Source organism: Myotis nattereri, assembly GCF_964212035.1.
Source record: "Myotis nattereri genome assembly, chromosome: 13".
Lineage (NCBI taxonomy): Eukaryota > Metazoa > Chordata > Mammalia > Chiroptera > Vespertilionidae > Myotis > Myotis nattereri.
This window is the reverse complement of record NC_138088.1, coordinates 13,728,994-14,882,426: the sequence shown is the minus strand read 5'-3', so window position 1 is coordinate 14,882,426 and position 1,153,433 is coordinate 13,728,994. Positions and strand designations below refer to the sequence as shown.

Here is a 1,153,433-nt window from a genome sequence, read left to right as displayed (position 1 = left end):
AAAGTCACAAACAAGTCCCAGCTTGGAGAGCACAGTCCTCTTAGCATAATTAGGCTTGACCTTATAACACTCCCTAGATCTTATCTGGGAATCTAATGGGCTGAGGAAGTGCAGGAAGTATAACCATGGTGTAAACAAGTGAAACTCACAAGAACAGTGTAACTTTGGTAACCACTACCTTGTTTACCCCTCACTATAAAAAGCTTGGTGAGGCCTGAGCACAGGGAAGTCCTTCCTCTTGAGTTGGACTTGCCGCCTGGTCCCCCAGTATTCCCAAATTATTCTCGTGTCTTTTCTATTTCATTTGTTGTGCGGCTCCTCTTCCAGACCCGAACCCTGAACCACGCAGGACGCGGAGGGGAACACTTACGACACTCAGACCACTGCACTGTTGAATCATTCATGTCACAACCCCAGCTGTGTAATTTCTTTGACTATGGTTTTTGTAAAAGGAGGTTCTTAATAGGCAACTTATGAAGCTTTGAAAATGTGTTTATAACATTTGGCACTTACTGCACAGATACCAATAAGACCATTTTTCTCAACCTCCTGACTGGATCTGAGACTTTGCAGCCTCTACTCTTCTAATTGTGAATTCCAAGTGTCAAGACCAAATAGCAATATGAAGTCAGTAAAATGTGAAGGTTTTCTCAGGCCCCCATTAAGAGCCTGGCCAGAGGCACATTTCTTATTCGTTTTGGTAAATAGATTCAGATTTGGTATGATTCAGTGAACTAAAAAATATCCCCTGCTCGGCGCTCTTCTCTGCCTGCTAATTGCATGACGCTTAACAGATCCTCTCTACACAGCACCAAATAAGGGCTGGCTGGGAATCCAAACCTCCTTGCCAAGTCCTTTGGATTTTCCAGAAGAACTATAATGTTCCTGGAGATGCTGATTAGAGGAAATGGGGAACTTTGTGGGTTAGGGAAAAGCCCACAGATTGATAGGCAACTTATGAAGCTTCGAAAATGTGCTAATAACTGTTACCAGTGTTTATTATTTTTGACTCCAGGTTTTGAAATCTTTCCCCCATTCATGAGAATGATCATGGGAGTGGGGGAAATCCAAAAGGGAAGCTCAGAATGTCAATAAGCCCAGGTTTTGCCCTCCATTCTGTATTGCTCTTCCCCCAAATACAAAACCTAATTAGTGCATCCAGAGAAGCGTTAAATGGATTTCATGCTGTTTAATAAATGCTTTACATGCTTTGAAGCCACTGCAAAACCTGTGGTTGAGTGAGGGTGGGAGTCAGGGGAGGAAATGGTTGTTGCTGTTGATACTTCTGCCACTGCCATGCACCGTAGGGCGGGCGCCAGAGGTGTGTGTTTATAATGCAGGCACTTCATGGTTTCATGTGTTCACCTGTGTTGCTCCCTTTGGCCATTCTATCATTTCCCGGGGCTTTTCCTGGGAGACCTAGTTTCCCAAGGCTTAACTCATAATTGTGCCCACTCTGAATAATCAGAAATTGCTTTGTGCCCCATTCTATACACAAAGTACAGAATGAGACACAGGAATCAGAAGGTATGCCCTTTGTCTCTGGAGAGCATATGTTCTTTTCAGGCGAGACAGAACACAAAGCATCTGATTTGCAGAGAAAGCCATAGTCTGACATTCAAAGTCCTCCATAATGTGTCTCTCACTCAGCTGTGGTCTATGACATGGGTCTTCTCTTGGAGAGAATGCTCTTCACTAGCTTCTGTGTCAGGGGTTGCCAAACTTTGCTGTGCAGGCGAATCACCTGGAGAGCTTCTACAACAAACAAAACAAGAACAACCAGTATTCCAGCTGCACCCTCTGTCAGTGCTTGGAGAACTTGAGCCTGCACCCTTCCTCGGAATCACTGGGAGGGCATGTGCAAACAGCTCACTGGGCTCCACACCCAGAGTTTCTGAGTCATTAGTTCTGGGCTTGATCATTTGTATCTATAAAAGTTATTGCTAATGCTGCAAAATCACACTTAAGGATCTTTGTCCTTTATCAGTGAAACCCGAATCTCTGTAGCTTCAGTATTTTGATAAATTCTTCTGATAACTCCAGTGTGCCACCAAGGTTAAGATACATGTTGTACACATTCCTTGCTAATTAATGCTCTCAGTAGCAGCAGACTACTACCCACAATGGATTTACCTGAATGTTTCCTGTGATGTGATTCTTGTTCCCCACCTGGACTATAGACATCTTGATGGCAGGAAGTGCATAGCTCCCACTTTTCTTGAATCTCCCCAGGTGCCCGACACATGGTGGGCACACAGAAGTGCACTTTGAATGGCATTAACCAAGCAGCTTGGGAAGATGGATGGGCAGAGTTGGAGGTATTACCAACACTTTTGATCTTTCCATTCTCCAAAAATCCCATGGACGTTCTTTCCTTCTATTTGTAGGCTCATAAGTGCATTGCAGAGCTCCCTCTGTCCATTCTTTTGAGGATGGCACAGTATTCATGTTTACTTTTAAAGAAAGTGACTGTTGAGAGTACTATATTCATAGTCATAATATATGTATCCACATCCTAGCTCTGCTATTTTTACTTATATGATCTTGGGGACATTACTTAAAATTTTCAAGCTTCATTTATTTGTTTATAAAATAAGGATTAGGACAGACTTCACAGATATCCAAGAATTAAATGGGTTTGGGCTCAAAAGAGTTCTAACCATAATACAAGACACAAAAGGCACAGAAGGCCTTTTATTTAGAACCACATTATAGCAAACATACCTTTTCCTGGATAGATACTTGGGGTGCTTATGAATTGTGAGGAGCAGCAAGGGGAGATTAGCAAGTATTAGCTTCTTCTCACAATACAATGCATGGCTAGGTCTTTCCATCATGAACCAAGAGCCTGGGAGATGTAAAATCACTAGTGCTTCCATAATGAATATGGAGACAAGCCCTGTTGAATTTCACTGAGGGTGAAACACCATTTCTGAATTCACATAGCTTATTGCGTAGGCACAAACCAGGCTGTGAGCACCCAGATTTCCATACCAACCTGTTAGTACTGTGCTTTCAGAATGATTCATATGAAATAAAGAGGCCTGGTGTCATACTTAGTGGTTTTTATCAAATGTTCTTCTTCATAGGTAGCAAGCCTTGATTTTCAAACCATAAATACGTTTTGAGCAAGCAACGAGTTTGCATAGTTGTGAAATAAAGTCCTGAATAGGCAAACGAGATGGTAAACCAAGAGAGGAAAGAATCCTCATCAAACTATGAAGGGAGGGCCTCTCCCTCTGAGATGTCTGTAAAGAGGGTTCATGCTACTCAATGTGTGATCTACACAGAATCATCTGTGCTCTTAGGAAAGTAGACTCTCAGGCAATACCCTCGGCCTCCTAAACCAGAATCTTCATTTTTTTCAAGAGCTTAGATGATTCATATGCACACTAAAATTTAAGTAGTAAGTTTCTTAGAACTAGACTGGAAATTAGTAGGCCTGACTTGGTGTTATTTTAGTTCTGTACCTCAGTTTCTTTATATGGGAAAAATGAGTAGAATAAACCCTGTTCTTTCAGTTGATGGGAATAGGTGAGAAAAGGATGCTGGTAAGGAAGGTCTACATGTCCAGTGGTCAAAGGATCCCTCCACTCCCTCCTTACCCACCTCTTCTTTGGCAACTCTCTTCAAGCTGCCCATTTCACTTCAAGCTACTTCGGAGATTGGCAGGTAAAATGTCCCAGCTGTGTCAACTCCACTTGTGACAAGTTGAGATTTTCCTATTTCCTTAGTTCTCCTCTAAGAGGAGATGCATCCTGCATCCTCTCTGCCTAAGCCGCATGGAGTGGAGACTCTCCTATGTAGACTTGCCTCCTACACAGGCTGAGATATAGGAGTACAAGTGAGGAGAGACCCCCCCCCCCAACCCCCCCAGGAAGCCCTCTCCAGTCACTTAGCATGTCCTGCTTAGACAACTGGGCAAGCACAGAGGGAACAGTGGGGGTTGTTGAGCTCAGCTCCTGTTCCTGATAGTGTGTAATTAAAGAAGACACCTGTGTGGCTGCTAAATCACTTCCCGCTGTTCCCCTGTGCAAATGCTGCGCTCAATAACCCTACAAGGGCCTCATTCCTCCACCCAACCGAGGCAGCACACAGAGTTGCAGTGCATACAGCTGACAGGTTACTAGTTCAGGACCCCTTCAGGATCTCTTAAGATTGATTTGTTACTAGTCCACTAGGCCCCTCAGTCAACCTGGCTGTAATTTTACTGAGTGCAGTGTAGGGAAGGCTCTTGGATGAGGCGTGAGCCTTCCCTCTCCAAATGCCCTTCTTTGGTCAGCATATCTCTGTATTCAAAGTAGGCTCATGGAAAAGCTCTGGAGCTGCAGGAGCAAGAAAACCTGTAATGTGGGCTGATGCCATCCCAAGGGAAAACAGCCACAACAGTGAAATGAGATACAAGGGGGACCTATGGATTTTGTCAGAAAAGCAGGAAAGGGAAATGATAGTAAATTAAAAGGCAAGGCTAGCATTCTGAAAGGTCCTCTTCCTGCTGCTGAAGTTTATTAGATGCTTTGGGTACCACCAGGGCCCCAGCTGCCCAGCACAGAGGAGACAGACTCCCCTTCAGCAGCAGATGGATTGGTAACGGGATTCAGTGTGATGACAGGTCCGCTTTGTAATTTACTTCTTTCAGACCAAAGCAAAGCAACACCACTTTCACTGCGAGCTTTAGAATATTTGAGCAGATGAGTGAAGGAGCCAGAGACCCAGCAGAGAATTGCTAGTTGTCAAAGGGAAGTGGGGGGCTTCAAAGGAAGAACTACATTCTGAGAAGAAAGGCAGCTGCATAGTCACCCCACATGCTCTCCGCTCCATCACTGCTTTCTTCTCTCCTTGGCCTGAGCTACTGAATGAAGTTGCTTTTTTATCTGTTTGCCTAATTATTAAGTATCTATCTTCCCAACTAGAATGTGATATCTGAACAAGTTAGACAAACTGGACACTTGTTCATATCTGTATCTTCAGAACTAAGCCAATACCTGGCTCATAGCAGGTGCACAATAAATGTTCTGAATGAAAAAGATAATTTTTATTATTTTGGGCTGTTATTCTGAGTAATTATGGTTTGGCAACTTTCAGAGCTGGCACAGATCATCATTATATTTTTGCAAATTGTAGATACGAGGTGCCTTCTTTCATGGGGGAAATAGCGCATAAAATAATATACAGCCATTTTCTTCCTTCCCAAAGAAGCTGTGTGGTACTTTATTTTGCCCTCATCTGTCAGGACACTTGAAAAGGTAAGGTACCTTGGGTATCTTGGCATAAAGTTTAAAAAATATTTATTAATAAAAGTTTGCCTATATTCTACTAAGAGTAAGTGGATACAAAATGAATATCAGAATTTCCTGCTCTAAAGTTTTTCATATTTTTTTGCAAACAACGAGTCCATTTGTGTATAAAGGCTATGATGTGCATAAATTATATCTGAGGTATATACCTTGGACTTGGGAAGAGAGTAGAGGAAAAGTAGTAATAGCCTCCTGGAGGAAATTAAGTCTATTCTGAGTCTTAAAGGAGGAATAGGAATCGGTTCTGGGTTAGGATGACAGGGAAGGATATTCCAGGAAGACGGATGAACATAATGATGCTACAGATGCAAGAGACATGGTGTGTTGAGAACTGCAGGTATAAGGTGATAAGAATTAGAATAGGTTGGTACCCTATCCACAGGCTAACAATAAACAAAGCCACATTGTCTTGGCCAATGTGGCTCAGTTGTTTGGACTTTGCCCCATGTATCCAGGGGTTGCTGGCTCAATGTCCAGTCAACATACATGCTCTGGTGTAAGACACGATCCCAAGAAGGGAGCATAAAGGAGGCAGTCAACTGATGTTTCACTCTCACATCAATGTTTCTCTCTCTCCCTCTCCCTTCCTCTCTCTTGCTAAAAATCAATAACATATATTTAAAATAAATAAATAAATAAGCAAAGGACTCAAGAAAGCCATTCCAAGGTAGAGAGGAGTTACCAAATGAGATAAGGCTAGGGCAGTATGGTGAACTACGGTGACATGCACCCTGTGGACAGTTTAGCCAAGGATCATTCATTTGTGCTTATATACCTGGATCATCTTTTAAAATGAAACTTCTTGCTCTTAAGGCTCATCTGTTGGCCATTCTGGTTTTTTATTCCTTTGAGCAAAAATAAGGAAAGAACAAGAAGAATGAAGTGAACTCAAATATCTCCATAATTCCTAAATGTGCAGCCCTATCTGAAACAGTTATTAAGTTAGAAGTCAAAAATAAAATAAGACTTCCAAATGATCCTGGATTTTCATTATACAAGTTTCCCTCATATCTTCATTTCCATAGTAAGTCATGAGGTATGAATCTTTGTGTAACCATCTACATCTGCATGCTTATGACCATCTCCTGGAGGACATGTGGCACAGAAAGAAAATAGGACATATGATGTGCTCTTTGACCCAAGGCAGAGCTCGTCTCTCCCCATTATTTCAGTATGATTTTGTGGACATACAGGAGAAGCAGACAGCACTGCAGTGGCCATATCTACAGAACTACTTTTCAAGGTCAAAGCTGGGAGAATGAAGGGGATTGAGATAAGTCTCTATTTTGTCAGACAAGAACTCTTGGTGGCCTATCAGTGCCAGAACGTTCCAGCTTATTAATTGATAAATTTATATTGTGCAATACTTATTATCTGGTATTACCATGTCTCAGAAAGATACATAAGAAAATCAATCAAGCCTGTGGCATCTCAGTGACCTTGAACTAAGAGTCCCCCTCAAAAAACAACATTTATGAATGAAAAACTTTTCCTGATTGCCATGACTTCCTTTTTATTTTTTATTTTCGGATGCAGTTGCCAATTTGAATTCAGTGTAATTTCTGCCTCCTGGGTAATGGGCAATGTCTGTTTTCATTGTTTCTCAATGATCTCAAGTGCTCAACTCATCAACTCCTATGATACCAAATCTTTGGGGTCAGAAACATTTGCAGCTATGGGCCTATGGGCCCCCTCAAAATAAAATATTCACTAAGGGCTGCCCTAGAAGCTTTCTGGTTCCCTTGTGACATGAGCTGAAATTTTAAGATATGAATGTGTCATTTTCTTTCTGTAATTACCCTCATGCACACAGGGCAGCCTCCTGCTCCACAGTCCTTGCAGCCATTATTACACCCTGAGGTTAACTGCAGCACCCATTTGTTCACCCAAGACACTTGGTGCAGTCAGCACAGTCATTTACAATGAAAATGTGATACAACTATTTACAATGGCAGCAAGATAAAGATATGTCAAAAACAACCCTGAATTTCCATCTCTGAGGGTTTGTTTCCTAAGACCACTTCTGAGTACTAGCATACCAGTTAACTTGACAGAGATAAATTTAACATAGGACTTAGTTAAATAGTATAATAGTTTCCTAGGGCTGCTTTAACAAATTCCAGAAACTAAATCACTCAAACAATAGAAACATATTTTCTCACAGTTTCGGAGGCTAGAAGTTCAAGATCAAAGGTGTTGGCAGGGTTGGCTTCCTCTGAGGTCTATTTGGCTTGTCGATGGCTGCCTTCTCTCTCCATGTCCTCTGTGTTTGTGTCCTAATCCTCCTTTTAAAAGGAGACCAGTCATATTGAATGAGGATCTACCCATATGAACTCCTTTTTACCTTAATTACTTCTTTAAAGTCCCTGACTCTAAGTCAGTGGTTCTCAACCTTGGCTGCACATTAGAATCACCTGGGAATCACCCCACACTACCCCCCATGTGGATACCAAAATCTGCAGATGCTCGAGTTTTTTATATAGCATGGCATACAACAAAGAATACTGGTGGCCTTCTGCATCTATGAATTCCCAACCATGGTTTGAAAATACTGTTTTCGATTTACAGTGGGACCGACTATATATTTATTTTAAAAAACTCTGTGTATAAGTGGGCCTATGCAGTTCAAGCCAATGTTATTCAAGCGTCAACTGAATACTAGTCATATTATAGGTACTGGGGGTTAAGACTTCAACATACGAATGTGTTGGGGACACCATTCATCCCATAGCAAATGAGTATTGGAGGACTAAAATAGCAAGGAGGGAATGTTGAAATAATGGAGACAGTGACTACAAGAAGCAGCCCCCCTACCCTGAGAACTTGAAGACTAAAAGGAAGAGATTAGAGTTAGATCCTACCGGGTGTCCAGCCTTAAAGGAGAAATGCATCTGCCGCTCACAGTCCCAGCATTATAGAGCTTGTTATTGAAGGGTGGATTTGAGCCGAGAGACAATAATTTAATAACCACCATACTTTTTCAGCTCCTTTTTAGTCCTAGCTTGCTCTGTAGCCTTGCTTGTATTACTTAGCAACATATAAAAAAATCTCCAATGTCCATACTCTACTAGAGCATGATTTCTAATGGCTACATAGGGATGAATCATAATTTACTTAACCAACATCCTGTTCTTAGTCATTAGGTGCTTTAAATTTGGTGCTCTTATAAACAGTAATGCAGCCAGATAAATTTAAGCACATATATTTAAATAATCCCTCAGGATAGATTTTTAGAAGTGGAATTACTAAACCAAATAATAATAATAATAATAATAATAATAATAATAGCTTAAGGTTAAAATCTCACTTTTCTAAGTTACAGAAAGCATGAAATATGCATGAGAGGGTACCAATAGTATTTGGTGAATGTGAGCAATAAGATCGGGAACATAATTGTGTCAGAGTGTAATGAGAACTTCCCTTTAAGACAGCATTTAAAGGTGAGGGGAATAATAATAGGGTAGTTAGTGTCTGCCTCAGTTGGTGGAGACGCCATGCTGTTACTGGTTTTAATGCAATTGTATTAGCAGAATTAAATTTGTAAAGCATTTTCCTAAATAATGCAATTTTACATGGTGCTTATGGTTGGTCAAAGGAGCAGGCAGGGTTGCATCAGTATTTATGGAGTGTAGCCTTGTAGGAATTAGGCTGCCGAAGGACATTGTTATACACCTGTAATGATGGCATGTTTTTAATTTCATTTTTAGTTTCTGAATTTCAGCCTTCGTCATTAAAAATTCACATAATGAATTACTGGCCTGAGACACTTTTATCTTTCTTCTCGGGTGCCCTGATTTTCTGGTGTGTGACTCTCGCAGTCAGTCCTTGTTGGAAGATAAACTTCTGGATGGTTCTGAGGTGCGAGTTTGAAGTCCACGCTCCTGATGGAGATTTGGCACTCAAGTTTGGGTGCTACCTTCAGAAAATCCGAGTCCAAGCCCTTGCAGGTTCCCTGCGGACAATTCCGAGAAAGTCACTCTCTTCTGCTGGTTTCCTGGTGCTGGGTATGCTCAGCTGTATAAGACTAAATAAATTGATAAATTCAGCTGATTCAGAGCGTTTACATAATCTTTCCAGTGTCAACAGTCATTTAAATTATCCTAACTTTATACTGAATCTCCAAAATCCAATTACTAGCTAATAATAATTGTCAGTTTTACTTTAAACCTTTAATGATAGGTCACAGGGGACGTGTAGCAGTGGGATTAAATCGCAGCAGACTGTAGCTGTGCCCAGCCTTAAATTACTTGCCTCTTATCTCTGGCTAACAGAGCCACTATATGTTTTGTCACCATTTTTGCTAAATAGAATAAATGTCACCAAAATTAATTTCATCTCCCTTAAATTAGCTTCTTAGTGTGATTTCTCACTTCAGTCAAAATTTATTTCTTCAAGAATTTAATTTCCTCCTTCACTTCTTTTATTTGAGACAGCGAGACTATTCCGGAGCAAATGCCTTTTAATCACTGGCTGGCAAGTTTTGAGGCTTGCTTTTCATTAATAATTGCTGACCCTTTAGAAGGAGTGGTGGAGGGTATTTTCTGTTGTATTTAAGCTTTTGGATGCCTTTAAGCAGAATAGACTGGATCTTTCTGAAGAGTCTCAGAAAAAAGTTCTGAACCTTGCAGAGACCAGGAAAGATGAAATTTACCACAAACATTTTTTTCACATGAAAGATAATTCATCAGGGAGTTTGTAATTACATAGTTTAGTCATTTTTACTACTTCTTAATCAGTTTCAGGTATATTCCTCTGACAATGACTATGCTTTAAGTAAGACATATGTTTGGAAGAACAGGAGGGATTTTAAAGTTACACTTCTATTTGCTCATCAGTGGAAATCCCAAGGCATCAAAATGGTGAGGGGAGGGGCTGTTAAGAAAAAGGAAAGAGAGAAATCTATTTCCAGAAAGGCAGCATGAGAAGCTCTGTGACATGTTTTCCAGCGAAGCAAGCATACCTGCTATGTGTTATGAAAAAAACACAAAAAACACAAAACCCAAAATATTTAATGCCTGGATATTATCTTAGGAGAATACAACAAATGAAGAAATTTTTTTGAGAACGTCCATTAAAACTCAAAAGGAGCCCTGGCTGGTTTTGTTCAGTGATTAGAGGATCAGCCTGCAGACTGAAGGGCCACTGGTTCAATTCTGGTCAAGGGCACATGCTTTGATTGCAGGTTTGATCCCAGCCCCAGTTGGGCACATGTGCAAGGCAACCAATCACCCAATATATGTGTCCCTCTTCCATCAATGTTTTTCTCTCTGTCTCTCCCCATCCCATTCTCTCTAAAAAATCAATGGAAAAATATCCTTGGGTGAGATTAACAATAACAAACAAACAAACAAAACCTTTAAAAGGAACAATGCGATTCTGTGGCATTGGAACTATGATTCATTTCCACCTCCAACACCACCCCCATCTTCGTTGGCTGGAATCTCCCCCCTGAGCAGTTGTGGCCAAAAAGGTGGGGTTGCTTCTCTCTTTAGTTCCCAGTCAAGAATAGAGTGTCTTACCAAGAGGGGTAGGCTGTCAGCATTTCTTTTTTCCTCCAGCTCCAAGTTATAGAGGCTAAATGCCTGGTGAGGGCAGCCATAACCTTAGGGGCCTCCTTCTCTACCCAGCCCCTATTCACAGGATAGTGGCTTCCCCCATGTGAAAAAAGCTGATAACACTGGGGCCTTCATCCATCTTGCCCCAGTTTGATTATAGGGTGAAAGTTCTACACTGGGAGAAGGAAGCTAGAAGACAAGAGCCTATGCCCCCATCCAGTGCTTGGAGCAGTGGCTTAGAGACTTTTTCCAGGAAGAGCAGCAGTCCATAAGAACAAAGAGCTCTGAAACATTCCCCAAAGGAACTGACTTTGTTGGAAACAGACTACGGGGAAGATCAAGACTAAGGGCACTTCTATAAATACTGGAGATTTGGGTAGTAAGCAACTATGAAGAGGCTAATAACTCTATGAGAGCACAAAATTAAACCAGAAGCCAATAAATTTACCAGAGAGAACCACAGGAAAGAGAAAGCTAGTAAGAGCTCTCCTGGTTTCAAAAAAAAAAAAAAAAGCCTAAAGGCTAATCTCAAAAACTACCATGTACAATTCAGTGGCATTAATTACACTCACACTATTGTGCAACCATTACCACTACCTATTTCCAGAACTTTTCATTACACCAAGAAGGAAATCTATAACCATTAAGGAATAACTCTTCACTCCCTTTTCCTCCATGGCAGGAACAATTAACTTCTCTAATATTAGAACAATGGAGGTCAAAAGCCAGTAGGATGACATATTCAAAGTGCTGAAAGAAAATAGTTGCCAAAGAAGAATCTCATATCCAGCAAAACTATCTTTCAAATATGAAGGTGAAATAAAGATATTTATTTTGTTTACAAGATGAATTGATTCTGTTTACAAAACAAAAAATAAGAGCATTCATTGCTATCAGACATGCCCTGCAAAAGACCAGCCATTAATTCAAAACCACATTAAAAAAAGAACACCAGAAAATATGGTTATAAAAAAATAAAAGGTTATATAAATGCATATTTCTGTTCTTTTCTTGTCTTAACTGATTTAAAAAAGCATTACTGTATACTTGAAATGAACAATCTGGAAGTTAAATATTTTTAAAAATCCTATATAATAATAGACAAACATGGTAATTAACCATACCTCCTACATGCTTCACATTGGCTAATCAGGGCACTATGCAAATTAACTGCCAACCAAGATGGCGGCCAGCAGCCAGGCAGCTGAAGTGAACAGGAAGCTAGCTTGCTCCAGTGATGGAGGAAGCCAAGTTTCCCTGCCTGCCGCAGCCCAGCTCTGAGCTGCACTCTAAGCAACCATGTTGCAATTATAGAAGCTAAACAATCCCCAGAAACCTGCTTTCAGCGAGCCGGGCCTCAGAGCTGGAGTTGCAACAGTGTTTCAATTATAGAAGCTAAAAAAAGCCCAGATACCTGCTTTCAGCAGCCGAGGTCTCAGAGCTGGAGCCGAGCCTCAGAGCTAAAGCCAGCTCTCAGCTCCAGTGACAGCCATAGAAGGTAAATAAATCCCAGAATTAAAAAGAAAAAAAAAAGAAAAAAAGGAGAGGTTGGGAGCTTCAGTCACCTGCCAGCCTGAAAACGGCCCTCAGCCCCTCACCCAGACTGGCCAGGCACCCCAGTGGGGACCCCCACCCTGAAGGGGGTGTGACCAGCTGCAAACAGCCATCATCCCCTCATCCAGGTTTGCCAGGCACCCAAGCGGGACCCCCACCTTGATCTGGGACACCCTTCAGGGCAAACCAGCCGGCCCCCACCCGTGCACCAGGCCTCTATCCTATATAGTAACAGGGTAATATGCAAACTGACCCTAACAGCAGAATGACTGGGAATAACTGGTCACTATGACACACACTGACCACCAGGGGGCAGATGCTCAATGCAGGAGGTGCCCTCTGGTGGTCAGGGCACTCTCACATGGGAGGAGCCTGCTCAGCCACAAGCCAGGCTGATGGCTGCCAGTACAGCGGTGGTGGTGGGAGCCTCTTCTGCCTCCTCAGCAGCGCTAAGGATGTCCGATTGCAGTTTAGGCCTGCTCCCTGCTAGCAAGTGGACATCCCCTGAGGGCTGCTGGGCTGCCAGAGGGATGTCTGTTTGCCATCTTAGGCCCAATCCCCTGGGAAGCGGGCCTAAGCCAGCAGGTGGTCATCCCCTGAGGGGTTCCAGGCTGCGAGAGGGCACAGGCCGGGCTGAGGGACCCCCCCCCCCCCAGTGCACAAATTTTTGTGCACTGGGCCTCTAGTTAATTTATAATAGAATGGATGTGAGCATGCCATTACTCTTCCAAATTCGTCTTACAGTTCTAATGCAACTTTCTTTCCTTCCAATTTCAAAACTTAAAGCTACAATAATTAAAACAGTGTGGTACTGGTATAAGAATATACATATGGGTAAATGAAATAGAATTTAGAGTCTAGAATTGAATAATCATATTTAAAGTTAACTGATATATGATAAGGATGTCCATACAGTTCAATTGGGAAATAATAGTCATTTTCGTAAATGGTTCTGGATAATTGAATTGAATGAAATAGAATGAAGTTGGACCCCTACCAAGATTAACTCAAAATGGGATCAAAGACCTAAGTATAAAACCTAAAAATATAAAACCTTTAGAAGATCATAGAGGTGTAAGTCTTTCCACTTAACAGAGGTGTAAACCTTGCACTAGGCAATGTTTTCCTAGGTATGACACCAAAATTACAAGGGACTTTATCAAAATTAAAAATGTATATTCTTCAAAGAATACCATCAAAATGTGAAAAGACAACCCACAGAATGGGGTAAGATTTTTGCAAATCGTGTATCTGATAAAGAACTTTTATTCAGCATATATAAAGAACATTTATAACTCAATAATAAAAGGCAATTAATTATCACATAAAAATTGGCAAAGGATCTGAATATATATTTGTTCTAAGAATATATACAAATGATCAATAAGCACACAACAAAATTTTCAGTATACTTAACCATCAGGGAAATTAAATCCTCAGAGATACTACTTCATACCCAATAGAATGGCTATAATCAAAAAAGACCAATAATAACAAGTAAAGGCAAGGATTTGGAGGAATGGAAAATGGTGAAGCTGCTTTGAAAAACAATCTGGTAGTTTTTCAAAAGGTTAAACATAGCTTTACCATATGACCTAGCAATTTTACTGCAAGGTATGTATCCAGGAGAACTGAAAACATATGTCCACTTAGGAAAATTTTTGCATGAATGTTTATAGAATCATTCTTAATGACCCCCCCAAAATGGAAACAACTAAAAATGTCCATGAACTGATGGATTGGTTAATACAATATAGTATTCATACAGTGGAATATTTGGCAATTAAAAGAAATAAAGTACTGATGTATACTATAATCTGGATGAACCCCAAAAACGTTATGTTAAGTGAAAGAACCCAGCTACAAAAGACCATAGAAAAAAGTGGTTGCCTCGGACTGAGGGAATTAGAGGAAAGAATGAGGAATGACTCTTAATGAGATTTCTTTTTTGGTTGATGAAAATGTTCTCAAATTATGTTGATTATTACATAACTGTGAATGTTTAAAGAAGCTTGAACATACACTTTTAAATAGTGAAATTTGTGCGACACTTATTATTTCAGTAAACTTTTTTGAAAAAACTAAAATGAAGTAAAAATAGATGGATTCAATACTACTTTTGCATTTTCTTTGGCTTTGGGCAATTTTCTTATTTGTGGGCCTTACCTTTATTATCTATAAGGCAATACCTTGGACTAAAAAGTTTTTAAGGGGGCACTTGGCAATATAGGGTAGGGGAGAGAGGTTTACTGTGACCAAGAATGTTCCCCCCATGTAGGGTCAGCTTCATGGTGTGCAACCTGTGCAGTCACATAGGGCCCCATACTTAGAAGGGCCAATGTTTAGTTCTCTCCTGTTACTATCTTAAACTTCTTAAGTTTTGATCAAGGAGTCCTTGTATTTTCATTCTGCACTGGAATCTATGACTATATAACCAGTTCTGATTTCACAGATAGTGGGAGGGGCTAGGATCCTTTAGCATCCTGCAGTGGATAGAACAGTCCGGTGAACAATAACTGTCCAAAATGTCCTTATGAGAACTGCTGATTGCTGAGGAATGGTTGAACTCTGAAGTGCTATGATTTTTAGCTTGTAGTCTACTAGAAATTAATCTGAAATATTCAAGAGTAGCATGGGTTGTTCAAGAAAGTTGCTTTGATTTATTTCATGTACCTAAAAGTATGGATGGTACAAGGCATTGGGGTTTGGTCCCTCATTTTGTTTTCCGAGACGGATAATATACTCTTCATGAACCATTTATGCTAAGACTTGCTCTTCTTCCATTAACTGGCCTGTCAAAATTCGGGCAGTTATAACCTCAACTTGTTTTATTTTGGTATTAGGAGATTCCTTAAGAAACTGCCAATTCAGCAGACTCCATGGCTAAAACAATGATAATTTTCAGAGAATTTCGTATGAATAATAAAGTTCTAAGCGAAGCACTTTATTAAGCACTTACTAGATTCCCCATCAATGGTTTAGGTTGCTTATGATTATCCCAACTTTATAGATGAGGAAACAATCTCAGAGAGGTTAAAAAAGAAAAATTAGGAGAAAATTGTACCTTCTTATTATTTTACTTCTCAACTGCCATTAGATGAAGACTGAAATTCCTGAGTAGCTCTCTCCTTTATTGACTTTCTCCCCAGGCATATTAGGTCTTATTAGAAGAATGAGTGTTGGAATCCATTGATATACGATACTGCTGTATACTCACATTATTATAAAACCATACGGTGGTGTTATTTTCATGTTGCATCAAGATTTATTATATACCCAGGTTGAGTATTTAATATTCTAAGTGAGACAAAAATACTGAATTGCAAAGTGAAAAAAAAATCAATCATTTTTAGAGTCATGTAATGTTGGAGCTGGAAGAAATCTCAAAGGATGCCTGTGCCAACCCACACATTCTACAGATGTTGAATCTGAGCTCTAGGTAGGTTAAATATATAAGCAATGTCACATAATTGATAGATGGTAGTGACAAAGCCAGAAATATAATTTGTGAATCAAAGACTGATGATTTCTAGATTCATCAGTCTTTCCAAACATTGCCTTGGCTTTCTCTGGTCAACTTTGTCTAGATGAAATAAAAACAAAACAGCTGATTTACTGGTTTGACAGATTTCTTCTTCAACAGCCTGTGGATATCTTATATATGTGAGTTATAGGGTCTTGAGGCTTCTTTAACTCAATATAGAGTTGTCCTCTTAAAGAGAACATCAACTTACATAGTAGAATGACAGTGAAAAATAATTTCTCAACAAGTTCAAAGAATAGGTTACAGATCATTGATGCATGTTGAGGAATAAGGACTTCTATCAGCAGGGCAGTGACTAATGGTAGGCACAATGGGATAGAATTGAAAATATGGCACTTGGAAAAGTTACAGGAGATGCTCTAACTCATAGCACTTTAGAAATTAGAAATGCTTACTTGTGCTTATTGGTCTCTACTTTGGGGACCCATCAAGACGCAAAGGTGGCCCTAGCTGGTTTGGCTCAGTGGATAGAGTGTCGGCCTGCACACTGAAGGGTCCCAGGTTTGATTCTGATCAAGAGCACATGCCTGAGTTGCAGGCTCGATTCCCACTAGGGGGTGTGCAGGAGGCAGCCGATCAATGATTCTCTCTTATCATTGATGTTTCTATCACTCGCCCCCTCTCCCTTCCTCTCTGAAATCAATAAAAATAAAAAAATTAAAAAGATGCAAAGGTGGTCAGTTTAGAAATTAATATGAATTGTGATGATTTCTTGAAATCTTCCTTTTTCTGCAACTCTGTTATATTAAGTGATATTGAAGTCAGAAAGTCAGGACCTGTTGATATTTTTTTATTATATAATACACTTTTTAAAAAAATTTTAAGACTACAGGACACATCTCTGACCCTGTGTTCAAGCCCTGATATGTTCAGCCCCCAGGTTCTTTCTTGGGTGTCAGCAAAGGGCCTGACATGACCTTTTCTTGTTCTGATTCCTCTGATGAGTGAACTTAGTACATTCATGACAGAGATGAAGGCTGCCCCCTTCAGTTTTATTAAAATTTAAGTGACACATAACATTGTATTAGTTCAATATATATAACATAATGATTTGAGGTATGTATATATTATTAAGCAGTTACAACAATATTTAGTTAATATCCATCACCTCACTCAGTTATATTTTTTTCTTGTGATGAGAACTTTTAACGTCTATTCCCTTATCAGTGTTCAAATACACAATGCGCTGTTATTAACCTTTGTCACCATGCTGTGCATTATATCCACACAACTTATTTATCTTATAACTAGAAGTTTGTATACATTTTGATCACCTTCACCCATTTCACTCAGTCCCCACTCCCTGGCCTCTGTCAACCACTAATCTCTTCTCAGAGCCTTTACCATGCTTTTGTTTGTTTATTTTGTTTTCTATTCTTTTTGCACATACAGAGTTCAGGTTGATGCTGCAACTTGTGTCATGTACATAGAATTAGGGGATTTCCATATCCAGTTCTCGTTTCTCCTGGGTTTCCCCCACACTTATAATTCCCAAGAGTTCCTTTTTCTCATTCCTTTGGCTAGAAAATTGGGTTTCTCTCAGGGTTTTAGGTCCCTGCACTGTCACACCATTTTTGGGAAGAGGCAGCAGGAGGTAATAAGAAAGAAATGGACACTCCCTTTGCACTCTTTGGAGGAGAGAGGCTACTTTTTACAGTAACTGTGGCTAGAGAGACAAGTTGCTGCTTGGGGCTTGAGCTGATTATGCTGCTGCCACTGCCATAGCTGCTACACTAGATCAGGTCCATGACCCTGGCTTTTGACAGGGCTCAAAGGGAGAGAGGGGCAGGATGGAGATGCTACTGGCCCTCAAGCACCTGGATACAGTTTAACTACTTCTATTTGGACAGCTAATACTCAGTGAATTTTATGCTCAATATCTGAGTGAAGTCCGATTTACTCTTACTAAGATGAATATTTTCTTCCTCAATCAATGACAACATGTAGCACAGTGATTATCAGAGTGTGGCTCATGGTCCAGCTGCATCAAGTCCCCTGTGAAGAATGTTACATGTGTGCACTCCGAGGCCTTAGCATTGCCTCTTTAGTCTTGATTTCCAGATTTGCACCCTGTACGTCTATGCATACTAAAGCTTTAAGACATTACTTAGAGGTGGTAGTGGGTCAGCGAGACATCAAAGTTAAAGAGACCAGGAGATGATTACAATATTGTAAACAAAAAAAATACCAGGGGCTTGCGGTTGGGCCAAGGTTAGAGAAAATAGAGGGGGAATTGAAGAGAGGTTTTAGAGGTGATATTGGGGGCACTTGGGGGCTAATTTCCCCTGAAGAATAAGAAGGGGTGCATTAGAATATGTCTGTAAGGATGCTGTGGCTAGTTGAGAGAATGCCAAAGTCAACTCTAGGAGACATAATGCGAATTGATTGGAGTATGGGGATTTGGGGTACAGCTACAATGTCTGTACGGAGCTCTTCAGAACCTATTATGGCTGAAATAGGGTGAGTTTAAGACACATATTCCAATGATTTACAGTCTGTTATGGGAATGAGGTATGGGGAAAAATAACAACTGAAACTATCATTTGTTGATCTTTTTTGATATGCCATAGCCCTATAAAGTAAATAATATTAACATCTACCTTTTCTGATGAGGGAAGTAATGCATGGAGGGTCTAAGCAACTTGCCCAAGACTGAACAGCTATTGAGATGGAGCTGGGATTTAAAGCTGTGCTCCAGACCCTACATTCTTAATCTGTTTACTGTTACCACATTCATGGAAACTTAATCTCTCTAGCCATCAGTTTCCTCCTTTCTAAACTAATGATAATAATCCAGTAGGAAGCATTAAATAACAATAACATCATATATAAAAAACCTGGAAATAGGTGCTCAGATTACATGAATTATCTTTCGTTACTCCAAGTGATTTGATACAAAAATGCTAAAGGAAAACTGTCTGTAGCTTCAGGTCCTACTTTCTAAACTTTTACTGGCTTTTGATGATCTCCAGGAAGTTTCATTAAAAATTCCTAGCACTAGATGAACATTTTCTCTTTTCTACAGATTTAAAGACTTATTATTGAAAGCCACTATACCATACATATTTGCAGTGGGCAGTTCAATAAAATTTGACATATGTATACACCCATAAAACTATCCCCACAATCAAGATGTGTACTAAAGCTTCACCCCTAATTTTTCCTTGCACCCATTTGTAATCTCTTACTCCTGCCTTTATGTAATCGATGATCTGATTTCTTCCAATATAGGTCATCTCATTATTCTTAAATATTATATAAATACAATCATACAGTGTGTACTGTTTTAGGGCTGTCTTCTTTCACTCAGCATAATTACTTTGAGATTCAATTATGTTGCATATATTAATAGCTCATTTTAAACTGTTATTGCTGACTAATATTTCATCATACAGATACACAGTAATTTGCTTATTCATTTATCTTTTAATAAATATTTAGGTCAGTTCAATTTTTAACTTGATTTTAAGTAAAGCAGCTATAAATGCTTTCATATGATAGAGGTATGTTTAAGTTTTAAAGAAAAGCTAAACTACTTTCCAAAGTAATTACATCATTCTACATTTCTACTAGTGGTATGTAAGAGTTCTAGTTCCTTCAAATTCTTACCAATACTTGGTATAGTCAGTCTTTTAAACATAGCCATTTTAAGTATGTGTGATGTTTTTTCACTGTGGTTTTAATTCACATTTTCCTAATGGCAACTGATGTGTAACTCTTTATTCAGGTGCTTATTTGTCAACCATATATCTACTTTAGTGAAAGGTCTGCTTTACATCATTTCCCTATTTTTTTCCATTGGGTTGTATTTTCATTAATGAGTTGTAAGGATGCCCCATATATTCTGGACTTAAGTCCTTTATCAGATACATGTTTTGCAAATATTTTCTCTAAGGCTGTAGTTTATTACTCTTCTAAAATTTCCATAACAGCATCTTTTGAAGAATAAAGGATTTAATCTTGAAAATTTTAAATTTATTTACTCTGTTATAGATCTTGCCTTTTAGAGTCATATTTAAGACATCTCTGCCACACCAAAGGTTAATAGAAGTTTTACAGTTTTTTTTCTAGAAGTTTTATAGTATTCATTCTTGCATTTATATTTATGATCTCTTTCCAGTTAATTTTTATATCAAATATGAGGTAATTGTTTTTGTACATGACTATCTAATTGTTCCAGCACCAACACCATCTATTTAAAATATTCTTTGCTCATTGAATTTCCTTGACATCTTTATAAAAATGAATTATACCTGTGAGTATATTTCTGGACTTTCTGTTTTGTTTCACTGATCTATTTGTCCATCTCAATATCAATACCATATAGTGTTAATTTCTTTAGCTTTATATTAAATTAAGTCTTAAATATAAATCAGGTAGGTTAATTTTTCCAAAATTGTTCAACTTTTTCAAAGTTATTTTAGCTATTTTTAAATATTTCATGTATAAACTTTATAAATAGTTTGCCAATTTGTAAAAGGAAATTATGCTAATATTTTGATTGGAGTTTGCTTTGGCCTGAAGACTAATTTTGATACCACTTGAATAACAATGATACTGATTCTTCCAATCATGTACAAAACATATTTCCAATTTGTACAAAACATATTTCCGATTTAGTTAGGTGTTAATAGTTATTATCAGCAATGTTTTGTAGTTTTCAGTTTACAGAATGATCCCTAATATTTCATATTTTTATCCTATGTTGACTAGTAATTTCAATATCTGATTATTTGTTGCTTTCATTTTCAACTGATTTGTCTATATGGATCTTGTATCCTGCTACCTATTTAATACCCCCCCCCTTTTTTTAGTTCCAATAGCTTTATTTGTACATTCTGTGTGATTTTTCTATGTAGATAATCATGTATTTTGTAAGTAAAAGTAGTTTTATTTATTTATTTCCAATATGGTTGCTTTTTGTCTCTGTTTAATACCGTATTACTCTAATCAGAAACTTCAGTAAAATGCTTACTAGTACTAGTAAAAGTGGCCATCCTGTGGTCCTGCTCTTAGGGAGGGTTTTAAATAAAATTAATTTTTTATTTAATATACATATTGTTGCTAAGGTTTTACATTTTTATTAAATAAGTTCTCATATGTTGTATCAATCAAGAAATTTCTCCACTTCATCTCTGTTGTCAAAATTATTGAAATAATTTTTTTGGTAAATTTCCATTATCATCTTTTTAATTTTTTTAGAATCAGTGTCAATGTTACCTCTTTCATTCCTGATATTGATAATTTATGCTCTTCTATCATTTTTTTTTTCTGGTTAAGTCTAAGAAGAGGCATATAGTTTTATTAATCTTTTCCAAGACAATCTTTAGGTTTACTTTCTTTTAATTTTTTCTCAATTTCATTGATATTTATTTTTATTTTATTACTATTTTTCTGCTGATTAGTTTGTATTTAATCTCTTTTCAAAGTTTTTAGAAGTTGAAATTATTGACTTGAGACCTTTCTTCTTTTCTAATTTTGATCTTTAGTGCTATAAACTTTGTTCTAAGGTAATACCTCAGTTGCATTCCCAAAACTTTGAAATATTATGTTTTAATTTCCAATTAGTTTTAAATATTTTCTAATCTCCATTTTGACTTTTTTTAAAGTTATAGCTTTGTTTGCTATTTTGTTTTCAAATATTTTGGGATTTAACTTTCTATTATTGACTTCTAATTCAATTTATTTATTTATTTGATTGTTTGTTTGTTTGTTTTTGCCAGAGAATATACTTTTGTCTGTATCTTTTAAAAAAGATAATGATAAGGACCAATATGTTAATTTTTCTCTTATGAATTTTTCTTTGATATTAACTGTAAGAACTCTTTTCTTAGCTCTTGAGTTCAAGATCTTTTCTGAAAATGTTAAACTTTTATGTTTTACACTTAATTTAACTTTGTGATAAATACAATATGAGGTTTAGATTAACTTTTTCTCTTTTCTTTCTTTTTCTTTTTCTTCCTTTTTGGCTAATGAAGGTCCAGTTGTCCCCAGCATCATTTATCAATTTATTGTAAATACTCTTCCTCCTCCATTGAATTGTTTTGCTTATTTGTAAAAAAATTAAGTGATCATATTTATGTGGATCCTTTTCCAGGTTATCTATATTGTTTCACTGATCAAATCTTTTTCTGGGTTCTCGGTACTGTTCCATTGATCAATCTAACTCTCCACCAACACAGGCATACTTTGTTTTATTGTGCTTCACTTTACTGCACTTCACAGATGTTGCATTTTTTATAATTTGAGGGCAAGACCCTTCACCAGTAAAACAGATTACTACCCACTTAATTGTGACACTCATTTTTTTTTTTTTGCAATAGTCTGAAACTAAACCCACATTATCTCTGAGGTATGCCTGAGCCATACTATCTTGATTAATGCACTTATAATAATAAACCTTAAAATTCAGAAACATGATGTCTCCCATTTTACTCTTTTCAAAATTGTTTTGGCTATTCTAGCTCCTTTTACCTTTCCATATCAATATTAGAATAAGCTTGTCTATGTCTATAAAGAAATGTATTTAGATTTTAATATGTATTTCATAAAACCTATAGATAAATTTGGGAAGAATTGACATTGTTTCTATGATGAGTTTTCAAATCCATGAACATGGCATGCCTCTCCAAGTGTTTAGGTCTTTTAAAAATTATTTTACAGCACTTTATAATTTTCATCATAAAGATCCTATATATACTTTATTAGGTTTATACCTAAATATTTCATATTATTTCAGCAATTTGTAAATGGTATTGTATTGTTCATTTCAGATTTTATTTGTTCAGTTCATTTTATTTTATAGAAAATGTAACTGACTTTTGTGTGTTGATCTTATATCCTGTCATCTTATTGAACTCACTTGTTAGTTCTAGGAGTTATTTTGTAAATTCTTTGGGGTTTCTATATAGACAGTCATGTTGTCTGCAAATAAAAATGGTTTTATTTCTTTTTCTTGACTTTTAAGACTTGCTATTTTTTTAGGAATTAGATCCCAATTTTTATGTAATTTATATCTTTAAGTTAGGTTGTAATTATTGAAGCTATCTATATATGTAAAACTCCAATATGCAAATAGACTAAATGGCGGAACAACCAAACAACTGAATAATTGGTCGCTATGACATGTGGTGACCACCAAGGGGTGCACACAGAACATGGCGGGTGTTGGCAACAGGCAGCAGAGTACAGAACATGGCTGGCGTTGGCCATGGCGGGATGGTGGAATGGTGAGCAGGAGCACCAGACCAAGGCGGGGTGCTGGTTGCTGTCATCAGGGCAAGCCTCTGGTGGTTACTAAAAATTCCTTGCTCCCATGCACCGTGATCCTGCCTGGCACTCACACCTGTGGCTGGCGCCAGAGTTGCCCCTTGCACCTGCTGCTGGCACAGGCCCCATTTGCACCTGCAGCCGGTGTCGGAGTTGCCGCTAGCACCCGCTGCCAGTGCTGGAGCCACCGCTCACACCTGCTCCCAGCACCTGGCACCAGTCCTGATCATTCGGTGCCAGCAGCGAGTGTGAGTGGCAGCTGCTGGCCCCAATCGCCCCTGAGGGCTACTCCACCTACCCCTGCTCCTGAGGGGCAATCAGGGCAGTAGCTGCCACTCGAACCTGCTGCTGGCACTGGACTCAATCACTCTGTGCCATCAACAGGTGCAAGTGGGGCTGGCGCCATCAGCACATGGGAGCAGTGGCAGCGGTAGCGGGGCTGCCAGCAGACAGGGAACCGGGGGCTGCTGTGAGAGGGGTTGGGTGGGGATGTGGATGATGGGCTGAGACCCGCCCCTGTGTCCACCACAGCCTTGTTGCCCACGGTTCCTTTCAAGGTGCACGGATTTGTGCACTGGGCCCCTAGTATAAATATAAAGAAGAAAACATAATATATAATTCACAAAAACTTAATGCATATGTATAAATAAACTCATTTTACTACATTTCATTATGGTATTTGTATTTGGCATTTATCACACTATTCCTGCATTTTATGAATAGCTACATTACAGAAAAGAAACTTCTATTTTCTTTTTTCTTTTAGCCTTCTTTGAAAGCTTCTTGTTCCTTCCTCAGGTTTTCATTCCATCTTTATTTCTTTATTTTTTTCTTATTCCCATCTCTCCACCTCTTTCCCTTTTGGCAACCATCAGCTTGTTCTCTATACCTATGGGTCTGTTTCTGTTTTGTTTGGTTTTAATTTTACATATAAGCGAAATCATATGTTATTTGTCTTTCTCTGTCTGCCTTATTTCACTTAGCATAATACTCTCTAGGTCCAAACATGTTGTTGCAAATGGCAGAATTTTATTGCTGAATAACATTCATATGTATATGTATATACTAGAGGCCCCATGTACGGATTTGTGCACATTGAAAGGACATTAATTAGAAGTTGGCTGGCAGGGCGGGACTGGGTGAGATGGGCCAGACACGCCCTGGAGCCAACCTCCCGCGGTCTTTCCCTGGCCAGCCACACCAGGGGCAGCGCTGGGGCTTGAAGGGCATCTGCCGAATGAGCGGGGTCCCTCCAGCAGGTGGGGTCCCTCAGCCTGGCCTGCAGGGATCAGGCCGAAACCCACAATCCAACATCCCCTGAGGGGTCTGAAAGTGTGAGAGGGCACTCTGCAAAGTTGCTGTCCCTCGGCAGCTCCTGCATTGAGTGTCTGCCCCCTGGTGGTCAGTGTATGTCATAGCTACCGGTCAGACAGTCGAAAGGTTGTTGGTTGCTTAGACTTTCATATATGATATATGATAGATATTTCTATCATATATGATAGATATTTCTAATATATGATAATATATATATCTATCATAATATATGATAGATATTTCTAAAATTTTCAGTATTAATTCATATTTTGGTGGAATTGCTTTTACACTTTGTTAGTAGGATAAAACCAGCCTTATTGTAGGGATAATTTTCCCCTACCATTGATCCTATATTCTTATAGCCCCATGATTTACTAGATTTTCCATTCTAGTTAGTGAGAACATAAACCGTTCACAGCACAGTGTTATGTCTGGGAATTGTTCCCTGTGCTCCTTTTAGGTGGTTCTCTTCCCAGACTCATGTAATTGCCTGATACACATGCCCTGATCAGCTGAAGACTGAGGCAGATTCTCTGCAATTTTCTGGAGCTCTCTTGGTGCAGCTCTCTCCTCTGCCCTTTGAACTCTGGCCACCTTTCTCCCCTTTTGTTCCCAATTTCACCTCCTCTATTTAAAGAGACTCTGGCCTCTGCTCGACTCCCTGTTTCCTGTGATGTGACCCGGAAATTCTCTTCAGGCAGTTAACTGAGGCAATCCTAGAAATCACTTCATGTGTTCCCCCTCCCTATACATCTAATGTTTGGAAATTAGTTTTCATATATTTTATCCAGTGTTTTCGTTGTTTTAATTGGTGGGGGATAAGTTTGGTCTGTCTTCATATCAGTAAACCATCTTTTGACCCAGCATCTCTTTGAAGCTATTGATTATTATATCTCAAACTCCGCTATATGTTTGTAAGCAAAAGAGACACAAAACAAGCTATCTTTGCCATGGACTTGTTACTATTTCCTGAATTTTCTGGCCCTTGTGTTTCCTCTGAGGGACAGTGCCTTGGGGGGTCTAAATTTGGGTGTTTGTCACAGCAAGGAGAATTTGCAGGACTGGCTAAGTAGTTGATGTTTAAAAAGGCTTGGGTGTACCCTGCTAAGTATAGAAGTTAGAGAGAGCACTAGATTGGCAGACATAACTAGGAGAAAGAGACTTTGACATTGTAATAGTGACTTTTAATTTTCCTAAGAAGATATTCCCTCTATTGTTTAACTATGTTGGGGGTGGGTGAGGGTGTAAATTTCTTGTTTTCCAGTGCACTGAACAGATTCGTTATGGTCAGTTATATGGGAGCCTAGTTCTTTGAACGAACATAAATAAGCATTTAATATCCAAAATTGTATGAGTAGCTTTAACATACCTTCTTTTGCTATAGCCAATTTCTTGACATCCCTTTAATAGGAGAGGGGAATGCACTTTCATGGCTCTAGTCTTCTTCCTTTAAAAACATGTTAAACCTTTCTCCTTATATATCTTTATCTCACATAATTTAAACAAGCAGGTGGAATACAGTGTTGCCTACAGTCTCATAGTTCACATGTACCTAGCCCTATGTTTATGGCCAATATTTATGATAACACAGAACCCTGATTTGGTTTGACATTTCAAACTTACGGAGTTGTCACTTTTCATGCCGTTGGTTTCTGGTGGGACTTTTAAGAACTAATATGGAAAATGTTGCCTTTCTCAAGGCAATTCAAGCCCTACCCTGCCCTTCATGCCTTGTCTTCCAACATACCCACAACTCAAACCCAAGCAGAACCCTGCTCATTCCATTCCAGTAGAGTGAGGGTGAAGGTGTCAGATTGCATCCTCTTTCTCCTACTTCAATGCCGTTTTTTGAGGAGGAGACAGACCAACCAACAACTTTACCTCTTGACCTGGGTCCAGATAGTGTATTTCTAGTTGGAACCAAGTCTCAGTGCTTTCTTAATGAAAACCATGCAGGGAAGTAGAGGCAGCTCTGGGGCTGACATTGCACTTGAGTTAAAATCTGGCATCTCCACACCATTGACAAGTCTGACAGCTGGAGCAGCAATCACCTCATCGCATCGCTCAGTTGTGTCTCTCCCGGTTTTTGGCATCCTTCCTGGCTAAATTTTTATCAGATGAGCACTTTTCCTTGGCAAGTCCTTTAAATGCCTTCAACTTATTTTATCTCTGAACTGCTGCCCCTTGCCCTCGGATGTCATTTCTCACATGTATGACTGGAGGATATTCGGAACAAATTAGTTAAGAATGTAGCTTCACAGAGCAACTCCTTTTGGCCTTCTCCCTGTCTGTTCTCTCCCAGATAGCAGAGCTTCCTCTCCCGGAGACCTCCATGGGCATTCGTTAACTTCCGAAAAGCCTACTTCATGGGTTTGCAAGTCAGAACAATTGTTTGGGTCTGATGGTGACAGGACAGGGCTAGCTCTGCCTGTGCTCAGCCATCAGCATTGTTTTCTTTGGCTTTGCTTCATTCACAGTAATCAAGGACTTGGGGTTGTGACCAGCAATGAGCAAGCCTCAAAGGCTTCTCATAAATCCCAGGCAAATACTGTGTTTGGAGGCTCCTCCAGACTCATGGCAGCCCTCAGCTCTCTGAGGCTGCCCTGAGACCTGAGAGAAGGTGGCTTCAGCATTTATGCCTCCAGAGCTAGGATGGTCTGCAAGCACGAGGGATATGGTCCTGTACAAGGTGCCACCTGTATATCAAATAAGCTCCCCCTGCCTGCCATACAAAGCCCTACAGAATTTCCCCCAGGCCCTTCCTATAAAAAGTCTTAGCTTTTGTCATCCTAGTCAATTATTTGCACCTGAACCAAACACACTGGGGCTTTCTTATCTGATGGGTTGAGGGCTGAACAAGGATGCGGGCAGTAACACAATCATTTGAAAGGTGAAAATAAATCATTTTAATTAATTACTTAGTAAACAGAAAGACAAAAAGAAATCTATAAAAGCTAAATACATTGATATCTCTCCCCTAGGTCACAATTTCCTTTGTGTTTTAGCATCTTCATCAGTCCTTGCACCTGAAACAGGTCCTTCTGTCTCCATTGGTCTTCATCAATTAGGTCAATTAGGGGAGAGAGAGGTTGTGTGGTTCTCATGTGGATAGAAAAATACAACAAATAACTAAGTCATTATTATACAGCTATCTCACTCACGTCCTGAGAAACCTTACAAGTTAATGCTGGACAGGCCCCGAGCTCCAGTGAGAAGAAAACAATGAGATCGTTGCCATCATCATAATCATGGGTCCCATTTTTAGAGTACTTGTTATGTATCAGACACAGCTTTTTTTTGAGATATATATCACACACAATAAAACACACCCATTTAAAGTTTAATAGTTCAATGGTTTTAAATATATCTACAGAGATATAATTTACATTATCTAATTTTAGGACATTTTGTTCACTCCCAAAAGAAACTTCATATCCATTAGCACTCACTCTTCTTTCTGTAATACCCCCCCACACACACACACACAAATCCTGTCAACTACTAATGTACTTTCTGTCTTTACAGATTTATCTGTTCTGTACATTTCATTTGAATGGAGTCATAGGCTGTAGTTTTCTGTGACAGGCTCCTTTCACTTAGTATGCGTCATTTTTAAGGATCATTTTTTAAATAATGTATCAATACTTTGTCCCTCTTAATAGTCTAATATTCCCTTATATAACTCTACCAACTTGTTTATTCATAAGTTAATAGACATTTGGGTTTCTAAATTGCTAGTTTTACTAGGTATCAGGCACTAGATTTCTTTAACCTTTTATTTTGAATTATTTTAAAACTAACAGAAGTTGAAAGATTAGACCAAAGAATTCTCCCAGATTTCCCAAGTGTTAACGTCTTATATAACCAAAATGTAATTATCAAACATTGATACAATACTATTATCTCATCTAAAGACCATGGTTAAATTTCTGCCCTTATTGCACTAATATATTTTTTTAGTGTAGGATCCAACTCAGGATCACACATTGCATTTAGTTGTCATGCCTCCTTAGGCCATTCTAATCTGGAAGAGTTCCTTATTCTTTCTTTGTCTTTCAAGACATTGATATTTTACAGGGTATTGGCCTGTTATTTTATGGAATATTCTTTAATTTGTATATTCTAGATATTTCTTCAGAGATACTGTATATTTGATAAGAATGCATGTTGTGTCCTTCCCAGTGCATTATATCAGGATGCACAAGATATCAATGTGTCCCGTTTCTTTGATGCTAACTTTGATAGCTTGGCTCAGGTAGTGCCTGTCAGGTTTCTCAGCTGTAAAGTTACTATTTTGCCTTTGTATTTAATAAGTATCTTGTGGGAAGATACTGTGAGACTGTGCAAGTATCCTGTTTCTCATCATAGTTTCATTCACCAATTTTAGAATCCATTGGTGGTACTTATGTACAACTGTTATTACTGTGGTATTTGCAAAATGGTGATTTTTCTACTTATATCATTCCTTCTACATTAGTTGAAATTCTACTATAAGGAAGAGTGCTCTTCATTATTGTCTCATGGATCTTTATTTCATTCTATGGGTTATAATCCATTACTCTCATTATATATTTTGTTGATGACTTGTTTAAGATTTTCCAATCAGAGACCCTCCCGTTTGACTCTTATAATTTTTTATGTACTCTGTTTATAGCACTGTTCCTTATTCCCTATTCCAGGTTTTCCTATACTTGCCCTACCCCTGGTGTCAGTCATTTCTCCAAGGAAATATAACTTTTATAGGGCAAAGATATTCAGAAGCCATGATCTGGATACCATAATAAGCACTAATATTATTTATTTCCTCCCCATGGATTATGTACAATTAAGAGCTCCATTTTTTCAATGAAAGAACTGAGATTTTACATGAATAACACATCCAATGTCACACAGCTGAGGAGGTGGGGCTGCTATTTGAACCCAGTGTCTTAACTCTAATGTCTATAATTTTAATTGCATACTGGGTTTGAAAACTTTGTCCAATATCTCTGAACCTTCATATCCTTATCCTCTAAATGACTCTAATGTTATTTTCCTCTCAGGGTTGTAGTGGTGACAGAATGTAAAGACACATATTATTGTCCAGCACAATATTTGTGGGAGCTCAAATACTAGTTGAATCTGAGTTAGGTTATTCACTCATAAGTATTTATATGCACCTGCTTTTTTCTCAACATTGAAATAGAAAATTACAGGCTAAAAAATTAAGTCTGGCCACTGTGGCTCAGTGGTTGAGCATTGACACATAAGCCAGGAGGTCACAGTTGAATTCCTGGTCAGGGCATATGGCCAGGGTTGTGGGCTTGATCCCCTAGGGACTCTTATTTGTACAAGGAGCTCTTAATTGTACATAATCCATGGGGAGGAAATAAATAATATTAGTGCTTATTATAGTATCCAGATAATGGCTTCTGAATATCTTTGCCCTATAAAAGTTATATTTCCTTGAAGAAATGACTGACACCAGGGGTAGGGCAAGTATAGGAAAACCTGGAATAGGCAATAAGGACCAGTGCTATAAATGTAGGAGGCAGCCGATTAATGGCTCTCTCTCTCATTATTGATGTTTCTATCTCTCTCTCCCTCTCTCTCTGAAATCAATAAAAACATATTGTTTTAAAAAATTAAAAGATATGGCCCCTACCCTGTAGAAACTTGTAATGAGGAAGAGAAAACTATAATGCATACAAATGTAAGTAACTGTTTAAATGTTGGAATATTTTTTGGATGCATGGTCTACAATTTTGGAAAATGGAAAAGAGTGTTGGTAGAGGAGGAGATAATTTGATTTGAGCCTTCAAAGATGATGAGATTTAATTGTCACAGAAGAACATTGAAGACTAGGAGACTGGACTATAGAGTATGGTTCAGGACAACCCTTCTGTAAATCAGAAATCATGACAGGGACAGTGGACAAGGTTTGTCTTCCACATACAAATCATTTCTTTTATAAGAGAATCATTTTCCGTTGGAAGGTGGCATTCATATTACCCGATGCATTTTTTACTAGATACTCATGAAGTTCCTAGAAACCCAAATATTTAAATACGACTATTCTACATCTATGCTAACCAATATAGTAGGCACTTGCCACACATGCTTACTTATATTTAAATTCATTAACATTGAATTAAATTCAAAATTTAGTTCCTAACTTACACATTTCAAGTGCCCAATAGCCTCATGTGGCTAGTAGCTATGATATTGTACAGTACAAACTTAGGACATGGTTCCCATCATTGCAAAGTATTGTATTAGGCAGAAAAACAGGGTGTTGTTTTTCAAATTTGGGCATGCACCGGAATCACTAGGATGGCTTTCTTACAAACAAATTCTGTACTGGTCGACGTGGCTCAGTTGGTTGGGTATCATCCCGTGCACTGAAAGGCTGTAGATTTGAGTCCAGGTCAGGGCACATGTCTGGGTTGCAGTTTTGATCCCCTGTAGGGGGCATGCAGGAGGCAGTGATGGATGTTTTGATCTCACAGTGATGTTCCCCTCTCTCTCCCTCTCAATTTCTCTCTTAAAAAAATGGCTGAGCCACCCTTTCAGAGACTCTGATTCAGTATGAGAGGAAATATAGTAAGTATGAGTAAAGTTAAGTAATATAAGACTGAGAATTTGAATTCCAAACGAATTCCCAGGTGAAGCTGATGTTGCTAGTCTAGACCCCCACCCTGTTTGAGAACCCCTAAGTTGGATGAGGTTGGCTGGGTTGATGGCAGGGTTGTGTTGGGGCATGGAACAGAGTGAAAAACTTTACCATAAACTTCATGGGTCTGGATTTCTGCATACATTCAAGAGTCTTTGTACCAGCTTCATAATAAATTTTGATGGGCCAAATATGAGCTATGGACATACACCTTCTGGAATCTTTCCTTCTAAAGCAGTGGTTCCTGACTTTTCTTTTTTTTTTTTTGCCATGCCCCACCTAACATCCTGATGCCTGCCCCCCTTCCCATGACATATAATTCTTATTGTTCAAAAAGTGAACTCCTATTCATGTGGAGGAAGCCTATAAGGCCATTAACTTGGTCTAAACAGTCTTCCAAAGAACATGGTATCCATGAAAGAGAAAAATAAAAGAACAAAAGAACAGTTGAAGTACTGAGGAAGAAATCACTAAGAAATTGTTTAAAAATAATAATATGAAGTGATATGAAAAAATAGCAAATAAAGTTTTAAAAACATATAATAGAGACCTGAAATACATAACTTTGTCACCATATATATTTAGATACTGTATATGAGGCTCCTAGAACCATAAGAAATGCAAAATGCAAAAGTTTCACTGTTAATAACGCATTCTCAAATTGCCCCCCTTAAAAATCAAATTGCCCCCTGTGGGGCGTGTGCCCCACATTGGAAACCACTGTTCTAAAACTTATCTTCAGGAGAAATGTACGATTTAAAGTGGTTTTCATCTTGTCTAGAGTCTGAGAGCTACGCATGCCTTACTATGGAGTATGGTCAAATTACACAGAGAGAGTGGTGTTACTCAGAGGTTGTGGGGACAGGCAGAGTGGAACAGAACAAGGCCGGTATGTGTTGGATGGCCAGGCCAGTGTTACCTGCAGGGGACGCTAGAAGCCTACCTCGGGACTCCACAGAATGAGTGTTCCTCTCCCCCTCCCACTCTAGCTACAGTCCCACTGTTCTGCATACATCAGGGATGAAAGCCATGCAGGAAATTTGCTGGATGTTTTCCTATAGCCCAGGCCTTGCTCCATCACTATGATGTCACTTCCTCTCTGTGCTTCAGAATCCTTTGTAAGATGGGGCCTAGGCAGCCATTAACAACCAAATGAAACATATTTGCTACCCTGGACATGAGTGATGAAGGTGTGAGAGCTGCTCTGTTTCAACCAAAAAAGGGCAAAGAACACTAACACACATTTTAAAGCACCTTGCAACCTCAGTTTCTTACCATTTTCAAGATTTTCTTGAAATCATGCTGATATGAGGACTTCCAAGCAACACAGAGGGCTGGGTGTGTAGGCTAACAAAGGACACGGGAGACCCTAACTTCTCAAAATATATTGTAGGGTAATAAGTGCAAGCCCTACAGAATGATAGCTTTGATTAATTTGGGGAAGCAAGTTCAATTTGTTCTTTCTTTGCTGGTGCCGAATGACAGCTTTTAGGGTCACTGCCTGGGAAAGATCTAAGAGTGGCAGTTTGACTGGAAAACATCAAGGCTGCCTGTGAAAAGGCAGAATTCCATGAGCTATCTCATTCCTGCGATGCCTCTCTCTTGGACTTGTGGCAGGTGTAGCATTCAGGTCTCTGCTGGTGCAGGCAGACAGGCTTAAGCCAAGATGAGTAATAGTGAATGTGCGTGTTGAGGTGAAGGGATGAGGATGAGCTTAATCTGGATTATCTCAAACTCAGACGCATAGATGAATGCCTGGACTGCTCAGCCGTGGAGGAAAAGAGAGCTCTGAGCTGAGGTGTAGGACCCGCATGCTCCAGCCAGGCTGAGAAAGGAACTGTGTGTCTCAAGCCCCCTGATGTTTACAAGTTTCAGACACAAACTTGTGGCGTATTTTCTTTTCTCAGGAAGTCATTACTAAAGTCATTGTATTCCCTATGAGGGAGCAGGAAAATGAGTGATGGTGATTGGAATCCTTTAGCTGGCACTGCTGTTTCCAGATAATCGCAGAGAGGGTGGACCTTACACACAGACCAAGTGTAGTAGAAAGAGCACCGATGGGTCTGGAAACACCAAATTCTAACCCTAGGGCTGCCATAAAGTTGCAGTGTGTCCAGATAACCTGAACAAGCCACTTAATTTCTCTGGGGATACATTCTTCACTTGTACAGGGAGGAAGATGGATTAGATAATTTTGTGATTCCTTCTGGCTCTGAAATTCTGTTGCACAAATGGATGGCTCAGGATCACTGGTGAGTGAGGACTTGCAAAGCCTGTGACCGGAGGTGATTATCTACCCTGCCAGAGCTTCAGCCCCTGTCCAATCTGTGAGGAAGACCCTGGCCCATGTCCCTACTGCATCTGCCTTTTCATAGCCCACACTCTATCTGTCCAGTCTTTTTCAGGTTAAACTGTGGAGTTCATGTTTTGAATACCTATTGGGCTCTCTCTTCCAATGGACTCTTTTGAAGACCAAGTTGTAAAGTAGATAAAAATGGAACTACTCTTGATGAATTTGGAATAGGGGCATCTAGTTCCACCTGCTTTGCTGCCAGCAATGCTCAATGACACATCTTCACAGATTTATGGGATCCGGAGAATAGAGTTAAAACGACAAGGCTAGAGGAAGGCAGCATTGAAGACCACTGACCAGGTGGTCCAAGGAAACATATCAAAAGTATTATTTCACCACACAAGTTACTTCATTGCAGTGTTGTCAGTGCGACCATAAAGATTTTTTAAATGCAATAAGGACACATAGGAGGCAACTGAAGAAGCTACTTAGATGGAGAGGAATCCAGAAAGGTAATAGGAAGAATACTTGATCTGAAGAGGAGGAGGAGGATGCAAAGCAGAAAGGCATCCTGGAGCACAGGGGTGAGAAAGTGTGGGACCTGAAGGTTATTAGATATTTTTGGAGAATTGAGTTCAAGGTGAGCAAGCATTAGAAAATAAATCAAGAGTCACTTTATGAAGAGTATTTTATGATTTGCAAAATTTGAAATATTGCTAAGGGTGTAAAATAGGAAGAGATCTATATTTTACTACATTTTACAAGCATAGTTCTGGCAGCAGAATTCCTGGGAGACCTGGGAATCAGACAGCAGAATTAGAAAACCTTGAGTAGAATTTGCAGAAAGAAGAGGGACCCATACTTGTAGTTGGAGCATGGAGCCTGGGATAAGGAGATGTTAAGGAAGGTGAATGCACTTCTTAAGTACGAAAGCCAATCAAAATGTTTTCAGTTTTGTTGTTATTACTTGGATGTGTTTATTTTACAACTAGAGGCCTGGTGCATGAAATTCATGCACTGGGGGGGGGGGCGGGTCCCTCAGCCCAGCCTGTACCCTCTCACAGTCTGGGAGCCCCACAATCGATTGCCTCACAGAGGGAGGCTCCACCCACCCACCTCAGTGCTGCCAGCCAGGTAGCCTGTGCGTCCCTCTTTGGGCGATGGATTGCACCCACAGAGGGAGGCCCCGCCCACCGGCTGCAGCCTGCTGGCTGGTGGCCTGGGCCTCCCCCTGCTAGGCAATCATGGGGCGATGGCTGGGCCTAACCAATCACATCGCACCTGCCTTGGCTGGCCTGGTGCCAGTGGATGTCATAGCGTGGCAGTCCGGACAGTTGTTCTGCCGTTTGACCATTTGGTCTATTTGCATATTGCACTTTTATTATTATAGAAGGTTGTACTAACCGCATGCTTTTCAGAAGGAAACTTGTTTTAATGCTTATTTTTGTTGAACAAAATAATGAAAATTATAAAAGTAGATCCAAGGGCCCAATTAAACTAACAAAACGGACGTGTCACAGAATAAACCTAAGGAATCTACTTTTATACTACCACCAGGTCAAGTGATATAGCCCCAACTTTGGGAATAAATTCAACAAAAGAAGTATAAAACATATACCTCCAAAACTTAACATTATTAAAAAAATAAAGAAGAGCTAAATGGATAGAGAGACACCTATGTTCATGGATTGTAAGATTTAATATTAATAAAATGGCAATATCCCCCAAGTTGATCTATATATTAAACACAATTTCTATCAAAATTCCAGGTGGCTTTTTTTGTAGAAATTGACAAGCTGATGTTAAAATTCATAAGGAAATGCAAATGATTCATAGTAGGTGACACGATCTTGAAAAAGAAGACCAAGTTGGAGGATTCACACTTCCCAACATCAAAACTTACTACAAAGCTACAGTAATGAAGAAAGTATGATATTGGCATAACAGTAAACATGCAGATCAATGAAATAGAGTTGGATGTCACAAAAGTAACCCTTGTTTTTAAGGTCAATTGATTTTTAACAAGTGGCCAAGACATTTCAATGTGGAAAGAATAGTCTTTTCAACACCTGTTGCTAGGACCACAGGATATCCACATACAAAAGGATAAAGTTTGATGTCTTTCTTACACTATACACAAAAAGTTACTCAAAATGGATTGTAGATCTAAATGTAAGGCCTAAACTATAAAATTCTTGAAAGAAAATAAGGAGTTTTTCATGACCATGGGTTAGTAAAGTCTTCTTAGCTAGGACACCAAAAACACAAGCAACAGAAGAAAAACTAATAATGCTCAATTAAATGGGAGGGTAGTAGAAACCATGACCTCCTCCTCTAAATATATTGTGTATAGTGGTTATTAATTTCTGTAGGTCTTTTTTAAATCAATATTAGGATGTATTAACTATTTTAACTGGGGGATGATCCCATTTTGGGTCCATGGGGACCCATTTTGTCAAGCTGATTGTAAGTGCCAAAGGTTTAATTTTATTTCAATTTGTTACTTGTTGGGTCAGAGAATCCATGTCCACTATGGGGTATGTGAAGGCAGTGGTTGTGAAGACCATAAGGAATTTGCACAAGGCAGTGAGTGGTTCTGTGGGTAAGGTGAAGGATACCTGTATGTGGTATTTTACTTTGATAACTCCCTTAAGAATATGAAGCACCTTTACATATAGTGACCCAACAGGTGCAACTGTAATTTGAACTCAATATCAGTTGAAGCCATAAATGTTTTATAATTTAGGAAGCTCAGCAGAGATCAAAGTTAATGTAGAACTTATGTTTTAAAGTCACAAAAGCCAGTTGACACCCTTTTTACTTGTCTATTGTTAATTTTTCAGTAAATTGTTTATTTCTAATGGGTCAAATTGTGGACCTCCAGTCCAGTTCTCACTGCCCAACACTTTTTTAAATGATTTCTGCATATGCTTTTTGGTATATCCTGCTAAGATTTATATATGTGGGGTTTTTTTTCCCCCTTGAGAGTGCCAATTCAGTATCATCAGGGTTAAATGTAGGACACTGGCTTAAGTACGGTTTATATTGATAAACTACATCTCAGTGTGATAAAACATAGAATCTTTGTTGGTCAATTGCATAGTTTTCTGATAGGGTGAAGATGTCCCCTGGCCCTTTAAGAGAGGAGGGGATAAAGCATTTGAGGCTGTTTTTGAAACAAGGGTCTATGCTATGTGATAGATGGGTGTGCTTTCACTTTAATTCTGAGGACCAGGTTTGGTTTTGGTGGACAGAGGCATAGGCAGGAGTGGAAACCTGTAAAGCCCCATAGCGCTTTAGTGAGTGATGTCTTTCCAGGACTGTGGACCTCAGCACATCATAAAGTGACTCCTTTACAGAAGCAGCACCCAAGGGGCCCAGGTCCTGCACAGGGTATCAGTGTTGGTTTTTTCCTTGATTATAGAACAGGGTCCATGCCTGCTTGAGAGACCCAATCAGTGATCTCAGGGTAACAGTTGTTTCCATGAACTTAGTCTGAGTCACAGCTTATACTGGAATTGAGACACTACATTTATTCTGAAGCACAAAGATAGGTCCAGACTGAGACGCATGACCTAAGGCTACGTTAAGGAGCTCCCCAATCTCTACCCCTGTCCCTAAATGCCGACTGTGACTTAAGGTGGTTAAATCTGTAAGGGAGGCTGAGTGGGACTCGGCAAATGCAGCTCAGCGGGCATGCCAGGCAGCACGCTTCAAAAATGAACATGAGGCAGCCAGCAGCAGGCAGCCGAGCCTGCTCCAAGCCAAAAGCAAATGAAGACAGCTCCCCAGATGATGGTGGTGATGGTGGTCATCATCTAGACCACCCTGCTCACAGGGTCATTTTGTCTTGTGGTTGCCCAGCAGAGGGTGGAACCCCCTCCCAGACTTGGATCCCATTGTCAAGACTGATGACACCACACATGTACCAGGAGGGTATGAAGATATTCATTACTCACATCATGAGGCTTTCTGGCACAGCAGGGCAAGCAGCCAAGCCGGTCCATTTGGCTTCAGTGAAGAAGCAAATGGCTTTGATTTTTATTGTGGTTGACAGTGGTGCCAGGGAGAGGGTTTCTACATGTGGGCCAATGTTTGAACTTTTCCATTGGTGCCAAAGGGAAGGAGCACCTGGAATTTCTTACCAGCTTACCCTGACGTGGGACACAATAGAGAGTGAAGGAATAGGGCCTGCTTGCTGTCAGTGGTCAAATAGCAAAAATAGAGTCAGGCACTGTATTACACCATTATCAGTAATGTGTTAATAACCATTCTGGTGCACACATATTTGTGGGATTCTGAAGAAATTGGCTTTCTAGAAAACTACAATTATGGAGATAGAGCTATTGTCCAAATACACTTGAGTATTGACTACTCTCTCCACCTGCTCAAGAATCAGGAGAGTCCTATCTGTAAAACTTCCTAAGTGGAAGTGCAGTACATTATTGTAACGCATTCTTCTAGAATGATTATGCAAGCTTTGAGTATAAAAGTGAAGGAGCATTGGAAAATTGAGCTTTGCAATACATTGCATGGACATATCTCAGGCTGCTAGATATGTACCCTACAGGCTCTGAGATGTTCTATGCTGGATATGCTATACGTGCTCCTCTTGTGTGTGGAACCTCACTTGTGATGGAATTTTTATCCTTGCTTTTTAAATTGGGGAGTTAGCATAACATTAAAATTTTCTGTGGAAGGGTTTGTTCTTGGAACTCCATAGACCACCTTTATTTAAGTTTACAGTATCTCTGAATCCTTAAGCTAAAATCTAGAAGATAAAGGTCAAATAATGTATCTACTAAAAATTTTTTGAAACTTTTATTAGTTAAATGTCATTATTTGGGGGCAAATTTTACCTTGAATTTAGCGCCATCATTTTCACTAATGTACGTGTTTAGTTTATTTAAGATAACAAATGCATATTAGTGTGACAGATGAGATACTTTAAATACCCATCCTCTTTAAGAGAGCTTATTTCTAAATATTTTTGTCAATACATTTATTTCTGGGTTAGCAAGAAATAGGAGAAATCACCAAAGAAGGAAAAATCAAGAAAAACATTGAGCTGAAGTCAGTGAAGGAAGCAGACATTTATTCCAAATCCAGACACTGGAATATGGAGGGAAAGCCTTGTGCTCACCACAATATGGGGAATGTGAACCCAACACTTTCTTATTAAGTCTGGGTTCTTGAAGTTTAATTAAGTGTTGTGAGGTCTGGAGAATGAATTTCTTCTGGAAGAAAGCATCCTTAATTTAGGTTGTCAAGAATTTTACTGGTTGAGAAAAGGCAAATATTTGAGCACACAACCAGAAATTATCCATCAAGGAAACCTTACTGAAGAATAAGAGTTAACGAAAGAAACAAGTTAAACTCTCAAGGACACTACATATTGGCATTATAATAATGTGACTATAAAACAAATTTGTATGAAATGATTAAAGACAAAAGATGAAATAAAACAGAGAAAATAATGAGAAACTACAAAGAAAACGCAGTTGATTTGAAAACTATCTAAATAAAATTTTCAGTATAACAATTTTTTATAATCTTTCAGCATATTTTTAAGTCTCTGGTAAGAATAGATTCAATCGTTGACTAGAATTATTAGTAAATTAATGAGCATATCTACAGAAGGTATACAGACTGTAACACAGATGGGAAGTCTGTGAGAGGTTAGTGGCACGGAGGCTAGAATGAGGACCTTTTCCATTCAGCAAATCAAAGTTCCAGAAACAGAGAATAGTGAAAAGACAGGCAGGGCAATACTTGAAGTAATGATAGCCCAGAATCCTTCAAAATGATGAAAGACATGTAAACATATAAGATGTACATGATATAGAAAGCAAAATAAATTTTTAAAAGCTGCACCTCAACAAACGTATTAAAACAGCAGAGTGCCAAAGACAAAGAGAAGATTTTGTAAGTAGCTAGAGAGAAAACAAAAATTCCCTCTAAGAAATGAAAATTAGAGTGAAGGCAGAAGGCAAACTTCTCAGTATTAAAATGGAAGCTAAGAAACAGCGTAATTATATTTTGAGAATACTAATAGAAAATAAATACTAGCCTAGAAAAAATAAGTGCAAAATGAAGAAATAGTGATATGGCCAAGGTGTGAAGAATTTACTATCCATATATTAAGTTAAAAGAACTTCTAAAGCATGTGCCTGAGGGCGGGCGGGGGGAGGGAGGAGGCGGGGGGGGGGGGGAATGGAAATAATCCTGGGAAAAGTGTTTGAAATGATGTAAAGGACTCATGTTAAATGTGAAAAATAGTGTGTCTTAGAATTCATGAGCTATCACAGCCTAATACTATATAAAGCAAGCATTTGTATCGTAGGAAAGCAGTAGAAAAATATACATAATAGTCAAAGATTTCAAAATATTTTTCTCAATTTGTGATAGGTCATAATAGGCACAATTAGTAAATATATAGAAAATTAATACAATTAAGCTGATTTTAATGGACATATATAGAATTGTGCACAATCAGAGAAAACTCATTCTTCTAAAGCATAGGGAACACTTTAAAAATTGGCCACACTGGAAGCTATAACAGCAGGTTTTAACAAATTTCAAAAACTAGGTATTGACCACATGTTATCTGACCACAATATAATTTGCTTTTAGAGATTAATAATAACAAGTTAACTAGTAAAACCTGTGTTTGGATTTTTAAAATAGTTATAACACATGACTGACAAAAATAATGGAAATTAAAAATTCCTAGAGCTGAATGAGAATAAAATATATATATATATATATATATATAATATAAATACATATTTAATATATAAAAATATCTATTGTGTATTTAAGATACATAAAATGTGTTATATATTTAATATAAATATATGTAGTGGCATGGGTCATTTATAATGAAAACCGCTCATGGCATATTTTGTTCTTAACGGTCAGAGGTTGAAGTATTTCTTTTAAAATCAAAAGGCTATTCAGTGAAAAGTAAAGTGTCCTCCCAACTCAGACTACCTTTCAGAGGGAACTACCATTCATATGAGTTTGAAGCTGGAGGAGGAAGAGAAACTTTTTGTATTGGTTTGGGTTTGTTTTATAATTCTTTTTTCCCCTTTTCTGTTGCTGTTGTTAATTCTCACCCAAGGATATTTTTTCCATTGATTTTTAGAGAGAGTGGAAGGGAAGGAGGGGAGATAGAAAGAGAGAGAAATTGAGAGAGAGAGAGAAACATTGATGTAAGAGAGATACACTGAATGGTTGCCTCCCGCATGCTCCTGGCCAGGGCTGGGGATTGAACCTGCTACCCAGGTATGTGCCCTTGACCATCAAATCCATGACCCCTTGGTGGTCAACACTATTGGGCCAACACACAGCACACCAGTCAGGGCTGTTTTATACTTCTTTAAAGTGCTTGATACACTTTGACATTTAGCCTTCCCACAAAACTGTACCGATTCAAACTTTCACCAACAGAGTGCGATAGGGTTCGTTTTACTACATGATCATAAGCACTGGAGATGGCCATTTTAAAAATAATGAAACACCTGTTTTAAAAATATTTCTTTGATGTCTTGTATGGCTGAACATGCTCAGTAAGTTTACTAGCTATTTTTATGTTTATATTATAAACAATTGTTCTTATTATTTGTCCATTTCCCTGTGGAGATGTTCATTTTTATTTTTTAAAGAAATATCTACTACCTTAGAAATAATAAACCTTTGTTATAGAGGATTAAAAAAAAAGGTTTTCTTTTGGTCTGTAATTTGGGCTTTACTTTTTTATGGTGTTTTTTAGCATGCAAGAGGCTTTTAACTTTTCACATGGCCACATCTGACAATATTTTTCTGTATTATTTCTTCCTTTGACTTTAAGCACATCCCCAGAGATTGGAGAATTTCCAATCATTTTTTGTTTTAATTGCATAGTCACTTTTCTTACATTTGACTATTTATGTGGTTAGGATTGCAAATTCATTTTGCCCTTTAACATTTAATAAACAGCACTTCATATACTCACTGATGTAAAATGTCAACTTCATCATACTCTAAATTCCTTTAAAATATAATCTACTTCTTTGCTTTTCTATTTTGTACCATTAATCTCTCTTTAAGTTTCTTTTTTACAAGTTCCAGGTTGTTTACTTATTGTAGCATTGTTATTTATGAGGTAATGATAAGTCTCATCACTCACTCCAATTCTTCCTTTTTCCCCTCCATTTTATTGGACAGTTTCTTTGAAAATTACAAACATTATGTATGCTCTTCTATTTATAAATGATCTCAACTATTCTTTTTAAAAAAAAATCTATTAACTAAGATGAAATGCAGAGTCACTTCCTGAAGTTGAAAACTATAAACTTAACCAATCCTTTAGATATATTATTTTTAATTTCATTTGTTCCATAAACTTAGAGAGCTAAGGTAGGATTTTAAAGTAAAAACACACCTATTACTTTGGAAAGGGGAAAGTAAAGAGGAAATAGTTACCCTCTGACATAATTAAAGTTTTTTAAAAAATTTGTCCAATGTTATTTATCGTGCATTATTTCTCCAAGCATCTCATCTACTCCAGCCAGGCAAGTCTTTTCATTATTCCTGCTTCAGGCCAGGCACATTTCAAATTCTAGGCCTTCCTGAGAATGTTCTTTGCCAGGCTTTTTTGTTTTGTTTTGTTTTCTCTTCTTTGTTATGTATTATAATCTGTTTCCTTAAGGAATCTTCTTTTAAGGTCAAAGAGAATTAGGTGCAAAGTTGTTTAATATACTTTATTTTCTCTCTTAAATAATCAATAGAAAAATGTTTACGTCCAGTGAAATCAAAGCTGCTGGGGTCCCAGAACTCTCACACATGAAATAGATGAAAGTCCTCTGATAACATGTAGTAAGAGCCTGAAAATGCTCTTCACTTCACTTTTACCCGTTTGATTCCAACTCTTGACATCTATTCTAAGGAGAGAGTTCTCCGCTGAGAGGAAAACAACGCAACATAGATTTTACTGCAGGTTTTTGTTATAAGAAATGGATAGTAAAGCAAAGATGAAGTAAATAATAGAACATTGACTCTAGAGCATTGAGTGGCCATTAAAATTCTAATAGTAAATACAAGGAAGCCACAGAGAAAAGCTTAAAACTATGCTGAAGTAGCCTACAAAACATTAAATTCACTAGGGTTACAATCATGCATTCATGTTAAAAATATTGTAAGGGAACATAGACAATTCATAACATGGAGTTAGAGCTATACATATATGTCTTCTCTTATCGAATGTTCTCTGGATTTGTTTTATTGCTTTTATAATTAGAAGTTCTAAAATGTTTAAACTGTGTGGAACAGATCATAAATGCTATGGATATTGAAAGAAGTCTTTGTGCTGGAGGAGCTGTATTAGTTATTTTTAATATGTTAACTTCGTTCTCCCGAATAAATTATAAGGTCCTTTCATGAGCATAGAGACAATGATTTTTATTTATTCTTCATGCTTCACAATAACCTCCAGAAAGTGTAGCAGGAATAGTTGTCTTTTTGTTTGTTTGTTTGCTTTAATTGAAACCTTCACAAAATTTCTTTCTTTTCCTCAAACTCAAGGTCAATAATGATAGAGCACTTGGTAAGCTTATTTGTGGAGTCCCCCCTCCAAAAATACACTCTTATCCTAACCTTGCCTACAGAGGTTATACTTACCCTTAGAACCAAAAGTTTTTGAAAATGTCACTAAGGCTGTATTTTGAATTTTCTACAACTTAGATTCATTTTATTTTAGTTATTCTCCAATTGATCCACAAGCATAAGCTGTTCAAGCACCATCATTTTCAAGGTTTGCCTCTAGAAAGATCAGGCAACGAACATGGCCCTGGTCCCTTAAAACTGATGTCCTGGGATTCTAGAAAGTCCCTTGGCTCCACATGAAAGTAAAAAGACCCCTATTGCTAAGAGTTTGCAGCTACACTGTTTCCTACTATATCCCTAGATGGAGATGTGATAGATGGTCGATAAATATTTGTTGAGTGGTTGAATGAATGAAACTGTGTGCTTAGGTTGAATTAATCATTTTACAAATATTTATTGAGCTCCTGCGAGGCGCAAAGCCCATTGCACTTATAACTGAAAACAACAACAACAAAAAATCAGATGAAGTTGACAGACCCCATCAGGGTGGGGACTACATCTAATGACGGTGAGGTTCCATCCAAGTACATTTTTCTACCATTCATGTGCATTCCTTTTGACACTTACACGTCACATCCACAAGCCAAATAAAACTCCTCTGGCTGCCTTTATCTGATGCAGGATGACCCCCCCTCCCCCCTGCACCCACCCATCTCCCCAGAGGGCCTAAAAAAGAGGTGTCTGCTGCTATTCTTAGTGCTGGTGACTCCTGGGCTGGGAAGAGGAGGACTCCAGATGGAGGCCTTTGTGGAGGGCTCCTTTTCATCCTTGGCTGTAAGCAGTCTGAGCAGTTACATTATAAACGAGTAATTTACAGCCTCCTCCCCAAGCCCTCCTCTGTTGGCTCTTTCATGGACTTTGTTACCAAAGGTTACCAGTGTGCCTGGTGCTTTGATTTGTGTGGGCACTGCAGACCAGGGCAAAGAGCTGTGGCCTTGAGCATCTGCGGGTTGGTTTTCACGGGTCCTGCAAATGGGTACCTGCCAGCGATCCTCCCCAGATGTCCTGACCATTGATTTTTTTTTCTTTTGCTGCTCACTATTGCAGTTATTAGCCACAGTGAGGCCGAGAGCTTAGCTCTCCGATTTAATTATTCATGTGATGAAGAGACATTTCCCTGGTGTGCTTTATTCTCTTCCAGCCCCGGCCTGAGCACCCGGGGCCTCCTCCTTCCTTCTCCCCCACAAGTGCCTTGTGTGGCGAAGGGCCTTTCACTAGGGCGCTCGCTCTGCTCCGTGTAGGCCTTTAATATGCATTTTGCGTTCTGCCAAGGGGGTCAGGAGGGCACGTGGAGAAGCCAGATGGCTTACCTCTTCCCTCAGGAAACATGCCGCGATTCAGCTGGGCACCTTCCCAGCTCAGGGCAGGGGGAGAGTGGGCTGTTTCAGGAGGAGCTGGTTCCAGTGCCCAGCCCTGAGAGGACAGCTCCATGCCCCTCTTGTCTACTGCACTCGCAGGGTTTTCTGCCTGAAACAGCATTTTCGAAGAGATTAGAAAGGGGGTGGAAAGGGAGGATGGGAAAAGACAACCGGTTTAATTTATGGCCTTTGCCCAGACACAAGTTTTGTTCTTTTAATCCGACTGAAATAAGAAACCAGAAGCCACGGATGAAAAGACACGGGACCACGTCCGTGAAACCCTGAGCACCCTGAGGATGTATGTGTTTCCCCGGTTTCTGGGTTTTCATGTTCCTTCCCTGCTGCCTTTTCCCAACTTCAACTTTTGAAAAGCCAAGCAGTTTAACTGGCCAGGCCCAGGGAACTTATTTGTATGCAGCACAAATTTCAGAATCTGTTCTCAGCCTGTGCCGAGTGAAAAATGGCCTGCATTTCCTTGATAGCCCATGTGGTTGTAAAGAATAAATGGCTAATGAATTACAGATGAACATTGACGCAAATTAATCTTCCCGCTGTCCCTGGGTTATATGGCAGCCATTTAAAAGTTTAATCAATACACTAAAGTTGAAAACATGCAGGCACTGCAGTTGTTTGGATGTAATAAACATCAGAGGGAACCGGGAGGTTTGCACTCAGTCCATGTATCATAATGACAGCTATTTATGTTTAATGGACTAAATATTTTTTATTGGAAGGGAGCAAATGTCAGCTTAACTTTGTGAGCCCCGCATTCAACTTTCCTTTGAGGTTGCTGAAAGACGGCTGACGTGTCATTGGAAATGAAATGTTAAGGGGGTGGGGGGAGCACGTCGGAGACAAAACGAGACCAAGGAGTCGTTGGGAGACATGAGGGTGCGCTCACGTTCTGCAGCGATTCATTAAGGAGCAACGTAACCTCTGCTATTCCTAATGTTGCTGTAAAACGGTTTACTAGGAACAACTTTAATGGTTATTAGGGCAAGCAAGTGCCCGGATCTGCCCGATACCTCGTTCCCGCAGGCTTTTGTTTGAAAACTCTTTACCAGGTCATATTGGCTGGAGAGTTATAATTAGTCTTTCTTCTTAATGTGAGAAGTGGGGGAGAAGCAGCGTGATGGCTCCCAGCCCTTGTACGCCATAGATCTTGCCTTTGGAATGGTGTCCAATGACTTTAAATAACCATGTGTTCTCTTTTGGAATCCTTATATCTTAATTACTTTTCAAGTCGATGTTTTGTAGCACTGCTGCGAGCCTGGTAGGACCATGGAGGCTAAATGAGAATGGACTTTGCTAGTAGCGGTGCCATCTCGCCGCTGGACAGACACAGGCTGGAATGAAAGGAGATAAATATTGTCGAACGACAAAGGCAAATATATACTGTTCAGCTTGGCATTTTCTTTTCTTTTCTTTTTTCCTTCCAAAATAAAGCACAAATTATCTTAACCTGGTGGAGTACAAGATCTTGGAAAATGGCACACACGTTATCCAAATAATTAGAAACGTTTTAAGCAACGGAGAGCATGTTTTAATGTCCTTTGGCAACCAATTGTCTCAGGTCCCCTGCGGTGGCTGAGGGTTCCTAAAAGTCCTCACATGTAATGGCAGAGCCTTGAAGAAAACAGTTCAATAGATGTCAAGGTGGATGGCAGGATAAGGAAGGGAGGGCAATTAAAATATCTGCAAATAGCATCTTCTTCTACACTAAATGACGAGAACTTGTGTTCTAATGGGGCCTAAGGTTCAGAAGAAATCAGCGTTCTGTGGCATTAGGTTAGTCAACCAAACTAATGGATTCTTTGGCCCTTTGTTGTCCCAGAGCAAAACGGGAAGACATTTCTATTCTGAAGCCCAAAGCATCACTCACTGTTAACTCTGATGACACCCACCCACGGCTTCTCAGGCCCATACCCACTGCAGTCCCTGAACCCTTCTTTATTGTCTTCCTAGTTCTTCTCACTCTGGGAGATGATGGATTTATTTTGTCTATGTGTTTATTTTTTGTCTCTATCTTGGTGGGGGACAGGTGGGCAGGAGGTGGGGAGGCAGAAACATGATTGTCTCCCTAGAATCCCAGGGCCTGGCCCACAGTAGATTCTTATAAGCCACAGATAAGTGAATTTCAGACTATTGTTTCTCATTGCCTTTAATAATCATAATTATAGCCATTTGGGGGGATCACCTATGATGATTTCTAGGCACTATGAAAGTTGTTTTACAGATAATACTACACATGGTCTTAGTTTTAACCCTAGACAGTAAGAGTTATTATCCCCAGAGGCAAAATCGGAGGTCTGTAGAGTTTAAGTCACAGTCACTGTTAGTAGTAGCCATTCTAGAATTTGAATCATGGCTGGTTTGTTTCCCTTTCCGCTATGTAATACTCCCTCATGTTCTAGTGCCTCATGTGGTCATTGGTGGTTAAAATTTCATGAAGTGACCCCAACTTTTTATTCTAGTCCATAACCAGTCAGCTCTCCTTAACTGACTGCTAGTGGGAAGAGGATTCGATTCATACTCTCTCACTTCAACCTGATGTCCTGAGACCTGCCTATGAGGAACATGGAACCACTGACTCTACAAAAGTAGTCTTTGGCTGTTTGGTGATGGATGCTGACCCCTAGGTATGTGTCTGCCATGTTCTGGGAAGACACAGGGGCTCTGCAAAAGGTGTAGAGAGTGTAACAGAACAACATGTGTCCAGCTGCAAGCAACAGAATTCTAAAATATTGTGACCTAAATGTGTTTCGTTTTTCTCACTTCACAGTCAGTGTGGAGGTAGGCAAACCAGACCTGTTACAGTGGCTAAAGGAGCAGGCCAATCAATACCTCGGCTCTTTCTGTCTTTTTGTCCCGTTCTCCTTATCACGTGAATTTCATCTTCATGTTCTCAAACTTGCAACTACTCCGCATCACACCTTTTCAGCAATCTGGGCAGGGTGAAGAGGGACAGTTTTTTCTTTGCGAAGCATTCACTCATTTAATTTTTATTATTTTTTGGTGGATGGACAACTTTCTAAAGATGTCTACATATGTCTATTTCTCATTGTCTAAACCATGTCATTGGGAGGTTGCAAAGTCAAGTATCTTAGAGTTCCTGGTCTTATAATAGAGGAAAACAAGAAAAAAGGGAACCAGTCCATAGTGACTGCTACATAAGAGAAATCATATTTTTGTGTTCCTGCAAAAGACTTGAAATTTTGCTATATGCCATATGTACAGCACTTTATCTTTGCCACCTTGTTACAGAAGAATGTTTATTCCCATTACACTAGGAAGTGGTAGAGCCGGGATTTGAAATTACATTTGCCTGATTCCACTCTAAACCTCTTCTCTAATTCCATGTTTCTAACTGCCATTTTTATTTCTTAGCAAAGGATGGTAAGGCTACTCCTAATTGTTCCAGCTCATGGAAAGTTCATATAACACTTTGGTCTATCTCTTTGACAGTTGAGTAGGCACTGCCATATGCCATATTCTATCCTTTTGTATTCAAACATGGAAATATATATATATATATATATATATATATATATATATATTCTAATAATAGACAAAGATTGAAATTAACTGTACCTCTGATACGCCTCCCCATTGGCTAATCAGCGAGATATGCAAATTAACTGCCAACAAAGATGGCGGCTAATTTGCATACTGCAGGCAGATCCCTTTGCACCACCCAAGGCGAGATCCTGGCCTGCCGTGTCTTGGGCGGGGCAGGCAGGGCAAGCGTCAGCGTGATCAGAGCTGTTGTCTGCCCCAGCAAGGGATCCGGGTCTGCTGTGTCTTGGGCGGGGTGGGCGGCAGTATGATCCGAGCTGCTGTCCACCCCAGCAAGGGATCCGGGACTGCCGTGTCTTGGGCAGGGTGGGCGGGGTGGGCAGGGCGAGCGGCAGCATGATCCTTGAGAGGGCACAGGTTGGGCTGAGGGACCCCTCTTCCCTGCCAGTGCACAATTTTTTGTGCACGGGCCTTCTAGTATATATATAAAAGCCTAAGCAACCAAACAACCAGTCAACCAGTTGCTATAACACGCACTGACCAACAGGGGGCAGATGCTCAATGCAGGAGCTGCAACCTGGTGGTCAGTGCACTCCCACAGCCAACCTCCTACAGTCCCGCCCCCTGACTGCCCTCCCCCCCATCAGCCCTGATGGGTGAGGCTGGCCAGCCAACCTCCCACCACCCCTCCCCAATGGCCACCTTCCTCCCCCCCCCCCCATCAGCCCCAATTGCCGGCCAAGCCAAGGGACCTCACTTGTGCAAGAATTCGTGCACCAGGCCTCTAGTTTCTATATAAAGTGGCTAAGATGGTGGGCTCTGGAGTCTATTTAGAATCTTATCCTGGCTCTATCAGTTGCTACCAGTACAAGTGCAGACACATTGCATAGCGTGTCTGCTTCAGTTTCCTTGTCCATAAAATGAAAATAATAATATCTACAGCATGAGTGTTTTTAGAGTATTAATTGCTTAGAATAGTGTCTGGCTCTCAGTAAACATTGGTTATTACTATCACCATTTTTGTCCACATTTACTGTGTTTTATTGCACCTACATGACCACACTGATCTTTGGGAGGGCAGACCATGGTTTTTTTTCACTTCTTGGTATTCCCCAAAATACTGCACATGCTCATTAGAGACACTGAGTAAAAACTCATTCAAGAGCCACACTGCATGGGTTCAAGAGTCCTTGTTCCATTGAAGTAACATCTCTTTGCCTCAGCTTCCAAATCCTAAATAGGGAGACTGCCACTATTGGTGAAGGTTGAATGAGACGATGCACTTAATGTTTTTAGAATAGTGTGTAATCAGTAGAAAAGGCTCAGTGTTAACTATCATTATTAATAAATCAGGGATCACCAGTAAGTATTCAAACACTAAAACTCCATGAAATATAATCTAATCATTAATGATTCTAAGTCAGCTTTCCTTAGGCCATCTAAGGTGCACTTATTAAGAGTCACTGTCACATATTTCTGGTGAAGCCATATTGAGTATGTCCTCTGACCCAGGGCATGTGGTAGATGTTTGAAATACAAAGATGCATAAAACACAAAAGAAAACACAAGTGATGATGGACGTAAGCAATCAAAATCAGACACTTGAAAAGTAAAACACCCCTGGGATATAATTTTTTCCATTTATTAAGCTAGAGAAGATGGTCAAATAACCATGCTTGATACTGTTGAGTGGATTGGGTCTATGGTGACATATTTTTGAAAAGCATTTTGACTCTATGTACGAGGCTAGAAGATATTTACATCCGTTGACCTAATAATGCTACACATAGTAATCTGTCCGAAGGAAAGAATCTGAAATGTATAAACAAAGCAACTTCATGCATTAAAATGTTCACTGTAGTAATGTTGGTAACATCAAAACACAGAAAACAGTATCCAACTAGATAGGAATGCTGAGTGAATTAGGGCACATCCACAGTACGTAATGTTATGAGGCATTCAAGTGATGTTTAAAATAATATTTAATCTGATAGGCAAATATTTATGCAATAAAAATGAAGAAAGATATATATGAACTCATATTATGACATTTGGAAAGAAAAAAAGACTTAAAAAGCAAAATCAAAATGTTAACTGTAGTTAGCCCTGGACAGTGAAGTTATATATAATTTTTATTTATTTTTCTTTATACTTTATCTTTTTCTATAGTTAGCACATAGATATAATTAAAAAGTATTTAAAACAACCCCCAAACAATAACATGGTCTTTATGAAAATAATTCTAGAAGAAATAGTAATGCTAGTGAGAAAAAGGATTTGCATGAGTTAGGAATTGTGTTCAGTTGCAGCCAACCAACACTCCTAAGAGCGGTGGCTTTAATAAGATATTCCCGTATAACATGAACCACAGGCATAGGTTGTCCTTAGCTGGTATGCCGTCATCAGGAATCCAAGCTTCTTTTATTTTTGTCCTAATTTTCAACAGACTAGTTCCTGTCCCGAGGGTTGATGTCATAATAGTGTTGCTACAGCACCAGCCCTTATTTCCATGTTTCCAAGTAGCAGGAAGGAAGAAAAGCCAAGGTCAGAAGGTTATTCCTCCAAAAAAAGCAATTTTTTTTTCTTTAACAAGGAGCCGCTTTCCAGCATTCCTTATGTGTGGCCACTTTCAGTGACATACTACCATGCTCAGTAGTATAGGATGTTCATGTATAAGATAAAAGGGGAATAGGGATGCTGGTAGCTGATGCTACTTTTTTATTTTAATTTCAATGCTGCCATTTAATAGCAGGTTGACTTTAACAGAGTCTAGTCCAGTGATGGCGAACCTATGACACGCGTGCCAGAGGTGACACGTGAACTCATTTTTTTGGTTGATTTTTCTTTGTTAAATGGCATTTAGATATATAAAATAAATATCAAAAATATAAGTCTTTGTTTTACTATGGTTGCAAATATCAAAAAATTTCTATATGTGACACGGCACCAGAGTTAAGTTAGGGTTTTTCAAAATGCTGACACGCTGAGCTCAAAAGGTTCGCCATCACTGGACTCTAGTCCATGAGTGGCACCAAGGAAGCCTCAGAAAACTTTTCAATATTGCGCCACATGCAAGCATTATCATCAGCTGTGCTTGGTACACTAGAGGAATCCTATTTGCCATTCCAAGCCTCTGGTGTTCCTTGTACTTTTCTCTCCTCTTTAAAATAGGCATAATGAAATTTTCACTGATTTTAAGGATTGTTGTGAGGATAATGTGATTTTATTGTTGTGAACTTCTTTGTAAAGAGGCTAATCATATGCAAATGTAATTTTTATAAAGAATAATAACTAATAAGAATTGAGTGCGCACTACATGTTAGCCACTATTGAGCTCTTTATATGTAAAAAGAGCTGGTTTACTGGTGCATGAAATTCGTGCATGGGTAGGGTCCCTAGGCCTGGCCGGTGATCAGGGCTGATCTGTGGGGTGACTGGTGGGGCAATCGGGGGCCGCCACTGGCATCTGCCTTGGCTGGCCTGGGGCCTGTGGGTTGGGGTCAGCTCCTGTGTTGAGCATCTGCCTCCTGGTGGTTAGTGTGCATCATAGTGACCGGTCATTCCACCGTTTGGTCAATTTGCATAGTACCCTTTTATAATATACGATTTTCAGTTAAAGGCATCTTATTATAGTTATTTACTTTAAATTTTGTCTACTTGATTATTGCCTGTCGTCCACCACTATATTGTGGTGTCCATGAGCTGAGATGTTATCCACTGCTGTATCTCCATCTATGAGAACACTGACTGGCACATAGTAAGATCACAGTAAATACTTGTGTAATAGAACAAGGCATGACTCAATGACTGATTAAACATATAATGTTACCAGTCAGACATGTTGTAAGGGAGAATGAAAGATGGATAAAGCCTGGCCAGCATGGCTCAGAGGTTGAGCACTGACCTATGAACCAGGAGCTCCTGGTTTGATTCCCAGTTGGGGCACATGCCCTGGTGTGGGGCGTGTAAGAAGCAGCTGATCAATGATTCTCATCATTGATGTTTCTATCTCTCCCTCTCCCTTTCCCTCTGAAATCAATAAAGAAAAGAAATAAAGGATGGACTGTATATGTGGAATGTGAGTGTGTGTGTGTGTGTGTGTGTGCATCTGTGTGTGTATATGTGTCTGTGTAGGAGGAAAACACAGAGTAATAGGATTGGAGTGGGAGTGACTCATAATTATTTTGTTTTGAACAACAGAGTGCTGTTTGTGAAAACACATAGGCCTGAAAGGCTGTCAGTCAGTACTCATTTGATATGCTTAAATAGGGCATTGGATGGCATCAAGGGAAGAGAAGGCAAAGACAGTTAACACAGATTTGAAAGTTATTCCTGAGGTTACTAATCTACAATTACAAGTACCATATGCCAAGATAAACAAGCCTTTTCTTCTGAAGTCATTACTGAGAAAAATTTCAAACCTACAGAGAAGTCAAAATAATGACATATTGAATATATATGTATATTTTTACCTAACATTACTGTCAATATGTTACACATTTACTCTATATATGTACTTGGTATATCTGAGTCTGATTATGTATACACATTTTCATAAGACATTTAAATAAATTACAAATGTCATCATGCTCAATTTCTAAATATTTCAGCATGCATCTTCCAAGAACCTTTTCTTACAAAGCAACAAAAATGCTAAGAAAATGAATAATTTGAAAACATCCTATATAATAAAAGGCTAATATGCAAATAGATCAAATGGCAGAACAACCAAACAACCGGTCACTATGATGTGCACTGACCACCGGGGGGTGCGCATGGAACATGGTGAGTGTTGGCCGCAGCAGCATGGTGGAGCAGGTGAATGGGGGTGCCAGACCAAGGTGGGGCACCGGTTGTTGTCATTGGGGTGAGCCTTTGGTGGTTATTGAAAATTCTTTGCTCCACGTGCCGTGGTCCCACTGGCGCTCGCACCTGCTACCGACGCCCGCCCCGCTCCCACCCACTTGGCACCGCCAGTGGGTGCGAGCCGTCAGTGGGTGCAAGTGGTGGCTGCCAGCCCCGATCGCCCTCAGAGCTTCTCCATCTCCCCTTACTCCTGAGGGGTGATCAGGGTAGCAGCCACCACTCACATCCACTTACGGTGCTGGCCCCACTTGCTCCATGTTGTCATGGGTACAAGCGGGCCCAGCGCAGTCAGCGCATGGAGGTGGCAGTGGTGGGAGCTGGGCTGCTGGCAGACAGGGGACCAGAGGCTGCAGCGGAAGGGGCCAGGCAGGGGTGCAGAGAAGGGTCCAAGACCCGCCCCTGTGCTCACCACAGCCTCACAGCTCACAGTTCCTTTCAAGGTGCATGAATTCATGCACTGAGCTCCTAGTTACCTAATATATATATAGTCCTTAGTTAAATTTTCTATAACTTCCTGTTGTCATTTTGTTTTAATCTAGTATCCAATCAAAGTTAGCATACTAGTCCAGTGGTTCTCAAGGGTGACCCCAACCAGCAGCATTGGGATCACTAGGGAACATGTCAGATGTGAACATTCCAGAGCCCTGCCCCAATGAGAGACTCTGGAGGTGGACCGTGTTGCAATCTGTGTTGCAACAGGCACTCCCAGTGACTCCGAGGCAGATGAAAACTGAAGAATTATTGATCCCGAACATGCCTACTACCTTTTCAGTTCTTCATGACATGTAGGTTTATCAAAAGACCAAGTCAATTTCTTTATAAAATGTCCTACATTCCAGATTTTTCTGATTGCTCCCTCATAATTTGAATCAGGCTCAAAATTTTGGCAAGTGTAGGTGATGTTAGGCACATTTCATTATGTTGAGAGACACTTGATATTTAATGGTCTTTTTCATAGCAATGCTAAGATGGATCATTTGATTAATGTGGTTACCACCACATTATGTTCCCATTTATAATTAATAAGTAGTCTAAACGGTGGCAATCTAAGGCTTTGTGAATATTTTCTTTCATAATAATCTTTAACCTAATAGTTGTAGCAACCATTGAAAATACTTGACTGAATCACTATATTGGTGTATGGTGATTTTTCTAATTTTATCTTTTTTTCTACATTAATTAGCTGGCATACTTTAAATAAGAGATTTTTATTTTTCCTTTGTATTTATTTGTTTATGTGTTTAAGTATCATTATCAACTTGTAGTCTTTGTGGAACTCAATGTGGAAAATCATTTACTGTTGTTATTGTTTGATATTCAAATACTACCAGAGAGAATTTCTTCAAACCATCCTTTGAATTTGTTCCCTGTTTTCTGGTGCAAGAAGTTCTAGGCTAACTTTGTATGTTTCCTGCCCACAACCTGAAATAGCCATTTTCTCAAGGAGCCACGGTCATATTTAGTGGAAAATAGTTTTGTAAACCAGTACCTGCATGCTAGATATTCTACACACATGTGCACAGATGTGCACACATACATGCACACATGTATACTTTTTAATAATAATTTCTTACAGACCCCTCCAATTTAAATGAGCAGAGTCATTATCATCGCATCATCATCATCATAATCAGTATCATCTTCTCCATTAGTGTTCTGGAGCAGCCATAATGAATTACCACAAACTGGCTTAGAACAGCACAAATTTATTACCTTGTAGTTCTGTAGGTCACTCTAACATAGGTCTTCCTTGAGGTAAAATCCGGGTGTCAGAATAATAAGCCATATTGGCCAGGCCTTTTTTTTCATCCTTTTTTCTGGAGACCATCGGGAAAATCCATTTTCTTGTGTCTTCCAGCTTCTGAAGGCCTCCCACACTCTTTGGCTCCCAGCCTCTTCTTCTACCACCAGAGCCAATGTCACTGCATCAACCTGATCACTCTTCTATGGACCATCTCTCTCTCTGACCATGCCTTCAAGGCTTCTCATCATGTAAGGACTCAGATGATTAGACTGAGCCCACCCAAATAACCCAAAGTAATGTCTGCGTCCAGACCTCAATACCCGTACTCAGTCTGCAGCGTCCCCTTTGACACATACAGTAGCATATTCACAGGTTCCAAGGCCTGGAGTGTGGACATCCTGGGGACCATTGCTCTGACTACCACAGTTTCTCTCATTCTTGGCTTGATTTCCGTCCTCACACAGTGAAAACCTTGACTTCCAATAGCTTCTAAATATTTACACATTTTCTCTATTCTACAATATAAGCTAGATAACTTGAGAATTTTAACTGTAACAACACTAATGACTGTAAGCCTGCTAAGTAGATTTCAAGATTTCTTGCAGGTTTTTGTTTGTTTGTTTGTACCCATTATATCTCACTCAAATGTGTGGTTGAACTACTGTGTTCCAAAATTACTTCAATTTCTTTATCTGCATCATTGTGTTATCTATTTTATTACAATTAGATAAAAGTTTCCAGATTTCTTTAGTTTTATGGTTTGCTTTTTCATCCTTTTATTTTTTTTAAATAGGTTTTTATTGATTTTAGAGAGAGGAAGGGAGAAGGACAGAGAGATAGAAACATCCATCAATGATGAGAATCATCGATTGGCTGCCTCCTGCATACCCCCTATTGGGGATTGAGCCTGCAACCCCGGGCATGGGGGCTGACCTGGAATCAAACTGTGATCTCCTGGTTCATGGGTTGATGCCCAACCACTGACCCATACTGGCCAGGCTTTTTTTTTTTCATCCTTTTTAATTCATTTTCTTACTATGTGAAATGGTAATGAGCATAAAAAGAGATTTACTCAGATAAGTCTCAGTTAGATCCTGATGCCTCCCGCCCTATTTTCACCCACCGTTTACATGCAATCATTAATACTAGTCAACGGTTTATTCTTTCTAGGATTCTTTTTGCAAAACATATGAAGATGCCTACTTTTAAATCTTATTTTACTTTTCTCTTACCCAAAGTAACTAAGTTTATGCACTTTTTTTTGCTCTTTGTATTTTTACATAGCAGTTTATTCTGCATCTATATCTCCCTAACAGTGTATCCTGAGAGTCACTCCATACCAGGTGGTCGTGGAAATCTTCTAAGAAGTAATTATTGTATTTCCATATACCTTCTGTATCACTTTATGATACAGAATTGTAATATTATATCACAAAAAATATTTTATTTGTGACAACACAACTAAAAAGAGAAATACATATACAGAAAATATTTCTTTTAATGCCTTCTTTTTTTCTATCTTTACATAACATTTTGTACATAATATAATTATAGAAAACTTCACTGCAGTTATTTTTATCTGACATCTCCCTTTCTGGCCTGTTAGTTGCTCAAATATAGAAAGAATCTCTCCCTTTCTTTTCTTTCCTTCTTTATTTTGGGTATCATTGATTGTGCCTGGCACATAGCATTTCCTTACTTACTTATTTTATCTGGAATCCATAAGAGGTTTATTCAGTTGGTCTATTTTTGAATGCATCTATTTTTAAAAATGAAATATTTTATCTGAAGTTATGAATTCTATTTTGTTATCAATTATTAATATCCTAACATGGATTAGTTGATCATAGAACTAGTTACTTCTTATAAAAAGTATAAAAGGACATGTATCTGAAAGAGGACAGCTATATATTTTGATCCTGGAATTGAAACCCTAAGAAAGGCAAGGAGTATGAGCGTCGTGGATATTCTGGGAGGGAAGGAAGCAAACCAGGAAACGGATCAGAGGGACATGGGAATGGCAAGGTCTGTGTCACTGTGCACAGCTTAGAAAACCTGCTCAGATGCTAACAGAGGTTATGTGTATCACAGCAGAACTGGACCTCAAGGAGCATTTTCTCCAGATTAAGAAACCAGTGCCTGGAGAGACTGAACAAGTTACTCAGGACACTTACTATAGACCAGGAGCCAGAACTTCATCTGTGGACCGATCACACTGTCCAGGGTTGCTCTTCCAATGTAGTGGGAAACTGAGCAGGTACCCAGCTGCCCTGAGGATGGGAGAGGTCCTGAATCCTCCATCCTTCAGAGCTCTTTGGATTTGGGTTACTAGTCCCACAATCAAAATGTACATCTCTGGCCCTAACCGGTTTGGCTCAGTGGATAGAGCATCAGCCTGCGAACTGAAGGGTCCCAGGTTCGATTCCGGTCAAGGGCATGTACCTTGGTTGCAGGCACATCCTCAGTAGGGGGTGTGCAGGAGGCAGCTGATCGATGTTTCTCTCTCATCGATGTTTCTAACTCTCTGTCCCTCTCCCTTCCTCTCTGCAAAAATCAATAAAATATATTTAAAAACAAAACAAAACAAAATATACATCTCTGTCTTGACCTCCTTCAGTCGAGTCCGCTGTATTTGTGGAGGTGCATTGTTCAGCCTCAGAGCATTGTTTAAATTTTAAAATCAATAACAAAAAAGTGAGCCAGCAAGAGGCACTGACTGATTAAGTGCTGTCTGTGTGAAGAGTTTAATCCTCTGCCACATTTCTGTTGAAATCCAGAGAAATGCGAAGAAGATGAAGTAAAATGAAAACAGACTAAAAATTATGTCAGACACCAAAATTCAGTAAGGCCGCTGCATCTTTAGCAGGGAATTGAGAATTGGGTGACTTTGAGTTCTGATTTGGTATAACGATACCAACCCACACATATACCCCCTGTACACATAACCCATTAATACACAACATGCACACACACACACAAGAACACATACAACATGTACAGCACAATTCACAGCAAGACACAGAGACCATGCATACAACAGTGCACATATAAACACCCACATGCCCACACGTAACACTCATGCACACAAAACGCACACATACACACATGAATTTGTTCTTGACTGTTACGATAAAGATGTAACTCTTCCATCTGCCAACTTACCCTACATTTTTATGTTGATGAAACACATAATAGTAGAGGGAAGAAAAATCTCTTCATCAGAAAATTCAGTGGGAAAAAAACAACCTCCCAAGACATTGTCATGTATTACTGGTTAGTTTTGGTGGTTAAGAGAATTATTTGAAAACAAAGAAGCCTTTCACAGAGCCTCTAAAATACAAAAGATTTAATAACATTTACATCTGTGTATCAGCCATGTCCGTAATGCAAGTCATGAATAACACATAAACCAGAGCACGAAAGAACAGAAGTGCTCACACATCATTTAAAATCCAACCCACCCCATCGTCAGAGGAATCAGACGCACAGCAGGAGCAGTTCCAGTTGATACACACACAATATAGTCATTGAAAATGAAAACATATTAATTACGTCTCCTAACAATAAGGTTGGGAGAGAAATGGCAGGAGTCACTAACCTGCTCGCCTACTCTGTTGAAATACTGTACCAAAAAGTACATCCTGAGTCGCTTCCTTGTTTTTTTAAATAAATTACGGAGTGGGCATTTGTGTGTATTTGCCTTGTTTTACTGCTCACTGAAATCTGCACTTGGGGCTCGGTCCTGACTCCTGGCTGTGCTGAAAATGGGGAAAGTTGGTTTAAGGTGGTTCCTTGTTATAAGTGAGTAACTTACAAAAAAAGAACTTATTGTTGAGCAATGATATTTTCAAGCAACAATACCTGCAGGAGGCCAGGTGGGATATGTGGCAATCCACACGGTTAGGAACATGGCTGTTTATTACCAAAGCCTAGAGCTCATGTAACAACGTGTTTGATAAGGAAACACTGGGAAATCCCTTCTTCTGAGTGAAAGAACTTTTTGAGGCCCACATCTGGTTTGGCACCTCCCTAGATTCATTCATCAGACTTTTGTGAATCTATGGGGTTCGCCGGGGCTTTCTGTATATGCTGGCGGGAACCCCACACTCTGCCATGGGGAGGGAGCCTCTGCTGCCAGGAGGGAGAGGCCCATGGAGGATTTTGTGTGGCATTTGCATAGGATATCCGCCTCTATTTAAGTCAGCGTTGGCTGTTTTTTACTTCCAGGAGTTAAGAGGGTATTCAAATCATGTCCATCTTCCATCAGCCCTTGTGTCCTGGCTGTGGCCTTGGTGTTTGCTCATTTGTTTAACTTCCTCTTCTGGTCCTGTGTCCCCTTCTACCTCTGGGACTTTTGTTCATGCCACACCATTGCAGGTTGGTCCTGGACATGTTATTTTTTAAATTTATTTTTATAAATATATTTTTATTGATTGCAGAGAGAAAGGGAGAGGGACAGAGGGATAGAAACATCAAGGATGAGAGAGAACACCCCCTACTGGGGACCGAGCCTGAAACCCAGTCATGTGCCCTGACCTGGAATTGAACCGTGACCTCCCAGTTCATAAGTCGACTCTCAACCACTGAGCACACCAACTGAGCAAGTCCTGGTCGCTTTACCATTAGCTCTGTAATATCAGGGCCCCCCTTCCTCTTCTCCCGCGTACCGCATTTCAGTGGGAAATTTCACACCCTTCTCAGTCCTTGCTGCCGCAAAAGGTTAATAGTTGTCTCCTTTTAACGGACCAGAAATACTCAATTCCTATGGACAGCGTTCCAGGGCAAATGAGTGTAATTGCTAAATAATAGAGTCATTCTCATGAGTAATACTTCCTTTGTTCCTCATGTTTCCACCTGCATGTGTGTGCCTGTATATGTGTGCTTCTGTATGTGCGTGTGTGTATGTGTGTGCGTGTGTGTGCGCGAGTGTGTGTGTGTGTGTGTGTGTGTGTGTGTAGGCAGGCATGAGTGAGACCTCCATTTGGGGGAAGCCACAGCCATCCCATAGGGATTTGCACATTTACGCATTTGGGTTTTAAATGTTGTGCCGCATCCTGAGCCTCTTAGGCGCTACAGATTATGTATAATAGATGACCTGCATTTACAGAGATGTGTGCTATACAGATGTAAATGTTATTATAGCTTTTATATTTTATGTTCTTGTTGAAAGATCATTTTGTCTTTGAATAATATGGCTGTTCAATTTTTTTTTTGAGAGGAGGGGGTTATCTTTAAAAGAGAATATGAAATGGATATTGCACATCATATATTTCTTAAAAGTAATTTGGAATTTTAGGGTCTGGGATTGGGGCTGACTGATACACTGCCACAATGAGATATCACCCCTGGAAAATAACAGCACCAGCACATGCCTGCATCTGTCCAACCTCATAATTCACTTTCACATTGGATTATGGATGTCTGCGTTCAGTGAGTCTATCTTCCCTTTAGGTATTATTTCAGCCCTTTGAGATAATAAGGAAAGTTTAATTGCGTTGTTAATTGATTTTTTGCACAACATTATTACCTTGATTGATTGCAGAGTTGATGAAAATGTTAGACACAGGCAGCGTGGAGTATCAGCCCGGCAAGGAGTGGGAGCCTTGTGGAGAATAGATAACCTTGATGTTAAGAGCTATATCCTTCAGATGTGTCTTCCCTTGACATATTGATGGCCCTCGAAAAGGGAAAAGCTGATTGTATGCAGAATGCAATCATTAAACCCACTTCAGCTTGCTGTTGATTAATTTGTTTTTTCCTGAAGGATCTAGTTATAGGGAGGCCTCGCTAGTACCAACAGCAGCCATTTTCGAGGCTCCAGACTGTGCTTAACCCTCTCGGGGAGGAGAAATGTCGAGGCTGGCCTGGCTGAGTCGGGAAGATAACCTTAGGGTGTTCTGAGTGTGGACTTGACGCTCACAGACATCCTCACCCTCAAACCCACCTTGTTTCCTCCACGATAGTGCTCATTTCCCCCCAAATGCCAAGTTTCTCAAGATGCCAGGGCCAAGGTGCCTTGCACTGACTCCTGAGGTAGACTGAGATGGGAACTTCAGGATGCCAGGACGCTTGTTAAACAGGCGTCCAGGGGTTCCCAGGGAAGACATGGCACTTGGGATTTTTATTAAATATCAGGTAAAACCTTGCAGCAACTCGTTCCCATGATTGGAGACATTGATTCTTATTATTGTGTTTGTTTCCATGTGTGGGAGAATGACAAGAAGAGATTTCTGTAGTTTATTACATTTTAATTACTCCTCTCCCTGGCCTATGTAATTCTTTCCAAGAAACGTTTATTGATAGCTGTCATTGTTAGTACAGTCCAGAGCCATTCTCAAGGTACCAGAAATCAGTGGCTTGATTGATTGATTAATTGGTTAGACTTCTGCTCTCATTCCCTCCCCAAACTCACATCACATTCTCCATAGCCACCCATCCCTGGGCAGAGACTAAGCGGCCCAGGCTTGGGAGAAGCAGTTGGCTCTGGAAGAACGGGGGCTCCTCGGTGTGCAGTAATTCTAGAGAGCCTCCTGCTAGGAGACTGGGTGGCTTCCCCGTCCCTTCCCTGCACCAGCTTCTACCCTGATGCTTCACAAAGCACTCTGGCTAATTTGCCATCTTCTTCCCTTTGTGGCTGTCCCCAATATTCATTTAAACCAAATTTTAATTGCCGAGCATGGTTGGAGGGCTACCAAGAGTTATGTCATCTTCCTGGAGTCCTGAGCGCCCCTGGAGGGGTACATGGGCTTCGGGGCAGAAGAGAAACAGCTCATGAATCTCCCAGAGCCACAGAGTGCCCTGCAGATGGAATTCGCGCGAGGGTCCACAGCAGTTTCTCCTCCTTCGGCCCCACCTCCCCCTACATTCGGAGTCTTTCTTCTGTTGAACTAACGACTGGCGCTCGGGGAGTCTAATATCCACAGAGTCTTGGCCCTCAATTACCTTAATGGCTTATAATGAGATTTTGGCCAAGTAGCAGGTAGCAGGTTATTACTTCCTGCTCAGCGTGGGCAATGTCTACTCTGTTAATTTGTGTTGCCGAATGTGGCTCAGAGCTGGGCATCAAACTGTCAGGGCCAGATGTATTCTATTAGGTGCGAGGCTCACATTGGCTCCCAGGCAATTTTTTTTTCCAATATGGAGGCATGTTACCTCACCACAGGGTGAATCCTGACAAATTCAAGCCAGCCAAATAAAAAAAGGGTAATATTGCAAGCCATCAATGTAGCATGTTCCAGAGACAGATAACACCTGGTACCACCCACTGTCAGCAATGTCTCCCTGACCCCGGCCATCCCATCCATAGGCGAAAAGTACACCCCCTTAATACCGCTGGAGAGACTCTGGTGCCTTCATTAAGTTTTAATAAGCCTAACCCTAATGAGGCCCTTATAATATGTTCTTCTACTATTTACTTTGTCTTTATCCTAGGCAAAAAAAAGAGTAATAATAAATAATAATGTACAGGAGGTTTATAGTACTCTTTTAAACTGCTTTCTGCTATTAATTCTTACTTAACCTATAGTTTCTTTCATTAACATTAGCATACATATGTACTTTTTTTGTAATGCAGGCTAGAGGATGGGGAGTTGAAGATCAGGAAATAATGAAATATACATGGCATTTGGCCATGAGATTTGCTAGTGCCCAAGAATAATGATGTGCTTTCTGCAACAACAGACTTTGGGTTATTTTTTTGTAATGCAAACTTCTTTCAGTTCGATCATATATCAGTAGATTCCTTTTGTTTTCCTTTTAGAGAAAGCAATTTAGAGTGTCCCGCAATTAGGACAGATTACAGTAATATCAGCACAGGGAAAGCTTGTTTGGATTCTTATGAAGGGCAGATGGAGGCTGGCCTAACGTGCCTGAGAAAGGAAGATCTCCCCCCGCCCCCAATCCCTGCAGCGTTTCAGTTATGACAAACCCACTTGTGACTGCATCAGCTTGATTTGATTTGAGAAGATCTGTTTTTTGTAGCTTGAAAATTAAAGAAGAAGAAGCAACTTGTCTTACCTTTCAGTGACTCTCTTGAGAAATTTTAGGCTGGAGAACCAGACAGAACTGTGGGTGTTCCCCCTTGTGGCGTACGCTTTCTAATGGGAACAGATCTGACCCCAAAAGCAAATTTCTGCTTGAGAGCAGAGCCAACAATCCCATCCATTGTGGAGGAGGACCTCTGTCCCCACTGCTCAGATGTGTTCATAGAATATTCCGTCACTTTGCAGGGAGACTAAGGACTTTCTGGGAAATTTTTCTGCGAGTTTTTTTTTAATCTTATACTTCATAAATTATGGTTTGCAGGTTCAGTTCCCTTCTACTTATGCAAAAAACTCCTCTTCTGTTAATATAATCCACACATCACTTAAATTTAAGCTTTCATGTTTTTGGTTTTATATTAAAGAACTGGAGCAACCATTTATTATCATTATTTTCTAAAATTTTGGGTACCACTTGTTCTCAGAATTTTGTTGAGGAGACAGTAAAAGCTCTTTTTAGTAAAACTGGATGCACTAGGACCTTCAGTCAACCAGATATTTTTAATCTCAAAATTTGTGTGGTCTTTATTTTACAAGAATAAAAGATAATGTCAAAAGTTCTATTTTTTAAAGGGGGCCTTTTGGGTCTCCTAGAACAGTGTTTCTCAAAGTGTGGTCCCCCAACCAACAGCATGCAAATTCCTGGCCCAACTCAGACTCATTAGTGAGAAACTTTGAGGATGGGACTCGGCAACCATTTTCACCAGCTTCCCAGGTGATTCCGCTGCGTGACCAGCTTGGAGTTCCACTGCCGTGGGGACAACCGTAAATGCCCAAGGATGGATAGTAAGCACGGGGGTCAGAAGAATTACCCTGAGGTCCTCTCTCTTAGTCCATGATAAAAACAAACAAACAATATATTGAGTACCTACACGCCTGCCCTAGGCTCGTGAAGCCTGGATGGAAAGCTGTCACCTCTACCCTTTTGGAGCCTACGTAGAAAGAATACCCTACGACCTTGAGAAACGTTCAATGAGTAGTTCCCACCCAGCTACACTTCCCAGCTCTATCAGCCGCAATAGAAACACTCAGAGAAATACTCAGCTGTGGTCACTGTGCTGTATCTAGTAAGACAATGAGATTGACTTTGGTTTCACATAATGTTTCATGTGTGAATGAAGACTCCAAAAGGTTTCAAGGTAAACATGAGTTAATGAGTTAATGAGTTAACTGGAACCCAACATTCCGTGTGGCAGGTCAATCACATGACTCTTACAGAAAGAAGAAAGTGTGTGAGACCCATTTTACACTTGCTTCACTGACCACTTGGGCGGTCTCCCAGGTGAAGTGGAGAGACACACCTGGATTCGGCTCTGGTTTCCCAAGTCCAGTAGCTCCCATTTTGCCCATTTTGCTTACTCCCTTCTCTGATTGAATCCACTCTTTTAATTTAATGCCATTTCCTAGATTATCAAACCTTTATTACTGTTTTTAAAATAATGATAATGATATACTCCTACAGGGAGGTGGTCACTTGTTCTTGGCATGAAAATACTCGCTGGCTCATGTGCCAAAGGCCAATGATGGTGACCAAATGATGACTGAGCAGAAGCTGGAATTATCATTTTATCTTCATTTGAGTGGAGTCTGTCTCTTTTCTGACTAATCTGGGCCAAATACTCTTGAGGGCAGGCAATGGCTGGGTAGGTTTGGGCAGGGAGGGCTTAAAAAGGAAGTAGTGCCCTAACTGGTTTGGCTCAGTGGATAGAGCGTCAGCCTGTGGACTGAAGGGTCCCAGGTTCAATTCCGGTCAAGGGCATGTACCTTGGTTGCAGGCACATCCCCAGTGGGGGGTGTGCAGGAGGCAGCTGATAGATTTTTCTCTCTCATCGATGTTTCTAGCTCTCTAACCCTCTCCCTTCTTCTCTGTAAAAAAATCAATAAAATATTTTTTTAAAAAAGGAAGTAGCTGTGATTTGTGTGGATGAAGCACACCTCTTGAATACATTATTGAACCACTTTTTAATTTAATTTAACTTAATTTTTATGTTTTTTGCTTATCAAATGATGATTGAAAACTCCCATGGGTGACACCCTTCTTTTTGGTCTTCCACAGGAAAAATGATCTTTCTTTAAGAAATTCAGGGATCTCTCTTTGTTTATTAGTTTGCATGCTTCTTTACATTTATGCAGGTGATACGCAAAAAATCCCCAACCCCTGAGCCTGGAAGATTAATTAGAGCAGTTGATGGTAAAGAAAATCAGGCCCTGAAGTCGAGGCCAGATGAATCCAAAACGTGGGGCATCTGGGAGCCCCATTCCCAGAAAGCCGTCAGCACAGATTGAACAAACATGACATATTGATCATTATGGAACCTGTAATTGGTGACCAAAAGCACAGTGTGGCTTTAAAGGTCCTCCTGAGTAGTTGCAATCATTTTGTTTTTAAAGAAAGCTGCTGGTTTTCCTAAATTCATGCTGCCCTCTAGTGGCAATGCTCCTGACTTCAGACTTCAGAGAAGGAGGAAAAGATGAATGTGGAGATTAATGGGGGGAAGAGTGGAGGCAGTGGAGGGGTGAACTTTTTCCTTCTTTCTTTCCTCTCCTGTCTGAAAGATCTCTGAGTCCCTCGGTCAGAAACTGAGAGGGAAAACTGAAGCCACACCACCTGACCATTGCCCATTTGACTGACAGCCTGGTTTACGTGACCTCCATCAGTGAGGTGCACTGAAGGGAGTCCAGCTACCTTACCTGATTTGCATCCATCTTGGCATGCACTTTGGAATTCCCTCTGCCCATCAAACCCCATGTCAAACACACTCACACCGAACTGGCCTTGAATATTCAAGTTTCTCCCTGGAAAGTAGGTAAGAGTCAGCTTAAGTCTGGGTGTTGGTACTCTTTGACATCTTGTCCCGCAGGCCGTGTCCTGGAATTCAGAAACATTAGCTGGACTAGGAAGCAAAAGTTAGGTGGTGTCGGGTCTGGGACTGTGACCTTCAGGAAGTTACTTGGAACCTCATTTTCCTCCTCTATAAAATGAAGGACTTACCCAAAATGAAGTTCTTTAAATTTTGTCTCAGAGAGACTTGTTCAATGTAGGTAAAGAAATGCTTCTAAAGAAAATGTCCCATTCTGTGTGCAGCAAAATCACAAAGTATCTTTACAGGACTATAGTATAAGTAAATCATTGTTTAGGAAGTCAGAGTACAAACTGTTTCTGGCTTCATTTTAAGATGGCACAAACATGTAGCCGGAGAAGGAAAACCAAAATTGGGATTGCGAAGAAGAGTGAGCAGTGTTTTCTTTGGGGGGGCATGTTATTGGAGCCAGGTGATATTTACTATGGCATGTGTTCTGTTACATACATGTTCCTATTTGATTGAAACACAGTATGTAAGAGCCACTCATATTAGTGATGTTACAAAAAGGGGACAAGTGAGCCCACCTCAGACCTAGGATGCTTTCCCATCAGTCTCTGCCTACCAGCGCTATCCCCAATACAAAAATAATATATATTTTTTAAGCATTGACATCTGAGGAAAAGCATGTTGACTGTCTCCTTTCCAGGGTTCACACAATGCAAACATCCGCTGCCAGATAACTTTGAAAACTGTCAGCCTAATATTTCCTCGATGCGGCGAGGACTTAGAATGGCCAGGTCAGGTCTGGGCAGAGCCACACCATCTGCAATCTGAGTGTGGGGACCAGGGGCTCCAGGTGGGACCATGGAGCTGGTTACTAAGGATGCACTCAGAGGGGAAATTCCATCTCAGACTTGGACCGGCTTTTACATTTCCCACTAACATTATTGAGGGAAAACCTTGCCCTGCCTTTTTCTCCTCTCCTGCCTTTCCTACCTTCTTCTCCTCTTCTGAAGATGACAAGGCTCATTTCAGTGGCCCTGAGAGCCCGGAGTGATTTCCACGGGCTCTGGCTTGTTACATGTCACCTTGTCTGCCCACTCACCTGGCCATTTGTGCAGCCGTCTCCAGGCTGGAGGCCGGCTTCTGGGCCCCGCGTTCCTATCACCCTCAGTACAGATGCTGCCAAGACCCTTTCCCTGCTGACGGCTTCCTTCTGCGTTTCCTTCCCTGCAAACACGCTGGTGAGACTTGACAAAGCCCAGTATTTGTCCCGGCCGCTTTCATAATCTGTTCTGTCTCGGTGGGAAGTTTAACCTGCCACCAGGCCTCACTGCAGGAGTCGGGGCACTGGGGCCCAATGCCCTCTTCTCAAAGGGCTATGCTGCCTGGCGTTGGCTTTTATCTTTCTTTCAATATATGGACGCTCCCTCAGCCTCGATTGGGTGGCCCATACTGTGTGTTTTTGACTGGTGCTTCGTAGAAAGCAGCATGTCACAACCCCATGGGTCTGGAGTATTAATCTTTGTCCTGCATACTTTTTGTGCTGAGAAATGAATAAAAATTATCATTTACTTTAATTTAGGATAAATATTGCTGGTAAACATAATCACCTGAAATAAAACTGGCAGCAAGTGAAAGTGACTGAGATTTATATTTTGTTGGCATACTGAAAACTGCACAAATTCCTGGGAAGGAAATCGCCTTGGTAGAAATAATAAAAGCAAAATGAAATCGAAATGAGCTAAAATTACACACAATAAAAGGTGTTGACTAATCTTTAATGGAGGATGCAAGTCTTCCCATCACAATTTAGATATGCAAAATTTTCTTTAAGGAAATAGGACTTTATAAACTACGTACTCCAAGAGACTTGGAAGACAATCTGTGAAACTTGATATTTGGCAAATGCTGACTGTGGACTTTAATCTTAATGTACAAATTACATGGGAAAGAATTGATTCCATCAAAAAGAACTTCAATAAAATAAAAATGAAAAGGTTAAAAATAGAATATGGTTGGATTGATTTTAAAATTAAGGAAGTACATAGACACAGACAACAGTATGGTGATTACCAAGAGGGAAAGGGGTGGGTGGGGGAAGGTAGAAGAGGGGAGGTATAGAAAAATAAAGAAAAATTAAGGAATGAATTGGTTAAATGGGGCTTGCTCTGAATAGTTAATGCTTTTTGAAAGAGAAATTACTAGGCTGGTTTACATGTTTATATTCATAAGCCTCAAGCCAAAGCATCCCTTGGGTCAAATGGCAGAATTCAAATGTCCACCACTGCACACTATCAGGGTCAGCCCGCAGGGCCTGCACACTCTTTTTTTTAAAATGTATTTTATTGTTGAAAGTATTGCAGACATCCCCCTTTTCTTTCCCCATTGACTCCCTCCATCCCACACCCACCCCTCCTAGGCCTTCGCTACACTATTGTCTGTGTCCATGGGCTATGCATAGATGCATATAAGTTTCCCATAAATCTCTCCTCCATCCCCCCCTCCACTTCCTCATCCCCTGCCTTCCCTCTGAGATTCATCAGTCTGTTCTATGCTTCTGTGTCTCTGGATCTATTTTGTTTATCATTTTATTTTATTCATTAGATTCCGCATATGGGTGAGATCCTGTGATACTTATCTTTCTCTGACTGGCTTATTTCGCTGACTGGTCTTCATGGGTTGTTTTGTATAAGGAAGGAGAAGAGTGTGAGAGAGCATACGCATTTGCAAGACTAGGGAGCATCGTTTAGGCAGCACTGTGTGAGGTGTCACTGAAGGATTTAGCAAGGACAGTGTGCCCCTGGTCCGTGGAGAAGACGTTTTGGGGGTTAGCAAGCATTTTGCGACCATGACCTCCCATTCCAACCCAAGATTCGGGTCATAAACTGAGACACTTGCCTGAACTCCCACTCAGCTAGTGTGGGAAGGAAGTGTCACTCTCTCCTGTGCCTTCTCTACCCTCCCCGGGGAGAAGGGGCAGGGGGGAGGTCAGGACAAGAGCCTGTCCCCCTTTTATCCTCAGATGGGCCTGGCATGGAGTATGGACGTGGCTCTCCTGGCACAAAATCTGCTCCCAAGCAACCCCTTCCTTTAAGGCCTTTCAACATCTCTCTTCTTTTCACTTTGCCTTAGTATTTAAGTAGCTTACACTGAAGCAGGATGTGCGCGGGGCGCCTGTAACTCCGCAGGCTCTGCTCAATCCCGTGTGGTATCCACAGCGAGCTGATAGCTCATCACACGGCTGACCTCGGGGCAGGGCTCCAGCCGCTTCCCAGGATTGTAAAACATGGGTGTTTATTCCTCCCAGGCCCCAGCTCACTCACAGCTGCACACAACAGAGAGCGAGGAGTGTGCTTTCCGGGGACTGTCCTTTCCTGGGGACGGTGTGGACAGCTCTTAGGGCTGGATGATAGCGTTCAGGGCACTTCTCTCCTTGAGCGGACGGAGTGATCACTTTGTTTTCCCGGGAGAAAAGTGTTCAGCATAAAAACAGCACCTGTGTTTAGCAACTGAAGCTGCTGCCTTCTCTTATTTTGCCTCCTTCTTTAGTAAGGCAACCATTTCATCTGGATGTGTTTTTAAAGCATTTCAAACATCTGTGCTGCTACCAGAGATTAAAGTATGAATGTTCCACAATTGAAATTCCTAACATTGTGGATTTTGTTTACATTGTATATGGATGATCATTTTGATGATATTAATGTATCTAGTCTACAAATATTCACTGGATACATCCTCTGTATGAATACTGTTTCAGGCAACTGCGTATTATTAGAAACTGGGCAGGAGTGAGTATTGTAGAGGTGACTGCCAATGGGGATGTGTAGTGTCACCTGGAAGCATAGTTCTAGAACAGTGGTTCCCAACGTGGGCACAGGCCCCACAGGGAGGGGAGCAATTTGATTTTTAAGAGGGGCAATTCGAGCATGAGTTATTAACAGTGAATTTTTGCATTTCTTTTGGTTCTAGAGGCCTCATATACAGTCTATAAATATATATTGTGACATATTTATGCATTTCAGTTCTCTATTATATGTTTTGCAACTTTATTTGCTATTTTTTCATATCACTTCATATTACTATTATTTTTTAACAGTTTCTTAGTGATTTCTTCCTCAGTACTTCAACTGTCCTTTCATTCTTTTATTTCTTGCTTTCATGGAAGCCATGTTCTTTGGAAGCTTGTTTAGATCAAGGTAATGGCCTTTATGGCTTCCTCCACATGAATAGGAGTTAACATTTGAACAATAAGAATTATATGTCACAGGGTGGGGCATCTGGATTTTAGACATGCTTAAGTGGGGCATGGCCAAAAACAGGTTGAGGACTACTATTCTAGAACGTTCCATAAGGGACCAGAGAGATTTTCTGGATACTCCTTCCCTCTCTGCCAATGGACCCACCCACCTCTTCCTAACACTGTCATCACTTTTTCAGAGGTCGTGAAGAGTCTAGCTCAGCTGTGGGCAAACTACGGCCCACGGGCCGGATCCTGCCCGTTTGAAATGAATAAAACTAAAAAAAAAAAAAAAAAAAAAAAAAGACCGGACCCTCTTATGTAATGATGTTTACTTTGAATTTATATTAGTTCACACAAACACTCCATCCATGCTTTTGTTCCGGCCCTCCGGTCCAGTTTGAGAACCCATTGTGGCCCTTGAGTCAAAAAGTTTGCCCACCCCTGGTCTAGCTCCTTCCTTCACTCTTGCAGATTAAAGAACAGGCGTCCATCTGTGAGCAGCCCGCAGTTCCTTGCCTTGTAGAACTTGCTGATTATAACTACTACCATCACAAACAGAGTAAAACCTGCTTGTCATTACACAGCTACTCTTACAAGCATTGGTGAGAATAGCATTTAAAATGGTGAATACCAAAGCTAACATTAATAAGGTTAATAAAATTGATATTTTATTTTACTGATAGAGGTTTATTGACTCAACCTATACTGCATCATCAAATAAGTGTATATATTTGTACTAGAGGCCCAATTCGTGGATTCGTGCACCAGTGGGGTCCCTCAGCCTGGCCTGCGCCCTCTTTCAATCTGAGACCCTTGGGGGAAGTTGGACTGCTGGTTTTGAGGGATATCGTAATGCTGCAAGTGGCAGGCAACCGGGGCCAAGCGCCTGCTGCTGCTGCTACTGCTCAGTAGCACTGCCGCAGAGGCGGGAGAGGCTCGCCAGCAGTGAGCCCAGCATCTGGCAGCTAACTCTTGTGTTGAGCATCTGCCCCCTGGTGGTCAGTGCATGTCATAGCGACTGGTCAACTGGTTGGTCTATTGTTCAGTCGCTTAGGGTTTTATATATATAGATGAATAAAGACTATTATTTTGTCACAACTAAAATGCACATGATAAACCACTAAATCTGATATTTAGTCTTAGTTCTGTTGACTATGGAATTAGGAGATTTGAGTCAAAGCTAGCAAGACACAGGCTAGGTGGCAAGCACTTCCCAGCTCAGAGCATGAAATGCACTGCAGAAAGTTGATGGGTGTTCTTTTGTTGGGGGTTTTGAGATCCAGCAGTGCTCCCCTTCTATACATTATGGGACTCTGGCCTGATGGGTTTCAAGAGCTTATTTAGTCCAAATGGAATTTCTGATGAACTCACCATTGGATATGCCCGCTACATCAGGCAAGATCGGCCCTGCCATCCTCATCTTCATAAGGGAGGAACTGGGAAATATTAATTCTTCTACTTCCAAGCTAAAATGAACCTCAGAGATTATCTGGCCCTTAGCCCTCACTTTACAAATGGGGAAACCAGCCCAGTGAAGAAAAGGGCGGTGGACATGATCACATGACTCTTGGGGCAGAGCTGGGTCTAACTGTAGATGAGCTCCACCTCTTCTTAGCAACTGGAGGTGCAAGGCCCTCCAGGAGGCCAGGGAGCCCTGGGTCTTTGCTGGACTCTGCATGCCTGGGTCAGGACGCCCCGCCCCCCACCCCCCCACACACTCGGGGTTCTCCCCAGCAGTGTCTCCAGAACCATTCCTGCCCTCGCAGCCTTGCAGCCAAGGAGAAAGGCAGATCCAAGGTCATAACTTAACCTGCATAATTAGAACATTCATTCCAGAGGGGGAAACATTTAAAAGATAAAGGGCCTCTTTAAAGCAGATTCTTCCCCAAACATTTCCCCCCATAATTATAGTTGTGAGAAGTTATGGCGATGGCGGAGCTGGCTACTTAAGAAAAATTAGGACTCTCATTTGGCAGGAGAGGATTTCCCAGGGGACAGCACACTGTCATTTTTTTAGGGCCCCCAGAAAGGAACCACACGCCTATGGCTACAGGCCGGCCTGATGCATGGCAAGTTTGCTTCACTGATTATGGCCAATCAATGCCTCCCCAGAGAACGAAAAGCACTTCATATGTTGTTCCCCCTCCAGTCCCCAGACACAGGAGTTCGAGGAGATAGAAACAAGCGGATGCATTGGAGATGCACAGGGAGACCCCCGCCTACTGAGCCACCACCACGGTAGTGACCACCGCCTACCGAGTCCCAGCCTGCGCGCCTCCCCAGCAAAATGCCTCTGCCAGCAAGGTGTTCCCTCAGTAATTGTCACAGTTTAAGGCAGTAATCGTGACAGGAGGAGGGGCCATGGGGAGAGCAGGAAAGAGAGTCACACGCCACCACCTGCCTTAACTTCTGAGCAAATCCTCCTGTTACAAATAACCTTCGTGATAAATAAAGTGCTATGGCCACCTATGGGGCTGTGTCTTTATTTTCTTCTTTGTTAATTTCATTTATTAATTTATTTAGCAGAAAAGTTCCATTTGGGGGGTAATCACTTCCCAACTGTGAGCTCGGTCAGATAGGAGTCTCAATGGAGACGACACTTGTGTAATTGTAGGCGGTTCAAGTTTAAAAATTTCAGCCTGATTTGGACTGTCACTGGCCGGACCACCTCTCTTCCCAGAGGAGCACCAGCAGGGCAGCTGGATTTAATTTTCCGCTGCTGGACGGTCCCTGTGCTGTCCTGGGGCAGCCCACAAACTGAGTGGCTTCCCTTTAAGGATGTTATTCAAGGTGACAGCTTCTCACATGTTGACACTCTGATCACCCTCAGTAGCCAAGGTATCGGGGGGAGGGGGTGAGTGGGCTCCTCCTGCAAAGTCCAAATTTATGGACTGAGGTCATCCGCAGGCCCCTTGACCCCAGCGCTCTCACAGACAGGGCTGCCAGGACCTTTACAGCCACAGCGAGTTTTGTAAAGACATCTGGGGAGAAAGTCTGCAGGAGCGGGTGGAGGAGACCCCAGTGATAGGGAGTGATGTCAGCTTTTGTTAGAGCCGCAGACAGCGTTAGAATATCCTTGGCATAATATGGCGCTGGTATCTCTGTCAGCATCTCTGTTTTCTGTCACCACGCACAATCCTGGGCCTGTCTCCTGCCCTGACAGTGTCTGTTCAGATCAGGGTATTGCCCGCACAGAGACCAGCCCTGCTCCCTGCCACACAGCCCCTTTGTTTGAAGTCTGCCCTTTTGTCATTAGTGCACTTGGTGTCTATTTAAATCTGACAGTGAGTGTGGTATCTGTTTTCCCGTCAAGAGATCATTGACAATATTAATACCTCATGTCCTTGCCTCGTTTTCTAAGCTCTGACACCTCCCTGCGTCTCCTGCATTCATCAGGCAGCCTCTCTCACCAGGATGCCTATAAACCGACTTGCTTCCAGGCCCAAAGCAGCCCCTAAAACAGGACTTTTATCAATGCCAACCAGAGAGAAGGACCGGGAGCATGGCTCAGAACATGTCACCTTCCTCCACGTCAGGGCCCGTGTTCCAGGAGTAACAGCCTATTTCCTGGATGGCATGTGAGGCCCAGTTTTCATCTAGGCCAGATCCGGAGCTGGGGTTTACCATGGGGAGAGGGCAGAGAAAGGAAATCCAATCTGAATGTGCGGGGAAGTTTGCAGGAGGGAATGAATACACCCACTGGCGTGTGGTGTGTGTGTGTCTGCCTTGCATTCTTTTACTCAAGAGCAAGACTGTGCTCTTTATAATATCTGACAGCCCTATCCATTTTTTTTTTTTTTGTATAAAAATGCATGCTGTCCTGGTGCTGTAGAGAGATATTAACATGTCTCCGCCTCATTCTTCCAGATTCTTCATGGGCGAATTTGAGTCAGTTATGCTTAAGGAAGCCCCTTGTGGATTTTCAGAAACATCTGAGACACTCCCACCCAGGCCTGTAGGGGGTGCTATTCCTGGAACAGATTCTACCAGCCAAGCCCACAGACAGGTCTGGGCGCTGGGAACAATGTCAGTCCCACCCGAGGTGCTACACAGCTAAGCCCAATAAAGAGAAGAGCTCAATGGCAATAGCTAAAAGAATCATCTGGGCCTGAAAAAAGGATTCGGGGAGGTTTGATCCAAGCTCAGTGTTTCCAGGCACCAGACCCAAATTCAAAAACAGAAACTGGGGGTAGGGAGCTGAGGAGAAAGCGTGGCCAAGGGGGACGTGTGGGCCTCAGCAAACTTGCTCATGGGAATGTGGTAAAAAGTAGAAGGAATGAGAGCATCACCAAGACCAGTTTGGAGGCCATGGGAGAGTATCATGCTCTCACCAACTCTCGGATTCTGTGACCCCAGCAGTTCCCAGCTTTGTCCCAAGTCATTCAAACCTAGGAGCATCTGCCCTGTCCTTAAAAGTTTCGGAGTCATTTTTTAATCCTTAATTAAGAAGAAGGTTTAAAGTTCTGCAATGGAGAAATATCTCTTATACAATCACCAGATATCTACTACTTAGAACTTGTAATGTGAAGGACCTGGATAATTTCAAATGCTAATTTATCCCAAATGAAAAATAGCTGGTGATTGTTGGTTTCCTACTACCACACTGATGGGAAAATCATACATATAGGTAGCTATTTTTATAGGCCGATTTGTGGCTCATGAATTAATGTTTTATGGACATTTCTTTGTTGTTTTTTTCTTTCTGGTTATGCACACATCAGAGACTCAAGTGCTATTAGTAACAAGACAGCTGCGGAGCCGATTTTTAAGTTTTTCTAAAATTAGAAGAAAAAACAAGGTGGCAAAAATCAAATTGTAGTTTAAATATTTTCTTGGAAAAACTTATTTTTCCTTAACAATCCTACAAAGCTTTTCTAATAACTATGGCAGGTGATTTCTTATGGATATTTAAAATAAATATTGAGTTGATTAAAAGGTTTGAACTTATTCTAAGGGTATTTTTCATAGTTAAGTCCTCCCATCACTTCCTTGAGTGAAAGGAAAGCTGTATATGGAGCATACAATTATTTAAAATAAAACTGAAAATCATGCCTAGCTGGTTTGGCTCAGTGGGTAGAGCATTGGCCTGAGGACTGAAGGGCCCCGGGTTTGATTCTGATCAAGGGCACATGCCAGGGTTTCGAGCTCGAACCCCAGTGTGGGGTGTGCAGAGGCAGTCGATCAATGATTCTCATCATTGATGTTTCTCTCTCTCTCCCTCTCCCTTCCTCTCTGAAATCAATAAAAAATATATATTAAAAAAAAAAGAAAATCAAATGCATTCCTACCTGAGACTACAGTTCAGCCTGTGAGAAGGATCCCTTAACGTCCAGGCTCTTGTGACTTTCCATGTGGCATGTTGTCAGTACCACCCTCTTTCTTAATCATCCCCTTAAGTGCTTGATGCCCCTGGGAACTGGAAGGTAATAATATTGACTCATGACAGAGGACTGAAAACAGTCACACTCAGGGAAGACTGTGCCACATCTTTTGCTTGGATTGGGCCCGTCTTTAAATTCTTAATTTTCCATTTTTAAAAACTGCTAAGGGAACCTGGAGAGAGGAGGGGGTTATGCTTTCTTTTGAGGAGTAAGTGGCCAAACTAGAAAAGTCTCTAAAATGTGGAAGAGACATCAGGGGGGAAACCACGATATTCTGGGCGCCTGTGCTCTGCTGACATTTCATTTGAATGTCGACGGTGAGGACACGAAGGGAGGGTCCTTCCCTGTGGGACTTACTCCTTCTGCTGCCACCGTGGGATCTGAACTGTGTTGTGTTCTGCTTTGCAGCACCTATTCGCTTCCTGCTGGACTGTGGTTTGTAACGACGTGTCTCCTTCTCTTGGCAGGTGTCCTGGGGAAGTGTCGCTATGTTTACTATGGGAAGAACTCGGAGGGCAACAGGTTTATCCGGGATGACCAGCTCTGAAGGCAAGTTCTGTACGCCTTAGCCCATGTCATGAGGATTTACCAGTAAGCAAAAAGGGAAAGCAGAAATAAAGAAAAAGCTGAAGAAAAAAGACAGTGCCCACACGGCATCTCTGTGGGAAGGCTACCACTTCGGCTTTTGGTACCTTCTGCTGACTTCGCCAGGCCTGTCAACATCATCTTTCTGCCTTAGACTGAGTGGTCACATAGAGATTGACATGATTGCCCTTAAGCAGGTCTCATCCACCACAGTGACAGACAGCAGCGGCGAAGCACCAGGGCTGACAGGAGGAACACCATGATAGATTGCCTGGCCCTCCACAGCTCACGGGGGAGCAGAGGTCACACCTGGGGCCTCCGTGAGCATGCTCAGTGGCTGTAATCAAGTGAGAGAGACTGTCTTCAGCTTGCCTCCCGAGTAGAGATCCCTCTGATACCGTTGTCCTGGGGGTTTCCTTTTAGTGAAATAGTTGCCATTTTGAGGAAGCCCACTCTCTTTTATTCCTTGTAATTATTTATCTCATATTCTCCATGCCCCTCCCCCTTCTTTAGTATCTTTATCACAGGTTTGCAGTTTTTCAGAGAGCAGAAGGTGTACGTTCTTAGCCAGGCCATTCATGTATGGCCAGTTTCATGCTGTCACACTTTCTGAATTGGAATAACTAGCTTTCCCTAAATCCCTGACTACAAAAGCATGGGATTGACCTTGTTCTGTTGTAAGTCCATGTCTTGCCTTGAATACTTGGCAGTGTCAGGCATCTTTTCCAGGACCAGGTTCTGGGTATATCAGGGACTTTTAATATTTTTAATTAATTAATTAATTCATTCATTCATTCATTCACTCATTCATTTCTAACCACACATACCTCCTACTATATCTATGGCCATAGTTGTGTTTGGAGCTAGCTTGCTCCTTTGGGTGCTAGTTCAAGGTAGCAAGATGATAAAAGAAAGTGGTGCATCAGAAGATAAGAGAGAAGGGAAGACTATAGAAAATGTCTACTAGACCGAACAGTTTTAATGGATGCCACAAATCCTTTCAATTTGGTATCTTTCTCAGGATCTCTCAGAAATTAAATCCACAGCTGGTGCACCTCGGACCATATTCCAGCACCAATGTTTCAAGGAAAATAGCATGATCGGACTGTTTGGGGGCTTTAGTGTCATTTAATATATTAGTACAGCAGTAAAATCGCTCTGGAAGATACTGGAAATGTTGGTTGCTTCTGACATGACAGCATTTATTTTTGCTTCTATTAAGACCTGGTGTTCATTGTATCTCCCAGTTTTGTTTAGTTTGAGGACAGAAAAACCTGAAAGAGAATCCTTCTAGTTATAGGTATCAAATAACTAGAGTTGCTATTGTTAAACTGTTTGGGGAGTCAGGATCCCTGAAACACCCAAGAAGAACCTGTTTTCTCAGTTCTAGCCCATTTACATGGACTCAGGTACTGAGTCAACACAGTCCTTGGATGACTTGCATGGGGCCTGGCCAGAGTCCCTCTTGTAGATTATGTAACCTTTGATCATCAGATATTTAGTTTAAAATCCTCAAGACCATTAAGGGAGGATATTGAATGTCTGCCTTTATTTCTCAAATCCATGAATAACCAGAGTCAAGTACCTTTTTTTTTGTTTTTGATCTATAAAACAGCATTGGGATCATGCTTTAAATTAGCTGCATTGGGTCCCACCCTAGTTCTTTGTTTTGTCCTTGGCATATTATGGGCAGCCAGAGTTCTGCGCAAGGGCAGCTAGACTAGTCCCATGTCATATCCAATCTCACGGCACATATATCCTTGTCTTTATAAAAGGCTTTAACCCTGCCTCAAACAATAAAAAAGCACTTGTGAACTGACCACAGAATTTTTCCATCTTTATTTTTCTCACTTGTTTACTTTTCTTAATGTCAGAACCATTTGTATCATACGCAGGAATGTCTCCCTCCGTGAGAGCTTTGGAGGCAAAAAATATTTTTGGAGTGAGTTATTGACCACATTGTTTCCCTCTCTTCGGGTTGTTTATGTTCTTCCAAAATGGTGTAATAACTTTAATTAAGATTAGCTTTAATTATAATTTACGCAAAAGCCATCACTACAGTATATTCATCTTAATGATAGGATTGTAGTGAGTTTTGTTTCTCTTAAAAAGGGAATATGGTAATGAATTCATGTTGTGTCATTGGCGATTCCACTGTTTGTTAAGCAAGATTTGCTGGCCTGGAGTTATTGGTCTGCACCGGCAGAGAAGGAAGCCATGTTGTGTGCTTATCTTAACTCCATAGACATTTCTCAAACCTTGTTTTACAAAGAAGAGGATTAGAAGGTAATAAGTTCAATCAAAACTCATACATCTTTCAAATGCTTTTTTTCTACCCTTGGTCTTTCTGCTTTTTACCCTGTTCCACCGAGCGTTTTCTTTGGGGACCATGGTGTCCCTGAGTCCTCTCTCCCAGGATGCTGATCTGACTTGAGAGCGACCTGCATCCTGGAGTCTTCTGTTGCCTCAGCAAAGTCAGAGCGGACTGTCTTCTTCCCAAGGAACATAATTTTATAGAACAATTTGTTCCTTGAGGAATAATGTTTTAGATTGTGGGGAATCCTATTAAAAGTACAACTATTACAATCATTTGCTTTTACTTTTACCAGCCTTGCTCATAAACCCTCCATCTGTTTGTGGCTTTAAATAGAGGCACATTATAGGAGATTATCACTCGATCAGTCTGCACATCTGAGTGTGGTGCACTTTCACATACTCATGTGTAGCAAGGAGTAAAGGAAAGCAAGCCACAGACTCTGATGGAGGGATTTTTTTTGCTTGGTTTTTCCATCTTTATTAGTGTGTGTGTGTGTGTCTGTGTGTTGGGTAGGGAGGGTTTCCATCAGAGATGCAGCTTGCAGAGTTTCAAGGGGAAAATGTCTTTCTTGTTTCTTCTAAGAAGTAATTTGACTATCTTTGTTTTTTGTTAATATGCAGATTAATAGGGCTCTTTTCATCAAAACAGTAGCAGTGCTCAGTAGTCAGGACTCACACGAGCAGCCTCAGTCACACCTGCATCACTGCCCACTGCCCACTGCCCACTGCCCACTGCCCACTGCCCGGGGGGGACCGCGCAGGGCCCATGGAGAGTGTTCCATGTTGTCTGTCCGTCACAGCTGACCTAATGTGACATTCACCAGCTGCTTCTCCTAGCTCTGTCTCCCAGAGAAAGCCTCACCAAAGAAGGTTCTTTCCATTGCCTGATTCAGCTCTAATTGGCCCAAATACCATGTTGTAAAGTGACTAAGACCTGGACCAGGAAATGAGACCAGAGCACAGAACATGTTGGTTACATGTTTGCGTGACAAACCAACCATCAGCCCTGGGTGGAGTACTGCATGTCACTTCCAGTGCCCCAGCAAACACCTAGGGCAGGGGTCGGCAAACCGTGGCTCGAGAGCCACATGCGGCTCTTTGGCCCCTTGAGTGCGGCTCTTTCACAAAATACCACGTGCAAGCGTGCACGTACAGTGCGATTGAAACTTCGTGGCCCATGCGCAGAAGTTGGTTTTTGGCCTGGGTGAGTCTATTTTGAAGAAGTGGCGTTAGAAGAAGTGGGGGTATGTTCGCTGAGGTCGACTCCTCAGATTGAGGACGTTTTTAGCAAAGGCCAGTTTAGGAGTACCCTAATTAAGTTAATAACAATGTACCTACCTATATAGTTTAAGTTTAAAAAATTTGGCTCTCAAAAGAAATTTCAATCATTGTACTGTTGATATTTGGCTCTGTTGTTAATGAGTTTGCCGACCATTGACCTAGGGGATTTGAAGAACATTAAAAGACAAGTCACCTGTCCAAACATCCCATCTTCCTACAAGTTTATCTGAAATTTTCCAGTGTTAGTGTTTTCCTTTGGGTAACTATAATTCTAAATGTTAATTTGTCACTTCGTGGATGGGGTAGGTAATAAATTATGTTATTCATACATATTAGCATTGCTACTCTTTCTAAAGTAGCATGGCATGTGGCCTGGAGGACATGTAACCTAGGACAAGGGAGTTTTGCTAAGAAAGAAGAGAGAAAATGCTAAGTATGGAGTGTAGTGGGGTAAGCTGCTAAAGTAGGGCTGATGCAAATGGGAATAAACTGAATTATGCCAAAGGAGATGAAGAAGCAGAGCTCCGCGTGGAATTAAAGTGTGGGCGCAGTGGCCAGGGGCACACAGGGAGCTGAGGGAACAATGAGAGAGGAAGGCAAGGGACAGTTTTCTGTCTGCCGTGTGTTCATCCAAACCTCCATCTCTGGAGGATCTTAAAGCCAAGACTATAAATGCAATTCTTCCTATCACTGAGCGACAGCGGAGTAACGTTTTTATGAAGTTTGAAAATCAACTAGAGTAATGTGTGGCCCAAGACAGTGTTTATGTTGAATTTTAATAAGAAACATATCAATACTTTGAAACAGAAATACTTAACTTTTCAAATATTGTTACTGTAAGTTAGTAGCACTTGCACTTCTGAAGTGATTCAAGCTAAAACCTACACTAAGACTCTTGGGATGCCCTGTTATCTAGATACAGTAACTTGGTTTTCACGTGTTAGCAAATATCTTTTGAGAGCCTATGATGTATATACATTTTAACTTTATATGTATTGTCTTTGGGGGAGGATATTTACAATTTTGATGTGATCAACTGTCTTAATTTTTATGATATATGTATGGGAGAGTTACAGGGGCTGTGATGTGTCTGAGAAATTCTTTAATATCTTAAAATCATAAAGTTATTCTTCTACAGTTTCCTTTAAAAGTTGTAAAGTTTTGCCTTGAATATTTAGGTGTTCTAGTCCTTCTGGAATGGACTGTGTTGGTGTGATGCAGGGTCATAATTAAACTTTTTGATTACATCGCTGGCTTATTGTTCTGCTTCTTTTTTTATCCTTTTCAATGCCATCCATTTTTGTAATTGCTAAATTTCTGTATGTATTTGGAATTGTTTCTGGACTGTCTGTTTTATTCAATCTGTGTAATTGCCTTGCTTATATCAGTATTACCTTATTCTAATTGCTATGGTTATGTGAATTTTGCCTTCCCCTTTCCCTCCAGCCCTCCCTCCCACCCTTCCTTATTCCTTCTTTCTTCCTTTCATCCACTTCATTGAAGAATGTTTAGATACAGTAGAACAATAAGTGCCCTCATTATAAGAGTTCAATAATCATGACAAATACATACACTTGTATAATCACAATGCCAATCCAGATATAAAACATTCCCATCACCCCTGAAAGTCCCCTTACACTCCTTTACAGTCACAACACCCAACCCTACTCAACAACTGGCTTGTTCCTGTCGCTATAGATTAGTTTTGCTTTTTCCAGAACTTCATATATATGGAGTCATATAGCATATACTTATTTTTTGTCTGGGTTCATTTGTTAAGTATTCTATTTCTGGGGTTTGTCCACATTGTTGCTTGTTATTGCTGAGAAGTACTCTAGTGTATGAAGATACCACGATTCTTTTTTCCCCTTTCCTTTGTGGACATTTGCTTTTTTTCAAATTTGGGGATTTTTTTTTTCATATGCTTTTATTGTGGTAAAATATACATAACATAAAATTTTAACTATTTTTAAATATATAATTCAATGGCATTAAATGCATTCACAATATTGTACAACCCTCACCACTATCCATTTCTAGAAATTTTTCATCATCTTGAACAGAAATCCCACATGTATTAAATAAAACTCCCCATTTCTCCCTTCCCCTAGCCCGTGGTAACTTTATTACACGTTCTGTATCTATGAATTTGCCTATTCTGGGTATTTCATACAGGTGGATTCATACAATATTTATCCCTTTGTGTCTGGCTTATTTCACTTAGAATGTTTTCATAGTTTATCCATGTTGTGGCATGCATAAGAATGTCATTTCTTTCAAACATGAATAATATTCCATTGTATGTATATACCACATTTTGTTTATCCATCCATCTTGATGGATATTTGGGTTGTTTTTAATCTCTTGGCTATTTTGAATAATGATGCTATGAACATGGGATACAAGAATCTGTTTAAGCCCCTGCTTTCAATGCTGTTGGGTGTATACTCAGGAGTGGAGTTGCTAGGCTATGTGGTAACTCTCTATGTTTCACTCTTTGAGGAATTATCATATTGTTTTTTACAGTAACTGCAACATTTCCAACAAGAATATACAAGGGTTCCAATTAGGGGTATTTTTTCTTTGTTTGTTGTTTTATAAAACCGTTTAGTGGTGTGAAGTGGCATCTCCTTTTGGTTTTGATAGGCATTTCCCTTATGACCAGTGGTGCTGAGCATCTTTGCATGTGCTTTCGGCCATTTAAATACGGGGAACGTGTCTGTTAAAGCCCATCATCCATTTTTGGAGTGAGTTGTTTAAGTTTTTGGAGTTGTAGGAGTTCTTTCTATATTCTGCAAGCTAATCCTTTATTTTATATGTGATTTGCTAGTATTTTCTTTCATTATCTGGGCTGCCTTTTCACTCTCTTAACAATGTCTTTTGTTTCACAAAAGTTTTGAATTTTTATAAACTCCAATTTATCTATTTTTGTTCTTGCCTGTGCTTTTGATTTCATACTCAATAAATTATTGCCAAAGTCAATGTCATGAAGATTTCCTCCTAAGGTTTTTGTTTAAGGGTTTCTTAGTTTTAGCTCTGTAAGTTAGCCTTTGACCCATTGTGAGTTAATTTCTATATATAAGGTTCAACTTTCTTCTTTTGCTTGTGAGAATCCAGTTTTCCTAGCAACAGTTAATGGAAAGACTTCCTTCCCTGTTGAAAATCTTGTCACCCTTGTTGAAAATCAATTGATCATACATGCAAGGGCTTGTTTCTGGACTTTTTATTCCATTTCATTAGTCATACGTCCGTTCTTATGCCAATGCCATACTGTTTTCATTACTATTGCTGGAGGTATTTAGAATAATCAATGAACATTCTGTTCAGGTCGTTTTTGGGTACATGTCTTTTTTTACTTTGGGGTAAATACTTACCAGTATAATTACTGGATTATATGCTAAGCGTATGTTATGTTAGGCTCCATTTAAAACTTGTAAACCATTTCCAAAGAGCTTGTTACCAGTTCACACTCCCAACAGCAATATATGGGCGTTCAATTGCTCCACATGTAAGCCAACATTTAGTGTTATCAGCCTTTAAAAATTGTAGCCATTAGCCCTAGCCAGTTTGGCTCATTGGATAGAGCATCAGCCTGCAAACTGAAGGGTCCCTGGTTTGATTCTGGTCAAGGACACATGCCTCGGTTGCAGGGCTCCTGCAGGAGACAACCAATCGATGTGTTTCTCTCACATCAATATTTCTCTCTGTCTTTCCCTCTCTCTTCCATTCTCTCTAAAAATCAATGGGAAAATATCCTTGGGTGAGGATTAACCAAAACAGGAAAATTGTGTCCATTATATTTTAAATGTGGTGTTATAATATTATGATTTTATTTGTATTTCCCTGATCACTAGTAATTTTGAGCATGTTTTCATATGCTTATTGGACATTCATGTCTCTTCATTTGAGAAATATCTGTCCAAACATTTTACAAGTTTTTAGTTGGTTTGTTTGTCTTCTTAAGATTGAGTTGTAAGGTTTGTATATATATATTATAATATATATATATATATATATATATATATATATATATATATATATATATATATATTTGATTTCAGAGAGGAAGGGAGGTAGAAACATAAATGATGAGAAATAATCATTGATTGGCTGCCTTCTGCATGCCCCCTACTAGGGATTGAGCCAGAAACCTGGGCATATGCCCTTGACTAGAATCTAACCTGGGATCCTTCAGTCAGCAGGCCGATGCTCTATCCACTGAGCCAAACAGGCTAGAGCTGTTATATATATATATCAAATATATATATATATTTGATACAAGTCTTTGTCAGATATGTGTATTACAGATATTTCCCAATCATCAGCTTGTCTTTTGATTTCTTAATCGTCTCTCAAAAACAGAAGTTCTCTCTTTTTAAAAATGTTTTCATTTTGAAATAATTTCAGACTTACAAAGAAGTTGTCAAAAAATAGCACAGAGTTTCTATATACCTTTCATCCAGCTTCCCTAAATGTTAACATCTTATATAATTACAATACCATTATCAAAACCAGAAAACTCACTGGACAATACTTCTAATCTACATTACTAACATTTTATTGTATGTCCCACTAATGTCCTTTTGCCAATCCATGATCCAGGAGTTTATTAGAAGTTAATTAACTTTTTTAATGTTTTCTGAAAACAAGGTTTGTTTTCACTGATTTTTCTCTCATGTGTGTATGTGTTTAATTTTATTAATTTTGGTTCTTACTTTATTCTTCCATTCACTTATTTTGAGTTACTTTTCTTTTCTTACTTTGCTAATATAGAAAATTAGATAATTGATTTTAAAACTGTCTTCACTGATATAATTATGTAAAGCAATACATTTATTTCTAAATAATGTTTTAGCTTCACCTTACACTTTTTGATATGTGGTGATTTTTATATAATTCTTTAAAAAATATTTAATAATGTCTTTTGTGATATCTTCTTTGATTTGTGGATATTCTGAAGTGCCTTGTTTAATTTCAAATATTTGGGTATTCTCCAGATTATTTTTGGTATTGATTTCCTATTATTTGTATGTATGTATGAGAATATATACTCTGTGACTTTGATCCTTCTAAATGTTTCAGCTTAGCTCATAGTCTAGCATGGTGGATATTTTATGTGTACTTATAAAGAATGTGTCTACTGCTATCGTTGGTACATTGTCCTATAAATGTCAACTAATAGAAGTTGCTTTATACTTTTGTTTGGCTTTTATGCCTTTGTGGATTCTATATATACATTAAAATTAATTACAAAGAGGTGAATGATAAAATCTCCAACTACAATTGTGAATTTTTATATTTCCTTTAAGTCTGTGAGTTTTGCTTTATGTATTGTAAAGCTCTGTTAATAGATGCTGTGCACACATTAAGAATGATTATATACTCTGGATGCATTTGTCATTTTCAGCATTTAAGTGTCCTGCCATATTTCAGATAATATTTTTCATACTGAAAACTACTTTGTTATTAATATAGCTAGCTCAGTGTTTGTATGATTTATATTTTTTCCTCCTCTTACTTTTAACCGATGTCTTTGTATTTAAATTTGTTCCATTTATAGCATATAGGTGCTTCTTGCTTTTAAAATGTTGAGCAATCTCTGCCTTCTAATGGAGTGTTTAGCAAATATGCATGTAATAAAATTATCAGTATATTTGATTTTTATTCTACCATCTGGCTGTTTGCTTCCTATTTGTACTATTTTTTTCTGTGTTTACATTGTCTTTTCTTGCCTTCTTAATGATTCATTTAGTAGCTTTAGTATTCCAACTTATCTTTTTATTCTAAGGTTTACAATAATAATGTTCAACTTATATGGTATGTCTTTAATATTACTTCCAATGAAAGTCTCACCTTCACACAGTATGCATCCATTCCTGCCATCATCCTTTGTACTATTACAAAGTGTCATATAGCTTATTTTTACATATTTATAAAATGCATAATACATTTTTAACAGGCAACTATCTTTTAAAGAAATTTTAAGAATAAGAAAAAGTCTCCATACACATATTTTTATAATTCCCATAGTTACCGTTTTCAGTGTTTTTTATTTCTTGGTCTAAATCTGAGTGTGTGTGTTTTTTAAAACATTATTCTTTAGCATGAGAAACTTCCTTTAACATTTCTTGTAGTGTGGCATTGATTGCAATAAACTCAGTTTTTGCTTTTTTAGAAATGGCCTTATTTAACCTTCATTTGTGAAGAATATTTTCATGGGATATAGAGTTGTGGGTTGACACTTTTTCCCTTTGAGCATGTTAAATATGTCATTTCACTGTGCTCTGTCTTGCATCATTTCTGATCTGTGGTCATTCTAATCTCATCCCTCTGTGTATGATGAGTCTTTGTTTTCTGGCAGCTTTTAACATTTTTCTCTATTACTGGCTTTCAGCAACTTGAATATGATGTGCTGTGGTTTCTTTTTACTTATTCTGTTTGGAGTTTGTTGTTCATCTCAAATCTGTGGGGTTTATAATATACAAAAATTAGAAATTTTTAGCTATATTTTTTTAGTTTTAGAAATTCATTTCTCCCAGATTTCATTTTTTAAACTCTTTTCAAATTGGTTTATTACCTACATAGTTCAGGGGTTTAATTTTTCTATCTGTTGTACTTGCTAAATCTCATTATGATTTTTTATTTATAATTCTCCTCCTCCTTGTCTTCCTTCTCCTCTTCCTTTTCCTCCTTTGTATTGATTTTTTTTTATTTTTTGCCATGATAAGACTTGATACTCTATTCTATAGAATAATTATTTGGGGCAAATTTAAATTTTGTCTTTGCTAAGACTCTGTGGGTATCACTAATCCCAGAGCAGATATTATGCTTGTTATCTGATTGAAATCTCTTTCTTAGAAGTGGAGTGTGAATTCTAACTCCATATTTCCCGCTGTCTAGACTTGGGTTTCCAATTTTCTGTGGCTAAATCTTATATCACATTTTATTCAGAGCGGTTAGTTGGATTCCACGTCAGGTTCTCCCAGGCTCAGAGCCTTACTCAGGAGGTCAAGGTCACTTCATTGTGTCTAAGGACCTTGATCTTAAAACTTCCTCCCCTAGGCATTTATTTTATAACCAAATCTGCTGCCCCTATACCAGTAGGCCGCTTTCCTTTTATTTTCATACTTAGCTATGGTTTTGAATTTTTTTTTTTCTGTTTTAGAAAGCTGCAAGCTTTCCTTTCCTACTTTCAAGCTCGTGCATGTGTGGTCTATTACTGCATAATGTTTGCAGTGGTTAGAATTTCTTTCATGAGCTATATTAACTGAAATTCTTACATGTCTTCATTATTAAATATGAATAGAAAACCAAAGATCGTGAAATATTTGAAGAATGAAGTATGACAAGAGATTGATTCTAACATAAACAAAGTTTTCAAAGGAAATAGAGATATTAAATAATAAAGAAAAAACAGACAAAAACCTTTATTTATTTACTCAGAGACATATAAGTTAATACTGCATTCACAGCATCACAGAGTCCTATGAGAAAGGAAGATTTAGAGAACAAGAATGAGATCTTGATGATTACAATAACCTGCCAAAGCAAAAACAAACTGCAGTTGAAAAATTGGGTTGAAGGATTTAAAGAAAAACATTTCCAAGATACCTTTCTCTGTAAAGTAGAATGGAAATAAGTAGAGACAAAAATATGACAGAAAAGATAAGTGACACAAGACTTATGCAAGAGGCCTAACAGTCAAGCATAGACATTATAGAAGGAAAAGATAGAGGAAGTGAATGAAAACTATGAAGGAGATAATGGAACATGATTTCGAAGAGCTAAAAGATATGATAATTGATAAATGGAAAAATCATTGTTAAATTTCAGAACACTAAGGATAAAGAGCTAAACACTTGCAAAGACTAAATAAATAAATCAATCAGCTAAGTGTGATACCTCTGTAGGATTGACCTTCTATCATTATAGTGAATTATAGGTTATAGTAGAAAAGTACTTTCAAAGTTCTGATGAAAATTATTTTCAACTTGGAATTCTATACTCTGCCAAAGTCTGAAAAAAATGTAAGACCAAAGTAAAGATATTTTAAGACATGAAACAGGTTAACATCTGTTCCACACAATGACCCATTCTTTTTTTTTTCCCCCTAGGTCAGCGATGGAAAACAGCCTTTGCTTAGACGTATCCAGCTAAGCTAAAGAAAATTGCATTTCTCTGCCTCCCTTGCAGCTATGGATGGCTAATGATCAAGTTCTGTCCAATGACTTATAGTATACTAGAGGCCTGGTGCATGAAATTTATGCACAAGGGAGAGGGGTCCCTCAGCCCCGGCCTGCACCCTCTCACAATCCAGGACTGCTGTCTCCTAATCGCTCTCCTGCCTGCCTGCCTAATCACCCCTAACCACTCTGCCTGCCTGCCTGATTGCCCCTAACTACTCGCTTGCCTACCTCATTGCCCCTAACCCCTATGCCTGCCTGCCTGATTTCCCCTAACCACTCTCCTGCCTGCCTGATTGCCCCTAACTGCTTGCCTGCCTGCCTGATCACCCTTATCCGCCTCTGCTTTGGCCCCCGCCATGGCGGCTTCTTCCAGAAGGATGTCCGGAATTACATCTGGAAGGTTGTTTGGCTGTTTGGTCTAATTAGCATATTACACTTTTACTATTATAGATGTGTTGTGAAGGGGCTGCAAGGAGATATTCATAAAAGAGAGAGATTGTTTCCTGCTTATTATTTCTTCTGATTTGTAGGCATGGTAGCTGGAGTTCTAACATTCATTTTGACTTTATTGGATTTCTTGAGAATGAAAGCAATGGAGGAGGATAATGAAAAAGAAAGATGAAAACCAAGTTTCTGATGACAAATCAGCCCACCATGGCCCCTCTGTACTGCCAAATTTCTCCTTGTAATGGAAAAATAAAATTTTATCTTTCTTACATTACATTTATTATTAATTATTCTCTCAGATGCAGCTACAGCTAATCCAAACTGACACAGAAAGCTACTTGAGGATATATATCAATAGATGACAAATTGGATTTTATTTTTGCATTCAGTTGCCATGTGATTATATTCTGGGCAATGATCTGTAATGGAAGTGTGTGAAGGGGGCTACAAAGAAACAGTGGATTTAACTCAAGACGATTATAAAAGGAAAAACCAAGAGGATATCTGTGCCTAAAGAATATAAAAAATACTTCGAGAATAAAATAAAGGCAAGTAGAAACTCCAGGGAAAATATAAAGTGTTAAAATGGCATTACTTTGTTCTATAATGAAATCCACACTCATCACATGGACATTTGGTGGCACTAGCAGGGAGAAGAGCCTGTAGATTTGTCCCAGACCTGAAGCCTCTAATAAATCTGTCTATGGAACCCCACCCCTCAAAATTATTTAAACAATAATTAAAGCCGTTAGAAGGGGAAGTTTTGTTCCAGAAATGATTACTAGTTGTTTTCGCTGCAAATTTTTATTCAAACTAAGAAAATTACTTTTTAAAAAAAGAGAGATTTTTAAAGATACATTGAAATGTTGGTGTCTTTTCACGAATTTAGGCTTGCTCTTATTTTGTTTGAAAAAACGTTTGTTATACAGAGATTACCATTTATATTCCTCTGCTTCTGAGAATTTCTTCAGTAATACCAATTATAGCATTTTTCAAATACCTCAGTAATAGTACTAGTAATCTTCTATTTTAACTGTTCATCTTTCCCTCTAGACTTTAACTCACTGATTGCATAAAAAGCCATTTTTAGTTCTATATTTTCATTACTGAGCCAAGCATCAGGCACACTGTAAGTGCTCATGTTTATTGAATGAATTAATGTGAGGAGACTTCATCTGATTATTATGAGAACACATTATTTTTTGGCTGTTTTCTCAAGAAGGAAGAAAAAACGGTGAGAGATGTGATGGAAAAGGAAAGGAGAATACTGAACACATTTACTAGAAGTCCCCTTTCCAAAGCACTTAAGCAGCAGCAAGCACACCCTCGGAGCATGTCTAATGATATTTCAAAGCCTCTCTTCACAGATCACCTTGCAATCCCAGGTCACAAGGTGGGAGCTGCCCGCAGTCCTGGTATCAAACCACTGTACCAGCTTCCAGCCCTCCTTCAAGTGAGGTGCCTTGCGATGGACTAGCCTAGGGTCACTGTGCCAGCTTACAGCTGCCCTGTCCCTGTCTCCCTGCCAAACAGACTCAGACTTCAAGCGAGTAGTTTCACAAGCCTGCGAGGAATGGATATTTATAAAGACAAGTTATGTTGTGGTCATGTTCACATAACATCACAATCAGCTCAGCCTCCAGGCAAACCAGAGCGCTGTCTCCTGTGAACCATTGTCTTTATTGACTGCAGGGCACTGAGAGGAGAGGCACAAGGGGGAAATGAGGGGCAGGTGGGTCTGACCAGCATAACCAGATGGAAGCACACGGCCTTTCTTCTTGCTCGGGACCTTTGTTGGAGGCATTTGACTTACAGTGGAAAGAGCATGCAATTTAGAATTAATGGACCTTGTCCTGGGTCCAGGCTCTGCTACTTACGGGCTTTGTGTCCTTGAGCAAGTGCCTTTCTGTCTCTGGGCCTTGTTTCCTCATTTGGGAAATGTCAACCCCATCATGCTATTCTGAGGATTATAAAGAAATAATGGATGAGAGCATCCTTTGCAAAATGTAAACTATATTCCTCTTTTTCAAACAGGAAGGTGCCTCAAGGCTGTTCAGCATATTGTGTTCAACTCTTAAGTAAAGAACGTTAAAGAGAAATATTACCAAATTAGGGAAAATTGCTTATGTTAAGAAATAGTATGAGAAAAAAAACTCTGCTAATGCCCAATATTCTTCTTTGTTTAGTAATCCACTAGTCAAATACTATTGAGCCTCTCATCACCGTAATCAAAAATACTTAGTGTCTACTATTCACTCATTCAGTAAATATTTATGTTCAAGCAAAAGGCAGTAAGTTAAGCCCCATGAGTGAACTAGTAGGAAAAGAGAAGAGAATCCACATTTATAATTAAGATTTATAACAATTCACGGCTGTGCTAGATAAGTATCATATGCGTAATTATGAGAATCACAGCCCATCAGACCTGGACACCTACATAGTACCTAACCACATTCAATTCTTACCTAATGCAGGGCATTCTCTTTACTAGACTCTAATAACTAAGAACTCACTATGTCGGATGCATTCTATTCCAATTGTACCTAATTGTTAGGCAACTCTTCTTTATATTCAACATTCGGTCCTCTGAGAGCCACATTATCTTCCTCTTCCATGTGAGCACCACTTGGTTATGTAAAGATGGCCACCATTCTTCCTCGCAGGCCTCCTTTCGCCAGGATATATAACCCCATTCTCCATTCCCTTGGTCCCTTTCCTCACCACCTTGCACTGTCTCTGTGGGCCGACTCCAGTTTGTCCTGTGTCCTGCTCAAAGTGTCACATTCATCTTGGCCTTAACATTCTCGAGTGATTCCACCAGGGCAGATAGGATGGGGCTCTAATTGCTGTGTTTGTAGTTCTGATTGGCATTCACATTTATGATCGTAGAGGTTACTGGCAAACCCTAATTTTCTTTACATTTAATGTATCTTCCTTTAGGTGTAGCTATACTGTCTCATTACATATTTGTGAAGTTTCTTTTTTAGAACTAAGTTGAGAACTTCACAATTACGCTTTTTAAATTTTATTTTTATACATTAACGTAAGATCCTATCACTTACACAAGTTATTTCCAATATAGTATGGCACCTACTAGGAATATAGGGAGAATTATTACAAGGTCAATGCATAGTTTATAGCCATGCATTCCTCTGAGAGTTTAGCTGTGATTCACTTTCAATCACTCCCCATAGTTCGATTTATGATGTCAATGTTCTCCAACTTCCCCAAGAAGTGGCCAGAGAAAGGACCCATTTGATTTACCAGCAGGAGTTTCCTATTTAGATTTTGAATAACCCTTCCCCCCAAGAAACAAAGCAAAGAGAAATAGACATAGAAGTTAGATAAGGACCCAACTATCAGCTTTATTGTCAATAAAATTAAATTCAAGGACATGGAATGGCACCCCTAAGGTTGTACAGCCTGTATGCTGGCTGCACAGTGGAGGTGCTCAGCTCCTGTGAGCTTACCTGCCTCCTTGCCACTGGAACACAACGTAACATCCATGTCTTGCAGGGAGGCAGACAGACGTCGTTCAAAGGGAGCCCAGAAGGGCAGGGCTGCACACACAAAGGCCAAATTCCCACATCAGATTCAGTCCTCCCTTGGTGTGGCAAGAGGTGCTACTTCTCAGCACAGGAGAGAGCAGGTCCCACCCATCTCCTTGCAGTCACAAATAGGCACTATTACCTTTGCTTCTGTGAGTCCTATTACCTTGTTGGCTGCAGGATGAGGCTAATGGTGTAGGTGCAGGCACCTCCTTCCATGGTGACCTACCTGTTCATACTCAAGACCCTATGGCCATACCCATTTGCCCAAGGCCTTGCAAGGGGCTGACCACCTGAGAATTTTCCACATTCTTCCCAGCACATCCTTCCCTCTCCTTGGAACTGCACATCACACTCCATAAGGGCTGGTTAGGCACCTGACATGGAGGGAAGCATCTGCTTCCTGGGTTTGCTTTCCTCTCTCTAAGGTCCTGGTCCTCAAGCGGTGCTGCCCTGGATGTGGGCTGACAGGAGTAAATGAGCTCTGCTGTTGACATGCCTCTTCGTCCTGCCCTTCTGGAACCTTTCAGAGTTATGGATGCATCTCCCTTTCCTCTTCCAATTCCAAAAGCCTGAACAGGCTTCCCCACTTTCACTGTTACTCCTATGGTTGTCTTCTTATGTTTTTGTTTCTGGTACAAATAATTCTCCTATTCTGTGCAAGTTACCTGGAAGCTTCTGCAAACTTCTCTAATTTAGAACAATTAGGGTATATAGGACAACAACTTGAACTGTATGTCTCCACTCATTGGCTTTCCAGAATTCAGTTGGCACCAACCCCATACAGGTGTGATTCCTGGGTCCCTTTGCTTCTGTGAGGAAAAGCCAGGTCATAGAACCCCATTCAGAAAATTTAGAAGCTATGTTTTACTATTAGCCAAGCCTCCCCCTTTTTTTGTACTAATATGACCTTGTTTTCAAAATAATTTCATAATCATCATCTCATTTGGGCCTCAGAAGGTCTCATGAGTGAGGCAAGTCATGATTCTTTCTTCCCTTCATATTTCCAGGGACAGAAGCATAAAACGGTGATCATCAGCCCAAGGATTAGAGGAGGGTTACCTAATTACCACTGCATGCACTTCTAAATGACACCATGTCTGACCCAAAGCCAACACATTCTATTGCATCTGTGTGCACAGACCTCACAGGGCAGCCCAGCAACCACAAGGACTCAGGACTAGTTGACCTGGTGCTACTCCCCTGGGAAGCCAGACCCATCAGCCCCACCCAAATGCCCTGCTTTGAGAAGGTACATCTCCTGATGTAAATGGAAGAGAATTATTTATTGTGGGGGGTGAATAGAATAGAATAGAATAGAATAGAATAGAATAGAATAGAATAGAATAAAGGGCAACACACAAGTTTTGGGTGACATTTTGGTGGCAAGTGTCAGAGGTGAAATGCATTGGAAACTGATGGGAGATGAAGCAGTAGAGTGATAGTTTTATGCTATGGCATGTTGGCAGTGTTATAATAGCTCAGACAGAAGGAGAAACAAAACACTCATGGTGTCCTACTAACGAGCGGGTGGAAGAACTCTGGCGCTACCTGTTAAAGCCACTGGGGGAAATGTGGATGGGCCAGAAGCAGCACTTCCTTATTCACTCTTCCCATGAACATAACGGACACATTATGTTAATGGGCAGAGTGAATCACGGGCATGCATCCAGACGGAGCTTGCAACACTGTGAAGGTTTGGCTTTAATTCAGACCATATCTTTTTCCCTCCATCCCTTATTAAAATGAGAGTCTAATAAAAGAGAGAAATAATAGAAACTAAAACCTCCCACCAAGAAAACCTCTGCTATTTTGGATAACTCTTATGCCAAATTTTTCCACTTTAATGGAACGAGAAAAATAATGCAAAGGAATCCATGTGTGCAGATAACTTGAGTGCATCCACTCGCCTCCCAAAGCAGCCCGTTTCCAAAGGGCACCGCTAGGCTCCTGCCGTCCTCTTTTGTCTGTTTAATTTACTCACAATGCATCGTCCTCTAAGGAGATGTGCCCAAGTTCTCTCTCTCCCACACTGTCTTCAAACCTGGTTACCACTGCAGGCACTCCGAAATGAGGAGGCGACTGGGTCTGAACTGTGATATGGTGAGAGAAAACCCAAACTGACAGCTGGAGGAGGCACTGCCCCTTTGTCCCTCATCCCAAATGTCATCCCTTCCTTGTCCAGGCCAGGCAGGCGATCGGGATGAAGAAATGAGCTCGCATTTGAAAGTTTCTGACAGGCGTCATGGGCGCAGGCACTGAGCGGCCGGGAATGATGGAGCTTGACGTGACAGTGGCAGAGCCGTCGAGGCTGGCTCCAGGACATGCAAAGTTTGGTGTATGTCAGTCCCAATCCTTGTCATGCCCTGACTCCACGATGGTAACTGCAAATGGACAGAGCCAGTGGGAAGTGTTCAGAAAACTTAAAAACTTCCTATCCTGAGAAGTAATGTTGCCAAGCCACCATAACACAGGATCAGCCACCTAAAATGGGTGTGCTCCAGCTGGGGAGGGGGAGGCAGGATGGGTCCCACTGGCTTGGTGGGGTTTGGCTCGTCCTCTTCCTTTGTTCTCTGCACTGCCCTCCAAGTCAAAGGGTTCTGTCTTCCAGTTCTTTTCCACATTTCTGCATGTGATTTTGGGGCTGCCAGCATTTTCTTGTACCAGTGACTTCTGATGACTTTAATTTATTTTAATATAGTAATCTCTGCAGCAGATCCTGGAGGATTTAAATATTAGGCAAACCTACTCTTCTGACCCAGCTGGAGAGTGATTTATAATGGGAGAGGAGAGCTAGCTAGCTTCTTGGTTCCGCTGTGCAAATAGTTTCATAAATATTGCTCTGTTGCATTATTTTGAAATACTGCTTCTTTTAACCATCTGCCAAAGTCAAATATTTCTGCTAAATAAGAATCCATGGCTAGACCTCTCACCCAGCCAAAGTAACAGGTGGTCACCAAGATCACCTGGTGGGAGAGCCCAGCTTGGTTAACTGTAGCTCAAAGTGATGGTTAACTGGCATTAAGGCATGATGGATGACAGCAGATGTGTGTCTTATCTTTAGCCTGGCCCTTCAGCCTACTTAACAGGGAACATATTTGTTTAACAATTCTTAGTGCAACACATTGACTTGTAGTTGAGCATTTTCAAATAACATAAGGACTTTAGAGATGCATTCATTAAAAAATCTAACAAATATTTGATAAAAAGTAAGTGGCACATGTAGGCTCTGAGTCTTAAAATTTTTGGAGCCTCAAGCAGAATGATAAATCAAATGCGGTGTGAATGTCTCCCTCTCCAAATGGCAACCACAGATGCCAACATGGAAAGAGAATTCTAGAGTCACAGTGACCTTAGTAGACCTGAAATCTGAGAATGGCAGGGATCCTCGTAGATATTTTAATTGCAACCTGCACTGTGGAGTTCAAGGTGAGTTTGGGCCACATATGCTGCTACTTCTTAACTTCAGCCAATTTCTGCTCTGGTTTTGTCCTTGATGACTGGAAGTGACCCTTTGAACAGAGCATCTCCTTTGAGGGGATGGGCAGGGCACAGGCGAGCTACCTGAAAGCAATGATAGCGTCAGCTCATGTCAGGACCCACAGGCCCTCTGACCTACAATTACTTCCCGGTGCTTCTTCTTCTAGGCCTTTGCATATGCTGCTTCCTCTGCCTGGAGAGATGTCTCTCCATTTTTCCTACTGCTGGCCCCTCATGGGATGGGCTGCATTGTAGGCAGGTTCTCAGGGAATCAGGTCCTGGGACTCTCAGATTTGAATGCAGAATTACTGGGGGATACCCTTTGGAACAAGACTTATAAGGGAGCAAGGGGAGCAGGATTAGGTAGAGAGAGAAGTTGAATTGGATACAGCTGCACCCAATCCCACATGGGACTCTGGAGCTGGGACAGCCTTCAGAGTCGTCCTGCCCTGAGGCAGTAAGTCGGGCCTCTGTATCCTCATGTGGACCAGTCATTGGGTGCAAGTGCTCTAGGAAGGTTGTGTTTTCTTGGGTGGGGCACTTCTCTTCAGCTAAAGATCATTTTCCAAGGGTAGAGAAGGTGGGGCTGAGCCCTGGATGAGGAAGTGAGAAACCTACAGGCTGACTCTCACCAACCCATCTCAAGTAGGTCCCATTTACTATTTTCTTTATAGTATGCTTTTTTTTCTTTCCTAGCTTTTATGATTTATAATTACATATTTATTTGTATGTACTTGATTACTGTCTATGTCCCCCAATAAACTCTAACAATTATGAAGATATAAGGGCTATACCAATCATAATCTTCACTATATCCCTAGCATCTAGCAGGGTGCCCAGCACAAAGTAGATGCTCAATTAATATTTCTTAAATGAATGAATGAATAAAAAATAAAGAAGTGATGCAAGAAAGCAGGCATGACTGACATTGGTGGTTGGATTAGAGCAGGAGATCTGGGTGAGGCCTGGGCCATGGAAGGAGGGACCATAGTACAGGTCACCTGAAGCCCCCAGGAATCACAGAGGAAGAGACCCGGGTGCACTGGCTGCCGGAAGAGAGTGTGAGTCAAAGAGCCACCTGTCAGTCTATGTTTTATGGAATACCAACGACCTTTGACTTTACTGACTAATACTGAGAGAGTTAAACCAACGGGGTTTGAAGCATGAATGCTGGACTGTAAGAACAATCGTGAGATACCCTGCAGAGGCTGGTGCATCACCAACAAATCTCTAGGAGAATTTAGAGCACTTTCTGTCAAAAGATGGCTCATCTCTCATATCATGGTGCTGACAAGTGGTAAAATTAAATGTCAGCCAAACAACTTCCTGTGTGGGTGAGTGGTTTCTCAATCCATAATGCATGTTCACTTGGTAATACATTAAGGGTGAGATTTGACATCAAGGCTAAGACACCAGGTAATTAATCAAAACTCTGATTCATTCCCACAGACCTATGAGCAATGCATTGGACTGAATGTTGTGGTCGATACAAAAACTTTCTATTCAAATGGGACAGACTATATATAGCCCAAGACAATGTGAGGTGGGAGTATGAAAATATCCTTAAGAGGGAAGTGCCTTGAAAAGGGCCATCGGCATTACGCCCTATTTCACACAAACTCGTGCTGCAAATTACAGATTCAGCCTTCCAGCCAAGGCCATGTTTAAACAAAATATTTCTATAGGAAATTTAACCGAGTTCATAGACCATATAAGCCCTTAGCTTCTATCAGTTTAGATACAAAGCAAGGGATGTAATAGAAAGGAAGTCTCTCACTGAGCCCAGAGCTCAAGTTGCTGGGGAAGGACTTTGGGCACCTAAATGAGGCCTTTCAAGGCAAGGCAGTGTCTGCAGAAATTTATTGTTTATATCAAACACATAGGCCATGGGTTTTTCCCCGCCATGTAGGGGGTTGGAACATATAAGCCTTCGGGTAATGTCTGTGAGTTGCTGAATCACTATCGTGGTGTCAAAAGAACAGATCTTAGTGGCATTCCTAGAAAGGTAGTAATCCCCAAATGTTACTTTTCTGTTGATGTCTGCTTTCCGATGAAAGGAACACAAGGTCATGAGCATCATGATATCTGTGAAAGAAACTGAACGTGAAGAAAAGTAAAATATGTCAGTGAAAACGGAAAACATGCCATTTCAGAATTTTATATGGCAGGTGGGATAGTATAGTGGAAGGAGCACAGATTTTAGGGTCAGACCTACTCAGGTTCAAATGCTGTGCGACCCTGGCTGTATTATTTGACCACTCAGAGTCAGTTTCCTCATCAGTATGATAGGGTGTTAACACCAGCCTCAGAAGGATACACACAACACCACACACTTCCACAATAATGATGAATGCTGTTTATGTTGTTACTATGGCAACTATCTTGCCTAAATATTGGAGCTATAGAAGTGTGGTCCACCCCTCAGCAGGTATTCTAGGAAATGCATTCCTTAATCCTTTTGCTCTCAATCTAACTGGTGGTGTCCTACCCTCCCAGATGAGTGATGCCTGGCAATTGAATTTTCACACAAAAATAGCTACCTTTGACAGAATGCCCCCTTTGGACCAAGCCTGTGCTTTGCCCTCCAGGAACTGAATGAAATGAGACTCGTGGTGTTCACAGTCACTCTAGGAAGAGACAGGAAACTGATTACTTACTGTGATATGCGATTGAGAGGGGGTTTCGAGTAGAGCCAGGGTGTGGAAGGCAAAGCTGAGGGGGTCAGAGGATGCTTTCTGGAAAAGGATCAGTAGGAAGAGTGGCTAAAGGTTAGCATTAGCTCCTTTGTGCCTCAGTGTCCCAGCAGGTCCCTTTATTCAGCCCCTGCAGTCTTGTCACTTCCACAATCTCTTCCTGGCCATAGTCAGAGGGTCCTCTTCAGATCCCATCATGCCTTCAAGAGTCTGGCTCACAGAATACTTACAAGTAGATGAAAACTAGGGTTGATTGAAACTTACGGCAGTCTAGTAAAGAGTGGTAGTAATGCGGACTTGAGTGATTTGACAAGGCTATGTAGAGATTGTGGAAGAGTCATTTGTCTAACAGGCTTTTTTGGCTGGTCACTCGGGCCTCAGGGGTCTAGCCAATTTGCGGGAACATATCCTGCACTCACTGCTCCAGCTTTGGGTCAGAAGGCAATAAATTGCCTTAAACAGAAAGTGACCCACTCTCACCATGGAGCCCTTGACTTGGTGGATTTGCCTAGAACAGTGGTTGGCAAACTGCGGCTCTCGAGCCACATGCGGCTCTTTGGCCCCTTGAGTGTGGCTCTTCCACAAAATACCAGGTACAGTGCAATTGAAACTTCGTGGCCCATGTGCAGAAGTCGGTATTTTGTGGAAGAGCCACACTCAAGGGGCCAAAGAGCCGCATGTGGCTCGCGAGCCGCAGTTTGCCGACCACTGGCCTAGAAGGATGCTGGAAGTGATGCCATGGATGCAAATTTTGCAGTGAATTCCCCAGAAATTTCTCCCGTCTCAACTAGACCTCAGATATCCTCCACATGTTATTTCCAGAAATGGACCTCACTTCCCTTCTTCCTTCCTCTTTCCTTCCTTCCTCCCTCCTGTCAGCTGGAGAGCAGGGCCTCAGAACAGCGAGGGCCCCTCTCCTTCCAGGCCACCACTGCCTGGTGATGGATGGAGCTCGACAACCCACAGTTCTTATGGTTGTTCTCCCACCGTTTTATCCAGGATTATTGCTCTACCGATGCTTTTCATAAATTGGGATTCTGACATCCTCATGGTGCGTGGCTTCATGCCATTTGGGGACATAAATCATTACCCCAGCTTTGGTTGCTGGGAAGGAGGGGGCCAGGACTGAAGATGTAGCACAAATCGCATTACTGCTTCCAGGGGCAAAAATCACCCCATCGTCACACCCTCAACATAGTCACATCAGTCACATATTATAAAATGATATAGTACAACGTGGTTAAATACATCACTGATTTGCCAATAATAGGTATTGGTGTGAAGTCTAACTGGCGGCACAGCCGCCCGAGGTATTGATTTTACTGTCTAATGGTTGAGAGAGATGTTATCTTGATTAATTAGAAGTCAAAAACAAATGCATCTTCTGTTAGATCTCTTGTGAAAAAAATTCTACATGTATCTCAGAAACGTTGAAAACCTAAAAGGACAGGGTGAGGAGGGAGTGGACCACCCCTTCAGCCACCTGTCCTGGGTGAAGATAACGTCTGTGAGTACTGGGCAAGTTGATGTGCGTTAACAACAAAAAGGGAAGCGGGTGCCCATCTTCCTCCTCTCTCCCACTGCAGCCTTAAATTCATAAATTAAGAAGAGAAAGCATCACCGAGGTCAGAGCCTTCCCTGCAGCCTCTCTGACCTTAACTGGATGGAATCGGTCCACTCGCCCTGCCGCCCCAAAGACTGCTGAACAGTCAGGGATGGGGTTTCCTCTGCAAGGGGCGTTCTGGAAGCACCCAGAGGATGATTTTCAGAAACTAATGGTAGAGTGCTAAATAATACTGTTTTTAAAGGTGGAAAACATATACATATCACCTGTGAAACTGCTAAATTTTTGGTCAAAGGATGCTTTCACAGACAAAGCAAAGGTATTTAAGAAAGACAGGCATCACTTGGGCATTCTAATGAACTTTTAAAAAATTATGTATTGATCTTAAAATACCAATCTATACTGCACGATAAGCCATAATATAACACAAAGCTCTAGTGAGGGCTGATTTTATTTTGGATTCGTGAGCTAAGTCTGTTAAACAATCTACATTGGGCGGTGGTTCTTTTTCTATGTTTTTCTTTCTTTTCTAAAGCTTTCTCCATTCTTCCACTTGAACCCTACCTGCATCAATGGAGCTGAGATTAAATCGATCTGCCACGGTGGGCATGGCAAGGGGCTGAGTTAGGGGCACTCCTGAAAAATATTCTGAGCTACCTGTGTTGAAATGCAACTGGTCTGCCATTTAGGAACTGCTTGACATTGGGAAAATAATATGGAATTTCTAAGCCTAGGCATTTTATCTGATGTCACTGGATTATTAAAGCAATATTTACTAAGAAATGGTTATGGAAGTGAGGAGAATACAGTGATAACCAAAGACACCTGGGTTCTCACTCATATTGGAGCTCGTGTTGTAGTTGTGACGTTCTAAGTGGGACAATTTAATGCACATAAAAGAGCCTGGAGTCTGTGTTCTGTTTACTGACTGTAAGGTGCAATGGATGGTTTTATTGTAATTGCAGGATGATTTCAGTCTTCATCAGGGCTAAGCTTAAACCATCCTTTGTCACGTTGTAAAATGTTTAAAAATCTAATCTATAGATTTGAAAGCCTTTTTCCAACTCCAGTTTTTTTAAGGACATTTTGCCAGTGAGGAGAGAAGTTTTTACCTGCAGAGAACAGTCACCTGAGTCAAGGTCACCTTGCTGAGGGCCTCAGGAGGCAGCCTATTCCTTCAGCTTGACCGAGAGTCTATTTTTCTTGCCAAGTGTCAGGACGCTATTCTTTCCCTAAATGCTTCCCAATCTCCTTGCCATTCCTCAATTTCCACTTTAGCCAGACCAAATCAGACCAGATCTTGGCTTGCAGTTAATTTGTCCGTTTAACTGACAGTTCCTGAGTTCTCACTTTGGGCCTGGCTCTGTGCCATGAGTCAGGGGCACAACCTCAGACTCTCTTGCCCTTAGCAGAAGGTCCTTAGAAAAACCCAAATTTAGCCCTATTCTGGAAATTTTAGGGAGAGGCACAGAAATAAACCTTTGGCTGGGTGGGGATGGGGCAAGAATTTCATGACAATCTTCCTCCCCATCCACCTATTTCACTAGCTCTGCACACTTGGGAGGAAAAAACATGGCCTAAGGAAGCTGCCCTCAGCACCACACAATTTATAGGCAGAGAGTGCTATAAAGGAACTAATTTTTAAAGCTCTGTGTTAATTTTATGTGGGTTCTTCCAAAAACTTTACCAGGAAAAGAAATAGAGAGTGTGTGTAAAATGTCCAGTTTATATATTGGATTGTCCCCTTCCCCCTAGTGGGGAAGAACATCATAAAGGGCAACCCCTTTTCTCCGACCCACTGAATCATTCACGGAAAACAAGAAACATGGATGCCTCCTAAAGAGGCCAACACATGCCTCAGACGTGCCCCCAGGCAGGCTGGAGAGCCGGTTACTGAAATCTTTCTCCCCTCGAGCTCTTGGTTCTTGCACCAGCTGGACAAGGAGGAATCCCGAGGAGTTAGAAATATTTTGCAAGCAAAATCAACCCTAAACACAAAAACCATTTACACGCTTAAATCCCAAAGGGGCTTTCAGATGTAAGTGGCCATGGAAACTCTCCACCCTGCCTCCCTCAGCGGGGCCCCTTCAGGGAGCATCCTCAGGAGGAGCCTTGCAGCCGCTGTACAAAGCACAGAAGGCATTTCCCTGCCTCCACAGCATCACCTGAGGCGGATGCGGTTGATGGTTAAGAAGAGCGGGGCTAATTCCGCCGGCTGGGCTCTCTCCGCCCTGCTCTGACTGACAGGCCGGGCCCTGCTCATCCCTGAAAACTAGCATCAGGGAATGACATACAGTTTGATAACATAAGATGCTTAGGGTTTTTGGCTCAAGTGAGATGTTCAGAGCTAATAGCCCTGTGAGCTGAGTTTTAGCTGCGATCTGCACCTTGAGATATCCGTTCTGTCTGGCTCAGGAAAAAGGGGAAAGAATGAGAGCTTATTTCTAGAAAGGTTTCCGATGAGCAGCATTTGTCATTGAAGGGGAAGATGGGTATAATTAGCTTGTCAGTCTGGTTTGGGCTGAGCAGGCTGTCTGTGCTAAGAAAGATGGACCAACTGCCAGAGCCGCTGACAGGCAGTCGATAGCGCAGCAATTAATGTCATAAATAATTCCAGAACCAATTACATCAAAATGGACTCGGAGCTTTAAAAAGGTACAGAATTCTCTTATTCTTCCTGCTAACAGCAAGAAACAGCTTTCATTTTTCTCTGTAATTACTTTTCATCGTATATAGCAATACAGCTGAGCTTTCCCGTCCATATTGAAGCCTTGTCTTTCTCCCAGCCTCTCCCCCACCGCCAGCTCCCTCCTTCACCCCACAGGACAAGGCTGTTAAAGTCGATCTTCCTGCCAGAGCAGTGGGGTGAATGTCTAATCTTTCAGCTGGGCTGCTGCCGGAGAACTCCAGCTACACCTACATGATTAAGAGCCAAGTTTTTGAAAATGTCATGGACAATGACAGCACGGTGCCCCAAACAATGGCATTTGGAAATGAAGACATTTGTGAAATAAATGGATTTGTCTTATTATTTTAAAGGTTGCTGTGACTTTGCTTCCACTGAATGTATTGATTTCCACTCCCCTTCTCCTTCCTCTTCATCGTACTCGTCTCTCCCTCCTCCTCTGTACAATCGCAAGCACGGAAGCCAGGCCAAACTATTCCCTCTCCCCTGCAAACACAACTCAATACCGCCCATGTGTGCTAATAGGCATTTCTTTAAAGAAAGACTATCACTCTCCTTAACATAGTGTTTTGCTTAAAAGCTATTCTCTTGAGCTGTCTCAACTCTTCAGCTCATTCTCTTTGTATCACAGTTCATATGCAGATAACACAAAGGCTATTATACTCCTAATAGCAAAGACATATCAGATAGCACTGGTACTAATAGTTTCTTTCTTTCTTTCTTTCTTTCTTTTTTTCTTTCTTTCTTTCTTTCTTTCTTTCTTTCTTTCTTTCTTTCTTTCTTTCTTTCTTCCTTCCTTCCTTCCTTCCTTCCTTCCTTCCTTCCTTCCTTTCTTTCTTTCTTTCTTTCTTTCTTTCTTTCTTTCTTCCTTCCTTCCTTCCTTCCTTCCTTCCTTCCTTCCTTCCTAGCCTTATCAGTTGCTTCTGTGCCTGGTGTGGAGAAGAGAGGGGATTGTGGGAAATCAAATTATTGCAGTATTCATTCACAGCTTTGTTCTGGGCCTGACAAACATTTCCAACTTTTCAACCAAGGTGGCATTCACTCCGGAGGGACCAGGAAAATGGCTCAGGAAGTTCTCACTGTTTGGAAACCAGAAGCAGCTGTCGGTGTGGCTTGCAGTTTGCTGAGTGCGCTCTGGCTCCAGCTCCTGCCGCTGATGGCTCTCCCTTTAGCAGGAGGTGTCACTGCGGTGCGCGGTAATTACAGCGGCAGATTTTAGAGGACGTGGGATAATTAGGCCAGCCTGCGCAGGCATAAACACTGACATTTACCATATTAAAAACTGGAGTTGTCGGCATTTTCCTCCCTCGCAAGACCACGACAATAGCAACCTCGCCAACAAAGATAAGCTTCAGGAGAACAAAGGGCCTTTGCATCTGGGGGAGTTTGAGCTGGTGCCTGTGGTTGGCAATTGGTGCTGAAGGGCTCAGTGTCCACTGGGGAAGGCTCCTGCTGGGGTTCCCTGGCTGCCGCTCTGCACTCACACTCCCTCGGCTTGGACATGCAGCTCTATCTCCTAGGTTAGAATGGTGATGGGGGCGAGGGGGGGCGGTGGGCATGGTGAAATGATACCACGCAGACAGCGCCTCTCCCCTTCCACTTCAGGCTAGGCACAGACAGACTCTCTCAATACCCCCTTCACCTGGTACCTGGGCCATTCAATGACAAGAACACCAGGTAAATGTCCTTGTTCTGCAAGTGACAGTCAGGCAGTAAGAAGATAGGTGACCTTCCTATAAACCCAAATCACCCCTCCAAGGGCCGAAGCAGTGGGGATGTTCTTCACTCTCCATTCCAGATAGAAATGGACCAAGGAAGTGCTTGAAGACAAGTTCAATGATGCCTAGGCTGGAGCTGAAACCTCAAAATGGGGGTTCTTCCAAAGGACACCAGCCTGCTGCGAATGCAAGGCTGTGCCACCAGGGCACCTGAGTGCACCCCAGCCTCGCACTTTCCTATTAAACAGCTCTGGGTAACTCAAATCCCCAGTGTTCCCTTCTGTAAAATGAAAAAAAAATAAAACTATCTAGCTCATCCGATCATTGTAAGGATAAAATAAATATATACATTGAGCACACAGGAAGATAAAATGATAGATAATAACGGTAGGAAGAATTTAATAAAAAGGTAAAATTCTTTATGATTGCAATAGTTCATTTGCCCCAAGTAGGGAACTGTGTTGAAGGTTGATTTCCCCAAAGAAAGACAGAAGGCTCAAGTACAAGTTGTCTATGCTTGGGCGAGATGGCAATGATTAAACAAGGAACCATGGGGGCTCTCTGAATACAAGACCTGGAGAGATGTTTGTGCCGATAATAAAGTGGTAGGAATCAGCTCTCACATTTGCTTCCTCACTGACCCTAAAGTTGTAGGGGCGGGCTTTCTCCAGGCTGAAACTACACGCTAGCCTTTGGATAGGACCTTCTCAGTCTGATCCGGGTCCTAAACATGGAGGCCTTCTGGTCTACCCACATTTTACTTCTCCACAATGAGAACCAAGGCCTGCTGTCCTTAAAGTGGGTTGCCGGGAATGGGTCCAGGAGCCCTGTGTCTGGGAAAGAAAGGCAGTGTGGACCCATGGGAAGAGCTAGAAGCCTTGTTCCAGGTGATTGGGTGCAAACCTTGGACAAATTACTATGACTATCTGAACGTGAATTTCCTCACTTATAAGTGAGAAACAAACGATAATTCACCTCTATCCACCAGTGCTGTGGGAGCAGTCAGTGAGCAAGCCCAGGTAGAACACCTGCCTACTAGATACTAAAACCCTGCCCCTTCCTTGGTATATTCCCTTTGTCATCTATAAGACACCTGGCCTTCTTCACAAGGAGTTTGTGAGCATCTGATGTCAAATGGCATATAAATGCGAACTAGTTCCTTGTTATTTTCATGCTACTTTGAGGAGCTTTTGGGATGTGGCTATTCCCCTCTTCAGGATTGCAGCCCCTGAGTTCCTTGTTCTGACTCAGGCAGCATGCACCCGTCTGCTAGGTCAGCAGCCACAGTTGCAAGCGAGCAACTGAATGGAAGATGGGCCCTGCCCTATCAGCCGTCATTTGCAAAAAAACAAACAAACAAACAAAAACACACAAAACAAAATAAGCCAAATAATTTCATTTCAGCTACTTCTAGGCATGAAAGTCAGCCTAAACTCTTAGGCACTGGACACATAAAGATCCGGGTTTCCAGAATATTCCCATGGTTTGTGAAAGAGTAGGACCACATATTTTAAATAGTGAACATCCTGGACAGATTGGCCTTCCTGGAGATATGTACCCCCACAGCAGAACTGAAAGGATGGTCCAACAGTGATGGCTTGCGCTGTGAGGGTCAAGGCCAGATTTGTAGTCAGGCCCACAAGAGCATGTGACATCTGAGCAGCCCTCAGGACCGGGATCGTCTTTTTCCATGTTGTCTGAGATGGTCCCAGAGCCATGCCCTCTGGTCCTCTTTGTTCTGCTAAGAGGTTTGTTGATGTTGTTGTTGTTTTTATTTTCTGTTTAGGATCTTGGGAAATCATTCTTTCTATTTTTCATGGCTTTAAAGGAGCTAGATTCTTACCCACCTTCTAGGCATTATAGATTATTGAATAAGTCATAGGTTTTGGAGCTGAACAAATATGGATTCAAATTCTAGTTCCACTACTTTCCTGCTATACAACTTTGGACAAAATAATAGATCTTTGTTTTGCTTTTTCTTTATTTTTTTCTTCCTCGTTATTCTCCTTGGTATAACGGGTATAATAATGCCTATTTCATAAGGTTGTAGGGTGAATTGTATAGCATCCAAAGGGTAATCATGATAGTAGTTATAATAGCAGTAAAAGTAATAGTTTTAGAATAGTAGTAGTAATAATAATAGAAGATATTATGTTTTACACTCTTACTCAAGTCACAGCTAAAAATGGTCATAGCTGGATTTCCATTTTCTAACTTGAAATACCCCTTGAGGGGAAAAAACAACACACAAAAACCCACAATATTGTAGAGCATGCATACAGCACTGGGCACATAAGGATCTGTGATTATTGCTTTCCTTGTTGCTTAAATTGGATGACAGTCCTAGGTCTCATTTGAAACATCTGGATTCTCTACTGGGCTCTTCTTGTTTCCAGGGCTCTTCGGGCGGGGTGGGGGAGGCTAGAGGGGGGGCAGATAGAATTTTAACATCACTGTCAACTTCGAGCTCTCTCTGCTGGAAAGATTAGGAAACAGGTTTGGTGGAGGTACTGGTGGGAGTGTACCTGAAGATGCATAGAGGTGGGTGGAAAATTCCAGGCCTGGAGTCAAAGTTGCTATAGAGTATTGAGCATTTACTGAAGACCTAACCTCGATTTGTTTTATTTTCTATGTAATTCAGAAAGTATCCAGAGCCTACTCCCACCCCCACTTCAGCCAGGATCTCTCTTTTTCCTCCTCTTCCGGGTCTGTCCCCACTTAAGTCCTTTGCTAGTGAAGATAGGTATCTCTCTGTATATTTTGAAAACACTTCTTCCCACTTGATTGTAAGCCCAAGAAGGGTAGGAACTTTTAGCAATTTTGTTTGTCAATGTGCCTCTACCTCCTGGAACACTGAATAGAACATGAAAACTACTTAGTAAACATTTGTTGAATGATGAATGACTTTGCTTTAACTGGAGCTCTTTAAAACTTAAAGTGCTCAGAAAGCCTCTTTTCTCAGACTGTAGAAAACCAAGTTTCCATTAGAAAACAAACCCCAATCTCTACAACATCAGGTTAAATTAAATTATCTAAAATCACCAAGCTCTATTCCTAGCAGAAGCAATTTAAGTGCCTCTAACTGGTAGGCCTACTAAAAGCTCAGGCTTGTGGTGGCTGACTTAAAAACCATTTTTTTTTGTAAGAATAGAAAGAGTAGAAAAAGGAGAAGCTTAATATTCCATTTCCTTTTTGTTCTTTTGATAAGTATGCCGCCTTCATTGTCAACATTCAAGTCCTCATACAAGAAAAATAATATCAAGAAAAACATTATAAAAAGTGATCTTTTGTATAATTTAAGATATAGTACAATAATTTTAAATATATAATTATGTTAAATACAAATATTGACTAAAATATAATATGTATACATATAGTGACCCTATATAATAAAAGGCTAATATGCAAATTGTCCCCTTGAAAGTTTGACTGACCGGAAGTTCGACCACTCGCTATGACGTGCACTGACCACCAGGGGGTGCTGTGGAACGAAGGAAGGATGGCAGCCAGGGGAAAGAAGGCCCTGGCTGACAGCCAGAAGGCCTTGATTGGCCCTGATCACTGGCCAGGCTTAGGGACCCTACCCGGTGCATGAATTTCATCGCCAGGCTTCTAGTGTTAAATATAAATATGTACATATTTTCCGTGCTTGCTGACTAGGCAAAAATCCAATTCTGTGGGGTTATTATATATTTTTAGATGATAACTTCCCCTTGTCAACATCGCTATCCATAAATAATCTCATAGTCAAGTATAAATACATTTCATTCTCCTCTAACAGGGTCAAGCTCTCCGAATGGACACCCTAGAGCAGTGATAGTGAAACTTTTGAGCTTGGCGTGTCAGCATTTTGAAAAACCCTAACTTAACTCTGGTGCCATGTCACATATAGACATTTTTTGATATTTGAAACCATAGTAAAACAAAGATTTATATTTTTGATGTTTATTTTATATATTTAAATACCATTTAACAAAGAAAAATCAAGCAAAAAAATGAGTTCGCGTGTCACCTCTGACACCCGTGTCATAGGTTCACCATCACTGCCCTAGATTGACAGTTGAGTTTATTAAGAAATGAAAGCACCATCAAAAGAAGCACCCAATAATGGGAGCTAGGATTTCACTGAGTAATGCCTCTCAGGCTGTGTGTGTGGCAAAGAAGGAAAATGGCCCCCTCTGAGCTCATCCTTGATAAACAGAATGCATTTGAATTCTGCCAACTTTCAAGCAGTTTATCTGCCAACTTTTTTTTTTTACTATGCTGTTGTTTTGGGGTTTTATCCTGATTTAAATATATTTTTTCAAGACTTAAGAAAACATAACAAGAAACAAATTTAGAAATTTTCTATTTCTTATACTGAACAAACTGTGTTTGAAGAGTAAAGGAGAAGCATTCAGTTGAAAGACCTATAAAAAAGGAGAACATATGTAGAGTAGAAGAGATGATTTTTCCCTCTGGTCTTACAGTGGGAAGATATTTTAGATTCCTCATGATGTCATATGAACCCTTAGCCCAGCAATGTCTGAAACCAGTCATCTGAGCCAATAAATTGACTTGAACTGTGTTTTTGTCTCATGCTGAAAAAGACCTAATACAGTATCAAATCGTTCCCTTTTCCATTTAACTTACATCATCTATCCTACTTCTTTTCTCTTCCCTTGCTCAACTCAAGGGACTATCTCACTCTTTTATACCCTCAGTGAATTTACAATCTCATTTATCACCATTTCACACTTTATAATATTGATTTTTATGTACACACTTGCTTTTTATTAATAATTACAAATTCATTGAAAATAAGATCATAAGCTTCTTTGAATTACACCTAGCATAATTTCCTTGCACACCGTAGTTTCTCAGCATTTAGAATGAGGATTAATGGCAGATTCATGGGGAAGTCCACATGCCGAAGAGTTAATGAAGCCTTCATTCATTAGCTTATTCACCAAATATTTATCAAATACTTTACTATGTAGTTGGCACTGTGATAATGAAATTCGCCTGAAGATACATGTGTTCTTTTTCAGAATTGCCACAGATACCTGGCATGGTTTCATGGAGCAAATAGGATAAGGAGACTTTGGAAGAATCAGTTCTTAGTATCATTTTACCTTCAAATACAACATGCAGCTAAACCCATTGGAGAAAATACAGCTGAGAATTTCCTGTGTTTAATATCTGTCATTAAAATGACAGCAATAAAGCCTAAAACCCAAAAAGGGGAAATCAGCTGGGTCCTTATAGATTGTCACAGCCAAGAGCAATAAAAACTAAATCAATCACAGATCGTGGCAATAGATAACTTAACTAGTACTGGGAATTAAATGAAAGGGCAGTTCCAGCACTCGGCCCCATTGTGGGAGGATGAGCATGCCCTCAAAATTCAGATCGGCTCGTTGAACAGTCTGGGGTAAAAATTGGAGGAAAAGGGGAAAATTATTTAAATGAGATTTAAATTGTTTTGTCTCATTGTTCCTCTGAAGGTTGCCTTTGCTATTACATTGCAATATTTAACCACCAACATTTCTGACACGCCGAGGGTTTCTGGCATCTCCACTCTTGTTCAAGGGGATGAAAGGTGGCTCCCCTGAGAGTGGGTGTGCTGTCTGGGCAGCGGAAGCCCAATCATCAGCTTATTGCTAAGATTGGTTATGGAGAAGGACTTTTTGGAACAGAGGCAAACGTGGAGAGGGGCAAAGAGCACCCCCAGAAGCCAGGAGATCCTTGTTCCAGGCTTTGTTTCTGCCACAATTACAGATCCACAAACCTGGGCTTCAGAATTCTCACTGGCAAAGGGAAAAGATTCCATTCAATGACCTTCAGACCTTGTCTAACGCTAAGACTATGGGACTCGATAAGGAATGATCAGCATGAAGAACAGAGTCCCAGTCATGGCCTTGACCTGGATGAGTTTGGCTACTAGACCGAGTGAATTTCCTGAATTTGGGAACTCCTTTCCTGTCCCCTCCCCCGGCAAACATTGTATCTAGAATTAATGCATGAATGAATGACCAATGGCAGTCTTCCATTCTTTGTAGATTGAATCTAGTTCACTGAAATGTATCCAGTGAGGGATAAATTTTATTATTTCAAATATAAGATTGCCTTCTCCTTTGGGCTCATGGACAGGGAATTACTGGATTCATTTCCAATGTTTGCTTTTTTGAAGAAAACTGCCTTGTACTTAGTTCTTGGTTGCGGAGTTTCTATTGGATGTGAAGCCAGCTTCCCTGACCCTTGTCCAGTTGGGCTATTTCTTTAGTATTATTACATGCAGGAAAGAGGATTCATGCCACTTTCAGGAGAAATGGATAGGGCACAGGAGTATTAAAACAATCCATGCAGACACAAAAGATAATATTTTAAAAATCTATGTTTTCATTAATATTTTTTGAGAGAGAGGAAGGGAGAGAAAGAGAGAGAGAGAAACATCGATGTGAGAGAAACATCAATAGGTTGCTTCTTGAACACACCCCAACCAGGGATCAAACCCTCAACCTGTGTGTGCCCTGACCAGGAATCAAACAGTGTCCTTTCAGTGCATGGGATGATGCTCAACCAACTAAGCCACACTGGCCAGGGCCAAAGGTAATATTTTAAGGAACAAAACACCTGTCCCTACCCATTTTCATGAAAAGTTGATGTAAACCTGGTGACTTAAATCTGGGTGAATGATCTTAAACATAAAATATACTCCCTGTAAGGTGGGGAGTTTGGGTGGTGATGGAGGGGAAACAAGGACACATTAGAGGAGTGATTGGGAAACTCCTTGTCAGCTGACCATCAGATTTTAAAACCATGTGCGAGGAAATTCGAAAGGCCTGGAGACATTGCTTTGCACTGGAAAGTAAATGATATTTAGTGAAATATAGATAAAGGGCCATGGGGAGCCTTTTGAAGAATCACAGTTTGGAAACAGACAACGACATGGGCTCTCAGACATTCCTACTAGCATTTCTGGCTCCGGGGTTGGTTCATGTTTCTGACAGCCAGCTGCTTTCTGTGCTTTCAGGACCCCGTTTTCTCCACCAACCTGCATTATTCCTTTTCCGTTTTAACTCCCACATCAAGTCCCTTTTAAACACGAAGACTTGCCAGCTGTTCTCAGCAATCTCTTCACCATCTCTTCACAAACTCACAATAATGATGAACATTTAGTGAGTTGCCCCAGCCTCTGTGCTAGACGCGTTGGATGTCTTACCTCAATTCACCCTCTCAACAGCCTAAGAGGAAGCTACACTTATTATCTTCATTTTAAAAACAAGAAAGCTAAGGATTAGAGCAGTTCAGCCAATTTGCCCAGTGGAGCTGCAACTCAAGCTCAAGCATCCTACATCTGGACACGTGACTTGAACCCATTACAGGATACTGTGTTATCTCCACAGTAACAGTTAGAACTGGTCCTTTAAAAATAATTATTCATTGTTTGCTTTTGACATAGTTTTCATTTCTGTGTCACTGTAACGCCATTTAGATTTCTTTTGCCTATGGTCTTAAGCTCCTAGAGACCACGTCTCACGCCCCTTCCTTCTTTGTCCCCTCCCTCCTTTGGCACCACCAGCCTGTAATCACAGCACACTGACACCAGTACGGCTGGTCCCTTCACGCCCACTATCCCCTTTGGCCCTGACTAATTTCTCACCCAAGACCAGTTTCCTTCAGTGTTGTCCTTTGTCTGCCTCCTTCTCTTGGCCAAACTGCAAGAATCCCAGGAGGCAATGTGAAGCGATTAGCACCGTCCATGTGTACACGCAGCCTCAGTGCAGCTGGGTTGCAAAGCCAGTTTATTATCTTAAAGAGAGGATCTGGGTTAGCCTGAGTTTACATCTCATCTGCCTCCCATTCATTAGATGGGTTCCAGGGCTCAGCTTACATTGCGTAAACTCAGCTGGTATGTACACAATGCCAGCAATCTGGAGGGGGCTAACGTGTGGAATACATCTACTGCATCTTAGGTCTCTGAAGGTCATTCACTAAAGTAATATATGGTGCTAGTGTTGGTGGCTGAAGGTCAAGTCATCTTGCTTTTCATAATGCATAAACCTGAAACTCACTCAGACACCAATCATATGACCTAAACCTTGGAACAAATATTTTACTAAGTAAATCAGAGAGCATGCTGGCATTTCTATTAACCTTCAATGCACTGCTGACAGAAAATGAATAATGATAAATAATAACTCAAGCCTGTAAATCACGTTTAGCATCAGAAGCAAGAAAAAAATGCTCGTGTGTGCTACCATCTGTTAGGAAGAGAACAACAGGGACTGGAGGAGAGAGGTGGGAGAAGGGAGAGCGGCTGCTGTTGGCTGGGGTAAGCACCTTTTGGATTCAATAAACTGAGCGAGAAAGGGTAAGCCGCTTCTGAGCGGGATTGATGGGGTGAGGAAACCCCTTTTCCTCCATCCAGTCTCCTGTTCGGTGGGCATCCATTTCTGGCTTTGATCTGACAATCTCGGGTGTTTCCTCTTTTCCTCATCTTTTGCCTCATTAAACCTGTTTCCACTCTACCCACTAGGTTTCAGGATCATTTGCAAAGGAGCCCTCTAACTAAGCAAAGCCTTCTCGGGAATGTTCCTCTCCTCCCTCCATCCCCACTAGTAACACTTGGTTTTCATTGTCCTGTGGGCAGGAGTAGGAGCTAGACCGCAGCCCTGAAGTTCTACCCCGCCCCATGCACATCTCTGCAGAGGGAGGTCCTGGGCAGAAGGGCCTTCCGCCTTCCAGCGCCAAATAATTCGCTGTGATTCCAAGCAATTTCACAAAATAGAAACGTGATCCCAGATCTCCAAGGTGTGTGAGACGTGAGGTCTCCAATGAAAAATTCCCCTCATAGGAAAACGCTCTGTTCGCTTGGGTGAGGAAGTTCAAGTTCATCCTTGCATCCAGCAGACTCTCTCCCTGGAATTGTGGGCCTGAATTTGCTTTTCTCTCCTCTCTCCTCCTTCTTTCAGGGGGCCAACTGAAGGTTGGCATTATCTTTGGATGCAAGAAACAAAGGCATGTTCACTGGTCCAATTCCTGGAATAAAAACTCATTCAGGCCATTTTTTGCTGATTCCGCGAGCACCCCAAGTGCCAAGGCAGTCTGGCCCCCGATGCATTGAGAAGCCTGACTCGAGGTCACGCTGACCAGTTCTTTTTTCTGCATGACCCAGCTTGTCCAGCCAACAGACTGCTCAGTAGGAAGCCAGGCCTGTCCACAGGCTTTCCATCTCAGACCCTGTATTTGTTTCTCCATGAGACTGGGGAGCAACTGTCCCTGCAAGGGTGCCAGCTCATTGGGGTGAAAGGCAATTTGCTGATTATACTGTATAGCCCCTGGGGCTCTGTCCATGCTGGATGTTTTGTGACTTAATATGTTCTTCTCCTTGGGAATTATATAATCAGAGAGAGGATGCATTCTTTTTATTGTTTGAAACATGAGTGTTTTTCAAATGCCAGTAATTTAAAGTCATTCTGTACCCCTTGAGATCAGAGTTATGCTAAGTGATGATAAACAGATATTGTAAATGGAAGAAAAGTAGTTCTAACTGCTTTGCAGAAATTTCATCTTTGACTTTCCTTTATTTGCTATTGGATCCCTTCCCCATTTGGATATGGGGACCTCATCAAAGAATTGGAAGAGAAACGCAGTCACAGAGCATTGAGTTTGCAGCGGGAAAATGACTGTGAGGCCCCCGCAGAGCGGAGTGACACTGGACATCTCCCTCTGGGCTCACTTCCCCTCCTGTAAAATTGTCTAACATTGTGGATTCCTACCTCATCAGCTTCTTCTTCTCCCTTCCTCTTTACTTCCTTACCCTTCCTCCTTTTTTTAATTAGAGGGGAAAATAGATGAAATAAAAAAATGAAAGGAAAAGCAGAAAATTAGCATTTTCTTGGCTGCACATTTCAGTTATTAATATTGCAATTTGAGGTAATGAAATTCACAAAATGCAAAAGGTTTAAGGTTTGCCTGGTGGGGTGAACGCCATCACATGGTATATGGCTTGAATTTCAAGGTGAGGTTCATTATGCAGAATGCACAATGTGGGCAAGCTAACAATGCCATAAACCCTTCACTTTTGCATGTTTGGACTTTAATGTTGCAATACTGTAGGTTTTGGGTTTTAATATGCTGTATAAATACGAAATACATATTTGTACGTGCAGGTGCTACGAAGGGGAGGATTTCTCTGTTTTAAATCTCTGGCTCTGAAAGCCCAACTCTATTTGCTCTCTGATTGACTTTGTTAGAAAGCAGGTGGGAGAAAGTAGGGCAGGATGAGTTACCTAGGAACAATCCTCATTTATGCCCAAATCCATTATGAAAGGCAAGGGCTTGCTTTCGCCCTCGCTGCAGTTTGCGGAGGATTTAGTAATGGAGACCAAAGGCTCCTGGGAGGGAAGCATCAGGATAAAGGAAAGATTTTGCTTGGCTCGTCCCTGGCACCCGCCCAGGCTGGTGCCTCCTCTGGTTCCGCTGATGGTCAGCGCCAGCTCCCTCCCTTGTTGTCGCTCCGATTAATGATGTTGCTCACCCTGAGCAGTAGGTAGAAGTTTCTGGGCAACAGAAAAGATGAGAATAGCTGCAAAATTCATCTCCCACAGAGGACATGGCAAATTCCATGCACCTAATATAGACAGGCCGTGAGCATGGGAACGGAGGCCCTCTGGGAGAAATGTTGCATCCTCGCTGCAAAGAGAAGATGCTTTACACCCAGGAGTTCATTTGTGAACCATGATGCAGGGCTCACCAACCTGCCCCAGCACTGCCTGATCCACGTCTGATCCCCGTGGTGACAGCATCTCTGCATCTCAGAATCACACATGTTCGGACCCAAGGGAGTTCCTTCATGGTAACTCAACACTTCTCAGTTCTTTCTTTTCTTTCTTTCTTTTTTTTTTAAAAAAATATATCTTTATTGATTTCAGACAGGAAGGGAGAGGGAGAGAGAGATAAAAACATAAATGATGAGAGAGAATCCTTGATTGGCTGCCTCCCACAGGCCCCACATGGAGGATTGAGCCCTCAACCCAGGAATATGCCCGAACCGGGAATCAAACCAGTACCTCCTGCTCCATAGGTGAATGCTCAACCAGTGCATCACGTCTAAACTGCCATAACTTTAAGGCATGTATCTCTGGTAAAGGTCGTGATACTGTCTACCTTGCCTTGAAATTGTTGCTATAATCATCTATCTCCTTTGCTTTCTATTGATGTAAGATTTCCTCAAGTCATATCCAAACTCAGCATTGATTGAGGACCTACCATGTGCCAGGCCTGCGATATCTGCAATGTCCATGTAAGACAGTGTTCCCTGCCCTGCAGATGTTCACGGCCTGGTGAGGAGGATATTGCATGCATAAGCAGTGCTCACTTATTGGGATGAGCTGTAATAAATAAGCACACCCAGAGGGAAGAAGGCATTATCTCTGCCTCAGGGAGCAGAGTGTGGAAGAATCAAAGTGCCTTCAGGGACTGTCATCAAAGAGTTTGGTATGACTATTACTTAGAACAAAAGGGTAATCTCACTTGAGGTGAGACTGGAAAGTAGACTAAAGCTAGGAGATCAAGGCCCTTGCCTAGATTTGCATATTAACACATCATGATCCCAGGACTTGATCTAGAGCAGTGGTTCTCAACCTTCCTAATGCCGCGACCCTTTAATACAGTTCCTCATGTTGTGGTGACCCCCAATTTCATTGTTACAAATTGAACATAATTAAAGCATAGTGATTAATCACAAAAACAATATGTAATTATATGTAATTATATATGTGTTTTCCGATGGTCTTAGGCAACCCCTGTGAAAGGGTCATTCGACCCCCAAAGGGGTCGTGACCCAAAGGTTGAGAACCACTGATCTAGAGGCCCGAGAGGATCTACTGCTGAAGAAACTCTTCATGAGCTCATACTTGGCCCTTCTAGCATCTGAAACAAGCCAGGGCATCCACCTTAGCTAGTAGAGTTATGTGGGTTCTCAGTGGTCCATATGCTGCATTGTGAAAAGTCTCCCCCTTCCTGAAATACTTTTCTAGGAACATCTCTTAAAACTCAACATTTCCACCATTGGTAGGATCCATGTGAGTTCAGGCATGGTGTCCTAAAGGCGTATGTTAAGCTCCATTGTCTTTACCCCATAAAGACAGTATGTTCTGGCATTATTTGTCATGAAAATCTAAGACCTCTTTAGTACATTATCTATCATGAAAACTTATTTAGTGAATTATCTCTTAAGTCTTAAGCCAAATAGGTCCCTACTGAGGCTAAGGAAGCCATGCTGGTGTCCAGGTGCATCTCATGGCATCTGGGGCAACTAGAAGATACTAATTCCATGATAGGATGAAAGAGGTCCTCTTAAAGGTAGAAATTTAGTTCTAGAAGCAAAGATTGCTATCTGTCCTGGCCAGGAATATTCTAGGTGCTGTGCGAGCTCTTCTTCCCTAAGTCAGCCCTGGGACCTTCACTAAACCACTCCGGAGCGTGTCTGTGTGTATGTGTGCGAACAGGAAGTAAATGATGCCCTCGATGCTGGGACAGAGGGGCCAGCTGGAGCATTAGCATCCTGATCTGACATGACTCAGAAAAATCATCTGTGACCCACATGGGCTACACTAGAGGTGATTTCTCTTCTCACTCCTTCTCGCTTAGGTTATGCTCTCCCCAGAGCAGGCCATGCCAATTAAGCAAAAATAAGGCAAATTGTGGGTGTCGCAGTGCCTGGTGTTGACTGCTCCCCCAGAGTGACCTAGACATTAATTTTCTCATTGTATTCCTCGTTCTGGAACCAGCTCCAAAATGGAAAGCTCAGCAGTTTATCTCCTTAATCTCTCATTCTCTTCATCCACTTTTATCCAAAACAAAATTAAATCATTTAGCAATGATTTTAATAAGCACTAAAAAGCACAAGGAGTGAAATAATGAAAAACTCATATTATTTTCTTCATCTACTTTGTACTTAATTTATTTTTGTACGTTTCTTTTGCATGCCTCTTCCCTAAGAGTGTTTCCAACAGCATTAGGATTGCAAGTCAATGTTTCCTTGAGCTCCATTGAAAACTAGGGCAAATCCCAATTTGAAAGCTGGACGGGCTGCTGTCCTGACCACCCCAGACAGGACTTCAAAGCTCATGCCCAGGACACAGTGCCCCTTTTGGGACTTGAGGTCAGTCAGACTCTAGTGAATTCTCTGTCAAGCCTCAAGCCAAATAGGTCCCCCCTTGGGCTAAGGAAGCCATGCCAGGTTCCACTTCAAGTGTAAGGTACAGTTGGCACAGGAAGTGTGCCCCAAGATGGGCAGCACTTCTCCTTGTCCGTGGTTATGCCACTTGGGAGAGAAAGCCCAGGCTAGAATGTGGCTGAAGCAATGAGACCCAGAGTCTCAAGTCCAGGCACTCTAGGCTTCTCGGAGTTCTGCCTTGTGGCTAAGCATCATTTGCCCATTCTCTATAAGATGCTTGTAACTATAGGTGCCCCCCAAAGGTGTTTACACAGTTGAACAGCTGATAGCTCAACTTTGGAAATGAAATGTATTCTAATAAACACTATCTTTATAATTATTCAAAGTGTGTGTACACATTTTTGGGAGACACCCTATATCTGTGGCCTGAGAAACTGTAGATTAGGTAGAAGGGATTAGCCTGATATTCTTCCTTTACATTCTTCAGTGGCTCCCCATAGCAATGGTCCAGGATAAAGGACAAGCAAAGTAAACAGGTAACTGAAAGAGTAATAGTCTAATAAATACTGTGTCTACATTTCTTATTGCCTGTGGAGTGAGGAAGACAAATCAGCCTGTGGAGTTCAGACTGGATGGGTACCCAAAAGCCATCTTGTGGGTTGTCGTTTTTCAAGTACATAACATTTCTGTTTCAGTAAAAAATGAAATACAAATATATTTTTAAACCCAACCCTTGGGTTTAAAAAACTATGAAGGTAGGGAGGAAGAAAGAAAAGAAGGAAGAAAGGAAGGAAGATTAGAAGGGAGAGAGAGAAGGTAACTCCTCAGGGCCTTTTTTTTCCCCCAAAGAGAACATACGTCTATTAAATGGCAAGAAGCGTGGTCCCTGAAATATGCTTTAGGTTGAGATCAAGGGCAAGATTCCCGGAGACTGTTCATGGTAAGGCATTCCTAGTGGCTCTGGGATAAGTGCGAAAGAAATGGAGTGAAGGTGGCAGATATTTGCCTCCAGGAGAGGCAGTCTGGGGGTATGTCTGTGAGGAGTAACAGAATCTGTGTAGAAGGATCCGGGAGCTTCTGGACTCTGTGGGGAAGTGTGGACTGAATTATAGAGAAACACTACTCAGCACTCTCAGGGTCCTTCATGGGAGCCCTGGGTGGCACAGAATAAGTTGTACAGCCTGTCCTGCATTTCCTGGCAGGCTAACTTCTCAGGGCCTCAGTTTCCGCATCCACACAACAGGCATGATAAAAATCGAGCCTATCACCTGTGGTCCTTATGAGCATTACATGAGGTCAAACCAGTGACCCGAGGCATACACGCTGGTGGGTCCTAGGGGCCACTGTGGGTGTCCGCATACTTTTATTGGCTTTGAACTGTCCCTCTCACCCAATGCTTTTGCTTTTCTAAAGCTTCCCTCTTCCCTTGCAAACTCCTCATGCCCTCAGCTCGGTGCTAACGAGAGGTTTTCTGGAGCGGAGATTGATGAAAATGGAGTGGCATACCCTCATTTTGCGTCACCGTGTGTGTGACTAATAGCCGTGGAATTCATGCCACAGATAAATAATTGGCCCTTCAGCCATCTTCCAGGTCTTCAGAGACGCCAGCCATGATCTATCACAGCTGCAGACATCTCAATGAGCATCATCTCTAGATCATCATAGATCATGTTACATTTGTGTATGCTCAGGAACATAATTTACTATTAAACGGGGCCAAGATCAGCACCAGAGAAATGATCCTTCCGCCCAGGCGGACTCTTCCACTGCATTATATGCACGCTGCGATTTTTAAAATATTAATTATATTGTAAACTAAAGGTTTATTTTATGTATCATAAATCTGGGTGTCTCTTCCTTCTGTGTGCCCAATAAATATACTTCTCATCAACTTTTAATTATGCTGTTTGCATTATTCTGTCCTGAGGATGAGAGCGCATGCTAAATCATGGTCTTCTAATGTGGAATACAGCATAAGTTTAGTTAATTAAACCATATATTTTATTAGTTCTTGCACCTCTATCTTGTAAAACCATGCATTATTATGTGGATGTTGGGGTGTGTGTGTTGGAGGGGGGAGGTTGAGGCATAAAGTAACATAGCAAAGGTGTTTTTATGATTTTTGTTATTATTCTTATTTATCCTAGAGATTCAGATAATTTAGGAAAAGTTGAATTGTTTTGTCTCTGGGTAGTTCTGCGGCACTCTGGACTCTGGGGACACTGGCTTGCTGAAAGCTGGGAGGGGTGGACTGTAATCAAAGGACCAGGACAGTTTTGAGATCAGCTCCAGAGCCAGTGATGGAAACTCAAGCACGCGGTAGGCCCCAGGCTCTGCCAGGCAAAGAACAGCTCCTCGGCAGATCCTGAAGCCCAGCTGTTTCTTCCCCTATGTTGTGCCTTTGGGCAAATAGGCTTTGGTCTTCAGCACCATTTTTCTGCTCTTTCCTTCAGACACAAAACAACAGAGGCTTTGAGATGCAATCATTCTTCAAGTGTTAGGAAGAGGGTGGCCCTGGTTTTGGAATGGAAGTCTGAAGTGTGTCTGAAGGCAGGCAGTTTGAGAAGGGGATGAGTTAAGGGAGGGATTCAAAGCCTGACTGGGTGACATTGCAGGTCTGCCCTTGCACTGCAGGTCACATGGCACCGAGAAGTAGAAGCTTAGGAGCCAAAGGAAATTGAGTTGAAATCTTACTAGGTCCTTTACTAGCTATGTGACCAAGAAAAGATATATGATGGTGCTAGCCTCAGTTTCCTCATCTAAAAGTGGAGTGCATAGCCCTGGCTGGTATTGCTAAGTGGTTAGAGCATCAGCCCACACACCAAAGAGTCTTGGGTTTGACTCCTGGTCAAGGACACATAACTGGGTTGCAGGTTTGATCTCTGGCCCTGGTCAGGGTGCATGAGGGAGGCAACTAATCGATGTGTCTCTCTCACATGGATGTTTCTCTCTCTCCCCCCATCCCTCCCACTCTCTCTAAAAACAATGGAAAAAATATCCTCCAGTGAGAATTAACACACAAAAGAACCATAAAAATGGAGCACATAAAACTTCCCTTTCCAGCTAATGTGATGACTGAAATATAAGACAAGTACTTAACACATTGCTGCTATATAACAAGGGTGTAATAATTACGGTCACAGTGCTGCTGTTGTTGCTGCTACTCTTACTGTTGCCATTCACAGGGTCTTGCAGGTCTGACAAGTGGATGCACAGCACTGAACCGAGCTGCAGGACCAGGGGCCAAACTCATGGGGCCAGTCTTTGGCTGAGCCACGATACAGCTTGATGCAAGCCACTGGAGTGAAGCAGATGCACTGATAGCTGAAACTGTTGCTTCTGGCAAATTCTCTATGTTCTCTCTCATGCCCATGTTGACCACTGAGTTGTATTGTCATGCATGTCCCACTGCTCCCTCAACCCTGCCCTTGGCATTGTCTGTAGCCCTCCCTCTGCCTTTCCCACCTGAACATATATCCTCAGGCTCCAGTATCCTGGGCCTCACAGCTCTTCTCCACATGGGCAGAGGGAAGCCTTGTACACACATACAGGTGACTAGCGAGTCCATTCAACAGTGAGAAGGTCCTTCAGGCATTGTGGGGCCCTTTTGTTGCCTGCTCCCTTATAAATGACCCCCCCCTCATTCTCCTCCTCTTTCTCCCCACCAAAATAAATAAATAAAGAGCAGAGGCAAGATCTGTTTTGTTTCAACTTTTAAAAGTCTTTGAAGACACAGCTATTTGAGAACATTTTTTTTTAAAAAAGGCTTTTGTGTCTTAACTGCTGCTCAGGTGGTGCAGCCCCCCTTGTCCTTCCCATGGGGAGGGCAAGGAGCGTCCACTGTGTTTTACGGTTGGCTCAGGCTCTTCTCCTGCACCTCCTCCCGCACCTCCTCCCTCTCCCCCTCGGGGCCCTCCAATTGTGCTGCCCTCCAGGGCAGAGCCCGCACCAGAGTTTCTGATAAACAAAGACAATGAGTCACAGCAACATGAGCAGGGTTGGCTGGGAGAGTGGGCCAGCAGTCCCTTCCCCTGTGAAAGTGTGGGTGGGGGCAGAGGTAGAGCCCCCAGAGGAAGACTTCTCGCCTGTAATGCATCCCATATGCCACGGGCTGAGTTCTGATATTCTCCAGTCCCAAAGCACCTAGGCTTTGGTTTTGATTTGCTTTTGGATGGGTGGAGAGAGAGAATCAGTGTGCGTGGCCTTCAGATCTCAAGCTGACAGTTCAGTGTTAAATGAAGCATTAAACATAAGTGTCAACTGTTTTTTCATGGTGCCTGTGTGTGGTCTTACCTCCCCCGCTGCCCCATGGCTCGAAACTCTCTTTCCTTAAGACTTTCTTTATCTTTCAGTTTCTTTATCTATCAGTGATACAGGGGCTTATGCTCTTAACTGTGGGAATGCCACTCACCTTCCTCTAAGCTGCGGATACTGAAGGGAAGCTGACACACGCCATGATTTACTCTCCCTGTGGATGGGGTAGAACAAAAGATAGCGGGTGGCAGGGCAGGGACTTCGACAGAGGTCTCAGACCCCCATGTCACACTTCTAGTCCAACTGAAGCGTTGACAGCATAAAAACTTAATTTGGGAATTTTGTGTGTCTTGAGCTAAATGTTAGCTGGGCTCCTCTCTTTTCTGTTGCTATTTGGTGGAAAGAAAAGCAAAGAAAATTTCAGCAAGCTCTACGGTAGCCTATTGACAAATAGAGATCTTCCAGTATGTTCTAAAAGGCTGTAACTTCTACAGCCAACCCAGGGCTCCCCTGGTTGTATTTTTACATCCTAATTTCAAAACCACACCCCTTCACCAGTCCAAGGAAGCCCAGGAATCAATGGTTGCAGGCGGAGGACTTCTGAGAGCAGGTAAACTTGAACCGTCAGAGACGACAGAGCCCCGCAATCCTGTCCATGTTTGATGAATGCAAGAGGGTCCAGATGGAGACCAGACCTGAGCGCTGTGCGTTTGATCTGATGGGCCCTGCATCTCCAACAGGACACCGGGGCTTCGAAGGAAAGCAGAAGCCAAACTGGATTCCAGATGGAAAGGAAATCCAAGTGTCACCCGGGGATGCCGATGGTCTGGTTTAGTCATTACGAATGCCACAGCTAACAGAAAGCTTCCATCTGAGCCGTTAAGAATTTACTAGTTTTGTCTTTCAACCCCTACTGCGGGAGACCCCTGAACCTTTATTTCCCTCCGAGGCTGTCCTGGGTTTTCTTCTTTAACATTGTCCTTGATTTATGGTATGTCCACATTTCCCTGGATAGTACCATCTTTTGAGTTATACATCATCAGAGTGACTCATTCTGATGATGTATGGCCCCAATACATCATCAAAGCTCCTTGCTCTGCTGTTGCACTAATGATATGTTAGTGTAATACATCACCGGGCTGAGCTGCAGCTGTGATGGATGGCGCCGAGGGTGATGGGAGCCCATGGAGAGGGACGCTGAGGAGCAGGCTCTGGGTAGAAACAGGAGGAAAATCAGTCAATCCCAAGTCTACCTCCCTTCCTGGTACCAATGCCCGTATTGAATTAGTACAGTGGCATGCATCCCGAGCCTTAAAGAGACACAGACGCATACATTATCCCCAAAAGGAGCATTAGCTTGGGGCTCATGTACCTTAGAGGTACCTTAGAGGTTATATAGTACCTTAGATCATAGGTACCTGGGGAGTTATAGAAATGACCATAATTAAAAGGTAGGAGGAGTCCATCAAATTGAACTGGGGCAAAGAAAGGCAAAGAAGAAGTTGGGCTCTGGAACCAGGACTTCTTCCAGCAGGAGGAAGTGAGTGCTCACAGAAGAATGCAGGGTCAGCAATCTACGACCCATGCTCATAACACCCCAACAGAGTTTGGAAGAGGTGTTCCCATGGTTTCCCAGCTGCTCTTCTCTCAGACCACCTTTCTGCCCATGTTTACTCCTACTCAGAGCTTCTGACTTGCTGTGAACATTAGCCTTAAAGGAACACTGAAGTATGAGTATGTTGGTGGACAGATGCAAGTGCTAGACTGCCCCATATCACCCATTACTACAATAACAACAGCAGCTACTACTACACTACCACCAATGCTACTGCTACTATTAGCACCACTCTCCAGGCTCTCTGCAAAGTCAGAATTCCTAATACCACTCCCCACTTCCCAAAGTCCTGTGTGTTCTGCCTCTCACTTGGAAGGTGTCAGTGTGTACAAGTATGTCCCTATAGATGTAACTATTCTAGATATCTATATATGTAAAAAACCAGAGACCGCAACACTGTCACGACCACAACCACCTAATGACCAGTCACTATGACACCCACTATGGCCAGCAAACTGGCCTGATCTGGGCCAGATTGCCCGCAACAGCCCGATCAGGGCGGCCAGGCCTTGATCAATTGGTGGCAGTGGCGACTGGTGACCTCCAATCGATTGGTGTCAGCAGTGGGCAGAACTGGGGACTGGCGAACAGGAAGACCATGGCCCTGATCACAGGCTAGGCTTAGGGACCCTAACCGCACATGATTTTGTGCACTGGGACTCTAGTTTGATATAAAGGAAATGATACAATAAGTGACTTTTTGTGTCTGGTTTCTTTCACTTAGCATAATGTTTTCGAGGTTCATTCACATCGTTGCATGTAACAATATTTTTATGGCAGATTGATGAGATAATTGTGATATATATATATATATATATATATATATATATATATATATCTCACTTGTTTACTCATTAATTCATCAATGGACATCTGGGCTGTGTCCATCATTTGGTTATTGTGAATAGTGCTGTTATGAATATTCATGTACAAATATTCATTTGGGCTCCTGTTTTCAATTCTTTGGCATAGATACCTAGGAATAAAATTGCTGGGTCATATGATAATTCTATGGTTAACATTTTGACAGCTGCTAGTTCCTTGAGCTGCTATGTTTCTACCTTTAACAGCATGTATTCTGTACTTACATCTGTTAATTCCATTTAAAGATTAAATATATAATTATTAAAGAGAAAATATTTAATTCTATCAATATTTACAGAAAAATCATTTGATAAAATTAAACAACTATTAACAAAAAGGAAATAAAACAATATTAACAAACCAAAAGTCTTAGGAATAGAAGTCCTTCCTTAACTTTACAAAATATATTTAGCAACAACAACAAAAATGACAACAAATACCATTCTTAATAGTAAAGTTAAAATTATACTTCGAAAAGTCAGATGGGGAAACATGTTCCAATATCACCCCTTCTATTAAATATTATAATGGAGATCCTAGATAATGCAGTAGAAAGAGGGTAGAAAATAAACAGTATAAGAATGAAAAGGAGGAAATAATATTGACACGGATGAGATAATTGACTACAAAGAAAACTCAAAAGAATCTAAAGACAAATTATAAAAATTAGTAAGAGTTGTTCAAGGTATCTGGATATAAGTTCCACATTTTTTAAAAAAGCATCTTCTATATAAAAAATAAATTTTTAAAAGATGTAATTTAAATAAAAATACACCATTTATAATAGCAACAAAGATAAATATGTAGGAATAAATTTAACAAAACATCTGCAATTCTTTGATGTAGAAACATTAAAAATACATAATGAAAGAAATTAAAGGTACTTAAATAAATGTAGAGTTTTCCTAGTTATGAAATGAAAGACAAGTTTCTTAAAGATTTAGTTATCCTAAATTGATCCTCAATGCACGTCTAATAAAAATTTCAACTGAGATTGGTAAGGAACTCATTAGGCTGTTTCTAAACAGTGTACAAAAGAGCAAATGCCCCATCCCCCCAAATAGCCAAGACACACCTCAATAAGATGAATAAGATGAGGGGACAGTCTCTACCAAATATCAGGACTCATTTTAAAGCCAAATAATTAAGGTACTGTTGATATTGTGAACAGGAAGTTAATTTGGAGTAAAATAAAGAGTCCAGGTAGAATCCCATGCATAAATGAACACTTGATATACACCAGAGGGAAGATGTCACATTACTAAGGGACTAGTCAATAATTGGTATGGGAATAGATGGCTTTACTTGGAAAAATGAAATAAAATTATATATTTACCTCATGCCACACAATCAATTCCAGATGAATTAAATGATTAAATATAAGTATTAAGCAATTAAAATTTAGAAGAATATATGAAAATATACTCATAACATTGAACTAAAGAATGATTTCTTAAATAGTATTCAAAAAATGCTAACCAAAAGAGCTAAATTCAATTACATTAAAATAAGTGTTTTGTTCCTCCTATGACACCATAAAGAGAATGAAAGACAAGCCATATACTGGGAAAAGTATTTGGGTTACATGTTACCAACAAAGAATTAGTATCTGAAAATATAATGAGTGTCTCCAAATTTAAAAGGAAAATGTACTTATTTTAAATGGTTAAATAAAACCCTAAATATTCCATAAAAATAATACTATTAGAACTAAGAAACAAATCCAGCAAAGTTGCAGGACACAGAGTTGCAGGATACAAAATCAACATGCAAAACAGTTGCATTTCTATATACTAATAATGAACAATCTGAAAGAAATGAAAAAAAAAACAAACCAATTCCGCTTAACAATAGCATCGACAAACCAAAATATTTAGTAACAAACTTAACAAAAGAAGCAAAGGTATTAAAAACTACCAGGAGGCAAAGAACACTGAAAAACTACAAAACATGGCTAAAATAAAGACATCACACATAAATGGACAGGCATTGTGTTCATAGACTGAAAAGCTTAATATTTTATGTCCGTCCATACTACTTAAAGTGACCTATAGGTTTAATGCAATCTCTTTCAAAACCCCACTGGCATTTTTTGAAGAAATAGAAAAATCCACCCTAAAATTCAGATGGAATCTCGAGAGATCCCAAATAACCAAAACAATCTTTAAAAAGAAAAATGAAATTGGGTCTCACACTTTTTAAATTCAAATGCGATTAAAAAGTTACAATAATCAACAAAGTATGGTACTGGCATAAAGACATATAGGCCAATGGAATAAAATAGACAGGCCATAAATAGACTTTGTTCTCAACAAGGATGCCAAGAGGAAAGGATAGTCTTTTCAACACAATGGTCTTCGAGACATTTGTTTGTCTTTTCAAGAAGTCCAGTTGAGAAAACTGGATATGCACATGCAAAAGAGTGTAGTGGGACCCTTATCTTACACTACATTCAAACATTAACTCAAAATGGGTTAAATAAATACCTAAAGCTATAAAACTCATAGAAGAAAACATTGAGAAAAGTTTAAATGGTATTGGATTTGGAAATGATTTCTTGGTTATGGCAGCAAAATCATAGGCAAGAAAAGTAAAAATAGTTAAATTTGACTACATCAAAATTAAAACTTTCTGTATCAAAGGACACAATCAACAGAGTGGAAAAGCAGTCTACAGAATGGGAGAAAATATTTGTGCATCGTATATCTCACGAAGGGCTAATACCCAGAATATTAAGGAAACCCTTATGCACTGCTGGTGCAAATATAGATTGGTGCAGTCACTGTGGAAAGCAATGTGGAGTTACCTCAGAAAACAAAAAATGGAACTGCCCTAAGACCCAGTAATTCCACTTTGGGGACTCTATCTGAAAAAACATGAAACACTAATTCGAAAGAATATGTGCACCCCTACGTTTATTAAAGCACTATTTACAATAGCCAAGATTTGGAAGCAACCCGAGTGCCCATCAGTAGATGAGTGGACAAAACAGCAGTGGTACATATAGACAATGGAATACTACTGGGCTGTAAAAAGGAAAAAAAATATTACCCTTTGTGACTGCATTGATGGCCCTGGAGAACATTATGCTAGTGAAATAAGTCAGTTAGAGAAAGACAAATACCATGTGATTTCACTCATATGTGGAATCTAAAGAACAAACTGAACTAAGAAGCAAAATTGAGTCAGACACTTAGATAGAAAGCAGACTGACAGGCCTGGTGGTGGAGGAGGCAGGGTGTGGGTGTGTATGTGAAGGGATTGAGCAAAAAAAGGGGGAAAAAAGAGAGAAATAACTCATGGACAGGGACAAAAGTGTGGTGCCTGTGGGGAAAGGTGGTGGGTAGAGATGGGAGAAGGCATATGGGGGAGAAATGGTGATGGAAAATGTAATAAAGGAAAAAAGAAATAAAAGAGCTCCTACAGCTCAACTTGAACAGACATTTCTGTAAAGAAGGTAGTCAATGGCCAACAAGCATATAAAAAGATGCTCAAATCACTAATCATTAGGGTAATGCAAAACAAACCACAATGAAAGGTTACCTCACATCTACTAGGATGGCAATTATTAAACAAATAATAAGTTGACAAGAATTTGAAAAAATTGGAATCCTTGTGCTCTGTTGGTGGGAATGCAAAATGCTGCAGCCACTATGGAAAATTGTATGATGGTTCCTAAAAATATTTAAAATAGAGTTACTGTATGATCCAGCAATTCCACTTCTGGGTATGTATTCAAAAGAATAAAATGCAAGGCCTTGAAGATAGTCAAAAGGTGAATGCTATCCAAATGTCCTTCCACAGATGAATGAATAAATAAAATTTGATTTGTACAGACAATGGAATATTATTCAGCCTTAAAAAGGAAGTTCTGGCACATGCTACAATAGGATTGAACCTTGAGGACATTATGTTAACTGACATAAATACTGTATGATCCCACTTATATGAGATATGAGAGCAGTTGAATTCATATTAAAAAAAAGTAAAATGGTACCTGCCAGAGGCTGCGGAAGGGGAAAATGTGGATTTATTTAATAGATATAGAGTTTCAGTTTTGTAAGGTGAAAAAGTTTCTGGTATTGCTTGCAAAACCAAGTATATGAATATAGTTGACACTATTGAACTGTATATTTAAAAAATGTTTAAGATAATTATATTATGGTATTTATATTTTACATAATGGCTTTGAAGAACTGAAAAAAATTGAACAGAAATGTTATTATAATGACAAATAAAAACATAAAATGATCAAATTAACTAGTAATCAGAGATAAGTAAATTACCACCACAATAATATACCATTTCATGCTTCTAGGTTGCAAAACTTCATAACTTGGACAGTTCTAAGTGGTGATGGGACTGTGGAATAGTGGGAACTCTTACACAAAGCCACACCTAGAGTGTGTGAGCTTGTAAACAATAAATACACGTTTTAGGAACTGTGTCTATATAGATGATTAGAATCACCACAAATCAGCTTGTCAGCAATATTCTGGCAGCTCAACCTCCCACAATCCTACAAAAGAAATATACCTCGGCCAGCAGAAGCAATGAGCTAGCCAGGCAAACCTCTGCAACAAAGTCCCTACCTTGAAGCCTCATGACAACCTTATAGATGTGAATGTGGGAACTGACTTCTCATGTGTGGGCAGGGCAAGTGGGTTGGAGTGGGAGGTTAGAGGGTCAGAGGGAATCCTAAAGAAGCTCAATAAGGCCCAGAATGCCCTACCCACACACTACTCCTGGTCAAGCCAGTCTTGGATACTGGAGGGAACCTAAAAGAAGTTTAGGAAGGCAGTCCACAGTGCACAATCCCTGTGGCACAGCCTGGGCAGAGACGTCTTGCCTGGTGTAAAGGCAGCACTGCTCTTGTATACTGCCAGCATGAAATGCATCAATATAACCACCCAGGGAAACATTTTGCTTTTATCTTGTCAAGTTCAACATGCACATTACTTATGACTCAGGAGTTCTACTCCTAGATGTACATACTAGACAATTTCTTGCATATCTGTCATAGGAGTCATTTATGAGGCTATTCATTCCATTATTACAATAGCTAAAAACTGGAAAACAACTAACATGTCCATCTACAACAGTACAGATAAATAAGTGGGAGAATTTTCACATCATGGAACATTAACAGTTCCATTATCTACAGTTATATACAGCAATATGAATGAATCTTAATGTATAATGATGAATAAAGAAAACACAAGCCATTCAAGCCTATGTACAGTATGATTCAATTTTCATGAAATTACATAAAAGCATAATTAAATATCTGACATATATATTCATATATGTACACATATTTGGAAGGCATTTCTGAGGGAAGCAGGAAGGAATTCACAAGTAGATTCAGAGATATTGGCAATGTTATCATTTTTAAGTTGATGTGGGGTTAATTGATATTTATTTAGCCATTAAGCTTTATATATGCCGTATATTATTTCTATGTCTCCAATATGATGAATGCAAAAAATTCTATTTTTGTAGAATTAAATAAAATTAAAATAACCAAGAATTACTCAAACATGTTTGTGAACAGGATGTTCTTTCTATGGGAACTTCATTAGTGTCCTTGAAATATGATTTAAGTACCTGATTTGAAAGTCGTAGAGCTTTCTTAATATGGTTTCCCAAGAGAGTGAGGCAGAACGATGTGTGGTTCTGTGTCTCATCATGTCAACAGCAATGCCACCCAGGAGGAGACCAAATTCAACCTTGTATCTCCTCAAAATATGGGAGAGAAGAATATTTGGAACTATGATAAATAACCCAAGCCTGATTGTCCTCATTACTTGACTTCTCTGCTTTACCTTCCTTGTGAATATAAATTATTTTCTATTCAGAGAAATATTAGTTCACTCTGAAATAATAAGCACTTTTAATGGCTGTCAGCCAAAATCCAATCCATCATGCCCTTGCCCACAGCCTATCTCTTCTCTCAAAATCTAAACTGTGAGTGAGAAATGATGTGTAAATTGCCCACTACACCTTCATGGTGAGCAGTGCTGGTGTTTGAAGACCCAGTGATGTCAACCTAGAGCTGGATAAGGAGCTGTTTGAGCTCTTTGATCAAAATGTAACTTAAGAAAGTAGTTATGCACATTCATATTTCTCCCCCACATGAGAGAAGATCTCCAGGGAAAGTGGCTGCCGTGTCTCTTGGTTGAACAGACTCAAAAATTTGGTTCTTGGACATGTAACCAATGCTTACTCATTCCCAACTCAAGTCAACAAATATTTATTGAGATTTATTAAGTGTTGGTTAAAATTCTTGGATTGTGTGGCTGAAGATGAAAGATGAATTTGAAATTACCCCCCATCCTCAAGGAAGCGGACTGAGAGACAATGTTGAAAAGGAAAGAGACTCTCATCTCAGCTCTGCTGTTACTTGCTGTGTGGGCCCAGTCCACTCACTTCATCCATCCGGGCTGTTTGCTTTTTTATAACTTAAAGAGTTGGCACTGGATATTTTTGAACATTTCTCCCAAAGTTAAAAATTGATGTTTCTATGAGTATAGTGGAGTAGATACAACTAATCAGAGAATTTTATGATTACAAGCCATCCAGGTCCTCTAGCTTCCAGCCCCCTAGATTTGCAAACATGGAAACCTGGATCCTGATGAAATTTGTTCAAGGTCACATGGCTACCATATAGGGAAGTACTGGGGGTGTGAAGGAAGGAGGTTTCATTGGATGTTTTGGAGACACTACAGTTTTTGTTTCATTTGTTATGGGAAATTGAAATGCCTCTTCTCCTTTAGCTACTTCTGCTATAGAAGGGAGAAAATTGACCCTGTAGATGAAAGAGTTGTGTGATGAATTGTGTCCAAATAACCATGTTGCCAGAGAAAGTTTGCTCTTAAGACAATGAAAGACCTTAAGAATTACAATAGGGAATGTATAAATATCAAAGTATTTATTTTCTCATTAAGCATAGCTAGTGTGCCTGTTCCTCTTTTGGCCCTAGCAACTCTATAGCACTTACATTCTATTTTCATTCAGCTAATGTTCTCTTCTGATATTGACCTGAGTTAAGGCTTTACTTTCTATGAGTCCTGCCTACAGTAATTTATGGACAGTGGTCATCAGGCATGGAACAAAATGGATCAGATGAGCTCACCACAAAACACTTACAAAATAATTCTGGAGGAAAAATTTATGGAGTTGTCCCTAAGATTTGTGTCTAGGGAACAGACCTAGAGAAATTTGATCAAAGATTGGAGTTGAGGCCACGTTGGCACTGATAAGAATATCAGATCCCAAGGATCTTTCCAGAGATTGTAGAGCAGGCAGGAATATTGCCTTAAATATTGGGAGTTGGAGTAGTTACTTATTGCTGTGTTACAAACTACCCTAAACTCAGTGGCTTAAAATAGCCACCATTTATTATTATGGCTTGCATATCTGTGGATCAGCTGGGTGTTCCTGATCAAGACCAGGTTGGTTTCATTTCATTTGGGCTTGCTCATGCGTGTGATGTTTATCATGGGTGTTTTCTCTGAGCAGGGCTTAGTTGAGATATCTTGGTTTTGGCAACTCAGGACTCCTTATCTTCTTATTCAGATCAGCAGACTTGCCCAGGCATCTGTCCTATGGTGATGGCAGAAGCTAAGGAGACCAAGCGGAAATACACAAGATCTCTTAGGACCTAAACTGGGAACTGACACACTAAATCTCTTCTTCATTCCATTGGTGAAAGCAAGTCACAGGCTGAGCTCAGATTCAATGAATAGGAACATAGACTCCACTTGTTTAGCAGTGCAAACTACACAGTCACATGATCAATATGTGGAGAGAGGGAAAATGAAGATTTGGGTCATTAATGGAATCCACCATAGGAACCTGAAAAGAGTAATGCTTTTAAAACATTTTTAAAACGTCAATGGATCATTTCGAGAGTTTTAAAAAAAAAAAAAAAAGCATTGTCTCCAAGGACAAACTCATGATATATAAAATGTAATTATGTCTCTGGAGTTTATTAATCCTTTGACATCCATCTGTGAAACAAATTAAAATTCCTAGCCCAGAGGGTAAGGGATGCTGAATAAAGGGGGGCATTATTATAGAGAGAAGAGTACCTGCCCATGATTGAGTCCAGTGGAGTGCTCCAAGTATAAGATATGCTCATCTATTGAGAGCAGAAGTTTTTCTATCATAGGGTTAAGTCTTGATATTAATAAGTATAAGATCCAGTGCCAATGTATATACAAAAGGAAGAGCTCTGTGGGCTGTTCTAGAATGTACCACACTGACATCCTATCTTGGCATTATTTTAATTAAATACAATACTTTATGAATTTCAACTTCATTGCTTCATTAGCATGGTGACAGGAAGTTATATTTCACTTTTCAAAATAAGATTATTTGTCTCTCCTTAGCGGCCTACTACGTCTGGAGAGGACTTAAGCAGTGAGAGACAGTTAAGCCTACAGAAGAGATGGCAGAGCTGGTTTTTAAGCAACGTGACTTCTATAGGCAGAAGTCCCCCAGTCCCCGCCAGTCAAGGAAAAGGTGGGTAGGACCAGTGGCCTGCCAACAATGCTGCTGCGTGCAGTTGACAAAAAAAAACTTGAGGGATTCCAATGAACTTGTAAGGCTATCTGGTGAATGTATAACACTCCCTACACACACACTGGTTGGTTTATTTTCAGTAAATTTACTTTCTGAGTAAAGTAAGTAGAACAATATCCATTTAACCTATTTATCTCTTCTTGTTTAATGAAGTCAAAACAGAGGGATTATTTATGAAGATGTCATTTTTAAAAAGTGGAAACCTCAAAAAAAAAACTTAGAAAAAATGTAGAAAAGACTAAATGATGATAGTCAGTCATTTACAATCTTATATGAGCAATTGTTTTATCTAGAAAACCAGAACTCTAAACTCTAGCTAGGAGTACTTGCTCCTTGCAGCACTTATGTTTGCAATTCTTCTTCTTCTTTTTTTTTAATCTTCACCTGAGGATATTTTCCCATTGATTTTAAGAGAGAGTGGAAGGAAGGGAGGAGGGGGAAGAGAGAGAGAGTGAGTGAGAAACATCAGTGTGAGAGAGACACATTGATTGGTTGCCTCCTGGGCCAGGCTGGGAGCCTGCAACCAAGGTACATGCCCTTGACTGGGAATCAAACCCCAGACCTTTTGGTACAAGGGCCAATACTCTAACCACTGAGCAAACAACCAGGGCTGCAATTCTTTTTTTATGTCTGTGTCCTTTGGATCCTGAGCACCATGGAGAGTTGAATCTGTACCTGAGTTTGTTCCCTGTTATATTCCTAGTACCTTCCCCAGTGTCTAGCACACAGTAGGTGCTCAATAATTCTGTCAAGTGAACAAAAAAATACTTCCAAAGCTCTTAGAACAGTTTCTTCCACACAGTAGGTGCCTTACTGCATATTAGCCCTTTCAAACACTAATGAACCTATATTTATAACTAAGACCACTCTCCTTGAGTTTAGCTGCATTTTCAGGATTCCTTGGGGGGGAATAGGAATTTGAAAAGTGTGGTATTATCCTATCTAATAAAAGAGAAACATGGTAATTAGCATACGACCGCTACCCTTCCCATTGGCTAATCAGGGCGATATGCAAATTAACTGCCAGCCAAGATGGCAGCCTGCAGACAGGCAGCTTGAAAATAACATGAGGCTTGATTGCTTCAGTGATGGAGGAAACCAATGTTCCCCCCCTGCCTTGCCGGCCTCTGAGCCTGCAGTTTGAAACATTGTAACAAATATAGAAGCTAAACAAAACCCCAGAAATCTGCTTTCAGCGAGCTGAGATCTCAGAGCTGGAGTCAGAGCTGGAGTTATACATTGTTTCGATTATAGAACCCAAATAAACCAGATACCTGCTTTCAGCAGCAGAGGCCTCAGAGCTGGAGCCAGAGCTAAAGCTGGCAGAGAATAAAAAAAGAAAAAAAAAGAAAAAAAGGAGCGGTTGGGAGCTTCAGCCCTCAGCTCCTCAACCAGACTGGCCAGGACCCCAGTGGGGACCCCCACCCTGAAGGGTGTGTGACCAGCTGCAAACAGCCATCATCCCCTCACCCAGGCTGGCCAGGCACCCCAGTGGGGACCCCCACCCTGATCCAGGACACCCTTCAGGGCAAACCAGCCAGCCCCACCCATGCACTAGGCCTCTATCCTATATAGTAAAAGGGTAATATGCCTCCCAGCACCGGGATCAGCAGAGCCACGAGGCCTCCCGGCACCAGGATCAGCGTGACAGGGGGCAGCGCCCAAACCCCCTGATCGCCCTGCGGCTCTGTGTGTGACAGGGGGCGGGGCCACAACCTCCCTATCTGCCCTGCTCTGTTCGTGACAGGAAAAGGCGCCCCAACCTCCTGATCAGCCCTGCTCTGTGCCTGATACAGGGGAGCTCCCCAACCCCCTGATCGCCCTGTGGCTCTGTGTGTGACAGGGTGCAGCACCCCAACTCCCCTCCCCCTCCACGGGCCCTGCTCTGTGTGTGACAGGGTAGAGCCATAACCTCCCCATCGGCCCTGCCCTGAGTGTGACAGTGGCAGCGCCCCAATCCCCTGATCGGCCCTGCTTTGTGTGTGACAGGGGGCAGTGCCCCAACTCCCCTATCGGCCCTACTCTGTGAGTGACAGGGGGGAGCTCCTCAACCCCCTGATGGGCCCTGCTCTGTGTGTGACAGGGGCGAGCTCCCCAACCCCCTGATTGACCCTGCTCTGTGCGTGACAGGGTAAGAAGCCCCAACCCCCCTGATGGGCCCTGCTCTGTGCGTGACAGGGGGTAGCGTCCCAACCCCCGGATTGGCCCTGCTCTGTGTGTGACAGGGTGTGGCGCCACAAACTCCCCATCAACCCTACCTTAAGTGTGACAGGGGGCGGTGCCCCAACCCCCCAATCGGCCCTACCCTGAGCATGACTGAGGGTGGCATCACACCCTCCAGATCCACCCTGTTCTGTGCATGACAGGGGTCGGCGCCCCAACTCCCCAATCGGCCCTGCTCTGAGCCAGACCAGGGGCTGCACCTAGGGATTGGGCCTGCCCTCTGCCACCGGGGAGCAGGCCTAAGCCAGCAGGGCGCTATCTCCCGAGGGGTCCCAGACTGCAAGAGGGCACAGGCCAGGCTGAGGGACCCCTCCCTCTCCCCCGAGTGCACAAATTTTTGTGCACTGGGCCTCTAGTAATAGTATAATTCTAAGTAAAAAAAAAAAATGTGTAATGAAGCTGAATTCAACCATGGATTTGACATGCCACATATGAAACCTGTTTTCCCACCGAGGCTTTATAATGATGAAAATATTTTTTTAATATATTTTATTGATTTTTTACAGAGAGGAAGGGAGAGTGATAGAGAGTTAGAAACATCGATGAGAGAGAAACACCGACCAGCTGCCTCCTGCACACCTCCTACTGGGAATGTGCCCGCAACCAAGGTACATGCCCTTGACTGGAATCGAACCTGGGACCCTTGAGTCTGCAGGCCGACGCTCTATCCACTGAGCCAAACTGGTTTGGCTATAATGATGAAAATATTTTTAAGAAACTTTTTTTCCTTTTGACTCCATGTTTAATAAAAAAATTTTAACATATTCTATTTTACATAAAAAGTTGAGCTTATTATTAACAATAGGAATATTAATTGGTAGTCACTGTGAGCTATAATACTGTCTAGCCTTTGGGATGAACAATTAATTATCACTTTTTTTGTTTTTTATTTTAATTAAGCACTTATGCAGCACTTTACATGTTTGATGTACTTTATCACCATTAATTACAGAATTAATGCACAAACATAAATTATACATGTTCAGCAAAAAGAATCATCTTTAAATTACGAATAAAGGAGCTGTTAGGTTTGCAGTTTTTCTCTTTCAGAAGAAAATTCTACCTACATCTGAAAGAAGGTTCAAAAATCATGACTTTATAAAGAATGGCAAGACTAGTAAAGGTTAACTAATGGTTTACAAGAAGGACTTGCAGCAGATTTTAAAATTGGATATGGTTTAACTTCTTTAAAATATCTGTTGTCTTCAGGAAAACACGTGTTTAGAAGCTCAGTGATTGCTAAGTATGCCCAGCTCCCCTTGTGTAGCTGGGTCACTGATGAAGTATTTTTGCCTTTTTCTTTCTTAGTGAAGGATTTGGGGAAGGAGGATGATGGATGACATATTTTCAGATAAGGTGCAATGTGCCTTCAGAAACAGAAGAAATGCCTGGGTTTGGGATGCAGAAGTGGGCTTTGTGGGGATTTTGAGTATGACACAGAGAGAGGCAGGGCTAAGGGCTCTGAGCGAGGGAATGTTTGAGCTCGGCCATCTCTCTATGGACCCAGGGAGCAAAGGGAAGCTCTCACAAGGGACTGTGCTGAGAGGGGCCTGGCCCTGGCCCGTGTAGAACAGTCCTTGGAACTACCCTTCTGAGCTAAAGCACTGGGAGTGGAAAAATGTGGCCTCTTAAACAAGGCACCTGGGGTTCAGTTATCCAAATGACTGTGGGCAAATCCCTTCACCTCTTAGAACCTCAGTGTCCTCATCCATAAATTGGGAATGATACATGTACGTACCTCATAAGGTTGGTGTGAAAATGAAATGAGTTAATTCACTTTAAACAGTAGCTGGTGTATAGTAAATCCTCAATGAATGTTAGTCATTTTTATTTGTCCCCAAACTGGGCCATTGTTTGGAAATAATGCACCAGAGGCCACTGTTTTTAGAGTGCCTCCTTGAGGAAGATGATGGTCCTGCTCTCACAAGCATCAGAGCAGGTTCTACATTGGTCTGCTGGCTGCTGAAGAGAGGAAGTATGTGCTAGAGAGGGGACTCGGCAAGAGGAAAACAATGGAAACCACCCTAAATGAAGGGCTTTGAAGAAATTGGGGGCATTCTGATTGAAGAACAAACTTACAGTTTCATCCTTGCTGCCTCCAGATATCTGAAAAAAATAGAATTGCTGCTTGACCCTGGGCAGTAGAGCTGGAAGACCTGCATATATGGGAACATAGAGTCCAGTCCTTGGAACAGACAACCCAATATATGCTTGTTGAATGGAGGGATGAATAAACGAGAAAAATTTGTATGAGAAAGCACTTTCTCACAGCACCACTGAAAGAGAGTAAGACCCTGTCATGGGAGGTGGACAAGAAATAGTATCGGAGAGAACAGTGAGTAAGAGTTGGACTCTTTAGAGTTAGGCAGACTTAGGTTAAAATTTGCCTACTGCCACTTAAAAGCTATGTGACCCTGGGAATTTTAGCCAACCCTTCTCAGATACAAATCCTTTATCTGTAAAATGTGTACATTCTCTATACCAATCTCACAGGATGGTGGTGAAGGTTAAATGATATTATGCATGTATCATAAGACTTCAATGTTTCATAATTACAGTAGCAGTACGAGCAGCCATTCTTATCATCAAACTGGGTAAATACAGGTCAAGACATTATAGATGAACCTGGGGGATCAGATCACAGATGGAACTGATTGACTTTTAGCTTTCCTTTCAAATTATGGGTCCTGTGCTCCTATTTGCAGTAACTCTATACTCTGTTTTAGAAACTTCTTACAGTAGTAAGTGTGTGCCTGTATATTAAAGAGAGGGGGAGAAATCTGTCTGGTAATAGTAAGAACTACAGCCCTTGGCCAGGGAAGTGATTAGCAATGGTAGGTGCATCTGAGGAGGCATTCCATCTGAGACCTCCGTTTATTGGTGCTGTACTCTAGCTAGAAAGCTAACCAGAGACCAGAGGTAAAAAGAAATGAACTAAGAGTAGTTTCCCAGCAGCCATGTGCTTACCTGACAGGCTCTGGGTCACTCTGTATATGGTCATTCTCCATGGTCTCTCTATTTCCAGCACTGGATCAACTCAAAACTCCTTTATTCTTCTATTGATGTGCTCACTCAGTTCTCTTTGGTGCTACAGACTCCAAGCTGAAACTTCTGCTGGAAGGACTCCCCTCATAAAACAGATCCAACCGGTAGTCCTAGATGACAGAACCCAGGTCCAGCACATGAGGACACCGCCAGGTGGGGTGAGGGAGAATTTCATTTTAGTCATCTCAGGGCCACCATGTTGCATAATTCCAGGAAGTGTCACTCACATTGTGGCTATGTGCTGCAGCATCCCGGACCAGCATGGAGGTCTTCGAAGTTACTGCATGCCTCTGTCACCAGAGATGGCCCAGAGGAGGCTGGAGACCACGGAGTTATGAAGATTAAACTAAATGTTGGCTCTCTTCAATTCAGAACTTTTAGATGCTAAAACAATTTTAAGACATAGCTTTTTTCCTCCTTTTGGAAACTTACATTTTTTTTTCCTAGGGAGAGGACTAAATTAAGAGGGATTACATGGTTATGATTTAATGCCATCACAGTTGCACAGGTAGTGCATTATGTATTCTCTCGTTTGAAATAAAACATTATTTTCTTAATATGGCCAAGGCAGGAAAGAGCGTTTACCAAGGATACTGCATTTTTTTGGAGAGGAAAAAATGCTTACTAACAAAATCATATTCACAGATATGAAAAGAGTTTCTCTTTCCACATTTGAATACATGTCTTTTAAATTACAGATCGATAAGACTTCAGCAAGTACAACTGCCTGTTCAGAATCTAAGGCGGATGATAAAAAAATAAGAAAGACAGGATGAACTTGCTCATTTTGGTATGTGTTAACCCAGACGAGGGATAACTACGGCCTGTGGGCCGGATCCAGCCCGTTTGAAATGAATAAAACTAAAAAAAAAAAAAAAAAGGACCGTACCCTTTTATGTAATGATGTTTACTTTGAATTTATATTAGTTCACACAACCACTCCATCCATGCTTTTGTTCCGGCCCTCCGGTCCAGTTTAAGAACCCATTGTGGCCCTCGAGTCAAAAAGTTTGCCCACCCCTGTGTTAACCTATTAATCTGGAGAGCCTGCTATGGGAAGGGAGTCCCAACATGAGGTAGAATAGTTGCTTCTAACACTGGCGTTTATTTGGGGAAACCTTTGAGGATCTCAGTAAACTATATATATCTCCATAGTAAATATCTCATACATACACATGTACATCATGCATGTGCTTTTACATACTGAATCCAGTTCATGGACAGACCCTGGAATCCCTGTATTCCGCACAAAGAACCCATGTGTAGGGTAGCCTTCATTGCTTGACAATTGTGCTCCTGTTGTTTCTAGAGTGAAGATTTTGCTTTTGCAACTTGCCTGTATTCTCCCCAAGAGTAGGAACCTCATTTGTCTTTCTAGCACATCGGTACCTAGTACAATGCCAAATGTAAGGGTAAGTGTTTAATAACTTGAAGTCAAATGAGTAAATGTTGAAAGACTGATTCCAAAGTTAGACCCAGAACTAACATTTTCCCAACCACCTCAGGCCTAAAGAAAAACCATGTTTTTCTATGCTTTTTTCCTCTTGTTGAAGTTACTCCCTGGACAAGCAAGACCTTTCAACACCTCTACTTGAAGGAGGATACAAATTCTTTCACTCCAAAAAGAATCTAAAACCTGGCTCCAGACAGGAGTTTTCAAACCAGGGAGAAACAGCCCCGAGCATGCAAACATCACAAAGCCTCCAAGTAAACTGACATTAAAGGGGGGCTGTGCCAGGAGTTCCAAGGAGCTTAAGAAAGTCACCCTGGGGAGGCGTTTAAGGGAGGTCTCCCACTGAGTTTCCTGCAGTGCCCTGGTCACATGGGCTAGATTTGAGAAATGCGTCTGCCTCCTTGTTCTTGGCCAACCATTCCCTCAGCCAAAAACAATTGGCACACAAGGAATGCGTTCCTAAGAAGAGCAAATGTTACAACTGGGCCCTTTGTGAGCCCTCCTGGAAGTTCATGGTGCTCCAGCCCAGGGGCTGGGATTCACAAGCTGGGGTGAGCCTTTGACATGAACCTGGATGCTCTTCCAGGCTGTGGCTCAGCCCCTGAAAAATGGAAAATGCCACTGAGACAGCTGGGAGCAGTTCAGAGAAGTCAGGGTAGGAGTGCTGCCCTGGGCCAGACCCCTTCTGAGGAAGGACAAGCATGAAAGAAGGAAAAGGTGCCCACTGACGAGTTTCATTGAGCAACAATGGGCCTCTTGTGACGAGAAATAGGGGGAATTCAGCTGCCCAGCTGCCCAGGTCTGACCTTTTGGGTCTGGGCCAAGTAATACTTATGCTGCCCAGGGCTGAGATGCCAGCACTGGGCTCTCCGTAAACCCCTTGCAAGGCATATTTGTGAGTACTTGAGTTCTCAGAGTCTGGAAGACAAGGTTTTTGTGGCACATATTAAGCATGAGACCCTGGGCAAAGAATTCATTGAGCAATATGGTTTATTCCCCAATTGTGAATTTAATCATCATTTATTTTACATTGGCTTTGAACAAAAACGAACAACACTCAGCTCTTTTCCATTAGGCACGTGCAGTCTAGAGAGGGGCGGTAGATATGGATCCAAGCAATTGCCAAGGCAGGACAAGATGATACAAAGGCAAACGGAGGAGGAGAAGGTGTTTGAACCAAGATGCAAATACAATCATGAGAGAGGGAAATAGATAGTGCGTGCTCCACCCAACCTTCAGAGGCTCTGAGAATGAATACACACATGGTTATATAGATAAAGTGCTCAGATTTATTCAGAAGAAAACATTTGTACACTTGAGACCTTAGTCTTTGTTAATCATTTAATGTAACGATAGCACACTGCTTGTCTGATATAACTCAATAGCCTTGTTTTAGCCACTTATGAGGAGCCAGCTGAGGCTCACAAACACCGAATTGTCCCCTATAAGAGAAGAGATGAAGGTGAGCGTTAAGGGTGGTGACACTGTTTTTCAGAGAGGAAGCTTCCATACCTTTGCATCAGTTTAACATCTTCTACAGCCTCAAGACATAATGTTTTGCAATGGGATAGTCAGGCTGACCTAAGTTTAAATTCTTGTTCTGCCAATGCTACATGCGTCATCTGGCTACTTAGATTCTCTGACCCTGAATTTCCTCACCTGGGAAATGGGAACAATTCTATTCATCCCACAGGGTTGCTATAGAGAGTAAAAGCAGTAATGCTTCCAAAACTCCAGCACCTATCATATCCTCAGTGCTGGTTAGCTTCCCTCCTGGCGTGTCCTGGAATTGCAACTTTTGATAGGCCTAATTCAATCACCCATCATGATCCCCACTCTATAGTGATATTTCCATACGTTCTACTATAACTTGCATTTGTTTCAAGTATAAGCCAAATTTCCTGGACTGGCGTAAGTTGTATGTAAGCCTTGGGCTTACAGCTAATTGAGGTACAAATGACCACAGGGACACTACGGACACCAGGACCATTAGTCCACCCACTCATTCTCTTCCTTGGCAATTGTTCACAGGGTCTGCCCCAGATATTATCTCCAGAAAGAGCTTTCATTTGGTCAATATAATACATTTTTCACCACCTCTAACGACCTGAATATGAGAGTAAACACAGCCAGTGGGAGCCAAATCTTTTGGTTTCCACGGGCTTAGATCAAGCTATAGGAATTTTTATGGCATTGGAAGAGTCTACTCTCAGAGAATTGATCCCACAGTGGCTGCCTCTACCCACATCACCCCACAATGAAAGTGTTAGTGCTGGCACTGCTGCCAGAAAACAGGGCCCCGCTGGGGAAGACCTGACAAGGGGCATCCCTGATCCTTGAAGTGTGGACCAGGAACATCTTTTTATCGAGCATGGACAAGCACTTGTGCTACTTGAGGAAAAGCGGATCCATGGGACTCAGTGCAGACCTCCTGGATGGGGCGATGGATTGGCATGCTTGGCATGTTCTCCTGTTGATTATGGTGTTTGCCATCCAGATGGGTATAACAGGGACCTTCCACCAGCATCCAGTGATGGCCATCAACAGGCTGCATGTGAGTGGCAGGACACTGTGGCTAGAACTGAGGCAGGCTAGAGGCACAGGTGAAGTCATGGTTAGGGTGGAGCCAGGATCTGGAAGAGGTGAGTAGTCTGGAGTGTGTTATGTTTGGCGCGGAGGGGATGGCAGGTACCCAAGGTCAAAACAAGACAAGAGGTCGGAATCATGCTGAGTTGACACAGCAGGGAAACAAAGGACCGGAGCAAGCAGTGGGGAGAAGAAGGGGACCCAGATAAGAGCAAGGCCAGGATAGTGCTGCTTCCAGAGGTGTCCGGGTCCATGTTCATTTCAGTGGTAAGTTTTCTTGCCCTTCCTTCTTGGTCCCCATTTAATCCCAGTGGACTCAACTTGTTCTCAAGGTTAATTGCCCAGCTCCTATAAGAGAAGAAAGCAACATACAAGATGCCTAATAAGAGAATAAGATCACCCTGTAAAATCTCAAGAAGATACCTCCCTTCTTTGTGGCCTTATTTTCCTTAGAAGCAAAAGGAAGTGGTTTTTGAAAACAAACAAGGGTGATCTTATTCTCTTATTAGGCATCTTGTATCTTGCTTTCTTCTCTTATAGGAGCTGGGCAATTAACCTTGAGAACAAGTTGAGTCCCCTGGGAGTAAGTGAGGAGCAAGAAGGAAGGGCAAGAAAATTTACCACTGAAACTAACATGGACCCGGACACCTCTGGAAGCAGCACTATCCTGGTCTTGCAATACCCTTTGTAATACTTTAAGCAATAAAATAAATAAATAAATAAAATATAAATTCTCCAAACAATCCTGAATCCCAGTGTCCAGATCCTGTCACTTAGCTCTGATCATGGGACATTAAAAACACCAGCCATAGGTCGCATCGGTGCAAAGAGCAGAGCCACAAATCAGACAGTGTCCTGCACATTTAGGGTATTAATCCTGACAGAAAGATCTTTAGCATTGTATGGATTAGTCAATGTAAATTCATTAACTACTTGTCATGACTGTAATATAATCTGGCCTGACCGTAAAGATTCGACAGCACGGTGTTAATCAGATCTACACAGAAAATAACACATTTCTGTTAGGAATCTACGACTGACTGCTCTCCCTGCCAGAATGGAGGATCTGGGGCTTTAGGGGCGGGGGGGGGGGTGGGAGAGGAAAGGTGCCTTTTTGCATGTCTGCAGAAGAGCATCACAGTCCGTGACAACTTGAAAGTACCTTCTATTTCCAGCAAACCTTGCACCCTTCACATAATGGACGCCCGTCAATCCCAGTGAGAGGTTCGCAGATAATACAGAGATTGTATTCTGCAGGGCTGAACATTTTCTCCTAGGATGAGTCATTATCAGGTTTTAATCATGCTCATTAGCAGCCATTAGGAGCCTGTCCAGCTTCCGACTGCCAGGGATGAGAGGGGAGAAAGATTGTGGTGGGGCTGCACCCGCCTGCTGAACTGCTCACCCTGTAACTCCCTGCATGAAGCACCTTGGTTCAGGGCTCCAGCAGTCTTAGATCTCCAGCACTGCATCCACCTATTTCTCTAGGTTGAGCCAGTCCTGAGCCCAGCAGGACTTGAAACAGTAAGAATTTGACATTCACTAAAATCAGAGGCAAGCCAGGCCAACTTACCAGTCACGAGGTCACCATTTCAGCAGAAACATAAATTTGTATTTCTATAGCTTGGTGCATTGGGGAGTCAGTAAGAAGGTGGCATTGAGGACTCAGTAGGAAGGTGGCTTTGAAACAAATGAAGGCAATGGAAGTTACTATAAAGTGTTTCTTTTCTGTCCTGAAGGTAAGTGCCACTGAAAAAAAAAAACACGGCCTTTACAAATGCAGAACAAGTGAATACTTAAGATTTTTAATATTTTAGAATTTGTATACATTCCCCATCTCTCCCAAATTGTTCTTTATCTCAGGTTGCACTGTTCTGTTATCTTTCTACAGATCTATGTTTTATTTGATCAGAGTAGCTAATAGAAGGCTCATGCACAGTAGGTGCTTCATAAAGTTTTGTTGAATGATAGAATGGCACACACATATTTTCTTATCTAAGTATTATTACTACCATGTGAGTTCATCTATTTCTAGCTTGAAAGTGTTTCTTTTTGCACCTGTGTCTACTGCTTCAAAACATTCTGCCCGCCATATTCAGTTGCGTTAGCTTAGCCTTTTCATCTTTAACCTGCTCATTTAGGATTTTGTCAGTACTCTAGAATAGCAAAAAAGGGAACAATAAGCTTTTCATGTCCCTTTCTTATAAAAGTCTCTCTTCACGCTTTTCTCTTCCTTAGATTCCAGTCCATGTTAATTTCAGTTTTCTTACCTTTCTTTCTTGCTTCTCATTTAATCCCCAGTGTACTCAATGCAGTAAATTGGGGCCACAGGATGAGCCCTTTATCTCTAACTTGATGGTCTCCCCTTCCAGTCTGGGAAGTCCAAGCAGGTGGTGAAACAGAGCACCCCAAACAGCACAGTGTCCAGGATGGTCCAGGGAAGAGTTCACCTGGAGCTGAACAGCTGCAGTTTGCAATGGGAACTAAAAGAAGAGCCAAATAGCCGAAACCGGTTTGGCTCAGTGGATAGAGCGTCAGCCTGCGGACTGAGGGGTCCCGGGTTCGATTCCGGTCAGGGGCATGTGCCTGGGTTGCGGGCACAACCCCGGTGGGGGATGTGCAGGAGGCGGCTGATCCATGTTTCTCTCTCATTGATGTTTCTAACTCTCTCTATCTCTCTCCCTTCCTCTCTGTGAAAAATCGATAAAATATATTTTAAAAAAATAAATAAATAAATAAATAAATAAAAGAAGAGCCAAATAATGAACAAGGAAAGTAGATAACGGCCACATGACTCAAGCTCTGCACACAGGGCACTCCAGCAAAAGCAGAACATAGCTATCGTTCCAAAATAATAGGGTTATTGGGACTGGACATTTGGCCTCAGGAGTAAGTTAAATAGAACCAAGCCTCATGTTCAAAGCCAACGTGTTCCCCGAGCATCAAAATTGAGCTTGTAGTTACCTCCTGACCTAGGTTGGGAGTGAGTGGAGAGCTCCAGTGAGTGGTGGACACGGGGCTTCTACAGTGGGAAGAACTAGCTGTGAAGATAAGCAGCAGCCAGTTAGAACCCAATTAACTTACAATGAATTCAGCTGGGAAGGTTAGCAATTGCCCTCTCTAAACGCGCTAGTGTTGAATTTAAAAATTAGACCAAAAAACAGCATTGGATTATGAGAGAGGAACGGTAATGTGTTATATATTAACGTGTAATATTTACCTTCAAAAAAGTGCCAATTATGAAGGACTCTAAATGTGATTTCCATGAAAATTAATGCTGTTGGCACATGGTGAGTGGGTCCCACTTGATGTAAGCATTTCTCATGGAGCCTTTCACTGCTAAAATCAGGACCAAATAGAAAGAAGACAATAGGACCTTCTGCTAGAGGCATTCTGTTCTTCCCATTCATCAGTGAGATTATTCTGCCCATTGACCATCCCCACCTTCCCCAACTTCTGACTGGAAGCTCTTTGGGGAGATTGGGAAAGGCTGTGGGGATTATTCAATTTAGGTATTGGATTCTGGGAATATTGCCTGCCTGCTTTCTTTCTTTCTTTCTTTCTTTCTTTCTTTCTTTCTTTCTTTCTTTCTTTCTTTCTTTCTTTCCTGGTGTTTCATTCACATTAATGATAGAAACACAATATTATAGGATGTTGAGGCTCTTCCTTTTGCTTCCAAGGAAAATAAGGCCACAAAGAAGGGAGGTACCTTCTTGAGATTTTACAGCAAGTGGTAAGTCATGAGGTAGTTTGAGTTCCACAAGCACAGGGACCAAGTCTATCTCACCATCCTATAGCTTCGTTGCCCAGCACAGGACCTGCCAATAGCAGGGGCTAAAAACAGATGTGGAAAGAATGAGGGAGGGAAGGAAGGAAGGAAGGAAGGAAGGAAGGAAGGAAGGAAGGGAGGGAGGAAGGAAGAAAGGAAGGAAGGAAGGAAGGGAGGAAGGGAGGAAGGAAGGAAGGAAGGAAGGAAGGAAGGAAGGAAGGAAGGGAGGAAGGGAGGAAGGGAGGAAGGAAGGGAGGAAGGGAGGAAGGAAGGAAGGAAGGAAGGAAGGAAGGAAGGAAGGGAGGAAGGAAGGAATTGCTGTGTGATGGAGGAGGATTTTTAAAAAGAGTGTTGAGTGTAACTATTCAGGGTTCAGGAAGAAAAAGTCAATAGACACAATTTTATTTTTTTGAGACTAAAGTTTTGAATCAAATCCCAGAACTCATATTCCAAAAGAGATGACAAGAATAATTATCTTTCAAACTCACATTGAGTAGTGTGACCTTTCTTTGGAAATTTTCAGTACATAATTTTGGAGATGCCAGTTGGGAGTGAGATTTTTTCCTGATAAAACAGTACAGACCACTTCAATTATCCCTGGGGAAGGGATGATGGTTCTTCCCTCCTCCAGTCTTTCACTGAACTCTCCCTGCCTTGTGAGGAACTCTGAGGAGGAACAGATGTGCCTGATTCTTCCTTTTTCTCTAATAAAGTTTGTCATTGACTGAAAACTAACATGCCATCCTCTTCCCTGCATGATTAATGCCCAGGCAGCCTCTCCAAGCTTTGGACTGCTGAGCCACCAGTGAGGAATGGAGCCCCATTGCCTCCTTCCCAACGAAGCACAGCCAATGCACATGCGCACAACTGCACACCCCCTGCTCACCACACACTCACGTGTACACATACACACACACACACACACACACACACACACACACACACACCATACTGCTCTGTGCTAGTACGAGCCTGGATCAACACTTAGCTACGGGAGAAGGGTTTTCATTTCTTTACCTCTTGCAGGGCCTTCCTGATTACTTTCTTGCTCTCTGGAGGTGGAAGCAGCTGAGATAAAGTTGGCCTTTTCCTACTTTGGGAAATGTAGTGAAATACAGACACATCAGAACTAGACATCTTGGATAAGAGGGCCATCCTCACCTGCCTAAAAGGACATGAAGATGTGACTATTCAATTTCTTGCTGAAGCCTGGGCACTGTCCTTACGCTGATAGCACTTAAGTTCCAATCCTTGTCTGTTTTGTTTATTGATGGACCTCCGAGTCCCCTACACGTGTGCCTGCTACATAGTAATTACTCAATAAATACGTTTTGAAAGAATGAAGAACTCTGGATAGTTTTTAGGAAATACACCATCTTTTCTTGCATACACTGCCTGGAATATCCATCTTACCTCTACCCCTTCCCAAGGCAAAGCCCCATTTATATTTCAAGGGCCAACTCAATGTCATCACTTCAATATTTTTGTATAGTCTCCACTCTAAGTGCGGGTATTACTCCTTCTTCCTAACCCTCGTAACACTTCACTTTTACTAGAGAAATGTACACATTGATTTGCAATTATATAGTCACATATCTTTGTCCTCCATTAGTAAAGAGGGTTTTCTAAGGCAAACACACCATGTGTTCATGTCTGTTCTCTAGCATATATTAAAATTGCTGTAAGCCACTGTAGTAGAGTGAATACAGTGAAACCTCTGGCACCAGACTAGCTTGGTTTGAATCCTGCCTTTGCTATTGGCTAATCATGCAGACTCGGTCAATTTCTAACTTTGTGTCTTCCTTTCATTTTTGTAAAATAGTGCTAACAATATCCATCTCCTAGTTCAGTGATGGCAAACCGATGACACGCGTGTCAGAGGTGACAGGAGAACTCATTTTTTTGGTTGATTTTTCTTGGTTAAATGGCACTTAAATATATAAATAAATATCAAAAATATGAGTCCTTGTTTTACTATGGTTGCAAATATCAAAAAATTTCTATATGTGACACGGCACCAGAGTTAAGTTAGGGTTTTTCAAAACGCTGACATGCTGAGCTCAAAAGGTTTGCCATCACTGTATAAAGGGTTTCATTAATTACAACATATAAAGCACTTAAACTCTTCTTTGTGCAAATTAAGCACTCAAAAAAACATTCACTTTTATTTTTTATTTAGAATAGTGCTTAAAGTTCACACTTTAAAATTTCTTTTTAAAAATGTACTTTTTTTCTCCACAACCTCTCCAACACTTGCTGTTACTTGTCTTGTTGATAATGGCCATTTTAACAGGTGTGAGGTGGAATCTCATTGTAGTTTTGATTTGCATTTCCCTCATAGCTAGTGAAGCCGATCACCTTTTCATCTATCTTCTGGTCATTTGTATGCCTTCTTGGGAGAAGTATCTGTTCAGGTCCTCTGCCTCATTTTTAATTGGATTGTTTGTTTGGTGTTGAGTTGCACGAGTTCTTTTTATATTTTGGATATGAACCCCTTGTCAGAGTTGTTGTTTGCAATAATCTTCTCCCGTTTGATTGGTTGCCTTTTGTTTTGTTGGAGGTTGCCTTTGTTGTGCAGGAACTTTTTAGTTTGATGCAGTCTCATTCACTTATTTTTGTCTATACCTCCCTTGCCTTTGGGGTCAAATTCATATCATCACCTTACTCATATGTGGGACGTAAAACTGAAAGTGACAAATGAACTAAGAAAAGAAACAAACAAGAACTCATAGACACAGACAACTGTAGGGTGGTTACCAGAGGGAAGGGGGTGGGGCTGGTAAAGGGAATTAAATACATGGTGATGGAAGAAGACTTGACTTTGGATGATGAGCACACAATGCAATATATAAGTGAAGTATCATACAATTTTACACTTAAAACCTATATAGTTATATTAACGAATGTCACTCCAATAAAGTTAATGAAAAACAAATAAAAAAATAAGTAAATATGTACTTGTCTTGAGATTGTTTAGCATTTAAGCAATCTTTTCCCAATAGTAACCCTTGATTTTTGTGTGGAGCTCACCTAGCCCTAAATCCTAAATCTCAGTCTCTGTAGTTTTGCCAGAACTACATGCTTTCCTCCTCAGTACAGTGGGCTTATAAAGCAAGGCTAGCCAATCATTTCTCTGGACCCATGATGAGGTTAGAGATGGACACATGACCTCATCACAGCCAGGAAGATAGTGAAACTCTTGTTGGGTGCTTGGGATAGAGGAGGATGCCCATTCCTTCCTGGACTAAATCTGTAAATATTTGAGTCACTACTCCAACTGTCTTATTTCCTGGAGGGCAGAGCTTATCTGAGAAGAGGATCAACAAGGAGGGAAACTGGATCAAGAGATAGAGAGGGAAAAAACTGGATCTCTGATGTCATTGTCTGAGCCCCTGCAACACTCACTCCTGAACGTTTTCTTTTATGAGACCTGTTCCCCTGAAGATGGATGTATAATCCCTCAATTTAGTGGCTTAAAACAATGGTAAGATGTATTTTGCTCACACATTAACCATTTGGGCAGGGCTCAGCATGAAAGCTTCCACTAGATGTCAAAGGTGGTGGCCAGAGGGCTAGAGGCCGCGATCATCTGAAGGCATGGTGGTTGATGCTTGTCATCAACAGGAGGCATTGGTTCCTCTCCACATGGGTCTCTTCAGGTGGTCCTTCCTCATGGGCTAATCTGGGCTTTCTCACATCATGGTGCCACCTTTTCTCCAGGGACATCCCACTTCCACCCCAAATATAAGAGAGAGTCAGGCAGAAACAGCATCCTTTTTATGGAAAGTCGCTCAGCACCAGTTCTGCCATTCTCCATTGGTTGGAGCACTCACACAACAACTCAGGTTCAAGAGTAGGTGAAGGGCAGTGTTCTAAGAGCGCGTGGGACTGGAAATATGACTGGGGCCATTTCTGGGAAATGCAATGTGCCACAGTCTGGGTTAGACTTCCTAGCTCTCATCACAGAAAGAATCTTAACTATGCACGGCTGATAAACATTTGTGGAATAGATGAGTTAATTGTTGAAAATCTGCTTTGCCTAAGCTTGTGGAGTTTATTGTTTTTCCCTTCAAATAAACCACAACTTTTATCATCTTTTGTTCTGCTCCACATTTTGTTCAGGGGAAAAAATATCTTATTTGGGGAAAGCCTACCAAACAGTGGCTATAATTAAATTCACTCAACTAATTAGCCTTGCCAATCAGGGCAGCTCACTTCTGCAAGTCTCCAGCAACATGGTGCATGAGATGTATTTGTACAAACTTTTATGCCTCTCAAAACACTCATATTCATGACAATTTGTAGCCCATCCAACCAGGAGGGGCAGATATTGTTAACTTTGTCACTTGACCTAGTTTAAAGATTAACAGAGCTTGATAATTAAAGATTAATATTACTATGTACTAGACCAGTGGTCGGCAAACTCATTAGTCAACAGAGCCAAATATCAACAGTACAAATTGAAATTTCTTTTGAAAGCCAATTTTTTTAAACTTAAATTATATAGGTAGGTACATTGCTATTAACTTAATTAGGGTACTCCTAAGCTGGCCTTTGCTAAAAACATCCTCAGTCTGATTGAGGTACGTTCGCTGAGGTCGACCCCTTCCAACTCTCCCATCCACACTCATCTTATATACTTGTTTCATCTATCTCCTTTCTTTCATCTTCTCTATATGTCCAAACCATCTCAACTTACCTAAAAAAATGTTTCATTTTATAATAATAAAGCCACCAACACAAAATAATTACAATTCTTAAGTTGATGACAAAAATACCTGTAGGATTTGCAGCTGGTTGGAAAAATACAGGTAACTTTATGCTTCGAGTAGATACTTTTGTCATCTGCGCGCGATTTGCAGACGTGACTAGCACTAACCACTGCACAATGAGACTGACTGGCTCACTCAACTCGTGCATGAATCGCGCGCCTCCCCTGCGCTCCTACTGCGTATCCCGAGGCCGCCTGCACTGTGTCTCTTGTCGCCCAACCGACTGACACCCCCTACTTCTTCTAATGCCACTTCTTCAAAATAGACTCGCCCAGGCCGAAAACCAACTTCTGCGCATGGGCCACAAAGTTTCAATCACACTGTACATGTGCGCCCACACGTAGTATTTTGTGGAAGAGCCACACTCAAGGGACCAAAGAGCTGCGGTTTGCTGACCACTGTACTAGACTGTCATGATTTTAGTAGAAGTTCTAAGTACATATACTTGTAGGGAAAATTGGGATAAACCAAAATGAAACGAGGCTGTTTGGGGTTTGTTTGTTTTTTTAATTTTACTCTAGGAGTATCAAAGTGCTTAAGTTGTCATTTACCAACAAGGACTATGCTTTAGCTAATTGGACCATAGAACATTTTCTTCTAAGACACTCATGCTCAATTCAGGTGTTCCTAGGAGCACAATTTGAAACATAATGACATTCCTAAGACAGCTCTTGAAGGTAACCATAAACATTTTGTATTTTTTTATCTACTTGCCTTTTTTTTAAGTGTTTTTATTATTTTCTCCAGCCGATTAAATTTCATAGTTTTCATATAAACACTCCACAAATGGTGTCCATATGAGGATGACATCTTCTGATTCATTTGGGGAGTAACTGCTATCTTCCTGGGTGGGATAATGTCTTTCATCTGCAGAATGTATGACTATGGTGTGTGGTAACATTGACATGCCATTGAGCAAGATAAGTCTTCCTGCCACCAAGAGAAGTGCCTTTTCCCAAATTAGAGTGGCTCTAATTCTTTCTGACAGTCTCACGGGTGTGCTGTGTCTGGTATATATTTCCTAGCTCTGGAAACTGGATCCAATCCTTCAAACCAGGACTTCCTTTTAAAGGCAGCCCTATGAGCCGGCAAACAAATGGTGGCTATTCACTTTTCTTCATGAACCATGTTGCTTTGCCAATACTCATTTGCTGTGTTTCTTTAGCTAGAGTTTGCTTGGAACTTGGCCATTTTGTGATTGGATATTCTAAGCAGAAAGGGAGTGAAGCGACTCTAGAAATGCTGGCTTCCTCTCTGCTTTATTTCCCAACTAAGTGTCCTGTACTTGCTGCTCCCCACCCCCACACCCCAAACATTCTTGTCGGGAAACTCCCCAATGGTTCACATGGTATTTGGTACCCATTGTTATCAAACATTTACAAGCTGTCAGCTCTCACTATGTGACACAGACCAGACCGCATTGGGCTGAGCATCTACCCAGAAATTTACAATTCTTTTGTTGAGAGTTTCTGATGGTGAGAATATCACAAACAGCAGGCGGACATTTTATCCACCAGAGGATGACACAGGAGGGTCACTCTCTTCCAAATAACTCTCTCTTTAAAAGAAAATTCAGACCAATAATGCAGGGATTATTGGAAAAGAGATTGTGGTTATTATTTAGGTCATGTGAGCAATGAGGAGCAAAGGGCAAGGAGGTAAACAATGGGCAGAGAAGGCTGATGTTTGGGTACAGCATTGCTCAAAGTATTTTCCAATTAACATCCATTCTGCAGAATGTTAATAGTCATCAATTGAAAAAGAGACTGACTAGTCAAATGAATTTAGAAAATCAGCAGTTCAGAACATTTTTACTACAGGACTTATCAGAGCCTTTAATACATTAATGTACTTTGTGCTTCCCCAAAAAGGAGATGTTACAAAAGGACAATGTCCTAGATACTTCACATTAATTAATTTATTTTAATTAATTCTATGAAGTAGGTAGTATTAGTAGCTTCACTTTTCAAATGAAACATCGAGGCACAAAGACATGACATTCTTGCCTCGAATCGTTCAACAAATAGGTAGTGTGATCAGAAATGAAACCCAGGCCATCTGACTCCTGAGCTTTCCTCCTAACCCACCATATTACATTGACTTGATAAATATTGAGGAAGGTGTGACTGCCCATAAAATGGTTTTACAACATGCTTAGAGAAGAGCATCTGTGATGGAAACACATTTTGCCTTTTCATGTGACAGTCATATTCCTGACTCTTTCTAATGACACCAGATTCTCCCACTTGGCCTATGCTCTTAAGCATGAAATGAATGGCATACCGGAGGGTGCTGTGAATTATGGGGGTTAAGTCTGATGGTTCCTTCTTGGCCTTGGCCAACTAATACTTTGGCTTTCTTGTTGCTTAGATATTCTTAAATTATATTCCAAAATTTCATGTGCTTTTTAAAATTTAATAGACTTTATTTTTAAAGTATTTTTATTTTTAGTTTTATAGAAAAGTTGACTGGAAAGTACTGACAATTCCCACATACCACCTTCTTCCCACTCCCTCAATTTTCCCTATTATTAACATCTTGCATTATTGTGGTACATTTGCCACAATTGATGAACCAATACTGATATATTATTATTAACTAAAGCCTATAGTTAACATTAGGGTTAGTTTTTTATGTTGTACAGGTCCATGGCTTTTGACAAATGCATAATATCATGTATTCACCATGACAGTATTATAGAGAATAATTGCATTGCCCTAAAAATCCTCTGTGCTCCACCAATTATCACTCCCTCTCTTCCCATTCCCAAACCCCTGGCAACTAGCTTTCCAGAATATCATAGAGTTGGAGGCATGCAGTTTGTAGCCTTTGATGATTAACTTCTTTCAATTAGTAATATAAACTTAAGGTTCCTTTAAGTCATTTACTACTTAGTTTTTCATTACTGAGTGATATTCCATTTTATGGATGTACCACAGTTGGTTGATTCATTCACCTTTGGAAAGATATCTTGGTGCTTCCAAGTTTTGTTAGTTATGAATATAGTTGCTATAGACGTCCGTGTGCAGGTTTTTCTGTGGGTGTAAACCTTCACCTCATTTAGATAAATACCTAGGAATGTGCTTGATAAGAACTGTGCCATTTAAGAAATTGGTCCATTTCATATTTGATATCAAAATTGTGGGAATGGAGTGTTAATATTATGTGGTTGTCCCCTTAATGTCCATTGGATCAGTAGTGATGGTCCCTCTTTCATTTCTGATATTAGTAATTTGTTTTTTTCCCTCTTTTTTCTTGATTAGCCTAGCTAAATGTTTATTTTATTGATATTTACCAAGTATCAGCTATTGTTTTAATTTATTTTTCATTAGTGATTTTTTATTTCAATGTCATTGATTTATGCTCTAATTTTTAATTATTTCTTACCTTCTTCTTACTTTAGATCTAATTTACTCTTCTTTTTTTCTATTTTTTCTAAGGTGGAAGTTTTGATTATTGATTTTGATCTGTCTTCTTTTCTAATATGTGTATTCAATGCTATAAATTTCCCTCCAAGTATGGCTTTTGTTGCATCCCACACATTTTGATATTGTATTTTCATTTTTATTTGGTTCAAGACATTTTAAAATGCCCTTTGACACTTCTTTGATCTGTGTTATTTGGATTTGTGTTGTTTAATTTCCAAATACTTTAGGATTTCCCAACTATTTCTCTTGATTTCTGGTCTAATTCCATTGTGGCCTAAGAGACTACATTTTATAATTTATATTTTTAAAAATATGTGAGGGTAGGTTTTATGGCCCAGAATATGGTCCAACTTGGTAGACATTCCATGTGTGCTTAAGAAAAATATGTATTCTGCTATTGTTATACAAAATATTCTATAAATGTCAACTGGATTCAGTTGATTGATAGTGTTGTTCTGTTCAAATCTATTTTTACATAGTTGACTGCTAGATCTGTCAATTACTGTTCCGGCGATGATGAAACCTGCAAGTATAATAGTGAATTTATCTCTCCTTGGAGGTCTATCAGGTTTTGTCACATGTATTTTGATGCTCTGTTGTTAGACACATACATATTCCGGATTATTATATCTTCTTGGAAACTTGACCTCTTCATTATTATGTAATGCCTGTATTCTTAAGTCTGCAATTAATATAGCTACTCAAACTTTGATTAGTTTTAGCATAGTATATCTTTCTCCATTCCTTAACAGGTTTTTTATAGAAATCATATAGTTCTTCATTAATTTTTTTAAATCCATTCTTTAATTGGTGTACTTAGACCATTCACATTTAAAGTTACTATTGATATAGTAGTTGGCTTAATAGCTATCATATTTTAATATTTCGAACAATTGCTCTTTGTTCTGTTTCTCTCTCTCTCTCTCTCTCTCTCTCTCTCTCTCTCTCTCTCTCGTCTTCCACTCTTTTTCTGCCTTCTACATTTTTAATTGAATATTTAATATGATTCCATTTTCTCTCTTCTCTTATATCAAATATAATTTTATTTAAAAATTTTAGTGGTTTCACAAGAGTTTTCAGTATAAATTTAAAGCTAATCCAAGTCCACTTTGAAATAACACTTTACTCCTTCATGGCTAGTGCAGGTTCTTTATAACAGAGTCTGCTCATTTCCTCCCTTCCATCTCTTATAACATTGTTGTCATTTATTTTATTTATCCATAATTATACTGAATACATTGTTGCTATTATTAGTTTCAACAAACTACCATCTGTTAGGTAAATTAAAAATTTAATTTTAATCTCAATTATTTTTTCTTTAGCATTCTTCCTTTCTTTTTTATTTTATTTATTTTCTTTTTTTAATCCTCACCCAAGGATATTTTTTCATTGATTTTTAGAGAGTGGAAGAGAGAGGGTAAGACAGAGAGTAATATTGATGTGAGAGAGACACATGGATTGGCTGCCTCCTGCACGAGGACTGGCCAGAGCTTGGGCCAAGGAGAAGCCTGCAACCTGCAACCCAGTTGTAGGCCCTTGACTGGAATTGAACCCGGGATCCTTAGGTCCCCAGGCCAACGCTCTATCCACTGAGCAACACCCACTAGGGCTCATTCTTCCTTTCTTTACGAAGAGCTGAGTTTCTCCTCTATATCATTCTCCTCTTTTCCAAAGAACATCTTTTAACATGTATTTCAAAGTAAACCTACTGGAAATAAGTTTCCTCAATTTTTGTTTGTCTGAGAAAGTCTTTAGTTATCCTTCACTTTTGAAGGGTTACTTACAGAATACAGAATTCTATGCTGTTATTTTTTTTTCTTTTCATCAGTTCAATTATTTTACTTCACTCTTTTCTTGCTTGCATGATTTGTGTAATTTTAAATCTTTTCCTTCATGTATAAGGTGCCCCTACCCTCTAGCTTTTTTCAAGATTTTACCTTTTTCTTTGATATTCTATATCTGAATATGATATTCCTGGATGTAGGTTTCTTAGCATTTATCATATCGGGTGATCTCTAAGCTTTCTGGATCAGAGTTTTGTTGTCTGTATTAATTTTGGAAATTTCTCAATCATTACTACATCAAGTATTTCATCTGTTCCTTTGTCACCCACTTCCTCTCTTGTATTCCTATTATGCACATTTTCTATCTTTTGCAATTGAACCATAGTTCTTGGATATTCTATTCCATTTTATTTTAATTTATTATTCTTTTTACTTTCAGTTTGGGAGGTTTCTATGGATATATCTTCAAGTTCACTGATTCTTCCGCTGTGTTCAATCCCCAGATGAGCGCGCAAAAGAATTCTTAATTCACAGTGTTTATAAAGTCTCACATTTCCTTTTGATTTTTTTTCTTAGATTTTCATCTTTCTACTTACATAACCCATCTTCTCTGTAGTCACTGGTTCCATTCAGGCCTTAGCATACTAGTCAATGTTATTTAAATTTCAGGTCTGATCATTCGAAATCTCTGCACTAGTTAACTCTGGTTTCAATGCTAGCTTTGTTTCCAAGAAGGGTTGTTTATACCTTTTCGTATGTCTTGTAATTTTTGTTGAAAGTCAAAAGTGATATATTGGGTTAAAAATATGGAAGTAAATGAGCCTTTTGTGTGGGTTTTTATGTTTATCTGACTAGGAGGTAGGCTACATTCATTGTTTACTGTGGCTGTAGGTATCAGAAGCTAAAATATCCTCTAGGTGTCTTTGTTTTTACCTCCCCTATTGTTTTTGGGTTTCACTAGAGGCTTAAAAGCAAAACAGCTTTTAAGCAAAGCTTTCCCTGAGAAACATTGCTGATATACAGGAACTGATTGACGTGGTAGTACATGTGGGTGAAGTGAAAGCATTCTATAGTTCTGCAATTAATTTTCATCATTTCAGTGAGCCTGTGCCTGGGCTGTGACCTCCAGGAAAACTCAGCTCTTTTCTTCTATTCTATGAGACAAGAAGTCTAGAGGGAGCTGCATATGCGCATTCCCCTTCCCCTAATTTGGAGGAATAGCGGGGCCTGGCATTAGGTATTTTTCTTCCTCTATGTCAGTTAGTATCTGATAAAACCCCAGTCACTGGTAAAGAGGTCCTCCCTCCCTCCCTCCCTCTTTCCCTTCCTTCTTTCCTTTCTCTGATCATTTTGTGACCTGGACTTTATAAAGAGCGACCAAGTAAAAGCCCTTGGGGGAACTAAAACAACCTGGGAGTTTAGACCTCCTGAGACCTTTCAGGATGAAGTCAGAGACAAGAGAATCCCTGAATGCATGTCCTCCCGACTTCTGAATCTCAAACTTCAGTAACCCACAGTGACTCTGAAAGAGTAAGAAAAAGGTATTCCTCCCTTAAGAATTTTACTTCTATCTCATATATTATCATAGTAATTTTTTGAAAGCAAGTTACTTTACTACCATCTGCAGGGAAATGTGGTATATACACATTTATGATGCTTAAACCGTGAATGGAGCCCTCTTAGAAATGCATACACATCATTACATCCAAACTGGGAGGACTTGTCTCAGATTGATTAAAACATTTAAAATGATTCTCAATCAGAACAGTAAAATAGCAGATTTCTGAAGCTCTCTTATTAAGTTTAAACACCTACAACGTTTAATTTCTTTACATTTTTTCTGTTAATGCCCACATAATCATAATGACCTGGATTATGAACTCAGAAGAATATTTCATCTTTTTTGTTTATTCAACTCCTATCTAGTCTTCAAAACCCACCTAACTCCTACTTTCTCTAAGATACTTTTAGTGACTTCTACAGTCTTCAGGGATCTTTCACATTTCTTAAGTTCTACACCACTGGTCTACCCCCCGCCCCTCCCCTCCCCTTCCCCCCCCCGACCACCACCACCTCCAAGAGTTCATTGTTATCTCAGAAATGTTAACTTTTCATCTAAGGAGGTTGGGATGCCCTGAGCGCAGAGATAATGCCTTTAGCTTTTTTCCTAGCCCACATTGCCTTTCCTTGGGGCATTGAATGGTCTTTTTGTAAACCCATTCTATTCTAATGATGGTTTCCTTAGCAGACAAATGAACTGTAGGTTCTCCTAAACTTTTTTGTTGCTTCAACCTTTGATGGCTGACTCCCTGGATCTCAGCTATGATTAATCTTCTTCATATTTTTACTAATTTAGACCTGAATAAAGACACAATCCAATTCTGAACAAAGAACACAACCCTAGATTGACAGTGTGAATGAAATTTTCACAAAAATATAAAAGTAAACAAAAGGTGGTTCATACACATTTTTAGTGAGTTTGGGTGGTTTTCTTAGTAAGACTGCCTCTCACTCTATATCCCTTCCTAGGCATCCAGAAAGCAGTAGTTTGTGAGTTCTGTGCTCTCTGTCAATCAATCAATCATCCAATCAGAACCATTGAGCACTACTGTGCTAGGCCCTGAGAGAGACTCTATGCAAGAGATAAAAACGGATTCCATATGGTGTCTGCCTCAGGGAGGCTCCTGTCTCGGTGCACAAAGACAAAGTCATAAAGCACAGTCAACACGGGAGAGGGAATGTGATGGAAGTGCTCTGCCAGAGCTTAGAGGAGGGGGTTGGGGGGTGAGAAAAGTCCAGGGGAGATGGGCTTTCACCTGGATTATGAACCCAGAAGGATATTTAAAAACATGAAAAAAAGGACTTTATACAAGAACTTTATACCAAATATGGAAAAGATGCCAAAACAATGACACAGAGAAGGGAAGTAGGAAGATGTGCTTGATTCTGATAGAGGGTACGTTTATTGTAGTACTGAGAAATAAAAGGAGGTTTGGAGAAGCTGTCACACTTATAGAAAGTTCATTATAGAAACTATATATTAGTCAGAATCATATTAATCTGAAATCTCTGGAACCCCAACTCAAATTTCCTTAAGCAAAAAAAAAAAAAAAAAAAAAAAAAAAATGGAGGCTGTGCAGAGAGGGAAAGAAAGAGGAGGAAGGGAAGGAGGGAAGAAGGGAGGGAGAGAGACAAGAAAATAATGTATTAGGGTACCTATCTTCAGGCATGCCTAGATCCAAGTGGTCAAAGGCAACATCGTCAGGAATGTGCTTTAATTTTGTCTATGTTCTCCTCTATATTGAACTCATCTCTTCATGGTGTCAAATGGTCATCAACCATCCCCATTTCCATTCTAACTCAGCAAACCTCCCCAAAAAGGGAGCTTCACTTTTACTAGTACAGTGGCCCCAGCAGTGATTCCATTGGTGCCGCACTGGGTAGACCTGTGCCACGTGACCACCTCTGCAATGACTGAGGCCAGAGGATGCAGTGCTGTGATTCTCCAAAGAAAGATAGGAAGCTATTACCTAAAAAGAGGTGGGTGCAGGGCAGAAAATAATAAGAGAAACCAACTGTAGAGGCCTCAGAAAGCCAGGCAGAGGGCACCTCCTGAAGCAGACATTGGGTTAACAGTAGCTGGAGGTCAGCGAGAGCAGCTTCCAGGTACCTGGGAGGAGCACAAGCTGGGGAGTTTTAGGCGCAGAGTCAGGTAGCCTCACAGCAAGGCAACCTCAACAACGCTATGCTGACAGCGTGCCGACGTGCAGAGGACCTTGTTCTTGTTGCGGTCTCCTATCTGTGCTATCCATTACAGCAGTCGCTAACCATATGTGGACATTTACATTTAAATTCATTAAATTCAATAAAATTGAAAACTCAGTTTCTTGTGCCATGCCCAGTTCCACTGCTCAATAAGCATATGTGGCTAACAGCTCTCATAGTACAGAGAACAGATGAGATCAATTTCAGCTTTGCAGAAAGTTCTATTAGGTAGCACTGCCTGGTACTATTGCTTCCATCATTTCGGTTAATTTTCCCAAGAAACAAATGTGATCAGACATCACACTTTTCTTTTGTGGTCAATTTAAAGTAATGAGAAAAAGAATAGACTTATTCTGTTAACAATCAATTCAATATAAAATCACCAAGGAGAGGTCTAACCTCAAACCTGAAATCCAATTCAATATGTTGATTATCGCCCAGCCAGTGTGGCTCAGTGGTTGGTCATCAACCTATGAACCAGAAGGTCATGGTTCAATTACTGGTCAGGGCACACGCCTGAGATTGTGGTCTCGATCCCCAGTAGGGGGCGTGCAGGAGGCAGCCCATCAATGATTCTCATCATTGATGTTTCTATCTCCCTCACCCCCTCCCTTTCTCTCCGAAATCAATAAAAATATATTTTTTTAAATGTTGATTATCTGTACATTGCTACACCTACCACCCTGTGTGCTCTCTTTTTCTCTTCCTCCAAGCATGCCAAGTTGGAAAAGTTGTGATTATCGAAAGCTGGTCAGATTGATTAACAGACACTAGTGAAGTATCTGCTGAAGGGAGAGAACATGTTGCTGGTTAATTCTGGCTTTGGGCTCCGTGGTCCTCAGTGGATATTAGCAGACTTCCAGCTGAGTTTTAAGAAATGATTCTCGCCAAAACCGGTTTGGCTCAGTGGATGGAGCGTCGGCCTGCGGACTGAAGAGTCCCAGGTTCGATTCCAGTCAAGGGCATGTACCTGGGTTGCGGGCACATCCCCAGTGGGGGATGTTCAGGAGGCAGCTGATCGATGTTTCTCTCTCATTGATGTTTCTAACTCTCTATCTCTCTCCCTTCCTCTCTGTAAAAAATCAATAAAATATATTAAAAAAAGAAAAAAAAAGAAATGATTCTCCAGTTCCTCTGTCAGCCACCTACCAGGTACCCTGAATGGAACTGGCAGTATCAAGGGAAGCCTGGAGTTTCAAAACTGAATCTTCCTGTAATGAATGAAAAAGTATTTACAGCTGCCACATCCCCAAGTGGAAATATAGGGTGTCCCAAAAATGTATACACACACATTTTTGATAGCTCAGTTGTTGTTTCTTTCTTTTCAGATTCAACCCATTGGAATTAATAATTATTCAAAGTGTGTATGCATTTTTTGGGGGGGGACACCCTGTATATATTTCCTATCTGAAAGGAAACATCATGCTACATAAAAGATGTCCTTTGGGTTTTATAAATACAGTGGAGATAAATTTGGAGTGAGTTTAAGTATGAATAATCAGAGAAAAAGTGTGGAATGGGAGAGCGATCATTTACCGAGCCCTGGTGACTTGGCCAGAGACATGGCAACAAAGACCTTTCATTTAAATATCAGGAAAACCCTATCTAATGTGGGGATTTTGCCCACTGTTACTGATGAGGAAACTGAGGCTCAGTGAGGTCAAGCACTTTGGTAAACATTTCGAAAGCTGCACTGAAGTGGCACAGGTAAGCCATACACCACCTTTGTCTGACACCATGTTCTTCACCACCTTGCATTCCTGCAGTGTTTATTTGTTGTGTTGTGACCACCTACTCTACTTCATCAGAAGTCCACACAGATTCGAGCTGGGAAGTCCTAAGACTGGGCTGTGTTAAAGTTGGAGGTTTTTTACCTTTGCCACTCTTGTATGCATGTATTCATTGACTCATTCTTCTTTCAAAAACAGTTATTGAGAATCTATTATACACAAGATGTTGGCAATAATAGAGGTGAACAAATAAAGCATGGGCTCTACTCAAATAGCTCATAATATCCTCCATGAGATAGATCTGTCATCAAACTCTCAGAAAGCAGGATGCGGATACAATGAGAGAGAAAAAACGTTGGGTGCTATACAACCGTGTTCCAGAGGTGGGGTGGTGGGAGGAGCTGTCAGCAGGCAGGCAATGAGGGGATGCATTCTGGAGAAATTAAAAAGAATAATAGAATCAATGAAAACAGACTTCTTTGTATTATCATCATGGATAATAAATTCTAAACAATGTTGATGATAAAATTTTCCTTCCCCTGAACATCTTTGTTTTTTGACTAAATTCTAAATAATTGTTGAAGTTGAATAATATACACATAAATAGGAAATTAACACATTTTTGTCTCCTGTCCTTAAGAAACATTCCATTCTATGTAGAAGTTAATTCAGAGAATTCCCAGTGACATGGCCAGCCCACCACACATGCAGACCGGACTACACTCGTCTGTTTCCAGAGTAAGTTCATAATGGCACAGAAAAGCTCATTTCAGAATCAGCCTGTGTCTCCAAAGCCCGTAGTCCTGGATTTAAACAGTAGATTCCAAATAAGCAGTGATAGTACAATGATCAAAGGGATGACAGAACTAGCGTTACTTCATGCTAGTGACCACTTATTTGTGTTTAAAATTAAAAATAGGGAAACAGTGCAAACTACAAGTTGTAATCGTTTTGTTATAAAGAGAGATTTCAGTTCACACATGAAATATGTTACAGATTTTGCAAATACCTTTTAAATTGACATTTAAACCTGTCAATTGTTTTTTAAACTAGTAAACAAATAAGAAAATAATGATTATTGATTATGATGTGGTTTCAACCGAAAATCAGTTCATCTGTTAGAAGAGGGAGGTGTTAACAACCATCTGTTGTGGATGCTGGACATACTGGGTCCAGCGCTGGTGCTGGGGCTCAGATGCAGCCCCTGGCACCCACGGGCCTGGAGAGCCTGATGCTCCTTAGAGCTCAGGATGGTGGGAGTCGGGCACAGGTGTTGGCCCTCATGAGCTGAATCTGACCAGGTGGGCAGGGGCAGGCCTGGTAGTCTAGCCGTGGTCGGCAAACTGCGGCTCATGAGCCACATGAGGCTCTTTGGCCCCTTGAGTGTGGCTCTTCCTAAGCCGTAGGAGTACCCTAATTAAGTTAATAACAATGTACCTACCTATATAGTTTAAGTTTAAAAAATTTGGCTCTCAAAAGAAATTTCAATCGTTGTACTGTTGATATTGGGCTCTGTTGACTAATGAGTTTGCCAACCACTGGTAGAAGGTTAAAAGGTTTACAAAAGGGGAGAGAAATAGTGAGATTTTCACATTAAAAAGTCCATTGACATTCTTGCCCACAGGCAGCAGGCTTATTTAGTCATTTTTTTAACTTTACATTTTTGAATAATTTGTCATTTAAAAATAATTTCAGGCTTACAAAAAAAAAATTCAAAAGGACTTTCAAATACTCTTCACACAGAATTCTAACAATTAAGTCTTAGCACAATTGATATAACACTATTGATACAGTATTATCTAATCAACAAACCTTATTAGAATATCATCAATTATCCCCCTAATGCCATTATTTTGGTCCGGGATTCAATACAGTGTACCAAGCTGCATTTGATTATCATGACTGTCAGCCTTGGGCAAACTACGGCCCACGGGCCAAATCAGGCCCGTTTGAAATGAATAAAACTAAAAAAAAAAAAAAAAAAAAAAGACCGTACCCTTTTATGTAATGATGTTTACTTTGAATTTATATTAGTTCACCCAAACACTCCATCCATGCTTTTGTTCCGGCCCTCCGGTCCAGTTTAAGAACCCATTGTGGCCCTCGAGTCAAAAGGTTTGCCCACCCCTGCGTAGTTAGTGTCACCTCCAGCCTGGGACCAGTCAGCAGTCTGTCTGTGTTTTTCATGACCTCCGTCCTTCTGAAACAGCATCGGACGTTTATTTTGTAAACTGATCCTCAATTCGAATTTGTCTAATGTCCCCACCTGATTACATTCTGATTTAAATTTCTGGCAAAAATACTGAAAAAATTGACGTGACCTTCTCTAAGTACATTATCAGGAGGCTGATGTTGATTTATTATATTTATAATTAAGAAGTATATTGTGTGGAGATATTTTAAGATCATATAAATATCCTGTTTCTTATTACCCACTAATGTTAGCATCTACTGATAATTCTTGTGTGAAACAACCATTACTGTGATACATCTCAAATGGTGATTTTCTATTTCCACACTTCCTTCTATATACATAGTTGGAAATATGTGATAAGGAAAAGCCATCTCATTCTTTCATTTATATCATTTTATAAAATGGATTTTATAAGTATCCATTTGTAGAAGTATCAAGACTTAAGTTTATATCCATATAAAGCCATGGATTCTTATTTTAATCCATGGGTTATAATTGATTTATTTTATTCCTCAAAATTTTCCACTTTCAGCCATTGGGAGCCTTTTCATGTTGGCATCTGTATCTTAACAAGTCCCATGTTTGCTTGTTGTTGTTTTTTTCCTTCCTCAAAGCAGTGGCATGTATATTTAAAAAATAACAAAAAAACAGAATTATTAAATTAGATAATTTTTTCTATTTTGATATTAGATTATTTGCTATTGTCTCACAGCTCTGGGATGCTGTGTCCTGTGTGCCCCTTTCCTTCTCCCACTCATTTCGTTCTTTGTGTTTCAGTTTAGATAATTGCTATTGACCTATCTGCATACTTACTGGTTCTTTCCTCAGCTGTGTAAAGTGTACTGATGAGCCAACAAAGAGCACTATTCATACCTGTTACCAAGGATTATTTATAGGATTTCATATGGATCTTATAGTTTATTTGTTGTTCTCTAAAAATGTCCCACCTTTTTTACTCTTTATGTATGTTGTTCACCATTTTAACTGGAGCCTTTAACATATTAACCATAGTTATGTTTAAGGTCCTGTCTGTTTCCAACATCTGGTTCAACTTCGAGTCTGATTCTGCTGATGATTTTGTCTTTTGCTGGCAGATGTATTTTCTTGCCTATTAGCACCTTGTCATTTTTAATAAAGTGGCAGACATTGTGTGTAGACCAATTATCAGCTGAGGTAGATAATATTTATGCCTCAAAATAGGCATTCTTCTTTTGCCGAGCCATTAGTGTGAGAGTTTAGTTAATCTAGTTAGGACTGGAGCTGGGTTTAGGTTTTACTGGTTCTAATGTTATGTATCAGGCTACACTAACATTACCTTGTGTTTAGTTTGGGGGCTCTGGCATGGGACAGTGCTTCTCAATGCTTCTGCTCCACCCTCAACTGCCCGTGTGGTTTCTCTCAATGCTCTTACCCAATCTCTACTTAAGTAACTTCTGTTTTTATATTTGTTAATTTCTTCCTAGTGTTTTCTTATACTTTATTTTCTTACACTTTTTTTATATTTTTGTTAAGCTGAATATTTAATTTCCTTACTTTCCTTGTTTCATTTTTATTTATGAGTTTTATTTTGGCTATGTGGTTCTTCCAATCATTGCTTTCATGTATCCACAAATTCTGATAAACAGTGGTTTCATTTGTATTGTCCTTTTACATGAGGTTATTTTTTTAATTTTAGGTAGAAGGCTTTTAAAAATTTTAAATGATATCTAAGTGTTCATTTTTGCATAATGATCAGATATGGTATTATTTCTAATATTTCTACTTTATGAGACTTATTGCTGATTTCTTTGTGACTTAATATAGAATCAATTTTGTGATGACCCACAAGTGTTTCAGAAAGTAAATTTTTTGTTTTCAGTTTTGCATGTGTGTGTGTATGTGTGTGTATGTGTATTCTTGAAGCCTCAGGATTTTTCCTTTATCTCTGAAGTCTACTAGTTTTATATGATGTGTCTCAGTGTTGATCTTCTCAGTGTTAAGTTTCCAATAATCTGGTCAGCCCTTTAAATGTTTAGCTTCAAGTTTTCTTTTGTTTCTGATAAATAGTATTGAATTAAAGTTTTAAATATTAGATATGCCCAATTATTTTACTTTTCTTATTCTGGGACTCCAATTATATGTATGTTGTTTCTTCTTTGCCTGCCTTTTATTACTAACATTTTTCTCTGTTTTTCTTCTTCTTTATTTATTTTATTTCCATTATCTTAGCTATTCCCTACTTTTATTCAATAGCATTTCTTAAACTTTCATTTGAATCTATTTTTCCCTGAAATAATTTTGATATTTTTTCCCTGATTAAATAAACTATCTTTCTTTCTTTTCCTGCTTTTTATTTTTATTTTTTGCTTTTGAGTTTCTGATTCGAGGTGATTTTTATATGTCCAACTGCTTGCTTATGTATAATTAACTTTGCAGTGTTGTCTTACAAGTTATTTCTACTTTATAGCTATTTAAGGGAGAATTTTCATCAACTGAAATGTGTGAACTCCCCCATCTCCCTAATTTTTATAACTTTAAATAGACTTTTTAATGTTTTACATTGATTTTTAAAGATTTGTTGATATATGTGTTTCTAATTCAATGCTGCTCTAGTGTGTGTGTGTGTGTGAGAGAGAGAGAGAGAGAGAGAGAGAGAGAGAGAGAGAGAGAGAATAGATGTTCTGTTGCCTCTATTTTTGTTTGTTTTTTTGTTCTCCTATAGAACCCTAACATTTTACATTTTGCTTCTTTTCTTCATCATTCAATTGTGAAGGGGGTTCTCTCCCTTCCTTCCTTTTCATCTGTTTCTCTCCCTGAAGCCATGCCTTTCAAAACTGCCCTTACAGATTATGTGTGCTTTAAAGCACCTTTCTTGTCATTCACAATCAAATCTGCCAGTAGATTTATTTTTTAGTACTTTCACACCTAAAGTGAACGTTCTCTTTCTGGCTATGGTTTTAGAGAAATTTATGTTCACCTTCAGCTCCCATTTCCTCATTTTCTTGTAGTTTTTCTCAAACTGCCCTTGCTCATCTTGAACAGCTTTTTGTGAGAGGATGAGTGACAGCTCACTGGCATTTGGTGATTTTTATTTCTGCTGTTATTTTACAGTTTGGTAATTCTCTGGGTTCTAGTTATGCTGAGACTGGCAGATTTGTCTAGTTTAGTCCAACTTTTTGTTGTTCTCTATTATCTTTACAAGATATATGGAAAGTGTGGACCTAAGTAGTTGCAATTATTTTCAATTACTCAGAAGTCCCCCATGTATCATTGTAGTCAAGGATAAAAGTTTGACGCTGTAGGGTAGTATATCCAAAATCGTGCAGCTAGGCAGTGACAGAAACTGAGAACAATGGAGGGCAGCAAAAAGAGCCCAAACAGCAAGATAAGATAAATGTAGGTTTTAAATACTGGTTTCCTAGCTATGAGATTATGGATGACTTATTAAACCACTCTAACCCATCCATATCTTCATCTAACAAGTAGGGATTATAGTGCTCATCTTGTGATTTTTAGTGAAATTTAATGAGATAGACTTTAAAAAGTCTGCAGTGCATTCTTTAATACGATATCTCTCAATAAATATAAATGGAAGCACTTTCCCCCAAAATTTGTCTACAACTTTTTTTTCCATAGATTTACAATATCCTGCTACCTATCTAATTACAAACTACTTTGATCAACCCAGTCTTCGCTTACTCTAATGAAGAGTTTGTGACCCTGATATTTCAAAACTTCAAAAGTAATATCTTTTGCAGGTATTCAATTGCAAGCAACAAATCTTCACAGTTGACCCTTGAGCAATGTGGGTATTATGGTCACCAACCACCAATGCAGTTGAAAATCTGCATAAAATTTAAGTGTGCCCTCCATATATGTCAATAATGGCGAACCTATGACACACGTGTCAGAGGTGACACGTGAACTCATTTTTTTTTATTTTTCTTTGTTTAATGGCATTTAAATATATAAAATAAATATCAAAAATATAAGTCTTTGTTTTACTATGGTTGCAAATATCAAAAAAATTCTATATGTGACATGGCACCAGAGTTAAGTTAGGGTTTTTCAAAATGCTGACACGCTGAGCTCAAAAGGTTCACCATCACTGATATATGTGAATTCCCAACAACCAGCTGACTCTTGAACAACACCAGTTTGAACTGCACAGGTCAATTGAATGTCCATGGTCCATGGAACTGAATGGGGTCAATTGAAAAAAAATTGTGTATAAATGAATCCATGCATTTCAAACCTGCATTGTTCAAGGGCCAGCTGTATTTACCAAGCAGACTGTTTGTTTGGTTCTGTGGTTATACAGATGCCTTTTCTTATGTTAACCTGACCTCTTCCTTCCTTCAACTTTCATCCACTTTTAATTTTGCCAACTAGAAGTCATTATAGAGATTCTACTTCCTTGTATCCTGAGAGCCTCAGAAATAGGTCTAGCTCCCTGGAGTTGTTACTTGAAACCAAGTGTTCCATTAAATCCTCCTTCACCAACTATGGAGACTATTGTTTTGGTGGTTGGTTCTTTGTTTGCAGAAATAACTAGTCTTCTGCATGGTTGTCCCTCAGATAGGTTGTAGGATGCTTTTCCCTATCTGTGAGGTATGCCAGACCCCTCTCTGAAACGCCCATTGTGGACCGTCCCTAGAATCGGGCCCTTCCGTATAGCAGAGCAGGGTAGCAGTGGTTTCTTTTTCTGGCTGCTGGAGTGCTTTATCTAGTTAGAGGATATAAACATGCGCCCATAGGGCTCAGGACAGTAATGAAAGCAATTATTTCTTATTTTTTCTGAAGCTTTTTATTTTTCAGACTGTTTTTGGAGTGGAGGCTTTCACTCTCACTCTCCTCTGCCCATTCCTGGCAGCATTTTATTCTATCTGGTTGAGAAGACTAGTGATATAAACTGATAAGTTACATAGAAACATGAGGCAAATAGAAAGGCAGCTTTCATCTAGTGTAGAATGGCCCAAAGTTTTAAAAATAGTTATAAATAGACTTGTCATGGATCTTCATTTTGGCAGCAAACCTGACAACAGTCAGAACACTGTCTAACAAACTTGTTTTCGGTAGAGCTACCTTATCCATCATGCCTGTTATAACACCCTGATTGTAAATAAAATATTTTTCATTGCATCATGCTATAGGTCACAAATTTTTCATTTAGTCAACATAATCACCAAACCAATACAATATATAATATTCTTATTTCATCAAATCAGTGATTATCATCCACCTTTTTAGTGTTGTTAATGGAAGTAATAATAATAATAATAATAATAATAATAATAATAATAGACAACTTTTATTGTGTACTATGTGCCCACTGGGCTAAATGCTTTGTGTTCATTTCTGATTCTATTTATTTAGGTCTTCTCTCTTTTTGGATGAGTCTGGTTAAAGGTTTGTCAATCATGCTTCTCTTTTTAAGAAACTAGCTCTTGGTTTCATTGATCTTTTGTATTTTTTTTTGTTGTATTTGGTCTATATGTACTTTATTTCCATTCAAATTTTTATTCTTTTTTTTATTTACTCTGGCATTTGGTTGTTATCCTTTTGGGTTAGATTGGTTATTTGATATTTTTCTTGCTTCTTTAGGTAGGTCTGTAATGCTATGAATTTTCCTCTTAGGACTGCTTTCATTGTGTCCCATAGATTTTGCTTTGTTGTGTGTTCATTTCCATTTCTCTCAAGGTAAGTTTTTATTTCTTCCTTGACCTCATTGTTAATACATTCATTGTTATTTAGCCTTCATGTGTTTGATGATTTTTCAATTTTTTTATTTATTGTAATTGGTTTCTAGTTTCATACCATTGTGATCTGAGAAGATGCTTGATATGATTTCAATCTTCTTGAATTTATTAAGACTTCTTATATCTCTTAGCATGTGGTCTATCCTAGAGAATGTTCCATGAAAAGAATGTATACACTGCTGTGTTCTGTCTGGTTTTAACTGTATTCATTTCCTTGTAGCATTTGCTGCTAGCCATCCTATCCCCACCCCCATCTCCACTCCAAAAATATTCCCCCGTGGTTTTCCTTTCAGTTTTCTTTTAGTGAGGTAGCTTTCTCAGTGTCCTCTCTATAAGTGTTTTTCATAGGATTCTCTTTGTCTCCCTGTTCTATTCAGACACATTCTTTTTCGGTATTTTCACCCATTATATGGTTTCAACCACAGCTAGATACTAATTAGTCTCAAATTATTATATCCAGTTCTAAGCCCTACATCATTACATTCAACAAGGCACCCATGTGCATGTAGTGTTTCTAATTCATCATACCCCAAGTAAATTCAATATCACTCTGCCTACATCATCTTCTGTCTTCACTACCTCTATTGACATCACTTTGCTTTAAATTGCCCATCTAGAATTCTTGGAATAATTCCTGGTGTTATTGATTGTATCTGAGGCTATAAGAGCTTATATATTATTAAATCCCCTACACTGGCACCTCAGCAAAGTGAAGAACCATCTCCTGCTCACCTCAGTTCCGAGTTATTTGCCCTACCATATTGCCAGCTCTGCATTCTGACCCAAACTACCTCTCCTGAGTTTGTCAACTCAGTGATCCAATACCTTTCCCTTAACTTTGGATCGTCTTTTATACTTGCTCTTATAGACGGTGGTGAGGCTGATATTTTGGTTATTCTCTTAGGCTACATTTCTCACTTGGTTGTGTTCCCTTAGCTGGCCCCAAGCAAATGCTTCTCAAAGTCCTACATTTCCCTAAGACCAACTTTCTTGGAACAGATGTCAAGGTAACCCTTCAGCCATAGTTGCCCTATCCCAAAGCATGGGCGCTTTATAGAGTTTACTTAAAAATTTCTCATATTTGTCCTTCTCTCTGTTCCCTGTGCAACAGTAATCCAGGATTCTATTATTTTTGCCTGGAATAGTCTCTGCCTAGATTTTCTTTGTCTCTACCCAACCATCTGATTGCATTATTCCTCTGCTTCAAGCTTCAAGCTATCAATTGCTCTTTATTGCCTATAGAAGAATAAATATCAATTTCTTACCTTGTCATATACATGCCTTAATCTGGTCCCCATTTCTAGTCATTTCTGCAACCAATTTGTTCCCAGAGTTTTGATTTTTTTTTTCCTATTCCTTGTTCCTCTCATTGATCTGTCCTGTCTTATTTGTTTCCTTATCTCCTCTCCTCTCCTCTGCTCTGCTCTCCTCTCCAATTCTCTTCTCTCCCTTTCTCTATCTCTCTCTATCTATTTCTTCTCTCTCTCTCTCTCTATCCCCTGAATCTGTAATGGCCTTTCCACCTTACCCACCTAGAATTTTTTGAATGGTTATCCCCAAAGCCTCCTGTTTTCTGTCATTTTCTCTGACATATTTTGCCCTAGAAATAATTTATCACTTTTATTTGTGTTTCTTTAACAGAATGTATTATATTCACACCCTCAAATAACTGTCTTCTCTATTACACTACAAGTTTTTCAAATGCAGGGACTGTTTCTGTTTCACTTTTTTTTTCTAACTTCTAATTCTGTGCCTGACTAATACAAAACATTCCTTGATTATTAGTTGGTTGAATGGAATTACTACAATCCTTTTGATCAGTGGCCTGCAAACTGCAGCTAACAGGCCAGATCTGGTCCACTGCCTATTATTGCACATAAAGGTTTTCTTGGCAAAAAAAATTGTTCCTACTCATCTACATATTGTCTATGACTCTGTTCATGCTAATTGTAGAGTATAGTAGTTGCAACAGAAACTATAAGATCCACAAAGGCTAAAATATATACTATCTGGCTTTAAATTTGATGACTATTAATTTTGGCCATTGAAGAGTATTCTTAGTAAATGTTAAATATAACTATATATATGTATAGATATGAGATATACATATATGTCAAATTTTCACACTTGACATTATTGTTTCAATTTGTTTTAATTTGTTCATGCTAGATCCCCTGCCTTTAACTTTATCACAAAGAGAATGTTCCAGTAAGTGAGAAAAATATAATTGTTGTCTGAGAATCTCTCCAACTTCTCATTTTTTTCCTTGGGACTTTTGTTCTCTTATTTTGCTGAACCATTGGATGGTTTGGGAAAAAATTTCTATGAAACCATGAGCTTAGCCAGGGGTGGGCAAACTTTTTGACTTGAGGGCCACAATGGGTTCTTAAACTGGACCGGAGGGCCGGAACAAAAGCATGGATGGAGTGTTTTGTTGAACTAATATAAATTCAAAGTAAACATCATTACATAAAAGGGTACGGTCTTTTTTTTTTTTTAGTTTTATTCATTTCAAACGGGCCGGATCCGGCCCGTAGGCCGTAGTTTGCCCATGGCTGGCTTAGACGATTTAAAATAATGCAAAAGATTTCACCAGGGAAATATATTAAAAACTCTGTATTTGTGGCCCAGATTTATAAGTCTGAAATAATAAGCCAGCAGCACTGGGAAGAGTAGGCTTCCCAGCTGATGAGGAAGGTGTATCAGTGAAGGCCTTGTGTCCCTCCACGTTGCTTTGGCAGGATGTTAATGGGATTACCCACGCTTCATTTGGAGAAGGCTTGGCCAGAATATATATGTGGATCGTACCTGAACGCCAAAGGAGAGCTGCCTACATCATAAACATCCCTGAGCCTTTGCATAGATGTTAAAACCTTGGGTTTCTTTGTTGTGGTCCTTAATTCTGTTAATCGCCCTAGGTAAAGATTAGCTGCTCTTGTCAATTTAATTCAGCTTCAAACAAAGCAACAAGGTCACTATTTTCCCCCTCCTCCCTCTCTCTCCTGCTCTCGCTTTGCCAGCAAACAGGATTGAGTTGTCATGTCGCTCTAATAGGCAGCGCGGGGAATCGTTAGTCCACCTCAACGCCCTGACTGATGGGCACTTCACTTCAATCATCTGCCTGAGCAGTAGTGGCCCAGTGCTATTGACACTGTGTCAGCTGCGAGAGAAGATGCCTTAATCGGCCTCGACACCCTCTGCATTGATTTGACAAGTTGCTGTAATGACCTTCTTGTTTTTCTGAAGGATTACTGTTTACTCGGGAGGTGCTGCCGACTAAATGTACTGCATCGTCATGGAAACGCTGATGGTGGAGGCTGCCTCTCCTCCGGGCCTGGGTGGAGGGTGATGGTAATAGGAGGCAGAATATTTCAATGGACTGGTCTTTTCCAGGAGTGCTAATTCCAGCCCATGAATTAGATCTACTCTGAAGAGCCAACCGGAATTAGAGACCAGCCTTGTCAAGTCCCCTATGAAAGTCAGTTTGCTACAAAGCACATTATTTTTCCAAAATTCATGTCTGGGCTTAACTTGTGGTAAGAAAGCTCTGCTCATTGCAACCAACTCCTGAAGGCACCTGGAAATTAATATCATTTACATATCATTGAAGGAGGCTGCCTCTTCCTGAGCAGACACACCCTTTCATTAGAAAAGGGATAAAAATGTACAGAAAAAAAAACAAACACCACTTTGAGCCAGTGGTTCTCAACCTTCCTAATGTCGCGACCCTTTAATACAGTTCCTCATGTTGTGGTGACCCCCAACCATAAAATTATTTTCGTTGCTACTTCATAACTGTAATGTTGCTACTGTTATGAATCGTAATGTAAATATCTGATATGCAGGATGTATTTAGGCAACCCCTGTGAAAGGGGCGTTCAACCCACAAAGGGGTCGCGACCCACAGGTTGAGATCCGCTGCTTTGAGCACTTGCCATGTAACTGGCAATGTGTTAGCACTGTTCCATTTACTAATAAGAATTACTCTATAAATGTTATCTATTATTAGTAGTATAGTAATGCTATTGTTTTTTATTGATTCTAAGATCCACGATTTGCCCACCTTAACATTTCTGAAATCAAGGATACCTAATAAATCAATCTCAGTGTATGTGTTATCAGACAGGTGGCAGTTGTGACATAGTTAGGAAGAAAGCGTTTCATTGACAAATAACAGAAACAACAGTATCAGAGTGCCTTAGATTCTATAATGCAGAATTTTGTAATGAGTGCTTTGTACAGATTACTTCCTTGAATCCTTATAAAGTCTTGTACAATTATATATTGCATTTGGCCACAAGTAGCATAGACCTACTTGCAGAGGATTGAACATGAAAGGATTTATTTTTTTTTTTCTCGGAGAACAAGAAGTCTAGAAGGAAGAGCTTGCTGGCATTGTTTTAGCAACTCAGGGATGTCAGAGCCGAGGTCTCAGCAATTCTTTCTGTCTTTTTGTCATGGACCAAGATAGCTGCTGAATCTGAAGACATCACATCCTAATTGTAGATAAAAAGAAGAAATAAAGGTAACAGTATAGCTCTCAGCTGCATCAGCCTCCTTTAAAAGGATTTCTCTATGTCACTCTTGACAATTTTCACTGATAACTCATTGGCCATACCTTTCTGCAAGGGAGGCTGGGTCTTTTTAACATCATGGCATATTGCCACACCTACCAAAGCTTGGATTATGTTACTAAGAAGGAAAAGCAGAATGGATAGAGTGTAGGCAACTCTGACTTACCCTATGAGCAAAATATTACCCTATGCCCATTGTACAGGCCATGAAATTGAAGCTTAAAGAGGTTAAGTGATTGAACTAGCACATGAAATAAATATTCTTTTTCCCAGGATACAGATAAAAGATAGGCCATGCTTACAGAGATGAGGTGATTTGCCCTCATTGGTACAAGTTTATCTTACCATAGAATTTTAGCACCATGTCCTACACCACAAGTCATTCTAGGGAAAGCTTAAATTCAGTGGCAAGGTCACCTGGAAGTGGAAGGAGGAACTGGGCTAGCAAACACAATTGGGAGAATTGTTTTCTTCTTCCAGGGATCCACCAGTGGCCGTGAATAGAACCCATCTTTGTGGGGTCTGTGATTTGTTTGATGTTTATTGAGCGCACATAGAATGGCCACTTTTCCAAGACTTGAGTGGAGGCCATCTGCCCAAGTCTCACTGCCTATTTTAAGGCTTATTGGCCAGGCAAGGGTTTTATTTCTTGGGCTCTTGTTAACTCCTGACTTCCCTGGGGAAGCCCTGAGCAACTCCAACTGTGGTTTAGAAAATGCTTAGGAAAAACGTAGTGGAGGCCTGGGTGGAAGGTAAGGACTTAGAATCCCAAGGGTGGAAAATAGGGCAAGCTGATTACCTGAGGTGATTGGAGTCAAGGCACCTGGTAGGAAAGGAGAAATGGTTTCTATTTTTAATTCACCTTTTCTATGGGAGCTGCTTTACCCCCTCCTTATCCCCAATACACGTACCACTCCATGTGGTTCTGATGGGGCTGCTAATCATGGGAGCCCTGGAACCTAAGCTGGACTCAAGTCACCAGCCAGATGCAAAGTGTAAAAATGTCCGTGATTAGTCCAGTAACGGGGGTGGGGGGTGGGGTGGGGTGGGGGGTCATGGTGATCCAAGTAGAACCAATCAGAAACCTCCCTGAGATTCTACATTTTGATACTGAAAGAATGTTTCTCTTTGTTTTAGAGACCATGAGCCATTAGTGTAAAGGCTTGGGGTTGCTAACAACCATCTTTTTCACCACCTGGAGCTTATGGAGAATGACACAGTCATGCAGTGGGAAGTGAATCCTGACATGACAAGACAGCCAGAGCCCTGACAACATCATTGGAGCACCTGAGTCCAGCAATGGCTAAAGCTGTATAACCTATAACCCATTTCAAACCTGATTAAACAAAGCAACAGCAACAGAATGAAGCACCATTGCTACAGCCAAGAGCTAGCCAACCGGGAAGTTTAAGGTAAGATAAACAGGGCCTTTACCCAAGGCTGTTTGAAAGACAAATAAGGAATGAGTTGAGAAAAGAATGGTTCAAAATTGAGTTTAAGAACATGGAAGATGAGATAGAACTTTTCTTCACACAGTGACTGTATATACATATGTATCATACACATATGCACACACATACAACTATATACTGTATGTTCACGTGGATGGATGTATGCCTGTACATATGTGTGCATGTATATATACTGTTATTTCTCAGATCTATTTAAGTGCTATTGTGATTGAATTAGTAGAGATTGCAAACAAATCTGAACTTTCTCAAAGGTCCTTTTTATCATTTTCTAAAGCAGTGAATAGGGGAAAAAGTTGCCTTCACAATCACAAAAAAAGTCAATGGCTATTTTGCCCACTGGTGGGTAACTGAAAACTCACCCATCTCTTCTCCCAGATGGAGCTTCAGTGTCCATAGTTCTTAAGGCTTATTCTTCAGATTGCTTCCTTTAATGAGTTAAAAAATTCAATCATAGCTGTGCATGTTGGAGCAGAATCAATTGTGCCAGCATTGCTTAAGATTTTCACCCTTACCATCATGTGTGCATACATGTCTTCATGGAAAGACATGCATATTCCTATGCCATGCTGGATGTGCTTTCTACATATATTATCAGGAAGCAAAATACAGGCACAGAGGAAATGCTCAACTCACTCATGCCATTCAGTTAAATAAATAATAAGATGACAGTCCCTAACAGTGATTCGCAGTAAAATTGCTAATAGGCTGTACATTGTCTGTTATGCCCATATTGTGTTACCACTGAGTCAAATTAAAGAGTGAGGAAAGTTAGATTTGTGTGTCACTTTAAATGGAAGCATGCTTCAATATACTGCTTGAGCATAATAAAAGAATGCCCATAGCCCATCCTATGTTGGCATGGTAATGTATTAAGCCAAGATAAATGGGGCAGTCGTCTGAAGCAGGAAATAATGATTGCCAAGTCAGCAGTTAATAAGCCAGGGACCTGACACATACCAGGTTTTGAAAGAGAGAAAGAGAACAAGAAAACATTAATAGTCCTGCTGATCAACATGTGATGAGAATGGGAAAAAAGCTCTTTGGGTCTTGCTAACCTTTGCCTAAATGAAGAGTCACTTTTTGCATTAGAGGTTGCACTGGTTGGGAGGATTAGAACTCCTTCTCTCCACACCCCCTCTCTGTGGATGTCATCCTGGGATAGCCGCCAGAGCCTTAAGGTACTCAATGAAACATTCTTGGCAGTAGAAAAAATTCAAAGTGTAATTCATGTTTCAGAGCTTAAATGATGTACTTTTTTTTCCTTTGGTGTTTTGGGAATTTTCTTTTTTTCTATCTTGAAATATTTGTGCTACTCTGCCATTCCAGATCAAAATATAATCTCATTTAGAGAGCAGGTTAGCAACTTTGGGCCTTTGCTAGGCCCACAGTCCACTCCTTCCACACCAGAGTCTTTAGCCATGAGCTTGATAGGAAAGTTTTGTATTTTGGTACCCTTAGGCTACCCCATCTACTGTCTTCTCTATCTTCTTATCTCCCATTCCACTTGAGTTTACTTCAGCATATTCTCTCTCTCTCTCTCTCTCTCTCTCTCTCTCTCTCTCTCTCTCCCTCTCTCTCGTGATATAGTTTCACTTATTTCTTTTTATAAATATACTAGATGCCCAGTGTATGAAATTCATGCACAGGTTGGGTCCCTAGGCCTGGCTGGCAATCAGGGCCAATCAGGGCTTTTCTTTGTTCCATGCTGCCCCCAGGTAGTCAGCACACATAGTGTGCATCAAACTCCTGGTCTCCGGGTCAAACTCCCAAGGGGACACTTTGCATATATATAGCTAATGCATATATATATATATATATATTTCAATAGAGGACAGGAAAGGGTTAGAGAGATAGAAACATCAATGACACATTTATGTTGCCAGAGGATTTCATTATACAGTGGGGCCTTGACTTACTAGTTTAATTCGTTCCGAGACTGAGCTCGTTAAGGAGCTCGTTAACTCAAATTACTCTATCAACTCAATGCAAAAAATCGGCCGAGAGATAGCTGGTATCTCAAAAAACTCGTTAATCGGGACACCCGTAAGTCAAGGCCCCACTGTATTTCCTCAAAGGGTACTTGGAATTAGAATCTGAAATATATTGATTCTATATCCTATTTGTTGGCACTTTTCAACACAGTGTCAAGAGAAGAGTTTCTTTTCCTGATGTTTTCCACCCAATTAACAGTGTGAATGTTAACAGTGAATGCCCCAAAATGTCAAACCTTTGTCCTTGAGTTTTGGCTAAGAAAGAATTCAGAGCCAAGACTCAAATGCAAGTGAAAGTTCATTGAGAAATATACAGAGGTAGAAGAAGTGAGTTGTAGAAAAATTGGGCTCACAGAACAAGTTATGGAGGCAAAAAAAAAAAAAAGAAGAAGAAGAAGAAGAAAAGAAAAGAACAAAGGGTCCTTGGAGCTTAAGAGAAGAAGAGCAAAGATACGCACCTTGAAGGAAGAAAGGGGGAGGAAAGATGTGGGCATGCTCCAGAGAGAAAGAGCCAGGTCCTGGGTCCTTCATGTTAAGTGGTTTTATCTGTTTCCAAAGTGGGGATTTTAGGGAAGGTCTCCAGGGATGATCTCCATAGAATATTCAAGGTGCATCCTTTCAGGGTCATGGTGTCTACTGATTGGCCGGCATCAGGGTAGGGGATCATTAGTCAATGCAGCTAATGCTTACATAAGCGGTGGTGGTGGTGTTACCCCCACCTGGTTTTGCTGCTTTTCTGGGCCTGGAGCTGAAGCACAACTGAGACCTAGATGTTATCTCTAGTTTGACCAAAACTCTCTCTGTAGTCAACAGACCCAAGGCTGTTCCTAAGATTATTTGGGCTTAATGTTTAAGGGAGTCGTATTGCAAAGGTTTGTATGGAGTCAGATGAGGTTGTTCTCAAGCTCCCTTGTCCCCCCTCTAAAGGGGTCTATGACATACCAATGGAGGAAGGGGCAGGGAGGGTCCAAACCGAATGACCAGTGATATGAGAGGTCAGGGGGTCTACACTTCATGCCCAGCGATATGCTAGGGAAGGAAAGGTCACTACGGATGGGAGCAGCGATCTGCTGAAGTCTCTTTCTCACTCCTCCACGTCTCACCTCTCCTGTTGCTCAGCCCCCTCTTCTTTTTTCTTTTTCCTCTTGCTTTCCATTTCCATCTTTCCTCTCTTTTCTTGTCTATCTCTGTCCTCTCTCTGCCTGCCATCCTCTCCACTCCCACACGTATGACTTCCTCCGGCCTTCCCTCTCCTTTTCCTAGATGTTTCTGGAGTTATCACAACTGCTTCTGCCACAGAGTCTGAGATAGCCAAGACTTAGAAATGACTCTTAACTGCCACAGTTTTCAACCCAAATAAAAATGCTAGGAAAGTGTTGCAGAAAATGAGAACTTAGTGCAAATGAAGCCTTCAATGTTCTATTGTTCGCCAAACCTTAAACTGAGCCTCTTTGCTTGCTTCCAGCTGAGGAATCTTGTTACAAAGCTGTTCATGAAGCAGAGGCCGGAGGGGCTGCCCTGGGCGGTCTTTGGAGTTGCTGATGTCTCAGTGGGCCCCAGAGGGCCGGTCTCACAGTCATGCAGAGCAGACAGACCAGTTAGCTGAGCTGCTGCCTCGGGTCAGATGCTTCAGCCACCCTTGCAGCATGAGGGCCTTCATGGAAAGAGCTAGTGACCTCCCTGAGCCTGGAGGCTGGGTCAGCCCCTCACAGGTACTGATGGGATGATTCTGATGTTTGGTGGGAGGCTGGACAAGACTTTAGTGATTCCTTCAAAGTGGAAATTCTGTGATTGTGTTACCTCTTGACTTCACTGAGAATCCACTGTACTCTAGGTCACCTCACCTTAGCCTCTTACCCCGAGGCCTTTCTCTCTGCCCTTTGGCAGACAAACCACACCTCCTCTGGGTTTTGCCTTAGCCTGTACTCCTTCTCAAGTACTAACAATAAACAAATTCCCTTCCTCCGATGTGGTTGTGATGGTGTGGGCAATGCCCACCCAGGCCTGTTGATGGTGGCGTATAGGTTCAGATGGGGGTGAGGCTTGGCTTGGGAGGGAAGTTATGGTGACAATGGACTGTGCCCTTCCTTGCCTCTCCTTTCAGCAGAGAGCCCTCTGTTCCTCCCAGGAATTCTTCCTCCTCCCTCCTTAAAAGCCAAACCAATTCTCCCTGCAACCCCCTCTTCCCCCAGCCAAACAGGTGACTCCTGCCAGGGCAGGACGAGGAAAAGGGCATTGCCTGCTTCTACCCCTGGCTCTCCTTCATTTCATTGAGCTCACGCGTTCCCTCTTCATGTCACTGAAAACGTTATTTATCGATCCCGCTGACAGCGGCAGTAAATAGAGCCGAGGCTGTTTTACATCGCTGATGAGAAGGCAGGCTCCATAACTCATCAGGCCCAATCTGATTCCACATCAGTCCTCTCCCGTTTTTCTCTTCTGTATCTCATTACAGAAATGGGAATTAACACACATGGACAGAAGAGAAATGAGTGCGGCTGCTCTCCGGACTTGTGGGAAGGCAAGCATCCTCAGTGGCTCCTTAAGAAAAATTGACGGACGGGTCAGCCCTCATCGAGGCCCATTAGCTGTGCCCTGATGACAACAGAGTGGGGTTATCGCACATTCAGGCTGTGCTGAGATTTGGGGATTAGAGCTAGAGAGCACCCAACCATTTTTCTGAATCTCAGTGTAAATCTGCGGGCCACGAGTTGCTCCGAACCTAAGATAAAATGGTGCATTAAAAACACATGTGTTTTAAGGTGGAATTGACTCAAATGGACTTTTAATGGGAAACTTCAAAGAAATTTGACATCAGTTGCCACTGAGGGCAGGGTACTGGTGGCACCCATGCTGGATGGAGGCTGGGAGACCTGAGAGGATGTTCTGGGCCACGCCTTTGTTGCAGGACTTCAGGACATAGCTCCCTTCTCCCCACACCTCACTCTCCTCCTCCATTAAATGGGGGTGTGGGATCTGCCAGCCTGGGTCCTGGTGGGTATTGACTGAGACAAGAGGGGAACTTTGCTTGTTGACATTCTTGTAAGTGGGATGCTTCCGCAGAATTAAAGCAGAGGCTCCACAGTGATTTCAGAAAGGAGAGGGCACATGAAAAGACAGCACGTTATAAATGGCCTCACCCTGTAAAACACAATTGGTATCATTATTGAGCACCTGCTACTTGATTAAGGCCAGGTAGTGGGGATGCTAAGGGAGTAAAAGATGGCTCTGCTCTAAGGAACTCCATGTCTAACCGAGAAAATCAAACAAATGTCACGAAGGTGGGGCAACTGGCAAGGGACAGCAAGGATGTGCAGGTGGGCTGTGTGTTCAGGCTTTATAACAAAAAATCAGACCATCACAGCCAACCTTTATGGAGATTGAGCATATGCCAGGCATTGTCCTCAGGGCTTCACCTGTAGATATCGCTTCTATGCTTCCTAACAAACATCTGAAACAGCTTCAACTTATAATTAAAGAATTGAGCCCTGGCTGGTGTGGCTCAGTTGGTTGAGTGTAGTCTCATGCACTGAGAGGTTGGCTGGTATATTCCTGGTGGGGCACGTGCCTGGGTTGCTGTCTCAATCCCCAGTAGGGGGCGTGTAGGTGGCAGCCAATAGATGTTTCTCTCATCGATGTTTCTCTCTCCCTCTCCCTTTCTCTCTCTAAAATCAATTAAAAAAAATAATTGTGGCATAACAAGATGAAGAAGTTTGTCCAAGGTCCAATTATGTTTGCACCCAGATTTGCTAGAACTCAAAGCCCCTCAGAAAGAGGCTTTCCCAGGGAGTTGTGGTCATTCAGGGAGGAAGTTGCATGAACATTGTCAAGGAAGGCCACTTCTCTCCACCTCTCATTCTCTGAGCACTAGAGATCCCAGACCTCCCATTGTGCCTGTTTTTTTATTTACAAAATAAAGGGATTAAATTTGATTACCTCAATTCTGAGATTCTAGATACACTTGTGAAAAGGAAACTAGCCATACGCACCTCATTCTACAGAAGCTTCTGGAAGGTTTTGAAGTCTTTAATTTAAATGGAATAGAGAAGGGCATGATAGAACCCTAAACTAGGCCTCACTTAGCTCTCAGGAGATGATGCCTTTTGTTTTGGAAAAGTAGAGGTAGGAAGAAAAAAAGTCTCCACAACTCATTCATTGTTTGAAATAAATTTTAAATATATGTGCATATATACTCAAATGTAAAATGTAGATTATATATATATATATATATATATATATATATATATATATATCCAAGTATATGCATACAAGCATGTATCATTACTATCAGTGTAATTTGAATGAACCTGCTTGAATTTTAGGATGACTGTCCCTCCCATCTCCTCGGAGTTCTGAGTGTTGAGAGGTCTGAAAATCCTACCACTTTCTCTTTTCTGGGCCATCTTTAGAAGTTGCTGATGCCTGTTTCCCCTCTATTTCATAGCTCCTAACTTTGCTTAAAAGCATTTCTAATTCCTTACATTGAAAAGTGGATTGCAAATGAAGTTTAATACAAAATGTTTTGTACCAAGAAAACGAATGCCCCGTTTTTCCCCCCTAATGAATGCCAAAATCATCACAGACCCAAGGCTCATGAATAATGTATATCATCCAATTAAGTGCAAATGCTTTTCAGTTCTTGCAACTGGTATGTGATGCCAGTTCTGGCCTTAGAATGGGCACTGAGGTTGGGATGGAAAAAGGGTTGGGGAGGGTGAGTGGCTGTGTGCATGTGTCTGACAGCTAAGCCCCCACAACATGTAGCATACTCATTACATCCTGGGAATTAAACTTCCCATGCTCCAGTCCTCATAGAGATGTTTTCTCCAAACATAAGTGGAACTTATCTTAAATTTCTAAATCTCCAATCATTAATAGCCCAGGAGCTCTTGCCGGGTCATGCTGTCCTCCACCTGCAAAACATCAACTCTAATTGGCCAGCAGACTCCTCTCCCCCACTCGGTGCTTCAGGTCAGCCTCTGGAGGCCTCCTCTCCTAGGAAGTGACAGCTGTGACCCTGTGGGCAGCTCATTTCATCCTTTTGGCTCCTGATCAAGAAGTCTTTCTTCACTCAGAGATCCAGGCAGCCCTCTGAGGCTACTGAAGTGGGCGTGTTCTCGATCTTTCCACTGCCCAAAAAACGCAGAGTCAGGGAAACATTGACATCAAGTCACTGTTTTCACACACCCAGGAAAGGTGGTCGTCCCACATATCTGAGCTTCAGTTTCCTCATCAGAAATTGAAGACGGTAAATAACTATTGTTGTGTCCCAGGTGGGCACATAGACTAGAAGTGGTGTTACCTGTAAATCCTGAAGCCTGTGCAAATGTTTTGTAAGTACTCTCTTTACTTTGAATGTCTAGACATCCTCACTTATAGTTTCATGACAAGTCTCCAGGACTTGGGCTGGCCTTAGTCTGATTAATGTTGTTCATAAAAATATGCATTTATCAGGGTTTCCATTCGTAGCATTTAGTTGTGCCAAATAACAGAGCCAGCCAGTGGTTTCTTAAAATTACATGGTCTAATCATGGATGCTAGAGAATTTTTTTTAGCTTGAAATCTCTTCTTATAACTCAGGGCTGATGAGTGCTGCCCTACATTTCTCGATGGATCCAATTTAACACTAGACGAAGCAGTGACTCAGACTAACTTAAATATCTCAAGACGAGCTTCACCTTTTCCTCTGAGGCCGTATCAGTTCAATTGCATAAGTGCAAATTTATTGAAAGTGGTTTGGTGCTTAGCTTTTCTCTATTGGCAGTAATGGAGTTTAAATTTATAGCAGGCTGATGAATTTCAGATAAGAGAACCATTACCTTACAACAACATTAAGGAAAAATATGTAACTCCGATTGCTGAACCTTGAATGTGTATTGTTTGAATGAGGCGAGATGGATGAGGTAGGCTGACATGTGCAAATGCAATTCCTTTCCATCCTCATGGTGCTAGCCCAGAGTTTGAAAGCATGGCATATTCCAGAGAGGGCTTGGGAGAGTTATGCATTACAAGTGCATTATAATAAAATAGCCGGAGTAGGATATAACCTAGAGGTGAGGATTCTCCTTCTCTTTAGGAATATAATTGGAGGTGTCTCCTGGCAATGCACCACGGCGGTTACAGGGTCATTCATTCGGTGCTTGTAATGTGCCTCTCCCATTTGTTCGTTTCCTTTTACTCCAAGACTCTGGCACTGAAACGGAGGATGCCCAGGCACATGTGCAAGGCCTTGGAGAGGTTGAAAGAGGCCTGGGCGTCTCCATTTTCTTGAGGTTCCTGGTATATTAAAAAAAAATACTAAAACAGGATTATAAAAATCATGTTACAGTTTTCAAGTTGTTATGCTGAATTAATGAACTCTTAATAATAAAAAAATGCAGTATTATTGAGCTACACCTAAGATAATCACAGAACTGATAAAATAGGGGTTACGGATAATATTTTTCTATAGTGAAATACAATATCTGGTTATGTGATAAACTTTATTTTTCCCCAATTCAGTCATGTATCTCAACAGTTGTATGAATAGCCTCATTTGGAGATAAAGTCTGAATGTAAGGTCTTTTGGCTCTGGCTGTCAAATAGCCTTTCTGTTTTCCCAGTCCATCCCCTTCTCCTGTAGGCCAGCTACTTATTTTTTTCCGGCTCATCTATAAATAGTGTGTGTGTGTGTGTGTGTGTGTGTGTGTGTGTGTGTGCGTGTAGGCAGTACAGGTGGGGGATTTTCAGAGCCACAATGGTCCAGAAGTGAAACCCCAAGCCCCAGGGCCACTGGTCCATTTTCCCAGAATGAGAGGCATCCTAGCTGCTTTCAAAGAGCCGCCCAGGCCAGCCTCCAGGAAAACTGCTTGTGGGGTGGTTTTTCTGTGGTCCGGCTTCTCTGTGGTCCTTTCTCTGTCAAAGGCCCCTTCTCTAGTTTGCACTGTGGAGGGCAAACCAGCCACAGCTCACCCTGAGGATGAGACGAAATGGAGGAAAAAGACATTTCATTTCTATGAATCCCCCTGACCTTCCTGAACAAAAAGTGCCTGAGGGATGCAGCCAGGCAAACTGTCTCTGTCATTTTAGACCCTGCACCTCTGGCCAGCAGTTAAGAGATGGGAATCCCATCCCCCACCCTCACCCCCACCAGCACCCCCAGCCCTGAGCTGCGTGGGTAGGGTTTTTTTTCCGTGTGGCTTGCACTCTTTGTTCCAGAACCCTTAAAATGCAATTAACTTTAAGAGAAAAACCTTAGTTTTCTGTAAATAATACCAGAGGGATTTGTTTAGAATGAGACATTCTTTCTGTGGTTATACACACAGCAAATTTGCAAGCAATGGGGCTGAATCCAGTTGGCTAGTCATTTATTTTGAAAAGAACTGGCTATTAATTGAACTCAGCAAAGTTTGAATGAAATTAAATAGGCAAACACCCGGACACTTTGCCAGAATTTTCCCAGCTCACAAACATCTTGTTGTGGCCCCGTCTTGGAAAGGTTGATGACTGTGGTCCCCTCTTATAATAGCCCGATAGAAAAGATCAGACTAATGTGGGCTTTAGTGGAAAACTAGTATTTCAAATGCAAATTGCAGAACAGTGTCCAATGCTGTTCTGAGAATGTCAATCAATTTTAATTTGAAGTCTTTGAGGCTGTCATTAACCACAAGTTGTTTGTTTGCTTGTCTTTTAATGTGAAGACAATGACAATAAAAGTAAAATAAAAGTAACAAAAAAAATCATATTACATTTTGATTCATAGACAATTTTAAAAGCAAGCAAAAAATCTGAGATTATTCAGTTCAATTTTTTTTATTTTACAGATGAAGCAACTGAGGCCTGTAGAAAGGGCCCACATGGCACCCTGCGGTATAGATCCCCGCCCCATCACCTGCTTTCAGCGTCTTGGCTCACAGAAATTGACATCATGGAGCTTCTGAATTAGGAGAGACATTACTTTTTTGGCTCCTTTTTAATGTTTCCTAAAACTCGTAAAATATCTTAGAGTGCTTTTTAATTTTTCTGAAAAGCAGGAAATCGTAAGATTGATAAATAGTTGAATGTGAACCTGATGGCTTGATTAATTAATCACCAAGATGAGGAACCACTACAATTCACATGTCAATTCAGACTATTTTCGGGAAATGATTTGAATCAATTGCTAATAAAATTGAGAAATTTAGGAGCCGCTTTCTGACTTCCAAATGACAGGGCTCATATTTAACTCAAGAGATGTGACAGTTCATGACAACATAAAAAGTGCCATGAATTATTTTCCAGATCATGGGAAAATTACACATCTCCCTATTGAAACAGCTCTCAGCTCATCAGCATAAAAATAAACAGCCTTCATCACATGCTAAGAAATCTTTGATGCTGTTTAAAATCTAGATGATTCTTTTTGAAATAAACAAAGACCATAATCCTCGAGAATAATTGTAATATTTCATAACCTCGTCCTTAATATAGAGTAATAAATGAACCTAGTGTAAATGATATTAGAGCTGACAGCCTATGGGGAAAAACTGCATTGTCATCCTTTGATCTAGTTACGTTAAACCCTTACGTTAGGTAGAGTTTAATTTTTCTTTTCTGCCTTAATTCCCAGGCTGAGCTTTCCAATCATGTTCATGTTTAAAAGAGCTTGTTTTGTATATCTTTACATAACTTTTCATTTCCAGTCAAACTCTTTAATAAATTTAAAGTTACATCTGGATATAACAAGACAGTTATTGTGTTAATGTAATATCAATGAAAATGCACTGATCAATATTTAATCTAATTAAGGTTGAGGCAAGGCAATATTATTATGTAATTAACTCAAAAATAGCATAAGTAATACAAGCATGTTTAAATTTTTATTAATATATTTGTTAAGAATTTTTAGATCATGCAGTTTTATGGGTTCTTCTTGAGAGATATAAAATTAAAATGTTTGTCAAGATGCTACTGGAGCAACTATTAAATGTGGTGCTTAATCATCATAACCGTCCTTAAGGTTCCGTGCAGTTCTAATAGGCTCACTAAGGATGAAAGATGGTTTCGCCACCGAGAGTCCACATGTAAAATATTTCTGGAATGGTATTTTAATTGTTTTTAAGTTCCCACGTCACTTTGCAAGGGTGGCATATAACAGGGTTGGTACATGTAAGAAAGTTTGGAAAATGTTCAATATTTCTAAGAACATTTCTTAAAGAGTTCTATATGTTGCTGGAGAGAAAAATATATTGAACAGTAAATATCTTTGACTTACTCTACATATATCTTATGGGATTTTAATATCTCAGCTTCACAAATTCCTGTAGAATTGTGACTTGGGGGTTCAACTTTGGTGGAACACTAATTATCTCATGCGAAGACCAGAATTGATTATTATGTTTTTCAGAGTTCCAAACATACAAAGTCACAATATGGGAAAACAATGAAATGAGAATATTGAAGCCAATTCCAGGGACGGGCCATTGGCACGGTGGTGAATTTGGAATGCACATTTGTTCTGAGGAAGGTAAAGAATGAGTTCAAGGTTCTAAACTCAAAGCTCTTTTGTAAGGGCTGTGGCTCAGTGTTTCATGGTTCTCTAAATCCCACACATAAATCTAGCTGTTGGATCAGTGCCCCATCTTCTTGAGTCTTCTCATTCTGTATACAAGTAGATGTGTTCAGAGACTCTTTGGCCCCTGTAGCTGCTGGAACACCCAAAACACTGAGAGATGTTTTTATCCAAATAAATACAAAGATTGAATTTGGTAAAACCGTGGTTTTATTTCAAAGGCTTCCATGGCTTACCCCAAGCCTACCATTTTATTGTGGAAAGAGACGTTACTGGGACAATTGTTTTTCTCTACCATTCCTAGTATGTAGACCTTGCCAAAATCTTAAAATGGCATTTCTATGTTTTTATCTCTGAATGAGGGAGAGTGGGATAACTAATACCTTAGGACTCCTCAGCTGTCCCGTGAGTGATAACCACTTGGTCGAGTCATCCTATATTATACACACAACACATTTTACTTCTTCTCTCTTTAGAAGGGCTGCAAATGCTGAAGATGACAGTTATGGAAGATGAGAAAGTCATAGAAGTTGTGGGGTAAAGATGTTCCAAATAGAAGTAAACTTTTAAATCCTTCTGTGTGACAGTGTTGGTAATGAAGCCATTAATAGGTGGTCCATGGCAAGTTAACAAGAATGGCTGAAAATGATCACTTTCTCTTCTGTTTTTTGTTGTTGTTGTTGTTGTTTCACCATAATTGGAACTATCTTGAGTCTACAAGTCTGGTTCTGTTATAAAACTTTTACAGTTAGACAGTTTTTAGGCTTAACAGTTGTAAAGGCAAGTGAGGGAAAGATTCACAAAGTCCTTGGCTGCACTGAACCCTGTCTGATGGCCAAAGCTAAGGGTTCTGCAGTGAGTCTTGTGCCTACAGGCAGCAAGCACCCCTGTGTGTGTGTGGAGGGGTCAGGGAATGGAGAGGGGAGGTGTCAGGGGAAACAGGAGTAGGACTTTACCAGCCCAATCACAAAGTCCTCCTCCCCCCAGAATACCGTGTCCCCAAAGAAATGTAAAAATGAGAATCCTGGCATTTGTTTACCCTTTTCAAATCAAATCTGACATTTTGAAGGTTCTTTGCCAAAATAGGAACAATTAGTCTTGATTTTCAAGGAAAAGGAAACAAAAGTTGCCAGCAAGCCCTGACCAATTTGTCTCAGTGGATAGAGTGCAGGCCTGCGGACTGAAGGGTCCCAGGTTTGATTCTGGTCAAGGGCGTGTACCTTGGTTGCAGGTACATCCCCAGTAGGAGGTGTGCAGGAGGCAGCTGATCAATGTTTCTCTCTCATCGATGTTTCTAACTCTCTATCCCTCTCCCTTCCTCTCTGTAAGGAATCAATAAAGTATATTTAAAAAAAAGTTGCCAACAAGAGAATGAGAAGAACTTTGGTGTGGAGCAAAGAACAAAGCTGGACTCTTCAGGAGAGTTTCTGGTAGGGCCGCCTCTGAATGTGATGTGATGAAAGTATTAACTGGTCTGTTACATTACCCTCAGCTTGTTCTCCCCAAAGGAAAATGGGTCTATATTTTCTCTATCATTTCTGAGTCGTTCTTTATTATTATCAGCTTTCATGAAGTAAACTTTACATACAAAAAAAAATCAATTTTAAATGTACAATGTCATGACTTGGGCACACACACATATATATATATATATATATATATATATATATATATATATAGTCATGGAACAACAACAATCGGGATATAAAATAATTCCATCACCCCCCACAATTTCCCTTCTGCCTCCTTGCAGTCAATGCCCTCCTGTGTCAGCCAGAGGCAACCACTGAATTGCTTGCTGTTACTATAGTTTTGTCTTTTCTAGAATTTTATTCCAATGAAATAATGCAATAAGCAGTCTTTTGTATCAGGCTTCTTTGACTTAGCACAGTGGTTCTCAACCTTCCTAATGCTGCGACCCTTTAAGACAGTTCCTCATGTTGCGGTGACCCCCAACCATGAAATTATTTTCGTTGCTACTTCATAACTGTAATTTTGCTACTATTACGAATCGTAATGTAAATATCTGATATGCAGGATGTATTTTCATTGTTACAAATTGAACATAATTAAAGCATAGTGACTAATCACAAAAACAATATGTAATTATATATGTGTTTTCTGATGGTCTTAGGTGACCCCTGTGAAAGGGTTGTTCGACCCCCAAATGGGTCGCGACCCACAGGTTGAGAACTGCTGACTTAGCATAATGTTTTTACGATTTATTATGTAGTTGATTATCCCAGGAGCTTGTACTTTCATACTGCTGAGTAGTATTCCTTGAATAGATATGCTTTAGTATGTTTATCATTTCACAAATGAATACACCTTTGGTTTGTTTCCAAATTTTAGATATTAAAAACAAAGTTGATATAAACATTTGATGACAACTGTTTTGGCACACGCGTGTTTCCATGTCCCTTGAATAAATAACTAAGAAGTGGAAATGCTGAATTGAATGGTAAAGGTATGTTTAACTTGACTAGAAACTGCCAATGTCTTTTTTAATTTTTGTATTACTTATTCTGATTTATTTATTTATTTTCAATCACCATCTATCCTCTCTATGACCCTTCAGGATTCACCCACCGCCTCGCCCCCACAAAATCACCACACTGTTGTCCAACATAGCTTTGTTAAGTGGCTTTGTATTCACATCCTCACTAGCACTTAGGTTGAAAGTATTTTTATTTTAACATTCTATTGGGTATGAAATGGTTTTTCATCTAGCTTTATTTTCTGTTTAAATTTTGTAGAGATGTTTGACATCTTTCCAGTATTTACCTAGTCATATATACCCTCTGGTAAAATATCGGTTCAAATAATTGGCCTTTTTTAAAAAAAGTACTTTCTTAATATTTCATTGTAAGAGTTATTTGTTCTGAATAGAAGTCCTTCTGCCAGTGTATGACTTGCCTTTTCATTTTCAAAACAGTGTATTTCTGAATTTTGATAAAATCACTTTATTTTTTATTATGGTTGGTGCTTTTCCATGTGCCTTATCAAGAAAGTTTTGCTTAACTCAAGGTCACAAAGATTTTCTCCATTAAATTTTTCTAAAAATTGCATATTGGTTTAGCTCTTAATTTTAGTTCTGTGATCTATGGTAAGTTCTTTATTAAATACTAGAGCCCTGGTGCACAAAATTCTGCGTGGGCACGGTCCCTAGGCCTGGCCTGCGATCAGGGCCATCTTCCCCAGCTGCAGGCAGCCAGCCTAGCCCCCCACCACCATCCACCTCCGGTTCCCCATTCGCCATCGGGCAATCAGAGCCTTCCGGCCGTGGGGGAGGGACCGAAAGGTTGGCTGTTCCCGCCTGCTCACTGCCCCCGCCCCTGCTGCAGGTCGCCCTCTATGTGTGGGGCGACCAGTAGGGCAGGGGCCTTGGCCTGGTGTCACCCGCATCCCCCAACACCCACCACTGGCTCCCCATTTGCTATAAAGCAATGGGAGCCTGCCGGCCAAGGGAAGGGACCAAGAGGTGGTCAGTGTGCCCCATAGTGACTGGTCAAGCAGTAATTCTAGTCATTCCACCGTTAGGGTCAATTTGCATATTACCCTTTTATTTTATAGGATAGGTTGAGATAAGGTTCATTTTTTTCAATATGAGGTCCAGTTTTGTCAGCACTATTTGTTGGAAAAAAAAATGTGTGCTCTCTCCATTGAATTATTTGAATTATTTTCAAACATCCTATCTTGGTAGGGTGTTTGAAAATAAATTAATCACATAGGAGGAGACTGTTTCTAAACTGTCTATTCCACTAACTTATATGTCCATCACACTCTTCTAATTATTGCAGCTTAATAATAAGTCTTGCTAACGGGTTACATACTCCAGTGATCCAATGATCTTCACTTTCAAAATGGTCTTGGCCATTCTGGACTGTACATTTCTATAAAATTTAGAAGCAAATTGTCAATATCTTTTAAAATCCGGCTGGGACTTTGGTTGAGATTGAATTTGCATTGAATCTCTAGATTAATTTCATAAAATTTGACATTAAAACATTATTCGATCTCCAGATGTATAACATGGTACATTTCTTGTAATATTTTGCAGTTTTCAACATGTAGCTCTTATTTATCTGTAAATATTGCATGTTTATGATTTTGAAAATAGTATTTTTTCATTGCAATTTTCTATTGTTGATTGCTAGTGCATAGAAATACAATTAGTTTTGTATATTGACATTATATCCTGCCATCTTACTAAAACCACTCTCCAGTTTGCATACCTTTTTGCAGATTTCTAGGACTTTCCTACTTACATGATCATTTTGTCTGCAAATAAGCATAGTGTTCCATATTCCTTTAAATCTGTTCACTTTTATTTCTTTTTCTTACCATATTGCACTAGATAAGACCTTCCACATGACATTAAATAGATGTGGTGGTCAGAGCAGACATTCTTATTTGTTTCCTAACACACATAGGCATAAAGCATTCAGTCTAATGGGTGACATCAATTGCAGGATTTTCATCAGGTTGAGAAATTTTCTTTTCTATAGCTGAGAGAAGGTGTAAGAAGACATGCCTAATTGGAGAGAGATATTATATTCATGGGTCTGAAGACTAAGTTATTTATATTTCAATTCTTTCCAAATGGAATTACAGATTCAATGAAATTCCAATCAAATTTCCAAAAGGCTTTTTGGTAGATATTAAAGAGTTTTTTCTAAAATTTTTACAGTAATGGGAAGGACCTAGAAATGCTAAAACAATTTTGAAAAAATTTGCTTGAAAAGTTGGAGGAATTATACTATCTGATTTCAAGATTTATAAAAAACGGTAGTAATAAAAAAAAAAGTGTGCTATCAGACAATAAAACAGACTAAACTAGAAATAGATGCTCACAGATGTGATTAGTTGACTTTCAAAAAGAGCAAAAGTTATTAAGTGGAGAAAAACAGCCATTTCAACAAATGATGATGAAAAAGTTGATATAAATATAAAAAAAGAACTTTAATTCATATCTTGCAATATTTATAAAAATTAACTCAAAAGCAGATTATAGATCTAAATATAACACCTAAAACTATAAAACTTCTAGAAGAAAATGTAGGAGAAAAGCTTTCTTAGATACAATACTAAAAGGAGAAACCATAAAAAATGATTAATTGGCCTTTATCCAAATTAAGAAAGTCTGCTCTTTGAATGATACTATTAAGAAAATGAAAAGACAAGCTACAGATTGGGAGAAAATATTTGCAAATCACATCTCATAAAGGAAGTGAATCCAGCATGTACAAAGAATTCCAAATATTTTATCATAAGAAACAATCCAGTTTTAAATATTTTTGAACTGTTATTACAGGGACAGAACAGAAGTCCCAATATATATGTAACAGATGTTTTGGAGGAAGGAATAAGGAGAATGAATGGGAAACAATATTCCAAAAAGAACTGGTGATTTCTAAGAACTGAAGAAAGACGTACCTCTTTAGATTAAAAGGGAAGTCGGAGCAGGACTAGAGTACACACCAGAATTTACAACGATACCATTGCTGTACCGATATGTTATAAGTACACCTCTAGGATCAACAGTAAAGAAAAAACTTACTTATTCTCAAACCTTTGCCTCAGAACCTGCTTCCAGAATTCAGGTAACACTAGCGTTGCCATTAACAATATTGAATACAAAATCACAGTGGAGCACTTGAAAGTACAGAAAAAAAATTTTGGATTCTAGAATTCTATGCCCATACATACTGTCATTTAAGGGTAAGTCTATAACTTCTAGACTGTCTGAAAATAATTACTTATTAGAAGATGAACTATGTCAGGAGTGAGAATTAATGCAGACAGAAGCAGAAGTATGTGTGAAGTTATCGTTAATAGAGAAGTGAGAACAACATGTTAAGTCTAAGTATTTATTATGAAAAGAAAATAATTTTAACAACAATGATATTAACTAAAATTCCTGACATTTCCACATGTGGAGTGGAGGAGGCTTGGGGGAACAACTGAAGAAAATGAAAGTCTGCTATGCTTTTTACATTGCTCTATTCGTTGCTAATTAACTGAGTCCAAACTTTAAAAAAATATGAACTATAACTATTTACAGAATAGCTCACAATGGGATTGCTCAGTTAACGCTGTTTTGCCAAAACGGCTCTTGAAAAAGTATACCATTCTGGGGACACAACCCCACCTTTGTGTGTGTGTGTGTGTGTGTGTGTGTGTGTGTGTGTAATGACTTTTCACATGAAAAAACACCAAGTAAATGCACTCTAAGATGTGGTATTCCAAAGTTACAATTCCAAGCAAAGACACATCCACATTTACTCGACACACTTTCTAGTCGGAGAATATCATAGGGAACAAATTTAAACTGCAGGTCATGGTTCAATGAACCCAAACGTTTTTATTGGTGAGTATAGGCCACGTGGAATGCTGAATGCACCTTCTAAAGTGTGACCCCTTACAATTGTCCTCCACACACCAGCACCCACTCTAAAATTTGCTCATCATCCTATGGTTGGTACAATAAACCTGCATTACATTATGTAGCTATTTTTGAAATTGATTTTTAAAGAGAAAGGGCAGAAGAGAGAGAGACAAAAACAAACAAACAAAAAAACAACAATAAACATTGATGGGACAGAAAAACAGGGATCGGTCGCCTCCCTCCCATAAGTGTCCTGAGTGGGAATTAAACCCGTAACCTATGTATGTGCCTTGACTGGGAATCGAGCCCATGACCCTCTCCATTCCTCTCTGAAATCAATAAATACTTTTTTAAAAAGAGTAAAGGATAAAGAGACTTTCTCAGACCAACAAACACTTAGATAATTTGTTAACAACAGAACAATTCAATTAAAAATTTAAAAGTTCTTCAGCCATATAAAAAAAATTATATGTGTCAGAAACTTGGATCTACATAAAGAAAAAAAGTGTCAGAAAAAGAAAATATCAAGTAAAAATAAATATTTTATTTTATTATTCTTAATTCATCTAAACACCTGTTTGCTCAAAGCAATAAAATTACAATGTCTTGGGTAATTAAAACATAAGGATAAGTGAAATATATTACAGAAATTTCACAAAGGATGATTGGAAGAAATGGGAATAATCTAAGGTCCCTGCACTATATATAAAATGTTGTAGTGTTACTTTAAAATAAATTTAGATTGTTTTTAATCTATATATTTTGAACCCTCAGGCAATCACTACAACATTATATGGTTTGTCTTTTAAAAACATTTTAAAAGGAAGTATAAATGACATGCCAAGTGGAGATAAAAGAGACTCATAAAATACTCAATTAAAATCAGAGAAGAAAGAGAAAAAAAAGAAGATAACAAGAAACAAAAAACAAATGTAATTTTTAGAAAACAGTTACAAAGATGGTCTGTTTTAATCCATTTATATCAACAATCAATTTAAATGTAAAGGGTATAAGCACAACAGTTATAAGTCAGAAATTGTTACTAGTAAATTGGAGAAAGAAACATAATTATGTGCCATCTAGAAGAAAGCCACTTTAAATATGAATATTTGGACTAAAATAAAGAGATGGAAGAGGATATAACATGCTAACGTTAATCAAAATAAACCTGGAGTAACTGTTTTAAAGACAAAGCAAATTGCAGAACAGGAAAGATTATCATGGATAAAGAGAGATATTACATAATAATAGAAGGTGGTCAATTTTTCAAGAACACATAAAAAATCATTAACATGTATGTACCTAACAAAAGAGCACCAAGTACATGAGGCAATAACTAATGGGACAGAAGGGAGAATAGACAAGTATACTATTATACTCAGAGCCTTCAATACATCTCTGTCAGTGACTGATAGATCAAGCTGGCCAAAAATCAGTAAAGATAGAGTAACCCGAGCAGCACTATAAATCAATTTGATCAAACTGACATATATAGAACATTCCATCAAAGAACAGCAGAATTCACATCGTACTTAAGTATACATAGAATATTCACCAAGATAGGTAATATCTGGGTCATAAAATACATCTCAATTTTTTTTTAAATAATAGAAATCATATCATACAAAATATACTCTCAGATTACCACAGGATTAAACTAGTGGTCAATAACAGAAAGATAGCTGGAAAATGACCAAAATTTGAAGATTAAACAATAATTACCAGTAGGTCAAATAAGTTTCCAAAAAAATTACTTTAAACTAAATGAAAATATAACATAAAAACTTGCAAGACACAGAAAAAGCAGTGCTTAGAAGGAAATTTAAGGTGATAAATACACATGTTAGGACAAAGGTTTAAAGTCAATAATATAAATATTCATCTAAGAAAGGTAGAGAAAAAACAATTACACCTAAAGCAAGCAGAGGCAAGAAAATTATAAAAACTAGAACAGAATTTACCAAAAATTAAATGAGAAGAATAATAGAGAAAACAAATGAAACCAAAACATACTCCTTTGAAAAGATTAATAAAGACTGATAAAACTCTAGATAACCTAAACCTGTAAGAGAGAAAAAAGAAACAAATTGCAAATATCAGAAATAAGAGAGGGGTCATTACTGCTACCCCAAAGTACATTAAAAAGGATAACAAGAAAGAAATATGATCAACTCTATGCACACCAATTTGATAACTTAGATGAAATGGGCCAATATCTTAAATTGTATAAAGTACTACATTTCACTTAAGAAGAAACATAATCTGAGTAGTACTGAAACTATTAAATTGAATTTATTATTTAAAACCTTTCAAAAATGAAATCACCAGGTCTAGGTGGTTTTACTGGTGAATTCTACCAAACATTTATGGAAAAAATAATGCCAATTCTCCAACTGATTTTATGAGACTAGAACTACCCGAATACAAAAACCAGGTAAAGAAACTACAAGGAAGGAAACTACAAGCCAATATATCTCATAAACATAGATAAAGTATTTTTTTAAATACAAGTGAATTGACTCCAGCAATATATCAAAAGGATAATATAGTATAGGAGGTGGGTTTCATTACAGGAAGTCAAGGATGGTCTATGACACAGACATCACAACTTACACAAAAATTTATTCAAAATGGATACAGACCTAAAGGTTAAATGCAAAACTATAAAACTTCTAGAAGAAAACTTGTATACTATTAGTTTTGATGATGACCTTTTAGGTATAAAACAGATTATCCATGAAAGAAAAAAAGAATAAGTTGTATGTTATTAAAATTAAAACTTGCTCCCTGAAATACATTGTTAAGAGAATGGAAAGATAAACCACACACTGGGAGAAAATATTTGCAACTCATATTACTTATAAAGGACTTGTATATAGAATATACAAAGACTGTTCAAACTCACCAATAAGAAAAAAATACAACCCAATTAAAAAGGAGCACAATATTACCCTAGCTGGTTTGGCTCAGTGGATATACTGTTGGCCTGTAGACTGAAGGGTCCCTGGTTCGATTCTGGTCAAGGGCACATGCGTGGGTTGCGGACTCCATCCCCAGTAGGGGGCGTGCAGGAGGCAGCCAATCAGTGATTCTCTCTCATCATTGATGTTTCTATCTGTCCCTTTCCTTTCCTCTCTGAAATCAATAAAATTTTAAAAATAAATAAATTAATAAAAAGAAGCACAATATCAAACTCATCAGCAAAGAAATATACAGATGTTACACGAGTATATGAGATAATACCCAACATCATATTTTTTGGAAAATTAAAATAATAATGAGCTGTCACTACACAACTATTAGGATAGCTAACAATAAAACAAAACTGAGAACTGAATGCTGGTGAGAACATGGAGCAGCAGGAACTCTCATTCAAGATTGGTGGGAATGCAAAATGGTACAACTATTTTGGAAACAATTTGGCAAGTCTGGTGTTTTATTAGAGAAAACATTTTCAACTTGTGTTAAAATATACAGAACATAAATTTTATCATTTTAACCATTTTAAGTGTATTGTTCAATGGCATAAACTCAGTACATTCACATTATCATGTAGCCTTCACCACTATCTCTGGAAAGTTTTTTTTTTTTTAATCTTTTCAAACTATAATTTTGTATCCATTAAAAAATAACCCCCATTCCTCCCTTCCTCAATTACCATTCACCAATAAGAGAAGTTAGGGATTCTGGGAAAATGGCAGTTTTAAGGATGGAGGCAAGGATACACAGGCTGGGCCTAAAGCATCTTGTAGTGTCAGAGAGTAAGGACGTGCTTAACAAAACAGAAAACCTAGAGGGCTACCTCAGAGGGACCCAGGAGCCAACCAAAGAGCTTCCGGTGGCCAAAGCCAAAGAACCCAAGCAACAAAAATAAATTACATGTACCAGAATATAACCCAAGGTATAAATATAAATATGAGTCTATATTAATATAAAAATTGAAATCCCCTCAAGGAGGCAGATCATAATACCCCACTCCCATAAGTGTGCGAGGGACTGACATCCTTCTAAATAGTAGAGTATGGAAAGGGGGGAGTAACTTTGCAGTGGAGAAACTTGACAAACACTATCTCAGCCATGTGATCAAGTTCAATGTCTTCAGTAATAAGTCATTCGATAGCATGCACACTGGATATGATGTGATAAGAATGGCACTTTACAAACTCTGTGCTCTCCCACGAACCAATAATTCCAGTTTAATCATGAATAAAATCACCTGACAAACCCAAATTGAGAAGCATGCTGCTGAGTGACTGGTCAGAACTCTTCTACGGCACCTAAGCCATCAAAACAACAAGGAATATTTAAGAAATTGTTGTAGTGTGTAAGGTTCTAAGGAGTCCTGATGGCCAGAGATAATGTTCTATTCTTGAGGGAATCCTCAAATACAAAAAAAGGGCATTAGGTAAAAACTAATAAATCTGAATAAAGTTTGGACTTTAGCAAAAGTGAATCAATATTGGTTAATTAGTTTTGACAAATATATCACACTAGTGTAAGATGACTGTTTATCTCTGCTCTAGAACATGAATAATTTATTAAGCTCTATAAAATCCATGATATATTAATATTAAGCCTCCTTATTAAACCCTTTGGAAATTTACTAACTGCAATAAAAAATAAAAAAATATTTGATCTCTTGTTTCTTTCAAAGTCTGTTTCTCATTTCCTCCTGGTCCAATCTTCACAAGCTAGGGCCGTTCAAGAACGCTCCAAACTCATTGTATTATGACTGGGTACGCTGAGCTATTGGGTCCAGACAAATCTTCCTTTTGTAGATCAGTGTGAAAGCTTGAGGAATCAGTTTTGTGAAATGGCTCTAGTCCTTCGCTGTCTCTGTAAGTTGCCCAACAAAGGAGATGTAGTCCTGGAGTTGATTCTAGAACCCAGTTCAAAAATTAAGGAAGAGAGAGAGAGAAAATGTCTCCAAGCAAAATGTCCCTGAGTTTTCTTCACAGCAAACTCCCTAAAAAGGAGAAAAAAGCTCATTCCCAAGAAGATATTTTTATTATAAGAAGGAATCATCGATGTTTTGATTTGGAAATATCTATGGACAATGCTTGGACAAGATGGGAGACCAAGCCCCAGGATAGATTAAATGACTTTCTGAAGCTCATAGTTTATTAGATTTCAAAAAGAACTAATACATTTTTCTAAAATAGCATGCTTATGTTAGTCTTTTTCCTCCATAGCAAATGTAGCTTTTTCTACATAGCTGTTAAAATAACCTACTGATCACAGATGCTAAATCAACACAAGGAACATATCTCAGAAAATACCCCCAAACTGCCTCCCTTTTCATTATTGAAAACCACGAGATGAAAGTCTTTAATAACTCACTGCTCGAGAGGACCATTACTGTCAGCATATACCACTCAGCCCTATATTACAGCTTTTTGCTTCTCCACACAAAATAGCTTTGAAATTTACATTTGCTATAAAGGATTCAAGTCCATCACCATTAATTTTCTTCTATAAATTATGTTTAATTATCACCTTTTTCCACCTAGAAAGAAACTCCTCTTGTACTCCTATCTCCATATAACTCTCCAGAAGAGTTTCGTAGGCATGAATCTTTTATGGGGATTTTACATCCTTTACCTGCCCTTCTCCCTGAAGCTCACACAGCCACTTAGAGATATGGAAATGAACAATACCCCATGCTGGGCTCCACGTTTCCTGCATACCCATGAAATCTGGTCTCTTTAAGCAGAAGAAAAAAAAAGGTATAACATTTTCCAGATTTAGCCTATGGACAATTAGGCTAGAAACATTCCACTTTCAGATTCAAAGCACCTTTGAAAGTCAATCCATGATTGATTGCTTAACAGCTCATACATTGCATCTACTAAAGAAACTTCTTAAGATTCAGCTATCTATCTGATGCTGAAAAAATAATCTTCATCCTCTCCCTCAGTTTTGGAGCCTTATATAAAAACAAGTTTAAAGAAAGAGAGAGAAATCAAAAAATTATATATATTTTTTTCATTTAATTTCTATGCTTCTTTAGCACATGGTATATGTAAATGACATGTCTTTGGAGTCAGAAACATCAGTAATAAAATGATAATTCTACCAAATATTTATGAAACTCCAGGCAAATCACTTACCTCTGCGTCCCTGTTCTCTCAACTTTAAACATAAGCTATTTTAAGTTTAACTAAGATTAGCATGTATTATGCTTGACATTCAAGGAATTCAAATGTTAATTGTCTTCCACTTCTAGATTCAATGAAGTAATATTTTTGTCTATAATCCTTTGTCTGTAACTGATCAAAACTCAACTCAAACTAGCTTATGCAGAAAGGGAATTTGCTGACTCAGGGAACTAGGAAGTCCTGGGATGTGGCTGGCTTTGGAGGTAGCTGGATTAAACTTCCCAAACCATGTTGTCATGGCTCTTGATTCTATCTCTGCTTGGAGTTGTTCTGAACATAAGCACTGACCAAATGCCTGGCAAAATAGCCAGTTGAATAAAGTTCTAGATTTTCAGCCCCCTTTCTTAGTAGTCCCTGAGTAAAAACAAACAAAACGAAAAAACTATCTCCTACAATCTATATATCAAGTTCATGGAAGATTCTAATTGTCTTTGCTTGAGTCATGCACCCACCTCTAACTCAGTCACTGTGACTGTGGGAAAGAACTACTCAGTTTGGCCAACCTGGGTCAGGACCTACCATTGTAGTAGAGAGCAAAGTACCATGATTTATAGTCTTATCAGGGTTATATAATGAAATCAGAAGAATGACTATCCTATATGATAAAAAGCTAATATGCAAATCTACTGAAAAGCTGAATGACCAGTTGCTATGTTACTCACTGACCACCAGGGGACAGACGCTCAATGCAGGAGCTGCCCCCTGGTGATCAGTGTGCTCCCACAGGGGGAACACTGCTCAGCCAGAAGTCAGGCTCACAGCTGGCAAGCGTATCAGTGGTGGCAGGAGCCTCTCCCACCTCCATGGCAGTCGGACATTCCCCGAGGGCTCCAGGACTGCGAGAGGGCACAGGCCGGGCTGAGGGATTCCCCCCCCAGTGCACAAATTTTGCGCACTGGGCCTCTAGTTTAAAATAATACTGAGTGGGAAATAAAAATAAGTACATAAAAAAATTTAGCTTACACTGTGCATTGTTGTCAATCAACAAATAAGCATTTGGTTTTTTCATAACCAGATCTTTCTCCCCCTCTAAATGATCTTAGTTAGGAATCTATAGTCTATGTCAGGGGTCAGCAAAATACAGCTCACAGATCAAATGTGGCCCAATGCCTGTTTTGTAAATTAAATTTTTATTGAAACATGCATTTCTTAATGAATTATCCATGGTTGTTTTCACACTACAACATCGGGGTTGAGTAGTTGCAACAGAGTTCTTAGACTGCAAAGCCTAAAATAATTACTATCTGGCTCTTTTCAGAAAAAGTTTGCCAACTCCTGATCTATGTTACAATAACAAAGATAATGAGAGAGACATAAAAAAATGCTTACTTAGAATATTTGCTTGAAATAAAATGGAAATATTGATGACAGATTTTTATGTAATTTGCATCCACCGTCTGTTAGTAATAGAAGTATTTTAGAAGTTAGAAAAATATATCTTGCCAAAAAAGTGTCCTCCACACAGTACATGCTCAGTACATATTTTTAATACATATTTAACAGTAAAACCATCCACTAAATTCACTCAAGCTCCCAAATTAGGAGCCATCTGATTCTTCCTTCTCCCTCGCAACCTGCTTTATCATATCTTCAAATCCACTTAGCTCTACCTGCAAAATATATTCTGAATGCCTCTACTTCTCTTCATCTTTCAGCCTTCTCTTGAGTGTAAGCCAATATTCTTTCTTTTCTAGACTGATGTAATAGTTTTCTAACGGGTCTCCCTGCTTACATTCTTATTCATTTACACTCCATAATTCCCCTCCACAGCCAAGAGGAGCCCTTTTAAAAACAAGTCAGAAAATGTTGCTTCCTTCCCTAAAACCCCCTGCTGGCTTCCCACTTTGCTTAGACTGAAATCCAACTTCTTGTCATGGGACTGCTAGTCACTACGTGGACTGGCCCTTGCCCCCTTCTCCCCAGCTAGCAATGAAAGCCCGCTTTAGTTCCTAAAATATACCACTCTCCTTCCCACTTTAGGATTTATCCCCTTCCCTCCCTCTGCCTACAACTTTCTGCTTCCATCCTCACATGGCTAGCTAATTTTGCCTAGAACTTCAGGAATCAATTTAAAGGTCACCTCTTCAGTGGGTTAAAATAAATTTCCCATAACTTTTATAGAATACATAATATTGTGGTATTAAAATTGATACTCTATGTTCTATCTGGTTACCATATATATAAGAAGATTTATGTTATATGTACATACAGAGTAATTGACATCCATAAGATTGTTGTTTATGGCATCATCTATTTGTTAGCAGCCTGATGTCCTAACAGGGTCTAGGTGTTGATTGGAGTGAACTGAGCACAATAAGATATTCTAGGTGAATGGCATGTAAAAATGAGATATACAGTACACTGTATATTTGTTATTTTCATAGACTTTGACTGTTTCATAATTAGCTCCAGCTCATCTATTTATCTCAATTACTAAAGAGTTTTTTGAACTTGTGTTGAACTTAACAAGCATTGGCTAAAATAGATTCCACACAAATAAGTACTAAGAAAATAAGATACTCAACATTCTGTTTAGATAACTCGGTGAAGGTATATATTTCATCTAGGAGCTGTTCAGGTAAATCCGATAAAAATCATCAAAACATCAAATCTCATGATTTTTTTTTTGAAAGATTGTGATCGAAGAGGCATTAATTGATTTTCTGTTTCAGGTCATACAGAGTTTTAATTAACCCTGACTATGACTTTGGTCCATCAGGGTGTTAGCACTACATAATATAAGCTTTTATTACACTATCACTGACACCTGCTGATTCATAGTTATTCTGAATATCCATAAGTCCAAACCAATATATTAATGAAGGTAGTAACTGATATATTTTTTCATACCCTTTAGGTATAGTTCTTCAGCCAAGTACTAACCACTGTACTGATTATTTTAACCTTATATTTTCCCACAAAGATAGTTTGAGGATTTGGTAAAATACCATAAAAAAAGTCCAGGTACAGTATGTATACATTCTTGATCTGTCACTGTAGATTCCCCCTTACTGCTGTAAGTTTAATAAAGTTAGCTTTGCCTAGGCCACAGTTTTTCTAGTGGTCCTTTGGGAAGTTAGCAGCCAAAACATCCAATTCAATAGGTATCAACTCTCTTATTTTCTGGCACCTTGCTGTATATACTAGGAATTTAACGGTGAAAACAGATGGCTTAGTCCATGTAATTCTGTGAGGGAGAAGTATATTAATCAAACCCCAGATATGTAAAGTTAAATTGTTATAAGGGAAAATAGCAAGGTGTTGTGAGCACACATAGCCAGTTAATGTGACACCTTTAGGGAGAATAAGGAGGCTGTATTGAGTAAGTAATGTTTGATCTGAGATTTTAAGGCCGAGTAAGACTTAACTGGGTGACTTAGAGAAGAAAATGGAAAGAAAGGGAAAGAGGAAAAAAGAAAGGGGAAAGGAATAAATAAGAAAGAAGGGTTGAAGCAAGAAAAAGGGAGAGGGGGAAGTCTAAGGACAAAGGGGAGAGGAAAGAGGAGGGGAATGAAACTGAGGCAAAGGAAGTGAGAGGGAGGGAAGAGCAGAGAAGTCTGAGAGCTTTCTAGGCATATGGAATATCTGCGTGATGACAACTGGAAAAAAAATCCCCTTATGCTATAATAGAGAGTGAAGAAGAAGCAATACAAGATAAGACTGGAGAGGTCAGTAAGGGCAACATATAGGCATAATGGCCAGAAAAGTTGTGCAATTTAACCTTTATCATTAGTGAATGCGAGTATATGTTTTATCATATCATCGCTAACATTGAGTATTATTATGTTTTCATCTTTGTTAATTTGATGAAAAGTATCCCATTATTTCCATTTTTAATCCTTTCTTTATTGAACTTAAAAAAAGGCAATTTAATGTTTTTATTTTCTTCATTATAACTTACCTCTTTATATGGGTGGCCTCAATATATCCATTGAGACTCCTGTTTTCTTATTGATTTAAACAAGATATTGTATATTAACTGATATTAGTCCTTCAGCATAATTTTTATAAAAAGTCTTCCTAGTTTGTTGTTGGCTTTTAATCTTTGTATTGTTTTGCAGATATAGAGAAAAACATGTTTATGAATCAAAGCCACAAATATTTTCTTTTTTTAACCTTCATCCAATGATATTTATTAGAGAGAGAGAGGGAGAGAAAGAGAGAGAGAGAGAGAGAGAGAGAGAGAGAGAGAGAGATGTTGATTGGTTGCCTCCCATACATGCCCTGACTGGGGACCAATCCTGCCACCTAGGTATGCACCCTGGCTGGAAATAGAACCTGCAGCCTTTTGGTGTAAGGGATATCATTCCCACCAGCTGAACCACCTGGCCAGGGCAAAGCCATAAATTTCTTCATTTGTGATTTCTGCTTTGCTTGTCTGCTTAAAGTCTTAATCCAAAGACTCAATAATGACCTAAATGTTTTGAAGATTTTTATGATTTGGCTCTCTACATTTAAATATTGAAATGTATAGCATTGATTTTGGAGCATGGCATTGGTTGAGGATATAACTATACTTTTCCCCCTTAATAATTTTTAACATTTCTGCAGAGCCATTTGTTGACTAATCTTTCCCATCCTCTCCTTACAGTTTTGATACCTCATTATTACATTTTTCTTTTTCAAATGCTAGAGTCTGTTACAATGCCACCTATTCTATTTCATTTGTCTGTTTGTTTACCCCTGGGGCCACACTGATTGAATTATGACACCTTTACACTAAGTTTTATATCTGGAGGCAGCCAGTTCCAGCTCTCACCTGGTTATTCCTTTAGCAGAGCAGTATCAACTTTTGAAGAAACAAATCTTTTTGAAGTGTTAATTTGGAGTGTGTTAACAGATTCACTTTTTAATATTGGAATGCCACCTCAGACACTTCACATAGTGCATAAAGTATTTAGCTGTTAATTCAGGCTTCTAGAAGGGGACCTGGAAATACTATATTCCATAGGCCTGCCTCACCACTCTCAGCATCTGCTTGAGGATGTCTTGATTTCTGCTTTCTCAGAGAAGAGGTGGAGGTTCCTGTGCATCCCACAAACCCATTCAAGGATAAGATAGCGCATGAAAAAGCTTTGTGGGCAAGAGGCCAAGCTTGGTCCTAAGGTGGAGCCAGGCTAGGCCTTCCTGTGGGTGGCCATGGCTGGGCCACAGTTACAGCACCTCCCACTTTATCTCCATTGTCCTCCACCCCTTATCAGGCCTCTTCAGCCTAGAACCTCCTAATTTTCAGAGTCACGTTTTGTAAATAATACTGTGAAAGCAAATAATTCAATTCTCAGTGGTAGAGTGTTGGCCTGCGGACTGAAGGATCCTGGATTCCATTCTGGTTCAGGGCACATGTCCGGGTTCGGGTTGCAAGCTTGATCCTCAGTACAAGGCGTGCAGGAGGCAGCCGATCAATGATTCTCTTTCATCATTGATGTTTCTATCTCTCCCTCTCCCTTCCTCTCTGAAATCATTAAAAAAAAAAAAAAAAAAAGCCAAGACAAAATAATAGTCCTCCTCACCTTAAAGAGCTTAGATGAGGGCATCTTGAGTTTCTTCAAGATCAGAGAAGGAAAAATGAATTTGGCAGCGGTGTGTTCATCCTAGGTGAAAATAAGCAAGAGGGATGGGGGGCTATGGGGTCAAATAACTAATAATAATAATAATAATAATAATAATAATAAAAAGACAAAAGTAACAGCTGCCTCTCACTCTGTTTCATGGAGGATGAAAATCCTCACACTTTCTCAGATGAAATTCTTTTCCTCCAGCCAGCGTGCTGTGTGCCCAGGTCCAGCCTGATGGGAAAGGCAGACCCCAGAGAGGCCGCCCTGAAGGCACAGCCACCCTCCCCTCCTCTGAGGGCGGCCCCAGGTTGTCACACACCCCAGCAAACCCCAACAAGTTAATTTGTAATCTTAGGGGAAAATGATGGTGGCGCGTGTCTGTCACTGAGCGCTCTCCCTGCCAGTTTAAACAGCTGATTAGTTAGCGCCACTGGAATCGATCCGCATCAGTTCCACCTGCATGCACCCACCAGGAACCACTTTATTGTAAATCAATCATTCTGAAAACATCTCACAAAGGGGCCAGGCTTTGCTAACAAGCCATCAATTCCTGCTGCCTGTTGGCAGCACCCAGCAAATGAGGAGTGCAACCAACATTTACTCAAAAACTATCTCTTCAGGTTCCTTTGAGCCTGGGCAGGGGGTGGAGAAGCCGGAATGGGTCAAGGCTCCCCAAGGCTCCCTAACGCAGCACGTGTTCAAGGCTGTGGCTCTGTCTCCCCCAACAGAGGCCAATCTGTGACCAGGCCCTCCATTAAAAAAATGGGCAAAAGAGAGCAGGAAGAGATTAACCAAAGAACTTATATCCATATATGCATAAGACACAGACAATAGGCCTGGGGTGGGGGGTGAGAGTGGGGAGGAGGGGTCAATGGAAAAAAAGAGGGACATTGGTCATACTTTAAACAGTAAAGATAAAATGTTTAAAAAGAAGCAAAGTCCTTAAATGTTTGATATTGCAATAATTAACCTCTGCCCCCCATCCCCCACCCCCCAAAATGGGCCAAGGGTTTGAACGGACACTTCGCAAAAGACTATAAATAGATGGATAATCAAGTCACATGGAAAAGCGCTCAGCATCATTCCTGGTCTTGGGAATGTAAATTAACACCTCAGCGAGGTACCTGCACCACCGCCAGAATCGCTCATATTGCACGACTGACAACACCCAACGCGGGTGATGACCTGGAGCAAACTGAACCTTCCGATGCTGGCAAGTGTGTCAAATGAGATAAATACTTTGGGGAAAGGATTGGCAGTTTCTTAAAAAAACTAAACATATACCTTCCCTGTCACCAGCAATTCTACCCCTATATATTTACCAGGGAGAAATGAAAACATTTATCCACACAAAGACTTATACACAGATATTCATAGAGCTTTCCTTAAAATAGCCACAATGTGGAAACAGCCCAGAAGTTCATCAGCAGGTAAACGGATAAACAAAGTGTGGTACATCCATACATAGGGAATACTACTCAGCAATAAAAAAGAATGAATTACTGACAATGAACATGGGCGAATCTCAAAAAAAAATGCTGAGGGAAGAAACCTTACAGGAACGAGGACCTTCTCTATGATTCCATGTGTATGACATTCTATAGCAAACAGAACTGGTCTATAGTGGGGAAAACAGTCATAATCGTGTTTGCTTCAGGGGAGGGGTGCGATGGGCAGGATTGCCTGGAACGTGGCGTGAGAAAACTTTCTGGAGTGATGGTCATGTTGTATAACTCGATAGGGGTTTGGATTACACAGGTGTATGCATACATCAAAATGTATTCTCTCTCTCTCCTCCCTCCCTTTCAGTCTCTGAAAACCAATGAAAAAATATCCTTTGTGAGGATTAACAAAAACAAACAAACAAAAAAGTAATGAAGGGTCCAGTTAATGTTTTTTACATTGAACTGTATGCAAACTTTCCATCAAAGCTATAAGGTAAGAGAGGGTTATAAATAAACGCTAAATTTAATTGATGCTATGTGTGCTGAAGTATTGGGGGTAAAGTGTACCAAGATCTGCAATTTACCTTAAAATGCATTTAAAATTAAGATGAATCAATAACTGAATGAATGAAAAGATAGATGGATAGATATGGCATAAAGCAAGTATAATAAAACCTAAGTGGGGGTGGGAAGGTGGTCCATTGTAGAATCCTTTCAACTTTTCTGAACGTTGGAAATTTTCCACAATACAGTGTTGGGTGTGGAATGAGGGGAAGAGTGACAAGATAAAGGGGGATGGGTGGGCTATGGTATCAGATAGCTAAAACAAACAAAAAAAAAGACAAAAGGAACAGGAATGGACCTTACCTGGTCAGGGGCTTTGTGTCCCGCCTGAGTGCCCTACCCATTGACTAGATCTGATGGTTATATTTTCACTATCCAGAAGACAAACCTGCCAGGTAGCACCAGGAACACATTCTTCGTTGAAAAGATGTGCAGGGAATATTATAATTGGTTTCCAGGAGACTTGTACAAAACACCTTCAACTCCTTTTAGCCCAGCGGTTCTCAATCTGTGGGTCCAGACCCCTTTGGGGGTCGAACGACCCTTTCACAGGGGTCGCCTAAGACCATCAGAAAACACATATATATTAACATATTGTTTTTGTGATTAATCACTATGCTTTCATTATGTTCAATTTGTAACCATGAAAATACATCCTGCATATCAGATATTTACATTACGATTCATCACAGTAGCAAAATTACAGTTATGAAGTAGCAACAAAAATAATTTTATGGTTGGGGGTCACCACAACATGAGGAACTGTCTTAAAGGGTCGCAGCATTAGGAAGGTTGAGAACCACTGTTTTAGCCGAAGAGATGGGACAAAGGCATTTTGTCTTGAGATATTTCCCTGCTGCCTTGGTGGCTTCTCTCTGAGTCTCAATATGTGGGCAGGAAAGCTGGAGAGAAGCGCCCTCTTTCTGGGGCAAGGAGAGCTCCTCTGTTTGTGTTTGGTTCGAAGGCACAGGGGTAACAACCTGCTTTTGCAGAATGTGGTCCAGACAGCTTCATGCAGGCACAGCTCGGCTCATTTGCTGACAGTTGATTGCATTGTCAGCGCCGTGGCTGAGGGTAATTGTGTCATGATGACTCCCTTGTACACCCTGCATCAGAAGGCAAAACTCCAGGAGTAGTTAGAGCAGTGGGGAGGAGTCCATTTGGACTGCACAGGAAAGCAGCTGAATGCCTGTGGCCCATCGACTTCAGTGGGGGCGTATGGAGGCACAGATGGGAGAACCTGCTTAAAGTCACTGGGGACACAGTTATGGTAATGAAACTCCACAAGGTAATGGCTACAAGGTAACATGGTTAGAAGGAACGGTGGATTGATGAGGACTTGGCAACCGAGGTGGAACAGGATTTAAGGAGGCAGTAGGTGTATTGAAACTACCGGTACTGATATAGGAGTTAAGTGCCCAGCTGCTAAATTTAGCTTTGCCTGGGTTCAAGTCCCAGCTGGCCACTAACTTGCTCTGTGGAAAGGGGCAAATTACTCAAACTCTCTAGGCCTGTTTTACCCTCCCTGAAAAATGATTGGAATAACTGTAGCCACATATGGTTGTTGTAAGGCTTGTGAGCAAGGTAAAAAGATGAGCATAATGCAGGGTGCGTGCTGGCGTCATGCAAATGTTTATTGTGACTCCAAACCAACTTCCCCTCCTCTGGGCCTTAGTTACAGTAATACAGAGTTAGGCTCCAAATACTACTCTCTGTTGCTTGGCTACTGTCGGCCTCCATTCTTGTTGGAGATTCCTGATCTGGGCAAGGGCCTTCGTTTATCACAATGAGCCATGGAAGTGCAAGACACGAGTGAGCAAGTCTGTTTCAGGCTGAGCGAGTACTCCCTGAGGATTCTCTCAGGGAATTAAGGCCGAGGGTCCCTATACTTCTGGGTGGTTACCTAACATTTCTAGGCCTTACCTTCCTCTTCTTAGAGTAGTAAGTGCACGTGTGAGTGCGCACACACTCCTAAGCATGCATAAATGCAAGTGTGTGTTTGTGCATATACACAAGCACACAACATGATGAAATTCATCAGAATATTTATGCCTTCTTTTTGGAACCACGATTTCCAAAATTCGTATTTTTAATCCCCCCACTCACCCCGCAATAAATGTCTGTGCTTGAAGCAGAAACTCTAGACAGGAAGTAGGAAGCATATGGGAACCCCATAAGAATGAAAAAGATGAAAAATCGACAAAGGCAGACATCTCAGGACCTGGATGGAAGCTAGAGTGAGGACAACCCAATGCCTGAAGCTGGACTCATAGGAGGCAAATGTGGAGAGAAACGTGTGAAGAGAGAGATAGTGGGAGCCATCAGAGCATTGGGGATCTTCTCCCTGAGGCACCCATTCCTAAGCTCTGGCTGCCCTTTCTCAGACTTCAAATGCTTTCTCAGCCCTACCCTGCAAGCCGCTGGGGCTCAGTAAGTACATGTTGAATGGATGAATGAATCAAAGGGGCTGATTTAACTGGGAACACACTTCAATGTTGACCGTAGAAAAAGGACATGTGTTTACATACTCGCCCACAGTAGAGAAAGCAATTCAGTTACTAACACTAACAGACAATAAACTCGGGCTAAAACACGGCAATTTTATGAGACACTTGGCTGCGGCAACCTGGCCTTTTCTTTTGTTGCTTTCCCCTTTCCCTTTCTACCCCCTGTTGGCTATTTGTAAGCACCACAGCATGGAATCCGGGCTTTTTCTTTTTCCCTGAATTCTCCTGGTCACTGTGTGGGCTATGGGAAGCCTAGGTTGGCTGATGAGTCATTTGTTTTTCTTTCCCTTTCCCATACAGTTGAATAACTCCCAGGGTCTGAAGCTGAAGGATTTGGCATGTGCAAACGCTGCATGCACAATGACTGGGAACCTTACTTGTCTGGAAAGGGGAAATAGAGTCGGGAGGGGTTTAAAGCACTGAAAAGGCCAGAATTTGTCCTGGCTCCCTGGTGGCCCAGTAGGTCAGAGAATAAATGTAACCTTGACATTTCTGGGTCCCTGCAAACAGGGCAGAGGTATTCAGACCAGAGGATTAGTCAGTCTGTTCGTTAACACGTGAAAATGCCTTCACAATTTTCCCTGCAGGAGGCGGGAGAAGGGATAGCGAAGAGGGATTAGTTGAGAGGAAAAAGAGCATGCTGAAAGAAAGATGATGATTTTTGGAAGCAAAGAGAGAGGACAGAGTCAGATGCACGTTGGAATCTGTCTTTTGGATGACAGAGGGTAGGATGGGGGTTTGATCTATATTTAGTCCCCAAAGCTCAGAGCTGCACGGCAACCTTTGTTATTGCCAGAGAGACTCATGTTGGACACCAAACAAGGGCAAGTGAGGACAAGGACAGGACGGTGGGAGAGAAGAAATACAGAGGAGGGATGAGGGCATGCAGGCGAGGGCTGCTTGGGGGAAGGGTGCTCTCTCTGTCCCTCTTTTGTGAACATAAAGACAAGTCCATCACCCCGTGGCAGGCTGCAGTGATGAGAAAGATACATAATATGATGGAGCTTGGTAGCAGGCATGTGTGATTGAACAGACCAATGAAGAGATAACATTTGAAAGCTTTACTGCTCGGAAAGCTGTTAGCAAGCTGGTGTCCCCTTCATCATGTTTAATTTTACTTTTACTACCCTTCATTTGCTTTGACGGGTTGATGTTGCCATGGTGCAGTTGGAATTCTCATAAAAGTGCTGTTACCCTTTCAAGATGGCCATTTTTTTCTAGGGTTTATACCACATTTTATAGTTATGTCAGAAGGTTTACTTGGTTTATGAATTCTCCAAGCTCTAAGATTGCTCTCAGAAAACTCCGGGTCGCCTTCGGTTCTTGCCGTTTAATTTGTGCTCTTTTAACAACAGTCACATCTTAGGATGATGTCCCGACTTAATTAGAAATGCATCTTAGGTTCATGCAAGTAAACAAAGGGCACACAGAGAAACCAAACCCCCCTTTTCTTGGGTTATAAGCCCCTAAATCTATGTAACTGTCTATATGCTACTGAATACTGCACTTGGTGCACAAAATTGTCATAAATAACATAACTATGACCGACTCTGAAATCTAATGATTAATATGCAACCATATAACTTGATGACTCCTTTACTAGTATCTCCTTCCTAACAATCTAAGGCTGGCAAACTATATAAGAGGAAGACACTCTTCATTAGATCCTATTGAGGAGCCCCGGCTGCAGACTAGGAGTAAGCCTTTGAGTAGGTCTTCAACTTCATCAATTCTTAGTCTATTCACTTATTGAAGGTGATGTAATTAACCACCATATCTATGTCTAAGAGATTTAAGAAAGCAGAGAAATTCAAGGCACTGTGCACCACCGCATGTGAGAGGCAACCCAAACTGAGGTGGCCAAAAGCAGCATGTAATTGCAAGACAGTGTACCAAGATGTGCTGTAAAACATAATTGAAATAAATCAGAATGTGTTTTTGTGTAAAGATTTGAGGCAAGACATCAGAAGTGTATTTCAAAATCTACCTTTCAGGTTGATCTGAGTCAATAAAAACTTAGTTCATTCTTCTACACTGCCTTGAAAGATTTGAAATGTGGGTGCGGTTCTGAGAAGTGGCTGGCTGCCCACCTGTGTTAGTTTGCTTTGGTCACTCTGACCAGTTGCCACAAACTCAGTGGCTTAAACAATACAAATTGATTATCAGCATTCTGGAGGTCAGAGGTTGGAAATAGGTCTCACCGGGCTAAAACCACAATGTCAGCAGGACAGCAGTCCTCTAAGACTCTGAGGAGAAATGTCTCCTCACCTTTTCCAACTTCTACAGGCTGCCTTCATTCCTTGGTTCATGGCCCCTTCCCTCCATCTCCAAAGCTAGCAACATCACATCTATTTTTTCAGCCACATCTCCGTTTCTCTTCTGCTCCCCTCTTTCACTTTTAGGGACCCTTATGATTCCACTGGACCGACCCAAGTACTCTAGATAATCTCCGTATTTTAAGGCCAGCTGATTAGCAACGTCAATCCCATCTGCAGACTTCATTGCTCTTTGCCATGTAAAATGACCTACCTATTTGCAGGTTCCATGGATTAGGATGTGGACATGTTTGAGGGGCTTTTCTTCCACCTACCCCACCATACCTTAGAGGAGGCAAGCATGTCAGAGGACCCCAAGAAGCAGTATGGAGAAGACTCTCACAGTAAATTGGAGTTGGACTGGCCAGAGGTCCACTTTCTAATGCAGAGATTGTATAACACTTTAACACTGAATAAGAAACCGAATTTCTCTAACTTTAGTTTCCCCTCTGGTAAAATGGGTGTATAACATTTTCCTAGAGTTGTAAAGGCCTCAGAGTATTTAATGACATATACATAAATTAATTATTTAACTTTTCTCTATTTTACATTTTAATAGCTCTGAATTTTGCTACTAAAAAGGACACTGCATTATAGATCCCTACATAGTGATAATTTCTAAACTCCAGTCATACTGAGTCCAATGGTGTGAAGATCTTTAAGGATCTTGATATTTTCCAAAAAGGCAGCATAGATGCAAGTGTATATCCTGGAGGGAGCACAAGATGGGACCAATGGACCTGCTTGTGCTTAGTTTTTCTCAGTTCCTGGGGCCTGTTGTGATATGTTCAATGACACACTCTAAATGCAAAGGATTTACTTTTTATGGTACTCAATCAAAGAAACTTCAGAAAGGACAAAAACAAAACACAAAACCCTGTTGGAGTTATATAGAAAAATGGTCTAAAATGTCAGTGCGGATTACAAAGTCCCCCATGATATTCATCATATGGTCATTTTTATGTTACACAGCTTCCCCTATTCAACTGATGTTAAAGTCTAACCTCTATATGAAATACTAGAGGCCCAGTGCATGAAATTTGTGCACAGGTGCGGTCTCTAGGCCTGGCTGGCAATCAAAGTATGAGTGTCTGGCATGAAAGGGCAGGTCCCAGCTGACCTCTGGGCCCTGGGCAGCACCTGGGCCCCTAGGCCTCCACAAGCCCCCCTCTGCCTGAGTCATCAGGCCCCTGCCTAGCTCCCTCAGTACCTGAGAGCTGGATGGCAGCCCTGCCCCCCCGCTGATGCTACTGGTCACCATCTGTGAAGCGATCAATGAAATGATCAGCCCTGCTTGCACCTGCCTTAGCCTGGTGCCACCCACTCACCTGTTCCACCATTCCACCATGACCCTGCTCTCTTTGGGGCCCATTAGGGCTGGCAGTGCCTCCACTGCTGCCCACTGCCAGCGCCGAATCACTGATGCCCACCATGTTCCACACTGCCCCCTGGTAGTTAGCACACATCATAGTGAGCAGTCGAACTCCCGGTGAAGGGGACAAATTGCATATTAGGTTTTCATTATATAGAACTAGAGGTCCAGCGCATAAAATTCATGTGTGGGTATGGCCCCTAGGCCTGGCCTGTGATGAGGGCCATCTTCCCCAGGTGCCTGCAGCCAGCCCCGCCCACTGCTTCCCTGTTTGCCATCAGACCATCAGAGCCTGCCACCCTCTGTGTGTGGGGCAACTGACGGGGTGGAGGCCTTGGCCTGGTGTCGCCTGCATCCCCCACCACCCACCCCCAGTTCCCCATTCACCATTGGGTGATCAGAGCCTGACAGCCGAGGGGAGGGACCGAATGCGCCTCATAGTGACTGGTTGAGCTGTCATTCTGGTCGTTCCACCATTAGGGCCAATTTGCATATTACCCTTTTATTATATAGGATGGTTCACTTGTACCAATACACATTTGTTCCAGCAATGTACATTTAATGCATTTATTAAACCAGTATTTATTGATTAATTTCTGAATAAGTCAACTATGTGCCATGCCCTGTTCTAGGAACTTGTGATATGTCACTGAAGGAATATTTTCAGCCCTCATGGGGCTTACATTCCAATCTATAATAATAAAAGCATAATATGCTAATTAGACCAGACATCCTTCCGAACGACCTTCCAGATGACCTTCCAGAAGAAGCTGGGGCTGCAAGGGCTGAGGTAGCTGCTGCAGCTGTCGAAGACCGAGGCAGAGGCAACGGCTGTGGTGGGCAGGGGCCAAGGCAGAGGATGCAGCTGCCACCACCGTGGGGGCCGAACCCCTTGTACAAATTTTATGCATCGGGCCTCTAGTAGAATATATGTAGCTACTATTCAGTACTACTGGTTGGTGAAGGCATTTTTAGAACAAAGCTAATTTCACTAACCTTGATATTTTCTGTGGCCTAAGTTGACCCATAAATACAGCTGGAGAACCTATGTGAATAACATATTCTTAAATTACCTCCTACCAATGTCCATTGTCCCAGCCATCCCTCTAGCTGGAAGTGGCGATGTAAATTGTTTTAATATATTCAACATCACCTCTTTTAGGGAAATACTCCTCCCCCAACACATGTGGTTCTATGGTACTGGCAATGATAAGACTCTTTTTCCTTGACTACAGGGCTAGGATGATAATTCAATTGAAGCTAATCAGAATCCCTCTCCTAGAGACCAGTATGATTAAATACTAGCTTAATCATAGAAAATATACAGAAATGTAAGATGCTTGGTGCCATGCTGCAGTATGGAGGGACCCACTGCTGTCCCAGTGTGACGGACCCACTGCTGCAGGCCCTGGGAGGGCCTTGGTTCTTTTTCTTCAAGTGGCCTAGTTATTTTCCTCTTCCCTATAGTCTGTGAGCCCCATTATTCTTCTAAGTGCCTTCTTCCTCGGACCATTATTTTGAGCTTGAGCCTAGAACAGAGAACTCCAACAGATGGAAACTAGATTCAACCAGCTGGCCATATTGATTATAAGAAATCCAGTGAGCTGTTGATTAGTATTTCTTTTGATGACCCCGAAATATAACCACATTATGACAAAGAATAGGGAGCTTAGTCCCCATCTAATGAAACTTCTTGTTTCTCATGTAAGGAAATTTAGGCCCAAAGTAGAAGTAAATTATGAGAAAAATAATATAACAGTGTGATTTTAACTATTTACAGGAAAGATTCTGTTTTTAAGTAATAACTATGAAGAACCCTCATGTGTAGTTAGCAGAAGAAGTGAAGGCGCACCTATAACTGGTGATCATATTCTTCCTAGGATGATAATTTTGCTGTAAATATTGGGAAGAAGGCTACTTAATTAAATCCTGGTCTCTAATTACCATATTGGAATTGGTCAAGTCTTGGAGCCTCATTGTCCTGTGGTACATGACTTCTAAAATGCCCCCCAGTGACCCCCAGGGCCTAGTATTTACACTCTTGTGAAATCTCCCCGTCAGTGTCAACAGACTTGATTTAGTGACTTATCATTAACCAATGGGATGTGATAAGGTGATGCAATGTCAAGTCTAGGATTAAAATTACAAAAGTTATGACTTTATCTTGCTAGCAGACTCCCTGACTGGCTGGCCTGGATAAATAAGCTGCCATATTGGGGATGCCATGTGGCCTACAGCCAACTGTCAGCAAGATCCTGAGGCCCTCAGTCCAACAGTTGTCAAGGCACTAAAGACTGAGGACAACCACTGAATGAATTAGGAAGCAGATCCTATGCCAGTAAAATCTTGATTGCAGTCCAGTCAATGACCCATCTAAGTCATGTCCAGATTCTTGACCCAAACAAACATCTGTGAGATAATAATTCTGTATTGTTTTCAGCTGCTACATTTTTTTGTACTTTGTTGCACAGCAACAATCCTTGATGGAGTGCAATTTTTTAGCCTTCCTGGAAGATGAAGATTTTTTTTTTTTTTTGCCATGGTTGCATAGAAAGTAAGTTGGCTATGGGTTTTGAACACTCTCAGGTTAACAGCCCTATATAAAGTGGCAAGAAGTGTCTTATGTCCTTTGGGTCCAACCAGCTTTAAAGTAAAGGGTTGAAAAATGGAGAATTGAGATATGCAACCTTTCCATTGTTCACATACAGGATTTAGTACCACTTAGAAACAATTCTGGAAAAGGGAAAGGTAAGAATCAAGTAGCACTAGTAAGAAAGAGGTTTGTTGAGGTATAGTTGGTCTCACTGGTGTCCTAATTGCACATTTTTATTTAGCGTTAGCCAACTGGCAGTTAAACACCATTTTAATTATGTTAGCATTGGAAAAAGAAGAGTATTTTGTTTGAGTTTCTTGTTCCAACTTCCTTTCTTAATTGCCTTTTCATTCAAGCCGAAGACTTATGGTGGCAGCCACAACCCAGTTGAAAAACAATTCATTGTATCAGTGACTGGGCCTCATAACAGAGCACCTTAATAAGACCTAGTTCTGTACTTCCTGACTCTCCAAGATGGATTATGTTCATAGTCCATTATTTGAACGAGAGTACCTGAATTATGGCAAATCTATCTGAAACAGCATTGTAGAACTGTATTTTATCTTTAAGAAATGTATTTGATAAAAGTAAGATATTTACTTCTGTTGCAGAAAGGAATTTAAGCAGAAAAATTTCTCTCTAATGTTTGTTGAATCATATGAGAATGATGAGGGGAACAAGGTGATACATCAACCAACTAACTTGAAAAACTCACTTGTATTTTTATTTCAGGATGAAAGGCTGAGCTAAGGGTGCCCTATGGTATTGCATGAAATACTTTTCTTCTTTTTCCAAGTCATGCATATCACCCAGGAATTCACAAGGGTAGCATCTCGGTTCTCTATTACTTAAATTTGCACAAGCATGCAATCAATTCTTCTTTCCTTTCCTTCCTCTTTAGGGCTTGTGAGTAGAGTTGAAATTTACAGTCTTTGAGGATGGCAATATTTGTTTGGAATTATAGAATCATAGACTGTAAGAACCAGAGGGACCTCTGAGATTATCTGGTCTGACCCTCTTATTTTTTTAAGTGAGCTAACCAAGGCCCTTTGGTGAAAGATCCTATCTAGGACTGATGTGTTTTTTGTGTGTTTTATTTTTGTTGTTTTTGTTTTTTAAATTGAATTTAGAAAGACAGAGGAAGGGAGAGGGAGAAAGAGATAGAAGCATCGATAAGAGAGAAAGAGAGAGAGAGAAAGAGAGAGAGATCATTTGACTGCCTCCTGCATGCCCCCTACTGGGGATCAAGCCTGCAACCTGGGCACATGCCTGGGCCAAAAATAGAACCCATGACCTCTTGGTACATGGGAGAACAGTCAACCCAATGGAGCCACTCAGCCCGGGCAGGACTGATGTTTTTAATGACCCTTGGAGTCCTGAACCAAAAGAGACCAGGGTCAGATTTCATAAAGAGCAGGGAAATCATGGATTCAGGTAAGGAGTTTTAATTTCATTTTAGTTTATTTTTTCTTCTTATTTGAAGGAAATTAGAATAAGAATAGTGGGCTAACGGACCACAGACTATGGTGGCAGAGCCCTGGGTTCTCAGCATGGCTCTCTAACTCTGTGACCTTGAGAAAGTCACCTCGTCTTTCAATTTCTGCATCGGTGCACATGGAGAAAAACAATAAGACCAATCACTTGGGTTGTTGAGAGGGATGACATGATCTACTTCATGTAAAACTCTTAGCACAGGGTCTGACTCTTAACAAGTGCTGAAACGCATTATTCATAATTCATTATTATTTGCTCTTACTAGTATTACACCATCCTGTCTCTGCTAATCCTTGCCAATAGCAAATTGCCTTGGGCCTCTGTCTGAGCATGTATAAATTCAAAGGATTTCAGCATTAGGAAACTCTTGATCTTGGATCCTACTTCCTGCTGACCTCAGGTTGGAAACTATCTCCTCAGCCTTGAATGGCCTCTTTCACCAGCTTCCACTTTGGCTACCTAGGCATTTTTGAACCAAATGTGTTATGAAGGCCAAGCTTATAGTTGACCCTTCTCTGCTTTTCTCTAAGACCTAATTCAGTGCCTGCAACTGATAGTAAATCAATAGTTTGCTACTGATGATTCTTTTTTCCTTCTAGAAACAAAGCAAGTTTGATGGATTCATGCAGAAACAGAAGATCCTAGCTAAACAACAGCTGAGGATAATATACCATAAAGCTCTCTAGAGAGCTCATGATTAGTGCCGGTAGCTCAAGGAATACTGGGTATCAGTGCAAATGAACAAGAATTGGACCAAGATATCAATTAAAAAGGGGTTGAATGGGGAGATGAGTTTTAATGGAGGGGGCATCTATAGTGAGGGATTAGGCTAGGCCTACTGGTGGAAAGGAATTCACAGATATTTATTAGCCATTTTTTGTCATTTATCCCTGAGATAAAAGAAGAATTGGTGCCCAAGTTGAATTTTTAAAAGTATTTGACTTGTAGTTTTAAGCATGAATCTCTTTAGTTACCAAGCAGAGTGTGCTCCAGGGAGCGGCCCTGGTATTATTCCTCATCCTCCTTTTTCACCTTCCACAGGGCTTCCATGACAGGCAAAGGCTCTGGAGCAAACAAAGTGCAGTGCTTTGCTCACTCAAATAGACTGTCCCCTGTTGTCAGGGCTTAAATTTTAAATCATTCTGGCTGCTCAACGTGGAACCCAGCAAAGAACCTTTGTCAGGAAAAGGTCAGCTGCAGTTATTAACACAGAGTGACACCTGTACTTCAGAAAACAATTGCCCTCGCCTGTCCCTGCAACCTTCACAGAAGTCTTTGCTGACAATCTCTTTGCTCCTATAGATTGTCAGCAAGATATTTAACAGCCTTTGTCGTCCCTCTTGGCTCTCTCAGGAGTGTGGGGTGAGAGCGTGCCATGTAACTGGGGAGAAGAAAGGATACAAAGAACATTTTAATCTCCAGCTGGGTGAATTCAATGCCAATTTGGTGAACATTTATTTTTATTTTTCTAACAAGACTGATGCAACGCTGGGTCAGAACCAGGGAGTTCTACCCACCCCTTAGGGACCTTGAAGAACCCTAAGATTCTTTGATCCTGTGGCAAACACTGGGCTCTAAATGGGGTCCATTCTTCATCATCCTATCTCCCTGAGGTCTCAGGCACTAAAGGAAGCTTGTGGTTTCTGATGACCGCAGGTCAGGGCAACCAATGCCCTGCTGTGACATCACAACATTCGGCATCCTGGCACTGCTTGGTGCCCACCATCATAAGATTCAACCGTGCCCATCTTGAATGGACAAAGTAAGGTATTTCTCTAGCCTTGCAGGACCGGGTCAAAATGAGCAAAGCTGAGAGGATATTTTGTGTTATAGATGATGGGGAAGTGACAGGGTTAACACTTCCTAAACAATCCAGGTAGAGGAGAAAGGCAGTAATGCCAAATCTTGCAGCCTTCCATGATTATGAGTGTTGTGTCTTACTCTAGCTAAGTAGGATTTCAAAAGCAGAGTGTCAAACTGTGTTGACAACTTCTAAATGTGTATCTGTGTGTGTGTGGCGGGGGGGGGGGGGGGGGGGCAGGGCGCGGGGTATGTGTGCAAGTGAGTGCACTCATGTTTCCAAAGCAGTCATAGCTATGCACATAGAGGGATGAAGAAGACCAAAAGCAATGAGAGGGGAATGACACTTGGGCTGTTGACAGGCAGTAATGTTTCATATAAGTCCCCAAATCAAGTAATCACCATGAATTACCAATTGTTGATCTGGATGTTAGGCTGAGTCAAGTCACTGCCCTCAGATTGGTGGCGGGCTTCTGTAGCACTGGATGTTTTCTTGGTGTCTTATTCTACCACAGCCCAGAACCAAGTCAGCCTTATATTGGGTAGATTTTATAGAAAGCTCTTTCCCCGGAATGGTGGTGAGAAGGTGGTCGGCTCCGGAGAGCATGTTGAGGCTGGGAGAAGCTGTGACATGTGATAAAAAGATGAGCTCCCGGGGGAAATCTCCATAGGCCTGGCACTAGCTCTGCGATTAGTTTTGTCCTCATTGGGAATGCACATTGCCTTTTTCCAGCCTCTCGGAAGGAATAATATATGATTTGGATATTAGTCTGCTATTGACATGCTGGCATTTCTGCTTTTAACAATTTTTAAAGAAACAAGTAGGAGTTTACAGAGCTAGGTACTTAATAATCCTGGAAGACAGCTGAGGGTGTTTGCAGGAATGCATATTACACTTTGTCCCAGTCTTTTCTCGATCATTAAATGTACCCCAAGCATCAAGTTTAGGGATTTGTACCCTATCTATACTCACAGAATAATTGCTAATAATATGGATTTTTAATACATGGGATTAGGAATTCCAAGTTCAAATCCACCCTTCTCCTCCCACCCCCCTGTTTCCTCTTGAAGGTTGGAACATTTGTATTGATCTAGTGAGGTAAACAGGGCTGATCTGCTTCATAGCGGTTCAATGTCAGGGACCATCATTTAACCTGAGTTTTCTCCAAATCTGTACAATAATAAGTCTTGCCCAAAATGGGTTCCCCTCTGTTTCATCCATTTGAGTTTAGACACAAGCAACACAGGCTGAGCTCATTTTTAAACCACTTTTTGGAGATGTCCTCAGTCATCACCTCTAACAATGTGCTCATTCTCTAAACGCATCTGTAGCACTTCAGGTCAATGACATGAATTTGTTTTCATTCCCAGTGCATAAGGGTGCTGAATAACATTGAGGTAGAATAGAAAACTGTTCAGCTGGATTCAAAACAAAGATGTTCTTATTTACAATATTTGTGGTATTATAATTGGATCGTTTTAATTTGACTTTTTAGAAAAAATGAACTTGCCCATGTTTATAGACTTTATATTCTTACTTCTTACACACTAATGATTATTTTCTTGCTTTTTTTCAGACATAAAGACTGAGACAAAAGAAATAAAAATCTTACAAGGAGACTCATCTAAGAAAGAAAATACAGAGTGAACCAGCAGTATGATCCATTGCTCTTTACACTGTGCACTTGGCATGGTTAATTTTGGGGGGTTAGTCTGAAGTGTTTTAAGTTAATGTCTCAAAGAAAGAACGAAAGGTTCTAGGAAGTACCCAGTCATGGGACCAAGGTGTTTGGGGTTTGGGTTGGGGATAGACATGGAATGCTGAAAAGGGATGCCCATGTGTATATATGACTTGGTTTCCTAAAAGGAAGAAACAGACAAGCTTAAGCTGATGATTGCATCAGGCCTGGGACCCTGAACATGAGAGGAGAAGATGAGAAGGTGGGAAAATATCACATGTGCGCACACACACACACACACACACACACACAGAATTATGGACTGAATTGTGTTCTTCCCAAAATCGTAGGTTGAAGACCTAATCCCCAGTACCTCAGAATGTGACTGTATTTGGAGATACGGCCTTTAGAGAAGTAACAATGCTAAATGAGGTTATTAGGATGAACTCTAATTCAATACAACTGGTTTCCTTATAGGAAGAGGAGCCTAGCACACAGACACACACGGAGAAAAGATATAAGAAAATACAGGGAGAAGATGGCCACCGACAAGGCAAGGAGAGAGGCCTCAGAAGAAGCAAACTCAGCTAATATCTTGTGCTCGGACCTCTAGCTTCCAGAGTTGTGGGAAAAGAAATTTGCATAGTTTACGTGACTCTATCTGTAGTACTTACTAGGGGAGCCCTTTCAAACTAACTCATACACGTGTGCATGCGCACACACACACACACACACACACACACAGAGACACTTTTTAAAACTTTACACAAAAGAGGATCAGAATATAGTTTTGCAATTCATCCTTGTTTTTCATATGTTTTATTATTATAAAAATTTCAAACCCGAAGAAAGGTAGTATAATAACATTTATGTACCTACTGTCAATATTTAATAAATCTTAACAGGTTGCTGATTTTGCTCTAAAACTTTCTTGAGGGCAATTGAAACTCCTTTGATATTCCACCCAAATCCTAGTCTATTTCAGAACTTTGAGAGTACAGTCAGGAAGTTCTGTATACCTGTCCCATGTATATTTTTGAGAATTTAATGCATGTATATGAATCCATAAAATTCATACTACTGTTTTATGTGTTTTAAATTTTTATATTACTGTCATCCCACTGTATGGATACTTCTGTAACCTTTCCTTTAAGCACCCACTTTTACGCCATAATCACACAGTTGTCTGTAGTTGATTCATTTCATCTGCTGTATAAGGTTCCATTGAGGGATACACCAAGTTTAGTCTTATTTACTTGCTGATGGACTTTTGGAACACCTTCAATTTGTTGTTATTACAAATAGGCTTCAAGGATGATTTTTGAACATGTCTCCCTGTGCACATGTGTAAGAGTTTATCTGGTGAATAGACTTATAGTGGAAGTGCCAAAATATTTTTCAAAGTCATTAAACTAATTTGGCTCCTGCTAACAGTGGATGTGAAATATTTATTTCTTTACTTCTTGCCAACACTTCATTTTGTCAAACTTTCAGGTCTGATGATTATGAGATATCTAAATTTTAAAATTTGTCATTTTCCTGATTACTCATAAAGTTGCCTATCTTTTCACAGCTATTAGTCACCTTGTTTTCTCCTTTTTAAATGGCCCATTGTCACCTCAGAGCTCCTAGTTATTGGTGTGTAAAAGTCCTGGGTATGTTCTGAATTCTAAAACTGTGTCAGTCATGGATGTGGCAAATATCTTCTTCCTGTTTGTGGCTTGTCTTTTCACTTTTTTATGGAGAGTTTGGTCAAGCAGAAGAGTTTCATGTAATCAACTCTCTTTCTTTATGATTTGTGCTTTTGGTGTCTTATTTAGAGGATCCTGCCACAGGCCTGTAAAGATATTCTTCTGTACTGTTACTGAAAAAAATTAACATTTTGATTGTCGTACCTTTAATCTTTGGGGGAAAAATATGAAGTGTGAGGTAAAAACCTAAATTTGTATTTGTATCCATCTGACTAACCAGTTATCTCAACCTCATTGACTTAGTGTTGAAATCTCTCCCTGCTGATCTGTATTAGCACACTGGTCACACACTGAGTTCCTATATAATTTGTGGCTCTAATGCTGGGCTACGCTCACCTATTGGTTAATTTTTTATCTATGCATGAATACTGTGATTTCTTAAAAAGTATCACTTTGATAAAATATTATTCTATAGGCAAGTTCCCCCTCATTTTATTTTCAAAATTGGCTTCATAGTTGTTATAATTTTTACCATTTCATATGAATTTGAGATCCACCTTGCTGAGTTTCATCAAAGATCACTGCTGCAATTTTGCATTCTTTCTAATAGGTTACAGGTTGAGGGAGGAAGGGAAACAAAACACACTATTAGTTCCTGATTTGTTTACACAGAAAAGTAGAACTTTAACAGAAGTTGGTGGCTATCGGCATACAGCATTAACCCAATGGCTCTGAGAAAGGGTGCAATTGTGGGTGCTACAGAATCCGAAAAACACAGAATTCTTGTTGCACTTCCATTGCTTTGTTCTTGAGGATGTTCTCACATGCCATGGAAACAGTGCTCTATCCAGGGCAGTATATGCTGACAGTCTGTTGGTGGGTTTGGCATTTGAAAGCAAGTTCACGGCAAGCATTCTTGATCATTTTATTTGCCATCTGTGTTCTAGCATTAATAGGAGTCATTTTTCCTGGCACATTTTATTGAAATTGCATGTAATTTATGCATAAATTTAGAGAAAGTAAGAATTTGAGAATATTGAAATCTCACAAATAAACATAATATTTCTCTCCATTGACTTAGGTATTGTTCATGTCCATTAATAAAATGTATTTCTTTTATTCATGATCTAAAGGTGTTCTTGCTGTTGGGAATTATATTTTGTAAATTGTATTTTTGAATTGGTTGTTGCTGGTATATAGAAATATTACTAAATTTTTATGTTGAACTTCTCTCTAACAATCTTATTATTTCTAATGCTTTGTAGATTCTCTTGGATTTTTTAATGTAGAAAATAATATTCTTGCAAGAGAGTTTGCCTGATTATTTCCAATTTACAATTTTTGTTTCTTTTTCTTTCTTATTATGTTGGTTAGGAACTCCAATAAAATGTTAAATAGAAGCAGTGATGGCAGAAATCCTAAATTTGCCTCTAATTTTAAAGTTTTTTTTAAAGTTTCACCACTAAGTAAGCTGCTTTCAGTAACTTTTTGAGAATAATAATATTTAATACGATTACGAAAGGATTCCTTTGTTTTGCATTTTGATCTTTCCCTTTTCTATGTGGACCCTGAAAAAGAAGATACCTCACAGGAGGACTCCTGGTGGCCTAACTGAGCTCAAATTAAAAAACAACAAACAAACCAAAAAGCACTGAGTCCAGCAGCCTTTTCTACAAGGGCCCTCATACGCACACTATACTGCAGGGAGAAGCCTGCACTGAACTACCTGCCTTCTGCACTGAACTACCTGCCTTCTGCACTGAACTACCTGCCTTCTGCACTGAACTACCTGCCTTCTGCACTGAACTACCTGCCTGCACTGTGCTCCTGCCATGCCTGATACAGGAGTTCAGGAGTTTCTGAAATCTTATTCAAATCAATAAGACTGAGGCTTTCCCCATCCAATTGGAGCTGCACAGATATATCCTCATCAGCTTCTTCACCAACCAATCAGAGAGGCTCCCTGACCAATCAGAACAATGCCGTTTGGACCAATCAAACGATTGAAGTCCATATTAACATGAGGAAAGACCAATCAGGGACCAGAGGAGGGAACTTTTGTTTATATAAATCACCTCCCCTTTGGCTCTGGGAGCTCACTTTCCCTTTCCACTGAAGACTGTTTCCCTGGCTGGAGCTGAAACCCCAGAATGTCTGGCCAGAGCAGAAGGAAGCAGACCAGAGCAGGTCAGAGCACAGCTGCCTAGCTGGAGAAGGGCCTGGCCCCAGGGCCACCTGGCCCCATGGCTGCCTCACGGTATGCTGTTTTCACAGCTGTGCTGTATCACAATTGAGCTGTTATGCGCTGAATAAATTTTCCTTCTTCCTTGCACCCAAATTTGGGGATTCCTGTTGACCTTGGATTGGTGCAAGCAACCACCCAACCATCCGACCATCCATTGACATTTAAAATCCACAATGAGCATTAAATTTTATTATATTCTTTTCTGTGTTTAGGAACATGACCATATGCCCTTCTCTTTACTCTTTTAATCTGATGACCTACATAAAGAGATTTCCTGATATAAAATTATCTTTGCTTGGCTCTACCATACATAATATACATAATGTAATAAACATAATGTAATATACATAATGAATTTCTTAACATATGTATTGATTTAATTTAACAAATATGACAGTATATATTATAAATTTAATACCTAAATGCAATATTTAGATACTTAATATATTCAATGGTAATATGGTAGAATACATAGTTTTCTTAATAATGAACTAGGCTTGCATAGTTTTCAAAACCAAATAAGCAGGTAAACCATATACATCATATATATATATGTATATATATATATATATAGAGAGAGAGAGAGAGAGAGAGAGAGAGAGAGAGATTTTCTATAGAAATATATATTTATAGTACTGTATTTAATAAAAATATTTTATATTTCATATATATAATAGTACAATACTGAAATACAATTAGTAACATTATATAAAGGATTCTTGCAGCTATATTTATAGATAAAACTGGTCTATAATTTTATTTTCTTGACCTATTTTTATCTGATTATATTACCCAAGTTACACTCAACTTAAAGAGTATGCAAGACATTTTCCCCTTTTTTATTGTCTTAAAAAATTTTATAAGACATAGTTTTTTTGAAAGATAGCAAATTTTCTATAAAACTATTTTGTTGTTATTTGGAGAAGAAATTGTTTTAAAAATCAGTTCTATTTTTTATGTTTATTGATTTATTTAGGTTTTCAAGTTTTCTTAAAACAATTAGCAATCTCTAATGTTCTAGTCTATTGTCCATTTCATTATTTATCAAACTTTTAAATGGTTTTGTAAAATTTCTAGTGAATCTAGACTTCGGGTTCTTTTTTAAACTAAACTTGTTTATTTAGTTTTATCTTCCTGACCTATACAAACTAAGTTTTATTTATTTTATTTTTAATCTGTTTGTTTAACAAAAAAGCTTTTCAGTTTATTGTGCTCACTGTCACTTCTTTGTTCTTTACTTTAGTGTTTGTTTCTAACTTTATTTTATTCTTCATTTCACTTTGATATACACTCATAATTTATTGTTTAGTTATTTCTTTTTTTTTTAATATATTTTATTGATTTTTTACAGAGAAGAAGGTAGAGAGATAGAGAGTTAGAAACATCGATGAGAGAGAAACATCGATCAGCTGCCTCCTGCACATCTCCCACTGGTGATATGCCCGCAACCCAGGTACATGCCCTTGACCGGAATCGAACCTGGGACCTTTCAGTCCGCAGGCCGACGCTCTATCCACTGAGCCAAACCGGTTTTGGCTGTTTAGTTATTTCTTACATAGTTGCAGAATTACCTCTTATCTTCAGTATCTTTTTATTTTAAAATATCTTTATATATGGACATGCATCTACCTCTGAGTAATATTTTAGCTGCATCTCACAAGCTTTCACATGCAACATTTCTACCAGGATTCTAAATGCGTCATAATTTTCTTTGTGGTTTCTTCTCTAATTCAAATGTTAAAGATAGGAATGCTCTTCTCCAAACTCGTTTATTATCTTTCATTTTTTTATATCTAACTTTATTTTACTGTCAGCAGAAAAGGTCAATATAAATAATTTTAGAGGTATTAAGCTTTTCTTTTTGTGCTTTAGAGTTCTATTAGATCAAATAGAGTTTGAGAGGAGGTGGGTAGGTGAATATATTAATGAACAGTTAAAGCATGACCATTTGATTTAGAATAAAGATATAAAATAATTTAGAATTGTATTTCCATTCTTAAAATGTTAGAGATTGTGCCTATTTGTTACTGTAGCAATAGGAAGCTAATACCGGCACTTTGGTGCCTGGGGCAGAATTGCAAATTTTATTTCTTGTTACCCAGGCACAAGATGCCCTTAGAAAGCTGAGTTATTAGAATAGTTAGATTAAGAGCACATGTTGCTTCTAACTACAGGACGAACCTGAAGTATGCAGAGGCCTCCTGAACTCTAAGTTCCGTTCCCCCATGGGCGGTGCCTTGTAACATTGCATAAAGACTGAGCCTCACTTTGGTACTATGCCTGGCTGCAAATAGCAAGCCTCCCATTTGTATTAGCCAAGCAACTATAGGGAAGTTACCTATTTTTAGTTATCTATAAAAAGGATAACATTATCTATCTTTCAGATTTGTTTAAGGATTAAATGAAATTATTTAAAATTTTGAAACCTTTCAGTCCGTACCTGCTATGCAGAAACTGGTTTTTAAAGTATAGCCTTTAGACAGTTAAGAATTAAATAATTAATGACAAAATGATGACATTTAGATTCATGATGAAGTCCATTTGGAAGTGTTTACTGAGCATTTATGCTGTGCTCAAGACGGTCTTAGATGCTGCAGTGGGTTTAAAAATATTTGCCCTTGAGGTGGTTACCAGGTTACCAGGGAGACTTAGGCCTTCTGGGGATAAGTACTGAGCAGCCCCTGTCCGCCCAATGAGGCGAGGTGTCTCGCTGATTCCAGGAGATGGTGTCCTGGTGGAGGGTAGTTAGCTTTGAAATGTCAGTTTCCTTTCATGGTAAAAATAAGTTCCTGCAGCATATGAAATATATTTAGTAGTGCTATTGAGGAATAAATCTTAAAAGATGCACACTTGAAAGGTTAATATTGACATCCTGTAAGACATAACTTTCTGCGCAGCACCGCTATTGATCAGACTGACGGCTGGAGAGCTCCAGTGCAGGCCATTTACAGGAGGGCCCGCGAGAGCTCGGCTGACTCAGGAGCTTAGGGAAGGTGAGCCTTACTCATTCCTTTCTGGCTGTGAACATCAATGAGATTACAATTCAAAGAAGATTCTCCAATCAAAAGTGATGTTTATTTCATTAATACGTTGTGGGGGAAATCAGTGAATAGCCAAAACGGATCCTGGATAGAGGATGAGAAGGGAACTTCTCATTTCTTTTCTCTGCTGCATATCAAAAGAACATCGAAGGAACCAGTGACTAGATCTAGCTTTTTTTTTTTTTTTTTTTGCATAATTACATAGAGAAAAAGAAAACAATGTCATTGTGTACATCATTTAGTCATATGCCACAATACACAATGGAGAAATTCGATTACTAGGCTTGTTTTTTTTTTAATTTTTCATTTCAAAATAATTTCAAACATAAATATGTTGTAAAAACGACATAAAGGACTTCACCCAGATTGTGTAAATATGAAGACTACAATTATCATAATCAAGAAATTGATATTGATACAATTTTATTACCTACACTATCAATTGGCCCACTAATGTCCATTTTTTGGTCCAGGGTCCAATCCGGTATTGCACATTACATTTAATTATTATCTCTCCTTCGTAACCATTAATCAAAAACAGTTCCTCGGCCTGTCTTTCATGACTTGGCACATTTAAAGAATCCTGGCCAGCTATTTTCTAGAGTGTTCCTCAATATAGGTTTGTTTGATAGTTCTTTAGAATTAAATTGAAGTTATGCATTTTGGGCAAGAATATAACAAAAATGATGTTGAGAACTCATTGGTGCATAATTCAGAAGTTTTACCCTTCTCTACCAATTCTTTTTTTTAAAATATGTTTTATTGATATTTTACCAAGAAGAAGGGAGAGGAATAGAGAGTTAGAAACATCGATGAGAGAGAAACATTGATCAGCTGCCTCCTGCAAGCCCCCAGCTGGGGATGTGCCGCAACCAAGGTACATGCCCTAGACCAGAATCGAACCCGGGACCCTTCAGTTCGCAGGCCGATGCTCTATCCACTGAGGCAAATCGTCCCACAATTGGTAATGTTAACTTTGATCACTCTGGAAAAGGGGTGTGCCCGTCATCTCTACTTGTTCTTTTCTGAGAAGTTACTCTGAGACTACGTAATAATCCCACTTCTCATCCCGCATTTGTTCCCACCACCTGTTTTAATGTTCATAGATGAAACGTACCTGAAATGATCATTACTGTGGCGACTTTCTATTTTCACCATTCCTTCTGTGCTTATTACTGAAACTGGAAGAAATAGCAACCCTTTCTCCCCCAGTTTTAAAACAATTTATTCAATTTGTTATTAATAATAAAATGGGCTAGTGAATTCTTATTTTATTCTTTATATTGTAGACAAGTTTCTGACCTATCCTTGCTGAACTCCCTGTGTTTAACATGTATATGTTGCTATTTTTGTCTCATTTCTTATACAGAAGATAACATAAGACAGAAATTCTATGGCTCTAAATTTTTTATATAAATAAAGGCTTGGGAATTTTTTTGTACGATGTGAGATGCAGATCTAATTTGATCTTTCTTTAAATTGGTTACCCAGTTGTCCCAGCACCATTTATTAAAAGTCCACCTTATCCCTGTTTATTTGAGATACATCTGTTACAATATACTAAATGTCCATATGTTTTGGGGTCTGTTTTTTTTATTTTTTATTCTAGTCCACTAGGCTGTTTGCCTGTTCATGAGCCTGTCTGGCGCTCTTTTAATCATAGAGCCTTTTGGATATATTTTAAAATGTAGTACTGCTAATTGTCCCCTCCCATCCCCCCTACATGTTTTTCTTTTTTCTTGACTATTCTATCATGTCTTATTTTCCACAATAACTTTAGGATAAACTCAGCTAGTTTCATATAAAACACGTGTAATGTTAATTGAGATGGTGCTAAAGTTATAAATTAGTTTAGGGAGTGCTGACATTTGTATAAAATTTCGTCAATCCAGTAACAGGGAATATCTTTCCATTTGTTCAAGTTTACGTTGTCTCTTTCAAAAGTTGGAGGCATTTTCTTATAGAGGTTTTGCCATTTTCCTGTTGAGCTTCCTCTTAACAATTTTATCTTCTTTGCTGCTATTGTAAATGGTGCTCTCTGCCATTGTCTTCTAACTCGTTATTGCTTGTGTGTATAAGGGCCATTGTTTTCAGTATATTAATTTTATATCCTGTAACCTTCCTGAATTGTTATTTTTTACGTTAGCTCTGTTATTGATTCCCAGGTATATTATCATATCATTTGCAAGTTGAGGAAATTTTACCTTTTCTTTAGTAACACTTTCTGAGGTAGGCGGTTAGGATCTCAATATATATATATATATTTTGGCTAATATAATTCAACCCATAACAGCATATCAAATTTAATATATATTTATAATATACTTTAAGAAAAACTTTTTAGGTCTTTTATATTCTTATTCACTATTTTTTGCCCAATTAATATTTCTTGTACTCAAAATGTCCTTTATTAGAGTGTATTCTTGCATTTCCTATAGATTTTGCTTCTTAAAGATGATTGCTGTGTTATTAAATGCATAGATCTCTGTGAAATATCTTTATTGTGAATTGTGGCACTTAGTCTTTCTGCACTTCATTTAATGTGTTTTTAACTTAAATTCTACTTTGTTTGCTATATGATGTTTTTCTTTCACCTACTTTCATGTTTATTACAATGGTATACCTTTGTCCAACCATGCCTTTTGTAATGCATTTCTAATCACTTTATTTAGGTATGTCTCTTGTATATGACACATATAGTTTGGTCTCATGGGACATTTTTTTTCCTTTTTCTTTATTTAATCCTCACTCAAGGATATTTTTCCGTTGATTTTTAGAGAGAGTGGAAGAGAGAGGGAAAGACAGAAATATTGATGTGAGAGAAACACATCAATTGGTTGCCTCCTGCTTGAGCCCTGGCCAGGGCCAGGTCCAGGGAGGTGCCTGCAACTGAGGTACATGCCCTTGACCAGAATCAAACCTGGGACCCTTCAATCCGCAGGCCAACTCTCTATCCACTAAGCCATACTGGCTAAGGCACATGAGACTATACATATATGTATATACTGTATAGTACTTATGTATATGTGTATTTATTTATTTAATAAAGTGTTCACTGTCAGTTTTTTGTTTGTTTGATTGTTTTTTATGTTTTCCCAATAACCCTTGGATGAATGGAGCCTTTCCTTTAGAAAGTTCCACAGAAGAGCTATGGGTATAGAATTCTAAGTATTACTATGTTTAAAACATTTTATATAACTTTTGATACTTCATTGATAGCTTGAAAATTCTTGGTACAGATTATTTTATGGAGTTTGTTGTTGTTTTTAACTACTGCTCTATTTTTGCCTTGCTTGTTATGTTGTGCTTGAGAAGTGTGATGCCAGTCTACTTATTTTACTATTGTAAGTTGTTTTACCTTTTTGCCAGGTTGCTTTCAGATTTTTTTTCATATATTTGAAGTCTAATAGTTTTACTGGGATATATTTTGGAGTTCATGTATTCAGATTCATTTTCTAGGTAGCAAATGTAAACTTTCCATATGTAAATACAGATTTTTTTCCTGAAAGTTTTCTTGGAGATATTTCTGATTTTATTTGTGTTACTTTGTTTTGTTTTGATCTACTCAGACCCCAGTTATACATACATTATTCCTTCTTTTCCTCTTTCATTTTTACCACTTCCTTCTGGCTCCTTATTTATTTCTTTATATCACTTTTATTTTCTTGGCTAGTTTCCTGAATCTTCTCAATGCCCTATTAAATGTTTACATTCCTTTGGGCACCTTGTAATTTAGTGTTCATTTCTGAGCTGATTTGTTTTCTTTCTCTTCCATTTACTTTTTTAATTTAATCAATTTATTTCTTCTGTTTTTTTGTTTATTTCTGTTCTTAGTTATTCAATTTCTGAATCAGTGTGCCTCTTTTTACATTCCCAAATGCTTAATTAATGTTACTTAAGAAATATGGAGCATTGGTCAGAATTTTTCTGTTTTATAGGTTTTTTTCTTTGGGGGGCAGTTTGGCCATATAAAGTGATGCTTTCTTGTTTTATGTATTTTTTGTACTAACTTCTCATAGACTTGGTGTCTTTATTCTTCAGTTTATTTTCTAGTTTGGGGGTAGATTATAACATTCTTAGTTCAATGTCATTCTCTTAGTGAAGTAAAGCTTGTTTTTTTTTCAGTGGGTGTCTATTTATGAAGGAGGTTTGTGTGTGCCTGATTATACTGAGGTTTTTTTGTTTGTTTCTTTGCTTGTTTTGTTTTGTTTTGTTTTGTTTTGTTTGTATTTCAGGAGTACACATTTTTACCACCCAATTGCCATAAAGAACTTCTTTTTTTGTCCTCCAGCAGCTGTGCCTTTCAAAATCTGGTTCTTTTAAGTACACATTTTAAACTCTTCCTCTCTGGTAAGTGCTCTCATTTAGCAGGAAATGTTTTTACATTTTCACACTTAGGGTGGATTTCCAATTGTGGTGGTTCTATTAGAGCAATTTTAGGCTGGCTGCTAGCTCCTCTCTTCAATGTTTTCAGATGATCCCTGATGACCTCAAAGGCCTGTGGTGCGAGTGTGAAGCTCTGCTCACTGGTATTTAATGTTTTCCCTTTTAAAAAATTATAATTGTTTGGAAGTTTGAGCATTCTCTCTGTTCTGTATATGCTGAGGATGTGGTTTGCAGGGGCAAGAAAGAGTGTGAGAGAGAGAGAGACAGAGAGAGAGAAGAGAAAAAAAGGAGGTGGCAGAGAAGGGAGGAGGAAGAAAAGATACAGTAATAGATACGTGGGAAACAGCAGCCTGGGCAGCAGTCATTGTGTTTGGCTCCCCGGAAACCATAGGGTTGCTTGTAATAATTCAATTGCCCTGGTTTTTCTATAGAAAAAAGTTGTTTTATCATAAAAAGGGTTTCCTCGGCTGATTGCATTTGGGCTGTTTCCTAGTGATTCTTTTCATCATGTGTCTAGAAAAAACATAAAAATGTATAATCTTGCCAAAACCGGTTTGGCTCAGTGGATAGAGCGTCGGCCTGTGGACTGAAAGGTCCCAGGTTCGATTCTGGTCAAGGGCATGTACCTGGGTTGCGGGCACATCCCCAGTGGGGGATGTGCAGGAGGAGGCTGATCGATGTTTCTGACTCTCTATCTCTCTCCTTTCCTCTCTGTAAAAAATCAATAAAATATATTTTTTAAAAATGTATAATCTTGATTATGTGGAGATATTGTCTTAAATTTGAATGCCAAGTAGCCTCTTTATTTTAAAGCTCAAATTTCCTTGCCTCTAACTTTTTTTAAAATATATTTTTTATTGATTTCAGAGAGGAAAGGAGAGGGAGAGAGAGATAGAAACATCAATGAGAGAGAATCATTGATCGGCTGCCTCCTGCACAACCCTTACTGGGGATCGATCCCGCAACCTTAATATGTGCCCTTGACCAGAATCGAACACGGGACCCTTCAGTCCACAGGCCGATGCTCTGTCCACTGAGCCAAACCAACTGGGACCCAAGTAGCCTCTTAAAATTGCTTCAAATTGTGTGTGTTTATAAATTTATTTATGTGGATATATGCAGATTATATGTGCACATGTATCATACATGTGTGATACGTCTGCTTGTATAACACTTTACTTCTCCCTTCCTGAGCTATCTAGTCCCAGTGTCACACTCTAACTTGTAATATTAGTCTTTTACTTTAAGAATCTTGAGTTCTAATATTCCCTTTTTAAGAGACCTTCCTATGTTTCCAGGTCTTCTTTAATAGTCCTCTGCTCTCAGCTGATCACATCAAAATTTCGGTCTCCAAATCGTGAATACCTCTCTCATAATCCTTTTTCTCTCTGTCTTTACAGTTTTTCCTTATGCAACTAAGAGTCTGTCACATACTGCGATATGCCAGTGCTTGCAATCCCCAAAGCTTCCAGGGTCTGGCAGGAAACATAAACAAGAGAAGGGGCAAGACAGAACACACCAAACAGGAGTGGGGAAGCGAGGAGCCAAACTGTCTCCATCCACAGGCATTCAAATGGTTAGTTTTAATACAATGTGTGAACCAAACAAAACCTGTCTCCAGGCTAAATTTGCCCATTCACCTTTCACCTTATTTCCATTTATTGCTCTCTTCTAAAACCTCAACTTTTTTTTACATTTCAAATTTATTTTTTCTTTATTGATTAAGGTATTACAAATGTGTCCTTATCCCTCCATTGTCCCCCCATTCCCCTAGTCCTGCCCTCACCCTCACCCCCTCTTGTCCGCATCCATTGCTTATGCTTATATGAATGCATACAGGTGCTTTGGTTGATCTCTCCCCCTTACCCCCACCCTCCCCTAAAACCTCAACTTTTGTTGAACTCACTGTCTGCTTCCCCCATGTCTGCATCCAAGTTACTTTCCCTTTCAAGTCACTGTCACATTCAGAGGCCTGTGCTCTGCACTGAGAGGCCATCTTTCTGAACTTCCTAGAAAGCTCTCCATTCCTCTCTGAGAGATGACAATTCCATAGCTCCTCTCTACATACTTTCTTATTAGAACACTTTCAGCTTTGATAATAGGGTTCCCAACTAAAGTAGCTTATATTTATAAGAAATCTACTCCCTAACCTTGGCTACTTGTTACCCTAGTCTGTCTATCTATCTATCTATCTATCTATCTATCTATCTATCTATCTATCTATATATATGTTTTTATTGATTTTCAGAATAAGGGAGAGGGAGAGAGAGATAAAAACATCAATGATGAGAATCATGACCTTCTGGTTCCTGGATCAAAGCTCAACCACTGAGCCATACCAGCCAGGCCCTACTTCTTTCTTTCATAGCAGTCACTACAACCTACAATCACTTGGTTTTTGCTTACTTTTTCTTTTTTCCCCCACTTCACTCTATCAGAACATAAACTCTCTGAAGGCAAGGGCCACATCTCTTTTATTCACTAAGTAGTTCCAGGGTCTAGAACAGTGATGGCGAACCTATGACACGCATGTCAGAGGTAACACGTGAACTCATTTTTTTTGGTTGATTTTTCTTTGTTAAATGGTATTCAAATATATAAAATAAACATCAAAAATATAAATCTTTGTTTTACTATGGTTGCAAATATCAAAAAATTTCTATATGTGACACGGCACCAGAGTTAAGTTAGGGTTTTTCAAAATGCTGACACGCCGAGCTCAAAAGGTTCGCCATCACTGGTCTAGAACAATGTCTGCCATATATTAGGAACTCAATAAACACGTGTTAAATTAAGGAATTAATCAAGACAAAGGTTCAACATCTTTGAAATGCCAAGGAATCCAGGATAAAGGGTCGTTGCAGGTAAAACAACCCTTTAGAGCAGGGCTTGGCCAACTTTTTTTCTGTAAAGAACCAGAAAATAAATATTTCAGCTTTGCAGCCCATCCAGTCCCTGTCACGACTATTCGGTTCTGCCGGTACAGCATGAAAGCAGCCGTGGGTAATGCACAAGGAATGGCAGTGCCCCCATTTGGACCACAGTCCTAGTTTGCAGACTCCTGGTCTAGCTGAGCAGTCTTTGTACAAACCAAAATCCTGGGCTCACACTGCTGCCTGTGGGTGCTCAATAAATTACATATGACGAATGGCCTCTACCGGGAGGGCATACATCAGGGTGGTTGAGAGTCTGGACTCCAGAGCCAGATTGCTCTGTTCAAGTCCAGGCCTCCCATGTTCGTGCTACGTGACCATGGACAAGACACTGCCCTCTCTGCACTCCTGTTCCCTCATCCTTTAACAGGAATAATTACAGTGTCTATGTTTTTAAGGGTAAATGAGGATTAAATGAGGCAATCTTTGTGAAACAGGTAGCACAAAGCTTAGCACATAACTGCTAGATGTATGTGTTGAATAAACGTGAAACAGGTCCTTTCAAAGCATTTTGCATACATTGCCTCATCTCCTTCTCACAGAAGCCCAGTAAGGTAGGCATTAGATGGTAGAATAAGCGCGGTATTCTATTTTAAAGACATGGAAACCTGGGATTCAGACATCCGGGGTCACACAGTTAACAGGTGATAGTATTAGGGCCACATAAATAAAATGTTTTAAATTTTAAGATTAGAAACTTCTGACAATAAAGCATAATGCATTTTTCTACTCAGTGTCTATTTAAAACAAAGGTAACTGATATGGATTGGCTTCTGCACTGATCTTAGAAGATGGCTACAAATATTCTGGTACACTTCTCATTAAGAGGAAGTTCCTTCTCCTGAGTCTAGTTGCATTTGAGACTGCTTCAGCCAACAGAATATGGTGAAAGTGACCATAATTGGCCTTTTTCCCATGGGAGCCCCTGGGTTGAGGGGAGCATGGCCCTCTCCGGCCCTGCCATGGTGTATGCTCATCCCCTGATACCAGTGTGCTCCGAAAGGGAGCATCAGCTGACAAAAATGTCTCTTTACCTGCTGTGTTCAAGGCTCCCAGTGTTGGGGAGGCAACTGATCTATGTTTCTCTCTCTCTCTCTCTCTCTCTCTCTCTCTCTCTCTCTCTCTCTCTCTCTCTTCTTTTCTCTAAAGGCAATAAAAACATATCCTCAGGTGAAAGTTAAAGAATTTTAAAAGAGAAACGTAAGGCCTGGAATGATATCCAAAGGTCCATGCCTCTCACCAAATGGAGCTGGCAAGGCAAAATGAGAACCCGTCATCATATCCAGCACAGGGGACCTTGCATCATCAATAATGAGGACAAAGGTATCATCAAAGCCTTCAGAGGCATCCCTACAATTACTCTGCTTAATGTAAGTGAACTGAACATTTTGAAACTATCTCCTGGGGGCGGGGGGGGGGGGGGGGACATGTGGGCTGTGTCTGCATTTGGAATCAGTGTTTCCCACAAGTTAGATGATCTGTTTGACACCCGGAGTAAAGCTGCCTCCCTCAACAGTAACTACAACCTTCCCATGCACACGAAGCTCAATACAGGACCTTGAAAAGCCCAGCAATCTGAAGAGCCCTCTGAGCACCACGCAAGACGATTTGTTGCAGATCCCTGAAGAAGAATCCACTGAAAAACCTGATAATCATGTTGAAGCTAAACCCCTCTGTAAACACCATGAGCTGGAACACCATTCTTTCCCAGGCCAAGAAACAGAAGCTCTGGGTGAACAAAGCAGCAGAATGCTGGAAGTCAAATCAGATAAGGAGGCGGTTCCAGACAAGAAGCCTGTGGGAGAGAAGAAAGGAAAGAAGGCTGTTGGTAGAAAAAGCCTTTGGTGGAAAAAAGGCTGCAGCTACCAAGAAACCAGCAGCCGAGAAGCCCACAGAAGGTAAACCCACCACAGAAGAAAAGAAGCCTATGGCATAAAGTTAAATTTCTTTATTCTATAAAGGCCAAATCAGATTGGACAGCTAATTTTGAATGAAAACCTGATCAAAGGCAGTGAGATACATGGGGCCGGGGCTGGGGGGGTGGGGGTGGGGATGCTATGTGATTCACAAAGGGACACTCAGCTCATGCCTTGCTCACTGGAACACAGTCTCTTAGAAGAACTCTGAGCAGCAGTGGAAAAGGCCAGTTACCCTGAGGCTGCCATGTTGTGAGGAAGCCCAAGCCACTTGGAGAGGCCACGCATAGGTGCTTACGTCAATAGTCCTGTCTGAGTCCAGCTCTAAAGTCATCTCAGCCCACGAGCCAGACATGTAATGAGTCTTTGATCAGTTCCAGCCCTCAGGCTTGGGGTAACCCACACACAGCCCCTTAATTCTTCCCAGCTGAGGGCCCAGACATCACGGAGCAAGCAAACTATCCCCTCTGGGATTTGTCTAAGTTCTTAAACCACAGAATCCATGAGCATAATAAATTAGTTGGTGTTGTGTGGGACTACGTTTTGAGGTGCTTTGTTAGCACAGAGATGTATAGAACAGCTTCTTTCCATATTTCCCTAAACTATAATTATAGTTCAGTGATCAATGCTGGTCTTCCTTTATTTCTCAGTGGCTTTGCTTTACTTCTACCCCAAACATCTTTTGAGTCATCCAGCATTAGAAGGAGCAAGGATTTGAACCCAAAAGTCTTCCTTTAGAGCAGGGCTGCTGAACCCCACACTCTACTAGGTGGTCATAAGCAAATGATTTCATTTATTTAGGTCAGTTTCGTCTTCTAAAATGGTGGGCAGAGCCTGCTTTGCAGGATTGCCATGAGAATCAAATAATGTCATGGGTGTAAAACTGCTTTAAAGGAATGTAGACTCCAGACCTTTGGCAAGAGACCTGGAGCAGAGGGCAGTTTTAATCTTCCTGGAGTTCCAGTCTTTCAAAAAAGCATTTGCCCAAACAAATCAATAGTGTTGATGCCACAGCGATGAGAAGAGCAAGCACACTTCTCACCATACACTGGGGGCTCCTAAAACATCTCTGTGTGTGCAAGTGTCTGTAATTTAATAGTGGGCCAGCCTGGTGATTTTGAAACAACTCAAGTGTCTGACATGAGAGCGAGTGACAGTTCTTGGAACGAGGGCCATGAAATGCAAGTACATTGCAAATCACTCAGTCGTGCTGTCGGGGGAATCATAGGCACCATATATATTTTCTTAAAAGTAGTTTCCCAGCAAACCTTTCATAAAATTCATGACTGTGACTGACCTCTGCTACATGCTTGCCTCCACAACTTCCCCTGCCCCCCCTCAGTTATAACCCAGGCTTATAATGTGCTTGTGGCAAACACTGCTGATTGGGTGTTGAGTGGCCATTCCCACCCCCCTTCTCCCTTTCTGACACCTTCTATAGAGTCCAGAAAACCAATACTTGTCATCCCAGCTTCCATGCAGGTAGGGGTAGCCCGTGTCCATGAGGAATAGGCAGAAGTCTTCTGGGAGAGGTCGTTTATAAAATACTTCTCTTTCCTGACATAAGGACACGTATTGGTGGCACAGCCTTTCCCACTTCCTCTTTCTATTGCCTTGAGTGCATAACGGATGGAGGTGCAGCAGCCATCTTGTGACAGTGAGGGACACGTCAAAGTGGAGCATCTTTGAATGAACCACCTCACTCTAAGAAATAGATTCGAGTTTGTGTAAGCCACTGCAGTTATATTTTTTTCACTTGCAGATGCAGAAAATTCTGATATAAAATGTGTTCCACAGGCAATTGAACCATTGTCCTAAGTGAGCAGGTAGCTTCTACTTCCCTGCCCCTTATGAGGATGGTAGACACAAACCCCCTTGAGTGTAAAGTCACTTAGAAGCCACATACTTCTCTCCCTCTATTGGCCCATGGCCTCCTAGACAGCCCCTCCACATACCCCCATAGCTTTGCCACTCAGCTGGTTCAGGTGTGATGTTCTGCCAAGACCATTGCCACAGCCTCCCTGATTTTCTTCTGTTCCCCATGGTAGAGCCCTCCCATTCTCCACCCTGAAGCCATGGGGGTCTTCCTAAAAGCAAATGTCCACCCATATATTTCTGCTGAAAGCAGCATTTCAGTGCTCACCCATGAAAGTCTGAATTTCTTCACTCTGTTGAGAAGGCCTTCCATGATGCAGCCCCTGTGTCCCTCTCCAGCTTCTCCTGAGCCAGTTCTTTTGCACTGGCCCCCCTCTACAATGTTCTCAGCTCCTCAGACTCTTAGCTGCAGTCATGCTTAACTTAAAAATCTCCTGTCCCATTATTTTATCCCTTCTAACTCCCTCTCACCACAGATTTCTCTGACACAGGTGCACACAAGTGCGCGCGCACACACATACTCCACTCTAGACTTGTTGTCCTATCATGTGTCCCCACAGCACTCTGCTCCAGTACTTGGAGAATCAAACACAATAAAGGCAAATATCTTTGTGACTAGATGGTCAGTCACCTCAGGGCAAGGCCTAAGTCTCTCTTGCTCACTGTTGTAAGGTCAGTGTCTAGAAAAGTGCCTGGCATGTAGGCCTGGAAGGAAGGAAGATTGAAGGATGTTTTGATTACCTCCTTTTCACTATAGGTAATGGAGGGATCCTCCTCCCTAAACAGTAGATGGCCAAACACAAGACAGCAGACACCAGGCAGGTGAAACAGACAACAGTGCATTAGTCATTAATGCTCACAGCCCAGGGGAGGAGGACACCTCAGGTCGCGCAGGACCACACAGAAATTGCACATGGGAAGGAACCAGCAGGGGCTGTGGGAGTCAGGTTTTGGTGGTGACAAGAGGCTGAGGAGACCCTGAGATCACACAGGAGTTGTAAATGGCTTCCTTATATAATTTACAATCTGACAGGGAGGTGAAACCCATTAGGTTGAAGACCAGGTCAGGTGCAGCTGACCTGGCTACCAGGGGGCAGCCTTTCCTGTTGGAAAAGGGGCATTTTGGCAAGAACAGGGAATCCATAGCCAGGTCCTTGGGGCTCTGTGGGGCCCAAAGCTGTCAAGGCAGCCCTTGAAAATTTAGGTCTTACAATACAAAGGGGAGGAGAAAGGATGAGGGCAAGGAGGAAGACAGGGAGGAATAGGAAACTTTCTCTTCATATTCTGGTCTTACCAAATTCAGCGGTTACTGTGGCGGACTACTTCAAGCCCAGAAATGAGACAGGGCCACTTCAGTTACCAGCTGGGGCATTCATTCATTGGTTGACCCGATCCCCATTGCCAAACTTTTTTCTTTATCTACTTTTCAGCCAGGCCTGGTCAAAGTGCTGCCCAGGGGAGCTAAGTGTAACAGTTCCATGGCACTTCTGAAAAAGCGTCTGATTCTTCTCAGTATCCTTTTCTCAATATCCCTTCCACTTTGTGCCCCCTGTGCAGCCATCCTGTAAGCATCCTATATAATAAAAGCCTAATATGCAAATTTCCCCTCTGGCGGTTCTTCAACCAGGAGTTCAACCAGGAGTTTGACCACTTGCTATGACATGCGCTGACCACCAGGGGGTGGCACAGACCATGGTGAGCATTGGTGACACGGCACTGTCAGTGGGCAGCAGTGGAGACACTGCCGACCCCAATGGGCCCTGATGAGAGCGAGACCTCAGCAAGATGGTGGAGCAGGTGAGGGGGTGGCACCGGCCAAGGCAGGGTACAAGGTGGGGCTGCGGGCTGTGAGGCTAGGGGCACAAGCTGGGGCTCAATCTCTGCAGGCCACCCCAAGGGACCCCACCCATGCACGAATTCGTACACAAGGCCTCTAGTCAGAAATAACCAAGAGAATCACAATGATCTGCAACATCTCAAATAGTCTGCATTTTATTTATCACTTCACAGGAAGATTTTGTATAATTGGATTTTACTTTTGCTGTATTCATTTAGGATTTAATCACGAATATTTTTCACAAGTATCTGTTTGCTTGTCCACCTAGTATTACATTGGATGAATATGCCATAGTGCAGTGATGGCGAACCTTTTGAGCTTGGTGTGTCAGCATTTTGAAAAACCCTAACTGAACTCTGGTGCCGTGTCACATTTAGAAATTTTTTTATATTTGCAACCATAGTAAAACAAAGATGTATGTTTTTGATATTTATTTTATATATTTAAATGCCATTTAACAAAGAAAAATCAACCAACAAAATGAGTTCACGTGTCACCTCTGACACGCATGTCAGAGGTTCACCATCACTGCCATAGTGTATTTGACCAGTTTCATGTTGTTGTGAATATAAGCTTCTTTCGTTTTCTGTGTTATTCAAACTTGCAGGCATTGCAGGTAGCTGAGCACTTTGATGAGCTGCAATTGTGGTTGGGCACTGATTTGAATGCCCTCTGGGTTTCAGAAGACATGATGAATGGATATGGATCTTGAAGGGCTTGTATCTAGATAGTGGTTATATTTTATAAGACATGGTGGATATAGATATCCAAATATGCCTATAGGGGCCAGGACCCAAGTGAGCCAAGTGGACAGTCCACCTGTATGATGGGAATCAGGCCTGGAGAGATCTGGGCTGGCCTGAAATGGGAGAAACATTACCTAAGGAGAGCCCATGCAGCATAGCTGGTGTGGAGAACATACAACCACCCATGGGAAGTCAGGATGGCTGCCAGAAATTAAATAAATGAAAAAAATATGGACATAGCAAGAATATAATGAGGAAAATGAGAAATGGAAAATTAAAAAAGGATAAAGTATATTGTATGGTTCCAGTCCAGGGCTGAAGCCACAGACACCCTGTAGACACTGGTCAACCCGGCACAAGATGCCTGGCTACAATAGTGAAGGTGGATGTGAGAGCTAAAGGACGACTTCAGCTAGGTAACCCTACTCTTATCTTTTCATGTTTATTTCTCCAACTTTTTAATGGAGTAAAACTATTTCAATGTGAAAAATACAACAACAAATGTGCTTACTAAAGTGGGAAGGAAGGAGGGAAGCTTGGCCCTGCATTCTCTGTCTTCTCCTGCCCCTGGTGGCAGCCCTTGGGGATGGTCAATGGATGTCAAGGGAGCATAGACAGCTCCACATCATTCCTTGGAGCAAAGCAGGACAGGATCAATTTGCATTTCACTTGGAGTATCTTAGGAAATCTACTGACCCTCTCTTTAGTGAAAAAAAAAAAAAAATGCCCATAAGCATATATTCATAAAATTTGGCTCACAATTTCAGAAAGTTAAGAATCCCATTTTAAAAGCCAGACACAAAGATCCAGGGGCCATTCTGCCTCTTTCTCACCTCTCTGCTGTTTATTATTCTATTCTTTAAAATTATGTTTTTGGATCCGAGCCTATGACTAGACATCCAGATATGCAAAGAGGCCCAGAAAGTACAGGGGTAGAGTCACTGTGGGACACTCTTTTCTCACCAATGAGACCAACATTGCTATAGCCAACAAGAGTTAAAGATCAAAGATGAAATAATAGGGTAAACATGACTATGAAAGGCCCCCAACTATGTTGGTTGCCCCATCATTTACCTGGAAATCTCCCGTTTCCCCATCCAGGTATTGTGAACCACTATCCTCACACAACTTCTTCTGTGGAATTCCTATGCTCTAGGCCCTGGTCAGCAAACTGTGGCTCGCGAGCCACATGCGGCTTTTTGGCCCCTTGAGTGTGGCTCTTCCACAAAATACCACATACACGCGCACATACAGTGCGATTGAAACTTCGTGGCCCATGCGTAGAAGTTGATTTTCGGCCTGGGCGAGTCTATTTTGAAGAAGTACTGTTGATATTTGGCTCTGTTGACTAATTAGTTTGCCGACCACTGCTCTAGGGGACTTCCCGCACTACAAACTATGCCCCACTATCTGTGGGATAGCCATCAGGTGCTCATCCATTCTTCTCCTTTCTGAGCCTCATCGTGCTTTTCCCTGTAAGAATTCTACTCATCTTCCCTGCCGCCTCACTCTATCTTTGTGAAGATGAGCTTTTTCCTGCACTGGTCTTCGTATGGACTCAGTCCCCACTCATAGTTAGCTCATAAGCTGGACTCCTTTGCAACTGTGTTTCAACATGGGGCAAGCCACAGGTCAAGCTTAATGGAATAATAGGTCAAGGAAGAAAGACGACTAAGTAAATTAAAAAGTCAAGAAACAAACTTGATAGAACAGATACAAATGCTAATGACGATCAGGGAAAGACAAAAATCTCAAGGGCTGTGTAAGTTAGGGTAGGGGTCACAGTAATGCCTGGCTTTAGGTGAGGCCTTGAAGCCACTGCATTTATAGAGCTTACCATGTGCTAAGCTCTGCTAAATCTCTCACTACACAAGCTGTTTTAACCATAACAATAACCCAGGAGAGGCATTATTATTATTATACTCACTTTGCAGATGAGGAGATTGAAGTTTAGAGATATTAAGGAACTTACTCAATATCACAGAATTAGGATTCAGACCCAGATCCATCTGATGTCAAACCTATTACCACATTCCAGAAGATGTGATTGATAGTGTCTAGCGCATAATAACTGCTCTATCACTATTTGTGAAAAGAGTGAATGCAAGCATGCATGAATGAATGAATGAATGAAGGAGTGACGTGAGAATAAGAAAGTTCCTGGATGTTGCAATGTGGATTATACGTCCATGATGGGAGGTGGGAGCTTCAATGAAGAATCTGACTGTGCAGATACTGAATCACTGATATTTATTGCATGTTTACTATGTGCAAAGTGCTTTAACACTTCAGGACAATCTTCTTGAAGACAACAGAAATATACTGAGCACGAGACACTGGCTGGCCCTGTTGGGCCTTCAGGATGGCAAATTATCCTCAAATGTTCACAGCCCAATTGCAGAAGAAAGGCCTGTAATGTACTTCACACCATGGATAGGGCTATCTGGGGGTTTAATTTACCTACTCTTTCCTCTCTGTCTGCAAGCATGAACAATCCATCAGGAGTTAGATTTCTTTGGCTCTGGGGATTTTGTAGTGATCAATGGGTTCTGAATATAGTAGGAATCTACCTGCCCTCTTCCCCAGTTCTCACAAACTCCGGGTAATAGACTCCCATATAGTGTGAGCAATTTACAGTATAATGAATTTGTTTTATTCTGGTTCAGTCTGGGCACCATGGCCCCTGCTTGCCTTCCTGTTGTTTTATTTACTCCTCCGTCATTCTCATTTTTGTAGCTATGCCCGTTAGCTCTTCTTTTCTGTAAGGTCATTCTGAGGACAGGATGTTGCAATGGCCAAGATGAGTTGTGAACAAGTGCAAGCCAGGTGTGTGTTGGTGATTCTCTCTCTTCTTAGGGGCTCTCTGAAATCTGGCCCATAAAGAAAAAAATATCCCACACTCAAGATTTAGAGCCCAAATTCCGATTTTGAGGTTGGTGTCATTCAAATGAATGCCCTGAGCCAGGCACAACAGAGCAGTTACTAGGAGAGATAAGGTGATTCAGTGTCATACCTTAGTGAGCTGTAACTCACAGGGGGTGGGGGGAGACATTTTTGTAACCACTGAAATGTGTAAGGCCAGCCTCAGCCCTATATATTGCTGTTTTCCACAATGGCTGTTTCCTAGAACATCCATCTCTTTCACCACGGGATGCTAGGGGCATTGAGAATTAGTCAGTTTGCTATACTGGCCTTGTTAACACTGGTGGCAGGACATTAATACAGGATAATAGTAATCACATTGGTGTTAAATATTTGCCGTGCCAGGGCAATAGCTTTGAACCTCAATCCACTCCATTTGATTAATAGCAGTGCTGATGGTGGCACCAGGGAAGATGGGCTCCCCAGCTTTCTTGTCTAGATACTATGAACACTCCAGTGCTAAATGCTTCATTTATATGTGAATACAATTAAGACTAGCTTCTAATTATCTCTGGCACATGCTCTTTAATGCTGAAGGCGCTTTAAGTTACAGTGGCCAAAGGGTAATGCACCATAACAGGTTACAACCTCCCCAAAGATTACTTGATTGACATAAAAATATTTTTTTCCTCCAACTGATTGACACGATGGCAGGTGTGAAGTGATAGCCCAGCTTCTAGCTGTCCATTAGATCTTAAATGAAGAAGGATTTGGCTTTAACAATGAGCTGGACAGTGGATAGTGTTCTTTGGGGGGCTAGAGTGCATAATGGGTGGTAGGACAATGTTTCAGTTGAGTCTCTTAGTGCAAATAACTTGAGAAACTGATTTAAAAAATTTCTTGAGTTTTTTGTTGTTGCTCTTTTCCTTGAAGTATATAACTGGCAGACATAGGTGTACAATGAATTCAAAGGATGATCTCTAGCTAGAAGTAGAAAATTTGTAGGGATAAGTTTGTCTTTGTCAAAACCTTGTGCAAAAAAAGTGGGGAAATGTATTTACCTTCAAAAATTGGACCATATATTTCAGCCATTCATTGGGATAGGGAGCCAATGTTATATCTTAAGAAATATGATTCACTGTAACCAATGGCCAAGGTTGGGAAAGGTTGCAGAATGGGCATCCCATGGTGCTCTCCAGTGCTGTGTGCCAGGAGGACAAGATTTCCTAGACCTTCCATGACTCATCTCCCATACTCCTGCCACTTGCTCTCTATGACTGCTTTAGTTTGGAAAGAAAGTCTTCACATGCATGTTTGTTTACTGCAGTGTTGGAAGTTTTGGAGTCAAGAAAACCATGGATTTATAGTCTGTTGGCTCCTCAGGAATTCCTAGGGAGCAATGACCTGGATTTTCTCTGTGGTAGGCCAGATGAGCCAACAGGAGACAGGAAGTATTATTATTATTATTATTATTATTATTATTATTATTTGGTAAAGGTGATTCTAACATTCCAAAAAGGCAAACCATTGTTTTTGCTTAAAAATAAACCCACGGTATACTTGTTTAATGTGTGTGGTTGAGTCAACAGCTCTTAGTCTTCCAGCCTTTAAGTTTTCCACCCAACAAAACCAAATGAAAATTCACAGAATGTCTGCTATGCATGATGATGCCAAAATTCAAAGAAGAATTATTTGAATAAGTTGTAATACATATTCCAAATAAGGAGTCCATAGTGCTAAAGCATTTGGAATTGCATTCATCAAATGGTGTGGAAGTACAAAGAAGGGAATGATTGATTTCTCTGGGAAGGGAGAGATGATCAAGAGTGTCAAGGAAGGCTTAATGGAGGAATTGATATTTAAGTTGAGATTGAAAAATGAGTGTGATGGTGCCAGGTGAAAAACAAGGTGACTTGGGTGGGAAAGGGGCAATGCCAGCCACTGTGTGCCTAAGGAAGTGGCATCATGTGACCTTCACCTATCAGGAGTGTCCCAGCCAGGTGGAGAGGAGGGGAGCACCAGCAAAGCCTCCATGGGTACATTCATTACTCAGGAATTGTTTCTTGAGAATCTACTATGTTCCAAGCACTGGACTATGCAATCAATACCACGATGATGTAGATAGATTATTGATGTTTAGCCTTTTTTTTTTTTCCTTTTCTTATTTTTGCTATTAGGAATGTGATACTATTATAGGAAAGCACTACTCTATGTAATATATACTAGTATTGTTATATGTAACTTCTAAGAAAGTTAAAAGAATTTGTATTTCATAGTAATTTTTGTTGTTGCCAAGTAGAAGGCGTTTGCTGAAATGGGGAATGAAAGGATTGACGTATTTTAAGATATATACACTTTTTCCCAAAATTCTACTTTTTGAGTAGTAATAAATTTCTTGTGTCAAATCACAATTGGTCACCCCTTCCAGTTATTTTTATAACACTCTGCTGAGCACTGATTTGGGATATGAGTGAAGACTAGAGGAGAAGGAAAAAGAACTGAGGATTAATGATGCACATGATGATTGGTGCTAGATAGCCAATGCCTTTAAGTACCATTAATTATAGGAAGTGAAGCACCATTGTAAATACTTAAACTGGGGAATGCCATTATCTCATGTAACTATTAGAAATACAATATTGTCAAAGGATGGCCAACGAGGAGACAACACTGGGTGCTGTTCTGGACAAGATGAATGTGAAGTGTCTGTAGGTGTTCAGTAGGATCATAAAAGGTAGAACTTTTATGAGAGGGATATACATAAAAAGTAAGGAACCACTATATTTTGAAGAAAAAGGCAAGGGAAGGAAAGCCATTGAGGAAAAGACAAATGGTCAGAAAGGTAGAAGAAAGGTAGAAGAAACTAATGGAAGGGAACTAATATTTATCTAATATCTATTTCAAATCAGAGACTGCTATGAACTTAACCTATGTGACAGCATTGAACCTTCATGGTAAACCTAAAAGTAGTCTTATCCTACTTTGTGCATGTGGTTGAGCTGTTTTAAAATATTAACTGACATTTTTCCTGTAATTTCTTTGTAGCCATTACCTTTTACCAAGTGACACTCATTTCTCATAGACTCATAAATGACTGCTAAAAAATAAAGTAGAAGAAAAAGGCTTTTTATTTTAAAGAGCCTAGGATTTTAATTTTCAAAAATAAATAGCTTTAAAGAATCTGAATGCCAAGAGGGTTGTGCCTCTGATTCTCGGGTACAGCCCTGGGAAGAAGGAAGGCCGCAGGCAGAAATGGCACGCTGTATGTCCAGGGTAATGATCTATAGGCGGCCTCACAGAGTTCCTTGAGTCTTAGCCAGGTGCAAGAGCAGTAGGCAAATTCAAGTTGAGAGTGCCATGCCATGAGGACCCCTCTAAATTTCTTACAGCCTGATAAAGCCAGGAAGCAGCAGACTGGCATCAGTACAGCCAGGAAGGGCATGAAACCAGTTCAGATAGAGGTAAGCATGATGAGGCCTTGGGTTCAGGAATGAGGCATGACTCAGGGGCAACCTGCATGGATTGACAATAAAATACCAGATGGAATTGTGCATCTCAGCAGATGTCAGTATGGATAGATCCTGCCTAACCCTGGATCAGAAATCCAAAACAAAACCTTGGGAAAAGAAAAGAGAAACCCTTAAATGAGTATCTGCTCCCTAGCTGCATGAGGACTTGAAACATTAGAGAAAAATAAAGGAAGTTATATTTCTTGTACTATTAAGCTTATGACCAAAGATTCATATCTACGATAATCAGTAAAACTGCTTTTAGGAGAAGAGGTTAAGGTGATTTCCAAAGGTAGCCAATGACAAGCTTGTATATAAGGTTAGGTCTGCCTGGCTGCAGAATCTTTGCTCTTGCTACTATTCCACTTGTACTGCACATTCCCATTTTCTAGAGTCAAGAGAAAAATAGTCAGCTGTGTCAGAATTCCGGGGCTGACCAGGTTAAAGTCCCTTTCCCACATTTATTTCCCCCTGGTGCTGAGGGCAGGTGATGAGTAAGTCAACTGAAGACCAGACCCAGGCCTTCATCCATAAACCTCCCATTGTCCCGCCTACTTCAATAAGCCAGCAATGAAGTCACTCCTCCCATACATTAAGGGAAAGGTCAGAATTGGGTGAACACATAAGCTGAGGGGAAGGGATGTTAAAAAGAGTTTGTATTTCGCAGTAATTTTTGTTGTTGCCATGTAGATGAGGCCTGCTAAATTGGAGAAAGGAACAAATTAAAGTTTTGTTTTTGTTTGTTTTCTCTCTGCCCCTTTTCTCCTCCCCCTCACCTCTCTTTTTTTCATTTTTTTTATTTTTCAATTACAATTGACATTCAATATTTTTACATTAGTTTCAGGTATATAGCATAGTGTTTAGACATTTAGATAATTTACAAAATTATCCTCCCAATAAGACATAATTAGCACCATACATAATTATTACAATGTTATTGACTATATTTCCTATGCTGTACCTCACATCCCATAACTATTTTGTACTTCTTAATCCCTTTACCTTTTTTACCCATCCCCAATCCTCCCCACTCAAAAATAATTGAGTGGATGAAGAAGAAAGTGGCACATATATACAATGGAAATAACTCAGTCATGAACAAGAATGAATTCTCACCATTTGCAACAACATGGACCTAGAGGATATTATACTAAGTGAAATAAGTCAGACAGAAAAAGACAAATACCATATGATTTCACTTACATGTGGACTCTAAAGAACAAAGAATTAAGGTTTTTAAAGTGTTTTTATAATGAAAACTTACTATATGCCAGGAGCTGTAATGTTAGTGGTGCTGAAATGCAGCCCATGGACTAATATCACTAATATCACCTGCAAGTTTGTTAGAGCTACATGTTCTTAAGCTCCACCCCAGTTCTATCCAATCAGAATCTTTTTAAAAGGGTGCCCCAATATATGTTTTAATAAGCCCCTAATTAGCTATATGTGTATTGAACTTGTGAAAGCTGCTATAGAAATAAGAAAGGCAGTTTACTAGAGATGAGGAAATGGATTATGGAGAAATATGGACCCAGGTGAGGTTGGAAATCACAAGCATGTAAAGTAGCCCATCATCATGGTTATCACATTCTCAGTGGGTGCTCTTGATGGACAGCTTGGAGACAGATTCAAAGAGAAGGGTGGGGTGTGTTGATGTAAGACGCATGAAATTTGTAAGATACATGAGCAAAAAATCAAGAAGTTGAACCTGAGGAGTCTACGAGAGTGTGGTTGAATTGTTTGAGCCACACTAACCACACGGGTAGGGTAGAAATGGTCTTAGAATCATTTGCTGAGGATCCTTAAAGATGCCAGGTCTAAATGTCACTTGCCTGCAGTACAGGACAAGAAAGGTGACAGGAAATGGTCAGATGAAAGTATGGTAGGATAAGTGGGAGGTAAAAGACAATGGAAATCTTTGCGCTCTTATTCACAATTGATTCCATGCGTTTTCTGATCCCACTAGGAGATCTGGTCACCTGTAACATGAAAACAAAATACTGGGAAAACCAGAAAAATAATCCCCTTTCTATAATCTCTGCATTGCCTTTATTACTCTGTATCTCATCTCCCCTCACCTTCCTCAAATTCTCTTGTTTCTTGAGGATGAATAAATCTGCAGCCAGTTCCAGCTCCCCAGCCGTGAATTAAAATGGGGCAACAGGGTGTGCACACACAAGCCTGGCTTGTCCATGAGAGATTTTTTCTTTTGCCTATCTAGAGAAATCACTTGACTTCTGTGTGTTGCGTTAGCCCACTGTCATTAACAACAGTGGTGTCATTTTGATGTGCTCTGTGAGGCAGTGGGCGCTTTGAAGTTGAAAGCTAGAACAGACACAGATAAATAGCACTCTGAGCAGACTGCCATTGCACCATTATTGCCAGCAATTATTTCACCGAGTGACACATCTGATAAAAAGTCAGCCACCTTCCTCCAGGAAGCATCTCCGTGGCTACAGCTAGGGACTCCTGCCTCTTTCTTTTTCTTTCTTTCTCTTGCTTTCTTTCTTTTTCTTTCTTCCTTTCTTTCCTTCTTCCTTCCTTCCTTCCTTCCTTCCTTCCTTCCTTCCTTCCTTCCTTCCTTCCTTTCTTTCTTTCTTTCTTTCTTTCTTTCTTTCTTTCTTTCTTTTTCTTCCTTCCTTCCTTCCTTCCTTCCTTCCTTCCTTCCTTCCTTCCTTCCTTCCTTCCTTCCTTCCTTCCTTCCTTCCTTCCTTCCTTTCTCTCTCTCTCTCTCTCTCTCTCTCTCTCTCTCTCTCTCTCTCTCTCTCTCTCTCTCTTTCTTTCACAGGTAGAACTTGCTAATTTTCTGGCTGAGCCTTGTGCTTCCTCCTCTGTGGTTTTGTCTGTTTCTGAGTCAGGGTCAAGTTCTCAATACTGGCCTTTGTGGGAGCTAGCACAGGTTCAAGGCTGTTTCCTGGGATGGGCTATGTAGTAGTCTTTTGATTGGTCCTTGCCAGGTTTTTCTTTGCTCAGTTCCTCATCAGCCTGTCATTATCCTTGACAGGTCTCCTTTTTTGGCTTTGGGAATGCAGATGTGATGTCTTAGAAACTGAACAGCTATGTCTAAGGAAGGCAGCATTTGATGGGCTGTTATCCTGATCAGCACATACAACACTATGTCCATGATGTTGTCTGGGACACCCACCAATATTAACTCACTCAATCTTCATAATCATGGTTGTAGGAACTATTCATGGCCCCATTTTTTTTTTCTACCAGGAAACTGAGGAACTGAGGTGAAACAGCAGCCACATGGCTCATGGGAGGCAGAGCAGGATTCAAACCCAGGCAGGTTACTACAGAGGTTACCCAGCTGCCTTGCTGGCTGCATGGTGCTGTGTGGAGGGTGTGGCCTGGCATCAGAACTGGGGGAGTTGCGGGAAGGTTGGTAGTGTACCCAGTGATGAGTTGGAGGAGATGGAATCAGGCTTTATGAAGTGTGCACTGAGATTTGTCCCTCTGTGTTTGTTCTGCTGGAATAGTTGTCTCAAGTGGCTAACACTGGGACCCTCACTGCTTGAATAGTGACTTCCAATCACACAAGACCCACAGTGTTTTGGAGCCACTGCAACCTGAACCAGAACAACTAACTTCTGGCTAGAAAATTGGACATGGGCAGGACCAGATATACCCATCAGTGGGGAGGTAGTTCCAATGCCAGTGATGGAGTCATAGCCCGCATGTGACTGAGCTGAAGCAACTGAAAGAGGCTCAGGGACATGGAGGGTGTGAGGTAAAGATTGGAGCGGTGTGTCAGGGGCTGAGAAGATTGTTGCTGGCAGATGTTCTTTGGCGTTGGCTGCCTATGGGTAGGTTCTGTAGCCCTGACTTTAGTCTGACTCAGATCAAAGGGTATTAGAAGCAAAAACAGAATGTTGGGAACTAGCCATCGTTATGGAAAATGTGAAGGAAAGGGGCCACCTGCTAACCTGACAAGCTCAGGGAAGGCCTGCATGACAGTCTTGCAAATTCAAAGACCTAAATTAACCACAAAGGATGGTCTCAAATTAAATTTTAACTAAAAGCAGTTATGGCGGGTAGTCACCCCCTAGGCCAGTATCTTCCCCGACAAGGTCAATCTTTACCTTAACTGAGCCTATTGTCTTTTTGCATCTATGATAACATATCATTGAAATGTCAGGGTCCTTGTAACTTCCCTTTTTCCCAGACCTCTCAGGGCACAACCAAATGCCCTGGGCACCAGGACAGATACCGCAAATTCCTCCATTGTTATTGTTATCATGTTAATTGTTGACTGTTAACTAACCTGTACCTAGGTAAGTAAAAGAAGCATGTGTCTGCCATTTTACTTTTTATCCAATCCCAGAGATTTCCTGCTTTGCTTTCTCCCGCCTCTCTAATCTATCACCAATAGATTTCATGTAACCCATCTATATCTCCTCCTTTGATTATAATCTATAAAAATAGGTTAAAAAACAAACAAATACCATTCTCTGGAGCATTATCCCTATCCATTGAGATTCTGCTTCCTGGCAATTGTTGACAGCTTGACTCAAATAAACTCACAAAAATTCTTTACAGATTTGAATGTTTTTATGTTAACAGAAATATAATCATGTTCTGTTAACTGTGATTGTCTTGTTCTGGTTTAAGAAAGGACGTTCTAACCTGGCTGGGAGTTGTACCGTAAGCCCCTGGGATCTGGGAGTCAACCTTGGACTTGGGAGTCAACCTTGGAATGTGGTCCATTCACATTCAAAAACCACCTATTATCATAGAAAGATTAACAATTTTGTTGCCCAAACAATGGAGTCCCACCCCAGCCTGCTTAGCCTACTTCCCCATGTAATCCTTGTCCTACCCTATATAGGCAGCAGGTTTATGGGAGGTTTCAAAGCAGGTTTTTGTGGATGCCGTGCTGCTCCTCCACACTGCCAGCATTATTGGAATAAACACTCATATATGATTCCATTGGCTAAAGTAGTGACAGGCAGCCTGGAACCATTGGCTGTCTGATTTCAAGGGGGACATATTCTAAAATCCCTACATCTCTGTCTCCAAACTAGATGTCTAATATGGGCAATCCATATCTGTGTACAATCTCTATCTTTCCCACAAAACTTATTATTTGGGTACAATTCCTGCATTAAGCTAAGATATCAGGACCTGAAAGTTTTGCCCATGCCTGATGCCTGGCATGATCTAAGGACTTTGTGTGAATTAGATGGCACCTTGATGATAATAACTAAGGCTTTTTCTGTTATCTAGAATTGAAGTGTGTCTTTAGCCAGCTTTTCACTATAAATATGGCAAAATATTATTACTCCTCATCTCTTTCTTTCCTTTTCCCATTCCTACTCCTAGTTGGAAATTGGGCTCTGGTAAAACTAGCTAAATAAGTAGATTGCCATTTTAATATGTTTTAATTATATTGAAAATGTGGTAAGGCAAAAGTTTATTTTTCGTGTAGGTGTTTCAAATGTCAGTTAATTGTTGGCTTTAGGCACGTGCCAAAATTCCCACTAATTTCTTATATGGATTAAAAAAAAAACAAACTATCTAAGGAGATGAATTTTCACAAGTGTTGAGAAACCAAAGAAAAGAAGTCACTGAGTTACAAGGAGATGGAGAATGTGAATTCAAAGCTACATACTGATACCAAAACAGAGGTAACCCAAACATTTGGTATCGCCCAAAGTGAGCAGACTAAATAGGAAGTAGAGAAGAATGTATTACACCCAAAGATCTGGGGAGAGTCAGCCTTGGGATCTTGCGGCAGGGGTGGGAGTAAAGATGAAATAGTTGTTGGGTAAACAAAAACAGTGTCTGCCATCAATTGTTTAGGGGACATTTGTATCCATTCTTCTTTTTTATGTCTTACTAGAGGCCTGATGCATGAAATTCATGCAAGGGGCTCAGCCCCCCACCTCGGCAGCCAGGGCGGCAGCCAGGGCCCTCGCAGTACCGCTTAGTCCAGAAGGACATCCTATCTAATTAGCATATCATGCTTTTATTATTATAGATTCTTTTCCTCCAGGAAAACTACTTCCTACACCTTGGGGACATATTTTCCAAGGATATATATTATAATACCATCCCCACATCCAGGGGTGGACATTTGATCCAGGATAAGGAATATATACCCTCAGACTTTTTTGAAAATAGTCATGAATGGCAGATTGCCCAGCTGGTCAGTTGGAAGCCTGGAGCTGCTCTTGGCCATCACAGTGGGAGCTTGCCTGAGAAGGCAGCCCACACAGAGGAAGCAGAGTAGGCAACAGAAACAAAATTCTTGCATCATTTGAGCACCTGGGTCATGCTGCATCTGATGCCATCACCATGGGCTTTCAGACTCACAAGCAAGTAATTCACACCTTTTGCTTAAGTTAGTGTTAATTATGTTTCTGTCCTTTGCAACTGGCTAATATAAAGCTGCACTTCCTCCTTTGAGGCCCTGATCAGTTTTATAACTCCTAGTGGTTTTGTTTCCCAGCATCAACAGTGGTTCTCAACCTTCTGGCCCTTTAAATACAGTTCCTCATGTTGTGACCCAACCATAAAATTATTTCCGCTGCTACTTCATAACTGTAATGTTGCTACTGTTATGAATCGTCATGTAATATCTGATATGCAGGATGGTCTTAGGCGACCCCTGTGAAAGGGTCATTCGACCGCCAAAGGGGTCGTGACCCACAGGTTGAGAACCGCGGATCTAGAAGATACACACCGCATCACTAGGAAACAAGCATGTAAAATACCAGCAATCAGCAAACATTTTCTTAAAATTCCAGAGAGTAAATATTTTAGGTTTGCAGGCCAAGAGGCAGAACTGACAAATGACACCTACCACCATTTAAAATGTAGCCATTTTAAAAATGTAAAAGCCGTTCTTCGCTCCTTAACAATAGAGAACGTCAGCTGCCTGTCTTTGGCCTGCAGGCCCAACAACAACAAAACAAACGAACCAACCAAAACAAGGACATAGTTGGAACAGTCTTAGAGTCTTTCTGTTTCTGTTCAAACTAGAAGAAAGCATTCAATTCATTCTTTTCCTTCAGGACTCAGCACCAGTTTCCTCCGTCCAGGGAGCTGCCTGTGACCGACCAGGCTGGCTGTGTGTCCCTCTCTTGCGCTCATACCCCATCATGCGCATAGCCTTTATGTTGTCCCTTCGGACATTTTGACTGTTAACATTTGTGAAATGGCAGACATGAAAACTGAAAACTGATGTAAGGATATTAAGATAAACACTTGTGAAATGTGTACAACTGAGCATAACAGTTAATGCATTCCCAACACATTTGAGGCCCGTTTTGTACCCTTCCCAACACATGTTTGCTCCCTCCGCTACAGTGCCTGCTACCCAGGGTTCCGCACCCGCCATTCTTTGGCATATTTTTATAAGTTTACACTATCTGCAGTAATTCTTGTGTTCCTGGGGAATAACATGGTTAAATAAGTTTAAAACTTGGTACAAAACATGGGAGTCCTAAAATTTGCTTTTTTTCATTTTTCCTTTCTTGCTTTTTATTTTTTATTTCTACCTCAGGACTGTGTCTGCGTGAGTCATCAAGATTGATTTATGTGGCTATCGTTCATTAACTTTTACTGCTCTATTGAAATGCACTTGCCAAATATACCACAATCTGTTTTTCTGTTGATGGACATCTAGTTTGCGTCCAATTTTTTTTTTTCCCACATGTAAAACTGTGCTTCTCTGAAAATATCTTGCCTACCTCTTTCTGCACATCTGGGCGGGGACTTCTGTAGTGTCTTCGCAGGAGGAAAAATGGTTGATTGTGGGTTATGTACTTCTTCAAATATACTAGAGATGATGGGTGAAAACCCCACCATGGTTTTTTTTGCTTTAATAAATCATTCCTTAAGTTGAATGTTTGTATGAATACTTTGACCATTTGAGTTTCTACTTCCATAAATTTTAAATTCATATCTCTTTTTTATTTTCTTTCGTTGGATTATGGTCTCTCTTATTGATTTGGGGGAAATTGTTTGTATATTCAACATACCTGTTCTTGTTGACTATACTTGTTTTAAAAAATGTCTCTTAATACATGACCTATATTTTTACTGTTGCTATACTTTTTTTCAGCTAAGATAATTTCTTAATATATTAAGGCAGTTACATGCATTTTTTTTTCTCTTTGTGTTTTATATTTTTTTGTGTCTGAACTTTTTAAAGACCTTCCCAGGAAGACAGTGTCCCAAGTGGCAGCTTGAGGAATTATGCAGAACCTCTTCTGAGTGAAATAAGTATAACTGGCAAAATTTATCAAAAAGAAAAAAAAAAACATTTAAAGTCTCTGGACTTTGTTCTAGGGGCATATGGTAAATGAAGCAACATTTATTTAAGAAAGTCTACCAAATTTCAGTTAAGACCAGTGAAAATACACGACCCATTCTCTCCTCCCCTTGCCCAGCTCAGTATAATGGAAGCATTCCTCTGATTGGGTGTGTTCACAAAGCTGAGTCTCCCTCTCCAGCCAGTTCTCAAAGGCTACTGCATCTCTTTAGCAGAGGTAGGTCACCAGCATTTCTCAGCCTCCTTCTAGTTCCATGTAGTGGAGGCTAAATTTCAGGTGAGTGGGGCCAAGAGATTATTAGGGCTCCCTTCCTCCCACCAGGCCTGACTTGTAGGCCCTCTAGATCACGTGTAGCACACTAAGAATCCTGGGGCCCTGCTTGCCATTGGCTCAGCTTGATTGTAAGGCAGCTGTTCCATGCCTGGGGAAGCAAAAAGCTGCTGGAGGCACTACTCCACCTGCACCAGGCTCATAAAGCAGGTGTTTCATTCAACAGAAGCCTGCCACTGTTCCCATCCCAGCTACAAGAACAAAGAGCTGGCTCCAAAGTTCCCCGAGGGAACATTATTTGGAACAGAGTGTGTAAAAGCTCAGAACTAAGGGCACTCTTGAAAGCAATGGAGATTCTGATGGCAAGTGGCTCAGAAGAGGCTGGTATCTCCATGAGAGCATGGCTGACCTGGAGGGCAGCTAGTTTACTAGAAAGAAGCAAGGAGAGAGAAGCTAAGAAGATGCTTCCTAGGGTTAAGACAAACCCCAAAGACTTGCTTCTAAAATGATTCCTACAAAGTGGCTTTCATTTAATTGGGTCAAACGATGGAGCAGTTTAAGCCCCAGGGTAAGAAAACAATAGAAAACAATAAGAAAACAATAGAACAATCGTGTGCAGTTCATGAAAACTGAAATAAATAAAAATATAATAACTGAAAATAAACACTAATACTGCTATTGTTGGCAGACATGATTGTGTCTGTAGCATATACAAAGGAAAAAGTCTTGCCTTTTAACTCTTCACTACCTGTATATTTCGCCTCTGCCTTAAGCAGATATTTTGTCTTTTAAAATTTTTTTTTATAGTGTTCCTAGTTGATCTCAAGTGGAACATTGGGAACAATTACCTGTTTGTGATGATCAGAAATACAAATAGCATCTCTGTCTTTTGACAAATGAGTTTATGATATTATATGTTAAATTTTATTTTTTATAAAAATACTTTAAAAAAAATTTCATTGTTTACAACAATGTTTTAATTTATGCTTTTGAATATTGTGTCATACTCAAAATACCTTCCTCAATCTGATAGTTACTTTTCATGTTTGGTATGTTTTGTTATTTATACTATTTCTTTTTAATCCTTTAGTTAGTTAGCTTATTTAATATGATTAGACAACTTCACATGAGATTTACCTTTTAATAATTATATATATGATACAATATTTTTTAGTATAGACACAATGTTATACAGCAAATCTAGAATTTATACAGCTTGCGATTAATTTATTTTTTGCATAGACTTAAATAGGCCATGTATTAATCTCCATAACAAGTAATACTAAACAACAAAAATGCGTTGTCTCATAATTATGAAGGCTGGAAGTGCTAAATCAAGGTATAAGTAGGACCAGGGTCCCTCTGAGACTCTGGGGAGAATTCTTTCTTGACTCTTCTTAGCTTCTTGGTGGTGGCCAACAATCTGTAGTGTTTCTTGCCTTGTATGTTTCATCATTCCAATCTCTGCCTCCGTCATCACATGGCCTTCTTACATCTGTGTCTTCTTACATGTTTCTTCTTATAAGGACACAGTCATATTGGATTAGGGACCCACCCTATTCCAATATGACCTCATCTTAACAAATTATGTGTGCAATGACACTTTTCCAAATAAGGTCACATTCTGAGGTATTTGAGTTAAGACTGCAACATTTCTTTTTAGGGGAATATAATCTATATATATAAAAGCCAAGTGACCCGAGTTGCAGAATGACTGGAATGAACGGAAATGAACAGTCGCTATGTTGCGCACTGTGGCAGCCAACTGGCCCAATGGGGGCCCTAATCAGCTGCCCCCAAACTTCCCCAGCCCCTCCTTCTTGCTAGCATGACGTTTATTGGCCCCCATTGGGGTGGGCCAGCAGACCCCACTGTGCACAGATTTGTGCACTGGGCCTCTAGTTTTATCCCTCCTCCCCCACAACTACTCTCGCAGTATCAGTTGAATCACCACCTTTTCTCCACTAAGTAATGCCATCTTTATCTAATTTAAGTTACCAGGTATTTTGGGGAAATTTATGGGCCCTCTATTCGATTTCTTTAATCAGTCTGTTAAGTCAAAACTGGTACTATAATTTTGATTATTGCCACATTATAATACATCTGTCTTTTCCTTTCTTTTTTTTTATTAAATATATTTTATTGATTTTTTACAGAGAGAAAGGGAGAGCGATAGAGAGTTAGAAACATCGATCAGCCGCCTCCTGCACACCCTCCACTGGGGATGTGCCTGCAGCCAAGGGACATGCCCTTCACCGGATTTGAACCTGGGACCGTTCAGTCCACAGGCCGATGCTCTATCCACTGAGCCAAACCGGTTAGGGAATCTTTTCCTTTCTTAATTAAATTTATTGAGAAATAGTTTACATATCATAAAATGGACTGGTTTTAACTGTGCTCTCTGTTAATTGTGCCAAATTTATGCAATCACGTAGCCCTCACTACAATTCAGACACAGAATATTTCTGTCACTCCAGGTTCCCCTCCCATCAATCCTCTCCTATGTCTGTCCCCAGACAAATGCAGACATGCTCTCTGTAGCTGTAGATGTGTTTATGCCTAGAGTTTCACATCAGTGAAATCATACAACATATATTTGTGTGTGTGTGCTGTTTCTTTGGTTCATCATCATATTTGAAACCATTTATCTTCTTGCATACATTACTAGTTCATTCCATTTCATTGTTGTGTAGTAATCCAATGCATGGGTACATTACAATTCTTTTACATTTGCCCGTTGGTAGACTTTGAGTTGTTTCCAGTTGGCGTTATTATGAATTATAGTACTTGTATGAATATATGTTTTTATTTTTAGAAATGGGATTGCTGGGATTTACTGAAAGTGCATGTATAACTTCAGTGGGCATTGTCCAAGTTTTTTCCAAAATAGCATTCTTACCAGCAATGCCCATTTCTGGTTGCTTTGTAACCCATGGTATTGTTGGTCTTTTGAATTCTAGCCATCTTAGTGGAGGTGGACTGGTATCTCACTGCAGTTTTAATTTGTCTTTCTCTGATGACTACTGGTATTAAGTGAGCATCTTTTCATGATATATTTTTAAGCTTATTATTAATATTTTATTTTTAATTGCTTTTATATATGGGCTATTTTTCCATTTAATATTTTTTTACATTATATTTACATGTATATCTTTTGTAATTGTATTTAGGAAGCTATTGACTTTTGTAGTTTAATTTTTTTACCTGGCCACATTATTTAATTCTTTTATAAATTGTTTGTGTTTTTCAGTTGATTCTCTTGGGTTTTGCATAGACATACATAATCTGCAAATTATAAAAACCTTACCTCCATTGCAAATTTGAAGACATTTCACTTATTTTTGTTGTCTGATAAAATAAGGTAGATAGAATAAATAAAGTTAAGTATTATTAGGTGTTCTTTCTTTCTTTCTTTTTTTTAAAGTATATTTTATTGTTTTTTTACAGACAGGAAGGGAGAGGGACAGAGTTAGAAACATCGATGAGAGAGGAAGATCCATCAGCTGCTTCCTACATGCCCCCCACTGGGGATGCTCCAGCAACCAAGGTACATGCCCCGGACCGGAATCGAAACCGGGACCCTTCAGTCTGCAGGCCAACGCTCTATCCACTGAGCCAAACTGGTTCGGCTAGGTGTTCTCTCTTGAATCATTCTTCGAATGGAAGACTTTTAGAGTTCTCTCATTATGTGCAATGCTGGTTTTTATAATGGTAAGAGTGGCTTGACAAGAAATCAAGAGGCTTTGGGTCAGAAGCTGTTCTATCTTAAATCTCTCTTCTGTGTAGAGTGAAATCAAAATTTGAACTGAAACACACAGGGCAACATTGCAGTTTTTATTGGGAAAAAAACAAAAAACAGAATCATTGATACCTAATTTATTATGCTTCAACCAAAGATAGATATTGAATTTTATCAAATCTCTCTTACTCTTTACAGAAATATCATAATTTTTGCCTCAGATTCATTGGTATGGAGGGTTACATTATTATAATTCCTAATATTAAAACATGCATTTTGTATATATACTACAGGGTTTATTTTTATAATGTTTACTATATTTAACACAATATTATAAGTGAAATTTGTCTATATATTTTGTATGTAATTGGCAGTTTTATAAGCAATGATTTGAACATTTCATAAAATAGTTGAAAGTATTCATTCTTTTTCTATGCTTTGCTGTAGCATTGAACATTTCTGTTCTATAAATTTTTGGTAGAATTCATCTGCAAAATTTTAGGCCTAACAAGTTGTTTCTTAGGAGTGACTGTTTCAACAATATACTCTTTTATTTTCATGGCAATACTAGTAAGTAAATTTCTATTTATATCTCTTATAGTTTCTTATATTTTTCTAAGATTTCCATTTCATCTTAATTTTCAAATTTATTTTAATTGAGTTGAGCACACTAGAGACTAATATTATCTGTATTTGTAGTAATTTCCCATTCATATTTTTATGTTATGAATTTGTTTTTCTCTTTTATCATTTTGTTATATTTTGTTTTCAAAGCATTGCTTTCATATCATTAGTTCTACAACTTTTTTATTGTCTAGTTCATTGTTAATTTCTTTTGCATCTATAGAGTTGATTTTGTTTTCTTTCTCTTTGAATTGTAGGCTGGACTTATTTCATTCCCTTTGAGCAGAATTTAAGCAGCATTCCTTAGATGTTATTTTCTAGATAATTTCTCAATTTGGTTTTAATATTTGCTTTAACAATTTAATTTTTAGTTGGTTTATTTTTCTTTCTGATGTTATCACTAGTTATTAATAATCTTGCAGTAAATAATCTATATACTTTCTACTTATGCCATTTTTTTAAATCCTCACTCAGGGCTATGTTTCTATTGATTTGAGAGAGAGAGAGAGAGGGAGAGGGAGAGAGAGAGAACTATTGATCGGCTGCCTCCCATATGCACCTAGACCAAGGATTGAACCCTCAACTGCAACCCCGTGTATGCACCCTGATGTGGAATTGAACCCACAACCTTTTTGGTATAAGGAACAACACTCCAACTATTGAGGAATCCTACCGGGGCTATGGCATTTATTGTGGAGTAATGTATACTATAATTTTTGAATGTTTTTATTAATACTGTTATTACTTTTATAGCCCTGCTTGTTTTTTTCCACTTGATAGGTAATGAAATGAGAGAATGAATTAATATCTCACACTAATTTGTTTCTAAATATTTATTCTTACATTTTCTGTCCTTTTGCTTTACGAAATTTGATGATGTGATATTCAAGTCTGATATCTGATTGTGAGATGTACTAGTATGATTGCATTGTACCTTTATTATAAAAAGTGCCATGATATTTTTCATTTAATGATATTTGTTCTGATGTAAAATTAAACATTCTCTGATATTAAGAATCTATTGTCTTCTGTTTAAAAAATAAATCTAAAATCTAAATCTAAAAAATAAATCTAAATTGCCTTTGCACACACATGCTTTTAATTCTAAATCCCTTTTCTGTTAACATTTTTATACAGCATACTTATAGATTTTACCTTTCCATCATAAGTCTTTTTAAAAAAAGAAGTTAGCCCATTTTATGTATTTATACAATTTGTTCAGTCTTAAATTTGCCATTTTCTATCTGTTTTATTTTTTCCTCTTTATTTTTCCCGGTCACCATTTTTTCTCCCCATACTCTTCTCCACCTCCCCACCCCCCACCCCTCAATCAACACACTCCTGTCTGTGTTCATGCGTTCATTGCTGTCTCTTTTGTTAATTTTTCATGATATGCCTATGCTTGCTTCACTTTATGTAGTGTTTCACTTATGAAATTTCTATATATATATATATATATATATATATATATATATACACATATATATGTGTGTGTGTGTATATATATTTATACATATGTATATATTCCATTTTTATTTATACCAATGGTTATCTTTGAAAGCATATATATATTTTCATATAGTCAAGGGTTGTTTTCTTTTTTTGTGTGAACAAAGGGAAAACTCTAATCGACAGACCACAATCCTTAAGACTCTTAGTTTTGGCCTCTCTCTTGATTCCATCCACTTTCTCAATGATGTCTCCTCAGGACAGCGTCACCTGTCCCTCAAAAGGAAGGAAACTCCAGATTGGGGAAAAAAGGAAATAACTGAATGTCATAAAAGTGAGTGGCTTCTTCACTTAGGTATATGCATAATATGGAATAGTAATAGCCTGTATCTTTTTATCACTATAAATTAATATTTAAAAGGATAAGTTAAATTTATGTCTATTAATTATTTCTATATTTTAATAAAGAAAAGCAGGTTGCGTATTCATATTTATAGTATGAGGCCTGTTTTGCCAAAAAAAAACATATTAAACATTTCTCCACATCATTTTACATCTTTGCATATCTTAACATTGCTTTCACAGTTGAGGGGGTTGAGAGGATAAAATAGGTGTAAAAATATTACTTCATTCTCTTGTTATTGTTTGTGGGGAGCATGTACTATTTTTAAAATTTAAAAGAAAAATTTAATGAACAAATTAAAGAAATATATAACTTTAAAATAAATTATATAGGAAAGTCAACAAGAAAAAAAAATAAATGGAAAAGTTGGCAACAAAAATATGAAAGGATACTTAACTTTCTTCATAATTTACAAGTTCAACTCTCAGATTGGCCCACTGTTTGGTGGCTGCTCTGTAACCACTTCTTTTGTTTGTTTGTTTGCTTGATCTCCAACCCAACTAAGGAAAGAGGTGGTCCCACGCCCAGTCTAACCGGTAAAACCAGGATGGCTCTAAGTCAAACACATAATTCTCAGACCCTTTTCTGGTTATTATTTGGGGAGATGGGTGCAGGACCCCATCCTGGTCAATGGGACCTGAAGGGAAGTATACCAGGTGCCTTAGAAAGTTTCCTCTGTAATAAAAAGATCCCATAGAGAAAATGCCCTCTTGTTTTTACAGGACACTGTCATGCCTGATGTGAATGCAGAAGTAACTGCAGTGACTGTTGGACCATGAGCACAGACATCATGAACTTGCTGAAGCAGCAGAGCACAAGAACATAGAGCTCGGAGACTCCTGGTAAAGAGGGCACATTCCTGCATCCAGCCCTGGCCTGACTGCCCCCTGAGCTTCTCACTTTATCAGATGATAGACACGCATGCCTTAGCCACTCTTAGCTGGGTATGCTGTTACTTGCAGTCAAAAGCATCCTGGTTCATATAATATCCCATGTTGAAGAGGGTATGGAAAACCAGAGACTCTGTGATAGATGGCAGAATTATGATTTAAGACACCCTCTGGGGGAGATAATTTGCCAGTATCAAATACAACTAAAGTGTTTTTAAAAATGACAGAACAATTTGAGTTCTGGGAATTTATCCTACTGTTATACTCACATTTGCGCACAAAGATATGTGCACAGGATCTTCACTGAGGCTGTGGGTGACATAGAAGACTGAGGAACAACCTAAATGTTAGTAGGTAAGAGAAAGACTAAATAAATTATTTTTCCCCCTTTAAAAAAAATTTGTTTAAAGAGAGAGGAAGGGAGAGGGAAAGAGAATATGTAACACTTAGAAAGACTGATGGATAGATAAGAACAATCTGAACATTATATTGTTTTTACAAAGCCATATAAAGTGTATATAAGGTGTACAGCACGCTATCTGGGATCCTGCTTGAATATACATAAACTACTTCTGGAAGGTGCAAAAGTAACATGAAACGTCATTGTCTACAAGGAGTGGAGCTTGGAGGCTGAGACAGAATAGGAAGGAGGTTTACTTTTATTGTTTACTACATTTATACTTTTTAAATGGGTGCCACTAGTAGGCATGATCTATTTTAATTCATTCATTCATTTTTGTTTTAATAAATGAATGAAGACCTTTGAAAGGCATATCTGTTCTTGAGAAGATCCCTTGATAAAAAGACTGAAATAGAATAAGTTCATGATCCACACAGGCGTTGCCCAGTGGAGCCCGTGGGAGCGAATGGCCTTGGAGCTTAAGGTTTGGCAACTCAGAGCTGCAGGTTCCTCCTGCGGGTGCATAGAGGGCGCTGCGTTTGCTGGATATGCAATGACAGGAAGAAGTTTGTGGTGGAATAAAACACATGCTTGCTAGCCTGGCAGGCCCAGAGCTCAACAACTACAGCAAACACAGGACCTAGAGAAAATGTCCCTGTGTCTCCTGCTTGCCTGCTGTGTGCAACTCGTGGAAACAGGGAACCCTGAGATGCTGAGCGCTGGAATGGGCGATGGAGTGAGCAGACCTTCTTTCCCATTCTGGTAAAGCTCCTTACATCCTTTGTGGCCCTGGGCCCTTATTTATTTATGTTTCCCATAAAGAAGTAATCTAATCATTTTTTCTGATTACAATTATTCATGTTTAATCTACATAAACTTGGACAAAATAGAAGTGTCTAAGTGAAAAGCACAAACGCCTTACACGTCTCTTAATTTTCCCCCTCTGCCTCCTGCCCTACCTTGCCAATCACTATTTATGGCTTGATATTTTTTTTTCTTCCAAATTTTAATAAATGCATAAGCTATACTTAATCACTGAACAGAAATGGGATCCTACTATACATTATGTTTTCTCCCTGTATGCAGAGTAGGCCAGGAGTCAGCCAACATTTCTGTGAAAGGTAAACTAGTCACTGCTTTAGGCTTTACCTGTCACACAGTCCCTGTTGCAATGACTCATCTCCACTGTTCCAGCAGGAAATCAGCGATAGATGGTATATAATGAATGGGCACAGCTGTGTTCCAACAAAACTCGCCTTACAAAACAGGCAGCAGGCCACATTTGGCCTATGAAACGTAGCTTGCCAACCCCTATATACGTAAATCTACCTCAGCCATTTTACTGGATGTCTAGTACTCCATTGAATGGATGAATAAATTCACTTAACTCATCCTCCACTGATGGACATTTCTAGTTGCTTCCTTTAGAACCCCTCTTCCTCAAGCATTACTTACCAGTGAGCTGGCTGAGCGGATGCTCTCTCTCTGTGCCCTGTGGACACCCCCCTGCTCTCCATGGTGCCCTGACAGTGTATGTCCTGCGGGCTGCTCCTTACTCCACCTGCCTCCTGTGCTTTCACCGCTGAGGGTACCAGCAGACCCCGGCTTGATTGTGGATGTGTACTTGCCATTGGCGCATGCAATTTAATTAAATAGAGATGGAAGTATAAGAAAGAGAGTGTTGATTCTACAAAAACAAAGTTGGTTGATTTGCAAAGACCAGATTAAGATAAATTGCTTTTAAAGAAATCTGTCAAATTAGAAGTGGGTGAGATCATTATAATGGACTGAAACCAAAGAGCCTCAGTGGGCAGTGGGTGTGAAGTGCCTGCATGAGCTCTTTGGACAGAGCAGGCCGAGCTGCAAGGGTGGGTCTGAGCACAGGCATTGGTCTGCTTCCACCACAGTTTTCAGAGCCGGGTCTGGACAGGGAACTGCCTTTGGCTCCAAGACACCCCACGCTGCCCCCTTGCTCAGCCATCTTTTCCAGGTCTTTGTTGATGCCTTGAATCTCTGACTGTTAGCCTCTATTTTCAGACTCTGAATGTGAAAGGTTAGTAAGCATGAGCCTCTGTTTCTTCTCTCCAAGGCCTGGTCCATTACCATTTAAAATAGCGGTGAGCCCGTATTTACATTTTGATGTTTCATGCTTTATTTACTTTGCACACTGCCCATTCTGACCCCCCTCCCCGCCCCCGTTTTTCTCCCAGGCAGAATCTATCTTATCTGACATTGCAAAGCAGTTAACATTGATTCTGGTGAATGGTCTACTTTGATTTTTGCTACAGGGAGATTTTTAGCACAAATTCACATATATTGTTTTCTCAACAAATAGAAAAATATGTTCCACATTCATTGTGCTGCAGATGCCTGGCCTGCTATTTTGTAACTCACTGTCTCATCTCTTTTATTTGCTTTCTCTGTCACTGTCGATCTTTTCCTAATACTTCATCCTTTATGCAGACTCCTTCCTTGGAGCCGGATTTGGCAGTGGAGTTTGCCTAACTAATGGGGACCATATGCTCTGCAATTACATTCCCCCAACAACATTCAGATTTGTTAGCAAATATTGGAAAAGGCAAGTTGAGAGACCAGAGTGCAAAGACTGTCAGGAATTGGCACATTCTGACAGGTAAGCCTGCTTTTGCTGACCCCTGTGCATGAATGAGTTCTGGTTTGGGCTGGTATTGGCTTAGGTAGAACAGCGGTTTGTTTTTGAAAGTATCAATCAATTGGTAGATTGTTCTTCAAATGGCTAAGTGCCTGTCTTATGTGTTCCCAGTGGCATACCGTACTCACCCCATAGATCAATTTTTAATACATGACAATAACCTGTTTATTTGTTGGTTCCATTCCTCCCCAGACTGAAACTGTGATCACGATCTTGTTCACTATCGTGTTCCCAGCTCCCAGGAGAGAAATGTAAACGCAATAGCTGTTCAGTGAATCTTGGCTGATGAACAAATGAGAATCTCTAGAATACATGATGTCACTACATTGTAAGCATCGCCTGCAAAGAACTTGGAAGGCTTTTCTCCCTTCCTTCAGGATAAACCAGCCTTAACCTGGGGAGCCAGCCTCCCTGAAAGATTTCAGATTCATAGGATTCTGCATATAATTTAAATCATGGCCCTGAAATGGCAGCGGTCATTTAAGAGGCCCCATTTTGAGAAGAAGTTTGTCCATCGCTCTGTTGGGGATGAGCGTGGGGCAGGAGGAGTCAGCCTTTCACAGGGTGTCCTGGGTTTGCATGAGCTAAACGCGGGGGAAGGATGTCACTGTGCAGATGTCAAGAAACGGTAAGTAGCTTGGAAGCAGGTGGCTGAGGAGAGAAACGTTCTAGCTCTTCAAGAGCCTACCCGAAGACTGCCCATTTCTCTAGAGGCCCGAATGCTGGAGGGTCTGCAGGAGCCTGTGGTGCCCACTCCATAGGGAGTCTCAGGCATCACAGCTTTTCTCCCCGCTGCCCACTCCAGGCCTGGGTTGGCACCTCTGACAGAGTCCTTAGAGAGGTGGGGGACTACTTGCAATCAAAGCTGGAAAAGCAAACCCACAAATCCTATGAGTCTCCAACTTTGCCTTTATCCTAGAGAACATAGCAACCTGCGGGGAACTCAGGGACTTTATCGCTCTCACCCCCCGCCCCCCATCCCCCATGGCCATGTGGGTGCTACAGAGACACAAGAAACGCTCCTTTTAGAACACAAATACATAAATTTTTAATCTGCGAAAAATACAAAATGAAACCATGTACAAGTTATGTACAAACCCTTTTTACAAGACAAGAGAGTGATCACTGGTTGTTACAGATGACGGTTGGGTAGATCATTTCAGAGCACCAGCATTCATCCTTCCCCCGTTCCCGCTCCGTCACAGCCGTTACTTTATCATCACAACCATAATGCCAACCAGCGAAAGTTTGAAACACAATGAATAAGCCACGCTCCTTTTCCTTAATGAACATGTCGGCTGACCTCGGGGTAAGCGTACCACTTTTCCTTTGTCCCCTGAAGAAATGTTGAGTGCAGGTTTGGGTGTGAAGTGGGGAATTTCTTTGCTGTGGGTGTGAAGTGGTGGCCAGTGGGCCAGAAGTTTTAGGCAGGGATGATCCTGCTGCCTCGAAATGGGACATTTTTAATTAGGATTTTCAGGCAGATCTCGGTTTATGTTTGAAATATTGCAATTCTCATCCAACGTGTCTCAGCCTGTACTCAGCCATAGGAGGGGAGGGGAGCAGGCCTCCCTGGGGCCGCCAGGGGATCAGGGTGGAAGTGAGGGGCCATCACCTTGCTGGCGGGCCTCCCTTACTTGCTGGCCGCCTTCTCACACTGAGCCTGAGTCCCACGTGAGGACAGTTCTGGTTGCCTCTGGCAGGCCCGTGCTGGGGCCACGTCTGCACTGCTAAGATCCTGAGCAGTGGGCCCAGAACTGCTTCCTGAGGCAGACACACTGACGAGCTTTGGTGACACTTTCATCCCTGCTCTGCTGAAAAGCGAGGTGGAGGAGATGAAACACAGACATCCTCAAGGGGCTAAATAGACCAAAGGAAACTTAAATTTTTAAAAATCTACTTAGAAATTAAGGTCAGTTTCACCGGGTCAGAAAGAAACTCTTTCTTCATGCTGCCTGTGAAGAAAGGCCACCAAAGCGAAGTGAGTAATGCGTTTAAGAACCCTGACACCAAAGCTGCCCTGAAACCAGTGCTTCCGGGGGGGGGGGGGGGGGCGGGTGAGAAACAATGGGGTGACATGAACAGGGAAGTGAAAGTAGAGGCCCACCTCGAGATCCCTCTCTTTTGACTTCTTCTCCAGGAAGAATGCCAGTGACCTAGAAGAGCATCCAACTTGTACAGCCCATGGAGCCCAAAGCTATACATAGCGGCTGACTGCCTACCCTGAGCCAGGCCTCATGAATGCTCTGGGGATAAAGACAACCAAACAAGTTTCCTGGCCTTGTCAAGTGAGTCCTTTTACTACTGGATCACCATCTTCAATACCCTTCATCTCCAACCATATTGATGACTCTCCCCCTCTATCTGAAAGTTTCCCTCTCACGTTTCCCATTTCCTGAGTCTCGAGTGCCCTAGATCCCTTATCCCAGGAGTGTCTACTTATATTATTCCTTTTAGTCTCTAAAATCATGGGTGTGGCCCCCTAACAGTCTTCTCCCAGTTGATTTTTCATATTTCCTCTTTTGGAGAACTCAGCCATTGCCCCTACTTTACCAGCACTGCTGTGGACCCGACGTGCCAATCCCCAGGACCTTCCCTAATCCTCTCCTCAGCTCCTCACTCCTTATGCCTGTAAGACCTTCTCTTATTTATAGCTCTCATCTTCTTCCACTCGGGGCGAATCCAACATTTCTTCACTCCTCCACATGGTTCTTCCCTTGAGGTCCAAATCCAGTGTTCCTTTCACAAAGAACCTCTTCTAGAACTATAGTCATTGTCCTGACCCCCAGCCAACACATGAGGTCCTACAACTCCAGCTAAGCTGCTGTCTCTATCAGGATGCCTAACACATATTGGAGGAAGACAGGAGCTTCATAATGTTAAGATTTGACTTGGCGCGTGCACCCTGAGAACTCAACGCCACTGAGAACAGGTTCAGCCCTGGGCACACACTCATGATGACTTTCAGGAAGAACTGACATCTCAGAATTTCCTACCTGCAGCACAAAGGCACTAGTGCTTATCGCTCTCTGTTTAGAACTTTTAGTGGCTTCCCATGACTTTTTAAACCAAGTCTCAATATCTTCGCTTGCCCCTTAAAACTGTTTATTCTCTCGTCCCTTCCAGGGAGATCTCATCCTAGTTTTCCTCAGCTCCCCTATGTGAACTTGTCACTGTAGTAAAAATTGTCTATATATTGAAATCACATTCTTATCAATGAGCTATGGTCCATTAAGACCCCCTCTCCCTGGAAAACACACTCCACATTCCTCAAGTCACTTATCGCCTATTGAAATACCTCCCAACGCCATCAAACAGTATATTCCTCTGTATCTTCTCATCCCACATAGGTCAATGCAACCTCGCCCTCCTTTCAACTCAAAGCGCTATCTCTTGCCATGACATACGTGCTCTTGGCTGGCCCTTTCAAAGGCTGTTTATACCTTTTTGTTTTTGTTTTTTCTTCCTAGCTCCTTGATGAATGTCTTGAGTTTGGCCTATCTCTAGCTATGGAAGTATCAGGCCAATTTTCTTGCTAAAAAAACAAGGCAAAAAAGGAGGGTCTGGTACAGATAGTCTAACTGAAAATTGCCTCTCAGTCTAACCATGTGAGGCTATGATATCAGGGAGCTTTTGACTGTTGTATGGACAAAGGGCTGCTGCTTCAGGCACATGGTCTGCTTTCTCTCTGTACATGTTCCAAGCAAGCTTACCATAGGAATGGCAAATTAGGCTCTGCAGTTGCTTGGGAAATAAGATTAAAGTCTTCTTTGAATTGTTGTATGGCAATTTTTAAAATATTAACAATGGGTTCGGCAAGGGGAACTACCAATCAAAACAGACTTTGCTTAAACAACCAATATGGCCACTCCAATACAAACCAGCTAGAAATCATTTCTAATGATTACTCTCTCATAAATAAACCCAAAGGGCTACCTCGCCTCCTCAGATTAACATGGGATCTAAATGTTAAGTCATCTGTTCTAAATAGAAAAAAAAAATGCCCTTCAGAAACATCGGCCAGGTGAAAAAGGGGCACAAAGGTAATTTACCAGGTGAGTTGTAAGTGAATTCTCAGTCCCTTCTGTTTTTAAAAGAGGATGAGTCAAACCCTAAATAGTAAAGGCCCTTTTGTGAACTATGGTGATTGGTGATTTTACCACCGCTGCAAAGGCAGCAACTAAGAACAGAAGGTAACATAGAAGAGAAAGGGAGTAGATTCTGCACTGGAATTCCACGTCCAAGTTGAATGGATTCAACTCTTATGAGTAAAGTGGTTAACATCTCAGTTGCCGGAAGCCAGTCCATCCTTGCTGTTTCAAGGGACCTGGCATATATGGCATACTGTTCTTAATATGTTTGCTCACCTTCTTGGCACTATGTGTTTTAACCAAGGTCTCTGAGAAAGGTTGTTTCCCCAGGTAGGGATTTTCCCCTGAAGTTAGGGAGGGAATAAAACCTCTTAACTAAGTGCCAGGTGGGTAATTAATCACTTTAACTATGAACAATCATGCTTAAGCTACATAATCTTTACTCCCTGGAATGGAGATAAGAAACGCCCTAACCTTTGTAATAGAGATTGATAGGATTGAATCAACTGGTATAAATACAGATGTAACAAGACAGAAAGAGACAGAACTTAGAAGACAGAACCAAGAGAGACAGAACCAAGAGAGACAGAACCTACACACAGAACCTACACACAGAACCTACACAGAACCTAGAGACAGAAGAACTTCGCTGGAGAGAACATGGCAAAAGATCCTGGACAGAAACTGGCCACAGAACCTAGAGACAGAACCTAGCGAGAGAACATGGCAAAAGATCCTGGACAGAAACTGGCCACAGAACCTAGAGACAGAACCTAGCGAGAGAACCTGGCTGAAGAACCAAGAGACAGAACCTGGCTACAGAACCTGGCTACAGAACCTGGATAGAACATGGCAAGAGAACCTGACTAGAACCTGGTGACTGAACCTGGCTGGAGAACCTGGACAGAACCTGGCTGGAGAACCTAGCGAGGGAACATGGCAACAGAACCTGGCTGGAGAACCTGGAGAACCTGGCTGGAGAACCTGGACAGAACCTGGCTGGAGAACCTAGCGAGGGAACATGGCAACAGAACCTGGCTGGAGAACCTGGAGAACCTGGCTGGAGAACCTAGCAAGAGAACATGGACACAGAACCTACCTGGAGATCCTAACCAGAACTTCGCTGGAGATCCTGACCAGAACTTGGCTAGAGATCCTGGCTAGGCTGCTGATCAACTGAACGCTGTCTCTGTGTCATTCCTTCTTCGCCGACTCGGTCCACACCTTTGGGGACCCCTGGACCTGCTGGGGCTGGACCCCAGCACTCAGTCAATTGGTTTGGTATTCTTTTTGTTTTCTCTCTCTTTCTAATCTCTTCCTCCTTTTACACCTTCCTTTCTTGTTTTTTTTTTTTTCCCCTGGGGTTCTCTTTCACAATGAAGCATGATATATCGAAATTAGACTTATTAATGCAAGTAGTAAAGAGATAGCTAGTGTACTAATGGAAGAAAAAAATCAAATAAACAGGGAGTATGGAATCAAGTGAGAAGTAAGACTGATTACTTCCTAAAACCCAGATACCCATGTAGAAATAAAAAATGAAGAAAACGTCAGAAATCCAATATTCATGAGCCTCTAACTACATATTGGAAATTGGAGATACGAGTTAGAGGTGGGGGGATTGACCAAAACTGAACCTTGAGGCAAGAAATAAAACAGGCAGGAAGAAGATTGCAAAGAAAACCCTAGGAACACACAGAAACATCTAACCAATGTGCTCCAGGAGGATTTGAATTTTGAAATTTGTATTTTGAGCCTAAAGAGACTCCAAAGTTAAAGAATGAACCTAACGGCTATGTGCCCAGAGCAGGAAGTGCACACTGCCCTCAGGAGTACCGCCTGGGAGAGACAGCAAGGAGGACCGTCGTGACAGCCCAGGGCAAGTTGTCCCCAAAGGCTGGGTCCCACGCTCCCACTCCTGACTGGGACCCTGTTCCCTCAGCTTTGAAAGGGATATTAGAGTCATCGAGACAAATCACTCTCATTTACGGAGATGTCACTGAGACTCAGAGAGTTAAAGGACATTTTCATAGCACATAGCTAGGTATTTGCAGATGTAGCTCTAGAATCCCCAATTAAACCATTAGTAGGAAAGTTGGACTCTCACCTTTTCACATGAAAATGTGCCTAATTTTCTTATGCTTTTTCACTTCCCCCCTTTCCACTCCTACACAAACAGCTTGAATTCCCAGTTAATTTCAAGCCTTCAATTACATTTGTACAAAGTACATCATTAGATGTCCCAACCTTTCGAAGGAAAGAGGCCTGAGTGTCCCCCCAACCTGCCTTAGTCACAATCACTTTTATTTAAGATGTTTTGTTCAAGGTGATGTTTTAAAATATAAAATTTCTCAGGCCGAAGTGAAAGCATTCTTAGAAAGAAAGATGATGAAGGTGACAATGCCTTAATAAGTAGGTGCTTTCTGTTTTTTAATAGCCTGTTGGTGAGTCTTTGATTCCCAAAGCATCCAAGAATCTGTAGTTTGGTAAAACAGCGTTTCTGAACCTCAACCTCAGATGGCAGATCGGACAGAGCCTATGACACTGACTGTACCAATGATGACCATCATCGCTCTATACTGAATTTATCCAGAAAGATGAGTTTGTCCTGGTGGGTGGAATGAGCACGTCTTCAGGGCCAGAGAGTTGAATGAACAGAAACAAGCCCGGAAGCTCTGGCCTTCTAGGAGTCCTTCAGTGACCTTACAGTCTTGCTTCTGTTTTCCTCTCACTGCCAGCCTACCAGGAGCAAGGTTTTGTCTAAGGAGCGACCAACCAATCATTTTGCACACCTTCTTAAACACAGGCCTGCTTTTATTTTCTGGCCAATTCATTATTACAAAGGCAAACAGCATGAGCTTCCTGCTCCACCTTAGAAGAAAATGGATTCCCAATAATTAGTGTTTGGGGGGACAGGGGGGTATCCTTTGCTGTAGAAAACCATCTTAGCTTTTTACTAAAAAAGAAAAAAAAAATTCAGATTCCAGTCTCCAGCAATGATGGGCTGGGTGTTTACTGCTTTCAGACTGACTGGTGTGGCCAGAGGAGGAGAGGGCAGCGGACAAGGGACTCAGTGGCCTAAGTTCCTCTAAGGTCATTGAGGTGGCCACCGTCACCCCCTGGAAGGAGACCAAACAGGACAAATTCAGAAATGACTGTCAGGAACACGAGTGGTGAAGAGTCCACCGGGGTTCATGAAGGAAAGAAGAGCGTGGCTTGGTATGCATGTGCTAAGGAGAGCCCAATGCAAAATCATATGTAAAAGTAGGCCTGGCTCCCAGGAAAGCTGTCAAAACCCAGCCAGAGACCCGCCCCACAGTGGAAACCAGGAGATGCCTAGAAGCCTGAATAGAGACTGCTGACGTCATTGTAGTCTGCTGAGGAGGCTAGCGATTGGTTATAAGTAGTTTTTAAACAACCCAATTGGACATACATTATATTCACAATACTTTTATAGAGCTAATGCTACAGAATGTGACGACACAGTCTGACAAGTCACTTCAGGACGGCGCCGACAAGCACGAGGACATTGGCTCCGCAGGGAGTGGACAGAGGCAGAAGCTCATTTTGCCTACGTTGTAATTGGAGGACTTAGTGGGCATATGTTTCCATGGTGATTGCATGGCTTGCCTCTGATCTGATTTGCACTAACGTACTAGGTACCACAGGGTCATGGCCTAAAGAATTAATGGAATATTATGGGACTTTGGGGGATATTTTGGTAAGTTTGGTTTCTTCAAGTGTCCACAGTTTACATTTTTAAGGAAATAAAAATTACTGTCACATTCATGCTTCTCCAGAGACCCTGCTGACTGTATCAAAAATGGATAATCCTGTAATTAAAAGACTTGCTCAATTGTTTGAAATATAACAGCTGCCGGGACCACTGTACACTGGGCATGCAAGCCACAGCAGGGCTCTGAGACATGGGAACTGTGTCTGGTGGCTAGAACGAATTTTGACCAAAGTTTGAAGTGGCTAATACATTTGATTTCATTGCTGGTAAATTTCAAAGGCCTTTCCTAACAGTCTGTGTTAAGTGCATTTGTTGCTTTCCTTTTGTTATTAATTTTTACATTGCTGTAGCAAGTTTGTGGGTTTTGTCCCAGCGACTGAAAGAAAGCCCGAAGAGCTAAAATCTGGCAAAAGTCATCTCCTTGATTATAGAAAATATCTGGCTTTAAAACACAAAATTCAGTGAAAAGAATGAATGTAGTATCACATCCTATTGTTACACAAAAGGATTCATTAGTGTTTACAAACTTTCAGGGTAAAATCTCTGAGACATGGGGAGTGGGGACAGCCCCCCAGGCCCTTTCATGGTTGAAATCACTTCCGAGGGTGGCTCAGAGCTATGAAGTGAGAAGCATAACAGCTGAGGAGTCCCCACCCCTAAGACAATAGGCAGAGCCACGTCTCCTGTGCATCTGGCCCTCAGCGTCCACGTCCCAGCGTGCTCACCCCGCTCCGGGCGCTGTCAGTGGCTGGCTGAACCTGACCTGGCAATTGTAGAAAAGCTGTGAGGTCTTCCCTTTAAGTATATGAACGAAGGGATAAGAAATACAGAATGAAAACTAAAACTACAAAAATATGACTTTCAACTGTGAAAATAAATGTCTCCATTTATTAAGAGCTGGTGTCAGAGCAGCCAAAACACACACCCATCCTGCCCCCTTTCGTCTTCTTTTTTTTTGAATTTACTAAAATACATGTTTACATCATTGAACCATTAAAAGTTTTTTTTTAAAATAATCCATTTCCTTTCGTTATAATTACTTGTGGTGGTGACCATCATTCTCCCCAAAGTAAAAGAGAGAAAGAAGAGAAATATGCATTAAGGAGTCTGGCCACATATTCATTTTGATTTTGCATTGTATAGATCTAGGGAAGATATTTGACAATGAAAAAAAAAAGAAAAAAATATATTTTCTTTCTAATAAATAAAAATAATTTAAAATGCTAGAGGCTATACATGACTATTTTAGTATATTCATTTATAAATGAAATCATTTTCTTCTCCAAAATACATGGAAGCAATATTCAAGGCAAACAAAGAGAAAGATCTGTCTACTTTATCTTTCTTGCAAATCTCACTTATCCTAAGGTTTCCACCAGTGATTCAGTGTGTAAGAGGAAGAAAAGTCACATCACCATTTATGAAGTTTGTCAGGCTTTAAAAAAATAGTTCTGGTCTCCTGGGAGTCAACATTCATCTTCAACTTCTCTGATTGGTGGAATCAAGCTGCTTGTGGATTTATATTGGTTGATCTGGTTAGCCATGTGGGTACTCATGGGCTTGATTTGAATGTTTCTGGGATAGGCATTATCCGGTTCATCTGTAAACCATTTCTTTTCTGCTAAAGGGCAAAATGGATAGAGAACAAGAAGGAGAAATGAGAAGCTTAATTAGTTCTAGGGTAAAGCTTTTGGAAAGTTCATAGAAAAATGCAAAAAGGCAATAGATAGAAGCTGACAATGAAGTCATTGCTAAGAGAAACTGCAATGTAGGGAGAACGCCAGAACCTGAAACATACCTCTGTTGCCATAACAAGTGATGACCAAGGGGCCATGAGGACTTGAGGCACCAGGGGGGACCTCAGAGAATACAGAAGGGTTGGAAAACAAATGCTGGTCATGCTCTCTGGGGTTCCTTTAGTGGCCGGAAAAGCTTTGGTGGGAAGAAGATGTTAAATATATCAAATACTGGGCATAGTCATTGTACCAGAGGAGAGATTTGGGCATCCATCCATCTGAGTGGAACGTAAGGGGCACTGTCTCTGCCCCAGAGTGAGGGCTGTAGACTCTCACACAGGGTTTCGGTCTCCCAGCCTGCACTTAGCTTTGCCTGTAAAACGCACACTTCAAGTTGTATGTCAACTGTTCCATTCTTCTATTTTGTTTGCAAGCCAGTTTTCAGGGTCTTAAATTAAACCCACAGATTTTGCTGGCCAATGAGATTAAAAAGTAGAATAGCCACCAATGTTTTTAGAGGATTTTGAACTTTCAAGAAAGAAAACTCGGTGTTGGTATAAAGTTATGAAAAGAATTTCTAGTGGCACTGCCTGAACTGACTATAATAACCCCAGCTGTTGACAAGGGGGCTCAAGGAAGACTTGGCATTTCATTGCCACCCTGGATGCAGAGATGGCGGAGGAAGAATGCTGGGTCGGTGCGTTAGGGCCCTGGCTGAGACGCAGTGGCCTGGCATCCTCTTAGCAATCCAATGCTAGTTTCCAAGACTTAGCCCTCACCCCGCCTCTTTCTAGGATTGAAATTTAATGGAAAAAGAGGCCATGTGTATAGGTACAAATGGACTGGGCAAATAGGACAGTCTACTTGGGAATCATATGCCTCCTTTTAGTGGCTCAGGATAAGAAAAGAAAAAGAGAGAAGCTTCAGCACACCCACTGCTGAAGAGACAGTAACCTCTCCGGCCGCCTTTTCTGCCTATCAGAGCAATTCATAGCTGCCTTGTCGGTGGTCCTAAGCTGATATGTTAACAAAAATTGCTCACATGGCGTGACAGAGGGGTGTGTGTGTGTGTGTGTGTGTGTGAGCGCATGTGTGTCCAGCATCTATGGTTAGCTGATGGCCACTTGGCTGGTTTCTCCTCGGTCTATACTCTGTCTCGCACTGTCAAGTACCTCGAACCCTCAATGTCAACACGACGGCTGGAAGTGGGGGGTACTTTGGTGAAAGCTTACTCACTGTCCTTTGTTCAGCAGCTCGCTTTACCCCCCAGAAAACTTCCTGCCTTGTGGATCCTTCTCCCTGACCCCCCTCTCTCCTGCTCCGGCTCTCTCACCTATTATAATTAAGTTCACTTTGATTTGAACAGATTGGACGATAGGAATTCATAATGCTACATCCTCACAGCGAAGCTAACTGATTAAGTGCTTTAAATTATTCCCCCTGACAGAATGATAAAGTTACAATCTGTTCTGAGATGATCTACAGCTTGCCAGACTCCTACAGCTTCTTTCTACATTCATTTATCTTTTTGTCAAGCGGAGCTTTTTTTTTTTTTTTTCTTTCTTCCTGAGCTTCAATTCCATAGATCTTTTAAAGTCATCAGCACATCTGAATTATTAATGAGGCTTTCGAGGCAAGGTTCCTGATGGGCTGGTTAAAAAAGGTTGTATAGAAACCCAGGACTGTGTACACATCAAAATAATTTCAGCTCCATTTAAAAAACCATTTAGTTCAAGTGTGACATAGATGAACCATTATGCATTTGTGGAAACCAATTTTTTGTGATCTACGATTAAACTAACCTTTCAGAGAGGGGTAAAGTGTGATGGTTATCATGTTTTAAAAGCATTGCCAGGCCGCTGAAACAATTTCAAACTATGACTTTTTCCTGCGGTTTATGTGTAAAGATGAGGTTAGAAGCGCCGTCTGCCTGGGCCTCCCTTGGTGTTGGCCTGGCCACCATGTGGACTAGTTTGGCAAAGGGATTTAGTGCCAGGTTGCTCATGCCAGGCTGGTAGGGAGAGTGAACTCTGCACGAGAAAACGAGTAGGTCTTTTGGGTGAAAGACCTAAGACAGCTGCAATTTGCTGAAATTTTTACAGCTGCTGCCGACAATAATTGTTCAGAATTTAGTCTTTACAGTTCAATTCAAAGTTGGCATTTTGACCTTTCACGGCAGCGAGAATATCAATTTCCTTCTGCTGCCTGTAAGAAAGAGAGAATTATTTCCTTCATGTAATCTGCTTCCTCCTTCCTTTTAAATTTCTTGCCCTAGGAACAGTCTCAGCAGAGTAGCCCCTGTGTTTCGACCATTCGGCTTTGACACAAGGAGTTGTGTTAACGCCCGTCCGGGAGGGAAGCTGAGGTCTCCTTGTGCCTGAGACACAAGCTTTTCAATTTGGGTGGAGACTTGGTGAGCTAGGATGCAGAGGAAGTGGAAACATGTGCATGCTCTGAGCATTGCACTGCACTGTCTGGGCGGGGGCATTGCATGAGCAGCTTCTCCCAAAGGGCTCAGGGCCACACACGCTTGATCGCCAGCCTTTCTGCTTCAATGGAGAGAGTTTCAGGTATGACAATGACACCCTGGTGTAGTGAATCTTGCCTTCCCAAAAAGAAGCTGCGGCAATGGGTGGCTACAAAATTGGCCATAAGGAAGGGTGTTCAGGGAAGAAATTCAAAAGCGTGCTGAAGTAGGGGTCTAGGATAAATTCAAATCCCCAAATGTATCTCCTGTCCTTGCCTCGGCCCACATGCCAGAGAGATTTCTGGGAACTTTATTTCATCCCTAAGATGAGAAGGGCAGGAGGTCTGACTGAGAGGGCCTCCTCCCTCGCTGCCAGAGAAGAACAGCCCCACGTTTTAATCAGCTTTCTGAGGATGAGTGCTGGCGTCCTCACTGGGAGTACACAGGTGACCGGCTGGAGTTAGGACGGGAGTGGCATTGCAGTCTGTGGCAAGTGGCCAAGTAGAACAAGATGAAACCTGGAAGCAACTGCAGGGAGATGCTGGTAAAAGAGCTGCACTGCCATTGGCAGATGCCCCCTCTCCAGACCAGCCATGCCGTGATGCATCGGCATGGACAAGCACTGCGGTGTAGGCCAAGGAGATGGCATGGGGCGGTAGGCTACGCTCAGATGGACCTGGCTCTCTCACATCCTAGTTGCATGGCTCTGAGCAAGTTATTAGAAAATGTATCTTAGCTTTAGTTTCTCTTCCGTGAAATGGGGCCTACTATAGGGTTGTCCTACTGCTGTGGCTTGGATAAAAGGGGCTGGGGTCCATGAGTCACTCACTACCAGTCCAGATACAGGGTAAGTCAATGTGAGCTGTTACGACTATTAGCAATTATTAGTAACATTAGCAAGGCATTATACCAGAGCAGCACAGTTGATAGACTTCAGTTTCACATTCCACTCTGCCGCTTCCTAGTTAGGTGACAATGACTAAATCTATCCCTCAGACTCTGCATCTTTCACTCAAGGATACCAACAGCATCTCCATCTCTGCTACATAAAGATGGGAGGTACCCTTCAGTATGGCTGCAAGTGAGCTGGGAGTAGAGAACTGAGGTTATACATTGGGGGCGTGGGGGTCGGTATGGCCTGAAGAATCAGGATTGCGGCAATAGAGACAACAGAGGAGGGTTTGGTTGGGTAGTCTTCATGTGGAAGGTGAGGAGCAGGGGTGACCCGTCTGGGGAGGTCAGGGCTCCTACCCTCCTCTGGTACCTGCCTCTTTGAAATATTGGCTTTCGCTCCACAGGCACCCCACCGCACCTGCAAATCATCTCCTTCTTCCCCTGCTACTTTCATCACTGACACGGAAGGGTCCAGCATAAGGTCAGCATTCACTCCAGCCACCAGAATATTAGGCCACGGTGGGGAAGGCCCCCGATCTGGGCTGACGTTACTGCGGGGGACCCAGAAGCAGAGAGACAGGCTGCACTGTGAAAATTGAGTCTCTTTGCTGGCTCCGTGGGTTGTCAGCGCTGTGGGATTTAGCCTTTTCACATAACTACTCCCCAGAGGAGAATGCATTAAAGGGGAGACGATGATACAGGGAAGGCATTTGGAATAATTGCCCCTCTTCTCGCAGTGTCACAAGCTGAGGCTTAGAGAGAAAGGGATTGAAAGAAAAAAGATTCCATTTGGCTAGACACAGCAGCGGAGGACAGTGAGAGCTAACAAGGAGTGCAGCCTTCGAAGGTGATGCTGTGTGGTTTCACATCGCCCGTTTCTGAGGGGCGGTCTGGCATTCACCCTCTGTCCTCCAGACCCCCAGGCTCCCCGGGGACTCCACCCACACACAGTCTCCTTTCCTCTCCATGGGCAGAGTGTGGCTATTTTATAGAAATGAAAGTCATTTTGTACCAGCACCAGAGCAATTTATTGATGAAAACGATCTCACTTCTCTGCAACTGTCCACTATGACTGCATTTGCCTCCTCTTCCTGAAAATCTAATGCTGCCATGGGCTGGGCAGAGCAAACTGCCTCCTCCTGGCCCTCAACACCCGAGGGCGGAATTCACACTCTTCCCTTTCAGGTGGCAGGTGGCTGAGATAATCCCTCTCACTTCCCCAAGGAATGAATGTGCAGCCTCCTGGTGGGAGACAGGCAACCAGGTTAGTGACAGGTGCCCACAGCTACTTCTTTATCATGTTTTGACAAAGCAGGATGGGCGGCAAGGAGCTGGCTGAGACATTGATTTTACCGTCTGGACTTCCACAGGCCCTGAGTTTCTGTGCTCTTCTCTTTCTCCTCCAGGAGCCTGTTGCTATAGGAACCGGGCAGGTTGATTTAATTGTCTCTATTGGGATGCAGACACCTTTAGGCTTTTCCCATGCTGAAGAAGAGCCAGGCAAAAGGTTTTCCTGGTCCCCTGGGAGCTTGGCTACGCTGGCAGAAGACACAGTCCATCTCCACTCACTGAGCTCGCAGGACTGTTCCCCTTTCTCAGGCACTGGGTACCCAGCCCGAGAAAGTGCCAACAGCACAGCAGCATCCTGGGGGCACCTACGGGCATCTGCTGTGTTTTTCAAGATAAGCCAATGGGGTAGAGATGGTTTATAAAATAATGAAAGATAGAAAAATGTCTAAGGTCAGTGTATTTCAAAGTATGTAATGAGCACCTATTGTGCATTAAGTTCTGGGGCACAATCTTTAGGATTTATAATATACTTTGAAACTTTTCTGGGCTGCAGTATAAATCTAAATATACACACAGGGTCCAGCTTTCTCTTTAGCCATTTGAACTGGCTTCAGGAAGGACCCCGAGTAGCAATCATTAGGGATGCTGATGATTTCATTATCATCTGAGTTTTGAGGTTTTAGAGGCCTTCTGGTCTACCCACCCACTTACTTTTAAGGTTTACCCCTTTTGCAGCCTAAAGCAAATTGGCCTGAATGGCTTACAAATTGCTTCCCTTCTAGAATGGAGCAGATAATTGAGCTTCTACCTGTTGCTCTGTTTAAATGCACATATGTTCTCTTCAAATAACTGTTTCACTTTTTACCCTTACCTACTGGATTCTTTTTTGTGGGGCAGAGGGGGGAAAGGAGAGACATCAAACTTGTATGCCTCCTCCCTAAGAGAATCTGAAGGAGGAATGGAAGTTTGGAGTCACACAGAAAACAATGGGAGAGACTCTGTCATATGGAGGAAAGTATAGTATGGTCGTTTTGGCTAATAAAATAGAAGGAATAATAATAATACCTTTTTCATCACTGAACATATTCATTACCCAAGTATAGTCAACTCTCAATTGTGTGCCCAAGTCCAGGGAAAACCCCCAATGTCATCTCACGTCACAGCCTGGTTCCACTCCATTCCCGTCACAATATCATCTCATCAGAGCTGCTAACAGATTGCATATAAAAGGCATTTTAGATCTACTTCTCTCTATCTGCCCAATCTCTGGTTGGAAATTAACAAATGTCTGAAAGGCAGGTGGCAGGAGAGACCTAGGTAATAACTGAATCGTTAGCCCCCAGATAACTGGGGGTGAGCTACTGAGTTGCTACATACAGGTGAACAGTTTTAATTTTGGGGTCACACTGATCAAACATAAACGAGACCAATGCTTTTGCCATCAATAACCCTCCTGGTTTCAATCGGAAGGAGGATGAAATATTACCCGAGAAGCAGGTTTGCCAAATGGAGCACTGCAGATATTTTCCAGAAAAGTTTATCACCTGGCATCATCACTCGATTTAGTAGGTCTTGCCAAGATAAACACAGAGATGTGGACAGACTGATGGGGGGCTGGGTTGGGGTGGTGGTAATGGGGGGGGGGGCGGGTGGAGAGGAGTGGAGGAAGCTGGGTTTCTTGATGGGAAAATGCTTTTGAACTTGGAGCAAGGTACCAAGGTGGGCAGGGAGGCCACGTGCAGATTTAAAGGCAAGCCAGATGGAGAGAAGTTCCCCCCAAATTACCCAACCCCAAACCCAAGAACACCAAAACAAACTCTAAAGGGTCTAGCAGTAGCAGCAGCACAGCCTCATTGCGCTGAGCAATTTAGAAAGTGGAGGGAGGAAGAGGAGGGGGGAGGGGGGAGGATGGGAAATGGGAGGGGGGAAAGCAAAACAAAAGAAATAAAACCACAAACAGAACAATATAAATAAAAATAAACAAACCAATAACAGAATAAAATTTATAACTCCTTTTTTTTTAATTTCACAAAAGTTTTCACAAGGACAACGGTATAGAAGAAAACCCCCAGCAGTGGCTAGGTCATGCAGAACCATTAATTGTCATACCTTGGCCCATTCTATTCATCCTTGTTGCACTTTAGAGAGAGAAGTAAGCTATGTGAGTTTTACAATGCTTTTAAACTGTCATATTTCCTGTTGAGCACTTTAACTGGCACATTCTTATAGTTATAAATGTTCTGAGGGCATAACTTTATAACCTCCTTTGCAAAGAAGGCACGAAGAGATCTTCATGATCCCAAACTAGATCATATGTGTGTGTGTGTGTGTGTGTGTGTGTATATACATATATATATACATATGTGTATATATGTGTATAGAGAGAGAAATATTTATATGGTTATATATAAAAAGATAGGTAGTTATACATAATATATAAATCAATATCTAGGGACAAAAATAATTTGGAAAAAAAACCACTCATAGGGCCTTTTAATATACATGTATGCAATTATGCCCCACCCCTTCACTGGTTTGGATACTGCACGGCCCTGCCTTTGGTGTGGGGATAGAGGTTCTGACTGAGCCTCACCTTTTTGTCAGTAAAAGTGCTTGTCAATTCACACAGCAAGCAAATCTCCAAAACTACCATGCTTGGGGGAACAGGGCATCCAAAATCTAAACCCAAACCATTCACCATAAAAACACCTTTGCAGAGATGGTACAGCTATGACACTTTCCTCCTCCCCGCCACCCCTATTCTATTGGATGGGATTTTTTTTTAAAGTAAACATTTTAAATATGTATCTACCAGCCCAGGGCTAGCCCATCTGTATAAGACTTCGGTTAAGGTGGAGTGGGCCGGTGTTTAACAACGACTGCACTGCCTAAAGCGTGATTTGCATGCATAAAACATCTGACAACTGTATACTGAAAAGAGGGTATTTTTCTACCTTTCCTCTCATGCTTACTAACTGACAAAAAGAAAGAAAGAAAACAAAAGAAAAAAAATAATTATACCAAAATGTGTTTGGCTCACTGTTGTACTCTCCTCCTCCTCCCCAGCTCAAAATGACAAGGAACAGTTGTCTATGACTGCCCTTCGCCAGCCTACGTGAATTGGCTATGATTAAGAAATTGACGAGGAGGAATTTTTCCCACCAGCTTTCGGCTGTGGGACAGCCAGCGTCAAGCAGCTGTACCAACAGTTTAAGGTAGTAGCTGGCTTTTGTCTCTGTTGAGTCAACTGTGGCTTGATTCTCCTACATTCCGATTTATTTAGCATGTTGGCTCCTAAGAAACAATGATCTGCTGCTGGCTTTATCTTCCTCTCTCGGCACCATGGCCCCAGCCCTCGCTCCTACCAGGCATGGGGGCCCTAGCTAATCAAACAGAGGGGAGTAAAAAGGTCCCCTGAGAATGTGTGGAAAAATACTTGCTCTTTCCGGAGCATTATTTATTCTGTACATAAGGTAAGTAATTCACCTTTTAAAAGATGTAAAAGTCCCAGGAAGGCAGTTTTTAATGACTTACATCTGATATTTATGATACATATGGCTTTTCATCCCAAATGTCAAAAGTGAAAGAAAAAAAAATAGCTATTCATATGGCAGCGTAAGGAGACAGAATAACAATTTAATATGCAATCAAACCTCTTTGCACTTAAATTAAATGACTAGAATTTGATAGATCCACAAATGGAATACGATTCTTTCCTCCATAGTGAGGGTAGAAATAAATGTTCATATGAACTCCCCAAGGAAGCCAGCTCCGGGACTGAAGCCCTGGGTTAGTAGCTAAAAAAAACCTCAGATGTGCTCTTGCAACAAGCAGAGACTTAACCATCTTGTACACAAATGGGGAAGGCTTTTCAAAAGCTTCGCGATCCTTCGGCCCAGAGAGTGGAAACATTCTCTATGTTTTTGTTCCTTTTCGGTTGCTTGTTTCAAATAAACATGTGTGTATATATGACTGTGTATATATATAAGAAAGAAAGGGAGGAAGGAAAACAAGAACAAAATCAAAACCCAAAGCACCCTGATAATCCCGATAAGTCAGAAAGAACTTTTCTTCTACATGGACTTCACTAACTAGTTCACTTGCTTTGCCTAAGTGGCAGGGGTCGCCAGCGCTGCGCTTACCTGCGACCCCGTTCCCGCAGTGAGCTCTGTAGGTCTGGAGCCTGCCTTTGGGTCACTGTCCCCCTATTATCGTAAATAACTTTTGGTCCTTCTGCTTTGTTGCTGTTGTGCTCAAGGGTTTTATGGTGGTGAAATAAAAATGACAACCACATGCACACTATCATACATATGCAAATATGTGTAAAAAAAAGGGGGGACTACAGGCGGAAACGGGGAGAGTTACTGTTGGAAACACCCACTGGGGAAATGAGTGGCAGATACAGTTTTACACACGGTGGCAGTGGATACACATATCAGAGCCGCTCTTCCTGCACGTACTTCTGTTTGTCTCGGGACTCCCGGGACTTGGGCCGGTTCGGTCGGTTCGCTGTGGACGGGATGGAGTGAACGGAGGAGCTCTTCTTGCTGGAGGATTGGGATGAGTGGGAGGAATGGGAGAGGCTGGCCCGGGACTGGCCGGCGTTGTGGTCAAACTGCATTAAGCAGAAGATCAGGTCCGTCGGCACGAGCTCAAACTCGTACGGGGGGTTGGTGATGACATACCTGGCCGGGGAGAACAGAGGTCACAGGGTGAGGAGGATGGGCGGAGATTTCACCTGACTCTGCCTGGGTCCTCAGCTCTACCAGACCATCTGCAAGGTGGACTGATGGTTGGTCCAAAGCTTTAAACGTTATCTTCCAAGTTGAACTAAATCTTCCTCTATTTAGCTCAACAGAGGAGACCAGCCATGAGTCCTGACATCCCAAGAAGCTGAATCAATGTCGGTAATGGAAAAACCAAACTGTGCTGCCTGTGATCTAAGGGCCCCTGTCAACAATGTCAGGTTTACTTCCCATCCTGAGTAGCCCAAGTGCACGCAGGTGGTTGCATGGGCTGCACTGTGTCTTCCATTCTAGAATGTTCTGACAAGCCTAGGCACACATCACAGGATCTTTGCTTACCATAATGTAGCATCTCCTTAGTCCTTCCTCACTCTTTACCTTTTAAAAAGCTACTTTGGTTGGGATTTGGCTAAATGAAGAACATAAAACACCTCCTCGCCCATGAGTCAGTCCTGCTTTTACTGTGCTCCTGGGTGTGATCAGACTTTCTCTGCTTCATACCAGACATGACTTTAAAAAAAAATAATCACTGTTTCATTGACAGCCGTGGATCACAAAGTGTGGTCCCCAGGCCAGAGATATCTGCATTACCTGGAAACTTAAAAATGCCAATTCTTAAGCAACCACACCCCAAGCCTACTGAATCAGACACTCTGGGCATGGGGTCCAGCAATTTGTGGATTAGTGAGCTTTGCAGGTGAGTCTCATGCTCACTGAACTTTGAGAACCCACTGGCTACAGCAATCATTCTCAACCCTGGCTATCCACAGCAATCCCTGGGCATTAAACAATGTTATTTTCAGTCCGGACAGGTTAAGTCAGACTAATCTGAGTATTGTTTTTAAAGGCACCCCCAGTGATTCTAATATGCAAGCAAGGCTGAGAAACACTCAACTCTATAGCACTGTTACCTGGGGTATAGGTACACACCCTGATTTTGATCATTCTAGGATGTCCTTTTAATATGGGGCTGCTATGAATTTATCTTAATGCATAGTAGAAAAATATAACTCACATACATTTTTCTGCTTGTGGTGATAAGTATATAATTTTGTTAAAGTAAATATATAAAAGGGAATGAGTGAGTCAATTAAAAATATACTAAGTAAAAATATAAGCGTCTAAGAGATGACAAAGGAATCATTTACCTTAAATACTAGCAGTATGAAATATCTCTACATTAGGTACCAACAGAATTATTCTAGTGGCTGGAGTTTGGAGGAGACGCTCCTATTCAAACATTTGTAATTAGGTGGTAGAACTATCCTATACAACCTGAATTCTTCCCACAATGTCTTCACACCTGCTATTAGTAATTAAAGAAAAAAGCTTCCCGTAACCTCCAAACTCAGTGCTGGGTCGCATGTGAGCAGAGTGATTTGCTTGCTGAGAGCATGTATACAAGCCTCTGCCTTCCTCAGGGCGCGGGAGGGTCATTTATGTCTGTGCATTTCGGTGGGAGAGCAGATAGAAGTAGACTTACCTCTTCGTGCACTGGCTGGGGGTGCTGAGGTGAGCATCTCTCAGCCGGTAAATTCCAAAACAAAGCATATTATATGTTTTCAGAGCTTTGCAGAACAGATCACCATAACAACCGCCATCCTGGGAGACAACAGACAACGGAGAGAAGCATCATTTTTATTAGCTTGCACGCAGAGGTCCAGGGGGAACGGGCCTTTTCAGGAATGCTTGTTTTGGTGTCACCTGAGTTGGAGGGTCTGTGCCAAGGGACTGTGGCTGTAAAAGGCAATGTGGTTAACAGCCTACACCCCAAATCGGTGATTTTTTTGGATGCTGATCATAAGGAGGTTTTCCCTCGGTTCTCTCGAGCTTTCCACTGTAGCAGCGAGAGCTCTGAGGAGAAGGCACCTCTCCCTCACTTGGAGGGTGTGAAGCTTGAGGGTGGCAGATGCACGTTAGCTGGGGAGAAGAAACCAGCTCGGCAAGTTGGTGATTATGTTTAGCCGCAGCATGGCTGCAATCACTGTGATCTGACCGTGTCGTGAAAGCCGCTCGAGTGATAATTAAAATCACTGCAAGAAGAAAAGACCCCACCAGGTACTATGGTGACAGACTCTTCCAGATAAGGACTGTGTGAAAAGCACAATTTGCAGACCTCAGAGACGGCAAGAGTGGAAGGGAAAATGTTTCCCCAGGAGCTGGCGGTCTGCGGGCTGAATAACCGGAATTCACAGTCCTAATCAGTTCACAGCCGCCTTCCCGGGGTCTGCAGCCCCATGTGGAATGTTAAAGCTCAATCGTTCACTCGGCAATGCTGGCTTTGGGCAGCCAGGTGGCTTCAGGTTGGTGTTATCATTATAGGAAGGGCACTAAAGAATGAGTTCCCTGGGGATAAAGTGACTGCCATTGTCCTCCCTGTCATTGGGATTTCCATGTAGGCATATCAGAGAACACACACAGAGCCCGATTTTACCATTATTTAAAGTCTTGGTCCTTTAAAAATATCAGTAAGTAGGTGATAGTGAAAAGAGCCACTAACTGTGGAAGCTGCCTTTCAAAAATGCCCAGTCTAATAGGTCCCTGCCCATAAGCGAACTATTATACGGTGCAAGTCGCTTTCAGGGTTTCAGAAGAAAAGGAGAAAGCGACCCTTTTCTTGAGCGGTACTATTGTCTGTGCAGTGGGTTTATTGGCTCTCAAGACTTGTGGCTCCACCCCTTGAACGCATCCCTGGAGTAGGGCTGGGAATAACAGTTGAGACGGCATACTTCTCCCCGAGGGCTGGCACTGGTCCCCTCTGCAGCAGGGAGGGAGTGGAGGAGAGTGGCTGAGTCAGCCTCAGATATTGGAAGACCTGCATCCGGAATTAGAGACATTAACGGGTCCACAGGAGATGCTATTTGTTTGGCCGGTAGTAGTGGATGCACAACATTAGTGGTGGGGTTGAAATCCACCAGTGCCTGGGTCCTATACAGACACCAAATCTCAGCAACCTGGTGGCTCGGCATGGCCAGGAGTAGTTTGTAAAAGCTCCTCATGGGCTATTCATGTACAGTTGGGCTTGGTTACGGGGATAGAGCACAGTGGTGGTCGGCCTCTGGGTTAACTGACTGCATGTTGGCATCACCTGCTGTCTTCTGTCTCTTGGTAGGAGATACCTCAGGGGAATGAGTAAGCCACAGGCTCTGAAGCCAGGGTTCCTGATGCAAATTCCTGATGGGGCCAGTCTTCCGTCTCTCCGAGCTTCAGTTTCCTTAGAGTGTCTGATAATAGAACCTACATCTAAAGGCTGCCATGAGAGTCAAAATGAATGATTACATGTAAAGCACAGGGCCTGATATACAGTAAACTGTAAACATTACTTCCTATTTACTGTAGAACAGCAGCTCTCAACCTGTGGGTCGCGACCCCTTTGGGGGTCGAACGACCCTTTCACAGGGGTTGCCTAAGACCATCGGAAAACACATATATAATTGCATATTGTTTTTGTGATTAATCACTATGCTTTCATTATGTTCAATTTGTAACAATGAAAATACATCCTGGATATCAGATATTTACATTACGATTCATAACAGTAGCAAAATTACAGTTATGAAGTAGCAACAAAAATAGTTTTATGGTTGGGGGTCACCACAACATGAGGAACTGTATTAAAGGGTCGTGGCATTAGGAAGGTTGAGAATCACTGCTGTAGAAGGTAGAAAAAACAGATCTTAGCTTGCCACTGTCTGGCACCCAGTTCATTCAGACCAAGCTGCTAGCAGAGAGCAGGCTGAGGTGACCTCTGCACCGTGCACTCACCCCCAAGTCCGCAAAGGGCCCGTCCAGCAGCGCTAGCTGGGCCACACGGCAGCGGTCCCTGTTGGCCAGCGTCTGGGGGGTGCTGTAGCCCCCTCGAAGCGCATTCTCCTCCGCAATCAGAGCCTCGAGCTCCGGTGTGGCTCCTCCTGTCACCAGGGTCCGGATCAGGGTAAGGATATTGTCATTGAAGTATGTCTGCAAGAGACAGAGAGAGGCGGGGGAAGTCCGTTAAGCACACACCCCGAAGCCATGACAACTGGCATCCAAATTACAACTTTTCTTGGCATTCCTGTTTAAAGTTCTGGCCTGCCTCGTCAAATAATTTTATGTGGGAAGTGAAAAGACAGCAGCCTCCAATTATTCCATTATTTTCTCTCCTACTTGGTTCTGCCAAGAGAGCCTGACTTAAAAAAACCAATTCAGAGGATTTTTATTAAAAGGCTAAAGTTGAAATGATTGGTGTTTCCCATCATTGGTGTTGCCAGGGCTGTACATACTGCTTACCTGTGTAACGAAATGCACCTTGCCCAGGTTGCTAACCCAAGCAGGGCTGCCCCTGAGGCCCTGTTGCCCATGTGCCTAGAAGCTGCCTCCCCCAATAATGGCAAAATTTCCACGTTGGTTGGCTCTGGCTGGGTAGCTCAGTTAGTTAGAGCATCATTGTCCCAATATGCCAATGTTAGGGGATCGATCACCAGTCATGGCACACACAAGAAGCAACCAATGAATGCATGAATGGGCTGAACAATGGAACAGCATTCAATGTTTCTCTCTTTCTCTAAACGATATCAAACAAACAAAAAAATCCACACAAAACAATTTCTATGTTGGAAGGAGATACCAAGGGCATCATTAAGGCCACATGCTCAACAAATCACACACTTTGAAACAGCCTAACCCAGAAATCAATTAAATATGCTAGAGAGGTTTATGGTGAGGTGCGTGTCCTGGTGTGTGCACTTTTGGTTTTTACATAACCTCAGGCATCTGAGGCAAATACAGCTGATTAGAGAAGCTTCCTCTACGTGTACATTTGTCTCACATCTGACACATAACAGGTCTGTCAAGAGTAAAACAATGGTTTTTTAAAAAAAATTAGAAGGATGTCAAATAAAGGCTCAAACAAAGACAATTTCCACCCAGCCTAATTAGAAATAAAACCTCAGTTAAGGGTCTGCACTCTATCCTCCCCTGTAAGAAGAAAACAAACAGGCTAATAACATCCAACCAAATATTGCGGGTGGCTTTTGAGTATGTATGAACCTTCGGGAGCAGGTTAGGAAAGACAGCTGCATTAAACAGTTTACCAGGCTATATGTAGTAGGGAACAAACCAGGTAAGGACAGGCTCTCACCCTGCTGGGCCATCGCTAGGTCTACATCTAGGCGAAGTTGCCTAGTCATTCTGGGCTTTTTCCATCAGTAAAATAAGCACAGTCGTAAGACCAAGTGTACATGCAAATAATTCTATGAGGGCTTCTGCGTTCAGATGAGAGCTAGTGGGACTGAGTTCATTTTCCTCATTGAAATATTCACAAAAATACCCACATGATACAAAATTCCAAGATCAAAGGAAACTAGGAGGGTTATTCAGAACTAGTCAGGCCCCGAGGAGAATGTATCCTCTACCAGAGCTCAGCTGTGCAGGGTAGAGGCAAAACAAGGATGAGTAAAGAAGGAAAGGATGCTGGGGTATGTGTGTGTGTGTGTGTGTGTGTGTGTGTGTGTGTGTGTACATAATGGTACATGTCTATATCTGTTATCTGTCTGGATAGATTGGTAAGTATATGGATTGATAGACAGATGGATGGATGGATGGATGGATGGATGGATGGATGGATGGATGGATAGGTGGATGGATGAACAGATGGGTAGGTGGAGGATAGACAGATAACATAAAGTGGTTAAAGGAGGGGAGTCAGGCTGTAGATTCAATGCTGACCTCACCACTCAGTAACTGGGTGACCTGAAAAAGTTACTTATCACTTTTGTGCCTCATTTCATGATCTGTAAAATGTAATAATAGAGTGGTGTAAGGACTGTATGACCAAAACATGTGAGGCACTTACTAGTGGACAAGTGTGTACAGGAAGCTCTGATATCAGAGGCTCGGGCCTTTATGACAAGAACAGTCAGCTCATTCCCTTTTATAAGTCTTTTTTTTTTTTTTTTTGCGGGGGTGGGGAGGGGAAGCAAAGCCATTCATTTCATCCTTGAATCTGCACTTCTTAGCCTGACTCTATTCTAAAACCCAATTTAGACCCCATTTAGGCCCCGGAGTGGCACAGTGAGGGTCAGAGTGTGGGGCAGCGGGGGGACTGCATCCTAGGACATGGCTGCAGCAATAGGAGACAGGCCATCATGTGGCTCAGGGCACATGTACAAACATTTCCAAAGTTTTCCAAGGCACATACTCGTCCCCACTGCCAGATAGCCTCGCATTAGAAGCAGGAGACCCCTCCTGGGCCCTGATGCATATTACATGGGTGAGTGCTGGACACAGAACTTTAGCAAGAGCCTTTGCATTGTAATCACCCATCCAGAGCAAGGCCCATGGGGGAGTGGAACAGCACACATGGTGGACAACAGCACACCATGATCTTGTATACTGAAAAAGAGATGTCTCCTGGCTCAGATGTAGAGAAGGGGGGTGGTGGGAGCCAATGTAAGTATTTTTAAAAGGGAACCACAGTATTTCAGATGTAAAGGAAAAGCATTCTTTGGACTGGTTAAATGAGTCAATATTGGAAGAAGAAAAAGAAAAAAAATTGTTTTGGAATCATAATAACTATTTTTAAAAAATAGAGAGTATCTAATACTAACAAGTCAAAGTTGAGATTATCAGAAAGTTTACTTCACATAAGCTAATCAATATTTTATGTAAGATCTTGGGATCAAGCCTGCAACCCAGGCATGCACCCTGGTCAGTGTGGCTCAGTCTGTTGAGTATCACTATGCACCAGAAGGTCGCTGGTTCCATTCCTGGTCAGGGCATATGCCCACATTCCGGTCTTGATTCCCAGTAGAGGGTGTACAGGAGGCACCCATGGATGTTTTCCTCTCACATCAGTTTCTCTCTCTCCCGCTCCATTCCTATCTCTATAAAATCAATAAAAATATACATATATTTAGAAACAGTCCTACTTAGAAAAGCATTACAAATAATATGACAGTTAGTAATAAGTATTAACCAAGGAGATACAAGACTGGTACTCAGAAACTATAAAATATTGCTGAAAGAAATTAAAGAAGATCTAAATAAATGGAAAGATATCCCATGCTCATGAATTGGGGGATTTAACATAGTTAAGATGGCAATACTCCACAAAACAAGCTACATATTCAATGTAATCTCTATAAAAATCTGAAATACCATTTTTACAGAAATGGATAAGCTGATTGTAAAATTCATATGAAATAATAAACAGCCACAAAGCCAAGACAATCATGAAAAAAAAAAGTTGGAGGCCTCACACTTCCTAATTTTAAAATACACTACAAAGTTACTTAATCAAGACAGTGTGGTATTGGCATAAAGATAGGCATATAGATCATTGGAGTAGAATTGAGCCCAGAAATAAACTCGTACAGGTATGGTCAATTGATTTTGAACAAGGGTGTCGAGACCACTCTGGAGAAAGAATATAGCCTCTTAAACAAATGGTGCTACGACAACTGGGGCAGAAGAATAAAGTTGGGTCCTTACCTCACATCATAAGCAAAAATTAACCCAAAGTGGATCAAAGACCTAAATATAAGTGCTAAAACTATAAAACACTTAGAAGAAAACACAGGAATATATATTTATCACCTTTGATTTGAAAATGGATTCTCTGATATTATACCTGAAACATAATCAAAAAAAGAGAAGAAAAAAAGATAAACCGAAGTTCATAAAAATTAAAGGTATTTTGTGTATCAAAGGACACTATCCAGAAAGTTCAAAGAAAACCTATAGAATAAGAGAAAGTATTTGCAAATTATATATCTGATAAGGGTCCAGTATCTGGAATATATTTTAAATACTTATAATTCATCAACATAAAGACGAATCATTCTTTTCTTAATGGACAAAAAAACTTAAATAAGCATTTCTCTCTCTCCCCAAAAGAAATTCAAATAGTCAACAAACAAATGAAAATTGGATATAAAACTGGATTTACCTACTCATCTGGAAGGAGATATACCAAAATATTAACCATGCTTATCATTGAGGTTTGGGGAATTTGGTTCATTTAAATTTTCTTCTTTATATGTTTCCCTGCTTTTCAAATTTTCCACACTGAGTATGAATAACTTTTCTAATAAAAATACAGTCAATGATGTTTAAACAAATAGCACTGTAAGTTCTGCTTTGCAACGATAAGTCTAGAAGGTCAACATGAGAGGTGATTGTGTTGTCTGATCTTTAGGACTTGTTTCCCCTTCTGTGCTAAAATCAGTTACACTGAAACCAGGTAATCTTTTTTATCAATCAGTCGCTGACATTTATTGAGCATCTACTAATCCCTGGGTCTTGGTTTAGCCTGTAATTGTGTGCTATTCTAAGAGTGTGTCACTTTCAAAATTATCACTGAGTATAATTTCAGGGTGGGTTGCAGGGTTTCATAGGTGTCTGATCAACTCTGTAAGACAGCTCTGGACACAATTCTCTGCCCTCTGAGCTGGCACTATGTCTGTTCCAGATCTCTGTCCTTGACTTCTCCATGCAGGCATCAAGGAGCAGCGCTGCGGGCAGCACCACCTGCTACAGCAGAGAATAATGATGCCTTTCCATAGCAGAGCACTCTGGCTCCTGTTGCGATGCCTCCACACTCATCTGCAGAGAAGTACCTTGAGTAATGCATATGGGTGTGCTCTGAGCATGTATCAAGGTCTCTGTGATTTGAGTAACTTGGTGGAAAAACAGTGCTTTCCCTGCAAAAGGATGTCCAGTTGGTCCCATTGGGAGTCACAAAAACTTTATGTGATCACTCACAGAGCATACAGTGGTCTTTCTGCCCAGGAAGTGGCTATTTCAGCATCATGCTGTGAACCTGGTGCTAGGACCTCAAATGCCAGTTGTCTAAGACTTTATTCATGTGGAGGATGTGCCAGCTGAAACAACCTCTCTACGGTCGCCTGACCCAGAAGGCACAATTCTCTTCTGGGTTAACAGAAATGCTAGAATTGACAAAACAATTCTAAAGGGAGGACTGTAATGTGTGTGTGTGTGTGTGTGTGTGTGTGTGTGTGTGTGTGTGTGTGATGCTTTGACTCCCAGGCTTTGGTACTGGTGATCTTCTCTGGGCCTTACCATGGCCATGTCCACGACACCTGTCCTAGGAGCCTTAGGAGGGATCTTGCCCAGAACCTCCAGCCCAGCCAGACTAGTCTCCAGGGATGCTCTGGGCAGAGGCCTCTGCTATGGCATATCCTGTGTCACATGGACATCGGGAGCTTATGGAAGCTGAGGAACTGGGGTCCTGCTCAGTGCCTGGAATCAGGAGACCTAAGGAGTCTGAGGAACATGGGAGTCCTTCTTCCCACTACCATGGTCAGGCAACATGGCACCCCTGATGTACAGACTGCGGAACTCATCTAGTACGGTTTTAATTCCCTGATTTGCCATTCAATAACTATAACAATGGAAATTTTTCTTAACTTTTTGTTCTTTTTCTTGTGCCTTGTATTTATCATCCATATAAAAAGATTTTTAAAAAATATGTTCTATTGATTTTTTACAGAGACGAAGGGAGAGGGATAGAGAGTTAGAAACATCGATGAGAGAGAAACATCGATCAGCAGTCTCCTGCACACCCCCTACTGGGGATGTGCCCGCAACCAAGGTACATGCCCTTGGCCGGAATTGAACCTGGACCTTTCAGTCCGCAGGCCGACGCTCTATCCACTGGGCCAAACCAGTTAGGGCAAGAATTTTTTTTTTTTTAACAAAAAGGACAAAACCCACACACACACAAATGAAAGAAAACAAACCCAGCTTATAGGATAATGTTAAATGAGATAATCTGTGTAACTTCTAATGCACAATGAAAACTCAATAAAAGGTAGTTCATAAAAAGGACAACCAACAAGCAACGCGACCAATGTAGAAAATCCCCTTCTCTGTGCCTGTGTTCTCCTCTCTGATACCAGAGAGCTGGGCCACGTCATGTGTGTGGCCCCTTGGCCTCTCAATGTTGATGATTCTCAGGTCTTGTAAGTAGACCAAGTAGTGGGCATTGAGGAAACCAACAAATGCTGGGGAAGGACCATTGATTGCAACCTGGAACTCTGAGCCCGCAGCGCCATCTAGCCGCTCTGTGGACGCTGTCTGCCCGTGTCTGCAACGCGCCGGAGCATCTTCCTCTTTTTTATTTTTTCACAGCATAATTACCAGAGCTTATGTTTCACAGTAATGCTGTCAAGGCTTTTAAACTAATTGGTCTTTTATAGAAAATTTAACTGAAAATTAACACATCTTTTAATAACATTGCCTTAACTTTAATGGCACTTTGCCTTTCGTTTATAATTGCTCTAAAATTGTCATTTTCCATGTCATAGCTGCCATTTTTTATATTTCCTAGTTTTCATGGTGTGGATTTTATTTTTAGTATTTTTCTTTCATGAGGGATGAGAACTATTTGGTGTGTTTTTTTCCAACCCTGGGCCTGCCTGCTCCAATGTAACAGAGTGGCATGTTCTGAGGACAACAGAACGTACTACGGTTTGCCACGCTGACACCGCCCCAGCTTTGCTGCCCAGGATGGAGGAGTCATTTGTTAATGGGCCTCACTTCACACGGCACTGGGTCAGCTTGGGCTCACCGAGAACTTGGTCTTCTCCATGACACAGTTCAGGGGTTCGGCCCTTAATGCGAGTATAATTAGGAGAGTCGATCATGTGCGTCCAGCTTCCCAAGGTCACATTCTAAGGCTGCGGGAGTATCCAAAAGGAGCAGCCTCTAACCAAGACTGAAGTGTCTAAGCCCAGACTTAGCACTTGACCAGACGGGGCCTTTTGTATTCAGCCTGCGTGGTGTGGCCGATGGCCTGGCCTGTCTGACTGCGTCCTGGTATCCCTCTCCCAGGTCTACCACATTCCAACCACTGAGCTCTTCACTCACCCCCTCAGACAAACAAAGCCCAGCTCATCATTGCTCTTTAACCCTTGCCTTTCTTTTGTCTGGGAAAACAAGGCTCCCCCATCTCTTCTGATTTTTCAGTGTCAGTGTCAAAGTTACTGCCTGAGACAGTATGATTCTGACCACTTTGGCTAAAACAGGTCTCCATATCCACTGAAACTATTTCATGTGCTTCAAATCAGCCATCCCTCCCTGATGGTACTCATGTACTGACTTGGTTACTGCTGCTTGTACTAGAATGAAGGTTGGGACAAGGTGAGGGCGGGGTTTTCATCTTTCTTCTTCACAGCCTGGCATTTAGTAAGCCCAAACGTTCTGCTTAATAACAACAAGTACATGTAGAGCTTGTCATGTGCTAAGTTCTGCACTAATCACTTTACAACCTTATCTCATTTAATCACCTCAATAGTCCCATGACATAGGTACTATTATCACCCCATTTTAAAGATAAGAAAACGGAGGCACAGAGAGGTTAAGGGAACAGAGATAGCAAGTTTGGGTGATGGGAACAGCATTCAAGAAGTTTGGCTCTTGAGTTCATGACTTTTTTTTTTAGGAAGAGTCCTGGTGGAATTCAAATCCAGGATGAGGCTAGGGGGGAGTGGTAGTGGTGTGGAAAAGAAATCTAAGTGTGCCCATTTCAGCTGTAACTACAGAGAGGGTTCCTTTCACGTGTGTGTGTGTGTGTGTGTGTGTGTGTGTGTGTGTGTGCAGCAAGCTGGTGTTCTGAAAAATACAATTTTTAGTTGTGATCTTCTTAAAGGCATGAACCCATCAGCATAATTATTCCCTCTTGCCACGTGTTTCTGCTGTTGATTTGTAGTAGAACACCATGAGGCCATGCCTGCAACATCCCTATCTGTTCCAGGATTGCCTGTGATGAATCAAAACATTATTCTTTTAACAAATGAAGCAGTAAGCAGCAGGAGTGAAGTTACAAAGGACAATATTCAGGAGATGTTTAGAAGTGTGATTAAATGGCAATTCTGGGAGGTGTGCTAGGAAAGGGAGATTATCATCTAAAGAGATGTGTGTGTGGATGTCACGGCGCTGCCTGTAAGCGAATGCCCGTGATAGAAGCTTACCTCTGGCTCCTGCTTCTTGGAGGAGTCTCACCTTCTCAATTTATATTTCTGTCTACCCTGTCTTAGTCCTTGACACTCTCTCTCTCTCTCTCTCTCTCTCTCTCTCTCTCTCTCTCTTTCTAATTAATTAGGGTTGGAGTGGAATGCAAAGAAATCACAGGTAAGATTTTATCAGAAGGTATAGATCCAGCTGGAGCTGTTGAACTAGGACCCAATTCAAGACCTCACTGTGAAACTTGTTCACACTTGGCAATGCTAGCAAGGCCTGGAATCATTGGCATTTGGGTTAATTATTTGAAAAGTTACTATCAGTGAATCAGTTAAGAATGTTTTGCTTCAACACTTAGACTAAGTTTATTCATGTTTTGCCCAACAGATCAGATACTACAGCTGACATGCCTGAACAGTTCTGGGCCTCCATAAAAGCTGCTGCTGCTGGGAATTACCATGACAGGCACTAGATTCCCAATCCCTTGTTTCCAAGGCTGGAATTCAGAGGAAAAGCTGCCCACAGACCTGCAGGCACACATGCCTTAGCCATCCTCTCCCAAACACTTTAGTTCACTTTTCAAAGGAGATTAGTGATGGCTTAAAAAAAAAAAAAATCAAACCAATTCACTGTGATTTCTCATCTGAGTTTCCAAGAACTGACTCCCCAGTGATAAAGTAGACAGATAGCTGTGCAGCTCAATCCAGATGTGCCCCCACCCCCACCCCATGGCTAACATGTGTCCCCTTGGCTGTATAGAACTGAAGTTCTCTGGGGCTCAAAACCAGTTTTATTCCTTGGACCCAGGGCTGGTTTCGTGGGTGTGTGGCCTGTGTCGTTGCCCAAGATCCATGCTCAGAAGCGCCCCTCACTTGGTTTAATACCCTGCTGCCACCATTTTGAAATTCTTAATAATTTATGAAAAAGTGGCCTTGAAAATGATGTAAGCTGGTCCTGCCTGGCATATACTGAATGTCTGGTATGTCAAAACATAAATAATTTTATAAATTTGAATTTTAAAATATTTATTAATGTATTTGCAATTCTGAAAAAAAACAACAGTTTAATTATCTCTTAGTGAGAACAGCCTTCTATAATCTCTCTAATTGGGATCAGAAGTAAAATGACATTTTCAAAGAGACGAATTACAGAAATCTGCTGGAAACTGAATCTGGAGACTAGAGGAACCACTGCAGAGAATACAGTAGTGTAACAAGCACGTCCTCCAGCTTCTATCATTCGTTCCAGCCTGCTGAAGGAGGCTGCCCAAACTGAGCCCCCGTCACCAGCAGGAAGGAAGGCTGGGCTCAGGATCCGCAGGCCTCAGGAAGTCACAGCCTGGGAGACCAAGAGAGCCCTTCCCTGGGGACCACTTCCTCTCCTGCTTGGCCTGGAAAGCGGTTGTGTGGCACGGAGCCCAGTCAGCCTTAATTCAGATGAATGCTGTCTCATAATTATTTTTAAATCCATAATTCTGATTTTTAACTCAGATATACTTGCAGTTGGACCACATTCAGGAATAGACAATAACCTAAATAAGTCCTAAAAAGCTTTATGTTGTTTTTTTTCTTCAAATAGAGGTCCTGGGATAGTCTTTGATGAATAGATGAGAATAATGCATAATTAGCATATCGGTTGTATAACGTGTTCAGGGGAACAGCCTTCTTAAGCTCTTTAAGAAATGTATGTGTATAAAATCTCTCTGAGCTATGTTTATATCTTAATGTGTTCAATAAAACTCTTCTTCATGGATTCTCCAAAGGTCATTGTTTATCCAGCCTATGGCTGCATTTTCAAAAATGGCGAACTTGAGAATTCCAAAATAGAGAGCCTTTTCTATATAATAAATAAAGACTCTCAGTGGGAACATGTCACAGTCCGCAGGTTATGATCGATTCAAGTGTCTGCTTTTATAGTTCAGGATGGCTCCATTAGCTGGGACCTATTTTTTAATTGCTCTTTGCTTTTAGTCCCAAAAGTGAATAAAACAATGCACATTGTTATAGAGAAACTAAAGATGCTTTTGGTCCCTTGGCCAGCCCACCCTCCGCTCTCTGCCACCACTCCAGCCCTTCCCTGCCGCAAAGAACAGCCGGGGCCAGGTCCTCACGCCGGGGCCTCACGCGCAATTTATGTCTCAGTGACTGGCACTGACACAGGAGTCACCCCGACACTTTGTTCTCTTCATATTCAATCTCTTCCCAAGTCCCTTCAATTTTACCAACAATCGCCGCTGAAATCCACACAACTCCCTCCACTCTGCAGCCCTATCCTAGTCTGAGCTATGAGAGCCTCCTCCTCAGACTTCCGGCTGCCATCCTGCCTCCTGAACCATCCTCCACACCCCAGCCCAGGCAGTCAGTCCCCTTAGAACCGTGGTCCGCAAACCGCGGCTTGCGAGCCACATGCGGCTCTTTGGCCCCTTGAGTGTGGCTCTTCCACAAAATACCACGTGCGAGTGCACACGTACAGTGCGATTGAAACTTCGTGGCCCATGCGCAGAAGTCGGTATTTTGTGGAAGAGCTGGTATTTCGTGCAAGAGCCACACTCTAGGGGCCAAAGAGCCGCATGTGGCTCGCGAGCCGCGGTTTGCCGAGCCGCAGTTTGCCGACCACTGCTTAGAATGTAAACCTGATCCCAGCACTTTCCAGCTCCAAACCCTTCGATGCCTCCTCATCGCTCTTTAAATAAAAAGACCATCAGGCTTGGTGGCTCAGTTGGTTGAGCATCATCCCCTACACCCAAAAGGTGCTGCTTCAATTCCTGTTCGGGGCACATACATGGGTTGCAGGTTTGATCCCCAGTTGGGGCGCATATGGAAGGCAGGCAATGGATGTTTCTCTCGCACATTGATATTTCTCTCTCTCTCTCCCTCTCTCTCCCCCTCTCCCTCCTTCTCCCTCTCCCTCTCCTTCTCCCTCTCTACGCATGTCCTAGGATGAGGATAAAAAAACACAAAACAACCTTCCCTCCCTCTACCCCTCCCCCGCTCCCCCCCTCCCCCCAGTCCCTCTCCCTGTGGTTCACCCACACAGGCTTTCTCTGGCTTCCTTGAGATTGTCAGGTTCAACCACCCCAAGGCCTTTGCACTTGCTTTCCTCTTTAGGGGACACTGTTCCTCACAAAATCTCCCCTCTTTATTGCTCAGACTTTGAAATAAAATGTGTATTATTTCTTTATGGAATCTCTCTCTGAACCTGAGGCCAGGTCGAGTGTTCACCTATATTTATTCATAGCTTTCCTTGAACCTTCAAGAATTTTAATCAACATTTATGTGCTTGATAATTTGATGAACGTCGGGATCCCCTTCCAGGCTCCACGGCCGCTCACGCTCCAGCCCCGGGCCCCTCATTTGGGAGGTCTCCACTCCCGGATCCCGCACCCACTCACCGCACTCATGAGAGAGTCCAGGACGCTGACGGCAAATGCTGTCCCACAGGCAAATGGCTGCGTGAGGTACAGCTCTGTGTCGGGGTCATCGTCATCGTCTTGGTCCAGAAATTGAACATTAGTATCGTTCACTAGAAAAAGCATAAATAAGAATTAGCTCAAAAAACTACACACCGTCAGTGAAAGCAGAGGAAGAGCAGGCTAGTGGTTTAGGAGCAGTGAGGTCACTGGGAAGGAAAGCATGGGAGAAGCTGTGGATGGGTCTGGGGGTGGGGCCGTGGGACTCAAGGGACTGCTCCCCCTGACCAAGTTTTCGAGGCCCGGAGGGCAGTGCATTCAGGCAGGCTTGCCCCATGGCAGGCTGCGGGAGGACGAGCCGACAGTGCTGGTCAGTCCTTTGGTATAGTTTTAGAATCATGACCGAAAAACACCCTGCAGTGTTTTTTGGTAGCCAAGCCCTTTGAGAGACGGGCATAGTTCAAGGATGAGTAGCCAGGATTAGCCATGCTGGGTGGTAAGTTTAGCCACAAGGAAAAGAAAGCAACCTATTAAGAGGGAAGAGCAATTGACTGGGAGCACAGCAGAGGCAAAGAGCCAAGAATTCACCCGCAGGCAGGCACAGCCCACACCCTGCCCCGAGATCTGCCTGGGTAGTGGCTGGTATCCCCAGCCCTGAATCTGGGGGACACCCCACAAGCCATGCTAATACAAAGGCGACCCCACGTGGGGTGTTTGCGGGCTGCCTCCATCAAGCAGCTGACAAAGACTTGCTCTGCATCTGAGGCGCTGGGATGCCCACGTTCTCCGTTTCCCCTCCTAAACAGCTGTCTTTCCCGCGCATCAGCTTCTGCAGATGCAGCCCCGGGTACAGTGTTTTATTCCGTCTGAGGATTCCTCAAGGACTCCTCTGGCACGCGCGCCTGCAGACTGATTGGCTGTGTCACTGAGATGCCTTTAACTTATTAAAAATTAAATGACAAATTAATTTCCATTCCCATCTTGACTTCAGTGATCAGTTTTGCAGAGCAAGTAACAGTGGGGGAAAGTCTGTGGTGGGGGAAGAGAGTACTGGTGATTTCTAGAATAATTATTGTGCTTTTAGGAAAAGAATCAATTCGATTTCCTCTTTCTGATTCCTTCCTAAAGCATCAGCAGCTAATTCTCTTTCCTAGAGTAGTTTTCCCCCAAAAGTAACTTTTTGGGTAACAATTCTTTTCTAACTTTTGTTTATTTATTGTATGAATCAGAATAAATGGTAATAGGATGGAAAGCTAGGCACGGAATTATGTTTAAATGACACTTTCCCTAGAGAAGGATTCCAATGGGGAGAAATCCTGGCTCTGGTCTTCCTCAGTGTATCACATCCGGGTCCCATGGTCGCAGCAGCACTGAGTCACAGGCTTGTGGGTAAAAGTGCAAGATGCAGGGTCTGACAAGCAGGCTTTGGGTTCAGGCTCTGCACTCACTCCCTCTGTAGATGATCACTGCACACCTCAGTTTCTCCCTCTGTAGATGGGGCATGACAGCCCTTCTCGTGAGGTTGCCAGGACACCAATATGCTTGGCCCAGCATCTTGATGGATGTTAGCTGCTCTCAGAATCGCCTTTGTGACACTAAACCTTCAGTCCACCCCTTATGTATGGAAATCCCCAGCTTTCAGAAGCCCATAAGGCCTACTCAGGGATCCTACCAGGGTCAACTTGTAGCTCCCCCCACCTCCCTCCATGTACCCGCAAGCATGCGTGGGTTGGCCGCTGTTGAGTCTTCCTACTTTGTGAATCAGAAAATGTGACCTGGGACAACATGCAGAGGACGTGGTATTAATTATTTGTAATAGCTCAGGGGGGAGTGTGTATGGACACCCCAAAAGGAGGAGCAGCAGTTACCTCTTTTCATGATGATGAGGAAGGGCTGGTACTAGACTTAGAGGGGAAGTAGCCAAAATAAGGAGAGGTGGGTCTAAATTTTCAGCGAGCTGGGGTTTGAATCACTGGTAACAGACTTCAGGGTGTGAGCCAGGGTTCAGTGAAAATCCTGTGCACTGTTTTGAGTTACCTGGTCTCGGGAGGAGCACAGCCAATGTTACCCTCATCCTATGTTACAGAACAATCATTATGCAGGTGCTAAGACGTGATTAAAACAATCACCCTGATAGGTACAAGGTCAAATACAACTGGGAAACAGGCAGGTTGAACAGCTTTAAAATGGTCCTTCCTGTAAGACTTCCATTCACCAACATCAACTGGAACTCTCCAAATGGGTGACGACTGGAATACACTACACAATTTTAAGTTTCTTTGACCTTGGCATCCTTTGTGGTTCTCAAAGTGCATTTTGCTGGCTTGGAGTATGCAGAACACATCTCAAAACATGTAGTAGGAAAATAGTAAATATTTGGGGGGACCGGGGAGGTGAGGTGGTCAGAGAATGATTGTATGGTTGCCCAAGGTGGTCTGACCACTAGGAAAATCGGGCTTAATGTCGAAGGCACAGGCGATGGGCATCATGGGAACACGGGAAGTTCTCCGAGCTAACGGTAGACATCTAGTGAGGACAAAGACCTCAGGAGACTCAATGCTCACTGAAGGTCTGAATTGTTACCTCAGATTTGGGGCACCAAGCTGTTTCTTTTCTCTTCTACTAATCACAGGTCAAGATGTCCTAGCTAGCTGGCAGCACATGAGTTCCAAATGGGAAAAGCAATTCCTGGCACTGAGAATTCTGAAATGCTCTGAAGGCTTCTGAGATGGGCACGTTAGCATGGATGTTCCAACCAGAGGTCGGGGCTGCAGGAGCTCCTTGGCTCTCCGGCAACACTAAGATTTGGGGCAGAGCATTCCCGAAACCGAGGCTCTCAGCCAACTTCTCTAAACACGAAAAGACACCTCTTCCACTGGTGGAAACAAAAAAATAGTGTGATACTCCTCGACCTGAGCGAATTTGTCCTGATAAATAGCTACGTCTACAATAATGTGGTGCTGAGTGGTGGACAATTTATTCCTTACTTCCTAGACACCTTGCAAGCAAGATGACTGTGTTAAAAGCTGCTCTTTTATTTTGAAATATATTTGGGGGCCAAGAAAATGGCATGTTAGTTTCATTTGTGAGTCATTTGAAGGCAGGTGCTCCCACCTCTCTGCCCAGCCCTCTGCCGAGCAGCACTTTCGCTGTCTCTATTTAGAAGATCAATCCCCAGCTCTGAGGCCGGCTGCTGATGGGTGCCTTTCATAGAGGTATTAACCAAGTCGTGGGGACCCGTGGAAGGGCTTGACAAATGCAAGCCCTTCGTCTTCCCGGTGAGTCCACTCTGAATCTCCTAGAGCGGGTTCTGGGCCAGCAGGGAGGGGTCAGGGCTGCGCCCCCCCCGTGCTGCTAACCTCATCCTTGGCACCCTTCCTGAAATCTGCTTTGGAAAGAAAAGTCCCCTAGGAGCTGGTTGCTTTTATAGCTTCAGAACCAGAGCTTCTGAGAAAGGGCCTAGTATGAAAAAAAAGGCAAATAAAGTCAGAATAAAGGAAAATAAACAGCTGGAGGGAAGGCACCATCTTAGGTTTCTTATCTTAAAATTTTTATATTTTTCCTTCAACTTCCTCCGAGAGCTGTGAAGACATGTCAGTCAAGCTGACAGTGTGTTGGAAGAGGAGTAGAAGGGAGAAGGCGGGAGAGCAGGGAGACACGTGGAAAAGAAAGAAAAAAAAAATCAGAAAAAAAAAAAACCACACACACACACAAAAACACACAAGGCCCAGGCCAAAGAAAATGCATTAGAGCAAAGATGCTTTGAAAACAACTGCCAGGTCAGATGGGTGTGATCAAAGGTTCCCTGGTGCCGTGTGTGGGGAAATCATTAAGAAAGGCCAGAACAAGACAGTCGATTCCAACCAGAGCCACAAATAAAACGCATTCAAAGCAGTGCCATGGGGTAGCCTTTCTGTTACAGCCGGCGAAATAAAAAACAAGCTGATGATGGCTGGGAACACCAACAACAGAACAAAAGAGATACTGATGTAAAGGAAAACAGTGCTTCTTACCCAGTTCAGTTATCATTAGAATGTGCGTCCCACTGTTTTTTTCCTGATTGACTGATACCAAAGGCAACTTGCCAGGTTTAGCTAATTGGATACAGCGTTTAAGGGTTGGGGAAAGGGAGTGGAGGAAAGTACAGAAAAAGAAAAGAGTGAGGGAATAACAGAGGAAACATTCTAAAGTAAAGGGACCCGGGACCTGGACCATAGGTAGGTAGTATTTATAGTGGAAGCAGGGAGTGTCATGGTCAGGCTAAAAGTGGGATTCCACTGGCCAACAAGCGTGGCCCTCAAAACCCCATCGCTTTTGGACCCAAGTGGCCTTCACTGAAAATGGCCTTGGTCTGAAAAGTCCAGTGAGGACAGAGTAAATGTAGTGTTATGACAAATTAGGCCACTTCTCTCCACTTTCTAAATGGGATTTTCTTAGAGCTGGAGCTTGGTGCCTCCGTGGAGGGTTCTGACTCTAGGAGCTGTCCAGAGGTGCTTCCCATGAGAATTACCAGGAGGCCACGGGCTATGTCCTTCCTTCCTTCTTCTCCCTGCCCTGATTTATGCCCCAATTTAAAATCCATCATCATATATGCCCTTGAAAACAGTGACCAGCATGAAGGAAACTGTCTATTCATCTCAGAGGAAACATAGATCAGTTTTCCCTTTTGCTAATCTGATATTTCTACACATGCTTTCTTCAATCTCCTCTAAACAAACCCCACTAGAGTCTACTATCCTGAAGGAGCTAAAAACCAGGCCAACCTCCTCTTATCCGACATGGTTGGAAGAGAGAATTAAAAATTCTGCCCATGGCTACTGTTCACCCCTACCTAGTTCAGTGATGATGGGGATGTTGACCCCAGTTGTGATGGACGGCTGACGCAACATCCCGTGCACTGGGCTGTTGTCTGGTGAGGTTCTGTCCATTCCTGGAGGTGTGAACCCTGGTGGGAAGTAAAAAGAGAAGGGAGAAAATTCAGTTTTGTGGAAAATTTGAAAATAATGAGAGTTCAGGGTATATACACAATAAAAAAAATGTAGCATATGCATTATTTATAGGTCAACAATTAGCACTGCCAGGATAAACTCTGATGAATTGTTTTTAGAAGAACAAAGTAGGAGACGATTGGAAATAATTGTAGCCCAGTTTGATAGTTCTCTAAAAACCAGTCTCTACAAGAATTGTTGATGTTGCTCAGAGTTTTGTTCCCCTCTCCACGCAGGCACACGTGAGAATTATACCCAAGGGCCTTCTAGAAGTTAGATGTGACCAGGCAACATAGGAAATGTTCTGGCCCATGAAAAGTGAACAGAACCATGCAGATCATCACTTATGGTACAAATCAAGCCACCGCCTGTCCTCCCAGACCACGGCAACCGTAGAGAAGACGGCTGTGAAGCAGACCTGGACAGTAGCCCAGACCCACAAAGCATTCTGAGTGAGGGAACAAGCAATCTGTGTTGCTTTAAGACACTGAGATTTGTTTGTTGTCAACACAACATGACCTAACCTATCTTGTTATCATAAACCTACTGATTGCTTACTCTCTTGCCAGCGAGGCTTACCTAGGTTTTTGACACAGTACTGGCCAAGGGGAAGTGGTTGAGAATCTTGGGGGCTTTTAGGGGGTGTTTCCTTGCTCTTAAAAAGAATCACATAGGAAGAGAGATTCTCTTTTAATTCACTGGACATTGCTTTTGTGCCTGCAGTGCCTGGAACTGTGGCAGCCAACTCATACTAGGATGGGCACCAGCTGAGGACAAAGTCAGCTGAATGATATCGGCTGAACTGAATGATGAAAGACAAAACAACAGGAAGAGCAGTCCTTGAGTTCCTGATGAACCAGCTCTGGAACCCAAACCAACTGACCTCAGGATTTCTTCCTACAGGAGATTTCATATATCTATATCTATATCTATATCTGTATCTATATATCTATCTATATATATGATTATAGCTATAGAATAATATTTCATATAAATTATATATATATAAATTTTATATACATAAGTTATATATGTAAACTATATATATGATGATACTAGTATGTGTATAATAAGATTTTATATAATTTTATATAAGTAAATTACATATATAAATATTATATAAATTATATATAAACTATATACATATCTACATATCTATATATCTATATATTAAATCTCCTGTAGGAAGAAATCCTGAGGTAGGATGGTTTTATGTACTTATATATATGAATATACTTATATGTATATAATATATATCCCTTTTGTTTAAGCCAAAATTAGTTGCTTTTTAAAATCAGTTGGGTTTTGTTTTTATACTTGCAACTAAAATCATCCTGACTGATGCATATGCCACTTGCTCAGAGTGGACCCGTGCACTTCCCAATGTGCCTACCACAGATCTCCTAACACAGAAGTGGGCACAGTGAACTGGAAAGTAGCCTACTTGGTATATGATTTTTGTGTTCTGGGTTTCTTTGGGCCTCAGACCCAAATCCCAAGTGCATATTAGGATGAGCTTAACCCAGCCATAACTTCAAGATTAGTGAGGGTGAGAAGTCACCCCAGCTAGGCTGAATGGCTGCCTCTTTAAGGATGTGCACAGATACACATGAACATGAGACATGAATTTACCTCACACATTCATACAGTGAACATTCATTTAACCAAGTGAAGCACGTGGCAAGTGGTACATCAGCTCTGTGCCAGCCGCAGGGCCCCGTCTGCTCCTCTACCTCAGAGGACAGGCAGACACGTTCACTCTGGGTTTTCTTCTTTGCCCTTGAAGGACTGCTATGTAGGCTCATCAATGAATTCGGGATTTACAGATACAAAGTCACTTGTTAAGTTTCCAAGGACACAATTCCGAGCAGATTGTGTGACCAGTCTCCCCACTTACTCTGCAGTAATGTGAGAAGATGGGCTTGACTCTGCGTGACCTGTGTGCGAATCCCTCTCAGGAAGAAAATGACAGGTGCTCAATAATTGCCTGTTGTTTGTGAGGAGCATGATGCACGAAATGCCAGGAGAAGATAAAAATGTTTCCTCTTTCCTGTCTTCCATATACAAATTTCATGCTATTGAATGCCATACTTTCAGAAAGATAAAAGTCTTATTTACTTTCCATTCCCTGATTGCACTTAATTTTATTCTTTATATTGACATACTATGTACAGGGTAAGTAATTTTCAATGACAGCATCGTGTCCACCTTTCTGAACTTTGGAGTGTGTGTGTCTCAGCCAACCACATAACCAAGAACATGCATGTGGAATGCTAGCTGCTTTCTTGCCCCAGAATAGTGAAGGAGAAACTAAACTGTTTTCATCAGAACTTTCGTTCAAAAGCGTGAAAAACTGCAAGTGACAGCTGTGCAGATTCAGTGGATGTGACGTTTCTGAATTTCTCCAACTTGACAAGTAAACACCTTAAATCGGCAATGCTATATGCATAATACATGGCCTGTATTTTGACATCCATCATCAAATGCTGACTTGAGAAAATACGGGTGTGTACGTCAAGGAATAGCGCCGTGAAACAGGGAGAAACGCGGGTCCCACGGTATTACGAAAACTGCATTTCATTACGGAACCTGCAAGGAGCCAAAGTTTCCTTTTATTTCATCTTATTTAAAAATCCCATTTGCAGCTGTAAAAGACTCAATCCCTTTGCATGGAACCTTCATTTAGAAATGACATGCTTGCTTCAAGGGCCTCTTTCATTTTGCTTTCATATTCCATTTTCCCCTTCAGTCACCAAGCCTGGCTCCATTAGCATCTGCAAACTGACAAACTATGGTGGGTGTCCAAAGACACCGCTCCATTAAAGGTCCTTCTCTCTCCTGCGCATGACCCCGTGGACAGGGTGCTTTGGTTGGCAAGATAACGTCAGCAGCTTTAATATCTCTTTCTCTTTGGAAACTTTCCAACTCACACATTTTTAAAAGCAAAAAGAAAGACAAAAGACATAGACTCTGTCCTCCCCACCCCCCTTGGGACATGGACTAAACTATAGTTGTATAGGATTCTATACAACTAGAGAATAGAGAAGCTGGGAAACACTCCCTTCATTAATTAAACTAACGCTTGGGAAACAGATTTTAGAAACAACCACTTGTTTTGCCAGAATAGGTGAGTAAAAATGCTGACATTAGAGAGATGAAGTGAAAAATTCTCAATCAGGAAAAGATTCAAGTTCAGTGATCTACAGCCCTGGCTCTTGCTGAGATGGTCTCCTGATTCTTTAAATGTGTCTCCATTGCTCTCTGCTGGTCATGGACATGGGAGGCAAGCTTTGAGCTAAAGGTGGCCTCCGAAGAATACCTGATTTCCTTAAATTGAAGTCCCCTCCCCTTTCCAATGCTCAGGGGCACATGTGGCCAGCTTAGGTTGTCTGTTCTATTCTTTTGGCACAGGCATAAATGGGCCCAGGAGGGCCCCTTGCCAAGCATGGCCACTCTACATGCTGTGTGAGAACTTCAAGCCAGAGACTGGGTTTTCTTTTTTTAATATATTTTATTGATTTTTTTTTTTACAGAGAAGAAGAGAGAGGGATAGAGAGTTAGAAACATCGATGAGAGAGAAACATCGATCAGCTGCCTCCTGCACAGCCCCTACTGGGGATGTTCCCGCAACCAAGGTACATGCCCTTGACCAGAATCAAACCTGGGACCCTTCAGTCTGCAGGCCAACGCTCTATCCACTGAGCCAAACCAGTTCGGCGAGACTGGGTTTTCTATTTCTTTAAACTTCCCAAGTTGTCTACAGAATGCCTGGCCAATAGAGAAGGAGCAGAGTGGGCTTTACAGTCATATGTCATGAGTTCAAACTCTGCCTCATCCACTAGATAGCCACATAACTGTAAGCATAGCACACATTTTCTCCAAGCCCCTGATTCTTTGTCTATAAAATGAAAGTATTTCCTACATAGGGTAGTTGTGAAGATAACATCAAATAGTGTGCTCAAAACATTTAGTGCAGCCCTGGCCAGTGTTTCTCAGTGGTTAGAGCGTCATCCCAAGCACCGAAGGGTCTAGGGTTCAATTCCTGGTCAAGGACACATACCTACATACTGGATTCACTACCAATCCCCTGTCAGGGTGTGTTCAGGAGGCAACCAGTAAATGTGTCTCTCTCACATCAATGTTTCTCTCTTTCTCTTTCTCTCCCTCTTTCCCTTCCCTCCCTTTCATTCTCTCTGAAAAGCAATGGGAAAAATATCCTCATGTGAGGATTAACAAAAACTAAAAAAGTAAAAACATTTCGTGCAATGCTTGCTATAAAGCAAGTACTCAAAAATGTTGACTACTGATGTTAATATTTTACTACGTACACGATAAATATTTGTGGATAGGCACAGCATCTATCACCACCCCTTCTCTATAGATAAAAAACTAACGTAGCTTTTGGTAGATGTTGTTTTTAAGGACAAGGGTATTCAGTCAAATCTATTAGAGAGGGAAACCTCTAGCCAAAGAGGCATACAATCATCAAGCATGTATGTGGTTCTCATCATTTTTTGTTTTGTATTTTTATTTATTTACTTACTTATTTTGAGAGAGAGAGAGAGAGAGAGAGAGAGAGAGAGAGAGAGAGAGAGATCCATCAGCTGCCTTCAGCATGCCCCCTACTCGAGATCGAGCCTGCAACCTAACCTGTGCCCTGACCAGGAATCAAACCAGCGACATTTTGGTGCTTGGGGAGAAGCCCAACCAACTGAGCAACACAGGACAGTGAGATAGATTTTTTTTTAAGGAATTTTCACATAGAGAAAATCATGGAAAAATAATGGAAATGCACAAAGAAATGTGATAAAAATATAGCCCAAAATAGGTAAGAAAGGAGGATTTTTGATAATGGGGATAGCTAGGATTTTCCTTAGGTATTTTGAAGAATGTATAAAAGGTTCTTAATTCCTTATAGCAGCTGCAGACCCCTCTGGAGTGTTTTATTCTAGACCTAACCTTCTACTCCCATTTTCATATGGGCTATTCCAGGGCTAGAGGCACTCAGCCTCTGCCAGGGAAATTACTGGAAGGTTAAGTGACCTTTAGTTAAATTAGACAAGGAAGTTTCAGGATGGCTTTGAATTAAACAACGTAATACACACACTTGACCTGTTCCTAAGAAGTGCTAGGAGAGAGACCTTGGAATAAGGAGATCATCAAGGTTTCATTTTTTATTCATTGTTTTGGGTACTGTTGCACCCACTCACACAGGCACAGCATCTACACGGCACCACATGGCTGCAAGCAGAAAAAGACAAGATCTATTGCAGAATGGTTAGAAAAGGGTTCTGGGGAAACGTAGGCATGAGTGCACTAGCAAGTGAGAAAGACTCAATGTCAAGGAAAGACAACAATGTTCTAGATCTAGATGAAGATAACTGAGAATGAAGAAGGTGGGCCTAAATATAAGCTTGAGAAAAAATAGCTAACATGTATTGAGTGATTACTATGTACTAAATTCTGCTCATATATTAACTGCAGTTCGCAAAACCCTCCTATGTAGATAATACTAATTTACAGATGAGGAAACTGAAGCACAGAGAAGGTAAGTGATTTGCTCCAGGGCAAATGCAGGGATTAGCAGGTCTCAGATTTAAACCCAGGAAATTGTCTTCAGAAACTCCTCTCAACCTCCACACCAATATGCCTTCTTATTAGGGACAGAGCTGTACTCAGAGATGTTTCATGAGCCCAGCTCATTTATTCCTAACAACCCTATGAGTGTAGGGACTGAAAATATTCCCATTTTGTAGATAAGAAAAATAAAATTCCGAGCAGTCTGATAACTTCATCAAGCATACCCAGGTGGGAAGTAGGTGTCTGGCGTCAGAGCCCACATAGAATGGCGCTCCATGCTCCCTGCCCTCTGCATGAAATGGTCTCTCCCTCCACCCTGGCAGGCAGGTTTGAGGCCAAAGGTAGTATTATTCTTACATTGTTTTCACTTTTAAAGAACAGATCACAACAGGGACCCACTGTAGTTATGCTGAACTTGCTTTGGTATCATAGCACTCACAACTCGGCACATATAATAAATGCTTTATTACAGTACTTCTCCATAGAGGAAAACATAAAGTACTTTCTAAATCTTTCCTAGTTAAGTCCTCAAGCCTTTACAGGGAGAGAGAGAGATGAACATTCCTATCAATCATGTCCCCTAGAATAGATGGAGAAATGAAGGTAAGTGCCTCCCCCACCCCCAAAGATTTAACATAAAGGAATTGGTTCAAAGGGTGGGCCGAATTAACTTTTATTGTGTGCATATAAATGGTGGTTAGAAATCCATATGCTATGTTAAACTAGGGAAATAAATTAAGCTGAGTCATGTAGGTTTGCTGAGACAGGTATTCAATATGACGTTGTAAAAGGGAAAGATCACCGTTAAAAATGATCTATAAAGACATATTAAAATCAAGAGAAACATCTCATATTACATCATCTATGAGATGAATTAAATTTCCTGTTAATGCCAGGGAAAGCCAAATGTCAGATCAAGCTAAGATCAATAAAAATATCTTGATAAGCAAATGCAACAATACTATTTAACACATGATTGGCAACTGCTAAAACATAAATTATCCACATTTCCCATTGCTGCTGATGGGAAAATTATGCAGATTAGAACTTGATTAGGCTTATATCATGAGACTCAATTTGGACTTTTAATCTATTAAGCTCCAATAAATGAGGCATTTGAATAGCTCCCCTGAGCAAGCACAGTAATAGCCACAGCAGTCATTCTGCAGTATGTACTCCAACAAATTCTTCAGCACCTGAAGTAAGGAAAGTGCCGTGTACACCAGCACAACCGCTCTCTGACTTGTGCGGGGAACGCCATGTGCACAAGATCGGCCTGGGAAGTAGATTCGTGGAAAAGTCTGCAAGCGAAACCTGGCGAAGGGAAGAACTCAGTTGAACCTTCCAGGTGTTTTCATAGTTTTCAGTGGCTCTGCCGTTTGGAGTCCTGAGTCATGAAGGTGAGGCAGCTGACTAGCATTGGCTCAATAAAAAGCGATTATTTACCAAGGAAGCAGCTTCTCCTGACACTGCCCACTGACCACTGTCCACTTGGAGCCCAAGGTGGAAGGAGCCCCCAACAGGGTGACGGAGGTCAATGTCAGGGAGGGAAGAAGGGGGAACTCCTCTGCCAATTTCAACTGTGTTTTCTGCTTTATTCAAAATCCCTCATGTGCCTGGAGCTCACACCTATCCCCTACCCAGAGCCTAAAGACGGTGCCTCTTTACCAACTACTCATGTTAGACATGTAAGACATTCGGGAATCCTGGAATTAACTGCTCCATTTTAGAGATGAAGAAACTGAGGCTCAGAGCAGATAAGTGACTGTATCCAAGGTCACAGAACCAGAATGGGTTCACTGGTTGTTATCGGTTCCTCTTCAACTCCTTCCACAGTGTCTGCTGGTGGTGATGGTGGGGGCACAGCCCCGTGCCACCCTGGCCACAGAATGGTAACATGAAGCCGACAGCCTGACTTCACAGAGTCAGCAAGATGGTCCCCAGTCTCCTGGCTACATGACTCATAGAGATGGGCCTTACCCCAAGCTGGGGCCAATCTGTGTCCTCCCCGGGACACTGTGCAAAAGATGTGTGGATGCAAAGCCAGAAGGATGTGAGAAGGGGCTGGTGGTGACCATGGATAGGGCAAGTAATTCAAGAGAATGGCATAGATGTCTGATACCATCCAACCTCCTAGGCCAAATGTGCCCGCTTTTTATTTAAGCTTTAACCGGTTGGATTTCTATCTCTTGCAACCAAATGCCCTCAATAATACAGTGACTGAGAAAAATCTCCGTTCTTGGTGAAATGGCGCATGCAGGTCTTATTTTCTGTTGAAACAAGGGACTGACTGACTGTATCTTCATCCAAGAATTTTGCTCATTTCCCGTGACCAGTGACAAGATGTGGGTCAATACTCCGGCCTTCAATTTCTTCTATTTGCAATAAGTAACACTGATATTTTTAAATAGTTCTTTATTCTAGAGACTATATTTGAGGAATGCCTTGGAAAGATGGCTCTGCCTACTGAGTAAAGTACCTCATCTTTTTTAGAATTTGCATTTGGGGTCTGAGCTAAACTAAACAAAGTTCTCGACAGCTATTTGCTCATTAAATTTCATAAGATACATTCAGCACTTAGACTCTCACACACATGGAACAAATATATTGGCAAGAGTCTCCAAGAAAACAATCTCTTTCCTTATGATAAGCTTAAAGGGCTTACAGTATCTCAGAGGGGTCAGAGGAAGGAAGGAAGGAAGGAAGGAAGGAAGGAAGGAAGGAAGGAAGGAAGGAAGGGAGGGAGGGAGGGAGGGAGGGAGGGAGGGAGGGAGGAAGGGAGGGAGGGAGGAAGGAAAGAAGGAAGGAAAGGAGAGAGGGAGGGAGGGAGGGAGGAAGGAGGAAATCACAATTTAAACACAACTAAGACTATAGATTTGGAAAAAATATGAAAACTAATATTAACCTGGTCTAATGTCTTCCCCAGGGTGTCAGAGTGAATCTTCCACAACTTCTCAATTGCTTTCTACCCCTCCTAACTTATCTTACAACTTGAAAATAAGACACACTTTGACTATATGAATCAAATAACTTAAAATTTCACATACCCTTTGGCTTAATCAATTTCACATCTAAAAATATATGTAAAGCCACAATTTTCCTCTATTAAAGACCTGATTACCGTGTTCTTCATTTGTGCTTATTAAGTAACAATGTTAAATTGAAAACACATGAATGTTTAGTTTTAGGAAATTAATTGTTAAGTGTGCATCCACTAAAAACACAGAAAAACACTTAATGACATGGATAAATGGTCATAATAAAATATTTTTGAAAACACATAAGTCATATACTAATATGAATGATTTATTTTGAGGGGAAAAGTGTCTAAATATACAGAAACAAAATTATTGCATCAACTTTTCATGTCTAAGTGATAAAATGATAGGGAATATAAGTTTTCTAAAATTAATGTTTTATTTGTGCAATTAGAAAAAATACCAAAATTATCCTATATAATAAAAGCCTAATATGCTAAGTGTCTGACTGTTTGACCTTTCAATAAGTCTCTATGATGTGCACGGACTACCAGGGGGTAGACGCTCTGACCGGTAGGTTGGCTTGCTGCTGGGGTCCAGCTGGACATGCCCTGGGGCCCTCCCATGGCCCCTCCCCGGGACCCCAATCGTGCACCCGGTGGGGTCCCTTGGCCTGGCCTGTGCCCTCTCATAATCCAGGACACCTCGGGGAATGTCAGAGAGCTGGTTTCAGCCTGATCCCCACAAGCCAGGCCGAGGGACCCCACTGGTGCACAAATCCATGCACCGGGCCTCTAGTAAACTAATAAAAGAAAAAACCTGAAACTTTAAAGCCTTGTGTTATCTTTACGACCACAGCATCTGGTTGACATGGTGGATGGACTTACCTTGTTGAGCTGTCAGGATCCTAAAGGTCATTAGAGAACCACTTTCTTCAGGAGTTGGGGAAACGGAGGTCCTAGGACAGTGATGGCAAACCTATGACACGCGTGTCAGAGGTGACACGCAAACTCATTTTTTGGTTGATTTTTCTTTGTTAAATGGCATTTAAATATATAAAATAAATATCAAAAATATAAGTCTTTGTTTTACTATGGTTTCAAATATCAAAAAATTTCTATATGTGACACGGCACCAGAGTTAAGTTAGGGTTTTTCAAAATGCTGACACGCCGAGCTCAAAAGGTTCGCCATCACTGTTCTAGGATGGAAGTGAGCGGCCAAAGGTGACAGATGAAGAGACATTAGAAGAACAGGGCCAGCCCTAGCTAGTTTGCTCAGTGGATAGAGCATCAGCCTGTGGACTGAGGGGTTCTGGGTTCGATTCCAGTCAAGGACACATACCCAAATTGCAGGCTTGGTCGCATGAGGGAGGCAACCAATTGATGTGTCTCTCTCACATTGATGTTTCTCTCTTTCTGTCTCTCCCTCTCCCTTCCACTCTCTCTAAAAATTGATGGGAAAATATCCTTGGGTGAAGATTAAAACAAAAAAGAAAGACAAAGAAAAGAAGAACAAGGCTATAAGAAAGTTTACAGGGTTCCCAGTTCTCTACTGCAACTTCGCACCACGTCATAAGAGCCGCTCAGTCTCAGAGCAAGGTGCCGAGTGCTCATGTGGCTTTAAAGAGCCCCGGAAACCCACAGTGCTCCACGCACATGGCTGAGGAGGGGAAATGAGAGCTGGGTTCCAACACAGGAGAGTGGTCCTTGCTGATTCTCATCCCTACTTCCGCCACACCTTACCCACTCTTCCTCCCATCCCCTCTTCCCTCTCAACCCAGCTCCTGCCCTCCTTCACCTCCTCCAGGAAGGCCGCCTGGTCTACTGTGTCCCCCGTTAGTTACTCATGATGATGCCGTCCCCTGCACTTTCCCATTCCCATTATTCACTATTTTAAACTGTACGGATTACTACTAACAACATGGTAAGTACTAGATATCAATTTTAATGTTTTCAAAGCATCTTTAATGTTCTCTCTTTTAAAACCTGCATACCTGTTGGATTCTTAATTTCAATATGGCATGGAGTATGGCTTTTCTTTGTTATTATTATTAATTCTTCATTCCTGTCCTGGACTCTCCCTCGTTGCTGGCACCACAAGAGGACAAAGGCCTCTAATGCGGGGCCTCTTCTTTTTTATGCTGGATCACATTTCCAGTAAACTAGGGGCGCACTGTGCCAGGGAAAAGGTAGACATGCAAGCGCAAGACAGTGATACGAAGCGGATGCTCATAAAACACACAGAAACCTCCCTCGTGCTGCCAAGACTATATACCATTTTGTTTCCATTACATCAATTTTTTTCTCCCCCTTTTGTGAGCATTAATCAAAGAAATGCAAAGAGCTCATTAAAGTGATAGATTGACTGAAAATGTAACCACCTTTACATTATAAACAGTTTCTTTATGTTCTCAGTGCCATGGGCTTTGTTTTTCGGCATTTGTCATGCAGTTCAAATGTCCTTTTACATCTAAAACACCCAATGCCAAATGGGCCCCAGTTGTTTGGTTTAGTACGGACCAATGGGCAGCGTAGCAAGAAGGAGACCTATGAAATCACAAGCAAAGGAAAACATCCATATCTTAAGTGCACAGAAAATTAAGTAGTTGCAAAAGATGGATTTGCCAAGTGATCCAAGGCATTGCTGTGCAGACTCCCATCACCCACAGCACTGGGCCAGCTGTCTCTGAAAGGCTCCCGAGACAGCGCCTCGCAGAAATAGCAGCCCAGCTTCCAAACATGTGATAGTCCTTTAAAATAGAGCACTGTAAATTTTTTTCTTTTAAGTTTTAAGGCTTTCTTGCGTATATGTTTATGCTGGCAGATGACTATATAACTAGAATCTTGGATCTTGGGGGTCAGCAGACACACACACACACACACACACACACACACACTTTTATTAAAAGAAGAGGTTGATCAGTGCTAGCTTGATTTTGAGCAACTCTGTTTACTCCATGATCAATATCTGCGGACCACAACCTGAAATGAGCCATAACGTCACGGTTAAGAACTTGAAGGCTGGAGCTAGACTCCTCGAGATTGAGTGCTGCATTTTTCAGTTGCTAGTGTTGTGATCTGGGGCAATTTACTTAAATTCTGTGTCTCAATCTCCTCATCTGTAAAATGGAAGAGTAATATGTCATGAAGATTAAGTAATAATACAGGTACACTGCTTACAGCAACGCCTGACACTTTAAAAGTAACAACTTATTTACAATGATGAAGACAATGACAACAATGATGATGATGATCATGACGATGATGACAATAGACTTGTAATGCTGACAGAAACAGAGAATCAAAAGACATGGGTTTTAGCACTAACTTCTTGTGAGAATTTAGGGGAAATCACTGTCTTAATCAAACTCGGTTTTCTCGTCTGTAAAATTGAGGCAGACAGGGCAATGCCCCAATCCCATCTGGAATCCAAAAACTGTACCATCCCAATTCTGGGGCCTCATATATAATATTGCAACCATAATAACTCTGGGTTTCATCACTCAATATTCAGGAATGACTGCATGTCACCCATGGGATTGTGTTTTGTTTTGTTTTAAGAAATGAAAGACACAAGCCCTCTCTCGCATACCCTGGCACACAGTCTGCATCAACAAACACACCGACATAGGTAGGCAAGCAACACACACTGACGCCCTGCACCATGACAACCCTGTAGCTTGCGTATTACAACCCAAGGCATGACATCATGCCCATTCTCAGGAGTAGCCCATAGCACGGGCTCCTTCCTCCAGGAGCCCTCATCCACCCCGCTCACTGACAGACAGTTCGTGTTCAAATCCTGCTGGGTGAACACAGTCCTGGCAACTGCTCAGGTCCTCAGTTTCCTCACCTGTAAAATGGGAATGACTCTAAGAGGCCCATTCTGGCTCTGAAATGTATGTCTCCTTGATGATGCCAAGGTTTTTGTTTTTTTAAAGTAAGTTGATACAGAATAAACTAGTGAGAATCAAAGGGTCTCTGCAGAGCCTCTAGTGAAGACCTTGCCTTTCAATTCAATTTTATACCTTCGCCCAGAGAATGAATGAGATTTCAGTGCCCAAACCAATGAGAAGGATGTACTTTCTCCAAAGTTGCTATAATGGCTGAGAAGGCCATACATAACCATTTATTAAACAAACAGTATGGGCTAAAGGAAGAGAAACTGCCACAATGAGGCCCCTGGGGCCTGTAGGCGCGTACATAACAGTGGGACTCTCTCATAATCCTGGCAATACATTACCAGTTGTTCCATTTCCTTGAAGTTATCTTCATAATCAAGATGCTATCCCAGCCATTGTGGGCTTGAGGACTATTTTTAATTTTAATTTAAAGAGCAATTAAAGAAAGACAATGGATATGCAGGATAATAAAGTAAGTGATTAGCAGCATGCAAATGACAAAGGCTTAATGATTATAAGGTTCTAGTCTCCGAAGGGCTTGTGGAGAGAAAGCCCTTTCTACATGTGGTTGTTCAGCTAATGTGTCTCAACCCACAATTACAACATTGCTGACACCATTAGCCAGTGAAACAACATCACTTCGAGAAATCCTTGTTGCCTCGTTAAAATGGAAAGGGTCAGGTAATTTACCAGCATTGTATGTCTAGTTTCCTTGTTGGTAATTAGCAAACATTACCCAGCATGGACTCCCGCTGGGAGCTGGAGAAACTCTGTGAAATATTAAAGAGGAGAGTCTTTTTATTTCACTGGAACGTTGAAAAGAGGTGCAGTCATATTCTCCCTGCCACCCCCTTGCCTTTGGGAACCTGGTTAAGAAGCTGGAACTCTGTCTTAGAGAGAAATATGCAGAACGCACTGGGACGTCACTGTCCAAGTTGATGCCGAGATTCCTGCTCTATCCTGGCAAACAGGGTCTGTGTCCCCTTTTACGAAAGGGGGGGGGGTGGTTGGGGAGGACAGGAAAATTACAAACCACATGTTTATTGTTCTTACTTAGGTTTTTGTGAATTAATCTCCTTGAAATAGAGCAAAGAAGCTATAAAAAGTTTTCTCTTTGGAACGCTTTATGATTTAAATAAGCACCAGAATTGTTTATTCAAAAGTTATTTATATGTATTTTTAAATGTAGGGATTAAGGAAATATATCCCAGGGCCCTGACTTCCTGCTCCCCTGACTCCTAATGAAAGCGTCTAAAGACATCGGAACCCACACCCCGCCTGCAACGCCAGCCAACACTTAGTGTGTTGTCAGAAAGCAGAATGGGATCTTATTCTTTAAATGGAACTTTTGGAACATAAAACACATTCCAATAAATGTGAAGAGAAAATTATGAATTCATTAAACTACTTTGGTATCTTGCGCTATATATAATATTTATATTCCGACTACTGTAAAATATGCTTTAATATCTTCAGGCAACTATAAGGACTTAAATATTTATAAAATGGCTAAAGATAAAGTATGGCCCTCTTATTCCTACATACAGATGATGTAAGGCGTGCAATCAAAGACAATAACGCTCTCTGCCCATTTGTCATCTTAAAGGAGCCGATCAACGCGCCATCCCTCGTGTGCCATCTACATAAGAGTTGTTGCCGACACAGGCAACTCCAGAGGACTTTGCGCCTTAAAAACTACCCAGAGTGCTATACTTCACAGAAAACGGAGCTTTCCGAAAATGGAGACAAAACAATAAATTTGCAGGCAAAACAGCTCCGAGAGGGGCTTCAAAATCCTGCCATATTTATCTCCGGGACATCTGGGAGTGGGGAGCATTTTGATTTAATATTTCATAACATATAGGCCATCGCTTGCTTGCATGGTGTATAATTAATGCCCATAAAAAGGAGGGTTTCCTTTAAAAATTCCTCAGGATCCTTTAGGCAAACAAATAAGAGAGAGACATGCCTGGACTTCCTTTAGAAACGTGGAAGAGCTTCATATAATCCCAATAAATAGAAAGCCACCATGAATGTATAATCATCTGGGGCCTATTAGGAGTAGGCTTATAGATTAAGTGTGAAACTTCAACCCTGACATGCTCATTATTTACCATCCTTGCTAGTCCTTAGACTCAGGGTCTGATTGATTTTCAAAACTTTTCCATTTCCTAAGCCCATTAGCATCCAGAGAACCACCTGCACTACCGGCCTTGATCGCCCCCCCATGCGCACTGGGGTTTATTTCCCCGCTCCTTCTCGATCAGGATGGTGTAAGACTGGGAACCACCTGGAAGTTCATGAGTCAAAGTTCATTTCTCCAATGCCCTGCATTTTCATAACACCCATTCTACGCTTCCCAACTAGTATTCTCAGCGAGGGAACCGAGAGACAAGGAGTATCAATGGTTGTTCCAGCCCAGTAGGTGGCATTGCTGGCACTCAAACCCAGGCTGCCAGTTCCAGAGCCCACGTGTGCTGTGATTTAAACTTGACTGGAAAGTGCTCATTCTACCTTGATGTTTTAACAACCCAACCATGGCCGTCACCTCTGGATTCTCACACAATCCCTCAGGGCATCTGGGTGGAGCCACTATAACAAGCCCCATTTTACAGAGGGAGGAATAAAATCACAGAGTGCTTATCCAAAGTCAAATAACACATGACTTGCCAAAAGTAGGATTTAAAACCTGGTTCCTTGCCCCTACACACTCTGAGAGCCTGTTGTGATTCACCACAATAACGAGAGCAACAAGGCCATCACTGAATTCCTCCCGCCCAGGAGTGGGAGCGCCATTGGCCAGCCAGCCGCTGAGAAGCGTGTCCACCTCCGCGTGGCCAGGAAAGCTCTCCAGAGCCATTCAAAGCTTCCTGGAGCAGAAATAGAGATGTTTCCTGCCCTTTATAGAACTACTGTAGGTCCAGTCCTACAGCATCCTTGGGCCCTGGGCTGGTACTATGCAACAGGACCTGCAATGAGGCCAGGAGCTATCAAAAGGAATGAGATGAGTTACACTAGAGAATGCTTGGACAAATCTGACCACAGCTCCTACTGACAAGTTCAATGTCTTCGGTCTTTGTAACACTTTCCCAGTGCTCAGCTGTCAAGTGAGTGGAGAGTGAATGAAGCCTGGAAGGAAAGGATGGGATATTTAATAAAGACATCAAGCTGCTTGATCTCATTTGAAGGCAAACTAAGACAGAGCAGGCTGCAAACAACAGATAGCAGCATTAAATCATTCATTTGCTCACTCCACAAACCTCTACTAAGCATCTACTAGGTGCAAGGTGCTGTGTGAAGTATTTAAATATATTTCTGACGGTTGGTGAAAGGGGGAGGTTAGTAAGACACAGAACAGGCTGTTCCTTTGAGGGCCTACCCAGTTAGCAGTGACTTCCCCTTGTGGTCATTTGACACCCCGAGAGTCTTAAGGCCCCTCAGTTATATCATTAGTAGATGCATAACCAAGTGCCCTTTCATGAGTACACTTGGTCTTCCCTTCTCTCCAGCCTCGGCCCCTTCCGTCTGCCCCTTTACATGGGATAATCTTGGCTCTTTTCAAATTCAACTCCACTTACCCTGGAGCTCACACCACAAACCATCCTCAACCCAAAGCAACCTCTGCCTTCTCATAACATATCGTGATCGTGTGGTAACATCCGGGTGACACAATATCTGGTAGAAAATCCTTGGTGCTCAGTGACTACTATACTGATCTTCTAGAATTTGGAGACTAACTTTTTTTCCAGAACATTCCATTGAAATTTATAGGATCATTCATCTCCTTTGATATTCTATAAATCCGTAACTAAAGACATTTTTAAATCAGTGGGCTTATTTGCAAGGCAATTTTTAAGAAAAGAAAAAAGGGTTTTAAGAGTTCACATGAGTTTTTGCCTATAAAAGAATGGGTAAAGACAAAAACGCTGGGGTATTTGGCTGGGATCCGTTATTAGCTTTAGGCATGCATACTATCCTCACAGCATGTGAATTAAATTTCATGGCTCAAAAAATTACAAATGATTCACATATCAGGCATTTTACACAGTACTCCAGAATGTTTAGACTGTGTATTGTTAAACATGTGCACTCAGGTTGTCCAATGCTACTTATTCTGAGTGTCTGTCACATCTGCCTACAGATCCCACTAGCATCATGAAGGCAAAGACCATGGGAAGAACAGGGACACTCACCTCAGGCACACGGCCTAAGCCAAGCTGAAGCTCAGGACAAGAACTGTTGATCAACCCATCCTTATCGTGGTCTCATCAGGGGCCTCAAAGTGTCCATGAGTTACAAGACTTCTCTTACAGCTGCACTTTCCTCCCTCAGGACAATTCTTCTGGACAACTTTTTGAGCGTAACATACCACCTGCAATCCTAGGCTTGGGGGCTGGAGTGGTTTGTTCATTTTTATCTACTACTTTCCATGGAAACTTCCACTTGGAGAGTGGGATAAGTAAATTAAACCTGGAAATGTTGTGTAAATTTTTAGACAAAACAAAACCCCCAAACACAACACAACATCTGAGTTTCAAACTTTCCACTGTCTTTCCAACAGCTCCAAAATAAGATCTATATGAACAGGGGATGAAAAGCTCAAACCATTATACTATTCACAGAAGCAGGCTACACAGAACTCTTCATACGTCTCCCAACTCTACTCCTGTTCGTCTAGGTGTTGTGGCAAGAAAGACTGGGGTCAGGAGAAAGAACCCTAGTGTCTCTGACGGTTGGAATGGGCCGAGCCAGGGACCCACATAATGGGATGCCCGGAGACAAGAACATTCAAAACAAACTCCAGCCCTTGGGTGCAAGGAGCAGTTTAAGAGTTGAAATGGCATGACTTGAGTGCCTTCATGTCCCTGGATGTCTGTCCCCAGGTGCCCTGCCTTGACCGTGAAAAGCACATATGGATTTAGACACGTGTTCTCTTTTGGGAGGCAGACTGATGGGAGCCTGTGAGGCCTGGAGGCCCTCTGTGCTTGCCGGTCTCCCTTAGGGAGTGGATGGAGGAAGAAACAGTGAAAATGGACCAAACAACCCTTTCTTTCCAACTGCATACAGAGGGAGTCTCCTCCCCACACTGTGCCAAAATAAAATTTACTGTTTAGTAAGCACTTTTAATGAAATGCACCAGTCTGGGAAGAGCTCAGGCTTTGGGACCAGTTTGGAGATCAACTCCATGTCCTCTCTTGACGAGCGATGAGACTCTGGGCAGGTGGTGGAATTTTCCTGAGCCTCAGTGTCCTCATCTGTAAAATGGAGATAAACACCCTCTGTCTCAGCAGGTTAACAGGAAGATTAAATGAGATATTGCATATGAATGTGCCTGGGGCACCCACGACTCAGCTGAAAAACAAAAGGAACTTTAATTGTTTTAAAGGAGCATTAACTAGGCACCCAAGTTTTAAAGCAGCTCATGAAAGCCTGATGTTCGGAGTTCAGCCCAACCCCAACACCAGGCGACATCTGTTTTCTGTCTCTGAAGCTAAGATTTCCTTTCATTGCAGTTGTCCCAAGCTGGGCACAGTGTGGGGAGGAGACTCTCTCTGTATGCAACTGGAAAGAAAGGGCTGTTTGGTCCATTTTCACTGTTTCTTCCCCCATCCTCTCCCTAAGGGAGGCCGGCAAGCACAGAGGGCCTCCCGACCTCAGGCTCACAACGCGGCCCAGGCTTCTCCATCTCTCACTGGAGCTACTGTTGTCGTTGCTGTTGTTTATCCTTGCTCCCTTCCCTGGGAATCGCTTCCGGAATAGTAAATGGCTGTCTTCAGAAGATCTCTCATGTGCTGAGAGATGCTGTGTAGCAAAAAGCTGAAGTCGTTTAGAAAACAGCTGCCATCGCTGCTTTTCAGAGATACATCTTCAGCACCGCGGCACAGAGGTTCACTGGCGATGCCCGCAGAAGGAATGGCACAGGGCTGCCCCTCTCGGCCCCTGAGACCTGCCCGGAGCCCGGAGCCCGGAGCCAGACTTGCTTTATTGTTTAGTAAGCGCTTTTAATGAAATGTACCAGTCTTATTACAGAGGGCTCAAAATAAGATCTAAATCACAAACCAATAAAAGAAAATTATCGGGCTGGGTGTCTAAAGTTACTTCCTACGGGCTACTCCAGTGTGGTATTTATAAATCTCTAAACAGTTACGTATAATTGTCTTTCTGGTTTTTGGGACTGGAGCCAGCAGCAGTTTCAGTTACAAGCAAAGAAAAATATTGTAGCGCTGAGCTTGGTTTGCTGGACGCGTATAAAGAGGCACGGCTTCTCCCCCATCACCGTTCTAGAACTGAGAGCGAAGATTGTGGTAGTGAAACGCTACATGGGAGCAGCTGAAAAACAGTGCTTCTCTGATGTCAAGGAGGGAGAATGTGTGTGAGGACGTGTGTATAGGTATGCTGGCAAGAAAGCGGGCGTACAGGAAGCGAGGCTTTGCGGGGAGGGAGGGTGGAAGAAGGGAGAAAACTGGGAAGGGCAGGTGTTGAAGGGTGACATGGGAGTTGAAGATGGGGGTGGTCTGTCACATGAATGGCAAAGCCAGATGTGCAGCTGCTCGCTGATGCCGGCCACTCCCCACCTCCCACACAAAAGCAGTGCCATTTGAGAAGGATGTGAAAACTGCACTAAAAGACTCAATATGACCCTGATCCCAGCAAACACCCTGCTCTCCCAAGGCAGTAAGAATGTAGGTCATCAAAAGAGCAGATCCCTATGTCATCAAAATCAAAATCAAAACACCAGAGACCCTACTTACAAAGGACCACAGAGCTCATCCCATCCAGTTTCCTTCCCATCACAAAGAGCATGTTAGTGACTTTCCTTTGGCAAATGGACATGTGGTGATAGGACCCTCGCTACACTTTCAGGCAGCCCTTTCTGTTCTGGAAATGTCTTCCTTGTGTGGAACTAAAATCTGCTTCTCCTTCATCATTAGCCACCCGTCCTGATTTTGTGCAATGGAGCAGACGATAAACTGGCCCTTGCAGCCCGCTAGCCCCGCCCTCCTAGCTGCTTGGCAAGTGACATGTTGCCCGAGCCATTCCCCATTCTGGTCATCCCCTTGGCAACATTCTCGTGTTTGTCAATTCCTCCCTTCACATCTTCATAGCTCTTGACACACTCCCTCTCAGACCCACCAGGACGAAACAATCTCTGCTCAAAATAAATTACATTTCCATCAGCGGGGTTTATGCAGGCTGTCTTCAGCGATTATTTGAAACCTAATGCTCAGGGGTCCTCATTCCATCCCATCCCGTGGGTTTCGTCTGAAAGTTCCAGTTTAGGAAGGGCCCATTCAATCCTGATTTCTGTCATCCAATGATTCAGAGATTCTAATCTACATGGTCTTCCCCAAAGATAAAACAGAAGGCGCATTTCTCCTCTGGAACAGTAAAAGCAACCTCAGACTTTAGATGCCCCCAGTCAACGCTATTGCTCGAAGAACCACAGGCATGTCTCCAAGGAAAAGGTCATTCCCTGCTGGAGGCTCTTACCCTCAGGCAAAGCAGAGCATCCATTTACATGTGGACATCAGGCATGCTGTTGATGTGTGTGTGTAAGCCATGGTGAGTCTTTTTAACTTGGTGGCTATCATGAGGCATAGATTATAGAAAAATAAACATAAGGGAGGCAAGGAAAACCACATAGTGGACATATGTCCTGAGTTGAGGCATGTGGCTCAGTGGTGGGTCCAGCTTCTATCAATGGTCTCCTCTGCCCACTGCCAAGACGCTCCTCACGCTTCTGTCCTTCCCCCCTCCTTTCTCACTCACTCCCCTGAAGCTCTCCTCCGCGCCCAGAGCATGAGCAATGGAACGGCTCTCTAGCTCTGCCTGCTCCTGGCATGGGGACTTCATTTCCACCCCGTTTTCATGCCCACCTGCACTTTCTGTCACTGCCACATGGAAATGAACCAGGCTAACACCCAACGCTATTGACACTACTTCTCCCCGCTGCCAGTCCCTCCACTCCCCAGGCCACTTCCTGTGATGGGTGTCACTGTCCCACATCACTGAGCAAGAAGCTCACATTCAGTCTCGTTTTACATTTACCACGGGTCACGCTAGCACCTCTGGTTCTTTCTCCAGTTCAAGGCCCCTGCTCTCCTCGGGATAACCAGTCCTCGCCCAGTGTCCCTGCAGCCTCTTCTTTCCAACCTGGAGCAATGCTTCATGGGGCTGCCAGATCAATCTCCCTAAAGCTCGGGTCCAATCCCATCACTCTCTTGCTTTGCAACCTTCCATAACTCCCCAGTGCCTACTGAATTATTTACAGCTTCCTAACTCAGAAATTCATAAAAAGTTATTTACAGCTTCCTAACTCAAAAAGAGAAAAAAATCCCCAATGCCCAACCCACATTTCAGCCTCATGTGTCCCTGCTGTCTTATACACACACTGGATCGCAGCCAAATTATATTCATTGCTGTCCTTCAAACAGTCCCCGTGTACTTCTGCCCCCGACTGCTATTCTTCTCTCTGACTGCAGCCAGACCTATTTGTTTCCACCTGCTGAAATCCTATGCATTTCTTCAGTGTCTCTCAAACCCACTCCCTTTCTCTCCCTGTCCCCAATGTTAGCCTCTACGGATTGTAATTCTCACAGTAATATGCCAGCAATTCGAAGCAGAGTGATGCGTTTGCATAGGGGGCTGCAAGGACCAGGGATGTCTTCTATGAGCCCTGCCTTCCCAGCAATGCCTGCCATGCGCAGCCTGGGAACACAACAGGTGCTTACGACGTATTTGTGGACCTGGACTGGCACCTTCAGGACAGGTGCATGAATCAGGTGAATGCAGAGCATATAACAGGGAAGGGAACAACAGAGGAGCCTGAACACCACCACCCACATACAGCATCGACACTGAAATACACATGCTCAGTTTCTCAAAGAGACTGAATGGAGGCTCTGAATGGAGCACACAGTGGCTCTGGGGTGAGCAATGCTCCTGTATAGTAATAGCAGCGGAGTATTGAACCTCAGCTCCGCCACCTTTCAAAGCTGTGGTCAGGAAGAAGGCCTATGCACTGGCCTTTACTTATCACCTTGAGACATATGACAAGGACAAGATTGACAAATACAGTTAGCAGAAAACTGTTAGAGCCTGGCATTTCCAACACATTCCCCCACCTCTTTTTTTCTCCACTTCAGGGTTTTCAGTCTTGGGAAAGCTAAAGCCTATCCAAAAATATGAAAGGAAGCCGTGGCCAGTGTTTCTCAGTGGTTAGAGCATTGCCTTGTGCACCAAAGGGTCTCAGGTTTGATTCCTGTCAGGGCACATACCTGGTACAGGTTCCATCTCTGGGCAGGGCCCATGTGGGAGGCAATCAATCTATGTTTCTCTCTTACATCAATGTTTCTCTCTCTCTCCCTCTCCCTTCCTCTCTCTCTCGAATCAATTAAAAAAAAATAGATAGCCTTGGAAGAAGATTAAAATATATACTAAAAAATTATGGAAGAAAGAAGGCAGACCAGTAAGTTGAGCCAACAGAATTGTCCTAAAGAATCAAAATGGTTTACAACTTAGGATTGCCAGGAGACCCAGGTTAAAAACTATTACTTAACCTCTCTAAGTCTCAGTTGCTCCTCTTTGCAATCACAGCGGTAACCTCCTTACCTAGTACACTTCCTCTCAGGAGCACCCAGGGCAGTGCTGTCAGCTCTGGCTGCACAGGGCACTCACCTGGGAGCTGGTAAAGACTCCCGATGCCCAGATTGTACTCAGACCAGATAAATGACAACTACAGAGGTGCACCTCAGGCCTCAATATTTTTTAGTTTCGCAAGTGATTGTAATGTGCAGCCACGTGTGAAAATTAATGATCGAAGAAATGCATATTGTCTCAGTTGCCAAAACACCTATCCTATAACAGCAGCAGGCATCCATGAAGCATGAGCATTATGGCTGGTGTTGGTGATGGTGGTGGTGGTGCCCATGGTGTTCAGAGGGGCTCTGCTTTGGGTTCGGAATTCTCGTGGAGAGGAACTGTTTCCAGGGAAACATCACCAATCTCTGCGGCAGCTCCATATTTCATTCCCTGAGGCCATCAAGTACTCCTCTCACTGATCAAACTCCCACCCCTCAGCTCTCCCACCCCTTTGCTCCACACCTTTGTTCTTTGACCCCACAGGGGTATATTCCTTGTTCCGTTTTTGGCCCATTGGTCTATAAGCCCTAACTCTAGTTTGACTTCTTCCTCTACCATCTTGGACTAGGTGGCCCCTCATTTTAATATTCTCTCAACAGCGCCACAGAATCTCTTGCCTCCTCTGCATCTATATCCCAAGCTAAAGCCAGTTCTCCTTTATCAATCTTCGTGCCAAGCACTGAACAGAAAATTACACCTTCATGGTCCCACCCTCAGCTGGTGCTCACCAATGCTCGCCCATGCTTTCCCCACCTCCAGTCCTCCCACTCCCTTGCTTCCTGCAGTATCTGCTCTCATCCGTTTCCTGTCCCAACTGTCCACTCCCTTAACTCCTCAAGGAAAACCAAGCTGGCTGCTCCCTCTAGTTTCGTCTTTCCCATCCAGCCTTCTCCCTTTGAAGGTCACATCATCTTCTCCTGCTTCTCTCTGTCCCCTCACTATCATTTAACAACTCTCTCCTATAGCTTCAAACTTTCCCTCTTTGGGATTTAACTCAGTCTACTGCAGCCAACAAATAAGCTATATTTCTCTCTATTCTAAAAACAAACAAAAAAAAACCTTTTCTTTGACAAGATCTTGTGAAATATCCTATTTCTCCTTCTATCAGCACAAAAAGCAATATACAGTCTCCAATTCTCATCTTATCTGAATTAACACTTCAGACCCCTGAATGCCGGTTTCTGCTGGCCACTGGCTACTCAGCTGTTCTTGCTTGTCATCAACAACTTCCTGAAGGACACACGTACCGTTGCCTCTTTTAGGCCTGCCCTCTACTTGACTTTTCTGCAGTTTCTGACAGTGCTAAACACCATTTCCTTTCAAATCTCTTCAGCTCAACAAATTCTCATTGCACGTTAACTGTCAGGTCCTGTGCTGGAGGCACTAGGGACACGAAGATGAACAAGATGAAGAGGAATCCTCACCTCTTAAAGGGCCCACAGTCTACTCAGGAAAATACACGTATCGAGAAGTAATTAGGATACAGTCTAGTTTGCTAATCTGGAATTTCTTCAGCTCTCTTCTTTACCTTTCATACCACACAGGTACACTCCTCTGTCTCTACCCTCAGCTCTTTTCACTGGATTCTCTCCCTGTTTGTCCCTTCAGTGTTGTTTCCCATGTTTGTCCCTTTTTAATTAGTTGGTGGAGCTTATGTCCCTGGGAAGTATCCACTCTCCAATGGCTTCCAAGTCTATAGCTTCTAACCTAACTTTATCCCTATAGTCTCATGTTCTAATTTCCTATTGGATAGCCCACAGATACTTCCAACTCAAATGGACCAGGACCCAATTCTTTATCTTCTGCCCGAATCCTGTTTCAACCCCTGGGTCCTCTGCTTAATCACTTTTGCATCCACCTCGTAGCCAACCTTGAAGCAAACTTATTCCCAATATCTCATCCTTACCCACCCCCACCTCCTCCATGTCTGACTGGTCTTCAGTGGCTACTTTTTTGTTTCAGTTTCATCTCAGTTGCTGTTTTCTCCTAACTACTGACATCACTAAATCTGTACTGTAAGCCCTCATCTCATCCCTTGCAGTGCATAGCAGTAGTCTTCTTACATAGCTCATACCACCATCTCCTTCCATCTCTAAATCATGCTCAATTTTTTTGCCCATTATCTTTTAAAAAGATGGATTTAATCATCATCTTCCTATAAATCCAGACCCTAGCAAAGCAACAAGCCTAGACCTGTAATGTCCAATGTGGTAGCCACTGATCTCATGAAACCATTTAAATTTAAATTGATTAAGATTAAAGGAAAGTTTAGTTCCTCAGTCACACTAGCTACATGTGTTCAACTCACTTTCAAAGTTCAACTCTTCTTGGCAACCTTCTCCACTCCTTGAAATGTATAAAACGAGGATATGCTCCTGCATTCTAGCCTGGCCCTGGTCTCACTGTGCTGCCCCTGTTTATGGGGGCCCCTCCTCCACTCTCCTGAGCCCCTCAAGGACAGTGAGTGGTTGAATCCATGTTATCCCCGTGTCCTGACACTTTAGGGCCTGACACATAATGGACATTCACTTATTCCTCTTTCTTTCCCTTGAGGGTTAAGGTTGAGCAGGAAGAAACTGTAAGATGCTCCTTTCATAACAATATGAAGGCATAATGGGAAGCTCAATCACGTGCTCCCTCTTCTCAGGTGCTGACTCCAGCGGCTCTCTGAGAACAGCCTTCCTCCCCTGCTCGCCCTCCCTTCCAAGATCCGACTCAGTTCCTATCCTTTAGAACCACAGGGAAAATGTCTGGCAAGAGCCACTGTTGTACCAGCTGATTTAAATTGAAATGTTTTCCCCAGATAAATGTGTGCTAAATAATACACCAGCTCTCCAGCCAGAGGGAAGTGACAGGCACTCTGTAAATAAAGGCACTTAGTTGCTGGTAAAGAGCCGTAAAGTGGTTCTGAGCTGATGTTTGCTGACCAGCAAGAAGCGGCTTCACCTGCTTTATGTAATTGTCACTGCAGTCTTGCCTGCTGTATATTAAAACTGCATCTCATAGACCCAACTGTCACATCGGATAGACCGTCCGCATGGGGTGCGCCACCTTCTCTGTAATTGTTTTCGACAACCAGCCATCACATCTCAGATCATTTTAGAAAGTGTCTGGTCCAGAATCCCCAGGCTGGGTCAGCTCTGACACCATGTGGGCTCAGATAGCGACACCACAAGGGATGTGACAAGAGAAGAGGGGAAATGAAGTTTTGTTTGTCCAGGAGACCAAGTGGCATACAGTGCCAAGTGTCTGAACACAAATCCCGATGAGGACTCTCCCTTCACATTGTTAAGACACATTTTTCATGTTACCTTGTATCAGGATAGAAAAACTCTCCATAAGGAAAGTTGCATAGGGACGCATGACTAAGCTGTCCAAGGGCACACACACATCTGTCCTGAGTCCACATGTCTGCCCCTCTGCCTTCTAGAGAGGTGGTGATGTAGCTCTCAGGACCAAGCAAACGATGGGGTTTTACAAGGACTACAGAATAAATAGCAAGAACAATCGGGTGGCAGTGGCCAGAAATCTATGTAGTTAACACTTGGGGGGAGGGGTTACATTTGGTTCCCAAAGTGAAAGAGGAAAAGGAATCCATTTTGTGCTCTGTAACTCCAATCCACTGGGGCCTTCCAATGCCCAGGGGAATGGCAGTCAACATATCTGAGTCCCATGAGTACTGCTCTTGAAGGGAAACATTGTCAGCTCATCCACCTGGCCCCTGAGGTTGGGATGGACGCGAGAAGTGGGTGAATTTATAGAGCCTGTTCCTCAGGGAGGAAGCCAATTTCCTTGCGAACACCCACTGCCAAATGACTGTCTTTGGGAAGGTCAGAGCGTCATCAGAGAAGACTGTTAGAAACTAAGCAGCAAGAATGAGAAGAGCAGTCACAGCAAGAAAGGAGGTAAACACGGGCTCAGTGTGTCCACAGCTCCCAAGGTCTCTCACTGAGAGCAGATCCAACTGCTTGCTGGTGACTGGGGGACACGCCCTCCATTCTACTGCTGCTGGGAACCTGGGAAGATCTCCAGAGCACATCCTCTGCCTTCCTGTGTGCATGTGCGCACACATATATTCATGTGTACATGTGTACGTATGTGCTTGTACAAAAGAAGTCCCCTTCTCTCTCTCTCTCTCTCTTTTTTTTTTTTTCAGGAAAAATGAACTCCCCCTTTCCTCCTTATCTCCCATCAAAACCTACTTTTCTTGCTTATGTCTGTGCTAAAAACAGTAAATAAGGTTTTTGAGCTTTGGGTGGGTATCTGGGAAAGGGATGATATTTTACCCATTTGGCCATCTGAGAGGATCTAAGAGGCCAGGATAAGATTTGTGAGAGATGGAAAGAACACCTGTTTCAGATGCATATACAGTTGGACCTTGAACAATGTAGGGGTTAGGGGTGCTGACCTCCTATGCAGTTGAAAATCCACATATAACTGTGACTTCCCCAAAACTTAACTATTAATAGCCTACCACTGACCAGAAGCCTTACCAACAACATCTACAGTTAATTAAAACATTACGCATGTAATATGTATTATATACCACTAGTGGCCCAGTGCACAGATTTGTGCACATTCGAAGGACATTAATTAGAAGGTGGCTGGTGGAATGGGACTGGGCGAAATGGGCCAGACACACCCTGGAGCCAACCTCCCGTGGTCCCTCCCTGGCGTTTGCAAAGTGAGTGGGGTTTCTCTGGCAGGTGGGGTCCCTTTGCTGGCCTGTGGGGATCGGGCCAAACCCAGCTTTCCAACATCCCCCCAGGGGTCCTGGAGTGCGAGAGGGCACTCTGCAAAGTTGCTGTCATTCAGGGTGTGCAACGCAAACATAAGTGTGCAGTAAACCAGATCCGGGGCTGACAGTTCCCCAGCAACAACATAACCCACAGCCAAAGGTGGAATCACATGGCCCCGTGAGGAATTGGGTTCCCTTCTCTCTGGTTTTGGGGTGCGTCCCCTGAGAACCACCACTGCCAAGTCACTGGAAGCTTGGTAGCTCCTGCATTGAGTGTCTGCCCCTGGTGATCAGTGCACATCACAGTGACCAGTTGGATGGTCGGACACTTAGCATATCAGCCTTTTATACATAGAGATATATTATTACAATAAAGTAAGCTAGAGAAAAGAAAATGTTATTAAGATAATCATAAGGAAGAGAAAATACATTTACAGCATTGTACGTATTTATTGGGGGGGGGGATCGTGTATACATGGACCCTTGCAGCACAAACCTCTCTGTTCAAGGGCCAACTGTCTAACTAAGTTGTACATGAAGACTTTGATCCATGGACCTGGAAAATCCCAATGACTGGATTGGGAGGAAGTGGGCATGCTGGGGACAGGGGTGCTCTCCTGTCCCTCCTGCTCGGCTCCCTCCAACCACAGGGAACACTTCTGCCTCCACCTCCTTCCCGTCCCCGTGCGGGTCCTGCCAGGAGAGGAGGAGCATCTGGCCGGGTGGTCAGCATGTTCGCTGGACCTGGATTCCTTAGCGTGAAGATTGATGGTGCCTGAAAGCTGTGCACATGAGTCACCCAGGACCCTTAGAATTCAGCTTCCCACCCAGGAGGTCTGGGGTAGACACGAGATTTCGCATTTCTAACAAGGTTCCTGGCGGTGCCCCTGCTGGAGTCAGAGGACCCATATGGAAGTACAAGTACTTAAAGGCACCTCCTAGGCCAGCTTGCAGTGTGCTCACAGCCTTGTCACCTCTGCTCTCTGCCTCCCCAACATGCAGCTGTGTGGTAAGAGCTGTCCTCCGAGCCTGGCATGTTGCCCTGCCCTGTGGGTACCGCTGAGTTAGTGGACACCAAGATTAAGATGGTGCAGGGGAGACAGAGGATGAGAGAGTGGAGAGGTCCAAACTAGGCTTCCGGCTGTCCCCATCAGAGTTAAGAAAAGAAGCCACTCTGTTCTGAGTATGAAGAGGCTGACACCACCGCTGGGAAGGCTGTGGCAGCAAGTTGAATGGGCCACCATTCACCATTTCATTCGCAACACCAAGTGGAAGGCCCTCCGGAGCTTCACAGAAGATGCTGTGAGTCTCAGATGCCCAGAGAAGCCCGCTCCCGCGTCCCACTCCCCAGCACCAAAGCCGTGGTTCTTAGGCTGCCCTGAGATCGGCTCGGAACCTCACATCCGCTCAGGGTCTGGCAGCAGCTGCCTCCCTTGCTCTCCCCGTTCCAGGTCTCTCTCAGAGCCCCACTCTCCTGGCAGACTCCAGCCCAGAACCACAGAAGGAAGAAGATTCGAGGAACTACTGTCCCTGGTCTCACAGCACATGTCCACCAGATGTTAGAAGGAGGTGGTGGTGATGCGGAATTGGCACAAGTCTACACTGTGTGGAGCCAAGATTTATCACGTCAATGAGATGGTGCCATGCCCCAGCAGCTCTGGTTCCCATGGGCTGTGCTCCCTCTACCTTGGCTCCTGGAATGATGGGAGTCAGGTCCTCCTCAGGCCCCCAGTGCCACCCATCCAGTGGACCACATGTGACAATAATCCTACAGCTCAGAGCAAGCCTACTCAGTGGTGCTTTTGGGGGGAAAATGCCTCCCAGACTACCCTGCTGAGGCCCTAATTAGAAAGGCTGTTTCGGGGTTTTTACTGCGCTGCCTGCCTGCGACTCCTCGGTGACATCTTTGCTTGTAGCTACCTGCCCAGGGTTCCAGAGAAAATGACAGGGAGATTGGGGCAGAGCCGAGGTGGCATTTAGCTCCCTATAGACAATGCCTGGGCTGAGGATCACCACCTCTTGCTAAATGACTTTCGGTGTCCACCCAGCCCCTCTCTCCAGGGCCACATCCCTGGGTTGGCATATGATAACATAAAGCTTAACACCCCCGAGCAGTGATAACAATAGCAAAGCGTCGCAGAGGTCAGTGGCAATGACAGATTCTGGGGAGAAACGCTGTGAATTGCTCAGCCAGCGTCTTTTCAGTGCTCTGACATTTAGTTGGTGACCCTGGTCACAAAACCACCGTTTGGGAAGGCTGAGGGGTGTCGATGTAAAGGCTGGTTCATTCCCCAGGAAGGCAGCGTGCTCTGAGTGGGGATCTCCCTGCCTGGGTCCTGGGATGGCCAGGAGAGGCAGCGCCTGCCCCTTTGAGCGCCACCACAGCGACCACGGGTTCCACTGCCTGGCAGGCCGACGCGAGCCTCTGTGAATTACTGAGTGAAGGATATCCCTCTTGCCAGCCCCTGCCCCCTGCAGGCACAGGAGAGGACTATTACAGGCTGTCCTTACCTTGGGAATTCGCCTGCAAGACCCCGATGCTGTCATCAAACTGCATAGATTTGATGTTGAGTGACGCCAAGATGCATTCCTTGTCCTGCAGCGAAGTATCATCAATATTATTCTGATTGGCTGACAGGATAACGCACATGTCACAGAGGTTGATGTTGACGGCCCTTAAATCAGCCCGACTTAATGGCGTACCCTTTGGCAGAGAGGAAAGAAAAAAAAAAAAGGAGAAGCAAAAGTGAGACCGAGGGACGAGAGGGAAAGAGAAAAAAAAAAATAAAAACAAATTAAAGATTGCGCTGGAGCTTTGGGAAATTATTTAACAAGTATCTTCTTTATGCCTTGACATTAAGCTGGCCTAACTGCATTCAGGGGAATAGGAGCTGTGTGCTAATCTAAAGGGTAGCCGGTGCTGATGGCAGCATTTTAGGCTCGCTCTCAATACTCAATCAAGCTATTACTAACAAACGAGGGAGGAATAATGCCAGGCTTCTACATCTCCTTCCTGCTGGAAATTGTCTTGATTTAAGGAACTGTCCTGTGGCAACCTCAGGCTTTCAGAACGTAACGAGGGGGTGGGTTTCAAATGCCTGTTTATTTAATAGCAGGTCACTTCTGTCACAAGCAAAAGACAGCAGCTCCAAGGAGAATTTCGGATGCAGGCAAGGGGAATGGCCAATGAGCAGTGGTGAGGAGACGGGGCTGAGACAAGGCTGCCCTAGGAGGATGTGGGAGGGAGGGCAGGTATGTGTATCTTGCAAAGGGGAGAGGGAAAGGAGTGAAGTTTCAGGTCACAGAATTTTATTGCATATTTTTAGCAGAAAAAAAAAAAGGAAATCGCCTAATTGTCCAACAACATAGGAATGGCTAAACACGCCATGGGGCATACATAGCACGGGAGTCTACGCAGCCAGGAAAGGACTGAGACCACTCTCCACGCGGGCATCGCCTCGGAAGAATCTCGCTCAGAGGAATACGTGGGCAAAGGAAAAAACAAGTTCTGCACAATTTGAAAAGTATGACAATGACATCATTTATGTGAAAAGGAATCCCACAAAATGAAACTATATGTTTATGAATTTACGTATAAAGATATGTACATTCAAAGAGAAAGTTCAGGAAAAATTCACACTACACTAATAACCGTAATTACCTCTGGGGAGGAGAATAAGATTGGGCACAAAGGGAAAAGTTTGGTTTTGATTTTACATACTTCCGATTGCTTGATATTTTATAATAAGGATGCGTTTGTATATTCCTAGTGTAATTAAAAATAAATAAAGCAGAAAACAGAATTTTTTAAAATCCTGAAACAACAAAATAGTGGGGGAGGGGAGGACAGATCAGGGAGGTGATGAGAGAGACGCCAGGAAGGCAACCACAGGTGAGGGGCGTGAACCCACTTGCTCTGTGTCCTCAGGAGGAGGCACAGCAGGCTTCAGCAGGCCATCCAGGGCTAAGCGCCCAGGGACACCCCTCTGGAGTTCACACCCAGCCCCAGCCTCCTTGGTCCTCCAGCCGAAATCCAGCCTCTGCTTTGCCTGCACAGAGACCCGAGTACTGTCACCTACTGACTGTGTAGGGACAGGGTTTGCCAGCCGCCTTGTATCTCCGGGTATCTTTCTCTAGTTCTCCTTCCTGAAAAAGGGGCTATGAGAAGGTTGGACTTGGCCATGGAGATCAAGGCCATCAACCCTCTCATATGACTTAGTGTCATTCATGATTCTCTTCTCAGCCCCCAGGACATTGCCACCAGGAGGAGCAAAGGAGGGAGAGGTGTTCAGGACTAAGGGGCTGAGGAGCTACTCATTCCAGACTCGAGCATCATCTTTTGAGAGAAGGGGAAGAAGGGTCCCCTCTCCTCCTGGGATCTCTTGGTCCAAAGGAAGTTAGACCAACTTCCTGAGTCACTGTGCCAGTGCGTAAGCCTCGACTGCCTGCATCCGTATTCCTTTAATTATCATCCTGTGGGGAATCAGCGGTAAATTGTGACACAAGACAATCCCTGCACAGCTGTATACGTGTGATTTCAAAATTCAAGAAATACAAATGGCATACATAAAAACGCTTTGTGTTTCTCGGGGCTGGCCCTCCCTGTGAGGCACTGTTTAAACAATGAAATATGTGAAGACAGAGAAGGGCCATTTTGTACAAATACGTGGTGTTTGAGCATGCTAAATTGTGGAGTGTTTGGAAAGGACCTGCAAATATAAAAGCTCATTCATATAAATGCAGGCAGGTGGGTGGATGTGTACAAAGGCACGCAAAAGGAAACACACACACCACACACACACCAAACGTCACATATACACACAGACTCATGTAACCCAGCAACATAATAAACTCACAAGGTACTTTCTGTGTGTAAGATCCCACAGAGGAAGATAATCATGGAAAAACAGAATCTAACCAACGATGTCTGAAATTCGCAAGGTGTGTATCTATTTACACTCTTCAATGTGCATGACTGGCTTTCTGCAGGTGACTACTTTTAATTCCATGTGTTTATTAAGTCAGTGAGTTTTGGGCCCAGCATCCAAAAGACATCTATCTATATTTTTCTCCTGTCTTTAAATATTTATTGAATACCTATCGTGCCAGGCATTGTAAGGATAAATGCTGGCTGCTAATACATATTACTTGTGGGTAGTTTATTACGTACTTATTGAATTTTATTTCTTCACTGTTTTTTTTTTTTCTATTTTTGAGGTTCTGGAAGCTAATCATAGAAATAATGAATTTCAGCTCCATAAGTGGGAAAAAACCCAGCTCCCTAAAATGTAGCATCAAACTCATGTTCCTCAATTCCAGGGAGGTGAGCTTCCAAGAAAAATGTGTGGCGAATAAGTGATATTTGCGTGGATGCGTGACAGTGAGAACTGTATCAAATGTTGAAACGTACAACAATTTTTTTAACATTTATGACAAATATATTTATTAATAATTAGGAAGTAGTTTCATGACTCACAGATCATGTATACCCTGTCTTCACACTAAGTTGTAAAGTACAAAATTTTCATTTTAGATTTGTGTAGCAGTGTTTCATAATCAAGACTATCACAGGTTGCCCGGCCTGTGTGGCTCGGTGGTTTAGAGTGTGGTCCCTGTGCACCGGAAGTTCTCGAGTTCGATTCCAGTCCGGGCATGTACCTGGGTTGCAGGTTCCATGTCCAGCACCAGTCAGGGTGTGAGCAGGAGGCAATCAATTGATGTTTCTCTCTCACACTGATGTTTTTTTTTCTCTCTCTCCCTCCCTTCTTTCCACTCTGATGTAATCAATGGAAGAATATCTCTTCAGGTGAGGATAAAGTAAATAAATAAACAAACATACAAAAAAGAATGTCACAGACACGCATGTGGGGGCACACACACAAACCCAGGGAAACACACCAGGCTGCTAAATGAGTGAGGGGGAGAAGCTGATCAGCAGAAGGGGTAGGACTTCATAGAGCAAAAATAAATAAAGAGCTCTGGTAAATATATTTAGTTACAAACAGAATGTGGTATAATCAAGATTCCACCACAAATAAAGTGATATAAATAGTTCCATACGTAAAGTCTGTTCTAAGCTTCATGCTATCGCACAGCACTGGTTTTGGTAGGCCTGAGAGAGTGTTTAGACACTGACATGGTTAATACATTTGATACCAGCTAAACTTCATGTCTGAGGAGCGACTGAACTGGGCTGCCAATTCCTTTTAATAAGGTCCCCGGGGTTTGGATATTCCTAGATGGAGCGTGGAGGGAGGGCTGAGTCCTCAGGCCCATAACCAGATAAAGAAGCAGAGGCGTGATCAAAGCTCCAACTATTATATCCATCTGGGAATTTTTGTGAATGAAAGGAATTAAAAAAAAACCCCACCATCAATAATGTGACCTTGGACTTACAGGCAAAATGGACACTTTGGGGAAGTTGTGAAGCGTCTCCCATTCCCGCTTGAGGTACTCAATGGAGCCCACGAACACGATGTGCTTGAGCTCATGGTAATGAAAGTTGCTGGCGCGGAGTGGCATCACCAGGTTCCGGAGGCCAATCAGGGCTGAGCTGACATCGCCGAAGATGCAGACCACCACGTGGCCACTCAGGACAGTCATGGCGGCTTCACTTCGAGTCTGCAGCAAGGAGAAGTGCATGAGCACCCGAGAGGAGACCTCCTCAGGTTGTGGTAAAAACTAAAAAAATCGCCTGGTTGGCATGGCTTGGTGGTTGAGCATCGGCCTATGAACCATGAGGTCATGGTTCAATTCCCAGTCAGGGCACATGCCCAAGTTGCGAGCTCGATCCCCAGTGTGGGGCGTGCAGAAGGCAGCCAATCAATGATTTTCTCTCATAGCTGATGTTTCTATCTCTCTCCCTCCCCTCTCCTCTCTGAAATCAATAAAAATATATTTTAAAAATAACTAAAAAACCACGAGTGTAAAGAACAAACACACATAGCAAGCACTTGTTGAGTGCTTACTATGTGATATTATATGCTATAATTTTTATTTCAACAATGTTATACACATACTATATATATATTTATAATTTGAGTATGTGTGATCTATTACACTGGGTGTACTAAATATATTGAAACATATACCTGCACATACCACTACATTTTTTTATAAAAGATTTAAAAAAGATATGCCATACCTTCCTATGAGCAGATCTTTCTTAATGGTTTTCGGGGGAAAGTCAGAGGATACAGTGATATTTATTTTATTTGGAAAGGGAAGACTTAGTTTCTATTAAATTGTTGATAAAATAAGCTGTGTTTTTGCCCTGGCCAGGTGGATCAATTGGTTGGAGGGAGGGTCTGTACATCAAAACGTTGCAGGTTCGATTTCTGGTCAGGGCATATACTTAGGCTGTGGATTTGATCTCTGGTCTGGCGTGTGTGGGAGGCAACCGATCAATGTTGTTTTTTTGTTTGTGTTTCTCTCTCTCTCTAAAAATCAATTTAAAAAATCATATCCTCTGGTGAGGATTAAAAAAAAAGAGAGAGAGAGAGAGCTGTGTTTTCTGCCTCTCTTGCTGAAATGAAGACAAACTGATCAAATCCTATGTTGGTCTCAAGAAATGTGAGTTCTTAGTTCTAGACTCATCCGTGAGATGCTAAGTACATCATTGCATTAGTAGGTAGAACAGAATATCCCTAAGCCAGGGATTAGCAAACTATGGCCCACAGGCCAAATCTGGCCTACCACCAACTTTTGTATGGCCATGGCTAGTGAGCTAAGATTGATTTCTATATTTTAAAATGGTTGAAAAAAATCAAACGGAGAATATTTCACAATATGTGAAAAGTATATGAAATTCAAATTCCAATAAAATTTTATTACAACACAGCAGATTTTATTCATCTAGGTCTTGCCAATGATTGTTTTCACATTGTCACGGCAAAGCTGACTAGCTGTGACAGAGATCGTATGCCCAACAAAACCTAAATTATTTATTAAATGACCCTTTACAACTGACCCCTGTCCACTGCAGCCTGGGGTCTCCAGCAGCATGCCTGGCGTGGCTCACCTGTGTAGTTACCAGAGGAAGATTCCCCCAAATCATTAAAAAGATCTAGAGCAAGATTGACAAGAGAAACAACAGCCTGTGTCTTCCCCAACCCCTGTCCTGAATCTACAAAGGAGACAAAGGAAAGAATCAAATGACCCCCATCAGAAGAGGACACAGCTTCCCGGGAAACGCCAGTGTTAGCCACTGCTGGTGCTTTCGCTCACTGCTGGTAAAGACACCAACACAAGAAGGCCAGCTGCGGGCCTTTGTCTGCCTCTCCTTCTGGCCCAATACCTCCCACCTTGCCTGCCTTCCTGTCCACCCACTGAATGCCTGGGTAGCCCCACGTGGCTTATAATGCTTCGAGGGAGGCATATTAATGTCCACTGCACATATCAAACTCTGCTCCACTTAATCCCTAGAACTGACCCGTGTATTGATTGTTTAAATGCCAATATTGCAATTCACGACAATGTCAGGGTTATTATAGTAACCCCCAAGGAGGGGAAAAGCTAGCTTTCACTCCCTGATCGTTAGACTAAAATAGGGGCTGTTGCCATTACTGGTTTCCCTCTGTAATAGCACAGGAGCACCTAAGACACCGGCTGTAAGAAATGTTTCATAAACTGTGGCCAAGGGGGACCCACTGGGAGTCACAGCCCACATCACCACCTCATGGAGGAGACCTGGAGTTGATTATCTTGGCTGCAAGAAAGTGTGTGTGCCTGGGTACGACCAGCAGAGGGTCAACTAGACTGTAAGGTGCTGTGATGGGGCTCCTAATTATTTTGAATTGCCAGACCACCTGGGAGCTAGCTCCCTTCAACAAGCCTGAGGAATCCCAACTGGGTCCAGAGGAGAGCATCTAGAATAGGGAGGTGGGGAAGGCACCAGTTAGCAGAGTGGCTGAGGGACAGATGCTGACCCCAGAAGCTTAAATCAGCCACAACCCCACCTGGAGAACCTGTGTAAAAGAGCTCAGCTCTGGAGAATCTGATTCTGCCAGTTTTAAGGCCCACTGGAGAAACAATTCACGTGCGCACCCTGTGTCTGCCTCGCTTGCTCAAGGCCCGACTCAAGCTGGGCCTTCATGGCCTCAAACCCTTGGAAGCACAACCTGTTTATATCCAATAAGACTTCCTGGACATTTATATCCAATAAGGCTTCTCCCTGATTTGAATAGCACTGTGTGCCTCTTAACGTGTAGCTTTTAAATGTACTGTTTCATGGTTATATTTTATGTTTTCTCTCCAATTAGATTATCATTTCCTTAAGACTGAGGCCATCTCATCAGTAGCACTATTTGTCATCATCAGCCCTCCACCTGTCTACATTCTGTGCTAAGAAGGATCACAAGTGTGCAGAGCTAGATGGACACAAGCTACTGTTAAAAACACATAACAATACAGGCAGTATTCAGATTCCTTCATGACATTTAACAGTAATAATGATAACAATAGATAACTCTGTTGAGTGATATATTGGGTTTTAATTTTCACTACAACCCTATGAGTGATGGTCATTCTCATCTCATTTCCTTACAGATAACGAGAACTGAAGTGCAAGGAGGCCAAGTGACTTGTACATGGCCGTGCAGCTGCTAAACAGCACAGGCAGGCTCTGGCCCCAGAGCCGTACCCACAGAAGGGAGGGTACATACGTCCTCCCATGATGCCTTTCACAAGGCATGTGATCCTATTGTAAGGACTCCATAAATATTCAGAGGGAATTCTACTCTTGGTTCATGTTCTTATGAGAGTCCTAGCTGCTTCAATATGTGTCCTGAGTTTTAATTATTAAAAGTAATTAGCACCAGGGGCTGAGTTATCCCAGTCTGCAGTCAGAGAAACCACTGCCCTGGTGAACGTAGCTGGGGACAGAAGCGGACGGCATCGATTCGCGGTCTGTCACTCACCAGGATGACTTTCTCTATCTCCTTGGGTGCGCACCAGTGAAACATCCCAGTGGAGTCGTACTTCTTCACGTTGGAGTCCATGTTGTCAATCTGATCATTGCCGGGAATTAACAAGGGGTCATGCCTGGGGAGAAAAGGACAGGAAAGCCGAAGTGGAAAATGTGATAAATTATAAATGAAAAGCGCCCCCTGAGTTACATGGCGGAGAAGATGAAGGATGCAGAGACATGGTTGTCGCTGAAAGCCATTCCTGTGCTTGCAAAACCCATCCTTTCAAAGACAACTGCCCAAACCACCAGCACCTGGAAGAGCAGGAGACCTTTGTCAGGTAATAATTCTGCCATCCTCTCCTACTCCCCTTTGCTGCAATGGCCTTCGCGTTATTTTGTGGATTTGGTCTCCCTTTTTGTGAAGAGGTCACTCTTGGTCCTCCTCTCATTTGACTAGCTATCCAATTTCTCTAGCGTGTGCACACGTGTACACAGACACGTGCATACACACACACACAGTTCATTGTTAGCATTGGCAATGAAGAGGAAGGAATAGGAACAGGGTCTCATGCTGACTGACTGGCAAGAGGATGGAAAGCCAATTACTCGCTCTTTCTGACTACAACTTCTGACATGATTCTCTTCGCAGTAAAAGCTTTAACAGGCTGCACTTTAAATATTTTAGCAATTTGCCCAATCAGATTTTGCTCTCCCCGGCTGAAGCCCTTTAAAGATTCAGCAGCATGTCACTTCAGAGCAGACTGACTACCAAACGCCCACATCTGGAATACATAATTTCAATACTCAGCAACACCCTCTCTCCTTGCCTTGACAACTGCATTTGCACTAACTGTCCAATGGTGCTCACCCCACCCCACCTTCACCTCCCAACTGCGGCATCCCTGCAGGAGAGCCTCAAGCTCAGATGCATCTTAATACATGTGTCTTGAATTCTCAGGGCTGCATTCGCCCTCTCTTGCCTTGTCACTAGTGGAAAAGGAGGAGGCTAATACAGAGTCCTCCCCTCCAATGGATTGGCAGAGCCACACCGACACCCGTTAGCATTGCAATAGAATCAGGCAGGTCTAACAAGTTGGCAGCATAAGAAACACACTCCCGCGTGTTGGGCCATATCTGTGTCCAGATTCTGTCTCCCATCGTGGTTCTGTGCCTCAGGTTTGGGCTGGGTCATTTGGGTTGCTACAACAATGACTACGTATAGTGGGAACAATGTCCCAGGCATCCCTGCAGTGGAGCTATTTTTCCTGAACAATACTGTCCATTCAAGATCGAAAATATAAATAGGTTTAAATTCCAGATATTTACTGTAAAGTGATTTTACTTTTTAAGTAATCTACTTCAAACATCAAAGGGTGACCTTTATTTAGTTGACATTATTTTCCCCTCTGAAATTTTCCTGACACTTCTCACTTACATGTTCACAATGCAGACACTGGGGCAGCCATCCCTCCTCCATGGTCCACAGACCTAGAGTTACACTTTCAGGATGTCCGCCATGACCATCTCAGCCTCCCACCCAACTTAGGATGGGAAAGCTCTGTCTTTATTTATTCCTGAGAATTAGTTTCCAGGCTGTGCCAAATGACACAACCCATGTGAAGCAACCCAGCACAGTTATCTCCAAGGAACATACTAAATTATGATAGGAACTGTCATGCCAGGTCCTAAAGGAGAAGAACATCTCCCTTGGAATAGCATCTCAGTGGCTGGGTATTTGAGAGGTCTTGAGGTGTTGTAAACCACCAGGCTGCCTTTCAGATACTGAACTCAATCAAAAATGATTAAATAAAAAAGGCAGTTTCTGATAAAAACTGGTGTCAGATTAGGGCAAGAGCAAAGTTAGAATTTTTTGTCCTTGAAGAATGTGTAATTGTTCTATATTTATCCACTCTCTTGGACAAGTAGATGGGCAGAGACCACCATAGAGGAAAGGCTTGAGAAAATGAGCAGAATGAACTCTTGCAAGAGGATCTTAATAAAGTTGACTTGAACATAAAGAGTCCTGTTTACTGGTTGGAGAAGGAAGATTATCTCAGGGAAGTCTAAGACCCGCCCCCAATGCACTCAGGAATTAAAAGATACCCAGCAAGCAAGCCAATGAGATAGCAAGCTGACCAAAATTCCTTTTAGACAATATGTGTCTTCGGAGAGAGGACATGCATCTTGGTTCTTTCTCTTTCTGGGAAGAAATCACTCCTTGGTAACACTGGCCTCCAACCCCCATCTTAGAAAAGTAACTAAACAAGCCTTATGATCAATTACTCCTCAATGAGAGGGGAAAAGACAGCTTTTTAATGACAAGGCTCACTAATTGGATGAGGGTTTGGGGATAGCAGGTATAATTTGACACCAGGGCTGCAAGCTGATGGCACTAGGACACCCAGAAGCGCCTGGGAGGTCTCAGCGAAGTGCCATGCTACACGCTGTCTCCCCACACGTCTTTCGGCTGGCCTAGCTCATTTAAGGATAAGCATCCAGAGTTTTTCTCAAAGGGTCAGATCTGAGAACCACCAAAAACCTCCCAGAACAAATGCATTTCATTTTCTCACCAGCCATGGCACCTGGAATCTGAACTTTGGTTTCTTGACTCAGCAAAGCAGCCAATAAACATAAATCCCCTGTTCTGAGCCAGGAATCTAAGACACTGTAATGGGCAGGACACAGTTCCTCGTCAAAGACAAGGTTGTACATAACAGACAGAGAAAATGCCAATCAATAGTGTGACACACTGTGGTAAGTGTCATAGCAAGCGATGTACGAGGTAGTTTGTTCTCATTTGTCCAAGAGCAAAGCTGTTAATTGCCTGGCATTTGAATAACATTAAGGAAGGCTTCATGGGAAAGGTAACATTTGACCTAAGCCCTGAAAGGTGGAAGGAATCTCAGTGTATTTTAATTGTTGATCCATTAGTAGACATTAAGACCATCTCATAGAATTGAGGCCCAAATTAAAAAAAAAAAAAATGACACCTAAAACCATGGTGGCAGATGTCAGCTATGGTATTACCTAACCTGGGGTATAGAGGACTTGGGCCAGGTACACTAGCTGTCCCCAGATGTGAATGACGATCTAGCGGGAGATGGATCAACTGATTGAGTATGACTGACAGAGAGCAGATGAGGAACAATGCATGGTATGAAGGTAGAACAAACACCAAGTTTCCAAAAAGGAGAAATGTCATAAAAATTGAAGCTTTTTCAAAAGCGAAATGAGATGCTTCCCAAAGCAGTGGGTTTCTCACCACTTGAGACATTCCAGAGGAGCTGGGATATAGAGTGTCTTATGACAGATGTCGGGTAAGCCCAGAAGACCTTAAAGGTGTGAAGCAGTGTGCTCTCGCTAGGGAAAGAGGTGGCTAGTAGGATTCTGAAATATTGAACCACTATCGGGCATTGAGCAAGCGAAGAAAAGTTGCTGGAGTAAAGATGAGCACTAAGAACGTGGAAGACTGACAACTGTCATGGTGCCATTAAGGCTAGAGCTGGTCCTTACTCACAGAATTCCACAGCTGGGAGGAAGCTTGGAGCGTGGTTCATTCCAGCAACACGAGATGCTGAACTACTTTGGTCCAGACAGAATAAATTTCTTTACCATGTCTTTCCCGTAGCGATTTCAAGTGTTTTTACATTGGCTTATGCTGGGAAGAGAGCTCTAACATTGGTGAAGACTGAAGAATCAGTTGTCCATGGAACTTCTATATCTAAATTGAGGTTTTGGAAGTGTATCAACAGAAGCAAGTCCACGCATTTGCCACTGAGCACAGCCAACATTGCCAAGGTCAGGGCCAGGAGAGGAACAGGGAGTTTGTTGCACATGGAAAAGAGGACCAACAGAAGCATCCCTGAACCGAGCATCCAGCACCATGGGTTAACAGAATGACACAGAGAACGACTTCCACAGGCTCCCAGACAACCCCGCAATGAACACTTAGCTGGATGGAACCCAGAACCAGGAAGAGACACTGCCTTCCAATCCTAATTATTTCACGTATTTTCTCAACTCACAAGGTAATCCCAACTCCCCTGTAATGCATCCTAATGAACTCATGTCTCATCGGTTACTGACTACTTGGCCAATGTGTGTGCCTTATTTTAGGGTAATAGACACTCCAATCTGCTGTATAGGGCTGAATTGTTAAGGGCTGCATTGCTTCCCCCACACAATCTGTGTGCTGAATTCCTAACCCCAGCACCTCAGAATGTGACGGCATTTTGAGGTGTGGTCTTTAAAGAGGTAATTCAATTAAAAGGAGGTCATTAGGGTTGGTCTGAATCCAATATAACTGGTGTCCTTGTAAGAAGAGGAAATTCTGACACAGACACCTACAAAGGGAAGAAAATTTGAAGACCTGGCGATAAGAGAGCCGTCTATGAGCCAAGGAGAGCAAACTGGTACAGATCCTTTGTCCATGGCCTGAAGGAACCAACACAGTCAACATCTCCACCGAGGACTTCCACATTCCAGAACCTTGAGAAAATATTTTCTGTTGTGGTCCCCAGTCTGTGATACCTCGCTATGGCAGCCCTAGGAAACTCATGCAGTAGCTCAGCTGGAAGAAGAATAGGTCCAATGTGTCCAGCATCACCCCACTGACAGCTCTGGCTGCCCTTCTAGCACCTTACTCTCACCTGTTCAGTTAAGGGAGAAGAACATCCTATCATCAGTTTATGAATGGAACTATACTAAATATACACAATACCTTATTCAAAGAGCTTGGGCCAGAGTCATTGTCCTCACCACCATCCCCACCATACATACACATTTAGATCTACTCTACCCGAGTGGGAACTTCTCTCTGGGTCTTTAACTTACACCCGAATTTAATTTGAGGAGCAATACCGACGAGAGCCCAACTCAACAAGAAGAGAAAGCCCAGACTCCTGCCAGTTTATTTGTTCAGTAGAACCAACAGTCTCTCTCCAAATGGAGTGGTTTGGGGATAGATACTCTGGAGGACAGGAAAACACTTATTTCCTCAGTGACAATATAGCATAATGGCTCCAGCACCAAAATGTCTGTCTTCCAGTCTTGGTTCATCTCCTACTCGCTACAGTGTGCCCTGCCTCAGTTTCTTCACCTGTAAAATGGGAGCATCAATCACTGTCATTACTTAATGGATGCAGTTTGAGGATTATACCAGTAAAGTCCCATCACAGTGGGTAAGTATCATAGCTAAGGTGACACAGGGAGTGAGTGGGCGGACAGGCAAAGCTTTGGATTGAGAGGTCTCCTGACTGAAAGCCAGTGTGTCCCCATCCCACCCCTCCTGCTTGCAGGAGGCTGGACCTTTGCAGTGTCCCAGGCCACTGTGCCCTAAGCTGCAAAGACAGGGAGACCAGCACCATGAGAATTTATGAAACGCACAGCTGGCATGAATAATGGGTGGGGATGGCCCCATGAGCCCTTGTCAGGATGCTGTGCTCAGGGGAGCATCAATCATCAGTCAGGAATGGGGAGCTTTTGCCTGTCCCAACGTCTGAAGGCTCCCTTTCAGAAATGCCACGTTTTTATAGCAAATAAGGAGCCCCAGTACCTTAACTGTTTCATATCTATACTTGAATCTTAGCTCACATGTTCAAAGTCCACTTATTTAAGCAAATAAATAAGTAATAAAATTAAGCACGCCTGACTTCAAATAAAGAAGAAGAGATTACTGTGTTGAGGTTTTGCAGAACAAGGAATGCCACTTGCCATCAATGCATCTCTGGGAGTGAACTAAATGCCCGGCTACAGCAGAAACCCAGAAAGCTTGCCTTGAAGACAACAGCCTAAAGCAAAACCACAAATCCCTTTCCTAGCAAACCTGCTGTGAGGGGGCTGTTATATTTTAAAATTCCCCTTACAGGCAAATACAGCAAAGCCCAGTTTTTTTCTGTGGCAGTGAGTTCCACGCTGGATTTAAGAAATTTACATTAAAGTAAAAGAAATCAAACAAACAGAAAGTTATGAAATAGAAAAACAACCAGATTGTTTTAAAATTGTATTCTTTGCCTCGCTTGAGTTTCTGGACCTCATTTCTCCTCACAAAAGACCACTCCTGTCATCACTAGCACCCCATGTAGACTGAGGCCCACGCTGTGGTCTCCCTGGAAAATGCAGGCTTAAGAAAAGGGCAAGTTTCTCATCCATCTACAGGCTTTTCACCAAGTGGCAAATACCAGGTTTTGTTTTTTGTTTGTTTTAAATATCTTTTTATTTTGGAGAGGAAGGGAGAGGGAGAGAGATAGAAACATTAATGATGTGAGAGAATCATTGATCGGCTGCCTCCTGCATGCCCCCACTGGGGATCGAGCCTGCAACCTGGGCATGTGCCCCGACCAGGAATCGAACTGTGACCTCCAGGTTCATAGGTCCATGCTCAACCACTGAGCCATGCCAGCCAGGTGCAAATACTAACAGTTTTACTGAGTATGTATTATGTTAGGCACTATAAGGACATTTCTGAGGCCTCAAAATTTGCTTCAAATGTTCTGCCTGAAGCTGCCCTCCTAGTTGTCTCTCCCTTCCTGTAGCTCCTAAAAGAGTGAGCCACCCTTTTCCAGCAATAATCTTTGCACCCAGTAGGTGGTGCCCCCACTGAAGGCAGCAAACTCCTATTTCACTCTTCGATGTATTTCCAGAGCCCAGCAGAGAACACAGTAGATGCTCAATAAACAACCAACTACCAAGAGGAGCTAATAAATAATTTCTAGTCTCTGAACACTTTTTAACGAGTCAATGGAAACTCATCTGGCCTTTTATGGAGATCAGAAAATGTGCCCCGTGAGCTCCCTTTGATATCTTGGGACAATTCTTTTTGAGAACAACAAGGATCTGGCACTATTTTTCCCTTTACAGGGACTGTATACGAACTAGGGCATCGAGATCTAAAGAGAGACTCTGTAGTGTCTGTAACAAGTCAGGCTGCCTGGAGTGTGCCTGGAGCCAGCGGCTGTGACTGTCAGCAGGGAGGACTCGAGTCTGATGTCCAACGGTGGTCAAGACAGGTGTTCTTAATTAAGCAACTATTTAGTGCTCCAGTGCCGAGTCTGGACACTCCTGGGAGGAGGCCCCTGTAGCTGCAGGCTGCTTTCACTGTCCTGACTCAGTTAAGCAGTGGTTCTCGAAGTGTCTCCCCACGCCAGCCGCACCAGCATCGCTTGGGAGCTTGAGAGAAATGCCAATTCCCTGGCCAAGCCCAGACTGATTGGGTGAAGCTCTGCTTTCACAAGGTGCTCTAGATCAGCGGTTCTCAACCTGTGGGTCACCAACCTGTGGGTCGCGACCCCTTTGGGGGTCGAACGACCCTTTCACAGGGGTCGCCTAACACCATCGGAAAACACATATATAATTACATATTGTTTTTGTGATTGATCACTATGCTTTAATTATGTTCAATTTGTAACAATGAAAATACACCCTGCATATCAGATATTTACATTATGATTCATAAGAGTAGCAAAATTACAGTTATGAAGTAGCAACGAAAATAATTTTATGGTTGGGGGTCACCACAATATGAGGAAGTGTATTAAAGGGTCGCAGCATTAGGAAGGTTGAGAACCACTGCTCTAGATGATCCCGACACATGCTCAAGTTTGAGAGCCATTGCTATAAAGCTTTGCCCAGACGGAGAAGCTATGTGGTGAGTCAATCCTACCAAAGTTGGCCACTGTTGGCAATATGCAGACCGGAAGTCCACGGTTCTATTCAGCAAGGCCAGGGCTCTAGTGAAGCAAGCGAGGGCCTAGTGCACAATTTAAGAAGGAGCCACATATACCTCACTTTCGTCCTGACTCTTCTACTCAAATGCAAATGATAGGACTGGTGACCAAAGCACCGCCAGGTGGCCTACCCTGTGACTCTCTAGAACTTGAAAGCTCGTGTCAACACTTGATGGGATCCCTACCCAGGATACCGCACGAAGGACTCGCTCTTGCTGACCTCCATATCAATGAGCTCATCAGAAAATACACATAAAAAGAAAATAAAACATTAGTTCCTGTAAAATGCAATATTTTTGTTTCCTCCCCCTCTCTTCTTTCGCTCCATGGAGGAGCAGTTAGTAACTGAGTCCGCGAATGGAATGTTCCAGAGTCTCTGGTTGTGCTGGCCACAGGAGACCGGAGAAGGTCTCAGGTGTCACCTCAAAAGGGCTGATATTGGGTTTTCAGCAATATAAATGCGTCATTCTGGGTGCATTTTGGTTCTGGGTATATAGTATTTGCTACTATGTTGCAAGGTTCCTCCTTCATCATCTCTCCTGAGTGGTGGCTGCCCTGCCCTCATCTTCCGCCAGATGACCATCTCTGGAGTCACCTTGAAAACACCTTCAGGCCAGGCTCTAGACTAGCCCCTCTGCCAAAACTAGAGTCCTTTTCACCCTCGTTACATTTTTTTTTTTCTGCCTAACAGGTAAACAATCAAGAACTACGGCCACCTCATGCGTCACCTCTTGTTAGGCAGACACCATTCTCCAAGGGAAAAGGGAATTACTGCCTTTGTGTTGGGGAAACATCTGGGGGGACTGACAAGTCCTCATGGGAGGCTGTCGACTTCCTGTTTGTTTCTGCATTAAGAGGTACATTTACTTAGCCACACTGTCCCTGCACTCCTTCTGTATCCTGCCCCCAACTCTGGCTGGGCTCAGCCACTCTGCCATCTTCTCTTACTGAACCGGTCAAGCTGCCAGTCCTAACAGAGACCCCATGGAAGGTAAGAGTTAAAGGAGACAGAATGGGACTTAGCAAGCAGATGAGTTTATTTCACTTAATGATCAGTAAATGCCCGAGAGGGTGATCTGTTTCCCTCAAACCACAGTTCTCCTTCCGTTCAGGAAACAAATGTCTAATATTTCCTCAGTCTCATGACATGAAGCTCCCTCACAGTATTCAATTTTCCTGTTTTTTGGTGTCATCCATTATCCTTACTGGCCCGGCTGGGGACTTTGACTTTGGCCAACCCATGGTGCACAAATCCTCACAGCCCGGGCTCCTCGATCTTCCTCAAAATTCCCTAGCTCCTGGGGAAATGGGGCTAACGTGAGCTGATGTCAGGGATGCTCACGTTATGTGGGCCCTTGGGAAGACCGCGTAGCCGCTTCTAGCCCACTGTTCTGCAGCAAGCCCTGTGTGGTTTGGCGCCCCAAGGACCTTGGCAGAGGCTGGGTGGGCTGGGCCTTCCCTTCACATCTCTGTATTCATGTACCATGTGTCTCTGTGGTTTCTTTGGGAGGCCACCAGTGACCCTCCCAAACACAAGCTAGGGCACTGCCTCCTCAAACACCTGCGAGCGTTCCCCAGCACCTACGATGGGAGTGAGTGCCAGGCTCTTCTCATAGGACTCCTTGCTCCAGGGTTCAATAAGCCACTTCCTGTGGCCGGAGCACTTCCCCTCTACCCTCTATTGGGACCAATAGTGAAGGAGTTAGTAATGTGGACTTGGAAGTAATAATATGGGTTCAACTCTTCCTTATTAGCTAAGACTTACTGGATTTTACTAGACTTTACAGCTGTGACTCAGTTTCTCTATCTATAAAGGGGTGGGGGTGGGGGGGAGTAATTCCTCCTCCTGGACTGTAGTTGGGAGTCAGCGAGTTCACAGGCATGGTGCTCTTGGAAGGATGCGTGGCACCGAATAAGCAATGCACGGGGTAGGTAATATCATCAATAGAGAGTTCTCCTCCTCGGTCAGGACCAGGTTAAGTGGAACCTTCACACACACACACACACATACACACACAGGCCCGGAGGTGACGTCAGCTCCGCGGGGCCCATGCCGGTAGCTATCCAAACTGCTCCTCCTCTATTTTGCTGTATCGGCTTGACTGTCTCCTACATGAAACTAGCATTTTCAGATGGACACCACCCTAATCCATGTTACTTTCCACCTCACAGATCTCCCACGCACCTGAATGCCCCAGGCTTTCACTAAGCACCGGCTGCGTGGAAACGCATCTGAGAAAAGGAGAGAAGCAGCCGGCCGGAATGCGCAGCGTCGGTGGCTCCATCTGAGGACAGGAAGCGAGAGCCCAGGCAGGGCCTCCATGCTGTCCGCCCGCGCGAGAAGCATTCTCAGCGGCCACGCAGCATCCGAGAAGCAACGACCGGGAAGAGCTGCGTGTGGCTGTAACCTGGGCACGGGTGTCGGGAATCCGTGAAGCCGCTGCAGCTTCCCCAGGGAGAAAGAAGCCCAGCGCCCCTTCTTTCTCCCTGGGGAGACCCGCTGGAGAGTTTTCATTGGCTGTTCAGTGGGGCTTGTGAGACCCCCAAATTCAGAGCCTTGACTTAGCTATTTAGAGACAAAGTGCTTGCCCGGAAGGCCTTACAATGGAGGAATCCCGGCTACCTTACAAGGCACAGCCCACCAGGGAGGAGGCCTGGGCGGTGGGTGCTTGGTGTGCAGGAAAGCCAGGAGCAGCTCCGAAAAGCCGTCCACGCTGAGAGACCAGCAAGGACGGAGAGTACCAGGGTCCTGGCAACCTCTAGGGCCCTCTCCCCCGGGGGCTGTGAAGCCACAGGTCGCCTGTGATGACACAGGAACCCCTGTCTGGGAGCACAGACATTGGCCGTTTGGCTCGGTCTGACTGCGAGAGTTGTTTCTGTCAGGATGGCTCAAAAAGATACTGTCTGATCCAGACACACAAACGAGGCGGTTCATGTAACGAGGGCACAGAACAATGTGACCCTTAAAGATCAGGGTGAGCCTGACACCAGGACAAAAGGAGACAGAGACCCATCAGTGGAGCCCGACCGTGGTGCAGCCGGTGGAGGTCTGCAGGGAGCCCTCGGTGGAAGCCTGTTTTATTTGCAGGAGCCACGGTGCCGAATTAAATCCCACCCTCGCCCGTCTGGACTCTCCCGCTTCTCCTGGAGCTACTGCTGTGCTGGCCCATCGGCCCCTGAAACCTGCCCACACGCACAGAGTGCTTCTGCTTAGACGGCAAGCCCAAACGCATGTCGAAAAGCCCACTTCATTGCGTCCTTAGCTTCCTGAGTGGGTTTTTCAGGATCATAAGGAACAGGACCTGGAAGTCCTGTCTTTTGTAAACTAGAAAGGGAGCGTTTGGAGACTGGGGGGTGGGAGGGATGGACTGGCAAAGCCACAAGGTGCTGCACGGGCCCCTCTGTTTCTCTCCATCAACAAGAGGGATGTAGCAACAACAGGCCCTGGCAGCCTCATCGCCAGGGCCAGATACTCCAAGCCGAGCGAGCCCGTGGTCTCCATGCACACGGAGTGACGGGAAACGGAGCGGGGTTAGCACCTGTCCTTGCTCCCACAGCAGGGTCTGGGGAGCACCTGGCCCTCAGCAGTCTGAGACTTTCTGGCTCAGCAGGGGACAGCGCATCCCAGCTGAGCCGTGGCTGACACCCTGAGCCGTGGGGAACACCAGTGGGGTGACAGGAGGCCTGGCCATCGCAGCAGCCCACGGGCACCACCACCAGAAACGTGAGCTCTGAACCATGGCGAGTCTCAGCTCAGGCCTGACCACACTGAGCAGCCCCGATGCACCGTGGAACGGACAGCGCCGGCCCGGGATGACGGCCTCCCTCGGCCCCTCGCTGACAGGCAATGAAAGCAAGCCCCACTTTGAAAATTCTCCCCCATCATGCAAACTGACATAGGCATGCTTTTCAAAAACCCACAGCCAATCTGTTGATCATTACTTATTTACAAAGGCCTTCGGGCAGAAAGCCCTGTAAAAACCATACTTGATACGGTATACGCTGGCTTTTTCTGCTGGTGGAAAAAAAAGTCCCCTCCAGGCTACCTCCAACCATCACTTTCTATTGCACATAAAATGTAGCGTGGAACACTAAAGTATTTAATATATATGGTATAATATATCTACAGGAAAGGCATTTGTGTAGAAGAATGTTACCCTGGATTTGGTAATTTGATGTTTTGCTGAAGGCTACGACTTAAAAAAGCTTCCACGCCGTACAGAGGACCTGTCATCTCGGCACCCAAGAGCCAGCAGAATAAAGAAGGACCCTTAAGCAGCAAAACTTTGACACAGCTTTGAAGCATATGAAAACAGTATAACTCCTCAGAATTATTATTACTCAAGATCAAAGAAATAAGCCGTCCTTTACATAGCAAACAGGCACAGGGAATTTGGCTCCAAAGGTTTCAGATTTTTCAGACACTTCTCTTTATTTATTTATTATTTGCTTCTCTAAATTTAGGCAAAAGAAAAACGCCTGGGCTTTTCTCTACTTTCAACGGACAAAACTGTTCGCATTAGATAAGGCGATTACCTACAGGTGAGAGACTAGGAACTGAATGCCAGCAGGACATCTGGCTTCACAATGAGAAGCTTGGCGGTTGGCACATGTCATTCCTCCTCATATACGGCAAACAAGCATGTACATCAGTGAGACCCCGGCAAGGCTGAGCGGAGGGGAAGGCAGAGGACTGGTTAGGAAACATCTCACAGGAAGAGATGGTCGCAATGGGAAGGACATGGGGCCGGTGAGTCCTCCACGGGGCCTGGTGTCCTCAAGGGCGGGGAGGAGACTGCCCACCTCTGTCCCAGAAAGGTGCTCGGGGAGGACCAGGAAGATGTGAATGTGGTGGATACGAGGGAAGGAGAGAAAAATCACCATCAGTGTCCAATAATCAAAGTGAGAAGAGTGATCAAGGCAAATGAAAAGAAGAAAGTAACTTAGCAATGGTGGGTGTTTCCATGACATGACCTCTTAGGGAGAGCAGTGCCAGTATGAGACCACCCCTGCCGCTGGGAGATGCTAGGGAGGGAGGGCATTGTAGAGAATATGCACTGAGATTGGCAGATGAATTGAAGACAAAAAAGGGAAGATAAGAGATAAAGAGGCCAAGAAGAGGAACAGGCTGAAATTTGGTTTCACTTTCTATTTCCATAATCAAGATAGAAAGATAGCATATGAAAACAGTATGAAGGGAAGGGAAGGGAAGGGAAGGGAAGGGAAGGGAAGGGAAGGGAAGGGAAGGGAAGGGAAGGGAAGGGAAGGGGAGGGGAGGGGAGGGGAGGGGAGGGGAGGGGAGGGGAGGGGAGGGAGGGGAGAGGAAGGGAGGGCAGAGAGAGGAAGGGAAGGAGGAGAGGGAGGGAGAGAGGGAGAGAGGGAGAGAAGGAGAGAAGGAGAGAAGGAGAGAGAGAAGGAGAGAGAGAGAGAAAGCACACACTGTATTTCATAATTAATACTGCTTTTGGTCAGAGCAGAACAGGATTACTTTTGAACTTTGCTTTGGCAAGTCCACAGATTATTGGACTTTTTTATCAGTCAAAATCAATTAACAGAAATTTGATTTCAGGCGACAGGATGAAAGGGGGGTAATCTTCAGGTTCCTTTTTGATTGTGAGGATACATCGCACATATGGCCCTCAGTACAGACAGCAGTCCTCACAGGGCCCCCAGCAGAAAGACTAGCCGGAGGCGCGCTGGCCCACGCGCTCCCGGATTGGCTGCCACCGTCATTAGTGCCACTGCTGGTTAGGAGCGACACGGGGACAGGACAGGATGACAGCTCCGCCTTTAAAGCCTGTGTATTTTTCAAACAGCTTTCCCAACTGTTTTTCATGACAGGGTTTTTTCAGCTCTATCATTAACTGCTGACAAGCTGACGGAATAAATACTCCAGTCTTTGAGAAGCCATGGAAGACCCCATCCCTCCCAGACTCCTGCCAGCTGGGAAGGGTGGCACTGGGCCGGGGCTGGTGGGGAGGGGGTGCTGAAGGGAGGGGAGGAGCTAGAGGGGACCCCCAGGCCTGGGGCCCCTCTCCTTACCTCATCAGCTTGGGCGAGGAGCCGGGGGAGTTCCGCATGCCTCCATTCCGCTGCTTTTTTTTGGGTGACAGCGTCGAGGGCTGCTCATCTTCAACTGGAAATACAGGTAGCTCATGAGATTATGGACAGGGTGAGTGAGGGCAGACTGCGCAACACAGCAAGATATCAAAGGACACACACGCACAGCTCAGTCACGCACTAGGAGCTCAGGGCTGCCTTTTGGACCCAGTGACAAAGACCCATGTGTTAGTCTGAGAAGCCGGCTCAGAGGAGGCGAAAGCCCCCTCTTTACACTCCAGCGTTTGAACATGCACTTCAAACAGACTACAACAGTGTGTACGCACCCTGCCCTAAAAAAAGAAAGGAAGGCGAGATTTATCCGCATACAAAATATGGTGCTATAGATGGGGACACGCAATCATTACTCTCAAGAGATCATTTTGGTTACTTGGCTTTGCTGGGTAATCGAATGGGTTTTCTCGTAACCAAAATCAGAAATCAAGTTGTTTGGAAATCGCAGCACCCTAGCTGCCAGCGACTTCTGCTTCTGCGAAGGCACCCACTTCCCTGGTCCCTGATCCCTGTGCCCCAGGAAGAGCCTGGGGAGAGGCTAGGATTGGAGGCCTTCGCAGCCAAAGTCTCAGTCACTCAGGACTGGGGACGTGGGCGCGTGCTGACTCAGGAATCCGCAGCCCACTCAGCCCTTGTCCCTCCACCTCCCCAAAAGGGGGGCTGCACACATGGGATCCTTTCCTACTTTATCAGGACAGTTGGACGGGACTGCAAGGTTGGAGAACCGGGCAGGAGAAGAGCCCCCAAACGAAGGAGGAGGTTGCCATTGAATGATATCTCTGATGACGTGGTGAGGGGCAGGGAAGGAGGGCAGCACAGGGGGTTGGGAACCAAAGGCTGTTTCCCGAATGTCTAAGCTACACAGAGCGCTAAGCAATGTGAAGCTTCGCTCACACACAGCACAGCACGCGCCACTGCCTTTGCCCAAAGACACCCACTCACAAGCTTTGCAGAGGCATCAGCCCGCACCATGCTTCTTTTTAAGAGAGTTGCTTGATAAATTAGCAGATGCACACCCAGCCTGTCCCCCGAGGGCATCAGCGGGAAAATTCTAGTCCCCCTCTCCGCACCCCCACAATTCAGGCTACAGCTGTAATGGCAAGAAGGAAAAGTAGGCTCCTCGGGTTCGCATAGTTGACTGCAACACAGAGGGGGAGGAAGCACCCCGAAACCCAGAGTGCACAGCAGTGACCTTAAGGCTAAGAAGAGAAATATTAGCAGTGATGACATCGGAAGATGCTTGACGTTTGTTAATGGTGTCCAAGTCATGGGTTGGAAAGAAACCGTCACCTCAGCTACTTGATCTTGTCCAGAAAGACCCATCTCAGCACCTGCATTCTATGGCACTTCCCTGAAGACCCTGAGTAAGTGTGTGTGTTATGATACAGGGTTCCAAAGGGATGACAGTCATCCAACTACCTTCTGAACCTGCTCCAGGGTATCGCACCTGGCACCCCACCCCCCTTCCATTGCCAGTCTAAGGTTGTCTAAATTCTGGCTGACACAGGGTAAGGGAACAAGAACGTGGTTCAAATTGAGAGCTACTCCAGAAGAAACGAAGGCAAGGAAGCACCTGCAAATGCCCACAGCCCACTCGCTCTGCCACCCTCCCCATCCCCCCAGAGGCCCGTGCTCAGGCTTCGACCATATCAGTCACTTAGAGCTCCAGGCTGGAACTATGTGCCTGGGAGGATATCGCATCTTATCGGAAATGAGTATCCACAGCAAATCACACCGAGACTAAACAGCACTTAAAAGATTAAAGGAAAGAAATACCAGCCACATAAATGGTATAGAAAAAATCACTTAGGGTTGATACGCATCTCTCAGCGAGCAAACAGGCACTCTGAGCTTGACCTGAATTCATCTTGCTTTCACAGGCAGGGCCGGGCATCCCAGGCAATAATGGGGCAGAAAGGCAAGGAGACTGAGATTGAGAGAGAGAGAGAGTGTGTGTGTGCGCGCATGTGCGCGCGCTCGCATGCGCACACTTCTGCACTTAGAATGGGGCAGAAAGTCTTACACTGACTCCACTGGTAATGCAAGGTCACCCTTTAATGTGGACCACTTACGGCGGGCCTACGTTAGTTGAGTAGCACGCCAGACTGAATAACGTGTGTGCATGGGGATGAAAGTTCTTTTCTTCGCTATCACATGAACCTTTCAAGGGTTAGAATGAAACATCCAAAAGGCTCTTGGGCCTAGTCCACTCTGGCTAACTTGACTCAAAGCCGCCAGATGTTGCCATGATTTTGTCCAGAGTAGTTAAGACCTGAACAGAAGCCACACTCGCGGCATTTCCGTTGGATTCTTTTGCTAAGTGCTTGGCTTCCCAGTTGCACTCGGCCTACCATAAAGAGCCCTCTTCGGTTAAGAGCTGGTTCTCCTTGCGTCTTGTTGCTGTCTGTTTGCCTGCAGGGATGTTCAGATGGAAGGAAGACTTGCAAGTTGATACCTGTTAGCCAGCTCCAGGGAGACACCTCGTTCTGCTGCGAAAGCTATGCCTCCTTCTATGCAAGGAAACTATTTATTTTCATTGCAAGTCAGAACGATCATCCATCATAATCAGACTGCATTTAAAGTGGGATTTGTTCTCTTCAATGCAACCCGTGTTCAAAGGTTTCCTCCTGCACTCACGGCCTGGCAATGCAGATCTGCTCCCTGCAGAGACGGGGACAGGTCCCCAGCTTAAACATGAACGCTGTGCAACGGAGACTATTACCGATGGCTTAGTTCCCACAAGAGAAGCAGTGATCCCTTCTTTCTCGTAAGTAGAGTATAAACCATATTTAATTATTATCCTTGACCGCCGATTTCTGCATATTTAAAGAAAGCAAATCTAGGAAAACTTTCAGGTAAGCTATAAAATCAAATTTCCATTTCATGGCTCCTGTGACTACATGAGAGGAATAAAAATTGGATTAAAAGGGAGACTGAAATTTACATACTTTCAAGAAAGGCACATGGATTGACCTCATGCCGACACACATTCACAGGTTCCTGGTGAGCCTGCTTTGTGGCTCATTACCGGACACCTCGGTCTCCGGCTCTCGCCGCTTCAAGCTGGGGAAGCCTCATGAAGATACGATCTGTTAAAGGAACCTGAGTTACCAGCTCCTTTAAAACACAAACAAGTTGAGGAATCCAAGTGGAATTTTTATAGGAGCTGAACTCCCTCCAGTCTCCGCGTCCTCATAAAAGCCGAGGGCTCGTTTCTGCACATCCCTAAGTATAACACTTAATGTGCTGCCGTAACTTCCCAGCGCCCGCCCGTCTAACAGGCACTGCATCCAACAGCTTTACAGTCGGGGAGACTCCGTGCTAGAAAAATGTCAGGCAAGTCTAATGAGGCTAGGATCCCTCGGCTGGCGCTAGACTTTAATTTAAAGTTACAACAATGTTTTAACATGTTTGCTTATACTTGACTAAAGAGGGTTCATTATTTCGATGACATAACCTCCAGACAACGTTCTGGGAATTGATTGAGGACGTGGTGGTAATCCCAACAGCCTGAGTGCAGAGTCGAACATCTGTAACGACATTTTGCTCGACTTTTCATCGTCATTCTGTTTTCAAGCAAAAAGCAAGGCAACATCTTCCAGAAACACTGGCCAGAACTCTGGGCTTAGTTCAAAATGATCATATATTTTACTAGATTTTTTTTTTAAAAAAAGAAATCCCTCTCTTTATTGGCCTAGCCAACTTGCAAACAGTGTATCAAGGTTCACTGATGCCTTTGTGGGCCCTTTGAGTCAAACGGGCAATGATTTCACCTTTCAGCTTTCCCACATAATCCGGGGCCCCGGCACACGATGAACCCGCTGCTCAGCTCCAACCTGGGGCACCTTCCTTCTTCCCCGTTTCCTCCACGGGGTTTAGGGGGATGCTGCCCTCTGAGACTTAAAGGTGAGTTTGTTGGCTGGAGTTAAGACATAGTTCAAAGCAAATAAACTCAGAAATGTAATAAAAGGCCAACGACCCATAAACATGAGTTGACTGGCTATCTCCACATTACATTATTAATCACCACATCTGGAGAAACCCACATCTGCACACACTTAGCAGGTCATTAGTAATGTCATATTCACACTGGAATCACTCAGTAAGAGGCATGCAAAGTGGCTTGAACGTAAAAGGCATCTAGCTAACAGGGCTCCCGACTGAAGTCTTGAGCGAGCTGCGAGTTGGCGGGAGGGTAGTTTTAATTATTATTTATTGGTCTTTATGGTTTTTCTCTTTGGCATTTTGCTGCCCAGCATGCTCCGTGCATGCTGAAATCCACGGTAGTGCATCTTTCTTCTTCAATTGAGCCCAGCATGCTAAGGGGAAGCAGGAGGGGTGCAGGGCAGTTACTACGCATGGGGGTGGGTTCCAGGGCTCCTTCACCTGGCTTGGTCACAAGCTGAGAATTGTGGGTTGTGTTCTTGCACTCAAATGGGTCTTTGGGGCGGCGCGATCTAGCTTCCACCTTGACTGCCAAACAGTAACGAGAAAAGAAAACTGAAATTAATCCTTCGTGCAGTTCTTCATTGGAAAAGTTGAAAACCAGTTTTAACATGAACCAGAATGATAGCTTTGAATGAAAATGGAAGTTTGGTCCTCACAGCTACCTTGAGAGTTTTCTTTACTTTTACCCCAATGACGTCTGGAAATTCTTTTTGCTGTGTTATTGTCATCGGTGTCAGAAGGGATAATGTATCAGGAGATAATCTTATTTGTGCAATAATTTCCAAATCCATAGAGTTCCCCTCTGCCTTTCCACATACACAGACTTGGAAAGCTTAGTTCAGTAGTGAGATGCGACTCCTCTCTCCCGAAGCCTGCTAAAACGCAGCCCACTGAACCATCATTACATTCCGAGTCATCAGCCGCAAGGTTAGACGATGGTTTTCATCTCAAACCACCGGCTTGGCTAGCCCCTTGGTTGTAATATCGCTGCCTAACTTTCATTAAATGTTGTGGGTTTGCCAGTCCTAAGGGGGGGGGGGGCGCCCTTTATCCTTGTGTCCTGAGGGACATCAGTGAAGATTGGGGTGTGTTTTCAGTCTTTCAGGATGTGAATGAGGGTACAGAGCGGGCAAAGCTGCTGGCCTGCAGATTGCACAGTGTGCTTCTTGATTTCTGTGGGTTTATCAGACTTTGTCCCCAAGAAAAATCCTACCAGTCATAGTACTACAGCCAATCTGTAACTCACAACAGACATAACTCCCAGGCTGACCCGGCCTCCCTCTAATACAGACGCCTAAGACTTCCGCCAGGGAGTCTGGCCTACGTAACCTGAAGGTCTTACAGCGCAGCCACGTTAGAGCGACCCTGGCACTGGAGCTCAGGACGGTGCCTGTGTTATGACGGGACATTTCCCGCCTCATGATGACAGACCCCAGAACCCTGGCTGCCTGGCACACATACCAGACTAGAGAGAGGGTGAGGGTGTGTCCTTTAGCCATGGAGCAAAATCAGCAGCAAGAAACACAAACGCCAAATAAGAAACCCATTCGGTGCGCTGGGTCCTATACTTCCTGTGAAGGAGCACTTGACTGCTGTTTCAGGATGAGTCCCCTCGGGGGACATGCACCTGCCCATCAGTGAGGTTGGGCAGCCATGCACAGCGAGAATGAGGTAAGATAGCCAAGTTCTATGCCAGGGCTCAGTGGGCAACTAATGTGGGTGATGTCCTTGCAAGGAGCATTTCTGCTCTGACAACCTTGGGAGAACACGTATCACCAAGAACTTTGGTAAACACGTTGCAGGGTTATTGATAAGATCAAGCCAAAAGCTATTTCTAAAAGATCACAGTGAATATTAATACAGTTAATGAAAAGATGAAAGTTGCTGCCTCTCAAAAGCAATGCCAACAATAATATCTCCAACATAGAGCATATATAACTCCCTACAAGTGAGCAATGCCTTTATCACATACATTATCAGGCAGGACGATTTTACAGCTTCTAGCTGAGAAGTAGGATATACATTTATTTGGAAAACCTAGAGGGTGTAAGTTAAAGAAAAAACAACAACCTGCCATTATGTACAGTGAGGACAGAAAGCATCTATAAGTAACCCACCTGCCCTGGCGCAGCCACAGGGAGCACCCACCTGCCTGTAGTGAGCTGAGGAGCGGGGGGGGGGGGGGGAAGGGACAGGGAAGGGGAGGGGGCAGAGAAGGGGAGGCCTGTTGGTGCTTTCACATCTCTGGCTTTTGTGGAGCTAATACGAGAATGAGGAGGGAGGCTTTAAGGAACAATAGGTTATGTAGAAGTTAATCACAGGGTATATTTCTGGCTTTATTCACTGCCTAGGAAACCTGAATTGTGTAACTTTGAGTCCATCAACACAGAATAATGAAAGAATTCAGCTCCCACATGGGAGAGAGAAAAACAGTATATAAGTGTGTTGACAGAATCTACATGACTTGCACTGCAATATTCTCTACAGAAACACTGTGGGCCCAACGAATCTTCTAGAATCAAAGGGAAATGCCAGGCTCACATTCCTCCATCCCATCGCAGACCATAAGCCTGTTCTATATGTATCTCGGTCAGAGTCCAACATTCATCAAAGTCCCTGTATCTAGAATCTCAACCCATATATCTTCACTAAGAACTTGACCTGCTGTAATAACTTGCCCAATGCTCGGTTCTGCTCAGCATTTGGTAGAAAATTCCATCTGGTTGCCTGTCTCTTTTCTTTCTTTTTTCCTTGGAACAGACTGTCTCCATCAGCTCAAGGGCAAAGAAAAGGCTCACGCAAAGACCACTCAGTGTTGGCTTCCCAGAGATGAGATGGAGATGAATAAGCAAATATGCAACTAAAATGCACAATGCAAGAAATTCCCTTGAATTATGGCTGTGGAGGTTGGAGACAGGGAAGGTAGGAGATGGAAGACAACTGTTACTTTGAATTAAACTGGAAAAAACGTGCAGGAGTCCAATAAAAACAGCCTGTTTTCAACTTTCCTTCTCTGCCTACTCCCTACACCAACAAGTTAGTGAAGGCTTTGAGGCCAAAAAGTGTACCAGACTCCTTCATGTAGCCCTGGCAGGGGCAGTGCGTGCTTGCGGGGCTTAGGGTTTCAGAACAGGGATGAAATGTGCCAAGTCCCTGGCACCAAAAGCTGCTTTCTTTCTTCTTATATTTCTCAAGTTCAGGGATTAGTAAACTGTTGTCTTGAACATGTTTTTGTATGGGCTGTGGGCTGAAATTTTTTTTTACATTCTCATTTATTTATTTAAGATTTTTTTTTTTAAGAGAGAGAGAGGAGGGGAGAGGGAGAGACAGAGTAAAACATCAATGTGAGAGCAAAACATCGATCAGCTGTGCCTCTGGCACGCCCCTGTTGGGAATCGAGTCTGCAAGCCTCGCCTGTGCCCTGACCGGAATTGAACCAGCACCCTTTCTGTGCACAAGACGACACTCAACCAACCAAGCCACACCTGCCAAGGTAGTTTTTACATTTTCAAATGGTTGGGGGACAAAATCTAAGAAGAAAAATATTTAATAGCGCGTTAAAATTACACAAAATTCAAATTTAGTGGCTGTCAATAAAGTTTTATTGGGACATGGCCAGTCGTTTGTTTATCTGTTGTTTATATCTGTTTTCCCTTTACAATGAGAGAGTCCAGCGGTTGCAGTAGAGACTGCATGGCCAAAGAGCCTGAGAGATTTATTAGCTGGCCTTTGATAGAAAAGGTTTGCTGACCCCTCACTTGCCTTCTCACAATTTTCTAATTCCCTGTCTTCTAAAAGGACAACATTTTTTTCCAACCTTCCAGGATGATGAAACAATAAAAGAAACATGCATGGAGCCACTCCAAGTGAACAAATTTGGTGACGTTGGGAGGGACAGAGGTAGTTTGGTGACTGGAATGCCCCTACCACCCAACCTACTATTAGTCCTACAGGTGCCCTTGCATTAGGGGAAACCAGTCAGGCGAGTTTCCCCCTTTCTTTCCTTTTAAATCTTTATTATTGATTTTGAGAGAGGGTGAAAGAGAAAGAGAAACAGTGATGTGGATGTGTGTGGCGAATATCAACCGGCTGCCTCCTGCACACCCCCTACCAGAAATTCAGCCGCAACCTGGTCTTGTGCCCTGACTGGGAATCAAACCAGCAACCTTTCGGCACAGGGGAGGAGGCCGAACCGACCGAGCCACACCAGCCAGCGCGAGTTTCCCCTTTTCCATCTCCAGCTAAGTTACAGCCACCCGCCCTGCACTTTGAGAATCAGGCAAACCACATCTACCAGGAGCAGTTCCTTGAAGCTGTCAGTGTCGGCTGCAAGTCCACCCTGCACGAGTCCCGACAGGACAACAGATTAACCATTAGGCTAGATATGTTGAAAATATACAGCTTCAACCTTTCCCCAGCTCGCTCAGAGCGATATATAGATGATTATTTCAAGCGTCAGCTGCCGCACAGATTTAAACCCCGGCACAGTAACTCCTGGATTCATCTGCCCCTTGTCAAACTTGCACAGCTTTCATTGCAGGATACGCGGTGTGGCAGTTTCACTGTGAATCCAGAATGATCCAGACGGCTGCTGTCTCTTTGTTAACAAGAAGCCAAACTGATGAGTTTGTAATGCATTTCTTATCAAAGGTAGTTTCAGAAACGAAAATGTGTCCCATCAGTTTGGCTGGGTTTCACAAAGACTAGATTATGGGCTTAATCAGAACATCTCTGTTATTTTCGTGAGGAAATAGATAATTCTGCATCCATCCCTTTAAAATCACTTTATGCCAATGAATTATGTATTTATGAATTTATAATTATCCTTGATTTTTCCCCTCCTGCAGTATACTTAATAAAACCATCAGCTGGAGCCTACAAAGCAATAGGGCTTAATAGATACAAGCATGCTAATATCTTTTTTTCAGTGAATGCTGATCCTTCTGAGCTGTGTGTCTACATTGATCATTGTGGAAAAAAGGGATAGTAATTTTCAACTCACACATTTAACAAAGACAAAATGGACTGTGATGGAATTTATGGAGCCTGTAAAGGAGCTCTTTTTCTAATATGGTTTATTATCAAGTAGATTCGTGATCACTGTAGGACAAATCAGGCCCCCCTGAAATGCACCTAGAAAAATGCCTATGCATTCAGAGCACCGTTCCTGGCACAGCAGAAGTGCCCATATGAATGGCGGCAGCTGCCAGTCTTCTGTTGGGCTGTTATACTTGCTACTGACGTGAAATTCAGTACTTAGATCCCAGCTTTAAAAACACTATTTATCCTCTCTTTATTTAAAATTCTGACTTTTTATTCATTGTGACTTTTTTCCTCCCTTTTTAATTTAAAAAAGTATTGCATTAAACCGTCATCTATCTTAATTACTGAGGTTTATGCTGCCCCCTTACACTGGGTGTCCACGGTAAATGCCTCACTCCAGTCCCGGCCCTGCCTGTCCGGCTGCCAGGGTGCTCTGGTGCTGGCCCTGCCATCCCGCCTGTCTTCACGCAGAAGGCCTCTTCTTCTGTATGTGTGTCTACCCGCTCCCTTGTGCCGAACCGGGTAAGACGAACACAAAACAAGTGTTATTCTTTTGATCGCTTCATGCTGCCTGCATGAGATTGGTAAGGCAGACCCTTGCCAGAAAGGCTTCCTTAGGGATTCACAAATTGTCAGACATCCAGAGGAGCGGAGGAAGGATCGCGCTGCCTCGGGCATCTGAGCTTTGCCACCTGCCCAGGGTGAGAAACAGAAGAGAGCGCGGCGCCGGTCCTGCCCCGACCTTATTTCGCACCTCCCGTCACACCGCCTGGCTAACACGGCGCCGGCTTCCGGTCCCTCTTTGGGGCACAGGTTTTTATGTGCTTATATGTTTTGACTCAGATACTATGTTTCTTCTCTTTTTGTTTCTCCTCCCCTTAAGCCGCTTCAAGTAAACATGACGGGCAGAAAACGCCAATCACATGTTCATTCCCATTTTCACTTTGTTACTTGCATTTTTTAAGTTAATGCTTGCCCCAGTGACTCAATATGGAGACCAGCCTAGAATTGAATTGTGTATGTGTGGAATGGTTCTCTAAACCATAAGCTGGTATACAGGTAAGGGCCGTTATTATTATTAATATCATTATTACCATTGGCTCATTCATAAACACCGTATTTTCCATTGAGCCAGTTGTATCAAAAGCCCCCGAGAATTCTAATATGTATTCCAGATGGCTGCCCCGATACTTTCTCTGGAACGCAGATAAAGGTAAAATGCATGAGTCTTTAGTGCAACCCAGGTACACCACATGGCCCGATGAAGAATGTTCTGCCAGAACACTTTAGAAATGCTGAATGCTTTTAACCTTGGGAGGTAAGACCAGTCCCAGATTGTGATTTTACGCTAAACACAGCATTTAGTATATTTCTTAAGGGCACAGTCACCTTCTAAAGGTGTTCTTGAACTACAAAATCATGATCTGTATTCCACTATAATTTATCCTCAGCCGCATCCCATGCAACATTTTAAAATGCTCATCAGTCTATATGGCCTGGGCCACTTTCTGCTCATCACAGAGAACAAGGTGTGGAAGGCAGGAGCGGGGGTGGCAGGGGTGCAGGGATGCTCTGGCCTCACCCTCTTTGGCCTGCACTAAGGTGACACTGACACCAGGGCCCAGGTCTGCTGACTTCCAATCCAGATCACTTGCTGTCAGAATTCTGCCCATGAGAACAGCATGAGGATACCAGCTTCCAGATTCGGGCCACCTGCCCTGGTCCCTCTGACCCTCATTGGAATTCTGATCTCAGATAAGTTACTCAACGCCACAATGTCACCAGATCTGTTGTTATCCCCACGGGCAGATGAGGACACCAGGATCTGGAGAGGCTGTGAGGTGGAGGGAGATGACCGGAGGCCACACATTGACAGCCTGGGGACTGTCCTGGTGTGCTCTGCCCAGCACTCCCCAGCTGGTTCACAGGGTCTGTGCATGGGACAACCTCTACGTCTGAAGATGTCCATAAAATATTGATGTCTAACTTCTGCTTTAAGATCTTGCATAGGGTTGGGCTTCCATTTCAGGAACTGTCTCATGGGGCACGAGCTTACCAGCTGGTCAAATCCCCCAGCCATATGGTAGGCACCCCTCTTAAACCTCTGGCCCTGGCTCCAGCGACACTCAATGACATAAAGACTTTAAGATATGGGCCTTCCCTCTACAAATGTCAACCCAGAATGAGCTGCAGGAAGGTAACAGGCACACAGGTCCCGAAGTTACACTGCAGGGTCCAAACCTGGCTATTTGGCAAATTACCAACTTCGGTTTTCTCACCTATAAAATGGAAATAATCAGAGTACATCCTTCATAGGGCTACTGTGAAATGGGTTGAAAACATCAGAAGTGCTTATGAGAGTTTCTGGCAAGCTCTTGGTAAACGTTACCTATCATCATTATCTGGGCTTTGCAAAATCAACGAAACCGGAGCTCTCTGACAGTGGGCCCTCGCCACCATGTGTCTGCTGCCTCCTGGCTTTGCACCCACTCTCTCCCCACTGCTCCGAACAGCGGATCTGGTGTCCAAGCACAGAGCAGGATGAGAATCGCCACCTCCCCTCCACTCGCTGCATCCTGTTCAACTGTCATCTTTGTCCCGTATTTCATATGGCCCCAATGAACTGCTCAGGTCAAAATAATTAGGCTATGCCAAGTGTCATAAAAACAAGAAAAGCCAGAAAATGTTTAAACGACCCTCAATTGGAGAAGGCTGGGACCATTCAGGGCAATAACAAATGAAAATCAGATGGAAATGTGGAGAAACCCCACCATTCCCTCTAAATTACAGGAAATCCATGCTGCCTGCTTATGATGGGCTCTTTCCCTTGAATTTCTGGTGGGAGGTCATGGAATTGGGGCATGCACATGGGAGATGGGGGAGGGGCAGGGGAGCGATGGGGTAAAGGGGCACTGACTTCTTCACTATTCCCTCCCACCAGGTCTTCCTTTCACCTACCTATTCTACCCACTCTTCAAGAAACAGGTTAGGCTGCCTCCTCCAGGTAGCCTTCCCAGATTACTGTAACAAGACAGAATCCGTCCTTTCTTGGCACCCCATCTCACCCCCCTCTGTTATCTCTTTCTTTTGCATTAGAATATGTTTTCCATTTCATGTGTCCTACTTCCCAACTACACTTGTAAGCTCCTCTCTGGTAGTTTACAAATCTCTGAATACCTCATACTGCTGAGCCCCTGGTGATGTTCCTGATGAATATCTCTGAGTTGCTTGAGGGGCAGCACTGTAGGGGAGAATCACAGCCCCATGGTGAGGAGCCTGGTTCTAGTCCTGGCCTGGGCCAATTGTGAGGTTTTGGCCGGACACTGCCCCTCCAGGGCTGGCATTCATTACATATAAGGACCTTTGCAGCTCTGATCTGTAATGGTTCTGACCTTAATGCTTTCTTCTGTTACCTGACAGATATCACAGGAGCCAGCCAAAGGCCACAGGCCTCCTAGCTCTCCAGGTTCATACAGTCATCTAGCACTTCCTACCAGACTCACTCCCAGAGCACTACAGAGCAGGAAAGCAGGATGCTTGATTCCCACTCAGACCCATTTGACAGACATCTCGAGGGTGGGGGCTGGGCAGTTCTTTTCCTATTTTCAAAAATTCTTTTAAAAGATACACAATAAGAGAGCACAAGTCTAGCTGTAGAAATGAGATAATTGCATATATATATATATATATATATATATATATATATACACACACATAGGAGATATATATATATCTCCTATGTAATAAAAGGGTAATATGCAAATTGACCCTAATGGCAAAACAACCAGGAATGACCAGTCACTATGATGCGCACTGACCACCAGGGAGCAGACGCTCAACCTAGGAGCTGCCCCCTGGTGGTCAATGAGCTCCCACAGGAGGAGCTCTGCTCAGTCACAAGCCAGGCTGATGGCTGCGAGCACAGCGGCAAGGGAGTGGGCCTAAGCTGGCAGGTGCACATCCCTCAAGGGGTCCCAGGCTATGAGAAGGCACAGGCTGAGCTGAGGGACACCCCCCCTCCGAGTGTATTTTATATATATATATCTGCAACCATTCGACTGTTTGACCAGTAGCTATGACATGCACTGACCACCAGGGGGCAGACGCTCAGTGCACAGCCATGAAAACATGGAACAAACTGATGAATCTCAGAGGGAACCAGGGAGGGTGGGAAGAGATTAACCAAAGATCTTATATGCATACTAGAGGCCCGCTGCATGGATTTGTGCAGTGGTGGGGTCCCTTGGCCTTGCCTGTAGGGATCAGGCCAAAACCAGCAGTCTGACATCCCCCAAGGGGTCCTGGATTGCAAGACGGTGCAGGCCAGGCCGAGGACCCCACCGCTGCATGAATCCATGCAGCGGGACTCTAGTATGCATATAAGATCTTTGGTTTATATATATATATATATATATATATATATATATATATATATATTCCCCCAAAAATGTATACACACACTTTGAATAATTATGTGGGAAGAGTTTTTTATAATACACTTCATTTTCAAAATTGAGCTATCAGCTGTTAAGGTGTGTATACATTTTGGGGACACCCTGTTTATATATATGTATATATAAAATAATTCACAAGTGATACGGAATAACAGTTTAAAAGGTATTACAGGATAGTGTCAGGCGAAGGCTAAATGAACTGCTTTGTAAATGCTAGGAGGTCTGGGGTGGCCGGGGGAAAATTCTAACACTTGAAACAAGAGTCGAAGGGATAAAGATGTCAGCTGTGCCTGCCTGTGTATCCCCAGAATCAAACACAGGGCCTGGCGCACTGGGGGCACTCAAACCATGTCACTGAGTCAACGAGGCAAGGGGTGCTAGGTGGAGGGAACAGCCTGAACTAAAGCAAGGAGGTGGGGAATATTAATCTAGGGAAATGTAAGGAATTCAATGTGGCTGGAGCAGGAAGATTTATTTAAAGGTATAGTCAGGGGTATAAGGGACAGATAGTGTAAGGCTTTAAACTCCAAATGACAGAATTGGAAACTATTGGGTAATAATCTGAGTCCTCTAAAAGTTTTTTTTTTTTTTTTCTATTTAAGTACTCAAGTTCAAAGAGGGCAGTGGGTGGTTTGCATCTTGGTAGAGTCTATCTTCCGCACCCCCCAACTCGGCCTCCTTTCTTTGGGGCCACTTAAAAGTTATAAGGGTCTCAGATAAGACACACACACATGTGTGTGAAACTAAAAACCAGGAGGCCCCTGGCAGTGGTCCAGTTCCACTGGAGGTCTCACTTTTATTCTGGAGAGTGTATTTGGCAGGGAAATAAAGTTATTTAAGGCCTTGGAAAGGGGTCCTGTGAGATTCACAGGGCCACTGCCTCGCAGCTCAGCCAGGTACATCCACACTTGACTGTGGACGGTTATTTCCTGTTTGAACACTCGAGTGGGTCCCGTCCCCTATAAAGGGAACTGGGAGGAAAGTGAGAAAAGTGATTGCAATCCATAGTCTGGAAAAAAACAGAAAAAAAAAAAAAGATTCCCAACAAAACTCGGGCTTTCAAATGAACTCACTGAGAAGGAGGAAATGTTTCCCCAATCCTCTGCTCCTTAGTTTTACCGAATCAACAGCACTTCAGGATTTTCTCTGTCAAAAGCATGTGAGTGACTAAAGTAAGGATGTCCATTATATTATCTGGATCCTTGACCTGCACTGTAGTGTGTCTAAAAGAAGTTTAAAAAGTCAAAAGAGAAAATTCCAATTAGATTATCAAAATGAATGATTTCAAAGTTTTAAGTTACAAAAAGTGTAAAATATTTGCATTCAAAGTTCTGTATGATCTGGTAGGTTATACCTAATAAAGAAAATAAATAAATGAGTCACCTGGGAAACCTTTTAATTCTCCCCTTCCATCACCTCAATAAATCTACTATCTCCCATACAGGCACACATTTACACCCAACACCCTGTATAAGAGGTCTCTTATCTGAGACCCTTATAACTTTTAAGTGGCCCAAAAGAAAGGAGGCTGAGTTGGGGGGTAGGGAAGATAGACTATTTTTATCTTTTATAAAAATAAGAGTTAGTAAAAAGGCAGAGTCTTGTCTTTAAAATATAAAATAAAAAGAATGAAAAAGAGGTGAAAAAGAGAACCACATTAATAGTATTTTTTTTTTCCTCACTGATGCCCACATTGATGAACTGATTATTTTTTTGTGTGGACAATCTTATTAAAACAAAAAACTAAACAAAACAAAACAATCCTCTGATTCTGTTTGACAGAAAGTCAGTGCTGGCCCAGGGCGCAAAGCAACACTCTTTGGTTAACCTGGATTCTAAAGCAAATCTTGATGAAAGAGCATCACATTAAAATTATTTTTATATGGCACATTAATCCAGTACATAACCCAACGTTATAAAAATGTCTCTCATCCTGTTGTAGAACGGAGCCTAAGGAATTAACTTGTATAAATAAGTATTAGATAAAAATGGGGACTTTCCACATAGTCAGCAGATGGTGGGGGTAATGCGATCTTAGGGGTGAGAATCTGGTTTTGTGTACTTCCCTTTTAAAAACATAGTAACATTTAGCCCCGCTGGCATGGCTCAATGGTTGAATGTCGACCTATGAACCAGGAGGTCTCCGTTCAATTCCAGGTCGGTACATGCCAGGGTTGTGGGCTCCATCCCCAATAGGGGGTGTGCAGGAAGCAGTGGATCAGTGATTCTCTCTCATCATTGATGTTCCTATCTCTCTCTCCCTCTCCCTTCCTCTCTGAAATCAATAAAAATATATATATATATATTTAAAAAAACATAGTAACATTTATTTAACTAGGACTTGGTACCAAATGAGTACTAAGGGAAGCAAGTTGGATTTAAAGAACCTTAGCAATTGAGAGGTATTGTCTTAGTAGAGGTGTATTTCCTCAAAATAGTAAATAAACAAAACAAAAAAAGCCCCTCAGTTTTAGACGTTCATTTTAGATACAGAGAAACTGGAAAAGAAAAGCAAAAAGGGGGGCAATGGTAGTAGCCCCTAGAATACAGCCAGGTGGAGGTTTCATTTATAGAAAAGCAGCGCCACCTGCTGGCGATCTGCATTTCAAGCCCTTCTGGTTTGTGGGCCAGCATCTATCTTGCAATCTATGCATAAATATACAGCAGTATTTCTCAGCTGCTGTTATACATAAGAATTTTATTACCAGTCGGCAGATTTCTAACACACTGGTTGCAGTTTAATAATCCTCTGTTACCTGAAGTATGGGTTATATAAAAACCTAGAATGTTAATTGTTGACAAACCAATTCTAATATGTAAAGCACTGTAAGTCAACCAGTAAATATCCAAATAAATCAAAAGGGATCGCTCTTTTGCTGTTAACAACGTGTTATTAAATACCACAATTTGATCACTTACATAAACATAATTTTCATATATTTCAGTGGACTAAAAAAGTCAGGAAAATGCATTATAATCGTACAGAGAGCTTTTCCTTCTCTACAATTTTGAGAAAAATATTTTTTGCAAAGAATATTTTACCTTTCTTTAAAAAAATGTACCTAAGCCAATGAATCATTTAGGAAATTTTCCCATATAACAAAACCTGAGTTATAAATAACTAAGATTACATCTATAAAATGTTATATTTTTTAAATGGCAATAGAGAAGTGTTGGAGAATATAAGTCACTGAAACAGTGAGCAGAGAAACAGTACCTGTCATTTGCAGAAAAAGATCACACAAACGAGATAGCAAAGGAACACAATAAAAGGAAGAAACGGGGATGTGATAGGTGACTCTGATTATATCTGCAAAGGAAACTGTGAAATAAATTAACACCCAGGCGCCCACGAAAGTCATATTATAGCTCCACTGCGAGGGAGAGGGATCGTTATGCAACAGAGGAGGTTGGCGACTTTGTGAGAACAGAAATAAAGTGTAGGCTGTGAAGTCTGGTGGTGATAACTAATGACCACACTACTTACAACTCTGATTTGATCTCTAACAGAAAAAAATAAAAAAGTACTCTTCAGGATAGATGTATGCAATAGGGCTCGTATTTTTCACTTGAAACAAATAAACCCCAAATGGGATCAAAGGGCCCCAGTAAATGAAAAATGACAGTTCCTATGTTGCCCTGATTTGATCGCGAGCAAAACTACATGCTGATACCATTCCAGAGCCTGGAGGAAGGGGAGGGGAAGGGTGAGCGCCCACTAAGCTGATGAGAAGCCCACGCTAATTTCAGAAAGTTATTGAGATTTCATCTCTAACAACAATAAAGATTGCTCATGCAGCAACCTAAAGGGTATCCATTACACACACACACACACACACACACACACACACACACGTTCCATCTTGTTATTTCCGACGGAAACCCTTTACATCAGCTCTTCCATGTGTCTACGTTGCGTAAGGCATATGTATAAAGAGCACCAAATGCTGAGGTGCGTCCTTTGAGCCCAGTGTCTCTAGGAAGGACCACCAGGAACTAGACTACACGGGTCTCAAGCATAGAGCTTTTCATCTCCCACATGGACTGGTTACCACTTGCTGTAGAGAGCCAGAGTTGCCAGGAGGGGGCAGATGTGGAGGGTGTGGGGGAATCTGGTGGAACTTAGGGTTGCCAAGATCTGAGCTGGGGGCTGGGCCTGCCTAGATCTAACTCCCAGAGTATCATCCAGTGCATTCGCAGAGCAAGAGAAGGTCCCTGAAGATGGCTGGGGCCTGGGTGGTTATAGGCTCAAGCCCCGCCTCCAGAGAAGTTGGGATGAATTCACATGGATGAGGAGTCACAGGTGGATGAAAGAGCTGGTTTGAGTTGGAAGAGCAGTGCAGACCTGAGAGGCAGATGTGGTGAAACAATGGGTTAGCCGTGCCTTCCCAACGTGCTCTTCTGCCCATCGGACTCAAATACCCAACGACATATGGAAGGGGAATACATTTGCATCCCAGACCCACTGCAGTGTCCAAATACTGTGCCTGTCAGCAGAAGCGGTGGAAGAAATGTGTCACCTTCTAAAGAAGTGGTGATCAATTCTAGATCAAGCTACTCAAAACTGCTCCCACAGCCACAGGGAGCAGCTGTTCAGAAACAAATGTTTCGTTCAAGATGGTAGAAGCAAAGAAGAAGAAAGATCGCTGGGTTCCCCTAAAACACATGCCTAATAAACTGTGGAAACACATTTTTAACCCAGTGTCTAGTATTTGGCAAATGTCTGTTGAATTCCTACTGTGTGCCTTGGCTGCTGGGTGCAATATACTGAGAATCCAAAGACCATTGAGAGCCGTCTGTTGTTGACTTCTAAAAAGCTCCCCATGGAAAGCGCTCTGAACGGGGTTTACAGGAAGTGTGATAGGATTACAGGAAAGAGACCCATCAATTCTGATCTGAGGTGGGTAGTAGGGCAGTAAAAGGCCTTCACGGAGATGACAGCATCTGAGCTGTGTTTCAAGCAGGAGTCAGCAAGCTTATTCTGTAAACATCAGGTAGTAACTCTTTGGGGCTTTGTGAACCATATGCTTTCATTTGCAACTTCTTAGCTTTGCTGTTTGCACTTGAAAGCAGCTATGGACAATATGCAAATGAGTGGCCATGACTGTTGTACAATAAAACTTTATTTACTAAAACAGACAGTAGGCCAGATTTGGTCGATGGGCCACAGTTTGCTGACCCCTACTTTAAAAGATGGGTAGACTCCCATCAGCCAGAGGAGGATAGGGACAGAATCACAGGCACAGGAAAAAGTTATAGAAATATGTTAAATAACAAAAACAAGACATCTGTAGAGATCCATTAGATGAAGGACACTTACATGGAAAACAGAACTAGACACACAGGTTGAAGCCAAACTGTGGAGGGCCTTGAATGTCATGGCTGGAGGTTGTCCTACTGAAAACCAGGAGCCATCCAAAGTTGTTTTCCCTCTTCAGAACAGGATGATAACATGATCAAATATGTGTTTTAAAATAATAAATGTGGTGGAGGTTTGGTGGCAAGGGAGAATAATTAATTGGAGGGTAGCAGTGCGAGAGCAGGTGAGAAGAAATGAGTGCCTGAACTCGGCAGTGCCACTGAGAATGTGAATAGGTGTGAAAGGTCATCCAGAGGGCTCTGCCCTCAGTAGGGAAGAAGAGAGAGCAGGAGAGCAGAATCCTTATCAACACTCACTCAGCCCATCTCTAGACTGTTCTCACATCAAGTCTAGGGGCCCACTCTTGGCCCCACTCGTAGATTGAATCTCACTAATGAGAAAATCAACAAGAAGCAGCGCCCAACTCTTCATAAAGCAATTTAGGACAGGTGATGATGGGAAGTCCCAACACCAACCAGACCTCAAGGATAGGTTGAGATCAAGACCACCAGCAAGAAATTTTAATAGAATTTTTAAAAATGTCATCTCTCGCCACCATCTGTTCCCCTCTTGCTTGCTCTCCAAGCTTCCTGCCTTCTTCCAAGAACACAGGAAACTCACTGAGTATCTGTCTCCATGTCCCTTTTAGAGATGGAAAAGTCGTAGGGGCAGTTTCAGTAAGACGTAGAATGAGGAGACCCTAAGTCACAGCTGCAACCACTCTCTGAGACAGGTCCTGTTATTACCTCCATTTTACACATGGGGAAACTAAGGAATAGAGGACTTCTCAAACTTGCCCAAAGTGCTACGGTAGGAAGGCAAGATGTCTATTCTGGGTTTGCCTAGATAAGGTGAGAAGATGCCAGTGCTGTGAAAAGTATAAAGATTAGTGCATGATGAAGGTATTACTCTTATAGCACTGGGCATTCACTGAGCATCCATTTGGTGAACATACCAAAGCATACCTGTACTAGGCATGATTTCCAAAGCCCCCAGAACATATACAAACCCCACCCCATCTCTGGCTTTCCTTGCTCTGTGGTTTCCTACCATTTCAGGATTTAATTCCCTAGTGCATATCAGAGAAAAGACAGGAATGTCTGCCGAACAGACACCCATCTTCCCCTTAGCAGAAGAAATCCATGAAGCGGCCCTTCCAACATTTCAATCCACATCCCGAGACTTCCAGGCCACGTGACCCGACCCCCTCCCTCGCAGTCTGCATTCCTGGCAAGTTGCATCCTGCCATCTTCGCTGTGCACCCCCCCTCTGCAGGTCAGTGTACCGCCTTTTTCAGTAACACCTGTTCAGGGCTTTGGCTTTGAAGCATCCCTGCTGGCTGTGTTCTCAGTTGGATGTGTTACAAGCCATATGTGGAAATTTACTCATCTGCACCGCAGAAAAGGCCAGATCAAGCTTGGCAAAATACAGAGAGCAATTCAAGCCCACTGGTAAACAAGAGAACGCTTGGTGCAGCCTGCGGTCTCTGCGAGCAATTGAGAAAGCCCCTTGCCCCCTCGCCTCAAGCAGCATAAACAGAGTAACGGCTCTTCATGGCAATGAGACGCTCAGCCTTTGGACACCTCTAGGTGGGTGGAACTGTGGCATGGGTGCTGCTGGATCCGATCTGCCTGCCTCAAGTGAGTCAGTGGGCCTAATAGTCAGGAGTGGCCTTGATGTTTCTCCACATTTGGGCATGCGCCGTGGCCACCTGCACGTGGTTACAGCTCTCGACAAATGGGCCCCTTGGCTCATAATGGCTTCACCTGATGCATTAATATTTTTGTGCCACCCTGACTCACAGGAAAATGATCAGGTTCACCCAAATTAGTAAAACTGAATGCAATGTCACTAGTCCTTGATTTTCTAGGACAGATGCTGAACATACACATGTACCCTTGTCTCTCTTCACTTGAAATGTTGGTGAATTTTTGCCTGTGATTTTTTTTTCTGTCTTTGTCTTCTTTTCTTCTTCCCCAGTACCTACCTTCACAAAGAATACGAATTGTACCCACTAGTTGATAATTTTCAAGATCCTTCAGTTATGTCCTTGATTTTCTTGCTACCTTTTCCCCCTTAATTTTCTTTTATCCAAGTTCTATATATATATATATATATATATATATATATATATATATATATATATATATATGTGTGTGTGTGTATTGTAAGCCACTTAGAGTTTTAGGAAAAATCACAGATCCGGGCCCTCCCACTTCTGACATACCACTTTTCCTTTAACTGATGGCTGAGAATCCCTTCACTTACTCATTCTTTTACTCATCGGATATTTACTGACCTGGAACCTTCAGGCCATTTCCTATTCAAGTACTCTTGCCAACACATGAAGCCCAACCCAGGATGCCAGCATGCTACATTTCTGACCTTGGAGGGAAGGAAAGCAGAAAGCCGGCAGAGGCCAAAATGGAGATGACTTTAATGCCAGCTGTCAGCTCCACTCCCAGGAGATGGTCACGCTGTCTCTACAGACGCCCCTCTCTGCACTGTCCGTCCACGTTGCGAGGCTCTGGTCGGAGGATCAGTCTTTCTCACTTCACTGAAAGCCTGTCAGTGCTGCTGGCCACCCGGTGCAGACGCGCCTTCACAGCCTCCACGCTGAGCTTAGAGCTTTTCTCTGTAGCTCCAGGAAGACGTGGTGGGAGTCACCCCCCTGTATTTAAGGGATGGAGTGGGGGCTTTCAGGATTACTAAGAGAGGCCGGGGGGGTTTTCTCTTGCTGTTTTCTGATTGCAGGACAGCTCCTCAGGAGAAGGACTGCATGAACTGCTCAGAGAAGAAAGGCCACTGTGGACTCTCCAGATCCTTCGTCCCACTCATCTGAGCTGGATATCAGAATGTCTTCTCAAAGCCAGAGTCTATGGCATGTCTAGAACCTCCCTCCACACGAGGCCCTGTCTGGCTATTTACAAAAGGGACTTTCTCACTGAGATTTCAACTATGTGGGCCCAACAATGCTGCTCTTCTTAGCCCATTTAGAGTCCTCCTGGGGAAATGGTAGGCCGGGAAAACAGAACTCTTGTAAGCAAATGCAGGGACAGCAGAGTCCCTGATTATCTAGGTCAGTGGTCGGAAAACTGCGGCTCGTGAGCCACATGCGGCTCTTTGGCACCTTGAGTGTGGCTCTTCCACAAAATACCACATGCAGGTGCGCACGTACAGTGCGATTGAAACTTCGTGGCCCATGCGCAGAAGTCGGTATTTTGTGGAAGAGCCACACTCAAGGGGCGAAAGAGCCGCATGTGGCTCGCGAGCTGCAGTTTGCCGACCACTGATCTAGGGTGACTCAGCATGCTGGTTTGGGAGGAAACCGTGCCATGGACTTGAAATGCCACATGACTTCCCTGAACTCTGTGTGGCAGCGCCTCACAGGAAATGTGTTTTGGATTTCCTCTGGAGAAGGGTAAATGGTTGAAAATGACAGTGGATTTTCAGAGAATGAGATGTGAAGTACTTTATTTTTCCCCCTCCCGAGATGTAAAGAGATGTGCTGTCTTCCTGAGAAAGAAGAGAGGAAAGGAGTCTTGTTGGCATACACAGGGGTTTCAAAAGCTAATTCCCAGGAGCTCTATCGGAAGCTACCGCATGCAGCCTGAGCCAAGACCCTCCGGGCTGGTCACATATCCCAGCTGGCGGCCCCCACTTGCTTTGACTGTGCCACCCAGCCCGGGCCAACGGCATTCATGCCAGCGACAGAGCTGAGGTCTCTCTGGCTTTCAACACACTGAAGATGTGAATCCCACTGGAAATGAGGAGAATGGTGATGGAGGAAGAAGGAATACGAATTAGAAGAAGGAAATGGATGGAACAGATTCACAGGACTAGGGGCAGTGGATGCAACCCAGGTATCGCGATGACTGCCAGGCCAGCTGGGGAGAGTTATGCTCATGAAACTTAACTAATGGCATTCAATGGCTTCAGAGCTATTAACTGAACGTTCTTTATGAAGATTTTAATTTCTTGGCTTTGCATGTGGATAATGTGCTTCAGCTGCAGAGTCCTAAACTGGCCATCACGCCTTGGCCTTCCTCCCCAAGGCTTCTCGGAGCGGCTGGGTGTTGCCTCCTTCGGCCACAGCCTCCCTTCTGCTGGTCTTCACCCGCACACTGGGTGTCTCTCAACTGCCCCCTGGGATCCAGTCCCTTCTTCCACAGTTGCCATAGACGTCCTTCCAGAACACAGCCCCAGGCATCACTTCCCTGAGCAAACATCTTGAGTGTTTCCTGTTATATTTCAGGTGAAGAACAAAACCCTCATGGCCTAGCCCCTGTCCCCCCGAGGCCCTGCTTACCCTGAGGGCTCCTCTCCCTGAAACCTGCTGCACGGGACTCAAGCGCCAGCCAAACTGGGCGACCAGCTGTGTGGCTGGGGCTCCCAACCTCCCCACTGCCACGCTTTGGCAGAACACTCTCTCTCCTGTTCTTCAAGGCACATCTGGAATGTCATATCTGATGGGATCCTCCCCTGCCTGACCAGCAGGAGGTGAGCTCTGGGCCTTTGCACAGCCAAGCACTTTGCAACTTGCTCTCTCCCAGCACTGCCCTCATTGTCTTGAGTCTTCATTACTGAAATTCTCATCTTTTCCTCCTTCCTCGGAAACAGACAAGCCTATGGATCATTTTCAGCTGTGTAACTCAACTGACTCCACAGCCTGTGGAGCCACCCAGCTTGTTTTCAAATCCCAGCCCCACACTGACTTGCTGCGTGACCCTGGGCAGGTCATTTAACTTCTTTATGCCTCGGTTGCCTCATCTGTACATCACGCAGTTTACAGGTGCCTCAGCTGCTCATGATAAGGATTCAATTAATATTTGAAAAGCACATAGAACCGTGCCTGCAATGCAGCAAATGCTATGCGCATTAAATTTAACAGCACACACACATGTCTACGTGTACACATGCGCCCACACAGGTACACAATAGCCTCGGTGTATTGGCAGAGTACCTTAGATCACATAGAGTAAGAACACAGATCCCACTGAGTCTACTCTGAGCTTGAATCCAAGTTCAGCAGTTACCCCATTTCCTAGTACCCCCGGTTAACATGCCTGGGCTCCTGGGAGATGGAATGCATGGACAATAACAGCAGATCCATCTAAGGAGTAGCCTAAACTCAGACAAGGCAAAAACATCAACCTAGCCTCAGAAGGGGACAGCAGTTTCAGCAGGTCTCAGTAGGCCTCTCTCCTCACCAGTGACTACGATCGGGTAATAATCGCTGCATCTGCTCCATGTAAAAGCGGTTCCCATGACCCTGCACTGAGCTCACTGCTTCTAGGCTTAACTGCAAGTCAGAGCTCCATGCTCTTGTAAGATCTTCCCTAGGAGCACCCTGGCACATGTCCTGAAATGGTTGAGCCAAATGACAGACATACATCTCAAATGAAGGAAGCATCCAGCCGACATGACGGGCACCACATGAGAAGGGAGCATGAGAGGCGTGCTGAGGCCAGAGGTGCTGTGGATGAGCCCCTCACGTCTGGGACCAGGAGGCGGGCGGTGAGGCCTGCGCCCCACGCCCAAGCCTCTCTCCAGCGGCTTTACACCGTTATTGGTCTGACAGTCATTTGAGACAATGCCCGATCGCATCACAACAAATTAGCCACAGACTCGGGATTGCAATCAACTCGGGGGCTATCCTGAGTGAGGGCTGGGGGATTCCCTGTCTCCGGGAGCCACACGCTCCCACAGATGTTTCTAAAAGCCTCTTCCCAGAGGCCCATTTAGAGAGAAATTAAATGCAACTTTGACTTAATTAACGTTTTAAATGATAATGAATACAATGTAGATTCATAGGAGGCATTTACATTGTGTTGTAAAATTGATAAAAATTTAATAACTCTTTGTTAATAAGTTATGTCTCCCCAGACCCATAAAGCCTAAGGCACTGCAGACTCCAGACGGGGTCTACTCCAGGCTCCTGGCACAGGTGGGGGAGCGAGCAGAGATGGACTTGACATTTGCTCCCAGCCGCTCTGATTCAAACCTCTGCTTGTTCATCAGTACTTTATTTCATTCAGTAAAGGTCAGGATCGGGCTCAAGGCAGAGCCTTGACAAGAGGGCGCGATGAAAGGCGGGCTGGCCCTGGCACCTGTCGCCAGAGATGGTGGAGGAGGGGAAGATGGAGAGCTAACCGGCCACCTGTCCCCCACCATGGAGGTAAGACAAAATCTGCTGCCTGGTGGTAGGAGCTGTCAGGGTGAGTATTGTGACAACCAGACACTGTCCTGAATAAAAACACAAACCTCATTCCCATGTCACCTTGCATAGGGACCCTGATCGGCTTAACTGCTGGCATGCCAACGTCTCTCCTAGTTTGTCCTTGAAGAGCCGAGTCACCTATGAAAGCATGTCCCTGAAAGGGAGGTGTCCAAGTGGCGGGGTACACACCACGGGCCCTTTCCTCTGTCTTCATCCTGACCTTTCCACTTCTTGTCTCCCAACTGTTTCAAAGGATTTCTTTTGAAAAATTGGCTGCCATTTGCCTACCGTTCGCTTTCTCTTTGATCTATATGTGGTGCCACTTCATAGCATATTAATATTAAAGAATTCCACAAAACTACCGGGGGAGGGGCGCATAGGGGGAGTGGAGGGAGGTCCAAGGTCCCAAAATGCACGTCAACTGCATCACCGGACACTAAACTAAAAACAACAACAAAACTCATCTATTTCCTAAGAATGAAAACCTGGTTCGTTTGGAGTTCATCAGAGATGGGCAATTTAAGGGATTCCTTTCCCAGGAGGCTTTGCGCAAGCCTGACTGCTGCCTCACAATGCTGACTTAAAGAGCACGTAGGAAGGCAGATCTCCAGTCGGCTCACTGCTAGACGTGGCCACCACAAAATCAAGTGAGAGGCACTGGGTTCTGTAGCCTCGTCTGCTACCAACAAAGGTGCTCTACGAGGCCATTCCCGGTATGTCATCAGTCTCCTGGGAAGGGTACATGGCTGCCCAGGCCAACTGCCTGGTGTTCCCTTCACGAAACAAAGTGTAAATGGCCAAAGCAGGACATGGGCCATTGCTAGCTCAAGAGCTAGAGTATGATTCAAAGGGTGTCATTGGGGGGGGGGGCGGGGGGGGGAAGGAGAGAGAGAAGGAGAGAGAGAGAGAATGACAGGGATGGGGGGAGGGAGAAAGACTGGAAGTAAAATAAACAAAGAAAATTAAACAAAGAAAATTTAGGATTGGGGAGCTGGAGGAAATCACCCAAAACTATACATAAAAGGAATGAGATAATGATAGGCTGTTGAATATTAAATGCATAAATTAAATCTCCCTTTAGCAGGCATTGAAGACTGTCAGCACAGGGTGTGTCCTACTATGGACATTTTCCTTCCTAGAGCTATTTCCAACCGCTCCCCCTGTATCTGATGTTATGCACTTCAAAATGCCGTTAGTTCACTCAAGTGACTTCAGTTGTATTGATGATGTTAATTCTCTGCCTGGACAAACCAAAGGCTGCTCAGGATACGCTGATTGCTGTTTAGTATCTGACAAGACTCAAGATTACACTGAACTGGTTCTGGTATGTCTCCCTTCAACCCAATTATATCGGACTTCTCGTCCCAAACTAACCACTGGAGTTGAATGCCTCCTTGCATTACATTTCTAGCCGAAATAAAAGTCATGCACCATTTAAAATTAGCTGCAGTGCTTTGGAAAGGGGCTTATGCAATTGTGCAGGTTTAAACTATTAGTAAATGGAAAGGTTGGTGTGAGCGATCACACATGTACTTTAACTGAAACTCTTTCCAAGGGCAAGTCTCAGGCCTGTTTCTCTTCCAGCACATGATTAATTTGTTCATGCCACGGTCACTGACGGTGTGCGGCCAGCATCCTGTCAGGCGGTCTCAGCAGGTTTGAATCAATAGGCCCTGTGTTGTCACTGCATCATAATTTTAATTGTCCCTTCCTGTTAGACTTAGCAATCAGATGGCAGGCAAGACAAATAAGAAGAGTAAGTTCTGAACAGAGAACAAGGACCATTTTACAAAATTTTATCGAGGGGAAATGGAACTGATTGGAACCTAAATCTATATTGATATGTGTGTCTGTTGCTAGACATATATTTTTATATTTGATGGTACTAGAACACAGCCGCTTGTAAAGAGATTTTTATGAGTGATTTCAAGAGAGCTGGTACCCCTTCCAAGGATGCTCTGAAGTGGAAACAAAGTCGGAATAACCAGACAGGGACGCTAGGTGCACGCCGCCCAGCCTGCCACCCTGGACAACACAGTCTCGCCCCGGGCAGGACAGCCTTGCGTGGAACCCTCATTGGTCACTCTGCCTTCCTTTTCTGACACTGTCTTTTAAGTCTTGTGTAAAGGACTCCTTCCTCTTGGCAGATCTTTTTATCACCACCGTCTGGCCTCACATCTCTGGCGAGATGAATAGAAGGAGACGCCAGTTAGAGCAGCCCCTGACTTAACAGAAGCCGATGGGCGGTAATGGGCCACACCTCGGAGGAGAGGTGAGCGGAGCAGGCAGGTCCTGCTGTTGGCAGGCAGATTTCTAAAACCGTGTGAACACTTTAATGCGTTACCACTCCTCTGGGAGCCGGCTACTTCCCTTCCCACTTCAGAAAACACATAATGGGACTTTGTGTTTCAATTTAATGTCCCTTGAAAACGGAAATCTTTCCCCTTATAAGAAAAAAAAAAAAAAGGAGTAAAGAGGGAGACGAAAGGCAAGCGAGAAACGAATTAGGCAGCCTCCGGAGCACGCTGGCTCAACGGGGAAACGGCGACCAAAGCAGGCTCCGTAATCGTATAATGACCTTTAATGAGTGTCTTGGGAAACAATACAGCCCCAGCATAAAAGACAAAGGGCAAAACCCATCATGGCTCTGCTGACACTAATTCAAAATGATTTTCAGAACAACTAAAGAATGTAAGAGAAGTAATCTGATCCGCCCATCTGACCTCACTCTGATTCAAGAGCCCTTCTCCTGCCATTTCTAATTGTCAAACCCTCCACATTTCACATCTGCTCATATTTAATGAAAAGCCCGCTCTCACCACTGCTCTTTGAGTCAACCAGCTCTGTCAAGCGGGCACCACCCAACCCACCAGCCGCGCGGGAAGGCCGGGTTGCTGTTGGAGCTCTGCCAGTAGAATTCCACATAGAGACAGACGTTTTTTAATTGGAGAAGAAGGGCTTATGTGGGCGCATCAAGGGGCTCAAATTGGAATGGGTTTTCCTAACTTATTATTAATGGTCAAAGGTGAGTGGTCTCACACAGGCATGGATGAAATCTGCTTTTGTTTGATGGAGTGACGACGGCAGAAAGACTGATGAAACAGGGGAGGCAACCCCCCCTACCCCTGAGCTGTCAGTACCAGTTAAGGCTTCCACATGCAGCCCGAAGCCCCCTGATTTCCACGGTGGGGCTGATTTCAGAGGGGCAGGAAGGACAACAAGCTCACTCACAGGATGTTTCTGAGAGCACGGGGCAATCCCACCCCAAGCTTTCTTCTCCTGGCCTCCATCAACACTTAGATTAAATTGCAGAGCCGAGAAATCCCTCCAATTATGGCTTCTCCTGGAAAAATGGAAATTACACACACTGGGTACGATGGGCCTCACCCAGGTTTTGCTGTGAGTGGAATGGGTGACCCTGGCCAAGACATGACCACAAAGCCCTAGTTCAGAGCCCGAGTGGCTCCTTCCTTTCCTCCAATGAACCTCTGGCCAAGGTTTGAGAGCCCAGCAATTATCTGGAAACAGCAATTATGCCTTCGGCAAAAGGGCAGCCCAGTGGCTGACAGTTACATTCTCCACGGTCAGTCAAAGCGATGTGGCCAACTGGTGCCACCGCAGCTCACCCGCTGATCCTCCTCCCCAGCTCATGTCTCTGAAGCTGGAATCTTGCCACACTTAACAGGCACACACATTCTTTGTGTGGTTGTGACCTAGTACACCTTGGTAGTGTCACAGGACGAGAGAGAACTCTTACGATGAGAATAAGGGGTAAGAATTCATACTGTGGCATCTGGAAGAAACATTTTAAAGGGAACCTTCTTTCTAACAAGTTCCTTTTTAGCCACGTCAAGACAAGACTTAGACCAGGGGTCCTCAAACTATGGCTCGCGGGCCACATGCAAATACAAATATTGTATTTGTTCCCATTTTGTTTTTTTTACTTCAAAATAAGATATGTGCAGTGTGCATAGGAATTTGTTCATAGTTGTTTTTTTTAAACTATAGTCCGGCCCTCCAACGGTCTGAGGGACAGTGAACTGGCCCTCTGTTTAAAAAGTTTGAGGACCCCTGACTTAGTCCCAAATCCCTCTCAAGGCAGCCTCCATTAGCTATCACTTTTACAAATGAGTCTTGTCCCTTGGCGCTGTTTGGTGGAGGCAGTGAATCACCAGTTTGAGAGGATGATTCTCCGTCCTAGATCTAACGTTTCCAGATGATGCTAAGACAGCTCAATGCACCGATCACACCTCAGACCTGAACTGCAGTACGGACACCTGCACCTGGCCTCGGGCACTTCTCCACTGCACATGGTGCCGTTAGGACTCGCTCAGCCCTGGGGCCTCTGGGTCACCATCACCCAGGCACGCTGGGCTAGGACCACCTTCCACGTCGGCACAGGTGAGCGGGGCAAGTTTTCTATGGGGGTAAATGCTCTCCATCCTTGCTGCCAGTGTGAATGAACCCAGCTGCTGGAAGTTTAATCCCACCAGCTTTGCACACTTAGAGGAGCCCTGGATGGCAATAGGTCACCGATAAATGTGTTGGTTGCTTTTAAGAGGAAGGGATGAAGCGCAAAAAGACTGTCTTCTGCCCCCCATGCTACCGAACCTGTGAAGATAAGGTTACAGCTACGTTTACGGCATCCAGGTCCTCATGCGGAGCCACAGCCTCTCCTGCCCTCAGAGGAGCACCCCTTGCCAGCGTCGCTCTGTACAAGCGGGAGCTTTCAGGGACATCGCCTAGGAATCATGTCACAGAGCACCAGCAAAGCCCCGGCTGGGGACGGAGATGAAGGCCGTCTCAGGAACCTGGCACAGCTCAGCTCCATCAGCTGCCAGCTCAGGACCTCGCGGGCCCTTTAACAGCCCTGAGCGTGCAGGCAACCAAGAAGGCTGACCCCAAGGGCCCGTGCGACACACTCCAGGAACTCACGGAGGTTCGCTGCTTACGGTTTTGGTTATTGGGAATCACAGTTGCTACAAGATACCTTCAACAGGGGGCGGCATTTTTGGAAAAATGAAAGATAAATTTGGAACGCTGCTTTGAATTAGTCATCGTTTTGAGGGGGGCTCCAGACTCCACCAGCTTATCTAGGTGGGAGAACACTTTTTTCAGAGCACAGGACACAATCTGGCACTGGGGGGACGAGATACAGATTAGGGGGACACAGTCAAAAAATCCTTCTGCATCGAAATCCTGCTGTATTTTGGCAACTGTCTAACTCATTAAAAAGAATTTACAGCTAGAGCTGGCTTGTTCTCGCTATACCATTTTCCTTCCTCCCCTTCGACCCAATCCAATGGCTAAGCTTTCCCCAAATAGTAAGATACGCATTTCCACACATCTCTGCATTAATATTGAATTTGATTTGCTGTCACCTTAATTTCCATCTATATTTATTTAAAGGGGAGAAGGAGACTGTCACCAGACTGTAACATCACAGTCCCACACGCTATTCCAAGAAGCATGCGTTAGCAGACGGCAAGGGAGGCACATACACGGTGACACAGGCAACTGGGGCGACATATCACCACAGACGAGGTCACACGGGGAAGGAGACATCAGCTGGAGTGACTGACAGAAGCACAGGGCACGACACAAGACGGGGATGATACCACGGACAGCACAGACACCGAGCTGCGTGTCGGGTGAAACTTACAGGCACGGATACTGGTGGAGCAATCATTAACAGAGACAGAAGAAAGTGGGAAGGCTCGCTCAAGGGTGTCCACGTTACCACGCACACGGCCTGACATGCATGAGCAGTCACGCTCAGAACGTCCGCAATCAAAACAACATGCCCGTCTCATTCTCTTGTAGATGGACATCTTGGCTATAACCGCATGGTGGATGAGAGGAGAGGAAGAGCGGTAGTTAATGGCAAGGTCACACAGCAGGGCGGCTGGAAGGGAGCTGAAGGGATTGAACACAGGTCTTACTTCACATTAACAGTCTTGACCCAGAAAAAAAATGCACAGTGACTGTTGGCAACAGTTTGGTGGTACAATGAAAAGAAAGCAGCAAAAATATAAATTGCCTTCATAATCCCCCAAGGCTGTGGTGTATGATTTTTCTCCCTTCGGTGAAGCGGGTGACTGCAGGAAAAGGGCAAGGCTGATTACAATCGGCGTCTTGGATGAGAGGAAGAGCACATTATAGACAGCAAAGATGTAACCGACATTTTTCCCCCGGCACAATTAATACAGGAGGACAAAATATATACACGGCCAATCAATGAACTGCTGACAGGGTACAATAAATGGCTTTTGCAAGATGCAAAACTAGCTAATATGTAGGCTTCCTCATTTCCATCCATTCCTGGGCATTAGGCAGAGCCTGGGACAGGCTTTCATCAAATTAGATGTGAAACGATTACGTGTTAATATAGAATCCGAGGATGCTTCTGCTGAACTTCCCCAGAGTGGGCTGACGTGATGCCTACAGGAATTTAAATTTACTCTTGACAGAACAAATATCCAAATCTGTCCACATAAGAAATGCAGCTACTCAAGGCTAACGCTGCATGGTTGACATTAAAGGCAGTTCAAAAATAAAAATCACCCAGAGCACAGGAGAGGCTGGTCTATTGGGATGTGTTCAGCTACTCATGGCGTATTTTTCCGCTCAAAGCTGGGAGGATCTGAAAATCCTATCGCCTTTTCTCTCCTCGCCCACCCCAAATTCAGAAAGCAATCGGGCTGTTGGTTAATCATAATTTTTTCTTATGCAAAAAATCGTGGCCAAAATAGATTAAAAATTATGAAACATGAAATAAAAGAAGAGCTCCCACGTAAGAGATTGAGACTCGCCCAGCACCGAGTGCTTCTAAAGCGAGTACTGTTGGTTCTGCTGCCTGGGGACTCTATTCAAGTGCTAGCCTACAAAAAGCTTGCCAGATCTCACCGCAGTGGCTCTCAATGTCCTTCACCTTTACCCTCCAGGCCAGTGTACAGGTAAGTACAACGAGAGAAGCTTCTGTACCTCCGTGTGAAGCTACAACAGACAAAAAAGTTTGCTCAGCACGGAGCCTGAACTGGCCTGCTTCCCTCCCTGGTCGGGGAGGAGAAGAACTGTTATTTATCCCAAGCATCAGGGCCAAAGAGTAATGGGAACTAAAGGGAGGTGTCATTCCCTGCGTCCACACCTTCCATTTGGAAAGTCGTATTTCCCCCCTTTCTTTTTCTTTGTGGAGAATGGTTGCGCCCTTCCTTTAAAATATGGCTTGTGGTTTTGCCCTCTTTGAATGTTAACAGTCACCAGGAAGAGGGGTTTAAATCTCTCAAATGGGTCAAGTCCTGTTCTAAGACCTTTATGACTTGCCATCCAGTATATTTGTCAAGCAGGGGGAACGTTATGATTGTGAGGAACAGGCACTGGGGAGATGAATGAGAGATCTCTTCAGCAGCAACTCCATTCCTGTGAACGCGGCTCACATTGAAGTGACGTGTGCTTTTAGCATCCTGGCTAGTCAGTTGCTCAGATCATCATCAAGCAGCCCCAGCCCTGTTCAATGTGTGGTCTACATCATTCCCGGGCTTGGTTTTTAGGGAGCGGGGGGGGATTCTACTATAGCATTTGAATCAGAAGTATTTAGCAAGTATGGCGTGAATGCCCAGACACCCCCAAGCAACAGTTACCAAAATCAAGAGAGGAGAAAGGTCTTCAGCGGAAGACAGGAAAATAAAGTTATTTTAAATGCATCCAGATCCGATGTACAACTTGGAGACCCCTCGCTTGTTTTTTCTTTCCTCGTTCTCTTACTGGAAATATTGATTTGTTATTTACACAGAAGAGGGAAACGAAGATGATTTTTTGTTTCGCTGTAGATAAATTGTTTTGAAAAAAATTTTAATCAAATGCTGTAGCAGAAGAGAAGCCCATCAAACTCTGAAATGCTATGCTTCTCATTAGCAACAGTCCCTGGTTTTCATTTTCATCCTGCCATTTTGGGTTCATATTCAATAATAGAATCTGACACATTTATAGGGAAGGAAAGTTCTTATATATATATACCATCTTGAAGGACAAGAGGAGGGAGGGTGGGGGTGGGGTGGTTTTGAAACGGTTTTGTCAGAGGTATGCCCGTCATCATGGGTGATTTAAACCTCCTACTTGATAAGGGTTCAGGAGGAGACAGCTTAAACCAGCGCTTCTCAGGGACTGTTTGCAACTGTTTCTGCTGGCTCCTCTGGAGACCATGCATTGTTCTAAAATCTCATATTGTTAGCATGCAGGAACAAGCTGAAACTGGTCATCAAGCAGCAGAAAACCATTTGCTATAAGAAGATTAAACGTTAATTATAAGCAGTCACATTCCAAAGCAGCAAATGCATAAAAAGGAAAACATGCTATTACTCGTCATTGCTTCCCAGTCATCGCTTTCACACTCACTCCAAATACAAAATAGAAATCTCAGGAGACAAACAAGCACCACACACACACACACATACAAAAAATAAAATAAAATAAATCAGCAAGAATGATCAATGAGAGGCTCAAAGACAAGACAGAAACAGTTAAAAAAGATAGAGCCCCAGACGCTGACAAGCCTTTGCCAGTGACAATGTCTAGACCCAGGGGCCCTGCCTGCAAGGGTGGCCCTTTTGTTCTGCTCTGGGAGACCCGTCTGTGCGGACCCCCTGTCAGGTGTCTTCACCTATGCACTTCCAGGTCCACTTTCTTAAAAGGTGAGGCCCATCTGGTGGAGCCGTCCGCAGGCTCGCAGGGTGTCCCAGTGGCAGAGCCTTCCTCTGGAACCTTCTAGGCTCCTGAACAAGCTCTTGAACTAAAAACAGACGAGGGTATGGCTCCCTGGTGGTAGCTGTTCCAGGAGATGTGGACACTCTGGGCATAAAGTTTGACACTTCAGTTGTAAAATGAAATTACATCAAAATTAAGTCATGGATCTCCTAATTTGAAAAATACTACCCCTCGTCACCCTCAACTATCTTCTCTCTCTCTCTCTCTCTCTCTCTCTCTCTCTCTCTCTCTCTCTTTCCTAATCCTTTGGTTTTATTTTGGAGAATTGTGGATTTTCAGAATCACTGGTATTTTATTTCCATTTTTCTGGGATTGTTTCCTTTTCTAGAGCTGATGCAGGTTGTAAGGTTAATTTCAGATAACAGAGTGCCATTTAAAATTCCCAAGGTTAGGTTTCAAAGAGCAAACTTTGAAAGTTTCAGTATTTATTTAAAACAGAAGTAAATTTCATATCTACTCCCTGGCCACGAAAAGTGCCCTCTCTCCTTTGGTGTTTGCTTATTTTCTTTATTATGTAGTCACCCAATGCTCTTTCCTAAATCCCAGTCCTCAAAAGAGGGAGTTTTCCCCAGGATTTCAATGGTAATACAAAGTAGAGCTCTGAGGACATCTAGTGGACATGTGTGGAAGGGCAGCCAGTTAACATTCTCCCCAACTAGCTGGCCCTTCTCTGCAAGGGAGCAGAAAGAGGACCCTGCAGGCCTCTAAGAACTGAAATGTGAGCAGTGGCATTTAATTCAGCAGCTTCTCCCAAGAGATGTTCAGGAGGCAGCAGGGTCAAAGGGCTGAGAGGGGCTAGGAGATGGTCCTAGAGTGGTCAAAAGTGGCACATTGCCCCCTGCAGCCATGGGCCCACTGCAGCCCCGGGTGGCTGGCTGGGTCTCCTCAAAGCCCCGAGGCAGCTTCCTGAGACAGGGGAGAGACAAGAGTGCATCTGGTGGGTCTGCAGCTTCTTGTCGCTCCATCGTGGGGCTCTGGGAACTTTATGCTCAATGAACCGCCCCCGTAGGCCAGCTGAGCTGTGGGAGAGCAGAAGTATCAGCCCCTCGGGACCTGCTTTTCTCCTTGGCCCACATCAGAAGGTTCTTGTTCTTGGGCTGGTGCCACAGGTTCCGAGAGGTTATATGGTTGCCAAGAAATAGGCCCCGGGTCTCACCTCCCTCCTAAGAACTCTGTCCTCATGGTTTTGTGGTTGGAGAGGAAAAAGTTTTTATGTGCTTTCCTCCACCACAAGGAAGTGAATTGTCTTCCAATATTTCCATTATGACTTCCTCATGCTATTTATAGAGGCAACATAGAAGTATGTCCCTAATGGACACCATCAAAGGTTTACTCCCTCCTCGGGTATAAAACTGGAAGACTTCTCCGACGTACTCTTGGCCAACTTTTCCTGTCTCCTCAAAGGTCGTGATCGTGAGGAAGGATGCCTGTGGAGACGTGGTTGCTGTAGACGGGCTTTAGTTACTGCTCTTTCCTTGCATCAAACTGACAATGAGCTGTCAAACCCGGGTTCTCTGCTTGCTCGCCCTTTCCAGCCAAGCCTGGAATCGAAGAAGGACATGGAAGCCGTCCTGTTCTCAGCACCATCTGCCTCCTGCATCCGCAACCAAATTGTCAGCCAATTTCCAATTGCACATCCTTAATTTCCAGGGTGGGCTGGAAGGGGCAGGAGAAGCAGTGCTGGGCTGAGAGGCTCCGATGGAGTTTTCCAACTCCTGGGGGCAGCGGGGGGTGGGGGGTAGTTTAGGTTTTAAATGGAGCAATTCAGGGGGAAACTGTGGCAGGAAAAAACAAATCTGCCATTCAATTCATAGACACTTGTCAGATCACAGCCTCATGTTTAAAATCAATCCAATGCAGGAAGGATTACTTCCAAGCCTCCAGCCTGGAGCTGCTCCTCATATGCTCGTAGCAACTAAAATTACAGGGAAAAACATCCAGGGAAGAAGAAGTTCACTGAGGTGGAAGGAGAGGCATTTGCTTGACGTGACACTGGGAATCAGAGGGCATTCTTTCAAGTCCTACAAATGAGCAAAATTCCTCCTATTAGCTTCTGGAGGGAGAAGGAAGGTCTTTCAGGTGGTTTTTCCCCAAAACGAAAGAGAGGGAAGGGAAAGCTGGTTAATGTCAGCAGCTCAGAGCCCTCCGAGCTGGTCCATCTGGCCCTCTCAACACCACATTGTGGCGGGAGAAGGCTGAGGAATTTGGCACTAGAGTTGTTTGTTGATTGACATCAAGACTCCCCGCGGATTTTGAAGGATCACTAGATTCTGTGAGCGCTCTGGGGATATAAAAGTGGCCCTCAAGCCACCCTTGGAGGCGTTCTGCAGGTAAAGGGAGCCCACGCAGTCGCTTCTGGCAGAATTGGGCGTGGGACTGAGGAAGGTCACTGCTCGCTTTCGTTTGTATCCTGAGCATTCTACACCTTCAGAGTCTGAAGATGAGCCCAAGCCAGATGGCCAACCTGCCTCTTGCTGCAAAGGAGTCGGAGGGGACCAGGTGCTGAGCCGTCTTCTCCACATCCCAGGGCCGCTGGCCTGAATGGGCTGCAGGCTGCCCCTCGACTTCAGTGGTCTCACGGACACGAGGGAAACCCCACGCTCATTTCTGGTGCGTGAAGAACAGCATTGCTCTAAGCCACATGGAGACGCTGGCCCTGAAAGGCGCAGCCTCTGGGTGGGAGGGGCCCTATTCCATCAGTGAGTTAGGGGGCTTGGGGCCTCACATCCACGGCTCAGATTTCTGCATAGCTCATGGGTGAAACGGAGCATTCTCTTTGAGCCACCTTTTCTGCCTTCAACAAGTAGACGTCTGCTAAACCAGTAAACATCTCCCAAGATGCCTGACTAACACTCACAGAGGAACTGGGGATGTCCTAGTGGGTCCTGATTGAAGGAGGAACTTGAGTTTAAAACAAGGGAACTTCAGAGATTGTCAGAAATAATTACCACTGCAGAAACACTTGTCTCCATTAAGGCTGTTTAGATACTTACAAAGCTGGGGTGTCCAATTAACTCTCTAGCCCACACTTTCTCATATAGAGAGGCACATATATTGTAATAAATACATCACTCTCTCTATAAAGTAGCTCCACACTTATATATAAAAATGTACATTTTTACATATAAAGTACTGGTACATAATATATATATATATATATATATATATATATATATATATATATATCACAACACAGGAGTAAGTATATATGTAGTATATGTGTTTGCTTCAGGATAGGAATTTGAGCTCCAGAGTCGAGGAGACCAAGTGTAATTTATCAAAGGCAAGCGTGACCATGATCCCCAATCGATGAGGTGTCTGGAGCTACAGTGGTAATTACCTTGGCCTACTCAGTGTCCCCTCAAGGTCCTGAGACAGGCCTTCACCAGAAACACTGTTGTCAAGGTCTTATTTTCAAATAGAAAAATAAGACAGTGCCAGAGGCTGGCTAGAAGATTGGGGTGGGGGGCGGACAGAGGGGGTCCTGCTCTCAGGTTCTCCAGCTCCAGGCTGCTCTGCAGACTGTTGGGTAAGAGATTTGGGGCATGGTTCACTGCTACATGCAACATAAATACCACAAGGAATAAAGAGACTGAAGCTGTACAGAAAATAAGAGTCTCTTCTAGAGAAAGACAGGGGGACTGGACTCCGGGCTGCTGGGAACCCGTGTTACTCACAATAGATCACTACCAGTGTGCGGTTAAAATAGAGTAGGGGCCGTATTCCAAGGCAGCAAAGAGAAAAATAAATCAAAAATATGTCAATGATTAGAAGTTCAAGAAAATTCCTTCAAACACATCAATTTAGACATGACTTGTCCCCGAGGAGTCTACCCTTTGGCCAACTTTTAGAGGCTGGGGGAGAAAATATCAATCATTAGACCAGGTTCGTTATACAGAAAAAGAAAATGGGTAAATGGATTCTGAGAGCTTGCTCCTTGGCCAGACACCGAATGTGGCCCTCTTCCTTGATGGAGAGCTATGAAGAAATGGAAAGAAATGCAAGAATTAAACTGTACTCCCACAGAATTGCCAGGCATGGAATGGCCACACTCGGTATTTCTCCAGAGTGTATGACATGAAACGTTCAACGTTATTGAACAAAAGTGAACGGGGGGATGGAGGTGGGGAGGACAGGGAAGAGCGGGGTTGGGAGAGGAGGGTTGGGAAGCTGTGCATGAGGACCAGTGACTGTCACCAGCTCTGCCCTTGTGGAGATGTGTCACTCAGGGTGGATTATTAACACCTGGCCTAACAGATTTGGACAAATGACTCTGTGGGTGGCTGCCCTCTCCAACTTAGGGCAGCGGGCAATGTGCATTTCATTCATTATTGACAATTCCAGTTCCTTCTAAGGAAAGTTTCTTTGCAACCAAAACCTAGCTCCCCCCATTTCCTGACCTGCCAGGTATGCCTCATGTTTAATAGCTCATTTATTCTAACTACCATTTACACCTACACACCTGCATCCTGCCCTCTGGGGCACAGGCTGCTGTGGCCTTTTAATTGGGAAGAACAATATTTGGGAAATTCTGATTGTTATCAGACATGAACCTCACAGCTGAAGGCTGCCATGAGAGGAGGAACCCACGTGGGGAGGAGGGTGCAGAGCGAAGGGAGTGAGACCCCGGCCGCACTGGCTTGGCGTTGGAGAGGCAGTCCTTCCGTGGTAATCTGTGCTGTGCATGATGGGAGCTCACAGGCCCCTCTAGCTGAGCCAATGGGAATGGAAATGAAGAGAATAAAATTATTTCAAACAATTATGCGCCTCTCCGTCCAGGATGATATTAAAGGCCGCTGCTGTTTACTTGCCTAGAACCAAGATGGGGAAATGTCCTAGAGGCCAAATCCTCATTTCTAGGGACTTAAAATTCTTCTGCTGGGTCCCACTACAGTCCGTCTGCGGAAGAGCTCAGCGGGAATCCAACCGCTTTCTATCATCTCTCTGTTCCACTCCTGCCCCCGACTCTGCTCTCTGTCCAGTCACCAGGGAGATCAACAGGAACTGATGATGTCATTTCCTTGCTTAAAAACGGCTCTATTTATTGTAGGACTAAAGCCCAATTTTCTTACCATGGCACCTGCCTTCCTCTCTGATCTCATCTTGCACTCTTCTCTCCAATTCCACCAGCTCCCCTGCCGGTCTTCCTTCCCTCAAACACTGCAAACTGACTTCTACTTCTGGCCTTTGTCCCCCTATTCTGCCTCCCTGGACTGGGCCTCAGGGTCAGGGCCACCTACCAAGGGAGGTCTTCCAGATCTTTCTAGCTGAAGCAACATCTCTGCAGGGTTCCTCACACCCTCAGGTGGTCTCTAATCTCTTCACAGCCCCTGTCTCTGCCTGAATAGATTTCATTGTTTCTGTTACCACTGTTCTATGATCATTCACTGGAGTGAAGGGGATCTATCTTGTTCCTCACTCCATCCCTAGCATCAAGAATAGCGCCTTGCACAAACAAGGTACTCAAACTCTATGAGTGAGGAATCAATAGTGCGTTTCACTGATGCTCCATGGACCAGGTTCTCTGTGAATGATTGGCCTCAAGGCTTTCCTGCATCTCCCATCTCACGCCACTGCGAGACTCTCTTACCAAGGGGTTCAGCCTCCTGCACTTGTTACCGTCTTACTTCCCCCTCCGATGGAGAGTTGCGCCTCATGGAAATGATCTGGGAGAGGCCTGGTCAGCTGGGCTGTGCTTTGAGCTCACAGCCAGTGAGGCAGGGCTGGGGTGGACCTCCTGCTGAGAAGAGCCCTTTGATTCATGAACTGGGTTTGTTCTGTGTCCTAGCGCCCTTAGACACTCTTCCGGATTGGTTGTCAGAACAGAAGAATTCTCAGGCCCCAAGAAGTCAGAGGCTCTTGTTCTGAGATTTCCATAAATACTCATCTTAGTGGGTATCAGAGTTGAGAGGAGGGGACTCTGTGTGTTAAGTCAATGAAGAAGGGGTAGCAAACCGTGGGCCCAGCTGCCCCAGAGTCAGGAAGCAGCCTGAGCAGATTTCTACAGACACCGCTCCAGACCGAGAGTACCTGGGGATCGGCCCGAGGCTGCGTGCCTCTCCGAGCCCTAGCAGAGGCACCGACCTCTCCCTGGTTTGGCATTTACTATGCCCCTCCCCAAGGGGTGCAGTAATAAACCCTGTGTCTGCCAGTCGGTATATCCCAGGAATGGGGGTCTCTGCTTGGTTCCTGCTCTGAAAAAAGTGTTTTATGGGACGATCCTTTCTAACTGCACTCCTACTCATCAGACCCACGGTCACCCACTTCGCCTTGTCTCCTAACCAAAAGGTCGCACACAGCACCGAGAGAGGCCTCGGGCAGGCCCGAACCTGTCTGCTGGGTCTGTTACTCTCAGCAGCCTCATCCTGTCAGTGACCTCGAAGCTTTAATTTCTTCTTTTTGTAAAACGGGATTAATAACACCCCCTGCCAATTATGCAGGGTTATGGTGAGGATCAAAGCAAATAATGATCCTAAGGCGCTTTGAAAAGACTGCACATAGGAAGGCAGGCATCATCATCACCGTATCCTCTGGGGTTGCGAGAGATCTCTATTAGGCAAGGCAACGTGATCACTGCCAATGGCACGGCCTTCTCCAGGCAAAGCCCGCTCCAAGCCTGCTGTCACGACCCACATCCCTGACTTCCTCTCAAGAGGCCCCACTGGCAGGCTGCTTCAGAAGGGGTTTGGGGTGGGCTGTGACAGAAGCCATTGGGCCCAGTCTCTTTGACCCTGAAGAGCACTGGTGTCTGACCTTGGTCCCTGGGACAATGACAAAATCCACTGGCCATGGCCTAGGTCTTTCCTTGGGCCAATCTGAAGGTACTGCAGTTGGAAGCTCTGGCCTTTGGTACCGAAACCTGCAGCCATCCAATGGGAAGAGTCAGCCCCATTCGGGAGACCGAGTGCTCACCTCGGTTTCCCTCTCTGCCCTAGTCCAGCCGTCGTACCCTGGGCATTCCCAGACCCACTGGGAATCACGGTGCAGAAACGCCCTCCTCCACGGCCTTAGCTGCCCTCCTCTCCGTACACCATACTCACTGTGCTCGACCGGACACCCACCGAGGCGTCCTGTTAGAGACGGAGTGAGACAGGGCATTAGGTCTACGCCTAGGTGTTGGCGGTGGTGAACTTTCAACCTCTGCTCTACTAAAGCGAGGACAGGTATTTATTTCATGTCTCTTTAAACTGCTGGGTGAAACATAAACATGTTCAAGAAAGCTCTTGATGTTTAGTGTTTCTTTCACAGGAAAAGGAGAAGGGAAATGAATTTGGGAAAAGGAAGGAGAGAGGGAGGGATGGGGGAAAGAAACGCTACTTACGCCGTTTGCAGCCGCATTTTTTTATTCTTTTGGGATCTGTGATGTCATCATGACAGGCCTTGCAGTAAAAAAATGCCCTGGAGAAAGAGAATGGAAAAACTGACATGTTTCATAATCCGCCCCAATGAAATGAGCACCACATTTCCTCCTCCGTGGTGCCAAATTAATGAAACACGCCGGCCCCCACTGCCTTTCATCTTTTCAAAGGTTTAGACGTTTACAGACGGAAATGTTTGCCGCAAGACCATTTATTTCAAACACAGGTCTCCGTGATTTGAGTTAGTGCTTCTTTTAATAAACTTTCATTTGAAAAGGAACTGGGGGAAAGGTTGCTGATGTGACCGTGAGTCGGCTCGCCCATCTTTCATTTCGGAGCGCAGCCTTCGGGGCTGCTCCTCAGAACCTGGGGCGAGCAGCCCTGGGCCTCGGTGGGGAAGTGAAGTCCATCTCGGAAATCCTCCGTCTGGTGAACTGTATATTAAAGGGGCACAAGGATGACGTTCCTCCGTCAAATACAAATGTCCGCCTTGTCACTCGGACAGCGGCCTTTCATTTCAGGAGATGAGAAAGGGACAATCAAAAGCGATGGATCGAGGGGCCCCTGTCCATTTCCTTCCGGGATCTCCTCACCCATATTTACTGCAAAGTTGGCTGGACCAACTCCCGTAGTCTCCAACCTCGAGATCATATAATAAATGAAGGCTTTCTTCTCATTGTGGAGCCAGCTCAGCTGACCACTGGAATGGGGTGGGCGGAAGGTAGCATAGGGTTGGGGTGAGTAGAAGGAGGCCCAGCAAAAGCAATCAGTCAATGGGAATGTCCCCTCATCTGACTTAAGTGTCAATATGTGATGATAAAGTGCACCGGCCATGTCCAAGTTAATTTGGATGAGGCAGAATAAAGCCAGGCGCTATTTAAGTGCTCCGGGTCTAGAAAAACAGCCCCAGCTAGAGGCCTGTGTCCTCTCAGTACTGGGAGGTGCTAAAATTCATTGGAACAACTTCACAACCTTCTGAATCCAGGGACTAACAAAACCCCTGGCCCAGCACCTTCACCACTCCCACCACGAAGGTGCATGCCAGGGGGAAACATGGTCGTTCCCTGACCAGGGCTATAAAGAAATAAACACAGTTCTTGACTACCTTATTCCCAGGTTCCTTTTCATGTTTTTCGCAGGACTGGCATATTTGGAAACCACTGCTAAGACTTTTGATCTGGAAGAGATCTCACATCTTGCAGCCCAAATCCCTGGGTCTTCGTGTCCTCATTGATAAATGGAGGAGGTGTCATAACTGCCTAAAGTCATCCTGTACTGCTACCTGGCCAGCCCAAGCCTTCTAGATTCAAGCCCCATGCTCCTTCCACCCTAATAGCTCATTCACTATTTCCTTAAATGCCAGGTTTCGTCTATTTTACAAAAAAATAAAAAGAAGCTGATTGTTTGCCCTCAATGGCTAAAAACCCAATCAGTGATGACCTGCTTCAAAGGGTGAAGTGTAGGACAGGAGGAAGCAATTGTGCTTCCACGTTCTTTGCCCATTTTTCCCCCCCATTTGATGTTCCTACTCATCTTAATAATGACAGTTAACATTTACAGAGCACAGACTTTAGGCCAGGTGCTGTTCTAAGCATTTAATAAGCATTAATGCATTTTATCCTCAAACAATCCTTTGAAGGAGGTGTGATTATTATCTCTATTTTACAGACAAGAAAACTGAAGAACAGAGACGTTAAGCCACCTGCCCAAGGTCACTCAGCTGAGTGGCAGAACCAGGATTCAAAGCCACACAGTCTATTTCCAGTGTCCAAGGTCTTAAACACATCTCTACTAAAGAGATGATGAGGTGATGAGGAGCCTGAATAGACCTTTGGAATAGACCAGATAAAGCACAACTAGTTCACGAGTCAAAGCTAGATTCTGAAAGTAAAATCCCCACAGGGGCCAGACAGGTAAAGTTAGTGAGTCTGTGGTGACCTAGAGCCACATCTCCCAACTGGAGAGGGCAGGGTATGTAAGCTCCAGCTGATTTTTGCCAAGTGGCATTTCCTTTCAAGTACCCTTGTTTTCCCCATCCATCTCTGCCTCTCTCATGCTCCCCTGGCACAGCCCCCACCTTACTGCACACCTGCACTGAGCAGCCGAGTGTTGCTGGGGAAACAACCTTGCTGACTGATCTCACTTTAAATCCCTGGGTGTGGATTCCAGGAGCCTTTGTACACTCCTCAGGATCTTTGTCCTATCTCCTCCTCCCACCTCAACCCTCTCTGCTCTCCTCTCCCGCTCACCTACCCCTTCCTCTAGTAGCCTTAACTGGGGGCCTTGCCACTGACATCACCAAAGCCAGGTCTGCATCCTGCAAGGCTGGTGTTTAGGGTCCCCTTGCCCTCTGGTTTCTCATTTTGTTTGTCTAATGGGGGAGCCAGCAGGAGCCTGAAGGGTGAGAAGAGTCATTCCCCTCGCTACCAGCTTATAAAATGATAGTAGCACCATCTCCCTACAGAAGAACACAGCTCCTGCGAGGCAGCCTTTCCTACAGCACAACCTCTGCTCGTCCTAACAGCCCTCCTTCCCCTTGACTAGGGCTGGGAGTGGCTCCCCATTGCTACAACGCTGGGTACTTTGCCATCCCTTGTGGGTTTTCCTTAATTCTGCCCACAACTTTATACATTCCCCTTTTTCCACTTAAGTGTGTCATCTGTTTCTTGCCAGGACCCTCACTGATACAGCATCTAAATTTACATCTCCAGTCCTCCTCTTTACCCAGCACTCAGAATCTTAGATGCAACTGCCCTTACAACATCCCCATCTACCCTACTTCACACGGCCCAGTTAGGATTCTTTGATTCCTTCCATCCCCAACTTGTTCCTCCTCCCATTTTCCCATCATCCACCCAATTGTGGAGGGCTGGACTCTAGGCTCCATTCTTTGTCCTTCTTGTTTCCTCACTTTCCACAGTTCATGAGTGAGTCCTACGAAGTTTCCAAAATATATCCTGAGCTGGCCTTACTTCTCACCACCTCCACTCACCAGTCTAGCCCAGGCCATCACCTCTCACCTAATCTACCCCGTAGCCTCTGAGTCTCCTGGCTTCCCCTCCTGCTCCACTGCATCTGACTCTAGCAGAGCACGTGCAAAGGCCTTTTAGTAATAGAACTCAGACTGCATCACTGCCAGCAAAAACCCTCCCATGACTCCATTTGATAACAAATTCAGCCTAGCCCTACCGTTCTTTCTAACTTCACCGCGCCATTCTACACCCCAGACACCCTCTTTTTCCTTCAGTTCCCTGAACACAACAAACTTATTCCCATCATGTCTCCTCTTCCCTTCAGATCTCTGCAATGATGGATTCTTCCTCATCACCCCAATCTCTGCTCTGTTGTCACTCGCTCTCAGCCACCTCCACTTACACTCAGTCTAAATCAGTGACCAGCTGCATGAATGCTTTGCACCATGAATAAACACAGCTGTACTTCTCCCTCCCTGGAAGGGAGCCCATGAGAGCAGGGACTTCATCCCCTCGTTTCCCTGGCACCTAGTGCAGTGTCCTGGGAAGTGAGTGACCTGTTGACGTTTGATGGATGAATGAATGCTGCTCAGTAATGCTGAATCTGCATGTTTTTCAGGAGACACCAATAATAGGGATTTTTATGTAAGATTAGGACTTCTTCAGCTTGGAAACTATTAAAAAAAAAAATTGGCTTGCCCTGGCAGGTTTGGCTCACTGGATAGAGCGTCGGCCTGGGGACTGAAGAGTCTCAGGTTCGATTCCGGTCAAAGGCATGTACCTTGGTTGCAGGCAACATCCCCGGTGGGGGGTGTGCAGGAGGCAGCTGATTGATGCTTCTCTCTCATCGATGTTTCTAACTCTCTATCCCTATCCCTTCCTCTCTGTAAAAAAATCAATAAAATATATTTTTAAAAAATTGTGGCTCAAATCATGTCTATAAGCCAAACCTGAGCCAATGAGGCACCATTCTGTGACTCCCACATTCAATACTATGGGAAGGTTACTTAAAAAGCAAAATGTTTAATGGCCAGGAGTAAAGGACAAGGGCCCAAATGCTTCTCCCAGAGTGACCTCGTTAAAACTGGAATCAGATGGTTTCATCTTCTCCCCCCCCCCCCCCAAAATACTACATCTGAACGTTTAAGCCAGAATCCGTTAACTTCTTTTGTTGCTGTTTTGCAGCAGAGGGTGCAAACTCAATAGGAGAACGTCATAATCTACTTTTCCATTTGCACAAAACGAGTTTAGTTTCGTTCAGATCTCCAGTGCCCGTCTGTGGCTTTCTGCAGGCTTCAGCTATTTGCAGTCCCCTAACTGACAGCTTCTGCTCTGACACATCACGCAGCGCGGGACTTACAGGCCGGCGCAGCTGATTGTGTCAGCATGTATTTGTGGAGACCATAAAGCACTGAGATGAGACACACCGCGCTCCCCAATAGGGGAGGCGATTTGTTTTTTGGACGGCCTGGTATTTGTGACGTTCATTAGTGAGAGATGCAACAGGAAATAGGATTACACAAATGGGAGTCTCGTGTTCTCTTTGCTGTGCTCCCAGCCCCCTGCCCGGAGATGCCGCTTCCAGCGTTGTATCTCCGTCTGGCCGTGAGCACAACCTTCTCTTCCAGAGGAGGAAAAGGGTGTCCAGTCCCATTCCCTCGCCCAATGTTCCTCTCAGGTGGACCCAGTTCTTGGGGTACTCCTAAGACAGTGGGGACCCTGAATCGGATAAAGAGGTTTTCCTCACCCACACCTGAGTAATGGGAATTTTGCAGAAGTAAATTTAAGCCATTGGATAGCTCGGTTTAAATTTTTGTTGTTGTTGCTTTTCCACTGCATTTTCCCCCCTGAAAGCTGTTATGACTGGTGGCTAGTTTGCAAGAGCGCATGATGAGTAAGCATCAGCTGTCAAACATCGTAGTTCTGTGCTCAGCGTGTCAGGCTCAGTCTTGGCAAATAATTAAGAATGTAAGACTTCCTGGTTTTAAACGCTGGCTTTAAACTAGCAGTGTGGCTTGGGCAAGTTAGTTAACCAATCCATCCCTCAGTTTCCTCATATGTAAAATAGGAACAGTAATGCTGTCTCTTAGGGTTGTTGCAAGTAGGAAATGAGTTCATCAATGCCGGGTGCCTGGTACTCAGAACAGGGCTGCCCCATATTAAACTCAATAGGTCTAGTAAAGGCATGCATTCACCAGTCACTGAGAGTCAACAAATGTACAAGGCTGGGGGTTGGGGTGTGGCTTAGCGCACATGGGAACATGGGCTGACGTGTGTTAAAACTGCTGCAGAAAGTCATACCATGTGACAACAGAACCAATTACACCTCGCGAGGTGGTGTAATCATGTGCTAATCATTCGCCGAACATTGTTTAGGAGTTGCAACTCTTGGATTTAAATACATAGACTATAGTTGTCAATATGTAATATTTACTTATGTCGACAAAATTACTACAGTGTTTTTCTCCAATATATGGCTTATTCGCTAAAATTTGTTAAAAAATAACAATATAATCTGTTAATTAAATTATAAGCTACTGTAGATTAAAAGCATTTTAAAATTAGTAGGGTGTTAAATTTCACATATGACATACGGACCAGAAATTCCATTCACTAAACCCAAAGTCCATTAAATCGAGGTCCGAAAAATCGAGGGTTTACTGTACCAATAAAGGTGTCATAAACCATCGAGGCCAATGAAATACTGGCTATCCCTGACAACTTCAGCCACTTACCTAGAAGGCCACAAATAGAAATATGGCCAGTTCAGTATTTCATCTGAAATTAATCCAAACCTTTTGAGATTCCATTTGGCACTTAAAGTAAAAACTGATAATTCTCAAGTAAAGAGCAGTGGCCGAGGAGTCAGCTGCCCTATGCTACGTTGTTCTGGGCCATCAAGCATCGGAGGGCGGCAACAATCAATTGAGCTCTCTGGAACTCTGGTTTCTTCCTTAGGAAATGAAGGAGGAGCTAAGCAGGCCCTCCTACCTCTGAAATGTTATTCTAATTCAAAGATGTGGAACTGGTTATGTGAAGAGGAGCCCATGGAAACATTTGAAAGCACAATCCCTTTTTCCTAAGATTTGTTAGTAAGATGCCCAGAGGCCTGTTAGGATGTTCTGGGGTTCAGGCCCTGTACATATGGAAGCATGGCCACCTCAGGGGGTGAAGATGTCTACGCCAGAATGGAAAGGAAGGCAGGCGAAAATAAACTCTTACCTTTTAACTTCTTTGGCATCACTTGCGATGAAAAATCCTAAAGTACCTTCTTGGATCTTAAGATGGTTTCCAGGATTAATTAATATACTGCTCAGTGAACAAAAACAAACAAAGAAGACACATCTGTCAGGTCATGTTCTGTGCAAAACCTTGAAGGCTACACGGTAGTGTTAATTGTATAGGGGGCCCACTAGTCTAATGCTGTCCCCAACGATTTCGTCTGGAGCTTGAGGTCCACTGTCCCACACACTTAACTGGATAACGCCATCATAAAGCTTGGCTGCTCAAGTCCTGGGTTGGCATACTCCCAGTTGCAGAAATCAAAGCAAATCTAGGTTTCAGGGCCAGGTTTTTATAATGGGGTTGCCACCATGGGCTTCTGGTTTGAAGCAAAATTCCCAATCATGTACCCCTTCGAAAATGCTGTTGATGGTCAACATTGAGTGTTATTAGTCTAATAAAGCTATTGCCTCACCGATTTTCAGTTAGATGACAGAGCATTAATGGGACCCCTATATGCATACAGAAACAGACATGTATACACACCACATACCACTGCAGGGAATGGTACAAGACACCCATACCAATGCAGAAGCAAGCAGAACATCTGCATGACATGATAAGGACATGGAAGTAGATTCCATGTGCGGTCTGTGTGGAAAGAATTGGGTCCACCGGAACAGTGAAAAAGAAAACTGCGAGCAATCAGAAATACTTAATGATCCCAGCCTGCCGTTTACAAAAAGGTAAGAGAGTCTTTGAATAAGGTGCATGTCTAGCACATCCTGATTGGGGCAAACTGTATTTAGAAAACAAATGCAAATTACCACAAAAAGACTTCCCCTGCAGGGAAGTATGAACCTAAATATACACTGTCCTATTTCAAAGTGGTATAAATAGATTAGCTGACCAAGTTGTGTTTGGACTGACAGAAGAGATAAATGTATCCTAATCTAATAAATGGATGAAACAAACAAATTTAATTTTCTGCAGATCAAAAGCAGAATCCAGGAACACCATACTCAGAGACTGAGATGAGACTCTGGGCTCAATGGATACGGAATTTAGGGACTCTAAATTCAGCAACAGGTACAACGGAGGGAGTCTGATCTGAAAATCAGGTGTTCCATGTAATAGATGTTTGGAATCAGGCTAAAGGAAGTCCTAAACTGCCTAAAACGATCAAAATGGAGGATGGCAATTAACATGTAATCCTTTTCTGCTGGTAAAATCATTGCAGAAAAGTGCTGTGAGCAACAGGGAGATGTGCCTGTAGCAATACAGGAAGGACCCAGGTGAACTTTTGTTCTGTTGGGAGAACGGAGTAGATGGTTATTGCAAAATAATGGTTTGTGGTCACAAGAACATCCCCTATTACCCATAACAAGGCCTGACAGAAGGAAACCAATCCCATGTCACTGCTTTCATTAACACTAAATAATAGCAAGAGTCCACGAAGACCTGACTGTTCTTCCATGGAACCCCAGACAACAGTGAGGCAGCAGCGGGCCACACAGGGCAGCGCTGGAGAGGCCCCTCCCAATCACCCTCCACCAACTCTTCACGTTTGTCGCACACCCTCTGGCTTTTCATGATCGTGAGGAGAAAGGACCCCAGCTGATACAGGCTAGCCAGATTCCCGGTTAAATGCAACGTTTCAGATGGGCAGCATTCCGGATTGGCATACTTTCTTACCCCCGTTCCTGCTAGGCAGTTCTTCTATGCCCTGGCTCTGCAACCAGAAATTGGGTCCAAACTCCAGCATGGCCATTCAGTAGCTGTCTGACTTTGGGCAAGTTACAGGACATCTCGAGGATTCAATTTCCTCACCCACAAGGTGGGCATGATGATCATCATAGTCTCCAGTGACAATGCACAGAAGGCTCTATGTCTACTGGTTATTGTTCCTTTTATTATTTATTCTTGAAGGGGGGGAAAAAAGCCAAAAGGATATTCCATTCTCAATGGAATCATCAGCTTTTCCTTAGTTGGCCTCATGACATGGAACACGTCCTGCCCATGGCTTGGTGAAGTTACAGGGTAAAGCACTAACTGTACACTTTAGAATAGTGGACAAGGACATAATGAAAAATTCCACGTACTTCTGGACTATAAAGGAGCTACTTCCTCAAAATTGGAAAATTCTACCTATTGACATGTATTCATTTAAGAGTGTTAAAAAGCTTCCCTGGTGAAAACAAATCCTATCATGATTTCAGCAACACAATTCAAAAGAGGAAATTTGAGAGGCATCAATGTCTTGGTGACATATATGCACAACACAACCTCACACAGAACCTGCTTCCCCCTTTTTACATCACACGCTTCAGAAATTGCACTCCAATGGTCAACCCCACTATGGCGGTGGGGTTCCTGCCAACGGTGATAGCAAGGTTCCTGCCAACAAAGTCTCTTTTCATTGCCTCTGTTCTCTAACAACTGGCCTACAGTGAGAATATGGGATTGTCACTCCACAGACGGCAGGTTGAGATGATTTATTTCAGCCTTCCGCTGGCCCTGGTCAAGTTTGAGGGTGGAGAGGGCAGATTCAGGCATGGAAGTAAGGCAGATCTGTGTTCAGATCTCAGTGTTGTTGCTGCTGGTGGTTGAGTACTCAGGTGCACCTGTCAGGCCTATGGCCTCAGATCTCGGCCTTGAGCATGTGGATGGCGCTAAGCCTAACTCTCCTCATCTGCAAAATGGGCTGCAGAATCACTAGCTTATAGTGTTGCTAAGAAAATTAAAGCACATACTATTCGCCGAGTGACTGTTACACAGGAAATCCTTAATACACAGTCACGGTTAATAGTAGCAAAGTGATTACAGCACCTGAGAAGCAGATCATCTCTCACAGCCTCACAGCTCCCCGTTTTGTCTTTGGTGCTAAGAAACTACCTATGGGCACTGAAAGGCCTTTTCACTGACCATAGTATCGGAGAGACTTACTTCCTGTACAGTAGCTGTAGATGGGCTCATTTGGACTGGCTTTTGTCTACACAGTAGAGTAGCTCTCTGTACCTTAAACTTTGTGGCTGATTGTATAAGACACTGGAAGGACCTCCAAGGTCATCACTGACCAGGTGACTCCAGAATATCCTCTTTCTCTTCTGGTCAGGGCTGGAGGCTTGCAATCATTTCTACATGGTGCATGAGGCTGAAAGAATGAGCCCAGCTCTTGAAGGAAAGACATCTAGATACATAAAGAGGCTCTCTGGGCTGGATTGCATGCATGTTTATGGGTTGGTAGAGAAGCACTCTAGTCTGACCCAGGGACCACTGTATACACTACTCCCTGTGTAAGGGCACAGAGTTTCAAAGACTCTTTGAGGAAATATATTACTCTTTTTGATATTTCAGACATTAAGTCTTCTATACACGTTCCATCTAGAAAGTTTGAAGTACTGATCCCCATCTTCTTGAAAATATAAAAAGCTAAGCATCTGAAACAGAAGTAACTCTTTTTTGTTCCTGCAAAGTGCCTACTATCCTTAGAATGTGTTGTTCACCTCCTAAAGGGAATATGTAAATCTTTCCAAAGATCTTTGATGTCTTAAAATAGCCAATGTTAAGTTTGTGTGTCCTGATGACGGCCAAAAGTCTCCCTCCCTGGGCATCACTTTAAATCAGTCTCTGGCTCCAATTCTGTCTAATTCATTTGCTTATCAAACAGAGATAAACTTCAAGATATGTCATGTGAAGAATCAAGAAAATCTCTTAAGAAAAAACTCCATCTATCAATTAGCAGAATTCCAATAGGGACATATTCTTGGCGGGATGGACTTGCCCTCATTTCCAAGGACCCTATAAATTATCCTCTTCCTTCTATGCTTTGTTAATTTCTACTGAAAAGATTCAGTGATAGATGGAGGCCAAGGGTTGGTGTGATCCCTTCCACAAGGATTCTTATGCTTTTTCTTTTGCTCTCAGACTAGTTTTGAATCTAGACTTATTCTTCAGTTCCCCGCTCACTATATAAAATAAATAGGTATCTTTTGTAGGGAACTCATAGGTGCATAAAGGAGTGAAAAGCAAGATCATATTTTATTTACTTTTATAAATTAGTTTCTTATAGCAGCCAGCTTAGAGCCCTGCATGGAATAGGCACTTTTCAACTCTTTGTGGAATGAGTGAAAAACCTAAGTCATTGGTCTTAGTTCTAAAAGTGTCGCTTTCCCTCTCTACTAAGGAGAAAAGGAGTCACAGCTGATCTTTCAAAGGCCCACCTGCAGTTCCTACCAGTCAGGCCTACGGGAGGAACGTTCACATTTCTTCTGGGGGGTGGCAAGTGAGCTAACAATATCCCAGAGACATTAAGCATAAATATGTAAATATACAAATATATAAACACCTAGGCACCTGGGGAATTGAAGCAATTGATTTCAATATTGAAAACACCACTCACTTAGATCTGAAATATGTTCTTAAATGTAAGACACATTCTCCTGAAACTGGCTAACAGGGCTCAGTCCACTGGGAAACATCACTTGCTGGGTGCCCTCGGGAGGGGAGGGAGTGCCAAGTCTCAAGCTGCAGTGCATTTCACTGTGTACCTCTTGCTGAACTTGGATTAGGGTGAAGATTTGGGGCTTAATAGGGCAAAATGATGTCTTCCCTTTCTCCATCATTTATGGATAACAACTAGGAAACAACTCGTTATTTCTCCTCCAATTATCATGAACTTTACTTGTTTGCTGATTTGAGAGACAACCCATTATTAGTAATTCAACTGAAAGAGATATTTTTTTTAAGGAAACTCTTCTCCATTACGGATAAATATGACAGGTGTAAATCTCTTTCCTCCCCACTCAATTTCTGGTAGGTGTAATGTACCATTCCCTGAGCAATTACAAAAATATCACGTTCATGAGAGCATACTTTGTATTTGGTAACACTGTAATTATATCTGAGTCTAGAAAGCTAATGGGACTTCATTACCTAGAACAAGAGAATAAGAACCATGTAGGCCTTCAATTCATGCCGGGCCCAGAGGGATCATGCCCCTGAAAGTGGCCTCTTTGACCACACAAGGTCATGTGCGATTGCTGTTGGGTGGGACTTTGTTTGAACCAACTGGTTCCCATCTCAGGGAGTACAGCTGCCTGGCAGTTTAGGGGCTGTGTTAGGGCACAGCCTCCAGAAACCCCAAATCTCAACTCTTGCTGCCTTTCTGGGACTTTTCATTTCTCTGGGTGTTAAAATATATGCTGTCGGAGTCCCACACAACTAGACACACACACATTCCACAGTGTGGGTTCCATGCTCAGCACACTGGAGCCCAGGGCACTTACACAGAGACAGCATCATAAAGATTGCTCCCAGTCGGCCAGACTCAAGTGACCTCCACTGCGGTCCCCCAATGACATGTTTATCCTGATTCCATCCCAACAATTTTAGAAATGGCATTTTCAAATAGATTTTGCATGCGAGGAAAATAGTGGCCGAATGGGAGGGAGAAGAAATCGTTCATTTGGCAAGGACAATGCTGGATATTTGGTCTGGGAACAACCTGAGTCGCTTTCTGGGACACTTTAGGCCAAGTCATGCCTACATCACAACATGCCTTCACCACATGATAAAAGGACTCCAAGGCCAAAGCCAACAGCACAGGTGCAACCACTGTGGCCCTTTGGCAATGCAAAGTGTTGCAGTAACTTCTCGCAGTTGTATCATGTCAATAATACCGAACTGACAGGAAGCCACCTCTATTTTCACACATCTACTCACAAAACCACAAAGAACCTGACTTCGGAAAGAGTTACACACACACACACACACACACACACACACACACACACACCAAAACAAACATGTGACAGTGATTACAACCACAGAGAAAAACAACTCTTTAGAAGATGAATAAGTAGGCATCTCAACAGTATGTTTTCAACAACACGCCCTTAGATAGAGAACACATTGAAGAAGCTGCACTGGAAATATTCACCCAAAAAGGTAGAAAACAAAAAAAGCTACTGATGAGGATTCGGTCATGCTTCATGCAACATATAACAGCAGCAAAACAGGTGAGGTCACACGGTGAACGTTGCGATACTTCATATTAAGAAATATGCCCAAATACACTAAGAAAAACAGAAGCCCCTGAGTTCATCTCAATAGACAGTACTCATCGGAGTACTGCCCAAGAAACACATATGCAAAACCTGATCATCTAAATAAGTTTAAGGAAAAAGAAGTAAGTGTAAGGGCTTGGTCTCTGTTTTGTGGATAAAAGGACACGAATTCTGCTCTACCAATTAGAAAGTGGACACAGGGAGGCGGGGGTCACTGGGAATGTGGATGTGGGATGCAGACAAATGGAACCAAAGTCTGGTGGACACCATGACACATCAGGACAGGACAAAAACAGACACCGAGGGCTGGAGAGAAGCGTCCTCCTTTTCAACTTGAATAGCATTTGTTCCCATCATTGGTGCCATGATTGAAAACAAGATTGTGTTTTTTGGGTTTTTTTTTTTTTTAAGGTTTCCTGCAAAGAAGTTAGTGCGTCATCCAAAAGAATCAACAAATCAAACAAGAAAAGCAATGTGCTACTTTCAATTTTTATGTCCCCTAGTTGGAGGGGTTTATATATAAATACACATATATAGTTATATATAAATATATATCTATATATACTGACAAGGGAATGAGATTATATACACATATACACATATATATATAATCTCTATCTTCCTGAATTCTTGACAAATAGTTAGTCCTGCGGTTAGAAGTGAAGGTAGAGGGTGGAGGTTGGGAGGAAAGTTAACGAAGAGTGCATACCGCTTTCGGCTTCTGCAAAACGACAAGAAAAGAATTTAAAATCAAACAATTTGATAATAAATTGACACCAGAAGGAAAAGAAGGAATAAAACCTTTGTTTCAAATTATTTGAAGGGTACATGTGAAAACAAGGTTTTTCAGCAAAGCATGAGAACAGTATCATGGGGGGAAGGACAAGGTCATTCAGGACAGGCTGGGGCACTGGGGTGGGACAGAGGAGCAGGGCTCTTGGGATTTTAACACCTGGTCACTTCAAAAGTGTGAGAGGAAAGAAAATGGGAAATGTTTTAATGTAGGGAAAAAAATCAAAGTTATTATCTCAGGAAGGGTCCAGCACTGGATTCTTGGAGACATGGGTACTGTGTTTGATAAGCCCTGTGTTTTCTCACAGGCATGATCCACATTCCTTCAAACACACCTTTTTCCACAAGAACCAATGAGCTTTACACTGAGACCAAGCCACAGCTGAGGATTAAAGCTGGCAACGGCACACAGAAAGCCAAAACAAAGCCAGACAAATTCTTTTCTCCCTTTTCTTAAAAAAAAAAAATAAATAAATAAAAAATCTAAAAACCTCTATCTGTAAATGTGGCTTTGTTGAAAACATCTCTGATTGGTGAATTAACTGGAGGGTCCATCAAAGGAAAGATTGTGTCTTCCGGGAAAGCTCTGATTTCTTTTTCTTAGAGTGGGGGCAGGGCATCCCATGGGACCATTAGCAGCCTGTTCCTCTCCCTCCTTGGGACCAAAGAGTGGCAGGTGGAAGAGGACTGGTCAAGGTTCAGAGTACAGTCTCTTGCTAGGAAATGCTTCCAGAATGCTCGAGAAAGGCTATTCAGCATCACCCACATCAGGACACTTTGTTGAAAGATGCACAAATAAGAAAGAGAGAACACTGAATTGTACAAAGAATTACTGAGTTGGCAACACAAAGAATATCATTTGCAACCCTCCCTCCCCTCCCCTCCCTCCCCCCCCCCCCCAGGTACAGGTGAGCATTGGCAACAACATGGACAAGCAGCAGTCCCAGGAACATCCATGTCATCAGTTGAACAGCGAATAGCCAGGACTCTCAGTGGTTTTTTGCAAATAATATTCTTCACTTGCCAACAGGAAAAATATGTGTCTACGTACATATGTTCTAACTGCCACAGCCATGTTCTACACGTGGCTACCAAATCTACCGCTTTTTCTTCCTTTGGGTTGATTTGGATTTTCATAATAGCTGAATGTTTGATCAGATTGACGCAGAGCAATCTGATCTGGGGTTGAGGTAACAGAGAACATTGGATTGACTTGCTTACAATCCAGCGTTTTTTGTCATGGAGACACAGACTGAACATTTGGAGGTCTGGTGTTATCGGGTCACTCATCCAAATAATGGAAATGCCTTAAACGATCATAGCAAGGAACCTTCTAGCCTGGCCCTGTACTCTGCACGGTCATTTGGGTGTGTGTGCGAAGCTGTCTGCTCTACAGGAAGACGTACTGACTACAACTAGGAACAAGCCAGTATGTCATTTCAGAGGACAAAAGCCTGACCATGTCTCAATGAGTTACCTTTCTCCCAAAACGACTGGTAAAAATGGAGGAGACGGGTGGCAGAAATCATCTCTATTTTATCTGTAATGCATACAGTGTTCCATCCACAGAATTCCTTGTTAATGTGATGCCTCCTTCTTCCAGTGTGAACTCATCTATTGACTGGGGTGTTATCTGTTTCAGCCAGACCCAGTCCCTCATCAGTCTCATTTGCACGTAATTACGTGCAAAATAAATAAATAAAGAGGGCCCCTGCCTCTGCGCCTTGCTCCTCCGGCTAATTTACATGAAGCTGATATCCTGCCACCTGGATTTCGGTTGCACCGGGAGAAGCACATATGGTCCACAATAGGCTGCTTGTAATTCGGCTATCAAGAGAGCTCGTACCTCCCATCATGGCCCCGCCCCCTGCCTGCTGGCAATGAGGTCGGCGTCCACCTGTGTGCTTTGTGCTCACAACAGTAAAAGGGGTAAGAGGACAGTGTCTGACCCCTCTTTTAGGCAGAGAGCTGAAAGTGAACGCTGGCACCATCGGATGGAGGGCTGGTCTCCCTTTCCCTGGAGGAACACTCTCAAGACCCAGGGGGCTCCCGATGCCGGGCGGGTCTGGGATAGAGACGCCAGTGCCTGGTCCAACATGCCTGGAACTGTGTCTGAGGGTCTGAGAGGTGTTGCTTCAGGGTCCCAAGCAAGTAAATAATCCCCAAGACAGAGAAGTGGACCGAACGTTCCCAGGATGCATGCTCACCATCATCAAAGTGAGCTGGCCGCAGAGTCGCAGCAAACTTACCGGCTCTCTCGGTTGGCGGACTTGTATTCAATGGCTATCATGAGGAGCTTGAGCTTCACAAAACACAGCCTGCAATGAGATGGAGACACCTCCCAGTCAGTGCTGCGGAAGGACCAGAGCCACACAGCCAGCACTGTTACGACCCTTTCATCTCCTAATCCCATCGTTATCCAAGGGAGCCTCATTCTGCAGTCGCTGTGCCAAGTGGACCGGGCTGGGAGTGGCACCTCCCGCTTCCCCATTAAGGCTGATTTCTTGCAAGCGATAAGGCACTGACTGTTCAAAGTGCAAATTGCACTCAGGTCTAGCTGTCTAGACACAGACCCAAGCAGGAATTGGTGTCTGGGGATCTGTGCTGGGCCAGATTCATTAGTTTCTCGGTTGGGTAGTAAAATGTTAACTGCAGGGGGAGGGAGGTTTTTGGAGCAGCTGGACCTGTTATTTGGATTCCATTTTAGTCTTTTGTATAAATGGCTTATATTGTTGTTCCGAGCAGACCCCTGTGTGCTCGGAATGATGGTAATAATCCTTAGCTTCCCCGTAACTGCCCGACACATGACTGCGGCACCGTCACTCCTGGCTCCAGCCAAGCTGTCCCACCTCATCTGCCCATGGCTCTTGCCCGCAGCTCAGGCTGCCTTGAGGCCAGCTTCTTCCTCCCTCGGTGCCTTCATTGATGCAGATCCTGCCCCCAGAACATCTCTTCTCTCCTCACCCACCCTCCCATGCCCACATCAAATCCCACCTTCCCTGTAGGTCTTCTGAGGCTACTGCTGCCCTCTGATTTCCTTTCTATTCTCAGAACTTCAGCACCTTGTCTGCAACCACATTATCCAGCCCTTAGTCAACCTAATACTGGCTGTGCCTTCATGTATCTGAATTTTGTCTCCTCAACCAGCAGAAGTTCTTTAAGAGATCTGGACTGGTTTGGAATTCCCCATAGTACTGCACATGGAACCGCCAATACAGACAAGCTCAATAAATGATTTCCACTTATTGGGGTTTAATGCTAAGAAAATAATAAATGGTTCTGTATATCCCTAAGAGGGAGAGATCAGCCTAGTTACTCAGACTTCTAGGGATATCTCTACTTTACAGGTGATGAAACTAAGGCTCAAAAAGCTTATGTGACTTGCCAGGGTCCCCACCTACTACTTGTCAGATACACATCTTCATCCTCAGAAAAATCTGTGTTGGCAGAGAGAGGCAATAAGCAAATATACAAGTGATTTAATAATAAATTCCCAGATGAAGATAAGGACTCTGCAGAAAAAAAAACCCCTAAGCAAACCGAGAGTAACTGGAAGAGTGTGTTATCTGTAATGGTCCAGGAGGAACATTCTAGAGACGTGCCACTAGAGCACAGGGCCCTGGAGCATGATGGGAAGAAGCAGGCGATGAGAGGATCTGGGAAAGAGCATCCTAGGGAGTAGGAACAGCAAGTGCCAGGGCCCTGAGGCAGGAAGAAACTTGGGGTATCTGAGGGCCAGTGATACAACTGTGATAACGACTGGGTCAGGACGCCAGGCGGAAGCAAGATCAGAAGACTTTGTTGGCCACAGTAAGCAGTCTGCAACTTATTCCAAGTGGGATTTCAGGAAGCCTTGGGTTGGTTTTAAATAGCAAGGTGCCATAATCAGATGTGCTAGACTTGCGGATGTGTTACTTACAGGTAAGGTACCGATAAAGGCCTCCTGCTCTCTGGTGGGAATAAGACCAATTGCTTATTCAAGCTTGTGAGGTCACGGTCCTCCACATGGCTTTCAACAGACAGTCAGATTTCAAAGGGCCACTTCCAGGCAGCCGTGCCGGGGCTCTCGGTGATGTGCAGGTTTTCTGATTCCCGCCAGCAGACTCTAATGTCTGCTGATTACACAGTTTGCTGAAACACCAGGCCAAGTACAGCTGGGAAAAATGCTCTTCTTAATTTACGTCCCATAGAGCACCACTAACACGTACCTTTTATGGGGCTGTTACTTCTGGAGCTTAAGCTGTTTAAAATATCAGCTGGCTTATGCAGTATTTGTTGAACAAAATTACTAAGATTAAGTAACCATTTTCTAATGTAAATAGCAGCTAAATGCCAAAAGCTCAAGATGTCTGATCTTGACTTAGCATGATCCTGAAGAGGCCAATATGCTGATAGTCTGTGAGCAACGACCACTCTGATTTGGGACTCTGGCAGTTCATGGGATCAAAGATCCTTATTTAACCACCTGATCCTACAGGTGAGAAGGGAAGAAATGGTTCATAGTGATCATGAATAATATCTTTAAACTACTATGATATCATTTACCAACTAGACATACGAAGAAAGGAGCTTTCTAACGCAGAAACGTTGATAAAAATCTATGTGGCCTTGCGCACATTCGTAGCCTAGCAGGGGTTTGCCAGCAGATCTCTGAGTCCTCTCTCATAACCCTCAAATCCCTATCTCAGATAATTCTATACTACTCTATAGGAGCCTCTTTTTAAGAAGCCCTTTGACCCACGACAATCCTTTGCTCACTGGCCAAAGGGACAAATTGGAGAGGGACAGAGTGATGGAACCAAAGTGATTACATACAAACAGTGCCACGACCACAGATGTTGAGGCCCTTTTGAGACTGCTGATCCTGCGTTCCTCATATAGATGACAAACTGAGGTTCAGAGACCGGAAGGCAACTTGCTCAAGGTCCACTGGCCTTTATATAGAAAACCGAAGGTGGAAATTAAGCAATTTGTTCAAGGTGAAACAGCTTTTATGTAGAAATGTCAAAAGTGGAAATCAAGTCTCAACGCAGAGTGCTGCACAGATGCTTCTCATCAAAGCAGAGGACATGAAGGGGTGTCCAGAAGCCCAATGTGCAGACATGTTCTGCTTGGTCAGCACAGCATTTTTTGTCTTTTGCTTTTTAACTGGCATTAGATACCAACAGATGATTTCATATAAAAACTAGTTTTTGGCTTTCCTGGACAAACAAGATATGACCACACTGAAGCTACATTTCCTATGACTACAGAGATTGGAGCTCCAAAGCACTTGCCCCTTTGGATGAGACATATGCTCTCCAATGTGCCACAGTCCCCACCACTCCCTATTGTCTCAGACCTCACAGTTCACTCTTTGTTGCTCCCTGCTCCCTACGGGCATTGAAGATTTGAATCCCCACTCTAAAAGCACCACCTGGATGTTTGCAAAATATCAACACTGGGTAACTTACTATTTACACTGCTCGCAGAATTATGTCTCCCTTGTTAAAATCACAGTTTTTCATTAGACACTGCCACAGAGTCGGCCAATGTCAGGGTACTAGGCTTAAGGCTGCAGCAGAGGTGCAGCCCCTGTTGGAGGTCCATTGGGGAAAAGCAGATCAAGGCCAGTAAACAGGGGAATGGGTGTGGTTTGGTGTGATAATCCTTGATTTATACATCTCGCTGCCCTCTAGACTGAGCTTTTTCTGTGTGAGACGCAAGCTTTATCTCCCTGGCATTTTGCAAAGTGCAAAGCATAAGCCTTCCATAAATGCCGATTAAATAAATGTATGAAAGAATGGGGAGTAGAACGTCACGAGTGGCTGGAATAACACAGAAGAGATAAAGTGGTAAACTGGGAAAGTCTCGTTTTGTCAGAGAAGGTTTGGGAGTGAGTACAGAATCGCGAAAACAAGATGCTGCCTCACGTGTCTTGTTCTTTAAAAGCACACAGATCGGGGTGGGGGTGTGCAGAAGGAAATCACAGCAGCAATGTGCTCTGGGAATCTAATTTTTGCCTTCTACCCACGACGCCCTGATGTAAGCACAAATCTAAGATACGGACAACAATTTCTCCTTGAGATCCTCTACAAACTATCACAAGGGGTTCGCTCCTAAGAATGTGCCTGCAGACTACCTGAAATTGATGTCCTGAGGTTAAATGTTTTACTTGCATCGTTTGGCACCATTGTTTTCGGTAAAGCAAAATGGGCTTTGCTCACCCAATCCTTAGTCACTCCCTGGCTTTATTCAGGCTCCCGTGTTTAAATGTATCCTGGATAGTGTGGTGAGAAAGGAGGCTGAGGGTGAGGGTGAGGCAGGGGTAGGAGAGAAGTAGGAAAGCTCTCCCAGAGTGATAAACAGGATGGAATCAGCTGTAAGTTAGCAAGAATTTAACCCCTGACTTCAAAAATAAAATGTCTCAATGTGTCCAATGCAGGAAGTTGTCGCTGGCTGCAAAAAGTAATTACAGGGGAATAGAAATGACTTTTTTTTTAAGAAAAAAAAATGCCACTGACACAAAAGGTTTTAAACCAGCAATCTGCAATAAAACTGATGTAGTAACAAGTTAGATTGCTTTCTTGGTAATTATTAAGTAGAGGTCTGTCCAATTTGACAATGACATTATACAAAGCCCCCCTTTTTTTACTGCCCACGTCATCTGTTAACTATAGTAGTTTCAACCCAGATGTTCCCGAGCAAAGGCTCTTAAGAATTAGAGTCCAACTGTTTCTACCTACCCAGAGGGAAATGCATTATTCCTGCCACTAAATCAGCCCCCTGGACTAGAAACATTGCTGCTAGTGTGAATTAAGCATGGAAACCTGTCCTAGAGTGCGCACCGTCTAATTTGCTCAGGAAGAATATGCAAATGCATGGCCTGGTGCCAGGAGCGAGGTGGGCAAGGCCAGAGAGGCAGGGCTTACTGTGCCTTCCACCCCCAGCTCCCCAAAGCGCCCATCTCTCTTCAGTTCCCCAGAGCGACCCTTGTGATCATAGTAGATGCCGATGTAAACACTGGGCTTTGGGAAACCAGACCTTTAGGGTGGAGGGACTGGGATGAAACAGATTCACATTTAGGAGCCTTGATTTAAAATGACAGGATCTGGAGCCCTGGCTGTTGTGGCTCAGTGGGTTTGGAGCTTCGGCCCACATACTGAAGGGTCTCAGGTTCGATTCCTGGTCAAGGACACGTACTTGGGTTGCAGGTTTTGGTAGGGGCATGTGTGGGAGGCAACTAATCAATGTGTCTCTCTCACATCGATGTTTTTCTCTCTCTCCCTCCTTCCCTCCATCTCTCTCTTCCACTCTCTCTAAATATCAATGGAAAAAATATACTGGGGTGAGGATTAACATCAACAACAAACAAACAAACAAAATGATAGGCTCTCAAAATGGAAACAGCTAATTTAAAAAAATGAAAAAGGGGGTTTTGTAAGGCTGAGCATCAAGGAAATGGACATCATTTGTAAGGCTGTTACTCAGATTCCAGTTCTGACAGGTAGAGCGAGAAGGCTTCAGAACCCTCAAATACGCACACTCACAATGATCTCCACTAGCACGCCCACTGAAGACACCTGAACTTAAACATAATTACATTCTTTGATATGGGCTTGACATTGGTCTAAAATGTGAATGAGTACATTTTAGAAAGCTTTATTATTATTGATCAGAAACGTAAGCTCTGTGTTTGCTGTGAGCACCCAGCATCAAGTCAAGCCGTAGCATAGCATCCATCCCGTTTCCAACTGGACTGCCTCTGTGGCCTTCAGGGACGGGTGTTCGTAGCTCGGGATCACTGGCTTATTCACTAGCATGCACAGGGGTTACTGGTCACCTTCTGGGTCCCTGTAGTAGAAAACTCATGAGTACTGCTCCTACGTTTAGTCCTGATAACAATACTCCCAGAGAATTCGGTGACTAGGGCCAGCTCTTTGAGGAGAGATAGTTTTTTCAAGCTCAGGCTTGAACCTTTCCATAAATTCAATAAAATGCTCATTTCTGCAGCCTGGCTAAATACAATCTATCTTATAACCATGGGGCCTCCTGGCTTCTTTCTGCTCATGTTCAAACTTGGACATCTTTCGCTGAAGCCTGCTGCTGTCACAGACTCAGTGAACGCAGCCGTAGCTCCCCCGGGCAGGAGACCCAGCTTCCTCCAGGAGATCTGACGGCTTAGGCTTCCCCAAGTGGCTTCCCTGGAAAGACCTGTCTGCGCAGAACAACACAGGGTAAGAGCATGACTTCCTGAGCATTAGGACCCCGGCTGCAGGTGGAGGGGGATGGAGCATTGCCCCAGCCTCCAAGCTGTCTGAACCCCGCTCAGGAGCAGCCGCGCTTGAGCCGGGCTCGAGGGCACAGCTCCCACCCATTAGCACAGCGGAGACCTGCTCAGAACTCCAAGTTTCCCAGGCACTAAATTCTCCGCATCACACCTGAATCTTAGCTGCTGCACTGCCACAGGGGGAAGGAGGGAGGCCCGCTATACTGTAAATCCGTCTTTGGTCCTAATCCCCTCTGAGCGGTAAAGCCTGATACAATTAAGCTTTTACATTTTGTAAGTGATAAATGACGGACTGCAATGCTCACAGTGAGACTGGAAGTGGAACGTGGTGTTCTTGTGGCCAAGCCTCAGCACCTATGGCTTCCTTGGGGCCCGCCCTCTTTCCCCAAGCCCTCCTCTCCCCTGGGTCCTCACTCTCCTCCCTGGAGGCAGGGGTGTATCCTCGTATTTGCTAGTTCTCATGAGAAAATCACTATCATGGTTTCCCCCTGAAAACATCAATGTCAAAACATATCTGCTTTGCCCAGTCAGAGTGGCTCAGAGGTTGAGCATCGACCCAGAAACCAGGAGGTTACTGGTTCGATTCCCAGTCTGGGCACATGATCGGTTTGCAGACTCGGGATATGAAGAGGTAGCCAATTGATAATGTTGCGCTCTCATCCATGTTTCTACCTCTCTATCCTTCTCCCTTCCTCTCTCTCTAAAAATCAACAAAAACAGATTTTTTAAGCAAAAATCTCTGTTTCCTCTCCTCCTCTCATCTAAAGGGGAAACCAATCTGCTCTCCTGGGGAAATCTCAAAGAGCCCAGAGTGCTGAGGGAGTTCCGTGTGGTACTGGGTGCCTCCCAGCCTCCCGACCCCATGCCTCTTAGCATCCCCTCTTCCCTCTTTCTCCCTCTCAGAATCCATCCTCCTTACAAGGCACAGATCAAGTGCCATCGCTTCCAGGAAGCTTATCCTGGTCCGCCCGGCCTCCAGGAAGCTCTGTCTCCCTGTAACTCTCAGCATGTCCTCCTTGTGTAGATCCATCCAACAAACACTCATCAATAGCTGCTCAGCTGTCTCTGTGGATGGAATTAGTTTCCATCACCAGAATGCAAACTCTCAGAAGGCAGCCGCTATAGGGAAACAGAACCCTTTCCTTGGCATTTATAACTATTGTTATTAATCTTTTACTGTGCATATATTTGATCAAATCTAATTGCAGGCTCCTCTAGAGATGGCACCAGGCCTGGCACACTGGCACTAACATCCCACATTCATAAAATATCTACTCAATTGGTTGGCTGGTGACTGATGGCAGAATTTTCTAAAGGGGAGGCGTAGATATAACCTGAGAAAGCCAGGGTAATTCTTTTCTTCCTCTGTGCTTCCATCATCTTTGATGGGGCAGGACAGAGTGTGTGTGTGGGGAGGGGGGGCATGGAGAGGTGGAAGAGCGGAAAAGGACATTAGCTGGTTCTGAGAGATAAGTAATGTCATTCCTCTTTCAGAGATGAGGAAACTGGGAGTAAGCACCCAGTCCCAGATCAGGCAGCTGGTAATGGTCAAAGGGAGGAGGTATGCAGAAATCAAATAGTTCGTCCCAAATCATGTATCCAGCAACTCCATAGCTCACACTGCATGGCATCACACAGCATCCCATTATGTAAACTGCTCAAGGGCAGGGCACTTCCCTAGGAAATATGGCCTCATATCCTAGCCCCTTGCTTTCATACCCCAGCCACCTGCACCCTCCAGTCACCTGCTGAGGAAGGTGGGGAGTGGGAAGGAAAGAAAGTGAGTGGTGTTCTGGTGTTCAGACAACAACGGATGGCACCCTCTCCTTCAGATCCCCAAGCTCCTTTGCCTTGATCTTGCTGCCACATGGGCCCAGGAACAAGCCGGCTATGCAAAGCCAAGGGGAAACGCTCAGGAGGTGCTGGCCCCTAAAAGAAACATCTGAAGGGCATTCTGGGGAAGGTCCAGGACATCCCACCATGACCTCCAACGAGGCCAAGAGGCAGCTCTGAGTGGTGCAACCTGAACTTCCTCTGGGCTTTGCTGCAGTTAGTGTGTATCTGTTCTCCCCAGCCTGAAACTGCTGGTAGGATCCCTCATGGAAACATAACCCAGAGCATTACGGTTTTGGAACTCCACGTTGTTTTGCTGTACTGATCTGGATTCAGCATAGGGAGTGGGGAGAGCAGTTGGTGGTCTGCCTGGCTTGCAAGACAGCAGGCTCCTTCCCATGTCCCTGGAGAGTGCAGGGTACCCTACTCGGAGAAGGAAGGATGATAAGGAGGCGCACGAAGGCCTGACTCTTAGCTTCAAGGTGACGCCCACCCACGCCTCGAGGCTTGGGCTAAAATCAGAGAGAAACATTCCAGTGTCTGAGCCCGATGTGAATAAGAGAGGTTATCCCAGTCTGTGGTGTGGAGGGGTGGGGACCATGAGGGTTCCCAGCCATCAAACTTTGTATCACAATCACCTGATTTGTTTGTAAAAAATGCAAATGTGGGGGCCTTACCCCAGATACTAAAATCTGAAGATATAGCCTAGAAACCTCTCCATCTAATAAGTTCCCTGGAGATTCTTAATTAGCCAGCCCTCATCTAGCAACTACTCGAAGCTGCTTCCCATCGCACAAGGCCCCGCGTCGGAACACCGGGTCTGCAACTTGTCTGGGAGGTGGCGTGGGAAGGGGCATCAACATGTTCAGTGTATAAACCAGGGATCGTGACACTGAATCTCAGAACTATTATGAGGATTCAATGAGAAAATGTAACAAATATTTAGAAATGATATTGCATTTTATCTAAATTAGTTACTGTTTTTGGAACAAAGCTGAGGCTCAGAAGTCAACGTCTATGGCTGCACCTCCCTAGGCCAAGAGAGAGCATCTCTCCACCTGAGATTTTTAAAAAGCTTGCCTTGGGCGGCCTTCTGCCCTGCCTGCCTCTCTTCCTCCAGCATTCTGTTCTCTTGGGGAAAGACCTTGAATTGCACCCCTTTATCCTGCCCCGTTGGCTTTCCCCAGAATGCCTCTCTCAGCTTCTAAGATAGCAGCGAGCTCTCCTGTGTTGCGATCCCGCCCTTCAGAGGGCATTCTGCCAGCCCGAGGGGAGAGCGCATTTATTTCTTTTATGCTTTAAGATGTTATGTGCTGCCTATTGTTTTAATGTGGTGCATAATTACAGAAACCGCTCTAAAAATCTGTGTATTTGATCTGTGCTTTATTACACCCAGAATATCCCCCAATTCTTTTTTGTCTACATGAAGCAGCTTAAAATATACTTTGGCATCCTTTATGTCATCTTGAAATTGAGTAGCCAATTCTTACTGTAATGAAAATACGTATGCGCCTGCCCGGTGATATACAACACTACACTCTAATTACGGCTGTGCTTTAATTAACCTGAATTGAAGAGTGTTATCATTAAACTGCTGGTAACTTTGAATTATGGCTTTTCTTTAATTTAAAGTAGAAAACACAGATAATTAAGCCTCTAGATAATCAAATGCTTGAGGAGAGCTTCAATGTTTTGGGATGTTCCTAAATCTCATTAAATGTCCTTCCTTTATTGATTATTTCTACCTCTGCTGTATCGTTGTGTTAAACGAATAATGGCACTAAGTTGAACACATTCTCATTCACATCAGACGGTTTTTGTTTTATTGTGTTCCAGACTCTGTACTGAACAAATACTAAATTCTCTGACAACAAGGTGTGTCTGAGGGATTCGCTCCTCCTCAGGACATGTTCTAAACTTGAAAATCAATCCAGGGAAGGATTTTCAGCAGCCACCAGTGTCCGGCTTTTGAGCTGGCTCCGAAGGGCAGTGAGGTTTCACGCTGCCCCGTGGGTCAGCAATGCAGGCTCCGGTGTCCGCAGGCCGGGACTGGGCTGGAGATGCAGACCTGGCCTGGGATATACGGTCAGGGACTGGAGGGCTTGCACCAACCTCCCCTACAGCAAACCAGAGCCAGTAGCACTCAGGGGAAATGCAAGTCCTGTGTTGGATCATCAGATTTTCAAGAGAGGCCAAAACCTACTTTTTATGTACAATACTTCTATTTTGAAATTCTGGCAATTAACTTGCTTTAAAAAATGAAATATTGTGATGGGCAAATTCACGGTCACATTTAGCCGCTTCCAGGGCGAGCAGCCCTACCCCTACAGGTCAGCATGCCTGTGCTCTGATTAGGTTCCCAGGAGCAGCAGAGAAGCAGGGGGAAGGCGGGCTTTCAAGGGCGCACTCATGTTCGATGTAAACACAGGTTAAGCCAGGGAACATCAACCACCAAGGAAAGGGCTTAGAAGACTCCCTGCCAATGCCTCCCACGCCATAGGAGCCCTCAGCCCTGCGGTGTGCCCACACTACCCCTACTCCAGGCACCGGAGGCCACAGCTGCTGTTCACAGAGCCAGCTCCTATTGGAAGTCCCGAATTCTCAGCGCTTCCTGTGCTAGGCGGACCTGACTCCAAGGTGGAGAAAGTCCCCAGGGACGGCCTCAGTGCTGCAGGGCCGGCGCCTCTGAACGGTTAACGTCTTTCTGTTTCAGAGAGAAATCGCTTACAGAGACAGGAGACCATGGGAGTTACAACAGGGCATCCATTCTCAGAAAATAACTTCTTCCGAATCAATTACCTATTCACTTTTCCAGTCCATTTAGCATTTAAACTTTCGCATAGAGACAGGGTGAGAAATTTCAGTCAACAGCCAAACCACTCTGGATTGCTCAGGGTCTGGGCCAGGGACAGACAGAGCGCACCTGCTGTGCTCACGGACAGGCGTCTCCAGCTAAACCCCAAGCTCGGCCCCTCCCCACAGTGTACAGAACAGGACTGAGCCAGGGGAAGCCGAGAGCCCCCTCCTCAGATCTTCCTTTCCAGAGGGTCGGTGTGGTGTCTAGGCAGGCAGACAAGCACAAGGGAGCAGCTTTTCTTCCAATGGCTCCCCAGATTCCCCTGTTTCCTCCCAGTTGGTATCAGTGAGACAGCTTATCAAATCCCTTGCTAAGGGGTCAATGGATCAGCCTGAATGTTTCAACGCTTGGTGTCTTCACAGGGAACAAAGCCCTTGTTTCACTTAAACCCAGCATCTGAGATCCTAAAGGGGGATTTGAGGCTTCGTCCTGGTGGTGGAAGTTTCTTGGGATCCTGGACACTGAAGCTCCTGACGTCACACCCCTTAGGTGACAACTGTTGTATCTATGGCTGGGGCTGCCCTTGTCAAATCAGTCCTGCCGAGCCAGGGTCAGGAGAAGCTGAGCCTTCCTACTATCCTATATAATAAAGAGCTAATATGCTAATTAGACTGAACAGCAGGACGACCATCCGGATGACCTTCTGGATGAAGCCGAGGCTGTGAGGGTCAAACCCCTTGCACGAATTTCATGCATCAGACCTCTACTTGTAACATAACAGTTGTCCATGTTGGGGACTTTTTCAAGGTCTCTTTCTGCTACCTGCGGCTCCGCATCTCCTCAGCAAATCAAGAAGGCACTTGGAACAGTGGCTTCTCTGATGTCTCTATGACCTGACTTAAGTGAAAGAGGTTAAAAATCCTTTCATCAAGGGGCTAGCAAGGTTTGCTAGTAAAATCAAAGAGACTTGGGTTCACACCTCCCCTTCATAAATGCGCCTGCATCATGGGAGCATAATTCAAGATCTGCAGGAAAATGCAGTTCCTAATTTAATACAAATGACGGGCCACGCCTGAGATTCTCAGGACTGGAGGGAAAAGTATGGCCAGCAGAAGTCCCCCTGGCAGAGATCATTCAGCGACCCCCCTTCCCATTCACTGCCCACAGCTGAGCCCACAGGACACAGTCGCGAAGTGTCCAGTGTCCCCACTGTGCTGGGCAGCAGTGGGCATCATTCCTGAGGGGGACCCAGTGAATATTCCTGAGGCCCGAGGAGCATATGAGTGTGGTCACTTACTCACAAACAGTAGGGAAGGACAGACCCACGAAGGCACTGGAGAGATACTCTGTGTACATTTCATTGGAGACTCCTTCCAAGTAGTATTTCTGCCACGTGTCTTCCTCAATCTGAAGGAGAAGAGCAAGAGGAGGGTTTGAGATGTTGGCAGAAGGCTATACAAGGAGAGCTTGAGTTCTACCATTCTGGAAACAAATGCATGCACTGGGTATGCGATGGTGACCTTCCTCAACAGCCAGGAACACAAACCGGTCGCCCAGGTGAAGCTTTTCATGGCCTCGAATCCACAGGCTAGAAGTACGTCCCCTCTAACGCATCACTTCTTTTTCAACCTGTTGATTCCCAATGGTGTAGAGAGGCATGGGCGCTCACTGCCATATGGGTGGGCAGGTAAACCGATGTGATTTTTTTGGGAGGAGAGCAATTTTAAAATTGTTATCAATATTGATAAAAGCCCACATTCTCTTACACAATTCCATTTTAAGTATTCATAGCAAAGATACACGGAGGCAAGTATATAAAGACATATGTATAAGAACATCCTTTCTATTCATAAAAAAATTGGAAATAACCACAAATGGCATGTGTGAAATACAAAGAATGAAAAGGTATGGTGAAAATGTATATGTGAATATAGAAATTATGTAAAAAGGCACATTAAATAGTGTATATAGTCTGAGCCTGTTTTTTTAAATACCCTATAATTATCTGAATGCTTGTAAAGCCATGGGAAAATGTAGAAAGCTTTATACCAAAATACTAACGGTTGTTATATCTGAGATATACAATGACACTTTCTCTATAGATTCCCCTATTGTCTGAAGGCTTTTACAATGAACATATTTATATTACAATGAAACACTACACCTATTTCTACTTTGAGGGAGGAGATTTTCACAACCCCATACTGAATGCCACAAAGCATAACATGTAGCTTCAGAGAGGTCTTACCCCAATTTCCATTAAAATATGGGGGGAGGGGGGGCGTTGCCTGATTAATCAAGTTCAACTGGTTTTCCCAACAACCTTCTTCATGCTAAGAATTTCTGAAAATTTTTTTTACCTGGGCATCAATCTTTAAAAATTATAAAGTGAGTAACAACAAGAATGCTTAGCCACTCTGGGAGTTTGGGGATCTCATCACTCCCCATGCAGGCAGGCAGGCTGTGTCCTTGGGTCTCTGTGAGATGCTGCCTCCCAAGTTCATTGCCACTGGAGGTTCGATAAGGGGCAGGATGAGAGGGACTTCCCAGCCAACGGGAAGTGGTTCTTAATAATTTCTTGTGCAGATGTTGAATGAAAAGGCATCTTGCCAATGGTTCAACGGTAAGTTAACTAGGGAACTTCAATGTTTGAAATTGAATGAGACTTGGAAACAGAGGGAAATGAACACTTACCACCTACTTGGTGACACTGTGGAATACAAAAAAAAAAAAAAAAAAGCAAACCAGAAATAATTTAGAAATAAATTGAATGCTCCCTGCTTCTAGGCTGTTTGCCTGCTTTGTGCTCAGTCTGGGTGATTAGATTGTGTTGGTTAACCTCATTAGTGGGAGCTGCTTCTAACCTACTCCCATGCGTTCCACATTAGCCATGCACCACTGCTGGGTGCCGGCTGTTTATCTCCAAATCGGTCTTCCCCAGAGTAGGGTCTTTTAAAAACAAGGCACTCAACCATTTCTACTGCTAAACTGTATGATTTTAAAAATTAGCTGCAATGTGTTGAGCCTAAGCACAAACTTCCTAATTTCCTCAAATCATAAGATTTCAACTATTTTCTCAAATAAAAGTTATGCCTGATTTTATAAGCAAATATCATTAATTCCAACTAACCTGAAGAAAGCCCACTCTTTAGTTAATAATTTGAAATATAGAACATTTGGGGCACTATACCAACAAAACGTTTCATTGGTAAATAAGATAGCATATGAGGGAATGCCAATGATAAGTCCTCATAGAACTTTATAACAGCTAATCGTATTCTAATAAGAATTTGGCTTGTTCTTTTAGCAGGGACATTTATTTATTTATTTAATCATCACCCGGGGATATGTTTATTGGTTTGAGAGAGAGCAATGTCAATGTGAGAGAGAAACATCTACCCTTTGCCTTCCATATGCACCTCCTGAATGCACCCCCAATGATTGAGCCTGCAGCCAAGGTGTGTGCCCTGACCGGGAAGGGAACCCACAATCTTTTTGGGGTAGAGGATAACACTCCAATCAACTAAGCCATCTGGCCAGGGCAGGGACATTCCTTTTATAATGTGTTCCACATGTTGCTAATTTAAATATTACAGTGAGTTTCAAAAATAATGAAATGAACCTTTATCTCAGTCATTTTTTATTATTGGTGGTAATTCCTCAATTAATGTGGTTTCCATATTGTCCGTTTAGGTATGGTCAGGAATTTCATGCCTCTGTGTCCTAATGGAACTACTCTTCGGACCAAATTTTATTGTAGGTTAGTCACTAAACTTTTGAAAGTAGAAACAGATTCTTTGTGCAACAACAGTATTATGCGTGTTTGTTTTGAACTTAGCAAAAATCATTTGTTTCACTGATTTGTTCATTCAGCAAATATTTGTTGAGCATATTAAGTATCGTAGGACCTGTTCTAGTTACTGATAAAATCAATTTAAACCAGTATTTATTTCCCCATATTTTTCTCTTTGCCAGAAAAAGCACCAGCTATATCTAGCTATGCCATATTTGACCAGAAACATCTGACTTTTACTGACTTTCTACACATTTCTTTTTCTGCAAGTCTGCCTTTGTGGCTGATTTAAAAAGCTTAAGGACCAAAAGTCAAAAAAGCTGGAAAAAATATACCTAACTTTCTGGAAAGCAAAATGCCTCTTGTTATGCAGACTCTCAGGTTGTATCTACAGTGAGGATATGGTAGCAGTGAATTCTCGGTATGCAAGCAGAGGAGTCTAAATTCATAAGCCAGGTTTCCACGTCTTTAACACTGTTTCCCTAGGAATGGGTCAACATGTTTTCTGGTTTCTGATAAATGTTTCACACACAGAGAAAAGAAACAATAACCTCCCCCACCCCCCAAAAAAAACAAAACAACCACTTAAAATGGTTAAGATGGCAAATTGTATGTTATATATTCTTATCACAATTAAATTTGTTTAAAAACCATATGTACCACATAAGAACAGAAGACTCAGTAATTCACTACTACGGAGATGCTTTAATCCTTAGGGGCAAGAATGACAAGTTGTGATGGAACAAGGACAGGCACCAGCAGTCCCATCAGGAGAGGCAGGTGCAAGCACCCAGCCTATGACACTGCAGTGTGTCACCGACCCAGGCAGCAGAACCTCACTCCTCATCCCCAGGCCAGGGTATCAATGGTAACTTCTTTTTTTTTTAATATATTTTGTTGATTTTTTACAGAGAGGAAGGGAGAGAGATAGAGAGTTAGAAACATCGATGAGAGAGAAACATCGATCAGCTGCCTCCTGCACATCTACTGGGGATATGCCCCCAACCCAGGTACATGCCCTTGACCGGAATCGAACCTTGGGACCTTTCAGTCCGCAGGCCGACGCTATATCCACTGAGCCAAACCGGTTTCGGCAATAGTAACTTCTTATTCAGGTTTGCCTTTCTGTGTCTTAAGCATGGCATCTCTGACTGGAAAAGCAAAAGTGAAAAAAAAAGTGAAGGTCCCTTTTATCTTTGTCAGCAGCAGTGAGATGCATTCTCAGGAAAGGAAAAGTAAGTGGAAAATATGTCCAGTTTAAGACACTGTGGTTAACACAGAGGAAAGGCCAGTGTACAAAGAGATCTAGAGAGGGTACAGTGAGTTTCGTCATTATAACAACACTCAGGCACAGAGAGGTTAAGTAACCCACTGAAGGTCACAAAGCAATGAGTGGGACAAACAGGATTCAGAGTTCATGTTCTTTCCTTTTTTGGTGTGTGTGTATGTGTGTGTGTGTGTGTGTATACACACACACACATATATATATATATACATAAACATATATATATATATATATTTTTTTTTTTTTTTTCCAGAGAGAAAGGGAGAGAGAGATAGAAACATCAATGATGAGAGAGAATCATTGATTGGCTGCCTCCTGCAAGCCCCCTACTGGGGATCAAGCCCACGACCCCAGGCTTGTGCCCTTGACCAGAATCAAACCCAGGACCCTTCAGTTTGCAGGCTGATGCTCTATCCACTGAGCTAAACCAGGTAGGGCTAGAGTTTATGTTCTTAATCACCTACCATTACCTCTTGCTAGAAATGACAGGGTCAATATAGGAAAGCAGTGATGCTAAAGTTTAGGGGCCAGGAAAGACTTTCTGTATATAAGCACCTAAGGGGTAAATATCAGATCAGAACACCCTCCAAGATTCAAAATCCTAAACCCTGGAGCCCATGACTTTGGGGGAGGTCAGCAGGAGTAACAGTGATCTCGCTTCAAGCTGGAAGACTTCAGGCTTCCTCTCAGAAAATGACAGCATCTCTTCTATTCTATACAATGGAACCATCCCAGCCTCCAGTTCTTTCCTAAAATAGTACATGCTGTTCTCCACATCTGTGTTGTCAACGTATTTTTAACTGCAATGTGAACACTTCCCTGCAGAAAAATGAAGGAATGGGGCCTAAACGACTTAGGGAAAGGCGCCAAAATTAATTTGCCAGTCATTCAGCAATCTGTCAAAGGCAAAACATTGCCTGAGGCAGCAAGTTGTCCTCCGCCTGTCACATCAAACTCCAGCTGTTCCAGAAAAGCACCTAGAAGATGCGTGGGTGACCTGTGCAGCAAAAACCCACAGACTCCTCGGGGAGAAAAGGAATTGAGCCACTGGCCAGCTCATCTACACTTCTCACGGTCTTATTCATCGGCCCTTCATTATCTAATTTTTCAACCAGTGAGTTCCACCCCCAAGAAAATGGCTGTCCACCAATCCATGGGCTGATGGCTCCGCCATCAAAGGCACCTTCCAACTGAAACCATCCGCCTTGGCTCTGGGGGAAGGAACACCTTCTTGATTCCAATTCTGCACGTGTTACTAATGATCGGCCGGTAATGACACCTTTTCTATTTTATGCTTTCCCTGATTAGCGTGAAACTATGTTTCTCTAATGTTAACAGCCCGGTGAATGTGGAGAATAAACCATCCTGGCTGGGCTGCGTTACAAGCATCATGATTTCTGTTCCAGCAATGAGTCAGAATAACCATGTTGATTGCAGCCAAATAATTTTGTAAAAGTCTATCCCTACCTCCAGAGTCATCTAAATAATTCCAAAGATGATCACATTCCAATCCTCGTTTAATTGAAAACAAGCACACTGTTTTAATCCAAATATATGTTCTATTGTGTACATCAAAAACAATGAACTGAAAGGAACTACGAAAACCAATGACCATTATTTTAATAGCTGCAATAAGAAGAGGTGAGTTGTAACGCACACGCCAACATTGCCCAAAACTGGTAGTAGGAGGCCAGTCTAATAGCAGGTTGTTGTTACATTTATAATTTTTTTAAAAGTAGATTTTATATTTTTTCACAGAGACGAAAGGAGAGGGATAGAGAGTTAGAAACATCGATGAGAGAGAAACATTGATCAGCTGCCTCCTGCATAGCCCCTACTGGGGATGTGCCCGCAACCCAGGTACATGCCCTTGACCAGAATCGAACCTGGGACCCTTCAGTCCACAGGCCGATGCTCTATCTACTGAGCCAAACCAGCTAGGGCTACATTTATAATTTTTTAAAAAATGTATCTAAATTCTCAGCTAATATTCTTCCTCTAATAATGTGACAGTCTTTATAGTGTGACAGTCTAAAACAGAGCACTGACATCAACTGGCCAATATACCTTAGATCCCATCAAAACATATTTATTCTTACAAAAAAGAGAGAGTCCACAGAAAGTGTCAGGCCCCCGATGACAATTATAAACGGAAGCAGCATTTCTGGGCTCCAGGCTGATGAGTGTGTGGCTGGTGACCAAAATGAGTGGGGTCACTGTCCCCTCCTTCAGCAGCACGAGCGCGCTCTGTCCCTAGGACACATCTGCTTTCACGCTGCATCTAAGGGTCTCTTGCTGGAAAGAACGATGTTGAGGGCAACTGAATGTTGAGAAGACTTTATCTCTGGGCAGCTGGGTTCTCTCTCTCCTTTGTTTCCTTCTAAGTTCCCATGTTAACAAATGTGCCCCAGTTGTTATCCATGGGCATGTGGCTCTCTCTTTCTCTCTCCCTTCCCAGCCTCTATGTTCTTCAGTATAATTACAGCCCCTCCCCCCAAACCAACTCACAGAATTAAAAAACAACACATTTGAACTAAAAAACAACAGGTTTGAATTTTGCTCACTTAGGTCCTCACAGGTGGAGGGACAGGGACTGCCTCCAAGCACCGCTTTCTGGGGGTGGGGGAAACTGGTGACCCAGCTGAAATCAAAGGAAAGACGCAGAAGAGATGGGGAACGAGTGGTACTGTGCACCTTTCAGAATATGTTTCTTTCTTGTGCCAAATTGCCCACCACGGCTGTCCTTGGACATGAATGCAGGTCGGCGGCCCTTCTGATAGCAGCATTGCACGCTGGGGACTCCATAACCATTTGGCATCCCTCAGTTATAGCCCATTTCAGACTGCATTGTCCAGAATGCGAGGGCAGGAAAAAAGGATCTCGGATTTTCCCAAAGGCTTCAGGACAATGTCAATTAAAACAAATTATTTGAGATTTGATGATGGAATGCCAGATAACTGGTTGCTTGAGCTCTGGATGAATAAATAAACAACTCCAAAGACACATTTTGGGGTAGACTTGAGCCAAGTCTCTTATTCCCAGACAAGTGGGCTGCAGACTATCAAATAAGATTTCTTCCATCACACATTATGAAAAAAATGAGTCCATATGAGGTATTTAGAGAGAGAACAGACCATGCCAGAAAGCATTAGCGTACATGCATTTCCCCACTGTGTTCCCCAGCTCAGATTATTCCAGAAGAAACAAAAAGGGCCAGAGGGACAGGAGGTAAAAGAATGGTTAGCAGGAAGCATGATACGAGAACCTTTAAAAATAATAATTATTGCCCAGCCGGTGTGGCTCAGTGGTTGAACATCCACTGATGAACCAGGAGGTCATGATTCGATTCCTGGTCGGGGCACACGCCCAGGTTTTGGGCTTGATTCCCAGTAGAAGGCGTGCAGGAGATGGCTGATCCATGATTCTCTCTCATCATTGATGTTTCTCTATCTCTCTCCCTCTCCCTTCCTCTTTGAAATCAATAAAAAAATTTTTTAAAGAATAATTATTTAGAAATTATTTAAGAAAGTGTTACTTATGTGGTAGAAAATGGGTGCTTTTTTTCAATACATAAAAGATCTTCTACTCTCTTATTTTTTTCTCTAATGTATGCTTAAGAGATGCCAGACTTTTTTAAAGATTGGCCTAATTACTGTCTATCCAAATATGACTTTGTTTTTGCAATCCTGCTAACAGTTAACAGCATCCTCATTGTAGCTTCAAATAATAAGGTTCTTAAAATACCCCTAAAACAATTCTAACCTGGTAGAAGGAGCAGGAAATACAGGCTCTCCCGCAGGCTGAGCAACCTTCCCAGCGTCACTTCAGCCCCACACACGGGATTTCCCGGGACAGAGCTCCTCAGCCCACGTGAGGTGAGGAACCAGGCTTTTATTTTTATTTCTAATATCTATTCTTCTGCAGGCAAAAACTTCGGAAAACTCTAACAAAAACGATTTCCAAAACAAGAAGAAGAAAGAAATGAAAAGACAAGACATGCAAAGTACAAGTCCAACATTTTCATCATGAGATTCAACGGATATCAAATCTATCTGCCAATTGCTTTAGGTTTCAAAGCGCTTCCTCTCGTGTTCTTCCTTATCTCTGGGTGGGCGGGCAGCAAACAGTTCCCAGGACCCTCCAGGAATGGCGCCCGCGGTTGTGCTAGCCACCCTCTCTCACAACCTTCCCTCCCACAGTTTCCCGAGTTGTCCGTGGAGTTTAATTGTTCTCAAGTAAGATTTTTCTAAGTAAGTGACTAACGGGTGTTACCTTGAACATAAGAGTTGGTGAAGAGCAGGTTCTAGGGCAGTGGTTCTCAACCTTCCTAAAGCAGTTAATACAGTTCCTCATGTTGTGGTGACCTCCAATTTTATTCTTATAAATTGAACATAATTAAAGCTTAGTGATTAATCACAAAAAACAATATGTAATTATATATGTGTTTTCCGATGGTCTTAGGCGACCCCTGTGAAAGGGTCGTTTGACCCCCAAAAGGGTCGCGACCCACAGGTTGAGAGCCGCTGTTCTAGGGTGTCCCCATTAAAATGGAGGCCATTTTGAAGGCAGAAAATTTTTTCTGGATCTCCAGTGCCTGGAACAATGCAGGGATCATAGTAGTAGCTCAATGATATGGTTGAATGAATGAAATAAATCTGGGAAGCACTGGATTTCACAAAGCCAAATGGGACTTTTTAAGGCAATATTTGGGAGTATTTAACACATTAGGATGAACTGTACGTACGTCTCCAGGGGGAAACTTGGTGTTTAGTCACAGAAGCCACTTTCTAAAGAGCAGCTCATGGAGATGGGCAGTGCCGATCTAAACCTTGCTCTCCCTGACTTCCCACCACGGTGTTTCCCTTGATCCTTCTGCACCAAGAGCTCTCTCTATGGCCATTCCCAGTGGTCAAAGTCCAGCTTCCTAAAAGTTCACAGTAGGCGCCTCCTCACTGGCGAGGCTGCTCTGCATTTCCCCAGCTGGTGTGCTCCGCCTCGCCTTAACGGGAACACTGATGGTGCTCACCTCCAGGGACGCTGGGAGGCTGGACAGATGACCCATATAGAGTGCACAGAGCACTGCCTGGCCCAAAGGAAGCAGCCTGTACCTACATACGCCACCATCACAGCATGTGAGTTTCCTAACCGCTCACAAGAACTACAAGAAAGCAGAATTGGGAACATGAGCCCCTCCTTTGTGCCCTGAACTTTGCATCTTCTAGAACAAGCAGCACGGTCCCTTGTAAGAGGTGCTTAGACACTATTTGTTAAACTGAACTGAACAAGACAAGACTGGAGGAAGACACAAAGTGCCACGCACCATTTCCCCAGGCATCTCATCACAAGCACCGATCTCTTCACAGCATTTAGAGTCAGACCATGGAATGAACCTACTCTGCCTCCAAATGCTGAACAATTCTTCATTCTTGAGATCGAACAGCGAGCACGTGTAATTGGGTCCTTTTATAAACTTCCCAGAAAACTTCTGACCATAAGCAATATTCTTCTGAGCAATTTTGTCATCACAGAGCATCTTGGGCTACTCGTTAGCAAGTGGCTTACGGTTTTCTAAATTCAAAACCCAGTAACATGGAGGCTTGGATTTGAAAGAAGGAACTCTCAGGAACTGGTGCATCACCAGCAACTTCACCGAAGTCCTTCTTCCTGCTGGCGAGGAGTCCCACCGCCACCCCGACGAAGAGCAGCCCCCTTTCTCAGGCCCATGCGATCTTCCTCATGGGACTTCGCCCTTCATTTGTCCCTTGTCTTCATTTTATAAATTCCGATGTTTCCAATGAATCAACATTGGAATCAAACAACAATGCAACAGCAAATAGACTGAGCCCATTAAAGACTATATTTGGCAATGCCATTACTTCTAAATTCTCAGATTGAGGCCAAAAATAACCCATTTATTTGTATATTTAGAACTGGGAGGAGATGAAACAAGTTTGAAAAGCATGGGAGTCGGCACAGGAATTATGAGCTTGCTTTGGATGAGACAAACCATTAGAGTAGCTTATGCTTTTGCAGAACCTTCAGAATTTTAGCAGTTTGGCGAGAATCCCACTGCATCCACTGATGTTAACAGCTGGGGTGATATCTCACCGGTGGGCACATTTAAGAGCTTCTTTACCTCGTCTTCCGAGGCTCTGAGTCCAGTGCGTGTGCATGGGAATCACCCAAGGTCTTAGACAAATGCAGTTTCTGATGCTGTGGTGCTGGGGTGGGGTCTAAAATTGCATTTCTGCAAGCTCCCCACACAACACTGATGCTGCCCAAACATGGACCACACTCTGAGTACCAGGATCTATTCCCAAAGACAGTGAAGGGCAGCAAACAAGTATTTTCCATCGTGCCCTTATGGACCAGAGATTAAGGAGAATCACTCACAGCCAAAGCATTTGAGTTAGAGATGAAAAAGAATGTCTCCAAGAGTATCACTAAATACTGGAGCCAGATAGAGCAAGACTGCAGCTAATGAAGTACAAGATGGGCATCCAAGTGGTTGGGTTGCTGTGGTAATTAGTCAAAACAATATTTCAAGGATCCAGATTTATCAGCATAGTCTCTCTCCATTGATCCAGTGACCCCACTGATAGCTTCGCCTCCATTTCAATGTGGGCTGTGTGACGGGAGAACAATAATGTGGCTATATTTAATTCAATTAAAAATAAAGTTTCAGAAAATGGCCCTCATTTGTATCCCTAATTTCTATTCAACTTTCCCATTTTAGGACACAGTGCTGAGTGTGAGGATGAAAGCACTTGCCAACTCAGTCCCGTTCTAGTGACAGCAGATTCTGAATACTTATGTCTCCTATCGCTGTACAATACGGCCTAATAAAGGCGAGCCAAAGAGACCAGATTTCATTTCAGAGCAAAGGGTTCGCCCATAAACTTTTGCTTGCTGGCTGAACAGAGCCATTCCGGCCGCGAGCATAAATTGTGCTCGCGGTAGATATCAGGGTGATGGGGGAGCCAAATGGGTTATTTGCGAGCCAGGTATCCAAGGCAGAGGCACCCGCTTTATTGTGTATTCATTGTTATCTGGAAAATCTCTTGCCAGCTAGAGAATATTTTTACAGGAAGTTAGAAATGACTTCAGAAATTCCCCTCTGCCGCTCCCAAGAGTGGGTGTTAGGCCTCATCAAAAAGACATTTGGTGCAGAAATTGAAAATGGGCAGCCTATAAATTGCTGAGGTATTTAGCTGGATGTAGCAGTTTCCTTTTCAGAGGGACCATGATCCTGCGTGTAGGAGCAATGTGCAAAGTACAGAAGCACATTCAGGCTCTGGGTTCAAATGCCAACCTCACTGAGTGCCTCTGGGCAACCTGTGTGACCCTCCAAACCTCAATCCCCTCACCTGCAAAATGAGAGTAACGGTGGAACCTACCCCCGAGGAAGGCAGCTGGAATGAAGGGAGACATGGGAAGTGTTTGACACAGTGCCGGTGCCAGGTGCTCCTGTGGTTGGATCACACTAAAAGATGGCATTTATTGAGTATGCACCCTATGGATGTTCTATAAATGTCAGCTATCACTTAAGTAATAATGAGTGATGATGATGGGGGTGGAGATGGGGATAATGATGATGACAGTGAAGGTGATGGTAATGATGGTGGTGATGGTGATTGTGACAATGATGACATCCCTGCTGCTCACTCCAAGGAACACAGGCCAGTTAGAAGTGGGCTTGTGATTCATGGCTTCCTATTTTTTAGCTGATTCTAGAAAAGCCTGGAACATCGCTGGTCATGAGATGATCCTCTGGCCTGAAGGGAAACACTAAGTAGCTTGAATATGTCTCCTGAAGAAAGCAGTGTTCTGGGATGTCTCCCCTCCTCTCCGCCTCTCCCAGTGGCCAGCAAGTTCACTCTGAATAGGTACGATGACAACACATAGGTTAAATATTTGGAGGAAATGGTGGTCTCCCAAAATAGAAGAAGGGCCATGTGTGGACAGCACCTTTAAAGAGATGTAGAAAGACTCAGCCTGGCTTTCTGAGAGGAGCCCCGACTGGATTAGCTCCTTCTGGTTCCGGGACTTGACTCTTGCCCACATCCTTCACTCTATTCTTATCTCTCCTTCTCTTTCCCAGCAAATGGCTTTGCTCCTGGTTTCCAGCCTCATCTGGAGACTGATTTTGATGCCTGGAGCATCCTTGGTCCACAGGATAGGCATGCTAGTAACCTGGTGCTTGTTCGAACATTATCGCTAAAAATACCTGTTCAGATTGTGTTTGGAGGAGAGGCTGAGCACCGGGTAGGGAGATAAGAGAGAAGATTGACCACTGGTAAGAGACCTCAGCCTCTACTGGCCGCAGTAGTTCAGTCCAGCCCCCCTTCTGCATACTCCCTGCAACAAAATGAAAGCCTGGGGTTACGTGGATTCATCTTTTTAGGGGGCAAGTTAAAAAATACCTGTTGTTGCCTGAACAGGTCTCTTGGGAGAAGGGATCCCATCCCTCTGACCCCAAAGAATTCACCAAAGCATTCCTTTCAACCACGAATTGTATGCCTCCTCAGAACAGTCCTGGAGGGCACACTTTTCTCCTTGTTGGATTTCTGGAATCAGTTTAGCATTTGTTATAGCTCAGTATCCCCAGAAAGCTGCCAGACTAGCCCTTACCCTGCAGGTGGTATGAGGCAAGAAGAGAGAGGACTTGTGACGGTCCGGCTTGGGCAGGGAGAGGCCTCTCTGTCCCTATGCTCCCTGGTCATGAGCACTTTCAGTCCTTCAGGCAGGACCCAGGGGGTTGCTGCTCTGAGTTCTCACAAGTTACTCATTCCAGCACAGTCTCCTCTCAGTTAAGCCAGCACAGGCTCTGTCCCGGGCAAGGCTGTGCTTGTTAGATGGGCTTTCATTACATATAGGAAAGAATAGAGCGTCTCCATGCACTGCAGAGGCCTGGGAAAAGCCAGACAGATGCACCCAGCATCCCAGCTTTCTCTTGTCTGAGCAGATAGAATCTTCCAGCCCCCAAGGCGGGGGTGGGTTCTGACAGTGGGGTTGGCAGAGTTGAAAGGACCAGTGTCACTTAGGCTGATGAACAATGCCTCTGCCCTAGACAATGTATTCAAGCAGAAAATTCTGCTAACTCTATCTCGCCACAAAGAGTTCCAGGGACCTCCCCCAACATTAGTCATTTACAAAGATGTTGGCAACACAGAATTGTAAGCACTGTAGGGAAGGATGCTTTTATGCCACCCCAGAGGATAACTTTATATTAGGTTCATCCTTCTTTCTTCTCCCATTAGTGACCCAAGCAAAACCCAGTCCCAAGTCTCATCACAAACAGAAACCCAAATAGTACCACCCTCTCCTAAGAAGGGAGACGGGGGTTGGTGCACTCATACACTGAGGATGTCTCCAACCACTTTTCACAGTGAAGATAAAGCTCAGGAAGGTTGAGTGGTAGTCCACGGTCTTGCTACAAATCATGTGCTAAATCAGTCTTACAACTCTTCTCCTACCCATTCCTGGCCCACTGCACAACTGCACAACTCTCCTCACACTGTACAAGGGAGGGAGGGCAGGCCGAGGGAGGGCTGTGCTGGCAAATTTAGATAACACAGTGGTCCATGGGTATATCTGAATAGGGAAATACATGCCAAGATCTTTGGATGGTCTAGTCTAATACCTAATCTGAATTCTGAAAGGAGCATTGAAAATTCCCCTCTCACTCGTTCTTTCCTCACTAGTCTATTCAAGGAGAAGAAAAAATACCCAACCATTAAAATAAATGGCCATCTCACTACCAAAGTTTAGCTAAAACAAGAAATGCATAGAAACTCCTTAAGAAATGATACTTCCTTTGCCACATATGGACAAAGGAGGGACTTGATTCAATCCACTGTCCTAAAAAGCAATGCCATAAATATGGAGGCTAGGATGAAATACAGACTTCTGTTGTCAGACTGACAGCAAAGAGCTTTTGTAAACCAAGGTCATGGGCATAGAGATATATTTTACTTCTCAGTGGGCAGAGATGCCCTACCTGCTGACACAGTATGGAGAAAAAGGAGGAAGTGATATCTCTCACTCACACGTAAATTAATGCCATCCACTTCCATCCTAGGCCCCATTGCCTAGTGCACACAAAGCACAGTGTCGGGGCAGGGGACCTGTATTTCTTTGAACTTGAAACCCTTATCAGTGGGACTGCATCACACTGTTACCGTGAAACACATGTGGCAGTTAATGATAAAAACTACAAAATTATACCCAGTTGAAAGGATTTATCTCATGCCATTTTTCAAGTTGGCAGATAGATGCCTAATTTGATCTTGGCATCATTTTACTGGTGCCCCAAAGTTTCTCTAAATCAGCCAGATGAGCCTGAAGTTGAAACAGCCACCTCACATTGTTCTACGGGAAGAGGTGCTGGATTCCCCTGCCCCACGGTTTGCCACACCATTAGCCTGTGATGTAAAGGCGGACTACCTCAAACTCATCCCAAAGGGAATGATTATTAAATATGCTAACGGACATGAAGACAATGGTAGTATCTTGGAGGCAATACTCTCCCTGGTCCAGCTGTAAAGGACAAACATGGAATATGGCGTCTATGGTGCTCTCTGGGCTTCTGGATGAGATGGAGTAGGCACACTCCACCCTGTATCTTCCACTACCTGCATTTACCACATTTGGACAGAATGCATGGAGTGGCTATTTGAAAGCTCTGAGAAGTAAAAAGCTGCTGGCAGATTAGGGGAAATGACCAGAATGGGAAGGACCACCAAATCAGCAGTGAGTTTACCATTGTTTCTCCGCTGGTATCCTTTGCCATGACCTTAAGGCAGCCCAAATCTAAGTGAGCACCAGGATGTGAGCAGAGCAAGCTCCAAGAAAAGCTCTCGTTCTGGCTCAAAAAGCAGTACAGGGAATTCCTAACACTTAGAGAAAATGGGGCAAACCATGGTTTATCTTTTTGTTTTTAAATTAATTTCTCACATTCCACCCCTCCCCCCCACCCCCCGCCCCAAGCCATCAAGTGGTAGTGGTAGCAGTAGCAGCAGCAGCAGCGGAGGCAAGAATGGGAGCTGGAAGGAGGTAGGAGAACCTTCTCTGGCTAGAGGATTTGAGGCCCCAAGAGAGTGGGGCAAAGCCCTGTTATTTTCGTTTAAAAAAATATGTTATTACTTTAATAGAGAGAGGAAGAGAGAGAAAGAGAGAGAAAGAAACAAAGATGTGAAAGAGATACATGGATCCGTTGCTTCCCATCGACCGGAGATTGAACCCACAAGCTGGGCACGGGTCCTTACCTGGAATTGAACCTGGGACTTTTTGATGCATGGAACAATAATGCTCAACCAACTTAGCCACACTGGCCAGGGCAGTCATGTTGATTTTTATCTCTCTTTGTCCTCCCATTGGTTGTCCCCAGTTACTGAAATAGCAAAGCAACATTTTTTAAAGCCCCAGATCTTTGGTCAGAATATCAAAAAGGAAAACCCCATGAAATTGAAAGTTCCCTGGAGATCACAGAAAAAGAGGACTTGGAAAAGTAGCCCCTTATGATTGATTATGAATTTCTGGGCCCACTCTGAGCTGTGTGCATGAATGGAACTGACCTTACACAGCATAGATAAATTTTGAGAACTAAACTATAACATAGTGGATGGCCCAGTCTAAGACGGATATGGGACAGATTCAAAGAGCAATGCCAATGCTTTGAAAACCCAACTACCATCAGAATCACATGCCATAGAAGCTTGGTCAGAACTTGCAGCCTAAAATCAAACAGGACAATTTTGTGCCAAAATAAAATTATCAACATTTTTGTAAGATTTATACAAGACTCAGAGTTGCATAATAAAATAATCAAGATGTTCAGGATATAATCAAAAAATTACTTGGCATAGGAATAATCAGGAAATATCTCAACTTGCATCTAAAGCCTAGATGGCACAGATGTTAGAACTGTCTAACTAAGGGCATTAAAGCTATTATAAAAACGTTTCAATAACTAAATGAGAACACTTTTATAAAGAACTGAAAGATAGAAAGCCTTAGTAAAGAAACAAGATAAAATGAAGAATTATATGGAAATTCTCAAATTGAAAACACAATAATTAATGTACTAGATGTACTGGTTAATAATGCAGATTTTTTTCAATAGATGGAGTTACACATATGTTAATATATATGTGATTTGATATGTATGCTACTTTGTTGTATTGACAACAAGCTTTAAAACTTACCATGTCAAATTTGCCGAAGGTGTTAACATCGTATTTTTACACTTAAAAATGTCGAATTTCATGCCAAAAAGTGAGTATTTGTGGTGAGTTTATAATTCATTACTTTATTTTGAAGAAAAGTGCTGCTGAAAGTTATCATATACTTCAGGAAGCTTATGGTGAACATGTTCCATCTCAAGATACTTGTGAACGCTGGTTTAAACGCTTTAAAGTGATGATTTTGATGTGAAAGGCAAAGAACGCCCAGGTCAACCAAAAAAATTTGAAGACCAACAATTACAAGCATTATTGGATGAAGATGCGTGTCAAACTCAAAAACAACTTGCAGGAAGATTAAACGTTGCTTGGAAAACAATTTCCAATCCTTTACAATCAATAGGAAAGATTTTAAAGGAAGGAAAATGGGTGCCACATCAACTGAACAAAAGACAAATGGAAAACCGAAAAGTCATCAGTAAAATGTTGCTTCAACGGCATGAAAGGAAGTCTTTTTTGTATCGAATTGTGACTGGCAATGAAAAGTGGATTCATTTTGAGAATCCCGAATGCACAAAATCATCAGTTGATCTATGTCAACCATCAGCATTGACTGCAAGGCCAAATCGCTATGGAAAGAAGACAATGCTCTGCATTTGGTGGGATCAGGAAGACAATGCTCTGCGTTTGGTGGGGTATTATGAGCTTCTAAAACCAGGTGAAACTGTTAATACTGATTGCTCCCGACAACAAATAATCAATATGAACCACACTTTGATTGTGAAACGACCAGAATGTTCCAGAAGACACGGCAAAGTAATTTTGCTTTATGATGATGCCCCATCACACACTTCAAAACTGGTTAAAGACACATTAAAAGATCTTGCCTGGGAAGTATTAACCCACCCACTGTATCCACCAGACCTTGCTCCTTCAGATTACCACTTGTTCTGATAGATGACACACGCACTTTCTGAGCAGCACTTCAAAACATATGAAGAAGTGGCCTCTCGCAGTCTGGGACCCCTTGGGGTATGACCACTTGCTGGCTTAGGCCTGCTTCCCAGGGGATTGGGCCTAAGATGGCAATCAGACATCCCTCTGGAAGCCCGGCAGCCCTCGGGGGATGTCCACTTGCCAGTGGGGAGCAGGCCTAAACTGCAGTCGGACATCCTTAGCGCTGCTGAGGAGGCAGGAGAGGCTCCCACCACCACCGCTGTACTGGCAGCCATCAGCCTGGCTTGTGGCTGAGCAGTGCTCCCCCCTGTGAGAGCAAACTGACCATCAGAGGGCAGCTCCTGCATTGAGCGTCTGTCCCCTGGTGGTCAGTGTGTGTCATAGTGACCAGTCATTCCCAGTCGCTCTGCTGTTAGGGTCAGTTTGCATTTTACCCTTTTACTATATAGGATAGAGGTCTGGTGCACAGGCCTGGTATGCCCTGAAGGGTGTCCCGGATTAGGGTGGGGGTCCCCACTGGGGTGCCTGGCCAGCCTGGATGAGGGGCTGATGGCTGTTTGCATCTGGTCGCACCCCCTTCAGGGTGGGGGTCCCCCTGGGGTGCCTGGCCAGTCTGGGTGAGGGGCTGAGGGCCGTTTTCAGGCTGGTGGGTGACTGAAGCTCCCAACTTCTCCTTTTTTTCTTATTCTGGGATTTATTTACCTTCTATGGCTGTCACTGGAGCTGAGAGCTGGCTCCAGCTCTGAGGCCTCGGCTGCTGAAAGCAGGTATCTGGGGTTTGTTTGGCTTCTATAATTGAAACACTGTTGCAGCTCCAGCTCTGAGACCTCAGCTGGCTGAAAGCAAGTATCTGGGGTTTGTTTAGATTCTATAATTGAAACATAGTTGCTTTCGGAGCTGTTGCTTTCAGGCTCAGAGCCGGGCCGCAGCAGGTGGGGAATCTTGGCTTCCTCCATCACTGGAGCAAGCAAGCCTCCTGTTCACTTCAGATGCATGACTGCTGGCTGCCATCTTGGTTGGCAGTTAATTTGCATATCTCCCTGATTAGCCAATGGGAAGCGTATCGGAGGTACAGTTAATTACCCTATTTGTCTTATATTAGATTGGATGGGCTAAATAACAGAATGGAGATGATAGAGAAGGGAATCCATAAACTTAAATTTAGATCAACAAATTTGTGCAATTTCAACAATAGAGAGAAAAAAGATTTAAAAAATGAATAGAGCCTTAAGGTCCTGTGGAATATTAGAAAAAGGCCCACCTTTTGTCTTATAGGAAACCCAGAAGGAGGGCAGAAATTGTGTGATACAGAAAAAATATTTGAAGAAATAATGAATGAAAAATTCCCAAATTCCACCAAAGAAATAATGCTCAACCAATCAGATGACAGGAAACCAAGGACAAAACGAAAACATTAAAAGCAACCAGAGAAGAACAACTCATTACTTATAGGTGAACGGTAATTCAAATAACTACGGATTTCTCATCAGAACTAATGAAGCCAAGAAGGAAAACAACATTTTTTTAGAAAATTGATTTTGAGAGAAAGAGAGGAAGAGAGAAAGAGAGAAACATCAATGTGAGAGGGAAACATTGATTGGCTGACTCCTGCATGCCTCCCAGTGGAAATGGAACCGACAACCTTTCCATGCACAGGAAGATGCTCAACCAACTGAGACACACCAGTCAGGGGAAAACAATGCTTTTAAGGTACTAAAAGAAAAAGATTTGTTAACCCAGAATTTTCTATTCATCAAAAATGTCCTTCAGGAATGATGGTGAAATAAAGACATTCTCAAATGAAGAAAAATAGTATTTACCAGCAGGCTGTTCTAAAGGAATTGGGGGTGGGGAGATTTTGTTCAAAAAGAATGGTATGATACCAAAAGGAAAAATGAAACATCAGGAATGAAGCGAGAAAAACAGAAATGGGAAGTATCAGAATAAATATAAAATACTATACTTCTGTTGAGTTCTTTAAAATATGTTTGATGGTTGAAAGCTAAAGTTATAATATTGTCTGATGGGTTTTCAATGTATGCAGATGTAATAATGCATAACACAAGGAAAACCAACAAAAAATGTGGAAGGTAAAGAGATCTGTAAATAGTGCTGCTGTGAACATTGCTGCTATAACATTTTTTAACTATATATATAGTTTAAAAAAAGAACAAAATTAAAAGCAGATTCATTGAAAAGATCAGTGAAATTTACATGTAGTACGACAGACAAAAGAAAGAAGACACGTATTACAAAGCCAGGAATGAGAGGGAGGTTATCACTACATACCATGCAGACATTAAATGGACAATAATGGGAAATTATGAACAACGTTACGTACATAAATTGAGCAACTCAGTTAAATTAAACTAATTCCTCAAACCCCTTAAACTGCCACAACTCACCCAAGATTACATAAATAACCTGAATAGACCTATAACTATTAAAGAAATTGAATTAGTCTTTAAAAACCTTTGGGAAAAGAAATTCAGGTCCAGATGGTTTCATTAGTGAATTCTATTAAACACTTGAAGAAAAAATATCATCAATTCTACACAATCCCTTCCAGAGAATAGAAGGGAAAATACTTTCCTACTTATTTTCTGAAGCCAACTAAAATCAGATGGACAGTATAAGAAATATATAGAACAGCCGAGACCGGTTTGGCTCAGTGGATGGAGTGTCGGCCTGCGGACTGAGGGGTCCCGGGTTCGATTCCGGTCAGGGGCATGTGCCTGGGTTGCGGGCATGTCCCCAGTGGGGGATGTGCAGGAGGCAGCTGGTCGATGTTTCTCTTTCATCGATGTTTCTAACTCTCTATCTCTCTCCCTTCCTCTCTGTAAAAAATCAATAAAATATATTTAAAAAAAAAAAAAAGAAAAGAAATATATAGAACAAAATCCACTTGAAAACATATACACAAAAAATCTTCATAAAAACATTAGTAAATCAAATCCACCCATTTATCAATATAAATATATACACATCTATACATGTGTATATACACGTATGTACATATGTGTGTGCCTGGGTATGTGTATCACACTAGGAGCAACTGGGGTTTATCTTGGAATGCATAGTGTCTGGTTCAATCATCTCAAATCAGTCAATGCAATTCACCAGACTAACAGTCTAAAGAATGAAAACAACATGATTATTTCAACTGATGTACAAAAAGCATTTGGTAAAATTCAATACCCACTCATGGTAAAACTCTCATCAAATTAATAGAAAAGAATTTCCTCAACCTCAAAGGAAGAGCTAACCTTATATACCTATAGCTGACATGATACTTAATGGTGAAACACTGAATTTGGTCCCTCTTAAGAGTGGAGACAAATCAGAGACACACTCCTTCACTCTTTGTATGCAACATCCTGCAAGAAGTGCAAGCCAGCACAATATGGTGGCAGAATACAAGGTCAATACAGCAAAATAATGTGTATTTCCACATACCACCAGTGAACAACTAGAAACGGAATTTCTTAAAGATGCCATTAAAAATAGCATCCCCCAAAGTAATAGTCATGTATAAATCTAACAAAAATGTACAGAATCTGTTTGCTGAAAACTAGAAAACACTGATGAAAGAAGTTAAAGATTATCTAAATACACAGACCATTTTCATAGATTGGAATCCATGTGGATGCTGATGCTCCCCCAAATTGGTCTATACGTTTAACACAATTCAAATAAAAATGTCAGTAGGAATTTTTGCAGATACCATCAGATCCTAAAATTCATTTGAAAAGCCGAAAACGCTAGCCTAGCCAAAACAATTTGAAAAAGAATACACTTGGAGGAATCACATTACCTAATGGTGATTTTAAGCCACAGAGGACTATTTCCAGATCTTGAAACTTAATGGAATGTTCTCATAACATCGTGAAGGTTCTTGGGGCTGGTAGCGCCTTCCTTCCTTTCATTTTCTTTCCTTTGGAATGGGAATGCGTACCACTGTTGTCCTATGGCCATCTTACCATGATGCGTTAAAGGCATTCTGGTTTTACAATTCCACCAATGGAAGGAATTTTGCCCTAGCATGCATTATACCAGAGTGCTGCCCATAAGTGATTCAGATGATGAAACTTAGGACTTTAGAGTTGATGAGTCATAATCATCATGAGGCTTTGAATTTGAACTCATGCTGTAGGATTGAAAAATTTAAGGATGTTAGGATGGGATGAGTGTATTCTGCATGAGGATCAATATAAATCTTTGAGGACCAGGAAAATGGTGGGCTAAATAATGACCCCTAAGGATAACCATGCCCTAATCCTTGGAACCTGTGACTGTCTGTTACCTTATATGACAAAAGGGACTTTGCAGATGTGATTCAACTTAAGGATCTGTGGATGTGAGATGATTTTGTACACGCATACCTTGTCTTATTGTGCTTTGCTTTACCGCCCTTCACAGCTGTTGCGTTTCGTACAAGTTGAAGGCAAGATCCTCCACCAGCAAAAAAGATTATGACTCATTTTATTGCAAAACTCATTTTATTACGGTGGTCTGGAACCAAACCCAATATCTCTGAGGTTCGCCTGTATTATCCAAGTGGCCCTAATTGAAATCTCAAGTACTCTTATAAGGAGGCAGGTGGAGATTTGACAAATTAGGAGGAAATAGGGGATGTGACATCTAAGCAAAAGGTGAGAGTGATGTGAGGAAGGAGTCATGAGCCAGGGAATGCAGGCAGCCTCCAGAAGCGAGAATGTGCAGGGAAACGGCTTTCAGAGGAGCCAGCCTTGCCAACACCTTGACTTCTGTCCAGTGAAACTCATGTCAGAGAAAAAAAAGTGTGTTATTACCAGCAGCTAGATTTGTGGAAATGCATTAGAGCAGCCCTGGGACATTAATACACACGCTTTCATTTCTCCTGGGTAGATATATCTGTGAGGGCAATTGTCGGGTCACATAGACACTTGACATTTAACATGTTGAGAAAACTTCCTAATGTTTCAAAATTAAGAACTTTGATTCAGGAAAGACAGTATCAAGAAAATAAAAACACAGGCTACCGACTGGGAGAAAATATTTACAAATCCCATCTCCAACCAGATAGCCAGAATATATGAGACACTTTTAAACTCGAAGTTAAAAACCAGACAGCATCATTAAAAAAGTGGTCCCAACACCGATCACAGTAAATGCCGGTGAGGACGTGGAACAACAGCAGCTCACTTGTTTCTGGTGGAACTACAAATTAGGACAGTCATTTAGGAAGACAGTTGGGTGGTTTCTTTCAAAACTAAACATAATTTTATCATATGATTCAGCAATCAAACTCCTTGGTGTTTACCCAAAAGATTTGAAAACTTATGTACACACAAAACCCTGCACACGGAGGTTTATAGCAGTTTTATTCATTATAGCCCAAATGTGGAAGCAACTAAGATGTCCTTCAATAGGGGAACTGATGAAAAAATTGTGGCTCATCCAGACAACGGAATATTATTAAGTGCTAAAAAATGAACTATCAAGCCATAAAAAGACATGGAAGAACCTGAAAACCATATTACTACGTGAAAGAAACCCATCTAATAAGACTACATATGATTGATTATATATATAAATCATACATATGTATAATTCCAAGTATATGACATTCTGGAAAAGACAAAACTAATGGAGAGAGTAAAAAGATCAGTATTTGCCAGGGATTAGGGGAAAGAGGGTTCATCAATTGCTCAGTTGTTAAACAATGTTGATGTTGATAATGGGGAAGCTATGCCGGTGTGAGTGCAGGGGGTTATGGGAAATCTCTGTACCTTCACTTAATTTTCTTGTGAACCTAAAACTGCTTAAAACAACAAAGCCTATAACAAAAATAGGCCATACACTTCACAAAAGGATACACAGATGACAAATAAGCATAAGATGAGATGCTCAACATCATTAGCTATTAGGGGAATACATATTAAAACCACAATGAGATACCACTACACACACACTTGAGTGACTGAAATTAAAGATACTAACAATACCAAGTGTTGACAAGAATGCAGAACAACAAGAACTCTCAAACATTGTTGGTGTGAATCGTAAGTGGCACAGCCATTTCTGAAAAAACGTTTGCGGTTTCTTTTAAAATTAAACACTTATCCTACAATCCAATGATTCCACTTCTAAGTATTTGCCTTGGAGAAATTAAAACTTATGTCCATATAAATTTCTATACAAATGTTTTATCAGCTCTATTCATATTCACCCCAAACTGAAAGCAACTTCAAAGCCATTAACTGAATGAATGGTAAACAAACCAAGGCAAGTCCATAAAATGCCATCATTTTCAGCAGTAGAAAGGAGTGAAATATTGATACACACAATAATCTGGATGGATCTCAAGGGAATGATACTAACTGAAAAAGCCAGTCTCAAAGGTTATATATTGTATGATTCCATTTGCAAGACATTTGCAAAAAGACAAAAGTATATTGAGAGAGAACAAATAGTGATTGTCAGGGGATGGGGGTCAGGGGTGCAGCAAGGCTATGACTACAAAGTGGGGTCACTGAGACTGATCTATGTTCTGAGTCTGGTAGTGGCCAGATTCATGTGTTAAAATGCAGAAAAGTTTGTACCCATACATAAAGTTTAATATAAGATAAAATTAAAGAAGGAGATGCAGTATCTGGACAACTAAAATTACTTTTGAATCTTTTGCTCTACAGATGAGGAAGGTCAGGAACAACACCTACTTTACCTCCTACTTTATGCTCAACATCATTAGCTATTAGGGGAATACATATTAAAACCACAATGAGATACCACTACACACACACTTGAGTGACTAAAATTAAAGCTACTAACAATACCAAGTGTTGACAAGAATGCAGAGCAACAAGAACTCTCAAACATTGTTGGTGTGAATCATAAGTGGCACAGCCATTTCCTATAAAGGAAAATGGCCAGAAGAAATTCTAGGTGAATGGAACTGGACTTCTCTCCTAATCTCTAGAGGACATCAATCCAGTGCCCCACTCCCTGTGCCCAAATTGTTTGAGTTACTATAATACTTTATGATGATCGGAAGATGCCTGCAAAGATTAAGGTTAGCTCTACCTTCCCTCTGAGAAGTGTTCCTTTCTTCCTGTTATCATCACTGTTTAACCCTCTAGATCTCACGCCTTCTTGACTGAGACCTCCCTGTGTTGGAAACACACCATCCTGCATTCTGACCCACTCCTTCCTTCCTTCAGATGGTCAGGACTAAGGTCTTTTAGATTTCTTACATTCATCTTCAACAAATAGGTCAGCACCCCTCGCTGCTCAGTGGCAGCACTGACTGGAGCAGCAAATTCTCCCACGTGGCAAGGCATTGTGGTCTAGGGAAGACAGGCAGCCTCGTCCTTTTCAGGTTAAGGCACCAAGAAGGGAATGATCCACTTTCCACCTTGGCAATGCTTCTAATGTCTATGCCATGTAGTTTGATATGGTTGGGTAAACTGAGGATACCACACTGTCAGGTACTGAAAAGTGATTTCTATGCTTAGAAGCCTTGAATACAAAACCAAGCAGTGTTTCTATTTGAAGCATTCCTAGAGGAAGCAATGTGTAATAGCAGGCGAAGCTCTGAGCTAAGAGCATAGTAGATTCTGGCCCTCGCACTACCATTCCCCGTACAGCTGTGCAACGAGAAGCCAGTCATCCTATCCTCCCCTTTCCTCTTCTCCCATTTCCTTCGCTCTACAGATGAGGAAGGTCAGAGACAAGAGCTACTTCGCATTGGCACATCTTATAAACTATAACGTGATATACACACTTAGGTACTAGTATCATTTGAAAATTCTTGATAAAATACCCACTGTATCAAATCAGTGGTAATTCCTTATTTTGCATCTACCCCTAGGGATGTAGAATAATCATCTCAAAGGAATTCAAAGGTTCCTCATCCTTGTTGTGGGCATAGGTTACACTTGGCATCCTTTAGAGCAGTGGTCGACAAACTCATTAGTCAACAGAGCCAAATATCAACAGTACTTCTTCAAAATAGACTCGCCCAGGCCGAAAACCAACTTCTGCGCATGGGCCACGAAGTTTCAATCGCACTGTACGTGTGCGTGCACGTGGTGTTTTGTGGAAGAGCCACACTCAAGGGGCCAAAAAACCGCATGTGGCTCTCGAGCCGCAGTTTGCTGACCACGGCTTTAGAGCATGATAACCCATAAATATTATAATAAGGGAACCTGAGATTTTATTCCTAATGGCTTAATAGCATTTTGAGATTTGGCTTGAAAAATCACAGACGGTGAGTGGCACCCATAATACCTAAGTTAGAAATAGGAAGTGGTCCAGCCAGGAGGACTCAGCCTGTGGACACGCAGGTGTGCTCAGAAATGCAGGCAATTAGGTAAAGGCCGATAATCCCTGAAAGAGCCCATTTTGATGTTTGGCCAGAGGCTTGGCCAAGAGAGCGTTGTGCCACGTGAATGACAATATCCTGGCAGCTGACAGGGGCCGGGGTGAGTGGCAGCCTCTGGATTTCATGGTGCGTGCTGGTCACTGTGGCGTCTGCTCCGTCCTCATGGGCACCGGCTGTGGTAAGTTATGTAATCTTTCTGGCTACCCTCCCCTGTGTTCAGTCCATGCCAAGTGCCAAATAAAAGAATCCATATGTGATTACAGCTATAAAACCGAAAGGAAAATATTAGACAAATATATAACATTTTGGGGTTTCTAAGTTTGTTTTACCTTTAATGCTAGGCAGACAGTTTACACAAATCATTTTGCTGCAAAGTAAAGAATAATGAGTTAAATGTGTTCCCTGTCACCATCAATCATGTACATTTGCCTTTGATTGACCAAACACTTAAGACACATGAAATGACTTTCTAATCATGTTAGGGGGAGAGAGGGAGGGAGGGAGGGAGGGAGGGAGGGAGGGAGGGAGGGAGGCGGGGAGGGAGAGAGGGAGGAGGGGAGGAAAGAAGGGGGGGGGGAGAAGATGGGGAGGAGGAGTTTCACCCTTTTTTGTTTTATCCAGAAATCCCATTGACATTTTCTGGCAATCTTCTAACATGCGGTACGGGCTTCTCTTTGCTAATAATGTTTGCCTTGAGAATTTGTAAAGGTCTGAGAACTGGTTAATTCAATGTTCTAGAAATGACCAGGGCCAGAGGGGAACGGAATCCCCGTTAACAGTTCATGGATTAAGTCTCTCTTCATTTGAAACCGTGTTCAGGGAAGTGCTTTCCCTTTGGTGGGCGTTAGCCATTAGGGCGGCGGGGGAGGCAAGAGAGCCACTGAGAGGAGATTCAAGGGGCAGAAAAGGAGGTGCCCAATGCTGTCCGCCTGGATGGGACGCTGAGGTTTCGCAGGTTCGGTTCAAGGCAAGGGTTTCTGTTATGGTGTGTGAATTCCAGCAGCACCCTGCCTGGATTTTCTGCCACTCAGAATGGTTTATAACCAACTCTAACCAGCCTCCACACGTCCCCGCCAAGGATTATAGCGCTTTGAATTCCAAGCTCCATGGAGTCAAAGTTTCATGGAGCCAAGTTTCATGTAAGTGTACATGGAGTCAAAGCTCTTCCGTCTGGCAAGAGAACCATGCACAGTAGCAGAAGAAGACGTTTCAGCACCCAAATCACCCCAAAGTATAAGTTGCTGGTCCGGGCCCCACCCAGCTGTCTGTATCAAAGACAGGCCAGGCGAGGCTGAGGCCAATGTACGCCTTTATTCAACAGCAGTGAGGCCCTGTCATGAGTCGGGGGCTGTGCTAGATGCTGGGGCTTCCCAGCGCCCACACAGTTCCAGGGAAAAGAGGCAATGACAGAAAGTGCCATTAGTGCAAAGCCTGCGGGAGTGCAGCTCAGGATGTGATGTATGCGGTGTGGAGGGGACAGTGGTGCAACTTTTAAAAATGCAGTTCCGGTATTTTCCACACGGAAACCTCATTCACCCCCACGAAACAAAGAACATCTAGGTCCTTCCTAGAGAATGTGAATTAGTGCATTTCCTCCCTGTAGGTGCCTCAGAAGCCCCAAAGCAATGCAGGAGCGTATTCACTTTCTTCTTGATTTCCCTGCACTTGCCAGGAAAACTGTGGAATCATAAAGCAGCCCCTTAGTAGAGGTGCGCCATCTTCATAAACTGGAGAAGCCGGCTGCGGAGATGCCAATTCTCCCCACACAGCCCAGAGCAGACCCTGGCACACCAGCGCCTGACACAAAAAGAGGCTCCTGGGGTCCCAATGATGTGCAGTTTCTGACTCTGGGTCCTGGTTCTCTAGGTGTTGGCTTTGTGGATATTTAACTAGCTGTCCATTTATTAGATACACACTTTATGTTTGTATCTTATGTGTCAATTAAAAGTTTGTTTTCAATCCCTTTTCTAAAATTTATTTCTAATGTTTTAGAGAGAGGTCTCACCGAGAACTTAACACTGAGCAGACCTGAGGCTTTGATAGCAGGGAGCCATGCAGCTCCCAGGGGAAGCGCATTCCAGCCAGAGGGAGAAGCCAGCGCAAAGCCCTGGGCCAGCTGAAGGGAGTGTGACCCACTGAGGAGCAGGAGAGACCGGTGAGGCCACCGAAACCTCAAGGCCTTTGCAAGGACTTTGTTCTGGTAAGTGGGATGCCTGGAGAGGTTTATGCGGGGATGACAGGGTTTGATTCATGCTTTAGAAGGCTGTTCTGCCTGCTTTATTGGAGACAGACAGGAGGGCAGGAAGGGGTAAGGTCTGAGCATGGAGACCAGTTACAAGGCTGATGCACTAGGAGATGATGGATGGTGGTTTGGAGCTGATAGTGAGTACATAGGTGATGAGAAGTGCTCAGATTCTGGGCATATTTTGAAAGTCGAACCAAGAGGATTTCCTGCTGAAGGGAATGTGGTACAGGAGAAAAAGAAAGGAGTCAAGGGTGACTGCAAAGTTTTTAGTCTGAGCAATGGATGATGGCATAGCCAACGGTGCAATGGGAGGAAACAGGTTTATAGTCAACAGGGATTCTATTCTGGATGAAGTAAGTCTGAGAGATGAGAAATTCAAATAGAGATGTTGCGTAGCAGGTGAATAGATGATACTGGGTTCAAGAGAGAGGTCTGGATGGAGATGGAAGCGTGGGTTTCATCTATATATCTAGAAACTAAGAGGATAAATGAGATTATGAAGGAAGTGAGTATAATTGTATTGGGAGCCACTTTCCACTGATGAGGATATTTGTAGAGGTCCATTGTAGGGACACCATCTGTGATTAGGGTGACATTGTCCGTGTGTGGAATAAGCAACAACTGCGTCTCACTATCTAACTCCCATCACGTGTGTTTACTTTGCCAGACAAACCCTCTATCCTGGCATTGGTGTTCCCTCCTGGAAGTTGAAAGCCATCTTGGTCCCCGCCTTACCAGTCGGAGCCCTGATCCCACTTCAGAGAGCCCTTCATCAGCCTCCCCGCCTCCACACAGAGTGGAGCCCTGCTTCTAGCAGACCTCCCTCACCTGGATAAATACCCCTGGTCTGCAGAGCTTACACCCACCAGCCAATAGAAATTGCTTGTTGTCTCCCAGAAGCACCCACCTAAGCCAATTGGCTTTACCCCCAAGTACAGCAGTGCCTTATGTCAGTTTAGTCTTGGGAGCCTATTCATTTCCCCACCCTGACTCATCCCACACTAGGCTAACCCCTCATCTGCCTTGATACTGTGACCTCTGCCCTTGCAGAGATGCCAGGGAGAAAGGCCAACAAGACCCACAGGATGGGGCTGTGCAAACATGTGCCCACACAACCTAATTGGAACAGAAGCTTCTGGAAGCTTCTCAGCACCTCGTAGCCAGTCTGACAGTCTGATTAGCACACTGCCTAGAGTGTGGTAGGTACCTAGGGAAACTCTACTGAATCCAGTTCCCATAAAATAAATTACAGAAAGCTAAGATTTGTGCCAAGATGAAGGCACTAGCTAAGGTTCCCTCTTATCGCTGATTCTATTTCCTCTTGGTCCTGGAACCAGTTTGCTTGGGTTCGAACAACTGAGTTCCTCGTTCCAACTTTATGCCCTCATGCAGGCCACTCAACTTGCCTTAACCCACAGTGTCTGCCACTTTAAAATGGAATTAATAAGAGTGCCAAGTTTGGGTAGGGTCATTGCAATAATTAAGTGAGATAATGCATATAAATCACAGCGGAGGGCTGGCACATAGTTAGGACCTAGTAAACTTCAGCTATTATTAAAGATTCTTGATTTATATATCCAGCTCCTAAACCATGTTTTTATATACGCATATATTCAAACACATACACACACATAAACATAGCCCAAAATAAAAGTATTAAAAATGATTCCCTTGGCTACAATTATTGCTAGGATTATGTATTGCTGAAAGCTTATCTCAACATAATAATAACAATAATGAACAAATGGTTTTTATGTCCAGCAAAGCCACCTCAGCCAAGATACAAGCTGAATAACAAGGGATTTCCCTAGTGCTTGCTCATTCATAAATAGGAAATATGACGAAGGAGGCTGCATTGTGATCAAAATTAAGTAAATTTCACCCACAATTCCAAATCTTATAAAATAGGGAAAAATTTAAAAGGCATATTACATAGTTTCTCCATTTTCATAACTGATTTATCCAACCAAGAAATAATTACAGAATGCCTGCCATGTTCCAAGCTGTGTGAAAGTGTATGTGTATGTGTGTGTGTGTATATAAAATGGTAGATTAGCGGAGTTAAAATAGTTGGCAATCCTGGAAACAATTTAAATGTGCTCAATTTCAAGACTTAGCGTATACCTAAAAGAAATTTTAAGAATTAATCACCCTCTGAACACACACAACACCCCCACACACAATTTATCATGTCCAAGGACAGCTAATCCTAGTCAGAATAATAGCACAATTCACAAAAATAGCAGGTCAAGCCCCAACTTGTAACCAGATATGTTGGAGAGAAAGTTAACTATGACATGGTAAGACTCTAAAACCCAAAAAATATATAAATAAATAATAAATAAATCAGTGAATCTTCAGTTACATTCCAGTGAGGAAGCCAAACAGAGGAGAAGAGTGGCCACTTATTCAGGGACGAGGCGGGGAAGATAGGCTACCTCGGCTCATTGCCCTGGCCCTTACGGAAGACACTAGGGAGTCTCCCTTGAACCTGAAGGCAGGTGGCGGGAGATCAGATGGCGGTAAATGAGCAGGACATTCCAGGCCTGGTGGGTAATGTAGACGTTGGTAAGTCACAGGAACCAGAACATTTGCCTTCACTCCTTAAAAGAACTCTAGGTTAGAAACTGGGTGTCGTGGACAAAATGCTTACCCTGTCACTAGCAACAAGCCACGGTGCTGGAGGTCCCCCTGAGTGGCCAACCTGAGCCTCCTTTCATAAAGGAATTGGCTATAGAGTTAGCATAGATTTGTTAAACAAATCCCAGCACATCGCAAACTGCAGAAAGCATGCCTCAAGTGAAACAAATTAAGTGCAAACTTAAAAAAAAAATCATTACCCCAAAGATGTGGGCTAAAAACATAAACAGATTTCCAAAATTTTAGATCTACTCAGAGATAACATATCCAGTATGGGAGTTAGGCCTTCAGAGGCAATGATTTGGGGCCCTGGGTGAGGCTCTTTGAAAGGGACGCTGCTGAAGGATATGGATAAGAGAGTGCTCCCCCATATTTCCTGGTGCCCCTGGGCTGGGTCTCTTTTGTGACTGCTCCGCCAGTAGCCCTCTCTCTTTTGAGCTTTCATACCTTCACTTGCAGTCCTGGCTTTAATGTCATGTGCCTGTGATATAGCATCCCTGTTTCAGTCTCCTCCCTCTTCCTTCTTCTTTCAGGAGGGACTGAACACAGTACCTGCTGCCGAACCAAGAAAAAGACACTGCACCTGCCCCAGGCAAGGGGGAGGTGAGCTCACACCCCACCTGTGGCTTCCAGAACCCCTAAGTATGCTCAGGGGATCAAGTGTTGTCAAGCCCCATCTGATCTCCTTCCCCCCAATAGGACTGCCTGTCCCCGTGGAAGTGCTGATGGATTCTCTGAGTAGGACATGGGGGACCCCGGGGAAGGAAGCAATTTCTGTAAACAATAATCCATTTATAGATTTCCTTTTTCATCTGCCCCCAAATAAAAACAAGGGAAGGCTTTGCACCCCTGGAATGGGAGAGAATATGTACAACTTTCCAAGGAGAACGTCACTGTGGCATTTGTGATGAACTAAAGGAGACAGAAGAGGACCTGAGGGCAAGTGCAGAGATGACGCTGCAGAAGGGGGATGGGGGCAATGCGCTTAAGGTTGTCCTATTGTTAACGAGAGAAATAGGTGACTGGAGGCCTCGCTATTTCCAGGTCATGCGCTTAGTGAATTCCAACACAAAAACCACGTGAATGTCACAGGGTCAAATGCAGAGAGCTACCCCCAAACCCAGAGGTCTGGCTCTGGACAGAAGCAACACAGAAACATAACCCGGGAGGGAAATGTGTTTTCAGTTACACCAGGGCCGGGCCGGCCTCTCCCACAGGCTCTTCCTAAATAGGAACTTGGCAGTGGGCTGAGTTGGGCTGGAGGGTCGTCCTCCGCACAGAGGTAAGGCCCTCGGGGTCTCACGGGAAGCTGGACAGAAGTTCCTTCTCCCCGCTGGTAACAGCCCCGCAGAATCAGCGTCACATCCACTTTACTCATGTTCCTGACAGGTGGCTCTAGTTTCACGCCGGCACCACAAAATCAAAACATACGCATGTCAATGGCCCGTGTGCAGCGGGGCCCTGCCAAGGCCGGGTTACATCAGCACCAGGGAGCGGAGGCCAGGCCTTCGGGCCTCAAGCCTAGGCCTGTGGGAAACTCCCTACAGAAGAAACCACCAGAGCTGGATGGACAAGCCAGAGGAGCTCTCCTGGTGACAGTCCTGGGCCTGGGCTCCTGGTGCTGAATGGAAGAGCCTGGGAGACACCAGCTTACATCTGGCAGGAGCTTGCCACACAGACTGCCCTGCCACCGCCATTTTGCCGCATTCTGCTTCCTCCAGGCAGTGGACTAGCAGCCTGGACTGAAGGAGCCACTTAAAGGAATGCGATGTCTTGCTTGTGAGCTGGGTCTGAGCCAGGACATCAGTGAACTGCAGGTCTTTGGGCACGTAGAGGCCAGAAGAATTTCTTTAATCAAGGCAGCCATGGCTAAAGTGACTGAAGGGACTCCAAGGCAATTTGTTCTTATCCATAGAGGAATATATTAACTATAAAGTGGCTAAATAAAGTCAGTGAGGTAGGAACAGCAGGTACGGGCCTAAGAAAATATCCTGTTCTAAGTCAAACAACCCGTGGAGGCCGGAGATGAGAACTGATACAGAGTTTTAGTCCATCACCTGCATCCCCATCCTCCCCACCCATCCCTCTCATTGCATCCAGGTCCCCCTCCTCAACTCCACCCAGACCTTATCTCTGGTAGTGGGTGTGGCAACAATGGCAGCGAAGGCTGGAGGGCTCACTCCTCTGATTTCAGAGCTTTTGGCCCCCTGGTGACTCACTAACTTCCCGTCTCAACCACTACCAACTCAGGAAGGTGAATGTGAAGAAATGAGTAACAGGCAGGGCAATGTAAGCCCAGATCTTGAGCTAACCGGCACCAATGCCAAATCAGAGACCCAAACTAGACAAGCTTCACTGCACCGGTCGGCCACCTTGCCTGTAGAGGCTGAGAACAATCCAAGGATAAGAACTGGCGTTCTCATTCTCCTGAGCTCCAAGGACCCTCTAAGTAGGAGCCTGGAACCTCAACCAATGTCCCGGACACATGCCTGGCCTGGCCGGAGAGGAGAGAGGCAGGTCCAGCAGGCAGGGGCCACGAGAGGGCTGCCCAGGGAGCTCTGTGGCATGAACGGCTGACAAGGAGATGAGCATGCCCAGACCGCCTAGCTCACGGCGGAAAGGGCACCACTGCTGAGGACTCAGTTCATCGTTTCACTCGCCATTCAAATAACCGTGGCATGTCAGCCCTGCTGGCCTCCTTGATTGTGCAGAAATAAATAAATGAATTATGTTGTTGGGGTTTGGGCTTCAGCACAAACACATGGTCTACATTTATCCGCACAGTGAGAGGTCCACCAGCCACTTGATGTAAAAGAGGAAAATGATAATTCTTTTCTTTAGGCGCTCTGGTGCCATATGGAATGTATATAAATCATATTTTTGTTTTAACAGCGGAGGCTTTGTTGATAGATAAACATGTGGTTTATCTAAAAAAAGAGAGGATTGTGCTTTGAACAATCATTTAATGGCCGTGGATGTGCCAAATAAAAATAAAAACATAATTCTGAAAGAAGTTGGCCTCTTGCCCAAATCCGTAACAAGGAATTTCTCCTCAACCAAAGTGGTTGAAGCCCGTCGATCTGGTTTGAGTTTAAGCTGTGCTCTCTACTCAACCCCACGACAAATTGAATCCGGGGCTAATGTGCTCTAATAGGACAAGACGTTACCTTTATGAATGACCTCATGGAGAAGAGGTTGGCGAGCATGGTGGAGAGGCCCTGGGCCAGGCAGCTCTGGGCTATGAACCCCAGCTTCAGCTCTGCGAGGCAGATTGCATCATCACCCTCTTTCCAGTTCCAGCTCGGGATGTTTAGCAGATGGGCCTGTGGAAAGGAAACAGTTATGAGACCTTCCTTTGTGAAACGTTCAATTGTTTCAAGTCTCCTCTGGGAAACGCAGCATTGCCTAGCTGCAGGGTGATCCAGAATCGTCCTTTCTTCCCTGGGCCTGGGTCGGGTGCTTGGTGTTTTACTAAAATCTCCTCATCAGACTCCAGTCTCCCTGGAAATTGCTTCTGTACCTACCAAGCCAGAGGCCTCCCCTAGGGTTTGTCCTTTAGCCAAATCGAGTCCAGAGGCAAATCCCTCTTGTGACATAGGCCCGTGCTACTAGGATGTCTGACTACGTTGCTCATACATTGGCTCCTCAAATAGACTCTGATACTATCCAATGCCTGTGTACTTCAGATTTCATTTTATCTGCCTTCCCAATACTCCAGATCAGTGGCTCCCAAGCTTGAGTGGGCATCAGAACCACTTGGAGGGTTTGAACAAGCACGTTGCTGGCGCCTTCCCCACTGTTCCCGATCCCCTGTGTAGGGTGAGGCTGGAGAATCTGCATTGCTAAAAGGGCCAGGTGATGCGAGCTGCTGAGCTGGGGACCACACTTTGAGAAGCACTGCCCTAAATCACCGGGCAAATCACAGCGTGCACATGTCGCCATCTGTTGCAGGTGGACGGATCCTCTTCAACAGTTAGGTCAGCACTGCGATCGGGGCCCAGAGCGCGCTCAGCCAGTTCTGTTTAAGCGGCATGAAGCACAGTCATAGGTGACACGCTGGTTGGAAGAATCAGGATTCAAAAGTTCTCCAGAGTTGGAAAAAGGGGCGGGGGGGGGGGGCGGGGGGGGGGGTGTCAACCAGAAAAGATTTTAAAGGCCTTCATGTCAAGTACAGCATTTAGGTTGAGAAAAATCAATTCTATAAGTTCAAAATGAGAAGACCTAACTTGGCAGCAGACATGAGGGAACAGAAAGGAAAAAACTTAAGTGTGTGGGCAACTAAACCCCAAAGAGAGGCCAACTGTGTGAGAAATCGCAGAGAACGCCAGGGCCTGCTTGTTAGAAATGGTCTCCAGGTCGAGGGAAACGAAGGTTCCATTCTGATGTGAAAGGGTCAGGCTGGTTCCAGAAAACCTGATCCAGCCTAACCGTCCGATTAAGGAGGGAAGCTGACCACTTGCATCACTTGCAGAGAAAACATGACAAGCACGAAGAGAGGTGTCGGTTCTGGACAACCCCTTCTGAAGCACAACGTAGAGGGGCAGCAGCGTGGGGCCTGAAGAAGCTCTCGCCGTAGCAGAGCTGCTGCTGTGATGGAGACATTAGGCTTGTCTTGTTTTGTTCCAGGAGCCAGAATTGGGACTGCAAGCAGTAATGTTGGCTTGTTTTATAAAGGAACTTTCTGAGGATGCAATTTGTCTAAGAGATGGAGAAGGCTGCCTCCACTGCAGGGCACCTGTCCCTAAAACTCAGTAAGTGTCCAAGTCTCAGCAGAAAGACCTCTTGCTTTGCAAGGAGAGAACCCCTAGGTCTTCCAATGCCAGACTCCATGGCCCTGAAATGACGATTTCTCTGCAAACAGGAGGAGCACCAACAAGGCTTCCATCCACTCTTGGGACAACATAGGCAGCTGTATTAGAAGGAGAGAGAAGACTCCATTGTGGAAACAAAGGGTGGGCCCTCAGGCTCCAGGCTCTGCTTTCAGAAACACCACTCTTATGAAATGCCTTCTTGCAAAATCCAGTTCTATGGCAATTGCGTGCATCCTAACCCAGCGGGAGTCTATTCCTGGGAGAGATGATTGCATCCGTACTGATGACAGCACTTTTAAGACAGCCCCGCGTGTGGGCCACAGAGGATGGCAATTTCCCTCAGGCTGAGTATCAGAGACTGTCCACACATCGTAGCCTCGATCCAGAACTAGCCCTGACTTTTATCCCATTTCTCTCCCTACTCTTCACTGTCCAAAGAAGGCCACCTTCCCCTCTACTTCTCTAGCATCATAGAGAATAACATAACAGTCTAAGAGAAAAAATACTAATTTGCATTAATAGCACCTGAAAAGAATGAGGAAAATCAAAGCTAAGTCATGAACAATCAAGTCATCAAGCCCCAGACAGACACTAGATAACCTTCATGGCACCTTCAAACAAACACACAGAATGTTTTCAAGAGGGTCTCTCACATCCCCAGGTGCCATCCAGGGTATGAAGTCCGGGCCTGGGGTCCCCCATGTGCCCATCTGGTTTGAGTTCCTTAGACATGGTTTCCATGTTTACAGAGGAAAGGCATGAGTCTCATTTCTCGGGCTTCCTTTCTTGGCCCCAGTATCTTCTGCAATCGCAGGGCAGGAAGCCACAAGGGATGTGCCAAAGCCTGGAACCAGGGATTTCTGTGTGCATGAAGCAAAGACAGGAGATTGACCCAGGAATTCGAATTCTTGGTGTCTGGCCACTCTGTCCTTTTTCATTTGAGGGCAGCGGGGCCCGGTGGAAAGGCCAGCATTGCTGCATGAGAGCCCAGAGGCAAATCCTTCCAACCTAGAGAAGTAGACCTGCTGGGCAGGGTCTGTACTCGGCCACTCATCATCTCAAGAAGAAGGAACGTAAGACAGTTCATCCTGGGAAACCAGGAGAGATGAATCCCAGCCCCAGTCCCATCTCTCACTGCACATAAAACTGGAGAAGCCGCCATGAGGAGCAAAGAGGTCACATCAGAGGAAACACTCTGTCATGACTGCCCAAGTGTAAGGGTTTACAGGAGGAAGCTCAAAGAACTGCATGTCCATCGGGCCAGCAGGACTCAGCTTCAAGTTCAGAAAAGAACCCTTTCACTACAGTCTGCTGGGGGAGGAAATCCAGTAAGAGCTAGCTCATCAGGAGTAACACCTTTCCAAGATGTCATAAACCATTCTTTCCTTGAAGAGGCTCAAGCCACTGACACCCGAATTAGAACATTTCCTGGGCCACAGACTTTCCATGTTCAGAGATGGCTAGGCTGTGAGTGTTTCCCTCCATGGATTCTAGTGATATTAAACAGACCCACTTTGGAGAATATCAATCCTTCTATGAGTCCTACTCTACAGAGCCACAGTTTGGTTCGGTGGGCTGTGGCTCTGTGTAAAGAGAAGGTGGTAGTTGGCAGCTCTGTCCCTTAGCTCACTAGCTGCCAAGTGACCATTATTTGTACCCTGCAGAGCGGCTCTGAGTCAGAGCCTGAGGCCCAGTCTGAAGTCACACTGAATGCTGAAATGCACAGATGGTCAGATGAGGACTCAATGACAGAATGGATGTCAAAGCTCTTGTAAAACCATTAAATATAACACAAATGTCTGAGATTATTATGATAACAAACTCAGGGGCAGGTTTACATGGAGAAAAAGCAGGCAGTCTCCCTACGTCCCTCTAGGTCCTAGAATACCAGTATCATTTCATCACAGGGGATTGAGAGCCTTTATATTTTATGCATGGCATCCAATTATGGAATTAACTATCCCTTGCAATATATTGACAGTGACATAAGTTTATACACACATACCAGGCTCTTTCTGAAAGCAAGTGTTCATGGGTGGAGATCTCTGGTGAAGAGAAAGTGCCGAAAGAAGAAGAAGAATATTGAATAGAAGGTGGAGAAAAACATGTTGAAAGGGTAGGTAGGAGGACCTTAGGAAACAGAGCAAAATTATAAAGCAAGGGGAAGAATGCTTGCAATTCTGCAAGGAATAAGATAACTAATAATGAACACTGGTCTTTCTATTCTTTCTCTGGAAGAGAGAAAGGCAATGAGAGAGGAAAGGCCCTGTGTCCAGTCGCTCTGTCCCTGGAAACTTTACTGATCTTCCAGGGCAGAATCTCATAGTGATGTTTGCCTAACTCTAAACCCACACAGGCTGGGGTGGCTCGAATAAAGTGTGTTTTAAGCAAATAATCACGGATCAGCTGACACCTTCACTGTTGTTCCTGAAGAGCCACAGTGCAGAGTCTGTGGGAGACCCTGAGCTCACCGTGTCCATGTGAACACTGACCAGGTGCCATCTGGACCCTGGGTCTATGGAGCCGCTTGGAGTTTGACAGGAATCACAGCTGAAATCCTCCTTAATGTCTTGAAGATGCTTTATCAGCACTCATTGGAAGCAGGAGGGAAGGAACTGACAACCCTTTGTAAACATACAACATTAATTTTCCTATTCAATCTGAATTCAGCCCAAAATCTAAACAACGGCTTCAAGCACTCCCACACTAAATACAGTTTCAAATCTCAAATGGAAGAAGGAGAGTTCGTTACCCCTAGAAGCTGTCACCAGCTACAGCCTTGCTAAGAAAATCCACCTCCACCTACAGGGGCGACTGTCAAAAAACGTCTCTAAATTGATGCTTGCGGGTTACCAATATCCTCACTGTGTCTCTTCAGTGTCCTTGGGTTTTCCAGGGACAAACAAGGCACTGTGACCTTGGGTGCCCACCACCAAGCCCTCTGGCTGCAGCACAACACTTTCTGCAGTGGAACCACCTGTCGAGGGTCGGGCAACGGTTGGCAGGGGCAGCAGCGCCAAGGGTAGCCAGTCACCGACAGCAGGCCACACTCAGTGACAGCCTCTGATGGGCTTCCACACAGCAAAATGGGGCAGCCCGTGCCAGCAATTAAGAAATAATGGCGTGGCACCGGTGCATTTGGCAGAGCGGGGTCTTCTCTGGGTAACCTGACTGCCTATTTTGTAGGGAATATGGTCACACACTCACTCAAAACCCAGCAGGGAGTCATTCTGTTCACACAGGACACCTGGTTCCAGGTACTGCCCAGCCTCGTTTCTCAGCCTCATTAAGGGGATAACTGGTTCCATATCAAACAGACAAAGGTGCCACCTTCCCTCCCCCAAAGCTGTTTTCCTGGGAGTTTAATGACCATTCGAGTGGAGGAGCGTTGCCTTTGAATGCCACTGGGCTCTGGGAAACACCGCAGAGTCCAGCATTCGTTTTCTTCCCCATCCCCCTGTGAGCTCTAACACTAGGAAGATTCCATTACTTTTACTCTAATCTGCCTGAATTCAACCAGGCAATTCTCATCTTGAATTTGAGAATGCCATGTCCCACATTCCCCACCCAACGCGTGTTCTGTTCCCCCAGGTTCACCTGGTGTCAGAAGAGCCCTATTTGGGACACTCTCTACACCTTAAGGACTAAATCCTTGAGTGCACAAAACAGGCCATCTGTTCTGCTATACCTCCATGGGGTTAGGGGTCAGGCAGAATGCTGACCGTCTCGTAGGTGTTCAGTAAACACACACTGAGGAAATTAGTAAAGCACATAAAAATGGAAGTGTTGCAATGGGATCTGAGTGCAGCAATAGTCTGAACCTGAGGGTCCCACGGGTGCTTCCTGAATGAATGAATCGGCACCTGAAGGAGATTCCTCCCAGAGGCCAACTGCAGACAAGGTGTTTGGACAGAAGCAATGTCCCAAGGAGGGTTTACCCACCAACCACTTCGTTCAGGCCTGTGGATTGCTTTGTTTTGTGTGCATGTGTGCGTGTGCATGAGTGTGTGCGTGTGTGTGCAAGTGTGTGTGCATGCGTATGCACATGTGTTTGGCTGAACGGCGAGGGAGAAGAGACTAGACCCCCATATGCATCTCTGAGCCTCAGTCGGCTCTCACTTCCTACCTTGTTGTGATACTGCAGCATCTGAGTGATGATTCTTATCTTCGGGTGGTAGTTCTTTATGGAGATGACTCTGAAAAAGAAAACGCGAAAGCTGAGGCAGGGTTTACCTTAACTTCAGAGTCTGATGGGAAGATTCATTTGATTAATTAGTCACAACCCAATAGAGTGACTATGGGGTCAGCATCCAGGGCCATCCTGAGGGGTTGCAGGCATGGGGCCAAGTTAGATTGTGTTTCCACTACCATATTCGTGGTAGTGTGAAAAAGAAACCACAAAATGGCCACAGAAGTGTCCTGGGCATAAAAGAAGAGAGAGCCTGTGGTATGTGAGTATGTGTGTCCTGGGGGTAGGGGGTTCTGGGGCCAGGGTCAAGGTGTGTTGCCTATATAGGCATCTGAAGAAAGCAAACTCAATTTATGGGGCCAAAGGAGGTTTGCAATCTCATACCCTGGGGAACAGCCTAGAAACAATTTGCTGTGGATCCAATTCTCCAAGTAATAATTTGAGGCAACAGTGATAGATCAAACAAGCAACCCGACAAATGATTCTAATTGCCACACACATGGCCACTCACAGAAATGATTTCTAAGTTTGGCTCCCAGGATGGGATTCTTGACTTAGCCTTCAATGGCAAATAGCATCTAAATGATGACTTTGACCTGATTAGAATAAGGCAGGGGTCCTCAAACTTTTTAAACAGGGGGCCAGTTCACTGTCCCTCAGACCGTTGGAGGGCCAGACTATAGTTTAAAAAAAAACTATGAACAAATTCCTATGCACACTGCACATATCTTATTTTGAAGTAAAAAAAACAAAACGGGAACAAATACAATATTTATATTTGCATGTGGCCCACGGGCTGTAGTTTGAGGAGCCCTGGAATAAGGGGTAAGGGCTTTTGGAGTTCTAGTACAAAATCCCTCCAAACTGCCCTCAGTCCATACTCAGTATTAGCCCCCGCCTGGGCCTCCTCATGACCCCCCTGACAATTATGTGCTAACAGGGGAGGGGCAGAGGAATATAAACACCTGGACTCCAGTCCCAGCTAGTGCCCTGGTGAACTGGTGACCTTCAGGAAATCCCTGGTCTCTCTGTAACCGTTTCCTCATCTGGACATCGAGGGCAACAGTACCTGCTTTATTTATTTCACAGGCTTGGTCTGAGCAGCAAAATGAAAGACCAGATGTGAAAATGCTTTGAAATCATTAAAAGCTCTCTCCACGTGCAAGTTATGGTTTTTGTCATTACGGACTCTGTCAGAGGTGACACTGTACATTCCCTTCTGTGAAAGGGAAGGCTCAAGAATGGAATTCCACGGAATGGCCCACCGCCTGAGCCTAATCAGAAATGCAAGTGCATTTATGGTGACACCCCCCACAAACTTCCCACCCAGAAACCCTGCCCTTTATCCCTGTGTCGTGCAACGATGGAGAGAGGCGGCCAGGAGCAGCTGTGTCTGAAAAGCTCCAACTTGTTCACTTAGGAAACGGATCACACGTCAGCCTCTCCTGCACAAGTTCACCCTGGGCTTCTGCACTTGAAGGATTTCATTTTATTTTTGAAAAAGTCTTGTGTTGGCCCAAGCTTATAACTCAAGGACTTGGCGCCTCTGTCAGCCCTCTGAATTCAGTTCACAGCCTCGGCCAGTTTTCTGCATTAGCTCATTTCAAATGGATCTTTGACATTTTAATTTCAAACGGGGCAGATTGGTCTCATTAAATTAAGGAGGAAGGAGGATTATACAAATAAGGGAAAGACAGAGCCCATTTTTAACCCCGAGCCTCCCATTTCCTTGTGCTGCCTGGGCCTTAGTTCTGGATGGCTCAGTTACATTTCTGATACTACCTTTGCCCAGTAATCTCTATGCCTTGGCATCATGCCCATCGCCCTGGTAACCAATATGTCTTCACATTAACCCTATCACAGTCAGGGCTTTTATGAGATATTGTGATGAAGAAAAATGTCCATTTCAAGGCTATTATCATTTCAATTAGTCACTTTTGAAGGCAAAAAAATAATAATAATAAAGGTAGTGCTAGCCTCAAACTTGTCTGTGGGGTCAACACATTAAATTTCATCTTCTTTTGATACTTTGGATGAAATTTTAAAGATAACAAAGCCTCGTTCCTTAAAGTCTACATCTGTATCACTTCATATGATGCAAAAACGTGGTGAAGGAGTGAAATCCCAGTTCAAGGAAAGGGCAGCCTGAGCCACCTTAACCGAGGCTGCTGTAGTCACTCTCCAGCTGTGACCAGTGAGGGGATGGACCCAGGTGTGGGAGCATGTCCTCACCCCACCATCTCCTGCAGCCTGGCAAGCCCGATGCTTACAAGAGCTCACGCTTCAACTTCCTTAAAACAACTGCACTCGTCATATTGCCAAAGAAAAGCGAGTGGAAAGAGAACATTGCTCCAGATGTTGCTTGCCAGGCACTAGGACCAGATGCTGAGGGGAGGCCTTTCTCATCCGAAAAGCATGGAGGAATTCCCCCACCTCACCGATGGGAAAGCACGTGTCACTTGGGGCCGCTGATTAAAGGCACAGAAAGGAGGTTCCAGTCTTGTGATGATGCAAAGGCAACTTCCCAAGCCCCCATGTTGGGACAGTCAGGGCAAATTCCCAGGACACAGTAAACCAAGCTGCAGGGAGAAGGGAATCTTTGTCTCAACCCAGAAGATGGCTGTTCACAATTAGGTAAGAGTTCCTGGGAATACAGTGGGAGTGACATATTTTCTCTTAGGTCATCTCTTCTCCAGAAGGTTCTCTTTACCCTTCCAAGCTGTCTTAACTACTCTGCAGTTTATGCTACAGGGGGTAAGATTTCAAAAGGGCTCTAATTATCTGGAGCAACATACCTTAACCTTTTAGGCATCTCATAGCCACAATATGTCTGGATATGGGTCTATGCAAAGAACAAAAACAGAACAACAGTTTTCTTCTGAAACAGTAAGGAGTAGGAGTTGGGCAGAAAATGGCCTCTCATAGGCTCAGCCCGTTTGCAGGAAGGGTCCTGGGAAGTGTTCTCCAAAGAGTGGCCCCCCAAAATGTTCTGTAAAAATGGGGGAGGGGCCTTGTAGTCAAATAGGTTTGAGAAATTCTCTAGAGCACATTATTTTTATCATTCATATTAGTATTAAAAGCACTGAGAAAGTTTTCAGTAAACAACACTATTTGTGTTGTAACCCAGGGAGATGGGTTGCAACAAAATAATTGGAGAACAAACTCCTCTTTGGGGGTGAAATGAAGCCATGTGCTACAGACACACTTGGAAAGCTCTAAGATGGGGCTTCATCCCAGGCACTGTTGAAATTTGGAGCCAGACCAATTCTCTCCCGTGTGCAGCTGGCCTTTGTTTTATAGAACGTTGGGCAGCATTACTGGTCTCTGCCCACCAGACATGAGCAGGACGACACCCCTAGTTATGACAACTAAGAACATCTCCAGATGTTTCGAAAGGTCCCGAGACAAGACCACATCCCCGGTCCATTTAGGCATCTCAGGTCCATTCCCTCTTAGGAAACATGGCACCTTACTTCAGGTCATTCCCATCTAAATTTACCTTTCCTTTTGGTCCTGTCTAAAGGATCTCAAACGCAAGACCCAGAGCTCCCATCTTCTCCGGACGAACTTCCTATGGACTATGCTTTATGTCACTGCCCTCCACACCCAGCACAGCCTCAGCTCCCCCGACCCACCAGGCCTATGCAGGTAGTTTATGGACGAGATGATGTAGAGGACCCAAAGGGGAGCAAGTGGGCCACAGAGCCCAGAGCCTTCGCCCCACTCCCCAGAGGTTACCTCATGATGTTGGAGGCATCTTCAGCGTCGGGGTCTGCGCAGTACTTATTGGCAAGGATGAGGCACGCATCTGCTGACTCTATCTAAGACACCGAAAGGAAAACCACAGACACAAGCACATAAATAGCCAGGCTTGGTGGCAGGCTCTCACTGTTTAAAGCTCTTGGGGAACCTGGTGCTTTGCAAGGAATTTTTTAAAAAGAATCCTGAGAGATTATAGTTTGTGTCAAAAGTGTAGGTTGCTAAGTCTTGTTATGATATAAACAATTCATCTTGTTGCTGTTGGAAGGAACAGCATGTACCTTAGTAATTATACTGTTCATTTTGCATAGTCTTATGTGTGAGCTTCTCATATTTCTTTAAAGAACAATGAACTAAGTTTTTTAGTAGCCCCACAACCACCCCACCTCCTTTCCCCACCACCATCCTAATTTTTCCAGGTGGCAAATGGAGTTAGGTGGGCTAACCCCATCCACTCAGGTTACCAAGATAACTGAGGGGTTGGAGATACAGTCATTTAGACTCCAACGTTCTTCCTCTAACCCTTTTCACATCTTATCTGGCAAACAAAAGGAAATGAGAGTCCTGAATCAGTGCTGTTCAGTATCCAATTAGCATTCAGATATTCAAAAGACAACACATCTGTATGTATGAAGTGATGTATTACAGAAGATCTCAAACTATAACTTACTAACTTATCTGGACATGAGCCCCAAATAGTTTATTTTTTTGAGGGGTTCGTGAGTAGTGCTAATAATTGCCTACATCGAAATCAGGTCCAAAAACAATAACCATGTTCTCATGAGCTTCCACATTAGCCATAACTTGAACCATAATCTGGGGAAAATTAAGATGAACTGGACTCCGTAAGAATTCTTATGCTGGTGCAGGCCTGCAGCCTGTCCCACTTGGCATGTTGTACTTAGCAGACCCTTCTGCATTTGGAGGGAAGGTTGGTCTCCTCCATCATATATCACAGTATCTCTGGTTTTCTTTAATAGTCCAGAGAATTTACTCAAGTCCTTTTGGCTTATTCATGTTTGCCCATTACATGATTACTGAATGGTGTGGTGACTGCAGTTAGCATTAAGATGTCAGTGGCTTCACAATTTCAATATACACTTACTGTTGTGCAAACACTGAGCATGTTTACAAAATCAGTACGCAATGAGTAGAGTGGCAGAGGCCATTTTGCTGTACCCTATCCCCTTATAAGCCTCAGAAGGGCTTTCTAAGAAGATTCTACCTTAGCAGGTGCTGGAAAGAAAAATTAGCCCATTACAAAGTAGTATCAGATACCTGTATGTTTAGTTCCACACCTTAGTCTTTTGGTGGGGGAAGGAAGGAAGCTCAAAATGTTTCATGGCTTGGTAACAATTTTATTTTAGACTAGAGGCCTAGTGAATGAAATTTGTGTACTCAAGGTGGTCCCTCAGCCCGGCCTGAGCCCTCTTGCAGTCCAGAAGTCCTTGGGGGATATCCTACTGACGGCTTAGGTCTGTTCCCCACAGGGGAGCGAGACTAAGCCACAGTCGGGCATCTTGAGTGCTGCCACCGCCACCATGCTCAGCAGCGGTGAGCCCAGCTTCTCGCTGAGTGGCGCTCTCCCTGTGGGAGTGCAATGACCACCAGGAGGCAGCTTCTGTGTTTAGCGTCTGCCCCCTGGTGGTCAGTGCATGACATAGCGACCGGCCGTCCCTTCGTTCAGTCTATTTGCATATTAGCCTTTTATTATATAGGATTTTACCCTTAATGTTCCTTTCTGATATAAATAGTAGATTTCAGAGCTCCAGTGAGTCCTATTTAAGTATTCAAGATGGGAACAGCTTGATTATTATGTTGTATGGGAGACTATTGAGTCCACACAACTAGTCTGCTTCTTTTAGCAGCACTGATACGGAGGGAACTAGCAATGGAAGTTCCATGCTCCAAGTAGTTCAAGTGTGGAATGCTCACAGGTGGTCTAGCAGGTGCCAGCAAAACCAAGCCCTGGGACCTATGCAAGGGTGATGCCAACTAAGGTGGTGGTATCTGACTTCTTTCATTAGGGGTTGGGGGGTGACTTTAAGCCATCCTGGGAGGCATGTCCCCTCACCACTGAGTCAAGTGCCCCCCACTTAGGTGGAGGAAAAGCAGAGGTCGCTCCTTCCTTCTTACCTTGACTCTCGCAAGATCATGTGGATTGAGGACTGAACCCTGATAAAATTCCACCTGAGTAAAATGTCGTTTGAATAGAGCTTCCAGCTCCAGGTTGGGGGAAATGCTGTGCAGGGAGAGAAGAAACAGCCATTAATATGACAGACGCAGGTATTGCAGCCTCCAGGCCCCCTTCTCTTGACTCCACAGAGGGGGACCTGGGAAAGGGCTTTCTCCTTCAAAGCAGCTCCCAAACTTGTCATAAATAAAGGCTTGCACTCAAGAGAGATAAAACCTACCTGAACCAAACCGAATACCAAGGTAAAATAAACAGGCCCAGACTTTTACTGAGTCTGAGGCATATGGGGTGAAATGTCTTCGACTTCATTATGCATGGAATCCCTATTTTATAAATAGAGAAACTGAGGTTGTGACATCAGGGTTAGCCAAAGTTCCCTTGGCAGTGCTGTTCCTTCCACCTAAAGCCTTTTCCCTGCTTCTCCACCCCATGGACTCCTCATCCCCCAAAATGTCACCTCTGTGCAGCCACACCCAGAGTTCATTTACTCGCAGTACTGTTCTTGATTCACAGGGGTGTACACTATTCATCATTCTTAGGACTGAGCTGTAAGGACATCTTTCCATTGGAGGACAAAGATTAAAACACTGATTGACCTATTCATTCATTCATTCATTCATTCATTCTGCAGAGATGAACAAACCTACTCTTTACGTGGTACTATACTAGGCACTGGGAGGTCATATTTAGTTAGAACCTACTTGGTGCCAGGGATAGTGTTAGTCAACACGAATAACATTTACTAAGTGCCTAGTCTTAATAATTTGTCATGTTTTGAGCATTTACTGCATGGCAGATGCCATTCTAAACACTTGCAAGTATTAACTCATTTAAACCTCAAAACCCTAGAGAAAGGTATGTTATTAACACAGTTTCAAGAGGTTAATTAACTGGGCCATCTACTATGATGCTGAAAAGAATCGATGCTGGGGATACAGGGGAACCCTAACACTAACACAGGGGAACCCTAAGCATTAGAAGCCAACTTGATTCCGACTGAAGCCCTGGGTGAGAGAAGAGGAGCTGCCTGTACAGATCTTTCCCATCGCCCAGATCCAGCACGATCATGCTTCATTCCTGAAGCTCCCCAGGTAATGCACGAAGTGGGGGACACTTCCCAGGCCAGTCTGCCACCTGGTGAAACTGACTTCAGTCAGTGAAGGTAGGATCAATGTTGTGCTCTCATGTCACACATGTGCTCATCTTGAAATGTGCAGCCAACATGAGGGCAGACCTACACACTACACTGCTCTTGAACCTTCTAAAAGGCTCAGAGAAGACGGGCCCCACAACTGGGAATCAGCAGGTAGCTCTGAACTGTTCTGTGGGTTCTGCTCCTGGGCCCATGGCCTGGCCAGTGTTTTCAGAACTTAGAGAAGCCGGTGCTGAGAAGAAAAATACTGGTGCTCAAACCTGGTGACCACTTTGGTGTTGGTGAACAAATGCCCGAAGGAGGAAGCTGCACAGAATGGGAGCTTGGAGGGAGATCAACCAGAGTGGGCTCTTGGAGCAGGACTGAGTGTTGAGTGGCCAACCCCATACCGAGCCAACACCGACATGTAAACTTTGTCTCTCTAGCAACTTATGGCTAAGGCTGGCCCCTTGACGGCCCATCTCTAAAAGAAGATGGGACAACGCATGTCAACATGCTTGAGCCCCCCAACTCTCCATCCCTGTGCAGACTACCTTTTACTTAAAGGGGATGAGACAAAGCTTAAAATCTCAAGAATATTGAGCAGAAGGGAGATACCTTCCTTTCCTCCCCTGTAAATCAAATATAATAAGACATAATTTCTAAATTAATTATGTGACCTAATATATGTTATATTTCACAATAGTAGCTAACATGGATTGAGCAGCTACTGCATGCCTGATTCTGCTCTGTGTACATTACATGGATTACTTCTTTTCATTCTCACAACAGCCCAAGGATGTAGGTAGAAACCATGATGATCTCCCCATCTTATGGATATGGAAACTGAGGCCCAGAGAGGTTCAGAAAGTAATTGGTTGATGCAGGATTCAGATCAAGTATTTGGAATCCAGAGCATGTACTTTGCTCCCTCTGTTGGTTAAAGAAGGGACTGTATACATGGTGACCAGCGAGCACAGGGTCCCCCACTGAAGATTTCTGGGAACCACAGTTGCTGTGGCTATTAGTACCTTACACCTGCTTCCTGTTATGTTTATGTCTTCCTTGGTCGCTATGTCACCCCTGAACTCATGAGGTATCCACCTCATACCGCTCATCATTCCACACCCGACACTGGGGACACACATGGATCCCAGAGATCCAGGAGCTGAGGGGACAGTAATGATGTGTGTGACCCATAATAAACTCCTCTGTTATTTGCCAGAATGACCTTCACAGAGGCAGGTGCTGCTCTCACTGAGCTAGTGTGTTACTCCCTTTCCACTGGTTCAGGTCTTCCTCTCCAATAAGGCCAGCAGGGATTGTGTCTCATTCAACTCTGCCCTGCCCCCCAGTGCGGCCCCCACAACACCACTCCTGCAGACATTCAGGGTGCCCCCTCTGGGTATCTTGTTGGGTGGAGGGTCTCGAAACCACAGGGGCCTCTTACTTGTGAAGAAAGACGATCTCCACGTTGACATCGTCCCGGTCCTTGTGCAGGAAGTCCTTCAGGAAATTGGAGACACTCTCCAGAGTGATGTGTCCACAGACCACAATGTGCCTGAACGGGAGAGGCTGGTTAGATGAGGTGGCCCAGCGTGACCCAGGCACCCATGCCCAGCAGGACAGAGAAAGCGCAGCCGCAGGAAAGCATCGCCCCCGGGGCTCCCTGGGCCCCGCTCCCCTCCCCAGAGGCTGCGAGGCAAAGCGGCGGTGCTGGCAGGTGCTCCTCGGCAGAAAAGGCATATGGCGTCTCACCTGATGCTGCACAAAATCCTATTAAAGCCCAACCGTTTGGCCAAGTGGTTTTATGCATTTAACAATAAGTGACATTATGCTCGCGCTTAAACGCTGCATTATCAAGTCCCTTGCAGATTCCTATCTCTCCCTTTCTGCCCACAAAGTGTCCTCCCGGGAGATTTACTGAATGAGTCTTGGTTTATGACATAGAGCTTATCAGGTAATGAGATAACAAATCTTGCTGAAACGATGATTTTGTGTGTAAGGAAGCGAACTTTTATCAGGGTGGCTAATGTGCGGCTTGACACGTTATGGGCTCTGTTGGCCATAAGCAGTAAAAAGGAAAATTTTGCATTTTTCCGCCATAACTCCTCCAACAATGGGGGCACGTAACACTTTACAGTAAGTGAGCATTACTCAGGGCTAAATGGGGACAGGACGCCTCTGGAATGGGAGATCAGCCGCAGACCTGTGTCCCCAGGCAGCTGCTTCCTTGGGGCACTGCGGATGTCTCCGAGAGCCAAAGGAATCAGCCTCAAGATGGGGAGAAACCAGGAAGAGGGGACGCTGGCATCGTCTGCCTTGTCCCAGGGGCCTTGGACTTCTGTTTCTGGAAACGGTGGCTGGCCTTGAGGAGAGGAGCCCCTCTTCCAGAACTGTGGGAACAAGAGTCCCCCCCAAAATCTCGGGGCTCCTGGACCAATCTGACTTTGACACCAGGCTATACTATGGCCACTTACAGTCACTACAAGGTGCTCGATCGGTCAGGACTAAAGCACTTTGGTGCAAGAGTTAGTGCCAGTGCCGGGACTGGCTGTACAGATGAAACCCGATGGCTTAAAGTAGAGAGGTTGTCTCAAGGGATTCAGCCCAGATCCCTGTGCGCCTCGGGCCGAGGGGGACAGAGGCTGAATCCCTGGCTGGGCCGTGAGGCATGGGCACGTGGCGGACAAGCAGCACAGTAATTCTGTGGGGAAATGTAAAATGGCCCGGCCCCTTGCACTCCATAACTGCTCTGTGCACACTGCAATAAGGCGGAAAGCGCATTGGCTGGAGGCGGCTCATAATAGGAGGCATGATGATCACTTATGCACTGTTCCATTAGATGCCATTACAAGAGCCTGCCCTTTCCTTGTAATTTGGTGCTTGACTAAGTATGTGAGAATAATGCAGTAAACTCATTGGTGAAAGGATAATGATGCAGAACAAAGAGTAAATCAATAATACGCGCGGTGCAGTTAATAATATCTCCATTATGGACTGTTATTGTTACGGAGCTGCACTTAGCGATCGGAGCCCAGAGGCCATCCGGGGAGGGAGGAGTGTCAGTGACTTCCTCAGAGGACACGCGTGAGCAAGATCACTGTGCTCGAGCCCGGGCCTGCCGGGGTGAGGGAGGTCCCGTGACCACCCATCCAAATTCTATGCTCAAAACCCGTACAAACAGCACCTTCCTAAAATACACAGTATGCCTGCGTACATGATGTGAATGAAACACTTGGATTATATGCATTTTTATCACGTCATACCTTAACATGCTTGCTGCAGCATATGTGCACATATATGGACAAAACAGGCTGCACGTGAATTTGCGTGACCTCAGTAAGATTTCTGGTTGTGAACTTGCCAAGTGTGTTCAGAAAATGACTGAGAAACAGGACCTCCCTCCCGACCTCTCCACAAATGACAGCGGGGCAGCGTGGGGGCGATTCTGATACTTTCTGCCCACAAACTTCCTGGTGGAGAACAAGGCCAGCATGGTCCAAGGTACGGGCCCCTCCACAGGCCCGTGAAAGGAAGCCAGATTTGATTCCCTGCTCTGCCCCGAAGGACGTGTGATCCAGGACAAGCTTCTTATCCCCCTTTCAGCAGATGAGGGAACGGAGGGGTTAATACCCCAGCCAGCTCCTGCCCCAGGCACTGCAAAGCCCACAGTTCTGCACCAGCATAAACCTGGTTATTATTCAAAGCTGGACTCAAATCAACGAGAGGGCCAGAGAGATGCCTAAACATCCACCCTGCCTATCCTGCGCGCAAAGAACTGAATGAACATCTGCCAGCATCCCCGCTTCCTCTTCCAAAACCATCCGTCTCCAGGACAGCGGGAGGGGAAGGGATGAGTTCACCCTCTCACCCCTGAATCAAAGGCTCAGCTCAGCCAGCTGATTTATTCAGCCTTAGGGAGAGTCAGGGTTCTCTTAGTTGAAAATGTGCTGGGTACATATAAAATATATTCCAATGCAATCAATATTATCCCTTAAGCCTTTAATTAGCTTTCACTTCTCTTAAGAAGTAAGACAAATGCTGGCAGGAGACGGAAGGAACAAAAAGGATTGACTTTTCTCATTTGGTGTGAGCTGTCCAATACCATTCTAGACGGTTTAAAATATATATCTGTTAGCTACAGCATGCCTTCTGGGGTAGAGAGCAGTCTTTATCAAAAAGGGAGGGGGGGGGGAAATCTTCCTTCCACATAATTGGTATTTTTGCTCAGAAAAAGCGGGATTGATTGAAAGCAGATTGCCGCCCTGCCCGCGGAGAGGCATTAGGAACATTATGGTGGCAACCTTGGAGGACCCATATTGTTCCAATCTGTCCCGTATCTGATGTGAAGATTTACCGCGTCCCTGTTTTGTGCCAATAATCATTTCCCTCTATTTTGTTTTCCATACAGTGAACTCGATCAAGGAACCCACATATTGAAAATGTTTGAATGCAGTTAGGACTGATGGATGGGGAGAAGCTGCCGCTCCAGCTCGGCATCTGCATCAGGAGGCCGGCTCCCACCAGCCCGTGGCCCAGGAAGCAGGAGGGCCCTGCGGGAGTGCCCGGGATGGATGCTGAAAGGGGCAAATTTATTTCCCAGGAGTATTTTCAGGAGTTGACAATTCCAGGGGCAGTTGTCTTGGGAAGGATGTCATGGAGGGGAGAAGAGAGGCAGCATTTCCTGGTAGCTGAAAATGTAATTGAAATGCTCTAAGACTGAGAGCAGGCGTACCATCTCTGGACACAGAGTGATGGTTGTTCACAGTACACGGTTCAGAGAACGCCAAAAAAGACCCTCATCCAAGATTATCTCTGTCAGGTCTGTGACACCCACCAATCTACCGTGTGAGATTCATTTGGATAGCCCTGTGTTAGCTCAGACACCAAGGAACGGAACAGTCTGAGGTAGGGACCAATTCTGCATCTCACAATTATGAAGCCAGAATCTCTCAGGGGCTGGAGCTAGCACCTGATTCATGAGGTTATCTTGAGGATTTATTTAAATAGAGATAATACATGTGAAGGACCTAGGAAAAGGTCTGGCCCTGGTAAGCATTAAATGGTAAAATTCATGGGATACCTGTAAATCAGGACGTAACATATAAAAAGCTCTGTGGCCCATAGAATCTCATCTAATCCTCAAACAACCTCGTGTTCCGATTATCTGCATATTTTCAGGGAACTTCTCTGAATCTCAATCTCCTTAAGTCATGTGTCTGAGACCCCACAGCAAGTAAAAGGGACTTGCCCAGGCTGTGACCCTGTTCTCTGACCCCATTCTCGCTGAGAGGAAAGGAGTGATATGAAAAGGGCAGAGGCTTCGGTATTGCAGCTCTGCTCGCTCCTGACGTGCTAGGCTGAACCCAGAGGAGATCCTCCTGGACACACAGAGGATGGGATGTTGGCGAGTCCTCACTGGGCCAGGAGAGAGGCTTAGTGTGGGGCCTGGAGCGGACAGAGATAAACGCCCCTAAAGCACCACAGAGATGCAGGGTCACTGGATTCTGGCTGCACCTGGTCAGCCGGAACAGATGGCCCAAGACAGCCAAGGCTGAGAGGCACAGGAACTCTGAACCAAGTTTCAAGTTAAGCCACAATTTGGCCAGCAGGGGCTGTGATGCAGATGTCCATTTTTAGATGTTATAGGCTCAGGGCTTACTCAGCCAGAGGACCCAAAGGAAGACAGAAATCCTGTGGTTCACTGACAATGGAGAGTTTACCAAGGCAGCTGCCGGGACCCAGAGCTGGACATTTTTAAACTGCTGGCCATGGCAACCACTGACTTCTAGCAGGCCTGGCCCCCTGGTTTGAGAAGATGGCCAACCAACCTAACTCAGTAACCATTTTCCTCTGATGTACTTTTTGGGTTTTAAAGTTTTGTTTAGTTCTGGGAACAAATCTTCTTTGAGATAAATTAATGTTAGTACCTAGGATTAAAAGGTCCATCTCAGATGCAGGAGGAGGCATCTGAAATGCCAAAATAGTGGCAGATAGCATCTTGTGGAGAGCAGTTACTCATGTAGTGGCTGTCCTGGGAGAGTGTCCCCAAATGCGGGCTGGATGAACCAGAAGTGGTAACACCAGTGGGTCATGGAGTAAGCATGGCATTGAGGGGTGGAGGGTGACTTAATCAGAATAATGTTTGACTCTGATCGCTATCAGGGCTCACCACAAAACTACCAGTTACTTAGTTCATGGGCGCCTCTTCACTCCGTAAGTACTGCTGTCAATAACCATCTCCACCTCCCACACATCGTCCTCCATCACTCTGCTTGGAAGTGGGTCAGGAATGCCGGACGCCCAGTGCAGTTGGGAGCTCAGTTTCAGAGTTCAATGCCACTGTGCCTTTCAGAATGGATAGCTTAGGGCCACTGCCTTACGGCTGGAGGCATAAGAGGAGAGTAGAGAGGGGGGCCACCAGACGAAGCTTTTCAAGGCTGTGGGGAACGAGGCACCCAGCGCCACTGAGGGTGAGCTTCCCTCCATGAGAGGAAAAACTCTACACACTTTTCAAAAGAGTCAGGCAGTGTTGCTGAGAGCCAGCAGCCTTTGCAAAGGTCTGTGAGCGTGACGGGCTCCCTCGCATGTTCTCACGTGTATCTTTGTGTCAGAACCGCCCTTGGCGAGTGTACAGTCCAGTGCCTGCATCATTCTGGTGTGGACACTGCGGTCCAGAGACTCGGTGCCCAGTGAATGCCAGAGCAAGGGCAGGCCGGCCCTGTGATTTGATGCCCCTAAGCAGAGGAAGCAACTGGTGCCGCTAGAAGGAGCTGCGGTCCTGGGTGACCTGGGACCAGTAGAGCCCTCCCACAGGGTCCCAGTTCTCTGGGCCCGCCTCCCCGTTCATGCCATCCGTCCATCTTGTCTAGACATCTGCAACAGCTTCCTATTTCTGTTCATGTTTACTCTCCCCACAACTCCCAACCCCACCCCCACACCCCCAAGAAAGCTAAAACGCGAGGACGGAGGCAGATCCGCCTGCGTCGGGCCCCACAGGACAGGGCCGTCCTACATCTCCCTTTAGCAGAGCCTCACTCGAGGAAGACGATGTAAAATGCACAGCTCTGGGCTGTTTATTTTTAAAGATACTATATCCATTTTTACTGGAACAAGTATAAAGAACTTAAAAAACCCATAGCTATCCTGTCACAATAAATCATACGGAGTAAATTGAAAATCCTATACAGCTTTTCCTGAATACACTGTGCTCACTTTGTCAAAGAGCTAGATGAAATGTGGCATATATTGATCTCGATGTCTCTGTAAAACTATAATATTTATATCAAATACATATGCTAGAAGCTCTTGTCTTTCTGCTGAGCCTTCTAATCATGTTTCTCTGGTCCCACCTCCCCCCATGCCTCCCGCCATTGGTAGCTGCTGCCTTGATGGGAATGTATTTTAAGAAGGACTTCTTGTCCAAGGAATTCATCAGCGTTTTATCACGTAGAAAGCAGGGTGGGATGGCAAGAGACCCCGAAACCCACATCACAGTGGTCAGTACTCAAAGTACTGCCCTAAAGGAAGGAGGCTAAACTAGCTCCGGCCTCCACAGGTCCTCCTAAAGGACTGTCCCAAAGGATGTCTATGCTGGGAGGTCGTCTTCTGTAAACAAAGGTAAACCCAGGTGAGGGAGCCCCTGCTTCCACCACACCCTGGGACCCAGCTCAGGACCCCAAAACTGGCTGGGCTTTCAAGAATTCTACGTTGATCAATGAACTGGATGGTGGAGCCTATGAGGCTAGGTGACCCTGGGCTATAGTAAGTGTAGAAGACATTGAACAGTCAGCTGCAAGCCTGTCAGAGCAGTGCCTGATCCCACCAGCTCAGGTCTACTACCTTGTTTCAAGTATGTGAGAGAACAGCACGTGTAAAAAGGACAAAAATGAAACCAAAACAACTGTGAGCATGGATCACTCCAAGCCCTATTTTAACCATTTTCTGTTTAAAACAAATGAAAACACAAACAACAACCAAAACAACCCAAGGAGGCTAGGAGATGAGGTCACTTCCTAGCCAGGGCTGCATCTAGGATTTTGCTAATCACAAAGGAAGGAAATGCCTTCTCCCTCCGTGTGAGGAAGAGAATGAAGTAATCATCGGATCCAGCTGTCAACAGAGCTGTTCTGGGGAGACAGGCTGCTTGGCTGTTTCTCTAAATGGGGCAGAAGGTTGAGCCACTACATCCCAGCATCGCAGCAAAGGCACCTCTAGAAAACACCCCAAGATCGGAGGGCAGACTACTGGTCGACCCAATGGGAAACACTCGATGGCCTGACCAGATCAGACCGTGCTGCATGAAGGGGGTGCATCTTACCATAGGCGGGTGGTCAGCACCTGAGCCAGCCCAGAGGGATCTGAGACTGCACCTCCACCGTCCCAAGTCAGACCTCCATAATTGGACCGTGCACGAAGAATGATCCCACGTCTTTGTGGCTGGCTGCCTAACGAATGTTTCAGTCTGAGTCTTAAAACTAAATTCCGGGAACCTCAGTGTGGGAGAGGCATTGGTTGCTTTTGTCTGTTCAGCAGGCACCCCCTTCCGTCAACAGCACCTCATTTTTTAATGCTTATTGTTGAAGGTTTTACATATGTCTCCTTCCTCCCCCCCTTGACCTCTCCCCACCAGCACCCACCCCCCAGCACATGCTCCCACCCCCTATTATCTGTGTCCATTGGCCATGCGCATGTGCATGGATACAAGTCCTTTGGTTGATCTCTTACCCCCTGGGTAATCACCTCATTTTTAATTGGAGAATCACTCCTCCCCAACCACTTACAGTCCTGGGCCCTTTAATCAAGGTTCCCTGACCAAGCTCTGCTAATCCCTGCTTTTCAGTTTCTCATTTAATTCTTACAATAACCCAGGATGCAGATATTACCACCACCGTTTTGGTTTCTTCCTCTCTATTCCTTCCTTCCTTCCTTTCTTCCTCCCTCCCTTCCTCCCTCCCTCCCTTCCTTCCTCCCTCCCTCCCTCCCTCCCTCCCTTCCTTCCTCCCTTCCTTCCTTCCTCCCTTCCTAGAAGAGGAATTACACAACTCTCTTAAGCAAGCAATAATATGATGGCCGGACTCTCACAAACTGCACTTCCTTGTCTCTCTCCCCGACCCCTCACTCCTCTGTATTTTATTCATCCCATTACTGCAGACCTGAAGGCCTTTGGCCATTTTTTAAATAAGCCAGTCTTCCCCTGACCTGACTTCTAATCCTGGTCGGTCCTCTGCGCTTACAGAGGGATCATCACACTGAACCGCACTCTCCTGGACTCAGATGAAAGCAAGTTTGTCTCTCTCCACTTGGTAATGCTGCTTCCGAACAGGAGGGACCAAGAGAAGAGAAGATTACCCCTTTGGGGACGAAGGTGAAATAGAGAATGAGTCCAAAAAACTGGTTCTCGCCCTGGAGAGGAGGAGATATAGCTTTGATTTGCAAAGTGAGCCCTCCCCCTCTCCCTAACCCCCCTAGTAAATCATGCCTCATGGCCTGAGAGCATGTGCGATTGAACTTGACCTTCCCATAATGACAATCAGGTTGACACATCCTGGCCTTGCTCACCAGCCACACCCAAGGGTGTTGCTCCAGGTTGCACACTCTGTTAGTCAGCCTGGCTGAGTAGACGCAACACACTGGCACAGGCATCCGAGGCCTCCGGCATGTTACACACGGAATAACTGGGAGCTGTCCACAGCATCCAGGGCTTCCTTGCCGAGGAGGAGGGAAGGTATGGAATGGAGCAGACCTCAGGGTGGCATCAGCCGCTCCCATCCTTCCAAATCTGTGACTGGGTCCATCATTAGATCTGTAGGCTTTTGGTGCTCAAGTCATCTGCCATTACCTTTGCCCTAACTACTCCAATGGGTACATTTAACGATTGGGAATTAGCAAATGCTTTCAGGAGCATTCCTTCTAAAATGCTTGCAGCCTTCATGTTGCTTTATAATTTCATGATTTTATTGAATAAAACTGTTGCCAAAATAGCATTTCACTGGGATGATACTCCTACATAATCAAGCTTCTACTTAGCTGCCACTGGCTTCTTGAATGATTCTGATTGCTCGATATCTCAGGTACGCTACAGGATAGCAATAATCACACTTTCTAGCTTGTTTATTTATTTATTTATAAATTTTTTTAAAAAATATATTTTTATTGGTTTCAGGGAGGAAAAGAGAGATAGAAACATCAATGAGTGAGAGTCATAGATCGGCTGCCTCCTGCATGCTCCTTACTAGGGATTGAGCCACCCGGGCAAGTGCCCTGACCTGGAATCAAAGCATGACCTGCCAGTTCATACGTCGATGCTCTCCACTGAGCCACACCGGCTGGGCTCTAGCTCATCCTTTTAAACACAGCACATAGCAGAGTCCCAGGAACATGGCAGGGGCTCAAATACTTGTTAGTGGAGCAAATATGCTGAATGACAGCTTCCCTAGATTTGCTCTAGATGTTAGCTGACATTGGGCTTCACGGTCAATGGCCACGGTCAGAAACCCCTTGCAGAGATGGGCATGCATGTATCTCTGAACTGCTCCTGTGTCCCCTATTGAAAAGGTATACAGAGGGACCTAAGGTTCCTTTCCTGATGACTGCCGCCCACATCTGGAGCAGCCCTGTGGTTCTGGGGATGGGAACAGCCATCGCTATGCGATGCCAGTACTAGATGTGGAGCCTGGATCCCTGCGCGTCACAGAATCAGGCTTCCAGGAGTTTCACATCGCATTAGCCCCTACAGATTTTTAATAAAAGGAGACACCAGACTTGGCCAGTTAGAAAGTTTCCTGGTTTGTTTTCAATGTATGATGGCAGCATCTGTGGGATGAACCCCAAATCTACTAAGAACTGATGTACACAGATCTGGAAAGCCTTCCACCAAAATGAATGACATCGTCAGAGACAGAAAACAACACCGCCTGATCTCTGAGGGTGCGTGCATCCTTTGGGTTGGAAATCTACCCAGCAAAGATTCTCCATCAAATGTGAGGTTAAAGAGACAGAATCTTCAGGGATTATAATTAGAAAATTCATATTCAGACTTCTTTTTTTAATGGAAGAAAGAATATCTAAGAGCAAAATCTAGGCTTACATATGACTTAGTTTTATTTAGCCATGCAGTTCATCTCCCACCTACATTTCTATTCTTGTTTTCAGAACAATAGCTGGAACATTTTGATAAGTGTGTGGAAGAGAAGAGAAACAGCAGGAAAGTGTGTGTGTGTGTGGGGGGGCGCTTTTATTCCATTAGTATCATCAGGGAATTGATTTAATATGCATCCGAGTCTCTTTAAATCGAGCTTCAAGTCTGAAAGGGACTGAAGATGTGGCTTATAAGAATCCAAAGCAGATGCAAAGAAAGAAGCGCCCACATCCACACCCACCAAGACCCCTCTCGCTGCAAAGGAATACCTGGCACATGACATTATAGGATACAGCATCTAACTGACACTTGCATTTGGTATCTGTCCCTCGGTACTGAATTTCAGAAGTAGTCAAGGGGTCATTGTTGCAAAGTATTAGGGCAATCTCATTTTTCCTCCCCTAAAAGTTTAATGCTAATCAAAGCAGAATGCCTAATCAGTCCAAGCTGGCCTGTCAGCTTGAATTATCTGTTTGTCTTCCTATTTACTATATCTGTCTGTCTACGGTTCTTCATATCTTTGTGAAGATCAGTTATTGGGGCCTGTGTTTCCTTCTGACTTGAATGGCTACCAGATGATCCTTCCTGGTGATATGTTGATGATTTGCTAATTTATGGTTTTTAAAATCTAGGAATCTGAAGACATTGCTGGGAGTTCAGGCTGGGGCTCGCATGGGCCTTGCAAGGAGAGGGCTGAAGGGCTCACTTGTCAAGGGATGGAAGTTTGTGCAAAAAGCAAAACTTCAGTCACACTTCAACCAGAGCGGTGTCTGTGGCACAGAAATCATAAATGACATCTCATAGGGCACCTCACTCACAAGAGCAGCCCCCCCACGCAGACTGTGGAGGGCAAGAGTGAGTGCTGCCCGAGCTCCACGGAGACGGGAAAGGGAAGAAGGCCCTCGGTGCTCAGCCCCACACACCGCGCGAAGGACCCTACGTCCTAGTCCACGCGCGGGGGGCAGTTCCCAGGAAGCTCGGCCATGGCCATGCAGCTGCAGGAAAGCCGTCACCTCTGGGAACCAGCAGGGGAAGCCTCCTAGTAAATCAGCTCCGACTTTGAACTGCCCAACCACATTGGTGGTCAAATAACATATGATGTGCAGCTCACGACAGATGTGGCCTCCTCGGAGGTTTTTATGGGTGTGTGGAAATACATCTCTCCCCAGTGCCTGGCGTGTAGCGAGCACTCCATAAACACATGTGGAATGAATGACAATGAGGCACTCGTGTGAGCCCTCGTTTAGGAGGGGAGGGCTATCAAGGGTAGATTACATGAACCCTTGTGAAGAAATGATCCCTGTTCCTCCACAGCAAGTCATTTCAACTCCAATTTTAAAAAATGGCCGAGAACCACGGCGGGCAAAACCTGAGTGTGGCGAAGACGGAGAAATGGAATTCCATGTTGACACAAGAAACCTCGCAAAAGGGACGAGAACGTGGAAGCAGAAATGAACAAAGGATGCAGAGGCAGATGAGGAGCCTATTTCTGATAAGAGGAAAGACAGAGTCTGATAAGGGACTTGAATCAAAACCAGGGCAGGTATGCAGATGCCTCACCTGGCAGGTCATGGGAGAGCTCAGTCAGGCATCTGGACCCCAGAGAGACAGAGTTTAAGACTTGGTCCCATAGAGGGACAAGCAAAGACCTCACAAAATATGAATTTTAAAACTAGGGCGCTGACCTAACCGGTTTGGCTCAGTGGATAGAGAGTCGGCCTGTGGACTCAAGGGTCCCAGGTTTGATTCTGGTCAAGGGCATGTACCTTGGTTGCGGGCACATCCCCAATAGGGGGTGTGCAGGAGGCAGCTGATCGATGATTCTCTCTCATCGATGTTTCTAACTCTCTATCCCTCTCCCTTCCTCTCTGTAAAAAATCAATAAAATATATTTTTTAAAACTAGGGTGCTCACTTCTTTGGGGGATAATGAAAGCTGGGTTCAGTGGCCACTGAACGACTGTCACATCTCCTCCGAGGTATCACCTCCCTGGACCACTTTATTGAAGGTAAATGATAACTGTTTTTGCTCTATAACAGAATCTTTGGCTTTTAAAATGTGTGCTTGGTAGCTTCCTTGGCCACACCCTTGCTCATGGCCTGTGACCTCCTGGAGACTGTGACCTCCACCAGAATAGGTTCCATGGGCAGCTTGCTCACCAGCCATCCCGATCCCAGCTCCCGCACAACCCAGCAGTGTGCCTGGCACAGAGGCCCTCAGCGAACCTCCAGAACTGAATGAATGAACCAGTGGAGATAACAGGAGCGGACAGTGCGGCAGGGAACTATCGGCTCTCTAGCGGTTCTTAGAGCTTGCCATTTTGTTCCAAATTACTGAATACTCTTCAAAATGTAAGCATTTACATGAAAAACCACAAGTCGCCCTGTTTTCCTTTTTTAATGGAAAAGCATAATAGGGTCTCCCCACCTCTGTGCCTTTGAGGCTCCTTCTTACAACCCTGAGGACACACCTGAGGTTGAAGGCAGATGGTCCCCCCTCCCTCCAGAGGGACACAGCCCCAGGGCTGATATTCCCGCTCAGAGCCGATGTCCCCGGAGGGGCGCCTGCTACCACAGTTCTCACGGACAGTCAGGAAACCACCACCAGAGACCCAGAGGCAGGCCCTCAGGAACTGAAGGAGCAGGTAGATATGTCTGCCAGGGCAGAGAGGACTCTTCCTAAGATAGAATGCAGGTAGGCCCTGCCCAGGAGTGACTGAGGTGATCACTACCACCTACCATGGCTGGTCACCTACGAAATGAACCCCAGAAAGGATGGAGCCTGAAATCTCCAAATCTCACTTCGATCAATGATCTGCCTGCCCATTCTTGAGAGACCCTCATTGTTAGAGGTGTTCAAGAGGTCAATTTCTCGTCTAACCAAATGAGGGAGAAAAATAGTTTTGTCTCCTCTCCTTGGGGCCAGGATCCTGAGAGGTAACAAATGATCAGAAGGAGGAGACAGGTCCAAGGTGACACCCCACTGACGGACAGTGGTGGAGAAACACGTACAATGATAAGATCCCTGAGTGTAGAGCAGAACGAATGGGTCTCGAGAGATGATCTACAGAGGCAACGTGACCCAGGGGCGCAGACTGCCCCAGGTTAAATCCCTGATCTAAGATTCTAAGATCTGCCCTTCACTGGCTGTGTGACATCAGGCAAATCACTTAACCTCTCTGGTCCTCAGTTTCCTCACCCACTGCAAACGGAGACGACGATATTACCTTTCTCACAGGTTCCTGTGAGAATTAGAAAATATGCAAGTGATTGTAGTTATTACTATTGTCATGGAAGGCAGCCCTAGGGCTTTGCACTACAGTGATTCACGTTCTCTCTTCTGGAAGTACAGAGGAAGCGTTCTAAGAGAAGCCATGGCATGTAAGCTTCACAGGCAGCTATCATGCATTGGAGCTAGACCCGGGTTAGTCTGTGACCACTGCTCCCCCAGCCAGAAGGGGGCCCAGCTTTCTCATCCCGCCGGCAACATTTCCTCCAAGCACATGACATTCACTTTCCTATACCCCCTTGGCCCACGCCTTGTCCTGTTCTTCATCCCTCTCTGTGTCTTCTCAGTAATTGGCTACCCGGAATCCATGGAATAATCCAACCCATCCCATTCCTTGTCCCAAACACCTGGCCGAAGACACTGCCTCTGTTTCGGGCCCCAGAAGCGCAGCCTGGGAAATAGGTCTGGATGGCTCTCTATCCAGGCTGCCTCCAACAAGGGGGTTAGCAGATGGATTCCTCTCTGTGGCCGATTATTTTCCATGGCCCTTGGCCATGCGACCTTAGACCATGATCTTGTCAGTTCTCATAAACTAACCAGGAGTGGGCTGAGTCACACACAGAGAGGAAACCTCTGGGGGAAACAGCAGAGGCTGTGGGAGGAAGGAGAGCAGGCTGGGATCCTAAAGGCCATGGGAGCCTCACCCCTGTGCACCCCACCTCGGAGCGGCTTTGGCATCACATGAAAGAAAGGAGAGGCGGCGAGCGTCCTTAGGAGGACGGCTGGGCTGCAGGCGGGATACTCTTTTGAATAAAATCTGGGGACTCAGCCCGAGGGGCTAACTGTCCCCAAGACCTCCCACTTGGAAAACCTGCCTTCCTTGGTCATTCCTGAAACCCCTGGTTGTTGACACCCAAGTCCCTGTTCTCAGGAGCCCCAATACATCATCACAAGCTACATTAGAGAAAAGTAGCTTTTCTCTGCGTCACACGCAGATGCACACTGCCCACCCCCACTGTTGGCTCGGGCTGTCCTGTGGGGGGTCAGGTGTGGAATATCGAGGAGAGCGCTGGAGGACGCCCTTGATACAGTGTTGACGGGGAAGGTGTTCTGGGGATGTGAAGGGAAATGTTTACATTCTGCCAAACACACACTGAAAATGAGGTGCCGAGGAAGTCTTCATCTGCTCCGATACTCTAAAATGGGGTGTTCCCTAAACAAACCCCCGAGCTTCTCGGCCCCGTTTTCTTTTACTCTAAATAATCTTTGGATTTCAATGTTGTGTGTCTCCGTGGCTTTGGGTGGCAAGTTACCTTGAGTTCTCCGAGGATGCATTTTTAAAAGGGAGGTTATTCCTGAGTAACATGCGCAACCATAAACCAATCCCTTAACCGTGTATATGTTTTAATTACTTTCTGAGCACTCACTTGACTAAATCCTCGGGTGCAGCGTGCATGTAAGCGGGTCCGTGAGTCCAGCACATACATTCATGCATACACACAAACATGGGCGAAGCGTGCTGGTTTCAGAGCCTGAACTCTATCTTTCAACAAAGTTTAGCTGCTTTCCTTTTGCAAATGCATTTAATTTTATCTGGAAACTTTCTGACGTTAGAAATAGAACAACTGTAGTTTCTCATTATGTTTGCTGCCAGAACCCATGCTTGGTTGCTCAACTAAAGACCTTATATTGCTAATTACTACCACATGCCCGTATCCCAAGCGCAAGGGAGCTTATTGATTCTGACAGCCCATTCTCTCAACACTGAATTCCAAATGAAAACTCAAATTTTGGCCAAACATAACATTTCATCAATCTTGTTCTACTGACTGGAAAAACAACATCAAACAAAGGGTGCTAATGGCCCTCTATTACCATGCCTTTCCCATGCTTATATTTTCTGATGAAAGATCTAAGTGACCAAGGGCTTCTTTAAACTACTTAGTAATTAGCTTTTGAACCAGGAAACAATGCGCAAAGTGCACAGCCCCCCCGTGCTGATGACAGAACCTGCTCTCTGTCCGCAGGGCCGGGGACACTGGGGACCCAGCGAGAACATTAAAAGCAAAGTGCACATTTTCATAAAGGGAACAGGAAAAAAGAGACGGGGGGTGGGGGGAGAGGGAAGTAAGCAGGCTAGCTGCGGTGATAAAAGATTACAGAGACGGAGGCAGAACAAAAGGCCTGGGAGCCTGTGATCTGAAGTCATCACCGCGAGGGGGTTGGAGTGGAAATGCCACGGCAGAAAGCGCCCGGATGATCAGACCAGGCCGGGGGTGAGCGCTGGTCTGAGGGCCTGAGCCGGTCACCAGTCACCAAAAGCTGTCAGCCACCAGGCCCACCCACACTGGGGTTGGCAAACTAATTGTGGGTGAAGGGGATTTTGCCTGGAGCGAGAGTCAAGGTATATTTTCAACCTGGACTTCAGGGCAATTGACTTTACTGCCTCCTTGGGGGGCAGTGATAGGACACACCGGCTGGGACAGCGGGTGGGAGGCCAACACGGCCCTGCCCTCGGAAGGCCATCTGCTTTATGGCGACCTGTCCACACTTGAAGGCAGAACCGAGAGAGAAGCTGTTTTCCTCTTGGCATGGAGCACATGACCAATGGAATCTCCAGACGTATTTGGCCTTTTGGATGCAGCCAGTGGCCCAGAAATCAGAGCAGCTTGGTTCTAATCTCATCCAGGCTGTTAGGGGAATAGGAGAGGAGGGCTCCATCACCGGGGAGGTGGAGGCACGGGCTGGCTCCACGAGCAGGTGCCAACTGGCTCCCTCTCAGCCACTGTCCTTTGTTCCTTTGAAAGGAAACTGGTGTCCTGCGGGCAGTTCAAGAAAGTGAGCCCTGTTTTACCCGCCTCCTCATCTTCTGAATGGAGGACAGGACACCCAAGCGCGGGGTGAGCTGGAACCACCTCAGAGAGGGGGTCCGCGCATCTACTGGGACTGCAGGGCGAGGAGAAGGCAGCGAGGATTGAGGGGACACCATGCTGCTGGTTTGATTTTCTCTTAAAAAACAGAATCAGCTATTTAAGAGTTTATCTGAAAATGAATGAAAGAAGCCTCGTTCCAATGCAGGAACTTCTGTAACAGAGAAGGGGCAAGAGTGATGGAAAGATTCCGAGTCTAGATCGGGTGGGAGTGACTGGCTGTGCACCCCAGCGCAAATGTCCTGAGCTGAATGAGAGAGATGTGTGTGTACCTCTTACTCCATGGAAGTTAAAACAGAAAGAAAAAACAACTCAGAAACAAAGCTATGCCCAAGAAAAGTCTTTTTTAAAAAGGGACAGACGGTTGCTGCCTGCCCGGCCTCCCTCCAGCAGGGTCCGGAGAGATGGTGGCTGGCAGAGCACAGCGAGCTGAGGTCCGGCCATGTACTCGGAGGGAAATCTCTGCTGGATCAGGGACCCACATACTGATAACGTGATCTGAGCACACGTTGAAAGAGAGCCCATGGAGAACACATCCGTGTATGGAAAGCCAAACAAAGGACACTTCGGCCTTAGCATGTGGTGTCCTGAAAATCAGAAACATTACTTCTTGCCCACAAGGAATTGCAAGGGAGTAATGAATCCCTGTGAGGATAAGCTCTGTGCCTCCCAGCTAAAGAGACCTGGTTCCAGGTGGCCACGCCTTATAGCAGGCAGGGTGACCTTGACCTTGCCCTCCCTTAGAATTCCTTGCTGGGGTAAGATCTCACGTTACTGCTGCACAGAACCCCATGAAATGGCATCATCTTAGTGTGGGGGACCAGAGTGTAACCACAGAGCCAGCTGGTGTGAGGAACGAATGAGCATGGTTTACTTGTTAGGGACCAGAACAGAAAATACAGTCCCGGTGATAGCGGGACCCCTTCCAGGATCAACCCACATCTCTTGGAAAGATGCGTGGGGGGGAAGCGGTGAGTGAGGACAGGGCTGGGCGGCTGGTCCCACTGTGACAACCCGGGTAACATCACACCCCACCCAGAGCGTGGCCCTTCCCTCACAGAGACGCCCCGGTGGGTAGGAGCAGGCAGGACTCCTGGAAGCCACTCAACCACATCTTTTCTGGTGCAACCGACTTACTTTCTGCCTCCATGTTTGTTAAAAGTCCCGCCGAATTTATTCCGATTCAGGATGAGAGCAGCGATTTCGGGCACGTAGCGGGCAAACATTGCCTACATGCATGAAACAAAGAAACAAGAGCCAAAAAAGACAATGGCATGCAGAGAGGACCCCGCAGCGAGGCAGCAGGCCTCTGGATACTTACTTTCTTCCACTAACCGCACTATAGGAGCCCCCGTATTTCTTGCGGTTTCCTATTAACTCTATGATTTCAGGGACGTAGCTGGCAAACATGGCCTGAGGAGAAGATAGGAGACAGAAGAGAGACTAAAAAGACAGGCCAAAGGAAGGGGTGACCTTTTCAGAAGGGGGGGATGCTAAGATCTGAAAACACAAAAGGATTAGAACGGCGAAGGTACACTCTAATACACTGGATTATAAAAAAGGCACAAAAAGGGTAAGCTCCTGAAAACACACGAGGCAAAACAAACACCAGCCAGCCTAGACAACTAAAAAAATCACAGTTGCTACTGATCCTGCCCAAAAGGCAACTGTCAAGAGGAAATACAAAGGCGACAGGGATAAATAAGCTGACATCTAGCTCTTCTTCCTGAAGAGAAATAAGTAAGGGGGATGCATGCTGGGGAAATTACACACTTACACAGGCACGCACACACATGTGCACACAGGCGCACACACGCACACACATGCACACTCAGATTACTGCAGGGAAAGACCTTTCTGGTTAAAATCTAAAGGACAACCAATGCCTATGAATAATTAAAGATAATAAACACCAAAGAAAGGTTAAAATAATACAAACCTTTGCATTTAAAAAAAATCACTAAAAAGCACACAAGGTAAATCAAGGAAATCACATGGGAGGAAAGGATAGCGAGGAGAAACACACATCTGCCATGTTTTGTCCAACAAACAATGCGCCTGTGGCTGGATAACCGGGACCTCACAGACACTGTGGGAACACCTGTGTTGACGCACACACACACACGTACATTTACATACATTTTTGAATGTATATGCCCTATGCATACAAAACAGAGAGATGAGTATGCATAGAGTAAATGTGTGTGTGGTGTACATATCTGAAAGCTGTGTGTGGAGTAGGATTTTCATCATTTATCTCACACACAGCAAAAACTGAATCTTAGCCCGGCCAGTGTGGCTCAGTAGTTGAGAGTCAACCTATGAGCCAGGAGGTCACAGTTCAATTCCCAGTCAGGGCACATGCCCGGGTTGTGGGCTCGATCCCCAGTGGGGGGTGTGCAGGAGGCAACCAATCAGTGATTCTCTCTCATCATTAACGTTTCTCCTATCTCTCTCTCTCTCCCTCTCGCTTCCTCTCTAAAATAAATAAAAATATATTTTTTTTAAAAATCAAAAGTTAGAGCAAGCTGCTTTGAGAGACAAAATGCAGCCACCGCCACTGGGTTGCCAAATGTCCCTTGAAAATGACAGCATAACCGACCATTATGATCTGCATAGAGCAGAAAAGCAAACAGTGAAACTTGCTGACTTGCAAGGGGAAGAAAAAACACCCCAGGTGCCGCACGGGGTGACATCCACCTGGACAAGACCAGTGGGCCTCCATCTCTGACGTGGGGACCCCACTCTTTAGGGCAGGCCCCAGCCACAGTGTTTGTTGGAAGTTTGGGGGGACCGTCAAGGGGCGGGAGAGCTCTTGAAACCGCAAACTGTCTATGGAGTATCAACAAGCACCCACCAGGGTCAGGGGACAGCAGCTGTCCCTGCAGAATGTCAGATACTGAATTACATTACCAAGGGACAGACACTCACTTAGTAAGTGAGCAGCACTTTCTTGAGACAATTAGGTTTGCTCCTGGCTAAACGGCTGGCCCTGACAAGGGCAACACGCCTGGGTCTCTGGGAAACAAGTTAATACACCTAAGAAATATGCAGACAAGTCACCCTCACACTCGGACCAACTTAGCCTGATTGTAACACTAAGGCAATCGCTTGCTTCTAGCACAGAAACACACTATCAAAATACAAAGCTTTTGGGAATGGATAATAGAAGATATTAATGACCATAAAAATCAGCATCATAACAAAGAGCTTTTACCAGTCCCCCGAGGATGAAGAAGACCATGAAGAGGCGCCCGAGCGTGGTTTTCGCGTAAACGTCCCCATAGCCAACAGTGGACATGGTGACCATGAGCAAGTAGACACATTCCCAGTAGGTAAGCGCCTGGTTGTTTTGGAAATTTTCCCATGGATCCCCTGAATTCTCCACCTAGAGAAGGGGACAGGGGAAAAGAAGGGAATATTATGCTAGAGATATATATCCTATATAATAAAAGCTTAATATGCTAAGTGTCCAGTCCTCGGTTCAATCTATCAAAGCGCGTAATATGATAATGATATGCTAAGGCAGCTCAACTGCTCTCTATGGTGTGCACTGACCACCAGGGGGCAGACAGTCAACTGGTTGACCAGTCGCTATGACGTGAACTGACCACCGGGGGGCAGATGCTCCAACTGGTAGGTTAGCTTGCTGCTGGGGTCCAGCTGATCAGATTGAACAAGATGGGCTGGATACGCCCTGGAGCCCTCCCATGGTCCCTCCCCGGCTGGCCAACCTCCCACACCCCTCCCCAGCTCCGACTGTGCACCGGTTGGGTCCCTCGGCCTGGCCTGTGCCCTCTCACAATCTGGGCTGAGGGACCCCCTCCCCACCCCGCCCCTGAGTGTACAAATTTCATGCATTGGGCCTCTAGGCTATATATAATAAGCCAGGAGCACAAAAGCTCCAGCAGGATGTTTTGGAGGGGTGGTCCCTCAACCTCAGTGTTGGCCGTCTGGGCTGAGTTCTGTGAGGGATGACTGAACAGGTAGCAGGGAGTGGTAGGAGCACAATCATGCATTGGAAGTAAATGACCCCAGTCCGTTTTTCCCTTCACATTGTTAAAGATCTGACGCCAGCTGCATGTTAAGGCCTTGCTCTGGCCTCATTTTATGACACTCCCATCAAGGAAGGGGCCAGAGAGTCCTGCCCTGCCCTTTCTCAGCGAGTTCCTACTCAGTCTCCCAGCGCCCCCCTCACAGGCTCCCAAAGAAAATCTAGGGCCTCCCGCAGAGGGTTCCTCCTTTCATCACCCCGCCATGGGCCTGGCTCCTCCAGATCTCACGCCCAAACCCCCAGCAGCATCTCCTGGGGTCTGGCTCGGCTCCCTGCTTTGCAGATCCTCAGCAATGGCTCCACCCTGCGAACCACAGGCGGTTCCCGGGAGCACGAAAGGGGGCCCATGAGAACAGTTTGCTTTTGCACGACTCTTTTGGCCCAGGGCTAGCAAACATTTTCTGTACAGAGCCAGAGAGTAAGTGCTGTTAGCTTTGCGGGCCATGCAGTGTCTGATTTCTGTAGGGACACCTCAGCTCTGTATTGGTGGGTGAAACCGGCCAGAGGTAACACTGAAACTGAGGGAGGGGTCAGGTTTGCAGACCGGTGGCCCAGGCTGCAGTGTGCCCATCTCTGCTTTAAATGTCACAAACACTTTCAGGCCTCTCATCATATCTGATCTGCCAACAAAGCCGTGAGGCAGGCAGGAGAGGTACTGTAGATACTTTCAGGAGAGAGGGAGAGACGGTGGCTGGGTCTCCCGGACCAGTGCCTGTGATCCCTCAGTGTGGCCAGTGCAAGAGCAGGCCCCAGGCCCACAGGTCCACAGACCCCAGACCTCCATCTCTGCCTCTCCAGAAAGCTCCCAGGACCTGCCTGGTCCACACATCACCCGTCCTCAGCTCACACATCGCCCATCCTCAGCGTGCCCTTTCTATGGAAGGTCCTGGTGCTCCTCTCAGCAGGAAGGTGAGGTCACTGGCTATTGAAAATGACTAACCCGTCCCTATCTGCGATGCAAGCACTTGGCAGAATTAGGGTGATCATTGAAGGGTGATTTCAGCCAAGAATCCCATCAGCATAAAAAAGTAGGTGGGGAACCTTCAGATCTAGTGACTGAATGAGAGCCTGGCTTCCACTGGGCTGTGCTCCATGGGGTGAAAATCAGGTAAGTCCCAATGATAAGCAGCTAAATGCCAGCTTCCACCCCTGAGGCAGAGAGGGGCTCCGCTACGGAGGGGCACCCCTACTCAAAGCTTCAGAGTCAGATAAGGTTCTTTCAGGGGTAACAGTTTGTGTTGGTCTCAAACAGGCTCCCTACAATAGCTGTGTTCCCTAAAAGCAGAAGTCTGCCCTGAGGGGGTGAGAACAGCTTCACTTCTAATACAAGGCTTTTAAAGGATCGCTCATTTATAAGAATTAACATATTTTTTGAGATACAGAATAACTTGACAAGTCATCAGGTAAGAGAACCAAAGGTGGCTTTTGTAAGGGGGAAGTGAAAAGAAACTGAGGGATCTGAATGTGCTGTTTACAAAGATGTGGGGCAAACTTCCAACCATGTCCCGGAGATATTTTCAGGCGTTTGCTGAGGGAGCATTGCCATCTTGTGGCTCATTGGGGATATTGCAGACAGAGTGAAAATGTACCGAAGTCCCAGGGCACAACCTGGGAGCTGGAAAACGCAGGATTCTAGTGCAAACTTTACTCACCACTGGAACCAGATTGGGGTAAAGGGTTGGAAACCCAGGCAACGGTGCAGTTGCTTCTTCTTTTCTTATGCTGGACAGATGGGCTTAAGTCTCCACAGTGAGAAGCAATGCAGGTACTAAAATGACTCAGAGGCTTGTCCAGGAAAGCCAGAGCTAAGGCATCCGAGAGGCTACTTACCAAATGGATGAACCCGGCTGCGGTGAGCCACGTGCTGATAAATATGGAGAGCAGATTCACCAGCTTGATGGAATTACTGTGCGGAGACAACAAGCAAAAGCCCGGGTTACATCACAAGTCCCTGCTGGGGCTGCCTCTTCAGCGGACAGGAAGCTCGGCTCCGGCTCCCAGCCCTTCTCTCACTCCCGAGGGAATGCCCCGAAGGTGGCGTAAGTGGACCAGGCCAGAGCCCGTAGGAAGGTCACATCAGGGCTACTGAAAGGTGCCCCTAAAGTAGCCCTCCAGTTGTGCTCAAGGTTTTTATTATTATTATTAACTTTTATTTTGAAAGTCTTTCAATCTACAGGAATAATGGAAGAACAGTATAACGAACCTTATATGCCTTTCACCTAGACCAGTGGTCCGCAAACTCATTAGTCAACAGAGCCAAATATCAACAGTACAACGACTGAAATTTCTTTTGAGAGCCAAATTTTTTAAACTTAAACTATACAGGTAGGTACATTGCTATTAACTTAATTAGGGTACTCCTAAGCTGGCCTTTGCTAAAAACATCCTCAATCTGATTGAGGTACGTTCGCTGAGGTCGACCCCTTCCAACTCTCCCATCCGCACTCGTCTTGTATACTTGTTTCGTCTATCTCCTTTCGTTCATCCTCTCTATATGTCCAAACCATCTCAACATATCTTTCTCAATCCTCGACACTACATCTTCTTTCACTCCACAATGTTCCCTGTACGTGCGCGCCCGCACGTGGTATTTTGTGGAAGAGCCACACTCAAGGGGCCAAAGAGCCGCATGTGGCTCTCGAGCCGCGGTTTACTGACCACTGACCTAGACTAATTAACATTTTGTCACCTCATTTGCTTTTCTTTCTTTCTCTCTCTCTCTCTCTCTCTCTCTCTCTCTTTCTTTTTTGACTGAACCACTTGCAAGTAGACTGTAGACATCATGATTCAACCCCCTAAGTACTTCAGCATTCAACAGCCAAGACAGACATTGTGCAGCACAATCCCAATAGAAGAGCCGTGCCTCAGAGAGTTAACAGGAATTCAGTAAGGTCCTGGAACACGCACTCCCTGTTTAAGTTTCCCCATGTATTGATGTTTGCATTTTTGTCACCCTGATCCAGGAACTACCAAGGTTCATGCGTTGTGTTTGGTTAATATGTTGCTTTAATCCAGGGATCAGGAAAGTTTCTGTAAAGGGTCAGGCAGTAAATATCTTGGGCATTGTGGGTCATAGAGTCCCCGTTACAACTCCTCAAAGCTGCACTGTAGGATTAGAGCAGCCTGAGACACATGGAAAGGAATGGATGTGGACAGGTGCCAATAAAACTTTATTTACAAAGCAGGCATGGGCTGCTATGGGCTATATAATTTGCTAATCCCTGCTCTATCCTCCTTTCACCTATACTTCCTTTTTTGTTTGTTTTTCCTGACATTTAATCTCTGTGCACCAGCTCAGCTGTCTTATAGAACACCCCAAATTATGGATTTGCCTGATTGGTTCCCCATGATTAGATCCTGTTTTAGTTCTTCTGTTAGAGTATCTGCCTCCAATGGCATCACATCAGGAAATCCCAACTCAGTCACACAGGTGTAGTCACTTGGTTACCATGGGAACGTCAAATCTCTCCAGGAAAAGTGTCCTTTGTAATTCATCTGCAATCTATGCCCTGAGACTCTGAGACCATAAGAATATCCTGCTCCCCAACAACCTGATATCTAACTAAAGGCCCAGTGCACGAAATTTGTGCACTGATTGGGTTCCTAGCGGCTGCTGGCTGGGGCCACCCTCCCTTCCCCCGGCCGACCCTAACCCCTGGTCACACTCCCAGATGAACTCCTGGTTGAGGGGACAATTTGCATACTATGCTTTTATTATATAGGATAATGTCAGCACTCACCCGTGTTCCCTGAGTGGGTCAACTGGAACTCACTACATTTTAAGCTCCCTGAGAGGAGCCTTGTCTGTCTGGGTTCCAGAAGCAGTGAGTCCCTGGTGCACAGTATGACTTCTATGAATATGTACTGAGTGAAATGGTCTCTTCCTCTGCCATCTCTATCGCACTACGCGTAAGGGTCATCCTGTCCACTCCCACTGGCAAAGAGCTCCCTGAATGCTGCTGCCAGCAGGTCACTTCCTGCCCACAGGCTCCCTGCTGAGTGAATGCTGTCCCCCACCTCTGTCCTCCCATTCCCAGCACCATCTGAGGCTCTAGGCCAGCCGTGGGCAAACTACGGCCCGCGGGCCGGATCCGGCCCGTTTGAAATGAATAAAACTAAAAAAAAAAACCATACCCATTTATGTAATGATGTTTAATTTGAATTTATATTAGTTCACACAAACACTCCATCCATGCTTTTGTTCCGGCCCTCCGGTCCAGTTTAAGAACCCATTGTGGCCCTCGAGTCAGAAAGTTTGCCCACCCCTGCTCTAGGCTCTTCTTCCACACTATGCCTTCCTGCTCACGATGCCTCTGTTTATTACTTGGCAGGAACGTCCTTCCCTCTACCCAAGTCTTTTCTTCAAAACCTCGTTCAATCCATCTCCCTCTGCATGCAAAGTGGCTCCTCCTCTTGGCTCTTACCACTCAGCCACTTGGTCATTGATTCCCACCGGCTTAGACATCTTTTGTAATGTGATTGTGGGTGGCTATTTGACTCTGATACCTAACAGCACCCTGTAGGAAAGAACTCTATTTTCATCTCTTCCAGTCCCCCCTACTGGTCCAACACAACCCCCAGGGTGGTTCACCCATCATTCCTGATTGATCTCTGCCTCTTCTCTACTCTCTCTCTCTCTCAAGGGGAACCAACATTTAAATTCTAAGTGTTTAAGATCATCGTAATAGGAACGGCTAACACTTTTTTATTATGCACCCCACCATTCTAGGTGCTTCACATATATTAACTCATCTAATCTTCATAATGACTCTACGAGGCCATCCAGAGGTCAAGAAACTGACCCAGGTTCACACAGCAAGCAGCGGAGTTGGAATCTGGACCCAGGCCGCATGTCTGCAGGGCCTGCCCTCTTGTCCACACACTACAGAGCACCAGTCACATTAGAAAGCCTCCCAGATTGCTGACAAAACTGGGCTTCACCCACACCCTGAGCATAGGAGATGAAAAAGGGTGGGAGAGTCCTGCCCCAAGGGGAAGTCTGTCTCAACATACTGATTAACTTCTACACCTGTCACAGAAAAGAATGGAGAGGAAAATCCTAGTGACCACATCTCTCCTGGGGCCCCACGTGGAGGAATGTTGATGGGGCTGTGGCCCACGGGGTAGCCAGGGCTACAGGAGGAGCCCGCCCTGGAGGTCGGTGCCAGGATGGGCATGATGCCAGTGTCCAGCTTTCCTTTTCCCTCAATCTCTTCCCTTTTACATAACTGAGCAGAGGATCATGGTCTTAGTTTTCTAGAGTTGGTTCTGACAGTTCAGGAAAAGAATGAGCAGATATTTTCACTTTTGTGGGCAAGACTGATCTTTTGAAGTGTGTACAACAACTTCCTTATGGTTCAAAACCAGACTAGAGAAACAACAAAGCCCACTCTATCTTTATCTTTCTTGGTCATTTCTAGCGTGCCGGATTACAATAATGGCCTACAATAATGGCCTACAATAATGGCCAACTTTTATTGAGACATTATTATGTTCTAGGCACTGTACTGAGTTCTTCATTTTCTCCAGAGTTTTCCATCTATACAGAGTTTCCCTTTGATGCAGGTGCCATCACTGTTCCCACTACCCACGTAAGGAAACTGAGGCTTGGTGAGTAAGCAGCTTCCTGGGGAAACATGGGAGTAGGTGGTGGGGTCAGTATTCAAACCCAGGCCTGCCTGACCCAGAGCCCGCTGACCTGAGCAACATGGAAGGGCAGTGCAGAGAGTTCCCCTGGACCTTTTTCCTCGACGCTTTGCCTACCCCACATCTCTTCTTCTAGGGAAGCCCTGTGGATGGGCTGGGTGTCAATCAAAGGCCCCCACCTGTCCCTCCACTTGAGTGGCCTGAGCCAGGCTGACCAATGGAGGAACTCCCAGCTCTAAGAGCGATGAGGCAGAGGCTATTAGAAGCGGGAAAGAATCTTTCTCCTGAGACGTGGGTGTGCTCTAGCGGGCCACCTGCCCTGGAAAAAGCCTGCCTTGGAATGAAATCCGAAAGACAAGGGATAGAGACAGAACCTGACAAGAGCAACTAAACCCCTGAATCGGACATGCTCAGTACCTTCTTGGACCCACAGTCAGCCAAGGCTAGTGCGAGGTGGACTCTGTCATGTGCAGCTGAAAGCCATGTGCCTACAATAGATGTCCAACATGCTCTTGGAAAACCCAACATTGATCGGGTCTATAGGTCAGGTCTGGGACTGTCCATCTGTGGAAAGAGGATGGATCCGCACCACCTACTAGTGTGCAAACCAGTTAATCTGGACGTTCTGCTATGACTCTAGCACAGATCTGCCAAATCCTGGCTTTCATCCCCTTTTCCAGACACTAACTACCACGGGTCACGCCTCACCTCTAAGCTGCCATAGCTGTGAAGGAAGACGCCCACCTGGCCCTCACAATGTGTAAAACCTCCCGTCTAAGCCTCTCCCTAGAACTGGCAGATACTGCAGCTCCTCCCCATTGTTCCCCAGAGCAGCCGGCAGCTTCCTCACTGGCCTTGCAGAGGCTTCTCTCTGGAAGAACTGCCACCCCACCCAGATATCTGCCAAGTGGAAATAAGGCAAACGGATAAAAGGCACCCACCCAGCGAGCCACAGAAAGGGAGGCAACCCCGCAATCAGTGTGCTGAGCACACTGTCCGCTTCTCAATGGGAAGCCAAACCAGACAGAACCCTCCCGCCTCTGCCTGGTGAGCCCTGTAGAGTGCACTCTGACGGTGGAGAGTGAGAAACCCATGAACCGGTAGCCTGAGAGACCTCAGGGAAGCGGGTACAGTCCATTTTCTCAGAGCATAACTAAGTACCAAGTTGATGCATGTACAGACTCCCAGAACCTTAGTGCCTGAGCAAAGCAGTGTCCCACCAACAACCGTGTAGAGCAGCGGTTCTCAACCTGTGGGTCGCGACCCCTTTGGGGGTCGAACGACCCTTTCACAGGGGTTGCCTAAGACCATCCTGCATATCAGATATTTACATTGCGATTCGTAACAGTAGCAACATGACAGTTATGAATTAGCAACGAAAATAATTTTATGGTTGGGTCACAACATGAGGAACTGTATTTAAAGGGCCAGAAGGTTGAGAACCACTGGTGTAGAGCCTCTTGAGATATTAAACTCTTGGAGTCTCTGATCCTCTTGGTGCTCTGGAAAAAACCCATCTAAATACGGCAATAATCAATCTTTAAATGATTAGTCACTGCAATATCAATAGTGCTTCAGGGGGCTCTTGCTGTACATAGAACATTTAATCATTGTTGCTAAGAGAGTCCGTATTCAGCCCTGAAATCTGATTCCTTTTAGTATCAGCATCATTACAAATCCCTGGTCTTAGATGTTTGTTTTCCAAATCAAACTCAATGGCCAGGCAATCAGATAGCTCTGTGTGAAAGACACAAGGTTAACTCTTGGTGATGTTCTCCATCCTCTGAAACCGGAACCTCACTGGGTTGCACAGGGCTCCTTGGAAGGGGGGTGGGAGGGTGATAGCAGAGATGGGGCTGTGTGCCCTGCATGGCCAAAGGGGCCACTGGACGTAGTCACAGACTTCATGGCCAAGCCCAGGGCTCTGAACCAAACACGGAGTTCCCAAAGGTTAGAACAGTTGGCACTATTCGGATCCCAGCCCACTTCCATGCCCCAAGGGAGGAATGGATTGAGATCTTATTATGAGAACCTGACTCATCTGAGGAAAATTGGTTTCTGGGTTTTCCACGATCCTTTCTGGGTCTCTGCAGTTCTCAGGAGCAATTAGACAACTTCACGTGTGTGTGTGGGGCGGGGGGGGGGGGGGGGATGCAGCAAATCATCAAAGGTAGGCACGGATCTTCCTGTTCTTGTGATCAGTGTATCTTGTCCTCTTTGCCTTCAGTGTATGTAACAAGATGTGTTTGGATTAACACTGAAAATGCCATCCAGTCTCCATAAAAAAGTACATATTTGTCCCTGCTCTGCCCCTCCACTATCTCCCTCTCTATTTCTGGCTGAGGGCACCAATGCCCTTATTTTGTCTTATTGTGACCTTTGCTGGGCAGATGTAAGATACCGCCCCTGAAAAGTCCCCTGGACAGCACCACTCAGGTGAAGGTTCTGAACACGGAATGATGCGAAATCAAGTCTGTCCTTCTACCCCTTCAGCATCTCCAGCTCCCTCCTCTGCTCTACCAACTCCCACTGCCTAAGGCCATTCCCTAACACTCTTGCCTGGACAACTGCTCCCAGACTGGTCTCATCCTCTGTGGTCTTCGATGCTTCAAACCCTCTCTTTATGTCAGTGGTTCTCAACCTTCTAATGCCGCGACCCTTTAATACAGTTCCTCATGTTGTGGTGACCCCTAACCATAAAATTATTTTCCTTGCTACTTCATAACTTTAATTTTGCTACTGTTATGAATCGTAATGTAAATATCTGATATGCAGGATGTATTTTCATTGTTACAAATTGAGCATAATTAAAGCATAGTGATTAATCACAAAAACAATATGTAATTATATATGTGTTTTCCGATGGTCATAGGCAGCCCCTGTGAAAGGGTCGTTCGACCCCCAAAGGGGCCGCGACCCACAGATTGAGAACTGCTGCTTTATGTATTTGGAGCAATAGTGGATCTTCCCAAAATGTAACTCTGATCACATTCTTCTGCTGAGGACCATTCAACCACTCCCTGCCCTCTGAGTCAAATCCATGACATTCGCTATTTGGCCTCTGCCTGCACAACCCGTAGACACCCTATGGGATGCTCTTTGTTAAGGACTTAACTTTGGAGCTATTTCCGAGGTTGTATATGTAGTACAGTGCTTTCAGTTCTCAAAATAGCCCCCTGATGTGTTTTGAGGTAAAAGGTGGTACATGTATATCATGGAATGCCATGTGCAAAAGAAAAGCAATATAGTAGAATATTAGCAATGTTACCTCAACCATCGGTGGTATTGGAAAATTTTACTTTATCCTTTATGCTTTTCTATATTGTTGAGATATTTACAACGAGCATATATTACTTAGAGAAAACAGGCAGTTTTCCTTCTTTAAAAAGTGGCTAGGTGAGCCCTGGTCAGGTAGCTCAGTTGGTTAGAGCATCATCCTGATACTCCAAAGTTGCAGGTTTGATCCCCAGTCAGGTCACATACAAGAAACCAATGAATGCCTAAATAAGTGAAATAATCTCTCTCTCTCTCTCTCCTCTCTCTCTATCTCTCTCTCTCTCTCTCTCTCTCTCTCTCTCTCTCTCTCTCTCCTCCCTCCCTCCCCCCTCCCTCCCTCCCTATCAAAAAAAACTTTAATTGCTAGCCAACCCATGGTGTATGTGTGTGTGTTCTATCCTTTTTTTTAGAAAAAAAAATCAACATATTTTTATTGATTCCAGAGAGGAAGGGAGAGGGAGAAAGAGAGATAGAAACATCAATGATGAGAGAGAGCCACCGATCAGCTGCCTCCGGGAGGCCCCCTACTGGGGATCCAGCCTACAACCCAGGCATGTGCCCTTGATCGGAATCGAATCTGGGACCTTTCAGTCCGCAGGCCGATGGCATTTTCAGTCAGGGCCAGTGTGCTCTGTCCTTAGACAGTTCCTTACATGTAGTGGACTAGCTTCCCTGTCCAGCCCGCCCCCCCTCCCCCCCATCTACATGCTGTCCCACGGGAAGTTCCTGAAATGGGCTGGGTTGCACTTTCCTCATCTGCCAATACCTATGTCACAGGGTGTGGAGTTTGTGGTGAGTGTGTGAATATTAAATAACGTGCTGTGTCTCGAGTGTAACGGATACTTTTAAGCACTAGGGCGTCGCTGCTCTCCCATGCTTCCTTCCACCTCTCCCTTCCCCCACCCCAGCTGAGCTCCGAGCACTGCTCCTGGCTGTGGGGAGGGCGGCTGGAGTGCCCAGGAGAGGGCTTGACCACCCAGAACCAAGGCCTTTTTACTTTGAGTACATGACCAAGGCCTTGAACTCCTGACTTTCATTTGCAAGGCTAGGCCCTCAGCTGACCACAGCCACCCACCAATAATGCCCGCCTAGACTGGACCCACCCAGCTGACCAGAGCATCCTCAGAAATCGTTAAAAAGTGATCGTTATTCTGAGCCACCGAGTCTTAAGGTCACTCATCACTGTGGCGACAGGTAACAGACAGGAGGCATCTGGGTTTTTTAATAAATCATTTCCCCATCGAGTCTACAGCATGATAAACGTACTTACGATACTTAACCCAGTTCTGTTTTGATTTTGCATTGTATAAACGTTTGCTGTTGGTGTACAGGATGCAATTGATTCGGGGACTTTGAACCTTGCTCCATCTGTTAGTCTAACAATTTGTCTGGATTTTCTCTTGGGTCTCCTCTGGAGGAAATCATTATTTGCAATGTGATCCGTGTGCCAATGGTCAGTATCTACAGCACTAACTGAGGTGCGGGCGGCAGCCCCGCCCAGAGCTGCTTACTGAGCTCTCACCGCAGAGTCAGTGCCCTCTCGCTAGTCCTACAGAAACACGGAGACTCCTGGTGCCCCCAATAGGCCCTTCAGTTCCGGGCATGTTGGGTTCCCCTGTAGCCAGGCAGTTTGGGGAAGGGCCCTGATGCTGTCACATTACTGATCTCTTCTATCATCTGTTCTTTGTCTCCCATCCTGTTCACTCTGGTTTTCTTCTGCTACCCTCTTAATTCTCTCTCTCTCTCTCTCTCTCTCTCTCTCTCTCTCTCTCTCTCCCCCCACATTAATTCTCTGCAATGTTTCTTCCAGTTCTGGGCCAAGCACAGCACCCAAAGAACAGAAAATGAAACTGCAATTTCAAATCATCACTTCAAATCACACTTGTGAAGTCCCCATCCCTGCCTAATGCCGCAGGCTGGCAGGGATTTCCCACCAGAGAAAGCCAGACGAAATCCCCCTAAAGGTGATTATGGGCCTCCACCCTCCTGGATGGTCCCCGTGAAAGCAGCAGAGTGCAGAGGTGTCACCAGAAAATGCCCACAGCCCTAAAAACACCAAGGCGTCCCTTCTGTGGGAGATCTGTGCATGGGGTGCACAGAAGCAAGGAGCCAGGTCAGCCGGGCACCCGGAGAATAGGCCCAGAGGGTCATTCTAAGGCCCCAGAGTTCTAACGATACGCAATGTTTTAGCCAGTGCCTGGTGATCTGGCCTGGCTGCCCCCCTATTCTCTACTTTCCTTGTTTCTACCACAGGACCCCAAAATCTGGGAGCAGGAATCCCTCCAAGTCACCCCAAGGGCCATGTTCTCCCACCTGCGTGCTTTCTGCAGCTTCCTGGCTGGAAGCCAGTCCCTCCCCACCTCTCATCCCTCCCTCTCACGGCCCCCTCTTTCTCACCCCTCTCACTGCCCCCTCCCTCTCAGCCCTCCCTCTCACCACCCCTTCTCCAGTGGCCCCAAAATGGCACCTGGCTTTCTGCGAGGCTTACCTAGACAGGCCTTTGTCTTGAAAAGATGCTTGCCTGCCCCACACTCATGCTCAGCCCACTTACCTACCCTCCACACTCACCACACCGCCAGAGGCAGAGCCGGCTCTCCCTCCCTACTGAGCTCTCTGACCCCAGGACGCCATCCTCACCCCATCCTCACTCGGGCTTGAAGTGACTCTGTCACCTGCCCGTGACCGAAGCAACAGGAACTGGGACAATCCAAGCTGTGGGGTTGTGATGACACACATTCCTGACAGAAGGGGTTGCATTCAGTGGGGGGTGCAGTTCTGGGAAACGTGCTTTGGGTTCAGGGGAGCCAACCCCCCAGCAGCCTGCCACCTCATCACCCCGGCCTGGGGCCGCTCTGTCCTGCCTACAGTCACCTCTCCCCAGCCGGCTGTCTCACTCTCTCCCTGGGCACCGGGAGAACGGACCGCCCACACGGGAGGGTTATCAGCTGAAGGTTCAACAGAGACGCCAACCCCGTGGCCTACAGCCAAAAGGACTGTGCCCTAGGGCTGGGAAATGGGGGGAGGGGTCCCTGGGCAGATGGCTCATCAGTCCTCCACATCCAGAAAAGGAGCCGCTAATACAAGGATGGTGAGTGCACAACTCTCCCCACGGTATCGCTCGGGGTCCTGACGCCATCTCCAAGTGCTGGTGTCAGAGGTTAAAACTGCCAAATGGATGAGGTAGTCGTGAAAGGAGGAGAGGAGACACTGTGCCATGTTAGAGGGTGTGGGTGGCTCCACCTCACACTGTCCCCTCCAGAAGAAAGAGCTGTCTCCACATACAACCCCTGGGATCAGCACCGATTCTCCCTAAAAGGCAGTCCAGTGGAGCAAGCCCAGTGTAGGTGCGCAGGGGGGACTGCTGGAGATGTGCATACTTTTAATTTCAAGAGTCATTAGTGTCCATTGCATACAAGAGCCAGAAGAAGGTGGAAATCAGGGTTACTATTTCTCTGAGGAATCTACTTATATAAAAACAATGGGTGGTGTTCATCACATATGGACAAACAGCCAGCGACCAAGCGGAAGGAAGTCATTCCTACAGGGGTTGTCTTGGCAACGGCTGCGCCCTCCCCCAAGCTGTTTCCTGGAGCTGTTTCCTGTAAGGGCGGAATTTGAGGCAGGAACCCGCCCTGGGAGTGTGGAGGCAGATCTTTCTCAAGTGTGCCACTCCAGCACGGGGTGAACCTGAGTGGGGCGGCTGAAAGGCTTAGAAAAGACAGACAGGCCGAAGCCGGTTTGGCTCAGTGGATAGAGCGTCGGCCTGCGGACTGAAGGGTCCCAGGTTCAATTCCGGTCTAGGGCATGTACCTGGGTTGTGGGCACTTCCCCAGTGGGGGATGTGCAGGAGGCAGCTGATCGATGTTTCTCTCTCATCGATGTTTCTAACTCTCTGTCCCTCTCTCTTCCTCTCTGTAAAAAATCAATAAAATATATTAAAAAAAAAAAAAAGAAAAGACAGGAGAATGAAAGCTGGGTCTTGGTGGGACGCTGCTTCTCTGAGAGACATTGACCACACCCACAGTCATGCCTTTATTTTATAGCAGATGCTAAGAGGCAAAGTAAGGGCATGACCAAGATGTTTACAAACATTCTCCTGGGTTTCAATCCTACTCAACTACATGCACCTGAACTCTATCAAGCCCACATCACTCAGGCACATGGGGCCATGTGTTGGGACCTTAGGTTCAAGCTTACAACTACAGCTTTTGGCTATAATTGTGCTGGGAGGGCCCTGCCCTCCAAGCTGGGACCTTCACGTGGCAATGAGAGGACTGGGTCCTCTCATCAGTCCAAGGCTTGAACCTGTCCAAAACACTGTAGCAGCTCCCCACAGTAAAGTTTTAATTCTGTTTCTTTGTTACTGATGTTGTGGCCCCACCCCATAACAAAGAAACAAAGGAAAATTACCCCATCGGATTTCTGAATAGTATTACTCCTTTGGGAATGCCGTGTCATAAATTAAAATTGAAAGTGGGTGCAATCATCATGCTATTGAGAAAGCTCAATAGTAAAGGGGTCTTTGTAATGGTACCAGATTTATTATCAAAAGATTACGACCTAACATTATCGATGCTGACGTATTAACAGGACCTGCAGAAGGAGAGACTGTTCTGATTCCAAGAATTAATTTGTCCCCATCTGACACTGGCCTCCCATTTAAATCGATTCGACGACAGTTTCCCATGATGCCAGCATTTGTGATGACTATTAATAAATCACAAGAACAAACTCTAGACAGAGTAGGCATGTTTCTACCTGAACCCGTTTTTGCACATGGTCATTTATATGTTGCTTTCTCTCGAGTTTGAAGAGTATGTGATGTTACAGTTAAAGTTCTAAGTACTTCATGACAAGGGAAATTAGTCAAGCACTCTGAAAGTGTTTTCACTCTTAATGTGGTGTACAGGGAGATATTAGAATAAGTTTAATCACTTTATCAGTCATTATTTGCATCACTGTTGTTTTTATAGCGTGTTATGGTTGTTTTCATATCATGTTTTTGTCGTTTTTATATCATGCCTCTGTTGTTGTTATATCCTTTTGGTACTGTTTATTAATAAATTGATATATGATTTTCATATACATTTTACTAATTTCTTTTCATCTCTCACATTTCTATTATAGAGAAAGGACAAATAGCAATATTAAAATATATCTGCTAATTAATTCCCTTTTTTAAAAAAAAATATATTTTATTTTTTTACAGAGAGGAAGGGAGAGCGATAGAGAGTTAGAAACATCGATGAGAGAGAAACATCGATCAGCTGCCTCCTGCACACTCCCTACTGGGGATGTGTCCGCAACCAAAGTACATGCCCTTGACTGGAATCGAACCCAGGACCCTTGAGTCCGCAGGCCGATGTTCTATCCACTGAGACAAACTGGTTAGGGAAATTAATTCCCTTTTAATGTGCACGAATTTCGTGCACCGGGCTACTAGTATTGAAGATTGGCAATATTCACTCTAAGTCAGTAATATTACATACTATCCACTAGAGGGCAGAGCGTGGAGTATGACTTGTAGGATGGTGGGACACACTATGGGAGACTTCTAAAGCATTAGATTAGATGCTCACTCTAGTTTGGCTGATAGAAAATGGATTGACTTCGCATTCCCACAGATGAATGTGGAGGGAGGAGAAATCAGTGTAGACTTAAACCAAAATAAACAAACAAAACCCACCAAGACCCAAAGAAGAAAGCCAGTATCCTGGCACATTTGTTGGATGTGACAGACTGGGGAAGTTGAGACCCAGAAAACGGTGCCAAATCCAAGGCCCCCCAAATGCAGGTGTGTTCATCACACATCACAGAGGGGCCCTGTTCTAATCAATTGTTCATCAAACGCGTTAAGAGGAAATGGAACATTAGCGGTGAGCTTCTTAAAGTGTAATTTCCTCTAAGAGAAATTTATGGCCTGCACTTACTCTCCATTAGAGTACGTCTAACTTCTTTTATTCGTTTATTCATCAAGACAGCCCTGGGTTCAGGCCAGCCCTGGGAAACCGCAGGTCATCGGGAAAGGGACCTCGGGGGACCTTCCTCCTGGTCCAATGGAGTTTTCCAGATCATAGCAGGAGCAGCCGTGGTGCATTTGCAGGAAGTGTTCAGGTATTCCCCAAAAGGCCATTCACAGCACCAGCCCCAGGGGCTACGCTGGCTATAAAATGAACATCTGAAATGTACTCTGAAATGAAATGATTTTCTGTTTGCCATATGAGGTTTGTGATTGCCTCTCCAAAAGCATTGCTTCTATTGCTTTTATGGCCAGGTTCAATTTCTTGTGTAGTGATGTAATAAAGGGGTGATTTAGAACTGGGAGCGAGGACTTCTGAATCAATGAGCAGATGTATCCCTCACCTGCTGCCCCCTCGCCCCGTGACGCTGGGCTCATTTCCTGATTTCCAAGCCACCCGCGAAGTCCCAAAACTGGGGACACAGGCACAGCTGTTCCTCTCTTTACCATGGAGGCCCTAGCCCTGCTGAAGAGAGCACCCCAAGCCCTATTCTGGGCTTTCTCGGGATCTGTGGGGCGCATCACTCTTTCTGTGAATAATGGAACTTTAAGGTTATCGTGATGAAAGCGAAACACACCTGATATTTACAATTCCCCTTTGGGGACTGGAATGAGGAAAGAACATCTTACCTTGTCTTAAGGATATTCAGAAACTGCAAAATTTCTGAAAACTGGATCAGTCTGAGAGCTCGTAAAAATCTCAAACCTGGGAAGAGAAATGAAACAGAGACGCGTTATTTTCAGCGGGTGGTGATGTTCGCACCGTGTGATTTACACCTGTCAGGGGCGAAGGGAGATGAAGTCCTGGCAGGAGATTCAACTGCCCGCACTTTGGACATAGTCCTTCATCCCGATTCTTCGCTGGTTTCATCTCAGCTGCTGATCGGAGTCGTTAAAGGGAGCTGTTTGGAGCCCCTGCGGAGGAAGGTCCGGCGGGAGGCTGTTTAAGGAGGTCTCTCGCATGTCCACCTGAGGCAGTGTTTCAAAGTTACCTCGTCGCCAGAGCGGATTTTGTCTCTGAAAATGACTGGGAATAGCTCAGCGTCACCCTCGTAACCCTTATGCTAAGAGCAGATTAGGAACAAGTCTGATAACCTGATGTCTTTGATGGATTTCTAAAGTCTCCGTCCTGACACAATGAAGAGTACTGCCCACTGCGCTGTCTGTTTTCTAAGCTCGCACACCCCATAACTTCAGGATTCGAAAGTCTGTAATGCCACTCCTGCCAAGTGTCAAGACAAACGTTCCTCCTTTCTCAATCAGCAACCTTTCGTGGATGGAGAACGAGCCAGTGTTTCCAGGTGGCAGGAGAGAGAGGAAACAGGGGAAAGAAATACAACCAAGGATGAAAGAAAATTCAAATGACTGTTGTGTTTTGCTGGCCAAGGGTAAATATAGATTCCCACTGAGAGCAGATCTGTGAGTCAGAAACTTTCTGAGTCCCTGGTGGGTTTTAATGCTTGGCCTACATGCAAGAACTGGCTTACCGATGGCCAAGGGTTTGAGACACTGTTCAAGGTCACGTCCTCTCCTAAGGGGGTTTCCTTTTGCAGATTCCCCTAAAGCATTTCATTCAGTGCCTTGAAGCGCTGTGTGCTGCTGAGCGCCAAGTGAGCTAAGTTGTTGACAGTGGGAGACGTTTTCTGCCCCCTATGTGAGGCAGTGAGGGGGCATCTAATGCGCAGTGACGGGAAGAAGCGGTAGTGAGTCGCTAGACACCCAGGATGAATCAAAGAAAACAGACAGACCGGACGGCCCCCCTAAACAGCTCCCCACCGGCCCAGTTAGGCCACTCCTTGTTCAGGCATAAGGTGCCAAGGAAAAGCTCGTTGAAAGCCCAGGGCGTGGAAGGGCTCCTACTGCACAAAAGGGAAGGAAGGACAGTGGCTCAAAGGGAAAACTTCTCATCTGACTGGGATTCACCTTCGCGAACAAATGATTTTTTCAGAAAAAATCGCCTTCTATTTTAAATGATGTTTATATTGGGTGTTGGTGGTGGTTGTTTTTTTAACAAAAAAGTGCAGAGATGAGAAGGGTGCTGATGAAATGAAAAGACTCGGGAGTCCGAAGCAGAGGCCGAGCCACGCTGATGAGAGGCTGGCCTAACTGCTGAGAACTGAGCTTGACGCGAGGACAAAACCGAGACGTCATCCCAGAAGCAGGGACAATGGGGCCAGGGAGGGACAACATGACGCTTAAGAAAAGATCAATGGAGAGAAGACCACAGAGACCCAGCCTGGGAATAAAATGCGTTCCAGAGGGAAGGACAGGCGAGATCATCGGTTCGGCCAGGACATCATAGGAACGTACTTTCTAGATATGAAAAAAAATGACTCAAAGGGAAAATGGGTGGCAGGCTCTTAGAAACCAATGCTGTGAAGTATGACTTTGTTTCCTGTAAATATCAAGCATTAAAATAAAGTAAAAAATAAAGTGTCCAGGTGGGGGGAGTGTTACCATTAATGCAACTCAAATCATATTGTGCACTGTCAACTTAAATGACACTCAGGCAGCACTCAGAATTTTAGGCCCAGATTGGTATACCCAACAAAGTCATTGTCCAATAGTAAAGGTAACAAAAAAATATTCTTAAAGACCCGAGGTCTCAGAAAATAGATTGTTTGTGCGAAAGTATTTTCAAAGAAGTTTTCAATCCTTCCTTAGTCAGAATGAGTCACAGGGGCTGGAAAGTGTATTTTTATCAAATTTTCCTGTTGGTCCTAATGACTGACCTCACTACAGCACCACCGACGCGTGCTGCTGGGAGATAAAATAATAAATTTAGAAACACTGGGTAGGGATAGACTGGCAGCACTGAAACCAGTCAAGGACATAGGCTCTTTAGTCATGCCTTAGCCACTGACGGCTTCATTCTGAAAATCCTGTGTGTGCATGCATATATATTTTTCCACTCGTGGAAACAAAAATAGAATACAGATGACCTAAACTTCAAACTGGGTTTCTCCCTTCTTATCGTTAAGTGATGCATTTGCCTCCTATATTGTTTGTAGCTCGCCGCTCTATAGAGGGCGAGTAAAAGAGAATAAAAGCTTTCCTTTTCGATGAGGTATATGAAAATAAGGGTCGGAAGACATGGCTGCAGCAGCCACATGGTCCGGTACTCTTGCTAGAGGTAAACTGTTCGCCAACAAAAGCAAGCAGGGAGACCAGTAAGATGAATAATGTGTAAGAGAGGAAAACAGTCATCCCAGGGAGGAAACCGAGAGCAAAGTCCCTGCAGAGGGGCCGGGGGGGGGGGGGGGGGCAGCAGCGTCTCGGGGACAGAACAGCAGTGGGCTGTGCTTATGTGAAGGCCTGTGCTGGTCATATCCATGGCACAGGGTTTCATGAACACAAATGAGTTAACAAAGTTCAAAACAGGTTTAAAAAATCAGTCTTCATTTTATCCTTGCCGAAGCCAGACTCTCAGGAGAAGTGGTGGCCTCCAGCGTGTGTATTGCAGGCACAGTTCACAACAGCCCCCTCGCTGCTTCCTGTCCTGGACCCCTGGTGGTCTATTCTCAGCATATCAGCTAGAGCGGGCTGTGAAAAGGTGGAATGGATATCCTTCAATGCCCCATTTCACACAAAGTCAAAGTCCTTCAAGGACCTAAAGCAAGGCACCCCCATTTCCTTTTGGCCTCCTTGTCCTCCTCCTACTTTCACTCTGGTCTGGCTGTCTTCTTCGGTGAGCTTGGCTGTACAGCATGCTCCTGCCTCAGGGCCTTTGCACACGCTGTCCTCTCTGCCTGAACACTCTTGCCCAGATGGGCGCACGATGCACCCCCTCACCTCCTCCAGGTGTTTACGCAGTGTCACTATCTCAGTGAGACCTTCCATGGTTACTGTGTCCAAAACTGGAGCTCTCCCCTCGCTCTCCCTCCGGTCAGAGTCGACAGTTAGTGATTAAGGAAAGAGAAGAGAGCAAACAAAGTCTGATAAAGTCGGGAAACAGCAGTTTCACAGTAACCCTGGCGAGTAACCAGCACCTTCCAGGACAACATTCTCTCTAGTCGACTAGGCAGGACAGACAGCTTTACAGCCAATGGGGGGTTGGGGTGATGGCAGGTAAATGGCATCTCTCTGCTGGATGAATGGGGGAGGGGGAAAAGGGGGGGGATTCCTTTTAAAAAGCACGTGCAGAAGAGAAGCCAAATGGCAACCATGAAGGAGCAGGGCACTCGCCTGGGAAAGTCTGGGGGGGGGGGTGGAGAAGGACAGCAGCCCCCAGGAAATCCAGGAAAGAGACCGGGTCGGGGAGACCACCAGCACAGGCCCCGAGAAGCCGGGAAGGAGACTGGAGTTTGAAAGAAAGCCCGCTCTTTTGCAAACGCAAGGAAATGCATGGCGGCTTCGCGAGGACCTCGGGCAGCTGCTACCCTACAGCCTGCCCACGCTCTCTGCCTCCCAGAAAGTCACCCGTCCCTTTTCGTTCTAATAAATCTCGCCACTATGGCTAAACTCCTCCTCCATGAGGGTCCCTGAAATTCTTTCTCCAGGAAACTGTACAAGAGCCCACTTCCTCTAGCAACCCCCTATTACTTTATGTCTCTCGCCTGCTGTTCTTCTCAGTATAAAGCACATGTATCTTTTTGTGTAATTTGCATCCTTTCTACTTGGCTCTAGCATCAGCTCCCTGAGGGGAGCGACTGTCTGGTGTGCTCGCAGCTGTGTGTCACATGCTAAAACAGTGTCTGGCGTGAGGTGGGTGCTCAACAAACACCTGCGTGACCTGAGTGAATGAATCAGACTTGAGAGTGAGTGTGATGGCAGAGCTAAAGGTTAGATACTCCGCATTCGGAGCTAGGCTTTGCTTGCTGAGGGGGAAAGCCAAGAGCTCCAGGTCAGGGCCAGTGCTCTGAGGCAGCGGTTCTCAACCTGTGGGTCGCGACCCCTTTGGGGGTCGAACGACCCTTTCACAGGGGTCGCCTAAGACCATCGGAAAACACATATATAATTACATGTTGTTTTTGTGATTCATCACTATGCTTTAATTATGTTCAATCTGTAACAATGAAAATACATCCTGCCTATCAGATATTTACATTACGATTCATAACAGTAGCAACATTACAGTTATGAAGTAGCAAGGAAAATAACTTTATGGTTGGGGGTCACCACAACATGAGGAACTGTATGAAAGGGTCGCGGCATTAGGAAGGTTGAGAACCACTGCTCTTAGGAAATATAAAGCAGCCTAACCAAGAAGAGCCGTAGCCACTGGTCACTCCTCAGCACCCAGAGAGGCCCGGAGGGGTAGGGACAGCAACACCGATGGCATAAAGGAGGCCAGGAGAAGAGAGGGTAGGATGGTCAATGCCTAAGTAACAGATCATTCCTCTTCTCTGCTCTATAGACCTATATTCTCATTCCCGATCCCATAGAATTCAAACCCTCTGAAAAAAGGCGGCCTTCCAGGGAAACACGAAATGGCTGTAACAGAGTTGTGAACAAAACGTGTTTCTACCATAAAAAGATGAATTATGGTCCCCCACCACCAAAGGTACCAGGTCCAGATGGTTTTACAAGTGCATTCTTTTAATCAGTCAAGAAATAGAGTAAAAAAAAAAAAAATAGTAAACTTCCTTTCATGGTCTTTGATTCCATAATCAATTTTTATTATATTGTAATAAAAATGGATTTTTCTCCTCTTTTCTGTACTCTATATTGGTTTAGAAAGCTGGTATTAATTAGCTGAACGCACGTAGCCCACACATTTAAAAAAATTTAAAAAAAGACGCCTTCATGACACGGACTAAGTATAAGAATCCTAAGCAAAACACTAGCATCTCATGAGTGAGACTATGTTAAATGAACAGCACTCAGGAGCTGTGGCTCAGGACTGCTGTGGGGTACAGAGCAGAGAAGATCCGTCTTCAGGGACCTTTATTCATCCTAGCCCCTGAAGAGTGACCTAGCCCAAGGTTACAGCCCTGCCAGAGGGGGCCCCCAAAAGTGGCAGATGTGGGGACAAAGGTCTGCTGCCTTGCCTCAATTTGGGGCAACTCTGGGAGCCATGGAGCTGCAGAGCTCCCCCTGGGAGGGTCTGAGGCCTCTGGTGCAGCCGGGCTCCATACCTCCAAACTTCTTCTCTCCTGGATACAGATGACCATTAAAACCTACCCTGAAGCCCTGGCCGGTGTTGCTCAGTGGTTGGAGCACCGGCTTGCACACCCAAGGGTTGTGGGTTCGATTGCCTTTCAAGGGTTGCCGGCATGATCCCCGGCCCAGGCGGGGCATGTGTGGGAGGCAACCAATCAATGTGTTTCTCTCACATCAATGTTTCTCTCTCTTGCTCTCCACTTCCTTCCCTCCCTTCTACTCTCTCTAAAAATCAATGGAAAAAATATCCCTGGGTGAGGATTAACAACAAAAAAGAAACTACTCTGGAGATGATATACCAGAAACTAAGTATTTTCAATACACAGGAGGGTGCATTGGCAGAACTCAGTAAGTGTAATGTCATCGTATGGATCCATATACTAGTAACTAAGACAGAAAAGCCAACAAGACAAATAGAAACACCCGTACACACACGTACATGGTTTATAGTGTTACTGTTGTTTTAAATTATTGGTGAAACGATGATGTTGATGATCAATTATGACTGAAGTGTACTATTTTTATCCCCACATGCCAAACCTTTAACTGTATCTTATTTAATCCATAGGACAGAAGAAGACAATAGTTAAACAGACTAGAGTGTCCAGCACACAATTTGTAAGCAACAGAACCAGATTTTAACCCAAATCTGTCTCCACAAAGCCCACGCTTGTAATCAGCTGCCCTCGCACAGACACTGACCAACCGCCAATCCTCAAGCACTTTCGGCACTGTGGTCATCCTGGCACACTCTCCTAACACTTGGCATTTCCCGCAGGATATAAAAGCCCTTTGCCCACATCCCACTGTATTCACTATTGTGAATAAAACAACCAACCAAACCAAACAAATAAATAAAAACGGAGGGAGTATACTAGGTAAGAGTCCCTGTTTGATAAGCTCCAACCCAAATAGGGGTTCATTGCTATTTTATTTTGCTCTTCTATGTTAATAAATTTAATTATGTTTTCATGTAATTACTAGGTCATTTTTTCTTATTTTTTAAGTAAAGCGGCTTTTGCTGGTGTACCTGTGTAGTCATCTTTTCTTATTAATATATTTGAGCTCTTTTATAATGAGGATAGTATATGTTATATATCATCTTCCACAGGTCAGCATTCTTTTAATTTTGTTTAGGTGTGTGTTTTTTTAAGCCTAAAAGTTTGCTTTAAGTGCATTTTTCTTTTCGAATTCTAAAGTTTATTGATGGTCTAATATATGTCTTTCCATCATTGTTTTATTTTTCTCAGTACTCAAAAATGGCTGCTTCCCATATAAAAATGGATTTTTTATAAAAATACATCCACATTTTCTCTTTGAACTTTTAGGGCAATGGTTCTAACCCTTGGTTGGACATTTAAATTACCTGGGCAACTCTAAGAATTACTGATACCTGGCCTCACGTCAGCCTCCCCTCCTCTGACTCAACAGACCTGTACTCCCAGGTCCATGGTGTGAAAGCTCTGAGGTGATTCTAATGAGCCAAGGAGGTCGAAAAGCTTTGCAAAGTTTTTCAGTAAATGATCAGAGAGTACATGTTTTAGGGGTCTCACAACTACCCACTCCGCTGTAAAAGATATGCGAACGAATGGCTATGGCTGTATTACAGTAAAATGTTACTCAAACAAGTAGAGTGAGGGGCCTAGTTTGCTACCCTTGCTTTAGAAACCTTCGCCTGGGATTTGTTTGCATTCAGATGATGACTCTGCGGGTCTAGAGGGGCCTGAGATTCTGCATTTCTCACCAGCTCCAGGACGTCACTGCTGGTCAGAGACCGCAGTGAAAACACAAGGCTGCAGGGCAGTGGGTCCCAGAATTTGTTGCCATGGCAACCACCTGGGCAATATAAGACAGTGCTGATGCCTCCCACCCCCAGATACTCTGATGCAATAGGTCTAGGTGCAAGCTGGGCATCGGAATTTTTATAGCTCCCCCTGCCCAGATGATGCCAATGTGCAGCCAAGCTTGGGAACTACTGATTAGGGTATCTTTTCTCCTTAACCTCCAGCTTGTTAATCCATCCTGATGTGTCCATTTATTGTGGCTAATATTGTGCCAAAAGGACCAAGTTTTAATATTCTCCCCAAACAGCAAATTTCTCTCTCCCTGAGTATTCATTTGAGTAACCTGAAGCTGGATCTTTACTTTTATTAATTTTAAAAATATGCTAGCTAACCGTACATTAGAAGAAATCAATAGTATATTGAGAGTCTATAAAATAATGCAGTCAGTTTAAGGTTTTAGTGAAAAAGTAATTTTAACAACACTAGAGAAATATGATTGCCACTTTAGGGTTTATAATTGACAAAAAGTTTCAAATCATTTTATGGGGTAAACAATAACAACAATAAGGCAAACAAACAAAATAAGATAAAATCCTGACAGATCCAATAAGAATCAAATAGAAAAGAAGTCATGTACAATTATATACTGAAAAACTAAATTAATTAAACCTGAAATACTCAGTGAGGGGGGATGACTTTCCAAAAGATGTAAACTTTGAAAGTTGATACACATATAAAGGAAAACCACTATAGAATAATAATTGAAATATAAATTGAAAAATTTATTAATACCTTCCCCTCAAGGACTTTGCACCTATATACTTTCTCGTTAAATTCTTTAAAACATTTACATATTATTGAAATGCCAAACTTATATATTATAATACAAAAATAGATGGAGAGCTACTACAGTTGTAAAGTAACCGTAAACCTGGTACCCAAACTAACTCTCAAAACACAAAAGTAAAATACAGTGGAGCCTCTGTTCTCGAACTTAATTCGTTGTGGGAGGTTGTTTGAAAACCAAATCATTTTTTCCCGTTAGAAATGATGTAATGAATTAATCCATTCCCAACCCCCAAATGATTCTCTGTTTTAACCTTACTATATATCGTACATGTCTTACGTACTATTTAATTATAAATACTTTACAAACAAAAAGAGCGTGAAATGTAAATGAAAATTTGACAAAAAGGAAATAAAATTTACAGTAAAAAATTAAAATTTTTCCATGTAATATCATCAAAAGAGCTCAAAATAAGCAGCAAAAACAACATGAAAATATTCACAGCACAACATCTTGAGATGTTAATAGTGGTAAACTGACTCATACTCTGAATTCTCTGCTTTGTATGTTACCTAAAAGATGTGGAGAAGAAAACTGTTCAACATAGGAGAGATTCGAGAACCGAAGTTTGAACTGTAATCTCACTAGGATTAGGGACGCTAAAATTCTACATAAAATACGAACACATGTAATTAATAAATGGATTAAAATAATGATCAGAGCATTTTGATTCAACATAGCATATTAAACAGAATGGTTTGTACCTGCCTCCTCTCAAAGCCTCACTAAAGTAATACTCCAGGGGAAAAAATTCAATAAAATCCCATACGGACAAAAAGAAATTTTTAAAAAATGGAGGAGGCAGCTACAGCACATAAGAGAAAACCATATGTCGATAGATAAAAAAATGGATATCCTGTTAAAAATTCACTTGACAGAGCTGAGAAACTGAACTTCATGTTTATCCAACATATATAGTAAAAATACATATATATGTATATTTATATACACATACAAATATATGTATATTCCCATGATAATAACAGAATATCAAAAATATCCTTGGTCAATAACCTTCGATGAGGAATTCCACAAGATTGAGGTAGTAGAGAGAGAAAATCATCATGAAGAAGAAAATAAATGTCCAACAGATGGCATGGAGTGACTGGCACTGGAAAGTGAGAGCCTGGGATAATGACTGACAGATCGGGGTGCCAAACAAGACCACCCAATGTACAGCAGTTAGCGTGGGCATTTTAGTGGGTAAAGCAATTCCTAAGTGAACTGGTAACTCCTAAAAGAAAGAGGTGGTCCTCACAGCTGCAAGGCCAACCATTGGAACAAAATGCTCGATGGCACACCCCAGAGCTCCTCGGACAAGCAAGGACAGCATCCACATATCGGCTAACGGAGACATCTCCAATGCAGAGAGCCGCGCAAAATCAAAAATCACCGAACATTTGAGGAAAGTCGAACTTTCTTTGAAGATGGTCATGTATTCTATCAAAGTGCCCACTTGAGGATACAACATTAACAATTGTTAATTGTCAGTTAACAACACTTAATTGAAAAACATGAAGAGTTTGTGAGAAAATATGTCAACTCAACAAAAATCAACTATTTATTTTAGAATTTAAAATTCTAAAGATCAAAACTTTAAAAGACAAACTAAACGGAAGAATGGACATAGCTACATGCAAACTAGAGGGCTGGACAATCAAACAGCGATCTCTTCACAAAGAAACAGAAGGATGGAAAGTACAAAAGTGAAGTTAAGACACATGGAAGAAAGGTGTAGAATTTTCAACTTTATGTAATTGAGTTTCAGCAGGAGGAAATAAAGGCAATAGAAAGCAGGAACATTTTAAAATAACGCGAGAAGAAAGTTTCCTAGAACAATAGGGTAACTTGCATTCTCAGATATGCCTAGATGTGGGCCTTCTTAAACTTTAACTGGTGACATTTCAGAACATCAATGTGAGGATGTAAAACCCTCAAAGCAATGAGAATCAAGTGCTACCATAATTCTCTCGGATGCACTGAACACAAGAAAACAAAAGAAGGAGAAATTACTTTGATCGAGGAAATATTTACTTAGCCTGGTGGAAGAAAAATAAATCCAGAAAAGGTGAGATCCAAGAAGCAAAGTAGGAAAAGAGGAAAAGTAACTGATGTGTTAGCAAAATATTATAAAAAATAAATAGTAGCAATGATCTAAAATTAAAATCTCTAGATGATATTACATGGCAAATAAAGGTGTGGAGGAGAGAGGGCAGTGGAGGTATAAAAAATGTGTAAAAGTTCTTGTCTTGCTTCAGGGAGATACTAATACATATTTTAACAGAAAATTAAAAGGATGTATTTTTAATTATAAATTCCAAATCTCAGAGGGGGAAAATGAAAAAAAAAATGATCAACCAACTAAAGTAAGAATTGTGAAAAACAATAACAAAAAAGCATATTAATTGGAAAATACTATTGCAACAACAAAAAGAGCCCAAATGTCCCAGCACACACAACAAAACTGAATGGATTAAATTCATGTATTAAAAGACAAAGACTCTCACTCAGATAATATCAACACAGCAATAATGCACGCTGTTTGTAAGAGATAACACCGAAAGCAAAACACAAAGCAAAGTTGGAAATGAAAGGCTGGAAATCTGTGCCAGGAAAATGCTTAACAAAAAAAAAAAAAAAAGGCAAACAAAGCAATAATGATACCAAATAAAGTAGCAGCTACTGTGAAAATGTACCAAAGAAAGAGAGACATACTTCATATTGATAAAGGAACCCTTCACAAAGAAAATGTAACAGTGAACAAATTGTATACACCTAAGAATATACCTTTGAGATACATATAAAACAAAATCTGACAAGACTGCAGCAAACACCAAAACTTGACAATGTCACATCACAGTGAGACTCCAATGTTCATTTTCCAGAAACTAAGCAAAGAAAATAAGCAAATCTATAGAATATTTGTATAACATTTAATTCTGGGGGATATATTCATAGATATCTATCTGAATGGATGGACAGATAAACACATATACTGCTCAGTAAACTAGGAACACTAGTTTAATAATGTTAGACTTTATGGCACTTGTCTTTCTCTTCATATGTGGAATTTAATGAACAAATGGAAGTACCAAGCAAAATAGAGACAGACTCACTGATAGAGAGCAAGTAGGCAAACAGCTCTGGTGGGGGGCTAGTGGAGGAATTGAACAAAGAAGAAAAAGAGAGAATTCATAGACATGGACAACAGTGTGGTGATTGCTGGTAGAGGTGTGGAGGTAGAAGAGGGCATAGAGGGGATAAATGGTGATGGAAAAAATCAAATTTAATTTAAATAAATAAAATTAGAAAAATAATATCACTAGTTTTTAATAACTTCAATAACAGCTATTCAACAGTCACAAAAACTGAGTATGTAATAGGCCACAAACAAATTTCATAAAATTCCAAAACGCAGAAATCATATAGGCCACATTTACTGCAAAGCAAGAGAATAAGAAAATCACAAAAGGGTAGGCAAAATCGATTATATTATACAGAGAATAATTTAATATATGATAAAGAAGTCATACCATAAATCAAAAGGAAGATGAACATTATGTACAATGACGGAATGATTGATTAACAATGAGGATCAATTTAAACAGTCACCTTACATCATAATTAAAATTAAATTGAGATGAATTAAAATTAAATATAAATAACATAGAAAAACTGAAAAAAAAATATAATTACATATTTAGTTGCCCTCTGAAGAATTTCTAGATGTGAAAGGAATCATAAAAACTTTAAAATATCAGATCAGCCATCATAAAAAAATCAAAATCCTACATGTCAAAAAAGTAATGAAGATAATAATCTACTAGCAAAATAATTTCATCAAGTATGATATGGTTAGGATAAACTGCAATATCAAAAGCGTGTCCATAAAATATTATACCAGTAGTTCATGATTGTAAAAAAATCATGAACAGGCACGTCATGAAATAGGAAAATAAGTAGTAAACAATCATTAGAAATTATTACACTTGGTTGAAGTAAAATGCATACTAAACAGAATTACAGTAACAATGTGTTTATTCTACTTAACTAGCAATGTATTTGAGTTCTGCTTGCTAGAGATGATCTGCAATAAAATAGTCTTATAATTTGATGGTAGAATGGTGAATTGCTACAGCATTTTCAGAAAGTGATTCCACATTATAAATCAAATTAATTCCATTTCTGGGAATACAGCCTAAGAAAATATAACAAAATATGGGGAAGAAGGCTGCAGGAACAAAGATGCTTATTGCAAAAGTATTCATTAAACGGGAAAAATAGAAAGCAACTTAATATCTAAAAAATAGGTCTTCTTATATATAGTCCATCTTCTTTATGGGATATTAAACACGTTGGAAAAATAATGTAAAATGAGAACATGCTATGAGTATGATGTTAAGTTAAAGAAAAGATGCAGAGAATAGAATGGCGGTTAACAGGCTGAGAGGTGGGGGGAAGGGAGTCATTTACTGGGTAAAGAGCTTCAGATTTGCAAGATAAAACGGCTCTGAAGATCTGCTTCACAGCAGGGTGACTAGACATTACTGAACTGTGCACCTAAAAATGGGGAAGACAGAACATTGTATGTGATGTGTCCTTTACAACAATAAAAAATAGCAGATTGGAAACATTGAAAATAAAAAGTTGCATATAAAGTTCCCTATGATAAAACTATAAAAAATATAACTATGTGAAAAATAAAATAACTAGAAGAAAAGCATAAAATGTTACAAGTGGTGTGTTACAGAGGCAGGATTTTTTTTTTATTTCTTTAATTTTCACTAGTTTTTAAAATTTCTTATACTTACATTAAAATTTCTATTTACATTCTCGATTTTGGGTTGCTGTTGTTAGAAAGGCAAGACTGAGTTGTGGATGTTCTGACTCTGAGCCCTGCGCCCATATCAAAGATCTGGCAACTGAGGCCAGCAGAAGTTGTCCCCTCAGGGGGTCACACTTGGCACCTGAGGCCTGAGTAGAGGTTAGCGTCATCCTGGGAACTAAGGCCTAACAGTGGCACCTGACAGGTTAAGGGGTTTGGGACCTTCTCAGATGGAAGCGGAATTGCCCCATTGGCAGAGACTGAGGGATGCGCAGGTGAATGATAAACCATTCCCTGCTCAGGGCCCCATTATCCCAGGAAGAAAGGACTCACGAGATTGCTGCCAACAAAGCCGGATTGGAGACTGAGAAACACCACAAAAGTCAAAACACGTCGCAGCCCGTGGTGGGAAGCCTGCCAGGGTTTTCCAATTTGCCGTTTTCCATTCCCTTTCACTCCTTAATCTTTAAATCCAAAAAGCTGAAAGGTTCAAATAAACCTCTGTCGTTTCCAATCCCTCCAAATTATTATTGTGATGTCTGACAAGGTCAAGGTCATCTTGCAGCCTGAGAGCTCAAACCCAGGCCAGGAGACAGACACAGTACAAGGGGGTATCCCGGAGTGTTGCCTGCAGCCAGCTGCCAGCCCAGGACCCCACCTTCCATGCCCAGCTCAGCCACTGGCAGGCATCTCAGCCTCAGCACAGAGTGAATCGGGGCCTCCTGACTTGTCCCCCACCTGATACCAGCCCCGCTTCCTGCCTGATACATACTAAACCTTCAAACTGGGATTGTGGCTCATTCATTTATTCATTCATTTATTCATTCATTCATGCCATACACGTGCAATGAGTCTGCACCACTCACTCACTGTTCCATACATTAAGTTACAGGGGTGCTGCTCCTGCTTCAAGACTTTTATTTAAATAGGGGGACCAGAAAGTAGATAAACATTTTTTAATAAACAAAAAAGACTCATTGATTTTAGCTCTTAAATATATATGAAATGACTCATCCTTTCCCTCTTCACTGCCAGACCCAGGTCCAAGCCACTGCTCGCCCTAGTTCGCCCAGGAGCTTCCAAGCTGGTCTTCCTGCACCACTTAATCCCCCTTCCCCACCTGCCCTGCCGCCCCTTCTCCAGAAAGCAGCCAGCATGCTCTTTGCACAGATCACATGGCTCCCAGCTAAAAGCCTCACAGGCTCCCATCTCCCTAAAAGCGAAGTTCAGATTCCTCGCCTTTCTCTGGAACGCTGGACATGACCTAGTTTCTACTCATTCATGTCCATTCTCCTGGTCCTCACACCCTCCACACTATCTCTGCTCCTCAAACACTTCCCAGCTCCTTCTCAGCTCAAGGCTATCCCTTCCGTTCCTTTCTGGGATGTGCTTCCCCTAGTTCACTGCCAGTGATGCTCAAATGATGGCGCTCCGAGAGATCGCCCCGGGCCACCCATGGCCCTCTTCTTCCGTGGGGTCTGGATTACTCCCTACAGATCTGATGTGCTTGTTTGGATGATCCCCGCCTGTCTTCCTCAGCGGAATGTCAGCAGCACAGCAGCCAGCTCCTCACACCCCACTCTCCACTGTGAACACAACCTCTAGAGCAGGGGTGAGGGGCACACAATGACATTCTCTTTGGAAAACGAGTGAATACATTTACAAGAAGTCCTTTCAAAAGAAATGTGAAAAGGAAACTGTACAATAAGTTAAACCTATGGTTTTAGTCATTGCTCAACTCTTTCTCAGGAAATGGTCTTTTGCTCTTAGCTTAATAATGCCATCGCCCTTGCGCAGCTCTCTCACTGCTTTAGCCTTGGGCCTCGTCAATGCTTACAGCACGAGGCAGCTGGTTCTTGAAGTGAAGAAAGAGGGAGGATAACAATCGGACCAGCACACCTAAGGTCATGGAAATTTAGATTCCAGGCGAAGTCCTTGCCAATGCTTCAGCCCAAGGAAGAAGTCGGACTAGGATTCACCTGCCACGTGTGATACATGGTTTTGCTACACAAGACCACGCGAGGCAGCAGTAGCTGGAGTTGCACTTGTCCACCTCACAACCCTAAGCTGACTCCGCAACAGTCACACTTCATTATAAAGAAGCAACTGCTGCATTAACCTTCCTGGAAGGAAGGCTTCCTAAGGCTGGGGTTTTAGGTACAGAAATGCACATGTAAACCACTTATTGCAAACGCCTGTACCTTATGGATGCCCAAATGAAACCAAATGCCTGTGGAGGGCAGTTGAGACAAGAAAATCCGCCCCGAGGAGTCTCCTGTGGTCTTTGCTGGGTGAGGAGAATGAAGCAACCTGGCCATGCCCCTCTGAGGACAGGGAAACGAACGAAGGGCACTGTTGTCCCAGGAATAAACAGATACAGTCGCTAGCTCTAAATGCCTCTTCTGAAAACCGTGACTCACTGGGAACGATGACCACTTACTACAGGAAGAGGCCGCTCCCATCATCGGCCAAGCTTTCCCCTACGTTTCTGAAATATCTTCTTTAATATCTCAAAAACATTCCGGAGCCCCAGAGACCCGTTACACTCATCTAAAGAGGAAGCAGAGCGGTTCTGCCTGGCCCAGCACCTCCGAGCTCAGGGGCCAGCCAAGCACAGGGGATGGAGGAGGCTGTCACCCGTCCACTGACTCCCCGAAATGCACCCCAAAGGGAGGGCACTTCCTTCCAGGGCAGCCTCCAGGAATGTGGGATATTAGGGGGTAAGTGCTGGGTTAGGAGGGTCCTTACCCCAAGAAGCGCAAACCCTGCAGCCAGACACCACGGACCGCCAGCCGCTCTGTGGCCCCTCCTCAGGCGTGGCGGGCCCCGACCTCACCCGATAGCCCTTATGGAACAAGTCGCCCAGGGGCTTTCTGCGACGCCTGGCGGGCCTGTAGGCCTCTGCGCTGGTGCTGCTGGGTGGGTGATGGTAGACCAGGATCCTACTGGGGATCATGGCGGAAGCGGAGAGCTGGGCTGGGCTCCCGGTTCTTTCAAATCACTCGTCGCACCAGGGGACACCCTGTGAGGCCCCCTGGCCGTGCTGCAGACAGGCCCTCAGCTCACCAGCATCTCGGTCCTGGTGGAGCGAAGAGAGACTCTCCGCCCGCACCCACCAGCCCACGTGCAAGAATCCAGCAGGCTCAGGGCACCAGCTGTAGCAAGGCGGGTGGAGGGAGGGGGCAGCACTCCGAGCCTTTATGTCCCACAAGCGGATCACCCCGCTTCACTCTGGAAATGACCACATAAGCTTCTTGGAACATGGTTTAGGGGGATGGAAGGAGAAAAGGCTCTCATTCCTCAAATCAGGGGGCGGGGGGGGGGGGCGGGGGGAGGGGTACTGAATAGAAGGTGACGGCTGAGGTTTAGGGCCCCTTGGACCATTTCTTTCATTTCAGTCACCGTCTGAAGATTGGGGCTCATAGGACTAGGACATGATACCCAATGAGAGAGAAAAACGGAATGGCTTCAACTCCTCCTGACGCCCTCTCACAACCGCGTAACCCCAGTACACAGTCCTCTGCTAATCCTACATGCAGGACTGAGGTGGAGGAGGGACTCCGGGCTTTCCAGAGGAAGAAGGGAGGGGGCACTCTTGTTAGAGTTCCTAGACCCCTCTCCAACCCCCCCCCCCTCTCTCTCTCTCTCTCCTGCCTGGTAGTTCTCAGCATCTCCTCTCATTACCAACGCCAGTCTCCTCTTTCCCCCAGGCAGTGAGTATGAGCAACAATATTGCAGGAGCAGGGAGAGGAAAACAGTAAAAATATAAACCTCACTGTGGGCAGGTAACAGCCCTACAAAGAAGTCATCCAATGTCTGTTATTTGAAGCAGGGAAGGCAGCCCTGAGGATGGATCTACGTACACTAATCCACCCCCCAAATCCCAGACCATTTCAAGCCAGTGCCTCCTCACACACTCCTGCTCTTCTTAAAACTGCAGAGACCTCAATTTGCAAGGGAAATGGAGGCTTTGGTCTGTGGTTTGAATATTTAAGAGAATTTTGCCTAATCTGTAGTTAATCTACCTCCCCATTCCTGCCCATCTCATCTCCCTTCCCCGCTCCCTCCCATCCTTCCTTTTGTCCTCCTTTCTTTCCTCCTTTCTTCTTAAGCACTAACCATCTGGGGGTGCGGGGGGGGGGGACAGAACAGTCTGTAATTAGCCCCTCCTTCCTTTCCCCCTTCCAGGCTCCCCCTCATCACTAGCTAGCATAGCACTGGATGTCACCAACATCTTGGTCCCTGTAGTCTCCTCTCACTTACACAGTAGCAGCCTCCGTCTGTCCTGCACAGCACCTGGGGCACCGGAGACCAATGAGGTGCCCTGGCCCAGAATCCCCTCCCCTTCCCCAAAGTGAGAACCTGAGCTCAGTGACCAGAACTGGAATAATCCTCCCTAATCCTCCTTCCCAGGCTGAGTCCCCACTGGGAAGCTGACACGTGGCCCGAGCTTCCCTCCTGCCTGGCATTTGGACCTACAGGGGACAGATGGCAGTCTCTGGTCGCTGAAGTGCCCACGGGTTTGATTCTGAGATGTCTACCCCTATCGACTGCAGGGAGGACTGAGCCAGTTTGCATGGTCCAAAGGAAAATTAAAGCAGGCCCCCAAGTGTTCTACTGGAACAAACCAGGAGAGGCTCCAGCATCTGAAGTCCAGAGGATGGTGTTGCCAGGCATCTGCAGCCAGGAGGCAAACGAGGCACCTCGGGCACCACAATCAAGGAGGCACCCGTTTTAAGGCCGGCCCTGCCTTTGCCAGGCCCCTGAAGGGAGTTCCTCCTTAAACTTTGCACCTGTATCTTCCCCTCGCCTCACCCTCGCCCCAGGCCTGGCACCTGCAGTGAACCCATGACTAAGTTCCCTCTGAAATGGGCGCTGCATTTTCTGTCATCTACGGCAACAGATAAACACACTGGGTGAAGATTTCTGCGAGCAGGGACGATCCATACCGTCGATTCCGAGATCGACGTTATCCTAAAATTAAACTCGAGCAGGAGTTCTGCGCCAGAGGCTTGGAGTAGAGACTGAGGAACACAGTGAATTATATCTTCAATTACAGTTTACCAAGAACAGAGGCCGTCCTCCGAATGGGCGCTCCTGATTGAGCGCTCTATAAAGGCAGGCACAGAGCACCGAGTCTGTGTCAGGGAAAACGTTTTCTCAAGGGCCTCCGGGACCACGCAGTTAGCCGGGTTTAAGTCTGGTGCCCAAATTAATTGGAGGTCAACCCAGAGGATGAAAATGAAGAGTGCGCGGGGTTAATTTGTCACCAGGCGCACCTCAGCAGTGCTTTGTTCAGATGCTCTATTAACACCAGGATAAACTTGGATCATCGGAGTCAGGGGCCAGCGCTTCGGTTTTCCGTAAAGAGTCAACGATACACGTCTCAGGGTTTTCAAGCCACACAGTCTCTGTGGAAACTACTGGCCTTGGCCACTGCAGCATGAAAACTGGCCAGAGACAATATGTCAGCACATGACCTTGGCCATGTTCCACTAGAACATGATTTCCAAAAATAGATGGCAGCCCAGATCTGGCCTGCAGGCTATGGCTTAATTACCTGGCATTTGTTGACATTTTGGAGGAAGGATGGAAGAGTGAATTTTGCAAGTTGGTGACAATCAGTGGCTCCTTCTGAGCCCTGGAACACTCATGTTAGCAGCTGATTTTATGGTACTTATATATTTTCCTAGCTTAGTTCAGGTATTTTTAAATTATTTTAGACTATGAACTCCTCGAGGGAGGTTAAGGTCTCCCTCTGTCTTCTTTGTGTATAATCTGTCATGCCTGAGGCAGCCATCCTATATAATAAAAGCCTAATATGCAAATCGACTGAACAGCGGAATGACTGGTTGCTATGACACGTACTGACCACCAGGGGGCAGGCGCTCAATGCAGGAGCTGCCCCTGGTGGTCAGTGCGCTTCCACAGGGGGAGCACCGCTCAGCCAGAAGCCAGGCTCACAGCTGGTGAGCACAGTGGTAGTGGTGGGAGCCTGTCCCTCCTCCATTTCAGGAGGGTGGTAAGGAGCAAGGGGTCCCAGACTGCGAGAGCCCCAGACTGCGAGATGGATGTCTGACTGTCGGCTTAGGCCTGGTCCCTGGGGGGATCGGGCCTTAAGCCAGCAGGTGGACATCCCCCAAGGGGTCCTGGACTAAGAGAGGGCACAGGCTGGGCTGAGGGACTCCCACCCCCGGTGCACGAATCTCATGCACCAGGCCTCTAGTTAAGTCATAAAACCATGTGATCCCCTTACTGAAGGAGGTGAGTCATGTCTTTGGTTTTGGTATGGGAGGACTTACAGACCTTTCTAGCCTAGTCGAGAAAAGGTCCCTCCAAAATGATGGATTGTCACCCACCATGTGCTTCTAAGAAGCCCTGAATAAAGCTCTATTAGAGCACCCACCTTATTCAGACCAGTTAGCAGGTCCCGCTTTGGGATTCCAACATCCTTGGCTTACGTGCTATTTCAGCATTTTCCCTATAAATATATGGCTGTATAACATCAGTCTCCTTCTGTTCATACCCCCAATGCCCAGCAGCAGGTAGCATTCAATCAATATGTGTTGAAGGAATGAGGAAATGAATACAAGTTGGGCTTAGCTCATAAACCCTTTGATATGCTAACGGCCTTTGCCAACTGGTTTAGGCAGTTACCATATTGTATCCGGCAAGGATTTGTGCTGTCTGGATTTTATTTCAGACCCACATTAGCACTACCTAGTAAAAGAATGTCTCCAATCTCAGCCTGCATCCCTAACTCCAATGTGCCCCTGAGTGCAGGAGGTCACGAATCCGAGTGTAAATGGCAGGCTGCACTGACATGCTGGTCTCACTGGTTCTACATACTGATTCTGAGTGACAGGGGATGAGGACTGAAATCTCCATCCTATCCCAGAACCAGTGAGGGAGGCACAAAGCCATCTGCTTAATGGCCACGTGGTAACAGGTGACATCTAGAAAGTCCTTGCAGCATGTTACTTCCCAGGTGAAGATGGATTACAGTTGGAGGCAACTCCTGACCCCCAGGAAACAGCTCAGACACACAGGAACAACCTCACAGATAAGATGAACCTTGGTGTGTTGGTCTCAGACCAGGAAAATGCCTGCCCAGACATGACTTATGTGAAAATAAATAAGGTCAGTCGCTGCTTTATCATCAGCATGAGTGGGCGCTTTGCTCCTGCCATAGAGAAACTGAGGATGCAGATGGACAGCACTCACGTGGTTGCTTATGCTGTCTTCCTTTACCCGCCTGAGACGAGGTCTGAGTATCTGGTTACGAGGGGAAGGCCAGCCCTGACCTCGCCTATCCTCAAATGCCTTCCTTGGGACCATTTCGCTGAGTGCGTGAGGGGACAAGAGAAGGAATAAATGGGCACAAATTGCAAACCCAGGAAGCAGAGAGGAAAAATACAGATAAAGAAATGGTCAGCAAGAAGTGACTGCGTCCCTAACACACGCGTGGTCTTTTCTGGGAGCTGTCAGGGCCAGAAACGCTATAAAACATGGTCTCCACTCTAAAGATGCAGGAATAATAACAAAAAATAAGAGCAAAAATGAAAAACAGCACATCAATCAATCATCATGATCATTTATTGGGACAGACTGTGAATATCTTAAGAGTGGGGAGAGCAGGCAAGGCCCATGAGGCAGAAATCCACGGATAAGGCAAAACCTCATGTTGGTTAACAAGTTAAACTTCCTTTCATGGTCATTCTTATGTCAGAACTGCAGAGAGAATCAAAGAATACAATAAAAATGCCTTAAGATTTCTGGAGGCTCAGAAAGAACATCTGTGTGACAGTTTGAAGAGCCAGGTGGGTTCTAGTCTCGGGAGCCGCCAGCACCACGGGGCCTTAATCAAGTCCATCTCCCTCTTAGTGATTTAGGCTTCTCATCAAAAGGAAGGAAGGAAGGTAGAGAGAAAGGAACTGGGAGTATAAGTAATAGATAATCTCTAATGTCTCTATCAAATAAAATTTCCATAATTGTGTCACTGTGCTTCTAGAGGTCACTTGTGAACAAAGAAATACTATTTTTTAAATAGCTCAAAGAGGAAAAGTGAGAATCGTTCTTATGAACCCGCAATGTCTCTAGCCCCTCTGGAACCATGAACAAATGCTGCTGTGGAGGCTGCCCCACTCCCGAAAACTTCCCCAGGTGGTCTCAGACCCACCTGTCCAGCCGGACCGGGGGCACTGGAGTGCTGGGGCACAGGGCTTATTAAGGTGCCTAATTTCTGAATGATGCTACCCACCCCAGAGGACAGCTTTGGACAAGATTTTATATCTCAGTGGCCTCACCTTGTGGAACGATTTCTTTTTAGAAATGCTAATTGCAACTCATTAGTTAAGAGAGATGTTACACTGGGCAGGAAAGCCATTGAGTCAGCGAATCTTGCCAAATTTATCACAAACCACATTCCTGGATACGGTGCATTTTTGGGTGGTGTAGAGGGGAGTATGGGAGCTGAACATCACAGCTTTTGACTCAGAGGTCATCACCGGTCTGGAATGGAAAGGGTCTCCCAGGTTAGAAGGGGTGTGTGTGTGTGTGTGTGTGTGCATTTACCTATTTATGTATCTACAGATAGGTAGCTACACAGAGAGAGGGAGAGGTAGGGAGGGAGGCCCCTGTATAGCTACCTATCTATAGGTACTCAGATAGATAAATGTAAATATTTACAGGGCCTGGTATTGTGCTATATACTAAGAATACAGCTCTGAATAAGACAGGCAGGATCCCAGGTTTCAAGGAGCTACAGTCTAGAGGGGCAGACAGACTACACAAAGAAAAATCAAACGAACAGTTGCAAATTGCTTCAGGTGATCCCAAAGTAAACAGCCTTCCCTGGGGGCACTGTAGCCTGTGTAGTCAGACCAGGCCTATCTAATAAGGTGGCAGATCAGCTGAGAACTGACCCTGAGAATGGACAGAGGAACAGGAACAAGTGCCACCCACCAGAGAAAGCAGGAGGCAGCCTTCTGGGGCCAGGAAAGGGCCAGGGTCCAGCCTGCAGTAGGAGGGGCGGGGGAGGCCTGAGGGAGGCGTAGGAGAAGGCAGGAGCCCACCACAGTAGGCCTTGTAGGCTGTAAGGAGCAGACTGGGTTTTAGTCTAAGAACAAGAAAAGGCATAAAAGAGCTTAAAGCAGGTCAACGTCATGATGGGATTGAAAAGATCCCTGCGAACAATTCAGGGAAGAGTGTGAGATTCTCATCGAGAACGCTTCCCGCCTGCTCCTTACTGCTTCCAAAAAGCACGATTCCACAGAAGCAAACAGTGGGGCAGGTACCTTGCTGAGCAGGTTTAAATAACATATTTCATCCCCACAAGCCCTATGAGCTGGCTGCAGTTGTCCCCATTCTACAGACGCAGCAATCGAGGCACAGAGAGGTTAAACAGCTCGCCCAAGTTCACCCAGCAGGTAGGCGAGGGAGCAGGGCTTGCTGGCCAAGGAGGCAATTTCTCCACCATTACTCTCTGAACGGAATCTGTGTGAAGAAGCTATGAAGAGAAAAGGTCTGCGGGAGCACCTCCCACTTTAAAAGACTTAACTAAGGCTAAACATAAACGGGAACTCTAGTTCCAGAGGAGCGTGTTATAAAACCTTGACAAAATGAAAATAATGTAACTAATTAGTGAGGAGAAAAGATGTGGGAGGAAATGTAAGTGTGGTAATTTTCTCTCCTTTCATAGCAGAAAGCTCATCATATTACATCAAATTAAAAAATAGAGTTAAAAGAAAACAGGACTCCCCCTTCATTATTTTTCCAAATTGCCTTCTCGTAGTCATTGCCAGCATGTCTTTGGAACCAAAGGGTACCAAAGTTTAGCAATTCCTCTGTCTTTCTTCCCTTTTTTTCCTATGTTCAAATCAACTTAAATTGAACATTTTTATTTTTAAAACAGAATGTATAATTGGAACTCATTTTATATACGTTTTTGTTTACTTAACATTTATTTATCTAACGTACAGAAAGATGTCTAAAATTATTTTCACCCAGTTACCAAAATGCTTGTTGTTTGCTGTAATTTATTTGATATCTTCTTCCTTGTATATCCTGTGTTGCTTCCATTTCTTTTGAATGACAATGTGTCATTTTTATAAAATTTATAAAATAATAATTGACAATATATCACTAAGATGTCCAGACTCCTTTGACTCAATAAAATAAAATAAAATAAATAAAATAAAATCTTCATGTTGGAATAAAATAAGAGCCTCTTTATCTTGAAAGGGTTGGAAGCAGTGTCATGGTTTCTGGGATGCCATGTACTGTGCCTTGAGCTAAACCAAGGTCTCCGGTCAGGGCAGAGCCTGGGAGGGCTGCACACGAGGCCGCAGTGTCCTCCAAGCCCCAGTGCCTTTAATGGGCACCGAGTCCTGGCACCTTCTCTGGGACCATTGCAGTGAGCTCTGGGCTCTGTCACCTGCATCACAAACGCTCCAGAAAGGTCCTTTTGCTCAGCGATGGGCTGCCTCTGTTCTTGTTGCTTCAGGAGCCCTGTGAGTCAGGGGGAGGCAGGAGATGAGCCAGGAAAATGAAGGGTCTGACCTATAGAAGCATGTGATCATGCCAAGAAGTGTAAACAGGTCCTATACAGGGTAGTGATCAGATTTCTACCGGGCTCAGAGAAAACTGTCAGGAATAACTGGAATCAGACAGTACACAATCTTCCAGGGAGAAGGAAGTTGGGCCCCTCAAGAGTCTTCTTGGAGGTGAAAGGACTGGATGCATGAGGGGAAATGAAAATGAAATAGGCAGAGCAAGAGAAACATAACGACTCTGGTCACTGGTGTAGGATTAAAAGATGTATGTCCTTTGACCTTCATAATAACTCCCATAGGTAGCAAAGGCAAGAGCTCACCTCCTTTTGATAGGTGAGCTGATCAAGGTCAACCAGACTGGACCACAACCAGGTCTCTAGGCTCACATCCATGACTTTTTCACCTGGTCACTGAGCTGCAGGGTCTCCTCTCTCTCGCCCACCACTTCTCATGGAAGTGAGATCTATGTGAACCTGATATTCTCCATAGTCCTTCCATGGGTCCCAGCCTGCTCCTAGCTCCTTCTCTCTCTGGTTCCATAAGAGGGTCGAAGCCAGGCTTACTTAGAAAGCTTGCTGGAAATCCCATATATCGCTGAGCTGTCCAGCACAGCCCCTTCATTTCCCAGGAAGGAAGGAATCCCAGGGGAGGTTAAGTTTCTTGCTCAGGTTCAACGCAATTCAAGGTCAAGGGTTTGATAGATGCCAGGTGTAATTTCAAGGAAAAAAAAGTGGTTCTAGGTGACAGCTTCTTTTAGGTAAGGGGAATAGGGAGGAAGGGAGGACTGTGTATTCTGAACATTGCAGCCTGGCCAGCCAATGTGTAAGTATAAGTAATCCTCATACCCCCACCCGCCCTGCAAGAACTGTGCCAATAACCTTGACTAACAGCATACCACCCCTCCCATCAGTGCAGGTTTAGGGGAAAGACATTATACATAAAAATAACAACACTTTATAAACCTTCTGTTGTGTGAGTTTTCCAACCCATTCCTTCTCAAGGCAACTGGCTTGTATATAAATCACACTGTGTGCTAGAAAATATATGACACAGCGGTGAATTACAAGGTCATAATTTTGCCAGCAATTTCAGATGCTGCCATAAACCATTCAAGGTCTGAAGAGAGCTCTAATACATTTTTTTTCTAAGCCCCCAGAATGGCATTCTAGGCCAGCTATTAAAAGATACTTCATTATGCTACCAAAACCGTGAGATGTAGCAGCTCTACTTAATACATAAAAACAAACACAGGGAGGCAGTCAAAATAAGGAGACAAAACAACATGTCCCAAAGGAAAGAACAGAACAAAATTCCAGGAAAAAAAATCTAAATAAAATGGAGATGATCAATCTACTAGATGCAGAGTTCAAAATTCTGATTATAAGGATGCTCAATGATCTCAGTGAGAACTTTAACAAAGAGAGGAAACATAAACATGGAGACAGAAAACATAAAAAAGAATATGATAACTGAAATGAAGAATATATCAGAGGGAATCAACAGTAGATTAGATGAAGCAGAGGCTCAAATCAGCAATTTGGTAGCTAGGTAGCAGAAAATACCCAATCAAAACAGTAAAAAGAAAAAAAAATTCAAAAAAATGAGGATAGTTTACTGGGACAACATCAAGTGTACCAATATTTGTTTCCATCATAGCGGTACCAGAATTAGAAGAGTAGGGCATTAAAAACCTATTTGAAGAAATAAAGATGGAAAATATCTAACCTGGTGAAGAAAATAGACAAGCTCAGGAAGCACAGAGAATCCCAAACAAGATGAAACCAAAGAGGCCCACAAAAAGACATATCACAACTAAAATGCCATAGGTTAAAAATAAAGAGACAATCGTAAAAGCAGCAAGAGAAAGGTTACAAAGCAGCTCCCATAAGACTGTCAGCTGATTTCCCAACAGAAAATTTGCAGGCCAGAAGGAATTAGCACAAAACATTCAAAGTGATGAAAAGCAAGAGCCTATAACCAAGATTACTCTACCCAGCAAAGCTATCATTTGGAATCAAAGGTCAGATAAAAAGCTACCCTGACCAAAAAATAAAAATAAATAAAAAATAAAAAAGCTAAAGGAGTTCACCACCAAACAAGTATTACAAGAAATGTTAAGGGACTTCTTCAAGAAGAAGGAGAAAAGATCAAATGTAAATGACTTAAATGTGCCAATCAAAAGACATAAGGTGGCTGAATGGATAAGAAAATAAGACCCTTACATATGCTGCCTGCAAGAGGCTTCAGATCAAAAGACACACACAGGCAGAAAAGAAAGGGATGAAAAGATATGTTTCATGGCAACCGAAACAACAAAAAAATGCTTAGACCAGAAAAAAATAGACTTTAAAACAAAGGCTATAACAAGAGATAAGGAAAGACCTAGCAATTCTGCTTCTGAATATTTATACAAAGAAATCCATAACACTAATCTGAAAAGGCATATGCATCCATGTGCTCACTGCAGCATTATTCACAATAGCGAAGGAAGCAACCTAAGTGTCTATCAACAGATGAACGGATAAAGAAGTGGTTCATATATACAATGGAATGTTACTTGGCAATACAAAAGAATGACATCTTACCAACATGAATGGATCTAGGGTACTCTATTGAGTATAAGTTGGAGAAAGGTAAATGCCATATAATTTCACTTACATGTGGAATCTAAAGATCAAAATAAATAAACAAGCAGGCCAGAAGCAGGCTCACAGATACAGAGAACATTTTGATGATTGCCAGATGGGAGGGGAGTTAGGGGGATGGGTGAAAAAAGTAAAAGGATTAAGAAGTACAAATTAATTGTTACATAGTAGTCATGTGGATATCAACTACAGCATAGGGAATATAGTCAATAATATTATAATAACTATTTATGGTGTCAGATGGGTACAAGATGTATTTGGGTGATCACCCATAAGCCATATAAATGTCTAAACACTACGTTGTATACCTGAAACTAATATAGTATTGTATGTTAACTGTAATTAAAAATAAAAATAATTTTTAAATGGGTATTTATTTCATTGCTTGTTTTTGTTTTAGGGGGGAAAGTCTATATCACCATCCCCTCCTTCCTTTTCTTCCATGCCATATAATTGCCTTCTTTCTTCTTGAAGTTCTGGGCATCAGCCTTAGATAGATGTTCCCTCAGGCTTATTAAGAGAAAGACGAGCTTAGTGTTGGGCTGTGAATTAGAAAATTCCCCAGAGAAGCATCATTTGTGCCCAGGAAGGGGATGTAGACATGACCTTGGACCAGGTGGTCCTGTTACATCTGGCATTGAAACTTTTTTCCTGAATCTTCCATCATTGCCTTCCTCCTTTTCGGCTTGAGTTGGGCCTACTTTCTTGCCTCCTCAACCTGCCCCCCAATTTCAAGCCTCTGTTCATTTGCAAACACCAACCTTCATTTTGACTTTCCTATCCTCCCCTTTCCTAGCTGGCAAAGTCCTACTTCAGACTCCAAGAACCAACCAAAGCGGCACCTCTTTCGGAAAGCCTTCCATGGCACCTCGAGTTGTCTCTTCTCTGCTTGTCCCCAGAGCAGGCAGTGCTATACTCAGCCCCGCGCACTCAATTCTTTACTCACTTCTCTCTCCCCCCGAATGAGCTCACAAGCCCTGCCTTTCTTTTGCTCACCCAGCCGTGATCAGTCCATCAAGCACTGTAACTTCACTAAGACTTCACATAAAATAGGTGCATAGTAAATGCCTGTTCAAAGAAACGAAGTGAAGTGAAATGAAGAAATGGGCAGGTGGATAGGTGGGTGAATTCCATCTACTGTGGGTCTGTAGGAGGTGGTCAAAGAGAAGGACCATGACGGGCTAACAGGGAAGGTTCTCCTCCAGTCCCCCAATTCCCCAAGGGGCTCCCACCAGCCTGCCCTCCTGGGAATAAATCCACTCCTTACTTTCACCACCGCGGATTCATCAGCTGCCTCCAACACAAACACTCAGAAATATGCCGAGTGGCCTGCTCACTGGCTCCCCAAAGCAGTGTACAAACCCCTCCCCCTGCTACTCTCTTTCTCTCGCCTGGAATGCCCTTGCCCCTCCACTCCATTTACTCAAACTCTCCCCATGCTTTCCGTTTCAACTCAAGTCGGACTCTCCCAGCCAGTTCCCATGGAACAGGCAACATCTCCCTGCTTTCCACTCATGGCACTGCTCAGACACGTGGCTCCTAACCCCACGGCACTGCCCGCATCTGAACAGACACCTACACTCAGCACTGAGAAGGCAGGGATGTGCTACAGCTCTGACATCACAGCGGGAATGCGACTGGTGAGAGGCCCCGGATTCTCGCCCTGGCCCAGCCACGCTCTAGCTGTGGGAATTTAGACCAACCACAGACCTCTTGGAACATTGTTGTCCGCATCTGCCAAAGAGGGGAGTACAGTAACAACTACCCCACAGTTGATGCAATACAACAGTGTTGGAAAATGTTTTTTTTTACAAAGTTAACAGCTACAGAAATGTTGTATGTCTTACACACAGATAAGCCCATGCAGTCCCAGTCGGCCCCAGCTTCTGTTGGTCACCGAGGCCACCCCTTCCTATGTCATTCTCCTTTGGCACTGAGCTTCCTTTCAGATTAAGAAATGAACATTCAGACCGAGTCTCTCCAACACCTTAGTTAGGTCTACTTTCGCTCTCAGCATGAAATACACACGGGGAGAGACATTCGTTCTTGACTTACAAGCCTATATTTTTCGGAGGCCCAGACCGTCCAAGGCACTGTATCCACTCAGTATGGTCAGCCACTGGCTTGGCTTGCACTGCCCATTGATGGAAACACCATCTGCCCACTCCACGGTCCTTGCTCAGGTGATTGCCTCCAAGGACAGACGTGAGGAGGGAAATGAGAGCATTTTACTGATGTGTGTCTTCATTCAGGGCAAGGTGAGCAGGACAGGGAAGATTTTCCATTTAGACCCACTGGTATATTCCACTGGCTTTAACATTAGTTACTATATCTTGCCAATATGATACTTGATCTGAGGAGGTCAGGAATGCTAGATTCTATCACCCAATTACTACCCTACTACTTTGAACTCAATTATGTGTGTGTGCAGATATGTGTGTAGCTCATGTAGTCAATACATGGATAAATGTGAGTTGCATCCAGTAAAGAGTGCATTTGTATGCATTCCAATGTCTGTCTTCTCGTGTTTACTGTTGTGTTATTATCTAACTGTTCATTCATTCCTCTGTCATGTTTGCTCATCAAAGACTTTAAACTCCCTTCGTAGACAAGATCTTTTGAGCTCCCATACCCATAACTAGAGTAAGCTACTGTAGGCTGGAACTGTGTCTCACGTTCCACAGCGTGCCCGGCATGACAAGAATGGTGTTACAATCAATCTGTTAATGGCACGTTCATTACTCTTAAATTGGATCCCCAAATCCTGGTCTTATCTCTTTCTGCCTTTTTTCCAGGCTTCAAGAGGCAGGCCGACTCAACTCAAATTGTGATTACTTTGGGCCCAGTCAAAAGCACCTAAAATTGGCAGTCTTGGTGGCCCCGTTCCAAGCATCCTTTTATGTAAAAGGAACTATAAATTGATGAGCAAGGAACACTGGAACTGACTGTAGCTAAGGCAATTATTCTTCCATGCAGATAGTGTTGTGGACCCAACAGTTCTAATAAGCAAACTCTCTCAGACAATTAAGTTGCTGCGTAAGGGCATTTACTCAGGAATCCCCAAAAGTATCCTGAAAGATCACAAAATGGTTGGTGATGAAGAAATAAACTACTAGCTGGAGTACAACAGACTCCTGAATTAATACTGGCCAGAACTAGACAAATAAGGAAAGTATTATACAAAACCTTTTAAGGATCTAATTTCACCTTCCATTTTTACTGATATTTTCCTGGATCACTTTCCATCATTAGGAAATAAAACAAGAGAGGGAGTTTTATGGTTTTCGGAGTACAATGTAGAGATAACATCTTTGCCTCTGGCTTTGAACAAGATGAAGACTGGGAAGGCCAAGCTCAATGAGAGGAGCTGGGAATGTGTTTTGCTTTCCTGAGTCCTCCTCTCTAACCTCTAAGGAAGTTCTCTAAGAGCCAGCACTCTACAACAGGCACGGGATGAGCAAGAGAGCCGGCAGAAAGTTTCTGAGCATCAGACAAGCAAAGTGACGTAGAGACAGTGGGAAAATCACTCCCTCCGCATTGATTTTTCCAACCTGTAAATAGGGAACATTTGAAAGATGCTGTGACGTCTGGCGACTGTAGTCCAGAAATTCCCAATTGATGGTAGAGCTTTCGGTATACATGCACTAACTGGACTGGGGTCTTACTCACTCCCCAGGCATGACTCATCCTTCAAAGATCTGACCTGCTGAGGACAATGATTGTGCTTTTATGCCGGTGACTAATCATCATGACGACTGCTAAGAGAGGCTGGTCTACCGATTCTGTCTCCCAAAAGAAATACAGAAGTAATTATTCCTGTTCTACAAATATAAGAATTAAACCTCATGTGGAGATATCCTTAAAAATCACCAAAGACTGTCCGGCTGGCATGGCTCAGTGGTTGAGCATCGACCCATGAACCAGGTCACCGTTCAATTCCGGGTCAGGGCACATGCCTGGGGTTGCGGGCTTGATCCCCAGTAGGGGGCATGCAGGAGACAACCAATCAATAATTCTTGTTCATCACTGATCTCTCTCTCTCTCTCTCTCTCTCTCTCTCTCTCTCTCTCTCTCTCTCCCTCTCTCTCTTAAATCAATAAAGACATATTTAAAAATAATAAAAATTATAAAAATCACCAAAGAAGGAAGTACCAGAGGTCCAATTACCCTCTTGTAAGCCCTTCTTCACTGCTTTCTACGTGGATGATGGTACCATTAATGGGGAGATATCCAAGTCAAAAACGAGTCTTTCTAGACTTTTCCTACTCCCTCATCCCCCATATATCCATCAGCTACAGTCTTTCAGGTTCTTCCTCCTTAATATTCCTCTTGATTTCTCCTCCTCTCCATAGTTCCTGCCTCTGTTCTAATGAAGCCCTCAGGACTGCTCATCTGGATGCTGAAGTGGTCTGACATGGTCCCTGTCTCCATCCTAACTAACTCCCTCTCCATTCCCCCACACACTCTCCACACGCTTTCCTGTGACTAGAAGACTCCAGAGGACTTTCAGGAGATGTTTTCCAGATCAAATTTGCAAATTTCAACCCCCCCTCACATAATACTCAAATTCTTGGCCAATGGGGCCCCTGGCTCCCGGGGCTGCCTTTCCATCACATTCAGGTCCCTTAAAAGACACTGCTTCCAGCCTCTCCTCACATGGTTCCTTCCCTGGCCACTCCCGGCTGGCACGTACTCATCACTCAGACTTTGATGCAGACAACACCACTCCATGAAGCTCTCCTGTCTTTCTAGAAGACTACTGCTGACTCCCTCGGATTCTAAGCCATCTGAGGACTGCCACTGTGTCTTACTTCTGTTGTTTGTCCAGTGCCTGGTACAACGCCTGGCACAGAGCAGGTACTTAATAAATGATTGTGCAGATGAACGACTCAATCAATTAAAACCCCATAAAACTTTCACTCTAACCTTTAGTCTACACCTACAGTAAGAGTTATCAGCTACAGCCTGGAGGTCACACCTGGCCCATCACCTCTGTCTGTACAGCCTGCAAGCTGAGAATGCTTTCTTTTCTTTTACACGTTTATATAGTTGAAAAATACTGCAATAATATTTCGTGAAAATTGTATGCAAGTACTATTTCAGTGTCCGTGAATGAAGCTTTGTTGGGATACAGCCATGCCCATTCTTTCACACACTATGGCTGCTTTCACGCTACGATGGCAGAGCTGAGTAGTTGCAACAGACACACCAGTGCCTCAATCACTTAGCATCTGGCCCTTTACTGGAGCTTATAGAATTGGACATATAAGAACTGCCCTATAGAACGGGACATGGGCACCCTGATCCCTTTGTCATTCGCTCCATTGCTCGCTCAGTGGATATTACTGAGTATCTGCCATGTGTCAAGTGTTCCACCGGGTTCCGGGGACAAAACATGGAGCCGAGAAAGGCACCCGCATGACCACATTCACAGGCTGGGTCTGCATCGGGAGAAAAAGACCTTTGCAATTACAAGTCTGACGATTGCAAAGAAATGGTAGTGACCTTCCACCAGACGCCGAGAGTCACTACAGTTGTGAGAGATGGTCGAATCGGTGCCCGAACTCCAGAACGCTAAAGCGGCCCCATCTTCTCCTTCCCTCTGTCTGTCCGAGACCCTTCATTCTCAGTTGTGTCTCTCTTTTAGGTTGACAAACTTCCGCTCCCTGTGTGACACTCATTTTCTTGTGACTCCAGCACCTAGCTCCAAAGCCAGACACAGGGGAGACACTCGGCATCATTGTTGAATAAATGAAAGAATCAATTAGTGGAAGAAACGTGAGCAAATTCCTTGGCATCCGGTTCTCTCATCAGTGGAATGAAGGACACGGTGTTCCCAAGTCCGCCCAGTTCTGCACTCCGCAGTGCCTCGTGTCCTTGGAGCGGGCCCCCATCTGCTGTCTGATTCACTCATTTCCACGGACAGACGGCAGCCTCCTCTGCGTCTGCAGCCTGATGCGTCGTCGCCTGAATGACACATGAACCGGCCCAAGGCAATGCAGCCCACACCAATCCACTCCACAGATCACTGCCGCCAGGGAACAGGGAGGGCACCTCGGGGTTTCAGCCAAGGTCTCTCAAGGTCCTTGGCAGAAAGGATGGCCGGCCAGGCAGAACACACAGCAGCAGAGAAAAGAAATGACCCTGACTTCATAAACTGGCCGTTTGAGCTCAGAACCATGAAGGTTTTCTTGCCACACCCATTTTAAAATGCTACTTCAGGACGGGGGGCCACGCTAAGCAACATACACATCACCCTTTGCTGCTCCCACCTCCACATACAAGTGCCTGATCTGCTTTTGCTTGTGTGTGTGTGTGTGTGTGTGTGTGTGTGTGTTTTGTTAATTCTCACCTGAGGATATTTTTCCCATTGATTTTTAGAGAGAGTGGAAGGTAGGAAGGGAAGAGAGAGAGGAACATCAATGTGAGAGGGAAACATCCATTGATGGATGTCTGGGAATGGAACAGGGGCTGGGAATGGAACCCGCAACCCAGGTACCTGCTGTTGACTGGGAATTGAAATTGATATCCTTTGGTGAGTGGGCTAGTGCTCTAACCATTGAGTCACACCAGCCAGGGCATTCTGATCATTTCTTAAAGGTCATGGGCCATAAGCAACTCTGCAAACCTGACTCCTGAATTACTTTGTAGCTTGTGTAGACTCTGGAATCAGTCATTTTCCTTCAGTTCTAGACCCATGCAAGTAGTTTGGACAAAAGGACATTTGCACCATGGGCCGTTTGTTAATTTCGCCTTGTTAATTGCCTGGTTCTACAGCTCCTGCAGCCAGATAATCCGTGATCCCAGACCAACCACAAACGCTTCCAGGGCTCCTGTCAGCCCTGCGGAAACAGAGCCAAACTTTGAGCGCATTTCCTCCTCACAAACCCTGACCCCCCTTGGGCAGCAGGGCACCCAGTTCTCTCCCTCCGGGAGCACAGCTCTCACCTCTCTTCCAGATTCCGTCTCATCCTTTTTACCATCTGAAATATGTATTTTCAACTTTGCTGAGATGAAGTCCACCCAATAAGTCAAAGGAAATGACAGCAATGTCACAACAGGAACACGTAGGCTTTCTCTTCCCTATTGATACAAGCCATGACAGCTCAGGACAAAAATAGTCTCTACTTTTTTGGGCCTCATTTCATATTATTCTGCGTCTGCTCAGCGGCGAAGAGCGAATCGTATGAAAAGCTCTATGACCTGCCGCAGAAATGGCCTGGGGGACCCACCCAATGGTAATCAATGATTATTTCATGCTAACTCACCTCCCAGGAAAGAGAAGGAAACAGTGGGGCTAACACAGTGCGGTCCTCATGAAAAACTCCATTCTGCTTCACGGACCAGTGCCGCCTCACCAGGGTGCACAGCGTACGACCACGCTCAAGTGCATGAACAAAGCTCCTGTTTCTGTTCAGGTTTCACAAACATCTACTCAGAATCTGTGCGTCCTTTCATTGTCCAAAGCGGACAGTTTGACATGTGCAAAGGAAAGGGACAGAGCCTTCGATATTTCTGTCAAATCGAAAGCCAATTCAGTCCAAAGACAGAAGGAAAAGAGCCTATTGGGTTTGGAAAAACTACGTCAGCAACTGAAGACAGTCCTTTGGGCAGTGAGCCCTGCAAGGTCCTCACTCTTGGGCCAGGCAGGACCTTCCCCTCCCCTCCACCCGCCTTGGACCTGCACTGAGACTGGGTTGTGTATGGGGAGCGGTTCTGCACACCTGGTCTGATCACACAGGCCTACTTCTCAGAATCCTAGCCATTGGCCCTGACATTTGTCTTTTTCCAGATTTTACATGTAGTCTGGGAACCTTTTGAGGGATCGATTATCTTCTATGAGTAAAAACTTAGGGCCTATTTCCTTGGAGGTCAATTAACCAGGATTCAAGGAGAGAGAATTCTGAGCCTATGTTTTTCATTCCTACTTTCTCCCACTAGGTGGCAGAACTGCACAACAAATCACTCACAGCAGGCGCCTGGGACCAGGCAGTTGGGTGGAAGTGGGGAATTCAGGGAGTCCCTGGGGGTTTTGCCAAGAGGACAGACCCCTGGGCAGGTGAGTGCAGGGAAAGCCTGGGACATTTGCATTCTCCACAAGTCCCCCTGTGCTTACAATGGAGCCTGAGTCCCTCCTCCCCACCTGAAGAGGCGCATTTTTACTGACCGGAGGCAAGCAACGGCTATTGCCCAAAATGACTTTTTTAAAAACAGAAAGAGTATGTCCTCAGATAATGCACATTTGCTCCACATGCCTTCTGAAAGAGACCTAATTTGCAAATTCAAGCTAGAGTATTTTAAGTGTCCTGAGATAGTCACCCACCATGTTAAGAATTTGTATTTGTTTAACTGCTACCAGCAGATAGCAAGTCATGGGCCCTACTCTGGATCATAGAGGGGTAGGAATGAAAACAGTCCAAGATGACCATTTCCTGTAGCGAAGACACCGGAAGCCCTGTGCCCTAAGCAGAGAATTAATGCTGAGACCTATATCAGTTTCCAAGGGGCGAGTCACTGTGGCCAAAAAGAATTAATCAGAGGAGTCAGGGGAAGAAGGGGAGGAGGCAGGGGAGCAGGGGGAGGAAAGGGGAGGAGAAGGTGCGGCTGGACAGCGAGGTGTCAACAAGGCAAGAACAGCCAAAGGTCAATGCTACCCTGCGAGGCGAGTATTCACCTTCCAGCTATGGAAGCCTTCACCTGGCAGGCTTCACTGCTGGTTACCTTCCTGTCCATGCAAACATCTGGGCTTGCAACCTGTGGTTCATACACTTGCCTTTCCCACCACGGGGCCAAGATATCTTATTTAAGGTTTAAACTCCAAGCCCAGGAGAGCAACCAACACACTGCATTTGTTTTGTTTGCTAAGTGAATGGATGAAGATAATCGTCATCATGACAATGGCAATATTTAATAGGATTCCTTAATCAGGCTGGAATCAGGGTAAGGCAGTGAGGCGTGCAAGGCACAGAATTTAAGAGGGCGCTGCTCACTTTCAGGACAGGGCCTCCTCCGAGTTCCTTTTATACCATTTGTCAGTTTGGTTTACAGGCCTGATCTCAGGTATAGGGTTTCTGAGGATTTCTGTCTCTGATCACATAAAAGAGCTAGTGCGATTAACAGCCCAGGCTCTGAGATCACAAAGACCTGAGTTCAAATCCTCACTGCATCACTTGCTGGACTCACACAGCTAATGAGATCACTCAGCTCTCTCAGGTCCCGGGGTTCCTACCATCTTATAGAGCCGTTAAGAAGATTAAGTGAGATAGGGACATAAAGAGCTTAGTCTCATACTTTCCCCATAACACATGGTACCTATAACAATAATAACAGCAAAAATAAGATTTCATTTTATTACGATCTCACTTGTAACGATTCCAGGAAATAGTTCATGTCCAATTTATCAAAACTGATTAAAAGCTAGTATGTGCAAAACACTGTGTTAGGTATTCAGAGGAATTTAAAGGAATGTAACATGTAGCTAGCTGCTAACCGAGAGCAGGGAGCAGATCACACTCTTGTACAGAGCCAGATACTGACGACTTGGGGCTTGTGGGCCCTGGGCCTCTGTCTCAGTGTCACAGACAATGTCTAAGTGAATGGGCGTGGCTGCGCGCTAATAAAACAGGCAGTGGGCCCGATTTGCCAATTCCTGAAGGTCTGGTTGATGAGCTGTGACATGCACATATTACTTATAAAAATACAGCCAACATCAGAAGACCACCCCTGAGTGATTTAGGTGATAACGGTTTTCAAGGAGGCACAGTCGCAACTGGCTGAGTGCAGGTGGGCAGGTAGAGAGGATGGGCGAGCACCTGCTGGGCAGGGGACCCACCACAGTCACGGAGATGGAATGTGTTTGTGCTTGGGGTGAAGTGGCTGGCGGGTAGGCTGGTTGGAGGAAAAAGGGGAGAAATTCTCAGAGAGGCCAACAGGAGCAGAAAGGAAGGCTGAGGGAGAATATAAAGGGCTGTGAGACTGAGCAGGGTTGACTGTGCCCCAAATCTGACCAGGGGGACATTTTTCGATCCATTCAGTAAATAAGTGAATCCCTTTGTGAGGTGGGTGGAGAAATTCTTACTTATCCTTAGAGAGAGAAGATGGATTTGGTGACATGAGAGCGAAGTGGCACCATAGTGGCACTCGGTATTTATTTCGAGTAATATGATGTACTCCATCATAAATGCAGCTCTTCTCATCACCCATCACCTGCCCTCACTGTGGTGAGCGGATGCGAGTCCAGCCCTGGGCACCTCGGTGTCTCCAGGTAGGATTGTGCTAGGGTGAGGGACTGCAGCATGGAAGGGTTACAGAATGTTACAGAATGTGCTGGGAGAGGGGACTGACGTATGGTCTCCCCACCTGATCCGCTAGCCCGGTCAACCCATCCCAGGCCTGAGCCCTCGAGAAGAAGCAAGGCATCGCTCTTTGAAAATGATGTGGAGGTAAATAGTCGCCAGTCCTAGAGATTTAGATTGCTCGAGGAGGCTGTTCCAGTAACACCCCGATGAAGTACAGCCATCTGGAGAGGCTCTGGCATTTACGAAAACCGGCTGCTGAATTTGCTCCTTGAAGACATTCGTTTTGGGATGTAATTTCCAATTTGGCATAGAACAGGGCTGTGCAACTCAAGGAGGATTTAGAGTTCTGCTATCCACAGAGGGCATCTTATTTAAAGCCTGTCCCTGACAAAGCAACATCAAGGGGACGGAACGGGAAATCTCTGCTAGGGGAGTCATTTCTCTCAAAGCGGTTTCAGCTACAACAGCTACAGAACAGCCATCAGCTCCCTGACAGTATCTGAACTTGGAGCCCACCACCTCGCCGGGCTGTTGTCTCTCAGAGCCCAGCCAAGGGGCAGAACCAAAGGCGTTTATTTCTGCAGCAGCCTCGTAGCAATCCATCCAGTGCTATTCCCAAGATGCATGGTGCCATTGAGTTTCCTCCAAAAAAAATAAATAAATAATAGTAATCTCAGGCAAAGAATAGAGCCCATGATCTCTAACATACTGTTTCAGGACGGACCAACCACAGTGACATGGATTGTTTTTATTTATTTCACCACTTGTGTACAATAAACCAAGAAGCTCAGAAAAGGAGGCTGGTAGAAAAGAGGAAACATGTTTTTAAAAATGTTTTAAAATTTAACAACAAGTAGGATGGAGGTTGGTGAGTTACAGAAATTGTATTAACTCACTGCCCCCCCCCCCCCAGCTGCCAATGGACTGACTGAGTTTTCTTCTCAATTTCCTTTCTCACCTTGGGGGGACAAGGAAATTCTGTGAGGGAGTCTCTGCTTTTTGTCAGGAGACTGGAGGAAGGGGGAAGCTGCATTCAGTATTTGATCTGATTGAACAAGACCACTGACTAATTATTTGAAGTGAAATTCTTAGGGCTAATTAATATTATGGTTTGAGAGCCGGCATAATATAGCATCAAGAAATGTAGACCTTGGAGGTAAACTCCAGGGTCCAAAGCCTGGCTCTGCCACTTACTATGTGACCTGTGGCAAGCTACTGAACCACCCGTGCCTCAGTTTCACTGTCTATAAAATGGGATTAAAATGACCCAATTTCATAGTATTGTTTGGAACATTCCCTGGGATAATTATACATTGAATATGTCAATGCACATATGTACGCATACATATCACATACACATTTACATATAATATGAACCCATGCACCACTACTCGGATTCTAGAAGCACTTTCTTCTCTTTTAGAATGTTCTGTCTTCCTCCCTCTCCCTACCCCCAAAGACAGCTGGCCCCCAAAAGAAAAGCCACAGTTTTTGTTACTATTTTAAAGAAAACGACTAACTATCGGGAGGGGTTATCAGCGGCTTTAGAGAATCTAGATGTCAGATGCCTGAGGTTCCGGAGCAGGTGACCTCCCGGCTCTCAAAGGCCCTTTTTTCCAGACCTGGGCCTTGGGGCCAGGAGCCCCTTAAGGGGGGGAGGAGGAGGGGAGTTCATGGTTGCAGTGTTGGTCCAGCCATCAGACACATCCTATGGGGGTGCACAGGGGCAGCCCCTGACCTTTGGCAAGCACAAGCTGCCATTGGAGTTTGAGCTGGTTTGTCACCCTCTTCCTCCTTCCCACTTAATCCCACATCATCCAGCAAACTCCAAGCAGGCCTGTAGGGGGAGCCAGAGGCCTCCCCTTTCAGAGCCCAGAAGTCCGTTTCAGCTGCAGAGCTCTGGAGAAGAACTGGGACTGGGGCCGCCCAGGGCCTCTTTTGTGCCTTTTTTTTTTTTTTCCTCCTACAGTCATTTAATTTGGTTAAGGTGATGGGGAGTTTCGTTTTGATAGTGTAACCAATGATTTCTCTACATCCGCTCAAGAAAGTTATTTACTTCTTTTAGATATAAACATTTTACCATTGGTCCTTTCCATGAAAACCACTTCCGTAAACGTTTGTCGAGCTACCAGTGTTTGAAGACTGTCCTGGGAGCCCAAAAGGAAAACCTGGGGTGTGTTCTGTCACAGGCTCACGGCCTGGAGCTGTGTGGCCACGCGGGCCTTCCTGGGCGATGGAGCCACGTAGCGCTCTCAGCTCTTGAAACAGGATGATGAGCGACAGAGCTTGGGTTTAATTTTGATTAATGTGCAACTAAATAGCTAAATGCGGCAAGTGCCCACCACAGTGGACAGCACAGCACAGGGGGGATGCCTTGCTGTTTCAAGCACAGTCCCCTGAACACTGGGCATCTCCCGGGACTACAGAAATGCAGAGTCCCGGCTCCACCCCTGCCTCCTGAGTCAGAAAGGGCCCTCGAGCAAGATCGGCGCTCACATGCCCACCGAAGCGCAGGAGGCATTCTCTAGGGAGGCATTCACGCAGGCTCAGTTAGGAGCCATACACCCTAGTGCATTCAAATGCAACTGGGGACCATTCAAACGCTGAGCCTAGGTCACCCCCTGCCCCCAACCCAGAGACTTCCACTGAACTGGCTGGAGGTTTGGCCTAATATCCTGAGTTTTCAAAGCTCTCAGGGGGAGGGGGAGGGGGAGGTTAAACGACAGCCAAAGGACAGTGGTTCTCAAAACTGGGTGAACATCAGGATCACCAGGAGGTGCTGGGTCAAACTCAAACTCGGAGAGTTCCCGACCCGCTGGGTCTAGGCTGGGCTCTAAGAATCTGCATTTCTCACAAGATTCCGGGGCTGCTGCTGCCGGTCCGGCAGTCACGCTCGGAGAACCATTGGCCAGTACTTTTAAAAGCATGGGCTCCAGAGCCAGACCGACCTGAGTCCTGGATCATTCACCACCTGGGGAAGTTACCTACCCCTAAACCTGGACCCCCAAACTGTAAAGGCAGCCTCAAACCATTTACTCTCTGGCGTTGCTGTGCACATTAACTATGATAATGCCCAGGAGATGCTGAGCCCAGTGTCTGCTCTTCATAAGCAATCAACAATGGTTCATTATCATCATTGTTGTAACTCATTCATTCATTCATTCATTCATTCATTCATTCATTCAACAAGCACAGATTATGTGCCGGGAACTGTTCAAGGCACCGGAGACACAGCAAAAACCAAGACGGCCAAGGTCCCTGACACGCTGAGCTGTGGGCCTGCATCTGAAGTGAATGTACTGCTCTCGCAGCGCTGATCATAAAAGCACAGGGAACAGAGGTCAGGGAGGAATTCACGCCAGCGGGGAGAATGGGAAGGCTGCACAGGAGGAGAGGGAGGCTGAGCTCAGTGGGGAAAGGGCTGTAACCAGAGGGGCAGGCGGGGCAGAAACTCACTCCTGGCTGGGTACCAGGAAAGGTGCAGCTGGCAAATGCCCCCCAGCAGCCTGATGGGGCGGGGGGAGAGGGGGAGGCAGGGGATCTGAGGGGAAGGGAAGGCTGGGAGTTGGGTCTCTGTGTCTGGCTGGGCTGCCCAAAAGGGGCTGCTTCCACTCTCTGTTTTTGTTTTGTTTTGTTAAATCTTAACACACTGAAAATAACCGCTGTCCGAAAACAGAAACCAGCGAAGGCTTTCACTCTCAATTATTCTCACCAAATGCAGGGGCTGGTTAAGGTCAGGCCCAGGTATTAACCTCACCTCACCTGGGGTTCTTCAAGCCAGAGAGTGGCCCTGGGCCAGACCCCTTCTGAAGTGAATGAGCAACAGTGAGACCCTGAGGCGGCAGACAAGCCCCTGGAAATGCCCGCTCGAGGGGAGTGAGGTTCTGACCCCATGCACGGCTTCCCCTGGGAACATGGTGGCATGCCACCAAAACTCCTGCACCTCTTGGCACTCCAAAATTCTGGCTTTTCTCTGCTCTTTTAAGTGAACTCAGAACGGCAGAAAGCAGGAGTTCTCAGAAAGGAGGGCTTTTAAGCAGGGGATATGCAGACCTAACTAGTGCCCGCAGTTGCTGCAGCCACACAGAAAGGGTGCCAGAACTGGGTGTAACTTGCTTAAGAACCATGGATGGAAAACAGGCATGTCTACAAGTAAAACTCAAACACTGCCCTAGCTGGTCTGGCTCAGTGGATAGAGCATCGGCCTGCGGACTGAAGGGTCCCAGGTTCGATTCCTGTCAAGGGCACATGCCCGGGTTATGGGCTCAATCCCCAGTAGGAGGTGTGCAGAGGCAGCCGATCAATGATTCTCATCATTGATGTTTCTATCTCTCTCTCCATCTCCCTTCCTCTCTGAAATCAATAAAAAGATATTGAAAAATAAATAAATGAATAAAACACAAACAAAAACCCCTACATGGGAGTGAGCATACAGGGAGGTCTCAGGCTTGCTCACTCACACAGTGGGCCGGGACAGTGCAGGTGACAAGGTGCTGCAGACCTGAGCACCTGCAGAGCTTCTGGCCTCCACGCTGTGCAGAGCCTCTCCTGCCCGCGTCCCGCTCTAGGCTCCCTGGCTCTATGCCTTTGGGCAAGTTACTTAACCCCTTGGAACCTGCTTCCTCTTTGGCAAAATTGGCAGAATCATGCCCTGCCCCCCAAAATGTTCGTGTTAATCCTTAGAACCTGTGACTATGGTAACTTACACGGGAAAAGGCAATCACAGTAGCAGATACATTAAGGTTGCTAACCAGCTGACTTTAAGATGGGGGACGATCTGGATTATCCAGGTGAGCACCTGATATAATCACAAGGGTCCTTAGAAGTGGAAAATGGAGGCAGAAAAGACAGTCAAGAGAGGGGATGACAGAGGGCAAGAGCAGAGCGATGCTCTGTGAGGAGGACTCAGCCCACCACGGCTGGCTTTGAGGAGGGGGCCGGGAGCCAAGGATGTGGGTGGCCTGCGGGAGCTGGAAAAGGCAAGGGAATGGAGTCTTCCTCAGAGCTTCCAGAAAAGAGCACGTTGTTATCTTAGCCCAGAGAGACCTGTGTGAACTTCTAACCTACAAAGACAATCAACGCGTGTTGTTTTAAGACCCTACGTTTGTGGCAGTTTTACTGCAACAAGAACAAACTCACTCCTCGCCTGGCCAGGTTGTGAGGCTGATGCCTGGCACAGGGAAAGGACACTTCCTATCCAGGATGGTGTCCTCCGTGGGCACTCGCTGTCCTCCACGCTGGAGACGGGCTCTGTCTCCCACTCTGCGGGCTCCCCAGCCACAGCCTCCACTGGCGCCCCTCCCAGAGGCCACCTCGCCTTCCTCCGCCCACAGCAGCTCTTTCTCCTCTGAACGCCCAGGGCCCTGACAGGCTGTACCTGGCAATTTGGGCCTTAATTACATAGCGGGCAGTGTTACCTGCTGTTGCTGCCTGTGTGTTTATTTTGGTTCCACAACTAGATTGAAGCCTTAGTCTCAAACAGGAACGATGTTTTGTCCTTTTGTTGCTGTTGTTTTTAAGAACCTGTACTTTTTTTCCAAACCTGTTTTTATCACCTTATAACACAAGCTTGGACTGCCCGGGCATATTTTATAAGCAGAGAGCCTACGTCGTTTGAATTGCCTTATGGCAGGGCATTAACTCTTTTTTTTTTCTAGCAGAGTTTGCTGAAGGTTCTAAAGTCTAAGGGCCAAGGCCAGGCCTAACATCGACCAGGGTCCATGACTGTGGCTCCTCACTAGGCTCTGACTTGCTCCGTCAGAGAAGCGGGGCCAGAGGATGTGGAGAATCACAGTGAAGCAAGCCCAAGGGTGGCCAGGCACGTGGCCCTCCTCCAGGCGCTGAGCACACAATAGGTGCTCCGGAAAAACAGTTTCATTGACTGGCCAGCGAGTGCATATTTTTTCTCTCCTTTCTTCTTTTTAACCACACAAGATGACCCTCAACAAAAATATATAAACACACAAAGGAGCCACAGCCCACTGGCCTTCCTTAGGGATGCAGTTCCCAAAAGCATGAGACACACAGAGAAAAGAGCTCTCCCCAGAGCATATCATTCACGTCTCAAAATAAGACACATCTCTCATTTCATGGCCTATTTATTTTAGGGAGGGAGGAGAGTAATTTTGTGAAAGAAACAGAAATGAAAAAGCTGGTGTGTGGGAACAGGAATTAAAATAAGCAGCGACGTGCTGCCTGTGGACGTGGATGTCCTCACGTCCTGCGGCCTTATTTTGGTTCCTATTCTGGTTTGTTTTCTTCCCTGGTGCTCTGTTTTTTATTTTTTATTCCTTTTAATCCTCACCCGAGGATATGTATTTTAGAGTGAGGAAGGAAGAGAGGGAGAGAGGGAGAGAGAGAGAGACATCAAACAGTTGCCTCTTGTACCTGCCCCAACCAGGGATGGAACTCACGACCCAAGTTTGTGCCCTGATCGGAAATCGAACCTGCCACCTTTTGGTGTACGGGACAACACTCCAACCAACTGAGCCACCCAGCCAGGGCTCTTCCCTGGGGCTTTAAAGTCTGACAGGTAGGTGAGAAAGAGAGGCCCAGAATGATCATTAAGTTCCTCCTATGCACTTCACTCACATTACCTCACGGAATCCCCACTTCAACCTTATGAGGTGAGTGCTATTAACACCCCTATTGTGCAGGTGAGAAGGTGGAGGGTAAGACAGGTACAATGACCTTGCTCAGAGAGACCCATCAGCAAGTGGCTGAGCCATGACGTGAATTGAGGGGGTGGAGCCAGAGCTCATCTTGGATCCTCTCTGCTCTGTGGAGTAGGACGCGTGGCAGCCCCCATCTCTCTCAGGTGAGGCAGAACTGATCCTCAAGTGGCTAAGGTGCCCTGGGACTCAGGGTACACCTATGTTTCCCTGGTCCCAGTGGCCACTCTAGAAACTGGGCATGGGAAAGGACACATGGGAAGAAGCCATGAGGGTGTGTGTTCTTAAATAAGATCTCTTCCCTGCCTGCCCCCAGCGAAGCCCTCAGTGAGTGAGAAGAGATGGAAGGTGCAACAGCTGGGTCATCCGCAACCCAGTTCCTGAAACCCCAAAACTCTCCAGGGCAGGACTGATGGAGAAGAGCGCAGCCTGCGGATGGACATAAAGCCAGACCAAATCTGGGACAAATCACCTTTCATCATGCCCTGTCAGTGTGACCTTGGACCAGATACTTAACCTCTCTGAGCCTCAGTTTCCTTACCTGCAATATGGGAAAAATAATTCCTAGCTGAGGATTGAGTTCATGTTTGTCAGAGGCTTGTCAGAGCACCCAGAACTTAGTAGAACCAGAATAAATATTAGCTGTTATTAGTAATACACTATCAAGGGCATGAAGAAGATGCACAAAAAAGGAAGTAAATACCACACTATCTATAATAATAAAAGCATATAAAAGCATAATATGCCAGGTGCCTGCTGACGGCTAGAGGGAAGCCTGGGTCCTGGGTGCCAGAGGGAAGCCGTTGCCAGCAGCGGGGGAAGGAAAGCCTACTTTTACACGAATTTCGTGCATCGGGCCTCTAGTACTACATATAATAGGCAACCATATATTAACAACAAGAAATCAAACGTGGTGAGGGTTGTGCTGTGGGAAAGACAGTGTGGGGAGTCATGGCCTTCCCTGTGTTTTAGCCCCGAAGTGCCAGCTGCAGCCCAGACCTCTGTCTGGACAGGGCCACAGAGGTGTGAGCGGGAGAACCAGGAGATACACTTTCCTGCAGCTCAGCCCAAACCTCAGTCAGTAAAGGCAACACCTTTCATTTCCCGAGAGGAAGGCGGCACCTCCTGAAATGCCCCATTTAATGAGATGATTCCTTCTAGTTTACATGCCATGCCTCATGGGAATGTTCATTTCACCACTGGCAGCTCGCTGGCACAATACTTGTCTCACAGTGTAATAGCCCAGGTATTAAGTCAGACACGAGGGCCGCCTTGAAATATTATCACACTGCATTCCCTTCCACAACAGGCAGACCAGTACTGAATCTCACCCAGGGGCTTCGTTACCGAAGAACAAGAAGTGTTTTCTCCTACAAGAGGTGAAAGGTTAGTTGTTTATTATTATTATTACTAATTATCATTATCATTATTTCAGGGCCCAAAATGTCATTGGTCTATGATTTCAGGAAAAGTGCCTGACACATAGTAGATGCTTAATAAATATTGTTCAATTCATGAACAAACTGAAGCACATTTAGAGCATTTTTTGAAGAGCAACCAGAGTAGATGCAAAATGTATCCCATGTTCTTCCCTTTCCTTTTTCTTCGCCCTTTTCTGTTTGCTCTGATCGATCTCACTAGATCAGAACACACCTCCAGAAATCAGGAAGAAGCCATCCACAAGAAGGCATGGGCTCTTACAACACCCAAGGTCTCCTGGCATAAGACACTCTAGGGCACATTTCACTCACCAGGCGGAGGCTCGGCTCCACACCCTTACCCGGGGGAGACCTGCTGGCTGCAGACGGGTCTCCACCACCGTCAGGAAGGGGTCTCCTCACCATCCAGGACCACAAGGCCCCGGGTAGAATGGATCCTTACATGAAATTCAAATTCAGGAGCTATGAGGACTGGAAGTAATTATGGCAACCCTCCCATTTTTCAGATGGGAAAACTGAGGGTCCAGAAAAGAAAAGTGACTGTTAAGTGCACAGAGCATAGCCAAGAAGAGAAGGCACATTCCATTTCTTCCTTCCATCCTTCTTCCTCCCCCCCCTCCTTCCTTTCCTCCCTCTTTCTCACTCTTCCCCCTCCCTCCCTTATCCTTCTTCTCTTCTTCCTTCTCTCCCTTCCTTCATTCTTTGCCTCTTTGTTTAAGGGTGTGTGTGTGTGTGTCTGTCTGTGTGTGTGTGTGTCTGTCTGTGTGTGTGTGTCTGTCTGTCTGTGTGTGTGTGTGTCTGTCTCTGTGTGTGTGTGTGTGTGTGTGTCTGTCTGTGTGTGTGTGTGTGTGTGTGTGTGTGTACTCTTTGCAATGGGATGGCTAGGAAAAGCCCTGGTTAGCAGTCCATATGTAATTTTGGAAATGTTGATGATTTAGTTTCACTAACTTCCCAGTCCTCCCCAACAACCTAGACCCCAAATTTCCCATCAACACAAGCATTATAGAGACTTTCTGAGCTAAAAGAACCGTAGCGATCGTCTAGCCCAACCTTCAATATACAGATGAGAAACAACAGGTCAAGTGATGAACACCGAGTCCCTGGGTCACAAAGCCATTTAGCAGCTAAGCTGAGGTGTCTGGAACCCTTGGCCGCAGAGCCCATCTGGGTCATACTGAAGACATCTCTCAGATTTGCGTGCAGCTCCAGGGGCTCACTGTGTTGGCTGGACCACCCAATCTGAGCAAACATGTCTCAAATCAAGCATGAGAAAACTGGTAGAAAATAGTACCCTTATAGGACACACACACGTGTGCATGTGATTATGGCACATACTACATATAAAAGAGGCTTATTTTTAAAGTATATGATACTATGTATATAATAAATTCACAGTGCTAGCAAGAACATCACAATATATGGCTAGTAGAAGCATATCTTGACACATTTTTGAAATGTTATCCATCAACATCTGCACAAAGTAAAATATACATATTCAAGTCCTTTCCCAGGAACCTAGAACTATCTATGCAAATAAAATTGTACAAATACGTGGATGAGTGTGTTTATTAGACCACTGCATACAGTAGAAGAAGAAAATGATTGCGTGGTTCATCATTAGGGATATTGCTGAATAAACTGGGGCACAACAATATATGGAATTTTGTGCTGAACGATGTCCATCATTTATTAGTAAGAAAACCAAATTTTTGTACAATGTGATTCACACAATTATCTTGTACAAAGACCACCACTTCTAGCACACTATCATGTGTGAACATTCATGCTTTCTGTGGTGGAATGAATGTGAAGGAAAGTTGTGGGGTCTGTTAACACTGAGCAGCTCAGAGAGCAGGCAGGGAGGGGGGAAGGAGGGTAATATGATTAATATTTTCTTTATGTAAGCATTTTTGAATGTTATACTGAAAGCTCAGGCAGTATTATTTTTTTCTGTGGTTTTCATATACTAGAGGCCTGGTGCACGGATTCGTGCACCAATGGGGTCCCTCAGCCTGGCCTGCAGGGATTGGGCCAAAACCAGCTCTCTGACATCCCCCGAGGGGTCCTGGATTGCGAGAGGGCAGTTCTCGGGTGAAGCACCCTAGAATCAGGCTCCCTCCTCCCTGGTTCAGGGTGCATCACCTGAGAACTGCAGCTGCCAAGTCACCACAGCTCAGCAGCTCCTGCATTGAGCATCTACCCCCTGGTGGTCATTGCATGTCATAGTTACCGGTCGGAGTGTCTTCCCCCTGGTGGTCATTGCGTGTCATGACTACCAGTCGGATGGTCGGACAGTCGTTTAGGCTTTTATATATATATAAAAAGCTTCCACAATGACAAAACCGCATTACCTGAAGCACAAGCTGTGCAAATCCTGTGGTCTGGTGCTCTGAGAACTGTCCCCATCAGCGTCTTACACTCCAGGAGTTGTTCACATTAACACACACAACTTCCTTCCTGCAGAACAGCCCAGCCCTCTGACCCGCCCTGGAGTCTCTAATTCAGCTATGGCTCTGGAAGCAGGAGGAAGAGGGAAGAGAGGCTGACTTACCAAGCCAACTTCTGTTTAAGTACACAGACACAAACACCGGGGGGACCGTGAAGAAATCCACCACAGAGTTCACTTCCAGCCAGAACCACAGCTTGTCGTTGGCTGCGATAAACTGGGGGAAAGAAAAGAGGGAAAAATGAGAAGCCTGGTTCCAGCATTCAAAATATACTCTGCCAAAGGCTATGTTTTGGTTTCTTGTGGGGGTCTGGAAGGAGATGTTATATTCTTCTCATATCTACACCAATTAGATGCTATTTTTGTCTTAGAATTCAGACAGCCGTTTCTAAAGGCTGTTCTTTTATTGCTTGCTATGTTGGCCTTGGAGAAAGCTCTCAGGCAGTATATTTTTTCTGTGGTTTTCAACTGCATCAGAGGGAAGACTCTCTAATGTAAATAAAGCGTATATGGATGCATTCATTCATACACACACACACACACACACACACACACACACCTCTGTACCACTCTTGTCATAAACAGGGTGGAGTGTAACCCTCCCAAGCCCCAAATTCTGCTACGCCCCTGATTCCACTGTTCTCTCAGGATTCAGCTAAGTGAGCCCTGATAAACAAACATTTGAAAATAAAAAGCACTTTTTTAAGTTCTGTTTAAGGGAACAATGCCCTCCTGTTTGAATAGAGGGAAGAGAAGCAGTTGGCCAGTGGAGGCATAATAGTTATTTCAATCCCCGTTTCTCCCCCCTGTGAACACAATAAACATGTACTTCAGAAAAACGCTGCTCTAAGGAAAAGGCTCTCCCACAGGCGAGCGCTCGGGACAGGGCTGCTGTGTCCCCTGGGAACACTGGGCTTTGTCTGCCTGCGAGAGCAGACGCTGGTGGAGGTTGGCCCTTGGGAACAAGACTTGCACCCCCCACGGCGGTACCGAGCAGTGTTGCTCCAACTTACCCGCAAGCCAAAGTAGAGAAGGAAGAACACGTTGAAAGCCATGTCGATCTGTAATGTGAAATCTTTGTAGAAATTCTGGCAGGATTCTATGGGGCTATTAGACAGGAAGAAGAAAAAGCATGGGGTCAATGAGAGGCACCATCCAGGCTCCCGCAGGCTGCGCAGTGGTGGTGCTGGGGCAGAGGACACAGTGAATGTCCATCAAACAAAGCACTCGGTCATCCTACCCCCTGTGATCATCAAGCAAGCATCGCCAAGGGGTCTTTCCATTCACCCATCCAGTCTTTTGTTCTGTTGTTTATTTTTATAATTTTGTATCTCTCTATTATTTTCATCATCATTCAACATTTGAGCTAAAAATTTAAAGAAGGTCATGCAGACACCTTGGAGGAAGGACAAGCAAGAGACACTACCAAATGCCTTCATTTCACATTAACCCTTAAAGGACTGACTTCTTTCTTTGAGAGGACACGTCTCAGAGCTGAATGCAGTCCCTCACACCCTTCAGCACGTTGGCAGTGGAGCCCATTGCCAATTAAACACGGTGGCCGTGTTGGGAACCTTTTGAAAGCCAGCAGCTGATGAGCAGGAAAGGACCCAGGGGCGTCTCAGGAAAGCTGTGGAGGAGAGGGCCCTGGTTGAGGTTCTGGGGAAACTAAGTGTGGATCCATGTGCCGCATTCTGACCCGTGAAGAAGCATTGCCCAACTGGTAAAAGTCAAGGCCATTAAACCAAAACGTTGAAGCAGTACTCTAAGGGTTAATTTCATCTTTATTTTCGGCATGCAGGTTAACTGGCTCTGTGTGTGTCAAGCAGCGAATGCGGACCCCGGAACACTCTATTTTGTTCAGGAGTAAGCAGATCAAGAGTGTACTACTATACAAACTGGTACGCGGCTCCTGCGTGCCTTCCCACGTCAAGCTGATCCGAGGATCAGTGTGTGAAAAGGCCCAAGTCTGGGGCTGGGTGGGAAGCAGGAAAGCCTCCTAAGCATCTCAGAGCTGTGAATGAAAATTCGTGGTAACGCTCAGGCCAGGAGCATAAAGAAGGTGAGGTGAGCAAAAGAGAAGTAAAATACTTTCCCCAGATGGAAAGCAACGTGGACCTCCAGGCCAGGAGAGGGCGAGCTTGAGAAATGCGGGATGGAGGATTTCCAGGGTTGCCACTTTGGAAATCACTGTATGCCGTACCAGTTAGTATAGTATAGTAGTACTTCCGTAAGGACAATGCTTAGTCTGTTCATCAGGCAGGAATCTGTGCAGTACGGGAATGCGGAGCCCACCTAGAGCCAGGGTGGGTCAGTCTGTGGGATCCTATTACATGCACTGGATTTAGCCATTCTTATCTCTATCACAGGTCAAACATGCCCTTTGTCACCTCCCAAATCACAAACAGGATGAAAAACCTCCAGCAAAGCATCCAGGGTAATCTAAGTTTGCATTTACAAACTAAGGAGGCTGAACGGAGAACAAACACTGACAAAGATGGTTCTTTTATAAAGGGAACAGCAACTACTGGGTTTTCACTACGGCAAGGGGTTTGGAAGAAAGACAATGAATTTGCTTAGACAGGAGAAAAAGCCAGACAGCAGAGCCTAGCTCTCTGCCTGCTCTCCTACACAGGTATCAATTTAAACACAAAAAGGAAAATGCAGATCTAGAGCTAATGTGACATTGCTGCAACGCCCAAGCCATGATGGCATTTTTTTTTGTTTCAAGAACAAAACCCACAAGGTCCCCAGGTGCCAGAGCTCTTAGCTACTCTAGCTGCAGAGAAAGAAAGCACGTGAAGTCAGCTGAGCGGAAATCCACTCCAGATCCCAAGGGATGAGGGGACCTTGCATCTCTTTGCAAAGGTGAGTGTAGGTGAAAGAGGTGAACAAGAGCGTGAGGCCAGGAGCTCTGTTGGTAAATATGACACTCACATCTTCATGTGTGCCAACAGCAACTTAGCTGTGCATCACAGATTCATATTCATCAAAACTGACGTGTATTCAGTCAAGAAGACAGAGAAACCCACCATCACTTCACCAAGACCAAGTGATCACCTTACTATTGCCCTCACAATAGCTACTGGAGTTACGGATGGCATATTTGGGGGTCCTGTGAGTTTCCTACCTCCTATTATTCCCATGGCCCCTGTGGATAACTTAGTAGTTACCTTGAAATACATCTTAAAGGGAACGTGCTTGCTAGACTGTGGAAGAGGACAGAACAGTGTGGGAAGAGCTGTCAGCTCAATGCCATTGAGGATGTCTTGGTTCAACAAAAATGGAAGCAGATGTTCAAAAAAGTATAAGGAATCAGGCTGCGGAAACTTCTTTCCACCGTTCCGTGCCCCCTTGCCATTTCTGCTGCTCCCTCCCATGCTGCCCATTTCCAAAGGCAACAATGAGAGGGCTGATGCTAAAGGACATGGTGTTGAAAAATATGCCTCTTGCAGCACCTCTGATTTACAGAGAACAATGTTGAAACCATAATAGACCTTTTTTTCTGTCAGATTTAGAGCCGATTTAATCATTGTTTCGTATCATTCCTCGAGTCCTAGACTTGGAGCTGAAATAATAGAGGGAGTAAATTATGCGCTGGTGCTGCAGCCCTTCCTCAGCAGGAGCTCACCAACAAATGAGCACACTGCTGAGATGAAGGAGTGAGCAGGAGAGAAGCAGAAAATTTGGGGGGGAAACAGGGCCAGCCCCTGGGGCCCAGGTAGGACCAGAGCAATCAGGGAGTCAGTTTTCTACCCCCTTTAGCTCTTTAACTTGCCAAAGAGGCCAAGCAGAAATGTCCTGCTGAATTTTCTCAAGTGGCGACAGAACTGTTGACCAGGATCCCCTTCGAGATCAGTCCTCCAAGGGCTTTTGGTCCATGGACTCACAATCAGAGACCAGGAGGGGAAGTTCTACGTTCCCCAGATGGAAACGACCCATGGAGAAGTTCATGGATTTCTCAAAAAGAAACTACATACATAATTCAACAAACAGAAGGGTGGTTGGCCATATCAGCCAGGATTTCTTTTCCTCCCAAAGAGATTTTATCCTAATGATTAACGCTCGTTGTAGAATGGGACAATTACATAGAAACTCCTCTTCCTTCCTGTGTAAAGTAGGAGAGTTCCTTGTCGAGATACACAGAAATTCCAAGAGCTAGAAAATAAATCACTTTTTTAAACAATCAAGGAAAGTGACTTGGGGTTACACACTTAGATTTAAGTCGCCATTCTGATGAGCATGCCCATGGCAGAACGGGCGTTTTATGGACCTGTGTTGCCAACTAAAAAAAATAAATAAAAAGTGGAGTTTTAAGAATTAAAATGAGGACCGCTAGTTCTAATCCTGGCAGTAGAAAATGGACTTTCCCTAACTGTCCTTGGTTAATTAATGACAATAATTAGAGGACACAAGATAAGTGGTAAGCTGATGAAGTATTTATTCCTCAGTTCCCAGAGTTCATGGATCAAGACTGATACTAAAACCTTAGGCAAATGTTGGGTTTTTACCAGGACCCTTGGGGACGCCTTCAATAAAGCCTTCCTCCTATGGGATGAATATTCAGTGTTAGATAGAGGTTGAAAGACAAACTCCCATTTCCTCCTAACCATCAAGCAATCATATTTCAGAATTTAGCTCTCTCTATAAAGGAAAATAAGATTCACACAAAGTGGGAAATATATCTCTTTCTTCATCCATTTAACAACACAACATCCAATGAGGCCCATGAGTAGGAACAGTCTTTCCTGAAGACGGACTGAAGGGCGTGTCTTTCCCAACCACAAGGCAAGCCATAGCGTCCCAGGTCTTCTCTCAAAGGCAAAGGGGGAAAGACAAAAATCTCACTTCCCACAGTTATTCCTCTGGACGTCTGCATCATCTCCAGGTGGGAAGTAATTGCCCTCTCTTCTCAGCCTCTAAACTTCCCTGCGTTTTTCTGAAGTCTGTTTGCCCTCCCTGGGTCTGGCTGTCCAACCCTGTGAAGATACTTGTTCAGGACAGCGGTCCTCAAATGTCAGCCTGCACCTGGAGGGCTTGTTAAAACGTTGGTGGGCCCACCTCCCAGGCCTTCTGATTTGGTAGATCTGAGAGAAGGTCCTGAGAACTTGCATTTCTAATGATTTCCCAGAGGCTGCTGCTCATGTGGGAACCACACTTTGCAAACCACTGCTCCAGACCTTCCTTGGGAAGACACACTAATTACTGGGGTTGCTGCTTGAGAAGCTCTGCATTCAGACCTGAACGGTGAGGATGAGGCACTGAGACCACCCTCAGATAACCAGCTGCATACCACGTGACTGACTGCTGAGACCAAAGGGTTGGACAGATATTTTCAGTTTCAGATGTGGACACAGGGTGAGGGGGGCGGGGGAATTAAAACGATTCAGGGAAGTAATTACAACACTGCTATGCAAGCTTCACCAATGACATTCTAATTAACCACCAGAGCATGCCCGGGCAGCACATCTGTAGTTCAATATTTAAAGGAAAAATAATGATGAGGAGGTTATCAAGACCATTATTTGTAAGAGATAAAGAAATGTTAAGCAGCTTAGGCACAAAGGCAGCAAACATCTGAGATGATTTAATAAATAACCAAAAGAAAGGGAAGGGACTAGCGAGTCACTTTCTGAAATAATTTCCAATATTTAAATTCTCCTCACTCTTGTGGCTAGTAAGAAATTGGATGGAGACTTTTCAATATCCACCTGGGTAATGGATCACCAGAGTGCAGGCCTACAGCACCAGAGACAGGGATCAATACAAAAAGCTTAATGATCCCAGACTCTTCTCCTAGTCCTATCTCCGCAATGTGGCCAGATTAATTTAATTAAAATATGTCATTCATCCACCATCATGGCTTCCTCCTGCCTCATGCATCTACTCAGCCTGGCTGGGAAGAAGCTCTAAAACCCCACCTCTCCCTGCATCTCCCATTTTATACTCTGCTACGCTCTAGCCAAGCCCTCTGCTACTATGAGCTGGTGCCTTCATTATTTCCTGAGTGTGACCCACATGTTCCTAATTCTAAAGCTATGCTTTTGCTGTGGTCTCATCAAATGCTCCTCCCTCTCTGTGCTCAAACCCTAGGCAGCCTTCAAAGCTACTGAAAAGCATGGCTCGGCAAAGTACTCATGCCTCACTGATCTCTCCCACCTCTGAATTCCTATGGCATTAGGAGCAAGGAATTGTAAACTGTCTTCTAATGTCGATTACTATTATTTAATTCAATGTAATAATGCCTGGCGATTGTATAGAGTTTACTCTTCCACTTGGTCCTCCTAACTTGGCAAAATAGATACTGTGTTATCATCTCGCTTCTGCAGAGGTTCAGCAGAGAAGCAGAGGTTCAGCACCTCCCCCCCCCCCCCCGCACAAGGTCACGGAGCTCAGTGGTACAGAGACTCAACATCCTTTCTGCCATACCACCTCCTTCTCCAGATGAACTGCAAGATCCTTGGAGATAGAAAAAGACATAAGACATAGCATCTGCTATCCACAGAGCCTGGTCTCGAGCTTATGCAAAAACGATAGGATTGAATGACTTATGGAGGAGGTAAAACTATTCTAGAAAAAAAATCATTCATTTGTTGAATAGTCTGGGAAAGTCTAGAGGCAGCTGAGCTATCTGGCCTACATCTGACCCTTCTCTGTCAAGACTGTCATGGGGAACATTACAAATCCTCAGAAGTCCTTCCTGGGATCCTGAGCAGTAGTGGCATCATGACGCTTAACCCCATCAGCTGAGGGCAAGTTTCTCCACTTACAGAGAAGTAATTCCCAGTTATCCAGATGTTTAAAGATGGGTGACCCTCAACATGCCTCTATTTTCTCTCACCCTCTCCTATCGTAGAACAAGAATGAACATAGTCATGGATAATGATATTTAGATACTTTGAACACTTCTTCTAATTATGGACTAGACAATCAATAAGCGTTGCATCCCATTCCATTCTATCAAAATTTTAAAAATTATGAAATCATGCCGAAACCGGTTTGGCTCAGTGGATAGAGCATCGGCCTGCAGACTGAAGGGTCCCAGGTTCGATTCCGGTCAAGGGCATGTACCTGGGTTGCGGGCACATCCCCAGTAGGAGATGTGCAGGAGGCAGCTGATCGATGTTTCTCTCTCATCGATGTTTCTAACTCTCTATCTCTCTCCCTTCCTCTCTGTAAAAAATCAATAAAATATATTAAAAAAAATTATGAAATCATATAGATTATGGAACCTATCTGCAACAGGGGGAGAAAATCTAAGTGATTTGAGGGTTAGTAATTTTGAAATTTAGTATCTGGATTTATTGGATAAGTTAAGTGCCTCAGTTTTCCTGCCCACAAAATAGGAATAAAAGCACCTAACTAATCTGAATATTATAAGACCAAGAAATTCTAAAAGAGAAGAAAGTCTTTGCAATGCACAGTTGGCCCGTGAACAACAAGGGTTTGAATTGCACAGGTCCACTTATCCTATATAATAAAAGGCTAGTATGCAAATAGACCGAACAACGGGACAACCGGTTGATATGATGTGCACTGACCCCCAAGGGACAGACAACACAGGAGCTGCCCCCTGGTGGTCAGTGTGCTCCCATAGGGGAAGTGCCACTCGGCCAGAGCCCTGGGCGGGGCTCAGGGCTGGCAAGCATAGCGGCGGTGGCGGGAGCCTCTCCCGCCTCCGTGGCAACGCAAAGGATGTCCAACTGACAGCTTAGGCCCACAGGGAGTGGGCCTAAGCCATCAGTCGGAAATCCCCCGAGGGCTCCCAGACTGCGAGATGGTGCAGTCCAGGCTGAAGGACACCCCCCACCCCAGTGCACGAATTTCGTACACCTGGCCTCTAGTACATGGATATTTTTCAATAAATATGCAAAGTACTGTACATGTATTTTCCTTATTACTTCCTTAATAACATTTTATTTTCTCTAGCTTACTGTATTGTAAGAATACAGTATATAATACATATAATATACAAACTGAGTATTAACTGACTGTGTTACTGCTAAGGCTTCCAATCAACAGTGTGGGCTATCAGCAGTTAAGATCTGGGGAGTCAAAAGTTGTAAGTGGATTTTTGAGTATGTGGGGATTAGTGATCCTAACCTCTGCATAGTTCAAAGGCCAACTGTACTCCAAATTAGAAATCAATATTTTTACTCATATGATTTTAAGTCTCATTAAAATATCTTGCAAATTAATGACAATAGTGAATTCAGTGTGAATGACATGATACTAATTAATCATTGAGGAAAAATAATAATCTGTTTATAAAATACTATCTTTTTGCTTCTCTGAGTGCCCCCATTTCAATGTCAGAGCTTTGGACTTTAAAGCTTATATTTTTAATGTTGGTGCTTTTGGTGTTTATCCTGGATGGGGTCAGTATTCAATAAATTGTTCGGTTTTTATCATTTTAACAAACAGAATCAACCCTCTTCTATTGATCAGCATTCTGACTTTATCCCAGAACATATGGTAGTAGTTATTATAAGATGTTATCACTGATGGGTAAGTTTGTGTTCAATCAGTAATCAATACTGATGATAGTAACATCAAAATGAGCCCTTGGTTTTATCTTAAAACACGTGGGTTTTTTTAGATCTTTCAATGGTTCTAATGTGAATAGAAAATACTTTTTGTTACTTGCAGTATTGATCTATCATGATCCCAAGCCAGATGGTTAAGTGGCTTTGCTGAGAAACGTTCAGTTATGGGTGTGTATCAATACTTCTATTAATCCTTCTGACAGCACCAGGCTTCTAATTATGCCTCTACTCAATTGTGATCCAACAGCCACAAACATATGCCTCATTAGGGTCATGCTGAAATTCATTGGAACATACGGATAAGCAGTATATGGACCCTCACTACTCTTTGTATCCTATGTCTTCTTGGGCTTAATTGATATGGAGACTCCTGGAACAGCAGCAATAGACTTCAGAGCAGTTGTTTGGCTCAGGGTGTCTCCCTGGGTAATTCATTCCAATAATTAAGCATTCTTCTCGGAGACAAAAAAATTACATAGATGGCTGATGGAGAGAACAAATATGTCAGCTCCTTATACATTGGATTTCTCAATGAAGCACACAGATCATTTGTTTTCATGAAACTCAGATGATTAAATCTGTCAATTTCTCATAGAGCTCTTCTAAACATTGGCACAAGTCTTCGGTATGCTATCTGAGCTTAGGTTCTCCTTCTCATCTTCATTCCATATCTTTTCATCCACTGATGCACCCAAATAAGCAAATCAAAAGCAAAGTGTGGGCATTATAAGTTAACCTCAAGAGTAATTAGCAGTTAGGTAGTTTTGGAGTTCAGTGGAAGAGTTAAAATCCCAGATCTATCAGCTATCAGCTGTGTGATTGAGGACAAATAATTTGATTTCTCCAAGCCGTGGTTTTCTCATCTGTAAATTGGAGATACAGATACATACCTCAGAGGCTGTGATGAAGATGAAATTGAATAATGAGTAAAAAACAAACACTGAACAAGTGGGAGTCATTTTTAAAACTAAGTTAATAATGATAATGACAATAACTGTTTGTAGAAAAATGCCAAAAAAAATCAACAACACACCAATCTCCAGATGAACAAAAACTGATAGAGAAACCAATCATTTCACACTTTACTTTTCCATCTGTATTTGCTTTATCGCCTACTTCTCAGGTGTTGCAACATAATTCAAATGCCCAATAGAATGTTCAGTGAGCTTTGGTGCAGTTGTATATATTGGAGCATTAACTTTGGGTAACATTAAGGAAGAAATACCAGGAAAATTATATTTCCTTGAAGGCAGCCATAAATACAAAATTTCATGAGAGAGAAGCCATGAGTCATTTTCAGGCGTGGCCACGGGAGATTGTGTGTTCTCCTTCCTGTGGTCTTCAGCAGAGGAGAGTTTCCGGTGCCCGGTTGGCTTAGATGGACCTGAAGGAGACCAGGGGAGGGACCAGTCTTCTAAATAGCTCTTCCAATTCTCGTCCATAGATCATGTATTCTTTTCACTGTTGGACTCTTGGAATGATGTCCAAAACAACCTTCCCTCTAATGCTTGTTTTCTCCAGCTTGTCTACAGACTACAATTATTGCAATCACAGTTGTTACCAGAGTAGAATTAGTGTCCACACTTGCCAGCAACTTTTATGTAATAATTCAGAGTTAAGCTACTATACAGAACAGTCTTGCCAAATGAGTGCTGCTTTGGTTTACACTAAACTGTCTGAGGAGTCCTGACTGCCTCCTCCTCTCTCATGTCCCTGCCTCCACTGAGCTAGCCATCTCTCCTTCAGTAAAACTTGTTTAGTAAAGACGTGATGAGTAGAGGGTTCAAATAATACTCAGTGCACTCACGCTCAAGCACAAAGACTAAGAGCTCTTCAAGGGCAGGCTCAAATAGCCATATACAGATGTGGGGTGGTGCATGTGGGTGGGGGTGTACCCACTGCAAGCGTACACACACACACACACACACACACGCACACACACGCACACAGCCCTCTGGCTCAAACATATACTCTCTGTCAAACCCCACTCTGGGACCGCCCACAAAATAGGACAGCCTAGGTGAGGTGATTAGAATTGGGGGGAAGAAGGGAAAGGAGAAGAAGTCCCAAGTCTGAAAGGGAAACAAGGAAGCCAGATACATGTCTGGCACGGGAGCAGAACCTCTGACCCTGGAGCCACCCTCCTCTCAGGCCTACAGAGACCTGAGGAAACGAGAACAGGGGCTCATCCTGCTGCATCTTCTGCCTCAGGGCCTTTTTCCCGTATGTGAAAGGCCATACATGTGTGAGGAAGCTCATGCACAATAATCTCCAAACTGTAATAGCCAAGAGTCAGCTCCTGGACGCTGGGGAGCACCTGCCCGCTGTCCTCCTTTCTTAAGAAGAGAGCAGCCATGAGGAAGAGCCTGGGACAAGGTTTCAAGGGATTTGGGCCTTGAGCCTTCCCAGAGAAGAAACTCGCCTAATTGCACAGAGAAGGGCAGAGCTCCTAAGGTGAAGCCTGAGCCCTCTGTTTACAAAGCCCGTCCCATCGGAACAAGGCTGAGCATGTGCACTGGGATTCCCACAGCATAACGGGTTCAGATCACTGTGGTACTCTCCGGCCTTTATTGGGTACAGACTTCACGATTCTTCTGTCTGAGCCTTCATCTCCAAATGTTTGCCTTGGACTCATCTGGGCATTCCCTGGTCACACATTCCCTAAGTCCCCTACTTAGCTTGTGCCCTACGCTTCCACCCTTGCCTTCCTCCCTGACTTTGACATAATCCTAACATACCTGGACAACCTGACCTTGACAATGCCTTTTGGCTATGGGTCATCCTGCAAGGACTTAGAGTGGAGAAGCCAAAACTACTGACTCCACTACCAGGCCTAGCCTGTTCTGGGTCCCAGACTGGCAGGAAAATCAGATGGGGGTAACAAGGATGCCTAAGACAGACAGATGCCTTTCCTATTCTCTTCCATGGACTTCAAACTTTGGCCATCAGCCCAAGAGACCTACTACAGTTTCAACCTGCTCTCTCCCAGCCACGCCTGGACACAACCTGAATGGCACACAGTCCCCTCAGCGGTCTCATTCAAATGGCTACTCTTACGAAGAGTGCTAACACCGAAGGCCTGCCTGGTATTGATTTCAGGAGGCCCGAGAGCATTGGGAAACAATCATTATGTAAGGAAACAGTCACGCCATCTATCTGCTGCTCCACTTTGAAGAATAGAAAACACAGTCACAGAACATCCGCATATATTCACCACAAGGACACTGCCATTGGGAACAGTGACACGTGAATCCATACGTGAAGCCAAAGGATAATTATGATAGCTTTGTTTCAGACATCCTGGGGTGTTTTTGTGTTTTGTTTGTTTCGTTTTACTGAGACAGGGAGAAAGACCTGGAACAAGTCTTCCTGACAACTGGCGTAGAAAACAATTACACCTTTATTACACAACGGAATGAAATAGCTGTGTCTTAGCTCTGGCTGTTGCTGACAGCTGAGGCAGGGACGTTTTGTATGTATTCCTATTTAGGAGCTTTGTTGAGAGCCCCGCAGCCTCGCAGCCAAAAAAGAGAGCTGAGATATTGCTGATTGGAGCCCTGAGTCCCTGAGCACGAGCAGGAGTCACGCTTTAGGAATGCCCTAAAGCGACTGGGCAGTGCAGCCCAGCATCGCCCCGGAAACTCATCAGAAACAAACTGTCATCATCAGCAAGGAAAATGGGAAGGCATTCTTAAATCCTATGATGATGCAAGCAGACCTTCAAGTATACATTTAATTTCCTTCTCAACTACTTTGTGAAAATAACTTATCCCCTGGAACCTTTCTTTGCCTTCATTCTTCTCTCTCCCACTTGCTTCTGGTTGGCATTGGAAATCACTTATTTATCAAACTTCTCCTGCTCATGCCACAGAAAAAAAGAGCTCTTCCCACCCTACAGTGCTGTCCACTTGGAAAAGAACAGCATGACTGACACGCTTGCTAACCCTTGCCGCCCCTGCAGTTCCCCCTTTTCATTCTGTCCCCATACCTTTGATCTTCTCTAGAGCTATTTTCCCCATTGCCTTCAAACATCTCTCTGAGGGTCCCAGGAGGCCCTAGGAAGCTGATTTCTTATGATTTTCTCCTTTGTCTGCACAAATGGACCCACTAATGCCCTCTCTAGGCTGGGATTTCAGACATTCGTTCATTTTATCCGGAAGCACTGTTTTTCTGAGAAGGAAGAATGGGTCCTCTACTGAAGCACCTTGCAAAGGAGAACCAGTTGTTTTCTTTAGCCGCCCTCCTCCCGCCCCTCCAAGCCAGAAGCTCTGGCAAGTGAGAGCTCTTCACAGGGCTGCACTAGAATCCCTCCCAGCTCCTCTGGAAAAGGGCAACGCTCCCATCCCAAGGACCTTTAAACTGGTGAGGAAAAGGACATGTGATTGCACTGCAAGCAAAGTGTTGCTATAGGGTGATAGCATGGGTTTAACAGGACAGAGGAAGGGGGAGTATGGAAACAGCTCCAAGCTACTACATCCCCCTGACAGGAGGGAATCACAATTCTTGAAGAAAAATCAAAACAAGATAGGAAGCCTTCATTTTTGTGTCATTATGATTGCTTCCTGCAGAGTGTCAATCTGAGAGCCCTGGCAAGCTAGTACCACCAGGATTTCTCTAACAAGTTTATTCCTACCCAAGGATTATCAGAGTTGGGCAATGCCCACCTGTCATCTTCCTTGAGTTGCAGCCAAGGTATGTCTATGACGTAAAGCATCTAATTATAGGAAACAGCAAAAATTGCAATAAGAAAACAGATTCTGACCAACACGTTTATAAAAGTGCATTCTGAGAAAAGAAGAAACCAGCACATGTAAAAAAGAAAAGCAGTTTTAAAGAAAGTCATTAGGCAGCCCTAAGGCAAAACTATATTTCAACGAGAAAAATTATCACAGTTTCTATTCAGTAATGCTGAACGCAGAGCCAACGTTTTACATCTATCAAATTTGAATTACACAATAAACCAAGACAAAGACCAATGATTGTATTTCCCTAGGTATTTAACTTAAGAGGTGTTTTTTTTTTAATATAAACATTTGAACATTTACTAGATCCAAACAAATCCCAACTAGGTGCCTGGCCAGTGTGGGTCAGTTGGATGGGCATCATCTCTTGCACTGAAAGGTTGCCAGTTCGATTCCCGGCCAGGGCACATGCCCTAGTTGCAGGCTTGATCCCAGGTAGGGGGCTTGCAGGGAGCAGCTGATCAATGTTTCCCTCTCACACTGATGTTTCTCCTTCTCTCTCCCTTCCTCTCTTGCTAAATATCAATTTAATTATATATATATATATATATTTTAAATATATATATTTTTATTGATTTCGGAGAGGAAGGGAGAGGGAGAGATAGAAACATCAATGATGAGAGGGAATCATAGATCAGCTGCCTCTTGCACACTCCCCATTGGGGATCGAGCCTGCAACCTGGTCATGTGCCCTGACCAGGAATCGAACCTGTGACCTTCTGGTTCACAGGTTAACACTCAACCACTGAGCCATGCCGACTGGGCTAAAAATATATTTTTTAAAAGCCTAGGTAACATTGTTCAGGAAGATGTGAAAAGTATTGCAATACTGGTCCCTTTGGACACGGATCACTAGGTAAGTTGTTACTTGGAAAACTGACCCTCACTTCTAGATTCCTTGTTCACCTCTGCTCAGCACATGCCTAAAAACAGATTTATGTCTCTCTTTCCCAACATTCTAGCCTTGAATTTTCAAGGGGCAAGGTGGCCTCTGTGGTGTCACAGCAAACTGGGGACCCACAAGGACGTCCAATGAGAACCCTAAGTCTCAGTGCTTCAGTCGTCAGAATGCTCGCCGTCCATTCCATGCATGTGCCCAGTGCTCACACGTGTGGGTCCAGGCCTGGGGGGAGGCACGAGGCATGCACGGGCCGTGCAGGAAAAGGCTCTGGTTAACCTGGGGCAACAACCGAAAGGGTGAGGTTGCAGCATGCAATGGAAACCACAGTTTGGCCTCGCTGCCATGCAGAAAGACCTACATCAAAGAGTCTGCAGTGCGGCTCCTGGGTGAGAGTCGACATGAGAGAGGTGAGTTACTTCAGCGATGAAAGACACGGGCACATGTTCAAACCACTATCAACAGGACACTGTACAGAGCACCGCGTTACACGGGAGAAGGGGCAGCTTAGGGACAAGGAGAGAGGGACAGGGAGGCAAGGGAGGACAGAGCTGGCCACTGCTCTGATGAGATGGAGTCGCTGCTGACCCTCGGGCGCGTGTCTTTGTATCATGCGTGCTGCTTTGACAAATAACCTCATTAGAGTCTTTAACATCAACCGCAATTTTGAAGGCATCAGTTACATCAAGATACACACCATGACTTCCGGTTACAGTTCGTTACAGAAGCAGAGCTGGGCCGGACGGATAAACAGGAGACAGGAAAGTGCCAACATCCTGAACACTTTGGGTACAGAGTTCATGGTGACACCTGAGGCACAGTCCGGCGCTGAAGGAACCCCACAGTCAGAAAGCTCGGGGTGGTACAAGGGTAGGTAACTCTATGCAGCTAAGACCCCCGAAAGCCACCTACCACCCTGAATTTGAACCCACTCCCCAGAGAGCCATCTGTTCTTCATCTCAGCATCATGGCAGGTCAGCAGAGAGCTCCCACACATGCCTTGACCATTTCACGGAACCTTAGTTACAGGTGAGATTCCCCAAAGGTGTTTTTATCAAAATCAACTGATCGGAGAAAAAAACACATTTTAAAGTTCTTCTTAATGGAATAACAATACTACTGACTAGGAAAGGGGCCATGGAGCTGCCCTCTGAGGCCACACAGGACATCTGAGAACTGCTTTTCTAGAAACTGCCCGCTTCACATGGCCACCCCATCCCACACCCCCTCCGCCTCGTGATCCCTGACACCCTGAGCACAACTGGAAGGATGGTGTGTTCTAGCCCTCACTCACAACCTTCCGGTTCTGGCTGGCAATAGTGAGAGGAGAGCAGGCTTTCCTCTTCAAACGTTTCCCTTTTCATCCCCTGTACGTGTGAGCAGAGCTCTGAGAGGGAGCTCGGCCATGTGCATGAGCAGGGCGCTAGCTCAGCCCGACACGCTCAGTGAGAGCGGAACGCGCCCCGACTCCAGCAGCCCTGGGCTGGGCGAGGGCGCGGGCAGGCAGCGCTGCAGGCACCGAACCCCGGCTTCCTCCCGCACCGCCCCCCGCACGCCTCGAGACGCAGCTGTTTCCACTGGATTACAATGTATTCCCTCTGATGGATTAAAACCTTAAAAGCTGAAGTGGAACGACATGTTTTCCAAACGATGATGGTTTTGAATGAAAATAGAATAGTCTGTACATTCATTCAACACACATCTCCAAGGCTCTTCTGTGACAGGCACTATCCTAGCTCCAGGGACGTAAACTTCAATCAGAGCTGGCTCCTGCTCTGGAGTAGCTTCCATGGAGCAGAGGAGCCTGCCCGGATTTTGATGTTTGAAAGCATGACACAAGAGTGGCCTTTGAAAGTTCCGCTAGCTATCCTGGATGACCTTGGGCATGCCCCTTAACCTCTGCGCACCTCAGTCTCCTCGTCCATAAATGCAAATCCCTGCCTCCTCGGGTTGTTGAGAGGAATAAAGGAGTTACTAACTGCTGCTGCGTTAGTGGCTGGCACATGGTGAATGTGTGCCACTTTCATCTGTTCCGATCACTGGCACTCAAGTACAGGCGCGAATCGGGGCTCTCAACACAGAAGGTGGGCTCTGCCTCACTGTTCAGGGTCTCGGTGGGTGATGAGTAGAAATCTCAGGGAAGGAAGGCAAGGTATTGAAGCAGAGGATGCGCGTGGGCCGAAACCCAGAGGCACAAGAGGACACAGTGCACTGTGGGAGTGGAGGGGTCGCCGCATGACTGGAGCCTAAGAAACCCAGAAGACTGGGGAGGCTGCAGCCCACGGGAGACGCTGGGGCACCCGAGAGCCTCCGCAGCAGCATGGCTCGTCTTTAGCCCACAGGAAACGGGGCACGGATACAAGTTACTGAACATGCAGGAGAATGGTGCCATTCAGTATCTCTGTGTTGTAGGAAGTTAATGCTGGTGATGCTTCGGAGAAGGAACTGGAAGCCGGAGAACGTGGGGGAAAAGAGGTCAATTAGTCAAAATAAATTCCAAAGGAAAAACATCACTCATGCAAATACTCAGATGAAAACTGTTACTGCAGCACAAAGTATCCTAAATCCTGGGACACGCCCCTTCTTCAGGGCAGGATGCTGCCAGGACTTCTTCAGGGAGAGGGCTTAGACCTAGGGCATCCCTGAAGGCAGTGCCCCAAACCACGTGTTCCTTCTCCTACCCCAGCCCTGCACATCTAGTAAGTCTTTGTGTCAAAAGCATGTTTCCTCCTCTTTTGAAAGGACCCAGCCTATTAAGAAGCCTTGGTCTCAGTTATTTAGAGAGCAGAGTCAAAGCTATAATTAGAATCTACATATAATGAACAAATTTCAGTACCTTGAATGGGGGGGGGGTGTACCTGTACATACTACACACATGGCAACGATTATAGACAAATTACATGTAAACACACAGAGTCATGCAGGAGAGTTATAGCTGATACCCTCTTCCATGCCTCCACTTTCTCTGCTCATTTCCTGAAGATCTCAGTGCTTAGTTAGCAATGCCTCCATGCCATCACACCCAGCTGCCTTTTAGCTATTGTCCACTAAATGCTGTGTCCACCTGGGCTTTCATGAGCATGAAGAACTGCCTTTCCCTTCGAGTCCTGCCCTGAGGGGTTTAGGCATCCTCAGCTCCAGAGGGTGTCTGAAAATGTGAATTCTGGGGGCTGTAGTTTTCCTTTGGTTGGAGTCAAAACAGCAAGAGGGAAAATACCATTTCTGATAACGTGCTTTCCCTTTAAAGTATATTCGACACTCACTTAGCTCAGCAAGTGTGGCGGGAACTCTACCCTCAGCTGAGGAAGCAGAAACAGGGACGTTTTGTTTATATACTGCAATGACCATGTGCTTATCTGGTGAATTTTCACGTGTTCCAAGTCCATTCTAAGTTGGAGTTTCCATGAAGCCAGGACAAGCGCACAAGTGCTCACACAGGGGACAAGGACCCCTGCGCTCAGGCCTGTACAAAGGAGAACATAGGGAGCTGAACTCACAGTAGGGACACAGGCTGCTACTCTGCAAAGTGACTGCCCTGTGCTGTGCGCAGGCGCTCCAGGAAATGGTCTGGCTGAGCAGGAGGCTTCTTTGTGGGACAGCCACTGGCTCAAGTTCAAAGGAGAGTGCACTAGGTCTTAACTAACGTGAACAAAAGCGCCAATCCAGGCAGATGTGATCTCTGGCGAATGGAGGGAGAGGAATGTTCTGTTGTGGGGCAGGGGGAGGGGGGTAGGGGAAGGAGAGTGGCTTATTCTCAACTACCTATTGCCTCTCCCTTTCTCTCCCAACTGGGTAAAAAGATGGACACCCGACAAAAGCAGTTTTTTCCCTACCGCTGCCCCAGCAGGTGAACAAACACAGGCTCCCAGAACTTGAAAGGCTTAACGAGTCAGTAGCATCTGGGCCTCCTGGCCTTCCCCAGGCTCCTCTCCTGGTGCCTGTGGGATGGGAACCAACTGGGAAATGGCAAGAGCCAAGGTCCCTGCCCATCGTTCCCAGGGACACAGCCAGCAGGTTCAGCTGCTCCTGCCCAAACCGGCCTCCCGCCAGGAAACAGTGAGGGCTGCGTGCCTTCCCGTGTGCACCTGTGTGTGACCGCCGGCGAGCACAGCCACGTGGAGGAACTTGTCAGTAGAGAGCAAGTTTGCAGTTTGGTCAGCAGAACCGACCAAGGTTTGAGGATGCTTTCATTTGGAAACAGGCGATTCTTTATAAACTCACACTCTATTCGCAGGTAATCAACTAAATAACCATTTCTCTTCGGTTGATTTTAAACCTCAATCGAAGTCATTTTAAATTAATATCATTTTAAAATTCATTAGTGGAACCTTATTAAAATGTTGGTGTCTATTTTTCAATTTGTTTATTTCTTTAAAAAATTCAGTTTCTCACAAGGGAGTTTTTTTTTTTTATGCCGATGGGAGAGTTTTCTATTCTGATTAGGGAGGAAAGACACAAATCTACATGTGATAAAAATGTCCTCAAACTATTCCCAAAAAGTGCTCCAGAAACTGGCAAACACCCAAAAATGGTTTGTACCCAAGCACAGTATTGGGCCAATGTCAATTTCCTGGTTTTGACAACATACTGTGGCTGCGTAATACACAGTGCTAACATTGGAGGAAGGGTACACGGAAACTCTGTATTTTTTTTTTTTTGCAATGTCTTGTGAATCTTAAGCTATTAAATAAAGTTATAACAAAATAAGCAATCATTTTGCCTGCCTGGTTTTACCTTAGCCTGGTGGCATGCAAGTGCTGTATTGGTGGTGATGTAAGCCTCAAAAAACATACAAATGGGTTTCTTTCGCAAGCATTGATTTGGCACCTGTTGTATGTATAGTATTGTGTTCAATTCCAATAGATTCAAAAGCGGTATAAGATAGACTGGTCATACCAATCAATATTAATGAGCTCACTCCCTTTCTCTGGAATACCAATAGAGGCAGAGATGTTATTATCTAACAGGCAAATTCTCACAATCTCCCAAGACAGAACTAAGGTCAATAAATATCGATCATTAAGGTGACAAGGAAGCTCCTGGAAGGAAGCCACAGTCACCTCAGGTGAACAGGGGTCAGGCAGCAAGCTGTGTTGAATAAGCCGTCAGGACCTCCCCACTTCACATGAGGCCAGTCCTGGACCATCTCTCCTGTAGCTTGTTTGCCAGCCTCTCTCCCCTCTCGGAGCCCAAAGCTTGCCATGCTGAGGAGCCAATCACTGATGCCTGGTCGACCTATGGGCCAGGGGGTCTCGGTTCAATTCTAGGTCAGGCCATATGCCTGGGTACAAGCTGATCACAAGAACTGCTTCAATTTTTATAAGCAACAAAAAGGCTTCAAGAACGAATGTACAAGTGTAGAATTACAAATAAACCGCAAGTTTGAAGGAGAGATCTTTTGGAGTATGGCGGGGTGGTCTTTGAAACAACCCCCAATCACCCAGGGGTGGCCCTCTGCTCTACCTGCTGGAATAATGCAATTCTCTGTGAGTCAAGTGAAGGCCAAAATGTGGCGGTAAAGATGGAGCCTCAGAATGCCAACGACTTTACAAAAAAAACATGTCAACCATTTACCTTTTTGAGAAGCCACCTCTAATAGAAACAGAAGAAAAATAAAGAAATGTGCAAAGAGTAAAATCTCCTGGAACTAAAATCTCAGCAAATTGATATCCAGGAAGGGCCAGTTCTGACCCAAGCATTTAAATCATTTAACAGTGACTTTCCCTTTAACTTGCCCATTCAAACCAGCATTTATGTTGATGGCTAGCTCCTTCTAGTCATCACCATCCGTAAATATTAAGCTGATAAGAAATAAGGATTATTTTCTTAAACAGTAGTTAACTGTAAAGACGTTTAAAATCACTAGTGACTGAAACATCATACTCTGTGTAAGCAGTTCTAAATTGACTACCCATAGGCCAGCCGGCATGGCTCAGTGGTTGAGTGTCGACCTATGGACCAGAAGGTCTCGGTTCAATTCCCGGTCAGGCCATATGCCTGGGTTGCGGGCTCATTCTCCATTGTTGGGCCTACAGGAGACAGCTGATCAATGATTCTCTCTCATCGTTGATGTTTCTATCTCTATTTCCTTCTCCCTTCCTCTCTGAAATCAATAAAAATATATATTTTTTAAAAAGCTTAAAAAATAAAATGATGATCCATAGTTATGTGCTAGCTAACTAATAGTAGAGAAGCAAAAACCTAATAATATCCATTTCTGATGAGTAGCAACAAAATTGTATAAATCAAAATATCCTTTGCTCAGCTGAAACTATGAAAATGATATCATAGTGTGAACAAAGCAAAATAAAACCGTTCAGTGGATCCATTTGCCAAAGAGCCAGTTTCAGCAGAAGAAGGGAGAACACTTGTTTACCTTAAAGCTTAAAAGCCATCCCATTAAATATACAATACTTCTGCTCAATTAAAAAAGTGCCTACTAGTGCTAAGACAGCGAAGTGAGAGCAGCATCGTCACTGTTTGAAACGGAAAAAAATAATTTAATGTTACTGTGTCCTAATTCACTATTAAGTCAATAAAAGAGTTTTCAAGCTGTCACTCTGACACGGAAGTCATTGCTTTTCCACTTGGTAGAGATGTTTTAAAATCCGTTTAGTGGAGTTGTGAAGTTTTGATGAGTTAAAATATGGCAAGTGCTTCCACAGTGGCTTGCACAGAGTAAGGAAGGCTCATTAACTGTTGCAGACTACACTGTTAAGTGTAAAGCCACAAACCAAGCTCCTGTCTAAGCTGCCCATCACTCTCCCCATCTGCACTCAGCTCAAACCACACTCACCTCCTCCAAATCCCCAATTTTCTCTCCATACCCCCTGTAAGGTAATGTCCACAAAAGCTGAACAGTGTCTTGTTCCCTCCTTCACCCGGGCCTCAACTTGTTCCTGGGACATGGGAGGTACTTTAGAAATGTTGCTAAATCAATAAGTAAGTAAATGGAGAACCAACGGAAGAAATAAAAGAATGGGAGAGAGGAAGAGAAGGAGGGATGGAGAAAGGATTAAAGTCCTAGTTCAACCTTGCTAAGATTAAATCTAGGGTCAACAATATACTAGTGTTTCCCTTAGCATGAGGGGGCTCCCACCTCAGTTCCCCATCATATATATGACTTGGTACCCACGTCAAAGGATTTTCATCTCTATTATTCCAACATAAGGAGTCACTTGAGAATTTAATATTCCATAATTCTTCACCTGGGAAGATGCTTAATATCTAATATTTTGACTTACACTTAACCACATACTTCCAATCTCACTTGAAGGCAAAATAGAACATTACCTTGTCAATTGCCTTTCTAGATTATGTGAAAAAGAAATTGACAGCCTGCCCCACGTTAATCCAAAGCTCTTCTCACCATGTGCATTAGTAAAGATGTTTTCCTAAATACACTTGAGGTCACCTATGCAAGTCTCCCACACGTAAAGTGTGCTTCCAGCAATGAAGTTGTCTGGGATTCATTAGATACTGGCATGTAACAGGATGTATAATTTTGGAGTGAAAAAAAAAAGGTCTGGATTCAGACCAGCGGCTCAAATTCTAGTCCCAATTAGTAAACATGTGACGTGAGGCTCCCTTTCTCCATCAATCAAATGGAGAAAATCACAGGTGTGCTACCAAGCAGAGTAATGAGGGGTAAGTTTGCAGAGGGCTTATCTTTGCATATAGCAAGTTCTCAATAAATATGGAAACTGCTTATAGGCCTAGAGAGCGCAAACTGCAACTGAAGTCAGAATCCTTAATGACACTTAGCTAAGCCAGTGTGTGACCTCGTGAACACGGTAAATACTGGCTGAATGAATGGCTGGTGTCTGATGAATGGCCGCCCAGGAGGCGGCCCTCCCTCCCTTCCTTGCAGATGTCTGTTCCGGTTGTGTGGTGTTTCCTACACTTATGTAGGATCTCTTTGCTTGAGCCTAGTCTAGCCAGAATCGCATGTATACATACCATAGGTGCTTACTGAGGGAAGTGCCTCCATAAGACAGTGATGCTAGCCCCCGCCCATGCCTTCATGCACCAATACACTGCACTTCAACCTCTGCGCTGGCATTTCTGTTCAGAAGAGCCAGCCGGGAATGACCAGCTCTGGGCTGAGACTCTAGAATGCAGATTATCACAGCTCAGAGGGTTGACTTGTATGTGTAAACTGGTTATGCATCTTCTGCTCTCATTAGGAAATAGCTGCAGCTGCATAGTACCAGCACATCTGCTTGCCAGGCTCCTAGTTTCTGACAAGGAAGTCAGAGGATGGAATGCCACACTGCTGCAAATTTACTGATAATATCAGGTTAACCTTATTTGATCTGGTGGATTTTGGGACATGAGGAAACAGATATATGGGCCACAAAATTCCAGCCTGACTCCTCTCTCTTAGTTCCAATTTCAGTGGATTCGCTTGCTCAAATTTCCAACAGAACTGGACTACCCTCTCCTAGGTGCCACCTTCCCCAGCTGCAGTTTGACCTCAACAGGTGTTACACCTCCATGCAGGAATGAATGCCCATCATAGCAGAGCAATAACTGAAACACAATCCTGGAGCTCTGGAAAATTTGAAGGACCAATGTATAGATCTAGGCCAAGCTCCCTTAGCTTGACTGTCCAGATCAAGGACTCCCATAGGAAGTCCACCGCATTAACGGGCCTTTGTTTGAGATTTAAAAGCACATCTCTCTCCTCATTTGTAATATTGCAGCTATGCAGTCTGTTCATGTTTAATGTGCAGTCAAGAGCTAACCAAGTACACTGAACCCCAACCTGACCCTCAATAGCACCAAGATGTATTTTTATAGTGTCAGTAATGCACCAGCCATTATGTGCACTTTCGAAGTAATTCTCGTCCTGTCAACCACTGTGAGAGCCCAGGGCAGATGCTAAGCAATCCTGGCGCTCAGTGGTTATGCAGTACTTGGCCAGCCCAGCGGGTAATTTCCCCTAAGTATGTGTGTGCTTAAATGGCACCTTCCAATTATATCTCTTTGTGAGAGTGCAAATGCGGCGGCCCACACGCTCCAGATGTGCGCACGCTCCCAGCTCCCCCACCCACAGGGCGCTCTCCGCCTCCCTCTTGGGGAAGCACTGGCTAGTCCTCCTGGGCACAGAGAGGCTGAGAAGGCTGACAGGTGTGGTCTCCGCTGCCCTCTGCTCTGGCTCTAGGCTCAGGCAGACAGGACCACCTTCTGAGATGCCTCCAAAGGAACACAATGGGCACCTGTGACATCGCCCCGCATCTTCAAGTGTTGTATGGGCTCCCAGTCACCACTTCCCACCACTTCCCACCACTCGAGACAATTCAAGTGGAAAACGATAAATACTACAGTTATTCCGTGTACCAAATCCTGGGTTTCTCTCCTATTAATGTTTGGTCTTGCGAAGAACATGGCATGACGGGATCCTGGCCTTAACGTTCTAGTTTCAGAAGGAGTTTGGGGAACTGGGACCAAGGGTGAAGGAGAGAAAAAGTCAGAAATACTGCAGTGGGTTAGGGAAGGACTGAGTGAGGTTCAGATCGTAAATCTGAATCTTCTCAGCACTAATTCTGTCTCCACACTAAATCATTCTGTACTATATTCAATTACTAAATGTCAAACTCGTTAGCCTCCCTCGCCTCCCTCTCCCCTGCCCCCCTTCCCTCTGTCTCCCTCTCCCCCCCCCCCACTCATCAATCTCTTTCCTCACTCTTGCTCTCTCTCCTTCCCCACTTCCGCTGAGGAAATGACAGCAATATGCTCTTCAAGGCATGCCCAAGTCCGATCAGTGTTCTTGACTTTAACACCCACAATTCTTAACAACACACTTTGTGGCACAAAGAAAGATGAGAAACTTCCAGGCGAGGTGATCCCTGCATGACGCTCACAGATCTGTCCAATTCGCTGCTTTCCTTTCACTGGCTCACTGGTCTCATGAGCCTTCTTCCTTGTCTTGTTGTCTATTCTCGTTTTCAGGGCAACTGGCGACGTAGGCAGTTCTGAATTTTATTTTAAGTAATTAGTAGTTGACTATCGTTTATTTATGCAATTGGTGTAATTAAATCTAATTACATAATTGATGAAAGACTGAGTAACCACATAATTAGAATGTGCAATAATAACTGTCGCAACCCCCTTGTTGTGACGCGCAATGACACAATTATGATGTGTAACAGCTAGTCTAATTCACAGGGTGACAACAAAGAGTGACAACAGTGCGAGTCCCACATGGTGGAACGCGGGGAGGCCGGAGACCTGCAGAGTAGCTTTCAGCTTCTGGACCTGGGCTTCCTATTCATCTTCATCTCACTAACCTCCCCCTTGATGTCAGCGCTCTGTGCAAATCTAAGGCAGCAGCTGAGGAGGCCTGAAGAAGGTACTCATGAGGGCAGAAGCAACCATCCTTAAAACATAAAGCGGGATCTGCAAGGGATGAACTTGAATTTCTGAAACTTGCATTCTGGCATGTCAACTGTATATTCAAATTGTAATCAGGGTTCAAGAAACAGGGTGTCAAATGCCTCCAGACCACACACACAATGACCAGTGGGCCTGATGGTGAGGACCGGGGACCGAGCTCCTGGCTCACAGTCTTCCCCCACTCACCTCCTGCCATCTTCCTGATGACTGTGACAGGTGAGCCACGGAAACACGGCCTCTTGCTGTGGCCTCTCCCGTGACTGCACACCACCCACACATGTCCACGGTTATTCTCGAGGCCAGCAGCATCAGCAGCAACTGCAACACATCTGGAATCTTGACCCCCAAACGCCCCATTCTTCAACCCCAACTTCTTACTCCTTAGGCTACATGCTCAGAAATCCCTCACTGGCCTTTGCCTTCAACCTGAGACATCTCCAAATCCCCAACCCCGGCCAGTCACTTGCTCCCTGCCACACCCCCTCGTCCAGCCCAATTTCCACAGTCCTGCATCCTCACCCCTATGTAGCCATTCTCCATCCCCAATGAGAAAAAATGTCCTCCCGATGAAGGACTTAACTCTTCCTCAGTTCCACACGGACCCCTGAGCATCGGAAAATCCCTGGATAAAACCACGCAGCTGAAATGACTGCTTTCCCTCTAAACTCATGGTCTCACACAGCAATTGACACTCTATACTGACTGCAAACTGCTATTTTTCTGAATTGGTTTGCTTTCCAATTTCCCAAGGCCGCTATTCATGGTTTCTCTCCTCTCCTCTAACCTCCCAGGTCCTTTCCTGAACCATCATGCTCAGCTGGTGGCCTCACTGCACAGTTCATTACAAATAATAAGCGAAATCACTCTTTTTCCTCCCCACAGCCTCCAGCCTGTGCGCACACACACCTCGCGCCTCCGCTTTGCCTCCCTGTCCAGTGCAGCACATTTCTCTCCTGCCTACGGCCACGCCCTGCCAAGCCCTGTTTCAGCTTTTCAGGGTCTGTGATGCTCTAGCCATCTCTCCCTCACTACCTGAGTGCTGGCACCTAAATGTAAACCTTGCCCAGCTGTCTTCCATTGCATGAAACAAAACCCTCCTGACCCCACACCCATTCACATACTTGACTCTCACTGTCTGTACTGCAGTCAGATTCCCAAAAGAGCCCATCACTGTCACCCCACCTGGCCCACACCCACCATGCGCTGGCAGCACTTGTCAGGGACACCAGCACCCATGCCGCAAACTTGCCAAGGATATTTTGATTTATACAATTTTGTTGCGCCTCATAGTAAACTCCTAAGGGTCATGATGGATGCTGGAGACAGAACAGAGCTAGTAAGAAAAGAAGCTAAAAGTCCTTCAAAAGTTAAACATAGAGATGCCCTATGCTAAGAGATACCGTATAAACTGTCTCCCCAAAATTTACACAGGGAAGCCCTGAACTCCTATGTGATGGTACTTGGAGATGGGCCTTTGGGGGATATTTAGGTTTAGATGAGATCACGAAGGTGGGGTCCTCATGATGGGCTAGTGCTCTAATAAGAAGAGACACCAGAGGCGGCCGGCTGGCTGCAGCTCTCTCTGTTCCTCGTAGGCCATTTATATGAAATGTCTAAAATAGGCAAATCCATAAAGTCGGAAAACAGATCAGTGGGGTAGGGAAGATTGGGAGCGGGGAATGGGGAGTGACTAATAATAGTTTCTTTTGGGGGTGATGAGAATGCTCTAGAATTACATTGTGGCAATGGTTGTACAACTGTGAGTATATCGAAAATCAATGAACCATTTTAAATGGGTAAATTTTATAATATATGAGATAGATCTCAAAATAACTGTTAAAAAAAGGAAAAGAGGAAGAAGAAGGAGGAGGTTATACATTATACATATTCAATACTCAATTTCCTTGAATCTAAGTTGTCATCAATAAGAAGATGGACCATTAATTTATGTACCACTAAGAAGAAAAAGATCTGCCAATTATAGCCCTAGAAGCTATTAATTGTAAAGATACTTTTTGTTTTCAAAGACATTAAAGTATGGAAAAATTGTATCTTTAAATTAATGAAATGTGGTAGCTCTCTTCAATTCTAGGAATCAATTCCTGAAGTCTTCTAAATAGGAATAAATTCTTTAAGGGGAAATTCATTAACCATTAACTCATTCATAAGAAAAAAAAGAACATTTATCAAGTGAGTATTATAAGACGAATATTAGCTTTGCATATGACTTTGACTTGGAATACATCATTCATTGAACCCTCACAAGTGCCCTTCAAGATAAGCATTATGTTCTCATTTTACAGACAAGGAAATGGGCTACAGAGGGTGAATAATTAGTGCATAGCAGAGCTAGGCCTGGAGGCTGTGTCTCTAGTCTCCACTCGGCCACCACATTATGAATGAAAAGTTCAAATGAGTAAACTTCGTTGTTTTAATGAACACTACCTTTTCCTGTATTAGCTATAGAGATGTAGATACCAAGTCAACCCCTGTCACTCATCCCTCACTTTCTCCTGGGTCACCTCCCAACATTAACTCAGATACATTAAAGGAATGGGTTTATGATCTAAAAACAGCAAGAGTGGTTTTTGCCACCCTCAATCCCTCTACCTTCAGGATTTGGGTTTGCTATGAAGTCTGCAAGAGCTGCAAGAATGAAAACACAATGTTAAAGATGACACAGACAGAACAAAGTGGAATTTTTTTTTAAATGAGAAAAAAAGTAGTATGAAATGCAAGTGCACCTCAATTTATGCTGCAGATGTTTTGCTGAAAATTATGTGTAGACGAAATTGATTTATAAACAATCTTGTTGTAAATTCAACAAGAACACTCTGATGAAATCTTGTGATGGAAACTTTGATAATGAGAAAAATTTGTGCTAAGAATAGTTAATTCCCAATCTTTGTTTTGAGTTTCTTTCCTTTCCTTTTCTTTTTTTCTTTTCAAGTGGTGCCCACCTATAGAAAAATATTCCATATCCCCCCTAGACATTTAGAGGGCAGAAATGTTATGGGACCAAAAGATTTTTAAGACTTTTAAAATGTCCCTATTTACCCTATTTATGAGTCATTTCCATAATGTTTTAAATATACAGTTGACCCTTGAACAAAATGGAGGTTCAGGGTGCTGACCCTTTAAACAGTTGAAAAATCCATGTATAACTTTTGACTCCCCAAATTTAACTACTAATAGTCTAATGTTGACCAGACGCCTTACCAATCACATAAAGTCTATTATTGCATATTTTGCATGTTATATGTATCATGTACTGTATTCTTACAATAAAATAAGCTAGAGAAAAGAAAATGTTATAAGAAAATCATAAGGAAGAGAAAACACATTTACAGTGTTTATTTTAAAAATCCAAGTATAAATGGACCAAGTATGAATAACCCCCGTGTTAGTCAAGGGTCAACTGTATATCTCAACACAATGGGAGGGCAGAAAGGATACTTCCTGGAAGAGGAAGAGGAAGAGGAAGAGGAAGAGGAAGGGTAAACTCTGGAAACAAATTCCAGGACCAAAACTGGAGGAAGGAGGTGGAGGGGAGTGGGCTCAGAGGGGAAGAGTATCTCCCTTGTGTCCCCCAAAACTCTGAGCCACTCTCTCCACAGCACCCCATTCCCAGGGGAGCCCTATGGCCTCCCTGCACTTACAAAGCACTAGGTCTCTGGTCTTCTTCTGTGGTCAAAGGTCATAAAATGGCCTTTACACCGTATTTTAATCAGAAGTGTTGCAATGAAAACAACAACTGGATTGCCAGAAGCAACAGACTGAACAGGAGAGCTGAAAGACCTGCTTCCTGTTCCCACCACCGTTGAGTAGGTGTCCCCTGCACACAGGCTCTCGCAGGCCCAGGACACCTTCCTGCACTGGCTCCAGCAGATTCCCTTGGCATGTTCACCTTGACCCAGGAGAAGGCGTTTCAGAGCTGAGCCCACCACCTGCTTCCACCGCTTCACAGATAGGCAGTGCCACGTCCCCCAAACCCACCACGGGCCCCAAAAAGCCAGAATTCTAAGAAGGCCCTTGCCCTACGGTAGTTCAGATGTCAGCCTTTATGAGACTGTCTTTTGTCCTGAAGTTACCTATTTTAAGGGTTCTGACCCCCTACAAGGTTTCTCAGCACTCTCATCTCTTCATCCAGGAGGAAAGTGTCAAGATGCCCCCTGGTCTGTCATTTGTCACCAGAGCTATGACCCACTGCTGCCAGCCACTGAGCACAAGTGCTCTGCCCAGCACTGTGCTGAGCACACTCACTACGTTATGGCATCATCCTTGTGACAACTCCACTACCATCCGCTCCTTCCTACAGGTGCAGAACCGGAAACCTAGAGAGTTTAAAAAATAATAACAATAACTAAAACCCCTTAAGAGCACTGTTCTAAGCATTTTCATATGCTGGCTCAATTGCTCTTCATAGCCACCTTATTCGTGTGACCATTTATGTTACTGTATTCATATTACAGAAGAGGAAACCGAGGCCCAGAGAGGAGGTAAGCAACGTGCCCAAGTCCATCCAGCTGACAAGTGATTAGGCAAAATTTAAATTCAGGCCATTTGACACCAAAGACGTGCTTTAGCCTAGAGGCTGGCCTGTCAAGGTCATAGCACTGGTCAGGGCTAGAGCCCAAAGCCTGTTGCACGTGGTCAGGATCTAGAGCCACGGGACTAGCCACGTGCTCTGCAGTCTCCAGGTCACGGGGGAGCCAGGTCTCCTCTGTAGCATCTCCAACGACTGGCCCACAGGGTCTGCGATGAATGGCTGACCTTCCTCAGAGCTAGGCTGGAAACATGTTTGATTATCTTATTTCTTCCTAAAGTCTCAGGAGATTAGAAACTTCCAGCAGAGGAAAGAAGCCGTATCAAGACATTCTGGGTCCTCCTGGTGTGTGTAAAAGAGCCACTCACAGTGGTGGCAAAGGGGCATCTCTAAACACAAAGAACAGGAGCTTGGCCAGATACCCTTCCTGGTGGGCTGGAAACTCTAGCTAGGTTTGAAATCTAAAACTTCTCAAGCTCTGGGGTCTTTTACCCCTTAGCCATATATTTTAGTTTCTGCTAAATGGTCTGCCTGAAGACATAAATGACACCCAAACTCATGAGATGACCTGTTTTCTCTTTCCATAAAAACCAGACATTTTGGGAAGTCTCTAGCGGGCACTGACCCAGCCACCAGCATCTTGGTTCTACAAACAATGGCCCCAGGGAACACAAAATCATCCCTTGCTCACCCCTGCTGATCTTAATAGAGAGTGGGTAGGCAGAAGGTTTATAAATCAGATGAGTCATTTGGTTCACCCAGGGAGAAGATAAATAAACCAACACTCCAATTAATTTTAACCTGCAAAGAAAGTGCTTGTGAATGGTGCTTCAGCCAAGTCCGCAGGGTCTGAACAACCTTAATTATCCGCAATGCAAATTGCTCTCACTGCTTGCTGGATAATTCCTCAATACCTTCTATCCTGCTTCCTCTGCCTTTCACTCATCCTCCCATCCTCCTTTCTCAGCATTCTGCTCTTTATTCCAGAAGAGCCAGAAGGAAATTTCTGGAAAGGGCCTTCCAATCACTCATTCTCTTTAAAAACTCTTAATAAGTCTTTTACTTTTAATGAATCTTCCCAAGACCCTAAATAGCTTAACCTAGGATCTTAGGGCCTGGCTCAGAGGTTGAGCACCGACCTATGAACCAGGAGGTCATGATTTGATTCCTGGTCAGGGCACATGCTGGGGTTGTGGGTTCAATCCCCAGTGAGCAGCGTGCAAGAGGCAGCCAGTCAATGATAATGATTCTCTGTCATTCTCTCTCTCTCTCTCTCTCTCTGAAATCAATAAAAATATATTTTTTAAATAAAGAGGATCTTACTCTCTGCATTTCTACTTCCCAAGGCAAAGCTGCTCTGTCCCCCTGAAAAACAAAAGCTTTAGCCTTACTAGCTGAGATTAGGTCAGGGATTGGAGCCCACCATCTCTGGCCGAGGTTACATTATGAATTGGATTGTGGGGTGCTAATGCAGGTGAAACTGCATTTAAATGTTGGCTGTAAGGAGAAATTTGGATGACATAGTGGTCATAGTTTTTCCCATCAGACTTTGCTGTCACAGAGTATGTGTTGGTTTTCCAATGACACTGACCCAGCCATTTGTTCATCTTGGCATGACTCGGATGATCCCTGCCCATCTGCGCTGTCATCTTTAAAGTCCTTATTATCAGCCTCACTCCCCCGCTTGAGAGGCTATCTGTCCCCAGAACAAGTTTAAAAGGAGGTGAGAGGATGAGGTAGGACGTGTCAACGATGAACCAAAAATGAGAGCCACGGAACAGGGGGGGCCTCTTTGGATACCTTCTTGATTGGAAATGCAGACATAACGACAGGAAACCCAGAGGCAGGAGAATCAGGCCCAAGGCTGGAGCCACCGCAGGGCTAACGAGGCTCCTGAGTCCATTTCTCAAAGGCAAGTGGTCTGCCCTCTCTCCTGGCTCTGACTGGTCGCCATGCCGCCTTCCTCTCCTCAGCTCTGGGGTGGTTTCTTAACAAGATCCCTTCGCTGGGCAGCGTGGTTTCAGAAAGCACAGCTTCAATGAGTGCTCCCAGGCCACAGTCGTGGTCACCTGGCCGAGGTTCTGGGCAGAGTGAAGAAGGAGGTGGGAAGTCTTGCTGGTGCTGGCGCACGTGCAGAACCAAACAGCCCACAGGACGAGATCTAGGTCAGTACTCAAGTGAGTGGGAGTCCTCACTGCTTGGAGCTTCGCCTGACATCAGGGAAGCTGCAGACCTGACCTGCTGTGAGGCGGGGGCAGTGGATGTCAGTCTCAGCCTGTCTCTCTCCTTTTGCCATATTTGCTGCCTATCCGGAATGTTACAGTTCCACGGACCCAGACACACCTGGGGTTCGGCTGATCTAATTAGCCACAGACGAGTCTGTTCCCAAAATAGGGAGTCAATTATTCTAATTTCTGTTCTAACCAACAAGGCGTGACGTAGGCCCAAGGCACATAACCCCAGATTGGGAGAGGAGATGCATTCCTTCAGAATGGGTCCGCAAGGCTTTCGATCCTGCATGACTGTGACTCTGGAAGTCATGTCCTGAAGATGGAGCTGAGCACAGGGATAGACAAACCTTCCCTTGCACATAGCTCCCAAGTCCCTGAATCTGAATGGAGGACACTGGTGAACCTGTCTCCTTTGGGATGGTCCTCACACTGCAGGAAAGGGCTGTGGGGTAATCCCAGCATCTACAGCCAGAGCCCAGAAAATCGGGGACACAGGGCTGCTTCCCACTGACACTGAAGACCAGACACTGTGGGAAGACGCAGGGCACAAGCATGAGCTCCCTAGGGCTGCTTCCCCTGGCCCCAAGGAGGGGCTGACACTCCCTCCCCTCACGTCACCCTGCCCTAGGCCCACCCCTGCAGGGCAGCTACGCCTGGAGCTGGAGTTTTGGGATTCGGGTCATGGTGGCGCTGCCCATTACCTATGTGACGTCGGGAGTAACTTTGTTTCTCTAAACCCGTTTTCTCGTCTATGACACGGGAGTGATGAAGGCACCCACCTCAGGAGCTTGTGGTGAGGCTTAGACGAGTTAAGAAGCAGAAAAGGCTTAGAACATAGGAAGCACTCAATACACTTTCACTGTCGTTACTGTTGCCAGTACTACCAGTTGTCAGATTCCATGTCAGACCATGAACCCCATAAGGGTAGGAAACTTTTCCTATTCCCTTCTGTGGCCCAGCACCCAGCACAGAACATGATGCAGAATAACGTTCAATGACTGTCTGACAGATGAATGAATGTTGTCAATCCAATGGACAGTGCTGGACCACTGACCTCAGCTTCACTGAGCGGTGATTGCCTGAGACCTTCCCTGCGGTCTGCTGAGAGAGGGGAGAATTCGCTGGGCACTGAGCAAGGACAGTCAGAGGGGCATGGGGTTCCAGCAAAACAGACTGGCATTGGCTTTGACCAACTGGCTGTGTCTAGGCATCTACATTTCCTCTCAGTCCACCCATTCGTACATCTAAACAGAAACTGAAACTATTGGGAAGATGGGGTATCATTTCAGGAAGAACACGGTCAGAGGGGAGCATGACCCATCTTTCTCCACCTGCCCCAGGAGACTCCGCCCTGACCAGAGAAACCAGCAAGTTCTCAATTGGCTCTGCTTCTGAAGTCACGGCAGAAGCCAGCTGGTATCCCCAGTCATTCCCCAGGCTGTGCTGTTGCTTCACACCCACCTGGGAGCCAGCCCTCCTTCACATCGGCCCCCACGGGCCATGTCTCCCATGACTCTCTGAACCCATGAGGCAGAAAGCGCGTGACTCTCCCGAAGCCAGCCTCCGGGAGCTCCACGCTGGCCCGGGCGGCTGGCTGTTGTGTAACCACCACTGGAGAGACATCTGTGGCCTCATCCTGTGGCCTCTGGCGGAGGCAAGGATGGGTGGGACCTGGCAGGCAGCCAAGTGCCCAAGTGAAGGAGGGGAACTACACCCTTTGAACGGGAGCTGCTCTGAGTGTCCTCTGTGTTTTAGACAAGATGTTTCGTCACCTATGAAATGCCAAATAATGCTGAAGAAGGGCATGCTGTTTTTTAAAATATATATTTTTATTGATTTCAGAGAGGAAGGGAGAGGGAGAGAGAGATCAATGATGAGAGAGAATCATTGATTGGCTGCCTCCTGCACAACCCCCACTGGGGATGGAGCCCGAAACCCGAGCATATGGCCAGATGGGGAATTGAGCCATGACCTCCTGGTTCATAGGTCAATGTTCAACCACTGAGCCATGCCAGTCAGGCGGAGGACATGCTATTTTTATGAATTTTCAGAAAAGGTCATGGACTAATAAGAGGTTGAGAACATCGCCTGGAGGCTTCTTGCCCTGCTGTGTGTCCTCGTCACTGTTCTATTTATAGCTGACGTCAGTCGCCTCACTCCCAACAGTTAATACGTGGAAACAACATAATAACCCAGAACTGACGGATGTATATGTCCCTTTAGCCTACCTACCTCTCTCAGGTCTGGAATAGTCAGGGGTTTTCTTTCAGCCACTGTGAAAAGAAAGGAGCTGACCAAATGCACAGTCCAGACACCAAGATCCTCACCCCTGTTTGTCTCTGTTCAAGAAGCACCCTGTTTGCCCCACCCTAGCTGAGCGCCCAGCCTGCCACTGCCCCAGGCATGAAACAGCACCCCAGAAGGCCCCCGCCGCCACCAACATCTATCAGGGTGATTTGGTGAGGATCGCACTGAGAGCGATGTCTTGCTCATTCATCATGGGCAGTCTGTCGAAAACAATCTCATTCCAAACCCGTCCCAGGGAGAAAAGAACTGACAAGTGGCTCTAAGTAATCTACACCAGGGCTGCTGGGAGTCATTTCTCTTTCCCTCGCCCCTCCCAGGACCTGATGCTCTGAGGAGAGAGGAGGAATAAATCATCCGGGCTCCGAGGGAACCCATTCACCCACAGGAGGGGCTTCCGATAAAACAGAGGCTATCAGATGGCCACACACTCCCAGCGGTTCAACTGCAGACTCGTTTTGGTCCCCGTTTTACGATCACCATCCAGAGGAATGATTGCAGCATCTAAGAGGGGCGTGCCTCCCTCACGACCAAATCTGCTCTCTGCCTACTTTTAGTTAACCTTAAAAGCCAGAATTCTCCTTCTTCTGGAGTAATTAAGGGAAAAGCTTATTGCTTTTTCTATAACCCAGCCTCCCCTTTGTCTGGGGCAGCGTTTCCTTTGCCAGACCGTAGCATGGAGTCTGTGGCATATTAGCTAACGATTCTGTGCATGCCGTTTCCACTGACGTCAATGCCCTGGAAACAGCTAGATTATCAAGCAATTTGTGGTCCACCGTGAAAAGCAGGAGATGGAAAATTTTCCCTAAGTTCCTGGCTTTTTTTTTTTTTTGTAACTAAAAGAGATAGGAAAAGAGATCAATCACTCTCCTTACAGAGTGTCTCTGACTAAACCCAGGCTCTGGTCCTGAGGTTGGCCAGCCCTCAGAAGGTGCCTGTGCACTTGAGTCCCCTCTTTCTAAAGCTCTGTCAGTTTATGGCTTGGAAGGTACAGCCAAATGCAAATTATGGCATAAATGCTCTACCTCCTAGGAACCAACTTAAACGGAACCACCTTTTAGAGGATGGCCCCCGCCAGTTCTCACAAAGATTTACACTATGGCTAATTATACTGCATGATTATAATAGTTCTATTTCCAAAATAAATCACTAGGTTTTATGTGTATGACATTTTAGGATCAAATTATTCCCAAACTGCTTCCATTTGCTGTCAAGAGGTCTGAAATCCTGACTTTGAAAGAAATAATACATGATTTTGCCCAAGACAAATGTAGGGATCAAAGTTAAAGATCTGGATTCAAATCTTCCTGGTGCACTTCAAGCAAGTCACTCTGACCTCTCTGTGCCTGATTTCCTCTCCTGTACAATAAGGTTAATATTGGTACCTACCTTATAGGCTGCTATGTGACTGAATTGAAGTGATACTTATAAGGGGCTTAGCACATTGCCTGGCACAGAATAAACATTAAATTAAATGTTTTTAGAAAACTATCAGCCAGAGAAGAATTAGGGGGTTGGCCAACTGGTCAGTTTCCTGAAAAATGGGGGAGGAGTGTCAATGTATTAGGTGCCCAAGAAATGTGACAAGGTGGGAAACTGGGATTCTCAGCAAGAGAACTTACTATACATGATTGGGAAGATGACTTGGGAAACCCCTGTGAGGAGATAAGACTCTGTAGGGACAAATTCAAAGACCAACAGAGGGTCTCTGAATGGCCAAGGCAAGGGCCAAGGCCTCCGAGGTACCTCTGGAATCATTTTCTTCCTTCCCCTGCTCTTCCCCCACACAAAGCTGTCTCCACACTGAATACATGTTTAATAAATATGTAGAGGATGTCAATGTGAAGGCATGCGAAATCAGTAGTCCAGGCATCTCCTTGTCTACCACACTGAGCCAATTGGGCATCGGACCTAAACACCCTCGCTGCTTTTCTCATTCTCTCCCACTCTTCAGCCACCTCCAGTGATGAGAAACTCCAACTGGGCCACGTGGTCATGTGGCACCTCCCTCCTCACGAGGCACCTGTCCAAAACCCTCACAACCACCAGGGCCAAACCCCAAGGGGAACGTAGCCTTCAGCCCTCGCTGTGTGGGAACCTTCAGTTTTGGAGACCAAGAAAAGAACAATCCACCATGCACACTATATCACCAGGACTTATCAATGAGTGTTACCTGGGAGATGTGGCTGAAAAGTATCTGTGGGGAGGGAGGCATGCTTATATCATAGTAATATAAATAGTTGTCAACTCCTCTAAAGTTAATGAAGCATCTTGTGGCCAACCATTTTTCTTTTTCCTTTTTTTAAAGAATGATAAGAAGGCCGTGTTCTGGAAGGAACAGGAAGATCAATAACTACTCCAAGCCCATCCGGACCATGGACATAATGGAAAGTAAACAAAGGTGACTCATGCCCCTGAGGAATCTCAAAGTCGCGAGTTACCCCAGTTTATCTTCCCAATTTTGTCAGCAGCTTCATCTCCCTCACCCCCATCAAGGGGTATACTGAAACAGAATAAATATATTATTTTAATGCTTCGGCAGAAAACCCAATGCAAAGAAAACAGTCAATGATAAAGCCCAATACCAAAAATAATAATAAGAAAAATGTAAAAGCACCGTGTTTCAAATCCATCTCTTTCCCTCTACTGTTGCTCATCACTGTGAAGGATAAACATTTCCTCAACCTGCTATCTGCCAGGCATGTGCTAGAAGGTTACACACATCTTGCCCCTGGGTTGAGGGGGGCGGTATCGTGGCCATCTCACAGATGGAACGACCAGACTCACAGGGATGTTAACTTGCCGAGGCTATACTCCTAGAAAGAGGCAGGCCTGGATGTGAGTCCCAACTCAGAGTCCAATGCCTGAGCTCTTCCCGTGTTGCTCTGTTGACCTGCCCCTAAATCTGTGGTGGGAGGTGGAAGACACCCCCTGAGATGAACTAGGATGGGAGTCAAATGCTGACCAAGAGCTACTTTTACTCTAGAAATCAAAAACAAACTGTAGTGGCTCTAAGTGAAACAACAAAAGCAAAAAATAAAAATAACAAATATGGGTGAGGATGTGGACGAACTGCAATCCTCATAGACTGTTGGTGGGAATGTAAAGTGACGCAGCTACTGTGGAAAAGAGTTTAGTGGTTTCTCAAGAGTTAAACACAGAATTATCAGATGACCCAGCAATTCCACTCCTCAGTATATAAGAATTGAATTAAAAACAAAAATTCAAACAAATACTTGGGCACAAATTTTCAGAATAGCCTAAAGGTAGAGACAACCCAAAGGCCCATCAACTGATGAATGGATGAACAAAATGTGATCTATCCATACAATGGAGCATTATTCAGCCACAAAAAGGAGTTGCATACTGATACATGCTACCACATGGATGTTCACATGAAAAATAATAATTAATAAAAAATAATGAATAAACTCTGTGTTTTGCATACTCACATCTATAAGCCTACTTTGGCCCCACTCTGTATTATGCTCAGTGAGGGACGCCAGACACAGAAAGTCACATGTGTGATTCCATTTACATGAAACATCCAGAAGAGGTAGGTCCAATGAGACAGAAGCAGATCCTTGCTTGCCAGGGGCAGGGAGAGTGTGGCGATGGAAAGTGACTACTTAAAGAGTATGGGGTTTCCTTTTGGGGTAATAAAAATGTCTTGGAGTTACACAGAGGTGATGGTTGCATAACATCGTGAATATACTAAATGCTACTGAATCACACACTCTGGTATGGTTAATGGTTAATCTTATGCTATGTGAATTTCTTCCAATTAAAACAAACAGCCAAGAGTGCTACGGTGAAGAAGACTGTTTCACAAATCATCTAATCCACTCTGTTCTCTGTGGTCGAGGAAAGTGAGCCACAGAGTTCTAGCTGCCTCCCCTAGAGTTACACTGGTAAAGTTGGCACAATCAGGATTAGAAATGGACCCTCTGTCAACTAATTTAACGGAACTAGAGTTAAATTAGTTTATCCAAGGTCACTAGAGGAAAAGGAGAAAAACGCTGAGGGAAACATTTTCGCCAAGCACCCCTGAGTGCATCAACTCCTGCCCCTCTGGCTCAAGGTTAAGGTTCCTGGGAAGGCTTCCTCCACCCCCACCCCAGGGAACAGGGCCTTGTGCTTCTATGTGCACACAGGCCACAGAGAGTTCCACATCATGGAACAGCCCGCCTCCCCTCAACAGAGCTATTTACACGTTCAGGAAGAGTCCACTTCATTTGCTTCTGCTTGAGGTGAAGCAGGCAACCTCAATTAACCATCGGATTACTTCTTTAGTGCCCAGAGCTTGCTCATTACTGAAGACACGCTGTCTCCTCAGAAGGACCCTAAGTGACTCAGATTTTAATATGCCTGGACTGACAATTTGCTGAGCCTGGGCTTCCGTTGGGACCAAGTGACTGGAGAAATGATGGTTAATTTAGCCATTATTTTGCTGACATAATCAGAATTTGGTAATACCCAAGACTCTGAAATGACATTTTCCCTTCTTTAACGACTTTTACATGTGACTGGGAGGAGGTTATGCTTGATGGACATGTTTATGATACATAAATTCTTGAATAGATTCTTCCCTACTTACTCTAATCACCGATCTCTTTTCACTGAACAAGTGTAGCACTGACATGAGAAGTCATGAAGCTAAGGGTTCATTCTTCCTCCTCTGGCTTGGCTTTCTGAAATGTATGGTTTCAATGTTGCTTCACATGCAAAATAATGTGTGTGAAGGTGTGGTGAGTGTGTGTATAAGGAGTATTTTTCCTTGTTAAAAGGCACAATGAAGTTGATAACACTTTGCAATCCAACTCTCCAGAGTTTGTAGTGCTTAGATCTTCTGCCAATCCTTCTCAACATTTGCACAAACTGTAACTGAAACTCAGGTCTTCTGAGAGGAAAATGTCTGCTATTAAGGTCGACAACCTAGAAGTCACCCTCGATTTCTCTCTGTTTTCAACTAAAGAGCCCACTGTGTCTATGCCACCTCCCACATGTGCTCACCGCCTCCATGCCTCCGTCCCAGCCCCAGGCATCATCCTCTCAACTGGGACTAATGAAGCGGGTTCCTGAACATTCTCCTTGCTTTTATCTTGCAACCCACACTTGATCCTCCACATCACAGTCAGAAGGACTTTTTTGGTAACACTTTTATTGAATGACAATTAAAATACCATTCAATTCACCCATGTAAAGGTTACAATTCAACGGCTTTTAGTATATTCACAGATTTGTACAACCATCACTATAATCGATTTTAGAACATTTTTATCACCTCAAAAAGAAACTCTATACCCTTTAGCTATCAATGCCCCATCATCCCACCCCTGTAAACCCGAAGCAACCACTAATCTATTCTCTATCTCCATATATTTGCCTATTCTGGACATTTCATATAAGTAGGGTAATGAGTATTCCTGTGTGACTGGCTTCTTTTACTTAGCAAAAATGTTCACGGTTCATAAATGTTGTGGCATGCGTCAGTACTGCATTCCTTTTCGTGGCCAAATAATATTCCATTGCCCGAATATACCACATTTTGTTCATCCAATTGTCCATTCTTTCCACGTTGAGGCTAATATGAATAATGCTGCTATGAACATTTGAGCGCAAGTTTTAAGTGGACATATGCTTTCATTTCTCGTGGGTATATACTTGGGAGTGGAACAGCTATGTCCATGGTAATTCTATGTTTAACTTTCGAAGAAGTTGTCAGTTGGCCTTCTAAATCTGCTGCATCCTTTTTTACATTCCCGCCAGCAACATACAAGGCTTACAATTTGTCCACATCTTCATCCTTGCCAAGCCTTATGAGCTGTCATTTTTATTATAGCCATACCAGTGAGTGTGAAGTAGTATTTCATTGTAGTTTTAATTTGCGCTCACCTGATAACTCATGTGTTGATGAAGATTTATCCTTTGCTCAGTTTTAATTGGCTATCCTTTTGTTACTGAGCTGTAAGAGCTCTTTATATATTCTAGATATGACTCTTATCAGACATAGGATGTGCAAACATTTTCTCCCATTCTGTGGATTTTCTTTTCACTACTTTGATAGTGCCTTTTCAAATACAAAAGTTTTAAATGTTGATGAGGTCCAATTGACCTATTTTTTTGCGTGGCTTATGATTTTGATATCACACTAAAAATTAATGGCCAAATCCAATGCCACAAAGGTTTACCCTTAAAAGGTTTTCTCCTAAAAGTTTAAAAGTTTCTGCTCTTCCACTTAGGTCCATTTTGAGTTAACTTTGTCTGTGGTATGAGTTAAGGGTCCGCCTTCATGCTTTTGCTTGTGGCTATCCAGTTGTCTCAGAACTATTTTTTAAAAATACTGTTCTTTCCCCATTACATGGTCTTGGCATCCTTGCCCAAAATCAGTCACCTATGATGTATGGGTTTATTTCTGGACTCTCAAGCCTATTCTGTTAATCTAAATATCCAGATTGGCTTTTTTAAAAGCAGAAATCACATTATTCATCTCTGAAAAACAGCTCAACCCACAGCAAAAGTCACTTTCTTTTCCAAGGGTTCCTACCCAGAGACCACAGACTCCAAAGAGGTCCTTGGGGAATATTAAGAATCTATGAACTTGGATGAGAAAAATTACATTTTTATTTTTATTAACCTCTAACTCAAATGAAGCATTCCTTTCACCATAAATGTGGGCAAGAAACTAGAATAGTATTAGTGATACCTCTGACTTTGTTAGTAACAAAAATCCCAGCTATTTACATATAAGACTATCACTAGATTATCTCAAAATATCATTTACACTAATCTTATTTTAGAATTATAGGGTTGTATTAGAACTTGTGCTTGATCTTGGTAAGAATGCATTAGTCCAGTGGTTCTCAACCTTCCTAACGCCGCGACCCTTTAATACAGTTCCTCATGTTGTGGTGACCCCCAACCATAAAATTATTTTCGTTGCTACTTCATAACTGTAATGTTGCTACTGTTATGAATCGTAATGTAAATACCTGATATGCAGGATGTATTTTCACTGTTACAAATTGAACATAATTAAAGCATAGTGATTAATCACAAAAACAATATGTAATTATATATGTGTTTTCCGATGGTCTTACGACTCCTGTGAAAGGGTCATTCGACCCCCAAAGGGGCCGCGACCCACAGGCTGAGAACCTCTGCATTAGTCAATAGGCACATGTACATTCTGAAAACTGTATTTCAATATAATTGGTTTTCTTATAATTCAATGTTTTTATATTATGCATTTATAGATCTTCTGAAAAGGGAGTCATGGTCTTCACTAGACTACCAAAGGAGTTCTCAGCACAAAAAAAGTTAACAGATCCTGCTTTTCCCATTATTGTCTTAATTTTCTTCCCAGCACTGATCATCAACTGAAATTAGCTTATTTATCTGCCAACGTGTCTCCCTCTGACACTGCAATTGGAAGTGCCTAGTGCTTAAAACAGTGTCTGGCACATAATAGCCATTCAATAAATATTTATTGAGTTAATTACTGAATCATCAGTAATTCTCTAAGCAAGAGCTAAATCATCAGCTTAATGAAAGTAAAAACTCCTGATACCAAGGTAGTGATGCATAATTCATCCTGAAAATAATTTCACATTTATAACATCAACCGGATTTAATAAGCGCTAATATGTCCATGTCCTGTACTATGTGCTTTACGTACAGTAGCCCACTGACTGCTCTTAGAACCCAGGAACAGGAATTATTATTATCCGAATTTACAGTAGTGGACACTAAGGCTCCGGAGGTTAAGTTCTCTCCAAGGTCACAGAGCGAGGAAGGAAGAGAGGGAAGAGGTATCACAGGTCAACCTGCCTCCAGGGTATCAATCTTTAACTCAAAACAATAAGTCACTTTGAAGGACAAAAATAGAAATTTCAGAGAAAGATGTTTCTTGCTCTTCAACTGAGAAACCCGAGATGCCGTGAACAAGATCTGCCCTAGGACACGCAGTTCAGCAGAGATTTCCAGTAAAATGTTCTTTCCCCTGTCCTGTGTATCCGCCCCAGCAGGAAAAACCCGTAGCAAAAACACAGCAGGACCGGGCCTCACACGAAGGACGAATTTCTGAAAAGGTTTCATTTGCAAGCACAATTAATACTAACGGGCATTAAGCGAGGTCTGTTCTTGTCTTTCCTGGGGTCCCGCTTGCTTCTCTAAATATTAGGGCTCAGCCTCATTCAGGACATTAAGCACTTCATTAAGCTGAAATCCACACTAATTTGATTGCACAATTACCAACTGTCTCTGGCTGGAGATGGTCTCATTTGTCAGGTGGCGAGGGGGCAGCGTGGCCTGGCGGCTGCCGGACCTGCATTTTATCCCCAGCTTGCGGTCTCGCTGTTTTCTGCGTTTGACCTCATCAGGCCTTACAGCAGGAAGTTAAATTGGAGCAGGGAGACAGATGTTCTCCTCACCGAAGTGGCCAAGGGCACCTGTAGGCCCATCTATCTGGTCTGCAAAGGAACAGGGCACAGGAGGTGTCCTGGTCACCTGGAGATGGAAGCAAATGGGGTTCAATCAAAGGCCCGCAGTGCCCAGGGCAGCTCACCCACACGGGGAGCAGGCATCCGGGTGACTTACTTCCTGTCCCCTGTGCCCAGTTTCATTTTACCAGCTGCTGGCTCGCCTGACGAGTTATCCAGCCTGAGTGTACGCAGGGGCCGAGGGGATGGATAATCACGTTGTTTTCAACAGTGATTCTGCTGACATGGGCACATCCTGGAAACCCCGGACTCGGTGGAGTAGCTTTCCCTCTCCTCTGCTACTCAGGCCTGTGCTCACAGGACCCCTGAGTCCCCTCACTGGCTCTGCTGTAAATATGTTAGCTTTGCCCGGAGACAGGTGTGGTCTTGACCCTCACTTCTGGAAGGCAATCTCTAAGGCCTTGGGGTGTCAGGCCTGATAAAGGTCTTTGCCTGGGTGGGTGTCTTGGGTCAGGGAGATAGTAACGAGGTGAAGGGATGGGGGGTGCCCACACCAGGAAGTCTAACAACATGATAAAATGGTGAGGGGCTTGGAGTTACCTCCAAGATGGCTGAACAGTGAGGGCAGGCACCCAAGTCTATGTGATTGAGCCCCAAGGCTCAGGGGGCTTCCCTGGTCTCACTCCGTAACTTCAGTGCGTTTATAAAACCCACCTCAAAAGGACAGCAACAACATCTAACCCCTCTGTGACCACTTTCATGCTGGCACTGCACTAAGAGCGTTTACAGACATCGCCTCATCCTTTCCACGCAGGACCACAGGTAGGTATTATCCTTGTCCCTCATTACCATCTTCACCCACGTCACAAAGTAAAGACCTCCCACCTTGGACAGGTTAGCTCACTTGCCTGGGGACACACAGCTATAAAGCACAGACAGGGCAGGACCAGTTCCAGGAAGTTCTGGTTCCAGATCCAGCTGCTAAGTGCTCGGCGCCACTGCCTTTCCTCTGTACCCACTCCCATCCGGGCCCCAGCCTCCAGCCCATCTCATGGTCCCTCAGTGCCCAGCGCACACACTGGCTGGGGAAGGAGGCAGCAGGAAGGAGGCAGCTGGAAGGAGGCAGCTGGGGCAGCTGGAGACGGGTTCTCTTCAGCCAGCCAGCGCTCTCCGCAAGCCTGGGTCAGGACCTGCCTCTGCGCAGCCTCTCAGCCCATCTGTCAGTCTGTCACGTTCTCCTTGCTCATCTCAGGGGAGTCTCCTTCTTCCCGGATGCCACTCGCCCCTGCCTGCTTCTCCCTGCCCCGCCTTCCGCTCACCAATTAAACTGTCACAGCTGGCTGGCTTGGAGACAGGTGCGGGCAGGAAGACATCTAAGGGACAGGGCTTCCTCCGAAGCCGCTCTTCTGTTTTCTGTCAAGCTGCCGTGAAGCCTGGTGGGAGGAGCCCACAGAGGTCCCCAGCGACTCTCCAGCTGTGGGTAAGACACAGCCCTCGGGAGAAGTGGCAGCTGCCGGCACCTGTCTGGGCAGCCCAATAGTGCCGGGGCCTGGTGCCCCAGATGGATCTTGGGTGGGATTTCGGCTGGAGATGACTGGCAGCCCTGCTTTGCAGCCTAAGGAGGAAATCTTCCCTTAAAAACAGGTGCTGACCCACAGTGTTAGGAGAAGGAACCTAAGCGTGTCTGGGCTCTGCCCTAGGGACTCCTCTCACCCCACATGCGTTCAGTGTTGCCTGGAACGAACGGACTAGCTGGGAAGCATGGGGCCGCCCTTCCCTAGTTTCGCCAGCACCGCCCCTGCACGTTCAAGGTTGCAAATGCAGTTGGGAAAGGGGGCGCCTGCCCAAGGAGAGAAAACGCACTGCAGTGTTTTGTAGCAGGAGGGGGCTGGCTCCAGGCCCTGTGGGGACGGCGCTCTGTCTGCCATGTGATCTTCATGGGAAAAGAAACAGGAAGGAGCAGGTGAACAGCCCTACCCAGCAGGAATCCTTAGCTTGGGGTCCACAGACAATACCAGGCTCCCTGACCGGCGAAATCCCTACGGCCTCATCAAATTCCCAAAGGGGTGCCGGTCCCACAGAAGAAGCATCACCATTGCACCCGGTGATCCACACTCAGCGCCTGCTACAATTTTCCTGGCTGTAGCTTCCAACTCTTACTCACCGGTACCTCAGCCAAGCATGCACACACAGGCAGCCACCAAATGCCCCTCCTGGCCCACCCCCCAGGGCCCCCCCACACTCAATAACGGAGTGTTCTCCAAGGCACTGATGGCTGCCCGGCTGCCCGGAGCACGCCTCAGTTATTCATGCTGCTCCTTCAGGCCTTGCCTTCTGATGCCTGGTCATGCCATCCTGACGAGGGGAAATCCTTACTGCGCTCCTCACTCACTTCCTCGTGCTGCTGCAGGAAAAAGCGGTGCCAGGTGGAGTCGTCTAAGAGCATCCGTGCGTTCCCCTTTCTCTCCATCCTGTCCCAACAATTCCCTCTAGGGCTTCAACATCGCAAGCCGTGGGTCTCACACTGGATGCTGAGCATCTTCGGTGTGTGTGGTGGGGGGAGAGGTGAAGACACCAGCTCTCGAGGGAAGAGATGGGCTCTCTGTCTGGGCGCGAAGAGGAACATGGGGCCGAAGGACATGTGCCTTCAGTAGATTCCAGCATCTCACAGGCAGGCAGGCCCTGAAGCCACGCCCACGATTTCTCCCTGAGAGAATCATGACAGCTGAAAGGGGGATGAGTGTTTTCCATTCAGAAACCAGATGATGAAACAGTTGGAACCTGGGTCATTCTGGGTTGTCTTCATGAAGCAATCATCTTTTTCCCAGCTCTGACAACACCTAAGCTCTAGACCAGTGGTTCTCAACCTTCCTAATGCCGCAACCCTTTAATACAGTTCCTCATGTTGGGGCGACCCCCAATTTCATTGTTACAAATTGAACATAATTAAAGCATAGTGATTAATCACAAAACAGTATGCAATTATATCTGTGTTTTCCAATGGTCTTAGGCGACCCCTGTGAAAGGGTCGTTCGACCCCCAAAGGGGTCGCGACCCACAGGTTGAGAACCGCTGCTCTAGACTCTGTACCCAAGCACAGCGAACCGCCAAGTTTCCATGTAAAACAGTGGAAGGCTGGGAGGTGTGGATGGAGCTGAGATTTGGGACCATATCTGGGAAGAAAAGTCCAGAGGTGCTTCCAGTTTTGTTTCTGAAGGGGCCACGACATGAGAATCGAATGAGTAAGTGTTGACCCTAATGCCCAGCAAATTGCAAACGTCAAGGTTGGCGAAGTCCACAGCCAGGCTTTATCTGTGATAGCCCATGCCTTCACAGCCACACATGCCGGAAATTAACCAAGTTTCACACCATGTGTCCGAATAGCCAAGTAAGTCAGAAGACGGTCTTGAGCAACTGTCAACACTTACACGCTTAGTGTCCCAACTCTGTTTTGGTCAAGTCAACACAGTGGCAAAGCAGACAGCTTTGGGCCTCCTTTCTCAGAAAGAATCCGACAATTTAAGGGGGTTATGTTCGCTTCCATTTATGTCCTGGAAAATGCACTCTTGTGCACCTAGCAACCATGTTTAAAAAGCGCCCGCAGCTCTTAAACAAACAGAGTGTATGTTTATGAGGTCCTCGCCACGTTATTTTCAGGGATGACGTAGAGTCCGTGCTATGCAGCTCTGGGGATTTACAGTAAGTTGCGGGTGATTTATTGCTGTGACATACAGTATTTGCCTAGAGAAAAGTGGACACCAACTTAAGGAGCCTTTGAAAGTGCGTTCCACTGGAAACAGAGCAACTAGAGGCCAAGGTCTCTCATCGTAGAGAGAGAAGGGGTCCTTTGGGGGAGACAGAAGGCCAAGAATTAAGGACATTTTCTGGCACCCAGGGAGCAGAGCTAATTCAAGACCAGAAAGAGACACAGTTTAAAACAGAGACTGCAAACGGGAGGCCCGAATGTGGACCGCAGCGGTGTTTTGGTTGGCTTGAGAGCACTTTAAAAGTTTCAGAGTTCTGGGGAACATTTTAGAACTGGAGATTCGACGTACAGCCCAGCTTCTTTTCTTTTCTTTGGAACGGGGGCAGATTTGATTGCAAGAGTCTGCAGTGCTTCTGCAGACTCTTGCAATCCCCTGGACCTGGGGGCGCGTCAGGAGACGCTGAGCTCTCCGCTCACCCCAGGCCTCCCCGGACCTGCTCCCCTCTTTCTCACATCTGCCTGCCTCTGCCCACTGGAGTGTGCAAACCTCAGAAATAGGAAATGCTATTTTTACAGTGGTATTCTCAGGGAACCGATCTCCTAAGGAGACCAGGTTCATATTCACATATAAGAGTAGACAAAGCACATGTTTCCTAAAAACTGAGCAGAAAGGCACCATGATTACGTGTTTGTGTTTTCATACCCACAGGTGCCATTATGGAAAATGTGGGGTTGCAGAAGCTAATATTTCCCAAAGCTGAGGCATAAGGCGTGGTTTGCAATGAAACGTTTATTTTTATTTTTGTAAGACGGCACGGGGACGGTGTGGTGGGAGGCATCTGTCTCTGGCATGTTTTCTCATCTGTAAAAACTTCCAGACGAACGGGGCTGACAGGCAAGGAGGGGACAGCACCAACTTCTCCACCAGGCACGGCGGGCACGGTGCCGGGTCCCGCCCAGAAACACGTCTTCATTTTAATTTGTTTAAAATCAGAAGAGAAAAGTCACTGTAATAACAATGAATATGTAGTAATGAATCCAGCCTGGATTATATTCATCTTTATACAAACACAGCCATAAGATAAACTGTTCATATTCTTTATGAGAAAGGAACCCAGAAGGCACACGGAGCTCATGAAAATCCCAGTGGGCCCTCCAGGCTCAGACAAACAGCTCAGGCCGGACTGTGGGCTTTGTGGACGGCACAGCCGCACCTGCCACGGCTTTCCCCCCTCCACATCCCTGGATGCTCTGCGTGTGGCAAGCTCATCAGCCAGGCCCCTGAAAGGCATAGTGCCTGCTGGCTGAAGTATCAAAAAGATGGAGCGGCTTTCTTCCACTCGGCCCCTTCTGGAAATTTCCAAAGGTTTTCATCATGTGCATATGGAGAAGAGGAGCATCGCCACCAGAGACCGTCTGCTTTTCTGACTGTTCTGCTGTCCTCGAAGCATTCTCAATCCTTAACCGCAGTCGGGCTTCCAGTCAGGCTTCTTCTGGACTCGGCACACACCAAAAATGTAAGCCAAGAGGCCGAGTGCAGGCTGTCATGGCAGCCCCCCTGTGGAGCCTAGGCCAGGGCAAGACTGAGTTGTCTATCTCCTCAACTCAAAACCTCCCCAGAGCAAAATTCTCCATAAACATCCAGCTATCTTTTCAGCTTCTCAACCCCCAGCACTTATAATTTGCAATGCTCCTATTAGTCACTGATTATATATTTCACTTGTTACCTTGTTTTATTACCTTATTTTTCCTATATTTTTGTCTGGACATAACTGATCCTTGTAAATTTTATAGATAGATAGATAGATAGATAGAGATATAGATACAGATATAGATAGATATAGATATAGATATAAAATCCCCCAAACCTAGCAACATGTCTAACATGCCTTGCACACAAGTCTGTACCTAATGGGGTCTGTTACCTGTTAGTCAGAGCATATGTACACGGCTCTCAGTGTCATCCCTGTTGTGATGATGAGACAGGTTGCCAGTCCCTTCATGCTATGCTTTCCTGTCGGTTTATAGGTAGGAGAGGATTGCCCCCTACACACACACACACACACACACACACACTCCCACCTCCCAAGTTCTGGGAACAGTGACTTATGCATCAGAAAGTCCCAAGGGCATCCTTGCTGCAAGGACTCTATTTCTAAACCACAAATGACTCATCACTGACCAGGGTCTCCCCAAAGCGGCAGCTTGTCAGGCTGACAGGAGGAAGGACAAGGGGATAAAAGCAGAGACAGAGGTCACAGTTCCACTCCTGTCTGCAGCCCATAAATCCCATGTGGAAGCCGTAATAGTTGAGCCCGTACCTCGGCACCATGGCTGTGTTAAGCATGAGCTCTGCCCTTGTGTTTCCATTAACGGACTCTGAGCTCCTGTCTCTCCAGCTGGCTCCCCCCCTGGTCTCTCAGCAGATGAAGGCTCGCCGGCTGTGACTTCAGGTAAGGACTGGGCTGTGCCAGGGGGAGAAGATGCAGCCCTCTCATACCTCTTGTGGGTTAAACACATGCTAGTGTAGAAAAGACAGCTAACTAGCTGGGTCTGCAAGGGGATGCATTCTCTTCATTTGCCCTAAAGTAATCATTTTTTTTATTTTTTTAAAATATGTTTTAAGTTGTGTTGGGGTTTATTTTAGACAGAGAGAGGAAGGGAAAGGGATGAAGGGAGGGAGGGAGGGCGAGAGAGGGAGAGAAAGAGAGAGAGAGAGAGAGAGAGAGAGAGAGAGAGAGAGAGAGAAACATGGATGGGCTGCCTCCTGCACACACCCTACTGTGGATGGAGCCTGCAATCTGGGCATGTGCCCGACCTGGAATCTAACCTGTGACCTTTTGGCGCATGGGACCATGCTCAACCAACTGAGCCATACCAGCCAGGTGGAAGTAATCATTTTTTTTTTTTTAAATAAACAAGAGGCTAAGACAGTGACCGCTCATTTAAAGCTTTCTTTTTAAATTCTGGAGATGAGAAGAAATAATTCATTCTAATTTTCAAAACTACAGCAGATATGATTTATAGTTATCAGATAGTGTTTTTACAAGATAAACAAATAAGCAATTGGGAAAAAATCTTCAAAGGTTTTGCATAGTAATTCCAAACAGGCCATACGAATATGTTCGGCCTTGTTAGCCTTCTACAACAAAGGTGAACTCTTACTTCTCCCTCTGAAATAGTAGGGGGGAGGGATGGAGGAAGGAGTAGCAGAATCATGAAATCAGGGAATCCAAGGCCCCTTGCTAAGGGATGAACTAAAGTTTTCTCAAGCAGCCACCTGGCCAGTTTTGATTAATTCCACCTGAGATGATTGCTATTCTCCATGGCCCTGAAGTTCCCCGATGATAACAGCATGAAACTCCGGGACTGTCATAAAAGGTCATGATTTCCTTCACTACTCAATGGATAATACTCATTGTCACATCTTTGTTCATTATTTATTTTGTAGAGAGAAACAACAACAAAAGATGAAGTAGAAAGGGGCCTGGACTGAGAAGGCAGTGCTCTGACTCCAACTTCCGGCTCTAACCCTGCCCCTGGCTACTGGGGTGACCTTGAGCAGGTCACTTAGTCCGCATCCCATAGGAGATGATGCTGAGGCCAGAGAACGGTGACACCAGGTGGACTCGGACACCTCTTCCAGTTCTAACATTTTATCCTAAAGGTGCCTTCTGCAGCAAACCTGGGAGGTCCCGCTCCATCCTCCCTCTATTCCTAACACAGTCCCTGATTTGTTCCAAGGAAACATCAAAGATAAGCAGGAAATGCCTATCTATCACAATGTGAAGCAAGTGGGGAAGCAGAGACCCCTTCAAAGTGTGGGGGGGAAGGAGGGAGAGCGCTTACCCACTTGGCATATTCTCCACCCATCTTCTCTTCACGTTTCTACCCAATTGATGAGAGAGGCAATTTGGAAAACTAGATGAGGTAGAACAGTTGGGTGAGGGTCTCTCCCATGTCAGAGGATCAATTGTTGCCATTAGAGGTTAAATTCTGAAAGGGAACAAGGACTCCCCATTGGGAGTTATTTACAGCCTCGTTGCCCCTAAGGCGTCTCCCCCTCCGCCTCCCTCCAGCATGCTCAGCTCCTCCACCACCTGACACCCCATTCTTTCAACAGCTGCTGGCTCTCCTGTTGTGTTCCCTTCACAGATGTGCATTGCTGCTCTGCACATCCTGCCCTTGAACTTTCCCTACCCGTAATTTTCCGAACCAAAGCCCAGCAATAAAAATGTCAGGAAGAGAGGAAGAAAATTGGGGGGCGTATTTAAAAAGGAAAAAAGAAAAGAATAGGGAGATGTTTTACACACACAGTGATTCCTGTTGATTTCCTCGACAAGGGTTAAACGCTGGCCATGGCTTCTCAAAACAGAGAAGAAGGCGGAGAGCTGAAGCGAATTTCTCAGAATCCTACCTCGAAGGGCCCGGTTCCGTGAAGGAGCTGGGCACAGAGCCTCCTCTCTGCCTGGGGCTGCCCAGCTGTTCATGCTGCGGGGCAAGGGGTGTGCGAATGGGGACAGTTACAGGAGCGTTCACTGTACTTCACGGTCTACAACACATTAACATGGAGGTGGCCTACGCTGACCTCCCAGCTCTGCCGGGCGCCTGCCAGGAGGGTGGGCATGTGGGAGGCGCTGTGTCAACCCCTGTGTGCACAGTTACCTGGAGGGGGAGGCCAGACACCTAAAAATCGTTTAAAGACTCCATGGAAACATCTTTGGGGCCACACTTTCCTGGAGTCCAGTGGTTTGACAACACTAATTGTCTAGGCACACAATGAAGAGCTGCCTACATTCTGCGACTCTCTAGTGAGATACAATAATCTAATGGGAAGCGAGGTCTCTGCCGTTATCTCTGTTAGCGTGGTAATTACTGTCACAGAGAACTAGGTAAGCGGGGCGGGCAAAGGGTCTTTCTGCCGAGAAAGAATCCCTTCAGCGGGAAGAGCCCCGGAGAAACAACATCTTTCCTTGTTCTCTGCTAACCTGACCCCAGTCCAGCACAAAATGCTGCTACTCCCTGCGATAGAAGAGAAAATAGTCTTAGGAAACCAAATTTGGAAGAAACAGATCAAGGTCCAAAGAGACATCAGACAGCACATGTCCCAGGGGTCTGTCCCACACGTCCCATGGCGTAGGGAGAAAGCTGTCATAGGACCCTCATCAGCACGGCTGACTTTCAAACGTGGTCCCAAAGTTGAGAAGTGGGGAGATGGAGAACGAGAGGCAAACAAGACAGGTAACTGGGGGTGGGGGGTGGGGGGGTATGAGGCTAAGGGACCTCTCATTCTTGCAACTCCTCATTAAACCCATTTAGTCGCTTCCACAGGCTGGAATTTCACTTCTTGACATGGAAGAGCGATCCTTTGAGACATGCTGGATTCAAACCCCGGCTCCACAATTTCTTAGCTACATGGTTTGGAGTAAATATTGCAACTTCGGCCTCACCTGTAAGTGGGAATGCTGTAATACCTACTCTAAGATGTAGTTAGAAGACTTCGATAGGACTGCTTGTGTTATTTATCTTAAAGTGCTTAGCACTAGACTCCATACAAAGCACATGATCAGCGAATGTAGTTCCTTCCAACCCGGCCCCTCCCTTCCCTCCTGAGGAGGATGTCTTGGCTGAGGGATGAGAGGCCTGGCCTGTGAAGGTGGGGCAGTAAGCAGTTGGGTGACTGGTCACTTCTGCTAAAACTCTGGGTATCCCTCTTACATCAGTGGGACCGGTTTTATTTCCAGAGACCATAAACACAGTCAGGTCATTTTCTATTGCAATCTTAAAAACAGTTTTCCTTGACCATAACTAACCATAGCACTTTTACCATGTGGAAAATACTCAGCATTATCACTCTGAAGATGTTTCAAGTGAATAAATGGATACAAAATGAATGAATTACTGAATACAAATGTAAACTTTTCAAGACTAGGGCAAGGCCATTTTCACATCTTAATCCCGCTTTTACCCTGGCATCCAGCCCTTACATGAAATCGCTCTCCAAGCCTGGGGGTACTGTTCGCTCCCCCCTCCTTACTCTCTCCAAGCCTGGGGGTACTGTTCGCTCCCCCCTCCTTACGGCCACATCCCAAACAGCTGCCCCTACCAGAAGCCAAGAGAAGATAGCAGAAGCCAAGAGAAGATAGCAGAAGCCGACAGAAAAAACAGGAAAGTAGCCCCCCACTGCGGACCAGCCATTCTGGAGCAAATAAAGTCATTAAGGAGATTTTTAACAATGTGTAACCTTTCAGCTTTACTCTGCTAACAGCAGGCAGCTTGCCTTGCATAGACAGGAGTCAGCATTGAAGTCACGTAAGCAGGATCTGACCTTCATTTTCAGTATACGCAATATTAAATATTCATAATCCACATAACTACAGCCTAAAAAGTAGCGGAGTTTAAACATGAATCAAAGGAATAAATATATTCACAGGTGAGTCATCCTTTCCCAGAATGCCCCTGGAAAAGGGCAAATTCCCAGGGCCCTGAGCTGCTCTCTCTTCCAACTTCCTCTTGAAATTCTAGAAGCAGCAGGAACTGCTGCATTATGCAAGCCATGAAGCCTGCACTCACACTGACATCTTGGGGCTTTCTGTTCCCTTATCTATTAGGAAGAATCACTGTTCCTGTGTCAGAGGGAGGAAACTGACAGGGTTGAATCAGCCATGATGACATCATCACCCACAGGACACCCAAGGGCACTTTTATTTTTTTAATTGTTTTTGACTTACTGTATATTTTTTAAAAAATCTTTGCTTCTCCGAATAGCAGAGTGTGTGAGAAGAAAGTGTTGGCGTAAACAACAAGAGACATCAGAATTAGGAGTTGGAGTGAGATGTGCCTTAAACAGGCACAGCACCTTTAAAAAGAATGGAAAAGAAATGGAGTTCCTGCTCGGCCGGTGTTGCTCAGTGGTTGAGCATCGACCTATGAACCAGGAGGCCATGGTTTGATTCCCCGTCAGGGCACATGCCCATTTTTCAGGCTTGATCCCCAGTGGGGGGCTTGCAGGAGGCAGCCAATCAATGATTCTCTCTCATTGATCTTTCTAGCTCTCCCTCTCCTTTCCTCTCTGAAATCAATAAAAAAAAAAAATTTTTTTTAAAAAGAATATTTTTTAAAAAAGAGTTATTTTCTTTTGGACTCTAACTGTCTTCTGTGGCTAACTGAGGGGTACCTTCTGGGGGGGGGGGATTGCTGGGTGTGGCGGGCTTAATGCATCTCTGTGTCTATTAAGGAATTAACACTGATGTCTATCGAAAGATTTGGTGGAAGAGCCTCCTCTCCTTGGATGGGAGCATAATTTTAACACAATTTAAGGTAATTCTCATTGACTTTCAACTCCAGGAGTCGTGAGGACAGTCTGTCTTAGCTCACAGCAACCACTTGAAGCTGCCCATGCGATTCCTCTCTGGTGATCACCTGGAAAAGTAATACCCAAGGAAGGGCTTCTCAAAGCCTTAAGAGCAAAAGAACTGCTCAGGGATCACCCTGGCCTAGCAATGGAAAAGGAAAAAACGTGTAATTGAGACTGTATCTGGAAATAACGTACCCACAGCCTCTTGATAGCCAAATGAGCAGCGAAAGGTTAAAAAGATCATGCGCCCTTCAACTATGGCACTTTCCAGAAATGCCAGCCTCCCCTGCTGCCACACAGAAATAGAATAACCACCCATCCCACCTGTCCTCGCGCGCAACCTGAACTGGCCTGTCTTGACACTGAACCTGCAGAGCCTCACACCTTGAACTTGTGTTGTCAGTGTATTCCCACCATCTGGGGAGGCCAGCTCTGGTTAAAATTCACCAAAACAAGCCATGTGACTGACAATGTCTGCCCAGTTAGGTTCACGCAAGGGAAGGCCTATAGATTGATTGTCTTTTAAGTTATTTATTCATTTGAAGGGTATAAATACCAACTAAAATTCATCTGAAGAATACTGTACACTTCTTTTTTCCAGGATAATGATTTTGTATAAATTCTAAAAGAAGTTTAAAGATTTCTTTCCAAGATGCCATTTCGTTCCAATGGCCAGCAAAACCACCAGAGGGTAAAACTGATGACAGTTTTGAATAAAAAGGATGGATATTAAGAATTTACAGCCTGCTTTCCTACCTACTTTCCATTTGCTTTTTATGTGTGGATAGAATCTCACTTTATCTTGTTTACTTTGCTTTATGGTAGTTATTTTAATAGATTATTTTTTTATTCCTGAACCTTTAGACTTATCGTAAAGGTTATCTTACAGAGTCTGTTTTAATTCCTCTCCTTACTTAACTGAGCATGCGTGCCGGCTGTCCTCAGAAAGACGGCAGACTCCTTGGTACTGACTATGCAGATCAGGTGACCCCTGGGACAGAACCTTGGGGTATGGCTCCAGCACCAAAGGAAAACATGCAAATGAAAAGCAGGAAAGGCAACATAAACATCAGGTCCTCCAATGTACAGAGGCCCTCTCTGCCAAAGCACACGGTCTAGTGACAGAGAGGAAAGACCGAGTTAAGGATGCGGCCAGAACAGTCCCCGGGAGAGTGAGGACAGTCTTGGTTCTAGGATTGTTGGCACTTTTCTGGGAAAAGCTGGGAACAGAATGGAAGGTCCATTCTTGGCGTAGACTCTCTGCAGAACCAGAACCAGAGATGACCCCCAATGCCAGCTTCCCAGGGCTTAGCAGAACCAGAACAAAGTCCAAAGGGCCCTGTGGTAGTGCGGGGAGCCAAGGAGAGGGTCTTGCTTGTGGTAGTCCACCAGGATCTAAGTACAAACGGCTGCCTCACAGTAGACGCTGTAAAAAAAGACACAATTCTGACCCATCCAGCAAGAGCTTTTTATTTTAACAGAAATACAGAGGAGCAAGAAGAGAGGCAAAGGAAAGAAGGGGCCGAGGCATCTGTCCTTCTAACAGCCACACTCACCTCCACGTCAGGGCTTGCTCTGTCTGGGGCACACAGACTGCATGCCCACACCCATTTCCTGAGCCCTGGCATGGAAACTGGCAGGGGATGCACCCCCCAGGATGTGCCTGGGGAGAGAATGGAGAAATAAGACCGAGGGCTTTAGAGATCTTTGCTTCAATTCAATCATGGTCAGAATGATGAAGAGGAGATACTGGCAAGGGGCTTACCTTCAATGACATGCCACTTGGAGTTTTCCAGACTGAAAAGCTCGTCTTCTCTTTCTTGGTCGGCGCGAGCTGCCAGAGGAGCCTGTGGGATCTCCTCTCCTGAGACAGTTTAAAGGACCCTCACCCTGAGCTGGGCCAGGGCAGCCCTGCTGGTGCGTGGGGAAGGCTGAACGACCTCAGATTGTCTGATGTGGCTGATCCCCAGAGACAGGTGACTGGAGCTGGTGTTTTCTTTATCTACCCTACCATGATATCTTGGCCTTGGCATTCCAGTCACAAAATCCTCTGGCTGGTGAACAGATGCCTCTGAGAAACTCAGAGTTTAGGCGGACATGAAATAGCACCATCCCAAGCCCCAGTGAAAGAACGCTAAGCTCAGAATTCAGACACACAAGAGTCTGCCAACAGGGGCATCGAGCGGGTTTCCTGGGCTCAGATGCTCATGTGCAGCCATACCAGGGACAGGGTTCAAGGAGACACACACACTCTCACAGTGAAAAACACAGGCAAAGAGCTCAAGGCCACTGTCCAGGGTCCAGCACATGTCACCACGGACAGGCCGGCCAGACCCGCTCAGCTCCAGTTTCCCAGATGCTGTCAGCGTCAGGATTGCAACAGAATCCCTGGAACAGATGATGCGCCAGGGTGACGCCTGCAGGGGCCAGGGCAGAACTGGCCACCACCTGGCAGCTCCGCTCGGCGACCTCTCCTGCCTCCTACAAAGCCTGGCCATCTGTGGCACAGACCTCACCCCGGGCTCACCCTGAAGCACCAGTCCACTCAGCTGGCACCTGAGGGTCTGTGTGAGTGTCCACTCTAGGAATTCTCAGATGGCCATGGTCTCCACCTCTGGGAGTCATCATGAACTCTGTCCCATCTCCTTCCTTCTCGAGTCAAGAAGCACCAGCGAGCGATGCTTCCGCTGAGTATTTGGTTGGCAGGTACAAAGGACAGTATCACGCTTTCTAACTGACCTCAAATAAGATTAAAGCATTGAAACACTAACGAGCAAAGAGCCCAACCACCATGGCAAGAATGGCTCAGACCCTGGCCCGTTGGGCACTTAAACTTCCCAGAGTTTGCAAATGCACAAAACTCTCCGACCCTCTTGGCCTCTTCAGTGCAAATACTCAGGAAACAGTTATTTACACATAAACAATACCCAGCACTCTGATACCCCACCCTCCCTGTCTTAGCCAGCAGAGTCCTTCCTTGGGAGAACTTGCTGCCCATTCAGAAAATCAGCACCAACAGCCCCGCCTGCCTCTAAAAGTCTTCCACACGCAGGAGGCGCTTGCGAAGGTTGATGCTAAAGCAACTCATGGATCGATGTCAATAAGGACTCACAACTGTGCCAGGAAAACAGGGCAAGACGACGGACGCGAATACTCACTTTGACGAGTCTATGAAGTATATTACAAGCGCACCAATGCTGAGGGCGAAGACTAAGACAACCTGCAAAACAAGAGAGAAATGCGTGGCTTAAGGGCGGAACAACACCGGGATTTTATTTTTTAATTCTGTGACACATGTAGCCGCAGCTCGGAAATGTGGTGCCAGGTGCTTTGTGGGGTCTGCCTGGAAGCCTATCCCTTTGCTCCCCTTACGTTGGCTCCTTACCAGGCAGTGGGCAGCAACCTCACTGCTGGCCAACAGGGGTCAGGGCAGACTCTAATATCCTAACATTGGGGTTTGTATCTGGCCCTGTAATCTCAGGGTGAATCTTCTCCGCCACCAAAGTGAAGACACACGCTCCAGTGGGAAAAGAGCAGGTGAACATTTGGGGTGATACAATGTTTCGTATTATATGCAAGTTAGGCCCCAAGAGAACTTAAATACAGGAATATCAATTTTTAGCCGCTTTAATGAGGTGGAATTTACATACTACCATAAAATTCACCCATTTTAAATGTACAATTCAGTCAATGACTTTGAATAATTATACCAATTTCTGCAACCATCACCATAGTCTCACTAAGATGCCTCGTGCCTGTTAATCCTCCTTTGCTAGCCAAGCCCTAGATAACCATGAATTTACTTTCTGTTTCTGTCCAAGAAATACCAATTGAAAAACAGAAAGTTGGACTTGACTTTGGGTGGCGAACACACAATACAATATACAGATGATGTATTACAGAACTGTACACTTGAAACCCATATAATTCCACGAACCAATGTCACCCCAATAAATTCAATATGCAGTTTTTTAAAAGGTCCAATTATTTCTAGGACCACACACGTCTTCTCTTTCCCACTCATTCCTAGAAGCCAGGAACGTCTAGCTATAGCTTTGTCTTTTCAGAACCTGACAGTTCATCTGGGCAAAGTAGTCAATCCCTTTAGGTAGAGATGATCCTATAATGTTGCTCTCAAGTTGTACTTATTTCAATAAACTCATAATAAAATGCGGGAGGGGCACAAACTTGCTGCTTGTACAGATATCCATGGGGGAGGGAGTGGGGGGGACAGGTCTAAGTATTTTGGAAACCGTTTAAGGTCATACGTGAGGCCGGCTACATGGCAATCCTTGTTCTCCTTCACAGGCTTCACTCAAAGGTAATCAATCACCTTTGATAGAAAAGACAGCGCAGCATCCCCTTCCGAGGACACCTGTCACACCAAAGTCCATCAAATGAATATGTAGCAGTTCAGGCTGACACTGACACCTCCCTGCTCACTCCACGTTCTCATTTGTTTATTTGATCTTTCGGGGAGGAGAGTCCTGGTCCAACGGGAAGGATGTTCAAAGATAAAACAGGCGCTAAGAGCCAATGATTAATCTTGAGAACAAAAAGTAACCCCCACCACCACCTAAGATGCCAGGGGCAACAGCTCCCTTTCAGACCTGCTAATCTCCTACAGGAACTGCAGGGGGAGAAGGGTGGAAGGGGTTAGAAGCGTAAGTCTCCTCAGAGCATCTATGAACATCCCTCTGGCATTGGCTGGTGCAGAGATAAAACCCAGTTTATGTAAAGACTAGGTAAAAATCAAGCCGTGTGTGTGTGTGTGTGAGAGAGAGGTGGAGAGAGAGAGAGAGAGAGAGAGAGAGAGAGAGAGAGAGAGAGAGAGAGAGAATATCGCTCACACATTTCTGTACTTGTGGGTGCACCACAGTGGCTGACAGAAATGAAATCTGCATATTCATTTAGAATACTGCAAAACTCCATGGAGCTTCAGGGAGGGAGGGTGAGCTCCATATTTAAAAGCTGATGGTTAAAACAACTGGACCCTGTAAAGGGACTATGTGGTTCCACAGCACCTGATAAATTCTCCTCATGAGAGGAAGTGTTAAGACACCACCGGGGCCTATTTTATTTTTCCATTTTGTTTTAAAAACGAAAACATGTCCCAGTTGATCCAAGGAAACTCCTGCAGTCTGTCAGTAATTACCATGGAGCTGGCGCAAACACCCTGGCAGCCACCTGAGCCGCTCCCCTCTCACTCACTCACTCACTCACTCACTCACTCACTCATTCCTTGCAAAGTTATGCACAGGAACAAAACAAAAACCATGAACAACCCTCTGCTTTCCCCTCTATGAGCGGAATGAGGGAGCAAAACAAACAGCTGAAGATTAATTCTGACCTGTGCTGCTTTTTCTGAGACACAAGCCATTAGATCCTGGCTCTGACCTCATTCTCAGAACGCCTCAAAGAGAAGGGGCGTGGCCAGGACAGAGGGACAGGACCTCTGCTTCATTCATGAACAGCTGATTCAAGGCTCACCCCTGTCAATCTGGCTGCATGTGTGTGTGTGCCTGTGCGTGTGAATGCTGAGCGTTGGCCAAGCTGGGGTCATGGGCTCATTCCATTAAAACCTGGAGAAGAAAGAAGAAAGGCAAGGTGGGGCAGGGGAGGAGGGAAGAGGAGAGGAGGAGAAACAGGAAAGGGGAAAGAATAGGAAAGAAGTCCTTGCAGAAGGCATCCACATCATTCTGAAATGAGCTCAGCATCGCTCTCCTGCAATGGCGATGATTCCCCAGGCTTGAGTGGTCAAAGCAGCTGACACTATTTTCTCCCAATTCCTCTCGACCGGCCTCTGCTGTGGAAAATAATGTGCAGCTCATTTGAGCAAATCAGCCAGTGACAGGAGGGAAGGACTCCTACTCTCCTCTTAAGATGCAAACTCACATATCAGTCTCTCTCTGATAAGGCAAGAAGGGAAGAAGTCCAGGAGGCACGTGGCCTCCAAGTCTCCAGGGACTGAGGCTGCTGCTGAGGGGACCTGTGCTCAGCTCCTGAAGCTCAGCTGGAAGGCTCCCTCTCCAGGAGGTCCCAGTTCCCACCCCCCTGCCTGCCCCCAGGCATGAAACCATAGATGGACAGAGCGTCTGTTCTCCGTACTGAAGCAACTGTGCATGTGATTATTTTGGTTTGTTTGTGAATCCTCACCTGAGGATATTTTTCCACTGATCTTTAGAGAGAATGGAAGAGAGGGGGGAGGGGAAGAGAAAGCGAAACATGGAAAAGAGAGAGACACATCAATCGGTTGCCTTCCACATGTGCTCCAACCAGGGGTCAAACCTGTGACATTTTGGCATATGGAACAATGCTCCAACCAACTGAGCCGCCCAGCCAGAGGCTGTGCATGTGGTTTTTAAACTTGATAAATGCCTCTTGATCATGTCAGGCGTGATCACATTGTCAGCCTGGATCCAAGGGCTGCAGAACATACGTTAACCCTATGGATCTGGCCATGAAGACAGGAAACCAATAGAGATTCATCTTCTATAGGCCTAACAAAGGATCTCTCTCTCTCTCTCTCTCTCTCTCTCTCTCTCTCTCTCTCTTCTCTCTCTCTTACACACACACACACACACACATACAAACACATTCTATCTCTTTGACAAATCCTCCATTGGCTGAGCAGCCTACTCTAAATATAAAAAAAATCTATTTCATCACACAACATAATTCCATTTTAGCCTAAATGGTAATAGTTATGGCATAGTGCACCCCCAAATAATCATCCAAGTATTTATTTCACATCTGCTATGCATAAAGCCTCAGGAAAAACAAAAGAAAAAGTCCACTTGGAGTCGTAAAATGTACTCCTTCTGCCGTACTCTTTACATAGATGAATCCTATGCTACATCTAGTAGGTGCTCAACCATCTGATCAATACATATGCTACTGAATTGCTGGAACACACCTGAATGGGGAAGAACTAGGAGGGGTAGGAACAGGGCTCTGGTCTCAATACCCTCCTTGTTCTCAAAGTGTCCCTTCTTCCTACATATCCTGTCTCCTCTCATGTGCCTTCAGTAAGAAGGATGGAGATGCGGAGTCTCTCTATGCACTTCCACAGTCCCAGGGGCAAGGGACACTGAAGCCTGCGACATAAGATGAGGCCACGAGAAGCATAAAAGCTGAGAGAGGAAGACACTCGCCCTCCAGCAGCTGAGTCACAGAATAAGCTTACAATGGTCAGGTGCTTCCCAAAGCACCGTCAGCAAACAAGAGCTTGCGAACAGTCAGACCGAGGGGATAACGTGAGCGTGCTCTCTCAGGCCCCGGTGCCAGCCTAACTCACCTTTCATAGTCCAGTTTCACCAAATCACCTTGGCTACCTGCATGGTGCTCATTGCCATATGCTTAGGTTTACTGGAAACACCGCATGCTCTGTGATGTTGGCAGAGTGTGAGATTCCTGAACACAGGAGTTTGCATAGAGATGTCTTTAAAACAACGGTGCTTGTGCATAATTTTCAAAACTCCAAGACCAAACATAGCATGTGTTTGCACAGAATGCCAAGAAAACACACACACACACACACACACACACACACTGTACTAGAACAGGGGTCCTCAAACTTTTTAAACAGGGGGCCAGTTCACTGTCCCTCAGACCGTTGGAGGGCCGGACTATAGTTTAAAAAAAAACTATGAACAAATTCCTACATACACTGCACATATATTATTTTGAAGTAAAAAAACAAAACGGGAACAAATACAATATTTGTATTTGCATGTGGCCCGCGGGCCATAGTTTGAGGAGCCCTGTGCTAGAAGAATGCCTGTCCCTAACACCTGATACCAGCTGCCTGAGAGAGAATGTTCACAGCCACCTTCATGCTGGAAATTCCAGCAGGCTCTGAAGATTTTCCAAATGTCTCAGAAAGTCCATGAAAGTGGAAAACAGCCGGAATATCCGCCCTCAGGGCACTGGAGCTCTTCAAGGAAGGACAGACCAAGCGAGGAGAATAGGGAGGGGAGTGGATCAGGAACAGAGACTCTTCCGAGATGTTGCCCATTCTAGAACCTGGTTTCAAGTGTCAGGTTTGGGCCCAAATGCTTTCAATTAACATATGAGGCTCCGCGGGCCTTCAGATGAGCATTTAAAGCCGAGGCTCACAGAGGCGACTGCGACCAGGTGTGTGACCACCTCAAGCGCTTTCCTTAAAAACAGAGACGCCCTCCTCCGTCCTGAGACCAGGAAATCTCGAGCCTGAGGGTGGGGAGTGAGCTGGACATCTCTTATTTTTAACAAGCTCCTCCAGTGAAGCTGACGTGTGGCCAAGAATGGGAGTCACTGAATTAAAGCCATTAGGGGAAACCACTTAGCTCAAGTCAGAGATTAATTTACAAATGTCTCCTTAGCAATTAGCCCATCAGAACATATGCACGAGGCCTGCAGGCTTGGAGAATCGTGCTAGGAGTACTCTACAAAGTACAGAGAGGAAGATGAATTAATTCTCTCCCGAGCAGGACTTACACATTCTGCTCAGCTCTCAGCAGAACAAATGGCCCTAATTAATGATTCTGCATGTTTGATCGGGGCCTAGCCAGATACTGGCAGCAGCCACCCCTCAGAACATGGACAATTTCCTATATGTGATCCCGAAGGCGCATGACTTTTTAATTGAGGGAGAATTTATATTCAATTAAAGACACTGTAATAAAAAAAAATAGGCATGAGAGCTCCTAAGGCAAAACAATCTGGGGACACTTTGTTTATGGGAGACAACACCATTCCGACACCCAACTCGTGACGTCTGGTCTGGTGAGTCTAACAGCTCCGACAAACAGGTAGTGAATGCCGAGCACGGACCTCGAGGGAGAGAGAGGAAAACAGAAAACTAAAAGAGCCTCCTCAGGCCTCATCTTCGCTTTGAAGCATGGAATCCAGAAGCTTGAATGATTTGGGAGGTGCCTGTGAATTCGGTAAATGCTGCACATACAGACAGACACCTGGAGATGCCTAAGGAGGGGACAGAGAAGTGACACCACCATCACCGCACATGTAGACGGGGAAGGGAAGAAGGGGAGACCAAGGAGGAGGAGAGGGCTCCGGACTCTCCCGGTCCACCTGGCTGTCCCAGGGAAGGACGACACCAGGCGCCCCCTGTGACTGACACGCCCCGTGACTGACACACGGGGAGAGCACAGACTCCCACCAGGAGGCGGCCTGGCTCTGAGTCTCAGCTCTGCCCTGCGAAGCTGTACGCTCCGGAGCACAGCACTTCATGTCTCTGGGGCTCAGTCTCCCAGTCTGTGAAATGCTGGGGTTGGGAAAGATGGTTATCAAATGGGGACCTAGACAGGTCATTGCTTACAGTGAAAGAACTAAAAACTTTTGGCTTAAAAAGGCAGCCTCTTTTACGCCAACTGTAAGCCATTTTTGCATCGTTATAATAATTGAGTATGATGGCAATGATGTGTTACTAATCTGTGTCAGAGTTGCTGTTTCTTTCATAAATCACAAGTGGGAACTCCACGGACACTCCCATTCATTGGTGTTTCCAGTAGGCAATCAATTGCTCACGCAGTTTGACATCTCGCACCACAAACACAAAGCCAGAGGGGCCCCTGTGCCTCAGCCCTACTGTGGCTGAAGGAAAAGGAGGGGGCTCTGGCCCAGCCCCCTCACCTCCTGCCCCTGTGATCTCTGAAAAACCCACATTTTTGTAGGTTTTACCCTGAACGCTCATACTCTGAGCTCAGTGGTTTCTCCAAGGGATAAAGGCAAGCATAGTAACGTGTTTTTCTCATCCCTACACCCTTAATGGTTCCCAACAGTATATATAATCTTGCTACCAAAAAAGGTATTTTTGTCATCGTAAGGAAAGAAAGATTTGTAAAGCATAAAAGCAATATTTTGACAGTGCCACTTAGATATCCGAAGGTCCCCTAAGTTTCCAACCTAACATCGTGGCACATTTCATTTGACTTATGCAAGTGTTTACACAAAAATGCTGTAAATGGATTCCCTGGAAACCAAGGCTCCAAACAATAGCATAACTATAGATGTATTCAAGACGAAATAAAGGAAAAAGAAAGTGATTTCAGGAGTCAGTCTTTAGAATGACAGCATGAAAATAAAAATAGGTGGGACTTCCAGATAAGACTGAGATGATGTGAGGAAGCCGAGATAAAATGCCTGTGAATTGTGGGCATTTACATCTGGTGCCTCCAGAAGTGCAATATATAAAATGCAGTACTACTTAGTGTAGAATGGACTGGATTTTTAGGACACGAGACATAATTGGAGAGAACCCCCTTCAATTGCTTCAAAAGGTGTCTGTGGCTTTTGTATGAAAAAAAAAAAAAATCCTTGACGAGCTCACAAAACCCTGGAAAACTGGCCCTTTTCTTTCCCTCTGGCTTTATCTTACACTCTCCCTCTCTAGACTCCAGTTAATGGAACTTTCAGTTCTTATTCACCACATGGCCAGCACCCAAAAAAAATCCTACCGCAGGGCCTTTGCATAAGTACGTCCCTCCTCCTAGAAGACGTAGCTCCCCTCACAGACTAGTCATCCTTCAGATTTCAGCTATACTGTCACTTCCCTGCCCACCTAACTTGGGAAGGTCCCTTATGAGCATAGTCTGTACCTTGTAGCACTTGGCACCCCTGAAGTTTTGTATTTCTTTGTGCAGTCATTTGATTAATTCCTCTATCCTTTGCTGGGCTGCAAGTTCTATAAAGACAAGGTACATGTCAATTTTCACTCACCACTACATTCCCAGAGCTAGCAGTGTCTCCCGGTTTGTTGCACGAGTATTTGGAGGACAGACTGAAGAATGAGTTTGGAGACTGGTGCAGTGAAAGCATAAGAGAATGGAAGGATATGGACCCACAGACTTGAGTAGTTCCCAGTGTGGGGATCCAAGGGACAGCTGGCTGAAGTGCATCGTCCTCGAGAAGGTCAAGGGTCTGGGACACTCAGGGGATAGATAGGAGATTCGTGTGCACAGACTCAGGCAACGGCTGGAGAGCTGAGGTTGACAGCAGGAAACCATCCTGAGTAATGGGGTGCAGGCAGGTAGATGGCAGCCTCGGGGGGTAGACGGAGTGAGGACTCCGTGGATGGCAGGATGCTCAAGAGTAAAGGTCTCACACCAGGATGGCAGGGTGATGGAGGGCCAGGGTGGCCAACGGTCCCTGGACTGTAAAGAAATAAGCAACCTCCACAGAGAGAAGTGGGGACACTGCGTCTCTAGGAAAAACAGGTTCAATAAAAGTGATGCACGTCAGAGCCTTAGGTGAAGAAGACTGGGATCAGGACCAGGAATCTGTGGAAATGGAGTAAAACACATGTCTGAACTGAGGAGGTGAATTCATGTATAAATAATGCATGAACATATACATATGCATAGATAGATAGATAGATAGATAGATAGATAGATAGATAGATATAGATACAGTGGAGCCTTGACTTACGAGTTTAATTCGTTCCGTGACGGAGCTCGTAACTCAAATTACTCGTATGTCAAATCAAAAGTGAACAAGTGAGACATGTGATGCTGGGCTGATGTTGTGGCGTTCACTGGGACGTTCGTTGTGCCAACTAGCGGTGGGGTATCTGAAGCTGGCTCGTAACTCGAATTTTAGCTCACAACTCAAAGCAAAAAATCGGCCAAGAGACGGCTCATATCTCAAAAAACTTGTTAGTCGGGACACTCATAAGTCAAGGCCCCACTGTATAGATATGTGTGTGTGTGTGTGTGTGTGTGTGTACTAGTATATGTATATATACACACACACACACAGGTTGCAAGGGACACAGAGATAATAAACTAATACTCTACTAATCAATCACAAAGTTGGGTCTCTATCAATATATATTAACCACTACATTCCCAGCAATGTATCTGTCCATTTTTAAATTAGGTAATTTCAAAATTACTATAGATAAAAAGGAAGCCTAGAAAATAATAGAGCTCCTTTTAAAAAAAAATAAAAATTTTATTGCTATTTAGAAAGAGGAAGAGGGAAGGAGAGAGAGAAACATTGATTGCCTGCCTCCTGCACACCCCAACCAGGATTGAGCCCGAAACCTGGGCATATGCTCTGACTGGGAATCGAATCCATAACCTTTCAGTGCACAGGACAAAGCCCAACCAACTGAGCACACCAGCCATGGCAATAAGGTTCGTGTTGAGTATAACTTACCAAGAACAAGATTATTATAAATCACACATTTGCTGGAATACATACAAAATTAAGTGCAATAAATGGCCTTTTTGGAGAGGGAAGAGGAGAATGTAGCTAATAAAGATGGGTGTAGAGCAGTGATGGCGAACCTATAACACATGTGTCAGAGGTGACACACGAACTCATTTTTTTGGTTGATTTTTCTTTGTTAAATGACATTTAAATATATAAAATAAATATAAAAAATATGTCTTTGTTTTACTATGGTTGCAAATATCAAAAAATTTCTATATGTGACACGGCACCAGAGTTAAGTTAGGGTTTTTCAAAATGCTGACACGCCGAACTCAAAAGGTTCGCCATCACCGGTATAGAGGGTCTGAAGCTTGTTTTTCCTGTTCCCTGCGGAAGAATCTGCAGCATAAACCGGGCCCCGGTTGCCATAACTCTAGGGCACGAGCTGTGTGCACTTCTGCGGACAGTGTTGCCTGATTGTCACAGGAGGGCCACCTGTCCCACACCCCGGATTTTACTGACTGTGCCCATCTCATTTTGCACAACCTAAACATACAGAAGAGTTGAATGTGTTCCTTCAAAGCCTAATTAGTATAACTGAAGTGAGAAACTGAAAAAATGGAAAGCAATTATAACATTAAGTCTGAAAAAAATTCCCTAAAACCTGTGTTCCTCCTGAGAACGGAGGTTTACGAGCAGTGACACTGGAATCTTACATCACTGCACCCTAAACCTCAACAGGTTGATTTCTGTATATTTTTACCAAGGGCATTAAAACTACATTGGCAAGCAAGATAAAATCTTCCACTTGCGGTCTAAAGTGTGAAAGGCCTTTCCTGTCTAATTGCTGAAAAATCTGAGGGAAAAACTTGCATCTGCTGGTAGAGCTCCCAAGTTTGCAGCTAATGAGCTTTTGGAAAAATTATCTGGCTTAAATGCATGTGGGTTTGGCCAAATGGGTTTTAATTTAATTAGGTTTATAGGACAAGAAAAATTCTATAGCACTGTCAGGTTGCCAGTTGCCACGTACTGTCACCAAGGACTAAACTTATGGTCATCTTTGTCCTGTTTCTCGAATCTTGGCAGTTTTTATAGTATGTTAAAGGAAAAAATGGGATTGAAAGCAGGGATTTAAACAGACACTTGTACACCCAAATTCATAACAACTTTATTCGCAACAGACAAAAAGTGGAAGTGACTCAATGTCCATTCACAGAAGAATAAATATAAGCAACATGTGATATAGATAAATATAGATAGGTAAATATAGGTAGATATGTAAATATAGACATAGATATATAGATATAGATATAGATATAGATATAGATATAGATATGGATATGTAAATATATAGATATACTAGAGGCCCAGTGCACAAAATTTGTGCATAGGTAGGGTCCCTAGGCCTAGCCAGCGATCAGGGCTAATCTGTGGGGCGACTGGCGGGGTGATCGAGGGGTTCCCTGCTGTCACCCGCCTTGGCTGGCCTGGGGTCTGTGGGCTGTGGGCAGCTCCTGTGTTGAGTATCTGCCCCCTGGTGGTCAGTGCACATCATAGCGCCCTGTCCTTCTGCTGTTAAGTTGATTTGCATATTAGGCTTTTATTATATAAGACTAGAGGCCCAGTGCACAAAAATTTGTGCACTCAGGGGGGAGGGGGGGTTCCTCAGCCCGGCCTGTGCCCTCTCGCAGTCTGGGACCCCTCAGGAGATAACGACCTGCTGGCTTAGGCCTGCTCCCGGGTGGCAGAGGGCAGGCCCAATCCCTAGGTGCAGCCCCTGGTCGGGCTCAGAGCAGGGCCGATTGGGGAGTTGGGGCTCCGCCCCCTGTCATGCACAGAGCAGGGCGATCCGGAGGTTGCGATGCCACCCTCAGTCACGCTCAGGGTAGGGCCGATTGGGGGGTTGGGGCACCACCCCCTGTCACACTCAAGGCAGGGTCGATGGGGAGGTTGTGGTGCCACCCCGTCACGCACAGAGCAGGGCCCATCAGGGGGCTTGGGGCTCCTTACCGTGTCACGCACAGAGCAGGGTTGATCAGGAGGTTGGGGAGCTCCCCCGTCACACACAGAGCAGGGCCCATCAGAGGGTTGGGGAGCTCCCCCCTGTCATGCACAGAGCAGGGCCCATCAGGGGGTTGAGGAGCTCCCCCCTGTCGCTCAGAGAGTAGGGCCGATAGGGGAGTTGGGGCGCTGCCCCCTGTCACACACAGAGCAGGGCAAATCAGGGGGTTGGGATGCCGCCACTGTCACACCCAGGGCAGGGCCGATGGGGAGGTTATGGCTCTACCCCATCACACACAGAGCAGGGCCCATTGGGCGGGGGTGGGGTGGGGGGGGTTGTTGTGGCGCCGCTCTCTATCACCCACAGAGCAGGGCCGATCAGGGGGTTGGGGCGCCGCCACTCTCACACTCAGGGCAGGGCCGATGGGGAGTTTATGGCTCTACCCTGTCACACACAGAGCAGGGCCCGTGGGGGTGGGGGGGGGGCGGGTTGGGGCGCCGCACCCTGTCACACACAGAGCCGCAGGGCGATTAGAGGTTGGGGAGCTCCCCCGTATCAGGCACAGAGCAGGGCTGATCAGGAGGTTGGGGCGCCTTCCCCTGTCACAAACAGAGCAGGGCGGATAGGGAGGTTGTGGCCCCGCCCCCTGTCACACACAGAGCCACAGGGCGATCAGGGGGTTTGGGCGCTGCCCTGTCACGCTGATCCCGGTGCCGGGAGGCCTCTCGGCTCCGCTGATCCTGGAGCTGGGAGGCATATTACCCTTTTACTATATAGGGTAGAGGCCTGGTGCATGGGTGGGGCTGGCTGGTTTGCCCTGAAGGGTGTCCTGGATCAGGGTGGGGGTCCCCACTGGGGTGCTTGGCCAGCCTGGGTGAGGGGATGATGGCTGTTTGCAGCTGGTCACACACCCTTCAGGGTGGAGGTCCCCACTGGGGTGCCTGGCCAGTCTGGGTGAGGGGCTGAGGGCTGTTTTCAGGCTGGCGGGTGACGGAAGCTCCCAACCACTCCTTTTTTTTCTTTTTTCTTTTTTTAATTCTGGGCCAGCTTTAGCTCTGAAGCTCCAGCTCTTAGGCCTCCGCTGCTTAAAGTAGGTATCTGGTTTGTTTCGGTTTGAAACAATATATAACTCTAGCTCTGACTCGAGCTCTGAAATCCCAGCTCGCTGAAAGCTGGTTTCTGGGGTTTGTTTAAGCTTCTATATTTGTTAAAATGTTTCAAACTGTAGGCTCAGAGGCCTGCAAGGCAGGCGGGGAACGTTGGTTTCCTCCGTCACTGAAGCAAGCAAGCCTCATGTTAGTTTCAAGCTGCCTGGCTGCTGGCCGCCATCTTGGCTGGCAGTTAATTTGCATATCGCCCCGATTAGCCAATGGGAAGGGTAGCGGTCGTACGCCAAGTACCATGTTTCTCTTTTATTAGATAGGATGTTCCCATATGAATGAACCTTGAAGATATTATACTAATTAAAATAAGCCATTCACAGAAAGACAAATACTATATCATTCCACTTGTAAGAGGTACCTAGAATAGTCAAAGTCATAGACAAAGAAAGTAGAATGGTGGTTGCTGGGAGTAGGAGGAGTTATTGTTTCATGGGTATAGAGTTTCTTTCTAGGTTGATGAAAAAGGTCCAGAAATGAATAGTGGTGACAGTTGTACAACATTGTGGATGTACTTAATGCCATTGAATTCTACACTTACAAATGGCTAAATGAGTAAATCTTATGCATGTGTTATCACAAGAAAGAAATGGAAGAAAAACGTTGAGAACCTGCAAGTAGAATCCAGCTGTATATTCACATCTCAAACTCAAACAGTCACCTGCTCAGAGGGATACCGATGTCTCTCCTTTCAAAGGCAGCTGGCACCTCCAGGAACGTTGTTACACGTTGTGTTACAAATACGTGCCTTGGCCCCTCTGAGATGTTGGGTCTTACTAGCGGCCCTTAGTTACCTGGCATTTCTCTTTTAGTTTCCAGAATCCATTTCCATTTAGCCAGAGACTTTCCATGGATCTCCACCTTCCCCACCACCACCCCATCCTTGTCTATTACTGATGCACAAAGTGAGCTATACATTTCTTAGGGATCAGAGATGCTAACTGGAGCCAGAGCCTACTTTGTCTTTTGGCAATTCTGGCTAAAGTCCCAGATATGATTGGGAGTTTTAAAAGAGTGTACCTTTGACCACAATAAAAAAAGGGTAAACTAAAATAAAAAAAGAGTGTGTCCTTGGCTTATAACCACTTTAAAAACAAAACAAATTCCTCTAGAAGATGATGGAAAAGACACAAGGCATTTGCTCTCCAAGTCTAAACCTCAAGGCCAAGCTGCAGTAATGACTTGGCCACAGCCCCTCCAGGGCTTGGTGAAACCTTGAAGTCACCCCTAGAAACAAACTAAAATTTCCATCTTCTACAGCAATGATCTGGCCACCAAAGGTGTTGCTTTTAGTTTTAGAAAGGATTTTCAGTGAACTCAAGAAAGCAGTGCCACCAAAGCCGCTCAGCATCAAGGGACTTGGCCAAAGATGGGAAAGCCATTCAGCTGACAGGACAACATTGATGCTGACATTGACCAGGCTTCAAAATAAGTCACCGGCCCACGCTGGGCTTGACCATGGATGTGCGTGCTCACTTGCTTGGTGAAAGCATTACACTCCATTTTCTCCTTTGTAGAATCAATCTCAGACCACGACAAAAGGATTGGTCTTGGCAAACACCACCTGGGAAAATAAAGAAACTAACAGGCTCTTTTTGTTGTTGTTTTAAGGTTTACAGAGAGTTGAAATCCAGGTCTCCAAAGAGAAAGAACTAGCTGACATATCTCCTCTCCTCTTGTTTGTTTATTAGTATTTACTCTTAAATTCTTAGAGATAAGCTACCCTTCCTGAAGGAAGTAGAAAGCTCCAAAGCATCCCCCATGTTCATAAATCCCCACTCCCACAGCCTGGAAAATGAGAAGGCAGGGCCAATCAGCAGCACAAACCTCAACACATGCAATCATGTTGCCCTAAGAGAGGGCTAGGATGCCCCACAAACCATGCATCGCTGCTAATTTAGAAGGTTGGAACACAGCCCCAGCTCCTATGTCCCACAGATCTCCCTGCGGCCCAGTGAGGATCAGATGCTAAGGATGCCGCACAGGGAAATGGGAGTTCTAGCTTACTGGAGACTCACACTCAGAAAACCCCACGCTCCACTTCACGGGCACAAGCTGGGGTGAGTGGGAGGTGGTGGTGAGCATGATCAGCTAACACGAGGTTTCCTGCCTCTGTAAGCCTCACACTTACTTCAGAAACAAAAGAAAAGACCACTGTCTGGAATGCCCCGTGTTTTTTCAAGTGTCATTGAAAAAGATGAAGAGCATGTGTCTGCTTCATACTTTAGCATATCTGACAGGCAGACCAGGCACACGGTTAGCACTTCAGCGGTGTAGGGGCCAGAAATGTAGGAATAACTTTTTATTTCCTATTTTTATGAGCTTCAGCATAGTTGTCAAAGAGAAATCAGAGCCCTAGCTGGTTTGGCTTAGTGGATAGAGCATCAGCCTGCAGACTGATCCTAGGCTTGATTCTGGTCAAGGGCACATGCCTGGGTTGCGAGCTCGATGCCCAGTATGGCGCGTGCAGGAGGCAGCCAATCAATGATTCCCTCTCATCATTGATGTTTCCATCTCTCTCTCCCTCTCCCTTCCTCTCTGAAATCAATAAAAATATGTGTGTTGTGTTTTTTTAAAAAAATAAATCAGAACTGGGGTGGAGTCCTTAAGTCTTTTGTTTGAGTTTTCCAGATTTTCAATTTCTGTGTGTGTGTGTGTGTGTGTGTGTGTGTGTGTGTGTGTGTGTTGGGGGCGGGGGGTTGGGCATCACCTTCTCTTGTCATAATCCATCCATGTATTTCATCACAGCCTCAGCCTAATCACCAAGTTCCCTTCCTCGTCCACTCCATTAAAGGATCTGTATGCACAAGAATTCACGCTTATGAACACCCCTCATTCCTTCCACTCCATTGCTGAGCGTCCACTATGGACTCAGGGCTGAGCTGGCAGGGAATACAGAGTTGTAGAAAGCTCCTGCTTTATTGAACTCAAACTCTAGTTTTCATTCTTATGCAAAACAGGATGACAGAGGCCCAAATGAATTTCCCAGCATCAAAAGACTTTCAAGACATGTATGCCCTATGGGTGGTCTGCAAACTGCAGCTGGAGAACCACATGCGGCTCTTTGGCCCCTTGAGTGTGGCTCTTCTTAAGCCGTAGGAGTACCCTAATTAAGTTAATAACAATGTACCTACCTATATAGTTTAAGTTAAAAAAAATTTGGCTCTCAAAAGAAATTTCAATTGTTGTACTGTTGATATTTGGCTCTGTTGACTAATGAGTTTGCCGACCACTGCCCTAGCCTAACAGTGGTTTGCAAACTTGAATGTGCATCAGAATTATTCACAGGGTCTCTGAAAACACAGGTGCTGAACCCCTCCCAGAGAGTCTGGTTCCGGAGGTCTGGAAGAGCCTGGGAATTTATCTCTAATAAGTTCCAGGTGATGGCGATGCTGCTGGTTCAGGGACCATATCTTGACAACCACTGTTGTAAACCATGATAAAATGAAAAAAAAAAATTATCCTTTCTTTCTGAATATGGATGTAAAATCAGTTTCAATTAGTTATTTTAAATATGTGCTATTCAGACAAAATTTCCTTCCAATGTCTATATAAAGATACTTCTGAAGCCGCTTTTGATAGGAAAAAATTGGTTACAATTCTTTATCTTGAAATGTTATCCTAAATCACTTTCACACTCTAGTTTGATGGGCTAGAGCAGCGATTTTCAACCTTTTGGATCTCCTGGCACACAGAGACTAAAATTCTGCGGGATGCCAGCTGCAAAGCTCTGGTGACAAGGCGTTGTGTTTTTGTTTTTAATTAAGTTGATGTATCGTCTCCACAGAAAGCTAGCTCATACATTTAGGTATGATGTCACTGTTACTAATAACACTACCACAACTTCCACTTCCAACAGACTTCAGTTTCTGAATCCCTACTTCCACCCAGGATCATAAGACTTGCCCAGGTGTGTGGCTGAGGAGACTTTGGGCTCCAAAGAAAGTAATCGGAAAGTACCACGAGCGGAGAAGTTGAGCTCATCCATAAACTAGTTCCTTTGGTTTTGGAAAGAAAGAGTGTTAGAGAAGAAAAGCTGCCCGTGTGGCTTCCAAAGCAAAAAACCGAAGGCCAGGCCTCTGCGCGTTTTGCCAGATGTGTGCAAGAGGGGAGGCAGACCAGGCCCTGGTCCAGGCTCCATCCCTGCAGGAGCCTCTGGCAGGACCTGGCCTCCCTGTGCCCAGTGCTGACAGACCTTCCTAAGGACACAAGTCTGCCTGGCACGTCTCTCCAGCGGCAGCCTGGTTTGTCAGGTGAAGTTGCCTTCCTAGATTTTTCGTGAATGTGACTTCCACTAAACAGGGTGGTTGGACTTAAGTCTTATATCTTATTCTTTTCCTTTTGTGTTTCTTCCATTGAAACATCAAGCCATTCAGACCCAGATGAGGTGAAGACTCTTCCCCTTCCCTAATCCCCCTCCACCTGCTGCTCTGCTCTGGGACCTCCAGAACGATCCTGCGTGGACATTAACCAAAGCCCTTTCCACATTCTCGACTGCTGACACCAGGTTCCTTCTCAGTCTCTGGCCCGTGGTTTCGTTGAGGGGTGAAAGTGTGTCCCCAACATTCACTATTCTTTCCACAAACATCTGCTGAGCAACTACTGTGTGCCAAGCTTGTTGCTAGGCCTAGATAACAGCAGAGAACCAAAGAGGGCCTTGCCCTCATCAACCTATAGTCTAGAAGAGAGCCAGACACTCAACCAATGGTCATACTAGAGAATAAAAACTGTATGTGGTGCCCGGCAACATGGCTCAGTGTTTGAGTATCAACCTACGAACCAGGAGGTCATGGTTCGATTCCCGGTCAGGGCACATCCCCGGGTTGCGGGCTCGATCCCCAGTGTGGGGCGTGCAGGAGGCAGCGGATCAATGATTCTCTCTCATCATTGACATTTCTATCTCTCTCTCCCTCTCCCTTCCCCTCTGAAATCAGTAAGAATGTATTTAACAAAAACTGTGTGTGGTATGGAGGACTCTGAAGAGAGGAGAGGGGAGCTTCATGGACTGTGGGGTCCAAAGAGACTTCCTTGAGGAAGAGGATGAGGAGTTAACAAGACAAGCATTTCACACAGAAAAAAACACACAGCACGTCCAAAACTTCTTACCACTGGCCCATGAGTGAACAGAGGGACCAAGACGGTGTTGTGCCATCACCATAACAGGGCAGGGTGAGGGTGGGTGAATTGAACGAGGACCCACTGTGCTCCAGGAGGAAGCGCTATCTCCATTCTGAGTGAAGAAATGGAGGCATGGGGAGCGTGTGCAAGAGGCAGAGCTGGGCATCAGATCCAGGTTTGACTCTCTGCCTTTGTTCTTTTAATGTATGACACCAAGGCTACTCCCCAAACTCGGGGCTATGAGACCTCCACTGTCCCACAAACGTCCCCATCACACCTCCCCTTTGAAAATCTGTGGACTTGCGCTGCTTTCTCCTAGTTCCTTAGTGAAGACGCGCCCAGGCTGGGAGGCTTTCCTGGATGGTCCTGACGGCCTGACCAAAATGAGGACACAAAGGGTAGGCACTACCCCTCCTTTTCCCCAAACTACAAGCACCCCGCTCTCCCATCTCCGAGGAGAGTATGCTTACTGCTTTGTGGTAAACATCATCTTGGTTATTAGCATATTTACTGGTCTTATACCTTACACGGAAAAATTCTTCTACAAAATCCCAATCTAAGAGGGAGGATCACCCAACAATGGATGGGCTGTTACAGGTGGTCCTGGGCTCTCTGTCCCTGAAGATATTCAAGTAGATTCAGATCACCAACCGGGAATACCAGGGAAGGAATTCATTTATTATATCAGCTGCTGATGCCACTTTAATAAGCCAAGATTGGAAGCTTCCTGACAACAGACTGTGCTATGTCCGCATGTCTACGCTGATTATCCTTCCCAGGTTTCCTGATGCCCTGGAATAATTAGTAAGAGCACCCCATTTCACTCTCAAGGTGTTCTATGTAAATGACAAAGAATCTGACCATCCAACTGAAGACACACTTGGACCTTGGAGAGGCCTAATGCATCCTGACCCAGTGCTGCTAAATATCCAGAAGACAGCAAAGGAAGGTTTGGAATTTGTAGTATTGTCATAGCCACTTCAGGAGAACTTCCTGTTCTCTGCAACTGACATACCAAGATCTGAATGGCAACAGTTAAAATTCCATTATTTCTTACAAATTTCCTCTCTCTCTCTCTCTCTCTCTCTCTCTCTCTCTCTCTCTCTCACACACACACACACACACACACACACACACACACACGTAGTTTGCTTAGATTAGGAGATTGTCTGACAGAAGCTGGTAGCTTTTCCATGACCCTTGTGGTGCCTTGATGAATAAGTGTTGCTGTTATTTTAAGGTAGGGGTGGGGAACATCCAGTCCACAGGCCAGTACAAGGCCTGAGAAATCATTTGGTCTGGCCTTGCCAAGGCATTAAGGGTGAGTTAATTAAATGTTTGACCAAATATAGCAGGCTAATTTTAAGTTGATAATTTTGTATGGCCCGCAAATTGTGTTATAAATATTCAAATGGCCCCTGGCAGAAAAAAAAGGTTCCCCACCCCTGTTTTAGGGTCTTGGTTGACACTGGACATGACTACTAAATCGCTGGGGATGATGGGGACTCATCCACTCCAACTGAATCGTTAGATTCTGAGAAAGAGGGAGATGAATCTTGAGATTTTGGATCCAAAGCAGCCCATTAAAGCCAGTGCTTCAGGCTGTGGGCAGTGACATCTAACACAACATGCTCTCGAAATGTGTTCTTAGTGAAAAGAACAGTCTAGCCTCTGACCCCACACTGAACTGCAATCATGGGAGATTGGGACTGTGTCATGCTTTTGTACCTAAAATAATAAAGTGGGGAACGGTGAAAATGAATTCCTAATGGCTACTATTTTGTTAATTTCTTCTTAAGCTTTATTAGGGCTTAAATGACAAATAAAAATTGTATATATTTAAGGTATACAGCATGAGGATTTCATATATACAGGGGTGGGCAAAAGTAAGTTTACAGTTGTGAGTATGCAAAACACAGAGTTTATTCTTGTATTAGTATTTATTAATTATTGTATTATTTATTTGTATTACTTGTCTTATTATTGTTACTGTTACTATTTCATATCCTTACTTATGATTTATCTTTTACATAATGATGGCTGGTAATTTAACCAACGATTAATGAAAATGGATACTTAAACAGTACTGGAAGACAGAACCTATTCATCATATAACTGAAAGTTGGCACCCTTTGACCAACAGCTACCCATATCCCCATCCTCCCAGTCTCTGGCAACCACCATTTTACTCTTTGCTTTTCATAGTTCAACTTTTTTAAGTTCTATATATAAGTGAGAGCAGATAGTATGTCTTTATGTATCTAGCATATTTCACTTATCACAATGTCCTCCAGGTTCATCATGTTGTCACAAATAAGAGAACTTCCCTCTTTTTGTGGCTGAATAATACATATACTAGTATATATGTATATATTTTTCTTTATCCATTCATCCATACATGGACACTTAGGTTGTTTGCATATCTTGGTTATTGTGAATAATTCTGCAGTGAATATTGAAGTGCAGATATCTCTTTGAGATACTGATTTCATTTCCTTTGGCTATGTATTCAGAAATAGTATTTCTGGATCATATGGTAGTTCTATTTTTAATTTTTTGAGAAAACTCATTTTCCATAATGGCTACACCAATTTATAATCCCACCAACAATGTACCAGGGTTTCATATATTGGGCCACAAAGAAGTCTTAACAAATTTAAGAAGACTGAAATCATATCAAGTATCTTTTCCTACCACATGGTATGAAACTAAAAATCCATAAAGAAAAATTGGGAAGTTCACAAATGTGTGTAAATTAAACAACACACTCATGAACAACAAATGAGTCAAAAAAGAAATCAAAAGGGAAATAAAAGAGTATCTTAAGACAAAAATGTAAACACAATATAAAACTTAGGGGATGCAGCAAAAGTAGCTCTAAGAGGGCCATTTACAGCAATAAATGCCTACACGTTTATAAAATCAGCTCAAATAACCTAACTGTACTTCTCAAAAAAAAAAAAAATAGAAAAAGAAAAGCAAACTAAGCCCAAATGTAGCAGAAGGAAGAAAATAATAAATATTAGAGCGGAAATAAGTGAAACAGACTATAAAGACAATACAACAGATGAATGAAACTGAGTTTCTTTGAGGACTTCCACTCCAGATGGCAGAGGAGGTAAATGCTGGGTTCGCCTCCTCCCACAATCACATCAAAATTACAACTAAATTACAGAACAAACACCCTTGAGAACCACCTGAAGACTAGCTGAACAGAGCCCTTATAGCTAAGAATATAAAAAAGAAGCCACATCGAGACTGGTAGAAGGGACAGATAAGTAGAACAGGCAGGCCCCACACCAACGGTGTGATGGTTAAGAAATGAGAAGGAAATGTCATCTGCGAAGGTCACCCATGAAGGTTAAGGGGTCCCCACCCCACACTGGGATACCCAGCGCAGGGTTCTAATGCCAGAAAGTCCCCATAACTTCTGGGTGTGAAAACCAGCAAGGATTGGGGCTGAGTGAGATGGAGGGCTGCTGGAATCCTCTTAAAGGGCCCAGGCATGAACTCACTCTCTGACAGACTCACTTGCTCTAAGCTCTAGAGTTGGGGCAGCAGCTTGAAAGGCACCAGGGACATAAGCGGAGAAACCTCACTGAAGGGGAAAGGTCAGGGCAGCTCACTCCTGGGACAGAAGTGCTGGCAGACAACATTGTTCCTTTGTTGGGCCCTCCCACCACCCAGCTGAGAGGAATAGGCAAGCACCACATCTGTGTGTCCATTAACTAAGGCTATCACTATCCTGGTGATGCTCTGACATCCCGTCCCATCCAAGTTGAGTGTCCGACCTGAACCTCTTCCTCACAAACAACCCATAGCAGCTCATGCAGCAAACTTTCCTAAAATCTCCCAAACCCCAACAAGCAGCATCTGGCCTTGGCATGCCCCAAAGCTCTTGCTAAACAGCTGCAAACCCAGCACTAGTGGCAACCAGCCTCAGTCCACAGCTTAGCCTCTTCCAGGTACCTCCAAGGCCAGCACAGGCAGCAACCACCTGCAGATCATTTTGTATTCCTCCCAAATGGCTCCAGGCTGAGCACAGGCAGCAGCTGACCTTAGCCTGCACCAGGGCTTCCCCCAAGAGGCCCAGAACAAACACAGCCAGCAGTTGGCTTCAGACCATAATGGAAAATCATGCAACCAGGTCCACAAATAACGCACCCAAAGGCACAAATAACACTCTGCAGGAACCAGAGCCCTGAGAGCAAATCTCACCTCATGAGGTCAGCTCAGCACCATGTTTTATCCACTGTAGTTATGGCCGTTTCTCACAGCCAGTCAACCTGAAGGTCAATCCCTCCCACTGACATGCCAACAGCAATCAATGCTCAACTGTAACATCAGGGCACATACCACCCACACAATGGACACCTGTGGAGCACCCAGCTCAGGTGACCAGGCAGACTGCTCCACTGGGCCCCACAGGACACCGACTACATAAAGTCGCTCTGTCGAAACTGGGAGACATAGGAAAGCTACATAATACAGAGAAACACATGGAGTCAGCTAAAATGAGGAGACATAGGAATGTGTTCCAAATGAAAGCATAGGATAAAACTCCAGAGAAAAAGTTAAACAAAATGGAGACAAGCAATCTACCAGATGCATAGTTGAAAGCACTAGTCATAAGGATGCCCAGTGAACTAGGGGAAGAGTAGATGAACTCAGTGAGAATGTTAACAAATAAATACAAAAAAAAACCCCAAAAAATGGAGATAGAAATCATAAAAACAGACAAACAAAATACAATAACTGAAATGAAGATTACATTAGAGGAAATTAACAGATTAGTTGAAGCAGAGGATCAAATCTGTGATTAGATGGACAAAGTAATGAAAAACACCCACTCAGAAGAAAAAAATTATATTAAAAAGAGAATAGTTTAAGGGATATCTGAAACAATATCAAAGATACCAACATTTGCATGATAGGGGTACTAGAAGAAGAAGACAGAGAGCAAGGGATAGAAAACCTATCTGAAGAAATAATGATGAAAAATTTCCCTAACCTGGCAAAAGAAATAGACGTACACAAGTCCAGGAAGCAGAGTAACAAACAAGATGAACCCAAAGAGAACCATAGCAAGATGCATCACAATTAAAATGTCAAAGGTGCCGAAACCGGTTTGGCTCAGTGGATAGAGCATCAGCCTGGGGACTGAGAGGTCCCGGGTTCGATTCCGGTCAAGGGCATGTACCTGGGTTGCGGGCACACCCCCGGTGGGGGATGTGCAAGAGGCAGCTGATCGATGTTTCTCTCTCATCGATGTTTCTAACTCTCTCTATCTCTCTCCCTTCCTCTCTGTGAAAAATCAATAAAATATATTTAAAAAAAAAAAAAAAAATGTCAAAGGTTAAAGATGAAGAGACAACCTTAAAAGTAGCAAGAGAAAAGAAGTTAGTTACCTATAAAGGAGTTCACATAAGAATTTCAACTGACATCTTAACTGAAACTTTGCACAAAATATTCAAAGTGATGAAAACCAAGAACCTACAACCAAGACTACTCTACCAAGCAAGGCTTTTGTTTAGAATCAAGGAGAGATAAAGAGCTTCTAAGACAAGAAAAAGCTAAAAAGAGTTCATAATCACAAAACTAGTATTTCCAAAAAAAATGTTAAAAAGACTTCTTTAAGAAAAAAAATTAAAAACATGAATAATATAATGGCAATAACTACATACCTATCAATCATCACTTTAAATGTAAACAGATTAAATGCTCTAATCAAAAGATATAAGGTGCCTAAATAGATAAGAAAAGAAGACCCTTACATATGCTATAAGAGAACAGCTTCAGGAGAAACTAAGATGGCGGCATAGATAAACACCGGGAAATAGTCGCCCCACACAACAATTGAAAATTAGCCCAAAGGACGGAGCAAACATCGTCCAAAACAACAGGAAGGCTGGCTGAGTGTAATTTCTACAACTAGAAGAAAAGAAAAGCACGCTGAGAGCCAGAGGAGCTGCGGAGGCTGAGTGCAGAGGTACGCGGCGGCACGCGCGGAAAGGGGGTGGCACCTGAGGACGCGGCTGTCTTTTTGAATCACAAGCTCCCGACTGCTCTGATCTCCGGTTCTGGGAAGTCTCTGGGGACCCAGGACTCATACGGGCAGAGGCTGCTCTCTCAGGCGGCAGCGGGCGAACTTGGGGGCAGATTTCCCTCGGAGGTGCTTGCAGCCATTGCCGGGACACTGAGACGCGCGACTCCGGGCGCTGAGAATCAGCCATAGCTTCTTTCCCCGCCCTTTTGACTCCCTGAGACCCCGCCCCACCCGGGCTGCGGCAGAGGCTTTTGCATGTGAATGCCCCAGAACTTTGCAACCTGATAATTACCTAACTTCAGCCGGGCCTGCCAGACCCGGAACTTCCAAGAGAAGGCCCAAGGCCCCGCAGCGGCTTGCATTGCTTCACAGCTGAGCCTCTTCGTAGTTCCTGCTGTGTGGCCTCAGGCAGGAGCTGAATTAGCACCTCCTTAGATCCAGGAGCCACTGTACCCAGTGGTCAGAGGGGGTCCATTCTCCCACTTCAGACACAGCTGCTTCCCACAGCCAATTGGCCTGGAGGTCAATTCCTCCCAGTGATCCTACAACAAGCGAGGCACCAAGAGTGCACCAAGAGTGTCCACCCCAGGTAACTGGGGAGGCTGAGCCACTGGGCCCTACAGGACACCTGGCGCGCAGGCCACTCTATCAACACAGGGAAGCAGCCAAAATGCGGAGACAAAGAAACAGGTCACAATTGGCAGAAACGGAGGAGGCCAGACGACTGGATATAGAGTTCAAGGCCACGTTTATAAGGTTTGTCAAGAATTTTATGGAAACCGCCGATAAATTTAATGAATCCCTCAAGGAGTATGGTAAGACCATGGAGGTCATGAAAAAGGACCAATTAGAAATTATGCATACACTGACTGAAATAAAGAATACTTTACAGAGCTCCAACAGCAGACAAGAGGATCCCAAGAATCAAGTCAAAGATTTGAAATGCAAAGAAACAAAAAATACCCAACCGAAAAAGAAAAAAGAAAAGAGATTCAAAAAATATGAAGATAGTGTAAGGAACCTCTGGGACAACTTCAAGCGTACCAACATCAGAATTATAGGGGTACCAGAAGGAGAGAGAGGGCAAGATATTGAAAACCTTTTTGAAGAAATAATGACAGAAAACTTCCCCCACCTGGTGAAAGAAATGGACTTACAAGTCCAGGAAGCGCAGAGAACCCCAAACAAAAGGAATCCAAAGAGGACCACACCAAGACACATCATAATTAAAATGCCAAGAGCAAAAGATAAAGAGAGAATCTTAAAAGCAGCAAGAGAAAGACAGTCAGTTACCTACAAGGGAGTACCCATCCGACTGTCAGCTGATTTCTCAACAGAAACCATGCAGGCCAGAAGAGAGTGGCAAGAAATATTCAAAGAGATGAATAGCAAGAACCTGCAACCAAGATTACTTTATCCAGCAAAGCTATCATTCAGAATGGAAGGTCAGATAAAGAGCTTCACGGATAAGAAAAAGCTAAAGGAGTTCATCACCACCAAACCAGCATTATATGAAATGCTGAAAGGTATTCTTTAAGAAGAGGAAGAAGAAAAAGGAACTCTTACCATTTGCCACAGCATGGATGGAACTGGAGAGCGGATAAATACCACAAGATCTCACTTATTTGTGGAATATAATGAACAACATAAACTGATGAACAAGGACTGATCCAGAGACGGAGAGGCATTGATTGGACTGTCGGGCCTTGGAGGGAAGGTAGGGGAGGGTGGGGGCAAGGGGGAAAGATCAACCAAAGGACTTATATGCAAGCATATAGGCCTAACCAATGGACACGGACAACGGGGGGGTGAGGGGGTGAGCGGGGAGAGGGGGGGGTAGAGGGTACACATATGTAATATCTTAATCAATAAAAAATATTAAAAAAATAAAAATAAAAATAAAAAAAAAAGAGAACAGCTTCAAATTAAAACACACACACACACAAACTGAAAGTAAAGGAATTTTTTAAAAAAGGTATTTCATTACAATGGAAAAGAAAACTGGGGTAGCAATACTTTTATCAGATGAAATAGACTTTAAAACAGGCTATAACAAAGATAAAGAAAAACACTTCATAATGATAAAAGGATCAATCCAACAGGATGCTATAACCACTGTGAACATTTGTATACCTAAAATAGGAGCACCCAAATATAAAAAATTGACAGACATAAAGTGAGAGATGGACAGTAATATAGTCATAGTATGATACCTCATGGACATCAATAGATAGATTATCCAAACAGAAAATGAACAAGAGACAGTGGCCTTAAATGACACATTAGACTAGATGGACTAAATTGACATTTTTAGAGCATTCACCCCAAAGCAGCAGGATATTTATTATTTTCAAGCACTGGCACATATTCCAGTACAGACCACATGTTAAGCCACAAAACAAGTCTCAACTACTTTAAGATGATGAAAATCATAGCAAGTATCTTCTCTAATCATAATAGCATGAAACTAGAAATCAACTACAAGAAGAAAACTGAAAAACACAGATACAGGTAGAAGCTAAAGAACATGTTACTAATATCAAACTCTCGAAATAGAATGGTACTGACATAAAAACAGATACACAGAACACATAGACACATAGAATAAAGCATCCAAAAATAAACCCATGTCTGTATGGTCTATTAATCTATGACAAAGGGGGCAAGAATATATAATGAGGTGAAGACAGCCTCTTCAACAAATGATGTTAGGAAACCTGGAGACACGTGCAAAAGAATTAAACTGGATCACTTTCTTATAACACATACAAGAATAAACTTAAAATGTATGAAAAACTTAGATGTAAGACCTAAAGCCACAAAACTCTTAGAGGAAAACATGAGCAATAAACTATTTGTCATCACCCTTAGCAATATTTTTTGGATATGTCTCCTTGGACAAAGGAAAGAAAAGAAAATTTGAGCAAATGGCACTATATCAAACTAAAAAGTTTTGCACAGCAAAGGAAACCATCAACAAAACGAAAGGACAACCTACTGAATGAGAGAAATGCTCTCAAATAATATATCCAATAAGAGGTTAATACTCGAAATATATAAGGAACTCATACAACTTAACACCGAAGAAAAACAAACAATCCAATTTAAAAATGGGCAGAGGACCTCAATAAAAATTTCTCCAAAGAAGACATACAGATTGCCAATAGACATATGAAATAATGCTTAACATCACTAATCGTCAAGGAAATGTAAATTAAAGTCATAATGAGATATCACTCACATCTGTCAGAATAGCTACCATCAAAAAATCAGCAAACAGCAAATGTTGCTGAGGATGGGGAGAAAAGGGAGCCCTCATGCACTGTTGATGGGATTGCAAATTGGTGCAACCACTATGAAAAATAGTATGGAGGTTTCTCAAAAAATTAAAAATAGAACTACCGTATGACCCAGCAAATCCACATCTGAGTATTCATTCGAAGAAACCCAAAACACTAATTCAAGATGACATATGCATCCCTATGTTCATTACATTATTTACAATAGCCAAGATAGGAAAGCAACCTAAGTGTCCACCGACAGAAGAATGGATAAAGAAGATGTGGTACATATATACAATAGGATATTACTCGGCCAGAAAAAAATAATGAAACCTTGCCATTTTCAACAATACCATGGATGGACCTAGAGGATATTACACTAAATGAAATATGTCTAACAGATTTCACTCATATGTAGGATCTAAAAAACAAAATAAACAAACACACAAAATAGAAACAAACTCCTAAATACAGAGAACATTTTGATGAGTTGCTAGATAGGAAGGGCATGGGGGGGGGGGGGGTATGGGTGAAAAAGGGGAATGGCATATGATGTACAAATTGCCAGTTATAAAAACAGCCATGGAGATATAAAGCCTAGCACAGAGAATACAGTCAATAGTATTGTAATAACTATGTATAGTGTCAGATGGTACTAACCTTATTGGTGTGATCACGTCACAAGTTATACAAATTTCTAATCATTATGTTGTACCCCTAAAACTAATATAATATTGAATGTCAACAATAATTGAGAAAAAATTTAATTATAAAAAAAGAAACTGAGTTGTTGTTTTTTAATAGATAAACCATGAACAACCTGAGCTAGATTAACCCAGGAAAAAAGAGAAGACAAAAAAAAAATTAGAAATAAAATAAAAGGGAAATATGCTAATTAGACCAAACGTCTTCCAGACATCATTCTGGACATCCTTCCTAACCAAGTTGGGGTGGAGAGAAGCCAGCTCGGTCCCAGGTGCCTGCGGGCGGCAGGAGGAGGAAAGGCCGGGTTCTGGATGCCGGAGGGAAGCTGGTGAAGCAGCCTGGGTCCCGGGTGCCAGAGGGAAGCCAGTGCTGGCAGCTGGGGAAAGGAAGGCCTACCCTTGCATGAATTTTCATGCATCAGGCCTCTAGTTAGAAATAAAATAGAAAACATTACAAGTAAAACAGAAATATATAGGATCATAAGAGACTACTATTAACAACTATATGCCAACAAAGTGGATAACCTAGGAGAAATGGATTAATTCCTAGAAACATACAAGCTTCCAAGAACGAAACATGAAGAAATAGAAAATCTGAACAGACCAATAACAAGTAAAAAGACTTAATAAAAAAAAATAAAAAATAAAAACTCCCAACAAATAAAAGCCCAGGACCAGACAACTCCAAACATTTAAAGAACAATGAACACCAGTCTTCTAAAGCTCTTCCAAAAAAATTGAAAAGGAGGGAATACTTCCAAAGTCATTTTATGAGGCCAGTATTGCCCTGATACCAAAGCCAGATAAGGACACTACAAACAAAGAAATTTACAGGACATTATCCCTAGTGAACTCAGATGCAAAAATCTGCAACAAAATGCTAGCCAGCCAGATTAAAGAGCGGCTGCTATTTCTAAGGAACACATTAGGTGGCATAGGATGGGCTGCAGCGTAAGGACACACATGGGTGGCTCAGTTTCAGCAGAGAGGGTGACCCTGGTCTGCTGCCTCGTAAGCAGGGAGAGTCCCAGAACACAAGCCCCAGTAATTACTAACTATACAGTGACCCCAGGATACACTGCACAATGCAGAGAAACACAAGCCACATCTTAAAAAGCAAAAATTTAAACAGTGATATTCATGTTTAAAATATGTTATATTGAACCCAACATAGATAAAATATTTTTCTTCAACATGGAATTAATGTTGAAAATGAGTCACGAGACAGTAGAAACAATCTATACACCCAACATGTCCATTGCAATACCACACAAGTGTCCCGTGTGATGCAGTGGCTGCTGCACGCAGTAAGAATGAGTCCTACTGAAACAAAGATGTTACACTGCTGCAGCTCTGAAGTTTATATTGAAATCAGTTCAAGTGAAATAAAATGTGAACACTCATTTCCTCAGCCCCACTACCCTCATTTCGAGTGCCCAGCAGACACAGGCCAGCGGCTGTTTTATTGGACAGAGCTTACAGGAAGCTCCTTTGGGCGGCACAGCTCTAGACCCCTCAGCCAACAAACAGATCCCTATTCTCTTTCTGTCAGGCCGGGAAGAGGACACTCACCAATGTTCTGAGTGACACGGGTGCTCGCTCTTCCATGGAAAGGAAGCAGAGTGGTGAGTGCCAGAACTGCACCCAGACACCTGCCAGCCATGTGCCCTTGAGTAGCCCACCCTTTGTGCCTGGGTTCCCTCACCTGCCAGAGGGGAATAAGAAGACAATCTACCTGCAGTAGTTATAATGATTAAATAAGTTAATGCTTGTGAAGCACTCAAGACAGTGTCTGCCTGGTCAGAAGTGCTCTTTTAATCTATATATATAAAAGGCTAATATGCATAGTGTCCCCTTGGGAGTTCAACTGGAGACAGGGAGTTCGATCACCTGCTATGACATGCGCTGACCACCAGGGGGCGGCACGGAACGAAGGAAGGCCCTGGTCAACAGCCGGAAGGCCCTGATGGGCCCTGATTGCCAGCCAGGCCTAGGGACCCTGCCTGTGCACGAATTTCATGCACCGGGCCTCTAGTGTTAAATAAATACATATCCAGGACTTCGGCAGCTGACTGGGCACTGAGCAAGTTGATATCCTTCATCCCAGAATGATCTCACTGTAAGATGGAAAAGAATCTCTCTCCTGAAAATACCTACCAACCTCCTGGCTGCCACTGTCATTCACTGATTTACTCAGGAAATATTTATTGACTTCTTATCTTGTGCAAAGCACCACGACCTCAGGCCTTAGGGGGAAAGGAGCTCAAGTAGAAGGAGATGTTCTCCAATGTCTGTCCCTTTCCCATCCTCCACACCGTACCTTCCTGGTCCTCAGAGGTGCTGGGGGGCCAGCCCCAGCGGGTCCAGGGGTTCCCAAAGGTGTGGACGGAGTCGGCGAAGAATGTTTTACACGGAGACAGCATTCAGAGCTCTCTAGCTTTCCTTAGTCTCCGTGGATCTTCCCTGTGCCTGGCTGAGGCCACAGAGAGAGAGAGAGATCCCAAGGCAAGCTGAGCCTTTATTTTATAGTGAGTGGTAAACAAGGTAGTGGTTACCAAAGTTACACTGTTCTTGTGAGTTTCACTTGTTTACACTGTTCTTGTGAGTTTCACTTGTTTTTGTTCTTGTGAGTTTCACTTGTTTACACCATGGTTATACTTCCTGCACTTCCTCAGCCCATTAGCTTCCCAGATAAGATCTAGGGAGTGTTACAAGGTCAAGCCTAATTATGCTAAGAGGACTGTGCCCTCTAAGCTGGGAATTGTTTGTGACTTTGCCCACAGGTCAGTCTGAGGCTTAACCCTATATCGGCTCCCCACACAGAGGCAGGGATAGCACACCACCCCTCTGCAGGCTCTGTCTGCTTGGGGTTGAAGCTCAGGCCAGCTGCCCTGAGGAGCCCCTCCTGACTCCCCTTTCTAAAGCTGCGTCCCGAGTGTGTGAGCGAGCATGCACGCAGGCCCCGCACACTGCTTCATTTCCTCGTGAGCTTGGCACGCCCTGAAATCAGTTTGTCTGCTTACTCCCTTGCTTGTGCATCGCTTGTTTAACCTCAAGAGGAGATCAACGCTATAAGGTCCTTGCTATAACACCAACACCCCAATCAGAGGCTGCAATGAAATAGGTGCTTTATGTAGAATCACTGAATTAATAAATAAATGAATGTATAAATGAATAAATCCCCTCATTGAGGTATACATCCATAGCCTCTCCTTGCTTGACACTTCAAAGCACATTTCATTTTTCCCAATTTGAGGACATCCCATTCCATTCTACTTGATATCTAAGCTTAACTACTCTTGTGTATGTGCCTTGTCTCTCCAGCTAGATGACAAGCCCCTTGAGGTTGTGTCCTGTAGTTACTTTCTTCATGCCCAGCAAAGGCACATCCTCCAGGAACACTTGTTGAGGAACACGTGGGATGTTTAAAGCAGAGTCCCTACGCTGATGTTCTTGGTCACACATCATGCACTATTCCCACAAATAACAAGTTGTAAAATGAAGTATATATTACCTATGTTATATATATGTAAATAAGTTGTATTTCTCATTCTAACCGAACGGAGCTATTTTTTAACTATTTTTCAGTCCAAGAGTAAAACTGTAAAGAATAATGTTGAATGTTAGATCATTAAGTTGGTTTTCTTTAATTAGATGGCAGTGTTTCAAAAAAGCTTTGAGTCATCTGTAAGATCCTTTGCCGCGAGTACAGCACAAGACAGCGGCACTTATCTTAGCAAACACATTTCTACTGCAAATGATTTGTTCCAATAAAGCTAATCCTTGGCAAAGGCCTGCTGTTTCTTCTACACCAAGAACAATACATGGAAACATGAGCACCGGAGAGGAGAAAGCTTGAAAGGCCCTTTATAAGAAATCACCAAGATATATTCCCCGAGGCAGAGGAAGCATCGATCCGTCTCCCTCTTCTCCAGTTTCAAGTCCGATAGCACTTTCAGTAAATATTTTCTAAGATAGCTATAAATAAGTCCTCAAAATTTATAATAAAGTAAGCTATGGACATGAATATACATCCATATTTTATCTCTCTCTCTCTCTCTCTCTCTTGTATTTTCTTCCTCCCTCACCACCACCACCACCACCACCACCACCCCCCCCCCCCACACACACACACACATACAATCTTCTTAAAATCAGGAGGTTGGTCAGATGCAAAAATAAATTCAATTTCTACGGAAGCTGAATTCTTGAGTGATTAAGCGTACAGACCAACCATCGGCAAAAGCGGGGAACATCCATAAAGGCTGAATTATTTTCGGATGCACTTACTACATGAAGGGTCTATTATGAAAAGCTGTTGTACTTGCAAGACGAATTCACATTTATGCAACTCATCTATTCCTAGGGAAATGCAGATAAAATTTCTATAACAACTCGAAAAGGTTTGTGGAATGGAAATAAAAAAAAAGATCAATACTCTAAGATTTTAATGTCAAATGGTGACAATGGAGAAGATGGTCCAAAGCAAGGACTAAGAAAATGTTTAAAAGGGAGGAGTTCATCAGTGAGCAGGGAGAGACCAGTCATTCGGGTTGGGGCAGTCGCAGCCGGGGGAGGGGCTGCTGGAAGTATGGCTAAGCTGTGAAGGAACAGTGGGCAGAATCTGAAGGCTGGAATACAGTCCACTTATAATCCCATCGATTCACACGTATCGATCTCCTTTCATACGCTGGGCAACAGCCCCGGCACAAGGAGTATTGCAGAGAACAAGGGACAAAGGCCCCTTATACAGCGGAGCTGGTAGGGAGAGGACCCTTTCTAGAAATTAGTTGTGACAAGACATGAGCAATCTGAGGTGTATTTGTACAACCAGGGGAGGGAGGGGTTTGTGTTTCCTTCTCTTTGCCTTCCCCTTGAGCCTTGAAGGTTTTCTATTAGAGGACATCTAGAATTTCCCGGGCTTTGTGGCATTTGCCCTGCAAACAGGAGCTCCCTCTCACAGAGTCGGTCTTGTCCTTTCTCCTTCCCTCTCCCCATTATTAAGCATGGGATGCAGTTAATGACCAGGACCCATCATCAAAGATTTCTCCTAACTCCTTCAAGTGTGACTGTCCCCATTGTTGCCTGCAGGTACAGCCAGCTGGGAACCTCACGTTTCTATAGGCTTAAAACCCAGGCCCAATACATATCGCCCATGACGAAAACGGAAGCCTCTCCCAGGACCTGGGACCCTAAGCCAATCTCCTCCTCCCCAAACCCTCTGAGGCAGTGAGCACGCCTACACAGCTCATCCCAGAGATGTGTTTACTAGTAATCAGGATGCCCTCCTCCCACCCCAATAAGGAACCTACACAATTACTGAGCTAATCATTTAAATGATGCTACTGAGAAACAAAGCCATTTTCTTGTTAAAAATGTATCTGCTGTCTTCCCCATTTATTTCTTTCCTTGGCAGTGCTCTGTATTAATTTATTGCCCAATAAAGCACAGACACTAGGGAGTTGCTGAGCCATGCCTAGTGGAAGGCCCACTATATTTCATCCAGCAAAGGCAGCCCGGGCCAAAACCAAACACAAGCACACTGGGCAGCACAAACCTTGGCTGGCGAACCCTGGCTCCATTTGCTGTCCCAGAGACGCACCAGGGAGGCAGGTGTACAGCTTTTGGGAGAATGCAGGTGATTGATAATCACTGGTTGTCAGAGGAAATAGAGTAAGTTTGGTCTGTTAGCCAACTGCCCTTGGGTTTCCTTTCTATTGGATGGCAAACCTCAGTGCCACAAGCAATCTGGGGGGCTCTGGAGGGAGAGAAGCTGAGACAGGAAATGCTAAAGGTGGAGATGGGGTGGGACTCGGCTTGCCAGGCTGTCTGCCATTCCTGGATGTTCTCTCCATCTAGAAATGATGCTTGTTGCTTCCTTTGGAGTTCACATCCAGTGAATGATTATGTGCCCGTTCGGATCTGTGCTTGAGTGCAAAACCTTGGTGATGAGTATCTTGTGTCTGAAAGGACTGACCGCCTGAGAGTCTCTTTCATGGTCGGTCACCAGGTGGTCATGGATGGTCAACTACATAGACAGCCCGTTCTTCCTATTCGGGCGGCTTTGACCTTAAAGAGCCTTTACCAATGGAAAGTTCATGAGCAAAGGCTTGGGGGCTGTTGGGATTCCCTTCTTGACATTTTGACTAGCTCCTGCCTTGCAGGAGGCTCAGAGGGGAAGGAAGCCAGGAAATGTGAGCCCTTGCTCAGCTACCTGACTGTGAAGGAGGAAGTCTTCTCAAAGAGAACCGAGCACCAGGATGGTTCTAAGGATTCAAAAGAGTCACTAAGCCAGGTTGGTGCTGCTCAGTGGTTGAGCACCAACCATGAACCAAGACGTCGCCGGTTAGATTCCAGGTCAGGACACATGCCCAGGTTGCGGGCTTGATCCCCAGTAGGAGGATCAAAACCAGTAGGAGTTGTGGGAGGCAGCAGATTGATGTTTCTCTCTCTCTCATCAATCTTTCTTTCTATCACTCACCCTCCCTCTCTTTCTAAAATCAATAAAAACATATTTTAAAAAAAAAAAGAGTCACTCAGTGTTACTGTGAGAAGGAATCGTCAAGATCATCCAGCCCTGGGCCTGCATCTTAGTGGAGAAAACTGGGACCCCATGAGGAATCGTCTGCCCGAGGCCCATTGTGAGTCAGAGGCAAAAGCAACATTAGATGGATGGAAAGAGCAAAGCCCTCCGGTCTGCCTTCAATTTGCCACATCCCCGTGGTTTTCCCCCCAGAGAGGGCACACCTGGCCAAGCTACTCTCAAACACAGGGCTTATAAAGCCACAACACACCCTACAAGACAGATGGCCACCACTCACTTCTGCAGGAAGTTCTCAGCGGGGCTGCCCTGGTCTGCCCTTATTACTCACAGAGGGTACAAGGAGAATGCAACCCTGCCACCAGGAGACAGGGAATGGCGAGGGAGGCCCAGCACACTCTGAGGTCCAACCGCTCATGCAATCCCCTGTCTTCCATGGGTATCACCAAATGGGGAGCTTATGCCACTTTCCATCTCTCCTCCCGGGGTCCCCGGTGCACACAGAGGAGGCACTGTGGAAAAGCTGCTGATTCTGCAGAAAGGTTCCATGGTGAGAGCGAGGAAATATGCCCATGGGAGTCCTTGCCATCCCTGCCACATCCACATTCCTTGCACCTCTTGTGCACCGCCCTCACCCCTCTTCTCCACAGGCACAGATCCCCCCATGTGGAGCTCTATTCGTGAAGTTCCTCCTGCCACTCCTGGGCCCCCACACTGTCCTTCTCTGAGCACGGACACAGGACACATGTGTGTGTCATGGATCTAGGCTGCTTCTCAGAACAGGAATAGCCCGCATGCCCAGGAGGGGTGCCTGCCATCCACTTTTGTTTAATGTTATGATCACCTCAAAAACTAGACCCGCGGAGCCAGGGCCGTCCATTGAGGACCTTCCACCAATGTGGTGAAGCACCCCTGAGGCCACCTGCACTGGCAGCTCCCAGAGGCCCCTGCAAACATGCAGAGATCTCGGCCCAACCCCAGACCTGCAACCTCAGAATCTTGACCCAGGTGGGGAATAACTGTCGTGGGGTGCCTTGCCCAGCACCGGGTGGACGTGGACAGGAAGGAGCGCTTGCTGGCCTGGCACTGTCAGCACTGGTCGTGGAGAAGGGGCCGGCCTGGAGTCAAGGGACCTGATTTCCACCCCGCCTGTGTGGCCCAAAGCTTCTGGGCTTTGGTTCCTTCACCTCTAAAGCAGACTCTGCGGGCTGGTGGCTCATGGGTGTGAAGTTCCCACACAGATCCAGGCACAGCAGGTACTCAATTCCAGGTGTTTGCGTTACGCGTGGGGTCTGTGCAGGATTCACACAGGTCGATCCAGTAAGTAACCTGAACCAAACCCACAGGGAGTAGGTATCAAACGGCTAGTGACAAGGCCTGGTTTTTGAGTATATTAATAGTAGAATAACCATAGAATAACTTGTATAATAAATATATCATAATAAATTAATGTCATATTAACAACAGAAAACAGATATATGATAGTTTGCACCAGGCACTATCCTAAACATTTTACTTACATTAACTCATTTAATCCCCACAACACCTTTCCGAAGTATTATTATTATTATCATCCCAATTTTTATAGCTGAGGAACCTGAGACCCAGGCTGTTGGGTCATTTGCCCCACATCCCGCAGCAGTAAATGGTGCAGAGCTGGGATCCCTATAACCACCACTGCTTCCTGAGCTGTCTTCGGGCCGCAGGTTCAGCCCTTCTCTGGTAGTCTCTGCCCTGGGAGCTGTGGAGTTATGCTCAGCGGGCTGTCTTTGCTGCATAGAGAGCTTTGCTTTCCCCTGGGAAAAGCCTCCTCCCCAGGGAGGAGAGGAGGCGTTGAGGAGCTGCTAACTTGGCCGTACCACCCCCTGGCAGTGTTTGCTCAGGGTGCTCCCGGCCAGGAGGAACATCCCCTGGACCTCCGCTCCTACGCTCCTAGGAGCTCAGATTCCAGGCCTCTCTCAACAAACAGGTCAACTAATGCAAAATGCAGACACTGTGCCCTGAGAGCTTTCCATGATGTGGTGGGGCCATGCACGGGGCCCTGGACTGTCCAGCTAGTTGATGCATTTTTTAAAACTTCTGAATGATTGATGCTGCCCCCCGAGGGACAGGAACTAGCTGAGAGGACTGCATGGTCCACATGGCAACCCGTCAGAGAAGCTGGACTGACCATAGCACAGGCACCAGCACCCAAGATCTGCCTCACTCTAGGGGCAAGGAGGGTCTCCTAACTAGGAGTGGAATAACTTCTGGGCTTCATCCTCTGGGCTTTTGGAATCATTAAAAGGGCCCTGGTCATGTATCCATGGAATTGGCTCTACCTTCTAAATAAGTTTAGGAGATCTCAGGTCTCACCACACCCACTGAAACAACCAACTCCCAGGCACCACCATCTTCACCAGATTCTTACACTAATCTCCTAACTGGTCTCCCTGCTTCTACAATTGACCCCAAGCACCAGGGTTCAGAGGGATGGTGCCCATTTGCAAAGCTACCTGAGAAGTCTACAGTCAGACGCATGGATATGGGTTCTTGAAATCTTTATGTTTCTAATAGTTCATCCAAGGGAAAAACAAAGAAGAATAATAGAGATGTTTCCTTACCATCCAAACAATTAAAGGGCTTTACCCTTACATTAATCAATGCCAGGAGCTGCCCATTCAGCTAAATCACATCGTGTCCCCACCCATTCAAAAATGAGCCTGGCCTATTTCTCGAATCAGTCCTGCAGATCACATGTATGTAGTCAGTGTGCTCTGTTGTGACAAACTACCCAGCTTAGTCCAAGTCTAGCCAATGACACTATCATTTAGGAAACTGGAAAAAATTTGTTCAACTCCTATGGAGACTCTAGCTACTTTCTAGGTTCTTTAGAGGACAAAAGAGAAATATATAAAATATGATTCCCTGTCTTAACAAAATTTAACAGGATTGTCTCACAGGAAGACAAAACGAACACCCAACAGACTGACAATAGATTGTGCGTATGGTTAAATGGAACCGTCAGTGGGAGAGGTAATTAAAAATCTTAGGAATTGAAAGCAGACAATCAGTGTGGCTAGAATGACTGTCAAAATAATTTATCAAAAGTAAGTAAAGTGCCCTGGCCGGTGTGGCTCAGTGGGTTGGGCATCGTCCCACGCACTAAAAGGTTGCTGGTTCGATTCCCAGTCAGGGCACATGCCTGGGTTTAGCAGGATTCCAGGTTAGGGGAGTGCCATGTGGGAGGTGGCTCATCGATGTTTTGTTCTCACATCGATGATTCTCCCCCCACTCCCTCTCCCGCTCTTTAAAAATCAAATTTAAAATAAGTAAGTAAAGTGATAACTGTGTGAAGTAATTGAGTCCTAGCACAGCTTCCCCAAAAGCAACAGATGCTTAGAGCACTGGATTAAAACGCTGCAGCTGTTCCCCACTCCTGCGTTTGTCTGGAAATAACAAAGCAGTCTCCAAAACCCAGCCTCACCCAAGTGCGACGGAAACTGGTCATGACAATGAAGACAAAAACAGATTTCCCTGCCATGCTGGGTCCCCCAAAGCAACTTAACAATGGAAGTAAGATACGTGAGATTTGGTGCGGTAAAAGTTAAAAGCCACATGACTTAATTTATAAAAATAACATTACCTCGGTCCAGGGGAAACTGAGGCTCAGTGAAGTTATTAGAGTGTCACAGCTAAAGGAAAAATAGTCTTCCTGCCACTGCTGGTCAGTGTTGTGAAGTGAAGCTGAGGTGACACATAACATCCTACATTGCAAATGTTACAGACATTCCTCTATAAATGGCTTTTCCTCACAGAGTGAAAATGTGGTGGGCAGTTAGATAGACACGAGCAGAGAACAAGGACGATGAGCCAGGTACACAAGGTCACCAGGGCAGAAAGCCCTGGGTGCCTAGCAATGGGCAAATCTGGGCAAACAAGGACCGCATACCATGGGTGACCTTTCCTCCCCTAGCATATCGCTGGTCATGTGGTTCAGACCCCCTGACCTTTCATCTCGCTGGTCATGTGGTTCAGACCCCCTGACCTTTCATCTCGCTGGTCATGTGGTTCAGACCCTCCCCAACCTTTCCTCCCCTGGTATGTCCCTAGACATGCGGATTAGACCCCCTTAACGGGGGAATGAACAAGGAGGGCAGAGAACAGCCCGTCAGCATTAAATGCCCGGGACAATGAGGTTCTGATCTGCATCAAATACATCGAGGCCTCAGTTGTGTTTCCATTCCAGGCCCAGAAAAGCAGCAAAACCAGACAAGCGATGCCAAGGCTGACCTCAGGACCAGCTGCACTGGATAATGACTCCCTGTCCTGGTGCCAGCCAATCAGCGGAGACCAGGGCCCTGAAAGGACACACCTGGAAAGCTGATGAATATTCTGTTGAGATCCTCCCCTGGTACCTCCCCTAAAATCCTTACCCTTAAAAGCCTTGAGGACTGTGGACTCTGTTTCCTTCCCTCTTGGGAGCACACCCCTGCCTCTCCTGTTCTCCTCTTCTCCCCACCTCCTCCCTAGGTGATTACCTTTATCCCTCTCTCTCCTAAGCTCCAAGGCCCTCCTTTTGTTCCTGAGCCCACTTCTTCTGTGGCTCACTCCTTCCAACTCTGTGACTTTCTAAATAAATTTTCTCTTACAGTTTGAGTCTTGGCTCTGAATTCTTTCGTAGCCAGAACTCAAGTACCAAGGTATCTGGTCTGGTTTGACTCCACTGGTATAACACCTGGTGCCATTCTCACCACCAACAAAAATATACCTGAAGACCCCTCGTGATTCACAAGGACGGTTCATTCTAGACACAGATCTTGAAAGCATTAACACACTTTCTGTGGTGTATTTTTTTGTTTTTTTGTTTTTTGGGTGGGGGGGGCAAGTTCCAGCATTTTGTTTCCACCACCTTGGCGCTGGGCCAACAGAGCTGCGCCTGGCAGGGCGGGAGAATTCCATTAAGTTCTGACAAGACTAATTTTGAATTTATACCAAGTTTTAAAAAACAACGTGACACTCGACTACATTTAGAATAATTATCCCATCAGCAATTGACTTAAACATTTTAAAGGAAAGGAAAGAAACTGGGGTGGCTGTTTTAGGCTTTTTTTATAACAAAAATGTTAAGAGCAAATTCCAAAGCAGCCATTGAAAATACATAATCCCATGCTTGGATTCCCCACCTGCTGCCCTTGAAATGAATGGTGGGAGGAGACAGGAGATGGACCACACATCTACCCAGAGTAGGAATACAAAAGGCAAGGATGAACAAATTAATAACACCACTTCGCAGTTAACCGGTACCTTTCATCAGGCAATCTCCTTGTACTTACAAATAACACTTATTTTCCTGTCTCAAAGAGGCAGGGAGATAAATGGCAAATCCAAAGGTCACAGACGAAGTGCGTAATGATTTTAAGAATAAAATCCAGACCTTATTCTCTAGTCTCTGTTCTAATAGGCCCCTCCCTCCAAGCCCCTCACTGAATCTCACCCTTGCTCTTCAACCACCTACACAGGTGTCTTTTTTTTGTAAAATATACTTTTATTGATTTCAGAGAGGAAGGGAGAGGGAGAGAGGGATAGAAACATTAATGATGAGAGAGAATCACTGATGGGCTGCCTCCTGCACGCCCCCTACTGGGGGGTCAAGCCAGCAATCTGGGCATGAGCCCTGACTGAATCTAACCATGACCTCCTTGTTCATAGGTCCATGCTCAACCTCTGAGCCACACTGGCCAGGCACGTTGTCATTGAAAATGTCCAGTCTTGTTCCTCCATAGAGAGCACCAAATACCAAAAACTACTTGGAAGCTAAAGGAAATCTTGTCATCCTGAAATCTCAACTGGAACAACAAAGCTTATCTAAATTCACCAGTGTGCTACAGATCACCAGTGCAGGAGAAACACGTGGTTTCATAGAAAAAGATGCATTGTCAGACTAGAGAATACCCCTTTGGTTTTCTCTTCCCGATTGTAGAAAGCTATTTTACAATTCTGTAAATTGTAGATAAATGATAGCAAGGCAAATAAGTCTTGTCTGTAGACATGTAAATTCTGTCCTTTCCCATTGTGGCTCATTTGACTTCTCCCTCCCCCTGTGGAAAACACAGCTTTGCCTCTATGGCACATTCATTCTAATATTCCCGATGGATAAATGTGTCTGATCTTTTCCACTGCTTATCATACCTGCCTGGTTCCCTCACTGAGTAAGATGCAGAATAAAAATGTGAACATAGTTTCATTTCAGTATCTGACAGCCATGATTTTACCCTTTTTGTGAAAATTATTTTTTAACACCAATTCCACCTTGGAAATGCTCTACCCCAAAGTTAGAAACACAGATGGGAACAGCCAGAGATGTTAGAAGAAAATTGGTGGAGAAAATAGAGGCTGAAAATTCCCCTCGCTTAGGATAGAGCTGTAAATATCTGAATGCAAAGTAGGGACATATATTTTTTTATGGGAACAAACTCATAAATTAGAAAATATCATAATTGTATCTGCTATCTTGTCACGGCCTACATCTTGTTAACTCAAATATAAAATAGGCTACCTATACCTCAGCTCTGACAGATGCCAGAGGCGGGGCCGAGTGCCATGGGAAGAAGCAACCGGCAGGTCCTGACAGAGCTGGTGGGAGTCAGGAAAAGGCTCCCCGCCGGAAGGACACAGCCCCATCCTGGGGCTGATGGCTTGACAAGAGGGATGCAGATTCTATTCGAGCCCTTTGTTGTGCCTTCACTCAGGCACCCTTGGGCAGAGTTCAACATACCCAACTGTAGGTGGTCGTCGCCCTGGATAGACGACACTTGTAGCCCAAGACCCTGAACCTTAAGAGAAATGTGCAGTTAGAGGGCAGCTGCTACCAAGCAGGGCAAAGGGAATCTAAGAGGCTGAGCTGATCTTCATCACCAAGGTCCACCAGGATTGAAGACACTGGCTAACTCTGCGCTTCCTGCTCCCATCACCCATAGGATTGGTGACTGCCCACGACTGGGTCAAGAAGTTAGCAGCAGTAAAAAGAAATGAAGTAGCCCTAACTGGTTTGGCTCAGTGGATAGAGTGTCAGCCTGAGGACTGAAGGGTCCCAGGTTCGATTCCGGTCAAGGACATGTATCTTGGTTGCGGGCATATCCCCAGTAGGGAGTGTGCAGGAGGCAGCTGATCGATGTTTCTCTCTCATCGATGTTTCTAACTCTCTATCCCACTCCCTTCCTCTCTGTAAAAAATCAATAAAATATATATTTTTTAAAAAGAAATTTTCTTTAAAAAAAGAATATCCATCATGCCATTTGAAAAATGCCCTACTAAAACTTATTTTAAAAAAATGAAATGAAGTACGGATGGATATATGCTACAACATGGATATGCCTTGCAATCAGTATGCTAAGTGACAGAAGCCAGACATGAAAGATCAATTATCATATGATTCAATTTATGTGCAATGTCCAGAATTGGCAAATGTGGAGGGTTGGAGTTTCCCCCAAGACACCCTGAGCTGTGTGCCTGGCTGTGATGATGCTGATGACAATAAAGGGACCAGGGGCTCAAGGAAGGAAGACCCAGTGTAGGTTAACAGGAAGGTCAGCCTCATGGTTGTGCTTGATTCTCCGCTCCCTGATTACTGGCTAGTTCTGCCACTGTCTTTAAAATAGACTCTTAGAGCCGAACCGGTTTGGCTCAGTGGATAGAGCGTCGGCCTGCGGACTCAGGGGTCCCAGGCTCGATTCCGGTCAAGAGCATGTACCTTGGTTGCGGGCACATCCCCACCGGGGGGCATGCAGGAGGCAGCTGATCGATCTCTCTCATCGATGTTTCTGGCTCTCTATCCCTCTCCCTTCTTCTCTGTAAAAAAATCAATAAAATATATTTAAAATAAAATAAAAATAAAATAAAATAAAATAGACTCTTGGAAACTCTTCCTTTTAGTTACTTTCACAGCCTTTCTTCCCAACCTTTTCCCACCTTCATTCTATTGCTTGGATCTTACCCCTCCTCCCTCATTCTTTTTTTCGACAGAAGAGGGAACAAACTCATAACGGAACACAATTCCAGGAGAGTACCCTGCTCCGCAGGAGAACAAAGCCTGTGCATTGCCTGACACTGGCATCCGGCTTCCTCCCCCTCCACAAACCCCACCACACTGGCCCTTCCTCCGTGACTCAGGTGTGCCTACCTCCAGCCTCCCACTTGGCTTTTGCAGATGCCATTTGCTCTGTCTAGAACGTTCTCTCTGACTGTCCTTCACCCACACCTCCTTCATCAGATGACGTTAATTTATCCCTCAGAACTCAAGCCTTGCTGCTCTAGAAAGCATGTCCTGAATTTTAATCCACTGGCTCTCACTGCAGCACTTCCTGTGTGTGCAGGCACACAGGGCAGACGTGTCTGAATCCTGTGAGTTAAATCCACAGGCTAGGACTTGGTTGACCAGATGATGCCAGGTAATCAGAGGAGAACCGACTTGTTCTGTGGGATCGTTTTTCATCCACTCTGCCCTTGCCGCAGTCAAGACCATCTCCCTGCCTCCCAGCCTCCAGCCCACAACAACTAGCGCTACATGGCCTGATAAGAAACACCAGTGGCCCCGACGACATGCCCCTACAGCAGAATCCACTCCCACCTCTGGCAGGATGAGCTTCCCTGCTGCTGGAGTCAGAACAGGGAAGGCCGAAGCTCCCATTGTGGAAACATGTTGTCGTGGAAAACACAGGCTTTGAAACCAAACAGACCGAGGTTATATACCAGCCCTTTCTCCGTGTGTTGGTATTCCAGTCCCCTGATGTGTGCTAATGGGTGAATGAAAGAAGATACCAGGTGTGTGGACTAGCACGCCTGCCACACAACGAGTAGTTGGAAAATGTCCACTTTTCTTACTTCATCTGCAACTTCTTTCTCACTTTAACCAGACTTTGTATTTCCTCTTCTTTCAACCTCCGGCTATCTAGACAGAACTTAAAACCACCTTTCTCTGGCTCAAGGAGGCTGAAAGCGGTAACATTGCAGGACAGCCGTCCACTGCTGCCGTGGCCCTGCTGCTGGAAAGAGCCCGAATGTCCCCACAGCCAGCAAGTGTGCTTGTCAGGACAGTGACACCCAGGTGCTCAGACTGACGGCTCAACAGGGGCGACACTCTCCTTATCAGGTTCTTGATAAAACCCCGCGAATGCCAGGAATTCTCTCACCCCTTCATATACTTGTCCCAAAGGTGAAAATGAGTTGGTGAGAATTCAAGGATGGAAGCGTTCTGGACCCTGGCATGAAGGTCGGGCCACAGAGCTCGGCCATTAGCGAGCAGCTCTACCCACTTAGGTTTTCTACGGATACTCAGCTCAGAGCCTACTGTGCTCTGGGCGCAGAGTCAGGGGCTGGGGATACAACTGGAGCCAAACAAAACAGTGGCTGCTTTTAGGACACTCAGTTTACTGGGGGAGGTAGACACTCACCCAACAGTCACGCCCATGGAGCCAGTGAACCCAACCTGAGATAAAAGCATGAAAAGATGGAACACAATTCTAGGAGCGCTGCTTTCAAAAGAGCAGGTGGAGGGGAAGTGTCCCCAGAAAGTCGCACTGGAGTTGGTTGGCATTTGAAGGAGCAGGTGCTGTCCAGGTAAGAGATGTGTGATGCTGGGGAGGGAGGTGAGGAGAAGAGAAATTCACTCAATGGAAGGGCAGTATATGCAAGGACCAGTGACAACAAAGAGTCTGAATACATTGCCCTGGCCAGTGTGGCTCAGTTGGTTGGGCGTTGTTCAGTGCACCAGAAGGGTGCTGGTTTGATTCCTGGTCAGGGCACATGATTGGGTTGGGGGCTCAATCCCCAGTAGGAATTGTGCAGGAGGCAGCCGATCAATGTTTCCCTCTCACACTGATGTTTCTCTCTTTCTTACTCACCCTTACCCTCTCTAAAAATCAATAAGATATTCTGTAAAAAGAAGAGTATGAATACATTGGAAAACTGGGCAAAGCCAGAGCCCAAACACTGAGGAGGAGAGAAAAATGTGTGGCCTGGGAGGAGGAGGATTCCTAGTGGTTTGGGAGTGGTGACCGGGTTACAGTGTGTGATGAGAGAAGGGGGCACACTGGAGTCTCTTTGCTGGAAATACAGTCCCACACCAAGCAGCTAGAACTAAAATACCTAAGTCTAAATCCCCCAGGCCTCTTGGAGAGCGGACTAAATGCAACTGAATAGAGGTTGAGCCTGATCATTGATAATTATTTTTACTTCTTAAAATGGCTGTGATGCAGGCATAGTAAAATGTTTAAATTAGAGCAGAATCAACTCTATCTTGGCTGTTTTGTAATCTTTCAGGGGAGACTCTATTAGGCTGAAAACACTGAAGTAAACGGCAGCATTATTTCTGTGTAAACGTATGTAATTGCCTTTTAAAGAATTCTCAAATTAGGGTTATAACAGCTAATAATAAACAGTCATTTATTTCTCACCATCTCAAAGAATGGGACCAGCTCTAACAAACTGCCTTTTTTGGTTTTCTCATAAAATGATCTAAATGGTCTCATTGATCATGAGTTTCTATAAGCATTAACAATTTGTAAAATGAGTTAATTATGTTCTTGGAGGTTTAATAACACCTACCAACTTAAGTAATATCCTGATGGTCTTGAAATTTATCCAGAAACTTATAAAAAGGAGTAAATGCATTCAGCAGAGTCGAACATTGTGTATATTTATAGAAAGCATATATTATCCTACAACGGTCGTGCTAAATATGTAAAAGCACTGCTGATGGACTCTAAATCAACTCCACTTGCAAAAGGATCCCTCCTTTAAAGTTTAAAAGAACCTGCACATCAATGTATAAATATTGACATATAGCCACACTGAGCGTTCCAAATCCAAAGGCGTTGGCCATCCAGACTCTGAGAGAAAGAATGATGAAATCTAATCGTCAATGAGCCAAGTAGGGATTTCAGAACATCCATGGGTTTCCTTGGTCGCCCAGCATGAAGCACAGAACAAACAGTAAAACAGGTGAAAATGAAGATGTCACCTGGGGTTGACATATGGGTCTTAACTACTTGAATTTAGGTTAGAGTTTTCTCTCCGCCTTTCTTAAATGTTTTTCTTTTTACTCACTACAAATTCAACTTGCCAACAAGTAGTAAACTGGAATGACCAGAGTTTTCTCTTATTCTACTTCCCTGGTTGCCTGCCCGGGGGTGTTATTAGGTGTGCAATGGATGTAGCAGAAGAATGAAGTGCCAGGCTTCGGGGTGAAATTGTTCAAATGCTGGCTCCGCCCCTAACCATCATGTGTCCTTGTAAATGCCACTGATCATCTCTAAGCTCCAGCTTCCACGTCTTTAAAACAAAGATAATGTAATAATACACCCCTCATAGAGTTGTTTGAATGATTAAATGAAAGGTACTTGCTTAGCCTCTGTAAGGGGTAGCCATCGTCCATGTTTACAAAGAGAGAGGAGCCATCCCCACTGCCTGTCCTGAGTAAGTGCTCCCTGTGCCCACACCAGGCTCTCCAGACCTCAGCCACTCATGCCCAGTCCCCGCAGACAACATGGGCTCCACCTGCACAATTAATTAGGTAAAGTGTTTTTCTTTAAACTGCATCCTTCCAAATTTACTTCTTAAATGGAACTCTATGTTACTACCAAAAACGGAAAGCCCGTCTCACTTACCATACCTAGAAAGGAACCTTAAATACACAGCAAAAAAGAACCCCCAGATCATTTAGATTCCATCCTGATACTATTACCCCAGCAAAGACGCACAGCCTGAGGCCTGCGGTGGATACACAGTTCATAGAGGCGTTGAGACACAATGGGACCAGGGGAGACCTTCTCCCTGTGGTAAATGGAACATGTGAGTGTATCATGGTTCTGGGCCAGCACATCATCCAAAAAATATCCTGGTGACACCATCTGCCACAATGTCATCTAGAGTGACTTCCATCGCAATTTGTGGGGTTTTAGGGATAAACAAGCGTGCTCCAGGGCAGCAAGGAACACTTCCAATAGTCCCTTGAAGGGATGGATCCCCATTCATTCTAGCCCATTCACTTCTAACATTGCAGAGGGAGGTACTGAACTCATCAAATGTACAGACCTGTACATTCCCTGGTTGCAGGAACATAACTGGCTTATCAGCAAGTCTGCAAATTTGACAGGGGTTGACGTGTATGTATATGAGGGGGGGGAGCTACTTAAACTCTATGCTTCCTCAGTCAGACCCCCATCTCTCCTGAGCTTAGGTTTCTAAGCTAATGGTTCAGACCTTTCATCTCCGTCTACAAATGCCTTTGACCCAAATATTGTGTGAGTCCATTGTACACGTGTCCTTTAAAAGACCCCGAGTGGGAAGCACTGCCTGTTGAGGATTAGAGTAGACATGTAATCACGTTTCATACTGCGCTACGGCTTCATCCGATACAAATGCCACATTCACTTAGGAACGTTGTCTGCGCAGCACGAACAGAAGGGGAAGAGAGAACGGTGTCCAGAGTCAGTCTGCTCAGCAGATCTGAACTCGTGCAGCCACAGCTCATTGACACCTTAGGTTTTGCACCACTCCAATAAGATGAATGGAAAGGCAGAGACAGACACGTGGAGGGAGTCCCTTTCCTGTGTGTGCAATCCACTTTCGCTTCTCCACACTCAAAGGGGCAGACGTGCTACACAAATCATTAGAGACACAAATAGCCCTCGCATTCAGGGAGCCTGCGCCAGGAAAGCCGAGACTGCACACCTGCACAGAGAGGCTCTGATGGGGCCGTGCCTCCCCGCCCCCGCCCCCCCCCCCTCGCCTGTCACATTCACTGTAGCAATGCGAGATGATGCTGTCTGCTCCAGAAACTCCATCTGGGACAGGGCATCCCGATCTGAGACCCCACATTTGACTACAGATGGCTCATGTGGACAGTGGGAGTGCTCTGATTTGTGGACTGAGCAAGAGCCAAAACTCTGAACACCTGTGTGTCTAAGAAAATGTATTTCTAAGTCAAGGGCATTTACTTTTTGGATGGGAGTTGGCATGTGATGGTGTGCAAGGAAAGCAAGGCTTCCTGGAAGGGGTGAGGGCTGGCGGCTGAGCGCTGAGCTTGGAGACACCGCGGGCTGAAAGCACAGCCAGTGCCGGGCCCCACTGCCAGCACCTTACTCGGCAACTCCAAGGGCTGACAAGTCCCGGATCACTCAGCAGGCAGGCAGCACTGTCGGGCAGAGGGAGTTCATGGTGCCTTATCTTGAGCTCTACTATTAACAGACTTGTCATCACTAACCCCAGTTGTTAGTCACTGGAACAATTTGATGGAAAGAGAGAACACTAGAGACAAACAAGCTGACCTAGATGGGCTGGCAAAGGGGATCAAGTGGCAATAAACTCTGTTATCTCTGCTACTCAGCGAACAAAAAGTCCTTGCTAAGCAAACATCCCGGTTCACTATGAACTACTCCAGGTACCATATACGGCGATCATTACACAGATACATAAGCACCACAAAAATATGCTTCGCACTAAAACTCTACTGAAGGCAGTAACATCTCTCTCCAGTGACTTGGGTTTGTTGATCTAAAAAGTACTGACTATTTTCTTGACGAGGCATAAGAATGCAAGAGATTTCCGTGAACAAAGTGCCCAAGAGCAAATGTGTACACAGATCATCAGGTTTCTGCTTTGTAGTGGCCAGTCCTGCATCTACCACAGGGCACACCACGAAGCCTTCATAACCCTCAGCCTTCGTCTCTGTAAAGTGAGGCTACTGGACTGCTCAGCACTTTTCAACCTGAACGTGGAAACACTGGTGGAAGAGTCCAGCTATGGCAGTGGTTCTCACCCTTCTGGCCCTTTAAATACAGCTCCTCAGGTTGTGACCCAACCATAAAATTATTTTTGTTGCTACTTCATAACTGTCATGTTGCTACTGTTATGAATCGTAATGTAAATATCTGATATGCAGGATGGTCTTAGGCAACCCCTGTGAAAGGGTCGCTCGACCACCAAAGGGGTCGCGACCCACAGGTTGAGAACCGCTGAGCTACGGAGTCCCCTAAATTAACTTAAAACCAAAGGCTGGTGTTGGGTTGTTGCTTTGTATCTATCGACTAACGTAATCTTCACGCCAATCCTGGGTGAGTCCTCCTCTCATCCCATTTTACAGATGGGGAAGCCAAGGCTCCGAAAGGCTGACAACTGCCCAAGGGTCACCCAGCCAGCAAGACCGAGATGGGACATGGAACCCGCGTGGTCTGGCTCCAGAGCTCTGCTCTTAATTATTCCACCTTGATGTCTCTCCGTAACAATAAAGGGCAGCCATCAGTTGCAGCCAATTGACTGACAGGCTGTCAATTAGAGGAACTGAGGCTTAAGGGAAAAGGCTACTCACACCCTCATTTCAGCATGCTTTCTTTTACTTTTTTTTTTTTGAGAGAGAGACAAAAAAAATGGAATTCCATAGCACAACCTGAGGCATGTGTCTCAAAAATGAACCCGCTGGCTGGACCAGAAGAGACGTTGACAGGCATCTGCTGGCCAGAGGACATGGTTGGCTCCATCCAGCTTAGCCACCGGGTCTGCGACGCCTGGGTGCTTTGAGCCACAACTTGCTCACTCTCCTTTTTGGACGCCCAACACCCTGCCTGGCAGCCCTGACAATCCTGGGCCCAGCTTAGCAGGAAGGACCCTGACAGGCTTATCTCCTGCAGCGCCCGGGAAGTCTGTTGGCTGTCAGATCGAAATCACCAAACCAATTCTCCCAATTACCTCCTTGGCAGCAGCATATGGGAGCCGCTCCTTTTCCTCCCGGAGCCCAGCAGTCTCTTGCCCCCATGCAGACACCCCCATCCTCCTGGCAGAGCCCAGCCTAGAGGCCTGGGGCACCCGAGGGCATTAATGCGAAGCCTGCCACCACCACAAGCCTGTGCGGCCCGTGTTCTCGCTGCCCCGTGGCGCCAGCACACTTGGCTAAGAGGGTAATATTCTGATCATCAGCAGGCATCTGGAGTTCCAGCCAGCCTTCCTCCCCGCACACAACCCGCACCCGCGCTTAAGCAGGAGAAATGCACAGCAGCCAGAAGGTACCAACGCTCCACTAGGTGTCAGTGTCTGGGACAGAAATGAAGGTCTCGATCTTAGCTATGGTGAATTGTGCTGCTATGAACATAGGGGTGCATATATCCTTTCTGATTGGTGTTTCTGGTTTCTTGGGATATATTCCTAGAGTCACAGAGTCAAATGGGAGTTCCATTTTCAGTTTTTTAAGGAAACTCCATACTGTCTTCCATAGTGGCTGCACCAGTCTGCATTCCCACCAGCAGTGCACAAGTGTTCCTTTTTCTCCACATCCTCTCCAGCACTTGTCGTTTGTTGATTTGTTGATGATAGCCAGTCTGACAGGTGTGAGATGGTACCTCATTGTTGTTTTGATTTGCATCTCTCGGATGATTAGTGACTTTGAGCATGTTTTCATATGTCTCTTGGCTTTCTGAATGTCCTCTTTTGAAAGGTGTCTATTTAGGTCCTTTGACCATTTTTTGATTGGATTGTTTATCTTCCTTTTGTTAAGTTGTATGAGTTCCCTATAAATTTTGGAGATTAGGCCCTTATCAGATATGACATTGGCAAATATGTTTTCCCACACAGTGGGACAGCCTAAGTGCCCATCAGTAGATGAATGGATTAGAAAACTGTGGTACATCTACGCGATGGAATACTATGCTGCTCTAAAAAGGAAGGAACTCTTACCATTTGCAATGTCATGGATGGAACTGGAGAGCATTATGCTAAGTGAAATAAGCCAGTCAATGAAGGAAAAATACCACATGATCTCACTCATTCATGGATAATAGAGACCATTATAAACTTTTGAACAATAATAGATACAGAGGCAGAGCTGCCTCAAACAGATTGTCAAACTGCAGCGGGAAGGCCGGGGAGGGTTGGGGGGCAGGAGGTAGGGGTGTAAGAGGTCAACTAAAGGACTTGTATGCATGCATATAAGCATAACCAGTGGACATAAGACATTGGGGGATAGGGGAGGCTAGGGGACTGTCTAGGGCGGGGGGATAAAATGGACACATATGTAATACCCTTTGTAATACTTTAAGCAATAAAAAAAAAAAAAAGAAATGAAGGTCTCCAAGCCACCCTTTAGTCCCTGTCACCACTTTCCCAGCTAAGTTCTCTGTTAAGCAAGGCTTCAACTCTTCCAAGCTTGCACAAAAGGAGGAGATCCTGAAATAATACAGATGACCCCAAAGGGTGAATAGCTGCTTCAATCAAAAGAGGCCCAGAAAAGATGACAGTCCCAAAGGTCGCTGATGCACATCCTACTGCCCTGCCATTCTCAAAAAGACAAACTTAACAGAGATGGGAAGCGGGCCAGTGGTGGCCAGGGGTTCTGGGTGGAGGGCAGGCGCTTTACGGGGTGAGGGAGCAGTCTGCATCCTGATCATGACGGTGGCTGCATGCATCTCTACTGAAATTCACAGAACTGGACACAATGAAAAAGTCCATTGTACTGCATGGTACATCATAATAAAAATGTTTCAAAGGCCCATGAATAGGTTTTTCTCCAGAAGATGGCTTTTTCTCGTATTTATAAAAATTGGATCCTATTTAAAATAATATTGGTTATCTAACAAGCACTTTAAATGGTTATGGTTGCAGTGGAGATTAAGTGAAATAACACGTTGAAGTGTTTTTCAAATAAAAAGACGTGGAAGAAATCGCGAGAGTGGTAATGGGTGGAGAAAGCAGTCAAATTGGGCCCTACAACCTCCCGCAGGCTGAGGATCTGGGGTCTGGGGCCCCCGTCCTTGCTGCCCAGGCCACTGCTTCTTAGAATTCACCCTCCTCCTGTGGGAAAGGGGCCCCTGTGGGGACTGCCCCTCCACGCACTTACATTCTATTGAAACAATCACTAGTGCACAGACCCAGCAGTGGGAGTTAGATGCGTCCCTTCAACACTCAGAAGGAGGGTCTTTGTCCTTTCCATCGGGAAGTCCTGAGGTCAGGAAGGAAGGCTGAGGAAACTGTGGTCTACGGGGAGTTCCACTCCCGGGCACCCTGGCGGGCCTCTGCGAAGGAACGCGCGGGGACTCCCGCCTGAAGGGCAGGCACCTTCAGAGCAAGCAGAGCCCTGTGTCCCGCCTGCCTGACTCCGCCGGCTCCGTGCATGGATGGGGAGAGTGCGCTGCTGTGACAGCCGTGGGCCAGCGTTCACCAGTGTCCCGTGAGGCTGACTACGAGCGGCCGTGGGAGAAGACCAAGACTTAGCACACAGGATGTTCCCCAGACACACGGCCTCCTTTTCTCCCTTTTAATCCTCACCCGAGGATATGTTTTTATTGATTTCTAGAGAAAGAGGAAGAAGAAGAAGAAGAAGAAGAAGAAGAAGAAGAAGAAGAAGAAGAAGAAGAAGAAGAAGAAGAAGAAGAAGGGGAGGAGGAGGAGGAGGAGGAGGAGGAGAAGGAGGAGGAGGAGGAGGAGGAGGAGGAGGAGGAGGAGGAGGAGGAGGAGAGAGAGAGAGAGAGAGAGAGAGAGAGAGAGAGAGAGAGAGAGAGACTGCATACACATCCTGACCAGAGATTGAATACGAAACCTTTTGCTGTACTGGGGTGGGGATGAGGGTGGGGGTGAGTGAAACTCCAACCCACTGAGCCATGTGGCCAGGGCAACAGCGTTCTTTAAAAGGGGCCCTTCACCTGCCGTAAGAAGCACTCAGACAGAAACCCGGGGAGTGGGCAGGCACAGGCAGGCCACACCACGTTCCTCCCGACCCACAGCCTCCTGCGCCTTTACTTCCCATGAACTGAGCACCAGCCCCCAGGGGCTTTTACCTTCCTTCCTGCCATTCAATTAAGTTAACTTCCAGAAATGCCTTCATTACAGGTCAGTGTCCTTGTTACATTAGAGGTTTAAGTGCAAGTCCCTGCTTCGAACCTGCTGAGATTTCCAACACTCACAAGGAAGTACAGAGCTTGGTGAAACCCTCATCGACCTGCACATTTCAAGGGGAAAGCCACTGCAGGAAAGCACGCGCCCCATAAGCAGTCTGGGCAGAGGACAGTGATCTTATTGTGATGCAGACACCCCTTCAAGGGAAAGTCCTGGGAAACCCACGATGACTCCTTTAGCAGGGCAATGCGTCACAACAAGGAGATGGACTAATCAGTGGCCGCCACCGCCCTTGTTCCCACCAGATTCTTCCACGAAGGGCGGTCAGCAGGCGGAAGGACGCTGCGGAGGCTGGGATGAACCGGCGGTGGGGGACCTGGAACAGGGGCCTCTAAGCCGCCTCCCAATGTCCGGGAAAAGGAACAGGATGGAACCACAGATTTGCCAGTGCTGTGCTGAGGCTGTTTATCTCACTGTTTCACTCTCCCTCTGAGGTGTTCTCAGCTCCACCTTACAGCCAAGCAGAGGCTCCAATGGGAGAATCAACTCCCCAGTCAGGCAGAGAGATCACAGGATGTGGAACTCCGCTGGGCCCCTGAACACCCTGAGGCCATGAATAAACCCAGGGCCTGGGAAGGGTCCCAAATGCAACCAATTTTAAAACTGAACAAAGGAATGAAAGTTAAAAGTGGTCTTCAAAGGAACTCCTCTGGTAACATAATGCTGCACATACAGAAGCGTCCTCTGGCTCAGATTAAAGGGCTCAGGAAAGAGTGTTATCTCCAGAAATAACCCTTCTCCCTCCCACAGCTAGGGCAGTGGAAAGAGAAGACACACCAGGCTCCAGACCTGTCAGGGTCACAGGGAGCGACAGTCATGCCCAGACCTCAGAGCCCCTCCCTTTTAGGTTCCGGCATTTTCACAGGGATCGGCCCCATGGGAACTGATCCGTGTGGAATGCTGTATTCCATTCATCCATGGGTTCAACATAGAGCAAAGCACCAGTAATTTGCTATTCTCACATCAATCGATTCCCAGACTTTCCCTTGCTCTGTGGGGTGACAGGGGCTGACCCGACAGACCACTTCCCTGGGGCTCGCCTGCCAGCAGGTTCAATGCTGGGAGCGCTTGGGGAGCCTGGGTGGGTAGGAGGAAGGGAGAAGCTGAGTGGGCCCACCCCTTCACCCTCCCCTCTCTCTCTCCTTCAGGTGGTGCCTCCACATCACCACCTCTTCCCTGTGTCCCACCGGCTCAGGTCTGTCTCTTCCTAACCTCCAGGTGGCCCCGTGGAGGCTGGCCCATTGGCGTTTCCCCTCTTCCTAACCCTGGGTACGTTCCTTCTCTTGAACCACCTATTTTCCTGACCAGCTGCTAACGTCTGCAGGAGTCAGAGATGACTAACCAGATCCCTTCCCTCTCAGAACTTACATCCTAGTGGGGAGAAACCCACAGGGCAAGAAAATAATCAGCTACACCAGTGGTTCTCAACTTTCTGGCCCTTTAAATACAGTTCCTCATGTTGTAACCCAACCATAAAATTACTTTCGTTGCTACTTCATAATTGTAATGTTGCTACTGTTATGAATCTTAATGTAAATATCTGATATGCAGGATGGTCTTAGGCGACCCCTGTGAAAGGGTCGTTTAACTGCCAAAGGGGTCGCGACCCACAGCTTGAGAACCGCTGAGCTACACCAATAAATAATAGTTCCTGGTTGAGTTAGGGTTATGAAGGAAATTAGGAGCGAGGTGGCAGGAGTCAGGGGTGGATCAGATGGCGAGGGGACATTTCCCCCAACAGCTGAAGGATGCAGTGGAACCCACCTGCGCAAGGCCAAGGAAGAGCAGACAGAGAAAAGAGTGTGACAAAGGTCCTGGTGCAAACGCTGGCTCGGTGTGCTGACCACGCCAGTCACTCTGGCCAGTGTACAAGGAGCTTCCTCATTGTCCATAGAGAGACTCACAAATGCCCCTCCCCCGAAGTGCTTCCCTGTCCAGGTGCATCGCCCACGGAACAGATGACTAACCACCCCCCTAATCAACTTGCAAAAGAGGGACAGAGCGACAACCACAGCTCCTGAACCATGGTTTGGGGGGCTCCACCCTGCCCTGAGGCCAAAGGAGAAGAGAGGTGACCACTGTGTGCTGACAGACTCAAAGGCACCGGTGGCCCCTCCTCTGCCATTCTGGAAGGTTCCTTGTGCACCCCAGCATGGCTCTGCATTCTGACACGGTCCAGGCAGCTGTCCAGACACCCGTTCCAGGGCTCGGGGCTCCGGATACCTCCCCTGCCTCCTCGGTCTACACCAGCTCCAGTGCTGTCCCTGTTACACCGGCTGGAGACTCTCTCAGTTTCCCAAACGGACAGGCCTCGGCTGCCAAGAAGGTGGATGAAAGGGGGAAATGACTGCAGGTGCCACTGTCCATTTCCCCCCGAAATGCTACTAATCTGGCATTTAGGTTGTTTGCTCCTTTCATCAGAATGCCATTAAGAAGTCTCCGCCGGGTTTCTGTACACAGTTTTTCTCTAATGAAGCATCAAATCTCTTTAACAAACAATAGCTGTGTCGCAACCAAGCAGCCTGGCCCCAGCCGGCGCGGCTGCAATCTCGGGCACATGCAGCGCACGTTTCAGGTCTGTTCCTCCCTAAACAGCGACTCCAGTCAGTCTGGACACCGTGTGGCGCCTGTGATTGCAGTGACAAGAGGAATTGGTATTTCAAGAGACAGAGTGTAGCATCCCCAGCATTAGACACAGTATCTTCGAATGCGATGCTTTCTGAATCTCCTTCTGAATGCATGTGTCCATTCTGGTTGCAACTCTGGGTCAGGGTCTGCAGTGGTTCACCCAGTGGGGGGATTATAAGTCTTAGACTTAACCCATATGCACTGAGGTTCGATGTGGTCGTACAGAGCTATGAGGAGGTGCCCCAGAGGTGATCAGTGAGTGACACATCTGAGCAGGGCGCTGCCAAGCCTGTTATTTGGCCACCAGGCACCAGGGTCTCCGAGTGCATGCTGATACATCCTCTTGGGAGGCACTATGGCAATAACTATCAACGTTTAAGATGAATGCAACCTGGCACCCAACAAGGCCATGCATAAGAGTTTACCCCAGAGTGTGTGCAAAGACAAATATAAGAAGGCATTTTCTGATGTATTGTTCTTCATAGCAAAAATTAGAAACAACCATGAGGTCTCCGAATAGGCTGGTTACATATATTCTGATACATGGATGCAATGGAAAACTATGCAGTTGTTAAAAAGGGCAGGTAGCCCTGACTGGGTAGCTCATTTGGTTAGAGCGTTGTCTGGATACACCAAGATTGCAGGTTCGATCCTTGGTCAGGGCACATACCAGAAGCAACCAATGAATGCATAATACAGGGAACAACAAATCTCTCTCTCGCTCTCAAAATCAATTAAAGAAAAGAAGAATGGCAGGTATATAAATCCTGATATGAACAGATCACTAAGAAATATAGTAGTGTGAAAATGAGCTATCAATTGCTTTTAAAACATGGGCCAGTTGCCCTAGCTGGTTTGGCTCAGTGGACCTGCAGACTGAAGGATCCCGGAGTCGGTTCCAGTCAAGGGCACATACCTGGGTTGTGGGCTCGATCCCCAGTGGGGGGCGTGCAAGAGGCAGCCAATAATGATTCTCTCTCATCACTGATGTTTCTATCTCTCTCTCCCTCTCCCTTCCTCTCTGAAATCAATAAAAAAATATTTCAAAAAAAACATGGGCCAGTGACACTTATACACACATGTATGTAAGCAAGAGTCAATGCTTGTATATGCATCGATTCCTACTGGAAGGATACTCTAGAAATTGATACTGAACCTAGTTCTCATCTCTGAGAAACAGAAATGGAGCACTCGAAACCAGGGGCAAAGAAAGACATTTTTAAATACATCTGTTTTCGTACTGTTTCTTCCTTTGCTTTCCTCTTTCTTTCTTTCTTTCTTTCTTTCTTTCTTTCTTTTTCTTTCTTCCTTTCTTTTTTTTTTTTTTTGCAAGTACATATTTTATCTTTTAAAAGAGCAAATACGATATTCCCTAATGCTTTGGTGATTGAAACAGAGAAATCACTGACTGGAAGTTGTAGTAGACAGAATAACGGCCCTGAAAAGAGGCCACATCTTAACCCTCAGAACCTGTAGATGTCACCTTCCCTGTCAAAAGGGACTTTGCTGGTGGGATTGGGTTAAGGGTTTCGAGTTGGGGAGATTATCCTGGATTATCCAGGTGGGTGATAAATGTCATCACAGGGTCCCTATGAGAGGGGAGCAGGAGGGTCAGAGCAGAGAGGATGTGACAATGGAAGCAGAGGTCGGAGTGATGTGCGGAAGGGGCCACAGGTCAAGGAATGCAGGCAGCCACTCGGAACTGGAAAAGCTCAGCAAACAGATCCTCCCCTCCTAGTCCTGCCCATACCTTCATTTTAACCCAGTGAGACTGTTGTTAGACGTCTAACTTCCAGAACAGGAAGGTAAAGCTCGTGTGTTTTAAGACACTAAATGTGCGGTCATTTGTTAGAGCAGCAATTGGAAATTAACATGGGAATACTTAAAAAGAGTCTAATCCATGCATCAGAAGGGGGACATGCACACAGGCTTGCCCCATATGGTGACTCATCAACCCTGATCGATCCTCCTGCTGCAGACACGACAGGTTATCCATAGCTCTGCTGGCGACACGAAGTCTGATGAATAATAAGCATCGCCCTTAGTCAGATCCAGCCGGCCGGCCCCATCCTCACACCGGGGTGAACTCAGCACCCATCTGGCTGCATTGCTGCTCTCCTAACAGAACGGCATCTCCACCCTCGCGTGTGTCAGTCCTACTTGTCAGGCCTGTGACTACTGGGAGGGAACAGAGGAGAGGTCCTGCCTACCAACCCACTTAACCGGGGCTGTGAGATGTCAGAGGAATGTGCCGGGGGCTAACGTGGAGAGAAATAAAGCTCTTTCTGGGAATTTGAAAAAGCCCCTTGTGACCTTGAACTGCCCTCTGCCCTGAACCATTCACCGGATTGGTACCCAGACATCTAAGGAGGATGCAGACTGGGCTCATTGCTCCAGAAGTTAAGACCACCCCCCACATTGAGGACTGAGGACCTAGTTCCTGTGAGGAGGACTTTGCTGAGACACGGAGGAAACTGTGAGAGGTGAGGTTTATAATCACTGCCTCCCCCTGGCGACCGGAGGATTGCATAACAAGACAGGTTCCCACCGTCTCTTGTCCCAAGAACAGAGCCAAACCAGGTGTCCCTATCACACCCAACATTACGCAAGGTGAAGCCCACCATCGCAGCCTACAATTCATCTATAGTACGTTGTTGCCAAAGATCTGAGGTGACTGAAACATGAGATTATTAAAGAGCTAAAAATATAATAGCAGGAACCTCAATGGAAACTTACAGCTATTTTCTTTTTCTGTTTGCGGAACAATTTCTCTCATTCAAGTGACAGCTTCACCCAAGCTCCGCGGTTGCCGTGCCTGGTGCTGGTGTGGCGTTGGTGATTTACAACCCACTGGATCATCTCATTAAGTCAAAGGAGATTAGTATGTGAACCCATTTTGTAAACTGTCAGGCACATGTCTGGTGGCAAGGCTAGTAAAGCTCTAAGTACACTCATAATTAATGCGTCTGTGCTCTAAGACAGATGGTACAGAACGGGCAGCCTTTACCTATGAGAGGAGGAGAAATAGGAAACACACTTCCTTCTTCAGCCAGATTTACTTGCTCTCCCCTTCCTCGGCCGCTCTGTTCCCGAGATCGGCACGTCACAGGCCCGGAGAGAGGACGATGCTCTTTGTCTGCTGGTTAACTTCTCCTGCCTGGGCTCCAAGAGGGAAGCTCAGGTGAAGAGATCTGTGCATGAACTGACCCCCAAATGAGTACACAGAGCAGTCCCACCAGCAACACCAAACAGCGCGGAGGGACACTCACGGCAGCAAATGGTACGCATTCCAAAGGCCTCCAGCAGGCCCTGGAAGTTGTCAAGAAACTATCGACCTCTACTCCTATATCCAAACCAGCTTCATGAATTCAACAACACAAGAATTCAACAGCAGTTGCAACCTAGTATGCTCTGCCAAACCAGAGAAAGCAGGTCAACAAAGAGAAGAACTGAGTGGCCACAAATGCCCCCCTAAAGACAGGGGAAGAGGTGTTATTCTATTGGAAAACACACACACACACACACACACACACAACTGATTCTAATACCCAGATGAGTTTGGGTCCTACCACATCAGGAATCTCCCAAAGGTCCCCTCATCTAAAGGTTCCTGCCACTCCCTGCCTGGGAGACAGCAGGGCGAGAGAGGAACGCCCCGGCATCCGTGCTCTTCCCAGTGCCACTGGAGTGATGCCACCACACCCACAGCAGGCGGGGTGCCCTCAGTGGGCAGGGCGGGGCGGGGTGGGGGAGAGGCTACAGGAGGTCTGCACAGTGCCCAGCAGGGCAAGCTGGCCGGGCAGAGGGGGTCCTGTACCCCTGCCCTGGAGGCAGCCAAGGGATCTGCACTAGAGTGTCACGGGGCCCCCTGTTCAGTCAGTCACACATTGGGACAACCGGTTGCTGTCGCTTCTCTACATTAATGTTCGCCAGCGTTGCCCTCCAGTCACGCAGTCTACGGCACAAAGGAGCGTGGGGCTTTCTGAGTATGTATTTGCAGAGCCAGCTGACTATTTGACTTGAGACTGAATGCTGAAATGGGCTTTGGAAATGTGATAGAGACCACACCTCCGACACCCCCAGCCACCCCAGCCCACGCATCCGACTTAGCGCTGCACCCATGTCCCTCGTTTAGACAACCAGCATTCCAATCCCAGCTCAATGCTGCATATGCTGACTGAACCAACCTAAAACTGTCCCCGTGAAACAGCATTTTAAGGCTCATGGGAAGCGTCCTAAGGAGGCTGCTATTTGACAGCCCAGATGAGCAGCAAAAAGGACCTCACCAACGAGGCAGCAGTCTGGATTCCCATCTGGCCCGGGCACGGAGCTGCGCAACCCTCTGGCCCTCCTCCAATGAGCTGTGAAATGTTATTTCAAATTCTGGGTCCAAATGGACGCTTTCTGGAAGCCACTGGAAGCCGTCAAGCTTTGGGAACAAGTGTAAGTGACTCCTGAACTTTCCATTACCCAGGTTGCTCTGGAATGCAGCTCCCAGGAGGGGCAGCTCCCTTCCCTCCCATCCAGGAGCTTGGAAAAGGAGAAAAGAAAGGAGGCGAAAGCTGGGCCAGGAGGACCCCGGCAGGGACCCTGAGCCGCGGTTTCTGTGGGTCCAAGTCAGCCTGAAGCACACCCTCTGCCATTCCCAGCCGGCTCGGGGAGCAAACTGCCATGGAGAGCAGAGACTGGTGTCCCGGAAGCTCAGCCTCAGAGGCCCCAGAGCGAGAAGGACCTCCTCCATCAAACAGGCCCGGGTCAACGGTTCTTCGTGACGCTTGGACGCAGGTGGAAGAAGCACCGGGGAAGCCGCTCACCGCGCAGGGCACGCTCTCTGGCCTTCACGTCCGCTCCTCGCCCTTGTGCACAGCACCTGGTGAGGGGCCTCGAGCGGGATCCCAACCCACTCATTCCCTCCGCCCGGCACTCTTGTACAGGGCCAGGAGGAGCGACTGCGTGGGATGTCCCTGCGGTGGGGCATTCGGGGCCCCGGGGAGGGGAACGCCATCTCCACGGGCTTGGGGGCAGGGAAGACACTGAGCAAGGGCAGCGTTGGCTCTGACCACATTTTCTGAGCCACCTCGGAAAACCTAGCTTCACATTCCAGTGCCATCACTAGCCTGCTCTGTGACTATAGACAAATTACTTAACCTCTCTGTGCCCTAACTTCCTCCCCCATAAAACAGGGAGAAGAGGAGCACTTGCTTGGTAAGGCTGCTGTGAGCATTAAATGAGCACATTTTTGCCAAGCACTGTGTCACTATTATTAGCTCAATCCCAAGAGACACATTCTCTAACATAGAATGATCGTGAGGCTAAGATAGATCTCATAATATCAATGCATGTTTTAATGCATACTTAATATAGCGTTTTCTCCTATCCCTAGCTTCCAAAAAGGCAATTATTAAATTCAACAGTGCATCGTTATTTTGAGATGGGGATAAGACCTTGAAGGCAATTTTAAGCTGGAAATGAAGAAATCTACCTCAAAATTACCCTTTCTTCCCAGCCTGCTAAGCTCCAATACCAGGATAGTAACCCATTTTAAATTTTGCAGAATCTTTTGACTTACAAATGATTTAATTCTCTAAAGCAACCATGCTGAGAATGTGAGATAAGGTTTATGCTGGCTTAGGCGTGGTGAACAGTGGGGAGAAGCTTCAGAAGCAAGTTTCTCCTAACACCTTAGGTAAACCTGCTTCTAGGTAAAGCAGATTCACTTTTGAGGAATTTCTTCCCCTTTCTTTTCCCTCTTGCATCCAGGCCAAGCTTCTCTCTGTTTTGCAGACCTTGTTTCCACTCCATCTTCTCCTTTCAGGGCCACATCCAGCAAATTGTAAACATGACTCATTTCCCCAACCACAAGGAGAATTAGTGTGAGCTGGCTCCAGCATCCCTTTAATTGACCCCCTAGAGAGGATGTGCACACATTTCCATGTGTATTTAGCATTGGAAACCATCTGATTGGGCACTAAATGTTTTTTAAAAAGCTACAGTAGGCATCCGAGATGATATTAAATCACAATAAGGGAACATTTTACAAGGGGTTAATGTTTTGAATCCATCGAAAGCAGAGTCCCTGTAAGTCTGGGCAGCATGGTGGCAAATCCAAGCCAATTAAAGCCGAGCCAGTAACCTCTGGTCCCAGACTCCCGGTGGGGGGACCTGCCACATCCTGAGGGCGCCCTGTGTGCGGGAGTTGGGCTGGGTCCTCCACATGTACTCCCTCATTCCTCCTCACAGTCACCGGGAGGCAGGGTGTATTCAAGCTCCCACAGGTCACAGAGAAAATAAACAGCAGACCTGGGTTCCAACCGCGGTCCCCCTGACTTCCAAGCCTCTTCACCCCAACCCACATATCCAGACCCACAGAACAGGTGCTCCTCTGAATTCCCCGTGCTCTGGTCCAGAATTCTGGTTTTTGCATCATTGTATTGTTCTCCCTCTAAACCTTGTCTAAAACACTAAACTAATGCTGTCCTGGGACCAATCTGGATTCAGATACCCAGTCCACCACTTACAAGCTTTGTAGCCTTGGGCAAGTAACCTAACCTAGCTGGCCTCAGTTTCTCCACCTTTCAGATGGAATAATAATACCCACTGTGTATGAGTTAGATAGTGGGTATTATTAGAATTACTAGAGACTCAGGGCACGAATTTGTGCACCAATGGGATCCCTCGGCCTGGCCTGCGGGATCGGGCCGAAACTGGCTCTCCAACATCGCCCGAGGGGTCCTGGATTGCAAGAGGGTGCAGGCCAGGCTGAGGGACCCCACTGGTGCATGATTAGGACTCAGGAGGTTGGCCAGCCAGGGAGGGACCCCAGGAGGGCTCCAGGGCATGTCTGGCCTATCTTGCTCAGTCCCCATCAGCCGGACCCCAGCAGCAAGCTAACCTATGGGTTGGAGTGTCTGCCCCTTAGTGGTCAGTACACGTCATAGCAACTGGTGGACCGGTCAACTGTCTGCCCTCTGGTGGTCAGTTCACGTCGTAGCAAGTGGTTGAGCAACCTTAGCATATCATTAGCATGTTACGCTTTGATTGGTTGAATGGCCAACTGGATGACCAGACACTTAGCATATTAGGCTTTTATTATATAGGATTAGAATATTGGGTGAGTTCATTTATGATGGCATATAGAGAAATGAACAAGAATCGGCTGTTCCTTCTCACCATTACTACTGTTCTCTCCAGCTTCACTGTCTAAGTAGCTCCATCATTGCATTTTCAAGGGTGAGTGTCTTACAAACCTCGTCAGGGCCAGTCCCATTCTTCTTTTATCAGCTCAGGGCCTAGCTCACTGCAGGTGCTTAATGACCATAGTCTCATAACGGAGTCTGAAGACTACCGAGGGCATTTTCCTAAACTGAAGGTACTTCTGACAAACTTCTACCACTTGACCCAGCCATCCACTTCTCCACCCATAGCCTCCATTCTAGAAAAATCCATAGTGATGTAAGGTTAAATTCCATGTTGCCTCTGGGCCTCCACACCCTTCTGTGTGGACCAAAGATACTTCATTCCCCTGTGCTATGCTCTAACCTTGCCACTCAGTGTGGCCTGCAGACCAGTGGGATTGACACTTCTAGGAGCTGCCTGGCAATGCCAATCAGGGCCCCACCTCGGGCATCAGAATAGGTGGAGCTAAGGTGCAGGAGCTATTTTAGCAAGATTACAAGGTCCTTTTCATAAGACCTGCGAGGCTGTAGGCCACTCATCTGACTCCCTAACTGCACATGAAAATAATCTGGGAGAGATTTTTAAAAATACTAAGGAGCAGACCCCACTCCCAGAGAGTCTGACTTAATTGTTATGCGGGGAAGGGTGACCCATGCACTGGGACTTTAAAAAGTTCTGAGTGTTAAGCCCTGGCCAGGTGGTTCAATTAGTTGAGGCGTTGTCCTGTACACAAAGAGGTTCCAGGTTTGATTCCTGGTCAAACATGGTTGTGGGTTCAATCCCTAGTGGGGCTGCATATGGGAGGCAACCAATCAATGTTTCTCTCTCACATCAATGTTTCTCTCTTTCTCTCTCCTCCTTCCTCTCTCTCTAAAATCCAATAAGAGCATGTCTTTGGATGAGGATTACAAAAATAAAAATTCCCAGTGTTCTAATATGCACTGATAAGAGACTTTCTCACTAGCCCTCCTTGGTCCTCAGCACCCCATCAAAAAGTGTAGTTCACATTCATTTATATCTAAGTGACTGGCTTCTTAAAATCCATTTGGTCCTGGGGAAAAACACAGTTCCAGTTTTAGGTCTTCAGAGACAAGCTGTGTAACCTTAGGCAGCAGGATTGTTAGCAACCACTTATTCCAGGATGTGTTCTAAGTACATGTTAACCTAAAAGTTGTATTTATTAACAATCCTAATATGTAAGTTCTACTATTGTCCACATTTTATACATAAAAACACTAAAGGAAAAGAGGCTAAGTAACTTTTCCAATCTAGCAAATTCCAGATGTTGAGCTCATGGAGTCTTTAATAGTTATTATACTGTTTCTCGTTATCAGCAATAAAATTGAGGGTTATGTTCATTGAACCTACTCATTTCCAATCCCATGTATTGACTTGAAAACATTATCAGCTTTTCATATTAAATTAGTTTATCATCCTGATATCTGAGATAATACTGACAGTGTGACAGATGTCTTCACACCTTGACCCAAAGGAGTAACAAACATACTAAGAAATGCTAAGGCCAATAGTAAGGAATCAATGGGACATGTTAATGGGCCACAGGACCATACAAGTCCCTCAAATCACACCTCAGCTGCCTGATTTTCTGGCTCCTTTAGCTGGACTACCTCACCCTCCAGAAATATGGGGGCGGAGGGGAATGGTAGAAGAAAAAATGGGAAAGAGAAAGTATGAGGCCACAATCTTCACCCTGCAGGCATCTTCCTCAGCTAAGACAGTCTTTAAAAAGGAGTGAATGTTATTAGCAAGGCACTGGGAAAATAATATTATCTTGCCATCTGTGATCGCTTAGCAATACCCAATAAGCATCACTCAGGAGACTCTGAGGTTTCCAGAGATGATCCCACTCAAGTCCCCCATCCGCTCTGAGTCACAATTCCTTCAGCTCCACAGGACAGTGGCCCTGAGGACCAGGTCTCCACACTCCAGGCCCTGGTCCTTCAGGCTTGGAGCAGGGTACTCTGAGAGCCACCTAGAGGAGGCCCTCTTCTTGTTGGCTTGATTCTGGAGAATGAGTGTTCCAGACAGGGCCAACACATGCTGAGATGGTAAAACGACGTGGAGTTGCAAGTGGGGGTCAAAGAAATATTTGTTTTTGTCTTACACCACCCAGAGGTGGCTCACTGGTCATCAGCTGCCTGATCTTGGTCCTTCCTGAGTAACTTGGCCCCTGAGTAACTCAGTACTGGAATCCAGTGCAGCCCCAAGCAACCAGCTAGCATTTGTCCAAAGGGCAGAATTGACCGCTGCTACTTAAAGACACTACTGCTCTTCTGACTCTAAAATGTATAGCAAGACAATTTCCAGAAAACCAACTGACATCTGTCCTCCCCGTATGCTGTTCATATCCAGTAGGTGGTCTCACCAAGGGGACATCTGCAGCTGGGAAACAGGTGGCTGGACAAGGGCTCTTCTGGTTCATATGATTGGGTTCATGGGAGAAATGGGGTGCTAGGGAAGGTCCTGGGGGCCACCCAGAGGAGAACGGGAGAGACTTTCTCCAGACCAGAGAGAAGCAGGTAGAAGGTAGGGGCTTATGAGCAAGTGATTCACATCCTCCTAGTGGCATTGATAGATAGGACAGGACCTCAGTGGGGTGGCTGCAAGGTACCCTGGGACACACCACCAGTGCAGGTTCCCAGGGTCCCAGACTCCGTGTGCAGCACAGGCACAGCGAAGACAGTGCCCACAGCAGTTGCTCGCTAAGCTCCAGGTGGACAGAGGAACAGACCACTGCTCAGAGCACGGAGCGCGGACCTGAATCAGAAGGAGCTCTTCGGAAGTGAGCTCCAGGGACTGGTGGCATGGCTGCAGCTCAATTACATTAGTGTAAGTGGCATGACCTTACCTCTCTAATTGCCCAGGGAGTTAAACCACAGGCAGATATCATCTGCATATAGTCAGGTTGAGGGCAAGGCCAAGAGCAACTTCCAGGGTAAATATTTAAAATAGCTTCTCAAAGACAAAGCCCACCAACACGCCCCTGAAGGCCCTGCCCTCCCTCCCCCGCCCCCTCCGCAGCTCCAGCCTCTGGTCAGATGCAAAGTCCACAGATGCACCTACTGCACCGAATTGAGGCTCCAAGGAAACCTCCAAATAGAGCACCTGAAGGAAGAGAATAAAACTCCAAAAAAGAGCTGCGAAAGGAAGAGGTCACCTCCAAATCAGCTTTCTGAGGGTTACCTCCAAGGACTGCCCAAATCACGGAGTGGGGGGCCCTCGAGTGGGGAGCACAGCAGTCCGCTGGGAAGCAGGTATGCCTGCCTCTGGCACTCAGTGCCATCCAAGTAAGGCCCCTCCTCCTGTCTGTCTAACGGGCCTGTTGGGGCCTGACTCCTGGGACTAAATCCCTGAAACGCTCCACGAGAACAATCGAGGATGTTTAACGTGCTTTGCATCTGGGGTGGTAAACTGATCATTAACAGCCAAGACAGGCTTTCTCATTTACATCTCATCCAATCCCACTCGGACCCCAGGGCTCAGAGAAAGCAGGCCGAGTGAGGGCAGGGACCGCATCTGCCTTCTTCGCGCATCACCCACAGTGCCTGGCCCCGTGTTGGCACTTGATCAATACTCAATAAATAGCAGGGAAAAAGGAAACATTCCCATTGAGAAACTAGGACATTTTCACTCATTAAATGTAAATGACCTGTTGAAGGTCACAGAGCAAATTAGGAAACTTGAGTTCTGGACTTTTATCTTCTACTTGACTTCTAGTGCCATGTGGTTATATCCTTGGAGCCATGATGAATGAGAAGGACATTGACGGTGAGGTTAGCAGCTAACACACTCAGCACTGCTTGCGTGCAGGCCCCTATGGGCACTTTCTCATGTAACTCATGTAATATGGGTACTAGAATCCTCCCCATATCTCAGATGAGGAACAGGGGCCCCATGGGCTTGAGTAACTTGGCCAAGTTCACTAGGCTAGGAAGAGGCAGAGGCTGTAACACTGCAGTGGCCGCACACAGACGCTGCATCGGGCGGCCTGGGTTCAAATCTTCACAGGGTCTTGATTTAGGACCCTGTGCTCTATCTCATACTCTACTCTGTTCTCTCTTTCCAAAGACCACCTGGTCCAAGATCCCCAGGAGGAAGGCTCCAGGGGTGGCCGCTGCTTGGGGGGCCCACGCTGGACATGATGTGAGAGCGGTGGACACGATGTGTCAGCACTGGAAGTTACCATAGAGTAATCTTCCCAGACTTCTCTGGCCCACCAACCAGCTGGAGAACTGGTTAAAACACAGGTGGTGGCCCCACCCCAGGTTTCTGAGCCAAAAAGGCTGGGGCCACGCCTGGAAATCTGAATTTCTGACAAATCCCCGGGTGATACTGCTCCACAGACCACACTCTGAGTAGTCCATCTCCGAGAGCTTTTGAGCCAAACCTCTCATTTCACTAATGAAGAATCTGGGACCAGAGAGGCTGACTAATTTGCCCAGAGCCCCCAGCATGTCTGTAACAGAGCCAGGACCAAGTGGCATGACTCTTAGTTCTCACGTTGTTCCCACTGTACCAGGCTAACCCTAAAACAGCAACCATAACCACTTTATTACTTACAACTCTGTGGAGTACCAAGTGCCTTTCCTATTCCATTTCCTTTATCTTCACAATCCCCCTTTGAGATTGTGGGCAGTGGTCACAATGTGTAGAGGGAGAAGGAGGGGGGGTCAAAAAATTAACAACAGCCACAAAGGTTGGCTGAAGACCACAAGCTGTGGGTAGAGCTGGAGTGCACCCAGTTCTGCCCAGCTCAGGGCTGCCCTCTTGGCCTCTTCAGCTTCAGAAGGGAACTCTCTCTGCCAAGCGTTCAATGCAAAATGCCCGTACCTCTTAGCTACCAGGAAGGGGAGGCCTGGAGACTAGGGTAGAATTAAGATAACAGAACAGTGAACAAATATTTTCTAAAATAACTTCAAGATTATGTCCAGGAGGATAGCTAGCAGAAAGGCTCTGAGTCCTAACCACTCAAACTCATCTTCCTTTTCTCTTTCCCACGTGTTTGACACCACAGCCCTGTAATTCTGTCCCCAAGAGTCCTGGCCCTCTGCAAACAAAATTAATAGCCTGCAAACTCTAAATGGGTGATTACAATCTATAAAGCAGCCTATAAAACGACATCATGGGGATTGATATTTTTTCTCTCCCACTGATTCCCACTACAAATTTGCTCGTTTATGAGTTGAAATCGTTTCTTCTGCTACACACTTGGGCATAAAGCTCATCTAAAGATGGAAACATCTGACTGAGCTGCCTGGAGCTCATTTCACCCCCAGCGGTCAGAGGGACCCAGCAGCAACCTGTGAGGAAGCGCTAGAAACCCAAGGGACCCACAACCTCTACAAACACACCCCGATTGCTGCTGAGTTGTAGGCACTGTGCTAGGTCTTGAGCAGTAGCCAACAAGCTCGCCATGGCGAGTGGTTGGAAGGAGGACAGAAGAGGAAAGACAAACATTAAACATCAAGCAACCACAACAAAGCGTCCACAGAAAACATATGGTAACTCATAAGGTGCTACAAAGGAAATGCGTGGCAAGCGGTGAAGTATGGAATGGGAGCAGCCATCCTGGTCGGCTAAGAGATGATCCAGGAAGGATGAATAGGAGGGAACCAGGCGAAAGGTGGGAGGCATTCCCAGCAGAGGGATCCGCCTGGGTAGAAACCAGCTGTTTTTTGTTTTTCAGTTCCTTTATGAGTAGCACATGGAGAATGAGGAAAGTTCTGGAATAGACAACCCGGATAAGGAAACTGGATTTTCTTCTAAATGCAATGCGGACATGTGAAGAATTTTTAAAGAGAATTGACATAATCAGAAAACCATTTTTAAAAAGTGCTCCAGGCCACTGCCTGAAGAATGGCTTTGACAGGGAGGGGGCACCTAGGAGGGAGTGTGAGCAGATTTTCAGGTCATGATTCCCGCTGTGCACTCAAGAAGCTATGGTGGCCTGTACTAGGTGGCAAACGAATGGGCCACAGTGGGATCTAGGGGTTTTACTGGTCCTCAGCACAACTCAGGGCACAAGAGATACATGGTGATCAATCCCTGACTCAGCCCTGAAGCCAGTCTCATTAGCCAGGTTCAGAGCTGGAAGCCAGGAAGCAGCCAGAGTTGGTACTAAGTCAAGTAAGCACCTAGCCAGGCCACCATGGAACATGTACGGCAACCCCAGGCAGTCCCCAAGCCAGATGGGACTCTCAGCTTGCAGAAGGTCATGGAAGGCAGACCCTTCTTCTTTCTATTTAACCCAGGCCCTGCTATTGCCTCAGCCTCAAAGTGCACCACATGCGGGGTCAGCAGAGGGGGCCTGACCTTTGCCATGGGGCATTTCCCATTGGCTATTCAGGGCTCTCGTTGTATAAGGCTCATCCAAAGCTAATCTCTGCCAGAAGTTTCTCCTTTTATGCTCCAAGGACATGTATAACAGCCCAGCCTGCTTAGATTCAACTTGTAACCGTCATTTGTACTATCTTTATTGTTGTCTAATAACTGCACGTTCATTAATCACATTTCCCAAGAAGACTTTAAACCACTAGAAGATACGCACAGAACACCCAGCAGTGTGATGCCACAGGGGAGTGCAAATTAAATACCAGGAAACAGAGCTGGTTGACTTGAGAGAAGAATATCTGAACTTGGAAGAGGGAGATACCAGTGCAACCATGGTGATGCCAGATAAACAGGGAAAAGGGAGCAGGGGGAGGGCTCAGAGCCCTGTGCTGTCCACAGCTGTCCCCAGGTACTGGCCAAGAGAGCTGTCACTCCCCAAGTGCTGAGGGATGGTGGCTTCTTGGAGCATGTGTTCTGAAAAGAAGTCCTCCATCAATCAGGTCCTCTCATTCATTCTCACACACTGTGCAACCTGAGCCCCATGCTGAGTACAACCCACATGAAAGTACCGCTGTGTTTACAGCGCAATCACGGGCCAGCCTTTCTGTGTCTCCCCCCGACGGAAGGAGAGACCCGCTCTCTTGCTCTCAAACATCAGCTTGGCTTACAGAAACGCATTCCCACTCCTTAATGCCTGCTGTGATTCCAGGTAATTCCTCTAAGTGCACTATTACATCCCAGCAGCTGTTCCGGATACCAGCAAGGAAGACAGCTCCGGCTGCTGCCTCGTCAGAACTCAGGAATGAAGCAAGCCAGCTGGTGCTTTCCTAACACTGAGTTGTGGCCAAAATGGCAGCCCAAGGGTGGTGTTATGGAGGGGTCTCTCACCACCACACATATCCTTGTCCTGCCCTGAGTTCACTCTGATGGCTAAGGCTGGAAGGCCCAAAACGATGGGCCATTTTCCTGACATACTCAGCCGTGTTTATCCTTGAGGGCCCATGAGAAGGAACCCGAATTTACCTTAAGCCCCTACCCACAAAGCAGCCCCATGTGTTGGGAGTGCTGCTTAAGGCCTCTCAGCTAGACAGCAGCAATGTCAGGATTTGAACTCTGGTCCTATGAGCTCCAGGCTCCATGCTTCCCTACCCTGCAGTGTCCCTATCGCTCTGGGAGCTACTCTGGGTCCCTTACCCCGAGGAGCCTGACCAGCTCAACAGTCATTTCCCCATCTGGGCCAAGCACATGCCAACCCAGTGCATAAAAATCATGTTCATGACAAAACTGTGTTTCCTTGCTGGACCCCACATCAGCATCTTTGCACCTGCTCCTTTCCTAAGGAAGAATTTTTCCCTGGTGCAATGACAAAATCTGCAGCCAGCACAGGGGATCACAGACCCGCAGGCACACAGCAACTTCTGTCTTCTAGCCCCTTGGACGGAACAACCCCCTGCAGATGTTTGTATAACCCAGGTGCTTCAGAGGCTGGCAGCAGGGCACCGCCAGCAACACATCTGTCTGAGGAATTTCCATTTAAAGGCAAGTTCTACAAAAGCTAAGCCAAGCAAGGCATCCAATCAACAGTAAAACTACTACTACTCCCAGCATGAGGCTGAAAGTCAGCCTCCCTTCCCAGGTGGGAAAGAACTAGAACAACACTTTTCATTTCCCCAGCACTCCAGCCTTGGTGTGAGGACTGGGGTGGGGACATGGTGCGGCTTCAGTTTTCCCAACAGGTGTGTGCATTCTCCCCCAAAAGTGTGTTTTTTCCCTACCCACCTCTCCTCTGAGTGACTCAGCAGCATGTGCAGGGAGGGGCGGGAGGGGCGCTGTGCAGGGGGGAGGGGGGGGGGCTGCTTCTGTTCTAATTCCAGGCTAAGGAACAGCCTCAGTCATGGGTCCAGGACAAGAAGCCTAAGCAGGGAGTCAGGAGACAGTTTGTAGACCTGCTGTTGATGACGGGATGGCCTGGGGCAAGTCCCTGCCCCTCTTTGGTCTGAATGCTCTCTGATGTGTCAACTCAGCAATGACTCAATTGGCCAATACAGAAACAACCTTTCCTCCCCGTCCCACCTTCCTGGACAGAGAACACAGGACATGAGCTTTATGGGTTTAGAGTTGAGTCAGAATCATGTACGAGGTTGGATTTCAGCTAGTTCTTCACTGATGGGTGGGATTCAAAAGTCGTTGGGGTGCAGGTGGTACAAACAAGGTGTGGAGGTAGGGCTGTGCGTGGCACGTCTAAAGGAACTGCCAGGGCTGATACTTGGGACAGTGTGAATGGGTACAACCAAACAGGCCTGTAAAACAGTGAAACCTCTTCTACTGGTTGGCAAACTGCCAATGACCAGTCCCCAGGAATGCTCCCTCAGCTGCCCCTGCTGTTCCATCCCCCATCCACCCCACCAACTCCAAGATCCAACCACCAAAAGGTTAGCCCCTAAGGTCTAGATCCAAAAGGCGCCCATACCATGGCACCCCCAGGCCAACCCAGAGCAACATGGCACAGTTGCTGAGCATCACCAAATGTCAGGTACCCTGTTAGACACAGTTACATGTATTACTTCCTATAAGCTTCACAGGAGCCTCTGCAGAGAAAGAAGCTCAGCTCTGGAACTGTTCAGTGGCTTGTCCAAGGTCATGTTGCCTATGAGTGGAAGCGGCAAGACTTGAACACCGATGCAGGCCTGAGTCCACACTCATTTCATAAACTACTCGCCTCCAAGCAGCTTTGGCCCATGAACGGACAAGATGAGGAAGCAGTAGGAGGGCACCCCAGGAATGTGTGTGATGGGCCCACTGAGGTGATCTTAAAACCTGATACCAGAAAGATGGTAGATATGGAACAAATTATTATGGGAGCATATGAAGTCACTTCACCAGAGTCTTATAAACAAGGGAAATGAGAATAGGCCCAAGGCAGAGGGGTAGATGAGGTGACTGGATAAGACCCTTCCCACCTGGTCCCACATGAGCAGGAAGCCTGTTGATTTTTAAGTGTGAGAATTTAAAGCGTGAGAATTTAGGAGACTTAAATATGTCTGAAAGCAAAATACATTTCCTCATCCCCCCCAACTCCAGCTCTTCATCTGAGGTTTTCCTCTGGCAGATCTGACAAACCACCTTTCCAGCCAGAGCTGCTGTCAGTTCAAAAGTTTAGTTCTGGCACCTAAAGACCAGAGTTTGCTCAAGGCTGGTCTTTTCTAAAAAAGGTCCTTTTACCCTGCAGGGATCTCTGGCAGAGGAGAAACTGGTCTAAGAAAGGGGAACGATCAGCCACGATGCACATCCGGGGCCCTTTGCTAAGCCTGTGCCATTTCTGTGGGAAAATGTCTGCTCTGCCTCCAGCTTCCCCTCCTAGCAAACAAGGTGCCTGATCCCAGCGCCCCCATCAGGGCCCCACAGCAGAGCCTGCAGCAGCCCCTGTGGGAGGAGCCAGTCAGTGGGGAGAGTAGCTGTTCTCTGGTTTCCATGGCAATAGATGCTCCTTCCTCCCAGTCTCCGGGCTCCAGGGAAAGACAAGGACACCCAAGAGAAGACAGTGGCAACCAGGGGGAGAGAAGCAGCAGCAGGCCCCTCCCCTTGGAGTCCAGACAGCTGCCTCCCCACAAGTTGGCAGTTCCAGCTCTCACTGACCTTGGGCAGCCAGGCCCCAGGTCTGGACCTTGGCTTGCTCGTCTAGAAAAGGAGAGAGCTGGACTAGAGATGATCCCGCCAAACCTTGCCAGCTCCAAAGCCCCAGGGTCCAGCGGCTTGTCTAACAAGACCAGTCGCTGGAATGGCCTGGCCTCGTCCGCAGCCCTTGGTGTAGGAGACATCACTAAGCACACAACTCCACAGCCCGGGAGTCTGTCTGACTTATCCGTTCCCCCAGCTCACAATGGTCTGTTCTCCAGGAGGTCGTCTCAGTGGGCCCATCACACACATTCCTGGGGTTCCCAGTGCCCAGGTCTGCTGGGGTTCACTCAAGCCTCAGTATTGCAGGGGAGCTGGGATGTCATGCTATCCCACCCAGCCGTGTGCATTCTACCTCACTGGAGTCATGTGGGTTCAGCCCTCAAGTTTCGGTGTGCATAGCCCTTCAGGGACTGGTCTTTATCATGACTGCTCCACTGAAGAAACCCAAAAGAGAACCCCGAAAGAGGTTATTCCACTCGGTGAGGAGCGTGCTGGGGTGAGATGGCTGCGGGGATTGAGCGACACTTCCCAGGCAAAGGTGAACCCTGAGCAAAAGCAGGGAGCTGTGGACTCCCACTGTCCCTCGGGTTTGGGGGAGCATTTGTAATTGTGGTTGACTGGCCTAGAGTGGAATGAGGGGTGCAGCATGAGATGAGGGTAGAGAGGAAGGACAGAAATGTGGGTGAAGAATACCAGGTTTATTGACATGCAGGGCTTCCCAGGGCTGCATTGAGAGGAGAAAGGGGAGTTCAGGGACTGGAAGTACAAGCCCTGTGCCCATGCTGGCTTTCTGGGAAGGGGTGAGGGGACTGGCGGGAGAGGGGACTGGCCCTTACTCAGGGCAGATTGTCACCCAGCCTCCCCTAGAGCCTGCTGGGGGGCACACTTGCTCCCATTCTATGCACAAAGGAGGAGCAACTCAGGGCCACGGAGTGACGGCACCTAGCCAGCTGCTCCTTTCCAGGAGTGTATAGTCTTGCTGGGCAATAAAATCAAGAACCATGAAAAAATCAGTCCCTGATTCTAAAATGATGCATGGCTGTTCTCCCCGCTGACCTCCGGGGTCCAGAAGCTCAGAAAGGTCAATACTGAATGGGACAGCTGGGGACAGGATTCTCAATGTAGGGAGCCTTCAGGGGTGCCCAGCCCCACTCCCCGGCCCTGGCCCAGCACACCTCTAACTCTTCTGGGAAATGGTTAAGCAGAGCATTTCCAGGCCTCAGGTAGGAGCTTCCTTAAACCCTAGCACAAAGCTGGTCTAAACACAAGAAATCTGATGGGCTCCCAACACTGAGCAATCTCACCGTATTAGTCCCTGCAAGTCGGCCCACGGGATGAGCGCTCTATATAGGAAACTGTTGGGGCTCCCGGTACCTGTGCGAGGCCCAAGAGGGGCCAGGGCCTCCCACACTGACAGCCGTTGTTTTCAATTGTGTGCTCATTTTGAGTTGGTTTTTATTAACATGTTAAACTCTCTGCTTTTGGACTAAGACTTTAGGGCCAAATAGCCGAGGAACATCGCAGAGAATGTGCTGGAGATGAAGTTTAAGGGTCCTCCCTCCCAAGGGGAACCCAGGGCAAGCAGCTGCTGGGACCCGCACAACCCAAGGACACCTAATCAGTGTCCTCTCCCTCGGAACTCCTGGAGATAGGGCTGTGTTGTATTACTTTGCATATGTTACATAACACGGCCTAGCACAGCGCCCAGTACATGGCAAGTAATTAATGGACTAAATGAGCTATTGAATCAGTGAATGATTAATAACATAGTTTTCAGTCAGCCAACAACGTGATCAGTCTGCTGCACATAGAATTTTGCACCCTAATACTATACTAGTGATTTACATTGGATTCACAGAATTTAGGGTTTAAAAGGGAATTTGAATTAAGCTAATCTGGTGGGGTTTCTTTAATTGTAACCTATTAATGGATCATAAAATTAATCTATTTAATGAGTCCTGACCATCATTTTATAAATGAGATTATAATGGAATGAAGTGGAGGGGAGGGGAAGGGGAAGAGGGAAGGAGATCAGAATGCATCCCATGTAGTAAGGGTGAGTACAGATGAGCCAGGCTTGTACTTGTGGAGTACTGGAGTGTATATTAGGCGTACATGTCTTAATACGTCCAAAAGCCACTGATTCCACTACTTTAGAGTCCACATCTGGAACAAGTGATTTTCCAGCCTTTCTGAGAGCCTCTTGTTAGATAAATTGAATTTCATCCAGAAGCAACCTGTTCCACTTATAGACTGTCTATGGGAATTACACGGTTCAGAACACACCACATCACGCAAACACATACAAACCAAAATAGTTTCATGAAGCAATACTTACTCTTACTACGTATAATGACATACACTATGATATTTTATCATATTTCTTTTTGTTTGTTGTTAATCTTCACCAGAGGATATTTTTTCCATTGATTTTTTTTTAGAGAGAATGGAAGGAAGGAAGGGAAGGAGGGGGAGAGAGAGAGAAACATTGATGTGAGAGAGGAGAGACATATGGATTGGTTGCCTCCTGTACACACACCAACTGGGGCTGGGGATCGAGCCTACAACCCAGGTACATACCCTTGACTGGGAATCAAACCCAAGACCCTCTATTGTGTGGACCCACCTTCTAACCACTGATCCACACTGGCCAGGGCCTCTATTTCATTTTTTTAAGGATGTGATGATGATCTATTAAATAGATTTCACAAGCTACTGATGCACTGAACTAGATGCTATCTAATACTCTGAAAATAGCAGGCTGGGGTTCTGGGAAGAGTTTCACATCCATCCCATTCCTTTTCATGATGTTCAGCTGCATGTCCACATTTGGCTGTGTGCAAAGAGAGATAACCTCCTGGTGAGCTGGAGCCCGGCTCACAGAGGAGTGGTCACGCTCTCTGACTGTCCGTCACTGACCCCATGGGCAAGCTCGCTGAGAGAGGAATGTGAGTCTCCCACAGAGCATGCTAACAGCTCCTGCAAATACATAACTATTCTTGGTTCTCCTGCTGAAATCACAGTGGCCATCATGTGTTTCCTCTTCAGGTTTGAAGGCAGAAGCATTTGAAGATTAAAAGTTAGAAGCAAAGTTTGAATGGTGATTTTTTATTTCCCAACCCAACATGGAAGAGGTCTTTGGAGAGCCAACCTAATCAAATAAAGTAGAATCAATTTACTGGAGACATAATCCAACTTGCATAATTGTCCTGGCTGGTTTTCACCACAGCTGTTCACAAAGACATGGTTCATTAAATAATGAAGTCTTCATCACTCTCCTTCACCGGGCTGCAATTCTTTACCCCACACCATCACACGAGTGCCGCCTTCATTCGCATGCGGTGCCATGAAGTGCCATTGCGGTAATCGGGGGATTTATTTTTACGACACTTGATTAACTAGACATCATCAATTGCATCTACTAAAAGCCACTGTATTTTCCCCAATGGAGAGGCCCTTACTATGTAATCACAGTAGGCTATGGGCTCCCTCTGGACAAGGACCACATCCCTTGATCTTTTTATTTCCAGGCCTAAGCAAAGTGCCTGGCATTTGGCGGGTGCAAAAAAAAATGTGCCTGGAATCCAGAGGAAAACATCTCCAGTTCGGGATCCTTCAGGGCCTCACGAGAGCAAGGCTGGCAGCCCTGCTTGCCATGAACATTTGGTCTCGAATCGTGTCCCCCCTTCTTTTCCAGTTTGTTAATTTTCCACTTGACTGGACCAAATTGTCCAAGTTTGCATGAAAGCAGACAGGACTCTCAAAATCTCCTCTGGCCAACAGGAGGTACAGCAATGCCAGGTTTGCTGTCTTCGTGCTCAGAGGCACACTTAACCCCGCTGGGGGGCCGGGGAACCTGTGCCAATCTCAGGCTTCCAGAAGAATGTCACTGCTCAAAACAGGCCACTGGAAGCTGGGCTGCCTAGAGGTGGCAACGACCTTGTCAGTTTTCTGAGGTGTGAGAAGTCAGCCAATTGGTTTACAAGCATGGGAAGGAAGACATTGTAAAATGGGCAGATTTATGGTTTAGAGCAACTCACACTTCTTCAAACAAAGATGGGTAGCCCCACCTCCAGAACTTCTGACTCAGGAATTTGCTTCTCTAACAAGTTCCCAGGTTGATGCTGCTTCTCCGGGCACCCCACTTTGAGAAGCACTAGTTCAGACTGCTGATTACAAGCAAGGCTCTGGGGCCAGCTAGCTAGACTGGAGTCCTAGATCCACCATTTACTAGTCTGTCATTTCAGGCAAGTCATGTAAATCCTCCCAGCCCCATGACGCCAAGTGTCAAACAAAGGCACCAAGAGCAAATTCCTCCCAAGGTTGTTTTGAAGGTCAAAAGAGAACATCCATTGGTTACCAGAGTGCTTGGCAGGCAGAAAGGGCTCCCAGTTAACCACATAAGGGAGAAGTAGGAACGTGCCCTGCCACCGCTGCTGCACGGACCTGGGCAAGCTCTCTCTGTGCTTTGTGTCTTCATTAGCAAATCGGGGGCATGGACATCTTATAATGGGCTGATGGTGCCTTTACCCTAGAAGCTTCCAAAGCCCTTTGCTCCTTCCCCTACCACTCAGCACCATACATCAGTTCAGCCTCCCCAAAGACACCCGATCACTCAGGCTTCCCACCACCAGGTCTGCAGCAAGGCAACTCAAGACGGCCTTGACAGCATGGCCTGACCCTTTGCCCTAAAGGTTTTCCCCTTTGGCTGCACCCACCTGGTTCAGCTAACCGAAGCTACGGGCCCACTTCCTCAGCAGGACAACCTCTGATCCGTCCTGCCGAATCCCTCTTGCACGCTGCCACAATGTTTCTGTCTCATTTGCAACCAGCTCCACTCATGCCATTCACTGACATTCTTCTGGGGTTGCACTCTGGACTGGAAGATGAGAGGAGCTCATGGAAGTGTCTGGAGGGGACTGTGTGTTCAGATGGTATTGGAGGATGAGGCACACCCTCTCAGAGCCCAGTAGGGGAGAGGGGGACCTTGGGAGGAGGTCTGAAGTTCAAATTCTGCACTGACTATACAAAACTCACAGCCCCCTGCCCTATTTTCATTAGCCCCATCGCACCAGCTTTCTGCTGACAGCTGATGACAGGAAGAGCGCTCCTGTTGGCACACGGCTGCTGTGCATTTTGCTTTTATCAGATGTTGGCAAAATTTCCCCATCAAGCAAGATAAATTCGAGGTGATATTAATAAACATCCAAATGCGGAGATCAGATCTGGCTGTGCTCTCAGTGATCCAGCAGCAGTAAGCTGTTCCCAGCCAGGGAGCCTGGAGCTGAAGATTCTGCCGAAAGCGTCCTGAGGGCTAGACTCTCCTAAGGAATCCCTGGGGAGGGGGAGGGGGGGTGGGAGGGAGGCTGACTGAGGAGGGTCCCTGACAAAAAGAGCCCTGAGAAAATGTCACTCCTCATTTCATCACTGTTTTATACCCAGAAAGTGCTGTTTTGTACCAATCACCTCATTTAATGACCACACGCTCAGAGAGGGAGGTGCTGGTTTTAGGCTAGCACACTCCATCTTAAAGCGGTTATCCACCCGCAACATCAGCCTCATCACATCGGCTAACACTGAGTGCTTTCGGGTGATGGAGCTTAGGATTTTGTCTGCATTTTCACAACAAGCCCATCGGTTAAGCACTATTACTATCCCCATTTTGGAGCTGGAACTTGAGGCTGAAATGCATTGCTCGAGGTTACACAGCAAAGATGGTTAGCTGGTATTAAAGTCCGTGTCTGTTGGATTCCGAAACCTGTGCTGCCATGTGCTGCCCTCACTACAGGGGTGTCGCAGGGGACACCACAGAGAAGCCCCCTCCCCATTATACTCCATGCTGTGGCATCTGGCTCACCTGTGGTCCTACCTTCCCATAAGAAAGCAGCGTGCAGGTATGTGGGCCACGTCTCACTGGAAGTGCAGCCCCAGCTTTCAGTGTGGGGCTCTTTAAATTCTGATACAGAAATGCAGTGACAGGCAGGCCCTACTCACATTCTAGAAAACTTTACAAATGGGTCTCACTCCACATCAAAAAGTGAGTGTAGCCCAGCAGGTGTGACTCGGTGGCTGACCTATGAACAGGAGGTCAGGGCACGTGCCGGGGTTGTGGGCTCGATCTGCAGTGGGAGGTGTGCAGAAGTCAGCCAATCGATGATTGGCTCACTTCATGGATATTTCTGTCTCTCTCTCCCTCTCCCATCCTCTCTGAAATCAATCAAAATATACATATTTTTTAAAGTGAGTTTAAAGTTTTCTAAGAGAGCTTGGAGCAAGGCAGTGTAGTCACTGAGGAAGTAAGAACTCAGGAAGCCCTGCAGAGGGGAGAGCTGGGCACCCAGGCGGCCATCAGCAGGCGACTTATAATGATCGTAACAGCAAATACTTCCTTACACAGCATGGACAAGTCTGAGTCTTTAAGTCCTTTACAGATGTTAACATATGCAATCTTCCTATCAACCCATTTTAAAGGTATAAAAGTGAGGCGCAGCAAGGTCGAACTGCTTGCTCAAGCGCCCACGAGTCATGAGTGGTAGAGCTGGGTTTGAACCCAAGCCAGCTAGCTCTGAGTCTCCCGGCTCGCTGCCTCCCAGAAGGGACAGCTCCCTGAGAGTTCGAGACACCAGGTCTCGAGCTCAGGATGAGAGGAGAAAGCTCTGAGAAGCAGCAGCTGGAGGTTATATTCTGAGTAATTAACATGTTTATCCATCATTGAGGAATTGTTCCCCCAGAGAATTCAAGTGTCATTTCACTGCACGTTTAATTCAGGAGCGCTTTTACGGTAGCTTGCCAACAAACGCTAAGGGGGAAGGGGCTGGCAGCTCCCTGGCAGTAAGGGGAGGAGCAAAGCTTCTGCCTGGGCCAGCAGAGTGTCACTGCCCAGACTGCCCCAGGATGCGCAGGGCTGCTCTCAGCACCCCAAGACTTGGAGCAAACAGCCTGCAGGGCCTGACAAGAATCATGGTCAGTGGGAACGGAGAGACCACACAGTAACTAGAGAAAGGGGCGCTGGGCCCAGGCCAGAGTCGGCCTGGCTGCACCACTTGCCAACTGTGTCACCTTGGCAAGTGGCTTCCTCCACTGCATGTGTGAAATGGGGATGATGAAATGCATCCTCGGCTGGAGCTCCTCCCGAAAGCGGCCCTGAAGGCCCAGACCTGCTGCAGGTGAGTCATTAGGAAGATGACCGGGGAAACCGCAGGCGGAGTAAGGAAGTGAGACAAGGGAAGGGGGAAACCAACACCCAAGGCACTGAGGAGCGCGGTGTCCCTGCTGCGCACAACTCCAAGAGGCTGTCCCTCCGAGGGTGAGGACGTCGGGTCATCCACTCCCCCAACACCATCACTACTAGAGGGTTGCTGCTGGGGCTTCACTCCCTGGCTCCGCAGACTTGCCGCTCACAGACAGAGAGAACAGCCCCTGGAAGGAGATGCCATCCCCAGGCCCACCTTCAAGAGACCTCTGGGACTGGCCCTGGGGACATGGGCAGGCACTGGGAACCCTCTTCAGCACAGGTAACGTGCTTAGGAACTAGGAAGCACCCATCCTAAGGGTGTCTTGCTGTTGCCATGACAGTGATGATGACGATGATTATTCTCACTACTGCTGTCCTCAGGAGGACAAGCAGGAAGGCTGGACCCATCCCAGGAGAGTGAGAGCGAGGTCCTCCTCTCCCAGCAGCTCAGCCCCACCTGCCACCACTGTCTGCAATGACTCAAAGGGTGACCTGCCTCCCCTCTGTGTCGGGGGAAGCTCAGAGGGAAGTCCAACAGCTGAAGGTCGGTGATGGGATGACATGCAGTAGGTGGGAAGCTGGGGAAGATGTGGATTTCTGGGCTGCCAGCCTCCTCATGTCCCCTTGTGGCACCTGGAGGTCAGAGGTCAGTTCCTGAATAGAACTGCATTAAGTCTAGTGACATTGATGAAAGAATACCCATTGGTCTGTTGAGCGATATTTGGATGCCATCTCTCTCCCTGGTGCTGTGCTGGGCACCGGGGTGCAGAGGTGAATCAGATACTGCACAGAGCCAAGGAGACAGTGACGGGGAGCTGGGCAGCGGGAGGAGGGAGAAGGACAGGAATGAACGGAGGAAACCAAGTGTCTCCTCGGGGAAGGGCACGAAGCAGGCTCTTGTCTATCCCTCATCTTTCGGCGCAACTCAGGGCTCTCCTCTATGTGGCCAACCACACCTTCCCATATCCTCCACCCCTCCCCACCTTTGACTCATGGGTCATGTGTTCATACAACAAACTTGTATGTAGTGGCTTCGTGTTCCTTGGAGTCTCCAAGAGCTTTACAAAATATTAACTCACACCAACCTTATGCGGTTCTACAGAGGAGGACAAGCACAGAGAGGTTAAGGAACTTGCCCACAGTCACACAGCTGGTAAAGAGCAGAGCAGTCTGCAGTCACAATCCTCCTGTCCACCGTCATCCTCTCTGGAGCCTTCCCTGACAGAGCGTGAGGCCCGCTCTAACACTCCCTCACTCGGGGTCTGCCCGGGGTCCCCACACAGGCTGCCCTATTGAGTTTTATATCCCACATGTGTGTGTTTTGTCTCTCACTAGTTTTCAATCTCCCTGAGGAGTGAGACCACATTGCCAATTTCTACAAATTTCCAGAGCATCATAAATACTTCAGAGTAATGATAAGTCCTGAGTACGTTACCCTATATGTTATTCTGAACATCACATATGCCAAACAAGCCTCCGACACACAACTTCAGTAAATTCACATCCATTCTCAAATGTGTGACTTCTGCTAGAGAAGAAAGGGTCAGGTTGCATAGCTGTGCTTAGTGGTGAAATTCCCCTGAAGATGAGCTACTTCTCCCACAGACAGGAGAGCAGCTCTGAGAAGCTGGAGTCTTGAGGATATTGTCAGTGAGAACACCGGCAGCAGCTTTGTTATTAATTAATTCATTCTCAGCTAGCTTTATCCCAAGTCATCCAGCAGAAGCAATGAGAAGAGATTTACAAGCTGCATGCATTTAAATTAATATTTTTAAATGGCATGAGTGTATAATTAATACTTTCAAAGAACACATCCACCGGATCAGGCAGTGTTGTGTTAGCCCCTGTCCATATGCCTCTGTTTTTAATTCCTTTCTGGGAGGAAGACAACAGTCCTAAGTACGTTTTGTTTTCTTCTTCTGTGGCTCAATATAACCATGTTCTTTCTGCTTCAGTAAGTCATTACTAAAGCTTCAAAGAATTCTTGGAAAGTTCTAATCCCATTCAGTCTTTAGGAGGAGAAGCAACCTACAGATGGAAAGAACTAGAAGCTTCATCCACAAGGGTGTCTGCCTCAGGATAGCAGCCATCACATTGATCAGGATAGGCAAGGTTATGCTGCAGTAAGGAAGAACCCGTAAAGCTGCAAAGACGTAACATTTCATCATGTATTGCTCATGCATGCAAAGTCACTCTGGGTCTGGTGGCTCTCCAAAGTCACTTCTTTTAAAGAGATGACTCAAGGATTCAGGTTGGTTTTATCTCATGGTTCTACCATCTCAACACAAGACGTCAGTGACCACTGTAAGAGGGTAAAGGAGAGCATGGGGAAGCAGGCAAGAGCTTTTCACTCACTCAGAGTAGAAAAGACACACGTCATTTATGCCCACAGTGCACCCAACTGCAAGGGTCCTTGGAAGGAGAGTCCATGGTTATCTGGCCATCATTAAATGTCTGTCCATGGTGGTTCTCAATTAGCAGCACTGGGACACTTCATGATGTTATAATCTACATAACAACTCTGGGATTCCAGCCCTTAAAGTCTGCGCTCCAAGTTCATCCTAAAATTATCACAAAATGAGGGTAAGAAGCAATATCTCTTCTGAGGATCCTGGGGACAGAGTAGGTATTGAAGCAAAAGAAATTTCCCTCCTTCTCCAGCACACCCTCAACTCCACCATGGACCACAGCAGACTCCTGGAGTGGATGAAGACCGGACAGGGTTGCACCCACTGGGCACTGCCCACTCTCCAGCAGCGCAGCAGCTTCGAGGTCAGGCAGATATGGCATCTCTGCCACTTCCCAGCTGAGAAATTCTCAAACTCTTCCAGTTTCCTTGCCCATAAAATGTGACCACTAGACCCACCCCACCTGGTCCTCATGAGAATTAAATGACGTAATGCAACGAAAGAATCCAGTACCCAGTACCAAGCCTGGCACATTACAAGTATCCAAGAGCCCAAGGTCTTAGCTTCGTCACCTAGTAGAGCACCTGCCCTGCCCATGTCAGGGAGTCACTGGGATATGATCAAAGGGCAAAAACCCCGAAACTATGAAAGTCCTTGTGCGGCAATATTGGTGGTTGCCATCATGGCCTCAGCGGTCCTGAATGTACATAGCAGAAGTTCGATCCATGCTCCATCCTGCCCGGCAATGCTGTTTGTTAGTAGCTGGAAAGCCAGGCCAAGGTGGCAGCATTTCAAAGCATCCAAGTTGTCTGGGCTGAAGCTGCAACTTTCGGGTTACCAAGGAAGCATCCAGGGAGAAACAGACTTCTGAACAATCAGTCTACTTCTGGGGACTGTGTGTGTGTGTGTGTGTGTGTGTGTGAGAGAGAGAGAGAGAGAGAGAGAGAGAGAGAGAGAGAGAGAGAGAGAGAGAGACTTTGAACTGGCTAGGAGCCTTCCCTTCATTATCATGCTGATTTAAACTGCCAAGACCGCAGCCTGGCCAGGTCACTGATGAGGAAAGACAATAGGAAAACAGAAGGCAACTCAGGATGCAAACACCTCAGTTTTGCAGTGCACTAAATGAATTCACCCTTTTGCTAAATGTCAAGTTAATATTTCTCTTGGCACCAGCTGTGTCCCTCTCTGCCTGCCCTACAGTGAGCCTGGCCTCCCAGGAGCCCTCCCTTGGGCAGCCACCCAGCCTCAGCCCTGGGACTTGAGATGAGGAGGAGTGGCTGGCACAGGATGCACAGACACACCCAGCTCAGCCTTGGAGGGGAAACAGCCTTTGTGTGGAGTGAGAGGCCCTGATAGCCCTGAGCTCTGGCAGTGGGAGCTCTGGCCTTCCGGCCACAGTTCAGGCAGCTGACCCAGAAGCGTGGCATCAACAGCAGTTCTCTCCATCCTACTCACAGGAGAGAGACAGGCATGGAGACAGATTACCCACCTTCTAGGCCAAGTACCAGTTGGGACCTTGTGCTCGCCTACACAGCACCAATAGGTCTCCTGTCTTCAGGCCATTCTAGCAAAATACCAGCAGTATCTCCCAAATGGATAACCTGCCCAGGTCACTCCCTCTGGCTTTCAATACAAAGCCCAGCCCTTAGCCGGCCACTGAGAATTGAGGTTGACCCTCTTCCTCTGACCTCACATTGTCCCTTGAGTTTCCCCACTGCCCAGCCAGAATGATCGTTCTCTATTTTGGGGTCTTCTCCCCCATTCCTTAGTGCAGGGTCTGTGTCTCTGACCTCTGCATGCCCAGTGCCACCTTGCACAGGGCCTGGAACAGGGAATGTGCCCAACAGCTGTTGGGAGGTAATTTATGCATTCCTCAGACCACTCTCCACTTTGCTCCCTGCTCTAACCTCTTGCCCTCTCCACTCCAAAACCCATTCAAGTGCTCCTACTCTCTAGACCGTCCTCCCTATCCTGCTTGTTTTCACTGTCATGGCTTAGCTCAAAGTCCCCTGCAAGTCTCACCTTCTCTAGGAAGCCTCCCCGTGTTCTGTTTTTTTCTAAGCTCCTGGTGTACCTGATTAACTGCACCCCCCATGTGGAGCTTCGTAATGGAAGGCTTTGTAATAGTTACTTAATGCCTCTGAACCTAATCTGCAAGTTTTCAACTAAGACACAATATAGATCAAGCACATAGCACAGTGCCTGGCAGATAGTAAGTGCTCAAAATAGTGATCTCTGACAATGATGATAATGATGGTGATGATAGTGGTGATGGTGATATCCCTTTATTTTATATCTCAGACTCCAAATTACCAATCACCCCTTTGAAAGAAAGGACCACTACTTACATTGTCTTGACAAGCTTCAGAGCATATAACACAGTGCTTTATTCCTGGTGGAAGCTTTATTGATAAGAGTAATAATATCGATAATTTATGTCATTGATATTAATGATACTTGCAGGTTCAACAAAGAGATGGGGGATCAAGCTCTCACTGTGGGCCTTGGATTCCTTTGCTGTAAATAAATTAGTTTTCTAAAAGGATCTGAGTTTCCATCTAGTGATGATACTGCAGTTCTGTGGTTATTAATGAGACTAGTCAACACCGAAGTGAACCTGCCCTCCATCCATCCAGGAAGTTCCTACTCAGTATGCCTGGGCACCCGAACACAAGCGTGCCAGTGGGGAAATGGCAGGGACTGAGATTTATGTTGTCCCAAGACATCAGTTTTCACGGAAACATGCAAATGTTTTCTGTTTTCAAGATGACTCCAGGCAGCATCACGGTTGATATTCTCTCATGCAACAGCGGGCTGGCAGCAAATGGTGCAGCAAAATGATCCACACTGAAGGTGCTTAGTAACCCTCTGCCTGGCACACCCATAGTGTGCTCCTGGGCCCATGTTTTATGATTCCTGAGGAAACTTTACCAGCCACCCCTGGCTTCTGGAGTATCACTACCCTTTTGTGTGGACAAGACTGGATCAGAAACAGAACATGGCACTGAGCATAAAATCCTATCAAACGCCAACCACATCTCTTACATCTCTGCTTGGAATTTGTTATCCCCCCTTTCTACCCTGAGGACCCCAAGAGAGTGGACACGGGATGACCCTGAGGTCAGAATCTAAGCTCTGTTCTACTACTTTGACCTAACTGGGTTACTTTGAGCAATTTACATCTCTAGGTCTCATTTTCTTCACCTGTAAAACGGCAATAGTTATCTGCATCCCTGAGTACTGTTGTGGTGATTAAATAAAATAATACATGCAAAGCAGTCAGAGCCGTGCCTGCTCACAATAAGTGCTCAAGTGGATATGTACTGTCAGCAACAGCATTTAATGATATTGAATAAAAGGTAAGTGCTTATTCATTTCTCTGATTTTGGCAACAACTACACTGAAGGGCCAAAAGCTCAGGCAGGCCAATCATACTGTAAGGCAAAGGGTCAAGCCTGTCAAGTCCCAGCAAGTCCAGAGAAGGCAGAAAAAGGTCAGTTGCTGACTGCAGCTTATCCTTGGAAAATGTTTAAAGCATTATGCACTTTGCTGTTACCATGTGTGTGCTCAGACCATGCTAGTGTGACTTCCTACAAGGCTTAGAAAAATGTCTCGTGGAAGGTAAACTGAGCCAAGAACATGGGCGCAGACTAACAGCCTACTGCTCTAAGACCCAGGCCCCTGTCCAAGGTCCTGAAAAAGAGACACGTGGACAAAGGCTGATGGGGAGTCATCACCTCTGAGACACTGCCGAATGCGAGACTCTTTAAAATTATGTTCAAATAAACACAATTATTGAGAATAAATGTGTTTGGCTTAGTAAATGGGCTTCCCCACCTATTGTGCTCCTGATTCTAAACTTGTCACCAAAAAGAATCGCATAATGCATACCAGAGCTAACATAAATTACTTGGAGAATCGCTGGCTCCCCTCTGCTGACCTGGATAATAAGAAATTGAAAAACATGAATCTCCTAACCTGAAGTGAGTAAATTCTTCTATTGTCTAATTTACCTACTGCAAAGAGGTGGCAGGGAATATTTATTGAGTAAGACTGTAGAGTCAAACAGCCTGGATTCCAATACTAACTCCTCACTTATCAAGAGAACACTCTGGTCAAGTTCCTTCACTTCTTCATGTTTCAGCTCACTAATCTATACAAATAATTACAGAAACAGTACACAACTTATAAGGTTATTTTAAAAATTAAATAAGATAAGAAACTTAAATCACTTAGAAAGTGCATGCATCAAAGTAAGAACTCAGTAAGTATAAATATATTCTTAATAATGTTATAGCTACCTTTGTTGTTATTAATATTCCAAATAAGACTTAACAAAGAAGAAACCTTCTTTTTTCCCTCCTACATCTTGGTTTGCACAGATGCCCTTCCTCTCTCTGCTCCAATTATCTGCTCCCTTCTATCTTCCTCCTGAGCAAAATGTAAAGACAGACCAAGTAAGTGAGGAGGAAATTTATTTACTCACCCACCCACTGAACTGAACATAAAAGGAACTCAGAAATGTATTTACATGGGAGAGACTAAAAACTCAAAGGCCACAATTCCCCTAAAAGCCATGAAGAACCTAAGTGCCCCCAGTCCACATCACAGCAGAACCCCTCTTCCCTTCACTCAGCCATGCTCGAGGCACCCCCATGTGCTTCTCCATCACTCCATCAGCCTCTAGAGGAGCCCAGCAGGCTCTCACGGCTGACACAGGCTGTGCAGGTCACCAACGCCAAGGCCCCAATTGACTGGCTCCTTTGAAAAATGCTCAATGTTTCCGACCCACAACCCAGAAACTCCAGCAGTCAGGATGGGAAACAGGCAATGATAATGACCCCGTCTGATGTTGAACTCACAATACTTTCCTAAACACTGCCGTGCACCGTATTCCCTCAATCTTCTTGTCATTCCTCCCAATCAGGCAGTTAGTGGCACCCCCGTTATACAGAAAAGGCAGTTGAGGCCCAGAGATTGATGTGACTTTCCAAAAGTCATACCACTACCAGGGAATGCCAAAGCTACACAGTGAATGCCAAATTCAGGGCGGCCCAGGCTGGCTCATCGGCAGCAAGGTTCAGTGGGGAAAGCGTGGACAGCAGCCAAGGAGAACTCTGTTTGAATCCCAGTTCCAACATGTACTAGCTGCATGACTTTGAGAAAGTGACTTTACCTGTGAGGACTCAGTTTCTCATCTACCAAGTGGAAATAGTATCTTCCATTCAGGATGTTGGAGGGTGAACAATAATGTGGGCAAAGAACTGAGTCCGTTGTCTGGCAAAGAGGTGGCATTAAATAAGAAGACACTCTTGTCATCATTGCTGCTGTCAGGACAGCCCAGTCCTCTCACCAATGTGTAAAGCCACATGTGACTTATACTAAGGGAGGAGGAGCATACACTGGTTTCAAACAAACGCCAGTGTCCTACTATCTCCTTCCCTACCACCCGCTCTGATGTATCCCTCAGTCATATGCCTGAACGACAGAGAGCTCAGTTATCACATGTGGCTTATCTGGGAAACTTTTCAATCCTATACTGGCCTGACCCAACCCACTTGGCATACTCCCAGCTCCTGACTCTGACTGGCAGCAGGTCTGAGCATGAGGGATGTAATAGCTAATATCTTAGAAAACCCCATTCATCCTTACGTTCAATTTATACAATAGAGCTTTATGATATACGTCATCGTGGTAACAATGGATCAATGAAACAATCCATTTCCATAAACAATCCTTCCCATCTTGGCTAGCAAGAAACAATAGGATGAAACAATGCTGAAGAGGTAGGCAGCGAAGGGCATTTTATAATCATTGGTATTCAAACACCAACAAAATCCTCATTTTTACTTAATAAATATGGCAATAATCAAAAAGATAAGCTGCCCCCTTCTACAAAATCGTCCAATGGAGCACTGCAGAGTCTTAAAGAATTAACTTTGGATTATCTGCTCTTCTGGATGTTCCGGGCTGCTACTTCCTTTCATTGAGTGAGTAATCAAGAGATGTCTGTAATTAATTCAATTAATCCACTCAAGGCTACAACTATTCACAGCACCAGGGCCCTAAAAATACCATGAGAGACAAGCCACCAGCCAGTCACCACCCAGTGTGGGAGACAGATTACAGAGGCAGTGACAAGGCGGGCCAAGTGCTCAGGGCTGGGGGGCACAGAGGAGGAGGGCTTTCCCAGAACTCTGGACATTCAGCTCCAAGCTGAGACCTAAAAGGTACAGAGGAGCTGGCCAGGGGAGGAGGGGGAAACAAGAGGAAATACCCGGGTCAAGGAAACACTTGGGCAAAAACCATGTCACTCAGGGAAGCCACTGCAAAGATGTGAGGTGGTGAGCAGCGAGCCATAGCCCACAAATGGAGCAACACCCAGTCACCCCCACTCAGGAGCGGGAGCCTCCCCCGCTGCCGCCGCCTTCTGCCGGAGGTGCTGGTTCCAGATGCGCTGTTCTGCCCAGGGTAGTGGATGATTGGGTGTCTCCTGCAGGCTCAGCCCTGAACCCCACCTCCCCACCTGCTACTGTAACCCTAGCGGCCCCTCCACCTGCCTCCCCAGGTGGCGGAATGGCCAGCCCTGCCATCTGCTTCGCTCCCCAGAGGGCCAGATATGGAACACTGGCGATTTGTGGGGTCACCAGGCAGAGCCAGGAGAGGTTGGGAACAACACAAACTGAACAGATCTGTGGGGCAGCGGCAAAGAAGGTGGAAGAAGGCGTGTTAGGGATTGAAAGGAAGGAAATGGAAACCACAGAAGCACAGGGCTCTCAGAAATAAGTCGTTTAATCAGCCTCATCCCAGCTTCCAAATTTCAGACAAACAGAGAGATACTAGACTCATTGAGTCATGAGCCTGATTGGATGAGCCTTTAGCCTTTCATACACTGTGCAAGGTCCAAATCGTAGAGATTTTTAGCTCTTTCATTCACTGCTGTGGCCTCACTCCGTTCAGTACTGGCCCATGGAAACAGTTCACTAAACATTTTGGACATCTTAATGGTAAGACTCTTAAAAAATTGCTCCTTCTCGCCGAAACCGGTTTGGCTCAGTGGATAGAGTGTTGGCCTGCGGACTGAAAGGTCCCAGGTTCGATTCCAGTCAAGGGCATGTACCTTGGTTGCGGGCACATCCCCAGTAGGAGATGTGCAGCATACAGCTGATTGATGTTTCTAACTCTCTATCTCTCTCTCTTCCTCTCTGTAAAAAATCAATAAAATCTATTTTAAAAAAATTGCTCCTTCTCTAAATACAAATGACTGAAGATATTTCTGTTCTATGTAGCAAGGATCTTTACAGTGTAAATTACTCAAGAAATTAAGATGTAATATTATTCTAAGATTATTAACATTTCAAAAATCTCTGCAATCTGGCCCCCAAATAACAGTTGAACTTCATTACTTCATCATCTTCATCATTTTCTTCATCACCACCATCAACAGCAATTATAGGAAACATTTAACACGGCCTGCTGAATACCATGGACTCTGATAACAGGTGTTTGGGGGCATAAAACCAATAGGATGCTGAGGTGCCTGTCCTCACACTGCCTGTCTGATGGAAGCATTCAGGTACACTGACATATGAAACATAGACTGTGTCTATTGCGAGGTTAAAACAGTGCTGTCTGACAGAAATGTAATAATGCGAGCTACCTAGGCAACTGAAATTTTTCTCCTAGCCACATTGAAAGTACAAAGAAGCAGATGAAATTAATTTTAGTAGTACTTTACACAAAGCAATATATCCAAGACATTGTCATGTCAATATGTACCCAATGTTTTTTAAATTTTACCAATGGAATATTCTGCATTCACTTTTATACTTAGTCTTTGCCTATGCACATGACAAAGCACATCTCAATTCAGACCAGCCATAGTTCAAGTGTCTAGTAGCCATATGTGGCTAATGGCCACCATATTGGGCAGTTCAAGGTTACACCAAAGGGCCTTCAGAGTGCAGAGAAGAGGAGTACCTTGGTGGGCAGTGAAGTCTGGAGAAGGCCCATGAAAGTCACCCCTCCTCCCTTCTTTCCTCCTCCGTTTTCTTTCCCTCCCTCCCTACCCCTTGGAAGCCAGGGAGATGGTTGCAGGGATGAGTGGTGCCTTATTCTTTTAGGCACAGTGGGAAAAGGTACAACCCCATTCCTCTAAGGAGAGATCTGGGGCTTTGCCCATGAGCACTAAAATAAGGCTCCTCTGATCTCAAAAGCAAAGTATATTCAGGCCTTAGGCAACCCTGGGGACTCAGAGTTGTTTCCAGCCCTTGTGCGCGTCACTTACCTGGGAACTTGGCAAAGAAAAGATGCCACTAGCACACTCCCCCAGATTCTGATCTAATTTGGTCTAGAATAAAGCCTGGGGGTTCTGGCACCGTTCAACGGCTTCTAGGTGGTTCTAATGTGTGTCTAGAACCGCAAGCTATGGGCTGGGGGGTAGGCAGTGCCAGGTGGGGAGAGGAAAGAACGGCCTGTTAGGACAGATGCTGCTGTCCACAGTGCAGAGCACTGCGCTGTATGTTCATTTCCTCGCTGGCCCGTGCTATAGCCCTGTGAGATGGGTGTCACCCACCCATTTTACAGGTGAGGAAACGGAGGCTCTGGAGGCTAAATGACTTTTCCAGGCTCACACAATTAACAATTGGCAAAAAAAGAAATTTCAACCTGGTCTAACTCTAAATCCTTCACTCATCCCTCCTAATCAACCCTGGTCCTTCCCTCCTCATTATCAATCCTGTCCCCCAGCTCTCCCATCCCAATCTTGGTTCATGGTTAAAAACTGGGATGAGAATGAGAGAATGCAGAAAACCAGGCAGGTAGGAACTCAGGGAAGAGTTGGGAAAGAAAAATAACAGTGGATGCATCAGGGAGGGAGAGGCATCCTTCATAAAGGGCCAGCATTTCCTGGGAGACTTTTGCAAGAACTGAAGAGAATCATTGTAAGAGCACAAGAGAAGGGAACCAATACTGATCACAAAACTTATTTGGGAGTGATGAGAATGAGGTAGTGATGAGAAAAGCTGCCCCAGAAAAAGTAACCATCATCTAGCTTCCTGTCTTCCCTCATCAATGGATACACTGGGAAGAAGGCGAAAGAATACAAGAAAATAAATAAAAGGGGTGTACACAAAGATTTGCTCTCTTTCTTAGAGCTCTTACCCTGTAAAATCAACAAGTAGTAAAAAATTAACTCAGCACTTAAAAGATAAAAGGGAAGGAAGAGAGAGAGAGAGAGAGAGAGAGAGAGAGAGAGAGAGAGAGAGGAAGGATCTGGTAATAATAGAAGAGAAATCAGTCTTGCCTGACAGTATTTAAATTGAATGTCTGTGAGCATGTCTCATAATTTTCAGGGAAAGTAGAAGCTATTAAAAAGTCAATGCACAAGATTAAAATTTAGAATGCTATTTTAATAACACTGAATTCTACTCAATTTCAAATGGCTGTCATTTTTAAGCTCCACCAATCTGAGAACATTTGATTGATGGCGTTGGGAGCTGAGTGATGGGAAGCCTGAATTTGGCAGGTCAACTGGCACCTCCAGAGAGTGAGGAGCTCTCGTCCTCAAGGAACTAAGCTGGCCAGGAGGATGAGCCAACTCCGAGACTGTTTTCCCATCTGTCAAACAGGACTAAGGCTGTCCTACCTAAAGGAACAAGTGGGATATGGGGACAAAAGAACCGCTGTCAAAAGCAAAGTACTGTGAAAACCAAGAACACATCCCACACCTGCCCCGCATGGGACCTGGGCTGGGTCACTGGGTCAGATCCACCTCCTTCTGGAAGTTCCCTCCACCATACTTCCTATTGCTAACTTAGAGAGTCCATCACCACGCCACTGAACTAGTCAGTGCCAGGATAAAGGCATGCCAGAGTGCTCCAGAAGTCAGAGCCAACTCATCGGGACCTTCACTAGACCTGCCACTGAGAGCCTGGGATTGGGTTCTGTGTACCAGCACTATGCCTGAGACACAGTGTGCGAGTCTTCAGTAGGTATCCGTGGGTCTCATTCAGCACACTCCTTGCCCTTAGGAGCTCTGACCTTAGTGAGAGCAACAAATACATATTTACCAAACACATAATATGAGCACTAATGGAGAGATAATTTGAATGCTACACAGAGAGAACAGAGGGGAAAACACTTTCTACCTGACCTTGAAAATCAATTTAATATCTTCATTCTGCATGACTGCCATCGTGCTCTTCACATCCAGGCCAGATCCCTCTCCCTTGGCAGTCAGGCTAAGCCATGTGACCTACAGTGGCCAATGAAATGTCTGAAAAGGTGGCATGAACCTTTGGGAGCCATGCACAATTGCCCATGCCCCTTCCTCTACTACAGCAGCAGTGGAAGCACATATAAGAGTGAAGGTTCTGGGGGACTGCAGACTCCAGAGCAAGGCATGAAGAGCAGGAAGACATGAAGCATGAGTGGGAAACACACCTTCGTAGCACTGCCCTGCTGAGATTGGGCGTATTTTGTTCCTGAAGCCCATCCTCTTTGATACAGTCAAGTCTACAGGAGTGCTGGAACGTGCCTGCAAGGGGAGGGGGGCTGGGATGGTCTTTGGAGTGAAAAGGAAAGGAGATTCTAGTCTCTCTTTGGAGACACACTTGGCTCCTTCCTCTCAGAGATTTCCTGCACCAGGACACTCTGAAAAGACCACTCACTTTCCCAAAGCCCTGAGTTAGGAACCCAGGTTCCTGCCTTTTATGCCCCCTCTCCTGCCCCAGTCTGTGAAGAAAATGCCCTTGGGCCTCATGGCACTTGCACTGAGGATAGGAGCTGGATCCCTGGCTCAATACCTCCTGATCAGAGTCCCTAAGAGAAGCAGACCTCCCGTGGCTTCTTGTCATTTCCTAGATGGCTCCACCTTGGTCTCCCTCTGCTCCCAGAGCTTCAGCCAGATTCACACAGGCCCTGAGCCTCCTAAGCCCCTACTGTCCCCACTGCCTGACCTGCTCCCACCTCATTTCTGGGTCTTCAAGCCTGTTCCCATCCATCTCCTCCAGAAAGTGCCACCAGGGACTTTCTGTTTTGCTCATCCTACCAACTCTGAGCCCATTTGACACACAGGTTGATGCTGTCACAGGAATAGTGTAACTTTGTTCATCTGGGCAAGTGTGGCCTCTTCAAGGGCCTCCCAGGTCTGACCACCCATCAGGTGAGACGATGTATCCAGAGTGCCTGGCATATAACAGGTGCTCAAGAATTGTGAGACTCCCCCAGCTCTCCTCCACTACAAGAAGCTCTAAGTTTGGAGGGTGGGGCAAGCTCTTCCCCTCCCCAAGGGAACTCAGATGTGCCCCCTCACCCTAGAGACCTGTCTAAGGCATGCATTGTCAATGGTGGTGGCACCTCCTCCAAGGGGGCAAAATTAGTATTGGGGGGAGGGTGCAAAAATCCTTACTTCCTTTATGTATAAGCACGGGTGCTCATACAGTACATAAACAGATATAGAGTATATCAAAGATATTGAAATTTCACTGGGGGATGATTAGGGGAAAAGGGTTTTTACAAGTCTCTGTAGGCAGGCAGTAATGAATTGGTTGAGAAACACTTGTCTGATGTTACTACCAATCAAAAAAACATGTGGCCTCTCTCATGCCCATCTCAGCTGAGCCTCTTATCAGCCGTCTCTTACATTTCCTCTCTCATGTCTCTTCCAAATCAATAAGATGGTATTTTTTAAAATTCTGTCAAATCCACATTCATTCTTCCTAAACTCCCTTCCCGGCCTCTTCACTGATCTAATCCACTGCCTCTCCTGGGATGTGAGCGGTGCAGCTGGCTGCAGAGAAAGCAGGCACTGGAGAGCTTAGAGACTCCAGTCTCGGTTTTCCAGACACGACAGACTGTGCCCACAGCCATCTCCAGCAAGTGGCAGCAAGGCAGGAAGGAGCTGAGCCAAGTACCCAGCCTCCATCCCTTGCCCCCCAACTCCACTCAGAATGGTGCAAGTCAATGGTGCCTGCAACTTCCATGAGAACTAAATGAGCCCCACTACCACACGGACACACACACACACACACACACACACACACACACACACACAAAGACACACACACAAAGACACACACACACACACCAGGGAGAATAATCACCTTCTCGCCTCTCTTGCAGCTATGGATGGCCATGTCAAATACTGTGCATGGTATGAAGCCTGATAAGAAGGAGGAGGGAACAGCTTAACTTGATGTGGCCCTTCCTCTTTCTTCCTACCTTAAAATACAAACTCTGAAGCTTCCCATCTGCCTTGCAACCTTGAGGGCAAAGTCAAGAGAATCTTAACATCCTAGAGAGGTCGACCTTGACATGACACAGCAGCTGAACTAGCACCAGCAACTATCTATGTCTAGACTTCTTTTTGTGTAGAAAAATGTTTTTCTCTGTTGTTACCTAAAGCATCTTAAGTAACACAGGGATCAAGGGTAAAATGCATAATACTCACCAAACTGCCCTCCCTCTTTACAAACACACCTCTATGACAAAAGAGGATGCCTTATGCTTCTCAATGTCTGAGCATGCAGGGGGTGAGGGGGTGGTCAGGGAGACTCTGCCACACTGACCCACACTCCTGAGGTCATGGTCCCTCTGCAGTCAAGTGGGCCTGGGTTCTAGTCCTGACTCCCCCCTCCCCCCAAAAAAACAACAACAACTGTGTAACCTTACATAAGATACCTGACCTTCCTTAATGTCCTTTTTTTTCTTTACTATAAAATGAAGTTGAAACTGGTGCTTACATCATAGTATTGTTGCCTTTAAAGACTAAATGAAATATAATATGCAAAGTGCTATCTCAGTGCCCAGTACATACTATGTTGTCAGTATGTCAGTACTTGATCCCTATCATGATGATTTCTATCCTCCCTTTGTGGGTCTGCATAATTGTGAGTTTCTGTGTCTAATTTCTCAACTTTTTTTCTAAGAGTTTTCTCATTTCTGGTCTCACTCTAATTCTCTCATCTCCATCTCCCTGTGGGTGTCTCTGCCTCTATCAGGCTTCTCCTCCCTCTGGCCTACTCCCATTCATTGCCCCTGTGGAGGGACATAGAAATGTGCCCAGTCTGCTCAAGTTTCTGAAGATCTCCATGCAGGCCCAGTCTTGGTCCCGGAACACGGGCCCAGGCTCCTCTGGGTTCTTGCTGCAGCTACTGGGTTTACTGATGCCGTGGGCTCAGGGGGCGAGTAGAACCCATGAACCTTGAGCCCCAAATGCAGAGAATGGAGCTTCCCAGATATGCCTCATGTCCTGAGAGGCCCAGTAAGGGCAGCCCTGAAGGTCAAGAAAGGACCCAGAGGTTGTGCCCTGCTCAGCCTCTGTACCTCTGCTCAGATCAAAATGACAGAGCGAGCTTTCTGGGATCTCACAGCCCAGTGCGCACAGAGCTCTCCCAGGCAAGCTGCCACTGCCACTGGGAATTCACTGGGAATTCACAGGAAATGTGTAGACTTTAAAAATCAAGCAGCAAACAACTCCAAGGACATGGTTGGGGAAAGGGTTGTCTTGTTCATTTTTCAGAAGACAGGCTGATGGAATCTGCCCTCTCTCAGGTCCAAGGAAAGCCCTTCCCCAGCTCTCAGTCATGGTTCTTTTAAGATGAGTCCCCCAGACCCCCTGGTGCTCCTTAGTGACTGTGAGGGGGACTGGTGGGAGGGGTGGCGGGGACAGGGTGCTGAAGAGTCGGCGGTTTTAATGCCCCTTCCCCAGGACTCATGCTGCCTCCACGGCTGCATTTATCAGCTGACTGCCCAGATGGAAAGCAGTACCTGTGTACACAAACCCCCACCATGCAGGGGCCCTCTCCCGCTTGCCTCTCTAGGCTTCCCCAGCACCCCAACTTCTCCCTTTGGTGAAAGAGGCAACTCACCTTTAGTCATGAACAAGGGCTAACGTTCACTCAGCACGCATCTGTGCAGGCACCGTTAGTTCTAAATGCTTTTCAGCTACCGGCCACTGAAATCCTCCCAGCAACATGAGGGACCCTTTTCTCATTTACAACCAGGGACAAAGGCCCACAGGGGACATGTTCGAGGTCACACAGCTACTAAATGGCAGAGACGTGTTTGAAATCTGGGGCCTGCCTCTTTCATAAGAGCATCAACAATAACAAGAGCAACATATTTTTTAAATTAATTTTTAATTAAAAATATCTACATAGCATTTACCATATGCCAAGCACCACTGTAAGTGCTTTACATAGATTAGGTCATTTGCTCTCACACTAATGGCCTAGGATAATTTCTGTTACTCCAACCCCTCTTTACAAATGGAAGCAGAGGCCCAAGGAGAGGCGGTGACTTAATTCAGTGGCCTGAGTGCTCCAAAGTCCGAAGACTGTGAGTTCAGGGTTCTGCTCACCGCAATGCCAGCTCCCAACAAGCCTGGGGACCAGCCACAAGCAAACATCCCCTGAGGAACCAGCTCCAGCCTCCTCCGGGCCTGAGCACGCAGACCATGAGGACGGGCCACCCAGCCAACGTGTCCTCCGTGGACTCACCAAGTGTGAAAGGTGTTATCATCACAGAAGTCAGGCCACTTGCAAACTACAGAGGTGACACGAGGTAAATTCATTTTCTTCCTGTCAAGAGCAACTCAACAAGGGTATAATCAAAAGCTAATGTGTGCGCCTGTGGCTGGCCCATCACAGGGGTGACACATAATTGAACAAGCCCTCCGTGCCCAGAGGAGCAGAGCACAGCCCCGTTGCTGGGAAGTGTCACTCATCTGGTCAGCAGACATCAGTGTTTAATAACATTATGGAAATATGCAGAAGGGCTGAGGGCAGGACAGAGCCGGGGGAGGGGCCTCAAGACCTCAAGAGAGTGTCAACCTTGAGAAGGGGACCATCTGGCCTCATCCAAACCGGCAGCTTTTCTCGGGGACACACCTCCTCTAGGCTGGGCCCATTCCTGCCTCCTGGACATAGGGCTCGACTGTGGTGTGGCTGTACCTTCTGGCTGAATGGACCCAGGAGGACCCCAGGTGAGCAGTGAGGCCAGGTCTGCAGGTTACTGAGAAGCGTGTCTAGGGGCCAGACAGGGGTCAGGCCCCTCTCCTCCCTTACAATCGATACCAACGGAGGTTCTCACATGCCCCTTACTAGGAGCCAGGCACTTTTCTAAGTGTTTTACATCTAATAACTCATTTAATCTGAACAGCAATCCTATGTGATAGATACTGCCACTATGTGGGTTTTACAGATGAGGAAATGGAGGCGCAGATACACTTGTCCAGGTTCACACAGGTGGTGTCTTGTACTTAAACCCGTGCAGTCTGGCTCGGAAGTCCTCTGCCCCAACCACACATTCCACAGCCTCAATGAATCTACTCTTCAGCCAAGCCCTGAAGTGGGGCCAAGGGGATGGGAGTTGTGACTGGGTAGCAGGGGAGGTGCCTCCCTGGCAGCTGGCATTCATTCATTCACATTCTTATCAGGCATCTTCTCTGGACCAGCCAATGTTCCAGGCACTGAGGATACAGTGGAGCATAAACAGATGGGAGAATATAGTCTAGTAAGAGGACACAGATTCTGTATAAACAGAATCATGTATGTCCAACTATGATAAAAAAAAAAAAGTCAAAACAGGGAAGGAGGTCAGAGTGACTAGGGCAGGAAGAGGCACAGAAGCCAGAGAGGGGAAAAGTGAATTTTAATAGAAGCAGGCCTAGCCAAGGCTGAAGAATTCATGTGGCTTTCAACTGCCTACAGAATACAGGGAGTAAGCAGTCCCGAGAAACCGGAAGTTAGAGACCCAGGAAGACAAAGGGGGTGGGACTGGCTGCACCCACCCATTCCAGGGCCCAGACTGACCCAGGCTCTGCTGCCTTGTCCAGCACCTTCAGAAGCACCCAGTCTCCCTGGGTGCCATCCTAGGGAAAGGGATCACCTGCCTCCGCCCAGAGTGATGCCCATGTCCTAGTTCCATATCCTGCCAAGCCATAGGAGCGGGATATGCTCTGGCGCAGGTGGAATATTGGGTGCGTCTTACCACCCAGCCCCAGGCCCCAAGGGGACACGAGGGGAGACAGCAGAGCCGCATGAGGGCTCAAGCCCTTGAGGTGGAACCCTGCCAGGCCAAGAGGCCAGTGAGCCTCCAGGAGCAGGAGTTAATAGGTTTTTCCAAATGAATGGCCCTTTAATTTCAATTCAACGAGGTGAGGGGATCAGGTGAAAGAAGTCAGGTGAAAAGGAGGATTAATCCATCCATCAAGGACCTTTGGTGCGAAAACCTCAAAAGATGAATTCATTTGTGAGCCATAATAATTCACTACCGGGAAAAATAATTATCTTGAAGCTTGTTTGGCCCAGAGTCAATCTTTATTTAACTACTTATTTTTGGCTGCTCATCCTGCTTGCCTCTCTCAGAAACGTAGAGTGCTTTCTCTCTCCCTCTTTTCTTTTTCTTTCTTTCTTTCTTTTTTTTTTTTTTGGAAAATTCCAAAGACTTGCTTACTTCAGAACCGTTTTTATGTGGAGGGCCTGTTTCCCCTCTCCCTTGTCCCTCTATGTGTTATTGGTCCTCACCTAACCACTCACTTGCTAGTATTCTCTCTCGTTCCCTTCATAGCACTTATCACTATCTTAAAAGACATCATTTATCAGCTTATTGGCTTTTTTGACCATCTGACTCTTCCACTGAAATGGGTAATGCAGGGACTTTGCCTGTCACCACTGGCTAGATCCTGACACCAGACAATGAAGAGCCTTGAATAAATGAACAAAAATAGACTTACAATAACCACATGGAGCTCTTAGTCTTCCTTAGTCCTCACAGAACATCCATTTTCTGTTTCCGGTTTTCCCATTTACAAATGAAGAAAGTGAGGCATAAAGAATAATAAACTTGCCCCAGGTTACAAAGATAACAGGTAGGATAGCCAGCATTTGAAGCCAGGCAGTCTGGCTCCAGAGTCCATGTTCTTCTTACTTAGGTATTTAAGAAATATTTGTAGACTGAATGAATGAATATTGAATGAAGGCTGCCTTCCTGCTTTCCTTCCCGGAGTTATGTGTTTTCAGCTTTTGCTGGACCCCCTGTGTCAGGCATGGTCCTAAATGCTCTACTCACACTATTTAGGTGAACCCCACATCAGCCTGCTCTCCCTGGCACCTCACTGCCCAGCTCAGGCCTCCCAGCTCCCCTGTGGCAGCCGGTGCCAGCCGGACCTGAACTCATGGGCCCGGCTCCTTCAGAACAAACACACACAAAGTTCCAGAGGAGATGCTTCCCCTGAGAAGCCAGCGGCTGACACGAACGGGGCCAGAGTACCTCCTTTCTCCGCCCAGAAACTGAATCCCAGAGAGAAGTTATGGATTTCATGCCTGTGTCCAACCTTCCACCCAAAGGGACGTATAATAAATACCCTGGAGCACCAATTGCTAGGATGGAAGGGAGGAGAGATAGAAAGTAAACCGCTTTTCCTACTAAACTGGCTCTGAGAGGGGAGAACAACCAAGTGGGTTAATATGAAAGCTTCACCATATAACACAGGTCACTGGCTCTCCATCCAGCACCGCCTCCTCGCCCACGCTGCTCCCATGGCTCACTCTCTGTGATGTGACTTCATGGTTCTGCCCAACCTCATGCTCTGTGCCCAGGCCCTGAACCACACCTGGCACACAGCGGGGGCTCAGTGAGTGCTGACTGGATGAATGAGTGAAGGATCCGCTCCCTCCCTGAGTGGCTTTACCTTCATCCCCATCCCCACCACAGCCCAGCTGCAACTTGGCTTCATTGCCCTGGACCCAAGTCTTGGACACAGTCATGTACTGATCAACCTTGGGTGTGTATTCCCCTCCCCAGCAGGGATGCTTACAGGGCCCTGAGCCAAGGAAGATAAAACAGCGCTATTCTGGGAAAAGTGCTTCAATTGAGCAGTAAAACTTGCTAATCCACATGACCCACCCTGACATGCAAGAAGGCTACAGTCTGAGACTTCACAGACCCAGGCCAGCACCAGTGAGGGACCGCTGAGCAATTCAAAACCCAATCATGCAAACCAAGTGAGCTTTCATGTCAGGGAAGCAAACACATCCTACCTGCTCTGCACATCCAAATCAATACCCCTTTAACAACCCACCCGGTTCTGCCTCTGACTCTGAAAGCCAGCTGAGTAGGAAAAGCCTGGAAGCAAACTTGGCTCTTCCTTGCTTTTCTTCCCTCCCCGATCCCAGCACCCCACATCTGGTTCCTCCAGGCACTTTTTTTCTCTTGTCCCTCAGGCTGAAGGGCGTCCACAGTTTTGAAATGGTTATTTAGAATCTGTCTGGAGAATTGAGATTAGGAATGCACTCCAACCCTCCGTCATCCTGCAGTGCGTGGAGTTTCTACCCAGTCAGCTGGAAGACTGGCTGGGCACTTCTTCAGATTATCTTGCAGAAAAGTGTCTCTCTGGGCACCTGGACTGTTCCACAGGTAACAGACTCATGGGTCACTCCCTTGGCACAAACTGTAACCCCAGCCACGCATGCATATGCAAATGGGCCATCATATCTGATGGAACTGCTAGACCTGAGACACGTCGGTGCATCCCTCCTGGAAAATCAACACTAAATTTCTGCCTTACTCTCCTGCTTCATAGCCAGTGTCCTCCAGCCCAAATGACAGTCCTGTCCCCCATATGATTAAAATGTCCACTGCTGGATCCCTGCTGACCAAGGAACACATCCATGCCCAAACCCTGCATGCATCCCACCGAGCCCATGGCTCTACAGGAGAGGGATGAGAAAGGTATTTCCAAGGGGTAAGGCTGCCAGGGTTTGAACCTCAACTTTACAATCTGTGGCTTTAGGATCTTGGACAAGTCACTGAATTGCAAAGAGTCTCAATTTCCCCATCTGAAAAACGGAAAATATAGACCTCCCAGTGGTACTATAAGGATGACATGAGATCACACATGTAAAGCAGCCTCGTACAAAGCCTGACACAGTATCATTATGCGCTGAGATTTACTGAGCACTAACTATATGCCAGGCCTTGTGCTTGACCCTCACATACATTGTCGTTAGGCCCACTGTACCCATACCATACAACATGGGTTTTACCATCTCTATTTTATACCAGAGAAGAGTGAAGTCCACAGAAGTCAAGCAACCCACACAAGGACAAGCAGCTAGGGAGGGTACAGTTAGGATTTGAACCCAGGGTCCATGTAGAGGGTGCCTCCTACAGAGCTGACAGCACGCCCATGTCTCAGGTCCCCATCAGGAGCTGGTTGACATGCAGCTCTTATGGATCTGGAGCATGGGTGTGGTGACAGCAGCCTGGCTTTGTGTTGTGTGACTTGGGACAAGTCTCTTTACCACTTAGGTATGCTCTTCTTCCTCCATCGTAAAGCAGAGACCACTGCAATTTCCTTGCAGGCCTGTTGTGAGGCTTAAATAAAACAAAGGTGATCTGCAATATTTTACCCAAGGTGAGATCCTTATACCATCCCATGCTCTACAACACCAAGAGAGGCAATTAACAACACTTGGCGCCATGTTGGAAGCTTTCAGTGATTAATAATTAGTGATAATAATCATAGCTAACGCATACAGGACATATAACACTTCAGGAACTGTGCTATGAAGAGCTATGGAGTAGGTACTTTTATTATCCCCTTTTACAGATGAGGTAACCAAGGCATGTCACAGTTAGGTAATTTGCTCAAGGGTACCAAACCAGATGCTGAAAATGTACAGGCTTGCTGTTCACCTAGCTCAGGGGTGGGCAAACTTTTTAACTCGAGGGCTACAATGGGTTCTTAAACTGGACCGGAGGGCCGGAACAAAAGCATGGATGGAGTGTTTGTGTGAACTAATATAAATTCAAAGTAAACATCATTACATAAAAGGGTACGGTCTTTTTTTTTTTAGTTTTATTCATTTCAAACGGGCCGGTTCTGGCCTGCGGGCTGTAGTTTGCCCACGGCTGACCTAGCTGCATTCAAACATTATTCGAAGGATGAGCTGGCCCCGGTGAGTAACGCATCTACACTGCACCCTGCAGGTCACCAGCGTCCTGGTCTCACTGGGAACCACTGGGCTAAACAGGCGGGTCTGCCAGGTCATGCTCCTACAGGACTTTAATATGGAAATGTGCGTGGAAAACATCAAGAGGGAGATAGCATGCAGCCTTCCCCGAACTCCAGGGGCACCGGTATATCCTGAAATATCTTGTCATAAATACCATCTCTGAGTCATTTCCTCTACATAGAACAGCCTCCCTTTGGCTGCTGGGAACATCAGGTATAAGCAAAAGGACAGAGAAGGGAAAGCAAGTAGCCAATGCCCTCCACCCTGTCTTTAGTTCTCTGGTCCAGATCCGCAGTGGTATGTCCGCCTGCAGACCTGGCCACCCACAAGCCACAGTCTGAATGACAGGCCCACAGAGGCCCCCGAGAGGGTTGAGATGGGGAAGCGGGGAAGGTCAACCTGGCACAGTGCTGGGAAGCAGAGGCCCTCGTCAGAGTCTGCTGAGAATCAACGGCCTTTTTAACACAGGTGTGACATTCACCTGGGCTGTTGGGATCCATCTGGTGGGAAAGAAGGTTTTTCTGTCCCTGCTCTTATCCCCAGCAGGCTCTGGAAATATATTCCTCTATAGCTGATTAAGTGTGAAAAAGAGAATAGTGAATGTTCCTATAGGGATCTGACAGAACAGGGGCACGTTCATTAGCTGCTGAGTTTCCCAGTGACTCCTAGAAATTGCCACAATTAAACCAAATTAAGTGCCTCCGTTCCATGGGTAGGCTGCCACTGTGCTTGAGAGTATATCTCTGCATCGTGGCCTTGCAAAGGAAGGCACTGGAATTCCAGGCAAAAGCAGCATCTCCTTCTCTCTCTCTCTCTCTCTCTCTCTCTCTCTCTCTGTCTCTCTCTCTCTGTCTCTCTCTCTCTGTCTCTCCAAATCTAAAATCTGGTGCCAAATGCCTTGGAGCTAATTCTAAAAGCGAGAAGAGGTTTCGTAAGGTTACTAGGATGGCATTGGCCCTTGAGGAGGAGTTTCTTTGCTCGGCGACTCTCTTTCTTAATGCAATCCTTGGAATTCTCCCCTATCCTCCCAGTGACTGGGCCAAAGTAACCATCACCCCTGCTCCAGGGGGTATATGGAGACACAGAAAGTGGCACCCAGCCCACTAGGTGAGTCAGCAGGGAAACCGAGTTCAGAAAATTCGCTCAGCGCCTTCCCTCCCCATCATCTGCTTTCCCCTATGAGAACCTGATCAGCAGTTCTTGTGCATATAGAGTCCATCTGAAAATCATTAGCAAGGGTTAGACAAGAAGCTTCGGCTTTGGATTCTTTGATCTCAGGAACAGTGATGACATTTTATCGACTGTGGCAGTAACTGGCCCTGAGATAGAGGCCAGCCATTCCATCTCTCTGAGCCTACAATCAACATTTATTTGGGAAGTTTTGCTGTTAACCAAAAATTTTAAAAAGCCTTAATCTTCCAGTGAGTCTTACATAGATTTATTTATGTGCCCATTTCACTGACAGGAACACGAAGGCACTGGGCACGTAGCACGCCACAGAGGCAGGAGTCCTGCAGGACTGCTGGGCACTCATCCTTGCGCGGGAACCAAATGCATCCGCTGACGCTGTAAATGCAGTCTTTTATTTCAGGTGACAGGGTGAGAGGCCGAATGAGCAAGACGAGTCTCATGAACCTGACATAGAGATCACATCAGGTGCTTCCAGCTGCTCATACCTGAGTTTGCAAAGCAAGCCAGGGCAGCCTTGAGTTCAAGGTAGGCTGGAAGCCTCCTAAGGGTCTTCACAGCAGAATTCCCGAGGGGAGCACAAGACTCTTTGAAGACAGGTGACATGGAGGCCAGCGCTCAAGAACTCTGACTCTGCCTGGAAACCGTGAGGCAAGTTCTATTAGGATGTGCTCTACTCTAGAAAAGGGCCTGGGAAGAATCCAGTACCCACCCCACCCATGACCTTGGAAAGTCCCTTCCTCTGCATTCCTGTCACAACAAACCCTCCTTGAATTGGGCCAAGCAGTGTGAGGGCCGCTCTCTCTACTTAGGTTGCCTCCATAATTCCAGGGGCAGTACCGAGTCACCATGGTGACCAGAGGACACAATACCCAGGCTGGTGCCTGTGAGGACAGAGTGGATGATGTTCCCGGTCACTCATGGAGACTTGGGCTGACTCGAAGGTTACAGGAGGGTTTGGGGACAGAGATTCAGTGATCTGGGTTCCACCTTTCCTCTCCTTTCAGGCACACTCCACTTTTATCTGTACTGTATTTTAGGTCCTATTCAAGGTGTCACTTAAACAAATAATTTGAAGGATTAAAAAAAAAGTTTGGAGCGCACTAGGATAATGCTCTGAGGGCTTTATTCAAAAGGCTGAAAATATACCGATATTATTATATTTATTAATGGGATGTATCTAAAGTATTGCCAATTTTTCAAGAGCTTTGCAATGAGAGGAGACAAGAAATTTTCATCTCAATAATCTGTGAGGGAACTAAAGGTCAAAGGGCACCAAAACAATGACCCCTAACATGAGTTGAAAGTCCTAGGAAGTCACAATTAACTCAAGGCTACAAGGATATTTCGGGAAGATTGTCCTCTTGTCCTGAGACTTCTGGTCCCTGGGAAATTCTACAGATATTCTCCACCCAACTCTAGCCTGTTTGGTAAGCCGGCCACAGAGATGTGGAGCATAAAGACCCGGTTCTCACCGGAGGCTCTGGGCACTGCTGAATACACTCATCTCGCGAGGACATCAGCTCTTCCCTGCACCAGCTCTACCACTCAGATCTCTGACCTCAGGGCAGCCGCAGACCCTCACTTGTTGCTTTCCTGTTAGCCCAGACAGCCAATGCCAACCAGCTTTTCCGTACTCCCAAGGACAGAAGGGTTCAGAACGCTTGTTCAAGTATGTGACTTAAACTCTGCAAACTCATTAAAATTAGGCATTTTCAGAACTAGGTCTGGAGGGTCCAAATTCATGCAATGACATTCATCTCCTTGGACCTGGTACTATTAAGTAATCTATTGATATTTAGCAACAAAACAAACAGCAAACACCATCCTCATATTATCAAAAGGAAGTCTGTTCTTCCAGACATTTCTGATGCCTGCTTTCGGGAGACAAATTAGTAGGCTGAGTCGTTCATAAGTAAATTTGCCAGCCAGAGTGGTCCACAGCCAGAAATGTTCAAGTACGGATTGGACAAGAATATGTAGGTGTTTGACCAGTGTTGGACCTGCCTGGCAATGTCAGTGGGTAGTCTTCCTGGATCCCTTTCCCTATAAGATAAACAAGATACGACACTGGCTCTCTGGCCACGTCCATGCCAGCACCAACGGGATGAAACACATGCCATCCAATTCACTGTCTATATTATGTAACAAAATGTGCATTTGTATTTTTTTATAAGATAAAAAATCCTATGTTTATTGACTGTTCATGCTGGATCAGGGAACAATAGTCTCTCGTTTCTTCTGGTCCTTGGGAAATGCAGGAAAAATACATGCACAGAGTTAAGAGGAATAGTTCATCTGTTTGTCTGCAGTTCTGTTTAGCTCATGCTAATACTCTTGTGCCAGGTCCCCCTCCCCTTCTCCTTATGCTAAATGCTATCCAGCACAACTGTCAGCACCTACCCAGATGCTCTCTACCTGTGCTGTGCAGTGCGGTAGCCCCTGGCCACATGTGGCTGTTGAGCACTTGAAAAGCGGCTAGAGTGACGGTGGAGCTGAACTTGTCATTTCAATGAAATTTAAATAGCCACATGTGGCTAGTGGCTACCATATTAGAGAGAGAAAGAGAGAAAGAGAGAGAGAGAGAGAGAGGAACAAACAAGCCTCTTTCTGTAGTGAGCACTGCTTGTGGTCAGGGACTCAGGAATACACACAAGGAGGTTGCTAGAAGTTTGAGTCTTCTTGCTGCTCTAAGGTCTCATCAACAGAAACTTCTTAGCTCTCCCTCTAACATCCATTAAGGAGAAGGGCATGTGCACATACAGCAGCGACAAACGGTGCAGACACATTAGAGGCGAAATATAGATGCAACCTTGCAAACTGGTTGATAATTCAGAAGGCGACAGCTCTCCCCGGCTTAGATGGGAAGCCAAATGCCAACTGGGAAACATCAGTCTCTTCACGTCCATGGGAAACAACCGCCTGAATGCGAAATTAGAACTTGGTAACTATTTCCTGATCCAGCCCTTTGTATTTTTCATGAAGCTTAAAGGAGATTAATGGGACAATCAGGATATTACCAATGAGAAACACATGCATTTCAGAAGAGGCTGACAAATGGCCCCGAAGCCTCCAGGACGGGGAGGGGAGCAGGTGTGGAGGAATGAGCCCTGGACTGGGAAGCTCCTTGCCATGGGCCTGGCCTGGTCCTGAAAGTGACCACCTGTCCGGACACCCTGGGAAGGCATTCAACCCTCCCTGGGACCCTCCAGGTAGGAGAAGGAGCCCCATCCTGAGGAGCTGTGCGGTCCAAGGGAGACAATATTGGCAGCAGGCACTGCAGAAATGATAGACTCTGCTCAAATGACTCACATTATTATTAAGCAGTTCAATCAGCATAATAATTATTAATAATGGCCAACATTTATCAGGTGTCTGCTATGTGCCAGGCGATATATATGAAATGTCTTAAAGTTACAGCAACCCCACAAGCTCTATGTAATTATTATACTGTCAGTGCTTACTAGACATGTCAAGTGTTTACTGCACGTTCACTCACTTAATCCTCACAATCGCCCTATTTTACAGATGAAACAGTGGAGGCCAAAGCGGTCAAGTGACAGTCATCACCCTCCCAACAAAATTGGCTGAAAGGCCAAATGTCCAGAGGAAACATCAGAAAACAGCCGCCTGAATGGGAGATTAGCGCTTGCTGACAGCTTCCTGATCTGGATCTCATGTACGATGGAGCTGGAGGTGAACCCAGGCACAGCTTGTGACCAACAGAGCCAGGATTCAGACTCAGGCCGTCTGACTACAGTCTGTGATCTCCCACCGGCACACTGCCTCTTAACAGTGTCAGCAACAGGGCTTGAAACCCAGGCCTCCTACCTCCAACCACCCTCCCAGAGCCACCCTGCCACTGTGATCATCCACACACAGTTTGCCAGCTCTGGCTAAGGGCCTTGTGCATTTCTTCCTCTCATCAGGGCAGAGGAGAAAGGAAAGCCACCTTTCTCTGCCATTCATGACAGAGAAGAAATGGAGCCACTTCAGTGGGAAGGGGAAAGTGTGGTCTTGGAGTTTAGGAAGCGTTCTAGAAAATGCTGCGTCGGGTTTTTACCCTCTTTGAAAACAGCAGCTCTGTAAAAGACCTAAGAGATCCACTGCTATAAAGTTCTAGAGCATCTTGTGTGGTACTTATGCCTTCATGCCCAAAGCACCCTGGTCTGTCCACAGCATTCACCATATATTAGTAGAGAGTGGTGCCCTAAGGCAAAGGCAAAGTAAGTTGTCCAGAGGATAAGTTAGGAGGAACCAGCAGAGACAAAAAGGTAGTCCAATGGCTGAATGCCCAAAATCAAGCCTGGAGTTTGAGGTGCCACAGACTGAGCATTCAAGGTTATGAGTGGTGGGTATATGCCACCTTTACGGCTCAACAGAGAGAGAGAACATACAAGCTTAAATGCTGTTGTGAAAATTTTTTGATGCCTACCCAGCATCTGTTGTCCACTTCCTCCTTCCATCTGTCGCCAAAATTTTATTTGTGGGTCCAGGTGGCTCCAGGAAATTGACTCCATCAATGTACTTGGTCCCTTAGCAACAATGACTGGCTCAAGGCTGGCCATGTGACCTAAGCAGGGTGACTCTCGGGTCTCTGGCTGAGAATGCTAAAATAATGCTCTTTGCTTCCTAATGGGCATGATATAGGATGTGTATAGCTCCAGGGGCTTGGTCAGCCTTCTAGGGCCCAAACAGGAGCCGGCCTTTGCAGTAACATCATCACATAAGAGATGGAAAGAAGCAATGCCCTTGGTGGTACTGTTGAGCCGATGGATTAAGCCTCACCCCCAGAGAGCCCTAATTCTGTGCTTGTCAATTAGATGAAACAATAAATCCCCTTTATTGTTTAGGCCAGTTTGTGTTGGGGTTTCTGCTCTTTGCAAGGAAAGCATCTGAACCCATACAAATATATCACTTTGGCCATCCCATAATATGAGAAGACAGATTCCAGGTGATATTAGATCCCCTGATACTGGCAGCTCCATCTCATATACAACTCATGAGTTCAAGAGGGGGTGGGGGGAGTGGGAGACATCTGTAATACTGTCAACAATAAAAATAAATTTTTTTTAAAAACCTCATCTATTAGTTAAAAGAACAAATTCCCCCTGTACCACACCCACATGGGAAACTCCTACTCACTCTCTACTCACTCATCAAGGCCTAGCTCAAATGTCCCTTTCGGCCTCCTAGACTACACTCAGGCAAAATTAATCAGTTCCTTCTGTTTTATGTTTTATTCCCATTGAAGCACATTGCTTATTCTTTTACATAAGTATAAACACACATCAATTACATACTGCTCAAGGGCAGAGAACATGGCCCAGGCATCCTGTATGCACCAAACTCTGTACATGAGCATGCTGGGTGCACCAGGCTGCCTGACCCCTGAAAAGCCACACAACACTCTGACCCTGTTTTCTCTCATGGAAAATAGGGCTGATCATATGTCTCCTACGGCATCACAGACATAACAGACAGCTATAGGTACGGCATAAAAACTAGTTTAGTTACTAAATAGTTCCAGTAGTAAAATTAGATAGATAGGCAATTTTTAAAATATTCAGCAGCTAATAGCTCTCAATGGATGGCCAAAAACTACTATTAAGCCCAGAGGGTGGAAGTGACTGTGGGTGGAAACGTTGGGCACAGAGCTTGCCCTGCCTTCCAGGTCAGGTCTGAGTTGGTAAGTGAGGCTCTGCATGCCCTTCCAATGTCCAGGAGCAAGATGGCAGGAGGGCCATGCCAACAACTGAGGTACTTTACAGGAAACCAAACCGGAAGAAATCACCTAAGAAGATCAGCTGACAATCATGGGTTACCCCCGATGGGCCCCTCAAATCCACCTGGCCAAACCACATCACAGCGAACAGTTATTGTCTTCACCTCCAGAGCATGCATTGCCCTTTCTGCCAAGAACACTCTCCCTCACTCTCAGTCCCTGTGGTCCACTTCCACCCTCCAGCTCCAGGGCTGGGTGTCCACCAGGCTTGCCCAGGAAGAGCACCAGACTCCTCTTCCTGGCCAAGGTGATTGGTTCAGAAATGAGCATGGGAACCAACCTGTTCCAATGAGAGTCCGTCCTGGGACTTTTGCTGGAACTTGTGAATGCAACACAGAATGTACCTTCCCGCTGAGAGCTCAGGGTAAGCAATGAGGATTGCATGCATTTGATTTCATTGCACAACCCCACGTGGAGAAAGCCTGCTCCCAGTGTGAAATCGGCAGAGAAGAAAGCAGAGGCGTGAGATGGAGGAGGAATGGAGGGAAAGAGGGAGAGCAAGAGAACTAAGGACATCATCCAAGTGTCTAGAATCAGCTAACTCTGAAGCCAAACCCAACCTCTAGGCTTTTCCGTTATTGGAATGACCCAATACACACACACACACACACACACACACACACACACACACACACACTTTTTTTTTTTTTTTTTTTTGCTTAAGCACTCAAACCAGAGTTTTCTCACTTGCATACAGAACATCCTGGCTGATCCATGCAGTCATCCTGGTAAGACTTTCTTTCAGTTTAACGGGTCCTGGCTTTGCCCCCTGACACTCATGGGCTTTGGGACAGTCATTCTGGCAGCATCCTCTGCTGTCCTCAGGAGAGGGTCTGCATAGCTCTGCTTATGCAGAGCCCACCCACCACAAAGGAGAGATGATAGATTTCAGCTTGATTGCAAAATCTGGCCTGATAGATTCCACCCATACTTTTCTCTTCCCCGTTCCCCTGGATCCTCTCTAGCTGGAAAGAGAAGCGTTTCTGAGCAAACATCTTCATTGTTTATCTAGCAGAGCTTTTTTATTGGAATATGTGCTTTATTTTTAAAATTAAATTTCCCAGGAGATGCAATCATTTAAATTAAGGCAAAAGCTAGTATTTCTTAAACTTCAGTTTCCTGTATACAAACTGGTGTGTTATACATTCCAGAAACTTCCACGGTTATGGAAAAGGCCCTCAGTTTTAGATTCCTTACCTAAAACAACATGAGAAGGATTAGTCACAAACATAATCTGGGAAAATGCAGAAAGAGCAGCCTAGGAATTCAAATGTCAGCTGAAGAAAGAGTACCTTAGAAATAAAAGGAAGATGAGTAGGTGAGCTGGGCCCTGGAACACCAACGCGGAGTCATGGGGAGCTTGCAGCTGATCACATTCAGGATATAAAGACGTGTTGGTTTCTGATGCCTTTTTCCAAACACAACGTTTAGGCAAAAGCACAATATAGAAACAACCTGTAAGTAGAAGGGCTCTTTTGAAGAGGGGGCATTTAGGAGGAGCACTGCGGGTCACCTGAGACCTGCCCGCCCCAGGGCTCCCAGCAGCCCAGTTGAGAGCCACAAAGCCGGTCCCCAAAGCCGGTCCACAAAGCGGGTCGGGTCCTCCCTCCATGCTGTTCTCCAGCATCCCAGAGCTGCGCCCCTGGCTCCACTGTGGCTGCACTCATCCAAAATCCTTCCAGGAAGCTTTCAGGATTAAACCAGTCTTTCCCAACCAGTGGTCTTTTATAAGTAGACATGGTCAAAAGCAGGACTTCCCTATTGGCTTGTCTGCAGTAGATCTCATTAAATATATTTACCAGTCTCCTTCCACACATTGCCACACCCAGCCACCAGAGCAGGACTTATCCACAGGCCAATGTAGATGAGGTCTGGAGCCTTGATTCTGGGGCAGCCATCGAAGGCTTCCCAGAGGAGGTCACATGAGTGCAAGGGTGGGAGACTGGGAGGAAGCAGAATAGGCCATACAGACAGAGAGGGAGGCTTCCGAGAAGTGTCCCCTCTGTGGGCCTCCTGGGGTGGGGAGGCCCAGCCCCTGGAGGAGCATGTGCGCACCCATCTGTGGAAGCCCTCCTTGTGTTGGTCTCTGATTGTCTCAAGGAAGGAGAGAGTCAAGGCTGTCAGGTCCCTCCACCTTGACGCCTGCGGTGTGGGGTGGGTACTCTCCCTTGACGCCCCTCCAAAGACAGATGCTTCCCGGAGCCCGGGGAGATGGGCACCCTCTGCACACTGGAGGCCTTCGTGTTCTTTCTCCCATTCTGCTGCTGCTGCTCTTCCTCCCATCGCTTCCCACATGTGTTTCTCAGGCCTCCGGAGGAAACTCGGGGGGAGGGTGGGTCAAGCTGCTTCCGATCCTTCATGCGCAGCACTCTCCAGCACACCCAGCCCAGCTGAGGCTGGGGCACACAGAGGGTGGGAGGGAGGGTCTAGGGAGCCAGGGCGCTGGTGCACCGGGGCCCCAGCCTGTTACTGCCAGAGCGAGGGAGCTGGAGTGATCTGGGGCCCCGCCAGCTTGGGGGATCTCTGAGCGAGTGGCCCTGGAGCTCTCTGAAGTCCTCTGGGGTCAGAGTCACTGAGATGTGGGCACAAACCTCAGCTCAGTAACATTCCAGCTATTTGACTCTGGGCAAGTCATCCAACCTCTCTGAGCATTAAATCTCTCATCTGTAAAGTGACTATAATGCCTGTGTTGCAGGGATGTCCTTAAGATCAAATGTAATGAAGTCTTAAATTGATTCTGGTACAAAATAGGCAATTGGCACATGATAGCTATTTGAACTGTTACTAGTATTAGTATCATCATCATCATCACCACCATCATCATCACCATCACCACACCACCCAGGCTCCCCAACTCTGAACCCAAAGCCCTTTGGTCTAGCGGACAATGAGTAGGTAGAGCGGTCTAGAGAAGTCCAGTGTGTGCTCCCAGCATGGAACTGCCTCCCAGGGCGGCCCCTACGCCACCTGTCTGGGGTTTCATCTCCCCCCAGCAGCAGGTGACTGGCCGCCCTGGACTGACTTTCAGCAGAGATCAGGAGGGCAGACCAGGAGAACAGAAGGTCTAACGAGAGGCCGAGAGCAATCAGAGGCAATAGGAAGGGTGTTCCCCCTAGCACAGTGGTTCTCAACCTTCTGGCCCTTTAAATACAGTTCCTCATGTTGTGACCCAACCATAAAATTATTTTCGTTGCTACTTCATAACTGTCATGTTGCTACTGTTATGAATCGTCATGTAAATATCAGATATGCAGGATGGTCTTAGGCGACCCCTGTGAAAGGATCGTTAGACTGCCAAAGGGGTCGCGACCCACAGGTTGAGAACCGCTGCTAGCACCACCATCTCACAAGCTACTGCAGAGGAATTGCAGGGAGGAGGGACAGCAGTCGGAGGAGCGCCAGAGGGGATGCTGGTCAGCCCACTGGCCAGCAGCAGTAGCAATGGCTCCAGTGGGAGGGTCTCCGGACCGCTTGCCACCAGGCGGGACAGGGTGACCACTGCCCTGGCTGTGGGGGGAGGGAGGATACACTGAAGAAGGAATGGACTGGGAGAGTCCCAGTGTTGCCTGGGGCCTGCCAGCGGGCTGTCATTTTCTCCTCTGTGAGGCGGGGTCAGTGCGCCCTCCTTGCCCGCCTGCCCGCTGCCAGCCTGCCGGGAGCCTGCCTGGGATAATGATGTGAAAGATCCTTGGGGAGGAGGGCACAGGGGAGGAGGCGAGGTGCTAACGGGCAGCCAGGACTGCCCGCAGCCAGCTGTGGGGACCCAGCTCAGCTCTGAGTGGGCTCAGCTCCAAGGGACCAGAGAATAGGCAGCCTGGTCGGGTCAGACACTGCGTTTCCCAAGCCCATGTGGCAGCTTCCGTGTGCAGAGTTGAGGAAGTGCTTGGGCCCGTCTGGCTGTATGTAGGCCCTCCGACCCCTGCTTCTGAGAGCCCAGCAGTAGCCAGAGGCAGCTCAGCTCCAGGACACATGCTTGGGAGCCAGGCATGGCCAGCCCTCTCCCCCACAGGCACGCATACACAGGGAGCTGGGGCAGGTTGTGAGACAACGTGGAAAGATGTAGAAAGCTGTGTTCAAATCCAGGCCATACCTGTGTCTTAGTCCATCCAGGCTGCGATAACAAAATCCCACAGATCAGTGGCTTAAACAACGCCCACTTTTTTTCTCACAGCTCTGGGGGCTGGGAAGTACAAGGTCAAGGCACCTGTACATTGTGTACATGGCCACCTGCTGTGTCTTCATATGGTGGGAAGGGCAAGGGAACTTTCTGGGGCCTCTTTTTTTTTTTTTTTTAAAGAAGAATTTTATTTTTTTAATATATTTTATTGATTTTTTTACAGAGAGGAAGGGAAAGGGATAGAAAGTTAGAAACATCGATGAGAAAGAAACATCGATCAGCTGCCTCCTGCACACCCCCCACTGGGGATGTGCCCGCAACCAAGGTACATGCCCTAGACCAGAATCGAACCTGGGACCCTTCAGTCCACAGGCCGACGCTCTATCCACTGAGCCAAACCGGTTAGGGCTGGGGCCTCTTTTATGAGGGCACTAGTCTCATGAGGGTTCTGCCCTCAAGACCTAATCACCTCTAAAAGGCGCACCTCCTAATACTATCACCACATGCATTGTTAGGTTTCAACATGTGCATTTGGGAGGCACACACACATCCAGTCTCTATCCATCCCTTATTGCCCATGTGCCTTTCAGCGCTGCCTGTAACCCCTCGGAGCCTCGATTGCTTCTCTGTACAATGGAGCATCACTGGGAAGGACAGATGGGGTGGCGTGAGGAAAGGGCAGAGCCGCAAAGAGCAGACGCGCAGTAAATGAAAGGTAGTCTTTGGATGGACCCTGCCTGACATCCTGCCTCACACCTGGCTGCCCAGCTCACAGGGCGCCTGCAGCCTTGCAGGACACGGGTGCTAAGCCTGTCTCCCTCAGTTTCCCTTGTCTTTCTCTGCCATTGCCCCTCTTCTTATAAAAAGACAAGCATCTGTCAAACTACAGAGGGAAGGATGGGGAGGGTTGGGGGGGGGGGGTAAGAGATCAACCAAAGGACTTGTATGCATGCATATAAGCATAACCAATGGACACAAGACACTGGGGGGTATAGGAGGCTAGGGGAAGGTCAAGGAGAGAGAGAAAAAAAAAGGAGACATATATAATACTCTTTGTAATACTTTAAGCAATAAAACAATTAAAAAAAATAAAAACTCTATATAATTAAAAAAAAATGACAAGCATCAATCAAATGTGAATCGGACCAATCTCTCTGGGGCGACTCCTTCTATAAAGAAGAGCAACACCGCAAAGAGCCTGCTGGTCTCTGGGCTCAGCCATTTACAGCTGAGGCTGAAGTTGGGATGGGGGCCACGTCCACTTTCCCGGTGCTCAGGGTCCTCCCGTAGGTAGGAGAGATGCACAGCTGGCTTAGTGCGAAGGATTGTTCAGGGGGACGGTACACAGAAGCATCCAGTTCGCTAGGCCAACAGGCTGACAATTTTTAATTGAGAGAAGTGTGAGTTTCTTAAGATTTTTTTTTCTGAACAATATATGAGCCTCCTCAACCCAATTTACTCCAGCTGACAGCACACCTTCTCTGGTCCTCTTCCAATCAACAATGGCATTAAATCATCAACTTAGAATTCCAGTTCAGGACTCCACTGGCACTTCCCAGATTCCCACTGCCAGGGTTTCTCACACCCAGAAGCGGGATGGGCCTGGGTCATGGAAAGTCAATGGCTTTGGACCAGCAGGTCCCCATGGGCCCCAGAGGTTGTAGCATCTATGAACCTGTCCCCAGCTGCATAGCAGGGATGAGAGTCAAGGAGAACCAAAGACAATCAGCAAGGCCACCCCTGCCTTATGCCAACCCTCTCAGGGCTGAGTGCACAAGCTCTTCCCATAAAAATGGCATTTGTATTCTTAGTAACCTTTTATTCAATTAAACTTCATCTGGTCCTAATAAGCAGATTTCCATCACTTCTTGCTAAAACCTTTCTATGGCTTCCAGTGGTGCCCAGGGTAAGAGTCAAAGCACTCCCTATGGCCTTGAAGGCCCAGGTGCTCCTGTCCTTCCCTCCAGCCCCTTTCCGCCAGGCTCCTAATGCTCACCAGGCTCCGTCTCCCAGGCCTTATTCCTCCTTCCTCCAATACATGCAGCTGTTTCTTGCCTCAGGACTACACATGCTCTTCCTCCTCTTTGTCCAGCGAATCCCCACCCCCCACTTCTGGTCTCAGCTCAAATGCTGCCTCCTCCAGGACAACTCCCCTGAATTCTCCCCAAAACAAGTTACTCCCATTTTCCTCTTTCCTCCAGGTCTTTCAGAAACAGGCCTATCAATATGCATGTTTATACACGTTTATACACTTCTGAGTTGAATGTCTTCTCCTTGCCCACCACGTCCTAAGCTCAGTGAAACCAGGGACAATATCTGAATTTTTCCAACCGTTTGCAGAATGTCCAACCCTAGCAGATTCTCAGCAAATCTTTGCTGAACAAATGTGTTCATTTATTCACTCGATTCTGCAAAGTCTGACTTCATTCATTCAAAGAGCTTCCATGAACCATGAACTAAAAAAAGACCATCGGCTGGTATGCTCAATGGTTAGAGCAACAGCCTGCATACCAAAGGGACTCAGGTTCAAGTCCTGGTCAAGGGTGCATACCTAGATCCCTGCCCCAGTTGGGGCATGTGTGGGAGGCAACCAATCAATATGTCTTTGTCTTCCTCTCCCTCTCCCTTTTCTCTCTCCCCTCCTTCCCTCCCTTCCACTCCTCTCTAAAAACTCAATGGAAAAAATATCCTTGGTGAGGATTAACAACAACAACAAAAGAAACCACCATCTACCGAGCACTGTACTGGAGGCTGGCATTAGCTCATTTATATTTGTAGTTAGTAATGCTGCCATATTTAAATAAGTAAATCTTAACTCCAGAAACTAAGTAACTTTTGTAAGTCATGAAGCCAGCAAATGGCCAAACCAGAATTGGAACCTCTGGCTCATAAGTTCTTGCTTTTACCAACAAACAACATAGGTGACAATAGCTTGAGTGCCCAGGCCTGAATAGGGGAGCAAGTCCTCACTGTGCTGGCCCTGCCCCCAGCAGCAGGAGCAGCTCTGAGTGGCATCACCCTCCACACTTCAGCAGAGGCTGCTTGGGCAGCAGTGAAATGGAAGTGGCATATTTACCTGCCTCTGATTAAATAGAGTTTTTACTTGACAGGAGTTGCTGAAATAACTTGGACTATAAATAAACAGGAACTGGGCTAGAATCTGAACCCGCTCTCAAAGCTGACTCCTTTTCCAATGAAGCTGCACAAAATCCAATCTGGTCCAGGGGAAGAAAAGCGAACAAAGGAGCAAGCCTTTCAGCCTCTGTGGCATTTTAACTAAGGATTAATTGAGGTTGTAAACGGCACGAAAGGTACTGTCCGGGAGGCATGTGCCATGAAAACGGGGGTGCAAGAGCCCAATGCATAGAAGGATCCAACTGCGGTTATTAAGCAAAGCAAACTGAAGGCAGGGGCACTTGGAGCAAGTGACAGAGGCCTCACAACTTCATTCCCCAACCTCGAAAACAAATGCCCCTTGTCCTAGAGGGGCGCTGGCTCCTCTCGCTGCCTCCCTCAAAGGTACCACAACCCACTCCAGGGCAGGCAATGGAAATACATGGACATCTTCCACTCCCAAACCTTCAGCGACCCAGAGACCCTTTCTAGGGACCTTCCAGAGATGAGGCTTTAATTGACTTGTTCAAGATCCCTCAACAGGCAGCTGTCAGCTGAAGCCCAGATGTTCTGACTCTAAAGAGCCTCTCATCCAACAGTAGAACTTTCCTCACAACCTCCTCTGGTTGGAGGCGGAGGAAGAGCAACTAGGAGCAGGTGGTGGTTTGGCTTCCTGCAGACTGGCCACTTGACAAAGACGCACCCTTCAGTCCTTCACAATGTATCTGAACCGACACCTGACAGCCACATTTTGTTCCCTCTCTCCTTCCCTGCCCCTTCCCTTCACCTCCATCCAGCCTTTCCGAGTGCTATCCTCACCCTGGGGTGTGAACTTACAGCCAACTCCACAAAGCATCCTGAGAATCTATTCCTGTGCTTTGTGCTCTGGGACAGTGTAGGCAACGCCACATGTCTCTCTCGGGGACCTTGGGCACTCTGGTGGGTTAGAAACCAGCTTCCTCCTTGCTTTTCTAACAAAGTCTATAATCTCAACCTCCCAGGTTCTCAGAGATATTACCCGCAAGATGGGGAGAAGAATCCCTGCCCAGTGTCTAACATAGAGCATCTAAAGAAAATAGTGCATAAGAGCTTCGAGAAAAGAATAAAACTCTGACAGAATTTGCTGAGGCGAAGAATTCAATGTACCTTCCTTAGGAACTCCTAACTTCTAAGGTTAGTTCCAAGGAAGCGGTTTGCTAATTGTCAACAGTGACAATTGATGAAGTATTTGTTGAAGTCTTTTGCCCATTTTTCAATTGAGTTGCTTTTTCTGTTAAATTTTGAGAGTTCTTTATGTATCCAGGCAACACGAAGTCCTTCATGAGATGTGTGGTCTCCAAGCATTTTCTTGCACTATGTAGCTATTCTTTTCCACCCTCAAAACGGTGTCTTTAATTCTGATGACGTCCAATTGGTCCATTGTTCTTTCATTGATCATCTTTTTGGTGTCATTTCTAAGACCTCTGCCTAGCTACGGTCACAAAGATTTTCTCCTATACTTTCTTCTAAAAGTTTTATTGTTTTACATTTATATCTATTGTACATCTTGAGTAAATTTTTGTATGAGAGTAGAGTTTAGGTCAAGGTTAATTTTTTGCCTTTACTAGAAGTCCAATTTCAATTCCATTTATAAAAAAGACTTTCTCTATTGGATTGCCTTTCCCCCTTTACAATAAAACAATTCAGCCATATTTTTTGTTGGGTCTATTTCTAGACTCTCTATTCTGCTCCACTGAGCTATGTGTCTATTCTTTTACCAACATCACATTGGTTTGATACTATAGCTTTATAGTAAGTCTTAAAGTCAGGTATGATTTTTTAAATATATTTTATTGATTTCAGAGAGGAAGGGAGAGGGAGAGAGAGATAGAAACATCAATGATGAGAAAGAATCATTGAGTAGCTGCCTCCTGCACACCCCCTACTGGAGATTGAGCCCGCAACCCAGGGCATGTGCCCTGACTCAGAATGGAACCATGATCTCCTGGTTTGCAGGTCGACGATGCTCAACCACTGAGTCACTGTGGCCAGACATAATTTTAAATGTGATTCCTCCAAATATATTCTTTTTCAAAATTATTTAGCTATTCTAGTTATTTTGCCTTTCCACATAAATTTTAGAAATTGGATTATCTATATCTATAAAAAGTCTTGCCTAGATTTTGTTTGGAATTGTGTTAAATCTATATGGAAATTTATGGGAGAAATTACATCTTTACTGATGAGACTTCCATTCTATGAACATGGTATATTTTGCCATTTATTTCGGTCTTCAGAATCTTTGTTTTAACAAGATCCCCACATCAGCGTTTAAGAAGCATACTGCTCTGGTGCAGGAATCACAGTGCAACCATCTGAGAAGAGATACATAATATGGATGCCTGGGTCCCACCTAGGCCAACTGAATAAGAATCTCTGAAAGTGGGCGTGGGCACTGGAACTTTTCTAGGTTCTCCTGATGATTCTGAGCAGCGGCCAGGTGTGAACCCCTACTCTAGATGCAGCAAAGGCTTATGAGAATCTGGGTTCCCATGGCTCTGGCCCCATGCTTATTAAACCAGTCTGATTGAGGCCATTGATTCATTTATTCCCAACCCATTTGCCATGATCACCTGAGGATAAGGGTGTTAGCTCACTGAGAATTTTCAAGGAGCAATTTTGATTGGTTGATGGACCAACTCCCTCTGTTGGTCCAACACATCCCCTATACTTGAAAAGTGCCTTTCCCCATCCAACCCAGGACCTGGAGCAAGACTCCAGAATCCCACCTTCTGGCTGACACCTCTTCAGAAGTCTCTCTGGAAGTTACTGAGGCAGCAGGAGACAGAGGAGAGAGTGTGCGCATGCACAATTGCATAAGTCTAATCAATAAGATCTGTGACCCAAAATACTTGCTTCATAGCTTTCAAATCCACCTTCTTCCCTTGCTGAGTCAGAGAAACAGACTGGTATTTAAGAGAAAAACCTTTCTGTAATCTCTAAGGGCAAAGGGAAGTTTTCCTGTGTCTTTTTCTGCGGCTCCTTGGAAATATTAAGTGCACATCTGGATGGAGGGCATGATATAATGGCCCCCAAAATATAAACCTATTGAATGCTGTTTGAAGACAGCTTTGTTTCTGTTATTTTTGTTTCTGTTATTTTTTAGTGGATTTGGGAGAGAGAGGAGCTGATGCAGATAAAAATGGATGTAAAATTTAATGCTTCCGTTTGGGATGTGCACCAACCCCAGCCGGACAAAAATAGACTCAACACATCAATAATATTTCTCTTTGAAGCTGCAGGTCCTTTGGGGGTGGGGGGTTGTATACACTCACAGAGGGCAGAAGGTCAGAAAGATATGAAAACAGCAAAAGCTGCATTCTGGGCTTCCAGGTTGGGGCTTCAGTGACAGCCACACTGGAATGCCTATTTTGTAGACATCCATGTACCTATTTTCCACAAAAAGCCCTTCCAAGAATGACGAGAACACATCCTTTCCTGCAGGGCTGCCAAGTTCATAATCAGCACTTCTGCCACTGCCTGAGGATGACATATCTCGGATTCCCAGTTCTTTGTTTGAAGCTAAACAAAGCCCTTTAGAAGCATAAAATCCCAGCACACAAATGCCTCCATTGCAGAACCATGACATGCTGAGGTTGCACCAGGCAAGCCCTGAGGTCTCCTCTCTCGCTGTTCTCCAAGCAGGTGGAAGTGACCTACCCAAGGTCACACCGTGGGTTAATAGAGAGCACAGGGAGGGACTCAGTACGGACCAAAACAGTAGTGGGGTCCATGTGAACGACTTGGCCTTTGGAGTCTGACTAACCATTGACCAGTTCTGTGACCTTGACCTCTAACAAGCAGAATACAGTATTCTCTAGTTTACTTGGTACCTTGGAGAATTAGAATTAGTGAGAATATGCATGAAGGGCCTGGCACACAGTGGGCACTCACTAAACAGCAGTGACATCTACAACCCTGATCGCCCAACTCCCAGTCCGGTGCTCTTTTCACAGCCCCACCCTATGATGACCCAGAGCCATTCCAAAAAGCCCACTTAGGTACAGGGTTAGGTCCCCTGCCCTCCTCACAAGAACAGGCCAGCACCAGCCAAGCTTCCTTAAAGACAGTAAGGAAAGGAAACTGGATTCCTACTGTCCTCCCAACCCTGAATCACAGCTCCCTCCCTTTCTTTTACTTCCCCTTCTGTTCTGGGTCTGTGGTTCCAGGTTAGGGTGAGCCCTGCTCAGTATTAGTTGTAACTCCTGGCCACAGCTGCGCATGACCCTGACCCTGAGGCTGAGGAGCCTTGACAAGTTCTCCAGGTCAGCACCCTCATCTTCCCTCCACCCAAACACCCAAGCCTGGAAGGACCTTCAGTGACCACACTGTCCACAGAGAAGTCACACACTGGAGCCCCACAGGTCACATTTTCTTGACCCATGGAGTGGTTTTAATTTTTTTACTTAGTTGACAACATATAAATAAATAAATAACAGCAGGCTTCCCAAAAATGTAGATTTCTGACTTCCCTATAAAAATCACAAACTGGCCACAAACTGGCCACAAACTGGCGGCCAGATCTCTGAGGCAGCTGCTCCCTCAGCTGGGAGACGCTCGCTCTGCTGATCAAGGGCCCCACCAGGCCCTCTTCCCTCTGTGCATGACCTTCCGAGGTCAGCATCTGAGTCTCCAACCCGGACACAATCTGGGCGCCCAGTTCCCCAGCTGGACACGCAGGTGCTTCCCCACCTGGCACGCCGCACCTATTCCAACTCCTCTCCCCGAGTCCCTGGGAAAACACTCTCCTTAGAATGCCTCTCTATTCTGCTTACTCGACCCAATCAGCAGTATCTCCTCTCCAGAGACTGCCAAGCCAGAGCGCTCTCCTTCCCCCAAAGCCTTGAGCAGTCATCTTACCCACCATGTACACTGTTGGTTTTTCCCAGGAGTGTGCCCTGTTTCCCCAGCTAAATGTAATCTTCTTGAGCAGTTCATCAGGCCAGAGGGCAGCCACAGGCTTTGCACAGAGAAGGTTCTGGACAAAGCTGAATTGTTTAGTCAATGTTGTCAGCATTGCTCAGCCACAGGCGGGGCTCACCCACCTCTCCAGCCTGTGTGTCTCCTCTCCGTCCATCCTCCCCCCAGATGCTCTTAGAACTCCAATCTCCTGAAAACACTCCAGTATGTCTACGACTTGTTTTATGCTCCACTGATGAGTGTTCTACCTCTTCTCCTACCTGCACCCCAGGGTCAAACACAGAACTTTCCACATGATAGAGGCTCAACAAATATGCTTTAAATAAAAAGCACCTGCCCTGGCCGGTGGCGCAGCTGGTTGGAGCATTGTCTCATACACCAAAAGGTTGCGGGTTCAATTCCCAGTCAGACCACATACCGAGGCTGCTGGTTTGATTCCAGGTCAGAGCATGTATGAGAGGCAACCGATGGATGTTTCTCTCTCACATTAATGTTCATATCTACCGCTCTCTCTGTCCCCTTTCTCCCTAAAATCAATAACCATATCCTCAGATAAGAGCAAAAATAAATAAACAAACAAACAGCACCTCTCTTTTTATTCCCTGCACCTTTGGGTGTGCTATTCAACTGGCCAAGCATGTCCTTCCTCTTCTCCAACCCCCCACTGTGGGGCTTAGAAATCCCTTATCTAACGTTTTTGTCTTGGTCCTTTTCTCTTCCCTTACTCTTCAAGACCCCTCACTCTAGGCTCCTGCGTACTTTGCTCTTGCCTGTCACAGCCGTTACCAAATGGTGGTGCAATTATCTGCTCGAACCTGCCTCTCCCATGGAGGTCAAGTTCCTTCAGGGCCAAAGCTGACAAGCCCATGAGGGAGGTTCTACGATCCTCATTTTGCCCATGAGGAAATGGAAGCAAGAACCAGGCTCCATGCATGAATGGGGAGTGCAGAATGAGGAAGGAGGAGGAGAGGGTGTGGTGAGAAGACTGGGTTCTACTATCAGGAGGAAGGCACAGAAAGGCTGTAACCGCCGCCCAAGGAATATTCATCATCTGGGAACGCGCCTATGTTTGACTTGCTGTTTACTATCAATTAGACACAGTGGTTCTCAACCTTCTGGCCCTTTAAATACAGTTCCTCATGTTGTGACCCAACCATAAAATTATTTTCGTTGCTACCTCATAACTGTAATGTTGCTACTGTTATGAATCGTAATGTAAATATCTGATATGCAGGATGGTCTTAGGTGACCCCTGTGAAAGGGTCGTTCGACTGCCAAAGGGGTCGTGACCCACAGGTTGAGAGCCTCTGAATTAGAGGCTCAGACTCTGTGAAGTTGCATGTTCGTGTGTGTGTGTGTGTGTGTGTCTGTGTGTGTCTCACACGGTTTGGCCCAGTAGGAATACAAACGATTCCTGTTCAGTAGAAAAGATAATCTGGATGTTTATTATTTTATTGCCTTGCAAGACATGAACTGGTTTTCTACGGAATCTAGCAGTCTTATTCCAGTGTTCTTGAAAAGAATAATTTCTTCATAGAGTTGAGTACCTTATGGAGTTATTTTCAAAAGTAAGAACAGTGATGACAGCTGACACTTACCCAGCCCTAAGTATCAAGCTCTATCCCACTTAATTCTCACATAAGGAGGTATTGTTACTAGTCCCATATTGTTATGAGACCCATTTATAGATGAGGTTACAAAAGCTGAAAGTGTTTTTTAATCAGGGGACACTACATTCATGCCTCCATTCATTTTTTTTTTCCTCGCCTGTCTACTCATCCATCTTCCCAACCATCCACCCAGCTAATACAAAACAATGGCAGCCCTCCCTTTCCCTGTGGATCTATCGAGCTGACTGAAATGGCATTTAAAGGAGGCAGGGATTGCTTCTAGCTGGCGGGCCCAGGAAGACTTTCTGGAAGAGATGCCATTCTGAGCTTGTTCCTAAAGGTTCAAGCAGGTTTAGAGAAAGGTTACTTGAGCATCCTCAGCTAAAGGCTGTGGGTGGCAGAAAGGACTGGAGGAAGGTGGAGGGGGACATGCACAATGACCAGTGACAGTGTGGCAGGCTGCGTGAAGGGTGGACGGCGGCCAATAGAGACTGAGAGATTGATCGGTCTTGATGTATGTCAATACCTCATTAAGAATAATGATACATTTTCCTGATCTGATGCTTCTTCTCCACACTCACCCAGACCTTGCATGTTGGTAAATCGGCAGACACCTTTCCCTGGGTGCTGTGAGCGGTTGGGCTGTGCACTCCAGCTACCAGTGTCCTGACCTCTGAGATGGTAGAGTTACAGCAATCATGGAAGGAACCTACGCCAACCTCCAGCCTCCCTTTCCCAGCACGTGGCCCTGAGCTAATTTGAGCCGGTCTGAGCTCACTTTGCAAGCAGCTGTCACAAGGCGCTACATCAAAAGACTCTCGAGGCCCAAATATTTAACAACCAGAATACTCCCTCCATCCATCAGTTTGGTAATTCTATCCAAGAAAGAAAGGAAAGCTATCGGGGTTTCTTTTCTGGCCCGCTCGTTTCTAATAAACACGCCAGGGCCATTTGCAGCTCGCAACTCCCTGCTCTCTAAACATTTACACATTTCTCCCGCTTAACACGTCCTTGGCCGTTTGATTAAGTGGTAGGTCACAGGGGCTGAAATTCAAGGCCTTGGAACTGTTGGGTTTCATCCAAACATGCTTTCTAATGGCATCCATGCCAGCCACCCCTCAACAAACACAGGATCAATTACTCCGTCTGACTGGCCGAGGCGGTACAGGAGGCAGGGGAGGCACAGGCCTGAGGACACTGTGCCAGCTGGGCGCCCCAGAGGCACGCCGGCAGGTTGCCTCGTGACCACGAGGGCTGAGTGGGCGCCAGCGTCTCACAAGACCCCGAATCCCGGAGAAGTGGGGTAGAAAACTACGTCTATCAGGGCAAGGAAGCTGCCCAAACAGAACTTCCTGGACTAGGACCTATGAATCTCACCCCAGGCCTGAATCGGCGCACCTACAGCACCCTGCCCTGTGGGAGGGTGCTGGCTCATAGGACCCGTGCAGCCGCTGGAGACATCATACTGGGCAGCAGAGAAACATCGCGGCCAGGAGGGAGCCATGTGGGTGAAGAAGGGGGAGGAAGCGTGGAGGACTGGCATCAGAGGCATGGAAGGGCTGCAGCGAAGGCACAGAGCTCCCACAGTGCAGCTCTCCCGTCGCCGGCCTCCCCTGTCAGAGGCCACTTTAAGTAAAGGAAGGCACACAGCCTTTAGGGTAGGACCCCCGCACCTCCCCTACCGGCTGTATGACCTGCAAGTTCCTCCACGTCTCAGAGCCTCTTTCCTCATCAGCACATGGGGTGCTGGGACACACCTCACAGAGCTACCGAGGGGAGGACTGGCTGTGGAGGCCCGGATGTGTTCCTGGGGTTCTAAGCAGCACCTGGCACAGCCCTCTGTGCCCGCATCTATCACGCTCTGTAGACATTCTGCACCGCAAAGCCGCCAGGTTACAGTTCCCCGTGGAGCTGGGAGAGCCAGTCTTGGGCGGGAGACAGAGGGAGCAGCAGAACACGCGAGAGGGAACCCCGCAAGGGGACAGCCACTTCCTTTATCCCAGGACGATTCATAAAAACATACAGGTGAAGAACGGTCATCGGAGGCCATTGGTTGGAAAGTCACTGAAGGAGAAGCAAAGCTCCCACTGATATGAGAAGAACCCGAAACAATTTACTTACTTTTTTTTCATTGATTTTAGAGAGAAAGGAAGTGAGAGTGAGAGAGAGAAAAACATCAATTCGCTGTTCCACTCATTTATGCATTCACTGGTTGATTCTTGTGTGTGCCTGACCGGAAATGGAACCTGAAGCCTTGGGGTATCTCGATGATGGTCTAACCAACAGAGCGACTCGCCCAAGGCCCAGAAACTTTTTTTTTTCCCTAGAAGATAAATGGCTAATTGCAAAACAAGTATTTTATCAACTGCCACATACTTTTTTTTTAATTCAAAAGAAAACATGAAATGCTTCACTTTCTAAATGAAAAATTGGAACATTTAGATTTAAAATGCCAGTAGTGAGGTGAGTAAGAGGAGCCTGGGCATAGCCGCCTGGCACAGAAGGGGCATCTGAAACAGCAGGGGGCGCTAGTGAGAGCTCAGCAGGTGTGTCCACAGCAGGAGCCGAGCCAGAGCAGCCTCCTGGGCTCACCTGTGTCAGAACCAACCTGCCTTCGAAGGCCCAGCGCACCTCTCTAGCCTGGGGCCGCCACCCACACCGTGCTTTCTCTGGAAGCGAGGGGCTTGCTGCGAAGGACCCCTTTCTCCAGCTCACGTCACGTCCTCACAGAGAGGGCCCGCTCCCTTTCACATTCCCCAGGAAAAGATGACCTCTCCACAGTGTCTGCTGGCAGGTTGGCACCATAAAAATAGGCCGAAGAGAAACAGCTGCTGGGTCCTCCTGCCAGGGGAGGGCACTCTGATTGTACAGGAGGAAGTGCAGGCCTGACAGGCAGCATCCACCGAGACGGGCCTCCTGGGCATGGTGGAAACGACCTCCCTTTCCAAGGGCTTGCAGAGCCCGAGCTGGTTTGGCTCAGTGGAGACAGCATAGGGCCAAAGGGTCCAGGTTCAATTCTGGCCAAGGGCACATACCTCGTTGCAGGCTTCTCCCTGGCCCAGGCCCTGGTAGGGGCTAGTGCAGGAGGCAACCAATCTATGTGTTTTTCTCACATCGATGGTTCTCTGTCTTTCCCTCTCTTTTCTACTCTCCCTAAAAATCAATGGAAAAATATTCTCGGGGGAGGATTAACAACACACACAACAACACTACCACCACCAACAACAACAAAGGGCTTTCAGAGAAGGCTAGCATCAGATCATGGGCACACTGCTCTATGGGACACCCCTGGCATTCCACAGAACTCCTGCAAGGCCCGTGGGGCGTGGGTGACACCCCTGGCATTCCACAGAACTCCTGCAAGGCCCGTGGGGGCGTGGGTGAAGCTCCAGCCTCCCCGCAACCACATAACCAAAGCGGCTACGTTTTAGTCAGTTTACAGAGAACCGTGGGCCTTTAAGGGTGTGGAAGCCACGGCCTCAGATCTCCCTGGAGATCCTGGGGAGCAGAGGCCAAGCATCAGACACTTGGTGGATGTGCAGCCCTCAGCACGTCACTCAAGCCCTGAGCCCGAGTTCCTTGTGCAAAACAGAGATTACAACAGTGCCTACCTCCTGGTCTGGGTGCGAGGGTGAAATGAGGCACGTCCCACTAAGTGCTCCATTCTGTGCCTGGCTCATAGTGAGTCCTCAATAACTGTGAGAGCCGCTGGGGCACATGATATTGTGAGAGCCACTGGGCACGTGATACTTCTTTAAGTGAGCATCTGCCCTTCCCAGTGCCTGGAGCCGGAGATGAGCTGCTAATTGCAGGGATAGCAAGGCAGAGGGGCTTTATTTCTCTACTGAGTCAAAAAGTGCCCAGCATTTAAAGTACTTAAAACCTGAGCAAATGGGTCATAGCTCTGCCAGTGCTCAGTCTTCACCCACCTGAAGCAGCAGTGGTCATCTCAGCCCGGGCCCCAGGGTGCCCTGGAGCCAATGGGCCGTGAAAATAAGATGTATTGGCCCCCCAACCCCCCCTCCCGCCCCCCGCTGGGTGAAAGGGTTTCACAGGGACCCGCCACCGTGGTGAGAATGGTGTTTTTCTGTAGATCAGGTATGTTTGGGCCTCCTCATCGCCCACCCTTCTCACAAGTGCCTGAGGTTTGGGGAAAAGGCTTAGCGAGGAAAAGTTGAAGCCATTTGCTTTTGTCTTGACTCTTCAGGGAGAGGAAGGAGAATCTGTCTCTGCTAAGCGGGTGCACTGAGTCGGCCCAGTTCCCCATTCTCCAGCTTCAGCGCAGTGGGGAGTGTGAGCCTCCTCCCGCCACGTGCACTCAGGAGCAACCCTGGCTGTGGAGCCTGGAGAGCTGGATTAGGTCCACTGCCATAGCCGACTTGATGTACATCAGAAGACGAGTGACATAAGCTCTCTGATCCCCCGCTCCCACACTGAAAAGAGTGATCCTAGCTCCAGGTCTCATTACTTTCAGGACATCTACGATGTTCAGGTGTCAAATGAGATAGCGTAGGAGACAGCACCTTGACAAGTGAAAAGCAGTGTATGCAAATATAAAACACTACTATCTTTCTAAACCAACTAATCTCGGGTGATCACTTGGCAGGAAGAAGGTAAGGAAGTGATTTCAACACAGAATTAGTATTCGCTGGAGGACTATCTGTGTAGTGCTATAAATGACAGCTCTTCGCCCCATCCTCTGCTACTAGTTGAAAGCTTCATTCCATGGCCCCTCCACATACACTGGTTTCCATTGTTCAACTGCGAACACCAGGATGAGATGCTGATAACACCCTGGGTAATTGTCTGGTTTCTATTCACAAGTTCTCAGTTTGCGAGCATTGTTTCATTTGATGTTTGAGGAATAACAAGGCATTCCCTTGACACTGTAGAAAATGGTGTCTGTTTAAGTGTTTAGATTTTCAATTGAGTTATTAATAACCAAGAAAGACAAAAGACCAAGTAGGAACTTCGGGACACAACTGGTCAACAGAGAATTGTAAGCATTAGCCCCACGCCCATCAGGGGTCACTGTACAATAAGGGATTGGAAACATTTTCTGTTACTAATTAAGTAAGAAAGCAACTTCATGCTATTACATTTTAAAGAGAGGAGAATTAAAATCATCAAAAAAATTTAAAGCATAAAACTCTTCTACTCAACAGGCAACAAGAACAACCTTGAATTCTTTTTCATGGGCATTTAAGGGTTATTAAGAGGTACAGAGAGGGGAAAGTAAAGAAAATAAAACAATTAGATAACTATTTAGGAGGAGAAACATGAATGATAGAAAAGACAGAGGAGTGATTGAGAAAGGCCTCTGGGATGCAGAAGCAAATCAGACATACGGAAGAGGAAACCATCAACCAACCAAACAACAACAATAAAACAAGAAATGCAGAGCCACTTTCATAAAGCAACCTCTAATTTGGGAAGCTTATCACTAAAAGCTTTGAAAGCTATAGATTTACAATGACAGGAGTTGAAGAGTATGTAACCTTTTGCTAACTGCTTCCTGAATGAGATGAAATCACATCAAGACCACACCCAGCTCCTGGGGCAGCGGGTCCTCATCCAGTCTCATAGTGCCAAGCTACATTATTTCTCAGTATAAACATTTCATGTCTGCATGGGCCAGCATTTGCATCAGGGCTGCCACTGTCTAAGGCAAGCTCCTCACCTGCCCAGGCCACAATTTTCTCACCTGCAGGTCCATAGGATGGAGATGAACGTGATACCCACCTCATCACAGGGATGCGAAGATTAAACAGATAACATAGGGGAAGCACTAGGCATCATCTGTGCCATTTAGTAAAACCTTAATAAATATTAGCATTTGTTAGTAGCTGGGGTTACAGTTCACCTCAAAGGGAGAAAAATCAACGTGTGTATATAGATTAAACACAAATATTGGGGAAATTTTTATCTCATTATCTACAAGTGCTTCCTTTATCAGGTTGAAGGGGTCATACTTGGCATCCTCCTCCTCTCATAGCCATCGCAAAGACGTTCTTCAGTTTCTACCAAAGTCACACACTGCATCTCCCTCCTGCCTCTGGGCTTCCGCACTGAGCCCTCCAACTCCACTTGGTGGGTCCCCGGGAGTCTCCTGCAGGAGTCCCAGCCTGGACTCGGTTTTTTTAAAATATATTTTTATTGATTTCAGAAAGGAATAGAGAGGGAGAGAGAGCGATAGAAACATCAATGATGAGAGCGAATCATTGACCTGCTGCCTCCTGCACACCTCGCACCGGGGATGGAGCCCACAACCTGGGCATGTGCCTTGACCAGGAATCGAATCATGATCTCCTGGTTCATAGGGCAACGCTCAACCACTGAGCCACAACAGCTGGGCTCAGCCTTTCCTCGGCCGGGCTGGACTCGAATTTTGAGAAGCATTTCCCTTGTTTCGGGTCTTCCTCCAGCCACGGTTCAATCACAGCAGCATACTGGTTTCCTTCCTGCACTTTCCTCACCAAGGAGCCCTTTCATCTGGAGTCCCTGGCAACGCTCCTTTGAAAAGACTCTGCATTCGTTTCCTGCTCAGCCTCCCTCAGGGAAGAGTGAAGGCACATTTCAGGAACCTGGCGGAAAATGTTCATCCTGTCCCTCAGTATCCTAGTCATGAACACGTATGCCCTTAGATGCACCCACACACAAGCCGCAGGTCCACATCCAGCTGAGATCCGAGCACACAGTGGTGCTCAGAGGAATGCTCAATAAAGGATCATGTCGCCTTCACAGCTTGGCTCTGGCAGTCCCTTCCTTTGGCACACCCGCTGCCCTCCCCTTAACCTAGTGAAATCCAAATGGTACTTAGTAAGAAAGATGCCTTCCACTTTGAAGAAACGGGGCCTGAATAGCCACCCTGTCTGCTGTTTACAAGTGGCATAGTGGGCATCGTGATGTGAAATGACTTTTCTACTTAAAAAGAAAAAACAAAATGTCCCAAAACTTATTATATCATAGAAAGTAAATATTTATAGCTTAGTCCTGGGCAACCGTGTATGCCTTTCTGATCTTAGAGTCCCATTTAGGGTGGAAATGGCTTTCCTATTTCTTTCCAAGGAACTTCGAATTAGACCCACTATGCTGTCATCCATTCATTCAGCAGATTCTTTCATTCATATATTCCAGGAACTAGATGAAAATGATACAGCAGTGACCCAAACAGACAAAAATCCCTACTTTTATGGGCTTAGTATGGATTCTAGTGGGCGCAAGGGATGACAAATGATAAGTAAGCAAATGATGTGCTATATAAAGTGTTACAAAGAAATTAAAGAGATGGACAGGAAATAGAAGTTATTTAAAATAGGGAAAATTTAGCAAAACTTAAAGTTAGGGGAAATATAAGGAAAACTCAAGAAAATGGGATGCTTGACACTAATTTGCTGTGTAAACATGTGTACATCCCTCCGAGCTTGTTTCTTCTCTGCAGGACCCTCTAGAGTACCTCCTGGCCCTGACATTCTCTTTCTCTAAGCAATGGGTATCCCCACCAAAGGATATTTTCCCATTGATTTTTAGAGAGAGTGAAAGCGAGAGGGAAAGACAGAGAGAAACATCGATGTGAGAGAAACACATCGATTGGTTGCCTCCTGCACTTGCCCGGACCAGGGCCTGGGCCGGGGAGGAGCCTGTAACCAAAGTGCGTGCCCTTAACAGGAATGGAACCCAGAACCCTTTAGTTCGCAGGCCAATGCTCTATCCACTGAGCCAAACTGGCTAGGGCACAATCAGTAGCACTTTGAGCTGTGACTAGTATTTGCCAAGATCTAAGGTTCATAAAGAATATCCCACATCCCATGGAAATCCTCCCTGTCTGCCCTTGGCCTTAAATAACTAATAACTGTGAGGACAATAATATATTCACTCACTTGTTTTATTTTAGTGGTTGACTTGAAAACTTTAAACCCAGGTCCTTCCTCCCCTCAGACACCTCAGCAAACCCTTCTGATAGACATGAACCCCTAGAAAGGTCATAGCGTGGGGCTCTGAAAGCAAGGATGCTGGGTGACCCGGCTTCAAGCTCCCGCTTATCCGGAGCCATATGCGTGAGCACAGCGGGCCGCAGTTCAATTCACTCACCTGCCCTGATGCCCTGGCCCCCAGCAAAGGGTTTCCTCTGGGTGGATCCTTTCTCCCTCTTTCCTTCCCAGGAAGCGGATACAATGCTCAGGGGGAGGCCCTTCATCTAGGAAAGCCACCTTGGGACCATCCAGAAAAGGAAGGCGATCTGTCAAGCACTCACCCCCACATCTGATTAAAAGCTCCCCTTGGGTGATGCCCCTAGGTCTTGGCATCAGCACTCTGCCTGCCAGAGGAGCTGGGGTGTGCAGGCTGGGGAAGGGCCTGGAGACTCGGAGAACAGCTACTGGCCCCCACACAGTCCCTGAAGGTGACTCTCTAGGTGCCAAACACAGTTCTAAGTGCGCTACAAGAATTAATTAACTCACAATGCTAGGGAGTAGGTGTTCCTATGATTCCCGTCTTACAGGGGCGGTAAAGGAGACACAGTACAGCAGCTTATCCAAGGTTACAGAGTTTGTGAATGGGAGGAAATACCCCAGACCCTGTGTTTAACCACTAATGGTACAAAGAGGCTTTTTTTGTTCAGACCCTGGCCTCACTCCTGGGTCGATCTGGTTAGTCTGAGCCAGAAATGTGTCCTGAGGGCTTCTGGGAAAGTGGTCCAGATTCCTAAGAAAGGGGCCTGGAAGAGACAGTTCCTTTCCCATCAGACTTTTTATTTCTTTTCACTTTCTTTTAATTGTGGTAAAATAAACAGAATGTAAGATTGGTCATTTAACCTTTTGAAAAAATAGGTTTTTATTGATTTTAAAGAGAGATGTGTGTGAGAGAGAGAGAGAGAGAGAGAGAGAGAGAGAGAGAGAGATGTGAGAGAGAGAGAGAGATGTGAGAGAGAGAGATGTGAGAGAGAAACACTGACCCATTGCCTCCGGTATGCACCCAGACTGGGGATCAAACCCACAACTTGGGTACGTGCCCTGACCAGGAATCGAACCACCAACCTTTCTGTGCATGGGACAACTCTCAACCAACTGGCCAGGGTGATCATTTAACCATTTTTGAGTAACAGTTCAATAGCATTAAATACATTCACACTATTGTACAACCATCAACACTATCCATCTTGGAGATACAATTTAAAAAAGCAAAAAACAAAAACAAAACAAAACAAAAAAAACAGGTAAAAGAAACAGGTAAATTTTTATATGATAATTTACTTAACCTAGATTAGGTTCTGGATAGATTGTCTAAAATATTATCATTTCTGGTTTTGTCAACTGTAACATGGGGTGAGAACACAATAATGTTTGTCACTTGTCTTCCATACAGTTATAGTCAACATGTTTAGATATTGACTTATATCTGTCTTTTCTCCTAGACTGTGAGTTCCTTGAACATCAAAACCATATCTCATTCCATTTTGCTCATTAACAACTGCTGAGCAGAGAGTCTGGTGATAAATATGAAAATTGTTAATAAGTATTAATAATATTTTGGAGCCTTTGTACTAAATTTTTATACTAAATTTGACACTTTCAGCACATCTCAGTTTGGATGGGCCATATTTCAAATGCTCAATAGCCACAGGGGGTTAGGGCTCCTGTTGGGACAGCCCAGGTCTGGAGCTTCTCAGGCCCGTGAACCCTCAGCCAGCCCAGGGGGATCCCCAGGAGAGAGCCACAGCCGTCTGTCTGTGAAAGGAACGCGCGTCACCGTCAGCTCCCAGGGCAGTGCGTGACTCACTGCAGGGCCCTCCGTGGTGTCTGCCGCTCAGGAGAGCTTTTCCTGGAGGGGCGAAGCTTGTGCCTCTGGCCACCCACCTGCAGGCCCATCTCCAGAAGGAAAGAGTGACCTCAGCAGTGGAGGCAGGGACGGTACCTACGTAGCCGCTCGGGCGCTTCCAGATTGAGCCGATAATAAATAAGCACACGCCTACGTGGATAGAAAGCAGTGTGTGTGCAGGGTTGAGGCAAGCTGTGGTTGCTATGGAAACCAACCAGCCTCACTCCAGACTTTTCCCTGCTGCCTTGATCATTGGGTGGTGATGAAGCCCAGTGGAAAGGCATTGTCCCGGTACCGATGGAAAATGCTTCCAAATGGGTCCATTATGAAAAAAGTAGATCAAAGAGGAAATGGTTACCTCCCTTTCCCACCTATCATCACATCCACCTGCTGAGAAGAAAATAAAACCACCTTTGCCTCAGAGAGAAATGGCTGGGAGCGAGGGATGCATTGAGGTAGGACAATAGGGGTGAGGTGGCCCCAAAAGAGGGAAGCAACAAAACTGCCCCAACTGTCCACTACAGTAAATGCTTGACTGGACAAATGGCTATGGCTTCGGGGGCTTACCACCTGCCCAAGCTGACTCAGAACTGCTGCTTCCTCTACAGCAGATCCCTGGTTTGATCTCTCCCTGGAGCCACATGTCTTTGGGATCTTCCAATTCACTCTTTCACCCATTCATTCATGCCTTCACTCGTTCACGAATGAGAAGCACCATGTACAGCGGAAAGCACTGGGCCATCAAGTCACAAGGAGCAGTTTAAATTCCAACTCTGATGCTTGTGGGCTGTATGGCCTTACCTAGGTTATTAAAAAATCTCTGAGCGTTGGTTTCCTTATCTGTAACATGGGGTGAGAACAGAATAATGTTTGTCACTTGTCTTCCATACAGTGATAGTCAACATATTTAGATATAGACTTATATCTCTGTCTTTTCCCCTAGACTGTGAGTTCCTTGAACATCGAAACCATATCTCATTCCATTTTGCTCATTAACAACTGCTGAGCAGAGAGTCTGGTCCTTCTGGACACTCAACAATATCAGTTGAATGAAGAAATGACAAAGTGCTTTCACATGTATTCCCATCCTCCCTCTCCCTCTCCCTCTCCGAATTTCTCTTTTCAAATTCCATTCTCCTAGCAATCTGGTTCAGGACTGTTTTAGCCCAGTACAAGATAAGGGGATTATAACGTAAAAATACATGATTCCTATTCTCAAGGAAGTTACAGTTTACTGTATTTGTTTAACAAATAGCTTATATAATATTTAGTCTGTGCCAGCTACTGTTCTAAGCACTTTATAAATATTAGCTCATTGAATCCTCATCATCACCCTACAAGGAAGGTACTATGATTGTCCTGGACACTGTCCCAAGGTCACACTAGTCCATGGCAAAGCAAAGTTAAACTTAGCCAGGCTGGCTCTACATCCAGTGCTCTAACCACTGAACACCACCTTTAATAGGGCACATAGGTCCCCTGCACAAGTGCACATGAGCAGTGTATAGGAGTGTGACTTATGGAGGAGGAGAGACGACCCCGTGCTGCAGCTTCGGGTTGAGTAGAATTTGAATGCATGCAGTGTATGGAAGGGAAGAGAGGGAAGGCCACCTGGAAGGAGGGCGCGGCCAAGTGAGAATGAGCCTGACCCCTGCACGAGGAGTCTGCCTCTAGGCCAGTAATGGCGAACCTTTTGAGCTCGGCGTGTCAGCATTTTGAAAATCCCTAACTTAACTCTGGTGCCGTGTCACACATAGAAATTTTTTGATATTTGCAGCCATAGTAAAACAAAGACTTATATTTTTGATATTTATTTTATATATTTAAATGCCATTTAACAAAGAAAAATCAACCCAAAAAATGAGTTCGCATGTCACCTCTGACACGCATGTCATAGGTTCGCCATCACTGCTCTAGGCCATGGGAAGCTACTTAAGGGCCCTGAGCCATGGAAGAACTTAAGCTGGTTTGGGGAGGAATCCACCTGGCAGTGGTATGCAAGGCGGATGGAAGGGACAAGATGGGACAAAGCGGAGTGATACAGCATCTGGTACAGCAGATGAAGGAAGAGGACACAGGACCTAAACCAGCACAATGAGGCAGGAGCATAAGGGGTTTGGGGGAAGATCAGTATCACTTTCCCACCAAATCATTCAAATCAGACACGAGTTCCAGAAGCTCTCCCTGGGCTCTTTCTTGGCCACCAGTGGCTCACGGGCCCTTTAGCACGGGTTTCCGGGGAAGGTGAAGGGTGCAAGGGGCTCCCTAGAGCAGTGCATGGCAATGCAGCTGAGCCTTCCCTGTTGTGTGCGGCTGGTTACTGAAGCCAAGATGGCAAATTCGATCTGGATAAAGAACAAAGAATCAGGCCACCTCAAACATGAAAGATAGCCTGGAACACAAACCTCAGTCCTGTCTGTGATATTACCCCATGAGTCACAGGTCCACAATCCACCCAGCCTGGGTCTCACCGCCAATGGCGCTTTCTACTGCAATTCCCATTGCACTGGAGGCGGGGGGGGGGGGGGGGGGGGATCGAGGCTCAAGGAATGGGTGAGGAGTTGGGGAGTAAGTTATGGCCCAAGAACACAATTTGTTGGCCTTCTTCCAGGCCTTACCAATTGTTTCAAATCCTCTCTCCAGCTCCAGTTTTGCATAAATTCCTGAGCAGGCTCCGTCTGACCTCAGAATGAAATAGATGCTAGGGTGTGGACACAATAGGTAAACACATAAAATTGGAAAAATCAACTTCGCTTTGACAAAAGTAAAGTTTTCCTTATCGATCATATTTAAAGCCTTAGAATCCCATTTTCATCTTGATGGAGGCAATAAAATCTTCCCAACTTTTATGGCTCCCAGGATGAGGCTGAGGACGCTACCCGGCTCCAACCCTGCAACTCTTGCGGACTTTTAAATTCAAGTCAGGGCAGAAATGCTTCTGGTCAGAGGCAAAATGTATTTTTATCTTTGTAAGCACAGCCATTAAGATGTGAGCGTGAATACCTGAAGAGAGAAGACATTAAGGGAGAAAAACAGGAAGAAATAGAAGGTGAGGCTTCTGAAGCAAGAGAGGGAGTGATGACACATCAACCCCCACTGAAAGCTTTTTGCAGCGACAGGGGAATGGGCTGAGGGGAAGGCATCTGCAGTGGGAGGGCAGTGATCAGTGTGTGCTCTGTGCTAGCAGAGGTGTCAGAGTGGCCCTAACAAAGGGGAAAATGGTGCTTGTGTTTCTGTTTGTCTAGAATCTCTGCAGACCTGAACGCCACCCCCTCGGCTTCTCCAAACACTGAAGAAAATCCCCAAAAGGAAAAATCTGAAGCCAGGCTACAGCATGGGAAAAAAAGAAAAAGAAAAGAAAAGAAAGGCTCATACCGGAAGCTGACAACTCCCTGCTCCTCTGAGATCTAACCTATGGTGCTGGAGTATCAAATACTAGACAGAGTCAGGAAACATGGGTTCTTCTCCACGTGCTGCTTGGGACCGACTGGGTACCCTTGGACAAGCGCCTGGCTTTAATCACACATGAAGTAAGCTTTAGGGAAAGTGATCTAGAACAGAGGGGAAAAGACACAATAAGGCATAAATAACACTGGTCCTGCCACCCTCCAATCCATCGCTCTTGGCAGAAATCACTCATCAGGCACAGCATCCTGCAGAGCAGAGTCCCAGTTACTCTTTGTTGCTTAGCCTTGAATCTTCAGCAAAGCATTCTGGGTAACCACCACCGATTGATTCATCAGAATGAGCCCAGGAGATGCGACTTGCTCACCATCCCTGGACTAGATTCCTGCTAATCCTTGGACACCAAAGCTATAACATACTACATGTCACATGTATTCTCATTACAAATACAGGGTGGGGAGGGCAGAGATTAATCAAAGAACTGACATGCATATGTGCACAATCTATGGACACAGACAATAGTGTAGTGAAGACCTGAGGTGGGGTGGGAACTGGGTGGAGGGGACCAATGAGGGAAAAATAGGGGACATCTGTAATACTCTCAACAATAAAGATAAATTTTTAAAAAATACCCTTAACAACACTCTACTTCTCTTTTCTCCTTGCCTTTTTGCCAAATCTTAGCAGCTAAGCTATGAAGGAAAAAAATAACAGTTTGAAGGCCCTTCACTCAACTATATGAGTCTCAAGCTGCAAAAGTGACCTTGGACTTCTTCCTTGAGCCTCTTTACCTTACATTCTCTCATCCTGTTAAAAAGCCCCTACTGGGCCCAATGCCTCCTCTACCCTCCTAAGGAATTCATCAAGGGAGAGAATTCTATTCCTTTTCAAATGTTTTAAGAACAAGGAATAGAAGACAGCCTGGGGAAGTTCAAAGGCATTCGATTATTACCCTCCGTTCTTTTGAAAATTATTAAAGAGCCCAGAATTAGAAATTCAGATTTTCTCCAGATCCCTGAGAACAAACAGCTCACTTGTAAATGGCTTAATGTGTCTGTTTAATGTACACAAAATTATCTTTCAGGAAGGCGGATGGTTTTTCATGTCATTTTGCACCTCTGAAATATACCACCTATGGCAGAAAGATGGGGAATCAAGGTCTGATAAAATCTACAGCAGAAATAATTAGCACCAAAGGCTGTGTCTGAGGGAGAGTGAAATGAAAGAGAATCTGGTTACTTATTTGTTCCCTCTCTGGAGATTCCTCCACCACCACTGGAAGGCTGGGCGGTGGCTTGCAGAATCGCCTCTGGTTTGTGTGCTGGAGGTGACTCTGCTCCCACAACACAGCAGCCTCCTCCAGGCCAGGGTGCTATGGAAACCTGCTTCGGTACTGGAAGTTTGGGGGGAAAACAGCCAGATGACCTCATTGGTTTGCAAAGTGGGCACAGGTCAGAGGAATAGTGATGTTTTGTAATTTAGCATCCCAGGATATGGACAGTCTTAGCTTAAGTCATGGTAATTAAATCGAAAATACTTGAAATAGTCAGCCAATTGAGGGTTTGTTGAAGTTGGGGTTTTTTAACATTTTTATTTATTTTTAGAGGGAGAGGGAGAGAGAGAGATCAACATGAGAGATTGATCCACTGCCTCCTGCACGCCCCCTATCCAGGATCAAGCCCTCAACCTTCTGATGTATGGGACGGGACGAGGCCCAACCAATTGAGCCACACCTTCCAGGGCTGTTGTGGCTGCTTTTTAAGTTCATCTAAGAAGTTCACCTAAAATGAAACGTGACTTGGGGAACTTAAGCAGCGCCAAACCCACTCATCACCCGCAGTGTTCACACTCTCACTATAAATTCAGGGGTTCTCCTGGCAGCTCCCACCGGCCCCCTGGGTACCTCACTCCAGAAATAAAACCCAGCTCCCATCACAGACGTGTTCCCTTCCCTCAGCCCCTCCGGGGTGCCTCTGCCTGTCATGATTTTAAAGAAATGTGCCTCTTATGAAATGTTTACAGATATACAGACAAGAAACCGCTTCTGCCTCTGGAAGAACCTGGACTTTTAGGGACGAGACAACTTGCTTCAGCCGCCATCTTGGCAGCAATGCAAACAGCCAAGGACGAGCATATCTCCCCCAGGGCTCCCCAGGCCACTCAATCACAAGGGGGGCTCCTAAGGTTATGCTGGTGCTAGTGGGGTTACCAACATGGCTTCTTCAACAACCCTCAACTGTTTGGAGATGGCTCAAGGAGGGGAATTCAAGACTGGCATGGTTTAGAAGAAACCAGCTCCTCCCAGGAGGGCCTGGCCCCTCCTCCCAAGGCATCCTTCCTCCCACCCAACTCCATGGTCACAGGCCCTGCTCCCACTGCCTGACGCTTCCCTTCTCTGTAGATTGTAATCCCCCTGGAAAGGAGTCCGGAAGGAAAAAAATAGGAGGGGAGTGAGCGGCAGGGGTCCTATCACACAGGGAGAATTTGAGATTGTACTCCGAATGCAATGCTAGGCCATGGGAGGCCAGGCACAGACACCCCTGGGCTCCAGCAGCTGAAAAAAAAAGAAAAAAAGACTATTCTTTCTCCTTTTGCAGCTTTCCTAATGCCTGGCACAGTGCCAAGTGCACGTGCACGGTAGGCCTCCCAGTACAGGGAATGAGAAAACATAGAAACATTTGGGGCTGCAAAGAAACACTTGCAGGCTACTGCTAGCCCCTCATTTTATCCATGAAGACACCACGGCCTTGAAAGAGAATTGACGTGTCCAAGGTCACCAGAAAGGTTATGGCAGAGCCACGAATAGAACCCAGTTTTCTGCCCTGGCCTGTGTGGCTCAGTTGGTTGAGCATCATCCCATGCACCAAATGGTCTCCGGTTCGATTCATGGTCAGGGCACACACCCAGGTTTCCGGCTCTATCCCCAGTTGGGGTGCATGTGCGAGTCCCCAAGACCAAGAGGGACACGTGGCATGAACAAGTTGTTTTCCTCTTTCTGGGGATCTAAGCTTTCTTCCTGGAGATCTAAGGTGGCCATGACAACAAGCTGCCCACCTCGCGGCTCAGAGGGAGGCAATAGCCTCCTGGCAGCTGCCCTGGGAGCCCACGCAGGTGCCCGTGGGATTAAGCAGCTCCTAAAAACAGCAGCTTTCCTTTGCAGGAAGTGATTTTTCACCCCTGGGGAGTCAGCCCAGGCACCAGCTCTGTGAGTGCCCCGCTGATGTAATGAACTCCAGAGAGACCCAGCAGGTCAGAGAGAATGGTCTGGACCCCTCCCGCAGGGACTCCTAACCCCACACCTTCCTGTGCCAGTCGGCACCGAGGCTAAAGGCTCCTTGGCAGCCAGGGGGCCAGCAGCCTCTGCCTGTGAAACTCTGCCTTTTTGTGATTCGGCCTCCGTTTCAAGCTATTTTTAGTGTAAGCAAAGCTGGAGTTTGAGAACGGGCGGTGTGCAAACAGGGTCTTTTTTTCCTCTCTCCTTTTCAATGAGCTGTTCCCCGTTTCCCTTAGGACAGTCGCTTCACCAACAGCCACAGAAAGAAACGAAAAGAAAAAGAGACTAAAAAGAGAAACGGGGGAAAGGTCAGAATTCGGCATCTCTGCTAAAGCAGCCTGGGAACATTCTAGGAAGGTGAAAGCATTAAACCATCCAGACTAATCCACTGGGGCCTGGATCCTTCCCAGGTGCAAGGAGCCAGCGCACCCAGCCCATCACTTTCTGGATGAACCCACCTTCAATAAGCAAGGAAGGCCCAGAGGTCTGCTGGCGCAGGGAGCAGGCCCGCACGGCGTGGGGGGAACCTGCGTGCGATGCCCTGGCGAAAGACGTGTGTCCCCGCGGGCTTGTGGACTGGCTTCCCGGCACTGCCACACCTTCCATGTCAGCGCAGGCCAACCGTCTGCACTAACACTAACTGGATGGACAAAAAGATGGCCTGGTGCTTAAGAGGCTGGGCGCCTCTAATTGAGCCTCCGAGAGCCCTAATTCCTTAAGAGAGGCAGAGCAGCCACTGCCCTGTCCTAGTTTCCTCACCAGCAAACACTAGAGAACATTCTTTGCGATAAAATTTTCAGGGCAAAGGGTGGATTTCTGTTGTTGTCACTCCCCTGAAGTAGTCGTTTTTCTGAAAAAGGAGGAGGAGGAGGGGGAGGAGGAGAAGGAAGGAAGGGAGGGAGGGAGGGAGGGAGGGAGGGAGGGAGGGAGGGAGGGATGGAGGGAAGGGGGAGGGAGGGAGGGAGGGAAAAAAGCCTCTTTCTGGCCTGAGACCCTACAAACGGGGCTCCCAGTGCTCCAGACGGGCCTGTTCGGGGCTGCAGGCACGAGGCAGCCGGCTGCTCCTATACATAGCCCACTGAGCTAAACTGGGAAGCTCAGCTTGTGTGTGGTCCCAAGCGTGACTTTCCGAGCACGTGCTCCGGTGTCGACAATGGCTGGCGACTTTGTCATCATCGTCATGGCTATTTTTGAGTCTCCCTGCTAAACAAACTTCCTCGCGGCTGACATGCAGGCCCTGAGGAGAGCCTCAATCCACTAGGCTATGTTCTGGCAAATAGGGGCTAAGCCATTGCACCCTCTGAAGGCTGTTGGGGGGATAGCCTGATGAGAAAACTCTCCCAGCCAAAGATGGCAGGCTCCAATTCCTACAGAGCCTCCAGGGGGCGCCAGCTTTTACTGCCTGGGAAGGGAGGGAGGGAGGGAGGGACAGAGGTAGGGAGGGGTTTAACCTTAGTCATATAAACACATTAGCACAGACCCGTGTCCAGAAGATGAGATCAGGACTGGAAGAGTCGACTCCCAGCACCATCCAAGGACTGAGGGACAGGCCACTTCAAATATCTTGCCACCCAAGAGCACTGTAGCAAAATACAAGCCTCACATTTTTGCTGTCAACTCTCTAGATGATTTCACTGGAAGGACCAACATGTGTCCAATGCCTTGAATAGCATCTGACACCAAGCAGGTACCTCAGAAACGTTTGCAGGGATGATGAACAGCTCAGAGAGGCCTCGCTCGGGCAGTAGGCTCTGTGTCCTTATCTTGTGGGGACTTAACACACTTCCCGGCATCCATCAGCTGGGTCTGAGGCTGCTGCCCGCCAAAACAAATGCTAAAGACACCTCCCCACATAATCTTATGACAAGCCTTCTGACACCAGCCCTGTGTTTGTCCGCCTCGCCCCACGCCCAGGGAGGACAGGACACAGGGACCACAGTGAGCGCACTTGACCCTCTTTCCGCAGACTCCTCTGTCATCCTGCCAAGGCGTTTCCTGTGACACACTGCCTACCATGCACAGCTCCCAGGGAGACTCCAGCCCTCCCGCTGGCCCCCTGCCAGCTGGGGAAGGCTATACCAAGTGAGAATTTCCTGGCCGACTTGACAATGGTGAGTCAGGCTGCCATGAGCCAGCTGCAGAAGCGACAGGGCCTGAATTGTGTGCATGGACCAAAGATCAACAGCTGGCTAGACCCAAAGCAGGGCCTGGGATACTCAGACCCCTTTCCAGCAGCCATGCCAGAGCCAGCTGGCCATGTGAGGGGATGTCTGAGTCTGGTGAGTCCTGGGGGGCGGTTCCATCTCTGTAGCAGGAAAGGATGTGTGCTCCACTCACCCCTACATCCTCAGACCAGCCTATTTCCTCCATGACATGGTGACTGGGCCCACACAACTATAACAAAAATAGTAATAACTAATGCTTATTCAGCACTAACCATGAAAGAGGCACTATTCTTGACATTTTACATCCACTGATGCAGCAAATCCTCAAAACAACACTAAGAGGCCGGGACTGTTATTGCGCTCATTGAACAGACAAGGAAACCGAGGCACCAAAATATGCAGCGACCAGCCCAGAGTAAAAGCCCTAGAGCAGCGGTTCTCAACCTGTGGGTCGCAACCCCTGTGGGGGTCGAACAACCCTTTCACAGGGGTCGCCTAAGACCATCAGAAAACACATATATAATTACATATTGTTTTTGTGATTAATCACTATGCTTTAATTATGTTCAATTTGTAACAATGAAAATACATCCCGCATATCAGATATTTACATTAGGATTCATAACAGTAGCAACATTACAGTTATGAAGTAGCAATGAAAATAATTTTGTGGTTGGGGGTCACCACAACATGAGGAACTGTATTAAAGGGTCGCGGCATTAGGAAGGTTGAGAACCACTGCCCTAGAGAGTGGTGGAGCTGGGGCGACTGCAGAAGCTGGGTTCAAACCGCCCTACTGCCCCACCCATAGCAGCCCTCCACGCCCCAAGGCCACAGCATCCCAAGGACGCATGTCCCAGAGCGAGAGGCAAGGCAGGAACTGGAGACTTGGGATGCTAAGTGCTTGACCGGACCTCCTCGTGGTCCCAACCAAATGAGAAAGAGACACAGATCAGAAGAGAGCAGGAGCCCAGCTCCAAAGGGGCTGGATCTGGGTCAGCAAAGGGGCAGGACTCTTAACTCCCAGCCCCAACAGAGAAGCTGAACCAGAGGGGACAGAGCAAGGCGCCTGGCTAGGGAAGGCTGGCCCGGGCTGCTTGACTGGGCGCTACATTCAATCTGTGTGCTGGGGAACAGCAACAAAAGTCTGTGGACTGGATAGATGGATGCATGGATATAAGTGGGCGAACAGACACGGGGGTGAGGTGGAAGGACAATCCCTCCCCCCGCCCCCCGAAACCCCAGAGAAGGGAGGCAACAAGCGGCTCTTCCTTTCCCCAGAGCAGTCGAGGACTGATTATTGAAACTGTCCTTCATTTTTGCAGGGTAGGTCAGAGAAGCCAACGCACCAGCTAGTAAATTAACAGCTGCTCTTTACAGAAGGCTCTGGAGAGGCCGGCACACAGCACGTGACCTGCAGGCCAGTGCAGACCAGCAGCCAGAGCAGCTGACGCCCCACCTGCGGGCCTGCAGTGGGCGCTCGCCATGGTAGGGACTACCAGGGGTGGGCAAACTTTTTGACTCGAGGGCCACAATGGGTTCTTAAACTGGACCGGAGGGCCGGAACGAAAGCATGAATGGAGTGTTTGTGTGAACTAATATAAACTCAAAGTAAACATCATTACATAAAAGGGTACGGTCTTTTTTTTTTTAGTTTTATTCATTTCAAACTTGCCGGATCCGGCCCGCGGGCCGCAGTTTGCCCACGGCTGGACTAGACGCTGGGCTGCCAGGTGGGGCCTGGGGTACACCGAACCCGGGGGATACAGGGGGCAGAAGGGGAGACTTAGGGAGAGGCCTGCTACAGAATTTCCACACACATTCCACTGACCATGGGAGGGGAAATCTATGCTGAGCCAGCTGAGAACCTGCTGTGGAACCCGGGGCCCCCTCCCTGGCTCTGGCCTCTGTCTCCCCATCTCTCCGCATCATTTAGTTGAGCTTATGGAGGGAGGTCTCTATGAAAAGGGGGCAGATGGTCCATCTTACTTAGCCTTTCCTTGTGCCATGAGGAACTGCGGAGCAGCCCACTGACCACTCAGAGAGGGGCAGTGACAGTCACAGAACAGAACTTGCTGACTTAGTTCGGGGGTTGGCAAGCTTCTGTACAGGGCCAGACAGTACCTATTTCCGGCTGGTGGATATTTCAGACTCTGTGGATGCTACTCAATTCTGCTGCTGCAGTGCCTTGCAAAGGCAGCTACAGAAATATGTGAGTGAGCATGGCCGCCTCCCAATAAAACGCTGTTTCTGAGTGCTGAAATCTGAATTGAATTTCAAATAATTTTCACATGTCACAAAATATTCTTCTTCTGATTCTTTTAAAAGCCATTTTAAAATGTAAAACCCATCCTTAACTGTGGGCCGTACAAAGGAGGCAGTCAGCCAGCCCCGGGCCCCGGGCCACAGCTGGCGATCCCTGGTTGAATGCTCCCCCAAGTGTGTTCTTTGTGATGCCCACGGGTATTTCATGGGGAAAGAGTTCCATGGCGAAACAGGCATGGGAAATGCCGGGGAAAGGCAGCCTTTCTGCTTCTTCACTGTAGGACTCCTTCGAGACTTACTTGCTGATACACACTGGCCATCTCCAACAGGCGGTGATAAATAGTCTGTCCGGGTTCCAGGGAACCACTCCTATCCTGGAACATCTCCTAGAGCAGTGATGGCGAACCTTTTGCGCTCGGCGTGTCAGCATTTTGAAAAACCCTAACTTAACTCTGGTGCCGTGTCACATATAGAAATTTTTTGATATTTGCAACCATAGTAAAACAAAGACTTATATTTTTGATATTTATTTTATATCTTTAAATGCCATTTAACAAAGAAAAATCAACCAAAAAATGAGTTCGCGTGTCACCTCTGACACGCATGTCATAGGTTCGCCACCACTGTCCTAGATCTAGTTTCTGTAGAACCTAATTAGAGCACCAGGAGGAAGTCTGACCAACAGTGCCACCCAAGGGCACCCTGCCTCTCTTTGACCCTCTCCGGGGACAGGCAGCTCACTACCTATCGTGGTGCCTGCTGGATTCAGGGACTTCTCCAACTCGAGTTCTCTCACCCAGTGATGTCGGGTCACAAGTAACAAATGTGGTGCCTCTTTCATCAGATGGAGACAAAATCTCATGTTTCATAATTGTATAAAGAAAGCATCCCTTCTTTGTCTTATTTGATTCATACCCAAAATATAAACTCTATTTATGCACAGGGTAAAATTAAGATATTATTAAGTACTGAAAGAGAATAACCCTCTGTTTCCTTTAAAAGAAGTCTTACTTAGGGGAGTTAAAAAACAAAAACAAAATAAAAACAACACTCAAGCAAAATCTCGATTTACTCCCAACTGTGCAGAGAGCGGGATCTCCCTGTTCATTATGGGGCGTCACTATGGGGCATTCACAGTAGAAACACATGCCTGTGAGGCCGCTAGTCTTTCTGCCACATAGGGCTTTGGAGGTGATATAAAAATGTCATGCAGTTTGTCTGAAATGTGAAAAAAAGAAAAAGGAGTGAAGCCTAGATGAGAGGAAGAGAGGGGACGATGGGAGCGTGAGCTGTGTGTGAACTGGCCTCCGGGCACCATGAAGCAGAAAAGCAGGGGGTGCGGATGAGAAACGTCATCGGCACCATAAGCCACCCAAAGGGAGAAACATGGCGATGGCTGTCACCTATTCGATTAGGCGTATGCCCATGTGCACCTCCACTTTGCCCGGCGCTCCAATTCAAGGGCAGTGAACGCCTCTGGTAACTCTATGAAACCAGCAGGATTATTTCTATTTGGAAGGTGTATTTGGTACGTATTTTCTTTGGGGCCCTGGGAGATGAGATAGAACAGCCAGCTACGTAACTCACGGTAATGTGAAACGTGAATGCCACACATGTGGCATATTTAGGAAGATAAAGGGAAAGACTGGCATTTCCCTTCCTCCTTTCTTCAGCTAGTCATCCTGCACAAGGTAAAGGAAGCAGCATGTGTGTCCAGTTCTCGGATCACATGTGGATGCATCCTGGAGAAGTATTCAAATGCAGTATAGTTCTCAGGGAACGTGAGGGAAATAACCAAAAGAACAATGCTAAAGTCTCTATCTTTGCTCAGGCATTAGCAAGACCAGTCTTGGAAGATAAAGACAGAACACCGAACCAGGAAGGAGCGGGGCCGAGGGGCCGCCCAGGCAGCGTAGACACGGCTTACACTGCGAGGTGAAGCCATGCTTGGCCACACACCAGTTTCCCTAGGCCCTAGGGAGACAGTCACTCTGAGATCCGCGTGGAAATTAATATGAATATTCAGAAGCAATGTACTAACATAGATGGTGTGAGTGTGTGTATCTGTGTGCCTATAACATTCCCCATCATAAACGGTCTCTCTGGTACTATCACTCTTGTGCTATCTTATCATAGAAAATTCCTTCCTAAGGAATTTCTTTCAATTTCTCACTTTCAATGTCTTTTTTTAAAAAATAATACAATGTTATTTTATTTTATTTTTTTAAATATATTTTTATTGATTTCAGAGAGGAAGGGAGAGGGAGAGAGAGATAGAAACACCAATGATGAGAGAGAATCATTGATTGGTGGCCTCCTGCATGCCTCCCATTGGGGATTGAGCCTATAATCCAGGATTGTGGCCTGATCGAGAATTGAATCGGGACCTCCTGCTTCATAAGTCAATGCTCAGCCATTGAGCCACGCTGCTCAGGCTCAATTTCTTTATTTATAAAATTAGACCAAAAGTCAGCAAACTATGGTCCATGAAATAACTCTGGCCCGCCACCTGATTTTGTAAATAAAACTGAACTGGATCACAGTCCCGCCCAAGTATTATTGGCGGCTGCTTTCAAAACGCACAGGCAGAGTTGAGTAGTTGTGTCAGAAGCCCTGCAGTGTGCAAAGCCTAAAGTCCTCACTATCTGGCCCTTTCACAGGAAAACTTACCCACCCTGAACCACACTGTCACTAACACTGATTTCGGCAAAACGTATCTTTTTTTTAAATTGAAAAGGGAAGCTGAACAGCCGGTGTCTGGTCTTGCTTTAGTCTTGCTGTTGGAAGGATAACAAGCAGACAGCTCAGGACAAACACAGCCTGGGTTCCGAATGGGCAGAGCTGCTTTCTCTGTGCACTGAGACTTCCGTGTGACTCTCCTCGCTCAGAGCAAGGACATGCTTCTCCCAGAGGGCAGGCCTCCTCTGGACTGAGGTGCCGCTCTCTGTGCGGGGGACCTGCTCGCTCTCAGGGCGCCAGAGCAGCCCGGTCAGGATTTTCTACAAGGAGGCCTTCGGAGAGCAGCTGGCTTCCTGGACAAGGAGGCCCGGGCAGACTGTGCATGGCCACGCAAATGTGAACAGAATCCAGCCAAGTAGCCTTAGGACCTAACTGGCTCAGAGACAGGAAAATCAAAATGTCACAGCCAAAGCGACAGCTGGCGGTAGCTTAGAGAAGAAGGGGCATTATCTTCAACTCGGAAGTAACGACACAGAAAGGGCACCGCACAGGAGTCTGAGGCCTGCACGCCTGGCCGGGAGGCTGCGTACACTTGGCAGATCGTTGCCTTTCCTGTGCCTTGCTTTTCTCAGCTATAAAATGGAAAATCAATTCACTGTTAAGCCTGGCTTGCTTGCTTCTTTGTAATGAACCCGTACAACGCCACAAAACGGGAGACACAAAAAAATAGGACAAGGTCCCTACCCTTCAATCTGATCATAACGTACAGGGTCTAGCATATGGCCAGCTCCCAAGTCGCTCCGGTGACTGTCAGCGGTAGTATCCAGGAGGATGCGGGGTGCACCTGGCTTGTGATTCCCCTTCTACAATGTCACCCACACCCACCTTCCTGCCTGCACAGGTTTGTGTCAGTTCAGGCATTGCCTCTCCAGGTCCGTCTGCTGAGTCCAGTCACAGTGCCGGGAGCTCACTGTCCCAACTGACCCCCCACCTCTGAGCGCCTGCCTCCCCAACTCAGTCTCCATTTGTCCGCTAGCTCTCTCTGCACAACCACCAACCATGATACCCTTCCCTCAAAATCTCCTTTCCTACAAAAGTCCGTCCAAATTCTTCTGCTTGGCATTTGAAGCGTGGACAAGCCGTCTCCAGCCCACCTCCCAGGCTCACTTCCCCTAGGGGGCCTTTGGGTCCCCAGCCCACCCGGCCCCCTTCCCTGCTCCTGGGCGCCTCCGCTCTGCTCTGATGTTCGAGATCCTAACTCACATTTGAAAGCTCAGCTCAAATGTTCTCTGTTTTATTCGGGATTCTCAGCTTCCGCCCACTCAGTGGCCCCTTCTTGGTTTCAAGCTCAGGTACATTTTTATTTTTTCTATCACAAGTGTGTGCTCGGTGCATCCTGAAGTAGAAGTCTCAGCTCAAAGGTTTCCCTCCTAGGACGGCCTTCTTGATCCTCCCAATTCTCCATACCGGGCTCCCGACCCCAACACACACTCCCGCAACCCTCCTGGCATTTCTCCTCCAGACATCCCTTCAGTAACTTCCATCCATGGGGCAACGGGCCGAAATGGTCCTTGCTTTCCACGGGGCTGAAAAGAACACCCAGAGTCGATGCTCCGTAACTCCTGGCTGATGCTGATGAAGATCCTCAGAACTGTCTGCAATGGCCCCTGGGAGCCGTGGGTGCTGCACATCTGTGTGACCGAGCTGGCTGCTGCTCCTCATCCACCATCAGCACCAAACACATAGAAGGCACTGCCTTCGTTTCGCCCCCACATCCATGCCCAGACCCAGAATTCAACGTCTTTACGTTTCACCCATAGAATCCACTCACATACAAGCACGAGAGAGCAATGGAGACAACTGGAAACTTGGGCAGGGGTAGGAGGGAGACAAGGGTGGCAGTTACACAGCACAGCCCACAGCCATGCCACCTTCAGGACCTCATTATACACCCAGAGCGGCCAGTTTTTCCTGGCCCGTGCCCTCTCTATCTTCCTGCATGCAGCAACTGCCTGGATCGTTTCTCTCTGCTCTTTCCTCCAAAATCCCAGCTTTAAATCTCTCTCCTTTTTGTCTTGCTACCAACTGACATCAGCCACGGTTTCATACCCAGAGCCTTAGAAGGCTCAGCTCATGAGGGGTCCCCCAGACAGCAGAGCCCCGTGCCCCTGAAGGCTGCTTGGCCACCACCTTTGTCACTCAGGCGTGGCATTTTGTGCTTACTCCTTCCCTCACGCTGTCTGCAAGTATTTGTCCCAAACATGAGGTAGATTCGATGGTGAAATGTTCACCAGCTCCCTCCATCTGCAGTCACCTCCTCGCTGAGTTTTTGCCATGAAATGTCAAGGGAGGTAACGTCCACTTTCCAGCATCCCTGCCTGATCTTCGATCCACGCGGCCAACAGGACATCCCCACTCACTCTGTCTAGGAGTCAAGTGACTTGTGACCAAGACCCATTCTCAGGGCCAGGAAGGGCAGCCCATATAAAACAGCTCCCAGAATTACAAGAAGAAATTATTTGAAATGCAAATCCTTCTCAGGGAAACTCCTGACCCAGAGCAGACCCAAGAAAGCCCATGGGCAGGGCTCCCCCAGGGAAGGGCCCACGTATGTCTGGAGCATGGCCTGGCCAGGGACCAATTTGTGTCTGTTTGTCTGGAACTTTTCCTGCCTTTGCACCGAAAGACCCATGTCCAAGGTACCCCCATTCCCAGGCAAACTGGGCTGGTTGGTCACTACAGGTCACTACTATGATCCTTGCCAAGAACCAGAGGTCATGAGGCCAATGGGTGATGTCAAGCTCCATACATGCCGATGAGAGAGAAAGCAGGACAAAGGGATCATGGACCAGGCAGCAGGCCTCCTCGGTGAGGAGGGAGTTGAGGACTCACCAGAACTCGGCCGGTCAGTGTCTGGGCAGAGATCATCACCCCCGCCCAGTCCTTCACGGAGGTCATCCAGCCGACCTCGGCTGCCACCACCTCCTCTTTCTCGTCCACTGGTTTGAGAGTGCCATCAGCCTGGCTGGAGCCATTGTTAATCTTCTGGGCCTCCTGGCAACAGAGAGAACAAGGGTTGAGACATTTTAAAAAAACGGAGACCTCAAAAGATCAAAGGGTCCTGTGTTCAGGTAGGAACTGGCTTAGAGGTTCAGGGGTAGGGAGGAAGGATGGGTTGTGGTTTTAATCAGTTTTTTCATTTTTTTTAATCTTTTATTTATTTTTAAAGTATATTTGTGAAACAATGACATTATTCTCTTTCTGTTTTAAAGAAAAAAAAGCCACACCGCTCAGGAGACGGGGCAGGCATCTTGACTGGGGTCTCTCTCCACCTGCCCAACCTCCGTGTCCTTCCCACGTTAGTGCCCAATCTTTTCCTTAAGGAAATCCCCCTGTCCTCATCTCCATCTGTGAGGTTCAAAAGGGGCTGAGAGACCCATACTGGCTCCAGGAACTGGGACTGGTCAATCATATCATTCCATCCCCCCAGCAACAGTGACTGGGCCACGGATGGTCACAGGATCCACGCCAACCCAATACAACTCAAGCCCAGGACTTTTGCTGGGAAAAGTAGGAAAGGTGATCCTTCCCTGAGAATGAAGGCAGCACAGAAAAGTGATAAAATACTGATGTCATCATTTGAACACCTGGATCCAGCTATGCCTGAAATCCACCCCAGACCTTTTCACTTACAGGAGATAATCAATTCCCCTTCATGTCCTCAATGTGCTTGAGGACATAAGGCTGACATTCTCAGATAACTGGGCCCCACCCTGGGCCCTAAATTGAACTCCTTTGCATGCAATGTGTCCTCTCTCCCCACAAATACTCTTCTCCCACAAAGGGTCACAACTTGCTCCCTCAAGTCTTTGCTTAAATATCACCTTTTCAATGAGGTCTTCTCTGGCTACCCTTTAAAAATTACAAGTCTGGTTTCCTACAGCACAGCCGTTCTGCTTTATTTTTCTCCACAGCATTCAAACCTCTAATACACTCTATAATCCACTTACCTGCTTCATTTACTGTCTGCCTCCCCCACTGCTGTATCACGAGTGCCTAAATGAGTGCCTGGCAAACAGTTGGCTCAGTGAACAGAAAGAAGAGAGAGAGAGAGAGAGAGAGAGAGAGAGAGGAAGGAAGGAGGGAGGGAGGGAGGGAGGGAGGGAGGGAGGGAGGGAGGGAGGGAGGGGGGGAGGGGTTATGAGTATCAGCCCCTCACTGACTATGGAACCTGGGTTTAGGGTTGCCAAACAAAATACAAGACACCCAAAGAAATTTGAACTTCCGATAAACAACAAATAAATTTTCAGCAGAAGTATGCCCCCAAATATTGCATGGACATACTTATACTAAAATGTATCCATTATTTATTTAAAATGTAACTGAGCTGAGCCCCTTACTCCAATACCCACTGACATTATTTTTGTAGATACAGATATGTCGAAAGATGCCAACAAAATTATGTTCATCATTTAAAGGACTAGAATGCAAACTGCCCCTGGAAACCACTGTGAATGGGAGTGAGGGGAAACCAAAGGCAGAGGTAAAAGTCTTTGTCTGCAGTGAGCAAGGGTGGGGCCGAGTGAGGAGAGGAGAGCTGGGAGGCACTGATGAGTCATCCTCCTGGGGACCCGCAGGCAGGCAGGCAGGCAGGCAGGCAGGCAGGCAGGCAGGCAGGCGGGAAGCTGCTCCGAGGCCTGCTCTCCCCATCCTGGCTGGGGAGCTGGGAAGAGAGAAGCAGCACCAGCAACACGGGTGCCCATGTTTTATTTCCAAGTGAGCTGGCCCCACAGAGCTACAACAGTCCAAGAGGGGGCCAGAAGTAGATGTGTATATTTGGGGGCCACCTGCTGACATCTGTGGAGCCCAATGCCTGAGCCACCTAGGGCCAGTCTCAGTGGCCTGGTAGGACCCCAAGTGTCGGCCATGTGCAGACTCTGCACGGATGGGTGTCCTGGAGGAGGAAGCCCTAGGTTCAGGGGCAGCCTTAGTCACTGAGGGTGCAGATTCAGCTCCCCCACCCCTGTGGGACCTGCCCTGCAAGAGGGGGCAATACTGCCTGCCCACCGGCGTGATGGGGATGAAACAGCACCCACGGGCACTTCATACACGTTCAACTACTGACTCCCACAGCCTCCTGCTTCTCCTCCAGCCGCAGGCACTCCAGCAGTGGCTCTCAGACTTGAGGGGGCTCAGAACCACTTGGAGGCCTTGTTACCCCCATGCTGGGCCCCACCCCCGCACCGGTATTTCTGACAAGTTCCCAGGTGATCCTGACGCTGTCTGTGGTCTGGGCGCCCCACTTTGAGAACCCCGCTCCTGTTCATCCTGGCATGGAATGGTCATCCCCGCTCTGATCTGAACTGGGGCCTGCCTCTGAACACCCAGCCCTTTCCCAGCCCCGCCCTGCACCCGGCACAGAACCTCCGGTTTCTTCCAGAACCAGAGTGTCTGGCTGGACAGGGAGGAGCTGGGCTGGGAGAAGGCCCTCAGATCAGAGGTTTTTGTGTTTTCTCTTGAGCAGAGCCTCCCAGGGACATTTCTGACCTTGTCCTGGGGGGTGACTGAAGGGCTAGGTCTCTGCTCCTCAACCCGTGGGGTTAGGCTGCCAGCCACCAGGCCGACCCTGGAGGAGGGAGTCGGCGTGAAAAGGGCTGGGGGGCAGCAAGTCCTCTCCAGTCACAGTGCTGCTTCTCTCTTCCCAGCTCCCCAGCATTAATCATTCACAGCACAAGCATAAATGGCAGATAATGCTCTCTGGCCAGCCCTCTCACCTATTGTTTCACAGGCATTCATTACCTAATTATTTTATGATAGGCAAAGAAAAGCACAGACCAAAGGGAGATAATGCCCTTGTTATTATTTGCTTACACTGGATGCTGTGAGCTTAATTACAGGGTGGGAGGCAGGTCTGGGGGAGTGGCAGGGAGAGGGAGGGAGGAGGCCGGAGCCCCACAAAGCCTGGTGCCAGTGGGCCAGGCTGTGCTCCTGGCCCAGAGGAGAGGGCCTCTGCACTCTGACCTCCCTCTGGCCCAAGCATCCCTTACAGGGAGCAGGGACTGTAACCCCATGCTCTGGAGAAGGGGGCTGGGACACACAGCGGGGCGGAGAGGCAAGACTCCGAGTCCACTGTAATTGTGACCGGCCACCACTCATTAAGCCAGACTGGGTGTCAGCAGCTACCAATTAGGCGCTTTCTATGCATGATCCTGATGGGAGCTTATAATAAATCCAACAGGAGGTGGCATTCACCCCATTTTACAGACAGGACAACTGAGAGCAGGTATCTCAGGGGAAACAGAGAGGCTGCCTAGGCTTAGGTGCCCCCTACCCACCCACCCCCACCCCCCACTGACAAGCGGACTGCCATGGGCATGTTAGCTCCAGAGCCTCAGCCTCCTCCGTGTGAAGGGGACAGGCACGCCGGCCCATTAAGGTGGTGGCACAGCTTACGTGAGACAAGCCATGCCCAGAGCTTGCCGTGGTGTCTGGCACGTGGCAGTTAGAGCTGCCGAGACGGAGTGCCCACTGCCCACTGGTGGGACTGGTTGCCCCTGAGGATACAGTGGAAGCGGCACCACTGCAGGTTTCACTGGCCCAGAGGGAAACCGTAATACACACTTACAGAGCGGAGGGTAAACGGTGTCGGTTCTAATGGCTTTGACCTTTCACTAGGTGGTGGGCCCCTGGGATGTAAGGTCCCCGACTTCCAGAGGGGTTCCAGCAGGAGCTGTGTGGCACCCCAGGACAGCGGTTCCCACACAGAGGGAGCCCTGGACCAAGTGACCCCTGAGATCCCTTCTGATTCCACGTTCCATTAGATCACCCTCCCACTGGGTCGAGGAGACAGGACCACAGGGAGGTGTCCTGCTGGGCCCCAGGAGACTGCCTCAGGGGGACAGCGCTTGGTCCCCAAACCTCCACTTCCCACTGCACAGGAAAGAGGTGACGGGGCCCAGGTTTGGGTGCAGGGGCCACAGCAGGGAGCAGCCCGTGTTGTCCTCAAAGGACTAGCTTTCCCCAGCAGTAGGAGTGGCCCTGACCCAGCACCAGAGAGCCGACCCATTGTAATTCCAGGACCCCACAGACCCACCCTCAGACCTGGGCTTTGTCTACCTCTGTCCTTCCTGAATTAGACCCAGTGTGCGGGGTTGTGGGGTGCAGGAAGAGCTCTGAGGATGGAAGGATACCTACTCCAGGCCCAACTTCTCTGCATGTCCTTGGACAATTTCTCTTCTGTGGACAGGGATGAGTGCAGCCTTGTAAGCTGCACGGGTGGAACCCAGCACTTTCTGAAGCGCCCACCGCCTGGTGAAGGTGGGCAACACCAGCACTGCCGCCCCCTGGCTCTGAGCAGGAAGCAGTGCTGCGCTGGAGAAAGGGGTCCCGAACCCCAAAGCCAGGGTCACACAGCATGTGGTTCAACAGACTCCCACCCACCTGCACCTGGCAGAGCAGGGCCCGTTAACTGCCCTGCACCCCAACAAGATGCTGGGATTGCCAGTCCTGCCAGGTAACCACCATGCTGGCCACACCCTCCCTGTGAGCAGCCACCACGCCTGCTCCTGCCCAGCTGGACTCACTCACCCCGGGCAAGCTCCCACCCACACCTGTGAGGCCAAGCCAGGTGCCAAGGCCCCCCTGGGCACCACACCTGCTGAGTGACTACAGCGGGGGGTCGGGGGCCAGCAGCCAGGAGCATTCCAGAGCCCCCTCGCTGCTCCGACTGAGGCTGCCCCCAGATAGGAAGTCTGTCCCAGGTTTAATTGTCTCGGTTCTTCAAACACTGGCACCTCATCCCCGGTCTGGAAAATTGCTTCCGCACTGATCATCCGGGAGGAAAGCTACTCTTAAAAATGTCAATCACATCATGTCACTACCATGCCGACACCCTCCTGGGCCTTCTCGTCCCAATCGCAGCACGTCACAGACTTCACTCCGTGCAACCCTCCCAACCCAACCTGTCCCACTCCTGCCATCATCCCAGGAGTCTCCCCCTCTCTCCCTCTCTCCAGCCACACCAGCCTCCCTGTGCTGCCAGAATGCGCCAGGCCCACCCGTCCATGGCGCTGGCTGCTCCCCCTGCCCAGATGGCCACGTGGCTGCCCCCTCGCCTTGCTCGGGCATTGATACCGTATTAGTGAGTGTTTCCCTGTCCGCCCCATTGAAAATGACAGCCACCCCACCCTGATCACTCCACCCGTGCTCTGTGCCTCCTCAGAGCGTTTCTACCACCATCTGGAAGCTGCATACTTTAACTATCATTTACTGCCTGTAAACTCAATGAGAGAAAACAATTGTCTCGTGTTCACTGCTGTGTCCTCAACACTGACAGGTTATGAGCTCAGAGTAAGCACTTGACACATCTTAGTGAAAGTCAGAGAGGGAGGGAGGGAGGGAGGGAGGAGACCTGTAGCCAATAGGAAGTCTACTCTTGGCCGGCACAACACCTAGAATAGAGTGATTATTAATAAGTAGTGATGACAACAGCACTGGCTGTCGTTTCTGAGCAACATCTCAGTAACTGTGAGGCAGGTACGAGCTCACTCAACTGCCTGAGGGTTAAGTGGCTGGCCCAGGAGGGCTCAGCCGGAGCTTAAACCCAGCTGTCTGACACCAAAAAGGGACAAGTACCTGTCCTGACGTCCTCCCGCCTGGGGACAGCAGGAGGAGCAAACGGGATAATGTGTGCGGAGGACGGGCTGCTGTAGGTGCCCATGGAAGGTTCATTACCATAAACCTTAAGCACTCGATTCACCCCAAGCAGTCTGGGTATCTCATGGACCACACAAGCCCTTCTTCAAGGTCCCCGGGCCTTGAGAGGGAGGTTACATCAAGGACAGAGAACCACGGTTTCTTTCTCGGCCAAGAACCAGCTTAGAACTATAAATCACCTTCCTGGAGCAGAGCATCGAATTGGAAATGAACGGAATTGAACGTGGCCGAGTTGACAGGCCGTGAAGCCCTCTTGCTGAGCACGGAGGTTCCCCACGAGGATGCCAGCCAAGGAGAGGATGCAGCCCCCTGGGTGCTGCCCACGGCCCAGTGCCCTGAGGGTCTGCTAGGAACCGTCTCCCCTGATCCCTCTGGGGCGGAGAAGAAACCACCAGGAACACTTCCATCTCTGGAAGCCCATGCCTGGACCCTCCCCTTCATGGCCTTGGTACCACCGAACATTCCTGGGCGCTCGACTTCAGGGGGCTGTTGGGGGAAAAAGGACCCAGGAAATCTCCACCTGTCCTCTTCTTGTGTCTTATTTTGTCCTGGTCGCTGTCAGAAAGCCATTTCCCCGAGTCTGCACTGACAGATTCTGCTTCTGAGTTATTTCTTCTTTCTGTCTGGAACCCCCATCCTCATCCCATCCCCCTCTCCCTGCCCTCTCTCATCTGTCAAAACTGACGCAGCAGCCCCGCATGCGGCTGCCCTGAGCTCAGTACCAAGCAGGAGAGCCTTGCTCTCCTGTCAGAGGGTGGCGGAGGTGGGGAGCTCTGGGCTGAAGGCAGGAGGCTGCTCTACACTGCGCAGTTCCCACCTATTGAAGGTTTTGTGCTAAACCACTTCTCTGTGAAGGGGTTTTCTGCGGGGGGGAAAAAGAGTTTGGAATCCACTCAGTACAAATCCATAGGCCCAGTTCAGCATTGAGAAGATGCTTTATTTCCTGGCAATGGTTATGACATTCCGTGGCACAGCTGGCCGAAGACAGAAAAGCCTGAACTTCAATACCCACAAACCCCTGGGGCTTCCAGTGCCTCAATGGGGGCCACTGTCCTGGTCCCTCTGCCCCGGGTCTTCACTGGGCCCAAACGCTGGAGAAGGGTCCCCCAGCCACTCCCACTGCTGCCAAACAGGCCCAGAGGAAATCCCCTGGGAGCCCCTTGCACATCCTGGCCGGGTGGCCCAGCCAGGGGATCCTCCCAGGTACCGAAAATCCTGCGTATTAGGGATTAGTCCGATTACCTTAAGCAGCTCAAGCAAATAAAGCATAATGTGGGCACCACCAGCTGGGATTTTCATATGAGAGTTCTGCAAAGGGAGAGGAGGGAGGAAGTGGTGGCTCTGGCACCCAGGGGCAGGGCAAGCAGGGCAAGCAGAGGAGCCGGGCTCCACCCAGAGTCCTCCTAAGGTTCTCGCTGCTGGGAGCTCCCTGAGCTGTGTGAACAACTGCCCTTCATCATCAGTCTTTGTGGGGGAAAAAAGGTGACAGCAGAAAAGGCCAGCTGACCTTTAACAAGTCGCTTACCATCGCTGTGCCTCGGGTTTCTTGTCTCAGATTCAAGGGGCTGTGCAAACACTCCCCAAGGTTCTGTCTGGCCTGACCTTGAGGCCTGAAGTGTAAGTCCCTCACTAACACGTGTCTGGCGGTGCAAAATGCTCTGGGAAGGCAAAGCGCCAATGGGCCACGTTCTCTGCTTGGTGCTTTAGCACCATCTTACAAGTCTGAAAGGTAGGACTGCTATGAGGCCCACAGAGGCCTGGTCATCTCCAAGGTCACTCATCTTGTAAGTGGCAGAGCTGAAATTTAAATCCAGTCTATTCTGAGACTGAAGGCCATGTTTTTCTTCTGTCCCTTACTGCCTTGGGATGGGCAAAAAGTCTAAGAAGAGATGGGATCTCCTTATGAAATGCTGCTTATTACTGCCACTATAGCAATCACCCTATGAGCTTCTAAATAACTCTGCAGTACAGACATCTCAATCTGGATAGCCAGGAATGGACAGGGAGCTAGAGAAATGGCCTAGGGGTGGGGGTGGGGGGTCCAACCTGGGAATGTAATGACCCATTAGACATAATATCCACGGGAGGTGTGCTCACAGAGAGCCACATGTGCTGCTCAAAATTAATGTCAATCCCACACTTTCAGAACCAACACATACATCTCAGTTAATACCTCCCATCTGCCCAGCCAGTGTGGCTCAGTGGTTGAGCATCAACCTACGAACCCGGAGGTCACTGTTCGATTCCCAGTCGGGGCATATGTCAGAGTTGCAGGCTTAATCCCCAGTGTGGGGCATGCAGGAGGCAGCCGATCAATGGTTCTCTCTCATCGTGGATGTTTCTATCTCTCCCTCTCCCTTCCTCTCTGAAATCAGTAAAAATATATTTTTTAAAAATGCCTCACATCTGCAAAATTATTATTTCCTTGTCCTTCAATCAGCTTAATGAAACGGGAACATAAACTGACAATCCAGAGTTCACATCAGGGCCTTAGAGACTTTGAATGGGACCAGCAGAGACCTCAGCGCGGCTCCCTCAGCCAGAGTGACCGGGGCTGGGCCTGTGTCAGCCTGCTCAGCTGCAAAGATGCCCTGGCTCTGCTGCTAGTCTGCAGGGCAGCCTGACCTGCCAGGGGAGAGCATCTCAGGAGCCGCCCAGGCAAGAAAACCATCACAGCGGCCGGTCGGAAGACAAACAGCACAACTGTTTTCCAGTAGAGCAATAACTTGTCATCACACCAGGCACGCCTGAGGCAGGGCCGAAAGTTCAGACGGATTCCTAATGGGTATAATTTTCTGAATGCCCTATGCTATCTTGGTTAATCCTGTTCACAATACTGCACAATAGGCTCCATTATCCCCATTTTGAAGATGAACAACTGAGGCAGGAAGGGTTTCTGAAGATCCATGGTTAGCACCGTGGCTTTACTGAGGCCCCGGGAGCTCCATCCCAGTCCCTTTCCTTGTTGGAAGAGTCTTATGTTTCATGGAAAGGTGATTTAGCACAACTTCTTGTTTCAAGGAGAGCACGCAAGGCCCTTCAAATAAAGTTTTTAAAAAATGAAATGAATCTCAGAGTCCCAGATCTGTTGAGGTCAGAGCTGTGAGAGGCCTTAGAACTTATGTGGTCCATTCCCTTTCTTCGTTAAGGAAGAGCCAAGGGCCACACAGGACAGAAACACAAGCAGCTGTGGAGAGCCCCACGAGGCCAAGAGATGGCCCGAGAAGAGTGGGAAGCAAGTCACTCCTTTCTATCCTCAGTTTCCTTCCTCCACGAGCATCTGTAAGAACCACCCATGATGATGCAGGAATGCAAAGCCCTTTGGTGGGGCTCAGTAAATAGCAGTTATTATCAGCTAAGTGCCAGGCAATGCACTTGTATGACCTTGAACAACGACCTCCCCAGTTCTGATCAGCTAATATCAAACGATCGGGTTGTGAATCCATATTTTCCAAACAGCAAAGTTGATCTCTGTCCACTTCACCCAAGTGGAGGCCTACTCTGGTTTCTAGTCAAGAGGGACTAGATATGGATAACTAAGAAAACTTAGTTATGATATGGATAACTACAGGAAATCCACCCTCGTTTTCATAAAAGAAGGCAGACATGTCCATGCCATGGCCAAGTTAACTTTTATGACTCAAGTTGGTGGAGAAAAAGGCAAACTGAATCAAAACAAGGATGTGAACATGTTTGAGGAACAACCAAATGCTACCCAAAGATGCCGAGTTTAAATCCTTGAGCGACCAGCTCATCTTGTCAGAGGCGATGGGCCCTTCCTCTCTCCCACCTTCTCCTGGCTCCTGAAAAGCAGCCCAGGACAATTTGGAAATGTTCCCACTTCCAGAAAGGGGCTGCTAGAGAGAGAGACAGTGGAAGAGTCAAGAGGGGAGAGGCAGGAGAAGGAGGGAAGCCCATTGCCACCTGTGAATTGGGTAGCGGATCCGGTTCCAGTGGGAGGATGGTTCACGGACCGGCCCCTGGTCCTGTGGTCCCCGAGGTGTGGGTCACGGCTCCAGGAAGAAGTTTGAAAATAAATGCGGCAGCACAACGTAATGTATGTGCCAGTGACAGCCGCCCACACTCCTCTCCAGGGGAAAACTGTCCTTTCCTTTAACACTGTGCCATCGCTCTTTGTTGGGTAAGAATATGCCCTTTTAATGAAACGATGCTGATGACAGAGCTGGTATTTGACAGTTTCTTTTTCATGCCCTTGCTTGTCAAAATAAAAAGCTGGCCACCGGTGATAGTCTCTATGTTTTTTAAAGTTTAATTTAGGATCTCAGGGGAAGCTAGGAACCACTCACCGAGCCCTCACTCTGCAGATGGGAAATGAAGGCCCAGAGAGACCATGCTCATAGTGGCCGTGCCCCCTCTATATGGGCCCCAGGTATGTCTGTCACATCCATCAGGGACAGCCTCGGAGTCAGGAGAGGTGGAGCCTAAGGGACAGAGACAAGGTCCCTCGGGGTTCCAGCAGCTCCGCAGGTGCTGGCCAGGAGAGCAGAAGAGAAAGGAATTCGTCAGTTATCAGGGCTCAGGGCCATTCCACGGACTGGGTCCTGAGCTCCTGGACTCACTGCTGGGTCCTGAGGCCCTCCCTGCCACCTCAGCAGAGAACCTAAACCACCTCCCTGGAAACAGTCCATTTGCTGCCAGGGCCCCAAACCATCGTTCAGGGGTAAGTGGAGAAAGAATGTACCAGCAGAGGACAGATGGGATGACTTGCTTGTGGGTGAATGCTGCCCTCCAAGTCAACAGGCAGAAGCAACATGGGGTAAAAAGGTGACTTGTGAGCAATCTAAGCTACAGCCCAATGCCCCACACAAAACAGGTCACTCTACCCCCTCGTGGCTGCAATTTCCTCAGCACGCTTCCCACCACCTGCCCTCACACGTGCTGTGCTCGCCTCCTCCAGGCTCCGCTGCTCCAGGGGCATGCGGCCATCTGCTCAGAGCTAGAGCAGTGCCTCGCCCAGAGCGGGAACCCGACAGTGTGTTACAGAATCACTGAACAAATGCTGGGTGTTGGTTGTCTTCTGCTTTGTTTTCACGCTTTTCATATTTTCTGGAATCTCACAAATTCTCCCCAGTTCCCACCGTCCAGAGCACAGAACCCCAACTCCTCCCAGCCTGGCCTTCGGGCCTGCAGCCTGCCCGCCCCTCCTCCTCTCAGCCGGCTTGCCCACCAGAGTTCTCTGATGGGGCTCGGTCCTGCTGACTTCCACCCTATGGTGCCTGCTTCTCCTGTTCCTGGGAAGCCCTCTCCATCGCTCTCCACCCATCTTCATCTCCTTAACCAAATCCCAGGGGCCCATTAAAGTCCTCTCCCTGCCCCAATTCCAGTGCCAACCTGTTCCCTCACTCAGCATGTCCTTTTAGCCCTCACCGATTGAACGTTTTTCAGCCTCTTCCATCTGCTGGACTTAGATGGGCTTTGGCTTCAGGTCAAAAGAGCTGTCAAAATTAGGTCGTCCCACTGCCTTTGCCAATGACCGCCATTCAGGAAATCAATGCCTAGCAAGTCAGAGAGACATGAGGAGGCAGATGGATGGCTGAGTTACCAGGCTCACTGATGCCCTGAGGAGGAGCAGTGTCAATGGCCACCCCCTGTGGAGGCCCAGGCTCCGATCTCCAGGGCTCCACATGGCTGCCTGTCTCCCCCTGCTTGGGTTCTGCACCCCCCGTCCAGGAGGCCTGGCTGAGCTCCGAAACCTCAGCCTCCTATGTGCCTGGTTCCCACTCTAGTCTGTATCTAGGTTTCCAACACAGCAGCCAAATTCAAGAGAGTCCGGGCTGGCTGATAATGTGAAATAATAACAATAATTCAACAAACAGCCCTGGAAGAGGGAGGGGACTTCTATTTCTATCGGGTTCAGATGGCTGCTTCTCCTCCTTCTAGAACCCTGAGGGGAGTGAGGAACGGAGAGACCTTGGTACTGCAGAGCCTCAGCCCTTTTCTTGGCACCCTTAGACCCATCAATCTCCTCCTTGTGGCCTGGGGGACCCCACCCCCCCTCGCAACCCTGGATGTCAGGAGAGGCTAAGCAGCTGTGAGAACCTTCTTTCTTGAAGGTTTTTCCAAAATTATATCAGGTTTCTTTCTACCCCAGCTCGTCAGCGGGGACTCTTTTGCCTAACATGGTTGAGGAATGTCTTAGAAACCGGTGTAATTCGGCCTGGCTTCAGATGCGGTTTTCCACCCAGACAGCACACACCGAGCGTCTGGACGTGCTGGCTCCTACCTCTGGGGCACCCACACCCTCTCCCAGTCTCCGGACCTCGGTCAGGAGGGCCCCCTTCACAAAGCGGCGGGTACAGCCCAAAGAAGTCAGATACAGAAAACAAGCCAACGGGAAGTCTAACGGTGCATACACAGGGCCTCCCTCCCCACAGCAGCCCTCTCTTCCCCCCAATTTTCTGAATTTGCAAATCTACCTGTGATGCACCAATCATTAAAGAGCAACAATGCACATAAGCTTCGGAGGGCACACGCCCTTCTCCTGGAAGAGCGGCCAAGCCTTCCAGCCGCCCCTCCAATGCAGGTTACTTCTCCCCTCCTGCCTGTGCAGACTAGCCTCCTTCCACACATGCAGACTCTACCTGAAGGGGTCCAAAGACAACTGTGAGAACATGCAGTTTCCCAAAATGTCTGTAAGCTGAATGCCAAGATTGCTGCTGAATTATTTCTGAACTCTTGTTAGTCCTGCCACAGCCTTGCCCGAGGACCCACAACCTCCTCCTGGACAAAAAAGAAACGTTTTCTTCCTCCGTTAGTGCCCTGTCTCCTGGGCTGAGAGGGCCACACCAGGTGGGCACGGGAGGAAGGTAACTTCTAAATCTCCAAAGTCTCCGACCATGAAGATCTAGCAACTGCAGTGAGGTAAGGGCACTGTGGTCATCATCTGAGCTGGTACCTGGGCACCCCAGGTTTCCATGACAACTATCAGTCTGCCCCCAAGCAACTCATGAAGTTGGGATCTTGTCTCTGTGGGCCGCTCTTGGAGAAAGATCAGAATGTCCCCTGAGTCCCCAGTCTTTGCTCTTCCTCATCTTCTGCAGCTGCTTTTCTGGCCCGAAGCTGGACAGAGATGGTTGTTACTAAGATTTCTTAGCACAGATACATCAATGTGAGCCATAAGCCAAGGGAGAAGGGACACATGGGAACGCTTCTGGGGACACTGGCAATGGTCTGCTTCTTGACCCTGTGGGTGGTTACATTGATTCTCATAGGATTATTCACCATCTTGTACTTTTATATGTATATGCTTTTCTGTGTATTTATTTTATTTCACTATTTTTTAAAGACTTTAAAAAACGAGTCAGCCAAACTGTTCTTCAGGGACCCATCATGGTCGCCCACATTTGTTAAGTATCCTCTGGCACAGGATGAAGGAAATAACCCCGAGTCAGAGCCTGAACAACAGGACCAGGAACCAGAAAAGCCCCACTGAAGTGACTGGTCTCCAGACAGCCAGGAGCCAGGCGCCAGCCAGAAAGGGAAGTCAAAGCGGAAGTTAAAAGCGATGAGACAGTCCTAGGATCAATGGGCTAGAAAACCCAAGAGCACCTGCTGATGCCCTGAGGTCCTGAATTGAGGGAGGCAGGGCCCTGGCCATCAGAGAAACAGTGAGCCTGCTTCCCACGGCCCTGGAGCCCGCTCCTGAGAGGTGCTCATGGCCTCGGCACGGCCTCACCACGGCCTGGATTACAGCGTCAGGCACATTAAGCAATCTGGATGTGAGACAAGTTTCCAAACCAGCTCTCCACCCTCCATGAGCCTCCACTTATCACTCATTCCAGCTACACTGCTCCCCGGATCCTTCCCTGCACACACCTCACACGGCTACCACAAGTCCATCATTATGGTCACATTGGAAATCTGACACGTCCTTCACCATGCAATTTAAAGGCCACCTCCACCATGAAGCCTCTGCAGACCTCTTACCTGGAATGTACATCTCCCAGTGGTGTTCACACACACACACATATATATTAAAATATATGTGTGTGTATATATATTTTAATGTCTACATCTAGCACTGTGCCTAATGAATATGCAGCAGGAATGCAACAAGCACTCGATGTTTACTAAGAAAGCAGAGTCCAAGAGCTCGCAGGCCCTAGGCTGCCAAGGAGCACACCGGGCCTGGAGGGAGGGAGGGAGGGTGAGCATCACAGGAAGCCGTTACACCGCACAGACACGCACTTCTCTCCACCCTCTCTCTCCCCGCCTCTAGTTCACTGCTAAGCTTCCTAATTACTAGCACGTTAACCACTCTGGCTCCAGCCTCCATCCAATCTCCACACTGAAGCCAGAGGATTCTCCCAAAGTGTAGACCAGTCAGGTCATTATTCCTGTGCCTAAACGCTTCAATGAGTCCCCATTGCTCTCGGGGTCAATTTCAAAGTCCTAGGCATGGCCTTCCTAGGTGTTCTTGCATAGCTGGCCTCTGCCTGGCATCTGGCCACGTGTGGGGCCACTCCTGGCCTCACCTTTATGTTCCAGCCTTACTAGACTTTCTTCCCTCCCTTCAACGAGTGGTCCTCTTTTCTGGCCCAAGGATTTGCATGTACTACCTCCTTTGCCTGTAACAACCCTCTCCATCCAGTCAGATTCCAGGCTTCTAACTCATCCTTAAGATCCTTCTCCAGAAAGCCTTCCCTAATGCCCCTGCCCCACCCCTGCCGCCACCCCCTCCATCAAGGAGAGCCCCAGTCCCGTGGTGTTTGCACTTCCCCCCCCGTAACACTTAAGGCACCGGCAAAGACTTGGTCAGCCCCTCTTTGCTTCAAACCATTTGCAAACTGTTTCTGTAAAGGGTCAGAGAGATTATATTTTGGGCTCTGTGGCCTATTCACTGTATGGTCTCTATAGCAACGACTCAATTCTGTCGTAGAGCAAAGTGGCCATAGACAAGATGTAAACACATGAGAGTGGTTATGTTCCAATAAAATGTTATTTATGGACACTGAAATTTGAATTTTATATAAGGTTCACATTTCATGAAATATATTTCATTTAAATTGTTTTCCAACTATTTAAAAAATGTAAAAACCATTCTTAGCTCACAGGGTATACAGAAACAGATGGCAGGCCCGACTTGGCCCGCGGCCTACAGTTTGCCGGCTCCTGCGTGAGGCTGTAAGTTCCACGGAGAGAAACTCTGTCTTGCTCGCTGATGTATTCCCCTAGCACCAGGCCTGCCTCTTAGAAGGTGATTCATAAAAATTTACTGAATGCCTTGCTGTGCGGACAAGAGCAGTGTTAGTGATGTGTACTGTGCAGAACGCCAGTCCAATGGGATACTCCGCACAAGAGGGACAGTCTTTCTTCAATGAAATTTGGAAATGCCACTGTCCCCGTCCCAAAATTGTCAATGTCCAGGGCATAAAGCATAGCAAAAGAAACTTGTTTGATTCAGATCAACACAGTGCTTCCCAAACTCATTGTATCAAAGAACTTTCTACTTTAACCCAAAACATCCACCAGTAACCATGGGCAACCGCATTAGAAAGTACCGCTGTGAGGGAAAAAGGCAATGACTTTGAAGAATGGTTCTCAAACTATAATGTGCATCAGAATCACCCGGAAGACCTGTTAAAACAGATTGCTGGGCCCCAGCCCAGAATTTCTGATCCAGTAAGTCTGGGGTGTGGCCTAAGAATTTAAATTTCTCACAAGTTCATAACTGATACTGATGATGCTAGTCTGGGGACCCCACTTTGAGAAACACTGATCTGATAAAAGGACCTTCCAGGCATAGGTCCTTCACCTGAGGATTCCTCCTGCTTCCAAGGGCCTGAATCCCAGGAGAAACCCAACTGTCCACTTCCTCACACCAGCTGAAGAAACCTTGACCCACCTTTCCAGCATCAGGGCAAGGCAAGGGAGTGGGTTACACTGTGTCCTTCCAAATTATGTTTAAGTTTTAACCCCAAGTACCTGTGAATGTGCCTTTATCTGTAAATAGAGTCTTTGCGGACATAATCAAGTGAGTCTTTAATCCAATATCCCTGATGTCCTTACAAGAGGAGGAGAGAGGGACACAGGGAAGAGGATGCCATCTGAAGACAGACATAGGAAAAAGGCCATGTAACGGCAAAGGAAGAGACTGGTGTGATCAGCTACAAGCCAAGGAACGCCAAGGGTGGGCCGCCAGGCATGGACCACAAAGGGTAGACGGCCAAGGGTGGACCGCCACCACCAGAAGCTACAAACAGGCAAAAATGGATTCTCCCGTACAGGTTTCGGAGGGAGATGTCCCTGCAAATCCTGGATTCTTGACTTCTGGCCTCCAGAACTGTGAAAGGATAAATGTCTGTTGTTTCAAGCCACCTAGCGCAGCATCCTTTCCCCCAGACAGAGTGCCCCTTCATCATCACAGCGCTCTCGCTCTCTCTCACTCCCTCTTTCTCTCTGAGACACACACACACACACACACACACACACACACACACACACGGCCAAGATGAAGCTCTGGCCAAGCCTTAAGTATGGTGGGTGTCCATATGAACTTCAAGGGAATAACTTGCTCAGCTCTCTGATCCTTTGTCACCTCTAGCTGGTGGGTGTTTGAGCGGGGGTCTCATTGGGAAATTAGATGACCTAATGAGTATGATGCTTTGTTGGACTCCAGCCCTGGGGCTGGTTTTAACAAAAAGCATGTGATTACTTTTTAATTTAAAAAGTCAATGAGGCCCTGGCCAGGTAACTCGATTGGTTAGGGCAGTGATGGCGAACCTTTTGAGCTCGGCGTGTCAGCATTTTGAAAAACCCTAACTTAACTCTGATGCCGTGTCACATATAGAAATTTTTTGATATTTGCAACCATAGTAAAACAAAGACTTATATTTTTGATACTTATTTTATATATTTAAATGCCATTGAACAAAGAAAAATCAACCCAAAAAATGAGTTCGCGTGTCACCTCTGACACGCGTGTCATAGGTTCGCCATCACTGGGTTAGGGCATCATCCCGATACTCCAAGGCTGAGAGCTCAATCCCTGGTCAGGGCACATACAAGAAGCAACCAATGAATGCTTAAATAACTGTTTCTCTGACTTCTTAAAAATAACTGACTTCTTAAAAAGTCAATGAATAAATTAAGCAGACTTGGCTTTCCACCATCCTGGCTCCACAGGTCCCATTTCTCACCAGGAGGTGCTCACAGGGGGCTTCCCAGTCGCATGTAAAGAATGTTTACTCTTCTGGTCTGAGCTAGAAATGCCTTCTCTCATCGATACGGAAACAGATTAGCAGTATATATATTTTCACAGTCTGAGTACCCTGGTGTTAGTCCCAAAGTATATCCCTCTCCTTTGGAAATTAAAGGGTTATAATTTTTATTCTCAAAATAGGCAGACAGAGTTATGTGCCCGATACCTTAGAAAGGCACCAAGAAGGGAATATGGACACAGCTTGTCATTGTTGATGGACAGAAAGGGGACACCAGGAAGTGAGGAGTCTATATTCTCAAGCTCAGAGGCCACAGCATAAAAAGTCAGAACCAACCAAATGCCTTCCTTGCCTCTCCAATCCATGCCAACCCAGGCTGGCAGCTCATGGGAGCTGGTGGGAAACTGAAACCCTTCGGGTGTTTTATAGGTGGGCTGAGCCATGTTTTCTGCTCAGATCATGGGATTTTCAGGAGGCCTCTCCCACTCCAAGGCCCTTGAAAATAAGAGAGGGCTCTGATTCGCTGAGGTGGGCAGGGCAGAGACACACCATCCCCCAGACATTAAGAATAGCCTCCTTCCTCCCTTCAAGGCCAGCATCCAGTTTCCAAATGTCCAGTTGATCATGAACAGCACGTTAGCCTTCAGCCAGGAGAGTGGACCCACATCTCAGCCTAGACTATGGAGTGGAGAACTCATCTCATCTCGCCAGAGCAATGGTGTGCTGTCACAGGGCACAGACAGTCCTGGCTTACAGACTGGTCTCACTTTATGTTTGTTTTGTTCGTATTGAAATCGAATTTGCCATGCACACTGCAGCAGATTAGCAACCCTTGGCAGGGTTTTGTGAGGATTCTGAGAGATGTGTCTGGTACATTACCTCTAACTCATCTATCACTTACTATGTCCAGAACAAATCTAAGAAACACACATGCACTAACCCTTTTCATCCGTATAACCCTTATTAAGATCTCCCACTCTGCAGATGAGGACTCGGGCACTGAGAAATCAAGGCACTTGCCCATGGTCACACACTCAAAAGCTGACCAGCTGAGCCTAGGCAGACGGCTGTGGAGCCTGTGCTCTCCTCAAAGAGATGGGCTGCATCCGCGTAGGGGGCCTCAGGGGTTAGGAATGAAGGCCTTCCTCCCTTCCTTCCTTCCTTCCTTCCTTCCTCCCTCCCTCCCTCCCTCCCTCCCTCCCTCCCTCCCTCCCTTCCTTCCTTCTTTCCTTCCTTCCTTCCTTCAACAATGTCTCTGTGTGTCACTCAGAGAGGGAGTGCTCACAGTAGCTTCTCAGACAATAAAATACCACCTCTCCTTGATAGTTGAAGACCTATCAGGGCAAATAAGACAAGTGCCCCAAACTAAATAAAGGCAGGTATGACCTGGGAGAGGAAGGCCAAGCGTGGTGGAGGCTGTTAAATGGCAGGAGACAGTCTGTGGAACAGGCCAATTTCATGAAGGAGGCGGGTGGAGGTGGGATTTCTGCCGAGCCCTGAAGGATGGGCACGGTTTCGACAGATGCACACAGCACGGCTCAGTCTAAATCAGGGCCCCTTTGTTCTCCTTCTCTCAGGAACCCATTTGTTTCCTTTGTTGGACTCTGCAGTTACAAATTCATGGATATGTGGGGATTTGTTTGTTTAATGCTGGTGTCCTCACTAGATCGTGTACCCAGGAGGAGAGGCAGTGTGCTACCGTGTTCACAGGATCTTATACACCCTGGGCTTCGAACCCCTGGGCCTGGGTAGAGTAGGCACACGGAAGGTATTCATTGAATGAAGAAATGAAGGAATAAATGGATGAACAAGGAGGCAAGTGTTGGAGGGCTAGTGGGTGCTTCCAGGAATGACAGATATGTGTTGAGACAATGCCCTTGATCCACCACTGTAGTGATTCCAATCCTTGTTCCCTCACCTGGGTTTTCTCTCCTGTGGGTAGCTTTTCACGACCACTCCACCTCCCCCAGGCTTTCCCCCCGTTCCTATGATACTGGTGTTCAGGATCCTCCATCATGTGTGTCCACAGTGCTTGGGAGAGACGGGGGTGCTGAGTGCAAGTCTACAAAGGCCTGCCTTCTCACTGTCCTCATTTGCTCCCCCTGGGCAACTGCCCATCACCCAGACCCACCCTGGAAGCATGGGTCAGGGTGGGTCCCCCTGGAGGGGCCCAGGGCCCCCCTGCTGTGAACAAGGCTGAGATCCTTAGGTCCCCTGTGCTGAGCCAGATGACCGAGAGCCCAAAGGATTCCTACAGTTTCCGAGGACTTTCTTCCAAAGACAGGAGGGCATTTACTAGTAAGAATGCCTGGGTCTCTGCTGGGCTGTGCAGCCAGGTTAGAAGCCTCTTTAACAGCATTTCGAGGAAGGGCCGGGGTTTGTCATGGGCTCTCCGTCCAGGCAGGGCCTTGGCTTCTGAGTCTAAGAGAGGATGAGCCAGGCCTGGGCCAGAGCAGGCTGCTACCACATCTCAGACCTCAGCAACACCGACCAGGCCTGCAGGAGCCATTGGGAAACAGGTCTCCGGAGTGGACGCCTGAGTCACGCCTCGGGTCAGCCCGGGGCGTCACAGAGCTGGTGTGCTTCCAAACCCTCCCTCTGCCCAGTGGAGAGGACAGGGCCTTTCTCGGGACAAGGAAACGACTGAAGCAGCCGCATCTTAAAAAACAGTGGCAGCAGGCCAAGGACACGATGTGTTCACTGGTTCAGGAGCACGGGCTTCAGCCAGACCAACTGGGTCTGGGCCTGGAGGGACCCCTCCTTCGATATCTATGTCCCCATCTGTAAAATGGGCACGATGGTCCTCACTTCACCCGATGGTAGGACAAATGTCGAAGACTTCGCACAGCGGCTGGAATATATTTACAGCAAGAAAACAGTTGTGAATAATCATGATGAGAAGAATTTAAATGGAATGATTTTCAAGGCCTGCTTCTAGTCTTGCCTTGGGAAAACTTTCTTTTAGGCAAGTAAAGCTCCAATGCCTCATTTTTATGGAACAAACAAGTATCAGTGGTGGCTCTGTGCCAGGCATGGCTCTCACCATTCAGTAAACACCAACTCAATTCTGTTAACAGCCTTACGCAGTGTGTACTATCCCTGTGCCCATTTTACAGATGAGGAAACCCAGGCAGAGAGGTTAGGTGATCTACCCAAGGTCACAAAGGTGTAAGAGGATGAGCCAAGCTGAGATCTAAACCCAGGCAGATTTAAACCCCGGAATCCATGCTCTTCATAACGGCTCCATGACACTGCTCCATTTTTATTCATGTAGATGTTGTTACATCCTCTTGTCTTCTTGGGCAACCTGGCTCTCTGACGGAAAAGAAGAATCTTGAGGGCCAATAGGAGTCTCCTCTCTAACATTTCTGAAGCCCCGGAAGTACCTAAAAGTATCCAGCTTAGAACAGGTACACAGCCAACCCTGGCTGACTGACCTGCCCAGTCCCGCTGTGCCCCTTGCCTCCTTCCACCCATCCGCCAGCTGAGACTCGGAGCCCAGCCTGCATGCCTCTCCCTGGAGCGCCTGCTGCATGCCAAGCTTCCCTCCAGGGCAGTGCTTTCAAACTGTGACCACCCCCCAAAGTAAGAAGTAGGTTTTACATCATGACCCATACACAGCTAGCGCATGAGTAATTGCAACAAGGGACTCACGGAACAATGCCTAACCTTATTACAAGAGATGTACTTCCCTATCTTCCTTTCTGTAGCATTGGTTGCAACCCGCTAAATTGATTTTATAATCCACTTAATGGGTTGAGGCCATGACTTGAAAAATAATTCTTCGGGAAGTTCATTTCTAACATGAGGCACGTGCAGTTTCTGAGCACAATGCATAGCAACCCTCCCCCAGGGAAGAGCTAGACAGCCCTGCCTACTGAGTGTGAGCACCATGGTGCTGCCACGGCCTGGATGGGCCTTGGGACCCTCCCCCAAGCCCTGCACCTGGCTGGAGTGCTGAAGCGGTGGACACTGGGTACAAGCTGGAAACTAAGAACTGGGAGCTAAAGGCTGGATTCAAGCCAGCACAGAATTAAAAACGTGGCTTTAGAATCTGCTGGAAATGAGTTCGAATCCTGGCTCTGCTATAGTTACGAACTTCAGTGGGTTCTTAACCTCCCTTGAGCCTCAGTTCCCTCACCTGGAAATGGGGGTTAATATCCCGCCCCCTCCCCCCCCGCTGCCCTCCCCACCGAGGGTGAGTGTGTGGATTAACTGAGATGCTGAAAGCACTCAGAGGAATGCCAGGACTCATAAGACTGAATGGTGCTGATCACGGATGGTGGGAGGTCTTTGCAGCCCCCTTAACTGGCTCACACACCTTATAAGGGACTTCCCACCCTTCTCTGAGTCTCCATATTTACAGACCCTGCAACATGCAGAAGGAACAGCAGCAACCCTAGCACGTGGTTAACACTCAGATAGCTGAACCAACTAAGCCAGGGCCCAGGGCTTCACCCGTTAAGCCGCCCATCACTGAGTATCCTTTTAAAAAAGGTGTTTCAGTCAGTGACTCGGCCAGGGAGCAATACAGCTTTTTGCATGAATTTCACTCATTCGATCCCATCTGATACCTCTGGACGCAGGACAAAGCTCCCTCCTCTATGATGGGGAAGACGGAGATGGGAACTCCCAGCCAAGCTCCCCCGGGGCCCTCCTAAAGGCTCCGCCCCTGACAGCTGGACGGTGAGCCTGCCATCACTGCCTACGCTGCCTCCCAAGGGAGGAGCAAGCTTCTTGGGGAATAGCTCAGACCCCCAAGGATATCGAGGCCCCCGCGATGAGAACAGGCGCAGCCCTGATGGGTGCAGGGCAGGCAGGAAGTGACCGTCCACCTTGGGTGGGACCCTCAGGGGGCCCAGTGGTAGCAGAGAATCCTTAGACAACGTGATTTCTGAGGCCGGGAGGAGGACGGAGGCCTCCCAGAGTGCACCCGGAGACACGGCGGGCTGGTTTCCCTGGAGGTGCCCACAGGAAAATGCGTTTCCGTGAGAGGCTAATCGGTCATGACAGCGCCTGCTGCAGGTATAATTGCGCAGGTCCCACATGGGTCTCTGGGTCAGCCCACGATGGCATTTCCATCACCTGTTGTGTTTTGGCCACTGGAAGAAACTGTGTGCTGGGAGGAGGAAGAAAGGGGGAAGCAGGAAAAGCCGAGTAGCCATAAAATCCAAGTGTGATTTTAAAACTTCAGAAGGATGAGAAACTCTGGGAGCTAGAGATGCTTCCTGGAATCAGCTCCGTCTGCGGGAGCAGCGTCTGGCAGGCTGTGGGCTTTGAAGTCCAGGTTTCTCAGGCAATAGAGCAAAGAGAGCGGCCCAGCTTGGCCACTGAGGATGGAAACAGGACCCAGGGAAGGGAGATTTCGTGTTCTTCTCACCTAGACACCAGCCCATGAGCTGCCATAAACGCCAGACCAGGCTTGCCGAACATGTGGCTATGTGGACATATGGGCCCTGAGCCAGGAGCAGGCAAGTATCTGCAGGAGGAGACATAATCACCTCTCCTGCCCTCCAGAGAGCAATGCCATTCAAGAGCCAGAGATCCCGCAGAGTACACTGGTGTACCAAGCTGGGGAATATCACCAAACCACCCAATCCCCCAAGTATCAGAGCTGGGGGTGGGGGTTTCAGGGACTACACAGTCTAGCGTTTCTCAACCTCGGCACTATTGACATTTTGGCCAGATAAGCCTTTGTTGTGGCATCTGCCCTGTGTTGTAGGATGTTCGCAGCATCCCCAGACTCTATCACTGGATGCCAATAGCACCCTACCTCCCTTCTCAGTTGTCCGCAGTCTAGAAAACTAATATGTCACCAGGCATTGCCAATGTCCCGTAGGGGACAAAATCACCACAGGTTGAGAACCACGGATCTGGACTAATTAATTCCCAAAGTAGATTCCGAGGAACATGAGTTCAGTAAGCTCCTCTACAACACAAGTGTTCCGTGGTCCACTGAGTTTGGGAATCACTGAATACTGCACCCCCCTTAGCTATTCTCCATATTAGTGTGTTAAAGGCCCTAAAGGTTCTGCAAGAAGAAGAAGCCAATTTAGCAACTTTGTTTAAGCTCATATTTTAACCTAGTATTGTGCATGCCTTTTCAAACAAAACCCCTTTTGTATCTATTTACAACTATCAGAGCTAATGTCCCAAAGAACACATTGTGAGATTTCAATACGTGTGTGTATGCGCAGGTGCGTGCGCGCAACATACCAAGCAACCCATCCTCCCCCCGACCAGCTGAAGCAATAAGCCAGTCACGTTTCTCAGCCCTATTCACAGGTGAGTGGCAGTGCTACGTCTGGATTCCTGATTCCCAGTCTACCTCCCCCTGCACAGATTGCTGGCATGTTAGCCACAGCAAGATACAGGGGTCTATCCTCGCTGGGCTGTATCACAGATTGGTTCTACCAACACCATCAGAACATCCACCTAGGAAGCCCGGGCTGGTGAAATAGGAGCATGAATATTCCTCAGGAGAGTCACCAAGGCTGCACTCCCTGCAGTGGTGATCACCCAAACTGCGGGATGCAGGGAGGTGCCATTTTCTCAACATCACATCCACGCACCCCTCACCACCCTTCTAAGTGCCATTCCCACCAGAGTCGATCCACCTAACCCTCCTGTGTGCCGATACAGTGCACCTTTGTATTGTGGCTGCCACAGAGTGAGCTGGAAGGAGTATGTCCGTCACCAGAGGCCAAGGCCTTGCCCACCAACACGCCTGATTAAAATTCACAGATCAATAACCCAATCAGTCTCCCCTGTCCTGCCTGTCTCTTCATGATTTCTTGGGTCACATTCCACCACGGCTCTCCCAGGCTCCAAACAACTACATGTTGGGGGATGGCAGCTGTTCCTCCCCGGAAGTGTCCACCGTCCATCTCTGCCTTTCCACCATTTCCAAGAGATAGGAGATGAATTTCCAGCTCAGACCAGCTGGCCCAGTGACCCTCCTGAAGACGGCACACCCAGGTGCCAGCTTCCTGTGACTCTGGGCCTGACCACATGCAGTGGCTGATGGCCTCCAAGAGCAAGCACTGGAGGGCCACTGAGGGGCTCCCATTCTCAGGCTCAAAACAAAATACGATACAGAGAGGGGAACTGTCGATGGTGTGACGTGCTCCAGTTGTGCGTGGGAGTGAGATGTAATCGTTACCGCGAGGCCCCTGGTGCCAACACCCATGCAGCACCAGGGAGCGGAAGAGGATCCCAGGGATTGCTCTGGTCCTTTGTGATTTGCCACACAGAAGGGTGCAGGGACAGAAAGTGGGGGAGGGTCTCAGTGCAGGGCAGGCCTGGGCCCCCATCCTGGTTTACCAAGGCTCCAGCGGGTCTGAAGGATACAGAGGTGAGCGCTCAGCCCGGGGCAGCTGCAGCCAACGGGTGCCTCAACAGCTGCAATAGGAAATCCCGCAGCAACTGCTGGAGTCTGTGCTGTTAGGTAACTGACAGCAAAGCCCTGGAGGCCAGGCCCCTCAGATGGGAAAGGCATGCCTCTCATGGTGGCAGGATCCCGGACTCAGACCCATGTCTTCACTCTCCTTTCTCCTTCCCTTCCCTTTTGCCGCCCCTTTGAGGTGCTGGGGGAAGGACATGCTTAAAGATAAGCCAAAGGGACTTTGCCTCCTTCAGCTTCTTTATTGCTTTGCACAAATCTCACACAATTACCCAGTGTTCTTCCACTCAATCAGCCCATTTTTATTGGCACTATTCTAGGTGCTGGGCATATGGTGCCAAACACGACAGAGGAGGCCCTACTCGCTTGTCGATCAGATTCTATGATGGTGCCTTCTTCATAAAACCTATCTAAACAGTGGTTGCCCTGATTTTACTTCCTCATTTCGCAACTGTGGAAGCCAAGGACAGCCATCCAGGGTCAGACCCAGGGAACGTGCAATGGAAGGGGCCTTAGAGATGAGTGTTGGCGTCACCATCACACCAAGGAGCAGACTGACATCCAGAAATAAAGAGACTCATTCATCTGACCCAAACCCCTCCGATGGCCAATGAGAACACAGAGTCCTGGGAAAGTGACAGGCCCACGTAGCATCACATGGGAAGGTGGTGGCTGAGTCAGGCCCAGAAGGCAGAGAACCCAAAAGCACTCACTTTCAACCCAGCTTTTCACCTACGCTGTCATTTTAAAGCGGGGACATTATGATACAACTTAAAAAATAGAAGTGTTGAACTTTCAACATTGTCTTTAATGATCAAAAAGACCCAAAACCGACTTTGCTCCTATACCTGGGCAGGAGAGATCGCTAGAGGGGCCAGGCGTGGATGGGCAAGAGGGGTGAGGTAAGGGACTGAGTGAGGGTCAAGGAGGGGTCAAGGTCAGGGATAGAGTAGAATGGGGGGAGGACAGTCCAGGGGAGTCTGTTCATAATAAGAAGTAGCACTGACTTCATACTTCAAACTGAGGAAGGTCAGGGGCTCGGGAATCAGGCAACCATCATGATGTCTGCTTTAATTTTTCAAAAGAAGTGATGTCCGTTTTTGACAGGTCGTTTGGACATCATCAATCCCCACAGTGGCATCAAGCCTGAGAAGAGCACAATGTCCTATTGTCCCAAGCCGGACCCAGGCCACAAAGGTAACAGCGACGCAATCAGAGCCACATCCGGCCACAGATAGCTTCCCCTGGGGAAGCTCAGCTAAATATTTTATGTAACCTCTCCCCTCCCCCAGCACAAGACCTAGCTGCCTGCCTCTTTGAAGTAACACACGATGCTGGCCTCAGAGCATGGGAACCCCGGGTGGGGGATTTAGGCACATTCTCCAACATCTGTGCGTCTGTTTCTCCTTCAGGACCACGTTCCCCATGGAAGAACCGACTGCTGGGATGTCAGATGCACCAGAACAGTGGCCTTCCTGCCACGCTGGGGAAGAATGCAGAGTGTGGGCAAGGATCCTGGTCTGGACAGTGTGGAATAGAGCTGGAGGCAGCCATGGTCTGAAGAAGCAGCCATTATCTCAAAGCCCCTTCCCTACACATCTCAAAGCCTAGGCGAGATGCCAGCTCAACGGTCCACCCAGTGTGAGGCCGCCTGCCTGTGTGCAGTGTGGCTGGGGCACTAGGAATCCAGTGCCAATTCTTCTGTATGAAGAAATGCCACAGTGCCCTCAGAGCCTCCAGAGCCCGGGCGTGGTGGCTCTCACTCCCAGACCCCCAGGCCCAGCAAAGATGCTGAAAAACCCGAGGCCCACTGATATGTGTGTTTAATTGATGAATAATAACACGCCGAGGTCCTTGTGCAGGAGGAAAAAGATGCTGCCCTGCCTTCTAGGAACTTTTTTGCTGCTGGGCGTTGCCCCGATGTGTTGTCGATGGTGAGATCAGAGATGATGGAGTCCGAGTCGGTGGCTTTCAGACTAACCCAGAAGGGCTCAGTCCTAACCGTGCAGGTCACACAGCCCGTCATCACTGCCCGAGCCGTGTGTCACCTGAGCTATCAACTATACTGACACTGCTTCCCCAAGTGAACGTGTATTGCTGAATTCGGTGAATGTATTTTAATGAAACTCTGTGAGACTACCACATGTGAAACACTGGGATTACTTGTGGGGGAGAAGAGAAGAAAACCTTTAAAATAAGCACAACGCAAAGCAAAACCAGATCACGAAACTCCAGGAGATGCCACCGCTGTCAGAGGCTCCCGACCTCAATGGCTGCAGGGACAGGCGAGCATTGAGACATGTTCAGGATCAGCCTGAGACTTTCTCCTTGATCATCTGCCGGCAGGGAAAGTGCGAGGGCCTCTTCCTCCTGGTGACTCAGGTCCTGCCCTTGTAGCTGGCACGCTCACTCCCCATGCTGTGCTCCCTGCGCGTGGGGAACCCTGAGCCTAACAAACTCTCCAATGTCTGTTAACACAGGGCCACTGGCTGAACTAGGTGTCCAAAGTTTCTGCCCACCTCGCTTCAGTAAATGTGGGTGTGTGTATGTATGTGTATGTGTGTGTATACGTGCGTGTGCGTGTGTGTGTGTGTGTGTGTGTGAAGAATTAGGACTGGAATGGTATGGTTTTAGGCACCAGAAATCCCTTCTCTTTCTGGCCTACATAGTCAGATAATTTGTATTTTTAAACGACTTTTAAAGTTATTATTACATCAGTTTTATGACTTTAAAATTCTAGAGTGGAAAGGTGTAAAACATTCATGGGTAGAAAATTCAGAGGGACTGTGCCAAGGGGAACGTGGTGTGTGATGATCTTACAAACAGTATTACATGCAGTGCCTAGCGTCCTCCCGGGACCCCTGGGAGCCAGACCAAGGCCATTGGACCAGGCCTGAAGGATTTCACAGAGCTTGAATGGGCCCTCTGATGGCAGGGCCTAGATACCCCCAGAAAGAGAAAGGGGTACAGAGGAGAGATCGGCACTGGGGGCCAGGACTGACCTGGTCAGGTGGGATTAACGGCACCACTGGGCTCTGGCGCTGGTGTGCTTTCCACATGCAGGGGGTCTGCGCTCCTCACCAGGCCCAGGAATGAGATGGGAGGACTGTCAGGGACTTCCTCATCCGGGGCCTCATTGCACACCTCAAGGGAATGTCATTTCCATGGACAACTATGCAAATGGCCCCCCTGGGGCCCTGCAGAGTGGTGGCATCCTGGCCGACCCCAGTCCATCTGCTCCATGGAAAAGGTGGTCAACCATGAAGAACCCAGCTTTCTCTCGGTGCCCCTTGCAAAGTAAGGAGCCTCAGCTGGCTGCGTGTGAGAAGAAAGGCCTTGGGGCCAGGCTGCTCAGCACTGGAGTCTCAGTCCTGCCGCCCTAGGCTCCAGTACTTCCTGCTGTGTGACTCTAGGAAGCCCCTACCCTCTCTGGGTCAGAGCTTTGTCCTCTGTACCAACGACGCTGCACAAAACTGAAGAACAGCGACCTGTGTGCTGTGTCCATGGCGGGGTAAAGGGGAAGCAGGCCCACTAAGGGCCTCAGCAGACACCACGCAGCCCTGTTCCAAGCCTGCCCCTTGCACAGGTTCATCCACTGAGTCCTTACAGTCACTCCATGAGGCCTGTGCAATTTTTATCCACATTTTATAGGTAAGGAAACTGAGGCACAGAGAAGTTCCATTTCCTACCGTCACATGGTTGGTAAAAGGCCGAGCAAGATGCCGCTCAGCAGCAGGCTCTGGAGTCTGCCCAGGCCACTGCCACGCAACGCCGCCTGCTACAGAAGCCTAAGGCCCTCTCTGCCCGCCGACGAGACTCAGCCCAACCGAGGTGGCAGGACAAATATGAAGATTTAAATGCTGATGAAATATTTAAATAACCCTTTGAGATAATAGTGGAAAGATACGGCCTGGCAGAACATGATTAACTGCCAAACGCAGCCAACCAGACAGAATGGCTGTAAAGGTCCAGGAAAAAGAAACAGTGAGGTCATTCTGAGACTGTAGGAAGCCCAGGAGACTGCACAGGAACTGGCTTTTGCAGGGTGAGCAGGATCTGAACAGGCAAAGAAGTGAGAGAACATTCCAACAAGAAGCAAAATGCAAAGAGGGAGCCCCATATTTAAAGAGGTGGGGGACCCCAAATGACTAAAGGTGCTTAGAAGAGCAGGGCACAGAGCTGAAAGGGTTGGCTGAGGCCAGGGAAATGTGGACTAAGCCAGGCCAAGGAGTCGGAGCCTTCCCTGTAGGGAACAGGGAGCCGCGGAGGAGCTGGAGTGTGGGGGAGAAGCATCATGGCCAGCTCTGCAGGTGATTAACTGGACTCACTAGGGGGTGCCAAGGAGGGAACCCGATGCATTCTAACAGGTGTTCGCCAAGGAGCTTTTGGATCTTGACAAAGGAAAGTAAGAGATTAAGGTCATGATACGCCTCAGAAAACAACCAGGGAAGGGACACTTGAAATCTTTCTTCTTCCCAGGACTCTTTAGAACTGGGCATTCTGTGTCATCAAGGTAAGCGAATAGGACCCCAAGAGTCCCCCAGGGTCACATCCAGTGAGCAGGACTTTAATGCTATTTTTATCCTTCTGACCAAAAGCACACTGGGAAGAAATGAAGCGTGAACATCCACAACAGGCTCCAAACTTCCTTCTCCTATTAGCCATGCGGCGACCCTGCAGACTCACCATATGGCCCAGCAGCCAGTGGCCCCTTCGGATGCTGGACAGGTTCATCCACCTATTATTTGGTGACTATAAATAGGAAGGCTGGACAATAGGCTGAGATTCCTCTGTCTTGCAAACAAAGACAGGGTCCCCAGTTGGCACAATGAGGAGCACAGGGTTTCCCTCAGCCCAGCCAGGCCACTCCCTCCGGGTGAGCCAGAGCCTGAGGCAGCATCAGAAACGCCACTGGGTCACCTGGGGCCTCTCCTCTCCCCTCCAAGCGGGCAGTGGAGCCTGGTCGGCCACTCATAGTTCTTAGAAGGGAACTGGGGGTCAGGAAAGAGGTCACCCAGGAGGCTGGAAAGGTCCATTTTCTTTGAGGTCAAGATCTAGCTCCGGTCACCCCAGGCCTTTTCCACCTTACCACCCATGTGCTGTGTTCAGCCAATGCTCTGGCCCCATCTCACTCCCAGGTTATCAGCTGGCCTAAGTTGACCCAGAACCAGGAGGCGAGCTGGGTAACATTCAAGGGCAAGAACACCTGTCCTAGATTCCTGGTGCCACAAGGAGAAGCTTGACCCAGGGACCCCCTTCCCCTCTCCTCCTGGACCTGTGCCACCCCTCACCACCCTCCCCAGCCGTCACTCCTGCCCCGCTGGTCTCCTCACTCTCCGAGACGGGCTTTGCATTGTGCACCTTACCCCTCCCTTGCCTCAGCTCCCAGGTTCTCCTCACAGACCCCACAACACCGGGGCGGGGGGGGGGGGGGGAGACAGGTTTGCGGTGACAAAACCTGGCTATGCCTTCTGGTTCTGCTACTTTACTGGGCACAGGACTGAATGGTTCAGTGCCTCAGTCCGTTCAACTGTGTGATGGGCACAATAATGATACCGACCTCTGGGATGTTATGAGGACAGGAGATTGAGAGCACGTAAGGGTTTCTCCTGGAGCCTGGCACATGGCCCCACCCTTAAGGCGTGTCACTGGCAGCTTTTGGCTACATCCGCCCCCACCCCGGAATACACAGGGCTCAGCACTGTTCTATGATGGGCTGTTTCTCCCCACCCCTGCCCCTTCCCGCCCCAGCAGAAGCCAGGTGGCGCATTGGGCATCTCTCCTTAGACTCCTGATCGTGCCAAGTGGGAATCTGAGCACATTTCCCTAAGTGTCTGACACCTGCTGTTTGCCCTCCTCGGCCTCCTCCTCCTGTCCTGGCTGAGGGGCCACACGGGCCACAGGTGGCCAGTGGGCAGGAGAGCCCTCCTTCCTAGCTCGTGTTTGCTTTTCAGCTAATGTGTTTACCCAGCGACAGGATACCAGGGACCAGCCAGGATCGCTGGGATCCAGGAGGGGTTGGTACACACGTAGAGATGGGCACCAGGCGAGAGAAAAAGGCCCTACGGGCACTGGTCTCCAGCTGAGGTCCCTGCCTCCACGCACGTTTTCCAAAAAGGAAGGTCTTCTGTGCTCGCAGCAGGCTCCAGCCACTCTTGCCTGCAGGGGCGAGGTTCTCTTCATCTGGAAGCCCTTGCCTTGATGGAGTTGGCCACAGACACCTGCCTACCTCAGATCCACCACCGAGCCCCTTGAGGGCATTTTCAGAGCCATGTCTGGGTTGTAGTTGTGGCTTGGACAATTCTTAGAGGAGTTCATTCAAGCTGGTCTCCATGGGGGAGATGTCTGCCATCAGAGAGACTGACAGCCATGTGAAGTGCAGAGGCCTGAGCACACCAGGAACCAGTCTGCCTGGCCCGGCACCGGCTCCCAGGTGGAACAGGAAACAATCAGGCTTTGCAATCAGAGGCCAGAGTCACATCTGAGCTGGCCACTTCCTGGCTCCCTGAATGCTGCTGACTCATTGAACCTCTCTGAGTCTCCATCTCCTCATCTGAGAAACGGAATGAAAAACTGCCTTACGCACGGGCTGTTTTGAGAATACGAGGATATAATTTAGAAAGATGATAAGCACACAGTAGGAGCTTGCTTAACAGGGCTGAGATTTGCCAGGATGCAGAAGTATTGTGTGACTTATCCAGGCTCCTTCTGCTCTGGGGAGACTGGAGTCCTGAGAATTATCCACTGTTTCCACCAAAATAAGTTCTCCAAGGATAGGCAGCGGGGAAGAGAGGAGACCTTTCTCTCTTTTCTTCGAAAGCTGCAGGTAGCCGGATGAAGGCCGGTGTAGGAGCCAAGCAGCTAGATCCTTAAATAGCAACTGATGTCTTTGATTGGAATTAATAATGAAATGGCACCTGTGAGCTGACTGGGAGCCACTTCACTTTGCCACATGGCAATTATATTCACTCTCCTGTCAGCTGGTTTGTGAGATATGAAATGCCATGCAAATGCCTCGGTTGTCTCCGTGTTAAGAGGGGGAGGCTGTCCCAGAGTGGCCGTCAGCCCCGTGTTCCAACCTCTCCAGAGGTGACCCTGGGGCTCCCCAGGCAGTCCTAGGGGCCCGAGGACTCCCTGCCCAGTGGGCACTGGTGAGCCTGGAGGGACAGTTGGGCAGCCTGTCCAAAGCGGAAGGCTCCCTCTGAGCGGAAGCTACCAACCCCCGCTGTGGTCGCCAGGGCCAGGGCCTTGAAAAGCCTCGCCCGATGGCACAGGGATTCCCAACACAGGCCTCAGCAGGAGTGTCATCAGCGCTGCTTTTCCCAGGTGAGCAGCAGGACATGAGGCACTGTAAACAGGCCCCATGCCACACCAGGAGATTTGGTTTCCATAGCAACCCAACGGCAGCTGCACAAGGAACTATAAGATGTCCAAGGCTTGTCCCCGATAGAACCAGAGCACTGGGATCCCGACAGCAAAGACCCCCAGCAGTGCCGGGAGATGGAAAACATCTGTTTCTGTTCAGTTTCAGAAAAGCCCAGGGAAGCCATACAGAAAAAAAATATGGCTGCTACCTCAGCTTTCTATGAAGGTGAGCTCCAGGAACACCCTGTGTGCTGAGCTGATGCAGGCCCGCCCGGGGAGCTGAGTGCGGCAGGGAGTTTAAAGGAAAATAGCCGCGCCCTCCCCCTCACTTCCCCGCCTCGCCCCCCCCCCCCCACACACACACACACAATGCAAGCACACACGGGAAAATAAAAACATGCACAGGTTCCTATGGTAGATTTGTACATCAGAAAAATAGCAATGAATGACCAATTTCAACAAGATCCTTTAATAAAAATGTGTAATTAACATTACCTTTGGACACTTCTATTACTATATTGATTTTTAGAGAGATAGAGAGAGAGAGAGAGGAGAAGAGAGAGAGAGAGAGAGAGAGAGAGAGAGAGAGAGAGAGAGAGAGACATCGATTTGCTGTTCCACTTATTTATGAATTCATTGGTTGATTATTCTTGTGTGTAGCCTGACTGGGAATCAAGCCTGAAACCTTGGTGTATTCCAACAACACTCAAACCAACTGAGCTACCTGGTCCAGGTCTATATTTGTTACTTTAACTAATCAATTATTTCCTAACAGAATTCAGCACTGAATGGGAGGGAGTGAGGCAGGGAGAGAGGAAGGGACCTGAAACCCAAACTCCGCACCAGGTACGAGCTGCACAATTAGCAGCCAGCGATCCGATATAGAATAACTCAGGAAACTCAATCACACGGAGTCGCACCAGGGGCCTGCTCACTGTCCGCAGATGTCACCACAGTCATCCGTCAAGGCCAAGGGGTGATGAGCCACAACAGGCCACGGGGCCGCCCTGTCTCTGCTCCTTCGTCAAATCCCAAAATACCATGATGACACCCAAGCCAGAGCTTCTGAGGACACTCGAGGGGAACTCTAACTTCACGGGACAGGGACTCAAGGCATGGCCCGAGACGCCAAGCAGCAGCACGAGCAGTAGAGCCAGAGGACGGATGGCAGGAGGCAGAGAGGGGCGGGCGCCTGTGAGAGGAAGATGTGAGCGGGAAGCACCTGCCAGATGATATTGTTTCCCTGTTCTCAAACACCTGCTAAGGAGACCAGCGACGTGAACACAGCAACTGCCTACGGAAATCCCTTCCCCCCACGGCTGTCTGAGGACTCAAAACCGCAGGCTGTCAGGCCCAAGACCGGCCTGTCTTCATCTGAGGGCTACAAGATGCCCAGGCCATATGGTTGCCTGGCTGCCAGCTTCTCCCAGACGCCAATGAGGACAGCCCCTCCACACTGGGAGGTGGGCGCTCCATCCGGATCTCTGCCCCCAACTCAGAGGGGTCTGTGAGTGAAATGGGCGGCCAGGCTCCAGGAGGTTCTTGAGGGCCCAGGAGTCTGCCCACCTGGTCCAGGCTCTGCAGGAAGAAGCAGGTAATCTCCCCAGGCGCCAGACAAACTGGCTGGAGGACACTGAGCAAGGTCACTCCAGGTCACATGGGGAGACACAAGCCAAGACTGGCTTGGCTTTCACTAAGGTGATGGCTAAGAAAGCAAACAACCGGGAAGTCACACGCAGGCCCCGTGGGCTTTCTCGTGGCGACAGGGCCTCTGCCTGCGCATCCAAGATGCGAAGGTTTCCAACCGGCCCTGGCTGTGCTGTGCTCGGTCCTACCTCCCACCTTGGCTCATGCTGCTCTGCTCACCCAGGAGCTCTGCCTGTCGCCCTGGGACACCCAAGCCTGAGGTCTCCTCCAGCCCCTTCATCAAGATGCTCCTGGCCGTGGCGAGGCCCTGGCCTGACCCACTAAGGACGGCCTCCACCTGGGGCTCCATCAGGTCAGCCTTGGCGACAGGAAAGGGCTTCCCCCAGGGCCACAGGGACAGTCCTGGGGGCTACCTGAGGCGAGGGCGTAGAGGCCCAGCCCTTCTGGCCAGAAAGGATGGACACTGTTGGGCACTGACAGGGGATCAAACCCAAAACCTTGGCGTGTGCACCTGGAGCTCCCTGCTGGGCTGGCTGAGGCCTGGTGGGGCCTGCATCACCTTCACTGGTCTCTCTGGGCCCCTCCTGCCCTCGCACAGGCACTGACCCCATTAAACATCCTGCGCCCAAACTCAGTGTCTGTTTCTAGAGAACCCAGTCTGCACTAGTGTCCGTTCCTCTCAATGGTCAGTGGTTGGCCATTATTATTATAATCTGGTTTCTCCCGCAGAAGATGCTCAATAAACGTTTGACAATCGGCTGGAATAATTTAATGTTTCTACTGTGGCTTGAGCATGGGCAGAGCTGCCTCTCTCCCAGGCACACTCAGAGCAGCTGTCCACCTGGTAGACCCCAGGACAACGAGGCCCTGGAATGGACCACCATGAAGAGCACGCCTTCCCCTGGATCCCTGGCAACCACCCAGCACACTTGCTCTTTCATCTCGGACGAGTAGCCCGAGGACCAGGTGGAGATGATTTATCTGGGATGTTTGGACCCGGGGACCCAGAACAGTGGTCACTGGGTCCTCGCGTTCTAAGCGATGGCTCCGCCCTTTTTCATGGAAGGTGGCGCCGTCTCATCGGCAACGGTGCCAACAAGTGCAGCCTCACTCAGCGGGCACTTGAGTCAGGATGGCCTGGCGGCTAAATCATGTTAAAAAGGTTACAATTAGAGACGCTGTTAAAACAGCCCCTTTGGTGTTACTAAAGATATTTGCCGAGTTTAGTGCAATATAAATAGCAGGATTTATGGTGCCATGCCTATAACTTTGAGCAGGCTGACACGGCAAGGGACACTCGGTGAATGCCCATCCAAGCCAGGGCTTTTCTGGCCTAGTTTTTCTCTCCTTAATGTTAACGTTCTCAGGAACAGTAATCCAGGGTGCGTCCATCCTGATAAAGGGAAGATGGCATCCTGCTACTCAAAGGGCCTGGACAACCACACCAGACCAGAAGCCGAGGGCGGGCGGGGGAACGTCCGCTGCTCCCCAAGCTGCTGGAAACACTGTTTCCTGCTTGGGGAGTGCATAGTATTGTGATTCTCTCAGCTCAGATTGAAAGCAACCTTGCGGAGAAGGGTCGGCATTCATTAGAATGAGGGGACTGTTTCCTAGCCGGATTTCAGCCTGAACAGCAATGGCATTCAACACAGATGATCATTGTAATAGCACCCCCCATTGGCCAGTTGCTCTGCGCACGCCCATTTCATCCTGGCACAATACGACAGGGCCACTGACTGGCACACCCATTTTACAGGTAAAGGAACCAAGGCCCGGGACTGCATAACTTATCCACATCACCCAGCTAATTGGCAGCAACAGCCAAATGGTTTGGCTCTAACGGGGCTTATTTCTATGCAGAGGGGGCAGGTTGAGGAGGGGCACCTTTTACTTTTCATTCCATGTGCTCCTATTTTATTTAAATTTGTTATAAACAGCAGGTCTTCCTGTATTACCTTTAAATCTTCAAAACATCAGAAAGAACTTATGGGCAAGAGAAATGGTCCTACTTCTATAAAAAAAAAAAAGTATCATAATTTGACAGTGTCTACCAACAGCCATACACGTTTCTGTCCTTTGCTACAATAATGCCATTTCCGGGAATCTATCCTGAAAAACTGAGCAAAGACAGACAAAATTACATGCAAAAAAATGTTTTTATCATGAACTGTTACTTTTAATAACCAGAAAGAAACTAAATGTCCAACAGCAGAGAAGACTGGAGGGACTTCCTTGTGATGGACTGGCGGGTGCCATTAAAAATATTCTTGAAATAGCAGCAGCAACAGAAAGGAATGCTTATTACATATTTTTAGGTTTAAGAAGTAACAAGTAAGTCTAACTACCAATGCAGATAAAAACCTAAGAAATGCACCCCCTCCCACATGGAGGGTAACAAAGGCTCTCAGAAGAGTAAGTAACTATGGAGAGAAGTTTCAAGGATTAAGGTGAGTGGGTGGGCAAACAACTCTTACTTTTTATTTTATTTCTTTATGAATTATTTGAATGTTTGCCATGTGTTGCTTTTATTTTAAAAACTAAACATATTTAAAGCTTTACATATATTATGATCCAATCATGTTTTCAGAATAACATTTTGTTATAATAATAAAAGATACCAAAACACGACCTCTGAATTGCAGAATTATAGATAAGATTGCTTTCTCTTTATATTTTTTTTGTACTTCCCAACTTTTCTACCATAAACATGAAGTTTACCATAAAATGCCTGTTTTAAACTTTAAAACATCCTCCTAGTAAGAGGATGTACTACTTCTAGTGAGGACCTTAGAAATCTCCGGTTTCCCCAGTCATGTCTTGCCTCAGACCCATCCCAGCGGTCGCACTGTCCTGAGTCCAGAGGAAGAAAAGGGCCACCTGAGACCCTTACAAGAAGCCAGATGACACAGCGGCCCCAAACTCACACGGCTTAGCCTCATATGCCAGCTGAGGCCACTCCCCACCAGCCCTGGACACCTGTTACAGAGCCCCCCACCCTACCCCAGAATTAAACAGGGAAGAATCTTTCTTTGATTTCCACCCTGAGCAACACAGTGGCTGAAGGACATGAAACAGGTTTTTAAAAGGAACCTCTCTGCCCTGAAGGTGATCTGTCCACCAGTGGGCAGTCACATCTGCACTGTGCAAAGCACTGAAGGGGTCACAGAGGTGCCCCAGACGTGGACCTGACCCTCAGAGGAGGGTGCAGTCCAGGAGAGGAGGGGAGGTGTGTCACCAACTCAAATCCCAGGCCAGTGACGGCGAACCTTTCGAGATCAGCGTGTCGGCATTTTGAAAACCCTAACGTAACTCTGGTGCCGTGTCACATATAGAAATGTTTTGATATTTGCAACCATAGTAAAACAAAGATTTATATTTTATATATTTAAATGCCATTTAACAAAGAAAAATCAACCAAAAAAAAATGAGTTCGCGTGTCACCTCTGACACGCGTGTCGTAGGTTCGCTATCACTGCCCTAGACAGAAAGTGACCAGAGCCCTAGCAGGAGCGGGACGGGTGAAGGGAGTGGGGTTCGGAGGAGGGAGGCTCACTTCCAGCCTGGGGGACAGGATGGCTTCCAGAAGAGGCGAACGGGACCTGGGCTAGAAGCCTGGGTGTACTCAATAGAGGCCAGGCGTTCACCTGCCAGGTGAGGGCAGTCTCAGCAGTGTGTGGCCCACGCGTTCTGGGGACCCTCAGCCGCCAGGCATCACCGTGTCCAGTCACCTCTATTTCCAAAGGCCTACGTGCCTGTTTTTATCTCCCCAGGGCACACAGCTCAGTCACAAATTGGCAGTAAACAAATCTATGGATATTTACTAGATGTTTTTGAAATTCACAAGTCTTTTCACCACAGGAAACCAGACCTAACGAGTATTTTCTGTGAAGCACTCCTGGCTCTGGCTCATTCCCCACTCGATGTCTCCCTCCCACCAAACTCTGCTAACAGCAGTGAAAATGAAAGCACAGATCCCGTATCTGCTCACTGCCTGGACCAGAGCGGGCCTTCCCAGACAGCAAAGGGCTCTTTCAGTAAAAGAGGGCAAGACTCTCCCTTCCCTGTGGCCCCCCACCTGGCCACTAGGAGGAAGGTACCAGACTGATCCTCTCCCCGCCTGCCCCTGCCCCCATTCAGTAGGGTCACCCACACAGCCAAGTACGACTAGTCATGCCTCCTGTGGTCACCCAGACACACGGGGACCGTAGATCAAGGGTGATGATCACAGTGAAGGGGGAGCACGTTGACATCTAACCAGGGTTTTTCACTAGAGAAAGTCAGCCTGGAGGGGAGGGGGAGAGGTAAGTTCTGTAAAAGTTATTGGAGAATGAAGTGGGTTAATGTAATTGTAATTGGAGCGAGAAAGACATTTTGATGGTGATGAGGAGGCGAGGTGATGACTTATTTGTAATCAACAAGGCTGTATCCACCCACCCGGTGGGACGTTATACACTGTAGACAGGCACAAGGTTAAGCACCTTCACGCAGTGAAGGGAAAATCCTGCCAGGGCCACTTCCTGTCTGCCCACAGGTATGGCACTGCCACAGAGCTATTGGCCCTCGACTGCCGCTAACCTCGCCTATAAATTGGGGGCTGCATAATCTCTAAGGTCCCTTCTAGAACGAGGTCTTTTCCAGGAATAAGTATTCACCCTCCACCTGCCTTGAGGGCTGGATGGCGTCTTTTTTCAATGAGGGACAAAGAAGGAGCGTTGTCTCGAGTACGATCTGTTTTTGTTTTGCTGGTTTGAGCTGAAGTTCCAGCTCTTGGACCCGCCCCGATCAAGATGCTCTTAAAGGTACTGGACAATGTGACGTCTCATTTAAGGGCCAGCAGACCTGACCTCGGACTTAGATTTGGAGAATTTCCTTCATCTCTCTGTAGTTGGCTCATCGGGAAATCTGGGATGAGAGCGGCTGCCTAGCAGGGCTGCTGTGCGGACAAAACCTGGAACAAAGGAAATCCTGATATGTACTGAAAACTTACTGCCATGACTTAGACCAAGTCACGGCAAAGGAAGCCCCGCGGTCGGCATCAGTTCCTTAATACCTGGCGGTGCCAGCTCGACCTGTTAACCTGGGGTCCAGGTTGGCTCCTGTGACCACCACCCGATTCCCTAGGGGCTCAGAAGCACCCGCCTTCACAAGCCAATCAAACATTCCCCCAGGGATGAGCCCAGCCCCATTAGAATGGCGACTCTAGCGCCCACTGAGAAACGCTAGCAAGAAGAAGTTCCAGAACATGAGGCTATTCCCCACTATCTAGAGGAAGAGCATGAGCTGGACTGACTCCCCTCCTGAAAGAACTAAAAACCCAGGTTTGCACCCACTGGAGCTCAGGCAGGACAGGGACCCCTGAGAAACAGAGGTGCCTCACAACCACCCCAGCCTCCAGCCTAGAGTGTGTCCGGACCCCAGCGCAGAGAAGGGGGGCCCCCTGAGCAGCAGGGGTCTCGAGAAGCTGGATGCCAGAGGGGCCCAGGCGGCTGGAATTCACAGGGCAGGGCACCCGAGGGGAGAGCCGCGCACACAGCACTGCAGAGACCAGCAGGACGGCCCCGAGCATCTTCAGCCAAGGACTGGTCAGCACACACATGGAGGAAACTGCCCGAGCGGGAGAGAAGCACCCTGAGGAGCACAGAGCACCCCGGGCTCACATGGGGCAGGAATAGGTGAGGCCACCCCCGGAGCAGAAAACCTCAGAATCCACGGGCACCGGGGAGTATAGCTATGAGTTGAGCTGTCTCTCCTTGAAAGTCCTATGTTGAGGGCCTAACCCCAGTGCTTCTGAAAGTGACTATATTTGGAGATGGTCTTTAACGAGATAATTAAACCAAATGTGGTCATTAGCGTGGGCCTTAATCCAATATGGCCGGTGTCCGTGGAGGGAGAGATAAGGATCAGACAGCACAGGCGGAGGGATGACCATGTGAGGACACAAACCAGGCAACGGCCATCTGCAAGGGGAGCGGACAAGCCCTGGAAGGAACATCCCTGACTGCACCTCGATCTCCCACCTCCAGCCTCCAGCACTGTGCGAAAATCAAGTCACACTGCTTAAGCTCCCGGCCTGTGGGATTCTGTATGGCAGCCCTCGCACACTAACACAGGCACTCAGGAGGGTCTTGCCTCTGCACGGGAAAACTTCATCCTAGATGAAGGCAGCTCTGGTCCTGCCTCACAAAGCTTAAGAAGCGAGGCCCAAAAGGGTCACCGTTTCCATGTAACTTAACTGTGTCCCCGAATGACGGGAGAATAGGTACAGAGCACCCAACAAGGTAAGATGTACTGTGTCTGACATCCGGTCGCAAATTATCAGTCATGCGAGGCAAAGGAGTAGAAAAGCACAGCCCGTCATGAAGAGAAAAATCAAAAGATGCCCCAAGCAATCCTGCCATCACATCCGCCGTGCACATCGAGACCCGCCGCAGAAGCCCCCTGGGCCCACGATGCCTGGTGCAGTGATGCTCCAAGTCCCTGCCAGAGACCCGCGCTAGCTTTGTAATTCTAAAGAGGGTCATTCTAGGTGGAAAGGACAGAGAGAAAACGCTCTTCTATCCCGTTTCTCTGTCTGCTAACAGTGTCACCTTCCCCGTGGCGTTACTCGCCCGGCTCGCTCATCTTCTAACTCTGGGCCTTTCACCTTACAGAGTCTGCGGCTGCCTTTCTCTGTTTTTACCAGTTTTCGTTCGTCCTGTGTGTCAGCCTTCCTGAACCTCTCTGATCGGCCCTAGGTTGGGTGATGCTGCATTCCTCATTCATCGGGGCTGTTAAAATCAGAGTCTGTCCGTATTCACAGCATCTGAACGTGTCTGCTTCTGTTCATGCCTTCGCCCACTCCTTCTTCACTTGGGGGTTAATGATGTGACTATTTCACGAGTGGCACATACGTCAAATGCCGTGTAGAGCCTTCCACCTCTCATGGGCTCCATTCTCTTTCCAGGCCCGCCCATGAACAGCTGTCTAAAGCAGTCACGAGAAATCCAAAAACAGACCCATGCACCTCAGGCTTGTGCTTCACAGTTCCCCACCCTGTGTGCGCAGGACAATCTGCAATCTGTCTAGAGGCTGATCTTCCTGCAAGGAGGGCAGCGGAGAGAGCAGGCCACGCCCCTGGGAGGTGGTCTCCTCGGGGACCTTGCAGCGTCCACCCTAACTTCCTCCCTCTCGCTCCACGTTAATCCTTGTTCCTTCGAGTTGTAAAGTTCTAGGCTAACATATCAGCACTGGTCTCCCTCGGTTATTCATGCATTCTTTCATTTAAGTAAGCAAATACTTATCGGGCACCTCCTCTGTGCCTGGCAACGCGCTTCAACCCTGTATTCTTTTGACTCTCACAGCAACCCTGAGATGTAAGATAGACAGGAGTCAATACCCCCATTTTAGAGGCGAGAAAGCTGAGGCCTCTAGAAGAGAACAAGTCACCTGCTCGAGGTAACGCAGGGAAAGAAATGTGGAGTCAGGAACGTGAACCCAGGACTCCTAGAGCCAAGCTTCACATGGACACGACTTGTTCACGAGAGTCGCAGCACTGAGCTGGTTACAGCCATGTGGGAATGCCCCCTGCCCTCCCTGCCCCGTCTGCTCCAGACCTCCTCAGAACCCCCTGTTTTGAGTGCTCCTTTGCAATCCAGAGAAGCAGTAACTTTTTCTCCCAATTCATTCACATCTGAGGTCACAAACAATTAAAGCGGCCTTCACTTAAACTGCACCTGCCCTCCCTGCTAGGGTGAAGGGGTAGCATCAGGCAGGCCTGAAGGAGGCAACATAAACTCAGGCAGGGCACAAGGCCGCAGCATGCTGTGACCCTCCCCCCTTCCTCATGAGCCACCTTCAAGGACACGTCCATCAAGCCTGACTTGCACAGAAGGCCCGTCCCCCACGAAAGGACAGGCTGGAGAAGCAGCCGGCCCCTGGGTCAGTGCAGAGAGCCGGAAAGCAATTCCCTCCCCCATCACTGCCATGTGGAGTGGAAACTGGGTCAGAGCTGGCCAGCCCATTCATTTAATCCAAACTCCCCCTGTCCATTCAGCTTTTAGTCTTCGAAGCTTTCAGTCCAAGGATGCACTATTTCCTCTACAAAATAAATTAAGCCCTTGCTCTTTGATCTCAGGCTTTTGTGCCACTGATGGACAGGACAGAAACAATCTGCTGTCCTGCTGGCATCACACACACACACACACACACACACACACACACATAAACACAAACACACACACACACACAGCGCAGCCACTGCTTCAGGAAGCAGAAAGCCAGCTTCTAGCCACCTGGCAGGCATCCTGTTGTGAATGGAGCATGGCTAGGAAGGAGAGCTGTGCCACCCATTCACCCTCTAAAGCAAGAAAGTCTGCCCGAGGCGCTACAAGGCCAGCCAGAGTCAAAAATCTCAGTTAGCCACAGAGACCCATTTTATGGTGTTTTTGTCCTCATTCTCACCCTAGGACCTTTGCACAGGCTCTGATCCCCATCTAAGATGCTTTCTCTCCGCATCTTGGAAAGCTAACTCAGCCCTCACATCGCAGCTTAAATATGACCTCTCAGGAGAAACCTTCCTCATCAAAAGTCGCTCGCATACACCACCCTCACTAGTCTATCCCATCGCCCTGTTCTGTTATCTCCTTGGCATTTGTCACAATCAGAAATGAACTTGTTTGTGTTTTGTTCTCTTGTTTATTTTCTGACTCTACCTCTACCTCCATGACAGCGGGGTGTCATCCATCCCGATCTGCACTGTCTCCCCAGCAGTTAGCAAAATGCCTGGCACCTGGTAGGTGCCATGTAAATGTTTAGTAAAGCAGGGAGACGGAATGAAGGAGAAAGAGTCCCATTTCTAGTGCCAGCTCTGCCTGCCTCGCGCTGTGTGAGGACCAGCTTAGTGGCATGGCCGCCGCGGGCTGCAGGATCCGCTGGAGGGGGCGGTCTGAGTGCCTGAGATCAGGAAGGCTGCCCGAGAGCAGGAGGCACAGGGCTGGCTCTGGGGAGGCAGAGCGCACCGAGGGCACTTTCCCAACAGGCTTGCTCAGCCCGGACAACTGAAGGACCACGGCCAGTTTGCAGAAAGGACCCTGAAGCGAGAGTACAGGCACCTAAGGGTGTTCTCTGAGCCCTTGGATTTCCCATGAGTGAGACAAGGTGGCTACAATATTTATTATGTCAAACCTTTCAGTGGGTACAGAGCAACTTAAAAATCTGAAGAAAGATAGCAACTCTTTTTCCTAGTGAAATGCATGCACATGCGAACAGACTAAAGAGTGCCTACATTTCCTGGAGGTGCGTGGACTCCCTGCAGCTCACCCACAGGCTCCAGGAGGAGAACGTCTCAGCTAAGGGCTCGCTCAGGCCCCATGTGGGCCATTTGCCTCAGACCCCGTCCTGACCTCTCCTCTGCAGACTACCCGCCCCAGCTCCCTTCCTCTGCCGCTGGTGGGTCTGGCCAATGGGAACACGGCAGAGCCTGGACAGCAGGAGGGGAAGAAGCCAGGGTACTTCTCCCATCAAGTGGGCGGTGTCCACTGTAGCTCCACCACCTCTGGGTCTCCAGCTCTCCCCAAAGAGTCCCTTCTTCTGTGGCCCTGCCCACCCAGCAGGCTTCCAAGGTCCCAGTATCCCCAGGTTCTGCTGGATCCCAGCCTCTTGACACCAGGCCCCTGGGCCTCCAGCCCTAGGGATGCCAGCAGCTTCCTGCAGTTGCTATTCTCAGGCTGCTTCTCCCTTTCCTGCTTGCTTTTGATCTCCTCCCACACTTTATACCGCTCTCCCCACGTCAACTCCTACTGCTTTCTGGTTTCCTGCGTGGCCATTCTGGGAGGCTCTGAGCTTCTGAGAAACGCAGGTCTGACGTGAGGAGCAAACCCCTAGGAAGTTCAGGAAGTTGGAGGAGATCTATTTGCCTCCATGGGCAAGGCCCCCAGCCTGTCCAGTTCCCTGCCAAGAAAGAGCTAAACATGGGAAGCCTCGAAATCACCACCTCGTGAAGCTGTTCACTGCCTTTCCTTGGATGTGGGGAACAAATGTGCAGCCCTGAGCAGCCATCCGCTAAATCGCGTGCCGATCCAGGGCAGCCGGGGTGAGTTTTCCCAGCGTCCCAGGCTGGCTGCGGAGTGTGCCCTGCCAAAAAGGCCCAAGAATGCAGGACAGCTCCCGGGGACACGCATCGGGAGCCTGGGCAGCCAGGAGCGCCAGTCCTGCAGCATCAAAGACACACACAGTCTGGATTCCGCCAGCCACCAGCAGGATCCTTCCACCCAGGGAGGGCGTGCAGTGGGGCACGGAACCCTCAAATGGCATCTTCTCCTTGTGCTCGCTTTTTATACGAACAGCCCTGTCTACGCTCCCTTAGTTCTCTGAACCATTCTGCAAGGCCAGTAGGGTGGGCACGGAGCCGGGAGTGGTGGCTGGACCATCCTCACTGAAGACTGACGCACAGGCACAGGGAGGTTCGGGTGGTGGGCCCCAGGCCACACTGCCACGCACGCAGAGGCAAAGGCAGGATTAGAACCAGCCGGGCAGGGAAGGGCTCCCTCCCACCCCACCTCTCACGACTTGCACACACAAACCTCAACATCCTATGAGTTTGGGTCCTGCCCAGCCGCAGGCCCGAGGTGGAAATTTCAGTGCAAAGTATGAAAGTACTGATATTCAACTTTTTTTTTTGTGTGTGTGTAAAAAAAAAAAAATGGCTAGGCCTATATGCTTGCATCTAAGTCCTCTGGTTGATCTCTTCCCCTTACCCCTACCCTCCCCTACCTTCCCTCCGAGGCCCGACGGTCCGATCGATGCCTCTCCATCTCTGGATCTGTCCTTGTTCATCAGTTTATGTTGTTCATTATACAACATGGGGGGTGAGGACATGAGTGGGGGGATAGGGGGTAACATGGGGATAAGGACACATATGTAATAACTTAAATCAATTAAAAAAATGAAAAAAAGAGAAAAAAAAACAAAAAAAAACTTATATGCCTGAAGGTGTTCATCACATTGAATTATATACATATATACATATAATTATATACACATAATGTATAAACCATATATATATATATTATATATATATATATATACACACACACACACACAGTTTATATACACAGCTTAAGTATTTAGCATTTTTTATACTTGTTCAATATCTGGCTCTTTTTATAAAAGTATTTAACACTTTAAAAAAAATGGCAATTTTGTGTGGCCCCAGCGAGTAGTTTGAGGGGTGACTCCAGGGAAGAAGCAGTTGGGGAGTGTTTGTGAGCCGTCAGGACACCACTGCAGTCCTGCTGGGGACCTCGGGCGGAGGGCCAAAGCGCCCTGCTCTGCATGGCAGACACCAGCCATGTCCGCTGCTCACACTGAAATGACCTAAAACTGCACACTCAGTTCCTCAGTCTTACTAGCCACAGTGTAAGAGCTCAGCGGCCACAGGTGGCTGGTGGCGGCCACATTGCCCAGCACAGAAAGTTCTGTGGACGGTGCTGCTGGTAGAACATGAATCCGAGCTGCGCCATCCAAGAGGCCAGAACCTGCGCTGTTTACACTCCCATGGGGTCTGGGATGGGGCTGCTCGGAGGGTGCTGAGTCTGGCACTTCCGGCTGCCCTGGCTCACTCTGGCTCCAGGCAGCCAGGGCTGGGGAGGGTGTTGGCGGTGAGAGCAGCTGGGTGGGATGGGAATGGAGAGTGTTGGGGACAGGGGCAGGGCGCTTACGGTGTCTGCCACATTCAGCACTGCCCCCTGCACCCACCTCTCCACTCCCGCCGAGGCCCCGATGGGCAGAGGTGTTCTCACAGCTCCTTCCCGATAGGACTGGGGCCCTGAAATCCTCCGCCTGGAGAAGCCGCTCTGCCCTGGACCACATACTCAGAGACACAGCCCAGCGTGTATGACGTACAGCAGGCAGCTAGGACACCGACCACAGCACGTGGCAACTGTGCAGACACTGACCGAGGAGCTCAGGTAGGCAGCCTGCAGGAAGCAGCCCTCCGGGCAGTGCGGGAGTGGCACCTGTCGCCTCCAGTGATGACCCAGAGCTTAACCAACACAGTCTGGAGACCAAGCGCCTCCATTAGGCAGGCGGGTCCCGAATAACCATATCATGGCAATGTCTAAGCATAGCTCGGAGACATCACTGGCCTGATCAAAAGCCTGGTAGACTCTGAAGACCAGCACTCACAAGTCTCCCTCTCAGCCGGTCCTCCCTCCCAGGGGCCGGAGCTCAGGCCTCCTGGAGCCTGACCGCCTAGGCCAGCCGTGGGCAAACTACGGCCCACGGGCCGGATCCGGCCCATTTGAAAGGAATAAAACTAAAAAAAAAAAAAAGACCGTACCCTTTTATGTAATGATGTTTACTTTGAATTTATATTAGTTCACACAAACACTCCATCCATGCTTTTGTTCTGGCCCTCCTGTCCAGTTTAAGAACCCATTGTGGCCCTCGAGTCAAAAAGTTTGCCCACCCCTGGCCTAGGCTCACATCCCATCTCCTTCCTACTCCTGTGGGGCCTTAGGTACATTTCTGATATCTCCAAGATAGAGTTTCCTCATCTGTAAGGCAAACACAAGAACAATAATAATACCTTCGCAATAGGGCCGTTATTAAGATCAAATGAGTCAATATTTGCAAAGGACTTAGAACAAAGGGTCAAATTTGTTCTGTAAAGGGCCAGATAGAATTTTAGGCTTTGTGGACCATAAGGTCTCTGTAGCAATGTCTCAACCATGCCCAGGAGCCCAAAGCAGCCATAGGCAATGCGTAAATGAATGGGCATGGATGTTCCAATAAAACTTTATTTATAAAGTCAGGGAGTGGGCCAGATTTCCCTGCAGGCCATATCTTAGAATAATGCCAATCTCTAGCTTAGAACTATAAGTGATATATTAATGTTTGCTAAATAAATAATTAAAATGTGCTGTGCCCTCCTGCCTCTCAGATTCTTGCATTGTTTCCTCTGTCCGCCGCCCCCCCACCACCACCCGCTTCACCTATTTTTCGGGGCTAAGCGCAAAAAGCCTCCCTCTTTTCTCAGCCTCATCCCCAGAACACTGTGCCTGTGTTTGCTCTCCTATCCTGACACTTGTCCCAGACTGCCATTCGTGGAGAGACTTGTTCAGCCGTAGAATGTAATGGTTCCAGTAGATGAGGAGATGACCCAGAGTCTTCATTTTATAGATAGGAAGCAAGGTCCAGAGAGGCCAAGTAACTTCCTCAAGGTCGCACAGCAAGGGTCACCACAGGCACTGGGTGTCATGAATCGCAAGTCAGTTTGGACTTAGGGAGCTACGATATCCGGGTGGAAGAGGCACAAAGCGCCCAGCAGTGGAAGCTTCACTGCCAACCCCATGCTATCCATTTCCAGGGGCCATTCCAGCCTGGATCCAGGGCTGGGCTCGGCCCCCTCCCCAGAGGCTCTTTATCTGATGCCTCACCTTCTCTCTGGGCACGGTACGTTAGAGATTTGTCTCCACACGAGGCAAGTCGGGCGTGCTTTTGAGTTTCTGGCGCACCCAGTGTGAGGCCAGGCGCATGCTGAATGAAGTGGAGTTGGTCCCATTTGCTGTTTCTTCCTCTTCCTTCACATGAGTGTACTACCCAGTGTCCTCCAGCAGAGGGGATGGACAGGACAGAGACAGTCCACAGGACACGTGTCCCTGTCCCTTCACTGTTTTGGGCATCGGGGGCAGACCCCAGAGCAGCCTGGACCTGGGGCTGTTTGGGTGCCCTGCACGGAGGGGGACCAAGAGTCACAGCCCAAAGCAGGGTCGCAGACACACAAAGTCAGACACATACACACAGGAATGTGCACACACACACTTGTACACATACTCTCACAGGCATACACACTACACATGTGTATACACACAGAGACACAGACACATGCACACACAGGCATGCGTATTCACACAGACACACACATGCTGACATTGACACATAACACATGTACACATGAGCACACAGGTCCACAAACATACAGGTACATGCACATGCACATGCTGACACATAAGCACACACAGAGACAAACATACACACATGCACAGTAACACAATCAAACACATGCTCACACATATACCTAATCATGGCCACGTACACACACAGACCCACATAAGCAGGTACACACATACGCGCACACTGCCTGTCGCTTTCGCTTTTCCTCGTACAGATGTGCACAGCGTGCTTTCCGAGGAAGGCGTCTAAGGTCGCTGAGAAAGAGACTGTCCTGTTCACTCCCTCCCCACCGAGGGCGCTGTAACACCCACAGCATCCTGCCTGGTGCTCATGCTTAATTGGTGGAAGAACGAACGAAGCTGTCATGTCCATGGTCCTTAAGTCCATGGGCAGAGCCCCCGGTCATGCCTTCACCAGCCCGCCCAGTGTGGGAACCAGTCTGCCCCTTGCCAGCCTCTTGGTGGCGTGCTGCTCCGTCACCCCTCTGCTGGAGGTGGGAGAACCCTGATGAAACCCCAGCCAGGTCGGTGGCAAGACTCGTCTAGGGTGCAGTCAAAGGCGGGGAGGGCATGGCAGAAACCACGGCTAAAGTGGCCCTGGCAGCCTGGTCCCAGAATGCGGGTTTCCCAGCTGAACTTCATAAATAAAACCCAGCGCCCGAGCTCACTCTGCCTGAGGGAGACAGGGACATGGCCCCCACCCGGCTTCCCTCCAGACCACCGTCATGCAAAACAGTGACTCAGAGGGCGAGTCCCGGCCCTCCTCAACCTGGAAGGCGTCCCTTTCTCATGGCCCCTCCCAGGACGGAGGTGAAGGGCTCCTGTTCTTGGCCCCATCACACTGCACCGCCAGAGCCTGACCTGTCACCTGCTCTGGGCCCCAGCGTTCCTGCCGCATCCACCAAATGGGGTGAATAAACGCTGTGTCCTAAACGCTAAGGAGGCAGTGCCAAGGAGAGAGGGCTCCGCTCGTGCGCGACGGGAGCGGGGTGGGGGCACCTCACAAAGCCTGCGGAGGAACATGCCTTCCCCGCACCTCCCCAATGCGCAGAGGAGCGCTCTGCAAGTTAAGTAATTGATGGAGCTCGGTCTAAAAATACAAACTAGGCTGGCACTCAGGGTGGTTTATTGCTCCAAGAGGGAGTTAATTCAGGCACTCGGATCTCCGTGGGACGGGGACTGCGTGCCTAAAGCAGGAGCCTCGTGAAGGAGGCTCGTGAGCCAGGGGACCTTGCAGAAACTGGGTAAGACGGGGCGTTTACTTCAACCCTGAGCAAGATGAACCCGAAGAAAATGGCTGGGGGAGCATGGGATGGCAGCCCAGGCCTTCGCAGCCCAAGGAGAGAAAACTCCAGAAAGAGTTGGGGCACAGCAATCAGTAAGGAGGTGGGGGGCGGTCCCACCCACCAATTGGGCTGCAAGACCAGCCTCAGAGCTTTACCGAGCCCCTGGCTACTCCAAGCAAGGTCCCAGGCCAGCGGCCTCAGCACCACCTGGGCCCTCGTCTGAAATGCTGACTCTCAGGCACCTTGGGTGGACCTCGGCACCCAAATCCCCACAAGATCCCCAGGACATTCCTGTGAGTCTCCAGGACACTGACGCTTGAGAGGCCCTGGATGGGAACTCAAAACCCCTGAATTCTGCCCCGCTACTGCCCTCAAACTGCTGTGTGATTGTGTGGGAAACCCTTGACCCCTCTGGGTGCTGGAGTTTCCTCATCTCCTCATGGGGCAATGATGAGTCGCTTTGTTTCTCTCCCCTGGGATCTGGGAGGCTCAGGTCTGACTCTCCATCTGCAATCCTTGGAGAAGTGGGAGGGCCTTTGCAAAGAAATGATCCCGCATCCTACCAGGCTGCTCCCTTCCCCCTTCCTACGTCATCAGTGCCCAGGGAGGAGGGCAGGGAGATGATCCTTGAAGGCCACAGTGAGACCAGGAAGATGGCCTCCTAGTTTCATTTTAAACCTTAATGGCTTTCAATTTAGAAAAAAAAAGAAAATGAGAAAGGGACAGCTTTGCTAATGCAAATCCGAGACATGCTAAGTAAGGCAGAGCATCCCATTTAAAAATTCCAGGTCTCACACTGTCCTTTGCTTTCAAGAAAGTCAGGTCTCAATACTGAATTCCCATTTAAAAAATAAGCTCAGAGAGGTTAAGTGAGTGGGTCAAAGTCACTCAGCCAGTGAGAGGCAGGGTCAGCTCGAGAATCCAGCTCCCTGCCTTCTAAAGCAAACACTCCTATGGACTTCAGGGCACCCGTGCTCTTGATAGACAACCCAGACTGGTGTGTGGACAGAAAAGGAAAAGCCATGCTAATTTTGGTCTGAGTTGAACAGAATTGAAAAGATAAATCTATCATGGGAGGAAATGACATTACAGAGTTTAGATTTAAAAGCTTCTAAATTATTGCTTATCTTGTTTCATCAAATTCATTGCTTCCCTCCATTAGCTCCAGGTGCTGAGTGGACCAAGCACCTGTCCTCCACACAGGACTGTAATTGGGTGTAAATCAACCTGGGTAGGGAAAAAAGGAATATGGTCCAAATTCTAAACCAAAAACAAGAGAGAGGCTTAAGTACACCCAAAATGGAACACATTAGTAATTCAGAGGCTAAGTTCTGAAAAGGCCAGACCTGAGTCTTCTGGCCCCCACCTGGGTGCCCAACATAGTCTCTGAGGATGCTGGGAGTAGCGGTGAGACCTCAGCAGAAGCCGGCTCCTCGCCCCCGGCTGGTTCAGAGAGTGCTGAGAGCACACTGCTTGGCCTTCCCGGGCTCTGGGATAAGTGCAGAGCCAGTCGCCCTGACCCAGGGGCACCAGGCAGTCTGCAGTCGCCCTGACCCAGGGGCACCAGGCCACCTGACTGCAAATGGAAAGGCATCTGTGATGGGCCTTCCTTCTGCCCCAGGATGGCACCTCTGTCTCAGAGCCGCCTGGCTTTCCCCAGACCTGAGGAAGCATTGTGGTGTCAATGGAAATGCCTGGGAATTTGGAGTTGGAGGACCCTGAGTTTCAATCCGGACTCTGCTATTTACTAGCTGTGCCCACCTAAGATGAGCCACAGGGAACCTCAGCTTTCTTATCTGTGAAATGGGAATAATAACCAGGGGACAGTATCACCCTCAAAGGGCTGTATGGAGGATTAAATAGATACCATATATATGCAAAGCACCTCAGTGAAGCCTGGCAAACAGTAGGCATCTAAGGAGTGTTGGCTCCCTCCTCCTTCCTGGGAATGATCCCTTCCTTCACAGATTAGATTAGATTAGATTAGATTAGGAAAGCGGGCCACTCCCTGCCACATTCTCTGTTCCATCCCTCAGCCCAAGGCTGCTCTGCTGCACAACATCATGGTCTTAATGCACATTCCACCTCCCCAAGGCTGAGCAGTCCACACCCTGCCTCCGCCTATAGAGATGCTGGAAGGAAAGAAAGGACCCAGATCTGTCCTGGCAGGAACAGGACCACCCAGGAATTACTCGTGCCAGGGGCTCAGCTGGCAGCAAGTGTAAGCCCAGTAAAGGCACACCCTTGGCAAAGGCGTCAGGGGCCAACCAGCTGCTAAAAGCAGAGGCAAAGACGGGCATGTGGCTCAGGGCTGATCTGCCCATCCCCAGCCCGGATCTCCTTGGCCCTCTGAAGCCTGGCTGCCCAGACCTCACCCCTCACACTGCCTAGCACAGGCTCCTCCTTCCCCTGGTCTCCCCAACGAGCAGTAAGATCCCCATGGGCAGGAGAGTGTCACTGTGGTCCCTTTAGTTGAGTGCAATGAGAGAGCCTGGGTCTGGGTCCTCTGCTTTGGGCAAGCCATCTAACTACCTGCACCTGTTTCTGCAGCTCCAAAGGAAGACTGGCTTCCCCTTACCTCTCACCTACCTGACAGGGTGCTTAGAAAGCCCCCGAGCCCACTTCCACTCACAAACGTGCGCTGAAAACCTCCTGTAAGCCACAGGCTGGGCAAAGATCTGGGAGAGCAGTAGTGGAAAGGACAGAGAGAATGATCCCTGTCCTCAAAGAGCGTATAGTCTAGTCAGAGACAAAGACCGGTCAACACACAAACGTATGCATCACGTGTTAAATTGTGACAGCCTTCAAGAAGGCTGCAGTAATCACAGGAAGAATACTGCATGGAGAGAGGCTAAGAACAGCTCCAGCGAAAGAGTAAAGGGCTAGAAAGGTGAGAGAGACCAAAGGACATGAGCAAACAACCCTTCTGTGCAAGAGACTTCTGTACACTGTGACGCCCAGGCACAGAACCGAGGCCGTGCCAATTATGTCGTACGGATGGTGGCGCCCACAGGGAGGCGAGTTATCCCCTTTCATTTGGAAACCCTGGAGAAAATGAAGCCTAAATCACATCAACAGTCCTTAAAAGAAAAAAGGGAGGAAGAAAGAAGAGGGGGTGGAGGAGACAGGAAGAAAAGGATGGGAAGATGAAAGAAAAAGAGAAGAGAAAAGAGGAAAGATAGAAACTTGTGCCAGGGAAAACCCAGCTGGAAGAACACGGAGCCTCTCCCAAGATCTCAGGGTGACCCCGGGGCCTGCCTGGGAAGGACACCACTTTACAAAGCCATTGCCACTTCTATTTGACATGCATCAGCACCCAACGTGGCTCCTGGCCCTACACATCCATCTGCTAAAATAAATCTTACACTGCGCAGGCTACTGCTACGCTGCTGGTAGGCCAGGACAGGCTCACATCAAATAGCTACCCTTCAATCAGCCCCTCTCTCCTGACTGCATGTTTTATGATAGGAAGCTCATCCACCGTGCAGTCATCTGCGATGGTGTTGGCTGAGTGCCTGATGTAATGCTGGGCGATTAGAAGACCCCAAGGGGTTCTGGGCGCCATTGGGACAGTCCAATAAGGTTTCAGACATTACAATGTCGTTTGGCTTAATATTCAGCCAAAGAATCGGATGATAGCACTCTAGGTAACAGCAGCAAAGTTGTGGGGCCATTTGGAGATGCTGGAGACCATAAAAGTCACCTTCTACTCCAACGCCTCCATCGGCACATAGGGAAGGTAAGCTTGAGGCATTTGACCTTCTCAAGGTCACCATTGCTTCCTGAAAGAGTTGAGACCAGTGACCACATTCCCAGACTTTAGAGGAAGCAGAGCACAGTGGTCCAAGACCCTCAGAGACTGGGGAGTCCTGAATCGACGACTCAGGTAGGCTGCCCACAGGGGCAGGAAGGTGCAAGAGGCCACCAGTCAAGCTCTACATTCACAGAGGGCCTCAACCTTAGACCTCCAAGCCACCCTGATGAGGTGATACATATATCCAGGGAGATGAGCTCCTGGAATGGGAGAAAGATACCTTTACCCATCAAGTTTAGACCTTAATCCTGTTATCAGATCTCATCCCTGGCAGTAAAATAGGAATTGAAGTTAAGTTTACCTATTAAGTAATAGTCCTTTGAATAGCATAATCATATTGCATTCGGTTTATTTTCTTTTTAAAAGACCTTCCATATTTAATGCACTTAAACATTCAAAATAGACCCCCCCTGGGCATAACCCTGTTTTGAAATTTCTTCATTTTTATTTTCAATGTGCACAGAACTTGGGGATTCTGGAGTCAGAAGGCCTGACTCATGGTCCTGTAACTGCGTGACCTCAGGCTACTGACCTAGCCTCTCTGTGCCTGCTATGGGATGAACTGTGTCCCCTTCAAAAAACTCCTGTCGAAGTCCTAACCTCCATCCAGTACCTCAGAATATGACCGCATCTGGCGTTAAGGTCTTTAAAGAGATGATTCTGTTAAAACGAGGCCGTTAGACGGGCTCTAATACAGCAGGACTGAGATCCTTCTCAGAAGAGGACAGGGCAGAGGGAAGATGCTATGAAGACACAGGGAGAAGATGCATCTACAAGCCAAGGAGAGGACCGAGAACAGCTCCTTCCTCGTAGCCCTAAGAAAGGACCAAACCTGCCGACACCTTGATCTCAGGGATCTGGCCTCCGGAGCTGTAATAGATCAATTTCTGTGGTTTAAGCCGCCCAGTCCGTGGTATTTGTTATGGCGGCCCGAGCACATGAACACAGAGCCTGGCCCTCCCCGTCGGGAAAATGCAGAGAGTAAGAGTCCCTTCCTCACGGAGTCCTGCTGAGCACCCAGTCCCTGGCATTTAGCGTTTCTCTTTGTTGTTGTTGTTTTCTTTTTCATTGATTTCAGAGAGGAAGGGAGAGGGAGAGAGAGATCCATGATGAGAGAGAATCATTGATCAGCGGCACACCTCCCACTGGAGATTGAGCCCGCAACCCAGGCATATGCCCTGACCGGGAATTTAACCGTGACCTCCTGGTTCATCGGTCAATGCTCAACCACGCGGGTTGGGGTACTAAGTGTTTCTTACACTTCTTACTAGCAAGCAGCCATAACCCAGCCTGGTCCGGGCAAACTGTTTGATCTCACTGTTCCGTGGGAGCAGAGACTTACAGATAAAGCAGAGAACATTACTTGCTCCAGGCAAGCCCAAACGCATCATGATTTGCCTTCACTCCAGGACCTCAGAGCAAAACAGTTTGATTCCCAGACCTGCCCTCAGGGGACTGTCCTTCTGCCCCTCCCACTCATCTGTCACTCCCACAGACCACTGCTCTAGGACCCGCCTGCAACCCCCACCCCTTCTCCCACCCAGAACTTTCCAAGGCCCAGATAGGAACACCGACTCATCCAGTTCCTCAGAGTCAGAGAGCACAGGATGCAGCTATATTCATCCAAATCCCCAAACTATGGGAATCGAAAGCCTCCTCTTCCAGTTTGTTGGCGGGGGAGGATTTCTGGTCAAGACGGTTTACTTTGAAGTGAGCTGAAGAGGGACATGGCTCTGGACAGCGCTCCTGGCAACCCAACGATAATGCAGCCTGTTGGTGGAAGCTTGAGAGTTGTGTCTCATTTTCAATTTGCCTAACAAAGGGCCCCTGATGGAAACAGTTACCAGCGGGGACTCCTGGGAGCTGATTACAAAAGAACGTCCATCCTAAGAAAAAGTCTTGTAAGAGGGTACTTGAGCCAAACTGCAATAACTGCTGGGAAGCAAAATCTCAATGGATTGAGATATTGCTCCAGAGAACGGCAATTTTGCCGCTATTTTATACATTAGAATCAATGGAAGAGATGTAAGGAGGGTTACACGGAATCCACTGGTGATAGATTAGGGAGGTGGGAGAGAGCAAAGTGGAGAAACCTCTGGGATTGGATAAAAAGTAAAACGCAGAGACAGACTTTTTACACTCGTGGGTATAAGGCAGGTAACATTTCCAGCACAGAGATGGCAGGTGGTGAAACCCAGTAACAGTGAGGGGTCCTGTCTCCCGCTCTGGTGGGAGTTGGGCCTGGAGGGTCTGGAAAAGGAGATTACCCCGACATTCCACAAGGATGTTATCTTAGATGCTCAAAGACAACAGACAACTTCACAGTTCAAGATGGACCTTTGTCAAGGGAGCTATAGGCCTAAGTCATGACTATGACCCACAGTTAGTTGGGAATGTTTAAGTTCAGACCACCCTGTGTGGTTGGTTACTTTCACCTCTGGGTTTGTAAGGTCCACCACCCCTGAGCTCATCAGGTTTAATAAGCGGCCCCTTTCTCATCCACAGCGCCTAGAACAAAATGACAGGAGGTAATGGAAAACTTCCCATGGGTGGGTGAGCTTATTAAAAGCTGCCTGAGAAAATGCTTAAGAAGCCAATGAAGAGAGGAGCACAAAGACCTTCAGAAACCAGCAAGGCTTCCAGCGGGATCACCATGAACCCAGAAGCTTGGACAGAATGTGAAAATCCCACTCCTTTGCTGCCTCAGCAAACAAGCGATTCCGTGACTGGGCTGCTTCCAAACCTGGATGGCATTGGTGATTAAAACTAAGGTCATTTGGAAACCCAGAAACGAAAGCCCTCTGACTCTGGAGGGAATTTTCATTTGTTAATGGATTTTCCTGCTGACGCTTAGTGGAAGGATAGCAATTCACCATGGGTTCGAGGCCAAATATAGGGCCACGTAAGCCAGGAAGTGGCTGATATCCCCTCTGTCTTTCTTCAACCGCATCAAGAGCGAGCTGTCTGGGGATGCAGTTAAAAAAATTAATCAGCTAATAGCTGATGAAGACTAAGGATGCTGCCAAGATCATATTAATCCCATCAGTCACCAAGAGCAAGGAGGCAAAGGTCAGATGCGTACTCGTGCCTTTGGCTCTCTGGGCCTCTGTAGGAAGGACATGGGATTCGGGGCCAGGGGAAGAAACCCCAGGGCCATCTTCTCCGTGGGTCTGTGCCGACTGTGTGGAGGGGTCTAAGAGAAAGAAGTGGGTGGAATTCACTGTTCCTGGGCCAATTCTGGAGGCCTTAGCAATGGAAATACATTCACTTAGCCCACACATAATAATGACTGCCCACAGGATGCCATGGCTACAGAGAAAACTAAGAAGGACTCAGTTTCTGCCCTCATCAAATTTATGGTCCAGGAATAATTCTGGTTGAGCAATCCAAAGAGGTGATAGCACAGAATTCTGTCACACTGGTTGTTGCACAGGGAAGATTGGGGATGTGTGCTATTGTGATTTATAACAAGAAATATAGAGGGTGTCCAAAAATGTATACACACACTTTGAATCATAATAAAGCCAGTGTTTATTACAATACATTTAATTTTCAAAATTGAGCTATCAGCTATTAAAGTGTGTATACATTTGGGGGGGAGAGGGATACCCTGTATATTTGGCCTCTAACCCCATTCCTGGCACGGGGCTCCTAGGAATTTCCTAAATGCTGAGCACCTAATCAAGTTTTTGTTATTATGCTAATGACATGACCTCTGGGATGCCCCCTGTCACCTAAGGATGCTGGTTGCCAAGGGAACCAACCATTCTAATTAGAGGACTGGAAATTTCAGTCCCACCCCAGCCCCCACCTCAGGAGTGGGAAAAGAGGATGATTGAGTTTAGGAACCAACAGCCAATCTACACTAATAAAAGAGAAGCATGCAAATTGGTGTCATTCTGCTACACCCACCAGCCAATCAGGATGAGTATGCAAATTAACCCAACAAAGATGGCGATTAATTTGCATATTCAGGCACAGAGTGAAAACTAGACTACTGACGACTGAAGAGGCTTGGCTTCTCTGCTGCAGCCGGAGCGAAGGCCTGGGTCCCGGGTGCCGGAGGAAAACCGGTGCCGGCAGCTAGGGGAAGGAAGGCCTATTGCACGAATCTCTTCATGCAACAGGCCTCTAGTGACTTAATAATTGTGCCTGTGTAATGAAGTCTCCATAAAACTCAAAGGACCAGTTGGTCCAAGGACATCCAGGTTGGTGAACATGTGGAGACGGGGGGAAGGGGGGTGCACTAGGAGAGGGCATATGTCCTGAGCAAGGGAGCATCCATAAGCAGTCACTCACACACGTGTGTGTCTTTCCACAATGTCAGGTATTAGGAGAGACCTCCCCAATAAGCCAATCGAGTCACACGCAGGATACACTCAGAGGGGGAGCATAGCCATAGAAGTGAGCAGAGCATCTGGCTGTATCTAAGTTATATCCTTGTCTAATAAACCAGTAATCTAATAAGTAAAATGTTTGTTAGTTCTATGAACCATTCTACAAATTAACCAAACCCAAGGATATCCACAGATATCACGTGGACTTGCAACTGGTGTCTCTGATGGGAGGAGGGTGAGTCTGTGGGCTGGGCCCTTAACCTGTGGGATCTGACACTATCTCCCGGTAAACAGTGTAAGAATTGAGTTGCACTGTAGGACACCCAGCCGATGTTTCTGAGTATTGCTTGGTGGGGGGAAACCCCACACAGAGTAATTGGTGCCCACAACCACAGTTGGTCAAAATGAGGACTAGTGTCAGAATTGCATGACGGTGCCCCAGATGCAGTTCCCACTTGGAGGAAGGGCATGTCAGAAGAACTTGGCCACAGAAGCACAAACCAAAGGCAGCACACCTTATCCTGAGCACCCACAGCTTCGGAGAACGCGGTGGCCATACCAGGCCTCTGGGCAGGCACTCCCCTTTGGAAAGGGCCTGTGCTCACACAGCTTGCTCTTTGCTGAGGACAAAAAAAGAAAAATCTAATGCCTGGATCTTATTTTTAGCTTCAAGCGAGCAGAGGAGTAGAAATAAGCCACTTGGACTATAATCCTGATCAGACTGAAGGGTAACTTAATCCCTTTAAAGCCTGCCCATAGGACCTGCCATCTTGCCGGGGTCTAAGCTGGGAAACTCTCATCTCATTTCAAGTGACAAGGACTTCTCTAGAAGAGCCACCAAAAGTTTCTTCCCCCAAGAAGTGAAATTTCCAGGCATTTATTGGTCCTGACCCTTGGATTATCCTGTGGTGTTCCTTTAGGTACTGTGAGCACAACTGTGCCAGCTGAGGAGGTAAGAAGGCTGAAACTGGGTGGGAGTGGGAGTGGGTCTGTGGGCTATACTGCCCACAGAGAAACACACACATACACGCATACTACATACACACACTCCATACCTATAGACAAAACACACACATACATGCACACACTGCATACACACACATCATACATATAGACACATAGTACACACTATATATCCTACACTACAGTTTGCTTTCTTGATTTTAATAGAAAATAGAGAATTTTAAGAAGAAACAAAAAATGGTGTTTGGACAATTAGCCAATCTTACTATGGGCTCCCATGAAATATCTTCTAAAGTCTGATTTTCCGACATCTGAAAACAAATTGATTTCTTTTTGTTCTGTTATTGTTGTTAGGCACTAAAATATTAATATCTCTGCACACAAAGGCTGCTTCTAACTCTTTCATCTGTGACATTTTGGAGAACTTTGGCTCTTGAGTGTATCCACAGGCATCGCCCATTTCATCTTAGAATGCTAAGGGGGCAGGAAGTACTCAAGGTTCAGAAGAGTGAGGGCACACACTCAAGGTCTCACAAAGACTAGTTCAGGTGCAGAGTTGGGTCTTGAGAGCACATGACCCTTCCGTGACACTGATGGTATTCACTGTGAGCCCAGGGATACTACCTTGTAGAGGGTGCACCCCACATTCTCCCTGTCCGGGGCCCCTACAAATGGGGCTGAAGGATCCAACATCCTCAGGCTGGGCAGGAGATGGGGGGGGGGGAGTACAAACCAGAGCTGCCCAGAAGCTCATTACTCAGAGAAAGCACCCATCTTGATGCTCTAGGTCAGTGGTCGGCAAACCACGGCTCGTGAGCCACATGTGGCTCTTTGGCCCCTTCAGTGTGGCTCTTCCACAAAATACCGGCTCTTCCATAAAATACCAACTTCTGTGCATGGGCCACGAAGTTTCAATCGCACTGTACGTGCATGCCCGCACGTGGTATTTTGTGGAAGAGCCACACTCAAGGGGCCAAAGAGCTGCATGTGGCTTGAGAGCTGCGGTTTGCCGACCATGGCTCTAGGTTATTCACCCTGCTGTGGCCTGACCTGGGTCCCCACGGGGCATGGCACTGCCCCTCACATGGGGCAAACCCCCTCATATCAATACTCCACCTCCACCTTTCTCCTTGCCAAACCTATAGCACAGGTGCCTAACGGGTGATTTCTTTTTAGAAGTAGCCCATTTTCCCCGAAGTTCCTCAATGAAGGTCAGCTGACTGCTACTGGCCATATCTCACTTGGACCCGGAACTGCAGCTGTCCCCGTGAGTCAGGCATTGAAGGAGGTCCTGGACCCCAGGACAGAACATTCACATCCCTCAAAAAACATGGTGGACTCTATCCTGAGAGGAGCTGCTGAAGGGGAAACAGGCTCTTAGCCAGAGGCAGCAAAGGTCAAGAAGCCCTTTAGCTCTGTCTTCACGGTCTCTGAAGAGCTTAGACTGTCTGTCCCTCCCAACGGTGGAACCAGACCAGCAGATGGAAGATTCAGAAAGAAGAACACTCCTCTGCCTTTCCTAGGACAGGATGGACCTCCTTGAATGGATATGTGCTCCCTGGCGCTGGAGGCATTGAGAGGAGGTGGGATGGTCCCTCGCTGGGGACACTGGAGCAGTGATACAAGCACCAGGTGGGAAAATGGGTTGACAGGACCTTTCTCCAACCTTGAGAGTCTCTAATTCAGCAGATTGAACACAAAGCTGCTGGAAACCTCCTGGTCACCTACCTGCAGGGCTCTCCTCTGGGCCTAAAAGTAGAATTCCCAGAGTCCTGATCCAAATTAGATCCTTAATGACATGTCACCATGGCTATAAATATGTCTCTTTGAGGGCCAGTTAATATGATTATTTTAATCAGCTACACTCCCTAGATAGGCTGCCAACTCCCCCCTCAGTCCTGACTGCCTATGAGCAGGCTGGGACCTCCGTTCTCACTCCAAGCAGGTCCAGGAGCAGCGAGATGAAGGTGGGGGTGGCCAAAGGCAGCCCCTTCTGCTGCCCCTTCTCTAGCATCCCTGGGACACTCGGTGCATTCTGAGGGTCTCCCTTGATCATTGACCAAGACTCCGAATAGAAGACAGGGTTGAAAACACGAGTGCCCACAGGGGCCAAACAGCAGAAGGGTGTAAGTCACACACAAGGTCACGGGAGAGGGAGTGTTAGAGGCTGAGTTATGCACCCAAAGTCCATATTTTGGAACACTTAACCGTAGTACCTCAGAATGCGATTGTATCTGGAGACAGGGTCTTTAAAGAGGAGATGAGTGAAAAGGTGATTAGGGTGGGTGGGTCTTAAGCCAACCTGACTGGTATAAGATGAGATTCATGCACAGAGTGAAGACATGTGAACACACAGAGAGAAGACGGCCATCTGTAAGCCCAGGAGAGAGGGCTCAGAAGAAAAAAGCCCTGCCGGCACCTTGAGCTGACTTCCAGCCTCCAGAACTGAAACACAGATGCTTGTCCAGCCACCCAGTCCTGGGTTCTGGGACAGCAGCCCAGCCAGGAAGTTTGGTGCATGTCCTGTCTAGGGGCTTGACATTTTTCTTGTTCCCTCTTTCTGAAAGACTAGCCCAGCCAAACAAAGCAGGACCTGGCCCTCGCTTGCACCAGTGTGTGTGAGCCCGAATGGGATTTCCCGGAAATAAGGGCAGGAGGGTGTGTAGGAGTGTAGGAGAAAGGGCCCCAGGCCACTGGGCGGGAGGGCTGCTCCTCCCGGGCTTTTTAACAAGCTATGTGGCCATGAACCATTCAATCATCTTAGTCCCGTTCCATCATCAGTTAGCTGAAACAGTTGGACCACATGACAAATGACATCCAACACTGACACTCAGGTTCTAAGGCTTGAGGACTGGAGCTAGCAAGAGCAGCCGTGGGGCACAACCCAGACAGGAGAGGTCCTGGGGGACAGAGTGGGACGACCTCTGGAGTAGCACACAGAGGTGGGGGGAGGGGAGGAGGGGAAGGGCTGTTGGACTGTTTCTTGGAGCTAGAAGCTTCAGTTCATGATCTGCCCTGTCTCATTCCTCGGTTTCTTGGCGACATGGCCTTGGGAACCCCCACCCCCCCCCCACACACACACACACACACACACGACACCCATAAAGGAGATAGTAGAAGCTATGTACCAGTACAGTATCGACCACATCAAGCCAGCTCACCATTATTCAAGGACAAGAAGGAAGGGTGGGCACCTCGCAGCTTCTCAGGACCGATGTCCACATCTCTCAGAGTCCCCACAAGGCGACTCCCCAGCAAGGCCGCGTGAGTCCTCAGCCAGAGGTAGGGCTAGAGTGCCCAGCTCTCTCCACCACAGTCCTGGACACCAAATGCTGCCAGGCCCTAATGACACTTCACTACTGTGACCCTATGGGAGATGCTGCAGGGGAGGGACTGCAATGGGCCTCTTCCGACGGATCCAAAAAGGAGAGACTGACAGCATGAAGATGGCTTGTGGATGCCTCACTGAGACAATCCCCCAAACACTATCATTCCCATCTTACTGATGAAGAAACTAAGGCTAGGGGAAGTGAAGCAAGACACAGGGCTTGACCTTGAACAAGTTTAATATCCTATCAAATTATGTGCACATGAAGTTGTGTAGCTGGCTCTCAGAGTCGCTGTGTTATGAAGGCTCCAATTCAGAACACACTATCACCACAGTTAACAGATTCAAATACTCTCAGACCCAGGAGGATCCTGCAACCACAGAGCTGATTCCCCTGGTCTATAGGCAAGAAACTGAGGTGGGGAGCGTCCCTTGACCAGCGTCTCACAGTGAGGCTCTAGTCAGGCTAGAACCAGAGCCCGGGATGTGTTCCTTAGACCACCCTGCCCTGTCCATTTGTCTTGAAAATATTCCTCCGTAAAAATGAGCAAACCACCAAGAGAAGGTCTTCCAGGACATGTATTGGGGTGGCGAGGAGAAGTTTCCATCCCTACTCCCCCAAATCTGGGTCCTTCCCCCCGCTGCACCATGCAGGCCTCCTACAGTGACTTTGAGCAGAAAAGCAAATTTGTGGAGTGTTCCTCTTGCAGAATAAAGCTGCTGGGAGAAGCTCGGAGGACCAGAATTAGAAATTCTAATTATTAGAACTCTCCGAACGCACGGAAGGACAATTTATAATTAGCACATGTCAAAAGGCCATCCCCAAAGGAGATGGATTATAAATTAGAAAACAAAGACTTTTAGAGAGGGGCTGGGGAGCAGGGCTCCTCGGCCTCCCAGCCTCCCTATAGCTCCTAATCCAATCTGCTTCCCATCCCTCCACACCCCACCCTGCCCCTCCGGCCTCTAGACAGGACGTGCACCCTGGCCTCTCCCCTGCTGCCTCGCCTCAGTGTCTACCTGCTGAGGGCTCCTGATCCCCAGCCCTCTGCCCTGTGCACCAGAGGTGCTGGCACTCCCCCCGGAAGTCCTTCTGCACAGGGACTCTCTATTGGGGACTCAAGCAGCTTTAAGCCCACGTCTTGAGCTGGTTAGTGGCTTGTCACTCCTGCTGTCGGGAGCTGCAAATAAGGATTTAAGGACTGGTCTCTTTATGGGAAGAAAGCCTCCCAAGGACTAATAATGTCATTATCTGCTGCACAGGTGCCTGGGCCAGGGGGGCCTCTCTGCCAGAGCTGCTTTTGCAATTAAAGCTCCAGGCACTCCCCTCCCCACCAAAGGGACTAGGAAAGGCCAGCGTGGAAGGGAAGGGGCATCTCCCTGTTCTTCCTTGAAAGACTGAATGAATGATGAATTGTCTGCTGACGTATATGCCATAAATATTTTTGAGCACTTCCTGTGTTTTAGTCACAGCATTTGAGATCGCAAGGGAAAGGTAGTCAAAGATACAGAAATAAATAATGCATGACCCTGCCCTAGAGGAATTCACATTAGCACAAACTCACTGGACAGGTTAAAAAAAATATTTTAAAGGAACACCAAGAGAACTGGCACCTCGAGGCAGCGACACCTGGCTTCCAGAAAAAGCCCTGAGCTGTATACCTTGCCTCATGAGGGTCATTTATCTTCCTTGAGCCTCCATCACCTCTTCCATGGAGATAATCCCTACCTTGCTCATCCCACAGGTGTTGCTATGGAGACACATGATAAAACACAGCGACAAGCCCTTTGGGAAATGTCTGTAACATAGACATGAACCAATCTTTCATAACATGGAACCAATCTTCATTCTGATGCCTGATAAGAAAAAGAATATCCTGTTTTCCCACATTCCCTGGTCTTACTCAAGATGGCACCCCGTTCCTTGGACAAATATCCCTAGAGAAAGACAATTTATCAGGCCTCATGTGACTGTCCTTACCAAAGAACCTTCTAGACATTGATTTATTTTCCCAGATAGTGTTGCCCATAGGAGAAAGAATGCATTTATGCATAGGAATGATTAGAAGGTTTTGCTCCAGGAGCAAATGAACTCCATTTGTTTGGTAGTGGCTGCTCAGAGCACTGTGTTAAGGATTCTGAGGCCTGCTTCTAGGCTTAGCTGGAAAAAATGTCCTGATAGATTAATGATGTGTGTGATGAATAAGGGACAGGAGGTAGCACCCTGTCATTTATGACTCAGGCAGATGATACTCCCACTCAACCACACTCATTGTATGCATTTATAGTTGTATCCTCCAGGCATTCGAGAGTTAGCTGAATTTTGATCAATCCCCTGAATCTAATTCTTCTACGTGAACTGTTAAAATTAAGTTCTCTCAGCCAGTAAAGCTACTAGTAAAGGCGTGACCTCAGCAGGAAATGGTTACCCTTAGGAAATTAGCTACTCTCAGTCCCTGTTTAAATGTGCTAGCATGTCTCAATCATGTTTTCTTTTTTTAATATATATTTTTATTGATTTCAGAGAGGAAGGGGGAAGGATAGATAGTTATATCAATGATGAGAGAGAATCATTGATTGGCTGCCTCCTGCACGCCCCCTACTGGGGATCGAGCCCACAACCCAGGCATGTGCCCTTGGCCGGAATCGAACCTGGGACCCTTCAGTCCACCGGCCGACGCTCTATCCACTGAGCCAAACCGGCTAGGGCTCGATCATGTTTTCATAAACTGAGAACATGTCTCACACACCTGGGTGCCATCATCTGAGGTCTGTGGAACGTGGGCACTGCCACATAAAATCACCCAGGTAAAATACCCTGCAGACACCCCTGGCCTTGCATTCTGTGGCATTTTTTAAAGTCTTTGCAACTTCCTGCCTTCAACACTTCTCAGGAAAATAAGTTCTCTGAGTTTATCATGGCTCAGTGTGGTGGGAATTCCTCCCATTTGTCCAAGATTCACCTGCTCAAGCTTTAAAGGGGACCTCTCTCTTAGCATGCCAGCGTTCGGTGAAGCCTTCCTTCCTTGGTGGCTCTGCTCACATTTTATAAAACTCTTTGAGTCTGTGCTGATTTCTAACAGAGCTGGGCTGCAGTCAAGGCCTGAGCGACTTATGGAAAGGAGAGCTGAGCAAACGAGCGCTGGGATCAGGCCGAGAAGGGAAGAGAACTGGCTGTCCAGGCCCAGCAGCCGCACCAGGAACACTCCTAACACAAAGGGCCTCAGTGAGTCCTGGGGGAAGAGGGGCCCTGGGGTGATCTTACATTTGCAGGTAGGACCACAGATTGCTGAGGTCGGAGGCAGCTTAGAACCCACCGTGGTTACAGATGTGGAAACTCGGGCCTCCAAAATTAACCTGTCCACGGTCCTAGTACCAGCCAGGGATAGCAACTAGAGGTTACAGCATCACGAAGTGCATGTTCTTAAGTATTTCATACATGTGCTTGTTTGCTGCTGCAGGCGGTTCCTGCCTATGTCTTCCCATAGTGTTCTCAGTGCCCGCTCTGTGTCTAAAAGTCCTCTCCCTCTCGGGGCTAAAAGCCCATTGTCTCGAAATCTGCAGATATTCCAAGTTTTTAAACTAAAAGAACAAATGAAGTGATGTATATAATTCTGCAGAAAGATGTTCAGTGCAATTCTATTTATAATAGAAAAAAAAAGGAATACCTAAATGAAGAATATAAGGGAAAGCGGTGAGTATCCATATCATGGGATAGTAGTCATTTTAAAATATGTTTATAGAGCCGAAACCGGTTTGGCTCAGTGGATGGAGCGTCGGCCTGCGGACTGAAGGGTCCCAGGTTCGATTCCGGTCAAGGGCATGTGCCTGGGTTGCGGGCACATCCCCAGTGGGAGGTGTGCAGGAGGCACCTGATCGATGTTTCTCTCTCATTGATGTTTCTGGCTCTCTGTCTCTCTCCCTTCCTCTCTGTAAAAAATCAAGAAAATATATTTAAAAAAAAATATGTTTATAGAGTCTCAATATCACGTGGAAATACTGGTAAAAAGATGATGTTAATGAAAAAAGCAGACACTGAATTGCACATGCTCTGTGATCTTGGCATCAAAAAGAAAAAGCGCAGTAATGTTGTTGGGAGGAGATAAATAAAAACGTCCGCCGCATGTGATCACTGGTGACTTTATTTCTGCTGCTTTGCACCCTTCTGTTCTTTGTAGATACTTTACAATGTGCCGTAGGACTTTCACAGGCTGTGGGAGGGACTAAGAAATGGAGACGAATGTCCACAGACAGTACTGGTCCTTGTTGGGATTTGGAAAGAGACAGAATGTGTCTCTTTTCATGGAGAGAAGTTGATGAAACCAAGAGACACAGGTGCTGACCGAGGAGGCAGATGCTAACCGGTGCCCAGCTGGCCAGTCCCACTCTGGATGTTTCCAGAGCTGAGCACCCTGCGTTAGGACACCTAAACGGTGGCTCTGGGACTTGTCTTTGAGGCTGTACTAGTTATTTAACTTCCCTGTGTTATCTCTCTTGCTGCACTGAGAGCTCTTTGGGCAGAGGAGGGGTCCCTGCCTTATAATTCCTTGTGCCTCCTCCAGAGCTAAGCCCAAAGACTGTTTCCATAATTGGCACCTCAGGTCTCGGGAGATACTTGCCCACAGAATGACTGACTGACTAGGTTAAAGCAGGGGATGGTCCCATGGGGCGCCTTGGCCTTGAATGAAGACAGAAGCTGGATGTACTCCTTCAGGGCCCACTGACCCAATGCCAACCAGGATGCCGATGTATGGCAACTGTGATGTTGGCATTAGTCCCCAGCAGGACTGAGCACCAGCCAATAACCACAGGGCGCTCAGACACCAGGATGTGTCCCTCACTTTTCTCACCAGACCTGGGCTGGCGGCAGGCCAGTGACAGAGAAGGGCTGGCCCTGCCCGCCTCCCATCTGGCCACGAGGATCCGATTCCAGTGTCTGACCTGCGGTTGGTCTGGCACAGTGACCCCGGGCTCCCGCCGGCAAATCCCAGTCATAAAACTCTGGTCTGATCCACTGCGACCCGCGAGGCACCCTCCTAAACTGCAGCAGAGCGGATCTTCCTCCCGCCGAGCCAGAGGCACTCACAAGGGCATGTTGACTCTGCTGTACCATTCAAGCACCAGGCAAATAGGGAAGCAGTGCCCCTCTCTGGCCAGGGCACTCAGCAAATGCAGGCCGGGGAGGAAGCCTTTAACGTACCCTTTACGCCTAAGCCTGCCCCCAAGATGCTCGCATGTGCAGACAGGGGGCTGCAGCTCTCACTCCGAATTCTTTGGAAACCACGGGGACTGCTGCAGGCTTCACCCAGGTGCTGGCCCCGCCACCTGCCATGCACGGGTTTCACTCCCTGATAACCCCACGCCCAGTAACCCAAGCTTTATGGACCTCCACTCTTCCTGTATGATGAACATATTAAGGCACACACACCACACACACACATACATAATGAATGCATATTTCCCTCAGGGGCTGGGGTCCAAGGACTTACACTTTCTGCATCTAGCAGAAGAATGAACCCCACAGCCTTGAATTAATGAGTAGATGAAAAGTGGGCTTATATGTACTACTATTTGTAATACTTTAAACAATAAAATAAAATTTAAAAAAAAAACACTTGGTAGCCAAAAAAAGGGAATGCATCTTAGTTTTTCATTCACTCTAAAAAAATGATTATAAGATTTAAAAAAAGAGTGGGCTTGTTAATGAGCTGGTCAGTTGATAACCCTAAGGAACTGGGGCAGCAACCTACAGAGAATCATCCTCCTCCAAACCATGCCTTTCCAGATCCAAGAAGATACTCACCTCAGGCACGATGTTACAGAAATAAAGTAATACTGAAAGTAAGACTGTCTTTGAACCTCCTAGGTGCTAGGTACGATGCACTGGCTATATATCTCACACAACAGTTGTAGAAACAAGGTATTATTCCCGTTTTATTGGTAAGGAAAATGAAGATCAGAGACCATCCAAGGTTGAGAATACTGGAGATGGGATCTGCTGGGATAATGCTTCATACACATACACTGGCAAGGGCTGCTGGTCTTAGAACTGCCCTCGTTGAGCACAGCCTGGCCAAAGTCCAACCCTCCCGGGCAGAGTCGGGGATGGCACACGGAGCAGGTGGGTCCTGCAGGACTCGCTGTTCCCGGGGACCAGGCCCCAGGCAGGAAGTAACCGCCCTCACTCGCCTTTTGCTCAAGTGCTCAGAAGACAGTTCCCATCCTTCAATTTTATTTAATCAAAGCAAAGAATTCGTAAGAACCTGCAAGCATTCATTCATCAGGCAGATTAAATATTTGATAACCCTGCAGTTTAATTTTTTATGGCTCGGTGTGTGCCAGGGGCCGCTCCCAAGGAGGCCACACTGTCCCTGGGTCGGAGCAGCTGGCAGAGGCAGCAGGAGCAGAGGCACCATGGGCACTGCCCGGCCGCTCGCCTGCCCTGACCGCAACGAGACACTCCTCCTGGACCCCGGGGCCAAAGAGCCACAGCTGCTGTTCTCCAAATTCTTAAGAGATGCTACCAAAAAGAGAGGTTGTGGGGAAGGCAGGCTGAGGACATCACAAGGTCAGGGAAGAGCCCGGGTGACCCAAAATGCCCGGTCCCAGAGAGGGGAGACAGCCTCCTCCTTCTGTCTCTTTCCCACACATGGGATAAAGCTTCCAGACAAATGTGTGACCTGAAACAAGGGCAAAGTCACCCTGTTCATCTTCCTGCCAACTGACAGCACCACGGACCGCCCTTGACCGTTCCCTCGGCCCTTCCAGCCACACTCGCAGGCACAGAGGTCCTCCTCACGGCTCATTAGAGTCTGCAGGGAAGGAAGAATCTGGAGGCAAGAGCGCATCACAGCCTCAAACTCTTTCCTCCAGGCCTAGGTCTCTCCCAGACCTTTGCTGATCTTCGAGTCCAAATTCCAGCAGATTGTGTCTTATCCACCCCACATGCTCCAATCTCATGCAGCATGCTTTCAACCCTGAACTGCCCCCAACTCACTCTCATGCCCCCCAGTGCCTCTCACCCCTTACCTTCCCAGCATCCCCCTCTCTTCCTCTCTCCCCATCATAGTAAAAGCTGGCAACTAAGCATTCAGCTGACACCTGGTCAGTGAGTTTCCTCAAGGGTGTGGAGGGGCCAGGAGAAGAAACGGTGGCACTCAGCAGCCAGCAGAGATTTCTGCTTTAATTTCTTGCTCATTGGCTGTGCCACTAACGGCATATCACAAATCTCCTGCTTCAACTCTTCTCCCATCCTCTCCCTTCCACCCTTCCAGGGGAAGTATGTCCTGGCAGTTTGCTGGAAAAGTAGAGAAATGCCACAGCAGAGCTCACCTCATTTTTCCTGCTGTCCCTATTCATCATCGGCCTAATGAGGAGCGTGGCTGTGACACCGTTCTCACTTTATCAACGTGCGGCTCATTGAGGCCGGGGAGGAAAGTGACGCGCCTCTCCTCCCAGAGAGAAGAGCGATGGCCTCCTGCCGGGAAATACCAGGGTGGAGGGCTCTCTCCCCCGGGATCTCGGCTCTATCTCTGCTCTGCAGACACCCTCACGGGTCCGCCATACTCTCAAGGGGAGACAAGAACCTTCCAGCAACCCGTGTGGCCAGCTCTGGAGGCTCTGGTGATGGATGTGTTGTCATTGGACACGGGCACGGAAAAAGTGGGTGTGGGGAAGGGAAAGCTGTTTGCCCATTTTCCTCACTTAAGAACCTGGTGAAATTATAAGCAAAGCTTATCTCCACAAGAGGTGACACATTGCAAAACAGCACTGAAACCCTGAAGGGGAGTAGGAGATTATCTGATGTCTTGGGACAGTCACGGGAGCCATTAGCACTGTGACAAAAGGACACGCTGGACAGTCTCCCACCCCGCCTTCCTCCAGGAAACCACACAGAGTTTTCGTGACTTGCCAGTGACATTTTAGTCAAGGATCAACCTCAGGACACAGGGGGAAGGAGCTGAGGACAGGATCTGGGGGGTAGGATGCAGGTGGGAGGGAAGAGAAATGGCATAGAGAGCACACAAAATGGTCCTTGGGGCAGAAAAGCCCTTTGTGACTGGTGTAGTGGGACTTCTGACTGCCTTTCATCATTTGGGAGGAAGGGAAATATTTTCCAAGAGGGACGAAGTATGAGCCACCTCAGTAACTAATTATCTAGAAATTTCTCATATTTGATTATTTTACAAACTAGAGGCCCGGTGCACCAATTCGTGCACAGGTGGGGTCCAGCAGGCCCGCCCAGATGGAGGCCCATCGGGACGGGCCAGCAGGGAAGAGGGGCCATGGGTGGTTGGCCAGCAGCCAGCCAGGAGGGACCGCAGGAGGGCTCCAGGGTGTGTCTGGCCCATCTCGCTCAGTCCCGATCGGCCAGACCCCAGCAGCAAGCTAACCTACCAGTCAGAGTGTCTGGCCCCTGGTGATCAGTGCACATTATAGCGAGTGGTTGAGCGGCCTTAGCATATCAGTAGCATATTACACTTTGATTGGTTGAATGGACGACCGGACACTCAGCATATTAGGCTTTTATTATATAGGATTACAAAGCACGTTAGGCACCTTATCTCATCTGATCCTGTTAGACGGCGGTTGTTATCCACATTTTATAGACAAAGAGACCAACTTGCCCCAAGGTAACAGACCTAGAAGTGAAGGAACTAGGAGCCAGATGTCTCTGGGCCTCCTTCTTACGGAAGTTGCTACCATCCCAGGTCAATTTAATTAGTGACCAAAATAATAACTGATGCTGGATATGGACCCTTCTATGAGTTCCACATGGTGCTAAGCACTTTGAATCAGTCGTTGTAGGGCGCAGCTATAGGGTTAAGCCTCAGACTGACCTGTTGGCAAAGCCACAAACAAGTCCCAGCTTAGAGGGCACAGTCTTCTTAGCATAATTAGGCTTGACCTTATGATGCTCCCTAGATCCTTCCTAGGTAGCTAATGGGCTGTGAGAGGTGCAGCAAGTGCTGCCAAAACAAGTGAAACTCACAAAAACACTGTAACTATGGTAACCACTACCTTGTTTACCTCTGGCTATAAAATAAAGGCTCAGCTTGCCTCTGCATCTCTCTCTGTGGCCTCAGCCGGACACAGGAAGATCCACCTAGACCCAGCTTATTCTCTTTGTCTGTCATTTCTTCATCCATTCGCTGCCCTCACTCAGGCTTTCGAACCCTTGGCTGAGCTGGCTCAGCCCAAGTCATCTCCTATTTCAATCCTCACACTAAAGTTGGGAGAGAGGTGCTACAACCCTCACTAGTCAGATGAGAAAACCAAGACCCTGGGCCATTAGTAACTTACCCAAGGTCACAGAACCAAGAGGAGCCGAACCAGGACTCAAACCCAAGCTCCTGCCAGTGTATCTCAGGGGTCCCCGGTTCTGCCTGTACATCAGGATCACCTGAAGGGCTCATGACAGTGTGCTGGGCCCCACCCCCAGGCTGATTTTGACATCTGAGGCAAGGCCTAAGAATTTCATTTCCCAAAGTTCCCAGGTGATTCTCACGCTGCAGGTCTGGGGACCCCACTTTGAGAACCACTGCTTTCTCTAACACTGCCTCCTGTCACCCATCAGCTAACAGGTCCACCCTGTCAGAGGTGTGATGAAACAAGGTGTGCACACAAGGCGTGGCTGCAGGAAGCGACCTGCCCGTGCACAGAACAGCTCTCTTGAGCACACATCACCCACTGAGACACGCAAGCACCATCTGCATCACATACAGATCAACTGAGGGATGTTCTACGCCATTTACACTAACACTCACTCCGCTCCTCGTCTGGGCCACCCCTACTGAAAGGGATCCTGATATCCATTCCCCAATCATCAAAGACACCTTCTGCATTAGCACGGAGAGCACTGCAGACGAGCAGCTCCCATCGGTGCACGCCCTGACATGTGTCTGCGTGAGCATCAGGTGCGTTCTGCCCTAGCATTACATACATATAAATACACACAGAAATAGTCACCTTAAAGGATAACAAAAGTAAGTAGAAAAAGATGTTTTAACGTTTTCTTCCCATCTTCCCAAGAGCAGCTCTGAGCACCCCACTTTGGAGACTGCTGGTCTAGAATTTAGTGGTTCCCTCTGCACAATGAACCGGTCCCCACCGCCAGGTCACCCGTGAGGACTTGTCCATCGCCCCCTCGCCCCTGCTGAAGAATCGCTGTGCCCTGTGGTTCAGAAAAAGTGAGGTCTGTTTTGCTGACGATAAGCCCTGAGAGTGCACATACTGCCCCCAGCCCATCACAAGTGTCCTGTAAAGACCTTTTAGCCAAAGCTTCTTGATTTTGGGGGCCACTTCTCTAAAAGAGGACGAGGAGCCCAAAGAGAAGACAGCAGCTGCCTCCACAAGTTGTGTCTTAAAGGCGGGGAGCAGGAGACCACCGCCTCGCTTATACCGGCACTGGGAGGAGAGAGCAGTGGACTGGCACCAGGCACCAGGGAGCAGGCCAGGGATCGGCTTCTACCAAGAACTATGGCAGACACCACGTCCTTGCCTATCAAATGAGGTATGAGGTGACCAACCGCATCCTGGTTTTGGTGTGACTAGGGTTTCCCAGAATGCCAGGCTGACGGTACTAAACTGCAATGGCTTGTCACCCCAGATGTGAACCAGGTACAAGCCCTGGGTGAGCATGGGTGCTTGTCATCCCCACCCTGACCTCTGATAGAAGGTGTCCCAGGAGAGCAGGAGGGAGCCTGAGGCCAATCCCTGCTGTCAAGGGCTTTGCAATTCTATCAAGGTAGAGATAAAAATAATAATAATCCAAACCAAATTAAACATCCAGATCATATCAGAATAGAGAGTGAGAAGAGGAGCTAACACAGGCTGCAGTAGCCGGGATAGACTCTACGGGGGAACCAAGGTCTAGGAGTTGGCAGATTGAGCACAAATCAAAACAGGCCCTTCTGTCTCCCTCACCTTCATCTTTCTCTCCCCCCCACCCCCCACCCCCAACCCCCAGACCACTACTCTCGGGAGCAGAAAACAGAGGGAAAATCCAGGCTTCAAGTCTCACTGAATTTAAACCTGATGCTACCCTTCCATTTTTGGAGAGATCTTGAGACAGTTACTCAAATTCCCACAGCTTCAATATTCTTTTCTTTAAAATGGGGTCAATTATACCCCCACTTCTGAGGGTTGTTTTAAAGACTGAACGAAGTGAAATACGCAGAGAACCCTCTGCGAGCATGTGCTCATCAATATTGACTGTTCCCAATCTCTCTTGAGCCTTCCCAGTCTGCAATGAATGGAAGGTATTTTCTACAAACAGTGCTCTGCACACAGTAAGTGCTCCGCGAGTATGAGCTATTGTGCATATCTCTGTTATTAACGATGGGATGGCAGGCCTTGTTCTGCTCCTGTCTGCCACTCCTGAAGCTGGAGAAGAGGAGCGCAGGGTGTGTGGAGAGAAAGTCACAGGGAAGCCAGCCCAGGCCCCGGGCAGAGCCCGAGGGTTCCTCCTGACCCTGTTCAGAGAAAGGAGCACTTTTCCTTTGATTTCAAGTTGGAGCTCACAGACAGCCCTGAGCAGTCACCATGGAGCAGCTTCCCTCCCGCCTCAGGTTCTGAAGAAAGGTACCCAGGCCTCTGCCCCCTGCTGTGAGGGCATGTTCCCTGGGGCCATGACAGCCCAGTTCCCAGGCTAAGTAAGCATCAGCTCAGGGCCTCTTAAGGCTCTTGGAAATGAGCTTTCTAAGAGCTTGGCAGGTGAAATGTCAGCTGCATTAGAGAGGGCGCCCTCCTGCTGAACCTGTCTCCACTCTGGTCAGCCCCAGAAGGAGGCATATATAACAGAATCCAAGTCAGTGAGTCCACATACACCTGAAATCCCACCATTAGGGATTCGCTTCTTTGATACTGACATCTTTTCTTGGGTAATAAATTGCATAGTTGTTGTTGTTGCCTACCATGTCCCTAAAACACACTTAATAAAAGTAACATTGAGATGCAAATTATTTGAGAAGGGCAATAATCTGAGCCCTCACCTGCAGCATCACCACCCCCGGGGGAACTTGTTAGAGATGCAGATCTTGGTTCCTACCCCAGCCCTGCAGAGCCAGGACTGCTGAGGATGGAGCTGGATCTTGTTTTAACAAGGCCCCAGGTGCTGCAGAAGATGCTCAACTTTGCGAACCAGTAACTTCATCAGAACCTTGTGCCATATGCAGTGACTGTGTTCGCTCTTGTGCCTTTGCTCAACATGCTCTTATTGAGCACCTGCACAGCACAGGCCAGGTGTATCCATGGGTCCTCAGGTGGCCCACGGGTGTGCACAGATGGCAGGCAACGTGGTAACTCCCCTAAGTAGTTATCCTCGAAGAACATCAAAGTTTGTTCTCAGTCAACATGAAGAAAGGCCACTGCACGGAGGCATGGCCAGCTGACTGTCCTTCAGGGGCTGTCCTACACATTGTAGGCTGCTTAGCCTCTACCCACCAGATAGAAGTAACATGCCACCCAGTGATGCCAAAAGTCCCATAGTGGGTGGGTGGGGAAGGGGGTAAAATAATGCCCGATCCAGAATTGGTGGGTTAGAGGACCATAGGTCCTGATGTCTAAGGTTCCTACCAACTTTAAAGTCAACCATTTTTGGCTTTACATGTGGGTTTGTAGAAAAGATTCCTCTTTGCCCTAGCTGGTTCGGCTCAATGGATAGAGTGTCGTCCTTGGGACTGAAGGGTTCTGGGTTCGATTCCAGCCAAGGACACATGCCTGGGTTGTGGGCTCGATGCCCAGTGGAGGGCATGCAGGAGGCAGCTGATCAATGATTCTCTCATCATAGATGTTTCTATCCTACTCTCCCTTCTCCTTTCCTCTCTGAAAACAATAAAAATGTATTTTTTAAAAAAGAAAAGAAAAGATTCTTCTTAAATATCCAACTCTATCAAGAATCTAACATAGGATCTAACATGAGCTACCAACGTTTGATCACGCGTAAACTTTTGTAAATGTGCCCCCACCTTTCCCACCCCAGCATTCAGAAACTGGCGGAACCATATTCCAGTAAGTGACTCAGCCTGCGATGGTCTTACAGACAGCAATGAATGGATAGTGCCCCAAAATGAAATCACCCACCCCGATGGAAAGTGATGATTATTAGAACTTCTCAGGCAAACACAGTTTTTATTGGCTTAACACTAATATAACTGCTACTCTAAATACTGGTAATGTGCGGAGTGCCTACCACACACCAGGAGCTGGCTAAGCAGGGCGCATGCATTATGTGATTTAATCCTCACCACAGCCCTGGAGGCTATGCTTCGTCACAGGGAGTAGTTGAAAAAGTAGGTTCAGAGAGGTTAAGCCATATGCCCAAGGTTACAGAGCCCGCCTGCCTCCACAGCCTGTGTTCTTTCCACTGTGGTAACACTCCATCACACACAGTTCCCACAGGGCGAGGAAGCTCCCTTTGCCCTGGGCCTCCATTTAGGGTAAAACACTCAGAGGTTTTCCTGTCCAGGACCCAGATCTCTGGGGACCGTCCAAGGCCAGCAGGCCCAGTACCGCAGCCAGGGGGTCAGGGATGCATTCTCTCCTTGGGCCACACAGAACTCCAGGCTATATGGGGGCCACACACATACTGCACACTACCTTGTACATGTTTCCTGATCTTGTTTTAACCTTGAAACACTCTTTGTAACTCCGTGCATGCGTGCGTGTGTGTGCATATCCGTGTGTGTGCATGGGGGGGGGGGGGGGGCGGTGTGAGTGTGTTTAGCAAGCACTGCTAATTCCTTTTGTTCTGTAACTTGCTCTAAGGGTACCCACATTCCCTTTTGTATTATCAGCGAATAGAGAAATGATTGGTTTGAGTTGCCTGGTAGCCCGGCCTAGAGCAAGGGCCTGGCACATCATGCCCGTGCCCTGGGTCTGGGGCACCTTGAGCGGGGCTGCCCTGCTGTTCTGCGGCCCACTTTCCCCCTTGGCCAGCGTGCTGAGCAAGATGCCCCCATGGTGTGATATTATTACCTGGCACACCAAGGAATCAGGCCACTGCTACAATGAGGCCACCCTGCCCCCCAAGATTCTTAAAAATTCTCCTCGGGGCAGGACACCAGGCAATGTAGGGCAGCCACCGCTCCAGTTTGCAGAGGGATGGAGGATGGAAGAGGGCATCGGGGGGTGAGCGGGTAATCACATCTCTGGGACACCCAGCAACAACAGAAGGAACCACAGAACAAGAAGGCACAAACTGTGGGGGAAATGGGTGTAAACTCACACACACACACACACACACACACACATGCCAGGGTGTCTAATTTTAGTAGCCAATCACCCCAGCAGGGCACTTTACAAGCAGTTATTTTGAGAAATGCTATTAGCCACTGGGTTATTTTTAATGCCCCTTGTGGGATAGGCATTTGTGACACAAACAGCAGCTGAAAGGCAGTAAACTCAGAGCCTTGGATATACTCAGGGTGTAGGGCCACCCTCCTGGGACAGCAGACGGAGGGGATGGGTGAGCACCCCGTGCCCTGCTTTGTGACAGCGCTTGGTTCCCAAGGGACAGGCGCCAGGACTTGAATGAATGAGCCATCCTAACAGCCAAGCTGCTAACGGGCCACGACTCGGAAATGATCCCCATGAGCATGACTCCCTCGGGATCTCCGCACAGCCCACAGCCCACAATCCTGGCTGAAGTCCCACCTATCTTCCTCAACTCAGCGTTCCCACAGAGACCTGCTCCTGCCCCCCTCCCCCGCCCCTCACTCTCTACTTCCCCCTCCTCCTGGTGCCCACGATGACCCCTCACCTGAACCCCCTCCCACCCCCCAATCCAGCCCACACTGAGCTCGCTCTGTGAACACCTACCACGGAAGCTGCCTCGCCTTCGGGGCACTGCACATCCAAGCCTCCTGTGGTCGCCCGCGCCCTCACCCCATGTGGAGAGAACTGTGCCAGTTACCGAGTGCTTACGAAGAGCCAGGCATCTGCCAGCCCTTTGCAACACTCCAGGGGTTCTCCTAACGGTCCTGGTTGGCACCCTCATCCCAACTGTAAAGATGAGGAAAATAAGGTATAGAGGCACCGAACCCCAGCTCCACCCGCTTGGCATCTCAGACAGCTCCTTACACGCCCTGTGCCCAGTCTCTCCCGGGGTTGCCGTGAGATGAAAGGGGTGAACAAACACTGTAAAGGTGCCCGGTGCACAGCAGGCCCTGTCTATGGTCAGCCCTCTGCACTGCAGTGGAGGGAAGCGGCCAGAGTGTTTTCGCCTAGCATTCACCGGGGCCTGCAATGTCCTGTGTGCTATGCTGCTGCTCACAAAAACCTTGCAAAAGTTTACAAAGAAACTGAGTTAACAGATGTGCAATCATTCCCCTAAGGTCAAAGCCAATCGATGGAGATTTGAACCGATGGTTGAACACAAGTCTGAGTGAGTTTTAACTAGAATCTTCTGCTGCCTGTCTTGTCTCTCTGGAAACCGGGATGTGACATTCCCCTCCGTTCCTGGCATGGGGCAGGCCCTGCAGAGGAAGTCAATATCAAGTCTAGGTTTCTGGAAAGTCTTTCTAAATGAGGGACCCTGGCTGCAGGCCCTCCCAGGGCACCTCTGGCTTATCGCCCCCTTCTGCGCCCATGTCCGGGCTGGCACAGTGCTCCGAAGGCAGCAGAAAGGGGGCAGAGCTCCCAGGAAGCCTCCCCGAGGACCAGGCCTGCTGTCCCAATGGCAGCAAGCTGCCCAGGGAGGACCCAAAGCCTGAAGGTCAGGAATTTGGGACAGGCCGATGGACATGCCACCGTGCGCTGGAGAAGAAGTCCAAATTGTAAGGCATCAAGTGTGAGCTGGAGACAGGATGACAGGGAGAACGTAAGCCCCATCGCGCAAGTACGTGTGAGTGAATGGAGTGTGTGGCTCCATTTCAGGCACCAGGCAGATTTCTAAAGCTCATCGCCCTCCTCGAGTTGCCGGCAAAAGGCCACGTGTTTAACACCATGCCGGTCAATCAACACAGGAGGGGAGGTATGCCCGAGGCGGGGCTGGGAGCCTGGGGTGGCAGCGAAGAGGTTATCCCTGTCCCCGGTGGCTTGCTTGCGGTCCTAGCCGAGGGCACAAGACTGACACCTATGACAGGCTGAGGGCACCATCACACACAGAACTCTGATACGGTGCCAGTCAAGGTACCATGTTTGTTGTGAACCTACTATCTGCCAGGGACCCCTATGTTTAGTTCTGCTTGTGAAACACTGAGCTGACCACTCTACCAGAGTCTGGGTTTCCTCCCTTGCATAGTGACGACACGGATAAAACATCCCACCGGCCAGCTGAATGAGGCAGGAGGTAAACTCGGTGCAAATGCTGGCCAACCCTGAGCAAGGGTGAGAGGTCTGTGCCCTCTGGGAGCTTGTCAGTTTATAAAGGGGATGAAATCTAACCTGAGAAGGCAATAAACACAGCCAAGGGCTGGCGGATGAAACGCGCAGATGGCAGTACCCTCAGCAGAAGGGGATGGAGGGCTGTGAATCCCAAAGAAACTCACCGCATGGCATCTGACTTTCAAAGGCAACCTCTGTTCAATCTCAGTATCTCACCAACCAGACCAGGAGCTCCCCAGCAACCAGGTCCCAGACTTCGCTACCAGCCCCTCCTGAGCCTCCTCTGCCTCGTTCCCTGTGGTTTCTCCCCGAAAGCTGCCAGTCTCGAGAAATGTCCCTGCCCGGGAAGCTCGCAGGCACCCAGGCTGGCGAGGCCATCTGCCGAGATTCTCGGCGAGCATCAATCTGATGAGAAGCAGAGCCTTCCTCGCAGGCCCGAAGCCCAGCTGCAGAGGGAGGCATACGAAGCATCTCCCATGCAGCTGTGCCCGCCGACCACACGGCCTGGCCAGCGCTGGTGCCATCCTGGGCCCCAGACTCTTCCCTGCCACCTCAGTGCCAACAAAACCCTATCAGCCCTCCTGACCAGGGGACAGGACTTCCAGGTACGAGAGCACCTCATGGCCGTTCTAGAAAATACTCCAGAAAAAGCGCCCTTCAAAGAAGAGATCTGAGCTCTTTGTCAGGCCAGTGGGCACAGAGCAACACCACGTGTACTGAGGACTTGATCTCACAAGAGTGCTGTGAGGTGCCAGGAACACTCCTATTTTACAGGGAAGGTGACCACAGTTCAAAACCGCCAAGGGAGTGTCAAAACACAAGGTGACTAGGAGCACCATGCCACCCTCTGCCCCACCAGGGGCACATTTCCCCCCTCCTGCTGTCTACTGGCTGTCGGACCTGGTGCCCCGTGGGTACCTCAAAGTCAACCTCGCCGAAGTTCACCTCACTGTCTTCCCCTCCTCAAGTTTCCCGCTCTCCTCACCAGCCCTGCCCCCTGCGCTTGCTCTTCCTGAATTCTTTCTCCTCACTCGGTCATTGCCATCTACTCTGCTGGCCCGACAAACGAAAGGTCTGTGCAGAGGCCCAAGCATGGCAGCGAGCAGCATCCGAGAGCTCACACTGGCCTGGGGAGCTAAGCACTGATCTGTACACGTCCTCCTGTTGGTTTCTGTCCTCTCACCTGGAAAAACCCTGCACCTCCTTTAATGAATTTTCTCAAGCAGCCAGTGCTTTAGGATCAACTGTCATTTACGAGTAATCACAGTCCAATGGGGAAAGAGCATCCTTTCTTAGCCTGGGAGCGAAAGCCATTTGCATATCACATTTGATGGCTCTGGAGTGTAGGTACCTTGGTAAAAATGACTGTCCATCAGGTAAACCTAAAGGATGCGACGGTGCCTCATGCCAGACACAGGTGGAGAGAAGTGATACACCAAGCTCGTGGCCCTGAGGGCGAGTGAGGCACGCTCTGTATTCCCGACCCTGCTCCCCTCACCTCCTGGCGATGAGTCAATGCCACAGTGAACCAATGACACTGCATACCCCCACCGAGTTCCAGAAACCCCAGCCAGGCTCCTAAAACCCAAGTTCCCAGCACGAGACCGTGTGGGAGATCTCTTGAAGACCCACCCTTCATTCTAAAGTACCTTGATCTCCTAAAAGAGAGCAGAGTTTACCCTGACCTGCACGCCCAGGCCCAATGCCACCGAGTCACAGAATCTGAGGCTGCAGTGGCCTCATCCAACTCAGTGTCAAATCCAGAGGCCCCGGCCTCCTCCTGCGAAGTAAGACCTGAGATCTGAGTCGGGGAGAAAGGCAGAAAGAGGGAGGCGCGCCCAGTAGGTGAGTGAAGAAGAAGTCAGGAGGAAGTGGGCACTTGTCTCCCATCCCCACACGCATGAGCATGGGCACTTGTCTCCCATCCCCACACGCACGAGCATGGGCAGTGGGGGGAGAAAGGCTTTGGAGGGAACTGTCCCTTTATGAGTCGCCATGGCAACATGAGCAGAGGATTGCAATGCCTTTCTGCCCAGATTCCTATTGACATAACCAAATGAGCCCCGCAAGCCTGGGAAACGTGCAACAGCTCCAAAACCTAGGAATGGGTGCCATCACTGTGTCAGAATCCTAAAAGAGTCTCTTTTTTTAAGTGATGAAGGGAGAAGGCAGTGAGGCCCCTTGGGCAGCCTCACTTTGTGCAGAATAGTTATGCAACGAGGAGCACGGGCCGCTGAAGAAGAGACATCAGAGCTGCCTAGATGGGGAGGACTGAACGGGACAGAGAGCCAGGCACGGGGGTGTGAAGCTGCGCCCACCGCTCCTCTTGTCACTGAGCATCCACGGCAGCATTTGTCATCAGCAGCCCTGGGAGGGCCAGGAATCACATGGCAGGAGCACCAAAGAGTCAACTAGCTGGGGGCAGGGCCTTGTCCCTGACGTGGCAGGTGGCAGCTCCAGTAGAAGGACAAGTTCAAGCACAGTTTGTACCTGGCATGGTGGCCAGGTCAAACAGCAAGCCAGATGCAAACAGTTGGCTCATGGTGTAATGGGTTCACCAAATGCAGAGAAGCAATAACACGGGGATTAAGTTTCCCTTCTGGAACTACTCATGGCTCGAGGTCACCGGCCCCGCCTTACAGTTCGCTGGGTCCTGTACGTCTTCACGCCATCAGCCAGCACTCTGGCCTAACAGCCAGGAGGAGCATTCTATCAGCGGGAGGTGCCCAGCAAAGGGGCCCAGGGGAATCACAACTCCCTAGTCACAGGCCAACACTGTCCCAATTCATGGGTGAAAAACACAAAACTCTCCCACCAGTCAAAGACCTGTCAAATCATTCTTAAACACAAAAAGCAGACAGCGTAGCACTCAAAAACAGAGACTTGAAACAGCGTTACTGGTGAGAAAGACATTGTGTCATCACGGCTAACGGCACAGGCTCTGCGGTGAAACCAGCCAGCCCTGAACCCTGGCCCAGCACGCTCTACCCGGGAGAGGCTGAGCAGGGCTCCACCTCTGCTCCTCTGTTTCCCCGTCTACAGAGGGGGGACACTCACAGCACGGCCTCTCAGACGTGTCCTAAGGATTACATGGGGTAACGCAAGCAAATAGCTTAGCACAGTGCCCACAGCATATCAAGTGTTCAGTGAACAACAACTCTTATGATAATTGAAACATCGAGAAACCATCTACCACTGTGTCTGCAACGAAAGTCAAGAGAACTTCCCCCTGAGAAAGGATGTGCCGTGAAGGACAAATTTTAGAAGCACTCCCAAAATGAAGAGGAAGAAAGATATAAGCAGAAACACAGTGAGGTTTAAGGTGGCAGGTTAAAGATGACAGAGATCAAGGACAGGCAGAAAAATCATGAAAATACAAGAAAACTTTCCAACACTAAAGACAGACCTAGGTCCGAAGGTGCGAAGGCCCACTGATTACTGTATAGTTTATGACAATGATGGCGAACCTTTTGAGCTCGGCGTGTTAGCATTTTGAAAATCCCTAACTTAACTCTGGTGCCATGTCACATATAAAAATTCTTTGATATTTGCAACCATAGTAAAACAAAGACTTATATTTTATATATTTAAATGCCATTTAACAAAGAAAAATCAACCAAAAAAATGAGTTCGCGTGTCACTTCTGACACATGTGTCATAGGTTCGCCATCACTGGTTTATGTCACGATGAAGTATAAGCATCCACACCGAAGATGCCAGGTTACCTATGAAAGGAAATCTCAGGCCAGACTCTGACTTCTCCCCTGGAAACCTCAACCACAGGGCCAAGCTGTGGTTCCTGCTGGAAGAAACGAAGCGAAGCACAGTAAGCCAGAATGAATTTCCCAGGAAGGCTATATATTTCCCAGGAGTGAAGCTCTATAACCTTTGCCGACAAAGACTAATCAAAACAAGGAAGTCACTGATAGGGATGGCCATGGTGACAAAGGTCTGGCAATGAACGCTATGATCCATTCGGTCTAGATAACTGTGGTAACTGTGATATATTACAAATCAAAATGAAACCTAAAATTAAACTTTTTAAAGAGAAGATAAAAATGTGAAAAAGTAAAATGCAAGCATAATACAATAGAGATTTAAAATATCCAACCATACAACGATGGCATGAATGTAACATTATAGGGGTAGGGAATGAAAAGAAGGAAAAGCTGTTATTATCCTATAGCAGCGGTTCTCAACCTGTGGGTCGCAACCCCTTTGGGGGTCGAACGACCCTTTCACAGGGGTCGCCTAAGACCATCAGAAAACACATATATAATTACATATTGTTTTGTGATTAATCACTATGCTTTAATTATGTTCAATTTGTAACAATGAAATTGGGGGTCATCACAACATGAGGAACTGGTTTAAAGGGTCGCGGCATTAGGAAGGTTGAGAACCACTGTTCTACAGGGTCAGGAGTCAAAAGACGCTGTTTCATTCTGCACATTAACCATGAGCAAAATATGGCTAAGGTGAGGGTGCATGGGGGAGGCAACCAATCAGTATGTCTCTCTCACATTCTCACATCAATGTTTCTCTCTCTCTCTCCCTCATTTCCTCCCGAAGGCCTGAGGTGGGAGGCAGGGCAGGCTAGAAGGGGTCAATAGGAGAAAAAAGGGGACATATGTAATACTTTCAACAATAAAGATTTTAAAAATAATAAATAAATAAATAGGGGGGAAATATTTTTGGGTGAGGATTAACAACAACAAAAATTTTCCGCAAGACATAAAACATTAAATTAGACAATTCAAGGGGCTTTATGTTGATAAAGACAATGATCTGGAGTGTCTAACATCAAGGACTTTATGTACTGATTAAGAACGCATTCAAACATGTAACAGCGAATTGTCAAAAATGAAAGGAGACAAGTGAGAGGAACACGGCAGTAGTAGGAAGAGTTTATCAAACTGCTACTGCTCTTTCATAAATTAAACTGGCCAAGATGAAACACAATTATGAGTGATAGAAGGATGGCATTTGTGGTAGAGACTCCAACGCGCTCATTTCACAGGTGAGGAGACTGCAGTGGGGAAGATGAGTAGAATAGAGAATAGCGGTTCTCAAAGTGTGGTCCCGACCCATAGCATCAGCATCACCTGCAAACTTATTAAAAACTCATGTTCTCGGGCCCATCCCAGACCCAATCAGAATCAGAAAGTATGGGATGAGGCCCAGCCCTCTGGGTGGTTCTGATGCAGGTTCAAGGCTGAGAATCACCAATGCAGTGACTTCGCCCATAGGCTCCCAATGCCAAGAGCAATCCACCCCCATTTAGTCATTGCTGGGTGACTTCAGACAAGATGCTTAACCTCTCTGTGCCTCAGGTTCATCATCCATAAACTGAGAAAAGTAACAGTGCCCGACCCCCCCGCCTTTGGTCTGGCTGTGAGGATGGCACGAGGTCACGCCTGTGAAGCACTCATGGTCCCTGCAGTGGGAGCTCGCATTATTAACACTCTAACTGCAGTCAGGATGCGCAGCAGAGCCTGCCTCGAAGCCCCTGCTCTCCTGCCTCCCAGTTCAGTGAACCTTCTTCTGTGCCCACTCCTCCTGCCTGCGCCCAGGGAGGATGTGCCGCCCCCTGACAATGAATCGATGCCATCTCATGGTTGGTTCCTCGCCTGCTGCAATAGGCGGCACCATATACCCCTCCCAGACTCTCTCCAGCTGGAGCTGACGCTGAGTGACTCACTGAGCTTGTCATTTCAGGACTCCTTCCCCTGCCCACACACTGCCCTCCATCCCTGCCTCCCAGCCCCATTCCTCCTCCCTGGCGAGTCTGCAGAGCTGGGCAGCTGCAAACCCCGACCCCAGGCCCTGCTCCCACAGAGGAGACAAAGACGGCACACAGGGGAGCCCCGGGCACATGGCGCGGGCCAGATTCTCCGTGTCTGTAAGCAGACCGGAGTCAGGCGTGTCCTACGTGAGAATGTCCCAGGGACAGGAGATGACTCTTCTCCTCAGACAATTGTACTTCCAGTCTACCACGTGGCAGGGATGTCACTGTTGCTAAGTGTGGCAGCCTGATCAGGTCAGACGCTCAAGCCTTTTAGAGCCACAGGTGCCCAAGGAAATCACCCCTCGTCTGGCAGGGAGACCGAGGAGGCACAGCGGAGCTCTGAGGCAACCCCAAGGCCACACAGCTTCGAGGACTAACAGACATCTGAGGACTCCGCTGCATCAGGCTGCCATGGAACGCAACAGCTGCGGCGCCTGGGGAGAGAGAAGAAGTCACGAGAAGAGAACTTCTACCTGGCACTCCCACTGATCATCGTGCTCCTGTCGCAGGAAATGCTTTTCTTTACAGCACTTCTCTTACACGGAAAAAAAACGCCTTCTGTGCTGCTTCTCTCACAGTTCAACGTGCCTAGGAGCTGGGAGACTGAGGCCAGAATACTGAGCAGCCGCCTCCGAGTCCTTCCTCAGGCTACTTCCTCCATTCGAAATGCCTGCCCCTCCTCCTACCTGCCCCAAATCTCCCACATTTCAGAGCCTTAGAGCCCTCTCCTCCAGGCAGCCCTCTCTGCACACTTCATCTTGCTCTGCCCTCTTCCACCGCGATGCCCTGGAGGAACCAGAGCTTGGGTTTAACCATCTACCTACCATCGCTTGTCCTCGGACTTTGGTTGTGTCTACTCCGGAAGGAGCTAGCATGGCCCCTACCGCTCTGACACCCCACGGCCACCAAGGAGAGGACTAGGCCTGTCTGATGGCGAAGCCTGAACTCTCACCTCCCCAAGTTCAAATTTCACCTCTACCACTTACCCACCCTGTGCAATTGGGAAAGCCACCGAAACTCTGAGCCTCAGGAAAAAGGCAATGCTGCCTCCTCCTCGGTTACCACAGAGCTCCAAGTGCCCTAAGAGATACCGAGCTGAAGTCACGATAATAAAAAGGACAGTGATGCTGATGACAGTGAATATCATTAGTACAGAATACATTCTTTTACATTTGGTTTGATTTGTCCAAGACCACTCGGCAACTCTATTAAAGAAGTGTAGACAGGTAAGACCTTTTGACTAAAATGTTGCAGATACATCAACTCCAAACCCTCTAGGTCAGGGAAGGAGACCAGATGCTAACAGACTTCTTGGTTGAAAAATGTAATCATGAAATCCATCTTCCAAACAAAAATTAACTTAGCCACCTCAAGAAACTCAGGGAGCCCTGGCAGGTGTGCTAAGTGGTTAGGACATCATCCCACACACTGAAGGGTGGCAGGTTGGATTCCCGGTCAGGGGCACGTACCTGGGTTGCAGGCTCGATCCTTAGTCCAGATTGGGGCATGTGGGGGAGGCAACCAATCAATGTTTCTCTCTCACATCCATGTTTCTCTCTCTCTCTCTCTCTCTCTCTCTCTCTCTCTCTCTCTCTCTCAAAATCAATGGAAATAAGTGTCCTCGGGTGACGGTTAACAACAACAAAAAGAATCTCAGGGAAGTATACAAGGAATAGCTCATAGATGAAATTATCATCTTTTCATCTTAGAGATCAATGTCCTTTTTTTTTAGTAATGAATATATAGAGTATACAAGGGCACCAAAGACTCACTCTATCCAGGCTGTCAAGTTTCTTGGAGAAAGAGGCCCAATTCATAGGAGAAAGATACATCAATAAACACCTGAGCGTGGCAGCAATTTACTAGTACAGCAGCCCGCCCACCCCTCCCCCCCCCCCGCCCCTTATCTGCAGGATGTGCTCCAAGACACACATAACCTTTCACTTAAGGCAATTTACGGCTTCTCTTTGGCAAACCCGAATTGCCAGCACCATTGGTCTTGTGCTTTGGGACCATCATTAAGTAAAATAACGGTGACTGAACACAAGCACCATGACGCTGCAACAGTGACGGCTGCTGTGGCTAACGGGTGGGGAACCTATACCACATGGAGACGCTGGGCAAAGGGATGGCTCACGGCCCAGGCAGCCCAGCGGGACAGCAACACTTCATCACCCTACTCAGGACAACGCGCAACTTAAAACTTATGAGCTGTTTATTTCTGGAATTTTCCATTTAATTTTTTCAGACCACAGTTGACCACATGTAACTGAAACCACAAAGTGAAACCACGGGTAAGGAGGGGCTATTGTAAATAGCTGACCTCATATCTCAGAGTCAATACTGGCCCAGCTAAAGCAACTACCTGGAGCAGAATCCTGGCAGCCTTCCCAAAGACCCATTTCTTCTCTTTTCTTTTTCTTTTTAAATCTTTATTGTTGAAAGTATTACATATGTTCCCTTTTTCTCCCCATTGACCTCTTCTAGCCCGTCCCACCTCCGGCCCCAGGCCTTCACCACCCTATTGTGTGTGTCCATGGGTTATGCACATATGCATACAAGTTCTTTGCTTGATCTGTTTCCACTCATCCCACCCTCCCCTGCCTTCCCTCTGAGATTCCGCAGTCTGTTCCATGCTTCTATGTCTCTGGATCTATTTTGTTCAGCAGTTGACTTTGTTCATTAGATTCTACATATGAGTGAGATCATGTGATACTTGTCTTTCTCTAACTGCCTTATTTTGCTTAGCATAACAATCTCCAGGTCCCTCCATGCTGTCTCAAAGCTTAAGAGATCCTTCTTTGCCCTAACCTGTTTGGCTCAGTGGATAGAGCAGCCGTGGGCAAACTACGGCCCGCGGGCCGGATCCGGCCCGTTTGAAATGAATAAAACTAAAAAAAAAAAAAAAAAAAAAAGACCGTACCCTTTTATGTAATGATGTTTACTTTGAATTTATATTAGTTCACACAAACACTCCATCCATGCTTTTGTTCTGGCCCTCCGGTCCAGTTTAAGAACCCATTGTGGCCCTCGAGTCAAAAAGTTTGCCCACCCCTGGGATAGAGCATTGGCCTGCAGACTCAAGGGTCCCAGGTTCTATTCCAGTCAGGGGCATGTACCTTGGTTGTAGGCACATACCCAACAGGGAGTGTGCAGGAGGCAGCTGATCGATGTTTCTAACTCTCTATCCTTCTCCCTTCCTCTCTGTAAAAAAATTAATAAAATATATTTAAAAAATTTGTTTAAAAAAAAGAGATCCTTCTTTTTTGCTGCTGCTTAGTATTCCATAGTAAATGTACCACAGCTTTTTTATCCACTCATCTACTGATGGGCACTTGGGTTGTTCCGAGATCATAGCTATTGTAAATTGTGCTATGAATATAGGGGTGCATACATTCTTTCTGATTGGTGTTTCTGGTTTCTTGGGATATATTCCTAGAAGTGGGATCACTGGGTCAAATGGGAGTTCCATATTTAATTTTTTGAGGAAACTCCTACTGTCTTCCATAGTGGCTGCACCAGTCTGCATTCCCACCAGCAGTGGATTAGGGTTCCCTTTTCTCCACATCCTCGCCGGCACTTGTCATTTGTTGATTTGTTGATGATAGCCATTCTGACAGGTGTGAGGTGATATCTCATTGTCGTTTTAATATGCATCTCTCTGAAGATCAGTGAATTTGAGCATTTTTTTTCATATGTCTCTTGGCCACCTGTATGTCCCTGTGGAGAAGTGTCTATTTAGGTCTTTTGCCCATTTTTTTACTTGGATTGTTTGTCTTCCTTTTGGTAAGTTGTATGAGTTCCTTATATATTTTGGCCAAAGACTGATTTCTTGATCCCTTCAAACACTGTTTTAATACACGTCACAGTTGTTTTCTTTCTTCCAAGGCTCAGAGAGGTAGTTCAATCCCTTAAAGAGAGACCACACTCTCGCCTCTCCCCCCAATATCAGCAGCTTGGAGAGAGAGAGATCAGTTCACTTATATTCTAGACACAACCATATATTGGAACCCCCACCCATCCACCCAGCTAGGCATTCCATGTGACACAGAGTTTAGTTCTAAGCTCCCAAAGAAGATCCAGAAAAGCCCCATAGCTTCATTTCAAATTGAGGAGGTCACTAAATTCACAACATTTTAGCAAATAACTTTCTCAGAAGATCCGCACATCCTCTGGTGCCCGGCTGCCCTCCTGAGACAGTGGATCACTTCCGGGATCCGGCCATCCAATACGGCCCAGCACCTCCTATGCCCCAGGCGCTGTTCCAGCAGGTAGGGAGACAGTGGTCAACCAGGCAAGTCTCTGCCCACATGGAGCTGGCATTCTTTAAACCGTTGCTCCAGAATCCCAAAGGAGCAAGTGGCAGGTCCACTCCCCTGTCTGAACTGCTAAAGGTGCTGTGGGACTCCCTGGTGCAGGAAGGGGTCCCTGAAAAATAGTCACAGGTGTCAGGCAGCTTCTTACATGAGTTGTCATCACAATGCCCTTCTGCATCAGGTATTCATTTAATAAGTCAGGCACTGAGGGAGGGAGCATGTGACTTGCCAAGGTCACACAGGCAGGCAATGGCCAGCAGGACTGAAAGGAGGGAGGGGGCAGGGAGGGGCAGGAGTGCAGGCCACCGGGGGTGGCACTGGAAGGTCTCTCCACAAGGGGGTATGGCTGAGTAGCATCATTGGCTGAAGCACTCCCAGTTGTCCCTTGATGGTTCTGTTCCTGCTTGAAATGAGTGTGTTTCTCACACCGATCCCCACGGGCTTACATTTCACTATGTCATCTATTCCAAGTGGACTTTTCACAGTTTATCAGATTTCCAGCAGTCATGTCTCTCCCCTGGAAAGACAGCACGACTGTCCCTTGCCCATCGTCTTCCGGATGCAGTGTCTGTACATCGGAAGGGATTCGGACCCCACTTTCCGCACTTGCCAAGTCTACCCTCCCCTCTACAGTCATCACTGCAGCTGTGACTGCCTTACAGTCCACACCTGCACAAGGCTGGCCGTGGGCTGGGGAGGCAGAGATGGGGATACTAGCGGCCAGGGTGGTGGGGATAGGGGCAGAGCTGAACTAGCCCAGATCCTTGCAAACTTTTTCATCACAGCCCTGAAGGCGAGAGTACTGACCAGACCTCTCTCTACCTGGGAGCCTGGGTTGGAAGCTGGGGGAAGCGTCTTTAAAGTGTTGTACTCTATCTGTTAAAATGTATGCATATTTGCATTCCTCCCCATGATAAATGTGACTGAATATGAAAGGATATCTATTCTCAAACCTTCAAGAACTGGTTCTCCAGGAAGATGTGCCATGTTTATTCCCTGTGAGGCCCTAGGCTGTATTCTTCTGAAGTTAGGAAGTACAGATCCAGGAGACGGATCCCTTGAGATCCCATGATCATCTGTTCATTCATACCATCCACTCATTGATTCATGGCCCAGAGGAGCTCCAGGTTAGCAGCTGGCGGCTGAGTCAGCAGCTCTCGAGGCCCTCACCCCCCACCTACTCATGAATCACTAACCCGCTGCCCCTTGCTAGTGCCTGGAAATACACATGTGCTCTTAAGGGAAGTGGTACCTTGGCAGCAAGTTGTCACCAGCAGGAACCAGTCCAGGGCAGGGCAGGCCAAATGGTGAAGTTGAGAAAACAGTGCAAATAGAGCAGAGTGAAAATAAAGGTTGATCACCAGGGAACACCCTCAGCCCTCTGTTCGTTTATTCACTGGATAGTATTGCGTATTTGCCATGTGCAAGGCAATGCACCCTGGCAATGATGAATCAGAGCGTCACAAAGTTCCAGGAGTAAGACCAGAGAACTCTAACAGAAGGTGCTAAAGTTTAGTGCTTTAAAAAAAGGCAATGGGGGAGGAGAGCGCTGGTTAGACGAGGGAGAGATCACTTCTAACTTGAGCACCAAAAACAGAAGCATCCAGAAAGAGCTGGCTTTGGCCCAAAGCTAAGAATTCATGGAACTTAGAGATGCACAGACAAGGAAGTAGAAAGGACAGAATAAACTAAAACATGAGGCAGGAAATAGAGATACAAGGACAGGGAGTAGTGATGTGGGCTGGCGGCCAGGAACATAAAGAGGAGGGGAAAAGAGGGATTATCGAGATCTTTGAACACCAAGAAAAGATGTTTGTGCTTTTTGTTTTTCTGTGGCTCATGAAGAGCCATGAAAGAGCGTTTGATGAGGAGAGTGAAACAATCAGCTAACATTCTGAAAGTTTAATTGGATAGTCAGAGTGTGCCTAATCTGAAACGAGAGTCACTACTGCAATGGTCCGGGGCAGGCAGCGATGGAAGCCTGAGATAGACCAGAGGCAGCAGCCATGGAGAGAAGAAATGCACTCAAGGAATAGCTGAGGGAGGGCCGTAAGGACCTGGCAAAGACTAGAAAAGGTGCAAGGGAAAGTTGGTCCCTGAAAACCATGCTGCTTAGGAGAGAGACTCTTTTTCCCATCCCTCTTTGGTGAATGTAAGCCCACTGGCTCCGGTGGAGATAGAAAACTAATTAGACTTTGTTCTAAAGGTTCTGAAACCACCAACTGTGAGCCTCCGGGAGCAGACCCTGGTCATCCCGCCAATGACTCACCCAGCTTCCTCCCGGCATCTCCACATCCAAGAGGTGCAGCTCAAGGGAGCCCCACTCCCCTGGGCGTGGTTAGGGCCGGGAAACATGTCCTTCCAGAACAATCCAAAATCAAAAGGAATCTTCAGGAAGCTTTCTTGGGGCTTACTGTACCCAGAGAGAAACTAAGGACATACAGTTGATGTTCCCAGGAACCAAATGTGTGTGTGCATGTGCGTGTGCGTGTGCGTGTGTTGGAGGGTGGGGGGCGGTAAATTTGGAGAGAAAGAGTTTTCCCTCTGAAGCCTTCAGCTCCCAGCCATCTCCTAGGCCCCTCCTATCACCCATCGCAGAGCTTACTTCCAGCGGTATAGGCCAGTGGTCAGCAAACCACGGTTTGCGAGCCACATGGGGCTCTTTGGCCCCTTGAGTGTGGCTCTTCCACAAAATACCACGTGCGGGCGCGCACATACAGTGTGACTGAAACTCCGTGGCCCATGTGCAGGAGTCGGTATTTTGTGGAAGGGCCACACTCAAGGGGCCAAAGAGCCGCATGTGGCTCGCGAGCCCCAGTTTGCCGACCACTGGTATAGGCCATTCGTTCCAGACCCATGCTTATGCCGTCGGCCCCGAATAAAAAGCAGGGCACTATTTCCCAAATGGGCTGGGGCAAGCAAACATTTGTTTCTCCAAACCACAAGAAAAAATGAAAAGCTAAAAAACGGAAGATGCTTTGCAGCCTCTAAATTAATTATTTTCATTCCAAAGGTAGATGGCTATATGAAACAACACAGGAAGATACATATATTCTTACAACTTAGTTTAGTTCCCTGTTGAACAGAAAACGTCCATGAGAAAGGAAGCAGGCACTGTTCCCTCACTCCGCAAAACGTCATACCAGAGAAGAGCAACACAAGACAGCTTTCGCATTTCCTTGTCCCCCGAAAGGAGATGTAAGGGCCGATCAGGAGGCTCAGTGAAGCCCACCCGACCAGCTCCGCAGACTGCTGGCCCTGCAGCAGCTCAGAGCCGGACTGGCAAGCGGCCCTGATAAAAATCTCCAGTGAAACCACAGCGCCAATACCAAGGGATACGCCTGAACTGGCCGTTCCTTCCCTCGGGCGGGCCCCAAACCCCTGGCCGTTCAGGCAGCTAACCAGCCCTGTCCTGGCTCGCCAAGTAGGCGCCCACTCCCTGCCCAAGGCCAGCTCTGAGATCTGAAGGGACCCGCTGCCTTTCTTTCTCCCTGTGCATCCCCAGGCTTCCTTTCGGTAACGGGGAAGCTGATGGGAAAGGACACGTTCTCACACACACGCCCGGTGAGGCTGTGTGGACGCCACATGACCTTTCTGGAAAGCAACTTGGCAGTGTGGATAGCGATTCTTCACAGACCTTAACCACAGCCCAGCCTAAGACGGGGAAAATCCGAAACTCGCTTCCAGGACCAACGATGGGGAGATGTTACAGAGATTAACCGCCTGGCATTTAATGAAGTTACAGTGCAGCTACTTAAGAAACTAATATGCATCATTAAAAAGTTTATTTCAGAGAATTGTTGATGAAATGGTGAAAGAACCGAATATGTATCTAACTGCATTAAAATAAGGCTGCTGTGAACTATATCCAAATATTAACAGCAATCATTTCTGGGGTGTTACTTTCATGTTCATACTTTTTAAAAATTCTGGTAAAATATACATAACATAAAATTTACTATTTTAACTATTTTCAAGTGTACAGTTCTGTGACATTAAGCATATTCACATTGTAGTGCAGCCATCACCACTACCCATTTCAAGAACTTTTTCAGCTTCCCAAACTGACTGTACACACTGTACACAATACCTCCACCTTCCCCAACCCCTACCCCAGGCAACCACCTTTCCACTTCCTCTCTCTATGAATGTGACTGCCCTAGGTATCCCATATAAGTGGACCAATCTATTTGTGCTTTTGTAACTGGCTTATTTCACTTAGAATAATACCTTTAGGGCCCTTCCACATTGTAGCCTGTGTCAGGACTTCCTTCCTTTTTAAAGTTGTATGACATTCCAGTGTGTGTATATATCACATTTTGTTTATCCATCCTCCTGCCAATGGACCCTTGGGTTGCTCCTACCTTTTGGCCACTGTGAATAATGCTATTATGAACGAGAGCACACAAATAATCTGTTGAAGTCCTTGCTTTCATTTCTTTGGGGTGTATACCTAATAGTGAAATTGTGGGAGCATATGAAAATTCTTTTTTTAAAATATAATTTTATTGATTTCAGAGAGGAAGGGAGAGGGTGAAAGAGAAACATCAATGATGAGAGAGAATCATTGATCAGCTGCCTCCTACATGTCCCACACTGGGGATCGAGCCAACAACCCAGGCATGTGCCCTGACCGGGAATTGGACCATGGCTTGCTGGTCGATGCTTAATCATTGAGCCCCACCAGCTGGGCTGAAAATTCTGTTTAATATTTTGACCAACTGCCATTCTGTTTACAACAGCAGCTGCACCATTTTATATACCCACCAGCAATGCCCAAAAGTTCCAATTTCTCTACATCCTTGCCAACACTTGTTATTTTCTGTGGGACTGTGGGGCGTGGGTAGGGGGGCTTATAAGAGCCATATTAATGGCTATGCTCTTTTTTTTTTTTACTTTCATGTACTTTCAGAGTTTTCTTCCAGGAGCATGTGTTATGTTTACAATCAAAAACATAATTCATGTTGTTTTTAAAACTGTGCTGAGCATAGGGAATATAGCCAATAATACCATAATAACTATGTATGGTGTCAGACAGTACTAGACTTACGGGATGATCACTTTGTAAGTTATATAAATGTCTAATCACCATGTTGTAGACCTGAAACAAATAGAATACTGTATGTCCACTGCAACTGAAAAATTAAAAATGAGCCATGCTGGGGAATGGCTCATCAGATGCTGCCCACCTCATCCGTCAGTGCTGCCGGCTAACTCAAGCCTCCCTCCCCTGCCCTTAGCACAGAACACATCGCCTCACAGCTGCCCTTGGGGGTCCGGTCCTCTGTCCCATGAGTGGCTCCCGTCTTCCTGCCCAAGCTCCATGAGGTAATACAGAACGAGGAAGAAAAGAGATGTGGGGCTCACACAGTCCTGGCGTGAAATCCAAGCTCCACCACTGCCAGCTGTAAGAAGAGCAGTGTCACCCACCTGTGCCTCAGTTTCCTCATCTGCTACTTGAAACTGATGATGCAACCCCTTAGGATTGTAGGGCCTTGCACTGTGCCTGACACAGAGTAGGTGTCAGATAAGGCCTGATCCCTATTCATTTCTGGAATTGGCCACAGCTGCCGCCACAGGAAGTAGCACAGCACACCTACCAGTAAATACCGCTTAGCTGACGCTGCGCTAGTCCTCATGCACTGAACCCTGGCTTTCCAAATGCAAACTCCTGCAGTATCGGGGGGGTCGGTGTGGACCCCAACATTTAGCAAGTGTGAGCATCACCTGGAGGGTCTGTTGAACTGCAGAGTGGTGGGTCGGTCCTGGCCTCAGTTTCTGATCCAGCAGATCCTGGTCAGGGCCTGATAATCGGCATCTCTAACAAATTCTCAGGTGACTCCGCTTTGAGAACCACTGAGGCCGACAGTACAAAGTCCTCACATAAAAGCTTAACACCAGACACAGAGGACGCCTACCTTCTGCAACACCAAAGAAATCGAGTCTCACTCAGACCTTGACACATCCATTCTCTTCGGGGACAGGTTCTTAAAGGACGCATTTCAGAGCAGCTTGAGAAGCAGGCTCCGGACCAGAAAAGAGCCTTGTGAATCGCAGCTCCACCACCGCCGGCCGGAGGAGCCCGGGCAAGCTGCTAAAGCTTTCCAAGCCACGGTTTCCTCGTCTCTGACACGGGGATGAGAGTAATAACATCCAGCTCACAGACTGTCCGTGACATCCAAATAAAGCACGCAGGATGCTGCGGAGAGTGCCTGGCACTAACGTGCATGCTGTCAGGTGACACTTTTTAAAGTTAGTGGCTATGAGAGATGTTGTAGTTCACTCCTCCCACCCACAGCCTCACAAAAAGTGCACCTGCTCTCTTTGTGGAACCCACCTGCCCTCCTACGCTTGTGGCATTGGGCTGGCCTCCTACACACAGACCCCACAGCAGGCACTAAGTACCTGTTAGTGCTGGCTGGTCAGTGTCCTGGAGGAAACCAAGGGTGGGCCAGAGTGCTCAAAACACAGTGGAACCACAGGGAAGCCCCCTGGTGTCTACCAAGCTGGCTCTGTGAGGAAACGGGCCGTGAAGGGCTGGACTGTGCCCCCAAATTCATATATTGAAGTCCTAACCCACAGTACCTAGAACAGTGGTCGGCAAACTCATTAGTCAACAGAGCCAAGTATCAACAGTACAACGATTAAAATTTCTTTTGAGAGCCAAACTTTTTAAACTTAAACTATATAGGTAGGTACACTGTTATTAACTTAATTAGGGTACTCCTAAGGCTTAGGAAGAGCCACACTCAAGGGGCCAAAGAGCCGTATGTGGCTCGCGAGCCGCAGTTTGCCGACCACGGACCTAGAACATGATTGTATGTGGAGACAAGGTCTTTAAAGAAGTCATTAGATTAATACAAGGTCATTACAGTGAGCCCTAATCCAATATGACCAGTGTCCTCAGAAGAGATGAGAACGCAGACACATACAGACAGGGGACCACGTGAAGACAAAGACACAGGGAGAAGGCAGCCATCGCAAGCCAAGGAGACAGGCTGCGGAAGGAACCAACCCTGCTGACGCCTTGATCTGAGACTTCCAGCCTCCGGAGCTGTGGGAAAATGAAATTCTGTTGTTTAAGCCACTGATGCAGGCGGTAACTAAGAGGACGTGACCGCTGGTTGACCGTGAGCTGGACCCGAGCAATCAGGGGCTCCTTACCCCTCCCCTGTCCTTGCGATGCATGTTCTGCCCACCGTTTGCACGGTGGGAGGCGTCTGCAAGGAGGTAGCCTGGATGGAGTAGGGTGTTGCTGAGACCATCTGGACGGTGTACATGACTGAATCCAGTTAGGGCCTCTATAAACTTTAAGATTCTGGTGAGCAAGTGCTGAGGTCTACTCGGCTTGCCAAGACAAGCTTAGTAAGTAATTTCCCTTGCTAATTAAACCTGCCACCTACCGAGCTGGAGTGCCTGCCTCTTTCTTCGGCCTGCCCTTGTAAAGGTGCCAATTTGCAAACTAACAGCCACCCAGGCCGTGGTGTTTATTATGGCAGCCCTAACAGACGAATACAGGGGCTCACAGGACGCCTTCAGCGGATGACCCAGCGTCACAGCGCGCAAGAGGGGCAGAAGGCCTCCTAAACACCACAGCCGGGCTCTGGTTGCAATTTTCAGCCTGACTGCTTATAGGCAATGGGGCAAGTCACGGGTCCTCTTTGAACCTCTGTTTCTTCCTCTTTCCTCTCCAACAGGACCGCTCTAAGGATTGAGACAGTATATTGAAATTGAGCCCCAGAGTCCAAGCCACCTGCTTACTCTCACCAGGATAAATGCAGTAGCCCCTAAAGAGGTCCTTCTGCTTCTACTCCCACCCTCACTCCCTGGTCTCGCTGCTGCAGTAGCAAGCTTTTAGAAAGGTTCATCAGATCACATGCAAGGCTCCTAAACCCCTCACTGTAATGGCAATGCCCCATCCCACTGGGAAGGAAATTCAGACTCCACACCACTGTCTGCAAAGCCCTACAAGAAAAGGCCCTGCCAACCTCCTTCTGTAGCACTTTCTCCCGCCCCGGCCCTAAACTCTGTTCACAGTGGCTATTTTTTTTTTTTCAGTTTCTGAAACAAACATCTTATTCCTACCTCAGGGTCTTTGCACGAGCTTTTCCCACTAGCTCTAACGCTTTTCTCCCAAATGTCCACCTGGCTGTCTGTCTCCTGCTCAGAGAGGCCTGTCCCACCCATGATAAAGAAACACACTATCACTTCACGCTGTTGTGTTCCTAGACGTTAGCAATGCTTGTCAATGCTGCACTGAGAGCTGCTTCCCAGAATTCGTCCAGGGCCCAGAAGGAGCTTAGCGAATATGTGTTGCCTGGAAAATGATTTACAAAGTGCTGCATAAATCTGAGCGTCACAAGTGCCCAAAGGAGCCAAGCAAGTAACTCAAAGAAAAGAGGGGCAGGGGAGGGAAGAGGAGGATGGACAAGTCAGGGTGAACGTGAGGGTCTTCAAATGGTGATTTAAGAAACAGACCAAGCAACGTATTTTCTTAAATATGTGAGGCTTGCAAACCGTACTGACAATGCCTTTATTCTATTCAGGCTTCCCCTGCTCCACCCAGCCAGAGCAACCACATAAATTACAGGCGCACAGAGGCCCCTCCGTGGGGTGGTCTGGGAGGAGATCCTGGCCTCACAAGCTGGACTGACTCACCCCTCCCATCCTTCATCTGGACCCTTCTCACTGCAGCTCTGCCCGCCTGGGGCCCACACTCCCGACGCAGGCGGGGCTGTGAGTCACAGATGGCCCATCAAGCCCATGCCAGCAGAGCGCCACCCGCGCCTATCTTTAGAAGTTCTGCGGGCTGAAAAGTCAGTCTGCCCTGGCACCCAAGCCTGGAGCTGCCCCGCAAACATCACGGTGGGCAGCATGTGGCTTCCCCCCGCTTGCCCTGGTGCATCGGGCCTTGCTCAAGGTCCAGAGGGCCTGGCAGAGCCACCTTACAGGCTGCTGCACCCACAGGTGTCCTGGTCTGCCCTCACTCAGAGGTTGGCTAGGCCTCACTAGAAGCTGCAGGCAAACACCGGACCTTGGAAAGTACTGGCAAGGCGGAAGCAAATCGCTCTGTGTCCTGGCTGCCCGGCTGGCACGTTCCCCGGGTGGTCATCTGACACCTAATCCACGAGTGGCCACATCAAAGCAGCTTGCCCTGGAGGTGTGACTTCAGGCTCCTCCTCAGAGTGTGAACACAGCTCCCACTTCACTACAGACCCCAGAGGGAAGTCCCAGGGCCTGCCTCCTCCCAGCAGGCCCCCGGGCTTCCCACTTCCTAGAAATGACCACCTGCGAATGCTAGAAGCTAAGGGGAACCCCCTGCTGTTGGGTGTGAGGAAGGGGTTACCATCTCATCAGACTCTTAGGGTACCAGTCATGTCTTCTCTCCTTCTACAAAGACTCACTGGGTCCCTGGCGTGTTGGGAGTAAGAGGAGAAAGGAGGCCCTGGCTCTGCCCGCCCCCTGCACCCGGGAGCTCTTTGCTCAGCCTTTGAGATTTTGGAGACCCCTGACCTTCTACCTCTGCATCGTGTCCAGATGCTATTCTTGCACCAGTCAGCAGAGCCCACACCCACTCCCTGCCCATTATTTCTAATAAACACTAAAATGCAACTGCTCTGGGCAAATGGAAACCGAGAGGAGCTCCCACTGGCATCCAGCTGAGAGATTAGAATGACCCGGAAATGCTAAAGGGTTCAAAAGCCATCCCTGAGGACCTGCCGGAGTATGAGCCTACCTGTGTGTTTCCCTAATGCAAAACCAGGCTGCAAGTTCACGTGCCCGGGAGCCAGGGCACAAAGGGATGTGAGGAACCCTGCACGGGAGGGGCCTCAACGGCTCTGCCCAGACCACAAATGTCCGTCTTCAATCTTTTTTTCCTAGAAAAGCTAGAAACCCAGTTTTTAATTCAAAAAGCCTCCCACTTTGTACATGTAAAAAAAATCAATGCAAAAAAAAAATAGAACAAAATATTATAAAACTGTGCGAGCCAAACCAAACACACCTGCAGACCAGCAGCCTGTTCCTCGGAAAGCGAGAGTGGGTGACGGATTCTGGGGAGCACGTACAGGGGCCTCCATCCTTCCCTGCTTCTCCCTGCGAGGCCCTGCTGTGTCACACAGCAGCACCGGCCAGAGGGCGAGGCCCAACCCAGGAGCCAGGAAATTCAGCTGCCACCCTTTGAGGAGGGAACCAGGATGGAGACAGGGGATGATGGAGTCGCTGCTCCAAGTGGTCTCAGACCCAAGGATTGGGGCGTGGCAGGGGGGGATATGGGAAGCCACAGGGCTTGTCCCCATGACAGACAGAGTATCTGGGAGCTGCCTTGCTCCCTTCTTGGCCCAGCACAGAGCAGGAATGCCAAAGGAGACAGCACCAGAGCCCCCAACCCTGGGAACCCCCCACCATACTCCATGCTTTTGGGTGTCATTTCCCAAATGCTTGTGGGCCATCCCTCTGGCTCTTTCCTCTCCCTCCTCTCCCTCGAGGCTAATTCTTCTTCTTCCTGAAGATTCTGCTCAAGTATCAGCTCCTCCAGAGAGCAACCCCCTTCGAAGCTCCTTCCGCCAGCCCCAGGGTCCAGCAGCCCGCCATGCCCTTAGGGTACCAGCTATGCCTCGCAGGGCACTCAGGATGCTCACACTTCCGGCTGACCGCCTCCCTTGCCAGGAGCGTAGCCAGAGAAGGGCTGGTCTTTCCATCCCGCATCCCCGGCAGCCAGCACGGTACCTCAGAACATGGAAGCAGCTCTGTGTAGGACTGAACTAGGCAAAGTGTCAAGGAGCCACGGTTCTGGGCACCGATCTGTGCCAGGTGCCATGTGAGGAGCACAGCGGCCACTGAGATGAGTCCCATGCATCCAGGGGATTCGGGGAACCACAATCTTTGGGGTGACAGATGTTTAAGAATCCCCCACCAAGGAGGCACCCCCTGCAGCCCCCACCCATGGCCACGCCCTCTGGCCTCTCTGTCCTCCCTGTCCCGGCTCCTCCATACTCCACACCCCACACCTGCTGCTCCTTCTCCCTGCTCTGCTCTAAGCCCAGCTGCTCCAAGCTCACCTCCCAGAGCTTTCCTCGCGTCCTGTATGAAAGCACCCTCCTCATCACCACCTTCTCCTTCCCCTCCTTACTCGTCCTCTTGCACTGTCACCGTCTGGCTCATCCTGTTTCCTTCATCAGCCTGTGCACCCTCTGCTCCACCCTGGACCAGCAACCCGTGCGCGCAGGGCCTGTGTCTGCTTCGTTCCCTGCAGTGCCTGACACGTGGTGGGGCTGATAAATGTTGGCCAAAGGGATGAATCTAAGGAGAAAATACTAGTAAGGGCCTTACAGAAGCACAGCAGGAAATCAAGGCCTCTGAGCCTCATACAGGCGCAGCTGGACCGCCTGACCCCCTAGCTCCCTAACTCCGCCTCCGCCTCCTCCTTTGCTATAGGGAGCAGGACACCGGCAGAACTTTCCCTTGTGAACCTCCGCACTTGTCTGTGGCCCCGGTGCCACAGAGCAGGTCGGACGCCCCTCTGTGTCAGTGTAAGAGGATATGATGGGGTATCGATACGAGGGGCACAGGTATAGGGTGAGCATCTGAGTGTAGGATGGACAAAGGGGTGCAGAGGCCCACCCTCGGAGGCGTGTCTGCGGAGCTGCAGGGGTGCCAGCCTGGCCAGGGAAGGATGGGTGTGGGCACGAGTGAGTGTGGACAGGGGTCTGTGTTAAAAAGGCGAGAGAGAGGGAAAGAAGGCAAGCACACGCAGGTGTGCACACAGGTGGGAATGCAGGGAAGGGTTGTTGGTAGGAGAAGGTGCTGGTGCAAACTCCGGCTGGAGAGGCAGAGATGGGGCCGAGAGGGCATTGCCTTGGGTCCTCAGTAAATCCCCTCCCTCTCCCCTGCTCCCTGACCTACAGCAAGCTGCGTGGGAAGAAACAATGTAAGGGAAACCCAGGCCTCCGCCGTTACAGGCCCGGGAGGCAATTACACAGCCCCTGGAATACAAGGCAACACCGGCACAGAGGGAGGCATCAGTGCAGCACCGGGCACTGTACCACTAGCCGCACGTCCGATGGACATTGCAGCCTGGGACAGCCAGGCTCCAGGTGCTGGCCACCTGCTGGCCTTTCTGCTGAGCTGGGGCTTACGAGGCAAGGAGGCCGGTTTCCTGCCAGCCCCTCCCATCAGGCCACGGGACAAGGACAAGGACACGAATACCTAAGAGAGTTCTCTGCCTCTCCTCCTCCTGCTACGTGGAGAGGGAAGAAGGCATGCCTGCTGTCCAGAGCACAGGACCGGAGGGGACGAGACCTGCTGGTGGTCCCAACTCTGTCCTCAAAATCTGGGTAACCTCGCTAGGCACCCGTCCCCTGGTGACATGCTGGGAGGGTTTCTGTGGTCACAGAAGGCTTGGATGGGGTGGGGATCATTAGGAGAGGAGACAGATTTAGCTGTCTCCCGCTTCGGCATCAAGGACAACCAGCTTGTGTTCGAATCCCCCAATGACTCGCGCCGGATGATGATGGAAACAAAATGGGGAAAACCCAACGGTGGGAAGCCGCGCGTACTTGTGTTAATGCACACTCAGTGAAGATCATCTCCGGTTGCTAGGCACCGGCTGTACACACACGGTTACTATTAGAAAGTTAATCATGGAAAATGCTGAGGTCTCTTTCCCCAGCCCGGCATCTCTCGGCTCCACGCTACAATTTCATCTTCCATCTAACGTTACCGGACAGTGCGGCTGGCTCCGTCTCCTCCCTTGTCCCAGGCTTTCTGACCTTTCCATTCCTCAAGCCGCACGCCACGTCAGCCCACAGATGAAGCCACGCCTGGCCCGGGCCAGCACGCGGACATTTTCCATGGACCACGCCAGCCAGCAAAATGCTCAGGGGGATTAAGACAACTCGCTCCATCACCCAAGTTGTCCAGGGAAGGGAAAAACAGCCCCGGCCCCGCGATGGCGGCTGCCGTTAGACGCGAGGCAGGGGCAGCAGCTGCTCCCCGTGCTGCCCTGCGGTGCCCAGGTTCCCCTCGCCCTCTCCAAAGCTCACGGAGAAGGGAGGCACGGGGAAGGCCAGCCTCATTAAAGACTTAGCTCCTACTTGTCAGCCAACACCCCGGTGAGCAGGTAATTGGTTTTGGGGTTTTATGATTATTTGTGGGCACTGGTTCCCATTCTGTTAGCCTGGATCATTGAGAGGAGACGGCAAAAGAGTATTAACATCCAACTAAGGTCACTCAGCTCCCTCCTGCTGCCCACCCCTCACCCAAAGACTGAGTTATTGTGGCTTTTATTAATAACAGCAAGAACAGTAAATGCCATGCATGTTTATAAAGCAAAGGAATTCTGCTATTGCCTCAACAGTTAAGGACTTCCTTGGTGAAGCACAAAATGAACAGTGTTTTTCTATGTTTCAAGCTAGTGATCTCCTGACAGCGGAAGGGCCTTCTGCCCGTGACACGACACGTGAGAGCAGGGATCTGTGTGAGGTGCGGCAGGGGGCTTGGCGGGCTCGGGTTGGGTTCCCAGCTCCACAGCTGTGAGACCTTGAGCAAGTCGCTTCACCTGGCAGGCTGGCTCTCCCATCACACAGGGAAATGAAGACTCAAGGATAGGACGCAGGTAAAGGGCTTGGCACGGTGCCCAGTACCCCTCACTCAACATGCTCCTATTGTAACACTTATTACTCATGGTAGTAACCTCTCAGTTATGAAGATGTGATCTCTTTGGTCCCCATGCAGGTATAGGAATGGCATGTCTCTGCCATCCTTTAGCCTGGGGTGCAGCACTCCCACCAGGCGGGGGGTGGAGGGGTGGGGGCGTGGGGCGGGGACTGATCACCAGGCACCATTCAGCTCTCTGCTCCGGGAGCTAGTGCACGTCAAGCTCACTCCCTCACCCTCCTTCCTGCCCTCCCTCTTGTCCTTCACTGAGAAGAAAGGGCACCACTGGCCCCAATGTAATGATGTGCTGTATCCAAGTAACTTCTCACCGACTGCCCTGAGGGCAAGGCATGGACTAGAGCTCAGGTGAGGTCCCATGTTGGCGTGGGCAACATTTCCCCAAAAACCCTGGCTTTGGAAAATATAAAAATCCCAAAAGACTCAGTTGCAGAAAATTCTCCCAAACTTCTCAGTGCACTGGTTCCACCAAAAGCCTAAGAGCTTTGCTTCTCATTTGTTTATTCAGCGAACATTTACTGAGCATCTACTCTATGCCAGGCTCTGGGCTCAGTATTTGGAATACAGGGGTGACCAAAACAGCCAAGGTCCCTCTCTCCCCTCATGATGGGACTCAACAAGAAATAATTACAAATCGTGACAAGGGCTTTGAGAGAAGCAAATGGGGTGCTGAAATGAATAAGGTTGTACTTATATGTTGTTTTTCGTGTTTTTTCTGTCTCCCCCCATAAAAGTTAGCTCCTCTGTTCGCTACATACGCCTGTGCCTACAGCAATGTGTACAGATGCACCGTAAATATTTGTTGGACATTGTTAGGTGGTCGGGAAGGCTTCTCTGTCCCACGTCTAGGCATTAAGCTAAGACATGACAGATGAGGAGGAGCCAGCATACAAAAAGCAAGTAGAACAGTGATCCTGGCCCCCCGAGCACAGCATGTGTAAAGGCCCTGCGGTATGCCATGGCCTGGCATGTTCTTTGTGGACAGGATCCTAGGGCCAGATAATGTCCGAGACAGATGGACACCTTCCTGTCACCCTCACCCAAAAACAGCCTTCAAAAGGGTGTAGATGCAAGTCTCTTGGGCCCCAACTCCTGTCCTCCACTTCCATATCTGGTTTCTCACTCTCATCTGCTTGCCTTGGTTTCTGTCCTAATTCCTGCTGGCAGCAAAGTGCAAGGTTAAAGGTGTGCACACTAGTGCGGAAGCTGGGATTTCAGCCCCAGCTCTGCCACTGACTGCTTCGGGAAGGTTACTTAACCTCTCTGTACTTCAGTTCAGAAATCGTGGAAAACAGAGAAGCAATTCTGTGAGCTACTGCAAGGATTAGTCAAGTTAAAGACATGAAGCTCTTAGCTCAGGCCCTGACACATCGGAGGTGCCCAATAAACATGAGCATCATGACCCCTATTTAAGCAAGATCACTTTATTATTAGATTCCTCTTCGCCACCCAGCCCCTGGGAGTGATGACTGGGTGGATGATTGACAGTCACCCCCGCACCTCGTCCAGATTCCCAAACACCTGACCCCTTTAGCCTTGGGGTGGTTATCAGTCAGATGTGGCCATCCCAAGTCCTCACGCAATACAGTGCTTTTGGGGGGAGCCTACGAGGACTCAGGGCTTCCCATGCATTCCCATGAGCTGTTTTCAACGGACTCCTCTGGCTGCCCAAAGCAGCTGGTGCAAAGTAGGGGGTTTCTGTGATCCTACTGCGGGGGCTCTGCAACCTTGCCTGAGACGGGGGTGCATTCCCCCATCTGACATTCTTTCTTTCATTTAACTTTTTTAAAAGCACCCCCAAACGTTTTGCCTCTTCAGATCGCCTTTCCTCCCCCTCAATACTTCCACCTGCCGCCAAATCCTCAGTAGTTTCAAAATTGAAATAACTGTTGAACTGCCTTTAAAGATGCTAATTTAAACATGCATGTCAGACAAGGCAAGCTGGAATCGTTTTCTTAGCAACAGCCCCTCACCCACACCTCCCAGCTGCCGCTGCCCCAGAGCAGGGCTTGAGCAAGCTGGCGGGGAGTGGGGTACCTAGGGAGCAGAGAGTGATCTCCAAAAATTCAAACTCTGCCAAGCTTCTAACTGCACAAGAAATGGGTCCCAGGGCAACCAGCTGTTTAAGGAAACCCGCTGGATCACATTTTGAACTTCCAGAACTGCCAGTGCAGAGAGCTCTCATTTCCTTTAATAAACCCCAAATCTTCCCTTTGAGTAAGTTTTGTGCATTAAATAGCAGCAGGTACTCTCAACATGTAAGACTCCTTTTCCTGTTCACATCATAAACATAAGGGGCAGAGTCGCCTCTCCAAGCAGCCGTGTAAAATGCCCCCTCCTCCACGTGGTCTTCCTGAAACACCCCTTCGGACCGGAAGTGGGGGTTCCTCCCCCAAACTCTCTCCCAGCTCTTTTCTGATATTTCACGTATACAGCAAGATCACGGTCAAGCTGGCACACATCTTGTCTCCACCTAGACACCTTGAGAAGAGAAGCCATGCCTCACTCAACTCTGAATCCTGCCTCCACTGCACTCACACCACAGTATCTGCCAGAATGCTTCGCATAGTAGGTGCTTAATAAATAGTTATGGGCTGTCCGGTGAATTACTATAGAAATGCAAGAGAAGAGATCACCCGTTTGAAGGAACAGTAAAAATGAAAGCAACACTGATGTGAAATGAGACTGTCCCCGGCTGTCTCTTTGGGAAATACGGCTTTTCACACACTGGGTTTGGCTATCAGTCAGATGTGGCCATCCCAAGTCAGGTGGAGGTATATGGGAGACAGAGGCAAGACAGGAACTGCAAGCCAGAGAGAAATGCCCACTGTTTGATGACGCGTAGGGGAGATGGTGTCAGAAGGAAGATGCTGGAGTCCAGAAATCCTACTGTAAGAACATACCTGAGCCTCGTATCTCAAGTTACGTGTTTATTGCAAGAAATTATGATGAAAAAATAAAAAATTAAAAAAAAAGAAATTATGATGGTCTTCTGTTTCTTGATTTGGGTGTTGGTTACACTGGCGTGTTCAGTTTCATGGATGCACAGACTTGGTGGTACATTCACTTTGCAGTCTCATCTTATAGTTCGATTTAAAGAAAAAGAAATGATTAAACGATCTTTCCCCCCAGGACAGGTACCTTCACTGTCCAAGTGAAGTCAGTGCGAGAGTAGGGTGTGTTTTACAAGAGTTCGCTCTACAGGGAACTCGGCTGCTACCACCTACAAAGTGAGAACAAGTCTCCACTGTGCGAAGGCAAGCAGCGGGGTGTGAGATAGCGAGAGGGAGCGTGGAAGGCCGAGTAATCAAACAGACGCAGAGATTTCCATCGGCTCCACAGAGAAGCCGCTTTGATGAACTTTGTTCTCTGTCCCCAGACCGATCCGCCTCAAGCATCTAAATGCTGAGGAAGCCAGGGATGTGTGTAAACTACACTCTCTCAGAATAATAAGAAGGCTGCTTCAAATGGGTTGGAGCTTTTTACTCTCAAGATCACAGAGCAACCAGAGCCTGGAATTAGACACCTCAGCACGATGGGGTGTGCTGTTCTGAGCGCTGAGTGATTTACAGCCCTGGTGACTTGGTTCTAGAGGAGAAAACGAAAAAGTCAGACACCGAAGCAGCTGTGAGTTGCCTCTTGGCTGTGTTTAGGGTGGCACCCAGGGCCTGAGGGATCTGGTCTCATTATTCAGGAACTGCTCCCCACCCACGTTTTCTGCAGTTGGCATCAGACATGAGATGTCACAGAGCCACCTTGACAGTGAGAGGAGGCTCTGATGAGTGCTCTGAGGGTTAAGCAGGAGGCAAGAGTAGGACACACTCCATCTAGATGGGGAACGTCTGGCCCAAGGAGCCGTATAAAGCCTGTGAAATCATTTTCGTCTGGCAGTAGGGCTGAGTGAATTAAATTTTTGACCAAATATAGCAGGCTAATTTTTTTAAGTTAATAATTTTGTATGGCTGCAAATAATGTTATAAATATCCAAATGGTCCTTGACAGAATAAAGGCCCACCCCTGCTCTGTACACTGGGGCCAAGGGCACTCATGGAGACCTTCACAGACATGAGCACCAGCCTCCCTCAGCACCAAGGAGCTGTGCCACCAAGACCACCTGAGACTCCCTAACCAAGTCAATGCCCAGCCAGCAAGACCACGGTCCCCCAATGAGGCCAGAGAGATTTGCTCTCAGGAAAGAGGGTGGTTTAATGTTGTTGTTGTTGTTGTTGGACAATCATGTCTAGGAATTGTTACCATGACTTAATTTTATAGGCACCTTGTACAGGTTAAAATAAGATGAAATTAACATTTTCTGGGCACCATGCCGTTTCAGTTGACGCTATTTGACATGCATTTATGGAGTAGCAGTTGTGTTCCAGGCACCGTTGTAAGTCCTTGGAACCGGGCCTTACAGAGAATATGAAGGATGAGAACTCTCCCAAAAAGAGAAGACATACCCAGCTCTGACCATGCCCTCGTGGGCTGCAATTAGGTCTCTTGTGGATGCCTTGAAGCTTCTATACTGCGCTTCTCAGGACACCCAGAGCGTGCAGGGTTACAGACCCAGTGGCTGATCAGTAAAGTTACTAATGAAAATGACAGGCCCTATATGGAGTCTCCAGAAGCCCTCCCAACCTTCCCCGACCCGGCATTCTGGCGCTCTTCCACAAGCCGTGTGACATCAGCCAGAATACCCGCAAAGCCCACGGTACCTGCACGGTTGGAACCTGGGCTCTGGGCTCTGGGGTGGATGCGGTGACTTTGGGCAAGTCACCCCCACTCTTGGGGCTCAGTCTCTTTAACTGTAAAATTAAGGGATTGAAATAGATCGTCTCTAATTTCCCTTCTAAGTTCTAGCATTTAGTGTTGCCTTGTGCATCCAGGTAAAATGGGAGCTGCCTTTTGCTATTCATGAACGCAAGAGACAGCTAGGCGTCAGCCCCCTCCTTCTTCTGAGCATGGCCCCATTTTGTTCAGGTTCCCACCCTTCCCTACCCGCCTTGAGCCTCAGGTAAGCTGAGCCCATTCCCTCCCCAGCTGCTGGCCCTATCTAGTTTGTCAGTGGGAATTCCCATTCCCCATACCACTGACTGACTTGGGGTGAGCAATTGGCCTAGTTCTGGTCAATGAGATAGATGAAGACCTTGACTGGGATGCGGGGGAGGCCTCCAGGAAAGAGCTCCTCTCTCTATAAGGCCCTCACCAGAAGAGATGTCCGGATGTGATGCCTGGAACTGCTGCAGCCACTTTGCAGCCATGAGATGAGCCAGATTTAGGATGAGACTGTCCCTAAGGAGCCGAGTAGAGAAACAGAAGGAGCCAGAGCTTCAGCCATCACTCAGCCACTGAGCCATCCACACCCGCAGCACCCCTCCCCAGACCCCAGCAACCTCTGATCTTATGGGAGATACAGTCCTTACTCTTTAAACCAATTTGAGTCTGTGCTTCCCATTACTTGCAGCCAAAAGCATCCCAACTACTGTAAGAATCACCAATGTGAAAAGAATGAAAGTATTCTGAAACACACTCAACACCAGAGCTATGCAAAGACAGGTGGCTGATCTTCCTGTAATGCTGGGAAATGTTCTGGGATACCTTCTGGATGGAGCTTGCCCCCTAAGATAAATCCCTGATATCCCTTCCCTTCCTCCCTCATAAGCCAATAGCACTTATTTGTAGTTATTTTATTAATTTATATTTTGTGTGGTTGCTTAGTTTCTAGACAAATGAGTGGCCTGAAATTTCCAACAAGAAACAGCACAGACTTGCCCTTCTCCATGGCAACAATGGGCACAGCCATGGACTCCATCACAAGAGCAGCAGAGTCAGAAGGCGGCATTCTGTGCTGTGTTGGTGGCTCTGAGCTCTTGCAGTGTCATTCACTTTGTTCCAGCTGTGAATGAGTCCCAGATTTCTCAGTCTGCTCACTAGCTGAGGCAGGTCTCAACAAAGCATCAGAGAGAGACATGGCTGTCCTCCTTCCTCTCGTCTCTCTCTCTCTCCCTCTCTCTCTCTCCACACCCCCTTCACCCTTCTCACCCACTCCCAACTCTCCTCTCACCAAGGTAACAAAAGAAAAATAATTAAGTCAATGAGTATTAAATGGTGCTACCATGTGCAGTAAAAACACCTCCCATCTTACACTGCCATTTCCTATTTAAACCCTTGAGGGCATTAAGTGCAAATCTAGTAAACAGCGCTAGAGGGAAATAATGCCACACGTGCTTCCGGGAGCTCGTCGTGTCCCTTTAAGACAAGGCCCCCTGCTCAGTTCCATTCTAGGCCAGAGCTCCGGTTTCAAGCCCGCGGTCCCCTTACTGCTTCATGCAGTATTTACATGGCCCTGGCAAGCTCCCAGATTTGCATTGTGAACCATAATCTGGGCCAGCTCCCACAGGACAAACTGGTTTGGGGCTCCCTCTTCATGGTCCAGGAGGGCCTTCCCTGTCCCTGGGTTCCCCACCTTCGGCCTCAGCCAGAGGAGACCACGGGGGTTCAACACACACTTAATAACCCCAACGCGGAGTATCCTCTGTGGGTGCTACTTACACAACCGCAGATGAAGCGGACTGTCCCGTGAACAGCCCCAAGGCAGGGAGCCCTCAGACTCCAGTGCCCGAGGCCAACTCAGAGCCACCTCTGCAGGAGGCCCAAAAGCACCATGAACACCCTGAGATGGTGGTCCCGTGGTTCTCCTCAGATCTGCTGAGAGCACATGCTCTCTCTCCCTCTCACCCCGTCAACCAGAGGGCAGGGTCTTTCTTTAGTACTATTTCTAGGAGAGCCCATAGCCCCTTTTCATTTATTAAAAGGAAGAGAGATGAGGCTGGCAGCAGCTGGGAGAGGGGACGGGAAGGAGGAAAAGTCAAGGAGAAAAAGGATGGAAGGGTGGAAGGGTGAGGGTACAGCTGAGTGCGCCCCAAGGCAGCCCTCAAACCCAAGGGCTCATGTGGATTCCATGCTGCACACACAGCCTCCCACCACAAGTCAAGAGACCTCCCAGGCTCAGCCTGGGACCTCGGCTGTGGATACGCCCATCTCTGAGCATCATCTGCTGTGTCAGGAAAGGCTCTGGAGACAGTCTACCTGGGTTCAAATCCCAGACCCACTACTCGGGAGCTGTGTGACCTTGTGATTGTAAAATTCACTTCCTCTTCTTCCCACAGTCTAAACAGTTGGCTCTCCAGCCCTCTCACCAGCAGGTGAGACACAGAAACAGGGGTCAGGAAGCAGAACAGCCCAGCAGCACGGGACTTCACATCCCAGTCCGAGTTCCTGTTCTAAGGACACACTTCAGTCAGTGGAGCGATTGCCGGTGATGGTTAAGCATGACAGAGGGAAGAAAGATCTTTGGGGAAAGACGTAAAGGTTTATCTCAGCCACTCCACTGTATGTGTGTCCTGGAGTAAGTCTCTGCCTCTCTGGGTCCATTTTTTATATAAAATAAACTTTACTCATATAAATAATATAAAATGGAGTAGGAGGTCTCCAAGATCTCTTCTAGCTCCATGGCTAATTCTATAATGATGAACACTCGCTCTGGAAGGATCAGGGAAAGTGGCCATTTGTTCGGATCACTTAGCAGAACTCTCGGCTGGGAGGGCACAGCATTCTGTCAGGCTGATGCAAAGTGCAAAGTTGAGCTACTGTCAACTTTTCTCTTTGAGCTTCTTAAAAAGTATATTTTTATTGATTTTTTTTTACAGAAAGGAAGGGAGAGGGATAGAGAGTTAGAAACGTCGATGAGAGAGAAACATCAATCAGCTGCCTCCTGCACACCCCTTACTGGGATGTGCCCGCAACCAAGGTACATGCCCTTAACCAGAATTGAACCTGGGACCCCTCAGTCCGCAGGCTGCCGCTCTATCCCAGTGGTTCTCAACCTTCCTAATGCTGCGACCCTTTAATATAGGTCCTCATGTTGTGGTGACCCCCAACCATAAAATTATTTTCGTTGCTTCTTCATAACTGTAATGTTGCTACTGTTATGAATCATAATGTAAATATCTGATATGCAGGATGTATTTTTATTGTTACAAATTGAACATAATTAAAGCATAGTGATTAATCACAAAAACAATATGTAATTATATATGTGTTTTCCGATGGTCTTAGCCCTGTGAAAGGGTCATTCGACCCCCAAAGGGGTCACGACCCACAGGTTGAGACCCGCTGCTCTATCCACTGAGCCAAACCAGTTAGGGCCCTTTGCACTTCTTAAACCAGCACCCTACACCTTCTCTGCACCGGGAACACACAAAAAGGCAAGACGCCCGAATTCTCCTCCTACCACGTGTCCTGTATTAGGTCATTCTGTCCTACTCGCCCACCTTCCTGATTTCTGCCATGTCGGCATGCCCTGCACTAAAACTCACCGCACCCTATTCTTTAAATCTACTTTGTCTCACTTTACTGTACATTAGCGTTGTCCTGAGCAGTAACATATGTGAAATCACGAGCTCTGATGTGCTAGTTCTATTTTTTCACAAGCGCATTCAAATGCACAACTATAATAAGAAAGGCGTCCGTGCCCCACCTGAAAGCACCCACCGTGCCGGCAAGCTGCACTAGACTGTTCGCTCTCGCTGTCTCCGCAGCAGCCCTCTCGGGGCAGGGCAGTGCTGTCGCCCCCCCCCCCCCCCGCCCCACCTCCATCCTGAAGAAGGCGAGCTGAGGCTCGGGAGCCAGTGTTGGAGGTGACGCGGCCGAAACCACCAGGGCCGGACTTTAAACCCGACGTGCCTGATTGGGAATCCCCAGTCTCTGCCTCTCCTGCAAGCATCCAGCCTGTTCACAGGCTACAGGGTGAATAAAAGTCAAGAGATTAAAAATAATGCTGACGACCTTTATCACCTATTCTACTTAATCCTGTCCTAAGAACCTGACAGTAAGATTTTCCATGATTATCTGAAACAGGAGTCATTCATCTCTGCATAAGCAAAGCTGACAGCCAGAATACGGAATGGAGAGGAGAGCACTGCGTGAGCCCAGACGGGTCAGCTCCACGGACGGGCTCCTCACCCAGCCCGGCAAGGTCACCACGTGTCCCCGACCTGGGCTGTCCCACAGGCTGCACCACTGCCCTGCCAGCCCTCCCGAAGACACACAGCTGAGTCACAAGGGACTCTGGCTGTGCCCGCGTGTGACTCAGCACACACCGCAGGCCTCCTGGGCAAACAATGGCGAGAGCACGTGGATCGGTGGTGTCATCCATGAACGCAGGAATGCCCGGGGCCTTCACACCACGCCAGCAAAGAATAGGGCTTCCATCCCAGCCTGGAAAATGTGAGAACTGGGAGATCCAACGCCCAATGTCATCTGCGAGGGCAGCAAGGGGAAAGAGAGCCAGGAAAAAGGCAGCGAGGGCCTTCTGAAGGGCACTCAGCTTGTCAGAGCAGGCTGGACCAGAAGTGCCCGTCTCAGGCAAGCACCCTGGCCCTGGAGTCGCACAGCCTCCCACAGAGTCAGCATCCGCAGGTACAGCCCTTCTCTCTGCCACACTGGGTGGAGGAACCTGGCGATTGCAGGGCCATCCCCTAAATTCAGGAATCGATTCGTGTAAGTGGAGAACCCAGTTACCCATACGAATTCAACAACAGTAACAAGGAAACAGGAAGAGGACAACGACCCAGCTCATTATCCCTCTGAAGCGTTTCCCAGTGACAAGTCAATATGCAGTAGAAATAATCTCCAACGAGAAGGAGTGAAGGGGGATGCACTGAAGTGGTGCTCAGAGAGAAGAGGCTCGCCATGCGTTTCAGCACCATGCAAAGCCCCGTGTGTCACACAATATGTCAGCTGCAGACGGATACCCAAGCAGGCATGTGCTAACAAGTCATTTGACTCCAACAAGATGCCTCTGAGCCTTCTCATGACATGTACAAAAGGGGCAGCTTCTCCCCCACTGGGCGCAGGGCTCTCTGGACCATCTGACCAATGAGTAGGGCAAAAGGCTGGCAGCAGATGAGACTGACCAGCAAATGAAAAGACAGATGTTTGCTGGGTGGTCAGTCCCTTTCTTCCCAGTTCTTTTCTTTCTCATTGAACCCTGGAAAACAGCTCCGTCCAAGTCTGACCCACCAAGAACCAGCCAGTGACCAAATCCCACTCAAAAGAGAAAACACAAACACTAAAATATTGCATGTACAGATTTTTTTTTATTAATCCTCACCAGGATATGTTTTTATTGATTTTTTTAGAAAGAGAGAGGAAGGGAGAGAGGGAGAGAGAGAGAAACATTGATGTGAGAGAGAAACATCCATCAATTGCTTCCGTGCACAGGGATGGAGCCCACAACATAGGTATGTGCCCTGACCGGGAATTGAACCTGAAAACTTTGGGTGTACATGACAATGTTCCAACCAACTGAGCCACCCAGCCAGAGCTATTCTGATTGTTTTTAAGGCAGAATTAGAATTTCCTTGGTGTGTTTCCAACACCAGGTGGTAGTGGAGGTGAGTTGATGGGGCAGTTAAATTATTCACAGCAGGATTCTACAATTTTTTTCATTTATATAATCTCTTGCTTATAAATAAAGCAAATAAGACATAAAGAAGCAAACCACGTCTTAAAAGTATCCCAGATGATCAACAGTAGAGCCAACACCAGAGTCCCTGTAGAAAAATCTAGTTGTTTTAATGAAAACCTGCCCCGGACAGTATGAGCCTGACTTCTGAGCCCAGGACATCTGGGTGATCCTGAAAGGTGTTTCCCAAATTCTACCGTGCCACTCCAAATCTGTTCTCTTGGCAACGTGAAACCCCTCTGTTCCTTGGCTCTTCTACCACCTCTAATTATTAATTCTATAACCCTTGTCGATGGCTTTCTCCTCTGCAGAAATAGAACTCGGCAGTTATGCTCAGGACAGACATAGCAAGCGCTTAAAATTGTTTGTAGAATGAATGTGCGTGCGTTTCTGATGAACGTGAACTGACCATCCACACCACGACAGGCCCCTGCCTTCTTCACCCTGGGAAACCACCCAGGGCTGCGACTGCCCATCGTGTCCTAGGAAGGTCATGTCATGCAGGTGGAGGAGTCAACAAGGTAAGACACAACCCTGACCCCGGGGAGCAGAGAGCCTAAGGGAAGACAAGCCAACACAGGGGCTACATGACATGGCAGAAAGGGCGCTGGGGAGACTGGAGCTCTCTGGTCAGTGGTTAATGGCTTTGGACAAATAACTTCTCCCAGCCTTGACTGCTGTGTTTGCAAAAGCAAGCCAAACAAAAGGAGGAAGAGCACCCGAGAGCTGGGAGCATGCAGGGCTTGAAGAAGGGCTCCTGAGGATCCCAACCTCCTCAAGTGCAAGAACCAGTCTTTCTTCCATGTCCCACCCCACTCCTCTTCGTGCCAGGCTTTGCCCCTCACTTCCTCTCCTCTACCCGCAAGATTCACCCAACTATGAAGGGGCCCCTAAATATCCTACTCTTGTCAAAGAACCCTTCCCTATTGCTCCATTTATCCCAGGCTGGTCCACTACACTGCCCCATGCTGGCCTTTGGGCCAGCAGCCCCTGCCAAGGGCACACTTGAGCCACGCCAGGCTTCCTGTCAGGGAGTTACCAGGCCTTCCCGACCTCTCCTGGATATGACCAATCCCCAGGCTCACGCTCCCCCTGGAAACCTAAAGATACCATATTCAGGAAAACTTCGCTCTAAGATGATTGCTGTTACTTGTATATATAAAAGCCTAAACAACCGTTTAGGACAGGCGACCAGATGACCCGACGACCAGCTGGTACTATGACACATACTGACCACCAGGGGGCAGACGCTCAATGCAGGAGCTGTCCCCTGTTGGTCAGTGCACTCCCACAGCCAACCTCCTGCGGTCCCTCCCCCCAGCCAGCCAGCCCCCATCAGCCCCAATCGGGGGGACTGGACCAGATGGCCCTGATGGCCCTGATCAGCCCCAATCGCCAGCTAGGCTGAGGGACCTCACCCGTGCACTGGGCCGCTAGTCTTATTATAAAGCCAAATAGTACCAAGAACCTAAACATCCCACACCAGAGAAGGCTGAGAAATGCTGGACAGCCGTCATGAACAGCATGCAGTGGTACAAAATGTTTACAGACTTATACTCATCATTGATGTCTCTATCTCTCTCCTCCCTTCCTCTCTGAAATCAATAAAAATATATTTTAAAAGAAGAAAAGCCCTTGGTTTCTATTTCTCACCTATAACCTATACCTACAAACTGCAACTTACACCTACAACCTACATCGGCAACTGATAACCAATACCTACACCTGCAAACTAAACCCACATTTACAACTACAACCTACACCTACAACCTATATCCACAACCTACATTTATAACCCACAACGACAACCTGTAACTAAACATTATTATACCTACAAACTACACCCACGGCTAGAGCCTATAGCTATAAGGGTTGTGGAGATCACCCAAGTGCCAGTCTTTGCATGAAGATGGTATATGACGATGAGGCATGAAATTCTTATAATTTCTTGAGATCTGAACACATACATACTGCAATATCAACAGCATATCAGTTCACTGAGTTGGATCCTGATTCCAGAAGGCAACGCTAACTTACCAGAAAATTCCTTTCAGGGATCTAAAGTCACCATGTGATTCTTGTTCATCTACCCAACATTTCTCAGGGCCTATCAGGTTTCGTTCAAGAAACTTACCACCTTCCTTTTAAAAATATAGAGAGAAGAAGCTTTAATTCGGTTTTTAAAAAAAGACAAAGGAGCCCTGACTGGCGTGGCTCAACTGGTTGGGTGTCTTCCCAGGCACTAAAGGGTTGCCGGTTCAATTCCAGGGCACATGCCTGGCTGCGGGCTGGATCCGGGCTAGAGTGCAGGAGGCAGCCAATCCATGTCCCACCCTTCCTCTCCTTCCTCTCTCTCTAAAAGTCAATAAAAATATTTTTGTGAAAAAAAGACAAAGGAAAACATACTGGCAGGTACATTTTGTGTAATTATTCACTTTGGCAACTACCATTTGTCTAGAGACAATGGTTTAGAATTGTGCCTGTATAAAGTGCAGCACAGGGAATATAGTCAATAATACTGTAATAGCTGTGTATGTTGTCAGATGGATACTAGACCTATTGGAGTGATGACTTCGTAAGGTATATAAATGTCTAACCACTGTGTTGTACACCTGGAACTAACATAATGTTGTATGCCAACTCTAAGTGAAAAATATATTTTAAAAAAAAGAACTGTCCCTCAGGTGAGGGCGGAGTAGCTGGCATCTGGAAGCAGAAGGAAGACAGCAGCCTTTCTTACTAAATTCAGAGGGCCGGGGCTTTCCCAAAGCTACATCCTGCCGTCTTTCCTCCCAGTGCTGCTCACAATGCTGCCACCAAGACTCAGAGTCCCCTGAGACAGAGGGCCTCGCCTCTCTCTGGCAGAGGTCACCTCAAAAGTCAAGAACTCCTCCCCTGTCTAGCTGATAAGAGCAGAAGAGGTTGAGGCCAAGGTTGGGATGTGATCCCCACTCTCGGCTTCCCTCTGAAGCGGAGTTTAAATTCCAGCTCCACCAGGTCCTGGGAAGTGACCATAAGCAAGTTACCTTACCTCACCAAGCTTCCATCTCCTCATTGGTAATAGTAATGCCAATATTTTTAGCGCTTAGAATGTGCTGGATACTAAAGCTAAGGGCCTTCCATCTGAGAACGCCCCTATTCCTTACGACCGCACTCTATTTCGAGGACAGCAGGGGGTACTATTACCATCACCCCCATTTTAGACATAACAAGGTGGAGACATGGAGAAGTGAGAACGTGCGCAGGGTCCTACAGCTCGCTGGAGGTGGGGTGGGATTGAAACCGGCACTCTGTCTCCCATGCTCTCACCATTACACTAGAAACCATGTCAGCTGGAGGGGGGGAATGTCACTTGGAGGGTCATCATCTGGACTTTAAAAGTCAACTATCTAAAACACCACGGTAAAACCTCAATAGAAAACATATCTCCAGCTTCCTGCCAACACAGCCAAACTCTGCACCTTTCTCTCAACAGCCGTCTTGGCAAATGCGTCCTCCTGGATACAGGGAGGAGGCATGATTCAGCATAGCCACTGACTAGGAAACACATAACAAACTCAAAGTTACTGCACAGTGTGAGGTCCAGGGGCAAAGGCTGTGTCTTAGTCACTTCTGATGGATTTGCACAACCTAGTGTAATGCCTGGCAGAGAGCAGGAAATCCAAAAACCTCCCTGACTCTCGTTCATGTCCTTCAAAGGTGCCCCTTAGGACTGTGTTCATGGCTGTTTCTCAGAGACAGCCCTAAACACTGGGGATCGCCAATTCTACAATCTGCAAGGGAACACACAGAACCCCAGTACCGAAAGCAACCGTGTCACCTAACTCCAATACTCCCAAGATCTTTCACTTCTCTCAAGAACCAAGCTTCTCTTCTCCACCACCTTCCCCCTTCTCTTTTCATTTCAGTGGCAAGAAATGCCCTCCTTTCAGTTGGTCCTAAGCCAGGCCTCACCAGACGCCAAAGAGCCACTCGCTGGGCAGAAACACGTTGAGTCTGCAGTGCCCACGCCATGGATGGAGGATGCCGTTGGTCCACCTTCCCCGCACAGACAAGCACCAAAGCTGGGCCTGAGGAGGCGCTCCCATCATCTGAGACACATGAGCTTGCTCAGCGAGTGTCTTCCACATGGAGATCCTCCCATGACTGCAGAAGAATAAAAATCACCCCGAATTCTCTTTCTTTTTATTAGAACTTCAGAACTGACTCAATGATACCTGAAATCTTTGTTTCTCTTATTCTCCATCTCCCTTTCTTCCTCCTATTCTGCTTTAAAAAGAATAGATAATGTGTAAGCCCTACCAACACTGAGAAGCTGGGAGCAATCTGTTATGAAGAACATAGCAGAGCCTAAGGATCCAGTAAGAGTCTCAGTGGCAAATCTGACTCCACTGTCACCCAAATCATCACAACAAGCCATTCAGATCGGAACCCACTCCCTGCTCCTCCTGGGTGCACACATTCTTTACGCCTCCCCCTCACTCTATTTTTTTGGTGGGGCCCAGCGGGAATGGAATTGTCTTCTGTTACGATGATAGATGATAGATGAGCACGCTGCTGCTGGCAGAGCGGGGCCTGTGGGGAGGCACTGTACACACACACTCACACACACTCACACACATTCACACACACCCACACAGATACATTCACATACTATACACACAATCCTCATCCTACACACACACTTACATACTGTACACATGCACATACACATTCATATACTCTACACACACACTCACAGATAGACTCACATACTATACATACACACAATCCTCATCACACACACTCACATACTCTACACATGTGCATTGACACTAATATACTCTACACACACACAATCCCCACCCTACACACAAATGCTATACACAAGCTATTCTACAGCCTACTCACACCTACTCTATACACATGCTATGCCCTACTCTCTGGGCTACCAGCACCCAAAAATCGCCACTGTGGTCTTTCAGGCCAGGATCCCCTCTTTAAGCTCTTTGGCCACTGAAGCAGGCCTGTGCACCCTTTCCGCTGGCCCCTTCCAACTCTAGAGTCATCATTGGATCGTTATCCCCACCTGAACCTCTTAATTAGCCAGATCTGAGTCCAAATCTCAGCTTACTAGCTATGTGGCCTTGCAACGTCACTTAACCTCTCTGAACCTTAATTTCCTCATGTGTGTCTTGGACAGAGCCGGCACCAACCTCCCGGGCCAACATGAAGCCAGTCTTCAACAGCCCAGCCAGATCATGAGCCCCATGTCTATAAAGCCACAAGTGCCACCACCTTCTCCCTCCTCCATGGACCCCCCTGGATCTTCCCACAACCTAAAGACTAAAGGTTAAAGCCTGACCAAACAGGGGGCCTCCAAGATCCTGCTCCAGCTCCACAAAAACACCTCATCTAATTGATCCATGCGCGTGAGACGGGCTGGTTGTTAAGATCTGATTATGTGGGATACTGCATGGGAAGTGGTTAGCACAGGCCTGGCTCAGCATCCCTGCTTCATACATGACTTATCTTCAAGGCTGAGCTGCTCTACGAGAAGGTTGCTCCTCCCACTGAACAGTGATCTGTCTCCATCATGTCACCACCTGTGGCCCTGCATTTACCCAGGGGCCTAAACAGATTCCAATTCAGGCTGATTGGTCCAGGAGGACCACTGGGAAGAGACTAGGGACTTTGAGATTGCAACATTCATATACCTGCTGCCCTAACCCTAGGTAAGCAGCAGATGTTCCCGAAGCAGCAAAGGAACCCTCTTCTCTTTCACTCTTTCCCCCACCAGAGCCTGCAAGGTGATTCTCTCATTCGCCCTTCCCAAGCTCCGTAGCAAGGGAGGTAGCAAGGGCAGGTGTGGCTTTTCACAGTTACAGATGTTGAGGCACCCAAGTCAGAAGGCTTGTCCGAGATCACCACAGTGAAGGATCTGGAATTAAAACCTAGGTTTCATGTTCTGACCCCTAATCCACTAAAATACCTACAATTCTAATTGTACAGGTTAGGAAACAGACACCCAACTAAGGGAGTAGCTTAGGGCTTTCCAAATAATGTGTTGTGAAGGTCAGGCAAAATCAAGGCTGGGGGACCAGAAGTCTGTCCCCTCAAGGGTGAATAGGGGATATGGGACCCAACTCTGGCAGGGTCCCTCACCCGCAGTTGTCCCAATTCACCCCCCTACTGCTGCCTCTAGGGTCCATCAAAGGTGGGCCACTCGGGCACTGGGAAGCCATACTTCTCTTTTCTGTCCTCGGTCTGTGGGCATCGGGCATGGGTGTTGCCCTTCTCAGCCTCTGCACCATCTACCTCTGGGAATGCTGTGGCCGCAGGAGGAAAACAGAGCAATGCTCGCTGCCAGCCCAGCCCTGCTTAGTGATGTGCCCTTCGCATCCATTGCCAGGGGAGCAGTGGGAATACAGCCGCAGTACCTGATGGTACATCTAAAAAAAGCCAGCTGAGGGGGCCCACAGACTCCCACCTGTCCTCTCCCAGCCACCCCTCCAGAAAGGGGCGAGGAGCCGTTTCTTTTTTCTCCCACCCCAAGGAGATCAATATGTTGTGTAAAAACAACTCCATCCAGCATAGCTCTACTTTACACCTACCTCCATCTGGACTGTCCCTCCCAGCATTCCACTAATTCACCAAGAATTCCTTCCAGAATCATGACTGATCTCACAGCACAAGGCTGCCTCCTGTCCGCTGAGCCCCAGCCAGGTGGAGCGAAGCAGGCACATCCATGCGCAGCCCAGGAGCTTTGGGGTAGGGGGTCAGAGCCAGAGGGATGCACAACAAGCAATGGCTGTCAGGGGAATGAGGCAAGATAATGAGTCAAGGCTGGAATGTTTGAAAGGGAAGTTCATTTGGTATAACAGCTACCTAGGATATGCTTAGGGCTTTGCAAGATTTATCCCATGGAATACTCAGTGTGGCATTTTACCAATGAGAAAGCTCACGTGAAGAGATGTTGTCATAAGCTCAGGGAAGAAAGGCACCAGGACTCAGCGCTCCTTTCCTACAGGCCCTCCTTTGGGAAAAACTGTCACTATTCCGGCCAGAATGTCTCCTAGATAACTTTCATGATGTTCACTTTCCTGATAATGTACTCATGAATAAAAATAATGCTTAGTGGGCCTTTGGGTAAGATCATGATATTAATATTAATTGCATTGTTGGTAGTAGTAAGAGTAGCACTAGGAACTGAAAATTATTATGCATTTTAATGACTGTTGGGCACTATGCTGGATACTTCACATACAGTATTTCATTAATAATCCTGTATCACTTTCAATGTCCCTAGAAAAAATGTTGGTTACGTACGTATGTTAAAAATTTTAGTGCAATCACAAAGAGAATAGAATATGATCTACAGCTTGTGAACCAGCAGAGGAAAGACGAAGGGGATGCAAAACTATCCATCAATGTGAGACAGGAGAAAGAAAAGAGGAGCAAAGACAAGGACTGGAAACAGAAACCCAAAACAAAACAGTAGGAAAAAGGCTCAAAAATCATATCAGTGATTACAATAAATATAAATGAATTAAGTTTGCCTATTAAAAGGCTAAGATCATCAGATGGAACATTTGAACAAAATTCAACTATGTGATGGTCACAGGTGACATATCTAAAAGAAAATTTTCCTAAAAGGCTGACAATAAAGAGATAGAAAAGCACATGTCAGGCTACCACCACCAAATAAAGCTGGTATGGCATGTCACTACTGTCATTCAAAACTACCTTGGGTCCTCAAAACAGTGGAAGGTGGATTTGAATTCCCTATTTTGCGGAAGGAGACTGAGGAACAAAGAGGTTAGGTTACATGCCAGGGGTCCCACAAGCAGCTGGGGCAGAAAGGGGATGCACGCACAAGTTTCCATTACTCCAGACCCCGTGCTTTCCACCAAAACACTCTATTCTTCTAAGTAGCATTGCCTTGGGAAATATTTAGTGGGTGGAAAATACATATTCCATAATCAAGGCTTGGAGTATGAGTGAGGGAAATGGAGAAAGGGTCATGAGTCACTAAAGAAAAAGAAAAAAATCTACTGGTTCTCAATCCTAAAGGGGATCAGCGAAAACACCCCAGGGAGCCCTAAGAAAAGGCCAGTGATTTGGTCCCTACCCAGATCGATGAACATCTCTAGGGTGAGGCCCAGGCATCAGTATTTTAAACGCTTCCAAAGTGACTCCAACATGCAGGGAGCGTTGAGAACAACTGACCTGTACACATACTCAAGGGCAAGTCTACTGAAATAAAGGGTACTTTTAGGTCGTTGTGAAAAGCATAAACTAGATGACCCTCCGACTTCATCCCTTCTGCCTGCAATTCAAAACAGAAAAATCAGAATAAGGGGAGGTGTGTGGGCCCCTTCCTCTGCACAGTGAGAGGAAACCACATCTGGGAATATCTGAGAAAAGAGCTAATAGAAACCCTGAGCTCTCCTCCCGCCCCCGGTTCTTGAAGAGACTAGAATCACAGAATCTTAGGGTGGAGAGAATCTTATAGGAAACTTAAAATGGCTCCTAGACTTGGCTGACCGTTACAACTATCTTGGAAACTTTGTAAAAATATATTCTGTGTTTCTGCCCCTGGGGAATCTGATTCCATATGTCTGACTCAAGCCTGGAAGACATCATTTTTTAAAACATACTCAGAGAGGCTTTTGGAGGGAGATAGCTAAATGGAGTCAGATCACAATAACTCCATGTCCCTAGGCATAATTAAGAAAGAAAAAAAAGCCAGCGATCAGACAAGGAATGCCATCAACATTTAAAGATGGAGATCCGGGGTGGAGGGTGGGGGACAGGATTTGGCATGATTTGTGAGGTTCTTGTCCCTACCCCACCCCCTGGAAGCATTCATTATTTGTTAGGCCAAAACCCCGAGACTTCCCACTAATTACTGCACATTTGGAGAGAAGCAAACTATGCTCTTACTGTTATTTTTTTACCTTTTCTGACCTGATAGGGACAAGTGGCTGCAAAACCGCGAAATCAACAAATCTCTGTCCTAGCAGCACAGGCTCCAGGGCTCAGGGCTTAATTGAGGGGATCATCTAATGTCAAGGACATCCCCTCACGGAGGACAGCACGTCCCCTAAGAGTAAAATGAACCTTGGAACAGGACATTTAACAAAATCTCCTGTGTTCCTGTCCAAAGGAACACGCTCTTGCCCTCCTCCATCCCCCGTGTTCCCTATAATGCTCCAGGCACCACAAATCATCTCCAAGTGCAGCTCAGATACCACCCACCGCAGAGGTTACAGAAAGAGTCACAAAGCACTTGCCCACACTATCAGAGCAGTCAGAAGAAACAGACGAAGCTGCCCAGGTTCAGCATGAGCAAGATCATGGCACCAGACACAGACTTCGGGAGGAGGAAGTACGTGAATGCTCATTTCTTCGTCTTTTATAGCAAGGACTCAAGGTCTAAAATTAAAAGTAGTTGTTAACAGAAAGGAATGACTTCAACCTCATATTGTTTATAACCTTAGTGAGATCTTTCAGAAAATGCCTGTTTCAATGAAGAGATAGTTATCCACAACTCAGCACTGCTTTTGGATGTATCCTCTTAAAAACCTAAGCAAAGTAGGTTCATATTCCTTTTTAAAATACGATATAGAGGGCGATCCTATTATTCTAAGATCACCCCTACCAATCGATGGTCTCTGTATCCTTCAGCCATAGATGTCCATAGAAAGATTCTTTCGTGGTCTTCTCCTTCTAGTCCAGAGAGTTATTTCTAGGGAGGGAGGTTTTAAATTGCTCTTAAAATCTCTATCTAAATATTGCTGTTGCTTGAATTATTTGAAGCAAATATTTCAAAAACAATTATTATTTTTAAGAAGAAAATCTCCCCAGGGGCTGCGATGCTCACAGCCAAGTTGGAGGACCACTTCCTCTCGCCCAGAAATCTCCCTGCACACTCCTGAGAAGCCATCACCCAGCTGTGGCCAAAATCTCCGGGGTGAGGAGGCATTCGCTGCCACCCAACTGTCCCCTCCCACTGCAGGGCAACTTCAAGTTCACAGGGCAGCTAATTTTCTGGCTACTGCTTTCCCTGCTATTGTATCTTCTGGCACTAATACCCACTTTTCCTTGAATTGCTCCGCTCTCTTGGGAAACACCAGAACAGTCTGGCTGCTCTACATATGTCCTTGCCTTGCAATATAGGAAGACAAAAATCACGTGAGTCTCATCTGACCAACCTCCTCCCCCCCCACCCCCCCCACCCCACCCCCCCCCCAGCGATCCCACACCAGGTGCAAAAGAAAAAGAAGAGACTGCATTTTCTCTGCCCTGTGACAAAGTCATTGGATGATGAACCTAAAAGAAATCGCGATGTTTCTAAGATGCTCTACGGGAGCCCCCCAGGCAGCTGGGCACAGGAGCCCCAGGCCTGGCCTAGAACACATTCTCCCAGGACTGTGCACTTCCCAGCAGGGTCTTATCCCAAGGAAAGAGCCTGCTACCTTGGTTTTGCACAGAGCTAGGCAGGCCTCCATCCAAATGCAAACCTGGCCCAGCCGGCGTGGCTCAGGTTGAGCATCAACCTATGAACCAGGAGGTTCGATTCCAGGTCAGGGCACATGCCCACGTTCGGCTCTCTCCCCAGTGCGGGGCGTGCAGGAGGCAGCCAATTGATGATTCTCTCTCATCACTGATGTTTCTATCTCTTTCTCCCTCTCCCTTCCTCTCTGAATTTTTTTTTTAATGCAAACCTGTGTTGGCAGCCAGGCCATGGAACAGGGCCTGGAAAACGTGGCTTCATTTCTCGGCATAGGAACAGAGATCCAATATAGCTCAGCCCAGCTGGGCTGATGACCCCACTGCCCTGTCCCTAAATCCTCTGCAGTGTTCTTGGAGTCACCTCCATGTCCCGAAACCCAAGCCCCGCAACCCCTCAGGCACATGCATTGCTCTCCACTTCCTCCCCAGGGCCGCTCCTCAGACAGTATGGGACCTCATTTATCCCGGCAGGCCTGTCCCTTGCAGGGAGGGGAGGCACCCAACACCACAGGCCAGAAGGAACCTCCTCAGGGAATCAGTCAAAAGCCAGACACTAAAATTACATTTCTCACTCCCTTCTCATTAGGAGGGAAGTCTGTGTAGGGCTGGCTGTGATCACACACTCTCTGCCATAAGCGAGAGAGCTCTCAACTGCCTCCTCCTCCTCCTCCTCTTCCTTCTCCATGTCCTGCCCCCTCTCCACGCCTTCAAGGTCCCCCGCCTCCACTGAATCCCCAGTTTACTGCCTCCCACTGGCTGGCGGCACCCAGCTTCCTGGAGAACCTGCAGAGAGCTCTGGTCCACCCGCCAGGAAGAGGGTGAGCCTGCACAGATACACAGGGCTCGGCCCTGCACGGATACGCAGGACTCGGGAAGCAGAAGGAGACCATGTTTGGACAGAACAGCAAAGGAACATTTCAGCCTCCAAGAATCGACAACACCACCAGGGCAAGGAGAGGGGCAAGACAAGCCCTTCAAGCAGGCAACTGCAAACTCCCAAGTCCCGGGCCTCTCCTGTCCCTTCCTTCTGCAAAAGCTCACACAAGAAGGTTATTTCCCCAGAGCCTCAGGCATGGCGCCGCCTGGCCCCTGTGCTGGCTGAGGGCTTCCAGTGGGGAAGGGAGGGACAGGCTGGCTCTCAGCAAGGCCTGTGCACCATGCACAGCCTGCCTTGTCAGGCCTCCGTCACACTTCAGAACATTACTGCTGGGTGGTTACTTGTCAGGGAAACAACAGACAACCTCAGAGATGTTAAACCAGATCTGGATGTTACACCTGGATTTTTGTTCTCCTTTCTTGGGCACCTACTACGTGCCAGGCACTCTGCTCACTGCTTTGCACACCAGCTTCCATGCAGTCCTCCAACGATGGTGGAGAGGGTATCTTCTCCCCCTTGTGCAGGTGAGGCCTGGAGCTCAGAAAGGCTAAGGAACTTCCAGAGGCCGTTACAAGTGACGATGCACGGCAGACATAAATATAGTCCCAGAAACCATGATCTTCCTGCCACACCAAATGGTTTCCCTGAAGAGTGCCCACAGCTCCATGTAGGAACGCAGCCCAGCCTGGATCATCCATCAGAGCAGCGGAAGAACACTCCTCTGTCAAAATGAAGGATGCTCCCAGCAAGGGTGTTTAGCTGGGAGTGTTCAAAGTTCCATTAAAAAAATCTCCTTGTGCAAAGAAGAGCTGAAAAAAGCAGGCTGGCTCTGCCTTGGAGGCCAGAATCCAGACGCCTCTCCCAAGCCTGCTTCCCCACTGACCTGCACTCCCACCAGGAGTTACTAAGAAATCTGCGGGCTTGGCTGAAAGCACAGAGCTGGTCAATTATATTCTATTCTACCCACTAAACCTTAAATAGTATGCCCAAGTCAGACAGCCCTTGCCTTTCATTTTTCTTGGCTTTAGGAAGGCAGAGCGGGGAAATGGAGCCAAGAACCCAAGAATCTGAGCATTTACAGTATTCCAGCCTCGGCCAAGACAGGGCCCCCACCCAGCACCACCTCTGTGGCTCTGCCAGATCCACTGGGTTGGGGGTGAGAGTCAGCCCTTCCACACACAGTAAGGCTTCTTAGCTCCAAGGCCCATTCATGAGCAGGAGGGTTTTAAAGCAGAGGCTGAGGAGTCGACATGGATCGCCTTCCTCGTAGGTTCTCTGACTCAGGTAGTACCAGGACCAAAAAGACCAAAGGAAATGGGCGGACCCCAACAATGATCATTGAAAACAACAGTCGGCAAACTGATGGTCCACGGGTCAAACTTGGCCCATTTGTGTTTGCAGATAAAGATTTCTTGGGACAGAATCAGGCTCATCTGTGATGTGTTGTCTATGGCTGAGTCCATGCGACAAAGGTATGGTTGAGTTGCTGCAACAGCATGGCCCACAAAGCCCAAAATATGTCCTCTCTGGTCCTTTATAGAAAAAAAGTTGCAAGCCTCTATTTAGAAAAACTTTCAGAAGTGGTTGGGTGGATTGCTGGAGCTTTTTAAAGAGCAAATAAGCCAAAACCGGTTTGGCTCAGTGGATAGAGCATCAGCCTGCGGACTGAAAGGTCCCAGGTTCGATTCCGGTCAAGGGCATGTACCTGGGTTGTGGGCACATCCCCAGTAGGGAGTGTGCAGGAGGCAGCTGATCGATGCTTCTCTGTCATCGATGTTTCTAACTCTCTATCCCTCTCCTTTCCTCTCTGTAAAAAAATCAATAAAATATATAAAAAAATAAAAATAAAAATAAAGAGCAAATAATATCTCGGGAGTATATCTGGTACAGTCTTGCTTGGAAGGCAAAGGATAGAAAAAATGGCCCTGAGGTCTCTTCTAGCCCCACAGGAAGACAAAAAGGGAGCAGGGTGCCTGGTACCCAGTGCTTCAGTATATTTTCAGAAGGGTGATCTGTGTGCCACCTTGGGGAGGCCAGACCATCACACCTTGTGCGACCACGCAGCCTGATTCTGCCCCACATCGAGCACCGGTGGCCTAAGGTGGACAGTGCCTGCTGCAGGAGGGTGAGCAGGCAGCTACTCCACCCCACTTGGCTCAGGGGTGGGAGAAGCGTGCCCTGAAGCTGTGCCCTGGCAGGTTTTCATGCAACGGATACCACAGCTCTGGAGCCTCCAACTCACAGCAGGCACACAGATCGTCCCTGGGGACAGGGTGCATGGGATCTGGACGCTGACCAGAGAGCTGCCACCTTTCATTTAGCCTCTGCTCCAGCCTACCGACGGCACGACTCTTGAGCGTGGCAACAGGGTACTGGCACAGGACCACTGGACCGGGACCCAGAAGACCTGGGGTCTCATCCCAGCTCTGCTGCTGCCTCCTCATGCAACCTCAGGAGGCTCCTTTCATATCTCTGTACCTCAGCTTTCTCTTCTGTCAAATGGGTTAATACTACCTGTTATACCTAATGCACAGAGCTAGTCATTTAACAATTACTGTGCAGACACTGTTCTAGAACTTGAGTATAGTATAGCAAAAAACAAGATTGGCAGGAGTCCTGCCTTGTGGAGCTTACACTCGGGTTGGAATGGAACCTCATGAGGAATGCGCACAGGGATGCTCTGAAAACCGTGATGCTCGCCACTGTATCATGATGGTGGCCTTATCTTACACACCAGGCCGTTTGCAGGCTGGATTCACACACAGAGCAGACCTGCTGGGAAGAAATCACTGGCCACAGTCTCGGACTGGAAACTGTTCTGGACGCCTTGTGAGTATCAAGCCAGCAATCACAAGCAGTCCTCAGCGCTGAGGAAGGCACCGTAAATACGTGCACGCCACACACAGGCAACCTGGGGCCAGAGCGGGGAAGCCGCTCCCCCAGGGTGACAGCTAGTAAAGGCCGAGACAGGACTACAGCCCAGGCATCCTGGCCTTGGGCGCTCGCGTTTAACCACTGCGCACCTTGCCTCTACTGAGAAGGAAATGTGAGTGTCCTGCCCCTTCTGGTGTCTCCTCTGCCGGGTGATGGTGTTGAACTGACTGTTGTGACGAAGAAGAGGAAGCTAGGAGAAAGTGTCCCCGAGTGGGGAAGGGAAGCTCTCATTCACTGTTTCAGTCACGAACAAGACGGCGGCTTCCTACAGGAGAGCTGTATCCTAGGCCTGAGCTGACCAGGAGATGGTCCCTCAGCCCTACCCCTGGGTCACATTGGACTGGCTGGGGATCCCCAGGAAGGCATATATCTAGTTGTGGGCAGTGAGCAGGGACCCCTGCCTCCCTGGGCTTATGAGCTAAGAAGGAGAAGTGATGGCCTGTAAGGCGATGTAACCTTCCATTGATTTCCCTTTCGCTATCCCCTTTCTCAGGAAAGAACATTTTAGTGGCAGGCCAGGTTCCCAACACAACGTAGGAAATAAGGAAAGGTTGGAAAACCATGCATACATGCTGCATTCATACGGTTCAGGAAAACGGTGCCCCCTGAAAACTAGTATCTTGGTGGCAGTCCTCGTAAGTGAGAAATCCCCCCACAGGAAGGTAACACCGAAGAGAGTCAGGGCACAGCCACCTCTGGCCCACGTGGAGCGTTTTTCTCCCTTCCTAATGTTGAAGGATAAAGTGCTACTGTATTCAAGGGTAAAACAGACGAGGGGGATGCTAAGCGGGGCGAGAGAATGGAGTGTGGAGCAAAGGATTCAGGTTCAGGGGCCGTGCGGGGACCCCCATCCAAGCCATGCAAGAGACTCTCCAGAGCTGGGCGCTGGTGCTCCTGTCTGGGCTGCTCACCACCAGGGCCCGGGATGAGCACAGGAGAAAGGAAAAGAAGACAGAGACATAATCCGCCTTTTAGGGAAGCCCTGGCGCATCCGGTTGGGAGGGTGGGGTGTCGGGGAAGACAGGACTGGCCCCGCTCCCAGGCCAGACAGGCTCATCTCTCCCCGGAGGCTCCCATCTGATACTGGTGCTGGCTGGGGCTGCCTCTCCCGGTGCCTGCAGCGCCGACATGAGCGTGTTTGGCCCTGAGAAGTGCCACAGCATCCAGCTCGCCCTTCACTCTACTGCTGGAAGTAATGGAAAGTCCCCGGGACCTCAAGCTCCCTCTGGGATTTCCCACTGTTCTCTCCTGCCTCCCTTTCCTTTTTCTCTGGGATTAACCTATTGCTGTGCCATCTACAGAGTTGTCAGCATGCCTGTCTTAGCTGTGTGACCTCATGTAGACCCACGGAACAGAGGAGCTGGAAGCAGCCTTGGAAAACATTCCCCAGCAAGCATCTCAGATTCGGGCATGCCTCTCCCTGGGGAACCTGGCCGTATCTATGCAGAAGCCAGCAAGGCTGGGGAGAGGCGAGGGCTGCACGTGCTCAGAGCACATTTCTATCTGTTTCTGCTTTTTTTAAGCTGTGTGTCCAGGTTTGAGGATTTTTGTGTGTGGTTACCATTAGGTTTATAAAAAATAAACTTGCATATACCATAGTTGTTTCTTTTTCTTTTTAGTGTATCTGATCGTCATACTCCTTTACCAGTTCATCTTCATCCTGACCTTGTATATTTTGTTGTCACAAATTATCCCTGTTAATGTGGTAAGTTTTTTGGTGATCTTACTCATAGTGTTGTGACCTTATGTTCTTTGTTTCAGGGGGAATAACTCCCTTGAGTATTTCCTGCAATGGAGGTTTTCTGGTGATAAAATCCCTCAGCCTCTGTATGTCTAGGTATGTCTTTATTCCAACTTCATATTTAAGGGTATTTTGCTGGATATGTTACTCATGGCTGGTTATTTCTCTCTTTCAGACATTTGAATATTTGGTTCCACTCTCTTTTGGCTTGTAGGGTTTCTCCTGAGAAGTCGGATGAAAATCTGATGGGTTTTCCTTTGTAGGTCACTTCCTTCTTTTCCCTGGATGCTTTGAGAGTATTTTCTTTGTCATTAATTTTTGACAGTTTTAATACCAAGTGCTTCTTTGTTTTTGTTTTTGTTTTAAATATATTTTTATTGATTTCAGAGAGGAAGGGAGAGGGAGAGAGAGAGATGGAAGCATCAGTGATGAGAGAAGATCATTGATAGGCTGCCTACTGCACGTCCCCTACTGGGGAACGAGCAGGCAACCCAGGCATGTGCCCTTGACCTGAATCGAACCAGGGACCCTTCAGTTCACAGCCCAGTGTTCTATCCACTGAGCCAAACTGGCGAGGGCCCAAGTGCTTCTTTGGATTGACGTAATGAGACGTTCTGTTTGCTTCTTGGATTTGAGGATTTTGTTCTTTTCATAAGTGTAGGAAGTTCTCATCCACTATTTGTTGAATAGGCTCACCATTCCATGCTCTCCTCTCTTTGAGCACATTTTCAAAAGTGGAGCAGTTTTATGGTAAGATCTTGACATGATTGTTATGTCTGTGAAGAAAGATGCTAAAGCACTGTGAGAATAAGACCCTGAGACAAGCAGAAAGGGAAGTCCATGTGGGGTCAGTTTTATATGCTGCCTTCAACCCAAGCATGGCACAAGCTCTGCTCCAGAAAGTAAGGTCCCAAACAAGATTTTGGTGTCAAGGTACACCAAGCTACTCAGGGGACACCCTCCTGGGGTATAAAATTGATTCAAAGATATAGGGAGGGAAAACACCATTTTTATATTAAATAGAACACACACACACCATGAAAGGACAGGGGAAATCTGCACAAGTTGATTATGTAAATGTGCACACAGTGGGTGACTATATGGATTATGCTCTGGAGGGAGGGAGGTGGGGCTCAGTCACCAGTGGCCAGCAAATCCACTCCAGCCATCCCTAAGACAGCAGACATGGATGCACAAGTCACCCTCTCCTTCCGGGGATGCTGTGGGGAGTTGATTACACAGAGGGGACCACAGGTTTAAGCTGAGAGATGCCTACAACTTCCAGCTTCACTGAAAGGCTGGAAGTGGCAAGGAGAAGGTCGAATGTCAGTGACAGAGGCACAGGCCTCCCGGAGCCACAGTGGGAAAACACTCCCGGACAAGTGGGTCATTTCCCGCCGTATCTGAAATGTGGAGAGACAATAAGGGGGTTTGAGTGCCGGCCAGGAAGACTATCCGCGAAGAGATGGGAGAGTCCTCTAAGGGAGAGTCCTGCCAGTGTGCACAGGGCAGGAAAGCTCGTGGGACCGTGTGGAAAGGGGCGGGTCTGAACCAGCGAGCCTCTGCTTCAGGGAAAGGCAGCACGTGAGACCTCCAGGAAACATCAGCCCACATGAGCATCCCACCTCCTCCGTTTACCAGCCGAGTGAGCTTAATGAGCGTATCTAATTCTCTGGGTCTGTTTCCTCTTCTGAAAGCAGGGACAATCACGGTGCACACACCTGCTGGGGGTGGCGGGAGGACTAAAAGGTTCATATAAGGTCTTCAAAGCAGGATGAACAACTTCCCTGGTGCTAAGTCACAGCGAGTCTGCGGGCGCTCTAAGCCTCTGAAAGCCCAGGTTAGGTGGCAGGGCCCAGCACAGAAACTGCCCAAGGTGCCTGAACACCGTCCCGGAGAACAAAGTCCTCTCTGATGAGGTGAGGAAGAATCTACAGAAATTGCTTTTGTAATTTGGAAATGAAGACAACCAAGAAAGCATCCAAAAGAACCTTTGCCTCCACTAATGAGCCCACATACTTTGCGAGGCCTTCCCGGTGCTGGAATCAGAGCCATCTGCAAAGACTCCTTGCACTTGAAAGGCCCTGACGCCAAGCCCACGGAGTCCGCCGTCCTGAGCTCACTCTTGGAACAGGCAGTTCCTGAGGAACTTGGGGAAGGTGGGAGACAGGAAGAGGCAGGAACAGCCCATCACGAAGGGGGTGTGCTGGCTGGCATTGACATTGTACTAGCTCCTCCCACCATGGGAACGGGATATCTCTTCGGAAAAAAAGCCATTCCCTCATGAAAACTCTACCCACAGTACCTCTTCCCTCACCATCTCTTCAGTCTGACGCACACATCCGCACACACATACACACATACACACAGGTGTATACCACAGGAAGATGTATCAGGCAAAAAATTCTCAGGACTGAAAATGGGGGCTGGGGGGACATCCATTCTACGGAAGTGAGCTGGGTGGCTGGGGAAGAGACAGATGGGAAGATGTACTTCAGGGACAGATCAGCAAAGCCCTTCCCCACAGGCCAGGTGACTATATGACAAAGTCACAGGGCCTTCGGTGCTTCTCGGGACTTGATTTGAGCCCAGACAAAAACTCTATGGATCAATAGTCACTTCGGACTATTATAAAAAGTGAGTATCCAGGATTGAAGACCCCAGGGGTCAGGAAAACAATCCCAGAAATGAAGATCTGGAAGAAAGAACCTGGAAATTAGAATCAAGGAATAGCTAATGTCCCTTCTAATGAAGAAAATAAATTTAGTTACTAAAATGGCAATCCAATGTCACTTGTTTTTCAAGCGTATCTTTCTGAACCAAATGTAAAAAACAACTGTCAAACTCTAAGTTCTGCTAGTTCAGCCAACTTCACAACAGCAACAGCAAAATCCAAGAGGTTCTCCTAGCTTCAAGCAGAGGCCTGTGCGAGTGTCTTTGAGTGTTCCAAGATCCCAGCCTCCACGCTGGCGTTAAGAATGATGTATGAAGCAATATAAAAACATCATTTTCCGTTTGGCACAGAGAATGTGGTATAAACCTTTGCTGGTTAAACTAAACAGATGAAAAGGGAACAACAGTACTGAGCTACAAACCTAGCTTCCCCATGCCCCTCACACACACACACACACACACACACACACACACACACGCCTCAGGAGGGTGGCATCTAGAGGTGAAGTTAGTGCTAGAGAAGCCAGGAATCTGGGTTGCATTTGGGGGCCTGTGGTTCCATGCTAGAATCAACCAGGTCAACCCCAATGAACTGTTGCTATCAAAGAACTAACTTAAGCAAACACTGACATTCTATCCAGTAGCAATAGCCAAACGCAGGATTTTGAAAGCATTCTGAGCTCCTCTCAAGAAAAGACTGGACAAGAGTCCAGAGTAGATACACAGCATGACCAGAGAGAAGGAGCCTGGGCTTCTGTTTGAGGTTCTAAGCCACTTCCTACCACCTACCACCTGGGGCATGTTGGGCAAGTCACCCAACCTTACTGAGACGAGCCTGTTTCTTCGCCTTTAAAAATGGAATTGTGGTTTTCAAAGCTATTGGGAGGAACTGAAAGTCGTAACTCTGATGACAGACCTCTGTCACCTCTCAAGTGTTCCTTGAAAGTGTCCATGTTGCTGCTACTGATGATGATGATGATGAAGACAGTGATACAATAAGATTACTCCTCACTCATCGCAAAGCATGACCATGCTGCACCAGGTAGAAGCCAGGATCCTAAAGGTATGGACAGACCCATCCAAAGGATCAAGATGAGCACGATGAGTCTCTGGGCCATGAACACATTCAGCCCAGTGCCTCAAGCCCAACATCAGGGCACCATCTTCCATCAACACCCGACAGTCATGCTGCAGTGATGCCTGTGAGCCAAAAACACCATCACCGGGGAACTCCCCAGCTCCACCCCTGGCCGGTCGATCACAGGCACACTCACACCACAATGCCTCCAACTCATCTCCCGTGGGCCGGCTGAGGCGGAGTCCGAGAGCCGCCAAGGGAATTGAGCATGTGTGCTATTTGATGGCCCTCTAGCTGCAGGTGCAGGTTGGTTGGAGACTAATATAAATAACTCACTCAGATAATTCTGGCAATTAAGTCTGGCCAAAGAGGGGAGATGGATGTGACATCCTCTGAGCAAAGAGCAGTACAAGAGGCAGGTTTCTGAAAGGTAGGGAGAGCTATGCAAGGAAATTAACTCCAGAGAGATTCGCAGGGAATCCGGGGCCCTGGGCTCATTATTTCAATCTTGGCACCTGTCAATCACTGCCAAAAGGCAGCGTAATCCTGCCCCAAAGCTTTCAGGAGCACTATGAATCAAGGCCCACAATAGCCTTTTAATGCTGAGTCCATGAGTGATGGGCTTTCTCCTGCTGGGAGGGCACAAGCTCCTCCTCCATAGCGTGTGTCCTGGGCATAATGGATGTGTGGACAAACACAAATACTCAATCAACCAGAGGTGACAGAAACACATCTATAATATTAGCCCAATTGAGTTTATGAGAAACAAGCGTGCAGTTCAATACTGTTTATATGGTTCATGGGAGACACTTGGGCAGTGACAAAGAATACAATTCTCATCCTCTTTAGGGTTTCCTGAGATGAACAGGAGATGTAGAAAACACAGTAATAATGTGCCATTAGGAGAGGGGCTGGGTGCCTCGAGATCCCCCTCCCCCATGTTTAAAAAAAAAAATGAAGTTATCTGCTCACGTTAAGAATTTCAGACTGGCCCTGACTGGTTTGGCTCAGTGGATGGAGCGTTGGCCTGCGGACTGAAGGGTCCCAGGTTCAATTCTGGTCAAGGGCATATACCTTAGTTGCCAGCACATCCTCAGTAGGGGGTGTGCAGGAGGCAGCTGATCGACGTTTCTCTCTCATTGATGTTTCCAACTCTCTATCCCTCTCCCTTCCTCTCTATAAAAAATCAATAAAATATATTTATAAAAATAAAAGAATTTCAGACTGCCTGGAAATGATTTTTTTTTGTCTTTACACCATTCTCTAAGAATGTAAGCTAACGTCCCAGTCTGAAATTATATAAAGATTGCACCAGTCAAATAAGACAACGGAGTATGCAAATTATAAGAAATGCTAAGCAACAGCAATACTAATTAATAACAATAAATTAGTTTCTTTCACCTTGACCTGAATAATTTGCAAGGCTTTCTCGAGTTCTCTATCTCATTTGACCTTCACAAAAAACCTCTGAAGTGGGTATCCTCAGCCACCTTGTAAGGAGAAGGAAACAGCTCAGAAAGTGAGTTCTTGCTTCTCCAGATTTCAATGGACTCCGGGAATGTTTGTGATTCTGGCCTTACAAAAACAAGCACACAAGGGGTGCGACAGAACTCCTGGGTCAGGTGCTGCTGGAAGGCACCTCCCTCGCAGAACAGACCTGCAGAGGCGGGGTGTGCCAAGCACCACGCCTCTCCCACCGTGTAGATCAGCGGTTCTCAACCTGTGGGTAGCGACCCCTTTGGCGGTTGAACGACCCTGTCACATGGGTTGCCTAAGACCATCCTGCATATCAGATATTTACATTATGATTCATAACAGTAGCAACATTACAGTTATGAAGTAGCAACAAAAATAATTTTATGGTTGGGTCACAACATGAGGAACTGTATTTAAAGGGCCAGAAGGTTGAGAACCACTGGAGCTAATCCATCAGATCCATTTGATCACAGTGATGCTGAGGCCGGGTGGGGGGATGGAGGTGGGAGTGGAGGACAATCAAGGCCGGAGAAGGGAGTACCATGAACTCTGACCCATGGCTCACCAGCATAAACGGAATGCCAGGAAGCACCTGAGATGACCCGTGTCCTACGGGAGAAGGGGTTGTCCACAGCCAGCCCCTGGCAGTCAGGAACCTGCTGCATCTAAAGGGGGCCTCAATGGCAGTCCTGCAGCTCCAGGTAAGACCTCTGCCTGTCCACATGGAAGATGGAAAGGGCACGAAATAAACCGAAGGAGAGACGCAGAAGTAAGCATCAAGCAGGCGTCTCGATAAAACCCCTGGTACCGTCCCCATTTGCTGGGCTTCAGGGCCTCCCCAAGAAACCTATTTTCTGATGAGCCAGTCTCTCTTTAGTGAGGCCGTAAGCCACCTATGAACCTTAGGTGGCGAGTCGCTGCCACAACTTCACCCTAAGATGGGGTGGGAGGGACTGACTTCCGGCACAGGCTTCAGAAGCCTGATGGGTTGTAGCTGCCTGGGCTTCAGCCCCAGAAAGTCAGTCGCTCTCCAGGCCCGTGGAGAGCCCAGCCTGTCAACGCTCAGAGGTGCTCAGACCACCCGCAGCTGGTCCATGAAGTGGGGTCTATGGTGGTCTCTTCGGAACAAACTAAGGCAGCAGGGCATATGCGAGGGCAGAGATGGGATGGGTGCACTGGTACAGCTCTACCAGCGCTAAGAGGCTGAAACGCTCTTTACATGTTAGTAAGTAGCCATCCCATGAACTCTGTGTGCCCACCCTGACCCCTCCCGTGACCCCAGACCTCCCATGACCCAGCAGCGGAGGAGTCAGCACCTGGTGCAGCAGGTGGACGCTCCTCCAGGATGGCATTGGTGTCGGGCCGTGCACTGTGCACCGATGGGTGTGCCCTCCCTGCGTGTGCCCAGTCCTGGTGCTGCAGCTTGGACCACTGTGCCCCACTGGCGGGAAGGCGGACGGACCCAGCTCTGCTGGGATCCAGCTGGGAACCGCTGTGGACTGCCCTCCACAGGGTGAGAGGGGCTCACCCAGCTCTCCTCTTCATGGAGGGATCCTCCTTCATTCCCACGGGGACTAGGGAATGCTGGGGGAGGAGCCACTGCCCTACGCGTACTGAATCCACACCTTTGAGTCTATGTAAATACCCACTCGTTTTCTAGGAAGAAAAATAACAGAAGCAGCAGTTCCTGGCTACACCTCTGAAATTAAAAAATCTGCTTGGTATCAACAACTATATATTTCAAATTTTTCAACTATGTGTTTCTCCAGCCAAACACAGAGAAGCCACCACTCCATCCACTGCTGTCCCAGCAGAATCAGCAACAGCGCTCCGGGCTCCGGACTATCGCGTGGCCTGGTGTGCTAGCCGGCTGTGGCCCAGGCAAAGGTCATGAACCGATCTAACAGCTCACAAACATTTCAGCCAAAACGGAACAACGTAGCACAGAAAGTGGCAAGTACTGCATATGGAAGGTGCCGATGCATAAAAGTTCAGTCTATACACGGATCTGTGTATTGGGTTGAAAAAGAAAATGGACCTCTGACTGTGGGTCTCCAGGAAAACAATCAAGTCTGAAAGCCCCCGATCTAGCTAGGTCCGCCCTATCCCTGAGGAGGACACTGAGCCCAGAAGGGCAGGTGACCAGGGCAAGGCCACCAGAGAGGTGCAGCGTGGGGTGGTTTACAGTCCACGTGGCCCCGGCCTTCCCTCCTCCTCTAGAAGCTCTGGCTCTGGACATGGGTACTGAGTTTCCTGGGTGCTAAGTAGCTGGCTCTTCAGTCCCCATAGCTGCGTTCAAGTGGCCTCTCGTGCAGTCGTGACTTTCACCGGAAGACTAACCTTAGCCCCTGATGTCCTGACCCTGACTAGGAACCCTGGAGAGAGACCCACTGTCGGGGCCCCATCCCCTCATCCAGGCTGCGTGAGGTGCAGTTTGGGCCCATCCTCCACCTGGAGTATCCTCTTCTGCCACCTCCAAAGTCCCACCAGCAAGATGGGACGCTGGGCCCCAGGGCCCCTTCCAGCAAGGCTCCTCGAGCACATGTGATTCAAGGGTCCTTCCACCCTGGGGCCGCTGGGAAAATGAGGGGACTGTGTGCTTTGTGAGAGCCAGGCACAGGTGAAAGGCTCCTGATATACAATAAAGCCCGTGATGCAGGGACATACATTAATATCGCCCACACCCAGAGCTATCGCTTTGTGGATGGAAAAAAAAATAGGCCACATGCTAACCTGACCAGCTCAGGAAAGGCCTGCATGGCCGTCTTGCAAACTTGAAGACCTAAAGTAACCACAAAGGATGGTCTGAAATTAAAACTGTAACTAAAAGCAGCTAATAGTGGGTAGTCATGTCCTAGGCCGGTATTTTCCCTGACAAGGTCAATTTTTACCTTAACTGAGCCTATTGTCTTTTTGCATTTAAGATAACATACATTAACATACATATGAAATGTCAGAGTAACTTCTAACTTCCCTTTTTCCCCAACCCCTGGGGCACAACCTAATGTGCCTGGCACCAGCCATAAATTCCTTCATTGTTATTGTTATCATGTTAATTGTTGACAGTTAACTATCTGTACCCACCTAAGTAAAAGAAGTATGATCGTTTTACTTTTTATCCAATCCCAGAGGTTTCCCCTTTTTGCTTTCTCCCACCTCCCTAATCTATCGCCAATGGATTTCATGTAACGCACTTACGTCTCCTCCTTTGATTGTAATGTATAAAACAAGATGAAAAGCCGACATTCTCCGGAGAATTATCCCAATCCATTGAGATTCTGCTCCCTGGCAATTGTCGACAGTTAGGCTCAATAAACTCACAAAAATTCTTTACAGGTTTGAATGTTTTTACATTAACAGCTTCTACTGTGTTTATTCTATTCTAAGCATTTGATGTGTATTATTCACTCTCACCACCAGCTCACTAAAGGAGGGGCTTATCCCCACTTTGCAAGAAATGAATTGAATAAGAAAGGCTACATGACTTGCCCAACATCACACAGCTCATTCGTAGCAGAGCCAAGGCTTGAACCCAGGTGGTCCAGCTTCAGAACCTGCCCTATGATTAGCTCCATTTTCAGGTGCAGAAACATGGACCCAGAAAAGCTGTATCATGTGTCGACTCCACCCACAGACTGTACTCGTACGAAAGGGAAAGGTCAATATACTGAACAACCATCAGGATGAACGTGGGTCGAGGCCAAAGACCTTGAGCCTTTAGTAGGAGGTCAGGAGGCTTTCAAGGAAGGAGCCCGAGTGATGGAGACACTCAGAGCTCAGGGCAGTGGCTACTGTAACCAAAAGGAAAGTTTTTCAATATGTCACCCATCGTGAGCACTGCAAACAGCCCAGATAAAAGAGCTATAGCTCCTACTTGAATCTATGAATCTGATTTGTTAGTTACAGGGTGGGGAGTCTGGAAAGGATCCTCGAGCACATTTGATTCAATACCCTCAATTTACCGATGAGGAAACCGAGGCTGCTGCGTGAAGCCTCAGGCCCACGGTCACGCAGCTGTTACGTGTCAGAGTCCAGATGAAAACAGGGAGGCCTGGATGGTGCTCTGAGGGTTCCTCCCGGTGGTACGCCCTTCCTCCACCCATACTGATTCTGCTCAGTAAATAAGTGCTGATGATACACATGTCCGGGCCCAGCCCACAGCTGGTAGGCCACAATCCCGGGATCTGAGGAGCGGATCTTCAGCTGCCCGGGTGTCCATCAGTGACTGAGCCAGCCTCATGGGTATTCATTTTTTTTTTTTTTTTTTGAGTAAGCACCTGAATTTAGTGTGACTGATTTTAGCATCCACTGGAGGCGGCTTCTAAATTTACCATTAACATCCGAGGCTGTCTGTTGCACAAATGTATACTTCCTCGGAAGATGTTGTCAGAAACAGTAAAATTGACATACATAAAACAGCATCTTCATACCTGACTAATACTGAACTGTAAGAGTAGAGGATCTCAAAGTAAGTCTTAACCACAACACCCTTCAAGGTTAGCCACAGCAGTCAAGGACAGCCCAGATGCTTCCTGCCCAGATTTTTTTTAATGAAAACTCAAGTGTCCCCAGTCTTATTCTCACTTGCCAAAGCAATTCCCTGGGCCTGGCAGTCATCTGATCATTTGGGTTCTAACCTGTACTATATGTGAAACACACCTTGTAGAAGCTAAAGTTGCTGTTAGTATTAATCCCCCTCCTTTGCCTATTCTAGGAGCTCACAGTCAATTCCACAGGCCTCTCCTAGACTCTGCGTATTCAGCGGTGCCAGGAGAGGGAGGGGCCTTTCGTTGAAGACATCCGACACAAGTAGACCTTGCAAAGCAGCAATGCAGTGGGACCCAAACTGAGGCTTACACACAACCTCCCGTCAACACGCCTTGCATCCCCTGCCAGAGCAGATGGGAAAACATTACTCTTGTGCCCTGAAAGTTTCCATTCTTGATCTCAGCCCAAAGGTAACTTTTTTATTTTTAAACTTGAGCAAAAGAAAAAAAAAGAAGAAGAAATTCAACTATTTTTGATTCATGCCTCGGCTAAAGACACACTTTGTTCTTGTTAAAGCAAGGTGAGATTTTTTTAAAAAACACGCAGGTAGCGCAAACCCCTGGGCTTCCATAGCCCAAGCCTTCCGACTAGCTAGTGTTCACAGTGGCAGCACCTTTGCTATGAGTGCAAAACCAAAACTCAACAGCCAGGGCGAGAGGGAGCTGGGTTCCACTTCCTGTACACTCGTCCCAAGCTCCCCTACATACTTTAAAGAACCCCACAGAATTCTGACATGTTTAAACTGGGTGGTCAGGCCTGATGTGTTTCCTCGTCTCTAGGTGATAAGGAAACCCAAGGGCTCATCCTACATGGAGCAGTGATGGGTCACCTGACTGTTCCCCTGCTCTCTGCTCATCCATCCTATCCAACCCCAGCCCTGCCTCCCACACTCTATTCCTTGCCTCTCACTCCACCCAGCCATTCCCAGGCCCCATGGAGGAGGAGGAGGAGTGAGTGCCTGAATGAGAAGTATTAAGGGTACAAATCACCCTTTATCTAACCAGCCCTGGTCACCCCCGTACCTCCCTGATCCTTAAAGAGCCCCCTGGATTTCAGCCCCAGAAGTCTCCTCTTCACTCTCTCATCCACCTGAACATACACCCTGACACATGCTGCAGGCACAGGGTAAAGGGCATGGTGAGGGGGCCGCATCCATCCTTCCTTCCATAGAGTTGTATGTCAGACACCCGGCAAGATCCCAGAGCCCAGCCCTGGCTCTGCCACTTACTAATGGGTGCCTGTGAGCAAGTTTCTTACCACTCTGCAAATTAGGGCCAATCACATTTGTCCTGCCTGACCCATCGTGTTGTCATGAGAATCATGGATGTGAATGTGCTTTGTATTCAGATCTCAATATAAACACATATTACTATTAATAGGCACATGGTGCAGCACAGAGTGGTATGTTCCTTTAGGATAAAGTCCAAGAGATACTGGCAGCAAAAGAAAGTGAATAACACCAGGCAGAAAACAAGGCACTAAAACAGAGGAGAGAGACAGATCAGTAGGGCTCCAGCCAAGGGTGATTCACAGTGACAGAGCAATCAGAGAAGGCGTCCTGGAAGAGGAGGCTTTGTACACAGCCTGGAGTGGCTCTCACTGTGTTGACCAAAGGTGCTTTCATACACACACTTACCCTAGACTGAGAGCTCTTCAAGGGCAGGGGTCTGTTTTGTATGTTTCAGTTTTCCCAGCCTCTTCCTGGCACCAAGTTGCTTCAGAATAGATGTGTTGAGTGAATGAAGGGAGCCCTGAATGAACAGAAATCCAAACACCTAGGGGAGAAGGAGGGAATCCCAGATAAAAGCCAAGTGTGTCATGAGGGCTGGTTCAGGGCACACTGTAGACCAGTCCAGTCCAGGTGAAGTGGGATTCATGGAGGGCAGACAAGGAATGGGGGTGGGGAAAGCAAGCAGGGTTAGGCCTCTGAGCACAGAGGGTAGATAGAGGAGGGAGTTCGGAGTGACATCATGAAATCAGCATTTGGGGAGATGGTTCCGGCAGCTGCGTGTAGGACAGCCTGGAGGACGGGGCGAAGCGAACCTGGCAGCGCAGTCCGGAGGCAGCGGCACTGACCCAGGCAGGTGGCGAGAGGGCCGGGATCACTGCCTCCACAGCCGATCACGCTTCCGGCAGCACCGTCTTTACACCAAGCAGGAGCCACCAAGGGCCACCCTCAACGACTGTCCTCATCACACTGGACCTCAAGTGTCCTCTGGTCCCCCTGCCCTGCACCAGCACCGCTTCCTGGCGTGGTCACCTTCCCCCTCCGGAGTCCCTCTGAGCACAGCCAGTCCATTTTTAGATGACAGGTCCTTAGCCCGCTCTCCCTTAAAGGAGATAAACAGTGATGAGGCGGGCGGGGTGGGGAGGAAGGGGGGGACAGAGAGAGAGCTCTCACTGCTGAGTACATTTCCCCACAGTGGGATCTTCTCAACTTTCTCAACTATTTTATAAGCAAATATGTTCATATGACATCTAAGACTCTGACCGAAAAAAGGGAGAGGAAAGCGCGAAAGAGAGGCCTGGTGGGTTCCACCCACATTAAAACAATGTTAGGAAGTAAACCTGGTGGTTATGAGGTGGGGGAGGGAAGCTCTGGGGTCCAATTCAGCCCCTGACACATACTAGCCTGTGATCTGGGGCAACTGGACTCTTTTCGAGTCAATTTCCCCATCTGTGAAGGATGCTAATGCTAGTCCCACCCAACGGGGCAGCCCTGGGAATCCTGAGTTCATCGGTACAGCACTTAGTACCCAGCCTGCGATGGGTGCGTGGCCAGTGCAGCGATGAAGGATCTTCGGCTAGAGGTTGTCTCCAGAGCACAAATGGCCTCTGATACCTGAGGCTTGTGAGCCAGGGCTCTGCCCTGTGGCTGCCCCTCACAGGTGCGGAGATGCGAGCTCCCCACCCCACTGGAATCCCAGGATGAGACCTGCCTCCCTCGGCCCTAATTCTCTTATCAGGGCACACAGCTCCAGCGGATGCCTCTTCTCCATTATAGACTTCGGATGGGAAGGCAGCTGCTGCGTCTCCAAAAAATAGTCTCCTCTCTGAAATCCTTCTTTGTGCTTCTCTCTCCCTTCATTCCCCTACGTTCCCCGGCTGCACAGAGCAGATTAGGCTTTAGAGCTAGGTAAATAAGAAGAAAATATTTTGTAAATGAAATAGCAAGAAAGGGCCTTGAAATTATTGCTCAGGAATATCATGGGCTCAGGGGGCCTATTCAAGTGGGGTGCCGCTGACTTGAAGCTGCAGCCCCCAGGGGACTGTTTCCACATCCCGGCCCCAGAAGCCCAGCTGAGGGAAGGTGGAGGTTGACTTCAGGTGCCCCTGCTCCCCAGGGTCCTGCTCTGGGCAGCCACCTGGAAAGTCCCGCAGCAGAAGCACTTCTCGCCATGCATGGATGCTGTGGGAAACATTTGAAAATAAAGTGTCCAGTTACTGCTGGCATTTCTGGAGTGTCCTGCTGCTGGCTGCAGCTGTCCCACGGCAGGCCAGTGACGTCATCCGCAGGCCTGACCGAGCCGAGTTCCAAGGCTGGGCTGGGCCATGTCCCTGGGGAGGGGGAACCGGCCACTTCCCCCGGGAGGCCAGCGCTGCTCAGGTTCCCTGCTCCCCTCCTGGGTAGGATTCTGTTGTCCTGACTTGGGCTCACACCAGGAAAGATCCAGAAGCTATTCCAAGGTCCAGGACAACCCCAGGGGGCAGCTTCTAAAATCTTACTATGTGCCAAGCATTGTCCTGGGCCCAGGGAAGCCCATATGAGACCTACCCCCCAAACTCTCACTGTACTCATTTGCTGGGATGAAAGAATGTTCTGGCATTCCTCTGCTAAAGAGGGAAAGAAAAGGAGAAAGAGAAAAAAGAAGAAAACGCAAAAAAAAAAGAAGAAGAATGGTGGGGAGATAGTGAAAAGAGGAAAAAAGGGAAGGGACAGAAGGAGGGAGGATGAAGGGAAGAAGGTCTCGATCCAAAGCAGGTTTGCCGGCTGAGCATCCCTACCCAGGAGCCGCTGGTCCTCCCTGCCCCCCACCTTCAGGAGCTCAGCCTGGGGCAGTCCTAGAAGGTCTCGCCTCTGGCAGAGCCAACAGAGAGTACAGGACACAGGATGCTTATGGGACGAGGTAACCGATTGGGCCTGAGCCCTACCATGGAGTTCAAGCTCAATGCAAAGTTCAGATTTCCCAAGGGTTGGGATTAGATTAATTGGGGGTAGGATTTGCAGGCTGTGCTTGACCAAGATCCATATCTGTCACCATATTAACCCCATTCAGGCCCCTCTCAAGTCGGGAACCCCGCCACCCATCACCACCTGGGATGGAGGCCTGGCCAGAGCCTCGCTGCCAGGAACTGACTCCTGGGCTGGCCGCCTGCCTCAGCCATCCTGCCCTCTCCTCACAGAGCCGCCAGGCTCCCCCATCAGCTCCCCGATGAACCTGTGTAACTCTTGAGTAATATACAAGTCCCCGGAGCTCCTATCAGCAATTATGTACACAGTCCCCTTTCTCATCTGAGGAGCCAATTTAATTAAACGAGAAATTGCAGGACCCTTCCCAAGAGAGAAGGAGGTGGGGGAGACTATGTGGTCTCCAGAACAAGGGAAGTGAAGGGAAAAGGAAAACCAAGACTCTTTGGAAGACTACTTAATAGAGGGAACCTTGGGGTCAGATTCCACAAGAGGAAACAGAATCAGAGAGGTGGAGAAGTAACGCAAGGTTACACAGCCGTTCTATGGACGCCTGCCTGGCTCCCACCGCCGTTCTTTCTGTTAGAATGCATTCAACCCGAAAAACTGTGCAAACCAGTTTTTTTAATGTTGTCTTTGATGTATCCTCATTCAGGATTCCTACCTTTTTTAAAAAAAGTTTATTTTTATATTTTATGTTTTTGATTGATATTTAGAGAGAGAGGAAGGACTAGGGAGGGAGGGAGGGAGGGAGGGAAGGAGGGAGGGAGGGAGGGAAGGAGGGAGGGAGGGAGGGAAGGAGGGAGGGAGGGAGGGAGGGAGGGAGGGAGGGAGGGAGGGAGGGAAGGAGGGAGGGAGGGAGGGAGGGAGGGAGGGACAGAGACAGCAATGTGAGAGAGAAACATCAATCAGCTGCCTCCCACACACAGCCTGACCAGAGATCAAACCCGCAACTTGGGTATGTGCCCTGACCAGGAATCCAACTGGCGACCTTTTGGTGGGATGACGCACAACCAACTAAGCCACACCGCCCAGGGCTAGAGTTTCCAATCTTAATGTTTCTAATAAATAGAAATTGTAAATGTACATGCCTAATGCTAAAGATCCTATTTTCAATTTCAGTTATGTTTTTCATTTCCTAAATATTTTATTTTTCTTCAAATACCCACAGATTTTTAAAATTCATATAGTATTTCTTGCTCATTTTTCAACTACTTTTTTAATTTTATTAACATTTTAAATACATTGTATATCCAAGAGGTCTTACATCTGAACCCTGGGGTCTGACCCTTTTGGTACTGTTTCTGCTGACATTCACTCTTGGTGGCTTGTCTCCTGTGTTCTGTAATGTGAGGGTAAAACTGTATCTGAGTAGCTGGGCTTTGCCTACAGGAAGTTTTCAATGCCTGAGCCATGAGTACATCCCTCCAGAGAATTTTCATTTGATTCTCACACACACTCTGCGGTGCTCCCAACTCAAACTTACATCACATTAGCCCTGGCCGGTGCTGGTCAGTGATTAAGAGTGTTGGCCCGCGCACGGAAGGGTCTCACATTCCATTCCTGGTCAAGGGCACATACGTGGGTTGCAGGTTCCATCCTCACCCCAGTCTGGTGTGTGCGGGAGGCAACCCGTCATTGTGAGACACATTGATGTATATAGATCCCCCTCCCTCCCTTCCTCTCTTCGACTCTCTCTAAAAATGGAGTGAGGATGAACAACAACAGCAATTCCATCAGATCAATTTCTCAGTTTGGGGTTTCCTGGGTCGCTCGGGTAGCATAAATTCACACCTGAACCTCACAAAGGGGGCCGTGACTACAAACTCTCAGAAGACAGTGTTGCATCCTCCAACACCAAGCCCAAGGGAAACGGGGTATTTCCCTTGTCTGCTCCCTTGCCCTCTGGCAGACGCCTGCTGGACCACCTGCTCCTGAGGCAGCAGACCCCCTGGGGGCTGGCTTCATGCAGGAATCTCATTTCCAACTTCCCACCTCACAAGGGCCCGCCGTCTGGTCTCCTGAGCCTTCGGAAAGGCTGCACTTGCAATCCTGGTTTTGAGTCTGACGCTCCCTCGCCTGATCTCCTTGGGACATAAATCAAGGACCTCTTAGGGCCTGGGTCTGTGTCCTCTCCTGTCCCACACTGGAGACTGTGTACCCCATCTCTTATCTCAGGGGCCCACAATCCCCAGGGCCCTCAGAGGTTGACACGTTGAGGTCTCTTCCTCAGGAAGAGACAAGCAGCGGCTGCCTTGAGGTTCTAATGACCTGCAAGGCGGGTGATAGTGAAGGAAGGTGTGCTCTGGGGAGCAGGCAGCAGCTTCTATTGAGGGGCATCGGAAACATCACCAAGAAGGAAGACAGAAGAAGGAAAGGGACAGAGCAGATGTGCAAAGAATACGCAAAGAACGCAGAGGCATTCCTGTCTTTTTTCTTTGCTTGGTTATTCCTCATCTGTGGCAAAACAAAACAAAGTGACACCTTCACACACACACACACACACACACACACACACACACACACACACACACACACTGCGGCGTGGGCCTTTGTTAAAGGGGGAAGTGAGTGCCTCGTTAAACTACAGTTCAGTTTTCCGAAGGAGCCAGGCCACATGGAACACCTTGTATGGGTACAGTTGGCTATAGTTTCCGAAGTGCTTTCACAGCTCTCGCTCACTTCATCCTCGCCAGAACCCCCCAAGGCCCAGAGCATAGCTGCCAATCTCTGTGCTTGCCACCATCTACCACTCTTTCCTCTCAAACAGCATCCACTGATGAATCGGTCACACACTCACACATTCCAATACAGTCACAGGTCCACAGTCCCTCACCCCAAACCCGGGGCCAGGTGTGTTTCAGAATTCCAAGTGTTCAAATTTTGGAGAATTAATCGGGTGAACCCATGGGGTTTGGGCAGTCACTGTCACACAAGCTACCAATTAATTCTGCAGTGACACCATGACCATTCGGACTCGGCGAGATGAATCAAGACCATCTGTAGCCTCACATCAGTCCTGGGTAGGTTTGTCCCCCACATGAATGATAGAAAAACCTCCATTTTCAGAGCTTTGGGAATTTCAGAATTGTGAACAAGGGGTTGTAGACCCGGGTAAATGAATCCTCCCTCAAAATACCCCCACACTGAAATGCTGCAGCCCCGAATCTTTGGGACTCGGTCTCAAAATCCACGCTCTGGTTTTCAAAAGAGAACAGTGACCGGGAGAGGAGTGAATTGCCGGGGCGGGCGGGGCCCAGAGAGCTTGGCCCAGTCTAGAAGCCTCGGGTTTGCAGTGCCTTCAAGAGAGCCGGAAACCGTGGGCACAAAACCACAGAACATGTCAGCAGGTCGCCCGAAAGTTCTCAGCAAAGTCTCAGGTGCAATGGCAGGGTCGGTGCATGGTGTGGCAGTCAGTAAGGCCGGATTCTGGTCTCAGATTTGTGGCTGAGAGATGTATAACCTGAGGCAAAGCTTCAGCTTCCTCTATTGCACAGTGAGAGAGCGAGGCGCACCAGCGGCAGGATTTAGCCCACTGTTTGGTCACGAAGTCTACTTAATGGATTATGAACAACACTTTAGAATAGAATAGAATAGAATAGAATAGAATAGAATAGAATAGAATAGAATAGAATAAACTACATCAAGTTGGCTCATGTGTTAAGAACAGCCATTATTTCATTAACTTGTGTTACTGTGAGATTGTGTATGTTACACATATATAAATACACACAGATAGGTAGATAGTAGATATACAGATACATACATGCACACACATATATACACCTAATACAGTATATATGTACCTGTGTGTGTATATATATACATATATATAGTCCCCAAAAATGTATACACACTTTGAATAATTTAAACGCAGAATATATTTCATTTTCAAATTATAATAGAATCTACAGCTATCAGCTGTTTAAATTGTGTATACATTTTGGGGGGACACCCTGTATATATGCATATATAATATACAGATATACAATATACACATATACACATTGCATGATATATGTTTCTTATTGTGGAACATGGTCGAAAATTTTCACATTTACTGTGCTAGATTGATTTTGTGAATCTTTTCAGAACAAATGTCCTGTGCATTATTTTTCTGGTGTTATATAATCCAGACATTCTATTAAACTCATCCCAGACTGGAAATCCAGAAGTCCTCGCTAAACTCTTTGTTTTACAAGATGTGCTTTAATGATGGGGACCTGACTCCTAATTCTGTCTCTGCTGCTCACTCACTCTGACTATGGACAGGTATCTAACCTCGGGGACTCACCTTCCCCATCTGTGAAATGCAGAGGCTGACCACCACAGACCCCGGAGCAGCTGCTCATGGCAAGTGGGAGAAATGATGACACGCAGCTCATGGGTGGTCAGTGTCTCTGGGCACGTGGTGAATAGCCTGTAATTTCATTTTGAAGATTAAATTATGATTAATTTCCACATCTAGTGTTTCATGACGACTCTGAATCCGCATTTATGATGCACATGCAGCTTGACAACCCTTATATTTGGAATTCATGGCTACTTTCAGGAGCCCCTCGGCCCTGGTCACTGGGGCTGGAGACCGTAGCCACCACCTCTCTCCCGCCCCGGCGTAGCCCTTGGAAGGCTCAGCTGGTCTCTCAATAAATTACAACCAGAACTCTGTGTTTGTTACCCCGCTACCTGGGAGACGGGCAGTGGCATAGCAGAGGGATTACTTTGAGTAAATATTTCTCTAAACCTCACTCTGGCCACCACCAGTTCTCAGAACGAGGGGGCCCAGCTCCCCAACAGCCCTACCATCCTAATCCAAGGGATCCTGGGGCACTGCAGACTTCATCATCTCCCCAGCAAGGAGCAAAGGACCCCACTAAAGGCAAACCCCAGAATTAGGCACTGGAGGCAAAGGCGGGCAGCAGGGAAGAAGAGAATGCCAGTACTGGGCTCTCAAGGAACTAGCGATACTCTTCTCTGGAGTGGAGCTATTGAATCAAGTAGGGTATCACCTTTATGGCACTTAGTACATGGATCAGCCAGCAACCACGTTACATTCCACCCCCGAGACCACAGCGGGCATCCGATCCCGCCTCCCCCAGCTCAGAATCTAGGGCACACCTTTCCTGCCTACCTGGACACCTGGAGGTCGCAGGGTTCCCCAAGGCGCTTTCACATTTCTGGCAGGCAAACAGGTTATGCTCCCCAATTCTACCCAATTCACAGCCAAGAATGTTGGCATTTATTTCACAAGCCTAAGGACTGGCTCTCCATCCTGGCTGCACATTAATCATCTGGGGAGCTTCTGACAGTCAGTGTCCCTGCCACACCCAGAGGCTCTTTGGGGACCCAGGCACTTCCCTTGTTGATCTTCCCAAGTGATTCCAGGGTGCCGCTGGGGCTGAGGACCAGGGCTCTCGCTCCTGGCTGTCAGTCTCACCAGCGCTGGGAGCCATCTGGAAGCTGGTAAAACAGCCCTGCCCACCCCCAGACGTTCTGATTCACTGGCCCTGGGCGGGGCCTGAGAATTCCCATTTCTGACACACTCCCCCAGTGCGGCTGGCACTGCCGGTCCAGGAAAAGGACCCGCACTCCCTGGGGCTCCAGGCAAGAAGCGGAGCTCTCAGAACCAGAGCTCCAGGCCTGTGGAAGGGACTCAGTGAGCTCAGCGGGGGGCTGGGGAGAAGGCTCCTGGCTCGGAAGCACGGGTCCAGAGCAGTCGCCTCACCTCAGCTTCTATGTGCACACCTAGGGCCTTCTCCACACTCAGTCTAGCGCTCAGCAGGTCTGCGGTGGGACCCACGCAGCTGGCCCTCTCACCACGCTTTGAGTAGCAGGGCCTAGGCCAGCATGCCTCACTCCTGGGCCCACGTTCCTCCCTGTCCTCTCACTGCAAGCAGGGAACTCCCCCTTTCCCTAACAGACCTGCCCCTTGACACGTCCACTCCCATGTCCTTGCTCTGAGGCACAGGACAAGGCAAATAGGTCCCTCTTCCAGCTCCCAGGGAACTTGTCCTTACCTCCACCCCTTGATCCCTCTCCATACAAAGCAAGCAATCCCCATCCCTTTAACTCTTCTTCCTGTGTCACAGCAAACACAGCTCCCCACTGGCTAACACTCAGAACCCACTGGGGCACAAGACAGAGGGGCAGGAAGCAAACAGCACTGAAGGAGAGGGTGCCATGGGGCCCCTCAAGAGGGGCACAACAGCTGGAGGAGTGGACTGCGATGGAAGAAGACCCAGCCTCCCATCTTTAGGCCACAGCGTTCGTTGCAGGGCAGCTGTCCTCTGCACCCCTGGGTGACCCATGTCAGCCTAGAGATGCTACGGGACCTGCCAATGTCAAATGAGAAGGTATTAACAACAACAACTTCCGTTGTCCAGCGGTTACTAGGTGCTAGGCCTTGTGGGAAGTGCTCTACAGGTACCGCCTCATTTAATTCTACCAAAACCCCAAGAAATGTTCATAACTATGTGCCACATCTTCCTGACGAGAACGAGGCCTACAGATGGGAAACAACATGAAGGAATAGGATGGCACAGAGCTGGGATTTAACCCCAGGTAGAGAAACCTACACTCTTAATTGGCACACTGTTCTGTCTCATCAAAGGCTGGAAGGAACCAAGACTCAGCACTTCTTCCAAGTCCAAGGTTTCCATGCCAGATGGTCACTCCTGGGCTGGCTGTGTCCACAGTTGTCCTCATGCCATTTCATACAATAACAAATAACAAACAATTTCATTACACTTAAGACACCAGGCTATTCTAAATGAATATATATATATATATATATATATATATATATGTGCCATAAATTACTTATTTATAGACATATAATTATATAAAGGAATAACTGTATATAATTGTTGAATTATAATACATAATCTACATGGAAAGTATATTATCTGGACACTCAATCTAGCATCCTAATTAGGTAGATGTCATTAAGACCTCCAATTTAAAGGTGAGGAAACTAAAGGACGGACCATCTGAGCTGTTCCTTACACTGAGCCAGGTCTCACAGGTGGGAAAGCCAGCCTGTTTCCCAAGTCCTGCTATGGACCCCCCTCCTGTTCCCATTGGCTTCCTCTGACTAAACTACGACATAAGGCACAGTTCAAGGCTTCTAGGAGCTCTCTGTGCCCACACCATGCCCAGCCCAGTGGCTGAGTCCTTTGTAAGTACCTTGATAAATGCCTACTAATGAGCAAACAGGTGCCTCTGACCCTATTTATAGCTCCCAGCATGGCTGGCTGGCTATAATTAGCACAGCCTCCCTCGGGTCCGGAGCTGGACTACACTGGCAGGACCAGAGGCCAGCAGTGTGGGCCAGAGCACCTGGACACCCAGGAGAGAGCACTGGTGACACGCAGGCGGACTCTCAGCCAGGGGCCTGTCTCTTGGGTGGGACGCTGGTACAAAGCGTTTCCCAACGACCTCCACTGGCCTCTCCATTCTGGGGACCGATTTCTCCGGGCATCGCCCATAAAAGCAGAAGGAGATGAGTGATCCTTTCCTATGAGGATCAGGAGACCAGGATTCTGGTCCTGGCTCTGCTTCTGATTAGCCCAGTGACAAAGGGATTCCACTTCCCTGGGTTTCAGTCTTGCCTCTTAAAATGAAGAGGTCACCCGGATCCATTGCTGAAGTGCCTCCCCTCCATCTCACAGGGGCTGCTGGTGAAGGCCTGTGGTGGGGAGAAATGCTGGGAGACTCTAGAGACGGCCTAAGGGATGGTGCGGCCACCATGAGGGACTCTCTGACCCAAGGCCTGTGTGATCCTCAGGCTGCCCGCGCCTGCACAGAAGAGCAGCTCTCCCTCTCACTGTCTCGTCCTGCTCCCTCAGAGGAGGCTCCCTGCAAAGGAGGCGAAAGTCCCAAACCCCAAGTCGGTAAGGGCAGAGAACAAAGCCCAGAGCCGTTCCTTAAGCTGAGCCATTACTGAGGGCTCCTTCACTCTCCACAGTTCTTTGCCAATGGCCCCAAAAAAGGCTGTAAACTTCTGGCATTGCCCTTATCAAGGCTAACAGTTATCAAGCCCTTGCCAGGTAGCGAATGTTTTGTTACCATCTTTTTTTTTAAATATATTTTATTGGTTTTTTTACAGAGAGGAAGGGAGAGGGATAGAGAGTTAGAAACATCGATGAGAAACATCGATCAGCTGCCTCCTGCACATCCCCCAATGGGTATGTGCCCGCAACCAAGGTACATGCCCTTGACCGGAATGGAACCCGGGACCCTTGAGTCCGCAGGTCGACACTCCATCCATTGAGCCAAATGGGCCACGGCTGTTACCATCTTTTTATTAAATTTTTACTGATGGATTTGAGAGAGAGAGAGAGAGAGGAAGGGAGAAAAAGAGGCAGACAGACAGACAGACATCAATTTGTTGTTCCACTTACTGATGCATTGATTGGCTGCTTCTTATATGTGCCCTGACCAGGGATCAAACCCACAACCGTGGCGTATGTGGATGACACTCCAACCAACTGAGCTCCCCAGCTCGGGCTCATCTTTTGTAAACATCATAGCAAGCCATTTTGCAGGTAAGGAAACTGAAGCCTGCAGTTCACACGGTCCCTACACCTAGGAAGGCCCCATGCACTGCTCTGATGTCACCACTGCAAAATCCTTTTTAACAAGGAGCCTCCCGTTTCACTGGGCACTGGCCCCTGCACATTAGGTAGAGCCCTGCTCAGAGTAAAGTGGCTCAAGTCACATGGTTCACTGGGCACCCAGGCTACCAGACCCCAGCACCTGCCAGCCCAACTATGACACAGTTAGAAGTGATGTGCCCCCTTGATTCTAGGCTCCCAAAAGGCAAAGCCAGGACAGACCCTAGGACCTGTCTGAGACCCAAGTCTGGACTTCCATCCCAGGCAGGACAAAGTCTCCGTGGCCTGGGCCCATCAGCCCATGAGCCCAATTTGCCACCACTCTCTACCTCCTTGGGGAACAGATGTTCATCCTCACATCCCCATTTACTCCATCACAACCTTGGGCTGGTGACTGGGATGTGCCCAGGGGGCTACGTGAGGGCTGCCCTGCCACCCTGGCCCGGCTCTCTGGCTCTGACTCCAGATACACACACACCTTGACAGGTGAAGGAAGGACTTCAAAGAGCATCTGAGCTGTAGCAAGGTCAGAGAAAGCTAGGACAGAGGCCAGTTCTGCAAGCTGTGACAAGTCTCCCATATCCAGGCAAAAAAAACCTGCCATAAAAAATAAAAACCTGCCATAAAAAAAATAAAAGGAGCCCGGCCGATGTGGCTCAGTGATTGAGCTTCGACCCATGAACCAGGAGGTAACAGTTCGACTCCCAGTCAGGGCACATGCCTGGACTGCAGGCTCCAATCCCAGTAGGGGGTGTGCAGAAGGCAGCTAATTAATTATTCTCTCTCATCATTGATCTTTCTAGCTCTCTCTCCCTCTCTGAAATCAATAAAAATATTTTTTAAAAAAATAAAGTAAAACTTTCCTTTTATTTTTTTTTTAAATATATTTTATTGATTTTTTACAGAGAGGAAGGGAGAGAGATAGAGAGTTAGAAACATCGATGAGAGAGAAACATCGATCAGCTGCCTCCTGCACATCTCCTACTGGGGATGTGCCCGCAACCCAGGTACATGCCCTTGACCGGAATCGAACCTGGGACCTTTCAGTCCGCAGGCTGACGCTCTATCCACTGAGCCAAACCGGTTTCGGCTAAAACTTTCCTTTTAATTCAGCAAACCAGGAGACCTGCCCTCGGGATACAGCCCTGAGGATGCACTTTCAACTTTTCCAAGGGTTGAGAAAACTGGCAATTTCTCCAGCAAGATCAAACGCGTCTCCACCCGGCCCCAGCAGGGCAACAGAGGATCCATCTCCAAGCCCTGCGCACAGCTCGGAGCTGCTCAGCTGGGGGTTGGATCCCTGACACTCACTGGCTGATCGGCCCTGGCAAGTTACTTACTGTGCTTGTCCCTCAGCTCCCTTTTTTGTAAAACAACATAACAATGCCTGCCATTCAGGGTTGTTAGGAGGCATCACGGAGTTACTATAAGTGGAATAAGAGCTTAACAACTGCTGACAATTAGAATCAATATCATTATCTTCAAGCTGGGATCTAATAACCTGAAGAAATGCTCACTCACCAGGAAGTGGCCTCTGCTTTGCCAGGCCCCGAACCGCTGCCCTCTGGTCTCCCTAAGACAAGCAAGCGGCATTGCCCTCTCGTAACTACACTGCGAGGAAGCGCCTGCCCTTTGGGGGCCTCTTGACCTGAGTGGTTGAGGCCCTGGCAGACACCCAGGTGTTTGGCTCCCTATTAGCTTCCAGATGGAACTTTCTGCCAACTTTATTTAATAGACATGTGACTGCTTAGCTACGGGCATGGCCCCAAAGCATGGGGCAGGCAGGCAGCCAGACAGGGAAGCCACGCTTTCCGTGTGATTTGTCTGCCCCCATGAAGGGCTACCGGCCGCATCTGCCGACTTGCACGGCAAAGTCGACTCTGGGGAGATGAGATAATTCCAGCATCTCCGTCCCTTCCTGCTTCAGTCAGCAGCGCTATGGGCCTCCAACCATCTTTTGGCTACAAATATCGCTCATGGGTCTAGGACAGTGGTCGGCAAACCGTGGCTCGCGAGCCACATGCAGCTCTTTGGCCTCTTGAGTGTGGCTCTTCCACAAAATACCACGTGCAGGTGCGCACGTACAGTGTAATTGAAACTTCGTGGCCCATGCGCAGAAGTCGGTTTTCAGCCTGGGCGAGTCTATTTTGAAGAAGTGGCGTTAGAAGAAGTGGGGGGTGTCGATGGGTCAGGCGACGGGAGACACCCCGGAGCAGGCGGGCAGTGGGATAGCAGCTCGGGGGAGGCGCACGCAACTCATGCACGAGTTGAGTGAGACTGGCTACAAGACGAGTGTGGATGGGAGAGTTGGAAGGGGTCGACCTCAGCGAACATACTTCAATCAGATTGAGGACGTTTTTAGCAAAGGCCAGCTTAGGAGTACCCTAATTAAGTGAATAACAATGTACCTACCTATATAGTTTAAGTTTAAAAAATTTGGCTCTCAAAAGACATTTCAATCATTGTACTGTTGATATTTGGCTCTGTTGACAAATGAGTTTGCCGACCACTGGTCTAGGACGATCATGACTAATCAACAACTCTACACCAAACACACAAGAGGACTGCTCTTGCTGACTTCTGACCACTCAGAGCCCAGCCCTCCGGTTCTGGCCCCTCGTCCTGGGTCTGCCCTTCACTCTGCTCCCTGGGTGCCAGGCTGGGCTTCCTCCTGGTCAGCCCCATCCCGGCCCAACCAGAACTGATTCCACTCTGAGCAGTTGAAGATCATCAGAAATCAGGTCAATGTATCACTGGCCCAGTTTCACAGAGAGATGAATAGGGACACAACTGGCCACTGGGATTCAGGTCCTGGCAAACACAGGCTGACAGAGCCTGGGTGGGTACCGTTTCTCACACGGGGACTCCAGTTCAGAGAGCAGCATCTCTGGGACTGGTCTAACACCCGAAGAGTCTAATCCCAGGAAGGAATGATTATAACAGTTTGACCTTAGAGCCTATGCTGATATGAATTTCTAAGACCTGAAATCTAAGTGATCAGCTTCAGCTTTGTGATAAAAGCCCATCCTTGAGGGAGACTGGTCCATCCTTCTTTGACGAATGACTTAACGTTCCACACAGGCAGAGCAGGATCAAGGTTAGTCCTGGGGTTTGGAGTAACCTCCTTGGTTTTGTGGCAGAAGACAAGGGGAGGAGATAAGGTGTTGGTGCTTTATTCTTTATTCAAGTTAACCTTCCAAGTTCAGCCTCTGTACTAGCTCCACAGGAGAGGTCAACACATCCAACCCCACTGCCTAAAATCCTGGTCTCCGACCCTAAGCCCTGACCACGCCCAGACAGTAGACACTAAGGAGTGTAACCCGATGTAGAGTTTTTAAATGTTTTCCATTTGTGAAAAGTAGCCTCATTCATAAATGACACCCATTGAGGGCGGGCTTGATTTATGGGGTATGATGATTAACCTCTGTTTCCTCTTTCACAGTAATATTTTATCATACTTTAACGAGAATCTGATTTGGTGACAATTTGTTGATTTCTTCAGTTGCTTAGCTCAATTACAAAACCCCTCAGAGAGCAGGACTTGGGTACCATGCCAGTCAACAACACAGGGTCAGAGAAACACTGTCCGTCCACACTGCTGTTCTTCTAGAACCCCTGACTGCCTTGGGCCATGTCTGGGTCCCCACCACCACCCCTCTTCCCCAGCAACAAACACCAACACTCCAAAATGCAAATAAGAGCATTTGCCTTCAAGACACAGAAGGTGGTACAGTTAACTTGTTCAATACATGTTTTTAATCAAGGAATTGCTCCCTGGAATCCAGACCCAGGTCAGTCAGTCCCAGACTATCTCTGATGGAGACACCAAAGGTGAAATTGGGAGTGGGCCTGGTCATCTGATACCACCTCAGAGGTCAGAGGTCAAATTCAATCCTTCAGACCCTGAGATGTCCCACAGAGAAGCCTGTCCCCCACTCCCGGGGACTTAGGGCCCACCACAGCCTGGCCTCCATCTCCCCTCCCAGTATCATCTCCAGCTCCTAGGGAGCTGGATATGGACGGACCCCACACTCATGCCCAAGGGACACCAGGATCTTTCATTCCCTGCACAGTCCTCACTTACCCACTCTGGCCCTTTGCCTGCGGTCTTCTCATCCTGAAATGCCCTCCCCGCCCCCATCCTTCCTAAGCTGTCCCCCAAAAGATGTGCTTGCTCCCTCCTTAAAAATCTCCATAGCCAGTCTTTTGTACTCAACATCATTTTCCTGAGCTCAGACCACACACCAGACAGTGTGCTGGATGACAGGGGACCCTGAGGAGAGAAACGCATTTCTGCTCTGAAGCTGCTCACGCTCTGCTCTGCCGAGGGAGGTGAGCAGAGAAGTGAATCACTGCCACTCAGGGTGAGAAGTGGCGGTGCCTGGGCCACAGTCAATCAAGAGCACAAGGTCAGGGTCAGTCCAGCAGGCATGAGTCTCTGCTTCACGACAAACCAGCTGCATGAATGTAAGCAAGTCACTCAACTGCTAGCATCTCGGTTTCCTCTTCTAGAATTTGAGATCAAGTATGGTTCTCATTCATCAGGTTGCTGTCACGATTAAGTCAATTTATGCAACTGAAGACAATGTTTATTGTACTCAATCATTTCTGTACGAAAAGTGAAGAAGACAAGTGAAGGAATATTGCTGATTTAGTACCAAACTCTTCTCTGATTCCTTTCTCTAGAATGGAGTGTGCAGATGGCAGGCTCTCACCAAATATTCATTAACCTGGCTTGAGCATGCTCTGTACATTACCACCTTTTCTCTCTCCCCTTTATCTCTTGCATCTGATTGTTTATAAAATATATGTCCTTCAATAATGAGCTCAGATGCCACCTCTGAAGTAGGCTTCCATGCTTCCTGAGTCCCCAGATGAGTGAGAACACGGGTCCACCACCTTCAGTCACACCCTTCTGTGTAGGTAGAGTGTATGCCCCGACACACCATGAGCTCCTTGAGGAAGAGACTGAGTTCATCCCTGCTTTTACTCATCAGCGCCACGTTTCTGATGGCAGAATGCGTATAGCTGTGCTATATCCGTGGGGGGACACACCAAACTCCTTTCTGAAGCCGCTTTCTCGTGAGCACATGAGCCAGAACGGCCATCCAGAACCTCACTTTTATCAAAAACAGAAGCCAATCTGCCAAAGCACACTTTACAGCACCATGAAATGGAATGCCCAAACCAACAGCGCTTACCAGCACACACTTTCTCTCTCTTCTGTGTAATAAAGGGCCCCCATTTTTGTCCAACGTTTTCCTGAAATCGCTATGTAACACTCACCCCTTCTGAGCCTGAAGCCAGTCGGTGTCAGTCACCGATGCCAGGAGGGAGAGACCCGATGACGGATTTTTGTCTGTGTGTAGCACAGGGCCACAGGGTCGCATCCCTGAGCTATTCCCACCCATGCTCTTGGTCCTGGGGACGATGGAGAACATTGCTGCGAGCATCCGACACCGAGGTGTTACCTCACGTCTGACGGCCTCTCCTGTGCTCCAGGTGAATCATGCCCTGGTGCTGCGTGGGCCGCTCCACTGCCCACATCCCTAGGGCACAGCGAACAAGTCCACTTTCTGGTAAGTAATAGCTTTTGTTCCATTTCATGAACCAAACAGAGATGCCGTAATAAATTAAATGATTTGCGCCCTCATCAGTAAATAGTCAGTGTTATTGTTTATTACAAAGCTAATAATCCATTCAATTTTTAAATTAAGCCATAAGCCTCTAAAATAATAAATTGGAATGATTAAGCTGAATCCTAATGGAGGGAAATCATGAGGGAGGCGGGAAGTTTGAGAACCTGCGTTTCTTTCCTCCACGTAACAGGTGCTAATAATAAGGGAACAGTAGGAAAGGAGGCTGTCACCCACACCCCACTGGCGCTCCTGCCGCCAAAGCCAAGGTTCACATATCTGTTTCGGTGGCTGCAAATCCCTAAGGAAATGCAGTTCTGCTGCATCAGCCCTCACTACGGACCCCCGCTGTGGGTTCTCTGTTTTTATTGTTTCATCCCTCTCCACACAGACTAAGAATTTTCTGCTCCAGTGAGAGGGCCCCGACCAGCACTCGATTTACAACTCTGATGGGCAGTCTATGCCCCACTCTGTGCCTCAACAAAGAGATGGCATCCTCGGGGTCCAAACAGCCTTGCCCAATGGTTCGAAACAAAGTGCTGTTTGAAAGTGTTTTTTTGAAATATAACCTTCTGGCCTCATCACTGGGAGGCAGACAGGAGGCCTGAGCACTGTGTGTGCGCGGAGACTCGACACCAAGGTTGTGCCGTCCCTGCCCGAGGAGGCACGCGGCCCTCTCTGAGGTTCAGGCTGCTAAGACAGGCCGTAGAACCCGCGGGCACAGGTGAACCATCTGCACGTCTCTCCATCGCTGTACATGGGAAAGCGGAACTCAGTCTCCAAGCTAAACCCTCTTCTACATTCTTACGTGTCCAAACGAACTCTTCCCAGCGGCATGCACTTCGATGGCTCTGCATTACTGGGGTAAGCCAAACGGAAAGGAGAAGAGAGGCTTTTTGCATAAGCCTAGGAGGGGAAGGTAAAAAGAAGACAGCTAGAGAGCCCTATCCGGTTTGGCTCAGTGGACAGAGCATCGGCCTATGGACTGAAGGGTCCCAGGTTCGACTCTGGTCAGGGGCACATGCCTGGGTTGTGGGCTTAATCCCCATTGGGGGGCGTGAAGGAGGTAGCCAAGCAATGATTCTCTCTCATCATTGATGTTTCTATCTCTCTCTCCCTCTCCCTTCCTCTCTGAAATAAATAAAAATATTTTAAAAAGAGAGAGAAAGAGCTAGAGAGCTAGAGAGAGGCACCTGGAGTCGGCTGGATGGGCTCATCTCAGGGGGCTGACGCTCGGTGTCTGGGCTGCGAGGTCCACAAACCTGAGGACGTCACAGCAGAATCGGAAGGCACACAGCCGGCCAGTTCCCGAGCGCGATCCCTGCTCTCAGAGCAGGTTCGGCCGTCCCAAGCACTTTCATATCTGTATCGATCAACAAGCAAACATTTACTGAGAGTCTGCCAGATGCAGGGCCTGCTGCCGGAGATAATCTCACCAGCACATCGCCTCACGGCCTCACCTTCACACAATGTGTGCTACTCTGCAAAGAAAAAGTGAGGCCCAGCTCTGCCCTGAAGGTGTTTCCAGTTTATTTGAGGAGACAAGAAAGAGTCCCATAAGAAGATAAATGCTCCTGCAAAGCAACTCTAGACCAACTATGTGTTCCTCAGGATCAAAACCACACGAGGAGATGGTTAAAAACTGAGAGGCCTGGGTCCCACCCTCAGAGGTTTGACCTCCATGCGCCTGGGGTCTGGGCTTCTGTTCTTTTTAACAAGCATTCACAAGGATTAAGAAATAACAACAAAAACACTACACTGGGTGGCAAATGAGACAGTCATTCATGCAGGCCACGGTCAGAAGACTCCAGCAGCGTCAGCGTAAGGGGGACCTTCAAGAGCAGACAGCAGAGAAGCAGGAAGAGGGCCGGTCAGTTGGGGCAAGGGTCCCAGGCAAAGGTACAACGAATATGTAGGAGACATCATCATGCAGAAGGTTCTGGATGCAACAGGAAGCTGCACCGGAGGAGTAAAAGGTCAGGACACACAGGTAGGGTGGGATCAGAGTAAGAAGGTTCATGAATGACAGGCCCGGTGTGTACTTTAGCCTGTAGGTGGCAGGGGAGCGAGAGTTTCAGAAAGAGAAGTCCAGTGCTAAGCTAGGGTAGCATCGTCAGGAAAACCAGAAGCTAGGCCTACGGTCCTAGTAAGATACTTTAATATCCTGTTCTATGCTCACCCCAGATCAATGAACTCAGCAAGGCAGATAATATTATCTTCTTTCTACAGAGAGAAAACTGGCACAGAACTGTCCAGCAGTGGGAAGAAAGCAGGAGACACCAGGCGGCCAGGTGGCAGCTCCAGCGCTGTGCCTCAATCTTTGATAAATTTAGAGCCCAGTCAACACTTATTTTTAACTAGAGGCCCCTTGCAGGAAGATTCCTGCAAGAATAGGGCTTCCTGCAACTGGAGTGAAGCAGAGAAGGGAGCGAGGCCTGCCTTGGCGGGCTTCATTCCCTTCTCCACTGCCTCGCTCCCTCCCGTCTCCGCTGCCTCGGCTCCACTCCCATCTCCATTGCTTCGCTCCCTTCTGCAGCACTTGGCTTCCTTCTACGCTGTCTTCAGTCTTCATTCCATGCATGTGTATGCAAATTAACCACCATCTTTGTTGAGTTAATTTGCATAGTTGCTCTGATTGGCTGGTGGGAGTAGCGGAGGGAGAGTCAATCTGCATGTTTCTCTTTTATTAGTGTAGATAAGGAAAACTTTTAATTAAAAAAAAATTACTGCCCAGCCAACATGTCTCAGTGGTTGGCTGTCGACCTACAGACCAGGAGGTCACAGTTCAATTCCTGGTCAGGGCACATGCCTGAGTTTCAGGCTTGATTCCCAGTGTGGGGTGTGCAGGAGACAGCCGATGAATGATTCTCTCTCATCATTGATCTTCTATCTCTCTCTCTCTCCCTCTCCCTTCCTCTCTGAAATCAATAAAAAAAATATTCTTTTAAATACAAGCCCTGGCCCATGTGACTCAGTTGGAGCGTTGCTCTGTACACCGAAAGGTCACGGGTACGATTCCCTGTCAGGGCACATACCCAGCTTGCAGGCTCAATCCTTAGTCGGGTACATACAGGAGGCAACTGATCCATGTTTCTTTCTCACATCAATGTTTCCCCCTCTCTCTCTAAAAATCAATAAAAACATCTCCTCTGGTGAAGATTTTTTCTTAATTGCTTATAAAATAACTGCCTTTTGTTATAGAAGACCTTCCACTATGAAAATTGTCTGCTTTCTGCATGACCTGGGGAATAGGTAACAAAATACATTTATGGAGCACCTGTTATGAGCAAGGAATGCAAGATGCAAAGAAAAATGGAAACTCCATTCTTGCCTTCAAGGAACTCTCCTTTTCACACAAGGGCTGGCAAACCTTTTCTGTAAAGGACCAGACAGATAGTCAATATTTTAAGCTGAACAGGCCATTGGGCCTCTATGGAAACTATTCACCTCTGCCATGTTAATGCAAAAGCAGCATGGATAATACGTAAACAAATAGGCGCAGTTGTGTTCCAATAAAACTTTATTTACAAAACAGGCAGTGGGCCGGATTGGACCCGCAGGCTCTGATTTGCTGACCCCTAATCTAAGTGGGTAAAATACACCTGTCCATGGCTACTTATAAAACAGACAGGTGTGTTATTAGTAAAACAACTTTGGAGCACAGAGGAGAGAGAGACCGATTTGTTCTTGGCCGGGGAGAGCTGAGGCGATGCCAGTTAAGGAGGGCAAGGCACAGCCATTCTAAGTCTCCGTTGAAGTGATGGGGGTGAGCCAGACGCGCACTGATGTCCGTCTTCCTCCAACATTGCGTGACTTGGACAACCCAGGCCTTCCTGCCCAGTCTTCCAACTGCACAAACAATGTGGTCTTTCCAAGCTTCCTGATGCCTGTCCCCACCTCTCACATCAATGTGTGCATGCCTCTTAAAGGAATAGCAATTCCTAAATGATTCTGGAAGCTTAAACACACAGGTGCATGCGTAAACCCTCTTACCACCACCGTGCGCGAAGTCCACACATAATTTAATCCTTTATCTCCCTAAAGGCTTTCTCAATCTTCATAAACTTTCTCTCTCTGGTAAAGAACCCATCTGCTTCTCAGCACAGACTCCAATGAGACTCACCTGCTCGACTTGACCAAGAACATGAAGCCAGGAAGAAAGCATGGGTGGCCACACACCTCATCTGCCCCCGCTGAGCTGGTGCCAGACAGGAAAACAGAAATAGAGCCACGGAGCCCAACAGCAACACCTCCAACGGTGCCAACAGGCAGCGGGCGAGGCCCAGGCAAATAAACAGAGTTGGACAGCCTGTGCAATACCGGACACATGCAGGCCTCAGAGTGGCTTCATCCCAGCTGGCCAAGGTCAACTGTCAAAGCTTAGTCAGCCTCCTCTTCTGGGGTCTCGGACTCCCCTGGCCAAGACTGCTCACGGTACTGAGAAGGCTGGACAAGGCCACCGTGAGACCAGAAGCCAACAGGGCAGAAGCAAACAAAAAGCACCCACAGACTGCATTCGGGGGCAGCAAAATGGCTGTGTGTGATTCAAGCCCCACCCCCCTGGGTAAATCCTACCCCACTTAAGCCTGACCTCCTCCTCCATGAAGCCTTCCTGGCTTTTGCTAACTGGCAGGGGCCTGTTTCTCCTCTCCACAAGCAGAGCAGTGGTTCTCAAAGTGGAGTCACTGGACCAGCAGCATCAGCATCAGCATCACCTGGGAACTTGTTTAAAATGCAGATTCTCAGGCCCCACCCATAGACCAAGTGAATTAGAAATTCTGCAGGTGGGACCCAGGCATCTGTGTTTTAACCAGGTCTGCTGGGTGATTCAGGAGCAGAATGGAGCCGGGAACGAATGGCAGGGAGTCCAGATCCTAGACCACTGTCTGCAGCACGGACACCGGCCTTTCCCGTGCATTTCCCTGGGCTCGTGGTCCACAGGGAATCTGCATTTATTTCAGAGCCTGGATCTCAGGTGCCCATCAGGGCCCCACCTGCCCAGCACAGGGCTCCACAGCAGGCTAATATATTCAGCTAATATCTGTGGCATTTCCTGACCTTGAGGTCGTGTCACCACCGTGTTAGGAAATCACAGAATCTGATGCTCAAGGTGCTTCAGGGCCCATCCAGCCCCACCGCCACCGAGGCTCTGCCAGGGCCCAGCTGCTCTGCTCTGGGTCTCCCTCACTTCAGGTCACACGCTCTGCTAACACTGGGAAGGTCACAAATAATGACTGAGCACGTGTGTCGGGCACTCTGACCAGGGTATATCAGCGAACCGGACAGGTTACGACGCTTGCTCTGAGGGAGCCGACAGCCCAGTTCAGGAGAGACCCTGTGGACAGCAAATACAATCAATACATGCCAACCACAAGGAGACATCAGACAAACCCAAACTGGAGGACAATCTACAAAAATAACTAAACCATGCTCTTCACAAATGTCAAAGTCGGGAAAGATAAAGTCATGTCACAGATCATTAGCAGAGACTACGGAGATGTGACAGACAGATCCAGTGGGGCCCTGGATTGGATCCTGCAAAAGGGAAAGGGCATTCGTGAGAAAACCGGTGACCTTCGAAGGTCTGCAGCTTACTGTGTGGTTTAAACCAGCGTTAAGCCCTTGGGGTCCAGCAGTGCCCTGTTCCCTGGTTGTCTAAGACAGCGGACCTCACGGACCACCAGTGGACCACCGGTTGGCAACTGCTGGTCTAAGATGTGAGCATTAGGGAGGCTGGGTGAAGGGTAGACAGGAATCTCTGTACTAATTTGCAGCTTTTCTATTTTGGATGGTGAATCCAGTCCAGAAAGAGGGATCAACATGTCGGGGGGTGCCAATCACATGTTGAAATTGAGGGGTTCCTTAGGCCTCATCTCGGAGGTGACATGGGAACAGGACCTTGAGGCAATAAAGGAGCCAACCAGTGAGGCTTGGGGATGAAAAGGAGGCAAAAACCGGTCGTTCCAGGATTTCTGCCCACTGATCCTTACTCTCCTATCAGACTCGGCCTGACCGCTCTCTGAAAGCTTACAGCATCACTGGATCCCCTGAGCCTTCTCTCGAGAGGAAGCCTGGCAGTCCTGCACCCGCACCTCCTGAGTCAGAGAGTGCACAGTGGGAGCAGGACCCCCAGGGACCAAGGTCAGGAGCAAAGGCGCCCCCGCCTTCCATGTTCTGGAATTGCCCGGGTCTCCTTTTCTTGTCAGCAAATACTTCAGTTCCTACTCCCTTCTCTTTTGGACCCTGTGCCCAAGCATCGAAGCTTCTCTGAGCACTGTCCAAATTTGACCAGAACCTGGAGCAGGGGCGCTGGGAGTGGGACCAGTGTGAGCAAGCAGACATGAGTCAGCGCTGCAACTCCACCTCATGACTAAGCATCAGAGTTCCTGTTTCCAGTCTCTTCAGAAGGTATAGGGCATCACAACCCACAAAGTATAACAGCCCTCTCTGGGAGTCTGAAGCCCCGGGTTCTAGGGACCTCAGACAAGTCTCTCCCCTCCAGGTATCTATCAGTTTCACCATCTATGAAGTGATACGGCTGAATGCGTTAATCGCCACCATTCTCTCCAGGACGAGCACTCCATGATCATGAAGCAGCAATGAACCGCACATGGCAATTGCAGCTCTCAAGGGCAGTGTGAGTAGTAACGGCAGCGGTGATCGGATCTGCGGTTTTCCACCCCAAATGAATCACAAGGATTGCAAACGACAGTTGTTACTATTAATAAAGTAACATTGCAGAGTGCTTTTCCATGTATGAAGCACTTCTGTGCACATCATCTCAGTGATCCTCATAACATCCCAGTGAGAGTGGGAGAAAAGGTATTCCTTTTGTGCAGGTGAGAAAACCAAGTTCAGCAGCCACTCAGTGAGGAATGGCAATGCCAGCAGGCCCTATCACCCTTCCGATGCCTCGTCTTCTTTCTGTTGCTTGATGCTGTCATTGCTCCCACCACACTCCATGCCACCATCTGGGCTTCTGCCTCTATAAGCTGTGACCAGCTCAAGGCACTCACACCGTAAGGAAACCCAGGGGGAAAGCAGCCAGAGTGGGCCCAGCCCTGCCTTGGCTCCATCCATCCTGTGGGCTACTGGAGACACAGAGGTGACGGCGGCATCCCACCTTTGTTCCCTGATGCTCGAAACAGAACAGGTGAGTTATCACAGCTCACATATGGATCTCATTGCTGCATCAAATGTTTCAAAATAATTCAGTAAAGGGAACGGGTGTGTGAGGAAGAAACCCCGACGTCTATGCTAGTGTCCCATGCAAGTGATAAAAAAAAAAAAGGGACAATGGCCAAAGTCAAGGGGAGGGACAGCGCCTGGAAGCTCCAGGTTGATGGTGGGTCTACCCCATATGGCAACTGTGGCCGAGCCTTCCTACCAGTAGCAGTACCGTCGTCCCCATCAATGGACTGGAATTTACAACAGGCAAGAGACACCTTCGCCTCTTACCACTCACCAGGGTAAGAGGTAATCTAGTTACCATCCTTCACCTTACAATTGACCCCCTTCACCCACTGCGCCCACCACCCATCCCCCTACTTTCCCCTCTGGTAACCTCCAAGCTGGCTCTGTATCTGGCCAGCCTCCATGGTCCCCTTTCCAAACAGCCCCGTTCTTCCAGGCGCAGAGGGGGGCCCAGGCACACCCGGACAGGGTGACTGTGCTCGTGTCCTGTCAGAAGGGCCAGCCGGTGAGCACTTTGTCTCCAGCCCACTCTACACGCACCTTGTGTTCATTCCAATGTGTCTCCCCTTGCATAGGATGCCCGCCTTCCTGGGCCTCAGCAGGCTTGGCTCCAAACGGGGGTGGAAGGCCTTCCTCTGACCCCTCCTTCACAGGGTGAGGTCACACTGGAGAAGACACTCTGAAAAGCTACAAGTTCCGCACCGCGCCCAGGGACCGAGGCGCACCAAGCACATGGAATCAAAACTGACCACCTGGGGCACGTGCTGGCCTCCACTGCCCAGCCTCCCTCCACTTAGATGGGACACAAGACAGTGCTGGCCAGTGGAGTGTGGGCAGAGCGTCTGGCCCATGAAACCTTGCCACAGGCCATCCTCTCCTCTCCTGTCCCATCAGCCAGTAGAGGACCCAGAGGAGGCCTCCTGGGACCTAGAAAAGGCAGAGCCACAGACAGAAGGACCCTGAAACCTTGAGCAGACATTTGGGGAGCTGCCCCATTGGGTACACCCACGTTGGTGTTCGTCATAAATGTTACAGAGGTGGGAGAAGCCCTTTTATTGTGTGAAGTTACTGAAGTTGGGGGGTGTCTGAGACAGCGGTTAGGCCACCGGGACTAGCATAAAAACTGGCAGAGCTGTTGCTTCGAAAATTCTCACAATGGGATTGTAAATTCAAGCAAATGGAAACAGAAGTTAAAGTAGCAAACAGCCAAGTCTCCTCACACTGCCGCAAACCAGTGATGGGGTAAAAGTGAGACCATATACAAACGATCCCACGCTGATGGACGCCAGGGCCCCCCAGCTCTCCGCTATGTCCGCGTTTAACCTGTCAGGAATAGTCAGTGCGACACATCTGTTGACGTGCAAACGCAATCCACTGTGTGGTGTTTAAACATCCTTCCTTTTCTCCAACACCTAGATCTTCACTCCTGACAATCAGGATGCTGTGGACCGACCTCTAATGGTCAGACAGGTGAGGCGATCTGGTCACAGTGTCCAGTATCCTCATGGTGGGCAGGCCAAGCCTGAAGGGGCCAGAGAAGGGACCAACAACCCACCAGAAAAATAAAAACGGGCACAGGATTAGAAAGCCAGTTCACCAACATAGAATAGAAAGAGCTCCTGAATGTCTAAACAGGTATTTGCCCTTTCTCATGAGAAATAAACACCAAATAAAATAGAAATGAGATTCACCATCGCACCCATCCGATGGGCACAAGTCAAAGAGTGCGACAAGACCCTGTGTAGTGGAGGCTTTGGGGAGAAGGCGCTTGCTTTCATGGCCCATGGGCAGGGACACTGGTCCCTCTACCAAGGGAGGTCGATTTGGTAACATCTCTCAAAATGGAAACAGCAAGTCCCTTTTGAATCAGGGGTTCTACTTCCAGAAATCTACCCAACGGATAGCCTCAGACACCTGTGCGAAAAGGCTCAGGCACGACCTCATCCACTGTTTGAACTGTGACGGGTGGGAAGCAGCCTGGTGTCCAACGGTACCTACAACTCACTCACACATGCGGCTGTTCAACAAATGAGGAGGCTGCATCTAGCTTCACAAGATCCCACTCCGGAACGTCATGGCGGGAGGAGAGCCGAGCATTTGCACACCCAGCGCCTTGCTCCCAGCAGGCCCTGCTCACAGGACGGGACACTCAGAGGCAGCCCCAGCCTTAAGCTGCCACGGGAACACGAGTCGGATCTGACGAGGTGTGAATCCGTGTCCCCGCAGCTCCTCGCTGTCGTGCTTATTTTAGGCACACGGAAAATTAGCTGTAATGCAAACAGCACAGCAGCAGCTGTGTTTTCATCTTCTGTCTCTCTTGACATCACAACCATCAACCGGGCTCCCAAAAAGAGCAAATGACGCTGTTGCCAGCAGCAGGCTCCACACCTTCCCACCCGACGACGGATTCCGGAGCTGTCCTTTTGCGTAGGTGTGATCTGCCCTTTCTGCAGACTAGCTATTTAGCCACTTGGGGACAAAGCCAGCCATCGGAGACTTAAGAACAGTTCTACAACCTTTCTGGAGGGGAAATCCAACAATATCTGTTAAAACTAAATATGCATATTGCCCTTGACCTAGAAACCCCGCACTCCAACGTAGAGAATGAAAGCCCAGAGTGGAAGGCACTGTGCTAGTGGAGGAAGGAACAACCTGACAACCACCCAAATGCCCGTCAAAACAGAATGGCTGCATCCACTATGGTACATGAATATATGAAACAGGAGGTCTCCCCTCATGGACCGGGAGAGGTGCTCATGATGTATTATTAAATAAGAAAAGCAGGCTGCGAGGAAAAAGAGCATAAGATCCCGCTTTCATGAACCAACCAAACTGCCCTATCCAACCTTTCCTGCTCCAGTTCTCCCTTCTCCTCTGTGATTCCACTTCCTACCTCTTTTCCTATCACTTGCTCTGCTCCAGGTGACACAGCTCATTACCAGACCCCACCTGGCCCCAGGGCCTTTGCACTTACCCTCAGCCTCAGGCCTCCTCCCCAGAGATCTTCATGGCTGTCTCTTACCTGTCCCTTAGGTCTCTGTACACAAGTCTCTTTCTCAGTAAACTCTACCCTAATCTCTTCATTCAAACTTACAAAGGAAGAAGGACTTCTCCTGCTTCAGTTTTCTTCTGTTATGTTTCTTCTGTTTCTTTGTTATGGGGTGAGGCCACAACATTAGTAAAAAAAGAAACAGAATTTCTGGAGGATGAGGCCCAGAAATCAGGATTTTAAAAAGATTCCCAGGTGATTTTAATGTGCACCCAAGGTTGAGAACCACTGCCCTAACCTAAACTACATTCTAGCCTAAATGTAAGTGCTCTGGGCCTCAAAACAACAACACACAACAACAACCCCATACTATATAGAGCCTTGATTTCCTCAACTCTGCTTTCTAGTTCATTGCTGTTGGTCTATTAGGAAGCCATGAAAGTTTTTTAATTGAGGTAAAATGAGTATATAACATTAAATAAATTTCACGTGTATAACATTATAACTCGACATCTGTATACACTACAAAGTGGTCACTACCAAAATCTAGTTACCATCCTTCACCATACAATTGACCCCCTTCACCCACTGCGCCCACCACCCATCCCCCTACCTCCCCCTCTGGTGACCTCCGAGCTGGCTCTGTATCTATGAGTTTGTATTTGTTCATTTGTTTTGCGTGTTTCTTAGATTCCACATATGCGTAAAATCATGCAGAAAGATTTGTCTTTCTCCATCTGATTTATTTCATTTAGCATCATATCCTCTAGGTCCATCCATGTTGTCGCAAATCGCAGGATTTCCTCTCTGTTATAGCTGAGTGGTACTCCGTTGCATACATATACCCCATCTTCTTAAGCCAATCGTCAATGGCTGGACACTTAGGTTGTTTCCCTAGGTTGGCTTTTGTAAATAACGCTGCAGTGAACATAGGTGTGCATGTATCTTTCCAAATTACTGTTTTCTTATTGAAACCATAGATTTTTGTACTTGACCTTTGGCCATTGACTGAACTGTATTGCTTCTACTATTTATAGATTTAGAGTCTAGGATTTCCTCTAGCCAGATGATCATATCAGCAGCCAAAAAAAAAAAAAAAAAAAAAAGCACCTTTATCTCTTCCTGTTCATTGCTATGTTTCTCTTACCTTTCTCTGGTCTTACTGTACTGGCTCAGGCCCACAGTTCAATGTAAAATAAGAGAGGTGATGGTGGGCATTCCTGTCTTATTCACAACTTGAAAAGTATGTGTCTCACATTAACCTAGTATTAAAAATAGCATTTGCTATAGATTTTAGTAGCTATCCAGCATCAAATTAAGGAAGTCCCCTTCCATGCCAAGTTTGCAATGTTTTTTCATCAAGTGCCAAGTGGATTATGTTGAATGTTTTTTCTGAAGCTCGAGAGATCACCACACCATTGTTCCCCTGAGTCTGGCTTCATAGACAAATGCACAGCACTGGACTCCCCTGACCCAATGCTGACATCCGGGTCTCCCATCTGCACCTGGGCACCGAAGCCTCAGTTGGAAGAGAGAGATGCCCTGCTGGTAACTTTTCAGGTTCTGGTGACTCTTGTGTCTACTGCAGACAAAAAAGTACAGAGACTCACTCTTGTAGCCTGACATGGAGATCAGACAGGCCACAGAATGCATGATGCCATTTACATGAAATGGCAGAACAGGCCAATCACAGGGACCAGAAGCAGTCTGTGGCTGCCAGGGCTGAGCGAGGAGGGAATGGGGATAAAGAGTTTCTTCTGGGGGTGCTAGAATGTTCTGTAACTAGATGATGTGTGGATGACTATACTGTAAACCATTTTACAAGGGTAAACTTTATGGCAATAAAATTCAGTAAAGCTGCTTGTTTGTTTTTCAATTTTGATGGGAGAGAGAGAGAATATGAATGTACCAAGTTAGGAGGCACTTCCTTGCCCCACATGTTAACACCTGTCATGTCCTCACTGGGCCCTCATATCCTCCTCGCTCCTGGCAGTCCTAAAGGGGTGGGACCAGCACCTCACAGGCTGTCCTTCCATTGTCCAGACCTGGGCAGGCCCTCCTGCCAGGCCACTGCCCTCCTCCCTCCCATGAAGCAGGGGAACATTCTCGGAACATTCCCAGGAAACACCTCTGGGAATATTTATTCATCTGGTACAGAAGCTCGGCCCAGGATGGGGAAGGACATGAAACCAGGGGGATACCTCACTTCCTGTTCAAGTATGGTTTGGGCTGCAGGGATGACAGACTTCAAAAGAGACAAATCCGGCATAAAAACTGCCGGAGGTTCCATTAGCAAGACAGAGCAAAAAATAGGACTCACATCCCCCTGGTGCCCTCAGGGCCCCTCAAGCCGCTAAAAATAAAGCCAGGCCCTGGCATTTGTGATGCCAGCGTTCTCAGGAGTCCGGCAGGGCCAGCCTCCCTCTCTCCCCAACTTCAGCGTGGATTTCCACAGCACAAGGGGACAGCAAGGAGTCCAAGACGGAGAGAAATGTTTCCACGAGTCACGAGGCGGGGCAGATATCTTCTGATGTCCCCCTTCCGGATGTGACCCAGGGCTTCAGAACCAAACGCTGTGACTCTTCAGGGGGACAGGGTCTGAGCATCTCTCTTAGTTTGGGCGGCAGGATACAGATCCATTCAACGATGGGAGACCCCACCCCAACCCTCTAGGGTCCTGGCCAACATTGAAGGGAAGGAGTCAAAAGTATGGGGGCAGCCCTGGCACATTTGGATCAGTGGTTAAAGTGTCGGCCCACAGGCTGAAGGGCTGTGGGTTTGATTCCAGTCAAGGGCACGTACCTCAGGTGCAGGCTGGATCCCCACCCAGGTTGGGGCGCACGAGGCAACGAAACAATGTGGCTCTCTCACAACAATGTTTCTCTCTGTGCCTCTCCCCCTCCCTTCCCACTCTCTCTGAAGTTCAATGGAGGAGGAAATATCCTCGGGTGAGGATTAACAACAACAATAAAAGTGTGGGGGCAGCAGGGGACCTGCTGAGGCAGTATGCCAGCCTGAGCTCACACCCACCCCTCCCAGTACACAGCAGCAAGTGCCACCTCTCCGTCTTTCCACAGGCACCCGCCCCAGGGCTGCCCGCTCACGCAGAACCATGCGTCCAGCTCCCTGGGTTCCAATCCCGGCTCTACGCTTAGTAACAGTATGACCTTGGATGAGTGACTTCACCTCAGTTCTCCGCCTCTAAAATAAGGGCAATAACCCCTCCTACCTCACCAGGCTCATCGGAAGCTCTTGCAACAGTGCCCGACACATGAAGGTGTGCAATGGGTGCCAGTGATTATTGGGGACCCATAACCGTGTGTCTCCAGGGAAGCTACTGGCATTGGCGGCCGGGCAGCTCCTGATTGGCTGGGACCCCCTACATGGCAGGATGTGACCTTTTCTGACCTCGGGGAGGTAAATGCTCTCAGTGCCTGCCCCCCGCCCCAAGTCCACGTGACGGTCACACTGTTAGTGGTGAGGACAGGACTGGAAGATTTGTGGGGTCCTAAGCACATGCTTTTAACCACCTGCACCAAACTGCCTCTGTAAGACCCACCGTGGGTACAGAAGAGCCTTTCCATCAAGGACAGGGAAATAGAAATTGAAAAATACAATAAAATAAGCCTCTTCAGAAAGCCATCAGCAGGCATGGCATTTACTAGCTTTGAAAAGTTACCAAACTCTCTCTTCAGGTCCTTTGAGATGAGCAGACAGCTCCCATGGGAAGTGGCAACTGAGGCCTCCTGGTCCCCGGGAACTCTGTGTCCCGACCTCACGACCCAGCCCCTCCCTTTCACGGGCAGCTCGGGGCCCACCACATGCCACCGTGACCCCCGAGGCTCTCAAAGGCCAGGCCCGTCTGAGGCGTGGCTGCAGGAACACAGCAGCCATAAAACAGCCTGGAGGTTGAGCACAGGGAACAGCCATAAAAACACGCAGCTCCAACAGCAGACAGCCAGCCATCGGGCAGCAAAGCCGCCAGCTGCTCCTGCTCCCGGGAACCACAGCGGGCGTTCCACCCAGGTCCCCACCCGCTGCAGCCAGAGCCACACACGGCAGGCCCTCGGAGGCACCTGCAAGAAGAGGCGCTCACGGTGCTCGGTGCTCACGGTGCTCGCGAGCGGCCAGGGCTGCACCGGGCCCTTCCCGAAGGAGGTCGCACAGGCAGCACAGCAGAGACCTGGCGCCCTGCCCGCCGCCGAAGGCTCCGTGAATGGTACCCTTCAACCCTCCTAAGCCTCAAAGTGCCCCAGCAAGCTGGGCGTGATTCCTGTCTTTCAGATGGGGAAACCGAGGCCCTGAGAAGACGCACCACTAGGAAGTGACTGCACGGGGCTTCCAGCCAGATCTGTCTGCCCCCAAACATGGGCTTTGCCCACCCCGCGCTCTCTCAATTTCTCAACTGTTCCTGGAGAGGCCCAGGGCCAGGCCGTCGGGGATGCCAGGACGGAACTTGGCGGCCTCTCAGCCCTCTGCTGAGTGGCTTTCCGACACAGGGCCCGTCAGCCTAGAGGGCAGCCTCCCACACCCGCGGGACAGTCCCAGTGCTGTCACAGGGGTGGCCCGGAGCATCCTCCCCACACTCCCACCATGGCCAGGGCTGGGGTGGGCCCCAGCTTCCCCTGTCCTAGGCCAGGCCCCGCAGGCCCTCGGGTCCGACACATGGTAATGATAGTGGAAGTGGCTCCCTAAGGGCCAGGTGTCTACCCACATCAGCTCACTATATTGGCACACAGCCTATGAGGAAGGTGCCCATTTTACAGAACACTGGGATTTATAGAGGAAGGCCAACTGTCCAAGGTCAGGCAGCCATAGTGGCAGAGCAGGGCTGGGCACCACCTGGCCTCAGGGACACACCCACTCAGCCTAGAGGGGAAACCGAGTGCCCACCCTCCCAGCCACACCGCAGTGGCTGTGGCCTAGGATTGCTCAGGCACCCCTTCCACCCTCGCTCCAGACCTCTGGACCCCCTGGGCCTCTGCTCAGGCCCTTTGCAGGTAAAGCTGCTGAAAGGCCAGGCTGGCTGTAAGCTGAGGGTCACCCAGCCCCGCCCCGAGTCCCACTCCCACTTGTCTGGAAGGAGGCGGTGGCCAGGTACAGGCACCTCCTCCAGACAAAAGCCAGACCCAGCAGTCCCTGCCACAGCACTCCTTAGAGCAACTGTGGGCAAACTACGGCAGCGGGCCATTTGAAATGAATAAAACGAAAAAAAAAAAGACCGTACTCTTTTATGTAATGATGTTTACTTTGAATTTATATTAGTTCACACAAACACTCCATCCATGCTTTTGTTCCGGCCCTCCGGTCCAGTTTAAGAACCCATTGTGGCCCTCGAGTCAAAAAGTTTGGCCACCCCTGCCTTAGAGCCAAGGAGGCCTGCCTACACCTGGCAGTCCCCTTCGTCCTAAGCCCTCTCTGCCCCCACCCCCATCCCACTCGTGCTGAGGGAAGCAGCAAGTGACGTGGAGCCCTCCCTTCCTGACGCAGGCAGAGTCATCGGGGGTGTACCCAGTTCAGCCAACTCTTGCCGTCTTGGTCGTTCCGTGCCTCCTAGGGCACCAGGACCATGGGGAAGACCCTACAAGGCCTCTGGGGAAGCCGACCTTCCCAGAGACCCGGGCCCCACCTGAAGCTGCCCTTGGCAGTGGCCAGGATCAGCTCTCCATCCTAGGAATTCGGAGTCACCTAACCAGATCAGGCAGGAATGAGGCGTGTGTGAGGCTGGATTTGGGATGCCTCCAGGCGTGATCTTTAGCAACCTTTCAGCAAACACAGGATTTATCGGATAAAAGGAAAACAAGAGAGCAGGGTAGGGAAGAAGCCAGCAGTGAGAAGGGGAGGTGCGGGGCAGCGAAGGCGGAGGAGGGCAGTGCTGGGAGTCGGGCGAGCGCCACATGAAGGACTCCTCACCTGTCTGCAAGGTGCTGCTCCCCTGCTGAGCATGCTCCTTCGACTCCCCTACCCTCTTCTCCCTTGAAAACCTCCTTCACTGACACACGGTGGTCAGCTAAGATGCCCCCCATGATGCCTACATCCTAATCCCCAGAACCTTCCAGAGTTTCTTACACGGCAAAGGGGCTCTGTACGTGTGATTAAGGAAAGAATCTTGAGGTGGGGAGAGTCTCCTCTATTAAGAGGAGGCAGAGTAGGTGTGACCACAGCAGAGACGGTACGTGATATGATGGTGGAAGCAGAGACTGCAGCGATGTGCTCTGGAGACGACGGAAGGGGCCACAGACGGGAACCCCGGTGGCCTCTGAAGCTCCAGAAGGCACAGTTAGGGTTCTCCCTCAGCCTCCCAAAGAACCAGCCCTGCGGATGCCGTGACTTTAGCCCAATGAAACTAACGGCAGAATTCCCGCCTCTAGGCTGGTCGGAGAATAATCTGCAGTGTTTAAACTACCAGGTTTGTGGTAATTTGTCACAGCAGCAGTAGGAAACAAATACACACCCTCCGTCCACGAGGCAGTCAAGGTGCTTTCTCCACACTCAGCACCCTGCTAGCTCTGCCTCCCTAAGTCCTCCCCATCCTTCAGATTCCAGCCCATTCCCCCCAGGAAGCTGCGTTGGGGCCCCCGAGACTTCAAACTCACAGATGCCTCTGTACATCCTCCTCCCAACCAGGCTAGCTAATGCCTCCTGTCCTTTAGGTCTCAGTTCTGCAGAGAAGCCCTTCCAAGCCCGCAGCAGGTGAGGACAGGCCCCTGCTGTATTCCAGTTTTTCATCATCCTAGACTCCCGTGGGGGGGGGGGGGGAGGGCACACGGGCATGGTTGTGGGGGTGTGCATGTGTGTGCACGTGTGTGCATATGTGTACTTATCTGTGTGTGCATGTAGGTGTGCATGTGTGCGTGTAAGAATGAGATCATCTATTTGATCCAGGCCCTGACAACAGGATTAGTGGGCCCTGAAGGCAGGGGTGTGGTTGTTTTGCTCACCTCTGAACTCATCCCCACCCCAAGGCAGAGTCTCTTTGGTCCCCTCTGCCTGGAACTGCCTTATTTAGCGTCTCTTCCGAAACAAGCCATTCCATCGCTGCTGGGGTGTGGGTTGCATGGTGCGCACCAGGTCTTTTCTCTCAACTTTACAAACGCCCTGAGAGAAGACCCTCCCCTTCCTACCCACCCGCACTCCACCACCCAGCGAGCTCCACAAACAGACATCACGTGTTCATCTGGGCTCGACCTATAGTCTCTGAATTTGGCTGACAACATTTAAAAAGAAAAGGCATAAAAGTCTTTGAATAATCTAATTTCTTTAAAAAAAAAAAAAAAAGACAGCTGATCGGCAACCTCAGGCCTGAATCAGAAACAATGAGAAGTCTGAGCTCAAATTTTAAAAAGACAGAAGGAGATAAAGTCCCAAACTCCAAAGCCTCCAAGATGAAGCTCCCCATGACCTTCGGGCCAGGGACAAACCACCCCAGGGGAGAGGCTGCAGGTAAAAGAATGTCTGGATGAGCGAAGACACATGGGGAAAAGCAGAAACCAGGTGGCAGCCACCATCAGCTCCAACCAGCCCAAAGGCCACCCAGTCCCTCCCTGGGCCCCGCACGCTGCCCCCAATCAGAAAGGCCTGTCCTGACTACACACCGCGGTCCCTCAATCCCGTCACCCTCTTCAGTTTTCTCCATTGTGCCGCTAGAAGTTATCTCATTCATTTAGTGATTGATTGCTGAGTATCTGCTCCACCCCCATCCCTGCTCCCAATCCAGCCCTTTTCCTTGGGTTCTCCCAGAGCTCTAAGCAGTGCCTGGCACATGGGGTGCTCAAGAATGCGGGGCGAACCTTCACTGCACCTGTTCAGAAGGCACTGGGAGCCAGAGACAAAGGCCCACCTGCCCTCACAGAGCCCATCTGTGATATGTGTGCCCCCCCACCCCATCCCCCGCAACAAACGCAGAATCTTTTTCTTCCCCAGCCACCAGCAGCCCTGTCCGTTTCATGATGGGAGAGATAAGAATACGGAATCCTGGAGGTCAAGCACAGCACGTCCCAATCACAAACAATCCCCTGGCTGAGGGAGAGCTCCAGACACAAAGGCTATATTGTGATTCCACGGACAGCAAGTGTCCACAGAGACAGAAAACAGACTGTCCAGGGGCTGGGAGCAGACGAGGTGGGGAGTGGCCACTTACTGGGTACAAGGCTTCCTTCTGGAATGATAGACGTGTCCTGGAATTAGTAGTTATGGTTGCACAGCTTTGTGAGTATACTTAAAACTACTAAACTGTACACTTTAAGAGGTGAATTTTATGTCAATTAACAAGAGAGAAGACGCACTGGGAAACGCCATGGGGTGGTCAGGTTTTCAGGCTCTCGGGCCAGGCTGTCCGGGCTCAGCTCCTGGCTCACACCCTGCGCTGTAGGAGCTCAGACAAATCACTTAGCCTTTCTGCACCTCAGTTTCCTGTCTGTAAGTTGGGGTAATAATTGAGCCAACCTCACCTGGGCGCTATTAAATTTGATCACATGTAGGGGAGACTTTGCTTGACTGTTTCAGAAACTCCCACCGTCCCCCTTCCTTGCAGACCCTGTTTTTCATATGGGGTCTTTAAGGTTCTGAGGACCCTGACCAGACCCTCTGGCCTTGGTCTGTCCAATCAGATTCTCAGGGCCTGTGTAAGGAATGCTCCAACCAAGGTGCTTTACTTCCTGCCTCGGAACTGCGGCAGCACCTGGGAACTCAGGCGAAGCAGCCTCGGAATGATGCCGCCTGTGAGACAGAAAGAAACTGCGTCCTAGAGACATCACTGAGCCGCTGGGTTAAGGCTCACCTGACGTCACCCACCGTTTCAATTACATGAGCCAATGAAGCCCTTTAATGTTCAAGCCCGTCAATGTCACCAGCATTCCCACTATTTACCATCAAAAGCATCACATCTGAATCAGCTACGTAGTCTCTCCTGACACATCCGAGTTCTCAAAGTGGGAGCTACTGAGATTTTTTCCAAACTTCTCCAAGGCTCTTCACCGAGGTCAATGTTCACCCAGATGTCCAGAGATGAGCACTATTACCTTATAACCTTATAACCCAATTCCATGTGCCTGCAATGGGAAGCCACAGGCAACTTCACAGAGGCCCTGAAATCAGTGCACACAGCAGCACTGCTGGGTGATTTACTGTGTGCTCAGACAAGACGAGGGAGGCCGGGGAAAGAGTGTAAGAGAAGAAAGGGGCTCTGTGATTTATAATCCAACAGAGGAGTTCATAATCTAATCTGCAAGCCACACTCAAGGTTCACAAAACAGGAAAGCATATATTTGTCTCATTACATGATTTAAGCAATTCAACAGCAAAAGCTGAAAGGGTTCAAGGAAGAAAAAGAGGGAGTTTGAGTGGCTTTCTGGTTTTCCTTGGCTCCCTGTGTTCCCACAGGGCCTGTCCAGACCCGAATACCCTTCCTCTGAGACTGTGCAGGGAAAGCAGACCAGAACCCAGCACCAGGCCTTTGTCCCACAAACCCCAAACATAACACACATTCTGTGTGCGCGGCCAGAGACCCAGACCCATTCTGGGACCCCCCCCAACTTCTTTTCTTCTCCCCTCTTTTCCTCACAATGCAGCAGGAATGTGATTCCTGAAACAATTATTGGGGGAGGGGGGGGTTCCAATCCAGATAAAGCAAAATGTAAATGATGCAAAGAGAGATCAAGATGCGTGAATATTCATCTTTTTCCCTTGTGATGGGAACCAGATTTGCGGAGAGATCACTGAGCTCCATTTCCTCTGAATTCCTCCCAGCGCTCACAGTTGGTATATACATCCCATCCTTCGGCCAGATGCACATCACAGCGTGGACTCTTGCCTCCAAGAACTGGCGGTTACACAGGTGCATACGTAGGTAGCAATTCACCAACCCATACACTGAAGATCTGTGCACGCCTGGATGTATGTAGACCTCAATGTAAAAAATGAAAGTGAAAACATTTGCAGGTTCCTTCTCCTCCGTCCTTCAAGGCCTGTTTCAAATTGAACATTCTTGACCTTGCACTCTTCGGCACCACCCCCTCTCCTTGCCTCCCATTCATCCCTGACACACTCCTGGCCCCAAAACAAAACAATGAAGGCAAAGAGACCCACTGAAGCCATTGGCTCCCAGGAAGACAGTTGGCCTCCCCTCAGCCGGCCCCACCCTGCAGAGAGGCATACAATAGGTGCTTGCATAGTGTTAATTGTGAGAGTAAGTTACAAATGGTCTGGAACTCTTGACCACACAATAGGGTTGTGCCTTCCACCTCTTGGGGGGCCTCTGTGACCCAGGGGTGATTGCTCAACCTCTCTGAGTCTTAGCTCCTGCAGGGCACCTGCCCTTCAGGGTTGCTGTGAGAATTTTAGATGCCAAGTGGCCCCCTCAAACTATGACTCACTCTACCCTCAGGAAACAACAGCTGCCTGGCCCCAACCTTCCCCCAGTCACAGCACAGGGTTTAAAACCCCCCAGAAGCCCCCTAAACCCTGGTTGACTGGAGCTAACGGGCCCCACCCCCAGGTGCTCTGTGCCCCTCCGATACACTCTGCACCCCATTCAAGAACTCAAAGCCATCTGGCCACAAAAACAACGCTTCTGTCTAAAATCAGACCCAGTGGGGGTAACAAGTCAAGTAAGACGGTTATGGATGCCTTTGGGCCAACTGAGTTTGGCTACCAGAGGGCCGTCCTCAGAGGAGGCAGTTCAGGCTGCAGGTGGCTCACGAGGCAACAAAGGTGTGCACCGCGGGTTAATGAGCAGCAAACAGATGCCGGGTTCATTCCCACGTGCGGCAACAAATACACACACTCTGCTCTCTGTCAGGATGTTTGCGTCCGGGCTAAAATTGACTCCTCAGTCCAATTTGCAGCAATTCGGCTCAGCACGGTGCGACCAGGAACTTGGCTCCTCTCAGGACGGCTTGGGGGCTGGCCTGACAAAGGCCCCTTCACTCGGGGACTGAAGGAAGGATGTGGGGTGATTGGGTTAGAAAAGGGCTGTCATTTCATCAGACAGAGGGGGAGACTGTCTGCAGGTGGGAAGCGGCCGTCCGACACGCAGAGCAGACAAAGTGCTCTTTCTCCTGGGGAAGCTGGGTGTGAGAGGCTTCCGCACCCCAGGCCAAGCCGCTGGGAAACGGATGGGGAGAGGCTACCTTCTCAGGCCCACCGCTGGCACCCTCACCCTGCCACTGCCCAAGCCTGGGCCCCCGTGAAGGCAGCCTGACAGGCCAGCCTCACCCGCAGACAAGACAGAGATGCAGTGCCCAAGACATAAACCAGTGTGGCCTATTAGTCAGCTCATCGGCAAGCGTTGTTGAATGCCCATTTGTCCATTCACGTGCCCCGTGTCTACCAAGTGCTCACCTTGGGCCACTCCACAGGCTTGGCTGCGGGGATGCAGAGGTAAATGAAGCCCACAGCCCAGAGCGTGCTGACTCCTGAAGGATCCACAGTCAGGAGCTTACAATCTAGCACAAGAGCTGGGCAACGCAGAGCAAGGGGGGACCCTCCGGAGCTTGTCCCCGCCCACTTAGCATAGCGCTTGGGGTAAGGTGAGCCCACAGTGGACTTGGATACATCTGCTTCCGTTAAGGGGCGTCATTCCCCTGGACTCACAGTGAAAACGACGGCCGCTGCCTACTGAGTGCCTCTCGAGTGCGAGCTAGAGCTTTAGCTCTGATCTGCGTCCTACAGGCAAGGGAGGATGAGGCTTGGGGAGGACAGACACCTGGCCCCAGACCACCCAGCCCATCAGTGGAGGAGGCAAGAGCTGAGCCCAGGTCCTTGTGCCCCAAGTGCCATGCCCCTCCCCCCTCGCCACCCAAGCAGAGGAAGGAGCACCCATGTCCCCCCTCACCCAGCCCCAAGTCACCCGTGGGCTCCCCCAAGGAAAAGCACCACATGACCGATGACCCAGGGATCCTCTTCACAGCCTGGCACGGTGTGTGACAAGTTGCCAGTGAGCAAAATATTTGCTTAGCCGAAGGAATGTGGCAAAATAAACTCGAGGTAAGAGGAGGTGGGAGGTGGGAAAGAAAGACGGCCCAGAGTCTTCCCGCAAGGGTCAGTGAACACAGATGTTTTTGTTGCCTCAGAACATGTAATCCCCAGGAGAGGAACAAGTCTGAGCACCAACAGCAGATGTTACGTCCACCGGGGAGTAGGCACCGGGCCTGCCTCCGTGTGTCACACGGGCTCCTAAACGGGGAAACGTCAAGTACGAGATAAGCCCCCCACTCCCCAGGTGGACAGCCTGAGGCTTGCAAAGGCCCTTCTTCTGGCCCTTACAGCCCAAGAGGTCCTCTGGCCCTTTCACAGCTCAGCAGCCCCTGCGGGCATGCTCAGGACAGAAGGCTGGCCAGGACAGGGACAGGCGGGCCACCAGACTCCAACGCCTCTTCACAGGCCCTGGCCTTCTGGGAGAAGCACTGTCCAAACCCTCCATCCCTTCCTACCTTTGTTCCTTCTGCCATTGTCTCCATCTGCCTGAGGCGGTGGAGGGTGGGCGGGGCGGGCAGAACATTCAGGAGCAAAATCCAAGTTCTAACAAAAACAGGAGCCATAAGAGACCCTCAGGATCGCCTCATCCAACCTGGTCTTTCTGGTGGGCAGACCGAGGCCCTTCAGAATTAACCGTTGGACAGTGAGGTCGCTGGTACTCCAAAAGTCTTCCTTTTCCTCCCCTCCCCTCTGCTTCTTCCCATCCTCCTCCTTCTACAGGGCGAGGAGAGGGAGCATTTCTGACCCCACTTTTCTCTTAACCCTAAGCTCTGCCTCCCTATGCCGTGTCCCCCGGAAAAATCACCACCTCCGTGTGGACACGTCTTGGTGCCCCTGGCTCCAGGCTGCCTCCTCCTCGTCCCAGTGGCATTCTCGCCATGGCTACGGAGGGAGGAGAGGGGTCCAAAACAAGTCAGCCTCGCCTGTCATAGCAGGCGCCATCTATTGAGCGCCTAAGAGGTTCTGAGTGCTCATAGAGATCCTCGCAAGAACCATACAAGGCAGCTATTTTTAGAGTTCACATTTCCCCCATGAAGAAAGTGAGCTTGGCGAAGTGAAGAGGATTGTCCAGAGCCACCGGGCGAGTGCCAGATGGAGCTGGGATTCAAGCCTGCCTTTGTCCAACTCTAAGCTCAGCTATAAAGTTCACAAGCCTGGATTTAAGAGACCAAAGCCAGCATTCAAATGAGTGCTGCCCCTCTGCGGTGGGGCGGGGGCGGGGAATCACACGTCTGCTCCAGCGCAGCAAAAACTCAAAGCATTTCTGGAACTTTCTTTGGAAATCATCAACAAATTTACACCCCGCCCAGAATTCAGATTCAATGCATCATAATCACATATTTGGGAGACCAGAAATACCTTCCCCTCGTTGGCTTTCTCTCTTATTCATTACAGTGGCCTGGAAACCACCTCGGGAAGTTTCCTAAAAGCCAGCTAAGTTGCAAAATGCTGAGATGTCACTCCAGGAACAGTCAGGAGAACACGCCGATGCCATCACAGGCCTGTTCCCGGGAGACCCTCCCTTTCCAGGCAAGGATGCAACACTCAGCCTGTCTGTCAGGCCCGCACTTGTTCCCGGCATTCTGTGATGCTGGGCACAGAAGTGCATTGGCAGAAATAAACATAAAAAGGTCCCCGTCCTCTTGGGCCCGCGACAGAGGGACTGTACTTCAGGCAATTCTGCAGAGGCCCTCGATTGCCCCAAGCACCACAGATGCAAAAATGACCAGCATACAGTCTCACGCTACAGGAACGCTGCAGGCCAGCAGGGGGCAGGCATCCCAGCCACCCCTCCGGAAGTTGGGTGGACTAGAGCAGCGGTTGTCAACAGGTGGTCCATGAGGTCCAAAAGGTTGGAGACCGCTGGACTAGAGTGAAGAGTTAGGGAAGGTGGAGTGGCCACCTTGAAGGTGGCTGTCCATGTTATGAAGAGTCATGGTCTATGGTCCATGTTAGAGAAAGAGTCAGTCACCCAAAGGTGACCAAATTGAAATAATAACAAACGCTCATATAGCACTCATTACGCATCAGGTGCTACTCTCAGCAATGACACCTATTATCCTCCCAGCAACTCCATGAAGTGGTTATTATTATTAGTCCCACTTTCCAGGTGAGTAAACTGAGGCACGTGGAGGTTTGGCAACTTGACAAAAGTCTCAAGGGCTGCAAGTCGCAGAACTATAGTTTGAGCCCAAGTAGTCTGGCTCCAGAGGGCATGCTCTTGATAATGACACTGAACTAAGGAGAGATGATGCTCATTTGGACCTGTATGTTCTGGTCCACTGGGTCTTAGAAAAGTAGCCCCATTACTCAGGCTCTTACTCACGTTCGCTCCCCTGTTATCTCAGCAGTGAACTCTTGAACTCGCTCTGCTAACACATGACATCTGAACTGGGTAGGATGGACTAACGTCACATCTCCAAGGCTGACGCGCTTCCCCACAGGGAGGAAGACCAGCCTCTGCCAACCCTTCCCCTTGCGCTCTTACTGTGACACCCAGCGGTTCTCAACCTGTGGGTCGCGAGCAATGAAAATACATCCTGCCTATCAGATACTTACATTACGATTCACAACAGGAGCAAAATTACAGTTATGAAGTAGCAACGAAAATACTTTTATGGTTGGGGGTCACCACAACATGAGGAACTGTATTAAAGGGTCGCGGCATTAGGAAGGCTGAGAACCGCTGTGACCTAGGCAAAGAGCCACTCCAGGGAATATTCAAAGCAGGAGAGAGCTGAGGGGCAGCCGAGCTTCCACCCTGAGGAGCCCCTGTGACTCTGCCACCCGGTAATACCCTGGTGGAGGAGAAAGGACGGTCACGTGGCCACAGCCGAGGTGCCCTTTCCTCTTTGGAATTTGGGGAGGGGAGGCAATGAAGCTCCTTGGTCCCCTTGTTCCTAAAGGCATTTAAGAAGCAGAGTCAAGCCGAAGGTAGGGACCCGAAAGGGGAGATTGAAGGAAGCCCAGAGCAGCACAGGAAGCGGCTCAGAGTCAGCTTCTGGAGCCAGAAAATCCTGGGTTCGAAGCAGCTCTGCCACTTATTAACCAATGCCCCTTGGACAAGCGCCATAAGCACTGTAAACCTCAGTCCTCAGTTTCAGCTCATCGATAAAACAGAGATAACAGTAGTAATACCTACAACGTAGGCTTTTTGAGATCATTAAGTGAGAAGCCATGGAGAGCGCGTCACACTGCATGGGACAGCTAGCAGTACCCCGTAAGCATCCAGTGTTGCTACGGGGTCACGGTCATCATGAGCTACAGCAGAGCCTGCTGTGGATGGCAGAAACCCTTCCCCTAGTATCCCCCCAGCATGGCAATCCAGAGCCCTTTCTGCAGTCTGGGTGTTCTCCAAATCCATTCCCTACTCCTCCTGGGTGCACTACTACATTTCCCAGGATCCCTTGCAGCTAAGGTACCATGTGACTGAGTTCGGATCACCGGACTGGGTGGGCAGAAGTGATGTGAATGACTTCTAGGACTACTCCCACGAAACCACACCCCATGGTCCTTCCTTCTCATTCCCATTGTGTCAGCTGGATGCTGAGGATTCAGCAGAAACCTGCAGGGCCCCCTAGAAGATGGCAGATCCAGAGATGTAAGGAGCCAAGGTCCCTGAATGACTGCATGAGCAGTCTCTCCACGTGGCACCTCATCCTCCAGGGCCCCTCCATGTGGCCTGGATGTCTCAGGGTGGTCAGACTTCTTACATATGGTGGCTGGCTTCTCAAAAGCCAATGTTCCAAGAGACCAAGAGGGAAGCTGCAAGGGTCCTTCTACATACTCTCAGAAATCACAGCATCCTTCCCACCAAATCCATTGGTTATGAGCAAGTCACAGAGCTAGCCCTGACTCAAAGAGGGGACTGCCTATGAGCATGAACACCAGGCACTGTTCACTGATTCTTTGAACACTAAGAATCATTATTATTATTGGCCACATTCTTATTGATCCCCTTACTACCCGGTCTCCAGGACCCCCTGGAGGAGGCAAATGAGATTAAAGGAGGAAAATGGCTGACCCTACCCACAGGAGCATCAGATGGATGGTGCTCACATGGGCAGAGGACAAAGACAACAGGAGGATCAGGGGAGAGCAGACCTGACTCAGGTGGATGGAAAACACCTGTGGCTCAGGCCCGCGCACCCTGCGGTGATAAGCAGGCAGCTCCGCAGTAAAACCAGCTGCTGACGTGCCAGCTCAGCATTGGGACTACGCGGCAGGCCAGCGCACCAGGGCCTGGGAAGGGGCAGTGGATTGTGGACCTGTTTACTCTGGCTCGACCTCCTCACCCAGGACCAGCAGGCACCATGACCAGCAGAAAGGCCAGTTATGCAACCGCCCTCACAGCAGGCTGCCAGCCTCAGAGACCCGGCCTGGCTGCCAGGCCTGGTGGAGCGACTGCTGTGGCCTGGGCTCGGACTGCCATTTTCCATACAGGCGCAGGATGCTCTGCTGACAAACACCTGGGGACAGCGGGCGCCATGGGAGCGAGCTAAAAATAGCACAACTGGCAACGAAGAGGCCTTTTCTAAATGCGCGGGGGCCTGTTTTTGCTCATCCAGGGGCCTTAAGACGCACGCGGGTTGGTACCTGAGCATTCTCTCTTCTCAAAGAGCAAGTACGGGGGCCTGAAAGACCTCCTCCTCCAGGTCAGCAGCTGTGCAGTGGTCAGAAGTCTCAGAAACAGCCAGTCCTGGGGCTGGAGCCACCTTCACACCCCCATGTCCACACCCCCATAGCCACCCCCTGTCTGACCAATTCTCAGTGTTTGCCAACTTTTCTGAATCTCAAGTGACTGATGTTTCTCTTACTGCTGGGCCTCTCACTGTCTAATTTCTCGGCGAGAGTATTATACCAGCCCAGCCAGACGCCTAGCAGAGCCACGCGCGTGGACGTGCGGGCTGTGCACTGCACAACTCCAGGGCACCCTTGGTGACCACAATGTGAACGGTACCCCTGCAATCACACAACGTGGTGACGGGCGTTGCCAGGGAAGAAACAATGTTTTACACAACCCCGAGCCCTCAGAAGAGGACAATCATGCAAACAAGGACTCCTGGACTGACCAGCTCATTTCTTGCCTCCAAACATTCCACGCGTGAGGTTCAGCAGGCACAAGGCCCCAGTGCCCAAAGGTCTAGAAAGAAATCCATATTGTGATACAATAATGCATTTCCAGGCCATGGAGGTGGAGAAGGGCAAGGATCGATCTTCCTGAGGCAAGGGAAGATTCATGGCCACGGAATGAGTTCCCTCCGCCTTCTGCGGAGTGTGCAGATTAAATTCTTTGCCCCACCGACATCCGAAATGTACTTTATTTATAAGAGATCGGGGAATCCAAATATGTTTATTTGCTTTTCATAGCATTCCCATGCTTTCAATCACACAGTTTCAGAGTTTGAGATATGAGCAAATGGCATGTGGTCATAATTCTGCATCAGGATGGTTAGGGTCACAGCCTAATGGCGAGACTGCTGGAGATGTCAAACATCTCCCATCCTCCAGATCTCCTGCATGTGCGCGCATGCTCGCTCGTTCTCTCTCTCTCTCCCTCTCTCCCCCCCCTCTCAAATTTCTAAAAATATGTTTGAATTCTGCATACTACTCCTCATACCTTCCATGTATGTGTTAATGTTAAAAATCGTGTTTTTATCAAGGAAGACCAACAGTCAGAAAAATGCCCCAATATGTACTCCATGCCTCACATATTCCTTGGTGCAGGAACATGGGTACATAGTTCATAAAGCACAACTGGATTATCTGATGTGAAAGCCATCGCAGCCCTGGAGATGTACCATGAGCAACCTGCACGGCTGCACACAGCACACTGCCTATCAGGTAGAAAAGGTAATTCCCATTTTCCAGCAAAGGAAAGCCAGACTTAGAGAGATTAAAAGGACTAGGTAACCTTTAAGGTTTGTTTCTATCCCGATAGAACAGAATTCTCTGAACTAGACAGAGGGATCTCATATCTCATCTGGGGATGGTGCCTGAGTCTCAACACAGTGACTCCTCTTTTCGGTCCTATCTGTGGCCTGAGCTTCTCTCACGGTGTGCAGGGCTGAGCTGGGCGGAGCCGACCTGCCGCTGCAGGGGGTATAATTCTAGGCACACAGTGCAGGGGTTAGATGTGTGGGCTCCACTGTCGCCTGCCAGGATTGAATCCCGCCTCTGCCCCTCATTAGTGTGTGACCCTGGGCAAGTTATTCAACCTCTCCATGCCTCGGTTTCCTAATCTGTAACGTGAGGGCGATAATATTTATCATGGGGCTCTCGTGGGGATTAAATAAGATAACACAAATAAAGAACTTAGAAACTACCGAATACACAGTAAGCACTCAATGCTTGCTATATAAAACTTTTTTAATAATTTTATTCTCTATGCCTCAGTTTTCTCATCTGTAAAATGGGGATTATAAACGTGTTTGCGCCATAGGATTGTTCTTGAGGTTTAAATCTATATATATAAAACCCTAATATGCAAATAGACCAAACAGCAGAACAACCAAACAACCTGTGGCTGTGACGTGCACTGACCACCAGGGGGCGCGTGTGGACCATGGTGGGCATCGGCCACGGCGGAATGGTGGAGCAGGTGAGCGGGGTGCTGGACCAAGGTGGGGTGCCGGTCCTTATCATCAGGGCGAGCCTCTGGTGGTTACTGAAAATTCTTTGCTCCTGCGCGGCACAGCCCCACCCAGTGCTGGCACCCACTGCTGGCACCGGTCCCAATCACTCCACACCGTCAGCGGGTGCAAGCGAGGGCCGGCACCTTCCGCGTGTGGGAACTGCGGTGATGGAAGCTGGGCTGCCAGCAGAAAGGGAACTGGGGGCTGCAGCGGGAGGGGCTAGGCAGGGGCGTGGAGGATGGGCCAAGACCCGCCCCTGTGCCCACCCCAGCCTCGCAGCCCACAGTTCCTTTCAAGGTGCACAAATTTGTGCACTGGGGCCCTAGTACCATAAGAAAAACATAAGGAGTTTTAACACAATGCTTGATGCTTGATGCATAGCAACTATTCAAAAAAAAAAATTTTTTTCCAAAGAAAAAACTCCAGTCCACATAGAAAAACTTACCAAAACAAAAAACCACTAAGTGTGGAGACCAATGTGATGCCTGAGGAGGAAGAGGAAAAGGCTAAGAAGAAATGTTTGAGAATCAAGCGCTGTTTCCTACAGCAGCTGACAGAGGATGTATTAGCGAGGAGAGCTCTCTGTTTCACTTCATTCTCTCTGAGGTCAGGAAGCACAGAGGCGCAGAGCGAGCAGGCGCTGGGGAGCTGGGGAGGAGAGAACAGGCACGCCTCACTCGCCAGTTTCTCTTTCCACCATTAAAACCGTTTCAAAGCCCTGCCTGGCACTTAAATAGCATCATCCCTAGAGATAGCTGTTTCAGTTTCATTACAGACTGTGTTCATAGCATACAAATAGAAGCCTTCATGATTTTATTAGTTTCCATGCAACTCAGGAGAGATTTGCATGATAACATTTCAGCTCCTGATTTAAAGAAGGGGCCAATTAAAAATAGCGTGCTTGCACTGCCTGTCACTGGGAAATGAAGAGGTTACCCGAGTTTTCAAACGCTCTGTCATACATATCTGGTTCATGGCCATAAATCACATATTCAGCACTTGTAGGATAGGTCTGCCTCCCCCCACACACCCACCCCACCCCCTCCCGGAAGAGTTAAACTATAAGACAGAAAAAGCTAAGGGAGTAATTTTGTCTGGGGTTCCTCAAGTCCTACAGAATCACCAATGCACTCAATAATACCCAAAGCTACCTGGTACCCTGTGGCTCTGGGAAGTGTCCGTGTAAGGTATCTGTGACAGGTTAAAATTTAATACATGGCCCGAGAGCATAATCTAATTGATGGTATGTAACCCAAGAGACTATTCAGTAACTTCTGCCGTACTAGCAACTGATGAGTTGCGGGAGGGGGGGTGACCAAGGGGGGGTTCAGAAGTGATTGAGTATGGGAGGATCACCCCTTCAGATACTCCCCTTGGCCACAGAAGCTGCGGTCATCTGGGCCCCCCTTCTGGCAGCTGGAATGCTCCGTGGAACAGGGCTGAGATGAACATTCTTGTTCTGGGGTTGCTTCTGAGGCAGGTTAAGAAAAGCATCAAAGTTAAGTTGATTTGCATGACATTCTCTTTAATTAGATGTTTCTTTTTATGCCCAACCTCAACACAGCCAGGCCTATCACAGTCTGACCTATAATTGAAGACCTTTTTAACTTTTCCTCCACATCAAAACTTAAAATTTAAACCTCAATAGTAGTGCGGCTATATCCTTAGAAGTAACAACATAGTCACAAAAGCCTTTTTTAATGACAAGTTTGATGGCATTTCCGATGGGGTCTGTGTCCCCAGATTGTAACTCTTAAATATGCCATCTCATCAAAGCCAATACTGAAGTTTTGGGTGTCAATCACATGTCACTCTTGTGATTTCTAGAACTGCTCCCTGATCTCACTGCCCTGAGTAAGTTACTCCTGGGTTCTTTATCAGGTACGATGAGAGCCCTGAAATCTGATTTAAGAAATGGCTGCGTATTGAAATCATTGAGTCGGAGAGCATGTTAACATATGAGAAAACTGGAGCCCAGAGACAGTGACCAGCCTAAGACGCCATAGCCGCACACACATCAACATAACACACCCAGCAGTCCCTTCACTTCCCCTAAGAATGAACACCAGGAAACCAGAGTCTGTGGCAGAACGAGGGTTGTTCCGTCTGCTCTTCTGCTCCCAGTGTGGACGCCATCGAAATCGAACCTGGCCCACCTGGCACTTCTCCTGGGACTGCCAGTTACCAATGCTCAGAGGAAGGTTGGCAGCCGCCTCACCAACAGAGGTGAGCGCCGTGATGGAGAATGTGTCCGGGAAGCAAATGTGCCCAAAGATAACGGGCGTCATCTCTAGGAGGTGGGAACTGAAAAAAAATTTCCTTTTTAAAAAATTGTGGTAAAATAGACAAAATTAACCATCTTAACCATTTCTTAGTGTACAGTTGAGCACACATCATTTTACATTCCCACGAACAGTGCACACACAGAGTGTGGAAACCTTCACGTCCTCGCCAACACTTATTTCTGAGTTTTTACACAGTAGTCGTACTAGTAGGTGTGAGGTGTCCTTTTTGTCCGGCATATTTGCATTGTTCTGTGTAACTTTTTCATTTTGCAAAACTGACATTCTAACCCCATTAAACAACTCGCCATTCCCCAGCCCCTGGTAACCTGCAATCTACTTGCTGTCTCTATCAATGGTGACTACTCTGGGCACCTCCTGTAAGTAGAACCATACAGTAGTCGTCCCTTTGTTTCTGACTTATTTCACTCAGCTTAACATTTCCAAGGTCCATCCGTGTTGTAGCCTGTGTCAATGCGTCCTTCCTTTTTCACCCTAATACTCCGCTGCATGTATACACCACATCCACCAACGGGCACTCGGGTTGTTTCCACCTTTGGGCTGTTATGATGATGATGCTGTGCATGGAGGTGTACAAATATCTTCTTTTGGATCTGTGCCCAGAGTGGATCTACTGGGTCATAATTCTATTTTTTTTTAATTTTTCAAGGAACCACCAACTTCTTTTCCATGGTGGCTGCATCACTTCACATCCCACCGGCCGTGCACAGGTATCACGTGTCCAAGGCTCCCAGCCCCACCACCACTTGCTGTTTTCCGGGTTGGATAGAGCAGGCACACTCGCGGGAGTGAGGTGTGAGGTGTCCTTTCCTTTCAGTGCCTCTCTGCACTGCCCACATTTTCAAAAAGAATATACTGTGGCCCTAACCGGTTTGGCTCAGTGGATAGAGCGTCGGCCTGTGGACTTAAGGGTCCCAGGTTCAATTCTAGTCAAGGGCATGTACCTTGGTTGCGGGCACATCCCCAGTGGTGGGTGTGCAGGAGGCAGCTGATCGATGTTTCTCTCTCGTCGATGTTTCTAACTCTCTATCCCTCTCCCTTCCTCTCTGTAAAAAAAAATCAATAAAATATATTTTTTTAAAAAGAATATACTGTGCATTTAGGTGAAGGACAAAAGTGTAAAACGCAGAAATTGCAAAAGAAATTTTATGGGGAAAATAGGGTTGCACATGAACTTAAGAAAAGGGTTTCTTTTTTAAGACTGAGGCAAGCCCGTGACATCTCTGTTGGGTTCAGCTGGAGACGCCATCCCATAACCTTCAAGAATCTTCCCACTGATCAGCTGTGCTGCCACAGTCAGTCCACCGGGGGAGTGGCCGTGACTTCTGGGCAACTCGGACAGCCCCTGTAAGCCCGGGAGGAAAGTGCCCCCAGTGCACAGAGAAGAAAAACCATGTCTGAAGCTGTTGCCAGCTGAAGTTGGTCATGAAAACCCCAGCACCTGGATAAACCCCCTCTTTTTTCAGATCTTGCTGCCACGCCTCAGAGCCCTGTCGCTGGTTCTCCGTTTGATTACTGCCCCACGTCCACTTTCTCACCTGCCAGAGCCACAAAGGGTCCACTCCCCAAGTCACAAGTTCCATCAGCAACTTCTCACAAAGAGGAGCGAGGTTCTCTTGTATAACAAGCCCACAGGGAAGATCCCGGGAAGCCTGGACCCTGGTGCCTGGGTCACAGGGCCACAGGGCCACAGGGCCACAGAGCAACTAATCAGATGGGAATTCCCACTAGAAAAGCTAAAAACCTTCCAAAACTGAAATCACTCTTTCCACTGGTCTTTCTATATCGCTTCACTCCTTGGGGGTAAGGTCTCTTGTCACCATTTATGTAGTAAGACAAAGAGACTAAAGCAAAATCCATCCGATTATATATTTATCCAACCTCTAGCTTCCCTAAGAGAAGTCCTCATTTCCTTCGTGTAAACACCTCCCTGCACCCCTGCCCTCCCTCGCCTTCTCCTCCTGTATGTTCTCTTTTCCACACTGGCTTCTTCCTGCTCTGCACAACAGGGGAAATGGCAGCGCCAGTATCTGGAAGCCCAAGAGAAGAGAAAAGATGAGCAGTTGGGCAGGCATGATCTTCAATTCTAGGCGGCACCTACATTTAAATGACGCAAAAGAGGCTCAAGACTGTCTGTTCTCACTCCTTTAGTTAGAGCTGACACACAGAAAGCAGAGCCAAACTCGGGCTTCTTATTAACAAAGGATCCACACTCTACATCTGGATTCTTGGCATGGCCCCAAAGCTACATCTGCTCTCGGCCAAGCCCAGCACTAAACTGTGCAGGAAGATAAACTTTGGAGACACAGGCACGCGCCATAATGAAGAGGCGACGTGATGGCCCGGGGGCAGCCAAAACCTCCACCCACAGCTTCCGCACAAGACCAGACAGATTTCAGAGGGCAAACCAACAGCCAGATTGGGCCATTTTCCCAAACGTTAAAGAATGGAGCAAAAGGACACCCCAAGAGAGAGAAAGTGTCCTGCACAGGAGCAATACAAGTTAAGGGCATTGTATGTCTCAACAATGCTGCTGACACCTCAATACCGCCCACCTCTGGGTCTTCCTGGGCTGGACTGAGAATTTGAAGCCTATCGTCTACAAAGACTTGTTCCAAGGGTCCTGGAAATGAACCAAAACAAAGAGGGACTAATGTAAGGAGAAAGATCTTTCAATTCATTCTAAGGGGCAGGGGATCCCCAATGGAATGGTGGCCTCAGGAGATGGTGGACACCCTCATCTGCTCTGGCGATGGGCAGAGGGCTCCCAGCGTGGCCTAGACACCAGGGTTCTGAGGCTTCCCGCGGGGCTGGGGAGGAAGCAGGACCAGGCCCAAAGCCCCCTTCCACCACTCTGACTTTGTAATCCCATGCGCTTCCAAACTTGCAAGATCAAGCCCCTACTTGTTGTCCACTCACCTCCAAACTCCAGCCCCTCTGAACCTGGACTTGGCAGAAACCACTAAGAAAGAAGGGAAAAGGATGATGAGCAAAAGGAAGGAGAGAAGGAAGGAATATAGGCTTTTCTGCTGAATACCTTGGAAATACCCAGAGTGCACACGGGGATGTGGCCCCTGAGAAAACCTGGTAGGGCGCAAGGAAACAGCATAAAGAACACCCTCGCTGAGATGTTTTGGATAACTACGCCTTGGGCCATGGAAAGCGTTAGTTACACAGGTCATGAGCTCTTCAGGGAGATGGCTCGGAGTTGTGGACCTGGCGTGCCGATTACATTTCCAAATTGGCAATTAGACATAATGTCCCAAAGACAATCACCTAATAATGCCAACACAAAGCAAATTTCATTTTCAAGCTGCCATTCTTTGGAAGCTGCCCTTCCATCCCCCTGCCTGACTCATGCACCTCGTGTACAACTGCTCGTCCTGAACTAACTCCTTGTCAGCCACTGGTCAAGAGAGACCAGGCGGCGTGGACAATTAAAATCCAGGAGTGATTCAGCATCACTTGGTCACCAAATCAGCTCATCTCATTCACCAGAGTTTCTTAATAGCTTCTAACAAATTACACCCCCCTCCCCGCAAAAAATAAATAACTAAATAAAAATACAGCAAAATGTGTTTGCACCTACTACATCCCCACCGAGCTCCCAACAGACATACGTGCTTGCATGTATATGACTCACTTCCCGCCCTCAAGGGGTTCACTGGCAACTCAGAGATCAGACATGTGCATACCCCATGAGAAGATAACTGGGCTCTTTTCCTTCTGACCCTGTCAACTGAAAGTCAGAGCTGGGGTTTGTATCTCCCGTAGCACCTAAATCGGTATGCAGCACACACTTACTGTGCAATGAAAGCAGAAACAACAACCACGGTAACCATAAGATCTGAGCACCGACTGTCTGCTGGGCATTACACTAAGCCTTCTCCATCTGGGCTGCTGGAGATGCTCGTGGGTCCAGTGTACTCCCGGTCTTCCCCTTGGACAATGGAACAACATAAAGAGCACATCTCAAGGAAAAGTCCCTGAGAGAGTGAGCTGCGAAAGACCTTGCTGTGGTGAGAGGAGCTAGTTTCCATTTCATCAGCGGGCTTCTGAGAGGTGCCACGGGAGGGCTGCCCAGCACAGGGCCACCCGCTCTCCCCACTCAGCGACCAGGCCTCCAGCTCAGTCCCTTCCAGTTGAACCTCTGCTTAGGAAGGCCCACCCAGGTCCCGATGGAAAACCAGGCTGGCTGTATTGCTTTGCTCCGACTTCAAACACTCCAGAGGGAGCGGCCAGCAGCTGGCCTCCTGGAGCATCACCACAGCGCAGCCTTGGCTACACCACGAGCCTTTAATTTTGCAAGAAGGTGGTTTGGCTGGGCTGCCATCCTGGACTTCAGAAAGCCTCTCCCCTTGTAGTGTGCCCAGCTGGCGGGAGGGAGAGCCCACATGGTAGCCGCACACAGACCACACCCTGGACATCTGCAGAGCCCTGCTCTGGCCACCACAACCCTACCCCAAACCAGTAGCGCCAGCGGGTTCCTGGGGAGCAGGCGCCCGAACGCTCAGCCTTCGCGGGAGGCGCCCAGGCTGAACCGCAGCACCTCAGGGAGGCTGAGCAGTCTTCTCGACCCGGCCGTCCAGCACAGTGACCCCTCCGCTTCTCATCCCTTCCCACCGCTGAGGAGTGGGGAGTTTCCACACTGAAAAATAGGCCTGTCTTCAGGGAGGGGCTGCCTGGAGGCTGAGGCCTGGATCAGGCCCTCGCTACTCACACTGTGGTCTGCACAGCACGGCCCTGCTGGTGTCCTGTCAGAAATGCAGAATCTCGGGGCCCACTGTGGACTTTCTGCATCGGAACCTGTACTTTAATGGCTCCTCAGGTGATTCATGTGCATACTAAGGTGTGAGGAGCCCCAGGATTAGACGGCTAGGTGCTCTATCCAGCCCTTGGAGGTGGAGATCTGACACCCCAGTTGAATATTCTTTGAGCCTTCTATCCAGAATGCTAGGTCACCCTGCCTCTGGGGGGTGGGGCCTTTGAGTTTCCTTCTCCACGTGGCCAGGGCTGGATTCCAGCCACTCGGGAAGCATTTCAACAAAGGAGGCATGCTTGCCCCCACTGCACACAGAATGGCTGTGCGATTTCAGAGGTCCCGCTCCAGGCCTGATCTTGCTTGACCCCCATGCGTGACTCCATGAAGACCAGTGTCCTCAGCTGGGCCCCGGGAGCTGTGGCATCACAACACAAACACAGTTTTTTCCATGGGACTCCACAGCCCCGGAGTCCCAGGAAGGTGGTGGCGGTGGCTGTGATTGGCAGGGTAGCATGGCCACTGCCTCTGTGAACTGGGACATCCCTGCTGGCCACTGTGGGAAGGAGGTCCTGGCATTGCAATCCAATGCCAACCTGATGGCTTTGGCACTAGGCCTCTCTGCCCTGCCGAGGGGGTGAGGAGACCGGGAGAAAGCAGGAGAAACTGACAAAGCTGGCATTTACCCTGCTACCAGGACCCAATGAGTGTCCCCATTCAGGGAAGAAGACAGGGGTGAGACCCACTTGTCCTTGACCTAGGAATCCTTCCTCCCCCAGGCCAACTGCCAGGGCAGTTCTCCCTTTCCTCCTGATGCCTGTGTGGGCAAGGGCCCTGGGCACCGGAAGCAGGGCCAGCCCATGGCTTACAGTTGCCGTGTCCTCCTAGGAAGTGCTATGAAATGGGGTTGAGGAGAGTACCTGCCCCATAGGGCTGTGCTCTATTACAATCCCCAATTTGCAGATGAGGAAACTGAGGCACATAGTAGCAAAGTCCTTGTCCAAGGTCACAGGCTGACTCTCAGGTATGCACAGCAGGCTCGACCTCTAGGCGCGGCTGCTCTAAGTGAGCACAGTCAGGGGCAGCTTAACCAGTGTCTCTCCTGCAGGATTCCCCAGCCTGGGCTCTCCCGGGGGCACGCAGGTATGCCATGACTCTCCATTTTCTCACAAGGTAACTTCAAGGGCAAGTGCTCCACAGAACACACTTTGGGAAACACTAGAACTGGTCCAGGTGGAGAGCATCCTGGTTAAGACACTGTTACCGTGTTGGGGGAGCAGGTCTGTGAGCTCCAGAATGGGGTTAACAGGGCTCTGCGCTGAATTCTTAAAGGAATAGCTGCACCACTGCAAAACATACTGTGAGCTAGAAACTATACCCAGTCTCTCAACTCCCTCCACTTCCTGACACTGAATCAGAGAGCAGGAAGGGACATGAGGAGCCAGAATTCAAGGGATGGGGGACAGCCACACCTGCCCAACAAACCTTTCACTTCTGATGTGTCTACAGCTCCTGGAGCACCATCCTGTCAATGCTCATCCAGGGACTTCCGCATCATGATGCACCAGCCATCCTTCCAGGCCTCCTCCACAGAGCCTGCCTTGGCTGCCCCTCCCCCAATCTGCCAGCCCTGCAACAGCCAAATGCCCAACCTCAGGCTGAATTCAGGGTTTGAGACTCTTTCTGGCTCAAAAGTTCTATTTGTTGTAGTCTGTGTCCTACAGGGGCCAAAAGTTAAGGAATCAAGAGAAAATAAACTCACCACTCGGTGGAGCTACAGCAGGTCCCATTTACAGAAGTCCTGCTACCTGCCAGGCAGTTGCTGGATGCTACCTGCCCATTATTGCCACTCCTTGTAAGAACCCTACAAAGTAAGCATCATTATGCTCTTTTTACAGATCAAGAATTCAAGGTTTGACATGGTTGCCAGACAAAGATGCCCTACTGATAGATGTGAGATCCAGGATTTGCACGTGGGTCTGACTATAGTCTCTACTCCAGTGTGTATTTCCATAAAGAGAGCCAGGCACGAGAAGCAAGAGCTGTCTGGATAAGAGAAGGTCAGCTGGAGTGGGACTGAGAACTTCTCCAAGGCCTAAGTGATCTCATCCAAGGAGCCTGTGAAGGTCGTCCGATGCAGCTGATGCCCAGGACGCGCAAGATGAGACATGAGGGCCAATGTGCATCGAGAATTCAGAGGCCCTGAAGCTCCAGCCCTGATTGGATGCATCAGGCCAGACCCTGGGTAATTACCAAGCCATAATGGGATCTGATATTTATATTAGTCAGGAGCCTGACAGAGAACACGTGTTGTTTTTTCAGACACAACCATGGAGACAATACCTCGATAATTCACTACATGCAGACCAGCCTCAATCAAGCCCAAACTTCTACAGGGGAACAGCTCCAGCTCAGGACAGTAGGGAGGACACCACAAGAGGCCGCTCAGCAAACCAAAGCTCCCCAGGAAGTCGGCCTCGGCTTCCAGACCAATTGAAAAAAAAAAGGAGACTGTGTGCTGGACGAGGGGCCGGAGATGGAAAGGCACAGGGACTCTCGGAGGCTGAATTCCTAAAGGAATGGCTGCACCATCGCAAAACACACTCTGAGCTAGAATTTTACCCCGTCTCTCAACTCCTTCCACTTCCTGAAACTGAGTCAGAGAGCAGGATGGGACATGAGAACACAGAATTCAAAGACCACGTTTTAAACACAAGAAAAGAGAGACCAGAGAGGTTAAGTGACTTCTTCAAGGTCACGGTCTTCTTCAGGCTGCCGGAGCAGCTCCCTGTTCACTCCAGTTTGCTGCTGGACTGGACCTCAAAATGTCACGGCCCAGTCAAGAGAGAGCTCTGATGAAACGCAACAGAAAAAAAAAAAAATGTGACCAAGAACAGAAAAGGGCATAGCACTGAAATGACTGTGTCCAAGGTCCCAATAGGAGGGGAATGTGATTCATGTTCCTTTTTATTTCCTAAAAAGAAAAATCCACATACAATTCTTTTCAAAATAATAGAGTCATTCACCGTTTGGGATTCAGAGGCCAAAGGTACTACCGATGCACCCACAGTCCCAGGTTCCTTTGATCAAAAAGGATGGTGTGGTCCCAGAGACCCAAAGCCTGTGACTCCACAGCTCCCTGCCAAAACATACCTCCAGGGTAATTTCTGATGATAAAAAGACCAGCCTTCCAATGGACCCCAGCTCCTGGCCGGACCATCTTGGGAATGAATGAAGGTGAGGGGGAACACCTGTGAGGACCAGTAGAACTCTGGGGAAAAGCAGCCCAGGTTTGCTTGAGAAACCCAGCAGTAAAGTAATTATTCCAAGTTCAAGCCAAATGCATCCTTCTGTACTACCAAATACTTGGAAAGAAAAAAGAATGAAGGGCAAAAAAAATCATGACTACAATGGACATCAAGGATAGAAAGAGTAGCTGACAAAAGGCCTAAGTTCTTACCACTTGGTTAAAGAGCTGGCTACACGAGGTTTAATTGAGCAAATCCAGAGGCAGGTAGTAAGAGATTCTGGGCATGGTTTAAAACAAACTCTGATGGTCTCAAAAGCGCCCAGACCTTGCTCTACATCGCCTCACATCTTCCCAACCAACTGCAAGCATCTCTGATTTTTTTGTAGAAATTTCTAGTTATGTTAACTCACAAGGTCTTAGAGCTACAAAATATAGCCTAATTATAGGGATTATTTTATTTTTCTAATGATCATTGCCAAAAATCTATTATCTTGAGAAAACTGACAGAAGTTGTGCTTGGTCATCACTCGGCAAAGAGATTCTTCATGTGAACGGTATGATTAGCATTTCATCCCCGGCACTGCAGTGGCACTGATGTATACTAGCATATATCCTAGAGTAGAGAGACATTAGAGAGTGCTTAAAACCCCAGGACTTACAAAAACACCCAAACTTACTTTGATTCATTGGAAAACAAAGTTTTCATTATCATCAAGACTGCTCAGTCGCTTATGGATAAGAAGACTACTAAAAAGTTCACCAAAATCACTCACTCTACAAAACATTTTAGATGCACACAACCATAAGCTGTCTTTCCCCTCAGGGCAGACAATGAAACTCAGCAAAGGAACTTACACTTCAGGGATGAAGACTCTTGGGGGGGGGGGGGGCGGTAGGAGAGGAGAGTAAATGTATGGTTAAGAAGGTCTGTGAGTGAGCGGTGGTAAAGGGGAGAGCAACGCTAGGAACATGGTCTCAGGGTCTCATGGTTAGGGTTCTGCTTAATCTGGTGGCTGCTCTGGAAATTGGGAGGTTTTCCATTGACAAGTAAGGAGAAACCTCTGTCGCTGAGGCGGTAACTCCAAAGGAAACAGGCCAGCCCAGTACCTGGAGGCTTCCGGGAGAAGTGTGAGAGGAAGAGAGTGAGGGCTTTAATTGTTCTCCCTTATTTCCAACACGCCAGTATTTTCCAAAACACGAACGTGCTGCCACAAAACACAGCTGAGCTTCAGCACCCAACAGGATGTATAATTAATGAGGAGAGCGGGGTTCAGTTCACCCTGTGTCACCCGGAGCCCCTGTTTCCCTGCCTCTTCTGGAGCGACTAAGGAGCCTGCGACAAGTTGCTGTGCCCTGTGGAAGTCTGAGGGGCCCTCGGATGAACTTGCCCGGAAAAGGTGTGAACATTCCCAGGGGGATCTCCCTCTACCTGGCACTGCTCCCCTATTCCCCTCGATCTCTCCTCCCCCTGAAAATGCTGGTCCTGGGAGGTCCCCCAGGATGGGAACTACTCAAACAGAAGGCAGCTGGGGTCACTGTTTTCCGGTTCTTTCTTTTATATTCTGCAGCTTTCCATGCCCCCCTAACCTTCAGCCAGTGGGGGCGGGGGGCAGAGGTCAGTCTGTAGCGACCCAGCGACAGACCAGGCAGTGAGCTTAGCAACCATACTAAAGCCAGTGCGCCTCGGTGCTGGTGGGCGTCTCTGCGCCAGGAATAGCCAAACCCCACATCCAGTCACCCGGAAACGTCGGAGAGGAGGCTCCGCGTGAAACCGCGGCCTCCGCGGCTCCCAGGCGGACCTCCCACCCCGGCTCCACGTTGCTGGTGGCATTGCCAGGGGCCTAAAGGAGGTGTCATGGGGGCGAGAATACAGATGCCCCAGAAGCTGGGGTGGGGGTGGGGGGGGGTGTTCCACGAGAATATCTAAGGGATGAAGAGGGAGGTGACATCAGATGTGTGACCTCGCCACACTCCTCAAGTGCCAACCTCCCTGAGTTACCTCCAAAACTGGGGTACATCTCCCCAACTTTTCTCGCCCACACCCAGGTTCCCCCACTTCCTCGGGCCCTGTTCCTCCCCAGGGATTCCCTAGTCCAAAGGGTTTTCTCCTTTGCCGAAAAGGTCTTCCCTTTCTTCTGACTCCACGAACTCAACTCCCAACAGGTTTCTGAAGCGCGGGCTGCCGTGCTCCCCTCGCCCACCGCTAGGAGCCGGGCGGCGGCGGTGAGCCCTGGGGCACACGCACCCAGCGCCCCCGGCTTCCGCGTTAGCTCTCCCTGCCCCGCGGCACCGCGCCCGAGCGGCACGCGTCCCCCACCCCGGCCGCCGCCGCAAACGACCCCTCCAGTAAACGAGGGGACGGGACTGGGCGTCCGCGTCCCGGGGCGCACCGGCGGGGGGCAGCTCCTCGCCTCCCGCGCGCCGCCCGCTGCCCCCATCCGAGGGCGCGGGGGGCGCGGAGGGCGCGGAGGGCAGGGAAGGCGGCGAGGGGCAGGCGGGCTAGGATGGAGGGACGCACGGCGCGGCGAGGAGCGAGGAGGTGGGATGCTGGGGACGCCGAGGAGCGGCGGGGCTGGCGCAGGGGGCGGGCGCCCGGGGCGCGCCTTACCTTCGTCTTGCCCCCGCAGTGGCAGCAAACGGTCCACAGGTACTTGAGCGTCCGCCAGAGCAGGATGATGAAGAGGCCCCCGAAGAAAGTCACCATGGAGGAGGCCAGGAAAGCCCACCACATGCGCTGGCCCCGGCTGTCGCACGGCACCTCCATGGTCACCGGGATGATGAGCGCATCCATCTTGGGCTCGTGGACCGAGGACGAAGAAGAAGAGGAGGATGAAGAAGAGGAGGAAGAGGAGGAGGAGGAGGACGCGTCTAGGCTGAGATGGTTCGCGTGGATATTGCTACTCATTCTAAGACTGCTGCCTCCGCCGCCGCCGCCGCCGCCGCCGCCGCTGCTGCTGCCGCCGCCGCCGCCGCCACCATTTGCCATAGCTAGCAACGGGCAGCGGGCGCAGGGGCTCGGGGGAGCTCCACCCGCCGCCAGCGCCACCCCGAACACCCATCAACAGCCATATTGCTGCTCCTGCTGCCGCCGCCGCCGCCGCGGAGCGCGGGGAGGGGGGCGGGGAGGCGCCTGGGCTCGGGGCGCTGTGCGCGACCTGGCGGGGTGCGCGGAGATATATACCGCCAGCCGCGCCGCCCGCCCTCCCCCCGGCCGCCGGCCCGCCCGCCCGGGGGGGAGGGGGATGGAGAGCGGGGGCCGCTCCCCCTCCTCCGCAAGCGCCCCGCTCTCCGGGAGCCGCGCTGGCCCGGAGCGCGGCTGTTGAGGGGGCGCCGCGGGCCGCCCGCGCCCGGGGTCTGCACCGCCCCCGGGCGCGCCCCGGCTCTGTGCGCGGGCCCGGGTGCCCTCGGCGCGGCGCCGCCCGCCGTGCGACACGCGTGTGCGCTGCGCTCCGGCCCGGGACCCCCTCCCCGCGCGCAATTCGCGCTGCCGACGAGCCGCTTTGAGCTTCTGAGGCGGCAACTCGTTAATAATGTATCATCGGCCCCCTCCGCCCGGACGCCGGCCCTCCTCTCGCGGCTGCGCCCGGCTCGCGCTCCCCGCCCCTGTGCGCACTGGGCCGCGGCAGGTTCCCCGCGGCCGGTCGCCGGGCGCCGCCGCCGCTAGCCACGCTCCCGGAGCGCGTCGCCACCGCGGAGCCTGCTCGGCCCCCGCCCGCGCTGCCTCCTGCCTCCTCCGGCTCCTCCTCGTCGCCGCCCGAGCCTCTTCGGCGCGCGCCCCGCGCTCCCCGCGGCCGCCAGCAGCTGCAGCAACTGGAGCGGCGCGGCTCAGCCACCGGGGCGGGCGGGAAGGAGGCTCGCGGCGCGGGGCGCTAAGACTCGGGGCTGGGCAGGGGGCCGGTTGACCCGTCGGCAGCGGCCTGGCACGCACCCCCGCCACCCCCCAGTGTCCGAGGCAGAGCGCCCTAAGCCCAGGCACTGGACCTCGCAACTCTTCCCCGTGTTCTGCGCCCCCAACAGAGCTCCCTGGAGGTCCCGAAAAGGATGGGTGGGCCCCCATCGCAGGCCTTTTTTCCCAAAGGAGACCCCATTGGGGAGGAGAGGGGTGACCAGCTGTGGACTGGATTCCACAGGCCTCACGCCTTAAGATCTTAGATCCTTGGGCCTCGGGAGTGAGGAGGACCCTTCTTCAAGGTACACACGCTAGTTCGTCCCCCACCGATCCTTAGTTCGCTCCTCAGTCCCCCCTTCCTAGATTCTCCGGGGCCCTGTGCGTGGAGGCAGGGCCATCGCGAGGCTGGGAGGCTGGCGAGTGGTCTGCGGCCTTGACAGCAGCAGGTGGTTTTTCTCCTGAAGCTACAGAGGCTGCCTAAGAAAGTAGGCAAGGACGGGCAGGGGGGCCTTGGCCTGGGGGCGGCACAGGCTCCAACAGGCAGTTGAGTTCCCTAAAGTCGCTTTTTTTATCTAGCTCAGCGGTTCTCAACCTGTGGGTCGCGACCCCTTTGGGGGTCGAACGACCCTTTCACAGGGGTCGCCTAAGACCATCGGAAAACAATATAATTACATATTGTTTTGATTAAACACTATGCTTTAATTATGTTCAATTTGTAACAATGAAATTGGGGGTCACCACATCATGAGGAACTGTATTAAAGGGTCGCGGCATTAGAAGGTTGAGAACCACTGAAGCTGGACTCCATCACGTGAGGAGAGCAGCTAGGAGAAGGGGTGCTCCAGGCTCCATTCAAGCCCACCTTTCCCCATCAGGGTCTTCCCTCCTCCCCCCTTAAAGATGAGAGTCTGGTTTGTTCCGCAGCCTTTATCCCTTTACCCGAGGGAGTCCCCCTTCTGATGTTCTCAGAAACTTTGCTCCCGTGTGCTACCAGCTGGGCTACAGGTTTTTCCAGTGCTAATTGAAAGGAAGATGATCACACTGTCCCCTCGCTGCCCACAGTGGTTCACCCCAACACTTCCAGCTCATTAGTTTAAGTCTAATTGGAATTATCGGGTTCCTTTCAGCCCTTCCTGTGATGAGGGGGAAGTTAGCCTCCTTCATGGTATAGCCATTACTCAGCCTGAGCCGAAGCTCAGCCCCTCCCCTCGCCCTTGAAGGCCCTGGATGCCGGAGAGCACCTGGCAAAGGAGGCCGCGCTGGGCAAAGAGGATGAACCGGATGTTTGCAGCTTCTCCTGCTTCATTCAGAACATATTCATGGCGTTCAGGACACACACCCATTAAAGAAAAGCCAAGGTCAAAGGGGAAAATGGAATGAGACAGAGTTCTTGGTGTTTGATACTCTAAAGCAGTATGTAAAAAGAAGCTGCAGTCTTTTCCAGAAAATGGAATTGTCATTCGTTTGGTACCTCCAACCTTGTCTTCCGTGTCCAGCAGCCACTCTGAAGGCCTCCCTACCCAATCAGTCCCACCCAGCAAAGGCCCTGGGTCTGTCCAGCACTGTGGAGGGGTGGAGGTGGGGGTGATGTGGGGATGTGCAAGCAGATGACTGTGGCCTTGAGGTTCCTTGATTTATTAGCCTTCTAAATGGCTGTAGTTTGCGGCCTTTGGGCCTCCATATATGTCAGGAAATTTAAGGGTTTTCCTTAAGTCAAGTCCAAGGTTTGAAATCTGAAAACAAAACATGCATAACATAAAAAACTGCAGCAAAGGATAGGACAGTTCCCCCAGGGGATATAAAACCCCCATCATGGGTTCCCTCCCCCACAAAACTGAGCTTTACAAACCAACAAATCCCTCCAGGCTTCCCTGGACTTGCCCACAACCCGGGTTCCCCTGAAACACCATCGGGGGCTCTTAGCAACAGGCCACTGGTTGCTGTGACTTCTGTTACCCCCAAATGCTGGATCCCCAGCTGTGTGTCTCCTCTACCATCACCTTCGTCTCATCATCCTTCTAGAGAGTGCGGGAGGCCACTAGACACCACCCCCTGCTCTCTTCATCACCTCTGCCTGTGCTGATTGCAGCTTTCAGCAGCTTCTGTGTTATCAAAACCTCAGCTCTGCTGGTGTTCATCAGAGACCCTCGCTGTGGAAGTCAGTGCCCGCCCATCCCTACAATCTCAGTCCTTCACTGCCTCCCAAATGGCCTGACTGGTGGGCACTGAATGAGACTCACACCATCCACCAGAAATAGACCTCACCAGGCCTTCCCCAGCTCCCTCCTGCTTTCTTCTCCTCCACAAACCTTGCACCTGCCCTCACCAATTGAGGAAGAGTTTCTGCACAGGCAAAATGGAACTTCCAACTTAAAAGGGACCTGGGAACCTTTCGTTCATTGTGTTTTCTCATTTGTAAATTTGAATAAAAACAGGAACTGACACACACACACACACCTCAAGGGTCATTTGTAAGGATAAAACAGAAAGCATACAGATCTTTTGTGTAATTACTGTGACTCCAAAACAGACAGCCAAACTCAGACCATTGCTTCTCACTCCCAAGCCAGCACTTGTGTGTGCAAGCACCACGCCCTGAGGGAGGTGCGTTCGGGCAGAAAATTGTTGCTCCCTGTCCCCACTTTGCTGATCTATATCCCGAGAGATATAGAACTGAGGCCAGTCACCCCGCCCTCTGCTGCAGCTATTACCCGACAGCCCGGAGGGTCCCACACAGCCAAGCCAGGATGGTCTCCAGGGCATGCAGAGCCACCGCTGCCTGAATGGCCCTCTGAACCCTGACACACATGCCCGCTCACTGCCCTCCGGCTGCCTGGCACAGCCGCAGACACGTGAAGCGTATAGAGGAACACTAGGAATAGCCCAGTGCATTTCCCCTCTTGGGTGTGTCTGCAGACTGGGAAGTAAGGGCCATTGCACAAGCAACTGGAGGCCTCGACTGAAGTAGAAATTTCGACCTCCTCTGTTCTGAAAACAACGCAGGCCGCTTATTTACTTCTAACGACTTTTACAAATGTCTCAGAGCGGAGGGCAGCGTCTTCATCAGGTGAACATGATGCGGCAGCTTTCAGAGCAGCCCGGAGTTTCAAGTTTCTCAAGAATTCTAATCTGAATACACGCAACTGATCGAAAAGAAAGAAAGAAAAGTGCACAAGCATACAAACGGAAAAGGCGGAGTGGTTCGAGTAATAGGCAAGGGGGACAAAGAAGCTCGCTTAATTAAATGGTGGCCCACCATCATAATTAATGTTCACCCGATCTCACTTACCTGAGGCCTGGACCCAGTTCCAATACTCCTGACATCCGCCTTAGAGATTTTGCTGTGGAGAAGCCAGGTGGACTCTGTAAGTGATGCAGCGCCCTCTGGTGACGCTTCCTGGCACGACATTATGTTGTGAATGTTGGAAAAGGGGGTTCATTAAAAGTCCGAAACTTGGTATGAAAATTCCGAAGAGGAAAGTCCTGCTGTAAAAACATGAAACCACAATAATAATATCTACTTGCCATTCGCACCAGCATAGCAACTGTTGGGATCAAGGTGGTAACGGGGCTCACACTGTCACCAGGATTTAATGTCCTATCTTCTAAGCTGTAACTACCATTGATAACCTAATGCTCCTTAAATTACCATTGTGTTATCTTCTAAATGGCTAATAAATCTCTTCCCTTCCTTTAGTCATTATAGTCTCTTTGTGATGTAAGAAAAGGCAGTAGCTCTTCTTCCATTCTACGGGTAAGGAAATGAAGGTTTAAATCTGTCAGGTTACTTGGTGTGACGAGAGTGCCTGTGACTGTATTTCTTTATGATTTGTAATGACAGAGGAGTACTGCAGTGGACCGCTCCTTAAAACCATGCACTAGCCTGGTTGCCAGAAAGGAGCATTGGTTCCCAGGAGAAAGAGAGGGACTCAGAGAGCAAACTTTGAGGAGTTGTTTATTATAAATAGTAGAGGCCCCATGCACGGATTCGTGCATCAGTGGGGTCCCTGGGTCTGGCCTGCGGGGATCAGGCTGAAACCGACTCTCCAACATCCCCCGAGGGGTCCTGGATTGCGAGAGGTCTCAGGCCAGGCCGAGGGACCCCACCGGTGCACCATCGGATCGGGGCCGGGGAGGGACTGCGGGAAGGTTCCAGGGCGGGTTCAGTCCATTTTACCCAGTCCAGATCAGTTGGACCCCAGCAGCAAGCTAACCTACTGGTTGGAGTGGCTGCCCCCTGGTGGTCAGTACGTGTCACAGTGACTGGTCAAATGATCAAATGAACGGTTGGACACTTAGCATATTAGGCTTTTATTATATAGAATTCAATTTAAATTTATTTCTGCCTATAAGAATAACTCCGACTCATAGAGAATTTGGAAAATAACATTTTCATTAAAAATATAAAAATCCCCTACAATCTCACTACCCACAGATAACAATTACTAATATTTTTATATATTTCTTTCATACTTTTTTCTATGGTGCGTATTTTTGCAAAATCAGGGTTGGGTTGAATATGTCATTTTTATCCTATTTTTCCTGAACATTAAATTGTAAACATTTTTCTCCATATCATTAAATATCACAGAAAACACTTTTTTAAAAAAGAATTGAGTATTCCATTAGATGGCGTACTGCTGACATTTTGGTTATTCCAAAATTTAACATCTTTTAAAATAAGTCCTAAAACTACGCTTAAGTGAGCCACAGTTGAGAGGACATCTGGAGAAGATTTTCACTGATATTCTTACATACTAGACCCAGTACCTGCCTTCCAGAGAGGGTGCACATGAGCCAACCTGGCTGAGGAGTATCTCCCAATCTGGCCCCTAAACACTGGCCTCCTGTCCCCACTTCTGAGGGAAGAATGTGTGGGCCAGGATGTGGCACCAACAGAAGAATTCTCCCCTTCTCCAACCCATCAAAGCTAGTGCCTTTGGGGAAGATGGTGGCTGTGGTCCTACCATATCTCCCTTAGTCGTTGTCCCCAGTGCCAGCCAAGACACAAACTTGCAAGAACAAAGTCTTCATTCCCCTTCATCAAAGTGGACCTAACTCATGCACTGTGCCCTGGTTAGAATCCCATCCCCTTGCACTCCGCACGACTTCCAGAATAACAACCTGCAATTCCCCGGCTCCCTTTCATCAAGGTTTCCCCTCCAGAGCGCCAGTGCTACAGACCTGGCTTCTGGGAGGTGGGCGGGGCAAAACAGCCCACCCGCTCCCACTGCAAGGGCCAGCTTCTCCTTGGTACCACCCCACTGGCTGCTCTGATTTTCAGACCAACCGCCTTCCTAATCCTTTTCGTGGATGGTCCCTGACTTGATTTTGCAAAAGCTCTGGTTGAAGATCGGGGCCGCCTAGGACTCAATGACTTGGTAAAGGTGTCTGTGCAGATGCGCTGGGGCTTGGTGCTGCCTAGTAGCTCCTGGCACATTTGCAAGTAAGAGCGACACTGAGACCATCTTTCCTACTTGTAAGCCCTCTTGAGAATAAGAAGAGACAAGTCCAAATCCAGGCACCTGCGGGGGTTTCCCTGGATCCTAATTCTGACTCGCCCCTTGGTGTCTGCTTTGGGCATAATGTGATCCAAAGGGGGTGCCTTCCTTCCAGCGAGCAACCGGCCTCCCTTGAAGTGACATGCCTTCTTCAGCCTCCGTGTCTGTCCACAGGTCCCAGGCTTCCCAAACAAGAGAGAAGTTAATGGTGTCACAATTTACAAACGATGGTCCTCTTATGAGAGGCAAAGCTGTCCGTGTGAAACCAGGAAATCCTGTCATGGCAATATTTTTTCAAAACAAGATAAAAACCCAATCTAGCAGTATCCTCCGAGTGGCAGAAGAATAAGCCATCAGGAGACACAATCCGATAAACTGGCTGCCGAGTTTAAGAAGGAAATTTATTAAAAGTCTCTGTGGAAGGGGCTTGCCATGTTTCATCAGAAGAGCACTGTTAGATTCCCAGAAGGGCTGAAGCACCATTCTAGCCATGCTGCCTGGGGACAGGGAGCAGAGGCCAGGACCTGCGTCCTGAATGAGCCACCAACGGGATTTCCCCAGGGGACTCCGCATGGCCGTCCTAATCCAGAAGGAGAGCTGTGCCAATTGCCTGGCTCTCCTGGCGAGTCCGACACAGAGACGAATGGCCTGTGGTTCCTCCAGGTGCTGGGGCCACCGGTGTTTGGGAGCATCCACAGGGGGCCTCATCAGCTCTTCCACCCCAGAACCTCTGCCACGAGCTTGCGTGAGCATAAATCTTAGGTACTTCAGATCCTTTGACAAAGACCCCTGGCGCTGTGCAGGCCATTAGAGACGGACAGAGTGGGGCAGTGGCTGAGTCTCTGCTCTCAGAAAGCCTCCGGGAGCACCAGGACACCGTGCTCAATGCATTTCTGTGAGGTGCTATGCTGGATTGGAGGCGTGCAAAACACATCCTTTTGGTTATCTATACATCGCATTTTGTCCCTCCCTCCTTATAACAAAATCGAAAGGTGTAAGTTGAACAAAGTAACCCATAAGCCGCCCTGACATCCCTGGCAACTCCCTGGGTGATGGAGAGTTCTAGCTTTTTATTTGACCTGCGCTTGGCTCTTCCATCAGGATTGTCTCGGTGACACGGTACGGAGACAGATTAGCTGGTATGCACCAGCGGCTTTTATTTCAGCAGGAAACACGCGTTCTGTTTAAAGCACAGTGGCCCGGATGGGAATTCCAGCCCCTTCGCATGAGCATAGAAAGCCCATGGTTCGTCATCTGGTGGTCCACTGAAATGGCTCTTCATTAAGTTCAGTGGGGAAGACCATCGAGTGAGAACAAATCTAAAGACTGAACAGGAAGTGCCCTCGCGTCGCACCATCAGAGGCTCACTCTGCTCTCTCCCATGGGTCCTCCAGGGTCATCAGCACCCAGACTTAGCGCAAACATTCCCACAATTCTGGGGTTGCCATCACAGTTTTTACGGCATCTTCATATGGTATTTCGTATTATTTACTTAACTAGAGGCCCGGTGCACAAAAATTTGTGCACTTGGCGGAGAGTGGTGGGGGGGAGGGTCCCTAGCCTGGCCTGTGCCCTCTCGCAGTCCGGGACTCCCCGAGGGATGTCTGACTGCCAGCTTAGGCCCGCTCCCAGAGCTGCTGTCATAAATGTCTGCCCCCTGGTGGTCAGTGTGCATCATAGTGACTGATTGTTCCCAGTCATTCTGCCATTAGGGTCAGTTTGCATATTACCCTTTTATTATACAGGGCATTTATCTCCAGTTAATTCCTTTTACTTACCCAAACTAATTTTAAGGGAAATTCTGGAATGCTACTTTCATGGACAACCAGCATTGCTATGAATTGAAGGTAAATAAATGGTAATAAACAAAATTAAAACGAGTAAATAAGATCAAAATATAAATAAATAAATAGAAGGCACATGTAAAATTAGACAGAATGAGTAAAAACAATGTGAAATCAGAACTTGGTGGCATCCACTCAAAGCCTTTGCCCTGAGGCCTGGACTCCCCTTGCTAACGGGAAATTGGCAAATGTTACAAAAAGAGCTGGTGTTTCTAGGCCTTTCCACAGGGCAGTGGGCAGCAGCATTGGTCCTCTGCCCCTCCCTGGGCAACCCAGCCTCGGCCCCTCCCTGGGGACCCAGCCTTGGCCCCTCCCTGGGCACCCAGGCTCGGCCCCTCCCTGGGCACCCAGCCTCAGCCCCTCCCTGGGCACCCAGCCTCGGCCCCTCTGCCCCTCTGAGAGGACTTGAGAAATCCTTTTGTCTGATTCTGTTGAGAGGGCAGGAAAGTGAGGCTTGAGAGACAGTAAGTAACACAAACTTGCTCACCAGTGACCGCGCTGAAGTTAGAATCCACTCTCGCCTTCCTCCTCTGAGGCCTCTCTGCCCCTCCGGTGCCACCTGGTCAGCAGATGGGCCTGTTGGGGACCCGAGGGGCAATGAACTTTCCTCCATCTGCCTTCTGCTCCCAACAGGTCTCAGAACCCTTTCTTGCTGACCTTTCTTTAAAGTGTTAATCTGGGTCTCTGCGCCCCAAGGGGCCTCTTGCCCCATTGAGACCCACTCCCAGGTGATCTCAGAAGTCGCCCTGGCTCTGACAGGCACCCAGGGATCTCACCTTCGTGTCATCTGGGCCTCTGTGCACCCTGCATGGCTGGGCATCCCAGTTAGCCCAGGAAACGCTCCCCAGCAGTGGACTTTAAACCCAGCGGGCACCTGTCCGCCCAGCTCCCCAGCCTCTGCCGGAGGCCCAACAGGAGCTTGGCAGAACCTCAGTGGAGTGAGCCCCCGAGCTGCAGGCCAGCAGGACCTTTGCAAGGCCTACGGGGTGAGGGAGAATGGCCGGGGTGGGTGGCATGCTGGGCCTTTGGAGCAGAGAGGCGTTGGGAGGTGGTAGGAGCTATAGATAAGTTCACAGAAGCTAGTGTGTGGCCTGGGAGAAGAGCTAGGCAAGCAGAGATGGACAGGGAAGAAGCTAAATGGAAAGTTAAAGGAGAGAGAGAGAGAGAGAGAGAGAGAGAGAGAGAGAGAGAGAGAGAGAAAGCCAGAGATACAGGAAGACAAAGGACACACTGGGGCCCCAATTGAGGGCCTCTGCTGGGTGCTGCCTTCCCTGGTAAAGCACAGACAGGTGGCAGCTGGGATAGGAGTCCTAAAGCTTAAGCAGCCAGATAAGAATCATTTCCCTCATAAAGGAAGGACACAACAGTCCCGGTGGCAAATTCCTGGCAGGTGAACCTCACCCCCCACCACCACCCCGTCCCCATTCCCCAAACTCCCATCGCCCTGGGCTGTCCTCTTTCCTAGGGAGACCAGCCGCTGGAGATGCTGGGTCTGCCTGCAGCATGGACAGCCCGCCCTAAAAGGCCTCGGGGTTTGCATTGGTTGGGGGTGAGCCTGGGCTGTGAGTGCAGGAGGTGGGACAGAAATCCCTTCAGGATGTCTTCTATTCTTATCACCAAGGTGAGGGCTGGCATTAGTAGGACTTGGGAGAAACAATATCTGGAAGTTGCCACCCAGCCAGGAGAAGGTCCAAATAGCCCAGCAGTGACTCCTCATCGCGATTACCAGCCGGCAGTGTGACTGGTGTCAAGAATGCCACCCAGCCAGGCCTCCTTGGCCGGGAAAGTGACCAGACACTGGGCTCTCCAGGTGGCTACACAGAACCTGAAGGCCGAGGGAGGAGCAAAGGAGGAGACATGGCAGCCTAACATGTCCTATTGCGCTTCTCCAGGGCCCAGCTCCTCGCCCTGCAAGGGAAAAAACATTATTTATTTATTAGGCCAATATTTATTAACCACCCACCATCTGCTGTGTGCTCTGTGCTATTGATGGGCTCCGTATACAGGGTGCTCCTATCCCAGCGGCTCTCCCCACACTGCAGAGGGCTCCCTGGAGGTGCAGCCACGTATAGGAAAGGAATTTTCATCATAACCCAGGGGAGGTGCTGGCCCAGCCTGAAGTGACTACATGTTCAGGCCCCGGAGTTCACCAGAGCTGGGTTCAGGTGGCAGCTCTGCTCTGCTCTCTGCCTGTTGGTGTGGGTTAGGTTTCTTAGCTTCTTGAATTTCAACTTCCTGATCTGAACATTTGGGAGAATAAAAGTGCCTCCTCAATGAGGTTTGATGGGGACCAAATAAAAAACCAGATAAGGCCCTCAGTACAGTGCCTGGCACACGATAAGTCTTGGCCTGTTACTGTCCTTTGTTATCATGAACAAGAGAAGAAAAGTGGTTATATAAATCTATCCCCACTGTATCAGTCTTCATCCCCTGAGGCATGTAACAAGATACCTCCTGCCCTAGCCAGTGTGGTTCAGTTGGTTGGAGCATCCTCCAGTACATCAAAAGGCAGCGGTTCGATTCCCATACCCAGGGCACATACCAAGGTTGTGGGGTTTGATCCCCGGTCGAGGCATGAGTGGGAGGCAGCTGATTGATGTTGCACTCACATCGATCTCTCTCTCTCTCTCTCTTCTTTCCCCTCTCTCTAAAAATCAATAATAAGAATAAGAATAAGAATAAAAATAAGAATAAGAATAAGAATAAGAATGAAACCTCCCTCCACCCTGTGGCTCATTGCAATGTTATTCTTTCTCTGCTCCCCTATCTTAACGTTCTTGTTTGTTCATCTTTGCTTTCTCAATGTTCTCTCTCCTCCTGTGACTGAAGGATTGTTCCATCTCTTCTCCTCCCTTTCCAGACCTTTACTCATTTCTTCTCCCAAGGCCATACATTCTCTTGTATGTCTCAACAACAAAATCTTATAGACTCATGAACAAAAACTGCATAGAGGAAATGTGATAGAGAAATAGGTCCCCTTCCCAAAAGGGGAGTAGGGAGATCTAGCTATCTTTTTGGTAGGTTGTCAATATCATTAACAAGAGTCTGGTTGACATCTAACATGCAATGAAAGTATATTAATTGCGGAGAATACAATTCTTAAAAAGAAGATATACATCTTCAACTCAAGATGAGAAGGATTTCCAAAGATAAAACCTCATTAAATATCAAGTCACGATCCAAAATTTCAAAACCCATAGAAAAAGAATCACATCATGAACATATGTCACTAGACAGAAGGAAAGCAAGATCAGGTAAGACTGCCAAGAACTTGAGATAAAAGAATATGAAAGAGAACATAAAATTAGTAACTTTAAATTATTAAAGGTATAAATGAAAGAAGTAGCAAAGTGGCAGGGGGACATAATAAAACAAACAAACAAAAGCAAATTTGGGAAAGGAACCCAAAAAACTTGTGGTAAAAAATGTTCTAATGGCCCCTGAAATTTTAAAACTCAGTGGGTAGGATAAATAGCAGAGTAGACTTGGTTGGACTATAAGAATTAGGCAAATAAAAATAGATCTGAGAAATATACCCAGATTGTGCCATACAAAAAGGTAGAAATAAGAGCACTGACACAGCAGACACAAGAGATAGAATGAGAATGTCAATCATATATTATGTCTAATAAGAGTTCCAGAAAAAGTTCACAGAGAATGGGGAGAGATAATATTCAAAGGGATAATGGCTGAGAACTAATGTAAAACAAGAATTCAGGAAGCACAAGTTCTAAGCAGGGTAAATAAAAACCCACCTACAGATGCCTTGTAGACAAACTATAATTCACCAAAGTTAAAGAGTGAAATATTAAAAACAGCAAGAGAGAAAGAGAAAGTACTTACAGAGGAATGACAACCAATAGACTTCTCAACAGCAAAACTGAAACCAGGAGCAGCAGAACCAGATCTTCAAAGGACTGAAGGAAAATAACTGCCAACCTAGAATTCTATACTGAACTACGTTGTGGCTCAGCTGTGAGGGTGAAATAAATGTTTCTAGACAAATGAAAATGGAAGGACTCTGCCACCAACAGACACTTCCTGAAAGCATTTCTAAAGGATAAACACTAGGAGGCAAGAAACTGAACCCAGAAGGGAGTAACGAAAAAGCAGCATCAATGAGCAATAATACTGACTACGGAATGGGAAATACTACACAAGCACTGTTTCTAAACCAACAATAATGTTGTAAATGTGGGCGCTGCCAAACAAGATGGAGCCAAAATCCTAGACACAATAACATGTTAGACAAACACAGTGCCTCAGGGCTAAGCATATCAAGAATCTTAGACTGTTCATAAGAGGTATGAATTAACCTGAGATTAAGTCCAGTAAACTAGGTAAAATATTAGGAGTAACCGGTGAAAGAATAAAAAATGGAATCGATAGCTCCCAAACCAAAGAGGAATGAAAAGGAAAATAAAGATGGCAGAAAAGGGGGGCAAGATAAAATAGGGTAAACAGAAATGATAAAAGAAAATGGTAGACTATACTCAAACATATTTAAAATTACAGTAAAAGTAAACAGATTCAACTCACCAATTAAACAAAAAGAATTACCTGACTAAGTTTAAACTATTTAGGAATGTACTATTTCCCAAAACCACATCTATAATTTGAGAATCCAGGAAAGTTGAAAGTAAAGGACTGGGGAAAGATGCACCAGAAAAATTCTAATCAAGAGAAATTTGTTTAGCTGTTTTATTATCAGACAAAATAGACTTAAAGATAAGAGTAAGTAGAACTGACATAAGTGTAATGGTGGGTGAAGAAGTGGAGCCACTGCAAGCTGAGAAAACTGCATGAGCAAAGACAAAAAGAGGGAGTGTGCCTAACAAAGTTCAACAACCCAAATGCAAAGATGGGGTAATAGAGATTCTTCTTAACATTATGTTCTGTTATTTTTTTAATGTATATTTTACGCATCTAGGCATCAGGTATCATGCTAACTATTCTATATACATTATTTCTACATCTTCAATAAATCTCACAATGTAGGTGCTTTGTCAATCAGTACAATTTTGTTGCAGAAAACAGCCTCAATTTAAGTGAAAAGTAAGGACAGAGATGGATCTCCCATAAGAAAAACCCCACGGAAGAAAAAAACAGAAAGAAAAGAAAACCCCATGAAAGGATTCTGAGTGGTCAAGTTTGATTGCAGCCCCACTCCCCAGCCCATGTGAGCCCAGGAGGGTAGCCATTGTGGATGAACCAGCGTTGGTAAAGTGTCTACCCAGACCAGAACGTGGAGTATTATAATCAAAACTCTCAACCAAAACCTCATGACTAATGTAGGGAAGGAGCACTTCTCCAACAGAAGGAGACCGACAAAATGACTGATTCCACAAGAGTGGATTTCACTATCATCATTTCACACATGAAATCCTGAGACCCAGAGACCAAGTGACTTGTCCAAAGCCCAAAGCTCCTTCGTGGTACAACTGATGGAAACCAAGCTTTTTCCTCAAAAAAGGCTGCACCTTTTCTCCAAACAATGGACATAGAACTTCTTACAGAGCAGGTTCTCAGGATTTATGATAAATGTTTTTAAGAAACTATTGCATGTAGTGACAATTGACCACTTTTCTTCACAGTCACTAAAAGTTTTGGGACAATGAATCTGAGAGCCAACAACCCTATAGCATGTGGGCCTCTGAGGGGTCCTCCACAGATACCAATGAACGTGGGATCCTAATTCATCCTCCTGTTTAGAATCCCTTTGCACTAACCATTTGTACTGTGCATGTCAGTCCCGAAATCATCTTTGTCTCACAGCTAATGTGGTCCAGTGTCGCCCTGTCGTCGCCACAGCACTCAGTTAAGCCAGTAGTTAGGTGTTCAGATTGTTGGTTTGAGGTTATTTGGCTGAAGCAATTATTCTTAACAGTTTTTGACTCATGGAGCCATTTAGAAAATTGATGAAACTGTGGGATTTCATCACCAGAAGAAAGAGAATCAATGCCTGTTTTCACATATACACAAAACTGATAGTGACTCTGCAGACCTCCTGAAGTGCATCTACAAATCCCTAGGGTTTACAAAAAGCCTCAGCAAGAGTAGAAGAGAACTTCTTACCCCCAAGAGATAGTGCTGGCATGCTAGTTCATCAACTTGAAAACTTGGGGCTGGTGCATGTGTGACCATCCTAAGTGGCCACATGTGCCAAGCCTTGGAAGAGGATACACCCCACAGTCTGCTATTGGTCACCCAGATCCTGCTCAGTTGAATTCCTGCCATGTTCCAGGGACTCTGTTGACCACAGGTAACTATTCTATGTACATTATTTCTACATCTTCAAACTAGACTAAGACTCTGTCCTGGATTTCTAGGAGCTCAATAGAGATGCATAAACAATAATCACTCCAACATGGTCAAAGCCAAGGTAGAGCCGTGCAGGGGCCCTGTGGGAACACTGGTAGGAGGGGGAAATAAGGGAAGGTTTCCCAGGAGAGAAAGTCTCGGTGGAAAGAAAATCAGGTATTTTCTGGCAAAGAACTGGAGATGAGGGAAGCATCCCTGATGGTTGGAACAAGAGCAAAGATCCACTTACATGTGGAGTGACAAGTGCAGGGAACTCTAAACAGATTGGTATCACTAGAGCAGTGGTTCTCAACCAGGGTGATTTTGCCACCCCACCCGACCCCTCACCAGGGACAGTTGGCGATGTCTGGGGACACTGTCACATCAGAGGTGGGGGTGAGGGGAGGTTGCTAGCGGCATCTAGTAGGTGGAACCCAAGACTACTGCTTGTCATACTTCAACGCACAGAACAGCCTCTGAGAACAAAGAATTATCTGTTCCAAGAGTTGAGAAAGCCTGCATTAGAGGGTCAAGTGTGTATGGGGGAGTGGTCAGCTATATAGGAAACCAATATTCCTGTATCTATGGAGCTGCTGCCACCAGACCTTGCCCTCCTTAAAGTAGAGATCAAGACCTGCGCTGCTTCAGCAGAAGAAAAGAGTGCGAGAGTTCTCTCCTCTGAACAGTAAAAATATAGATAAATTTTTGGACCAGCTTGGTCTCTCCACTTATACCTCAGTTGTGTTTGTTGAACAGGACACTTCTCTATCCGACCCCAAATGAAAGCAACCTGGGGTCATGTTGAAGATGATGTGCTGCCCATCCCAGGCAGCAGCCTTTAACCCAGGAGATCCATGGGTTTTGGTTTGCCTGCTCAGCCCACAGTGGGACACAGGAGAGAGAATTTGAAGCTGTTGCCAAGGACCACCTGACATCAAACATGACCACTAAGACAGGTGAATTCTCTCTGCAATCCTGGGAACATTTTGGTGGAGAAGTAAGAAGATTCAGATGTAACTGTATCTCTACAGTGACGTTTCAACACTAGGAATATGGGAACAAATTCCTTCAAAGAGCTGCCAGGAAACAGGCTGGAAACTCTATATGCAAGATCCACAAACTCCACAAAATCACAGGAGCAGCATCTGACTGACAGGTTTACTGAAGGTGGCTACAGAAAGAGAGTCTGCCCACAGCATAGGCCATGGGAGAGCCACTACCAATGTGTCACTAGCTGGGGAGACTTCTGGGCATCCCTGACAACCCACAGCTCTGGTCTCTGAGACCTGCAGTGCTTCTGAGGCTGCTGGTGGAAGCCCCAGGGAGATGGTCAGACAGAGCATCCGGTTTCAGGGACTGGATTATCAGAGTTCTCTCCACCATCACGGCACGTGTGCCCCTTGACAACGTTGCAGGAAGCAGCATTGCTTTTCAACACATCCATCACTGAGAGGGGAAGCCAGGTCGCCACCAACAAGCTTTACCAGGAAGAGGTCAAGAAACTCTGAGAGGGGACTTGGTTTAGCCAGGGAGACATGAACTGTGACCTTGTGCTCAGAGCCTGGGCGAAGAGATGGCCTGATGGGACACTTTAGCTGATGGTTACAACAACAAACAAAAAAGCATGACTTTTTCTTCTTCTCACTACAGTCCTACATCCAAACATGCTAGGCTGGCAGTGGGAAATCAGCTGAGACAAGAAACACAGAACACAATGAGGCCATTTACCCTGAAACAAACAGGTCCTTCCTCTTCCACAGGACATTTTCTAACGCAGCCCTCCGGAGAAGCATTTGCAGGTCAATTGTCTCCTTCTCTGGGCACAGAGCACCATTCACTTAAAATCTGTGTGGGAGAGACAAGTCACTGGGCATGGTGCTGGGAAAGGGTGGTTTGGGCTCCATTTACAGAAACACCTGGGCACTGCAAGCTGTGAACTTCCTCGAGGGAATCTTTTGGAAAGCTTCTCCTTCCACCTGGGCACCCAGCAGCGGACACGTGTCCTGGGAAGTGTAGCCTGAGATTCCAATCTGCCAAGACCAGCGCTTTTCCTTCACAACATATTCTCCACTTGCGGCCCCTTCTTTGAAGTGAAAGGAAGATGGAGCCTCTGGACCCTATGTTTTACATAGCCTGTGACCTAATTGTTTTTACAAACAACTTTTCATTCAACTGTGGGGTATCTTCTGGGACCATGTAATTACCAGCCCTATTTGCAGGTCTAAGCACACAGCTCTGAGGTTGCATGAGCAGAGGAAAATGTTTTGTTGTGCATACGTGTGTGTACTGCCTTCATTGCCAAGTTATTCCTAACTTGTTAACCAGTTTAAAGCTGCGTTCCATAAACAGCTTCTTCTGGGCTCCCTCCACGTGGTGGAGGTCCTGGGTGGGTATTTCAGGAAGGCTGGGAGCAACCACAGTGAAGCATTATGCCTCATCATGGCCCTTGTCCCGATAGTGTAGGAAAAGTGCAACCAAAAGTATCTCCTGAAAACAGACTGACCACATGGCCTGAGGCAGCCTGGTGGTGTCCAGGTGTTTGGTTTTCTCCAAGGATGGCACAAGAAGAAGACTACAGAAGTGTTGCTCTCTCCTCGGAAAACGGCCCCATCAATGCCAGGGGACACTAGACAGTGTGGAAAATACAGAGAGCTCCCCACCTACCACCCCTACCACAGAGCCACGGCACGAAGGGCAGCGTGGCAGCAGACAGGTCTGGGTTCAGATCTCAGCGCGGTGTCTTTCCGGAAGTGTGGCCTTGGACAATTCGCAGAACTCCTCTGATTGCTAGTTTCCCCATCCACAAAAAACTAAGATCGTTATGCCCATAAGGCTGTGTGGTGATCAAAGATCAAAGATCAAAGATATAAAGTTTTTGGCAAGCATCCAGCACCTAGGAGACACTTGAGAAATGGTAGCTACCTATTAGAGCAGTGGTTCTCAACCTTCCTAATGCCGCGACCTTTAATACAGTTCCTCATGTTGTGGTGACCCCCAACCATAAGATTATTTTTGTTGCTACTTCATAACTGTAATGTTGCTACTGTTATGAATCGTAATGTAAATATCTGATATGCAGGATGTATTTAGGCGACCCCTGTGAAAGGGTCGTTCGACCCCAAAGGGATCGCAACCCACAGGTTGAGAACCGCTGTATTAGAGTATTATTGTTTTCTCGTTGTTAATTCCTCATAGCTCTTTAGTGTGTTAGAATTTGCAAAGGGCATTCCTAGCCTTTTTTTTTTTTTTAAGAAAGTCTGACTCATTAAATCATTCATGTGGCTAAAAATATCAAAGCAAAACAATATACAAATATGCAATGGAAGTCTAGCTCCCACCCTGTCGTCCACTGCCTCCCTGCCTCACCACCACCCCTGCAGGCAACCACTTAAGTTTCTATATATCCTCCAATGTTCTTTTATGCACATACATCATGAATATATTCAGATTTCCCCCTTTTCTTACACAAAGGTAGCATTCTATTTACACGCTTCTGCTCTTTGATGTTTTACCTTACAATAAGCCTTCACTATGGATAGATCCCACTGGAGTTTTTTCCACATTAGTATAGAAGAATCTTTCCTCTCTCTCTCTCTCTCTCTCTCTCTCTCTCTCTCTCTCTCTCTCTCTCTCACACACACACACACACACACACACACACACACACACACATCTACATTGCATTCCATAGAGTAGCTGTATCCTAGTTTCTAACCAGCCCCCTCTGGGCGCACGTGTGGGCTGTTTCCAATGCCAGTCTCCATGGTTCCTGACACTGCTGCAAGGAAGCCCCTCAGCCATCATGATTCTGTGCAAGAGCAGGCACAGTCCTGCAATGGCCTCCGGGAGTGAAATCACTGACTCTAAGGGCCTGAGCACCTGAGATCCTGATGGATATTGCCAACTGCTGTTGGCATCAGGCGGTATCATTGTGCACACCTTCCAGCAACATACATGGTCCCTCTGCTAGTTATTCGGCATATCTCCAAACGTTATGCCTAGCCGCTGTTTCTTTTCTTTTCTTTGACCATTTCAACCTTTTGTGTGCAATTAAATGTCATTGGTTACATTCACAACGTTGTGCAACCACCACCACTATCCACCTCCAGAATGCCTTCAACACTGCAAACCGAAAGCTCTGTACCCATTAAACAATAACGCCCCGCCCTGCTAGCCATCCTTCTCTGTCCATGTGGTTTGAAGGAACCAAGACTCCTGCCAAGCCGCCTGAAATACTCCCACTTGCTCTCAGAACCATAAATTCCTTTAATAATAAGGGAACAAAGATTTTCATTGTATTATGAGAGATTAGCCTGGTATCATGCACACACAAAAAATGCCCTGGAAAAGGAAACCAAAATCTTTAAGTTTTACATACACTTGTGAATAACTCGTTTCTCTATGCAGCTTTCCATGTGGGGTGGGGGGTGGGAGGTGGGGGTGCTAATATATCTCATGGTGTGTGGGGTTGAGGGGCTCAGAAAGGGAAGGGTGGGCCAGATGGTACATTTATCTGGTTACTGGACTACAGATGAAGCCTAGTTGTCAGATACACAATGGGTGAATTTATTTTTGCATCAGGCAAGTACTTTGTTTTCTAAGCCCTGGCATTTTTAGGCACCTCCCTACCAGGACTGCCCTCTTCCCAGACTCTCCCGCCCTATGGAGATTCCTGGGCCCATGTTCTGAACCTCATGAGGACCAAAAGCAGGGGCAAGGGGATGGGGATAATGAGGCTGCAAGAGAAAAGGTGGCACTAATAGAAGGGACAGTGACTGATCATGCAGGTAAAGTGGTTGGCAGAGGACCTGGCGCCCAGTCAGTGCTCAGTAGATGTTGATGCTGATGCTGATGCTGAAAATGATGATAGTGGCTTAACTTCCTCCAGGATCAGTTGCTTGAATGGTCGCTCAGGTCCTAACTATAGAGCTGCTGATCTCCCTATAGTGACCTGGAATCTGTCCCCTTCCAGCTCCCACCCATAGATCTTAATTCTACCTCTTGAGTCACCCGAACCTCATTACTCTTCCAGATATATACACACATCAGTACATTGAAGAGAGCAGTGATGGTTCTTTCTGGCGTCTCCTCTTCCCAGTTGGAATAGACCACCATTCTTCAGTCATTCTTCATCAAACTTGTTTCTAGATCCTCATCAAGTGCTTTGATAGATTGAAACAAGGAAGGCAAGAGAGAGCAGTCCCTCTACAATGAAGGGAGAGGAAATACAGCTGAGGAGCGGGTAGAATCTGATGGGCCCAGAGACTGAGAATGGGATGAAAAATGAGGGATTCCTTGTGTCTGAGGCTCAAAGCAATGGCTTCCCAGGTCTCACTCCAGAGTGGCGATGCGTGAGGGCACCAATACTGAACTGTCTGTTGGGTTAGCCTTGCGCCAAGGATGCCAAGATTTGATAGGGCTCCACAGATGAACCCCTGGGGGATCTATGTAAGGAGGCTCACAGCACCCTCTCAAAGTCACCTTTGCTACCTATAGGTGGAGAGTTTAGCTGTGATATGAAGACTCTGAACATCGCGTTACAGGGGCCATGTCCCACCAGAGCTGTCTCTCACTTCCCTGTGATAAGATGGAGAGGCAACGTGCCAGAGAATGGAGAGGAGATGCTGAGAGTAATGTTACTTGCTTCCCTGCCAACTCCAGAGCATGTGGGGGAGCAACAACATCAGCGTCGAGACCCACTAATTAATAGTGGTTAATAGGCTGGCCGATTCCTGGTGTTGAACTTCAGTTAGACAATATGCACATTTTTTGTCCTATGTGATTTTTCAGCTCAAATTATCCTAATACTTACTCACTGTTGCAAGTCAACAGCTTAATTTCCTAAACATTCATTCTTTTCCATTGAGAAAATCTCCTCTACCCATTATCCATGCTTCCCACATCACTCTTTACTTCAAAATACCTCCCCACAGCAAATACCACATCAACATGCCTTCTCCACTGAGCCCAGCAACAATTTCAAGAATAAAGGCAGAGGCAGCCTTTGATACACAGAACAAAGCACCAAGAAAGTTTATGGCCACTCATGTCCACCATAGGGTGTCACCACACAACTATGAGAAGAACAGTAGTCATTCGATCTCTACTTTTCCCAGTTCCCTGACCACAGCCAGCGGCAAGATACCCGATCAGTGTGAATGGTCTCCTATTATATCATCAGCCTGGTTATTTTGGCATGCCAGGATAGATGGGGCCCTGGGAGGACACACCATCACAATGTGTGGAAGAGGAGGTCAAGTTCAGGCTCTATTTTTTGCCTTGGCCCCAGCTGGAGGGCATGTAGCCAGCCTTGCCCTCTCCCAGCAAATACTATCTTCATTCATTCTGCCCCATTTCCCTCCCTCTCTACCTTCTCTTTTTATGGAGGGTAGCAACTGCTTGAGTTGGCTCTTATGAGTCAATTCCACCTACTTTTAGTCAAACTCCGCTCCCGGTTTGATGATCTTCCAAGACAAATGCAGAAGCCACAGGAGGCTGGAGAGGTGCCCGAGCGGACAGTTGCCCGACAGAACTTCAATTAATTTCTCAGATTGCCATCAGGACCTCCAACATGGAGCGGACTCAGTGTCCAAGCCTGGCAGGACACTTGGCTAGTTTCGTGTGTGGACGTTTAGAATGCCGGGGCCTCTTTTACCTTTGACTTTCAATATGATTTCAACACACACACACACACACACACACACACACACACACACACACACGAGGGACAAAGCTTTCGAATTCTACATGTTTCCTAAAGTTAAGACTCAGAATGAAAGGAAGGTGAGAAAGGCAAGAGGCAGGCAGAGACAGACGCAGAGTGAGAGCTGAGAGGCCAATTGCAGATGCAGAGAGAACACTGTTCCAGGCCAGGCTCTGGTCCACCTCCCAGGTTCGACCCTTAACCGAGCTCAGCCCTCATCTTCAAACTTACACCTCCCCTCTTCTCCCGCATTCTATTTGTTAAAAATCTAGAATTTTTATATAAGAAGCTGACAATCTGGTTGAAAGAGGAGCTAGGGAACTTGTTTTGAAGCTGCAGTTTCATATGAAGCACATTGTTTTGATTTTGAATAAAGACTTAATTGGAGTAGCTGATGGGAAGGATCAGGGTACTCCCACACCCCAGAGCTAGCTTTGTTCCAGTCAGTGTAGTTCAGCCGTGGGCAAACTACGGTCCGCAGGCCGAATTCCGCCTGTTTGAAATGAATAAAACTAAAAAAAAAAAAGACCGTACCCTTTTATGTAATGATGCTTACTTTGAATTTATATTAGTTCACACAAACACTCCATCCATGCTTTTGTTCCGGCCCTCCGGTCCAGTTTAAGAACCCATTGTGGCCCTCGAGTCAAAAAGTTTGCCCACCCCTGGTAGTTACTCTCTTTCCCCTTAACTCCTGATGATCATGCCCGCATTCCTAGCTTTGTTCCTCCCCCTTCCTTCCCCTTACCTGGGGGGAACTGCATAGACCCTCATGGGCTTGGCGTCTCAATGAGACCCAATTAAACACCTTTCAGTGAATATTGTTCACTTACTTGGCAGCTGGGTGTGGTATCTGGGTGGATGCCATGAACTGCTTAGCAAGGCCTGACTCTATACTGGACTTCACAGCTTACAGAGCTTTCACCTCCAGTGTCTTATTTACTCTCACTGTATAAAACTTTTTATGGCATCCAGGAGAAAAAGGGTCATAATCCTATCTGAAAGATGAGGAAAGAAATAGGCGTGGCAGTATATGCATAGATTTTAGACATAGACTCCAATTGAAATTCCACCTTTAATAGCTCTTGTTTTGTGTGAACTGAGACAGGTGTGTCAGTTTTCTCATCTATAAAATGGAACTATAGTTACCCATATGGCAAGAGTTTTGTTAGATCTAGAGATAACAAGTTTAAGATGCCTAGCCAAGTATATGGAATAAGTATAAGCTCCTAAATGGTAGCAATTTTGATGATGATGATAGTGGTGATGTTGGTGAAAGGGACCATGGTAGTGCTGGTGATGATGATGATGATAATGGTATTGTTGTTGCTGATGGTGATGGTGTTTGTGATAATAATGATGGTGATGATGATAGTGGTGGTATTGGTGATGATGATGGTGATGTTAATGGTGATGATGATGTTGGTGATAATGGTGTTGGTGATAATAATGATGGTGATATTGATGGTGATGATGGTGGTGATAGTGATGGTACTGGTGGTGATGATGATGGACTATCATTATGACAAGATGTTGGTAGTGGTTTTGTTGTTTATCTATATTTTCTAATTTTTCTGCAGATAATCATGACAAGTATCATTTAAGAAAAAAGTGATTTTCAAGTCCTTTCAAATACTCCTGTTGAGCACTTTATTCTTCTACTCTAGAGCAACATGTTAGTTCTGTATAAAACCCATTATGAATCCAGCAGCCACGGGCAGGTGCTCTCCGAATGCCTGGCCAAAGCCTCATTCCCCTTGCTTGGTCTCACTCACCCCAGATTCAAGTCCAGGTAATTGTGTCCAGCAGCTACTGGTCCCATGTAATTGTCCCCGAATTGCACCAGGTGGCCTTTCTAGGCAGAGCTCTTCACAATTAGTCCTCACAAGGAAATGTTGAAAGACAAGTGATTGTTCTGGGGAATTACTTGTCAGCAGGAAGATACAACTCTGATAGGACATAATAGAGGCCATGTGTTAATTACAATCTGCAAGATGCTATCGCATCATTTCTTAATCCACAGCTCATTAGGCATTCCAGCCTCGGCTCTCTGTCATTACTGTGGGCTTGTTACAATGTGAGAAGTAAAAGGCATCTCAAATGAGGACAATTTTACTAGGACTGTGGGGATGCACCCATATGCACGTGGTCAGCAAGCATCTTCTTAATGAGCCTAATTCTGCCTTGGATCCAATGTACCACATGTATACCTTTGAGGGCAAACACACACACACACACACACACACACACACACAGGCACTCAGACCATCCTGTGAAAAATAGCCAATTTCCTGATTATATTTCTTCTAGTTTCCTTTCTTTGGAATTTTTTAAGCAACTGGGAGTTAGTTATTCTTTGAGATGAAACCAAATTACATATTCATCATTTCCCGAGGGCGTACTTTGTGCCATGTCTGCTGTAGGTACAGGGGGTGACAGGCAAGGAGAACGTATGCCCTCATGGAGTTTGCAGTCCAGTTAGGGAGAAAGGCTCAGGCCCGGCAAAAGGAGCTAAACAAGTGACAGCAGGAAGAAAGGAGGGTGTAACCACATTCTAAATGCTCCCGGCATTCTGAGGCGGTGATAGGGGGCACTGTTTTATGTTATTGAGCAAAGAGCAGAGGGTGAGAAGAGGAGTTAGTTTAAATGTTTTTGAAGGTCAATCCAGACTCTTTGGAAGCCTGTTCTTTCTGAGAAACTTCGCTGAACTGGTTTAGTCTTCCAGGGTCTTACTTTCCTTTAGAAGTCAAAGGGAGTTAGCCAGGGGAGTGAGAGGTGAGGGTGTGTGTGTGTGTGTGTGTGTGTGTGTGTGTGTGTGTGTGTAAATCCCATAAGGAATGGGATCAGCCTTTATAGTGCTCACCTGATGCTCTCATTCTTTGGGGTATATTAAGGACTGGGGGTCAAACAGGTAGAGGTTAGGAAGCTAGTGATGCCCTTGGCCTCGGGAAAGGTTAAAGGGAACTGGCTCCCACATCTTGTTTTATAACTTATACCTCATCTTCCAGTTTGGCAAGAACCTCACATGACCTTGACGAAGGATTTATCATGCTTGCTGAGAATGTACATCTGCGGATGCTTGTCTACAATTTAAAGGGCCCAAGTGCCTAGGGGCCGTGTCCTCAGATTTAGTTCCTCACTGTCCATCCATAAGTATAAGCCACCACTTTCACTCTATCCCACCTCCCAAGCCAAGTCATTTTAGGACCAGCCGCAGGGGGCCAGTGCTGGGTCAGCTCTGAGCAATGGGCAGGAGGTTTACAGGGATTAAGCAAGGCAGGGGACACCAGATTTTGTTTCAAAGTGATATTCACCAGGATATTGGATTGCCTTTTAAGGAGCCACTAATGGAGATGGGGTGGGAAGTGGCTAGCCCTTCGGAACAAAATAACTCCTGAAGATTTTCCATCCTGATAGTGAAATTGAGTAGCCCAATGGCAGGCAGCCACTTGGGATTACTGCTCCACTTTGCTTGTTTAGAGGGGAGTCAATGACACTGGAAGGACTTGTCCCAGGGCCAAGGATGGGAAAAGCCACCAGCAGTGCTCTCTCCAAGTCTGCATCAAGGCGGGAAAGGATGTCCACTGAGCACCCTAACTCCCACAGATCACCGTGTGGAATGGGGAGCAGATAGAAAGTGATCCCTTAGATTGTCAGGGTTACCGGGAGACCCTCTCACCAGCCTGTACACCCCGCAAATGCAATTCCCTCTCCACAGAGAGCCTGGAAGGCCTTCAGGGCCCTGAGAACCCTCTCTGGTGAAAATATTCAGAGAGGCACAGGAGGGGAGCTGTCGCGCTGTGGGGGTTGGGAGATGTAGGTGGGCTGCAGAGGGTGGACCTGTGGCTGATTGAAAGGCCTCTTGGGATCAGGAGCCAGTCTGGGCTCAGGGAGGGGGGTGAAAAAAGTAGCCAAACTCTATTACTATTTCACCAAGCCGGCTGTTCAGGGCACATGGCCTTCAGTATCGCTGACTCAGAAGCTACCCTTTAACACAGAGCCTGGGTTTAATCCCTCTCATCTCTTCTTACAGCCAGACCGAACTGTTTACCCATCCTTCTCGGAGCTGTGTGTCCTCCGGCCTGCTTCCCCTGGCGCCATTCAGACCGCCGCCTCCAGTTCACCTTCCGGCAGCCTCCCCGATGCTGTCCCCAGATGGGACCCAGCACCCAGCACAGCCACCCTAGACTTTGTAGGCATTAGACCACCCATTCCTGCAGGAGGGTGGCAAAGAGCATGGGTGCTGCTGGCCCCCAGGTTGAAATTCCAGCTCAGACACTGATGGGAGAGGTGACCTTGTGCCTCTCACTCTCTGAGACTCTGTTTAGGGGCATCATTACAGCTCATCCTTGGGTTGTGGTGAGAACTGAGTGAAATATGATGTGTGTGAGGTGGCCAGCATCTGGCCTAGCACATAGTAGGTACGCTTGTTCTCTCCTCCGGGACATCCCAAAGCGGCTGGAACAGGCCTGTGTGTGCAGGAAGGGCTGCCCAGTGCCCACAGGCCTGCGTTCCCCTCCATAGGACCACCAACCAGGAGAGCCAGACTCAGCTCCAGGGGCCACCATTGCCTCACTGGTAATGGGAAAAGCCACCAGCAGTGCTCTCTCCAAGTCTCCAAGTCTCCTAACCCGGACACCTCGGGTTAGGCCTGCTCACCTGGACTGTGAGCTGAGGAATGTCCAGGTGGCCTCCCCTCTTCCGCCCCCACTCTACCATCCCCAGCACCACCCCACCTTCCCAGACGCCCACTCACACCGACCCTTTGCTGGCAGGGGCAAAATCAGTAGCAACTTCTGAAGGGCACACCTTCCCTCACGCTCCTCTTCCCCTCAGCCAACAGCTTTTGAAAATGTCACTTTTCATTATCAAGATGGAAACCTTCAGAGCTGCTTCCCAAGGGATGGCCAGGGAGCAGTAGCTCACCAGGACAGAACCTGACGGCTGCGGCGGAATCTTGCTCTGCCGTGTGTTAGCTGGACAACCTGGAGTTGGTCGCTTAACTTCTCTGAACCTCCTTTTCTGTATTTGGGAAAGAAGAATCGAGGAAAGATTTGCAGAGTTTTCAATGAGAGAATAAAGCAAGATTATGCATATCACAGGGCGTTGCTGCCCCACTGGTTTGGCTCAGTGGTTAATCATCGTCCTATGAACCAGGAGGTCACTGTTTGATTTCTGGTCAGGGCACATGCCTAGATTGTGGGCTCGATCCCCAGTAAGGGGCGTGCAGGAGGCAGCTAATCAATGATTCACTCTCATCACTGATGTTTCTATCTCTCTCTCCCTCTCCCTTCCTCTCTGAAATCAATAAAAACATTTTTAAAAGAAGAAAAGGAAGAGCTTTGCTACCAGAAAGTCTGCAAACTGTGAGCGGCAGTTATTAGGCATTTTTCACAGGAGACAGCAAAGGGCTATCTGATTGTGTCACTTCACTGACCACATATTGGTTGTACATTTCCTATGTGACAGGCAGGGCACTAGGCTGGAGGGAAACAGCAGTGAACCAGGGGGCCTGCCTCTGCCCTGGAAGAGCTGCTCTCACAGGGCAGACAGGGGAGGCTCCCTATGTCGCGAGATCAGCCCCACTAGGGGTGGAGCAGGAGGGGTGGAGGTGCCGAGGCAGGTGGGGTGACTGGTGTGTAGAGTGTGGGATTTCCAGCAAGGACTGAGTTCCCCAGAGACCTCCAGCAAACCCCGCTCCTTCCTCTGAGAGGGTTTGATAATAGCCAACGGATGGTGAGGGAGACCCTGGCAGGGTCTTCAGGGTCAGGAATCTGCCACCAACATCATTGTTGAACATTGTTCTGGGAGTGTAAGCCAATACAATTGATACAGAGAAAAATAAGAGGTAAGTATATCACAAAGGAGGAAGCAGATTTTTGTGTGTGTGGTGTTTTGTTATTTTTATTAATCTTCTCCAGAGGCTATTTTTCCTTTGATATTTTTAGAGAGTGGAAAGGGGGGTGGGGGGGAGAGACAGAGAGAAACATCGATGTGAGAGAGACGCATCCATTGGTTGCCTCCCGCGTGTACTCCAACCAGGGCCAGGGATCAAGCCACAATCGGTACGTGCCCTTGATCAGAATCAAACCCAAGACCCTTCAGTCCATGGAGCTCTATCCACTGAGTCAAACCGGCTCAGATGGAAGCAGATTTAAAATGATCTGCTGATAATATGATTATACAGTGCGTACAAATCCATTGGAAAACTTAAGGAAAAAAACATTTGTGTGGTTTCTTCTTATACAACAATAGCCGGTTAGAAAATACACGGGAAGAAATGATCCCCTTTGTAAGAAGAAAAAAGATAAGACGCCTAAGAATGTGTTTCACAATAACTGTGCAGGAGCTACATGAAAAAAGTTAAACCTCCAGTGAGGAATTTTAATAATATTTGAATAAATTAAAATACATATTTTCTTGAATAAAAAAATTTCAGTGTTGTAAAAATTTGTTTTCCTCATGCAAAGCAATCCTGGTCAAAGTATCGACATAATTTCTTTTAACTAGATACATTTATTCTAAAGTTCATCTGGAAAAATAGATGTGTGAGAATACCCAGGGAAATAATGGGGAAAGTAAAGACAGGCTTCCTCACCAGATATTTTTAAGTGTTTATTATAAACCTACAATAAATAAAAAACCTTGTCACAATGCATTAATAGATGAACAAACTCACAAAACAGGAGAATCTATATATAAACCCACATGTACATTGGAATTTGGTATGTAATAAAGATGTAATTTAAATCAGTGATAAAAAATAAAAATAAATAAAAAGAATATTCAATAAATGGAATGGGAGTGACTACCTAACCAGCTAGGGGGGTGGGAAATTCAATTAAGCTGGAAACCATTTTTTATCTCACACTGAAATAAATCAAAGATGAAACAAAAAATTTAATAAAAATATAAACTTTACAAGTTCTGAAAAGGTACATCTATGGCTTTAAAAAATAATGTTGGGGTAGGGAGATTCTCTCCAAGTATAACACAAAACTCAAAAGTCATGTTTTTTTAAAAAAAATAGTGATAAAAACATTTTAAATCTGTGTGGTTAAAAAGTAAATGGTATGGAAATAATAAAAAACAAACAATACACATACTTAGTATTTAAGTTAGAAAAAGCTATTTCCTAGGTATTTTGTGTAATAGTTAGGGGAGGCTAATTACTATGTTTTTTTAAAAAAAACATAGAACCTAAGAAGAAGAAGAAGAATTAAAAAAAAGACCATAAAATGCATAATTTTTATTCAACAGCAATTTCTCACTAAAAAAGCCCCGTGGTTTCAGTTAACCCTACAGAACAGGGCAGCTTCTGCACTCTCTTCCAGAGACCAGCGTGGCACAGGCCTTTTCAGCCTCAACTCTTGGCATCAGGAGGGGAGGTGGTGGGAATCCTAAGGTGCTAGGCCTGGCAGTAATGTACATTGATCATGCTCGCAGCCCATTGGCTAGAACTCAGTCACATGGCTCCACTACCCTAAAGTGGCTGGAAATGGAGCCCCTATCTGGCCACCTCTTCCCAGGGCAACGCCACACAACGGAAGAAAGAGTGCACATTTCTGATGAGCACTCATCTATCTTGGCCTCATTGCAAGTTTATGTCAACAGAAAATCAACCGGCAAATATTGCCAAATTAAATACTTTCACAAAACTATTTAACAAAGACAAGCAGAGGTAGGACTTGAACTCATCGTTCATAGAAAAAAATAAGTACAAATACCCATTAAACACATGAAAAATGCTAAAGTTCACTCAAAATTAAATTAAAATAAAAAAAAATAAAGACATCACTTTTTATTTATCTAACTGGTAAAAATGAAAAAGGTTGGTTATAGTTGGGGAGTGGGTGTGCAACACACTTTTAAATACAGTTGGTGGGGTATAAATTAGTGTAACATTTTTGGAGAACAATTTGGCAATATCAATAAAAATTGAAACACATCTTTTTATTCAACAGCAATTTCTCACGAAGAAATGTATCTTGAAGATATATGGATTAAAGTACAGCAAGGTATGTGAATAAGGAGGCTTATTGAAGCATTTTATATATTAGCAAAAAAGCAAAATAAAGAGACAAAAATAGAAATAATTTCTATGTTTACCAATAGAAACACATGGGGTAAGACATATGGTGCCATGGCTACGATGCAGCATATAAAAAGAATGGGAGAAACTAAGATGGCGGCATAGATAAACACCGGGAAATAGTTGCCCCACACAACAATTGAAAATTAGCCCAAAGGACGGAGCAAACATCGTCCAAAACAACAGGAAGGCTGGCTGAGTGTAATTTCTACTACTAGAAGAAAAGAAAAGCACGCTGAGAGCCAGAGGAGCTGCGGAGGCTGAGTGCAGAGGTACGCGGCGGCTCGCGCGCACGGAAAGGGGGTGGCACCTGAGGACGCGGCTGTCTTTTTGAATCACAAGCTCCCGACTACTCTGATCTCCGGTTCTGGGAAGTCTCTGGGGACCCGGGACTCATACGGGCAGAGGCTGCTCTCTCAGGCGGCAGCGGGCGAACTTGGGGGCATATTTCCCTCAGAGGTGCTTGCAGCCATTGCCGGGACACTGAGACGCGCGACTCCGGGCGCGGAGAATCAGCCATAGCTTCTTTCTCAGGCCTTTTGACTCCCTGTGACCCCGCCCCACCCGGGCTGCGGCAGAGGCTTTTGCATGTGAATGCCCCAGAACTTTGCAACCTGATAATTACCTAACTGCAGCCGGGCCAGCCAGACCCGGAACTTCCAAGAGAAGGCCCAAGGCCCCGCAGCGGCTTGCATTGCTTCACAGCTGAGCCTCTTCGTAGTTCCTGCTGTGTGGCCTCAGGCAGGGGCTGAATTAGCACCTCCTTAGATCCAGGAGCCACTGTACCCAGTGGTCAGAGGGAGTCCATTCTCCCACTTCAGACACAGCTGCTTCCCACAGCCAATTGGCCTGGAGGTCAATTCCTCCCAGTGATCCTACAACAAGCGAGGCACCAAGAGTGCACCAAGAGTGTCCACCCCAGGTAACTGGGGAGGCTGAGCCACTGGGCCCTACAGGACACCTGGCGCGCAGGCCACTCTATCAACACAGGGAAGCAGCCAAAATGCGGAGACAAAGAAACAGGTCACAATTGGCAGAAACGGAGGAGGCCAGACGACTGGATATAGAGTTCAAGGCCACGTTTATAAGGTTTGTCAAGAATTTTATGGAAACCGCCGATAAATTTAATGAATCCCTCAAGGAGTATGGTGAGACCATGGAGGTCATGAAAAAGGACCAATTAGAAATTATGCATACACTGACTGAAATAAAGAATACTTTACAGAGATCCAACAGCAGACAAGAGGATCCCAAGAATCAAGTCAAAGATTTGAAATGCAAAGAAACAAAAAATACCCAACAGAAAAAGAAAAAAGAAAAGAGATTAAAAAAATATGAAGATAGTGTAAGGAACCTCTGGGACAACTTCAAGCGTACCAACATCAGAATTATAGGGGTACCAGAAGGAGAGAGAGGGCAAGATATTGAAAACCTTTTTGAAGAAATAATGACAGAAAACTTCCCCCACCTGGTGAAAGAAATGGACTTACAAGTCCAGGAAGCGCAGAGAACCCCAAACAAAAGGAATCCAAAGAGGACCACACCAAGACACATCATAATTAAAATGCCAAGAGCAAAAGATAAAGAGAGAATCTTAAAAGCAGCAAGAGAAAGACAGTCAGTTACCTACAAGGGAGTACCCATCCGACTGTCAGCTGATTTCTCAACAGAAACCATGCAGGCCAGAAGAGAGTGGCAAGAAATATTCAAAGAGATGAATAGCAAGAACCTGCAACCAAGATTACTTTATCCAGCAAAGCTATCATTCAGAATGGAAGGTCAGATAAAGAGCTTCACAGATAAGAAAAAGCTAAAGGAGTTCATCACCACCAAACCAGCATTATATGAAATGCTGAAAGGTATTCTTTAAGAAGAGGAAAAAGAAAAAGGAACTCTTACCATTTGCCACAGCATGGATGGAACTGGAGAGCGGATAAATACCACAAGATCTCACTTATTTGTGGAATATAATGAACAACATAAACTGATGAACAAGGACTGATCCAGAGACGGAGAAGCATTGATTGGACTGTCGGGCCTTGGAGGGAAGGTAGGGGAGGGTGGGGGCAAGGGGGAAAGATCAACCAAAGGACTTATATGCAAGCATATAGGCCTAACCAATGGACACGGACAACGGGGGGGTGAGGGGGTGAGCGGGGAGAGGGGGGGGTAGAGGGTACACATATGTAATATCTTAATCAATAAAAAATATTAAAAAAAAAAAAAAAAAAAAAAGAATGATGTGGCCCTGCTGGTATGGCTCAATGGTTGAGCGTCGACCTATGAACCAGGAGGTCACAGTCTGATTCCTGGTCAGGGCACAGGCCCGGGTTGCAGGCTCGATCCCCAGTATGAGTGTGCAGAAGGTAGCTGATCAATGATTCCCTCTCATCATTGATGTTTTTATCTCTCTCTCCTTCTCTCTTCCTCTCTAAAATCAATAAAAATATATTTTAAAAAGTAATAAATAAAAAGAATGTTGTGGAGCCATTTGTACTAATATAGAAAGGTCTCCAAAATTCGAAGAAGCTCACTTGTTCAGTCTTCACCTAACAGACTTGCCAAACCATGTGATACCCTTAATTCCTCCGTAAAACACCAGGTGGTGACCACGGCTCACCTTCCGGCATACCAAGGCCCTCTCCAACAAGTTGCGTAGGACGCTTAGAAGGAATCAATTGTGTTTGTTCCCGAAACTATTTATGCCAGTTTGTACTTATTATTGTTAATTGATAACAAATATTACAAAGACTAATACAAAAAATGAGAGTCAGTTCTGTAAAAGCTAAGGTGAGTGCTTTGAAAATGCTCAATAAAAGTGAGTTTCTAAAAAAGAAGCAAACACGATGTCTAAATAGGTGTGAGTGAGACGATTATAAAAGATGGGGGGTGAGTTCTGTTCTCATATCTTCCAAAATACCTTTAAATTCTCATCCCACATTAAAGAAGTGAACTGCAAGTGCACAACAGATGTGGTTTTCGCTTTAAGGCAATATAGGACCCAATTGGCTGCGCACGCTACAGAGCCGAGCCTTAGCCCCACATCACAAGTTCACCGGGTGATACATTTTGTAAGTATGATACTGTTATTATTGTTATGTGTTCATTTTGAAGAATCTTTATCTTTTAGAGATGCTGTACCAGTAAGCATGGTTTGCCATAACAAAAATACCATAGATTGGATGCCTTAAATAACAGGAATTAAATTATTTCTCACCGTTTGGGAAACTGCAAGTCCAAGATCAAGGTGCCCAAAATGTTGGTGCCTGGTGAGAGCTCTCTCCTTGGGTTACAGATGGCACCTTCTTAATGTGTCCTCACCTGGCCTCTCCTCCCTCCATGCATGTGACGGGGAGACAGAGGAAGCGAGCTTTCTGGTATCTCTTCTTTTTTTTTTTTTTTTTTTAAATATATTTTATTGATTTTTTACAGAGAGGAAGGGAGAGAGATAGAGAGTTAGAAACATCGATGAGAGAGAATCATCGATCAGCTGCCTCCTGCACATCTCCTACTGGGGATATGCCCGCAACCCAGGTACATGCCCTTGACCGGAATCGAACCTGGGACCTCTCAGTCCGCAGGCCGACGCTCTATCCACTGAGCCAAACCGGTTTCGGCCTGGTATCTCTTCTTAAAAGGGCGCTAATCCCATCATGAGGGCCCCACCCTCCTCTAACCCTAATTACCTTCCAAAGGCCCCATTACAATAGAGACAAGGCTTCCACATGTGAATTTTGGAGGGACACAGTTTAGTCCATAGCAGACACAGACTGAAATGTTAGGGATCAAGTAAAATTCCATCTGGAATTTGCTTCAAAGTAATTGAGTTTTGGGGGGACAGATACAGATGAAACAAACTTGCCGTTATTCAGTAATTTCTGAGGCTGGATGATGGGCAGAAGGGAGTTCCTTACACTAGTCTGCCTATTTTGCATATGTTTAAAATTTTCTTTAATAAAAGAGTTTTAAAAATTGCCAGATGAATATACGCTCATGTATTACAAGTTAGAATCAAATGTTTAAAGCATGTTTACATAAATTTTTAAATTACCTCTTACCCTGCTCTTCAGCCGCAGTAAGCATCAGATGAGAGGGCTTCGGCTACATCTTTGAAGGAAATGTGAAAGGGTGTGGGTACAGTATTGTTATATGACACTTAAATATTCTGGAAAAGGCATCTATGGCATATTTAAATTTTACGCCAACACTCAGGCACAAGAAACATTACCTTTTTTAGTATTTTTCTGAAACCAAACTCAATCTGTTCTCAGTCCCCGTCCTGCGAAGGTGATAAAAATGTTCATCGCAGCCATGGGATTTCTTCTCATCCCATCCAGTGGCCCCACAGGGAAAGCAATGGTCAATGTTATCCTCCTCCCCACATCATCAAGGTGGGCTGAGCACAAGTCCCCTGAGCACTTGTCTGGGGTACCTGGGCCCACCCATATTTTTTTCCATTCTGTTTAGAAAGTTTCTGTTACTTGCTTTGTTTTAAGCAGTGACCGGGATCATCTGACCATGGGCAACAATATATTTTGGAATGTTAAAGAATTAAAAATAATACATGTAAAGAGAGCTGTTCACGATGCCTGGCCCCCGGTGGGTCTCCCATGAGTCATAGCCATCACTGTTATCGTCATTATTCCCTTTTTCCTGTTCCTTCTCTTCCTTCCCCTCCTCTGGTGAAAGCACTTTAAACTGCAAAGGTTAACTGGCTCTCCCCTGCCTCCCAGCTGTCCAAGCCGGGCTGCTAATGAGCAGAGGTTCCTGGAGATCAGAGGGAGAGGGGAGGCAGGGCCTCTGCTTGGACTCCCTGGAGGAGAGGCATTCCACAGGCCTGGCCCCCTGGTGCTATGGAAAGAGCACCCCTTCTAAGGTGCACAGCTGGAGGCCTGGCCTGGTCCTCTGATTCTCCCATTTGTTGGCTATAAATACTGGCTTAGCTGAGCCGCTTCCTCTTGCTGGGCCTGTTTCCTCCCAGTTCAATGGGAGGGTTGAACTAGACAGGATTTACTTTCCTTTATAACCTGTTCATTCAACAGATACTCCATGAGTGCCTCCCATGTGCCCCCCTGGGCTAGGCAGAGGAGCACAGCTGTGAATGAGACCGGGCAGGCCTTCGCAGAAAGCTCTGCGGCCTGCCTTCTTGGAGTCCATGGCGTGCTTCTCCATGGCCTGACCCCTGCTCAGAGGCACTTCCAGGGCCTCTTAGAAATAGGCAGAACCAACGGTGAAGAGATCAGCCTTTGATGGACCGCCCCCCTCTTACAGGTAGAAACCCAGAGGACATTCACAGCTGACCTGTGTCGACAAAAGAACGTCCAGCCTAAGAAAAAGTCTTATGAGAGTCCATTTGAGCCAAACTGACAATTGTTGGGAAGCAAAATCTCAGGGAATTGAGAAGATGCTCCTGAGAATGGCTGTTTTACAGCTTATTTTATACATCAGAATCAAAGGATGAGCCTAAGGGGGTTACATGCCAGTCACTGGTGGTAGAGTAGGAAGGTGGGGAAGAGCAAAGTGGGGGGAACCTCTGAGACTGGATTAAAGAGAAAGTGGAGAGGCCCATACTCCTTTCACATGGGTAGGTACAGGATGGTTAACATGTGCAGCACAGAGAGATGGTCTTCAGGGAACAAGACAACAGCAAAGGGTTCGGTGGTCTCTGCTCTGCTGGGAGGCTGTGCCCTGAGGGGTCTGGGAAAGGAGATTACCCTGACGTTTCAAAAGTACATGCATCTAAAATAGATGCACAAAGATAACAGACGACAGGCAGGCTCACTTAAGGTAAAGATGGAACCTCTCTGTTCAGACTATCCTGTGTGGTTACTTTAGGTCTCTGACTTTGTAAGGCCTAGCATGCAGGCCTCCCCTGAGTTTGTCAGATTTATTATGTGGATCCTTTGCATCCACACCCAGATCAGGGAGAAAATGTGACCAAAGCCAGTGAGTCCCCTGCCCCTTGCTCCCCTCCCTCCTGCAGCTCCCAGCAGCTCTGGGCCCTGCCTGGGGATGCTGACTGGCAGGCACAGGGAGTGAGGTCCTGCCTCTTAGGCCCCTGCTGCAGCCATGAGGTCATTCAGTAGCTGCTGGGAATGGGTTCAGGCTCCCACCGAGCCACCTAGACGAAGGGCAGCAAGAAGGCTGCCAGGGAGTGTACTCTGTCTGTTAGGGTCAGGTTCAAGGGCATGAGGGCATGGGCCATGCAGACTGAGGACAGCCCTGGGGGGACAGACAGATTGATCAACTGGGTCCTGAAGGACATCTTGCCTCTGCTTTAATGGCCTAGTGCTGAAGCACACAGGCGCTGGGCCAAATGGCTGGGTTCAAATTCTGGCTTTCCCGGTTCATCACCATGTGATCCTGGGCCGGTTACTTCACCGCTCCATGCCTTAGTCTTTTTACCTATAAAGTGAGATCATGATAACAACATCTGCCTCATAGGGTTGTTGTGAGGATTAAGAGGAATTTGCACTTTATACACACACACACACACACACACATACAAATAAAAGAGAAACATGCAAATTGGTGTCACTCTGCTACGCCCACTAGCCAATCAGAGTGACTATGCAAATTAACCCAACAAAGATGGCAGGTTAACTTGCATACACAGGTGCTGAGTGACACAGGTGTTCCACACCACCCTAGCCGCTCTAGGCCTGGGAAGGCAGAAAGGCGACTCCGGCCGGAGCAAAGGCGGTGCTGGCAGCCAGGGGAAGGAGGGCCCATTCTTGCACGAATCTTCTTGCATCAGGCCTCTAGTATATATATATAAAATTCCATTTAATCCTCATATATATAATCCTCATATATATGTAATACATATGCTCATGTATCACTCAGAACAGTGACTAGCACACAGTTAATGCTCCTCATAGCTGTAGTGATGCTAGTATTACTATTTCTTTGTGAATATAGTTTTTATTTTATGTAGCATGTAAGCTTACAAATTCCCTTCATATTCTTTATCTCAAACACATATTTGTAAACTTTATTCATTCACCCACTAGCCAGTATGTTTCATGAGAGCAGGGACTTTTTAATCGTTTTATTCACTGCTGTATCCTCAAAGCCTAGAACAGTGCCTGGCACAAAGTAGATGCTGAGTCGATATTTGTTAAATGGATAAATGGATGAATTCAACAAACATTTATCAAAAACCTATTTTATACCAGGCACTGAGTATTCAAAGGTTAAAAACTATGGTAATTGACCTTTGAAAAGACTTAAATTGCTGATACTCCCTTGTAAAGTGATGACAGGCGTTGCCCTGTGAAATACCAGCCACGGGTGCAGCGATTCTAGTACTGATTTTGCCACAGTGTCCCCGAGGGACCAGCCCAGCCCAAGCAGAGATGCTCTGGGATCCTCCAGGGAGGGCTCAAGGGAGGAGTGGAGGCAGGCACTGCGCTCAGTTACTCTGTCGGCAACAGGAATGTCTATTGTCTATTGGGTACTATTATGGTTTTTGTCTTGTTTTTTACCATTCATTTCGTCTTAAATGAATTGGTTCCCCATTCATGGAGTCCTCTCTGCCCTTGACTTCCTAAGTCACTTTTGTTTGAACTTTTTGCATCATCTAAAACATACTCTCTCGCCTGGCTGGTGTGGCTCAGAAAGTCACGGTGCAATTCCCAGTCAGGGCACATGCCTGGGTTTCAGACTCAATCCCCAGTAGGGGGAGTGCAGGAGGCAGCAAATCAATGATTCCCTTTCATCATTGATGGTTCTATCTCTCTCTCCCTCTCCCTTTCTCTCTGAAATCAATAAAAATATATTAAAAGAAATATATAAATAAAACATACTGTCCCATCCTCTTGCTATGTTCAATGTAGCTTTCACACAGGGGACTGAACAAATCCATCTCCTAAACACAGTAGAAGAAAATGGTGGAAGAATATTCTTTTCTTCCCCCAAATCATTTCTCCTCATCTTTGTCCTTTGGAATTGTGGATAAAGCAGTGATTTGGGAAGTGAGAGACTGGAGGTCAAATCCAAGCTATGCGTTAGGGAAATATAAATCCAACCACAAGGAGATACCACTTCACACCCGCCGGGATGGGTAAAACAGAAAGACAATGACAAGTGTTGGGAGGCTGCCAGGAAACTGGAACCCTCATACACTGCTTGTGGGGATGTAAAATGGCACAGATACTGTGGAAAACAGTCCAGGATTCCCAAAACATTAACCATAGAATTACCACATGACTCAGCAATTCCACCTCCAGGTATATAGCCAAGAGAAATGAAAACATATGTCCATATAGAAACTTGTACACAAATGTTCGTATCAGCATTATTCACAATCGTCCAAAAGTGGAAACAACCCAAATGTTGATGAATGGATGTATGAAACTTGGCACACGCACACAAGGAAATATTATTCAGCCATAAGAAGGAATGATGGCCCTAGCCAGTTTGGCTCAGTGGATAGAGTGTCGGCCTGTGGACCGAAGGGTCCCGGGTTCAGTTCTGGTCAAGGGCATGTACCTTGGTTATAGGATCCTCCCCAGCCTGGGCCCTGGTCAGGGCACATGCAGGAGGCAACCAATCCATGTGTTTCTCTCACACTGATGTTTCTCTCTGTCTTTCCCTCTTTCTTCTACTCTCTTTAAAAATCAATGGAAAAATATCCTTGGGTGAGGATTTTTAAAAAAAGGATTCAAAAAATAAAAAAAGCCCTAATCAGTTTGGCTCAGTGGATAGAGCATCGGCCTGTGGACTCAAGGGTCCTGGGTTCGATTCTGGTCAACGGCATGTACCTTGGTTGCGGGCACATCCCCAGTGGGGAGTGTGCAGGAGGCAGCTGATCGATGTTTCTCTCTCATCGACGTTTCTAACTCTCTATCCCTCTCCCTTCCTCTCTGTAAAAAATCAATAAAATATATAAAAAAATAAATAAAGAAAATAAAGAAAAAGAAATGATGTTCTGACACGTGCTACAACATGGACAGACCTTGAAAACATTATGCTAAGTGAAAGGGCCAGGCACAAAAGGCCACATATGTTGATTCCATGCCTGTGAAATGCTCAGAATAGGTAAATCCATAGAGACAGAAAGGAGATTAGTGCTTTCCAAAGGAAATCCATCCCAAAATGCATCTGATTGAAACATGGTCATCTTATTAAGTCCTTACCACACCCTGGGAAGAAATAGGATTGTATTTAGAAGTCACCAGGGATTGTCTGTTTAAAGGATTCCTTGTACAAGCCTCCCTATGTAAAGTGCATAATGACCTCCTAATTTTCACGTCATGGACTTGCCTGAGCAGGTACTGTGTGTTCTGACATAGGTGCTCTGCTCAGCTGACTGGAACATCACAAAAGGTGGTGTGTCCAGATGGTGTGTCACAAAAGGGCACATGTCCAGGTTTCAGGTTTGTTTCCCATCTGGGCGAGTATGGGAGGCAGCCAATAGATGTTTCTTTCTCTCTCTCTCTCTCTCTCTCTCTCTCTCTCTCTCTCTCTCTCTCTCTGTCTGTCTCTAAAATCAATTTTTAAAAATGATCAAAAGACCAGTTGCTCTGAGTTTGGGAGCAGAGACTAGCTGCGATGGGGCATGAGAGGGCTTTCTGGGGTGATAAGTTTCGTCGTATGTTCCCTCAAAAGAAAAGAACTGTGAGTGAGTAGAGAACAGTGCTGTCCTCAGAACAGTGTGGGGAGGGAATGTTCTGCATCTGTGTTGTCCAGTGCGGTCCCCATCCATCAAGGTGGCCGTGGAGCCATGGTAACCTGGTGACTGAGTCAGGCTTGGCGACACACTGTGCTCACAGATCCACATGGCGTGTCTCATTCTGAGACAAAGGCGGACCGTGGGTACAACGGTGGGTAAGGGCCTCACCCAAGGTCAGAGCTTGCCAAGGGCAGGAAGCTCCGAACCTCCTGAATCTCCAGGTTGTGAGTGGGCCCTGTTCCCTCCAGTCCCTGAGAGAGACAAGCCTGGGGCTGGGGTGAGGAGAGCATTGGATGGAAAGCGGGCCCGGCTCAGGGAGGACAGACTTCTTCCCGAAGGGACAACCTTCGGCTTAACAACAGCAACACCGGCCCATGTTTACACTAAATTTTATAAAGCTCTTCCACATATACAACATCTCATTTCATCCTCACAACTTAGAAAATGTCCATCCTCCCTCCCTTCTTCCTGCCCTTCCTTCCTGCCCCCTCCCTCCCTCCCTCCCTCCTGTGTGTTCTCCTTCCATCCTTCTGCCCAAGTGGTGGCACAAATGCAGACTGTAGTGAACTGCCTGGTTTGAATTCTCATTCCCCAGGCACCTGACATAGGAATGTGGTACATTTTAACCTCTCTGTGCCTCAGTTTCCCTGCTTGTAAATCAGGAGCAATACAGTACTTGCCTGGCTGGAATGTCATGAGAATTAACTGAAATACTCTGTGCAAAGCTTATTATTATTGTTGTTATTATTTACTGGAGTTGTGCTGGGGTCCCACCCCAGCAGGTCCAGGGGTCCCCAAAGGTGTGGATGGAGTTGGCGAAGAAGGAATGACACAGAGGCAGCGTTCAGTTGATCAGCAGCCTAGCCAGGATCTCTAGCCAGGATCTCCAGCCACTTCTGTTCAGGATCTCCAGCGAAGTTCTGGTTAGGATCTCCAGCCAGGTTCTGTGTCCATGTTCTCTTGCTAGGTTCTCCGGGTTCTCCAGCAAGGTTCTGTAGCCATGTTCCCTCACTAGGTTCTCCAGCCAGGTTCTGTCCAGGTTCTCCAGCCAGGTTCAGTCACCAGGTTCTAGTCAGGTTCTCTTGCCAATTTCTGTAGTCAGGTTCAGTCCAGGATCTTTTGCCATGTTCTCTCACTAGGTTCTGTCTCTAGGTTCTGAGGCCAGTTTCTGTCCAGGATCTTTTGCCATGTTCTCTCCAGCGAAGTTCTTCTGTCTCTAGAGAACCTTCTGTGTAGGTTCTGTGCCTAGGTTCTGTCTCTCGCTGTCTTGTTACATCCATATTTATACCAGTTGATTCAATCCTATCAATCTCTATTATAAAGGTTAGGGCGTTTCTTATCTCCATTCCAGGGAGTAAAGATTATGTAGCTTAAGCATGATTGTTCGTAGTTAAAGTGATTAATTACCCACGTGGCACTTAGTTAAGAGGTTTTATTCCCTCCCTAACTTCAGGGGAAAATCCCTACCTGAGGAAACAACCTTTCTCAGAGAGGTGACCTTGGTTAAAACACATAGTGCCTAGAAGGTGAGCAAACATATTAAGAACGGTATGCCATATATGCCAGGTCCCTTGAAACAGCAAGCATGGACTGGCTCCCGGCAGAGTTGGGGCCGGGGGTCAGTTCGGAAGCTGCAGAAGGTCAGAGCCCAAGGTCAGGGCTGGGTGGAGTCTGGACCGAGCAAGAAGGGAGGAGGGCGTGATCAGTGAGCTCTGCCCGTGGAGCCTGCTGCACTGCTCTCCGGTGTCGCCTGAGAGAGGGATTAGCGTTTGCTCCTGAGTCTTCCGCCTGGAAGATGTCTCCTTCCTGAGCCGAGTGGGTGATGAGCCCTTAGGCTCCTCACCTCCATATCCAATGACTCATGTCTCGCTGCTGGCTGCCAGCACACGTCTCCTCCCTGGGGGCTGCAGCCAAGAGGGGAGCTGCTCACACAGGATGGCATTCACATGGGCAGATGGACTTCTGGGCCTCCTGTCATCCCACCAGCCTGTAGGGTGGGAAGATGGAAGAACCAATCCCTAGTGTGTGTGTGTGTGTGTGTGTGTGTGTGTGTGTGTGTGAGAGAGAGAGAGAGAGAGAGAAAGACCTTACATTTACAGAGCATCACCTTTATGAAACCCTGGGAGGGTGGGTACTTTTTTCCTACTTTTTGAGGTGCGGGCTGGGTTAGAGAGGGACACAATGACTTACCCAGGACCGGCTGTATCAAACCTTGGTGTGTGTATCCGCCTCCCTTTGGTCATTACACATCTCAGAAGTTCCCTGAAAGTTCCACCCTCAATCAGAAAGGGTGTTGCTGAAGCCACAGCTGCTGTCTTCCCACCAGGGTCTCCTGGCTTTATTCTCCTTGGCCCCGTGCCTGGGCACTGCCCCTGTGCACCCCTCTGGGGCGGCTTCCCCAGCTGATGGATGGCACATTCAGTGCCAGTGGGCAGACCCTTGGGGAAAGCCTCATTGTGCTGAGCACAGCGCCTGGGGCAGAGTGGGCAGGGAATGGGGATGTACGAGGCGCAGAGGCCAGCTGTGCCAAGGCACCGGACCTGAGTGTAGACACCAGCGCTCCAGGCTGAGCTGTCCTTCATCTCCACCCCTGGGAGAATAATTTGTTGATATTTTGGTGGCGAAGACAATGCTTTGCACGTGTGAAAGTCGGCATCTGAGTCTGAGAGCGCCAGCTTGAACTGTGAAGCAACTCTTGTTTGCCAGGCCCTGCGCCAGGTGTCTGACATCGCACAGCCTTCACCAGGTCCCATCTTCACTGATAGACGCCTGATGAAATAGACACCGCACCTTCATCATCGCCCGGCTCAGCTCCTAGGTCGTGGGGCTGGGATTTGAACCGGGCCATGCGATTCCAGAGTCTGTGTTGACCTGTCAGTGTGGGTCTCACATTATAAACGACCTTTTCCTGAGCCTGAGTGTGCCTGGCGCAGACATGAAGATTTCAGGGCATCAGTACACAGTGGAACTTCTCACAACAGTGTAACTAAAATTCCTCTTCATTTTGTTGACCAATGCCCTGCCGTTTCCACCTGAAGATGGGGACTACATTTTCACCCACAGCAGTGATAGCAATCAAATAATATCTGAGTCCGGGCTGCCCTCTGGGCCCTGAGTTCCATTTGGTGGCAGTTCAGAGAGCTCCCAGGCTGTGCCCAGGACATATCACCTCAGGTAGAGGCACTGAGCTTGAATGAGGCTCTGCCCTTTAGCAGTCGTGTGACCTAGAGTGGTCACTTCAGCTCGCTGCAGTCTAGTTCCACCTGTCAGATAAGGCCTGGAATCCCGGCCAGCCCAGTCCAGCCAGGATGACACCAGAAGAGATGGCTCTATCGCTGACGGATCACTCGCTAAGCGCCAGACACTGTTCCGCCTCAGCCGAATGATCCACATGGCAACCCTGGGAGAGAGGTAGCATTGCAACCACATTTTACAGATGAGGACGCTGAGGGTCAGAGGGACAAATGACTTGTGAGGGTTAGACAGCTAATAAAGGACACACGCATGTTCATCCTATACAAGGCCTTGCCCTCAAAAATCTATGCTTACTCTGTTCAGATTTTTTTTAAAACAAACAATAACAATGCTAGCAAAGAAGTAGAAACTCTACCAAAAAAAGACATATTATATTTGAGAAGGAAACAAATAGGAATTCTAGAGCTGAAAAATACAGCAGCTAAAAGGAATAATTCAATGAATGAATCCATATAACTAAACAGAGAATTAGTGAATCAGAAAACTAGTTAGAAAATAATTATCCAGTTAGAAACCCAGAGAGAAAAAAATGCATGGAAGAATACCAACAAAGGGGTTAGAGACAGACTACACACTGAGAAGGTCGAACATGTTTGTGACTGGAGTCATGGAGGGCGAGGATGAGACGACAGGAGAATCTACATGTGCAATGGCTGAAGCGCTGCCATGCTGATGAAAGACACCGAGGCACAGGCCTAAGAACCGCTGTAACCACAACGAGCAGGCTGTGGTAAGGGACAGGGGATAAAGCATGTCACACATCATAGTAAAAGTGTCAAGAATGAAGGACAAAGAGAAAAATCTTGAAAGTGGATAAGTGGAAAAAACCAGGTTACCTTAGAAGAGTGGTTCTCAACCTTCCTAATGCCGCGACCCTTTAATACAGCTCCTCATGTTGTGGTGACCCCAATTTCATTGTTACAAATTGAACATAATTAAAGCATAGTGATTAATCACAAAAACAATATGTCATTATATATGTGTTTTCCCATGGTCTTAGGAGACCCCTGTGAAAGGGTTGTTGGACCCCCAAAGGGGTCGCGACCCACAGGTGCCTTAGAAGAAACAGCCATTGGACAAACAACTGACTTTTCAGAAGCAACAGGGAAAGTGGGAGTGAATGGACTGACCGCGCTAAAGAACTGAAAGTACCTGCAGCCAGACTCCTGTGCTCAGCACAAAATACCCCCAAAACGAAGACAAAATAAGGACATTTACAGACCATCTGAGGACATTTTCCACCAGTAAATGGAGCACTAACAGGGACTTCTCCAACAGAACAGTGATTCCTATTGAAAGTTGGAGATGCAGGAAGGAAGAAAAAGCAACAAAAATCATTAGAATGACCACAAACTGTTTCAACAAGAAGAAAAATGTGTCACTAAATTTAAAATATTAAACAATTTAAATTTAAGCAATAAAAAAAATTAAATATATGTCAACATGTAAGTCAAGAAGGGGATAAATGAAATTGAAATGTTCTGACAACCTTCCATTGTCCAGAAAGATGGTAATATTCCTAATCAATATTAGATTTTGTATAAATTGAGGATGAAGGTGGTAATTTCTAGGGTGAACAGCAGAATAATATTACAATTTGTTTAACTTCTAAGTTGATAGATAATAGAGCATGAAAGGAATAACAACATACTCAATAAATGCAAAAGAGCAGGGAAGAAGGAAGGGGAGCTAGAATGGGCAGGAAAAATAGAAAGAGCCTAGGAAAATGGTAAATTTAGCCCAACTGCCTGGCTCAGTGGTTGAGTGTCGACCCATGAACCAGGAGATTGCAGTTCAATTCCCGGTCAGGGCACGTGCTCAGGTTACCAGCTCGATGCCCAGTGTGGGGCGTGCAGGAGGCAGGTGATCAATGATGATTCCCTCTTATTATTGATGTTTCTATCTCTCCCTTTCTCTGAAATCAATAAAAAATATTTAAAAAATTTAAAAATGGTAAACTTAAACTCAAGTATATCTGCAACTACATTAAATAATTAATGTTACTAATTTATCATTAATACTAGAGGCCTGGTGCATGAAATTCATGCAAGGGTAGGGTCCCTAGGGCTGGCCAGCAATCAGGGCCGATCTGTGGGGCAACCAGTGGGGCAATCGGGGGGGTCCCTTCTGGCACCTGCCTTGGCCAGCCTGGCGCCACCCGCTTGCCGGCCCCGCCCTCCACCACTAGTCACTTCCCTCTACAAGGCAATTGGCGGGGCCCCCACTGGCACCAGCCTTAGCTGGCCTGTGGCCTGCGGGCTGGGGAAAACTCCTGCGTTGAGCAGCTGCCCCCCCCCCCCGCCCCCCATGGTCAGTGCACATCATAGCAACCAGTCGTTCCAGTGGTCATTCCACTGTTCAGTCAATTTGCATATTAGGTTTTTATTATTTAGGATATTTATAAACTGTTAGTACAAGAAAAGGGAAGGCAGGGGAGGGTGGATGGGTGGGAAGAGATCAACCAATGAACTTGTACGCATAAGCATAACCAATGGACACAGACAATAGGGTGGCAAAGGCCTGGGGAGGGAGGTGGGCAGCCTGGGAGAGGTCAATGGGTGAAAAAGGGGACATATGTAATACTTTCAACAATAAAGAATTTTTAAAAAGAGAGAGAGTGGGAAAGAGATAATATTTCAATAAATAAAGCTGGAATGTTGGATATCTGTCTAAGAGGAACAAAATGTAACAACATCTACTTCAGACTTCACACCAAAATCAATTCGCGGTGCATTATAACCCGAATGTAAAAGCAAACAAGAAGCCCCTGGCAGATAATATGGCAAACCATCTCGATGGCCCCAATTTAGAAAAGCACTTTCTAATCAGAACACAGAAAGCAATAGCCACCAAGGACCCCATTAAATGAAGACTTCCTGTTCATTAAAAACAACATGAAAGGTTGAAAAGACAGGACCACAGAGTGGGAGATCTTTGCAACACATGTAACTGATGATGGGATCATATCCAAATAAATCCAAAAGGGCAGGAAAGGAGGAAGGGGAACTCCTACAAAACCTCCTACAAAGCCGCAAGAAACAAACGTTCCAAGAGAGAAAAGCAGGAGCCTTGAACGAACAATCACAGAGGACCTCAGCCCCATTCAGTATCAGAGAAATGCAAATTAACATCACAGTGAGGTTTCACTCTATGCCCACAGAATGCACAAATACAAAAGGACAAAGACTGACAGATATACAGAAGTGACAAAAACGTACAAGAGTACACTGTGTGAACCGATGAATGCAGAGTGCGTAAGGATGGGAGCACGGGGGCTCATACTGAGAGAAGGAGCGCTCGCTGGGTTTGACCGCGTTGGAAAACAGGCTGGCACTCTCCTAATGTTGAAGACAGGCATACCCTAGAATTTAGCAGTTCTACTTCGAGGTAGAACAAATGCATATTCATAGCAACGTGAGTGTTATAGTCCCAAACTGGAGCTTACTCCAAAGGCCATTAATGACAGAAAGGAGAAATATATTGTGGTAATTTCATAAAATGGACAACTATACCAAAATGGCACACTACTATCACCTATAAGTATATGCATGAATTTCAATGTTAAGACACATATTTCAAGATGGCATACACAGTAAGATTCTATTTATAAAAATTCAAAATCAAGCCCTAACCTGTTTGGCTCAGTGGATAGAGCGTGGGCCTGCGGACTGAAAGGTCCCAGGTTCGATTCTGGTCAAGGGCATGTACATTGGTTGCGGGCACATCCCCAGCAGGAGGTGTGCAGGAGGCAGTTGATCGATGTTTCTCTCTCATCGATGTTTCTAACTCTCTATCCCTCTCCCTTCCGCTCTGTAAAAAATCAATAAAATATATTTTTTTTAAAATCAAAATCAAGCAAAACTGAATTGTTTAAGGATGGGTACATATATGGCAAAATTACAAGGAGAAAAGCATGATCCCCATAAAGGTCAGGATGGTGGTACCCGGAGAAAGGGTGGAGGAGGGAGCGAGGGGGGAATGAGGTGAGGTTTGTGGGATGCTAGCACAAAGTGACAATTACATGTGTGATCGCTTTTTTATTGACCCATAAAGGTTGCATAATAAAATTTCCTGAATGTGTGTCATAGCTCAAAATAAGTAAACGTGACTTGGCTAACTAGTTTGGCAATGAGAACCACCTTTGCCATCTGGGATATTTGGTAGGTATTTTCAAAGGTTTGCATGAAAATATGTTTAGAGCTTGCACTGAGACAAAAGAATTTCATCAAAAATAGTGTGTTGCTAAGGGTGGACTGAAATTTATGTTTGGGTTTTCCCAACTCTTTTTGGGACTGTCAGTGTAAGCAAATGCCCCTCTATATAGGAATGAGAGGGTAATTAATGGTCATTGGACAGGTCTTGATACGTAGCCTTTCTGATGAACTTCCCAGAAGTTGAGAAAGTGAATTACTCAAATGACTGGGTTGCAAATCCTTTGCAAATCAATGGTTTCTCTTTCTTTACTTTCAACAAGACTAAAGGAGGACTTAGCCAAACTATGAGCTGATAGAATGTTAAAAATGGTTTTTGAGATATGTCATTATGTGATTTCTCAGCATGTAACTCATAAAATGTCCAAAGAATTACATGACAATGCTATAATACAACATGTTCCATCCTATTTACTTGTTTATGTGAGAGGTTTCCTAGTGCTTACTTACCTCAATGAAAACAATCGCTAGAAAGAGAAATGAGCTGAGCCCTGTCTCATGCTAGCAATAAGTAATAGTCCACCATGGATAAACAAACCAGTCAATTTCTTAAATTGCTCAATTCATGTTATTAAGAAATAGATTTTGAATTTTTTACTTTTATGTTTATTATTTATAAAAACTTAACTTACCTACATTGTTTTGCTCAGGTGTATATTCATTGAGATTGTAATATAGCTCAATCCCGGACAAATATTAAATCTTTGGATATATATATGGCCACAAGAAATGAAAAAAGAATGTTTTCAATTATGTGTATATATACAGATGTGTGTAATTTTATTCCAGAGACAGAAGGTAAAGTATTCTGTCAAATACTTTCAAGCATAAAAAATATGTTAAAATGAAATTCTCTAAGTTATGTACTTCGAATGGAAATAAGAGTTCAAGAATAAAAATGAATGATCTAAAATTTGACTGTTAAAGATTTTGCTCATGTATTTTTAAATAGATGATGGTAACAAATTACTATGAACTTTATGTTTCTTTAAATACATTTTAAAGTGATGTGACAGTTTTAGAATGTTAGCAGTTTCAGTGAGTCTGAATTACACTCTTTGCAACGATTTAAGGTTATAAAAAAATGTCAGATGTCAGTTTAAAAATGCACACAGGGATACATGGTTTTTTAAGCCCAATGGCTTAAGCCAACGAATGGTTTATGCTCTTACATGAAGAAGGTGGAGGTAGACAGTCCCAGCTGTCCTGGCAGCTCCTTGAAATCATCGGAGGCTCGGATGCCCTGTCCTGCCATCCAGGAAGGTGGCTTCCACCCGCAGGGCCACAATATGACCGCTGGGGGGAGCAGTCATGCCTGCGATCTAGGAATCTCAGGGCGGGGCCACACAGCTCTCCCAGACCATATCCACTGGCCCTGCCTATCTTCCAGAGAGCCTGGAGAGGGGGACTTTTCAACTGGGCATACTGTCCAGGGTCCCGTTACCAAGGGGAAAGGTGAGAATATATATTTGGTAGGCAATTAGGTAGTAACATGGAGTATGGCCCCATGCCCATTAAATTTTATACATATATGTGCACTTACGCCTTGTTATGACTAAAAAAAAAAATATTTATCAGCACATTAATGATTGGTCACTGTGCAGAGGAATTTCAGGTTATTTTACTTACTTCTTAGCACTTTCATATATTGAATTTTTTTTTCCCAATAATAATGTGAATCCCTAACAAGAAAAATTACAGATATCCTCATAAGGTAAAAAGAGGCAAGTTGGGAAAAAGAAAAAAAAAAATCTAAAACTAGAGTCAACAGACCTGGGTTTAAATTCCACTCTGCAGTGTCACTGAGGCATGTATCTTAATCTCTATGAACCACAAAAGGAAGCCTGGTGAGATTTTCCATTAACTTCTGGCTGGTATTGTTTCTGATGAGAAGTCTGTAGTCATTCTTATTTTCATTCTACCATATGCAATTTCTTTTCCTCTAGCCACTTTTAAGATTTTTCTCTTTATCGCTAGTTTTCAGCAGTTCTCTGATGTCCTTGGTGTGGTTTTCTTCATGTTTATTCTGCATATACTTTGTTGAAATTCTCATATTTCTATATTTATATTTTTCCTCCTATTTATAAAAATTTCAGTTGTTATTTCTTCAAATATTTTTCTGCCCCCATCATCTTTCTGGTGAACCAATTGCATGCCTGATAGATCAGCTGATATTGTTCCACAGGTCGCTGAGGCTCTGCCAATTTTTTTCAATGTTTTTATTTCTTTCCAGACTCCCATTTGTATAGCTTATATTCCCTGTTTTGAAATTCAGTCATCTCCCCTCTGCGTGTCTAATCTGCTGTTATGTCTATCCAGGAAAGTTTTGATTTCAGATATTCTATTTTCAGTGTACAAGTTCTTATTTTGTTATTTTTTATCGTTTCTGTCTTCTTATTAAGTTCATGTTTCCCTTTAAGTTCTTGAACATATTTTTAAAAAGCCACTTGAAGTCAATGTCTGCAAGTTCTATCAATTCTGCCATTTCTAGGTCTGTTTTTATTCACTAAATTTTTCTCTTTTTATTAAAAAAATTCTTAAATAATGCCCATTGTGAAAAATATGTTTTGAGTATTGGAATTTGTTGTCTTCCCTTTAAAATGTTATTTTGTTCCAACAGTTATGTTACTTGTGTGTCTGCCTGCTACTTTCAAAGCACCTTTGCAAAGCTTTGATAAAGTCCATCTGGATTAGCCAATAGTTGGGGGCTCCTTGAGGCCCTCCTCTAAGCTGAGGTCTTTCTGAAGTCAATGCTGAATGCTCCCGGAATGTTCTCCCTATTTGGTTGGTCAGGACTCAAGTCTTCCAATCTTGCGAGGGCTCAGGTCATGATCCAGCCCCTGGTTGCTGTCCGTTTCCCAGTATCTGTTCTTTGGCCTCTGGGGCCTCCCTCTGCACGTGCGCAGCTTAATGTTCAGCCAGAGACTCAAGAGGTTCCTTTTTTGCCTCCCCCCCCCCCCCGCCGCCACCCCCCCTCCCACACACACACACTTGGTTTTTATCCACACACCACCAAAACCACCCTTTCAAAGTGTGTGATTCAGTGGATTCCAATATACTCTCAAGGTTGTGCAACCATCGGCGCCGCTAACTCCAGATTACTTTCATCACTGCAGGGGGTGATTACTCCAGATTACTTTCATTCCGCAGATCTCTGGAGCTCTACGTCTGCAGAGTTCTCTCCTCTCTGATACCCTGCCCCACAGATTCCAGACTGTTTCCCCAGCTCAGTGAGGCTGCTGTTCTAGGGCACACACCCTCCCCTCTGGCTGGGCCCTGGGAAGTGCCTCCAGGCAGAGCCAGCGCTCACAGGGCTCCTCTCTGAGACCACAGTCCTCCACTGTCTGCTGTCCACTCTTCAAATATCATCCTGGTTTTGTAGTTATTTATGGAAGGAGGGTTGAGCCAGTATAATTACTCCCTCATGGCCAGAAATAAAGTCGCCGTGTGTTTGATTTTTGCGATTAAAAAAGCTTGTCATGGTGCTTGGCTACAACAAACACTAAACAAATCACTGTTGTTATTGACATAATGTTTTACACAGTACTGCAGTGGACATGGTAGTTACCTTCTCCACGTCTCTTCTCCCATCTCCCATTCTCCCATTCTCCCATTCTCCCATTCTCCCGTTCTCCCATTCTCCCATTCTCCCATTAATTAGTAGCCACAGAGTTGAGGAGAGGGAAGACGTTAGCTTAATTACAGCTTCCCACTGGCCCCATATTGTCCTAATCCAATTGGTGTGATTCCATCTCCCTTGCCAGGCTGATTAGTTCAGTTACACCAGACCTAAGCTAATTTGTGCATATCCTCCTGACCATGTGCATGTTCTGGAGAAGGGATTTTAGGAGTTCAGAGGAGAAGGCTGTTAATGTTTCCCTCCTTTGAAGGAAAATCCATTAATGTGGTTTCCGACCTCTCTCAACCCCTTTACCCACCTTGCCCCGGGAGAGGCAAAGTAACCCACCTAAATGGGGATGGGGAGGATAAACTGGGCATGCTCAGCCCAGCTTTCTGGGACCTCCAGTGGGAGAACAGGTGGTCCTAGTTTGGGGGTTCTGTGTTCCTACCCTAGGGCAGAGCCTTCAACACTACCAGGACTTGAGGTAACATTTCGCTCTTACAGCTCAGAGAGAGACAAGGAGCGTGACTTCCTGGGGTCTCCTTGGAGACCGTAACAGACATGGGACCCCGTTCAGACCTGTGAGACGCCAGGGCAAGTTTGGTGGGTGGTTTGGGGAAATGTTTTCCTCCTCAAGAATCTCCTGTACTGGGGTTGTAACGAGCATGTGTATCCTGCAACCCACTGAGCACAAGCCTCAGGGTGAGGCCAGCCCGGAGGAGGAGGGGGCAGAGCTGGAGGCACAGAGAAACGCCTGCCTAATCTTCAGACTTTCCAACTGTAGGAACAAATATATCTCCTTTATTATTTAAACCAGTGGGGTTTGGCTTTCTTTTACTTGTTCACTAAAACCATCCCAGCAGACACAATCCCTATTCAGTTTAAGAGTGTGTTTACTTATATTATCTCATTTGATCTCCTCCAAGTAGTCAAGAGTTAAACAGTAAGTCCTGGCTTAATATTATCATAGGTTTAACAACTTTAAGCAAAACGATGTATGATGACATGACTTTTGCCACAGCCTAAGTGATATAAAATAGTTAGGTTCCTACAGCATCTTACCAATGTTGTCACAGAACGTTATCCAAGGACCTGCTGTCAGAGATCAGGAAATTGAGAGCTAGAAATGTATCAAGATCACATGATAGAAAAATGACAGGCAGCGACGGGACTCAAACCCAGGTCTCCTTCCCCTGAGATCAGTGCTCGTCCCCCTGGACCACACGGCCTGTGTGGATCTCCAGGCAGAAGGTGTGCATCTATAGACGTCCTGCCAGGGGTGCAAACACGGCTGTGGGGCTCACACCAAAGCGGGTGGTAACAGTGGTCTCCCACCCTCTGTCTCCATCAAGCCTGTGAGCTAAGGCTGGGTGGCCCTCGGCACAGAGCCCCCAGCAATGGGGATTTGCATGGGGACCCCGCCTCAAATCGAGAGACCCCTGGGGAAGACACGGTGTTTGCAGAGCACGGGGATCCCCGAGGACAGCGCCAAGGAAATTGGCAGTGAGTCTAATAAGAATCCATTGAGTATGGGCCTGAAGCAGGCATTTACTAGTATAAATTAAGCTTAAAATCTAAAAAAATATATTTTGAGAACACCAGAAGCAGCAGCATCCAGCCTCAGGACACCTTTCCCCCAAGACATTCATTCACTGGCGTTTGAAATTCTACCAGTGGCGGCCAGTCCCTTAACTTTGCAGTCAAAATGCAGCTCCCACTCGCCCCTCACCCGCTCTGGGGAGAGTGAACTATGTGAAGCATTGACAGACATTTGCTCTTTGCTGTGATGGCTGGGTTATCACTCCTTTCCTGGCAGGCTTGGAGAGTGAGAGTCTTGTGCCAGATAGGAAGGATCCCCAAAGGGAAGGGGCATGTCTCCATGGCGTTGGGATCACCTTGACCTCCTTCTTGCCTGGCCAGGCACAGGGCAATGAGCACTGAGATGAGGCAAACAAGCTCACTCACCTAGTCCGATGCTTGAAGGAATTACTCCCCCCCCCCCCCCTTCCTCCTTGCTCCTCTCCACCACCCAGAAAAAAAGCCAACAGGAGGAACATTCATGTCCACTCATTGTTCTCAGAGTCTCCTCCGCCCCAGGGTCCGCTCTGATGACAGGGCCTGGGCTGGGTGGCTGAGTATTGCTGTGATTGGGAGGGGCTGACCTCAGCCAAAGGTGGAAGCCACAAGCACTTGACTTGCCGATGGCTCTCTTGGGGACACTTGGGTTCCCCAGGTTTCATTAGGGGGAGGGCAAGAGCAGGAGAAACTAAAGGAACTGTCCAGGCTCCTGGGGCGGACATCGCCAGCACCCCGAAGTCGGTGGACAACACTGGTCACGTTGGACAATAAAGACCCAAAATATCTCTCCACTGGAGTCTAACTGACAGCCCTGGTTTGCATCTGGGCTCTACCACTCCCTGCGTGTGACCTCGGACCGACGTCAAAGCCCAGTGATGCAGACTCCTCCTTCACACAGCGCTCTTCCTTCAGCACTCAGCGCCTGGAGCACAGCGCCTGGAGCACAGCGGGTGCTCTTTAAGCGCTGGCTCTTATTCTCACTTGTCTTGGGTCAGGGAGAAGGGCAGGAGGTGGGAAATACCGCAAAGAGAAGGAAAGTGAATTGGCGGGCAGGGGACTGCACAGGTGCATTGCGCACATTAGTAACAGCATTGCAGACACTGAGTAAGCGGCCAGGTGTGGGCTGGCGAGTTGTTTAACCAGCTTTTCCATCGATCTGAGCGTCCTTCCAGGGCTTGGCCCGAGCTTGGGGCCGAGACCACCTTGATTGCCCTGACACCGTGGCTGACTCCCCGGAGATCATCAGCCTGCTCCCTTGGTTCTGAGGCACCACCACCAAGCCCCACGCTGTCCCTGGGGCTGAGAACCTTGCTGAGGAGGCTCCGGGGGACTCCTATCCCTTGGAGGGTGCGATCTTGATCCCAGCCCCAGGCCGTGACCGGCCTCAGCTGTTGTTTCTTATTGAACATGTGCAGGGTGCAGCCCTGGCTCAGAGCATCTCGGGCTCAGACGAGCCCTGATGCCCAGCCCAGGACAGCCCAGCTCCCGAAGAAGGGCAGGGACACTGAAGGCTCCATGCCCTTCAGGCAGGGCGTGGCAATGACAGCACTCTCTGCTACAGTCTTGTGCTCTCCCGGGCCTCTCTCCTTCCACTAGCACCACAGATAGTGCCAACAACTGATGCTTGGGGGGAGGAGGGTGCGCGGGCACTAAAGAGACCTGAGGCTGCCTGCCAGCTCCAAACCAGGGACAGCCACTGCCTGAGCCAGGCCTGACCTGCAGACGGGCGCCATCGCCTGGTGGTGAGCGGGACTGACGCACTCCTGGTCTTTGGTCTCCAGTCACAGGGCTTTTCCAGAGCTGTGATCCCTGGCCTCTGTGAGGGGTGGAAGGGGTCAGACACTTACGCACAAAGTCACCACACAGAGTTCAGCATCTGGTTGTGGAAATGCACCAGGACGAAGGAGCACAAAGGTGACCAAGCCAAAACACCAGCCAGGAGAGGATAGACATGCTAACAGGCCACCTGACTCAGGGAGCAGGGGAGGGAGAGGCAAGCGGGAAGGCCTGGCTGAGGCTCCCAGGCAGAAGGTGCCTTGAAGACCCGGGTTGAGTGCATGCGCTTTAGAGCTGGACGAGCTGGGTTTGAATCGGCTCCTCCCTGAGCCAGGTGTGTGACGTCCAGCAAGCTCCTGCCCCTCCCCTGTGAGGAGCAGTTCCTGATCCCGTGAGAGGGGATTAAGACCACTTGCCCAGCCCTGACCAGTTTGGCCCAGTGGATAGAGCGTTGGCCTGCGGACTCAAGGGTCCCAGGTTTGATTCCGGTCAAGGGCATGTACCTTGGTTGCGGGCACATCCCCAGTGGGGAGTGTGCAGGAGGCAGTTGATTGATGTTTCTCTCTCATCGATGTTTCTAACTCTCTATCCCTCCCCCTTCCTCTCTGTAAAAAAATCAACAAAATATATATTTTTTTAAAGAAGAGCACTTGCCCTGCTGTGTTGTTGTGGGTGAATTAAATGAGAGATGGGCAGCACTTGACGGAATGCTCAGAATAGAATCTGTTCTCAAGTGCAATTCCTCGATAACAGGAATCTGCCCTGGCCGGATGGTTAGAGAGTCGTCCCAATATTTAAGATTGTGGGTTCAATCCCCACTCAGGGCACAAACAAGAATCAACCAATGAATGCATAAATAAGTGGAACAACAAATCGGTTTCTCTCCCTCCCTCCCTCTCGCTCTCTAAAATCAATAAAGTAATTATAATAGGAATCCAAGGCTCTGGAATAACAACTTTTTAAAAATATAAATTAAAACCAATTCAAGTTCATTCCTGTTACGAACACCCCTCTCAGCTCTGACTGGGAGAAAGGAGTGGAGTGGCCACCGGCTGCGGGATGGCCCACAGCTCGCCATCTGTTTCACATAAGCTGCAGCCGCGAGAGACCCTGTAGCACTGGGGGTGGCAAGGAGTCAGCGCCTGTACCGACTGCCTGGGAGACTCGTTCACTGTCCCGTGTTTGCCAGGCACAACTCACATCATCCTCACAGCACCCCTGAGCAGTGCCTTTGGTGTCCCTGGTTTAGAGATGAGGAAGCTGGGCAACCAGAGGTGGGGGACCAGCCCATGGTCACACTGCTTCCGAGTAGCGAAACTGCGGTGGGGGCTGGGCAGTCTGCCCCAGAGCCTCTGCTCCAAACACTGGACGGCACCTGCCTCCGGTCTGGGCACTGTGTTCACCCCACTCCTCGGGGAGAAAATGGCTGTCCCGAGAGCTGAAGCAAGTCCTGGGCAGAGCCAGGAGAGTCATAACTTTGAGCTTTGATTCTGTTTTAGACACTTGAGTTCTCTCTTTCATTCAACTTGGGACCCAGGAAGTAAATCCTGCACCTCTCCAGCTGTGGTAATTGCCAAAGGTGAACAAAGGGCCCTGTTGGCAGCCAGATCCTCACCATGTGGACGAGTGTGGTCACGGCGAGAGACAGCGAAGCCATCACACAGAGAAGCAAAGATGGATCCTGCCCGCAGAGGCAAGCCCTGGGCCAGGCCGTGCCTGGAGTCCAGCTGCACTCTGCCCTTTCAGATGTTGGTTGTTTACCTTCGGGATTTGATTCCATGAGCTAGTGAATCCCCCGATGTCCCAAGTTTTTATGAGTTGGTGTTAGTCACCTGCCGTCAAAAAGGGTTCCTGCAAAGCAGGAGCATGCAGAAACCACAGCTGAAGTCCAGGCGACCGGAGGACCAGGAAGGACCACAGAGAGGCACCGAGGAGGGAGGGAGGCGGGCAGGGCACCAGGGCGCCGACCTCCCAGGCTCCCAGCACCCTCTGCTGCCTGGGCTTGGAGCTCCTGCCCCCGACTGCCCCCAACAGCCAGGAAGCATGGGGAACTGGTGCTTTCAAACACTTCCTGTTCCAAATGCATGTGAGTTTCACAGCCTTCTGCATTCCTTAGGCAGACACTCTCTCCTTAAAAAGGGTTCACTTCCAGGAAGTCCTCATACCAGCTAGACAATGCCCATCCATCAGAACCCTGAGTCCTCTCCTAAACGACTGTGCCCGGCCCCCACCCACCCCCACCCCCACGGGGCACCTCTGGGAAGGCAGATGGCATTAACTCCACGCAGACCCCTGCCCAGCCCTCAGGAAGGCAGGGCTGTTGGTGAGTCAGCAGGGTCTGTGCTGTAGCATCTGGTCCAAATTACTAAGACAAAGACTTCGTCAAATTTCTCCCAACCCCAACAGGCAGCACCCCCTGCCCCCCCCCCCCCAAGGCTGCTGCTAATCGGGAGTGCATTTCAAGTTAGCGACAGGGGAGGCAGGAGCAAAGAGCACAGAATGATCCTGCTCCAGAGAGAAACTGGGACCCAGGGAGGCCACATGACTCCCTAAGGTCACCCGCCAGCCAGCAAGGGAGGCCTCGCTGGGAACAGGTCTCCTGGTGCTGTTCTGGTCCTGGTCCAGGACCACCCTCGTCATCCTGGGGTCAGTGTCACTCACCTTCCCCACCTCCTTCTCCCGGTCCGAGGTTCATTCTCTCGGAGCTCAAACTAGAAGAGATCGATTCTGTCACTCAGGCATTTATTGACTCATTCACTCACCAAACAAATCCTTCCCATTCCAAGGAACAAAAATTGACTCTCCCTAAATGAAACAAACAAACAAAAAAAGTTGTTTTTAAATTTATTTGGAGAAGCTCATTGCATTGAAGAAAAGCTGAAGACTTGGCTCCGGGGATCTTAGGACCAAGAATCCCTGGGTGGTCCCTTGACACCCATCCCAGCACCCAGCACCCTTCACACCCCCGCCTCCACCAGCAGACAGTTGGGTGCCAATTGTTCTCTGGTGAAATCATGAGTTAAACTCTCAGATAATGCTGAGGCCCCTTTAACAGCAGAATGCCCTGGGAAAGACAAGTGCCATATGATTTCACTCATATGTGAAATCTAATGAACCAACCAAACTAACAAGCAAAACAGAGACAGACTCATAGACAAAGAGCAGGCTGACAGCTGTTGGTCGGGGGGAGCGGGGAGGGAGTGGGGAGTAAGAGGAATTGAGCATAAAAGAAAAAAGAGAGAAAGTTCATGGACAGGGACAGCAGTGTGGTGATTGCAGGGGGAGTGGAGGAGGGTTCTGGGTGGGGGTAAATGGGATGGATGGAGGTTTGACTTGGGGTGGTGACCCACAAAACAGTGTACAGATGATATAATACAGAATTGCACACCTGAAACCTGCATACTTTTGCTAACCATTGTCACGCCAATAAATTCCATACAAAGTGGGAAAGAGTGTGTCCTGGGCAGCTTCCTAAAACACAGCTTGTTAGGGGTCCATACCATGCTCTGGATTCTGAAGTCGGACTCCAAAACGGGGCACTTCTAACAAGCCCGAGCGGTGCTGGAGCTGCTGTCCAGGCCGCTGCTTTGAGAGCTGCTGCTCCTGGGAAACCGAGCTTGGGTCGTGGGCCACTCTCAGCCGGGCAGCCTGAGCCCCTTGAGAAAGTCCCACCCAGGCTGCGCTCCATGGGATCAGCAAGCCCACGGGGCTGCACTCGGGGGGATCGCCACACAAATCAGGGTGCTGTGACTCCGAGGGGAATGGACACCAGTTGGGCAGGAGAAAACACAGACATGATTGAAAAAGTGACAACAGGCCCCAAATGAGGGCGTCACTGGTGCTAAGCCCACATCACCCAACCAAGACTGGTTACAGTTTCAGCCTCTCGGGGAGCGGAATCTTAACCAGCCCATCTGGGATGACCTGGTCGCCGCCAGTGAGGTCCTCTGCCTGGGAGACCCCTGCTGTCCCCCGAGGAAGTCATCGTGCCTGAGACCGTCCACTCTGTGCGAGTGCCCTCCCTGCCCTGCCCACTTCTGCCTATAAAAGTCTCCTCGTCGTGTACAGCTCTGGGGAGCTGCTTTCTATTTATTAGATGGGTGCTGCTTAGTATATGAATCACTGCAGACAGCCGATGGCATCTCTAAAACTTACTCGGTTGAATTGTGGTTCTCTTTAACAGCGTGCATTACTCAGATGATTGGCGAAGACTCCCAGGCGTTGCTGGGTTGGTGTGCTAAATATCCCCCAGTTACTTCTGCTACTTCCCAAGGTGCACTGATGACCCACCCGCCCCTCCTTGTAATCTTAAGGGAGGACACGATCTCCCTCTTTGCAAGCCTAGTATCTGACAATGCTTTTACTGGCAATACAGTAGCCAAAAAAGGGAAACACTGTCCCAGCTCTCATGGAGGGTTAGTGAGCAATCAAAATGCAGCGTGGTTCTGGATGAGGTCTCCGCAGCATGCAACGGGGAGGCCATCGCCCCCTCATCCTGGTAACATGCCTCTATTAAAGCAGCCTAAGCAGTGCTGGGCTTCTCAGCAGGCACATCCTACCACTGACTCACTACGTTATTCAACAATATTTCACGACCATCTACAGAGCACCCGTCCCCAGGCTGTGCATCCCAGGGTGCAAGAGCCGCCGCCAGCCACCAGCAGAGCCCATCTTGGGAAGGAGGGCCACAGGCCGAGCAATCTGGCTTCATAGCTCTGCCTGGCTTCTCGAGCCTCCCCGTCCTGCAGCAGATGGGGGCTCTCCCTCCCCCACCTTTAAGCAAATGAATGGTCAGCTCAGAGTCAGCAGTGGGGAGAAGAGCTGAAGCATCCGATAATCCTGAGCTGGAAGGAGCCTTAGTCCGGACATCGCCTTCAACAGAAGACACTGGGCCCCCAAACATACAGGATTGCTCGAGGCCATGCCACTGATGGGTGACAATCAGGATCCAGACCCAGGTTCCTTCCTGCCACGAAGCCCAGGGCTCTCCCACCATCCCACCCACCGGGGGAGCGGCTGGCCACAGGAAGAGAAAACAGGACGCATTTTGCTGCTGATCTAGTCCGCTCAGGAGACACTAATGGAAAAGTGCTAGGAAATGCACCCTATGAATCATGAAGCGATTGATGCAACCTAAGCAATATATCAGGGGGAACCTCGGAGCCTGTAATGAAAGGGCCCAAGACAGAACATTCTTCAGCGCGGCCGAGCAACAGGAAGAGCAGGCAGACGTAACTCACAGCTCAGAGAGCTTTTGTTGCTCAACTTGCAATGCCAAGGGGTGCGACAGGAGAGACAGGGCACTGGGGCCAGAAGCATTAAGGTGATCTACGAGTCAGGCGGTCCAGCTTCAGTTACTCCGACAGGAAATATGGCTCCTCGGCCAGCTCTACCGGGAGAGGAGAGGAGGACTGTCTCTTCGAGCCAGAGCTGCCCTCGTGTGCATAAGAGCTGCTCCGGGCGTCTGGGAGGGTGCGGGGAAGGAAGCCCTCCTCCCCAGCACCTGGCTGCATGGTGCTGTTTTCAGAACAGGACTGAGCCTCCTGCGTGGTACTAATAAGAGTTAACAGTGCTTCCAGCTTCAAGACGCTGTCGGTGTTAACTCTGTACAAAGACACTAAGGGTGGTACCGTCACGACCCCAATTTACATACGAGTAAACTTGTAAAACAGCCAGTGCAACTGAGCTAGGATTGAACCAGGGAGCCTGGTTAGCAGCGCCTGACGTCTCCACTGCATCACCATGGACCAGGAGAAGGGCTGAGGGCCACTGAGGCCCCAGTGTGCTCGCGTACATCTTCAGAGCACCCCAGCACCCCCCCACTCTGGCCTCTCACCTGCCGCTTGGACCTCGTCTAAGCTTCCCAACCTGAGCTGTTGCTCACCAACATCCCCACAAAGAACCTCAACAAATGCTGACCATATTTTTTATTTTGTTTTGCTTGCTGATTAGAGAGCTCTTGTGTACAGCCGAACTGCAATGCTTTAAGTTTCTTAAGAGACATAGAACTGGCACATCAATATGGCACAGTGCGGACCTGCACTTGACCCTGAGCTCAGGGAGTGCCCACCTCTGAGCCCCAGGGGTGACCAGTCCCTTTCAGCAACACTCCCTGGCTTGGTGCCATGCTGGGCACGAGGGGACAGCAGTGGATTAGGGATGGTCTCTGTCTCCGGGGCTACACGACAGCACAGAGAGGGGCTCCGTGGAAATGTCCAAATGCTTCAGGAACAGAAAGGAAGAGAACCTAGAGACTGGGGTCCGACTGCAGCCGCTAAACAGCCTGGAGGTCTCACAGGACGTGGGAGACACTGAAGGCTCGAGGTGGCGGGGATGGGGGGAGGGGAGGAGCTGAGAAGGTCACCCTTCCCAGCATGGAGGGGAGGTTGGAGGGGGAAAGGATCTATTAGAGTCCAAGCAAGAGATGAGGATTAAATCAAGGCGGAGGCACTGAAGACGGAAAAGAGACGATGGATTTAAGGGGAGAGACAGGGGTGACAGTAATAGGGCTCTTTTTCTCCTGTGGGGTTCACTTCAGCTTCAGATTTATTTGCCACAAAAATAACTTTGCATCTGTGTCTGATCGTGGCTGAAGAATCAATGTCTGTCTGCTGTGGGCGAGTCGCTTACATTCTCTGAAACTCAGCCACATCCCCGGCTCAGTGAGAATCATGATATCTCCTTCTGAGCCTATATGTCTCCACCCACTTGAGTGACAGTATAGCCTCATCTCTCTCCATCTTTCCTAACAGTAATAACTACAGCATCAGCCTCCACCGTTTGCTGAGCACTTACTATGTGCCAGGCACTATTCTAACAAGCTTTAGCTCATTTAACCCTCACACCACCTTAGGGAACAGGCACTATCCTCATTCTGCAGATAAACTGAGGCAGAGAGAGATGCAGTAAGTTGCCAACTTCTCACAGAGGAGCAGCACAAGGGTGTGTATTCAGTAGAGCCGCCTCTCATCATCGCCTCCGCATCTTCCTCCCCTGGTGGACAGGAGGCCCTGGCCCTCCCTCCCACGTGCTCCAAGATAACCACAGTCCTGCCTCCTGGCACCACGTGGACAAAGAACAAGCAAAGCTCTCTGCTGTCATTGCCAGGTGCTGCCACAAGGTGTCAGTATTGAAAGCCAATCCCACAAGGTTGGTTCATGTGGTTTGTTGGTGGGGAGCTCTTACTGGTTCAGGTTTCTGTACAAACTACCGTGGCGTCCCAAGGCTTAATTTCTTCTATGTTCTCACCCATGTGCTTTGATACTGTTCTTCAGATCACACTGGGAGTTGGGGAGGGGGGTAGGGGAGGCAAGGCAGTGGGGAGCTTTCAATCAGTGGGGCTTCCAGCCCCTTGTTGGTTCCAAACCCACAACCTGTTTCCTTTCTGGTGGGTCCCTTTTGGAATCCTTGGGGTGCTTTCCTACCATAATGCCACAGGCAGGGCCATGCCAACGGACCTCACTAGGGCCACCTAACTTCAAGTTGCAGGGAGCAACTGGACTTGGGGTCAAAGTGTGTTTACACACAGGAGGCCCTCACTAGGCAACTTGTACAAATTGGCTCACCCCCACTGCATCTGACTACTACAGGGAGAAATAGCATTTTCTAAACACACACACACATTGCCCTGGTTGGTTTGTTCAATGGTTAGAGCTTTGGCCTGAAGACTGAAGGCCGTGGGTTTGATTCTGATCAAGAACATATACCTGGATTGCAGGCTGGATCCCCCTCTGCAACTGAGGGTGCATGCAGGAGGCAACCAATCAATGTGTGTCTCTCACATTGATGCTTCTCTCTCTCCCCGCCCCCCTCCTCTTCTCCACTCTAAAAAAAATCAATAGAAAAAATATCCTCAGGTGAGGATTAAAGCACACACACACTAAAAAACAAAAAAACAAAACAAGATGCCCTGTTGTATGTTTTTTGCAGGATAAGGGGTGTCAGTTCCCCTGCCTGTGCATAGCTAGCAGGGGCTCAGGTGACTGCTGCAGAGTGTACAGTTCAGTTCACTGACAAGCAAAGTGCTAGAAGCTTCTTTATGTCTAAGGAGGCCATCACACTCTTTGTGGCCATTAGGAATCCTCTTCTATATGGAGTAAAAGCTGCCCACAGCATAGATGAGGATGGGCCAAGGCCTTATGGAGAGCTGCGAGGTTTCTTTGTGGACTTATTTCAGGTTGAAAAGTGTAGTTTTCTCTCCTGGGTAGAGACAATCGGAGGCTAAAATCTACTATAAACACAAACCTGTTCATCCAACAGAGGGCCCAAGACTGATGGATGCCACGGAAAATCAGATGCATCCTATGGTGTCACCATAAGTAGTCACAGGGTTAGCAAAGAAAAAGACCAAATACTCGGCTAAATTTGAATTTCATAAAAACACCCAATAATTTTTTAGTATAAGCATGTCACCTGCAATATTTGGGACAAACTTCCTCTAAAAAATTATTGGTTATTTATCTGAAATTTAAATTTAACTGAACATTCTGTATCTTAGCCATCAACCTTAATTCTGAAGTATAGCCATAATCAGAAGCAAATCGAAGTCCTAAGATAGCAAAGTCAAAGGTGCTAAACTTCAGTTAAAATTCACTTTGCTACGAAAAACTGACCAAGCTTTCTTCAATCTAAAACAGTGGTTCTTAAGCCGACTACACATTAGAATCACTGAGGAGTTAAATATATAGATGGCTTCCTGCGATGGGCAGGGCCACGGTTCTCTGTCCCGATTCGATGGCAAGCCTCTGCCAGACCCCTCCTAGGGTCCTGGACAATTGCAAATCAAATAAGGGAAAAAGTGAAGGCTTGACAGCTGGATTCATGAACTTCAGATTTATTCAGTTTAATAATGTAGGCTTGATTTCCATTTCAAATCCCTTCAAATTATCTAAATTGAAAAGCTTCAGCTCAGTGACAATAGAATCTATGGAGGTCAAGACATGTTGGAAAACAACAACAACCTTTCAAATCTCACACATCTCTACTTAAATGGAAATAAACTGAAATATATCAGCACCTTAGGAGCTTTGAGAAAGCCGGCATGTCTGAGAAGCCTGGGGCTATTTCACTCTGAATGTCTTCCAGTTCCTGCCCCAACTGGCCTACCTGGATGGTTGTGACCCACCTGGATGGATGTGACCCACCTAGATGGATGTGACCCACCTGGATGGCTGTGACCCACCTGGATGGATGTTCCCTACCGTGATGGCTGTGACCCACCTGGAAGGCTGTGACCCACCGTGATGGCTGTGACCCACATGGATGGCTGTGACCCACCGTGATGGCTGTGACCCACCTGGATAGCTGTGACCCACCTGGATGGATGTGACCCACCTGGATGGCTGTGACCCACCGGGATGGCTGTGACCCACCTGGATGGCTGTGACCCACCTGGATGGTTGTGACCCACCATGATGGCTGTGACCCACCTGGATGGCTGTGACCCACTGTGATGGCTGTGACCCACCTGGATGGCTGTGACCCACCGGGATGGCTGTGACCCACCTGGATGGCAGTGATCCACCTGGATGGATGTTACCCACCTGGATGGCTGTGACCCACCTGGATGGCTAGGTCTCACCTGGATGGCTGTGACCCACCTGGATGGCTAGGTCTCACCTGGATGGTTGTAATCCACCTGGATGGCTGTGACCCACTTGGATGGCTGTGACCCACCTGGATGGCTGTAACCCACCTGGATGGCTGTGACCCACCTGGATGGATGTGACCCACCTGGATGAATGTGACCCACCTGGAGGGCTGTGACCCACCTGGAGGGCTGTGACCCACCTGGATGGATGTGACCCACCTGTAGGGCTGTGACCCACCTGGATGGCTGTGACCCAAAGGGATGGCCGTGACCCACCTGGATGGCCGTGACCGACCTGGATGGCCGTGATCCACCTGGATGGATGTTACCCACCTGGATGGCCGTGACCCACCTCGATGGCTAGGACCCATCTGGATGGCTGTGATCCACCTGGATGGCTATGATCCACCTGAATGGCTGTGACCCACCGGGATGGCTAGGACCCACCTGGATAGTTGTGACCCACCTGGATGGTTGTGACCCACCTGGATGGCGGTGATCCACCTGGATGGCTAGGACCCACCTGGATGGCTGTGATCCACCTGGATGGCTGTGATCCGTCTGGATGGCTGTGACCCACCTGGATGGCCATGACCCACCTGGATGGCTGTGACCCACCAGGATGGCTAAGACACACCTGGATGGCTGTGACCCACCAGGATGGATGTGACCCACCTGCATGGCGGTGACCCACCTGGATGGATGTGACCCACGTGGATGGCTGTGACCCATCGGGATGGCTAGGACCCACCTGGATGGTTGTGATCCACCTTGATGGATGTGACCCACCTGGATGGCTGTGACCCACCTGGATGTCTGTGACCCACCTGGATGGATGTGACCCACGTGGATGGCTGTGACCCATCGGGATGGCTAGGACCCACCTGGATGGTTGTGATCCACCTTGATGGATGTGACCCACCTGGATGGCTGTGACCCACCTGGATGGATGTGACCCACCTGGATGGCTAGGTCCCACCTGAATGGTTGTGATCCACCTTGATGGATGTGACCCACCTGGATGGCTGTGACCCACCTGGATGGCTGTGACCCACCTGGATGGATGTGACCCACCTGGATGGCTAGGTCCCACCTGGATGGTTGTGATCCACCTTGATGGATGTGACCCACCTGGATGGCTGTGACCCACCTGGATGGCTGTGACCCACCTGGATGGATGTGACCCACGTGGATGGCTGTGACCCATCGGGATGGCTAGGACCCACCTGGATGGTTGTGATCCACCTTGATGGATGTGACCCACCTGGATGGATGTGACACACCTGGATGGATGTGACCCACCTGGATGGCTGTGACCCACCGGGATGGATGTGACCCACCTGGATGGTTGTGACCCACCTGGATGGCGGTGATCCACCTGGATGGATGTAATCCACCTGGATGGCGGTGACCCACCTGGATGGCTGTGATCCACCTGGATGGCTGTGACCCACCTGGATGGCTAGGGCCCAACTGGATAGTTATTATTCACCTGGATGGCCGTGACCCCCGGGATGGCTAGGCCCCAACTGGATAGTTGTGACCCACCTGGATGGTTGTGACCCACCTGGATGGATGTTCCCCACCTGGATGGATGTGACCCACCTGGAAGGCTGTGATCCACCTGGATGGCGGTGATCCACCTGGATGGTTGTGACCCACCTGGATGGTTGTGACACACCTGGATGGCTGTGACCCACCTGGATGGCTAGGTCCCTCCTGGATGGTTGTGACCCACCTGGATGGATGTGATCCTCCTGGATGGTTGTGACCCACCTGGATGGTTGTGACCCACCTGGATGGCTGTGACCCACCTGGATGGATAGGTCCCACCTGGATGGTTGTGATCCACCTGGATGGCTGTGATCCACCTGGATGGCTGTGACCCACCTGGATGGCTAGGGCCCAACTGGATAGTTATTATCCACCTGGATGGCCGTGACCCCCCGGGATGGCTAGGCCCCAACTGGATAGTTGTGATCCACCTGGATGGATGTGACCCACCTGAATGGTTGTGACACACCTGGATGGCTGTGACCCACCTGGATGGCTAGGTCCCTCCTGGATGGTTGTGACCCACCTGGATGGATGTTCCCCACCTTGATGGATGTGACCCACCTGGATGGCTGTGATCCAGCTGGATGGCGGTGACCCACCTGGATGGATGTGACCCACCTGGATAGTTGTGATCTACCTGGATGGATGTAACCCACCTGGATGGCTGTGACCCACCAGGATGGCTAGGATCCACCTGGATGGATGTGACCCACCTGGATGACTGTGATCCACCTGGATGTTTGTGATCCACCTGGATGGCTGTGACCCACCTGGAGGGCTGTGACCCACCTGGATGGATAGGTCCCACCTGGATGGTTGTGATCCACCTGGATGGTTGTGATCCACCTGGATGGCTGTGACCCACCTGGATGGCTAGGGCCCAGCTGGATAGTTATTATCCACCTGGATGGCCGTGACCCCCCGGGATGGCTAGGCCCCAACTGGATAGTTGTGATCCACCTGGATGGATGTGACCCACCTGAATGGTTGTGACACACCTGGATGGCTGTGACCCACCTGGATGGCTAGGTCCCTCCTGGATGGTTGTGACCCACCTGGATGGATGTTCCCCACCTTGATGGATGTGACCCACCTGGATGGCTGTGATCCACCTGGATGGCGGTGACCCACCTGGATGGATGTGACCCACCTGGATAGTTGTGATCTACCTAGATGGATGTAACCCACCTGGATGGCTGTGACCCACCAGGATGGCTAGGATCCACCTGGATGGATGTGACCCACCTGGATGACTGTGATCCACCTGGATGTTTGTGATCCACCTGGATGGCTGTGACCCACCTGGAGGGCTGTGACCCACCTGGATGGCTGTGACCCACCTGGATGGCTGTGATCCACCTGGATAGTTGTGATCCACCTGGATGGCTGTGACCCACCTGGATGGCTGTGATCCACCTGGATGTATTTGACCCACCTGGATGGCTGTGACCCACCTGGATGGCTGTGACCCACCTGGATCGATGTGACCCACCTGGATGGCTGTGACCCAGAGCACTGCGAGGCCCCTGACTCAGCTGCTGAGTAGAAGGGGTGGACGGTGTGGATGAAAAAAAGGAGGATACCCAGGGCAGGATGGGAGCAGTGCAGTGAGACCTGCATGTGCAGTGTTTGCACTCCAGGAGAGAAGCCCTGAAACGGTGAATCAAGCAGGCGGTACAGGCTACACAATGCCCAGCTGTCATCCTTTCTCTGGGGAGACAGAGCAGGGAAGAAGGGGAAACATTTGCTCTCCAGTCATTCACTATCCTCTGGAATGTATTCTCTATTTTTCCAGGTTTCATTTCCCATTGAAATGAAAGTGAATTTTCTCATAAAGTATGCAATGGTTTGACTTGGGGAGGTGAGGAGTTTGGAGAAGTCTTACTACCCTTTAATTGGGAATAGATGGCTTCAGTCCTAACACCCTTTAACTTCCTTTAATTCAGGTATTAATTGCTTTGCTCAGGAAGTCCCACTGATCCTGATACCAATTTATATGGAGACGCAAAGAACCTGTAATAGAATTTGAAGGAATTACACTAACTACCTGGATTTAAGTTTCACTATAAAGCTATAGCTATTAGCAGAGTGGGGAACTGGATCACATCCATCCAGGTGGATCACAACCATCCAGGTGGGTCACAGCCATCCAGGTGGATTACAACCATCCAGGTGAGACCTAGCCATCCAGGTGGGTCACAACCATCCCGGTGAGTCACAGCCATCCAGGTGGGTCACAAAAATCCAGGTGAGACCTAGCCATCCAGGTGGGTCACAACCAACCCAGTGGGTCACAGCCATCCAGGTGGATTAAAACAATCCAGGTGAGACCTAGCCATCCAGGTGGGTCACAGCCATCCAGGTGGATCACATCCATCCAGGTGGATCACATCCATCCAGGTGGGTCGCATCCATCCAGGTGGATCACATCCATCCAGGTGGGTCACATCCATGCAGGTGGGTCAAATCCATCCTCGTGGGTCACAACCATCCAGGTGGGTCACAGCCATCAGGTGGATCACAGCCATTCAGGTGGGTCACATCCGTCCAGGTGGCTCACAGCCATCCAGGTGGGTCACAGCCATCCAGGTGGGTCACAGTCATCCAGGTGGATTACAACCATCCAGGTGAGACCTAGCCATCCAGGTGGATTACAACCATCCAGGTGAGACCTAGCCATCATGGTGGGTCACAGCCATCAAGGTGGGTCATAGCCATCCAGGTGGATCACAGCACTCCAGGTGGGTCACATCCATCCAGGTGGGTTACAGCCATCCAGGTCGGTCACAGCCATCCAGGTGGGTCACAACCATCCCGGTGAGTCACAGCCATCCAGCGGGTCACAGCCATCCAGGTGGGTCACAACCATCCAGGTGAGACCTAGCCATCCAGGTGGGTCACAACCATCCAGGTGTGTCACAACCATCCAGGTGGGTCACATCCATCCAGGTGGGTCACAGCCATCCAGGTGGGTCACATCCATCCAGGTGGATCACATCCAACCAGGTGGATCGCATCCATCCAGGTGGGTCACATCCATCCAGGTGGGTCTCATCCATCCAGGTGGGTCACAGCCATCCAGGTGGGTCACAGCCATCCAGGTGGATCACAGCCCTCCAGGTGGGTCACATCCATCCAGGTGGATTACAACCATCCAGGTGAGACCTAGCCATCCAGGTGGATTACAACCATCCAGGTGAGACCTAGCCATCCTGGTGGATTACAACCATCCAGGTGAGACCTTGCAATCCAGGTGGGTCAAAGCCATCCAGGTGGGTCACAGCCATCCAGGTGGGTTACAACCATCCAGGTGAGACCTAGCCATCGAGGTGGGTCACAGCCATCCAGGTGGGTCACAGCCATACAGTTGGATCACAGCCCTCCAGGTGGGTCACAGCCCCCCAGCTGGGTCACATCCATCCAGGTGGGTCACAGCCATCCAGGTGGGTCACAGCCCTACAGGTGGGTCACATCCATCCAGGTGGGTCACATCCATCCAGGTGGGTCACAGCCATCCAGGTGGGTCACAGCCCTCCAGGTGGGTCACATCCATCCAGGTGGGTCACATCCATCCAGGTGGATCACAGCCATCCAGGTGGATCACATCCATCCAGGTGGATCACATCCATCCAGGTGGGTCACATCCATGCAGTTGGGTCAAATCCATCCTGGTGGGTCACAACCATCCAGGTGGGTCACAGCCATCAGGTGGATCACAGCCATCCAGGTGGATTACTACCATCCAGGTGAGACCTAGCCATCAAGGTAGGTCACAGCCATCAAGGTGGGTCACAGCCATCTAGGTGGATCACAGCCCTCCAGGTGGGTCACATTCATCCAGGTGGGTTACAGCTATCCAGGTGGGTCACAGCCATCCAGGTGGATTACAACCATCCAGGTGAGACCTAGCCATCCAGGTGGATTACAACCATCCAGGTGAGACCTAGCCATCCTGGTGGATCACAACCATCCAGGTGAGACCTTGCCATCCAGGTGGGTCACAGCCATCCAGGTGGGTCACAGCCCTCCAGGTGGGTCACAGCCATCCAGGTGGGTCACAGCCATCCAGGTGGATTACAACCATCCAGGTGAGACCTAGCCATCCAGGTGGGTCACAGCCATCCAGGTGGGTCACATCCATCCAGGTGGATCACAGCCATCCAGGTGGGTCACATCCATCCAGCTGGGTCACAGCCATCCAGGTGGGTCACATCCATCCAAGTGGGTCACAGCCATCCAGGTGGGTCACATCCATCCAGGTGGGTCACAGCCATCCAGGTGGGTCACAACCATCCAGGTGGGTCACAGCCATCTAGGTGGGTCACAGCCATCCAGGTGGGTCACATCCATCCAGGTGGATCACATCCATTCAGGTGGATCACATCCATCCAGGTGGGTCGCATCCATCCAGGTGGATCACATCCATCCAGGTGGGTCACATCCATCCAGGTGGGTTACAGCCATCCAGGTGGGTCACAGCCATCCAGGTGGGTCACAGCCATCCAGGTGGATTACAACCATCCAGGTGAGGCCTAGCCATCCAGGTGGGTCACAGCCATCCAGGTGGGTCACATCCATCCAGGTGGGTTACAGCCATCCAGGTGGGTCACAGCCATCCAGGCGGGTCACAGCCATCCAGGTGGTTCACAGCCTTCCAGGTGGATTACAATCATCCAGGTGAGACCTAGCCATCCAGGTGGATTACAACCATCCAGGTGAGACCTAGCAATCCAGGTGGGTCACAGGCCTCCAGGTGGATTACAACCATCCAGGTGAGACCTAGCCATCCAGGTGGATTACAACCATCCAGGTAAGACCTAGCCATCCAGGTGGGTCACAGGCCTCCAGGTGGATTACAACCATCCAGGTGAGACCTAGCCATCCAGGTGGATTACAACCATCCAGGTGAGACCTAGCCATCCAGGTGGGTCACAGCCATCCAGGTAGGTCACAACCATCCAGTTGAGACCTAGCCATCCAGGGGGATTACAACCATCCAGGTGAGACCTGGCCATCCAGGTGGATTACAACCATCCAGGTGAGACCTAGCCATCCAGGTGGGTCTCAGCCATCCAGGTGGGTCACAGCCATCCAGGTGGATCACAGCCCTCCAGGTGGGTCACAGCCATCCAGGTGGGTCACAGCCATCCAGGTGGGCCACTGCCATCCAGGTGGATTACAACCATCCAGGTGAGACCTAGCCATCCAGGTGGGTCACAGCCATCCAGGTGGGTCACTACCATCCAGGTGAGACATGGCCATCCAGGTGGGTCACAGCCATCCAGGTGGGTCCCAACCATCCAGGTGAGACCTAGCCATCCAGGTCGGTCACTGCCATCCAGGTGGGTAGCATCCATCCAGATGGATCACATCCATCCAGGTGGATCACAGCCATCCTTGTGTGTCACGCTCATTTAAAAGGGACAGTTTGAAGAGCTTTTACAAAGGTTGGTATTAGGAGGTAGGGTGTTTGAGGGTGCTTAAGCCTCATGAATGGAATTAGTGTCTTATAAACGAGGCTCCAGAGGCTCCCCTTAGCCTCCTCTACCATGTAAGGAGAAGGTGCAGCTGGGAATCAGGAGGGCCCTCGCCCAGCCGTGTCTGGCCACCGTCCTGGACTTCCAGCCTCCAGACAGCAAAAATGTAATGTGTGTTGTTTATAAGCTCCCGGGCTGTGCTGCTTACTTACCGCAGCCTGAACGGCCTTCTAGAAATGCCCAACCACATGTTTACGAAGCCAAGGCATCCCAAGCAGAGGTTTTAAAAAGAAACCCACATCTACACATCTGATGGAGAAACTGTAGAAAACCAAAGACAAAGAAGAAACCTTCAAACAAGTCCCAGAGTGTGCCATAGAGCCTGACAGCCGAATTCCCTCAGAAACAATGGACTCGGAGACAGTGGGGTGACCGTCTCCACGTGCTGAAAGAAGGTAACTGACAACAGAGAGTTCTTTGCCCGGAAAAAAATCAACAATAAATATATTCAACAAACAAAACCTGAGAGAGTTCACCACTACATACCATTATTCTTTAATATGGAGCAAAGAAGTACCTGTATGGGTAAATATCAATACCTATTGAACAAATAAAACAATAATAATTACACACACACACCCTCCTCACTTATTTACCCTTTCTAGTGTTCCTTCCTACTGATCCAGGCTTCACTGGGTATTATGTCCCGTTAGCCTGAAGGACTTCATGATTTCTTGTAATGAAAGTCTGCTAGATCCAACTTCTTTTCAGTGTGCAAATGTCTTTAATGCTTTTCATTTTTGAAGTATGTGTTCTGAATAATTTTGTTCTTTCAGCATCTTAAAGAAACTATTCCTTTTTCTCCTGGATTCTACTCTCTTTGACAAGAAGTCAGCCATCATTCGTATTACTGTACTGTTAAGTACGTGTCCATTTTTTCTGACAGTGCTTATGATACTCTCTTTAATTTTAGATTTAGCAGAATGACTCTGTGTGTTGGAGTGGGTTTCTTTGAACTGATATTACTTGGGTTTTCCTAAGTTTCAAATTCTGTGAATTTATAGTTTTCATTACTTTTTGAAAATTCTCAAGCATAGTCCCTTCAAATATCTCATCCGCCCCATTTTTTCTCTCCTGATATTTCAGGAACTCTAAATATAAATATAATATTTGATATTATCCTACAGTTCTTGTATGAATGAATCAAAATTATGCATATTTTTGTCAGATCAGCAAAATATGTATTTGTGTGTGTGTGTGTGTGTGTGTGTGTTGCAGAATTTTAGTAATTAGTTTGTGTGTGATATGAGATGAAAAAGGTTGAAAATAGCTGTGATACCATAGACAGAGGGGCAGGCAATGCACAGGCTGTGCAGAGGATGTGGGTGCTGGAATCCAGGGTGCCCTGTGGACTCCAACTAGCCCCCCGAAGTGTGTGGGCATAGTCCAGTGCCCAGAGGCGGGCTGGGGGCTGTGTCATGTCCAGGTTTTCTGATGGCAGGTCCTGGAGCCTCCCTCTCCTCACTGACCCTGATACTAATTTATATGGAGATGCAAAGAACCTGTACTAGAATTGGAACTAACTACCTGGATTTAAGTTTCACTATAAAGCCATAGCTATTAGCAGAGTGGGGAACTGGCTTAAGGGTAACCATGCAGACTGATGGAATATCAAGTCCAGAAATGGACTCCATACATATATAATCAGTTGACTTCCAACACAGGTGCCAAGATAATTCAATGGGGAAAAGGAGAGTATTTTTAATAAATGGTGCTGGATTAACTAGATGCTCCTATCTAGTTAGGTTTAAAAAATGAATCTCAATCTTTACCTCACACTATACACAAAAATCAACTTTGGATACATTGTGTAATGCTTATAACAACTTTATTCATAACAGTAAAATCTGGAAACATCCCAATCCAAAGCAAGTGAATGGAAAAAGAAAATCTATATCCAAATGATGGAATATCACTCAGCAATGGAGAGAACTATTGACAAGTGCAACAGCATGAATGAATCTCAAAAACATTATGCTGAGCCACAAAAGAGGACATACTGTGTAACCTATAACACGAAACCCTGAGAAAGATAAAGCTACTTCACTGTACAGAGAGTAGATGGGTGGGGCTGGAGGTGAGTGGTGGGCGTTGACTGCAAAGGGTGTTGAGCGAAATGTCCTTGACTGCATTGTGATGATGACGTTTATACAAAAGTTTAAACATTTGTCACAGCTCTTCAAACTGTCCCTTTTATTTATTTATTTATTTTTTTAAATATATTTTATTGATTTTTTACAGAGAGGAAGGGAGAGAGATAGAGAGCTAGAAACATCGATGAGAGAGAAACATCGATCAGCTGCCTCCTGCACATCCCCCACTGGGGATGTGCCCGCAACCCAGGTACATGCCCTCGACCGGAATCGAACCTGGGACCCTTGAGTCTGCAGGCCGACGCTCTATCCACTGAGCCAAACCGGTTTCGGCCAAACTGTCCCTTTTAAATGAGCGTATTTTATTGTGTGTAAGTTACCCCTCAACAAAAAACCATTTTTAAGTCAACTGTAAAGATTATAATTTCTGGACGCCTTGTCCCCCATGGCCTACCCTCTTGTGGACCCCACCAAAACGATGGTGCCAGGATCCTTCTCCTTAGTTCTCAATGTTCAATCCAGAAATCCATGCCAGTGCGTAAAGACAGCGCTTGCAAGCGCAACATTTCACATGGCCTTCCTTCCAGCCGCTTTAACCACAGGCACAGAGCCCTCCTTAGCTCAAGAAGTAACCCTACTTCACAAATGGAGTGAGCAAACATACTATGAACTCCGCGCCGAATTGGTAGTTCTGAAATACCATCCTCAGCAAGAAGTGTCTCGCTGACACCAGGAGACAGAAGCATCAGTCTCCGCCAAGTTTGAAGCTGAAACTTACTCACTGGAAGCAATGGGCCCCGGCCCACTTGCGAGTGAATCCAACCCAAATGACTGCTCGCAGGATGGACCAGATCTCAGACTTGCAGAAATGATCTCGCTGCTGCTGCCTCGCGCATATGGTCAGCTCTATCCACTGCTTGGAACTCCTCATCCGACCTAACAACCGAGTTCATCGTAATAACCCAGTCATCCTCAACAACACAGAGTTTCTGAGGACATTAGAAAAACACCTACATTTGCAAGAAGTAATCCTCACAGTTTCCTTCTCAGAGACTGAGTACCAATGTGAAAGGCTTGGGAATTTCATACTGAAGTTTTCTCGGTCGTTAGTCCTAGCAATAGACAGGGAGCACTCTTGCTTACAGCCCCATCCCTTGCTATTATTCCTTCTGCCTTACCGACTGTTCTTCATGATCTTGCTAAGAATCATCCTCAAATGTGCCTAGAATTGTTTTCTGTATCAAAATGCTTCTTCTTACCTGAAGTTAACTTGGCTGTTGGCTGTCAGCAGCAGTTTCACAGGCTGAGAAGAGAAGTAGCAGACACAGCTCGGTTCAGGAAAATCGGAGTATACTTGCTGCATTTGGGGCAGAGTACATACGTGGTCACCTGAGGAAACATGCAGTTTGGCCACCGGTCACACTCCTCAGGGAGTTACTCGCTCTGTAAGCGTTGCTAGAGCTTCTGGAGAATGGCCCAAGAGAGGGACTTGGCGATACAAGGACTATAAATACGTGCAGTTAGAGTTCTCAGGTCATAATGGGCTTGAGTGTGAGCCTGACCTCAACGATATCGTTACAGACAAAGCAATTACTGAAGACGGGAATCGGTGGACTTATGACTACAATGCAGAAGCTTAGCGAGTGATGCATAACACAAAGATGACTCGGCTTTCTGAAACGAGAGGGCATCAGCGGTTAATCCGTGCCCTCTCAGCAGGAAGCTTGGACAACCTCAAAGAGAAAACGGGGCCCTTTTTGTCGGGAAGGCTTAATGCAGATGACCTCCTTACAGTGCTAGAGCTGAAGGAAAAAGACATCAAGTTGCCCGCAGGTATTCCTCTACCAGTGGTTCTCAACCTTCCCAATGCCGCGACCCTTTAATACAGTTCCTCTTGTGGTGACCCCCCAACCATAAAATTATTTTCATTGCTACTTCATAACTGTAATGTTGCTACTGTTATGAATCGTAATGTAAATATCTGATATGCAGGATGTATTTTCATCGTTGGCGACCCACAGGTTGAGACCCGCTGCAGCATCAGACTTTACCAAGTGCTGGCAGAACTGAACCTTAAGCAATTCGTGATGCCTTATATTTGAATGCACTCCATGACCACCCCTGCTACTCAGCTGAGTCATGTTCTCGACACACCAGCTCAGCAGATTACCTCTCAAAATGCGTTGTCCTCAACCTGCATTCTGAGTCTTGGTGCGGTGCCTTCAGGCCTGAGCTTCAGGATCCTATTTGCGCTGAATTGGACAGACTCTTCCCATCCGAGTGCTTCTTCCAGGTGGGTTCATGGATGCCAGTTGTCACAACATTCATTACTCAAGGCAGGTTCAATCCCCGGAACAAGGAGATGATGGGCTTCCTGGGGAAGACGGGGTCACTGCTCTACAAGGTGCTCTTACTATAGGAAAAGGTATGAGATGAAAATTATGGACAATTATGACAACTGCTTGGAGGCTCTGGTTCTGGAAGAACTAGGGTTCAATGGAGACATCATGGGCCAAGGGGACAATCAGACTCTCATAGTTAAGACACCTTTAACAATGACCAAAGAAGAATGCAAAAAGAAGCTACTAGAAATTTTAGAGAGCAGAGCCCTTGAAGCAGGCTCAATCCTTAAGCCCGAGGAGTGTTTATACACCGTATGATTTCTATACAATGGAACCTTTATACACTCGGTTACTGAGTTATTTGTTCAATAAAAGCAATGATGCTAATGTACTGTCTATGTTAGACAAGTTTCAGAAACCAAGCACAGTCATTGCCTTAAGTCAGTGTGGGGCCTTGTCTAGAATATGCCAGATAATTCGAGGCCACTCTAAGCATGAGCCTAATCAGGGTGCTCAAGGCCAAGATACTTTATGCAGGTGCAAGGTTGGCGCAAGCTTTACACTGCACAGACGTGCCTTTCTATAGCAAAATACTGATGTGCCTCTTTTGAGTTCGTTTGAGCATGTACATAAGCTGTCACTGACCAGCCTACTATAGCTGCTTTTGTGTGCAATAAAGCACGTCCCATTTGCCTGCTTGTACACACGTGTTCTTCCAGTTTCCCTCACTGAGGAGGGTCAAGTCCCTGGCTGAGGAGCTCGCACCCAGCAGTCAGGCTGTTAGCCTAAGGTCTATCACAGAGGCTAGTAAAGCCTTCCTTGACCAAATTATCACTAGCATTTTGGCCCTTAAATCATATCGGCCTTAACATTCTAGATTTTTTTTTCATGGCTGTACTGTTGATGCTGGGGATAAGCTGAGAGAGCTAACATGGGGAAGGAAATTACACGGCGTCACCATGCCTTTCATAGGAGAACAATTTCAACTCTAACTCAGCCACTTCCTAATCTGTGAGAAGATCAATAATCTTCAGGCCTGCGTCTTTGCTGGAGCCATGGTGCTGGGTTAAAAGGGGGAATAGGCTCACGAACATTTGTTAAGATAAACCGAAAAGCAATTACGGGCCTACCAGAGGATAAGATAGGTAAGACCGCTGAAGACCTGGTAGCCACATGTGACTGGATTAAGCTCCACAGACCTGTTGGCCCAAATTCGAAGCAATTGTTATCTTGCCTGCTTAAGGAAAAAGATGTGATTCCGCCTGATGACCCAGCAGTGTTGGGTGGAACACTGACCCACCGGCTGCCAACAGCCTCAGATGATCGATCTGGACTCACTGGATCCTTGAACATCACATTGACCCATGTCATGTTTATTACTGACTACATGGCAGACTTTGCCAAGTTGCAATGTGACTAGACACTACATTTTCAAGCAGCATTCATACATGGTTTTAACCTCCTTGCCTCAATACTGCGTGATCGTGAGCTTCCAGGAGAAACATTCCTCCTCACACTGTCATGCAACTCCTGCACTCTGGAGATCTTAGAAAACGAGTTTAGCTTAACTCGGAGCCCTATTTATCCAGGCATTCCTTTTTCAAAACTGCCAACTGAGACGACTACTCACATGCCGCCATGGGAAGGCGATCCAGAGATTGCAGCATCTCCTAGGCTGGCAGAAGAGATATTCTTATCATTTGCTCAAGAAGGTAAAGAATTGGGTACTTTTCTTGATTCAGGTCAATCACTCAAACACTTGGAGAGGTTGTCCTAAGCCATATTGCCCCTCTCCCTGGACTACTAATATTTGTGTCATTTTGGTACCTGGGGCAACAACATAGAGGTCAAGTCTCTTCCATAGGCAAGTATATCAGAGTTGCCTCTTAGATACCAAACTCTTCTCCAACCCTCAGATGGGTTCCTAAGGCCATTTATAGTCTACTTGATGTCAGTGAGACCTTTGATCTAGCATTTAAACTCAAGTTGACTCCTGTTATAGCTTATCCAGACATATCACTCAGGGAAGTGCTCATTTCTATGTTACTTCTTGTAGGGATTGCGACAATAAATCCTAATGTCACCCGGCTAATGAGGAGGCTAAACCTGACTAGGGTTGATAGTCAATGTGTGCAAGCGCCTAACTTAGACTCCTTACCAGAGATGCTGAAGCCCCTCAGTGTAATCAGAACAACAATCACTGAGGTAAAGAAAACCATAGAATTGTCCTTGTCAAGCTTACCACAACGTAAGGTCCTTGCTCACGAGCCCCAACTGGCACTTGTCCGAGTGCCTGAAGGCATATGCAGCAGTGTATGTGCCTGAAGTACTTGTTCTCTGTTGTGATACTCCTTCTGAGGTCAATGCCATGTTTGTAAGATAGTTATGCTAGGTGTCTGGAGAGAGTTATAGAGGAAGATTTGTGTGGTGCTACACAAAGAAAATGTGTTGTCCGACTTTTCACGTGCCACCCTTATTAGCGCTCAGCACTACTATGATCGTGCCAGTTCCCGAATTCAAGGAGCTATCACACCCTGTGCCTTCCAAGTGCCTGCACTGGTGGGACCCTCCAGACTTAGCTTGTCACAGGGTTACTCAGGAATAAGCCCATGGACCTGTCAAGAGCTTCTTCTATGCATTTGGAGCCTGGTGATTTGTGTTCCTCAGTGTGTCCAAAAACTGACGGTGTTTTCTGTGTCACCGTGGATGCCACATTGTCAGGCTGCAGTCTTACCCAGTTGTTGCCAAGCATGCTCTCTCGGTTTGGGTGGTCTGATTTCTCACGGTAAGTTCTTATTGCTCCAAGGCTAACCCCACTAATCCAGCAACTCCATTGCTATTTGGAGATGCTTCGCAGTATAGTGAAAATGAGGCGGAGGAATCCTCAGACTTATGTTTGCTTGCCCACGGCTTCTGGGAGTGTTCGGGTTTCATTGTTTGGGGAAGGGCTTTGTATATGAGTTCAATCTGATGTCCTTGACACCGGCTGGGTTGTTCCACCTTCTACCTTGGCTCCAGATAGGCTCTCACCACTGTTGTGATCTAGTAACCATTGGAACCATTTAAGAAAAAGAGATTAGGAGAAACCAACATGGCGGCATAGGTTAACACCGGAGATTGCTGCCTCGAACAACCACTTCAGAGATATAACTAAAGGACAGAACAGACATCATCCAGAACCACAGGAAGGCTGGCTGAGTGGAAATTCTACAACTAGGAGGAAAGAGAATATCATACCCAGACTCAGAGGAGGCGCAGTGCTGAAGTGAAATACTCAGGTGCGGAGTGCGCGCGCGCGGAGCGGGCTGGCGGCGAGGGCGCAGTTGTTGTTTTCAATCGGGAGGGAGTTTCAGACTCTGAGCTCCAGATCCGGGGGAGTCTCTGGGGACCCAGACTCAAACGGGAGAAGCGGGACTGTCTGGCTTCGGTCGGAACTCGAAGGCAGCTTTCTCTCCAAGGTCTGCAGCGGTTGCTGGGACTCTGAGAGGCAGAGCACCTACGGACGGAACTGAGAGCAGCCATAACTGCTTGCTCCACTGGCCCTGTAGATCCCCGGGGACCCGCCCCGCCCAAGCCCTGCGCAGAGCCATTTGCCAGATAGCCTCAGGCAAACGCTAGATTAGCACTGCCCTAGAGATCCAGCACAGAAGCTCTCCCACTGCAGACACAGCTGACTCTCATAGCCAGTTAGCCTGGAGGTCAAATCACCCCTGGTATTGCCGACAACAATCAAGGCTTAATTACAACAAGACTGCGCACAAAGACCACTAGGGGGTGCACCAAGAAAAGATAAAAAAATGCGGAGACAAAGAAACAGGACACAAATGTCAGAAATGGAAGATATAGAGCTCAAAACCACACTTTTAAGGTCTCTCAAGAACTGTCTAGAAGCTGACGATAAACTTAGTAAGGCCCTCGAAAAGACTGGTGAGACTGCCGATAAATGTAGTGAGATCCTCTAGAAATCTAATGAGACCCTCGATGTTGTGATAAAGAACCAACTAGAAATTAAGCATACTCTGACTGAAATAAAGAATATTATACAGACACCCAACAGCAGACCAGAGGAGCGCAAGAATCAAGTCAAAGATTCGAAACGTGAAGAAGCAAAAAACACCCAACCAGAAAAGCAAAATGAAGAAAGAATCCGAAAATACGAAGATAGTGTAAGGAGCCTCTGGGACAGCTTCAAGCATACCAACATCAGAATTATAGGGGTGCCAGAAGATGAGAGAGAGCAAGATATTGAAAACCTATTTGAAGAAATAATGACAGAAAACTTCCCCCACCTGGTGAAAGAAATAGACTTACAGGTCCAGGAAGCGCAGAGAACCCCAAACAAAAGGAATCCAAAGAGGACCACACCAAGACACATCATAATTAAAATGCCAAGAGCAAAAGACAAAGAGAGAATCTTAAAAGCAGCAAGAGAAAGAAACTCAGTTACCTACAAGGGAATACCCATACGATTGTCAGCTGATTTCTCAACAGAAACTTTGCAGGCCAGGAGTGAGTGGCAAGAAATATTCAAAGTGATGAATACCAAGAACCTACAACCAAGATTACTTTATGCAGCAAAGCTATCATTCAGAACTGAAGGTCAGATAAAGAGCTTCACAGATAAGGAAAAGCTAAAGGAGTTCATCACCACCAAACCAGTATTATATGAAATGCTGAAAGGTATCCTTTAAGAAGAGGAAGAAGAAGAAAAAGGTAAAGATACAAATTATGAACAACAAATATGCATCTATCAACAAGTGAATCTAAGAATCAAGTGAATAAATAATCTGGTGATTATAATAGAATCAGGGACATAGAAAGGGAATGGACTGACTATTCTTGGGGGGGAAAGGGGTGTGGGAGATGCGGGAAGAGACTGGACAAAAATCGTGCACCTATGGATGAGTATAGTGGGTGGGGAGTGAGGTCGGAGGGTGGGGCGGGAACTGGGAGGAGGGGAGTTATGGAGGGAAAAAAGAGGAACAAATGTAATAATCTGAACAATAAAGATTTAACTAAAAAAAAAAGAAAAAAGAAAAAGAGATTATAATGTCTGCTCATCCCTGCATATCTCCGTGCAGATATACCAACCCCTGTATCTGTGGTCCTCAAAATGTCAGTCCCTTGGGACTTGGGAGGCTTGTTTAAAAACCCATCTTCCCAGGTCCATCCCCACTCGTAGGGGGTGCCTGGTACCTGGCATTTAAAATAAGCATCCTAGACATCCCCAGACCACAATTTGGAAAACGTGCCCTCTTCCATTTTTTTTCTCCAGGACCAGGATCAGGTCAGGTCTGGCCATCTGGTAAGAGGTCTGAGATGGCTGGAAGTGGCACTGGCCTATCAGAGGCAGAAAGTGTAATGTGCTTTCAGAGAAAGGATACCTAGGTTGGAATGCCAGTTTAACTGTCTCTGATTAAGCCACGCCCCCACCCACCCCCAACCCCCACCCCCGGGAAATTCAGTTAAAAAGTCGTTGCTGGTTCAACCTTTCTCATTGGTGAGGACCAACTGACAGTTCTTAAATAACTGTCAGCAGCAACTGGTAGGCTAAGCCCCACCCATGTTGCCAGGGCAACCAGGCTTGCTGAGCCTGGCCCAGCCTCTCAGAACAGGAGTTGCCACTGGGTCCAGTCAAGAGAGGAGGGCCAGGGTACTGCTCCCCTCCCTGAGACAGGAAAGAGGCTTGAAGATGGGGAGAGAGGGAAACAGGTGGTCCCTCAAGGGTTTAGGGAGCCAGGGTCCCCTAAAGGCAGGAGCTTCCTGAAGCTATATTTCAGAAAGTGGGTCAGAAGGAGGCTCAGAGCTGTTGCCAGTCCTGGGAGGGGCCGCCATCAGAGGTCATGGATGGCGAGAAGGCTCTGCTCAGTCCTGAGGGGAGGAAAGCGGCCCCATGGGCCCCCCGCTGGGGCAGGCCCAGGTTTTACATGAAAGGGGTAGATGAAGTAGCATGGGGCACGGGGCAGGGGGATTCGGCAAATGCTTCAGACTGACCTATATACAGATATTAAATATAATAGAACCAACACTGGTTAAAGGAATGGGAAGGTAGTGGAGAGGGAGTAGAGGAAGAAAATGCCAAGTACTAGCCTAAGGAGGCTGGAGGAACTCACTGAACAGAATGTCGCTCTGAGCTTCCTGGCAGTGAAGGGAGCAGGTGGGTGACAGACTCTGACTAGTAGAAGGAAGCATCAGTACCAGTTTTTCAGGAAAGGAAAGTGATTTCCCGACTCCTGAGCAAGGCAGCAAGCCACAGCCGCCTATTTTTCAGCATCTATAGAGAGGCACTCTGATATCAGAGAGATGATAGAGAGGGGTTCGGAATCAAGGAGAGGAGGAATAGTTCAATTCAAAAGGAGGTAATTGATTAGAGATTATTGCCTTGAAGCTAATGAAGCTTAACTTCAAGACCCTACACTCACAGGGCCTCTCCTTGAGTTCCTGTCCCTTTTTCTGTCCATCCAGAGAAGACCATATAGATTTGTGGGTTGTTTGCTTTCATTGATTTTTACAAATTCAAATCAACTAGTGGATACAGTTAGGGATTTAAAAACAAAAGTGGCGGGTGCTCTCCTAAAAGCGTTGTACCTTGGGAAGTTAGCACCTGGGAAGCGCTTGCACCTCTCTACCGGCCACAGCTGCTGGGAAGGAGCTGACTGGGAGCTCTGGGAGCGCTGGGAGCACAGGGAATAAATGCCTCATGAGCTGCTGTGGAGGGCTGCAGAGTGGAGGGCTGCAGGGGTGGAGGGTTGCAGGGTGGAGGGGAACAAGGGTGGGGAGCAGGGCTGGGGGGCAGTAGGGGTGGAGGGCCACGGGGTGGAGGGCAGCAGGCCAGGCAACAAGAGGCTCAACCTCCCCCCTACCCCCCATACACACACACAGGCCTGGCTGCTGTTCTCTCCCTCCCAGCCTACCCAGGATGCCCTGCTGGGATATGGGCTCACTGTGGGTGAGATGGCAGGCCCGGAGCACTTTGTACTTCTCCTACTGGACTTACTTTGCCCACCTCCTTTCACACCTGTTGTACTTAATCCTCTCCACAACAGGCCCACTGATGCAGGGGCAGATCTTCCCTACCTTGGCTCCACCCAGGCGCTCTGTCGTGCACAATATATACATCGGCATATTCTTGGGGGTTTGATTCTAACAGAAATACAGGAAGTAGGAGACAGTGTGAGCTCTGAGCATGTTTCCAGTCCTATTGTAATAAGACACTTGCAGGCAAACTCAGCCCTACTCACTGATCAATTAAGCAGCACACGAGTTACCGATGGTCAGAAGCAGAGATGGGTGTAGGTTTTAGGTGGGCTGGAAATCTATAAAACTGGGAGAACATTGAGAAAAGTCATGCAAGATGACGAATAAAAGGCTCAGAGCTGGGGAATATGGGGTACTGAAGGCTAAGTTTCAAGAACTTAGGGTAAAAAGCCTGTGGTCCTTGCACGTACCTGAGGGAGGTGTCAAACAGATGACACTTGAGCTGGATGAGCCTTGAAAAATGGGCAGAATTTGGAAAGAGTGCATGAAAAGGGCTGTGTGGCTGGAGGAACTGATTTAAGAACTCCAGAGACCTGCAGGGCAGCAATGAGCAGCCCAGTCCACCTGGACAGGAGCTTTGCAAAGCGCAGGCAGGGAGAGGAAGGCCAGGAGCCAGCTCGGCAGACCGGGGAGTGCTTCCGTGCAGGCGAAGGCATCTGAATGGCATTCACTGCTCACAGGACCCATGGATGTTTTTATTATTTAAATGTCATTGAGTGACTTGAATAGATAAATGGCTTACAAAGATTAGCCCGGTTGTATTGTGCAAAGAAGGCAATGAAGCAGGAGGCTTTTTACAAGAGCCCCGGCTTGGGTGATACGGGCCTGAACCTAGGTTGTAGCTGTGAGGGACTAAAAGGAAATAACCAATTCGGCGGGCTTTGGTGAGTTAGGGACCAAGAGGGGAAGATTTCCAAGAAGATCACAGTGTCTGCGGAGTATTAGAGGGCTGTACCATTAAGAAAAATGGGAAGGTCAAAAGGAGAGCAGATTTGAAGGAGAAAATATGGGGATTTTAGACTTTTGGGCTTGAGATGGTGGGAGAACCATGGATTCTGAGGTGCTCACCTGATGCCTGGCATTTCGGGAATGGAGATTTGCCACTTGGTAATCAGAGTATTCACTTATTCATTCATTCAGTATGCACTTATTGGTGACATGTGGCACACCCAGGTCTGTGTTAGATGTCAAAGGCATGTAAAAGATGAAGTTCCCCCTCCCTTTGCAGAGTTCAGCTGAGTGTATCAGGGGAGAAGAGATGGAAGTAAAACTGGCTGAGTAAGGCACAGGGTCGGTTGGGTATACAAAAAGCCACCAAGACTGGGAAGTGGCCTGTGACATCTGGCCTCCTGTTGTTTTCCAGAATTATTGCTTTGACTCGCCACCATGTGGCTATCCCACTAACTCTCTCCCCCTCCACTCGTGTTCCTCCCCGAACAGCAGACTCGTCTGAAGAGAACGGTGCTCCCAGAGGCCACGACTGTACTGCGGTCAAGGGTGCTCGAGTCAAAGGAGTGGTATAGACAAAGGGAGGCCGGGTCACAGAATGAGAAACCCCAGAGCAAGGCCGCTGACTCCCAGAGGAGGTGGGATGGGGTCTGAATCCTAAACGATGGAAGGGGAGGGCTGGCCTGGCCCTAGGAGATAAGAGCCAAACCCCATCCACTGGAAAGTACCTGGTACTGGGCTAATCCTCTTTAACCCATCAAACCTCAGCTACACAGAGGAGGTAGCCTTCCCAGTAGCAGCAGCATTAAAACTGGGGTGACCCATGGGGAAGCTCCCTGACTTCCCTTGTGTGACTCCCTCCGCCTGGAATGGCTCCACCATGAGGCCAGCATTGGAAAGGGAAGTGGAAGCAAGGAGGGCCGCAGGGGTGGGCAGTCAGGAGGAGCACCGGGGTCCAGGGAGGCGTGGGCCACACTTCAAGGTGTCCAAGTGCATCTAACCGGCCAAATTCTAAGTGGAAGGCCTGGTCTTAGCAGCGAACTGACTAGAGCTGTTTTTGCACCTTAAAATAAACAGGAGTGGCCTCATGTATGACATGTTTAAGTTCTATCACTGAAGGATGTTTCAATGTCCTCACTTCATAATATCCCTTCTTGATCTTTGTATGTGAATGTGTACAATGCATAAATTTTTTTAAAGGTAATTTTAGGCATTTTGGACCCAAGCGGGGCCATCTGAAATCCAGAGGGCTTGATCTCCTCCTTACCTGCCGGCCAGGCAGTGTGTCAGCACACTTTTAAGAAGAAGCTGTCCACTGCACAGCTTCATAGCCCGCCTGGAAATGCGGCATTTCCCCCCAAAGCAATCCTGACCTCTGTGTCTCCATGGCTGCCTTTGGTCTCTCCAGGAGTTTTCTCTACCTTCTACACCTAAAGGGAAGCCAGGAAGAGCCAGAAGAAGAAAGAACAGTGTTATTGTATGTCAACTATCATTTAAGATTTTTAAGAAGTAGCAGCAATCAAATTAATTTTGCCACTTATTCCCACTTGGACACCAGCATACAATATGACGCTGGTGCTGTGGTTAGCACGAGGGTTTTTAGTCATTTCCATAAATAGTCACACTTCCTATTAGTGGACAGGTAGCTCATCTGGCAAGGAGAGCTGGTCACTTCTTGGTCAATGAAACGATACTTTGTCAAGTGCCGAATGAGGCCCACATGCATCCAAGTGAGGGCCTGAGGCGAGGCTCTGAGGCCGCAGTGAAGGTGCCTGTCGCTTCTATGACCCAGTCCCAAGCCTTCGGAAGATTCCCACACCAAAGAACCCTGCCCTCCTTGCTGCTGAGGGAAACTTGTTCAACCATGTAAAGCTCAGCTCCTAATGGGAGACAGAAAGGGACTTTAGGTAGGAAGTAGGCCTCCATTATGTTTTGATTATAAAATATTTCAACAACCAAAAATACTGAGGATGAATACCATACACTCCCTGCCCAGCTCGAGCAAACTCTACTATTTTACTCTTCCTCTTCAGATCTTCTTATTTAAAAAGTCAGATCCTGCTGCTGCCCATGAGGCTTCTAGTCTGGCATAAGGACAGAGAGGGGAACCCCAAGAGCTTCCTGTGACAAAGCGCCTAGAAAATGTTGAGGACAATTGATCAAACATATTTGTAATGCATCGCTGAGCTTGCAAGAGGGTCAGGCCAACCTGCAGGGGCCGGATGCCAAGGGGACGAGCACCAGAGCATTCAGCATCGGCAGCTGCTCTGGCTGCCTAAGGTTGGACGTGTGGAAGGATGGGGCTTGTGTTAGGAAGCTTGATGTTCAATGCCCACACAGGGAGAGAGACAGGAGCCTTTGACCTTGCTAGGGGGTGTTCGAACTAAGAGACATAAAATTGCTCTAAAAGCAATGCTCTCAGCTAAAGGGGAAATGAGACAAGTTTGCACAGGAAGAAAAGGGTCTGTCTATCTTAGCCTAGATGCTGGGGAGGAAAGTCTCCCTGGAGAATTCTGAACTGTGGTCTAGGACTCATGGGCTTTGTACTGTACATACATGCTACCCTCGTATTTGGGGAACTCAGAAAACTGCCTCTCTGCTGACCATCTCCCTAGATTGCTCGGCATAAGCAGGCAAAGTATCTCTGTGTAGGACTGATGTCAGAGGGGCAAGTCCCAAGGGGGGGCCTCGAGCTCTGAGCCAAGGGGGTTCTTGTCTTCATGTAGGAAAGAGTTCAAGACGTGAGCCAGACAGGAGGTTAACGTGGAAGAATAGGTTTTGTTGAACGAAGAGGCTAAGCAAGAAAAGCCACTCCCCAGAGAGAACAGCAGACTCTCCTCCTGAGACAGGGAAGAGGGGCCCCAACCAGCTTTGTGAGAGGTCGAGCTCTTACACCTGTAGATTCTGTGGAAAAGTGCTGTGATGGGGAAATAGCGGAAAAACATTGGAGTTAACTTTAATCTTCACGTAATGTATCTCGTGGCCAGTTTTCCTTTTATGTTAATGGGGTAACAAGACGATATGGGGGAGGAGCTATTAATCGATCATTGCAGGCATTTTCTATTTTCCGAAAGCGGCAGCTCATGGGCTGCTTGGGTCTCAGGTCAGCCGAGTTCCGTGCCAGGCAGCACAGACCAGGCCCCTGACTTTGACTTTAGTTCACTTGTATAGTTCTCATGCCCCTCTCCTCCTTTAGGACCAACCCATAAGCCAGGCTTCACAGAGAAAAACCCGGCTGAAGATAAACTCATAGTCCAGGACGTCAGACACTTGAAGAAACAACCCACCCCTTGGCCCGGATTTCCCCCGACTCCAACTGTGATTCTCCTGCTATCCACTACCCTCTGCCCCTGTCAAGCAACAGCTGTCGGCCCTGAGAGCCTGTGCCCCTCCCCTATCCTACTAACTCCCCAAGAGTAACCAGGAAATTCTTGGTAATTCCCATGCATCATTTTATACTCAAGCTCTACTGTGTGACTCCATAAATAACATGGACATTTGTTTGTGCCCTCAAACATATTGTTAAAGGGGATGTTACCTGGGCCACGCAGCAGGCTCAGTCCAGAGGCAAGAAGCGATGCCCGCTCCCCTGGCCCAGCACAGCCTGCCCATCGCCAGCTCTGCAAGTCCATGTCCGAGACAGAGGGAGAGGGCCTCCCCCCGCAGCTGTGAGGGCCTGCTTTTGGGAAGCCTAAGTCCCAAAGCAGCTTTCCAGTACACTTCTGAATTTAAACACATTTGAAATGTTTTCATTTTCAAAAGAGTCTGTTTTAGAAGACAGTTTATGGGAGGCAGGTGCCCTTTTCGGCCTAACAGCGAGCACAGCACTTCTCATCCATATAACTTGATTAGGATGTAACTTTACTAGCTGAACAGATTCCAGGTTGGTTTCAGGAAGTAACTCCAAGAACTCTCATCCTGCCTCAGGCTACCTGCACATTTTATTTTGTAATGTGGGCTTTTTTCAGCTCTGCTTGTAAAAGACTTTTTTTTATAAAATGAATTGATAGGCAGGGCCCTCGGCGGTCCCGGGTCTGTCTCTTGCTTCAACAGTGTTTGGATGGAACAGACCAGGGACATCCCTTCTTCCAGCCTCCGACTGCCCTCCAACCTCTTTTCCAGTCACCACCTTCGGAACCACCTCAGCCTCCTCGGCCTCTGAGACCAGCCAACACTGTTTTTCTACCTTAACTCCCATTGCCAAACAACCATGAGCTCCCAGATTCATCAGTTATTCCACCGAGGTGCAGGCTGCGGTCAACCACTGGCCTGCCTGCACCTGCGGGCCTCCCCACCTACCTCTCTCTGGGCTTCTACTTTGACCACGACATGTGGCTCTGGAGGGCATGGGCACTTCTTCCCCGGTTGGTACAGAAGTGCGAGGTCGCTGAGCGTCTCAAAGAGGCAAAACCTGCGCGGTGGCCGCATTCTCCTCCAGGACGTGCAGGGCCTTCCCCAGATGAGTGGGTAACACTCAGGACGCCATGGAAGCCGCCGTGGCCTTGGAGAAGACCCTGAACCAGGCCCTTTGGAGCTGCAGGCCCGGGTTCTACCCACACAGACCTCAGCTCTGTGACTTCCTGGAGAACTACTGCCTGGGTGAGCAGGTGAAACTCATCTAGAAGATGGGCGGCACCTGACTCACCTCCGCAGGCTGCTACCTCCAGGCGGGGCTGGGCAAGTATCTCTTCGAAAGGCTCACCCTCAAGCAGGACTAGGAGCCTTTGGAGCCAGAGGCCTTTGAGGGCCCCTCTGCATCCCCCTGGAGTCTGGCTTTTGCCTGAGCCTCTACCTGAGCCCATTAGGCCTCCTTCTAACCACCCTGAAGCCCTCTCCCATGCCTGGGCCCAGATGGGAACAATAAAGCTTTCTATAGCCCCCCCCCAAAATAAAAAATGAATTTATACATTTTAATATGAAAAAAAAAAGAACTCTCCTGTGTGTCAGGAAGAGAACTCTCCATTGTGCCTCAACTTCCCAGTAGTGTCATTAAGAAGTCATTTTAGCTGTCATTTTTAAGAAATCGGCATTAATTGGCCATTGCAGGCTGTTCCCAGTCTCCTCCCAGCAGGGCTCACCTTCAGCAACCCAAACATATATTCCCAAGCGTCACTGCAGAGGACAACTTGAACTCTGCCTCATCCTGGGTTCCCTTTGGCGGAAGCAGTCCCACCCTGGGGGCTGGGAGCCCACAGAGCGGGTGGAAGGCCCCAGTCCAGGCTGAAGGGCTGCCCACCTGCGAAGGGCCGCGGAGGACCATCTGGGGAAGGAGTGGGTCCCGGGCTCCTTTGTGATTCCCTCAGACTAGTTCCGTGTAGTGGAGCTGCCCCTGGAATCCCAGCCAGGAATGGGACTGGAGTGAGGGACATGGTATTGGGGCCATGCAGCCCAGCCAATTGCCAGCGCCCCACCTGGGGTCTCCCCGCCTCACTTGGCCATGGAACAGGTGCAGTGGCTGGGAAGCTGGCATCTTCCTCCAGGATTCTCTCCTGGCGCCTGGTTCTGACATTCGAAGCCAAGCATCACATCCCCCTAAGACGTCTTGTGTCTCATCCTCAGGGCCTGTGCGAGGCCTTCCCAGGACAGTGGCAGGGGCTGGGGGGCGCTGCTCAGCTCCTGTGCAGGGCAAGCACATGGCCTGCTCGGTCAGTTCAGGCTCACAGCACATTTTGTAGGATTTTCGGGTCGACCTACTCCTGACCTTACACTTTCCAGATAGGTAGACTGGCCCAGGATCTCCCCCTGGGGACTCCTTGTGCCATTGAACTCGCCTGAGAATCCCCGAGATTGCTCCGCCGGGGTCCCTGGCCTCTGGGGGTTAGTCAGGAACCAGCCGCAGTGTTGCCATTTATTCGCTGCCGCTGCTTCTATACCGCGTTGCTGCTGACCACTGACCCAAACAGTGAGACACTTGTGCCCACAAATAGGATGGTGTTCTTGATGGTTCAGATCCTCACTGAAGACACAAGCGGTATCAGAATCCCATGTGCTCAGCTGCTCCGCCTTGTCTGGGGCTTAGCCGCGGGCCATGACAACGCCTCCCTGGATACCTTTCCTTGTGACAGCCCTCAGCTGCAAAGGCCTACAGCTGCGAACAACACCAAGGAACTTGCCTCCCGACAGGCGAGCGCACCTGAGCTTCCCTAATCTCGGGACCTGGGGTTTTGTCTGCGGCCTGTTACCGAGTATGGTCCAGGCTGCCCATTCATCTCACAGGGACACAGCGAAGGGGGATTTCCCCGGAGGTTTCTCCCCAAGCAAACACCCTGACTTGAGCTCCCGCCTACACACAGAAGTAGCAGGACTCGTAAAAACTGCAGCTTTATTGATTAAATTTTAAAAGATACATCGATTCCACCAGACAGCCGACTACATGTCTATTTCTAGCAGTCCCTTCTAGTTAAAGTCTAAAAAACTGTTCTTGAAAATAAACCCTCAAAAGGATGTTTTTAAAGGAGCTTTTCACTCTCACAGTCAATGCTGTCCCCTTGGGAAATGGACCGCCTCCGCCTCCTGTGTCTGGGGCTGGGGCTGGGGCTGGGGCTGGAGGGGTGAAAGGGAAGAGGGGGTATCACACGTTGCCAGTTCTAAAACCAGAGGGCCTCTTGTGAGGTGGCATTTTGAGTCCTGGTGTCACTGTCCTAACTGAAAGATGCCTCTCTGTCTGCAGATTGGGCCTCATTTAGTAGTACAGGGGGTCATGGCACAGCAAAGGCCCACAGCCCTCTCTGCCCTCCCCTAATGGCACATGTCAGTCCTGCCAATACCGATGTAATTAAGCTAGTTATTGATAACAGGAGGGGAGCAAGGGGAAGGCCAGACACTGGCAAAACACTGCGGGGAGAGGGCTGGACAGAGGGAAGATGGACGCATACCCAGTGAAGTTGGGGTGACATAGGGAAGATAGTTGTCTGTCAGTCACACCTGGGGACGGAGATGGTTGGCCAGAATGGGCGTGGCCACTGCAAGCACTGGAAGATTTGAGAGATCTAATCCATGAACCAAAGGAATTTGCTCTCTTGTGCTTCCGGGACTCTCAGGACTCTAGTTGCTTGGGGCATGCTCTCCTGCATTCACCCACGTGGCCACTGATGATGTGGACCCCATACACAAAGGACTAATGGAACGTAATAGCCTGAGTCCAGGCTGAAGGGCTGGAGGCTGGACTGGTCCCGGCTCCACCATGGAAAGGAAACTCTGGACACAGGCTGCTTCGAGCTCAACTGAAACCCCAGGTGCACGTCTTCCGTGACTGGATTGAGGGAAATGGGACTTTAGAAACCCGATAATGTAATTCCATGACAATAAAGCTTTCTACCATATCTCATCCTCCCGTGGGGGCCTCCACAAATGCTTATTCCAGCGGAACCCCAAGAACCCCCCCTCCACCAATAACATTGCCTCCGTGTTGGGAGCGGACTTAGGCAAGGTTGGCTGTATCCGGCCTCCAACCATGTCATTCGCCAGCACAGACATGCCCTGTGGGCCCACCCTCGGGGCAGGGCATATGAACTGGAAAGGCAGCTGTCCCTGCCCTAAGGATGTCCCACAGGGAAGGGGGGCCTCAGACCCCCTGGTGCTCACCAGGACTGGCTCCGGGTCCTGCTTGGTTCTCTTTCCTCTGGCTCCCACTTCCCTCGGCAAAGCTATGCCCTTTGCTTCCTCAGGTCCCGAGATTAGGGAAGCCCACCCACCTGCTCTTCCAGACATCGTCCTCCCCCGAGGCCTGGCCCAGTCTCCAGGTCCGGTTTGAGGATGGCCACTTCTCAACCTCCCAGCAGGCATGCTAGGAAGGGGGTCAAGAGCACAGGCTCTAGCTGTATGACCCTAAGCAAGTTTCTCAACTTCTCTATGCCTCAGTTTTTCCATCTGTAAATGGGGAATAATAATACTTACCAAATAGGATTGCAAGTTAATTTCGATGAAGGACTTAGGGAAGTAGCTGGCACATGGTAGGGACCATGTAACGGTGGTCATTGCCTTTGTTACTGCTTCCTCGGGACACCATAGCTTTTCACCCACCCCTTCTAGTTGCTCATGCATGGCTGTGACAGAAAACTAGTTTGAAGATCTCTGATCTGATACACAGAAACCAGAGACGCGCTCACCCTTACCAAGGATCCCACATTGTCCAGCAGAACAGAGGCCTATTCTTCTTGCTCATGTGGTAAGGCCGAATTCGAGCCGCCCTGCTTTGGTTGTCAGAGGTAAACTGGTATTTTCTTTTCTGTCTGCTAGGACAGTTACTCTTGCAGGCCATGTGCAGAGCAGCACTGTTCAACTCGTCTTTATCACTGTGGACCCTGAGAGAGAAGGTGCCTACAAGAAGGGCTCCCACTAGCTAACTGGCCTCAAATGTAAAAAACAGCCTAGCAGTCATTTCTACACGGGCCTCTCACGCCTGCTTCTGCACTGTGTTTCTGCCATCTGAGCCTGGGGCATCAGGGAGAGGGGCTGGCGGTACGGGGTCACCCACACCAGTGCTGCTTAGGTTCTGCTCGATGTATGGGAATCGTCTATATCTTTGTAATTTATGTACCTTGTGTGCGTGCGTGACATTTCTCAGCAATACAGATTCCAAAAGAGCAGCTAACGGGTTACTTGGGCAGTTAACCATTGATTGCTATACAATATTTCTTGTGTGCAGAGTCAGAGCTCAAGAGTCACCCCTGATTCTATGAACAGGTTGTGGTGGCCAGGCAGACGTGCCACTCGATCTCCTTCAAGAGGACCTGCTGTGGGTACAGAGTTCCCCACAGACAACTTTGGGCTCCAGAGGCCATTCCCCTGGGGCTGCTCCGGCTGCTGCTGGCAGCGACTGAGCCAGGCAGCGGGAGAGCGGGCTCACTCCTGCCAATATGGTGCTCTTCTGAAGAGCAGCTTCTGCTCAGAGCCTTTGGCCTGGCTGAGATTTTCTCCAAATTGTACTGCAGCTTTGAGGATCTTCCACCTCAGTCCTGCCTTCCTGCTTTCCCCCGCAGGAGGCGGATCTAACTCTAGCTCCCAGGCTCCTCTCATGTCCACCCACCCCCATTGTCCTTCACAGGCATTTCCCCAATAAACCTCTTGTATGTCTAATCCCATGTTGGCATCTGCTTTGCAGGGGAACCGGCTGTGTTCTAGGGCTTTTCCCCTGTGCATCCTTTGAAAAATGGAAGCCACTCTCAATGTGTGGTTTCCTATATCTTTTCATATTACATATTTTGAGCATTCCTCCAGGCTACTACATGTTGTTCAAAGCGGGCCTGTGAAACGGCTGCCTATCGCATGTAATGAATGCACCGTTATCTTATCCGAAGACTTTTGGATTCATGGTGTGCATCTGTTACGCCTGAACTGCCCAGCATGCTTTGAATATCCTTCCTTCCACTTGGGAAACCCCCACACTGGTGGGCCCCGCCTCCCAAGCTACAAACCCACATTTTCTCAGGCCCCCTCGCAGGTGGGAGCATGGATGACCCTCCCGGTTCCACGTGCAGAAAACCTAACTTAGAAAGAGCAGTGCGTTGTGTGGGGCACGTTTTCTGCCATTGGTGTTGGCGGTGACAGAGATGCCGGGCTTCCCAGGCAGTGGTCCTGCCTGTTAGGTCCGCGCCCACAGGAGCCAGGCCAAGCGACGTAGTGAGAGTTTAAGACATGTTATTGCATTCTCTCACAGCCGGCTGAGCCCAGTGTGTGGGGGTCAGCCCCGCGGGAGTGTCTGTTCTCTCCTATAGGGCCTGGGTCAGGGCTGTGCCAGCCTTGGGAGGAGGGGGGGGGGGGGTGCTGCTGAATAACAGGACGTCCTTGGGAGATAGCAGGATGTCCTGTTCAGGGACACACAGCTCGGTCAGGCAGAAGGGGTGCCCGAGTCAGCCGGGGATTGTATCTTATCCTCTGCAGGTGCAGGCCGTGTGCTTCGAGATATGAAAAAAAAATTACAATATTTCAGAAAACCCGTCCAAGCGGGAGAGGCCAGGGATAGTGTATCCTAACACCGCCTGTTCCTCATCTTTCAGAGACATTCGCTTATGGTTGTAAGGAAGTAGCAGCCCCACTTATATCCTCCCTTCCTTTTGGGAAATTCCCCACATAAAAACCAGAGATGGGTGTTTAAAGTGACCTCTATCGTTGGGTCCAGAACAATGGCTGAGGCGTTTTGACTCCTGATGAAGTGCCCCAAAGTGATGGACAGGTGACAAGTCCGTCTCTGAGAGGCCAAAGGTGAAACGGTCCCCAAAGATGGGCTGCCAGGAGCACTGGTTTTCTAAGCTCTGTGAACTTGGCCCGAAACCTGGTCCTCTCTCTTACGGGGCAAGCAACCAGCCTGTTTCCTTTAACACTGCGAGGCTTCACTGTTCCTTTAAGAGAGAATTAGATAAATGCTTTTAAGAGCAGAAAAGCTATGGGAAACTAAGTCACCAATATTAAATAAGTGATGGTTCCTTCATGCCAATAAATCCTCTGCTTGTAGCTGTGAAAGGAACGAGGCAGATCCACATGTTACGATACAGAAAACCTCTGTGGCTTTGGGTGGGTTGTGGCTTTGTTTAGGTAAAAATAGGAAGCGGGGTTCAAATCTGTTTTCTGCTTGTGTAGACACAAACTGTCCCAGTGGTTCCATGAAGGAAGGGCAACTGAGGACGGATAAAAGTCTCTCCTTTCTAAGCATTAGTGTGAGAAGTTCAAACGCACCAGCCTGCTGTTCGGGGATGAAAAGCCAGGCTCACTGTCCAGATCTAAAGCTACAACATTCTGCCATGTGCATCAGCTGTATCTTGCTGAAGCATTTCAAAGGACTTTAGACACTGCACCTCTGAAGAGTTGAGCATGCATTGCCACATATTCCCCTACACAATGCCATTAGCACCCTAACATCCTAACCAATTCCCTAGTATCATTCCAGTCTAACTCCGTATTCAAATCTCAATTGTTTCCCAAATGTCTCTTACAATGTTGTTGTTGTATTTGGTTATATAAATCTCTTGCCCTAACTGGTTTGGCTCGTTGGCTTGAGAACTAGGGTCCTGGGTTTGAATTCCGGTCAAGGGCATGCACCTTGGTTGCCGGCTCCATCCCCAGTAGGGGGCATTCAAAAGGCAGCTGATCAATGTTTCTCGCTCATCGATGTTTCTATCTCTCTCTGTTCCACTCTGTAAAAATCAATAAAAAATATATTTAAATCTCTTAAGTAAATAGTTTTATTATATACCAATGGCCCGATGCACAGATTCGGGAAAGGAAATTAATTAGAAGAAATATTTTAATAACACTATTCGTCCTTTCTCTATAATAGAAGTGTCAGAGATGAAAGAAAATTAGTAAAATGTATATGAAAATAATATACAAATTGAATAAGAAATAAACTGCTATCAAGTTTGCCATCTCCAAGTTTTACTACCCATTTGCTATAAGCAGAATCCTTTGATCTCATATTTGTTTTAAGAGACAACTGTCTGAAACATCCTCAAACACTACAGTACTTTAAACTCGTTTGTACTATGGCTGATCACATAGCATGCGGTACAATACTGAGACATTGTCGAAAATCCCCTCCGAGAAGGAGAACTTTCCCACCAAATGCAACATTCAAATTCATAATTTCTCTTAGTAATCTGTCTATGGCATTTATAGCATGACTGAATGCCATGGTGCATTCCTCAATAATGAAAAATTGGGCCTTTTTAATGGTCTTAGCAACTTCACTCTTTATATTGAGTCTATAAATTGAAGCTTCATTTAATGGAATTAGTCATTTATATTGGGAATGAAAGGGTCTTCCACCGAGAAGTAAATTTGCAGCAATTCCTGTAGATCAGTGGTTCTCAACTTTCCTAGCGCCATGACCCTTTAATACAATTCCTCATGTTGTGGTGACCCCCAACCATAAAATTATTTTCGTTGCTACTTCATAACTGTAATTTTGCTACTGTTATGAATCATAATGTAAATATCTGATATGCAGGATGTATTTTCCTTGTTACAAATTGAACATAATTAAAGCATAGTGATTAATCACAAAAGTAATATGTAATTATATATTGTGAAATATTTATTCCTAATTACAAATAAATGAAATTTTGTTTTGAAGCATGGTGTAGCATGGGTAACAGTCTTACTATAACAACAGTAAACTACATTGCTACATTTTGCGACAGTATGCGTAAAAAGCCAACGTCAGTGTAAAGGTTGAGATTGCTTCTTTCTCACCAGATCAGAAATTCTCGGGGCAGTCTTTGCAAGAGCACATCAAAGATCATCTTCCACAACAAGTCTACTTCTGTATTTAGACTTGATAACCAACAAGCTGGAAAACCCTGTTTCACAAAGATATGTTGTTGGAAATGGAAGAAGGAGCAACACAGTCTCAGACAGAACAGGATATGACAGCAAACACTTGATCCAGAATTTTGTAACTGGCATTGTAGAGAAATCAGTTCTCACTGCATCATTGTTAATAAGTTCAATGAACTCCTCTTGTGCTGTCTCAGGAACATCTTCAACTTTGTGAATGGGCTTCTGGCAAGTGCAAATGGGGTGTCAGGTAGTTTTGGAAAGTACAATGAAATTTCGTCTGCAAGCATGTGCAAGTGTTCTTTCACAGAAATTATCATAATCCTTTTGTCTGGTTCAATGTCATGTTCTAAAAGAAAACAGATAAGGTAGGCAACATGTAAATTTTATTTTCATCCAATTTTTTTTTTGCCAAAGCTGAAGTTTCATTTGGAATGATCGGATCTTTGCAGACAAATGAGGCATGTTGCATTTGGTCCTTGTAGTGATAAATTTAACTCATTCAAGATGGCAAAGATATCAACCAAGTAAGCTATTTTCTGCAGTTCACTTTTATTCGCTGAAAAGTGCTTCGAACTACGGTCTTGCTTTCTGATTTAAAAATGTTTTAAGTTCATCACAAAGCTCAAAAACACGTTTTAAAATTTTTCCTCTCGACAACCATCTCACTTCAGTGTAAAATAGCAGAGCATTGTTCGGCGCATCCAACTTGTTTCACAGTTGCGAAAACAGTTGACTATTTAAAGTGCTCGCCTTTACAAAATTGACACAACTTATGACGCTTTTTATTACTTCTTGTAACTCTTGTGGCAGCGTCTTCGTTGCTAATATTTGCTGATGAATCATACAGTGAGTTCCGATGACTTTTGGTGACTCATTAAGTACCAAACGTTGAAATGCAGATCAACATCCTAGCATAGCTGGAGCACCATCTGTGCAAACACCACAAACCTTTTCCCAAGAGATCTTATGCTCTTTCAGAAATGAGCCAACTGTATCAAGTACATCACGTGCAGCAGTTGTCGTTTCAAGAGGTTTGCAAAAAAACTCTTTAAAGTCGCCATCATTAATATACCTCACGTAAACCAGTATCTGTGAACAGTTTGCAACATCTGTAGATTCATCAAGCTGGATACTAAATATTGGAAGTGGAGCAGATTTAATTTCCTGGATTACCTGATCAAGAATATCAGCAGACATGTCCTCTATTCTTCTGCAGACAGTGTCATTAGATAAGGAAATTGCACTCAATTTCGTAACAAATTCGTCTCTGATCATAACTCGAACAATGTCTTTGGCCGTTGGCAACAGTAAATCCTCAGCAATGGTGTGAGGTTTCATAGCTCTGGCGATTCTGCGTGCCACCAAATATGAAGCTTCAACGGCTGCTACGTTTTATTTGTGGTACTTGCCACCAGTGTCAAGTCTGGCTTTCTTGAGTCCATCAGCTTTGCTTCTAAAATAGTTGGTATCCCACACCCTAGCCAGTTTGGATCAGTGGATAGAGCGTCGGCCTGCAGACTCAAGGGTCCCAGGATCAATTGCAGTCAAGGGCATGTACATGGGTTGCGGGCACATCCCCAGTAGGGGGTGTGCAGGAGGCAGCTGATCGATGTTTCTCTCTCATCAATGTTTCTAACTCTCTATCCCTCTCCCTTCCTCTCTGTAAACAATCAATAAAATATATTTAAAAAATAAAATAAAATAAATAGTTGGTATCCTTGCTGGCAAAGCTTGGATGCTTGCTATCAAAATGGCGGTTTAGTTTGTTTGGCTTCATAGATTCGGCTGATAGAACTTCACAACAAATAACACATTGTGGTTTCTCAATTCCTTCTGTAATTATTGAGGTAAAACCATACTGTAAAAAACCCTCACTATATTTTCTTAACGTTCTTCTCTACATGATCCATTGTCATGGGATGGTTTGCTAATGAAAATAATATATAACAATAGCTTTAATAATACAAAAGATGATACATGGCATAGTTCAGTCAATACAGTTCTTCAAAGTTTCCTATGATTTACCATTCTGTGTTTTTTTTTACATACCTGTTACTATCACAAGGGGGCAGTATTCACATCAACCACAGCTGAATATAAAAAGACCGATCAGCATCCAGATTAAGTTCCCATGGTGCAGATTTTTTTTTTTTTGCAGTAGTTGATATTACAGTACATGATTTTACATTTATGCAGTAATTATAATTCATGAAGTGTCGTTTTACCTCCAATATTGTTGCTTTCAACACAGCAGCTGCTTTTAACAGAGTAGCTGCTTTCAACACAGCAGTTGCTTTCTACACACGTGTGACTGGTCCGCATAAGTACATTATGGCACCAACCCTGTCACATACACCTGTATTTGTACAGGGTGTATGTGATGGGGTTGGCGTGATGATGTCATCACGCCAGATATCGTATGTGGGCGTATCTGCATGTGGGTGGATCTGCCTAGAGATGGATAGAGGAGCAGTGTCTCGGTTCCTAAGACCATCGAAAATAATGTGTTTTCCGATGGTCTTAGGCGACCCCTGTGAAAGGGTCGTTCAACCCCCACAATGGTCGCGATCCACAGGTTGAGAACCGCTGCTGTAGATGCTGTGGGTAAAACAGTATCACCATGACCTCCAATGTAATGTATTAAAACTTTATACAGATATGTCTTTCCACTACCGCCTGGACCATCCAAGAAAAAGCATTTGGGGTGTACAGCTCGATCTTCAATGGCTGAAGTTATAGTCTGAAAAGCTGCCAACTGTTCATTTAGAGAATTGATCAAAACCTCTGCCTGTTGTATTTGCATTCATTAATAAAGGATAGTCCGGAAGTTTGAAATGCGAACATTTCATTCCATGCAATGTGAATACTTCTTTAATTTCGTTAAGGGCATGCGTTTCACAGTTCACTCAGGCACCTTCTCTTCAGTGTAATTTCCAACAAAAATCTTCAATAAAATGAGATTTATTCTCATCCCATAATTCGTCTGCATCAGAAAGACATCCAAACACACATATATATGCAAAAAGTTGCCATAGTTGTTTGGGCATATTAAGGATGATCAAATCATCATATCTTTCCAGATAGTGTCATCGATTAATAATCTGCGATTTTAGCAGCTTCACAAAAAGTATCATAAATTACACCTCCTACAGTTCGCAGATCAGCAAAACTTATCGCACCTTTAACATGCAGAAGCAAAAGTCTAAGGTAGTATCATTCTGGTTCGCTAAAGCTCACAGTGAACACTTTACCTAATACTTTATTCCAGCCCTTTTGGCATTTTCTCCACAAAGAATTATTAAACACACGATGCTGTGGAATCTCCCACAGAATGTCAGATGGAAACATGCATGTGGTTGGCGCCAGTGAGAGCTTTATATGTATTGTGCATGTGCAGGTCAACATTTATTTTTAAATTGCCAGTGCACATCAGATGTACCAGCCAATCGGTCGGACTGCCGGTCGGCCAGTCACGTAGCCTTTTATAGAGAGAAATGGCATTTAAGAGACCAGGTGATTGTCTTGTAGAATATCCATTGTAGATTTGCCTGGTTGTTTCTGCATTCCCTGAATTTGCTATTAACCAGCAGCTGGATTTGATGGCTTGACGAGATCCAGGGGAAGCATTTGGGGCAAGGATACCCCACAGTGATGCTGTGTCCTTATCTCATGTTGCATCTTCATCGTAATATCTGGTGGTTTCATCCTGAGAGATTGAATATGCTAATAGACATCAGCCAGGTCACACACAGAACTAGGACTTGGACCCACAATCTGCAGCCAAGCAACCCCTGAAACCATCGGCCCCAAATGGCCAGCCTCCTTAATGTTTTCCCGGCTTCCAGCTTAGCAGGACAAACAGACAAAAAAGACAAATCTGCCCCCTAACCAGTCACATAGGCTGCCCCCTGCTAACTCTCTGCCTCCGGCTGCCCCAGGCCACGAGACTCTGACCAGAGCCTGCGGAAGCTTTGCTTTTCCCCCTCTACAGCTTCCCCACCCCCCCACCCCCCCCCCACCCCCCCCCCCCCCCCCCCGGCATCCCCCTCCCCCCGCCTGCCTCAAGTCTCTGCCGAAGGAAGTGCGGGGGGCTGGCCCCTCTGTCACAGCAATCTGGAAATGAATAGCCTTTGCTTGTTCTTGAGTGGCCTTATTCCCACAATTATTGCCTTTGCACAATGTGATCACAGTGAAGGTGCAAACAGCCAGACCGCTCACTCTCACGTTGTCAGTGCTCTGCATACCATTTGCGTGTTTGGCCATGTGCCTATATTAATTTTGCAAGAAAAAGGAGGTTTAATTTTTCATCTAGAATTTGTTTTGATCTTAAATAAGTGCTGCCAACCAACTATGCAATTTGAAGCCAAATTTTGCATATCTGGCCCAAGAAATCAAAATGGCGGCGTTGTTTTTACATGACAAGGTTTGGCCCTCTTTTCATTAGAATATGTAGTTAATGAAATTGTCTCATACAAATGAGTTGCATTGTAATTTGAATGAAAGAAGGCTACAGTCAAATACCATTAAAAAAGAACTTTCCCCCTGGGAAGTGTGAGTACAGAGCATCTGCAGGGCAGCCCTGGCATTGCCGGACCGCAGCCTCAGGGCCCGGAGGAGGCAGCAGTGCACACTCTCCCTCACTCCCATTACCCCAGGTACTGTTCCTTCCTCCAGACTCCTTCCCTCATGCCTCAAGGTCTCAGCCAACACGCAGGCGCAGAAGCTTATATAAGAGTCAAGTGGGCGCTTATCTGCTGCCTTCCCTCAGGAAATTGCACCTCCTGTAAACTCGGGGTGTACAGGACCGCACCCCACACAGAAACACTACCCACAGCCCAAAGCAGGGCCGAGTCTTCTCTTAGTCCCAACCCCACATACGGGCACAAAGCAGGCTTCCAGTCTGGCTCGACGTAAAGGATTTTTAAAACAATTTTCTTTCCTTTTTAAAAAAATCCGCTCCCCATTGTCAACTGTCTATGGAAAACAGGGAATGCCACTAGTTCACGCAGCCCCAGGGACACCCCCGATGCAAACTCCCAACCCACCCCAACACCTGTCCCGCCTCGGCCTCCTCTGAGGGCTGTGCAGCATTTTAACAGCATCTCCTGCTTCTCTGTCGGGGAAGTCGGCTCCCTGTGATGGGATCTGCACTCCAGCCCACCTCGCACGGGCTTGTATTGTCCGGCCGCTGGGCTGTTCACCTGGTGGCACGCTGCGCTTTTGATCTCAACTATAACAGCTTCATTTGCCACCACGGTGGTAAGTGCAATATGAAGCAAAAAGTGACACCAGCATGTGGGCTTATGTGAGAGAAGTCAGTCACAGAACGCTGCGTGCACTCCTTCGGGGGCAGAAATGGGGCATTCACATTCCAGTCAGCTGGCATCTGCGTCACGCAGCAGTACGAATAAGCTGACAAAAACGTGTTCTCTTTCTGGGATGAGGGGTGGAAACAGTATGTTCTACTCTTGAAGCAGAAAAATGAAAAACTCCTGATCACCAGAACCTTCCAGAGAGACATCTTCCCAGGCAAGGAGGCCCTTTAGTCGCACCCACTGAACTCGGGAAATGCTTTAGCCACCCACCCCCACTCCCTCAGGGATGTTTCACGCCTCCTTTCACGGAACAGCCAAGGCAGGCCACCTCCTTGTCCCATGGAGCCAACTGGGGCCTGCAGTGTTGAAACCACAACCGAGAATCCAAGAGGCCTTTGAAAACTCCAGCACTTTCCACACACATACACTCTGTGGGCTCCTGGCTTCTTTTCATCCCTACACTGTTTTCCATAGATTGGCTCAGTTGTCATAGCCAATATCTTGGGATGTCTTCACCGTCAGAGCCCATGCGCTTGACCTGCCATCTGACTCTGTGACATAGGCGTCCTGACTGCAGCTCCTGGAGTGCTCTCCAGGGCTCTGAACTCAGCACAAGAGGGTGTGTGCTTGCTCCACCAACTGGCTACTGGAGAGAGATCAGGAAAGGTTCTGGGAGAGGGCAATCCTTGCAGGACCTGAGGGCGCCTGCTCACGGGCCTTCTGAACCTCTTCTGCGGCCAGGACAGCTGAGTCTCGCTGCCCTTGGGGGACTGCAGTTGTTTGCTCCCTGCATTGGTCTTGGTGCCTCCTTGCTGCATTGGCTGCTGTCGTCTGGCATGTTCAGCAATATTTTCACTTGCTCAGCTAGTTCTTTCCCTGGGGACTTGGATGCTCTCGTGATGATAGCCATTATGAGCCTCCAATCCAGGGCTGCACACAAACCCAGTCAATATCTGGGTATAATTAATAGATTGCAGACTCCGTTCCTTCTGTGAGAGACGCCATAAAGGCCTTCAACCTCTTCAAGCATGATCAGCACCGACAACCACCTTCTTTGCGGATCCGAGAACAGTGAGCACATGCATGTAATGACACAATTTGGATCGCAGTAGCCTGGCTTCCTGAGCTCCGTCCTGTGCAGTGGCTGGGCACACTGACCTTTGCTGACTCGGTAGTTGGATGTAAGCGGTAACCTTGACCTCTACGTGAATACCTGCAATATCGCCAGCATCACATAAGCCACTATGACACAGCATAGAAGTCACACCTGTTATGGGACTGAAGGAGGGGCTCCAGTCTGAAGTATTGCTTTCGCATTCAGGCCTGCCCATTCCCACTCTGCCTCAGACTGTTGGGGAGACAAGTACACAGACTGTAAGAGACCCAAGGAAGTTCTTCTAATGGGCTTCCATCCCATGTTCTTCTGCGTTTGTAGACATTTTATTGGTCCAGTCCGTCCATTTATAAGGGCCAGTTACCTGGGCTTTGACTGGAAATAAAGCCTGCCTTCTGACCTTAAATGATATGTACACAGATATACTCTTTTCATATTCAACTCTGACATTTTTTTGTTTTAAACAATTGTATTCCCCACAAATGAGGATGACCTCAAGTAGCAGCCTACTAGAGCAACACCTACTCAGTCCAGACCCTGTCAACATGTAGAAATAATAGATTATTTAGGATATAAAAAATGTAATTCTAAAAAATACATTCATTTTTAAGAAAAAATGGAATTGTTTAGAAATTATAAAATGTTACCAAAAGCACTTTATTTCAAACATAAAAATGTAAGTACAAGTTACTGTACTTCAAGAATAATGTAAACTTCTAAAATGCAAAAGTTAATTAAACACATAATACCTTCGGCCCCTGTGAGGCTGAGTCGGCCCCTGTGAGGCTGAGACGACCTCTGTAAGGCTGAGACAGTCCCTGTGAGGTGGCAACGGCCCCTGGGAGGCTGAGACGGCCCCTGGGAGGCTGAGACAGTCCCTGGGAGGCTGAGACGGCCCCTGTGAGGCTGAGACGGCCCCTGGGAGGCTGAGACAGGCCCTGTGAGGCTGAACACAGGGACATGTCGTGGATGGAAATAGCTACATTTTCCATGTGTATGACCCGGCAACAAAAAGTGTACACCTATGGATGAGGACAGTGGGGGGGGGGGTATAGGCAGAGGGGGGGGACTGGGTGGAGGGAAGCTATGGGGGGGAAAGGGGGAACAACTGTAATAATCTGAACAATAAAGATTTATTTTAAAAAAACATATATCTTTATTCTAATTATTAGCAGATAATTTTAATAACAATAAACTGTTAGTGAAAAAAGAGCCACTGTCATTTCCAGCAAAATACCTTCTAATTTCAGGTTTCTCATTTTTGTCGTGTCCACGGAGAACTGACACTAGCATGCACTGCTGCTGACCCTGATGGAGCTTTGGATTCTGCTCTTTTTTACTGTGATGCGCTCTGAGCTGCATACCAGATGCCAGTCACATCCCACAATGTGCTGCCAAAGCATCCAGGCAGCAGGTGGGCACCAGGACCCTGCCAGTCCCACATTTTATCCTCACAATCACTTATTCTAAACATCTCTGTCCATTTTTGACTCAAGTAGGCATCAAGTAGCTAGCTTAGATGGTTAACTTCCCCAGAGCAGGTAGCATCTGAGAGAAGCTAAAGAGAGCAACTCCAAAATAAATACAATTGTGCTTTTATCCTATAAACAAAGGGGGGCCATGTGCTAACCTGACAAGCTCAGGGAAGGCCTGTGTGGTGGCCTTGCCAACTCAGAGCCCTAAAGTAACCACGAAGGATGGTCTGGAATTAAAACTTTTTAACTAAAAGCAGTTTATGGCAGGTAGATGCCGTAGGCCAGCATCTTCCCTGACAAAGGCCAGTTTTTACCTTAACTGAGCCTATCTATTGTCTTTTTGCTTCTATGATAACATGTCTTTGGAATGTCAAAGTAATTTCCCTTTTTCTGTTCCCCTCAAAGCACAGACACTGCTCTGTGGAGACCACAAATCCCCTCATTGTTATTGAGTTGATTGTTGACTGTTAACTACCCTGCACCCACCTAAGTAAAAGAAGTATGTGTCTGTCATTTTACTTTTCATCCAATCCCAAAGGTTTTTCTGCTTTGCATTTTCCCGCCTCCCTAATCTATCACCAGTGAATTTCATGTAACCCACTTGCACCCGCTCTTTTGATTATCCTATATAATATCCTGTATAATAAAAGGCTAATATGCAAATCGATCAGATGGCAGAACGACCGTCGCTATGACACGCACTGACCACCAGGGAGCAGATGCTCAAAGCAGGAGCTGCCCTCTGGTGGTCAGTGTGCTTCCACAAGGGCAGCACCACTTAGCCAGAAGCTGGGCTCACAGCTGGCAAGTGCAGCAGCAATGGCGGGAGCCACTTCCACCTTTGCTGCAGGTGGGCAGAAAGGAGCGAGGGGTCCCGGACTGTGAGAGGGATGTCCAAGTGCTGGCTTAGCAGACATCTCCCAAGGGGTCCTGGACTGCAAGAGGGCGCAGGCTGGGCTGAGGTACACCCCTCCTCCCCGCCCCCGCACGAAATTCTGTGCACCGGGCCTCTAGTAATGTTAAAATAAGGTGCAAAACTACCGTTCTCTGGAGCATTATCTCAATCTGTTAAGATTTTGCTTCCTGCAATGGTAGACAATTTAACTCAAATAAACTCACAAAAATTCTCTGTTGATTTGAATGTTTATGTTGACTTTCACTTAGCATAGTCATCAGGATTCCAAAGAAACTTACCCAGGACCACCCTGTGGACCCAGGCCCAGTGGGTGCTAGCATCCAGCAAAAGACTCATTGAGCCTGCTGGCCCCCCGTCACTTTATGTGAACTTGGGTGAGTTGTCTCCAGGATCCTGGACCTTCCCTTGCTTGTGGCAGAGGGTCTGACTTTATCTGAGCTGTACTTTTAAACTCTCGAGGTAGAACTAAGTTTAGGGGTTGACAGAACCCAGGCTAAGGTAGATAGGAGGAAAAATGGGTGACTGGTTTTTAACTTTGGCTTTTCCATTGGAAATGCTTTCTGAGAGTCTGAGCAAAAACCTTCGCTGTATAAGTGAGAGCTGAACTCATTCAGCTCCAAAGATAAAGGGGATGTCCTCCTCCAACCCGAATCTCAGGTATTCCTCTCCCTTCTTCTCTCTGTAAGAATCAATAAAAAACATTAAAAAAAAAACACAATAAAAAATGTTAAAGATGGTCTCTGAACTCTTCGGAAGCTAATAAATGCCTACACCCTATTCTTCCCTCTTCTATAGCTCCTCTACCATATCTGTGCTCTCTGAGCTTCCTTGTTTGGACTTGCCCTTTCCCTCCCTCTTGCTTCCCTTCTATCTCCTCCACTACCACTCTCTGCTGACTGAAGGGAAAATCATAAAAGGAATTCTACTGGCTCCCTTTGAAGAAAAGTTGGTTTCAGCTAGAGAGGAACCAGCAATTATTCTCAGTCTTATCCAGGACCCTGATGGGTTCTCAAAGAAATTTAACTGTTGGTACATGTAATGCTGGCTCTTCTGTTAGGATGGCCAGTGATGCGGATGGTGAACGAATCCACCAAGAAGAAGAAATGTGTCTTACTCTCCAAGGGAGGAAAGGGCCAGGCACTGATAGAGCGATACCAGCTTGAGGAAAGGAGCTTGGGCTTTGAAAGAGTCAGCAGTTGCTGTTGCGGAACAATAAGGGAGGGAGGGAGAAGGTTGTGTTAAATTAGCGATTCAGCTGTGACTAGATGCCGAGGGTTATCTTGAAAAGTTACAGTTGTTTGGTTTCCACGAGGTGGTCAAGCAGATACACCGAGGACTTGCTGTATCAGCATTTTCCCATGCCTGTAACTTAGGCTCAGGACAGAAGTTATGAAGCGTTCAAAGGGGAGGTCTTTGTGAAGGGGTGCAGGAGCCGTGACGGGGGACGGGGAGGAGGAATCCTAGTTCAGCTCCTCGCTAACCGGAGACTCCTTAGTGGGCATCACCCTGAGGCTGCTCAGCAGCAGGGAGGAGGGAGGGAGAGTGCAGCCTGACTGGGCCCTGTGTGAGCAGAGGAGCCAGCAGCCTCGGGGCGTCATTACCAGGTGCTGCTAACAAACTGGGAGAAGCCCCCCCCCACAAAGAAAAGGAGGGGCCTGGTTCCTGCCCTTTCACTAACGCATTGCCATCAATATACCTCCCGGTTTCTGGGAGCCAAAGCAACAGGATTCCAAATGAGGTCCACAAGAAACGCCCGTGAAGAAGTCTGTCCACTGCGAGGGTGAAAGGAAACTGAAATCGGATTTAAAAACAGACACAAACAGAAACGAGCACGGCTGCTCTGAGGACTACAAGAAGGCATTTCCCCTTCTCATTAATAGTTTGGGAGAAATTAAAATTACCATAAAAAGGGAGAGCTTATAATTCCATTGTCGAGCCCCTGTAATTCTCCCATCCTTCTAATAAATAAACCAAGTAGAAAAAACATGGAGATTTGTACAAAATCTTGGAGCTAAATGTGGGAGTTATTCCCAGGCATCCTGCAGTTCCACATCCACATACCTTATCAGCCATTCCTGTGCCTGCCGATATTTTTCAGTAATAGCCTCGTAACCGGATCCTCAATGGGGCCAGGCTACCTCTCACTATTTGAGCCAATTCAGCAGAGACAGGGTTAAATTCTAGATGAGCGTTTATTCCAATAGTGCCTGCAGTATGGGAGAGCAGCAGGTCATCCACAGAAACCTGCTCTGCCCCCCACCATAGGCCAGTTGCTTATATTGGGTAGAAGGACAATTACTTGGGGAAGTAGGCAAAAGGGTATGCCAAATGGGCAGTTTACAGGTAATGCAGGCTGGGCTTTTGCAAAGGCCTGCGGGTATGCAACGGGCTGGGGGGGTCTGGTTTCTGCAAGTAGGTTGTTAATCTTTCCATGGTACAGCTCCCAGGTGTGGAGGAGGGGCCGCATTTCCGGGTGAGCTCCCAGGTCCTTGCATGCAACACCCAGCCAGGTTAGAATGTGCCTTCTTCAATCAGAACAAAACAATCACGGTTAACAGAGCACGATTAACGTTTCTTAAATTCTAGTTGGTCCCCATCGTTCTATTTCTGCCCCTATCATTAGTGTCCCTGGAGATACAAACTTCCCTGTCACTCGTGGGAACAAGGTCCCTATGATACCTTTAGAAAATGAGTCTTCTAAGATTCGCACGAGAATGAGATGTGGTAAAGGCTTTATTTGCATGGAGTTACATTCCTCGGGTTCCAAAGTCCCCTGCCCCTTGGACCAGTCCTGAGAAAGGTGTGGCTGGGCTTCCAGTTGAGCCAAAGGAGGGCCGGTGTCCAGAGAGTCTGTGCCGCATTGGAGGAGGGCCAGGGTAGCAGCCAAGCTCATTAAAGTCCATTAGTTCATTGTGTGGAGCCCCACATGGCCGTGGACCACATGGACTTGGGAGTGCAGCCCCTGCAACAGGACTCACAGGCGTGTAGGCAAGAGAAAAGAGCGTGGTCCTTTGTCTAGAAATTTAAATATTCACGTTTTGCATGCTGGCAGTGGCCACGCCCTCCTGGCCACTGACTCGCTTCCAGGTGTGATTGACAGACAGGTAAGCACCTTTCTACATCACTCAGACCTTACCGGGTATGCATCTAAACTGCCTTTGTCCAATCCCTTCCCCCATTGGTCAGCGGGGAAATAGACTTAGAGAATGTTAAACTAGCAAAGCTGTATGGCATGCATATATTATTTTAGTCTTCCCCTTTGCTCCTTTTCTGTTCAGTAATAACCAGATTATTACAATGGTATAAGGCAGTGATGGTGAACCTTTTGAGCTCGGCGTGTCAGCATTTTGAAAAATCCTAACTTAACTCTGGTGCCGTGTCACATAGAGAAATTTTTTGATATTTGCAACCATAGTAAAACAAAGATTTATATTTTTGATATTTATTTCATATATGTAAATGCCATTTAACAAAGAAAAATCAACCAAAAAAATGAGTTTGTGTGTTTCCTCTGACATGCGTGTCATAGGTTCGCCATCACTGGTATAAGGGTAGCTGTGCCTTTGGTGTAGCTCACAACTTTAGAATGTTGTGGAAACAGCAAGACTTCTTAATTTTCAAAGGCAGCCCATAAAGAATGGAAAATAGGTTGCAGAATGATTACATGTCATACAGAAATTAAAACAATTGGCAATTATCAAAATTCCAGGGCATTCTAAAGAGGCCACCGTGGAAGCAAAATGAAATGATTTAGCTTATTTTGCAGTAGACCTGTTTTACCATTACCAAGGGAAATGGACAGAGGTTCCATATACCCAAGGCTTTATAGCTCTCAGAGGTGACCCTAAGCTATGTGCTGCCTATAAACTAGAAAAATATTCCCAGATGAATAAACACTACAAAAATGGGTGAATGGATTTGTCAGCCCATTGCTAACATTTGGGTGGCAACCCAATTATTGAGGTTAAATAAATAAATAAATAAATATGTGCTGTCCTTGTTTTACAAATGCAGTCTTTACATGGCCACAGGTGTGGTTTGAGAACATCCAAAACCCAATAAATCCGTTACCCTCCTCCATGAGCTCCCCTACTCATCTCAAGAGGTTATAGATAATTGACTTTAAGAAACCAAAGTCCTAAAAAAAAAAAAAGAAGAAGAAGAAGAAACCAAAGTCCTAGGGCTTTTGAAATGCAAATAGCTGGATTTCATCAAGAACTCTTATGTGGGACATCTTTTAAAATGTGAATATTGCAGAACCAAGATGGTGGCATAAGGTATAGACCTGTGCGTGCTGCCTCCCACAACATTGAAACTACCAACTGTAAGACAAACAACTATCATTCAGAACCATGGAAAAGCTGGCCCAGTGGAAGTTCTACAACTGGAAGGAAAGAAAGAAGCGCATTGAGACTGAGCAGGATATGCAGAGGCGCCAAGAATAGAGGTATGGAGTCGTACGCCAGGCGGGTTGCAACTGGATGCGTGGTTTTTTTCAATCGGAAGGGGTTACAAACTCTCGAATCCACTGAGCTTGTTTGGGGCGGGATTCTGGGTCCCAGACCCCTACGGGGAGAGGCGGGATGGCCTTGTAAGGGTGGCTCTCTCGCGGAGCTGCTTGCCGGCACTCAGAGGAGTCTCAGAGACGCCATTGCTGCTTGCTCCACCCTGGTGATTCCTTGAGACCCTGCCCTACTCAATTTACATCCCCGCCCAAGCTGTGCCAGTGGCACAAAAAGAACCACTTGCGCTTTTGCAGCGTAACCCAACAAACGGCAGATTTCAACTCCTCACACCCATAAGGGACACACTCAAGAAGCAGACTCAGGTTCGGAGGAAGCCAGAGCCGGACCAGGCGGGGCCAGCAACATGGAACCGCTGTACCAGCAAACGCACAAGCAGGTCCACCAGATCCAGTCTCACATGGACGCCGGGAGACGGCAGACAAGCAGTCTGTGCACTTAGTAGAAAATGAAACCCAAGCAAGCATACCAGATATTCAGCCAGCTAGAAAGCCTGGAGATTTTGTCCAGCAAGGAGCCGCCCAACAAAAGACAGAAAGCCAAACTTCATGTTGACCAGTTAAAGTATGATGTCTAGCATTTGCAGACGGCTCTCAGAAACTTCCAGCAGGAGAGACAGTGAGAGGAGCTTCTGACTCGCACCTTCACCCCAATGTGGGATGTGGCGCCCCCTGCGAGGCTGTGGTGCCCCCTGGAAGGCTGAAACAGTCCCGGTGAGGCTGAAACGGTCCCAGTGAGGCTGAAATGGTCCCAGTGAGGCTGAAACGGTCCCTGTGAGGCTAAGATGGTCCCAGTGGGGCTGAGATGGTCCCAGTGGGGCTGAAAATGGCCCCTGTAAGGCTGAGACGGCCCCAGTGAGGCTGAGACGGCCCCTGTGAGGCTGAGATGGCCCCTGTGAGGCTGAGACAGCCCCTGGGAAGCCGGCAGAACCACGCAAGCTGCCCAGACGGCTTCATCAACGGACCACAAACCAGCGCGCAGCCCCAAGCACAACTATCACCCGAAGGGCGAGAGGGGCGAGAGCAGCTGTAGTGTTGCTTTCTCCTCACTTTTGGTAATGAAATCCTCATTTTAAACATAAGAGGACACATTATTTTAAAAAGCCGTTACGTGTCTTCGTACCCTTTCTGAGTAGAGCATGAACAAGTCATGAGAGACCTTTCCGAACACAGGGACATGGTGCGGATGGAAATAGCTACATTTTCCATGTGTATGACCTTTGACCCGGCAACAAAAAGCATACACCTATGGATGAGGACAGTGGGGGGGGGGGGGGGGAAGGGCAGAGGGTGGAGTGGGAACTGGGTGGAGGGGAGCTATGGGGGAAAAAAGGAGAACAACTGTAATAATCTGAACAATAAAGATTTATTTTTTTAAAAAAAGTGGGGTAAGTAAATAGAAAACTAAATGTGCCAAGCTGGCAGTTTAGAAAAATTAATTCAGTCAAACTACTTATAGTTAAGGGACAGTACAATCCCCTAACTAATAAGGATGAGTCCAAGATTTGACTCATGTGCATAAAACCAGTGGGGAATGAAGTATGGCAGCAATCATCTCAGGTAGAAACTATAGTTTAACTTTAACCCTGCTGTTTGGCTTCTGCACTTATTTGCTTTGTTTAACAATAAAAAAGTTATTTAAAATAAAATGCGAATGTTGGAAGGTGATTCTTTTCAAAAGAAAAAAACTTAGCCATCTAAGCAAATCCATTTAACTCATTTCAGCGATTCCTTTCTAAATTAGTAAATTTGATAAATTTATTATATCTCTAGATATTTTGAAATAACATGAAATACTAAAACATTGATTGTGCAGATGAGTCTTGGGTTCACCTGCTTTGGGCTTTTGCTGCAGAGGGGCTGTGGGGGAAACTTGGAGCTACTGATATAAATACCTAATGCTTTGTTAGAGGTGTGTTTCTTGAAAGTGCCAATTGAGAAATCTATGTTTATAAAGATTATGAAATTTTTTCATAAAAGTCAATCTAGGGAATACTAGTTGCTTAGATTTTTGGTTATCATTGGAAATTGAAGTTTCTAAAAATTAGAAATTCTAATTAAATTGGAAAAAAGTTATATGGTTTTGGTCATAGAAGGCATGAGGTATAGAAATTCATTTTTGAGGGAAAAGGAAGAAAGTGAGTTGTGTTAAGGATACTTATTTCTGAATGGGTAAGAAGGTTTGTGAAAATTGCAGAAAGGTTCGTAAAAGGTTGTGAAGACTATAAAAGTTTGTGAAAGTTTTAAGCTTATAAAGAAAGAAACACAGCCTGGCTCTCTCCTGTTGCTTAATTCCTTAGATAGTAGCCAAGTCTTTGTTTGTCGCCACTGCTCATTCATAGCCCTTGACACTTTCACTGAAAGTCTCAACAGATCTATCTGCTTGGCATTTAGAACTTCCCTCCCCTTTTCTAGTCTTCTTAAAAGATGTGAAAAGCAAATAAGAAAATCTTGTGCCTTCTCTACAAAAATTAGGAACTCAAATTATGTGTATGGTCTTTATGCGTTTGTCTACGTACATATGTAACTAGTGCCCTGGTGCATGGATTCATGCACATTAAAAGAAAATTAATTAGAAGGTGGCAGGTGGGGAAGGACTGAGCAAGAAGGGCCGGACACGCCCTGGAGCCAATCTCCCATGGTCCCACCCTGGCTGGCTGCACCTGGGGCAGCGCTAGGGCTCAAAGGGCATCTATGGAGTAAGTTGGGTCCCTCTGGCAGGTGGGGTCCCTCAGCCTGGCCTGCAGGGATTGGGCCGAAACCAGCTCTCTGAGATCCCCCAAGGGGTCCCAGATTGCAAGAAGGCGGTTCTCCAGTGATGCACCCTGGAATCAGGCTCCCTCCTCTCTGGTTCAGGAGTGTGTCACCTGAGAACTGCTGTTGCCAAGTCACTGCAGCTTGGCAACTGCTGCATTGAGTGTCTGCCCCCTGGTGGTCAGTGTGCATCATAGCTACTAGTCAGATGGTCGAATAGTCACTTAGCCTTTTATATATATAAAATAGAGGCCCGGTGCACAAAAATTTGTGCACTGGGGGGGGGGGGGGGGTCCCTCAGCCCGGCCTGTGCCCTCTCGCAGTCTGGGACCTCTCTGGAGATAACGACCTGCTGGCTTAGGCCTGCTACTGGGTGGCAGAGGGCAGGCCTAATCCCTAGGTGCAGCCCCTGGTCGGGCTCAGAGCAGGGCCGATTGGGGAGTTGGGGCGCCGCCCTCTGTCATGCACAGAGCAGGGCGGATTGGGAGGTTGCGATGCCACCCTCAGTCACGCTCAGGGTAGGGCCGATTGGGGGGTTGGGGCACCGCCCCCTGTCACACTCAAGGCAGGGTCAATGGGGAGGTTGTGGCGCCACCCCCTGTCATACACAGAGCAGGGCCAATCAGGGGGTTGGGGCGCTGCCTCCTGTCATGCACAGAGCAGGGCCCATCAGGGGGGTTGGGGCTCCGTACCCTGTCACGCACAGAGCAGGGCCAATCAGGGCAGATAGGGAGGTTGTGGCCCTGCCCCCTGTCACACACAGAGCCTCAGGGTGATCAGGGGGTTTGGGCGCTGCCCCCTGTCACATTGATCCTGGTGCCAGGAGGCCTCTTGGCTCAGCTGATCCTGGTGCTGGGAGGCATATTAACCTTTTACTATATAGGATAGAGGCCTGGTGCACGGGTTGGGGCCGGCTGGTTTGCCCTGAAGGGTGTCCTGGATCAGGGTGGGTGTCCCCACTGGGGTGCCTGGCCAGCGTGGGTGAGGGGATGATGGCTTTTTGCAGCTGGTCACACACCCTTCAGGGTGGGGGTCCCCACTGAGGTGCCTGGCCAGTCTGGGTGAGGGGCTGAGGGCTGTTTTCAGGCTGGCGAGTGACTGAAGCTCCCAACTGCTCCTTTTTTCATTTATTTTTTTATTCTGGGCCAGCTTTAGCTTTGAGGCTTGGCTCCAGCTCTTAGGCCTCTGCTGCTGAAAGCAGGTTTCTGGCCTTTGTTTACCTTCTGTATTTGAAATAATGTTGCGATCCTGCTGGCTGAAGCCAGATGGACTAAAGCAGGTTTCTGGGGTTTTGTTTAGCTTCTATATTTGTTACATAGTTGCTTAGAGTTGCAGCTCAGAGGGGTGCCGCGGCAGGCAGGGAACATTGGAGTCCTCCGTCACTGAAGCAAGCAAGCCTCATGTTCACTTTAAGCTGCCTGGCTGCCGGCCGCCATCTTGGCTGGCATTTAATTTGCATATTGCCCTGATTAGCTAATGGGAAGGGTAGCGGTCATACACTAATTACCATGTTTCTCTTTTATTAGATAGGATGTGTTTTCTGCCTCTGAATGGCATTACTAGGGTATGATATTTTAGTGGCCTAAAGAGATTAAATACTTATCTAGGTTAAGCAGGATTCTGTGGTCTGGACAAAATATTTAATATTAAAACCAGTTTGATTCATGCCTTTTAGAGTTATTACCATAAAATACGTTTGTTTTACCTAGATTGACAAGGAATTTATGATACAATATTTTGGTTAAGTATATTTGACAACTTTCTCAAAGTTTAAGTTTTAAGAGACTTTTTTAACTAAAAGATGACTTTGAGTTATTCCAATGGGCCTTGGAATACCTCAAGGATTTATTATCTCTCCTTATAAAAGAAAAGCTTTTAAACTAATTAGGCCTATTTAATATGCTTGAAATTACATGGGAAGCTTCGCCAAAATAATAATAATAAAATAAAATTGTTCTATTTGTATACATATATTTTTATTAAAGTGGGTGTTATAAACATTTCATCCTGCCCTAGGGAGGAACTTGCAAAAATTCAAAGCCAAGTTCTAACAGGGAGCTCCCAGGGGTAGCAAGTGTCCTGCCAGTAACACCAGGCAAGCCACATGTGATGGTTCCCTGTGGGGGCATCCGGCGGTGGTACTTTGGACATTGGGAGTTTATGAATTATTGCCAGTGCTCAATGTACACTGCCGATAAGCCATGTGCAGCATGTTAAAATCTTGCATATTATCTGTTCTTTATACATTGAAATTGGGTATTGAATTTAAATATATATATGGACTTTATATTATTCTCTGTCATTCTACAGTAATTATTATTTACCAAGAAATTGTTGTCTTGAAATGTTATGTCTTACAAAAAAGCAAGGTTTTTTTTTTATCAATTGCATTATAATCAAACTTATAACTATGCCACTTTAAGTTCTGTCATTTATAGACAGTCATTGTTTTACTCTGATGCATTTGCAGATATGTTACATCTTTAGAAAAATACATGAAAAGGACTCTGAACTGCTCTAAATTAGATGTTTCTAAGCAGGTCATACCTTTGACCTAGATGGAGATTTATAGAACTCTAAGGAATAACTGAATTCATGAAAACACTGGCAAATAATCAGAATAAACAAAAAAATTGGTTATGGGACTAAATGAACTGAGAATATTCTTATGATCCTGATTTAAGTATTGATTTTTAAATCTTTTTGTTTTCCAACTGTAAGGAAACTAAAAGGAGACATTCTGCGTTATCATCAATGGCTCATTAACAAGGTTATAGGGACTGATAAAGTAGTAACATTCATTTCACAGTGTGCTCCCAGCAGACGAAGGTTCCAAAGACCACACCTTACAACCAGGAGATGTTCATCCCCTTATTAAAGACTCTCTCTGACAGCGTTGGAAGGGACCTTACCAGGTGCCTAACTGCAAATGGACATCTGCCTCTGTCTCTAATGCTACCCTCTACCTACCTACCGGAGATGAAAGACTCTTCAAGGATGGAAAGCCCAAACATCAGACAGCCATCCAGAGACACTGACAAGGCCTGTATACCTACAAATTAATGTTGCTAATAATTACTATTATTATTATTATTATACTTGTTCTTTAGCCTTTTCTCAAACCCATCTCATGGTCAGATTATAAAAACTAAAAAGGTATGTGTTATGCCCTCAAAACTATAAGTGAACGTTATATTAGATGCAAAATATATAAAAGTGAGACAGGTAACAAAACCTGGATCACAATAGCTTGTAGATTAGAAATAATCTAGCAGCAGTTCTCAATCTGTGGGTCGTGAACAATGAAAATACATCCTGCATATCAGATATTTACGATTCAAAACAGTAGCAAAATTACAGTTATGAAGTAGCAACGAAAATAATTTTATGGTTGGGGGGTTACCACAACATGAGGAAATGTATTAAAGGGTTGCGGCATTAGGAAGGTTGAGAACCACTGAGAGAGTTTTTCTTAATAAAGACCCATAAGACCTAACTGCCTCCCATTTACCTGACTTTCACTTTGGAGGAAAAAACTTTGGCCTTGACTTCCATCCAAGGTTATGGTCTTGCCCCATCCCCAATGATCCATTGCTCAGCAAGACAACACTAACACTGAGATTTCCTAGGAATGAGCCTTCCTAGCACTGTGGGACCTTGTTATCCAACCAAAAGGTTGATCATCATTGCATCCTTTGGATTGATTTATGGCCAAAAGGGGTACGTATGGACAAAAAGGGGACACATGCTGACCTGACAAGCTCAGGGAAGGCCTGCGTGGTAGCCTTGCAAACTCAGAGACCTAAAGTAACCACAAAGAATGGTCTGAAATTAAAACTTTTTAACTAAAAGCAGTTTATAGCAGGTAGTCATGTCCTAGGCTGGCATCTTCCCTGACAAAGGTCAATCTTTACCTTAAGTGAACCTGTCTAATGTCTTTTTGCATCTGTGATAACATATCTTTGGAATGTCAAAGTAATTTTCCTTTTTCCGGACCCCTCAAAGCCAGACACCACTCTGTGGAGACCATAAATCCCCTCACTGTTATTGAGTTAATTGTTGACTATTAACTATCCCACAACCACCTACTAGTATGTAAAAGATGTATGTGTCTGTCATTTTACTTTTCATCCAGTCCCAGAGGCTTCCCCACGTTGCTTTCTCCCATTTCCCTCATCTATCACCAGTGGATTTCATGCAACCACTTGCATCTCCTCTTTTGAGTGTGATGTAACGACAATTTGGGTCAAATAAACTCACAAAAATTCTCTATAGGTTTGAATGTTTCTTATGTTGACAATCCTAAAGGTAACATGGCAAAAAAAGGGGGTGGGGGTGGGGGACTCAGGCAATTTACTCTAACGGCCTAAAGCCTCAATGTCTTTATCTGTAAACTATAATCTCCACATGGAAGTTTCTCTAAAGTTAAATAAGTCTATAAACACAACTACAAACTTCATCCAAATGGCCATCTGCTGAGAACTGGTTAATTAATTTATTGGCTGTTTTTTGTTTTCTTGTGTCAACTCGGCTAGGCTGCAGTCCCGTTACGGAATTAGACACTACGCTAGGTGTTGCTGTGAAGGGATTCGGCGGATGCAATAAAAGCCCCTAATGAGACATTACGGATAATCCCAGGGAGCATCCTGGATAACGTCGGTGGGCCTGGTTCAATCAGTTGAAAGGCCTCAGAAGCAGAAGCCTTAAAAGCTGAAGCTTCCGTGAAAAAAAGAAATTGCGCCTGTGAACAGCAGTCTCACCCGCTCCTGTGGAACCCATCCTGCTCACACTTTCCCTCTGGTAGGCCTCAGAAAACTTCGCCTGTGAGTTCCACCTGCCTGTGGTCTTCCGTTCTGGCCACAGGCCCTGTGGGTTTCAGGCTTGCTTAGCCAGCACCCACAATCCATAAGCAAATTGCTTGTAATAAATCTGCACATTTACATATATTCTGTACTGGTTCTGCCTCTCTTGTTGAAGCCTGACTGACACCCACAAACTGGAAGGGGAGGCGCCTGAAAGGAATGAGGTATGCATCCGAGGCCCTTCCAGGCCCCACAGAAAGTAATATGCTAGTAAAGGAAAATGATAAGGTAGAAGCCTTACTTCTGGGTTAAAAAGGCAGGTTGATAAATAAACTTAATTTTGTTCCTCTATTAAAACAAAGTAAATAGCCCAGCCAGTGTAGCTCAGTGGTGGAGCATTAACTCATGCACCCAGAGGTCGCCTGTTCAGTTCCCGGTCAGGGCACATGCCTGGGTTGCGGGCTCAATCCCCAGTGTGGGGGCATGCAGAAGGCAGCAGGTCAATGTTTCTCTCTCATTGATGTTTCTATCTCTCTCTCCTTCTCCCTTCCCATCTCTGAAATCAATAATAATAAAAAGTAAATGTCTGGTATTCGCTGGCACCCTGCCCCGGGGTGAAAGGACCCCCTCCCTCTCTTGGGCCGGTGAGAAGCTGACCTGTCCACACTGACGTCTGGAAACCACCCCACCCCGGTGAAAAATTCCTGCCGGACAAACAGCTCCCGGAAAATGACCAAACCACAGGACACACCGCAGGTTTCACCTGACCCTGGAAAGCCCCGACTGCCACCAGTTTCGGCCAGCAACAATGGCCTCAGAAAAGTATAAAACCTTGCCCCTGCCCAGGTTTGGCGTGGCTTCTCCTGCTCCCCTCTCTGAGTAGGTGAACCTGCCCGTGTGCTCCCAATAAAGCCTGTTTAATCTGGTCTCTGTTTGGACTCACGGTTTTTCCTTGCGGCGGCGTTAAACCTAAGATTTGGTGCCGAAACCCGGGAGTGGGTCTCGGACTCGGACGATCCTCGCCCCGGTCTCCTCTTGCGACCTGGGAAGCAGTGGGCAGCGGCAGCTCGCCCGGGCTAACTCCCAGACTCCGAGGTGCCGGGGTCCGAGTCGGTTTGCCGCCCCGGACCTCGGCCAGGACTTCCCCCGGACTCCATCTCCAGTAAGTCACACGGGAAACCTCCCTCCCTTTCCTTCCTGCTCTCCGAGATCCGTCCGGAGCCTCTCGTCCTAAGTCGCGGCCGTGCCGAGAGAACTCCTCCGCCCTCAGAGGGCCACTGTCCGGTCTCTGAGGACAAAGGAGACGTCCTTGGTCCTCTTCAGACCCCAACCCAGAACCGGGACTCTGTACCAATCGGTGGGACGCCTCCCTTGGTGCTTTGTCTCTAATCTCGGGGAGCGGGAAACCCCTCAACTATGGGAGTCTCAGAGTCCAGGCCAGATCCTAAGACACCTCTAGGGTGTCTCCTTAAAAATTTTTCTAAATTGGGGTACACTCAGACACTCAAGGCCAAACGCTTAGTTTCTCTCTCACAACAACAATGGCCTCAATATCCTCTAGATAACCAGTCCCGCTGGCCCCCAACTGGCACCTTTGACTTTAATGTTCTAACAGACTTGGATAATTACTGCCGGCGCACAGGCAAAGATTCTGAGGTCCCCTACGTCCAGGCTTTTTGGGACATACGTTCCCGCCCCGACCTCTGTTCTCCCTGCTCAACCCTGACCTCACTGACCTCCTCTCCTCTCCTCCTCCTTACCGTCCCTCTGACCGAGCCGTTCGCCCCCCAACTTCTCCTGCCGTCCCCGAAACCCCCTCTGTCCCTTCTCCTCCCCCGAGATCCCCAGCTCAGGAACCCGAACCTCAACCGTCCTCGCTCTCCTCTCCAGTTGCCTCTCATACCCGCTCACATTCTTCAACCCCGGCCCCTCTTTGCCCCCTCCGCGAGGTGGCGGGGGCCGAAGGTCTGGTCCGGGTTCATGTCCCCTTCTCACTCCAAGATCTCTCCCAAACTGAGAAACGCCTAGGATCGTTCTCTGCTGATCCGACCTCATATATAAAAGAATTTCGATACTTAACTCAGACATATGATTTAACCTGGCATGATGTACATGTCATCCTTTCATCCTCCCTCACCCCAGATGAGCGCGAACGTATCATCGCCGCGGCTCGACACCAGGCTGACCGGGACCATGAAGTAGATCCCACTGTCCCCATAGGAGAGCAGGCTGTTCCCCGGGAGGATCCTTTATGGAATTACCAGACCGGGCAAGGCTCTAACATCCCTAACCGTAACACCCTGCTAAGATACCTCCTCAGAGGGATGGATGCTGTCTCCAACAAAGTAGTAAACTATGATAAATTAAGAGAAATCACCCAACAAGCTGATGAAAACCCTGCCCTTTTTCTTTATCGCCTTCAAGAGGCCCTCATAAAATTCACCCGTCTTGACCCTAGCTCCTCCAACGGGGCTACTGTCCTGGCCTCACACTTTATTTCCCAATCTGCTCCTGATATCAGAAAGAAACTCAAAAAGGTTGAGGAGGGCCCTGAAACCCCCATACAGGATCTGGTAAAAATGGCCTTTAAAGTCTTTAATGCCTGGGAGGAGACGGCAGAAGCCGCCCGACAGGAGCGGCTCCGTGAGAAGGTATCCCTTCAGACCCAGGCTCTGGTGGCGGCTCTGCGGCCGACAGGGGAACTGGGTCGGCGCCAGCCATCAAAGGGTGGGTTCCGATCCCCACCAGGGGCATGCTTCAAATGTGGTAAAGAAGGCCACTGGGCCAAATCGTGCCCCCAGCCCCGGCCGCCAACAAAGCCCTGTCCTCTGTGCAAACGCTCTGGGCACTGGAAGTCGGATTGTCCGACCCTGGCTCGACCCTCTACATCTCCATGTGGGGGGCTTGAGAACCAGGTATACCCAGCAATGGAGCTCCTCGGGCTGGCGGATGAATGAAGTAGCCCTGGCTCCACGACTCCGGTGACCCTCGCCAAGCCCAGGGTAGTTCTCCAGGTAGCGGGTAAGTCTATCTCCTTTTTGGTAGACACGGGGGCTACCTACTCGGTCCTCCCCACTCATTCGGGCTTTAGTATTCCTTCCCAGATCTCAGTTGTGGGGATAGATGGGTCCCCCTCAACCCCCAGGCAAACAACTCCTTTAGCCTGCCAGTTCCAAGACCGCCTTTTTTCACACTCCTTCCTCATTATCCCAACTTGCCCTGTCCCCCTACTGGGGCGGGATATTTTAACTAAACTCCACGCATCCATAACCTTCTCCTCCTCGGACCACCCCCTCGTAGCTTTTTTTTCCCTCTTCCCCCGCCCCCCTGCGGCATCTGCCTAGCAACACGGAACATTCGGAGCCTCTCTATTCCCCCCGACGTCCCTAGTCAGCAGGAAGCAGCCAGATGATCACGTCGTCCTCTTATCCCATCATAGAGAGTCCGGAATGTCTGGTATTCGCTGGCACCCTGCCCCGGGGTGAAAGGACCCCCTCCCTCTCTTGGGCCGGTGAGAAGCTGACCTGTCCACACTGACGTCTGGAAACCACCCCACCCCGGTGAAAAATTCCTGCCGGACAAACAGCTCCCGGAAAATGACCAAACCACAGGACAGACCGCAGGTTTCACCTGACCCTGGAAAGCCCCGACTGCCACCAGTTTCGGCCAGCAACAATGGCCTCAGAAAAGTATAAAACCTTGCCCCTGCCCAGGTTTGGCACGGCTTCTCCGGCTCCCCTCTCTGAGCAGGTGAACCCGCCCATGTGCTCCCAATAAAGCCTGTTTAATCTGGTCTCTGTTTGGACTCACGGTTTTTCCTTGCGGCGGCGTAAAACCTAAGAGTAAATATAGGAAGAGGATTTCTTTTTTAAATTTTTTTTTATATTTTATTGATTTTTTACAGAGAGGAAGGGAGAGAGATAGAGAGTTAGAAACATCGACGAGAGAGAAACATCGATCAGCTGCCTCCTGACACCTCCTACTGGGGATGTGCCCGCAACCAAGGTACATGCCCTTGACCGGAATCGAACCTGGGACCTTTCAGTCCACAGGCCGACGCTCTATCCGCTGAGCCAAACCGGTTCCGGCAGGAAGAGGATTTCTTTTAAAAATACATCAATCTAGAAATAAGGGGAGAGCAGAGAGGCAACGACTGCAAAGTTATTTTAGAAGCCGAAAGCAGGTGGACCCATGGCAGCACAGTGGAGAGCAGTGATGCCATCGATGTCCAGTGCATTCCGACCCCCACGGTCCAGCAGAACAGAGGCCCATTCCTCTTGCTGGCATTGTCGGGCCGAATCCGAGCCCCCCTGCTTTCATTGTCGGAGGTAAACTGGCATTTTCTTTCCTGGTTGCTTGGACAGTTACACACAGGAGTTACTCTTGCAGGCCATGTGCAGAGCAGCACTGTTCAACTCGTCGTTATCACTGTGGACCCTGAGAGAGAAGGTGCCTACAAGAAGGGCTCCCGCTGGCTCACTGGGCTCAACTGTAAAAAACAGCCCAGCAGTCATTTCTACACAGGCCTCTCCCGTCACCTGCCCCTTGGAGAGGAGGGTGCACGGAACTACCACCCCCTGCACTGTTTCTGCCATATGAGCCAGCCTTACTAAGGGGTTCCTGGAATCCTATTTCAACCAATAGGACTGAGGTTTCCCCCATCCAATCAGAGCTGCACAGCTATAGCCCCATCAGCTTCTTCACTGACCAATCAGAGCAGCTTCAATCAGGACAGTCAGTGCCTTTTGGATCAAACTATAAGGAATTTGAGTCCTCATTTGCATGAGGATGGGCCAATCAGGGATCAGGAGTGGGTTTTCCTGTGTATATAAGTCAGGTCCCCTCTGGTCTGAAACTGCTCTTGCCCTTTCTGAAGACTGAAGACTAGTCCCCCCAGTTGAGCTGGAACACTGCAACACTGAAGCCGTCCGCCCAGAGCAGAGCGGAGCAGACCAGCACAGCAGCAGGGCGGAGCAGAGCTGTCTGGCTGGAGAGGGGCCCAGCCCCTAGTTCTGAAATTCTGTCTTACGATTTTGGTGAGAAAGTTTCCCAGGAGTAGCCCTGGAATTTGGAATGGAGGAAATTTGTTTCACAGGCCTTCCTGAATTCCATATTTAAGCTCTCCCTCCACTGACCAAACTTCTGCCAGACAGTGAGGCCCTGGTCCTTGGAGAGCGCTGCCACCTGAACTCATTGTGTGACGCCCCCTGGTCCCAGGACTCCTACAAGTCCTTGCTCACTGACCCCCAGAGGGGCTCTTATAAACTCCCCGGGCGGCTGAGCTTCACTCTGACCCACAGGTCGCACTCCTTTTTCTGGCCAACTTCATCTAAAGGGACAAAGGAGTGCTCCCCCCACGTGGCTAAATTTGTGCTTGATGCCTGGTGTTTTCAAAACTGAACTGTTTCAAGGTATCTCCAGTGGGGGGTAAAAACAGGAAACAAAGACATGATTAAACCACAAGTCAGTAAGCAACTACTTGGTGGAAAATGGGGAGAATTCAGCTGGGCTGGGCGTAAGGTGGCTTCTAAGGTAGTGTTGTGCTCCTTAGAGACAACATCCATCTTATTCTTTGGAACATACATTTATACTATAGATGTCCTTGTGTGTGTGTGACACATTTCACAGGTTAAAACACACACAAACTCGTAACAGCAAGAACTGCAGGGGCAACACTGAGAGGCTGGAGACCATGTTCCAGAAGGCGTGAGCAGAGGAGAGCACAGACTGAGGAAGGGAGAGCGAGGACACTCACAGGCTAGACTCCCAGGAGAAGGGAGTCTCGGAGGCCAGGTGCCCAAGGCCCAGGCTCGGAGCCTTTCCCCTGCAACAGGACCGTCACTCCCAGGCCAGCCCAGCTTCCCCAGGGGGAGTTCCGCTGCCTCTGAGCCCCACCCTGTGCTTCCTCGGTTGGCATCCGTGACCCAGGTGGCCCTCTACCCTGTCAACTCACTGAGGGCAGCAGCTCAGCTTCCTAGCACCAAACTGCAGTTGGCTGCTCTGCTCAGCCTCAGAGATTTTTCTCAGCCAAGAAGAGGCCCGAGGCTTTGGGCCATTGCTTAGCTCCTAACCCAGACTCCTTCCGTTTCTGTTCCTAAGCATCCGGCCTCTAACTCGCCCCCAGCCTCCCGCAAGCCACATGCGTCAGGGCTCCTGGAACTGGGGTTTGCTCAGCCTCTGCAGGGCTGGGGGAGGTGGGCACAGGCGTCAGCACAAGAAGGGGCCTTGGCGATCACGCAGTCTGTGCTGTCTTTGAAGGCCGGGAGCAACCGACCAAGGCCTCCTGGCTGGAGCTGTCAGCTCTCCCTTTCCAGAAAGACCTGAGCCTGCATACGACAGACACCGAACTGGGGGAGACTCAGGGAACAGTGCCCCCCACCCCACCCCCACCTGGTCTCAGTGGCTCAGAGCAGAGCAGGAATCCCCTCCCAGGCTGCCCTGCACGGCCTTGGTGCATCCCCAAAGTGTGTGGGCTCAGCAACTTGACTGGCCCTCCCTCCATTTTTAAAAGGTGGAATGAATTTTGCCTTGTAATTATAAAAGAAAACCAAGTTTCTCATAGAAAATTTGGAAAATACATCTAAAGAAAACGAAATTACTCATAATGTGCCAGGGTCGTTCTCAAGCATTTAGATTGGATTCAGGAATCTGAAAGGACTGCGAGTAAATTAATAGAGACTAGACACTAGACATGAAATATAAATTGGAAGGCATTTTGGGGGAGCCAGAGGAAGCTTAGCTTTAGTAACTAAGTTCCTCGAATCTCTGCACCCAGGGCTTTTTATTCCCACATTTTGTCCTCTAGCAAAGCAGATATACATATCAAAGGTAAAGTTTGGTAAACAGTAAGATGATCAGGTTGGGGAACTGCCCTCAGCTGTCAGGCAGCAGGCTATAATATGTGCAGATCTTCAGGTTTGGGGAAATGCTTTCAGCTATTCCAGCAGCAGGTAATGATTCAGCCCTGCTGAAGCCTCAAGTTCCATCAACCTTTTGATGAACTCCTTGCATTTATTATGACATGCTGGAATTAGCCTCCAGCAATAATGTCCCAAGTGCAAACTGTTACGTTTTGGGCAACATGACTGAGCTCTTTAAAAGAACCCGTTCCCGAAACAAGCAGCATTCCCTGCATATATTTACCCTGTAGGTGACAAAATTGTCACAGCAACTGCCCCCTGAGAACGGCGCTGCGTCTGGGCTGCCAAAGAGGTGCGGGCAGCTCTGTGGCTGGATGCATGTGGGTAGGGCTGTGCCCTCGGTCCCAGCCAGCGGACCACAGGTGAGGCTGAGTGCGGGTCCATGATGGAACCTGCAGGAAAGGACCAGCAGTTGGCCTGTCCCCACAGCAGCAAGAGGCTTTTCCAGGCCCCCAAGCTCCTCCACACAAGAGAAGAGGAGGGCTCCTGAGTGCCCCAGGCCTCGGAGCCTTTACTGCAACAGCCCTGGCATCCCGGCTACTTCTCCCAGCCTCCCCACCCCTGGAACACAGGCTGCTCCGGAGAGCCCTGCAGTGCTGGGGGCATTGTCACAGCCCCGCCAGGCTGCCCCCTCACTCCAGGCTGGGCCTTCCTCCTGCAGACAAGGCCTTGACTGGGAACATTATGGGGTCCCTTCCCCTTTGCTTTCCAGGGCCCAAACCTGCAGGCCTGAATGTGAGCACCTGAGGGCAGGATCTGAGTCTTGCAATCAGCCACCTGGTTGCAGGCGCACCCATGCTGTGCTGGACAGATGGGCGGATGGAAGGACGCACGGATGGTCGCATGGGAGGGGAGGAAGGAGTCAGAGAGAGGCTGATGCAGCAGGAAAAGGGGCTACTGATTACACTGGAGCTGGAAAGAGCCCACACATCAGCTGGTTCCTGCTGCCAGGGACGAAGGAATTTAGGAAGAAGCAGGAAAAGACGGGAAACAGTAAGTACAGGCGCCTTCATCACAACAAGTTACAGAAACTGACCTTTATTTATTGTACTAAAGTCTGTTTTTCTTTTGATACAAAGTAAGGTTTCATTACAGAAAATCCCAGTCTGTTGGAACAGTACCTGTGCACACTGTACCATCACAGTCCCACTGTCTGCAGCTCAGAGCAACGCCCCGAGAGTGCGTAAGACTCGAGACAGCCTCGTGTCTCGGCTGTCTGAGCTAGAAGCTTGTACCTGTAAAACGAAGGGCAGCATTGAGGACCCAGACGTGTCTCTCTTTGAACAACTGTGCAAGAAAATATATCCCTTTTTAAAAAATGTCAGTATGGCTACACTATCATCTAGTGTCTAGAATTACAAAGGATAAAATGAAATCAAGGATTTCTTGCTAGTAAAATGAAATGTTAGGAACAGTATTAAAATATAGTCCTACCCCAGTGACACACGGAGCCCAGTACAGTACCTATTAACAACAGGATGCACAGTTTAGGGAGGAACCACATCAAATCTGCAGCCAGAGATACCCAGCGTCAGAAGTGCAAAAAAAGAAAAGAAAAGACAAAAGTCCCAATGAAGACATCTTCAAGGAGCACTGGGCATGCCGGGAGCGCTGCAGCCAAGACTAAAGGATCCTGCCCGCTTTTTAGATTTCGACAGTGACAACACTAACCACTAGGCTTCCCCGAAGACTCTCAAAGTTTGAAACATTTTCCATGTCCAAAAGAGCTGACGTGTCTGCTCCCGCTACAGTTTGAGAAGTACCCTGCAAACATTGCACTGAGAAAGGCTGTCTCTATTTACAGAACCTACAGAGGACCAACAGCATGCATCAGCTGAGCCTCCTGCCAGAACCAGTCGCCGGCGTGAGCCCGGGAGGCTCCGAAGGACAGAGAGAGGCGGAAACGATCAAGGCAGGTGGAGGAGAGATGAGAGGGCGTGCAGGCAGGAGGGAAAGTCTGAGACGAGTCTGTGAGATGCCAGTGTCGCCTGCCCTGGTGTGGGCAGGGAAACCACTGCTGCTGGCGAGTCGGCCCCACGAAGGCACTGGTTCTGCCACCACCGACGTCCAAGCATCTGCCATGGCGATGTCCTTCCGGGAGAGACGCCACCGAGGAGTAAAGGTTTTCAGAGCTCTGGTCCCACCACGAACCTTCCAGAGCAGAGCAGCCCATTGAGGTTCCAGAGTTGTTTCGCTGAAAACAGGAACAAAACCAAAACACGAAAGCAACACGGGATGGACAGGGGCAGGGGCTGGGCACCAACAACATGGGCCGTTCAAGTAAACAGAAACAACCAAATACTTAGAAAGGCTTGTAAACTTGGGATATGAAAGGTTCTCTGCAGCATCGCGGATCACGGCCTCAGAAGGCTGGTGTGGAACCTCTGGCAGGAGTCCCGGGTGGTTACTGTTTTTGTCTTAAAGCACACGTGTGAGGAAGACGGTCTGTGCGTCTGCGGCCCACTGTCTGGGGCCCTGCTGGTGGACCCTCCTCCGGTGCTCATACTCCGATGGACTTTCAGTCAGAGAAGCTGAGCCGGGACGGACGCCGCTGACAAGCTGCCTCTGTTCCCAGCACAGCGGCCTACGGCGGGCAGGCTGGAATCCACAGGACTTTGCTCTGCTCTTGGCTGACCAAGGCCACGATCTGATCGCAAATGCTCGACAGGGCTCCTCCCTGGACGACCCCTGCAAGAGGAAGACCCCAGGTTCGAGGCAAATAAATACACCCTCTATCTACTCTTTCTGTTTCTCCGCCTATTTTGAGCTCCTGCCTCTCTGCCGTCCACTCTCTTCCATCAGCAAGAAATTGGGGAAGAAAAAGAGTTGAATACAAATCACTTTGGCTTTTTATCTGTCTCTCTGGTCCACTGTTCAGCAGGATGCTGGAAGCATGGGCTTAAATGAAGGTGGGTGTCAAACTCTGCCAGGCTTCCCCAGCCTGTCACAGGGTAACCAGATGTAACCCTGGGCATGACATGCGAGTCGGCCTGGTGCCCCAGTCTTGCCCCTGGGGAGCCCAGCACATCGGAAAGCCATTTGGGGGCGTGTTATGAAGGTCTGATCCGCAGCAGAATTGTGCAGGAAATGGGTTAGGAGCTGGGCATCCCATGGACCAGAGAGGATTCTCAGCAAAGACGTGATGTTTCCATGTATGTTCCAGCCCTGTTCACAGGCTTTCCACACCACAGGCCCTGAGACACCAGCCAGGGCGTTCAGTGTGCTGCACAGAACACGCAGTGGACAGAGCGTGCCCCAGGTGCCCGCCACGGGCATGACCAGGACTTGCTGGGGAGCGCTAGAAACTGCTATAGACATGTGACAGAATCTGTGTCTGTTGAATCTAATAAAGAAGCAAGGCCTGTATTTTATAAGTTTGGAGTTTTAAATCTTCATTTCTCTAGTAACTGTTAAAATATCTGACTGAAATACTAGTCTGTGGTGGACTAGAAATTCACACACACACACATCCACGGGGAAGCACCAAGGTTGGTTCTGAGAACAACCACTGCACGCAAAGCACAGATCCAGCAGCCTCCATGCCACGCCAATCACTGCCACACCTCTCCGCGCCCACACACCCCCCACCCCCACAATGACTAATGCTGTGGAAGAGGCTGAAAGCCACAGGGTCAGCGACAGCCAGCAGCTGGGCCAGGCCTGTGGCCGTTTGCTTCGCTTCAAAGACCAGGGATGGTAAGGTCACAGCCTTTCTTCACCAAACCTCAAGGCAAAACTGACCCGCCTGGAGGTGCTGGGAGCACAGGGTCAGAGCCGCCCTGTGCTGCCGCCTGGGAACCCGGAAGCTGTGCTACAGGCTGTGAGACAGACCTGCCACTGCACACGTGACAGACCTGGATGGACAGGCCAGACCATGGCCTGAGGCCAAATCAGGGAGCTTTACCCCTCAACCTATTGAATTCCTGACGCTGCCCTGTGCCTGCCATCAGAGCATCTGAAATGAGTGTTGTCAGGGGCATCACCAGCCCCCAGCAAGCATGGGCTGTGCCACTTCTAATTCTCTTCAGGACACCCGATTCCCTGCCACCTGCTGCTCCCCGAGCGACGCACACCTACCTGTGAAGTACCTGCTGTACTCCTGCTCAATCTTCTGAGCCGTCTCAAACTGCTCTTTGGAATGCCTCTGTGTCACCTTGTCCTTCAGGTACACGGGGTCTCTCTGCTCCCTGTGGGGACATGCAGGGAACCGAGTGAGCCTCACATTTCCCCCGGCCCTTCCTCTTCCGTTCCTTTGTCCAGAGCAGGGGTCCTCAAACTACGGCCCGTGGGCCACATGCAAATACAAATATTGTATTTGTTCCCGTTTTGTTTTTTTACTTCAAAATAAGATATGTGCAGTGTGCATAGGAATTTGTTCACAGTTTTTTTTTTAACTATAGTCCGGCCCTCCAACGGTCTGAGGGACAGTGAACTGGCCCCCGGTTTAAAAAGTTTGAGGACCCCTGGTCCAGAGTAACAGGATCCCTGTGTGCTCCCTTTGTAAGCACAGCCACAACCTGCAGGCTCCATGGGGAGCTCTGGGCAGAGGTGGAGGGGGGCACCCCCGTGCACGCACATAACAAGCAGACACCCCATCGGCCTCCGAGAGCAGGTACCAGACACTTGGAAGCACAAACAGGCAAAAGGGAGGGGCCTTGATGAGCTGTCAGCCCAACTGGAGGTCGGGGAGCAGAGGCTCAACCACGACACAGCCTGCTTCTGGCGGAGCTGGGCGCCCAGGCCCGCTAGCTCCTGTGTCCTGTGAGCACCAGCTGAGAGGCAGGAGAGGGAACGGGGACGGGGTGGGAGAGGAGCTCTGCAGACAAAGCTGGACCTACTCAGAGCTAGGGCAGCACCCAAACAGGGCAGAGGGGGGCGGGCAGGGAGGGGTGAGCCAGGCTAACACTGTCCGGCTCTGAACGTGTCAGCAGCTTGAGGCGGAAGAGTTGTTCTCACATGTGCTGCCTATTCCAAGGCCGACAGGAGGGTCTCATTCTTCCACTCCCACCCGACGCCCCAGCACCACCACCCTGGCCGTGGGAGCAGCAGCCCAGCCAGGCCCCGGGCCGGGTCCAGGAGCCCCCACCTACTTGATGTGCTTGGCGCTCTTGTAGTGGATGAAGATGACGATGGGGTAGATGTGCATGTGGTGCAGCCGCTCGATGGCGTGGGGGGCGACGTCCAGCAGACAGTGCCAGTTCTGCGGGGGGCGGCGGAGAGTGAGCACCGGGGCCAGGCCTGGGGGCCAGGCCTCGGAAACACCGCAGCAGTTCTGGGGACACTTCCGCTTTCTCTGCCACCAATGGGGCCCACCTGCCCCTCACAGGCGCTTCCTCGCTCCACAAATGAACACCAAGTTCCACCCGTGAACAAAGAAGCGCGGCCATCTCTCATGAAGACGAGGCCTGACAAACAGTGGGAAGCTAACCCCCAACTCTCCCCCCACAGCTGTCGGCGCTGTGGGGTCAAGGCTGGGAGCCAGCGCCCAGTGGGGGCTGGATGGACGACCGCAAACTTCCTCTCCTGCCTTTGCCCAGATACGGGGAACTCTTTAAGCGCTACCCGACCTTGCCCTCCGATGAGCAGGGCCTGTGGTGGTGGACGGAGTGTCTGTCCTTGGGGGACTGAGACTGAAATGCACTTACAGCTCTAAGAGGCCCGGGAAGGCAGGGCCTGAGGAGCACCCACAGCCTCGAAGGTGCCTTTCCCACACGCCCTGAGATGTCCACTTTCCCTCATGCAAGTGGAGCCCAGAACCTTCTAGAACCTAAAGACCCACAGCAAGGGCTGCTGGCCCACCCAGGGGCGGGGTCCTGACGGAGCCATGGGCCCTGTCCCAGCAAAGGCACAGGAAAGCTCTGCATCCAGCTCAGCAGACGTGTGTGGGAACCAGCTGCAGACCTCCCTGGAAAAGGCACCCGTGCACAGGGTGACTCCTGCACCCCTCCCTCGCGCCCCCTAAACATGTTAACTCCTGCATCCCTACCTCACACCCACTACACATGGTAACTCCTGCATCCCTCCCTCACACCCACTACACATGGTGACTCCTGCACCCTCCCTCACACCCACTACACATGGTGACTCCTGCACCCCTCCCTCACACCCCCTACACATGGTGACTCCTGCACCCTCCCTCACACCCACTACACATGGTAACTCCTGCACCCCTCCCTCACACCCACTACACATGTTAACTCCTGCATCCCTCCCTCACACCCACTACACATGGTAACTCCTGCATCCCTCCCTCACACCCACTACACGTGGTGACTCCTGCACCCTCCCTCACACCCACTACACATGGTGACTCCTGCACCCTCTCTTACACCCCCTACACATGGTGACTCCTGCACCCCTCAATCACATCCCTACACATGGTGACTCCTGCACCCTCTCTTACACCCCCTACACATGGTGACTCCTGCACCCCTCCCTCACACCCCCTACACATGGTGACTCCTGCACCCTCTCTTACACCCCCTACACATGGTGACTCCTGCACCCTCCCTCACACCCACTACACATGGTAACTCCTGCACCCCTCCCTCACAGCCACTACACATGTTAACTCCTGCATCCCTCCCTCACAGCCACTACACATGGTAACTCCTGCATCCCTCCCTCACACCCACTACACATGGTGACTCCTGCATCCCTCCCTCACACCCACTACACATGGTGACTCCTGCACCCTCTCTTACACCCCCTACACATGGTGACTCCTGCACCCTTCCCTCACACCCCCTAAACATGGTGACTCCTGCACCCTCTCTTACACCCCCTACACATGGTGACTCCTGCACCCCTCCCTCACACCCCCTACACATGGTAACTCCTGCATCCCTCCCTCACACCCACTACACATGGTGACTCCTGCACCCCTCCCTCGCACCCCCTACACATGGTAACTCCTGCATCCCTCCCTCACACCCACTACACATGGTGACTCCTGCACCCCTCCCTCGCACCCCCTACACATGGTAACTCCTGCATCCCTCCCTCACACTCACTACACATGGTGACTCCTGCACCCCTCCCTCGCACCCCCTACACATGGTAACTCCTGCATCCCTCCCTCACACCCACTACACATGGTGACTACTGCACCCCTCCCTCACACCCCCTACACATGGTGACTCCTGCACCCTCTCTTACACCCCCTACACATGGTGACTCCTGCACCCCTCCCTCACACCCCCTACACATGGTGATCCTGCACCCCTCCCTCACACCCCCTACACATGTTAACTCCTGCATCCCTCCCTCACACCCCCTACACATGGTGACTCCTTCACCCTCTCTTACACCCCCTGCACATGGTGACTCCTGCACCCTCCCTCACACCCACTACACATGGTGACTCCTGCACCCTCTCTTACACCCCCTACACATGGTGACTCCTGCACCCTCCCTCACACCCACTACACATGGTGACTCCTGCACCCTCTCTTACACCCCCTACACATGGTGACTCCTGCACCCTCCCTCACACCCACTACACATGGTTACTCCTGCACCCTCCCTCACACCCCCTACACATGGTGACTCCTTCACCCTCTCTTACACCCCCTACACATGGTGACTCCTGCACCCTCTCTTACACCCCCTACACAGGGTGACTCCTGCACCCTCCCTCACACCCCCTACACATGTTGATTCCTCCACCCCCTCTTACACCCCCTACACATGGTGACTCCTGCACCCCTCCCTCGCATCCTCTACACATGGTGACTCCTGCACCCTCCCCCACACCCCCTACACAGGGTGACTCCTGCACCCTCCCCCACACCCCCTACACAGGGTGACTCCTGCACTCTCCCCCACACCCCCTACACAGGGTGACTCCTGCACCCTCCCCCACACCCCCTACACAGGGTGACTCCTGTACCCTCCCCCACACCCCCTACACAGGTGACACCTGCACCCTCCCCCACACCCCCTACACAGGTGGCTCCTGTACCCTCCCCCACACCCCTTACACAGGTGACTCCTGCACCCTCCCCTATACCCCCTACACAGGGTGACACCTGCACCCTCCCCCACACCCCCTACACAGGGTGACCCCTGACCCCTCTCCCTGACCAGCTTCCTCTTCATGAAAGTGGAAGCACAGAGCAGTCATGGGCCAGCCCCAAGCAGGCTCATCCGGACTGAAGGGCACAGGTGAGCTCACCGAGGGTCTGGGGCTGCACGGGGAAGCACCAAAGGCTCCAACAGGGGCAAACCCTCGGTCTGAAGCAGCAGGTACCTTTTCTGTGATCTCCTTTATGGAAGCCACCGTGGTCACGTCGAAATGGCCGCTCCTGCGCTTGTAGTCGACAAACAGGCAGTCTTTGACGCCTCGCTCAATGGCCTGCTGGGAGGCCTTCATCACCTCTGTAAGCAGACACAGGCTCAGGAGGCGGCACCGCGGAGCGCCCTGCGGGGAACTCTGCAGAGGGGCCCTAGCACCCAGTCCTGCCGTCCTCTCTCCAGAGAAAGCCGCAAGCTACGCCCCGTCTAACCCCAGTCAGAAGGGCTCGGAAACATGGGATCCAGCCCAGGAGACTGAGGGAAGGGGCACAGGGATGAGCATGGGGGCCCTTACCCAGGGGGCATCTGCAGAACTTGCTGGGCTCCTTGTTCACCAGCATTTCCTTCACCACGTCCAGTAATGGCCCCAGGATCAGGACGGGCCTCAGGGAGGTACAGTCTACTTTCTGGACCCGCTGGTAGGCAAGGCTCACCGAATCTGAGGGGGGAGAGGGGCAGTGTCATGGCAACCGCCTGGGGTGAGGGAAGGGGAGGAGCTGGGGACACCGTGGTCCCGTTCTTGCTAACTCCAGGCAGGCTCACCCCTACACTCCACAAACCCAGCGCCAGGCAGTGTGGCCAGCTCACCCGAGTCTGCCTGGAACTTGCCCAGTCTTAGCACTGGAGTCCCACGTCCCGGGCACAGCGGGGCACAGTCATGCTGGAGTCCAGCACAACTCCCCAGTCTGTGAACACCCGAGCTATCTCACACCTCGGCTGCTGAAACCCTTCCGTGTCATAGGCCTGCTCACCCACCCCCACTCCTCATTCTCTGCTCTAGGGATTGGTTGTCCAACAATGCAAGTGTCCATAATGCCACTGAGCTGGATACTTAAAAATGGCTATGATGGCAGATTTAATGATATGTGTTTTTACCACAAAAATATCAAATGGCAACTATAACTAAAATATGCGATTTCTGAAATAAGAACGTGTTGAACACAACAGAAGAGTGCACTGTGAACAGGAAAACGGTCAGGAGAAAGCACCCAGGCTGAAGCATGGAGAGAAACAAAATGGAAAATGTCGGGGGGGAAAGTGTAAAACACGTGGGGAAATGGTCAAAGAAGTAAGATAGAGCCCTGACTGGTGTTTCTAAGCAGTTAGAGCATTGGTATACGAACCAGAGAGTCATGGGTTCGATTCCGGATCAAGGGCATGTACCTGGGTTGCAGGTTCAATCCCTGGCCCTGCTGCTGGTCGGTGGTACAGGAGGCAACCAATTGATGTGTTTCTCTCACATCAATGTTTCTCTTTCCCTCCCCCCTCCCTCCCTTCTTCTCTTCCACTCTCTCTAAAAATCAATGGAAAAACAATATTCTTGGGAGAGGATTCACCAAAAAATAATAATAATAAGATACAGGAGAGGAAAGAAGAGCACAGAAGCAGCTTTAAAGAAACAGTGGTCAGGCCCTGACTGGTTTGGCTCAGTGGATGGAGCGTCGGCCTGTGGACTGAGGGGTCCCGGGTTCAGTTCCGGTCAGGGGCGTGTGCCTTGGTTGCGGGCACATCCCCAGTGTGGGGTGAGCAGGAGGCAGCTGATCGATGTTTCTCTCTCATAGATGTTTCTGGCTCTCTGTCCCTCTCCCTTCCTCTCTGTAGAGATCAATAAAATATATTTTAAAAAGAAAAGAAAAGAAACATTGGTCAGGCATTTTCCAAATGACACAATTTTCCAAACTCTAAATCTATGTGCACTTTTCCGTACATATATTATACTTCAATAAAATGAAAAAAGAATTAGTCACCATGGGTTAAAAAAAACACTACTTACAAGAGACATTTAAATATAAAGCTACAAAAGTTTAAAGTAAAAAGATAGAAAAAGATGAACTGTGTGAACACGAACCAAAAGAAAGCTGTTATAACAGTAACATCAGACAAAACAGACTTTAAGGCAAGAAACATTCCTAGAGATAAAGATGTACATCTCATGATGATAAAAGGATCAGCTCACCAGGAAGATATAACAATTCAAAAGGTGTATGCACCTAAAGACAACTTCAAAAAACAACTGATGAACTAAAAGAAAAACAGACAAATAGCTATTTTTCAGAGATATTAATATATCCACTGAGCACACAACAAATATGCCTGAGATGGTGTCTATGGAAGAAAGGGAATGGGGATATTGAAAGTGGAGATCAAAGAAATAAAAGAAGGAAAGAAACAGAAAACTAAATAAGTGAGAAACCCAAGAGGTTGGCAGATTTTTTCTATTAAGGGCAAGATGGTAAATATTTTAGGTTTTAAAGGCCAAAAGGCAAAATCAAGTACTATAAATGCTGACTTTCTTACACTTTACCATGTAAGAGCCCAGTCTCAGCAAGCAGGCAGTGGGCTACACTCGGTCCAGGGGCTGTGGGATGCTAACTCCTATCCTGACTCAGAGTGACAGGGAGCCTGAGGCCTTAATTTAAGACATTAAGAGGGGAAGGAGGAACGGCTGCCTGCCCTCTGCTGCTCACTGCCACCTCCACACCCAGAAGGGCTCCTGTTCTGGGACCGTGGGCACATTCCAGGGTCCCAGGAGCAACACACACAAGCACCTCCTGCTTTATGGGATGAGCACACCCTCTCCTCAGGGGCAACCTGCCAGGGGATGTCTGGCTCCTGATATGCAACTCCAGGTCGGGCAGCGCCCAGCCCTGGGAGGATCTTGTAAAAATCATGAATGGACACAAAAGTGAGGCCAGAAAGGGGCAAAGATCTGCAGAGACCAGTGGTCCTTGGCACCACCAAGTAGGGCCTGTCCTTCCCGAGTAACAGGACCTGCGTCACTGGAGGCCAGGATGTGCCAGCCAAAACCCTGCCTGGGTCACGCTCTCGCACATGAGAGTGGCCACCGAGACGCAGCAGAAGCTGCAGGGTGAGCTGTTCAACAGCCACACTCAGCTGAGACACGCTTTGCCTGGCCCCTCCCTCCTTCCTGCTGCCGGGACATGGGCGTGATGGCTGGAGCTGCAATGACAGGTGGTGACCATGGGGAGGCCTTGAGGAAGGAACCCACATCCGATAGACGGGAGACTGAAGACAGTGGCACCACCATGCCAACCCAGACACCTAACTCTAGATGACTTCTGTGCAAAAGCAAAGCAAACCTCTAACTTATTTAAGTGGTTTCTGTGAGGATTCTGCGGTCAACAGCAAACCCGATCCTGAAAGCCCATCGGCAGAGTGAGCTCAGCCACTTGCCTTCAAAGAGTGGAATGGAGTCGTTGGAAAAGGCGTCCAAGGCGAGGAGGTCTTTCCCATCTTTGGACCCGCTGCGCTTGTGCTTGTGTCTTCTTCGAAAGAAGGATCTGCGCGCAGCCGCGGACAGCGTCTTGGAGGCGTTGCTGTCATCTTTGACTTCCGACATGCTGAGCCTCCTGGAGAATTCTTGGTCCATCCTGCACCACAGGGAATGGCAGAGCTGGGAAGGGCCCATCTCCCGCCCCTCCTGCCCCTGAGGAGGGCGAGGGCTGGAAGTCCAAGCTCCACCCATACTCCTCTGCAGGTCTCCTGGGCACTTCACCCCCCCAGGCCACCGAGGAGCCCCGGAACCACTGCTGTGGGGCGAGCTCTCAGAGCAGGCAACGTCTATTCAGATGGCGTCCAAGGCCCAGGACAGCCTTCGCTGGGAGGCACTGCAGGCCACGCTCCCTGCCACAGGGGAACGGAGCTCTGATGCACGCTGCAGCATGAATGTTACGCTAAGGGAAGAAGCCAGTCACGGAGACCACAGCTCTATGATCCCTTCCCTACAAAGCCCAGAACAGGGAAACCTATAGACACGGAAGGTAGATGCGTGGTTGCCTAGGGTTACGGGGGGGCAGGGAAGGCAGAGAGGGACAGCTAACGGGGCCGGGGCTGCTTAGGTGATGAGACTGTTCTAAAATTTGTGGTGATGGTTGCACTTATCTGTGAATATACCAAAAGCCACGAATCACACACTTCGAGTAAATTGTACGATACGTGAATTATTCCTCAATAAATCTGTTAAACATTTTAAAAAGCTGTCTCCTCAGTTGCCACTGTGCTTCTGTGCAGCGCTGACCCATGCACGGCAGTGGCTTGCGCTAGGAGCAGCTTTCAGACAGCGATTTTGGAAGACGAGTCGACCAGAAGCCGAGATGAGTAGCAGAACGAGTCCTCCGTCTGGGGGAGAGTGCCACAGACACCCCTCCACCCCCCACCCCCAAGGCCCCCCCCCACAAAACACTCACACGTATTTGCTGGGGATCTGCCCGCGCTGGATCTTCTGGGCGTTCTCGTCCAGCTGCCAGGCCATCCAGGACCCAAACGTGCCCTGGGGCAAGGTGTCTTCGACATAGAGGATGTCGTCTTTCTTAAAGCTCAGCTCATGCTCCACCTCCGCCAGCCGGTCGTACAGGGCCCTGCGCCAGGCGACGAGGGAGAGGATCAGGAGCCACAGCCTCGACAGCCAAGCCCCAGGTATGCTCTGCTCTGAGCTTCCCCAGACCAGGATCAGGACCTGCTGTCTGTCCTCGTCCGAAGAAGGGAGCCGGGCTTTACTAACGGACAAAGCCGCTGCCTTTCCTCCCTGAGACCCAGGCGCCCTGGAGGGAGGGGGGAGGGGAGGGGCCTCATGCCCATAAGGCAGAGAACTTGCCAAGGACCAAGGCCATGTCCACCCATCCATGAGAAATCTCCCTTGGCCTTCCTCCCCGAGTCCAGGCTGATGGCTCCTACAGCCTGGAAACTCCCCAGGATGGAAACACGTCAGCCCACCATGGAGGGAGCTCTAGAGACGGGGACCCACACCTCATGGCACACAGCTGACCGGTGTTCTGGTTCTTTCTGTGGCCTCAGGTTTTAGGGAATAGGAAGGAAGCTATGAGTATCCCCTAGAAACTGCCAGATGCCCGTCCCCCACACATTGCAGGACACTGTGGACACACGACAGAGGATCGACAGACCTGGGTCGGGGAAGACGGGGAGAGCAGGGCAGCCCACAGGAAAATGGGGCTCTTCAGTCCCAAGCCCCCCAGGCCCTGAACCCTAAAGGGGGAGCCCACCTGGCCCTGCGAGCCCTCAGGTTTTTCTAAGTCACAAGCATCCCGCCATGGGATGCAGTTTGGGGCGCAAGTAATGACCACGGTCCCACCCTTTGGGGGGAAAACGGAGGCATTAACCAGGAACAGTCTCCATCGAAAGCCCCTCCCCTGGCCCCGAGTCCCTGGAAGCGCTGGCACCGGCACCTGATGTAAAAGCTGTCGCCAGGCAGGCCCTTGACCTTGGAGAAGTCCTCTGGGCGGTACTGCACCTTCAGGCGGACGCCATCCTTGGGCTTCAGCATCTCCACGTAGACCTCCTCCACCGTCTTGCTGCGCACGTCCAGACTGCCGTACTGCCCAGGGACAGAACCGGGGTCAAAGGGCAGAGGCCAGGGCAGCTTGGGCACCCATGAGGGGCAGATGGTGGGATAAGGTGTAGGTTCAACATCCCTTAAAGGAGAACCTGCCTGCCCCCTCTTTGCTGGCAGGGCTGGCACGTCTGCCTGTGTCCGGTCTGCCCTCCACAGCAGGATGGAACTGTGGTACCCCCACCAAGGCGGGGGTTCTAGAGACAGGGACCCAGCCCTCACGGCACACAGCTGAGCGGTGTTTTTATTCCTTCTGTGGCCCAGGAGAAACCCTGCTCCATCCCTCAGACAGTAATACCGCATTTCAACTTGCCTACACAACTGGCATTTCTCAAGGCCTACAACCCGGCTCCCACCATGCAGGAGACCAGGAGGGCAGACACCACGCTCAACAGATCAGAATCCTGCTGCCGTAGAAGCCGAGCACTCCCCTCCGGACAGACGGATAGATGGACAGACGCCAGGGCTCAAGGGGCCAGTGATCACCCAGGGGGTCTTGGCAGCTCCGCCCCCTCTTGAGAACGAGGAAGCCTGATGTGCAGACAGAGCGCTCAGAACTCACCTCCAGGATGAGGTCGCCCGGCACCAGGCCGTCGGGGCCCTTGGCAGGACTGTCGTCCTCCACCTCGGCCACAAACACCCCGTGCAGGTTCCCACCACACAGATGCACTCCAAGCTCCAGCTGGGACTTTCTGACAAAGACCACTCGTGGCTCTGGGGGCTTCTTGTTGGCATCTCCCACCATCCTTTCAGGAGAGAAATGGAGTTCCTTCGTCAGGCCCAGGAGGAGGGCAGGGAAAAGGCAAAACAGCGGCCAAGGCCCGACCTGTCTGCTTGCTCCCATGTCTCCTGAGGTCTCAGAACCCAGGAGCCGGGAGGTCTGGCTGCAGGCCCAGTTCTAGTGATCCGCTGAGGCTTGGCAGAGGTGAAAATGGGGCCCTGGTTGCAAAGCCAGTTGGCAACAGAGTGGGCATCAAGCCCCTGCTTCCTGGCCAGCTGCCAGCCGCGTGCCTCAGGCTGGGTGTCGCTCCCACCTGGCGGGACTTGCTTTCCTCACCTCGTTCTGCCCGAGGAAGGTGAGAGCCAGTCCCACTGACCAGGACACAGCTCAGGCAGCACATGTGTCCTGAGCAGCTGCTAGGCCCAGGGACAGCGCTGAACTATGGAGAACGGCCCCGTGCCATCGAGGAAGCCACAGTGCAGTGAGGGAGACTAAGGTGCTGGCAACAGACCGAGCGCAGGACAGGGGACAGGGGTGGAGCCCGAGGACAGGGGTGGAGCCCGAGGACAGGGGTGGAGCCTGAGGACAGGGACCTCAGGGAGAAGCCAGGTGATGACCATGTGCTGCAGGTAAGTTCCAACGTGACAGACCCAGTGCCAAGGCCACAGAGCTGGCCTCATGCTGAGTGAGGCCGGGCTTGGCTGAGGCCCCACCATGACAGGGAAACGGTTCCATACAGGGCTGCCTGCCCTGGCCCATGAGGCTCTCTCTGTTGCCCCTCCAGCTCCCATGTGCGCCTGCCTCCTCCTGCCCACGGCAAGGCTGACCGCTCCTCTTGATGGCTCTCCACACACGCCCTTTGCACACCTAACCCCTGCTCATCCGAACGTCTGACTCAGCTGTCACCATTCCCTGCCACACTCCTGAGGGCTCCCTTGCAGCCTGCACTGCCCCTCCTAATACGTACAAGAGAAAAAAGGAAAGCAAGGAAGGGCAGGAAGCAGGAGGGGAAAGAGGAACGGTGTGGTCCCCTCCCAGATCCTGCTGGCTTGCTGTGCGGTCTGCAGCACAGGTGACACCCTGTCCAGTGCCCACGCCTCTCAGAGGATGTGCTCAGGCCACGACAACAACCCACCTGGACCACCCCCCTCACTGAGGCGCACAGGAGGCAGGCTCACAGCACACATTTGCTGACCTGGAACTGGGGGCGCTCTGCTTGGTCGGGGGGGTGCCAGGGCCCTCGTCCTGCTCCATCAGCGGGTCAATGCCCGAGGGATGCTCCGGGACCGTAGCACTGCTGCCCTGGAGAGTGGAGTGGGTGCTGGCAGGGTCCAGGTGGGAGCTGAGGACACAGGACAGGAAGAATAAGGCACGGCACTCAGCCTTCCGCAGCCGGAGCCACGCCCTCTGGTAGGGACCAGGCTACACGACACTGTGCATCTCATCCCCCTCGCACAGCCGGGCAGTGCTGGGTGGCGGGGGCATTTCCTCCCCTTCCCTCCTCTGCCCTGTAACCCACCGCAGGAGGGCAAACACAGGCAGTGCGCGCTGGTGGTCAGGGGCCCTGGGTGTGAACCCCCTCCGGCCACCACACCCCCAGGGGTGGGCCTCCTGCAGCACCGGGGACCCAGCCATCCCTTTCCACACCCTGTCTCAGGAGGGGACATCTTCCCTCTCGTATGTCCTTTTTCCAAAGTCCCGGGCTAGGCAACTCTCCCCAGAGGGCAGCAGAATGCCCAGAACTTTCAGCTGGCACCCTGGTCTCCGGTGGGGAGCCGAGCACCTGTGCACCCAGGCAGCCCCTCAAGGCCAGGCCCTCACCTGGACCGGGAGTGGCTGCTGAGCTGGTGCATGTGTGGGTTGTACTGGGCCAGGATGGTGATGGTGTCGCACTGCTGCCCGATGATGAGGCGGGCCTGCTGCTCCGTGGCGCTCCGCAGGTTTATGCCATTGAACTAGGGGACACCCAGAGCGGGCGGTCAAGCGGCGGGGTGGGGACGCGGGGGCACCGCTTCTCCAGGCAGGGAGGCTCCCGCTCACCTCAAGTAACTGGTCCCCATACTCAAGGCCAGCCTGGTGAGCGATGCTGCCCCCAGTCACCTTGGAGACGTAGACACCGCCCTTCTCTCCACTCACGATGGAGATGCCCAGGGGCTCCGAGCCCTTCTGCAGCTTGACATGGCGCGGCTCCTCCATGTAGGGCCTGGAAGAGAGACAAGCATTTGGGGACTGGGACCTAACGGAAGGGTTTGGGGAAGGCCTGAGGCGACGCATGCACTCAGCTATGCAGACAGGGCCAGGGAGCGCCAGGCGCTCCTGCGTGGACACAGCCGGATGAGAACACGATGACCCACCTTTGTACGACAGCGATACACACCCCGCAACCTCATGCTACACAAACACAACACCCCAGATGGTACGGACGCACCCAGACACAAAGACACAAAGAAGGGTCCGTCTGAACTATACTAGGAAATACCAGCGTCCGCAGGAGGAAAGCACGGTTTTCATGTGAGATGAGTTCCCTTACAATGTGCCATGTACAAACGCCCCAGTGGGGTCTACTAGTAAAGATGCCTTCGGAGGAAAAGAAAGGCTTCTGGGGTGACATTCACCCCCAGAAGAGGCACATAAAGCATCGGTTTCCTTATTTACCGGAACACAGGGTGATGTAAGATGACCATGGAAATTAAGCTACTGCAAACCCAGCCACTAAAAAGGGAGCGGGAGGCTCAGAGCAAGGCAGCGGCCATGCACTTGCTGGCCCAGGGGAGCTGACCGCGTGCCCAGGGCCCTCGGGGCTCGGCGGGGCCTCTAGTCGGCCAACCTCAGACTCCTCAGGGAGGAGGACCTGGGCCTGGCAGCCACGGGCAGTCTCAGGAGGGATCTGTGCTGGTGACATCTGGAAGGTGCGAAAGGTTAGAGAGGAGAGGGATGCTCGGAGCAGGACACCCACAGACTCCTGGAACACAAGACAGAAAGACAGCCACTTGACTGCGCTTCACGCCGCCCTGAGCTCTTCCTTTCAGGACAAAATCATGGCCAGAGGCCTAGGGAGGGCCAGTAGGAGAGCCATCCCTCGGGGCTGCCCTCCAGCATGTGGGTGAGGGTGGGTCCATGTGGATCCATGTAGTGAAGGAAGGCGGGCAGAGGCCAGGTCCTGAACCACCCACCCCTGCCACCTGAGGTGCAGCAGTCTCTCTTAGAGGCTGAGATAAAAATCCTTCCTGACTGGTTTCTCCTCCCCTCCCAGACTCACCTGCTCTGCAATGCCTTCCTCAACCCTACGGCTCAGACGGTGAGTCCCAGGCCTGCACCCTCCATCACTTTGAGACTCAACACGTATTAGAGTGCCAGGCAGTTTAGTTTTAAGAACCCTTAGTGATGCCCTAGCTGGTGTGACTCAGTGGACAGAGCATCAGCCTATGGACTGAAGGGTCCCGGGTTCCGTTCAGGTCAAGGGCATGTCCTCGGTGGTAGGCTCCTTCCCGGCCCAGGCCCTGGTCGGGGCTCATGCAGGAGGCAACTAATTGATGTGTTTCTCTCACATCAATATTTCTCTCTGTTTTTCCCTCTCTCCTCCATTCTCTCTAAAAATCAATGGAAAAATATCCTTGGGTGAGGATTAACCAAAAACCCTTAGTGAGCAACCACCCCAACACCCTCCTCACGCCCCAGCCGAGGAGGATGGCATCAAGGCCCAGGCTGGTCTGCGGTGTGGCAGAGTGAGTTTCTGGTCCAGGCATCCTCATTCCCCACTGAATACCCTTTCCTCTGTCCCACCTCCAATCAACACATCGATCTCAATAAAGAGCAGGTAACTGAATCACAACGGCCATACAACAGACGCCATGAAGCCTAATGAATGATGCCAGGATTTACTGACGTGGAACGATACCGAGGACACGCGTGGCTGAGAGGACAGGCTGCTGGACAACACGTCAGGGAATGCTAGCTGACCCACTCACGGTGGCCTCGGCCTAGGATCAACTCAGTCAGAACGCCGCCTCCCCCTGCTCCTGCCAGGCGCCTTCCTCGACAGCTCTGGCCCATTTGGGGATGTGCTGCCCATCACTGTGCCCGGCACGGACGCCCAGGCCACGCTCACCTGTCCTTTCTCCGCTCCCCGAGGGCCACGGGGTTGACTGCAATTCTAGGCAACGTGGAGGCTGAGGTCTGGGACTGGCTACAAGAGGACAGGGTGTCGATGTTGAGGGGCGACTGCGGGGGTGTGCTGCATTCAGAATGCGACAATGAACCTGCCAAAAAAGGTGTGGGTAACACAGGGCTCCATCTTGCATCTCAGCTCTCCCGCAGCCAAGACCCAGAGGGAGACGTGATCCAGGCACGTGGCCCCACGCCGCGGCCACAGCTCGTGGCCTGGACTCAGACGCTGGCTCCACGGGGCCTTCCCACCCTCACATCGCCAGGCTGAGCTGGACTCGGTGTTTACAGACTGGCTGGACTGAGGAGGCAGTCACAGCCCGGTCCAGACACTCCACCCAGGGCACAGCCTGAAAAGCAGGGGTGGGGGGCGTGCTGGGAAGGCCTCACCTCTGTCGGAGCCCACAACAGACCGGGGGTATCTTGGCGTTGATGGGATTTTAATGCGCTCGGCCTTGAACTGCAAGTTGCTTGAAGACCCTGTGTTCCACAGGGGACAGAACTTTAGGCCTGAGAGTAAACACCACCCTCACCCCTCTGTGGCCATGACAAAATGCAAAGCAGGGCCCTGCCATTGATCCCCAAGGGGCCTAAATGGGGCTCAGGCCAGAAAAGCAGCTACCGAACACCCAGTATGTGAATGACTGTGCAGGCTCCGCCTGCTCCCAAACAGAATCACACAAATCTCACTCCGCCTCGGAACAGAGGCAGCAACCAAGTGGGAGAGGCAGCTGCTCACCTGCTCTCAGAGCCTGGGCACCGCCACAGGGCAAGTGCCAGCCTCCACTCTGGCTGCCTTCCCGTAAGTAAAGAGCACTACAGCCTCCCCAGGATGACCGACAAGCTCGGGGCGGGAGCAGGGCTCCTGGGCCCAGGGGTCGCCAGGAACAACCCCATGGCCACTAGGGAAGCGAAGAGCACAGCAGACGGCCCAGGGCCCCCTGGGCCCCGGAGGGGCGGAGCCACGGAGAGGCCACCCGGAGGCGGGCACCAGGCCGCAGGAGGAGATGAACAAGGCCGGACTGCCACTGTGACAAGGCAGTGGCGCAGTTACCCAGGCGGGCGCTGGAGGGCAGTGAGTTGGACCCGTGGGAGGCTCTCATCTCCGAGTAGTCGCTGCAGGCCCTGTGGCTCAGGTCCAGGCTCAGGCGTCCCTGGTGCTGGACACTGCGGGAGAACCAGACAGGTGAGGGGCCCAGACTGGACGCAGCCCCTGGGAGAAACACAAGTGACAGGCAGCAAGGCCTCCCTCCCTGGGCTGGCAGAAGGGAGGCCTGGAAGCCACTGGCTGTCAGCTGAGGACAGCAGCCTGCCCGCAGCCATGCCAGCGGCACATCCTCGAGGGCCCTGCACGAGGGAGCAAGGGCCACACAAATGGAGCAGGAGCGGCCCACCCACCTCAGCCTCAGCCTCAGCCGGGGTCGGGTTCTCTGGAGGAAGAGCTTCTATAGGGAAAAGGGGCTCTGAATCCCGGGGGGGCCCGGGAGTGGGGAGAGGCCAGACGGGCAGAGGGCCCTGGGGAGGGACCCGGGAGCCTCCCTCAGGAGAAGTGCCTGGAAGCCAGAGGGCAGAGAGCCTCCCACTAAGGGTGCCTGGGAGGCACCTTCCACGCCAGGCCCAACAATGGCCTTTTAACAGCATAATGAGACTCCATCTCTTCCTGCCTAAAACCCTCCAGTGGTCTCCCCTGCACTCCGAATAAGACTCCAACTCTGTGTTATGGCCGCAGACCCTGAGGGTTGGTGCCCTGTGACCCGGGCTCACCTCCGACCCACTCTGCCTTTGTCTGGCTCCCCGACTCTGTCCCAAGAGCCCGTCACACTGCTGTCAGGTGCCCGAGCACAGCACCAGCAGCCCTCCCTACCGGGGACTCGGCCCACGTCCTGTGCAGCTGGCCTACAGCAGCATCCTCCCCACCAGGCGGCCTCCCCACCATCCAATCTAACCCTCCACCGGCTTCCCACTCGGGCTAGTTCGTCGCCTTGTTTATGGTTTTCAGAGCTACTCAATACCATGTGGTATCGCTCTGTTCACGTTTTCCTATCTGCCTCCCACACGTGAACATGAAGGCCATGAGTAGAAGCTTGTCTATTTAGTTTTCCCTGCATCCCCCTGGAACTAGAACAGTCCATGGCATGCAATAGGTGCTCAATAAAAACTTGTCAAATAATTGAATGAATGAATGAATGAATGAATGAAAGTGACCATTTTTTCAGGCTCAGTTTGCTCATCTATATAAAGCAGAGACATAATAGTCCTTAGCACCTAGGGTTGCTGTGGCAATTAAATGAGATGATGTTTACAAAGGTCTGAGCACAGTGCCTGACACGTCAGCAAGGAAGGATTGGCTACCATCACTACCATCTCTCCTGAAATATCTTTTCAAGCTCCACGTTGGTGAACCACCTTCCCTGGGGTCCCAGCGCTGCTGAAACCAGCCCCTTCCCAGCTGGTCAAGGGAACCTCTGCCCAGGAGCCTCTCTATGCCCCGGTGGCTTTATGTCCAGGTGGGCTTGGATGGTTGGGGGGCAAGGAGGTGCGGGAGCCTTCACATACCTGGGATGCAAAACCTGGGGGCCGACCTCTCTGGGGACGGGTGGAGAGCTGCAAGGGCCAACCCTGTGGCTACGCACGGTGTAGATGGGGTTCCTCAGGATGGAGCTCACAGTGGTGCTCGGGGTCATGCTCCGGGGAACGGTGCCTAGAAATGGGCAGGGTGAGGACCGGCTCCCCAAGCACCCAGCCAGCCCACAGCTGTGCAAGCCTTTCTCTTTGCTGCTTCCTGGTTCCCAGGCCGCTATGGGGAGAAAGCACCCTGCAAGGCTAGGAAATGTCCCTGACTCTGCCTAACGTCACCCAGACGGGGCAGCGCCTGCTAGCTCACGGCTGAGGTCACACCGCTGCCCCTTGAAATGACTCCATTGCCCCAGGCACTGGGTGGCCCTGGGGCCACAAAGCCCTCCTCTGCCCAGCCCTGCCCGGCTGACTCACCCACAGATGCCTTGCCGGGGTAGAGCGGGGGGTTGCTGTGCCGGCTGGAGTGCCCTGGCGAGTAAGGGGACCACTCCGGGAGCTCTGGGGAGACTTCTCCGCTGGCTGAGACCCACTTCTGCTCCTGCAGAACCAGAGGCAAGAGGGAGTGGCTGGAAACAGGGAGACGCATAGATGCTTACAAGCAACTGTCCCTTGCACACTAGCTCCTCCCACTTGGACACGAAGTCGGTCAGGAGGTGTCCCGGCTCATTCAAGTTGCCTTCTACACCTGGAGGGGAAGAACTTCCTCCAAAAATGCTCCGGAGGAAAACCACAGAGGAAGGTTCTGTTCCTTCCAATCAACAGGCTGTGTGTGTGCAGAGGTGGGCCGTGTATCAGAGCTGCGTGAGGCTCTGTCTGCAGAGCAGCACGGATCTGTTCCGCTCACAGCAGCTCTCCCTTCCGGAAATGCTGCACCCCCGCCATGCCCAGCCAGCCTGTCCTGCTGCCAGGTAAGAGTCTCTGTGTAACCTTCTCTCCCTGAAGCCCTCAAGGCAGGTCCATGTCACCTGGTTTTGTTGTAGTTTCAAAAGCTTCTTGCTGAATAAGCAAATTTAATGCTACACCCCAGAATGTGTTTCTCTCTTGGTGTCATATCCCCAGGAACGTGCACATCTATGTGACTCTGCAAAGGAAGGCTGATCCCACTGGCATCCACCTGCCTCCCTCAGGTAGATGCTCAGAGCCAAGGAGCCAGGGCCAAGCACAAGGCTGGCGACGGCCAGCTACCCCTGCCGCCCCCACCCTCAGCCCAGGCTGGCCCTACCTCCAGGAACTGAGAAGGGATCACCACTGGCGCGAGCTTCGGCCGGAAGCTGGGTGCAGACTTTGGCCGGCGACGCTTCTGTCCCTGCTCGTCCACCTTCTGGGAGGTGAGGTCCTCATCACAGGACTTCTTGGCGGGCAGGTAGGAGGAGTCCCCGTCTGCTTCAGGGTAGTAGCTGGAAGCAATGCGGACCCTGCCCTTGCGAGGGGGCGACGCGTGCATGGGTTCCCCAGGGTCCACGTCGCGGGGCAGGGCACTTGGGGGGCTGGTGGACGGGGAGCTGCCCACCAGAGTGGCCTCGGATTCGGAGCTGGTTTCTAGCCTGTGCTGGAACTTAATGGAGTCACTCCTCCGGGGAGGTTTTGGGGGCGTCAGAGGCCCCACCCTCTTGGAGGGCTGGGGGGAATGAGCGGGTCCAGGGCCAGGGAGCAAGTAGTCTATTTTGGGGGGCGTCTGGGGGCGTTTGAAAGTGTTAGGGTCGAAGATGGACTTTCTTTGCTTTGGCTTCTTGTAAACAGAGAGCTTCTCGGGCGCTGCCGCGGAGCTGAGCCCGGCCTTGGGCCAGGTCCCACCGCTGTGGGGGCCCTCAGGCTCGGCCTTGTCCAGGGGAGCCTCCGTCGCCCCGCAGGAACCAGCCTCAGTCTCGAAGGGCAGCAGTGGCCGCCGGGCACACATGTCCCCCAGCCCGCAGCCACGCTCCCCAGAGGCATCCGAGCGAAAGGAGCTCAGGCTACGCTCAGAGGCGCTGGGACACGTGTGGGGGGCGGCTGGGAAGGGTCCCCCGGGGAACGGCTTGTGCAGGAAGGAGCTGCCACCGCCTGGGGGGCCCGGCTCCTTCCTGTCCTCCGGCCTGTCTGTGCAGAAGATGTCCGTCTGTGTGGAGTTGTTGTGCTGCATCAGGTTCCGCTTATTCTGAGCCTGGACCTCTGGGCCGTGGGCTCGGAAACTCAGCATCTTATCAGAGTCCTTGATGTTTTCAAAGATGTTCTGGCCACTCCACGAAGAGCTCTGAGGGAACACCTACGTAGGAACCACGGAGGAGTGAGGAAGAGAGAAGAAGACCACAGAACCTGGCGCTGCCACTGAAACTGCCCCTGCAGGTGGAGCAACGGCCAGAAATGGGCCACACACCCCAGAAAGCAGACACGCACACACATGCATCACACGCACGCACGCACACACATGCATCACAGGCACGCACGCACGTACACAAGCATCCTCTCCCTGACCGGGGGCTTTCTCACAGCCCTGCTCACTGGGACCCACAGGAGAGTCGTGCGTGCTCTTGACTTTGAGCACTTTCTGAAATCACCTGTATAATGCCCCACATACTCTGTGATATTATTAAGTAAAGGAAGATTCATTATTAACAATACATGTCTTTTAGTATTCACGCAATGGACTATCACTCAGCAATAAAGAGATGAGCTATCAGCCGCGAGAAGAAATGTAGGAAACTTAAATGCACATCATTAAGCGGAAGCAGCCAACCTGGGAAGGCTACGTTCCAAGAGAAGACATTCTAGAAAAGGCAGAACGATGGAGACGGTGACAAGATCAATCGTCTCCAGGGACAGGGCGAGAGAGAAAGGGATGGGCGGTGCAGCCCGAGGAGCTTCGCTCGTCACGGCGAAGCCACTCTGTGTGACACTGCAGTGGGGGACACGTGTCCTCGCACATCTGTCCAAACCCACAAATTGTATGACACCGAGAGCAAGTCCTCACGTAAACCATGGGCTTTAGTTAATACTAATGTGCTAACATCGTGGCAAATGAACCCCACTAACGCATGATGTTACTAACAGGGGAAGCAGAGGGGGAACATGAGAATTCTCTACACTAGTGTACCTTTCCTGTAAACCTCAAACTACTCCTCAAAAAGTCTGTTATTTTCAAATAAATTTGTAAAACTTTGCTTAATGAAGTAGATGGGCCTATTTTTCCAACTTTCTATTAATCAGTATTTTCAATTATGTAGAAGAGTTGATGGAAAAGTACAATGAATACTCATAAACCCACCATTTAGATTCAACAGTATTTTTTAAAACTGTCTATATCTGTCAATATTGCAGAACATCTGAAAGTTACAATCTTCATCCCTAACAACTTTATCACGTACTTTCCAAAACTAAGGTCATTCTCCTAGGTGACCCCAATACTGTCGCTGTACCCACGAAAATCTACAATTCCTTGGGATCAACTAATTATTCAATCCAGATTCAAATGCACCCCACCACCCCCAAAACGCCCTTCAGAGCTTTTTTTAACTTTTGTTTTTAAACCAGACTCTGGTCGGGGCTCATGCGCTCCCTGCACGTCGTAAGTCAATACCCCCTTTCCAGCGACACAGAGCAGTGGAGCTGGGACTTGGACGGCGGGCGGGACCCTTACCTTCAGGAGGGAGAGGGTCAGGGAGTCCTGGCAGCTACGCAGCAGAGACTCACACTCATTCAGAGACTTGTTGTCCAGTGCGATGCCATTGATCTAGGGCCAAACAGAGAGCCTGTCAGGTCCGCCGCCAGGACTGGACAGCGGGCTGGTTCTGTAAGGTCCCCAAGTCTGAAGCTGGCGGAGGAGACAGCCCCGCCCCTACGGCCTGAGGAATCCAGGGAAGGGGCTTCCGTGGCACGTGGACCACACAGCCTTGAGCTCACTCTACAAGAAGATGTGTGTCTGACTCGGACCAGGACACCAAGGTGGCAGGGACAGCCAGCTCTGCTTCCTGCTGTGTCAGGTTGGACCCGATTCGGAACTCCTTCGTGCACAAATTGGAAGATAGACACATGAGTCCCCCAGGGGCGGGAGGAGACTGAAAAACGCAGCCAGGGTGTGGAAGGCCTTTGTAAACTAGAAAGTGCCACGTGAGATGAAGTATCATCATTGTTCACAGAGAAACACCACCACCGCTTCTGTTTGAACTCCGTCCACATCCCTCTCGGCTGTGCTCCAATCTTAGAAAAAGTGCATATGCAACAGGCGAACAGTCAGACCAGGCTGCACCGCACCAGGAACATGACACCAGCAGCGGGAAGGAACACAGCCCCGGGCGGGCAGAACAGCCAACCACACACTGTACCATTCTACTCATCTACCATTCTTGAGGTGACGGAAGTACAGAGATGGAGAACAAACTAGTAGCCAGGGTTTCTGAATGGGGGAGCAGGGTGTGGGTGTCACTATAGAGGGGTAACAGGTAACATGAGGGAGATTGTGGTGATGGAACAGTTCTGTCTTGATTTTTTTTTGGTTACCTAAACATGATAAAACGACTGTACCAGTATCAACTACTTGGTTTTAATATTACAGTTATGTAAGATATAACCATTAGGGAAACTGGGTAAAGGGTATATAGGAACCTCCCTCTACTACTTTTTAAATATTAGTTATGAAATATTATAACTGAATTATAATTATGCATGTAATTATTTCAAGGTCAAAAGCTTAAAAAATATACACAGAGGGATTCTTTTAGAGTGGTGGATTAATTGGGTTGTTTTTTCTTTACAAATTTTCCTTATCTTGAAATTTTTCACAATGGCCATGTTGCTTTTAACATCTGGAGCCCCCACATCTGAAAAACACCGGCAAAGCTGTGAGGAGAGGAGCTCCCATGCACACTGCAGGTGGGGTGAAAGGCCAGGGCTTGAGAGGGCACAGGGGAGGGTCGTCTCAAATGTTAAATGCTTATCTGACCCAGCAGTTCCCCACCCCAGGAACAACCCCCGTGGCACACTCTCAGGGGCCCCGTGGAAGGAAGGATGCAGCAGGTGCCACGCAGCACGGCTTGTAAAGGCAAAGATGCCCCGAGTTTCCGCTGGGGGCTGGGGGGCCAGCTAACAGCCTGTGCTGCTGCCGCTAAGGAACTCGCAGTTACTGCGAGGACCCAGGACCCAGACGCAGCGAGGAAGCAGCGCAGGGCACGCGTCACAAACAAAACAAGGCTAGCAGTCGGTCTGTGATGATCCCGTCTGTGTGTGTTTAAGTGAGAGATGCCCATGGTTTGAACATTTCTGGAAGAAAACACAGTGAGTTGTTAGCCATGGTTGCCACCGGCTGGGAACTGGTCGGTGGGGCGTCCAGAACTGGAGGAGTTCCTGCCACTGTGCCGGTCGCAGGACTGGATTGGGGGGGGGGGGGGTGGTGCACACGCGTACGCCTTCACTTTTAAAGAGTTACTGACAAAGACTGAGCGTGCTGCCCTGTGACTCAGCCCCCGCGCACTGCGGGTGCGGTCACCAGGGGTCTGCTAAGTCCCCCACAGCGGCTGCTGCACCAGGTGACGTCCATGCAGGCCTGTTTCCATGGCGGAAACTGAGAACAACTCCCATGTCCATCAGTTGTGGGACAATGTAAACTACAGGTGGCCACACAGCTGACCACCACGAGGTGGACAAGAACAGGAAGGACCGACTTGGAAAGGTATCCACAACGGATATCTGTCTGTGTGAGCACTTGTGGCCTGGCAGGGAGCACATCCCCAAAGGGGTAGAGATGCCTCCAGCAGCAAGATTACAGGGAGAGGGGCCGCCACTTTACACACGATGGTATTGCTTGAATATCTTACGGCAAAAGGGTCTTACTTTGGTAAGAAAGAAAGAAATTTTAGAAGAAATGGATAAAATATTAAATAAAAAAGATTTCTAAAAACTTATTTTTTTAAATTGGCCCCACTATGCATTCATATACAGAATAAAGGTTGTAGAGAAATACAGTGAAAATGTGAACAAAGGTTATCTATTCCTTCCTAAACCTTTTCTGTACTTCTGAATTTTCTACAGTAAATAGAAACATACTATCAGAAGGAAAAAAATCACATTTAAATGTTCACATTTAAAGAAAAGGGCAAATATAAAAACTGTGTTTGTTACGTCTTGTTCACACCTCCCAAATTTGAATCTAATTGTCCATACGCACAGCGGACGGCCATCCTGGAGACTCACCGCCACAATCCTGTCCCCCACGGCAAGAGACCCCTCTTTGGCGGCGGGGCTTCCGGGCACCACGGCGGCAGCATACACTCCATTCTCCAGACTGATGCCGCTGTCTGGACCACAGGGCGGACACAGGTGCCCCCAGTTAACCCCGCCAGGTCACATGGCCCCTGGTTGTCCCGCCTCATCTTTGGGAGACACTCTTACAAAGCGCCTGTCCATCCCAGCGCCCACCCAGGCCAGACCACCCAGGCGCTCAGTCACGTGGGCTCTGGGGAGGGACTCAGACAAGCAGGACCCAGGACCCAGAGGCCCCACGTCGGGGGAGCGCATGGGCTGCATTCAAGCAGCATCAGCACCTCAGCCCTGGGCATGAAGTGCGCCCGAAAACACAAGGAGGGGACCCCTGCCACCTGAAGCATCTGCCCCCGTCAGGGGCCGCTACCTTTCTGTCCACTCAGGCTGATGTGCAGGGGCGTGACCACCTTCCCGCCCAGGGACTTCCTCCGCCGCACGACCATGTTGATGGCACCCTCCCCGTTGAGGAGCGCCTTGAGGGCCTGCTTCTTGTCCTTGTTGATGAGGTCCACGTCATTGATCCTCAGCAGCCAGTCATTGACCCTGCAGAGGACAGCCCGCTCAGAGCCCACGCAGGCCTTGGGACCAGTGAGCCGCTCAACTGTTCCCATCCGGGGAGCCCAATGCCAGAAAGCAGGTCCTTCCAGGATGGCCAAACGGTTAAGCTCACAGGTGCTGGAGCCAGACTGCCCGGGGTCAAGTCCTGGCTCCACCACCTACCAGATGAGTGACCTAACCCCTCGGGGCTTCAGTGTCTCCATCTGTAAAATGGGGTGGCACCTACCTCACAAGATTGTAAAGATTAATGAATTATGTAAAGTACTTAAACCAGCAATGAGCACACAGTAAGCACTATTTTCTCATCATTGGTATTTCATGGAATGAGCATGCAACGCACATCATACACTCTCATACACGGCCTGAGCCCTTTTCTACCCAGAAACGCAACCAGGATGCATTCATTTAACTGCTGCCTGGCCTCCGGGGCCTTTCACTAAGCCAGTGGGGGCCCACCCTCCCTCAGAACCTGGGCTTCAACTCTTACCGTAAGCGGCCGTCTGCAATGCTTCCTTTGTCCACCTTAGTGACAAATATGCCGCAGTCCCCGGGCAAACAAGGCTCATTCACACCTTCCGCCATATCGAACCCCAGTGCCTTCAAGTCAATGTCCTCCTGTCGAAACAGCAGCAGCCGCCGCACACTTTACAAAGCAGTGATGAGAAACACGTGGCTGTAAACCCCAAGCCACTCACTCGACTGTGGGACTGTCCCTTCGCCATGGTTGACGGGGCACTTGGGTCGCAAGCAGCAGCCTCTGAGCTGCTACCACCTGCCCCTCTCGGCCACTCAGATACACGTCACCACCAGCATCACCCCTCGGGCCCGGCTCCTCCCGCTCTGTTCCGTGTGCCGTGTCCGCATCCACCAGGCGACTCAGGAAACAATCTGCTATAACCCAGCGGGAGCAAGTGCAGGGAAAGGATGCATTTGTGCCCCGGGAGGAAAAGCTGAGCCTCCACACTAGCCTTGGTGACCCTGGGACACTGAGAGAGGGCATCCAAAGTCTTCATGTCAGGAGAACGGGCAGAAAAGACACGAAGGAAGCTCACCGTCTCCCTTTCAAACTCTACAACTTCCGTTTCCCACTCCATGGAATCTGTGTCGATGGCTGAGTCGTGGGAACTGTGGGCCATCAGCTGCCGGAATCGGGCCTCCTTTTCCAGCTGGGATTCCATCTGCTCCCTGTGAAGAGAGGGAGCCATGGCCATGGCCATGGCCCTGTGAGAGGCGAAACATCCCACCCAAGTCACAGCCTGGAAACCAGGGGACCACTCAAAGCCAATGGGCTTTCATCTGTCCTTCACGCCAGCTGCCCAATAAATCCGCAGTGCCAGGCTCAGGCTGCTTGGATTTCAGTGAGTTTTTATACTTATTTTTAAAAGACTCAGAAATTCTTCTCACATTTATCTAGAAGTTTCATGCAGTTCTATGAAAATGCCAACAAGACATTTTCATAGGTACAGACAAGACGACTCTAAAATTTATAGGGAAAGGCAAAAAAGTAGAACAGCTACACTAATTTAGAAAATGAAGAATTAGGTGGGAGAAACACTCTACTCGAATGTAAGACTTTTTCTACAGCTACAGACTCGAGGCTGGGGGGAACCGCCAGGAAGAGAGACACACAGATCAATGAAACAGAAGAAAGGATCCAGAAACAGCCCCACCAAGTACAAAAGGTGCAGACGTAAGGGAACAGAGGAAGGGTGGTCTTCAGCTAATGATGGAGCCATTGAACATCATGGAAAAAAAAAGAATCTCAACCTGAACACCATACTTTACTTAAAAATTAACTCAAAATGCATCACAGATTTATATGTAAAAAATAAATTATATCCTTGGTGGTGTGGCTCAGAGGTTGAGTATTTACCTATGAACCAGGAGGCCACAGTTTGATTCCTGGTCAGGGCACATGCCCAGGCTGTGGGCTCAATCCCCACTAGGGGGCGTGCAGGAGGCAGATGATCAATGATTCTCTCTCATCACTGATGTTTCTATCTCCCTCTCCCTTCCTCTCTGAAATCAATTGTGTGTGTGTGTGTGTACACACACACATGCACACACACACACACACATTTAAATAAACTGTAAAACTTTTAGATGGACAATACAAGAGAAAAATCTTCAGGATCTAGGGCTAGGTTAAGGGTTCTTAGACATAACATAATGCATTGAAATAAAAAAAAAATCAATAAACTGGACTTGATCAAAATAAAAACTTAAGCTCTCAGAAAGACCCTGTTAAGAGGGGAAAAAAGGAGTCAGAAACCTTGTCCTATCACTTGCATGTAATGTCCTTCTTCCTAAAACCTGGGCCCATACCACCTTCCCAGTTCACTAGCCCTGTCCCCGGGGCTCCTGGCTGACGCTGGACTGACGTGTTACCTGCCCCAGCGAACAGCTCCAGGACCACACCTTGGCTGGGCTGTGCTCTCATTGGTCAGCTCTAGATGCCACCTCCCTGGGCCCCGCCCCAGCCCAGCCCACCCCTGCGCAGCCTGAAGCTGGGCACTGAATCTGACTGCACCCCTCTCCTCCTTCCCACTGGGCCCCTCTGCTGCTCTGCAGGCTGCAGGCTTCCTGTGCAGCAGCGCGGCCTCCATCCCTAGCATCCCCGGTGAGAACTCAGTGGAAAGAGGTGCAGGTACAAATGTGCGGAACAAGCAGAGGAAGCTGACTTCTTCAGAGGGCCCCGCAACCTGGCGCCATGAGAATGGAAACCTCCTCCTGCACTGAAGCCCAGGGGGTCTAGGCTGCACCTTCATTTGATCCCATCACTTGCTAGATCCAATGTGGGTCCCTGGAGAGACTGTGGCTTTGCAACCTCTGAGGTTTTCCTTAGAGCACTCAAGCCCAGAGGCTCCAGGCTTCCATCTAATAATCAAGTGCTCGTCTGACGTTAGATGTCACTGAGGGGGAAGGGGAAGCTGCACTCCCTTCAGGGCACAGCTCAGTGGGCAGGGCTGGCACACTCCCACTCCCCTGCCTCTCGCCTCCATCACTGGGAAGCTCCTGGCACAGACAGAGCCGCTGCTCCTCAACCAGAATCTGGTCCTCGCCTGCAGTGATGGCTCCTGGGCTCTGCAATTTCTCTCTTTAACCTTTGATATTTGTATTTTCAATCTCCTGCTTAGAGTCACCAAGGCTTAAACAACGCCCTGGGAGCTCTGCTGTCACGGAGGGGGGTTGTCTTACATTCCAAACAGCCTCTTCCAGATGGGCCTCTGAGTAACACAGCAGGACAGACTGGGAGTGGTGGTCACAACCGCCTGCGAGCACCACAACCGTCATCACGTTGTTCCTTTAATACGTGTCTCTCTGACGGGCCTGTGTGCTGTGAGCCCCACAGGGCAGGGACCTGGCCGGCCTGCTCAGCCGTCTCCCCTGTGCCTCCCACAGGCCTGACCCAGGGCAGGTTCAGTTGATGAAAGAGGGAGGGAGGGAGGGAGGGAAGGAATGGACAATGCATGCTCGCCTGCGCCCAGATGGGCTGCCTTGGAGCAGGCCCTTCCTTCGTATACGCCTTTGCACACAGTGCACACCTCCATGTGCTCACCAACAGGCCACGTCTCGGTTGGTCTAAGAATTTCTAATTAACTCTGCACGTGGAGGCAGCATTTGGACCCATTCTACAGACTGACAGAATAAGGCAGAGAGAAGGAACAGATGGCCAGGCCCTGCCCTGAGAGGAGGGTGGGCACTTCGCTCCCAGGTACACGCAGCCCGGCAGGCGCCCACCCCAGCGTACTTGAGCTCCTTGAGCTCCCGGCTGACGTCATTCTTCTGTTTGCGAGTGTCGTCCAGGCTGCGCAGGGCCTCCGCCAGCTCGGTCACTGCCCTGTCGCGCTCCCGCCTCAGGTTGTCGCAAAGCGTCCTGGCAGAGGGCAGAGGGCAGGGTCACCATGAGGGGTAAGGGGCGCAGCACTCACGGCCTGCAGTGAACACCAGGCGCCTGCCTCGCCCCCAGAGGCACAGGAATGTTTGAGAGTTTGAAGTAAGGCCGTCAAGGCCAACCCCACTGAGGGGCAGAGGCAACACTGAGGACCCAAGAGAAGAAACCCCCCCCCACCCCCGCCCCAGTTAGCACGCAACAAGCACTGGGTTCCAACATCCAGTGCTCATCCCAGGGCCTCACCCTCAATGTGCTGGGGGTTAATGACCACCCTCCCCTGGCCCACCCAGCAGGCCCTGTGCCCAGCACCAACCAGATGCCTGACAACCCACATGAGGCCTCTCAGAGCTGCCCCCACCCCACGACCAGACAGAATCATGCCTCGTGCCTCTCTGTGGCCTGAGCTCTGCGCAGGTGCAGGCTGGACAGCTCTGCTAATGGACATGTGGCTGCCAGGACCTCAGGACCACCTCGGCTCCTCAGAGAGGAGGTGGGGACAGGCAGCGTGGCAGCAGGAAGTCTGTGCTCCATGCCACCTCGGGCACCACCCCTGCCACTGGAAGGACCCTGAGAGCTGGTACCCCCACTCCATGGCCCCAAGTCCCCCCACTTGAACCCTCACCTCTTGGCCAGCTTGCATGGACATCAGTCTCTCCTTCAAAAGGCCACAGGGGTCTTTCAGAAACTCTCAATTACCAAGTCCTTGCTCACTACCAACACCCCACCCCACAGCCTCTCCTAGCTCTCCCTCCAGTGGAATCCACTCCCGGGTTCCTTTCAGGCCCTTAGAACTGCCCTCAGGACACAGTCAGCTGCCTCCTCCAACTCCAAGTGCAAAACCTGCTCCAGTCACACCATGTTCCTCCTGCCTCCACACCACACCTTTGCTTATGATGGTCGCTCAGGCCGCAAAGCCCGTCGTCCCCTGTGGGAAAAGCCCACTCGTGCTTGCATTCTCGCTCGAATTCCATGCTTTCTGGGGAAACTCCCCGCCTGCTCCCCCTGCCCAGTGACACCTCACGGCCCTGGAATTCCGTTCATGCATCCTCCTTCCCTTTGCCCTGGCTGGCAGAACTGCCCATGGCCCCCACATGCATCACACCACCTGGGAGCCTTGGAGCTGTCTCCCAGAATCTCCTTGCTCAAGGAACCTCAGATCCTGGCACACAGTAGGTGCCCCATTAATACTTCCTGGGAGAACGCAGCTCTGACTGTCAGTGTCATCAGCAGCCCCCTGAGAACCAGCCTGGCCTCGGGCCACTCCGCAGGGTCTGTGCCCACAGGACCTGGGTGAAGTGCAATCGACGCACAGACGTGTGGAATTCTAATGCCCTGAGGCGAGTGGGGCATCGCCCAGGGAGAGGAGGGAAGAAGCCAGACACTCTCACCTTACCCGGACCCGTAGCAAATGACTGCGGCCCTCCCCACAGACCCCGTGTGCCACGGGAGACCCGAGCCCACGCCGCCCAGGGCACCGTACCGGATACTGTCCCGCTCGGCCACGATCTTGTCCCGCTCCTGGAAGGCCCAGTCCCGCCGGCACTTGGCCACGTCTGCCTCTTGGAGGGCTTCCTTCAGCTCCTGGCACAGAGCCTTGCACTGCTTTCGCAGGGTCTCGGCCTCCTTGTTGGCTCTCCCGGCGTCAATTGCCACTGTGTCTTTGATCTGGTGGGGCGAGGGCCAGCAGAGGAGGAGGTTACTGGCCTTCTGGCTCGAAAGTACCATCCGCCTGACAGGAGCTGGGGCTGGGCTGAACTCTCTGGAGCCAGACGGAGGGGAACACTGGGGTCCCAGCCACAGCCCACCCCGCCACCCCCCTGCTGCGTCCCTGCCTCCCAGTGTCCTTGCGCCCCACAGCCATGCTCAGACCCCTAGTGACGTTAGTCTAAGTCCAAACTCTCACAACTCCACACAGTGCCTGGACTAGAACCCCGTCTCTCTCAGCCAAGGTCTCAGGGGCCCAGGCGGACCGTCTCCCCTGGAGGGCTCGCTCCAGGCTCCACCCTGCCACTTACGTGGCCTGTAGCTCAGAGAGCCACCACGTCGCTCTAAGGTGCCCCTGTGAGCCCTGCCCGCGTGGCTCAGTGGTTGAGCATCAACCTATGAACCAGGAGGTCACAGTTTGATTCCTGATCAGGGCACATGCCCGGGTTGTGGGCTCCATCCCCAGTGGGGGCGTGCAGGAGGCGGTCGATCAATGATTCACTCTCATCATTGATGTTTCTCTCTCCCTTCCTCTCTGAAATAAATAAGTAAATAAATAATTTTTTAAAAATAAAACTAAAAAATACAGTGCTCCTGTGACAACACATAAGGAAGTAAGGCCCAAGTGCAGTGAAGGTGGAGGTCCTGGTGAGGATCATGTCCGACTGGCGGCAGCACTGTTTCTGTTCTCTGGTTTTCGTGCTCCAGCATCCTGGGTGGCTTTCCAGTCCGAACAGGCAGCAGTGCTTTGGCGGTGAAGCCTGTGTGTCTCAGTTCGATTTAAGAGCTGAAATCTGAAGCATTTGCATCCTGACACCTCCCCGGAGCATGACACGCTCCGTTAAAATTCAAGTCCAACCCTTAGAAGCGCTCATAGGGAAGGCTCCCCCTGTGCCCCTCTGATCCTTAGGAAACACGGGGAGATGATAAAGCAAGTGTCTACTCCTCCTGTGGCTCACAGGCTCCCTGAAGGAGAGGAACAGACCTGCATCTCCGCCTCCGAGTGACAAGCGTGCGGAAGACAAGCACACCCAGGCTCCCCCGGCCCCACGCAGACAGCAGCACGCCTCCGCTGAAACACGCCGCGACCGCACAGGTTCAGCCAAGAGGCAAGGATGAGGGAGACAGAGGGAAACGTGTGCAGTCGGCTTCTAACTCCCCCTCATCTCTCACGTCCAGCATCAGGGGGCGCTGGGGGTGGGGGGATCTGCACAAAAATAACCCCTTAACTCGAGAGAGAGGGGCAGTGCCACGCTGCTGAGACACACTTCCCGGGACCAAGTCGGCCAAACGACCTCAGTTTGCATTTTTCCCACTTTCATGCAGCGCCGAGTATTTGTTTAGTTTGATATATTTATAAAACCAATTATTCTTATTATTCTAGCATGAATTTATTGTAGTAAGTCTTAGGTTTAATAACGTTTTCTTTTTTTAAAAAATATATTTCTTTATTGATTTCAGAGAGAAAGGAAGGAGAGAGAGATAGAAACATCAATGATGAGAGAGAATCATTGTTCGGCTGCCTCCTGCTTGCCCCACACTGGGGATCGAGCCCACAACCCAGGCATGTGCCCTTGGCTGGAATCGAACCCGGGACCCTTCTGTCCGCAGGCTGACGCTTTATCCACTGAGCCAAGCCGGCTAGGGCTGATAACGTTTTCTTAAATTTATATTTTACTCAATGTTTTACATTAACATAGTTTTCTATTGGAAACGTGTTAACATGTGGTTTCAATAAAAGGTCTTTCCTTTTGGCCCCGGATAAGCATCTCGAGCTGAAGGCTGGAGGTGGAGACAGAGAGACCAACGCCAGGGGATCAGGCAGCGCCTACCTCTCCCCCCCGCCGCCCATCTCAAACACCTCCAAAACACTGTTTCCTTCTGAGAAACACCGGAAGCACAACACTGGGCTTTATTGAGAGGGGAGAGGAGGAATAAGGTATCTTTAAAAGGACAACAGAACTGAAGCTGAGGTCCCTTGTCTGAGCCCCTGATTACACCAGTGAGGACCCTCAGGGTCCAGGAAGTGACTGCTCCCCGAGGTCCACCTGGGGGGGCTGGGCCCACATCCCAGGTCTCCAAGATTCTTGCCCCTGGGCTTCTTCCTCCACACCACGCAGGTCTCCCTCTGCAAAAGCACCACCCATGATCTCCTATGGCCCCCGGGGTGGCCTTGGGGCAACAGGCTAAGGAGGGGATGGGCTGGCTTTCACAGGACACTCACCCCCCTAGACCCAAGGCCAAGGAGAAAGGCCTAAGGGCAGAGCCCACACAGGCGGTCCCATCAGGCCCCGCAGAGATTAAGAGTCTCCCAGCCACACCTTAGAGCCAAAATGGCCCACGCGGGGGAGTGGGGACGTGGTCCTGGCGAAGCCACACAAAGCAGAGGAGGACTGAGCGTGTCAGCTCTGGAGCCTGCCCCGGTGGCAGTGGGGGCGGGGGCTCTCCTGCCCGCTGGCTGGATCGGTGCCTAGAAAAGATTCCTGCCTCAGCTGACAGGCAGACTTGACACCCAGCCAATGCCCCCTGCGAAGCCGGAGCCGGCTCCCGGCTGGAGGGCACGCCTGAGTGCGGCAGTGGGGGCCGGGCTGCCACCAGATGCTAGCACTCGGAAGTCGGTGGTTCTTCATATTTCGCGGTGCTTTCCACATTCCTAAAAGGGCATGGTTAACCTCCTAGCTTCAAAATCCCCTCCGCGTGGGCCGGGTCCTCTCCCGGGCTCATCTCTTCTGTGCCTGATACATCGGCCTTGACTTTCTAGTGTAGGGACCGACTGGCTCCGTCATTTTCAAAGATTTCCTCTTCATCATTTTTTTTTCCTTATTTGATAACATTTCCCCAACCCTTAAGTTCTCAGAGGCCGGAGTGTGAAAACCACGAGTTGATACTTTTTCTAGGACAATTGCCATGTTCTAATACATTCTGTTTGCTTATTAGAAATTCCTGCATCACGGTCTTTTAAAAAATTCATCGAAGTAAACTCTCCTTTTCACAACGGCTTTCACCTTGACGGTCTGGAAAAGTCTCACTCCCTGGATATGGAATTGCCATTAGTTGGCCCATTTTTGCCTACAGAGCACTTTCCCAGGGTTCCTGACAGAGTAGCTAAAATCATCTTAATAACAAAGATTCAAATCATTCCTACTTTGTGCGGGCACTAATCTAAGTCTGTTTTCAATATTAAATCATGTGACCGCCACAGCCACGTGAGGTAGATGCTATCCACTATCATGTCCATTTTGCAGAGGAGGAAACTGAGGCCCCGAAATATATGAGGTCACATGACTGAGAAGGCCCACTCCAAGCACAGGGCCTGTGCCCCTGGCATCCACGGCCCCCCGCACTACCTGGGCATCAGGAGATGTCACTGTCCACAGAGGGCCTCACAGGGCCCTGGCCACTCCTCAGGCATCAGCCCGGCCTCGTGCTGGTCCAGGGGCTCCAGCTCCCACACCCCAATGCCCGCCATCCCCTGCCAATGCGCCCAACCTTTAACAACCTACACAGAAGAGTAGGACGGAGAGGCATTTCAATGGGGAAAAGTCTGCTATGGTCAAGTTCAGCAGGTCTAAACAGCCACACACTAACCGACAGGGTGGGAAGGGAACCTCAAATCAGGGAGCCGGCAGGACACATCTGCACTTGGGGTGAGGGGTGTCAGCGATGAGGCCGAGGGGCCAGGAGGAAGGAGGAGAAGGGTCCACACTGACCCATCCCTCAGGAGCCAGGCTAAGTGGCCTGACTCTAATGCTAGTGAGCCCCAGGCCCCCGACCCCAGAGGCCTGTCCCCCAGGAAGCAAGACTGTAGAAGGGCCTCTGGCACAGCCTCGCAGACCATCTTCCCAGCAGGAGCCGGCTGCCCCTAAAGAGCGACCCCTCAGATACTGGGAGGAAGAGCCCTGAGGGTACTCTTCTGACTCACTAGCCAAAGGTGCCTATGGCTTTGGAAGTTGGCCTTGGGAACTTTCTCTTGAATGAGCAAGTGTTTGGGATATCTGCTGACTTTCAGCACAAGACTGACCAACAGTGACTTAGCCAAGCGTCTGAGTGTGAGAGTGTCTGTGCATGGAGCACACGCGTGTCTGGGCGTGTCGCCTGACTTTCTTCCTACACTGTGAGCCGTGCAGGCTGAGACCGCGGCTGGACCTCCCCTTGCATCCCTGTGGCACAGCTTAGAGCGGCACTGAGCGCAGCGAGCGCAGCCGTCTCCTGCAGCGCCCACGACCCAGCCAGCACGCAGGCCTCAGCGGAGAGGCTCTGCACTCCGACGGGGGAGCAGGCTGCTCGCTGGACACCATGTGCGCGGCAGCCCTCCCTCCCTCGCCGCTCTGCCAGAGTCTGGGAGGCCAGTGCCCGGCCCCCTACCTGCCGCAGGGCCGCCATCTCCTCGCTGGCCGCCTTCTTCTCCGACGTGCTGCTTTTGAGCTTGGACTCGGCCAGCTCCACTTCGGTCTGCAGCTTGTCCAGCTCGGAGATGACCTGGTCGCGCTCGCTCATGATGAGCTTGTACTCGCTGTACACGGCGTCCCGCTCCTCCTTGTACTTCTCCGACTCCTTGGCGGTCTTCGCCTGCGCGGTCCTCAGCTCCGTCAGCTCCGACTGCAGCAGCTCCATCTCCCAGTGCAGGTCCTTGTTCTGGGCCGTGGCCTTGTTCAGCTCATGGTGGATCGCCTCGAACCTGGGGAGAAAGGCAGCCAGGACATGGGGGGTGGGGGGTGGAGACCTGCCCGGTCAGCTCTGCTGTGCTGGACAGTCAAGCATGAAGTTTCAAGTGAGGTCACCCTCCGCACCCCCAGGAGGGAAGTCACGGAGCAGCAGTGCTCGGGACCGGGGATTTTTCTCAGCCTTTACAAATATCAACAGTTGAACTGAGGACTTCATGCCCCTGCTCTACTAGAAACAGCAGCAGATGTCTGCCACGGTCCAGCTACATGATTATTTTTTTAATGCTGGAATCACAGCATATGAGAGATAGGTGGCCTCATCAGTCATTTAATCCACCTCACTTTACAAATACAGAAAATAAGGAAATGTAGTGGCTGGCCCAAAGGCACCAGGCTAGTGTGAGAGCACAGCTCAGCCCTTCCAAGCCAGGAGGTACCTTCCACGCAGGCAACCCTGCAAGTTAAGAGCCTGCGGATCCAGAGTAGCATTTCCAAAAGTGTGTTCCTTAGAACACCCATCCTGCATGGCGCGCCATTAAAAAGAAGAAGAAGAAAAAAGTATGTTCTTGGATGACTTATGTTCGGGAAACACTGCATTCTGTCCAGTGCTCAGTACCCGCGTGAACGCTCTGAGCAGTCGCGCGTTGCAGACACCTGAATCTGTGTGCAACCTGGCAATTCCAAAACCTTTTCATATCCAGAGAACACTTTTCCTAAGAAAGCGGTGAGCGCTCCAGGGAACTGGGATTCCGCAGAAATGTACTTCACAGAATACTGAGACCAGGGCTCACGTCCCTATGGATTAGATACCTTAACAAAAAAAGAAGGACATTCTGGAAGAAATGATGCCTAGGAAAACTAACTTTGCAATTTGGTAGGTAAGTGACTGACAGAAGGGAGAGGCTTGTGGGAGCCCTAGGAAACGGGACGGTCAGAACACCCCAAAGTTGTTCAAGAGAGGAAGAACTTCTCCCAGGACACACAGTGTCAGGAAAACGTTTCCCGGAAATGAGCACTTTTTGCTTGAAAAAGCACAACGGCTGTGCTGCTTTCACTCTCGGGAAGCCTCTGGGAGCCTCACAGACAACCACACGCCCCCAGTGGACAGTGCCCCCGAGCACAGAAGGTGCCGTTCTCCGCCCTCGGGGTCTCCTCCTACCTCCGCAGGGAGAGGGCGCACTGGTGCTGCAGCTGGATGGCCGTGTCCCTCTGCTGGGTCAGCATGTCCGTCTGCTTCAGCAGGCGCTGGTTCTCCTCCTCCAGCTGCTCCAGGCGGCTCAGGTCCGAGTTGTGGATGGCAACCTTCTCGCTGTACCTCTTCCGCAGGGCGTCGTAGTCCTTCTTGACCACCTCCAGCTTGTCCATGGCCGTGTCGTACAGCTTGCTGAGGATTTCCGATGACCCGTTGTGCTTCAACACCTGGGGCCAGAGAGTCACACTCATCACGGGGCTGGGGGCAGGAGGAAGGGCAGGCTGATAGGAGGAAGATTGCAGACTGCAATGCGGGACTTCGCAGAGCCTTCACTCTGGTGCTGAGCACTCTCACCTCCCGGCGCTGGGGGTAGAACTGCTGACCAGGGAGGAGGCCCCAGGCGTCTCAGGTGACTCCACAGCCCTGCAGTCACACTGGGTGACTCATTCGTTCCTACGCACTTGGTAGATGGTGTGCTGAAGGGAGCTACCCGGCAGGCCTAACTTCTCTCCTTAGAAAGGCTGCTTGCAGGTCCACCCGTGGCTGGTGCAGGGAACCTGGGTGGCAGAGTTCCCTACACTGATACAGAACTTTCCCCAAGTGACAAGGGGGACTCCCCGTGCCTGGAGCAGGTGAACAGTGTGGCTTAGGCTGAGCACCGGCTTTCTCTGGGAGTCTGAAGTCTCAGCACAGGCGAGGCAGCGGTGCCTCCGGGGCCAGCCCCCAGGAAAAACCCTGGGCCGGGAGCGGCTGGGGCTTCCCTAGCACCACTCCACACGCGCTGTCCCGACTCGGCGCGGGGCCCTGAGCGTGTCCTGGGACCTGCACTGGTTTCCTCTGGACTTCGCCCCACGAACCTCTGTCTTTGCTGAGTTTGTGTTGTGTCCTTCCGCTGAAATAAACATTAGCCGTGAGTAGGATTATATGCTGAGTCCTCCTAGACCAGGGGTGGGCAAACTGTTTGACTCGAGGGCCACAATGGGTTCTTAAACTGGACCGGAGGGCATGGATGGAGTGTTTGTGTGAACTAATATAAATTCAAAGTAAACATCATTACATAAAAGGGTACGGTCCTTTTTTTTTTTTTTTCAGTTTTATTCATTTCAAATGGGCCGGATCCAGCCCGCGGGACGTAGTTTGCCCACGGCTGTCCTAGACCCATGGCCGGCAAACCGCGGCTCGCGAGCCACATGCGGCTCTTCCACAAAATACCACGTAGGAATGCGCACGTACAGTGCGATTGAAACTTCGTGGCCCATGCGCAGAAGTCGGTATTTTGTGGAAGAGCCGATATTTTGTGGAAGAGCCACACTCAAGGGGCCAAAGAGCCGCATGTGGCTCGCAAGCCGTGGTTTGCCGAGCCATAGTTTGCCAACCACTGTCCTAGACAATCACCAAACCTGGGGACCACCAGGTCTGAGAACCCCCAACACCAGCACCTGACATGTTCTAGAATCTAGATGCTGGTGATGCCAGACACGACACATACAACTGCGGCTTGTGTCCCTCAAATCCTGAAGGAGGATATAAATGCACAGGTGGACAGACAGAGATGAGAAGACAGATAGAAAGGAAGAGAGATAGACCAAATAAAGTAACTTCCTAGCATAGTAAGAGCCATCAAGAAAATAACGAATAAAGTAGGCTAATGAGCAGGAGAGGCTTTGGGAGCAGGTGTGAGAGAGGCGAAGGCCTGAGGAGGTCAATCTAAGAAGGTGATGCAAACGAAGAGCAGCAGCCAGAGCTCGCCTGGCAGAGGGGAGAGCAGCACATGGGCCCTGCAGCAGGAACGCTCAGCATGTTCTAGGCACAGAGAGAAGGGCCGGAAAGAGCGAGGGCAGAGCGAGGGGAGCCAGCGCACAGGGAGCAGTGGGTTCAAAGGGATCCTGACGGCTGCGGCTTCAAGGCTCACAGCCAAAACGATGTCCTGAGGGAGAGGGGAGCCCTGGGAAGTTTTAAGCAAGAGAGCAATCACAGGTCCGCTCGGGGCACTGCTCTAGAGAAGCAAACAAGAAGATGACTCAGGAGGCCGTCAGGGGCCCGCAGGCCGCTGAGGTCAGGGGAGCTGCTAGCACTGGCACGTCACTCCACCTCCCGCTTTCGGTTTCCTTACTCCTCAAATGACAGGTCTGAACCAGAAAAGCCTGCTGAACCGTGCCAGCTCCAACAGTCCAGGCCCCGCCTGGTCCCTCCGCGTGGACCCCGGGTGATCAGAGCTCAGCGGCCGGAGAACCAGAACCTGGAGCTTCCGCACTCAGGCACGAGGGCCTCCTCTTACTGTGCTCCGCCTCATGTGCATCACAGTGGTGCGTTTTCTTACAAACTGAAGGCAGCACCCCTGCGGGCAGAGACACGGCTCCTGGTACTGCGGTGATCGGGAACAGGACCTGCGATATCTGATATCTCCGAGCTACCCTGGGCAGGGTCAGCCTCCATGAATACGATTCGCATGAAATGCCCAGGAAGGGTTCATGAGCGACCAGCACCACCCGAGGCAGGAACAGGAGCGTGTCCCTGGGACACTAAGCATTAGCTCTGGGACTGCAGACTCGACAGAGGAGGGGAACCTCAGGAAGCAGCTCATGGGGGCTTTTAGTCTTTTTCCTTTTTTAAAAAGGGAGGAACGCAGGGAGGGAGGGAGGGTTGGAGGGAGGGAGGGTTGGAGGGAGGGAGGGAGGGAATCTTACAAAGACACCAAAATCCAAAACTCCTCAGTAAGAGGTTCCCTGCCAGTTACAATCTCCACCGCTCTGCACGGGATGGCTTGCTGCTGCAGAAGGACCCACACGAGAAACAGCCGGGAAAACCACTCGCTAAAGCCCTTTCTTAAAACAACCAATGAGTCTCTTCCACACACACAGAAAGGCACAGCTAATAAAGGAACAACGTTCTAAGTACCCACCACTTAGCTCTACTCTCAACATCTCGTTGTCTGTGTCAAATTGGTTTTCAAATACAACATTACTGGTGTTGCCAAAGCCCCCAGTACACCCTGCTCATCCCATCGCCCTCTCCTCCCCCCGCAAGGAATCGCTCCCCTAAACTCGCTGCCGGCCATCTCCACGAGGGCACAGTGTTATCTCTGCTTCTCTAAGGGCATCGTGTGCCCTTCCTTTACTTAACATTGCCCCTGAGACTGAGTGGAGCGACGCAGGCAGCATCTCACCGTATGAAACCAGTCTCCCTTTTCCGTCTGATGAACATTCACACTGTCTCATTCATTTTGGGGGGGGGGGGGTTCTGTGGGGTTTGGGGCTGCCTGAACACTGTTGCACCATCTGCTCTCCCACACCTGAGGGGTCTCCCTCCAGCAGCAGAGCGGCCCCGATACCATGTCGTGACATGGACTTTTTCACACCGTATGGACAGTATCACATTGTCTACCAACGTAGGACCTACCAGCTGTGGGCAAAGTTCCGAGCGTCACCGTCCTCAACACACCCTCGCCAAGATGTCACACTTTCAGTTTTTCTTTTCGTTCTTAATTGTGATAAACTACACACAAAACTGTCTTAACCGTTTTCCACATTTTTAAGGGCACATGTCATGTCAGTGGTGTTATGTATAGTCACATTGTTGTGCAACCGGGTTCCAGAACTTTCCATCTTGCAAAACTGAAACTCCAGGCCCATGAAACAACTCCCCTCCCCCCCTCCCCACAGCCGGGAACCACCACTCCCCTCTCCGCTTCCATGAACCCGACGACTACAGGCACACCTCACGTCAACGCAATCATGCACTATCCGTCTTTCGGGGACTGGCTGATTCCATTCAGCATAATGGCCCCAGGGCTCATCCGTGCTGAAGTATGTGACAGGATCCCCTTCCTCTGGAAAGACAATATTCCACTGCATGTGTGTAGTGAGTGCGTTTTGTTTTTCATTCATCGACAAGGACTCCTGGGCTGCTTCCACCTCTTGGCTACTGTGAAGCAGTCAGATAGATGCTTTGAAGTATTGCCAATCTCATGGGCACACAAAAAAGATTTTTTTTTTTTAACTTGCATTCTGATGGCTAAAAAGACAGAGCAGCCTCCTTATGTTTACTGACTATACACATTTTCTCTACCTCTCTTCTTTTTTTTTTTTGGTAGAATTTATTTTTCGATTCCAGGTACTGATTCTTTCCTAGTTATATTTATTACAAATATCTTCTTCCAATATGTGGCTCTTAAATTTTCTTGTAGTACCTTCACTATACTAAACTTCCACATTTTAACACTGTAAAAACTATCAATCATTTCCATTATGGTTTGTGCTTTGGCAGTGTTTTTCGTGTTTTTCTTTAAATATATTTTATTGATTTCAGAGAAGAAGGGAGAGGGGGAGAGAGCAGGGAAACATCAATGATGAGAGAGAATCATTGATCGGCTGCCTCCTGCATGCCCACACTGGAGACTGAGCCTGCAACCCGGGAATGTGCCCTGGCTGGGAATTGAACCATGACCTCCTGGTTCATAGGTCAATGCTCAACAACTGAGCCACGTCGAGCAGTTTTATTTCAAAAGTTCTTTCCTTCCTACCTTGAGACCAGGAAGGTATTCTATTATTTTTATTAAAGCATTAATTTACTTTTTACATTTAAACCCTTGAACTACATGGAATATATTTTTGTGTATGGTTCGAGATGGAAATACAACATTCTTCTTTCCATGTGTCCCAGACAAATGAGAACTGGGCCCCTGAGTGCAGGACAAAGTGAGACACTTGAACCTGTCTGAGCGCAGGCAGTGACGGCTGGAGGACACTGGGGACATCGCCTGACACAGTGCCCATCACTGAGCGACGAGGAGGGCGCCCAGGGGATGTGCCCACACGTGCCCAGGACACACGGAGCCAGTGGCGAGCTCTCCTGATTTCCAGGTTAACCAGTGCCTTCTACTCACATCTGGACAGTCCAGCTTTCAGGACGGATTGCCCTGACTTGTGGGCAGGACTTGAGTGTTTCAATTAAAAATCATTTCCACAGGCCTGAGTGGCCCAGTGGTTGAGCACTGACCTAAGAACTCAGAGGTCACCAGTTCGATTCCCAGTCAGGGCACATGCCCGGGCTGCAGGCTCAACCCCTAGTAGGAGGCGCACAGGAGGCAGTCGATCGATGACTCCCTGTCATCAATGATGTTTCTATCTCTCCCTCCTTCTCTCTTCCTCTCTGACATCAATAAATATATATATATATATATATATATATATATATATATATATATATATATATTTAAGTCATTTTAAATTTTTTACTCTCTAAATATCCCCTAAGCCAGGTGAGAACCCCAATGTCTCCAAAGGAGTCAAGTGGTTTGCTGCAGAACAAAGGCACTGCTGCCATTCCCGGAGTTCCCACAAGGTGGCAGCCCTGCGCACACCAGGCAAATGCTCTCCAGCAGTCCCACTTTGCAAGCTTCATTAAAAACAAATTTCAAAGGCGGCCTTGAAATGATACAAACAAAGACACTGATCGGGCGTTAGCCAGCAGAGCCCACCCTACCTCCACAATAGAATTCGCGATCTACACCTCAGCTTGACCTTCATGGGGAAATAGTCCCCAAAATGCCTTAACCACGAGGAGCTTGGACCTCGCTGCATGGCAACCCAGTAAAGCACCAGGGCAGGTGAGTCATCAGATCCCAGTGAGACGGGATTGGTCACAGAAAATCCCAGAACAGACCCAGGGATCCCCTCTGAGGCTTGCCCCACCTGTGATAACATGGTGGGGTCCAGGACCTGGGGGGCCAGGGGAATCAGGTGGAAACTGCAGGAAAAGGCCTTGCCTGAGGGCTTGCCTCTTGTGAGCTGAGAACTACCTTCCCCAACGGCTCACCTCTAGCTCTCAGCCAGCCGGGAGTCATGCAGAATAACCCTGTCCCACAGAACAGCATCCACAGATTCTAAGAGTCTCCTGGGCCCCAAACACGTCTCAACTTTTCTCTAGAAGAGGCCTCAGGACATGCCTGTGCCAAGGTAATCGAACGCGTCTGAAGAAATTTGGGGAAAGCACAGCCAAAGTTAACTCCAGAGAATTCAAAAAACTATCCCATTAGTCTAGAATTTTTTCCGTTTTATCATTAGACTAGAGGCCCGATGCACGAAATTTGTGCAAGAGGCTTGGCCCTCACAGCTGCAGGGGCTTGCTTGGCCCTCGCAGCCCCGGCTTCGTCCAGAAGGTCGTTTGGCTGTCCAGTCTAATTAGCATATTACGCTTCTATTATTATAGATTATGTTCACAGTAAGAACTGCACATGAGCACGCATACACACACACACACACACACACACACGCACGCACACGCACGCACACACAACAATCCAATGCTCAGCTTCCCAGCCAAGGCTATACTGGAAGTCCAAATGAGGGAGAATTGAAACTGGGCCCAGAATTCTCAAACGAGAATGCAGTGAACGTCTCGTCTCGGGCAGGCAGCAGTCTAGAGAGGCCTGCCCTCCAGACGTGCGGAAGGGGCCTGGGAGGCGGGGACAGCAGTGTCACCAGGGAGGCACAGAGCCAGGGTCTGGGTCCATCCATGCGGCTGCAGCCGGAGCCTGAGCTGAGCGGCTTCCCACAGGACGGCCACACAACTGCCCTACCCTGGTCAGAAACGTGTTTTCTCTGGGGCTCTCTTTGAGGCTGTGAAACCCCTTTCCTGGGATATCTGGAAAAAGTTAACTTTCATGAATCACCAAAGAAGAAAGTATATTTAAAGGCAGGGGTCGGAGCCAGGAAGTGCAGAGAGAAGTCTCCTGAGGCCTTATACGTTTCCCAAGTAAATTGGCAGAACATACTGGTAAAGAACAGCAGTGCTCTGGACCCTGCAATTTTACCTCTAAGAATCAAATTTTATCACACATGCACAGGGAACGTAAGGACATATGTAAGTGTGTCACCCAAAAAGCATTTGTAATAGGGAAAAGCAGACAGCCATTCTCAACACATGCAGAGGGGGCTAATAAATTATTGACAACTAAACTGTATAATAGCTTGTTGGATGTTCCAAATTTACAGAAAATATAAGGAGACCTATATATTGTGTCCCCAGGGATGTGTGCCAGCGGTTCAGAGAGGTCGGTCAACGCCAGGGGGAGCCTGGGGTGGAGGGCACTGCACTGCTGTCTGAGGTTCTCTCCTTTTCTTACCAAAGCATATGCATTGCTGTGGTAAACAATGTAAAAATACCCTCTGCATTGCGCCCCCACCCAGGTTCAGCAATCTCAGCCCAGGAGCTATGGACACTTTTGACCCAAATGAGAATTCAAGTGGTGCATTCTGACTGAGAAGCCCTGGAGATGGCCTTGCCACGCTGCACACACGCACGCACGCGCACACACACACACACACACGCACACACACACACACACACACCACCTGTCTGCTCCTCTCAAGTGGGAGAGGGCCCAGGCCCCTGCCTGTGGCGCTGCACCCCCACCCCCACCCCCACCCAGGGCTGCCTCATTTCCTCGGAGATAAATCATGAAGAGGGCTGGGAGCCCCACAAATCCCTCAAGCAAACAAGCAAGTCAAACAGCACCATTTACCCCGCAAGGGCCTCTTCAAGTGAACAAGGCGTGGGAGGAACCAGGCAACAAAACCGGCCTTGTCCAGCAAGGGCAACCTTTGCCCCCAGGCCCGTGGGGAGGAAACCTGGGCCTCCCGTGTTCCCTGCTTCCTCCGCTGCTGACCTACCAGGGCCGGAGCTCTGCTCAGCCAGGCCCCTACCCTGGACCTGGTTCAGGTGAGAAGGCCCAGGCCGGGGGCAGCAGGTGGCCTGGCAGCTCGGAGATCCACTCCCAGCCGTGGCTCCTGTCCTGGTGGGGTCCTGGTGGCTCATGGTAAGGGCACCAGTCCCGCTGAACGGGACTGGGGAAACTCACTGACCACTCTAATAAACTACTCCTCCCAGGGTCACAGCTGTGGGAAAAGAAGGGAGAACAGGGATGGAGGAGGGGTGGGGGGAACCTTCCCTGCCATTTGTGGGAAGAGCAGGGAAGCAGGGGGGGGGGGGGGGCGGGCGCGCTCATCTCAGGCTGGCTGTCTGCACAGCCCTCAAAGGCCTGAGGGAAAACAGGGATCGGGAGGCAAGGACATTTTTGCCTCATGAGGGCTGATTTCTTTCTTTCTTTTTTTTTATGACAAGGTGATAACTGGAGTCTTTTTATTTTGAGATATAATTCACATACCATACAATTCCCCCCTTTAAGTGCCCAATTCAATGGTTTTGGGGACAGTCACAAAGTTGTGCAGCAACTACCACTAACCAATTCCAGAACATTTCATCACCCCAAAGGGAAACCGTCCCCTTAGCAGACACTCCATCCTCCCCTCCCTCAGCCTCTCTGTCCCCACAGATTTCCCTGTTCCGGACACTTCCTGTGAATGGACTCATATCATACATGGACTTGATCTGTGACTGGCCCTGTGCCTGACTCCCCACAGCAGTCATCCTGCCCCGCCTCACGCACGGGGTTTCTGCAGAGGACTCCTGTTGGGGTAAAACGGTTTGCCTCTGAACAACTGAAAATGCACCGTCTTAACCCTTTGCGATAGGAAGCTCCGTGGACACGCAGGGAAACTCAATGCACTCAGCCTGGCACTAACCATGGGCTGGCACCGCACTTTCTCCTTGTGCCTCCCTTCGTCCCTAAAGCAGTGCTCCCCCAGCACGGCCCACCCCGGTCCTGGTTCTGGAACTGTCAGAGGGACAGAAGGAAAGAGGCAGGCAGTGGAGTCTCGGGGCTGGGGGGGCGGCCAGCAGGGAAGGCTCCATCAGGGCTACCAACTCCCGGCCAGGACCAAGTCCCCTGATCAGAGGGCTCACGAAGACATGGGAGAAGCCCGAGTACATCGCCCCGGCCCCTCCCTGAGCCTGCACTGGGAACTCCACGGAAGACTTCAGCAAAGACCACGGAAAGGAAGTCAACCACAGAAGCCAGTTCGTCGACAGTTTAAATGGGGAAATCCCGAAAACAGCCCAGGAGCCCGTCAGCAAGGGGCCTGGTTGAAGCAATCACAGTGCGTCTCTGTGGCTCAGTGCTCTGCAGCCATGACAAACTGGGACGTGGGCTTTGTCCTGAAGCAGGACGGCGCTCACGCTATATATTCAGCAAGAAAAATGCCACAGCATAACGGACGCGTGGTTCCAGTTTGTAAACTAACCGGACAAGACACGAGGCTCTGTGCGCACATGAAAACCGCAAACTTCCCACTGGCAGTGTGCTCACCGTAGTTAGTTCTTGGGAGTCAGACAACGGGAGGAATTCTACCTTTTATTTTTAAAACGCCTGTATTGTTCGATTCTTTTATTAGTAAAATGCATATTAACTTTGCAATTAAAAAGGTAGTAAAAAAAGGAAAAGAAAGTCCTGCCCTTCCCCTTTCTGAACAATTTGACCTTTGGACCTGACAGCCATGAGTGAGGCGAGCAGGACCTGGAGCTACAGTCGGTGTGTGGCTCTTGTAGAGCCCCGAGTGGGCGTCGGAGCCGGCACAGGATGAGGAGGGACCTGCACAGGTGAGGCTGGGGAAGGGAATGCACAGAACATGGGAGCCCAAAAGGGTAAGAAGGGAACGAGTGGGAAGGGAGCTAGGGAGGAGACGGGATGAGGGTACACAGTGGGGCTGACCAAGTAACAGATTAAGAACAATAGGAACCAGCCGTGGCCGGTGATGCTAAATGATTAGCGTGTCGGCCTGCACACTGATGGGTCACAGGTTTGATTCAAGGGCACATACCTGACCAGGGTTGCAGGTTCGATCCCCAGCCCCAATCAGGGTACCTGCGGGAGGCAACTCACATTAATGTCTCTCTCCCATCGATGTTTCTCTCTCTCCTCTCTCTCTCTCTTTTACTCTCTCTAAAAATCAATAGAAAAAAATATCCTCAGGTGAGGATTAACAAAAAAATAAAACCAAAAAAAAAAAAAGCCCCACACAGTAACAGCAAGTTTCACACTGCTGTAAAAGTGAATTACAAAAAATGGGACGAGTAAAAGAATGAGCCCTGTGGTGTTGCAGTATTGGACTGGAACTGAAAGTGTTAGTGTGAACTCCTGTTTTCCACATATATGTTACCTATTGAAGATACAGACACATAAGGGATAGAGAGAGGTTTGAGTGTGGGGGTGCAGGGGTGTCCACAGACATTCCCTACTCTGTCCACTGAGAGGCCCTGGGAGCAGTGATACCCCAGTAGCTATGAATACACCCAGCATTCAGATCTTGCTGCTAAATATCATTCTCCACTAAAAGGAATGAAGATTCTTGAAGAAATGGCTGATTTTCCAGGACAAGGGCAGGGAAATTATAAAATGGGCTTGGAACATCTTGTGCCAGGGAGCAAGGAAGCACTCAGAGTGAGGAGGGCATAACAAAACGACGGAGAAGCAACCCTGAGGGACTCCTGCTGGCCACAGTGGACGATAACCCGCTGAATAAAGCACCAACCACGAGCCAGTAGGTAGGTAGGTAGGTAAGTAAGTAAACAAAAGGAAAACAAGTAACTTCACAGGAGAGAAGCCTGGGGATACCACCTTAGTCACGTGACCGAAGTGAACATCATCAGTAACAGGCCCATCAAGCAAAGTCCCAATCAGTAGGATGCAAAGAGAAGAAGGCAGCATCACAACCATGACAGTCCTGCCTAAGATGCTCAAAGGGTATCAAATAGTGAGGACTGCCAAAATCCAGGTGGAGAGGCAGCCTACAGAATAACCAACTGGCTTATAATCTTCCCAAGCATCAAGGTCATGCAGGTCAAAGCCAAGGAACTGGTCCCAATTTAAAAAGACTGAAGAGATGTGGGGAATGGACACAATGCTTTATTCTGAACAGGGTCCTTTTCCTGTTATAGACGCTATAGAGACAATTAGCAAAACCCGAAGGGGTCTGCTGACCCGGTGGTAGTATGTACACTACCTTCCCGATGGTGCCCATGTGGCTGCTGTATGGAACATCCTTGCTTGTCAGAAGTACACGTGAGCGCGTTCAGGGCTGATGGGGCATCAGGGTGGCAACTTACTCTTGAATGATAAGGGGGAAAATTCTCTGCACTGTACTTAAAACTCTTCTATAAGTTGGTAAAAGTTTCACAATTTTAAAATGTTTAATTATAAATGAAAAAGCAAAGAAGATAATGTCATGCTCCGTTATCAGATGAGTTCAGGTTGTGCCAAACTGTGCTGAGCAAGCCCAGCAGTCCTGCTTTGACTCAGGGAACCATCAATGATTCTAATGGGGATGGGACTTTCTACCTACTCAGACCCAGGCTGCAGCGCTCGGACAACACTCTGCCTCCTCCTGGGCTTGCCTTCCATCCCCACACGGCCAACCATCTGTGGACTCAGCACATGCCACCAGCCCTGCCATGTCCCTGGACAGCCGGGCAGTTCCGAGAGGAGAAGGGGCCACCATCACTCACAGGAAGCCAGGCTCTGACTGGCCTGCCCCTCATGCCTTTGTCCACACGAAACACGAGCTGAGCAAAGCAAAGACACTAACTTGTAATGCTGAGAGCAGCAAGAGCAACAGGCCACACGCCCACCAAAATAACGATGATAAGCACTCCATCTCGTTTGCACAGGGCTCTAAAGTTTCCGAGCTTCTCCAACTGTAATCTCATGGGATCCGTACAGAGGAAAGAAGCTGCGGCCCCCCAGCCCCCGGCCCCAGAGTAAGTCTAATTCCCGGTACACACTGCATAGCACCTCCTTCTTGGTAACCCTTGCAACATTCGTATTGATGCAAGTGTACCTGGGATTATCTTATTAACATGTGTCTCCTCCTGGGGCTGCAGAGTCCAGAGAGCAAGGCCTGAGTGTCTGCTCACAGATCCCAGGGCTTCACATGAGGTGAACCCTCCAGAAATACTTGCTAAATTATCAGGGGGGTGGATGGATGAGTGGCTGGAGGGGTAGGTGGTAAGGGACCTGGACCTGCACCCAGCACCCAGCACCCGGCACCCGGCCCGCTCTACCTGCTGCTGCTGGGCCCGGAGGTCGCCGATCTCCTTCTGGTCCTCCTCGTGGAGCCGCTTCATGTCCTCCCAGGACTGCTGCAGCAGGTTCCGCTCCCGCAGCAGCTGCCCGTTCTCCCGCCGCAGCGCGTCCACGTCGTCCTTCAGCTGGGTCTGGTCGCTCAGGAGCCGGCTGTGGAGTGTGCTGAAACCCCCCCACAGTGAGCCCCAGACAGCCTCCACCCCCACCCCAGGCATCACCAGCCCCTCCTGGGTCCCATCCACCAATACACCAGCCGGGAACCACAGAAGCTGGGTGCCCAGCGCTCAGGGGCGGGCAAAAGCCTGCTGTCAGCCCGATGCCAGAAGGACCCAGACCACTTGTTAAAAACCTGACACCAACAAGGGTGCATAGACAAGGGGGCTACCTGGGACAGACCTGGCACCACCACGTACTGAGGTACCTGGGCCTGAGCAAGTATCAGCAGGTGGGCAGGCAAGTACCCTCAGAGGGGCACCAGGAGACCAGAGGGGAGCATGCTGCATCTGCCTCTCCTGTGGCAGGAGCCGCAGCAAAGCCCTGGACAGCAACCCAGAATCCCAGGGATCTGTCCGGCCCCCCGTCTCCCATTCTCCGTCACTGCCGACCGACCCTGCTTCTGAGGCTGCAACAGATGGTATGAAAGGTTAAAAGCCTCACTCCGTGCTTGGGGAAACTGAGGCACAAACCCACTTGCTGAAGGCACACTGCTGGCCTCATGGAAGAGGCAGGACTAGAACCAGGAGGCCTGGCTCCAAGTCCAGAAATGAGGAAGGGTAAGAGGCAGCCATTCGTGGATGCCAGAGCCCTTGCCAGGCAGGCCCCACTCACTGGTAGAAGTCGGTCTCCTTGGCCACCTCCTCACACCTCTTCAAGGCATTGGTGTGCTGGTTCTGCAGACTCTGCAGGTCCGACATGGCCCGCACACACTGGATCTTCAGCCTCTCATAGTCAGGGTTCAGCCTGTGGTAGGGCCTGGCCCAGACAGCAAACGGCACCGTGAACACACTGACAAGGAATGTCGCTTCCCCCGGAAGCCGTGTCCTAGGTCACCCCAGCCCAGTGGTTCCCAAATACCAGTCTCCTACGCACCACAACCACCAGGATGCGTGTCAAGCTCAGACGGCCCGGCTGCACACAGGCCAACAGAATGAGAATCCCCAGGATGGAGGGGCCCTCAGCTACCTGAGCGCCCTGCATGGGCCTGAAGAGCTGAGAATGGACCATCTAGGACAGTGGTTCTCAACCTGTCGGTCGCGACCCCTTTGGCGGTCGGACGACCCTTTCACAGGGGTCGCCTAAGACCATCTTGCATATCAGATATTTACAGTACGATTCATAACAGTAGCAACATTACAGTTATGAAGTAGAAACGAAAATAATTTTATGGTTGGGTCACAACATAAGGAACTGTATTTAAAGGGCCAGAAGGTTGAGAACCACTGATCTAGAAGCTTCTAGGAGACCTTGGGACAGGCCTATGCACACAGTGGGTACACCAGAAACCTATGATGAGGTTTCTTCTCTCTTTAGATTAGTGATTCTCAATCTTGGGTATACATTAAAATCCCAGGCCAACTATATCAGCACCCCGGGATGGGAATCAGACATCAGAATTTTTTTTTTTTTTTTTTTAACTTTCCAATGGATTCCAACGTGCAGCCAAAGCTGAGAAAACTGGCAGGATGCAGTAGTTCTCAAAGCAAGGTTCCTGGTCCTGCAGCATTGATAACCTGGGAACTTGTTAGAAATGCTAACTGTCAGGCCAGCCCCAGACCTCCTGGATCAGACACTAGGGAGGGCAGGCTCACTAGCAATCTGTGCTTCAACAGTAAGGCCTCCGGGACTGCAGTGCTTACTCGAGTTTGAGAAGCCCTGCCCTAGAGCAGACATCAGCAACGCTTTTCTGTAAAGGACCACACTCTAGACTTGGCTGGCCACATGGTTGCTGTGGAACCACACACTCTGCCTCGTCAGCATGAAAGTAGCCGTGGACCACATGCACGCTGGCGCACCGTGTCCTCACTGCCCTGCCTTTGTGCCATCTGATTGGGGCATGTCCTCATCAGTGCAACCTCAAGGAGCCGGCTTGTAGCCTGACATTCCCCCAAGAGGACTCTTCCTCGGAACGAGGCACACACTCTGATGCTCTTTAAGGGAAGAAGCTAAAACACCAAGGACCCCTCCAGCATCTCCTGGAAGGATAAACCAGTCTGCATCCCTCCTCCTCCTCCATGAAGCCCCCCGGGATCATGCAGGTGGGTAAGGCCTCTCCCTCTGCCCCAACCCTTGGACTGCCCTTTCCTGGCAATAGGAGCAATGAAAGATTTTCTCCAAAACAAAGAAGCCATGTGGGATATATTCTTCCTAATACCTATACATGTCAGGGCACAATGAATGTGTTTGCATGCCACATAAAGATCCACCCAATAGCCGAACCGGTTTGGCTCAGTGGATAGAGCATCGGCCTGCGGACTGAAGGGTCCCAGGTTCGATTCTGGTCAAGGGCATATATCTTGGTTGTAGGCACATCCCCATTGGGGAGCGTGCAGGAGGCAACTGATCAATCTCTTTCATCGATGTTTCTAACTCTATATCCCTCTCCCTTCTTCTCTGTAAAAAATCAATAAAACATATATTAAAAAAAAAAAAAAATCCACCCAATAGGAGGTAAGCTGGGGTCTTCTGGGAGACAGTGGCACATGGACACACACACACACACACACACACACACACACACACGACACCACGGTTGAGTTGTGCGATTCAGGCCATGGGCTTCAATTTCCATCTGGAAGAAGCAGAACAAGCCTGGGCCCCTTCCCCCTGGAGCTGAGGACCCCCTGGTGGGGAGGGGATGGTGATGGTACGAGGTTGGTGAGTGCTGGGCAGGGGAGCTGGCTGCTCTCTACCTCTTGTCAAAGGTCGTCCCGTGAGTGGCGAAGGCCAGGCGCTTCCGAAGTTCGTTCCTCTCCCGGGTCATCAGCCGCAGCTGAATGGAGAGATTCTCCACCTTCTCATTCACTTGGCGGTCAGTGAGGAGGGGCGGGGGGGACGGTGCCTTCCCGGTGGTTCCTGGAAGGAGGGAAATAACAAAGAGAACTGGCATTTAGGGGAAGTCACCGGGTGCCAGGCTCTGACTTTTGGCTGCACTGCTCATGCCCACCGGCCCTGCCAGTGTATCCCGTGAGCACTGCCCTTCAGAGATGACAACACACCTCGGGGAGTAAGAGATGAAACAAAGACTAGGCCCAGACGGCCCCCAAGCCTCAGCACTCCCCCGCCCGCTCTCCTGGCCCTGGCTGAGCACCCCAAGAACCTCCACCCTTCCCAATCCGCCATGACACCCCAGGATCCACCGTTTCGGCCCTAATCCTCGCATCGTTGCCTAGTCTGGAAAGGATAACTATCACCCATCCCTGGGCATGGAGAGGCCCATCTGAGTCCCGAGCAGAGCAGAAGCCTTGGCCTGGGGAGGAAGGCCCAGCTGGAACCCAGTGAAGCTCTGAGGACCAAGGTGACTGGCTCCAAAGTTGGGCCCAAGGGCCAGGTCCCCATCCTCCCCTGACCAGGGCGGAGCACTTCATACAGCTCCCTTTTCCGAGCCATCCAACTGCCTGAAGGACCTGCCCGAACAGCCCAGGTGTGCGGGCTTGGAGGGGCTGTCAGGGAGAGCTGCCCACGGTTAAGTGGGATGGGATGCAGGTAAGTCGGGGGGCTCTGGGGGCCCAGCCCACATCGGGCCCTCAGCACCTGTGCCAGGACAAAAGCGTCCTGAAGGGAACCCCATGCCTCCTGCTATTACTAGGAGCAGTGGCCACTGCCTGCACCTCTGACAAGACCCAAATCCTTTTCTAACAGGACAGCCCTCACTCAAATGTCCGGGAAGGAGATGAGTCCATGCTGCTTTATATTTAACTCTGTCCGTATGTTCACCTGAGACGCCCTCGACCCTCAGGGAGCCAGGAACTCAGGGTCAGGAACTCAGAGCAGCCTTCCCATTTCATGGAGGGACCCAGGAGGCTGGCTCACCCAGGAGCCCTAGGATGTGCGAAGGGCAGAGGCATGTCTCTGACTCTGCCATCCTGACCCCCACACCCCCATGACCCTTGTTGGCTGCTCACAAAAACCAAGTGCCCCCACCAAGACAAAGAGGGGCGCCCGGGTGTGGCCTGCATTTCCCAGGAGTGCCAGGGAGGATGGGGAGCTCCACACTGTGGTGACAAGCCATACCCTGGTCTGAGGTAGGAGCCTCACGCTCAGCTCAGGTTCCCAACACCGGTACCCCAGCCACCTAAATCTAGCACCCCCGAAGTGCATGTTATTTTAAAACCACCACACCCTGCCCCTCAGGACTCCTGTGCTCCAGGCCAGAACTCTAGGGTCAGAATGTTCTCTAAAGTGGGGCCCAGACCAGTCCTTCCCCTCCTCCTCCCGACATGGTTCTGCTCCAGGCGCTTTCCCTCACCTTCCCCCGAACACCCTGCACCCTCACGCCTGCCCCGGAGTTTCGGGAAAAGGCTCGTTGCAGCTGTGTGTGGGCTGCATAACTCCTTGTTCTCTGGCAAATGAAGTCACTTTTATGAGGAGAGCCCAGGGCCAGGTCTTCACTGTCCCCTGATTTGCATAACTTACGAGGGTCTCCCGAGTGGGGCTTCCTCTGGACATGTGTCGGAGCCCCTCTGGGAGATGCCTATGAGTCACCCTCTGAGCTCCGGGGGAAACCACCTGTGGGAGACTGACCAACCTAAGCGAGTGAGATGCAGAGGCTCAGAGCGCACCCAGAAAGTGGGGGAGTTAACAGCGCAGACAACACAAATGTCCCAGACATGAACTCCAGCTTCCCAACAACCCGAGGTGGGTACTAATATTGTCACCCCATTTTACAGGTGAGAAAATCGAGGACCAGCAAGGTTAGTTCACCAATTCAAATAGATTCGGCACGCACACTCTGCCACCACGCCTCCCTGCCTCCCCGATGGCAACCATGAGTAGCAGTTACTTCGTGCCCGGCAGTTTCTGAAATGCTTTCCATACATCATCCCAGCCAATCCCCGTAAGGAAAATACTGCTGTCACTCCCATCTTACAGATCAGGACACCCAGCCTGGTCAAGGCTAAGCAACGTGCCCGGCCGCTGAGCCAGCAGACGGCAGCACTGAGCCTCCCTCTACGGACCTGACCCCGGAGCCAAGGCCTTAACCTGAAAGTTCACAAACTTTTGGATGTCAGGACCTCTCTCTCCTCTTAAAAATGACTAAGGACTGCAAAGAGCTTCTGTTTCCATGGGCTACATCTATCTAACGCTATCTACCAGATTAGAAATTAAAACCACGGAAACCTTAAAATCTAGTTTTAAAATAAGCAAACACCTACTACATATCTACGTAAGATTTTTTAAATTAAAAATTAACTACCCTTTCAATTACAAAACAAAACATGCAGTGAGAAGAGCAGCACTGCTGGGCATCTTTATACGTTTGGTGCCTGACTTGCCTCGAGTCCGTGCAGGATGGCACACTAGGATGGACTTCAGAAAACCCCACCCACAATGGAGTGTGTGTGAGAGTGGAAAAGCAAGTGACACCTAAGTGTCATTGTGAGACGGTTTTGACCTCACTGGCCCCTGAGGAGACCTCGGGGACACTGGCCAGGCTTTGAGAACGGCCGCTCGGTGCTATGCCCAAGTGCACGAAGTATCCGAGAAGCATCACATCTCGAGTTCGGGAACTGAAAATCCCCAGGTGCAGAGACCTGCCTCCAGGGAGAGAAAGGATTTTCACCCCATGTGACACAAGAAGCGACAGAAGGTGTGCCCCTTGGCTTCCGCAGAAGCTGGAGCGAAGCAGCAGGAGAAAGCGGGACCATCAGCGCTGTCGCCATGCACAGCCACGGCCTCAGGTCCTCTCCAGCAGGATGAGGGTCTGGGCAGCGGGTCACGCAGACAATGAAGTGAGCGCCGACGTTTGCCCACCACAGCCTGGCGCTGGGCTCTGTGCCAAACCCTCCATCCTGACCTCCTTCATCCCCACGCACCCTCCCAGGCATGTGCTGTTACCACCCCGTGAGAAAATGACGTCCAGAAAGACGGTGCAGCTAGGAAAGCGGCGGACCCCGCGCAAAACTCAGCTCTAACTCCAGAGCCAGGGCCTCCGCCTGCGCTGCACGGCCTCCTGACGGGCGTCTCCTGTGCCCCTTCTCCTGCCCCAAGGCTGGAGCACACAAGACACACACAAAAGTGAGGCTGCCCAGGCCTGAGAAGCCATCAGACAGCCGCTCCCTGATGTGTGTGTGTTGGGGGGGGAGGGGGGGCGCGGGGAGGGGAATGAGGCCTGGGTGCCCCTGTCCTTCGCAGTAAGGAAGGCGGAGGACAGAGGCGGCCCAGGGCCCTCAGGGAGAGTCCCCAGATGTGCTAAGCCAGGAAGTTCCAAAATAACAGCAAGTACTGCAGAAAACCCACTCCATCCAAGTCACTAAAAATACAGATTCCCCTTTTACTTGCATCTCAGGGTTGAAAGGAATTTTGAAGATGATGCTGTCCCTCCCATCCAAATCGTTAGCAGAATCCCCCCAATGGCCATCAAGACTGTCTGAACCCTCCATAGGGAGGCAGTACACTCCTTCCTTCACACAAAGCCCACCCAATCCTTCCCCACAGAGTGATTCTCTGCGTGAGTTCAAAGCTGTCCCTCTATTTCCCCCACTGACCCTCGCTCTGCCCCAAAGGCCCGCAAGGTACAACTGCAATTCCTTTTCTACACAACAGGCCTGCACGTACTGAAGACAGCTATCAAGTCCCTATGTCACTACCAGAACAGCTGACAGTAAAAAGCAGCAACACCAGCCCTAGCTGGTTTGGCTCAGTGGATAGAGCGTCGGCCTGAGGACTCTGAAAGGTCCTGGGTTCGATTCCGGTCAAGGGTACATGCCTGGGTTGCGGGCTTGATTCCCAGAGAGGGTGTGCAGGAGGCAGCTGATCAATGATTCTCTCTCATCATTGATACTTCTATCTCTCTCTCCCTCTCCCTTCCTCCATGAAATCAATAAAAATATTTTTAAAAAGTTATTTTTTTTTAAAGTAGCAACATCAAATGCTGGCAAGGATGCAGAGAAACTGGAATTCTCAAACACTGCTGGTAGGAATATGCAATGATACAGCCACTTTAGAAAACACTTTGATAGTCTTTTATAAAGTTAAATACACGTTTATCACACTATTCATGATCCCCCCCACAACTATTTACACAGGAGAAATGAAAATTTATGTTCACGCAAAACCAGCACACAACTGTTTGTAGAAGCTGGTGAATGGATAAGCAGCAGCATTACGTTTCTACAATGGAATACTACTCAGCAGTAAAAAATGGACAACTGATCAAACTACCAACATACGCAGCAGCATGGGGGGACCACAAATGCCGTGTGTGCTACGTGAGAGAAGCCAGACTCGGAAGGCTGCACACTACAGCAAGCGTGTCAACCTCGCGGCCGGCGGGTGTGACATGCTTGTGCTACAGGATTACATTCACGATACTCAGGACAAGGTAAAACTCTAGCAGCAGGAAGAGGTCAGTGGCTGCCAGGTGCGGGGGGTGGAAGGTGGAAGGCGGACTACAAAACCCACAGAAGGAAATGTTTCGGGTGAAGGAATTGTTCTGTATCTTCATTGAGACCAGGGTTAAATGGTCATGAGTTTGTCACAACTCATTGAACTGTATGCTAAAAAGGATAAATGTTACTGTATGTAATTTATACCTTAACAAAAAAATTAAGTTAAAAAAAAACAACGACACCTGTGGGGCCCTAAGCGGAAGCCACATCCGAGGAGTGGAGTGGCTGGGGCAGCGATGGGGACTGTGAGCCCTTCTCCAGTCACTGCAGGTCTGATAAACATCTTAAAGAACAAACAAAATAAGAGTGAGTTGCCCAACGTATTTCAGAGGGAAGGGGGCAGCGGGAAGAGATTAACCAATGAACTAATATACATACGTGCATAGCCCATGGACAGACAATAGTGGGGGAAGGCTTGGGGAGGGAGCTGGATTGGGAAGAGAGGGTTAATGGGGAGGGGGACACCTGTAATATTTTCTACAATAAAGGTACATGTTTTTAAAAAGTGAGTTGTCCAAAAAATGCCAAATGCCACTTCTCTCTCCTATCCCAGACAGCTGTTCTTTCGGATTCAAATGCTAAACTGACCATTCTCCCCAGCTTCACCCCTTCCTCTTTCCATGTCTGGAACCCACTTGAGAAGGCAGATTTTCTTTTCCTTTTTAGTGTCTCAGATGGGATTCGGGGGGTAAGGGATGTGACCACACTGAAACGGCCTCAAAAGGGGTGGAGGGAGATTCCAGGAGACCTGGCACAGGCCCTGGACTCTGGACAAGGAGCCATCACTCACTGGGCCTTGGCGTAAGGGGAGCAGCAGAACCAGAGTAGGCAGAGCCCTGTCTCCCCACAGGAGTCCTGGCTCCTCCTCCTCGTCGCCCCAGCTGATGTGGCCACCCCCACAGACCACGAGGCCCTGTGAGCAGCCTGGCCACTGGGTGGGCTTCTTGGCCACAGTCCCTTTGTCCTTGGCTCCCTCATCACCACACTCCAGCCGGCCCCAAAGGCTGCCCCTCAGTCTTATCTACAGCTGGACAGGGGGCAGCTCTGCCTCAGAGCCCTGTGGCATGGTGCCAGAGCCAAGGGGGAAGTTGGTACTGGCCAAATGTGGTCAGGTGGAGGGAGGATGCCCAGGTAAACGTTCTGGCCCCCTCCAGGCCCTGGCTGTCAGGGGAGAAGCAAAGGATCAACAGGACGAGGTCACCACAGGCAGCAGAGAGCAAACCCAAGCCAACCTCCGCTCCAGCCAGGAGAGCCTGGGCCACGGGGGAAGCAGTTCCACATCCGGAGCCAGTGCTTCCGGAAGCATCTTAGCATCAGGAGAGAACCTGTTAGAAATGCACATTTCAGGCCCCACCCAGACCCACTGAATCAGAAACCCTGGGGTGATCCCCTCCAGGTGATTCTGATGCCTGACAAAGCTGCATTTGTGGCCCAGTGTAGCTTTTCCTTCCTTGTTGTTTTTCTGTTTTGTTTTGTTTTTAGTTGACTTCAGAGAGAGGAAAGGAGAAGAGAGAGACAGAAACATCAATGATGAGAGAGAATCATTGATCAGCTGCCTCCTGCACTCCCCCTACTGGGGATTGTGCCCTTGACTGGAATTGCACCTGGAACCCTTCAGTCCGCAGGCCGACGCTCTATCCATTGAGCCAAACCAGGTAGGGCTTTTCCTTCCTTGTTCTACTGGCTGTCCACTAGCCACTGCACTTAAAGGCATCACCCTCTGATGAAACGCAGGGAGGACCACTTCCCTAAATATGGAACCAAGGGCATGGCCTCCTCAGCAGCCCACAGCTCAGCTCCTCCCAGGACTCAGGGAGAGGAGGTTAGACGCCAAGCAGCAGCGGTAGCCCTGCCCAGCTCCCAGTTCTCCTCCCAGATAAGCTACTTGCTCTCAGTCCTAAACTCGGGATCTGCTTGGCAGAAACCCAAGCCCAGACACACAGAGCCGGCCTCCTGCCTCCGGAGCCATGCCCTGGACGCCCACCTGAAGGGCCCCCTCCCTGGACCTCACTCTGCAGCACTCATCAGAAACAGCTGCTCCTTCCCGGGCTGCTCCTTTCTGTTTCACATGGCAGAGCGACCAGTAGCCTATCTCTGCTGCCAAGGTCTGAATGTTTGTGTCCGTCCACCCCAATTCCTATGTTGAAATCCTAACCCTGAAGGGGTGATATTAGGAGGTGAGGCCTTTTGGGGTGATTAGGTTATGAGTTTGGAGCGCTCATGAATGGGATTAATGTGTCATAAAGGAACCCCACCCCCAGAGAGAGCTCTCTCCCAACCCTGCCAGGTAGGTTCCAGCGGGAAGGTGCCACCACTGAGCCAGGCAATGAGCCCCACCAGACGCTGCAGCGGCCTTAGCACCTTGATCTTGGACCTCCCAGGCTCCAGAACGGGGAGAAATACATGCTTGTCTTGAGCCATCCATTCTGTTAGAGCAGCCTGGATGGACTGAGACACTGGCTGGACTCTAAGGTCAGGGGCCAGGCCCCAGTGGGATCCCTACGAGACTGAACGCACGCTCCAAGAGGAGAGATGCTCCTATTCCTCTGTTGAACTGAGAGAAAAACAGGCCCCTGGTCCCAAAGGACCAGAGAAGGAAGGGTCAGAGGGTACACAGAGTCGGGGTGCAGCCCTGCCTCCACCTTCCCTGTCAACCAGAAGCTGCACTTTCAAGAAATGGTCGCTGGGACATGAAGGATGCTCTCAGGCTCCCAGCCCTGCCAACAGGCCAGAGAATTCTCTGTTCAATGAGAAATCCCTCTTGTTACTTCAATTTGTACGACATTTAAGCCTCATTTTATAAATGCCACCCAAGAATGCCTCTACTTAAAACTTTCCCAGTTACTCAAGATGAGAAATAAAAGACACCAGGGAAGTCAGGTGTGGATGTAGGGGGAGGAAAACATGTGGAGTGTGCCATCCTGGCAGATCCCTGGGGCCTCCCCGGGGGCAGGTTCCTTAGCGAAGGGCTGCAGGGGGTGGGGGAGGGCCACCAAGAAGCCTCCACACTCAGCTGATGAAAACTGCCTGGAGCTTTTTACAGAGATGATGAAGAAGGTGCCAAAAGCTAAGGAGGAAGCCCCTATCTCTCCCAAAGCCGAAGCCAAACCAAAGGCTTTGAAGTCAAAGAAAGCAGTGCTGAAAGGCGCCCACAGCCGCACGTCACCCACCTTCTGACAGCCAAAGACACTGAGGCTCCGAAGGCAGCCAAATATCCTCAGAAAAGTGCACCCAGGAGAAACAAGCCTGCCCACTGTGCCACCATCAAATCCCCCTGACCACCGAGTCAGCCATGGAGAAGACAAGACGGCAATACACTGTGTTCCTTGTGGATGTCAAGGCCAACAAGCACCAGGTCAGACAGGCTGTGAGGAAGCTCTATGACACTGAGGTGGCCAAGGTCAACGCCATGATGAGGCCCGATGGCAAGAAGAAGGCATATGTTCGACTGGCTCCTGACGATGATGCTTTGGGTGTTGCCAACAAAGCTGGGATCATCTAAAATGAGTCCAGCTGCCTAATTCTAAATATAAAAATTTTACACTGTAAAAAAAAAAAAAAAAAAAGAAAGGAAAGAAGGAAGGACCATTTGCTGGCAAAGGCAGGGTGAGGTATCAGCGGGATCAAGCTGGAGGGCCGAAACGGGACAGACCGCCTAAGGATCTACCGCCTACCAGGAGACCCGACGTTAAGAACATGTCATATACTCAAGGTTTCATCTACCAGTTTCTCTTATGCTGAATACAACTTGCCATTCTCTTCCCAAATGTCCTTTGTTAGGGAGATATACATGGAAGAGCAGAGGTGACATTTTTATTCTAAGACCTATCTCTTGCCTTTCCTTGGGTTCGAACAGAAACAGCCAGTCTCCACCTGACTGGCCAGTGCCCCGGGGAAAGGAAGGGCTGCGGCACTGGGTGAAGGCTGAGCCAGGACGGATTCTCCAGGAGGCCCCGCAGTGGTCCCGCGGCTGACCCCACCATTCATTCCACACCCAGGGCTGGTCCACGCCAGCCCCCGCATTCCGGTTCTCTTGCCAGGGCTAAGGTTAGGCCCACCCAACCCAGACCAGGAGGGCGCCTACATGCGGGCCCACGCTCAGAGCTTCTGATACAGCAGGCAGGAGGTAGAGCCTGGCACCTGCATTTCTAACACGTGCCCGAGGGCTGCTGGTCCAGGGGCCACACTGGGTGAGCACCGGTTCGGACGTGGACAAGCGGTTCAGTGAGAGGAGACTGTGCTGAGGGAGTTCTGGGGAAGGCTTCCCTGCTCATAACGAGACAACCTCGTGTCCTCTGAGAGGACAGTTCATGCGACAGAGATGTTCTTTTACCTGCTCTATCCAGGACGGTAGCCTCTAGCCACAGGGGGTCTTCAGCACCTGAAATGTGGTTAGCGTGACCGCTGAAACTAGAAGTTTTATTTCATTTTAATTATTTTGAATTTTCTGTAAAAGCCACCTATGGCCTGTGGCTCCCATAATGGACACCAGGGCCCGGGACACTGTCCCCATCAGCCTGAGGGGGAGGACACCACACCATGGATGTTCACTTCTTACTGTTCCAGGGCATGCATGTCTTTATTGTTTAAGGCGGTGTGAGTCGGCAATCCCTATTGCTGCAGCCATGAGGACATGGAGCTAGCCACCCCAAGGGCGCGTCACCTGCATGCAGAAGAGCGAGAGAAGCAAACCCTGTTCTGGTGAACTGAAGAGGGCTGGACCTGAGGGATGCAGCCCGGTCCTGCGGCACTCAAGATCTAGCCACAGCACGCTCCCTGTCTGCCTGCTAACAAGATCCGGGGACACTGCTGACCCCTCCATCCCAAGGACCACCAGTGTGTGCAGAGCTAAATGGCGGGCTACTGACAAGGCTCCTTCCAGGCACGCGGAGGTCTGGAAAAACACCTCCTGCTCTAGCTCGCTGTGGTTTAAGCAAGGTCTCTCTCTCTGGAGCCCGCTTTTAACATGCAAATGCTCCCAGAAAGGGTGCTGGGTTCAGCCTTGCAGTGTGGATGTGAAGCTGAGTAAGTTAGATCACTGTACCTTGTTCCCAAGGAACAGGAAGCTGGAAAAGGGTGAAGCAGGAGAGAGGCAAGGGGTACACACTCAGGACTCAACCAGTTCACAGCTTTACAAAAGCCGCACCGCACTGCTCTCCTCATCCCGACTGCACACCCATGTGCTTCCTGAAAGCCAGCCCCAAGTTCGAAATTCCGACAATCCCATCCTGCCATCAACGTGTCTCCTGGACCCAAAGCAGGAAGGACAAAGTGATAGAGACTCAGCAGCTCTGAATTATGGTCCCAGAAGAGTCCTCCCTGAGCCCTACACAGGATGAGGGAACCTGTGAGGGGCTGAATTTTATCTTCCAAAAAGATGCTCAAGTCCTAATCCCTTGTAAATGAGAATGTGACCTCATTTGGAAGTACGGTTTTTACATATGATCAAGTTACAATGAGGTCACACTGGGCAAGTAAGGAGACCCCTAAGCCAATATGACTGGTGTCCTTTTAAGAGGAGAAATTTGGAGACACACCAGAGAGAGCATCATGTGAGGATGAAGGCTTGGGCAGACTGGGTGATGCATCTACAAGCCAAGGAGCATTGAAGACTGCTAGCAGCTACAGCAGCCAGGAGAGGCCTGGAACAGACCCTCCCCTGGGCCCTTCAGAGGGGCATGGCCCTGCCAACACCACACCTTGGTCTCAGACCTCTAGCCTCCAGAACTGTGAGAAAATCCTACTGTCATACAAGCCACACCGTTTGTGGCACTTCCTATGGCAGCCATAGCAAATGAATACAGTACCCCCTACCGTACCTGTCTTCCCTTCCGATCACTCTGACCTCACCTTTTGTACACTTCTGTAACTGTCTACCCGCATAGACCCCAAGATGTACAAGCACGGGGACCACGCCTGTGGTCACCACCACATCCCAAACCCACTTCTGGCACCTGGAGGGGTCTCAGCTGTCGCCCAGAGAGCACACAGCCAGGAAGGCCTGCCCCCGAGCTCTGGAATCTCTGGCGTGAGGCTCCCCTCCCTGAGTGGGAATCTCCCCATCCGTCTGTAGGAAGGAAAACCAAATACACAGACCAAACGGTCTGTGTGAGCCCTTTCAACTCAAAAACTCCAGGAGTCACCTCACCACTGAAGGGGTCCCCATCCACCCAGACCAGCTCGGGATATCAGAAACTGCCCCCGGGGTATTAAACAGAGGGCGTGTGGCACAGGGGCGGGCACAGCGGTGTGGGACAGCGGGGGGACTACAGCAATCTTCCTGCCAGGATGTCCTCAGTCAAAGGAAAGCACAGCCGGCCTCACACTATGGGCTTCTGGAAACATCCATGTCAGGATGGACTGCCACTCCTGTCCCCAAGGCAACAACCCTGGCAGGCTGTTCCTGCTTAAAGGACAGTCCCCAAGGGGCCAGTCTCATGGACAGGTGGCCTTGGTGGGGGACGGGGGAGCTCTCTGAGAAGTCCTGTGCCCTGACAAGTGACGGAACAGGTGCCTCCCCCCGCACCCACCACCCTTCGACGGCCAGAGACAGATTCCTGCCCTCTCCACGAAGAAGACTGACAAGAAAATGTAAATGGAATCAACAGAAGGTGAGCCCATGAGTAATATCCAAGGTGAGGGCCAGCTTCCCATCCCCTGGACCCGGGGCTGCCCTGGCTTGCACCCAGACCCTGGCCCGCCGGCTCTGCAGGAAGGAGGAGCCGGGAGACGGTACTCACCCACACTGCTGAGGGAGCTGCTGCTCTCGGAGTCGGAGGGCATGATGGACAAGACGCTGTAGGTGGAGCCTGGGGGCAGAAAGGGAGAGCATTTGTTACTAACCCCAAGGGGCCTCCTGTCTATACCCCAGACCACTGCCGGACCAACTGACCTTCAGCCGTCACCAGGCTGAGAACCGGCCCTGCACCAGGGACCAGAAACCGAATCCCAAGGGCCAGGCAGGGCAGGGGCAGTGGGCAGTGGGCAGGGACGAGTCTTTGGTGCCTCTGCCTCACCTTCCGTACCCTCAGCTCTGGAGGCTGATGTATGTGCAGGCAGTGTGGAACTTGGAATGCCGGCTGGCTTCCTACTGGGACATCTGGGGAAAGGCTCAGCGAGGGAGCAGCATGCCCTGGTTAAATGCAGTGAGGATTCCCCACAGATAGTATCAATATAATTCTGGCTTCCATGCAGAGGGTAACAGCATAAATTGACCGTCGATGAACTACCTGTGGTTTTTGCCAGACTACTCTGTTCTTAGGTTCTAACTGTATTCAAGCTCAGTCCTTAATAATTTAGTCAGTGTCTACCCCCTTATTAAAAGTTACTCATCAAGTTCAGAGCAATTACACTGTCCTCGAAGCCAGGGAGTAGCACCTTTTGTTGTTGTTTGTCAACACGATGTTATAGGCCAGTGATGGCGAACCTTTTGAGCTCGGCGTGTCAGCATTTTGAAAAACCCTAACTTAACTCTGGTGCCGTGTCACATATAGAAATTTTTTGATATTTGCAACCATAAATAAAACAAAGATTTATATTTTTGATATTTATTTTATATATTTAAATGCCATTTAACAAATAAAAATCAACCAAAAAAATGAGTTCGCGTGTCACCTCTGACACGCATGTCATAGGTTCGCCATCACTGTTATAGACACACAACTCCTGGCCACAGACACGCAACCACTATGGGTTCGGTTGAATTCCGATATTTTCAAACAGGATGTTCCTGCCCAGCATCAGGAAAAGCCTCCGGGTCAGGAAACCCAGCTTCTGAACTCAGCTCGTATCCGAGTGCGAGGAGCTGGGTGGTGCTGAGCAAATCACGTCAGTTTCCTGAACCTCTGTCCTGGTCTGTAAGATGAAGCGTTCGGCCAGGCGGCTTACGGGGTCCTTCGCCTGCCCCACCTCAGCGATTCCACTCTCCACTGATTCATGGCAACAGAAGGAGTGCTTTCCTTAGCAAGACTATGGGCGACACAAAGGTAAGAGGGTGAACAGACTCGGAGACTAAACTGGGAGTTTCAAAAAGCACAACACACAGAGATGGTGGGTCACCCAAAACAAGATAACGGGAGGAATGCAATGCTTGTTCTTGGAATCAAAAGAACTATAATGAAGAGGGGTGTGTACTGGGCATGGTGGGTGAGCCCAGGATGGGATGTGAACAAGCCTTCGGACTTGGTGTCAGAAAGCGGCCAAGAACTAATATCTAGGGCTCCAGGACCAGAAATGTGGGGCCAAATTTAACGGGTTCGCTCCCATCTCAATTCTGACTAGTCACCCCATACATGCAACACACCCTCAGAAGGGAAAGAAAAGAGAGACGGGAGTAGACTGCGGAGAGGGAGAGGAGGAGGTGGGGAGCAGGAGAGGCCCCAGGGGGAAGGGGAAAATGGGGGGGGGGGAGAAAAAGACCACAATGGAGGGCAGAGAGGAGGGCAACCGGTGCATCTGAGCTAGCAGGTGTGCCCACACGAAAAAGAGATGAAAGGAGAGCGAAAGAAGAGAAGAAAAGGGGGGCTTTGGTGATGGCAGACACTAGAACAGCGGCCAGGAAAGACCGGTGACCTCATGATCACATTTTGTGAGAATCTCTGAAGAACCTACGGGTGTTTCGCGTGGACTGAAAAGAATGAGTTGGGGAGTGGGCCGGTGTTCTGTCTTCAAGGAGGACTGTCAGAAGGGATTCCATTTGTTCCGCATGGCCTGCCGCAGCAGCGCTGGGAACAGCAGGGAAATCTGGAGAAAGCCCCAGGTCAGGGTGGCCCAACAGTCCATGCTGCCCCCAGCACACCTGGCTGGGAATCAGCGGGGACTTGCACATCATCAGAAGGAGGCTAGAACCAGAACACCCTATTCAGCCCTGAAATGCCCTGATCCTACTAAAAAAAACCGAATAGGAATGTTCAATGAAATACCTCCTGTATTCAAGTTCAACCCACACTGAATTCATTTCACTGTCCATTCAACATCTCTGCATTTTTGTTTTAAACAATGAGCATCACAAACTTCTCAAATGATCTCTCTTCCCAGATCATAAATGTCCAGTGTTGGGTAAGGATCCATGAAACAAAGTCAGATGCAGTTCAGGCAGACGATGACATCCTCAAAGAACAAGGGGGCAACACAATGCCTATTTTTAAACACAGTCGCCATTTTCTCAATTATTTCTTTCATGTATGGGGGCAAGGAAGGCTAGCCAGCTGGTAGGCTGGTGGACTGTTTTCAAAAGACGCCAACTCAGAAAGGCAGGCATAAATAAACTCTCCCACTCACACCTCCAGGTTCTCGGAGTTCAAGCCAAGCCTGCCTGCAACTTGGCGGTCAGGGCGCCAGTGCTCTGCTGGACGCGCCCTGTAGGAGCGCCTCGCTCCTTCCTCAAACTGGCAACAGCAGTGCCCCATCTTCCAGTAAACAGCCCCTCCTCTTCAGATGGTCTCTCTCCTTCCCTGTGGCGAGTTTCCACTGTTAATTAAACTTGGCAGACAGCCTTCTCCCCCTCCGCCCATCTCCCACCCCAGCTGGGGGAGTCAACTGGCCAACCAACACATTCTGCTCCTCTCCCCTGTCCCCGAAGTCCTGCCGGAGCTCTGGGGCCTGACCCAGGAACGGTGTGACATCTCTGCCTGTATCTCTGGGCATCACCACCCCCGAGTCAGCTGGCAAGGTTCCTGGGAGCTACGGGTGGGGGGCCGGCAAGGAGCGATTAAAATTGGACAGGGCCCAACTTTTACAATGTTCCCAGGGCCTTAGACGTCATTCAGGGGGTGGAAAGGGCCCGAAGACGACATTGTCTTGGTCATGCTTTGTCTCTGCGGCTACTGTGGTCTTAAAAGGCCTGTGTGGTCAGGACTTTTGGGAATTGGCACAGGAGTCACATGGTCTTTTTTCCAAGCCGGTGCTTCCGAGAGGCGGTGCCAAGCGTCATCTACCTCTGCGGTTTCACAATCAGATCTAGAGGCCACCAGGAGTCCTGTCTCACAGGCAGCCCCTGCCCCTCACAGCCCCTCACTCTCGGCCATGTCCAAGACACCTGCACCCCACCTGCTCTGACACCTACACATCCTCCACTTCAAGGAGAGGCCCAGACGAAGGCGCGCCCCCTGCACTGCCCCCATGCCCACGGAGAGCAGGCACTGCCCTCAGGACGTGCCCCGCAGCCTCATGCACGCCTGTGCAGAGGTCCTGCCAGGCACAGAGAAAGCTGATGATCTGGAAACGTTTCCAGCAAAGGAGAGCCGAGCAGGCGCCCCGGGGGTTCATGGCCTGGGAACCAGAGAGGGGTTCTTGACTGTCGGAGTTACCTCGGAGCCTGGCCCAAGTGCAGGCTCTACCTGGGCAGATCAGGGTGGGGTCTGAGATTCCGCATTTCTGCCAAGCCCCAGGCCAGGTCCGCAGCCGGAAAGAATGCAGGGTCCGTGGCTGGCCAGGGCCTGCAGGTGGAACGCAAACCAAGTCAAGGCGGAAGGCGTGGAGAGAGCAGCACGCTCTGGGCCAGCCTGGGCCACGCACTGTCTGCGCCCTTCCCAAGAGCACTGCGGGCCCTGCAGACTGTGTTTACTCTGTGACTCAGCCCATGGGTCACGGAGACCTCTTAGAAAGAACTTCCAGTAAAATCACATGAGCGGTCACCAGCCTGTGGGGCCCAAGAGAGACAGAAACTCGTCCCTCACACAGCGCTCCATTCACCTGGAGCCGAGAGGCCCCGGTGACTCACGCTTTCTCCCGTGAAAGCTGCAGCGCTGAGACGTGTTCCAGCCGGGAGCCAGCCCAGGAGGTGCACAGAGGCTGGCCTGTCCGCTGCCCTGAGACAGCTCAGGTCCCAGGAGGATGTGCACCACCCGCCCCAAAGCCCCTGAGAAGAGAGAGGGAGAAGGCAAGCTACCATGCCCTCGGGGCTCTGTGAGAGTGGGGAGGTGCTGTCTGGCCTCAGGTGGGAGTCACCACCGGGCCACCTGCCTCACCCTGGACCCTCTCCTAGCTCACACCTCAGGAACTACAGCCGGCTCACAACCGACGGAGGGCTCACAGTCCACCCGCACGGCACTAGGCTGGGTCTGGTGGCAAGAAGAGAAGCTGGGGCTGACGAGGGTGCTCACCTGCCAGGAGACTGTACAAGTGCCTTCCCCACTCTGAGCCTGGGCCCTCGTCTGTAAATCAAGGCGGCAATGAGTAGAAGACCGATGGGGCGCCAGCCGGCCTAGGTTCAACTCCCAACTCTGCTCCTTAGCAGCTCTGTGCCCTCAGGTAAGTCGCTCAGGCTTGCCCACCCGCCCTCCGTGTGCTTATCTGTAAAATGGGATAATAGGAGTACTTACCTCATAGAGGATCAACTGCATTAATGGGCAAGGCAGGGCTTGAAACAGCTCCTGCAGAGCCAGCGCTCTGTTAGCTGCTGCTATTATGGTCAAACCAGACTTTCCAACCTGTCCTCAACCCCTTGATGATCTCAGGTGAGAGCCGTACTAGCGTGACGAGGTCACACAGTTCACCATGACAACGGCCGGGCTGTCTGGGCCTCACTAACCATTAGTGCCTGGATGTGTAAGCACTGTGCAAGCTTGTCTCGGTTAGTCCCCACGCCCCAGCCCTGAGGCTGTCATTAGTCCCACTTCACAAAGGAGGAAACTAAGAGTTAGAAAAATTAAGTCACTTGCTTAAGGACATGGTAGAGCTACTGAGGGGCAAACAGGATACAAACCCAGGCAGTCTAGCCCAAAGCCTGCACGCCTGATCCCTCTTCACAAGGCTGCTGCCCAGCTCTGAAGGCGGAAGAGCAGTCAGGGGAGGCTTCATGGAGGAAGGGGTCTGGAGTTGGCCCTGGAGGATAGTAGACTTGGGTAACCACCTGAGAAGCCAGATCAGCCTGGAGGAGACACAGGCAGAACCTGTCACCCTGTGCAAGTGCCAAGTCTCAGAACAGGAGTGGCCCAGCCCAGGGCCTCCCAGCCTGGATTCCCCCCATTTCCCCACAGAGTGAGCCTGTCCCCTCCCCACCCTCTTTTCCCCACCAAGAGGACACTCAGCAGGCACCGTAAGCTGAGCGGAGCATAGGAACTAAATGTGGGGAAGAGAGAGGGCGAGGAGCCATGGCTTCATGGCACTTGCCCATGCTGGGTGCAGAGACCAGCCCCAGAGTGGGGCACCCTCACTCGAGAGGACCTTGCTCGGGAGGTGCTGGGAGGGTGGGTTCCTTGGGCTGCTAAGAAGCCCCCAGGGCTCGGGGCAGCCACACTCCACCCTGGGGCCGCAGCCCCCTTACCTTTAAAAACATGGCCCAAGGCTGTGGGTGCTCAGACCCAAACTTGGAGTCTGACAAGCCCCCACCTTTCAGGGAGGTATGAATGACTGGCCCTGGAATGGAGCCACAGAGCCTGGGGCATCAACCAAGGAAGGGCTGCTTTAATACACCCTCTACACCCAGCTCCGGGTGGACCAATCCCCTTCTCCCTGTCGGCACAGGGAGGCTGGCGACACAGCAGGGGCCTGCTGTTACCTTTGGGTCAGACGAAGATTCACCCCCTAAGTATCAAGTCTGTAAGTTAATATTCGTTCGCCCTCACTGCAGCTGCGCACAATTTTGGAAGAATAATGAACTTGCTAAAATACCACAGTAATGATGCTTATTTCCCACTTTCTGTGGCCATTCTGAGGACCAGTAGTCCATCTTTTAACGTGAATGGGGGTGATAAATGGGGTGTCCATGTCCCAGGCAACTGTGAGGTGTGCAAGTACAATCTGGGTGGGGCAGCATGAAGGACTGGGGACAGCAGGGCCTTGCGGGCCATAGAGCAGGCACCGAGTTTAGTGAGGAGAGAAAAACGTCTAGAAGTCTTTGTGTAGAGGAGAGACATGGTCTGACTTACACGTTAACAGGATCACTGGCTGTTGCTGCATTACATACTGTCCACGGGGAGAGAAGGGTGGGAGCAGGGAAACCAGCCAGACAGCAAAGACAATCGTCCAAGGGAGCTGGTGGGTGGTGAGAGTGGAGCTGGTGAGGGGGCTGGGGCTGGGGGGTGCTGCGGAGGTAAAGCAGGGAGGGTCTGCTGACAGACTCTGTGTGGAACAGGAAAGAGATGTTAGGATGCCTCCAAGGTCTCGGCCTGGAAATGGAAGGGTGAGCTGCTTGTCACTGAGATGGGGAACCTTCCAGGAGGAAGAGCTGGGGTGGGGTAAGGGGTCATGAGTTCATGTTTCACCAAATTAATTTGAGGTACGGACAGACACCCAAGTACAGCTGACAGATAAGCAGGTGGAGATATGGTCTGAAGTTCAGGGGTGAGGCTGAGCTACATCTATCATTTGGGAGCTGTCAGCATATGCTCAGTATTTAAAGCAATGAGTCTTGATGGTATCACAACCCAAGGAGGGAGGATGGACAGGAAGGGCAGTGGAGGCGTCCGAGGAATAAGCTCTGAGCGCTCAGGGCTGAGGATGAAAAGAGGAATCAACACAGATGGCACAGGAGCAGGCAGTGAGGCTGCAGGGGAGCCACCTGGCCAAGTACAGGGACTAAACACAAAGGCATGTGGTCGAGGGCTTAGAGGTGGGCTGAGATGCCCAGGATGCTCAATGGTGAAGGGAAGATGGATGCACAACCCTCCCGACTTCTAATCAAACTGTACCTGCACTCCACCTACTCCCTGCACTTTCCTGGGTATCAAAGAGACTGACGGACATGATTCAGGAAGTGCTAGGGAGACCCACCAACATGCAGTACCTTCCATGCTTTGGCTCAAGTTTATCTTGAATGTGTTACCACACTCTGACTACTCACAGCAGCTAACATGTACTGAGTACTTGTCACTATTTATGAGGATTATTTCATTTAATCCTCCTAAGAACCCTATGAGCAGCAGACTACTGACACCTCCTTTTCTAGATGGCAAAATACAGGCCAAGTAACTTGGCCAGAACCACACAGCTGGTAAGTGGCAGGTCCAGACTCAAACACAACTCTTACCCACTAACTCTATACTACCTCCTTTCCAACAAGAGCAGGAAAACTGAAACTCACCAATTCCTTGCGGCGCTGGACAGCAGAGGAGGCGAGCAAGCCATCCCCTTGCTCAATGACAACGTCCAGGTGAGAAGCACCAGGAATCATGACCGATGGGTCAGTAACTCTGAGAAGCAGCTGCCAGGAAGTGGCGTACGGGCCAGCGTCGGCACTGTGGCCAAGGTTATCTTTCCCCACAGTGGAAAGGAAGAAAGGGGAGACAGCTGGGTTCCAGTCATCTCTGCCGCACCTCAGCTGCAGGCCTGTCCTCTGCTCCTGGCTTCAACCCCTCCGACCATGTCACTCCTCCGGCCATCAGCTAATCCTGGTCCACCCAGGGGAGACCAGTACAATCTCTGGAACAAACTAGATAAATATTTCCATCCTGGCTCAGAAGGCAGCAGGAAATAGAGTGAACCCATGGGGTTTGGGGAACCGAATCAGGAGTCCGATGATCAGACTTCATGCGACTAACTGCAAAAACGTCTCTCTCCCTCTGTCCTCTTCATGCCACGTCACCCTCCAAACGGCCGCTTTTCATTCATCTCAGATCAGGGTAAGCGGAGTCAGCCAGAGGGAATGACAGCTCAGGGAACAGCCCAAGTCTCAGGGCAAGAGCTGGAAAGGCCACAAGGACATGACCACCCAGGCTGGACAAGCCAGAAACACTGAGTC

General features: G+C 46.6%; 3 protein-coding genes across 10 annotated transcripts in view; 1 reads left to right on the top strand and 2 right to left on the bottom strand.

Annotated features, from left to right (window-relative positions):
- Positions 1 to 88,164, top strand: part of LRMDA (leucine rich melanocyte differentiation associated) — a 1,011,348-nt gene extending 923,184 nt beyond the window's left edge. Inside the window, exons 7-8 of the mRNA XM_081105319.1 lie at positions 75,542 to 75,623; positions 87,371 to 88,164. Coding sequence (XP_080961445.1) covers positions 75,542 to 75,621 — 80 coding nt within the window. The 3' untranslated portion in view covers positions 75,622 to 75,623; positions 87,371 to 88,164. The remainder of the gene's footprint in view (positions 1 to 75,541; positions 75,624 to 87,370) is intronic.
- Positions 88,165 to 273,922: 185,758 nt separating this feature from the next.
- On the bottom strand, positions 273,923 to 957,361 carry KCNMA1 (potassium calcium-activated channel subfamily M alpha 1). 8 transcript variants are annotated; one of them, XM_081105317.1, is made up of 31 exons: positions 956,761 to 957,361; positions 759,078 to 759,239; positions 610,544 to 610,605; positions 555,230 to 555,323; positions 554,322 to 554,433; positions 507,237 to 507,312; positions 493,496 to 493,571; positions 490,829 to 490,999; positions 488,933 to 489,024; positions 471,761 to 471,871; positions 469,121 to 469,226; positions 466,964 to 467,046; positions 463,163 to 463,232; positions 457,393 to 457,548; positions 424,056 to 424,165; positions 412,109 to 412,177; positions 403,000 to 403,086; positions 396,769 to 396,845; positions 360,047 to 360,133; positions 355,589 to 355,682; positions 341,833 to 341,956; positions 338,312 to 338,536; positions 334,427 to 334,619; positions 304,918 to 305,031; positions 304,100 to 304,180; positions 300,069 to 300,199; positions 288,482 to 288,676; positions 286,200 to 286,318; positions 284,432 to 284,656; positions 282,081 to 282,109; positions 273,929 to 275,205 (listed from the first exon to the last, which is right to left on the bottom strand). In XM_081105317.1, exons 1-31 carry the CDS (start codon positions 957,136 to 957,138, stop codon positions 275,051 to 275,053), a joined length of 3,864 nt encoding a protein of 1,287 aa, XP_080961443.1. In that variant the 5' UTR covers positions 957,139 to 957,361; the 3' UTR covers positions 273,929 to 275,050. The 8 variants fall into 8 exon arrangements, 7 of the variants coding, with proteins under 7 accessions (XP_080961439.1, XP_080961441.1, XP_080961443.1 ...); XM_081105313.1 differs by lacking the exon at positions 360,047 to 360,133 and having other exon boundaries at positions 273,923 to 275,202; XM_081105312.1 differs by lacking the exon at positions 360,047 to 360,133.
- A 123,460-nt stretch (positions 957,362 to 1,080,821) lies between these two features.
- DLG5 (discs large MAGUK scaffold protein 5) lies at positions 1,080,822 to 1,152,866 on the bottom strand (the record flags this gene model as incomplete). Its single annotated transcript, XM_081105191.1, has 34 exons — positions 1,080,822 to 1,082,485; positions 1,083,875 to 1,083,984; positions 1,084,888 to 1,084,997; positions 1,088,049 to 1,088,176; positions 1,088,388 to 1,088,531; positions 1,091,288 to 1,091,484; positions 1,092,301 to 1,092,471; positions 1,093,297 to 1,093,445; positions 1,094,023 to 1,094,206; positions 1,095,377 to 1,095,523; positions 1,096,003 to 1,096,136; positions 1,096,222 to 1,096,384; positions 1,098,290 to 1,098,440; positions 1,098,736 to 1,098,825; positions 1,099,400 to 1,099,512; positions 1,100,902 to 1,101,046; positions 1,101,337 to 1,101,460; positions 1,102,145 to 1,103,164; positions 1,104,536 to 1,104,628; positions 1,107,085 to 1,107,188; positions 1,107,521 to 1,107,696; positions 1,108,199 to 1,108,326; positions 1,108,764 to 1,108,896; positions 1,111,463 to 1,111,588; positions 1,113,087 to 1,113,271; positions 1,117,676 to 1,117,988; positions 1,119,134 to 1,119,393; positions 1,131,125 to 1,131,308; positions 1,131,975 to 1,132,118; positions 1,134,056 to 1,134,218; positions 1,145,494 to 1,145,562; positions 1,149,786 to 1,149,906; positions 1,150,075 to 1,150,089; positions 1,152,777 to 1,152,866. 34 exons carry the CDS (start codon positions 1,152,864 to 1,152,866, stop codon positions 1,082,382 to 1,082,384), a joined length of 5,688 nt encoding a protein of 1,895 aa, XP_080961317.1. The 3' UTR covers positions 1,080,822 to 1,082,381.
- Between the last annotated feature and the right edge of the window lie 567 nt (positions 1,152,867 to 1,153,433).

Bases quoted from the DNA above. Each gene is read 5' to 3' on its own strand.
- KCNMA1 (XM_081105317.1), bottom strand. From the start codon at position 957,138: ATGGCAAATGGTGGCGGCGGCGGCGGCGGCAGCAGCAGCGGCGGCGGC. The intron at 554,434-555,229 runs GTAAGTTGGAGC...TCTTTCCCCCAG, and splicing joins TTCTCTACTTTGGCTTGCGG to TTTATCGCAGCCAACGACAA. The intron at 282,110-284,431 runs GTACGTGCAGGA...CTCTCTCTAAAG, and splicing joins GAGTCCCGAGACAAACAGAA to TGCAACAAGGATGAATAGAA.